Here is a 1123051-nt window from a genome sequence, read left to right as displayed (position 1 = left end):
CTCTGTTTGACCCATACCAGTCTACCCAAGTGGCCAGTGTCTGCATTTGGGAAGTAGCCTCATTCATGGCAGCAGGTCTCATTTGCAAGCTTCCCATGAACTAAAAGATTAGTGAGTGTGAGAACAGACATAAGGTGTCTGGAAAGACATAATGTCAGTTGAGCACTGTTAAGATTTAAAGCTAGATGCTGGTGTGAGGTTGGAGCCAGATGCATGGGCAGTGGGGGGGAGTTAATCCTTGTCAAGAATTTACCCGAGAGATCCTGATGGGGAGTAACTTTAAACACCAACAAGACAAGAGGAAAACAGTCTGAAAATGAATGGTAGCAAGGAAAGCCCTTTCTTGACTCTTCTCCTCCCCTCTACTTGCATGGTGAGTGAGCTCTGGGCTTCAGGAGAGATAGAAGATGTAACAGAGTAAAGAAAAACCAAGACCAAACTCCCAGTACACAACACAGACCCACACACACTCACACACACACATACACATATTAATTGCACACTTCCCACTGGCAGCAGGGCAAATTGAGGAAGGGGTGGTACCGGAGAGGGAAAAACTCTAATGAAGTTTGCTTTTCAAATATGGACACTGGCATGCTAATTTCTGAATGGAGAATATTTTTTATGACTGACGTGATGAAAGGATTTTTATGAAAGGACGTGTGAAATACAGATGCTGCCCAAGATGTCATCCAAGGACAAAAAGTAGCTCTACAGAGAGGCTGGAGAGGCAATGGAGGAAATGCAAATCATTATTTTCCTTTTTTATCTATGAGTCCTGTTTTTTCAGCATACTGGTGTCCCATATGCAATGTGCAAACAGGGAAGAATATCTCTTAATGAAAATTATTTGAAAATTACAGGATGCAGTATTTAAGCTTTATGTAGAATAAACCATAGATACTCTAATTTTCCAAGTAACTGATGCATTGATAGCAACTCTTATTTTAAAAGCAAGAAACATAGACACAATTCTATAAAATTTTCTAACATCAGATAGCTATCTTGAGACGTCTGAAAGACTGAATGACAAGGTTCACTTATTTGTTTATTTACATTTTTAAATTAAAAAGAAAATTATAAACCATTTACATGGCTAGCAGCGTGGGAAAGGTGAATAGGTCTAAATTAAATTTCTTCTCTATTTCAGCACTTTTGAAAGGCACGAAAGGAAATAACACCAATCCAGAAACGTATTCTTTCTCTCCAATTTTTCTTTTTCCCATATGAGCCAAGCCTGGAAGTCTACAGACACATTAGGGAATGTTTCCTTTGTGTGGGAGAAACATCTGCAAAGTGCGCCGGGACCACCAGAAGTGGAATGAGAAGGAAGCATGTGGGGGCGGTGGCAGCAGACAATGAAAGAAAACTGGGATCTGGTTAGGCCCAAACATCCAACTGAATTGCCTAACCTTTAGTTTACCTTTTGGGTTATATAAGAATTCTAAGAGCTATAAAATTTATATTAAAAACAATTTTTAAATGTCATGAAATAGAATTCATAGCACGCTCTTAGAATTCTTTCCTTCTGCAACTATAACAAACATTCTACTTTGCACATCACCCTCTATAGAGCCTAAGTTGGGTGGTTTTCATGGGTTTCTTCCTACTCATTCTTTGCAGCCATTTGTTCATGTGGCCTTGCGAAAGACTAGGAGCTACAGGCCTCCTCTTAACCCAGAGGGAAGCACAGTGAAGACAGAGATGGATTCTGAGGAAATTCACTGTAAAACATCAGGAGCCAAAGGGCTCTGGAAATGCAAATGATTATCATTAGAAAGTAATATGCAACTACTGAAGAAACATTTGAAAGAGTACTGTGGTCTAGCAAAACAGTCCTGCAATCTGCATTCAATCAAAACTGACCAAAAATGCTTGCAGTGGTCCTTTGTATTGTTGGAAGCCAAATGCTCTCTGGAACTCATGAACAAAGCTTTACAAAGTGGCTTATTACCAACAGAATATTACTGAAGCAATAACCAGCCTTAGAGTTGACTTTTCCAATAAGGGGGAGAGTCTCCGACTGCAATGGCCAAGGTATTGAGAGTGACAAGAATATTTATGTACCTATCAAATGCTCACAGATGAGCTTTGTGGGTCGATTTGTTTTAGTCTACAGCACTTGTAACTAGACATCTTGCCCACAAAATAGCTTTTGTAAGAAGATAATTAAAATTCTGTATACAGAGTTTTGAAAATCATTATGAGGCAGAGCTATACTTAGAAGACTGGATGAGAAGAAAGCATACCTCGAACTTTTGGAAACTGCTTAATTAATTTTGATTCTAGGCCAATTTAATAAGTCTCAAGTACAGTGGTACTGAAAATCCATTAACCTTATTCTGTTAGAAAACAAGGCACATATTCTTTATAGATTGTGATTTTCACTGCTCACCTGTGGTTCAGTGCCTCAGCCAGGGTTTTGGACTCCAATCTTCAAATGAAAAGTTGTAAGGCTGGCTATGATTAAGTTTCAGACAAGTCATCTGCCTTCTCTCCTTCTGGTTGACACCTGGCCTCCGTGAGCAGGACTGCCTCCTTGGGATGCCGACTGGCAGTCATGAGACAGAAGCCCCGTAGTTTTTCATGAAAGAACCACTTATCCTAGGGCCATAGATCACCTAGTACCAAAGTGCGTGGTTTAGGAGATGTCAAGCACGTTCAGGGATTTTAGACCTCATTCATTTACCTACCAGAAACAGAAATATGTTCATAGGTAGTTTTTTCAACAAGTATTTGTTCTAAAGTTAGAACAAAATTGAAACCTAATGTACTTTACTGTCAAAACCAGGCAGGCAAGTGGAAAGGCCAGTAAAACAAGTACCTTAGATTTTCTAATTCAAATATATTATATCTTTTAGTTTATATTCATTTTCTGAAAGACAGTATGATCAAATTAGTTAAAATCAATATTTAACTGAAATGGAACATTGAAGAATAAGATGATGGTATTTTTGGAGGCATTTAAGAAAAATTAAGTAGGCCGTATTAGAATGTGAATATTAAAAAACTTCCATAAATTTTAACCTTATATGAATATTTTTTCTTTATATTCTGAAAAACATTGAAAGAATAGATTTTTATTTTATCGGTGCCACCATTATATAGTAGAAAATGTACTTGCACAACAAAACAATTCAATTGTAGCTTTCACGACTCCCTTATACTTCCTTCTCTCCTTCTTTCATTTCTCCTTCCTTCCTTCCCTCCCTCCCTTCCTTCCTTCTTTCCCTTCTTTCCTTCCTTCCTTCCTTCCTTCCCTTCCTCCCTCCCTCTCTTCCTCCCTTCCTTTCATCCTTCCCTCCATTCTTTTCCTTCCTTAATACTTTCCTTCCTTCCCTCCCTCCCTCCTTTTCCTTCCTTCCCTCCCTTCCTTCTTTCCCTTCCTTCCTTCCCTCCCTCCCTCTCTTCCTTCCTTCCTTCCCTCCTTCTCCTTCCTTACTACCTTCCTTCCTTCCTTCCCTCCCTCCTTTTCCTTCCTTCCTTCCCTCCCTCCCTTCCTTCCTTCTTTTCCTTCCTTCCCTTTCTTCCTCCCTCTCTTTTTTCCTTCCTTCCCTCCCTCCCTTCTTTCCTTCCTTCCTTCCTCCTTCCCTCCTTCCCTCCCTCCCCGCCTCCCTCCCTTCCTTCCTTTTCTTTCCTCCCTTTCTCCCTCCCTCCCTTCTTTCCTTCCTTCCTTCCTTACATTTTTTACTTTTCTTTTTTCCAAAGAAATATGACATTTTAATTTCTTTTAAAGCTTTAAAAATTCAAGTTCAAATGGGCACTCCGGTTTTTGAGAATTTACATTGAGACTTTTGATATATATTGAGTATATGGTATCTGTTAAAATATTCAGATTGATGGAGATGAAGAGATTAAATTAAATAAAAGGGTGCTTTCCCAGGAGATATTGTTTTTAACAATTTATTAAAACATGCTGAGTATTTCTGCCTAATTAAAATGTGCTTAACAATAACAATCACTTTATAGAAAACTGTGCTTGGGAAGGGACAATTATCAAATTTTATGTGTTTAACAAACCACAATTATTAAAACTCTTATGTTGTCTTTGTTTAGCCCCTCGTGACATTACAAATAATTTGTTTATATATTTTTTATTTGAATACAACTATTTGATGCTTAAAGGTTTAATTTTCTCTAATTGCAGTTTGACCTTAAAAGGTGATAGATGCTACAGATTACCAATTCATCATGTGTCTTAACTCATTGAATCCTCACATTGACTCTCTTAAGTAGCAATGACTTCCATCTTACAGTTGAGGAAACTGAGACTTACAGAGTGTAAGCAACTTTCTACAAGTCAAGTGGTCATTAAATGTAAGAATCTGAAGAAGAACCAAAAGTGTTGACTCTAGAATCTTAGATTACTGAACTGAAAGCCAAGGACAACAGGCAAACAACTCTGTTTAAGTGAGGATGCAGTTGATAATATTGCCTGCATTTTTCAAGAACAGTGGTTCATATTAAGCATAAAATTAACATTTTGTCTTATTGTAAATTGTATCAGAATATTATGATAGGTAATAAGAACATGAATACTTGCAAACTTCACACACCTTGTCTATTGTTCTTTCACCCTGCAGAAAGGATGGGGCATGGTGAATGTTAGTTAAGATCCATTTACTTGAATCTTCTTCCAGTTTTGTGGGCTTTGGAAATGAGAAAATTTTATTTTCTTTAAAGTCAAAATGGTGCAAGAAAAATATATCAAGAGGATAGAATAGACATATAAAGGCAGACCCCTCTTCAGTTGCTCATATATGCCATCATTATAAAAAAAAAAAGTATACTTGAACAAAAGAAGTGCAATATGGTTTGGAATTGTGTCCCCTCCCAAATCTCATGTCAAATTGTAATCCCCAATGTTGAAGGTGAGACCTGGTGGGAGGTGATTGAATCATGGGGGTGGTTATCCCCTGTTGGTGTTGTTCTCCTGATAGACTTCTCATGAGATACGGTTGTTTAAAAATATGTAGCACCTCCCTCCACTCTCTCTTTTCCTCCTGTCTGGCCTTATAAGATGTGCCCCTTCATCTTCCACCACGACTGAAAGTTTCCTGAGGCCTCCCCAGAAGCCACTATGCTCCCTACAGCCTGCAGAACCATGAACCAATTAAACCTGTTTTCCTTATAAATTACCCAGTTTCAGGTATTTATTTATAGCAATGTCAGAACCCATTAAGACAAAGTGTATTGTTGAGGCTAGGCACAGTGGCTCATTCCTGTAATCGCAGCACTTTGGGAGGCAAAGACAGGTGGGTCACTTGAGCTCAGGCGTTCAAGACCAGCCTGGGAAACATGGTGAAACCCTGTCTCTACCAGAAATACAAAAAATTAGCCAGGTATGGTGGTGCACACGTGCAGTCCCAGCTACTCGGGAGGCAGAGGTGGGAGGATCGCTTGAGCCCAGGAGGCAGAGGTTGCAATGAGCTGAGAACGTGCCACTGCACTCCAGCCTGGGCAACAGAGTGACATCTGTCTCAAATAAAATAATAAATAAATAAAAACAGTGTATTATTGATTTTTTTCCTAATTTTTTATCGTGGTACAATATATAACATAAAATTTATCATTCGAACCATTTGTAAGTACACAGTTCTGTGGCATTAAATGTATTTACGTTGTTGTGTAACCATTAGCACTGTCTATCTGCAGAACTTTCCCATTTTCCTAAACTGAAATCCTGTACCCATTAAACACTAACTCCCCACTTCTCTCTTCCCCCACACCTAAGAAACCACCATTCTACTTTCTGTCTAATAAATTTGATGACTCTATGCACCTCATACAAGTGGAATTATGTAATATTTTTCCTTTTTTTGACTGGCTTATTTCACTTAGCATAATTTTTTAAGATTTACTGATGTATCAGAATTCCCTTCGTTTTCAAGTCTGAATGATATTCCTGATGTATATACCAAATTCTGTTTGTCCTTTCATCTGTGGATGGACACTTGGGTTGCTTCCACATTTTGGCTATTGTGAATAATGCTGCTATCAGTATGAGTGCACAATATATGTTTCATATATAATAATAGATTACAGATTTTATCTGCACCACCCTTAAAAACCTTTGGAAATCCCTGAGTTCTATGTCATCCACTATCAATCAATGCAGTAAAAAGTATTTCTTGTTTGCTTTCTCAGGAGCTGTACATACTAAAACTATATAAAGCAAATCAGAACAAAACACTACCATCAAAAATAATATTTCCAAAATGTCTAGAATTTTTCCGTTATAGTGAATATTAAAGTTAAAGAAGGAATAATGGAGGGCTTCAGTTTTAGATAATATATATAATATATTGAACCTACAAGCTTATCTCCTTTCTGAAAACCTATTGCATTAAGAGCAATGGAATAAAAGGTATGTATCTACAACAAAAATAGAATAGGAGTAGAATAAGAGGGAAATGATTAGAAAGATAGAAGCTTTTTGGAAGTTAGAAAGCCAATTCATATATGGGTAGTGACTGGTAAAATAGTTTCGTTTGGGTCCAGTGAAGAATGAGAGTAGAAGGGGCTCTAGCTCAGGAGGAAGTAGTTTTGTCCCTAAAGAGTCTCAGTTGATAGAAATAGGAAGTAGGAATAAAATGTGGGCATTAAAATAACAATCAATTGAAATTTTATGTGAAAGACCTCTCTACACTTAGCATGAAATGATAATAGCCAGATGATACCTCCTCAGAAAGGAAAAGTGAGAATTCTTCTCTAATGAACTGTGAATAATTTAGGAATTGGTACCTACTATGGTTTGAATGTCTTCTCCAAAACTCATGTTGAAATTTAATTGTCTTTGTAACAATATTAAGAGGTGGAACCTTTAAGAGGTGATTAGGTCATGAGGGATCTGCCCTCATGAATAGATTAATGCTATTATTGAGGGAGTGGGTTCATTATCACAAGAGTGGGGCTTTACATAAAATGAGCTGAATTCATAAATTCAGCCCAGTTTTATCTATGTATCCCTTGCTTGTGAGCCTTTTCACCCTTTCATTTGCTGCCTTCCATCATGGGATGACCTTTGCCAGATGCTGGTGCCCTGCTCTTGGGCTTCCTAGCCTCCAGAACTGTGAGCCAAACAAACTTTTCTTTATAAATTACCCAGTCTGTGATATTCTGCGATAGCAACAGAAAATGAACTAAAACAGAAAATAAATACTGAGAAGTAGGGCTGCTGCTGTTACAAACACCTGCAAATGTGGAAACAGCTTTGGAAATGGGTAATGAATAGAGACTGGAAGAATTTGGAAGAACAGACTAGACAAGGCCTAGATTGCTGTGAATGAAGCATTAAGTGAAATTATAGTGAAGGCTCAGAAGAGCAGAGTAGGGAAAGTCTAAATCTTCTTAGAGATCACTTAAGTGGTCATGGCCAAAATGGTGGTAGAAATGGATAGTAAAAGACGTTCTGGTGAGGTCTCACACCTCACCAGAAATGAACAAAGTATTAAAAATTAGAGTAAAGACTATTATTATTACAAAATAGGAAAGACCTTGGCAGAATTGTGTTCATGTTCTAGGACTTTATGAAATTCAGAACTCTAGAGTGATGAACTGGAATATGAAAAAAATATCTAAATAGCAAAGTATTCAGGCTTCTATACGGTGACTTTTAACTGCATGCAGTGAGATGCTAGAGCAAAGCAATAACTTAAAGAGTGTACTTCTAATTAAAAGGGAAGCAAAGTAGAAAGATTTGAAAAATTTGTAGCCTGATGACATCAAAATGCACCTTCAAGAAAGAACGCCAAAGGTGTAGCAAAGCAGCCTTTTGCTAAAGACATTACTGTGGATAGAAGGGGGCCAGGTGTTAGTCATCAACATAATAAAGACCCCAAAGGCATTTCAAAGATCTTGGAGGCTTTCCTCCCATCACAAACCCAGGGCTCTAGGAGGGCAAAGTGGTTTTGGGAGATGCCCCCAGAGAATGCCCCATAGGTTTGCCACTCAGAGCCATCTTGGGACTCTCATCCCCTCGTTCTAGCACAGTACCCCTGTGGCAGTCCAGCCATGGTTGAAGTGAACCTGAGTGTGGCTTTATCTCCTGCTGTGGAAGGTAAAAGCCATGGCAGTGTCTACCTGTTGATAATTCTGCAAGCTTAAAGAATGGAAAAGCTCTGTGGTCTAGCTGCCTCCACCTGGATTTCAAATGATGTCACATATGAAATGTGACATCACCTATGCACCTATACACCTGTGCATCACCTGTGCACCTATGCACCTATGCAGCCTGGGGATTCAGGCAGAAACCTGCTGCAGGAGCAGAGACACACAGAATCTCCACTAGGGCAGTGCCTAGAGGAGTCATGAGAGTAGGGTTTTCTCTGAGACCCCAGAAATGTAGAGTTACAAGTGTGCAACTTCAACCCAAGAGACAGAAATTGTGAGCTGAGCCCAGTGAAACTAAAGGGGTAGGGCTGCCTGAGACCTCAGGACCTCTACCCCTGCCCTAGTGTGTTCCCAGAATTTAGGAAATGGAGCTCTAAGACTTAACATTGCTTTCCCGTTTAGGTTTTTTACTTACTTGAGACAAGTCATCCCTTTCTTCTTGCATAGCTCTCGCTTTCAGAATGGGAATGTCTATTCTATGACTGTCCCACTATATTCTGAAAGTAGATAATTTGTTTGATTTCACAGGCTCACAGCTGGAGGAAATTTGCCTCAGGATAAAGGGTGCCTTTAGTGTCACTCATATTTGATTCAGATGAGACTCTGGACTATGGACTTTGGGGTTGATGCTATAGTAAGTTGAGATTTTTGGGCTATTGTGATGGCTCCCGACTGATGTTATGGCCCCTATTGTGATGGATGAATGTGTTTTATAGGTGAGAAGGACATGAGTTTCGAAAGGAATGCTGTGGTTCAAATGTCCCCACCAAAAGTGATGTTGAAATTTGTCATTGTAACAGCATTAAGAAATGAGACTATTAAAAGGTGATTAGGTCATGATGGCTCTGCCCTTATGAATAAATTAATGCCATTATTACAGGAATGGGCTCCTTATAAAAGGACAAATTCTGTCTGATTTCCTCTGCCTCACATTCTTGAGTGCCCTTCTGTCCCTCTGCCTGCCATTTCCTGCCATATGATGACCTTTGCCAGATGTTCATGCCATGGTCTTGAACTCCCCAGCCTCCAGAACCATAAGCCAAATAAACTTAAAAAGTAAATAAATAAATTACCAGACTGTAGTATTCTGTGATAGCCGCAGAAAATGGACTAAAACAGTACCCTAGAAGAAAGCCTCCTTCCTTCTGGTATTTACTACTTGCAAAATGTTACATAACAGTCCTTCTTGTCCACCTAAAATCTAAATGTCGGAGTCAAGAAGCTGCACTTACGTACCAAGTACATACAGCCATTTTTAATAAAGCCTCTTTCTCAGATGGATAGAGGCATGAAGAAACACCAGATAGAGGAGAAAAAGCAGCAAAACAAAAGATAAACACTGATTTATACAAACAGGACAACAAAACAACAAAAAAAGGTCTACAACCAGACACATCACCACTAGATTCCCATGAACTAAGGAACCAAGTGTTTCCAGAGAGACAGACAGATTATGCAGTAAATGAGTTTCAGACTTCTCAAAAGGATTACTCTGCAGGAAAGCAGTGCAATAATGCCTTCAAAGGCCTGAGAGACAAGAAAGTTTAACCTAGAATTCTGTATCAGCCAATCTATCAATGAAGTCAGTAGTTAGAATCAAGATGTTTTAGTCATGCAATGACTCAGAATATTTCTCTGGAAAATTCCCTTCTTAGAGAGTTATTTGAGAACATATTCTGGCCAAATATTGAATAAAAAGAGGAGATGGTAAGGCAGGAACACTATATTCCACTCCCCCAAAAGGGCAGTACCAGGATGTCCCAGGATAATGCTAACTACTACTAATAAGGATTGGACCAGGAAGGAGTTCTGCAGGCTGAGGAGGGGTAAGAAGAGTGGAGTACATAAAACAAACAATATAATTAAGACATTGGGAATAATTGACTATTTATTGGGATATATAATGAAAATCGATTTTAATTTGTGTCCCAAACATTTTTTATTGAGAGACATATGGTGGACATCGGAGTCATAAAAGAAAGCAATATCATTATGTAGTAAACACTCTTTATTGATTTTTACTTTTAACAATCCCCCAATAGAAATAGTAGACAATGTAATTGTGTCTATTGAAGGGAGAGTATATATATTTACCTTAGAATTATAAAACTGGAGGTTTAGAAGATAAGCAGGGGAGTGGAAGGGGATTAAAAAAGTGAAGAGAATTATGGAGGATCAAATATCTTCTATTCTACCGAGTAAGAGTTAAGACATGCTATTCATGGCAAATGGCTAAAAAACAGAGGTTGAAGAAAGTCTTCTGAAGTAGAGGAAAAAGAGAGGTGTACTGGGTAACAAATGTGATCCTGTTACTTTCCTACCAGAAGAAGAAATCAGCAGACAATATCTACATTTTGTGAATCAAGAAAAAGTGTTTTTAAAAAATTAGAGATTGAGGTACAAAGCACTGGAACTAAAACCAGAAAACAGCAAGAGCATTTGCTTCAGGAAGAACAGAAGTGTTGATGGGCAGAAAGACTGTTTTTAAATGAAACAATGTATCTTTGATAAAAATAAAAGCAACTAATTTAAAGAGAAATAAAGACCAGAGAGAAGTTTGTTTGTGCAAACAAACAAAGAAATATCTTTTTCATTCTTGTCATTACCTAATATACTTTTTCATTTTTAAAAATTTTTGGTATGTTTCAGATGCAAAGACTTCATCTCATTAAAAGCAATGTAGCTATGCCCTTTAATTTCTAACAATTTGGATGGAGCAGATGTATTCTCAGATCCAACAAAAATGTTTTTAAATCATGTTTTTTCCTCCCCTTATTTTAAAAGCATCAGATTTGCATTACCTTTTTATGTTTATGAAATTCTTTAAAAAATATCTTCACAAGACATTTATTTGCTAGGCAAGAATGAGACATCTAGTTGTGAAAGATAAAATGACATGTCTTGGTCATGTGATTAAGCGTGGTAAGTCATAATAACCCATGTCTTTTTGACTCTTGGTCCCAGAAACTATTGTTTATACTTCTGTTTAGTTGTGTATAGCATCCTGCAAATTCTGTCAGAAGCCTATGATTTCAGTAACACCAAAACTTCTCTCTCAAATGGTACAAATATTCAGTTTTAAGACAAATAAGCTCTGGGGATCTAATGTACAACCTGTTGACTATAGCTAATAAGTCTGTATTGTTTACTTGAAATTTGCTAACACAAATTTGCTTAAGTGCCCCTGACCCAACTAGTACATAAATTAAGTCTAGTGAAGGATGTGTTAATTAATTTGATTTTGGTAATCATTATACAATGCATAAGTATATCCAGTCATCACATTGTACATTTGAATATATATAATTTTTATTTGTCAAATAACCTCAATAAAGCAGGGGGAAAAACTATTCTCATGTTGTGGTTTCTGTTGATACAAGAGAAAGTGAATAATAAAACTTCCTGTCTGCACCCATACATTATATAAAATATCCTTTCTGATTGCAAAGAAGAAACATTTCTTTAAATATTCAGTTTGAATCCTAAAAATTTGGCATATTTACGTGCTCAAGGGAAAAACTGAGTCAGTTGTAAATCGGAAACTTGAACATGGCTTCTGTCTTAGTCCATCTATATTCCACTCTTCATCATGCAGAGGAGGAAAGAGGAACAAAGCCCGAAGAAACAGGATAAAAAACTTTTTTGATGCTGCAATCACATAAAAGGAAATGTAAATAATGACTGTATGTGTTTGCTTTTCATTTTGCTTTTGATAAATTAAGTATAAATCTTGAAGCATAAAAATAGGAAAAGGTAAATTTAGACTAGTGTAATGATAGCAATTTTAAAAAGTGGCAGACATGACATAAATGTCGTTACCTATTGCTCCCAACACCATTACATCGCTACTCTTTGTATACGAAGATATCATTCCTTCCTTGTGATCTTGGTTCCATGTATCAGTAATAAATCTGCTCGGTGATGTATATAACATATTAAAGTTTAGTAAAACTCAATGGATACTGATGTTGTATAATACAAATTTCATAGTAAATACCTTTCCCATTTTTAACAGAATTCTCAATTTTCAGTTTTCTTCAGCCTTGAATTCCATATTTGTTGTTGAATTAATTTGAAAATAATATTTAATCTATATACTATGCTTTACTTAAAGTATATTAAAGTTATATAACAGTGAAAATAGAATGGATGACAAGGACTACTAATGTTATTATCATTTAAAAATTGTGTTTTAAAGATTAAAATGCCATGTGAAATATGTAACCTCCTTTTTTTGGACATAAAATCATCTGTTGAATTATCATTGAGAGATGTAAACAAAAGAAGAGGGATTAGACCTTATACAGATAGGAGAGAGAGAATAAAAGAGCCAAAAATAAATAAGTATATAGAAATAGGGATTACATGGAAAACATTCAGATGTTTATTGTTTTCTTCCACTGTAAACACCATAATCCCTATCTAAATTAATTACATGAATTTTCCCCCCAAAATCATAACTAGTGTGTGTTAAAACTACTCTTCTTTGTCAGACTGCTGCTTACACTAACTATGGCGATTCTGAGTAAGTGAAACTGGAAAGAAGAGAAAATAATACTCCCTTTTGTACTGGAAGATAGTTAAAGTAGCTCTTTTCTTTTTTGATACTGACATCTATTGGAAAAATGGAAGAATATATTGATATGTCTGCTTTCTGAAGGCAAATAGAAGCTAATTAAATTTAAAACCCAAATTTAAATTAAAAATTATGAATGTATAGTACATTAACCATTTTAATAGCACCATTGTCTAACTGCTTGAAAACACAGTTAGGTAAGTTTTTAATCCTGTAAACCTTTTTAAATCCAGTAGTTGTTATTGCAAATACAGTGATATATCCTTTAAAATTCATTCATTCTAGATAGGATTCATGATTCAAACTATTGAACATTAAACAATAAAAGAAAAGAATTAAGTTTGGCTTATATTCAAGTTTTGCCTATCAGGCTCTCTGAATTTTTTTTATCATTTGGATTGATGATACATAAAGAAAATATGCTTTCCAAAATAATTTAATTCAATCTTTGAATGTCCTTTTCATAGAAAAAATATTTTTGGAATGTATTAGCTAGTCTTTTTCCACATTTATTTAAAATAGGTGTGCCCAGTAAGGCATGTATGCTTACTTTGTAATTACTACTCCATTCTATCTTTAACTAGATCTGGGAGTGCTTGGTCTACACAGGGTATTTTGTGTCTAAATGACCTCTCATGCATTTCTATGGGAGTATAGAGCACACAATTCTGAGGAAACGCTCCTATCTGGTAAAACAGACTGTAAAGTACACATTTTGTCTACACTGAGCTGGGTTGGAGAGCTTACCAAGGAGTCCATCTTTTTCTTTGAGCTTTTACCAATATGATAAAATCAAGCATGTGATGGAGAAAAGTATCTTTCTTAAAATTTATTTTTATTCTCTGTTAGAAATTATATATTAAAAATTACAAAAGCAATATATGATTACATTACAATGCAAATAGTACATGCAGATCAAAAAGTGATCGTTCCTCCCCTAATACCACCACTCCTCACTTCTCAGGTAAAAGGGTTAACTTTAGTTTTCCAGATTTTATGTATTTACATATCTGTGGATGTATATACACAAAAGGTACAGTGCATGTTTCTATCTATTATTTCTATTTATATCTAATTTGCATATTTATATATTTGGGGGATATATTAATATCAGACATTCAAGAAATACATAGAAGTACCAAAAAATGTAAAAAATAAATTACCAAGTCCCCAATTGCTACCATCAAGAAACGTGTTCCCAATATTTTACAAACATCATCTCAGGCTTTTCACATCTCTAAACAGAAATAAAAGAGAAACATAAAATGGGGTCATATTCTTCATGTCATCTTAAAGTTTAAAATGTATTAAAGATAACATGAAATTTGTAAAATTTTTAAAATAAAATCAAAAGGATCATGAGTTTTAAATGTTTCTTTACCTGAAAGATATTTCCTAAAAATTAGATCCCACTAAACATAAGAGAAACAATAGAAAAAAAAAAGAAAGAAATATCAAAAAAAAACCTTTCTTTAAACTAAATTTTCAAATTTATATCTATTGGCTCTTTGCTATGTAAAATGAGGAAATTTGTAAACTTAAACTCCTAACTTCCGTTTTATTCCTTAACCCATTTTCTATTAACCATATTAATGGTATATGGTTATGATTCTATAATGTATAACATTACAATATAGTAGTTTTTATCCTTACCTATTTTATATTTCATTTGTAGATTTTTATTTTATTGTCTTCACATTTCTTTGCCCTGTTAATTTGTAGTTTCATTCTGAATCTCATGGTGATGATCGAGGGACCAGATAGACAATTTAATTTTGACTTCTGTTACAGGGGCTAGATCTTGCTCATACTATTTAAGAAATCAATGTGGCTTTAAAAGGAATCAATACTATATAAAATGCCAAGCAATAACAATTTAGTCCATAAAAGTAAATGACATTTTATCCCTTCCTATCAAATCAGATATACCATGCCATTTCTTTGGGCTTTGTTTTTGTTTTCAAGAAATAGGAATGTCCTTTGAATTAGTTTATGTGCATGCCTTTGGGCCTTCTGCAGTGATACAAGTGAATAAATTTACTTCAGTAAATTTATTCAATAGATTTACTTCAATAAATATATTCAGTAGATTTACTTCAATAAATTCAATAGATTTACTTCAACAAATATATTCAATAGATTTACTTCAATAAATGTATTCAATAGATTTATGTAACATATTTACTTTTCAATAAAGAAAACAGATTTAGTAAAAAGTATAGAGGAAAAGAAGCTATAAAGAAATATTTTATGTCATAAGGATATGTAATGAGACGTAGTTATTTGAGAAGCCCTTATCTTTGAGATTTGATTCCCAACTAAGTTATTTGTGCCTGTCACTTGTGATTGTAAGGTTTTTCAGATATAAAATATTTGCTGGGTAGTGTTTGTGTATGAATGAAAATGAGGCTAAGGAAACACAGCGCCATCCTCTTCCATGAGCTCTCCCCACACAAGTCTCCGCGACGCTCGACTTCTTTACTTCACACTTCACCTGTAGCTTCTTCTTTACCAATTCTGGATTCTAGATAAGCATAAGCATAATTCTTCCTCACACCTCTGGAGCATCAGAGAAGCTTAATTGCTGAGCCCTCAAAATCCACTGGGACTGGAGTTTGAGGAACTCTTCTGGGTCTCTCTCACTGGAACTTTAATTAAAAAAAAAGTGTACTCAACCACCAAAGTCTTAGGGAAGCCTATTATAAACATCGCAATAAATATCAAGAAACTTGATAACTAAGTCACATGGCAGGTTTTCTTTTAAGTGTTGATGCTTTAGTCAATCTAGGCATGATTACTGAATCTGCCTCACTCTTCGGAGGTCTACAGAATGATTGCTGCAATCCCAGTTGTGGCCCTCTCTGTGGGACTGGAGGTAACTAAGTACCATCTTCAACCTGAACCCAGTGATGGCTCTGGAAGAAAGCTGAATTGGAAAGGTATGCTATACACTCAACTTATTTAAATGTACTTATTGAGATTCACTTGGTGTCTGGGGACGTATCCTCTATGGACAGCTCTGTACCTCTGCCTGGAATGTTGGCAATCTTGTACACAAAGGGTGACCACGAACACTTATTTTATTTTTATATCTGAGGATGGGACACCCTCAGGGTTACAATGAAGACTAACTACAAACAATTAACTTCCAAATGTAATCTGGAGCTTCTGCTCTAAGTCTTGCTGTGGTGAACAAAACATTCTAGCATGTCTTTGTGTGGGACTCTAAAAAAAAAGAGCACATCACTGTCTCATTGAGTTGTGGTTATGAATTTTAGATCTGAGGTTATCCCAGGCCCTCAATACTTGTTTTGTAAGTGGCCTATAGTGCTGAGCCACAGAGATAGGTACTTAGATATGTGGGTTTCTCCACCTTTGAGATAGTCCATTTCTTCATAATTTCTATCATTCTTTAAAGTCAGCTTACATTTGTGGCATGAATCTTTCCCCCAAATTTCTCAAGTTTCTTGATATTTATTGCAGTGTTTATAATAGAAAGATAAAAGGCATGGAGTTAATGTTAATTAAATGTTAATAAGAGACTGGTTAGAAATAAATTATAAAACACACATGGTATAATACTAGACAGCCAATTTAATGATACAAATTATACTTTATGACATGGAAAGATACAGTAAATTGTTTAGTGAAAGAAAGTGCTGATTAAATATATTACACATCACTAAATGAGGAAAGTAGAAAATTCCCCCATGCAGAATAATTCCAAATAATTTGTGTTGATATTCTGCCCTCCAGGAGATAAAGCTTAACTCCTCACAACCCAAATCTAGACCAAACACAGTGACTTCCTTTCAAAAAGTATAGTATGGAAAGGGGAAAGAAGTGTATACTTTATACTGACAGATACTACTGTGTTGGGTGATCAAGGTCAACATCAACAGTGATAAGTCATCTTGACAATATGTACCCTTGATAGAATATGTGGACAATGACTCTTTACCTCTGTGGTCTTCCTCCCATAAACCGTAACCCAAGGTAGGGCGTGGTGGCTCAAGCCTGTAATCCCATCACTTTGGGAGGCCGAGGCAGGTGGATCACGAGGTCAGGAGATCCAGACCATCCTGGCTAACACGGTGAAACCCCGTCTGTACTAAAAATACAAAAAATTAGCCAGGCGTGGTGGCAGGCGCCTGCAGTCCCAGCTACTCGGGAGGCTAAGGCAGGAGAGTGGTGTGAGCTCCGTCCTGGGAGACGGAGCTTGCAGTGAGCTGAGATCACGCCACTGCACTCCAGCCTGTGCGACAGAGCGAGACTCCATCTAAAAAAACATACAAAAAACAACAACAAAAACCATAACCCAAGTCTAAATATGCGGAAAAAAATAAGTCAAATCCAAATATAGTAACATTCTACAAAATACCTAACCAGTACTCTTTAAAACCATCAAGATCTTCAAAACAAGGAAAGTCTCAGACACTATCACAGCCAAGAGGGGCCTAAAGAGACATGCCAGCTACATAGAATGTATCTGTCTGAAATGAGATCCTGGAACAGAAAAAGGACCTGAGGAAAAAACTAAGGTGATATGAATACAGTATGGACTTTAGTTAATAAAAATGTATCAGTATTGGTTCATTAATTATGACAACTGTACTCTGCTAATGTAATTAAATTGGAATGGAGTACATGGAAATACTCTATACTAGCTTTACAAATTTTCTGTAAATTTAATTAAAATTTTAAAAATTAAAAAAATAAAAATAAATATAAGCCTTTGTTAGTGGAAAGTGCATATAGATGTATCCATGTATATACACAGCAACACAACTAGAATGACATTGTAATACGCTAACCTTGGTTATTCCTTGATTGTGGGTACACCTTCTTTTTGTTTATCTGTATTTTTCTATGTTAATTATTTCTTGCTTGTGTAATAAAAATAAACAACTATAAAATTACTTTTCTGTCTCCTTTTATACATCTCATTTCAACTATTAAATACAAGCTACAGAAATAGCACGCAATAAACAAATGTATTTTCTCACAAATCAAGAGATCCAGAGGTAAGGTCGATACTCTCATGCAAAAGTCAGAGCTCTGGGAACGTCTCACTCTCCCTTTCAGCTCCTGGCCATCAGCATGACAGCTTTGTCCTCAGGTTTGCTCACCCCTGGTCAGAAGACAGATGTCAGCATTAATTACATGACAACCTGCTTTCTTGTTTATATCCATGGAAGAGGGGAAAACATCTACTCCAATCTTCCTAAAAGATTTGAGTCAACTCAGGTAACTGTACCCATCCCTAACTAGTCACAGTTGCCATCACATGTTACAAATGTTCACTGGCTTAAGCCAAATTCTCTGAACCAGTCACTGTTAATGGAGTACAGAATTACAGGAAAGGCCTAATCAAATCCACCCAGAACCAGCAATAGAGTCATGTTCCCCAGATACATGGGTTACCTGAAGAAGACTGAAACAAACTCCTTCATTGACTTCTTATTTGTCTGCAGATGGGACTTGGTGATCACATTACTGACTCCAACTGTTCCAAGTAAAGTGTAAGAAAAGACACCAATTGGCCAGTGTGGTGTCTCACGCCTGTAACCCCAGCACTTTGGGAGGCTGAGGCAGGTGGATCACTTGAGGTCAAGAGTTCGACACTGGCCTGGCCAACATGGTGAAACCCCATCTCTACTAAAATTACAAAAATTAGCCAGGTGTGGTGGTGGATGCCTGTAATCCCAATTATGTAGGAGGCTGAGGCAGGAGAATTGCTTGAACCCAGGAGGTGGAGGTTGCGGTGAGCCGAGATTGCAGCACTGCAATATACTCTGGGGGTGACAGAGCAAGACTCTGTCTCAAAAAAAAAAAAAAAAAAAAAAGAAAGAAAGAAAAGAAAAAAAAGAAAAAGACACCAATTGCCCACAAACTACCTATGATTCAATATCTTAATTCAGTCGAATTGAGAATATGAACTAATGGTGTAATCAGCAATCGGTAAATCAGTGGCAGATCCACACTCATTTGTTTGCATATTGTCTGTGGCTGCTTTCATATTGCACGATGGCAGAGTTCAGTAGTTATGACAAGGACCACCTGGCTTGCAAAGCCAAAAGTATGTTCTGCTCAGCCCTTTATAGGAACAGTTTGCCAACCCCTGACCCAAAGTCAATCAGGGACTTCAGTCTCCCTCCCTTAGTGAAGAAGGTCAGCAGTCCTCCTGCTCATTTGTCACTTTATTGAGGTCTCTCCACCCCATCAACCAATGCTCATCTGGTTATCCACCTGGGACCAATAATAGACAAATGGGATTAGCCCCTAGGACAACTCTCCCAGAAGCCTCTGAACAAGGTCAAAACATTAATCCAACTTCAAGGCTGAAGTTCCATTGTTCATTCTAAATGACTTCCAACTATGTTTATCCATAGAGCCTGTCAGAATTTCTCCAATGAGAGTGGCGCTAGGAATTTGCAATGAAGGCATCACCAATTGCCAGCTTTATTCTAAGTGCCTTTGTTTCACTGAAAGCATCTTCATTCTGTTGTTTTTTGAGTCATATGTTTTGACACCCCAAAAACTGCATTGAGTGTGGGCTCCATCTAGTGACAGAGCGTGCATACTTCCTTTTCAGTTCTGAGTCTGAGGAACTATTTTTATTGTCTCATGAAAATGCCTTGGCTTAAAAATAGCCTGCCTCCTAAGGAAAGAATCTTTCTTTCTCGTATGTTATTAGCCAATGCAAAGCCAAAAGAAGACCAAGTGGTAGGGATGATACACAGGTCTGTGGACAAGCTCTTGAATTCAAGGCCAGCCTCTCCACAATTCCCTTCTTACCTCTGGATGCATGATAATAATTTGGGCAGCATATGCTGGCTAACCAGGTGGTGCCCTAAAATTTGTGAGCTTAGGGCCTCATGAATGCTTTTGAAACAGGAAACATTGATCTAAGTATTAATGTATTACAGGGCTATAAAGCCTCGCCCTTTTTATTTATTTATTTATTTTTTCATTGCTTTTTCTGATTCCTTACTTCTGTTGCACTAGCTTATTAGGGCCTGAGACCTACCACCAGCATATGCTGGCGATCTCCTCTCCCTTCAGTAGGTATACTAGGCATAGTTAAAAATTAAAATCAAACTAAGCGTATGTACCCTGAAGCTGCCTGTGCTGGCTAATGACCTGTACCTTTACTGAGCCCAGTGCAGCTGGTATTAACTGGCCACACCCTGTGCAATCAGAATCTGCAATAAATGTCTGTGTGGCTAACAGGTCATTTAAGGCCCGTGAGCTTGCATGTTTGCTGAGATATATTTAGCCTCTGCACCATTGCTAGGACCAGCTTTGATTCTTGTGTGTTCACCGAGGTCTAGCATTTCTATTCTATAGAGACAGCTCATTGCCTGTAGATAAGATCACTGTGTCCTGCCATGAATGATGATGTCTATATCCCATATTTATTAAGGTTTAGAAGTGTTCCTTGAGGACACAGCATTTAAAATTAAATCACGCTTTCATTTCCAGAACATCTTCCAAAAGTGCAGGATTTGGAATTTTAAATGTTTATTGCCATACAGCTAAAAGACAGGTTGATGATGCCAAAGCACTGATAGGTGTAAATGTCTTGCTTGAGTTGACCTTAGAGAGGCTTCTAAAGTGGTTGAAAAGCTTTCAGAATAGTAATCTTAGCCCTGCAATCTTAGATAGATGTGAACTTTTGGTTTTCAGTCTGATATAAGAACCTAGTGAATGGCTAAAATGTGTTAAAATTGTCTTTAAAAATGTTCCGTGATATTTTTTTCTTTCCTTTTAGTGTTTGGAGGTTGTAATTGCCAAAGCAGTATAATGTAGTCACCTGGTTTTTTGTTGCAGTCTACTCTTTAGCGTCTCTTGCAGAATGTTACTTGTGATGTGCCTACTTCTTATTATTGAATATAAGTCTCTTCATAATCCTTTTGAACAAATAAAGTCCGAAAGAAGCTATTTCTTAATTTTAGAGATATTAAATAACTAGCTTAATTTATAAAGCAATGTTTGAAATAATATGAGTTGTTTACCTTCAACACCATATATAACCAAAATTTATCAATCATTATTTCTAAGTAGTGTTTTTCAAACTCTCCACAGAATATTTTTTAGTATATTTCAGTGAAATAACTTTTCAATATTCATGGACATTGTTTTAATTTCTATAAAACACTGATTGCTATAAATTTTCATGATTTATGGTGTTATTTAGAATCTAAGATTTTTTTTAGAACTTATTGATGAAATTTAGAATGTCAGTTTAGATTATTAGAAATTTCCCAATGTGGGAAAAAATAAAAATAGAATCACTCTCTATTATCTTTTCTCCAACTATCTACTGGACATTCTACTGAATGGCTAAGAGCCCTTTTGAATTCAGCATTTCTCAAACTGAGCAACCTGACCTCCCACTTACACCCCTAATCTTGCTCCATCCAAAGACTTCTCTATGTCAGTTGTCAGAAATGCCAAAATTCTACTTTCTCAAGCTAAAAGCTTGGATCATCCTGGACTCCTCTACTTCATGTACTCCCCACACTGAATTCATTAGGAAATCCTATTGATGTTACAGTAAAAATATATGAAGAATGTGACCACTCATCACCTTCACTGCTTTTACTCCCATCCCGCTTCTCACTGGATGACTGCAGTGGCCTTCTAACTGGTTTCTCTACTTTTCCCCCTTTTCCTTAAACAATCTTCTTAATATAGCACCTGGAATGATAACTTTTCTTAAAACGTAAGATGGATCCTGTTCCTACTCTGTTTAAAACCTACAAACAGCTCAGCATTTTGCTGAGAATAAAAGCCAAAGTTCTTACAGTGTCCAAAGGGACATTGTATGATGGATGCCTTCTTCCTCTCTGACTCCTCCTTTACTACTCTCTTCCTCCCCACTCTGGTCGCCCGACACCAGCATATTTGCTGTCCTTTGAATATACCATACACCCAGCTGCCCTGGGGCTTTGCGCTCATTGCTCCCTCCACCGGTGTGGTCTTCCCTAACATGTCAGGATGGCTCACTCTTCATTCATCTCAAGTCTTTGCTCAAGCATCCTTCTGGTAATTCCCCTTAATAGAGCAGCCTGCTCTCCTCTTCTCACTCAGCACCACCGATCCTTCTTATCTGGCTCTACTTCGTCTCTTTTTCTTCTCACGTCTCTAGTATCCATATAATAGGCTTATTTATTATGTTTATTACTTAGTATCTGTCACTTCCTATAAGAATGTATACAAGGCCTGGGGTCGTTGTCTGTTTTGTTAGCAACGTATCATGCTCAACACATGGTAGGTACACAATTATTGAACAAATGAATGATATAAGTTAGATTTCATATGAATATTTACATATTTATATACATACCTATAAATCACTTAAGGTATACTTAAAATTATCTTGTATGAGTACACAATAAATTCTTCAATTAATTCCTTACTATGGAGCAATAATATGCTTTAGGTTCCCATTATTTTAATCTTTAATGAACAAGCATGTATGTTAATATTTTTATAGATTCTCATTTATAGAAAAAGTACCTTGGGTAGTTTTACAATGTCCCAATTAACCACATGTTATATCCCATTTTAAGAAATTAAATTATATGTCATATTCATTTAAGTAACATAATGGAAAAAATTGTACTAGACTAGGAACAGTAAAACTTTTCAGATATGCTACTCTTTACGTCTGGGTAAGTTATTTAAAATTCTTGAGCTTGTTTTTCTCGACTTTTAAAATAATATACACTTTATCATCTATGTCATTTGTTTATAGGGTTAAATACAAAAACATAAGGCTGATTGTTTTAGGAACTGTAAGACTCTATTGAAGTGTAGTTTTACCATATTAAGTTACCCTCAAACTCTGAGTTGTAGTTACCCTTCAGACTCTTGTCTTTTATGCTAACTTTCAGAATTTTTTAATGTTTATAGATTCAGGGAGTACATGTACAGGTATGTTACATGGATATACTGCAGGATGATCAGGTCTGGGCTTCTAGTGTACCCATCACCTGAATAGTGAACACTGTACCCAATAGGAAATTTTTCAACCCTTATTCTCTCCCTCCCTCCCCACTTTTAGCATCCCTAGTGTCTATTATTTTCTTTGGTATGTCCATGTGTACCCACTGTTTAGCTCCCCCCATAAGTGAGAACATGTGATATTTGTCTATATCTTGAATTATTTCACTTGGAATAATGGCCTCCCGCTCCATCCATGTAGCTGAGAAAGACATGATTTATTCTTTTCATGACTGTGTAGTATTCCATAGTGTATGCATACCACATTTTCTCTATCCAATAATCTGTTGATGAACTCTTAGGTTAATTACATGACTTTGCTATTGTGAATAGTGCTGTGATACACATATTAGTGCAGGTGACTTTTTGATATAACAATTTTTTTTCTATGGATAGATACTCAGGATTGCTGAGTTGAATGGTAGTTACATTTTTAGCTCTTTAAGAAATTTACATACTGCTTTCCATAGAGGTTGTACTTTACATTTCCACAAACAGTGAATAAGCATTCCCTTTTCTCTGCATCCTTGCTAATATTTGTTGTTTTTTTGACTTTTTAGTAATAACCATTCTGACTGGTGTGGGATAGTATCTCATTGTGGTTTAAACTTGCATTTCTCTGAAAAAAAATTTGCATTTCTCTGAAAATTAGTGAGGATGAGCATTTTTTCATATGTTTGTTGGCTGCTTGCCTGTCTTTTAAGAATTGTCTGTTCATGTCCTTTCCTACCTTTTAATGGGGTGTTTTTGTCTTGTGGAGTTTTTTGAGTTATTTATAGAATCTGAATATGAAGGCATAGTTTGCAAATATTTTCTCCCGTTCTGTGGATTGTCTATATACTCTGTTGATTATTTCTTTTGCTATGTCGAAGCTCTTTAGTTTAATTAAGTCCCATTTGTCTATTTTTGTTTTTTGTTGCATATGATTTGGGGATTTTAGTCATGATTATTTACCTAGGCCAATGTCCAGATAATTTTTCCTAGGTTTTCTTCTAGGATTTTTATAGTTTCAGGTCTTACATTTAAGTCTCCACCCCATCTGAGTTAATTTTTGTATATGGTGAGAGATAGGGGTCAAGCTCATTCTGCATATGACTATCCCATTTTCCCAGCACCATTCATTGAATAGAATGTTCTTTCCCCATTCTATATTTTCGTTGACTTTGTTAAAGATCAGTTGGTTGTAAGTATGTGGTTTTATTTCTGGGTTCTCTATTCTGTTTTATTCATCTATGTGTCTATTTTTATAAAAGTACCATGCTGTTTTGCTTATCATAGCCTTATAGAGCCAGTAATAAGAAATCTCCCAACAACAATAACAAAAAATGCCTACAACCAGACAGATTCATAGTCAAATTTTACCAAACACACAAAAAAGAGCTGGCACCAATCTTACTAAAACTATTTCAGAAAATCAAAGAGGAGGGATTTCTCCCTAACTCATTCTGTGAAAGCAATATCATCCTGATATCAAAATCAGGCAAGGACACAACAATAAAAAAAAGAAAACTGTAGGCTAATATCCCAGATGAACATAGATGCAAAAATTTTTAACAAAATACTAGCAAACTGAATCCAACATATAAGAAAAAGATAATACATCATGATCAAGGGATTGTTATCCCAAGGATATGAGGGTAGTTCAACATATGCAAATCAATAAATGTGAGTCACCATATAAACAAAATTAAAAATAAAAAACCATAGGTCATTTCAATAAACGCAGAAAAAGCATTCTATAAAATCTAACATCCCTTTAGGATAAAAATGCTCAACAAACTAGGTATAAAAGAATACACCTCAAAATAATAAAAGCCATATATGACAAACCAACAGTCAACATCATATTGGATGGAGAAGAGTTGGAAGTATTCCCCCTAATAACTGGAATAAGACAAAGATGTCCACTCTCACCACTCTTACTGAACATAGTACTGGAACTCAGCCAGAGCAATAAGGCAAGAGAAGGAAATAAAAAGCATGCAAATTGGAAAAGTGGAAGTCAAATTATCTCTGTTTGCTGACAAAATGATCTTAAATCTAGAGAACCCTAAAGATTCCTTCAAAAGACTCCTAGACTTGTTAAATGACTTCAGTAAATTTTCAGGATACAAAATCAATGTACAAAAATCACTAGCATTTCTGTACACCAATAACCTTCAAGCTGAGAGCCAAATTAAGAACTCAATTTCAATTACAATAAGCCCCCGCAAAATCAAATACCTAGAAATGCATTTATCCAAGGGGGTAAATGAGCTCTACAAGGAGAACTATAAAACACTGATGAAAGAAATCACAGATAGATGATACAAATAAATGGGAAAACATCCCATGGTAATGCATTAAAAGAGTCAACATAGTTAAAATGACCATAGAGCCCAAAGTGATCTACAGATTCAATAAAATTCTATCTTTTACAATTTATATGGGACCAAAAACAGCCCAAATAGTCAAAGCAATCTTAAGCTAAAGAACAAAGCTGGAGGTATCACTGTATCTGACTTCAGGCTCTTCTATGTTGACATTTGTAGTAACAGAGAAAGAGATAGTGATTACCTTTTATTATTTCTTATTTTATTTTATTATTACTATTTTTGAGATGGCATTTTAGTCTGTTGTCTAGGCTGGAGTGCAGTGGTGCTATTACAGCTCAATGTAGCCTCAACCTCCTGGGCTCTGAAGATCCTCCCACTTCAGCCTCCTGGGTTACTGGGACTATAGGTGCATGCCACCGTACCCAGCTAATTATTTGTCTTTGTTGTAGAGATGGGTTTCCACCATGTTGTCCAGGCTGTTCTCGAACTCCTGAGCTCAAGCAAACCACCTGTCCCATCCTTCCAAAATGCTGGGATTACAGGCATGAACTACCATGCCTGGTCACCTTTGATTATTTCTAATCACCCCATCCTAAAATGGCATAGCAAACCTATGATAAGATTAGATCATACAGAAACCTACCTTGAGTTGTAAACTGTTTGCAAATTATTAAAGGTGTGTTAGTCCATTTTCACACTGCTATAAATATACTACCTGAGACTGGGTAACTTAGAAAGGAAAGTGGTTTAGTTGACTCACAGTTCTGCATGGCTAGGGAGGCATCAGGAAACTTAGAATCATGGCAGAAGGTGAAGGAGAAGCAAGGCAGGTCTTACATGGCAGCAGGAGAGAGCGAAAGCACAGAGGAAACTTCCATTTTTAAAACCATCAGATCTCAAGATAACTCACTCACTATCATGAGAGCAGCATGGGGAAACCGTCCCCATGATCCAGTCACCTACCACCAGGTCCCTTTCTCAACATGTGGGGATTACAATTTGAGATGAGATTTGGGTGGAGACACTGAGACGAATCATATCCAAAGCTGTATATTGAATAGAACCTATCTGAAGTTAACCTTCTGAGGCAAACAATTATCTTCATGAAGACAAGAACAATGTCTTGTTCATCTGTGCAGGCCACATACTAACAGGATGCCAGACAAATGGTATATGTATTACTCAGGGTTCTCCAGAGAAACAGAACCAATAGGGTGTGTGTGTGTGGAGGGGTATACATATATGTGATTACATATGTGTGTGTATATATACACACACACATATATACATATACATATAGCATTAATCCATATATGGGTTATATATGATATATATATGTATGAATATAGGGATATATATGGATTATAGATGGATACATATATGTATATATACACATATATGTAAAATCCACATGTGTATATATGCATTAATGCATATATAATCCATATATGCGTTAATACATATATGACATATGTGTATATTTATACAAGCATATACCTATATGTGTATATGTATGTGTGTGTGTGTCTGTGTGTCTGTGTATATACATATTTATATATATATAGAGAGAGAGAGATAGAGAGATTTAAGGAAGATCCATGGATGAGTTGATAATTGCAGCTTGAGTCTAAAGGCCATCTGCAGGCAGAATTTGCTCTTTCTTGGGGAACATTTGTCTTTTTTCTTGCAAAGCTTTCAACTGCTTAGATGTGGCCCATCTGCATTATGGAAGGTAATTGGCTTCATTCAAAGTGTACTGATTTAAATATGAATCTCTTGTGATTTGGATGTGTCCCTCAAAAGCATTTGTTGGAATCTTAATCTCCAGTGCAACAGTGTTAGGATGTGTGGCCTAATGAGAGGTGATTAGGCTATGAGGGCTCTGCCCTCATTAATGGATTAGTGCCATTATGACAGGAGTGGGTTCATTATTGTGCAAGTGGGTTCCCTATAAAAGGATGAGTTTCATTCTGTTTTCCGTCTCTCTTTCACTCTTTTGCCCTTCTGCCTTCATCCATGAGATGATGTAGCATGAAGCCCCTTGTCAGTTGCTTGCTTTTTGATCTTGTACTTCCCTCCTCCAGAACTGTGGGAAATAAATTTTTGTTCATTGTAAATTACTCAGCCTCATGCATTCTTTTATAGCAGCACAGAGTGCATTAAGATAAATCTCATCTAAAAATACTTTCACAGCAATAGTTATACTAGTATTTGACCAAATACCTGGGTTCCATGGCCTAACCTATTTGACACATGAAATTAACCATCAAAGTAGGTGACTAATAAATATTTTTGAATGACCATACTGGATAATTATAAATAGATTTGCATTATTGTTCCTTTCCATATGGAATTTATGGTAGTTTATTAATTTTCAGATATATTAAATTATATCCTTTCAAGTTTTGTTACTTCATATGTGTACATTTAGGTAGATCAGATTTATAGACAAATAGATGAATGGAAGAAAAAGATGGACAAATGGTATATAGACAGATAGACCCAGATAATACAAATATACAGTTCTCATTAATAATATTTTGGGAATATTAAGTCATTACGGATTTACATTTTATAGTTTTTAATACTTCTTTGTATCAGACACAGGCCTGACAAAATTTACTATCAAAGTTACTATAAAATGAGATGAACACAATTAAGAATTTGTCATAAATGAAATCTCTGCCAATGAGAAAGGGAGAAATCCTTCTGCCCCTTGTGTGGTATATGAAAAAGAAGGAAATAGTAGTGACGGAAGGTCAGGTGTTAATGTTAAAATTCCTACTTCTCACTGTTCCCTGATCAATACCCTTGAAGTTTAAGGGTGCTATGAAAATATCAACATGTATGAGAAATCCTCTTCTTCTAGCATGAGATTACCTGTATGTTTCCAAGAGAACTCTGGGATTTGGCTCAGCTCCATTATCCAATATAGTGCAAAAGTGATATATTAGCATTCACCAAGGTGGTGGCTGGATAAGTAAAAGTGAAGCAGCACTTTTAGCTTCCAGTGCCCAGTAGGCAAAAAACAAGTTTAAGCATGTTCTGGCAGAGAAATACGTCGGATCTGAGAATTCTGGAGGAATAATATAGGTGTAGGGATCATAAGAAGAGACCACACAATATGCAGGACCTTTGTCACTAGAAGCAAATGAATGGACATGTTGGACCTTGAGAATCACATGTAGAAAATCTTATTTATAGTATGCTTTGAAATATTTTTTCTGAGAATTCACAAATTAGCAAAGTTGAAGTAACTGGAATATCTTTGAAAGTATTATCCTGTCCCATTTGCAGCCTGTTAGTATTCTCTCTATATATTGTGACAGTGGGACAGCCACATGCCTCAGATTGATGTTGGTACAGATACTTTCATGTTGTGCTTACTCCTTTAAAGCTTTCTTGCTTAGTTCCTGTTTTCCCTAGGAAAGGCAATGACAGAATTATTCTTTAAATGTACATTCTAAATGAGAATGAGCCTGGGGAGAAAGTAGTAACCCTGTGTTCTTTTCCAGTCCTGGACTCATGCCCTAGGAGCATGCAGTGAGAAGAAACAGAAGAACTGAAATCTCAGCAGAAGAATTAAAAACAAAGCAATCAATCTCTGCACTGTCTTTTACCACTTCTGTAGAGCTTAAAGATTTTTATCAGACTAAAACTTTCAGATATTTGAGAAGTTTATTTCAACCAAGGTCTGCAAAATTTGCCTCATCATAAATAGGTTTATTACATTTCCCTATCCTCTTGAATAACTAAAAATATATTTTAACAGTGTATCTCAAGTTTTTCTTCTTTCATTGTGCACAATCAGTCATTGTTGAGGGACCTGTACTTTTGTGGTAACATATGGGGTGTTATTTGGAATAAAATACAAAGAGAATATAATCAAGAAACAATCTTGTTTCTTGATTATCTTGTTTCTTGATATATTATGAGAAACTAATATGTGTATAAGAGATATACACATATTAGTTGCTTAAGAGAATGTAGTTTTATCTACCCCTCACCACAACCCCAAAAATAGCAACATGCAATCCAATTCTGGATACTTGCCTTTGCTCAACATTTCGTATTTATTTTTAAGGACAAAATAAAATTTACTTGCAGCCTTGATTTTTATCTTTATTTTTTTTGAGGAGTACACACTGATTAAAACACTGTCCTAAGTCCTGACATATATTATACAATTTATTTCCCTCTAGAAAGGAGATTAAAATTTAATTCAGAGACAGGAAACAAATAAGAGGCAATCAATTCTATGCTGGGGCTTTATAAGCACAACAGACTGAAGGATTCTACTTTATGAATGGACCTAGTTTATTGTAAGTTCTCTGTGCCTTTGGGCCTTAATTCCCAGGGGCTCACAAGACATATTCATTGGCATGAAACTATTTCCTTTGCATGAATGCTATTGTGATTCCACAGTAAGACTCATGCATGGGAAAAAACAAAACCTGAAAAACCAAATGAGTAATGAGCAAAGTTGAGGTGAAATATTTTTGGCTGCTAGGTTTTGTTTTTGTTGACATTATATGTTGTTGTTGTTACACCTTTTAAAAAGTGTTTCCCTGCAGTTGTGCTCCTCACAAATGTAAAGGTTGTTTTTCATTGTTTCTCTTTTAGAATGTGATCACAGAGACTTCCTGAGGTCCTGAAACACCCGTGTCCTATAGCAGTGCTGCTCACACTTGCCTAATGAGAACAATTGCCAAGGGAGGTTGCTAGATGCATATTCCTGAACTCCAATCCAAACCTAGTAACAGAGCCAAGTTCTTCATTAGCCACGGTAGGTATGGTGCCTAGGGTTCATGGAACTTTTAGGGATCTAAAAAAATGCACTAATTTCTTTTGAAATCTGAAGAACAAATATAATCCATCCTCAATTATATTTGTCTTTATATCAATACAGTTATAAAATATAATATTTAATATTTTTACGGATAAAAGAATCTATTGAATATAATAGTGCCTAGAGCCCCTGAAAATAAAAATGGGATCCTGCTTAGCAACCAGAATATTCAAGGCAAGAGCCCCAGAATCTGCATTTCAACTAGCACTGACAAGTAAGTTTTTGAAACACTCGAGCAGTATTTTTAAAAGCTACATCCTTTCTGTGTTCAGTCAGGTTTCAATAAGAGAAATGGAATTATTGCAAGTATTACAGAAGGAATTTATGAGAGGAGTTAGACCTTACACAATTGTGAGAAGTACAGAGAAATAAGGTCGAGAAATAAGATGTGCAGGATTTGAGAAGTCACCAGCAAGCTTGAACCTGGATGGGAGGTTAGAAGCTTGCAGATAATCTGGAAAGCCAGGCTTGTTCCCCTTTGGAGGTGAGACAAACAAAGGGAAGATGAGTTGGGATAAGTCTCTTCCAGGCTGTTGCCTCTGTGTCTACAGGGGTGGGAGTGTGGGATCGGGGTTCACTGTTTATCACCAGGACCTGCAGCCTGGCAAAAAGAGAGTGGGACGCTGAGTAAGAAATAGCAAGGCAAACTTGAATGTACCTGCAGATACCTCCACCTTAGCCAAGTTGACACGTATAAAATGCAGCCTCTTCTTCCCCTCAGATGTTAGATAATTTTTATTTACATAACACATACTCTGCCCTCATGGGCTGATCACGGTTGTGTTAACTCCCTGTCACTCCACTCTTTACTCTCCTACCCTCTTTCTTACTAGTTGTGTGATCTGGGAAGGTATCTTACCCTCCTAAGCCTCCTGGTCCTTCCTCATTTGATAATAGAGAGAGTAAGAGTGCCTGCTTCAAAGGATTGCTGTGAGAACTGAACCTGATAAATAAGGTAGGGTGTTTTTTTGCCAGACTGTCAGGCACATAGTAAATGTTTGTTACTAGTGTTATTATTAATAATAATAAAGTAGACCACAATTCAAGTGAATGATTGTGATATAATTGTAGAAATAATTCTAAATCTGCAATAAACTACGGTGCTATTTGTTGTCTTAATGATTTAATAGCCAGAAAAAATAATCAGCCTACTTAAAAGGAACAATAATTAGATGGCTGACTTTGTAGAAGAAACTTTGAAAGCCAATAGAAAACAAAGAAATAATATGTTCAATGTGCTGAAAGAAAATATTTGTAAGGTGGAGAGCCAAGATGGCTGACTAGATGGAGCTAAGAAGAGCTTTTTCCACTGAGAGAGACTGGGCCATGAAATAGATTGGTGCACTCCAAACAGATCTTTGGAAAGAAGGCATTGAGAGTGGACAGAGGGAGGATACAGACCCCAAGCTGAAAGGGGAGGAAGCTACCAACACTGCATGTGGTTGCCGAGCATGAAGACTTGTTCCTGGCCCTGAGTGGCTCCTAGAGAAGTAATAAATGAAACAAAAGTGGAGTGGCTTACTCTCATCATTGACCTCCAGGATCCTAGCTGCAGGAGATTCCACAGCCCCCAAGAACATCTGATCTGGCAAGAACTGGCTGGGGAGTTGGCAGAGACAGATCTCCAGCCTGCATTGAGCCCAGAGGGTTTGAGCACAGCCATGGGTGCCCATGCCCCAAGGCTCTAGCTTGTATTGGCTGCCGGAACTGGATAGAACAGGGGTGTCTTGCCCGTGGGAGGGGGCCAGTCTGATCTGAGCACCCCCTATCTGCCAGCCTCTCCCAGGGTTAATGCCTAATTACACTTGCTTGCAGCACAGCCTCAGCTTGCCAGCAGCCACTGCCATAGCTTTTTCACTGGCAGATCTTGCCTAAGCACTACAATATTTTTGCAGATGAACCCCTGCCAGTGCATACTCACCAACAGCCTTTCCCTGCCAGTGTGCACTTGCCCATAGCCTCCCGCCATCACCTTGCTGGTGCACATGCACACATGGACTCCCTGCCACCCTAGTGGTGTGCATATGCACAAGGGCCCCCCACCACCTCACTGGGGCACTATTACCAGCAGCCCCCATTAGAGCGTAGTTGCCAATAGCCTGGGAATACCTCAACCCCTCTAGCGCAGCAGGTGCTTCACCTTGAGGGGCTAGAGGACAAAGACAGAGTCCTGGTTACAACTCCTCAGGGTTAGAGCATGTAGCTCAGGAGTGCTGGGCTGAGCCTTGGCTGCCTGAAAGTATCCAGAAACAAAGAAAATAAACTAAAGCCAACTTATTCCACAGTCAAACCCTCAAGGGCATCAAAGAATATAAAAGCAAAATGCCCCATACAAAAGACAGGCACTTCAAAAATTAAAGGAACATCGGCCCACACAGATGAGAAACAACCAGTGCAAGAACTCTGGCAACTCTCAAAGCCAGAGTGTCTTTTTACCTCCAAATGACTGCACTATCTCCCCGGCAATGGTTTTTAACCAGATTGAAATAGATTAAATGACAAACACAGAATTCAGAATCTGGATGCCAAAGAAGCTCATCAAGATATAAAAGAAGGTTGAAACCCAATCCAAGGAAAATAGTAAAACAGTATAATAGTTGAAAGATAATGTAGCCATTTTAATAAAGAGCCAAACTGAATGTCTGGAAGTGAAAAATTCACAACAGGAATTTCAGAATGCAAAAAAAAAAAAAGAAGCATTAATAATAGAATAGAATAATAGAATAGACCAACCTGAGGAAGGATCTCAGAGCTAGAAGACTGCTTCTTCGAATCAACGTAGGCAGATAAAGAAAAATTTTTTTAATGCAACAAAACCTCCAGGAAATATAGGATTATGTAAAGAGACCAAAGCTGAGACTCATTGGTATTCCTGAAAGACATGGAGAGAGAGCGAGCAACTTGGAAACCATATTTGAGGATACTGTCCATGAAAATTTTCCCAGTCTCTCTAGAGAGGCTGAATACAAATTCAGGAAATTCAGGGAACCTTTTAAATATGCAATACAATATAACCATCCCCAAGACACATAGTCATCAGATTCTGCAAAGTCAATGTGAAAGAAAAAATCTGAAAGGCAGCTAGAGAAAAGGGGCAGATCACATACAAAGAGAACCCCATCAGGGTAACAGTGGAGTTTTGATCAAAACCCCTAAAAGGCAGAAGATATTAGAAGCCTATATTCAGCATCATTAAAGAAAAGAAATTCCAACCAAGAATTTCATATCTGGCCAACCTAAGCTTTATAGGTGAAGGACAAATAAAATCCTTTCCTACCAGAAAATGCTAAGGAAATTTGTTACCACCAGACCTGCCTTACAAGAGATCCTTAAGGAATTGCTAAACATATAAACAAAAGATTAATACCTGCCAGCTCCAGTGGCCTAGTACATAGCTCACCGACACTATAAAGCAACTATATAATCAAGTCCCAGCTAACAGCACCATCACATGATCAAATCTTCACATATCAAGATTAACCTTGAATGTATATTGGCTAAATGTACCACTTAAAAGACACAGAGTGGAAGTTAGATAAAGAAGCAAGACCCAACTGAATGCTGTCTTGAAGAGACCTATCTCAGATGCAAGGACACCCAAAGGCTCAAAGTAAATGGATGGAGAAAGATCTATCAAGCAAATGAAAACCAAAAGAGAGTGTTGCTATCCATGAGCATGGGATGTGTTTTGATTTGTTTGTGTCATCTATGATTCCTTTCAGCAGTATTTTGGAGTTTTCCTTGTAGAATTCTTTCACCTCTTTGCTTAGGTATATTCCTAAGTATTTTATTATTATTTTTTGCAGCTATTGTAAAAGGGGTTGAGTTCTTGATTTGATTCTCAGCTTGGTCACTGTTGATATATAGCAGAGCTACTAATTTGTGTACATTAATTTTCTATTTTGAAACTTTGCTGAATTCATTTACCAGTTCTAGGAGCTTTTTGGATGAATCTTTAGGGTTTTCTAGGTATATGATCATATCATCAGCAAACAGTAACAGTTTGATTTCCTCTTTACCAATTTGGATGCCTTTATTTCTCTTGTTTGATTGATCTGGCTAGGACTTCTGGTACTATGTTGAATAGAAGTAGTGAAAGTGGGCCTCCTCATGGATGGATAGAATCAATATTGTGAAAATGACTGTATTGCCAAAAGTAATCTACAAATTCAGTGTCCATCAAATACCACCATCAAAATACCACCATTAAAATTTATATCAAAATACCACCATCATTCTTCACATAACTAGAAAAAAAATGTAGCATTCATATGGAAACAAAAAAGAGCTTGCATAGCCAAAAGCAAGACTAAGCAAAAAGAGTAAATCTGGAGGCATTACATTACCCGATTTGAAACTATACTATAAGGCCACAGTCACCAAAACAGCATGGTTCTGGTATAAAAATCGGCACATATGCCAATAAAACAGAATAGAGAACCCAGAAATAAACACAAATGCTTACAGTCAACTGAACTTCAACAAAGCAAACAAAAACATAAAGTGGGGAAAGGACACCCTATTCAACAAATGGTGCTGGGATAATTGACAAGCCACATGCAGAAGAATGAAACTGGATCCTTATCTCTTACCTTATACAAAAATCAACTCAAAATGGATCAAAGACTTCAATCTAAGACCCCAAATCATAAACATTCTGGAAGATAACATTGGAAAAACCCTTCTAGCCTTTGGCTTAAGCAAAGGCTTCATGATCAAAAACACAAAAGTAAATGCAACAAAAATAAAGATAAATATATGGAACTTAATTAAACTAAAATGCTCCTGCAAAGGAAAAGAAATCATCATCAGAGTTAATAGATAACTACAGTTTGGGAGAAAATCTTCACAATCTATATATCTGACAAAGGAGTAATATGCAGAATCTACAAAGAGTTTAAACAAATCAGCAAGAAAAGAAAAAAAAAACAATCCTATCAAAAACCAAGCTAAGGATATGAATAGACAATTCTCAAAAGAAGATATACAAGGGGCCAACAAACATTTGGGAAAATGCTCAACATCACTAATTATCAGAGAAATCCAAATCAAAACCACAACATGATACTACCTCACTCCTGAAAGAATGGCCATAATCAAAAAATAGTAGATGTTGGTGTGGATGTGGTGAAAAGGGAACACTTTTACACTGTTGGTGAGAATGCAAACTAGTACAACAACTATGGAAAGCAGTGTGGAGACTCCTTAAAGTACTAAAAGTAGATCTGCCATTTGATCCAGCAATCCCACTACTAGGTGTCTACCTAGAGAAAAAGAAGTCATTATACAAAAAAGATACTTGCATACACACCTTTATAGCAGCATAGTTTGCAATTGCAAAAATATGGAACCAGCCCAAATGCCCATTAATCAATGAGTGGATAAAGAAAATGTTGTATATTTATATCATGGAATACCACTCAGCCATAAGTAGGAATGAAATAATGGCATTCACAGCAACCTGGATGAAATTGGAGACTATTATTTTAAGTTAAGTAACTCAGGAATGAAAAGTCAAACATCATATATTCTCACTCATAATTGGGAGTTAATCTATGAGGATGAAAAGACATACTATTAAACAATGGACTTTGGAAAGTCAGGTGAAAGGGTGGGAGGGGGTTGAGAGATAAAAGACTAGACTACGCACTGGGTACAATGTACACTGCTTGGGTGATGGGTGCACCAAAATCTTACATGAACTTATTCATGTAATCAAACATCACTTGTTCCCCAAAAACTTATTGAAATAAAAAATAAATTCAAAAAACCTTTTACCATTGCACACCTTCAGTGCAGCCCTGAGCTGCTTACAGTTTGATGCTGCCCAATTCATGAATTTCTGTCTGTTCAAATAAACATGAAAATTTTAAAAGAAAACAAAAACAAAACAAAAAAAGAGTGTTGCTATTTTTATTTCACACAAAACAGACTTTAAACCAACCATGACCTAAAGGACAAAGAAGGGTATTGCATTAAATAATAATAAAAGGTTCAATTCAAAAGAAGATTTAACTATCTTAACTATATATGCACCCAACACTGGAGCACCCAAATTCATTAGAGAAGGTCTTATAGACCTACGAAGAGACTTAAATAACTAGACAATATTTGGGATATTTCAGCTCCCTGCTACAGAAATATCAGAGTGCAATTGGAAGCACTGAAAACAGAATAGACTAACCTGAAGAAAGAATCACAGACCTAAAAGACCACTAACAGTGTTAGATAGATCATTGAAACAGAAAACTAACAGAGATGTTAGGGACCTAAAGTCAACCCTGACCAAATGGACCTAACAAATATCTGCAGAATACATAACTCAACAACAGAATACACATTCTTCCCATGTGCAGACACCACATATTCTAAAGTGGACCATATGTTCTGCCATAAAGCAATTCTCAAAAGATTTTTAAAAAGACCCAAATCCTGCAAATCACACTCTCACATCACAACACAATAAAAATAGAAATCAACACCAGGAATATTTCTCAAAACCATACAATTACATGGAAATTAAACAACCTGCTTCTGAATTACTTTTGCATAAACAATTAAAACAGAAAAAATAATTCTTTAAAACTAATGAAAACAAAGTACAATATACCAGGATCTCTTAGATACTGCAAAAGCAGTGTTAAAAGGAAAGTTTATTGTGCTGAACACCTACAGAAAGAAGTTAGAAAGATCTCAAATCTAACATCACACCTAGGGAAACTTAGAAAACAAGAGCAAACCAACCCCAAAGCTAGCAGAAGAAAAGAAAACCAAAACGAGCGATGAACTGAACACAAATGAGATCCAAAAATCCATACAAAAGATCACTGAAACCAAAAGTTTGTTCTTTGAGTGAATAAATAAGATGGATTGCCCATTAGCTTGATTAATAAAGAAAAAATAGAGAAAATTCAAATAAACACAATTATAAATGACAAGAAATTATCACTGTCCCAACAGGACAAAACAAACAAACAAAACTTAGAGACTATTGTGAACACTTCTATGCACACGAACTAGAGAACCTATAAGAAATAAATACATTCCCAGAGATATACAACCTCCCAAGACTGAACCAGGAAGAAATTACAATCCTGAACATACCAATAACTAATTCTGAAATCGAAGCACTAATAAAAATGTACCAACCAGAGAAAGCGCTGGGCCAGAAAATTCACAGCCAAATTCTACCAGACATGTAAAGAAGAACTGGTACCAATACTACTGACATGTTTCCAAAAAAATCAAGGAGGAGGGACTATCTCCTAATTCATTCTATGAATCATTCTGATGAGGCCAGCATCATTCTGATACTAACAAAACCTGGCAGAGACACAAAAAGAAAAGAAAACTTCAAGCTGTTTTCCCTGATGAACATAGGCACAAAAATCCTCAATAAAATAGTAGCAAATCAAATCCAGCTGTACATTAAAAAGCTAATTCACCATGATCAGGTAGGCTTTATTCCTGAGATGCAAGGTTGTTTCAATGTATGCAAATCAATAAATGTGTTTCATCACATAAGCAGAGCTAAAAACAAAAACCACTTGATGATCTCGATAGATGCACAAAAAGGCTTTCAATAAAATTCAACATCCTTTTATGTTAAAAACCCTCAACAAACTAGCCATTGAAGGAACATACCTCAAAATAATAAGAGGCATCTATGACAAAACCACAGCCAACATAATACTAAATGGGCAAAAGCTGGAAGCATTCCCCCAGAAAACAGGAATAAGACAAGAATGTCCCTTCTCAGCATTCATTCCTATTTATCATACTACTGGAAGTCCTAGCCAGAGCAATCAGGCAAGATAAATAAAAGACATCCAAATGGGAAGAGAGGAAGTAAAACTATCTCTCTTCACAGATGATGTGACTCTGTACCTAGGAAACCTCATAGTCTACCCAAAGGCTCCTACAACTGAAAAACAACTTCAGTAAAGCTTCAGGGTACAAAATAAATATAGAAAAATCAGTAGCATTTCTATGCTACTTGGACCAATAATGTCCAAGCTGAGGGCCAAATCAAGAATGCAATCCCATTTATAATAACCACAAAAAGAATAAAATACCTAAAAATGCAGCTAACCAGGGAGGTGAAAGATCTAAACCCTAATGAAACAAATCAGAGATGACACAAACAAATGGAAAAACATTCCATGCTCTAAGATAGGAATAATCAATTTTGTTAAAATGTCCATATTGCCTGAAGCAATTTACAGATTCAATGTTATTCCTATCAAATTACCAACATCATTTTTTTCACAGAATTAAGGAAGACTATTCTAAAATACATATAAAACCAAAGAAGAGCCCAAATAGCCAAAGCAATCCTAAGCAAAAAGAACAAAGCTGGAGGCATGACACTACCTGTCTCCAAACTATACTACAAGGCTGTAATAACCAAAACAGCACGGTACTGGTACAAAAACAGACACATAGACCAATAGAACAGGTTAGAGAACCCAGAAATAAAGCCACACATTTACAACTGTCTGATCTTTGACAAAATGGACAATAGTAAGCAATAGGGGAAAAGACTCCCTAGTCAATAAACGGTACGTGATAACTAGCTAAACATACGCAGATTAAAACTGGATCCCTTCCTTTCACCATATAATAAAATCAACTCATGATAGATTAAAAGCTTAAATGTAAGACCTACAACTATATAAACCCTAGAAGAAAAACTAGAAAATATTTTTGTGGATGTAGGCCTTGGCAAGGATTTCATGGTGAAGTCTCCAAAAGTAATTGCAACAAAAACAAAATAGATAAGTGGGGCCTAATTACACTAAAGAACTTCTGCATGCTAAAAGAAGTGATCAACAGAGTAAACATACAACCTACAGAATGGGAGAAAATATTTACAAACCATGCATTCAACAAAGGTCCACTATCCAGAATACATGAAGAAGTTAAATCAACAAGCCAAAACAAATGACTTCATTTTAAAAAGTGCAAAGGACATGAATAGACATTTCTCAAAAAAACATTTACATGGAAAATGCATATGAAATAATTCTCAACATCACTAATCATTAGGGAAATGCAAATCAAAATCACAATAAGATACTATCTCACACTGGTTAGAATGGCTGTGATTAAAAAGTCAGAAAATAACAGGTGTTAGCAAGCTGAGATTGTGGAGAAAAGGGAATGTTTATATATGCTGTTGAGAATGTTAATAATTTTACCCACCGTGGACAGCAGTTTGGAGTTTTCTCAAAGAAATAGAACCACCATTTGACCCACTAATCCAATTCCTGGGTATATACTCCCCAAAATATACATTGTTTTACCAAAAAGACACATGCACTTCTATGTTAATCCTAGCACTATTCATAATAGCAAAGACATAGAATCAGCCTAGCTGCTCATCAACAGTGGACTGGATAAAGAAAATATGGTACATATACACCATGGAATACTATGCAGCCATAAGAAATGGAATCATGTCCTTTGCAACATGGATGCAGTCAGTATCCTAGGCAAATTAACAAAAGAACAGAAAACCAAATAGTGCATGAATTCCCACTTATAAGTGGGAACTAAACCTTGAGTACACATGAACATAAAGAGAGGAACAATGGATTCCAGGGCCCACTTGAGGTTGGTCCATGGGAGGAGGGTGAGGGTCAAAAAACTATGTACAGGGTACCATGCTCACTACCTGGGTAATGAAATCACTTGTACACCAAACCCCAGCGACATGCAATTTACCCATGTAGCAAACCTGAACATGAACTCATTGAACCTAAAATAAAAGTTGAAAAAAATAGAAAATAACTGTAAACCTAGAACTCTATGTCCACAAACGTATGTTTGAAGAATAAGAGCAAAATACATTTTACTCATAAGAGATTTACCACTAACAAATCTACCCTAACAGAAAATCTAAAATATGTACTTTAGGCAGAAGGAGAATAATTCCACCAAGAAGGTCCAAAATATAAAAAGGAGTAGTAAAACAAATATGGAAAATGTCAACTAAGTCTAAATAAATAGTAAGTATTTTAAAAATAAAATTAATACTATTAATAATTGATTCCTTCTAATACACTTTACCACTGAGCAAGACTGTTTTGCTTTAGTTTGAGCCTCTCCTCTTAAGTGATTGGAAAATATTCCAAAATTGACACCTGAATTTGAAGTTATGACAAGCATATTTTATATTGAATAATAGTCAAAATAATAATGCTTAGGCTAGTGCAGGTATAATCTCCAAATCAAGACATGATTTTATGTTTCAGTATTTTTTTACCATTACAATTTTTCAGGGACTTGCCTTTTACAGTCTGTGTACATCTGACTATGGCAGGGGCTACTAGGTTTCTCTTGGTATATATTTTTCCCTCTTTGATAGAGACAGAGTTCCTTATTTTTAACTAGTCACACAGCCACCCAAAATGGAGCCTACATTTTTCAGTCTCCTTGGTAGTTGGTTGTAGCTCTGAAATTTAAGTTCTGGCCAAGGAAATCCATTAAAAGATAATGGGTATGGTATGGTTTGGCTGTGTCCCCACCCAAATCTCATCTTGAATTGTAGCTCCCATAATTCCCACGTGTCATGGGGTGGGAGGTAACTGAATCGTGGAGGCGGGTCTTATGCTCTTCTTGGGATAGTGAATAAGTCTCACAAGATCTAATGGTTTTATGAAGAGGAGTTCCCCTACACGTCCTCTCTCTCGCCTGCCACCATGTAAGATGTCCCTTTGCTTATCCTTCATCTTCCGCCATGATTGTGAGGCCTCTCCAGCTATCTAGAACTGTGGACTTAACTGAGTCCATTAAACCTCTTTCCTTTATAACTTACCCAGTCTCGGATATGTCTTTATTAGCAGCATGAGAACAGACTAATACAGGGTACAATTTCCAGGATGTGTCTATAAAAGACAGGAGGGTGCCATTGACTGCCCCTCCCACTTCTTCTAAGGTTGGCATGTGGTCCTGAACCATGAGCCACCTTAGACCCTGAGGAGGAGGGACCCCAGAGAAGGCCAAGCAACAAGAAGGGAGAAGCTGGGACCTCAGACATGGCAGAGCACTTTACTATTCTTTAAGCCATTGTGGGTTTTTTTGTTTTTTGTTTTTTGTTTTGTGTATATATTTTACATTTCATGAAATGTATATCCTAAATAATAAAGTGGTTATAAAAAAATACATATGTTAATTTATTGGCACACTGAAACTCATTACTGTAAACACTGTTTAAATCTTTACATTTCACTGAATATAGTGTTAGCTACTTTTTATGCTGTCAATATTTCACTGATTTTCAGATGCTACTATTTCAGAAGATGATGCCATGATCATGAATGCACTAGAGCAATCTGCAGGGAATGTTTTATGGTGATACTTGCATCTGTGAAGCATTTGTCCTCTAAAAAGAAAGCATGTACTTTAAAGGTTAAATTCTCGTGCCCTGTCCAATGTACAGGTAACTTTAAGTAATAACAAGAAAAATAGAGAATGCTTGTTGGTTTTAGTTTTAATAAAACTGGAATGGAGACTCAGCTAAGACAACTAACATACATAATTACTTCATTTTAACAAAGAGTACTTTGGTACTTTGACAAAAAAAAAAATAGCTGATTGCTTCCTTTGTCTAGACAAAATCACTTCGTATTCTGTAGAGCTAGGCCTAGGAAATGATTAAGTTACACAATATTTAAGCCTAGTTTTCATGCAACCCTAATAATTCTATCACATTTTTCTTTCTTTCGGTAATTCATTTGGGATTACAATATTTGAGCCATACATTAAGCCCAGTGTTTCATATATAAATTATGTACATTCTTATTTTAAGAAACCCGTTTCTGAATAAGCTAAATTTACAATAAGAAAATATTAACCTTTCAGAATTGATTTCCAAGAATCTGAAAATACATATTTTATAACATAAACTTGATAAGATTAAATGGTTATATTTCAAATATTATAAAGGTGTATAGAATTAACCATGTGGTTATTATTAACTGTGCTATAGCAGATTTTTATTTGTTAGCTATATTTTGAGTGAAGGATTAGATCTGTTTTGTTTTTAATATTAAAATGCACTGAATAAATCAACTCATTCCATGAATAAAAATTGTTTAATTTTCTTAAGTAAAACGTAATTGCATAAACATTTTAACAATCAAATACCTGCTGCTTCATTGCTAACATAAACTTGCCTTTGAGATAAATGATAAACAGTACTTTAGAACATATTATACCAAACATTTGAAGATGAAATTAGAGTTTTCTAATTTGCTCTGCTTTGGAAGAAAGTAGATATAGGTTATATTATTCAATTTGTATGGCGTAATTGTGTAATGATGATTAAATTTCTGTTACAGAATATCCTCAAAAACCTACGGGTAATAACCTTTATATCTTCTACTGTGAGCATGATGGAGGTTGACATTGTGAAGTTTATGGAAATACGTGGAAGGTGAAAAGTAATTTACTCTAAAATAAGGTAAAAATACAATTTATTTTTCCTTTAAAACACTAGGGTTTAATGGGTTAAAAATACCAAAAATACAGTAAAAACAACTACCGATAATACTGCTATCTTGAGATAGTCATCATTAATATCTTGATATATTTCTATTCTGTTATTTACTTTGAACATATAAGCTTATGTATCTACATATCTACATATTTATGAAAATAGTCAATTTTTATTGTATTCATACTATAAGACAGTATTTTCATTTATTTTAAATATCTTTTTAAATAACTGTGCTATTTTATTTTATAGGATTTTTATAATCATTCTTCATTTTGCAGGCATTCAGGAAGCAATTACCTTTTCAAATACTATTAATAGGAAGCAAGTTGAAAATGGTAAGTAAGACATAATACATTTATTTACTATTTTACCTTATCTTTTTTCAAAAGTATAGGGCAATAGGCAGGTGATATTTTGACGCTATTGAGGAAAATAAACTTACGCCGGCCGGGCGCAGCGGCTCACGCCTGTAATCCCAGCACTTTAGGGGGCCGAGGTGGGAGGATCACGAGGTCAGGAAATCGAGCCCATCCTGGCTAACACGGTGAAACCCCGTCCCTACTAAAAATAAAAAAATTAGCAAAGCGTGGCGGCGGGCGCCTGTAGTCCCAGCTACTCGGGAGGCTGAGGCAGGAGAATGGCGTGAACCCGGGAGGCGGAGCTTGCAGTGAGCCGAGATCATGTCACTGCACTCCAGCCTCGGTGACAGAGCGAGACTCTGTTTCAACAACAACAACAACAACAACAACAACAACAAAAGAAAAGTTACGCCACTTGTTCTGCCTCCATTGGAAATCAGACACAGACATAATTCCTAACACCAGTATGTATACAGAACGTCTTAACATTTAAATGGTGATGTAATTTAAACTTTGTAGCCTGCTGTAAAGCGGCAAGGGCAGACAGTCATGTAACATATCATTACAACTGAAGAAGTGCAACTAGAGGTAAATACAATGTACCTTGGAAGCATTTATTGCTCCTGACTAAAAACGTGCATGCGCATACTTAAGTACCATTCTCTATACACGTACATGTATTAAGATGTTAGGGATTTCTGAAAAATCCTCTTCACACACCTTTTTTGATTTATTTTTCTCATTTGCATTTCTTATACTTTTCTGGGTAACAGGTAAACAAACACTTGAGGTATTTAATTACTATTTTTTAATTTTTCAGTTTCTACTCTGTCAAAAAGATTGGGAAAAATATTCTAATATTTAAGTAATTAAAACATCATTATTCTGTATAAATCAAAGATTGTATGATGCTATTGAAAAAGTCACACCTGTGCATTTTTTTTTTGGATTACCTTATAAAATATTTGACTGAATATATTAGGCATACTCATCTGCCTAATAACACCAATGTTAGCTAAGTTTCTAGACTTAAGAAAAAAACCCCACAGAATCTAATTGCCTTTCTGGTCTGACAGGTTTCTGCATTTGAAAGACAAATATTTGTAAATATGATATTCAAATTTAACACTGATACATATCTTTTTATAGTGGCCAACTAGTAAAAATTTAAAATAGTTCAATAGGTCAATGATTGTCAACACCACCAAATACATGTGTTGTGATAATTTGTTTATACCTTAAAGATTCCTATTGAAATGTATAATTTACAATGCATGCTACTTATAAGTTTTTGAAATGTAAAGTTCGCTGGCTTTCTAATTCCTGAGCAATCTATCCTATTTGAGCATTCACAAAATGATTAGTACTGGAATAGAATTGTTCACGATGACTAAAGCTATTCTCAAAACCTTACCATCATTGCTTCCATTCTAAGAAAACATGAAGTTTTAATGAGCAAGCTGTTCTATTGTGTCAGAAACTATTGCTGTATATGTTTTACATGTGTTTCAAGTAAAAAAAAAAAAAAGACAAAACAAAAAAAAAAACTTCAATGCCAACTCCGTCTGCTCATCTTGTTTCACTGAATGGAAATATGTTTTTAAATATTTCTGAATATACCCATAGTACCAAACACCAAATATTTAAAGTGTAAATATTTACTTATTATTGTCTGAAATGCCTTTTACTGTTAAAGTACCTCTGAGTTTACTACAGTCTGCATGTTCAGTTACTAAGACGTTGGCATCCAGTGGGTCATGCCATGTTTACGGTAAAGGGAAGGAATTTGAGAAGGGATAGGTAAGAAATCTAGCCATATCTATTGGGTAGATAAATTGAGCACCACCTCAGCATGTCACATATGTTAGGGCAATAACAGCATGTTGGTCCATCAGGTTTACAATGCATGACGTCCGGGGATTCTGTGGAGTGGCCTGTTACTAAATGTTGGACTTAGAAAAGTCTGTCAACTAAAGAGACAGTGATTTCCACTCATCAATTTCACGTTCAATAGCAGAAGGACTCCAAATCCTTGGAGAAAACTGTCAGAAGAAATAAAGATATTTAATGCTAATTGAGATTGGCAATTTAGGCAGGCTACTAGAAGAGAAACCAGGGAAAAATAATAAATCAAAAACCTAATCAATAAACAAAGGCAATGTAATTTATCATCAGATTGTTGGGGTTTATATCCTGGCTCCTCAGTTTAGTAACTGTGAGATCAAGAGCTATGATTTAAACTCTTTGCTTCAGTATCTCATTTGTAATATGGAGATAATAGTACCTAGATTCCATAACGTAGTTGTGAGGATTAAATGCGATAACAACTGCAAGTTTCTTAGTTTCTTTTCTAATACATGTCGGACATTCAATAAATATTAAATATATATTAGCAGAAATGATTGTGGCAAGGTGATCTCTTCTGTCTTTTCTGTCGGCAATCTCGTATTCTCCCTTACTTCACTAAGGTAGCCTAGCTCTTTTGTATTCCACAGCTTCAGGGAAGGTTGCATTGCTGGACCAAAACTAAAAGCCACTTACAGGACACATATCCTTTTGTGCTATTTGAGGTCTTAAAGCTTCAGGATAAAGGAATTAGGTAAAATGCTTATGAGGATAACTAGAGGAGCAAAGATAAAATTGAAAGATTAAGAGAAAAGACTAATGAGACAACACCAAAGGTAAAGTTTAGAAGAAGAAATTATGGAGGCTGAATAATAAACATCAGAATTCACTGCCTCAAGACAGTACTCCTTTATCACTAGAAAACCATGAAAAAAAAACCTTTCTAGATCTGAAGAACCTCTTCCGAGTTGTACAGTAATGTTTATAGCTATGACTATTATGGTTCATAAGTTGGTGGATCTTGCTTCTTTCTCCAGGCCATATTTCACTTGGACCTTGAAAGATAATGGGGCCCTAATAATGACTAACTTTGGATTTCCCACCAAGCCTGTGGGATAGAGGCTTAGAATCAGTTTTAATTTGATGATTTAAGATTAAAAAGTGGCTATTTCTTATATATAGTTTATATATTATGTGGATTGGGAACAATGTCATTATTAGCAAAATGGGGTGTGAATAAAGGCTTAGAGGTTAAGAATAATATGACAGATCTCGACCTTGATACTGAAACCCACTGTATAGTATTAGAGCTCAATGAATACCTCATGGATCAGGCAGTTTGACTCTGAGAATTAGCAAAAGGTTAAGCCTACAGGCAAAGACACAGTGTCCCATCTTTTGGGAGGAAGAGAAATGCTGGCTGAAGTGACCTTTCTTAATAGATTTTTTAAACATATTCTTTAAATTGCTGTGTTACCTGGCATAGTGAGAATCCTAGCTCAGTTCTAGGCATTTACCAAAAAAGAATAATATTTGACAAAAACATAAGTTTAATATTAAAAAATAATTTTGTGTTTTAGTGACAATATCAACAAAGTTAGCCCAAATAATAGATTCGCCAGTTTTACTTGGAAGTACCTATCAGGTGTTTTAACCTCTATAAGGTAAAATCTGCAGCATTTCCATTTCAGGCAGTTGCTTTAATGGTCTTAGAGAAATAAAACTAAACTAGGTCTTGCATAACACATAGTTTTTTTGTGTTTTGTTTTGTTTGTTTGTTTTGAGGCGGAGTCTAGCTCTGTCACCCAGGCTGGAGGACAGTGGCACGATCACTGCTCACTGCAACCTCTGCCTCCCGGGTTCAAGGAATTCTCCTGCCTCAGCCTCCCAAGTAGCTGGGGGGACTACAGACGCCCGCCACCACACTCGGCTAATTTTTTATATTTTAGTAGAGATGTGGTTTCACCGTTTGCCAAGGTTGGTTGCAAACTCCTGAGCTCAGGCAATCTGCCGGCTGCGGCCTCCCAAAGTGTTGGGATTACAGGCGTGAGCCACTGTGCCCGGCCAACACATAGTTTTATACTATTAATATTAGTTAATTAATCAGAAGTCTCCAAGAAGACAAAACCATAAACAACAAAAAGACAGGAAAGGAGGTTGAAACTGAAACTGCAGCCTGTCCTACAAGCACTCCCAAGGCGTTGGGCTCTCCTCAGGTCAAATCCATCAGGACTAGGATCAGGTGACTGGACCATGAGCCATTTACAAGATGAAAGTTCTTAGATGATTTAATTAATGCCAGAATCCTAGAAGGTAGATAAATTGGTCTCATTAGTTAGCTCCCTGATTCCTCGGAGGAGAAAATGCACATTTACTCTGAAAGGTCGTTGACTAAGGTCAACTAAATATAAGCCTATTGTCAAAGAGCACCAAACACACAAGAAAACAAATACCCATGAATAAGAACCAGCAGGAAACAGGTGTTTGTTTAAGGGCCCTGAGGATTACAGATATCAGAATTATCATATATAAAATATGAAATAAACATATGCAAAATGTTTAGGTAAAAATGTAAAATTGTAGAAAGGAACAATTAGCAAAAAAGTATGTAAAAAATCCAAAAATTTGAAAGAACCAAAATAAACTTTAAGAATGAAAAACATAATTTTTGAAATAATAATCAAAACCTTAATATATGGGTTGAAGTTTAGATTAGACTGAAGAGAGAACCGATGAACTAGAAAATATTATCTGAAGAAATTACTAACAATATGGCACAAGGAAGCAAGGAGATTAAAAAAAGTAAAGGCAAGATTAAGATATTTTGAGAATGGAAGTCCTGAAATATGTCTAATTAGAGTCCTATGAAGACAGAATAAATAAAATGATAGAGAAAAAACATTTCAAGAGATTACCACTGAATATTTTCTATTACCATTGAAAGATAAGGTAAAAATAACTTATGCTAATAGCATTGTAGTGAAACACAGAGAAGAAAAAGTAAAGATCTTAAAAGATGCCAGAGGGAAAAGACAAATCTCCTCAAAGAAGTATCAATTTGACTGACAGTTGTTTGCCAACAACAGTAATGGATGAAGGTATTATAACAATACCTTCAGACTCCTAAGAGAAAATATGTATAAACCTAGTTTGGTGTACTTAACCAAATTAATTTTTATTCATTATTGCTTTAATTTCTTGGAGCTCAGTCTCAAAAGCCTGAATGAAACTTTTTCTACATTTTATGGCATATTTTTTACTTTTGATATTATATTTTTATAATTTATATTTTATTTCCTATAGTTAATATATAATTTATAACTTTATTTTTGCCAAGTTCAAATCTCCTCTTTTTGTTCAGTTTTACTTCTTAGCCTGAATCCCTACTTGTATTCTATTTCCTACCATTATAAGGTTCTAACATATAATATATTTAATTTATTCTATACATTGTATTTATATATAGTTGGATTAAATGCTGACTAATGGCAAGAAAGTGAATCACCACTAACTTACACACTGTATTATTCTTTTTTTTTTTTTTTTTGTCTTTTGAGATAGGGTCTAGCAGCTCTGTAGCCCAGGCTGGAGTGCAGTGGTGCAAAGGAATATATTGGAAAGAAATTTGGCACAATCTCATAAGATTAATCATGCATGTACCAAATGACCCAGCAATTCTATTTCAATATGTACCAACTCCTTGCCCCTAAACAACTCTAATACCTGGCCATCAGGAGAAAAAAAATCTATAAATGTCACTACCAAGAATAAAAAATTGAGAGCTAAATGATGAGAACTCATGAACACAAAAAAGGGAACAACAGACACTGGGGCCTACTTAAGGGTGGAGAGTGGGAGGAGGGAGAGAAGTAGAACAAATAACTAATGAATACTAGGCTTAGTACCTGGGAGACAAAATAATCTGTACAACAAACCTCCATGACATGAGTTTACCTATATAACAAACCTGCACATGTCCCCTGGAACCTAAGATAAAAGTTAAAGAAAGAATAAAATATCAGAATCAATTAAAAGCCCCATTTTCAGGAGAATACTATAAGCAGTGAAAAATGAATGAACAACTACATATACCAAATGCGGATGAAATGTAGAAATAATTGGGAGTGGATAAAGCAAGTCAAAGATAACAGTGTACACCATAATACCGTTTTAGAGAACTCAGAAACAAAGTTAGAAGTATATGTTACCTGGAGTTACTTATTTTATGTGATAAGAATAATAACATAGCAAGTGGGTGATAAATTAAAATTCCAGAAAGTGGTTAATTGGTTGAGAGTAGGAAGAAGAGCAGATAGGAAGACACAGATAGAAATTTAGGTGTCAGGAATGCTCTAGATCTTAATTTGGGTGGTTAGTTCAGGGAGGATATTTATTTTATTATTAAGCTTTATAAGTTACTAATGTGATATATGTAATGTATATAAATACACGTAATGTTTATGATGTGTCAAATATTACCCAATAACATTGTTAAGAACTAAATGAAAAAGTCAATTTACAATTTTTGAGAATTTTATTTATAGACTCAGGCCTTACATTACATTTATTTTATTATGTAAAGGCTCCATGGGCATTTTGTCTTCATTCAAAAAGATTTAATTTTCTATTGATCGACCTCATTATGTTACCGTCTCAGGCTGTACATTATTTGTGAACGGGTAAGTCTTGAAACATTGGTATTTAGATAACGGTTTATTCTGCTTCTCTCAGCTTAATTGACTCTTGATTGTATGTGCTGCAATGTATTGCCTAGAAATGCAGATAGTTGTAAACGCTTTCAGGTTATTTTATGTATTTTTGGACAGGATATTTTTCTCACATAGATAATTGAAATCTTATTTTATATCATTAAACTTGATGAATACTGATTCAGCAGATCATTGTCTGAGAATACAAACAATATTTGGGATGTCGGGATTATGATTTAGCCTGTCGAAGTGGCACAGTGGAATCTAATTACATTACACGCTTTGTGCTTAACTCTACTTAAATCATCCAGGAGAGAGTAAAGTCATGAAACGTATACAAAATGTACCTCGCCATTACTTTCTAACTTCAATTGCACAAAGTTTTTCTGAACATAAGAGAATAAAACAAAGTGCTCTGTCTCCAGGACTTTGGAAAGGAACGGGTTCAGAATAAGTAACAGTTATGCAAGCTAAAGGTACCAATAATAGATGTACTAAAAAAAGGAAATGTCATCCAAGAGGGGAGGGCAATTCTAACTTTTTGGGGGGCTGGTGAGACAGTGAATGGAGGAACATGAGAGCTGAGGTAGATTTGAAGTTAGTGTACAGTATCATTTAGGGGGAAAGCGAGGATAATAGCCTTTGAGGGCCAGGATATGGCTTAAGCAAAGGGCCAGAGAGTGTTGTAGACTCAGAAGTGATGAGGAGACTGCCGTTCTCAGCAAACAATAAAGCAAGGAGAGCACTTGTTTCAGTTAAAGCCTTCTACATTGTTTCATTGCCTCTTTCCTCATCTCCACCCTCTCTCTCCTCCTTAACCTATGATTCTGCTCTTTTAAATGTACTTTTAGTCATTTCACTCCCTAGCTTAGAAACATTCACTGACATTCCCTTACATATGGTGACATTTATTCTGGGGCTTGAACTCAAGGACCTCCTCAACATGATCATAATAGTTCTTGTGAATCATCATTCCTACTAATCTTCTGCTATAAAACTCTTTCATGAAAAAAATGAACCCATCCATTATCTTCCATCTTTGGTTTGTATGCTGGTCTGCAGCTGGTCTGCACTTGATTTTACATGTCCACCTCGACCACCACTGCATCACAACCTTTGCCATGTGTTTCAGGATTCCTATCAAGCCCTCCTTCCTCTAAAACTTTCCCCAAATCCCTGAGGAACAATTTATTCTTCAAAATTCTCTACAGTACTGAAAGTACAACACTAAACTGTTAACAATTTGAATAACAGAAATCAAAGAATTATGGACAGGGAAAAATAACAAATAAAAATAAAAGAGAAATCTTCATGACTGAAGAAAATACATTATCAGATAAAAAGTATCCAGGAGTTTCTGAGGAAAATGTATAAAAAAGTAACCGTTCCAGTAGACATCATTCAGAAGTTTCTGAACTGCATTGATGAAAAGAATATGCAAAGCTTTCTAGAGATACAAGTTACCGACAAATGTGTAAGAAATATCAGAAACCATGAATACTTGAAGGCTGTAGAAGAAGGCTTTCAAATTCTAAGATAAAATAATTTTGAACCTAGGCTTCTATAACCAGAAAATTCACAACCAACTGCGGAATGTAGACAAATAAATCATTCTCAGACATGCAAAACCAGAGAATCTTACATCTGTGGAATATCTTATTGGCATCTTATGAAAATAGGATTTGGCAAGCCAAAGAATTAAACTAAGGGAGAAGAAGTCATGGAACCTAGAGAACAGTCTTTAGGCTAGAATTTCAGTGTAGGGAAACCTCTGTGGAACACCGGTATGGCACATCTAGAAGGTAAACCATCCCACAGGAGGATTCTGGAGGGGGAAAACTTGACAAGAGATAGGTAGTGGAAGAAAATAAAACCAAGAGACTCTTAAATACGCACGCGTGCACACACACACACATACACATCACACAACAATAAAGGCAGTCCTATTAGGAATTAATTGCTGCTGTATACAGCAAAAAAAAATGTGGCATAAAACAATTTATGAACTGTAAGAAAACACGTTATTTTTCCTTCATGCAGAAAACTTCAATTTTCAAGTGCTCCAGAGACTGAGATTTTGGACCCAATGGAGAAGGAACATAATACCAACACACTATTAGTGACAGAATGGAATCTTAGTAATAACGTAAATGCTCCTTTTAAAAAAAAATTACAGATGTTAGAGTCAACCAATGCTAAAGCAATGATGACTCAACTGCAGAAGGGAATGTGGGTGTAAATACCTTGATTATATAAATGGAATAGTGCAGCTGACAGTAATTACGAGATAAAAAGCAGGGAGGAAAGGTGCAAGAAAGGGTAGGGGAGCTTGTAGCCCTTTTTTACAATGTGACACATCAAGATATGATACTAGGCCAGGGCCGCGGTGGCTCATGCCTGTAATCCCAGCACTTTGGGAGGCCGAGGCAGGCAGATCACCTGAGGTCAGGAGCTCAAAACCAGCCTGACCAACATGGAGAAACCCTGTCTCTACTAAAAATACTAATTTAGCCTGGCGTGGTGGCACATGCCTGTAATCCAAGCTACTAGGGAGGCTGAGGCAGGAGAATCGCTTGAACCCAGGAGGCAGAGGTTGCAGTAAACTGAGATCACACCGTTACACTCCAGCCTGGGCAACAAGAGCAAAACTCCGTCTCAAAAAACAAAACCCCCCCCAAAAAGAAAAAAAAAAAAAAGAAAAAAGAAAAGAAAAAATATAATATTAAATGTTGAGAAAAACATAGTTGTTTCATTACATGACTAAAAAATACAAAATTTAAAAATGAACATTTAAAATAATAAGTAGTAAGTATTTGAAGAAAGACAGCTGGAAGAAGGGAAAGTAAAAGGAAAAAAACGTCCTCATCTTTCCTATGGGAATATTCATGCATTTGTTTAAAGTTGGCATATTGTCTAAAGTTGACATATTAAGAAATAGAGGAATAAGCAGATTATCTTGAAATATAAGGATGAATACCAGAAGAAATTAAAACAGAAATATTTAAGAGTCCTCTGAGGAATAGGACTTTGGTATCAGATATAATTCCTTCTTATCCTAAGTTTTTATTATTTGATATACTACTATATTAATGAATATTTGTAAAACTACAGATTTTACAGCAGTATTATGTGATTTAAATGTGCAGTTTTTGATTTAAAAAAACCCTTTTCATTCATTTTCTAAGCTAGCCTGTTTCCAAACATTGAAGACAAACTCATAAAGTCAAAATATATGGCTGTTTCATTTATTATGGCAGATGTTGCAGTCATGAAGAGAAGTCACTGGATGCTAATTTGAGAGGTGATGTTCTCCACATTTAGAGGGTGGTGGATGCCTTGAACAGAGAGGCAGTTCAAAGATTCTGATCAGCTTCGATAGCTTCCCGGGTTCCATTTTCAGAATGAGTCTTTGTTATCATGCTAAAAATTCTCTTAGCTATCAGATTGGTAGAAACAACTATAGGCACATGTATATGCAACACATACACACACACACACACACAAACACACTAACTCATATAAATAAATTTTGATTAGCTATGTTATTGTTCTCCACTTATATGCATATACTTGAAATTATATATTATATGTGTTATATATATTATATATATAATTTAAAATTTACTTATCTACAAATAATTTATTCCTGGAATCAGATGGATAGTAATTTAGTTTTTTTAATATCTGTAATCTTGAAATAAGGAGAGTTACCATGGAGTGATATATTCACTGAAAATATGTGAATGTCATTCGTGTGTAAACTAAAAGTTTCCACTGTTGACTTTATTAGATTTAATTCCCTAGTTAAATTGCCATTAGCTCTCAGTTACATGTATGTGAAGTGTTTTACAGAAAATCTTTTATGTTCCCCAATTTCACTATCAAACTGCTTTCTTCCCCTTCCTTCCTCAAAAACCCCAACTCCACTATTCACAACAGCAAAGGCATGGAATCAACTTAAATGCCCATCAAAGGTAGACTAGATAAAGAAAATGTGGTACATACAACCATGGGATACTACATAGCCATAAAAAAGAAAGAGATCATGTACTTTGGAGCAACATGGATGGAGCTGGCAGTCAATATCCTAAGCCAACTAAGGAAGAGAAAACCAAATTCCACATGTTCTGCCTTTTAAGTGGGAGCTAAACTTTGGGTGCACATGGGCAAAAGGAAGGGAACAACTGACACCAGGGCCTACTTGAGGGTGGGGGGTGGGAGGAGAGTGAGGATTGAAAAAATCTATTGTGACGTATTGCATACGCTCAGGAGTTTGAGACCAGCCTGGACAACATGGTGAAAACCCATTTCTACAAAAAAATTACAAAAATTAGCCAGGCATGGTGGTGCATGGTGCACACCTGTGGTCCCAGCTACTCAGGAGGCTAAAGTGGGAGGATCACTTGAGCTCAGTAGGTGGAGGTTGCAGTGAGCCAAAATCATGCCACTATACTCCAGCCTGGGTGAGAGAGCCAGACCTGTCTCAGAAAAGAAAAAAGAAAATAAAACACCTATTAGGTACTACGCTTATTATCTGGGTGAAAAAATAATCTGTACATCAAACCCCTGTGACATGCAGTCTACCCATGTAACAAACCTGCACATGTACCTCCGAACCTAAAATGAAAGTTAAGAAATTGTGTTCTCAAACTCTCGATGGTATTTATGATATAGGGACTATAACAGAAAGGTGTGCAAAAGTTTATGTGCTTAAGAACTGGAACAATTGTCAGAAACAGTATATTTGGGAAAAGAAGCCAGTTTGGAGGCAAAGATGAGGTGTTCAGTTTCAGATCCACGGCATTTGAAGTGTTGGTGAGCTGTGTGAGTGAACACTTGGCTGGCAGAACAACTGATTCGTGTCACTGCTGGAAGTTCTCACCTCCAACTCTCACCTGGGTTGTGGTAATGTTGGATTCTGGTGTAACAAAGGCAAAACAGTTACTAATTTAGTTTTTGGGATTATAGGCTTGATGATGTCACCTTTCCTATATGTCACCATCCTCTGCCTAGCTTCAATTGTTTAAGTCCACTTTTATACTTCAAAAAAAAATCCTAGCTCCTTTGACTTATATATCTTTGAATTTATTACTTACCTGTTTTTATTGATGCCACTGACTTGCCTCTTGGTCCTTATCCCTTTTTCACTGATGATTTTAGCCTCCAGCTAATGGTATTCTCTCTCCATTCTATCTCTTCCCTGTTGTCTTCCCTCCCTACTTCCTTAGAGTCCATGATCCGTACAATAACTACTCAACTGAAACCATTTCAGCACTTTTGCCATCTTCCTTTATTGTCTCCACCTGTTCAGTTGTTGAAAACAATTATCCACTTTCATTTTGTCTTTACCTGAGTAGCTGGATTTTGCTACAGACACTTACAAAAAAGGAACAGTTACTGTCCTGAAGTTATGCCTGCAATTCCTAAATAGGTTATTGCACTGCTTGTCAATCATTTCCTAGCATACTCTTTCCCACTCTCATACAGGATTATGTCACATTTATTCTTCCCTCCTCAAACCTTCTCAAAAAGCTAAATAGCTAATTTGACACAGCTTTATAGATAAAATGGAGTAAGTTACAAGAAATGCTCAATTTCCCAGTAAACGTAATCGCTTACCATATCTAGACTCATATTCTTGCCCTTCTCAGTTGTTTTCATAGTGAAATGGTTCTGTCAAAGATTGACCATTGTAACCGTGCTCCCCTCTTGCATCCCTCTTGCCTTTCTAAAGACTTAGCACTTGTAATTGTCAGCTTTTTCTCCTGAATTCTTCACATGTCCCTGAATCAGATCATTCTTAACAGACAAATAAGCTGTAATAACTCTCTGTTGTAAAATGAAAACAAATAAGGGAAAAACCTTCCTTGACTTCACATTGTCTTTGTTATTTATCTGTGGTTTAATTTTCCCTCCTTAAAATCTGAGTACAGTCTTCACTGCCTTGATTCACATTCTATTTTCAGCTCACCCCAGCTGATCTCCAGCCACGATCACTTTCCCAAGATTTTTAAATTAATGTCACAAGTTGCCTCCATGTTGTTAAATCCACTTTGCTTGTATCACCTTCCAGGACTTAGTGTCATCCCCTCAGGGACACCTTCACTGACAATTGTACCTAAAAGGAAACTTGCAACCCTAAGTCACATTAGATTTTTCTGTTGTCCTTACAGCACTATTAGCTGATATCATTTGATTAGTATTTGTCTTCCCACACCATCAGCTTCATAAAAACTGAATCCCAACTCTGAGAGTAGTGCCTGAAATATTGAAGTATTTCATTTAAATGCTAACAATAAGTTGTTGAATGAATTCATGCATGCCTAAATAAAGTCAACACTTTTTATACTCCTCTAATATCAGCGAACACCAGAGATGTCTTCTTGTAATTTTCATTTGATGTCCTCCAGGTAATAATTCCAGTGCTACATGATATCTTCTGTGTGGCTCTTGAAATCCCTTATGCACCCATCTCCACTCCTCTCTGCCTCAGAAGGCTGGCCTGTATGCATGCAGCTACAAGTGTTCTAATTCCCCGCTTTCTGATAAGATTTGGACACTTGTGAGTCCAGCAGGAGCTTGGAGGCAGACAGGAGAGTGGATTCAGAATTTTTATTACTCTAGATCCTTCTCTGTGGGGTTGCCTTGGGCTGGTTGCATTTCCTCAACTCAGGATTGCAGTTGTTCTCATGGCAGCTTGCTCTACCCAACTGTCTCCTTTTGGCTTCCATGCGTGCCAGGAATTACTCCTACCTTGTTTGTGTGTGTGTGTGTGTGTGTGTGTGTGTGTGTGTGTTAATTTGTTTGGCTTTTTAAGCCTAAGTGTGATAACAGCTTTTCTGTTACTAGGTCTTTCTCTACATCTTATCCCTACATTTATAAATTGTCCCTTTAATGAACTAGCCTCCAACTGCCCTGTTTTGAATATACCATGCACTATTTGTGGAACACTGAAAAATGCAGGATAAAAACAAATTCTGCTAAGTAGTCAAACAATTTATGTAATCTTCATCCACACCTTGTGCCATAGTCTAGGCAGAAATGATTTCAACTTATCTTTGGGGTGTCCACGCCATTATTTCCCTATGACTAACAAGAGTCAACTCATTTGTTTATGGCTTATTGGAATGGAGATAAGGAGAGGGAGAAAAAGCCCTGAGGTTTGTAAGTTGTAGCTGTGCTGCCCAGGAGTTAATATAATTTAAACCAGTTCTGGAGTCCAAGGGATGACTAGCATTACATCCTGTTATATTTTAAGTTATGGAGCTCTAACTCCACTTTGCAAATAATTCAGCAGTTTTATGCCCTTCCTAAAATACTGCTTTATTCGTCAATGATGAAAACTGTTCTACAGATCAACAAGATTCTGTATGTTGATGAAATCATTGTTTAAACCGAGACTCCTGTGAGGCTATGAAAAGATCGCCTCCTTCTGATATATGTTTCCAAAGTTGCCTCCTGTTTTACATAAGTGGTTTCATGCACACACACACACACACACACACAGAAATACAAGCAAAAATTTGAAACAGAATGATATAGCTATTGGCAATTAGAAGCTCAAAAGTTTTTGAAGCTTAATAAATTATTCTGATCTTTTAAAATTCTTTTTCATAAGCCAAGGTTCTATGTTAAAGGAAGTTAATTATTTCAAACAATAGAGCAGATGGAATGCTCAAGAAAAAAATGAAAAGCATTGCTCATGTATTACTCACTCCTGATAAATATCTTTGTATATATACATAGCACACACATAAATGCCAGACATATCACTGAGATTAAAGTGATGTCATCATTTCAACACTGTATTTTCTCACTTCTGTATTCCTTTAAGCAATATTTTAACAAACACAAAATATTCTTCACTATAAAACCAATAGCAAAGTGTATTAATTCTAACAATTATATAGCTAACATAATTTAAATATTAATATCCTAATCTGTTCCCCTATTTTCAATTATTCCTTTCCTTGTCCACTTCTTGTGCTGTAGTATTCTTTGCCACATTTTACAGCAATTAGAGAACCTTTTTGTGAAATATCGTAATAGAACAATGTTTTAAACAATTTCCAGGGCTTATCATTTTTAGGGGGCCTGAGTGGAGAGTGAGGAGTGGAGAAAGATGTTGAAAATATGCTATTAACATTCAAGAAAATGTCTTGTTCTGGAAAATTATTTTTAGTTCTAGGAGAGAAAAAAGCAAAACAATAACAAAAATAATAAAAATAGAATTTGACTATTGTCAGGAAAAAAAAAGGTGGGGTATGTGTGAGATTAAAAGACATGACGCTTTGAAACATGAGAGAAAAAAAGGAAAATAAATATTAAGAGTTCTGAAATATAATTATCATAATAATTTGAAAATCATTGCTCTAAACAAAGCTGGTTGGACAGAGAGCAATTTTAAATATATTTTATGCTAACTATAATAAAATAAAACTATATTTCTAGTTTGATTCATATGCCCAATAAACTAAGATATTAAAATTGCAAAGGGGGAGGAATCGCATGTAGCACTTTGCAATTTCCTATTTCTGGAACATATGTCCTAGACCCCCAACTCTTATACAATACAGGCTTTCTAATTCTCTCTTTAAATTAAACCTTTGGGATTACTCGAGCATGGCTGATACACTTAGATAATATCAGGCATTTAATACACACTATGTGCCTTTGATTTACCTGACAAGTGACAACAAGGCTGTATTGAGTTAAGCAGGCCCTATCACTAAATGAATATTTGCAGGATCTGCCTGTGGTTATTGTCATACCAGAACAGAACTCTTGTTCAATATCCTGTTTGGGAAGCAGTCTCCACCAGATGCTTCCAAAGCAGGGCAAAACCACCCATAATGCCATTGGATGGATATGAAATTCTGTACCCCTAAGGGAAAACACTTCATCCTGGCCCCAGGTCGTGGGCCATTAATACTTTGTTTGTATTCCTAGGAGAGCTGGTGTCTTTAAAGAATATATTTTTAAGTGACTCTTTAGTAATATGGACTTTACCTTTCTAACACTGATTATTTTTCTGTGATTATAAGTCACCACAATGGGAAATATTAAATTGGTCAGAATGAGTTGCCTTTCCTTATTTTTCACACAAAAAAGATTCTATTTAAATGTGATGTGAAACACATAGAATTATCTTCCTATATTTTATTCATTTCTGATTTCCTATACATGTTCTCTGAAATAATTTGGTAAACTACATGGTAGAAATAAAATGGATTTATGTGTTAACTGAGAAGCTGGATATACAACTGAACAATGGCCAGGCAATATAAGTAAAAGAGAACACTAACTTACAACCCTGTAGCAACCAGCCGTGGAAACCGAGCAACAACTTCTGCAGCAACTAATTTCAGAAGTCAAACCACACTTATGTAGCAATCATACTTTGATGATTGACTTGGTCCAAGACTTCAGCTCACCTGTCCTGTCCCCCTCTCTTACCTGCCCACAACTCAGGATCAACCAGTGAAAGCCAAACATGCTTCCCAACTAATCACATAGGATGCCCCACTTCTAGTAAGCCCACCACCACCCCCATTCAAACAGCCTCCAATTTGGAGAAACCTGAAGTCTTTCCTTTTTTCACTATAAAGCTCTTGACAACCCTGACTGCCTTTGAGTATCTGCCAAATGTGAGCGACTTTGGCTGACTCCCTAGCTATAGCAAAGTGACATTGGCTCACTCCCTAGCTACAGCAAGCTCTTAATAAACAGGCTTTACTCATGCTAATTTAAGTGCTGTTTGTCTATTTCTACTACATGCTAATGTTCTTAAAGCATATTCATAAAATTTTAAGATTTTAGTTTACAATTGGTTTTAAGGTACATTTTAAACTGTTTCAAATGATTATTTCTGGGGCATGGATTAGATGTAATGGGTAACTTTCTTTTTTCTACATATACACATACACATACAGATATATATATACTTATATACTTTTACTTTATATATATTTTAGTTGAGTATCACTGATTCCAAAATTATTTATAAACAATAAGAAATAATCTTGTCTTCAATTAGAGAGCTAAGCTTTATTTTATGTAAAGAACTAAGACAAATTACACATTCAAATGAATTATCACAAAGTCCATAGCAAGCATATAAACAACAGTTTTATAGGCGCTGATAAGTGACTACTAATAAAAAAATAAATTAAAATTTGTTTTAGAAAAGTAGTTCACCTAGCATATCTTCTATTGTACTGGTGACTTTGGGAAATTGAAGAGTTTGTTCAATTTCATTAAATTCATCTCTTCCTTTTCTTTCTTTGTTCTCTCCAGCTATATGGAGATATAACCACAGCTGTTTCTTCTTTGCCTACCTGGGAAACCAGGCACGTCTATTATCACACTTGTCTGGATTGGTGCCACCTGTTTTCTCCTCTGAAGGTGTCTGCCAGAGTAGGAAGCACTACTAACAAGAGGCAAACTTGGGTGGCACTGGCAGGGTTCAGGGCAAGAAAGGCAGGACTGATGCTCTAAACAGAGAGGAGGAAATAAACACAAAATTCAATATGAACCTTGTGGTTGTATATCCAAACTACAAGCAGTGGCTTAGAACTAGGGAAATTATATGAATATGGATGGCAGGAATTGAAGGAGGGAGGGAACAAGCATGTCACTAATGGAGAAAGGGGTGAAGAAAACACCGTAAATTCCTGAAGATATGGGAAATAAACATGAAATCAGATGGATTCTAAAAAAAAGCTATTTTTACTACATTTCCAAAACTCAAAAAATAATTAGAAGTTAAATTTACAACCACAGAATAAAATATTTAAAAGACTTTATAGAACAATGAACATGTGATTTCATTAAAATATTGACTTAAGAATATTGCTTAAATAGAAATATAAAATCCAGTTGCAGATAATTTTAGAAAAGCTATTCTTAGCAATAATTCTACAGTAATCCCTCAGTTTTAATCTATGAATTTTGTTATGGGACGATTTAGACTTTTTTATCTAGACTAACTAAGTGAAGTATTATCACCTGATCTTTGAAAGGAGACAGTCATTAATTTGGAACATATTTCCCTTGGTATCTTCTATTAGAGTGAATTTAATAAGCTTGCTCTCAATGTCAAAAGATCTTGGAGAACTGTCAACATATACTAGATAATTTTTTTCTGAAGATTTATTTACATATTACTCATTAAGTTCTAAGGTTGAGAAAATTTTTGTTATTTCAACACAAAAGGCAACAATGGGGCCATATTGTAAAAAGAATACCTTGGCAACAATGAGTCTTAAAATCATTTATTTATATGTGTTTGTTGATGAAAAGAGTCAAACTCTGTAAAATATTTTAGAGATTAATTCTGAGCCAAATATGAGTGACCATGGCCTGTGACACAGCCCTCAGGAGGTCCTGAGAACATGTGCCTGAGGTGGTCAGGGTACGGCTTGGTTTAATATATTTTAGGGAGGCATGAGACATCAATCAAATACATCTAAGAAATACATTGGTTTGGTTCAGAAAGATGGGACAACTCAAAGCTGGTGAGGGGACTTCCAGGCTGTAAGTAAATTTACACATTTTCTGGTTGACAATTAGCTGAGTTTATCTGAAGACCTGGGATCAATAGAAAGGAAATGTTCGGGTTAAGATAAAGGATTGTGGAGGCCAAGTGTTATTGTGCAGAGGAAGCTCTCAGATAGCAGACTTCAGAGACAGCAGGTTGTAAAATGTTTCTTATCAGACCTAAAAGTGTGCCTGGCTCTTAGTTGATTATTCCTTGGATCTGAAAAGGAAGGAAGGAAAACAAGGGGAAAGAGGATTCTCTATAGAATGTGGATTTTTCCCACAAAGGACAGCTTTGCAGGGTTATTTCAAGATATGTCAGAGAAACATGCTTTGGAGTAAAATATTTTGATTTTCTTCCTTGGTATGCCAGAGTCAGATTGGAAAGTAAGTCACAATATCCACGGTTAAATAAAACCTTTCTGATGAGAATTTATGGTTTGTAGGGCATGACTCCCCAGACCTTTAGACAGGAATTGGGGCAAGATTATAAAAAAATCAGAGCTTAGTCCGCAAGTTTATTTTTCACTTTCGGATTTGATCACTTGAACTTTATTTTATAGGTAACTATCAGGAGTACACATTCTTTATTTCCCATGATTACAGGCAGTAATAGAGCACAATAAGGGGCAACTACAATAATTTAATAGTTTTTAGCCAATAATCATGCTCTATGATTCATATAAATTTGGATGTGATTACATTTCTTGCATATTTTTTAACTTCACAGTGTAGGCTCCATTATACAAACACCTCATTTATATTTAAAATGTTACTAAGATAATGTTAGCATTGGCTTTATATAAAAAACAGACTTAAAGAGTTTAAGTATTTTTTATGAAAATATACAGCTAGTAGGTGGTAATGTCTAAATCAGAACCCAAGTCTTCTCATTTCAAACTGAGTGTAGTTTCTATTATGCTATGTGTGTCTCATCTGAAGGAGGCTTCTGAGTGCCTAGCTCCTAGCTCATTTTGGAGTAGACTATGGTACTTCACCAAATGCCTGAAGCTAGTTACAAGCAATCCTAGCATTTGAATAGCATTCATTACTAATTAATATACTATTAAGTACCTGTTAAGTCAGGTGCTGTATTTGGTGACTTACAGATATTTTCTTTAATGCTTACATTGATTTTTAAATGTAGGAGATATTTCTCTATTACATAAGAAAATTGATATTCACAGAGACTAAATAATTTGTCTAAACTCATATAGATGACAGAGCTAGGATTCATACCCATGTCTATTTAATTTTTGCTTGTTCTAGGATCTGTTCCTTTTGAGATAGAACACCTTCTAATTTTTATGTAACTATTGTTGAATCTTCTTTCTTGATTCTTTAAGGACCAATCGATTGGCTAGTTTACTTAAGGCCTCTTTTTTCTAAGCTGATGGTCATATATACGTATTGTCTGGAAGAGAAACAGAAGACACCTGGTAAGCATGAACACTATTGCAAGAGTATTTAAAAAAATAGAGAGGATTGCCACAGGAAGAGAGTAATAATAGCTAAAGCATTCTGTAGATGAGGCAGAGGCATACTTCAAAAAGTTGGAAGTTATTTAAAAAGTTATTACTCTATGATTTTTATATCAAAATCAGTCACATCTTAGCATTAAGCTATGGGGCTCTTGGTAGTAGTCTGAGTAGAAACCTACCTCCACTCCACTTCTAGCCACAAACTGCAGCCTGACTGCAAACCTCACTGGTCATTCTGTGAGTAGGGCACAGAAGAGGGAAGAAGGAAGTCACAATTCCAGCCTCTGTGCTCTGAGGACAAACTCGTGCCTTCTGATTAAATGTTCAACATTTCAACTGGAGAAGCAGCTATCAAATATCTTCTCAAAGTGAACAAACTGCATAATACTGTTTGCATGGGTTATAAAACAGTCAAGAACTTGCACATACAGGTATCTTGGTTTTGGATGCGATGAAAAATACTCCCAGTAGGTGGTTCCCAGCTCAACTGTCATTTCTTTTCTGAAGCCATCCCATTCCAAAAATACTGTTTTAACCTTCCCTTTTTTCATATGTTCGCATTATTTCATAAATTTGTTATAAAATTTACCAAACTCTTTTTTGTGACTGATTTCTGTGTCCCCCCTCTATCTTCAGCCGTTAGACTACGTTCTAGTTAGCAGCAGCTCCACTGTATCTTGTTCAGTTTTATAACTTAAGTGCTTCCATGACTTCAGCCTTTGTGGGAGGCACTATTTTCAGGAACACTTGCTGAATTTCTGAATCCAGTTACAAGTAATCCTAGCATTTGCATAACATCCTGAGAAGTGGTTAATTGATATTATCCCTGAATCAAATGTAAAATCTGGTAAACACTCCAATGTTGAAAAATGTCCATCTTTATTTATAAAGAAAAGAAATCTTTTGAATTCTAAAGAGTTGGAGAGGAGGACAACACCATCTCTAGCTTCCTTCTAAAGATCAGAAGACTGGGAGAGTATGTCAGCAAATTTAATATTTTCAACAGGAGAATATGTCAGCAAATTTAAGCAGGAGAAGCTTTATCTGATTCAAGTTCAGTGACCTGATTGAAAACTGTGAATTGCCCCAATTTCTTTATGGGCTCTTCTTGTATCCTGGCTCATATTAGGCCAAAACAACACAACATAGACTGTTGGAAAATTCTATTGCCATGATAACTGGCAATCCAAACTGACTGTGGAAAAAATCTGGCCACACATATTGGATCATACGAAAAGAACATTACCAAGGAGGCACCATGGCTACCACAGAGATAAGTGGCTCAGGTGAAAGGCAAGGTAGGGAAAAAACCAGTCAGCCATCATGAAACAAAGAGTAATTCTGTTAACAGGTTTGCTGGTTGGGTGGTTGGTTGGTTTGGAGTTTTTTTTTTGTTTTGTTTTGTTTTGCCTGCCTTTTAGTGCAGGCACACAGTGAAACTCTATGTGGGAAACAATGGCTGTGCAGGACTGCCTTTTAATCAGTTATGCCATCTCTACTGCAGGTCTTGATTCTAAATATCATAAAAACCACAAGCTTTTTAAAACACTCTGGCTGTACTACAAGGTACTAATGCGAGACACGTCATAAGAATATTTGAGATGGTACTGATACAGATTTAATAGAAATGCTACAAAAAGTTATCTGAGTAAGAAACCTGTCCTAGCAAAGCGTACACTCACTTTACTGGAATAAATTACTTCATTTTACTGCTGCTCATGTCAGTTTTTATGTGATCTAAATAAACTCATCAATGATTTTATTTAAAACCTGAGTCAATTAAATTACTTCAGCAGAAATTGATAATAGCTAATTTCTCTTTTTTTTAATACCACTTTTTTCAGTGAAGCATAATGACCAGGCTCAAACTTAGTTTATGATTTCTAATTTATCTTATGTTCATGTTTCTAACTAGGAGAGAGAAGAGATTAGCAGGTCTTGAAGACTCATTTTAAAGTAGGAGTAGCAATTTATACATTATCAAAAGTCTGTGATGAGAGTCAAGTATAGTAACATGTTAGAGAGCATTGTAAATTTTGAAGTCCTGTGTGAATATAAGTATTCATTCATGATTCATTCATCCCTTTGTTTTTTGTTCATTTTTTTTTTTCGTTCACAAATATTATTGAGGGCCTTCTCTATGCCAAGTACAACACTAGGCACTTAGGATACATTGAAAAAATAAGTTCTCAGATCTCATATGGCTTACAGTCTAGTATACAAAACAAAGATGCAACATACTTAATAGCTAAACTGTATAATAGCTTAGGATGTTGGAAGTTCTGTAGATAAACAAAAATAAAGGACAGTAAATAAGAATAGACTTTTCAGGGGTGAGCTGTTGAATTTAAGTTGTAAATCAAAATAGAGATCATTGAGCAGATGAGTTTCTAGCTAAGACTTGCTGGAGGTGAAGGAGTTGATTATGCAGATATTTGGGAAAAGAAAACAACAGAAAGAGAAAAAAATAGTCTAGGTCCCTAGAGCAAGAGCACAACTAGCATGCTCTAAAAACGGTAAGGAGGCTGGTGTTGTTCAAGAAAAGAAAGCATGACAGGGATTAGGAAAACATGTCAGAAAGCATCAGGAGGGCCAGATTATATACTATCCTGTGGGCAACGATGAGGACTTTGTTTTTTACTCTGAGTGGAATGTTTTGAGGAGAGTAGTGACATGATTATATTTAAGTTTTAAATGGTTCACTCTGGCCACTCTGTTAAAGCAGAATATAGAAATCAGGAGAGAAGTGAGGAAAACAAATAAGTGTATCATAATAGACATGGTAGTGGCTTATACCAGGGTGGAAGCTGTGAAGGTAGAAGTGGTTGCATTGTGGACAGATTTTTGAAATTTTATAAAAACAGTATTTCTTAGAGAATGGATGTGACCGTTAGAGAAATAGAAGACTCAAAGTGGAATGCAATGGTTTTGGCTTGAGCAAGCGAAAGGGTAGAAATGTGAGTGACGTGGAGTAAGACAGATTTCTGGAGGAGCAGGTTAGGGAGAGGGTGAGCAGATTAGGAGCTCATTTTGGAAATGTTGATTTGAAATCCCTATTAGAATAACAGGTAGAGATGTTTATAAGCAATTGAACATATGAATCTGTAGTTTGGGAGAGAAGTCTGAGCTGGAAACGTTAATTTAGCAATTGGTGCATTGATTATATTTAAAGCCATGAAATCTGTTGTGAACAAAGATGGTGATTGCAGATACAGAAGTACACAGGAACAATGAATGAGCATATGGATAGTCTGACATTAAGGGGTTGGGAAGAAATTGAGGCATGAACAAAGTAGATTAAGAAAGAGAGAAGTGTCTGTTCATATCGTTTGCCCACTTTTTGATGGGGTTGTTTTTTTCTAGTAAATTTGTTTAAGTTCCTTGGAGATTTTGGATATTAGACCTTTGACAAATGGATAGATTGCAAAACTTTTCTCCCATTCTGTAGGTTGCCTGTTCACTTTGATGATAGTTTCTTTTGCTGAGCAGAAGCTCTTTAGTTTAATTATATCCCGTTTGTCAATTTTAGCTTCTGTCGCAATTGATTTTGGTGTTTTAGTCGTGAAGTCTTTGTCCATGCATATGTCCTGAATGGTATTGCCTAGGTTTTCTTCCAGGGTTTTTAATGGTTTTAGGTTTTACATTTAAGCCTTTAACCCATCTTGAGTTAATTTTTGTTTAATGTGTTAGGAAGTTTCAGTTTTCTGCATGTGGCTAGCCAGTTTTTCCAGCACCATTTATTAAGTAGGGAATCCTTTCCCCGTTGCTTGTTTTTGTCAGGTTTGTTGAAGAGCAGATCATTGTAGATGTGTGGCCTCTGTTCTGTTCCATTGGTCTATATATCAGTTTTGGTACCAGTGTAATGCTGTTTTGGTTACTGTAGCCTTCCATAGTTTGAAGTCAGGTAGCATGATGCCTCCAGCTTTGTTCTTTTAGCTTAGGATTGTCTTGGCTACATTTATGCAGCTGACAAATATATGAAAAAAAGTTCATCATCACTGGTTATTAGAGAAATGCAAATCAAAACCATAGTGAGATACCATCTCATACCAGTTAGAAGGGTGTTCATTAAAAAGTCTGGAAACAACAGATGCTAGAGAGGATGTGGAGAAATAGGAACGCTTTTACACTGTTGGTGGGAGTGTAAATTAGTTCAACCATTGTGGAAGACAGTGTGGTGATTCTTCAAGGATCTAGAACAAGAAATATCATTTGACCCAGCAATCCCATCACTGGGTATATACCCAAAGGATTATGAATCATTTTACTATAAAGACACATGCACATGTATGTTTATTGCATCACTATTTACAATAGCAAAGACTTGGAACCAACCCAAATGCCCATCAATGATAGACTGGATAAAGAAAATGTGGCACATATATAGCATGGAATACTATGCAGCCATAAAAAAGAATGAATTTGTGTCCTTTGCAGGGACATGGATGAAGCTGGAAGCCATCATCCTCAGCAAACTAACACAGGAACAGAAAACAAAACACTGCATGTTCTCACTTATACGTGGGAACTGAACAATGAGAACACATGGACTCAGGGAGGGGAACATCACACACGGTGGCCTGTCTGGGGGTGGGCAGAAAGGGAAGGGAGAGCATTAGGACAAATACCTAATGCATGCGGGGCTTAAAACCTGGAAGACGGGTTGATAGGTGCAGCAAATCACTGTGGCACATGTATACTTGTGTAACAAACCTGCACGCTCAGCACATGTATCCCAAAACCTAAATAAAAATTTAAAAAAGAACCTCATTAGAAATACTGTGAAAACTTCAAAAAAAGAAAAAAAAGAAAGAAATATATTATCTTAGCTCAGGTTGCTTTACTAAAATACTGTAGACTATGTGGCTTCGACAACAGCCATGTATTTTTTACAGTTCTGGAGGGTGGGGAGTCCAAGTTTAAGATGCACACTGATTTATTTCTAGGTGAGGTACCACATCCTGGTTTGCTGAAGACCTTCTTCTGGATGTGTCCTCACAGGGTGGAGAGAAGGAGTTGTAGTCTTCCTTCTTCTAAGGACACTAATCCTATCATGGAGTCCCATCCTTGTGACATTATCTATAACTAATTACCTCCCGAAGGCTCCTTTTCCAAATACCATTACATTGGGGTTAGCGATTTAACATAGGAATTCGGGGAGGACACAAACATTTAGTCCATAACATATTAATATATATTAAGAAGGAAGAACTAATCATCAGGGTCAAACGCTTCTGATATGTCAATTAAAATGAGATCTTAGGATCGACCATTGGATTTATCACTTTGAACATCACTGGTGACCTTGGGAAAGCACTTTTAATGGAGTGGTGAGGGTAAAATCTAGTGGGAGTGACTTCAAAGAGAATGGGAGAAAAGGAAGTGGAGACAGTAAATGATAGATCTAAAAAAAAAATGAGCTTTTTTGTTCTTTTTTGGTTTTTGTTTTTGATTTTGGTAGGGAGAGGGTAAATTGCAGCATACTGTCTGTGTCAATGGAAAAGATCCAGTAATGAGTAAACACTCAAAAATGGGATTTCAAGGTGTGAATTGTTGGAAAGATGTTCTTAAGTAGGGTGTCCAGGAGAGGAACCAGTGCAGAAGAGGAGAAACTGGATTTAGAAAAAAAAAAAAAGCATGCGTGATTTATCTCTGGTGCTACATTTATAAGGCAGAGGGTGTGAAAACTAATGCTGGGAGGTTGGAAGATGCGTGATGGAAATATCCAAAAGTTCTTTTCTAATTGTTTCAATTTTCTCTGTAAGATATAAAATAATTAGCTCAGATTGAGGCTAGGGGAAAAAGTGTCTAGTTAAGAAAAAGAATGTCTATAATTGCATATAGTATAATTGTATGGAAGCATAAAGGGCCTATATGAGGTTTCTGGTCATGTATTAAAAGCAAAATCAATCAACAGGTTGTGTGTTTTTCTCCAGCCACACTCAGCTGCAAGAGTGAAGGGATTAATACATTGGATATACTTGGCCAAACAAGTTTTATAAAGTCAGAGATGTTGCAAGGAAGCTGAGGATGTATGCAAGCAAATGTTTATGATGACTGACCTTAGAATTTAAGCTGGGTAAGGAAGTAAGAGAGACATCAAGACAGTAGAGGATAGTTAAAAGTTGTTAGGTTAAAAATTTAAGATTGTAGAAATTATAAGTATTAAACTGGTATAAAGAAACACCCAAGACTGGGTAATTTATAAAGAAAAGAGGTTTAATTGGCTCACAGTTCTGCAGGCTGTACAGGAAGCATGGCAGCATCAACTTCTGGGGAGGCCTCAGGAAGCTTTCAATCATGGCAGATGGCAAATGGGAAGTGAGGCACTTCACATGGCCAGAGCAGGAGATCGAATCACCTCTCACCAGGGCCCACGACCAGCATTGGGGATTACATTTCAACATGAGATTTGGGTGGGGACACAGATCTAAACAATATCAGATGCCCAGAACTCCTTCACTGTTTATGTCTTGCTCTCAGAGCAGGTGGGAGGAATCACTATTAGTGAAATTAATATCAATCAATTTTCCACTCATATCTAGTTCTTATAAAGGTCAAAAGAAGGGAAAAAAAACCCAATAGCTTAATTCTGTGTTTTCTATCGTGCCACTGCACTCCAGCCTGGCAACAGAGCGAGACTCTGTCTCAAAAAAAAAAAAAAAATACCGACGTCTGGGAATTATCCAAGACACTGAAATATCTGGGGTGAGAGAAGTGGAAATGTGACACTAAGTTTCTGTATTTTTTAAAGCTCCTTAGGTGGTACTAATGGAAAGCCAGGGTTGAAGACCAATAGCTTTTAAAAGAGGTTTACTTATCTAGTCATATTGAGCTGAGCTTCCTTTAGCAGAGATAATCAGTGGTTGACAAAGGCAAATTATACTCATCACTTCTCTCGTTTCATAACTATGAAAAGTGTCATTAGTAACATACCTACACGGAAGATATTAGAAATGTTAACATATAAGGCAAATCAACAAGGAAATCAAATGATTTTTGTTAGATAGGAAAGCTGTTTTTTGTTAGATAGGGAAACTGTGATAGACCAAGTGAGCTTATGCTGAGAAAACATGATCAGTTTTATATAATCAATAGTGACAACTCTCTGTCTAAGTAAAAATTGCTTTCTGGAGAATATAGCTTCTCTGTTAGCGTAAATGGAATAGCAGATAATTGCATGTAACTATAATCTCCCCTAAAAGATCCTTCTGCATGTTTCATTATGGTTAATATCTGATTTTTGAGCCAATAATGAGTTCAGACTATAGAATTGTATTCCATTGAATGAATTTTGGATGTTCTATCTGAAATATTTATCTGTTTATATATATGTATGTGTGTGTGTGTGTGTGTGTGTGTGTGTGTGTGTGTGTGTTTCTCTTTAGTGGTTTTTAAATTCCGGCCAATTTAACCTTGACTCTCATGCATGTTTGACTGTTTTATAATATTGATATTTAGTTGGTCAACTTTTCAAGCAACATTACAAAGGGAAATTATGTTTGCAATAAGAAAATTTCTTTTGTATTTTGGCTGAAGGTATTTAAAAAGCATTCATTTCATGTCTGTAATCAATGCCATTGTTGGGTGAAATACGGTTTCATCAAACTTCACAGTTTCAATTAAAAAAAAAAACCCTCATCTAAAAGAGATTTAGAACTGAGAGCAGGAGATAGGAGAATAATAAATACATCAATAAACCATAATATACTAGATTCTCCTCTCCTGTACCCTTAAATGTGACTGAGCACTTTACCTATCTTTTGCTTAATCCAACACCCATCTGAAGTTTTCTCATTGGTCATAACAGTAGATAAGAAAGCATGCAGCCACGTGGACATTTCTATCTATAATTTTCTTCAATTACTTCTCTTTAAAAATTTCACGTTCAAGGAGTACATGTACTTGTTACATGGGTATTTTAGGTGTCATGGTGAGGACTGGGTTTCTTGTGTACCCATCACCCAAATACTGAACAGCGTACCCAGTAGGTAATTTTTTTCAACCCTCACTCCCCTCCTTCCCTCAAAAGTTGGGTATATTGGAGCACTAATTTACAAACAGTGAAATTTATTCTTTTTAGAATTAAAATTCTTTGCATTTTGATAAATATACAAAGTCATATAACCATCACTACAATCAAGGTGTAGAATATTACCCTAAAAAGTTAGAAATGTTCCTACAAGTCAGTTATGGACATTTACATAATATCCATTACATCGGTTACATGATCCTAATAAAGTCCTCTCTTGTTCCTTTGCAGTTATTTCCCTCCTATCATCCCCAAGCCTTGGAAACCACTAATCTGATTTCTGTGGCTATATGTTTGCCTTTATTAGAATGTGATATCAAGGTAATTATAAGTAACAGTATTTTGTATGTAACCTCTTTCATTTAGCCTAATGCCTTTTAGGGCCATCTATGTCATTACATGTATCAGCAGTTTGCTTCTTTTTATTGCTCAGTGATACCATTGTCACAATTTAGTTGCCCACTCACCAGCTGACTGATATTAGGGCTGTTTATAATTTTTGGTGTAAAGTATAAGGCTGCTGTGAATGTTTGCGTACAGGTCTTGGTGTAGACATGTATTTTTATTTATTGTGGGAAACTGCTTAGAAACAGTATTACTGGCATGTAGGTAAGTATACATTTTAATATTAAGAAACAGCCAAAGTGTTTTCCAAGGTTTCTGTACCATTTTGCTTTTCTAGGAGCAATGTAAGAGAGTTGCAATTGCTGTACTCCTTATCAGCACTTGGTGTCATCTATTTGCATTTTGATTTTCACATTCTAATAGGCGCAATATCTCTTGGTGGTTATATTTACATTGCCCTTATTACTAATGGTGTGTTTCTTTGCCATCCATGTTTCCTCTTTGATGTAGTATGTGCTCAAATATTTTCTTGATTTTTAAAAATTGGGCCATTTTTTTCTTTAACTGAGCTGTCAGAATTCTGTGGATATAAGTACTTTATATAAATAGGTTATTTGCATCAGATATGTCATTTTTCTCCCAGTCATTGACTTACCTTCTCAGCTTCTTAATAGTTACTTTAGAAAAAAAAAGATGTTTGGTATTTGATGAAATCAATTTATTCACTTTGTTTCATGGGTTATATTTTTATGGACTTATCCAGCACCACAATGATTTTCCACTATGATTCCTACTAGGAGTTTTATAATTTTAGGTTTTACATTAAAATCCATGATGAATTTTGAGTTAATTTTTATAAGTCATATGAAGCATATGTTGAAGCTCATTTTTATTGCATATGGGCATCCAATTTTCCAGCATAATTTCTTGAAAAGATTCCCTTTTCTCCATTGAATTACATGGTCGTCTTTGACAAAAATCAATTGGCCATATATTTGTTGGCCTATTTCTACACCCTTCTTATTTTCCAGTGATTTGTATGTTTGTCCTTTAGGCAAGGATAGAATGTCTCTATGTTATAAACTTACAGTAAGTCTTGAAATCAGGTTGTGTGACTTCTGGACCTTTCTTCTTTTATGAAATACCTTGGCTCTTCTTAGTCCTCTACTTTTTAATGTAAATTTAGAAATCAACTTGTTGATTTCTACCCAGAACACCCGGCTGAGATTTGGTAGAGATTGCATTGACTCTATTGTTTAATTTGGAGAGCATTGATATCTTAAAATATTTCCTTGTAGTCAATTAACATGGTATATATCTCTGTTTGTTTATATCTTCTCTGATTTTTCTCATTAAGTTTTGTAGTTCATAGCATATACATTTTACATATGATTTTTTCAGGTTTTACTAAATTTATCTTTACATGTTCTGATGTTCTGTTTTTGATGACATTGTAAATTACCCTATTTTCTATTTTAATTTCCAGTTTTTCTACTGTTAATATGTAGAAATAAAGTTGACTATTTATATTGGCTTTGTACCATGGAAAGTTCCTAAATTCACTTTCTTCACAGAGTAATTCTAGTAATTTTTTCTTCTACTTTTTTTTGGTGATTTGCTACATAGACATCATGGGATCTGTGAACAAAGGCATTTCTATTTCTTGTTTTCCAAGTTGTTTGAGTTTTTTCTTTTCTTTATTATTGATTATAATCTTCAATATGATGTTTAGTATTAGTGGTGAGAAAAGACATCCTTGACTTATTTCCACTGTCAGAGGGAAAAATTAGTCTTTTACCATTAAGTATTATATTAGCTGCAGGTTTTTCATAGATGTCTTATGAGGTCTTATATTAATATTTCTAGAGTTTTTCTCATAAATATATCTTGGATTTTGTCTAATGCCTTTATCTGTTAAAGTAAGTTTATGGGTTTTTTTCTTTAGTAAATAACATTAATTGATTTTCAAAAATTGAATCAACCTTGCATTCTTGGAATAAAATGATTTGCTTATGAGGTATGATATTTGAAATGTTGCTATCTTTGATTTTCTATTAATTTGTTTAGTATTCATCTATCTATGTATATGAGGTATATTGTTGCATAGATTTCTTCTTCTTTTTTTTTTTTTTTTTGTAACATCTTAGCCTAGCTTTGGTCTCAGGGTAACGCTGACTTTATAAAATGAGATGGAGAATGTTCAGTCCTCCTCTATTTTCTCCAAGAGTTTGGGTAGAATTAGTATTATTTATACCTTAAAATTTTGTTAGAATTTTTCCATTAAAGCTTTCTGAATGTAAATATTCCATTCTGGAAACTTTTAAATCACAAATAAATACATTTAGTAGTTTAAAACTTTTAAAGTTATCTATTTGTCCTTGAGTGAGTTTCAGTAGTTTATGTCTGTTAAGGAATTTATTTAATCTACATATTCAAATTATTACAAAAAAAGTTATTCATAATATTTCCTTTTTATCTTTTAGTGCCTGTCTAATCTGTTGTGGCATCCTCTCTTTTGCTCTTGTTATTAGTAATTTTTGTGTTTTCTTTCTTTTTCTTTACTTTGATCAATGTGGTCAATATTTATCAACTTTATCTTTTGAAAGAATCAGCTCTTTGTTACATTGATTTTATTTTTAAATTTAATAACTCTTGCTCTTTTCTTAGTTATTTTCTTCCATTTGTTTTAAACAAATTTTTAGATACTGGCAAATGGGAGAGCAGCACCATATATTGAATAATGATTTACGGTATACACCGCACCCTGGAAAACATTGCTGCAGTTCTGCCAGGGGGTGCCATCTAACTGATAGTGTAACTGACTCTTCCAAAGGCCATTCAACCATTTTAACAGGCCAGTGGTTTCAAGTTCATAAGGAATATGGTAAGACAAATGAATTCTACGAACATGAAGCAATTGCTCTACTTCATTTGTTCTGAAAGGTGTCCTTCACCAGAAGTGGTGTTAGGTGGAATAACGTGATGGTATCCACCATGATGGTGGGTAAGGTTTTCTGTAAGTCCAAAGGTGGTGATTTTGGCAGATGCATTGAGGATAGGAAAGGAAAATCTATATCCAGAGCAAGTGTCTCTTTCAGTGAGAATAAAGTAAGGCCTCTTCTAAGATGGAAATGACTCAATGTAATCAACCTGCCAATATGTAGCTGACTAATTCTCCCCTGGTAAATTATGTTATATTGGAGGTTAAATGTTCACATCTGATTTGGCAATTGGGCAGTGAGAAGTTGCTCAACGTTAGTGAGTAGCTTAACCTTAGTGAGTAGAAGTAGGTGTTGCATGGCCTCATTTCTGACACAATGGCCAATTTTTTCATAAGCTTAATATAATGACAAGAATTATAGAATGATCCATCTTATCCACCTGAGTATTAAAATTCTCCTCTCTTGTGGTCACATATTTGTGAGCATTTACATGCAACATAAATATCTTTAACTTGCTGTCCACTTAGAAATATCTATCCAGGGCTGGGTGCAGTGGCTCACGCCTGTAATCCCAGCACTTTGGGAGGCTGAGACGGGCAGATCATGGGGTCAGGAGATCGAGACCATCCTAGCTAACATGATGAAACCCCGTCTCTACTAAAAATACAAAAAAATTAGCCGGGAGTGGTGGCAGGCACCTGTAGTCCCAGCTACTCGGGAGGCTGAGGCAGGAGAATGGCGTGAACCCAGGAGGTGGAGCTTGCAGTGAGTCGAGATTGCACCACTGCACTCCAGCCTGGGTGAAAGAGTGAGACACCATCTCAAAAAAAATATATATATAGATATATAGATATATAGATATATATCTATATATCTATATATATCTATATATCTATATATATATAGATATATATAGATATACATCTCCAGATATCTCTCCCTGAGACCGGTTTTCTAACTGTGTATTTTCCAGCATTCAGTGAAACTATTAGCCCACAGTTCATACATTGGTATAAACCATACCTCCATTTCTCTCTCCAACAAAGGGACGTTGGGTATATTGCTCAAAGTTCTGCTGATCGGGCAGCTTTGCCTTAATTGATGTCAACAGGGCCCCACAGAGTAGAACTATAGCATTTCGACTGGTCACATTTGGATGGTACCTACTTATCAAACAGAACTTATATACTTCAAACTCTACTTATTCATTTTCAGCCAACTAGTCATAGACACTCCTAATGAAGCCATAGGTGAAGGTTGAGTAAAAGAATGTAAGTTTTGCAGGAGTAGGAACCATGGGCTTTCAGGAAACTTTCTCATATAAATTATAGTGCCTGCACAACCTGCTGAAGCCCAATCTCAAACATATCATTTTCACTTGATGACAGCATGCTGCTTGCTGTCCACACACAAACGTATGGTTAGGTAGGTCAGACAATATCCAATTTATGATGAGCAGCTCAAGTTACATGATAATTTGGGAGTCATGGTCAAGCATTCAGTCTCTCCTAAAGCCTAATAGCAAACCAGAATCTAAACAAACATCTCAAAAACACAGTAGTTAGCCACCAGAAAAATGGTATTGCTTTTCATTACATTGATGTTATTATACTCAGTGGATCTGGTGAGCAGGAAGTAGCAACTAGTCTAAACACAGTGGTAAGACTCTTGTGTGACAGAGGTTTAAAAATAAAATACACAAAAATGAAGGATCCTGCTGCCTTGGAAAATTTTTTAAGAATTTGGTGGTCTGCGACATGTTAAGATATTTCTTCCAAGATTAAAAATAAATTGCTACATCTGGCCCCTCCTACCACTTAAAAAGAGGTAAAATATCAACTGGATCTTTCTGCATGTAGGTGGAAGCCTGTACTTCATTTGAGTATTACTTTAATACATTTTCTGAGTTATATAAAAAGCTGCAAGACTTCTGCAACAGGTCCACTGAGATCACTGAGAGGTGAATCTCAGTCAGATCATCTGACCTCAATAAGCTTCTACTTGGACTTGTGAAACAACCTTTTGGTTCTGCAAAAATTAGTGTCGGCTCAGATTCAGTAATTAGTAATATCCTAGAAGTCTATTTCCTCTTCTCCAATGTGTGGTCACTCTTGTAAATGGCTAGAGGTCTCTTTGAGGAAGGATAAGAAGGTTATCTCTATAAATTTTTCGCAGAGTGGAAGGGTCCTTCCTTAAGGGAACCCACCTCTCTTCATTTAAGGAATTTAAATGAAGGAATTTAAACTTAAATTCCTTAAATTCCTTGAATTTAAACTTAAATTCCTTGAATTTAAACTTAAATTCCTTGAATTTAAACTTAAATTCCTTGAATTTAAACTTAAATTCCTTGAATTTAAACTTAAATTCCTTGAATTTAAACTTAAATTCCTTGAATTTAAACTTAAATTCCTTGAATTTAAACTTAAATTCCTTGAATTTAAACTTAAATTCCTTGAATTTAAACTTAAATTCCTTGAATTTAAACTTAAATTCCTTGAATTTAAGGAATTTAAACTACAAGCTTGTTCAAGTTTAAAAATTGATTGAGGGTCCTGCCTCTTTGTTTTGGTGATTCAAGTCAACCTTTATTTACTAGATCTAGAGTTTTTGACTTATGCAAATCAAATAAGCTTCAATATGTTATGTACCTATTTCAGTTCTAGGGACACTATAATCAAGTTGCCAATAACACAAATTTTTGTGGATCAGACTACTCTGATTAATGTTCTGGCTCTGTGTCTAACACGATAACCATGCTCACTTGGTCCTTGAACATTAAATGACACTACTTGGTCCCTGCAATCCCAGGATTCTAATTGCAGTTAGAGATTCCTGTTTAACTATAGCAGTTTCCTCTTTAATAACTGGCCTACAGAGAAGACACACTATGGAGCTCTTTAAGAATATGGGGAAGAGGAGGGAGAGACTTTCTTCAAAAATTTTTCCTACTTTCATAAGAAAGAGAGTGTACTTTAGACCCCGGAGGGTATATTTAAGGGATGAGAGGGTTGAGCAGGTCTTACATGGTAAATCCAGCATATAATTCCATTTGCACTAAGACTTTGGATAACTTCCTCTACAGTTTACTCAGAAAAAGAAAGCATTTCAGCCTCATTTGGTGTGGGATTACTTTTGGTCCTATTTCCATCAATGATGGAACTGTACCTTCTCGTGGGTCAAACTTTGCATTTCATCTTTTAGGACCTCCTGGGACTGGAATTTTGTGATAAAGTCTAGAAGCAAGGAGATGGGGTTAGTGGTAGTTCCTAGGAAGGATAGGTAGCCCCTTGAAGGCAAGTACCTAAAGGGTAGCCAATACAACCTCTTCAGGTAAGGGGGAACTGACTTCCTCTGCAGATTTAAGAGGGCTACTTCTAGTGGCAGAGTGATCTTGGCAGAATTTCAGGCTTCAAAGTTCTCAGCTTCAGTGGAATGTCTCCATGGGTCTCTATCCTAATTTTCACAGTCTCATTCCTTCCCAAACCTTGATGGCAACCTTAACAAAAGAAATCCTGAGAGGTTTAAGAATTAAATTTGTGTTGTAATTCAGTTATCTATATATTAATATTTAGAGTTTGCTTTTCAGAAATCTTGATAGGTACAGAATATAAGAGAAGTAACAGAAGCTTTGAGGTCTCTTATGTGGTCCTTGTGCTGGAAATTTAAATCCCTGAGTACATACTTTCTCCCTAGCTTTCTCCAGTGCCATTAGAAGTAGCGAAAGAATCTCATTATTCTCCTTATTTTCACTAACATGTTATACAGCAGCAAATAGTTGTTCACCCAAAGCTTTGTCTTCTATAGACATTTAATTGAAGTATGTAGGATTATTACTGCCTTTACATTTAATCACATGAGAAAACCAGTGCTAGATAACCCAGAACCAATTCAGATCAACTGTGGGGGATATAAAAATATTTTTTCTTGGCTTGGTGCAGTGGCTCACGCCTGTAATCCCAACACTTTGGGAGGCTGAGGCGGGTGGATCACGAGGTCAGGAGATCAAGACCATCCTGGCTAACACAGTGAAACCCTGTCTCTATTAAAAATACAAAAAATGAGCCGGGTGTGGTGGCAGGCGCCTGTAGTCCCAGCTACTTGGGAGGCTGAGGCAGGAGAATGGCATGAACCTAGGAGGCGGAGCTTGCAGTGAGCTGACATCATGCCACTGCACTCCAGCCAGGGCGACAGAGCGAGACTCCGTCTCAAAAAAAGAAAAAAAAAAAAAAATATATATATATATATGTGGTTTTTTTTTCTTTTTACCCTTTTAAGTTTTTGGCTGGGGTCCCTGTCACAAATAAAGAAACAACAACAATGAAACCAGATTAACACAAGATAAAAGCATGCAGATTTATGTAATATAAGTTTTATGTGACATGGAAGCCTTAGTAAAGAAATGAAGATTCACAAAAGCAGTGAAACATGGCCGTTTTCATGCTAGGTTTGATGAAGAGTAAAAAGTTGTAGAAAAACGTGACGGGGCAAAGGGTATGAGCTAAGTGTGGTAAACTGGGGAAAACTTAGCAAGGGTTATTTGTTCAGATTCTTTTTGGCATTCTTCCATTTTCAGAGATAAGGATGTTCCTTTCTCCAGGTATAGGGAAGGCACTTCTGACGTGAGGGTCTCATGACCTGTATAAGGGGAAGGTCAGAAAGTTTTTCCTGCACGTGACATTTCTCAAATTCCTTCATTTTAAAATATTCAGTATACTAAAGTGCCATATTCTCAAGTAGCCTATCCTGAAATCCATCAAAACCATTTTTTGAAACCATACTTGATAATTGAATCAAAGAAGTAGAATGAATATACATACAAATATACATATTTTTAAGGACATTTTTACAGAGATTTGCCTTTATGCTGAGGCAGGCAGTCAGGAAGTAAAGATGGATGTAAAGTTTGGAGAGCATGTGCAAGGAAAGCCATGAGCACAAACTAGAGTCCGTAAGGCCAGAACAGAGTCTGTGTCACTTCTCACTTACGCCAACCTCAATTATGTCAGTGTCCCATGGAAAAGTTAGTGCCATTTGTTACAGAGTTAGATCTACACTTGGCCCAGGAGTTGGGTCAAGCTGAAGGAGGATCAGCTGCAAGACTTTCTGCTGTCTGACACTGCTAAGGTGAGCAAAAAGAAAAGCAACAGCATACATTAGCCCCAGCCCTGGCATTGTGAGCATGAAAAACATGGCTGCTGCTTCACTTCCACCATCTACATCTCATGCAAAATATCTTTTGAAGCTCACTATAATTAGGAGACACACACACACATACACACACACACGCCTATGCAGGTGTGTGGAAATTCTGAGAAACAAAGTTGAGCCTAGCCAAGTGGACACACACTCAAAGTTGCCTATCCATGGCGTTCAGTCAAATGCATCATTTAAAGCTATACAGAGCTTTACTACTTTGTATGATCTTAAAATACAATAACAATTTTGGCCTTCATTTTAAAATGAAGGTAGATTAAGTAGCAGTTCATTTAAGCTGATAAGTTAATGTAAAAAGAAGACCATATTAGATGTCTTAAAAGAATAACAAAAGTTCTATGAAGTTCCTAAAGAAAGATACATTGCATAATTGGCATGAGAACAAGAATTATAAAGTGTTTGTTTGTTTGGGAGGGGCCATACAATTTGGGCACCTGACTATATTTTGATCAGTCAAGTTGATAGATGAGATTTTTGTAAGCTAAAGAAACTGAGTAAAATGGTATAGATTTAAAAGAGGTATGTTAACAAAAGTGAAGGATAAGTTTGTTCCGAAGATAACGTGTGTGTGTGTGTGTGTGTGTGTGTATTTGCATGCACATGAGCAATGGAAATTCAAATAGAAATGTATATTTAAGCAAATTCTAGGAAAACAAGGGAGAAATAGCCATAGGTGAGTCTGAATTTGAAAGAGTAGATGAGTTTCCCTCTGTACTTGGAAGATCAATTCAAATTTCAAAGTAATATATAGGTGCACTAGGTGAAAGAGAAAAAGAGGAATGAATACATTGAAAGTTAATGCATATTAGTTGGTGCCAGTTAGAAGAAATTGAGATGGGATGTTTGAGTCACTGAGAAAGTTAAATCTGTATGATTTTATAATAATTTCAGGTAGGTTGTTGGAGATAGTAAGATCACGGACGAAAAGGCTTTACAAAAGAAATATTGAAAAAATAATAAATAGCATTCACTTTTCATATACATATGTTTTCATTTGTGAAAGACACTGTGCAGGCATTGGAGATACAGAAATATGTATAATGTGTAATCTCTGCTCTTATGAAGCATAACATCTATTTAGGAAGATAGACAAATAAGTACAAGGCAACAAGGCCTATGAGGAAGGTATGAAGAGAAGACTTTGGAAGAACAGAGGCACATATCTAGTTAGACTAGGGGACCAGGGAGGGTTTCCCAGAGGAAATGACAGTAATTATTCTCCAGGTAAAGATGAGGTTGTGACCAGACGAAATTTTGTGTCAAGCTTTCATGCAATTGTATCAAGCAATTTTGTGCATTCTGTGCCTAGTAACATCAAGCAATTACATCAAGCAGTTGTACATCTGGAAGAGCTGAAGCATTGTTTCTTAACAGATGGATTCTGTGAGATGAATAAGGTAAGGCAAATGATAATCAAATCATCAAAACTTGTATATTTAACTAAATATATGGGCTTTGCTATATGTGTTTTTTTTTCTTTTTTTTTTTTTTTTGAGACGGAATCTCGCTCTGTTGCCCAGGCTGGAGTGCAGTGGCATGATCTCGGCTCACTGCAAGCTCCGCCTCCCGGGTTCACGCCATTCTCCTGCCTCAGCCTCTCAAGTAGCTGGGACTACAGGTGCCCGCCACCACGCCCGACTAATTTTTTTTTGTATTTTTAGTAGAGACGGGGTTTCACCGTGTTAGCCAGGATGGTCTCGATCGCCTGACCTCGTGATCTGCCCGCCTCGGCCTCCCAAAGTGCTGGGATTACAGGCATCAGCCACCATGCCCAGCCTGCCATATGTGTTTTAAGCAGGAGAGGCACATGATGAGTTCTTTATTTTCAAAGACTACTCTATGGAGGTTCCTCAAAAAATTAAAAATAGAACTACCATATGATGCAACAATTTCACTACTACATGTATATCTAAAGAAAATAAAATCAGTGTGTCTAAGAGATATCTGCACTCCCATGTTTATTTCAGCACTACTCACAATAGCCAAGATATGGAATCAATGTAAGTTTCTATCAGCAGATGAATGAATGAAAAATGTGGCATATACACAATGGAATATTATTCAGCCATAAAAAAGAATGCAATTTTGTCATTTGTGGCAACATGGATGAATCTGGAAGGCTTCATATTAAGTGAGATAAGCCAGATATAGAAAGAGAAATACCATATGACCTTACTCATGTGGAATCTAAAAAGTTGATCTCATAGAAGCAGGGAATAGAACAGTGATTACCGGAAACTAGGGAGAATAGAGGGGAGGGATAAAAGGAGGGAGAGTGGTCAATGGGTACAAAGTTAAAATTAGGAGAAATTAGTTATAGTGTCCTATTGCACATTAGGGTGACTATGTTTAATAATGTATTGAATATTTCAAAATGTCTAGAAGAGAGAATTTTGAATGTTGTTACTACAAAGATATTATAAATATTTGAGATAATATGCTAATTGTTCTGAATTGATCATTACATGATGTATATATATGTGTTGAAACATCACATTGTACCCCACAAATACATACATCAATGTGTCAATTGAAATAAAAATAAGGAGTACTTTCAAAGAGTGGTAAGCTTGGAAAGATGAAGACCAATTGGAAATGTATCATATAAGTCAAGGGTCATGCTCTGAAGATCTGAATTGAGGCCGAAGTGTGAATAGAGATATAGGAATAGATTTGAAATGATGATTATGATAATGGTGATGGTGCTAACGGGAGTGATGCTGATGCTGATGTTGATGAGGATGTTGATGCTGTTGCAGTTGCTGCTGCTGCTGATTACAGGAAATATCTTTGAGCAGTTACTATTTTACATGTACTGTGGAAAGTTTATTACATAGATTATATCAAATAATCCTTATGGAAGCCTTCTAAGGTTAAATTTATTTTTATCTTCATTTAAGAGAAGAGGAAATACATCCTTTAAAATTTGAGTATTTTGTTCAAGATCATAGGGACACTAAAAATTGTATGTGGATTTTAAGCCAGGCTATCTAAAGTCCCTCCTTTAGGGCCACTTTATGATTTTCCTTCTCAGCAAATATTTAGGAATGAAAATGGTCAAGTGGAAGGTAGGGAATGAGTTTGAATTAGAGAATAATCTAGAATTTCTCTCAACATTCTAACTTAGGTAATTAGAATAATAATATTCCCATTTATTGAGACTGAGAGTGCTAGTGGAGGTACTAGCACTAACATTATCAGTTGTTGCAATAGGAACAGTATAGTGAGAGCTCGCCTGAAAATATATTTGAATTTATCTGCCTAGAGAGATAACCACACCAGGAAATTTTCTGAAGAAATACTGTAGGGTAAAGGAAAATATTCTGCAGATGCGCACAGCTGGACCGGGAATTGACCATTACTGTATTAACAGTGTATTTTGGCGTTCTTCCTGTTCTTCCTTTTTGTCAATGCCTCATATTTTTTTCCTTATTCTGTTGGTCATTTCATACATTTTTAAAAACCTGAATAAATTTAACTCAACATTGATTTATGAGTAGCTGCAAAGTTAAAAACAAAATATTATCAGAATCACAGAAATATGTATCTTCAAAGAACACGTATTCTGAAGAAAATTATTTACAGTATGACAAAAATGTCTAGTCACACTACAATTCCACCTGAAGAAAATAGATCCCTGTCCCTCTAATCTAATTTGGGTAGTAACCTCTGCTCTTGTACTGACACACTATGATAATTGTGCTGTCTCTAATTTTACATCTTTATTAGCTTTTGTGTGAAGCCAGCTTGTCTGGTAATTACAAAAATTCTATTGCTTTTTTCATGGATATCACTTTTCACATTAAAACAACAATAAAAAATACTGAGAATGCCCCTTGAAAAGCTGCATTCCTTGTAATAAATCTTACCTATAAATAGTTACATTCCTTGTAATAAAACTAATTTATAAATTTTCAATATTTGTATTGTTAATATTTATAGTGATTAGGCTATAAAAGAAAAATATCAATGCTTTCTCAGGTAATTTTTCCATCATCATGTTTAAAACTTAGGGAGACTGATAATTATAAAGATTAAAAACTTAAGGAGACTGACAATATAAGATTAGAAACTAAGGGAGACTGCTAATTATAAGATTGAAAACTTCCACAGTAAAAAATATAAAACTTAGGGAGACTGCTAATTATAAAGATTTAAAACTTCCACTGGAAAAAATATAACTGTAATGCTTTACTTTAATGGTTTCTTTCATTGCACTGAGTTGTTCCTTTCTGAAAGTGTGGGTAAAAGTCTGTGCATCCCTGCAAGCTTGTTAATGGTATTCTGTCACCATGGAGTACATGAGGTGAACCCCCTGGGGGGAAAAACAGAATGTCTTATCCTAAATGGACAGCTAATGAGATACTTAAAAGCACAGCCAGTGAAATGTGTTACTGGAATAGGTCTGTACGAATTTGTTTGAGGCTTCCAGCTCATTGATTTGTTTATAGAGATCTCTTAGATTCATATCTCTTTCACTGCTATGGTCTCGTATAGACTGAGGTCATAATGAACATTTATTTGGTGAGAGTCCCCAGAGGGAGTACTAAAATTAGCAGCCTCCATTAATAATATTTGAGGGTCTTCTGCTTGATTAAAAAACACTAATTTAATTAGTGATTTATTTTCTTCTCTAATGCTGTTTGCATTGCATCCAATTCTGATTGTCAGTAATTTCCTGTGAAGAAACAAACAAAAGCCACATGTTCTTAATATTGTCATTACTGTCCATTTCATTTGTAAGTAATTTAGCTGTGTGTAAACAAAGAAAGAAAATGAAGAATTAGGCAATTGAGGAGGGAATTTATTTTCAACTTAGCCAGACTAGATCACAGTATTTTTCTCAACTTTTCTCAATAATAGCATTGATTCTCTACTTTCATATCCTATAAGTAAAAAGGCAAACTAAAACTGAAGCATGTGTTTATACAACTTATGCGTTTAAGAAGATATCTGAATAAGATAGTATAGAGCAGGAAGTGATATCAACACTCCTAGAGGGGAATGAACCCAGTTCAGTATATCTTTTGAGTGGGAATCTGAGAAAAACTGAAGTGGGTAAATATGAAAATGTCACTCCCTGGTTTCCAAAGAGAAAAATTGACACTTAAAGAGATAGTATCAATATAAATTTTAACATAAGTACTACTAGAATGGAGATTTACCAGAATCATATTATAGAAAAACAAAGATGAGAGATGTTTAGCCAAACATAAGGAGTTCAAGAAAAGTATCCTTCACACGCACACACACACACACACAGAGAGAGAGAGAGAGAGATAATCTGTATGTATCTATCTCCCTAGATATATATGTATATAAATGTAATTTATGTATATAATATATATTATATATACATTACACATTATATCCTTATAACAGTATATACATATATACAATATGTAATGTCAAACATTTATCATTTATTTGTCTTGGAAACATGCCAAATCTATTCTTCCACTTAATTTGAAATATACAATAAATTGTTGTTGACTATATTTGCGCTATTTGCTACTGAACACTAGAGCTTATTCCATCTATCTAATTGTATTTTTGTACCCACTAACCAACTGCACTTTATTCTCCCTCCCCACCACCATTTCTAGCCTCTGATAACCAGGATTCTATTAAAGATCTTCCATGCAATCAATTTTTTTTGGCTTCCACATAAGTGAGAATGTGCGACATTTGCCTTTCGTTGCCTGGCTTATTTTGCTTAACTTGATGTTGAGTTACCTTAATCAGTATTTTTCCTCATGTTTAGTATTCACAGTAATTATTGTAAGTATTGTCCCGATGACATTAATTATTTCAACCATTTTTATTATCTTGTTTCAAACTCATTACTTTTGTTAATAGCATTGCTTGCTTCATTTGGTTAAATTCTTCATAATTCTTTCACTACCTAATTTAAGTCTTGTTTATCTCCAGAACCAAGATTTTGTTTCAGAGGTGTGAATTGTATGTTATTACTGGTTTTCTAAGAGGCTGAGGAGGTGCATTGTGTGTATGCGTAGGTGTAGGGGAAAGGTCAGAGTGGGATAGAGTCAAAAGTGCTAAGTTAGAACGACTTATTCAGTAAGAAAACTAGCTATTTTTCTAATAGTTTGGGTATAGTACCTACACCGTCTGGTTGGAATATATATGATCACTTTTTTGGAATAATCTTCAGCTGTGAATTTTTTCCCTGGTTGTATGGGATGCTTTCATTTCGTGAAAACATGACAATTCAGGTGTCCTCATGCCCTACTTTATCCGTATCTACAAAGCTGTCTATTTATACTCTTCTTATAACCATTTAAAGACTAGAAAAAATAATTAATGAATTTTAGCCATGATTTTTATTTATCTGTCAGAGCATAGGGTAGCATTTTCCCTAGGCTTTCCTTCATGTGTCTTTTCTAGAACAGTCAAATGATCTTGTCTTTTGTCTTCCAGTTTGCAAAATGTCATGAATTTATTTCTTAACTGTAAGTAGCTCTAGGAAAACAGGATCACTGTGCCTTTCCCATATAGTTTTCCTCCCACAAGAAAAACTGTAATGCTAACCTGTATTGGTGCTTCCTTTCACATTGAGGCATAAAGAGTATTTCTGTGTGGATTCTTAAGACAACATGCACCTTTTAATTCAAATTAAAAGAAATTTCAAAATTTTGTGTGCATACTGGAATAAGAACTATGCCAATCTTTTTCTAGTAGTGCAGGTTATGAGAATCTTCTGTCTCTCCCTAACTATATTCAATATTTTAAATTGTAGCACAATATTTTATTCCTTTTATGTCTATATGTGTGTGTGAAGGGGCAGGTGGGATGCTTTCTGGCTTTACCTATCTTTTGTTAATTTTTTTAATTTTAGAGACAAAACATTCTATGGTTACCCAGTCGTTATTCTGCTGTTTTATTCAGAATGTTAGAAACTATTATAAATGTTTTAGCTTTTTCAATTCTACAAATACTTCAAATCAGTTTGGAAGGAAGTAACATATAAATAATAAATGACAAAAGTATTAGTTCTAAATAGTTGGTGACCCCTGTAAATCTGTATCAATAGCAGGAGAATGTGGCTTCAGTTTTGTCAAAGAAAATATTTTGAATGAAATTTAAGTAGATTTCTAGCTTCATTTTTTCCTTTTATAATCAGTTTCACTGCCTAATCTGAAAGAGAAGAGAATTTTAGCTTGCAAGGTATTATATAGTTATTGTCGAAAGTTCCAAATTGAGTCAAATAGATGGGTTTGAACCCAGCCCTGGTTTTGTTACTAATTGAGTGATTCTGTGCATATCACTTTACCTCTCTCCCTTTGAGTTTCCTCTTATATTATCTATATCTTTGGGTTGTTGCGAATTTAACTGTAGGTGAAGTGCCTAGTATAGTCTGGCATACAGAGTGCTCAATAAATAGGCGTTATTATCATTAATTGATGTTTTAGTGTTTTTTTCCAATTTTAATAGAAACAAAGTGACAATTACACTGTGGCTTTGTCATAAACATAAAAACAGATAAATCTATGTAAATGTTGTAGTTACATCTTAACACAATAAGATATGAAAAATTATTTTCTAAATTCCTAAGGAATTTTAGAATAAAATTCCTCAAAAACAAAACATATTTGTTGAAATTTTTTTGTATGCTTGCTTAGTAGATCTGAGATATAATAGCTATGAGATCAAGCACATCTGATTTTACATCAGAGTCAAAAATTCTTTAATTTTCAGTTATTTTTAAAGTTTTTTCCCTACTGATTGTAATTTGTCATCTTTCTATTTCATTTGGCATAATAACTTCAGTTTAAATTCTCATAACAAATTTATATCCATTTTAATTTAGAAAGCTAAAACACTAACAAAATATGTCTTCTGGAGACCTATGTTTTCCATCTTTTCTGCTTTGGTAATCAACTTTCTCATAACTCTTTTGGGGAGAGAAATCTAAGATTGCTATTTAATAAATGAAGAGGTGGTACATGGATTGGTTAATGCAAATTAAATTAATGAATCCTATTGACTATTGTGCTCTTTAAAACTCATTGACATCTATCAAAGAAAATTTTGAGAAGAACCATGTTTTAATAGGCCAGTTTTGTGTCTAAAAAAGTTATGTTTAATGACATTACATTTTTTAGTGCATTTGTTAGTTTCCTACCAGCAGGATACTCAGAGAAAAAGCATATGTTGATTATGTGTGCGTCATGTTTTCTTCCTTATATTTATTTTTAACTTCTACATTTTAAAAATTAAGAGAAAATCTTTTTAAATCAAGAGCAAAATTAATTTAAAACTGGTTCTATAGGGAAAGCACTTAAAAATCAGAGAAATATCTATACAAAATTTTGGGGGCCTCAGGAAAAAAAGTTCCATGAATGAATCTCAGCTATTTTATTATTTCAGTGTTCACAGCAATTATGTTTTGTACAATTTGTTCATTTGAACCACTTTTTTTGTTTTGTTTTGTTTTGTTTTGTTTTGTTTTGTTTTGTTTGAGACGGAGTCTCGCTCTGTCTCCCAGGCTGCAGTCCAGTGGCACGATCTCGGCTCACTGCAAGCTCCGCCTCCCGGGTTCATGCCATTCTCCTGCCTCAGCCTCCCCAGTAGCTGGGACTACAGGCACCTGCCACCAAGCCCGGCTAATTTTTTTGTATTTTTTAGTAGAGATGGGGTTTCTCCGTGTTAGCCAGGATGGTCTTGATTTTCTGACCTTGTGATCTGCCTGCCTCGGCCTCCCAAAGTGCTGGGATTACAGGCATGAGTCACCACGCCCGGCCTGAACTATGTCTTTTAAGATGGCCATTATACACCAACAAATCTATTTTATATTCTTTTAGTATCATCCTGGTGATCAGCTAAATCAAATTCAGAAAGACAACTGCTGTGAAATCTTCATAAGTTTTTTGAACCTGAATAGCTTTTTCAGTCTGGCTGTGGACATGTAGACCCTTAATCCATCATTTGAACATTAAAATCACTCTACAAGTATATTTACATTTTTCTCAATTTTTCTGAAAATAATTTATTTTTATATAATTATGCAATAATAAAGGCTTTCTTCACTATCAAGTATTATTTTATTTCAGAATTTTTCTGAGGAAATTATTTCCAGGATTCTGATAAATGATTTGCTTATAAATAGAAAACTTTTATGGGTAGTTTTTCCATAAGTACTAATTTCACAAAACAAGACAATCTGTACTTGAACCTCTGAGAAATGATTCTACTGATCACATTTCAATATGCAAATATTTCACTCATGCTTATCATTCCAGAAACGTGCAAATATTTCACTCATGGTTATCATTGCCTTCAAACACTAAGTTCTATTAAGGACGTCACTGTCTTTTGCCTGTTTAGCTTCTATAGCACAGTTAAGCTTCTTAAAAATCCAATTCCTATACATTAAGTGGTGTGTATGAAAAGAGAATGCAGGTCTACTTATTTACAGGGTCTTCAGACTTTTTTCATTACCTCCATCTTTGTCTTTTCTCCTACTTCCTATAACTGGAACATATTAAATGCATTCTGTGATGGAGAGACTGTGAGTAGCATTCTCACAACCATTATTCATTTACTTTACATCTTGACACCAGAGATGAAGCTCAATTCATTATCTGTGGAAATAGATAAAATCTCTCGTATTATTTATGTTCAACTAACTAAACCCAAAATGTCACCATGAGAAAATCCATTTTCAGATTGAAGAGCCATTCTCTTTGAAGGATCAGCTAATGACTACTTTTCCTATTCCTTGTCTCCTTCACAGGATAATTATGATGGGGCATGGGGAAAAACCAGTCCTCTCTAAAATGACATGTGGCATTTAAAAACAAAAATCTCTATTTTCAGTGCTTGCATAAATCTGATGATTTTCTCCTCTTGAGCAAAGAAACGATAATGCCTTCCTGGTGTGTTTTGCAGAGCATGGGATCAACATCACACATGGAATATATTTGTGAAGAGACAGACAGAATTATGTCATACCCAGAGGGGAAAATAATCAGATATCAACCCTGCATTTGCTGCATTAATCATATTTTTGTGACTAAGAGAAATAAGAATAGAGCTGGTTATTAGACTCATGATGACCTTGTTCCCAGTCTCCAATTTTGGTGTGGCAAATATGTTCATCTGTCTGCACATTGGGTTATTGGTAAAGTAAGGATAATCATGCATAATACTTCCTTATTGGCTCAGAGCTTTAGAAGGTGATTTCACATTTTCTTGTGTTACTTGAAAAATTGCGTACTATTCAGGTGCTAATGGCTCTCCTTGGCAAAGAAAACTAAGACATACTCTCTTATAATTTCAAGAGAATTTTTAGTGTATAATTACATTAATATCTAAAGTAAATTGCATCTCATTTTTACATCATAGGAATTAGGATTATTAGCATTAAGTAAAATTCAAAATGTAGGAATTAAGGATATTATTACTGGGGAAAAATAACAGCATGAAATTTTAAAGGAAGGATTTGGTTTTAGTTAAGATAATGTTACTTCATACCTGGTGAAAGATAATTCAGTAAATATTTTTGAATATAAATTAGCTTCTAATTGAAAATGGTAGTGATTTTAAGTGTTGAAGTTTACTAGAAGCCTTTGGGAGAAATTTGATGTATTGAAGAAGTTAAAATGTATACAGTTTTACAACCTATAAGATGTATTGCTAATATGATAAAGAAAAATCTATGTGACTATTTTGAACCTTAAAATATTTATATAAAAATGGTAATAAGTGAAAAGAAAAGAATTATTTCTGGAGATTAAACTGAACACTTTAAGGTATAGAACTGTGTTTTGTGTTTTCTATGTATCAGTCTTCAGTATTGTGCAGGCAACTCAATTTTAATGTATAAAATAGTCTGGGTGATGATACTCATGCACAACAACCTATCAGTTGGATTAGAGTTAAAAGCACTGCACTAATGTTATTAATTTATATTTGTTCATTTAGAATCATGTAAATATGCTCACAGCTTTTCTGATAAAACTCTAGTTAAAAAGCCATAGATAGTGAGGAAGACAAGGCTTCCAATTGGAGAATGTCAATATTCTAAATATCTCATTGCCAACGATTTTACGTGTCTGTCTATATCAACTTAGAGAGAATAGAATAGAACCTACATTTCAAGTAAGGTAAGGTAGCACTGACAGCCATTTCTCCTTTTTTTGTTGCCAGAACATTAGTCCTGCTTAGGATACCCATATACTAAAGATTATATTTCAAAATTTATATACCAGAGACATAATTTTGCTCAGCTAAACCTATGATGGCAATTTCAGTCATTATGCCAATGACTGAAAGATGAGGAAAAATCTACAGGGGGATTTTGGAAAAGACTATATTATTCTCACTGATAACAAGTAAAAGATGAGGAAAAACAGAAAGTCTTCTCTTTGTTGGATTTTTTTTTTACACTTGAAATTTTGGCAGTCATTTTGGGAACATAAGTAGAGTGAGCGTAAGATAATTAGCCAACACACATGTAGGCAGAGAAAATCATAGAAAGAACGTGAGTCATTGTGATGTAATTTGTACACTAAATTAATGCCTCTGATCATTTTATAAGCAATGTTAAATTTATATATTGTCTAGTTATTTTGTTTGGCTGTTCTCTTGTGTAACAGATGATACTTGTTATTTAAGGCATGGAAGTGCCTATTTTATAAAATATTATTTCTATCTGAGATGAATTTGAGAGCATTGAGCATGTGTCAGTGGCCCAGGTACTGGTATGACTGGGTTCATCTAAATTTGTGGGACGACCTTTAGCCAACATTGTCGAAATTTAAAGCAAAAGAGGACCTCTGATAACTTTACCCACATTTTATTTTCCCCTCAACATTTTACAAAGAATACGTTGAACTCCAGAAATATTAATTAGCTTACTAAAGGTAGCCTAGATCTCTGTATTTACAAAAGCTTTATTTAGAGTTGTATTTAAAACATGTGTCTTTATTCCTAGTCCAATTTTCTTTCCATTATACTATGCTTTTCCTAAAGCCTAGAAACTGAGTCAATATCTGATTTTAATTATCACCTGAAAAGTGTTGTTACGTAGTTGACCCATCTTTATAAAACCTGTGGTGTTTATGAGCTTTCCAGATTAACTGATGAACTGGGCTTAACTATTGGAGGGGGAGGGGGTGTTGGTGAGTCACTGTCCATGGTGCTATAATAGTGGAGGCGGGGGGCGCTTTCCAGTTACTGTTTGACCCTTACTTTTTGATAGTAGTCATAGGTGCATGATATCATCCAAATGTAAAATTTATCCTCTGATTATTGCCCATTTAAAAAGTAAGAAACATACTGTTGTCTTGGAAATTAAGAATCTGAAATTTCCCTTATATCCTCATTAATCTGGCTTTAGATGAATATGTTCTTTTTCTTCTTCTTCTTCTTCTTTTCTTTTCTTTTCTTTTTTTTGGTGGGGGGACATGGTCTCAGTCTCTCACCCAGGTTGGAGTGCAGTGGTGCAATCTTGGCTCACTGCAACCTCTGCCTTCCAGGTTCAAGTGATTCTCCCTTCTCCCATCTCAGCCTCCTGAGTAAGTATGTTCTTAATATATTAGATACTGCACGGTCTGCAGTAAAGGAGTTTTAAAATATAACAGGATAGTATAGCAATGAAACAGTTGACTTTTCTTAGAAGACCACAGCACTGAGTTAGAACTGGTAAAGTCATCGTTTTTCTTTTTTTTCCGATAAATATTGCCATCTCATAGTGCCATATCATAGCATTATCCAGAATAAGTTATAATGCAGGCAGTTTTCTCTGAGGACGGAGAATCTCAGCACAGTTGGCTGATTAGTGGGTCATCAAAGAGAACAAGAAATTCCATACAAGTGCTTTCTCTAAATGGTCTGCAATCAGGCAACAGAGATTTCACCTATAAAAATACTGACTGGTTTATATTTCCACTCGCATCTATGAAACTTGCTCATGTGGGACTGTCACTCACTTGTGTGAATAAAGCCTTTTATAGGCCTCAGTATTTCCAGAAGAATAGGTCAAGACATGGTTTGAGCATTCACAATAAAACCATCCATCAGGCCGGGCGCGGTGGCTCACGCCTGTTAATCCCAGCACTTTGGGAGGCCGAGGCGGGTGGATCATGAGGTCAGGAGTTTGAGACCAGCACAGCCAAGATGGTGAAGCCCTGTCTCTACTAAAAATACAAAAATCAGCCGGGTGTGGTGGCAGGCGCCTGTAATCCCAGCTGCTCGGGAGGCTGAGGCAGAGACTCGCTTGAACCCGGGAGGCAGAGGTTGCAGTGAGCCGAGATCGCACCACTGCACACCAGCCTGGGCGAAAGAACGAGGCTCCTTCTCAAAAAAAAAAAAAAAAAAAAAAAAAAAAACAACCACCCGTCTCGTGTCTTTCCCATCTCAATCAGCTGGAATCCAAAGAGCACTGTGTATTTGGAGTACGATCACCTCTCTTTTGACTTTCTCACCTTAGAGTCAAGTGGTCGCCTCGTAACTTGTTCAAGTTCATGACAAATGTTTCTTCTCTTTTTCTTTCCTTCCCTCAATGCTTCCCACTTATCACCTTAATCTGCCTTCAAGCCATTATTTCTTATTTCATCATATTATTATTTCTTGTTTTTGTTAATCAGTTTCAAAAGCTCAATCTTCCAGTCCATACATCATTTCCTTGCTCCAAATCAGGAATCTGTTCATTCCTTTATCTCCCATCCATCACTAACGTCTGATAAGCTTCAACAGTTTCCTTGTGTTGGATATTACCAAAATCCTCCCTATCGGACACTTCTTATTGAGTTTTTATTTTAACTTCCTGTTTTAACTGGTATATGGCTGTCTTCCACAGCTTCCCCTGCAGCCATCCCAGTGGTATTTATCCTGTCTCATACACTCATCATAGGCCAGAGCATTCAAGTGAGGTAGTTGTTTTCCTTAATCCTCATTACCACATCCAAAATATTCTCCCTCCTTCCAACTTAGAAACCCAAACTGTGGATCTCATATATGCATACTGTAATACTCCTCATATGTACATACTGTAATACTCCTCATATGTACATACTGTAATACTCCTCATATGTACATACTGTAATACTCCTTACTGCTGTCATTTACTTACCACACATTTACTTACATCATTTCTCTTCATTTCCTGAACATTTTGACTCCTGGATAACTTTTGTTCTTTTGCCCGCTAATCCTTTAAAATGTGGCCTCTCCTGTCTCTGATATCTTATTCTCCAGTGATCCTGTCCTCCACCTTGCCACATCGTGGTGGCATTTTCTATATTTTGCCCTTAACACTAACTCCACCTCTCCACGATATCAATCGCATGCAACCAGGAATCCAATTGCCTTGTCTTATCTTTGTAGCCCACTCACAGTTTCTTACCACTCATGATCTCACAAATATACTGAAATCTACAATTCACTGATTCTATCACTTTTTAACCATTTGTCACATCCCTTCATGTTCACATTTTTCTCTATTCAAATTACTTAGCCAATCATCATATACTCCCCCTTGCATATACACTTAACTCATTTTGCCTACTCAAACTTTGTCCTCTTTACTTGGGACAATCACAACCTTGGTTGCCCTTACTTACATGTGCACTAATGAAGCTAAAATTAGATGTAGAAGCTGCAAAGTGATCATACTGTATTTTATTTGCCCGTTTACTTTCTCATCTTTAGAACAAGGGTTAACAAGGTATGTCCCATAGGCCAAATTCAGCCTGCTGCCTGCTTTTCAAAATAAAGTTTTGTTAGAACACAATTATGTTCATTCATTTACATATTGTCTATTGCTACTTTCATGTTATAATGACAGAGTTGAGTAGTTGCACAGAGATCACATGGCTCCCAAAGTTTAACATATTTACTCTCTGGTCCTTTATAAAATAAGTTTTCTGATTGTTGTTCTAGATGACTATGCCATTACCTTTCACCCATCCTCTTACATCTAACATATTCTCCCCAGTCCTCACTTTTGGTTGGTGAGATTGCTTCCCACTGCAAGAAAACTGGAACAGTATATAGATATGCCTTAATGCTCACATCATATATGTAGGTAGGTAGTATGTGTGCTACCTACCTACATAAGTAAACCTAAGCTGAAAAATGTTGCCTTCTCCCTTGATACTATAGACATTATTATATACATGCATTAGATTTTTCACATGAGCATCAGCTCTTATAACTTCTCATCTACTAAAGGACATCAATTTAACAATTCACTTCTCTCTCTTGAATCATCAATTTCCTGATTTCTCTTTTTGTTATGTTGTTATCATGAAGATACAAACATGCTTTTATATCTTCTCTTTTTAAGTAAAATCTTCTTCTGATAACATCTCCCTCTCTAGCTTCTTCAGTAAAACCCAAAAGTATTTTCTACACTTACTGTTCTCAATTTATTTCCTGTCATTCTCCTTCTAATGCATTCTAATCAGTCTACAAACGACATACACATCGCAAAATCCAGTGACTGATTCTCAGTTTTCATTTTCTTTTACCTATTAATAACATTTTCATTAAACAATTACTTACTAAATACTTATGTATGTGGGCACTGTTTAAAACATTAGCCAAAAATGAAAAAAGTCAGGTAAAAATCTTTGCCTTTAAAAGGTATGTATTTCACTAATTAATCATATTTAATCATGCATTCTTCCTTTCTTCCCTCCAACCTAACCCTCCACTTTTTCTCAATCTGCTTTATAGTTCTTTCTATTCTCCATGACCATTTAATGTTGCAGTATTCCAAGGATATGCAATTGGATACTTTTATTTTCTACCTGCAGATACTAACTCTATGACCTCATTCATTCCTGTGGCTTTGAATTTATACTTTTTGAAACTTTAAATGTGTATCTGTAGCCTGTATTTCTGTCCTGGACTACAGATTTATATATAATATATGCATATATGATTTATATGTATATTATATTGTCTATTTAACTTGGATGACTAATAATCATCACATACGTAACATGTTTTCAGATGAACTAATGATCTTCTCCTCCAACCCTTCTGTATCTCAGTTGATGACAACCCCATCCCCAGTGACCACCGTCCTGCAAGCAATCATCTCTTACTTGACTTGTCACTATGAACCCTTAACAGGCCTTCCTGATGTATTTTTGTCCTCCACCATCTATTTTCAACACAACAGCCAACGTGATACCTGTAAAATATACACCAGACCATGTCACTCTTCTCCTCCAACCCCACTAGGGGATATCATCTCATTCTTAAACAGTAATGTCCTTACAAAAGCCTATGAGGCACTATATGATCGGGTCCTCCCTAGCCTCTTTCACCTTCTGCTTATCTCCTCCTCTTCCACTTGTTACAGTAGTTGCTTCCTTGATGTTCCTGAAAGAGACCCAACATGCTCTCATTTGCAGTTTTAGCTCTAATTGTTTCCCCTCCCTAAAAAGCTCTTTTTCCCCATATATCCACTGGACTTACCTCCCTCCAGTGTAGGTATAAGTGGCACTTTCTCAGAATAGATGGCAAAAAAAAAAGAGGAAATAAAATTGGTTAAAATACTGACAGCATGATATTACTTGCTCATATGATAAAAGGCTCAAGGAACCATATTCATAACTTCCTTAACTATTTTCATGTTTTTATAATATATGCACAAGAAGCTTTTATGACCCCAATAGCACAAAATAGCTCACTTTGTAATTATATATGTAACGGAGGCATTAAATTTTGGTATAGTTTTTCATTTAAACAGCTTAATACAAGGACTAATAATATATTTCTCACATTCAAGATAAAAAAAGACCAGATAAATTTTCTGAGACCAACTAACTTGAGAGTAATAAAGCTAGAAAAATACAGGTTTTTAATTAATACATTGTTCAAACATCTAGAAAGCATAATATTTAAGAACATTTATAAAAGTAATAGTTGAGCATTCCTTTACTTTTTGCTTTTTGTTTAAGAGCTTTCTATAGCTTTTCAAAGATAATGTACCTTATTTTTCTTTCCCTTAAATTATTTTCAAGATAAAAGAATCTTTATCCAGCCATATGAAAAATGCAGTACATCATTATTTTCCACTAAAAAGTAGGATTTTTATCATCCAGATCATAAAAATCTGTAGAATTTAAGCCAGCATTCTCGAGTCCCGAAGACTTTATGATTTCACCCTGATCCTGGACCCTAAATTAGTTTCTGCTATGGCTCTATTCCTTTAGGATTTGAACAAAGCAATTACATAAAAGAGAGTAGACTAAAAGAATCTCTAATAATCTTAGAAGAGAAATTAAGTAAACCATGAAAATCATGTCTGTCTATGACCCCAGTGGATCTAAGAAAATATTCATGGTCACATGGGAACTTTTGAGTATTTCTGTATATCGTGAACAAAGTGACAGCAGCCCAGCCAGTTTAGAAACTTCAAATGCCTTGAATCAATGGATTTTATTAAAAAATGACAAGTTTGCACTGTGATAATTCAACCTGCCTATTAAAATTACTTGCATTAGCCCATGATTGCATACTCTGTTTGCCCACAAATATAAAGTTATTTGAAACACTGTAATTTACTAACCCTGAAATGAACATTTAAAAGAATAAAGAAAAAGAAATCAAAATTAAAAAGGGAGAGTGAAAGAGAATTTTAAAATTTAGAGAAGATCTGTTATCAGGACACTAGGGCAGGTACCGCAATACATATTTTCTAAATAAGAGAGGTGGTGGGGGGGATTTTTGTAGGAATTAATTACTGAGAAGCATATGCATAGATGAAAACAATACTTGCTTGCCTAAATTCCATCATCATTGACTGTGAGAGTTAGCAGTAGTTTTTTTCCCATATCTGCCTACTCTTATACATCGTTTTTTGAGTAAGCAGTTATGTGCAAAACAAATGGTCTTCTGACCATGAGCCTGCTAACTTGGGTATAATTGTTCTGCCACAATTTGTTTTTACACTTCATTCTACATTATCCTTTTGCTGCTCCCTTTTAACCTTCCTGCCTCTGTTTGCTAAGGTGGTTGATGACTAAAATGTCTAGCCCTGAGGAGACAATCCTGAAATAAAATAAAACATGATATACTCAATGCCTGCAAGTAAATCCAATTCCTAATATTTGAGCTGTTTCAGTCTAAGTGTAATAAAAATAGCAGTTGGTCTTAAAAAAGCAAAATAAACAAACAAACAAAACCTTCATTAACTTTGCCAAAAAAGAAAAATGACTTCATTATTCTGATAGAATTCTGAGATACTCCCCAAAAAAATCTCCTAAGACACTGTCTATTTGTACCATAGCAAAGTGACCTCTTTGATCTAAGATAATTAACTCCTCAGTTGAAGTTTCAATTATTTTTTCCGACATCTGCTAACATTGATGGTATTCCCGGAATCTCTCAGCATTACAACAGTGTGCATTAGTATAGGAAAACTTTTAAATGAAAAATCTACATTACATTTTAGTAAACACTTTACTAGCACTTAGGCCTCGTTATAAAATATCCTATTGCTTTCTTTTCCTTTTCTTCTCCTTTTTTTCTTTATTTTATTTTTATTTCTTGCATTACTATGAGAAAAAGCTGAAATCACTTAGGCCCTTAAATACAAGAGTGTTTAAGTATTACTATTGTCAAGAAAAGTTATACAACTGAAGGGTGCATTGGAAAGGTATGAAATACAAAACTCAGGAAACCAAGTTTCCATCAAGGGGTTCGTAATTTCTGTAGTCAAGTGCATTCTAGGTAGCTGTACTTGAATTTTCCATTCTTTGTAAAGCATGTTTTCGCCATTTCCATCATCTGTCTTCCCTTGCTGCCACATATATTCTCCATGAAATATTCTACTTCCTCCATACTCTGGGTTACTAGACTCAGAACTCTACCTTTTGTAGTAGCATGGTTAGCTCCCTAAATTCAAATTTTATATTCGCTTTTGCTATACGAGGAAAAAAATCTATGGAGGCAAATTTTATTTCAAAATTTTATGCAGAAAAACAAAACTTCTGTGCAAGTTTTCAAGATCTTAATCACACCTAAATCTCTCCCCTATTTCCCACAACTATAACATGGCACATTATGTAATGAACACATAAAATCTTCAAATTGGAAAACAGAGTGGGGTTTTTGATATTTATTAGCGTCTTTTCTTCCCTTACTTCGTCATTGTCTATGCATCCTGCTATCTCCAGTCTTTCTAGCTTTTTGGACTATCAAAACATTTGAAATCCACATGTGAGTGATTATCATTCAGTTTACCCATGACAAGTTTGTGTCTGTTCCACTGAGCTCACTAAGCTTAGTGTTTTGCTCTCCTCGGGAACCTCAGCCCCTCACATGACTTCCATGTTCTATGTTTCCCAAGGTAGAGACATGGGTACCGCCTCTTTCTGGACATGGCTCACATGAACGTTAATGGCTTCCAGCAGCAACTGACATACTAATAGTTGATCACTGTCTCTTTTTTGAAACACTGACTTCTCTAATTTACAAGACACAGCATTTTCCTGGTTTTCTTATTTCTCTGACTTCCTTTTCAGTTTCCTTTTTGCTGATTCCTGTTTCTGATTTTACCTTCTTATCTAAACATGGAATGTGTCTGGCCGTACTTTAGATTTTTCTCTTTTTATACATGTCATAATGTGTCTATGTACATGATATATCTTCGTTCTATATATGTTCTATATATATCATCTCTCTGTATAATGCATCTCTCTATATAGATCTCCTTTATATATAGTAATATATCAGTTATTAAAATACTGTTGAGAAAAGAAATATTTAATTATATTCAAACAGATTCATGGCATATTAATTATAAAAACATGGAATATAATTTGTCATCAATTAGCATGATATTAAATGGAGATATGCTCTGTAATTTTTTTTACAATCGAGAGATGTGATAACTATTTTTCCTATATAAACTGTTAATTTGATTACTATGTATGTAGTAAATATAATATAGGTGGCATAAACATATATTATAATTCATACAGGTGTGAACCATCTTGCTGCCTAAACAGTGTTTGTTTGTTTATGTGATAGTGTCAATGCATAAAACAATTCTTAAGATGTGTACACATCTGGCTGGGCGCGGTGGCTCACGCCTGTAATCCCAGCACTTTGGGAGGCCGAGGCGGGCGGATCACGAGGTCAGCAGATCGAGACCATCCTGGCCAACGTGGTGAAACCGTCTCTACTAAAAAAAATACAAAAATTAGCCGGGCGTGGTGGCGGGCGCCTGCAGTCCCAGCTACTCGGGAGTCTGAGGCAGGAGAATGGCGTAAACCTGGGAGGCGGAGCTTGCAGTGAGCCGAGATCGTGCCACTGCACTCCAGCCTGGGCGAGAGCGAGACTGGGTCTCTAAAAAAAAAAAAAAAAAAAGATATGTACACATCGGCCGGGCGCGGTGGCTCACGCCTCTAATCCCAGAAGTCTGGGAGGCCGAGGCGGGCGGATCACGAGGTCAGGAGAAAGAGACCATCTTGGCTAACACGGTGAACCCCCGTCTCTACTAAAAATACAAAAAATTAGCCGGGCGCGGTGGCGGGCGCCTGTAATCCCAGCTACTCAGGAGACTGAGGCAGGAGAATGGCGTGAACCTGGGAGGCAGAGCTTGCAGTGAGCCGAGATGTCGCCACTGCAGTCCGGCCTGGGCGAAAGAGCGAGACACCGTCTCAAAAAAAAAAAAAGAAATATGTACACATCATTTGCTCCATTATTATTTAGTTTGTTTTTAGATACAGAATTTGCTAGGTTCAATGGATATTACTGTGACATTTATGATGAAATAACAATGAATTAAAGTTTTTTACTATATGTATGATGTGCTAATTACATTTGGTGGTTCAAATGACCAAAATTACCAACTTGGAATTACTGTGTTGCATTAGATTTTCTAAAGAATTGTAATTGGAACCATAAATCGAAATCAGCCTACGTAACTTATTGCTGGAAGTGGTGGATTTTCTAAAGAATTGTATTTGGGTTTTCTAAGGAATTTTCTAAAGAATTGTAATTGGAACCATAAATCGGAATCAGCCTAAATAACTTATTGCTGAAAGTAGTGTATCAATTTTCTTTTGACACTGTAATGCTGCAGAACAAAACAGCTGATAGCTCAATGGCTTTAAACAATGGCTATTTATTAACAAACGAGCCCTCAGTTCAGTGACTTAAACTGGGCTAGATCGTTTTGGCTGGACTCACTCACAGGGCTGAGAATCTATCAGCCAGCTGTAGGCTGATGAGGACTGGCTGTGGAAAGACTGAGGCAACTAGTTCTGCCCACATGTCTTTAGTTGTCTCTGCTCCACTTGTCTTTAATTGGCTAGCCTTAGTCTAGTCTCATGTCAATGACAGATACAAGGGCACAAATGAAAGCTTGAAAATATTTTTTAAGCCTCTGCTTTTGAACAGACATTCCATTGACCAAAGCAAGTCACCGAGCCAGATCCATAGTTAGAGTGGGAGGATACCACAAGGTTTTAGGTCAAAGAGCACGAATACAGGGAGAGGAATAGATAAAGGACAATAAAGAAATCAATGTACCACATATGCTATAAACACATTGAATGTTACCATAAGGGGTCATTATCTTCTGTGGAACATTTTAACCTACACATACATTGTCTCTGCCCCTCAAACCTTCTCATTCAAGGTGCCTATATATTCAAAAATCCAGAGACTTGTAACCTGCATACTCTGGGTTACTAGACTCAGAACTCCACATTTTGTAGAAGCTCTGGATTAAAAAGAAGTGATTGAAGTGTATAACCTGATTGAGAATGATTAGGCTAAACTAATGCCAGAAGCTATGGCATGGCAATTTGATTGGCTTAAGCAGAGTATTATTCTATTTTAGGAATTGTAAATATACCAGCTTCAGGCCATCACAAAGACTGTAGGAGAAGAAAGCTATAAATACAAAGGAAACTTCCTTAGGTCTTATGATTTGCCCCATTGTTCTTGCTTTTCAGAATATAAAAATCGAGCACAGAAATATGTCTAGCTTCAATAAAAAACTCTTCTTAGATTCCCTGTCTTATGTTTTCACTTGGTCTTTCTACCTACTTCATTTTCTAATCAAGTTTTTCCACTTTATCTAGATTTCCCAAAGGATCTATCTTCAGCCTGTGACTCGCTCTGATTCAATGGACTATTCTAATAATAACTTAGCAATAAGCTGCGACTAAAGCATGTGTCAAAAATCATTTTAGCCTTCACTCTTTTCATAACAATTAATAATATGAGAGCATTATTTCCCACTTCCTTTGTAGAACATGTTATTTTATGATAAATATCTTGATATACCATAAATCAGGTTAAAATAGAGAAATAAGAAGAATGTAAGTGAAAATTGACTCATGACTAGACACAATACATACCAGGACTCTAAGTTTCAGTCAGACAAAAATATACACAACCTTGTTCTTTTGTCTATTTTTTAATGTCTTTCATTGGTTGACTTTTAAAATAATTCCTCATCAAAAAATCTTCACTCTTGTGAAAAAATAGTTATGTTTGATGATCAAGAATATTATGGGGTTAAAAATTAGCATTTAATACCTTATTGAAGGAAGCAATTTAAATGCATGGTCTACTTCTTCATGATTTCAACCTGGGTTTCAGAAAGTTGGGCCAGAGAAACCCTCTGAAATGCTTGAGGCATGTTTCCTGGCTGTGTCTTGCATCACCTTTTCTGACTTTGTAGCCAAGTCTCATAGCTTCAAGAGTTGGATGTTGATTGTCAATGTGTTACTAATAAAAAGTTAAGCCCACAGATTTTTAAACCAGACGTATTTGCAAAAACTATTGCAATTTCTTAGTTTTCTTTCTGTATCAGCTATTCATCTCACACTCCTAAGAAGCAATACATGACTTCATTCATTATGATCTATGCTTCAGTCTGAACAATTCAGGAATATTCATCAGGATTTGCCATTAATCAGTTAAAGATGTTCATAAACAAAGCCAATGAATAATTCATATAAAACCCAGTACATGTGCTCTAATGATGAATAATCATGAACTGATCTGGAATTTGTTAATGACTTATGAACATTTATCTCTAGATTGTACTCCTGTGCAATTCACAATTCCACAAAATCTTTCCTTTTACATTTCATCCTGTACTTTTGCTGAAGATGCCTTTGGAACCATTAAATATTCTTCCTAGAGGGCTTTAATATGACAAAAATTGTGAATATGATGTCATCCGAAGACCTTACTAAACACACCAAAAACTGCTCCTTATTTCCATAATCTTGATCTAGCAGATTTTTCTTAGGTAATATTGCCTTTCACCATATGACGTTTGTGTATATGACAGAAAGATGGCCATGTGGAGCCCACTTAACTAGTCAGATGGGAAAATGTAAAAAAATTAAATGAACTGAAAGCTGAATGCCGGAAATAACGTTTTCTTTAAGCCGCTACTAATCTTATGCCAGGTGCAGGCTGTGACACCCTTCAATGAATGTCTTCTTCGTGTGCCCTCTGGCCACTCAAAAATTGGAAATTTCACAGCAACTTTGGGCTGAGTATTTATATGAGATGAGACACTTCAGGCTAGGATTGTCATCAGCTGGCCCTTCACAGGATGAGAATTAACAAGCAACATTTTTGGAACTCTTCAAGTGTTCTGAGTGCTTGGCAATCATTTACCAGTTAATCCTCCTTTGAGGGAGGTCAGTCCTCCGCGTGAATTTTCACATGAAGTATTTCACACAGATGTGAAGTGATCTCTAAAGGCCACAGTGCAGCAAATCTGGGGTAATAAAAATAATCAGTGACAGACTTGGACAAAATTGGAGAGTAGGAAATTGATAGTTTGGGTTGCCCAGTTGGAGCTCTTTCTGAATGCTTCTCATAATGAAAGAAAGTTATCATTTGCTATGTATCAGGAACTATTCTAAACACTTACAAGCAGGAGTTAATTTAATCTTCGCCACAGTCATACAAGGTGGGTAGTATCATTATCTCTATCATGCAGATAAGGAACTGAGGCACAACGTGGTCAAAACAATCGTCCAGCACACAGATAGTAAGTGACTGAGCTGGAATTCAAATCTATGCATTGGGGCTCCAGGCTGGGCTTGCAACTTCTTCCCTGAGATGCCTCTGCTGCCCCATTTTTATCTTGCCAATCACAAGCATCCTACCTTAGCTTGTCCACCCCAGCAATTACCTGGATTATACATTTCTGTCAAGTCTTTGCAAAAAATAATTGTTTTATGTCCAGTCACCCACTGTCTTTTCTCTGGTAGTGAACTACTAAATTATCTCTACAGTGGGCCTGTATTTGATCGCTGAAGTGTTTTGAAAGAAACATTCAAAACTTCTTTTAAAATATCATTGAAGTAAATACATACTGTGTTCCTTTTACAGGACCACCTCTGCAGGAAAATGTGGTGAAATTTTATATCTTTTTTTTTCTTTTTTCAGAAGATCTTAAAAGTTACCGGGTCACTCAGTGGGATGCTCGTGCAGTTAAGCCAGGGAGGGGTTCAAAACTAACTGGTGTGCACACAGCAATGATTAGTGAGAGATTGAACCAGTAAAGTAGAATGCATCTTTGCCCAGACGTTTTATCTACTCTGCCAGAATATATTCATAAGCATAAATGGTTTTTCGGGTGTGTTCAGACAAATTACTTTGAGACTGTAAATTCCATTGATGTCACACAGTGGGTGGTTAAATTCCTCAATTTATAAGGAAAGTTAATAGTTTCTATGAGATCAGCCTCTATTTATAAGTATTTCATTTAGGGGGAGAAAGGGGAGTCCGTGAACTACTTTGCTTTCTTTAAAGTTCAGAACTGTTTTCACACACTTTTTAGTGTTTATCTTTAGACTAAGCTTTTAGGTGTATATGTATATTTTTAAGTCACTTCTTCATGAACCCCTCCCCATTGCATCCAAGGATATTTATATTTGAATTACCAATCACTAATTACAAACATTAATGGTAAAATTAGATTCATATCTGATTGCTTAAATAAAAGGGGCTGCAAAAAGGCAATGGTAAAGACAGTGATTCAACAAAGAAAGAAATTTCGAAGTCTGTGTAAGAGGCTGAATTGAAAAAGGCATGCCTTAGGGTCAGTTTGAAAATTTCAAAAAATCCTGACGTTTGCAGCACCTCTTCCATTTATAGAACAGGTTTAACACTTTCTCCATAAGAGATGGCCAGTTGCTTTTCTCAATGTCTATAAAGTGTTATGACATTTATTTTGTTCCTCATGATATGTATTTATATCTAAATACAATTAAGCAGCATGAAAATATATCTTTATTAGAATTAATACCAATTTTCAATGGAATAATTTTATATTCAGAATTTTTCAAAACTTTTATCTCTCTCAATTTGCTAATACTTTGTACAGGTTTTATACATGATTAATATAAATTATTCCTTTGTAAATGTATTATTGTCATCAAGAGATTTTCTCATTTAATATTTCATATTACTTATAAAAATCATAATTGCCACTTTTTATAAAAGTGATATGTGTATTTAAAATAAATGCCATGCATGTATTAGTTCATTTATACTTTTATGCCTGCCTTAGGTAGTTACCTTCATTATCGCTATTTTCATAAGGAAGAAAAGATTGAAACATAGAGGTTTCTTTAGTTATGCAGTCCCGACAGTTAGTAAGTGGCCAAATTGGGGGCTAAACATAAGCCTTTCAAATACAAAGTATTGCTTAAGAGCAATACTCCATTTTGTTTTAAAATATCTAATAATATTCCATTTTGTTTCAAAATATCTAATAATACCTGAAAGCTGATAATAAAATGCCCTTTCTATGCCGTCATTAATTACTACTTCCTTTATACCTTCCATCGTCCTCTTTTAAAAAATACATATTTCCAAATTTCTAACTAATATAGTTTATAGAGCTATTTGTTTATTTTTCAGTGTTAGACATTACTTATTGACTTACATTACAGAAGAAAAGTATTGCTCACAGAGTTCTCCCCTTTGGCACTTCTCCTACTGTCATCCTCCTGAAATACTAACATCCCACTTTCTAGTTAGGTCAAATTTCAGGATTCACATTTTATGGTTTTGCAAATACTACTGTTAGTTGTGCCATTGACCGAACTTTCTCACGGTTTTTTATTGAAGACACTTACAGTTTATTGGATACATTATTTTGTTTGTTTATCCTGGGGTTACCCATTCTCTTCAGTTGCTTTTCTTCCTATGTACCTGTCATTAACTCAGCACACAAACTCACTGACAGAATTGTAAAATTATCCTCAATACCTCTCTGTTTCTCTGTTCTCATGGGAACTTTTTATTCACAAAGTCTATTACACATCTGGCTTTGGAAAATTACCATTTTCTTCATTATCTTGGGAATTTTCTTTCCCTCTCCTCTCTGTTGAATCCCATTTATCTTCATCTAGTATCTTCCTTTCTGGTATTTACTCTCCAGTTTTGGTGGAGTATATTCTCTAAGAGATCAAGAGTTAAGAGTTTAAAGACCTGTACTTATAAGCATGACTTTATTTCACATTGAGTATATTGAATTGTAGTAGGCTGGGTTTATTTTACCAGCTTTTAACTTTGGACTTTTTAGGCAAAGTAATTCAGATAGATTATTTGCATAAATTAAAAAAATTTAAATTCTTCCTTTTCATCTGTATAACACTCTTTTTTGGAGGAGGCAGTAGATGTTCAAAATGAAAAACTAAATAATAATATTGACAGTAGCTTTCTAATATTAATGTGAATGAATTCAGTATCCTGTTAGCCCTTAGTTTAATTTTTTTTTATTTTCCAAGTACTTTTAACTTAAGAAGAGTTTAATTGAATTCTCTAGAGACATCTGTTAATGTAATTGTGAACATTTTGTTTCCTAGTGGCCCAGGATGTGTGGAGTGATTTTATAATATAAAGTATTCTTTAATTTAAGAGAAAAATCTAAGTTCATCTTGGTGTTTGATTTCAGTTCCCTGGGCATTTATTTAGGATTTTAACATCTGTCTTTATCTTTTTGTTCCTATACAATGTTTTTGAGTCTTTTATAAATATATGTATATGGCTAAACTTTTACTACTGGTTTAATTTATGCTTTGTGCATATGAGCCTATATGAGAAAACATTAATGCTATTCAATCTAAGTGAGCAATAATAGATGCTGACTTAGCAAATTAGTTATGTTCTCCTTTTTTTTTTTTTTGCCTTCTCCCTCCATGAGGCATTGACTTTATAGCTTCCAAAAAGTGAAGAATAAGATAAAAGTAGATTTTTTAAAAAACCTAAAGTAGTTGAGTCCCTTTAGATAAGAAGTTCTAGATTAGGTATCAATATATGTCTACCAGTGATGGGATAAAATTAATTGGCCAATTGAGCTAATACTAATAGTTTTATGCTGTGTATTCTTCCAGCTCTTATTCTTTCGTGAGGTTTGATTGTTCAGCTGTTTCAATTTCTCTTAGCCTCCTCAGATATCCATGTGCTAAATCCCTAAGTCCGGAATTAAGCTTTAGATATCTTGGCAACCTAAGGGAAACATTGAAAGATTATATAGCATTGAGTTATCCATTCTTTGAAAGCTTGAGGGAACTCACTGGTAAGTTATATTATCCGAGAGCTTTACTTTTAAGTGTAATTGTTGAATTTTTATTACATTTTCTGGTAAGTTATATTATCCGAGAGCTTTACTTTTAAATGTAATTCTTGAATTTTTATTACATTTTCTGCAATTATCTATGTATTCGTATTTTCCCTTTCTTGAGTCAACTTCATCTGTATATATATATTTAGAAAAATATTAACTTATTATAATTTCTAGTTAATTAACTTATAAATTGACATAGTTTTGCTTTAAAATGTTTTTAATCTCCTTTACATATATTGGAAGTATTCAACCATGTAAACTCCTCAAAGCTGAAGAATTGCTATAGGAGACAGGAATAAAGAATGACAATAGTTTTTATTTGCTGTGAAAGATAAAATATTCAGTCACCTGCAAATGTTGCAAAACTTTTTGGAAGGTTACCTCATCAGATTACTTCAAACTGGAGGGTAGTTTCTCAATTGTTATTTTGCAGATAACGATAGCATTTTTGACAGAAACCTAAATCAATGTTATCTAATTGGCATAAATACAAAAGCAACTCCAGCATAAATTCACCTGGAAAATTGTCAGTGAATTATGGTGTTCCTTGAGAAACATAGTTTAGACATATTTGTTGAAGTGAGCTAAGAAAACCTTGATTTTTATTTTATTCCCTCATTTATCTATGAGTTTGAATTTTCTGCACGTATAGCTATAAAAAAGTGGTTATATAGTAACAAGTACATGTGCCTTGTCATTTCTCAAACACTTCCACATTTCCAAATGCTTAAACTTCATTTTACCATCGAGTATTTTGAAAATCACTTCTGAATAATTAGAGAATACTTTTGCTTTATTATACAACTTGTATTAATTTCCCCTTTTTCCTGAAATGGTAATCAACCGATAATAAAGAAGGTATATAAGGAATATATCTTTGAAGTACTGTTTCTATATGACAATAATAACAAATAACTACATAAATAAATAACTAAATGAATAAATTTCAAAAGGATAAACTATATTTCATGCTAAATTTTGTGACTTTGAAAATCTATGTGACATTTTTCCTCAGAGATGAATAATAATTATCAAATTCTCAAAGGATATTGACTCATGAAAAGCCTCAGAATTAATGATTTACTTTGTGAGACTAATAATTTTTACGTTGCTTAAAATATGTTAGCAGTTATTTTGTTCTCTAATCTATACTAGCTAACACTTTCAGGTAAACAAAAGTATTCCTAACAGAAGTTACTGTATTGTGTTCAAATTAATAGAAATGTCTCTATTCTCATCAGCCAGAACTATTTTGTCATTTGATGCTAAATTATATTACATTAAGGAATATTGTTCTACTGATATTTTGCTAAGAATTTTGTTTGTTTGTAATCAGGAATGAATGGTAGTTATTTCTAGTTTACATATTTGATATTTATTTCTTTTTTTCTGTTTTGATCTATGTAAGTAACAAATCTTCTTCATAGATTTCTAATAGATGTTCTTGAGTTTCTAGAATAAAGAACATAAAGATCATTAGAAGGTAATCATGAAAAGAAATGGAAGTGATGAGTCATCTTCATAGATTTCCAATAGATGTTCTTGAGTTTCTAGAACAAATAACACAGAAGTCATTTGAAGGTAATCACAAAAAAAGTAATTAACGAGTCATCTTCATAGATTCCTAATAGATGTTTTTGAGTTTCTAGAATAAAGAACACAGAAACCACTAGAAGGAAACCATGAAAAGAAATGTATTTACAATAGACATATGGTCTATTCCCTTAAGCAAAGGATTAGTGTTCCTGTATTTTTATATCTTTTACAGTACAAAACAAGCCAACCACTAGCTAAACTAATCAAAAGAAAACAGAAGGCATAAATATTCAAAATAAGAAATAAGGACGAATAAATATTTAAACATGAGAAGTTTAGCAGGACTACTTTGCAGACTTGTATGAAAATTAATTTGAAAACTTAGATGAACCGGTTAATTTCTTAAGGAAATACAGATTACCAAATTAACCCCACAGAGTTAGGAGGCTTCAACGGACCAATTTTCTAATAACAAAAATTATTGAGGAACTGCCCCAGAAGCATCAGACTCAAATGGTTTCACAGAGGAATTCTACCACATTTTCAAAAACCAGATTAATGCTCTAAAAATCATTGCAAAGCAATGAAAATGGGGGAAAGTGATCAAGTTCCTTTAAGACTGGGAGTATAAAATCAATAACTTAGGCCACTTCTTTTGGGTTCCCTGCAGTTTTTCATCATCTGCTTTTTTTCCCTATTGATGGGGAGGCAGTAGTGTGGTAGTGTGAGAGGTCACATGCTGCCATTTGATGAATTATTTTCTTTTTTTTTCCTTAAGTTATTTTAACATCTCAGCATTCTCTGTCATCAGATTATACTGAGGGCATAGATTTATGTAGAATATAATTTTCCATTCTTGTTTGGTTGTTAGTCGATTATTACTGAATGGAATTTCCTACATTGAATCTGCACTCTTGTTCACTAGGTATACCATGCTATTGCTCCATTGTTGGTACATGCTTTTAGCCCTTATGTCTTTGTAATATACACACCTGTTTGAATTATTGTGTGACTTATTTTCCCATTTACTCATTTTTGCCTTGCATGCTACATTGTCCAATATTTATAGTTCATTGTCTTTCATTTTTCATAATTTTCTTATATATAGTTTTCTCTCCTTTTATTTTTAAACTTTCTAGGTCATAGTACCTACCTCATAGAGTTTCAAGGGGATTAAATGATCTAATATATATAAATCACTTAAAATACCCAAAACATACTAAGTATATAGTGTTTTTGTTTGTTTGTTTCAAGTAAATATACTCAGATTTTTAAATTTTTGTGTGAGACTAATTTTCTTAAGGATGAGAACTGGCTGTCTCATGCACATCCTTAGATTGCTTCAGTCTTATCTGACTCTTGGGCTTTTAGCTGCTTGCTATCCTGGCTTCTACCAAGACCACCAATTCCATTTGCAATGATGTTCTTCCTACCTGAGACTGATGCTCAGAGTCTTGTGATCCTCCCACCACTTCCAGATGAAATACTGCACCACATGGCATGGAACCGACTTCCCAATGGCTGTCAAAGGGTCAGATAATGCAGCCTAAAATTCAGGGATAGTAACAATCCATGGAATGAATTTTGACCATTGAGGGAACGGAAATGCAGAGAAGATAAACTTCCCTCTCCGTGCTTCTCAATTCACTTTTCTGAAAGAAAGTATTTGAATATCTTCTTTAGAACAGTCATTTTCTGGAAGAGTTAATACCCATGTCTCTTGGCGGAACAGTGGCAGTTCATGAACTTTACTCATGCTGCTCGAGCTTTCGTGAGTCCTGTCCTAATTGTACAATTTCCATTTCATGATGAATTTCTGAAACATCCATGAACTCATGACTTAGTAACTCAATAATATGCAGCTCATGAATGGCCATTTAAACTCATAGTTACTTATCGTCCCATGGTCATTACCTTTCTCTAGAAAAGACCGGTAGCAGATGGAGAGATGTTTCTCAAACTAGAATTTTTTCTCTGTCATGGTGAACATGTTTTTGCTCCAGATTCCAAGGGATCTGTATTGCAACTCATTTGTTAGGTCTTATCAGAGACCCCATTCAGCATCTCCATTCACAAGGAAAACTCCAGCCCTGTCAAAAGTTTTGGATAATATAGCTCAATTGGCATGGAAACTTAAACCATAGTTTGAACTTGCTTCAGAGCCCTCTCTTCCCCTGGGACCTACTTATAACTAACAGCCTTTCACAGCTTGTGATAAATGAAGCAGAATAGTATTCCCGAGTGTACTATATGCTGCTTTTAAAAGTCCCCAAAGACCCGAAACTATTGTGCTTATTTCTGAGAAAGAATGAGGTTCAAAACTTGCTCATTATCTTAAAAGGGATGTCCCAGAACACTCCGGACTATTGGCACTTTCTACCCCTAATTTGCATCAATGCAGTAAGTTCCCCAATGTTTGTAGAATTTCTCCAGTGCTGTTCTGGTAAATTAATGTTTAACAGCCAGCTCTCCAGGTAAAAAGAAAAGGTCCTGATTTTTAGCTTTGTTATTTTTTAAAATATAAATATTCCCACCATGGCTGATTTCAAAGTATTAATTGGGCACCCCTGAATGTATCCTTGGGAAGAGATATGTACCCCCAAGACTCAGAAAATACAGTAAACCAGCCCCTAACAATGTCTTTTACACTCTGGCACATGTGAATTACTAGAGCACCTAGGATACTTGCAGCATTCTGCTCACTGGGAGCAATATGGTGTTATTGATAGTCGAGCATGGATGATCATCTATAGGCCATGTATGGATCACGTTTGTTGTTTTGTAGCATATCAAGAAAAATCAAAGTCTCTATGGTTACATTAGATACATGGATACATTATGGATACAAAATCTCTATGGACAGAAAAGAGTAGAATTAATCAGAGTTCTATGTTTAAGTTGTACTGCTGGTCTTAACATATAAAGGCAGACAGTTTGACCTCCCATCTTGGGTACCAAGAAGACATACTTTCCAAATGAATTTCTGCATACTAAAAACCAGAGGCTGTGTTGATTCGATTCAACCCATTCCATGTCAGACACAGCAGTTTCAATTGATATTACTCCTTTAATAACTTTACAGTAGGTCACCATTATACACCATGACCTGTATGGGTTTTATCAGAGGCCATGCAGGTGAACTGAAGGGTAAATAATGGAGCCTAGATCTCTGAATCCTTCAAATCTTTTTATGTGTGTATAGTGCTAATATCTATATTATATATTGATATATTTTATAAGTAAAACCAAATATAGGTACAATACAACTCTGATACTTACTTTAATTATGAATGACAATTATTAGGAAAGAACCCTATAGTTCAAAAAGTTTATTATACAGATACCTTTGAAATAGTAAGAGTTATACATAAATTATTTTAAATAATTTTTGAAAGATATAGTTCTTTCCAAAATATATTATCTTTATTAATTCAAATGGAAGCATTCAGAAGATAAGCTTTCATGTTTCGACCCTTTGTTAAGTATAATATTTATCAGCAAAGAACATAACTGAAGTGTCAAACTCAATAACTATTCAAACAATTGGACACAACCACATGACTGGCACTCAATCAAGAGGCAGAGCATTATCAGAACACCAGAAAACTACCCTGTGTACCCCATTTCACTTAGCACCCCCATAAGGATGCTAAGTGACTTGAAAAATATAGATTAGTTCTGTCTTTTTTGTCCTTAATATAAATGGAATTATACATTTTGTACAAGATTGTGTTTGCCTTCTTTTTCTCAATATTTTATTTGGGAAATTTATCTATGCTATTGCATGTAGTTGCATATGATTATTTGTATTGCTGAGTAATGTACTGTTGTTAAGAATATTACATTTTAGTCATTCTAGTGATTTAATAAGTAACATTAAAGAAGGTCAGTACTTTTTCAAATATTTATTGGCTTATTAAATAGTATCCTGTGTGAATTGTCTGTTCAAATTATTTTTTCTTTTTTTTTTTTTTTTTTGAGACAGAGTCTCACTCTGTCGCCCAAGTTGGAGTGCAGTGGCCCAATCTCCGCTCACTGCAAGCTCTGCCTCCCAGGTTCACGCCATTCTCCTGCCTCAGCCTCCCCAGTAGCTGGGATTACAGGTGCCCGCCACCACGCCTGGCTAATTTTTTGTATTTTTAGTAGAGACAGGGTTTCACCATGTTAGCCAGGATGGTCTTGATCTCCTGACCTCGTGATCCACCCGCCTCAGCCTCCCAAAGTGCTGGGATTACAGGCATGAGCCACCGCGCCCAGCCTGTTCAAATCTTTTGTACATTCTTCTTTAGGGTTTCTTTCTCTAATAAATAAATTTAGTTGTAAAAGTCCATTTTTGTTAGATGTATATACTGCAAATATTTTCTCCACTCTGTGGGCTGCTTTTGCACTCTTTTACTTGTGTCTTTTGACAAATATTAAGAATGTAATAAAAGCTTGGTCAAAAGAGGATCCCTTAAAAATTTTATTTATGTGTATTCCATTCTACCCTATCCATTTCTGTTTCTTTTTTTTGTTTTTATTTTTTGAGACGGAGTCTTGCTCTGTCGCCCAAGTGGGAGTGCAGTGGTGCAATCTTGGCTCACTGCAACCTCTGCCTCCCAGGTTCAAATGATTCTCCTGGCTTAGCCTCTTGAGCAGCTGGGATTACAGGCGCATGCCGCCATGCCTGGCTAATTTTTGTATTTTTAGTAGAGATGGGGTTTCACCATGTTGGTCAGGCTGGTCTCGAACTCCTGATCTCGTGATCCGCCCGCCTCAGCCTCCCAAAGTGCTGGGATTACAGGCATGAGCCACTGTGCCCAGCCCTATCCATTTCTTTAAAAAACTCACCCTTTGATGAATTAAAGAATAAACATTTTTTTTCAGTTTTTAAATTGAAAGGTGTTTTTTGTTACTGCCGGCTTTCCACTACCTGAATTATCAGGTTGATTTGCACAAGAAAGGCCGCTGGCATACCAAACTGTTTTGCACCAAATAGATGAAAAGTTAAGATGCATCCATATTTAGTGAACCACCGTATGGTTGATATTGTAATCAGTAATTATATCAACTTGTTTCTAAATGTCAACATTTTAAACAAATTATTTAAATATTAAATTCATTTTTTCCAGGAGATATTTTAACGGTTTCCTGACACCTTTTTATCAGTAGATGAATTGACAATTCTCTTATGTATGAATACATGCATGGAGATGTGTATATCATGTAAAGATATACACGTATTGTAACACTTTATATGTAATTTAAAACAGTCGTTTATTAAAGGCAAAGAGGCAAATTATGTTTTAGGCCTGAAGAATATTTAGGTTGCAGGTAAGAGTTTGACTACACTTATTACTGTGATTTGCATCAAGTGTGCAGGATTAACTTAAAGTATAAGGATGCTGGATTTCTTCTAGGAAAAGTCAGTAAAATTAAAACTTTTGACTTCTTATATACATATACATGTAACTATTTTCTCCTTGAAAAAATAGGTTGGGAAAATGTTGGAAGGGCCAACTGGGGTTATTTCTTATTAAATACTTTAAAGCACTAATTTCTTTTAAAGTATGCTTTAAGAACAATCATTATTAAACAAAATCATTTGCCCATAAGCAGGAGTGAGAACACAATATAACAGAGAAATAATAACACTATTATTATGGAATTATGATTTTCCAGTTTTAAAATTCCTACCATCGTTCAAACTAGCCTAAGGTTTTCTGCAGATTGCACTGAAGTAATTTGCATGGTGTATTTTCTTCTTTGACTTGTTTTCTATGACTGGTGATTAAAGAACAGAAAGAGAAATGTTTCTTTGTATTAATTCTCAGGTTCAATTGATTCCTTAGAAGACATCTTTTTTCTCTTTCTCTTTTGCTTGAATTGAAAAAAAAATTAATCTAACTCGAAATATGTTCTCTGGTGCATTAGAAACTTTTCCCTTTTGTTTTTGAATTTGCCTCAAGGGATAAGATAAAGTCATGAAAATTGAGACATAAGCTGTTTTTTAGCATTGTCTAACATAACGCTTATTGTTAATATAAAACAGCATTGCATTTAAGCTACAGCTACTTCTTCACATTGAAGGCATCCTTCCAAATAAAATTATCTACACATACTCAGGAATATAAATCAGTTAAATAAGCCACACGAGGCAGATTTTTTACTTGAAATTTTATTTCACAAAATTAAAAAATCTGGCTAGAAATAAGTAGATTTCGGAAAATACATAGCTTATTTTTTGTCAAACTCATTCAAGCCAAATGGCTAAATGAAGCCAGCACTCATCAAGGGGAAGACAGGGAAGTAAAGAAACAGAAATATTTACGGCTCATTTGCAAACGACAGAGAAATATGATGAAAGACAAGCGAACGCGTTCTGCTGAAGGACTCCTTTTGGAGTTGAGGAGGGGCACTTGCCCCTCTATTTTATAGAAGAATATGACTGAGCTTCCAATCAGCTCCTTTGTGCTTGTTGCTCTTACGGGTGGGAGATTTCCTAATCTTGGCTATATAAAAATGTCTGCGATAGTGTCCTGCCGGGAGCAAAAGTATAAATGTCCAATGACATACTAGGCTTTAGATTTTTCACACAAAAAATATTTTTGAATATTTCATTCTGATGAGTCTGTCAGAATGAATACAGGTGTTTTTATCCGAACACCTAATGGATTATCATATTTAAGTTAATCTTCTCATAGTTTAATAGCTTTCTTCTCTAAAGTTCCAAACAAAGACTCCTAAGTATGATGATGTATTTCAGAAATGTATAGCCCTATAGAAACAGTTTGTTTGTAGATGACATTAATGTCTTTGAAATATCATATCAAATGTATACTTCCAAAGCATTAACAACATATTATAATCTCATTGTTCAACGCAGCCCACTTTCCCTTCCTAAGTCAATACTTTGGAGGTAGGACACACAATTATCTTGTGTTTTTCTTCAAACTTGTAAATGCTATATGAAGACAATTTCATAGAAGTTCACTGGGGCTGAAAGTACTTTTTGGGTAATTTTTTTTTTTTTTTTTTTTTTTCTGAGACGGGGAGTCTTGCTCTGTCACCCAGGCTGGAGTGCAGTGGCACGATCTCGGCTCACTGCAAGCTACGCCTCCCGGGTTCACGCCATTCTCCTGCCTCAGCCTCCCGAGTAGCTGGGACTACAGGCGCCCACCACCATGCCCAGCTAATTTTGTTTTTGTATTCTTAGTAGAGACGGGGTTTCACCACATTGGGCAGGATGGTCTGGATCTCCTGACCTCGTGATCCACCATCCTTGGCCTCCCAAAGTGCTGGGATTACAGGTATGAGCCACCGCGCCCGGCCCTTTTTGGGTAAATTTTTAACATTTCTCTAATGTTTGCTACAAGTTGCACTGATAGCAAGTATCAGCAAGGGAAAAGATTACTAGCAAAAATCGTCAAAGCCCAAAAGCAACCTGGGATACGCTCTGTAAAAGTTAATTATACAAAATGGGTAATTCTTGTTATACCTAGCCAAACAGAGTTGAGGGGAACGAGCCCTCAGGGCACACACACACATTGCTCCAAGAATATAACTCTTTGCAAGACTAACTGTTGAAACTGCCTGCTGTAACCCAAAACAAGTTTTATCTAATGTCTCATGAAACAACCTGCAGCAATTCTAAGACGAGTTTTACCTGCCACTGTTACTCACCAATCAGAACTTACCGGTACCTCAGAACTTTACTAGTGCCGATGAATTTTCTCAAATAGCGATACTAACATTCTCCTTTTTATAAAACCTCTAACCTCCTCTGTGCCTCACACATAGAGAAGACCACGCAACATGTGTGGTCTGTGTGTATGCCCTGAATTACAATTCTTTCTTCCCAAATAAAATGTTAAATTTACAGATTTGTCTGTACATATTTTATTTGAATTTGATAAGTCTCTTAGTCTAAAAACCAAATTTTCTTTATTTTAACGAGTCCGATTTTAACTGACAAATTTATCGCCACAGGGAATTTAGATTAAAAAGTTTTCTGCAGTCTTCCATTCACAAATTCAATAGAAACATAGCAAAAAAATGAGATTTTTTTCCGTTTAGTGAATCATTCCTTGATGTAAAATCCTAATACATCCTTTTTTTCTTAGAGTTTTACTTTCTTTTATAATTCACTCAAAATAACATCAAAATAAACACAGTTTTATTTTCTGGGCAAATTGTGATTGCCTTTATGTAACTCGGCTTTCACTGTGATATAATATTATGATATTATGTAGGACAAGGGTGGGTATCTAGCTCTTTCCTCCAAGGGAGTTTTCAGTGTGTGACTAGAAAAGGGTGGGAGAGTGGTGCCGGGTTTCTATTTTCAGAAAGTTTAGCACATAGCATTGGCCTGTCTGTAGTTTTTCATCAGTGGCTTGCAGAGCATCATTATCTGATAGACTCAGTTCATATAACTTAGTAAAAGGGCATGGCCAATAGTGTTGGGGAGGGTAAAGGTAAAAATCCTTCTTATCAGTGCAAGTGAACAGTGGTGCCCTTGAGCATATATTGGAGGGACTGCATGCCACTGCTGAATCTTAGCTCTGTACATTATATATTTCATAGATATTTCAGGTGGACTTTGTGTTCACTGCCCTGTGGCTATTGATATTTTGGAATATGAAAGAATAAAAAATCGATTTGTCTTAAAATATTATTACATGAGATAGTTTAATAAACCCCCACAAAGTAGCTTTGCTTGATCAGACACAAAATAATCTATTTTAGTTCTTTGTCACACATTTTTTCTGATGATAAGGTAATATAAAATCAATGTAAACATGTTAAGCAATATGGAAATTAGACAGCCAAATTTGCCAGGCGCGGAGGCTCACACCTGTAATCCCAGCACTTTGGAAGCCCAAGGCAGGTGGATCACCTGAGGTTGGGAGTTCAAGACAAGCCTTACCAACATGGAGAAGCCCCATCTCTACTGAAACTACAAAATTAGCCTGGCATGGTGGCGCATGCCTGTAATCCCAGCTACTCAGGAGGCTGAGGCAGGAGAATAGCTTGAACCAGGGAGGTGGAGGTTGTGGTGAGCCAAGATTGCGCCATTGCACTCCAGCCTGGGCAACAAGAGTGAAACTCCATCTCAAAAAAAAAAAAAAAGAGAGAGAGAGAGAAGACCAAATTCCCCTTCTTAAAGTAGATTTTTCAAAAATATGAAAATTTGACTCTTATACACATATATATACATGTATAGAATGAATCTGTATCAAAGATTTAATTCATTAGTAAAGGTACTTGGAAGATGTTTAAAGTAGTTGTCAGCACACTGAGTATTAAAAGGTATTTTTTAAAAGGAAATGTTGGAATAAGTTTTCTAGTTTAGATATAAAAAATCATTAATGTCTTACAGAGCAATAAAATCAAACCCTTTGGGTTTATTTTTTCTGTCAGAAATCTAAAAGTTACTATATCACTTCTTTGTTTTTTGAGCTTTAATCAAGTAGTAAAGAACAACATCAAGCACAGGTACATTATCCTAGAGGATTTAATAACCCTTAACTGGACCTGTGAAAACAGCTCCAATATAATATTGAAAGAGCGTCATGTACTTTCTTATGTCTTTCATCCTACTTTTTAATAGTTTTTCTCACCAGTTCCCCCATTTTAATATAAAATTTCCAAAGGTTATTCTTGAACACAAAGTTTGTACCGCCTATTTGTATTGTTTCAGCAAAAGGTATTGATTAACCAAATATGTTTTCTTGAGTGCTGTGCTCTGAATGTGGTATGGTTTTGCTCTGTGTCCGTACCCAAAACTCATCTGGAACTGCAATACCCACATGTCAAGGGAGGGACCTGGTGGGAGGTGACTGGATCATGGGGGCAGATTCTCTTATGCTATTCTCATGATCGTGAGTGAGTTTTCATGACATCTGATAGTTTAAAAGTGTGGCACTTCCTCCTTCTCTTCCTCTCCTGAAGGCTTGTAAGACATGTCTTACTTTCCCTTCTCCTTCTGCCATGATTGTAAGTTTTCTGACGCATCCCCAGCCATGTGGAGCTGTGAATCAATTAAACATCTTTTCTTTATAAACTACCCAGTCTCAGGTAGTTCTTTATAGCAGAATGTTTATGTCCCCCTTGAAATTCATTTGTTGAAATCCTCACTCCTAAAGTGATGCTATTAGGAAGTGGGGCCTTTGGGAGGTGATTAGGTTATGAGGGCAGAGCCCTCAAGAACAGGATAAGTGCCCGGATAAAGGAAGCCTAAGAAAGCCCCCTCGCCCTTTCTGCCATGTAAGGTTAGAGTGAGAAGCAAGCTGTCTAAGAGGAAGCAGGTCCTCACCAGACAACAAATTTGCCAGCACCCTAATTTTGGACATCCCAGCCTCCAGACTGTGAGAAATGAGTTTTTGTTGTTTATAAGCCACCCAGTCTATGATATTTTGTTATACTAGCCCAAAGGGACTAAGATATTAAGCAAACAGTTTTGATGAAGTACTAAACATCTACTAGAAAATTAGCTTTGTCTACAAATTCTCATAAAGAATCTCAGTTTGAATTTGTATAAGTATGTATTATTTAATTTTTTATACCAAGACCAGGAAACCAAGCCCAAGAAAGTTTTTCCCATAACATTGGGCAATTCTACTTTGCTTGCGATGTGTAAAATCTGCTAAGATCTTTGGTCTGTCAGGAAGGGTATTCCTTACTGATGAAGCTAGAAATATGTAACAGGTAACTTGGCCGGTTTTGCTGAGCGTTTTCTCCGAGCATTGGCTCTCTATGCAAACTTATTTCCTAAGTGTGAGCTTGGTGTACCTTGACCAAATGAGAAGCATTCTCAATATGTCACTGTAGGTATGATCTTGGATTTATGATTAATATTTCCAATTATATCTTAGTAAAAGGAAAACAGATTTTTACTTAACCTATGCAAACAACTATATTAACTTAAAAAGTACAGAAACTCAGTAGAGGTGTTTGCTTCTGAATTATGAGGAGTAAATGAGACTTGGCAAATTGAGGGTTAGCCTTAAATTAAGAAAGAAACAAGCTTCTTTTTAATATACCAGCCAGAAAATAGAACTGTAAAATTAAATCAACAATACTGTAAACAAATAACCACAATTAAATTTCCCTCATTAATTCATTCAGTCCAATGGAATTAATTCCTTTACTGAGTCATAGGTCATCTGTCTGTTATTAATGAAGTTTTCTGCTTCTAGTTTTAAAAAAGACCTAGCTGTCCTGACTCAGTCTGCTGGTATGATCTGACACTTGTCTAAATATTGTCAGCTTTAAGCTCCAAAGCCTATAACCATGAGTGTATGCTGTGAAGCATCAATAGGTAAAAGTCCCAGTATATTGCTTTCCATGAGTCTGTGAGTGCAGCTTTCTTTATTGAAGACAAAAATTTACTCCGTAATTTACAACAGAGCCTTCAGGCAAGCATAAGATGACAGCAGCAAACATCTGTAGATGAGAGTCAATAGTTGTGGTTATTTTGTTATAGAAATGAATGATATTAGTTTGGAGAGGAATGAAGTTGTTGAATGGAGTACAATAGATAACACTTTCATAAGAATTGTATCAGTGTTGCCTCTGATAATATATTACAGGCAGAGAGAGAATTGACAACTCTTGAGGGCCTTCAAATCCATTTTATAAATTGTAGAATCCTGGAAATACTTATATTACTCACAATTCACTTGCATAAAATCATAATTTGGCTTGGAATCTCTTTCCATGCAGCACCTTTTTTTTAAATAGTGTGAAATGGTATGAAGCAAATCAAGAAATTTGCAGCATTCCCAATGAATCTGGGTTTTTTTTTTCATTTTTTGGGGGGTAAGGTGAAAGACCTTTGTGACTCCCCAGAAACCCTCTGAGAAACTCAAACTTTAGTTGTAAAAGACATGCGCTCTTCCTCTCTAAATTTAGGATCTGATTTGGTAGAAGACAAAATTTAAAAGATTAGCTGAGGAGATTTGGTCGCTTGATTAAAATAGGAATATCGATGCCTAAGAACAATTACTCAATGTGACAATATAATATCTTAAGTAAACATAGGAGAAGGAAACTCAATAGTTAGGAACCTCAGCTCCTTCAGATATGAACAATATTTCATCATTGTTTAAATCTCAAGAACATGATAAAGGCAAAACAAAGCACTGAGGATGATTCAGTTAGTCTGATGAGGACGATGTCTGGTCATACCATTTAAATACTCCTTGTTAGGAAAAGACTAGATACATCAATTATTACTTATGCATTAATATGATATGCATTAGTAAAAAATTCTACTTTCATTTAAAAATACATTATTGATAAAGCCATCAAAAATAAAATTTTGCCAAAATTTTAATGTATTTTGTTGCTTCTTTTCAGGCTCATTATTTGCAAGAAACCTATTTCCAAGCAAATGAAATTAACATCTGCCAAATTTTCTAAAACTTGATACACACATTTAAGCATTTCCTTTTATTTCACTTTTGTGTATTCTGAAATGACCTGACAAGTTTACATTAAGACAAAACCTCTTTTTTCTCTTAAAATGAAGACCTTTTCTGTTATAGAAAAGAATTGCTTTTCTACAACATTAGCATTCCTAGTATAATCTCAAACATCATTGTTAGTTATAACTTTTAATGAATGTAACTTCTGTTACACAGAGAAAACTGCAAAGTAGTAACTGATACCTGACCGTCAATAGCAAGAATGTGGGCAGACAGCAAAGGCTCATGAGAACATCACTGATCACCTACTGAGACCTACCTCCCTTTCACTCATTCTTAGAGTGGCTAAATATATATGTTCATTAACTTGACCCAAATTACAGCCATTATGTAACATACTAATTGTTAAAGAGAATATACATATAATTACCTATATATGTAGTTAAAAGTAATTAAAGTTACAATATCCTGTCCTATTTTTCACTAGAAATCTATATATTATTTACTAATCCGTGATTAAATAATAGAAAAGTCTTTGAGTAAGGACATAGGAAATGATTTTAAGATCACATACCCAAAACCATATAGAGTTTGGTTGTTATTAATTATTAAAATATTAGTATATTTAAAATGTTGTTATTGCAGATGTTTTGTTTTCCCTGGAAATTCTTGATTTCCCTAAAATTCAACTTATGTTACCCTTGTTGGACTCTATTAACTAATTAAACAAAGTTCCCTCAATTTAAGAGACTTTATAATCCAAGTGATTGATATACTCTGAAGGGAAGAAAGTGTTTTAAACTCACCAGAAGATGTGTAGGTATTTCCCAGTTATAAACACACAGATATAGAAAGAGCTTGCAGTTTAGTTGCCACAACCTCAGTCACAAGTTAAACACAGAGGAAAAACTTTACTGTTGAAGATCTCAAAGGGCTGCTCTGCTTTCTAGTGTGCAAGAAATGTTTTCTTCATTGAGTTAAGCTCCACAAGAGAAAAGCACACAAACACAATAAGGAACCAAATAACCAGATTTCTTCCATCTCTCAACTGCCAAAAACAAAGTTTTTATCATCTCAATAGAGATCATCAAATATTCAGATCATGAAACCAGTACCCTTCTCACTGTTATCTCCAAATGGGGAATAACTTATTGGACACATACGAAACAGAAACGGAACCAAACTTGATCAAGAAATTGAAACGAAACCAAAACAGAATTGAGAGACAGAGAGAAAGAGAGGCAGAGAAACAGAGAGATGGGGGAAATTTCTATTATCACTTGGGAATAACTCTAGGGTTTCAGAAATATATATAAGTCATCAATGAGGAAATCACTAAAATGATAAAGCTGATTTCCTGTAGCACTTGAGAAGCTGGGCATTTCTGGGTATACAAAGAGAAGAAGAAGGAAGAAGAGTAAGAATAGAAGAATGATGTAAGGATAAGATTGTTCATTAGTTACAATCCTGGTTAATGTCCTACATGGTAATAAAACCATAATCTTTGGGGCTAATCTATCAGATAGAAACCTACAGATTAATATATAACATTACAGTGGGCAAAATTACATAACAAGTACGAAAGTCGAAAACAGACACACTGCCCTAGGATCTAGAAATAATTAAGCAATCTTTTTTAAAAAGAATCGTTTAATAATATCCTTATTGATTTGCATATGTTGAACCAGCCTTGCATCCCAAGGATGAAGCCCACTTGATCATGGTGGATAAGCTTTTTGATGTGCTGCTGGATTCGGTTTGCCAGTATTTTATTGAGGATTTTTGCACTGATGTTCATCAGGGATATTGGTCTAGAATTCTCTTTTTTTATTGTGTCTCTGCCAGACTTTGGTATCAGGATGATGTTGGCCTCATAAAATGAGTTAGGGAGGATTCCTTCTTTTTCTTTTGATTGGAATACCTTCAGAAGGAATGGTACCAGCTCCTCCTTGTAACTCTGGTAGAATTCGGCTGTGAATCCATCTGGTCCTGGACTTTTTTTGAATGGTAGGCTATTAATTATTGCCTCAATTTCAGAGCCTGTTATTGGTCTATTCAGGATTCAACTTCTTCCTGGTTTAGTCTTGGGAGGGTGTATGTGTCCAGGAATTTATCCATTTCTTCTAGATTTTCTAGTTTATTTGAGTAGAGGTGTTTATAGTATTCTCTGATGGTAGTTTGTATTTCTGTGGGATTGGTGGTGATATCCCCATTATCATTTTTTACTGCGTCTAATTGATTCTTCTCTCTTTTCTTCTTTATCAGTCTTGCTAGCGGTCTATCAATATTGTTGATCTTTTCAAAAAACCAGCTCCTCGATTTATCCATTTTTTGAAGGTTTTTTGTGTCTCTATCTCCTTCAGTTCTGTTCTGATCTTAGTTATTTCTTGCCTTCTGCTAGCTTTTGAATGTGTTTGCTCTTGTTTCTCTAGTTCTTTTAATTGTGATGTTAGGGTGTCAATTTTAGATCTTTCCTACTTTCTCTTGTGGGCATTTACTGCTATAAATTTTTCTCTACACACTGCTTTAAATGTGTCCCCCATGCTCATGGATAGGAAGAATCAATATCATGAAAATGGCCATACTGCCCAAGGTAATTTATAGATTCAATGCCATCCCTATCAAGCTACCAATGACTTTCTTCACAGAATTGGAAAAGACTACTTTAAAGTTAATATGGAACCAAAAAAGAGCCTGCATTGCCAAGACAATCCTAAGCAAAAAGAACAAAGCTGGAGGCATCACGCCACCTGACTTCAAACTATACTACAAGGCTACAGTAACCAAAACAGCATGGTACTGGTACCAAAACAGAGATACAGACGAATGGAACAGAACAGAGCCCTCAGAAATAATACCACACATCTACAACCATCTGATCTTTGGCAAACGTGACAAAAATAAGAAATGGGGAAAGGATTCCCTATTTAATAAATGGTGCTGGGAAAACTCGCTAGCCTTATGTAGAAAGCTGAAACTGGATCTCTTCCTTATACCTTATACAAAAATTAATTCAAGATGGATTAAAGACTTAAATGTTAGACCTAAAATCATAAAAACCCTAGAAGAAAACCTGGGCAATACCATTCAGGACATAGGCGTGGGCAAGGACTTCATGTCTGAAACACCAAAAGCAATGGCAACAAAAGCCAAAATTGACAAATGGGATCTAATTAAACTAAAGAGCTTCTGCACAGCAAAAGAAACTACCAGCAGAGTGAACAGGCAACCTACAGAGTGGGAGCAAATTTTTGCAATCTACTCATCTGACAAAGGGCTAATATCCAGAATCTACAAAGAACTCAAACAAATTTACAAGAAAAAACAAACAACCCCATCAAAAAGTGGGCAAAGGATATGAACAGACACTTCTCAAAAGAAGACATATATGCAGCCAACAGACACATGAAAAAACGCATCATCATCACTGGCCATCAGAGAAATGCAAATCAAAACCACCATGAGATACCATCTCACACCAGTTAGAATGGTGATCATTAAAAAGTCAGGAAACAACAGGTGCTGGAGAGGATGTGGAGAAATAGGAACACTTTTACACTGTTGGTGGGACTGTAAACTAGTTCAACCATTGTGGAAGACAGTGTGGCAATTCCTCAAGGATCCAGAACTAGAAATACCATTTGACCCAGCCATCCCATTACTGGGTATATACCCAAAGGATTATAAATCATGCTGCTATAAAGACACATGCACATGTATTTTTATTGTGGCACTACTCACAATAGCAAAGACTTGGAACCAACCCAAATGTCCATCAATGATAGACTGGATTAAGAAAATGTGGCACATATACACCATGGAATACTATGCAGCCATGAAAAATGATGAGTTCATGTCCTTTGTGGGGACCTGGATGAAGCTGGAAACCATCATTCTCAGCAAACTATTGCAAGGACAAAAAACCAAACACTGCATGTTCTCACTCACAGGCGGAAATTGAACAGTGAGAACACTTGGACACAGGAAGGGGAACATCACACACCAGGGCCTGTCATGAGGTGGGGGGAGGGGGGAGGGATAGAATTAGGAGATATACCTAATGTAAATGACACGTTAATGGGTGCAGCACACCAACATGGCACAGGTATACATATGTAACAAACCTGCATGTTGTGCACATGTACCCTAGAACTTAAAGTATAATAAAAAAATAAAATATCCTTAAAAGGGCATGCTTTTTATTCTGTTGGAATTTTTTTCTACTTGCAAGTTTGTATTCTATTTCCTAATACTCTGTAATTTCAGTGTTCAGAGATAACTTTCTTTCTGCACAGATTTTCTATATATATACTTATATTTGGGAACTTAACATGGGCTCTTACAGTATGAAATTTACTAGCTTCACATTTTTTCATGGTGGAGTATAAGCTGCATAATTCATTTTAGATCTCCTAAGTAATTAAAATGGCCCAATGATATATTCTTCACCTTTTATCCTAATATATGCCTTCATTGATTATATTAAATGATTATATCAAATTACATGGTAAATTTTAAACTCTTGGTATTTTAATCTTACATTAAAGAAAAAAACCTTTAGAACACATTTCTAAATTTATTAGTAGTAAAGTGTTTGGGAGATTTTGTGCTGTTTTTAGTTCCCAGTGGTCAATGAGGAAATAATTTCTTAATATATTAGCTTTGAACCAAGTTCATTTTATTTATATTTTGTATAAAATTAACGAATATTTGTGTCCCACTGGTTTCTCAATAATGTTTATCCACTTACTTTTTCTTTAGATTTCTTCCTCTACCAAGCAAGAGAGGTCATGTCTAGTGATATTTTATTATTCTCTACAAAGACTCTGTATATTCTATCTAGTTTTCCTCACGTAAACCCTGAAGGTTACCAGTAATGCTTTGATAACTTACATTTCTTGAGATGAATGAGGATGTTTTGAATGGCAGAAAAGGATGTGGTGTACAGTAGTGGAAGAAGAATGGAAAGAGTAAACGAAGAAAAGAAATACAAAAGATACTTCAAAATGTAACACCTCATGAAGAAGTAAAACCCCATATATAATATCATACATATTTTATAAATATATTATAGGTACATTGTAGAATTATCTTGCTTTTCAATTTCTGTAAATAATTTCAATACTGAAAAAATTCATATTGAAAATAATTATCCTTTATTGTACCCCTTTAATTTACAAATGAAAACATTTTTTACAAATAAAACCATATTTATATTTTCAAATATTGTCCAAATTTGAATTGCCACAATTCTTTAAAATTTATAAACGTTTATTTCCCAGTATTCCCCATATTTGAAGGATACTAAATCGCTGAATTTTTGTAGTCTCTTCCCCTAAATTATGCACATTTTTTTTCATGTTGCAGAGCTTACCAGAACAGTCTTTTCCATTCAAATGCATCATACTCTTTTTCTCCAGACATCTGTATACCCACTGAGTTACTGGGTTTGGCTGATTCTAGTTCTCAAAATCACCAATTCCATCTAAAATGTATGTTCTAATGCTAAGTTGGACTTCTGTGCCAGATGTTTTTCTTTATGATGAATTCTATCAAACACCTAATTAGTTTCCTACAACTTGATTTCCATTTGGGCCTCCAAATCTGTCAAAAATATATGTATATGTCCTCATGTCAATTACAGATTTGGTTAAAAATAATTTTCCCCAAGGAGTTCCCCAGAGGTTGCCATGTAAATGAGCGCACACTACTATTCAATACTTTTAAGTTCACCTGTCAGGTTTATTCTCTTTTAACCCGCACCTAGAGTGGGCACTTTGCTACTTGTACATATAACACAATATAATTCAAGTTTTTGCGAATTTTAATATTATTAACTTTACATGATATATTCTGAGATATTATTGTTTAATATTTTATAAGTAAAACAGAAGTGTATAAAAGTTTTCATATTATTTCTTGGGAAAAATTCAACCTCCACACAATGTATTGTAAATTTATAGCTTGACACATTTCACAAAAACTCACCGAAATCATGGATGTCAGGGAGCACAGAGCTGATTACTAAATATTTAATGAATATCAATAGGCTTATTGAATCCAGAAGCAAATTAACTAAACAATTTTCCATGGAAAATACATTAAATAAAATTATTTATTTTTATTTGAGCAGTGTATTTTTAAATGAAATTTCATATTATTTTTCTAAACTTTAGTGACACTACTTTCCATGTACTTTTATAATTTCAAAGTTTTATTATTATTACTGTATTTGTATATGTTTAAGTTTCAATGATAAGTAGTTTTCCAAAGACAAAAAGTATAACTGTTAGAATATAGGCACATTGGGTTTTAGATGGTATACATTGTATAGAGATAAATAAATACCAATACACAATTTTTCACATCTATCTAGTACCTACTGTTAATCCCTTTGGGAGTCTAAAATGAGCTTTCCAGACTTTTTTACTTCTTTCTTCATGCTGTAGAGTTTGTTTTACTTTTCTGCCCCAAATTGATACTATAAATGTAAAAGTGTTTAATTTTATTTAAATATATGAATATACTATTAATATGTTATCCAATTTAAGAAAAATGTTTCATAAGCCTGCTATGTGCAGTCAGTGTTAGAGTTTTAATGGGACTGAAAAAGAAAATAAAACTTTAGAAACACATAAAATATATTAAATACAATTTCATCAATATAATTTTTAATATATAAATATTTTGAGTTCACATTTGCCAAATCAGATATACATGACTTCAGGAATGCTGAATACCATTTACAATGTCTTACATTTTTCAGCACTCAACAGATTTCAAGGAGCTTCAAAAAACATGATCTTATTTAATTATTGTAACTTTATAAAGGAAGGTAGGCAGAAAAAGAAACAGATTCAGGTTCATAAAGCGACTTGTTTGAAGTAAAAAATGGAGTAACAGCTGCATATGAATATGCCTTTTAGACTTTTGATTGTAAGCTCAGGTCTTTCCTCATTATAACTTTAGCTCATTTTTCAGGTATACATTATTTATCCTAAAAATGAAACTGTTGCCTTGATGCGTGGGACTAATTTGCTTTTTCACTCTCACTGGCATCTTTTTGCTTCAGTAGAAATATCACTGACCTGCTTGAATATGTGTGGTGTACAGCACATAGATTTGTGGGTGTCCAAAATATAGATTTCACTTTTTCTCACACACTAATATTAAAAATTTGAATGAGTGTCAATTTCTCTGGTTATAGTATTCTGTGAAATGAAGAATCATATTAAATATTTGCTCAAGTCCATTCCAGCCCAACTGTTCTTTTCTACAAGCTGGTTATTACTCTACTAGAAGACCGAGCTTGGTAGCAAAATGATGTTTATTTGTCAAGAAGTAGTTTCTAATTATGGCCCATTACAGCTAACTCTTTACTTCCATATGATTCACTATGCAGACACATGTCTAGTGTGTATTTAATAAAATGACAAACCTTCAGTTTGGATGGAAGACCCTATTAGGAGAAAAAAAAAGTCATTATAATCACAACACTTAAGTATACTGGATATCATCTCAAAATACATGTGCAATTAGTTAAAAAGCAATGTTAGCCTTCTCTAAGGACACTCTTTCTCACACAATAAAGAGGCAATGATTTATTAGTAATACCTAATATACCACAAACATTGAGTTGTATTATTTTGTTATAAATTTGAGAACACAAATCTTATATTTTCAACTTCTAGAATTGTTGGCCTTTTGAACAAGAGTGGTTCTTTTCAAAATACTCTCAGCCTGACATTCTGTTACTGTTACATGTCAAATTGAGTTACATCATGTAATAAAACATACTCAGAAAGGTGTACAATTTTAAAGAACCCTTCCAAGGCTCAGAACAAAACATCTTGTATACATTTTTCCTATGTGCGTTTTTTTCAGCAAATAGAAAAATCAAAATGCCATAATTATAAAAGCAAATCATAAACCAATTGAGGCATCATGTTAGTATAGCTTTATCAGACTTTTGAAAACATTACTGTAAAGTTGTCTGCATAAATATTTTTCTTTGAACATACAAGATTTTGGTAAGGAACATTTGGAAAATTCATTGCATCAAAAAAGTGTCATCAGCTTCATTCACAACGGATACTTGGTATCAACAAGAATGAGTTTTCATCCCTCTTTGACAGCAGGTTAGTCCTGTCTTCTCTACACGGTAGAACAGTTCTACATGAAGCCAATGAGGAAAGGTACAAACTTGTATTCAGTGAGGATTTAGACACGATTTCTTGGCCCAAATTTCTAATTTATCTGACTAAGAAACTTTATCTCTGACCAGATATTTTTCACATGAGGCCAGTATGTAAAAAGATTATACACCCACTCAGTCAAATTTAAATTTCTATTACTTGGAGGTATATTTGCAATGTGTTTGCCACAGTCAGATTTTAGCTTTGTAAATACTTCTGTCAACACTTACATTTAAGGACACAAGTATAAAAATTTTGAGAACTATTGGCTGGGCATGGTGGCTCATGCCTGTAATCCTAGCACTTTGGGGGGACGAGGCAAGTGGATCACGAGGTCAGGAGATCGAGACCATCCTGGCTAACACGGTGAAACCCCATCTCCACTAAATATAAAAAAAATTAGCCAGGCATGGTGGCAGGCACCTATAGTCCCAGCTACTTGGGAGGCTGAAGCAGGAGAATGGTGTGAACCCGGGAGGTGGAGCTTGCAGTAAGCCAAGATGGTGCCACTGCACTCCAGCCTTGGCGACAGTGTGATTCCGTCTCAAAAAACAAACAAACAAACAAACAAAAAACTGAGAACTATTTCTAGAAATATAAAGTATATAATATTGAAATCGTTTGGAATTATTAAATATAGAAAACACTAATAAGTAATTTTGTTAATGCTGTTAAAAATTCAAAAATTATAGTGTAAGACGGAGAAGGAGAGGGTCCTTTTTATCAGTTGACTCTTTCGTCTACCAGAATGTTGGCTTCTCTAGTGCTCTAGTCCTGGTCACTCTCTTATGCCTTCAAACATATAGTTTTGTTTCTCTTTTTTCCGCTTTGCTACTTGTTCTTGACAAGAAAATTGGTCTTACGTATTAGCTAATCCCTCATAGAGGAAAGCATATGGGGTTTTCTGAAATGTAAAGATAAAATATTAATTATAAAATGGCTTGAAAACTTCAAATATATAAATAAACATGCACAATAAAAACTTCTAGTGTAATAATGAATGAAATTGAGTAATTCATTTAACGTGAATCAGATACATTTCTAATGCACACAGGGAAAAAAATCATATTCTCATTATTTTAAGCTACATCATATTTTCCCCTCAAGGCATTTGTGGATCATAAAAAGAATACTACATAATAATAAAATAGAATTTGTAGCCATTTTAGATATGTATGCCCAGAGCAAAATAGTCTCAAAATACATAAATATTTTCAAATGTTGAAACAAACTTGAACACCTGGAATAAATCCCACTTGACCATGCTGTATAATTATTCTTATGTATTGTTGAATGTGATTTGTTAATTTTTTTTGAGGATTTTCATGTCTATGTTAAGACAGACATTACTATGTAGTTTGTTGTTCTTCACTTAGTTTGAGTATTAGAGAAATACTTACCTCATACAGTGGATTACAAAATGTTTCCTCTGCTTCTATTTTCTGTAAAAATTGTAGAAAATTTACACCATTTCTTCCCTAAATGCTTGCTAGAATTCACCAGCAACCCCATCTGGGCCTGGTGATCTCTGTTTTAAAAGGCTGTTAATCATTGATTCAATGTTTTGAGCAAGTAATACATTCTGCTTGTGTGGTGACCAGAGTAAAGTTAAAAGTTTATACAGTTGCCAGCATTCCTCCCCACACAGCTCTACTGATGGTCTGTTCTGGTTACCAGATACTTGTTTTGTTTCAAGGTTGGACGCTCCTAGAGTCTGGGCAGGAAGTTGTAGTCCGCAGGTTTCCACCAGAGGAAGAGCTTCAGTGGCCACTGGATCTATGGGAGGTCTACCAATGACCACAAAAGCTCTTTCCAGCTACTCGTATGGCCACTGCATGGTGTGCTGATGGTGTCATTTGAATTATGGACACAAGGCTAAGTCTGTTTGGGATTCCCTTGACAATTTTGATGTGTGCTGCTTTGTTTTTATTGTGAAAAGCCAACATGACTATGAAGGGAAAGGAGGTAGCACAGAGACTTGCTGACCGAGTTAAAGAGAGAAATGTAAAGACAGCGGGAATATTAGACTCATTAATAAAGCTTTTGAGTTGGCCGGGTGCCGTGGCTCACGCCTGTAATCCCAGCACTTTGGGAGGCTGAGGTGGGCGGATCACGAGGTCAGGAGATCGAGACCATCCTGGCTAACACGGTGAAACCCCGTCTCTACTAAAAATACAAAAATAAAATAAAAATTGGCATGGCTGCGTGCGCCTGTAGTCCCAGCTACGCGGGAGGCTGAGGCAGGAGAATCGCCTGGACCGCGGAGATGGAGCTTGTAGTGAGCTGAGATCGTGCCACTGCATTCCAGCCTGGACAACAGAGGGAGACTCCTCAAAAAAAATAAAAATTAAAATTAAAAAATAAAGCCTTTGAGTTATCTAGTCACTTGCAGTGGTGGTCAGTCCTCTGATGTTACAAACTCTGTGTTTGGCAATACCTACTAATGGTACAAACAGGTCCATCTTTTCACTGGGGGATACAGAAGAGACTCATGACCAACAACAGAAGAGCCAATTCCACAAAATTTTATTTCCCGGAGTGATAATGGCTCATCAGAGTGAAAGATAGACACAGTCATTCGAAAGAGGCATCACAATCCCAACAGTTCCAAGGAACTGAGGCCAAAATATATTAATGTCATTTCAGAAGACTATAGGACAATATCGGAGAAAAGTTATTAATGGTTTTGATTAAAATGTTCAGCTTCAAGAAGCTCTTTGTCCAAGAAGCTGCTGGAAGAAAAGAATGTGGGACCTAAAGGAACAGAAAATGTGTTAGAAAACATCAAAACACAAAGGGAAAAAGAGGTCAATTGTAAAGAGAATCAGTAAAAATCTCTAATGGACTCTGTGCTGAAGATGATAAACTTATCTTCTCCTTTTAGAGAAGATTACACAGATGATGACAAATTGACATCTCCTTTTAGAGAAGATTACACAGATGATGACAAATTGACATTAGACAAAAAGGGTTTCAGAAAATGGAAACCAAGATTATCAGTCAAATATCAATTTGAAGAAACTCGTTAATGCTGTTAATTTAAATATTTTCTTTAAAAAAAAACTTAAAAGAGAAAAACAAGCAGTATTTTAAGAATTCCCAATTAGAGCAGTGCAGTGAGAAATGCACTATTTAAAATTGAGATTCAAAAGCTTCCTTTGAAACTCCAGACACTGCCTGAACTAAATCAAGAATGTGAAATCAAACGTTGCAGAAAATCAATGGAGGAGGAAATGTATCACACAGAAATAGAGGAGAAACTTCCCAAATTATATGAAAGCATCATCCTTTTACATCAAAACCCTGACTCCTATGGGAAGATGTCTGAAGGCTTGGAGAAACAATTGGACAGTTTCATTTAATCAAAGGTGGATCATCTCTCATGAGAAAATAGCTCAAGAAAGCTTGTTAGCTGTTGTTATGACCAAGAGAGTGCAATGATCTAAGAAAACAAGATGGTCACAACATGCAAAAATTGTCTGAATTAGAGTTTGAAATCCAACTTTTCCCAAGTGACCCCTTTGCACCTACTATTCCACGTGTAGCCCAGTGTGGTGGCCAGAGAGTATCAGGTCGGCTCCTGAATCTTCAGGTTCCCTGAGGAGTAGGAGGGGTGAGATGTGATAGCTCAAGGATGCAGAGTGATGTGCAGATATGACTGAGGTTTCCAACAGCTAAATCCTGAATATCCACATACTTAGCCAGATATCTGATATATTTTATCCATTTAAATTAATTCTGATTGAGTGACACCTTTTAACTTCTTACTTAATTGATGCTGCATTTTCTCTATTGAACTTTTATATATTAATAATGATGAAATATTGTTTTCAGAATATAGATGGTTTCAATATAGTTCTTAAGAGCATATTATTTCATTTTATCATACTTTCTAGAATTGGATCATGTAAGTATTGCACTTTAACTTACTTAAACTATAACTGAAGTTGAACCCAATCAGGAAACAATGGAAAAATTAAAGATCTTTTCCATATGCTGTGAGATGTGATAACAAAAAGTAATATTTACCTCAATAACTGTTGATTGTTGTTAAACACGTCAAGAAAACAAAAAAGCCAAATTAAACACAACCAAATCCCCAGCCTAATTTGTAAATACTTGTGTTTATTTATTCCTAATTTTATAAATTAAGTTTAGGAAGTTGATAGTGTTGTAACTGAGCGAGTTAGAAAAATGCCACACTTCGAGACGAATTAAGAGTCCTTTATGAGCCGGTGACCGAGAGACGGCTAACGCTCAAAATTCTCTTGGCCCCAAGGAAGGGGCTTGATTAACTTTTATACCTTGGTTTAGGAAGGGGAGCGGGTGGGGATGGGGGGTGGCGGTCTAGTTAAAACAATTTTACAGAAGTTAAGTAGTCAAAAAGTTAAAAGGATAAATGGTTACAGGAAAGTAAACAGTTCCAGGTGCAGGGGCTTTAAGACTATTACAAGGTGATAGACGCGGGGCTTTGGGTGTTATCAATCAGACGAATTCTTGGGGACTGTGGATATAGCTTGCCACAGTATCTTATCAGTTAATTGCATTCTTGGGTGTGCTGGGAGTCAGCTTGCACAAGTTAAGTCCTTGAGGAAGGGGCTGCCAGTGAAAGAGCCAAGATGGAGTCTGTCTCGCTCTCTTAGTTAAGGGAGAGTCAATGCAGGTGGAAACAAGCCTAGGTGATTAAAGGAAAAGGGACAGTCTAAAAACAGGGTTAGTAAAAACAAGGTTGGGCATTACAATAGTTGTTGATATGGTTTGGCTCTGTGTCCCTACCCAAATTTTGTCTTGAATTGTAATCCCTGTGTGTCTTGGGAGAGACTTGGTGGGAGGTAATTGGATCAAGGGTCCTGAGGCAACCCCTGCCATGAGAAACTGTGAGTCAATTAAACCTGTTTTCTTTATAAATTATGCATCTGAGGTAGTTCTCTGCAGCAGTGTAAAAACAGACTAAAACAGAAAATTGGCACCAGGAGTGAGGTGCTGCTATAAACATAACCAGAAAATGTGGAAGGGCCTTTGAAGCTGGGTAATGGGCAGAGGTTTGAACAGTTTGGAGGGCTAAGAAGAGGACAAAAAGGTGAGGGAAAGTTTGGAACTTCCTAGAGAGTTGTTAAATTGTTTTGATCAAAATGCTGATAGTGATGTAGACAATGAAGTCCTGGCTGAGGTGGTCTCAGATGGAGATGAGAAACTTATTGGGAAATGGAGCAGAGGTTACTCTTGCTATGCTTTAGCAAAGAGACTGGTGGCATTTCCCCCCTGCCCTAGACATCTGTGGAACTTTAAGCTTGAGAGAGATGATTTAGGGTATCTTGCAGAAGGAATTTCTAAGCAGCAAAGCATTCAAGGGGTGACCTGGCTTTTTCTGAAAGTGTACAGTCATATGCACTCAGAAAAAGATTATCTGAAATTGGAACCTATGTTTAAAAGGGAAGCAGAGGATAAAAGTTTGGAAAATTTGTAGCCTGACTTTGCAGTGAAAAGAAAAACCCATTTTCTGGGGAGAAGTTCAAGCCATTAGCTGTATAAATTTACATAACTAAAGAGAATCTAAATGTCAATAGCCAAGATAATGGGGAAAATGTCTCCAGGGCATTTCAGAGATCTTCATGGCACCCCATCCCATCACAGGCCCAGAGGCCTAAAAGGGTCAAATGGTTTTGTGGGCTAGGTCCAGGGCCTCACTGCTCTGTGCAGCCTCAGGACATGGCACCCTGTTTCCCAGACTCTCTAGCTCCAGCTGTGACTAAAAGGGGCCAAGGTACAGCTCAGGCCATTGCTTCAGAGGATGTAAGCTCCAAGCCTTGGCAGTTTCTGTGGGGTGTTGGGCCTGTGGATGCACAGAAGACATGAGTTGAGCTTTGGAAGGCTTCACCTAGATTTCAGAGAATGTATGGAAATGCCTGGGTGTCCAGGCAGAAGTCTGCTGCAGGAGAGAAGCCTTCATGGAGAAGTTCTACTAGGGCAATGCAGAGGGGAAAATGTAGGGTTGAAGCCCTCACACAGAGTCCCAACTGGGTCACTTAACTAGTGGAGTGATTAGATGAGGGCCACCATCCTCCAGACCCCAGAATGGTAGATCCACTGACAGCTTGCACCATGCACCTGTATAAGCCACAGAAATGGCCGGGCATGGTGGCTTGTGCCTATAATCCCAGCAGTTTGGGAGGCCAAGGCAGGTGGATCATCTGAGGTCAGGAATTTGAGACCAGCCTGGCCAACATGGCGAAACCCTGTCTCTACTAAAAATACAAAAAAATTAGCCAGGCGTGGTGGTGAGCACTTGTAATCCCAGCTACTTGGGATGTTGAGGCAGGAGAATCACTTGAACCCAGGAGGCAGAGTTTGCAGTGAGCCGAGAGTGCACCATCGCACTTCAGCCTGAGTGATACAGTAAGACTATGTCTAAAAAAAAAAAAAGAAAAGAAAGAAAAAGAAAAAAGCTACAGAAACTCAACTCCAGCCCAAGAAAGCAGCTGTGGAGGCTGTACCCTGCAGAGCCACATGGGTGAAGCCCACCTCTTGTATTGAGCATGCCCTGGATATGAGACATGGAGTCAAAGGAGATTATTTTAGAGCCTTAAGATTCAATGACTATTCTGTTGGGATTTAGACTTGCAACAGGGCTATTGCCCATTGGTTTGGGCCAATTTCTCCCATTTGGCATGGGAGAATTTACCCAATGCCTGTACCCTGTGGACACTAATGTCCCCCAGAAGCCCTCTTTATTTTCAACCCACATGCATGCAATCAAAAGTAACTAAGTTGCTTTTGATTTTACAGGTTCATAAGCAGAAGGGACTTCCCTTGTCTCAGATGGGAATTTGGACTTGGACTTCAGGGGACTGTTGAGAAGGAATAATTGTATTTTGCAATGTGAGAAGGACATGAGTTTTGGGAGGGGCAAGGGATGGAATGATATGGCATGGCTCTGTGTTCCTACCCGAATCATCTTGAATTGTAATCCCCGTGTGTCAAGGGAGGAACCTGGTGGGAGGTAATTTCACGTGGGGGTGGTTCCCCCATGCAGTTCTGGTGATAGTGAATGGGTTCTCAGGAGAACTGATGGTTTGAAAGTGTGCCACTTCCCTTTGCTCTTTCTCTCTCCTGCCACCATATAAGGCATAACTTGCTTCCCCTTCCCCTTTGGCCATAATGGCAAGTTTGCTGAGGCCTCCACAGCCATGCAGAATAGTGAGTCAATTAAACCTCTTTTCTTTATAAATTACCCAGTCTCAAGTAGTTCATTATAGCAGTGTGAGAATAAACTAATACAGTTGGCAACCATTTGTTTCTTATTTTTTTTTGTTCTTTATAAGCTTTGTTTTGCTGTTTATAATATTGTTTACTGTTTAAATATTTCTAATTTGTATGCATCCAGAATAAAAGATAATTTGATTGCATGACTCCTGCGCTTCATTTTTGACTTAGAAACAATCTTCTTAATCTTTTTCTCAAAACTTCTGTTTCTCTCTGGTATATTTATGGTACAATTTTTTACATCAAACGTTTGATCTTGTTCTGCTTTGCATAAGAAAGAAATGACAAATCCAACATCATTTTTCCTGAAATCTTTATGAAGTTTTTCTGAGAAGGATAACGAGACAGTTTATGCTCTCTAATTAGTTAACATGTCACTTTGGCCAGGTATTAAATTCCCATATGTTTTTAGATCTATTACTACTGCTTTTTAACAATGATCATAGAGATTTTAAAACCTCAAAAGGATAGTGAGTTCCTTATTTAATTTTTTTCTTTTTACATTTCTCTTGGTTGCTTAATATTTCCTATGACTATAATAAAATTCAGTCAAGTTCTCACCTCAGTCCTCAAAACACAAAAGATGTAGATTAATTTAGGAGAGTTGACATTTGTCTAATGTCTTCCTATCTAAGGACAAGCACATTTAACACTTACTCATGCTGTAATTTATATACTAGAGTTTTCCTCATCTATGAACTTCACATTTATTTTTAGGGTTGTTGGTGGGCCTTTAAACTTATTATTAATCATAAGTATTTAATATTTTGAGATGTTAATACATATTTCCTTCATTCTATATTTTCCCTTTTTCTTCTCTTTTTCATTATGCAGTGAGTATAAAGCCTGAGGAAGTGGATATGATGGGAAGATAAATCCAAAATGTCCAGAGTATTCTTGCCCTTTATATGGCAAATCTTAAACCCTAGGATGGAGAGAGGATTTGGAGAGTAAAGAATGTGCCTCGATAAGAAAGATGGCAATAGTAGAATGCTCCTCTTCAACTACTACTTCACAAAAACACAGAAACACATGTACATGCCCCATTCAGACTCCTCTAGAATCTGAGAAGACAGATGAAAGAGAGGCGGGGCTGGATTTTCTAATGTTCATTCTATTTCCAACCTTATTTGGGACACTTAGAGACTTTCTTCAGCAGCAGGCTGAGGGACCTAACAATCCTGATTGATTAAGACAATGTCACAGGAGATCATAGAAGCAGATTTTGCTTTCCTGACAAAACTTTGGCAATACATGGTCACTCCCTTAATAACCACACATACTAATGTCCCCCAGAAGCCCTCTTTACTTTCAACCCACATCCATGCAAAAAATTCAATTTCTTATAATCATGGTATGTTTTTCCATTAACCCCCACCCCCTGTGATTTTGTGGAGTCCTTTGAAATCAGAAATGCTTCCACATCCCTTGATTTTGTCATTTCAGGAGAGAGGTAATGAGCCCATGCTTCAGTTGCTGCAATTTTTACAGAATTCCATAGGGTTCTCAAAATGTAGAGAAATATGTTTCTCTTGAACTCTTCCCTTAATTTAGTCTATATCGTACTAAGTTTGGGATGTAGTTTCATAGTATAAGACTTAGGATTGCAGTTGTTTCCAGGTTTGATTTTTTTTTTTTACTTTTATAAACATTTAAGGTCAAATATATCACGCAACATAAAAGTTAAGAGTGAGTGTACAGTCAGTAATTACAAAGTGATCTCCTCTATCACAGCATGATGGCCAAAAAAAAGTATCTGTAGTATTCCCAAGAGCCACCTTCCATGGCTTGCAGGACCAGGTAGCTTAACGACATGACATTTTGTTTTCTTAATATGAGTCATTAATAAGGCTGGTGTTTTTTTTAATATATATTTTATATTAACATGGAATTCACACACAAAACCTTTCACAGTTTCTGTGTATAGTTCCGTTGGTGCTGAGAAACATGTACAGTTGCATATCCACTACCACAATTAAGATATGGAACAGTTCGTTTATATTCTAAAAATAAGCCCATCTCCTTCAAAATTGTCTCTCCAGCTCGTGGTCCCTGGCATCCATACATGAGTTCCGTGTTCCCACAGTATTGCTACTGCAAGAACATCATGTAAATGGAATCAAACGGCATGTAGCATTTGAGTCTGACTTCTTTTACATGAGTTTATCCATTTGTTGCATGTGTTAGCGCTTTGTTCTTATTATGAGCAGTACTCCATTTTACAGGTGTACCACAGTTAATTTAACGCTTCATCACTTAAAAAATATTTGGCAAGTTTCCAGTTTGAGGGGATTAGAAATATAGGTACTATAAATATATGTTTATGAAGGTAATGCCAAGTAGGCTGGATCATAACATAAATAAATGTTAGACATTACCAAATTGTTTTCCAAACTGGGTATTTTGCATTTCTTCTACCAATGTATGAATTTTCCAGTTTTGCATTCTTGCCAGCACTTGAGGTTTTTTCCTTTTTAAAGAAGCTATTCTAATAGGTATATGTTATATACACGTGGTTTTCACTTGCCAAGTGACTAAGAGATTGAGCATTTTTATATTCTTGTCATATATATGATGTCTTCCTTGGTGAGGTGTGTTTAACTCTTTTGCCTACTTTTTCATTGCTTTCTTAGGAGTGTTTGAGAGTTGTTTGTATATTCTGCACACAAGTCCTTTATCAGGCATATGATTTGAAAATATTTACTCTAATTCTTTGCATTGAGTTTTCAATATCTTAGCAGTAATTTTCACAGAGAAAAAGTTTATTTGATAAAGTACAAATTATTCTCTCTTTCTACATATCTATATAAATATATATATATGTAATGTATAATGATGAAAATCAATTGAGCATATATTCGTGTGAACGTGTTTCTGGACTCACTCCTCTGTTCCATGCCTCTCTCTCTCTATGTATACGTACATCCTTTTCAAAGACCACCTGATGTTGAGTACTATTATTGGTTCATGTTAAATCTGAAAATATGGCAGCAAGAATTCTCCAGCTTAGTTTTCATTTTAAAAATTATTTCAACTATTAGAGTTCCTTTGTCTTTCCATATAATTTTAATAATAAATTATTAATTTGCCCACAAAATCCTGTTGGAAAATTTGTTTATAATTTTATTGACTCTACAGAAGAGTATGAACAACTGTAGGCTGTGAGAGGTAGGCTCTATCGAATCATGACAACAGAGTGACCTCTCCTCCCAGGCAGAAGATGTGATTAATTTCTTTGAATTGAGTGGGTAGCAGGTAACTAAAACCTGCTAGTCAGAGATGAATTCATACAATAAGATATTATTTAGCCTTAAAAGAGAAGCAAATCCTGTCATTGGTGACAACATGGATGAAGCTGGAGAACATTATGCTAAATGAAATAAGACAGACACATGACAACACGATTCCATTTATACGAGGTATCTACAATAGTCAAACTCAGAAGCATCAAATGGTGAATGCCAAGGACAGTGGGTAGGAGGAAATGGGGAGTTAGCCAATGAATAAAAGTTTCTGTTATGCTAGATAAGTAAGTTCTAGAGATCTGTTGTACAACATCGTGTCTATGTCTAACAATACTTAATTGCACACTTAATTTATTAAGAGAGTAGATTTCATGTCAAGTGTTCTTGTTTTAAAAAAAGGCAAAAAGAAACATTTGGAGGTGATGTATATGTCTATTTCCTTAATTTTGGTGACAGTTTCACAGGTGTGTGCATATGTCCAAGTCATGGAATTGTATACATAATTTATGTGCAGTCTCTGAGAGAGAAAGAGAGAACCCAAGCCTAAACAGGAACTGTGCCTAGTTCCTCTGAAAAGAAGGGTGGCTTGACTGTGGACCTTATCTTTGGGAGGAGGGGTCAGAGGAGAATTTGCAGTTAGGACATCGTGGCATACCTATTTATTCTCTATTTTATATTCAGCGTTTTTTCTTAAAATTATAGGAGTTGTCATGTTTAACTTTAGTGGAATCTCCAATTATAACTATAATTTGAATCCTAGTATTAATTAAAGCTGTGAAGGTTTGTGCAAAATGCAATTAGTGCATTTTAGTTGATGGTAAAGTTAATTTGGAACCTATGTTGTAGAGGTGCAAAAGCTAATCAACTCCCCTTTATATTTTTGTTGTTCAAATTATTTTAGTAAAGTTTGGATTTCCAGTTGGGTCAATGTGTGCACCTATTTTTTCTAGTTTTTTTGTTTTCTCCTTCTTTATTGAGGTTTCTTCCTCCTTTCCCCTCGTCTTTCATTCCTTCCTTTCTCTTTTTGTTTTCCATGTTTGTCACCGTATTTACACGAGTGTGTGGGGGGTGCAGGGTTCCTCTCTACTCTACTCATACTGATAAATGTATTCCTCCAGAGAGCCTCAAATCAGTATCATTGCGGTTAGAGACTTCTCTGATGGCAATGGTTGCTTTATAGGGATGAAGGACCTCGAGCTTAAGTCAAACTAAAATGAACTCTTATTGTGCCTCAGTGGTGTCTGGGATGTTTTCCCTAATACCCAGAGAATCAGGATGTTTGTTGCAAGAGAGACAAAGGCAGCAGAGTGGCACAGTTAGAGTGCTGGGCTCATAAACCAGATATTGATGCACTGTAACCATCCTCTGCTATGGCCTCACCTTTTCTGCAGTGCAGGCTTCCTTTTCTTCCTCTCTTTTCTCTCTGTACACATTCCTTCAGAGTATTTTGAATTTCTAATCACATAAATCATGACTTTTAGTTTCTATTTCTGTCTGATTATTCAGGGTGCAAAGTGCATTGTGGGTGGTTACAGGGAAAAACCCAGGAGCCCAACAGTTGCCCTCATGAGTGCCTCCCTCCTCCAGGGAGTGCCAGTCAATCTTCCCAAGTAAGAGCTTCACAGTCATAATTTCATTTTGTCTTGCTGGGGGTGGCAGCCATCGAGCTTGTGACTGCAAGATTATTCCTTTGGTCTGCTGGTAAGCAGCACTACTAAGCAAAGCCTAGACACACTGGCTAGGGGTTGTGCATTCTCCTTCCCCTTTTCTCATCAGTGTCTGCGCCACAGGTTTCCATGGTTGGGCACCTCATTACCCTGGGAGGTCAGGGAACAACACAGGACAGCAAAAGAAGCAGAAGCACAGAACATGAGCAAAGCCACTACCCTTCCCTGAACATCAATGGCTCACATTAGGCAATGAAGTGCCACACTTAATTCTCTCTGGAGTGGTGGTCACCTTCATTCACACAAGCCTCACAAAGGTCCATTACTGGTCCTATCCCCACCTATCCACCATCCCATTCTGTTGGGCCATTCTGTTTGTAATGCCAATTGATATGGCTGCCCCAAACTGCCAATGACCATCACCAGGACAGATGCAGTGAGCAAAGAGCTCCAGCCTGTCCCCTGTTTAGTGGGACTCAAGCACAGGTTAGTTAAGGCACTGTGTTATCACTGCCTTTCTGACTTGCCAAACATGTGCTCAGTCTGACATTAGGCTATGTTAAGGTATAGTCAATTAATAACAATTCTGGTCTTCGGGAGAAGAGTGTTTTAGGGTGGGAATTGATGGAAAAACTCAAAAAAGGTAACAAACTACACAGACAAAAGCATAAACCAACCAGTAATTGGCGGTTCTGTCTCTAAAGGCTTCACCGTATCACAGAACAAGTTAGTTAGCAAAGAACAGTTAATTAAAGCTGACCAGGTGTCCTAGGTTATGGTTGGGCCATCCTGTTCATTATGCCAATTGTTTTAATTGCCTCAAATTCTTCCCATTGGTGCGGGATGGATTTCACCCTAGGGTTAAGCAGATGGCCAAACACATGCCACCTGACACTGGACAGATGCGATTTACAGCACTTTGTTAGTCACGTATACTCACAGCCTGTGGGAGGAGGACCTGCTTGCCACACAGGGTTTACACTTGGGAATGGAGTGAACAGGCAGGGTCTGTGGGAGGCAGGCTTTGTAGTATCAAGAAGGTGAGATGACCCCTTGTTTCCACTAAAGGATGTGATTGACCTGTTTGAATAATTCCATGGGCTGGCAGGGAAATGAAATCCCCTATTCAGAGATAAGCAGGAATTCTGCCTGGTCCCCTAGACTAGGAAACTTATACAAAGGGGAACTTGCAGTTAAGCCATGCAAGTCTTTATTTTACCAAAATGTCATGACGGCACATATGAATAGTTTTTTGGGTCTTATATTTGGGTCCTGCACCACATATATGTTCTGTCCATTTTTGCTGAATATATTTTGAAACTCTGTTCTTAGGTACATTAACATGCATGTCTACTTCCTCTTCTTGAATCATGGATCCATTTATCATAAATATTTGAAAATCATATATTTGATAGGGGATTTGTATCCAGAATGAATAAAGAAACAAGAAAAAGACAAATAACCAAGTTTAAAAATGAACAAAGGGTTTGAATAGACATTACTCCAAAAAGAGCCAATAAGGACATGTTCAACATTTTATTAATCACACCAATGCCAATCAGAATCACAAGGAGATATCAATTAACACACTCTCGGGTGACTATAATCAAGAAGAAAAAGTACTAAGTTTTGGAGAGGATGTGGAGAAGTCAGAACACTCATAAATTGCTGTGAGGATGTCAAACAGTGCAGCCACTTTGGAAAACACTTTGACAGTTACTTAAAAGGGTATGCTTAGTTAGCATAAAACCAAGCAGTTTTACTCCTAGGTATATACCCAAAAGCAAGGGGAAAATATATGCAAACAAGAACTTATACATGATTGTTAATAGCAGCATTATTCATATTAACCAAAAAATTGAAACAATCCAGCTATCTACCAGCTGATATATATATAAATAGTTAAATAAAATTTGGTATATCCATACAATGTGATATTATTGGGTAATAAAGAGAAAATAATTAGTGATACATGCCGTGACATGGATAAACCTTGAAAACATTAAAATAAGATTCCAGTCACAAAAGATCATAATTTGTATGATTTAAATTAGACGAAATGTCTAGAATAGGGAAGTCCACACATTTGGAAAGTAGATTCATGGTTGTTTAAGTTTGGAGGAGTTGAGGATAAATGGGGAGTGACCGCTAATGGATATGGGGTTTCTTTGTAGAATGATGAATATGTTCTGAAATTGACTGTAGTGATAATTATATCACTCTAGAAGGATACTGAAAACATTGAATTGAATACTTTAAATGTGTGAATTGTATGGTGTGTGAGTTATGCCTCAATAAAGTTGTTATATTAAACAAACAAACAGATGCCTGCCTCTCTACAAAGAAAACAGCAGACTAGAGGACTTCATTGGTAAGTCAAGAAGTACCAGATTTACACAAGAATATCTTGTGTAATATCCATGTGATAGAAAAAAAAAGAGTACTCAAACATATTTTATGAGGCCAGCATAATATTGATGTCAAAACTGACAAAGGCAGTGAAAGAAAGAAAAGTTGCAGGTGGATCTTCTCATGAACATAGATACTAAGATCCTTTCCAACAAAATCCAAAACATAAAAAAGGCATAATACATCAAAACCAAGTTGGGTTTATTTCAGGGATACAGGCAGATGCTAACAGTCAAAAATTAGTGTACTTAAAGCCCCTCCCAAGTGCTGGCAGACCACTGCGCATGCGAACAGCTCACCCAAGGAAACATCCAGGGAGGAGAGACACAAATCTCCGGAACCATGCCGGGAGGAGAGACACAAATCTCTGGAACCACGCCACTGTATAAAACCCCAACTAAAGGGCTGAACAGCACACTTGGATCTCTCAAGTTGCCCTCTTGGCTCTCTTCCAATTGTGCTTTACTTCATTTCATTCTTGCTCTACAACTTTTTCATAAACGTTCAGTTCTGCTCAAAAACTTGCTTCGGTCTCTCACTCTGCCTTATGCCCCTCAGACAACTTATTTCCTTTGAGGAGGCAAGAATTAAGTTGCTGCAAACCTGTGTGGGTTCACTGCTGCTAACACTAACACAGATATTTTATTCGGATTTATTTTTGACATTTCAATAGGTTTTCTCAAAAAGATCATAGAAAATTCCAAGTATTCCATCATCCATCTTGACCTGTGTATTTCATTATTATACAGTTGTTATCTAAAAATATGACTGCTGCACAAATTACTTTTAGAATCATAATAAAATTCCTGATTCCCAACTGTTGACTAATGGTCAATAGAATAACAAAAGATAGAGTGAAACTGTCTATATTCTTTAAAAACATTAATGACTTTCCCTGGTTATTGGGAGCTTTTATTAACATAAGCTTCACACGAAACATTTTTTCATGGCTAATAGAATTAAGCATCTCATATTTTATAAAACAAAACTTTCAGTGTAGTATGTCTAATTTGTGTGCCCATTGATTTAAGCTTTGCAATTTACTATGAATACAGCCAAATATAAGTGAGCATATCCTGAACATTATGAAGTGCATTTATGCATTTTTATGAATTGGCTTCTTTCTTAGCTGGTTGCATAACCTCCATAAAATTGAATACCTGAAGAATTTAAATAGCAAATAATTGACTTTCCACTCATTTATTGCTACTACTACTCATTTCTGTTTTCTTGGCACTGAATAACCTAAGCTTAGAAGCATGTATCGAGTAGTTTTCACGTAAATGGAAAATTGACATTGTTTGCTAAAAGAGAGCACTAGCCAGTTATAATAAAAATATTGGACTGCCCTACTTGTTAAATATAAATGTTATATGTTCTCATTCAAACATCCTTTAATATTCTTGGTTCTCTATCTCCATTGTCACTATCCTACTTTAACTCCAGTTATTTTCTTGCTGGATCCATATACAGCCTCCTATCTGTTCTACTTACATCCACCCAACACAATTCCAATCATTTTCCATACAGTAGTCAGAGAGATCCTAATAATGGGACAAATAAATTATGTCATTTTTCTGCTTAAAACTCTTCAAAGTTTGCCCAGTGTTTCCACCCTTTTCATTATCTCTCTTCCACTCATTGTGGTTTTCTTTTAAACAGCTTCTTCATTGAGATAAGACTCTAATCTGTTTGGAGTCTTTACATGTACGCTATTTCCTCTGCTTAGAAAATACTTGGTCTTTTACTTCACAACCAGATTAGTTTCACATTTATATTTTATTCTTTATTCATTCAGGAAACTTTTATTTATCATGTACAATGTGCCAGATAACTATGATAATACTGGGGAGTAACTTCAGACATGCGCCCTGGCCCTCAACAATACCATAGTCCAAGGACCAAAAAAACAAACAAACAAAAGCAGCAAATTATTGCACAAATTAACTTGCAATTCTGAGAAAGTGTTCCAAAAGAAAAGCATGTGGTGGTATGAAAACATATCCTAACAGTGTAATAAAGAGATTTCATCTAACTATAGAGGACAAAGAAACTTTCCGGGGAGAAAGGATGATTAGCTGACCTGTGAATGAGTAGCAGTTGACTAGGCAAAGTGAAGGAAACTGCAGCAGGAAGGGTGAGATCAAGAGTGAAGACCTGAATTTCCCTTCCTAGTGGAAGGCCTCCCAGACACCCCAGATGACAACAAAGTGCCCCTGCAAAGTAGATCCCTTGCAATCTGCCCTCCTCTTGATCTTCTCTGTCACTCAGTTCCGTTTCATTTTCTGTATTGCTTCCCACCATTGACATTCATCTACTTTGTGGCTTGTAATAATGGCTGTTCCAAGTTCCTTGTTTACACAGATTAACATCTAGAACAGAAATATACTCCTCTTTCCTTCCCCGACCCCCAGAGGCAAATTCCAGGGAAGAGCATTGATTGGCCCTGCTGGGTCACAGGCTTGGGCATTATTGTTGGCTGTCCCTGGATTCTGTGATCACTACTGTATCCAGGGTCAGGGCTTTTTGTCAGAAGGTGCACAGGGGAGAATCATGCTGAACAACCAGAAACAATCACTGTGACGATTCTCAACCACACTCAAATTTTAGCCCCCTCTACTAATTTTTTTTACTCTCATTTACTTATTTGAGAGTACTTCACTTTGAAAGGTGGTTCAGTCTTCTTTAAATATTTAGAAAAATGACAAGCTTAAAGAAGTCTAAGAAACCATTTACAATGTGACTAATGTAAACTTTTTTTTATATTAGTAAAGTTGTTATAGTGGAATACTTGAAATTATATCACATGCTAGAATTCAGAAGCATTTTATAACCACAAGAGAATTAGAAAATTTTAAGCCAGTTGTTTCAGCTTTCATAAGAGCTAAACCTTTTTCTGTACTCACTCATAAGACAAGAATTGATTTTATTAACTTTTCCATTATACTGAAAATTACGATCTCACCCATGAAAGCCCTCAACACCTGGAAAATCCCTCCAAAGAGGAAATAATGCATCTAACATGGAAATATTTCACCATCCTCGATAAAATGTAATATGGATGAAAATATAAGTGAATAAAATAAACAGTTTATAGTAAACTCACCAAGTTGGAATGTTAACTGTTATTTTAAGAGCTGCCAATCTACGTTGCATATCATACTAAATTCCAGAGTAGAGAGTGGTGTTTTGCTTTATCGTTTGGGATCCCTGGGACTCATTCAAGGGTACAAAGAAAATAAACCCATAGTCCTAAATTATCTATAGTAATATGTTTGTCTCTATGTATGCTAAAATTATATATAGCAACAATTTCATTTAATGAGGGTGAGCATTTACAAATTTATTGAATGCTTACTCCATGCGTGGCACTGTTCTCAGTATTTGGGATATGTCAGTGAATAAAGTCACGTCCTCTGAACTTAAAGAATTTATGTCCTAGAAAGTTCTAGTAATTATTTATATTAATAGTTATGTGAAAATTTCAAAGATATCTCACAATGTAAGGAGTAAGGAATCCAGGATGGCATGCTCCTCAGACCCTACAAATAGGTATTTATCTTGGAGAAATCAGTGTGTTTCATACACTGGCTTTGATCCAGATAGATTAAGAAATCTGACATTGAGCACATCAAATGGCAGGATGTCTCTCACAGGTACAATCAATTAGCTAAGTTTACAGACATCAGTGACTATAACAAAAACACTAATTTATTGGCTTACATTGATAACTATGAAGGCTGCTATTCAGGGACTAAACAACTTTATGCCTTCTTTATGTCTGTAAATAGTTTCTGAGAAAAGCCAAACTGTAATAAGAAAATTGCTTGTAGAGCACGATACTAACAACATTGGAGCTGAAAATAGGTTTCAAATGTTTGCAATATCAGGCTGAACATATATGCTAATGTGAGCATTCTATGAAATATCTAGCTCCAAATTTCTGTTCAAATTATTTTGCCTTCTCTGATATTACCCTAAAATCTGCCCATAGAGAAACAGAGATGCTCATACTTCTCTGTGGCTGATTAAAAAGAGCACTCTGATTGTCTGATTAGAAACACCATATCCCAGTCTTCCCGTTGATTTTGCCTCAAATCCACCAACTTGGGAAAATAAACAGAAAAACGTGCAGAAAACACACTTGTCTCTGCTTTTGTTAATTGCATGATCTTCCTCCTTCCCAGGTGACCTGTCTTAGCAAACATAACACTGGATTTCAATTTATAACTCCCTTTTTCTAAATAGACAATGATATTCTCAAATGATTTTTTTTTTCTGCATGGTAAGCTCTCAATCTGTGACACTCTCTGTTTCTGGAGTTACTCTCTAAAGGTGGGTTTTATGCAGTCTTAATGATATTCCTCACTTCTTCCCCACCAACCACAAGTATATTATTTTAAACTGTCCCTTGTCTGCTCGCTGTAAACATCTGTTTTTTATTTGTTTGTTTTGAGACGTATTCCTGCTCTGTCGCCCAGGCTGGAGCGCAGTGGTGTGATCTCAGCTCACTGCAACCTCCGCCTCCCAGGTTCAAGTGATTCTCCTGTGTTCAAGTGATTCAGCCTCCTGAGTAGCTGGGACTACACGTGTGCCACTGCACCTGGCTAATTTTTGTATTTTTATTAGAGAAGGGGTTTCACCATGTTGGCCAGGTTGGTCTTGAACTCCTGACCTCAAGTGATCTGCCTGCCTCAGCCTCCCAAAGTGCTGGGATTACAGGCATGAGCCGCCGCACCTGGCCTGTAAATAGCTCTTTAAAATTGTTTGGCCTTACATGCTCCTGGTGCGTCCTCTGTAGATGAGTTTATTAACTTTCTTACTCATTTCCCCAATTGCTGTGTCCTGTGTCTCCATGAGGAATTGTAAGTCTGGTTTATATATATATATAAAACACAAAAAGTGCTCCCCACAAAAACAATGGCAATGGTGCAAAATGTGGTACTTTCAATGAACTGTAACATTGAAAAACAGCACTTATGATATTGAATTACATATAAATAATGTATATACAACAAGATCAATGGTGTGCCTGTTCTTAAGGATCACTCTGAAAATGGCTTCTAATTTGCCATATAACCCATGCTTCTCTAATTAACATCAGGAGATCTGCTTCTCTTCGTTGCACGAAGTCGTAATGTCATGCATGACCTATAGGATAAATCTAATTTTATCTTTGGTTATTGGTATGTCATGGACTTACCCAGGACATGTTCCTTTGCTAGTAAAATCATTGCTGCTGAAATATTCATTCGTTAATTCATTCATTCTTTAGTTGGTTAGTTAGCTATTTATGGCAGATATAGAGATTCACCACTAAGATCTTTCTTCCTTCAAGCATTAGACTCATTACCCAGCTGCAAGCACTATAGGTAGCCTTACAGCTTTAACTCGTTCATGGTTTGATGGCTGTCCTTGCCCACTCCTGCTTCTTCTTATTCCCTTTCCCAGGTGTGTTTGCCCAATATAACTTTTGTAGTCCTAATTTCAGTCAGTATCTGTTTCCAGGAGGATGCAATGATACTAGAACTGAGGTTTTTGAATTGGATCACTTACTGCACAACTGGGAATGAGAACCACATATCGAGTGAACTGTGAGTTATGGATAGTCCCCAGCTCAAGCTTGAGGTCCAACTGCTAACATTTCGCCATGTCACTGGTGCAATGACTCAGGTTATTAAAAATGCAGAGAAAACAATGCATACAAGGTAAAAAATGGAATTTGTTATTAAATTTCATTGCTAACCTGCTGAAAGATACTGAAAAGCTAAAAACTGTGAATACTTGAAAACTAAGTGTAAAAGCCAGGACCCCTAATATTCTGCAGGGACAGAAAATAAAAAGCTAAAGACAAACTCAGAATTTAATAGAATGGCCAAGCTTGAATGACATTTGAATATTCAGCTAAAGCAGGTCTATTATGCCAAGGCTGTGGCTGTGATTGAGAAAACCTAGGTCTCTCACACATGGGATCTGGGTAAATGAACCCAAAGCTTTCAACTTCCCAGATGTCTCGGAATCATCAGAGACTGTATAGGTGGCCCATCCTTCCCCACTAAGAGTTGTGATTTCCCTGTGTGGGAAGACACTGCAGAAGCCTCTCTCAAGCAAAGTAACAGGGCTAACCTTGTTAGATGGTGAGGGATCTGCCCTCACCATCTGTCCTGTCTTCAAAGCCAGTGGCTAGAAATAAGTAGCAGCATATCTTAGCCGAGAGCCTGCTACATACCCCTACAGAGGTAGGGGACTCTGTCAGAAGAGCTATAATTAGCTGGCAAGTAGTGGCAGGAGCTGGAGGAGTATCAGTGAAACTAGATTTTGAGAAAGTTTGATAAAGAGGATCATACAATAAGATTAGATAAAGGAGGATTTATTGAATTTGGACCTCCTTGGGATAGGCAATTTAATATCATAGCAAGCACCCCAGCAAATTTCCTGCTAGAGTGGTACTAAAAGCCTGAAGAAAATGATGGTTTTGTTGAACCAAGCTGAAATGTCAGATGCCTTGGCAGAAATGGAGAAATGGATTAAAAGGCTCAGGAAGGTGAGCGAGAAGAGTGGATATATTCTATGTAAAGCCAGATGCTCCACCAAAAGATGACATTTCTGAAAAAGACAGACACACAATTCACCAAGACCACCAACAATGCAACGGTAAAAAGGACACTAATATTACTAAGAAATTCAGTGATGCCTCTCCTTTGCACTTCCAGGGCTACGAAAAAGGCTGTCACAGAGTGTGACTCATTTAATAATGATGAGGATGATGAGTTTGTGAAACGATAGAGATCCTGTTGTGGTGCTTAATAACTAAAGCTGGGTGTGGGGGGAAGCAGAGGTGTCACAATTTTATAATTATTTACAAGGCTGGAGTGCAGCCTAGGGTATCTGACATTCAGAAAGTTATGGAGACGATTAAGTTAATATGGTGCCCCTGGGGGCAAGACAGAGGGGCTATTAACAAGGTATTGCTTAATATATAGAATCTAAGTAAAGCAAGAATAAATCACAAAAGCACTGTACTGCTAAAATGTAACCATCCCTTGTCAATTTTCCTGGACTCAAACCACTTTTCAGACTTATAACCTGTTGACTGAGGAGATGAATGGTTCCCCAGGAAGAAGGACCCTCTAAAACTGTGAGTAGTATGTACTGTAATGATTCCCTTTAGTGTTGTGTGTGTGTGTGTGTGTGTGTGTGAGTGTATGTGTGTGTTTGCTTTGTTGTTCTGGGTTTTTGTTTTCATTTTTTAAAAAAAGCTTTCTTGACCCACTTTTGAAGCTGTGGTCAATATCCCTTCTTGAGAAGCTGATTTAAGTTCATATGCCAACCACTGTCCTTACTAGGCTCTTAAACTCTGGGCCACTATTCAGTCCCTAATTGTCCCAGAGCCAGATGACAGACAATTAGGGACAACACCTCTGATCCAGAGCCTGCAAAATCATTCAAATTAGCCAATCTAGAGAGAGCCCAGAAAACCTAACTAACCCTACCACACTTGCTGTAGGTAAGCTGCCCTGTAGAGCCCGAGCTTGCTGTTACAATGTCACTGGTGCAACCCCCTGTGTGGCTCTTCCTGCAGCCTTGCTTTGTATGAAGCTGTAAGCAACAAAGAGTTCTGCCTTCACCTGCAGTTTTATTTATAGTTTCATCTACAGTTTCATCAATGGCATCTGTGGTGTCATCGTGTTGTGTTCCACCATCAAAATTGTCATTAAATCTTATAAAACACCCAGATTTTTTCCAGTGAGACCTATGGAATTTACTAGGGTAACTCCACATGGGGGAACAATGAGTTAACATACATATTTAGCAATCTGAAATGTTATTCTAGTGGGGGGATGAAGGGCTTAGGTAATATGTAGAGTCTGGTTGAGGTTGAGTTTATGGTAGATCCACTGTGTCTATAGACCCAACTAGGGGCCATTTCCAAAATTCTGGAATGTAGAATTGCTACAGACACATACCACAGCTGGAGTAACCACTATAGTGGTTTCTTAGCCTGTAGATTAAGGGCTATCATAGTAGCAAAAAACAAGTCGAATTATCTGAATTATACTCCAGCCATTATCTCTATGAGGATATTAGCAGAAATATTTTTAAAAATACCGTGGCAGTTGTCTCTATTATATATTTCCATTACATTAGTAAGTATGGTTTCTGCAGAAGCTAGATAGATCTTCAAGTATAACTAGACTACCAAACCCCTCCAAGAAGTAGACCTGCACCCATGCTCATGTGGTTTATTGCTAGAGCAGGTTAATGTGTCTTAGGTATGTGGTACATAGCCACAGATTTAGTGAATGAGTTATTTTCTATCCCAATCGGGAAAGGGGATCAGTTTACATTATTACGGAGTAAACAGGGCAGCAACTGAGAAGGTATATTATCAATGGCTCAGACCACTCTACTTAACTCTTTTTTACAGGAAGATTAACTTGTGATTTATTCTGATAATTTGATAAAGGCTTTGCTCTCTAAGCTCTCCTGTGAACTGTTCTCCTGTGAACTGTTCTCCTGTGAACTGTTCTCCTGTGAACTGTTCTGTGGTTGGTTTGTTTTGTTTTTCTAATCAATTTTAGATGACATCTAGTGCTGTGTTTCTAAAACTGCTTACAGTGATACCGGAAGTAAGTTACATCTTTTGAACAATGACTGGTCAGTAAAGGCTGGTATAGTTAAAAGAAAAATATCTTTTAAATTAATTTGAATCAATTATATTTTTAAGAGGCAATCAGAATAATTTTACTGATTTACTAACTACAGATTTAAATTGTGAATACATTTTTTAAATTTTATTTACTTTCTGTGTTTGTAATGTACTATATTTTTGCACAAATTTTTAATTGATTTTTTCTTAGGTTGTTGAATTTAGTGTGCTCATATTGCAGACATTTTAGAATTTTATACTTATATTTAAAATTCAATGATACAGAGAAAAAATAATAATTAAGCAGTTTTTGAGGAAAAAATGATAGTTTTATAGTTTATGGTTTCCTAGTTTTAAAGAAAGAAAAACCTCAGAACCTTAACTGGTGGAGTTTCAGAAACTGATGAGAAGTTATGAAAGACAGAAAATGTGTAAGATATACAGATGAAAGGGCTGATAAAAAAGAAAGAAGAAAAACAACTTTCTTAGAATGGAATGATGATGATATCCAGAGATTTAGGGGAGGTAAGATTAAAAGAATTTAAATTACTTGGTCTTCATCCTCTTAAATAAAGTAAAAATTGAGAAGGAAAAGTGAAGTCTATAGTGATTTCTACATATATTAATCCATCAATTTAACCTAGTAATTCTAAAATACTTCAATGTAATTTTATTTTATATTATGAAACTACCACTGTATCCTTGTATTAAATTCTATCTTTTCTAATTTTTTTTTTGTTCTCCATTCTTCCTAATAATTTTCACCTCATGTTTTGTATTTGGGCTGCATAGTTATACTCCTGTTTCCATTTATTCTAATCCTCATAGATGTCTCACTAACTCTTAATTTAGTTCTATCAGCTACACATGCAAAACACTCTAGTATAATAGCAAAGACTTGCTGACGTATGTGGATATGTAAATCTGTCTTAACCCTCAACTGTTGTTATCCTGTTTGTTTCTTAGCTTGTATTGTTGAACTCCATATAATATTCTGTAAGATCTTAATTATTTTCCCATTATTCATTTGTTTATTGTGTTTATTGTTATGTTTCCTTGGCTATGTCAGTCATGGGTAAAAATATCCAAATGATACACTTGTCTCTTTTATGTAGAAAATAACCCCCTGGATAGTCATTAGAATTTATTATTAGAGTGTTTTTCTAGATGGCATATACATCTTTTAGTTTAGGGTTCTCAATGTTACTTATATGCCAACATTATTTAAGAACCTGCAGTAACTGAAATAAGAATAAACAGTAAGCATGTAATTTCTGAGTACACTACTGAATAATTCATTTCAAAATTCATTGCTTTGGAAATATGCCATCTATTTAAAAAGCTTCAGATAGAAACTAAAAAAGTGGAATATACTTTTTAAAAATGGGCTTCGAGAGATATTTGCAAGTATCTTAAAATTGTATCTTTATTTTCTTAGAGCTGTTTGATAATGAGAGATTTAATCTAGATTCAAAACTCTTTATAAAAATTCTAAGGCAATTTATGAAAGAAACATAAAGGGAAAAATAATGATCTAGTGAGCAATCAAAATAAAAGTGAGGAAATATTCAGGAAATTGTGATTACTCACACATCACTTATGACTATTTTCTTATTCCAAGTAAATGGTTATTTGGTCATTTCATTTAAAAGTTTTAAAAAATCTTGACTAGTTGTCCAAAGAGACTAAATCAATTTCCCTAGTATATTATTTTTAGAATTATTGCAATTATCTTTTAACAAGCTTTTATATATTTTAATGCAGAGTGTGAACATCAGCCTACTTCTTTATTATAGCATTATCCAGTTCTTCCAAATGTATTGATACTAAAGCAAACTTAATTATGTGATGAATATGACATTTTTTTCTCTTCTATGTTTTTCTATTTCATTTCACCCAATGAAACACTTTTGTGAACAATTTCCAAATTATCTCATCCATGTTCTTCCACCCTAGTCCCTCTTTACCTTCTTCCTTATTTCTTACCATTTTTTCTTCACATGCACTACTAGTTTCTACTGGCATCCAGATACCATGTTCATTTTAAAATGATCCAGATTTTTAGATTTGTGATTGCATTTTGTTGGCTAATTTATCACAGTGCTTTTTCCAGTCCATGTCATCTATATCAGAGAAAGTTCTCCTGGAAGTTCAATTGCAGAATTCTCCAACATGGAATTTCAAGCAAATTAAAAGTTTTCAAAAACAAACAGACTCTCATGATCCTAGGTATGCAAATAGAGCTACACCCCTGTAGTAGGTTTCTCTAGAGGGACAGAATTGATAGGATGATGTATATACAAAGGGAGTTTATTAAGGACTGGTAATTCGCATTATCACAAGGTGAGGTCCCACAATAGGCTGTCTGCAAGCTGCTCAGCAAGGAAGCCAGTCTGATTCCCAAATCTGAAGAACCTGGAGTCTGATGTTCCAGGGCAGGAAGCATCCAGCACGGGAGAAAGATGTAGGCTAAGCCGGTCTAATCTTTCCATGTTCTTCTGCCTGCTTTTATTCTGGCCTCATTGGCAGCTGATTAGATTGTGCCTACCCACCTTGAGGGTGGGTCTGCCTTTCCCAGTACAGAAAGGCAAATGTTAATCTCCTTTGGCAACACTCTTGCAGACACACCCATAAACAATACTTTGCATCTTTCAATCCAATCAAGTTGACATTCAGTATTAACCATCACAAACCCCCAGGGCCAGCTGTTAACACTTGTTATCACACTGTTGAGTCGGTTAACATTACCTTCCATTTGTAACTGAACATCCCCCAAATGGTGCCTTGTGTGTGCTCTCAATCCACTCATCGGTGCAAATCTCATTAAGTCTTTCATGAAGAGATAGTTCTATCAGTTTCTGGTCTTCTATCTTAAGGAAACACAGGCTGAGGATGTATACCATATCATCACTTCCGCATGCATTTATTCTCCATACCCAAAACCTGTACAAAGTAGGATAGCAGAGGAGCAGGAACAAATAAAGCATTGCCCCACTGCTCCCAGAAACTGAGCTACAGCTAAACTAGATACAGATTTTTGTTGGGTCTCTGTTTCCCATGAGACTAAAAGCTTCTGCAAGAGAGCAAATGAGGAAATGTGATGCCCCACCATGAACAGCAGGGATCTGGGCCCATGTTGACCTTTCAGAAGAGCAGTTGATATTCCAAAAAAAAATTAAATGAGGAAGTATATATAAAGATATTTTTTGAAAAGTAAGCCCAAGTTTCCCATTATTATAAACACAAAGAATAATGTTAAAATGTGTAGTTAATTGTTAGGAAGTTCTTTTACTTGTATGTAACATATAACAACTGATACATTGTTTTCAAGCAACAACGGAAAAAAATAGCAGAATTTATATGAAATATAAGAGAGAGAAGAAAAAAACACAACAGATGGCTTTTTAAAAAATATTTATTTTTCCTTTCATATTAGCTGGCAGCCGGCAAAGAGGCCAGTCAGGGTGTTCTGCCTCTTGGTAGTTTAATGGGTCATCAAAGAAAACTATTTTAACTGTTTATGGATTCTCTTGACAAGCTTTGGTGCACCCATAACGGGTTGTCCCTGTATAGTATCTATCAGGGTCCTTTGTTAACACTTCCTTCTTAGAATAGTTATGCACATGGTCTTTATATCAGAATTCCTCAAACTAGAGGTGGGAATCAGGCGATATGGCTAAAATTCCTCAATGAAAAGCTGTACCACCTCTGGAAACAACATAACCTTTCATTTATTTATTTATTCTTTGACTGTATTTTTAAAAATCAGCATGTGTTTCCACTTTTATCAGCTTACTGTTATGGTATTACTATGAAGTAATAAATATTTCACACTCCCAATTGCAAAACAAAAGTTCTGAATGAAATACCCACCACCATCAACAACCTGCACATCTCTCAGTCTCCTCCATTGCAAACCTTGTTTGTTCAGTTGCCTCAGAAGAAAAATTTAAATGTGAAATTCCTGGTCCTAAAGGGCTCATTAGAAGCGCAGCAAGTAAGCCTGGGCCTGATGGTAGTAGAAAAGCAGCAGGTGTGGCTTGTAGAGCTCTTGATCACGTGGAGTTTTGAGGCAATTGTAAGGACTCCTGCTTTTACTTGGGAGGATTTGATACAGTTTACATTTTAACAGGAGCCCTCTGTGTGGGTATTGAGAAAAGAACGCTCGGTAGAAATGGTGAGTACATGAACTCTTTTAGGTGGATTTATTGCAATAATCCAGGCAAGAATTGATAATGACTTGGACTAAAGTGTAGCTATAGAGATGTTGAGAAGAGTTGGGATGCTGGGTAAAAGATATGTTTGTAGAAAGCATGTGGGATACGAGAGAAAGAGGGAAATCAAGATCGACTCTAATTGTGTTGAGCTTGAACATTGTACTGAGGAAGTTTTATGCCTTGAACGTTCTACTGAAGTCGTTTTAATAGGGTTGTGTGTTTGTACTTGTGGAAATAACTGAAGAATTAGAACAGCTGCATTTCATAGGATTATTTTGGACATCTAGATACGGGGTAGAGTTGTGAGATATTGAAAGGATGCTCGACCCCATTCATGGCTAAATAAATGCAGTAAAAACACCAAGGAGATATTTTTCCCTTATCAGTTTGGCAAAAGCACAAAGTTTAATAGTACACAGAATAAATATGTGGGAAGGAAGGGATTTTCATACACAAAATGAAAGTGGGAAAGTAATTTGATAGGACCATGGATGGGGGTGATAAGATATCTAGATTTTAACCAGAAATTGTACTGCTCGGTATTTAGCCTACGGATAGATTTGTAGATATGTTTCATATGTGAAGACATGCATGGTAGCTCTTTGTTTTTTATTTTTATTTTTTTTTGCAATAAAAATCTAAAAGCAACCTAACTGCCCATAGGTCACTGATCAAATAAATCATTTCTCTCTTCTGTGTACATTCGTTTGAAAGATTACTATGCAATAACTTTTAGAAGGTATGTAATTCACCTCTATATTCTCAAGTAAAAAGTGGTAGGTAGATAAAGGTTTGTAATATATTCTTTTAATATAAAAAGGATATGTGTATGTATTGGTATATAATATCTATGTATATATGCTTTTCTATACATAGAAAATGTCTTGAGAATATAAATCGTTTAAAAAAGTAGTCTTTGTGAAGAAACTGTGTTACTTACAAACAGAGCTTTATGCCGGGCCGCTTTTGTAGTGCTGGATTTTTTTTTTCATTTGCGTGTAATACATACTTAATTAATTTTTAATTGTTAAAAATATAAAATTTGACTACTGTTCTCCTCTATGTTTCCAGATGCTATCAACATTTAGCTTAAAGACACTAATGCCATAGGAATATTTAGGACACTGCTTAGCATGTTGCAAATTTGACATTATTACCTGTTTATTAATTAACTATCATTTAATAATTCTGTCTTTAGTTCATGAAAAACACCAGGACTGTGTTCTGTGTTTCACCTTCTGATTTGTTGCATGCCAAATTTGCCTATAATTTTACTTTCAGAAGTTCTGAAATAAGTTAATTTCTTATTGTCATCAAAATCCTATCAAAATCTTATTAATCTAAAAAAATAAAATTTGACTGTCACAGTGAAGTGATATGATCTAGTATAGACCACAGTAATGTAAAATATCCATTTTTTTACCTTTTGAATTGTTCTAATTTTAATTTATTACAAAATATCTATTAAGTCTCATGTATATGGTCAAAATTCCCTGAGTAATTGCTTTATTAAATATCTCTTAAATTCTCTTTTGGACTCAAAGTGAGCATTGAGTTCTTCTTGTGTACTTGTGTAGAGACTGGATCAATGAAACACCAATGACTTCCTGATTGATTAACTTAATATTTGCTTTTCAACCTTTATTCTATTTGGTCTCCTTCAAGCATTGCATTGCATTGCATTGTCAAACACCTACTGATAGATAACTGTATTCTAACTTTACTTCAAGATATTATGTTCTCTTGAATATTTTTCTTTTCTACTATTTCTCCCCAAGTACTTTCACTGGTAGCTCCTCCTCTTGTATATCACTCTGAAGAATTCATTCTCCCCAGGGTCTGTTACTCCAAGTCAAACATTCTTAACTTGAAGGTTCATAGCTCAAAGTTGTTCCTCAAATTCAAGGTATCTAGAAACTTGGCTAAGAAAAAAAATATATATATATGTTATATTTTTATTAACTTATAACTTAAATTTTGAATATAGACAAGAAGCCACAATAGTATTACAGTATGTATATCTTGTCACTGATAGAAATTGAGTATGTTGATATCATGTGATCGTTATTATAGATACTCAGTATACCTTTTACACCCATCACTAGTTTAAAGTTATAGTAGTTTGATTTTCCACAGAGCTTGTTATTCAGGTTGTTAGTAAAGATGCAGATGTATGATCATAACTCAAATATGTTTATAAATATTTTGGTAATTATATTTTAATAAATGGTTTTCTTTCAGACCCTATATATTTAATATGACACATTTAGAAGATTTATCTAAGAAGTTTTCAGAGACTTTTTCCATTTTATCAAAGATGCCAATAACATAGAAAAGTGAATTCTTTACTTGGGTTAGTTCACCACTTCCAAGACTTCATTAATCACTAAAATGCAAATATTCCTTTAATTTGTACCTTCGATAAAGACATTTCTCCTGAATTAGACCATACGCAAGTCTCATAAATTCAACTCGTACAGGTTGAGACTCTATTTGTCTATCACTCCTTACTTTCTCCATCTCCACCTTCAAACGTGAACCCTCCTATAATCCCTGTATTTGGTCATATTACCCACATCAATCTAGTTTTGTAAACCAAAAATCATACAATCATTCTCTCTTCCTCTGGCTTTATAAAAAAAATAGAAAGATTCTATTTGACAATTTCTGTGCCAGGAGTTATTCAGGATTTGCATCTCAATTTCATTTTATCTTCCCAACAATCCTACACACAAAGACAGTTATTGATCCCTTTGTAGGCAGGAAGACTAATTAGCATAATAAACTGGATATTACTAACTGACAAAATTAGGATTCAAGCCCAGATTTGTCCAGTTTAAAAGCCTATGCTCTCTCTGTCACACAGGAGGTGAATAGAGTTCATTATTTTTCTTAGCCCACCGGGAACTCAAGGAAGCAGGACCCATACCTCTTCCATTTATTCATTCTTCAAACATTTATTGATCTTATTCTATGCTTTAAAGAGCCTAAGCTCTTTGTTCGGAGGAAACATAAAGTTATATGAGACAGACTCTCAATACCTTACAGTTTACTTTTTCTGCAATTTAAACATCACCTTCAGGCAAAGCGATTTCCATGAATTGGAAGACATTAAACATTGCCTTAACATTTGGATAGTTTAATAATGAGGATACCGAATATGATTGTTAATGCCAACTGAAATAATGAAAAAAAATAAATATGGCTAAGGATAGCTTCCAAGCAGCAGTTACAGGATTTGTTCTGCTTTCTTGCATTTGTTACCCAATCACATTCTTTTTGGTGAACATATTCCATGCAAGGTTTCCAGCACTGTCACAGATAACAAATTTGCTTACAAATGTGTAGACTGCTATGACAGAGACCATATATTATTGTCAGTGATAAAATCTGAGTTTCCACATTTTTAAATTTTCTCACTGTGACTAAAATAAATAGGTTTTGTAGGTTCTTGAGAATTTTCACCATAAGAAATATGGCTACATTTAAATATTTGAATAGTGATTTTGGAATGACTGATTTAATTTTTTGAAAAATAATAAATGGTTAATTAAAATATATATATATAAACTCAAAAGAAAAAGGTAGTAGATCATCTAATATCTTATATGCAGATAAATATGATTGATAGATTACCATCTCAGGCAACTCGATCACTTGCACAAATGGAAGAATACATGGATAGAGACGATGGAAATTTTTAAATAAAAATTTGATTATACATGCCATTTTGACGCAAAGCTTAAATAAATAGTCTTCTTCTTTTTTTTTTTTTTTTTTTTTTTTGAGACAGGGTCCTGCTCTGCTACCCAGGCTGGAGTGCAGTGGCATGATCACGGCTCACTGCAGCCTCAACCTCCTGGGCTCAAGTTATCCTCCCACCTCAACCTCCTGAGTGGGTAGGACAACAGACACATACCACCATGCTCAGGCTAATTTTAAAAAATTGTTTGTAGAATCAGGGTCTCACTGTGTTTTCCAGGCTGGCCTCAAACTCCTGGGCTCAAGCTATTCTCCCACCAGGGCCTCCTAAAATGCTGGGATTAGAGGCATGAGCCACTGTGCCTGGCCAATAAAGTCTTTTAAAAAGGAATATATGGCCAGACGCAGTGGTTCACGCTTGTAATTCCAACACTTTGGGAGGTTGAGGCGGGTGGATCACGAGGTCAGGAGTTCAAGACCAGACTGGCCAATATGGTGAAACCCCATCTTTACTAAAAATACAAAAATTAGCCAGGCTTGGTGGTGCACGCCTGTAGTCCCAGATACTCGGGAGGCTGAGGCAGAAGAGCCGCCTGAACCCGGGAGGCAGAGGTTGCAGTGAGCCGAGACTGTACCACTGCACTCCAGCCTGGGTGACAGAGAGAGACTCTGTCTCAAAAAAAAAAAAAAAAAAAAAAAAAAAAAGGGAATATATTTTGCCTCTCTTGGCAAATTTTAATTTCCTAAGTGTTTTCAAACAAAGGAGAAAAATCTGGTTCAGAGTCTAAAAATGTGTTTAACTTCTCAATTGAGTGAAGCAAGTCTGTTGTAATTGCTTATTTGACAGCATTAGACATTGTTTATGAGGCAACCAGTACAATTAATTAAAGAAGAAAACATTAGCATAGAGGTGGTCCTCAATAGTTGGGAGGAAGAGAAACCTTGCCGTCAGAAACAACCTGGAGAGCTGTTCCACTGTAGTAGCCGCCTTCATGTTCTTTCCAGAATCACTTTGGCTTTTGAGCCTTACTTAACCTTGCTGGTTGGTCTTTCTCATTTTGTCTCCTACAATGGTTACTTTTGGACACAAGGTCATTATTCCTGGATTTATCTATTTTTATCTCTGTGCTGCCTCGCCTAATGATCTCCTCCATTCCCAGCCATAACAATTACCTTTTTGTTAAGATTGTGTGTTTATCCAGGGACTAATAGTTCCCACATGAAGGAATTGTGAATTTTCATACCTGTATGACTTACTTTCATAAACTGTATGTCCACACCACAGCAGTGAGAGGGAGTTGCTTGAACATATGTAGTTTTATACATTTGTAAGGTGCTTTGTGTTTTTTAGTTTATTTATTTACTAGTGTCACAAATCTTCAGAAGGAGTTAAGTTGTATCACTCTGTTTTAAAGGAAGAAAGAATTGAAAGAGTAGCAGTTTTATGATTTACCAGAAGGTATAAAATGGATTATAGCAGTTATAACTAGAGCCTGGAACCCAGTGTCCTGGTTTTAAAACAGGACATTCTCTACTACATGGAGACATACACCTTCATTGATATTACCAGTGAAAAAGAAAATACAGTCATCACTTGGTATCCATCATTCCAGGACCCCCGACAGATACAAAATCCAGGGATATTCCAATCCCTTATAAGAAATGGTATAGTATTTGCATGTAACCTATGCATGTATACTTTAAATCATCTCTAGATTATTCACAACATCTAATACAATATAAATGTTTTGTAAATAGTTATCATATTTTATTCTTTAGGAAATATTAACAAGAAAGTCTGTGCATGTTCAGTAGACACAATTATCCTTTTTATTTTCCCTGAGGTTAGTAGAATCCATGAACATGGAACTCACAGATAGCAAGATTTAACTGTAGTAAGAAATTCACAGAAAAGTACAGTGGGAATATTGCCTATTGGATTTTAGTATATATGAGCTATTAATGTTATCACAAACTTATTCTAACTCCAACATATTATGGTTAATTTGATTCTGGAATCACATTTTACTTGATTTCTTTTAACTCATTGTAGTCATTTCCTTTGAGAAAGCTCATTAGCTGAACCAAAAATAGAAGAATAAGTTGTTCCATGCAATTTAGAACATCTGTAACTAGGTGCAATTTGTGTGTGTGTGTTTTAGTCTTAACAAAACCAAATATAATTATGCCTGCCAGAAAAAGAATTTGGGGTAGGCAAATTGGGTATCTTAAGTTTGATTGACTATATTTTTATGTAAGTTTATATTTTTCTTCCTGAGCTAAGATGTGAATTTTAGAGACTTAAAAGCTGAGCAGTTTAAGTATCAAATCATAGGTCGGTGAACCCCGAATATCTGAGACAGGTCTTAGTTAATTTAGAAAGTTTATTTTGCCAAGGTTGAGGACGCACACCCGTGGCACAGCTTCAGGAGGTCCTGATGACATGTGTCCAAGGTGGTCAGAGCAGTTCGGTTTTATACATTTTAGAGAGACATGAAACATCAATCAACATATGTAAGATGAACACTGGTTCAGTTTGAAAAGGTGGGACAACTCAAAACAAAAGTGGGAAGACTCATGCAGGGAGGGGGCTGCCATGTCATAGGTAGATAAGAGACAAATGGTTGCATTATTTTGAGTTTCTGATTAGCCCCTCCAAAGGAAGCAATCAGATATGCATTTATCTCAGTGAGCAGAGGGGTGACTTTGAATAGAATGGGAGGCAGGTTTGCCCTAAGCGCTTCCCAGCTTGCCTTTTCCCTTTAGCTTAATGATTTGGGAACCTCAAGATTTATTTTTCTTTCACAGGTCCTTAGTGCTAACTTCCAATGATTACAAGGTATTTGTCATTCCTGCATATAATAATAAGCTCAGAAAAAAATTAATGTAGGAAAGTCATTCTAATGGAACCCCAAACTCCTCTTTCTTGGTTCCCTTCTTCAGCTCTTTGTGTCCTCCAGGGCCTCTATATTCATGGTCTGGCTTCCCTTCAAAATCCATTAAGGCCAAGCTATTGTCCTCAAATGTGATGATGATTTATCTGACAACAGGACTGGTTGATTGACAGAATTCATTTTACTCTTGAGTTCTATTCATTGTGATGACTGTGTTGAACCAATATATGAAGGGAAAGTTGTTCCTTGTGGCTGCTAACCCTTTGGCACCTCCATACCTGGCTTGAAACACATTCAGCCAGCTGAAAGCTAGAGTTGGGTTTCACAAGCTCAAAAGGATTGTCTTGCATCATTATTTTGTTTCAGGTTTATAATCCTTGCACAGCTACATACCATTCACTATAGCAGCTGAGGGACAAATCACTAACTTTTATATATTGAATCCAGGGGACTAGAATGTCAAAGTGTGTGGCCTTGGCAACACCTGGCCCTTCCATAATGGAATGAGAATGGCTTCCGCAGATCTGGCCCTGACTCAGCTGGGAAGCTTTTTCATTTTACTGAAGCTCAGACCCCACCACTAGACGTTTGATTTAACTGGTCTTAAATGATCCTTAAATGACTCTAATTTCCAGCCAAAGTTAAGGCCTACTGGTTTTGCATTGGTAATCAGAAATGTTTACCAGCTGGGTAGGAGACAGGCTGCCAAGTGATACCTTAAGGTAGAACCCAGTTGCTTTACCTTTGCTATGATCTTGATTTCACAGCAAAGCAAACCCATGACAAGGTAGATCTCATAATCATTATATCTAAAAATATTAGAAAAATAATTGATGCCAGTTATTTGACTGAGGATTACTCCTTTGGTTTATGGTTAGCCTTAGCATAGAATATATATTCAGTCCATTTATATACCCACAATTTGGCTCGTTTTTCTATAAATAAATTTAAATTGGCTTTAGTGGCTTTGGTCTCTAGAAGTTTACTACATCAAATATTCAGTAATAGAAATACACATATAATAATTTCAACTACTCCTGTCTTTGTTTTAAGGAGAGCTCTACTACCAACTAATGTGAGCTAGGGCACTTGAGGCATAATAATTATGATTTCTCAATGGTATCTGGCTTCTGTAGCTGACAGACAATTGGGGAGCTATGATTCCAATATCCACTGAGAGGTATTAGACTCATTGGCTGATGTCAGTAGTTTTGGGAGCATTTGCAATTTTCAACCTTCCTGGAGAATAAGAATCTTAGTGTGGAAATTATATATGGACTGCATAGTAACAAAAACATACCTTCAACAAAGGCAATTAACAGAAAAAAGCAACTATACTTATGTTGGAGTTCTATAAAATGAACTCGCAAACTAAGCAAACAAATCTGAGGTTTTGAGGTTGTAAGAATATTGGAAAATTAAGGAATGGAAAAGACACCAAAGAAAGGATAGGAAAGTAGTTGGAAAGTCAAAGTGTAATAAAATATCTCAGTTCCATTAGAGATGTCTGTAAATGTGTGTGTGTTTATGTGTGTACGTTAAGCACGCTTTCCCCAAGAAGGAAAATATTTTGTTAAAAAGGTAATATTTTTAAGTATTGAGTGAAATATAATAATATAAGTAGAGCACAGCATATAAGTTGTATCAGCCCTATTTAACACAAGGGGGTTGTAAAATATATAATTTGATAGTTAAATACAATTAATCATGAAGTCACTGTAACCTCATGTGTCCTTAGAACAAAGCACTGTAATTTTTTCAAACTGAGATTATTTTTAGAGGGTATATTACTGCTAAATCTCTCCTCTTTCCATCTCCCTTCCCTAATTGTCCAGTATCTCGTGCTAAGCAGATGTGGAGTTTCCTTTTGGTGCCATAAAGGAATAATACCTACTGTTTTCAGTCATACAAAAATGCCTTTAAAACAAAAATATAAACAGTTTTCTGATGATTGTAATAGCTGTCTCTCCTTGAAATATATTTTAGGAAAGTTCAGCTAGTAGGTATAAAGTTTTCATGGAGGAATTATAAAGTTTTTATATTTAATAAATATATATGTATATTTCTGCATGATTCTTTCTTGGTGCCTTTCCTGTCTAGAAAGAAGCACAAGTTCATTGATGAATAGTATGGGTTATGCCAGGCTTTAATGCTGATGTCACTCAGCTTGTCGGGGGAAATGGTGTGAAACTGGAGGAAAGCTGTGAAATAGTTACTATTATTATTCAGTAATGACAGTATCACACAAGTCACCACTATACAAAATATTAGCAGCTGTCACTGATGACTGGGCATTTGACTATCCTCAGGGGATGGACCTAGCTGGGGACTGCCTTTGCCTGCCCCACTAGTATTTGAATCTCAAATAACAGGTAAACCAGTTTTCCAAGGCAGTTTTGGAATCAGATGAACTCTGCAATTTAGTACATGCTCAGCGAGAAAAAGTGTAATTTGCTCTCGAAAACTGACGTAGGTACAGATACCCATGTCAATATATACATGTTTATAAATCCATTTACCCTTATTATAATTTATAACTGGTCTTATTTATAAACTTAACCCAGTTTAAATCATATTTCTTATGCCCCAAAGTCTTCTACTCCAAAGAAGAAATTGTCCTTAGTTTGCCTTCTATTTATTGTGGAAATGGATGTCACTTTAGGATTGTCCCATATTGATCACAGAAATGTTTCCTAGAAATGCTTTCTCTACAATGTAAAGTCAGATACTGTGAAAAAGGAAAGAGATACCATTAGCTGTTTTTCTCCTAGTGTGGATAGTTCCACGGTCTAATCAATGCTGAAATGAGAAAATTACTTTTTCTAGATCACAGCTGTGCATAGGCATCTGGCTTAGAATTAGAAGACCAGGTGTTAATTCTGGCACACCCATGTAGTATTCTGGGCCCGTCATTTAGCTTCTCTGATTCTCACTACTCATTTTTAAAGTGAAGATAATACTTTTGCCTCAGAGAGGAATTTTGAGGATTCATTTTTAAAAATTCCTTTGTAAACTTGTAGTGAGTGGATTATGCAAATAACTGTTTGCTAATTGTTTAGCGTAATTTATGAAGGATATATGAGGTAGCAAACATGTAGTGTTTCATACACTTTATTTTGGTTTGTTTTCAAAACAACCCCGTTGCATAGTGTTTTGGTTATCAATTGCCACATAACAAACTACCCCCAAATTAGCGGCTTAAATCTTTTTTTGCACAATTTTGTGCATCAAGAATTTGGAAAGTCTCTGCTGGAGGGTGTGACTCAGATTACACTTGTGGTGTCAGCTAAGACAGCTGGGACCAAAGGCTCCAGCTTTAATATGCTTCTGGACTCAATGTGTGGTGTCCCAGGGCCCCTTAGGTTCTCTTTCTCTCTCTACCTGGCTTCACATCCTTTTTGCCTTCTCTATGTGGCTTCTCACAGCATGGTGATCTCAGAGTAGTCACTCTTCTTATGTGGTTTCAAAAGAGAGGAGCAGTCGAGCTCAGTTAAGGGTTGTTGTTTCCAGAATTCGTAGCATCATCTCCACTGGAGTCTTTCTATTGGTCAAAAACAGTCATAAGGACTATGTGGGTTCAAGGGTCTGGAAATATCTATTCACTTGAAAATTGCACTCTTGTTAACATTGAAGATTGATAGTTGTATAATTACTCTCAGATGCTGAAATTTTGTTTGTCTGATACTGCAAGATAGAATATTTACACTTTATTTTGGCCAAGTCATGAAGGCAACTACCGTCTCTGCATGAAAGCAGTCATGCTGTCCATAAGTTTGAAGTGTGGAAATACATTTGCGGTTTATGTGGTATATCAATGGGACTTATATCACCACTATTCCTTAGAATAGTTGATTAACTAGACCACCACATTCCTTCATGAAGTCAGAAAACAGAAGACTTGTTTTTCTAAAATTGCCATGAGTTTAGAGCCATAATAGCATGAACTCTATAGGGAGCTTAGTTACCATGGAAAAATCCTACTGTGGTCATTCTTCAATATTGTGAACTCGATGTTGAGGGACAGTTTGCTTTCTGTGTTTGTTTGTTTTTAACCTCATTATTTTCCATCTATTCTGGAGTAATCTCAATATCACTTTTCATCCCCTATGCTTTGTATCATCTTCTTGGCATCTGTTCCTCTGACTTTCTCCTCTCATTCTCTGCTTGCTCCCTTTCTAAAAGGATTTGGCCAGGCACGGCGACTCACACCTGTATTCCAAGTACTTTGAGAGGCTGAGGTGGGAGGATTCCTTGAGGCCAGGAGTTCAAGAACAGTCTGGACAAGATAGTGAGATACCATCTCTACAAAAAATAGCAAATAAAAAAAATTAGCGGGGCATGATGGTGTGCACCTATACTCTCAGCTACTTGGGAGGTTAAGGTAGGAGGATGGCTCCAGCCCAGGAGTTCAAGGCTGCAGTGGAATATGATGCCACCACTGCACTCTAGCAAGGATAACAGAGAGAGACTCTGTAAAATAAATACATAATACTTAAAAAAAAAAAAAAGGATTTGGTTATTCATCACAGTGAAGTACACCCCAGGAAGAGTCACACCATTTATAAGCATCAGGATCTTAAACTGTATTATTAACCCTCTTCTCACTTCTGTCTATGATACAGGTTGGACACAAGAGAAATTGGGCCTTCAGGCTTCATCTATTTTTCCCTATTTTTCTCCTATTTGTTTACCCTCTTGAGACATGAGTAAACAAATATTTCTCTACTATAAAAAAATTTCATCTATAGTAGCTGATACTCAGCCTCATTGTGGAGGAGACAATGAAGTGTGGTGAATACAACAAGTGCAAGGATATAAGCCCTGTGGAAGAGGCACAGGCCTCACTGAGCTCCAGGTGACTGAGGTCATGTGAAGATGCAGAGCTGCTATATTAGTATCAGATCTCATTTTAATATGAATTCTCCTGATTTATAAAAGTTGATGACTATTTAAAAATTAAAAACACAGCAAAATATTATATAGCCCAGTGGGACATATCTATGAGCCAGATTTTCCCCATGGACAACTAGTTTATAAATCTGTTCTTGACTCTAGACTCTTATCCTCCTCTTGAGCTCCAGATTCACATCCAACTGCTCCTAAATTTTCACCAAATATCTAAAACTGATCATGCTTAATATATCTAAATCAGAGATTTTACTATTTTCCTTAATTTTTCCTATCTCAGGAAATGGTTCCATTATCAACTTAATAATCACTTAATTGTAACTTTTTTCTATTCTTACCCATAACTCAATCCACCAACAACTTATGTCACTTCTAATACTCAAAAGATAGCTAGAATGCATCTATGTTTCCCTGTCTTCACTACCACTAATCTTTGCTATAATTTTACACTCCTAGATTAATACAATAACCTTTAGATTGGTCTCTCTGTTTTGATTCTTTCTCCTTTTTGATCTACACTCTGTCAGCAGTGGAGAAATATTTGACAATAGTAAGAAAAACAACAGCAACAACATTTTTCCTCCATATATCAGTGACTTCCATTGCTGTTGAAATAAATGCCATAATTTTCTCTATGGCCCACTTCTTAGTAACTCACTATTCCCAGCATTCACTATTCTTGAGCTACATAAGCCTTCCTTCTGCTATTGAAGAAGTCAAGCTGTTGTACCTCTCAGGATCATGGTGTTCGCTTCTCTCCTGGTGACTGGCTCCTTCTCTATTTCATGTCTCAGCTCAAACGTTTCCGCAGAGAGGCATTTCCTGACCATCCTATCTAAAGTAACCCCCTCCACTCCGTTTCTCTCTGTAACATCGCCCTATTTATTTCATCATTCTATTAATGAATATTAATAAAATTAATATTTGTATTGTATTTATATTACAGCTTTATTTATTTCTTTACCAGCATTAACTCTTCCCAGCCCAGCCCTCTGCAATGTAAACTCTATGAAGGCAGAGATCTCATCTTTCTGTCTTGTTTGCTATAGTAGCCATAGTATCTAGCCTGGCACATGGTACTTTCAGAATAAATATTTGCAAGAATAAATGGTTTGAATATCTATGGAAACACACTTAGCATGAGCACCTCACTATTTTGCAATGAGTTTTAAATGAATAGCATGTTCTATGTTATCTGGACCTGCCTACATTCATCATGTCAGTCAGCACCAGCCTTCTGCTCTCTTTTGAATGAGTCATCTAACTCCCTCACTCAGTGTCTTCATAGATGTTGTTTCTTCTGCCTATAATGATCTCTTAACTCACGCTCCTTTTAGCTAACTCTTCCTCATGCTGTTATCCCATCAAATCTCAACTGAAAGTTATTTTGTCAGTGAAGCTTTCCCTGCCTGACTTCCATCCCACCTCCTGAGTCTTGCGTAGGTTTCCTCCAAAATGTGTTTTTATGTACCTTAAATTTGTATCTCTATCCAATTTATAATTAACCTATCTTATTGATAGCAGCATTTGTTTACCATCCTTAAGGACCAAGTCTGTCAAATTTACTGCAAACTTATCAGCTTCTTACAAACTTTGTAGAGCAGAATTGAGACTAAATAAGTGTATTAGTCAGGTTTCTCTAAAGGGACAGAACTAATAGGATAGATCAATATATGAAGGGGAGTTTATTAGGAGAATTGACTCATACAATCACAAGGTGAAGTATCACGATAGGCTGTCTGGACACCGAGGAGCCGGGAAGCCAGTCCGACTCCCAAAACCTCAAAAGTAGGGAAGCTGACAGTGCAGTCTTAAGTCTGTGGCCTAAAGCCCGAGAGCCCCTGGCAAATCACTGGTGTAAGTCCAAGAGTCCAAAAGTTGAAGAACTTGCAGTCTGATATTTGATGGCAGGAAGCATCTAACCTGGTAGAAGATGGAGGCCAGAAGACTCAGCCAGTCTACTACTTCTATATTCTTATGCCTACTTTTATTACAGCTGTACTAGCAGCTGATCAGATTGTGCCCGCCCAGATTGAGGGGGAGTCTGCCTTTCCCAGTCCACTGACTCAAATGTTATGTCCTTTGGCAATACCCTCAGACACACCCAGGAACAATACTTTGCATCCTTTAGTCCAATCAAGTTGACACTCAATATTAACAATCACAATAAGTATCCATTATGTGTTTGTAGACAAGAGGCAAATGAAAATTTAGAACTCATGAATCTGTCATTCCTCTTCTCCCACGGTACAAATTAATTAACATTAACACAAATCAATTTGTATGACACCAGCTGTTATCCTCACTTACTAATACAGGATATTCATTCTCTGAAAAGTTATCTTTCATTATTTTTTGGAGGTCTTGAGGGATTTGCATGTGTGCTCATGAGCCATTTTCATCAGCCATCATGAAGTCAGCTGTTTTGTCTCCTCCTCTTTGACCCATTGCTTTCTTAATATTTGTCACCAGCAGAGTCATGTGTAGGTACTGTGCCACTGTCTTCCAAACTCTCAACAAGACAGACTTCCATTTGTTACCCTTTAATAACATCACCAATCTCTGCCAACCTCCATGCCACTGCTGCTCTGGAAGTGTTGGGTGAAACATTTTGTGTAGACTCACTCTGTTGAGTAACATACAGAAAAAGAGGAAGGGCTCCTTCCTTTCTCCTGAATTATACCTCATGAAATAATAACGCCTTGTATTCCAGTGTTCTGAAGATTTTTTAGAGAAGAGTTTGATAATTTATTCATGTTATTTAAATTCATGGCTACCTTTTTTAGAATTGAGGCATAAATCCATGAGGCCCTGAATGAGATACAAGTCTAGAGACTGTTCCATGCTTTTCTCATAATTACTCTACCCTTCTGATAATTGAGGCTTAGACGTGGTTCAAGAACAGATCTCTCTCCAAGGAGAGTCTTTTTACATCCCTTAGACACATACATATCTAGAGAACAATTCTCAACTGTTTCCTGGACTTGGAACACAACTGAGGATTCCCACACCTCCAAATTTTGTTTCAGTAAGGAAACAGACATGGCAGCCAGGCAGTTTCAGATCTGTGTTCAGGTCTAATGGGAAATGTTTTGCAATTCAAGCATGATGATCCACCTGGCATTGCTATGTGTTGTGACACTGTACAAAGGCAAAACAATTAGTGTGGTTTTTGCATCACAGATGTGGCAAGGGGCCTAGGGTACAGATATAGCAAATCCATCAAAATCATCAGGGATCCCAGCCAAAACCTCTTTCTTTCTCCTTTTTCCCATACCACCACTGATGATTCCAAGGAATTTCATATGCATATAAATGGAGAAAACACTAATGTGAGTCTAAGGACTAGGAATGATGAGGAGTCTGTATTTCTGCAGGGAACGTTCTTTCAATGTGCACAGTGACTAAACTTTTCCATTGAAAAAATTTTCCACCCGGATAAATCTGCCACACTTTATGAGCAAATGCAAAACAGGATGATAGACACTGAACAGCCTAGAGACAGCCTGACCTGCCTTTTATTGCCTTCAAGGAGCCAATTTGAGCTCTGAGCAATGAAATGAGTCAGTGCTTGAGAAATGTACAAACACCAGGTGAAACTTCAGAAGAGGTTTTTTGTTAAAATGCAAAAGGTTTTTTTTGTTGTTGTTGTTAAAATCAAAGTCTTATTCTTAGGAAAATTAATAGATACAGAACCACCCTGAGAGCAATTGTTTAATTCAAGGAGAATAAAAATCGTTAAGGAAAGCATAGACTGAAGAAAGACTTTACCATTTCTTAGACTTTGTTTGTAAAGAGGAACCAAAGGGAAGAATGAATATAACTGGAAACAAAAAGCATTGCTGTGAACAACTTACTTTAGCACAGAATTTCTGTGTATTACTTTTAAATACTTAAAATTATAGTAAGATTTAAGAAAGTATCCACATAGCAATTACAACTACATGCATCGCAATGTCTTTGCTGATTTTCATCACATGCAACAGTGCTGTAAGCTAATACTTCATGTCAGTGATGAGAGATTATAAGACAGCATTATTTACAGTAGGTATCAATGTATTTATTCGGATGTGCACAGAAGCTGGGACTCTTGTTGTAATTAAATAGAACTCCCACTAGGGGGGGCAAGAAAATAAAGCTCAAGGCCCTGTGTACAGGCACCTTTCCAACCAAAGGTACGCTGGATACCAGACGAAACTGCTCAGTATTTATTTATTTATTTTTCTTCCTGGTGAATCATTTGCAGCCTGCTTTTCACTGTGGGAAGTTTCTTTCAGATTTATTTTCTCTGGTTTTTCAGCAGCTTTCTTTGGTTGTAAATCCATGCTGTGGTTGAGCAGCAAAGCAATATTCCAGCAAGCTCCAACAGGGATATATTTTTCTTCAGGATTTTTAAAACCTTGCACACTCAGTTTCAGCACAGCCTTCCCCGGTTCCTTGCCAAAGGTAGCACTGTGGTAACTGAGCCTGAAGCTGATGGAGGGATAAAATTAGATGAGGAGGGACACACTGCTAAGGGAAGCTTTTGGAACTGCTTATTGACTCAGAAAGATAAACCGGGGAAGCAGGCAGGTCAGCACAATAGAATGTAATTAACAAATGCAATTAGCATCAGCGCATAAATCCCTCCCCCTTGACATTCTCCTTTGTATTGCCAAGGCAACCCAGGCAGCCTCCTCCTTTCCCACCACCTCCATTCCAGCAACTCCAGGCTCCCCGCCCTTCTCACTCACTGACTTTGCCCTTGGAGTTAATTTTAAGTAGGTCGCACCTGGATTAACATGTGTGTGGGTGGAGAATGGGGAAGATGGAGGAGTGAAGGAAAGGTGAGGAGAGGGTTGACCTAGGTTTTGCAGTTGCAATTTTTATTTTTTGCTGGTTTACACTGTTTTTGGAATATAACCCATGCCAGTTTGGGAATATTTTGTTACTATTTGTGACCATCATCTGGTTTGAAAAATGCCTATCTTGTCATCTATCCAGTTTGCAAATGTATAGATGTACACTCAGGCACTTTACTCTGTGCTCTAAGTGTACATATTCTACACTTTGGTGTGTCATTTCAGCTAGTTTTTTGTCAGATAAACAATGTTTCAAGTTAATTTTCAGGGCCACTAGTAGCCAGAAAAGAAATGCAAAGCACTAATATATATATAATTTATTATATTAATATTTAATGTTGAATATATAATATCTATATAATATGTATATTTGTATATGGGCAGTAGTAATATCTGAGTGAGAGGTGCTGTTGAAGGCAAAAGTGGGTACTTTAGTTTTTATTTAAATAGTTTTGTTTTTTATCATTTTAAACAAACACATGATGCTTTTTAAAAACACAAAACTAATACAAAAATTAAAATAAAATGCCTTTAAAAATAAAGATATTATGATCAGTTGGGAAAAAAAAGTTATAGAATATGAATGAAGCAAATAACTACAATAACTACAAAAACCTTTACTGAATGTTTTCTGAATGCCAGGAAGTATTTAAGCACTTATTTGAGTCGCAAAAAAAAAAAAAAAAAAAGGAAATAAGTATTTTTATCCCATTTGTTTTTCCAGAGAAGGGAGCTGAAGAACAGATAATTTGTCCAATATTTCTTAGCAGTATAAACCACCATGTCATAATGCCTCTCATATTAAAAATTATGTTATAATTTGCTCATGACATTATATTAGTTGTATATTCCTTTAAGAGAGAAATTACAGAGGAAAGGTAGGCAGCTTGATAACATTAAACATAATAAACCCTGATGTCAATGTGACTTTGGTGTCCTGAATAATCTTATGGATTTTGGAGTCAGCTAGAAGTGAGCTCACATCCAGGCTTCACCCCTTAGGCTTGGTAGGCTGCAATCTGAGCCTCAGTTTCCACATGTGAAAAGTGATCTAGTAATAGGCATCTCTCTTCCCATCTGCCCACTTCCCTTTAGGACCTCATTTCACCCACGCCCACCGCCACCCTGATTTTAGATACTGTCTTCTTTTTGATGAGGAAGGAAAGACCTGATAAACTCATTCAGATAATACTTTAGTTTCATAATGCCTTCTCTAGAGTATTGGCACTAGTTAAAAAGATCCAACCAGGAGTAAAAATACTTATACCAAAGGCATGGTTTATTTATGAAATATTGTGCCTTCCCTAGAGTATTGACACCATTTAAAAAGATCCAACCAGAAGTTAAAATACTTATACCAAAGGCATGGTTTATTTATGAAATATTGTGCCTTCCCTAGAGTATTGACACTATTTAAAAAGATCCAACCAGAAGTAAAAATACTTACACCGAAGGCATGGTTTATTTATGAAATATTGTGGGGATGAGATCCTTAATGCAGCTACACCCTGATTTGTACTCTCTTAATTATTTGCATTTTCTATTTGTTCTGTGGTAAGCAGGTCCCAAAGTTAAAGGAAGCTGAGAGGCTGGAAAAAGAGACTGACAAGTCTAGTTTATCAGAAATAAACATTTAATAGAGACTTATGAATAGCAGCCATAGACTTGGGCAGCGGTGAGATACGACGATCTGCCTCACTATCCCCCAGACTCAGGGCTTATATACTATAGGGAAAGGGATATGTACAGCAGTTGCTTAAGGGCTAAATTTATGGTACATACACTAACATCAAAGTTGTGTTGACCTAAGGGCAGGAATTACAATAAGTGGTACATGCTGTTGCACAAGGAACAAGGGATAGAATAGAAATCTTACAGGCATTCCTGGAACTGAGGTTAATCAGAAATCAACATGGTGAGGCAGGGCAAGGTGGCTGACGCCTGTAATCCCAGCATCTTGGGAGGCCGAGGTGGGAGGATCCCTTAAGCCCAGGAGTTTGAGACTAGCCTGGACAACACAGGGAGACCCAATCTCTATTTAAAATATTAAAAAATAATAAGAAGAAGTCAGCATGGCAGATTAACATCCAAGATGGAGTTGCTTTAGCCTTCACACTACCTAGGACTTAAATGTAGTTTTCCAAATTAGTCATATATGTATAGCACATACAGAGATTTAGAAATGCTGGGAGACTTTGCAGCACACTTCAGATAAACGCAAAGCCTTTCCATAAGGACAAATTCACGTGGATGACGCAGCCACAAATCAGGCCCCTCAAATTTTTCAGCTGCTTTTTCCTCTAGAGGCTATTCTATGAGGAAAAATTATATATCGAAGACTCCTGTTTCGTTTTATATGGTGCCCTTGAATGTGAGGTTTAAATGGCTTATATAACTCACAGAAAAACCTGCTGTCCTCAATGCAGACTCTGGACTTGAGAAGTAAACAGCTATTAGTCCAAAAGGGACCCATATCGCTTTCCTGGGTAGGATACCTGCTTCCAGACTCCAGGAATCGGAAACTTTCCTTCAGCTATGTTCAGGCTACCACTTGTTAAACACCAAAAACAACGTGTTAAACACCCAGGAAAAAAAAAAAAAAAAAGTAAGTGGGAGCTTCTGTGCAGACAGGGAATTTTGTTGTATGCCCCAGCTGCTTGGTTGGTGCCACAGGGTTTGGCAACTTTCTGAGAACAGATTGTAGGAGAGGAAAGTTTGAATCTGGAAGGGACCCTCCCACACACACGCTTGGGAATCCATCTTTTTAGCTGGCATTTTCAGCGAATATTAACATGACTAAGGGAATAATATCTCGACTTATTAGAAAATGGTAGCCAAATGGGGTAGAGCTAGAGGGTTTTCTGTCCATGAGAATGATTTTGGCTTCACCTAAAAGAAAACTTCAACTCAAAATGTCTCAAATGATTAAGAAAATGTATTATTTCACATTGTAAGGAGCTTGGCAATAAGCCGATTCAAGGGTGGAATGAATGAGTGAACAACAATGTAATCAAGGACAGAGTTTCTCGCTGGCGTTCCCTTCTGCCATCCTCACAATGTTGGCTTAGTTCCTTGGCTTTGTCCCTTTATGAACACAATATGACCTTGCACTTCCAAGAGTCGCATCCTCAAACAAAACATCCAATGTTCCAAAGCAGGAGCAGGGGGCGGTGTGTGGGGAGGAGAGTGCGACCTCCTTGTACACTTTTGAAAAGCCTGGGAACCCTCCTGGCAGCTGCTTCAGTGGACTTGCCTCTCACCTCTCATGGGCCCGCATCATGTTCCTATTTCTGAATCAGTCATTGGCAAGGAGAATGCCAGTACTGTGACTGGAATAGAATAAATAAGGTCCATCCCTGCCTTATCCTGAGATAATAGCCACATTTCTGGAACCAAAGGAGTTCCATTAGCAAGGAAGTAGATGAATGTCAGCCAATGTTGTCTGGGCAAGGGCCAGTGAGCATGTTTCAGAGACAACCTAGGAAGTTAATTACAAATTATCTCCTCTGCTGTAACTCTGGTCTGTTAACCTCAAACCTTGAATGATATCTGGACAACCTTTTTTCATTTAGCTGTGAGCCTTACAGGAAAGGCCTGTGGCACACCTGAGCCAGAAAGGTAAGCGGAAAGTGGCATAACCTGGAACCTTCAATGTCATGGCAGCTGTGCCTTAGTAGATCCACAAGAGAAAAAAGAATCTGGGGCTAGGAGTTGGGGCTTCGAGATCCGTCTGCTCTTTCTCAAGTGGATATTTCTGTCCCAATTTTCTCCTTGGAGGATCCATTTGCTCATTCAACAGATTTTATATGAACATCTAGCATATAATCAGGCTTAGTTCCAGGCACTAGGGATACATCAGCAAACAAAACAGAAGTCCATGTCCATGGTGCTTATGTTTTAGTTAGGTTAGTGGGGAAAGAAACACTGAAAAACAAAATAAACAAGGAACTCGCTTAGCACATTGAAAGGTCATAAGCCCTATGGGGGGAAAAAAAAAGGCTGAGAAAGGAGCAGAGGGGACTGGGAAGTGAGCAATTTTAAACATGGTAGTCAGAAACAATGACACTGCGAAATAGCATTTGAGAAAAGTCTTGAAAGAGGTGGGGGAGTGACCCATGCAAATGTAGTTGTGAGGAGAGCATTCCAGGGAGTAGAAACAATGCATACAGGCCCCACAGTGTGAGGATGCTGGTGCCTCCCAGTAACAGGAAAGAGACCAGTGAGGCTTGGGGGACAGACTTTGCCTATAAGAGCCACAGCAAAATGAAACAAGGTTGTCAAGAGGCCTGGCTTTTGTCAGTCTAAATTTTTAGGGCACCAGCCACTGAATCTAAGATGGGTAGAAGAAAAAGAGAAAAAAATACCCTTTTTATGGGTCATATTTCTATAGTGATTGGGTCCTCCAGGGCAAAATGGGTTGAGCGCTTACCTCCAATCCTGACTCTGTTAGTAACTCACTTTCTCACCTTGGGCCAAGCCACGTCATCTTTCTGGATCTCATTCTGTTTCTTTTATAAAAGTAAAGTGCCTTCACCAGATTATCTGAGGTTCGTTTCAGATTCAACATTCTATGATTCTTTGTGTCTATTATCTGATAGAGCCAACAGCTCACTCTTCAAATGTAATTGAGAATAATTGTAAAAATGTCACACAAAAGATGGTCAAAACGACTTTCTAAATGTGTTTGGGAACGATTTTAATTCAGAAATGAAGGCAGAATTATTTTAAGGTATTATTAGTATATAAATTATAGATATTTCTAAAGGTCCAAATATTTGAGCATTGGAAATAATTGTTTACAAGTAAGATAATATCAAGTGAGATAGTATATTTTTGTAAGTTTGAATGAATTGCAACGTTTTCTTCCCTCAAGAGAAGAGTCTTCTATTGGTCTTTGTAGCTTGGTTATAAACCATTTAAGAAACGTCAATTAAAACCAAAGGTATGCCTCAGTAAAAGTTACAGAAAATATCATACCAAATAAGTTGATCGTTGACAGATTCCCAAGTCTGCATTATCCATCCATTTATTTCATAACATTTATTTTTAAATTAATCCAAGATTTAAGTTTGTTGAGCATGAAGCCTTTATTCTATGGCCCAAATCACCCTTCAATGAGTCATTTCAAATAGTCATTCAAAATAAAGCCATTCAAATAGTCATTTCAAAAAAGTCCTCTCAAAGGGTCTTATTACAAATTTTGTGGGAAACTGAGATTCTTGTATAAATTATTCTCATAGGTTGACTGTTCAAAAGCTGTTAATTATTTCATTCACTCAGTAGACATGTAAAGAGCCTATTATGTGCTAGGCACTACTTTGCTTCTTGGAGACAGAGCTATAAAAATAGTTCCTCGGCCTATAGAACTTTACTTTTAGTTTATTCATGTTTATCTTTTACGTGTGAAATGGAATAACTTAGAAGAAACTAGGGTGCAATATTGAGTATTTAGAGATATAATTCTTAAACAAATGTTGCTGCCTCATATGTTTAAATTCAATTATTAAATATTGCTTGCAATTTTTTTAGTTTTTAACTCTTAGTAGTACTGCCTGGCACTGATAAGTAAGCTGGAATTTTTAATAGCTTTTCATAGATGAAGGATTTTTCAACTAGAACAAAAAAGCGTACTTGTTTGTTTCAATAAATACAGGTACAATGATTCGGAGTGAAGAAATTGTTTTTAGAATCAGAAGTTTAAGCTCTAGCTCTGTCACGTACTGTGGACTCAAGCAAGTTGCTTAACTTGTCTGAGCTGAGGCCTCATACATGAAATGGAGCCTAGGAATGGGTGCCTCTCAAGGTTAAATCTGCAGTAATATGAAATAGCCTATTACTCTAAACTCTAAAAGCATATCATATTATGCAAAAGTGAAACACTAATTTTTATTTAAAACCATAACAACTAAATTTATTGTAGACCTATAATACACACCCATTAAAAAAAATAAAAATACAAATAGCATTTAAATAACTTAAATTTTATCACATCACTTCATTTATTGAATATACCAGATAAGTCCTAAAAATGTATCAATGCATTTCTATTTTTTTAACTTAGATCAGAATAGCACACTCAAAACAGTGTGACAGAAAAGAAAATATGTTTACCTCTGCTGATCTAAAAAAAGACGAGCAAGTATAATTCATTTTAAATAGCACAGACACATGACCTAAGAGAACATTTTTCTCATCTCCAGTATCATATCACCCTTCAGAGATTTACTAAAGGTGTAAAAAATATCCCACAGGTACTATTGATTAACTCTCCAGGATTTGTTAGACTCAATGAGATAATAAGATAAGGTACCCACTGAGAGAATTTAGAATCTCAGTAGAGAATGGAAAATGAACAGCACCAACCAAAAGTATATCCCTACAGATAAGTTAAAATGGTCTTTTAACCTTTCACAATCAATTTAAAGACTCCAATGAGCAAAATATAAATAATGGCAATGTCCTGTCTGGAATGAAGCATAGGTTATATACTAAGTGCCTATCACTCATCTCAAGCAGAACAAGCCATCATTTTCAGCGAAATGTCAGCCTCATATTTTACTCTCTATGTCTCCAAGAATGTCCTAGTTCTAGAGCCTTGCTAAGAAGATGTTATATTTTAAAATATATACCTAAATATTTGCAGGGTAACATTTTATCCTTATTCACTTAGCATTTGTCATAAATGTTTTAAGACTCCAAGATGATATCACAGAAACTAATGCTTGGAAAAAGAAAAAAAAATGTAAGTGTGGTGATGTACATTATTAACTAGCATTTCTTACTATAAAATAATCTGGGTAGCTCAGGAAGCTGAGGCAGGAGGATTGTGTGAGCCCAGAAGTTCAAAGCTACAGTGAGCTATGATCCTGCAACTGCACTGAAGCCTGGGCAACAGAGCAAGACCCTCTCATTTTGTGCCTAATCCTGTGATCCACATTTTACAAATCACTTATTTAATTTTCATGTTTGCTTGATGAAGTACTAGACATAGTCTTTGTGGACCCAAGGACTGGAGCAGGAAATAGACTTAAAAAAATCAACATTTATATGATATTCAGAAATTGAATAAAGAAAATTTCTTTTAAATCATACAAACATAAATGATTGTTTTATATTATATCACCACTTAAATAAATGATTCAAGTTGTAACAGTTTCTTTTGTAAACTAAATGCACTTGCAATCATATATTAGCATGTGATTTGTGTCTCACATAAATTCCCCTAAAGCTGTTCCCTTCTTCTATGCAATAGCAATTGAATGGTCTATGGAGAAAATTTAATAGCTATGCTGCACTTGGTACACCACTTGTCTCATGCAGCTTCCCACCAATTTTGAGTAAGGAAAAGAACAAAATTAGAACTAAACTGTTATGCCATTGACAAAATAATAAGTAGGAACCCAATAAAATATAGTGAAAGAATAAAGGCATGAGGAACCCATTACTGACGACATTGATTTCACCCCCACATAAACCTAGTTTAATATTCCAAAAAGTAAATACAGATCAGAAAAGTGAGGTAAAAACTACATGCATGAAAGGGATGAGTAATTAAAGAAAGTCTTAATATTAAGTTTAATAATACAGACTCATTCAAACTCCTTTTCTAAATAAATCTTAAATTAATATTTAACTTTGCTTACATTTTCAAAGGTCAAATAGAAGCTCAACAGATATCATGTCCTAAAACACAATGGTAAATAAATGTGTCAATTCGCTGTAGTGAATTCGCTCCTTTAGAACCAAAGCCCTAGTTTCCCCAGGTGCTGGGAGTGATGCCTGGCTCACAGCAGCGTCCTTCCCCAATAACTGCTTTCCGCAGAAAGGAGTGATCTCTCTCCACTGGTCCAGGAGTGGAAGACTATAAAGGCTAAGCCCTCTTGACTCAATCTAGGAAAATTCTGAAGGGCCATACCAACTCCAGAGCTCCCCCTGCGGATCAGCTAAGTCCTGTTTCAACTCTGTCGCTCTTCACCTTCTCTCTCTGCCCAATTCTGTATTCTTCACTCTCTTCCTGGTGTTGCTCTGAAGAGCTCCACCTGATAAAACAGATGCATGCAAATATAAAATCTCAGAGTTGGTCTCCTTTCTAATTAATAATATTTTGAAACTGCACACACTGTAACAGGAAATTGAAAAATCTATGCCTGTTCTCATTATTTTGCCATCATTTTATTAAAATATTTTTTCTATTTGTCTCAAAAATCCTTATAATGCTTTCCTCTTTTTCCTCTATTACATCCTTGATCAAATTCTGATCATATCAAGAATGCAGGACACTGGCTTTTTCTTTTCTAGATGATAAAAATCATAATTTAATAAGGACAAAGAAATTTGAAAGGTCTTTGAATTCAGTTTTAGTTATAGTTTTTAAAAACCAGTAGACTATGAACATTTTATTTAGTCCTCCAAATTAGCATTAGTCATTGCTATTCAAAAACGCCCTTGTCTGATAGTTCAGATTTGTATTTGCAGAAATTGGGCTACTATGAAAATTAAGTTTAAAAGAAATAAACCAGAAGTTATATCCAGAACACTGCTATGTTTCTATTAGGGGCAATGTATATTTTTTAAAAAACATAAATAAACCCAATGTAGTGATTCCTGAAAGACCTAAACACAGAGCTACCATTTGACCCAGAAATCTCATTACTGGGTATACACCCAAAAGAATAGAAGTCATTCTGTTATAAAGACATGGGCATGAATATGTTCACTGCAACACTATTTACAATAGCAAAGGCATGGAATCGACCTAAGTGACCATGAGTGATAGACCGGATAAAGAAAATGTGATACATGTATACCATGAAATACTATGCAGCCATTAAAAAGTACAAGGTAATGTCTTTTGTGAAGACATGGATGGAGCTGGAGGCCATTAACCTTAGCAAACGATCACAGGAACAGAAAACCAAATACCACATGTTCTCACTTGCAAGTGGGAGCTAAATGATGAGAACACATGGATGCATGGAAGGGAACAACACACACTGGGGACTATCGGAGGTTAGAGGCTGGGACGGGGGAGGATCAGGAAAAATAGCTAATGGGGACTAGGCTTAATATCTGGGTGATGAAATAATCTGTACAACACCCCTGTGACACAAGTTTACCTGTGTAACAACCCTGCACATGTATCTCCGAACATAGAAGTTAAAAAAAAAAAAAGTTTGACAGGAAAAAATAAAAAAGTTAATGGCTAAATATATATAATACTTAAAAGCAGAGTAAATAAAGGTCTAGAAAATCCCTCCAAAACCCGTAAATCTATTAATTTTAAAATGATTTATTATTTACTGACACTTTATATCTACTATATATCATACTGGGTACTTTTTATATACCTTTGCTAGACCTCTCAACAAACTGATATATATTTATATGGTATGTATTTATCAGTATTATACAAGGAAAAATAAGTGAGGTTCATGACTATTAAGTAACAAGGCAAGACTACATGTTTAATTAGTGGTAGTCTTGAAGCTCATTGGCCAAAGGCTGCCAGGGATTCATCTGTAGTCATACAATGTCAAATTTACTGAGCTTGCTGCAGCAAGGAAGAACACTCCACAGGCAAGTTTTAGGAGCTTCTGAATCTGAGGAAGTCAGGACAGGCTTTTTAAATAGGGTCTTGGGGCTTGGCTTAAGTGGCTTTAAGAAGGGTTGTGCAAAACAGAGTGGATTAAAAATGATAAACTGAGATAAGCAAGAGATATTTGCTGATCTCAGCTTATAAGCAGAATCTATTCACCGCCTTCTGCACACTTTACCTGTAAGGGAACTGAGGATGTTTGAAAGGCTGCACTCACTAAGCATCACCCATCCTGAACCCTTCCGGTACCTTTTGCTGAAAATATATTGTTTGACCTCATCATAGAAAAATGTAGCTTGGAAACAATTTAGAGTGCTCACGTTCACCAGTTCTCAAAATAATAAACTTTAGTTATGATGTAGATAGCTGGAACTAGCAGAAAATTCTGACAAAGATGTATGTTTAGACAGGACACGAGCTCTGCATTTAATTTTTCTAGGTCATATAATCAGTATATATACACCTTTTTTTAATTTAAGAAAAATTATTTGAATTTTATGTACATAACTTACACCAAACTCAAGTTTGAAAATAAGTTGGATTCTTAAATGGGACTTTGTTTTTAAAGAAGATTTTTTTTCCTTGGAATATTATTTACTTAAATAGATTTCCGAAGCAAGAATTTCATTATTATCAATTTGCACATTTAAACAAAATAATATATCTAAGATTACTAATTAAACTAATAGTGAAATACATGTGTTCTTTTTTCAATCAACAATTCATTAACAAGGGCATAAATTTCAATGTCTGACATCCTGAAAATCATAAATTAAGACCTGCTAGTTTGTAAACATGTCACCAAGTAAAATCATCATTGTAAACTGTATAATTGGCAGTGAATTACAACTAGAATAATTTTTGTAAAGTTTAAATATCACCACTGGCTTTACTTTTAATAAAACTGTTTTATAAATTATCTTTATTATTTGGACAGATTAAAATATTTAATCTAACTATACTTGAAATTATTTCCTATTTTCATAACTATTATTTTATGAGATTTATAACTTTATTCACTTGATAAGCATTAATTGCACTTCGACTCTTGTCAGACCGTTATAGGGTTATAATAATGCACGAGACCAACTCCATCCCCGTTGTTCTGAAACTTACATTTTTTCTGAATGATGCAAACAAAAAAAAAAAGCAAAATAGCTAAATATAATATAGGAATTAGTGTCATAAAAAGTTAAGTCAGAGAAAAAGACACAGAATAAAGGGTAGAGTGGGCAGGGATACTCTTTCAGGTCACTTGGTCTTTTTCTATGTAGGTGCCATTTGCAGATGGTAATAAACTGAGGGTGAAGCATGCATGACTCTGCATCAAACGATCTCTCCTTCCCTGACTAGATTGCTGAACTGTTTTATGGTACTAATTAATATCTCATTATATATGTACCTATTTTATTATTTGCTCCCTTGGAATATGAGCTTAAGGATGACAGAAGTTAAATCAGTCTTATTCATCATTATATCTTCAAAGAGAATACTATAAATATATCTAGTTTTACAGATGAGGCAGCAAAGGCCCTTTGGCAATCAAGTGCCTTAACCAAAATATCACACAACCTAATAAATAGGATGAGAAGTTAGGAAGAAGAACAGAAAGTATGTTAAGTGCTCATATGTGCCAGATATCATGGCAAGTACTTAATATTATTAATCCTCAAAGCAAGTGTAGCAAGCTGAGTAATGACCCCCTAAATATCAACATCTCAATCCTTAGAAACTGTGACTGCCACCATATAAGTAAAATGTGTACCATATAGGTAAAATGTGCAGATGTGATTTAGCTAAGCATCTGGAGATAAGGAGACTGTTCAGGATTGCCCACGTAGGCCTGGTGTAGTCACGGCAATTTTATAAGAGGGAGGCAGGAGAGCAGAAAGGAAGTGACTTTGGAAGCAAGAAATGGGCATGATGGGAGGAAGAAGCAGGAGCCAATGAAGACAGGTGGCCTCTAGAAGCTAGAAAAGGCAAGGAGATGGATAACCGACTAGAGTCTGTAGAAGGAAAAAGCCCTGTCAACACCTTGACTGTAGCCCAGTGGAAATGATTTTTGACTTCTGGCCTGTAGAAATATAAGATGATTCATTTTAATTTTGTGTTGTCATAAGCCACCAAGTTTGTGGTAATTTGTTATAGCAGCCAAAAGAAATTAATACAGCAGCCCAGATAGGGAACTCGGGTAAAGGTTAAATAATTTGTCCAACATTACAATACCTCTGTTGCAAAAAGTTAATGTTATTTTCCTGTATTCTCAGCCAAAGACCCAAGGCTGATAATACTAGGCAGAAATTGCCCCCATATTTTAGAGTGTCAAGTAGTTACAAGTAACCCTTATAGTATTTAATCAAAGATTGCAGGGTAAGTCTTTTGACCCTCATACCCACAACCCATCCAGACTAAGTAAGGCCAGGTCTAGAGGGGTTTATGTATAGAGGGAATTCATTTGGATTGTTGGCTTGTCAGACCAGAGGAGAGTAATGGGGAATGGAAGCTTTTTCTCTCCCAAGGCAATGTAACCTTAGAAAAGCATGCAGAGAGACTGGCAGTGGTTTTAAAAGATGTAGACTGTTTCTCACACCATGGTTGAATGTTTATGAGCCACAGATTCTCAGTCTCATCTTGGGGCATTTCTTGGAGGAGAACACTAGACAGTGCTTAACCGAGTCCTCTAAAGGGTGGATGCATTTATGCATATGAAAGCTTAGGCCTCTTCACTGCATGGAATCTTCTATGAGTGAGAATGTGGCTTGAGCAGCCCACTACTGCACAGGAACGTGTAGGGAAAAGAATAAAGGGACTTGCACTTCCACCATTGGAGCTGGCAAAGGTGCATGGGCCAATAGAGGCAGAATAACATAGCCCAGCTTAAGTCTTTTTGAATGTACCCTAAGAAAGAGGGAAGCCTACCAAAAGGAGAGTCTCCAGGGCCTGACACCCATGTGACAATAGTGTGCATTGTAGAGGTCCCTACAAGAACTCTTTAAATATTCACATACATACCTTACATAAGCAATCATATATGAATGCTGCCAGGCAACAAAAACAAAGGCCTAACTATAAAAATAGGGGGAAGGAAGACATTTGTATCTCTTCCACCAACTCTCCTTTCTCACCTCATTCTAGAAGGAGGTAGAAAAAGAAAGAAAAGGGTGATGGAAAATGAAAAAAAATGTCAACATGCCTTTTGTCACTAGAAGCCTTTGAGCCACGGATCAATCTTGAGTTGTGCAGAAGAGAGAAACTTTGAATGGAATTAGAGTTTGGAGCTCTGATTTAGATTGGAAAGAACATCTGAATAACAGAGAGTGAGTCATAATGATTGAAAAGAAAATAGAAGTGACTTGAAAGTTATGGGATGTTCATAATGTGCTATCAGGGGGTGGAAAGATTTTGAAGAGTTCATGAAAAATAAAGGGGCTTCTTGAACACATTTTTAAGTTTAGCTCACTCAATAACCAGTTAACCTTGTAAGGTATGGAATGGAGAAGCTGGGGCTTGAGAACAGACCTCTAATATTTTTGTCAAGTTTTCTACACCATAATTGGTTTCTACTCCTCCTAGAAATCATCTTAATATTAAAATATAATCTCTTATGGATTTTACTTCCAGTGAATGTGGCTTTCTAATACATTGTACAATGTGCTGATTTTAGTAGTCATCCATCACTTCTCTTCCTGCCTTAAAGAAACCATATGAACTTTACACTTCCTCAGTAGGATGTTTCTCTTTTTCTCACTAATTTATCCTTTCATTTTCAGGTTTGCCTAACTTACCACACTTTGTTCTTCCTTGGAAATTTGCCCATTTTTTATATGGTAGCCAAGAAGGAGACAGAGAAAATTATAAGGAATTAAAAGATTTGTTTCCAGGAAAAAAAAGATTAGGTTACCTTTATTAACCTGGGGACAATTTCAGTGTAACCTTTAGGATTTATGATTAAAATGAAAGGAATGAAGAAAATAAAACAAAAATAAGCAAGAAAACAAAAAACTGGGGAACATTATTTTGTCTAAGTGGTTTCTTGAATAATTCAAGGTGTCTTGAATATCAACCAATCAAGAGACTGTCAATTTGAATAACTCAATTCTGCTAGCAGAAAACAAATAAACAAAAATGAGAGATAGAGAAAAAAAATCTGTGTTCAGTTATTAAACAGCCTAATTACGTTTATAAGATAATTAATTAAGCACCTCTTGAGACAAATTAAAGCACAAAACATTAGTAAAGCTGCCAGGCTTGTCCAACCCAGGGCCCGTGGGCCGCATGCAGCCCAGGACAGCTTTGCATGCAGCCCAACACTAATTTGTAAACTTTCTCAAAACATTATGAGATTTATGCATGGACCTTTTTCTTTTTTTAAGCTCATCAGATATTGTTAGTGTTAGTGTATTTCATATGATGTGGCCCAAGACAATTCTTGGGCCCAAGGAATTGTAGCCCAAGGAAGCAAAAGATTGTACACCCCTGTCAATTATACAAATTGTCTTTGGAAGAGTGAAAGCTCTCTTCTTTGTCCCTACTACTTGAAAATTGCTAAGACTCAACGTTTCTCAATTTTCTGTTTCATACCATGAAGCTTAACACTATGGTATTTAAACTGACATATATTAAGTATAAGCCTGGATGGCTTCTTCTATTCTACTTAAACATTGTAAAATATATGTGTCTATCAAAAATGTTTCAGCCTACCATGTATGTGTTATTACAGTATTTAATGGTCGTATTCTTTCCCTTCTTACAAAACAAGCAGTTAGTTATAGAGTTACAAATTGTCAAATCTAGTTGGCATATTAGCGCTTGTCTAGATTATACTCACCTCATGGTGGAAGTCAGTTGTCCAAGATTTCTCACCTAATCACTTGTAGAACTTGAATCAGTGAGCAATTCCACTGAGTGTTAACTCCTATCTAGTGCATCCACCCTCTCTGAATAGCATTTTTTCTTTCTAAGCTCCAAACAGCACATATATTTGCCATCCCCATCCAAATAATACAAGATAAATTGTGGGACAAAATATTATTTGCTATTTCCTATTTTCAAAATGCAAAACCATGTTGTTTTGTGAAGTGCCTTTTCTGCTCTTTTTTTGCCTCCTCATTTCTGTGGCTCTAATCCTTAATACTTTTAATTATTCATGCATTTGAACAACTTTGAAGTGGAAACTGCTACCTGGGACCTGGGGAATCAGTTTTAAGAGAACAGCACAAAAAGTAGGAAGATGACAAACCGGAGAACTTGGATACAGTAGTTTGACCCATTTTCCAGTCACTCAATGTTACCTTATAAGGGTTCGCTCTATTTTATGCCAAATTAAGTGCGCATGACAGCATAAAAATAAAATAATTCTCATCAAGTTTCCATAATCATTTCCGAATGAGATAGGGAAGACTAAAGCTCTTTAACAATAGACTCAAAATGTAATGGCTCAGAAAAATAGACATTTGTTTCATTCTATGCCATAGTCTAAGGCAGTGCTCCCCAAAGTAGGATCCCTGTAGCCATAACCTGGGAGCTGTTAGAAATAAAAATTCTTCAGCTCCATCCTCTGTCTGTTGAGTCAGAAACTGATACTGAAGGCCAATAATCTGTGTTTAAACAAACTTTCCTGGGTGATTCTGATGCAAATCAAAGTTTGTAGTTTACAGAGCAATCAATCCAGAAAAATGTGTGTGCACAAGGATGAGAAGGAGGTTGTCTCTACTCCATAGAGTCATTCAAAGACCCAAGCTGACTGAATCTCTGTCATCTTCAACATGCCCCCATGAAAAAGGAAAGTATAAGTATATGTGGGACGTTTTCTAGGACAGTTACAGTGCTTCTTTATAAGAAATTCAGCACATGGTCACAGATCACTGCAAGGGAGGGTGAAAAATGTAATAGAGTTTAAAGATAACATGCCCATCTACTGTAAAAGAAAGCAGAAAGGATTTTGGTAGTCAGCTGATAGTCTCTGCAATGATGACATAATTATCTGTGGATGATCAAGTCTGCGTGTCATTTGTTGTATTTCTTTTTTTTCTTACATTCCCATTGTTTTTGCTTTAATTTGGGTACTTGCTTTAATTCTGGCATTGGTCAAGTATACTGCATAAAGAGAGCTGATGAGTAAGCTGATGAGGTAACAAGGTCTATTAGTCTGTTGGTGTTGCTAAAAAGGAATACCTGAGACTGGGTCATTTTTTTTTAAAGAAGTTTATTTGGCTCATGTTTCTACAGGCTGTACAAGAAGCATGGTGCCCATATCTGCTTCTGGTGAGGGCTTCAGGCTTCTTCCATGCCTGGTGAAAGGTGAAAGGGAGCCAGTAGCATGTTCAGAGATCACATGGTGAGAGAGGAAGCAAGGGAGAGGGAAGCGAGGTTGCAGACATTTTTTCACAGCCAGCACAGGGGCAGTGGGGCCTGGAGGACTAAGAGAGGACTCACTCATTACCACAAGGAAGTCACCAAGCCATTCATGAGGGATCCACCCCTATGACCCAACACTTCCCTTTAGGCCCCACCTCCAACATTGGATATCAAATTTCAACATGAGGTTTAGAGGCTCAAATATCCAAAGTATAGCAGAGGGTAATTCAAAAACAAGGAAACACTGTCAGATGTTGCTGAGAAATCAATTAAATGGAGACTAAAAATGTGCCTTGGATTTGGCAAAATGGAGGTCATTGATGACTGTAGGAAGGAATGTTCCATAAAATAATGCTATAGAGCCATGTTGGCATGGAGTGTCTTAGTAATTAGAGAACAGAGACAAAAAAGTGTAATTTTTTGTTTTTTTTGAGATGGAGTCTCGCTGTGTCACCCAGGGTGGAGTGCAGTGGCGCAATCTTGGCACACTGCAACTTCCACCTCTCCAGTTCAAGCAATTCTTCCTGCCTCAACCTCCCGAGTAGTTGGGATTACAGGCACCCACCACCACACCCAGCTAATTTTTGTTTTTTTTTTTTGTTTTTTTTAGTAGAGACAGGGTTTCACCATGTTGGCTAGGCTGGTCTTGAACTCCTGACCTAAGAGGTGTTCAAGGTCTTGAACACCTGCCTTGGCCTCCCAAAGTCCTGGGATTACAGGTGTCAGCCACCATGCCTAGCCATAAATAATTTTTAAAAGATTATCTACAGAGTGGAGGACAGATAGGGCTGTAAGTACAGGAAGATATGGGATAGAGGCCTGAAGATTAATATATTTGATGGAAAATATTAGTTGAGAAATTGTAGTTGAATACTCCGGAAAAAGAAGTTGGCTACTATTCCTGAGAAAGTATAATGGAGCACAAACATACCAATGGGAAGGATGATGGAATGTAACAGGAAGTCAGGAGACATTCACAGATGTGGAGAAAATTGAAGCAATCATTGGGAAAATTGAGACAAAGTTTATAGAGTAACACAGATGGATTGCTGAGCAGTAATAAAGAACTATTTGAAGTTACCTTACACAAATCTACACAAAACCATTACAATTGCACATTCAAGTTCAGTGGATTGCTATATTAACTTGGATGTCAAAAAGCCCTAAAATTACATCTATTGTAGTTTCTGTTAATTTTTTTGTTTTATAAAACATTTTACTGGCCAAGATTAGAAAAACTATAATTTTATTCTGCCTAATCCTGCTTAATTAATCATTGTTAGGAATGCTTTAGTCAGTAGGTTTATGATAAATACCAAACTATATAAATTAGTAACTCTTCCAAGGCTTCAAAATTAACACTCTTGTAAGAGGTTTTAATAACATGACATCATTTCTCTTTTATTGGAATTACAAAAAATTCTAAAAAGAAACTCGTCAAATAAGCCAATGCTTCCTGTTTATTAAAAAGAATTAAGAAAATTGAGTACACATATTAACATTCAGGTTTTTTCCCCAGGATGAAAAACAACATGCATTTCTCAATCATTACACATATTATTTCAAAAATCAAGTCTCTAGGTGCTTACAGATTGTGAGCTGGGCACTTATCTAATGCTGTGCTTTCACCCTAGCAGTGGGACTTCTTTAGACTTCTGAATGTGTCATGCACTTTGCTAAACCTCACCATGTTGCTCTGAAAAGTTGAGTCAAGCCTAGGTGTTCTCTGAGAGCAGATTCAGAGATTCTGACTACTGCTTGTGACTTAAGATTCACCACTTACCTACAGGTTGAGTAATCCAGGATGCCCTACCTCTCAAAGCACAATACACTAAAATCATATAGAGATTATCTTGATAATTCATTGTCAATACATTCACATACAGTTTCCAACATTTATTAGGAATTGAAATACTTAATTTGATCCATTAAACTGTATTTGCGTGGACCATGTTGCTTATCTTTCTAAGTAGGCATATAACCTATTTTTGAAAATAATTTTATCATGGTTGGTGGTTAACAGAGGTTTTCAAATAACATGGGGCTCCTTTGAGTCATTTTTGATAGACGCATATGTAATTATCTTTGCTACCTGAGATCTCTGTGATTTGTATCTAGTTCTTTTTCTACCTGGTTTCTACCTTTAAAGGTGGGTATCATGAGAGGACATATTTATGGTTGGCCTTTATAGGAACATTTTCCCACCTCTTCAGCAGACGTGAGAACACAAATGGGCTTTATCAAATTAGATTGTCATAATTTTTACAAATTTATATTGGATGATTTCTTTTTTGATTTATGCAAAGCAAAGCCTGGTTTCATCTGACTGTGAATGTTGAAGAACTTTGTAGAATTATCAGTGCTTTCTAGAAGTGGTATAATTTTTAAAATGTTTTTTACTGTCTCAACTACAATAAAGGAATCCAAGAAAGAGCACAGAATCAGAAGAACTATCAGTTCTTTATCCATTTAGATAAGTAGTTTAATTTCTATAAGTGAATAATTCTTTTAAATAATTTCAACATATATAATGCTGTGGTCAACAAGTTAAATATCCCACCCTCAAAAAAACATTAAACAAAACAAAATGAAAGAAATACAGGCGGATGGTAATTTGGCATAATTGCATTCCATTTTTGTGGAATTGCATTCCACATTAATTTCATTTTTATATTCCTCGCCATTAGTGAAAATGGATTATGTATTTATCCACGTAACCAATTATTATTTTGCAATTATATTTAAAAGTTTAGTAACAGAAAGGTTTCTCTATTGATTATATACTAAATTTTAGTTGTTGCTGCATAACAAGAGAGCAAAAATGTCTATTTTAAGGTTCACATCCTTACTGTCTTATTTGACAATGCTAGGTTCATGAATAATTGGTATTTTTATTACTTCTCTGATCACTTACTCATTCAGCAAGTAGTTATTAAGCTTCCTATCATTTGAGAAGCATTTTATAAGGATTGTGGATACATACAGGAAAAAAATAGACAAGAGCTCTGCCTTCATGAAACTGATATTCCGGAGAAAGCCTGAAAGTAAACAAATTAATATATATTTGGTGATGAAAACTGGAAAAGAAAATAAAGCAGAACAAGAAAGCTAGAAAACACTGGGTTTATTTTATACAGGACACTCAGGGAAGATCTCTGATATGGTAACATCCGAGCAAAGACCTGAGCAGGTGACTTAATTGAGGACATTTTGAGGAAAAAGAATTACACTGGAGTGCATTCAAGGAAGTTCAGAAAGGCCAATGAGACAGAAGCAGAGTAAGTAAGAGGGTGATACAGGTATGGCCAGATGGTTAGCAGCATCAGATAGGGCAATTAGGGATTATAGGCCATGGTAAGGACTTTGACTCCTACTCTAATTAAGGTGAAGGCCCACTGTAAGAGTTGAGTAGGGAAAAGACATGCTCTGATTAAGTTATAAAAGGATCATTATTGTGGCTTATCTGTGGAGTATATCCGTCAGAGGGATGAGTGAAAGCAGGGAAGCCAGTTAGGAGGATATTTTAATAATCCAAGTAAAATATATTTGTGACTTGGACAAAAAAGAGGTGGGATACTTAGAAACATAGTAGGTATATTTTGAACATGAGTCAGCAGAATTTGCTGATGGGTGGTTGTGGGTATGAGAAAAATGTATGAGAAAAGAGTCAGTGATGACTATTCCCTATCTTCCAGCTAGTGGAAATTGGAAGAAGAGCATTTCGACTTATTTGTATAAGCAAGAGTGCAAAATGTGAAAGTGAGGTGGGTGGCGGCTGGAGTTTGGTTTTAGATACGGTTAGTATGACTAATGTAGATTGACATTATTTAGAATTACAAATGTAAAATAGATAATTGAATATATGAACTCGGACTTAATTGGAGAGTACCACAGTAGAGATAAATTTCAGAGTTATCAGTGAATGGCTTTTTAAAGACAGGTTTTATTAGCTGAGATCATCAAGGGAATGAGTGTACATTGAAAAAAAAGAAAAAGATGTTAGGGCCAAGGACTGAGCCCTTAGACATTTAAGGATTAAAGTTGGAGAAATGAGGGAAAGCCACTTAGAGAGACTAAAAGGAAACCAGTAAGTTGATAAAGCACCCCGAAGAGAGTGATAACCTTAAAGAAAAAGGGGGGCATTATCAACCAGGTCTAATATTGATATATTAAGAAGGAGAGGGACTAAGAATGGTTCATCAAAAGTAGGACTGGTAAGTCACTGCGTCCCTTAAAAAAAATCACAAATAAATCCACATTATTTTATTTTTGTTGTTAGTGTACTTGCAGTCTTGATGTATTTCACCTTAGTTTTCCCTCTAATTTAACATTCCTTATATTTTGATGCTAAATTATTTTCTAATAAAAATGCAAACAAAATATTTAATATCTTATATTTTGATGCTAAATTATTTTCTAATAAAAATGCAAACAAAATATTTAATATCTCTTTTCTTATTCCCAGATCTATTATTTGGTATTACATTTTGCTTTGGAATATAAAATCGGCAGCAGCATTTTAAACATTTCATACTTGTGGTCTGTATTAAATGGAAAAGAAAGTTTTATTAGCAAGTGAAGTATCACTTATTGGAGTTTTACTCTAAAGTTAGTTTTTCATGTCAAGGAGTCATAGTCCCTGATAGATTGAGTCAGTTATCTTTATTAATTTATGGCTGAATAATGCTTGGAAGTAAATTTTGTATTAGACCATCCTCACCTTAAGTGAATGATAAATTATACACTAAAACACAATATAATAACATTTACAGTATTAGCAAGATATCTTTGAGGTAAAAACACCTAAACCGTACATCTCATTACATAATACAAAACACTTTACCCAATACTGTCACATGAATTCATAAAATAATTAACATCAAGTTTTTTATTCCTTCATAAAAATGCCATATACTTGTTGAATTTTTACTAGAGTACAATGTGTTTTTACAGCTATACTATACATAGTATACCCACACTGTATTATATATATATCATAATACTGTATTTTTATTTGCAGCACTTATCAAAATTATGACTACACAAAGTTTTGTATAATTATGCAAATTCTTCATAGATCATATACTCACACAATTCAAAACATATTCATGCAGTTTAAAGTTTCCAACCTACCCTGGGTCCCTTCCAATAAAATTCACCCACCTCTATCCGTGACTTGCATTTACCATCATAGTTAATTATTAATGTCAAATTTTTAGCATATATACACACATACATGCACACACACACACAAGCATACTTTGCTTATCAAGCAAATACAAATAGGATTCTTATTTTCTACCATTTTTTTACATACAGGTTGTTTTTAGATGCATTGTCCTATACTTTTTACATAACAGTGTACTCATAAAATAATATAAAGCTTTTTGTATTACTTCATAAAATAATAGTACTATATATTTGTTGAGTTTTTACTAGAGCACAATGTACTTTTATAGGTATGCCACGTACTGTATATGGTATATTCATATACCTATGGCGTTTCAGGTGTATTAACTATTATTGAGTACCTATTGTGTTTTGGGTGCTGTTCTAATAATTGGATATACAACAGAACACTGTAGTTTAAAAACTCCTGCCTTTGTGGCATTTACCTTCTAACATGAGATAGCTTGAAGATATTCTTGTTGTTAGGGTTTTTGTTTGCAGTTTGTTTTTTCTGTACTTACCATTTCATTGAAAAGATGGTTCATAATTTAAGTAACACTTACTGCTATTACCAATAATTAAACTGTCACATTTATAGTTTTAGCATGGCTTTAGAGATAACTGTAGAGTAAATGTTCCACAGTGGGATGCCTAGATTAGAGGTATTTGAATTATAACTTTTGTACATTTTATCAAATTGTCATCCATAGGATATATAAGATGTTTCTATGTATTCTTCATTTATGGAATATTTTTATCAAGAATGATTGCATAAATTTCCTGATGTGGAGTTCATTCTCACATTGTTATGCAGAAAATCCTATAGAATCCACAAAAAAGCTATTAGACAAATAAGTGAGGTTAGTAAGTTTTCAGGATCATATTGTCTGTAGATAAAGACAGTTTTATTTATTCTTTATCCTTCTGGATGCCTATTATGTATTGATTGCCTTATAGCACTGGAAAGAACCTGCAGTACAATTTTGATACAAACCAAACCCAGACAAAATCATCACAAGAAAACAATCTAACAATATCACTTCATGAATGTAGATATACATATTATATACAAATCAAATCTTACAATATAAAGAAGATCATACATCATGATCAAATAGGTTTATCCCAGGAATGCAAGGTTAGTATTTGAAACCAATTAATGTAATACACCAATATTAACTAAACACAAACTCGTATGGGAACAAAAAAATTTTTTGAAAACAATTTAAATTCCATTACTAATAAAAATCTTCTTAAAACTAGGGATACTTGTATAAGGGAAGCTCCTTAACCTAATTAACAGCATCATTGAAAAACCTAAAGCTAACATTATGCTTAATAGCAAAAGACTAAATGCCTTTCCTTTAAGTATAGGAAAAAGACAATGCTGATTGAGACATGAAAGACTTGGAAAGAACTTGAAAATAATTTTTTTTTGTTTGTTTCCACTTCCCAAAATTTCTCGTCTTCATTGTTTGTGTCTAGAATTTCATATTTTTGATGCTACTGAAAATTTTAATTTCTAATTGTTTATTGTTAGTATATAGAAATGAAATAAAATATTTGTATGCTAATGTATCCTGCAACCTAACTTATTGAATATATAGGCATATAGATATTCATAATATTCTCTTATTATTTTTTAATTTTTCAAGAATTTTACTGATAACAGCATTTCTCATTCTTGATATTGGGAATTTGTGTCTTCTGTATATTTTTTTCTTTTCAGTCTTGCTAGAGATTTACCAGTGATACTGACAATCTCACAGAACATGATCTTAGGTTTATTAATTTCATGTATTCCTTTCTGCTTTGTACTTCATCAATTTGTGCTCTGATCTTTATTTTTTTTCATTTACTTCGACTTTGCATCTTTTATTTTTCTAGTTTTAAAAAGTGGAATTTGAAGTCATTTATTAAAAACTTTTTTTTTAATTTTAAGTTCAGAGGTACATGTGCAGGTTTGTTGCATAGGTTAACTTTGTCATAGGGGTTTGTTTCATCACCCAGGTTTTAAGCCTAGTACCCATTAGTTGTTTTTCTTGATTGTCTCCCTCCTCCTAGCCCACAGTGTGTGTTGTTCCCCTCTATGTGTCTATTTGTTCTCATTATTTAGCTCCCACTTATAAGTGAGCATGTGGTATTTGGTTTTCTGTTCTTGTATTAGTTTGCTAGGGATATGGCCTCCAGCTCCATCCATGCCCCTGCAAAGGACATGATCTTGTTCTTTCTTGTGGCTGCAGAGTATTCCATGGAGTATATGTACCACATTTTCTTTATCCAGTCTACCACTGATGGACATTTAGGTTAAGTCCATGTCTTTGCTATTGTAAATAGAGCTTCAATGAACATATGAATGCCTGTGTCTTTATAATATAATGATTTATATTCCTTTGGGTATATATCTAGTAATGGGATTGCTGGGTTGAATGGTATTTCTGTCTTAGGAATCACCATACTGTCTTCCACAAAGGCTGAACTAATTCATACTTCCACTAACAGGTTATAAGTGTTCCTTTTCCTCCACAACCTTGCCAGCATCTTTTATTTTTTGACTTTTCTGTAGTTGCCATTCTGACTGGTGTTAGATGGTATTTCATTGTGGTTTGGATTTGCATTTCTCTAATGATCAGTGATGTTGAGCTTTTTTTATATGATTGTTGGCCACATGTATGTCTTCTTTTGGAAAGCGTCTGTTCATGTCATCTGCCCACATTTTTATGGCGTTGGGATTTTTCCTTATAAATTTGTTTAAGTTCCTTTTAGATCCTGTATATTAGACCTTTGTCAGATGTACAGTTTGCAAAAATGTTCCTCCATTCTGTAGGTCATCTATTTACTCCATTTATAGTTTCATTTGCTGTGCAGAAACTCTTTAGTTTAATTAGAACCCATTTGTCAATGTTTACTTTTGTTGCAATTGCTTTTGGCTTCTTTGTCATGAAATCTTTGCCCAAGCCTATGTCCTCAATGGTATTGCCTGTGTTGTCTTCTTCCAGGGTTTTTATAGTCATGGGTTACATTTAAGTATTTAATCCCTCTTGTGTTAATTTTTGTATGTGGAGTAAGGAAGGGGTCCAGTTTCAATCTTCTGCATATGGCTAGCCAGTTGTCCCAGCACCATTTATTGAATAGGGAATCCTTTCCCCGTTGCTTGTTTTCGTTAGGTTTGTTGAACATCAGATAGGTGTACGGTCATATTTCTAGGTTCTCTATTCTGTTCCATTGGTCTATGTGTCTGTTCTTGTATGAGTACCATGCTGTTTTGGTTACTGTAGACCTGTAGTATAGTTTGAAGTCAGGTAACGTGAAGCCTCCAGCTTTGCTCTTTTTGCTTAGGATTGCCTTGGCTATTTGGGCTCTTTTTTGTTCCATATGAATTTTAAAATAGTTTTTTCTAGTTCTGTGAAAAATGTCAATATAATGGAAATAACATTGAATCTATAAGTTACTTTGGGCAGTATGGTCATTTTAACGATATGGATTCTTTTTATCCTTGAGCATGTAATATGTTTTCATTTGTTTGTGTCCTCTCTCATTTATTTGAGCAGTGGTTTGTAGTTCTCCTCGTAGAGATCTTTCACCTCCCTAGTTAGCTGTATTCCTAGGTATTTTATTCTTTTTGTGGTAATTGTGAATGTGAGTTTGTTGGTGATTTGGCCCTCAGCTTGACTGTTGGTGTATAGGAATGCTAGCAATTTTTTTACACATTGATTTTGTATCCTGAGACTTTGCTGAAGTTGCTTATCAGCTTAAGAAGATTTGGGCTAAGATGACAGGGTCTCCTGGATGAAAGATCATGTCATCCGCAAACAGGGTCAATCGTGTGTGTGTGTGTGTGTGTGTGCTGAATTGCATCCCTCCAAAATTCATATGTTGAAGTCTTAACCCCTAGCACCACCTCAGAATGGGATGGTAATTGGAGATGGGGTCTTTAGAAATGTGATTAAATGAGTAGGCCCTAATCCCATATAACTGGTGTCCTTATAAGAAGAAGAGATTATGACTCAGTAAATACAGAGGGAAGAGCACGGGGAGAACAAGGTGGCTATTTACAACCTAAAGAGAATGTCTCAGGAGAAACTAACCCTGCTAATGCCTTAAACTTTTAACCTCTAGAATGATGAGAAAATAAATTTCTGTTGTTTAACTCAGGTTGTGGAACTTTGTTATGGCAACCCTAGCAAACTTATCTATCTATTTATCTATCTATCATCTATTTACCTACTCTGTCTATTTTTTATGTGTAACTATGTAGAGATGTATACTGATATATTTGATTAAAAAGTATAAAATTTGTTACTTTAAATATAGACAGCTTATTTTATATCAATTGTACTTCAGTAAAGCCACTTATTTTCCTTAAATTTGTGCAATATACCTGTGAAAAGGCATAGAATTTATTGTAACTGTCACTATCATTTATTCAATATAAGAGATAGAAATTATAGATAAGTATATTAATTTATCATATTTGCTATATATGCCACTTTTGAGAGTCATCAACAGAACAAAGAAAGCATAAATACCTGTTCTTTTTTCTGAGATGCTTTTTGTTTGGGCTTATGCTGTTGTTTTAGCTAGTAATTTATGTCTGTAGTTTCTTGGGAATTCAGAAATGGAAAAGACAAACACTTTTTTTCTTCCTGTCTCAGGAATGGAAATTTAAAATATGTAGGTAACTTTCCTAATTCAATCATTTTAGAATAAGACTTTTCAAAATGAATTTAAAAAATTAAAAATTATTACCACTATTAAGTCATAATCCTGTTTTACCTGTGGTATAATGTAGACATATAGTTTTTGGTTTGGGATTTTTAATTTTTTAATATCTTTAGTCAATTTTGAGGTTCTGGTTAGAGACTGGTCAATTGCCCTTTCTCAGAGCCTGATTTCTTCCACACTCCAACCACTTCCTTAATCAGGTTCTCACACTGTGGGTCATTATGCACAAGCCCTAATTGCCCCAGGCCAAATACCAGACAATTAGGCACAGCATTATAACCAACCAGAAGGCAGTCTGAGAAACCTAGCTAACCCCACCTTGCTTGCCATGGATACCCTAAATAGCTGCCTCCTACAGCTCTCTTTTGCTGCTACCCTGTCCCTGAGTGCAATTCCCTATATGGCCCTGCCTGGCAGCCTTCTCTTATTAATAGCTGAAAGTAATAAGAAATTCTGCCTTTCATGTATTTGAGTGACAGTGTGTTGTATCCTTCCATCAAAATAATCCTTAAATCTTATAAAACAATTTGCACTGTGAGCAGATAGCATGGCCGTGACTGCTGACTCTTGGATAGCTTTTCAAGAGGCTGCTCTTGGCTTACTAATTGGTTCCAGACCTCTATGAGAGTGACTTGGACAGAACTGGAGCTTGTGCTTTAGCCTTGTTGCCTGCTGCTGTGTCTGTCTGTGCTTGCCATGTATCCCCACATCTCTCAGAATATTCTAATGAACAGTGCTAACAGATTAAACTCTGGAGGCTCAATAAAAGCCTTGGTGGAGGCCCACCCCATGGATATGGGAGTGATGGGCCACTAAAACTGCACTTTCTGGCGTTGGGCATTCTATCCTCTTTCTAGTCACTGTGTTCAACAGAGGCTGACCCCAGATGCCCTTACCTCTTTGTTTCCTTTTTTATTACGTATACCAGCAATAAAATTCTAAGCCCACTAAATGACTGATAGACCATCTCCATGGCCAACAGCATTCCAAAGTTAACCTGAAACACTAGTTCAGGGCCACGATGGGAAGTAAGGGCTGGACATGCCTCATTATACTCTCCTCCCTTTGAAATTCAGGCACAACTGACCAGCATTGACATTAAAACAGAGACCCTATGACTGATAGAACAGACTCTTTCAGTCTGATTGGAAACATTTACAATCTATTCTCTCTGAAGCCTGCTACCTGATGACTTTACCTGCACGATAGGAACCTTGATCTCAACAAACCCTTATCTTAATGCAGTCACTTTCTTCTACTCCAGATCTTTAGATAAACTCTTTCAACCAATTGCCAATCAGAAAATCTTTGAATCTACCTATGACCTGGAAGCCCCCACCACTTCAAGTTGTCCCACCTTTCCAGACCAAACTAATGTACATCTTACATGTATTGATTGAAGTCTTCTGTCTCCCTAAAATGTTTAAAACCAAGCTGTAGCACAACTGCCCTGCATATGTTGTCAGGACTTCCTGAGGCTGTGTCACAGGCATGCCCTTAACCTTGGCAAAATAAACTTCTAAATTGATTGAGACTTGTTTCAGATACTTTTTATTTTATAATCATTAATTAGGGCAGAATGATGATTTGTCCATGTGTTTCAGGCAACCTTTGTGAAAAAAGATGTTGGCTGGGTTCCCCCATGGTAAAGAAATGGCACCCCTGTCTCATAGTCAGTGTTGCTCTGGTCGGGTAGCCGTCGACCTGCCTTCTTTGCTGCATATTTTGTTGCTGTTTTTAGGGAACTTCAAGTTCCCCAAATCCTCAGGAATATCATGGGCTGCCCCGATGGATACCAGCCATTCAATGTTTAACCCAGAGAGGCTGTCTGTGGCAAGGAAACAAATATCTCACCCCAGCAACCCCCTTCTGAACACCTGCAAAAGTTACCCAGTTGCTTAAATGATGCAAGGCCCCTAGCCAGTGTGATTGGGCTTTAGTAAGTGCCCCTGCAGGTCAACATGCAAAGGGACAAAAACTTAAAGGAACTTATTGCATGTCCCAAGGACAGGTGACTGCAGCTCTCAAGTGAAATCCCATTCTTTCACAGGTACACTGGGAAGCCTTAGGATGAAGAATGGCTGCCTACGAGGCAGACCACTGGGCCACTTCCCCAACTCCTTTCCTGTAACCACCCAGGTTTGAATTATGAACTATTAGATACAGATGGAAACTAAAAACCATGACTTCAGGAGGCTAGAAGCCCAAAACAGAGGAGAAATAATGGAATAAAGAGAAAACTTTGATATAGGAGAAGAAATTTAAAAATAAATAGTGCGTGTATATATATACATATTTATTTACTTACTTATATAACTCTGTATATATACGTATACACACAAAAAAATTTGTACATAAATTAACCCAATTAGAAATCCAAAAATCTGCTAAAATATTTTTTATAACACTAATATGAAATGTGTACTGATTGGGCTTTTCTGTCTGTAAAAGATAGGTTCTAACTTAACTTTAAGATCTGCTAAAATACACCGATTGACAAAGCTTTACAGACTTAATCATACTGGGTCTCAACTTAGAGTTTTACTGAGGGATCTTGCTAAATTTAAACATAATACTTCGGATATTCTTGGGATAGTAACTAAATATAAAATAGAGCCTGGTCCAGTAGTACATGCCTGTAGTCCCAATTACTCAGGAGGCTGAGGAGGATCACGGTTGTAGTGAGCTATGATTGCACCTGTGGATAGCCACTGCACGCCAGCCTTGGCAACATAATGAGACCCCCATCTCTTAAACAAACAAACAAAGAAACAAAAACTTAAAAAAATTTTAAATAGAGAAAAAATAGGTATTTTTTACTTTAATTATAGGGTTTTCTAAATTCCATTTTGAGCATATGTGTTCTGAAACAATGAGCAATGCATTAAAATTAAATAAAGTTTTTGGCACCGAAAAATAAGCCTGAGAAACAAGACCCTGTGGGCCCCCTTATTAAAACAGTTAAGATGTTCCAATGTAAATTTTAAAAGGACCTTCAAGAATTCAAACTTATTTATATAAAATTTAACTAATATTTGCAAACCTCAAAAAAAATAAATAAAGGCAGATGCCTCAGGGTGGTTTATTACAATGCTGTGTTTTCATCTATTGTGATTCTCATGTGTAATACCTAAATTATTAAAATTACATCATTTAACTAATAACCAGTAAATACTTTGCTATTATAGATTTTGCTAATATTTAACTTTGATGGCTATTTCAATGGCCTCTTGACTGTATTTTGCCTTTATCTCCAAGGAAAAAAGTATGCTTTTCCTAGTTCGCCTTATAGGGCACCTCAACAGTGTTGCCATTGCATGCAATCTTTGCAGACAAGAGCTTAACTGCACCCACCTTTCTCCAGCAGCACAGGTTTGATATTAAGTTGATAACATCTTCCCCTAAGGAGTTTTATTTGACATAGTCATTATAAACATAAACTTTCAACATCTTTTAGTTCTTTTTTTCATTCTGGAGGCAATATATTCCCATTTACAAATTCTACTTAATGTCTCTGATACTGCTGTTTCCAAATAAGCTAACCTTAATTGGGGATCACTCAAATAAAAGGCTCTAAATTCTTTCCAACTTAAATTTAGCTGATCCTGCAGAGGCCTGTGACTATAAAGGGTGTGGCAAAGCCTTCATCAGGAGCTACCTTCTGAATCGCCACATTCCTGATTCACATTGGAGAAAAGCCTTTTATTTGTGCAGCTAGTGGCTGTGATAAAAAAAAAAAAAAGAATCCCACACAAAATCCAACTGGAAGAAACATTTTGCATGTAAACATGAAAATCTGCAAAAGCAATATGTATGCAATTTTGAAGGATGTAAGAAGACCTTTAAGAAGCATCAGCAGCTGAAAATCCATCAGTGCCAGCATGAAAATAAACCCCTATTCAAGTTTAACCTTGAAGGATGTGGAAAACACTTTGTTTCACCCTGCAGGCTGGGAGGACAGATGCAGGTTCATCAGAAAATTATATGTCAATAGGGATGTTCTTTTGTGGCAGAAACATGGACAGAGCTTCCAAAGCACATGAGAGAAATCCATAGAAAGGAAATAACATGATGTATGCCAGAAAACATTCAAATGTGAAGATTATCTCAGATAACCTGTGAAAACTCATGCCTCAGAAAGAGATGTATGTCAACATCCAAGAGAAGACTGCAGAAGAACTGTATTTAATCTCCAGAGCTGTCTTCTTTCTTTTCATAAGGAGAAGCACCCATTTATGTGTGAACATGCTGGCTGTGGCAAAAGGTTGGCTATGAAACAAACTCTCACAAGACATGCTATTGTGTATGAGCTTGACAGGAAGAAAATGAAGATCAAAGTAAAGCTATCTTCTGAAAAATGAAATTTGGCCTCTCATCTCAGTAAAATATCCCTCGTAAGAGGAAATAAGAACGAGGTTTATCTTTGCATTAAAATGGAGAGTCATTGAATTGTATTGATCTCGACAGCTTTAATAGTTACTCTCAGCTAAAAATCAGATTTCTTTGTTTGAAGGACTACAGACCAATGAGCTCAGTTATTTTCCCTCAGAAGTATATTTTTTGTTATGAAAATCATTGATTTAGGAAAAAAAGAATGACAGACACTTGAAAGATTCACTATAGAAGATTTAGCAAGCTCCTTTCATGCCTCCTTAAGTCTCTGGACAACCTATGATGGCCATAGGTAGCCCATGGACTTTTGAAACAAGAAACTGACCTTCCTGACCCTGTGCTATATATAGCATTAGAGCAAAAAATGTTGGCCACATACTGGGACCTCCTGGAAATAGAGGCCCTTGCAGACCCTGAGCCTGTGATTCTCCATAACCAGTTGCCCATTATGCCTTGGATCATAAAAGCAGCATCCCAAAAACTCAGCACTGCTACTGAGGCCTCCTTAATATAATATGGAGCCGAACCTAGTCCCTCTGGATAATTAACGTGGAAGGGGTGGTCTCCACTGTCAATTCCTTGACAGATGCAATGGTGTTAAATGAAGTCACCTTTCCCTCAAACCCGTTGGCTACATGAAGAGCCCCTTGGGATTAACTGAGTGTTCAGCAATGCGAGTTTGTAGGCTGTATGGATGGCACTGTCACCATTGTAAGTGATAGAACTCACTGAAATTTTGTTGTTTTACTTCCTGATAAAAGGACAGAACCCCGGGGTCAGCATGATTGGCCGGACTTCAGGTAGTCATCTTAGCACTGGATGCCCTGGTCAGCAAATTGCCTCACAAGCAAATGTTCGCAAATTATTTGGTCATTGCCTAAGAGTTGTCCCTTCAGAATAAAGAACTCTGTGAATCCCTTGCTTAACAGATATCCAAAATATAAATCAAAATCGCACATGTCTCTCTGTATACTAAGGCTGTAATATGAAGCTTCTCTAGGACACTCCTTTTTCCCCTTGGAGTTCCGGATATTAGTGGTAGTAATCAAAGCACACATTTCATTTCTCAGAATCACACCAGGCTCTCAAAGAAGGCATTCAATATAACTTTCATATCCCAAATATGTCCAAGAAAACTGGTTTAACTGTGAGGCCTAATGGGCTCCTCAAAGAACTTGTATCTAAGTTGCAAAATAACCAATTAACCCCTGAATGGATATCTCAGTCCTGCGCCAGGCATTAATATCTCTCAACTCAAAGCCCTTCAGCCAACTCACACCCACTTTAAACAAACCTTCTTTTGGTGTTTTAGCCATGTAGCCTTTGCCCATGCCTATGTCCTGAATGGTATTGCCTAGGTTTTCTTCTAGGGTTTTTATGGTTTTAGGTCTTAGGTCTAAGTCTTTAATTCATCTTGAGTTAATTTTTATATAAGGTGTAAGGGAGGGGTCCAGTTTAAGTTTTCTACATTTGGCTAGCCAGTTTTCCCAACACCATTTATTACATAGGGAATCCTTTCCCCATTGCTTGTTTTTGTCAGGTTTTCAAAGATCAGATGGTTGTCAATGTGTGGTGTTATTTCTGAGGTCTCTTTTCTGTTTCACTGGTCTATATATCTGTTTTGGTACCAGTACCATGCTGTTTGGGTTACGGTAGCATTGTAGTATAGTTTGAAGTCAGGTTGCACGATGCCTCCAGCTTTGTTCTTTTTGCTTAGGATTGTCTTGGCTATACAGGCTCTGTTTTGGTACCATATGAGATTTAAAGTAGTTTTTTCTAATTCTGTGAAGAAAGTCAATGATAGCTTGATGGAGATAGCATTGAATCTATATATTACTTTGGGCAGTATGGCCATTTTCATGATATTGAGTCTTCCCATCCATGAGCATGGAATATTTTTCCATTTGTTTGTGTCCTCTTTTATTTCCTTGAGCAGTGTTTTGTAGCTCTCCTTGAAGAGGTCCTTCACATCCCTTGTAAGTTGTCTTCCTAGGCATTTTATTCTCTTTGCAGCAATTGTGAATGGGAGTTCACTCATGATTTGGCTCTCTGTTTGTCTATTATTGGTGTATAGGAACCGGGATCTAATTAAACTAAAAAACTTCTGCATAGCAAAAGAAGCTATCATCAGAGTGAATAGGCAACCTATAGAATGGGAGAAAATATTTGTAATCTCTCCATCTGACAAAGGGCCAATATCCACAATCTGTAAGGAACTTAAACAAATTTATAAGAAAAAGACAAACAACCCCATCAAAAAGTGGGCAAAGGATATGAACAGACACTCCTCAAAAGGACATTTATGCGGCCAAAAACATATGAGAAAAAGTTCATCATCACTGGTCATTAGAGAAATGCGAATCAAAACCACAATGAGATACCATCTTACACCAGCTACAATGCCAGTCATTAAAAAGTCAGGAAACAACAGATGTTGGAGAGGATGCAGAGAAATAGGAACGCTTTTACACTGTTGGTGGGAGTGTAAATTGGTTCAACAATTGTGGAAGACAGTGGCAATTTCTCAAGGATCTAGAACCAGAAAAACCATTTGACCTAGCAATCCCATTACTGGGTATAAACCCAAAGGATTATAAATCATTCTACTATAAAGACACATGCACACATATGTTTATTGCAGCACTGTTCACAATAGCAAAGACTTGGAACCAACCCAAATGCCCATCAATGATAGACTGGATAAAGAAAATGTGGCACATATACACCATGGAATACTATGCAACCATAAAAAGGATGAGTTCATATCCTTTGCAGGGACATGGATGAAGCTGGAAACCATCATTCTCAGCAAACTAACACAGGAACAGAAAACCAAACACTGCATGTTCTCACTTATAAGTGGGAGCTGAACAATGAGAACACATGGACATAGGGAGGGGAACTACAGACGGGGGCCTGTTGGGGGATGGGGGCTAGGGGATGGATAACATTAGGAGAAATACCTAATGTAGATGACGGGTTGATGGGTGCAGCAAAGCACCATGGCACGTGTATACATATGTAACAAACCTGCATGTTCAGCACATGTATCCCAGAACTTAAAGTGTAATTAAAAAAATTAAAAAATAAAAAAAGCTTTCTTATCACCCTCTGCTATATTTAAAGAGAGGGAAATGTCTCATTTCCATTATTATGCAGACTCATTATATATGTGGCCCCTTATTAATGTCTCCTCCTATCTTTTTAGATTTTCTATTTTGCTTCTACCCCGTAAAGGCAATACACCATATCTAATCAAAAACTCCTTTGAAACCCATTAACCATTGATTGTCCCATAGGCCAGAACACTGCCCATGTGCTATGGGAAGCATGTGAGTCAAAATTTCCACCATCCAATTGACTTTCTTTAATATTTACATTGTACGAAGTGGATGATTACTTCAGGCTCTCCCTCTGATTCTCTCTAGAAAAATTAAAATTGGTTTTCCAGGGCCATTCCCATAGACAGTGTGGACTACCAAGAAAAGAGACAGAAAACCACACTTACTGAATAAAATAAAAGTAACTTTCAAAGGTAATAGTGAAATCAATGTCATATCTCACAATGACAAAAGCAGACAACACCTCACTGGCAATAATATGTCCTGGTGGAAAATCAGCATCAGACAACAAAGTCTTGTCAAGTGCAGCTACACACCATTCTGTTAACCACTGGTTTCACTACTATAGGTCTGGATACTTCCATTGGTTTGCAGCCCAGAGGCTCAAACTCTCCAAGTTAGCCATTGTTTGACCACAGCAAATGCTTAGGTCCACATTCCATTGAGTTTGGCAAGGCGAGTAGAAGCCCTACAAACAAAATACTCACCTGGTTTGCTCATCTGCAACCAAACCAGCAACTGAGGCAAAAGGCCCATTGGCTAAATTGGAGGGCTTGTCTACAGGCTGATGCTGATCCTCCAAGCTCAACCGCAGGTATTTTAATAGGCAAAATTGTGACACCCTATTAACCACATGCATGCAAATCTGGCCATATCATTTAAAACCTATTTGCAGCAAAACCCTCCCCATCACCCATCCAGACAAAACCTTGGACTATTGGGGGATTTTTGGTTCAGCCACTCTTAAGGCCTTAATTGTGCCAGCCAGGTTACAGGGCTTTGGTTCAATTACAACAACATCACAAATGCCAATATCACCATTCTTAGCTATGTACTCATAAAGCCTTGTCTTAAAAGATATGTATAAGTCAAATTCCCAGGTGCAACGTTGCCTTAAAATTTCTCAAGAGGCTCAGTCTTACCATAATATGGTGAACAAGACCCACAACAACTCAAGTGGGTAACTACTTATGAAAGTACCTACTATGAAACCCTGGTTTCATAGACCAGATCACGTTGACCTGTCCTAGGAGTTCACTGTTGGGGATGACATCACCTCAGGCAATGTCAACCCAACCTGAGACCACAGAATTGGCGGTGGCTTCATCCCCTGTGCCAAAGACAACTTCATCTCAACACCAAGACCACCACGTCAACAACACTCCCAGGATACCTCCCCTGACGTTCTTTCAAATGGAACCCTGGACATTTATTACTAATTTTTTCTTTTGATATTAGGTTTTATACTGCATTTCCTGAGCTTACTGTTTGCTTAGCCCAGAATCCTGGCATGTTCCTTGCTCTTTATCTATACTCCCATTCCTAAAAGGAAACCTTGTGAAGTTGCTACTCTCTGTGCCATTCTAAAATTAATGTATGTTATTGCCTCATACTGGTCCATACTTGGACTGGACTTCTCACTCCTCAGAAAACTTCTCCTACCCTCCTGCATCCTCCAGGTTGCCACTGCAACTTCCTGCCTTGCTTACCTGACCATGACCACCACAACTACTCCTCCCCTCGGTTACAAATACTGCTAACCTTTACATATACCTTATTAAACTTTAAGTTCATATTCTCCAGCAACGAAACTGCTGTACCTGCCACCTTGATTCAAGAAATATACTGTTATTATTACCACAAAAACATAATAAAACTCATAATTTAAACATACTTTATTGGAAGTCTCTGAGCCTACTCTGGCTTAAGAGGCTTTCAATATACAATAATAGTGAAAAGAAAACACAATAACTCCAACAAGATACTGTTAGAGATCCCAAAATTTCAGACTGTTTTTGCTATATACATGGGAAACTTGGTAACAGGATGGCCTGCAAGGACTCCTTATATTTCTACTTGTTTCCTTCCTTTCTACTCTTATACTTAATGTTTTTGTATACTGCTTAGGGGAGCTTATACCCTACTGTTTAAAAGTCTCCATTACTCTTTGGGCCACTGTAATACCCCTAATAATTGAGTTTGTCACTAATGTCAAGACAACAAGGGGTCCAACTAGGTATCTTAACCTAGTTTTGAGTCTCTGGCTAGAGGGCAGTCAGTTCCCCCTTCTGAGAAGTTAATGACATCCACACTCCAACCCCAAATTATCAGGCTCTTATACTCTGGGACCAATATACACCCCCTTATGCCCAGAGCCTGCAAACTTATTAGCCAGCAAATTTGCAGGCGGCCCATGTAACTAGCTAAACCCATCCTACTTGCCCCTACAGCTATAGATTGTCATTACCCTGTTCTTATATACAATTTCCTATCTGGCCCTACCTGGCATTCACATCTTGTTTCGAGCAGTAAATAGCAGAGTTCTGCCTTTATCTATCCTAGTATCAATGTGCTGTGTCCCACCATCAAAAAAGTCTTTATATCTCATAAAACATGTAACTTATCTTCTTTTACTATAAAGCAATTAGAGAAATGCCCTGCCCAAATCTGAAATTTTCTAAATGCTTAGAATTGTCCTCAAATAAAAAAGTCATGTCATTTAAACAGAAATTGATAATATGACATTTCCACCTTAATAAGGGCATGTAACCCAAATGTCAAAGGAAGATTAAACTGATATTGACTTTTCATAAATATTCTTTTTTTTGTCTCAGTGTTTATTTTTTTCCTTCTGTTCAAATCTATTGTATCTGTTTCTTCTGGCCTCATTTTTTTTTATCATTGGTATTCTAACTTGCATTCTTCAATACAGTAGCTACTAGTCAAAATTAAATACAATTAAAGCATTTAAAATTTTAAATTAACTGAAAATTAATTTGTAAATAAAATTAAAAATTAATATCCTAGTGACTAGCTGTATTTCAGAGCCTCAATAGGCACATATGACTAGTTACTATGATATTAGCCGGTGCTGGAGAGCCTTTTTTTCATAGCAGAAAGTACGATTGGAGATGTTTTCTCTAGAATATGTGTGCCTATTAATTCCTTCATTTACTACTGGCATTATTTGTTAGGAAGAGTTTTATGGAGTATTCCAGAGATATTTTATTTGAATATATGTTAACCTAAGTGTAAGATCAGATAGTCTGGGAGAAAAAGTTATGGGAAGTAAGACACAAAACACAACAGAAACATTTTTTTCATTTTTTTAAGCTAAAGAAAACAGAGATAAAGTGTCTGTTATGATAGACCAGAAATAACACATTATCTTAGATTTGACCTCTGCTCTTCTGGGTGGTGAAGGTTTTCCTTAACATGTTTGGAAAAAAGAAAAATCAAGCATATGCTGTTTCACAAAGCCAAGAAGCCTTCCTTGGATGGCTCTGAAAACGTGTTCATCACAAGACGGTTAGGCCTCCAGACACGGCTTGTTCATAATGTAAATAGTCCATCCTTTGGGATTAGACTTTCTGGCAAGGCCTGCTGCATTGAAGGATGGTTACTTTCCCAATTATATATGCATTGCAGCCAGACATATTCACTTTGATTCAATAAATTACATGCCCATATATGTCTTATATAACCTATAAGAAACAGTGTTCAACACTGGTACTGGTTTTGAGGTAGCCTAGTTTTCATTGTCTGAAAACTAGGATGGTGCGTCGCATGCCATGTTTAAGATTAAGCTTTGTTACATTAACATCCTTATAAGATGCAAATGATCCAATCTGCTCTTTAGAGTTCATGAATGTGGCCCTGATTATCATTCAGTTTTATGTATCCTGTATGTGCGTGTGTATGTGTGTATGTCTATAGCAGTGTTTCCCAGCTTTGGCACTGTTGATATTTGAGGCATTTGAGACAGTATAATTCCTTGTTGTCAGGGTCATAATGTCCTATGTATTGCAAGATGTTTGGCGGCAACATGGCCTCTACCCACTAGACGCCAGCAGCACCCCTCCACCTCACCCAGTCGTGACAATGAAAAATGTCTCTGGACATTGCAAATGTCTCCAGGAGGGCAAAATAGTCTGTATTTGGGAAGCACTGATCTATGGTAACCTTTTAAAAGTGAGACTGTAAAAGAACTGATAATGACTAAACACAAATGATGCAAAAAAATTACATTTTATTAGACAGTATAAGTATGTTTATAAATACATTTCTATAAATGAAAATATAATGTGCTATTAATAACACGTATTTAGTGCTGCTTTTCGCCTTCAATACATCCTTACTAACAATGTAGTAAAGCTACTAGGGCTGGGAGGTATTTATTTAAGGTCTGGACCTCAACTTTCCATTCTTTCATGATAATTTTTTAAATTTGTTAAAAATATTATATAAGTTACATAATATTCTTTACTACATGGTCAAATCTCTGTATTAGATCTTTTAATAACAAGGAATAACCGTTTCAATCTCACTTTAAGCGTAGTTGCATGAATTTGTAGTCAGGCTTCTACCTCTGTTTTTAGTTATCTGGTATGAACTTGGAAATAGTAGGAAAAAACAAAAAACACAAAACAAAAAACCTTTAATCCTTTGCTAGGCTCATAGAGGGATGTCTAGTAGGTCTTTTGGTTTGAGTAGAAGGAAAGCACGCTCTGAGTTGAGAATCCTAGGTCAAGGTCTCTATTGCTATGCAAAAATCATTAACTCCTTGATGCCTCCTGTATCGCAATAGCAAATGTCTCTCTTGAGTATAGCCACACGAAGTTATACTGTTTAAAGCAGACATGGCTACACATTATATGACACAGTATTACAGGAGAGTAAAAAGTGATTTTTCTTTATGACTTCAGAGCTTTACTCATCTACTTTTTTTTAGTTACAATAATGTACTGACTTAGACATGATTTAATCAGCCTTCTCTAATTCTATATGACATTGGGCTGGGCACATTGCAATTAGAACTTTGTTTTCTTGCATGTAAAATAAAAATCAGATACCTGTTTCTGAGGTTGTTAGGATTTGAAAAGCTAGCGCTGGCCTAGTGGCATTCAGGGAAGGTCGGGTCCTTTTTCCTAATAAAGGACAGATAGAGAAAGTAGTTCTTATATGTTATGCTCTAGAAGTCCCTTCTTGGACTCTGATAATATAAGGAAGCAACCCTCCTGTCTTGCTGAAATAGACCTGGACTCAGATTTCATAGCAGTTGTAGGTAATAGCAGAGTAGCAATGGTTGCCAATGAACCTCATCTCTGGCTCAACTCTGTTGGAAACAGTTGCAACTTTCTGCTTCATTGGCAGCCCCAACAAACATTAAGGTAGGAGGATCAGTTCTTAGGAAATGTGAGAGACTGGCAGGGATTCAGGCTGTACTGGAGTGTCAGATCAACTAAGAAAGAGATGGTGCTTAGAAGCCAAAATAGCCACACCATCTTCTGCCTCTTTTGTCTCAAATGGCTCACACTAAAACAGTCTGAGACTGTGTGGCATAAAATACATATTCAAAACATCATATGTCAAATCTGTGGCTTGTGAAAATTTCCTGTACAAAAAGAAAATTCTTTATTAACAGTATGGAATCAAAATCAGCTCTATGAAAACCTTTCTTAATAGAGCCCTGAATAAACACATCGATTTTTTAATCATCTCAAAGATGGCCTTTTCAACACAGATTATTATATATGATCATATCTAAGTCATTATTTTTGAAGTAAAATTACAGGGGTGACAAAGGAGCAATGCTACTTTTCAGAGTCCAACCAGTGAGAATGATAAATGAGGCAAATAGTTCATTGAAAGTAGTCACATTGCAATTCTCGTGGTTTATCTTCTACAAACTGAGAGTTTTAACACAAATCAAAAAATATTTATGAAAATAATGTTACTTTGCCTAGACAGCCTCTGGTACCCCTTTATTTAATTATAACTAGTTAAAATTATCTTAGCCGATAAGGAATTGATGTCTGGCCAGATTCACACATTCATGAATGACATAATGGTCTTCTCAAAATGAGGCTGCACAAGCCATCAGAGATATGCCTCCAAGACTAGAACAGGGAGTAACTTTCTTCCAGATGTCATCATGGGACCAATATGACCAAAATCCATGATTGATGCAGTTTGAATATTTGTTCCCACCCGAATTTCATGTTGAATTGTAATACCCGCTGTTGGAGGTGGGGCCTGGTAGGAGGTGTTGGATCATGAGGACGAATGCCTCATGAATGGCTTGTGCCATCCCCTTGGTGATAAGGGAGCTTTTACTCTGAGTTTACATGAGATCTGGTCATTTAAAAGTGTGTGGCCCCTTCCTTCCCATACTCTCTCTCACTTGTTCCTGCTTTTGCCATGTGACGTGTCTGTACCCCCTTTACCTTCCACCATGATTTTAAGCTTCCTGAGGCCTCCCCCAAAGCCAGGCAGATGTTGGCACCATACTTCCTGTAAAGCCTGCAGAACCATGAGCCAATTAAGCCTCTTTTATTTATAGATTACCCAGTCAGGTATTTCTTTATAGCAATGCAATAATGGCCTAGCACAATGGTTCATTATTAATTATTATTTCAAAAATCTTAAAACATTTGTCTGAAAAGTTCAATTATTTTGTATTATAGTTTAGTGTTAGAATAGTTTATAGAAAAATATTTAAATATTAAAAAAATTATAACACTTTTTTTTTAATTTTTGATATGATGGTGACCTAAAAATTGGAGCTTTCTATCTCTGAGAGGCTCTGCTAATGTCATTTTTACTGTTTATTGTAATGGCAACCTGCATAGCACCAGAGCGAGAGGTAATTGGACCACTGAATAACATCTGAAGTCTGAGTAACAGCCCTTTGTCATGAAAGATGATGACTGAAAGCATTTTGTCAATGTTCTGTAGGACAGAATCCAGAATTCTGGACTATCACCACTCTATCACTCCTGGAGTCCAAAAAACATTAAAAAGGATTTAACAAAATAATTAAATTGAGCTCATAACTTGAGGAGATTTTGTATTTGGCAAAGGCACTTGAGAGCAAAATCTTCCTTAGCAACCAGTTAATTATGATCTCTTGGCTATGTTCACCAATACCCCCATCATCCATTCAGACACTGTTTTTGTCTGCATTTCACAGATACATATAGCCATCAATTCATCTAAAGTCCTGGATGCTCTACTTAAGAAACCAATTTACCTGTAGTAGATTAAATAGTATACTTGATGGCATTTTGAAATGTAAAATACACTAGAAATCGGTGCTGTTATTTTTCTCAGATAAATCGCCGCACTGATTACCATGAAGTACATTGATGTCACTATCACTATGACAACATTGTGACAAGAACTAGTCACTCTAAGCTACCTAGTAAAAGGAAATGTCATCTATATTTCTGAATAAAATATAACACACAGAACCTCTGCTTTTGTACATAAATTAGTACCTTACTGGCTAGGGAATGTTGAATCACAGTTGGATGAAGAAACAATTCATGTTAATGTTTCTCTAAAGGTAAGATTTGAATATTTGAAAAATGTATACTTTAACTTTTTGATCAATTAAAAGGGAAGCATGGTTTTATCATGATAACATAAGGACCTATTTGATGGAATAAATGCCCTTCTCTTTATTTGGTTATATTTTGCACTTAAAGTACAATTCAGTTATAGGAACAAATAGTCTAGATAGGTGAGTTTTGAGATATATTTGAAGATTATTATGTGAAGTAACATTTGAATCAGTCTTTATACTTTTAGGATATTGCATAATTTTTAATTTTCAGCTTTTAAAGATAGAAGTGAGTCATCTACTTGTACTATTCCTTTTTTAATTAAGCAAAGATTTAAAATCTTTGTTGTTGTTGTTAACTTTAAAAATAACTTGTCTCTCATGTGTTTTCTGCCCCCTTTCCCCAGGGGTGTCCTATAGAAAATAAACGCAGCGTGTTATAACCATAGAAAGAAAATATTAGTCATCACAAACACCACTCATTTACAAATGCACAGCTGCCAGTATTTTTGGGTTATTTATGCTCAGTTTTGTACTTGTTTTAGTTTGTACAGTATAGTGTCAGTATTCTGACATTTGGTGTTTAAAGAACTGTATTACCACATGATATGACATGCAACAGTTGACAAATGGCAATTTTCCCAGTAATGTTTGCCTTTTTATTTGATCTGAGCCAAATCTGAAACTCTTAAGAGGAATTCCTTCCTGATAACACTTGTTTAATTTAAATAATATATTTTAAATAGTATGTTTTAATTTGATTTTAAATAATTTTAAATTTATGTTTTAAATTTATTTTAAATATTTATAAATTTAAATATCTTAAATTTACTATTATAAAATAATATATTTTAGATTTATTTTTATATGTAATTTATATATACACAACCTGTCTGAAATTTAAAATTTTACTATTTATTTTGGTCAATTAAGACAATGTGACTGTTATGCATCATATATAATATGGGCTGTAATCTCAGAGATGGTCACTTTGATGTCTTATAATTTCTTAGTTGCATAAACATGATTAAAAGGCTATTTTTTTTCTAATGCATAATTTGGTGCTAGAGGCACCCAAAGAAAAACAGAAATATCTTTGGTGAAGGGTGTGTTGTTCTGAGTGTATTAACTAACACAAAAACTCAAGTATGTTTTTAGTATTATACAAATATCTATTTAGAACAATTGAGAAAAAGAAAAATTGAGCATGGAAAATAAGTAGCTCCAGGTCTCTCTGAGAAATAGTATGATTAACTTAATTTTCAATCCATATGTTATTGTATCAATTTCTGTTTTAGAGTCCAGATATACATATTTTGATTATATTAATTTTAACTAAACAGTATTTTCTAACTTATACTGACTGTGGCTATAATATACACAATATAGATGAGGAAGAAAATACATTTAATTTCAATTAAAAATGTTTTGAATATTCCTTAATAGTATTTTAAATAAAAATTAAATAGAGGTAAGCATAGAGATAAGTAGAGAAGAAATATATTCCGAAGTCTATTGGATATGTAGAAACTTCAAGACGGGAGGATTTCAGACTTGTATTTTTAGTGAAAAAACTTCAAAATTGATTGCCTTGTAAGAGATTTATTTTCAAGAGGCACACTTCCCCTACAAATTATAGTTTCTATTTTAAAATAAGCCTTTAGCAGAGCATATTGTATATCATTAAAAAAATCTGTTCCAAACCATCCATCTAACCTATTTTTATCATATAATACAAGCATTAGTTGGATTTCCTAGACCATATATAACGTTAACCCACTTTCTGCAAGCTCCCACCCATATGTATGTATACACACATACGCAAACACACATTCACATGCTTTGTGTTTAGAGTGGAAAGATAAGTATGTGCATATTCTTCTCTGTAATCCAAATGATATATTTCGCTATAACTACATTTTAATCTCTCTGTTAAAAATTTTTAAAGAGGCAAACAAACTTAGAATCCAATTTCCTAAGAATGATTTTTTATTTGAAGATTTAAGCAACAGCAGATTTTGTCTGTTTTTTTTTTTTTTTTTTAACAATCTTTGAGAGGACATCAGCAATCATCTTCTCATAAGAGGCATTCAAATATTAAGAAATTGAATTCAGATCTAATGGAATACCAGTCATATCTTTAATTCATCACTTCAATGTGATGATTACTCCTTCATCTAATGTTTTAAATTTATTTAAGTTCAGTGATTTTATAGCAAGACAGAAAGAGAAGATAGCAAGTTATTTTTTTCTTTTCCTTTCCTGTGGATTTGAAAACAAACATTTTAGTTAACTGATCTGGAAATGAATAAAAATTGTTGCTTATAAATTTAGGATAAAAGGAGAAGCACAATCTCTGTTAGTCACAAAATGATTTAGTCCAATTTGCCAGCAAAAGTTACATCAAATAGCTTTTAGAGTACATGAGGAATTCTAAAATTTAGAAATATATTAAATCTAAAATGGAGATTTTTACTGGTATTTATGTTATAGTATGATGATATATTAAGCTTTAGTTTATTTGCAATACATGGTGAAAATGGCACTTGTGAATAAAATAGACATTCCAGACTCTAATTTTTTTCACACCTAGAACCTAATGTAAACTGGCTTGCCATTATTTTTTGTAGCAATATAATCTTGAGTTTCTTTAAAAATGCCTTCAATAGGCCAGGCATGGCAGCTCACACCTGTAATCCCTGCACTTTGGGAGGCCTAAGTGGGCAGATCACCTGAGGTCAGGAGTTCAAGGCCAGTCTGGCCAACATGGTGAAACCCCATCTCTACTAAAAGTACAAGAAATTAGCCGGGTAATCACAGCTACACAGGACGCTGAGTCAGGAGAATCACTTGAACCCCGGAGGCTGAGGCTGCAGTGAGCCGAGATTGTGCCACTGCAATTCAGCCTGGGCAACAAGAGTGAAACTCCACCTCAAAAAAAAAAAAAAAATGCTTTCAATATCCTTTTGTAGGCAAGTTTAGGTATTGCTGTGACTTTTTGAAAAAAATAAAAATAAAAGATTTTCATCTATCCAGGAATTTTTCCACAGTGTTGCATTTGATACGTTTAATTTTAATGTACTTATTATTTCTTTTTTCATTCTTTTTCCTAAATAAGCCTAGTTGGTTTCAGAAATGTTGCTTTAAATTCAATTGACTGTCTTGCCGTTAGAATATGAAAAATTGGCTAGGTATTTTTACTCAGCTACAAATCTTGAACCAAATAATTCTTGTAAAAGTACTGTATTTAATGTTCACACAGTCAGCTATCTTGTGGCTAGAGTTTTCCGCCAAGAGTACACCACAAGCTTTTTGTTAATATTATTCAGAAGTGGGAACGGAGGTAGGAAACTTGATTTCCTGCAATATGAATGAGATTTTTTCCTCTAATATCTCAGAGCTCAGTCAACACAGGGGCACTTTGAAATATATTTATTTATGACTATTGTTCCTTTCATGAGCCCAAGAATTCTCCAGCTTCTGAAATACACATCTTATTTACTTGCTATCACCATCTGTCAGAAAATATTTTGAGTTGAACAGAAGCAGCAGCAGAATAATCCCACCTGCAGATGCTGTTCAACTGAGAAATTAATCCCAACAATTGAAGTCATCAGGAAGAGAGCTCTGACTTAGTTCTGTTTTCATTGTGACACAAAAGTTTACCTTATTTGACTCCTTGGGAAAATGAAAGTAAATGCTAATTATATTTCATTCAGATTTGCGTTTGAAACTTTAGGGCTTTACAAAAAAATGGTTCAAGAATTCTGTGACACCTTCCCTGCCACTTCCTGGCCTTGTTTCCCTGGTATCTGTGCCATCCTAGTGTACACTGTCCATCTGCACTCCAGCCTGCCGTTCAGAAATGGTGTCCATGGCTGGGTAAGAGTGTGGGGTTAACATTTGAAAGAGAGATTCAAAGAATACTACGCAGTGTATTCCCAGCTTCAAGATTTGCATCCCTGTTAAAGCAAGATAAAAGTATAGCCTTTGGGAGTCAGGGGGAGAGTTACAGAAAGGCAGTCATTCACTTTTGGGGAAGGGGTATGAAAACAAGAGGGCAATTTTACCTGCTTTCACTTTGTGATTGATGACACGGGAGCATTTTGAGGATATGCTATGTGTTTTTTTCTCCTCTGGTTTATTTATTTATTTATTCCTTCATTTTTCCTATGAGCAACTCATTTTTTTCATGTATTCAGTCGACTAACGTTTATTGAACATTATAGCTTTATAAATCTTTTTTTTTTATTTTTACTTTATTTGCCAAACCTGTTTCTGCCTCGAGGTTTTACAGTTTCACATTACCCTGTTTTATTTCTTTATAGCACTTGTCACTTCTGGAAACCATACTATTTGTTTGCTATATTGTCTGGTTCCCTCTTAGGAAGTGTTAAGTTTCATGAGTAAAGAAACTCTATGTTGTTCAATGCTGAATTCTCCAGATGTAGCAGGATGCCTGGCATGTGATGCTGATAGTTCATCATCGTCGTCGTCATTATCATCATTGGTAGCAGCCAATCTCTACAAAACTTTTAATATTTTTTCAGCAAATGAAATAATGAATGATTGAAGTCATGTCATATAATGTATTGGGATTAATTAAGCCCAACCCATGTTACTGCACTTAATGATCTATTGATCCCATAAATTTTCACTTTCAAATACAGTCACATGCCACATAATGATGTTTCAGTCAAGGATGGACTGCATGTACAACGAGGTCCCATAAAATTCTAGTGAACATGAAAATTTTCTATAGTCTAGCAATGTCTTAGACTTCATAATGTCATAATGTGTCAGTAGAACACATTGCCTTTTCTATGTTTAGATATGTTTCAATACACAAATACTTACCATTGTGTTATAATTGCCTACAGCATTCAGTTTAGTAACGTGTTATACAGTTTTGCAGCCTAGGAGCAATAGGCTATAGCATTTAGCTTAGTCGTGTAGTAGACCAATGGTCCAAACCGTTTTGGCATGAAGGACCTGTTTCATGAAAGACAGTTTTTCCATGGGGGTTGGGGGATGCATGGTTTTGGGATCATCAGGCATTAGACTCTCATAAGGAGCACACAACCTAGATCCCTCGCATGCTTAATTTACAATAGGATTCATGCTCCTGTGAGAATCTAATGCTGCTGCTGATCTGACAGAAGGTGGAACTCAGGCAGTAATGCTCATTGGCCCACCACTCACCTTCTGCTGTGCAAACTGGTTCCTAACAAGCCACAGACTGATACTGGTCCCTGGCCTGGGGTTGGGGACCCCTGTAGTAGTCTGTGCCATCTAGGTTTGTATGAGTACAGTTACGACATTTACACAAAGAGGAAATCACCTAACAACAGGCTTCTCAGAAAGTATCCCCATTGTTCATTGAAGCCTGACTGTAACTCAGTTTCCTAAGCTGGAGGGTATCTGCAATCACCCTTCTTTAGTATCACCCAGGCATATTTGTGTTAGACAGGGATTAGCATCAGTATTTTGCAAGATCTGAAAGTATGAAGTTGATATTCATTTAAATTTTTTGTGATACTAGAAATCTTAAGAAAAACTGATAGACGGTAATATCAAGATTCTACCTACCTTTGGTTGTTCTCTGATATCACCATAATCTGTTGCTGCAATTGTTATGATTGTTTTTGTTAACTCTTTTACAAATAGCATAATGCTGGTCAAGACAATAAATCATCAAAATAAATGACAGACTGGAAAACCAGTAAAATGAATTCTGCAAAAGTGAATGGACTCTCTTATATTTAGTTTTAAATGTGTAGCTGATAATACATAGTAAGAAAAAGCCCAAAATAACAGTATTAACTTTTAAACAAATACATCGCATTATTTGCATGTTGCAAATGTATGGTCAATATGCTAAAAACATTAAATTACCTGTGATTTAATAAATGTATATGCTCAAATAAAGAATGCCATGTACTACATTTCAAGAGAAATATCACATTTTACTTCCATTTTGACAGGGTCTGCTTTTCCAGAGCAAAGGGCCTGAATTTAGTCACTGGGAATTTTTGGGTAAAGAATGAGTAACTCTCTCCCTGTGGCCTTGTAAGGAGAATCCAAACAATGGCTAATAGAAACAGCTGGATGACACTCAGGTTCCTTCAAAGTCTGAGATTTGGTTATTAGGTAAATTACTCAAGGCAAAAAAGGAACCCCAGGAAAGTGAATGGGAAAAGACAGTTAGGATTTTTATATTTCCAATCATCAGAGAACTTATTAAATTGTTTTTCACAAAGAGCCCTCTTGAAATCTTACAATTTTGATTCCGTCTATATTTAAAGGAGCCACAAATACGTAATTTATTACCATAGATTTTTTACTGTGAATACAATATTACATTTAGCTTGATTCAAGTAGTCATGTACACAAACACAATAGATCAGAGATTATTCAAATCAAATGTTCTAAAGCCTCAAGTTAGAAACTAATTTAAAAAATTGTTCATGTTCTAATTGTTACTTATCACCTAAAAGCTAGCTTACTGTTCCTTCACTAATGTGAAAGTACGTCAATGGCAGTTTGTTTTTATAATCTCCATACTTTAATGTTTTGTTGAGAAAAAAAAGAGACGAGAACAAAGATCAAACTTGTCTTGAGATAAAAAGATGTAAAGAGGATCATATAAATATTTGTTACCTATTTGCAACCGGTAGCATTAAGGAGAAATGGACAAAGGTATTTCAGTTTTGAATTTCTCTACTATATGGAGTGTGGCTGAATGAGCTGTCACTCTTTTTACCTCACTATATGTTTGTCAGAAATAGAAATACTCATTGATCCTCAGTAATTATTAGAGTAGGTTATTGCTTTGCACTAACTTTAGGTTGCTTTCCCTCTCTCTCTCGATCTCTCTAATACATTTTGCTCTAATTATTTTATCTGGCTAAAATTTTCTACTGCAATTCATTAGTCTTACATAAGTTACTTACTTTTAGCATTTTAAACAATTCACCAGTAAAAATATTTCAAGTTTTTAAAGCTCTATAATTATATTTTTGCAGAAAACTATGTATAAAATTAGGCCAAAAAAAAATAAAGTTATGTTTTTAATTATGAAAGACTTTTTTTTTTTTTTTAAATAAATCACATGCTTCTAAAGTCAGAAAACGGGCTGGGCGCGGTGGCTCGCACCTGTAATCCCAGCACTGTGGGAGGCCGAGGTGAATGAATCACTTGAGGCCGGGAGCTCAAGACCAGCCTGGCCAACATGGTGAAACCTCGTCTCTACTAAAAATACACAAATTAGTCAGGCGTGGTGGTGCATGCCTACAATCCCAGCTACTTGGAAGGCTGAGGCAGGAGAATGCTTGAACTCAGGAGGCAGAAGTTCCAGTGAGCTGAGATAGTGCCATTGTGCTCCAGCCTGGGCAACAGAGACTGCATCTCAAAAAAATAAAAATAAAAATAAAAATAAATCAAGTCAGGAAACACTTGTTCTTTAGGATGTGCTGTGAATGAAATAGTTTGTTTGCATTCTTATGTAGGAGTTTTGAAATCCTCCTAGATTTTCTCCAGCACATATGGATTAAGGTTTTCATTTAAAATTTTCCATCTTTCAAGTAAAAAATTCTGCAGCTAACCAGCTAAAGTTTCAGTCTAAAAATAAAAGTTAAAATCAATTCAGTAGTTTAAGTGAACCAATAACTACCATAAACCATTTCACTAAATTGGTTCATTTCAAATAACTGGTTTATTGCAAAGGTTTGCATTATATATAAAATGAATAAAATACATCAAAATATATGGTACAATGTACAATTCATGCATAATATTTCCTTAAGATGAAATTTGAAAGAGCTTTAGATATTAAGCATCTTGCATTATTTTATTTTTATTTAACATTCTGCAATGTAGATTTTATATGGTATGTAATGAAATATTCTCAGTAATTATATATAGCCCCTTCTCTGATTGTCAGTTATTTATCTTTATAGTGTCTCTATATTTGAGCTGACAAAAAAAGGAAAGAAAATTAAAAATTAATTAGATTGCCTGAGGTTATTCCATGGAATGGGGCCAAAAATAAAAATCCAAACAAATCTCTCATCTGGTCAGTCTGTTCTAATGGAAGCAGCACAAGCTCAGGCAGTAAACAACTTTGATTGAATGTTCCCTTAAAGGCCAGGCATGGTGGCTCAAGCCTGTAATCTCAGCACGTTAGGACGCTAAAATGGGAGGATTGCTTGAGGCCAGGAGTTCGAGACCAGCAGCCTGGGCGACATGGTGAGACCCTGTCTCTATTAAAAAATAATAATGTACATATATATATATATATATATATATATACACACAAATATGTGTGTATTCCCTTGAAACTTCCACCATTTCTATCTAATTAGAATTTTTCCTTGAATAAGGAAAAGGATGGGAATCCATTCCGATAGTATACCAGCTTGAATCATTAAAAATTATTTAGTAAGTTTTTATTATGTCTTTCATGTTGTGCTATGTGAGGTATAAAAAAGCCTCTTAAGACTGGGTTCATCAGTGTACTATATGTCTAACTAGGGGGACAAATTTAAGAGTCAAATTGTATTTTTCTTTTTAGCCAGTAGAAAACAGGAGAAGGAAATTGTTAGCAGGGACTGTTGTAATAAAATTTTTATGGATGAAAAAACTTCAACCAATATTAAGATTTTATTTCAACCATTAAACAGAAGATTTTAGACATTTTAAGTTTAAGAAATTTTGAAATTGTTTTAGAATATTTATAAAATTATTGTCAATAAACCTATTCTTAAAGAAAAAAATCTCCAACCAGGGTATCAGATCTGGGAGGATATAGTTTTTTTTGACAGAAGTATAGAGTCATATCATGATGTACAAAAATGTAATCAAAAGAGCAAAATGGAAATGGCTATTTTAGAGTATGCCTATGTGTGAATTGAAAAATGGTTTTCATTATGTAGGACCAGCGCCAAATGAAAGAGAGTATTGAGGGGCCAAACATGTCATTTTTGAACTAATGAGACTTCTTTTTTAATAGTTTTATATTATTTTGATGTCAGGCCAGTGTAAGTTTAACAAGGCATGAAGGGTGGTTTTGCTATATTATTATCACTCAGTTCTATTTCATTTCTCTGTGTTAAACCAAATTATAATTTTACTTATAAATGTATATGAGATTAGTAATCATTAATTGATAACCACGAATATACACTGCTACCAATCCATAAGAAAAAAGTGTTTTGTTTTATTTATTTGTTTTATTTAATATTCTAAAACTTGGTGTACATTTTTCTTAGAAACCGTGCTATAAATGATGCTCAAGTTTCTGTTAGCAATTTTCACAAGAACTTCTTAATAAATTCCATCTACTTGAGATGAGTTATTCATATAAAAATATGCTCTGAGTTCTACTTGGGGTATTAAAAACTATTCTCCTCCTCATGCTTGCATATTAGTTCCATACTAATTTTTATAACTCCTCTCATTCTTAACTATATACTTATGGCAATATATTTATTTTCAAAGTACAGTATACACAACCATCTCCCAAATCTATGTCTTTAAAATGACTTAACCCCATTCAAGTATAAACCAATATAACCTACTGCTTCTAGGATTTTTCTGGTGGCATATCTAGGGTATATTCAATTCTACATATCAAAATAAAATGTATTCTCTTCCAACTAGCCCTGTACCTTAGATTCTTCTGATCCTCCCAAATGAAATTTGTGTTAACATCATAAAACCAATCATGAAGAAGGAAATATTGTGAATCCATTCCCTCTACCTCTGCTTTTTTCACTACTCAGATCTAGTCAATCCATATCCCTTATTTTTTTATCTTCTTTATGCTATTCAAATTGTAATCATAGTTGGGTTGTGATCCAGTACTATCTGTTACATAAGCCATTCTTAGTTGGGTTTCAGTCACTTGCAACTAATATAACCCTGAATACCATAAAAGCCTATAATGTAAATCTTGAGTGTCATTGATTTGGTTCAAGAAATTATCCCTTTTGCATCTTATCTCATTTAATGACCAACAGTCAATTCCTCCTCAATATTTCCTCCTCAGTCTTGCCAGCAAGATCTCTTAAAAATGAGAGCTTGATCTTCTCACTTCCCCCTAACTAGCCCAACTCCTGTTTACAAACTTCCAATTATGATAGATTAAATTCTAGTGCCCTCTGCATAACCTGCAAGATCATTGATTTACTGGCCTTTACTAACCATCTAAATTCTGTGTGTAATACTCATGTGTTTTATTTTCCATTTATCTTATTTATTTATTTATTTATTTTTGAGACAACGTCTAGCTCTGTCACCTAGGCTGGAGTGCAATGGTGCGATCTTGGCTCACTGCAGACTCTGCCTTCTGGGCTCATGTGATTCTCCCACCTCAGCCTCCCAAGTAGCTGGGACCACAGGTGCAATCTACCCAGCTAATTTTTATATTTTTTGTAGAGATGAGGTTTTGCCATGTGGCCCAGGCTGATCTCAAACTCCTGAGCTCAAGCCATCTGCCTGTCTGGCCTCCTAAAGTGCTGGGATTACAGGTGTGAGCCACTGGGCTGGGCAATCTTAAATATTTATAACTCTTCAAAATATGATGTCATTTTGTGACTCTATGCCTTAGCACATATTATGTGACTCTATTCCTTATTCTTATTCATAACTCAACTGATAAGGAGATTGATTCTTCCAAATGTTCACTGGGCATCACCTCCAAAGTAAAACCTCTCCCTATTCCCAAATTTCCACACTTTTTCTTATAAATAATTTTCCTACTGCAAATTTTTCTGAATATCTTTATTATAACAAATATCATACATCTGTGTATATATATGTATAGATAATTTTATTTTTACCTTTGTGTCTTCCTAATTGTGCTATGTGCAGCTACAGAGCAAGATCTGTGCTATATTTATTCACGTTTGCCAGTGCTTGACTGTAACGTGGTAAATTTTATTAATATTGATCAAATTAGAGCGAATCTCCCACCTACTACAAGGAAGACCAAAAAATCTCAAGAAATGTTAGCTAAGAAATGGGAATTTAGCACATACTTAAAACCAGGAGCGCTACAACAAACCTATCTGGCAATCAAATCTTTCTCCATCACTCCCTAGCATATCAAACAATTGTCCAACCATTGTCTCTGAATTTTAGTAAGTGAATTGATTCTCAACAGGCAGACCACCATTCCTCCACTCCAATGTGAATTTACTTTTAAGGAAACACCTGATTAATTATTCATAAAAGGGTTAAACACTTTTTTGAATTCTCAAATATTTGTTCATCTTACCATTTACAAACTAAATAAATTGAATTCTAACTGTTCCACTGAACCTTTATTTTGGCGAATTTGATTACTTCAATCAAATACTTAGTAGGAACTTCCACTGAAATAGATCAAAGGAACAAATGTGCACATCAACTGATTTTCCCTGGCTACCATACTTCCCATCTTTTGTTAGACAATGAAAAGTACATTTTGTGTATTGTGTATTTATTTTGTCCTTCCAAAGCTCAGGGTTTCCAGAGCAACTATTTAGCTTTATATAAGGTTCTCCTTTTAGTAACCCCCCTCTTGGACACAGAAGAGAGCATCCACCAAGCAAAATAACAAAACGTTTCTGCTCATGTATTTTTAAAGCTGGGGTTATGGGATAAGCATCCTTTATTTTGGAATGGAAACCTAAGAGGGGAGAGCCTGAAAACCGTCTGGTCAATGTTTCTAGCTTTATAAAGACAGTTTGAGAGAATAAGACAAGCAGGGCAAGAGAAACAAATATGAGAAAGGAAGAGAGAAAATGAAAGTGCTCAACTGAGCAAGTGGCTTATACATTTTTGGCTCTGGTTGCTTTGAGATCTGTAGTTGAATTAATGAGTCAATATAGTTTATATCTTGCCTAAGCTCATTTTTGTTGAGTTTCTGTCACTTGCAACTGGTAGAATCCTGAATCATATAATAGCTTATGCATTAGTAGCTGTGACATTGTATGTTTAATGAAAATATTAAAATGGAAAAGGAAAAATTGTATCTCACTTGAAATCATTGTAAGAAACTTTATTAGCCTTGCCAATTTTACTAACATGCTTTCTGGTCATTTGCCCATATACGTGCATACACACACACACACACACACACACACACACACACACACACACACACACAGCTATAGCTATTTACAAAGCACTCCATAAATATTCATCTGTTATGTGAAAGCACAGGTAGATATTTCATTACATTTTGAATGAGTAAAAAGTAAGAGGCAAAATTTGACCTATCAGGATCATGATGAAAAGCGTCTATTTATAAATATGAACACATACTCTCTACCTCAGAATAAATTATTTCATTCCAAATCTGAAAATATTAATGCAATTTTGATCTTTAAAAAAAGCAACACAATGCTTATGTTCTTGCTGCTATTACTTTAATCACTATGGTAGGAAAGGTCGGATATCTTTTAAAATTCTGTTGCTGAAGTAAAAAATGCAAATAGATACAGCCATTCTCACACTGAAAATTACCTTATTCACTTCTGAAATTGAAGAAATGGTACTCAGAATATGGATATACAAGATTTTTCTCTATTTTGAATATCTGGAAATACCTCAAAATATGCAAACCATTTCATACATAATGAATTAAAGTGATGATTGAGAATTATACACTTGTGTCACATACTATTCAAAGTTACAATTTTTTTAAAGTTTTAGACAAACGGTTTTATGGCTGGTGATATTGTAATTTTAAAGAATTCGTAAATATATCACCCCACTTAATATCAAGGCTGAGAGGACATGTTTTTACCCATTGGATAGATAACATAGTTAATTAGTCTGCAATACTTTGGGCTGTGTTACTAGTAGATCATTTCTGCATTGTGTGAAACTTAAATCCTCTGAGCAGCAGAGGCTGAGACTGAAGTTTAGAGGGGCTAGCAAAGTTTATTGGAGAGTAACACCTATTAAAAAAAGGGCTGTGGGTGGGGTGAGAAAGAAGCAGGATTGTGTAGGAGGAACTTTCAGACCACAGTTTGGATTTTATAAAATCTACCAGCCCAACAGGGAGGTCTGAAAGAAACATTGCTGGTTAGGAGAGTTCCGTGTGAAGCAAAAATGGCCCAACATTTGTGTCATAGTTTACTCAATTATCTCCTGTGGCCACTTCAAGAAGAGTGACCCCAGCTCAAAAGCTGTGATGAAACAGAAGGAGCTGATAGGTGGAAGCTGTTGCTCCCAACCACACTTTTCAGATCTGGGCAGGTGGTTCTCCCTTGCATCTCCATAGGCATGGCCCTGACTGCCACTTGTCAGCCACATGAGGCTAATAAAATGGAGTGCACTTTAATCAACTTACTAAACACAATTAATTGAGACAGAACCATTTAATAAAATCCTAAATTATATGTGCTTAAATTAGAAAGGTTTGGTTACTAAAGAGTCTTGGCATTATCAGCAGGGTGTGTCTGAAGATAAAATGGAGGAATATGGAAATCAATGTTATGTTCAAAAAACTTTATTGTGTGGAAAAAAATAAAAGCTAAGCTGCATGCACACAAGTCTTCAAAACAAATACAATAAAATGCAAATATTTTCAAAATATGTTAAAAATTCAGGAAAAAGCAGAAATAGAAAGCATTATGACTGAACATATGTCAAAGATGGATGGAATGGAAGGCTCTCCTGTATACACATTAAATAGATTTGTATGCTTTTTCTCCTTAGTCAGTCCACCTCATGTCAGTGATTTTTAGTGAGCCTTTAGGGAAAAGAGCCTATAGCCCTCACAATAACCTGTAATAAATCTTTAAATTGGGATGTCATGTTCTCTGATGTTTGTCCTAAGCCCTCCGTCCACGCCCGAGATCATGGGTAATAAAACATTTACCAATGGCTTATCTTTGGCTTAATTTGACAAGAGAAATATTTGTTAGTATAAATTATAACATCTGGGAGGAAGATAAGATAAATGTATTCACAGTACAAAGTATACAGTATTCACATTGATGTCAGAATGGGCAAAAAGATGATCTGTGATGTGACATTGGTAATAATAACACAGATTGACCTTAGTTGGTAGCAAATAAAGTTTAGGGAAACTCGTCACTTTCATTGTCAGTTTCACTGTTTGACTGGATTTTCTCTAACTTCATTATACAAAATTATATTTGTATAATAAATTTTTCTCAAATTACAATATACAGGAGCTTTTATTTATATTCTTCCTACTCTTATTTGCCTTTACCACAGTACTATTTCTTTATTGATGATACTTTCAAAATATATTTTATTTAAAAAAATACAGTTCTTAGGTCCATCTTGTAAAACAGTAAAAAATAAAGTCAGAGGATTACCTGTAGTTTTAGTATATAAATGTAAGTCCTGGTAATATTTTTGGTTCATTAAAAAAACTTTTTAGGTGAAAACTTCATTTCTGTAATCAAGTAGTATAAAAAATTCAGATTTTGCTTTTTTAAATAGATCACAATTTTCCAAGCTGTTGTATATTCTTTAAGTACTGTTTTGAATGGCAGCAAAATATTCAAAGTAAACTAAACGCATTCGTCACACCTCACACTTGATTCTTATGTTTCACAAATTGATCTTCAAAATGTATAAATAAATCAAAGTTAAGAGGCTGATCTTAGTTATCATATATCTGTAACTTCGCAGTTAAGTTAGTCTTCCAAAAGTCACACTGAGGTACATTTCTAATTTGTATCTCATGCCTGTGTTCTTAAATGACTGACGATGAAGTTGTCTTCCCTGTAAAAATACAGCCAATGTGACCGCTTTGTGCAAAAGTGATGAAAGAAAATGTTATGTTTTCCCTCATGATTGAATATCAGAATCATTTTGCTTAAGGGAAAGCATGAATAATTCTTATAAATAAGTATATGTGTACATATTTAGATATTTTTAGGTATATAGACATTTTCATATGAAGTGGGATAAAATCTTTTAGGTAAATGGATTTAAAGTGAAGGATAAATGCTATAGAAAACTGCCTTTTTTTTTAATGTCAGTGATAAAATCTAATGTTATAGAGCTTTTCACTCATTTCTCCCCACAGATATGATTGTGGAGGAAATACAATCACCTCTCCAGAAATGAAATTCTTAAGTTTACTGAGCTTTCCAGTTACTTCTTTCAGGCACACCGAAAGAGCACACTGGAGCAGTTACTTAGTAAGCATGGCAATATGTAATTTGGTGACAAACATGGTTACTAGGCTACAAATGAGTTATGTTGTCCTTAGTGAATCCTAGGGCTGTAAATACCCAAATTAGTTTCCTCCCCCAAATTTAAAAATATTAAATTCAAGAAACTGGATTATGATGTCAGATTGAAGGAACGAAGGCATATAACTCCCCTCTCATCTAAAATGCCCTGAGGATAAAACACACATTAAAAAAAAAAAACTCTATTTCACTGAAAAATGCAGGTATAAAATTAGTCAGCTAGGTATAAAATCAGTCTGTCAAAATCAATAGCTTTCACATAAACCAGCTATAACCCATTAGCAAATGTAACAGAAAAAAAACTATAAAGTACCTAGAAATAAACTTACCAATAAATGTACTAATTATATGATGAAATGTATAATATTTTTTTCTGAAGAATATAAAATAACTGAACAAATGGTAAAATATTCAATATTCCTAAATGAGAAAACACATTTTTAAGGATGTCACGCTTTATCCAACTGTCCTCCTGTTGATCTATACAACAATAAAATCCCAAACAAAATATCATATAAAACACCAAATCAATATCAGTCGTGATTCTTCAACCAAATGACAGAGATGAATTCCGGAATAAAACTTTGGAATCATGTGGTTAGCTTTTTATTTGGATTCTGATATTCTGAATCTGGATTATTGATTCAGAAATAAACACAGTCATTTTCTCATATGTAGGATTTTAATCCCCCTAAAGGCTTGTTCTTAAGGGAGGCTCCCACGGAGGAGAGAGAGATTCCAGCATGCTATGTGGGGACAACATCCTCACAACATCCAGCTCTGTGCCCAGCAGGTGTCAGGAAACTTGCTTTATGAAAACAGTTACATTTACATCTGAGGAGGTGATAAAAACATGGCCAAGGATGTGCATAATACTCCCGCAGTCATATGCCACAAACAGGCCAGAGTTGAAAAGGCTTGAAGCAATGAAAATACTGGTTACTTTAAGAAAAGGAAATGGCATTTTTGGGACATTTGGTCATGAAGCCAATAATTAAAGGAAGAATATTGAAAGAGAAATTTCCCGAAGCTTAGGCTTCTTCTTTGTTTTTCTGACTTTATTAACATCTCCTGGACGGGGTGTGTGTGTGTGTGTGTGTGTGTGTGTTTGTGTTGGGAGAGGTATTAGTGTGGGGTTTGGGCTTAACAGGAAAACTAGTAACTGTGTAACACATTCACTGTCTGACATCTACTCCCTTTATTTGTCGAAAATAAAACCATTGCGTTGTATGTAGATTTCCCTGAAGGGATGAGCCCTTCCTCATGAGACCATTCAGGCCTCTCAGAAGCTTTCCTCATTCTATCCTGGAAAACTTTGCAGCTCTAAGAAAAACTAACCTGCTAGATGTGTGAGTTTCCTCTATACAGTAATATGGACACTAGGATTGACTGGATGTTGACTTAATTTTTATAAACCGATGCTGCCAAAATTGTTTGAATAAGAACAATCTAGAATTTGTATAAGGGTTACAAATTAATGCATTTAAATTGTACATATATGATATAACAGATTCTACCCTAAACTGATTTTACGTAAACACAATATTTATCAAGTAGTTATTTGTTAACAAGGTTGTATTTCTATTAAAAAACATTTTAAAGAAATACTTTTAAAATTTATTATTTTATAGTGCTACGAGAGTCAACTAAATTTTGAACTTTCACTATCTTTTTATTTGTATCATTCATTTAAGACTCTGTAAATGAATCCATTTACTTTATTGCCAAATTAAATAATTTCAGGTACACTATATGAAATACTTTGGGGCAAGTAAGAAAAAACTGTGAAAAAAGTAATAAATACAAATGGTAATACAGAAAAGTAATTACAGAAAAAGTAATAAATAGAAATAGGCATGGTTACACATTGTGGCAGTCTTATATGAAATAGAAACAGTTAACAAAGCAAGATACAGTATATAAATGGCAATATGTAACTTATAAAGAAGGAGTTTCAAGATCATTGTTAGGTGCACAAAAGCTAGCCTCAGGAAATATATTCATATATTCCTCCTGATTGTGGCACACTTCTATAGTCTTTCTTCAACTTCTTAGTTGAAATTATTCTCTCAACTTCTTATATTATCATGCTCTTTTGTACCTCAATTATCACATTCTGCTTTGTATTAGTTGGCTACATAAGAAACTGTCTCCAATGCTAGATCACATTATTTATTGTATCACTCCCATTGGTACCACACAATAAATAACTCTTCAAATAGACCAAAGCAGCATTCTAAGTCTTCTCGGTATATCACTGGAAAACTCCATAAGTAATGTAGTCTTTTTAAGCAAATGATTGTTAGGGATGTTCAAATTCTGTCTGGGGAACCCTCTTTTTAGTCATTGAATCAAGCTAAGCATTTTAAAGATTTTTTTATGCCCTTTTTTTAAAAAAACTGGGATATTCGATTTAATTAGACGCTAAACTTTGAAACAGAAAATTTTCAACCATGAAACTAGAAAGCTCAAAAGGTTCGCAAATTCCTATTTGGGCATTTGATAGCCTCTGAAAAATGTTTGTGTATGACTGACAGGCCCTAAGTGAAAATTTCAATTCCTCTGCAATGGATATGTGAAGGTTGGGTTGGAGGGAGGAAGCCAGGAGGTAGCAGACAGGAAGAAAGGCTACAAGAATGTTTAACTTCGTGTTAACTGCTCATTTGCCTTAAAAAAAAAAAAATGAAACGACTTTTCCCTCTAGTAGAAGTATCACACTTCAGATACAAACAAAAATTCACCTTAATGCTGACACCTACGGATCTTTACGTCTGCTCCGTTGCACTCATGGTTATATTATCTTCTTCTCCTCAAGTGCCTGTATATTTATATGCAACCACATTGGTCTTTGATGTTACAATAATATTTCTTGTATAGACAATGAAATTTTGCTGAAAGCTAAGAGCTTCTAGAGGTTAAGAAGCTGTCTTATTCATGTAGCCTCTTTGATACTAATAGAATGTGTATGAATTCTTGGTTAAAGGAAATTAATTAGCAGTTCATTTTCACATCCCCTAAAGATATAAGCCCATTAGTAAATTACTTACTACTTTGCAAAACCTTTTGATTTTTAACAAAGGCTTCCTAAAATCCTTACCAAATATTGACCAAAACTTTAATTTATTAAATTGCAGCACATAGTTATGTGCTGGTAGTGAACTTTGCTGAGTAATAGAACTCAGACTTTTAACAAATTTATTGAGTCCTTTACTATGTGGACATAGGAGTCATTGTAGGGGCAAGATTCATTCTGGTTTGGGGAGGATTCTACTATTCAAGTGCACTGCATTTGCAATTATCAAAATGTGTGAAATCTCCTTTATGCATAAATGGAAAAGGCAGTTAGTTACTTTGATTTCCTAATCTCTATTTGAAAAATTTTTACATCTATCGGTTATCATTTTTCTTAAAGTTACCCTGAGATGAGTCTTAGCATATTTTGAATTGCTGTTGATTTGTTTTATATTTTGATACACCTTGTTATCACGAGTTTTGCCAATGGTATTTGTATATGTGTCTTAGAATGATCATATTTACTCCATGACAGGTGCTACTCTCATTCAGGCTACACATACCTCATGCCTACCTCTTCAATGTCATTCTAGTAGTTCTTACAAGGTAGTTAATCTCCAATGGCCTAAAATCAAATTAGGTTATGAGGATCCTTCAAATACGCTGTCTGTTTATATTATTTGTAACAAGAATTACTTACATGGTGATTACCTGTATACTTATGATTACACATATCATCTGTGAAGTTTTCTCTAAAGAGAGCAGCTTCGTTTATCAGCAGCAGCATTGTTTCAGCCAGATATTTTAACTAGGTTTATCATTGCTTTCCTGTTTCTTTTGTGTGTTCAAGTTTTCAAGCATTTCTTTCTATTCTTTCAGCTACTTCCTTCTTTCCTTCCAGCATCTTGTTGGGCAGGGAGCTTTAGGCTTTGCTTAAACTGAACGTTTACATCAATGCTGTTAGTTATTTCCCTCTGAGATGACTACATTCTTCTGAGATGCCTCTGAGATATGTTTATCCTCAGTCACTTGAGGCTTCCAGAAGGAAGTTAGTTGAATATAAATAGCTCTGAGGACAAAGTTTTGCTTAAAGGAAAGCGTATAGTTCAGATAGCTTAGGAAAAGCGTATACGATATGAGAAAAAAGAGAGGAATCCTAACATTTTGGAAACTGAAAGAGAATGAGATTCTTATGAAGGAAATTAAGAAGCACCAATTTTGGCAAGAATTGTTCACACATATTTTATTTCTTCTCTTATTCACTGTGAAACTGGAACAATGGTAACACAAAATCTTGGTTCTGCCCTAAATTTTTCATTAGATTTGTTCTTGCAAATGATTTTTGTTAAATTAAATGTCCACATTTATCTCCTAATTTTATTCGATTTCTCAGCAATTTTTTATAGTGTTGGTCTCACCATTATTCCAGAAACTTTATTTGCTTGCCTTTCACAACCCTACAGTCAGCTGGGAGCTCTTCCAGACTCCTTAGCTGATTCTCTTGTCTCCTCTATTGTACTCTTCCTTTTCCAAATCTCTTAATGTTGAAGTTTGTTCAGGCTCAGTTGTAGATCAGTGTATCTTTGTATGCTCTATCTATAGTTTGTCATTGATTTGGAAAAAATATATACATAAAAAGTATATGATATGTAGACTCTCAAATTTGAACTTGAACCTAAACTTCTCTTGAGCATTTCAGTTCTATGTAACCAACTATTTACTGGTTATCTCCACTTGGCTATATAGTAGGTATCTACAATTTTATATATTTTATCACACATGTGTCTTATTTTCCATATCTCCTTTTCTTTCACCTTATATCCAACACATAAGTAATTATTTGTTCTTCCTGCAGAATGCATCTTAAATATGTCCACATTTGTATATCTTGCCACCATATTTGTAACCCCCCCAAAAAAAAATCACACTTGCCTGGATGTCTATAATAGCCTCCTAATCTTCTAACCTTCAAATTTGGTTTCTTTTGAGTTAATTTTCAATTCAGTGGCTGGAGTAATTTTTTAAAATGCAAATCAAGTCAAATCACTATACTGCTGAAATCATTAGTGATTTGCTTTAACTTAGGATAAATTAGAGGCCTTGCAAGGCTTTGCATGATTTTGCTTTTTTTCTTTTTAAAGTCTTATCCCATACCTCTCTGACACTTAATGTATTTCTCCAAGCATGTTCATCTTCAGTGCTCACCTGCCTGAAATGCTCTACATCCCCTTTACCAATAGACTGTTCTTAACGGTCAGCACCATGGACATCAGTTGCCAGCTTGTTAGAAATGCAGAATCTCAGCACGGAATGAACAATTCAGTTTGAAGGTAGAGAAGACAGAGAGGATGTCACGGTTATTGACTTAGGCAAACAGGCCCACACCTCCTTCCCTTTCTACACCTACTGTAGGCCTCAGAATAGGTAAAACATCTTCAAGAAAGCCTTCTTTGATCCCCTAATAAAGTGATTAGACCGGTACCAAAATCACCTGGAGGGCTTAGTAAAACACAAATTGCTGGGCCCCAGTCCCAGAATTTCTTCTTCAGTTGGGCTGGTGGGGAAGGCTCAGAATTTGCATTTCTAACAAGTTTCCAGGTGATGCTGATGCTGCAGGTCTGGGGGCCCATACATTAAGAACCAGTGGTGCTCTCATAAACACTTCTTAGCCTTTGCCGTGCAGTAGAGTCAACTGGGGGAGGATTTTTATTTTAACCCTAACATTTGGATTCTTTACAGTTCTTGTCTAGTATGAATAATGTTACTATGAACATTTGTGCACAAGTTTATGCATGAGCATATGTTCTCATTTTTCTTGGGTCTACACCTAAGAGCAGATTTGCTAGGTGAACTGGTAACTCAAGGTTTAACTCTGAGGATCTGCCAAAATGTTTTCCAGTGTGGCTGCACTGTTACATGTTTCCATCAGCAGTGTATGAGTTTTCTAATGTCTCCATTTATGTCAACACCTGTTATTACCTGTCTTTATTATAGTCATCCTCGTGTGTGGGAAGTGATATCTCATTGTGGATTTGATTTGCATTTTCCTGATGACCAGATATTTTGAGCATTGTTTTATGTGCTTATCAGCCATTTGTATATATTATTTGGAGAAATGTCTGTTAAGAGCTTTCTCCCATTTAAAAATGATCAGTCTTTTATTATTGAGTTGTAAGGATTCTTTACATGATCTTTATAGAATTCCTTTATCAGGTAAATAATTTACAAATACTTTATCCATTCAGTAGTTTGTGCTTCAGTTTTTTTGATGATGTTCTTTGAAGCACAGAACTTTAAATTTTTGAAGTCCTGTTCACTTACATGTTTTCTTTTTTTGCTTATGTTTTAGTAAACTATCTAAGAAGCTATTGGCAAATCCAATGTCAGAAATTTTACCCTGATATTTTCTCTAATAATTTTATAGTTTTTATACTTACATGTAGGCCTATGGTGTATTTTTAGAAAAATTTTATGTTGGGTGTGAGGTAGGTAGGGGTCTAATTCCATACTTTTGCATGTTCAATTGCTAAAACACCATTTGTTGAACTGACCGTATTTCCCCCACTGAATTGTTTTTTCACTGTTGTTGAAACAAGTTGTAAATGTGATGGTTTATTTCTAGATTTCCAGTTATATTCCATTGATTTATATAATATCCTCATGCCAGAACCACTTTCTTAATTACTGTTACTTTGTGGTAAGTTTTGAAATCAGGAACTATAGGTCCTCAAACTTTATTTTATTTTATTTTTGTTGTTTTTGAGACAGAGTCTCGCTTTGTCACCCAGGCTGGAGTGCAGTGGCATGATCTCTGCTCACTGCTGCAACCTCTTCCTCCCAGGTTCAAGCAATTTTTGTGTCTCAGCCTCCTGAGTAGCTGGCATTAGAGACGTGCGCCACCATGCCTGGCTAATTTTTGTATTTTTAGAAGAGATGGGATTTCACCATGTTGCTCAGGCTGTATTTTTTTTTTAATTTTGAGGATTATTTCAACTCTTCCAGCTTCCTTGAATATTTATATGAATTTTAGAATCACTATATTAATTTCTTCAGAGAATCCAGCCAAACTTCTGAGTTCTTAGATGTCAGTGATTCTGTAGATCAATTTGGGAAGCATTGCTATATTAGCAATATTAAGTCATTCGATCCATGTACATGCGATGTTATATCAGTTTGCTACGACTGTCATATCAAAGTACCATAAATTGGGTGGCTTGGGCAACAGAGATTTATAGTCTTATAATTTTGGATGCTAGAAGTCTAAGATTAAGGTATCATCAGGGTCCTGCTCCTCTGAAGGTGCTGAGGAAGAATCTGTTCCAGGTCTCTCTCCTGGTAGTTCCTTAAATTGTACCAGTATAACTCCATTCTTCACATAGCATTCCTCTTTGTATATGTATGTGTCCAAATTTTCCTTTTTTGTAAGGGTAAAGTCATATTGGATGAACTGCAAGCAATTGTCTGACCTCATCTACACCTATAATATCCTTAAAAGCCCTATTTCCAAATAGGTTCACCTATTAAAAGTACTGAGAGTTAAGACTTCAGCATATCAATGGGGTGGGGGGGCACTCTAACTTATAGCATATCTTTCCTTTTATTTAGATCCTCTTTAATTTGTTTCAACAATGTTTTATGGTTTTCAGAGAATGGATTTTTTTAACTTGTTTTGTTTTTATTTTTAATAGACTTTATTATTTGAGCACTTTAATGTTTATAGGAAAAATTAATAGAAAATAGAGTTCTATATACCCCCCTCAATGCCTCTTCTCCCCAGTTTTCTCTATTATTAACATCTTGCATTAGTGTGGTAATTTTTTTATAATTGATGAGCTAATATTGATAAATTATTATTAACTAAAGCACATAGTTTACATTGGGATTTGCTCTATATTGTACATTCTTTTGGTTTTGAAAAATATATAATTATATGTATTCACTATTATTGTATTATACAGAATAATTTTACTGCCCTAACAACTTCCTGTGCCTCGATTGTTCATCTCTTTTTCCTCCATCTTATCCCCAAACCTCTGCAACCCACTGATGTTTTTACTGTCTTCATAGCCTTTTCCGGGATCTTATATAATTTGAATAATATAGTATGTAGTCTTCACAGATTGGCATCTTTCACTTAACTTACATTTAATGTTCTTCCATGCCTTTATGTGGCTTTGTCCATTCCTATTGCCAGTGTGTTTATCCGTTCACCCATTAAAGGATATCTTGGTTGCTGCTAAGTTTTGGCAATTATGAACAAAGCTGCCAGAAACATTTCTGTGAAGGATTTTGTGTGGAGTAGAAGTGGCAACAGCAGACACCCTTGTCTTGTTCCCATCTCAGGAAGGAAAAATTTAGTCTTATCACTATTAAGCAGGATGTTAGCTGTGGAATTTTTATAGATGCCCTTTATCAGACTGAGGAAGTTACCTTCTATTCCTAGTTTTAGTGATTTTTCCACTAATCATGAAAGCATGATTAGTAGAATTTTGTCTAATGTTTTTACTGTGTCTATTGACATGATCATATGCTTTCTGTTTTTTATTCGATTAATATGATATATTATATTAAATGATGTTTGGATGTAAACCAAGCTTACATACATGGAACAGATCCCACTTGAGCATGGTGTATAATCAACTTTCTGTTTTACTGGATTTGATTTGCTAGTATCTAGTTGAGGATATTTGTATTGATATTCATAAAATATATTGGGCTATAATACTTTTTCTTGTGATATCTTTGTCTAGTTTTGTTATCAATGCAATCCTGTCTTAATTGAATGAGTTAGAGAGTGTTTATTTCTCTTCTATTTTTTGGAAAGGATTAATATATATTCTTTAATATTTGGTAGAACCCACCAGTGAAGAAATGTATGCCTGGACTTTTCTTTTTAAGTAATTTTTGTACTTGATTTAACCTTTTGCCTTATTATAGGTCTATTTGGATTTTCTACTTAATTCTTGATTTTAGTAATTTGTGTCTTTTTCCTTTTTTCTTGATCAATCCAACTAAAATTTTGTTAATACCTGATCATTATAAATAAAAAAGTTTATGGATTCATTAATTTTCTCTACAGCTTTTTTGTTCTCCATTTCATCAATTTCTGCTCTAATCTTTATAATTTCCTTTCTTCTGGCTGGTGAAGCTTTAATTTTTCTCTTATTTTTTACTGGTGACTAAGCTGAAAATTTAGGTTATTAATTTGAGCTATTACTTCTTTTTAATGTAGGAGTTTACAGCTATAAATGTGACTTTAGACATTGTATTAGCTGCATTTCATTGGGGTTTCCATGTAAGAGATGAGTCATGTTTTTCTAACTGCTTTCAAGATTCTCCTGTAATCCCAGCATGTTGAATTTTCTCTTTGTCTTGGTCTTTCCAGCATTTTTTTCTTTTTTTTTATTATTATACTTTTAAGTTCTAGGGTACATGGGCACAATGTGCAGGTTTGTTACATATGTATACATGTGCCATGTTGGTGTGCTGCATGCATTAACTCGTCATTTACATTAGGTATATCTCCTAATGCTATCCCTCCCCACTCCCCCCACCCCACAACAAGCCCCGGTGTGTGATGTTTCCCTTCCTGTGTCCAAATGTTCTCATTGTTCAATTCCAGCCTATGAGTGAGAACATGCAGTGTTTGGTTTTCTGTCCTTGCAATAGTGTGCTGAGAATGATGGTTTCCAGCTTCATCCATGTCCCTACGAAGGACATGAAATAATCCTTTTTTATGGCTGCATAGTATTCCATGGTGTATATGTGCCACATTTTCTTAATCCAGTCTATCATTTTTACTATGGTATGCCTGTGTTGATCTCTTTGCATTTATACTATTTGGAGTTTGTTGTACCTCTTAAATTTGTAGATCAATGTTTTTCATCAAATTTAGTAAGTGTTCAGGTATTATTACTTTGAATATTTTATTGCTTCTAAATCTCCTCCACTCTTATTACTTCTGTTATACATATATTGATTTCCTTAGTGAGATACCACATTTCTCTGAGCGTGTGTTAATATTTCTTCTTTTTCCTCTTTATTTTTTGACTATAATGTTTCTGCATTATGTTTACAATTTTCTGTATGATGTGTGTAATTTTTCTGTTAAAGCATCTCTAAGATAAAACTTATTAAAAATACAGTTAGAAGTGGTTTTCCAAAATACTCGTACCAATTTAATACAATCATATGCTACAATACAACCCTTTGCTGTAAGTCATCTCCAACATGTGATACTGACACTTGCTTAAGCAATGAGTGTAAACTAGCATCTTATTGCTTACGTAATTTGCATTTCCTTATTATACATGAGATTGAATATTTCTATGTAGATTTTTTTATTAATGTTTCTTTTGTAAAATATCTGTTTTTTCATATTTTTAAAAAATGTTGTTCGGCTTACAAAATTTCACTTTGTATACTGAATATAAATTCTGTTTTGCTCATATGAGTTGCAGATGTCTTTTCTCAATTTGTGTTTTGTTTCTTCATTATTCCTTTTTGTATCTTAAATCTCTCATCTGGGTTCACTTTATTATATCTTGCAATATATCATTTAGTTGTTTCTTGTTTTCTGATTTTTTAAATGCAAATCTTTTGGCATATTTCTATTTCTTTATTTTTCTCTCTCTTTTTAAGCAGTTCGTTCTCTCTTTATTGAAGATATTACTCCCGTATCTTCTAGATTCCATTTTTGCTGTTGAGAAGTCTGATATTAACTTATTATGTTGTTCATGTTTTTGTTGATTCTCCTTCTTAGTAGTAATTTTTATTATAGCTCATATTTTACTAAATGTAGTAGAGAACACCACAATCTTAAATTGGTAGTAGATTGGAAATATCTACTTCCTGACAGAATTTTAGTCTGTTTCTGATGATGACCAGAGATGCTACTGACAAGTTTTATCTTTTTCATGGTCTTTAGATTAATGTGAAAGATTTAGCTTCAACTTCTTCACATTCCTGGAAGATCTATTTTTTAGTATACAGATCTCTGATTGCTTATATCTTAAGGTGGACCATTTTATGTTTTATATTTTTCTTGCCTTGTATCACTGCTAAATTCTTTGCTGTTGTTTTAAGCTTCAGAAATTTCCTTAAAATTCTAATGAAACCAGTAGTGCATGACACTTACTGTATGTTGTAGTTCATGCAGAGGCTTAGTTGTGTCTGACAAAACATGACTTAAATGTCATACTTCTAAATCTGAAATTTTACAAGGAAAATTCAGTGCAAAGACAAGGGCTAAGAGTTGTTAAACATTTTTATAATAAATAAAGTTAAAATAAATTATCCCTTAGTATAGATTAGGAAAAGAAATCTGTTAAGATTTGCTATTCTATTTCAGATGCTTTGTTACATTCTTGCTCCTGAATTTCATTCTCAGTGTGCCATAAAAATTATTTGCTTTTGTTGGTACGGTCCCCTTCAGATAAGGAAAATAAAATCGCCAATATATTAACTTTAAATTTGTGAAAATGTAACCATTCCCTCTGGGCAACCACGTAAAGTGTTGCTTCAGGTGTGTTGGTTTAGTGAATGTCTGAAATCTATTCCCTGAAGGGAGGGATTGTTTATTTTTTTCCTTTCAATCATCACAATATTTTGGTTTGGTATGGAAGTCAATTAATTGGAAAGAATAAGAATAAGTAAGGGGAGAAGTTCTGCAATGAAAGTAGTAGATGAATGATAACGGATATGTTGGAATTATGGAACGTGTTGCTCTGGGAAAGAACAACATGCTTGGACCAAAAAGGTTCTGGGGAACTGTGTATATACCACTCATCTAATGCAACTCTTTCCCCAACTTCTATTTGAACATACATGTTAACACATATATGATACAAATTAAGATACCTACACACAGAGACACACATCAAAACTTTCAGGTTTGTTTTTAAAGCTCTTCATATATCTATATGAGGAAGAACATTTTTCTCCTGTGAGTATCATTTAATATATCCTATTGTACAACCATATAATTACATTAAATTGACTCTTTTATGACTTTGTTTTAACATAAATGCTTCAGTTAAAGATATGTATAATTTCTATGTATGTTTCAAAAAAATTAAGGATTGAAGAATAAATCTTTTAAAGTAAAAGTTTACATGTCGACGATAATTCAACCAGAAACAAATGGAATGCCAGAAACATAAATTAAAAGATCCTTAACAGAACAGTTTTGTTTTTCCATTTCTATATAAAGAAGTTTGTTTTACAAGCAAAGTAACAAATGGCTTAAAACAATCTTCTTGTTGCTAGGCTCTCAGATACCTAAACAGACCTTATACTTTTTAGGTTTAAACATAACAAACTGAAACATTATAAAGATACTTAGTAAAATAAGAAGGTGAATCATCTCAAAAATTAGAATTTTGCTTTCCTAGTAAATGTCCTTGATATTGTGTACAATAAATATTGATTTCTTTTTTTGGTTTTCTCCCTTTTTAATTCTTCTCTTAAGTAAAACAAACTCTCTATGCTAATTAATCTTTTAAAAAATACAACACTTCTTAAAATATGTTCTTAGAGTATGACTTATTTCCTAGTTGTTGTAAATAAACTATTTCATTTTGAAGTGTTTTAAAATTATTTATATCGGGTAATAAATGTGAGTTTGATGATTTGTTGGATTATACAATGTCAAGTATAATATAAAAATAGATTGAAGAACTTGATTCAAATGTTAGAGGAATCTTACTAAGTAGTACAGATACAGTGGTAAATAATATTGAGAAATGAGCTTAAAACTATACTTTCAGAAAACCCAAGAGGCTTTCCTGTTTCTATTCTTCAATGGCTAGGATATTTGGTACAAGTCACATTCCGTTTGAAAACTTCTTTGTTTCCCACTCATATAATGACAGATTCCTTTGTGGTGCAAGACATTTGGAAACATGAGGGCCTGATATTTGTGTGTGTGTGTGTAGTTTGTAAGTGGGGACAAGGATGCTGTTATTGAACTATGTTATCTTAAAAGATAGGATTAAATATCTTATTGTAGATTTTATTTTATTCTATATGCTGTGTGTATATATGTTGGATGAGGGGGTTCAGTTTGAATAAAATTGTGCCATGATTACGATGCAAAGAAATATATTAAGAAGACAGTGTAAAAACAAATGGGAGTTTGGCTTGGATAGATGTACTTAAGGAAATGGAGGGTCCATTCATTTTCTCTGCAAGCCTTGGTCTATGATTTCTTTTTTTCCTTAAAACTCTGTCAAAAGTCAAGATTAAATTCTACTGGAAATGTTAAGCAGATTGTGAAAAACCAAAAGCACAAATGCTGTAGAACCTATATGGAATAAAACTACAAAATCAACTGGGAAAATTATGGAAAACTTAGCAAGAAACCCTTAATACTAAGCAGTATATATATTCTCAACAAATCAAAATGAAAGAGATCTCAAGAATACCCATATATTAATAATATTTTATCTATTAATGTCAAAATAATACATTAGATGTTTAATATATATTCATTTTGATACATCTGAAAGGAAAATATTTAATTACGCAGCATCTCAGTAATATTAGTAATGAAATATTCTCCCCTTGAAATTCAAGATTTTTCTTTTAGATTATAGATGTAGAAAAACTTCAGGAAAAAGTTGTGACTTGTCTACTATAAATAAAATTTTTTAATTTACCTAATCATATGATGTTGATAAGTAATCAAAGAATAGGAATTTTACTAATTCTAAATAATAACAAAAGTACAATAAATAAACATAAATAGCTGGAATATTGATGTTTGATTCTACCTTGTTTTTTCATTTATCTTCATTTTAAAAAGTTGTATTTCTATTAATAGAATATTTGTAATAAAATCTGTTAGTTGCCTCTGTTTAGTGGCATGTGTTCTGATTTAGTTGCTTCTGATATGTGCAGTCTTGTACTTGTGCGTGTGCCTGTGTGTGAATGTACAGGAGAACAATTACTACAGTTGCTAACATTAATGGGTATTTATAAAAGATCTGATTGTGTATGTTTATTTGTAACCAGATCAGTTTTTAATATTGTAAGTACATGTTTAATTGATAAAATAAAGAAAGTGGGCAAATTGTAAGTGTACAGAGCAATACTTTTTTTTTTTTTTTTTTTTATACTTTAAGTTTTAGGGTACATGTGCACATTGTGCAGGTTAGTTACATATGTATACATGTGCCATGCTGGTGCGCTGCACCCACTAACTAGTCATCTAGCATTAGGTATATCTCCCAATGCTATCCCTCCCCCCTCCCCCCTCCCCACCACAGTCCCCAGAGTATGATATTCCCCTTCCTGTGTCCATGTGATCTCATTGTTCAATTCCCACCTATGAGTGAGAATATGCGGTGTTTGGTTTTTTGTTCTTGCGATAGTTTACTGAGAATGATGGTTTCCAATTTCATCCATGTCCCTACAAAGGATATGAACTCATCATTTTTTATGGCTGCATAGTATTCCATGGTGTATATGTGCCACATTTTCTTAATCCAGTCTATCATTGTTGGACATTTGGGTTGGTTCCAAGTCTTTGCTATTGTGAATAATGCCGCAATAAACATACGTGTGCATGTGTCTTTATAGCAGCATGATTTATAGTCATTTGGGTATATACCCAGTAATGGGATGGCTGGGTCAAATGGTATTTCTAGTTCTAGATCCCTGAGGAATCGCCACACTGACTTCCACAATGGTTGAACTAGTTTACAGTCCCACCAACAGTGTAAAAGTGTTCCTATTTCTCCACATCCTCTCCAGCACCTGTTGTTTCCTGACTTTTGAATGATTGCCATTCTAACTGGTGTGAGATGATATCTCATAGTGGTTTTGATTTGCATTTCTCTGATGGCCAGTGATGATGAGCATTTTTTCATGTGTTTTTTGGCTGCATAAATGTCTTCTTTTGAGAAGTGCCTGTTCATGTCCTTCGCCCACTTTTTGATGGGGTTGTTTGTTTTTTTCTTGTAAATTTGTTTGAGTTCACTGTAGATTCTGGATATTAGCCCTTTGTCAGATGAGTAGGTTGCGAAAATTTTCTCCCATGTTGTAGGAACCAAAAGAGAGCCCGCATTGCCAAGTCAATCCTAAGCCAAAAGAACAAAGCTGGAGGCATCACACTACCTGACTTCAAACTATACTACAAGGCTACAGTAACCAAAACAGCATGGTACTGGTACCAAAACAGAGATATAGATCAATGGAACAGAACAGAGCCCTCAGAAATAACGCCGCTTACCTACAACTATCTGATCTTTGACAAACCTGAGAAAAACAAGCAATGGGGAAAGGATTCCCTATTTAATAAATGGTGCTGGGAAAACTGGCTAGCCATATGTAGAAAGCTGAAACTGGATCCCTTCCTTACACCTTATACAAAAATCAATTCAAGATGGATTAAAGATTTAAATGTTAGACCTAAAACCATAAAAACCCTAGAAGAAAACCTAGGCATTACCATTCAGGACATAGGCGTGGGCAAGGACTTCATGTCCAAAACACCAAAAGCAATGGCAACAAAAGCCAACATTGACAAATGGGATCTAATTAAACTAAAGAGCTTCTGCACAGCAAAAGAAACTACCATCAGAGTGAATAGGCAACCTACAACATGGGAGCAATACATTTTTACAAATGAAACACACCCATGTAACCAGAACCACATTCACGAACTAGAACAGGACAAATGTGCCTACTTCCTTCTGGTTACTGCTGCCTCTCCAAAGACAAGCACAACCCCACCTTCTAACTCTATTGATGAATTTTGCCTGCTTTTATGTTTCATGTAAACACAATTATATAATATATACATTATTATATCTTTCTCAGCATTATGCCTGTGAAGACTTATCCCTATCATTGCTTGTAGTTGTAGCTGATTACATTTTTGTTGTGTAGTATCCTTTATGTGAATTATACCGCAATTTATTTTTCCATTCTTCTGATGTGAATATTTAGGTTATTCCCACTTTCATGTTATTATGAATATGCTGTTATAAACACATGTATATGTCCTTTAGAGAACATATGTAAGTCATTCTGTTACATATATACTTCAATGCTTGTTATTTTTCTACTAGATTATTTTCAGGTGATAATCATATGATTATGGTATGATTATCACCAGACAAAATTATTCTGATTCTAAGATTTATGCTTCTAATATTACCTTATGATATACTTATGGTATATACAAACCAAATAAAATGCAGATTTTAATTCAGTTTTTTTCCATCAATCTTAGCATTATTGACATTTTTGATAGCATATCTATTGATTGTGGGGGTCTGTCCTGTACATTGTAGGCTAGTTAGCATGGCCTCTACCTATGAGATGTCCCTATGAGTAGCAACTTCCTCACACACACAGTCATGATCAAAATTGTCTCCAGAAATGCCAAATAACCTGGTCAAGGAGGGGAGAAATCACCATCCATTAGGAGTCACTGGGATGAAATTTCCAGAAAAATTAATAAGTAATAGTGGTTTACGTATTACAGAAGAGAAATTATGTGATTTACTTCTCAAGAAAGTTCATAGAAAAGTTTTTTACAAATTTTTTATTCTAAAGGCAAATGTGATTATGAACTTCTAATTTTCAAAAATAATTCCAAAAGAACAATGTTTAGTTACTCTAGATTTCAAAATCTTTTGTCATCAGCTGTTACTGCCTTCTATTCTCTTCACGAATATCACACATTCCTATTTCATTAGGTAATTTCAATACTGACAATTCTATTACTTGCTATTGGTGTTAAATGATACAAAATAAATTCGTATTCCTGGATCTATCGTTTACTAATTTTATGATCAAAAGTGAGCTGGTTAGTCTCTGCAGTTCTCAGTTATTCCACCTGCAGAGCATTTTTGCCACTGGCAGGTAGAATTATGACAGCTAAGTGTAATTCTGTATGTAAGGTATTGGGATAAGCAAAACAACACTAATTAATTTATTAGGTAATAGAATGAAATATTATTATAACAATGGGATCGATGATGAGTTTTAATTCATTTATCAGCTTGCAGAAAACTCCGCTGTGTTAGTAAATTGGCCTGTAATGAACACACTTTTCAAGAGGGTGAGAAATAGCCTCGTAGGGTAGTGAGTTAAGAGTGATCCATTGCTAGAGAAAACAGATGAAACCTTAAAAGAAAATAAGGAGTTGTGGGGACCAGGTAAAGAGTTAATTGACTTAATAATAGTGAAATGTAGTAAAGAATTCAGAAGTAATAGATTTTTAATATTCATTCCATTTTATTTTTAATATAACAAATATGTTAATTTTAATGATAGCTGTGTTTGACAACTGCATCACAAAATTCTTGAAAATTTAATGATCAGCTCTTGTCTCTTCTGAGTAGTTACTGTGGAAACACAGGAGATATATATATGTGTGTGTGTGTGTGTGTTTGTGTGTGTGTTTCACTTCAAAACTGGTTATTACAAATCAAATTTCTTTATAACAAATGTCTGGCCAAAAAATGTCTCTGAATTATCAAAACATCTAAAAACCCAAGTTTAGGACTTATATTCATTATTCTAGAACAATAAAAATAATGAGGACAATTTCTTCTCAGAATTGTCTGTTTAAGCTTATCTACTGGAGTGGTCCATGAACACAAAATGTGTCTATTCAATAAGTGTCTAGAAGTAATCATTTTATCTATTGTACACTTCGTTTGATTTATTATGTCAATATGACTTTTAATTATAGAGGTTTTTTTCTTATGGTATATTATGCATACTACTAGAATTCAGGAAAGAAATTAATTGATGTATATGAACATGATTTTTTTCATTATAAAACTGGGACTTCATTAACTTTAGTAATGTGTAATATTTGTATCTAAGAACAATGTTATAACACAACAGATAGACAAGTTTAAATATATCTCAAGTGAAGGAATGCAAGCATGACATTTTCAAAACATTTTTCCATATAGAATATAAAAAGAAAGAAAATAAAGCACACCATTATCAGTAAGTCAATCAGTCATACAACGAATATTTAATGAGCAATTACAACATGGTCATTTAATTATTCTACGTATGTATGAAATAGACTACATCCCTGTACTCAAAGAGATTTTATTCTAGGGATAAAAGCAGACAATGAGCAAATGAAAAAAAAAAATCACATATAATGCTAGATCAGGCTTTGAGACAAATTAAGTAAGTGCTATGAAAATAAAATAATTCATGATATGAAGATTGCAAGTGAAATGCAAAAGGTATTTTAGGTAAGGGGATAAGGAGAAGACTTTTGAAAAAAATATTGAATTTTTATTGAGGACTAAATTAAATAAGGAATTGAGTCATGCAAATATCTGGGGAAAGAAAATTCCAGAAGACAAAGTGGAAAAGTCAAAGAACCTGAAAGGGAACCATGTTTGGAGAGTTCAGGGAACAGAAAGAAGTGAGTAAAGCCGGAGCATTTTAAACTGGAGGAAGAGTGGTAGATGGAAGAGATACCAGGTGCAAAATCACAGCCTGAAGCTGTAATTACTTCAGCACTGTTAGAATATATCCCACTATTAAGCCACAAATGAGGAGACTATGACCGTAATCATCCACTTGTAAAAACATAGAAACATAAAAGAACTTTAAAATAAGGTTAAGTGATTAATATTAATAACATAAATATAATGTAATAATGTAAATGAACAGGAATGGAAATAATGTTATTACTATTAAATTAAGTTGTATCCTGTTGCTGAATATATCGTGTTTTAAACCAGCCTAAAAGAGAAGTAAATTATAATGCATGCCTTTCTCGCCCCTCTTTTTCTTTTGAAAAGGGATGAAGACTTCTCTTCATTTCCAGTGGTAAATTAGTCATTAGCAATAGTCAGATTAGCATTTCGCACAAATCTGATTCAGGATCCAGAATGAGGAAAAGAGGCCACCTTAATTAAACAAATTGTTTTGCCTAATCTAAAAAAAAAGTTTTTTAAATCTGGGGTCTGCTAACAAGCAGGGATTGAATAAAATAGTGGTTGAGTGGACAAACAATAAATCTGCCATTTTATATTACTTAATTTACTTAAATTGACAAGACTTTCATTCAGTTACAAAGATAGGTTTATGAACCAATAAGCAAAAATGAATGAGGCTCCAAATATATGATTACTTACTGAATTCTAAAATTAACTGTTACTAAAGGTTGAGTTGAAAAGTAATGATTTAATATTTTTTGAAATTATACCTTATTATGCCTATTTTGCTTCTAATCATCCGTTTTATTCATCTGTATCTAAATCATTTAGCATAATCTTTCAGTTTCTTTCCATTATATTCAAACCTGAAATCTAGTACCATTAAAAAATTTTGTGTAATCTTATTGTATGATTGGGAATTGACTCCTTTTGCTACCCGGTTTCTCAAAATGAGTAGATAAATTGGTTTTTACATTTAGTACCATTCACCAATATTTAAATCACCCTCATTAATTGTTTGAGTGCCATTTCAAGAATTTTAGGTAAACTGTAAACCATCTTCACAAATAATTATATATGTTTACAAATTATGCATACAATTTTTGGAATGAACACTGACTTTGTATGAAACCCATTTAATTATGCTAAAAGTCCATGGACCTCAGGATAAGAATCTTAGTGTAAATTAATATTTGAAAAACATATCTTCTTCCTATTCAATTCATTCAGCTAATTTTAATTAGCTGGATCCCAAAATGATACAGTTCTATCCAAAAATCACATATCAAATACTTTTGTGGATAAGGCTGTCAGTTCGTAAGACCAGACTCCACACGACCTCAGATTAAGATCCTGTTTCATCACATAGGCTGTTTTAATAATTTATTTTTTTGCAAGTACTTGAAAAGTGGTCATTTTTAATGACAAAATCAGTTCTATTTATATTCATTCCTGCTATCCATGCCCTACTGAAGTTAGCTGGCTTTGTTTTCAGCAAGAATAAGTAATTCATCTCATATATTTTTATGAAAAAATATAACTCCGTCTTCCTCACATCTAGTATTTAAATGATGGTCCTTACCATAACAAGAAGTATGATCTGTACACTTTGATAATTCAATAATACATTTATGTTCTCTCCTATCAAAGTCGTATTTCAGACCTAAGCTATTTGAGAGAGACAGTCTAATAAATTATTAAAAATCAGTAAATATCATGCTGTGTCTTCATAAAATAAAATACTTGGAATCTCATCTCACTGTCCAAAGCTACGTATCTAAACTGAAATAAAGTTTGTCAATGTTAATAGTTTTTATAGAATAATAACACGAAAATAAAAAATAAATAAAGGAAGAATAAAGAGGAAACAAAACAAATTATAGTTGGTTTTGATATAAAAATACACATGTGCTAATATACACATTCTTATGCATGTAAATTATTATATTATCTGAGTATATAGTCTTTCCAATTTGGCCTTATTGATCTATTTAACTAATAGAACAAAGGTTGGCAAACTACATATGGCCTGTGGGCCAAAACTGGATCACCAGTTGTTTTAGTGTGACCTCAAGCTGGATATGGTTATTAAAGGAAAATTTTTGCAGTCAATTTTGATGATGGGGCACATTAACTTTCAGCCCAATTAAGTGAAATGTTATCCCAGAAAAAAAGAATTCTGTTCTTCTCAGCAGAATTGTATACAAAAAAATTGTACTCAATTATTACATTTTGAATTTTGTCAATAAAAACTTGTAGAAATTAAAAAAAAAAAAGGCTTGAAGACCCTGGAGGTATCTGTCATCTTAAAAAGGTCTTACCTGAAAGTACATTCCCTCTTTGAGATTAAAAAACTGTCACATGCCCTATTTGTATTCTTGTGAGAACACAGCGACTTTGGCAACTCGTAATTACATATAAAGCCATTCATTAAATATTTGCTGAGTGTGTGTAAGGCACACAGTACTGAAATGAGCACATTTGAATTTTTTATTCAAATAAGACCATCATTTTTTAGCAGGTTGAGGCTTAGTGTGGAGACTGTGTATAAGAGAAAATTCAATCTAAAGGGAAATTTTACTCTGGCCTGGTGCAGAAGCCAAGTCACCACACAGTGTTTTTACATCCCTGTTCAGTAGTAAAACCATAAGAAAAAAGAAGTCAACATTCAAATTAAATAAATTTTTCAATTTTATAAATATGAATTGGCTGGGTGTGGTGGCTCACGCCTATAATCCCAGCACTTTGGGAGGCCGAGGTGGGTGGATCACGAGGTCAGGAGATCGAGACCATGCTGGCTAACACGGTGAAATCCTGTCTCTACTAAAAATACAAAAAATTAGCTGGGCGTCGTGGTGGGTACCTGTAATCCCAGTTACTCAGGAGTCTGAGGCAGGAGAATGGCATGAAGCCGGGAGGCGCAACTTGTGCCATTGCACTCCAGCCTGGGCAGAACGAGACTGCGTCTCAAAAAAAAAAAAAAAAAAAAAGTATTATATTTTCATGATAGCAGTTTCATTTACTTTGTGCTTTATTTCCTCAAGTATGTTTTAAACTTCTAAAAATGGCGGGGAACATGCTTTCAACTTCTCTGAACCTCTATTCTACCTGTCAGAGTGCTCAATTTCCAAGAGTTAGAATGCCAGGTCAAGATGCCACCTAAGTGATGGAGTTGGAGCCATCACAACAGGAGAAGGGATTTTGTCTACTCTCTAGTTAAACTTCACTGAGAAAGGGTATTTCTATTTGATAATGCGATAAGCACTACTTTTTTCAGCACTCAACAAACATTTACTGAACATCTATTGTAGGCTTGGCATGCGCTGGACTCTGGGCACGAGATAAATTCTGTAAATCAAAATTTGAACTTATAAAACATATACAATAAGAAATTCATTTTTATGTATGTCAATAGATATTTATTGGGTACATACTATGTACAAAGTACTAATGCAAAGCCTAATTTAGGGTAATATAGGCAGAGGCACCACAGGTAACATGATATTAAAGATAAAGAGAAATAGAAAAAACAGTTTAAGAACAGAAAAAAAATAAATCAGAGAAAGCCTTATGGTCTTTATAGGACAGCAATGTGTGTGAATCTGGTACTTAAATGCCTTGCCTCCTTTTATTCTCATAGTAATGTGTTAGGTGGTCACTGTGATTAACCTCATTTCATAGAGAATTAAAGAGGTTAGATCACATGACCAAGGTCATACAGGTATTAATTACATGGTAGGGCCAGGATTTGTTTAATGCTGACACCTATGCTTTTAATTTTTATGATACTATACTGGAAATGAAGAATAATTTTTTGAAAGGAAGAAATATAAGCAAATAGTTACACATTACATTTCTCAGCAAGTACAGCACTAGTAACCTAATACATTGACTTTTAACTCACAATATGTTTTCAATTCTGTCTTTTGCGAACTATTTTTCCTTTGGAATACACCTTTACTTTTAAAATGAGAAGCAATGAGAAAACTCAAAAAAAAAAAGAAAGAAAATAAAAGAATAATAATACAAGAAATGTTAGATTTTGAATAGTGATTTTGGGTTCTTGATAAAATGTGGTCCCAGACAAATGTGTCTTACAGAGAATTCCAGAAATATGTTTGTCTTTCTCTCTACAGATTTGTTTATACATTTTATCAGATAAGAAAAATAATGCAACTGAAAGTTTTCTTTATTTATTTTAGTTAAGAAGGAAACTCAGTGCCTAATTGTGTGCTTATCTGTTATCAGTCCATCTTAAACGCCTAAACATGTTTACTCTCCAGCTCTTCTTACTTGCTCTGTATTCTGTTTAATCTCTTAGATACCACCTTTAAAATTATATTCAGAACCATTTCAGCATCAGTAGGCAACATATGCACATTTTTAAAGCACCCTGATATTTTGTGTGTTCTGAGACTAGGAGACCAGATGCAGAATATCCATAGTTTTCTAGATTCCTCTTTGCATATGGGCACACACACAGATGTGTACCTGCTTAAATACTTGTGTATTTGTATGCACATATTCATATACAATTGACATTTAAACAATGTATGGGTTAGGGGGACCCATCCGCAGCACAACAAAATATTTAAATATAACTTGTGACTCCCCAAAACCTTAACTGTTGGCCAAAGCCTTAATAAACAGTCAACTAACGCATGTTTTGTTGTATTATATACTGCATTTATGACAAAGTAAGCTAGAGAAGAGAAAATGTTATTAAGAAAATCATTAAAGAAGAGGAAGTGTATTTGCTATTCATTAAGTGAAAGTGGATCATCATAAAGGTCATCATCCTGTTGTCTTCACAATGAGTAGGCTGAAGAGGAGGAGGAAGTATATGGTTGTTTTTGCTGTCTCAGGGGTAGCAGAGACAGAAGAAAATTGCATATGAGTGGACCTGCAAAGTTTAAACCTGTGTTGTTGAAGGGCCAGCTGTATATTAGAGCAGGGAAGAGGGAGAAACCACAAAAACAGTAGGGAAAAGAAAAGTCAAGAAACACATACATATTTCTCATTGTGTTTCAGATGCTAAGATTACTTCCTTTAATATTAGCAATGATGCTTTAAAGCTGGTATTAATCATCTTCCTATTTTGCAAATTATACATATACACACAGACTATATATAGTAATGTTATTTAAAAAAATAAACTTGGAGTCTCCATTAATATGTACCTGTGAATGTGATTGTTCAGTGGTTGGAGCTGATTTGCCCATATTATGCTGAAAATATGCAATGTACCTGGATTCTTGTAAATATAGATATACATGATTGTCTCCTTTCTTTGAAACGAGAGCATCTTTTTATAGGAGAGTCTTCATATAAACTTTATATAAATCAGAATTTGAATACACTTAAAAAAACCAACCTATATTTAGAAACATGAAAACTTGTTTTTATTTAAATTCTATTAGTAATAGATTAATTGATTAATACGTTGATAGTATATACATTGTAAAAGCCATGAAGACATGTATTACATGGACAATAAAAATGAAAAAAATGTAGCAAAATTATAAATTTAACAAAAGATGTGTGTGTGTGTGTGTGTGTGTGTGTAGTGAATGGACATAATCACATCAATAGCTGGTTTTATAACCCTGAAGCAGAAAGTCATTACGAGGAGTTATTTAATCATTTACACCATGGGAGAAACAAAGACGGGGCGGGGACCACCCTGATATAAATTAAAGCCTAGTCCCCTCCAAGTGTCACCACTGCGATGATTTAAGTATTCTCTGCCCTTTTGTAACACTGCTCAAGGTTCACATTCCTAGAAAGGCAAGTTTTATTGGCCTGGAAACTTGGAAGCCTGAGAAACAACGCAGCAGGATGACATGGGAATGGGAGAGTAATCATTTACCAAAGGAAAGTCTAAGTCTGCTGCCAAAAGAAGGCGGGGGTGGAGGATGCCGAGCCCGCAAACGGGCCTGCCCTGTGTTTCCCTGCAATCCTGAGCTATGACCACCTCCATTCCTAAGTTTTTTTCCTTCCTTTCCTGCTTCTTTTTGAAGACATATGAAAAATCATTATAGACAAATCAAAGCAAGGCATTTGAGACATTTAAGGATTGGTAAAGAAATAGAAAGAGTACTTTAGAGGTATTTTGTCTGCCACTATATGAGTTCCGCCTACTGTACCCTTCAGAAGTTTCCAAGCCCTGTCTTTAATTACTCTCTAAAACTGGGGACAGTGTACAAGGAAATTATGTACCTCCCATGTTAGTTTCCAAAAAGTAATGACCTCATGCTCAATTTTAGCCTCCTTTTCATTTTGCTCCTGAAATAGGAGTTTCTCTTCATTCAAATGCAATACTTCTATGTGTGATTTTGATCCAATTTAGTCTATTTTTACAAAGACAAGTTCTTCATCACTTTTCTACGTTCTTGTTTGTACAGTCCAATCTCTATCCAGTGACCTCACTTTCCTCTGAAAATACATTAGAGTTTACCTATATAAACCATGTTAAAAACCTACAGAGGCTCCTTATTGCTCAAACTCAAGGCTCTGAAAAATCACGCATCTTAGTTTCTTCTTTCTGAGACTCATAGGCAACATCCTCTGATTAGCCACCCATTCATTACTTGCTGCCTGGATTAGCATTTCCCAAACTGAGTTCTATAGTCTTGCTACTCAAAATGTAGTTGATGGACAACCAATGTGGGCATCACCAGAGAAGTTTTTGGAAATGAAAATCCCTAAACATTTAGAATTAGAATCTACATTTCAACAAGGATCTAGGATGACTTGTTTTGAGAAGCACTTTTCTACAAAATATTAGTTCCATGAGGTTTTTGGGAGGAAATGGGGAGAAAGACAGAGTGAGAAATGAGATAAAGGGAGAGAAAAGAGAGGAGAGGAAAGGAGAGAAGAGCAGAAAGTGTTACTTGCTTCTTGGGTATCCACAATGTAATTCGTCTGTAAAGTCTTACCCTACAGAAGTAGTATTCTGCATGTATATACATTGAAGATCTTGTAAAGACCATCATGTACATAGTAACTATTTTACATTCACTCGTTTCCTCATTTTCTATAAAATTACTGCTGCTATTTATGGTTACTATGACCTGACTGAAAATAACTAATGAAAAGGTTTATTTGCATGCATTCAGTAGAAAATGCATGTAATAGTTTCATTTATTTTATATAAACTTCTTTTTTTGTCAAAAATTGTCTGATGGGATATTTTAATTAAAAACAAAAACCATTTTGGTTGGCATTCTAATCATTGACGCCTGTTATTAAGCCTTGGTGAAACTCTTGTAATTCAATCAAAACTCAAAGAGTTCATCTTGCTGTTGCTATAAAAGAAATGTTTTTCTCCTTGATAAATAGCTCAATGTGACACACCTACCTCTTTTACAATAAATGCTCTCTTTTTTGTTAGTTATTCCCTTTAAAAACAGCCGCAATTCACAGATCGATAAGCCTGCCAAAGCCACTTTAAATTGGAAAACCATTTGCAGTCTCATTAGAACACATAAAGAGACAGGCCCCAGCACCACGATTTGTCAGCTGATATTCTCAGAAAGAAGCAGGCACTTGAATGCTTTCCTGTACAGTAATACTCAAATTAGCTCTCAAGGCTTCTCTCAATGTTAGTACATAATGTGCTTTCAGAACCAGGAGCCTCTAAATGTAACATTAGGCTGTAGGTAGAATTATGGCTGCAAAGAAATTCAGTTATGTGGGTTTACTTTCATTAGTTTCAGTCACTGATAAAAATGCATTAAATTTAAAAACTTGGACAGATGTCAAAGTACAGATCAATAACCACATGGAGTTTTAAATCAAGTTAGGGGATTGATTGAAATAGACATTCTTTATTATAATCATTTGACTTTGTTTCTCACCTGCTTCAGCATTAATTCTTAAATATACCCTTCTTTGCATTTTAATTTTACATGATAAATTTTATTGTGTCAGGTAGAATATTATTTTAGAGTTTATAAACCAAACAAAGATTGGTAGAATGTATGTATAAAGATCACTTTTACTTGTTGAAATTAGTATCTGATGATTTCTTATTGCTTGTCTCTTCTCTAGTTTGAAGTCTACTTTGTACATTCAGAAAGTAATAGCTTAACCCTAAAATGATTAAAAATAAATAAATGAAAACCAATTTTTAATTCAATGAGATTATAGTATGTCAAGTACTCCAGCACTCACAGAATTGATAATCTAGCATATTTTCACATAATTGCTTGCTTTTCTCTATATCACACTTGTAATTCATATTACAAAGACTTATTTAGACTATCAACACAAAAATACATAATGTTTCTGTTGAAAAATTTTAAAAAGAGATATTTCTCTCCTGTGAGCAATTTATTACATAAGTAATTTTGGATATTAGTGAAGTCAAGAGGGAAACATAATTCAAATTATTTCTCTGCTGATCAAATAAATGGAAGGTGAAATTATTCACGAGGTTTAAGCACTGAAATCTTGTTTATTGAACCCAGAGCAGACAAGTCATTCAAATGCTCAGTTTTTCCTGAGGAAATTGATATTCTGCAGAAATAAAACAACAAAAGGGTATTCAGGCCCATAGTATTTTGCTATGCTATGGAAAAAATTTTTCACTGACAGATTGTCATTTTTCTACAGACTCAATGGGTGGATTTCAGAGAGGAACATATTGGGATATATAGTCAGGAACACAAGCTTTCATAGTTCTTGGCTTTTGTGCTATAACTGATTTTAAAAAAAGCAATTTTTTGTAATTTTCAGATATCAACCAAACAGAGGAACTTCTAGGGCTGTTGAAAATTAGATATTTTTAATATCTTAAATATTAATCATAATCGAAGAGCAGCAAAACATAAAAGAGACAAACGAGGAAATTTGTATTCTGTAGAAGCTTGTTAAACTTTTCAGGTTCCTAAAATTTAAATTCATGTATTAATAAGACTTTAGTTGCTTTTTTATCTTTGTATACATTAGTTTTGGAAATTGAATAGGTTAAAAAACATTTAAATTCTGAGGACTGCAGAGAGGAGTAAGACATAATTTCTATCCTGAAGGAAATTTTTGAGTGATGCAATTAGCGCAACAATAATTGTTTGAAGAAAGAGGCAGAAGAGAGATACAAATGTCAATGAAAAATGCATTCTATTCATTCAGTACATAGAGTACACATATATGATATGCAAAGCACTATGCTAAGAGTAAGAATTTAATTGAGGGCAAAGGGAGAATTTTTATAGGCCCATCAGATTTAAGAGAGGAACTGAAGGATTGATAGATCCAATTTGCAGTTACAGAGAAGGAATAGCACATGTCCACCAGCGATACGAAATGGTTGTGATGTAATGAGCATTATGGAAAAGTTTAAATATGTTCTGTTGATAGAAAATAATCGAATAGAAAATAATTAGTGATGCTTTAGTAGTAGATTAACAGGGAAACAAAGATTTATTGTAAGGGAGGGAAATTCTAGTAGTTAGTGCCTCTCAATGCCAGGTTCATCATTTTTATAATATGCTCTGTAACAACAAAGGTGGGAGTTTGCAAACCCATCTCTAAGATTCCCTTACCATCCAAGAGGTAATAGTGTGAGATTGAAAGGACAAAGGAGCAGATAGGAAACTATTCTTGCCCCCAAGTTATTTCAGCTTCAGCAGATAGTAGCAGCTCCAGCGCCATTTGGGATTACTGGACCGACCAAATAGCAATTTCCAAGATGGACCAAGACCATCCGTAAAGTTCCTATCACTCACTGCCTCTTTTTTCCCCCAGCCTCCCACTAGGTACCAACGCCAGTTGCCTGGAAGCCCTTTGGTGGTCAACAGATTAGCTTTGATAAACTCCTAGTTTCTGGCGACCCTTATGATACTTTGGTTCTCAAGCCTTAGGTGCTATAGCTGCTTCTTTTAGATCCTATATTGTTTTGCGTTATTAATACCTGAGGAACCAATTATTTACATTAAGTGACTTATGTTTGAAATTCCTAGCATGATGTCTATGTTTTGAATGTGCCTTACCTGATATGGAAAGCATTGAGATATTTTGCCCATAGGAGTGGCATAAAGTAATGTACTTTTAAAAGTATAATTTTATGGTTTGCAGTATTAACAGAATATACAATAATCTGACTAATGATGTTCATTACGAAGAACTATTAGTAGTTTAGGTAAAGATAAACAGTCTTTATTTTTTCCAAAATGGCTGAGTGGAAGCATTTCCATCATGCTTCATCTACTTAAAAGAACCAAAACAGTGTGTGGTCAATCACACTTTCAATACATTATCAAAGAGCAAACATGAGAGTTCAACAGAAAAGCAAAGGGAAGATTTGAAATCTGGGATGAAGAAGGAAAATAGGTAGCCTGAGTGTCTGGGACTGGCTGGGAATCAGGAGTAAATCCCCACCACAGGAGAGAGAGAGTGAGTGCCTTTCTGCAGCCCATCTTCCCACATGGGATTTGTACAGTCCAGAACATGGGAGAGCACCTTGACCCTCCCAAGCTATAAGCCTAACTTGGGTAGCAGCTGGGAGACTGTGAAAAGAAACTTCTCCAATCTAGGCAGCTGTTCTGGAGTGTCATTTTCAATCCTAACTCTTAGCAGTCTGTCCATGGTCCTGGGAACCAGCAGCGTTGATTGCAGCTGTTGGAGAAACTCAGGTGGTACTTGCAAAACCAGGGCTTGAGCAGGGGATGGACTCCTGCAGCCAGTTCTGAGAAGTGAGTGTGGAGTGGGCTCCAGAAACTGGCAATGAAACCAGGTATCCCCACCCCCCGACCCACCCCGCTCCCTGGGACCTGAACAGTTGAAGAGTTGCTCCTGAGGCTTAGTCTTGAGCCAGGTGGTGTATCTTATAATCCAGGACTTAGCGACAGAAGAGGCACAAACTGATGGAAGTGACTGGTTGGCAGACTGTCTGCCACAGCCGTGGCCTGAGAGGAATCCATGTTGGGACTAGGTCATAAGAGGAATGCAAGTTCCACTCCCTCCAGCCAAAGCTGTGGCTATGGGGACTGTTCCACCCTCCGCATTCCAAGACCTCAGCACAGCAATGGTCACTTCACACCCAAGCATTTTCACCAAAGGTCTGAGGACTGCCCCACTCCCCCTATCTAGATACCAAAACCAGACAAGGACACAACAAAAAATAAAACCCTACAAACCAATATTTCAGATCAACATAGATACAAATATGCTTTAAAAATACTAGCAAACTGCTGGGCACGGTGGCTCACGCCTGTAATCCCAGGACTTTGGGAGGCAGAGGCGGGTGGATCACGAGGTCAGGAGTTTGAGAGCAGCCTGTCCAACATGGTGAAACTCTTTCTCTACTAAAAATACAAAAATTAGCTGGGCGTGGAGGCGCACGCCTGTAATCCCAGATACTCAGGAGGCTGAGGCAGGAGAATCGCTTGAACTCAGGAGGCGGAGGTTGCAATGAGCTGAGATAGCACCATTGCACTCTAGCCTGGGTGACAGGATGAGACTCCATCTCAAAAAAAAAAAAAATACTAGCAAACTGAATCTAACAGCACATCAAAACGTTAATACACTATAACCAAGTAGGTTTAATACCAGTGATGCAAGATGGTTTAACATATATACAAATTAATAAATGTGATACAACACATAAACAGAATTAAGGACAGAATCATATGATAATCTCAATAGACAAAGAAAAAGCATTCTATAAAATTCAACATACCTTCATGATAAAAATACTCAACAAACCAGACATAGAAGAAACATCCCTCAAAATACCGAACATCATGTACAACAAACCCACAACCAACATCATACTGAATAGGGAAAAGTTGAAATCATTCCCTCTAAGAACTGGAACAAGTCAAGGATGCCCATTCTCACCACTCCTATTTAACATACTACTGGAAGTCCTAGGCAGAACAATTAGGCAAGAGAAAGAAATACAAGGCATACAAACTGGAAAAGAGGAAGAGAACCTATCCCTGTTTACTGATGACATAACATTGTATCTACAAAAACCTAAACACTCCACCAAATAACTTTTATATTGATAAATGAATTCAGCAAAGTTTCAAAATAAAAATCAACTTACAAAAATCAGTAGCACTTTTATATAATAATGACCTAGGTGAAAACAAATTCAAAAAGGCAATCCCATTTACAATAGCTATAAAAAACTAAATACTTAGGAATATATTCAAACAAGGAATAAAAGGTCTGTACAAGAAAAACTACAAAACACTGATTAAAAGAATTATGGATTACACAACCAAATAGAAAAACATCCCATGCTTATGAATTGGAAGAAATACTGTCATTCAAATGACCACTCTGTCTAAAGCAGATTTAATGCAATCCCTATCAAAATGCAAATTTCATTTTTCATAGAATTAGAAAAAAATCCTAAAATTCATATGGAACCAAAAAGGCCCAAAAGACCAAATCAATCCTGAGCAAAAAGAACAAAGCTGGAGGAATCACATGACCTGACCTCAAATTATGCTATAAGGCTATAGTAACAAAAACAGCATGGTACTGGTGTAAAAAATAGACACACAGATCAATGGGACAGAATAGAGAACCCAGAAATAAAGCCACATATTCTCAGCCAAGAGATCTTTGATGAAGCTGACAAGAACACATATTGGGGAAAGGACACAGTTTTCAATAAACGATGCTGGAAAAATTGGATTGCTGTAAGCAAAAGCATGAAACTGAACCACTATCTCTCAACATATACAAAAATCAACTCAAAATGGATTAAAGACTTAAATGTAAGACCATAAACTGCAATAATACTAGAAGAAAACTTAGGGAAAGTTTTTCTGGACATTAGTCTAGGCAAAGAATTCATAACTAAGACCTCAAAATTATAGGCAACAACAACAAAAATAGATAAATGGGACTTAAGTAAATTAAACAGCTTCTACACAGCAAAGGAAATAATCAACAGAGTGAACAGACAGCCTGCAGAATGGAGGAAAATATGTGCTAACTGCATTCTATAAGGGTCTAATATCCAGAATATACAAAGAACTCAAATAACTCACCAACAACGAAACAAATAATCTTATTAAAAAGTAGGCAAATAAGATGAATAGACATTTTCCAAAAGAAGGCATACAAATGGCCAACAGGTATATGAAAAAATGCTCAACATCACTAACCATCAGAGAAATACAAATTAAAACCACAACCTTACTCCGATCAGAATGGCTGCTATTAACACATCAAAAAATAACAGATGTTGGTGAGGATGCGGAGATAATGGAACATTTATACACTGTTGATGGGAATGTACTTTAGTACAACCTCTATGAAAACAGTGTGGAGATTTCTCAATTAACTAAAAATTGAACTCCCAATTTATTCAACAATCCCACTATTGGTTATCTACCCAAAGGAAATAATATCGTTATACCAAAAAGATATCTGCACTCATATGTTGATGACAGCATTATTCACAAGAGCAAAGCTGTGGAATCAACCTAAGTGTTTATCAATGGATGACTGTATAAAGAAATGTGATGTATATACACAATGTAGTACTAGACTGTATAAAGAAAATGTGATGTGTGTGTGTGTGTGTGTGTGTGTGTGTGTATACACAATGCAGTACTTTTCAGCCATAAAAAAGAATGGAATTATGTCTTTTGCAGGAACAAGCCATTATCTTAAGTCAGTCTCAGAAAGATAAATATTGCATGTTCTCATTTGTAAGTTAGAGCTAGATAATATGTACAGATGGATGTCGAGTGTGGAATAATAGGCAATGGAGACTCGGATGAGGGAGTAGGAGGGGGATGGATGATGAGAAATTACTTAATCGGTACAATATACATTATTCTGATGATTATATCCTAAAAGCCCTAACTTCACCCCCATGCAATCTACACATGTAAAAAAGTATTGCACTTGTCCCCCATAAATTTATGCAAATAGAAATATTAAAATAAAATAAATAAAAAATGAACATACACATAAAAAGAAACTGTGTGATTCTGTTTTGACAGGAGGTCACTGATGACATTCTTAAAAGCAATTTCTCTGACAAATTGCACACAGATTGCAGATAACAGTAGGATGAGGCACTGGAGAAGTTAATATAGCATGTGTATATCACTAATTAGGGGAAAAGTATTTATTTGTGAAAGAACAGAGAAATTCTGTAACATAAAAATATGTGTGATCAGAGATTATTTTTGAGTGAACAGAGGAAACAAGATATATATTTGTTCATTATTTTGAGAAACTAAAGTGAAATTCTGAGAAAATTTTAGTAAAATCAATGTATCAATAGGATAACTAGGTATTTAGATGGTTAAAGTTTTTTGAATATTTGAAAATTCCTTGTGTCTCCATGATTACAACTAAATAGATTTCTATAAACTCATGCACTAGGATGCAAGCTCTACAAGTTCAGGGCTGTATGTTCACATCTGCTCAGTAAATATCTGTTGAAAGAATCTATATTTTAGCATATTTATCTTAAATCATAAATAGAATTTTAAATGTATTTTGTTTTCAAGTTGAAAAGACTTATATTTAATTAGATTTTTCAAATTCACAGACTATTTCATTAGTTACACTTCTCATGTCATCTAGATGTAGCACTATGAAGGGTACATTTGTAGTAACTATCTTGCCTTTTTATAGACTTGCTCAGAATTTACTATAAATTGCCTCCAAGATACTAGCCAATAATGTAATTCTTGTAAATTGAATCTTAACTGAGATCTCAAAATCAGAAATTTTAGAGCAGATTTTGCATATAAATATTTAGGAAAAAAGAAGATGCAAAATGTAAGTCAGCTGCTACTTTATGTACAACTTGTTATCATGTTTTGAAATATTCTTTTGATGATCCTGAGTTTGTTTTTCATTCTCTGATATTTTTCTATGAACATAGATATTGTAGCTTAAGGAGAAAATGAGGAAATGGTAATTGAAAAAGGTGTATTTTTCTTCATAAAAAGCAGAAAACAATACACCTTTTTAAAAGTATATATAATTCAACCTTTATTTTAATATTTTTTGACCATGACTTCTGTGTTTAATACTGCCAGATTTGTGTAGGAGTTTGCTTTTTTTTTATAGTTTTAAAATGTTTCAATTAGAGAGCTGATATAAAGCAAAGCAAAACAAAACCTACCTAGCATCCTCATAGATCAGGATGGATATTTTTTAAAAGATAAGGATAATGTGTGGTAGAACAGATGTTTTGCCATACCCACTTTCAGAAAGCAAACAAACAAAAAAGTTAAATAAAGTGTTTCAAACTTAAATCAATGAACTGGAAATAAAATTAATTCTTAGTGGTTCAAACTAAGGAAAGGGAGGAAGCTTAAACTAAGGAAAAGAAGGAAGTCATAGTTAAGGAGACCATTCTAATGAACTACTGTCTCCTTATCCCTTAATAAAATCAGACCCCACAAATTCTAAATCATCATTTATATAGATAAGTAAAAATATCTACCAGCCAACCACTCCAACAAGAAACTCCGAGAAACATGGCCTGTCTTGAAAGTTGATGCTTGGTGTAGACAAATAATCATCATGATCATCATTCCAGTGAATCTGTAATAATAAACATGCTCCTTCAAGAGTCTGCAGCCCAAATTTTCACTAACCTGGTATTTCAAAACCGAAAGCTCAGAATTATATTCAAATGAAAGGGTCACCAGAACCCTTCCAGCCGGATGGAAGCAAATACAAATCTTCTGTAGGGAACCACATTCAGCAAAGCATCAAAGGATTTCCATGGTAAATTTTAAAGGAAAATGAGCAGATTGCTGAAACTTACAAAACACAAAAAAAGAAAGCAGGCACTACCAACAAGAGCTAGAAGAAATAATTAATACCAGATTCACTTTCAGAGATATTACATGTTGGGTATATCAGAAATAAAACATAAAATAGTTATGTTAAATATATTTAAAGAAATAAAAATAATTGTTGAGAATGTGAGATAGCAGCACAAGACATAAAAATTGACCAATTAAATTTGTAAAAACAAACCAAAAACATAAAAAAAATCTTGAAATATGGGACTTCTGGTTCCATGACGATAGAGAAGCTTATTCTTCACAGATCCTCCCACTTACCACTAAAAAAAAAACAAAAAACACTAAACATAATGCAAAACAATGAGAAAAAAATAGGAAGATTCCAAAAGGTGGAAAAAAAGTAGGCTAGCTGTCTAGGAACAGCAGGACTTGAAAAATGAAACATTCGAATATTCAATCAAAAATGACTCATCATATATCAAAAGCAAGGGAAATCACAAATTAAATGAGAAAAGAAAGTCAACAGATGCCAATATGAAAATGAATCAAATGGTGTGGTTGTCTGACAAGAATTTTAAAGCAGCCATAATAATTTCCTTCAAAAAGCAGTGATAAGATCTCTTAAAACAAGTGAAAAAAATGTATGAAATGTAATCCATCACAGAAACAGTTTAAAGAAAAATCATGATTATATTAATAGATGCAAAAAAAGTGTTTGAAAAAAATCTATTCATGATAAAAACTCCCTGAAAACTAGGATTATAGGATTTTTCTTTCAATTTGGTAAAGAAAATCTACAGAAACCTACAGTTAACTTCATACTCAATGGTGAAAAACTGAATGTTCAAGATCAGGCAAGGATTTCTGTTCTCTCTACTCTTATTCAACACAATATCAGCACTTTTCTACCCACTGTGATAAACTGAAGAAAAGAAATAAAGACATACATATTGGAAGTGGGGGGGGGGGGACCCAATTATTCCTATTTGCAAATGACATGAAGGTCCACATAGAAAATCACATAGAAACTGAAAAACTAAACCAAACAATACCTTGGAACAATAAGTGAATTTTGCAAGGTTATAGGATGTAAGATCAAAATATAAAATAACTTGCATTTGTATATACTAATTATGAACATATGACAACTGAAATTAAAAACACAATACGATTTACAATTGCTCTAAAGAAGATGAAATATTCAGGTACAAATCTCACCAAAGATGTATAGAATATATATGCTGAAACTTAAAAATTTTTGATGCAATAAATCAAAGAAGACCTAAATAAGACATATCATATTCATGAATTACACAACTCAACATAATAAAATCTATCAATACTCCATAAATTGACCTATAAGTTTAATCCCTTTCCTATAAAAATTCAAGCAAAGCCTTGCATCTGGAATACATTTTAAAAATCTCCAAACTCATCAGTAAAAATCAGGCAATCTGCCTAAAAATATGCGCAAAATACATGAACAGATTTTCATCAAAGGAGATATACTGATGACAATTGCCATGTGACTCAATGGTTTTACTCTTCAGCATTAATCCCAGAGAAGTAAAGCAGCATATGTTCACACAAAAACTTTTTCACTGATGGTCACAGTAGCTTTCTTTGTAATAGGCAAAAACTGGAAAAAACTTAGGTATCCTTCAGTGGACGAATAGTTGAACAGACTTTGGGGCAACCATATCATCAGATACTACTGGGCAATCAAAATGAAAACATTATTAATACATAAAAAACTTGAGTGAATCTATAGAGAATTGTAGTGAGTGAAAAAAGCCAATCATTATAAGTTACCTATTGTATGATTCTATTTATATAACAAATTTAAAAAGACAACATTTGAGAAATAGAGAAAACATTTGTGGTTGCCAGGTTGGGGACAGGGGAAGGAGAGAAGCTGTGCAGCAGGGAGGTTGATGTGATTATCAAAAGGCAACATGAGGAATCCCCGTAAGTATATATAAATGTAATAAAATTGTAAAGTTTCCCATGAGAGGAGCTGGGTAAAGGGTACTTCAGTGTTTCTGTATTATATCTTATTACTGTTTGGGACTCTACAATAATCATAATAGAAAGTTTAATTTTAAAAATATCATGCTGTGCCAAATTACACAAAATTCAATGATTACTATTGAAACAAAACAATCTAGAAATAAAAAAATATTGGAAACCTTTGATGGATGAATTTTTATTAGATTAAACCTAGCTGAAGAGGGCACTAGTGAACTATAAGATAGATCTGACCAAGTCATCAAGAATGCAGCTCGGAGAGGAAAAATATGAGTTTCAGGATTGTAGAGTGAGAAAGAGTCTAATGGATATATCTGATTAAAACTGCAAAAGGAGAGAAGAACAAAAGTACCACAGAGGAAATCTCTGAAGATATAACACCTGAGAACTTTTTATAACTTTGGAAAGATTCAGGAACTCCGTAAACTAAAAAGAGAAACAAATTTCCTAGTGAAATTAGAAAATACCAAAGAAAATAGAATTTGCCTTCTAGGAAATCACAATTTGACTGACAGCTGAATCAATAGCAATATTAGAACCCATAGGACAGTGGAATAAAAGCTTCATACTGCCCAGAGAAAATACCTGTTTAGAACTGCATATCCAGCAAAAATATTTTCAAGAACTATGGAAAAATAAATACAATTCTATAACAAAAATAGAAATCCACAAAACCAAGAAACTAAACAGTTAGAATGAGGAGAGTGTCATTAGAGCTCAGTTACAGGTAGTTAGTAACCAAGACAGACCTGCCTTCTGCCTTCAGGTCATATTCAGAAACTTTATTGTGAGAATAGGACAAAGCTTTTTTTTTTTTTTTTTTTTTTTTTGAGATGGAGCCTCACTGTGTTGCCCAGGTTGGAGTGCAGTGGCTCACTGCAACCTCCGCCTCCCGGGTTCAAGAGATTCTCCTGCCTCAGCCTCCCAAGTAGCTGGGATTACAGGCATGCACCACCACACCCGGCTAATTTTTGTATTTTTAGTAGAAACAGGGTTTCCTCATGTTGGCCAGGCTTGTCTCAAACTCCTGACCTCAGGTGATTCGCCCGCCTTGGCCGCCAAAAGTGCTGGGATCACAGGCATGTGCCACCGTGCCCGGCCAGGACAAAGCTTTTATATAGAGGAGTTTAAAAAGATTTTGATGGTTGCTCCATGGAGAATGGATTGGAGAAATGCAAGAATGAATGCCAGATATCAAAAGGGATGAATACAATGTTTCAAGGAGGAAATAATGATGGTTTGAACTACAATACAGAAAAGGAAGAGAATATATTTGAGATTATGAATTTCAAATAATTTTAGATAATTTGTCTTCTAACTTGCATATTCTACAAATAAGGAAACAGAGCTTTGAGTGGAAAAGTGACTTGTTTAAAAATCACAAAAGCATATAATCTCATTTATATGTGGAATCAACAAAAGACAATCTCATAAAAGTAAATAGAAAGAGTCTCATAGATATCTGATTGGAGCTCCAAAAGGAGAAAAAGAACAAAAGTACAATAGGGGAATAAATGAAGATATAGCACCCGAGAACTTTTTATAACCTTGGAAAGATTCAGGAAATCCATAATCTAAAAGCAGAAATAAATATTATAGTGAAATTAGAAAATACCAAAGAAAATAGAAATTGCCTTCTAAAAAATCACAATTTGACAGACAGCTGACTCAATAGCAATATCAGAACCCATAGGAGAGTGGAATAAAACTTCAAACTGTGTACCAAAAATACCTGTTTATAATTGGATACCCAGCAATTCTAGAAGAATGGTTACCAGAAGCTGTGGTGGAAAAGGAGGGATGGAGAAAGGGGAGATGTTAATCAAAGAATACAAAGTTTCAGTTAGACTGAAGGAATATATTTTAGTGCTCTATTGACTGGATAGTGATCACAGTAATAATATGTTGTCTATTTCAAAATTGCTGAAAGAATAGATTTTTCAATGTTCTCATCAGAAAAAATGATGAGTTGGTGAAGTGATGGGTATGGTGTTTAGCCTGACTCAATGTATCTCCAATTTACACAGAGCTCAAAACATAACATTGTATCTCATAAATATACTTAATTATTATTGGTCAATTTCATAAGAGTTTTAAAATCACACAACTATTTAGTAGCAGACAGAGGATAAAAATTCAGGTAACAATACTATCCTAGCTAACAACTTAGGATGTTCTTGGCTACACCATGCTGAAATGAAGCAAATATATATGCTTCTGCCTCCTGTCTTCTAAACCCTGCTGTTATTCTATATCATTTTTGTAAAGAATTCCCCAACTTCTCTGTCTTTCTCAATCTCCATACCCACCATCTTTGAGTGACGGCACTAGCTAAAGCAATGTAGTATGACAATATTTATTTTTATGAAGAGCCATACTACTCCCCTAAGAAGTCTGATACACACACACACACACACACACACACACACACACGATGGATACACATATATATGTAGACATATATACATACATAGTCTTCATATTATACTAGAGACAGTGGGAGTATAGAGGTACATGGCACCCCATCCCTGGAATCTATTAAATTAATCACCTACTCTCCCTTCCCTTTGTAAATGTCGTTGCTCTGGTTTAGCCTTTTTAATTATCTGCTTTGGTCATGGAAACAGTTTGTAATTGCTCTTCCATCTTGCTTTTCTTTCCATTTTTTTTCTACATCAATATTTATGAACATAATTCTACCTCTACTAAACAGCATGTTGCATAACATTAAGGAAAGATGCTCTTTGTCGAAGTCATCATTTTAGCATCTCTTCTGAAAAATGCACTTATTGTAGGGTTTTAGTAAAGATTTTTACAGTTCTGATTGAATGATAAGTAACAAATAGTTTGCAACATACCTCCTAATCAGAACACAGTGGATTGGGAAGGTACTGAGGTTAAGAAAAGCTTTTCTATACTGCTACTGAAATGACTGTTATAAAATGTAAATTTAATCACATTGTATCTTGCTAAAATTCCTTTGAAAGACATCCACAGTTTTTAGGGTAAGTTTCAAATTCCTTAGTATAGTTGTCAAAATAATCTCTGGTTTAAGTCTTGCCTTCCACTCTTGGGCCCACAAAACACATTAGCCCAAGTTTTCTCCATTTCTGCCATGTTGATATTTTGGGTCAATTATTTTGAGGAGCTTTCCTGTGTATTATAGGATGGTTAACAGAATCCTTGGCCTTTACACATTTTATGTCACTAGCACTGCCTGTGCCCTAGTCATAACAATCAAAAACATTTGCAGACATTGCAAATTTTTCCTGGGGAGCAAAATAACCCTTGGTGGAGACACAAACAACTTACATTTTTCACATAGGTTATGTTAGTTTTCTAATGATGTTCGGTTTGGTATAGACATCACCTTTTAGGAATTAATACCCTTCAGTTTTTAGGACAATATTGCCTTTGCAGAGAAATTAAGCAAATAGTTCAGAATTCGTATATACCCTTCTCCTTCTCCATTTTGCCAGCACACATCTTGCATTCGTGTCCTACATCTCTTATAATTGATGAACCAATATTGGCACAATGTTATTTCATGCATCCACAATTACAGTTTCATGTAGAATAGTTTTGACACCCTAAAAATCTCACCTACTCACCACTTCCCCTCTCCCTCCAAAACCTCTGGAAACCGCTGATTATTTTACTATCTCTCTAGTTTTGCCTTTTCGAAAATGTCAGATGGGAGGAGGTGAGGATTGAAAAACTACTTATTGGGTACTATGCTCATTACCCAGGTGACAAAATAATCTGTACACCAACTCTTCACAACACACAATTTACCTATGTAACAAATCTGCACATGTGTCCCTGAACCTAAAGTGGGAATGGAAAATTTAAAGTGGGAATGAAAAAAAATTAATTTAAAAAGAAAATGTAATTTAGTATGGGAGTCTTTTCAGGCTTACTCAGAAAAATACATGTAAGTTTATTTATGTCTTTCCTTGGCTTCATAGCTCATTTCCCTTTATCACCAAATAATATTTCATTTTAGAGACGTACCATAGTTTACTTATCTTTTCCTCTGTTGAAAAACATCTTGGTTGCTTTCAGTTTTTTGCAATTATGTATAAAGCTGCTATAAACATTCCTGTGAAGGGTTTTGTGTGGACATAAGTTTTCAACTCAGTTGGGTATATACTTAGGAGTGTGATTGCTGGATCATATGATAAGACTATGTTTAGCTTTGTAAGAAACTGCCAAACTGTCTTCCAAAGTCACATTTACATTTTGTATTCCCACTAGCAATGAATGAAGTTCTGGTTGTTCTACTTCCTCACCAGCATTGCGTATTGGAGAATTTTTGGATTATAGACATTCTAATAAGCATATCATGGCACCTTATTGTTCTTATAATTTGCAATTACCTAAAAACATATGATGTTTTATATATTTTCATGTGTTTATTTGCCATCTGTATACCTTCTTTCATGAGGTGTCTTTGATATATTTTTCCCATTTTTAAATTGTTTCCTTATGATTGAGTTTCAAGAATTCCTTGTATATTTTTACTAAAAGTGCTTTATCAGATATGTAATTTGCAAATACTGTCTTCGAGACTGTAGCATATCTTTTTATTCTCTTAACAGTATCTTTTGCACATAAGTTTTAAATTTAATGTCCAAATTATCATTTTTCTTTTCTTGTATGGATTTCACTTTTGGCAGTGTATCTAAAATCTCATCAGGAAACACAAAGTTACCTAGATTTTCTATGTTATCCTCTACATGTTTGTATTCATTAGTTTGTTTTGTATTGCTATAAATGAATACCTGAGACAGGGTAATTTATATAGGAACGAGGCTTATTTTGGCTCATGGTTTGCAGACTGTACAAGAAGCATAGTGCTGGCATCTACTTCTGGCGAGGGCCTCAGGAAACTTACAATCATGGTGCAGGAGGAGCAAACATGTCACATGGAGAGGAAAGGAGCAAGAGAGAGGGGAGGAGGTGCCAGGCTCTTTTAAACAACAAGCTCACATGTGAACTAATGGAGTGAGAACTCACTCATCATGAAGGGGATGGCACCAAGCCATTCATGAGAGATACACCCCATGACCCTAATACTTTCCACTATGCCCCACCTCCAACATTGGGGATCACCTTTCATAGCTCATTTCCCTTTATCACCAAATAATATTTCATTTTAGAGATGTACCATAGTTTACTTATCTTTTTGGCTGTTGAAAAACACCTTGGTTGCTTTCAGTTTTTTGCAATTAAAACCTTGCGATTGGAGGGGACAAATATCCAAGGGATATCAATGATTTATAGTTTTGTGTCCTACATTTATTCCTAGAATCTGTTTTGAATTATTTTTTGTTAAACATGTAAGGTCTCTGTATAGGTTTCTACATGTATGTATGTATACATTTGCATATGGATATCTAATTTTTCCAGCAGCACTTGTTGAAAAGACTATTTTTTCTCCATTGAATTTCCTTCACTCTTTTCTCAAATATCAGTTGACTATATTTCTGTGGGTGTATTTCTTGGCTCTCTGTTGTATTCCATATCTAATTTGGCTATTCTTTGTCAATAACGTGCTGCCCTGATTACAGTAGTTGTATAGTAAATATTGAAGTCGGGTGGTGTCAGTCCTCCGACTTTGTTTTTCTTCAGTATTGAGTCACCTATTTCTGGGTCTTTTTTGTCTTTCCATATAAACTTTGTGTATGTGTGTGTGTCTGTGTGTGTGTTTGTGTGTGTGTGTGTGTGTGTGTGCGTGTGGTGGAGTCTCACTCTGTCACCCAGGCTGGAGTGCAGTGGCATGACAGCTCACTGGAACCTCCGCCTCCTGGGTTCAAACGATTCTCCTGCCTCAGCCTCCTGAGTAGCTGGGATTACAGGCACCTGCCACCACGCCCGGCTAATTTTTTGTATTTTTAGTAGAGGCGGGGTTTCACCGTGTTGGCCAGTTGGTTTCAAACTCCCGACCTCGTGATCTGCCCCCCTCGGCCTCCCTTAGTGCTGGGATTACAGACGTGAGCCACCATGCCCAGCCCCACATAAACTTAAGAATCATTTTGTTAATATCTGAAAATAACTTGCTGAAATTTTGATTGGGATTGCATTGATTCCATAGATCAAGTTGACATATAGGTCAATATTGACACAAAACAATATTGAATATTCCCACTCTGGATATGAAACATCTTTCTATTTATTTAGCTCTCCTTTGATTTTTTTAGGACTTTGTAAATTTCATCATATACATCCTGTATATATTTTGTTAAATTTATACTTAAGAATTTCACTTTACTATTTCACTGATTTTAGAGTAAATGGTATTGTGTTTTAAAATTCAAATTCCAATTGTTCATTGTCAGTGTATAGAAAGGCAATTTAATTTTATATATTACCTTTGTATCCTGCAACCTTGCTACATTTGTTTATTAGTTTCAGGAAGCTTTTCCTTTGTTTGTTTCATTTTTGTTGTTCTTTTTTGTACTTTTACACAAACATGTCTCCTGTAAGAGTTTTGTTTTTTACTTCCCAGTATGAATGCCTTTTATTTTCTTTTCTTATCTACGAAGTTACCTAGAACTTTTAGTACAATGTTGAGTGAGAATGGTAAGAGGAGACATGTTTTTATTGCTTTGGATTTTAGAAATAAGCACTTATTTTCTCATCACTAAGTATGATGTTACCTGTAGATTTATTGTAGATATTCTTTATCAAATAGGGGAATTTCTCTCCTGTTAGCAATTGAGATTTTTCATGAAGAATGGGTGTTGAATTTTGGCAAATGCTTTTTCGGTATCAATTAATATGATCGTATAATTTTTTCTCCTTTAGCTTGTTGATGGGATTGATTATATTATTGATTTTCAAATGTTCAACTAGCCTTGCATTCCTGGAATAAATCTCACTTGGTGGTGGTGTATAGTTCTTTCTGTACATTGTTGGATTCAATTTGCTAATATTTGGTTGAGGATCATTTATGATATATAATTGTCTATAGTTTTTCATTCTTGTAAGGGTCAGATTTGGATATGAGCGTAATGCTAGCTTCATAGAATGAGTTGGGAAGTGGTCTTTCTGCTTGTATTTTTTTGCAACAGATTTTAGAGAATTGGTATTATTTCTTCCTTAAATGTTACAATTCAGCAATGAAACTATCTGGGAATGGTGTTTCTGCTTTAAAAGGTTAATCCTTGTTCATTTAATTTCTTTACTAAATATAAGCCTATTTGGATTGTGTGTTCCTGCTTATGTGAGTTTTTATAGATCATGTCTTTCAAGGAATCAGTCCTTTTTAACTAAATTATAAAATTTGTGAGAATAGAGTTGTGTATAGCATTTCTTTATTATCTTTTTATTATAAATGGGATCAGTGATGACCTCTATTTTGCTACAGATGTTAGTAATTTGCATCTTCTCTTTCTCTCTCTTGTTAGTGGCCTGGCTAGAAGTTCACTAATTTTATTGCTCTAAGATCTAACTTTTGCTTTCATTGATTTTTTTTGCTATTGATTTCATGTTTTCCATTCTGTTTATCTCTGCTCTAACTTCTATTTTTTTATCTGATTGTTTTACATTTATATAGCTTTACTTTCTCTAGTCCTAAGATGGAAGACTTGATTGTTGATTTTTAGATCTCTCTTCTTTTCTAATATATCAATCAGTGCTACAAACTTCCCCTCTGAGCCTGCTTTTGTTGTGTTCCACATATTTTGACATAAGTATTGTTTTCTTAGTCATTTAGTTTAAAATATTTTAAAATTTCTTCGGAGACATTTTATTTGACTTATGTTATTTAAAAATGCTCTTTAATTTCTAAATATTTTATTATTTTCTAGTTATCTTTCTGTTATTGATTTCTGTGTAGTTCCATTTGAGAGCATACTTTGCTTGACTTATAATCTCTTAAATTTGTTAAGGTGTGTTTTAGGGCCCAGAATGTGGTCTATCTTGGTGAGTGCCCCATGGGAATGTGAAAAGAATGTGTATTCTGCTGTTATTGGACAAAACCTTTTATAAATGTCAATTAGATATAGTTGATTGATGGTGATATTCAGTTCAATTGTATCCTTACAGATTTTCTGCCTGTTGGAGCTGTCAATAGCTGTTATAGAGGTGTTGAACTTTCCAACTATAATAATGAATTTTCTATTTCTCTTTCTATCATTTTTTGCCTCATGTTCTTTAATGCTCTGTTTTTAGGTGCACACACATAAAGAACAGTTATGCCTTCTTAGGGAATTGTCAACTTCATCCTTATATAATGCCTATTTTATCCCTTATAATTTTTATTGCTCTAAAATAGACTGTCTGAAATTAATACAGTTAATCCAGCTTTACTTTGATTAGCATTAGCATGGTTTATCTTTCTCCATCCCTTTAATATATTTGTTGAATCTTTTTTTACATGTCCTCTGACAAGTTTTTATTGTATGTATTTAGATCAATCATATTAAAAATGACTATTTATATAATGGGATTGGTGTCTAGCTTGATTGTAACTTCTTCTTACACATTGCACTTGCTCTTTTTTTAAAAAAAGTCGTTCCCTCTTTCACTGCTTTCACTTCTTTTAATTAACTATTTCATATGATTATATTATTTTCTTCTATTTTATTATATTATTATACTTCTTCAAAAATGTTAGGGGTTATCTCAGAGTTTGCAATATGTATTGGCAACTAATCTGTGTTCACTTTGCAGTATAGTATACTGTTTCAAAGATGGTACATGCATGTACCGAATAACAGCATATATCTTCTTTTTCGCTTTTATTCCATATAACATTGTTGTCATCCATCTTACTTATCCATAAACTATAATCACTCCATACATTATTCTTATTATGTTGAATAGTTATCTATTAGATTAATTCAGAATAAGAAAAGCAAAACATTTTATTTTACCCTCATTCATGCCTTCTCTGATACTCTTTCTTTGATAAATTCAAATTTCTGAACTATATATTTTTATTCTCTCTGAGGAACTTGTTTTAACATTTCCTGCAAGACAGTATTACAGGTAACAAATTCCCTGTTTCTCTTTTGTTTGTTTGTTTGTTTTCTGAGACAGTCTTTATTTCTTCTTCCCCTTTGAAGGATAATTTTACTGGATATAGAATCCTAGGTTGGTGGGGTTTTTTCTTTCCACACTTTAAATACTTGACTCCACTTTCTTCTTGCTTGCATTGTTTCTGATTAGAGGCACAGTGTAATTCTTATTCTTGTTCTTCTATAGGCAAAGCATTTATTTTCTCACATTTGTCAATATTTTCTCTTTGTCTTTGCTTTTCTGCAGCTTGAATATAATATGCCTGGAAATATATCCTGCTTAGTGTTCTCTGAGTTTCTTGGATCTGTGGTTTAGCGTCTGCCATTAATTTTGGAAGACAGCTGTTATAACATCAACAAATTTTTCTTGTTCTTTCTTCCTTTTCTTATGGCGTTAGGGTCACATTCGGTGATTCAGGCCAGGCTGGAGTGTGGAGGCTTGATCATAGCTCACTGAAGCCTCGAATTCCTGGGCTCAAGTGATTCTCCCATTCCAGCCTCCCAAGTAGCTGGGTGGGACTAGAGACATGTGTCACCAAGCCTAGCTAATTTTTATTTATTTTATTTTTTGTCAAGACAGGGTCTTGCTGTATTTCCCAGGCTGGTCTCAAACTCCTCAGCTCAAACAATTCTCTCAACGTGGCCTCCCCAAATTCTGGAATCACAGGTGTGAGCCACCATGCCTGGCCTCTTGTTCTTTCTTATTTCTTCTCTTTCAGATGATGCTTATGTTTGTAATTGTCCCATAATTCTTGGTTAGTCTGTTATACTTTTTAAATTATTTTTGCTCTTTATATTTTATTTCAGAAGACCTTATTTTCCTCCTGTGTTCAAGCTCATTGATTCTCTCCTCAGTTCTGTCCAGTCTACAGATGAGACCATCTTAAATCTTCTCCATTTCTATTACAGTGTTGGTGTTGTTTTTTTTTTAATTTCTAGCATTTCCTTTTGATTCTTTGTTAGAGCAGTCTTCTCTCTGTTTACATTCATTGTCTGTTCTTGAATGTTGTCTACTTTTTCCGTTAGATCCTTTAACATATTAATCCTAGTTATTTTAAATTCCCTATTTAATAATTTTAAAAATCTGTGTCATATCTGAGTCTAGTTCTGATGCTTGCTTTGTCTCTTCAGACTTTGTTTTTTTCTTGCTTCTAGTATGCTTTACAATTTTTTGTTGAAACCCAGACATGCTGTATTTGGTAACTGAGGTAACTTAGCCTTTGGTGTGATCATTTATGTTAATTTGGCTAGGAGTGAGGGTTGTGCTTAATATTTGCTATATTGTATGTGCTAAAGGATTTAGTTTCTCCTAGATTCATTTTCTTTCCTTTTGTTATTGGGTTTCCCAAAGAACTTCTTCTTAGTTAGAGTCTGTATCTTGTAGCTCTTTCAGTGGTAAGCCCTGTTGATGAAGTTCTAAGTATTTGGGCGTGTAGTTTTCTATAATCTTATGATTAAATCTCAGTTTTCTTAGTGGATGTGAGTCCTTTGGCAGAGACCTCAGATGGGTATATCAGCCTTTCTTTTCCTTCCCCTTATGTGAAACAAGAAGGAATGATGGAGCTGAGCTTTTTAATTGATGCTTTTCCAGGTCAGAGAAGGCTCTGGCAAGGTCTTTCTCTTGAGAGCAATTCTTCATTATAAATACTATGAACTTATTTCAAAATCATTAATTTCTCCTGTGATATTTTAAAACAATTACTTTTTCCCTTCCTCTCCCTAAAGCATGAGGGAAAGTAATTTTTCTCCAGTCTTCACCATGAGAACCTAGTAGGGCTACATTTAACTATTAATACCAGTTACTTGCTCAAGTGTTTTTTTCTAGGTAAGCTGATCTCGGCTGTGATTCTCTATGTTTGCTTGTCTGTTCGATTTTGTGGGTAGTAGTTTACTCTGTGAACTCCATTTGCTGATTAACCTAAGAAAAGTTATTGATTAGCTTGCTTAGCTTTGTCTTGATGTGTGGATGAGAGTGATGACTTCCATGCCCTTTATATGTTGGAGTGAGTTGAAACTATAAGTCAAAAGATTTTACCATTATTTTTTATCTAGCAAGTCATCCTTGAAAATTCTTCCAAAATGTCAACTACCCCAGGAAAAACTTCCATGTCATTTTCTTCCCATTTCAATTTAGTTTGCCTCCTTCTTTGCTCTTCCAGACCTACTTTTCCTATTATCACTCTCCTCTGAAATATTAGAATTGTTTCTTGGGTTCCACCTAGTTAAAGGTCCTTAATGTCAGAGAAATATATGGCATTTGTGTTTGTATTTACAGTGATTAGCACAATATCTAGTACGCAGGACACAATTTTCTTACTCAAAGGTAATAAATATTATGATGATTAGGATACATAACCTCAAGAAGTTACATGTTTTAGTGAGAGCAACAGGAGCATTCATAGAAATTTTCTAGAAAATGTAAAAAGTGCCATAATGGTGGAAACAGAATAACTGCTCAGTATGCATGTGCAAAGGTAGTCAACAGAGGGTGAAATCGTATATTTTCCAGAGGAGAAGAGAACAGAGCGGAGTGTGAAATAAGGGTTTACTGTGTGCCAAACAAAGCAAGGAAAAGGTCACATCGCCATCAATCTTTTAGGGCAGAGAAGACATCTTGAGTACTGACAGGACAGTAGTATGAAGACTCACTGATCCACAATGCTGGAACATTGTGAGTGAGGCTGGTGAAGCTAAGAAGAGTGCTAACCAGCACCACCTTTCTTGATGAAACTGAAGGAAATGACATCTTCTATGAGAAAGAAAGTTGAACAAAGTGGGGCACTTGACGAGAACCACAAAATCGGAAAGAAATGGTGGAGAATAATTACCTTTGACAAGTGAAATAAGGAATATTCATTTAAAATAATGAGGGACAACTTAAAAGGAACAGAGAAGTGCTTTCTGTACAAGCCAATATGAAAGATGGTCTATCTGTAGGTAAGAGGTAGATGTATGGGACACTCATATGTGTGGGAAACTCTGCACCCTACAAGAGAAATGGAGCCTGGAGCCACAGTTAACATCATAAAATGACATAAGCGATAAAACCTATGATGATAGATTTTCACGACAATATTTAGCCTTGACACTGGCATCCACTTAGTCCTACTTTGTTGCAGCTAAGGAAATAAATAATGATGAATTTTGTGGCTGAATCTACATAACACTAAATACTTTTTATTTTAACTCCATTAAAACAGTTCTGACTTCTCATGTAAGCTATTCAGCAGCCTCCTGCGTGGTCCTCCAGGTGCTTGTCTCCTTTTGTTCCAGCACATTCTACCTATTACTATCAGATAAATTACCCCAACCAGTCCCCCAGTGAACTCATTCCTCTGAGGCACACTCTAAATGTTTCATTGTTGCTTGATGTAACTGCTAATGTTCTTATTGCAGGAAAATTAAATGAGTTCTGCTTACTTGATGCAAAATTATAATATTCAACAAATATGAAGTAGTTGACTAACTAAAAGAAACCACTATAGGACTGGGCTTAGAAACATTAGGAAATAGGCCTATTTGGAGATCTAGATATGAAACACATGAGGATGTTTCTTGTGGAATTTATCACCTCCAACAGCTTTGCATACTTTGGAAAGCTTAAATTTCTAGAGAGAGATTCCGGTTCATCTAATATATGTCCACTTGGCCTTGGAAACAAAGTTGCCTCTATTTATATTCCAATAAAATTGTATTCAAAGAAAAATCAGAATTTGTTACCAGAAGAAGGGCGCAGGACACTGAGTAGAAGCAAATAAACTAAAACAAGTACAAAACAACCAGAACTCTGATGTGTTTTGAACATAGTCCAAACATTTTAGATATTAGGCAGACTTTCCTTTTTTCTGGCATCTGCATACTGTTTTATTGACATATAATATTCTAACATGTTATTATGTAAACAAAGTTAGAAACTCTATAACAGAGAATGGTCCATTAATTTTACTAATTGCCTTCATTTTTATTTTCACATCTTTGGTCTCCCATCTGAAGTCAAATGAAACAGCGTTGTTGCAGTTTTGCAGTTTTGGATCATAGTACCCAGATGCTTTTCCTATAGCTAAGGTACTTGTGAAAACCCCAGGTGGACACATACATCTTTCTCAGGTGATATAGATTTGAGAAAGCCAGTCTGTTTTTTAAAGGGAAACACAGAAAAAGAAGAGATTTATCAACAGTTCCTGAATTTGTTAATTCAATTTACACTTGGGTAGTTAATAAATCATTAAACTTCAGTGACAAAGCACCAGACATTGAGCTGAGTGCTGGAGCCATAGTGGGAGGAAAAAAACTCTGAGAATCCTGGAACTTATAGAGCTTATAAGTTAATAACATTGAAAAATATTTAAAATAATAAATATACTGTATAATTAATTATCCTAAGCCCAATAAAAAAATGAAAATAGAAATACTTATACTCCAACACCAGAATATGAAATAACTTAAGATCAATTATTTAAAATATTTTCAGCATTTGGACAGATCCTTACACAACTACACTTATTGATACAGTGATAATTTTGGTAGTGCTTCTGATTCCATTATTTTTTTCAAAGAACTAAAGATAAGCAAATAAAATATGGCCCTTCTGTCAATGAGTTCATACTGTAATTGGAAATCACTACAAAAAATTGATAACTATAATAACATGTTTTACTACATGTATACATTTTAAGGTCTATATATATATTAAGATTAATGAGTTAATGGCTGTATACAGTTATTTCTTACTTTGGCATAAAGTATATGATACATACTTTACATTTCAGTAAATATGCATATGTTTGAGATAGATTACAACATGAAAAAATGAAAGAAAGCTTGAATTTGGAGTTTAATTAGGTTATTAAATTATCACCCCCAGCTGATTTAAAGCTAATATAAAATATCAATATTTCAGGCATTAGTGATATTCTATACTGATTAAACATAGATTAATCAACTAACTGTTGTATTGCCCTCAGCATTCAAATTTCAAATCTTAAATAATATTTGTCTCTTTAAAGTGGAGAAGCAATGTAGCAGAGGTGTTAAGAATAGGAACTTTGGAGCCAGATTAGAGAGATTCAGTGCTTTTGTCATTCCCACAGGTTGTATATCTTTGGATAAATTAGTTAAGTTCTTTGTACTTCTGATTGTTCATGTGAAAATTGAAAGTAACAAGCGTATCGTATCTTCTTCGTAAGATAGTTATAATAGTTAAATAAGGTGTTATTTGTTGATCATATATCTTAGATTAAATCCTAACATAAAAGTATTTTTTCTCACTAAAATGAACAATTTTGGTAGACAAAAAAAGAAAACCAAAAGTTTCCATAAAGGTTTATGTCTTCCAGTCTTTTTCTTTTAATATGTTTTGGAAGAAATCTTTTCAATGCATAATAAATTACTTATCATAGGTGTGTTTTTTGTTTTGTTTTGTTTTGTTTTTTGCCTTCTCCTAGTATATAAGGTTCTTTCTTTCTTTCTTTCTTTTTTTTTTTTTGATGGAGTCTCGCTCTGTCACCTAGGCTGGAGTGCAATGATGCAATCTCGGATCACTGCAACCTCCGCCTCCCAGGTTCAAGCAATTCTCCTGCTTCAGCCTCCCAAGTAGCTAGGGACTACATTAGTCACTAGTCCCAATTAGTTGAGACTACAGGCATGAACCACCATGCCTGGCTAATTTTTTGTATTTTTAGTGGAGACAAGGTTTCACCATGTTAGCCAGGCTGGTCTTGAACTCCTGACCTCAAGTGATCCACCCACCTCGGCCTCTCAAGGTGCTGGGATTACAGGTGTGAACCACTGTGCCCAGCTAATACATGATTTTGATTATTTAAAACATCATTAAATCACAGTATCCCAAGATTATCCCAATGGAACATAATTTTCCCCTCTTAATTTTGATGTCAGTTTCTATTGATGTAAAAGTACACATTATGTGCTAATGTTTTATAAAAAAACTATTCCACCTCAAAAGCCATTTTTAGATAAATCACCCAAGAGAAATATGGTTTCTGAATTCAGGTCATCCCAATTGAGGAATAAAGTGACTGATTTTTAAATATATATTTAATCATTGTTTTAATTATGCAATGTATTCTTATTTTGCAATCTGACATGTGATAAAGGCCATTTGCAGATTTAAATTTTTATACTAGCCAAGAAACCTCAGTTTTAAACATTGGGCTGGGTATAACTATTTTAAACATGTTAAATGAAAAACATTTTTTTCAATTTCTACAAATTATTAAAGTGCTTCTTAACAACAGTCTACATAGACCTATGAAGCGAAATCCCAGTAATATAGTGCGTGCATAATATTGATATTCATAAGAATAAAGAGGCTATTAAAAGCATATAAGAAAGATTAGTACAAGGCAACATTGCACAAAACAACCCCTCTTTCAGCATCTTTCTTTATGCTGAGTTTCTTTGAGAATCTGACATTTTAAAATATGCTTACAATATAAAGATAAGACATTATTCACCGTAGGATGAAACGAATTGGCTTTAACAGACATAGCTGTGTGAGCTGCACAGTACATACATGATGAAGTTTTTCTTCTTCAATTCTTCAAGTTGGATGCAGGAAATGTACAATAGAAAGCCATCGCTAAAAGCGTAAGAGTTAAATTTCAAGGACATTTAATTGAGGCTTAGAATGAGCCTTTCTATTTTACAAACACATTTTATTATTTTAATATCCATATTTATCTTCCAGCCAGTCATAGACTGAGAAAGTTAATTGAAGAAATGCATCCTTACTTTTTCAAACTAACTTCAAGGACAAATACCACACAGATGGCTGATTTACAACAGTGAAGATAATGATAATGAATTTTGTTATTAAATTTCCACAATTATATAACATCTGTTTTTTCAACAAAGTGCTTTGTTAAAGTCACCCCAAAACCAGTCTATGTGTATATGCATTTTGATGCATGAGGCTATCATTACTGTTACAAATTTTTCCACGCTTCCTTTCAAGTTATCTGTCTTTATAGAAGTTACAGAAAGGTAAGATTTCATTTAATAAAAAATAGCTCTAAGGTTAAGTCACGTATAAGATATGATAGAAAGCTATTCAGGCCCTCCCCAACTCAGCCAAAAAAAATAAAATGCTTTTATCTTAAGGCATTCTTCTCTAAATTGTAAACAATATAAACAGATTTAATCATTTAGATGGCTTAAAGCTAGTGTATTTATTTGCAGTTTATAGCATGGTGTTTTAGAGATTTAGCTATTAGATGGAGGTTTTCTGTTCTCTTTCAAAACTGACATTTAAAATGATTATTTGATACAAGTCCATATCAATGCAACTGAAAATCTTTTCAGTGCCTTCTGTGTGCAGGGCTCTGTGTAAATATGAATATAATTTGGCCTCTAAGTCTAATGTAGAGACACCTAAATGGCCTCCAGCGTGTTAGAAAGAGTGATGGGATATTGCTCAAGGGTTAGAGTGGGTATAGAAGAACTAGTTAAATTGGCCTATGTAGTTTCTCAAAAAAAAAATAATAATAAAGTCACAATATGTATGCCTTCTCTTTTTTTAAACAATTGGTCTAAATAATAAAGTGAGGTCATGCAGTATAAAACATGGACATTTTCAGGAACACTGTGTGGATGACCATTGCTAAATCAATTATAGTTCACTCCACATCCATCACGGAGACAGCCAAATAAATGGCTGAGCTATATTACAGTCTGCTAATTTTCCACATAAAACTTCAGTTGGACAACTACAATTTCTCTGTCACAGAATTTCTATGCTGTGCTTTAAATCATGTTTTGCTGCATTTTCTGTGGTTCCTTAATTATGTGTCCAGCTTAGGACCTCACACATTGTGGGTGGCTCAGGAAGTTTGACTGAATATCTTCTTCCCTAATTCATATTATTTATCATTGCTCAGACCACTTTGTAATACCAGGTACCTTCATCGAAGCAGAGGAACAATTGTCTTTCTGATTTAAAATTGCCTACTAGGTCAACAATGAGCTTGCTGCCCCTAAGAATCATTCAGATTCTGCCATCACCATTCAGTTACATATTTATATATAAAGAAATAAGAATAATTTGAAAGTCATATACTTAAATATTAACCTCAGAAATTATGGTTTCAATGAAGACAGGGCACACAGTTATGGAAACCATTACCCCTGTGTACATGTGTGTGTGTGTTCATGCACGTATACATGTAAGTGCACACGCAGAATGCTGCCAGGCACTGTGCTATGTGCTTCACACATGACACATTATTTGATTCTCTCAACCACTCTGTGGGGTAGGTGCTATGGCATCCTCATTTCATAGGTGAGAAAACTAAGGTGTAGAAAAAAATTATTTTCCCAAAGTGATGGAGCCAGTAATTAACCTAGCTGGGACTTGAAGCACGTCTGTTTTGTGACAAAGCCAGGAAGTCCAGTGGAAAGGCCTGTAAATGGCCTGCCCAGAAATAAGTGATGGTGATCTATTTTGTTAGTTTCCTCTCCTGTAAAAGAGGAGACTTGGACCCAAAGAGATCTGAGGGCCTATCAAATCCCATATTTTATGATCATTATTCTTTTCAAGGGGAGTGCAATAATATCATGTCTTTTCTGAATCTCTCCTAGCCTTCCAGCTTATGTCCCACTGATTCATTGATTTAAAACCAGTGGAAAAGCTCCCGTATGACACTTTGTTAAATTTAGGAACTAGCTATCCTCTCATGATTAAAGCCAGAGTTGGTAAGGATTTAAATTATTGAGCAATTTATTTTTTTTGAAAGATAAAATACTTATATAAAAAATTTAAAGTGAGAATACCTTTATTTATGGGATTGTATATTCTTTAAAAGATAAAGCTATATCCTATTGAACCGTTTCTTTTCCCAATGCTTTGCAGGTAATAGATGTTTAATAAATGTTTGTTGAAAAACATTAACATGACAAAGTAATTTTTAAGCACCAGGTTACATACAGTGCTGTGATTAAAGATGGATTTCTGGAGGCCGGGTACTGTGGCTCACGCCTGTAATCCCAGCACTTTGGGAGGCCAACGTGGGTGGATCACGAGGTCAGGAGTTCGAGACCAGCCTGACCAACACGGTGAAACCCTGTCTCCACTAAAACACAAAAATTAGCTGGGCATGGTGGCATGCGCCTGTAATCCCAGTTATTTGGGAGGCTGAGGCAGGAGAATCACTAGAACCCGGGAGGCAGAGGTTGCAGTGAGCCGAGATCGCATCATTGCACTCCAGCCTGGGCAATAGAGCGAGACTCCATCTCAAAAAAAAAAAAAAAAAAAAAGACAGAAAAAAGATAGATTTCTATCTAATGTCAATAACTTCTGATACTTCACAGTTTAAGCGCTGTCTCTCATCATTTATTTTGTTTGTTTAAGAATTAATTTATTAAGAGTGATGAAAGGTAAATGAAAGTTGTCTTGCTTGTAATCCTTGATATAAGGCCAACATTTTAGGAACAAGCACACATAAATGTGTAGCAATCTGTTTTTGTTTTTGTTTTTTTTTAAGGCTCTAGTCCAGTAATCACAAGACTAGGTAGGGATTTAGAAGTCAAAAGGGGAGTAGAGAGAGAGCTGTGAATTTCTTAGGGATTAAATAGGACCCTGAAAGCCCCCTCAGGAAATTAGATTCTAGATAACTTTATTGATTGAATGTGTATAGTAGAAAATTCATTTTGGAGGATTCTTAAGGACAGGCATTATTGTGCAGTTTTGTGGAGCCTGTGAGTGATAGATATGAAAGGACACTTAGAGACCCTGAGAAGTGAGTCATATCCTTAAAGTGCCAGTTATTTAGCAGCAGAAAAAAGACGAAAAGAATTCAAACACCCTTATTTCCAGCTCACTTATCTTCCCAATGCCCTGCACTCACAGATTAATTCATTCACTCACGTATTCAATAGTTATTTTACTGTGCACATACCACTTTCTAAGCACTTTGGTAGATGCTAGAGACGCATGAATGAACTAAGCAAACATGGCTTGCTTTTGCTGTTGTACAGTTTGCAAACTTTTGGGTTCTCTTCAGTAAATGACTATCATTAAATTACAAAATTTAGTTTGGGAATACTTGTTTTGATGATGAAGGAGATGTAGATGAAAATTAATATGACTCATTTCTATATATTTTCACAAATTGATGATTATGTTGAGGAATGAGTATAGAGCAAGTTCATTTTTCTCTTATTTTTTAGATTGATGAATGATAAACAGATTCCCATGAAGTTTCTGAAAATCTAGTGATGGGAGCAGAGAAGCATCTTGGAGAAATGGGCACAGTGTTGTAAGGGAGTGATTTGTAAGTTTTACCACAAAATGGAAAATCTTGAGTTATGAGTCAGGAATAAGATTCAATCACCAATCCTTAACTGAAAATTTTCTTCCTCCATTACCAAACCTTGTAGTTTTAAGAGAGTGGTTTTTTCTTAAAGTGAATCTTAGTAATGCTATAAGCTGTTAAAAAAAAAAAAAAAACTAACAAGATGGACGTTAAATACTCATTACCAATTATTTTAACATCTTGTAGTTCTTCCAGCTCTACCCAGACCAGATGTTTAGACTCCTTCTTATTTATAATGAAGATAGCTAATAAATTATGTCTCTCAATAATGTTTAAAGTGTTAGTGCTCTTCCTAAATATGATTTAATTTCAAAATGGGAGTAAAGGTAAAACAAAAAACAATAACCAAAAAAATCAAAAAGAAAACCCTGCTAAACTACAAATGGCAAGATCCTGCTAGTTATAGTAAGGGATGAATTTGTTGAGCAGGGTAAGTTTAAAATCATACCATTTGTGGATAAAGTTGGCCTTTTGTATCAAAATGTATTTCTATGTGCTAGAGACTTCTTTTGCCTACTTCCTTACACTGCAGTGTACACAAGTATAAAAAAGGTACTCTTCAGACTGTTAATAATATTAATTGTGTGATACAATAATTATTTAATGGACAGACAACAAATGAAGAGAAAAATAGCTATTTGGCATCATGTTTAATTAGAATTTTGACGTTAAAAAATTCTGGATACTATTCGCATTTAAGGTATTATATGATTTTTAAAACAAAATATTAGCCTCTGATAAAATCTGTTAAAATTGAAGTTAGGCTGGCTTTGGCAAATTGATATTTGTTGGATAATTGATAAATGCTTTGCTCATTAACTGGTCTTTGTTTAGCTAAAGGCAGTATAAACACATCAGGAAAAGATGTATTATTTAATCCTTTTGGGTTATTTTCTTCCTTCTGGGTCTTTTCTTATATTTTCTTTCTTCCGTGTTCCCCTCTGTTTAATTTAACCCTGATTAACCCTGATTACACAAGCCCTAACAACTGGGAAAAAATATGGCCAATATGAAAAGTACTCAGAGGCAGAAATAATTAAAGGCGTGCATTACAAATAAAATCAAAAGGAATTAAGTTTATTTTTAGCTCAGACAACTGGAGACTGAAAGTGGATTAAAAGTACTATTCAATTAAGTGGTGTGTGTGTGTGTGTGTGTGTGTGTATTTAGGAGGGGTTGTTCATGGTTACTCAATCTACAGAACAAGAAAGTGAAGACAGACTATTACTAGAGCAAATGTTACTAGTAATTAAGAAGTATTCTATTCTTTGGGGGATTTGAGAACATCTTCCATTTCTAAGTTCTGCTGAATGTCATATTTTTTATGAGAATATGTTGGAGATTAATGAGAGCAGCCAATAAGGAGAGCAAATGAAAGTTAATAGAAGACAGAATCAAGTTGGTTTTACCAGAGTCTGTAGCTGACAGAGAGATGTTAATGCCTTGAAATCATTGAGAATATTATATAGATAAGAGCAACCACGGGACTTCTATGTCAAGATACCCCGTGTATAAGCTGGTAAGCACACTGCTTAATAACTGTCTGGTTTTGTACACAGTCCACAAAAATCTTGATTATTGACTTACTTACATTTTTCTTACCCTAATACACTATTTTACACACGTGCCTCAAAATTGTTATTTTTATCTGTGCCCTGATTGGTTACACATACATAGAGTTTCTCTCAATATTTAACTGCCTTTCTACTTCATCCATCCTCCAGTCACCTGCTCCGAGGTTACCAAGCCGGAATGCAGCAAGAGCGTCTGCAGCTGCTACAATTGGTAGAAGTGGGTTCGGCAGATGCTTGCTGAACAATGACCCACCAAGGACTACAGTTGTAGAAGGGAGAGGGGAGACGGGTATCATATTTCCTCCCTGAGATGTATAGTGAGTGGTAGTAATTGCAGTGAATCCAGCTCACTGTCTCAACAGCCTCTCACCTGCACCGTCTCCTCCCCTGTCTTATAACTGGACCAGCAGTTAAACAGCTGTATAGCCTTGTCTCCCTGTCTCATTTTCCCCTGAGCTCCATCAGCAAGAGTAGCAATAGCAGCTGGAGAAGCGGCAGCCAGAGATAGGCAGGGCTGGTGCTTGCAGCCGCGCAAATCGCCTCCTCCTCAACACACACACACACACACACACACACACACACTGCACAGACTTCCAATATCAACGCGTCTTGACATAAATCAAGGACTAAGAGAGACTAAAGAAGAGCGTTAGTCATGGACAACAGGTATTTCATCTCTGACAAATTGTTTCCTTCAGCTGCTTGCTGGTTTGGATGATAAAATAATCATTTGTGATAGCTAGCTTGAGTGGGAGTCTGGAGGACTGGGGGTGGACGCGATAGAGGAGCGGGGATGAAGTGGGAGGAGTGAGAGGTGGGGAAGGGGGACGCCAAAGATGACTTTCAGGCTCCGGAAACCTACGTCTTTCAGCCTCCGCTGTTTTTTAGTTGCAAATGATCAGAGACGGGTGAACTGCAGGCAGCCTGTGTTGCTGCCTGGAAGTAGATTTCCATCTTTCAGACACTAGTTCCAATGGGCCGGGTGTTCTGGAAGGGGGTGGCAGTGGGGAGGAGGATGCTGTGAGCAGAGTTCTTGAAGCTCCACTCCTCTGGGGAAGCCGAGCTGTGTGGGAGCCTTCTTACTGTGCCGGGAGCGTGTGAATTGGAAAGGATCCTGAGAACTGGCTAGTCCCAGTTCCTCTCCGGAAAAGCAGTGGCTCTCGCTTCAGAGATGCGCCCAGCTTTCGCCTGCATCACACTGCAGTAAGTTAAACTGGACATGGTTGGCAAATTGAGTGGCTTCTGGGTATGTGGTGCGGGGGAAGGGAAGCTGAGAAGACATGGGGAGGAAAGTTAGAGAAGCATAGCTTTGAATTCTCCGTGAAATGTGAAATCGGTTCGTCTCCCTGACTCCTGTCCTAGTTATGCTATAGTAGGGGTGCTCTGTGATTTGCAGGCGGATGCCGCTTGTGTATTAGCTATGCAGAAAGTGCCCTGTCCATTGTGATTTTGGGCAACACAACTGGTAAATGTTTTCTAAATTTAATTCCAAGAGTGGTCTCCTGAAAGTTACTAATGAGATAGCAGCTTGTCTTTTCAAAATGTAATTCATAAAGAGGCTGGCTTGGACTTTCAAATGCCCTAGTTAATTGTTACAAGTTCCAGTCCAGATTTATTCCTAATCTGTGAACTAAACAAGCAAGCAAGCAAACAAAAGTCTTTGATTTACCTTATTAAATTAAAATAAAACGTGAAGTAGGTCTCTAGATAACTGCTAGGCAACAGCCTAGGCCACACTGATGATATGATAAACATTCAAATACTCTTCAGTGGGTGCCACATGGAGGGTTCCCTCAGTTTCTTCCTGCTGCAATAATCTCCTCCACTTGCTGAACAGTCTCTTTCTTGTGATTTTAAAGTGGCGATTTTTACATAGATGGCTCTATACTTAGAAACCAAGCAGCATTGTGTTCACTGGCAGAAAATGAAGGCTTAAAACTTTTATAAAACAACTTCAACTGGTTGCTCAAATTGCAGATAACCAACTCTTTTAAAAACAGGTCAGCAAGGACCAGTCCATTGTAAAGCAAATGACTAAATAAACATGAATGCAAGCAGAATACTGAAGGTCTTTTCTAGAAAAGAAATCAGAAATAATTAATGTTAAAAATGTTGGGGTACCTAACCAGGTCCTCTTGCATTGACCAGATTTTTACAGTGGTGGTGGGGCAGTAGGGGGTGGGGGTGGGGGTGGAAATCCCTCAAACAGAAAGGATATATTACACAAAAATGTTAGACTTAGTTGGAGGATCATTGGAGAAAACACTGTATTAGTACATTTTTCTCCAAGAAAAATTATTGGCAAAACAGAAATTACCTAAAAGAGAATGTAAGATTTTAATCTGGATACGTCCATAGGCTAGCATATATTCCATAGGAGAAGAAGCTTCAAAATTTGTGAAATAACAATTGTGAAAAACAAAGTAATTCTGAAATCCTCTGTCTTTAGAAAATGGGTAACCAAGGACTACTCTTATCCTATAATTTCAGTTTTAAATTGTGCTACTCTTTCTCTAATCCACCAAATCTTCATGCTTTTACCAAAAATAAAACACGTCAAGAATGTCATTGGAATAGTGTTGGCTAATTTTCTACTCATCACGGGGATCTCCAGGTATAAAGGCTTACTTAATATTTTTTGGCATTGTTGGAGTGCCCAATTTGTTATATGCGATCCATGCCACACACATACATAGTATCCCTGTGCATAAAGTCTACATGTGACTTTGTGAATCACTGAGTAAAATATAATGCAGGGAGTATATTTGCTACAATAGTGCATACATGAGGGTGGTTAAAAATTTTTGACAGCAATGAGAAAGAAAACGAAAAGTCTATATGAAGAATAGAAGGATATGGTTGGAGCAAATTTGCAAGCAGTTCCCTAATACTCTAGAGTCAACTATTATTACCTGAAATCTTTATGTAGCTAAAGAGAAAGAAAATTAGGTTAAGAGCACTGATAAAAATTTGACAAAATTTTTTTAAATCTAGAAACTTATGTAGTTGGAGTTGAGCGGTGGCAATGCCTTTGCTTCATACTTTCTTGTCCTACTGGTAAGCAAAGCTCAAGTTATGACTGGGAAGATTATAAAAATCATTTGTGTAATAAAACAATTATTTAAATTGTTTTAACAATTTAAAACCATTGGTAAGTTTTGCTGGGATAGTGTCTGAACTAGTATCCTATGACTGATGCTTTTTCTTGCACACTATTGAAAGAACGGAGAGTTGTAGTCAGACAAGCCAGATGAAGATAGCTGCTGATCGCGAAATCTAATTCTGCCTACTGATAACGACTATGATGTGATGTATAGGCTTGAAATGACATTTCAAGATGATCCTCTCCTGGATGTTTCTTCTGGCTGCCTTCAGGAACAGAGCTGTATTTATATATGCACAATACTGTTGCAGTATTCTCTAAAGAGTAATGCCTCTAGCCAAGGAGCACTTGCCCAGAGAAAACTCCAGGAAAAATAGTGAAGAAGCCTATTCCTATTGCCTCTCTTCCAGCAATAGCATTCTCTTTCTCTTGTAAAACACCAACGCAAATTCTGATCAAGTGAGTCACATATGTTATGTCCCAATACCATAGTCAATATCTTGGGTATTTACTATGAAGTAGGTTCAACTACTTGATAGCCCTGGATTATTTTCTCATGTGCTTTGTTCGTCACACAACGAATGAGTAGTAGTGGGTAGTTATTTTGAGTGCAGCAGTTGCACATACTGTGTCAAGAGCTTTACATATGCTCTCTCATTTACATATGCCCCTCACAGGAGGGAGATGGCATTTTCTCCCCTTTAGAAAAAACTCAAACTCAGGGGGAATAAACAAATTTCTGAAAGCAAAGTATTTAGTGAATGCTGGGTTAGAATTTACCACTCAGCGTGACTAACTCTAATTCTTAACTGCTTTGCTACTTAAAAAAAATTAAAATGGTACTCTACTATGGATCAGCGTGGGATTGAGCATATTATTTTGTGGATGCCGTGGGTGGATAGTGCTTGAGAGATCTTCCTTCTCTGATGATACCCAAAATTGGATCCACCTAAACTGGAATCCACCTGCATTGACCCCAGATCCAAAGTTGGCACACTCACGATTCCAATTTCAGGCTTTGCTTTGGCTCCCCAAACTCTGAAAATGAACATGGGGACATTTCCAGGAAGGAAATGGAAGATAATGCAGTTAATATGAGAGGAGAAAAGTTGGAAGATCTAAACACAGAGAGGTATAAAAAGAAAATAAGGGAATCATATAGTGGAAGGCTGGTCCAAAAATATGTCCACATTCTTTGTCCTGAGGGACACTAAATAACAAACTCTTTGGGGTGTGTGTGTAGGGTAGAGATCTTTAGTCACAGATAAAGTGCAGACTCAAAACATCTCTTTAAATAGCTGTAAAGTCTTATTATAAAAATTAGATTATGCTAGTCATCAGATAATCTCCTTTACATACTCTTTTTAAAAGTGGAAAAACAATGATTCAAAGAAAAGTGGGGGAGAAAGGCCAGATGCTGACTGAAGAGGTAAAAGAGTAATTGGAAATATCGCTGTTTCTTGCACAATCACTTTCTGAAAATTTGCCAGGAAGCAAAAGCCATCTTTAACTGGTGAGGATAAAAACAAAATGGTTCATTTAGGTAAAATGTGAAGTGTTACAGAGACTAACATGATTACTGTCACTTGTCTTATCACAGAAGACAAACACTAACAAAGAATAAAGTGAAAATGTTATGGGCGTAGAGCCAAACAATATTTTAAGATTGGTCTTTCTCAGCATGCTAAATTTAAACAGCCGAAATTCTTTTTTAAGGATATTCTGAGTCAACAATTTGAAATGAAGGATTTGCCTTTTAACAGGGAATTTGTATTGCATTGTAAACTTGAAACACAATGTCCCCAACTCAGTTATTTTTGATTGGCAATATGCCGATCACTATAGATGCAAGGAGCACAAAAGCTGTTACCTTCAAAATCAGAGAATAAATGGACACGCTCCATAAGCGAACTGGATGCTCCTGAGCTATTGTCAGATGTGTATGTGGTGACAGAGCTTTGCAAATACATTCACATTGTTGGCCCTGATTCATTCTCTTGTCATTTGTGACACTTCAGGTTGGGGTTGGGAATAGAGTTAGTTTTCAGGATTGATTTTTGAATGTGGTGCTAAAATCAGCTCTCTTGCTCATTGGCTCCCTTCCTCTTCTAGTTTAAAAATAATGATAGTAACTTTCATTGAGTGCTTACTACATGGCATTTGCCTTTATAAATATCTTGCATATTTAATGTTGATCATACCCTTATGGGATGATTTTATTATTATCCTCATTCCTATTTTATAAAAGAGCAAACTGAAGGACAACAGGGTTAAGTGACTTGTCACAGTTACAAACTGGTAGGAATAGAGCCGGGGTTTGAACCCAGGCAGTCTAGCTCTGGAGACCACTCTTCTAACCAAAAGGATCTAAATCCACTATTAACTACCACTGGCTTATTATAACCCTCCACAGTTCGCACAATGTTGCACCTTCTTTGTCTCTGCCTACATTTGGCTCTCTGTAATTTACTTTTGGACACCCAAACTCCTCTGCCTGCTCTCCATGCTAATGTGTTTCATTTGATAATGTGTTTTTGTCCTTTAATCTCCTACTCTAGTATCATGACACTTTGAGGTATCTAGTTGGATTCTACCACGGGCCCAACAGTCTTTCTATATGGTTCCACTGAAACTTGTGCTTGCCTTTATTATTGAATATGCCACAGAGAATTGAAATAATCTGTTGTCTACATTGAGGAAGGGGTTCAACCCTATTTATCTTTGGAAGTTTAGTGCTTAACACAGTGTCTAATATAATATTGGAACTTAATAAACACTTCTTTTAATAAACTGTATTACAGGCTCTAATTCTATCCGCTGAAGGAATAGGTAGTCCCACTTCCACAATATTTTGCCTTTGCCCCCTGCCCACCAAAGACTAGAGAACTGGCTTTCAAATAAAAACTATGATGTCTGAGAGCAAGTGTGTATTTTAATAAGTAGAAGTCATGATTAGTATAAAATTACTCAGAACACATTTATTACCTTCTGTGGTGTTACATATTTAGAATACATGGGGCAATATTTTGGAATATGATGGATAAAATATTTATTTCCATATCACGAAATTAAAATTTTTACTGATACCTATTTTCTGGTTTCAGATTATTAACATAGATTTAGGGAGGGAAAAAAACCCAAATAGTAGAATAAGTGGTTCATCAAAGATGTTTTGCTCTTGTGGGACAATAGTGTGAAGTTGTGAAAATGTGATTTTTAATTGTTTCTTAAACTCTTATTTCCCTTTAGAAAAAACACACTGATTTTAATTCAATCATAGCTCATAAATAGTGAATCATATCTGCAAGCAGACATTCAAGACTTCACTACCACTAGAGAAGAGTAAAGTGATGGTTGATGGTGGGAAATTCAATCCAGAAACCCTGTCCTACAAATTATCAGGTTATGTGATAATTCAAATTCTAATTTTAAATTCTAATTTCAAATTCTATTTTTATACATTTATTTCATTTAGTATTCAAATATTGTATCTATGTGAACTGTATAACACATAGGGCTTTCCAAATACAATTTTTTTTTAAAGTACCATCTTAGGCCAAACTATCCTATTTTAGTCTTCTTTCTAATCCACATGAATCAGTTATCAAATAATCAGGGGAAGGACAGATGGGATGAGAAATGCGTAGCTATTTAAAATGTCTTTAGAGTTCCATCAATAGAGTAATCTCGGAATGAGTTTCCCCCAGTGAGGCAGCTGGGCCATGCTTTATAATACACTTTCTTTTAGAATCCCAAGTTGTGTATTTTGTTTCGATTGTTCATAATGAGATGGAATTGTGAATAAGGTTATGGAGAAGTCAACTCTCTATATAATTTCTCAATATGAAAAGAAGCTTTATTGAGTTTCATCATTTTCTTAGGTTTGATGATATAGGACTTGAAACTTACTTTCTGCGTTCAAACTGTCTGGATGTAAAATCCTTACTATTTGGATGAATTTAAGCAAGTAACTTAAATTCTGTGCTTTAGACTTCTCCTTGTAAAACAGGAATAATGAAAATACAAGCCATTTCATAAAATTAAATGACGTAATCATGAATGTAAGGGGCTTAAACAGAATACACATAATAAACATTAAAAAATATTAGCTATTATTTCCAACTTACTTGGAATATTGTCTCAGAGAAAAAGTATCAGTAGTAAAGAAAATGTTCTAAATGAAATCTAAATCTAAAAATATTTCTTAGTTTTATATTAATAAAATATGTATTGAGGCTACAAAATTTATTAAATATTATTATAAACACTTTGTAAGATTTCATTACTTACCGTTGTGCCCCAAATATTCTTATTAAAATATAAAAAGAGGTAACTATTAACATAGATAAGTTAAACAACACACATAAACTACCCAGAAGAACGTCTGGCATGCAATTAATCCTCAGAAATTTTAACTCCCTTTCCCTTACCTAAAATGATGAGGAAAGGTCTTTCATTCTTTCTCCTCTGATCTTCTGAAAACATAGTCATAGCTATCATCCTTTAATATACAAAAGGATATTCTGTTTTGCTTTATATTGGCTACTCTGCTATTTGTACCTAAGCATGTTGGGGAAATATGATCTCTGATGTGAGGAAACCTATTAGTTTCTAGATCAAACTCCCTTTGGATTATATGAACTGGAAAGGAAGAAGAAACAGAGGTGCTATAGAAAAGCATGACAAGATCCTTGACCTGAAAACAAAACTTCACGCAGAAAAGATGAGTTTGTAGTTTATTCAGTAACTTGTTTTGCTGAGACGGAAAATATAAGGAAGTGTTTCTTGTTTGGCTCTTGACCAAGGAATCTGTTTGTTGGTTCCTTAATGAAAAGAAATAAGGGCTGGAGAATTCTCACTTGTCTTGCCTTCCCTAGTGTGTATGGAGATTGTCAGTCATACTCAGCTAGTTCTGGGAAGTCTAAGATTCATATAGAGATATGAAAACTATCCCTTAGGAGACAGAAGTACTTACTTATACCACGGTCCTGTATCCTATTCATCCTTTAGTCATTGACGGGCTACTCTGTGTCAAGCATTCTGCCAGGATCGGTGAAAGAAGAGGAATGGATGGAAAAGTTCCTACAGTACTAAAGGTTGCACTTTGGTGAAAGACGGATGTGAACAGACCTAAACAAGGAAACAAGTCCATGATTTGATGTAGTAATAGTGCTGTGAAAGGAACAAAGAGCTGATGTTTAGATGAGCAGAAGATCCTATTTGCATAATAGGAATAATATAATTAATAGGAGAACAAGCTGGTTTCAGGAGGCATAAAGACCACTCCTGCCCCACCTGCAAACCTCCATTATGTTTTTTTTCATTGTAGACCTGGTCTGTCTTGTTGACAGTGAGTATAAGAGGTGGCAGTGAGTAGAAGAGGCTTATGCACCTGAAGCAATTTTTAAGACTAAAACAGATGAACTCACGGTGAATCAGAATTTTAGAATTATTAAACAAAACATTTTCATTCAGTCAAAAACATAACTCCCACATTGCTTTTCCTGTTACCTGTATATTATAGGATTATTCTGCTTTGGACAGCTTTTAAAGATTAGAAAAATGCGAGTACTTAATGTTGCTTAGTAACTTCTCTTGCCTGTCATTTTGGGCTGCACATAAACAACCTGTAACTTCCTCACACTTGTCCCACATAGAAAAACAGCACAAAAAGCTGATGAGTCATTTTGCTATCATGTTGTTCTTCATGAGAATTCTGATTACTAGGAGGGGTGCTCTATTGTTATATAATGTTGTTTGTCATGATATATATTAGAAGTTTCTATTTGGCAAATAGAGATTTCTTCTTTGTTACACATTAAAGATAACATAGCATAAAAGCCATTTATGGGAGGACTGTTGTTTTGGGTGTCTGGCTTTGAATGTACTCTATCCAAACTACTAGACCACATATTCTGAAAGTGAAGTGATAAGGCTTTTGAGCTTCAAGTGGAAATTTTGTTTTAGAGCTATTAATGCTTTTTTTGTCCAAGGTACCTGCATAACTGCATGGTGGTACATTTGGTGCTTAGGCAACTATATTATCAAAAAGATAATATCAAAAGTGAAAGAGCACTTTCAGTAAACAAAACAAAACAATGGCTTGAATGTGGCTGTAATTATACTGCTATTCTTTATGGCTAGGCAATGTCCTGAATTAGTGACTTTGTAGAAAACAAAACACAAGAAGAATATGTTAGATTTGATGTATTTGTCAATATATAGCAATGCCATATTGATAAAAAATTTTTCTCCACTAAGAAGTTTCAAAGCTACATTAAAGAAATTAGCGCCTGTGTCTTATCACCATGGAGCATCCTGATCAAAGAGAAGGTGCCATCCTCTCTGGTTCTCTAATATGTGTTTTGCTGATCCTCATGAGTTAAAATTCAAACTATGTTAAGAGATAAAGAAAGACTGTTTGAGGAATGCTAATACGTATGTTAAAAGAGGAAAAGAGAAAGACATCTTCCTTATTTAAATATTAAATAAAGTTGAACAGTTTTTTATTTTAGGAACTTCTTATAGTCCTTCACATAAGAATCGGCATCTCTAAAACAGGATTTAGTATAAACTTCCCTGGCCTTATTTAACCACAGAATCCCTCCTTCTGGGAGCATCTATTAATATATATTTGGAAACCCTGGAGCACATTTTAGGAACTACTGGTCTATTGGCATTTAAATGTTCACTTAAAATTTTTGAGCACCTACCATACATCAGAGTAGTAGGTTCTGGAAAAAAAAACTTACGAACAGAACCCGATTTTGACATTATGGAGATCCTATACTGGGATTTGGAGGAAGACACATGTATAAATTATAATACCATGGGCTATGTGCAGTTGTAGAAGTAGGCACATGTTACTATAGGAGATGGGGAGAACAAGAGACTCAGGAATTAATCACAGATAATTTAGAATTTGAGTTAGATCTTGAGGGAAGAATAGAAATTTACTCAAGAGGGGAAAATAAAAGCAATTCTCCAGATATACCTAGAAATCATTATTCTTTTATCCTCCTATAAAAACGAGTATTTCTTTCATTTATTCAAGCATAATTCTAGAGTAAACAGTTGGCTATATGATTAAAGAGATAACAGCAACGAACTAGGAAAGAGATATAAAAATTTGGTGGCATAGATGGGGAATGAAGTCTTGGCATTGCTACAAATCCCTGGGAAGAGAACGTAGGGTGAAAAGGAGGTAATTTTAGGAACAAATCTTGACATATCCTAATACTTTTAAAGTGCATTGGAATAGATGAGTTTGCAAAGAATGAAAACAATTTGTTATAGAGGAAGAAAACAGCAACAGAAACCTGGAACGTTCTAAAGACCAGGAAAAAACGTCTTTTAAGGATGACAAAGTAATCATCACTGTTGGATGTTGCTGAGAGGTTAATTGAGATGAGAACTAAAACATACTCATTGGATTTGAACACTGGAAGATCACTGGTGATTATAGCTAAACATGTATTGCTGGAGTGATGAGGGGTGAAACCCAGACAAAAACTTGTTGAGTGAGTAGGAGTTCAGGAAATGGAGACAGAGTGACTCATTCAAAGAGTTAATCTATGAAGGTTTAAAGAAAGGTAGAGCTGTTTCTGGAGAATAATAGAAGTTTGAAACAGCTTTTATGTTTCTGAATTGGGAATTTTTGATTATGTTTAAATATCTATGAAAAGTGTATATACACATATATATACATACATACATCTATATATGTATGTATATATACACACACACGTATGTATATATACACACATGTCTATACATATATGTGTGTGTATATATACACATAGATATGTATATGCGTACATATATACATATACATATGTGTATAACACACACACACGCACACACATATATATATATGGTATTAGTTGACTTTGACCAGAAGGTACACTACCTATAAAGAAAAAGCAGAGAAAAGAAAGAATATAACAATTTGAACAGGTATTTAGGTTTTATAGTCATAAGTTAGGGATATTTCTGGATTTTAAATTTTCTCTGTAGAGTTTGAACAAGGTGGAGAAAATGTGAAGTTTATGGATAAAATTAGACAGGTTTTGGAACAGAGTCATGTACTATGATCTAGGTTGTATTGTGGGGGCAGGTGGGGGTGGATATTTGACAAGATAATCATGAATTTATAATGACAACAATTTACCTTAATGTGTAAATTTATTCATATGTATTTTTATATAAACATTTATTTATATGTAAATATATATGTATATGTTTTTCATTTTGCCTTGATTACATTACCACCATCTACCCCTCAGTGTCATCTATTATCTTCCTTATTACTCTTTCTGATTTAGAGGTCTGTATGGCAATTTTCCTTTATTTCTATCTCTTGTCATCGTTAGGAAGGTTAAAGTACATAGGTAAGGTAAGTCAATTATCCTTGGCAGAAATCCCTTAATCGCCTTACCTTCGTTGACATTCTACTTCTTTCCACGTTATCCACTGGGCATTGCCTCCATTCTGGATCTTGGTATTACCTGGAACTTCTCCACTTTGAAATCATGAGATACACTAAGTGATAACATTGCTCTCTCTTCCTCCCACCAATATCCAGTAGCTTGACCCACCTCATTTTCTTCCATGACTTTTTTCTCATTCTCCCTTCTCTTACTGTCCAAAGAAGACCTAGTATACAATATAAATAGCTCTATTGCACAAATCTTTATTTTCCTGTATTACTCTTTTCCTTCCTTTTTCTGTCTGGCAAAATCCTTACCCTTTCTCAATGGCTTTGCATTTTCAATTGGGGTATTGAATGCTATTGAAAATCACAAAACTATGAAAACTGGTGTCATAATAAGTCTATGACCTCTCATCTCATTCTGACCCTGGTAATTCTTCTAAATGTCCATGTTTTATTTTTCTTTTCACTGTCCACAGCAGTTTTCTTACAGAGCCCTGCCACCCAGGTACTTCATATTTTCTTATGAAAAGAGAGATAAGTATTTTGACTTCTTCTTTGTGTCATTTATTTTTATTTTGGGTACTAGCATTGAGACATTTGAATTAAATTTGGATTTTAATTTAAAAATCATTAATATCCACAATGACTTTAACCCTACTTCTCTCTACTCACCACCTTCTCTGTATCCCTTGCTTTTAGGCAAAGCTTCATAACATGGTCCCTCTTTATCTCTTCAACAATACCTATTGTCACTTTGTTCTCTTCCAATCTAATGTTCCTTTGACATTAAGCTGCTTAAAGTATTCATTCTTTCAGTGCTGCTTTTCCGCTTTACTTGCACTCCTATTGTGTCTCTGGTTCTTTGTTTTTTTTCCAGTGGTTTGAACATTGCCTGGCATAAAACAGGTACCTAAAAAGCACTGAATAAGTAGGTGAACTCTGATAATGCCCCTTTCTTGATTAGGGATGATGAGTTATCTCATAAAGCATCTCTCTGGGTCAACAGTGTTTTTATCGTTTTGTCTACTTTATTAAAGAGGTAAGTGACTATCTTCTTCATTCTCTGAAATGCAGTATATTGTAGTATATATAGAGTTTGGTACTATTAGCGGTTTCGGGCATCTACTTGGTGCTTTGGAACGTATTCCCTGTGGATAAGGTGGGAGTACTGGTACCTCCTCTTGGTCCATTTATCAGTATGGTTTGTACTGATGCTGAACAAGTACCTGTACGTTACCATATTTTCCTCTCTTTTATATTTAACAGTAATACTTATATTTTCTTGTTCTGGAGATAATACTCAATAATGTTATTCTATTTTGAGAGAATGAAATTATTTTTAATTCGACTAAGTGTAGTCATTGGAGCTTTCTTTAATCAATTTCAGAAGCGTAAGTTAGATTTAGGGATTTTTTTTTTTTCATTTGTGGCATTCTGTGAATTGGTCACGGGTATTCAGATTGTGAACCTGGATATAAAGAGGAGGGATGAACGTTATTTTCGGTGTCTGGCAAGAACAAGCATGGAGTCTTTGAGGTCTTATAGGAAGTAAACAGAAGGCTAAGAGGTCACACACGTGAGGAAAATAGATGATTAGCCGGTGTATTTTCCCCAGTGCTATGTCACTTTCTCGGAGTCTCATTTAAAGGATAATATGCCCACAGTAACAGAAAGAAAATGTTTTTCTCAGACACATCCCATATTTACTATATGAAGTGTGGAGAAATGCTTATTACAGATTTTTGTCGTGATTTCCAGGTTCAGTTCAGGAGTGGGTGTCACTTTTGCTAGGACTTCGTTTCTTACAGCCCTATCCCCACATCATTCTTTCCATGGAAGTAAATATTATCTAATGAGATAAGCAAAGGCATGTTAGAGGAAAAGCATGATTTATGGCAAACTGTAGCTTCAAATGGATTTATCCATAGTAGTATACTAGTCTATTTTGCAAGTGTACATTTCTCATCTATCAAAAATCATGTTATTTAGCTTCAGAAATCATAAAATGAGATTGTCCCTGGAATAACTTTTAAATATCTGGCATTTCTTTCCTATGTAATTTTACGTAAGCTATATAAATAGGGTTAGCTGTGACCTAAAAAAAGTATACTCAGTCATTTTGTCTGGAACACAATATAGCACGTGCCCTCATTAATTTTATCTGTGGGATTTTTAATGGTATAACTTCGCAAGATAATGAAAACTGTATGGAATGAAAAGACTCTCAGACTGAGGAATATCATTAGATTTTATGATTAGGTAAATTCTGACAAGTTGATGCATTTTTTAATGCATGCATGTTTTACTTTTCCTCTTTTTCATTGTTTTTAGACATCACCCAAAGGGGTTAATGTATTTCTGTATTATATTTATCCCAGGCCAATCAGAAAAATAATTGAAAAACTTATTTTGACTTTGCAGAAATACTTCCTTGACAGGTCTGGGTTAAAAATTATGTCTACTTCTATCAAGTCAAAGTTGTCCCTATCTTATGCTGTTCAGATTCCAATTTCATACTTTTTGTTTTTGTCAGTTTGGAGTGGAATTTTATGTCTTTATTTTAGGACTCTTTTCCTTTCCATTTCTACTTTAGATTGCTTAGAGATTGAATATAAACTATTAATTGATCCCTATGAAACATGTTTTTTATTCTACAATGAGAAAAACTTTGGTGGTCTGTTACTACTCAAGGATTATTTATTCTTTGCTAGCTGGATACACAACTTCAGTTTCCCAAACCAAGCACTGATTTGTGAGATGAGCTTCCTCTCCCATCTCCCATCTCCTTTTCAAGTGGGTTTTCGGTGGGCCATAACCAGGCCTACTACACTGGAAGTTTAGATGGTCTAAGAAAGCACTAAGAAATAAAATGCAGAGGTGTTTATCTGAAATGCCACAAGAAGCTCCCCTAAAGGGGCTAGCCCTTTAGTCCTGACACAACCTCCCATTCAGATGGTTATAAGAGATCAAATTCCCATATTCCGCACTTTGCTGACTGAGAGGATTGCTCTCTCTACATGGAATGCTGGTAGAGCTGAACTTTGGATATGCCCTTGTGTGGAATAAAATAAAGCCTCAGGGAGCATCTATTCACTTGCATTCTTAATCTTGTGTTTATTCTTCACAAGGATAATTTGCTGATATGATAGTAAATCAAAGTGAATGCTAAACATAGCTGAGTCATGGTCCTCATTCTTGCCAATGCTGGAACCTGAACAGCCTTTTTATTCTGACCAGCTTAGAGTCTTTTGTGGACTGGCTCCTGCACTTCTAGCTGCTTTTTTAATAATGTAATTAACATTTCCTGGCTGCTACAATCCATGGTGTTACTCTTTTACCCAGAGTCAAATACCCAGATGCAAGCTACAAAGTCCAGCTAAGAGTTTTCAAAATCATTAAACTTAGAAAATTATGACAGGCCAGGAAATATTACACTTACCAAATCCTTACGTACTTATACTTCCCAATTTCAATATTTAAATAAGAAGCTTCAAACACTACCTAAATGTAGCCAACTTTGAAACTTAATTTCACATCAATGTTCTACCCTGACAATTTTCAGATATACAAAACCTTCTTTACACAAAGATGAAAGTGAAGGAATAGAACCAAGGGAAATTTTGAAGAATTAACAAATATTCTCTTTTAGATTGCTCAGTCTTTTATTGGTATTCCAGTTTCACTTTGCTTTTAAATCTACCAGTGACATTTTATTTTCCTTACACTAACAAATAAGTAAGGGGGATATCATTTATATTTTTGCTGTAAAGTCTGAAATGCAACATGAAATGTAATGTATTCTAAGCAATGATCAATCCTCACAACTTTCAGATGTACGGCTCCTTATTCACACAAAGAGGAAAATGAAGAGGGACAATCCTTTAGGATTTAAGATGGCCAGTAAGGAAGAGGACTTTTTAAGTATGGGCGAGAGGGGTATGGCTATGTTCGTGCAGGAAATTTCAACACTGGTGTATGGAATGAAAAGAACCCGTGTGTTTAGAATAGTATCTACTGTATCATGCCTACCTTTGGAGCCTCTGTCTCTGTGCCTCCCACTGCTTCCTTAGCCATTACCATCTGCTATCAGTATGCATCATACTTAAATTGGCTTTAAAATGATTTGATAACTTCCTAATTATTAAGTATATTTTCCTTTTACCAGTTCGTGTCTTTCTTGCATTTCCTGTTTTTACTAGATTTACATCTTGTTGCAACTCTGTCCTCCTTTGTCATTGGTAAGATTGCACTACCCTGATATTATTTCTACTTATCCAAGCAGCCAAAAAGCATTTAGTAACTCCCATTCAACAGGTATTGGGAAAACAATGGTAATTAAACACATAAGAAGTTTCTGTCTCCATTGAGTTTTCAGTGTAGTGACAGTGATTGATATTATCTGTGACGTAATTTCACAAATACATTTTGAGCAGCTACTTGATGCCAGCTGCTGTTCTAGACATCGGAAATGCAGTTTTAAAGTAGCATATTTTAAAATTCTCATTTTCTTGGAGAAGATAGAGAGTAAAAATTAAATATATGATACAATTTTATATTTATGTCATGAAGAAAATAAGTCAGGGCAAGAGGAACAAGAGTGATGGAGAGTGGGTGCTGTTTTAATTAATGTGCTATTTTAGATTTATTTTTAAAATGTGTTCCGTTCTTCTATCGACATTATATATTTGAAATGTCTCTAAGATCTCCAAGTGATGATGTTAAGTAGACAGTGGTTATATGAGGCTGAAATTAAGGGGAGTTGTTGGAGACAAAAATCTGGGAGTTGTTTGTAGACCTGTAACCAGAAGAGACCCCTTAGGGACTGAGTGTACACAGAGAAGAAGGTCCAGTGCTAAGCCTTGGAGTAAACCAATTTTTTTGCAATAGAGAAGAGGTAGAGAAATCTGCAGAGTAATTAAGAAGGAACAGGAAGAGAAAGCCAAGAGAACGCGCTGCCTCTGCTGCCAAGAAAGGAAATGTTTCAAGAAGAAAGAGCTGTGTCAATTGTTGCTGAGAAGTTCAGCAAGATGATTGCGGATCAACTACAGGATTGGGAAAGATGGATCTTTGCTGGCCTTTTAAAGGGGAATTTCAGTGGTGTAGTGGAGCAAAAGCCTGATTGAGGCAGGTAAAGTGTGAATTGTTGGTGTTAAAGTGGAGAGAAAACATATATAATAACCACACAAATAAACAGGAAATCACACCAGAAAATCTTTTAAATATGACACTATTATCTGACCTAGTCAAGAGAATTTGAAAGGCTTTTTGAAGAAATAATTATAAATTGCGATTTGAAGGATGAGTCGGTATTAACTAGATAATAAAGAGAATGCAGAAAAGCATGTAAAAAGACTTTATTGCAAGGCTGACTTAAGAGCTAGAAGTCCATTTTGGCTGGAGTGGGTATGATAGGAGATTAAGCAGGAGTCAGATGGCGCAAGGCTGTTTTAGCTTTAACCTTAGAGCATTGGAAATAATTGAGGATTTAAGGGAGGTGAGGATATGTGGACAGCATAATTTATGTTTCGATGGGATTACTCTAGCTGCAATGTGCTGGATGAACTGCAGGTGGGCCAGATGGAAGGTGGTAGCCAGCCAGCTATTGTGGTAATAAAAGTGAGTGATTATTTTAGCCCAGATTACTGCAGTAATGGTGTCAACGGTGAGAAAGAGAAATTGTAGTGATATTTATGAAGTGAAATTGACAGGGCTTGTGATAGTCTGAAATTAGTATATGAAGAAATGATGTAGAAAAGTCAAGAATGACCTTTAGCCTTCTGGTATTTGCAACAGGGGAGCCAATGCCTTGTACCATTTGAGAGAGAGAGTTCGAGCACGAGTCTTTGGTTTGCTGTTATTTTTGTGTCTCATGAAATCAGTTTAAACGTGTTGAATATGAAGGACTTTTGAACCGTCCTCATCTGCCTACTAGATTTTTCTGTGTATATATCTTGCTGTTACCTCAAGAATAGTATCAAAACTGAGTTTATCTGCATCCTTCCAGACACTTCTTCCCATGTTCAGATCTCCGTCAGCTTGAAATGGTCCCTCTTTCTAGTAACCTCCCAGCTTCCATATTGGCTAATTGAAATTCTATCTTTTAATCTTTTCTGTCTCTGTTGCCTCTCACATTTGTCCTTTTCTTTCAATTTCTGCCCGTACTAGACAATTACAAACTCTCACATTTCACTCGACTGTATTGTTAACTTGCTATATGGTCTTTTCATTTTTAATCCATTCTTGCTTAATACTTGTATTCTATCCTCCTCACTATCAATTTTCTTGTATAGGGTTTTGATTTTCACATGTTCTTGCTCAAAATAATTCAGTAGATCTTTCCTTTATTTTTTCTAAATTAGCCATAGATTCACCTTGGCCTGGCATTCAAGCAAAAAGAAAAAAAATTCTGTAGATTTAGCTTGCTACAATTGTTTAGCACAGTGATTAAGAACTACTTGGTTTAAATCCTGACTTTAGCACTTACTAGTTGTCTGATTTTCATTAAATCATTTAATCACAATGTTCAGTTTTTCAAATGGGATTAATAATAGCAACTCATTTAAATGATTGTTTTAAGGCCTAAATCCATGGAATTATCTTAGCACAGTCCATGGTACAAAATTAACATCAATTGATGCAACTCCTATTATTATTCTATTAATAATAGAATAATTTTTAACTGTGCCCCATCCATGTATGTAGGCACGTTTAATTGCTTAATGAAGCACACCTTTTATTTTGTGTCTATGTGCCGCTGTATACTCCTTGCATTCTCCTTCTTCTCTCATAGCAGTTGACCCTCCTCACAAGTTGCTTCCTGTCTAATTTCTTCCATCTTTCCAGGAGCAGCTCTATTCTCACTCTCCCCCAGAAACATTGCTTTCTCTCCCAACCCTTTCTTCATCCACAACTCCAGGTTCTGTTATTCCACCTTTGTATGTATTTTGATGTTAATCTTGTTTGCCTCCTGTATGTCTGTAGCTTTCTTAGATCTTCTGCTACATGGTTGTCCTTGAGTGCAGGAAATTTATTTGTGTAGTGCCCATAGTTATAACAATATTTGAGAATAAGTGATTGCAGTGTTAGCAATCCCTTCAGTTACATGTAGATATTCTCTCCTTTCCTTCCTACACAGACTGATTTTGGCTCTACTCATCATTCAAGGAACATCAAGTTACCTCGCTCAGATGTTTCTTAAAAATAGGAGCTTTCAAGTCAGCAATCGTCTAAACCAATCAAGGCTAATGCATTTTTCTCTGCTCCCAGGAAGTCTAAGAGCATTTCAACTAAGCCCTTCTGTCAGTGATGGGCCTGCTTTTGCGTTCTAAGTCCTTAGTTTTTTGTTGTTTTTCATTTTCTCTGAGTTTTACATAATTTAAGGAAAGCAGGCTTAGGAGAAATCATGAGGTTAATATTGTTTCACTCAGAGATATCTAATCATTGGGTTCTTAACAAAAAGTGGCATGAAAGAGAATATTTAGTATCTTTTCTGTTTCCTACCTAATTTCCTCTGGTCTAAATTCTGACAATGGCCTTTGGAGCATGAGTTACCGTTTTGTAGGATGTTCTAAAACATGAATCAGGATTGATTCTTATTTTATTCATGGCTATACTTGGTGGTAATTTACAGAGCCTGAGATGAGGGTTTATTTTTCCCCTCTGAAGGTTTCAGGGATGTTTTTGTCAGGATTTGGAAAATGTGCTCAAGGAGCAGAGTGATAAATTGAGTGCTGCCTCAGAAAAAGTCAGGCTGTCAGGGAACATATTTATCTCCATGTTTGGGAAGCAGAGCAGGAGAAGTACAGATATTTTAAAAAGCTGTGTGAAAACCTTCCAAGGTAAGGGACAAGGTCAATCTGCCATGGCTTCCTATCCATTTTATTTATAACTAAAGGCTGCCTGGAAATAAAGAATGAACTGAAATTCATAATCATTCAAGGATGGACCTTTTCTTTTTTTCCTGTAATACTGAGGGAAAATGGATAGTTAAATGGTTCCGTTTCAATAATGGATGTAGTATAAGAGAAATAAATAATTATATTAAAAATTCTCTCAGTGTTGCCTAGAACAAGGGTCTGATTGTATTTGTAAATAAAGATTTATTGGAACATGGCTGAATTCTTTCGTTTGCATATTTTTAGGGCTGCTTTTGCACTGCAACAACAGAGATCACTAGTTGCAACAGAGACCTATTGGCCCACAAACTCTAAAATATTTTCTATCTGGTACTGTAAGAAAAAGTTAATTGACCACAGGCCTAGAAGGACACCTTAAGATTCAGAGATGTTTATTCCTTTTGGCTCACTTTGTTTTCTGTAATGACATTAATACAAAGTTGGCTGTCATTGTGATAATTGACAGAATGGTGATGGAAGCAGCTATTTATTAATTGGTGGTCTTATTCTACGAATCCACTTGTTTGTTGGGTATCATTGGGTTTAGAACAGGGATAAAAGTGAAAAGAAAAAAATTTATATGTGCTTCTTTCACTACAGCATTTGTTATGACCTTAGTTAAATGTGGCACATAATTAGGTATTATTTGCAGAGCTCCTGAATCCACTTATGTGTGCAAAATGCCAATTAAGCCTTTCGGTTCGGGTTTCTTCTTTTCATAAAGGTTCCGAAAAAGGGACTCTCAAATTTGTTCAAAAGTATGAATAGTCACAGTGGTTAATACAAAACCACGTGGCTCTGAGTGTACACTCCAGCTTGCAGCTATCTCAATCTCCATACAACTAACTCTATTATCTCTATATCTCTATCTCTATGTATATATGTGTGTATTCTCCCACTTTAATATTTATTTTTAAAAGCTAGAAAATTTGATCTCATTCAATATATTCTAGATCTACATATTTTGTGTTATAATATGCATTTGTTTGTGGTTCACTGGCATTCAGTGATAGTCATTTAATCAAACATTACCACTGTGCTCCATCCCAAAGGGGAGCAAAATGGCTTGCTTCCTAATTTTATTGAGGCTTCATACTTTAGGGGAAGATAGACCCTTAAAACTTTGCAAACAAATATATAGGTATATATTGTATATGTGTATACATATATGTATATATGTAAAATTTATAAGTAAACTACAAATCTAAGTTAGGCAAAGACAACAAAGGAGGAGGAGAAAATATATTCCAGAAAATATCTCTATACATTCATGATTACAACCAAGTACTCCACTGTAATAATGCTACATTTTTTCTGGAAAGCATGCTTTCATGTCATCAGAAATGACACAACTTTTCTATTCTTCTTAAATCTTCAGCCATTACCTTTTACCCTACTCTCAGATAGCCGTATTCCATATTTCATATAGAAATATAAATGAATAATATGTCAAAAGATACCTGCACTCCTGTGTTTATTGCAGCACTATTTAAAATAGCAAAGATATCAACCTAAGTGTCCATCAGCAGATGAGATAAATAAGCAGATAAGATAGGGTAAGATAAGATAAGATAAGGTAAAGAAAATGTGGCATATATACACAATGTAGTACCATTCAGCCATAAAAAAGAATGAAATCAGGTATTCTGCAGCAACATAGATGGAACTGAAGGTTATTATCTTGAGCAAAACAAGCCAGACATGGAAAGCAAAATATTGCATACTTTTACTCATAAGTGGGTGCTAAAAACTGTGCACATGGGTATAAACAGTGGAATGATAGACAATAGAGACTCAGAAGGGAGAAGGGATGGGAAGAGGATGAAGGATGATAAATTATGAATGGGTCAATATATGTTGTTCTGGTGACTGATACACCAAAAGCTCTGACTTGACCACTACACAATCTATGCATGTAACAAAATTGCACTTGTATTGCAAAAATTTACTTAAATAAGAAAAAGAAAGTAGAAATTCAAACATTAAAACAAACAGACAAAAAACAATACTACCTACTAATCTATAATCCTACCTCATCCCTACTCTCTCTCCTTTTACTATTGTGAGCAAAGAAGATATGGTCCTTGTGTGAAATCCAAGACTCTGGTATAAACTCTGACTGTCAAAGACTGCCCTTTTGTGGACCACAGCCTTCAGGTATTCATTCTCTCCCTCTTTCTTTTTCTCTTATCCTCAATTTCTCTTTCAGACTCCCAAATATATCCATATTTACTTTCTCATTTTTTTAACTCCAAATTTTCCTACTTTCTATTAATCTTCTTGAGACCATGAAAATCTCTTGCCTGGGAATGTTCTGTTGAAGTAGAATATTTTTTTAAGTTAAAAATATAACTTACATAAAAAATACAAAATGAGCTTATTTCAAATATGTTATTTGGCTCATTCCTTAATAAAGGAACTAGTAAAATAGCAGGACTGATTCAAAAAAATTAAGAGATGTGAGATTTATAGAGTTGAACAGTTACAGGAATGCAGAAATAAATTTGCCAAAAGTTACTAGAGTGGTTAATGGTGTACAAGGCAATATATACTAACCTTTAGGTTATGGTATAAAAGTCATTTGTATTTCTTTTGGACAAAAATTATTTAAATTTTTCTGAAAGAAGAATCATTAGCATTTCACTCAGTCTTCTACAGGTTAACTACGGCTCTTAAAGAGTTCAACATATTCAGGTCAATAGTAAATAGGAAGTTGAAGAAAGGTACACAACCCTACAAAATCAGAAATCTGCACCACAGTGTTCCTGGTACAAAACAACTAGCATTCTACACACATAATATCTAGCAATCATTTTGCCTATTTCCTAATGTTAATAAATGTTTATGACTTAATTGTTCTGCATACACTCTTAATTCCCCATTTACTCTTGAGAAAATGGCAAGAATGTTCTTTTGGCAATTTTGTTATATAGAAATTTAAAATATCTTGGAAAAGTTATCTTAATAAAAATCAAAAGCAAGTGACTTGTTGAGAGAAAATACTTGTTGTCATAATAGGCAAAGGGTTAATTTCCCTAGTGTTCAAGGATGTACTAAAAATGCTACAAAAATGGTGACAGGACTATGGAAATAAGTCAACAGAGTAAGAGCAATGAATTTATAGAGGTGACTCTAATGGCCAAATATGTGAAAAGATGCTCAACTTCAATAATAGTCATTGAACTGAAGTAATGATCACAATACCAACAACAACATTATAAGCCAAAGTTCTCTCATCAGATTGGCAAAATTTTAAAACATTTGGTAGCATCTAGTCTGGCAATGGTGTAAGGAAATGGTTTCTTATAAATTGTCATAACTCTGTAAATTACTGTAAAATATTAGAAATATATTTTATCATAACTTATTAAAATTCAAATTTCCTATAATCTTTGGCCTAAGCCTCATTGTTATTTATTTATTCAATAAAATAGACACTTGAATAGAAAGACATATGACAAGGAATTTTTATTGCAGCATTGTTTACTGTAACACAAAGCTGGAAACGAGCAAATAAACATAAATGGGAATATGGTTGAATTAGCAGCAAAACATTATTCCCTATATATTATGTAGTTGTATAAGCAAATATAAATCTATACACTAAGTTTTAATGGTGATTAAATTAAAGTTACGAGCTTGGTATGAGGCTCCTAGAGACATCGTTACTTTTGATACTTAAGCATTTTGTTAAAAAGAGCATAAACTTCACAATTATAGCTATGAATTATTATAAGTTATTATACATTATTGTATCTCAGCTTCCCTGCTCAAAGTCTTGAGGGGCTTCTTATGGCATGAGGATGCAATCCAAACCTCTTCCATTTGTAAGTTCCTTGCAATTCAACTAGCTATTGTTCCAACTTGATCTTGAGTAACTAGCAATCCATTGCTTCATCTAGAAACAATATACAACTTTTATTTGCTTTATTTATTTATTTATTTGAGATGGAGTCTCACTCTGTTGCCAAGGCTGGAGTGCAATGGCACGGTCTTGGCTCAGAGCAACCTACGCCTCCCAGGTTCAAGCAATTCTTCTACCTCAGCCTCCCGAGTAGCTGGGACTACAGGTGTATGCCACCATACCTGGCTAATTTTTGTATTTTTAGTAGAGACAGGGTTTCACCATGTTGTCCAGGCTGGTCCTGAACTCCTGGCCTTGTGATCCGCCCGCCTCGGCCTCCCAAAATACTGACGAACTTTTATTTTATTTTGAAAGAATGCAACTCTTTCTTACCTTAGAACCTGCCCTTTCCTGACTCACTACCTCTGGCTGGATCCACTTTTTCCATATTCTGCTACTTCCCTTTAAATGTCACTTTCCTGAAATTACCACTTTGATCCTTCAACTGAAATTATTTCCCCCAGTTATGAATTCTCATAAGGATTCTTAGGGACACAGTTTTTTAAATAGAAACCAAATTGACATCTTGTGAGGCTGAGAAATGCTAAGTAATAGGAAGATTTTGAGTATGCTGGGCATGATGAACTAGAAATTAAATATAATTTTTTAAAACTAGATTCCTATTATGAGAGAAAACAAGAATCAGACATACAATTGTCATTTATTAGTCATTTTGCACAGTTTCTGGATTATTTCACTTTAAGAGAATTTTAACTTGTCATACAAAAGTCTTATGAGGAAAGATTCTTTCAGCATTGAGGTATTTTACCATGGAGAAGAATGAATGGCTTGTTGATTATTCTTCCCAACTAAAGGGACTGTTACTACAAATGTTTTTGTTGGGTCAAAGAAAAGGGTTTTACAAGTTTGTGTACTAACAGAAATATTAAAGATCACAGGGAGATACTTGGGGCTTCATAGCCTTAGGTCATTTCAGATATTTTTAAAAAGTTTCTGCCACTCAGGTTAGTACCTTTTAAAGACATAAATATTTACATAGAAAGCAAGTTTTACTTTAAGAGAGCCTGACAAGATAACGTATGAAATAGCCAAATAACCTGAAAGAAAAGCAAAGTGTTTTTTTATATTTAAAGAGCAAACTCACATCGGAAGTGATAGAAACAGTCGTTCAAATGATACAACTGATCCTGACCGCATTCATTTACTGAATGCAAAGCATGGAAGTTTACCATATTAAATATTTTTTTAGATAGACTGGGCTCCCTAACATAGACAAATCAGGAATCTAAACAGAATATTCTATACCTCAGGTCATGAATATTTTGAAATACACTAAAGTAGATTATTTTTATTTGTCATTATTTGAGAAGAGCTACTTTACCTTAATCTGTGAATCATTGTCTTGATATACATTAGTTCTTTGCTAAAACAAATATATCAAGGATCTGTGTGACATTTTGCTCTGTCTAGTAACAAGACCATGAGTATTTAATTTACTATAACATAAAAGCATGTCTTTGAGCACCAAAATATAACAATTTATAGAGCTATAAAATTTATTTTGGTAGTGATGTTTAAATAGATATTGATGACTTTTGATATGAAGTAGAATGGCCGGCAGATCTTATAACCTATAGCCTATATGCTAAAACATATGCAAGATTTGCAATGGATTCAATAGAAGGAAAGAAAAATTAGTTTGTGAAATGTTTTAATAAATCACATGATATAAATAATAAATATTTAAGTCTTTGTTTTTTTTTGTTTTTTTTTTGTTTTTTTTTGAGACGGAGTCTCACTCTGTTGCCCAGGCTGGAGGGCAGTGGCCCAATCTCGGCTCACTGCAAGCTCCGCCTCCCGGGTTCACGCCATTCTCCTGCCTCAGCCTCCCGAGTAGCTGGGACTACAGGCACCCGCCACTACGCCCAGCTAATTTTGTTTTTGTATTCTTAGTAGAGACGGGGTTTCACCATGTTAGCCAGGATGGTCTCCATTTCCTGACCTTGTGATCCACCTGCCTCAGCCTCCCAAAATGCTGGGATTACAGGTGTGAGCCACGGTGCCTGGCCAACTCTTTGATATTTTTAATACCCAAATAAAATTATAGTTTATAAGTGACTCTTCACCTACTTTCAACTTATGGAGTGAAATGTATAGTCACATAAGTGCTCTGGCTGCTGACAGTCTTCTAAAGCTATGATGCAGAGACATTAGAACAATTGCAAAAGAGAAAGATAAAGCAGTCAGTAAAAATTTTACTCTACATTTCCATTTGTGAATGCAGATAAAATCAAAAGGTGGATGTAAAAACTATTGTTAACTTGTGAATTATTATTGCCATGGATATTTTCTTGTCAACTTGGTTTATAGATTTATATGTGCAAGGGTAATACACAAATAATTTTTGTGGACAGGCTCTATTTGTTTATGTACATATTTCACTGATAAAATGCTGTTGGCTTTTTTTTTTTCTGTTTTGGGGCAATCCTAAAGTCACCATAAGTTCGATTAATTAAAAGTGTCTATATTTGTCCTTCTATAAGAATTATTGTCACAAATAGAGATTCTTTATTTGAACAAATACATAAAAATTGTCACTAAAGATATAAAAATTTATAACATGATAATCACTCCCTCAAAGCTGGGAGTTTGATTTAATTTTTCTATATACGATTTTTCCTGATAGCGAGTCAGTATATTTTCAAAAGCTTCAAGGAACGATTGTTTGTGGAACTTAGCATTGTGAAGAATTATTTATTTCTTGGTAAAAGGTTAGAATTTGAAGTCAACTTGGTAAATAAACATTCCTCAAGCATTTGTCACAAGTTCAGTTTTCTGCAGAACATTTGAAAACAAAGGTTATAAGTTATAAACCATTTACTTACGCAAACCTCACAGGGTGATGGAAATGCAATGCCAGAGGGGTCACCCAAAATAAAATTTTTCTTTACTTTTCTTTCTGTTTTTTTGTTTTTTTAAGACAGAGTTTCGCTATTTTTCCCCGGGCTGGAGTGCAATGGCGCTATCTCAGCTCACTGCAACCTCCACCTCCTGGGTTCAAGGGATTCTCCTGCATCAGCCTCCTGGGTAGCTGGGATTACAGGCATGTGCCACAACACCTGGATAATTTTTTATTTTCAGTAGAGACGGGGTTTCTCCATGTTGGTCAGGCTAGTCTCAAACTCATGACCTCAGGTGATCCGCCAGCCTCAGCCTCCCAAAGTGCTGGGATTACAGGCATGAGCCACCACACCCGGCCATAAAATTTTTCAAAAGGATATTTAAGTAAGAATGAGACCAAAAATTTGGCCAGCTCTCAGCAATCATATAATAGGGGGTAAACCACATGTGAATTCTGAATTCTCTGAGATTAAAAAGAGAGACAACATGTGGTATATAGTTATAAAACTTCCCTAGCATCTCAGCATTGTTATATGAGAAAAAAGTTCTCAATTAACTGTGGTTATATGAGTTCTTTTATGTATTCTCCACATATTTAGTGCTTCTTCGTAGCACTAAACACAGTTTTAGCACATAAAATGTGCAAGATATTGAAATCACAGGCATGGTCTAATTCTTCTATTCTGTAAACAGAATTTTGAGGATATTGCTAATCTTGTTTAGTAAACAACATATAAGAAAAGTAATTTGAAATATAGGTTTTTATTTATAATTTGATTCAACTGAATACAAATATTTACACTGTATGATAATTTTGCTAGGCACAATGTACTTTTAACATACGTTGCCTAGTTAGTTGAGGAGGTATATAGAATTTTGAGTCTATGTCATTGATTGACAATATGTAGCATCACATGATTGAGTCTCAACATCAGTTGTACAGCTACCAAGTCCAGGAAAGCAACCAAGTTGTATGAGCTGAATTTGATGCTACTTGTAAAAACAACAATATAAAACTTACACCATAGAACTCATAGTAAATAAGCAACAAAATCTAAGAAACCTAAGAAGTTTAGGAAAGTTGATTGAGTGCTAGCTTGATCAGTAACCAAGTTGATGCTGCAAAGGCGAGCTCCAAAGTGAGGCTTAGCCCGCGAGTGTTCTTGGCCTTCCCCAGGAAAGAATTCAAAGGCAAGCCAGAGGCAGAAGAAAACAGCTTTACTGAACAGGCAGTGTTATGTTTGTGGCCTTGTTACAGCTCTGTCCCTGCTCCTGCAGAGCAGGGCTACCCCTTAGGCAGAGAGTAGCAGCTCACTGCAGTTTTGCAGTCATATTTATATCTCCTTTAATTACATGTAGATTAGAGGCCGTTTATGCAGAAATTTTTTTTAAAGGGGTAGTAACTTTTGGGTCGTTGTATCATTGCCATAGAAAAAGGCAGTAACTCCCTGGTGTTGCTATGGCAATGGTAAACAGACATGGCACACTGGTGGGCATGTCTTATGGAAAGCTGCTTCCACTCCGCCCTGTTTTAGCTAGTCCTCAATTTGATATGGTGTCCAAACCCTGCCTCTGGAGTGGAGTCCTGCCTCCTACCTCAAAGGCAGAAATGTACACAGGATAGTTATAAAGATCTTATTTTTTACCTGAATAATGCTCAACCGTGTAAGGAGATGATTTCCTTTTATCCCAAGGGTGTCCAATCTTTTGGCTCCCCTGGGCCACATTGGGAGAAGAATTGTCTTGGGCCACACATAAAATACAACTAACACTAACGACAGCTGATGAACAACACCAACAACAAAAATCACAAAAAAAAAAAAACTCATAATGTTTTAAGAAAGTTTACAAATTTGTGTTGGGCCACAATCAAAACTGTCCTGGGCAACATGTGGCCCAAGGTGGGTTAGAAAAGCTTGTTTTATCCTTATCTGTTCACTGGGATTAAAATGTCACAGGCACACAGATATGCAATGTATTCAACTTGTACACACTTATTAATTTTCATGAATTTCATAATCTTCACTGATAATTACTGAGCAAGAAGATCAACAGTAGTCCTAACAGTTTTGCCTTATCTACTTTTACCAATAAATAAACAAAGGTGAAAGCAAAAGACATTATATTATGCTTGACACAGGCATTCTTATTTCACAATGTTGCAAATTGGTATATTTCAGATTATAGTGTTTAATTACCTATGTGGCTTAATTTTTTAAAAAAGCATGGTGACTCCTAAAAAGTAAATGATTAAAGTACTCCCAGATTTTAAGTTATAAGCAGGTAGAAACAGCAGAATTTTGTTTTTGAATTACACAAAATAGCATTCGGCAGTCAACGAGGATGTTAGAAACAGCCAGGTGGCCAATAAATACAGAGGTATGAAACTTATTTTGTTTGTAGTTTATAGAGACAGCTTCATTTCTTCATAATCATTTATCTTACTGTGATATTGATCAAACTGTTTGATCAGTTATAGTTATTGTTATTATTATTATTATTTTGGTATGCTCCCTATGGCTTTCAGGGGAATTCATCTTAGCTCCATCACATCTATTTAATGGAACACCAAACTTCTCCCTAAACAATGGGTATTTTTTTCTCACAGAAGAAAAACCCCTTACCATGTAAAGGCCCTTGTGGAATTATGTAAAATATCTAGCTGTTTAATTCTTTTTTACTTCCCCGTTACTCTAGCAAAATAAAAAAGTTTGGGAAGGGAAGATACTGTAAAGCTGTTTTTTCCTACTTCTTTTGGAAAACCAACTTGAATATTTACATGCAGGGGACTATGTGATCTAAAACTTTATATTGTATCTACTAATAAATCTGTGTGGGGGAATTGATTTGGAATAATGCCTGGAAGATCGGCATATAATTTTGTTGCAGTTCTTGCTTTTTTCAGTTGTTACTGTAAAAAGCAATATTTCAGATGGCTTTAATCTTTTATAGCAATATTCCCCCACATCTTTTATTATTGTTTTTCCATACAGAGGAAACATATTAACTACCCCATTTATAGATATGTGTGTGTGTGTATATCCTTCTATATATAGAAAAAGAGAGAGAGAGAAAATTATATGATATGTGCTTTGTAAAATATTATAGTGGACTTTCCTCACTATAATCTCGTAAGATTTTGTAGATACAAAAATTTGGATTCTCATAGATTATGTTCATCTGATAATATTAATATAAATGAATGAAAACTATACATTAATGTTAGTGGATTAATCTGAAATGTGGAAAATGCATGCTGTTTCCAATGCTAAGCTATCAACTAACTTGTCTCTCTAAAAATTGTATTTTTGTAAATGTATGTCTGCTTAAATTATCAATCAGTTCAAGTGTGGTTTAGTAACTCCTAATTAAAGAAAAGTGAGTAAGGCAGCCAAAGAGCCTGAGACTTACCAGAGAATATCAGGCTCTGAATTTGTACGTATTTTAAAACAAGTTTCTCAAGGAAGTGTTTGTCCTTGTGTATGTGTAAGTGGTGCTGCTGGATAACTGAGTACATCTCTTCTTCATCTTCAACTGGAGAAACTCAACCTTTGTTTGATACATAGGCCTACTGGTAGAATTTTATTTAAAGACAGATTACTGTTACTAAAAATGTTTTAAAATTAGTACTGCATATTATTTGTTTCATTGTTAGTAATACAGCATTCTATTTTTATGTTTTGATTAATAAGATTGTTATTCCATATTTTATACCAACTACTTATGTAATATTTTACAAAGAGGTTACCAATGTAATACATACAGCCATTACTAAATTCTAACTATTATATTTATTTTTAGAAACTGAATACTTTTAAAATAATTTTCACTTAATTCAGACTTTTGGCAATCGTGAATCTATAATTTTGGAATATAAGGGCAACTTTGCTAGAAACAGTGGACTCAAAGTTAAATATAAATTGTTTTGTATGTACATATTATTGAAAAATGTGCATACATATGTATGTGTATATATATATAGTATATATAAACTTCTATAATAAGAAGTTAATGGAGATTAGGTTGGTAATATTTATCTTTATTCTTTTGATTTGAATCTTTTCCCACCAAAATTATAGATACATTGTTCAAAATAAAAATCTAATGTTCTTGAATTTCTATAGTTTGTTATGCTTGAGTAAATTTCTAAACTTATAGCAGCCTTATTATCTTCCTGCCTTATATCTTTACTCTGTGATCAGAATATAGAAAAATTAAATTCCATGTTTTAAGACGTTTTCAGTTATGGTACTATTAAACAGGCTATTATCATGATTAAGAACAAAATATGAAAATGCCTATTTATCTTTTATACTTGAACAAGTAAAAATGGGCTAAACTAAGTGAGTATTTGAATGCAAGACCACAGAAAGTGTAATAGAAAGGGGTGCTAGCCCCATTGACCTTATGTCAAGAAAGTTATTACCAGACAAGAACTTCCCAAAGATAAAAAGTTATTCCTGAGAAGTTTAACGAACATTCATGAAAGTTCTGTTTCTCAGCCAGGATGCTTTTTGATAACAAAATCTTTTAGGGTAGTTTGAATTTCCCATTACCTAAGTCAATTATTGTAGATTATTTTCGTTTCTGGTTACTTTTTAGAACTTACACTTTGGCATCGGAGGCAAGGGATTACATTTTAATGTGTTATGATTATCATTAAATATTTGTGTTCTTACTCTCTTGATTATCAAATAAAATGTTGAATTCTTAGCTCCTTTTGTATTGGCTCTGATTTTTAAATTGGAAAATCTTTTTAAATTGGAAAATATTAGAGCTTTATGAAATATATTATATAATATACATTATAAATATAAATTATATTATATAAATATATGTTACATAAACAAGCAAATTTAGAATTTTAGGAAGCAGTTCCCCTTTCCCAGGATCCAAGAGTGAAGCTACAAGAGTGTCCTTGAGTAAAGAAACCTTGAGGCCGCACAGTATCTAATGTCTGTGAAACAAGCTTCGATTTCAGAATTTTTGCAGCAACTTAGTTTCTTTAAACAGTGAGTATAATGGTGTCACTGTGCTTTATAAACATTCACCAAAATACTACATTATTCGTTTAACCCAAATTTATCCAGTATCTACCTTAAATAGGACCTATGTTAAGCATAGAGAGTGCATATAACATAAGGCAGAAGCTTAGCTGTGAAGTTACTTTCTGTAAATTCTGCAATTCTAGAGCAGGTGTTGACAAATAGTTTTCATCACATATGCCAACATCAGTCAACCGGTAGTATTTGCCTATAGTGTGCTCTGTGGAGATCCTGAGTCTGCTGCCTCTGGAATCATCAGCAAAATGTTTTAATCATTTATTTGTGATTGTTGCTAGTGGTAGCAGGTATAGCGTATGTTTGTTATTCCTGTTCTGCCGCTCTTATTTAGAAATAACATTTCATTGGAGAAATTGGTGTCATTTATAAGTTGCATATTTATGCAATGAGAAATATGAACAGATTAATATCTGACAGATTCTTATTATATTAAACCCTAGAGATGACTTATGATGCTTGATCCTTCATCTTTGAAAAATTCATATTTATTTTTAGATCTAGTGAATCACCACTTTGCCCTTTGCTTCACAAAGAACTTGTAGAGGTTAATGTTCCTGAGAATCCCGGTTCTGTCTTGAAGATCGCTTTATTTAGGGCAAAGTGCCGTATAAATCATAGAAGCTTTAGCAAAAAACTTCAGAGAATACTTGTATTTCGAACTTCTAAAGGATATTTAAAATAAAAGTATGAAAACTAAATGGGTAAAATTGAAAATTCATTTTAATTATAATCCACTAATGGATTATAATTAATGGTGATGGATTATGGCATGATGCCATCCATCACCACACCTCCCCATACATAGCAATCTGCATAATAAATATGTTAATATTTTTGTAAAATATAAACAGTGCTAGGCACTTAGAAAAAGCTCACAAAATGCTTATTAATGATTTGATAGATGAGTGAGCTGCGTGTTCCTAATATATTTTTTCAGCATTGTGTTACGCATGTTTTATAAGAAACAGAAGGCCTAATTCTTCTCAGTCAGTCTAAATTCCAGGTGATCATAGCATACCAAGTATCTAGGCGTATTAGCATCCCCATACCAGAGAGCAGCAACAGCTTCATAAGTAAGTGATAAACTGTACAAGATTGACTCTGAGGATAGTAAATTGGAGTAGGGTGGATCATGGTAACTAAAGACAATCTTTTTCAAAGTGATTAGACTATTTACTCTTTGACCAGCATCTCCCCTTTCCCATCACATTTTGTCAACCCCCACCAGCCTCTGATAATAGGAGGAATGAATTCTGGTGACCTATTGCACAGCATGGTGACTATAGTTAATAAAAATGTATTATGTATTTTGAAATTGCTAAAAGAATGGATTTTAAGTGTTCTCAATACAAAGAAATGATACATATATGTGGTGATGGATATGCTAATTAGCCTGATGTGATCATTCCACAGTGTATATATGTACCAAAACATCACATTTTACCCCATAAATATATAGTTATTATTTGTTAATTTTCTTTTTTTTAAGACAAAGTCTCGGTCTGTCACCCAGGCTGGAGTGTAGCGGTACTATCTCGGCTCACTGCAACCTCCCCCTCCTGGGTTCAAGCGATTCTTCTGCCTCAGCCTCCTGAGTAGCTGGGATTACAGGTACACGCCACCATGCCCAGGTGTTTTTGTATTTTTAGTAGAGACGGACTTTCACCATGTTGGTCAGGCTGATCTCAGACGCCTGATGTCACGATCTGCCCTCCTCGGCCTCCTAACGTGCTGGGATTACAGGCATGAGCCATCACACCTGGCCAATTATTTGTTAATTTAAAGTAAAATATAATGTTAACAAAAGTTCGTACTTAAGTCTTTGTCAGGATTTCCATAATTAGAGAAAACAGGAAAATAATTTTTCAGAGATGGTTGGGAAATTTTTCTGAGCAGAAGGCAAAGGTATTTTCTAAAGAATTAACTCATTATGTGTTTACTCTTTTCATTTTACTCATTTATTCAATATCTATTGTTTGAGCACATAAAATGCAGATTACAGGAAGCTACAAGGTAGAAGAAACAGGAGAGTGGAGAGGGCACTTTATCTGAGGTATCTGTAGGCTACCTAGTTAAAGATCTCCAGTGAGTATATGGCTCTGTGGGCCTGGATGTTAGGTGAGAATGGTGGGCTGCAGTTAAGTTTAGAAAGGTTTTTCATACAGGTGGCAATGGAATCCATAGATCTGAATAAGACCACTCAGAGAATAGCATCTAGAGCCAAGACACCCAAGATGCAACTCTGGGTCCCGATATTTAACATGTTGATAGAAAAAACTGCTAAATAAAAATTCTAAAATAGAGAGGTTGGAGAAGTCAGGAGAGAGTGTAATAAAAAAATCATGGGTTATAAAACATTATTTAAATTGTCTTCCAGATCATAAACTAGATCTGGTATAGCATGAGCATTAGTGAGTCATCTCTTGTTTGTTTATTACTGTGTCATAACCCATCAATACTGACTGGATATGTGTAAATATATGTAAATATATAGCAAAATTAATTTAAATATATGAATATATATTGTGTATATAACTGTTGAAAAACATTAGTAACTTAAGTATAGAATAGAGAAGTGCCCATGCATAGTAATTATGTATAATATATTCTTCCCTATTAATGGTCTATTTTCACATAGTTCAGTGAGAATAAACTCACAGAAAAGCTTTTGTTGAAGTATGATTGATTATATTTCATTTTAAAAGTAAAGCATGTAATTGCTTGATATGAATTATTTTATTTTTTCAAGAATGAGCATTAATAAAAAATACCATGATAGCACATGACAGTTTAAACACTTTTCTAAAAATACAAAGAATGTTTCTTAATTGGAGGAGTGTATATCGATTGTAAAGTTGTAATACAATGTGTCAGGAAAAAATAAAAGAAAACCATTAAGCTTTAAAATATACAAGAAATTACAGACCCAGTTAAACCTTAAGTGTATAATCCTGTCAAAATCTGACAGGATTTCAAAGTCTCCAAGGTAAACCCCAATGTGAAGTAAAAGGCAAGGCTAAAATCTAAATTGAATTTGTTTTCTAAGAACTGCAATAGATTATTTTTAGTTTTCATTACTCATTTTGATGAAGAACAATTTTTTTTAATGTAATATTCCCTTTGGCAAGATGCCATTCCTTATCTCTATGGGCTTGGTTATTTTAGAGATTGACATGCCAGGTCAGAAATGATAACATTTAGTCATGAAGAATTCTGACAATGTTTGGATTAAAACACCTAGAAGGACTGTCGTTACAATTTGATAAAAATGTTCTATCTTTACCTCTAAGACAAACAGTGGTGAGGATTTCTTTCTCCAAGTGTCTTCATGGAGCTGTTTTATGTCTTGATCTTCCCTGAGGAATTTAAAATTTGCATCCATGCAAGGAAGCAAAGAACTAACAGTTTACTAACACTGATTTAGTGCTTAAATATGCAACAGAATCTGCTAGATTCTGAAGTATTGCCTTTAATTTCACCTCAGCTTTGAGGTAGTCACCATTTTCCCACATTATAGTTAAGAAGGAAAATTTACCTTCTCTTCCATTTCTAAAGAGGAAGAATGGAAAGTGGAAAATTGGAGAAATTGAGGAGAAGGGCAATTTCTCATTAAGGGTAAAATGATGGGGAGAGTTAAAGGGAAGAAGTGAGAAGAAATTGGGATGAGGGACAGAGCTAGAGCTACTATTCCACATAGAAGGTCTGTGAAGTCCGAGGTTAGGAGTTCGAGACCAGCCTAGCCAACATGGTGAAACCCCATCTCTACTGAAGATACACAAAATTAGCTGGGCATTGTGGCACACGCCTGTAATCCCAGCTACTCAGGAGGCTGGGGCAGGAGAATCGCTTGAACCCAGGAGACGGACATTGCAGTGAGCCGAGATCCTCCACTGCATTCCAGCCTGGGTGACAGAGAGAGATGCCATCTTAAAAAAAAAAATGAAAAGGAAAGAAAAAAGAAAGTCTGTGAAGTCTGACTATAGAAGAAAGTGGCAAGAGGCAAGCATAGGGGGCAGTGACAGAAGGGGCATTTTGCTTTGAAAAATGTGTACCATAGCTGCTGCCTCTGTATTTTTCCACAAAAGCATCCACAAAATTCACATTATTGTCAGTGAAAGACTGACCCTCGGAGGGTTCTTGGTTACATCAGAGCCAGAAGAAGAAGGTCTAGTTACATGGACATATGTTGATGATGAAATGGAGACGCAGAGGTGTTAATTAGGATTAAAAATTGGGATTCAATCCACGCCGGTCTGACTTCAAATCTCAATTGTCTTGTTCCCGTATCTCTTTTCGTGCAATATGAAATCAGCTGTAAATCCAATGGGGAGCACCTCAAGAATGCGGCAGGATTCTTCGCTGAAGCTACCTTAATTAGTGCTAATGATGTTTGACTGGGACAGCTGATTTGATTGTTTTGGCAGATACCTCAGTTAAAATTAGACATAGGTTAAGGAATCCATGCTAATTGTTTTTACATGCATATGCTAAGGAACCGTATTTTCTCTGCTCGGCTATTTATTTATAAAGAGCGTTCTCAAAGGAGTAAACAGAAGCTTAAATTAGTTTTACGATCTATTAAAAGAAAATGAAAATATGATTAATTATGGATATTTATATGAGTTAATTACATTTATATTTTAATAATTTATACATATTTAGAGGTTTATAATTAGTTTTCACAAACAGTATGCAGCAAATGAGGTTGAAAAAAGTTGTGCTCCACTATCAGGAAACACAAAATCAGTTTTTAAATGTAAGAAGTATACATTGGAGCAAAGATAGTCTTTCAACAAATGAACATCCACATTAAAAAAATGTGGAACAAGTGAACATCCACATTAAAAAAAAAAAAACAGAATCTAGACATAGACCTTACATTCTTCACAAAAATTAACTTGAAATTAATTGTAGACCTAAATATCCAATGCAGTAGTAGTGAAATCTTAGAAGATAAGAGAATACTTAGATGACCTTGAATATGGTAATGACTTTTCAGATACAACACCAAAGGCAGAGTCCATGAAAAAAATTGACAAACTGAATTTCATTAAAATTATAAGAAAAACTTCTGTGAAAGACAATTATCAGTGATTAAGAAGACAAGGCACAGACTGAGAGAAAATATTTGCAAAACACACATCTCATAAAGGACTTTTATCCAAATTACAAAGAATTCTTAAAACTCAACAATATGGAAACGAATAACTCAATTAAAAATGGGCCAAAGACTTTAGCAGACACTTAACCAAAGAAAATATACAGATGTTAAATAAGCATGTGAAAAGAAGATGTTCTACCTCATATGTAATCAGTGAAATGCAAATTAAATATCAGTGAGATATTACTACACACTTATTAAAATGGCCAAAGTCTGGAACACTGACAACATCAAACGCTATTAAGGATGTGGAGAAACTGGAACTCTCACTCATTGCTGGTGGGAAGCAAAATGGTGTAGTCACTTTGAAAAACAGTTTGGTGGTTTCTACGAAATGAAACATTCTTTCTGTGTGATCCAATCATCAAGTGCCTTAGTATTTACCCAAAGGATTTGAATAATTATTTCCACAAAAATCTGCATATGAATGTTTATAGCAGTTTCATTAATAATTGCCAAAACTCGAAAGCCACCAAAATGTCCTTCTAGGGTGACTAGATAAATAAATGATTATATATCCAGACAATGGAATATTATTCAGTGCTAAAAAGAAATTAGCTATCAAGCCATGAAAAACATAGAGGAAGCTTAAATGCAAATTACTAAGTGAACAGCTATATACTATATGATTCTAAGTGTATATAACATTCTGAAAAAGGCAGAATTACAGAACAGTACAAAAGATTAGTGTTTGCAAGGGGTTGTGGGGAGGGAGGGATAAATAAGTAGAACAATAAGCATTTTTAAGGCAATAAAACTACTCTATAAAATGAAGAACACGTCATTATACATTTGTCCAAACCCATAGAATGCGCAAGAGAGATCCTAATGTAAACTATGGACTTTGGGTGATTATGGTGTCTCATTGTAAGCTCATCAGTTGCAACAAATGTACCACTCTGGTGGGGAATTTTAAAAAGAGTGGAAGCTAGGGATGTATATGGGCAGGGATATGAGAAAAATCGCCGTACCTTCCTCTTAGTTTTGCTATGAATCTAAAATTGCTCTTTAAAAAAAATTAAGTCTTTAAAAAACAAGTCTATGCTCCTCTTAGCCAGGACTCTTGTGTTGGAAGTAACCTTCCTCTATTACCACTTCTCATCTCCCTTCTATTATGATCTGTGTTTTTGTATTCATCTCTGTGTCTTTGGTTATACAGTGAAATGCCTTATTTTCTACCTTAACTGATGAAAGTTATATTTTCAGTGGTCTCTTTAGGTTTTACTTTTTCTCAAGTACATTTCAAGTTATTCTGAGCCATACAAAGTCCTCTATCCCTCAACCTTACCTCTCTCATTTTAGCTTAACTCTATTCATGGTCTTCTTTTTACTCAGCACGTGCTTTTGGAGTAATTATCTCTCGTATGCACATGATGACTCCCAAATCTTTAAATTCCACCTCAATTCCACCCTGGATTACCACTCTGGCATTTACTCATTCTCACTGTATATGATGGCTTGAATATTCTACAGAGAATCCACCAAAGTTCAGCCAAGATACAGGAACCATTTTAGGCATTTGGTAACAAAGACAATGGAAAAAAGAAGCCAAACGGAGAATAGCAACAGCAGGAAGCCACTACTACTTTAGAATTGAAGACAGTAAAGAGAAGTTTTAACAATAATCCAAATGTTAAAGCTGTCCTGGGGGAGCTTAGTCCACAGTGGGATGGCCAATAAGGTGAGGAGCTAGAATTATAAATGAGATGCAGCCAACTGCCAGAAATAGAACTATCCACATGCAGGCAGGGCAAGAGAGAAGAAATACCTGGAGTACTCCTACTTCCTTCATTCCTATGAGATAGTTTGGTAAACCCAGATGGCAAGGGCGCCCAGGAAATGTAGTAGGAGAAAAGGCAATGGAACTGAGGATAAATAAGCAAGAACTGGGATTCACAGATAGAGAAATGCAACATAATTTTTATTCAACTCATTTTTTCTTAACCCTAACACAAGTCTGTTGCTCCTCCAGAGTTCCATTAATGGAATTAACATTTACATGGGTCATCTTGATCACATTTTAGTTCACCAATAGGTCATCAATTCTTTACAATTTTAACTCTGGAATTGCCTTTTCCTCTTCGTCCCTCATCTCTGCTGCTGTGACTTTTGCGTCTACTCTTAATATGTCTCTTCTAGTACCCATGCAAGGCATTCTCATTAGCAGCTCCACCTCCAGTCTTTCCTTAAATGTTAGCAGAATTCTGTCTGGAAAATGAATGAAACCATGAAATTCTCCCACTTGTATTTTAAAAATAGTTACCCATCCCTAAAGGATTAAGTCTTAAGACCTGATCTGGCTTCTAGCCCCGTATTTTTTTTTTTTTTGTCATCATCTCTTATCCCTTTGTCCATAGCCTCTGCTCAGTCCTATTACATGGCTTGTAACACCCCGACTGTTGTACATTTCTCTGTCTTTAAGTATATTGTTCTTTCTGCCTGGCTAATCGCTGCTGCTTCTAGAGGATTCTGCTCTGATATCCTATTTTCTGCAAAACCTCTTCTCTAAAGCCCGGAATCAATTGTTTCCTATCACCCAATATACCTGGGCATAACTCTATTTGTATTTTTCTTTCTATATTCAAAATACATACATAACATTTATTTCCAATCAGACTGTATAATTTTCAAGGGCAAATATTGTGTTTCATTTACCTTTGTATCACTAGAATGTGGTAACATGCTAGGCCTATTGTGGACGCTACATAAAGACATATTGATTGAAGGATGGTGCCTTTCAAGTGCTCATATGATCCATTAAGATAGCTCTACTCTGATTACATGGTTGTGTTTGTATGTGCATGTGTATGTTTGTTTTTATTGTTTTTTGGTGAATATTTGACATAGATTCTGCTATTTAAGTGATTTAAACACAACTAGGAAAACACAGAAAGTTATCTGTAACAAACTATTATGTAAAATAAAATCATATAATTATAAAATAACAAATACAATTGGTTATAAATTTTCAAATAATTTCAATTTTCCAGTGTCAATGTTCCCTTTTTTTTTTTTTTTTTTTTTTTGAAACAGAGTTTTGCTCCCATTGCCCAGACTGGAGAGTGCAATGGCATGATCTTGGCTGATCGCAACCTCTGCTTCCTGGGTTCAAGTGATTCTCCTGCCTCAGCCTCCCTAGTAGCTGAGATTACAGGCATGTGCCACCACGCCTGGCTAATTTTGTATTTTTAGTAGAGATGGGGTTTCTCCATGTTGGTCAGGCTGGTCTCGAAGTCCTGACCTCACATGATCCACCCTCCTAGGCCTCCCAAAGTGCCAGGATTAGAGACGTGAGCCACCACACCCGGCCTCCATTTTTAAGTTAATTTTTTTTAATTTAACATATACCGCCCCAGAATCATTCTTACCACAAAAAACATGAAAAGTTGATGTGGTGTTGGATGTGTTAATTAGCTTAACTGAATCTTTCTATAATGTACATGTAGATCAAAGCATTTCATCATATCCCATAAATATACACAATTATTATTTGTCAATTACAAATAAATTTAAAACTTTAAACTATATTTTAATTCATATTACAACATTCTTATTTAGGTAGCACTGTAAGTATGTAGTATATGCCCATCTCTATTATGTTTACAGTGATTTTCTACTTTCTCCTATATTAAAGTGATGTGGTTTAGAATTAATATAAAGATGAAATTTTCCAAATAGTGTATTGGGAAATTTTAGTTTTATAGTTAATTTAAATTATTTAATTTTTAATATAAATATTATTACCTTCTTGACCATAGTTTAAAAATATGACTAATAATTTTTAAATCTAAATGAGAAAAATATTTATAAAACATAAAAGACACAGATGGTCAGTACCTAATATAAAATATTATATTAAGAAAATTGGTAGAAAATACTCAAAAATTTGAAGAGACAATTCACACACAAACTCACACACACACAATTACGAATGCTTAATAAATATGGAAAGTTTCACAACGTCTCTAAAATTTAAGGGGATACGATTTAAATGGTTTGGCACTTTAAACTACCACATAAAAACAAATTAAAAATAATATTATTAAAAATGATATCAAGCATTTAATTTCAGCCCTCCACCATGACCAAATCTACATTTCCTGACTTTTTATAGAAATGTTCCTATTGTGACCTCTTACAGTATCTAATGTAAAATGAGTTCTGTCGAAAGGCATTTAAAATAATCATTTCAGAGGGAAAGCAGAGAAAAAAAAATCAAAGGTTAGTATACTAAATTTTGTGGCTATATAATATGTTTAACACAGTAGAATTAAAGTGGCTGAAATAAAACACAAATATCCAAAATAGTGAACGTTGAATGAAGATGTAAAGTTGCATTATATGTTAAGAAACAGTGAACAATTTGTACAGAGAAGTTATAAGCGTTCTTAATTCTTTTCTTTTGGCTTTTTTCGCTTTGAATTCTGTACTTTTAAATACAAGCAAAAAACATTTAGTCCATATATAAGGGAGGCAACAGAGTATAGTGTAATTACAATTGGCTAAGAGTTGAGGCTCCTTTATTGAACTCCAAGAGTTTGAATTCTGGCTTCTTTGCTTATTAACTGTGTGACTTTTGGCAAATAATGTAAACTCTTCATGTCAGTTTTCTTATCTGTAAGATGAAAATAACATTATTATAATACCTCACCCAGAAAGTTGTTATAACCACTAAATAAACATAAATTCTAAAAAATGTACTTAGGTTATAGAGAACACTTAAAAATCATTAGCAGCTATTGTAATGTACAGCATGGTAATTGAACACTGGATTATTTACTTGAAATTTGATAAGAGGGTAACATTTAGTGTCCCTATCATGTACATACACATACATACACACAGTGGTAACTATGTCTGGTGATGAATGTGTTAATTAATTTGACTGTGGTCATCATTTCACTATGTGTACACATATCAAATCATCTCCTTGTATGCCTTGAGTATACACAATTTTTATTTGTCAATTTTACCTCGGTGAAGCTGGGGGGGAAAGAAAATAAGATTCTCAAGTTCATTGATAGTTAAGGAAGCAAAAATTTAAAATCACAGTATCATTTCATATGGATCATGTTGACTAAATATAAGAAGTCAGATATTATCAAGTATTGATGATAATGTGGATCAGTGGTAAGTGCTGGTGGTCATATAAATGAGAAACACTCTTTGGAAAACGGTGACGCATCACCTTACAGGTATAAGAATATTCCTAACAGCATTTCCATAAGAACAAATCTTGCAAGCAGCTCAAATGCCCTTCAACAGTAGAAGAGAATAATTAAGATGTATTCAGACAATGGAATCGTCACAGCAGTGAAAATGAAGGAATTCAGTTCTATGCCTCAATGTAGATGAATCTCAAAAAACATAATACTGAGGAAATGAAGCAAGCACAGACAAATAAATAGAGTATGATTTCATCACAGTAAAGTTCAAAACAGGCCAGGCCATAATAGGTGGTAAAACTATATAGATAATCATAAAAACATAATGAGAAACAGTGTGAAAGGGAGTGCTCTAAGAGACAGGCAAACAGGCATCTAATATGCTGGTAATGTTCTATTTCATAAACTGCGTAGCAGGTACAAGGGAGGGTACTTTATTATTTTTCTTTCAACTTTTTATATAATCCTATACATTTCCTATATGTACAATGTATTTCACAAGTGAAATGTTTAAATAATGAAAAAAAGATCAGCTATGTTTACTATATTTGAAAGCTTATTGCTAACAATTTTTTTTGGTTTTTATTTTTAGCTATATCAGAAACTTCTTAAATATGGATTATATTGAAAGTCAAATATTTGAATACGTTTTTATACTCAAAAAATCTATGTAGTAACGGTATTTTCTTTTTGAACATATAACTGAGCAGAAATAGTTTTGTACATTTTATTGGATGCCTCAAGTTTAGAGAATATGAAATATAAAATATAAAATACACAAACAGTATGACTTATATACCAAGCATGGTGGTCAGAGAATTTCAGTGGTCTAGGATTTATTACGCACATATGCCAGATACCTGGAAATACAAAGAGATTGTGTGAAAATCACTTAGGTTTTGCATTCTGAGTCTGAATTCTCCCTATATTGATCTCTTACATCACTGCTAAGAAAGTGATTATTAATAGCAACTAATTGCCAGAGATATAGTGTGGCATGCAGTGTTTATGAAGAACATACATTGTGTCTTCTTTAATTCTCAGAAAACTCTATTATCTTAATATTTATAATTGTATTTTCCTAAGAAAATGTCACAAAATCTATAAATTTTCTAGGTATGCATCCATATTTATACAGTTTTGCACATAAAATCAGGTTGTTCAAAGACCCCCTGAAAATATACATGAACAACTTAATGCCCTAGGGAAAGACTCAAGCCAAGGAGCTTGTTATTACAATCCTCTAAACATAGTATAACTGTGTGCTTTGAAACTCCAAAATCAATAAATAACTAACAGTAAAAATCATCTAATTAAAATTTTTCTCTAGATAAATGTTCGGCCACTGAAATACTCGTCTCTTAGGATTTACAGATTATTCATTTATAAGAGGTGACAAAAACAGAATGGAGCATATATCTTTGGGAAATTACAGTAAAATACCATTTTTAAAATCCTCTTTTCCTTACCTACTTATCTTGGGTTTTGTCTGCCCTTCATGAAATAATTTCCTGAATATTAATTTGTTAGGCATCGAGCACACATACAAAAGAAATAAACAATGGAAGACATATGTGAATGTATGCAATTGTCATCAAAATTCAAATTTGATCTAAGAAACACTTATGTTACAAGGCAGGTGATGAATTAGAAAGAATGAAATAAATTTTTGTAAGAAAATGCTTACTTCTTTATAGATTTGAAATCTAAAATATTTTTAAGTAAGTGATTTATGCTCTGAAATTTCACAATTTCTAAAATGGTAGATATTTTAAGTTTATATTATGCTGTCCTTTTTAGTCAAAGACAGTATTTAACAAGGAAAATACTTGGCATATTGTTGTTAGAGTGTATCATGTAAGTATGAAAATACAGAGCTGCTTTTTCCATTATTTCAGTGCTTAAAGAAACTGTTTTCTTTTTGTCGTTTTGTTTTCAACAGTGAAAAATAAGTAAGTAGGTATCATCAAATTGCTTCTTATTTCTTAAGAAGAAAACTTTCTGGGTCATATTGCCTAACTTTTTATTTCTGGGCTTTGGGTACAACTTCGGTGAAAGTTGGTGCTGTGTCCAATCAACTGCCCATGTTGTGTATTATAAAGTGACATTATAACATAGATGGGATCATTGGCTTTAACACAAGCTATTGTGAGACGCACAGTTATGCATTTCAGATATTTGCATTTAGTCAGGGAAGGAGGTACGGGGAGATAGGAAAATATTTATTAAACAACATGTAAATTTCATAATTAAAGTTCCAAAGTAAATGTTGCATCAAGATAATGTAGTTACTTTCAGAGGGTTGGATAGAGAATGGAAAAGAAAATTTGTGAATTCCAACAACAAGGAAAACGAAAACCCTGAAAATGTGTATTTTCTCCCATTCTCAGCTTTTTCTTTTATGCCATTGTTTCTATATCTATTGTAACCCACTAGTTACCTCTGTCACCCTTGCACATTATAAAGATAGAGTGCAGTGTTCCCCTGTACTTGAGCTCTCTGCTTCACCTTTTGACATCATTTTCTTATCTTCTTTCTGACTCACCTATATAGTCCGTTTCTGACTCTGAACAAATATATCTAATGAAGTAATAACATTTTGTGGCTTTCACATATAACTGGGAAATCAAATCTCATTACTGAGACTGACAAAGGAGCCTCAGACTTTGACTCTGCCTCCCTTTTTACCTTCCTCTTTTCTTGATATTCAGGTCTTTTGTCCAGGTACAAACTGCTTTTTTCCCAGACTTCAGTTTCTATTTCCAACATCCACCCACACCCCATACTCTCTGCCTCGATCATTTCTTGATTACTGATCATGACATTTCTGCTGCCTGGAATTTGCCTTCTCTCCTGTTCTCTCTTTTGCTCCTGGTGAACAACACATAATCCCAGGTCAGACTTTGATTCCACTTCCTCTTTCTTGGTTTCTCTACTGACTCCAGTTAGAATCACACTTTCACCTCTATGCTTCCCAAGCATTCTGTTATTTATCAAGCTGTCTCCTATGAAGATGAATATGTTTGTCTGTTTTCCCTAATAGACTGAGATTATTGAAATCTGAGGCACTGCTTAATCATGTTTACTTTTCCCAGAACCTATAACAGTGACATGCACTTGTCACTCAATAAATGTTTGGTTAGAATATCTGTAATCTGTTTTGCTGGCTAGTCTTTATCAACTGCCTTGATGATTTACTTTGTCTCTATATTTTGGTCAATTACCTAAAGCTCCTACTCATATCTCGGCTTTCTGCTGATCTGGTTGATCTTTCTCTTTTCCTTTACTCCTTGATCTCTCGCCATTTGACACTGTGACAACTTAATATCCCTCACGGTGCTCTGCCACCTAATGATAATCCACCTTCTGCAGACCCAGTAATTACTGCATAACCCTTTGAAGCTGCCACCCCACTTAACAAATCTTGTTTGTTCCTGCTCCACAGGGCAATATCTTAATCAAATATGGAGGTTATTGTACCCTTTCACAAAAGTCTTTCATTGCTTTTTCATATATTCATATTTTTCTGTACATATTTTCTATTTTATTTTCTCAGAAGAAATACATTCATATCCTAAAATAAGAGAAAAGTATGTTCATAATTTTTCTTTGATGTGTATTACTATTTATTTTCAAAGTCCTACAGTTAAATTGTAGTCATTCTTGAACATAGATATCTGCTGTAGACAATTTGGTTGTGGCAAGAACATAAACACTTTGAAATACTGGCTGTTTCCAGTGAAGCAGCATTGTATTGTGGCAATTTAAAGCAAAAGAGAAGCCCTAAAATTGGTTCCAGGGTATGTTTTTAAACTGCTGAATGTTCATATTGGAAAACAATTTTACCATCAAACACCCGTTCCTCACTCCTGTCATGAATATCCATTTGCATTACAATGAAAAATGCTGTTATATGTGAGTGGAATATAAGCCTTAATTATGGCTGAGAACTACTATCCTTTGAGCATTAATTATAAAGGTTCACCAGTCAAATAAATAATTATCCATATGGCCAAAGATACATTCACATTGGACACATATTTTCTAGACTTCATGTTTCTTAACTGAGATAGTTAAAACTGAATGTGGTATGAAAAAAGTGTATAATAAATTATAAAATATGTATTGATACATTTAAATAAAGTAAAATTTAAAATCCTAACAAAAAAGGCACCAACTAGTACCACCAACTGAAAAATGCTTTAAACAAAGAAGCTATATATGAAAAACCCCTATATATAAAAAAGAAAAAGGAAAGCATCCCAATAGAAACATGGAAAAATGATATAAATAGGCAGTTTATTGAACAGAATATTTGATGTTTCAAAAAGCACATAAAAATATGTTTAGTGTTTTAGAATTTTAAATATGGAAAATAAAACAAAAATAAGATGCCATCTCATAAACATTCTATTACTTTATGTTTTAACAAATTACCACAAATTTTGCAGCTTGGAACATCCACTATTTATTATTTCAGTTTCTGTAGATCAGGAATCTGAGCCTGGTGTAGGTGAATTCTCTGCTTAACGTCTCACAAGGTTGAAATCAAAGTGTCTGTGGGTTGTATTCTCATCTGAAAGTTTGACTAGAGAAAGATCCACTTTGGAGGTCCTTCAGGTTGTTGACAGAATGTATTCCCTTGAACCTGTGGAATTCATAGAAGCTTGCTCCTTCAGTGCCAGCAACATACACACACACACACACACACACACACACACACACACACACAGCAGGGGGTTAGGTGGAAGAGAGAGAGAGAGAGAGAGATCTTCCTTGCTGCTTCAATTCTCTTACCTCTAGACCTTATTTTTAAAAATTCATCTACTAGATGGAGTTCACCCAGAATAAGCTTCTTTCGATGAACTTAAAGTCAACTGACTAGGAATTTTGATTGCACCTGAGGTTGGACATATAATGTCATCTAATGTAGGGAATGATATCCCATTCATGTTGCCATGTTCTATTGGTCAGGAACATGTTTCAGGTTTTACCCACATGCAAGGGGAGGGGAGCTGAGGTTAGGGGTGACTCATGGGTGCTTACCCTAAGGTGTGTTCCCCATACTCATTTATGGGCAAATACTTAAGAAGCTGACTAAAGGAAGTCCAGTTTGGGAGGAATTTGGCAGCCTATAATAAAGCACACCCTAAAACCCAGTAATACAATGCATAATAATGTGTCCAAGAGAAGTGTGTGTATGTTTATTGCATTATTGGTTTTAATAATGAAAAATTAAAAATAAAGCCTAAATCTTCATTAATAGAATACTAGATGAATAAATTATATATATATATACACACACACACACAATGAATACTTTTACTCTACAGCAGTGACATCAATGAGACAGAGCCACGTGCACTAATATGAATACCTCTGAAAAACTTGAGTAAAAAATGCAAGTTGCATTAAAAGGCCATCTGATACAAGTTTTATAAAAGTTCAAACATGTAAAATGGTACTATAATGTGTGGATACTATATATATTTCACATTCAGTAAAAGAATAAAGGAAGCATAGAAACAATAAACAGTGGTATTAACATCTGGAATTTAAAAGGTGAGTTTTCTGTGAATGTGGAATAAAATATAGGCTTACCAATTGAAAAAACATCAATCATAGTTGTATACTTTTATTTTTGTATTTCAATGAGAATCTTATTTCAAAGGATAGTTCAGGATCTTTGTGTTTTCTTTTCTACTGAGGTAGTTTTCAAATTTTAATCTGGAATTTTACAACTCTTAGAAATAAGCCTCAGGAGACTAATAAGGAAACATTCATAAGTTGAAAGTGATTCACTTATGGGTTCCTTATAAAAAGTATTCTTAATGCCATTAGACTTATATCTGACTTTTAGATCTGATTTTATCTGTCATTAAACTTGATAGGCATATGTGCTTCAAAATTCAAGTGCACTGTAGAGGTTTAGGAGTATGTTAATTATTGGTGTGTGTGTATATATATATATATATATATACACATTATCTAAATTAGTATATTGTCACTAAATACTACTAGTATTACTAGAAAAGTAACAATATTTTAATATAGTGTGTCCTACATACTTCATGTTAAAGTTTTATGTTTCTATTATTTATGATAAGTTAATCAGGATAAATATTTTTCAAAGATATATATGAGTTGCTCTTTACAGAAATAGAATTGAAATTATATCAAAAGTCCTATCTAATCCACATCAAATAAGGTGTTAATATTTAGAAATGAAAATGAGGACAAGAAATTAAATACGAAAAGAATCTGGGCTTTCCAAAAACATTATGATCAAAAGAATTTTTGGTAAGTAAAGCAATAACTGAGACTTTCCTTAAAGAACTTACTCACCTATAACCTAGGAAGGCAAAATGCTGAATCAGCATCTGACAAAATGTGTGCATATGCATGGGGGTATGTCTGTATTGTGTGTGGGTGTGTGTTTGTGTGTGAATGCACGTGTGCTTATTTGGGTTGGAGGTCAGCTATGTCTGTTGGTCAATGCAAATACAGATTTATGTAATCAAATTTTCAGTTCTAGATCTTTTTTCTAGTATGTCCTACTATGTTATACATAGCACATATTTATAATAAATACCTCAAGATTAAAACTATATACCTAAGTAGAAGGGATATATATTTTGTCTCTGAAGGAACCTTGAAGAAGGAATCTGTTAGTTGAAAGTCAATGTCACGGTGTGATTTAGGCTCTCCCTGGATTTCCAAGTGTTGCTAAATTTAGTTCATTCTAACCAGGAGAGGCTGAGGCATGCTATTTCTCTGCTGATCTCCAAACAGCTGCTGCTGTTCACCAATCTTTTTTTGAGATAGACCTAATTTAAAATATTACAACCTCATTTCACACCTTGAATTTGTCTTAAAAAGGAGTAATTTATTTTCTAGTAGCTTTTTTTAGAAACCTACATTAGAGCCTTTATAATATGGTTCAGTTTTTTTAGAGTTTCTGTTCATTTGAAGGATGTCTCTTGGGTTCTCTTGAATGCATTACATCTCATCATGCAATTATTCCAGTTCAGAATTTGTTCATTTTTTTAAATCATTCTTTGGTTTTAAGAGCTATTACGTGTCTATTTCCCTTCATATAGGCCACGTAACACAGAGTAGACCAATTTTATTAATCAATCAGTTATTTTGTAATTCTGTGGATAAACTTCTATAGATTAAAAAGAAAATCATAGCTTGTACTAACAACCCCTCTTTCAGTTCAGTCATCTACTACAGGGGTCCCCAACCCACAGGCCTCATACCAGTACTGGTCTGTGGCATGTTAGGAACTGGGCTGCACAGCAGGAGGTGAGCAGTGGGCCAGGAAGTGTTACCACCTGAGCTCCGCCTCCTGTTAGATCAGCAGCCGCATTAGATTCTCATAGGAGCGGAAACCCTACTGTGAACTGTGTATGTGAAGAATCTAGGTTATGTACTCCTTATGAGAATCTAATGCCTGATGATCTGAGGTAGAACAGTTTCATCCCAAAACCATCTCCCCCACTCCATAACCACCTGCCTCCACCCCTCGTCCATGGAAAAATTGTCCTTCACGAAACCGGTCCCTGGTGCCAAAAAGGTTGGGGACTGCTGATCTACTATAATAAACATTGTGGCAGGTATTAAGTGTCTTACACAACAGATTTAGTCCTCCTGAGATTATTTATATTATCCTTTTGCTCACCATGAGAATCAGGTATAAAGAATTTAAATATCAAAGTGACAGTTTTAGGCAGATTAAGCTCCAGAGTTACCTTACTGAAATGTCACATGCTAATCAGTTCAGAGTGTATGGCTAAATTATATATGTTTAACTTTGCAAATCGCATATAATCCTATGGGTAATATAAAATTATTAAAAGATGCCAGATGACGAAATCATATGCAGATAGACTTTTGGAAACAGTATGTTGATCTTACCGCAGATAATGAAATAAAAGGAGCTTACTGCTAATGAGTCAGGCAAGATGTGATAAAGGTGTGAAGTAATTCAATGACCAGAGGGATAAAAGCAAAATATATTTTACTAATAGAATGTCATGTGAAGTTTCTACCAATTACCATTTTATGATAATTTTTTTTTTTTTTTGAGACGGAGTCTCTGTCTGTCGCCCAGGCTGAAGTGCAGTGGCCCAATCTCGGCTCACTGCAAGCTCCGCCTCCCGGGTTCACGCCATTCTCCTGCCTCAGCCTCCCGAGTAGCTGGGACTACAGGCGCCCGCCACCACTCCCGGCTAATTTTTTGTTGTTGTTGTTGTATTTTCAGTAGAGACGTGGTTTCACCGTGTTAGCCAGGATGGTCTCGATGTCCTGACCACGTCATCCGCCCACCTCGGCCTCCCAATTACAGGCGTGAGCCACTGTGACTGGCCTGATAAATTTTAAAGAATAATTATGTTTCAAAAATGTTTTAAACTCACTTCTAAAAGTGTTTGCAATTTATGGCTTAAACATTCCTAGTCATGTATAATTTTTAAAAAAACAAAGCACACTTAATATTCTATCAAGCAGAAAAAGGCAATATTATAGATTTTAGTAGTAGCAACAATACAGAAAACAAGTGAGAAAATGATATTGTAAATGTTTCTTAGTGGTATATTTGGTGAGCCAGTATGTACATGAAAGGTATAAGGCAATGCTTTCAGAAGAAAATAAAAGCATATACAGTCAAAATATGTATTTTTTCTATTGGTGACATCTATGCTGTGTAAATTGAGTCCATTTCTCTGTTTTTATACTGTGAATTTACTACAAGCATTATTTGTTTCTCAGTGCAGACATCCAATATCGTTTGGTAAAAAAGTCCCTCGCGTGCTTCAATAGTGATTTTCCTTAGGCAATTTTGTACTCTGTTTTGAGGTTGAATAACAGCATTAGAGTAGATTATTTTCCAGGGATTAAAGGTTTGAAAGATATTAGTTCTTTGCCAGCAATCATCAGTTTCCAGAAAGTGCTCGTTACTGAATTTATAATTTTTTAATTAATAGAAAAAAATTGTATAATTGGTTAGCACATGAATTCCTAATTCAATACAAAGTCAGAATATGTATTATATCATAGTTTCCTTGGGAAAGGAGTTTTTCACTGGAAAATTATTTTTAGTAAGTTTCTGTTTTCTTAAGCTGGGGATGGAAAATAAAGATAAATTTATCAACTTGCAATAATCAACATTCTAGGAAATATCTGTTTCTGTTGAAAAAGCCCCAGGTCAGATAGATTGAGAAAGCCATTCAACTGCATTCTTCTTTAATCGGTATTCTATCCTGGCGGGGAAGGAAAGAGTTATCCTTTATTCGTAGTCATTTTTCTCCTCTTCGTTTGGGCTCATATTTGTATTAGGAAAATTTTTATGAAAGACACAAACAAATATAACAAAAATAACAAAACATGTCCTACAAAATGGATCTTTTCTTTTTCTGGGTTTAGAACCTTTTTCTTTTTCCAGTGTACTATGCTTGATTTCTGTTTTTTTTTGTTTTTTTTTTTTGACTTTCACTATTTTAGCTATTCCTCTCTGCAAAGTCCAAAGCAAGAAGAAAACTTGGAGTAAATATTTATATTCAACTACCAAAGCCCTTCCTTATTATTCACTTCAGAGGGAGATGAGAATTGATAAACAATATGCACCTGGCTATATAATGTAAGAATGGTAAATTAAATTAAACACACACACAAACACACACACACACACACACTTCTTTCAGCATATGCTAAAATGTAAAAATGGTAACAATAATAACTTAATAAATTAAGAGTTAAACATACACACACATATACTTCTTTCAGCATATGTTAAAATATAATAATAATAACTGGAATAGTAACAGTATTTTAATTTCATTTTATATGTGTCAAATGTTACCTGAAGTAACTTGTTGTAGTTATTATTGCATAACCAACTTCCAATAATTAGTGCTGTAAAATAATCGTTTTACTGTCTTTATAGATTTGGTAGGGCAGGAATTCAGAATGGGCATAGTAGAATTGGCTTGTTTCTGTTCTATGGTATCCTGGTAGCTCAGCTGAGAAAACTTCAAGGTTGGAGAATGGGGCTACTAGGCAGACAGCTTGGGCTGCAATCATCTGAAGGCGTCTTTACTCATGTTTGGGGGTGGAAGCTGGCTTGCTGACTGTGACTTCAGCTGGGCTGTTTCCTGTTACACTTATACATGGCTTCTTCAAGTGATCTCTTCACATGAGCTACTTTGAGCATTCTTAGGATATGTTGGCAAGCTTCCAAGAACAAGTACCCCAAGAAAGAAAGGCTGAAGTGTGTGACAATTTATGATGTACATGCAGAGCATCACTTCTGCTATAAGGTATAGCTTCAGAAAGTCACAAAGGTATTAAGCGCAAGGGGAGAAGCCATAGACACCACCTGCTGAAGAAGTATAACAGTGTTCCTGAAGACCATGTGAGATGAAAGATATTGTATCATCATTCTTGGAAAATAGGATCTATCATAGCATTTTACATTATTTTATATTGAGAAGATTCTATCCCTATGGATAGAATCTATCTTTATTTTCACCTAACCTGCCAGTCTCAATACTAAAAGATATTTTAAAATCCTAAGTGAAAAGAAAGAGAATAGAAAATTCACTTGAAGGAACTTTCTTAACAAGAATAAGATAATAAACCAAATTCAAAATCTTAACTTTAAAAACATACACAGTACAAAGCTTGCTATATTTTCCTCTTTTGCGTCACCAAAGATTTCCCTTGAATTTTTTCTTTTAGATTTTTTGTGTCAGCAGAGTCCAAAAATAACACAATTATGAATTTTATATTAAGCCACCCACATACTCCTCTAAAAGAGTTTAGATTTCCAATCTTTTCCCCCGTATCTGTACTGTATATATGACCAATTTCAATTCTACTAATAAAAGCAATTCTATTTGTAAAAGCAAAGAGAAAATAACCATTATTGAGAGTCTCTTATTTGTTATGTACTGTGCACATGCTATTTCTTTAAATGCTAATGCTCTGTGAAGTGGGAGATATTATCTACTTTTCATGAGAAAGGAAATTGAGGCTCAGATAGATTTAATGATTCACTACACAGTGAAGACACATAGCTCAGAAACTGAATGAGGATGCAGGTCTATCTAACTCAAATGTGTAAGAATATGATTATTTGTCCTTTAGATTCCTTAGTCTATAAATTAATAATTAAGAGCAAGCTGATTGTTATAGCTCTAAGTTAATGAATAGTAATATGCAATTGGCTTTTAACTCTGCTCTTTTTACTATGTCTTTAGTGAGATCACTTCACCACATTTTTATGTAATTTTTTCACATATTCACACTGTTATTTCCCTCTTCCCCCATCATTTCCTCCTAACTCAACTCTCAGTTCATCACTAAGACTTATACATCATTGAGAAAACAGAAGTAATCAACCAGGCATCCTCCATTTCCTAAACACTAAATCCACAAAACTACTTGCATCTGTATCCATCCTTAAGATTAATTTTGGCCCTCACAGACTTTCTGGGACTTATCTCCCCCTCTTTTCTAAGGAGTTTAAAACACTACTCAACTTCTCTCCCCTGAAGTTTGAACCAGTCTCACTAATAAACTCTTCTCATTAACTTTAAAATCGATTCCAGTAATTTCTACAAGAAAAAAAAAAGTTTCTCGATTTCACATTTTTTCTCTGGATAACTACTTCTGTCTCTCTGCTTCTCACAATCATACTCTCCAAGGATTGATGAGTCAGTCTTCACTTCCTGTACTCAGTTTCACCATGCCACCTTTACTATCTAACTTGCCCAGCTTCAAAGAAATTGCTATTGCTAAAGTCACCAGTGGCCACCATTTTGCCAATGGATGCTTCAATTGTCATTTAATTGCTCAGAAACTTTTGAAAAGTGTCTTCTAGTCTCTCCTTGAGGGATTCTTTTCTTTCTCTTCTGTTGTCTTTTTTGACACCATTTTCTTTCACTTGTTTTTAGGGGATGGGGTGAGGTAGGATAAAGTGGGGGAGGCTTTTTCCACCTCTAATCTCTAAATATAAGAACTCGTCTCCTCAGAGTTTGTTCTCTGTCTCTTTCTTCCACTACACTCTTGCCCCATATGTGATGGATAGTGTCTATTTTTCCCCTTTAGATCCTCCCGTTATCCTTGTCTTGAGGCTCTGTGCCTCTTGAGATTGTTTGAAATTGGTGAGACTGATCAGTGGTGGTCTGTGTCCTCTGGCTTATGGTGGGGTTTGGTCAGTGTGAGGCACTGGAGGAGAATGGAGATTTGGAGGATAACATTAGGGAATTTATTACTCCACCTCATGCCCAGCTAGGTCATCCAAAAAGAAATGTGTCCTGTTATCAAAGGAAATGACTCCTGTCTCAGTCCATTTTGTGCTGCTCTTAATAGAATTACTGATACTGGGTAATTTATACTAAAGAGAAATTTATTTTATAACAGTATTAGAGGCTGGGAAATGCAAGATCTAGGTGCCAGCATCTGGTGAGGGCCTTCTTGCTGCATCGTCACATGGTGGAAGATGGAAGGGCGAAGGGCCAAAGGGGCAAAGGAGCCTGAACTTGCCCTTTTATAAAGGCATTAATCCCATCTAGAAGGGTGGAACCGTCCTGGCCTAAATACACCTCAAAGGTCCCACTTGATAATATTGTTACAATGGCAATTAAATTTCAGCATCAGTGAGGGGGACAAATATTCAAATTATAGCTACTCCTATCAGATGACCCTCTATATACAGCTACTCTGGGGTTTGTTAGCTAAAACATCCATAGTCCCTTCAGGATGTTCAATAAGTTTCCTACTATTGCTAGTTCAGGATCCTGCATTAGTCTCCAATAGCTTTCCTTACCTGTCCACATTTCCTAAATAATCTTTTCATTAAACTCTTAATTATCAATTTTAAGTGTGCCATCTGTTTCCTACTGGGATCCTGACATGTGGGATTCTTCACTAGGAAACAAACACCAAGATGGAGATAGGGATGCAAACACATATCAGATAATTATTCCTATGAAACACAAAAAGGGGAAAAAAGCAAGCAGAGTTGGGCAAGGAAAGCTTTCAGATTGTAATACAAAACTGATGCTTTTGAAAAGAGAAGGGGATATGCAGGGTTGGTCAGAAATAGCCTCAGACCACAGTGCAGACCCGATAAATTCTCAACCAGCCCATTGGGGAGCTCTGGAACAAATATGGACCATTTAAGGGGTCTCCATTGGACAGAAATATCATGGTCCTAATACATCCATCATCTTTTTGTTATTGATTCTTGTCTGGGAAAAGTGTGAGCTCAGTTCAAAACCTAAGTTGACTTCTGAAGACAAGAAGAAGTACAGGCTGTAAGAAGTACAGACTGCTAATTGCAGTCTTTGCCCTGAATGGCAAGTTCTATTTTGAAGCAGAGCTTAGGGGAATAGCTTCTTTGTCAGCACGTCAGGCAAACAGCCATTCCCAATTCTTCAAATATCATCTATACAGAAAACTGATAATATTATACCTCTTATCTCTTATCTTAGCTCTAAGCTTAACTCAAAATCTACTAGTACATTCAATTCAGATATATGATAATCATCTCAACTTAATACATCCCAAAACAACATAGTGATTTTTCTGTTCTCATCAATCCTGGTTCTATTCTAGTATTTGGAAATTGTTTAAATTCTACCTTTCCATTTCCCGCACTCAAGCCAAAATACAGGAGTCATTCTTGATCCCCTCTTTCTGCACAGAACTTATCCTATTCATTTTCAAGTCCTACTTCAAAAATATGTCTTAAGTTCAGTTTTCAACCTTGATCTTTATTGCCATTCTGTAAAGCCACCAGCTCTGACACAATATTGGAACAGCCTCTTAATTGGTCTTCCCCCTTCCATTCTTGTCCTATTCATATCCACTGATTAAAGTGGACTTCTTAAAATATAAATCATTCATGTTAATCTCCTGCACAAAAATATTTCAATGGTTTCATAATTTACTTATGACAAATTGTACTGTCCTTAACATGGCCTCTAATAATCTCAATTATGTAGCTCTTTTTAATTTTTCCAGTCTAATCATGTGCTCCTTTACTTCTTGCTTACCAGGATCCAGTCGTAACCGACTTCTTTTGAGATTTTATAATATTTGTAGTTTTTTTCTTTACTTCTAAGTTTCTGCTCAGAATGTTTTTAATCTTCATTCAAGTTTAAAATTATTTAACTTTTGTCAGTTAGTTTAAATAAACCTGGCTTTCTGAATTGCTCTCTGAATCTCTTAAATGAAATCAGGACTTCCTGTTGTAGTTTTATAGACTTTGATGCCTTTTTTCATATAACTTATCACAGTTTGCATTTATTTGTGGGTGTAGTTGGTTTAGTTATTGTAGCTCTTTCCCCCTAAACACAATTTAATAGCTCACGTATCATATCTGTTTAGCATAACGCTACATCCCCAGTGTCTGGCATGATGCCTTGCATCTCATTCATTGGGTCTCAAATTTAGACTTCTTTTTATGGTTAAATGAACAAGCAATTATAAACCAACCTATAGAATTTATATTCCATGTAATTTCATCCTACTTCTTCAGCAATTCTGTAGTTTTTATTTTGGCTCTGCATCCTTTCCCATCCCTAGGATTTTTTTCTGTTGGAAATCTTACAGTTTGGAGTTTATGACCTTTGAGACCCAGTATACGTATATTCTTCAGTATGTCTTTTTTTTTTTTTTTGAGACGGAGTCTCGCTCTGTCGCCCAGGCTGGAGTGCAGTGGTGCCATCTCGGCTCACTGCAAGCTCCGCCTCCTGGGTTCACGCCATTCTGCTGCCTCAGCCTCCCGAGTAGCTGGGACTACAGGTGCCCACCACCACGCTCTGTTAATTTTTTTGTATTTTTAGTAGAGACGGGGTTTCACCGTGTTAGCCAGGATGGTCTCGATCTCCTGACCTCGTGATCCGCCCGCCTTGGCCTCCCAAAGTCCTGGGATTACAGGCATGAGCCACCGCTCCCGGCCCAGTATGTCTTAATGTTTATTAACTTCTCTTCAATTATTGAAGTCATGAAATACTGACTTCTAATAATTACTTATAAATCTACACTTAATGTGACTCACAGATGATGCGTCCAACCCAATAGATTGACTCATCTATATATTGCCGAATGGCTTCTTCACGAGGAGGTTGATTTCTTGCCTAATTATAGGGATTGTGCTTTAGCCCAGGTACAATGGCCCAAAGAGCTTTCTTCAACTCTTCCAACGTAGTTATTTCCTGCTACAAACTAAGCAAAGTGGCACATCCACTGACTAGAAGAGAAAGCCAGAATTAGACTGCTTGCTAAAAGCCAGCAAAGTGGATCCCTCCTGACACTCATTTTATGTGCCTAAAGAAAGACTTCTGCAGGGGAACAGGAAACTTGTGAATGCACCGCAGGGAATCTCCGCTGAATATTGTCACATTCTTTCTACCCATTTATGAAGAGGCGGGGACTATAAGAATGTGCTGCCATCATTTTCATTATCTTCTGAGGCATGAGATATAGCTGTGCCTCTGTATTTGAAATTACACGTGAAATATTTCTTTTTTCATAGGCTTGTGTATGCCAGTTCAGCTAGTAAAAAGATTTGACTAAGAAAAAATTCCTCACTTGTAACCAACCCTTATTTTTACTATTTAGCTACATGTCATATCACATGATGAGGGTTAGAACTATGAGAATTATGAGAAACCAATGGCTTACACTAGAAGAAAGGTGAGAAAGAGAGGATTTATTCAAAGCATTTTGGTATTGGAATAAACCAAATCCAACAGCCAAAGTAAATTTACTTTGAGCCTCTCAGAGATACCATTATTTTGTAAATATCACTTGTCAAAATGCAAATAGGGGTAGATCAATCCAGAGAAGCTGTCCTTGTTATAAAAAGTGAAGACCTAAGTTGACCAGGTCATGCTAAATCAAAGAAAGTTAAGTGGTGTTTTTGTTAGATATTGATAAATAATTTAAAAATATACTTGGTGGTCATGTGTACGTGTTGTTATGGTAAATGGGTTAGCTGACATCACAAGGCATCCCTTGGGAATGATGCTTATTTATATGGAGTTAGTTTTACTTAAAAAATTCACAAAATGTGTGAAATAATGCCACCCATTTTCAACTGTAAAAGCTTTGTACCTGAAAGTGCACTTCTTTTTTTTTTTTTTAATGCCCATTCAGTTGAAGAAAATGGATGTAGTCCCTAGGAAAACTGAAACCCAGAGTGACTTCTGTTCTTGTCTCCTTTATGCACTATTTTCTCTTTCTCAACCTCAGGGCCTCCTTCTAATTAATTCTTCCACTCAACCTTTTCTTTAGGAACAAAAAGGAAATAAGTGAATTCATTCAAGAAATATTCATTGACCTGAGACTATATACCAAGCACTCTTCTAAGCACTGGGAAAACAGCAGTGAACAAATGAACAAAAATTCCTGCCCTCCATGGGGCTTACATCGTGGAGTGTAGCGCAGGATGGTGATGCAGAATCTAATATATAGGTTGGATGAAAATCAAGGGCAAACCTAGTACTTTTAGGTGTTTTGTCCTTTTTGTGAAATTCCATCAGGGCTCAAAACAACTTATATTTCCCCTAATTGTAGTGTGTGGAGACAAATGTTAAATAATATAAATAAATGAAGTATTTGATGTTAAAATGTTATATTCAAAACAAATTTAAAAAATGAATGAAGGGATGGTCTGTATGAGTGTGCAATTTTAAATTCGATAACCAGGTGAGCCTTGATACATGGTTAGCATTCCTGTACAGATCTAAGGATGGCAGTTCACCAGTCATTTTAAATTTGAATTTCTCATAATGAACTGGGGGATATTTTTCTTCCTTTTTTTCTTTCTTTCTTTTTTTTTTTTTTTTGACACAGGGCCTTGCTCTGTCACCGAGGATGGAGTACAATGGTGCAATCAAAGCCCACTGCAACCTCTACCTCCTGGGCCCATGCAATCCTCCCACCTCAGCCTCCTGAGTAGCTGAGACTACAGGCACATGCTACCATGCCCAGCTAATTTTTGTATTTTTGGTAGAGACAGGGTTTCTCCATGTTGCCCAGGCTGGTCTAGAACTCCTGAGCTCAAGTGATCCACCCACCTTGGCCTCCCAAAGTGCTGGGATTACAGGCTTGAGCCACTGTGCCCAGCTGGGGGATTTTAATTAATTTCAGAGCAGGTAGGCAGGTGGAAAGATATAATTAAGATAATTATTACAATTATAACTTATTAATTAACTTGTTGTTGGTAATTTGTCAGACAGGCCTCAGGAATCATCCTAGTTCATGACCATCCAAGGACACCAAGGGGGTTTGGGAAATGGCCATGTTAAGAAAGGGAGAGAGCTCAGGGAGCAAGTTAAGAAGCTATCACAACAATGCAAGTGAGAGAGAAAGGAACTCAATGAAGATACTGACATTTCAGAAATGTAAGAGTGATCAGGTTTCTGGGTTTTTTTGTAGTCCTTTTGTTGTATCTTATTTCCCTGAGGATAATGCCCAAGCCTCTTTATTTAGTATTGAAATCCCTTCAAAAACAACCTATTGCTGTGTGCTCCAATCACCTATATTTACAAAAACAGGTGGTGGACCAAATTTGTTCCCTGATTAGTTATTTGCTTACCCCTGTCTAGTTTATGTGGGCCTCCTATCCCTAACACATAGCCGCCATATTAAAGTTGTCTATTTAGTACAAGAAACTTCTGGGTTTGCAGCCAACATGTCACCATTTCAGGTAGTAAGGTGGAGGAAAAGAATAAAAGGTTGAAAGGGCACTTGCCAGCAACTATTTCCTCTAATAGAACTTTTCTATATGCTTCACCAACATCTACTTACATCTCATTGGCCACTTCTTCATGTAAGAAACCTAGGGAATGCAGTCATTTAAACAGATTTATTTTCACTATCTTTCTTGTTACCAAGTAAGCAAAAGAGAATGGATACTGGGTGGGCTTGGAGCAGTCTGTGCTACACCTACCAGATTCAGTCACCAGTGTCACTTTCTCTATGTGTCAAAAGGGGAGACTATTAGCACCTACCTCACAGAGTTGCTTTCTGAAAATTGAATGACCTAATACAGTCATGTGATTAGGAGACTGCCTTTCGCTAACTGTAAGCTCTCAATAAAGCTGACACATTGTTGGAATAGCATTATTTTCATCTTTTTATGTTTTGATCTTTGCTCTATCTTCATTGCCTAGAAAGCTTTCTGGCAGACAGCAAGGCTCAACAAATATTTGAATAAACAAATAAACCGTTGTTATTACCAGTTAAGATTTTTGCATTGTTGGCAATTAAAAACTTATTCTGGCTCACTTAATCCTTGACTTTAAAAAAAGTTATTAAAATTTAATTAACAAATAATAATTGTATGTATTTATAGGGTGCAGTGTGATGTCTTGGTATATGTATACATTTAATCCTTTTTTTTTTTTTTTAAGACAGAGTCTTGCTGTGTTGCCCAGGCTGGAGTACAGCAGCATAATCACAGCTCACTGCAGCCTCAGCCTCCTGGGCTCCAGTGATTCTCCCACCTCAGCTCCCCCACTATTCCCCCTGAGTAGCTGAGACCACAGATGTGCACCACTACATCCAACTAATTTTTTTTCTGTAGAGATGGGGTCTCATTATGTTGTCCAGGCTGGTCTCAAACACCTGGGCTCATTCCATCCTCCTGCCTCAGCCTCCCAGTGTGCTGGGATTATAGGCATTAGCCACCTGCCTGGCCTTAATCCTTTATTAAAAGAATATCACAAGCTTCTGGAAGTGACAAGATAGCTGGAGAGTCAGGTTTAGACAGGAATGAGTATCCAATTATTTCTGTTATGATTTAGGTACAGCTGTTTTCACCCTGTCATTGAATCACTCCACTCAACATTTAAAGCCCTGGGAGACAGGGTGTAATGTGCCAATGTGACAGAATCATCTGTCTCCCTTTGGTTAGAGGAGGACAGAACACATCATTTCACAGTCCCACCAAAACTGCCTGTAACCAGAGAGAGACAGACAGTTAGGATGAAATTAGTGTGAAAGATGAAATCAGCAGAAGGAAACTGGGTGGAAGATGTCCACAATTGTCATTGCATATTCCCATTCTCTTTCACTTGTGTTGCTTCCCCAAACCCATGGTTGCCCCTGGGAGAGAAAAGAGAAAAGATATCCAGCAGTTTGGTCTCTGTGAGCACATCAATATCATCATTTCCCCATTGTATATTAAACTACCATATTGTAAAACAGAGTACAGGGACGTGACCCCACGAGACCAAAAAGAACAGTTTTTAAAGACAAGGATGACAGGATTTGACAGTGAGGTCCTGGGGTTGATATTGGAAGACAGTAAAGAGATGTTGAAGAAAGGCAAGGCACTAAGACCAAATGAGTCTTGTCTGTAGAAGTAAGGTGACTTTAAGTAATGACATCTGTATAAATAAACCTTGCAATGATTACAGTTTTACAAAAAAGTAGCTCTTACTAAATACTTCATTTTCTGTAAAGAATACAGTGCCAATCTGGCTGATTATTGAGCAATTGATTATAGTCTCTGATAAAAATGTTGAAACCAGATGGTTTTTCATTTTGTTTGCCTTTACAGATATAGCCAGTGAATGTAGGTCCATGACAACCTAGAGATTTATTTTAAAGCATGATTCACAATAGAATCATCTACTGTCATTACACAAGTCTTTCAGACATTTGGAATTGCTTTAATTTGGCCAATCTTTTGAATTTTTTTAAATGATAAAACTAAAACTTAATCTTTATTTGATTGCTAGAACAAATTATATGACTTCTCCAAAATTAATTCATATGATTGGAAATATATATGCTAGTGCTGATGAACATTCCAAGCAATTATTGGCAGTCTATACTGTAAACTAGCAAATCATATGTATAGGGAGCTAGAGAGCTTATTTTAGCCTCCTTGGATAATTTAGGTCTAGATTTTATATGTAATGTTTACATTTTAAAAAATTGGTACAGACTGATAAAAATGATACCACTGTCTACTCGTGGAATGTGGAGTTTGTAAAACTCGACATAAAAATGTACATTTATGAAAATGTGCTTTATAAGATTCTTCTCACAATTTGTACTCTTAATTTATATGATTTAAAAAGTATTTAACATTCAACACCTTGACATTTTTTTCCTTTGTGCAATCATGTTAATCTTTTGATCTTGATGTTTTTTTTTTTTGCAGTTCTTTAACACATTATTGAAATTACAAGCATCCAAAGCAGTTTCATGTGGACAGATTGCATATTTTGAAAGCCTGAGGTATTTTATCATGAAACATGCCATGTGGAATCTTTGAAGCATAGACCTCTGCGCAACACCTGAATAAAGAATCTTTTACCTGGTATGTGACAGAGCTTCTCACCACCACCATGACAAACCAGGAAAAATGGGCCCACCTCAGCCCTTCGGAATTTTCCCAACTTCAGAAATATGCTGAGTGTAAGTATTCATATTGATATTATGAGATTATTTGACATTTGTGCTAGACAAAGTATCATTTATTTATAAGAATGGATCGTAGATCCTGTTCTTCATGGGGATAGATCCAGCTCTGCCTTTTGTGTTTACAAGTCAGGTTGACTTGAGACTACCTTTTTGACACAAGAGAAAGGAAAAGGTAAATTAAATCAAGTATTACATCTTGAAGGAAAGGAACTAAAATGTTAGATGCAAAATTAGGCTGGGAAAACACTCTAGCTGTAATAGAAATAAAGCAGAGGATGAGACAGCCTGGCAAAATGGAGAGTGGTAATACTGTAACAGACAAGGAGAAGGACAAACGGGCACAGAGAGTGAGAAGGAAGGAAAAAGAGGAGAAAAAAGCAATGCTGTGCTTGAGACAGTATGGTCTGACTCATAGATATCAAGAGGGAGGGAAAAGGGAGAGGTGTGTGTGTGTGTGTGTGTGTTAAAAGAGAGTAGGAAGCAGGGAGTCATAGATACATTATGGAATTAGAATCAGAGGTTGTAAAAGAAAGAGCTGTCAGGACCTCAAGTTAGGACCGCACAACTTTTTTAGTGTGTGCATTGATACAAGTGATAGGCTATGATCATTCACTTCACTGTAAGTTTTTTTTTTTAATATTGTTTCTTTGCATATGTAGAGTAAGACTTTATTTATAAGAAATTTGTTTTTATTCTAGATTTTCAGGAATATGTCTTTTTCATAAAGTGACTTTCAACCATAAATATGAACAGCAGTTGGGTCAGGTGTTGAAGAGAGAAAAAGAAACAACTAATTAATAGCAGGCATCAAAAGGCTTGGAAAATGATGAGTACAGAAAAAGCAATATAGAGAGAATGCAATAAGAATGATAAGAATAGAAAGAATAACATGGTGACAGGGAGAATAAAATGCAAGAAGTGGAAAGGAGAAAAAGAACCAAACAGCACATGATAGTGAATGAGGTAAAAATTAAGGCATCTGGGCAACTTATGCAGAAAGATGTTGTGGGATATAAGAGATGTGTATCAGGAATGAGTTGGATGATATTATAAAGTAGAAGCAGAGAAAAGGGTTAAACACATATAGGGACTTAGAACATGAAGATAGATGTGATGGTAATAGCGAATACTATCACTCACATTAATTATAGAGTACATATTATGAGCCAGGAACACTAATAAATGCTTCATGTATATTATCTGAAAAGACCAGTTTCAAAGGTATTCTAGAAGCTTCCTAATCTGTGGATTGAATGAGGGTATGAGAATGCTGCTGGGTATTTGTAAGGAAGTTCCACATCTATAATTTCATAGGCATTTTAAAAAACTTTAAAAAAATGCCTATGACTATTGACTGAGTCAATAATAATAAAAATATGATTACAAAATATATATTTGGAAATTTTGACATAACTTATGGTTCTCACACTCAAAACTGTTTAGAGCCTCTGAATGTACAATATATGCATTTATCATATTAAGAATATTTACATTTAGGTTTTGGAGGCGTAGGCAGAAGGACTGCTTGAGCCCAGCAGTTCATGACTAGACTGGGCAAAACAGTGAGACCCTGTCTCTGTGGAAAAAAAAAAAATTAGCCCAGCATGGTGGCACGCACATGGAGTCCCAGCTACTTGGCAGGCTGAGGTGAGAGTATTGCTGGAGCCCAGGAGGCTGAGGCTGCAGTGAGCCATTGTGCCACTGCACTCTACCATGGCTGACAGCCAGACCCTGTCCAAAAAAAAAAAAAAAAGAAGAAGAAGAGTAAAGAAAATTTCGTTCAGAATGGCCTAATTCTTCTTTTTCACTTGCAGTCTTATACTCAATACTTTCTAAATTGGTTAAAAATTGATTTGCCTATGATTTCAAATTTCCATATGCTCTGCTCTTTGCTGCTGTGGTAATCCAATCATTAAGTAAATATTTCTGAGCATCTTCTTTAGAATGAGTTTTCTGCTTGGTGCTGCAGGAGATGCAAATATGAAGAGATATGTGTCCTCCCTTCAAGGAATTTATAGTTTAAAGAAGGCTAGAAACTAATAGATAAATAATTCTATGTCTAGCCAGAATATTGTATGTGATACAAGCAGACTTTAAGGTTATATGGGGTTTTACAATTCCGTGGAGATAGGAACGGAAAGGGAAGTCTTCATACAAGAGGGAGGATTTGAAACAAATCTTTAAAAATTAGGTTTAAGGTAAATGACAAAGGAAATGATATGGATAAAAAGGAAAATTTAGCATAAATTTGAGGAAGGGAGGTGAGGCACATTTAGCCCATCACAATTGAAGGGAGTGAGTGAAGTCTGTAAGAATGAAAGGGTATCAAAATATGCCGTACTTGAGTCAAACAATGAAGTCATTGTACAGTTTTAAGTGGTAGAGTGACAGAAGCAATGTTATGCTTCGAGAAGTTTACTTTGACGACTGAGAAGATGGTATATGGTGATGGAAAGATTCTAGAGACTAGAGACTAGTTAGTAGGGTATTGGTGTAGACTGTATAACGTAGATCATGAAAGACGACTGGAAAAGTGGGGATTCAGATTTTATAATATTGAAATTAACAGAGGATATCTTGGAAAGTAATAAAATACAACAACTGACAGAGAGAGAGAGAGAGGAAGAGAGAGAGTGATCTGAAATTTTCCTCCAGCTTTAAAAGAAGGGATTATGATATCTGTCAAGTAAAGAAAGCATTGAGTTTGGCTTAGGTTATGTTGAATTTGGCTTGTTTATTAAAATATATTTTCCAGTGTTTAAGTACTTATAAGAAAAGTTCCTGTATTATATGAAACATTACTATAAAATATATAAATTATTGCTATGATAGCTAACATATTATTCATAATTGCTATTGCTCAGATACAGAAATTCTATTTGAATTGATTAGCAGAAAGACATTTCTACTAAATTATTCAATGTATTATAGGCTGCTACTTGTATTTCATTGGCTAACGAATATGGAGGTACATTTAATTATATCATAAGAATGCACAAATCAGTAATAAATTTGTGAAAATTCCTAAAACAAGTGGTAATAAAAATTATAAATATAAAATTCATAATATACTGAGACAAAGATCAATGGATGTTCAGTAAATTGGTAGTATGAAATGTCACACTGAGTGTAAGAGCATTATTAAAATGGATTCTATGAGAAGACGAATGAACAGATTAGCTGTGACTTTTAAAGAAATAGTGCCAATTCCATGATTATTACGCTATTTTTAAATAACGAAGACAACATGAAAAGTGCTAGATTTACTGCTCCAAGGACTTTCCTGAATAATTAGGAAGCAAAGAATATCATGATTAGAAAGTATTCTTGTGTAATAAATTGCCAGTGCCAAAATATAACAGGAAACAAACATCATCCTGAAGATTATAGAAGTCATTCATTTTTCATGCTGTTCAATATGCATGATCAGTTTATCGGGGGCTTTAAAGATTAGATTTTTCATGTTGCAATGCAGTATTGGTAAGTGACATTCCTCCATACTCTTATTAGAAAAATGATACAATGCATTCACTTTCTTGAGTTTGATTTGTATCTTTTAATAAGAATTTCTTTATGTACATTAAAGAAGTATAAAAAATCAAGTTATTGATTTAAAGTTAAATTTGCAACATGCTAAGATTATATTTGGTATATATCAAATAAGTGTTTTGTTTGCTTTCTTGGAATAAGGTAGGGCTGTGGAACTATTGGGCAAGATGAGTGAGCTCATGGGACACCAATTCCAGCAAAACCAAATCATTCAATGTTGGACCTAGAGAATCCCATAAAGATAATTGTCTCAAGTTATCTGATTTTACATTTCCTCCACAATTGCCAGAATGCACCCTGTAACTATGATTGTTCTCCTAAATGCTAGGCTTTTCTTAAAAATAATTAAGGATAAGTAGGGTGATACTGGCACAGCATTCCTGGATAGGTATCTAGCATACCAGACAGCTTGTGTTTAAATACTGATCCTACCATACTTCAGATATCTGACTTTGGGTAACTTAATATATCTGTGTTTTATATGGAAAAAAATATGTCCAGTGCTGTAAGTATTAAGTTGAATGAATCAGTATATATGAAGTATGAATTAGTATATATGAAGAAATGAGAGCCGTGCCTGGCAAATTGCTAGTGATATGACTGTTTACAATTATTATCTTACTAGAGAGGGAGTGTGTTCTTCTGGCTGTTTGAACATATTGTTGATGATCAAGTAGAAAAGAGCCACAGTTTGGAGCATGAAGAGTCAGTGTCTGTTTTTCTGCCACTAGATTAGACTCTTCTCACAAGGTAGAAGCTTCTGGTGTAATTGGCAGCCTCCGCTCTGTGTTGTCCCTACAAATGCCGAAGGCAGCTGATATGGAGCCTGCTGTAACTGCCTACAGCATGCTGTGACCGTGCTCCGGTTTAGGGTTTCAGGCTGAGTCACTCCATGGGAAGCATTTCCCTTGATATGTGGGAGAGGAGTATAATTTTCTTCCTCACTCTTGATATAAAGTCATCCAAACTGTTGTTATAGGATAGAAAGCTCTCACTCCTGCCCTTTAGAGAATTAAGCTTATCACATTATTGGTCTGTCGGTGCTTTCTGCTGTGGTTCCACGTCACAGCAAAGGGTTAAGAAACTCCTGGGCTTTTCATGGATAACAATATTTTCTATGTGAAATCTACGTGATATTTCCAAATGATTCATTATCTGCCCACGTATTGTCACTTAGGGTTAGCTTTTTATTTGCTATATATAATGTGTGTTATATAGCATGCAAATTATTTTTGAAAAATACTGTGTTATTATGGTGGGAACCTTTCCAAACTTTCATAAATTTCATACAGTTTATAGCAGCTGGCATTGTGAGGAGTTGCAAAATTACGGTGAATTTGTTCTTTTCAATAAGGACGAATGTGCATAATGTTTGGACCTGGTGTGCAGTTTCTTCCATTGCAGTGAGGCATGTGGTGTGACTTAGTGGAAAGAGCTTTGGTTTTGCAGGCAAATATTTGATGGTGTGGAATCCCAGCCCTGTTTTCTACTTATTAGTGGTATGGCCTTCGTAATGTAACATAAACTACCTGAGCCTCAGCTTTCTCACTTGAAAAAGTAGAATCCCACCTCAAAATCTTGTTGTAGGATTTAATGAGACTATAATCAGCGTCATACTAAATAATGGATTTTTAGTGCCTTACTGTAAATAGTATACAAGTGTTAACTCATTTAATCCTCGCAGTAAGCCTCAGAGGGAGACAAATTATTGCTGTTTATGGCATAGTAGCTGGACCAGAACTGTGGCACAATAAGTGATAACAAAGGTCAAAACAGTAATAATTTCTTTATGTTTTTCATGAAGATTGATATGTTAATAAACAGGTTCTTAGTCATGTTTCCAAAATAGGAAAAGCTAGAATCCAGGATTCAGATAGTATGATATCTCGGTCATGAAAGGGGAGAGAGAGAGACTTGACCTCCTTACAGGTGTGTAGTCAATTTATTTTTAGGCAAATTTAGATCACACGCTAGCCCTCTTGCCCGTTTGTCATGCTGAGATTAGCTTTTACTTCTGTCCTGAGCCCTGTGTTAGATTGGCTCTATTTTGGGAGGCCCAGCCACTTATTGATAATTACCCTCTTTGTATGAGACAGAAGGATAAATGGCACAGGGCCATTTCCCGGTGTCTGAGAACACATAATTTGATGTCAGACAAAACTGGGTTTGAAGGCTAGTGCTGTGATGTATTCTTCAGTTTCCTCATGGAGTTGCCTTGCTGATTAAATATGGAAATGTATGTGAAGTGCTTGGAATTTAATATATTACTGTTATAATTAGGATTGTGATAGTGGTGGCTGAGGCAGTTGAATATGAAATGTGGACTTTTAAAATATTTAAGCCTTTTCAGTTAAAACACTTATCTGAAATGTTTTGACTTACCAGAAATGTCTTGACTTTACCCTGACACTTGGTCTGAAACTTGAATCTGCAACTGTTTTAGGTAGTGCATATCTCTCATTTCTGACTCTTTCTTCTGATTCACACTGATTAACTCAGCAGTTCCTGGCTCTGACCCAGATTATATTTCTAGAATATATGTTGGCTTCATATATTCTTTTGCCTCATCTCTGGCTCTGGTTCCTATTTGTTGTACTGCTTCAGACACAATTTCCTGTTGGTGGCTTCTCTGTGTCCATATGTCTTAAATCTTTCAATACCTAAATTTTGCAATAGTAAAAGAAAAAAGTAACTATGAATGTCTAAACTCCCATAATTTTTGTACCCTAAAGATGCAAAACTTTGGGTAAGCTCTTTTCAGACTTGACCTCCCCCCAAAAAATCCATTTGAGTCCAATTTATGGTCAAGCAAACATTGATACTGAAGTAATGGCATCTGTGGAATATTGGTCAAAGTGAGCCAAATCATGCCATGTCTGAAAAATTTACAAAGTCTTAGTGGGCTAACACAACAGAAGTTTATTTTTTGCTCATATTACATTTCCAATCTGAGTCAGCAAGTGGTTTCATCTCACATTGTCTACAATGAAGTCCCAGTCAGATGGAGCAGCCATGAGCTTTAAAAATTGGCAGTTGCTGTGACAGAGAGAGAAAGAGAGAGAGAGAGAGCACTCGTGACTATGTGCTGGCTCTGATACCTTCTCCCTGCAAGTGATATGCTAATATTTCTTTGGCCTAAGCAATTCACGTGACCATATTTAACTTTAAGGGAGTAGCATTTCTTCCATCTGCCCAGTGCCAGGGGAGAACTGAGATATTTGGTGAAAACTACTAATTTGGCCATTATCAAGGAGTAAAATAGAACCTACCATTTACCTTGGGACATTAGCCAAGTCATCACAATTTCTTTATACTTTCATTTCATCCCCTCAGTTTATACTGAAGATAATAATCCCTACCTATAAAATGATAGCTCTTATTTTTATTAGTAATATTATTATAACAATTTATAACAAAAATTATCACTAAGGCTTATGTATCTTAAGTTGATACTTTATCCTTAACTCAGTGATGGTTTACAGGTTGTGATTCACTAGAATTTTCCAAGTTTCCTTAGTTACCACTTTCCACATTATTATAGGAAGTGCCACAGTAAATAATAAATAAATAGAGTACACAAGCTAGAGGAACTTAACCGTATTCATTATTCAGCAGCCTGTTCGGAGAGACAGATCCGGTGGCAAATGATGACAAAGCAATGAAATGCATTCTCTGAATGTTACGTATGCAAGATTCTTGGAGAGCTTTTAACTCTGCGCATATGGATAGAAGTTGAGAGTGGAATGGGGTTTTAATTTGAATAGAAAGTATTGAGTAGAGGTGGGGGAAGAAAAGAAACTCCAAGCAGTTAACAGAGCATGTGGAGAAGCAGGAATGAGTGTTACGTATCAGGGAAGAACTTGATGTGTGTGTTGGTTTATAGACATATTTGTGTATGAGCATGCATGTGATGCATGTGTGTACATGGGCATGAGTCTAAGCCTGAAGGTAAGGCTGAAGAATTTAGCAATAGTCACAAAAAGTGGGTCTTTAGATGCCATTGATAAAATATTTTCCATCAACATTGCCTAACAATGAAATAAATACACTCCTGAGAAGAAGTCAAGTCAAGCCCCTCTCCCCTTTCCTTATGGAGATGTTAAAATCCAAATCCTGGAGTCTAGCTTTTCCTATTCCTGAAACATGATTAAGAACCTATTTATTAACAAATCAATCTTCATAAAAACACAAACATAAACATAAATCTTCATAAAGACATAAACATAAATCAATATCTTCAATATTAATTCTGGAGGTAGTAAAATATCTGAAGATATTGAAGATTTTAATTCTGGAGATAGCAAAATTGTAAGATTTAAATTTCAGAAAGAAGTAAATAAATTGTATCTTTGATGAAAAGGAGACTAAAAACCTATTAGGAGATTATTTTACTAGGGCAGCCTATTGAATATGCGGGGTTCCATGAAGGTTAAGGCATTGTTAACAGAGAGAGAGATAAGCACATGTTACAGGGAGTATCTAGAGGCAGAATGAACCAAATTCAATCACCAACTGAATATGGAGACTAAGGAAGAAGGATGGGGCATTTCAGCTTTTAGAAGTAAGTCAGTGTGGCTCACCCAATCCAGGAAAGGAAAACAGAAAGAAATAATTTAGAGGGAAAGTAGAGTGGTTTGATTTTGGACATATTGAACCTTAAGTTCACAGGTTATCAGATTGAGATATAAATTAGATACTTGGAAATGCATATCTGAAGCTCAAGAAAGAAATCAGAGCCAGACATGTAGAATGGGTGTGCCTTTGCATTGTGAGTAGTTATCAAATCATGGGCATAGATGAGATGGTTTAGTGGAAGCAGATTGAGCAAGGAGAGAAGGATGGAGATGAAACTCTAGAAAGATTTATTTATAAGACAGTTGGAAGATGAGATCTCCATGAAAACAACTGAGAAATTGTAACCAGAAAGAAAGAAGAGAATAAGTGATTGAAAGTATTCCACAATCCAAAGAAGAAACGTGTTTTCAAAAAATGAGATTGAACTTGAGATAATAACCAAAACGCAACCAGAGTCTTTATCATTTAGAATGTCATTGGTGATTTTAATATGGATTTTTTTTAAAAAACAATAATAGATGAAATGGATGGAAAACAGGAAAGACAGAGAGAACACATGTAAGCTACTCTTTATATAATTTCACCATGAAAACAAAGTGGAAGGATTATAACTAAAGTAAACAGTGTAAATAGAGGGATTTTGTTCTTCTGCATAGGAGAGAAAGACATGTTCACAGGGGACAAGTGGAAGATTTAAAACAGAAAGGAAATAATTTGTGACAAAAGAGTGTGATCCTAAGGCCAAATCTTGATTTTTGTTTTTGGTTTTATTCAGTTTGCTTGAGTCTATATCAATTGTTTATTTCCTTAACTTATTAGTTTTGGCCATCAGCAACTTATGTAACCTTTTCTAAACTAATTTTCTCAACTGTGTAATTAAGAAAATAAAAAAGACTATTTCAAAGTTCGTTATAAGACCCAAATAAAATAATGTGTGGAAATGCATTGTAAACTGCAAACCACCATATGTAAGTTAATTATTGCTTTCGTTGTTATTATTAGGATGTACTGAGTTATTGTTCTAGTCTCTTTTCTTTTTCTATAGTTCTATATCTTGGCTTCTCTGAGATATATTATTTATTGAATTTTGCAATTTGCTTTGGTGAGACTATGTGAGAAATGTCCTTCTGCTTATAGTGGTCTGATTTTCTTCTTTTACCTCTTGGAACGTAAATAAACGTAGTTTATCTTCAAATCCATTAGGAGCAACGATTATTTTCTGATACTCAAAAAGGTATTTTACAAGAAAGACCATTGCCCAGACTGTGGAAGGTCTGAGATTATTTCTGTAATAACTGTGTAGTAGCCTGCTGCGGATCCTCGGATGCTAGGAGAAGACATGAGACTCCTGGCTCTGAGACAAAGAACTGTATTAATTATGTCATAGCAAACAGCATGTACCTCATGTTTTTTTTCTGTCCCCCTACTTTAGTTTTATTGGGAAACATGAAAAGGGCCAGGTCACATCTGCACAAGCAGAGAGTTGTGTCGGGAGGAAATCCCCAAATTTAGGGAATCTGAGTCTTTTATAAAGCACAACAAACACATCTTCTTTTTGCTCAAAGGAGAGTTATAATCTCTGTCTCCCAAGGTTGTCCACTACAAAAACATCCTTGGAATGACAGTCTGGAACATAGGCTGTAGATGCTTCTGCTTGTGAAATGTACAGAAACATGAAGGAAACATTGAGAATTATCTTTCAATAAATATTAGCATATAGTAGCCATTAGCATCATTATCAGTGTCCAGAAGGTAATCAAAATACATATTTCCCCATCAGGTTGCCTTTTGGTCCATGTAAATATATCCTCAGATTTGTGCACAGAAGTCTCCTTGTCTTGGTCTCTCACCGTTTATTTTTCTCCCTTTGCCCTATGACTAGGTTCTCAGATACATCTTATTTGTGCCCTACTTTTTCAAAGTAGGAGATTTACTCACTTTTCTGTATTTATCCAGGAAGAATGAAGGGGAATTCATGTAATTGCTGTGTTTAATAGAACCTAGCCATGAAAAATAGTCTTAATTCTTCCATTTCATTTTAAAAAACTAAGTCTCTTAACACACAGATATTCACACACATACATGCACACATGCACACACACGTGCATGTGTGTGCACACAGTTTTTCTTACAAATATTAGTTATCATTAAGTTATTTTCAGTACTTTATTATAAAATGAACATAGAAAAATAAATAATTTGGGGCAAGAGGTCAAATGACCCTAATCCAGCTGCAGTAACTTCTTTTGTAAAATGCCTTCAAAACTCTTGCAAGTGAATGAAACTCCAGCATGCCATTGATATCCCACATGGTGTCATAGTGTCTTTAGAGGAGGCTGTGTTGCTTTTTGAGTGACTGCAGCTGCCAAATGATGAAAAACTTCTAGAATATTTTTCAGGTTAGTTTCTTACTGAATCAAGACAATCCATTGTCTCTTGAAACATACCCCAAAACTGAGGTCAGTGGAAAATGAAAGCTTTGGGGTAGGATATCAGGAAAGGAATAAAATACTAGTAACTACAGCTTTGACTTTGAAAGGAGAGTTCCCCAGATATTTACAAAGTTCTGCTAAATATTTCTGGTTTACAGCCTCACTATGGATATTAGAGAATAGTCATGGTATTTTTTTGTGTGAAATTTCTGCCTAATAAAATTATTTCTCTAGAAATGGGCTCTTAAAAGCTCTGCCTTGGTTAGAAGGAATTCAAAGAGGAAGTCTGTAATGAACAAACCTCCACAGCATCCATGGAACAGAGAGAATAGATTCTGATTATTCATAGGATATGATTTGGTATGACTGCTGTAAAACTCTGTTACTAATATCAGATTAGCTGTTTCTAGTGGGAAAAAAATCAACACATACAATTTTTTAAAAAAGTACTGGTCAGATGCATTTTATATAAACCTTCCTGGAGGGCACATTTTACTTTCCACTCTCCTCCCCATACTCATCTTGCAGATGCCAGAATTAAAGATAATGGTCCTTAAACATTTTTTATTTCCGGGGCCAGAAATACTGCCCAGCGATCTCTAGAGCCTTCTCTCTTCCTAGGTATCAGATGATATCCAGTGCCTTCTCCCTCCCTTGGTTTCAAAGACATGAGGCATTGCTCTCAGCATTTCTGGGAAGTATTTCTGAAGTAGCAATAACTGCAGCCACAAGCCACTTATGAGGCACTACTATGTGATACCCCTCAATTAATAATATGTTTTGTCTTTTCCAAAGCTGCTTTCTAGTGAAGGCATCTTGAAGGATTTTTTCTTCTCCTATTGGCTGCCATAATCATAGAGTTCCGTGTTAATTTTCCTCTTGTTACCTTATCTACAGTATGATCAAACAAGCATGGAGTTCAGAATTTAAAAATAACACCATTAACATAAGGATTGCTTCACGCAATCCCTCAAAGAATCCATCTTGGAGAAACAGACATTCCTAAAGTGTTCACCGATAAAATTCCAGGTGTTCTAGAATTGCATATTGCTCCACTGTTCCTGGGTCTACATTTCACAAAACATGAGAGAGCTTTTCCTCCTCCCTTCTAGTTTCCCTGTCACAGATTCTTTCAAGTGCTTGGGTATCTAAAACCTTCCAGTGTCAAAAAAGCTTATACTTTGTGTGTGACTTCTTTTCCCGACAGCCTGTAGGCTGAGATATCTGAAAATTTTCTCATGGTACTTTCTGACTTTTATCTGATTATACAAGTAGGCACAAAGGCATTTAAGGGGAGCATGATAAGATGTCAGACACTTTCTTCCGTAAGTGGTAATGAATAATGGGTCAATACCAAAAAGAAGTTAGAATTTGCAGACAGCATGGGTAGCAGAAGGTGGGGTGCCTTTTTGAGGAGAATGCCATGAGCTTGCCCATGATGCACCCCTACCCATGAAGGTAAAGATTGGAAATTCTCATTCCAACCATCTAACACCTGCACCCACCTGTCAGCTTTCAATAAGACACATCATCTGAGTTGATTTATGATCTTTGCCTCATGAACCATTTCTATTTTTTTTCTAGGTTGTTGATAAACTTCTAACTTACATTCTTGCTTAGCAACATTAGTTAGCAACATTAGTCTGGTTGCAAATTCTGGCTCCACATGTGTCACTTCTCTGATCTCCTCTGGCAACTTCAGGGGCTCTTCAGCACAGTTTGCCCAGATGCAGATAATGTCCTACATTCAGACTACTGAGTGTTATGTCAATAATCACTGTGGGAAAATGTGGACGCTGATGCCCAGAAATGGACTACATAATAATGGTGACTTGAGAGTCTTTGTCCAGAATTTGTCTTCATCTGTTAATGCAGAAACTTTAGACTGCTTACACTTTTCTCAGAGTATTGCAAGATAGGAGCTCTAGTAGTATGCTACTGCCAGAACCCAAGCAAATCCAATACCGTGACATGTTGTCCAACTCTAGGAAGTAATTCCTTAGAAGTATAATTTACTAGTATGTACTAAATACTCTCTCAGATAGTACTGGTAGCAGGAGGTGGGGTGTCGTTTTGAGGGGAATTCATGAGCTTGCCCATGTTGTTACTCGCTTTCCCATGAAGGTGAGGATTGGAAATTCTTATTCCAACTGTCTAAGGCATCTACCAATATGTCAGCTTTCAATAAGACACATCGTATGAGTTGATTTATGATCTTTGCCTCTTCAACTATTTCATTTTTTTTCTTGGTTGTCAGTAACCTCTGACTTCCCATCTTGCTTCTGTTTGAATTAATGGAAATCACAGGGATGCTCAGACATCTTGGAGAGATTTATGTTGTCGGGCAGAGCTTGGCACTAGGCTATATATTACTCCCACCAGCTCTTAACTGAGTCTCAATTGGTTCTATTTTCCTAAGCCTTCCTCTCTAATGTCCTTTTTAAAAACTTTCTAGTATATTACAAAATTGCATTTATTTTATCTGCTCTTGTCTAGGTTGTTAAGAACTTGCATATGTATCTTGGCATTTTCTAAACTACTGAAGATTTACTTTATAAACTACTGATGACACAGACCTCAGCAAAACAGTGGTGCTGCCACCTTCTCCAAGTTTCTCCAGATTTTCCTCCATAAGCCACCTCGAAGCTGACATTCCAGCCTCCCACATTTCACATTCATTTCGGAGTTCATATTTCTGTTGTGTATATACTGCTTGTTCAAATTTTCTTTCCCTATAACTTTCTCAATAGCCTGACAAATATTTTGAGTTTTCAGTGCCTAGTGACATGTAGCAGAAGCTATGCTACTTATGCATCATTGTCTACAACACAGGATCTGTGTGGAGATTACCCAGATATTATGTAGACCACTAAACTAAACCATACCCCCCGTAAGTCTTTCTTCTCCATAAGGCATCTCCACATTTTAAAAATAAACAATGCACAATAAATAAGGGATAAGTTATTCTGTAACAGGCTCCTTGACCCAATATTTCCTGGAAGAAATTTCTTTGAGGGATAAATCTGATAAACATACATAATATGGGTTAGTTATGACTTTGGAGTAGAAACAGCATTTTCAAAGAGTAGGTTCTTTCATCAAGTCCACTGCTAGAGGCTGAGATTTCTCTGTGTAGTCTGCCTCTCTCTCTCTCTCTCTCTCTCTCTCTCTCTCTCTCTCTCTCTCTCTCTCTCTCTCTCTCTCTCTCTCTCTCTCTCTCCCCCTCTCCCTCTCCCTCTCCCTCTCCCTCTCCCTCTCCCTGTCTTTCTGCCCCGCAAATGCTCTAGGCCTCTCTATTATTCAGTTTAAATGCCACAGAAGAGGCTTCTGAAACTTTTAGTGGCATACTTGGATTCAGGTGTGACCATTCCACAGGTCAAAAATTCTGGGTAATGCCTTATCTAGTTGTTCTCATGCTATTTATTAGTTCACACAATGTTTTAAAGGTAGTCCCTGTACACTCCACATTCCACAAATAATGTGATACTATGAGAAGGTAATCAAAAATACACCTAGAATACACAGGATGGGTGAAAACACTTGTTTATTGGTTGGGTGGTCTTTCTTCTGTTTCCCTTCCTTCTTTCTTCTTGTAGACCATTCTTAGTCTTTTGACTCCATCCTGCCTGAGTCCCACAATGTTAAAACTGGCAATGCCATTGTTTTGGCATCACGTACCTTCAGGGCTAGCCATTATTCATGGATGTACCCATAAGAGCAAAAGATGGCTCACTAGGCTATTTTAGAGTATTCACAGTAGTGCATTTTTAAGACAAACTGAGTGTTTACATGCTGATATTTATCATCACTCAGAGCATATCTTAGATGGCAAATATAATATCTAACACTTATAAAGAGCTTATTATTATAGGTCACATTATGCCTCAATTTTAACTATGTTAACACATTTAGTCTCCATAGCAACTCTACCAAGCCAGTAATTATTATTATTATTGCCATTTTTCAGATGAGGAAATTAAAGCCCAGAGAAGTTCAATAATTTCTTTGCCTAAGGTCAAAGGGATCTTAAACTACAGGGTCATGGTTCAAATCAGGTGGATTGTTTCCACAATCCATGCTCTTAGTCACTCTGCCATACTGGCTCTTGATATATTATCTTTTAGGTGATCATTATAATAAAAACAAACTACAAACTAGGAAAACTGCTTTCCAACAGGAATGCAAATAGAAAGAAAGAAAACGAATATAGCGACCAGGAAGCCCTATTCTGCTTTAAGTTCAAATTATTCATAAAAGGTGAAAATGTTTGATATGACTAAGACAAAATATAAAGTATGGTAATTCCTGGAATCAGCTGGGCCAAGAAAGGATAATTTTGAAAGTGTTTCCTTTAAGAGAGGTTTAAGATAGTTCTGATTGACAGGTAATATGGACTCATTTTGAAAGCATCGAGAGTCCCACGAAATAATTAGAAGTTATAGACAGAAGCTTCCACGAAGAAAAGGATCTATTTCTCCCAGGCCGAATCCATTTCCAGGTGTTAGTAAGAAGTAGGATGATGAGGTCAGCCAAGTTGTTTGAGTAGGCACTTAAAGGCTTGGCTCACTTTCACTGCGAGTTTAACACTGCTACTTTGTGCAAGCCCCAGAGCGATGTAGGCAAAATCAAATAGGCTGCCTCAGGCAGCAGCAGTAAGGAGAAATGCTGAAGTTATAATCCGATAAGTGGGCAAAGGGAACTTTGGAGAGTTAATGCAATTGACAAAAATGACAAGAATTAGTCAGAAAGCCCAAGGGACCTCCGTGTTTGTGTTCCTTCAATCCTCCTCCTAATAGTATATCATTTGTTGATATAATACAGAGGTAAGAGCTCACTTACAGTTTTGTTTTGCATAGAGAGTTAATTTTAAGGAAGGGAAAAATTGCCTGGATCATTTGCTTAAATTGTGAACTTTTTCTAACGTATTTATGGAGAGCTTAGTTGATCTAAAACAGGGGTCCTCAATACCCCTGCCACTGACCTGTACTGATATCATGGCCTGTTAGGAACCAGGCTGCACAGCAAAAGCTGAGAGGCAGGTGAGCCAGTGAAATTTCCTCTGTATTTACAGCCACTCGCCATCGCTTGCATTACCACCTGAGCCTCGCCTCCTGTCAGAGCAGGGTGGCATTAGATGTCACAGGAGCACAAACCCTATTGTAAACTGCACATGCAAGGGACTAGGTTGTGTGCTCCTTATGAAAATACAATATCCAATATCTGTCACTGTCTCCCATCATCCCCAATGGGACCATCCAGTTGCAGGAAAACAAGCGTAGGGCTCCCACTGATTCTATATTATGGTGAGTTGTATAGTTATTTCATTACATATTACAATGAAATAATAATAGAATAAAGTGCACAATAAACGTAATGCACTTGAATTATCCCGAAACCATTTCCCCACTCCCTGGTCCATGGAAAAATTATCTTCCATGACACTGGTCCCTGGTGCCAAAAAGTCTGGGGACCAGTGATCTAGAAGACAGCCCTGCTCTGAAGGGCAGCTCCTCAATTCAAGCCAATTGCATGCCAGACATTTCACACCACTCAGGAACACATATAGAACAACAGTATTGATAAATTAATGCTCTATATATCTCTGCTTACCTAGTACATGTGATATATATATATATAAAATATATATACATACATATATATACACATATATGAGATAAATATGTGTATATGGATTTAGGTACATATTAGTTTGTTAGTTTGGCTTCAGTTTATGTGTCCAGCAAATCAGCTATTTTTCTTGGGACTGGTCAATATGGGATGGATTATATTATTACAATAATCAAAAAAATCTAAAATTATGTAACATTGTAATCAATAAAAATAGACCTCTAAATGACATTTTATATAACTTCATATACTATGATCTTGAAAGACAAAGGCTAGATCAATTTAATAATTTTTAAAAGGGTAAATGTACATAAACAACACATTTTCTAGTTTCTCATGTAACTCACCTTGGATCAGAGCTGAGAAAATATGTTGTGACGTGCTGTGACAAAGCAAATCTTTACCAATATTTCTTTAAGTCTAGGCTAATGAAAACATTTTTGAGGATCTTGATTATTTTTTCAACTATATTATATAATGTAGCTTTCTGAATTCTGATTAGGAATAAAAATAACTTGGTAATTTCATTTCACAAAATATCTAAATTTGATCTATCTCCCACTCTTTCTTTTGCTTAGTCTGTCTTCTCACTTATTTCTATTTCTCTCCTATTTTTTCTCCCTTACACATTCTATGCCCTTACCCAATTCTAAAGCCAGACAGAACAAGACAAGTATTCTAAAAGGCAAAAACAAAATTATTACATTTTTAACATGAAAACTTAATTTATCAATTACTGTTTAGAGAGAAAAAAATGAGGAGAACAAGGTTATGCAGTGATATGGTTTGTCTGTGTCTCCACCCAAATCTCATCTTGAATTGTAGCTGCCGTAGTTACCATGTGTCCTGGGAGGGACCTGGTGTGAGGTAATTGAATCATGGGGGTGGGTCTTTCCTGTGCTCTTTCCCATGATAGTGAATAAGTCTCATGAGATCTGATGGTTTTAGAAAGGGGAGTTCCCCTACACAAGCTCTCTTGCCTGCTGCCATGTAAGACTTGACTTTGACCCTCATTCACCTTCTGCCATGACTGTGAGGCTTCCCCAGCCATGTGGAACTATGAGTCAATTAAATCTCTTTCTTTTATAAATGACCCAGTCTCAGGTATGTATTAGCACCGTGAGAACAGATGAATACATAGAGCTAAAAGAAAAGTCAATGGTGATACAGGTTATGTTAATATAGATTAGTAGGCAAGGGCAACTGATGAAATTACATTTTATTTTTAAAAGCTATATGAATTCATTTTTGGTAACCTGCAGTATATGGAGAAGCAGGGAAAAATGTAATACCTTTAGCCTCACTTTCTTCTAAGATGTTTTCAATCACAGTTTCATTGCTGTGTTTTTTAATTGCTGTTATTTTGTTTGGGGTAACAAATTCTAAACATTGTTTTTTTCTTTTTCCCAGTGTCAAAAATAATGATGTCTTTAGTACAGAGATAAATTTCAAAATCTGACATTTTAAAGCATGGATAGTCAACTCTTTCAATTAGTTCTCTCAGTTTTCCCAAACAGTTCTCTCAGTAGAAATTAGCAAAAAAAAATCTGAAATTCTCTATGTCTTAGTGATTTTTACCTTGAATAATATGTTGCAATAACTGTGTTTTCTCTCCAAAGGCTAATTTCTAACACAGCAAAAACATTCTATGTTTAGTTTTACCACAGAGATCAAATTTTTAAATTGAGAAAATATTTTTAATCTGCTGGTTTTAGAAATAAAAAGTAGTAATTAAGCAGAAATAGGTCTTAAAAATCAATTAATAATTATATATTGTAGCTTATCTACATATTTCAATACTGTATCCATTAATTTGCCTAATTGTATACCCTACCTATTTTATTTTATATAGAAATCTCACTGTTTCTTTACAAATTTTGAATAGTTTTTTTAACTTAATTTTCTTTTAACATACAAAGATATCTGAGACTCTTTGTAATTGTATGAGATGAGATAATTAGACATATATGTAATTCTTAAATTTTTTTAAAAAGTACTATTTACAATAGAATAGGTAAATTGGGTTAAATGCTTGGTAAATTCAGCTGAAAATGGATTGAATTATCCAATTATAATTAAGATATTATGTAGAAAAATATATTTGAAGACATCTCTGATTTCTGAGATGAAAGAACAAGGTAGGTAGAAATAGATTGTCATAATCAGAAGTTCAAGTCTTTAATTTGCAATTTTGTGTTTGTTAGAACAATTGTGGAAGAAACTAACACTTTGATCTGTTATTTGGTAGTTAATATTTAACCTTCTATCAACTCACTAGCTCTAAAGTTGATTGATTTCAAGGATTTCCTCTATTCTGTAGACCCACACCTACAATTCTTATTTTCTCTATGATTCTATCAACCTCTAAGTACACTGTAGAATAGCCTGTCATATAACAACAGCTTGACCAAACATATCTACTCCCTGTTCTACTTAGCTGTCTGGCTTCTGCTCTTAACAATCTCTAAAACAATTAAGGCTAAGGTTCTAATGGTCAATAGTTTTAACTTCATTACCTGAGCTCTTCAAATTATTTGACTTAGTAACCAATCATTTCTCCCCCAAATCCTCAACTGTCTCGCTTCTAGATCCATAATTTCTTCTTTCCTACCCTATATCTGATTATCCTTTTCATTCTCCTTTTTAGAGTCTTCCTTCTAAACCTGACCTCTAAATCTTGGCTGGTTCCTGGATTATGTTCCCTTTTAAAACTTAACTTTCATTTCCTCTGTGATCATCTGTTCCAAAGCTTTAAATATCACATGTGTGACAATGACTTCCAAATGTATATTTCTAACCCAAACCTCTCCTCTCAATTTCAGGTTTGAATAAGCAGCTGTCTAATTGACATCTTCAATTGGATGGCTCACTGGAGTTATACATTTAACAGTTAAAAAATGCATTATTTAATCCCTTTCTGCCCCATTAAAGTAAACTGAAAATTAAATACATCTCTGTCTCTCCCTTAGGCTATTGCATTTTTAATTTGTGCTACCATCATTCCATAACTTTGGGGGAAAATAAAGTTATGACTCCACCTTAATGCATCCAATATGACTTGTCCTCACTCTCAACATACCAACTACCAGCAGGTCAACTCTCTAAAATAATTTCACCATTTCTCTTAATTTATGCTGTTCCCATTGTAAGCTCAGTCACCAGTCTTTCCTGAACTACCACAGGATCCTCCTTCTTGGTCTTCTTGCCTCTTCTCCATGTCCCTCTCCAACATGTCCTCCACACAGAGAGGCCAATAAAATCCTTGAAAAATATAAATCCAACTATGTCATTCCCCTGCCGAAAATCTTGATGTCCTGATGTACATAAAGCACTATTCAGAATCCCTATCATGTCCTGTAAGACGTATGTGGATGTTCTCTGGCCCACCTTTCAAACCCATCTGAAAACCACTCTCTTTTGCCTTCTACGATCAACCACACTAGTCTTGTCGTATTCTGCTCCCTTTTTCTGAATATATTTTTATTTGTATTTTTCCCAAGCTTCCTTTTCACCTTTCAGTTTTCGGCTGAAATGCCAGCCCCTCTATGAGACCTCTCTTGGCCACTTGAAGTTCCTCCTCTCTGATATTATCTACATCAATACCCTGTTCATTTTCTTCAACACAGTTAATGTGATTGGATTTGTGTATTTCCTATTTAAATTATTTGTGTTCATCATCTTTAGTTTCTGAAGATAGTTTACTTACTCACAAATATGTATCCACTGTATAAACATGGCATTTAATATATAATAGGCACTCAATAAGTATGGGTCAAATGAGTCAATGTCACCTAGGGTAAATAGAAAAAATAGCTATAGTCTTCATATATAGAAAGAAACTTGTTAGGGGATAGAAGATGCTTCGATACAAAAATAAACTCTTCTAACTTTAAGATTTTACCCTTTTTAGTCAAAGGTATGTTATTGACTTAAATGTGAATAGACCTTTTCTTATCTCTAAGTAATTAAGTGATTATGGGGTAGGAGCATAGACCTTTCTGGAATCTGGTGAAACATGTTCCTAGAGAGGACAGACAATTCAGTATATTTACTATATATACCTAAGTTGTTTCTAAAAAGCCTGGTCTAAGATAATAAGTATGAAATTTGGCCCAAAAAGTCTTCTGTGGACCCAGTGCAGTTCTCTGGGTCCAGCTTGATTTAATTACCGAGCCACATTGTGCTGCAGAATTTTTCAAAGTTCTGTCTCTGAGAAAACACACTATGTTAATTTTGGGTTAACATAGTCAGAGTTTCTTGCCTTAAACCCAACAGAATGGTCATGTCAAGGAAGGAGCATTATCCTCCATAGCATTTCATATATAACACGTTTACATGAAACATTCCCCAACTATCCATCCAATGACATTTAGAGCATTTGCTGTTTTCTTGTACTTTTATTGATTTAATTTGAAATAGTTTGAAGTTTGCAATAAGCCTAGCTAATGTAAAACTTCAATTAATTGGAAACTATAAATGGTAAAACACAATTTCCTGATTATATGTGCAGTTTAAAATGATTTGAAATGTTCTAAAATGCCCAACCCAAGAAAATTGTTGCATGCACTGTAATAAGAGGCACTGCAGAATAGCATTGCCAGGGTTTGCATAGGATTTTAGCATTTGGCACACTATACTATAGCATTTAAACAATACACTATGGCACAAGCAATTTGGAAAATAATGAAAAAAACATTACTAAATTCCAAGTTTATTTAACACGAGATTGCCTAGATATTATTATAATAATAAAGGAGTAGTATTTTCTAAAAGGTGTTTTTAAAAAACATGAATTTAAATTTGGTTTAGAAGGTTTTTTTTATTGATCTAGGATCTATATTATTTATATAAAAGGTGACCAAGCATGGCTTAAAGCCATAAAGCATCATTAGATGATTGAATGTTACTAGGTAATTCCTACTACAATGAGCTAGCCTCAGGCCAGTACTAAAAAAGAGAGATTAAAAAATTGTAATTTCTACCTCTCTTTTCTTTACCTTCTCTTTTATTCAAAAAAATCTCTCTCCCTAAAAGAACCCAAAACACAATATGGATTGTGTGTTTGCTGGGGTGGAGGGTGGCTGTTAAAAAACCTCTCTGAATATTTATACCTATTCCAATCTTGGTCTCTGGAATTCATTGCATTTCTTGGCTATGCCATTTATTTGACCCTTCCATTAGTTTTAATATTTTACCTAGTGTGTTTACTTCATATACTTTTTTTTGACTCTTAAAGATATATGGTATAGATATTAAGAACATGGGCTTGGAATTTAACTGCCTAGATTTAAATTTTAACTCTACAAACCATACAACTTTGTTCAAGTTTCTTCATCTCTGTGTCTCAGATTTTTCATTCGTAAAATGTGGGTAATTATAGTACCATATGTGTGTCATAGGGATGTAGTACTAGCAATTATTATTATTATTTTATTTTTACATTTTTTAGACTGTGTCTCACTCTGTAACCCATGCTGGAGTGCAGTGGTGTGATCTCAGCTCACTGCAACCTCCGCCTCCCAGGCTCAAGTAATCCTTCCACCTCAGCCTCCCGAATAGCTGGGACCACAGGCATAGGCCACCATGACTGGCCAATGTTTTTTTGTATTTTTTGTAAAGACGGGGTTTCCCTTTGTTGCCCAGGCTGGTCTTGAACTTCTGGGCTCAAGCATTCACCCGCCCCTGCCTCCCAAAGTGCTGGGATTACAGTTGTGAGCCACCACACCCAGCCAGCAATTATTATTATCATTACTCACTATTGTTATATACTTGGAAAATTATTTATTTATCCAGAAAGAACACATATATCTTAAATGCAGGGACCCTATGTCCCAATTCTCCAGCAGGGTTATACACACTAGGTACTCTGTATGTATTAGATGAATGGAAGAGAGTGGAAAAAATAAATAGAATATGAAAAGAGAATGAATCATTGGCATCTGGAAAGGACAGGGCATAGACTAGGAGAAAACCAGCAGGAAGTGGAAGGTGGACACAGGAGTTGTGTAGAGGAGAGAGCAAATAGCCTAAAGATTTGATACGCTCAGTTCCATAATCAATAATTAAATATTTGCTATCATATTCATTCTTAGATTGCAGAGCTATGCCTATTTGTGTAGTAGACACTTAAATCAGACTTCAAGTCTTGGTGCTTCCACATAACACCATCCTCTCTATCGTTTTTTCTCTCTTCCTCAAATCCTACCACCCCTAATATGTAGAATTTTGAGCATACAGCAGTCCAAATATAGATTCAGCTACAATTAACATATTATTGCCTTTATCCTCATTCCCTTCTCCTCACTAGAAAACTTGCATTTCACAACTAAAAGTTGAATTTAGAATCCTGACTGATAAACTAATCTGACTGGAGGTGATTGTATTCTTCAGTTCTTTTTCTTTTCCAAACAGCCATTGCTTCATTTCTGTTTCCATTATGTCGTAGCTGTTCTATAGTTCCTTTCTTCATGTCCTCTACTCAGAGTTTTACCCAGTTTTTGGATACTGTGGCAATAGGGCAGGAAGCAGAAGGGAAAGAGTACCTGCAGAAGTATAGTGGGCTGTTTCTCCTTTCCGCTGGGGAACACAGTGGGCCACACAGCCTGGCTATTTATCACTCACCCTTTATGTTTGCAGGCTGCCATTCCCATCAGAGCCTGCTGGTTCAAGATTCTAGAACTGTGTGCATTAGAGGAGGCAGAGTTAAGTATCTGAATTAATAAAGAATAGAAATTCGACCTCCCTTGACTTAGCCATTTTATTTATATTTCTGGAAGATACCTTTAAACTACTTTCAATGGTCACTTGTAGGAGGATTATTCAATGGCCCTTGATGTTTTTGAAATAAATGTGTCTTAGTTGTTAAGGGGCCCCCTTCAGTGAGCATATACAGATATAAGGCTCTTAAGAATTCACATTATAATCTTCTGGGATTTTGTTATTATCATGGTTTCCTAGCAGAAGTCATAATTTGTGTACCCAAGAGAAAATCTGGAGTTTTTCCCAGTTGGTATCTGGGTTGCTTTCTCTTATATTAGCACCTAGTAGAGAAAGTCAGAATTAGGCTTGGCAGATACATGAAACGCCTACTGATTTTTTTTTTGTCACCAGAATTGATTCTTGCTGTCAGCATCATGCCATAATTTGTGTGCTTCTATATGCACATGTACATTTGCTTTAATATGTTTCAATAGGAAGCATTTAAAAATAGACTTCACTTTGCGCTATATCATTATTGTCAATATCTGTGGCAGGGATATGGAAATAGACACTAAGTAGACAATTGGTTTTGACAATATAATCTAAACATTGTGTCATTTGTGCTTATTTTAGATGAAAACATGCATTTCCCTGGCAAGAAGGAAAAATGTATGTTAATTAAAAGACCTAAGTCTTATTCAAATTCTAAAAATGAGTAAATTACTGTAGAAGCATATATATGAAATGCCTCAATAAAGAGAAAAATTTTTACAACCTTACAAATCAAAACCCAATGTTTACTTCATTTTTAAATTACTTTGTTACCATTCTGATTGTTTTTATCGTCATTAATACCTTAGAAGCTTTTATGTTTTTATTTCTATTTGGTTTTGTTTGATTTTTTAAAAAATATCATAGCATCTGGCTAGATTTCATCTTTTTTGTTTGTTGTTTTCAAACTGAAACCAAATTTTGAGCCTAGACACTTGCCAATCAATTCTTATTCTGGTGTAACTATACATGTATTATGATTGACAAAACTTTACAACATTCCTCAGACAATGAGATGCACTCTCAGTGGAAGAAGTAACTAAAATATCTCAATAACATCTAGTCAGATATATGCATGTGTTAGGGGCAACCATAACGCAATATTATCAGAAGTGAAAGTCAAGATCCCCGAGGAAGATGATCTTCTAATCAAAATAACCTGGAGATGGACTTCAGGAAACTATTAGCCCTTATATAATATAGTGTAAACTATTTCCTGAAATCTCAAAAACTGGAACTGGATCTGAGCTTTACAAGGGATTAGAAAGTAGGAAAATAAAAAGATAAAATATTAATGCATATTATGAAAAGAAACATCTTACATACAGAAAACTGTGTTAATAATCTGCAAGTTTTTATATTAGTGTGTCCCACTAGCAGCAGAGAACACAAACTCACCAGCTTATCCCTGAATAACATTACATAAATATGTTGGGTACCTGGAGAAAGTCAATGTTATTTTCAGCCTATGTTGGTTCACAGGTGGTTTTATTTTTGCTATTACAAAGTGTTGACAGAATGTAGATATCATCCTATTGGAATAATTAAATTCATGCATATGTAAAAAATCATGTTAAATCCTTTGCTCTCGTCATCTCATTTAATCATTACATCAAATGTATGAGATAGTATTGTTTTTGCTATTTTTTTCAACCAAGAAAATTAAGATTTAGAGAGGTGGCACAGTTATAACGTGCAGTCAGAAGTGTAAATCTGGTCTGATTCCATAATCCATGCTCTTTATTCACTTGCTATTCTGATGAGGAGCCACAAATCCTTTTGCCTAACAACAACTAGAGACTAAAAGCAATGATCAAGGATTGTTTCAATAACTTCCAGGATTCAACATGGAGAAGAGTTGAGAAAAACAAACAGCAAATTGGCAGTCTGGGTGGAGAATGAAAAGGAACATGAGGTTTATTTCTTTTTTATTTTCTTTTTAGACTGAGTTTCAGTCTTGTCACCCAGGCTGGAGTGCAGTGGCATGATCTCTGCTCACTGCAACCTCTGCCTCCCAGGTTCAAAGATTCAAGCGATTCTCCTGCCTCGGCCTCCAGAGTAGCTGGGACTACAGGACCATGCCACTATGTCCAGCTAATTTTTGTATTTTTATTAGTAGAGACGGGGTTTCACCATGTTAGCCAGGCTGGTCTCGCCCTCCTGACCTCAAGTGATCTGCCCGCCTCGTCCTCCCAAAGTGCTGGGATTACAGACGTGAGCCACTGTGCCCACCCGAGATAATTTTTAATAAAAGAATAGGACTTTGTGGTTACTCTCTACAGAGATAAAATATAGCAATGCCTAATATTATAACAGCTTGCAGCATGAGCCATTTACATTTAAAAGCTGCATATTCTTCCTTCAGTTTCACCTGAGCAGTTATATTTTATCCATCCCCTGGTGCCCAACAAATCTGGTCCAGGGAATGCTTTCCCCCAGTGTGTTCCCAGCAATGTGTTCTTATCACGATTGTACACAGTCTGTGACCTCCTCATGACCTCTTTTTGTGCTGCTGTTGAACAAGGAAATAATCAAAGGGAGGAAGAGGGAGTTCTGAACCCGCTTGGTGGGTGGTTCTGTGGTTTGAAGTTCTCTATCCCCAACACTAAACCCAGGGGATGGGGTCTCCAAGAGAGCCACTCCTAGAGATCAGGATGGCTAGAAGAGAACAAGGCACATAACTCTTTGTCAGATCTCTGGTTAGACTTAGGTAATGTGCCATAGCACCTATGTAAGCAAGAGAAAAAAATAATCATGTGGAATGAATAGCTGCAAAAAGAGAGGGCAGAAATGGGGCAACCTGTATCTCATCTTTTGGCATGGCAAGGATGTGTGAGTTCCCCATAGGTTAAATGGATTTGCCAAAAGATATCCAGACTTGAGCTATTTTGTGTGTGCCATAATCAACAGGGAGACCTGCTGTAAGGGAACCTGGGAGCAAGGACTCTACTAATTTAGGATGAGCAAGAGAGGATGAGCTGGAGACGCATTTTCTGTATCAGGGTCTGTGAATGGGATGCGCTGAATGCAGACTTTACTTACAGAAGAGATTGCTGACATTTGATACCTGTCCCACAGTGAATAATGACAGCCATCACTCACAGTTAGATAAGCAGCCACTATAAAGATGGAAACAAGGAGACTTCAATAAACATAAAAACAAAGTGGAACATGTTTTCTTACTTTCTATATCAATCCATTTCCTGTTTATACCCCTCTGTATTCATTCACAATTCGTAATATTTCATGTGTAATAATGTAGAATGACAGGAAAAGGATTAACTATTAGAAAACAGAAGAAATATGGAGGTTAGAGAAACTATAAAATGCTGTAATTAAAATGCCAGAATAAAAGAGCAAAAGGAATAGATCGCAAATATTGATTAGTTATGTATTAGAATAAAACTTTTCTGAGCTGAAGAAGAGCATAACTCTGTTGATCAAAAGGGCTAAATGAATAAAGTTACCTACAGTATGTTCATAACATTTTAGAATTTGAAGGATAAAGAAAACATTTACAAGCACCTTAAGCAAGTAATCTAAAGGAGGAATATTTGGTCAGATTTCATAATTTACCTCTTCAGAACCAATTTTCAGAGAAAAATAACGTTTGTCAGTTGAATGTTGAGTGGGAAATGACTCCAGAATTCTTAGCTCAATCACATTTTCATTCATAAATGAATGTAACAGACACCAATACCCAAACATTTATATAAGTCTTTCGATCTTGAAGATTACTCATTTTTAATAAAAAATTAATTTAAAAATTTCTTATTGTAGAGAATGTTTTCAGCCACAATAACAGAAATCCTGACTCAAAGTGACTACAATACATATCTCTGTGTTTTTTCATACAGCAAGAAGGGACAGGTAATGTAGGCTTCAGGCTTGATAAAAATAGCTCAGTGTTATCATTTTAAAAATCCCATTTTTTTCCATCACTTTATTTTGCTGTTCTTGGTACTGGTTTGACCTCACTCTGGTAATAAAGTGGTTGTGACGGTCATAGCCAATGTCCAGAGAAAGAAAAGAGCCAACTTTTCTTGTGGTTATATCTTAAGAGAGAAGACACTTTTTCTGGAAGCTCTCTGAAGGATATCCTTTTATATCCCATTAAATAGAATTGGGTCACTCACCATGCCTGAACCAGTCTCTAGTTGGCTTGGATTACCCATCTTGGGTGGAATAAATATTGAGGAATCACTTGTAATGTTCACTATGGTCTTCCAACAACTAGAAAATAAACTAAAATACAGAATTGAGAAAATGTATGGAATATAAAGATTAATAGCAATTACTAAAATTGAATATAAATAGAATGCATTGTAAATATTTGTTTAAAATATGGCGATAGAATAGAAATTTTCAAAATTGTTCATCAAAAGCAAACACATAATATAAAAACACAAGCAAATAATTTCATTTCTTAGTTTTCAGATAACACCAATGAAAATGTGTAAATAATATAACAAATGGATCATAACTACTGAAGTTAATGAAGGATTTTTAAAAATCACTAGAGTAAAAGATTCAATGAAAGAAAACATTATATATCACAAAAGATATAAAACAAAACAGCTTAAAAGCATAAAGCAAGATGACAGGAGTAAGTTATTACAATAAATATAAATAGATGTAATTTTTCTATTAAATGGCATACAGTTTAATTTTGAGTTAAAAATAACATACAGCTATATACAGTCTACAAGAGACAAAGGTAATACAAGGTGAAGCAAAAAGGTTAGATAAGAAAGAGGAGAGAAATGTTCTTTGGGAAGAAAATATCTGGTGGCTGCTAAAGGGCTCCACAGCCATCAATTCTGGTGGCTCTCAGGCACACTCCGCCAGCCTGAGGTTGTGCTGCAGATTACTTTGTTTCCATGTTATCTCTCTCATTGCTACTCATTTATGTGGTTGCTTGACATTCCCAAGAGCAATCCTCATAGGTATACTAAATAGGAGAGTAGTTTGTTTATTGAACTTGAAGTAAAAATTAAATGTTGCATTATTTACTACTGCTTATCTATATATCTCTTCCTTTTTTTCTAAGACTTGCAAATAAAAATAGCTTAAAGCAAGGAATGCCAAGTGTAGAAATTCAGGTGGTGAAGGTCCTTTGAATAGTTCTGGTTATTAATAAAATTACTGAATGCTTCTCACACATCTTTGAACATTCCAAATATGGCATTGAAAAAGTTAGAGAAAAGTCTACTTTTTCTCAGGATTTTAAGAGCTTTGCTCTCCTATTTTTAGATCGTATTTGTTGCTTCGCTGTGTTTATTTGTTTTTCCTTGGTTTGGATCATGTGTTCTCAAAGTCATATTTACTAGAGGGGAAGGAATCACAATGGAAAGTGAGTTGTGGATTGGGAATAAAAGGGAATTGGAGATAGAGGAAGCACTTAACTGATGCTGCAAAATTGCTAAGGTGCAGTTTCATAGGGCTAAATTTACCCTAATCAAGCACACATGGTATTTTAGTTGTTGAAATTTTATTGCTTTAAAAATGAGTTTTTAATACCAAGAATAGTTCACGTGTGGGAGCTAAGAGAAGAATTAATAGAGTGAAGAGGGTTGAAAGATTGAAGCCTGGGATATTTGACAAGATAAATTCCGACAGAAAATGTGACACTGGGATAATTTATCTGGGACCCTGGGAGCTGTAGCTTAGAATATTCTAGAGACATTTTTAATTTTTGGAATTCAGTATGCTGATATTTCTACAGGTGAAGTGGTTTAATATTAAAGAAGAATGACTTTAGAAAATATGGTGGAATCAGAACTGGAAAATAAGAGGCAGAAAAAATTTAAATGTCCACGTGAGTGAATGTATCTGTTCTATTAGGAAGAAGGACTATAAATACTATCAACACACACACACACAAAATGGCTTTATTTTATTTCATTCTAAAGTGAAAGAAAACTTCAATACCATTTTAATGAGACAAAAGCATGAAAAATAACTGGGCCCCAAACTAAAGACAGGTAATAAAAGTGAAAGCCCATGACTCAAACAGATATTTGGAAATCATGTTCAAAGCAGCATTATTCATAATAACTAAAAGCTCCAAAAGCAACCCACGTGTCCATAGAAGCATGATTTGATAAACAAAATGTAGCTTATACATGTAAAGAAATATTAGCCTTAAAAAAGAAGGAAATTTTGACACATACTACAACATGAATGAAGCTTGATGACCTTATGCTAAGTGAAACAAGCCAGTTCTCAAAAATACAAATGTATGATTCCACATACACGAGATACCTAGAGTAGTCAAATTCACAGAAACACAAGTAGAATGGTGGTTGCTAGGGCTGAGAAGGAGTGGAAGAGTGGGAGTTAGTCTGATGAGTAAAGAGGTTTCAGTTGGGGAAAATAAAAAAGTTCTAAAGATACATAGTGCTGATGGTTAGACAATAATGTGAATATACTTAATATCACATAACTGTACCCTTAAAAATGGTTAAAATAATACAATTTGTGTGTGTGTGTATATATACATATATATTTATGTTACATATATATATTTATGTTACATATATATATTTACTTACCTCAAAATAAGGGATAGCCCAATTTTTACAACTCTAGTGACAGGATAAAAATGATCAACTCAGGGAATTCTGACATTAGAATATTGTTTTAATCAATTACATAAGTAATTTGAATTATCACCTTCACCTGAAGTTGATATGATATACTCATTTTCCCATTTCCGTGATTATGTATTTGGAATAATTAAAAATCATATGAAAAGAATTTCACGTTGAATAATTTGAATAATTTCACATTTGAATAATAAGAATTTCATGAGAAGCATGGGTTTTCATCTAGAAAAGCCAATGTTTAAAAGCATGTAATCTTTCTTATTTTGTAATTCTGAGTAAATAATTTAAAACTGAGAGCAACTTCAGTATTATTAAAACTTTCTGTTACTAGGCCAGGTGTGGTGGAGTTCTCCTGTAGTCCCGGCTACTCAGGAAACTGAAGTGGGAGGATCAGTTGATCCTGGAAGTTTGAAGCTGCACTGAGCTATAATCACACCACTGCACTCCAGCCTAGGTGACGTAGCAAGACTACATCTCTAAAATAAATAAATAGATAATTTTTTACAGGGATTATGCTCATAAATACTGAGAAATCTGGCATATTTCAGCGACATCTATTCTGAGCTTCCAGAATGCCACTTTTTAGTTATACCATCACAATCAAAGAGCATTTTAATAATCTTCAAGCTCATGGTGCTCTGCTTGGACTGTTTAAAACATCTGAAACTGTAACTTCATTGTCTCAAATGGTAGCCACTAGCCACACATGGCTATAGAGGTGAAAGGTGGCTACTCCAAATTGAAATGTCCCATAAATATAAAATGAACATCACATGTCAAAGACTTTGTAAGTAGGCCGGGCGCCGTGACTCACACTTGTAATCCCAGCACTTTGGGAGGCCAAGGCAGGCAGATCACTTGAGTCCAGGAGTTCGAAATCAGCCTGGCCAACATGGCGAAACAGCATCTCTACCAAAAATACAAATGATAGCCTGGCATGGTGGGGCATGCCTGTAGTCCCAGCTACTTGAGAGGCTGGGACACACGAATCGCTTGAGCCTGGGAGATGGAGGCTGTAGTGAGCCAAGATCGTGTCAAAATTGTGCCACTGCACTTCAGCAGGCTGCATGACAGTGTGAGACTCTGTCTCAAGAAAAAAAAAGAAAGGCTTAGTAAGAAAAATTTATTCCTTAGTATTTTAAAAATATAAATGACATTTTGAACTGTTAATATATGGGGTATATTGAATAAAATAAATTAATAAAATTAATATTTTCTGTTTTTATGTTTCTAATATGGCTACTACAAAGCTTTAACTTGACATTTGCAAAACACAATTGTGGCTTGCATTATATTTAAATGTCAGAGAGCTATCCCATAATGTTGTAGCCTAAACATGGCTGAGAATAACAATGAGAGTCAAGTTTAAACCAAGATCCAATCAGTCTGGATATAGATTAATTGCCATTAGTGACTAGGTTTCACTAGATTGGTAGAAACTAGACAGTAGGTCACTTGTTTCCAAATCATTGTAGCATCTTGAGAATGGCACCATGGGTGCTTGTGTCATTGACCTCTGAGCCTAGTCTTTAAGGATCATATTTCCTAGTTTCAGGCCAATTCCCAAATATAAAAAGTAATTCGTGTTTGCAATGTGCACGAATTCTTTCAAGTCTCCAGGAAAAACTTAGATAAATTAAAGGACTTGATGAAGAAGAATCTGATCTGAAGGAGTTAACACAGAATCCCAACATGTTTAACAATGATTTGCTTGTGCATCAGATTTAGTGGAAAACAGGGAAGTAAATGCAATCCTAAAAGTTTCAGATTGGAAATCAACAGAAATACATTTTTCTTGTTTGTGCAAACACCCTGATATTCCTAAAATTTGCTAGGGGATGCTGAATAAAGGATTTATTGCTCACTTTTATACATGTAGTTTAGAGCAACAAGACTACAATTTTCTTGAGGTAACAACTACACTCACCATTTTTAATGTTCCCCATTCCTTGCACTTTTATGGTCTAAGACACTGCTACACCATTAGCACTGAATTATTATACACATTTGATTGAGATGTTTGTCAGGCAGAGATTCAAGTTAATTATGCAAAAGATATTAAAACTTAAGAAAAATACTTTGGCAAAAAAAAAAATATTGTCCCAGTGTTATGCATTCTTTACTCATAAAAACTTAGTAGGGGACTCCAAATTTCTTACATGTCTCTTGGAAAAGCCCTGCATTTCTTACATGGATGCTATTAAAATATGACCTCCATGTTCTTGGGGATGGTGACATCTCCTACATAATCTGTACACTCCTTGGTCCTAGCTTCACTTGAACTTGAAGTCTTTAACTTCATGACTTCCTCCCTCCTTCATGTTTCACTCCCATGTTTCACAACCTTGAAAACATGGCCTCTATTCATATTTGACCTGAAATGCTAGAGATTAAGGAGCACTAGGACTATAGCAGGAATCCAAGTGCTACCAGGTGAGTAGTTAAAACTATCGTAAATTAAATCACAGTCTGTACATATAAAATACTATTAAGTGCCTGATATAAATAATATAGTTAGAATTCTTAAATTTTGGGATAGAATTTCTTTTGAGATATTCTGATCACATGTTGCTTTTTTAAACTTGTTTTATAATGCAGTAGCTGTAAAGATAATACTAAGAGAAAACTCAACCTACATTAAAGTTATCACTTTCTCATGATTTGTTTCTAGAGTTCTCTTTAACCTCTGTTAAAAAATAAATGCTTTTATTTCTACAATATTTGCAAAATTCAAGCAGCTCCAAGTATAATGGAGGATGGCTGATGTGGCAAGGTTATTCTGGAATTAGTAGGAATTTAGAGCTGTACCTTAGTTGTCATCTATTTCATTCTTCTATTTTCAGTTGAGGAATAGACCTACTTCTTGAGTTACACAAGGTCACACAGCTGATTACAGATCTAAGATAAGGACTTGGAGTACCTATACCCTAGTGTGTTAATTCCACTGTTTCATGAAGAGCCTCTTGGCATTTGCTGGCCAAATGACACCTATGAATTAAAAGCAAACATTCTATTCTCATCAGTTTTCACCTGGGTTACTGTAACAGCCTGTGTTTTAATTCTTTTTTTGCAATCTTTTCTGCTGCATTCATTTTTTACCCAATTATTATTTCCATCAAGTCTTTATCTTGTGCAAAACTTCTCCACTAAAGACAGATTCAAGTTCAGTGTCCTTATTCTATCCTTGAAACTCTTTACAGTGAAATCTCTCTTTTTTTCTAGTTAATCTTATCTTATTACATTTCATTTGGACTCTTCGTAGTTATAGTGAAGGATGATGAACATTTAGGAAGCATTAATGTGTGATTTTTGAATAGTTTGGGATATTTTCTACAACTACCTCAACGTGCAAATTTGTTTACCCTTTTCATATTTCTAAGTATTTATTAGTTTTGTATAGGATTTTCTACTGTAAAAACTTATTTGCTTCATAATGCTATTTTCTGTGGAGCAAATACTGTCACCTTTGGGATTAGTATTTTGGGGAACATTCAGGAAATGATCATCTAATCTATTTGTTCATATAAACATCACTTACAAAAGACTTGTTAGTCTATAATAAAACAATTTGCAGTACTTCTGTCTATCTAAAAGAGGAACCTCTAAAGAGCATTCTTATGACAATTGAAGATATTAGAATATGGCTTGGATATTACATTGTAAATGGTTGACAATTATTTTAGTTATTATAATGACATCGTAGCTTTGTAAGAGAACATCTCTATTCCTAGGAGTTACATATTAAAGAATTTATGATGAAACATCGTGATATCTATTCCTGGCTTTAAAATAACACCAAAATATAAATGACCACAAATGAAATATAAACAAATATGACAAAATATTAAAATTGTTAAAGCTATTTTGAGGACATGCTTTTCATAATACACAATTTTTTAGAACAAAAACAAATTTAAAAAGCCCCAAAAGGAGATGCTTTAAAGAGCAATAATACTCAAAATTATTCTACCATAAAATGTCTGGTTGATGACATCATCATCGAAAGTAAGAGCTTCTGTGGCAGAGAAGAGAGGATGCATGTTGAGCTATTTCCAGGACTATATTTGCAAATCCATCCCTTTCTATGTCATTTTATATCACTTGTGAAACACAACAATACTGATCTTATTTAATCAATATGAACACCATAGTTAATAACTATTTTTCTAATTTGAATTCTAATTCTTCATAATGATTTCCCATGGGACAGAGTAGGAGAAAAATCATGTTTATTTTCTGCCAACTTAATATATTGAGCTGAGAATTATACAAAAAATTATCTAATGATAATTTTACTTAATAACTACAGTAATATATCTATGGAAATTTGTGTATTTATTCATTCTTTATTAAAAATTTAAGTTGGTCATTGGGATAAGAACTGTGCATAAAACAGATAATAAGAAATCATCTCTGTTCTCAAGAAACATAAAATATAGTAGGTGAAACAGAGGAAAGACCAGACAATTATATGTGTGAGGTAAAACTCCTGCAGTTAGAGAGAAACAAAACTCTAATTGACTACTATAGAGAGAGACACGGAGGGAATTTATAGACTTAACTGAAAAATACCAGAACTGTTACAGCTTCAGGCATAGTTTCATGCCCTCAGGAATTTGTCTTCATCTCTCAGCTTTTTATTTTTTTTTTCTCCAAGAGCTTCGTTGTCTCTCCTTCTGACAACATGATTACTCCAGCAGTGATAGATGAATACCCGACTAGTTTGCAAACTTGGCAGAATAGGCTATCATGTTTTTAATTTTTCAGGGAAAGTCCTGAAATTGGCATCTCAGCACACTTGCTTATCCCTACAACAAATGCCCTGGCTCTAATTTTCTGGGCCTAGGTTATATTTATCCCTGTTGCCCTGTAATAAAGGAGACTTCTGGAGCAAAATGATCTGAGAATAGCGGCATCAGGGATTCTTAAAGGAAATTTATATGTTATCAGGAAAAGGAGGGCAGCTTATGAATACCAAATAGGCAAATATAACAGATATTCATTGTCTAGAAAAAGATGTGACTGTTACAAGGTACTAGAGAAAAATATAAAAGACACACTATATATCCATAAAGGAGGTGCCACATGAGTTAAGAACATGAGTACAATGCCTTATTTTAAATATTTTCACGTTAAAATCTAAAACAATATCGATGCTATTCACATTTTTACAAAATAGAGAATAATAATTGCCCATTTATGTTTACTGTTTTCTCAATTTGAAATTACATATTTACACCACTAGTAGTAAAGAGCTAGGTATTAAATGTTATGAGCTTAATTAAATTTTAATTTATACATATATAAGACCCAGATTATTTTTACGAATTTTAGTGTAGACTCTATAGCCATATAATGTATATATAGTACAATGTGAGGTAATAATCCTAACAAATATATGAAAGTATTAACTAAAACCATTCAAATATCAATTGGATGAAGAATATATTTTGATCTTTATAAACATCACAACATAGCACTTTGAGTGAAAGTTAGGTCTTCATGAAGACTGCAAATTAAGCTAGAGTCATAACAAGAATAGAAACTAAGCTTCTCTGCAAACCTACGATGCGGGAAGCAAAGAATTTTATGCCATTTTGTAATGTAAATGTATAAAAAAAAGATCTCAACTACTTTCTGAGTAAAATATGAGGAACTGTAATCTTAATATCCTAGAATATATATAAATATTAGTGAAATTATTACTTGAAAATTTTTAGAAAAAGAATCAAAGTTAGAATAATCTGAAACCATTTGAACTGGTATAGGATATTTTCTAAAATATTATTATAAATATAAAATATATTTTAATTAAAGGAAATATACTTTAGACTCAAATTCTCTAAATTTTTGGTAAAATTACTCTATATGGAAGTTTTGGCTTGGAAAATTTGAGAACCAGAAAGAAGCATAAGCATAATTTCCTTGGGATTCTTGCCAAGATAGAATTGCAAGTTCATATCATTTTATTATAAACATTTACTATGTTGATAAACTAGATATTTTAAAAAGGAAAAAAAATTCTCTAAAGATTAAGATAGACTTCTCCATGGACTAAAAATTGGGAGGAATAAAAAGTAATATATGTAGCCAAATACGCACACATGTTGGACTTTGCTTTTTGTTCAAATAAAAGAGGCTGAAGCTTCAGTTGCTTTAAATCCATGGCAACTGAAAAAAACCATGAAAAGTGAGACACCAGAAGCAGGTTCAAAGGTCAGATCCAGGTACTATGATGAATTTAACCAGTTAATGAAAAGAACTTTAAAAATGAAGTGCCTGCTGCTTGGGACAGTATATACAGAGAAAAAGAAAGAAGCAGCTAGAATCTTACACTAATCCACTCACAGGTTTATTCCCACTTTCACTATTGAATGGTGTCCCTTAAGGCAGCAGCCTACAATGTGTAGATGGCATATTGCACAATTCTCAGGGCTATCACTCACTTTGGAGTCCAATGAAATGGGTCCATTGGAGTTGTGTAGTGATAGCGCTATGCTGCAGTCCTGGAAATAGCAATTCACTAACATAAATTTTGTTTTTTGACAGTTGGATTTAGGATTGAATGGAGACAACTAAAAAATTTATATAAAGGAAGAAGTGAGAATAATACAAGGAGAAGAATATCTTCTACTCAAAATGTGCCTAAAACATCAAAGCACAATAACTAATAAAACCAATAGAATGAAAATCAGACAATAAAAATCGGCTCTAAGACCAGAATTAATAATTATATAATGACTAAACATTTTGAGAGGTAGGAAAGAAAACATATAAATAGATAACAGCAATAAGAAATAATGAATTAAACAGAAATGAAAAAAATAACAGGTGTACTTGAAAAGAGACAAATCTAAGAAAATATAGTCATTGAGGTGCTGTAACCTCATTAGATGGGAAAAATGCCTATATTGGAAACAATCAAAGAGATTAGTGGATTGAAAGAGAGTAGAGGATTATTCCCCAAAAGTAGCATAGATGAAGTTAAAGTAAAAAAGGAACAGTTAACAGATACCAACAATAGTTTGAAAATAGGCAAAATAAGACTGTTAGGAGTGCCAAGTAAAGAGAATGGAGGTTGAGAGTTGATATTTGAAAGATTATTTCCATGAATTGTCTAGAATTGAAAGAGGACACACATTTTCTACCTAAAAGTGAACACCTAGTGCTGACCTGGAAAGACAGACATGAATGGACAAATGATGGATGGATGAATTGACAGAAATAGGTCAAAATAATAATACATACGTACATAGGTATTTATGTCTGTGGAGAAATAGAAAGATAAAAATATAAGCATAGAAAATATATACTTAGACTATCATGCTGAAACTGCAAAGTATATAGGATAAGGAGAAAAATCTTAAAACCGACTGGAGAAAAAAAACATGTTACCTATGTTTTTTAAAGATAGAAGATATCCCCTGCAATAAGAGACATCAGAAGACAATGGAAAAATAGTCCAAAGTTGTCAAGCAAATTAACTGTAAAATAGAATTCTATAAATTGATAATAACCAGTCCAGGAATGGAGGGAAATAAAGCATGCAGTCGCAAAGTTCAGTACAAATAGGCTCTCAATGAAAAAAATTACCAAACACACACACACACACACACACACACACCCAAAAAGTGAAGTCAATGTGAAGAAATAACTCACAAATGAAATGAGTTATTTAGTGGTATAAATAATAATAATAAGTAATTTATTTATGTTTCAAAAGAAAGTACTAAAATTCTGGATAGTGATTCCACAGAAACTAAGGGAGACGTTCATTTTTGAAGAAAGCATGCTAAGTATCTTTTAGAACAGTAATAAAGATATTGAGCTACATTAGACTTCGTTGAAAATTATATTGATTATTTGCATTAAGCATATAAGGGTAATTAACTTGAAAAATGGTATACACAGTTTTCAAAGCCCATAGTAAATACTAAAAAAATACAGAAAGCTTTATCTATCCTCAGAAGCCAGAGAGGAAAATCAAATGAGCGAGGAAAGATCTTAGTAGAGCAAAACACATGCATACACAACAGGTGGCAGAAATAAATTACATTAAAAAGCAATCATAATAAATTCAAACATACCTAACTCAGCCCGAAAGGGACAGTGTCTAACAGTGTTGAAGAAACAGAAAGCCATTTGATTCTTTAAAATCGACCAAAAATTAACAAATGAGAAACATACAATTAAAAATAAACAGGTAAAAGTAAAATAATGGTGAGAGATGTTTAGTTACATTGTAATCACTTTTTACACTTCTTACATCTTACACACAAACACACTCACATAGAATTAACTGGTATAATAATATTAGTATTAGATGCAAGGATTAAAACATAAAAGCATCACTAAGGAAAAAGAGGGTTTTATCCTTGTATTTGGAGACCCAGACCAATGTAATAACAGATGAGGAAAATAAATCACTTTCTCTCTTCTCCTTTAATGGTTTGCTCAAGACTGGTGTTGTGACTCACACTTATAAGCTCAACTACTCCAGAGGATGAGGCAGGAGGATCGCTTGAGGCCAGGAGTTCAAGACCAGCCTAGACAACATAATAAGATCCTGTCTGTAAAATAAGTAAATGAGTAAATGGAAAAAAAAAAAAGTTTGTGCAAATGACACCAAAAGGCCTACATTCACATCTCTATTTAAACTGCAGCCTACTCCCAGTTCACCTACTCCAAATTTTCCTTATGTGCTTTGTTTATTACAGCACTATCATTTTCTAATATTTTTAAATTATTTTTTAATTGTATGAGTGAGATAAGTTTTTGAAAACTTTTATAACAATTTATGTAAATATTAGAAAAATAAGCATTCTCTATGTGAACATATAAATATGCAGTAAACATATAAAAAATTAGCAAGGCAAAGAGACACTTTATTTTCAGGAATGTAGCTGTTTTCAGGGAAGGTAAGAGGAATGTAGGTGCAGATTTTAGTAAATCTGTGATTTTTATGTTGATTTTTATAAATGAACTGAAGAAAATGAAACATTTAACATTTGTTAAATCTTTGTGGTAGTTTCACAACTATTCATGGTTTTATTCTCTAAACTTTTCTGTATATTTGAAATATTTCTAATAGGATGATAATTTCATCTACCATAATTTGGTAAGACTTCAATTCAGCATTGGTTTATAAATTGAATTATATCAAGAATGTTAACAAAATTTTTAAAATCTTCAGAGACATTGCAGAAATTAAAAATAATACTTGCAAAATCTTCAAAAAATAGTCTGAGAGAAGCCAGAAAACATACTACTGACCTTATTAAGCTGAGTAGTTTTTAGTGGGCCTACTAATTTAAATGCTATAACACTCACTGTTGCCTACTGTTTGCAGTGGACATTTCCAGAAAAATGATTGCTTTTGTAAAATTCATAAGAAAAGAAAACATGAGAAAGCCAAAAGTGAATTATAGACATAACTACTACTTAAAAAATTTGATTTCAGTATTAGTGGTGGCAGTAATTGGAATCATTGGAAATTAAATCAAGATTAGCAATGATTAAAATTATCTTTATAGTTTGTAATAAAAGTTAAAGTAAGCCCACTCTTAATTTAAAAGGACTATAAATAAGTGGGACAATTCCCAGACTTGGACAGCAGTCGTAATATTACATATTAGTCAGGGATCTCTGGAAAAACTGAACCAGTAGCATATATTTGTGTGTTTGTCTCCAGGAAAACAAAACCAGAAACATATATACATATGTGTGTGTATGTGTGGGGTGTATGTGTGTGCGTGTGTGTGTGTATATATATATATATACACACACACACATATATACATATGTATATATATACATGTATACGTAGATACACACACGCACATATACATATATCGGGGGGAGAGAGAGAAACTAATTTATTATGAGCAATAGGCTAATAAGATTATGGAGGTTGTAAAGTCCCTCAATGTGCCTTCTACAAGCTGGCGATCCAGGAAAGATGGTGGTGTAATTAATTCAGATCCAGTTCAAAAGCCTGAGACGGGGGGAACTGATAGTGTAACTGTTAGTCCCAGGACTAGAGAAAATGAGAGAAGGTGTCCCAGCTCAATCAGGCAGGCAGAAAAAAAAGGGACAAATTCTTCCATCCTACACCTTTTGTTCTATTAAAGCTCTGAGTAGACTGGATGATGCCCACTCACATTGGGGAGGGCAATCTATTTTACTAAGTTCACCAGTTCATATGCTAGTCTCATATGGAAACATCTTCACAGACACACTCAGAAACGATGTTTAATTTGGGAACCCCATGCCCAGTCAAATTGACACACAAAGCTAACCATCAGATGTCCACTCCTTGTCAGCTGAGCACCCATGCACACCCCTTAAACCATTCTTAATCTCCAAACAAAGACAGTAACAAGATCATAATTCTGCCTAACATGATGCAACTATCCTGCATACAACCGAAAATGCGCTTGTCTTTTCCCAGAAAAGGAAGTAAAGTTCGTGGAGTGATGTCTACTCTTCTCCTTGGTATCCTGCAACTTAAGTCCTATGATGTAGAATTAATACGTGTTATGCCACATGATAAAGGAATAAAAGAGGGAAGGAATCAAATATACATATGCACATGCACATACACTTATTCATAACATAGTAAGGAGGAAACACTTATGACCATTGCAGTCCTTGTTTCCTTGTTTCTATAGCTGATCACATGGTTTTAGGTGGTGTTTATAGCTACCTTCTTCTGCTACTCATGCTGTATTCTCTTGGTTTCAACATGTACCTCAACTGGTCATGGCTCTTTTCCTGGCGGGGTGATTCACACCTCCATTCCTGAAGGATTGGGGCCATTACTATTTCTGCCTGGATGGGATTGTTGTAGTTTTCCATTGACGGGCCATGGTAATACTAAGCCAACATTGTAACTCAATTCTTTGCCTGTTGATTCAAAGGCATGAAAAGTCCAAGTGGCCTGGCAGTCTTAACCTCCAGTTCAGTAGAAGCATTGGGTCTCCTGATAGAAGCATTTCTCTCTCTAGAACCAAACCTCTAGACCAGCATAGCATATATAAAAAGGTGAGTTTACTAAGTATTAACTTATACGATCACAAGGTCCCACAATAGGCTGTCTGCAAGCTGAGGAGCAAGGACAGCCAGCCTGAGTCCCAAATCTGAAGAACCTGGAGCCTGATGTCTGAGGGCAGGAAGCATCCAGCACGGGAGAAAGATCAAGGCTGGGAAGCTAGGCCAGTCTCTCCTTTTCTGCCTGCTTTATATTTGCTGACAGCTGATTATATTTTACCCAGCAGATTAAGGGTGGATCCACCTTCCCCAGCACACTGACTCGATTGTTAATTTCTTTTGTCAACGCCCTCACAGACACACCCAGGATTAATACTTTGTATCCTTCAATCCAATCAAGTTGACACTCAGTAGTAACCATCACACTCGGGCCTAGTAGCAGGACCAGAGCTGTTTTTGAAAAGGAGACTAGACCGTGCCCGGCGGCTCACGCCTGTAATTCCAGCACTTTGGGAGGCCGAGGTGGGCGGATCATGAGGTCAAGAGATTGAGACCATCCTGGCTAAAATGGTGAAACCCCTTCTCTACTAAAAACACAAAAAGTTAGCCGGGCGTGGTGGTGTACACCTGTAGTCCCAGCTACTCGGAAGGCTGAGGCAGGAGAATCACTTGAACCCAGGAGGCGGAGGTCATAGTAAGCCAAGATGGCACCACTGCACTCTGGCCTGGGCAACAGAGTGAGACTCTGTCAAAAAAAAAAAAAAGAAAAGAAAAGGAGAATAATTATCTGCAGCCCCTTGCATCAAAATACTGAAAGTCCACACTGTGCTTCACCAATAGAATTCTACCAAATGCTCCTCACACCATCCCAATCTGCTGGTTCATATGGCCCAATTGTCATGGCAGCTCACACAGCAGCCTGTACTTGCTGCAAAGCCTTCTGTTATTCTGGGCCCCATTTAAAACTAGCAGCTTTTCAGGTCATTCATTAAATGAGCTGAGGTAACACATCCAAATGAAGAATATGTTCCTTCTAAAATCCAAATAGGCCCATTAGAAGTACCGCTTTCTTAGTTGTAGGGAGAGCCAAATGCAACAACTTTTTCTTTGCCTTAGAAGGGATATCTTGAACTTCCCCACACCACTGGAGCTCAAAAAATCCCATTGAGACAGAATGATCTTGAATTTTAGTCAGATTTACTTTTTACCCTCTGAAATACAAGTGTTTTACTAATAAATCTAGAGTAGTTGCTAATTCTTGCCTCCTACATCCAGTTAGCATGATGTCATCAATGTAATGGAATGCTGTGGTATCTTGTAGAAGGGAAAGGTGATCAAGATCCCTGTGAACTAAATTATGAGGCAGAGTGGGGAATTTATCTATCCCTGAGGTAGGACAGTGAGAATGTATTTCTGGCCTAGCCAGCTAAATGCAAACAGCTTCTGGTGGGCTTTATGGACAGGGATGGAGAAAAAGGCCTTTGTCAGATTAATAGCTCTATACCGGGTACCAGGAGATGTTTTAATTTGCTCAAGCATTAAAACCACATCTGGTACCAATGTTTCAATTGGAGTAACCACCTGGTTAAGTTTATAATAATGCACTATCATTCTCCAAAGTTCATCTGTCTTCTGCATGAGCCAAATACACAAATTGAATGAGGATATGGTGGGAATTGCCACCCTTATACCTTGCAAGTTCTTGATGATGGCACTAATTTCTGCAATCCCTCAGGGACGCAGTATTACTTCTGATTTACTATTTTCCTAGATATTGACGGTAGTATTGTCTTCCACTTGGCCTTTGCCACAATAGTAGCCCTCATTCCATAGGTCAGGGAATAAATGTGGGGAGCTGCTGACTATATCTGTTACAATTATGCATTCTGGAACTGGGGAAATAACCACAGGATGGGTGTGTGGACCCACTGGACCTGCTGTGAGATGAACCTGAGCTAAAATTCCACTGAGAACCATAAGTCCTGTTATAACTGGTGGGCCAAAGTGATGTTTTGGGTGTCCTGGGATTAGTGTCAATTTAGAGTCAGTGTCCAGCAGTCCCCAAAAGTATGATTATTTTCTTTTCCTCAGTGTACTGTAGGGACCAAGGGAAAACTCCCCCTTTGCTCTCTAATGATTCACTGAAAAATCAACTGAAAAAAGTCAGCTTAACAGGATGGAAAGTATACAAATTTATCAACATGTAAAGGAGGTTTACAAAATATAAGAACTCAAATAAAAGGCCAGATGGTGGACACTTTTATACTCATCTTGTGGTTACAGCAATAATGTGGAGCTTGAAGCATGGCAACACAGGTTATACGGGCAAAATAGCTTATGGGAGAGGGAGAAGATGCCTGACTAACAAAGGTAGTCTTATTGATAGCGATAGGAAACAGACAAATTCCTAGGCAGACAGGGAGAGGTCCCTGGTAAAAACCCAGTCTTCAAGCCAAGGACAGTTTAAATCCTGAAAACACAACTGACAGTTCCGGATAGAGTCCAAGACCGGAGTGAGAACTTCCATCCCCATCGTACCCACTCTCTCTTGATTGCTCCCTTCTGAATTATGGCTTTTAACTAATCGAATGATGCTCTTTCCAAGACCACCCATGGACCAATCAGCACACATTCCCCCATTCTAAGCCCATTTAACTGTGGACTCGGCCTCACAGACAGCAACCTGATTTCGGGTCCCCTCTCCCTGCTGAGAGCTTTCTTTCTGCTGCTCAATAAAATTCCACTCTGCCTTATTCACTCTCCGGTGTCCATGTACCTTATTCCACTTGGTCATGGGACAAGAACCCAGAACTTGCCAAGCTGCAGCTGCGGGCAGTGGGAGTAAAAGAGCTGTAACCCTCCCTCCTGCTCTGTGAAAAACAGGAGAAGGAGCCACTGAGTACCACTCCCTCCCACTCACCAAACAATGGGAGAGAAGAAGGAAAGCCACTGGATGCTACTCCCGTCCTCTCACTGAACTACAGGATAGAACAAGCTCCAACATTATTATGTAGATGAAACCTCACAGATGGCAGCCCTCAGGAAAAAAAAAAAAAATAGATGGTAAATATTCCTTTCAGAATTTTAAAGGTTTCAGACTCTAAGTTATAACTTTCTGAGATCCAGACAAGGAGAGCCTCTGAAAAAGCCTGATTTTATCCATGCAGATTTGGATATATATTTTGTGGAATATATTTCGTGGAAATATATTCCACGAAAGACAGCTTTTCAGTTATTCTTATATTTGTAGCCCTTCTGGATAAGCATCTTGAAATATGTCAAAGAAGTATATTTGTGAGTGAATTATTTTGGTTTCCTTGAGTATAATTATCCTGATAAAATGCCATAGGTCCTTTGGGAAAAGGCTAGAAGAAATACTAACATTATAATATTTTGGAAGTGCATTGGGGTCCTTCCTCAAGAGGACCTGGACTACCTTTCATTCAAGGAGTTCTAGGTTTGTAAACTGGCTCAAATATGGGAAATGATTGAGGGGCCATGACTCAGGTGAGACTTTTTTTCACTTGACCTAGAACTTTGCTGCTTGCACAAGAAGACTTCAAAAAGATCATGAAAAACATGAAAGTAAAAAGTAAAAATTAAAAACATTGACTTTATTTTTCAACATAAACTCCACCAGTCAAGTTGCATTTGTAAGCAATGATACCAACCATTTAGTCCATCCTTAAAAGACTGAGGGTTTTCAGAATTTAGCCATGTCAGTATAGTCTCTTTGCATTATTAATTAAAGAAAAGTGAGTAATTTTGCCTTTAAAGATTTTTTTAAGGTTTGGAAACAAAAAGATGTCAAAGGAGCCAAATCAAGACTATAAGGTGGATGATTAATGATTTCCTATCAAAATTCTTGCAAAATTGCCTTTATTTAATAAGAGGAATGACCAGGAAGGTTGTCATGGTGGAGAAGGAATCTCTGGTTAAGCTTTTCTGGGAGATTTTTTGCAAAAGCTTTGGCTAACTTTCTCAAAAATTTCTCATAATAAGCAAATACTTTTTTTTTTTTTTTACTTTCTAGAAAGTTTACAAGTAAAATATCTTCAGCATTCCAAAGACTGTTACAATGATCTTTGCTTTTGAGCAGTTCACTTTTGCTTTGACTGGACCACTTCCACCTCTTGGTATTCATTGCTTTGATTATGCTTTTGTCTTCAGAATTGTACGGGTAAAGCCATGTTTCATCTCTGATTACAATTTTTCAAAGAGATGCTTTAGTATCTCTATCCCACTTGTTTAAAATTTCCATTGAAAGCTTTGGTCTGGTCTGCAGTTGATCTGGGCACAACAGTTTTGGCACCAATCAAGTGGAAAGTGTGTTCAACTTTAATTTTTTAGGCAAAATTGTGTAAGCTGAAACAATTGAGGTGTCTATGGTGTTGGCTACTGTCTTTGCTGTTAATTATTGATCTTCTTCAACTAGCGAATGCAAAAGATAAATTTTTCCATCAAAAATTGATGTGTATGGTCCTCTACTGTGGGCCTTGTTGTCAAAATTGTCTTGCTCCTTCTTAAAGCAAGTTATCTGTTTGTAAACTGCTGTTTTATTCTGGGAATTGCACCCATCAACTTTTTGTAAAGCATCAGTGATTTCACCATTCTTCCACCCAAGCTTTACCATAAATTTGGAGTTTGTTCTTACTTCCATTTTAGCAGAATTAATTTTGAGAGCAAAACTAATTCCTATTAGAGATAAGGGTTATTTTCAAACTGATGTCTTATCCTCCTTAGTGCCTCAAATTAGATCCTGTTAAGACATGTCATAACATTAGTACAAGTTTATTTTGGTGCAAACATTTTTGAAATTCATGCATAGTTTTTCATAATATGCTTTTAAATAAACTTTTAAAAGACCCCTTGTACAGATTAAGTAACAATTTGACAGATTTTCTATTTCACGTCTAGAAATGCCATAATCAGTAAGCCTAGTCCATAGGTCCATAGGTCAACATATCAGACTCTTCTGATTGCTGCTTTAACTCTACTGTCCATTACAGTAGCCAGGTAACCAGCTCTACCTTGTATGTGGTGACTGAGTGGCCCCTCCCACTCCAGGATCCAATTACTCCAATTGCTTTTAGGCTTCTCAATGCAGTGACTACAGTTCCCACTCTGAGGTCTGGCCTATAGACAGTGATCACAGAGATCTTTAAGGATGACAGGGCTCCACTGACAAATTTATTATTCACAGTATTGGTGAAAGGTATGCCTTCTGGACTCTCCCACTATGGGTAAGTAGGCCTTAAATGACAAATCTACCCTAACATTACAATATATCCCTAAGCCTTTGTATTTCTTCTACATTGCAATAAGGCATGCCAAGTATTTTCAACTTTCTCATGCCGGGCTACCTTTTGGTCCATATCTCAGCAGTTAACCAACCAACCTGTTAGAATCAAACTCCATAAGCTGCAGCATTTAATGCAGAACCTTTGCTTAATGAGTCCATGCCAAATTCAGCCTGATCAAACATTAAGTTCCTTCCACCATTATCCCACATCCTTAGTTATCAATTTCGTACATGTTCTCCAGATTTCTGTCTGTATAAATTAAAAACTCAAGTAGTTTGTTTGAGTTTAACATACCTCCTCATGGGTCACACATTGTACCTCACCTTTAGGAGACTGATGAGACTTGAGTCTGATTATAGGTCTAGAAGCAAAGAGTCGGTTCTGCAGAGAATCAGCATTGTCTTGTATGGCATCTGCCTTGGGGGAGGTCATTACAGTTTCCTTAGGCAATGTAAGGCCAATCTTTTATAACTATAGAGGCAGAGAGGCCAGTACCACTATGGGTGGGAATACTGCTGTCACTGTGGGTAGAGGAGGCCGATTCTGCTGGAGGTTGGGGAGATCTGTTTTACTGGTAATGAAGACTCGTCAAAATTTAGGGGCTCAATGTCCACATTGAGGATCTATCCCACATGTTCCCTTTCCAACTTAGAGGATCCCATTCTTTTTCAATTAAATGCCTTCATTTTAACTGTAGACCTCCTGCCAGACTGAAAGCTCAACTTGCTTTGTAATTCAGCCAGTTGCAAGATAATGCTCTGCTTTGGATTTTTGACAATTTCAGTCCTGCAGCTCTAGGAGATAAGGCTATACTTCAGGGCATACATGGAAGCTCTTAAGTCATTTATGCAGCACTTGAGCTGGGAATTCAAATCCTTAGCTTATGTTTTTCTTTTACCACTTGATCAGCAACATCAGGAACAACCAACGAGTGTCATTTTATTAGTTAGTTTTCTGAAAATCTTCAAAAGTATTTTATACAGAGGTATCTAGCTCTTTACTTCTTGTAAGTAGTTGATTAGGAGTATCCAATGCAGATATTTTCTATATCTCTATAAAAATTTTAGGCTATAGTCTATCAGTGCTCCCTTTACTCCTGAGAATAGAGTTATTAGTGTCTTGAAATATTATCAAATACAGAATCGATTCTAGAAACTCCAGAACCAATTTTGAAAAGTCATCTTTAAAATTACGTTCCTCTAGAACCACTCTTGGTTCCAAAATCTGTGTTAGTCAGGGTTCTTCAGAGAAACAGAACAGATTTATTATGAAGAATGATTTACAAGATTGTAGAGGCTGAGAAGTCTCACAATGTGCTTTCTGCAAGCTGTTGACCCAGGAAAGCTGATGGAGTAATTCAGTCCAAGTCTGAATGTCTAAGAACTAGTGGAGTAGTTGGTGAATTCCTATCTGAGGGCTGGAGAAAATAAGATGAGCTCAGTCAGGCAGGCAGAAAGCAAAAAGAAGCAAGTTCTTTCTTCCTGCACCTTCTGTCTTACTCAGGCCCTCAGTGGATTGGGTAATGCTCACTTACAGTGGGGTGGCAATCTACTTTATTGAGTCCACAGATTTAGATGCTAATCTCATACCAAAACTCCCCCACAGAGACACCCAAAAATAATGCTTAATCTGGGTATTCCATGGCCAGCCAAGTTGACATACAAAACCAACCATCACAGATGTAATAGGATAATTTCTCATAGAGATAGTTAATTTCATCACAATTTTTCTGTCAGCTTATGCATATACTCTTCATAAACACAGAGAGGTTTATGTACATCCTTCTCCTCCTGGCAAGCATTATTGATTATCATCATAAAAACTGTTGAGTATTAATTACAGAAAATATTTGAGTGATACTTTAAAAAGTATGTAGTCATCCCTGATTTCTAACAGCTGAAGATCCTGAGGCTCAGGAGCCTAGGCATAGAATACAAAGCAGACAGAAGGCAAAGCATCTTCAATCCTTTCAGGAAATAGAAAGGAGCAATATGGCATTTAAAGTGTCCTAACTGAGATGCGTAGGGGAAAAGACAGGAATGTTTTCTTGGGGTAGCTGTGGTAGGAATACATGACCCAATCAGGCAGGATTGGTGGGGGAGCAATTCAACCATTGTCTTTTCTGAATCTAAACAATTTTACATGACATTTCTATCTTACAGAATGCATTTCTATTAGTCTTCTACAAGAATAATGTCAGTATTTTTCTTAAGTGTCATTATAATATTTATGTAGAATTGTTATTAAACCCATTAAGCATTCTAAGAAGTCTGTGGCTCCTGTGTTTACCTTCTTTCCTCTAAAATGTGTATTACATACACATGTGTTTGGTAGGGGCAGTCTTTTTGCAAAAATCTCATTTGGTGATTTTGCCTCAGATGACTTTTTTTGTCCGTGTATATCTTCACATACCTGTGTTTTTCTTCTCTATTTAACTCAAATATTAGTCTTTCTGCCAAAAGAGCATTTTTATAGAGTTAATCTGTATGTTCATTAATTGATGAATTCAATGAATTAAAAGTAGCAGTAATTTCCTATAGAATTTCCTTTTATGGGACTAGTATTATGAGATACATTTCTTCAAGTGGATTGAAATGGAAGTATTTGAATAGAAAAAAATGTCAGGGAATAATAATCATACTGTAGATATGGTGTCTTTTCCTAAAAGGTTATGCAAAAAGATGAAGTGTAAGTATATTAAGCAAGCAAAACATATTTTAACTTACGTTTGCAAAATAATCTTCAAACTTTGCTCAATAGATATTTTTTGTTTGGTTTAGTGTTCCTCTTTTCACTTGACTCTCTGCCAGCTTATTTTTACTGTAGGTATGAAGATATTTCAGGGAACCAGGGTTGTCATTTACAGAAAGATTAGAAAAAAAAGATTCATTTTGCCCAAAACAGATGAGTACCTTTTCTTACTTCTGCCTATCACTGTCCACCTACTTGAGTTGAGACTTTCCTAGTCCCAGGCCTTCCCTGAGTGGCTTCCAAGAGATATTATCTATTCCCTTTCTACTTCTATTACCTGAATTTATGAATAAAGGATAAGAGTGCTGGTGATAATAATGGCTATTTTAAAACACCAATAAAGCACTTAATATATACCAAATACCTTACATTCATTATTATATTTAACTTTCATTACATTCTCTTGAATTCAATAGCATAATTACTGCAAATAATACAGTTGAAGCTCACAGAGATGCTGAGTAACCTGTGGATGTCATGTAGGTAGAAAACACAAAAGGTAGATTTTGAATTCAGGGTTGTTTGATCTAGTGTCCAATCTTGTTCCAACTGTGATCTCAGTGATGCCTCCTAACCATTCATTTGAATGAAACAAAAATTAGTTATGGCAAGTCTCATTTCCATAGCAACAAGGGAGTTTCCCTATTCATCCCTTTCCTCACCTCTGGTTCTCTATTGGTAACTCTTTTTATTAGTTTCTTATTCACCATTCCAATATTTTGTCTTGAAAATACAAGCAAAATCTAAATATATATTATTATATTTCCCCCTTCTTAAACACAACTCTTCTAAGCTAGATATTCTCTTTTGCTTTGCTTTTTTACTTAAACCCTGGAACTATTTTTATAGCAGTCTACAAAATCCATTCTCATTTTTTTTCTTTATAGCTCTATTGTATTCATTATTACTTAATGGAATTTTCTCTCTAACAGTCCTTTGCTTCATATCCACAAAGCTATGCATATTTGTTTTATTAATTGGGCAGTATCCTTCTTTGACTTATGGCAGTTATCAAATTAATTTTACAGAGGAGGTAAATGAAAATCAAAGAGGCTATCTTTGTAAAATGGGGGAAATAACATATATCTTAGAAGAACAAATTAATTCATTTGTTCATTATAAAGTCATTTAAAATAGATATCTCAAAGACTCAGCAAGGTTATTGAAAGAAAGTATAATTATTGAGAAGCAAATAATTTAATTGATAAATTAGAAGATAGAATTTATCAATAGTATGGAATACCAGCTGGTATTCCAGATGGTATAGAATACCAACCATACCTACCTTAATCACATCTTAGTCTTTATCACACCTTGGTCTTAAAGAAACCTATATTTGAAGTCTTCTCTGCTACTTACTGGATCCACAAACATAGATAAGTTGTTTAGCCTCCTTCATTTTTCATTTATCTCCTCTATAAAATGGGGAGAATAACATGTATCTTAGAGGACCATTATAAAGATGAATGAGATGATTAATATAATTCTAAACAATATGTGATATACAGTAGGTACAATAATTATGTTTTTTTCTCTCTAGGTCATATTGTTCAAGTTGATATTTTAATAATATGAGTATTATATGATTTTACATCTTCCTCGTATAATTTTATCAATGAATTGTTTAAGGCAAAAAATGTCTTTCTTGGAATACATCAATGTGGTTTCCTTTTCAGCTATTATGTAGTCTCTGTCCTTCTGTTGGATCTTTTTCTCTGCTAGGCTCCCAGAGATTTTATAAGAGACATCATAAGTGATCAAGGCCACCCACTGTTTTTAATCAGAGCTCCAGAACCGCACATAGCTGAAAAGGCATTAGAAGGGTACCTACGTGGCAAGGCTGAATGCTAATTGGATTTGGGGATTAGGGTGGCATGAATAAACAGCAGGGCTTCCTCATTCTTATATTTGGTGACTATTAGAACATTTTGCTCCGGGAAGGGAAAACAAATGATAGGTCTGAAACAAGGTGAGTGACTGTAAAACTATCAATCAGAATTCTGTCAAGGCTCCCTGACTTTTGTAAGCAAATCTATTTCTGGAATAGTAATAACAACCCCACCCACCTAGCTGGCTATTTTAAGGAACACACTACTGAAAACTTCGTCAGAATATTCTTTAGACAATTCCAACTGGCTAGCTGCACTTTGATCTGTGTTCCATCTTACTATCTGTTTTTGCCACAAAAAAGAGATCACTTTGAAACATTTGACAAAAGAAGAGCCAATAAGAAGAATGACAAGCCCATATTTAATTTCCAAGAGAAAGTATTAGATGCTTTATATTAAAGCTGATAATAACCTCTGTGGACTATTCAGAAAACTAGATTGAAGACCTAATTTATAAGATGTGCCAAATAGATTTGTTTTAAAATTTATTTAAACTATACTTATACATATCAGCAAAATAAAGCTGATTATTCTGCCTTTATTGTGCGTCTGTTATTTCTCTTCAAGGACTGGTTTGTGCCTTCATAGGCCTCTCCTTGTTAATATCTCACCCCATTGCTCCAGTAGCCTTCCCTGTAAAAGCCTTCTTTTAAAAAACATGGTTGGATTTGTTGACTTACATGGAACACCCACTCTACTTCAGGTGTAAAGTTTTATAAACCATATACTATCATAGAATAGCATACTAGTATAAATATTATAAGTGATTGACACATAGAAAACTTACGGATAAGCCTGTTCAATTGCAGCCTTACTGCTTTTATTTCCTTTCCCACAATTATGAATAACGCTGCTTTGAACATTTGAATACAAGTCTTTGTATCCATAAATATTTTCATTTCCCTTGGCAAGTACGTAAAGGTATGTAGAGTAAATATTTAAAACAATTATATTATTAACAAAGGCTGGTAAAGAGATGTAAAGGAAGGTATAGAACTGAATAGATAGCCAAGAAGTAAATGCACACATTTACAGCCAACTGATTTTTGACAAAAGCCCAAGAACACACAATAAGAAAATGAGTCTTTTCAATACATGGTGCTGAGAAAATTAGGTATCTATATGCGAAAGAATGAAATTAGATATTTTTCTCACAACACATACAAAAGTCAATTCAAAGTGGGTTAAAGGCTTAAATGTAGTACTTGAAACTGTAAAACTACTAGAGGAAAACAGGGGAAAAGCTCCATGACATTAATCTAGGCAACGACTTTATGGATATGACCCTGAAAGCACAAGCAACAAAAGCAAAACTAGGGAAAGGGGATTACATGAAACCAAAAGGACTCTCCCCAGTGAAGATAGGAATCAACAATATAAAGACACAATCTATAGAATGGGAGAAAATATTTATAAACTATGCATCCAATAAGGGGTTAATATCTACAATGTAGAGAATGACAACTAAATAGGAAGAAAACAACCTGACTGAAAAATGGGCAAAGGAGCTGAATAGACACTTCTTAAAAAGAGACATGCAAATGGTCAAGAGGTATATGAAAAGAAAATGCTCAACATCACTAGTTACTAGGGAAATGTATGTTAAAACCATAATGAAATATATTTTCACACCTATTAGACAAAAGGTAACAAGTTTTTGAGAATGTGGAGAAAAGGGAATATTTGTAAACTGCTGGTGGGGATATAAATTATAATAGTATAGCCATTACAGAAAACTGTATGGAGGTTTTTCAAAAAATTAAAAATAGAAATACCATATGATCCAGCAAACCCACTATTAGGTATATATAGAAAGGAAATGAAATCAATATGTCTAAAAGCTATTTGTATTTCCATGTTTATTGCAGCTTTATTCACAATAACCAAGATATGGAATCAACCTAAGTGTCCAACAAACGATAAATGTCAAAGAAAATATAGTATATATACAGAATGGGGTACTGTTCAGCCATAAAAAGAAGGAAATTTTGTCATTTGCAACAACATGGATAAACCTGGAGGACATTAGGTTAAGTGATGTAAGCCAGGCACAGAAAATCAAGTACCACATGATCCGACTCGTAGGTGGACTCTAAGATCATGAATGTCACAGAAGCAGAGAGTAGAACAATGGTTTCCAGGGCTGGGGTGGTTGGAGTTAGTGATTGTAGAGATATTGGTCAAATGATACAAAATTTCAGTTGGATAGGAGCAGTAAATTCAAGAAGTCTTTAATACAACACGGTGAGTATAGTTAATAATGTATTTTATTCTTAAGAAATGCAGAGAGAGTGAATGTGAAGTGTTCTCACCACAGAAATGGTAATAATATGAGGTAATGCATATGGTGATTAGTTAGATTTAGTCGTTCCACAGTGTATGTGTACCCCAAAAAATCATATTGTACATGGCAAATATATACAATTTTATCTGTCAATTTAAAAACATTTTTAAAATGTAAAGAAAAAACTGAGAGAACTGAAATTACAAACACATACATCTTCCATTACAGTTGAAGAATTCAATACTCTTATCTCAACAATTGATAGAACCTTATATAACAAAGAAACAAGGATATAAAAGAACTATCAACCAACAGGATCCAATCACTATTTATTGAATTGTCCATGCAACGATAGCAGAATACACATTTGTTTCAAGTGGCCCTCGACCTTATCAATAGACATATCCTGGGCCATAAAACAAACCTTAACAAAAGAATTGAATAAACATTGTGTTTTCCTAACCACAATGGAATCAAACTAGAAATCAATAATAGCAATATAATAAGAAATCTTAAACAGATTGAAAACTAAACAAACACAAATACACAACTAGTCAAAGGGGAACTCTCAAGGGAAATGACACATATTGAACTGAATTAAAATGCAAATATATCAATATTTGTGGAAGACAGCTCATGAAGTATTGAGGGGCAAATTTATAGCACTAAATGTATATATTAAAAAAAAAAGAAAAAGAAAAATTCCAAATCAATACTCTGAGCTCTCACTGCAAGAACCTAGAAAAACAAGAGCTAAGTAACCTAAAAGTAAGAAGCAGGGGTGAAATAATAAAGGTAAGAAAAGAAATCAATGAAATTAAAAACAGAAAGGCAGTAGGGAAATTAAATTTTTTAAAAAGATGATTCTTTGAATACATCAATAAAATTCACAAACCTCTGGGAAGAGTGACAAAGTAAAAAGAGAAACAGAAATTATGTCAGAGATGATACAGGGTATACTACTATGGATTCATTATACAGAAAAAGGATAAGGGAATATTATGAACAACTCTTCACACAGAAATTTGATGATATATAAAATAGACCAATTCTTGGAAAAAAAGAAACTACCATAACTTACCCAATATGACATGGAGAATTTGAATATTCCTACAACTATTAAGCAAACTAAATTGATAATTTAATATCTTCCAAAAAAGAAATCCCTAGGCACACATGGTTTCACTGAGGAATTTTATCAAAAATTTAAAGAAGAATTAATACCAATTCTACACAGTCTCTACCAATTAATAGAAGGGAAGGGAATACTCAGCAATTCATATTATAAAGCTTGTATTACCCTGATACCAGAACCAAAGAGTAAAAATGTGGAAAACCACAGACCAACATCCCTCATGAACACAATGAAAAAATTCGTAATAAAATCCCTAGTGTAGAATTCAGGAATACATAAAATGATACGTCATGTCCAATTATGTTTTAGTGCAGGGATATGAGGTTAGTTCAATATTAGAAAATCAATCAGTGTGATCTTTCATATTAATGGGATGAAAATAAAAATTTCATAATTATATTAACAAGTACAGAAAATGTATCTGACAAAATCCAACACCCATTTGTAAAATAACAAGAAACAAAACTTCTCTGATAAAACAGAAAAAGAAGGGAATTTCCTCAACTTGACAAAGAGCATCTATACAATACCCACAGCTAACATCTACATAATGGTAAAAGAAGGCTTTTCTCCAAACATTGGGAAGAAGAGAAAGATGTCCATTATCCCTTTTTTAATTCAACATAGTGCTTGAATTTCTAGCCAGTGCAATAAGACAAGTAAAGAAAATAAAAAAATTATATCAGAAATAAAGAAATAAAACTACCACTGTTTACAGATGACATGATTATTTTGAAAATCTCCAGCAATCTCCAAAAACAGCTTCTTAGAATTACTGAGTTTAGAAAGTTTGCAGGATAGAAGATAAACATCCCAAAGCCAATTGTATTTCTATATATTGACAGTGAAATTCAAAATACAATATCATTTACAACTCCCCAAAATACTTAGATGTAAGTCTAACAAAATATGTACAAGACTTGTGTGGTGAAAACTAAAAAATTCTGCCAGGCACAGTGACTCACGCCTGTAATCCCAACATTTAAGGCGGCAGAGGTAGGAGGATCGCTTTAGCATAGGAGTTCAAGACCAGCTTGGGCAACATAGTGAGACCCCGTTCTTTACAAAAAGAAAAAAATTTTTAAAAATCTGATGAAGGAAATATAATAAAATCTATATAAATTGATCAATATACAATTCATGGTTGGGAGTCTAAACATAGCAAAGATGGCAATTCTCCCTAAAATAATATAAAGATTTTAATGTAACTGTAATCAAAATGCCAGGAATTTTTTTTGGCAGATGTAGACAAGTTTATTTAAAGCGTATGCTAAAAAGGCAAAGGAACTAGAATGGCCAAAATTATTTAGAAAAATAAGAATAAAGTGGGAGGAATTTGTCTACCAAATTTTAAGACCTTACTATATACAAGCTACATTAATGAAGCCTGTGATATTTGCAGGATTAAAGCATAGATCAACAATGACAGAGAGAACCCTAAAATAAACCCATAAAAATATGCCTAACTAATTTCTGACAAAAGAACAAGAGCTCAATATTAGAAAGATACCCTTTTAAACAAATGTGCTTGAGTAATTGAACATCCATTAAATAAATAAACCAGCCAACAAAAAAAAAATGAGCCTAAATTGTGCACCTCAGAAAAATTAAACAAAGTGGATGTGGTCTCATATTTAAAACATAAAACTGAACAGTTTTTGGGTGAAAAAATGTAACATAAAAGAAAATCTTTGGGAACTAACGCTAGGCAAACATTTCTTAGACTTGATATTGAAAGTGCAATCCATAAAAGGAAAAATAAATTGGACTTCATCAAAATAAAAAACTCGTGGTCTTCTATAGATTCTGTTAAGAGAAACGAAGAAAAAGGTAGACAATGGGAGAACATACTTGCAAAACACGTATAAATCACAGGACTAGCATGTAAAATATATAATGAACTCGCAAAATTCGAAGTAAAAACCAAACAAACAATCTAATTAGAAAATGAGCCAAAGGCATGAACAGATATTGTCCTGAAGAGAATATTCAGATGGTAAATAAGCACATGGAAAGCTATTAAACATCATTACCCATTAGGGAAATGCAATCAAAACCAAAAAGAGATATCATTATTCAGCTATTAGAATAGCTAAACAAAAATTGGTAACGACATCAACTACTGGAAAGGGTGTGGAGACACTGTATCAGTCATCCTCTGCTGGTGGGAATTCAAAATGGTTTTCCAGCACTCTGGAAAACATTTTGGCCATTTCTTAAAAAACTAAACATGGCACTAGTATATAACTCAGCAAATGCATTCCTAGGCAAATGCACTCTGGGAGGAATGAAAATATGTTCATATAAAAGCCTGTATGAGACCCTAACTCTTCAAAATTTTTTTTAAATTAGCCAGATGTGGAAACATGCACCTGTAAGTCCCAGCTACTGGGGAGGCTGAGGTAGGAGCATCACTTGAGCCAGGAGGTCCAGGCTTCAGTGAGCAAAGATTGTGTCTTTTTTTATGAGACAGGATGAGAGTGTCTCATAAAAAGAGAAAAAGACCTATACACAAATCTTTAAAAGCACTTCATTCATAATAGCCCAAAACTGAAAACAACCCAGATAGTCTTCAACTGGTGAATGCTTAAGGACACTGTGGTAGCCCTATACCAAAGAATAGTATTCAGTGATAAAAAATGGATGGATCAATAATAAATGCAACAACATGGATGCACATAGCATTTTTGAAAAGACACAATTATAGAAATGAAGAACAGATGAATGTTTGCCAGAGGTTGAGGAGGAAGTGCGAGACAGACGGAATTGTGTATGATTACTAAAGGGCAGCATGAAGGACCTTTGTGGTGACAGTGTTGGTCTGTATATTGACCATATCAATGTCAATATTCTGCTTGTAATATTGTACTGTAATTTTGCAAGACATTACCATTTAGAGAAAATGAGGAAAGGACACACGAGATCTCTATGCCTTATATCTACAAGTGAATCTGCAGTTATCTCAAATTTCAACATTTAATTAAAAAAAAAAATTCCTCCAGTGGTAAGCTGCAGCTTTTTTGTGCTTAAGGTTGGGTCTGGAGTACTGAGTTTTTCTGTGTTCCTGCTCCACTGTTTTCCTTCGGCAAGCCTGGAGTGCCTGTGACACAGGGGGGGCTTTATCTGTGCTGCCTCCCACCTTTGGGGAGAAGACTGCTATTGTATTTTCCTGGGCATACGGTTTTTTTAAAAGCAGGTTTTATTATTTAGGCATCACAAGGCCAACAGATTAGGAACTGACTGCCATTGGGAAGGTAGTTTGTTGCACTCACGAATCCCGAGAGAAAGGAACCCACTGTACCATGGGACAGGCAGTACACAGGGAAGCATCAGGGGAGACCAGGAGGAGAGAGGGTGAGAAGAAAAGGTGGGCAAGAAACTTGATTGTGTTTTCCAGGGGAAGTAAGAGGCTCATCAGGCTTGGGATGGGCTAGTTTAAATAATTTCTGCAGGTTCTGAGTGATATGGGCTACCCATAGTTGTCTGGTACCTGGCCCTGAGGTGATTAGGGTAAGTGGATAGTGGCACAGAGGATGAAAGCTCAGTTAAAAAAGGTGTTGGAGTGTAGACTGGATTCATTGGTTTGTTTGATAGGAATGCTCACAGACAACTATTTTGCTGTCCCTAGGAATTAGCTAACCTGGCAGGAACACTTTCTCCAGCATTAGCAAGACCCCAAGATGTCAAAGCATGAAAACACAGAAAATAAAAGGCATAGTTAATAGACAAGGCTTTGGTGGATTTTGAGGTGGTGGTGGAAGCTTTCAGATCTTCTGCTGCATCCTCAGACTTAGAAAGATTCTGTACACCTGAGCTTCAGGGATGGGGCTCTTTCTGTGTTCCTGATCCTTCTCCAGACGCAAACAGATCTGTTTTGTATCAGGGCAATGCCATGGGCATTAGAGGTATTTGTGCCCATCCTCCAATAACAACAAGGTTTTGTCTGGGATAAAGGTACCAGAGGATACCCTTTCCCAACAGCCACCTTGCTGTGGCTTGTTACTCAATGGGATGCTGCAAGGGGCCCGGGCCTTGTCTTTACTCTCCCGTCATAACCTCAGTCTTAGCCAGGCCCTTGGCCAGGCCCTATGTGCCTCTGCCTCAAAGGCAGTGAAATGCTGACCTGTAATGGTGGTGGATCTTGGGTGACAGGGAGTTTCCTCCTCTTTGCTAGCAGCAGAAAACTGCTTTGTTTCATTGCAGGATGCAGGCAGGAGAGGTTTTCCTGTCCCTTCTCCAGCAACAGACAGTTTTGCTCTGTGTGAAGAATCTATGCAAAATTTGTATTTGATTCCCAGCAAAAACCAATCACTGGGGGTATGCTCATGTCACCTGGAGGAGGGAGACCTCTCAATCACTTGCCTGCCCACATTATTTCTTGTCAGTACCTGCAGAGAGGGGTGGAGAAGAGCTGGTGACTCTTAGTTCTCCAGACTAAACTGTTACCCCGACCACACTTCACCTTTAAGAATTTTAAAAATGTATCTGTTGTTTTCTTTTTATGCATCTCTACGTCTATCACCCTTTCTTCTTGGCCTCTGTCAGTGGTGAAACAATGCATGTGTCCTTCAAGGATCTTGTCACTCTCTGGAATTAATTTCACCATATTGCTTTGAAGTCTCAGCTAACTTATGGAATTAACATAAAAGATACATAGTGTTTTAGATTAAAAGGCTTTTTATTCTGTTTGATAGGGGTGACATTCTCTTGCAGATTTCTGTGTAATAAGTAGGACTCTGAACTTAGCTTTATTTCTAAATAATTGCATTGCTTGTGAAATGCTAATTAATTTTTAATAAATTGCTAATATATAAAAAATTAAAATGGTGCATCTTCTGCCCCAACACTCCACTATAAAATTTTGTCCTACTGTTGTTGCTTAAGCTGGTCCTGAGTTCTTGGCCCGTATCTGGGAAGAATGAGGTGTGCAGATAACTGGAGGGTGAGTAAGGTGAAGAGGTGCTTTATTGAGTGACAGTACAGCTCTCAGGACACCCAAACGGGGTAGCTCCTATCTACTGGCAGGTTGTCCCAAAATCTGCTCAACTCTCAGCTAAGAAGAGACTTACAGTGGATAGCTCCTCTCCACAGTCAGATCATCCTGATATTTGCAGCTCTCAGTGGAGAGGAGATCCACAGTGGGTAGTTCTTCTCCACAGGCAGTCACCCCGTCGTCTGCCCGAGTCTGACTGAGTCTCGGGTTTTTAGCTGTTCATGCAAAGGGGCACCTGCGGGCCTACGCCGAGCCACCCTCAGTGGCCCCTTGGCTTCCCTGCCATGCTCATTGGCACCCAAAGTCTGGAGGGGGCTGAGGTGACAGGGGGCTGATGTGTCAGTGCCACCCCAAGTGCATGCACATCTGGCCAGGTTGTGACACAGGCTCAGCCACAACTTTGCTCGGAAATCAGAGTGGGTGCCAGGAGCGAGGAGAAGCCAGGCAGTGAGAGCAGGTACTTCTGAGCACAGTGTCTGCAGCTGTGCCTGGGAGTGCAGGGCTCCTGGCCCACCAGCTCTTAAGGGGACAGGCCTTCCGCCTGTTCGTGGTTCCCCCCGGCTCCAGGGAATACACAGCCCTGGCCATGCCTCCCCACTGCAGCCAGCTCTTTTGCAGCAGCCACTCCAGATGGGCCACAGCTGCCATCAATTTTACAGGAGATGATCAGTCTGTTTTGGGAAGTAATTGACATGGTCTTTAGGTATTTTCAGTTTAAATATGGAGGAATGGCAAAAATGTTGCAAAGACATTACAACCTGATTGGTAAAATATAAACACACACACAAACATGCACACATTCAACCGATTATAACCAATTAGGATTAGTTAGAAATTAGTTATTTGTAGATATCCAAGTTCGTAGGAAACTAGCCACTACATACTAGAATATAATATCTTAAGGCTGTGTGCGTGTGTGTGTGTGTGTGTGTGTGTGTACATGTTCCTGGAAATTTTTCTAATCTTTGATTCCTATGAAGTTTGTGACACAGGAAATCTCTGTACAATTGCTTGCAAATGTCATGAAGACCAAAAAAAGGAAAGATGGATGACTTTTAAAAAGGATTTTCTGCCAAGGAATATAAAAACTATTTTGTAAATAATTCTTTAAGCTTATGGAATAAAAACTTGAAAGATGACTTTCTTTATCCATAGATCTTACAGCTCTTGCAAAAAAAAAGAAAAAAGAAAAACTTCTTCCTTTAATGTCTGAAAATTGTACTTTCTAATAGTATTCAGATAAATTTGATGTAGTCTACATTTTGGAGTGCCAAATAAATGGTTAATTTCATGTGGTGTTTCAGAAATAATAGCTCTCATGGCTTTTGAATGTACAATGGCTGTGTATTTCAAGGTTATGTTTCAATATTTAACTTTCTATTTTAGAATTTCAGCTTGGCAGAGCAGGCTTCCATTTCTCTGTGACATGCTTTTCCAGTTATGTGCTTTCTCCCACATGTTTTTGATGCAGGTGGCCTTGAATTTTTAATTCGGTTCTAAGGAATCCTCTGTCTCTTTCAGTTCTGCAGACAAAAGTACAGTAGTGAATGGATTTAATTTAATTTAATTGTGACATTTGAGGTTTATGCCATGTGTGCACATAATTATATACATATACATGTATATACATACATGTATACATATGATTTTGATGAACTAATCTATAAGTGAATAGATATTAAGAGCCAAAGTAAATCAAATGACAAGGCAAGAAGATTAGAAAATGACACTGAAGCTATTTTAATGAGCTAGTGAGTTTGCCTGCCGTTTTCTGTACTTTTTACAAAATACTTATAATAAGATACTTGAAAAGAATTTTAAAATGCCTATTTGTTATTTATAAACCTTTAAAGTGCCATATTTTATATAACATTACTTTTTCTTTATTTTTTTCCGAGACTTTGTAAGTCATGTGATAAAATAAGTGTAAAATGTCAAGGGGAAATGAAAAATATAGATAAAATTGTTAATGATATTTAGTTGACTCTTTATTGCCCTTTCTTTATAGAAAGCACGTTGTGACCTCCATCTCACAGTTGACAGAGATAATGGACAAGTTACTGTGATACATACATAACCTTAGTTTATAATAGCTGTGCTATCATAAAAGAATGAGAGACCAGTAGTGTGGCAGACTAGACATATTGAAAAGTATTTCAGCAACAAATACACATAGAAATATATTGTTGGGATCACAAGAAGTATAAAAAATTCCCAAAGGCCAAAAAAACATTAAAAAAAAACAAAACAGCAGTTGACACAGGAGGTAAAATAATGAAGCCAGGTTGCCCTGGGGCAAACAAAATTAAACAGATCTTAGGTGCATAAGTAATTGTAATAATTTCTAACAATGACTAAAAAATAGATAACAAAAATCCTAATCAAAAATAGCATATAAACTGGGTGCGGCAGCTCACACCTGTAATCTCAGCACTTTGGGAGGCTGAGGTGGGCAGATTGCTTGAGGCCAGGAGGTCGAGACTAATCTGGCCAACATAACAAACAAAACCACATCTCTACTAAAAATACAGAATTAACTGGGCACGGTGGTGTGCACCTGTACCCAGCTACTGGGGAGGCTGAGGTGGGAGAATCGCTTGAACCTGGGAAACTGGGAGGCAGAGGCTGCACTGAGCCAAGATCGAACCACTGCCTTCCAGCCTGGGCTACAGAGTGAGACTCCAGCTCAAAAAAAAAAAGCATATAATTTGGACGGAGGGTGAACATGGTCAAAAAGGTGTTTATATTGTTCTGATATGATTAAAAATAGACTTTAATAACATAAGAATGTATGTTGTTCTCTCCAGTATAACCAAAGAAAAGCTTAGACGATAGAACACACAGAGCAGTAAAGTAAAAGAACAAAAAAAGAGCTTCAGCTGAAAAGGATACATCAGTAAATTGTAGTAAAAAAAAAAAATGCAATATATATCATAATCTAATTATATTTACTTCAAGAATGCAAGGGTGTTTTAACACTTAAAATATGATAATCACAATTTACATTAAAAGATTCATGTTTAAAAAATTAAAAGCATTCAGTAAAACTCAACATTATATTTATGATTCAAAATTCAATATTGAATATTTATGATTCTTGTAATTCTTTGTAAACCAGGAAAACAAGAAAATTTCCTCAAATCAATTTTAAGTATTTAACAGAAATTTAACAAGGGATCATTTTTGTGCTTATTCTTTTATGTGTGTGAAATACTTTATAATAAAAGTAATTACTTACTATGAAAAAGATCCAATCTCTTTCATTCTCTACTTTAGAAGCCATCAGGAAAGCATTGAATCTATCAAGGCCTGTTTTCTCATCTGAAAATAAATTGCACTAAACTTCCTTGGTATTTACTTTTTCCCTTTCTTTATAAATGTACAGTCTGTGGAGAAAGGTAATTGCCAAATTTAATGATGACAAAAGGAAGGCCAAAATATTTGCACTTGTCAACGTCAATAATAATTCTTGTATTGGAGTTTTATAATGAGCAGAATTTATTGAGATAGAAATGACCATACATAACCACTCCATTAATTGCCTAATGTCAAACAGCAAAATCAGGCAGCAAAAGCAGGATGAAATGGCTTCAATAAGTGAGAGGAAATTCAGGGCAAGTTGCAGTGGGAAGGCAAATTAACTTTATTCCACATTCATACTTGCAAGTGTTTCAAAACCTTCAAAAATCTTTGAAATATCTTGTGATCAGTAATTCAGGAGTACATATTTCTTCCTCTTTCATTTATGCGGTGTGACAAGTGAATCCGAGTTTTGAAATTCTTGCTTAATGTATTCTCTTTGGTATAAGAATGAGCCATATTTTGAATAACCATATCCTGTAGATGTGCCTAAAATTCACGTAATTTGATCAGGTTGACAATCAGCTCTTTTATTCATTATTTCAAGTAATATTTAATCTTGTTACTATATGTTTATTACTTACCAGGGATGGTGAAAAGGATTGAAATGATCGAGCCTTCAAAAAACTTATGGAAGACTTAGATAATAGCCAAATGGAAAGTTAAGAAAGGCAAAGTTCATAAACTCTTATGGAGAATAGTATAAAATAATATGTTCACATAGCCAGATATGTGAGCCAGACAGGCTCACATCTGTAATCCCAGTGACTTGGGAGGCTGAGGCTGGGGGATTTCTTGAGCCCAGAATTTCGAGGCAGAAGGGAGCTATGATCATCACTGCACTCCAGCCTGGGCCACAGAACAAGACCGCATCTGTCTTAAAAAATATATATATATATATAATCATGTGAGCAAACTGAGGTACAATCACACCAGCCTCCTTACTCTTCCACTTTGCCTTTACACTAACCTCGAATAGACTTTCCCATCTTCTATGGGGATTTCTCATCTAGATCTTTGCTGAATTGTCACTTCTTCAGAAGGACATTCTCCAACCCCCCTGTTTAATTCACTCTCTCCTTCATCACCTGTAATTCTCTATTACAATTTTATCATTAATGGGGTAATATTTGTCTTCTTTTTCCTCTGATCCCTTCGCCATGAATTTTTCCAAGAAGTTAATATTTCTTTTGGTTTCTTATGCTTTTATTCCACATGCCTAGAGCAAAGGACAGAGTAGGCACTGAATAAATATTCTTGAAAAAAATAAAATTATCACAAATGAGATATACCCAGTTAGAGGGTGAAAGTTTTTTTTCCAAGGTTGAAGAAACAAAATATTAAAGTCTAAGTATGGTGCAATCATGGTATTCATTACTTAACTCATTCATTTAAAAATTCAGGCCGGGGGCACAGTGGCTCACACCTGTAATCCCAGCACTTTGAGAGGCTGAGGAGAGCAGATCACTTGAGGCCAGGAGTTCAAGACCAGCCTGGACAACAAGGCAAAACCCATTCTGTACTGAAAATACAAAAAATTGCCTGGGTTTGGTGGCACAGGCCTATAGTCCCAGTTAGTCAGGAGACTGAGGCATGAGAATTGCTTGAGCCTGAGAGGGAGAGGTTGCAGTGAGCCGAGATCTCACCACTGCACTTCAGCCTGGGAGAGACAGTAAGATTCTGTCTCAAATGAAATAAAATAATTCCATCAATTATTTTTTTTTAAAAAATGCTTTCTACTTTTGGCCAGATATTGTGCTAAATACTAGGGATTAAAGATGGCAAAACTCTGTGTCTTCCTGGAAGGAAGGAAAGAAGAAAAAGAAGGATGGAGAGAGGAAAGAAAATACCATTTTCTGATTTAGTTGGTTATGGCCTTACACAAAAACTGCATTATTCAAAAGGATTGTAAGGATATAAACTTGTGAAATATAATATCTTAGGGTACAGTAATGAGGATAAGCCCAGAGTTATATGTTATAATACAAATATTACATATAAGAATGGTGCATAAAAATAACTACATAGTTTTCAAGTAGAATAGTTTGTTTGAATAAAGACAGACAAGCTCAAATTTCCTGATTAAGAACAAGTCTCTGAGTAATTTTTATTACAACTGCAAAGTAAATGTGACTTAATTGACAGCCCAGAGCAAAGAAAGGAAAACCAAGGAAAAGTTGTGATTAAGAGAAAATGAATATAGAAACCACTGGCTTTAGACAGAATATTAGCAGGTGAGGAGAGCTGTGGGGAGGCAACCAGAATAGTTAGTAGAAGAGATAATGGTGAGTGAGTTGCAGCAGTTTCCTCTCTTCTAATATACTCAAAGATGTTGGATGTGGAGTATTTGCATTCAGCTGGTGTAAAGAATACTAATTTCTAATTGAAAATCAAAGTGTACTTATGGAGGACCCAGAATGTGAATACTGAATTGAAAGATAAGCAGAATAAAGCAAATCCCATGTAGGAGTGAAATATACAAAAGCACTTTATACCAGTATATTGCCCTCCACCCTTGTTATTTTTGAAGGCTGTGAGCTAGTCGACCCCTTGCTCAACCACACATCTTAAGGGAAATGTTACCTTTTGATAGAACCAGGCTTTTATGGTTAAATAGACTTACAAAACTGTGAAAGAAATCAACCATAGGTACTTATTGCCATCAAGTTGGAATGTTTAATCAAGAATCACAAGATATTTGAAGAAAATGAACAGCCAGGAAGAGAAACATCAAAATAATAAGTGACACAAATGAATCTGAACAAACACATGACAACAAGGAAAAGAAACCATTGGGAAGCAGAATGCATTTCTATGTATTATTGTTAGAGCTACATCATAAAAAAAGGCAAGTAAGTGTATGCTGAGGTGGGAACAAAGAATAGCAAGCCTTCTCAGAAACTACGTTATGATGCCAGCATAAAGAATGTTAAAAAGGCAACTTATATGGGTGAATAAGATCTTAATTATCTAAATATAAAACCCTGGATCTATTTTGCACATAGAGCAGAATATGAGAAGTATGGAAGGCCTAGTGTTCATATAGTAAGCACCTCAGTAAGAATAAAGAAAGGCACATAAGCAGTGTGAAAAAAAAATCTGTAGAACATCATGCTCAAAATGCTGTGCAAACTAAAATACAGCATGGGTTGAGCTACTGATTGAATATAAGAGTAAGAAAATGGAATTTACCTGATGCTTGGAACATTCTCCAAGTGGCATAGAATTAACCTAGCATCACAACTGCTCTCTCAGGGGCCAGCCACACTATTTGGTTAAGAAATAAATAACACTATTATATCCCTATTGTTGTAAATGGTGCTAAGTGGTTTTGAAACTGTAGAATAAAAAAGTAGGCAAAATACGGAAATGTGTTTTTTAGGGTGGGCGAAGATGCTAAAGTACAGAGACCAAAAATTCCGAGATTTAAAGAACAAAGACATTTATATCCTTCCTGCACAAAAGAGTCAGCTGGAGAATTTTCCAGATCTGTGGGTGGCTCTCCATCACAGGGTCATTTATAGACTCATGATACTTTCGTCATGTGCTTTAGGCTGGGTCTAGGTCCCGCTCATTTCCCAGCTGGCAAAAGCAGGGCAGAGAAAGCATGCAGAAGGCACATCACTGTTTAAGTGTCCCAACATAGAATCAGCATAGATCACTTCCATACTTTCCATGCCCCATTTCTACATCTTAACTGGCCATGCACCCAGCAACAAAATTAAATATAGAAGAAGAGGAATCGCCATGGAGGAATACAAATGTAAAAATAAAGGTATAGTTAAGAAAAGGTGGAAAAAGAGTGGTGAGAGAAAGAAAAAGCTATGTCAAACCATTTTTTGCAGAGTTGGTAGAGAACAGACAATAGATACTCTGGAGTTGAAGAATTAACAAATAAAGTTCTTAGTAAAATATTTACAGTTATAAAGTGCCAATCAGAAGACTAAAACCAGAAATATAACCAGTAAAATTTTGAATCTCTCTGTGTATGTTGGATGTATATTTCTCACCTTTTATAGCAGGAAATAAATAGATACTGTGACAAGAAACAGATGGTTAAACAGAACAGAAGTGGATAAAATATTCAGTTCTGGAATTTGTGGGAGCCTTTACTTTTTATTTTATACCTTTTGTTATTTTTTAATATTTTGATTATTTTGCTTAAACTAGCTGAATCTTAATTGATGGTTATAATCATATTCTTTTTTTTCTGTTGCCCAGGCTAGAATACAGTAGCATGATCTTGCCTCACTGCAGCCTCAAACTCCTGGTCTCAAGCCATCCTCAGCCTCAACCTCCTGCGTAGTAGGGACTATAGGCATGTGCCACCAGACCCAGCTAATTTTTGTATTTTTTTATAGAGACTGGGTTTCACCATGTTTCCCAGACTGGTCTTGAACTCCTCGGCTCAAGCAATTTGCCAGCCTTGGCCTCCCAAAGTACTGGGATTACAGGCATGAACCCCACCCCTCTCCACCTGCTTTTACAATTAAAAATAGAATAATGTTAAAACAGGGCAACTATGTGTCTTAAATAAAGATGACAAACTTTTCATATTTTATTTATTTATTTTTGAGATGGAGTCTCACTCTGTCTCCCAGGCTGGAGAGCAGTGGCACGATCTTGGCTCACTGCAACCTCTCCCTCCCATGTTCATGCAATTCTCCTGACTCAACCTCCTGAGTAGCTTGGACTACAGGCATGTGCCACCACGCCTAGCTAATTTGTGTATTTTTAGTAGAGGTGGGGTTTCACCATGTTGGCCAGGTTGATCTTGAACTCCTGACCTCAGGCATTCTGCCCACCTCAGCCTCCCAAAATGCTGGGATTACAGGTGTGAGCCACTGTGCCTGGCACATAATTTATTTTGATTAATTTAAGCAATTGGCATAAAAATAAAAAGAAATATTTTCTCTTTCTACTATGTAACTTAAAAGTCACAAAAATGTGCTAAAAGCTACATTTAAAATGCTTGGTTATCTATAAGGGTCAAGGTTACAAGTCAACTCCCTCTTCACCGCTCCCTTCTAACTGAATAAAACCAATCCTTTCTTAGTTTAGGCATGTTTTTCTGTTAGTAAACTTTGGATGAGACCTCAATTAACTAGTTTACCTTTACCTTCTAGTTTCTCTTTACCTTCTAAAAAATCAAGCAACTGGAAGAATGAGTCCATCTGCCAAGGGCTACAGAGTAATTAATACTGGAAAATCAATTATCATTTTATTTTTACAATCCTATGAAATGAAATCTGATTAATAAGCAGCCTAGCATGCTCATTTAAAAATAGATTGTAATGTGGAGCGTGTAGCACATAAAAATGACTGTTTTGCAAGTTAGTTTATCACTAGGTTCTATGAAAAAAAAACAAGAAAACAGGTCGTGGGTATTAGCTTAATGGAGACTGCAATATAGCATACAGGGAATGTTTTAGAACTGGAAAAGCCTTGAGATTGCTCAATCTGTCATCTTTATTTACAGATAAAATAACAATAAGTTCCAAGGAATGTATTTGCCCCACTTGCACAGGTCTTTTAACTCTGAATCCTGTTCTCTTTCTGCTTCAAAGCAATTTTCTTCATCAGTCTTTTATCTTTAAGAACATGGGGTTCAGTAATCACTCTACTACAATGCAAGTAAGTCAGAAAATTTACTAATACTGATGTCTCTTTCATTAATTCATGGTGATATGAAATCTGAATTAATGTGACATTTTTACTTAAGCATGTGATTATTGTAGCTAGATTTAAATAGATCTGCTTCACATTAGAATTATTTCCAGATTCTATACACAACAGCCAACACTTCCCTCTAATACACTGCTATGACAAATTAAATTAGTTCAAACTTGCTGAAGGGCAAATTAAGCAGGATATTAAAAAAGAAAAAAAACACCTTAAATTCTGTGAGCCCGTTGACCCGTTCACACTACCTTTAGGAATTTATGGTAAGGTTCAGATGAAATATGTTCTAAATGTGTATGTATTAGTCCATTGTCACACTACTAATAAAGACATACCTGAGACTGTGTAATTTATAAAGGAAAGAGATTTAATGGACTCACAGTTCAGCCTGGCTAGGGAACCCTCAGGAAACTTACAATCATGGCAGAAGGAGAAGCAAACATGCCCTTCTTCACATGGCAGCATTAAGGAGAAGTGCAGAGCAAAGAGGAGGAAAAGCCCCTTATTAAACCATCAGATCTTTTGAGAACTCACTATCATGAGAACAGCATGGAGGTACCTGCCACCATGATTCAGTTACCTCCCACCAGGTCCCTCCCATGACATGTGGGGATTATGGAAACTACAATTCAAGATGAGATTTGGGTGGTGACATAGCCAAACCATGTCATTCTGCCCCCAGCTCTCCGAAATCTCATATCCTCACATTTCAAAACACAACCGTGCCTTCCCAACGGTCCCCCAAAGTCTTAACTCATTCCAGCATTAACTCAAAAGTCCAAGTCCAAAGTCTCATCTGAGACAAGGCAAGTCCCTTTTGCTTATGAGCCTATAAAATCAAAAGCAACTGAGTCACTTCCTAGATACAATGGGGGTACAGGCATTGGGTAAAAACACGTCTTCCAAATAGAAGAAATTGGCCAAAACAAAGGAGCTACAGGGCCCGTGCAAGTTTGTATCCAATAGGGCAGTCATTAAACCTCAAAATTCAAAAATGATCTCCTTTGACTCCATGTCTCACATCCAGGTCATACTGATGCAAGAGGTGGACTCACAGAGCCTTGGGAATCTCCACCCCTGTAGCTTGCAGAATACAGCTTCCCTCCTGCCTGATTTCATAGCTGGCATTGAGTGTCTGTGGCTCTTCCAGGCACATGATGCAAGCTGTTGATGGACCTACCATTCTGGGGTCTGGAGGATGGTGGCACACTTCTCGCAGCTCCACTAGGTTGTGCCACAGTAGGGACTCTGTGCTGTATAAGGGCTCTAACCCCACTTTTCCCTTCTCCACTGCCCTAGCAGAGGTTCTCCATGAGGGCTCTGGCTCTGCAGCAGACTTCTGCCTGGACATCCAGGCATTTCCATACATTCTCTGAAATTCAGGCAGAGGTTTCCAAATCTCAATTCTTGACTTCTGTGTACCCACAGGACCAACACCACATGGAAGCTGCCAAGGCTTGGGGCTTGCACCCTCTGAAGCCAAGGCCCGAGTCATACCTTGGCCCCTTTTAGCCATAGCTGGAGCAGCTGGAATGCAAGGCCCCAAGTCCCTAGGCTGCACACAGCAGGTGGGCCCTGGGCCCAGTCCAGGAAACCATTTTTTCCTCCAAGGCCTCCTGGCCTGTGATGGTAGGGGCTGCTGTGAAGGTCTATGACATACCCTGGAGTCATTTTCCCCATTGTCTTGGTGATTAACATTCAGCTCCTTGTTACTTATACAAATTTCTGCTGCTGGCTTGTATTTCTCCCCAAAAAATGGATTTTTATTTTTTTATCGCATCATCAGGCTGCAAATTTTTCAAACTTTCATTCTCTGCTTCCTCTTGAATGTTTTGCTGCTTAGAAATTTTTTCCATCAGATACATTAAATCATTTCTCTCAAGTTCAAATTTCCACAGATATCTACAGCAGGGGCAAAATGCTGCCAGTCTCTTTGGCTAGCAAGAGTAATCTTTACTCCAGTTGCCAACAGTTCCTCATCTCCATCTGAGACCACCTCAGCTTGGACTTCATTGTCCATATCACTATTAGCAATTTGGTCAAAGTCATTCCACAAGTCTCTGGAAAGTTCCAAACTTTCTCACATTCTTCTGACTTCTCTGAGCCCTCCAAATTCTTCCAGCCTCTTCCTGTTACCCAGTTCCAAAGTCACTTCCACATTTTTGGATATCTTTACAGCAGCACCCCACTCCTCCCATGACCAATTTACTGTTTTAGTCCATTCTCACACTACTAATAAAAACATACCTGAAAATGGTCAAATTATAAAGGAAAGAGGTTTAACTGACTCAAAATTCAGCAGGGCTGGGGAGGCCTCAGGAAACTTACAGTCATGGCAGAAAAAGAATCAAACACATCCTTCTTCACATGGTGGCAGCAAGAAATGCAGAACGAAATTGGGAAGAAGCTCCTTATAAAACCACCAGGTCTCATGAGAACTCACTCACTATCACAAAAACAGCATGGAAGTAACCATCCCGATGATTCAATTATCTCCCACTAGGTCCCTCCCACAACATGTGGAGATTATGGGAATTATTAGGTTGGTGCAAAAGTAATTGCAGTTTTGGCCTTCACTTTCAATGGCAAAAACCACAATTACTTTTGCACCAACCTAATATAATTCAAGATGAGATTTCGGTGGGGACACAGCCAAACCATATCAACGTATGTATATCACATTTATTTTACTGTTAACATGAATACAAATTTAACAGTTATTTAAATGCTCAAAATAAGAGGCTGCTTGAAAAATGAAATTGTGTTACAGCTATAAAAGAATTACCATTCAAGCAATACTGTTGATAGTATGAATATATATATATTAACATGAAAATAAATTTAAATATATTAAATTAAAAAGGAGCTTCAAAATGCCATGTAATCCCTAATTCCATTTTAGTAATTTCGGATCCCAATTTTCTAAATATGTATTTATGCTCACGAATTCAAAATATTCTAGAAGGATATCACTGCAGTGATAATAGTAGTCATTTCCAGGTAGAAAAATCATGGAAGGTTATATATTCTTATATTTAAGTGCTTTTAGTTTTTATGAAATGGGCATTTTTAATTATACAATCATAAAAAATGCAATGATCTTGCCTGTAAACATAAAAGCCACTTCAGCTTAATAGCAAAGAAACACATGCCACTTAATATGATGTCAATCTGGACAATACAGCCAAGGCATGCAAAGAAATCTGTGATGGAAAGAAGATTTAAGACAGGGAGGAAAGAAATTAGAGAATTCTAAAACAATAACACATTGTTTTTTAAAAATCTCACAAATTGAGATAAATTTGCTGCCAATTTCACTTAATTCACCATCTGTCTTTATTAACTTGGATTTCCTGAGAAAATCTAATAATTTGGAGAAGACTGTTGCATATGACTATATATATTCTAAGGTTGAAAAAAGAATAATTGATATTCAATTATGATCTAAGTTTTAAATAACATTTTCAAAGCACCAGTGGTTTAAGTCATCAATAAGATAACCTCATTCATAGCAACATTCAAGTAAAATCATCAGTATGCTATAGCAAACTAATAGTGATAATAATATGTGAATAAGAGGAGACCTAAGATTTTTGACATTTTCCATTTCATACAGCCTCTATTTGGCTTTTCCGTAACTTCAGATTTCAAGTGGAACAAATATCCAATCAAGTTAGAATCTTCTTTATACTTCTGTAGTGCTTGGACAATGTGCCTTAGGCAAAGTTCTTGCAAGGTAACAATCAAAGTTTATGTAATTTCTTGAAATACTCTTTATTTAGATGGCTTTTCTCCAAATCGACTGTAACTTTGGAGGAGATACTTTCCAAGTGTTTTCTCAGGCTCTTCCTATTAGAGAAACAACAATGCCTAAGACATTTCTCTATGGCTTGAAAATCTTTTCTGCCCAGTCATTCAGACAGATTTTTAACTTGTCCTTGCACTCCTCCCAAGCCTATGAGTGAGAATAAATAACACTAATGGAGTGTCAGGGCAAAAACAAACAAACAATCAAACAAAAACCCAAGGCAGCTGGCTGTCACAAATTCTAGTAATTTAAGTCCATTTGCAAAAGCCACACCCTCAGGAAAATGAGCTTATTGTGTAGGAGCTTTTTTTCCCCCTTTGCAGAGAGACTACAAAACACTTAAAAGGCAATGTGGGTTCATGAAAATGTAACTGTTTAGCACTAACAACACAGGATGTAATGTAAAAGAATTTCCCACAAAATGTAGGCCAAGTATATATATATTTTTATTTATGACCCATCTACATGTCCTGGTGATCTCAGCTTTTGCCCACAGCAAAAGCCATCCCATTCTTCTTTCTGAAACTTTTTCTAAGGTAGAGGGTTTTGATCATGTGTTTTTGTGCCCCTCATTGTTGATTATATTACTATATATGTGAAGATAGAACCCCTTATTTAGAGCAGCTAACAAAGGGGACTACACTGTTCCAGTTTAGTTGGACTGTCCCATCTGCTTTAACTTCCAATGCTATTTTTTGCTTTTCTCACTCTTGTGGTCTCTTCATTACCTTCTCTGTCATTCTTTACTTTAAATTCACTGACTCTGTACCTTCTAGTTCTACATAATAAGTGTAATGCATATATCCTTCATTATCTGAATCGAATACATTATTGTAAACATGTTAAACATTGATTTTTTTAATAGTAGGGGCCTGTATGCTGTTATTTTTAGTAGGGAAAATAAGAATGCATTCTCAACCTGTGAAAACACCCAACCAAATTTTCCCAAGTAATAATAAATACTGAAACATGTATATAAAACTCAACAAAGACTTTTTCATAATATAAAGCACTAAAGTATCAATTATTTAATCATTTAACACCTAATTATTTAGCACTTTATGTGCTTATTAGTACATATCCATGCAATATACAATGATGCTGTCTTGTAAAGTATTAGATACAAATTACATTTTTCTTCTAAGTAGAAGCTTGAAGAATAAATAATATGTTAAAAACACAAGGAATAGAATTAACTCTTAACAAAGCAACATAGGAGACAAGGCATGTTTTGTTTCTTTTGAAGATTAAAACATTGAAGATAACCCAGTTGAGGTACAGCGGTGAAAAGAGAAAGCTGGAAGATGTAGTCAGTGCTGCTGCTTGCTGAAGGGGAAGGATGAGCAGGAGGGAACTGGTGAGGGGTGAGAAAGGCAGAAAGTAAATGCCTGAGGTCTGGCTATGTCCAAGTACAAGAAAACAACAGATGATTTCCTCCTGGTTGTTTTGACTCTGGAAATGGATGGCTGTCCATCCTCAACTATCAGCTGATGCCATAGACAGCAACAATGGGAGGATTAAAATTCACATTCGATATCTCTTTCCATTCACTTTCCTGGTGTCAGTGTAACAGATGATAGGAGGAGTGTGTGATGCATTCATGTCATAATCATATCCAATAGCTACATTATTTTATCTATATGATCTAAACTTTAAAGATTTTCATCAAATATGCATTCTTTCTCTTCTAATTCATAAGAATTAAGTTTAGTAATTCTTTTCTGTAATTGTATTTCATAAAAATTCTTCAACATTTTTACTATCCAATGTGGTAAGACAGTCCTCCACACCAGATTAACATATCTGTTTTGTGTAGTTCTCTTCAAAAAAATTTTGGAAGTTTAGCGACAAACTGTAGAACCATTTCTTTTTTCATACTTTATTTATTGTTAGGCATGAGATTCTTTTCATAGCCCAGTTGACCAATTTGAGTACCTAGTTGCTGTCGATGAAAAGAGTCAAACTCTGTAAAATGTTTTAAGAGATTTATTCTAAGCTAAATATGAATGACCATGGCCCTTGACACAGCCCTCAGGAGGTTCTGAGAACATATGCCTAAGGTGGTTGGGGTACAGCTTGGTTTTATATATTTTTAGGGAGGCATGAGACATCAATCAAATACATTTAAGAAATACATTGGTTTGGTTCAGAAAGGCGGGACAGCTCAAAGCCGGGGGCTTCTAGGCTCTAGGTAAATTTAAACATTTTCTGGTTGACAATTGGTTGAGTTTACCTGGAGACCTGGGATCAATGGAAAGGAATGTTCAGGTTAAGATAAAGAATTGTGGAGATCAAGTATTACTGTGCAGAGAAATCTCTCAGATATCAGACTTCAGGGAGACAGCAGGTTGTAAAATGTTTCTTATCAGACCGAAAAGGGTGCCTGGCGCTTAGTTGATCATCTCCTGGATCTGGAAAGAAAGGAAGGAAAACAAAGGGGGAAGGGGATTCTCTATTGAATGTGGATTTTTCCCAAAAGAGACTTTGCAGGGCAATTTCAAGGTATGGCAGGGAAATATATTTTGGGGAAAATATATTTTGATTTTTTCCCTTGTTATGCCAGAATCAGACTGGAAAGTAAGTCACAATATACAGGGTTAAATAAAACCCATCTGATGATGAGAATTTATGATTTGTAAGGCCCGATTCCCTAGACCCCATAGAAAAGAATTTGGGCAAGACAAAAAAATCAGAGCTTTGTCCTCATTGCTATCAAGACCATTTAATTAATCCTTCATCAAAGCAAAGTCATCTATATAAGCACCCCCTTTAGATACTACATCACCAACATTGGGTAATATTGTTCCCAGACTAAAGTGAGGGTCAGGCTGCTTATTCTTGCCGCCCAGTAACGAGATGCAGACAAACTGGGAAAGAAGAGAGTTTATTTCTGTTACCGGGTACAGGGAGAATGCTGGGAAAATATCACCAGACCAACTGAAAATTACAGTTTCCCAGAGCTTGTATACCTTCTTAGCTATATGTCTACATGTAAGTTTGTATTTACCTAAAGACATATGTGATTAACCTCTAATCTATAACTAAGGTCTGAGAGTCCTGAAGACCTTCCTCTGGAGCCTCAGTAAATTTACTTTAACCAGATGGGTCCAGGTGCCAGGGGTGGCTACCCTTATTTTGCTCATGCTAAATCAAAGAGATTTGGGGAGTTCATTTAGACCCCAATAAAACTTGTTAGTGGAGGTGTGAGGAGTTCCTTCAGATACCCCCAATAAAACTTGTGTAATTCTAAACATATCCTGTGAAGAATTCCTTCATTATCTTCTTACGCTTCAAGGCCCAGGAATGGTCTAGGCAAAACTCTTGGTGGGCTTTTGTTACATTCCACCCTTTGTATAAAAGCACTGGCTCTATCCGCTTTTAATATTTAAATTAACAACTCAGTCAGTGCTAAAACAGTTGTCATGGAGGCCTGTCTGTTCAGCTGTTAGTGAAAACTGGCCTGCCACAATATGCCTTCAAGGTTGCCAATACTTCTTGGCTCTAATCATAACAGTGGTGCTAGGAGGCATAAAGATCTCTTGGATATTGTCTCACAATCACCAATCCTAGAATGAAGTCCTGGGATGTTCTAGAATTCCCTAGAGATATCAAAGGAACTATATTTGCAAAATTTTCCTTCTTCAATTTTTCTTGGAATTTTGATGAATGATTACAGAAAACTTCTCTCATGAGCTTTGACTATCTATTCTTCATTTAGGCATGACACTTTAGAGTTGCTACAGTTCTGACATGGAGGCATGCTCTCCCTGGACTGCTCCCAGGCAATAACCAAATGCAGTTGTGATGGTGAATGCAGGACATTTCTTTATAACAGAGAATCCCAACAATGGATGATATTGCTGGAGAACTCCTCCCTGGCCTAGTGGAGACATTCTCAGAGCTATACTGCAGTATGAAGCCTTGCAACCCGATTCTTGACCTTCTTGTCCCCTCTCACTGCTGTTAGACCAGTGTCGCAGTCTGAAGGTGCTCCTTGCCTACTCCTGCTCCTCTTTATCCTTCACAGGTGTTCCTACCAGCTTCTTGCAACTTAAGGCTTCTCAGAGACCCTAAATGAACATACCACATAACAATTTTACAAAATTCCATTAGGATTTTAGGGCTATGCATCAGAGAAGGTTTGGTTGAACATCACCTTTAAAGTTTTGCCTACTGAGTTCAATTAGTTTCCACTTTAAAATAGATATGTCCAAATCCTAAGCCCTGGATACTGTTAAGGTGGCTTTATATTTGGGAAAAGTAACGTAAATTATTTTGTAATTACATTTGATGTGATTTGTAAGTATAATCAAATTAAATATATCACGATGAGATTATCCTGGATTTCTGATAGGCTCTAAGCCTAATGTAAAAGACAGAAAGGGAGAAGATCATGTGACGACAGGGCAGAGACTGGAGGGATGAGTTTGCAAGCCAAAGGTTGCCAGGGATTTCCAGCAGCCACCAGAAACTAGAGGAGAGGTGTGAAACTAATTCCCATGAGAGCCTTCAGAAAAAAACAACCCTGCTGACACCTTGATTTCAGACCTCTGGCCTCCAGAATTATGAAAAAGTAAATTTCTGTAGTTTTAAATCACCAGGTTTGTGGTAACTTTTTATAGCAGCCCTAGGAAACAAATAAATAGTGTTCGCTTTCCTTTGGCAGATTTTATGTTTGATGTTCTTGGCAGTTTTTTTTTCATTACTAAATAAATTTATGAGATGGTGCTTTTTAAAAAAAACTCCCAATATCAACATGACTGAGAATGTTCTTTGTAATATAAGCACATCGGTCAAAGGAATTCTACAATTCACTTTGAAGACTGCTTTAGCCTTATACATTGCAACTGCTCTTTGATTTTCAGATAGTGCAATGTTGCATGGACTATAAATCTCTAAAACCATATCAAACTGGCTTTGTAACTAAACTCCTTTACAAAATCTTTCTTTCTTTCTTTCTTTTTCTTTCTTTCTTTCTTTCCTTCTTTCTTTCTTTCTTTCTCTCTTTTTCTTTCCTTTCTTCCTTTCTTTCTTTTCTTTCTCTTTCCTTCCCTTCCCTCCCTCCCTCTTTCTTTCTTTCTTTCTCTTTCTTTCTTTCTTTCTTTCTTTCTTTCTTCTTTCTTATCTTTAAAAATGTTTAAACAGTGTAGGGGTAGCTTTGTTTTTACCAGATGAATGTCTGAAATACGGCTAAGATACATCATAAATCATCTCGTTTAAAATACCCTACACATTTAGCTAGTATTTGAACAGGTATTTTTTAATTTGATAGCAAATTATGACAAAGTTTGTTATAACAAATGTTCCAATGTAAGAACATAGATTGTGAAAGGTGCCATTTTGTACAAATCAAGATTATAGATTTCCCTTCTAAATACTATTTCACAGGGATTTTCAGAACTAAGAAACAATGTGCATACTTGCAGTGTTTTGATTCCAGTCAGTTCTCCTCCCCTAAATTTTTAAAAAAATGTAAAGATTGATTGTCACATTGTAGGCAATGTTCACAGCTTAATACAGTCAACATAAACTTTTAGAGAGCTTGATCAAATGATTATTTTTAGAGTAATAACTGTAATTCTGAAGATATTCCTGAATTATAACACCAGTGCAAATATCACTGGAGGTACTGATACCATTGGGGAATTTGACGTGCTAGAAAATTATCTCTTTCTGAACTGAAATATTTTCTTCGCCTTCCTCGTATTTTTCAGTTTACCTGGTGGTGAGATTAGAAATTGGCAAGTTCCTCAATGTAAACTTGCTGTTTAAAAGTGTGGTAGGGATTGAGAGGAGTGAAAATTAGAGAGGAATATCGGGAAGGGAATGTTTAGGAGATGTGGGGCTGCAAGTTCTAGTAAGTATGTGGAGATATGCACTATCATAGAATCAGAGAATGCTGTACCTGGAAGAGTCCTTAAGTATTGTTTCTTTGAAGTATTAGAAAGAGAAAATGAAGGTCTACTTTGTGAGAAGAATATCCTATAGATCATCTAAGAGCCAAGATCTGGAAGCAAATTCTTCAACTACATTTAATTATGTGTCCAGTTAGTTATAGCCTCCTTCTCACATTAAAGCTTCATGCCTCCGGACATACCATAAAGATGAGTAGATGCATAAAGCCACAAGGTAAATATGACACATTCCTGAGTTTTGTTCTCAATGTAAGATTTGGGAACAATATTTTGGAGTTTTATGTTCTTTAAAATATGTATGTGAGCAAATAATATTCCTTAAAATGTATATGCTCACAGGATAAATAGACTTTGGTTTCTCCACATTGCCTAATATTGTGTTTGTTGGTAAGTGTACAGAGAGCTGAATCTTTTTATGTTCAGAAACTAATTGTCAACTTTAATGATTTTGTATTGTCTTAAAACAGGATGTTATTAGTGTTGTGACTAGAGAATACAGAATTGTTGCTAGAATGTTTGGTTTGCCAGTAAGTGTTTTGCAACCCACATAATAACTTAAAAAAATAAAATAAAATGAAGTTGTCATCTTCTGAACTAGCGTGGGTTTAAATATTTTTAATGTACACATTCAAAAATGTAACTCATACTTGCATTTCCTTAAACATTTTGATTTACACACATAAAATGTCTGCATTTAATTCTATTGCCCACAAAAGTGAATTTTCCAACACAAAAAAATATACAATTTCTATTTTACATATAACTTTAAGACATCTTATATTGTATTCAAGTTGTTGGTTAAAGAGAGGAAGTTAAAAGCATCTAGTGAAAATGTAAAAGAAAATTAAGAAAATTGTGAATAATCTGAAATTAAGGTTATAGAAAAATGAAATCCCCAGAGCTTAGCTTAAGCCTGATGGCACAGATGATGATGATAAGGGCTCACTGTCAATGAATATATACTATGCACCAGCTACTAATCCCAGCCTAAGGACAAAGAAAACATTATTATTATATCCACTTACCAATAGTAATGATGTCACCACAAATAGTGAATGGTAATTAAGCAGCTCTTGTCAATCTGCCTTCCTACTTAGGTAAACTGTCCATGCCTCCACTCTAAGCCAGACCTTCTGCTATGAAGAAGATTGCATTCTCTCTTACCCACTAAAGGACAACATTCTAGTGGGTGTTAAAAAAATTTTTTTTTAATTTTTTATTTTTTTCGCTCTCGACTGAATAATTTCTATTAGCATGCTGTTTTTTTTCTCTTTTTTTAAAAAAATTTATCTTGCCTTCACTTCTTGCAGTCTAGCTACTGCCCAAATTCTTTCCTTCTATGGCAAAAAAATGTTTTTGAATGAGTTGCCTATATTTGCTGCCTCCCATTCCTCTCATCATATTTTCTCTTAAACTCACTCTGGGTTTATTTTTTTTTCCCCAGCTACTGAATTGAAACAGCCCTTGAAAGGGACACAAATGATTTCCTTCTGGCTAAACTTAAAAGTCTTGCTAAATCTGCTCCTCATTTAACTTGATATTACATGACACTTTGCTTTTGGGATACATTATTTTTCCTGGTATTCTTGCTGTTTCACTAGGCATTCATTCTTAGTTTCCTAGCAGATTGCATCTCTTTTCCTGGTACTTGAACTGCAGAGTGAACTGAGACTCAAAACTCAGTCCTTGCTATCTTATCTATCTACAATCACTATACATGTGATGTCATCCAGTTAAATACTGTTTATATAGAAATTATACTCAAATTTCGTTCTTCAGCCCAGGCTTCTCTATTGGGTTCCACACTCATAAATAATTGCTTTCCTAATGGCTACACTTGGATATCTAATATATTTATGAAATATAAAATGCCTAAAACTAAAATTGAAGACTCCTCATTCCAAACATGCTTCATCTGCAGTGTTCCTCATTTTACTTATTGGCAAGTTTATCCCTCCAATTGCTCAAATCTACAACTCTGGGACTCTTGACACATTACTTTCACAACCCATATCCAATCAATAAGGAAATTCTTTTGGCTCTACTTTCAAAATAATTCATCTTTCCTACTCCACCACTAACACCTCCATGCCATCACGTCTCTATACTGCATTGATATAAGAATGTCTTAATAATGTATTGTGTTTGTAATCTATCTTCTTGCACTAGAATACAAACTATAGGATTAGGCATATTTTCTGTTTTGTTCAATGATATATTCCAATAGTTAGAACAGTACTTGTTCTAAACTCAATAGGTGGCTTGAGAATATTTGAAAGAATGATTAAGAAGTCATAGCTGCAGGCTTTTTATTTCTGTTCTTTATCTCCAGATTTGTCTTTAAAGACCTATTTATTGTTTCTAAAGTACAAATAATCATATATAGATTGATTCATTAATTATTGCTTATCAGAGCTGGATGTTAGCATTCTTTCCCAACTCCACATTAATGATGTCATGTGGGAGGCTTGAAATTGTCATGGTGGAAATATTTACAAGACAACAATTGGCAAACACTACAGTAGGCACCCTTCACATCCCGAAGAGTTGTTAAGCATTTACCAGCACACTATTGGTCCACACCAGTCAATTCTGTCCCTAATAATATCTCTTAATTAGCAATTATGTTTTCAATAGAAGTTTTTAGTTATAGTGTAGATGAGTGGCTCGAAGGCAAGTATACTCTTTTTCTTAATGTATTTTCTACACAATAAAATACGTATAAAGGTGGAAATTATTTCACAGGTTCCTAGTGTCTGGATAGGGTTGCTGGCTAAATTAGCAGATATTTGTCTATCAAAACAAATGACTCTTACAAATATTTTGTGCAAGGCATTGGATTAGATTCATACATCAAAACATTAGATGTAGATAGATGAAGGAGTAAAAATTACCAGCAAATACAAGAAAGAGTTAATAAAAACTGATGTTTAAGAGGATTAACAACGATAATAAATATGAAAAGGAGAAAGGAAATTTTCTTCATATTCTCAAATCTGTAGTCATTTTGGAATTAACTAATTTTTATTTTTGCTAAGTAGAAATACTTATTGCTATATGTGTAACAGCTTGCTCAAAGATATTATGCTCATTATCTTTTTAAGCTAACAATGATCCCAAATGCTTAGCAGGAACAAGTAGAGAGTGACTTGCACTCAGAGCAGCTTAAAGGATTTTCCCAGAATCCTGTGGTGAGCCTGGAGCAAAGACCTGAACAGAGGGTTTGGTTTTTATACAGCTTTTCCCAGTGTAGCAGTATCATTAGAATATTATTTTTAGGATTTTAAAAAATCCAAGTGTATAGATTTCAAATAGCATATAAACTGCTACAATATGGCTGTTATTATTTTTAACAATAGTTCCATATTTCTTTTTCAGTCACTTTGTACTTTTATGAAAATTCTCACACAAGTAGATAAAAACTTCTGTTTCTTATTGACTAGTTCTCTAAATCTCTTATTCTATAGTCCTGTAGGTATTTATTTTCTGCTGCTGGCTCTAAGTAGAACTTCTTTTATATCATCTGGGGAATTTCATTTAATGACAATATTATTTTCTGGATCTCTCTGCTGGATTCCAAAATGCTATTTTTGCTATTGTGACCTAAGGTGAGAGTAAATAAATCTTTAAATAAAGTGTTCTCATGAGGTTTTTTTTTTCTTCCCTAAAAGAAGTTCCCCGTGTAGCAATCAGACAAAATATATATTCATACATAGGAAAACTTAGCAGGATAAAAATTGCTGATTAACTCTCTCTTTATGAATGTATTTAAGGATCAGAGCAGTGATTAATTCCATCTCAGCTGCATATAAGACTCAACTGAGAGGCTTTTTTAAAGGTCCTCATGACTAGCCAGTCATGGAGATGTAGGCTAATTAAATCTGCCTCACTGTGTTTTGAGTGCAAACATCAGTGTATATTAAAAGCTCCCCGGATGATCCTGATATGGATCCAGGTTTGAGTATTACTGGGTTAAATGAAGATAAAGCACTATTTCACTACTTTTAAGTACCATGTAGCTAAGGGAAACTTTACGAAATGTAACATTGGACTGAATGCTACTATGTTGTCTGCACAACAATTAATACAATTTAACTATACAATTGTACAATTAAATTATATAAATTAATTATAACTTTAACATTGACATAATTGATAAAGATTTTTCTAATTTAAATACTTAGCATTAATGTGTCTGCACATTAATGCTAGCTAAGTATTTAAATTAGAAAAATCTTCTCTTTAAACAGTTGAAGTTGCAGAGCCCTCTCTGCTACAGGGTTAATATAGTTCCTGAAAAAATGCTTTTTTGCTGAGCACAGGAAAAGTCTTCTAGACCACGAATATCTTTTGTGATAAGAGGAAAAAGCTATGTGGGGAGGCTTAGATTTTAAAGGAAACTTTTGAAAGCACTGAATTGAGAGACCCGAAAGATGACTTTTCCATGGTCCCATTGAGCCTCTCTCACTTTGTAAAAACTATCATATTAGCCTGGAAAACCAATATCTTTACTGAACGTGGGAAACATGGCACTATTTTGGTTAAAAACAAAAACACCAGATAATGAACTTACAGTCAGTCCACTAAAAACACATTATTTGCAAAAATGACAAATGCATTTTGTAAGTTGGGTCTTGGCTTTAACAGTAGAATATATGATAGTCTTCTCACAGCAGCTATGACTACTATTTAGGTGGCAAAGTTATTGGCCTTGACCTTTAAAATATATTTACTGTATAGGAGTTTGAATCACTACTGTACATTCTTTCAGCTGTGTGATTTTAGCTGTTGTAATAATGAGGTTCCTAAGCCAAATTATAAACTTGTATTTGTTCTTTTTCCAAAGTGACGAGAATGGGTTTGGGTCATATACAATAGCTTGAATCATTATGTGAAACTTTTTAGCTGTGTGATCCTAAGTAGGTAATAATTTCCTTAACTTTGATTTCTTCATGTGTTAAGTGGAGTGAATATTTGTTAACATTATTGTGAATTTTAAATGAGATAATAGAACACTTTGCAAACTCTAAAATGCTCATGCATTCAAGCTATAATTAATAGTGTTACTAGTGCCCAATGCACAAATGAGATGTAGATTCTAAGAGAGTTATTATGGGGTGTCCCATGGAGGATGAGTTAGGACCTACTGTGTTTGTGGAGGTCCTGAGAGATTTTGTGGATAAGTTGACAGATAAACCATGCCATACATTATGTTGAACTTCACTCAACATTGGCAGGATTCCTGAGGAAAAAAAAAATCATCAGCAAAAGAAGAGCTCTAAAATCATGGGATGATGGGATGCCTTCAGAATTGGATGAATGGATATTGAATAGTAAATATGGAAGATACAGAAAATAACTGTTGGAAGATAGATTTGGATCATATTTTGACACACCTATGGTGCCAAGAGGAGGAGTTTGTGCTTCAATCCAAAAGCAACAGGAAACAGTTGAAGGGTGATGATTTGTTTAAAGTCACGTTTAGGATGAAATAAAGGAACAAGGATTTGTTGGGCACCAGACACTTTGCTAGACACGGTATTGCCAGATCCCTATCATTATTCTAATTTTAAATATTAGAAAACTGAACCATGGAGAGGTTAAAAATATGCCCAGGGACATTCAGCCAAGAATTCCAGAGCCAAGATTCAAATCTAAATCTAGCTGGCTTTAAATCTCTCCATTACTTCATGGAGCCTTTGAGATTAATCTGACAGGTATGTGTTGAGTTTTTTGGAATAAAGAGACAAAGAGGCAGGAAAATCACAAAGGAGGCTCACTCAAGATGTAACAGATGCCTAAAGAGATGTGAGAGGAACTAAAAGTGTTTCATTTTTCATGTAGTACTTTTTATGATCTATTTGCATTTTCTGAACGTTACCAAATGCTATTAGTCATTTATTTATTTTCAATTCAAACTAATGTAAAGGGTCTTTAATTTTTCTTGAAAATCGTTAAAAATTCTGAACGTTGTAAAAGTAAATAAAAATTTAACGTTGATCCCTAAAATGTAGTTCATTTAACTCTCATGGCATTGTTTATTACATGACTCAGCCAAAATGAGAAGATTGACAGGGTGTGTGCATTTTGGGGGGCCCCTGGAATTACTCAAGTACCAGAGCAGGTGATAGAAAGGTAAAGTATAGGAGAAAGTCAACTCATCTCCCCATAAACATTTTCTTTGTTCTTTCCCAGATCATTCCAAGAATGTTTGCTTAATAAAACACCTCCCGCTTTCATGCTCAGTACCATTTTCAGCTCTAAGTTGATTCCGACAGTGATGAAAAAGACAGCCCATTGTCTCAGCTGTAGTTATTGGTATAGTATTAAATTACTTGCTGGGAAAATGGATATGTTAGTCAAAGGGCAGTAATTTGTATTCACTGTTGTTTTCCAAGTATCCTGCCCTGCTAGTCAAGCCAAGCATAGGAACCTCTGAAATTAGCCCCATGTTTCAGAATTTCCCCAAGTCATACCCCTCCTTTGCTTTCCAGGAGACCCAATCTTTTGTGCTGCGCATCTGTCCAGCTCCCTTATCCCAAGAACTAAACCTGCTGTTTTCAACCTGGCTGCTCAGCACTGGGCTGCCTAGCACTTCACTGGCCAATCTTCCAGGTTCTTTCTCCCATTACAGACATGTATTTACTAAACTGATCTCCAAGCTCACAGCTGCCTGCCTGGCTGGCTGCTTGCCTGGATTTCTCAGCATTGCTCAGCCTAGTATCTGTCACTGTGCTCTTTCCTGAAGCTCTATTATTAGCTGAATTATGACTGAGGCCACGTCTTACTATCTGTTCATCCAGGTATAACTTCCTCTGTTTATTTTGTCCTAGAAGGCAGGTCAGGCCTAGTTATAGATCCTTTCCCCTCTCCACTGCCCCAGTGTAGTTTTGGACAGAATGTAACTCAGAGTTGGCACAATAAAAAAGATAGGAATGTTTATGGTGATAGGCCATAGGAAGAAATTTGGACAAGCAGTTAACTTACAAATAAGATAAATGTGTGTTCCCCCCAAAAGAAGGTAAAACATAGCAGTAGGATTTTCACAACCTAGTGCAATTTGGGTGTCCAAGAAGACATGTAGATAATTCATGTAAAAACAATGCTGTTGAAAGGTTATGGATATCTTGAACTCTCTGGTGTTCCATGCGCAAATCCTTATCTTTAGAAGATTGACCGGTCAAATCAGGGCCTCAGCCTTAGAGAAACTGGGCCCAAGAAATGTTATTGAGACAGGAATACAAAAACAACATAATGCTCCAGTTTCCAAACTAGATTGTGAAGTGGAGATCAGGTCATAGTTAAACTTCAAATATTAAGATATTAGAACTGGAACTTGAGAATTGGAGAGGCAGTGAGTTGAATTGATAGTGATTCATCTGAATATCAACTAGAGCACTTTAAATTGTCTCAGACCAAGTCGTTATTGAGCCCTAGTTCATGGAAAGGTCAGTCATATATCTAGAGGTTTTTGGCTGTTAATTTAGCTCATGATTTCTCTGCTAAGAGTATTCAGTATAAACTATGACCAGTACACTAGTAAAATATTGTAGGAATAATTTTATGAGCTTTCCCCTTCTCTGAGTCATTTATAAATAATTACTGAATGTGTTTTTCACTCTCATAGAAACCTGAAACGAAAAGGCCATCTAAGCAGTGTCTCTAAAGTTGTGTGGCAGGCCTATGTGGGAGAAACCAAAATTGTTTTCTCCGCTTTCCATGTTATCATTGGCCTAAGATATGGTTAAAATAAACTTAGTCTCTTGAGATATGATATTCCAGAATGTATGCATCTGTGTATGTATGTGTCTCTGTGGGTCTGTACAGTATGGGTTGCATCTACGATTATGGATAAAAAGAAGTAAAAGCAGTTCTGCTAACTTAGAATAGTGCCTTATTATCCACAAAGAAGAATTTGAGAATAAGGGGTCAGCTTCACGTCTCTTTTTGATATGCAGTTTGGTCTCTCTCTGCAATGTAAGTGTCTAACAAAGTACATATAGAAGCAATTATTGTAATTTTTTGCCATTTAAGAATAGCTCTGATTAATTTAATCTCAATATTTATTGCAATTCTATTGTTTCAACTTTGTGATGAAGTTGAAAGTTGTGCTAAAATGAAAACACACATTTTCTGCCCTAGAACAACCTCCAATCTAGCAAGGGACACGACATAAAAAATTAACTCTGATCACAATATGGAAAATGCCAGCAAATTATACACCAAAAAAGAAATACATAGGAAGCTGTATAGGCATCAAGCAAATGCGCGTGAGCACGCACGTGTGCACACGTGCACGTGCGTACACACACACACCCCAGAGGATGTCCACAACAAAAAGACAAACCGTCCAATTAAAAAATGGTCAAAGAACTTGAATAGACATTTTGCCAAAGAATATACAAATGACCAATAGGCATGTAAAAAGATGCTCAGCATTATTAGTCATTAGCGAATGACTAATCAGATGTGAGTCGAATCATTTCACATCCACTAGGATGGCTATAACAAAAAAAGGGTTAGAAAATAACAAGTGTTGGCAAGGATATGGAGAGACTGGAACCCTTACACCTTACTGGTGGGAATGTAAAATGGTATAGCTGTTGTGAAAATCAATTTGGCAATTCCTCAAAACACTAAACATAGAGTTACTGTATGATCTGGCAATTTTACTATCAGGTATATAGCCAAGAGAATTGAATTATATGTTTATACAAAAACTTGTACACTTGAATGTTCATAGCAGAATTCCTAACAGCCAAAACCTGGAAACAAGTTGAATGTACATCAGCTGATAAATAGATTTTTTAAATGGAGTATATTCATTATAATGGAATATTATTCAGCTATAAAAAGGAGTGAAGTACTGATACATGTTATAACATGGAAAAACCTTGAAAACACTAAGCTAAGTGAAAGAAGCCAGACACAAAGGAAACATATTATATGATTCAATTTATATGAAATATCCAGAATAGGCAAATCCGTAGACACAGAAAATAGACTAATGATAGCCAGAGGTTAGAGGGGAGAAAATACAGGGAGTGACTGTTTAATGGGCATAAGGTTTCTTTACAGGGTGATGAAAATGTTATGGGATTAATGAGTGGTAATGATTGCATGACATCATGAATACGCTAAAAATTACTGAATTGTACACTTTGAAATTGTTAATGTAGTCAATTTTATGTGACACGAATTTTATCTCACTTAAAAGTACTGTTTCACAGGCTGAGCACGGTGGCTCATGCCTGTAATCCCAGTTCTTTGGGTGGCTGAGGCGAGTGGATCACCTGAGGTCAGGGGTTCGACACCAGCCTGGCCAATGTGGTGAAACCCTGTCTCTACTAAAATTATAAAAATTAGCCAGGCATGGTGGTAAGCCCCTGTAATCCCAGCTACTTGGGAGGCTGAGGCAGGAGAACCGGTTGAACCCAGGAGATGGAGGTTGCAGTGAGCCGAGACTGTGCCATTGCACTCCAGCCTGGGCAACAAGAGCAAAACTCTATCTATCTATCTATCTATCTATCTATCTATCTATCTATCTATGTATCTATCTACCTATCTATCTATTGTTTCACACACATACACAAACCCACAGAATTTACAATATAAAGAAAGGAAATGGTACATTCCAAGTAAAAGTACAATTCACAAAATATAGGCATTATATATTCAATGGACATCTATGAGAGAGTTTTCTAGCAGGATGTTTCAAAAGCTAATTTGTGAATTAGTTTTCTGGAACTGGGAAATATTTTGTGGTAGTCCAAGTATCACTGACTCTTAGGGAAGGTCAACAAGAATTATATTCAAATGGTAGCCAATAATTTTCCATGCTTTGTTCCATAAAAGAAAACTGGGAAATCCATGTATTTCCTACATTTTAATTTTGAGGTTTTTTCATTATTATTCAAACTTGATTAAATATTTAGATGACTTACCCATATTTGTTAGCTATTATTTCCTTCTAACTTAAAAATGCATTGTAATTCTGAGATTTCTAAATCAAAAATTATATTTCAATAAGTATAATGAGCATATTTTAGCAGACTGAATGTATATATCTATATCATATTAATATATTTAACTTTAATTGTAATACTGATAATTCTTTTATGACATTATTTTATTAACTTAAAATTGCTTGTCACCAACTAATAAGATGAAAGGTTTAAAAATAATAGTACTTTTGAAGAAAATAATTTATAATTATTTTGGTAATATGTCTAAGCTTTGTTTCTTCATTGAATAGGGTAAGCTTTAATTTATACATAACAAAACTAAAATGTTATTCATAATGCATATATAAGGTAAAATATGTGACACAACTAAATTAAAGCTTACTTACTAAAACTTTAATTACTAAAGTAGGCTTTAGTTTAGTTGTGTTATGTATACAGAGAAAATTCTCCTTAAAAATATCTACAAGATACTAAAATCTATAGCTTCCCTCTAAATGGATTCACCATTGAGGCTTATCTACCCATATTATTTTTCTTATCCAGCTGTATTGTTTTTATTTAATGCAGTGATCTTTTTGTTTCTTTGCAATTTCTTTTCCAATTAAATAGTCTTTCAAAAATGGCAAGAGATATTTTATATGTTGGTTTTTAAATTTAGTTTCTGCTGATGCTTATTTACATTTTAAGTGGTCTCTGTTTCTGGACTGGGCTATGCAACCACAGTATGTGCATATAAACAATTTTTGTGTTTTCTGTTTTTTATAGATTCTACAAAGAAATTAAAGGATGTTCTTGAAGAATTCCATGGTAATGGTGTGCTTGCAAAGTATAATCCTGAAGGGGTAAAACTTCTTTTTCTTTATATCAGTTTCACATATATGCTTGGAAGAGGGTATTTCTTAATAAGAAATTCTTGGAAAAATGTATGTGTGTGTGTGTGTATGTATATGTACACATATACATTATATATGTATGATACAGATGTATGTATATGTGTATGTGTGTGTATATATATATATGCACACCATAAACCATTTACCATGTATCATAACATAAACAAAATGAAGTTCATAATGCAGTGCTATTCTAGAAGATATATTAAATGTTGTGCATTTTTTGTTCAAATAACTCTTCTATATTGTATGCTTGAAAGAATATGAATCATTTAAGTGTAGCATTGGTTCTTTTCCTAGAAGTCAGGAAACAGCATTGGATAAAATAGAGAAGGAGTATGCTTGGCTCTCAGTCTATGACCCACGAATTTCAATCCAAAATGGATATTGGTGTAGGGGTAGGGAGTTACCCCTTTCAGGCAATTATTTCCTTGACCAAAGAAGGATTTTGTGTTGCTTATACCTGGTCCGTCACCTTAAGGAACCAACTTGTACAAAAAGGGAGGAATTTTTTTAATCTTCTATTTTACCTTTTACCAGTAAGCTTAAGATTTCTTTAAGATTTTCTTATGAAAACTTTGCAGGTCTTGTCAATTGCTTTTGAATACCATGCTGGAATGAATGCCTTTTCCTTCCTAATTGTTTGTTAAATAACCTATTTAATATTAGTTGAGAGATGTTACATTTTAAATGTTCGATCATCATTACTGTTAGTTCATTTGCAGCTTCAGAAGGCAGCATTTACGTTGCTTCATACTTCTCTTTGCAAAAGACCCTTTTGTCAGGATGTATTAACTAGATAGATTTGTTTGCTGACTTAAATGTGACTTATTTTTTGCTATTATTGTTTTTTTTTTTTTGTATGTTTGCAAGAGCACACTTCTTAGTTATCTTTCAATATTGTACTTCCCTGGGATTTCTAGAACTTAATTTTAGTTATCATAACCCTCAAGATATTCAAATTGTTTTGAAATTTCCTATCAGTATTTCTCGTAGTTAGCTATTTTTCATGTCATATTTTCTTATTCTCTCTACATTCTGGTACATTACTGTAACTTTTAAAACTCTTTAGCCTGGAATTTATTTTCTTCTTAAAAAATAAAATTAATATTTGATGCCTATAAATGATGGAGAAAATAAAGGCTATTTAAAGCCGTTCCCTTTTTCTGTATTAGAAAAAAAATAGATGTTTGACCTACATTTCCCTTGTATTTTTCTAGATGCCATAGAGGAGGAGGAAAAAAAAGTTAGCAGCTAAACTTACAAAACTGAGACTCTCAAAGCCTAAGAAAGCAGGGTGGGAAAAGTAAAGATGAGTTATAGCACTGAATTGCTATAAGACACAAAAATTGTCATTAATATTTATATTCACAACAATATTTGAAAACTTACATGCTTATCTAATCTATATACAGAGATAAAACCTGTTTTTCTCCATAATGATAGCTGCTGGCTACAAACTCAGTTAAGTGATCTTGTTTGCAAAGCAGCCTTTTTGCTTCAATTATTTTTTATTTATAGGACTCTCAAGACTTAGTCTTACTGTAATTATATATTTCATGAGAATTATCAGTCGCCATATGCTGCATTTTTTGAGGTAGTTATTAGATCATTATTAGACACACATATCACCCTTTTCAACAATGTAATACATTTCATAAATGTACAGATCTATTGTTGAAACATGTTATTAAAATAATGAACAGTTGAAAAACAAAAAGTTAGATCTCATTACAACCCAAGAACAATTCTAAATTAAGAGCAAAACCACTCTCTGATCTTAGTTAATTTTCATAAAATTTTTCCTTCAGAAGAAAATTTTAAGGCTTATATAACCATTTAAAAAACTAGTATGTATCTTCTAAAAGCCAATTGAAAATAATTAAGAATATCTAATGATGAGAAATAAATCTTTATGCCCTTAAAGTTCTCTTCAATACATGACCTCATCCAATTTATAAAAAATTACTCTTACAATATGGCAGAATTCCTAATGTCAATTCACATGTGAAGTTATCACTCTCCATTGGCTGGTCAAGTTGACCCCAAAGTTGTTTGCACTGATGACTAGTTAATGATGCTGAATTATACAAGAAAAAATGGACAATTGAGTAATGCAACCTGAATTTGGAATGAATAATTAATTCATTGTTTTCTAAAAGGAACATAGCTTGTATCATTTACATAAAATGTATTTGCAAAAATTAAATTGCTTATCCTCCTACAACATAAAGCTGTTTAAATCGTAGATGTACTATTTTGCTTATAATTCACTTGAATTACTGAAGTTTTAAAGTGCTGGGGACAAAAATTTAACCCAAAAAGATATGACCTGTTGAAGTCTATTTTAATAGAGAAAAACTATTAAGTATAATATGTGAATGAATCATTTACTTTTAATTCCCATCTTTTAAAGATGATTTGATAATCATTCCTTGAAGAAATGAATAAGAGAAATCTAAACAATAGCCTTAAGGATTCTGTAGGAATAAAAACCATTCAAAGGTCTTGAGATTCCCAAATTAATAAAATTACAAAGTTTTTAAATAAAGAAACTATTTTAAGAAAAGTGAAACGATTTGTTCAAGATTCACCAGCTAGCTTGTGACAGTAACCACAACAAAAACCTAATTGACTAGAATCCCAGTTTAAGGCTAATGCCCTGTGCTCTTCACTTCATTGACCAAGCCATAGGGGAGAGGAACATCCTCTTAGATAGGAAGGAGAAAGGTTAGGGGAAGGCATGGGAAGACATTGCTTTTGTAGTGAGTGTGGCACTTCCCAGTACACATACATATTAATGACTCATGCCTGACAAAGGGAGAGAGTCTTACCTCCACCTACTCTTGTGTAAATAATATGATGTTAAGAACATTATTACAGCTAGTTTGTAGCAGAGATCCAGTTTCAGTGAGGTTATTCTCAGTAAAACATAGTCAGGCCATGTAAATAGTCTCCTGAGAGCAGTAGAATTTGGTAGTATGAGGGGAAACCAGTTTAGCATTCCACGCATTTTTTTTTCTTTTGATCTTGGACTTCAAGTTCAATTCCAAATTGTTCCACTCACAGCTGAGATATGGGAAGAAAGTGGCAGATGTATATAGAAATATATTTTAATCTTTAAGAGTATGGAGAGATGCTAGGTGTGATGCTAATAGAAGGAAATCTTAGGAATGGGAAATACATATTCAAAATCTAATATACCTTTATATAGATGGTTATATTTCTCTTAATCCTCTAAAATATTTTAATCACACTGTATGTGTTACATATTATATTTATCTAATGTCAGAACAGTTTGCTTATTATATACAAAGATTGATCTAGTCATTGATTCTGAAATTTTAGTGTACCTCAGAATCAACCGGGGGGCTTGTTAAAACATGGATTGCTGCCTGCCTCCCCCCGACCCCACGCAGTTTTAGATTCAGTGTTTCTGAGGTGGGGGTCAAGAATTTGCATTTCTATCAGTTTTCTAACTTATGCTGATGCCACTGTTTCGGAACCACCTTTTGAGACCTATGGATCTAGGGTATGTTTTAAAATCAACCTGTAAACTTGAATTTTTAGCTAAATAATCAGATATAAGAGATAATGAGTATAAAGTATCTTACATTAACACATGTATTCTTTCTTTCCTTGCATGCACAGAAACAAGACATTCTTAACCAAGTAAGACATTTTCTTTTCTATTAAAGTCTGTCTTTTCTTTCTTTATTCTGATATGATCTATGAATTTCTCATCCATATCACTGAACTATACTTCTGTACCAATATGATTTCTATAGTATACAAGGTTGCCTATAATACTCATAGGTTATAACTGAGTTGGATGTGACAAAATTTTTAATCCGTCAAAGGATTTCCTGCCTTAATAGGAGCTGGTACCTTAATAGGCAAAAAGGGTCTCAAGTGTGGCCTTCAGTTTTGTAGACTCTGGAATTTATTTTTCTAATTTCATGAAGATATATAAGGCTGTGCTATTATATTTTATTTAATAAAAGTCTTAATTTATTAATTTACCATGGGAAATTTTAAAATTGCATTTAAAATGCAATGATAAGGCTTTGTTTTGTTTTGTTTTGGTTTGTTTTGTTTTGTCTACAGTGCTGTGATAGAATCTGTGGGGGAAACATAAGCAAAGAGTTGTTGATTTTGCCCTCCTGGGAAGATTATTCAATCTGTTGCTTCAACCACTCTCCCTGAAAATCTGTTTTGTAAATTAAGTTTTAGAACAGTAGTTCAGTTGGGTGCACAGAATTACAACACATTTTCAGGTGCTCTAAATGGACATTTTTAATCACACTAGAGTAGCTATATCAATTGTCTTCGCCACTGTAGAAATATTTCTTGCTAAAATGTATGAGTTGTCTAAAACCGTAATATTGTCTCCTTTGGGCAATCTTGGATATGTACTAGCTTCTTCTTATTCTTAAATTGTTTGATGCTTTTAATGACAACAGCCACTGTAATTTCATGTCCAACATGTAAAGTACAATTATAACATCAGAATGATACTGGTGGACTTAGATACAGATCCTACATCTTACAATATTCTATAAAGAGGCATTGGTAACATGGCAACTCATTGACTGTGGCGAGATTTACTAGCCTCCATTTCAGAGCATGGCCTTTTCCTGATTTCGTCTCTGACTTTTCTGGAAACTTGTTTCCCCAAATATGGACTAAATAGGCTTTATGACATTTAAGAGGCAATCCCTTGGAGTAAATGATTGTTTTCATTTACTCCAATGTAGTCATTCAAGAATGTCTGCATTTTCAGGACTTGGCTATTAAATGACTTTTGTTGAGCACCCAACAAACACACCTTTCTCCACAACCTACATCCTTACTAGAGGCTGTCTGAAAATTCATGTCAAAATAAGCTCTAGCTTTTTGGAGAGTCAGCAGAATGAGTTTCTTCCTTCCTTTTCCTTGCCCAGTCTTTGTTTCATGTGCAGTGGCTTAGTAGGCAAGCAATTGCAGTTACAGAATAGAAAGAATTGACAAAACTGAGGGTATTCAAGGGGAGAAGAATGAGAGCCTGCACATATTACTGCTCTGTGTGTGCTCTTTGTCTATCAGTGTTCTCTGAGTGTAGGATTTTCTCCGTACATGTTTCATGTCAGTAGATGTTCCTTGGCCTGAGGCTGAGTTACGCTTTCATAACTCCACAGGGCCTTGCTTTATTTTTGCACTTTGTACCCTGTATTGTAGTTTCTCTTAATGTGTATACCCTTTGCATTCAGACAATATGCTTTTACCCCTTAATAAGGAACCTGGGGATTCAAAACCTACCTTTTGTAGTGCTGCTGCCTAAAGTAATATTTTAAATGTCTTTAACAAGGATAATGACACTGATATAATTATTAACAATGATATAAAAACCTTTTTACTGTAATCTATAATTATCCTTCTAGAACCAAATTCAACCCTTTCCATTATGGAAAGCATAAGGAAAGTATAACAGAGAAAATAGGGTCTGAGGAGTCTGACTGAACCGAATTCATCTTAACGGACCTTGGACAAGTTTTCTATCTTTAGTTAGTTCACTTATAAAAGGAAGAGAGCATCAGCCTTATTGGACTGTTAAAAGGGTTAGGTTCTAAAGTGTATGTATAATAAATAGCTCTGTGTCTTGCACATAACGGGTGTTCCACTAATGTTTAGAGACAGTGGCTGTGGTCATACTTTAATGACCAATGTGATTTCATAGAAAAGTTCTAGAGAACATGCCAAAGATGAAAGTGAGAATATTGGAGATATACCACCAACAAATTCTGTTTCCTTTATTTTCTCAGGACCTCATTTTCTCATTTTAAATTGAGGAACTATAACTCTGATGTCTTCTGCATTCAAAAATAATTTCCTTCCACCATGTGGTAGGAGTGGGGAACGTGACGTGTAATTTGCTTCCCCTCCCAAACCTGGCCACAATCCTGAGTGCTGTCCTGATAGCAGAGCTATTGTCTGTTGTATTGCTTCACTTCCTACAACTGCATGGTGCTAGCACAGTTAGTTAGCAAGGAACAGAAATAGTATGTTAACCGGTATTTCTGCTTCTCTTCACTATTACCATCAATATAGTTTCAGTGATGTTCCTCTTCTTATCAAATCTACCTACAATTATAAAATACAATTATACCAATTGTGATCAATTGCTTTCTTTACAAACAAGTTTTGAAATCAAGCATAAATACATTTGGGAAATAAATAAACAAGTAACTCTCCTTAGTTTAATGATAAATTCCAACTTTGAAAAGTGGAATTTAAATTCACACTGTAGAATGTTTGTTCTTTCATTTCTTTAATAACATTTATTAAACAATTGATACAGAAGTTAAAAACTAATGCTGGGGTTTTTAGGTGATCTTTTTGTACTTTTCCAAGTATAAGTTAAAACCAACATTACTCTGTCACATCTAAATTTTATTTTTAGGGTTTATCTGTTGTTTTTACTTGTGCTTTTTCATCATTAGAAATGGCTTTTTTGGCCAGGTATGGTGGCTCACACCTGTAATCCCAGCACTTTGAGAGGCCAACGTGGGCCAATCATTTGGGGGTCAGAAGTTTGAAACCAGCCTGCCAGCCTGGCCAACATGGTAAAATACTGACTCCACTAAAAATACAAAAATTAGCGGGGTAAGGGAGTGAGCGCCTGTAGTCTCAGATACTTGGGAGGCTGAGGCAGGAGAATCACTTGAACCCAGGAGGTGGAGGTTGCAGTGAACCGAGATCGCACCATTGCACTCCAGCCTGGGCAACAACAGAGTGAGACTCTGTCTCAAAAAAAAAAAAAAGAAAGAAAGAAATAGAAATAGCTTTTTCAAGCGAAAGAGCACTGCAGGGTACTAAAGGAATATAAATCTAGACATTTTGGTAGAAAGGCTTAGAATGTCTACGAATTTTAAGTTTTATAGGTGAAAGCAATTATAAATCATATTTTTAGGTGAACAAGTTAAATTCTCTATTTAGAAAAATGCCTCCAGTAGCAATGTGGGGCATGGACTTGGGTAGAAGAGAAGACTAGATATGAGTTATGGAAGCAGTCCAATCAAGTAAGAACACTAGATGACAATGGGCATCAGAATGGAGATGGAGGCGGGCAGATGTGAACACATTTCAGGTATACGACCCAAAGTAATAGGTTGTACTTTGAACATCGAAGGGTACAAAAACAGTTACAGTCAACACAACGTTTTCAAGAGTGGGAAACTGAATAATCGTACCATTACTTTTAATTGTTATACCTTATTTGTGTATATCTTTTTTTTCTCAAATGGCAGACCAATTTGACACAGCAGTAAATGCATCTAATACTGATAAACCAGTGGGAAATTACCTTATACCATGTGTTAATATTGCAAAATCTGTTTAGAAAATTATGCTTTAACTATAACATAATGCGCATTGAAGCTAGAAATATTTATGTCTTCAGTGTCAATTAGAAGCTTTTGGTGTTGGGCAATTTAAGGAACTTTTCTGAGCCTTAGTTTCTTTGTCCATAGGTATTGTAATGACTAAATGATAGCACACATATAACATATTTAGTGCAGTTCCTAAAACATAGTAACATTTGGATAGTGTTACATAATGAGGACCTGTAAGGTAAAAGACTGTGTCATACACTTAGTGATGCAAAGTCGTGTTGGATCATATAGCCCTTCAGGAAAGACAAGTTTTGCATGGAATCTGTCTGCTCATATGTGCATTATATAAACCCCCTGTGGAGATTTTCTTTAAAAGTGAACATACAAGTAAGGAATAATTAAAAACTGATCTTATTAATTGAAATTATATATACAAAGGTTTCCAAGACATTTTTATTGGGTTTTATTTTTCAAGGAGAAGATGTTAGAGGATTTATGTGTGTGTTTCAGTAACACTCACTCCTGTCCTAGTGACAACACCAAAAAATGTTTGGTGTGACAAGACAGTGTCACACCAGATTAACATAGATTTCAGCTGAAGTATAAAACAGTTAGCTATAGATCCTTGATTAAAAGACATACTGAAATCATAGTAAAAATATTCTGCTTAAACTTTTTCAAATCCATTATTTGCTTTTTGTAATTAGTAGAATGTAGTAGCATTATCTTTCTGCCATTTCCTATTTTTTACTAAAATTATATATTTCTAATTGTCTTTCTACTGAGTCTTCATAATTCTAGTCTTAGGTAAAGGTAGAGTTAATGGAGTATGTGACTCTGAAGTGCTAAAATAGTTTTCATTTGCCAAAACTAATTTAAAAATTAAAATTCAAGGTTTTCACACTTTGTACTCTTTCTCTTCAAAGGAACTATCTATATGACAGCTTTAGGGGACTATCAAGGAACTCTCTGAAATTTGAAATAATGAATAGTCAATTGCAGTGCAAGATAAGCATAAGAAATGCAATATTTAAAATATAAATTTTTCTAAGTGAATTTTAACATAAAAAATTGTATTTTGAAATCTCAGTAAGATAGCCATGCTGCATATTTAATCAATATACTTTTGCTCAGTGACCTTCATATCAATTCTTCAGTTTGATATAATTAGTTAATGATATAAATTAGAATGCAAAATAGAAATGGAACTGTAAAAAAAACTCTGATTAATTTAAATCATTATCTAGTTAATTTCATCAGAGTTCTTTGCCCAGTAAGCGCATAGTATTTTACACATATAGGTACTCAGTCAACATTGGTTGATAGATAAAGTGATTTCTTTGTGGTTTCAAACGGTTACTTTATCTAGAATAGTTGAATGATTCATTTTTGTGTTTTAGGGTTCACTTATTAATTAGCAGTGAGCTAGTTAGAAAAACATAAAAACTGACGATAGGCTATCTTTTGTCTGATACAAATAAGTGTTATAATGGTCACATGGTTCTGTTAAAATATGAGTCAGATCATGGAATTTCCTACTAAAAACCTTCTCCACATTAAAGCTATAACTTTCTTTTGATGATCTAATATCCTGTATGCTCTGCCCAGTCCACACATCGCCACAGCTTGAGTCTTTGACCTTGTATTCTACTACTCTGGTCCTCCCTCACTCCTGCTCCAGTTTCCTGCTCCTCCTCACTGGCTCCAATGGAAATTTCTCTAGCACAGGGGCATCCTTATACCTCAGGGCCATTGTACTAGCTGTCTTCTCTGCCTGAAATGTGCTTTCTCCAAATATGTGCAAATATGTGCCTCATCACCTTTAAATCTTTACTCAAAGAATAGCTTCTCATTTCCTGATAATTGGATTTAAAAAACTGCAAGCACATTCCCCCAAGAAATCTTTTTCTTCTTTATTTTTTTTCTATAGCACTTAATACCATTAGACATTGTAGACTGAGCACATTAATGTTGTTCTTATTCCTTTCATTAGAAGATAAGCTCCCTCATGGAAGGCATTTTGTGTGTTCTAGTAACATCTTTACCCAAACACCTAGAACAGAGCCTGGTGCAGAGTGGGTGCTCAAAGAACACTTTATGAATAAGAGAAAATCTACAACCCAAAACTACCAAAAGAAGTTAAGGATAGAGTGATGACATTTATTTTCATTCACTTTGAATGTGCATGGATGAATACTAGTGTCTTCTCTTTAGTATTAACAGGGATTTAAAAACAAAGGATCCAGATGGCCAGAAATAATAATGAAAGGCATATAGAAATGTGCCTTGAATCTGTGCCAATTTGGCAGTGACATCTGAGCAGCTCCCTCAGTCAGTCTTCTTTACAAATTCTCTGTTATCTCCCTAAATAGTCTGTGGCTGCTCCTTAAAGAAAAAAATGAAAAAGCAGTTTTTAAAATTTTGAAACATTTGTGTGTGTGTGTGTGTGTGTGTGTGCATGAGCATGGATGTGTTTGAGCCTACAGCAATTCAATTTTTGAATAGTCATTCAGTTAAGTCTGACCCAATTTTTATCATTAATGGCTTCATTGATATGCATATAAATGATCTCATTCTATTTAAAGGTCACAGTCTTCAAAAAGCAATTCTAATGCTGTTACATGACAGCAGTAGAAACTCTGATGCCTAAATCTGGAAATTTTCTTGTAAGTCATGATCTAAGGAAAATGTACAGATGAGGATATCATCCATTTATCAGAAATGTCTAATAATATGGACAACATAGAATTTTAGGAGATATTTCAAAAGATTTTACTAACAAGAGAAGAAAAGGGACGGGTTAACCAGGAAACACATTGAAGAAACATTTCTCAATGAATTGAAAACTCTGAGTTAGAAAATTAAAAAAAAAAACTATTAGCCAGGCATGGTGGCACAATCCTGTGGTCCCAGATACTGGGGAGGATGAGGTGGAAGGATTGCTTGAGTCTGGGAGATTGAGGCTGCAGTGAGCTATGATTGGGCCACAGGACTCCAATCTGAGCAACAGAGAGAGACCTTCTCTCAGGAAAAAAAAAAAAAAAGAGGTTTGTGTTTTCCCACATTGCAAGCCCTATCTAATGCCAGAAAATGTGAGATAAATTAATTTTGCTCCAAAGAACACAGTGAAGAAGTTTGAGAAAGAAGCTTACATTGTCAGTAACACTTCAGCAATAAATAATGTGATGTCATCTTGTAGAAATAATTTAAGAATTGAGGAAATTTTTACTCCATTCTTATATCTGTAATAGGTTTTTATTTTTCAAAGGAAGATTTGTTTTTAGAATTATTGCCTTATAAAAGTTGTTATTTGGCTCTGTTATCTGACACAGAAATGTTATAGCAAAGTATTTGAGACACACAAAACCTGAAGTTTTTATTCAGAAAGATGCAATGAATTTTACAGTTTTCCGTACCAATAAAAAGGCAAATTGGCTGGGCATGGTGGCTCACACCTGTAATCCCAGTATTTTGGGAGGCCGAGGCAGATGGATCACCTGAGGTTAGGAGTTCATGACCAGCCTGGCCCACATGGTGAAACCCTGTCTCTACTAAAAATACAAAAATTAGCTGGGCGTGGTTGTGAGCACCTATGATCCCGACTATTCAGGAGGCTGAGGCAGAAGAATTGCTTGAACCCAGGAGGCAGAAGTTGCAGTGAGCCAAGATCACGCCATTGCACTCCAGCATGGGGGGGGGAAGAGCAAGACTTTGTCTCAAAAAAATTAAAAAAAGGCAAATTAAAGTAACTTAAAAATGTATCTAAGCTGAGGACAGTTCTTCCTTTAACCTAATCCTTTTATTTATTTTATATATTATGTGCCCAAGTGTATGCTAAGTGCTTTACATCATTTTTTATCATATTGGGACAACTCTGAATGATTGATTCCTTTTTTTTGTATATGGAGTCTCACTCTGACACCCAGGCTAGAGTGCAGTGGTATGATCTCAGCTCACTGCAACCTCTGCCTCCAAGGTTCAAGTGATTCTCCTGTCTCAACCACCTGAGTAGCTGTGACAATAGGCACATGCCACCATGCCTGGCTAATTTTTTTATTTTTAGTAGAGATGGGGTTTTGCCACGTTGGCCAGGCTGGTCTTGAACTCCTGACCTCAGGTGATCTGCCTGCCTCAGCCTCCCAAAGTGCCAGGCATGAGCTAGCATGCCCAGCCTGAATGATTGATTTCATATACCACTTTATATAGAGGGAATTAAGGCTTAGAGCTGTCAGAAAATAAAACAGTATTTTGCTTGCTGAGCCAGAGAGAACTATACTTTAGAAATTTCAGAAAGTTTTCTTACATGCTGAAAAAAGAAGAGTCAAGAAGAAATGTATTGCTTATTAAGAGAAATGCCAGTGATGCAGGAATTTTTGCTCCTTAGTTCAGCTAAATCCAGGTTCTTGTCTCATGACCAGGAAAAATTACGCATGCGGACACATTGAAGGCTGAGGAGGGCAGAATTTATTAAGTGAAAGGAAAGTGCTCAGAAAAGAGAGGGGTCCTGCACACAGGTTTTCACCTCACAAATTGAATACCAGGCCACCACACATGAGCTGAAGAGGTCAGGCTCCTCCCCTCCATAAAGCACAAATTTTTGGTGGCTCTGCCCCATCATTCCAGTGCACATGTGGGCCCTTAGTCTGAGCCACTACACATTGATTTATTTCCCCACTGAGCATGTGTTAAGGGAAAGAATTTTTCTCTGTGACCATGCTTAGGCAAGCCCCCCTGTGCTCAATAACCTGAGTGGGTCAGAGGTTCTCTGTGGACCCTCCTTTATCTGCCTAGGCATTTGCCTCCTACCTCTATTATTCTCCCCTCTAAAGTGGTACACAAGACGTACTGCAGTTAGAATAGGGATGAAGACTGATCTTAACTGCTTCCTGCTCTTAGGGGGCGCTGTTTTGGAAATATGACAGTCATAACTCTCTCAAAAGCCTATTTAAGGGTCTCTGTTAAAAGGGGCCATTGTTTGAGACTCTGGTTGCATGATCGCTTGGAGTTTGATGGCCTGAAGGTGAGAAGAGACAAACGGGGTTATTAGAAGACATATATTAAAACCAAACAAAGAGGGATGGGTAAGGGCAGCTGAAAAATCCCAAGGCTGCCAGCATGCCCAGATAACTGGTGGCTATAATTATGCCTGCTAAGATTGGTTGCATGGGGCTTGGCTTTGGTTTGCTCCTTTGGTCTTATTTTCCCAGAGGAACCTCTGGGTTATGGGCACCCTATTTACTCCTATCATATGTCAGGATTTGCAGGATAACTGCTCAGAATTAAAATATTGATCCAGATTATTACATTACCCATGCCTTTTGTTTCTTCTGAGTTGTAGCCAGAAATTGCTGGTTGGTTCACAGGAATAAGAGAGTTAATGTAAAATGTAGGCAAAAAAAATTAAAAACAACTAATGAGACTAGAATTTAATGACAAATGTGTGATAAGTTTTGAAACATAATTTTTATCTCCCCGGTCCTCATTTTTGTTAAAAACAATTCATGATAGGACTGAGTTGTTTGCAAAATAGACTTCAGTCTTATACTTGGCCTGACAGTTTGCATAAAGTGCAGCAAGAATAATTATTTTTACATACACTTTTAAAATTGCTTTTGATGGAATTCTGTTCCATAAGGAATCTCAGATAGGACTTTGGAAAGCCCAGCCCAGCCATGGGTTAGCATCCTCAAATACCTATGAATTGGGTGAATTCCTCTCTTCTTGAGGTTCCTAGAATATAGAGTTCCTGGGCCCATTAGAAAGTGACATTCTTTACTCATCACAGATTAGGAACCCTGTATGAGGACTGTGTAGACAAGGTATGAGGCCAGTTTTCCCAAGGGGCTTTTATTGACTCTGCAAGTCAAGCTTGATTCCTTAAAAGGAAGCACACATCTCCAGTCGAAGCCTTGGTAAAACAACCAATTTCTCCAATTGTGTACTGTTGCCAGAGAAAATGAATTCCTATTGCACTGATGCAAATAACCATATTGCCATAAGTTAAGAATACTCACAGATAGTTTCCAAATTCTAGAGGAACCAGGCAAAGAGAAAGAAGTATGCTCCAAATTTTGTTCACATGAGTATAGCTTACTCAATTATTAAAGACTGTAAATAGCTCAAAATAAAAGTTTTCTTGACTCTGAATAACAAAACAAGGATCAGCAATGTTTCAAGCAAAAGGTTTTAAAAAAAAAGATTACTTCAGTTTTCTATTAGTTCCGTCCATTCAGTTAACTCATGCTCTGCTTGATATTCGTGAATGTTTCAGCTCTTTCATGAGTCCTGTACGTTTTCCCTTTAGTCCAATGTTACAATCTCCAAAGTTATCAGAAACTTGTATTGGAGAACACCCATCAAAGTTTTATAGCTGATTATTAACCATCTTTTGAAGGGGATCAAAAGAAGACAATTGTTTATGAATAACAAAATGACCAGGGTAGTTACAGTCAGAAATGTGATTGACAAAATGTGGTTATCTCTGTGGCTTACAATAACTTAATATAACCACCTTAATTGTGATTGATAGCATACACTCAAACATTAGAATTTTAGAAATCCCATAAAATTCTGGAACATATGTTAGCATTATTCACTAAAATATAACCTGAAGAAAATTAAACATCATTTTGGAGATCCCATGTACCTAACCATGTTAAATTATTCTGTTTACCTCTCTTCTTCTAGATGCTCTAGGGACCCTCTGTAGCATCCAAAAGCTAGGGGTCAGGAAAGACAACCTTGAAGCTGAAATTTGATTTGGGGAAGGCTGTTAAATGTTAGAGGTTTAAAACACTTGATAATTTGAAATATAATCCCAGTTGGTTATTTTGTTAAAATGATGACTCAAAAATTTTAAAATAGGGAAAACCTTTACTCATCAAGAGGAAGGACTTAGCTTTCCAAACAGTTTGTCTCCTGTCTTCTCTTTCTTTTCCTTGGCAGTCTATTTACAAGGCACATGAAAATCTTTCATTATTCATTAATATTACATAGAAATCTTGAACAAGGGAGAGAGAGAGCCAAATTTTACCCTTACATTAGTTTACTATTAATCCCAATTTTCTAATGAAACCTTATAGACAATTCTATCCAATCTAAGCCAGTTTGACCATGAGGTAAGATTCTTAAAAACCTTTTATAACCCTTTACACATTTTGCTAAAGAACAGATTAGTACCTTAAGAAAACCTTGTTGTGCTTTTATTTCATTGCTCAGTTTACAGAAAAAAAATATAATATCCTTTGAGTTTAGTCAATGTTCATACACAGGATTTCTTTTGCAATATTAAATTTAGAAACCTTCCACAACTATTTAAACCTTTAGCTTGACCTTATCTAATTTAAAACAATCCTTTAACCCTAGGCAAAAAGTTACTTGGATTTCCATGCCTTCTTACAATCTTTTCCTGAAAACACATTTTACTGTTCTCACACACCTTGCATGTAAATCTATTTTCAGTGGTGGTCTCAATTACATGTTATGATGGTAACTCTTAGCAATTTTAAACTTTAATGTAAAATCTGATAAGTTGTTTTAATTATGTACTAGGCACCAGTAAAGTTTGATTCCTTCTAGCCTGTTCAAGGGCTTGGTTAATTCAGTATGTCCTCAGGCCTTACCAAGTTGTAAAGCAGGCAAGTTGAACAGTTCTCTAAGGCCAAAGAAGCAGTTTACAACCTTAAAACATTTAGCGAACCTAGTATCTGACTTCCATAATGTAGACCACCTATTTAAATTTTAATGACATTTGAATTTTACCAATAATCTTTAAGACTTTTTATTTCTCAAAGATTAAAGCTACATGAACTAAGAGTTACTACAGCTTGTATTTTCCTTGAAAAAATATTTGATCTAATACTTATTTTTCTTTAGGCCAATTAATTAAAGTGCTTTTATATAAAAATCACATATATAACTACATAGACAGACAGAAGAAGATCCAGTAGTTGTAAGATTTTTCATTTGCCAATCTCCTAATTGGATAATTGGCCTGAGGGTGGAGCCCTTCAAGAAACAGAGGTAACAGTACCTAATAAGCAGATACAGGTGGAAGACAAAAACAGATTTTGAAAGGGATCTATCTGCCTCTAGTTACTGGAGTTCCATGAGGAAAACAGAGGTTTCTCCAAAAATGGAATACATTATATCTTTTCCATTTTTCCCAAGTAGTCTCTGTTCATCAGAAATTATCTTAGGGTCTCTCATGAGTTCATTAAGAGTGGCAAGATAAAATGGAGGAAAACAATTCAGTTGACTGGGGAAAAAATCTTTCTCAGAAAAACAAGATCCATGAAGAAAAAAACATAAAGGTCTTTTAAATATACCTATAGCTTGGATATCCACTTTTAATTAACTTGAGGGTTCTTTAAGAAAATCCTTTTAAATCCCTAGCTACCCAACTTTAGCCATGCCAGATGACTCATATTTCTGGCTTTTGAACTTTACCAACAGTAACCTTACAGGTGAAACCAACAAGCCCCAAAAAGTTATGATTTAACTGCGAGTATACAAGGTATTTTCAAAGAGGTGGTAAGCAGTTTTTACAAAAACTAGAACCTTTAAGTGTAGCTCAGAGAAAGGAAGATTCACAAAAGAAAGCTAGAAGCTGTTCATGGAGCAGGAGAGAATCAGCAAATGGTAGAAGTCACACAGGTATTTGCCAGAAACTACTCATTCCCTAAGCCAGGATTGATCCCAGGCTGCCACCGTAAAATAGCGGAGACAAAAACAACATACTAGGCAGTTTGCCAGGCTGAGTTGAACAGTGGGCTGTGGGGTCCTAGGTCCTTATCCCATCCTAAGGTACTCCTCTTTCTGACAGAACCATATAGAAAGACATGCAAAGCACAACAGATTGGCTACAGCTTGAGACCAACCTCATAAATACTTTTTGATTAATCAAAACTTTACAGAGAATCTAACAGTGATTCTTACAATTCCTTTTACTGGTTTGCACAGGGAGATGGAGGCCAAAAGTCTGACTGTTAAAAAATATTTTATCTCTTTGCCAGCATGTCAGCCTTCTGGGTTCCCCTCCCCTGAGCTCAATTCTAAGCCAACCAGTTTAAGGGTTGAGAAATAAACTTTTCACAGTTTGAAGGATGCATCCGAGAGGAGTGTCCTATAGTATGGAGACACAATTAACCTTCTGTGAAGAGAGGACCAAGGGGGACAAAGAAGGCATTTTTTTCAAAGGAGCCCCCCAGCTCAGAATGCATCTGTAAGGTGCACAGACTGAAGACGAATGGCTACTCATCTAGAAAGAGGAGCAAGCCATCCTTGGTTCCTTTCTCTTCCTATCGAATGCCCAGGGTACATGAGAGAGAGAAGGAAAAAGCTTCCTCTTTCCTTCTTTTATCCTTATATCCCTGAGGGCTGGTGACCACAACAGGGTGCCACCCATGGGTGTCAATGCAGCTTTCACTCATGTTAACAGGTGGGCCTAGGGTGTGGGATTATCCGCACTTCCCCATGCACTCACTGCCTTTCCCCCTGCTATAAGTAGCCTTTGAGTTCCCTACACCTAATTTATGCCATGGATACTAGTATGACCTCTATCCATGATATGGGAGGCTTGGCTTAATCAGCAGGAATTAGTCATGCTCATCTGTGGTGTTTGCCTTTTAACTTCCATTGTTGTCTGCCTCTGGATCCCTAAGATCCAGTTTTCTTTCCTAGGGCTTCAACCCAAAGCTTGGAATTGAGTTTGGGACAAAAGAATTGCCTCCTTGTCATAAGCCAAATGCTAAGGCAAAGCTCTAAAATTGGGTCCTCTCAAACAAGGGAGAGAAAAGGGTGTCCTGTGAATTGGAGTCCTGGCCTAATAAAACACTTTTCAAGAAAAATCCTCTGGCATTGAGAAGCCCCCTGTACTCACAGGGCTGTGTTACTAGGTTGGTGCAAAATCAACTGTGGTCCCTGCCAATCTAGATAATAGCAAAAACTGTAACTACCTTCACACCAATCCATCAACTCCTGACCTGGTGGAGAAAAAAAAAAAAAAAAAAAGGCTTAAGCGTAGGGCAGGGAAATGCCTGGGGAAGAAACCTCTTGTTATTATGCAAACAGAGAGAAACTTAATTGTTGTCCCACTGAGCTGGACTCCTTGGCCAAGGGAGGGGAAGACTGTATGGATGCATGGCGGGGAACGCTGGCCAGCTGTCTGCACAGGGCCTCTAGCCCCCAAGATTGCCCTGGGGCCTGGGCAGCAGCTGCGGCTCAGTCCAGCCCTGCATGGCTGTTGGATGCCGAAAGTACATACAGCAGACACAGGGCCATGTGCCCCAGCAGGGCGGGAACGTGGGGGAGGGCAGGGAGCCACCACTTCCACATCTATCCTATGTGGCAGCAGTTGGGGTTGGGATGGAACACTCCTGATATTGTAAAAGAAAAGATAGGTGCCATTACAGTCCTGGAAAAAAAAAGAAGAAAAATGCCATAGCAAAGACTGGGTTGGACTGAGGCTGACATTCCCAAATCCAAGAGTGACGCAAGGGGTGCAGTTTCCTCTGCCTTCAGAAAAAGTCTGAGGACTGGAAGGCCCAGAAACGAAAGTGAAAGAGATTCTTGGGTTCACATTTTACTCACTCTTCCTCATATCCCCATATAGGCCATCAAATGATGCAGGAATTTTTCTCCTTAATTCAGCTAAATCTGGGTGCTTGTCTCATGATCAGGAAAAATTAAGCATGCAGACACATTGAAGGGTAAAGAGGGTGGAATTTATTAAGAGAAAGGAAAGCTCTCAACAAAGAGAGGGTCCTGCATTCGGGTTTCCACCTCACAAATTGAATACCAGGCCACCACACATGAGCTGAAGAGGCCAAGATTCTCCCCTGCATAGAGCATGAATTTCTGGTAGCTCCACCCCATTTTTCCAGTGCACATGTGAGCCCTTAGTCTGAGCCACCCCACACTGATTTATTTCCCTTACTGAGCATGTGTTATGGGACAGAATTTTTCACCATGGGCGTGTTTAGACAGGCCTCCTGTGCACAGTGACCTGGGCAGGTTGGAGGTTCTCCGGGGACCTTCCCTTACCTGCCTAGACATTTGTCTGTGTCCTGCCTCTATCGTTAGATATTAAAGTTCATTTTTCCTTTTGGTTGGTTATTTTTCTGGCTTTCATCGTTAAATTACAGGCAGCGATTTTAATGAGCATCGACATGGGTTCTGAAAGGCTCTGTAAAGAGTATACACTTGGGACTTGGCATATTTTTCCTTCAAAAGAGCAGATAAATTCCTTGCCCCTTATCAGTTAGGTGGTGAGTGGAAGTATTAGAATTTGAAACACAATTGCTTTATTCTGAACTCTTTGTTTTTGTTTGTTTTGTTTGTTTGTTATGTTACCAAGTTAAAGTCTTGGCTTGAAAGAGCTGTTTTAAGGTATAATTATGGTCCAAAAGCAGATCCAGAGAAAAACTTTCATCAATTTCTAGTCCTTTACTACTTCTGGAAGTTCACATTTTACTACCAGATTTTAAAGCAGCAACAAGGACAACAATGAACCATGCATGGTTTGTTAAATGCATATGAGAACATGTGAAGTAATGTGGTTTTGAGGCTTCTTCTTCAAATATTGTTTCAAATTATGAATTTTTAAAATGGATATTCTTTACACAAAAATTTATTTAATTACATACAATGTTTACTATGTGCCAGATGTCATTCAGATGCTTTAAAAATAGTAAATAATATGTTCCTCCTAACAAATCAAGAAGTAGGTGCTATTATTCTCATTTTATAGACGAAGAAATTGAGGCGCAGAGAGCTTAAATTGTCCACAGTCACACAGCTTGTGTTGGATTCAAGAGTTGATCCAGGTAGTCTGACTTCAAAGACCATGCTCCTTATCATCTGTTATGTTGCTCAACAAAATACTGACTATGGAAGACCTAGGAACAGAAGGAAGTGCTACCATAAGTAACTTTGCTTCTAACCACAATGCTTGTGAATATTTTCATCCCACGGACTTCCTGCAACTTTGCAATAAAATCAACTCCTGGTTCCTCATGGGCCTTCATACATGTTGAAGATTAGCTATCAATTTTGGTCACTCACCCAAATGAATGTGGAATACTTCTCTTTAATAGGTCATCTCTAAGGAGCTCTCTTAGTAAGAGTAGGTGTTCCTTTTCAAGGAAACTATTTGGATCCCGTGTCTGACTGTTGGCCTAATCGCCATGTTTTTAAGTGTTGGCTGAATTCATTGTAGCAAATTGCTTTTTCGGAAGTACTTCTCCTACCTGAGGCTATTCTTCACATTTTTTATATTATTCAGAGTTTTTAGTTATATAGTTCACTCTACTACTAGAATTGACAATATTCTTTTTTTTTTTTTTTTTTTGAGACGGAGTCTCACTCTATCGCCAGGCCGGAGTGTAGTGGCACAATCTCAGCTGACTGCAACCTCCACCTCCCGGGCTAGAATTGACAATATTCTATGGTGGTGGTGGTAATTTATGAAATATAGAAGAAAATGAAGTCTTTTTACTGCCACCAAAATAAATATGTGAAGTGTCCTTGTGAGAATCAATAAGCAAAGTGAAACTAAATAAAAAAGTTAGATTAAGGTATAGGCAGAATCTTGGGACTATTGATAAATAAAGTGTTTGGTTTTATTGCCTGAGATTCTATTAGGTAAAAAGCAAACATTGTATGTAAACTTAATTGGCACATGATCAAATCTATAAAAATTTACTATGTCTAATGATATTCCTGAATGTCACATTTAATATTAGGTTTGTCCCAAATAATACAATAATAAATTCGGTCAATCTCCATGTCCTTCCCCCAGTATTATTACATAGGAAAAACAAACTTTCTATTCCAAAGTTAATTTTATTCTTACCTGCCAGCAATGTGAACAAAACTAAGAGCATCAGCCAGCCAAATTTCCTCTTGCATCTCAGCACATTAAACTGGGTTAAAAAAAAAAAATTGGCCTTCAAGGGCTCCCTATAAAGCCCATCCCTTGCACTCTCTTGATCTGGACATATGTGGCTTTATTCCAGCCTCTTCTCTGTAGGTCTTCTAGTCCTTTCAAATGCCCTACTGGAGAGAACACAAGACCACTCCACTGGCCTTCTCCTCCATGTGGTCTACATCTGTTTCCCAGAAAATACTCATGCACCATTGTTCCTGCAGTCCAAAGCGAGGAGTTTTGGCCAACTTAAAACAGTACCATTTTCTTGCCTTTGTCCCCAAAGCACCCATGTGCTTGTCCTCAATTTCCTAGGCGCAGTCAGATCCTGGTTCACTGCCTTCATCTGCAAGGAGAAACCAAGCTCTTCACTATGGCTCCTGTGAAACGCTCTCATTAAGCTTGAGGTTGGAAGTTGTCTTCCATCACCATTTCCCCTAATGGGCATGGAGATCCTTACCACCACCACAATTCTCTCCAAATAAATGTCTAATCATTTATATAGTTCTGCAATGAGTATCAGAGAGTAAAATCTTAAAATATGTTTCTTTGGAAAGTCTGCATATGAAGTTTTAGGTTTATCAATAGATCTTGGCATTTAGTTGAAACATTAAGGTTAACCTCTTTTTACATTGTCAAAAGCGATAATCACCATTAGTGACAAGCAAAAAATATGGAAAATTCCTTTCTCTCTGAGTGCCTGCTGTGTATTTATGACTCTGTATTGGCTTGTTCACAGTGATCGCCTGATTTAATCACTGCAACAATTATATGGGGTGGGATTATTATTCCCAATTTAGAGAGGAGGAAACTAAGTTTCAAACAGTACATTTTTCAAGGCATTAGAGATACTGTGGAAATAGAAATATCTAACTAGAAACTTCTTCCTCTTCCTGCTATGCCATCACAGGTAAGACAAACATATCCCATTGCCAATGTCAGCCCAGGACGGCCCACCCTATTTCTCAAATAGGCACTTTCCATTTGTTAAACTTGGATATAAAAATGGTTTGAGGTCATTTCTACTTCTAATGATTTTGAACACAGCACAGAATTTTAACATTTGGTTGGATCTTAAAATACATGTTTACATTTTTTTTTCCAGACAATAGATTTTGAAGGTTTCAAACTATTCATGAAGACATTCCTGGAAGCCGAGCTTCCTGATGATTTCACTGCACACCTTTTCATGTCATTTAGCAACAAGTTTCCTCATTCTAGTCCAATGGTAAAAATTAAGCCTGCTCTCCTATCAGGCGGTAAGTTTACTTACTTTAAACATTTATATAGTACAAATTTCAAAGGCTAAATAAATATCTAGTTATCATAAAAGATGAATGATGATTTGCATAAAAATTGTTTTGTTACAGGGTTTAGACTTTCACAATAAGATTGTGTGAATCATTTAAAATGTTTCCAGTAAAATTATAGCTAATTAGAGAAAATATAATTTATCCTTATCTATCACTTGCTTTAGAATTCTATGTATAGGTAATAATTTGAAGACGTATTTCCATCAAATTTGGAAAACTGCTCTTGTTAAATAACTAGATACGTATAGATTGCTGAGTATTTGAAAATGTGGTCACAAAGCAACTATATCTAAAAAGGTATAATATTTAATATCTATTTTGCTAATTGCCAATATACTTTCACATGTTTAGATTTGTAAGCTCAGAACAGAGATTTGATTTTTCTTTTAGATACTGTAAATTTGTGTCACCGTAGAGATGGTGTTTCTCTCATTATGGGTAGCTTTTTAGAGATGCATACTTACATTAATACCTGTTGTATCAATCTCCCTCCAGTCAAGAAAAGAGAAATTTCACTGTATTACCCAATGTAAAACAGTGTAATTGGTTAAGCTGTTTCAAAGGATTGAAAAAGCAAAAAGAGAAGACAGGTGATGTAGATAGACTCAAGGAAACATGTGCTGCCCTTAGATGGCAGTAATCACCACCTAGAAGCCCTGAGGAAAGGATTCCTTGGAGCTAGGATGAAATTCTGAGGTGAGGGGTTGCCTAGCAAACCTAGCCCTTGGACTTTTGTGGAAGTGATACTTCCTGGCTGCCTCTGGTAACTGGGGAATTCAAGACTAGTCTATAGCCCAGGAACTCAGACCTCTGAGGAGGGTGCATCACCGTGGCCTGTCCCAGATTGCTTAGCAGGGAGCTCATTGTGCTTTTGTTGGTGTGGACATGAGCTAGAGACTACAGCCTACACTGCTTTAGAGTCTGCAGGTAGAGACAACCTGCTACCGGGCTGAAACGCTGCAGAGATTCAACAGGAGCAGCAGGTTCTCTTGCTGGGTCCAGCCCCTTCTCCCGCGACTCCCCACCCCACCACCCCAACCCCTGTGCCTTCTCGTCTGTCTCTAGTGCCCTCTATGGATAGAACAGGAATCCACTGGCAATGAAGAAATGTCTGCAGCAGTGTTTCTCACTCTTTGATCACAGGACTCTTTGAACTCTTAAAAATTGAAGACCTGAAGGAACTTATGTTTATGTGGATGATATCTATTGATATTTACCATATTAAAGATGAGACATTCCAAAAATAACAAGAATCAAACCACTACCTGTTAACAAAAAATAACCCATTCTTATGAAAAATAACTATTTTCAAAAACAAACAAAAAATAGTGAGAAGGGTAGCATTGTTTTGCATAATTGCAAATCTCTTTAATGCCTGGCTTCATGGAAGACAGCTGGGTAAATTATATCTGGTGCTATGTTTCTGTTGCTGGATCATATGTCATATAGCCTCTTGAAAACTTCACTGTACATTCAAAAGAGAATAAGAGTAAGAAAAGCAAATAATATCTTAATACCATTATGAAAATTATTTTGACCTTAAAAATCTCCTGCAAGGAGCTCAGGGATCCCAGGAGAGCCACAAGTCTAGAGAGTCCCAGCTCTAGTATCACAAAGTAGAATATAGAATTGTTGGTATAGAGGCCGGACACGGTGGATCATGCCTGTAATCCCAGCACTTTCGGAGGCTGAGGTGGGCAGATCACAAGGTCAGGAGTTTGAGACCAGCCTGGCCAACATGGTGAAACCCCGTCTCTACTAAAAATACAAAAAAAAATTAGCCGGGCATGGTGGCAGGCGCCAGTATTCCCAGCTACTTGGGAGGCTGAGACAGGAGAATCACTTGAACCCAGGAAGCAGAGGTTGCAGTGAGCCAAGATCGCATCACTGCACTCCAGGCTGGCAACAGAGCGAGACTCCATTTCACACACCACACACACACACACACACACACACACACACACACACACACACACGTGTTGGTATAGAGATAAGTTCAATAATGGACATTATGATAAATAAAAATGCAAGAACATGTAATTAAGAAATAGATGGTTGAGCCATAAATGAAACTTAGACAATATGACGAAGAGTCCATAATATTAAGCCTTATGTTGTACTGCTTCCCTTTCTTTCTTCCTTCCTTCTTTCCTTCCTTTCTTCCCTCCCACCTTCCTTCCTTCCCTCCTTCCCTCCCTCCCTCCCTTCTTTCTTTCTTTCTTTTTGTCTTTTTCTTTCTTTCTTTCTTTCTTTCTTCTTTATTTCTTTCTCTTTCTCTCTTTCGTTCTTTCGTTCTTTTGTTCTTTCGTTCTTTTGTTCTTTCTTTCTTTCTGAGACAGGGTCTCAGGCTTGAGTGCAGTGGCATGATCTTGGCTCACTGCAACCTCTGCCTTCTGGATTCAAGAGATCCTCCTGCCCCAACCTCCCAAGTAGTTGGGAACTACAGGAGCATGCCAAAATGCCCAGCCAATTTTTGTATTTTTAGTAGAGATAGGGTTTTACCATGTTGACCAGGCTGGTCTCGAATGCCTGGCCTCAAGCAATCTGCCCGCCTCAGCCTCCCGAAGTGCTGAGATTACAGGCATGAGCCATGGCGTCTGGCCTTCCCATCTATTAATGATGTAACATATTTTTCATAAAGTAATCACATGTTGATAGAAGCTTTTTTAAAACAAGTGTACATATTCCACATGATAGCCCTTTAAGATGTATGGTGACTAATACGTTTATCATCATTTTTCTCTTCTTAGAAAATATTTTTAGATTCTTAAATAATTCTCTTTCAATCATGAATTGAGAGGCCTCACCGCACTTGCTGTTTTTCTCGGAATGAGTTTCAGTGGATCTATTCTTAATGTGTAGTATTACAGTTTAATAGTGTTTTGGGTTGAACATTTTAAAATGATTCTAGAAATTAAAACTTCCTTGTTCTCTGCTGCATGCTATAAATGTATCACACACATACCTTAAATTGAATTAAATAAGAAAGTTGTCCTGTATTTAATTCTACATGATACAATATTGCCCTTGAGTTTTGAGAAAGAAGAGAAAATATTTCTGGATAATGTTGTCTGGCTAAATAACTGTATCACATATGGAAGAAAGAGAACAATTCTGATAATTTACGTGATTTTGTAAGAAATTCAAACCTAAAACTTCCTTTTCTTCTAATAGCCTATATTATCTACTGAATAGAAGATGGCAGATTTATTAGGGGTAAAAATCAAATCAAGTTTCAAAATGGAAAAAAAAAGGAAAAACAGATTGTACTTGAATTTGGGAAAATTACGCATTCTACACAGACTACATGAAAGGAATATGGGCTTTGTAATCCTCATGCAGCAATGATTAATTAAACTCTAATTCCTTTTCAAAGCTTGGCCTCCACATTTTACAACTAAGTACATAGTGTCTTGCCCAGGACTATATCTAACCCTATTTTTTTTTCAGACCCACCTTTGATAGTTATTTTTTTTTCCTGAGGAAGAAGGAACAATAGACAACAATAAAATTTTCAAGGCTGAAGTAGCCTTGACTCAGAAACTGACAAAAGAAATGCCTTTCCATTCATAGAATCTTGCTTTGCAATAATCTGTTATCTAATGTATAACGAGGTGTTTTTGTGGCTGAAAAATAACAGACTTTTGAACAGAGAGGGGCTACAATCTGGTTTGGTTTATGCTGTTATAGTTCACCATATTTCATTACCACAGTTCCAGCAGGAATAGAGTAGGTAGTCTTTTACTCTATATAGCAACTAAAAAATAAGGGCTTCTCAAGAAAAAACAAAACTGAAAAGGAAAAAAAAATTATGCTCACTACTGAATGATAATCAATTACAGGATACATAGTAAAAGCGAAACATTTAGTTTTTATAGAATAAAAATTTAAAAATAATTATAAATAGGCATAAAGGTTGTATGTATTTATACATATGCGTATGTATAGCTGGGTTTTGTTTGACTGTAATATGTAATGATCCATTTGGCATTTCATGAAGAAGATGACTTATTTTTGTAATATAATTTGTTGTAATATAAGTGCCTCTTATCACCTATTTAAAAATGATGTCACTACTACTGTTTCCGTATTTGACTTTTGATTTTTGAAGATATCGCTAATGCATTATCTCTCCAGCTTTTTCATACCACTTCTGCGTTATTGCAAATGTCAGGTCTCTAATCTCTCGTCTCTGCCAGTTCAATGACCAATTTCTGATATTGCTTCCATCCTTGGGGCCCACCATTTGTTAATTTCCTTCTTTATACACTTTTAAAATCAGTTGGAATCTTTCTTTTTCTACAACATGGTTGCAGAAAGATGGTTGAGGCTCACAACCTCAACCGTCAATCAAAATTGTCATCTCCCATATCAGTCCCTACAACTTGAACACTCAACATAACCTAAGAGAAATTTAATAAATATGCAGATATCTGTCACTATAAATTCCTACTACCCGATGTTTATATGACCTTAACACTTGTTCAGTTTTTTTAAAACAATGTAAAAATTATTTATTATTGGCACTGTATCCTAGATCAATTATGTTGATTTTTTAACCGTTTTAAAGTTTATTTAAATGTCTTCTCATTTCAACACATGACTCTTTTTGCATCATATAACAAATTGGCACTGTCAGACATAACGTACCTCAGTTACTCCCCACACAACCTACACAGCTCACAAATAATATTTACTTACTGTATTTTAGATGGAACACTTTGTCTGGATGTCCACATCTTTCAAACAGTTAGATACCAAACTGTGTTTGAAAGTTCATTAGATTCTGCACAAACCTGCTACTATTCCTACCTTCTATTTTGGTGAATAGCTTCCAAGAATCTATCCACTTCCCAGTCCTAAAATACTAGAATCCTCCTACCTTCCACTGCGTCACTTCCCATATTTAGTTAATCACAAAATAATCTCTAGTACTCATTATAACTGCTTCTTCCCAAACGTTCTGCCAGTGTCATAGTTTAATTCATCATAAACTATCAATTAGCAGGCTCTCAGAGCAGGCCCTGACTTCCCATCTCCAAAACATTCTTTCAAACAGAAGCCTGATTATATTACTCCTGGGTTTCTAAATTTCAGGCCTTCACTGTCAACTGTCAGAGCATTTTTTAATTAAACTTATTTTTCAAGCAAACTTAAATTCTCAATATGTAAAGCTAGCTAAAGCAGAGTTGCTTTAGTGAAGGGCATGGGTGCAGGAGATACATGAGTACATGGAGTTGCAGTCATCCCCACCTTTTGAGACATTCATTCCCACCTGAAGTTACCTTTATGAGACTCCAGGATCCAGAGTCACAGTGAAGAAGGTGATAAAATTAGAGTTCCATGGCCATGAAGCACCATGTCACGTAGGCTATAGCATCTGCCTACAACCCTATTCGCTCCATCTCCCTGCCCTGTGCACCCCATATCCAACTATTTGCTGTGACTTAAACCTGCTTTTCTCACTCAGGACTGAGTTTTCTTACATAATGTTTCTTTGCCCTTATCGCATGAAAACCCAATGCTTCCTTAAAGCCTCAGCTAAAGTGTCACTGTTAATTAAATAGCACGTGGTGCGTTCCATACTAGGAATTCAATGATTAATAAGATGGCACACCTGGAGTGTGCAACTGGGAAGAAACCCTGGCACTCTGGTACTTTTACAAGACACCATTTGTCCCTTGTAGCATCCCTGTCCCTTCTCCATCCCCACCCATGCCAACTCCAACCATTTAGTATTCATTAACTGAATTAACTGCCTTCAGAGAAATTACCTTTCTTTACATATAAGATAGCAATCAACAGCAATTATTAGTAACTGTTAGTTTCTTTAATAATATAGTAATTAAAATAGGACGTAATATAGTATATTAACTCATTTAAACACTCATACTGTTTGTTTCTGTTGGACTACACAATGTCCAAAATGTTGCATCTGTAATAGAAAATGTCTGGTACTTGTTGCAGGTCAGCGTAACAATTTTTGTTGTTGTTTCTTCCTAATTGTTTTATAAGAAAGAAAGAGAAGATTTTCCTAGCCCCCTTTAAATAATAATAGGCACTCAATTGATAGATGTGCCATTTAGTAATTTATTTTATTCATTCATTAATTCATGCATCTATCTATTTATTTAAATTCATTATATGCTAGAACTTCCACAGGAAAGCTGAGGATCCTTTAAAGTCAAGCAAAAAGATGAACAATTATGTGTTCAATTATATTATAATAAAATAAATATTGTAAACCACTTTTGAACTGACTATGTGGAGAAAAGAGTGAGGTGCCTACAGGAGCCCAAATAAAACTAGAGGAAAAGAGGAGGTGAACCGTTGCAGGAGTCATCCAGTGTAAATTGGAGTTATCCAGGTAAAGTTGGAGAGGGGAGTAAGTAAGGGTGGGAAAGGATGTGAAAGGAGTTCCAAGGAGAGAAATCAACATATACATTTCTATTCAAAAATTTTTTAATGTCCCATCAAAGGGCAATGTATGAACTGTAAGACATTCAGTATTCATTGATTCAAAATTCATCACTTATAAATTGATATTTACTGTTCGAGTTGTTAGGGATACATCAGTGAGCAAAATGATGGCTCATGCCTGTAATCCCAGCACTTTGGGAGGCCAAGGTGGGCGAATCACGAGGTCAGGAGATCGAGACCATCCTGGCTAACATGGTGAAACCTGGTCTCTACTAAAAATACAAAAAAATTAGCCGGATGTGGTGGCAGGCGCCTGTAGTCCCAGCTACTCGGGAGGCTGAGGCAGGATAATGGCGTGAACCCAGGAGGCGGAGCTTGCAGTGAGCCAAGATGGCGCCACTGCACTCCAGCCTGGGTAACAGAGTGAGACTCCATCAAAAAAAAAAAAAGAAAAGAAAAGAAAAGAAAATGAAACCCGTTTCCATTCTAGTGGGGAGAGGCAGACATACAGAAAAGTAAATACGTGTACCATATCAGATGGTAGTAAGTAGTATTGGCAAAAATGTATACAAAAAGAGGCTGGAGCCTTGGCACAGTGGTTCATGCTTGTAATCCCAGCACTTTGGGAGGCTGAGGTGGGGGGATCACAAGGTCAGGAGTTTGAGACCAGCCTGGCCAACATAGTGAAACCCGTCTCTACTAAAAATACAAAAATCAACTGGGCGTGGTGGTGCACACCTGTAATCCTAGTTACTCGGGAGGCTGAGGCAGGAGAATTGCTTGAGCCTGGGAGGCAGAGTTGCAGTGAGCTGAGATGGCGCCACTGCACTCCAGCCTGCGCAACAGAGCGAGACTCCATCTCAGAGAAAAAAAAAAAAAAAAAAAAAGGAGGCTGGAAAGTGCAGCTTGAGGCTGAAGATGACTGGGAATGTGGGATCCTCATGATTCACTTAAACTAAGATAGGAGTTCAAAAAGGTCATTTCTGTTCATCCCAGAGCAGATGATGCTCATGACCTTGTAAGTATCGGGCATGGCCTGGAGTGGAATGAGGAAAGAGGGCCTGGCAAGGTCAAAGCCCCAAGGACCGTAGGAGACTGGAGGAAGATAGACTTGTTAGGAGCACTGAGAGGTCTGGATCTGGCCTGGACTCCAGTTGTGCTTCTGCAGAAGAGGCGAGAGAGGTAGCCAAGGCCAGGTGGGGAAGAGTTTTGCCTGTCATGCTAAGTTGTGAATTTTATCCAGAAGAAATTGGAAAGCCATTATGAGATTTTAAGCCAGAAAATAATTACACTGCTAGTGAGGTGGAAGCTATCATGAAGGAGAAGGAGGCTGACGGTATAAAAGGGTCCAGAAGATATTTCAGATTGAGAGTAGTAACAGCTATCTCTGAAAAAAATTAGGTGCCTTATCATTGGTCCCCAACTCTCCCATTGCTTGTTTGATGAGGCAATGGTTAATTTGCACTGTGATGCTACACATATGAATAAGCTATAATATCAATAGGAGGATTATGTCATTTTATGTTTTCTGTGCATTTGAGTCACACCCCAAGTACTTATTTTAGATAGAAAAGGAAAATGTCTGTCAGGAAGTTAATCAATTAAGAACAGAAAATTGTACAATGAGAATGAGATACTTGAAACTTGGGAGAAATGTTCTTTCACCAAATAGACTTACTGAATGTTCTTGCTGAAAGGTATACTTCATTAATTGTGCTGAGAAGATATTTCTCTTATTAGGACTGTCTTGAGGATATTAAATATATATGTGTGTATGTGTATTTTTTATTACTGTGCTGTACCTTAACAGGTCTTTTATAACTGATAAGTTATTTCAGTTTCCACAATGCAAACAAGGAAAGACAGGGTCCCCAAAACACTGAACGCTTGTGTGACTATGAGATAGGGGAATTCCTGACACACAGTAGATATTTAAAATACATTGGTGTATTTCTTAATGTCGACATACTTATTACTGTTGAGGTAATAAACTTACTGACACAGAAATGCTCCAGGAATACAGATGAAATAAATTCTGTCTACTGGCCAATTCATATTTATTTATATCAACCTTTACATTTGATGTACCTCTGTAGTATTGAATTCATACTTCTAATTATTATCATTAGAAGTAATGATCCACAGATTATTTTACTTCAAAAAATATTTTATCCTGCCAACCTCTTCCTTGCAATAATTTTGTGGTCCTGTTTTTAACATAATTACTGCCAGTAAGGGATGATTTCTCTTCAAGTCTCTCCTTTAATCATCAAATGGTTTTTAATATGTTAGACTTGAATAATCAGGTTTCTTTTTTCTTCCATCTGAATATTCCAAGTAAAATTTGGTCCTCAAATTTTCCACCTTTACTTTATTATTAGATTTATTCACCCAACACACAGGAGTTTCTGTATTTTCATCTTAATGATTGCATACTAAATAATAGTGTTGTCTTAACATTTTTGTACTTTCATGTTCAAAAATATTTATTTACAGTTTGTAATATTCTAGCAAAAGGAAATAAGAGATTTAATACCCTGCAGAGGCCCAAATCCATCATAACATTATTTCACTCATAAAAACACCTAGTCATAGCTAGAAAATATGCAATGGTGTTGGACACTTGCTTTGATCCCCTGGAATGAAAGCTCTGTAGGAATGGGATTTTCCTGCTTTGTTCCATGCTTTATCCTCAGTACCTGGGATCTGGTTTTACATGACTAATCTTAAGGGTCCTGAATATTTATTGTGTTTATGATTATAAAGGGCTAGTTGTATATCTATCAAAAACACAGATGAGCAATAAGAAAAATCATACATAAAGATTTGGCAAATATATGTGCATGTTTACACATGCAAGCACACATATAAATACATGTTCACAAACATGTTATGATGGATGGCCCAAGACATGGGCCAAATGGAAGATGAAAATTTAGAGTTCTTAGCTCTGGCTATGGTTTCTAATTTTCTTTCAAATGTTTATGATTTAATCAATGTATCCACCCTTAAGAGTCTTGAAAACCAGACTCTTAAAACAAAGGTCTTTTATTGAGAGGCAGAAGACAGTTTCCTCTGATTTATTTTTCTCTGTCCAGCCTCACAGAATCATGCTTAGAGTATAAAACTCCAATTCTGGCCGGGCACGGTGGCTCACGTCTGTAATCCCAGCACTTTGGGAGGCCATGGATCACCTGAGGTCAGGAGTTAGAAACCAGCCTGGCAAACATAAAAAAACCCCGTCTCTACTAAAAATACAAAAATTAGCTGGGTGTGGTGGCAGGTGCCTATAATCCCAGCTACCTGGGAGGCTGAGGCAGGAGAATCGCTTGAACCTGGGAGGCAGAGGTTGCCGTGAGCCCAGATTGCGCCACTGCACTCCAGTCTGGGCGACAGAGTGAGACTCCATCTCAAAAATAAATAAATAAATAAATAAAAATAAATAAATAATAAAACTCCAATTCAGACTGCATTTTGAGTCGTACCTGTGCAACTTGTTCTCACCTCTGTTTTCTTAGCTGTAAAATGGGGATAATATGTGTATGTATTTTATTAACTATTGTGAGACTGAAGAAAAACATGATGCAAGTACATCATTTGAAATAGTATTGTGTACATTATACATGCTTAATAAATGCCAGTCATTACCATTATTCATTAAATAAATTATGTTTCAATGTTTTGGTGTGCATACATAGCATAAAGTTCAATTTCAACATATTGGTTGTGCATGGTTGCTCACGCCTGTAATCCCAGCACTTTGGGAGGCCGAGGTGCATAGATCACTTGAGGTCAGGAGTTTGAGACCAGCCTGGCCAACATGGTGAAACTCCGTCTCTACCAAAAAATACAAAAATTAGCTGGATGTCGTGGCTCACACCTGTAATTCCAGCTTCTTGGAGGCTGAGGTGGGAGAATCTCTTGAACCCTGGAGGTGGAGGTTGTAGTGAACATGCCACTGAACTCCAGCCTGGGCATCAGAGAGTGAGACCCTATCTCAAAAAAAAAAAAACAAACCAACATATCCTTTTTGTTTTAAAGATATTATACATTCTGAACAATATCTGTACAGTGAAATTTAAGGAGATTATTGGAATTTCTTTTCATGTGATAAATACAGAAAATTTGGCATCATGGGCTCTTTTAATATGTGGTGGTTTAATTATTTTTGTCCCATACTTACATATATTCAAATTACTGAGAATAATTTGAATAACTTTCAATTATCCATCTGCATACAGCATATAGCCTACGCAACCTGATACGGTAGCCACTAGCTATCCATTGCTATTTAAATTTAAATTCATTAATAATTTTGGTCAAATAGATATATGTAGTTAATTTTATTGTATTGAAGAGTGCAGAAAGTTTTTTTGTTTTTTGTTTTTTGTTTTCAAGAGACAGAATCTTGCTCTGTTTGTTGCCCAGACTGCAGTGGTGTGATCGTAGCTTACTGTAACTTTGAATTGCTGGGCTCAAATGATCCTCTTGCTCAGCCCCCCAGGTAGCTGGGACTACAAATGCATGCCACCCCAATGGGTAATTTAAAATTTTTTTTATAGAGATGAAGTTTCCCTATTTTGCCCAGGTTGGGCTCGAGCTCCTGGACTCAAATGATCTTTTTGCCTTGGCCTCCCAAAACACTAGGATTACAGGTGTGAACCACTGAACTCAGCCTTCAGAAAATTTTATTGGATAACACTGGTGTAGACAGATCTCATTTTTACTGCTTTTAAAAAGAGCCCAAAGTTTGGAATGAGATGATTTGTCTTCACCTTTTTGCTCTGTTGACTGACTGGTATATGATCACGAACAGTTTACTTACTGACTTTCCACTTTCTCATCTTTAAAACAGAATTGTAGGGTCAAATAAGACCACTGTACAAAAGTATTGTTTGCACACAACCAGAGCTGTTATTAATGTTGTTCCTTCACAGAGGTTACTCTGCTCTTAAAACATTATCCCCAAAGACCTATACTTTAAGTCCTTCTCCCTGTAATTGCTTGTTTGGGGTTTTTGCCAATGTCCAAACAGATGAAAACCAGAGTATGTTCTCAGAGAGGTTTGTCTGATCCCAGTTTCATATCAGGGACTGTATCTCACAGTCTGTCTTCTCTTTATAAGGAATCACCATCTCTATTACATTTCTTATTCACTGAAAATGCCATCTACCTAATTTTGCTGCCGGTTTGGGTAAACATAAAGAATGAAAGATAATTATAATATACTACAACAAGCATAGTTGAAAGATTAAGTGTAAAAATCATGAAATATATGACAATACTAATATCAACTATTTTTATTCTGATTTTCTGTGCTACTCATTATGACCAATAGTATGGATGTTGGAAATATAATTACACTATGTGATAAATAAATCTGATACGTTTCTGTAAATTGAACCAATATTTTAAAAGAAAAAGCTAAATTGCCAGTGTTGTATTGCCTTATAAATTTAGAAATGTGATCCATGTTATTGTTTTTGACTATTACATTAAGAAATAGAGAAAATGTCACTGTTTACATTATATGAAATGCAAGTGTTTGAAAATAAAACAAACTGGACCAGAGGCACTAATTTAACAGGTACCCAAAACTTATCTGCTAATAATTGAACCTGAAGCTGGAATTAAAATTATCTATTAAATACAACTTTTGAGGTTATTGTTTCAAGAAATGAAGTGTCTAGATTGGAGTATAATGAAAATCATGTGCTTAGAAATATGATAATAGTAGGCAACATTTGATATGACTAATGCTAACTACTTTTTATAACTAAAGCTTTGAAGAAAAGAATGTGTATGTGTGTATGTATGTATGTGTTTATATAATGAACTTATTTTAACAGAAATAAATGCTAAGTACAAGATAATTATTCCTAAAAGACTAATACGCTCTAATTACAATGCTTATTTTTCACTTTATTTTGTACTATTGTAGTATATAGATACACATATATATGTGTATGTGTATATGTGTATGTACACACACACACATATATATACACACACACATTTGCTTCACTTTTGTGATGAAATATTTAAAGTAGTATAGCCTAGGGCAAGTAGAAGAATCTGCAGATTATACTACTGAAAGTGTCAATTGCAATATTTACTCTGAAGCAATATTTAGCTCTGATCACTTGAGGCCAAAAAACAAACAAACCAACCCTTTTGTTTTGCCCAGCTTTATGTTTCATTTTAGTTGTAAAGAGAGAATTTCACTGATGACTGGGTGTGTAAAATTGGCCTTTGTTAATTAAAAATAGAATTTTGAGCTTCCTCACCAGAGGCTATTGCTGCTAGAAAGGATCTCACTTACTATTTCATGTTATCATTTTACCATCTCAGCTGTAGTCAAGAAGTCAGGCTTGCAACTTTTTGGTTGCCGTACATGTTGTCTCCTAAGCTTCTGAATAACCATTAGATTAGTGGAAACTTCTTAAAAGGAAAAAGGACTTTTCTTCAGGATAGTGAACTGCAATCAAGGAAGATAAGTAGTGAGCTTCAGCCAGATTTAGGGAAAGGGCAAAAGAAAAAAAAAAAAAATAAATAAATAAATAAATAAATAAAGGGTAGAGTAGGCTGTAAAAATAACTCCTATGGAGATAGATTGAGGACCAGGGTCTGCTTTCAGAAAACTAAATGAAAACATAATATAAAGAAACATTTTTAAAAAGTGGGCTGATCTTGGGGAGGTGGTGGGAGCAGGAATAAATCTGTGAGTTTTTTTATTTTTATTTTATTTTTATTTATTTATTTATTTATTTTTGAGACAGTTTCACTCTGCCGCCCAGGCTGGAGTGCAGTGGCATGATCTTGGCTCACTGCAACCTCCGCCTCCTGGGTTCAAGCAATTCTCCTGCCTCAACCTCCCAAGTATCTGGGACTACAAGCCTGTACCACCACGTCCAGCTAATTTTTGTATTTTTAGTAGAGACGAGGTTTCACCATGTTGGCCAGGATGTTCTTGATCTCTTCACCTTGTGATCCACCCACCTCGGCTTCCCAAAGTGCTGGGATTGCAGGCATGAGTTCCGGTGCCTGGCCAAGCTTTTTTATTAATTATACACCTCAAAATTTAATCAAGTTGATGAATGCGTAAACTGTAGTACATCCAGACAATGCAACGTTATTCAGTGATAAAAAGAAATGAGCTATCAGGCCATAAGAAGACATGGAGGAAATGTAAATGCATATTAATAACAGAAAAAAGCCAGTCTAAATAGCCAGTCTGTATGATTTCAGCTCTATGACACTATGGGAAAGGCAAAATCAGGGAGAAAATAAAAGGTTCAGAGGTTATTGGGAGGGCAGAGATAAATAGAGTAGAAATATTTTAGGGCAGTGAAACTTCTCTGAAAGACACTATAATGGTAGACACTTCATTATACACCTGTCCAAACTCATAGAATATACAACAAAAAGAGAACCCTAATGTATATTATAGAGATTGGATAGTAATGAGGTGTCAATGTAGTTTAACCAGTTGTAACTAACGTACTACTTTGGTGGAGAATGTTGGTAGTGGGGAGGAATATGCATGTGTAGTGGGTAATAACTTTATAAACAGAAGGAGAATTAATGTGAAACACAGAGAGATATTTGAAGTAAGCAAGACTTGAGTGAAGAAAATGAAGGAAAGATATAAAGCAGTGTTCAATCTCTGTACAGTCTCAATTTTGTTGTGAGCCTCAAACTTTTTAAAAAAGAATAGTCTTAAAGAATTAAGTCCTGTTCTACAATTTTCTTTTTATCAAGTAATAATAATAAAAGGTCTTTGACATTTTATCTTCTTCTTCAGTGCACTCTATAAATCATTCCAAAAATATATATTTTACCTCTCAAATTTGGCTGCTATTGGACTTAAGGAAGAGTTGATTAGTTCTTCAATGTATAGATTGAATATATTCCCATATTTCTTTTATATAAGCTTTAAGCTATTTAAATGTAAAACTGTGACACAATTAAATATGTGATACAGCTTTAATATTCAGTTAATAATATTTCATGGAAATAAATACATGATACAGCTTTAAATATTCATTTAACTGTATCTCATGTAATAAATACATGATACAGCTTTAAATGTTCAGTTAACAATATTTCATGAAAAGAAAATGGAAAATATTACTCATTTTTCCAAACAAAAATAATTTTAGTACAGTAGCATATTCCTTCAAAAACGTGATGCTAAATACAAATTATATGTGTACATTCATACTCGATTTATACATTACATACAGAAAAGACAAAATTATGTGATCCTTACATTCTCAATTGTTTGTGTACAGTATGATGAAAGCTGATAATTAAACACCATCTACCTTAGTTGTGTAAGTACAAATGATCATGCCATGTTCTAAATAAGTGAAGATCTATAATATATTTGGCTTTCTTTCAAATAAATGTCAGAGCATATTCTTTTCTTTCTTTTTTGTTTTGTTCTGAATTTTTCTATAAAGGAGTTAAATCAAGCTGATTAAATCATTTCAGTACCACAGGGGGAAACATTGGAAAAGAGGATTAGCTCATCAGCAGGATGAGTTAGGTCATAGCTTATCCGACCATAATTCAAGTGCTGTGTTCTCCAAGTCTGAAAATTATGGTCATGTCAAGGGTCAGCGCCAAAATGTTTTTTATCATAAGTTGGAACTGCTTATTCCTGCAGCTGGCTAAGCTTTAGTTGGCTAGTTTCAATTATTCCGGTAATTTTTTTTTTTTTTTAAAGCTCAGGATTGTCTTCAATTCCCTGCCTTCTTTGGTTCATAAATAACTATTAGTTTGTATTAGACATACACTGATACTTCTATTAAAAAGGAAATTCCATTTACAATATATGTCTCTGTTGATAACTTTATAAACAGAAGTAGAATTAATGTAAAACATAAAGCCACATTTGAAATAAATAAGACTTCATTTTAAAAAGAAAGGGGCCGGGCATGGTGGCTCACGCCTGTAATCCCAGCACTTTGGGAGGCCGAGGTGGATGGATCATGAGGTCAGGAATTCGAGACCAGCCTGACCAACATGGTGAAACACCATCTCTACTAAACATACACACACACACACACACACACACACACACACAAATCAGCTGGGCGTGGTGTCCCGCACCAGTAATCCCAGCTACTCAGGAGGCTGAGGCAGGAGAATCACTTGAACCCAGGAGGCAGAGGTTGCAGTGAGCCAAGATCGCACCATCGCACTCCAGCCCCTGGGTTACAGAGCGAGACTCCATCTCAAAAAAATAAAAATAAATAAAAATATAAAAGGATGGAAAGACCCAAAGCCGTGTTTTTTCAAACTGTGATTTTTGATCCATTGGTGCCTAGTAAATTCAATTTAGATGGTGTTTGAGAAAAATTTTCAGAATAGGATAGAATATGAGTAGGTTAATATAGAAAAGAAAATATTTGGGCAATTATGAATCCCACTAATGTGTGTGTGCGTGTGTGTGCGTGCGTGCGTGTGTGTGTGCTGTGTTAAGATGTAAATTATTTTTCTTACACTTTTATGATTGGCCTTGAACAAAAATAGTTTGTAAGCTACCACTGTAGAAACAGGAAGATGGATTTGTCTTGCTGGTTATGAAACTCTGGGAAGTTAAAATCTGTAAGGCGGTCCCTAATCTGTAAAGTGGGGAAAATGCACTCTACCTCACAGCGTTCACGTAAGAATAATGTGAGATAATATGTGTTAAAGCTACTACCATGATTTCAGCCACATATTAGGCACTCAGTAAATAGTTCCCTTTATTAGTGACAACATCACCAATGATAAAACTAACTTGGGCCATTTCACAACACATTGAATTATATGCCTGGGAATCTTGAGATGGCTTGACGAGGTGATGGGTATTCATGGAAAGTTACAAATTGAAAAACTAAAGTAGAGTGAGACATACGCAGTCAGGTAGATCCGTGCTAAGAACAGGGTTGTAGAACTGTGTTTGGTTCAAATTATTCCTTACAGTAGCTCCTGGTTGATTAGGAATCTAGTAGCCACTCAACCCATTAGTTATTTCTCCCAAATACCTCTAAAAATGCCATATATCCCTCAAGGGATAATTGCGGTTTATCTTCAGGCCTTGTCAGATACACACAATCTGACTTCAGTGGCTTCTGGGTAAGACAGAACTAACAAGTTACTGTGAACATATTTCGGTTAGATTATCACCAGACAGGTAATAAGCAACCTATATCCTTGTCATAGAACAGACACAGATAATGGGTTTCAGAAATAAAGTCAGAACCATTTAAAAACCAAACCACTCATATGTTTTTACCTCTCTAATATCCATCATGTTTATTCAGAGTTTTGCTTATGTTCTCTTTATTCTTACTCCTGGGCAAGTCCCTTGATGGTAAAAAAGGATGTCTTCTTCATGGTATTGGCAAATATTTGAAACAAATACATGACTTTATGAATGGATGATTACTTATTATGAATAGAGAAATTATATTGTGAAAGACTGACATTTTTTTCTTTAGTATTTTGTGAAAAAGTCCATTTTAAATATCTTCCCAAATGATTTATAGCTGTCACTACCTAAAGCACAGAAAAGTGGAATAGGGAAGTGGGTCTTCAAGCATTCAAATGTCTACCAACTCACCTAGGGTAATATTATTCTGACCCAAATACCATCCGTGGCTGACAGGGCAGTGCCATGTCTGTGGATCCCAAAGAACTCTCCTTCATCTACAACAGTCGTAGGCTATGTCTAGCTGCTGTACTGATATTACAGAGAATTTGGTTATTCTATGCCTAAAAAATATACATTTCTATGTAGCCTGTATGTTCTCTATTTTCTTAATTTGTTTTCTGTTTGAGATCACTGTAAATAATTAACAAAATATAAAGACAATTTTTTTTCCAGGTCTGAGAATGAATAAAGGTGCCATCACCCCTCCCCGGACTACTTCTCCTGCAAATACGTGTTCCCCAGAAGTAATCCACCTGAAGGACATTGTCTGTTACCTGTCTCTGCTTGAAAGAGGAAGACCTGAGGATAAGCTTGAGTGTATGTGTTTCTTCATTTTGTTTACTTATCATGATTGGGGGCAGGAGAAAGGACTGGATATTGATTAACTTAAAATTGCATTAGTATAGTTGTATAATTTTTGTTGAATAAAGTGATCCTGCTTAATAGTAAAAATTTCCTCCCGCTGAGAATCAGACAAAAGATATTAAGATCTATTAATTTCAGGTTCTTATTTATCAAGTTCCATTTACTACTGATTATTTCTTATGTTTGTCATATGACTTTAAAAAGCTGTTCCTCAGTTCTCTGGAGTTAACAAGATGCTATTAGAAAATAGCCTTTGTGTTGTTTTCATAAAGCATTTATTTCTATTGTGTGAAGAAACCTTCCCATTAGTGAGTAAGAAAATTGCCTGTAAATATGCAACCTGCACCTTTTCCCCAGTGGAAATCTCCCTTGCAATCTTCAGCACTAACACTCTTGTTGGCAGAGACACATTATTTCTCAAATGCTAAACCTGAAAGTGTCATTTATAGTATTTGATTCTGGATATTATACATCATTAAACAATAGCTTTGTTTCTTAAATTTAGGACATGGCGGATAGAGAATTTCTATTCAGTTGAAAGTAAATAATTACTGTCTTTAATAAAACATAGTGACTGAGCTCTCTCTGGTGGCTAACTATACTCATTGCAATATAAGAAAATATTTTTCAAGCATTTACTCTAAACCTGATCATTTGATCATCTATTCTATCTCTGAGGCTCTTTCTAAATATAGTCCTGGCAGCTTACTCAATAACCTGATAAATTTGATTATATAGGATATGGTAAATTTAATGAAAAATGCTTGCTACTAGAATGATAGTGAAGATAATAAATCTAAACTTTAACACTTCTGAAGCAAATATAAATAATCATGATGTCTCAGAATTATTATTGGGGGGCATTTTTAGTTAAATTTAGTAGTAACTTTTTGATAATATTTCTTCTTCCCATAAAGGATTTACTGTAATGTGATTATTTAAGAGTCACACCTGCTTAGTTTATGAATAAACCATATGAATATCATCTTTACATATATATTTATTATTCATAAATGTTTAATATTTGCATTTCAAGATTTATTTTGTATTCCTAAGAACTTACAGAAATCTGTCTCATTCCAAAGTAAATATTAATGTTCAGTGAATTTCTATTGAAGTGACAGCCAGAGAGAAAGTTTGCTCAGGTGTTATCAGGGGCACATTTGGGATGATTATAAACATATAAAGACAAACATTTTTTCCACATCTGAAAATGAATAAAGGCCCCATCCATCCTCCCCAAGATGGTATTTAGTCTTGCTGTTTAACTATTTCTAGGTCAGCTGGATGTATATTGCTTTTTAGGTGGAATTCCTAACAAGAATGCTTTTGAGTTTTCCGTGTGCATCCTTGAAGCCACATAGATTTTGTCTACAGTTGCAGATAGAATGTTGACTCATCACACTATTCAAAAAGACATGATGAATCTCATCCAACTGACCTGCCATTTACTTTTCTTTAGTGTTCTCAACCCCCTTCTCTCTGTTTTTTTCTTTGAGTTTCCCAGCTTTTTTTCAAGCTTACACTAGATGCATTGCCTTTTCCTTTTGTTTTAAACTATTTCTTCAGACTCTTCTTATAGGCAGTCTTGTTATGGCCCAGAATTATCACTATCATTTTCACCAAACTCTTCAAAATACATGATGCCGCAGGTCTCTTTTCTCCTATCTTCTAATTTGGTGATTCTTACCCTGGCTATACATCAGAATCATCCGAAGTTTGGTTTTCTTTCTTTTTCTTTTTTAATGCCAATGCCTGGCTCTTTCCTGTGTCAATTAAATAACAATCAATCTTCCTCATCCACTTTCTTAACAATTTACCACATATGTTTACCCTTCTAAAATTGCATATGTAAAAGTTACTAACATGTATTCTTTTACAGTTACAGATTTTTAAAAACAAATTCTCAGTGAGACTTCAAAAATTTGTATTGATTGTTAGTTTAATAAATACTCCAAAAGGATTACAATTTACTAAATACAATATAGACCAGAAGAATGAAAATAAGAGAAAGCAATTATAATTAACACAGAAACAGATGTGAACAAGCACCTAAAATTAACTTTTGCAGGTCAATGTTGAATTTGGCTCTTACTTCCAGGTAGCTAAGCCGAAAGAAATTTGATTTAGGTTAGAGGTTCTCAAACTTTATCACACATCAGAGTCACCTGCAGGACTGGTATATCTGATTCGGCTGGCCTGGGGTGGGATCTGAAAATGTGCATTTCTAACAAGTTTCCAGGTGATGTGGATGCTATTGTTCCAGGGATCACATTTTGAGAAGCACTGGCTTATGCAATTCCTTCTGTCCAGTGAAAACACATATACACAAGGAATTCACCTGAAACAACAGTTGTTTTTCTTGGAGTTGATGAATAGTGGCAGTATTTGTTAGGTATTTTACCTGGGTCATTAGATAAACGAATTACACTGTTGTCAATGTTTATATAAGTAACACTTTGTTTCCCCAAATATTTTTAAAATCTATTCAGTGCCTCCCACCACTTTCCATTGCCTGTCTTTTCTGCCAGGTATTTACACAATGTTTATTATAAAGCTTATTCCATTAAATAATAACAAACAAAAGTTCCCAAATGTTTTACTGATTACAGGAAGTCCTCACTTAACATCCTCAATAGGGTTTTGGAAGCTGTGACTTGAAGTTGAAAAATGTATATAACAAAACCACTTTTTGCTTATCAATGTTATAACAAAATGTCATGGAAGGAAAGGGTGTTATTGGAGAACCCTCTGTACATTGTTTTGCTTGAAGTCACAGTTTCCCAGTATCTAGCAATCATATTGAGGACTTACCATATAAGCCATGTCTTCAGCTTTATTTCCTTTATGCAATCCTAATTCTTCTCTCTGAGGACCTTCCCGTCCCAAGGCTCTATCAGGTAGAAGGTGTTTGTTACCCTTGGATGTGTGCTTTTGCATGCATGCATACGTGCATGTGTGCCTGTGTGTGTTGGGGTTGTGGGGAATTCCATTTTTATCTCTCCCTGTTGGTACCAATTACCAACAGCCCCTGTGAATGAACAAGGACATGGTCTGAGGGCTGATTTGCCCTTCTAACTTCAAGTGCTCCATAGTACTTTAGGGAAAGTCATCAACCTCTGTTTTACCCTCAAATCCTGTGGCTTTGCCTCCATTTTCTTTCAGCCATTCACTTCTGTTACAATACTCCAAGCCTTGTAACTGTCGAGAACTGCTATTATTCTAAAACTAAACTGTCAGTTTTACTTTGATCCCAGCCTATGTTCACTTAACTTCTCACTCTCCTACTTTTAATTTAATTATTGCATAGTACAATAATTAAGAACCTTAACTCTTGATTTATAATGATTGAATGCAAACCCTAGGTTGAGAATTAACTGTCTCAGTGATCTGAGTACATTTTTAAAACTTCCTCAGGACTCAGTTTTCTCAACTGTAAAATTGAGATCATTAAATAGTCTCTATCCCATGGGATAACTATGAGGATTAGATTAAACTAGTATTTGTTCACATACATTCCTTCACACTTATTACTTCCCATAAATGCATGTTAGGTGAAATAAAAGTAAATTAAAACTGTTTTACTCTTGCCCACTTTACTCCCTCTTGAATTTGCTTGCTGACTTTTGGTTGCCCATCCTTTCAAATTTAAACTGGTCGCATAATCCATGATGTCAATTAGTTTTTCACACTTAATTTCAGACATTCAACTTATTTGCTCCTATACTATACTGAGTGGCAGAGACTTAGTGAAATAAAAATATAATTCTTTGGGTTATAGCTCTACTCAAAACCTCAGCTGGCCTTCAGTGCTCAGTGTTTCTCTTGTCTAGTTTTCTAGTTAAAAATTAATCCAGATAATGTTTTTTTTTCCAAACACCTACCTATTTAATCATCATCTTACTCATTAAGTGTATGTTCTTGCAACTTCCTTTCATTTTACTTAAAACCTTATCAACTAATATACTTATTTTTTTTCTGTTTCTCTTCTGATTCAGAGTGAAAAATCCCCTTTGATAGTTCCTGATTTCATAATGCGTAAAATGGAAACCCTTAATTTGGCGTGCATACACCGATCTGACTCCACAGTTTGACCCCAACCTACTCCGCCAGGCTTGCTTTGGCTGTGACCTGCACACATACGCACAAACCATGTCCTAGTCACAAGGGTTAACTTTTCTATCATCAGACAAACCCTGAACTTTTCCACTTTGATCCCTTTGATTACAATGTGCAATTGCTGGGTTTCAACCCCCTTCCTCCCCACAGTGTATATTTGATTGAGTCTAGTCCACATTTGAGGCTTACCCTGCATCGTGAATCTTCTTGCCATCTCCTAATTGGATTTATTTTGCTCTCTTTTGTACCCTTGCACCTACATCAGTGTGTGTGTGTGTGTGTGTGTGTGTTTCAACAGGTAGATGCTCAATAAATGATAGTTAAATGGAAGTGTATTAAAGTCAATGGATAAAAATAAAGTCAATGAGTGCTTGAAAATATAAAAATAACATCAACTATTTAAGATATTGAATAATACTAACTTTATATTTTTGACTTTAAAAGACATGATATTCACATTTGAATTTGTGCTTATCAAGTTATCAATTATTTAACAAGAATTTTTTATATTATTTTATATTTCCTTAAAATGTATCACTAAAGAGAAAATCAATAGGGAATCAATATTCAGAAAGTAGATAACTGACATACGGAGACTGAATAGTAAGCTACATGTTAAAAGTTACTTCCCTGTGCAGTATTAACCTTAGAAACTATGAGATTTAATAATGAAGAGACCTTAAAGATCATCTAGTCAACTTTCCTATAGTTTGTCAATGAAAAAAAAAAAAAAGACCAAGAGAGGGTGGTTATTAATTACACCACCAGTTTATCTAGCTATTACTAAAATCCATAATTTCTGAGCTACTTTATAGGGCTCTTTTTATTTTGAAAAGCTGTCTTTTGTTGTTCTTATTGTTGTTTCTCTTATGAATAAAAGGCGAAAATATCTCTCCATTATACTGGATGTCAAACACGCCTAAGCAGCTGATTTTTTTCACCTCTGCTTTTATAGTTCATTAAATCAGTATCAAAATATACAAGAGTGGAAAAAAGTGAATTAAAGAAATTCCAGCTTAAATGCCTTTTATAAATATATTTTACATTGTTTATATTAATAACATATATCATATAATGCTCATATCAACAACATATAATGGCAAGTGCAAAACACCAGAGTGTGTATAGTAGGATATATTCATTATGAAAACAGATAGAAACTTGCAAATCTTTTGGAAGGAAAAAAAATTTGGATATAAAAAATTATCTTGCATAATATGCCTTTGCTCTGATCTTTTAACTAAATACATGTGTGGGCATAATTGTTTCTATATAAAGTGAAATTACATGAGCATAAAAATAGGAAAAAATGTGGGTTAAACTAGTTTATAACATTGAAGCAGGTACCCATATTTGGAAGCTGTCGTGTTGTCAGAATAATTTTAACATTGGGCTTTTGAAATTTTTGCAGCCAAACAGCTATATATTTATTTTGTTTTTAAAAATATGATCCTTTTGTTCAGTGATTCCCTTGACCTTTGGGCCTGACTTTACTTTTAAATACTAAGAAATAGTCTTACTATATAATTTGAAAATTCAATATTAATAATGTCAATATTATTTTTAAATATAGTTTTAAAAGGGAAAGGTTTTATAGGCTCACCAGGCCAAACAACTTTTATTTTCCATGGAGTTAATAATTGCCTTTTTTCTTACTTAATTATTTTTCTTTCTATTTATTTATTTATTTATTTTGAGACACAGTCTCACTCTGTTTCCCAGGCTGGAGTGCAGTGGCACAATCTTGGCTCCCTGCAACCTCTGCCTCCTGGGTTCAAGTGATTCTCCTGCCTCAGCCTCTCTAGTAGCTGGGATTACAGGCATGTGTCACTATGCCTGGCTAATTTTTGTATTTTAGTAGAGATGGGGTTTCACCATGTTGGTCAGGCTGCTCTTGAACTCCTGACCTCAAATATCCGCCTGCCTCATTTTCTCTATTTCTATAACTAATCAATTCCCAAACTCTCCACCATAAATTTATGTTCATAAACTTGCGTTCTTCATTTGTTCTTGAATATTTTCATTGATAATCACTTTCACCCTTTATTTTAGTTGTTCTCTTTCTAGAACCAATATTATTTGGATGCTGAACATCCAAGACAGAACTCTGAATTACTATTTTTTCTTGCTTTTTCTATTTTCCATCTTCTTTTCTTTCTTCTTATGTTTTTCACTCCATATCTGGGACATCTTTTATACCTGGTGATGAGATTTTTCCCACTTTTTCCTTACATTTAACTTCACAGAGAATCCATTTTATTCTCAGCTTGATCCTTATGTGTTCCTATTTGTATTTCATGGATTGAAACTTTCCTTTTAGTTATAAGGTTTCCCCTCCTCCCTGCTTTGTTGTTTTCTTCCAAACTACTTGTGTTGAAAGAACTTTTCTGATGGTAGTGGTTGTATAGGTGAGTATCCATACGGATGGTATTGACTTACTGGTGATAAGGAAAAGGACTTATTCTCTCAATATTCGGTATATTCGCTTTCACATAATTACCTTGTTTTGGTATTGTATCCTTATACTCAGAATTCCTGAGTACCTTTAGCCCAGAATTCCTTTCATTTCACTTTTGCAGAACTCAAAGATCTAGTCTTCTGTTGGGGAAGAGAGCTTACATACTCCCCAGAGTTCATCCTGTGAAGATAATCTGTTAATTTTCCAACTCACCACCCTTTCTAAGCAAATCTATGCTTCTTCTCCTCTGCCAGCTTACATTTATATTTCTAAGATCTCTAAGTCAATATACATGTGTACATATTTTCTCCAGCTCCTGAAAATTGTGTTAGTGTTTTCTCCTCTCATATTTTATTTCTGCTTATAGATTTATACCTATTTCATCTCTTACTGTTACTATAGTGGTACTTCAATAGAAAACCAAGGTAAATATGTGTGTTCAATACTTCATGTTTTGCATTACCTAGCTACAATTTTAAATTAGAAAAGTAGACTTCTCACTGAAAATTAAAGTCCTAGAATTTCTCTTTCTTCTTCTGGATGAAAGAAAAGTTCTATCCTTGACCTTGACTTGGTAATATTTAGAGTATATGGTACTTGGTACTCAATATATGTATGATATTTTTATTATTGTTATTATATTAACTAGAGCTTAAAACTCTCCAAACTTTCTTCCTTGATGAATTAGACAGGATTTATAGAGCATTAACTCTTGTTAATGTGTTTAGGAATAAATTATTTAAAATATTAGTTTCTTCAGGCACTAGTGAAGTAGGGATTTTCAGACCAACCTTCCTACTGGAATCAACTGGAAAATTTGGAACGAATGTATATTTTAAAAACCTGTTCAAAATTTTCAGGGAAGTATCAAAGCAACTTGGATTTTTAGGGCAAATATTTGGGAGAAGGAAGCATGGCTTTTTCCATTTAATTAAAGAAATTAAAGTACAAGTCATTCATATATTTTTCCAGATAACAAGCAGAAAGGAAATAAGATATTAGCAATCAAGTACAGTTATATATGTAAAGTAGCTAAAATAACATGTCCAGGTTCAATTTGGGATTATTACAGGCATTTAAATTTGACTTAACTTTAGAAAATGAAACAATGTATTTTGCCACATTAAGAGAATAAAGAAGAAAATCATAAAAGTATTTTATCACATTCCATATGCATTCTATTCATGATTAAAAACAAAACAACTGTAATAGCAAAAATTCTTAGCTAAATAAAAGTAGTATAGAACTCCATTAATCTAATAATGTGTATATATAAGAAACGCCCATCAAACTTTATATTTAAGAGTGAAATGTTGAAGTTTCTCTCATTGATATTGGGAAGAAGACAAGAATGGCCACTACTCTAAGTATAGTTCAACTTTCTGTTGGAGATCATTGCTCATGGCAATAAGGCAAGAAAAATCCATGAAGTTTATGAGAATGGGAAAGAAGAAATTGAAATTCATTGTTTATTATAGACTACCCAGTAATCTATAGATAGATCAAGTACTTGAATTAATAAGCGTGTTTAGCAAGATCTATGCCTACAAGGTAGAAATAAAAATCACTTGTATTTCTGTATGACATCAACTAATAATAAGTAAATAAAATTTAAGAAATTTTACCATTTATCAAATCAAAATTATTAAATACCTGGGAATAAATCTTTAAAAACTATTTGAAAGGTCTCTATACAGAACAATATGAAACATTATTGAGAGAAATTAAAGCTCTAAATAAAGAAGAATATAATATGGTTGTAGATTTCAAGACTCAGCATTTTAAAGATTCTCCCCCAAACAGATCTATAGGTTCAGTACAATCTCATTAGAAATCCAGCAGTGTTATTTTGGTTTGTTTTTCATTTTGTTTTGTAATAGGAGAAGAAAAGATTGGCAAACATTTTCTTTTTTTTTTTTCTTTTTTTTTTTTTTGAGACGGAGTCTCGCTCTGTTGCCCAGGCTGGAGTGCAGTGGCGTGATCTCGGCTCACTGCAAGCTCCGCCTCCCCGGTTCACACCATTCTCCTGCCTCAGCCTCCCGAGTAGCTGGGACTACAGGCACCCGCCACCACACCCGGCTAATTTTTTTTTTTTTTTTTTGTATTTTTAGTAGAGACGGGGTTTCACCGTGTTAGACAGGATGGTCTTGATCTCCTGACCTCGTGATCCACCTGCCTTGGCTTCCCAAAGTGGTGGGATTACAGGCGTAAGCCACCGCGCCCGGCCGGCAAACATTTTCTAAATGTTATATTCAATTCAATTCAAAAGAAGAGATGTAGAAGTCAAGATAATGGGTGTCTTTGGAGAGAGAAGAAAAAATAATGATGGGGGAGGATGAAAGGGGTTCTGATTTGTTAGTAAGAATTCTATTTTTCGATTTAGAGGTAATAGTTACATTGGTGTGTACACTTTAATAAGGTATTAAATAATACATTTATCTGTAAGTGTAATATTACAATAGTAAGTTCATTTTTAAAACCAACGTTAAGTACACACTATCCTTGGGAAAGACATAGAAACGGGTTTATTTCAACTGGTTGTTTTTAATAAAGCATGTTATTATTTTTAAGCGATATTTAGGAGCACACAGAATCACTGGGAGAGGTAGAGAACAAATTCTAGAGGCTGCCTTTTCAGGAACGATGACCAATTGGGCTGGGATGGTTGCCTCGAAACACCCCTGACTCATCCAGAACCCTGGATATTCTCTCTGAAATCACTGCCGCCTCCCATCACCAGAAGGGATTCTGTGCAAGCTTCTTTTGCTTAGGTCACTAACATCTGATTGATAACCTGGGACTGTGCTTCTGTGTGGTGGAGCCTGGGCCATGCGCACAGTCTAGCTTCAAGTCAGGCTAGTAAAGAAAAGGTATCTAGAGTTTTCATTTTCTAATGCTCTTCATAAAGTGTGATTTTCAGAAAATAGGAAGAAGTTTCAGACACTGTCAGTAATGAATGCCCAATATCTATATATCCTACCCATGTGTGTTTCTTTGAGTTCATGTTCCCAGTAAGGTCAACAAATCAGAACAGGGTTTCCACAAATTTGAGCGACGTGAAATGGTCATTTTGCAGTCATTTACTCCAGTAAGGGTTAACAGAGTTATAAATGTCCCTCAATCTGAAATATATTAGGCTTTTCTAGATATTTGCCTTATTCCTGGTAGTTAATCATTTCTCTGAGTAGTCCGTCAATTCTTGCCACTTACAAAGATATTTTTCACTATTTGCTGCTGCACTACAATCTCTTGAAATGCTTAGTATCCACAATGTTGTAAGTTGCTGTTTCCTTCTGCATTTTATTTCATTTATTGACTGTATGAGAAGGAATCATTACCATGATTTACAATACAGATATTTAAGTCTTTTAGCCAGTTTAGTATTATTGCCCTTAAGTCAATAGACAGACATTTGTTTTCTTACACTTTAACATCTTTAACATTTGTTTGCCTCTTACAATAAATATAATATTATAGTGACATGGCTAACTTTTTTTCTTTTTAGCAATATATAGACTAATTATGCATCTTATTAATAATAATATGTTAGAATTGGTGAAATGCAGTAACCATTAAATACAAAAATAATCACCTACAAATAGACCATCAGGGTCATTATATAATTATGCTGCTTAGTAATCAACATCTTTATTAATATTATAGACTTCAGACATCAAGATCATTCAGGAAATTATACAAACCCAAGACAAGCCCGTACTTCCATTCTTCTATTTTTACAGCTGTGTCTGTCTTCTCTATTTATCTCAAAATGGCACCTGTGGCCTCTTCCACAGCCTCCTGGGGATGTGTGAATTATACAAGGGAATCCTCAGGCCCATCAGGGACCTCTGTCATCCGCTTTCCTGAACCCCCTAACAGAGACCCAATGTTCTCCTTTCCCTTACTTGATTAGTTCAAACATCAGTTACCCTCTGAAGCTCCACCTCAGATTTAAACAAATAAACCATGAGAGCCATGATCATAATGCAGTTTTTCTGTGCTGGCTTCCTCCATCAGAAAGAACCTGTTATTTTGCACTCCGCCTTCCTCGCCCATACTGCTTGGGGATCAATCCTAACAATGGCATCTATTTGTATCATGATCTATGGCTTACATTCACTTTTGTGTCTATCACCTCCCTTAACTTTCACAGTTAATATGTGTTATGGTAGAATGATTATTCTCACTTTACAGATAAAGAAAAGTTTTTGACCGAGCTCTTATAATTGTGAATGGTGGATTTCAAATTATAGTTGATTTCTAAATTTCACATTTGTTGTTTTTCCTTATGCACTCTGCTCTTTAATACCCAGGCTTTGAATATTTCAACTTCTTCTCTTTTAGTTTTGAGTTGACATTTAATGATCTTGTAATAAAGAGTTTAAACAAATAATAGTACTTTTTAGTGTCTTCTAGAAACAAACAAAATTTGATAGACTTTGTGCTATCCAGTATTTCTATTAACTAATTAATTCATTTTCAATTTAGTTTGAGAAATAATCCCACAAATTAATTGTTTGGAGCAGGAGAGGAATTTAGTATTTGTTTTCAACACAAACTAAATTTTAATGAATATACTTTAAAGTAACATTGATCTTATTTGCCTATAATCTTGTTTTCAACACCTCTTTCATTCTAGTTATGTTTCGCCTTTATGACACGGATGGGAATGGCTTCCTGGACAGCTCGGTAATTTTTTTCTTCAAAGTTTCTGTGAAAACTTCAAAGATTTTCTTCTGAAAAATGCAATGAATAAATTTGTAGTTATTACCACAGAAGGCACACTTAATGTAATTTACATACACTCATATGGCATTTTTATCTTTTTGACTTTTTGCAAGAGAGTGATCTGAGGAAACTGTTGGGATTACAATTGTTCTACTGAATAGTTTTGCATACCACAGCATGAGTTTTTTAATTTTATTTTTCCTGCACTGAAGTTAGGTAAAAAAAAGAAAGGCACCAGCCTTGTCTGAATAAAACATAAGATTAAGTTGAAACCATTGATTTAGAATGAGGGAAAAACTATCTGTAACATTTGGCATTAAGGAAACTTGAGACTATAAGTAGAATTTTAAGGATGTATAAAGTCAATTTAATTATCTCATTATTTTCCCAGTTTTACATGGTATCTTTTGTCCTATATGCGGCTGAAATAGGTAAATATATTTACAGATTGCTTTCACAAACTTTGCTTTTAAAATATCTCATCCAATTTAATATTCATTTTACATTCTATAGTTATAGTCATAAAAAATAAGAAAATACCATCTTTATATGATTAACTGAAGGGAATAATTAAACGTTTATTTGTAATATATGGAAATCATTGCTAGCTTTCAGAGAAATAGAAAGTAGTTCTTAGTCTTAGTGCACAGATCAGTACCATGCATGAAATTCCATCTCAGGTTCCATCCAATAATCTACCTTATGTTTGGTAACATATTTTGCATATTATATTATTTCTTGTTCTATCAAGGAAATATAAGAATATTAATAGAATAAGTGTCATTATGGAAATTTTGAAGTGTACCATTTTTAATGTATTTAATATTATTAAAAACAAATGTTTTGATATATTTAATAATGACTGAAATAGACATGATCTCTGAAAATGAGTGAGTTTTTCTCATCATCTGATAGACCACCCTATGGCAGCTAAAATAGACTTTTAAAAGCAAAGCAATGAGGTTGGAAGCCTATTTATGTAACTTTGAGTAGGATAATGGTATATTAGCTTCTCCAGAGAGAGATTAAAATATGTAACTCCTACTCTAGGAAATGACCATCACTCTGAATTGATGCTGTGATTGTGGGATTTATTATCTGTAAGTCTCAGTAATTTTTCAAATGCTGGCTGGGTGTGGTGGCTTATGCCTGTAATCCCAGCATTTTGGGATGCCAAGACGGGCAGGCGATCACCCGAGGTCAGGAGTTTGAGACCAGCCTGGCCAACATGGTGAAACCCCGTCTCTATTAAAAATACAAAAATTATCCAGGCGTGGTAGTGGGCACCTGTAATCCCAGCTACTGGGGAGGCTGAGGCAGGAGAACCGCTTGAACCCAGGAGGCGGAGGTTGCAGTGAGCTGAGATCGTGCCACTGCACTCCAGCCTGGGCGAGAGAGCAAGACTCCATCTCAAAAAAAAAAAAAATTTTTTTTTTTCAAATGCTATTATTTTTAAGTGCCTAGTGGTCTTCAGTTTCCCCTTAGAAATACCAAGCTACATAATAAATTTGCTCATTTTATGGTGCCATTTCACGACTAGAAATTTTAATTTCTTCTAGATACTTTAATATGCTTAGTATAGCACTTGTGACTACACTAATGCAAATTCTATTTTCATAGAGAGTTGTTTTATTTAATGTTTCTTTTTTAATTAAATTAAAATGATGATTCTTTACTAGGCTTTAGCCATGGGTTGGCAGTTGATTTGAAAATTCAAATAGTCCTTTTTTTTTTTTGTCTCTGCCCATTTTTTGTTAGCATATACAGTAGACTAGTAGCAATATTTAGAACTATAGTCCCAATATTAAACAATGAGTTGGGGATAAATATATTTAGTTTTGATTAAACTAGTCTCTATTTTTTTGTAATTAAAGGCCTGGATTTCATTTCTAGGGTTTTCTCCACAATAGCTACTACTCCAATATTTTTCCTTCGCTGTCAGGTTTAAATTGTACCTTCTGACATCATGTGTCTTGGTACCTTTAAGGTGTAGCAGTTCACCTACTGGAGGCAAAACAGAAAGAAAATGATAATTAGAAAATTGTCCACTATTTCTAATAATAATAGTTAAGATTTGTTGATCATTTGCAATACGGCAAACAACAAAATAAATGCATTTTGTATAATAACATGTTTAACCTTTGAAGGAATTCTATGAAGGAGGTAAAGTTAGAGTAGCTATTTTACCAACGAGAAAACTGAGTCTTAGGTGGGGTGGCTTACCTAATATCACATGCCTACGTAACAGTCCACCAAAAATAGTTTCTGTTCTTAAAAGATATCCGGGAACTTTAACACTTCCAAACCATTAAGGCATATGTAAGCAAAGATGGAGTAGGTGAGAGATTAGTAATGCATGTGTGCATACACATGCACACTTTTAACCTATAATTCAAAGGGATTTATGTTTTAAAATTTGTTAATCTGTAATAAATACATTTATCTTTGTATTACTTCTGGGGCAGCCTGTCTTACTTAAGTAACATATTCATAATTATATATTTTTTTTCTGGAGAGAGAGAGTATAGCTTTCATTAGTTCCTCGGAGGGAAACGCGGCTTCCCAAAAGAGAATCTGTTTTATCGTATTTCTTCTCTATTCCATGAACATCGACTACATATATTAGATTAGAGATTTGAGTAGAATAATCTTTGACTGTTGTACTTTCAAGCTTTATTCTTTTATACTTTTTACATTTTAAATCATACGGTAAAACACCACTTTTCAAATTATGTAATGTTTTCATGTGAAATTACAAGGATTTCACAAAGCCGTGTTTAATCTTTTCTGTAGGTAGAGAAAAATTAAAACATTAGATAAATAGGCAGGAAAATGTTTTAATTAATTTAGCCAGGTCATATGTATTAACTGGCAATTCTTCAAAGAGTTGATAATTGAGCAGAATAATATGGAAATTCAAACTAAAATTTCATCCTCTCACAAAATAAATGCTGCATATACTTGTCCTGCAAACCTTGGCCCTGAACACTCTTCTTTCAAGAGCAAATTATTCAATACATGACTAAAACAGTCAATATACATTCTCAGTGTATCAAGACAAAAATAGACTTCTCAGTTGTCCTCAAATGATTTTTCCACCCTTTCACATCTATTTTCAAGCCAAAGGTTCAGGGAATTCAGTGTCTTAAAAATCACATGTGACAATATGTATTTGGTCCTGCTTTCTTCAGACACTCTCTTTTAGTAGAAGAAAATGTATTTTTTGTAAAGTTGTGCCCTCTCCTGGTGAAAATTTCTAGACAATGTACAAGATAAATTTATATTCAGGATTCTTTTTTCTTTATATAGTTAATTAGACCTTTAAAAAGGATTATGTACATATATATATTCCCATAGAACTCATTTAACTTTTTTAGCTACACATTGAACAAAACAATTTCTGCAAGTGAAAGATTTAAAACTCACTAAGATCTTGTATTCATATTTTTTATCTCTCTTTCTCTTCTAGGAGCTAGAAAATATCATCAGTCAGATGATGCATGTTGCAGAATACCTTGAGTGGGATGTCACTGAACTTAATCCAGTAGGTATATGAATGATTTCACTATTGGCTAAATTCTGGAAGGCCTCTTTCTTTCTTTCTTTCTTTCTTTCTTTCTTTCTTTCTTTCTTTCTTTCTCTTTCTTTCTTTCTCTTTCTTTCTTTCCTTCCTTCCTTCTATCTCCCTTTCTCTTTCTCTCCCTCTTTCTTTCTCTCTCTTCCTTCCTTCCTTCTCTCTTTCTCTTTCTTTCTCCCCTCCCTCCCTCCTACCTTCCTTCCTTCCTTCTCTCTCTCTCCTTTCCTTTCTTTCTCTTTCTTTCTTTCTTTCATTTATTTATTTCTTTCTTTCCTCCTTCTTTCTTTCCTTCCTTCCTCTTTCTTTCTTTCCTTCCTTCCTTCCTTCCTTCCTTTTCTTTTCTTTCTTTTTCTTTTTTTTCTCTTGTCTGGGACCCTGATATATTCCTGTCATTTCATTTTGTCTTTTGATAACTAAGTTACTATTTCTAATCAGAAGTCAAAGTGGATTCTGAATAAGATAACAAGGTATATGTGGAGTTCTGAAGCTGTTAACAGTAACTTTTGCTTTCTTCCTCGTGGAAGTTATTTTGAATGGTGGTCTTACATACATGTGGATAAGCAGAAGGTCCTGATAGACACTGCCAAGGCCATGCCATGCCATAAAAGAAGATGGTAGTTTTCCATACACAGTGCATTATGTTACCTTGTGTATATGTTATATATTGCTTTCAACTCTCTGAGGTAGATACACTATTTTTTTTTTCCTTTTGCAGAGGAGTAAATTGAGACCCAAATATGTTAAAATTACTTGCCCAAAGCTCTTCAGCTAGTCAGGAATTTTTAATTAAATTGTTTAGAGAAAGAGTATCTAAAAATGCTTTTAAGAACATAGAATTCTTATTTTGAATAAACATCAAAATTTCAACATTATTCAAATACATATTAAAATATACTTGACTTGAAACCATAACTTTGGCCACAAAAAATATTTTGGGGAAAGTTGATAAGAGATATTGAGTTTATATTGTTTTTAAAACCTTTAGCAAAATGTATATGAATAAAGCAAATGCAAATAAATTTTATTTGAATGATTTTACATTTTATGCAAATTCAAGAAGTGTATATTTAACCTCTGTTCACATCTATGCAGTAAACAACAGGATAATGGCATGAGTATATGCTGCAAGAACTCTGATAGCATTTTCCTGTCTTACTGGGATTAGGATTTTTCCAGTTTTAAATCAGCTATTGGGAAATGCATATGCTGTGCTTATAGTGAGTGGCAGATGTCATTAACAGGTTGCCATTTGTATGTGGAATAATAAAGTAGATGGTAACATGTATTTAATTTATTGTTTGACTCACCTTAATATTTTCACTGAAAGCCAGGAAGTTCTGATTATTTCTGTTGCCCTTTTAATCGACAACAGCTTTCTCCTCTCCTACTCACCTTTCTACCTGTGCAGACTAGTCATCTGTCAATCAAGCCAGCTTGTTATTAGATGGAGAGTGAGAGGGGGATTTGTTTTTCCGTTCAGGTTTCTAAACAGCGGGCGCTGCCACTTCTCAACAAAAGCATTTTTGGTGTTGTGTGTTGGGGGCGGTGTTTGTAGATTTGAGGAAAAGGACATCAGGATGCTAGGAGGAAGGGGAAAGCTGGTGGCTGAGTAGTCTTTCTACAACAAATACCTAGTGTATTTGTCAGATTATTGACTGGAGAATACAAGTAATAAACTATAGCATTATTTGACATGTGTGTTACTGATAAGTCTGCTACTATTCCAGGGAGCTGAAATGGTACAAAGTTGTACATTATGTCTGCTATCATGGGAACTGCCTAGTCATCTTGCCTAAGGCTTCAGTAGTTCTCATTGTAAACAAATGTACACATCCCCAGGCTTCTCATAGGTTTGCATATATAAATAAAGAGAAATGGGCCGGCTCGGTGGCTCAAGCCTGTAATGCGAGCACTTTGGGAGGCCGAGGCAGGTGGATCATGAGGTCAGGAGATTGAGGCCAACCTGGCTAACATGGTGAAACCCTGTGTCTGCTAAAAATACACACACACACACAAAAATTAGCCGGGCATAGTGGCGGACGCCTGTAGTCCCAGCTACTCGGGAGGCTGAGGCAGGAGAATGGCGTGAACCCGGGAGGCGGAGCTTGCAGTGAGCCCAGATTGCGCCACTGCACTCCAGCCTGGGCGACAGAGTGAGACTCCGTCTCAAAAAAAAAAAAAAAAAAAAAAAAAAAGAGAGAGAGAGAGAGAGAAATGAACATTTGAGGTTGATTATAATAATAGTAGGGAAGACTGGAGCGTCCCTAGAAGTTTTTATCAAATTAACTCAGGCTCTACACTCAGTTCAATCCTATTTTTTTATGAGGCCCATGGGATTTGAGACACGGTCAGAGGATGGCTTTAACATGAGATTTATTAGGTACAAAAAGGAAAGCATCACCCATCTGAAACAAATGTCATTGTTTTATTTCTCTTATGATTGATACATTTCTACTAATTCATCAGCAAGCTCTTGAGAGGCAGGAGGAGAAAAATAATCTAATTTTCAAATACAATACTTCCTGAGTGAAGACACCAAGCACAAGAGTGTCTAGGCAGACAATACTTCTACCAACAAATCAAATATTTCATGCATTGCATCTTTTCCAATCTCTGTTCCAATGCTCTCTGCATTTCTCTTTTTACCAAATTGATTAACATTTTTGTATTACATAAAGACAGTGAGTTCCTTTCTTCATTAGAATTCTTACCATGTTTGCCATCTTGATGCCATTAGATGGGAAGTACTTTGCTTTCCCAGCAACCAAGGGTAATATGTTTGGAACTTATATATAATTTCCATTAATAATAACACAAAAAACACTATATGACTCTGACTCTATATGCCAGGGGCTCGTCTGCTTATAATACGTTAGCTTATTTAATCCTCACAACAGCCCTTCTAGGTAAGTACTGATATTGCTACCATACCACAGAGAGGTAAATGTATTGCAAACAAACACTGCAGAGAACATTTTAAGACATTATGTGCAAGTCATCTTTAGAAACGAAGTTTAATTAAACTTGATTTGATCCCTTAACTTCTTGACTCTATTAAATTCTGATAGGCAATTAAAAGCAACTAAATTCCTTCGCCCCTTACTACTTAGCAAAGAATTATATGAGCTCTTTGCCATGAAGTTAATTTGTTCAGACATTTTCTGGCATATATATGAATCTAAAAAATAATATGGAGAATGTAATTAAAGACCACTTTCACACTTGTTAAAGATTCTTCTTGTTTTAGCTGTGCTGTTCATTGGAAACATATTGAAAAGTTAAGCACTTATTTCTAAAAAGTGATCAGTGTAAGTGGCCAGGTTTAGAAATGCTAACAAAGTCACTGCTTCATCAGTAATAGAATTAATGTTGTACTGAGTTAGCAAGACAGTTATCCCAACTCTCCACTTAGCTCATAGTCACAATTTCATATGTTGTAGCCTATGAAATTTATTTTATTGATTGACCACCAATTTTCCCTTATCTCCTCTACTCCAGATCCTCCATGAAATGATGGAAGAAATTGACTATGATCATGATGGAACCGTGTCTCTGGAGGAATGGATTCAAGGAGGAATGACAACGATTCCACTTCTTGTGCTCCTGGGCTTAGAAAATGTAAGCATTTCCACAGAGGAGGGTGGCCTGGTGGTGAGTCAGTGGGGCTGTCTATTACACATTTTGATTACAGATTGATCTGACTATTTTCTACTATTAAGCATGCAGTGAGTGCCTGGAACTTTTAATAAGTATGCCACGGTGCAATTTGATAGTAACTCCTTGTGTAGTAATACTTGCCACACACATATTGATTCACTCCAGGTATTACTTCAGGATTAAAAATATATTCTCTCTCTTTTGTTTTCCTCTGTTGAAGGTGCAATCTAGTGTTTTTAAGTTACTGACCTCCTCATATTATCTAAAGCAAGAGGCTCTCCAATATTATTGTATTTTGCAGTTCTTGTGGTGCTTCATTATTTCAATGTTCCTCCTACCTATAAAGGTAATCTATTTTATTGAAAACTGATACTTGGAGGAGGCAGTTAAATATCTCCAGTGGTTTAAAGATTAGTGGTGCCAAAAGTCATTGCGTTTTCTGCCATTACCTTTAATGGCAGAAACCGCAATGACTTTTGCACCAACTTATATAAACATAAGTTTTTCTTGTATCAGCAGGAGCCAGGTTCTCATTCTATCGCCTGTCAAAAGTTTTCTTGGAGTAGTTCCTCTAGTTGCAATTAAATACCATTGTGAAGGAATAAAATAAATCAACCTAAGATGAGAATGTAATATAATAATGACTTTGAAAGCAAATCTTGCTGACCCAGACTTGAAGCAGATTTCAGTTATTTTTATTCTAAAAATCTGATGAAATCTATAGTGTATGCCAGATTTTTTAATTCAGCATTAATAGTTATGCAATAATTAGATATACTATGTATAGAATAACATGTCTACTTAATTTCAAAGAACATTAGGGGTGGAAAGAACAATGAAATTGTAATATTTAGAGTTTTAAGGTGTAAGACCATAGTATTCACCACTTTGCTGCCAAACCCAAAACTTTTCATACTTCTTATTACCAGCTGAAATATTTTTACAGATTCAAGACTATATCATAGTTATTCAAGACACCAACTTTTTAAAAGTCATTTCTCAAGATAACTTACTGTCTGTGTTTGTGAAACATACGAGTATATATAAAAATATGTTGGCACATATGGGTTTAGGAATATATAAATGGGCTTTAGGAATATACAGATGAGCTGAGGGTTAAGGAATATGTATACGTTTAGGAATAAATAATGGGCTTCAAGAGATTACTATTTGTTTTCTTTTTTACCTGGGTCTTCAAATTTCTTCTAAACTCAGTTGAAGCTTACCTTTCATGAGGCCCGTGGGATCTGAGACATGGTCAGAGGATGGAAAACAATAAAATACTAATAAGTGATATATGGAAAATTACCCTTAAACTAATTTATTTAAACAAAATATAATATATATTATTGTTAATAAGTATATAGTTCTACACTTAAAAATTTTGTGAAATAGTATTTTCTTGTACCTGAAGTTCTTATACTACACATAACTGAGTATTTTTTTATAATACCATATTTAGCTCTATATTATCAATATTTATTTAATTGTTCATGTACCTTACGACAAAAACCATTATGTAAATCAGACTACTGGGAGAAAACAAAAGAAAAATTGACAAAATGTTGACATTTTAAGGTTTAATGTATACTTTATCCTGAAAAATTGTCAGATAACTTTAGTCAGGAAATTCCAATAATAATGATTCCCTAGAAGGACATTTTATGTTTGTAAAGCTAAACTTTGCATATTCTAAGCATTTATGTAAATTCTAGGAGGAGAGAAGGAGGGAAGATGCAGGAATGAGCAAGTAAATCATCTGGTAGTCGAGGGTGGGATAGAAAAGTGCAGAAAGGGACAGTCAGTTGCCCGTATTTTAAATGTCACAAGAGATTTTTTGAAATGATGATTTTTTTTTGGAAACTACTGCTGATATATTATTTATTATTTAATTTATAAATGTAGATATTTGTGAAATTATAAAAATTATCACAGGTAATAGAGTCCACAAATCTATATGATTTAACTCAAAGTATTTTAAACCCATATAATACCTCATTAGTTTCTAGTGTAGTATTATTTCAATTGTAAGGCAATTCTATGCATTTAATGTGCACTCTATTAATTATACATAATTTACTTTTTAATAGTATTTGTAAACTTATTTTTTATGTTTTTAGTAAAAAGGGAGTGTCTGGAGCTAAATAAGAGAAATCTAAGGTTTTATTATAGCTATCAGAGCTGTGTTCCAGAGTTGTGTTACCAGTGATGGCCGCTAGATGGCAGAGGCACCTTATTTAATCTTAAGAGACCGCCTTAAATCTGAGACTAAATTCCGCCCCCCACCCCATCTCTGTAAAGAACAACTTTAAAAGAAGAAATTTCCCTTTTCTTTCATTTTTGTGAAAAAAGTAAGCCACCTACATTTTAAGCTGTCTTTTAATAAAACGTATAAGCCATATAATCATGTGTAATGATCACAAAATACAGCATCTATTTGTTAGAAAGAGCTGTTGAATTCTAAGGCATGGTAATTGTTTTAAAAAGCGGGAATGACACCAAGACAACTGAGTGATGAGAACCTTTTTTAGCAATTGAGATTTATTTCCTTTCTGTAGGCAGTTAATGTGTTACATTATTACCTGTAGAGAATTTGATCCTTGAATCTATCCCCTCACCTTTGCTTATTTAATTGAAAATCTAGATACTGCAGTTTGAAGTTGGCCATTTATTGTGAAGCTTGTCTTGTTAGGTTGTCCTATATGTTATTGTCTATTGTCAATTATGAGCTCGGGGAGTAGGTTCTAATTGATGGTGCATGTAAAATACCACAGTGTATTTGAAAGTGACTGTGGTGTCCTAGCCAAATTACACAGAAAAGGAAGTAGTCCTGGGAGAGTAATCTTCACTTCTAATGTAAGCAATTTATTTTTCTCCAGCAACAGCAGTTTAAAAACTAGTCTATTTTAAAGAATATCTGTTTTGGTACCAAAATCAGAAATGGAGTTGATGGGGACCAGATTCTATACCAAATAGCAGAGAGTAAGAGCCATTTCTTTTCTCTTAGAAGAGGCTCTACAAACTTTACAAAATACAAGACGAATGGGTCAGAAATGGTATAGAGTGTTAGTGTCTCTTAGATTTGAAGGAAAATTGAGAATTTGGATGGCTTTGTGATTCTGATTACCACAATGAAAATTTATACCTGAGACTTATTCATTCTTCCTTCAGAATTCATCTCATTGGAGAATTGTTTTTTAAAAACATCCAATGTAATTAAAACACTTTTTTTGTTGAATAACTTTATATAGAGGTAAACTCTATTCCAGTGATTGGAAACTGTCTGCAGAGGGAGAGATATTAAGTAATTTTGGCTATGGGGCCATAAGGTCTCCGCCTTAACTGCTAAACTCTGCTGTTCCAGCACAAATGCAATCACAGAAAATATGTAAATGAACCACAAAAGCTATGTTTTAATAAAACTGCATGTGCAAAAACAGGTTGCTGGCCAGGTTTGACTCAGTGCCATAGTTTGCCAACCGCTGATCTGTTCTATCACTCATTTCTCAGATTGAAAAACAGAAAAAGTTTTAATTTATTTTAATTCATTTGGAAGAAAGGAATCTAATACCTTTTACTTGGCACAATCAGACAGCCACAGCAAGACATGAGGACTAATAGACAGAAAGCATAGGAGCAGTGAACATCATCAAATTGATCAAATAACAGACCCTAGCTCTGTTATTAACTAACTAGGTCATTTTTATGCCAGGCAGTTGCTCTCTCCGGAAAAATGAGAAGTTAGTCAAGAAGAGAAGTTAGTGTTTCCTAATACTCTTTCAGTTTGAACATTTCCTTTTCCTGCATGAACAAGATAATTAATAATGCTTCAATTTCTGAAATCTCTAACTTTGGATCGTCATTTAATTTTTTCAAGGAAAATTCCTGAATTTATATTATAGGGAAAAGAGAAATGTACATTTAAGCGGTAGACTAGCTTGAAATAGCGATACCTTAACTTGTTATTGTGGATTGTTGCACCCACATCTAGCCTGCGTGGTTTCTGGATGGTTTATACTTCGGTCTCACTATATGTGTGCCAAAAATCCTGGTCTTCAATTCTTATAGGTCATTTAAACTTTGCCTTTGACTGAGATTGTTTAAGACACATTTTTTTCTTGACTGTCAGTAAAGTAATATGCAATGTGTTCTCTGATGAAATTCCTGAGTGATGGAGAATAGAAGACAATGTATTATATTTTGGGAGCTGATGTTCAGCACATCGATTTTTAAAAGTGTTTAATTTGGTTAAGAGTTTTTGTTCTGCTGTCTATACTTTGCTCAATGTAGAAAGCAGTTACAAAACTAGATGAATGCAAAAATTCTTGAGATTCCAGATTGTGTCATTTAAGAAAAATGACTACGTGGTGTAACCTGCTGTTGATTTTGCATTTGAGCCTCAGGAATGGCAGGTGACCTTACAATATGTGGTCTGGAGATGAACAGTTGATGACAGCTCCACTCAGAATTTTAAAACTTTTCTCTGCATTCTCTTTGCCCAGGCCTAATAGAGCTCATCTTTTTGTCTAAAAGAGAAGTTTCGGCCGGGCGCGGTGGCTCACGCCTGTAATCCCAGCACTTTGGGAGGCCGAGGCGGGCGGATCACGAGGTCAGGTGATACCATCCTGGCTAACACGGTGAAACCCCGTCTCTACTAAAAATACAAAAAATTAGCCGGGCGCGGTGGCTGAAGGCAGGAGAATGGCGCGAACCCGGGAGGCGGAGCTTGCAGTGAGCCGAGATCGCGCCACTGCACTCCAGCCTGGGCGACAGAGCGAGACTCCTCTCAAAAAAAAAAAAAAAAAAAAGAGGAGTTTCTGTCACATTGTCATAATTTTTTTTTTGGAGACCTTGGACAAAAAGTAAGGTAATTTAATGTTCTTTGTTATTTAATGAGTTGGAAGTAATTATTTGTAACATTAGCTCCTCTCTCTCTATATATAAGTTAAGTCAGTTGAAACATAACTAGATGTGGGGAGAGAAGCATGTGGGTTAGGACATCAATGAAATTTCTCCTTGAGCTCTTCTGAAAAAAAATTATTTATAGTAGCCCTAGTTCACTTGAACATTTTATGTGATCTTGGAAGTATTTATGGAAAAACTAAAACTTTAGAATCACTAGGATAATGATTTTTATTTATGGAAAAACTAAAACTTTAGAATCACTAGGATAATAGGTTTTAAAAGTTCTGAAGAGCATTATTTCCTTTGAAACATCCCTTTGCCTTGTAGGCAACTAAGAGTTGGGGAAAATGTAAAGTTCCTTCTCAGCATGGAGTAGCCTAGGATTCATTGAGCATTTCTCCGTCATAAACACAGACCTGAACAGCTTCATTGCAATACACAGTGTTATGTCTGGTGATGAAAAAAGAGCACATTTTAATGAAATAAAGTGAAATTTTAGGTATCTTTCTCAATTATTTTGGCTGAAAAATTGGGATGTTACACAACACAACCCAATGAGGGTGATAATATTTGCTGTTTATATAACACCCGTCTTCTGAGAAACCAAATTAACTTCACAGGTGTTGTATAATGAAACCTCACACCACGGCCTGGAAAAGGGAAGTGGGTATTTTCCTTTCATTAGAGAGGAAAATAGGAAGAAAGGTGAAATGGCTTATTCACATTTTCATAGTAGGCTAGGAATCAAGCCTTTCTGGATGCCCTGCTTATTTTTGTTTTATAAAAAATAAATTCCCTTTTTTGACAATAAATATATATTTGCAGTGGAAGTACTAATAGGAATGTGCTCTACTGGCTGATAGAATATAAGGGACAGATTCTTTCCCTCCCCCATTAAGTTTACGATCTAAGTAAGATAAACAAGACAAGACATGAAAATAGAGAGTTGGAGTATAATTTGCTCCAACTGCTGAGAAGTAATTGGCTCCTGGTTTCAATTTCTTCTCTTAAAGAAGTCACATACATATTTCATCCCTTGCATATTTTGGCAGTGTATCCATCTAAGAGCTATAAAGCCATTTAATTTGTTTTTTGGTAAAGCATTTTATGCCTGGGCAATGGATTTGTACATCAGTTGCAGCCTGTAACACGGCTAAGTGTTCTGATTGACAGAACACCCACGTTCAGACTTGTTTATTTTTTGATAAGGAAAATGCCAGCTAACTTACTCCATATGTGCTCTTCAAAGGATGAAGCTTATTCACATGTAATGGACAATCATTTAAAAATAAAACGACAAGAATTACAAGAACAGTAATACATATGAAAATTAGATTTTTGTCCTTTTTATTTAAAAATGTTTTTAAGCACTTAGCTACTACTTTTAATTTTTAAAATATTAATTTAGTTTTTTAAAAATTAACAACCCCATATTTAACCTTTCCACTTAAGGATGTTTAAATATTATTTGAGGGGATATAAATTTTAAAATATAGACAGTTTTGAAAATATAGCAAAGTTAAATATATAAAGTATTCTATTCATGTGATAAAGCTACTAGAAATCTATGACTCACCGAAACCAAAATAGGAAATTCAGAAATTAATACAAAGCCTATTTCCTAGGTTTTGAAAGAAAATTAAAACACCTGTGTTTTCTGAAGTTTTCTGTATGACACCTGCGTAGCTGTATTTGTTGAGACTTTGTTAGCCCCTTGTCAGAAAGGTAAATCTGAGCAATGTCAAGAATTGTAAAGGGTCCAAAATTTACCCTATTGGAAGTTAATGTATTAGCTTGCCACAGTTTTATGGATGCTGCCAGAGGACATGAGACTCCTGAGTCAGAGACAATAGACTTTGTTATTCACAACAAAGAGAGCAACAGGAACTTCACGTTTGAGTTCACCTTGCCTCCAAAATCTCATGGGAACGACAGAGTGGGACCCAACTAATGATTGTGCACAGCATCAAGTTTTGGAAACCCTGACTTAAGAAAACTAAATGAATTATAATGTGTAGGAAACAAACCCATTTAACCTTTGCCTACAAGGGAGTGATTATTTTTATTATACTGTAAGTATAGTAAGCAAACTGGCCCTCTCCTCTGGAGGGAGACATGTCTCTATTGTCCAAGGCTAGGCTGTTTGTTACTCAAACATCTTTGAAAAGATAGTCTTAAGAAGAAAAAAAAGAAAGAAAGAAAAAGAAAGGACAGTGCTTCTGTTTGCAAAACATGAAGAAATTCAAGAGACCCACCAAGAATTATCGCCCAGGAAGCATTTCATTAATGTTTCATGTTGTGATGCAAATTTGACATTTCTGGTTCTAATGTAAGAATTAGTTACTATAGATTTTCTCTAGTATTACAAATCTGGTGGTTTATCCCTTGACTGGGAATAGGAAAGGTAGTTAGGAGCATTATTATTAATATTTTATTATCAAGAGAAACAAGATGATCTGAATATATTTATATTGCCTCACTAGCACAGGAGTAATGTTAATGCCCAAGCACTTGAAAGATGCTCAGAAATTATTAGGTGAATGTGTTCCAAGAAATATGACAACTTGGGCAACCTGAAAAGTTATGGCAAATAATGTTTTCAATAGAATACCAATAAATGTTAATCTGTTTGATATAATTTGGTGATTAGACTACAAAAAGTACATGTTAATGGAGAAAATGATGGTAGCAAAAGTAATAATATATAATAATTTCATTTAATATCTTGACCTTCTTGTAAAGAGTTCAAGAAATTCCTAAGCATCATATTATTTCTTTTTATTTTAATCTTGAACAATGCAGCTGTGATTAAATACCTACAGGAGTAGCTATTATGATATAGAGAGTTTTACTGAGAAGAGAAAAAAATAAAGTGTTTTGCTAAAGTGGGAATTAATTTAAACCCAAGGTTGTATTGTGGCAAATAACCATAGGGATTGTTATAAATAAAAATATTAATACAGTTTTAATATTTTTACCATCTTTCTGTGAGATTAAAACTACTTATATTTTATAAGGGGGTAAACAAAATGGTAACATAATGAAATCCTTTAAAAAGTTTGCCTTTTAAAATATACTATTTGTGGCATACTCAATGTATTAATATAAATTGGAATATAGTATAAGGACTCCTCGAATGAAGCCCTAGTATGTCACCAATAACTTACCTTTTAGTATTAGTTTTCCATCCCATCCCATTCCTCTGCCACCTTACATGACCTGATCACCATCATGAATTTTGTATATTACTACTAGTAAGCAAGGGTTAGTGACGTCTTTGCAAGTTTTTCTTTATCAGGCTGTTCCACTGAAGGGTATTTTCTCTTTCTCTTTATTTATTTATTTGTTTATGGAATTGTGCTAAGGATAAAGTATTTAAAGAAGAGACAATCACGTCCCTGATCCATTTGGCAGGTCATGACGATGGCTTGGGGTACGCTGTTGAGCTGTTAATATTAGACAAGGATTTGTGGGTTGCTATAGCATCGGTGATTTGTTAGCACTATCTCATTTCACTGGAGCACATGTGTTTTTCTAAAGGCTCTGCGGTGATCTTGGAGAAAGTCAGGGATGAAATAACAGATTGTCTTCACATGCTTCAGTCCAGCTCTGAATTTCATTGGCAGTTACATCTTTCACTGTTTATTTCATTAAGTGAAATCTGTTTCTCTTACGTCCCATGCAGAACGTGAAGGATGATGGACAGCACGTGTGGCGACTGAAGCACTTTAACAAACCTGCCTATTGCAACCTTTGCCTGAACATGCTGATTGGCGTGGGGAAGCAGGGCCTCTGCTGTTCCTGTGAGTACATTTGCTCTGCCTGGACATCATCTCCTCAAGTGAGGAAAGGTTGATTTCATGGAATAGTCTTATTTGTAAATGGAGACCTAAGATCTGATCTGGACTGTCTCTGTACATGTGATTTATATTTTCCTGTAGTGTGTTTTTGAATATTTAGGTTACTCTAATTTCTTCAGTTTTGGAAAAACCTACCGTTGGAAAAAAATGAAGGACGTTTTCCAAGTCTTCAGCAATTTTCTTTCCACTGTAGTTTAATTTATTCATGTTTCCCATTTCTTCAGGGATTATTTTGAATATTTCCACTAGTTTTTCATACTTACATCTTATTCATATTCATCCCCCCCTCCCCACATGTTAGTGACTTTATTCACATGAGCATCTTATAATGAGTTGATTCCTTTGGGTATTTTGTTTAAGTTACATTAATTGATTAAAAATAGATTTGCATTAAAATTAGGAAATCGCAAGATATACGAACTAATTTTACACCTCAAGCCTATTATTTTCAATGCTAACAGAAAGAAAATCTTCATATATGGTTAATAGACATTGGAATGCAAAGCATTGATGATTAATTAGTTGTGGCCATTTTAAAAATTTCAGTTCACCCATCTTTGCAATTTTCATTTTATTCTGTTAACTCAGGTCTGCCAATTAGAATGTTCTTATAGTGTATATAACAGTTAGTTTATAAAATCACCCAAGTAATTTTAAATCTACAGCATATCTACCTGAGAAAATTTTACAATCCATGATAGTCCTGATAAAAAAGAGTAGATATTATACCCCCTTCATTTAAGTTCTCCATTAATCCATCAATTTATCTCTCCCCAACCTTTTCAGCTTGTACAGAATTACTGAAACTGTCAAGTTCATTAGACACATTCCATTGTTGTGCATTTCATTAAATCTAATTTCTTACCTGGCTTCCAATACCATCCATGGTTTATAGGTTTTTTGTTTGTTTGTTTGTTTGTCATTAGCTAGCAGCTTCTTTGGTAATATGTTTGAGAATTTCCTTTCTCTCAGCTGTGTTACTTGAAACTTAATACCATGTTTTAGTGCCACATATGCATATGATTTCTGAACTATTTACGAATTTTAATAAAGTTACCTGAAATTTGCCATGTGTAACATAGTCTCTGACAGCTACGTTTGAAAGTTTAGTTACATGTTAGTTACACTAGGACATTCTCCCTATACAAAGGAAGTACTTTGTTTTTAAAGTTCTATTAAAGAAAAGGAATTTTTATGGTAGAGTCTGTTAACAAGAACACATAAAACAAAATGATAAGTCTCAAGTAAGATGAGTGATATTATATGAGGAATGAGAATTTTGCTCATAAGTTTTTACTGATTAGTGTGGTGAATGCAATATTCAATATTATTTTTAATACGGAGGAGAAGAGAAAACATGTTTTCTCCCTCAATGGTGCCAAAGAAAATCACAGATATGAATATTTTGGGAGAGTTTTACTATATAAATATTATTTGGATTTAGTGTTTTTCATTTTAATTTGAGGCAGTGGTTAGTTTTTTGTTTTTGTTTTTATTGAGGAGGCTATATGTTTATTTTTAAGTACTGTTTTATATATTTATGCATTTAGAACCCTTAATCTGGAACCAACATTTTATTAAAAGAACACATGTAGTTGACCCTAAATCATATTCAGACTCAAACCATAAAGAATTTGAAGATGCCAAAAATGTATGTCTTGGTTTTCTGTCACATATTATATACATACGTAGATACATATATTTGCTTATGTGTATGTATACATTTGCATAGTGACATAAATTTTTCCATATGTATACAATATGCCGCCCAGCAAAGGCTGTTGCTTTTGGACAAACGATGCCATGATGGCAAGTGAAGGATGAATTTTCACCAAAGGCCTGGCGTGTATGGTGAAATCTCTTCTCTGGAAATAGACTAATCAGCCATTTAAGATTTAGATAAGAGACAAAATAGCATAAACTCATGGGCTTTTATTCCCATACCCGCCAGCTGCTCTCATGCCTATACTTTGTAAAATATAGATCTCTTCCTTCTAGCAAATGACACCAAGCCATTTGGCAGTCATCAATTTGTCTTTAATATTTTTGTCATCTGGGAATTATTGTGAAAAATTTGAGTGAGGACTGATTTAATTAAGCATTTCCTGCTATGCCATGATAGAGGAGCCTTGGTTTTTCACATGCATAATATTTCCTGTACTAATTGGCCTTTTATATTCCATGGTAAAAACAGTCGACTTGGACTTCTCCTTGATGTGGCTGATTGGATTGATTAGGGAGCAGTGGATATGAAATGAGGTTCTGTTAATGTCATTCTTTCTCTATAAAATTACAACCAGGACCAGGATTAGCTCTGAATTTGTGTACCTGTTTCCTTTCAGTCTGCAAGTACACAGTCCATGAGCGCTGTGTGGCTCGAGCACCTCCCTCTTGCATCAAGACCTATGTGAAGTCCAAAAGGAACACTGATGTAAGTTTGTGTGCATGCTTGCTTTCTGAAGGTGGCCATTATGTGGTGTGTCCTCTTATCACAATGATGTCATTCTGTTCTAGGTCATGCACCATTACTGGGTTGAAGGTAACTGCCCAACCAAGTGTGATAAGTGCCACAAAACTGTTAAATGTTACCAGGGCCTGACAGGACTGCATTGTGTTTGGTGTCAGATCACAGTGAGTAACAATTGGAAAACAAATCCCAGCATTCACCCACACTGAAGACGTGTATATCATACTCTCTGAAAGTCCTACCCTAGAAGGGCTTCCTGAAACTGAGTGTAAGCCTAAAACCATGGAAACTTCTCATTTCAGCTTGTTTGCAAGGAGATAGGCTCAGGGTCAGATTTGTCCCCATAGAGTCCTGAATTTTAGAGCTGGTGACAATCTAAGAGATGATACCATGGTATGGTTTTTAAACTGTGTTCCATGGAGTGTTAGAGGTTCCCAGGAAGGTAATCAGAGGCCATGGCTAGGAGTAAGCAATAAGAATAGGATACTGTTTGGGTAGAACTCAGCTCTCCCTTTACTCCACAACCCTGTTTAATAAGGGTTTTCTGGTTTGCTTATTGTAAATTTATTTTAGTCATAAAATCTATGGGCTTAAAAGGGTTAGAAAAATGAACAATGAGCTTCAATGATTTAAGTATATAGTGAAGACTAAGACCAAAAAAAGTTAAGCAGATTGTCCTTGACCACGTGACTAGATAGAAGGGCAAGTAGACCGTGTTTTATTTAGGTCTTGATGCATCTAAAAATTCATCTTACGCTTCTTCCAACATATTGTTGCCTTCCTGTTTCAGTTAAATCGTAAACTGGGGTATAAGAGAGACTGATGTAAATGCTCGTGTTGATGGTGTTCACAATTAAGTAAGAAGAGATAAATTGGTCTTTTCTGGGACACTTTGGAATTTCACCTGGTTTAATTGACTGTCAAATCTAGCTTGAAAAAATTTTTGGAATGAATGCCGTTGTTAGATGGTACTTCTGCAGTTATATGTGTAATTTCTGTAAGTTAATTAGAATCACACATTTTCAATAATAGCTATTTTTGATAATGTAGTACAAAATATTTATGGGGCTGAGGTTTTGTTTCCCAGCTTAGAGTGAGTATTCGTGTTACAGGACTAATGTTTTTACTTTTGTCAGAATAAAACAGTAGGAGGCACTGAATCAGTTAAGTAAATAACTGTCTCCACTGTGTCCCCAAGTGCCCCACCCTCAACCCAGGGCTTAAACAACTCTCTTAAATGTTCTCTCTTTCTCTCTCTCTCTCTCACACACACACATACACACACACTCACACACACATGCACACTCATACAGAATGATGAGAAAAACAACTGACTTTTCAAAAATACAATTAAGTACTTTCCTTTAAATGAACACATTTTCTGCAATCATTTTCAGCTATTAGTTAAATTATGTTTACATTTGAAATTTTCTCAATTATGAAAGATAGTTTTTTAAAAGTGTTTGGTTAGTATAATAAAATGTCTAACGATGATTCAAATTTTACACATGAATTACTCAAACATTGAATTCCCAGTTTTAAGAGGATCATAACTACTTCATTTTTAAAAACATTCATGTAGATTTTTAAAAACCAGTTTTTTTTTTGCTAAGCATTTACAAACATATGTCATTTTTGTTTCAGATCTTGTAGGGAGCTTCCTCTTGTTTTTTTCATATAGTGAATATTTCACTGGTTATATCTTAACTTTAACATAAGCTGAGATTAGATAATTTTAGAAATAATTTCTTCTTTGTATCTCCAATTGTTTTCCTATTCTTCGTAAATTACAAACTTATTGTCTTAGGTTTATTATTCATATTTTCTTTTTTAGTTCTTAAAAAATCAATGTTTTTAAGTGTGTACTCAGTTTGAACCCTCTAAAAACATGCATTGCTGCCTTTTCTAATGGAAAAGCTTTCAAAGCTGTTAGAATTTTCTGTATTTGAATCCTCTCATTCTTTCTCTATTTAATCTCCATGAAGTCTGTCTTCTACCCTTTCCAGTCATGGGAACCACTGTCCTCAAAGTTACCATTGCTAGTGGTCTCTTCCGGGTACACAAAGCATCTTAAAATTCTTCATTTCCTTGTATTATATTCCATTTTGTTTTCCTCATGGTTTTGCTTTTTGTTTTTCTCATTGTTTTCCTTTTTGTTTTAATGGTTCTTCTTATCTGGTACTTCAGAATCCACACCTAGCCCTACCATTCACAAGTTATTCATTTTTCTTTGGTCTTGATCCTGACCCTAGCCTTACAAGAAAAGAGGCACTTTCTTTTACAGGAAAAAGGATATCACTTTTCAATAGACTGTACTTTTAAAAATCTAAATATCGTATGTCCCAAATCAGATAAGACAATATACCCTTAACATTTTATTCTTACACTAAATACCGTTGAATAGTTGAGTGTGATTTTGTTTGTCATTATGGCAAAGCACAACATAAACAGCAAATGTCTTAAATCCCCAAGTTCAAAATTATTAATAAATAAATCAATTAATCAATCTCAAAGTTCTATTTAGGAAACAAGGCTAACCAGGGATCTCTGGTGGAGTTAAGGCAGAGTCAGAAAGAAAAAAAAAGGCTGCCCTGTTACTAAACTCTCTAAAGTCCTGAGACTTTTATCCATCCTCAGCCTTATTTTCTATAAACAATGAGCTCTAGGGGTCTTATGGGTATTAAGTTCATAAAACACAACTTGTGCAAATTTTTAAAAAGTTATCATATATCCAGGAGACTCTATCAGTTTCTCAAAAGTCACTTCAGCCTCCATCCAGTTCCGGATTTTTAATTTTAAGCAATTTTAGGGACACATTTACTTAATTATTGATTTTGTGCCTTGGTTAAACAGGATATATTTACCTCAGAACATTTATGTATTTAGTAGTATTTATAGTTTTCTATTGAGTCATTGCATGAAAATTTCAGCATAAAATTGATCTGCTCTTGACTGATGAGTATCTACTACTACTGCTTGCCTTTAAACAACTGAATGTACTTTCTTTTGCTCTTACACTTTCCAGAAAGTACTATGGACATAACAAAGAGCTAGCAGAAGTTATGGGAGTAATGGGATATGGCGCTGCCAGTGCTGGCTTCAGAAAGGCCTATCTGAATTTCGGGTTCCGTGAAGAATATATTGTAGAGAGAAACAGAAAGAATGATGATTGGCTTTCTTTCAGGGTTTGTCCAAAAGCCATTACTTCCTTTTATATATGACTTTTGGAAATGATTTGACTGTTGCAGCTCAGACCAACCAGATTCTTAAGATCGTCTTCTCACTTACTAGTTATGCCATCTTGGGCCATTTATGTAACCAGTTTAGACAAATTTCCTAATGTGTCAAATGGAGTTAATGATACCTAAGTTATTAGATTATTATGAGGATTAAAGGGGCAAAAAATTTCTGTAGATATGTTTAGGACAAGACCTCATACATATTAAGTGCTTAGTAAGTAACAATTATATTTGTGGGTATTATGAAATACATTTGGGTGCGCATAAAGCAATCCCTGGTTTCCAGAGGGCACTCCATGAAGAACACTTACGTCATTTCTCTCTCACCTGTAGAAGGATGGATAGTTGTCCAGTCTGAGTCAGAACAGCACCTGCATGCACTCAAAAAGACATCCAGAATCCCGTGGTCCTGAATCTCACTAAATCCTAAGCCCAGCTGACTGATTTTTATTCCCAAAGACTGTTACTACAACTCTCTCATTCTATCAGATCTGGTATTGTCATGCTTCCAGTCATTGGAAAAAAAGTTTGAAGTCAATTTTTTTTACTCTTGTCTTTTACCTTTATCTCTTGTACACAACCTGTCACTGAGTCTTGTCATTTCCTACTTAAAATATCTCTCTCGGATTTGAGGTTTTGTCTCCACATTCGCAGCCCTAGTGCAAGCTCTTAGCACCTCTTGACTAGATTAGAGTCAAAATCTCTTGGCTCATCTCCCTAACAGAAGGTACTTTTCCTATAATGCAGGCTGCATACCACCTCCAGAAAGATCTTCTGAAAATACTAGTTTGTTATATGCCTTCTTTAGCAATCTATAATAGTTCTGTGATAATAAATGCAGCCCTCAACACCCCTTGCATCAAGTTGGTTTTTAGTTCTTTAGAAATCAGAATCAAACCTAAACATAACTGTGTATAATATTCCTCTTCTACACACACCCTCTGCCATAGCTGTGTATTTCTGTTGGCAGTCCCTTGGGGAGGCCATGTTTCCCTCATGCCTACTATTTTGTTCATCCCTGTCCCTTGAATGCACCTATCTTAAATTCTAATCATACCTTAGGCAACAAGTTAGGTTACCTGTCTTCCTTGAAATTTTTCTTGACACTAATATATCTTGATTCTGAATAGTTTCTGTACTTACATTCCACATCCAAAGGAAAAACTCAAATGCTCTCCATTGGTTTCACACCACAGTCTAACATTGTTTGCACTGTTAACTGTAGCCCGCTCCTGTTGCTTGTCCATGTCACACATTTTTTCCTAATCACCTGAAGTTCTTGACAAAGTACTGAGTGTAGAAAACTCTTCAGTAAGATCACTTTAATCTCTGATATGCTATTCTTACAGTAGAATATTAAATTTCAAACATATGTCCTATTTAAGTTTTGTTTTATAATATCATCCTGTAATACTCACATCTCCATCAGATATGCAAGTAAGGTTAAATGAATACTTAAGAATCAATTTTCACACCCATTTTTCAGTTCATACTTGCAGTTTCTTGATTTACTAGTTGGCTATCTTGTAGATATAAAGTTAGGCTCTTAGAATGAAATTTTCTGTTCATTTGTAAATCTAGCCACTTCAAAATTAAAAATACGAAAAGTTTAGGAAAGATCAGTGGAAAACTGCCTTCTGATGATTAGGCAACCAGTCTCTGTGTTTTATATTTCAATCCTCTGTGACAGGCAAAATATTCACCTCAGTTCTCTTTTCTGTCTTGATTACTAACATCCTTAATATCCCACTGCTTATACCTGTTCATTTCTTTTGAAAGTGTGTTTTCTTGACCTTCGTTGTATAACATGTTGTGAATCATTGCTTGTCAAGGTAAGCTCTCACTGGTCAGGCAGGACTCACCAGGATGGGAAGTTGAGGGATTTTATTTAGGCTTGAAAAAAGAACACCTATTTCATAAAAATGAATTACTAACTTTTGCTATGATATAGAGATAATATTGTTTATTAAGATACTAAATTCCTAACAGTAATGTTTAAAGGTTTCCAATGCCATGGAAACATTTCTGCTTCAGTAAATGCTAGTCTTAGGAAGTACCCCAAACTGCAAAATATTAGGGGCCAGTGTAACGGGTGAACCAGTAAATATGTGCCTCCAAATCAGGTCTTCAAATTTTTCTTTAGAAAAATAGCTTATTTCTCTTCTTATTTTCCTCTAAATTCCTATGAACACTTATTTTCCATTTTTCCTCCTTTTGACTTCTCAGATTCCATTTTCTTCTCTGACCAGCACAGCCACTCTTCCTAACTCCATCCATAGAACTATATGCCGGCACACATGCACACAGACATCCACACACTTTCTTTTTCTTTCTATCTTGAGACAGCTTTTTCTAATAAACATAGATCTGGCTCTAAATTAGGTGCTACTGGAAGTTGTCATAAACTCTGAAATTATTTCCAAGTGTTTAATTCACTTCCAGGAAAAGCTGGTTTCTATTATATGATTTTCCTACATATGGCACTGAATCCCTTAACATGAATGGGAATTTCTGGATGTATATTTAAAAATGAGCTAAGGATTTCTATGCCTTAGCTTGAAAAAAATACAAAGATAACTGAACAAAAATGTTTTTTTAATTTTAAATAGTAAACAATTGATTTTTTCTGCTGCGCTATTGGTTATTTTACTAAAGAGGCAGCATCTTCAATGCTCTAGTTCATTTCTATTCTTGATGAGGACCCTGGTGTTTAGGATTTTGCTGATTTGGGATATAGGTTATCTTTAAAACAATAGTGAGCCTTCAGCATCTTATTTACACTGAGAAGGACTCAGCTGTGTCTTTTTCTTATATTCTTGTCCACGAAATATGATGACAAGTTTAAGCAACTTTCTATTGTTGATGATATTCACTTATTTAATTTTTTTATTTTTAATTTTGTGGGTACTTAGTAGGTATATACATTTATGAGGCACATGAGATGTTTTGATACAGGCATGCAATGTGAAATAAGCACATCATGGAGAACGGGGTATCCATCCTTTCAAGCATTTATCCTTTGAGTTGCAAACAATCCAACTACCTTCTTTACGTTGTTTTAAAATGTACAATTAAATTATTACTGACTGTAGTCCCCCTGTTGTGCTATCACATAGTAGGTCTTATTCATTCTTTCAAACTATAAAAAGCTTTTCATTGAAGGAAAGTGTACATACAGAAAGGCATTTATATCCAAAGGGCAGAGCCCAATGAATTTTTCCCACATGAATATTCTGTAAGCAGTACCTGATCAGGAAACAAAATATTACCAGTATCTTAAAGAAAAAAATTTGTAGCTTTTGAATTCTATTGTATAATTTTGTTGATTTTTGCTTTTTAAAATAGACTTTATGATTTAGAGCAATTTTAAGTTCACAGCAAAAATGATATTCACTTTTACACTTTATAGGTGGTCCTGAAAATGATACGCATTTTTCACATTGGCTTTCACATTGTATATTTTTTCCTCAAGTATATCTCCAAGAAATATGATGCATAAACTAAACCTGTCATATAAATTTGATTCACGACTTGTAAAATGATCCGTACTCCTAACATGATGCCCTCAGTTTTAACACTCTTGGCTACAAACAACGTCATAATGTTGATGGTTATGCAAATGTATTTATTAGCTGCCAGATTCTAGTCTTAATACAAGCATAAGGTATTCCTGCATATTATCAAATATAGACTTCTTGGTTAGGAGAATTTTCTTGCATTGTGTGACTCTGTTTAACAGATGATAGTATGGTTACTAAACTTATAGATCCTCCTATGTCTTGGGGAGTGCCTTATGACCATCTAGACAAAACTCAGGACCACAGCGGCAATCAAACTGGGAAATCCCAAACTAGCTTTATTTGGCTCTGCAAAGACCAGAATTTCATGGAATCAATTGTCAGTACCTATGCTCTGAAACTCCCAAATCCCAATATACAGAGTTGCCCCTTCACACACACTCTGGTAAGCTCATCTGTTGCATGATTCTATCTGAGTCTTCGATTCTTTCCTTCCTTCTGGGAAACTAGCCTAAATGCCCCCAAACTATCATTAAATTAATTTTATTTTTGCCATCCTTTCTTACATCAGTAACCCTCAAATAACTATACAGAGAGCTTAGTCGTCCTTTACCATATCAGTTGCAAATTGTTGGAAACACATGGATGGAGGCGTGGAGGAGGCTGAGGCCTCCGACTGCATCTGTAGTCAGCGTTGGCATAAGACTCAGTATGTCCTGCCCCTGTGGCCTTCAGAGTCAAGTGTTTAGCTTTACACTGTAATCAAGAATAATATTTCAACACTTTCTTGCTGTAAACACAAATAGGTTTTTATCTCGGATCTGTTTTTTGTAGAGGGTTCTTAGAGTCTGTTTTCTCAGTTTTAAGGAAGTTGCCCAAGATTAAAGAGCCAAAGCTCTTTCTCTGTGACATCCATAGTGCAGCAGAGTCTTAAGACCCATAATCTCTCTTTGGTTTTAGTGCCGTTTTCATAGTACTGGGTTTATTAGTTTCCTAGGGCTGCTGTAACAAAATGTCATATAATAGGTGCCTAAAACAACAAGAATGTATTCACTCATAGGTCTGGAGGCTAGAATTCCAAATGTCAGCAGGTCATCCTCCCTCTGAAGGCTTTCTGGAAGAATCCTTTTCTGCTTCTTCCTAGCTTCTGGTGGTTGCCAGCAATCCCTGGAATTCTTTGTCTTGTAGTGCATCACTCAGATATCGACTTTGTTATCAGATGGACTTCTCTCTGTGCCGTTGTCTCTCTGTCCAGATTCCCCTCTTCTTATAAGGACACCAGTCATTGGATTAGGGTCCAGCTAAACCAACATCTTAACTTAAATACATCTAGAAAGACCCTATTTCCAATTAAGTTCACATTCAAAGGTCCCAGAAGTTAGGACTTCAGCATATCTTTTGGGAGAAATTGATCCATCCCAACACTTGCTAATCTGTTAACTCTAAATCCAAACATCCATGGCCATGGCAGATTCTGAGAAAGTTAATTACTAGGTCCAATAAATTAATAATACATTTTAAACAAGTCACTAATTTTATTTTGAGGAAACTATACCTTTTAATTTGCTCTGAGTATCAGTTTATTTAGTTCTGTTGTGCATTCAGCTGCTTCTCTATCTTCAACACTTCTTGCCTCTTGACAAAGACCAGTAGTGCCTAATACAATTAAATCACTTTTTTATAGAGAAGTTTATATGCCCCTGAGAAGCAGAGCTGCTAATTATGGATGAACATGTAAAGATACTTTTATTTCATGTAATGTAACCTAATGGGCATTAATTACAGTACAAGTCACCTTAACTCCAATGCAGGGAGTTAGCATGACAGCAGTGTTAGATTCTAGGACCGCAGAAATACCTCTTTGATACTGTTCTATTACTAAAAATAAATCAACACTAATTAGACTCCTATGCTTAGTTGATAATTAACTGCTCACAAAGGTATGTATGTTGTGAAAATTAATGCAGCCAAGGCTTAAATGAGGTAGCTTTTGATTCAAAATGGAAAAATAATGTGGCTCTTTTTTGTTTTGAACATAACATATTATCTTATTGAAATGTATATTTTTTTCTAAAGTATGAAGAGTTCATATCAAATTAATGCATAGTGCAGGAGGGAGAAATCTCTAGATGCCCTCAAGCAAGTATTGTTTTACCAAATCTGTGTAATTCTTTAAAAAACTACCATCTCAGTTTTAAAACATCACTATTTAAAACACCACGTTATAACACCTTAATGTAAACTTATGACCAGGTTAATAAAAATATTAGTTTGGGCTCATACATATTAAAAATAAATAGGACATTGTATGATTATATACTAACTTAATGTTGAGCTGATAAATACAATATACAGATAAATTTTTATAATCATAATCATCTTCTTTTATTTATATCCTGCTCCTACTGAGATGAATCTCTGGTTACATTTACATATTGAATTACAAAGTTAAAACTAATGATGGGATCAATTATGCCCCATACTGAGCTGTGCACTTTGGAATGACTTTGAGAAAACAGGAGGGTCAAAAAAAAAAAAAAAGCATACACAGGCACAGAGGTTTCAAGATTATGCTAACAGATAAGCAAAGGAAGAACTGTAATGGACAATAATTTGTGTTTGTCAAAGAAATCAGGGTTCTTTGGTGCAAAACCTAAAGTACATTTTTAATATAAACGTTTCTGAGAATTATAAAATGTATAGAATGGGTCACAGAAGCTGCTAGATGGTTTATTTAGGGTACATATATAAGGACAAATGTATTATGAATTCCTTTATGACTCTGTTTATTTGTTCTTATAATTTCTTTATTGTACTTTTAATGTGTTTGCTGTATCTCGATTGAAATATAATCTCCCCCATGTTAGGCATTGTCATGTAGAATTTGATACTATCCCCCTTTCTGTTTTTCTAGCTGCATAATAAATGTGCTTCTCATCTAAAACCTGAATGTGACTGTGGACCTTTGAAGGACCATATTTTACCACCCACAACAATCTGTCCAGTGGTACTGGTGAGTTTTTCCTTATCATTCTGTTATAACTTAGGATTGCTGTGACTTATCAGTATCGTATACCATTAAAAGCTTCTAGAGATAATTTTTCATCAGTCAAGGTAGAAGTATATAGATCTAAAATACGTCATTACTCTGAAACAGAACACCTTTGTCCACTATATTTCCTTTTTCCTTCTGTCAAAATACGCTTTCTACAACGATATGCTTGAAATGACGCTGACTCAGGTTTTATCACTTAGTCATGCTGTACTTACCAGGAATTGTAAAGGCAGAACACTTCAACATTTTATATATTTTATAGATCTAGCTTCCCAGAATAATGAAGTTATTCTTATGGGCAATTTTGCTGGAGATGCACATTATATATCTGCAACGCTGAGGGCTCTCATCTAGGTTAGAGGCTACCTAAAATGATGACACATCCATGAAGAAAGTTATGCACTGCTATTAGCTGTTTTTTTAAAAAAATTTTTATTGAACAATAAATTTAACTACCTGCAAAATAATTACTTAATTCAATAAATATAGAAGTGAAAATGCATGAGTAAAGTAACTATGAAAAGAACGAACCTTGGTAGGAAGAGAAGCAGATATTCAAACAATATTCATATTCAAAACCCAAATTACTTTGAAAATTAAAGTTATTTTAAAAAACAAACTATTTTATATCCATGATGCACTTCTCATTTTGAAAAACAACATGGAAATTAAATGGCTGGAACTTCCATTTGATATAATAAAATTATAACAACTAAGAAATGATAGAAAAATACTTTTCTAAAGGTCAACCTAGAAATTAATCATATTACTCATTTTGTACCACTTATGATTCATTTTGTAATTATCTGTAAAATACTGGTTGTATTTTAAATGCCTTTATTTCACAAAATTATTAAAAATGCTTCATTTTCTCAAACTACAAAAATAGAGGAAAAGAAAATACCTCCATATTGCTGAGTATAGCAATAACTAATTCTAAATTTCCTTTCTTCATGTAAGGTTTATTAGACATCCTATGGTAAATAAGATTAAATAAAATGAGAGCCATATAAAAATACTTTACATTTTAGGTTAATTTAATTGTTGTTTTTATTCATTTAAGTGTTGTCTTGAAGACTTCTAGAATTTTTGTATTATTTATATTCTTATTTTAAAATATGGCAATTTTACTGGTTTAGATGCATTTTCGATCTCAGATTTTAACTCTAAGATGAGATCTATGATTTCTTCCTACTACCCATCTGTCTGTGCAAGACCCCACTCAATTCAGTGAGCCTGGAGTCTGCCTCCTTGGCCCACTTATGTCAACCTCTAGTTATATAAATTCAAACATAAGGTGTATTCTTTTTATTATGCTATCACTTCTTTTTTTGAGAGAATCAAATGTAAAGAGCATGTGTTACATGAATTTTGTCTTTGAACAATCTTGAAAAATCTTTCATTGCTGTTTTTGACAGTTTTTATTCTGAAGATTGATCTCCAATCATTAAATATTCCCACAGTTTTAATAATTTTTATCTCAGCATTTGTTGTTTACCATTTTTGTGGTACTATCTACTCTGAAGTGTGTGATGACTACTGAGCATTTCGTCCTTCCAAAATGTCTACCTTTCATTGACTTCCATTATACCTCACTCCTGGTCCTTTCTCTGTTTCTCTGGATACTTGCTTTCAGTATCTTTCCTGGGTTCACAATGTCGACATGCCCATGTCGGTGCATCCCTGGATTCTACCCTCCTATGTCATGGCATTCCTCTCTTAGTATTCTTCTCGATGAGATCTTGTTTATTCAGTTGATTGCATTACCATGTTAATTTATATTCAGCTCATTATCCTAAATTCCAAACCTAGAACTGCCACCTGCAGGACCCATATTATTTTAAGTGCATATACCCAATATATTATTATTTACTACTACAATAATTATAGCTCTTTTGATTGAGCATATATACTATCTCAGAGACTATGCTAAAATATTATTTAATTTATTCAGTAAATATTCATTGCATGCCTAGTATGTGCCAAACAGTATTATAGGTAGGAAAGAAAACATTAAAACAAAGACAAATCTTTGCTTTTATGGAGTTTACATTCCAGCAGGGGTAATGTAGACAATGAACAATAAAACTAAATAAATTATTTAGTACCTGGTTGTACTAAAATACATAAACAGAGTAGAATGTTGATTCCTGAAGATATGAAGAGGGGAGGAGTGGGGAGATGTTGGTCAAAGAGTACAAAGTTGCAGTTACATAAGATGAATAAGTGTAGAAATCCAATGTACAGTATGATGACTATAGCTAATATTGTACAACATGGCTGGGCATGGTGGCTCACGCCTGTAATCCCTGCATTTTGGGAGGTCGAGGTGGGTGGATCACTTGAGGTCAGGAGTTCAAGACCCCCCTGGCCAACATGGTGAAACCCCATCTCAACTAAAAATACAAAAAATTAGCCATACATGGTGGCAGGCACCTGTAATCCCAGCTACTGAGGAGGCTGAGGCAGGGGAATCACTTGAACCCAGGAGGCGGAGGTTGCAGTGAGCCAAGATTGCATCACTGCATTCCAGTCTGAGTGACAGAGTGAGACTCTGTCTCAAAAAAAAATGTGTGTGTGTATATATATATATATATAGTATAACATACTGAAAATCTGCCAAGAGACTAGGTGCTCTTAACACACATACACACACACACATGCACACACACAAGGGTAACTATATGAGGAGATGTGAGGAGATGGATATGTTAATTTGCTTAACTATAATAATTATTTCACTATGAATATTTACACTATTGAAAACAAAATAACAACAAATTTATTTATAGATCAAATAGGCATTTATTCATGAATTAGGATAGCATCTATTCTACAGAGTAGAATGAGAGCTCCCACTAGACATAGAACAGTGGATTTTGTAAGGTGGGAACAAGAAAACACAATAATACAAAACAAAAGCTGATTGTTTAACATCATGTTACTTCAGGTTACTCTTTGGGTAAAGAGTTAAAGGAGAGGTTACATCCGTATTATCCCAAGTCAGGTAGACTTGAATTTCACATTTTTAGAAACAACTGTTGTGTTCTGGGATTCAGTTTGCTTCCTTAAAATTTCAGCTTGATTATGTGACACTTTAGTACAAGTTGTTTGTACTAAAGTTTGGTTTCCATTTTGGTTTGGTCTGGTCTGGTCTGTTGGGGCCTCCTGTAGGAGCTCAGTCCAAAACAATGGACTTTGGTAATTTTTGTTTAACAATATCAAAACATTAGTTGTACAGTAATCATATGCCTTAAATATATACAATAAATAAGTGCTGGTTTTGTTTTCAATGTCAAGGGAAAAATTAAAGCAGAGAAAGAAGAAATGTTGGGGCTGCAGTGATAAAAGAGGCTGTCAAGATATTCACTGAAGAGACAGTTGAGTAGAGTTGAGTGATTTGAGGGAGTCACCCCTGTGGCTATCTGGGGACAGAACTTTACCAACAGATTCTGAGGCAGTAGACACTTGACAGATCTCAAAGGCATTGGGGGGGATTAGTGGCTAGCCCTGAGTGTATAGGAGGAAAAATAGAAGTTCAAAGATATCATACGATTTTTATATTGGGTGGGACAATTTAGGCCGTTGTAAAATCTTTAGCCTTTACTCTGAATAAAATAGGAAGCCATTAGAGGATTCTGACCAGAACCAGAAATTATCTGACTTATATTTTAAAAGGAACAATCTGTGTAGTGTTGAGGGGGCAACAATGGCAAAAAGACATAATACTTCTGTTTTCTCAAAGAAATAGAAACCTGGGTCATTAGCTAGAGTGAGGATGGTGCAAGATGTGTAAGAAGCCTGTGTCACCTAGGAAAGTGGGAACAAAATTGTTCAAAGAAACTGTGACTTTCAAGGAGAAAAGAGCAGCTACCTCTAGTTAATAATCATCCATTTAGTATATAATTCCAGTCGGCTTGGATGAATATATTTCTTTACTCACATTCAGTCATATTTATCTAGTTACAGTCCAGCTTTATGAATGGAATAGGCACAGCCCAGTCTTCATGTGACCGTGTCTTTTGGCAAATGTGATGTACAGAGAGGGCAGCCAGAGAGTTGAGAATATATGCAAAGGAGTAATTGTAAGGCTTAATCATGGAATTTGAGCTGGAAATGAGGGAAGTAAGAACATTAAATATGAGGTACAGTAATAGATTTTAGAAATAGTACATTGTAAATTACAGTGAAGTCAAAGGTTGTTGGAATCAAGGTTAATGGTGTCAGGTTGAGAGTGAGTGAGGTAGGAATTGAGATTATGAAGGGGTATGGTTATAAGTAACACAATATATAAATTCATTTTGTTTTCAAAGTGACAACATAAGATAAATATTATAATTGTTCCCATTTTACATACAAGGAAACTGAGAAACAAAGAGGTTAAGTAAATTTCCCAGTGTCCCATGAGTAGTACATGGCAATTTAGAAGTGGAGCCCGAGTGGTTATCACTCCAGAGCTGTGCTCTGAGATTTTCTCCAAATCCCAATAGAGAGAGTTTATCTGTTGTATCTCAGCTACTGAAACCTTCACACCCCAACTTTCCCAAACTAGAAACCTAAGTAGCATTTTTTATTTCTCATCTGGAATATAATATTACTCAATTCTATTCTAATGTTCTTAATCCTGTCTCTTTACTTCAGCCCAACTGTGACTGTCTTGTATACCAGCCTCACAAATTTTATTCTACGATTGTCCCAGTATCATCCTTGTGAACTACCTCCTTTCTGTACACCCCAACCTGCTTCCTGGGTCAACTTTCAAAAAATGCAAATATTATAAGTCTCTCTCACTCTTAAAATATTTTTGGTGATTCCCTATTTGAATCCCAAACACTCTATTACAGTAAACAAGGGTCTTTAACTGGATCAACCTACTCATTCTCTCATATAGTACCTTATCCACTAGAAATCAAGGATAATTGAACTGCTTGTAATTCTTTAAGTACACTTGTTGTGTCAAGCCCTTCGGGTCTCGTATGTGTTAATAAATCAATCTAAATCACTTTGCTTTAAAAATTTGCCCACCTAGCTAAGTCCGAATTAAAAGGTTACTTTCTTGTCATGGAATAAAAATATTGACTGTTGTACACATTAACTATTTAAGTGATCATACTTCAAACAAATTAATGAAACTGTTCTGCCCACAAAATTGCTTAATCAGCTCCAGCTGATAGGCTCTGAGCCTTTTCAGTCTGCGAACTTTCAGTAACTTTCCAGGAATAATTTCACACTGCATGACCTGTAGCCCTTCATTTAAAGCAAATCATTAGTCCTCACATATATCATATTGTTTTGGTTTTTATTATTTAATACCAGTTTCCTCTTTAAGAAATTGTATGCCCCAGTTTCTTTTGCTAATCTTCTCTAAGAGGAGCAGATGAGGTTCAGACTCAGTTAATACAAAGTGGATATTGATATTATCTCTATCACATTATAAAAAATATTAGAGAACTTAAGATGCCTAGTTTTATTTTTTCCTTAGTCTTTGACTCTGTAGTTAGGAATTGGTTATTGAATGACCTCTATAAATACAGCGTGGATCCTTAATTTCTGGTTGAAACTCACATAGCCTTGTATCTTAATGACATACCACAAGGTCAAGATCCATAGCCATTGTCTTCTTTTATTTTAGAACACCTTCTCCAGGGTCATTAAAAAAAATTTGTACCACCCTTCTCAGCCTTCCCATTCCTCCCCAATCGTTGTTATAAGCTGTAGGTTAATGATTCAGTAGATATATGCTCACCATTTCCAGAGATTAGCAAGGTAAGCATCTCCTCTGCACTGATGAAATGCTTTTTATAAGCATGCATTACAAACGGTTTTCACAGATAATTGGCCTTGATAATGGCTATTGCCATAAAAATGGGTTAAAATCAACTACTCTGAAATTAAAATTATTATCATATGGTGTTTTCATTCAAATAAAAATTAAACAATGATTCCCTACATCAGACATAATTAGTTTTCTGAGGTTGCAATTGGCATCCAGTATCTTTTGAAAGTACTATCAAAAATCTATATTGCTTAAAATTTATTTAATGTGTGATTTAGTCAAGATTTTTCCATGACTGTGTTTATGTACTTAGAATGCTTTTTTTAAAGAAAAAAAATGTTCTGGTAACAATTATAGCTATAGTTCATTTACTGCCATATTGAAGAGAGGTCAGAAACTGTTTACAAAGGTAGATTTCCTTAAATCCTCCCCTTATTTTACTTCCAAAAAAATGTAGGATGAATACCAACTCATCGAGACTCATGATAAGCTGCTTAATTTGTAAAAGGCCATTAACCCTTCCCAACTGATTGTCAAAACAGATGTTCTGCCTTTAACAGAATCTATTAAAAAATGCATTCTTGGTTCTTGCTGCAGATAACACACTGAAATCTCAGCTGGCCAATCCAAAACAAAGTGACATTGCAAATAAATTTTAATAATCTCATATGGAATATGGCCTAATGAGGCCATATGCAAGCCACTCACTCTTCTATGTTCTAATTTACCCCTAACTCAAGACAGATGTAGTCTATGTTGTTTTAGCCCTTCGCAGTTTCGCTTAAATTAAATTGGGCTTCAGCAATTATGTCATCAGCCTGCATTGAAAGGGAGTTTTAAAAATTAATCATATAAAACTCCCTATTTTAACAAAAAAAGATATGTTGGAAATGTCCTTCATTACCTGACAAAAGTTCTTCTCAGTTCTGTTTATCATGATGTTATCTCTTAGACTTCATGTGTCATTGCCATCATGCTTTTATTTTTTGTACTTAAGAAGCTTATAATTAAATTTATACTAAATTGAACTATGATGTTGGAATATATGTTGTTTATTTGTATGTGTTTATATATAACTTTATTAGTATTCTATTCATAAATTTCTCTTCTGTTTCTCTGTAATGGCTTAAGTCCATACTTTTGAAATTATTTTGGGTAGTACATAAATTTGTGAGGTCACAGAAATCAATAAAATAGGCCTATAGAATCCCTTTGATTTTAGAGTAATCTCATATAGGAGGCTACAAATCTGATCAATTTTTCTAGAATTATATTTTAGTTTTACATTCATTCTAAGTTTTATATAATTTTTATGATGAGGTAAAGTGGCTCTTTAAGAGTGCACATATTTATGTAATTATTTTTCAGTTTTGGAGGGGCTTTTATTCAATTAATTCTGCCACCGTCAACAAAAGAAGACTTGAGATATCTCATGAGAAAATCACATTTTAAACTTTGAAGAGTAAAATCAAGCAGATTATCACAAAAATCATTTCTGTTGTATTCACCTCCATGATTTAGTTTTGTTTTCTGTATGTACACATTTTGTGTTATAATTTAAAAACAATATTCCTTATTTTAATTTAACTTTTAGGTTCAAGGGTCCATGTACAGGTTTATTATATAGGTAAGCTTGTGTCACGGGGGCTTGTTGTACAGATTATTTCATCACCCAGGTACTAAGCCTACTATGCATTACTTATTTTTCCTCATCCTCTTCCTCCTCCCAGCCTCCACCCTCTGTCGTTGTTGCCCTCTATCTGTCCATGTGTTCTCATCATCGAGCTCTCACTTATAAGTGAGAACATGTGGTATTTGGTTTTCTGTTCCTACATTAGTTTCCTAAGGAAAATGGCCTTTAGCTCCATCCATGCTCTTGCCAAGAACATGATCGATCTTGAAGAGCAAGGTTCTTAATTCTCTAACAAAGGGGTTAATTACCTAGCCTTTTTTTCATATCAATATCAATATTTTATATTGATAAATTGGAATTATGAATGACATAGTGTTAATATGCTGATTATTTAAAGTTGAAGTTGTATGATACATAAGTAACCATTGTTTTAGATGAATTGTTATTTTTATTTCTTAAAGGTACCTTTAGGATCATTGCATTATTTTTATATACAATATCTGCAGTGCTCGCTTTCTACTGTTTATTTTTCCTCTCTTTCCTCTTTTCTTCCTGCCTTCTTTCCTTCCTTCTTTCTTTTCTTCCTTTTTCTTCCCCTTAATTTTTACTAAAGACACTGGAGCTAAAAATCCAGATAAGAGCAGTTGTCTTCTCTCCTGCAATTCAGAGTAAATTAGATGAAGCATCCAAAGAGGTTAAATATTAGGGTGTGATAAATACTCACTTACAGGGGCTCTAGAGGTGGGAATCTTAATCCATCCCAAGGGAAAACAGTAAATTAAACTTTTTCTTAAAGAAATGATGTCTGAGAATAAATAGGTATTTTGAAGGAAAATGTAAAGTGATGTTTATATAAAGAGACAAGAGAGTACATAGTGTGATCATGAAACTCCAAAATATTTTTTAAAGGGCATGTGTAAGGGTGAGGCTGGAGAGGGAGAAAATACAAGGTCCAAGATAATGGCTTCCTGGCCTGTCTTGTCAAGGAGATCAGCTTTATCGAATATAAATATGAGCTTAAATGATTAACTTTGTGTTGTAGAAAGACAGCTTTGCTAGCAGTGTGGTGTAAAAGAAATGTAAAGCAGGGAGCAGAAGAGATATGAGAGTATCACTAGGAGATTGCAATGTGAATAGTCAAGAGACACCAACAGAGAAAGAAAATTAGGCAACCAGGAGAGAAAACTGTAGCAGAGAGTAGAACATTAGGATTTGATGTGATTTCAAAATAGATTATTTTCAGATGATGGTAAGATCCAATATGCAGCCATGAATCTGGGTGGCTCAACTGATGTGCAGGGGAAGTTCATTAGATGTTAGAAAGTAAGGGAACTCTGAGAATGACTTATTGGATATTATCCTTAAAACCACCCAGGATAGTTGCAGAGTCTTAAAAATAGTTATTACTTGACAGTAATGAATAAGGGTAGAGGAGAACTATTAGATTTCATGAACCTCAAGTGTAAAGATTTCATGAACCTCAAGTCCAGCTTTGTAGCTGGACAAATGGTAATTTTGATGGAAGGCCAGGAGATTGCCCTTAAAACTATAGCAGTTGTAAGGATTGAGAGAGTGAGCTGCCTCTTTTCAGAAGTGTTATTAGCAAAAGTGGCAATCATTTAGAAAGGAAAAGGATAATTTGTTTTTTTTGCACACTGGTTCCAGGGAGCCCAGTGAAAAGTTTTAGAAAAGAGGAGAAGTGTGGAAGATTTATGAGAGAGAGAGAGAAAGGAAGGGAGGAAAGAAGGAAGGAAGGGAGGAAAGAAGGAAGGAAGGAAGTGAGGGGAGGGAGGGGAGTGGAGGGGAGGGGAGCAGGAAGGAGGGAAGGAAGGAAGGGAGGAAGGGAGGAAGGGAAAAGAAAAGAAAGAAGAGAAGGAAAGAAAAGGGAGAAGAGAAAGAAGGAAGAGAGAATAATGATAGCCAGAAAGTGTGGAAGACTAGAGTCCAGAGTTCTTACATGAACTCCTGATCTGTGGGCAAGTCGTTTCCATCCAGTAGTTTCAAAATGGTGACAAATGACTTGTATGTGAAATGTAAAAAGAATTGATATAAATCAATAATAAACAAACAATTCAGTTGAAAAGGGCAAGAGACCTAAACAGGCATTTGAAGTAAGTCTATTTATAAACCACCTATAAACATATGAATATGCACTCACCATCATTACTTATCAAGAAAATTGATGTTAAGTATCAGGAGATAACATTAGACACTGAAGAGAATGATACAAGCACATTAAAAAGCCTAAGCTTTGTTAAGATGCAGCCAAATTGTTCATCCATTGCAGGTGAGAGAGTAAATTGGTTCAGTTACCTTAGAACTCTGGCAGTATACCATTTGTATTTTAATCTTGGGTTTTTCACTAGTTTTGTGATATGAAGCAAGCTATTAACATTTTGTCCCTCTGTATTCCATTTGTAAATAAAATCAAATGAGTTAATTCATGAAAATTGCTTACAACTATGCATAGCTGATGGTGAGTGCTAAGATGATATCATCTAATATTACTATTATAAGTGTTATGCTGTAATTTGAAAAGTGAATTTTAACATTTTACCATACCATAACTATGTAATCATACAAAATTTTAAAATAATAAAGAAAAAGAATTTAAACATTTAAAAACCTGTGTTACAGTTATATAAGAAGAATTACAATTAATATATAAATAGAAACACTATTAAAATTACCTTCCTGATTTTTAGGGTTTTTTTTCACCTTTTTAAAGTTAACCTGAATATACTATGTGTCATTATATTTTAACACTTAATTTGATATCGTTAAATTTCTATGTATTTCCATATACTATGGGACATCACTGTTAATGCCTGTGTAATCTCATTAAGTAAAGAAGTCATATTTTAGTTGAAACTGTTTTTGTCTAGCAACTTTTCAATTCCTCATTTTGTTATTATAAGTAACATGATAGTGAACATCTTTATGAAGAATGGTTTCTTCTGGCTGTTCTCTACTCAGAAGTGCAAAGGATCATTTTCCCCATACTGTGTTATTTTGTCCTACAAATGAGTCCGCTTTTATGGTTGTTTAATTCTTTCTGTACTATAAACCCATTCCTAATGAAGAAAATAATGATTAAATATTTCCTAAAACAGAACATTTGTCTTAGAATAGAAAATTATTTAAAATTTTAAAATCATTTTTAGATGATTATTTATCTCACTTTTTTTTTAACTGGATTTCTAGCCCCTGACAACTCTCATATCTCTTTTTTTATTTTTATTTTTATTTTTTTTTAATTATTATACTTTAAGTTTTAGGGTACATGTGCACAACGTGCAGGTTAGTTACATATGTATACATGTGCCATGCTGGTGCGCTGCACCCACTAACTCATCATCTAGCGTTAGGTATATCTCCCATTGATATCCCTCCCCCCTACCCCCACCCCACAACACGCCCCAGAGTGTGATGTTCCCCTTCCTGTGTCCATGTGTTCTCATTGTTCAATTCCCACCTATGAGTGAGAATATGCGGTGTTTGGTTTTTTGTTCTTGCGATAGTTTACTGAGAATGATGCTTTCCAATTTCATCCATGTCCCTACAAAGGACATGAACTCATCATTTTTTCTGGCTGCATAGTATTCCATGGTGTATATGTGCCACATTTTCTTAATCCAGTCTATCATTGTTGGATATTTGGGTTGGTTCCAAGTCTTTGCTATTGTGAATAATGCCGCAATAAACATACGTTTGCATGTGTCTTTATAGCAGCATGATTTATAGTCCTTTGGGTATATACCCCGTAATGGGATGGCTGGGTCAAATGGTATTTCTAGTTCTAGATCCCTGAGGAATCGCCACACTGACTTCCACAGTGGCTGAACTAGTTTACAGTCCCACCAGCAGTGTAAAAGTGTTCCTATTTCTCCACATCCTCTCCAGCACCTGTTGTTTCCTGACTTTTTAATGATTGCCATTCTAACTGGTGTGAGATGGTATCTCATTGTGGTTTTGATTAGCATTTCTCTGATGGCCAGTGATGGTGAGCATTTTTTCGTGTGTTTTTTGGCTGCATAAATGTCTTCTTTTGAGAAGTGTCTGTTCATGTCCTTCGCCCACTTTTTGATGGGGTTGTTTGTTTTTTTCTTGTAAATTTGTTTGAGTTCATTGTAGATTCTGGATATTAGCGCTTTGTCAGATGAGTAGGTTGTGAAAATTTTCTCCCATTCTGTAGGTTGCCTGTTCACTCAGATGGTAGTTTCTTTTGCTGTGCAGAAGCTCTTTAGTTTAATTAGATCCCATTTGTCAATTTTGTCTTTTGTTGCCATTGTTTTTGGTGTTTTAGACACGAAGTCCTTGCCCATGCCTATGTCCCGAATGGTAAAGCCTAGGTTTTCTTCTAGGGTTTTTATGGTTTTAGGTCTAACGTTTAAATCTTTAATCCATCTTGAATTGATTTTTGTATAAGGTGTAAGGAAGGGATCCAGTTTCAGCTTTCTACATATGGCTAGCCAGTTTTCCCAGCACCATTTATTAAATAGGGAATCCTTTCCCCATTGCTTGTTTTTCTCAGGTTTGTCAAAGATCAGATAGTTGTAGGTATGCGGCATTATTTCTGAGGGCTCTGTTCTGTTCCATTGATCTATATCTCTGTTTTGGTACCAGTACCATGCTGTTTGGGTTACTGTAGCCTTGTAGTATAGTTTGAAGTCAGGTAGTGTGATGCCTCCAGCTTTGTTCTTTTGGCTCAGGATTGACTTGGCGATGGGGGCTCTTTTTTGGTTCCATATGAACTTTAAAGTAGTTTTTTCCAATTCTGTGAAGAAAGTCGTTGGTAGCTTGATGGGGATGGCATCAAAATTGATAAACCGCTAGCAAGACTAATAAAGAAAAAAAGAGAGAAGAATCAAATAGATGCAATAAAAAATGATAAAGGGGATATCACCACCGATCCCACAGAAATACAAACTACCATCAGAGAATACTGCAAACACCTCTACGCAAATAAACTAGAAAATCTAGAAGAAATGGATAAATTCCTCGACACATACACTCTCCCAAGACTAAACCAGGAAGAATAGACCAATAACAGGATCTGAAATTGTGGCAATAATCAATAGCTTACCAACCAAAAAGAGTCCAGGACCAGATGGATTCACAGCCGAATTCTACCAGAGCTACAAGGAGGAGCTGGTACCATTCCTTCTGAAACTATTCCAATCAATAGAAAAAGAGGGAATCCTCCCTAACTCATTTGATGAGGCCAGCATCATCCTGATACCAAAGCCGGGCAGAGACACAACCAAAAAAGAGAATTTTAGACCAATATCCTTGAGGAACATTGATGCAAATATCCTCAATAAAATACTGGCAAAACAAATCCAGCAGCACATCAAAAAGCTTATCCACCATGATCAAGTGGGCTTCATCCCTGGGATGCAAGGCTGGTTCAATACACGCAAATCAATAAATGTAATCCAGCATATAAACAGAGCCAAAGACAAAAACCACATGATTATCTCAATAGGTGCAGAAAAGGCCTTTGACAAAATTCAACAACCCTTCATGCTAAAAACTCTCAATAAATTAGGTATTGATGGGACGTATTTCAAAATAATAAGAGCTATCTATGACAAACCCACAGCCAATATCATACTGAATGGGCAAAAACTGGAAGCATTCCCTTTGAAAACTGGCACAAGACAGGGATGCCCTCTCTCACCACTCCTATTCAACATAGTGTTGGAAGTTCTGGCCAGGGCAATTAGGCAGGAGAAGGAAATAAAGGGTATTCAATTAGAAAAAGAGGAAGTCAAATTGTCCCTGTTTGCAGACGACATGATTGTATATCTAGAAAACCCCATTGTCTCAGCCCAAAATCTCCTTAAGCTGATAAGCAACTTCAGCAAAGTCTCAGGATACAAAATCAATGTACAAAAATCACAAGCATTCTTATACACCAACAACAGACAAACAGAGAGCCAAATCATGAGTGAACTCCCATTCACAACTGCTTCAAAGAGAATAAAATACCTAGGAATCCACCTTACAAGGGATGTGAAGGACCTCTTCAAGGAGAACTACAAACTACTGCTCAAGGAAATAAAAGAGGATACAAACAAATGGAAGAACATTCCATGCTCATGGGTAGGAAGAATCAATATTGTGAAAATTGCCATACTGCCCAAGGTAATTTATCTCACTTTTGAACTTAACCATATTATTACTGTCCATTAGCAGGAAATGATAGGATGTGAAACAATGAATATGTTCAGCACCATAGCCCTTTAGACCAGTTATGGTGTGTTCTTCCTGGAATACACTCTCTTGTTATAATATCTGATGAGCCTTTAAGAATAGAGTTAATACAATGAGAACACATGGGCACAGGGAAGGGAACATCACACACCAGGGCCTGTCGAGTGGTAGGGGGTTAGGGGAGGGAGAATATTAGGACAAATACCTAATGCATGTGGGGCTTGAAACCTAGATGATGGGTTGATAGGTGCAGCAAACCACCATGGCACATGTATACCTGTGGAACAAACCTGCACATTCTGTGCATGTATCCCAGAACTTTAAAGTAAAGTTTAAAAAAGAAGAATAGAGTTAATAAAAATACCATCAAGATAAATTATGAAGCTTGTTAGTTCACAGAAAGGACAACAAAACTATTTGAAAAATGTATATTTAAAAAATATTCTTTAGTTTTAAAATTAATTAATCCTGTTTTATAAACAATTTTTAAATCATATTTATTAAAATTATAAATATAAAATATGAATTTTATTCTGTATTGATATATAATATTTGTACATGTTTATGGGGTACATGTAATATTTTGTTACATGCATAAAATGTGTAATGATCAGGTCAGGGTATTTAGGGTATACATCACCTTGAATATTTCATTATTTCTTTATGTTGGGAAGTCCTCTCTTCCAGCTATTTTGAAACATACAATGTGTGAAACTATCGTCATTCTACTCTACTACTGAACATTAAAATTTATTTCTTCTATCTAACCTCGTGTTTGTATCCATTAACCAACCTCTCTTTATCCCCCTACTCCACAAACATGCAAACTCTTCCCATCCTCTGATAACTATCATTCTACTCTCTACCCGCATGGAATTAACTTTTTAACTCCCACATATGAATGAGAACATGTAACATTAATCTTTCTGTGCTTGGCTTATTTCACCTATCATATTGACCTCCAGTTCCATCTATGTTGCTGAAACTTAAAATGGTCCCAGTTCTGCATCTCTTTTTTCTTCACTGTAACTCTGAAAACTTGGCTAAGTTGTGATGTTGCTGAAGCAGCAATCTACGTATCTCTACCTATAACACCCTCAGAAAACCATATGTCATATTAACTTCTCCTCTTCTTCCGATCTTGCTTGCTCTTCCACAATTTTAAGAATTCTACTAAATTATGCATTGTAAATATGGTGATTAAGTCTTAAATAGCATAGAGTATGTTAAATCTTTCCTTAGAGCATGTGTTTAACTAAGTCATTATTTCTCAGCAATGTCAGAAAGTTTGTTAGGAAGTAGAAGTATGGTGTGTGTCTCTTTCTCACAGCTCCAGTAGTATGGAAACTTTCTGTAGATTTTTTCATCTGACTTTTATCGGCAAGAGTTAATAATGACAATCCCAATGCTACACATCAGCTAATTCAAGGAGGGTGGGAGATATTCAAATCTTCTGTGATTCTGAAATTTGAATTTTGAATTCTCTGTAATATTATTCCTAGGCTAGTTATAAAACTTCCAGAAATGCAGAGTCTGGTGGGGAGGTGTGAACATATAACTAACTAAGGATGTATCTTGCTGCACTGAGCTTCAGCTTTTCTTTCACATCATTATGGCTGTTTCACCCTTCTTTTAAATTTACCTCTTTAACCTTTAAGCAAAGTTACTGAAGTCATCTATTTCCTTGAAATCCTATGTCATCTACCAAAGGTTTGTGCCTATGCAACGTTCTTTTTTGTTGAAAGAGCAGGGATAAAGCATATTGTCAGCTCTCAATAAATGTTTCATCAGTGTCATTACTTAATATTCATTTAATTAATATTCATTATAGATCAATTCATAATTGTCATCATAGTAATGATAGGCAAAAAGAAACCTCATTTTTCCATATTTTGGAAATCTAACTCAGACTCAATTTCATGGTATTATTCATAAAGGATAGCTGCCTTTTATTTATTTAATTTTTTAAACGTATGGGATTACATTCTCACTATTCAAATTCTGATGAGGAACACATTAAGAACTAGGGTGCTATAATATTTATAAAACATGTCTACATCCATTTTGGTTTAAAATATTCTTCATGTACATGTATTTTAAAGAGTCATAGCATGTACGTGTATTTCTTCATGTACATATATTTTAAAGAATACATGTATTCTTCATGTACATATATTTTAAAGAGACATAGCATAAGAAAACTGGGAGGGGACCCAGCCTCACTAAGTGATTTCATAATCTTACCCTTGGGAGGTTAACCAACCAGTTATCTGTTACATTGTCTCAGATTGGCTGTGTTGCTTTCTGACAAACTGTCTTTACATTGAACTAGTTTATATTATGTAGAACGTGTATAATTATAAACAGGGTCTAGTCTAAAAGAAAAAGTTCAAGTGTTATAGACAATTGTTTTTGTTTCTACCTAAATGCATAAGGTAGAGTTGTATACTTAAAGGGATTTTTTAAACAGGGATGTGTATATATATACCATATATATATGATGTGTGTGTGTGTGTGTGTATATCCTATATATATACTGTATATATATCCTATATGTATAACTGTACCCAGTGTAAGCAATAATAATTTTTTTCAAAAATCAAACTTGTGCCACATTTGGTTTGCCATGATTTATGGAAACGCCAAACAAAAGCCCCATAAGACATGAATTGGAAGTTCAGCTAAGAAGAAATCTGATGAAAATCTTTTATTTTAATATATGAACAATTGGGAAGTTAATATATTCAGGATGCAGTGTCCTATGGATTGACTCTTGACACACAGGAGTTCACAGTCAAGAAGATTAATTAGGCCATCATTCCTATATTAATTTAAAATGTCAATTTTCTTCGCTGACCTCAAACCTAGAAAAAAACCCCAAAATTTAAATATCCAAAAACCTATTATAGGTAGAAATCTTCGAAAACTTTAAGTTCAGATCATAGGTGTCTATATAATATCTAGAAGGTACATTGAAATTGCTGTGAAATATATAGTCCCACAAATCAAAAATAATAATGAAGTCATAAAAATTCTTTAAAAATTGTATTTACATGATTTTGGTTGGTTTTTTGCATTTTTTGTTTTCTTCACTTTATCTATAGTTACCATAATAATTTTACATATTTATAGGATGCAGAATGATATTTTGATGCCTGTATGAAATATGTAGTGATTAAATCAGAGTAATTAGTATAACCATCACCTAAAACATTTATCATTTCTTCGTATTGGAAATATTCATAATTCTCCAGTCTAGCTTTTTGAACATACACAATAAATTATTGTTAGCTCTATTCACATTATAGTGCTATAGAACATAACTTATTTATTATGTCTAGCTGTAATTTTGTATCAGTTAACCAACTTCTCTCTTTGCCTTTCTCATCCCTAACTTCTCAGCCTCTGAAAACCACAATTCTATCCTTTTATTCCATGAGCTCAATTTTTTAGATCCCATATATAAGTAAGAATGTGGTATTGATCTTTCTGTGCTTGACTAATTTAACATAATGCCCTTCAGGTTCATCCATGTTGCAAAAAATGACAACGTCCCATTTCTTTTTATGGTTGAATAGTATTCCATTGTGCATATATACCATAATTATTTTATCCACTCATCTACTGATGGACATTTAGGTTGATATCACATCTTGGCTATAGTGAATAGTGCTGTTATAAACATGGGGGTGAAGATGTCACTTTGATACACAAGTTTCCTTTCCTTTGGCTAAATACCCAGCAATAGGATTGCTGGATTATATGATATTTCTATTTTTAGTTTTTTAAGGAACCTCCATACTGTTTTTCATAATAGTTGTACTAACTAAAATTCCTTCCAACAATGTATGAATTCCCTTTTCTCTGCATCCTAGCCAGTATTTCTTATTTTTTGTCTTTTTGTTAATAGCCATTCTAACTGGGGCAAGGTGATATCTTATGGTGGTTTTGATTTGCATTTCCCTGATGATTAGTGATGCTGAACATTTTTTATATACTTTTTGGCCATTTGTATTTCTTCTTTTGAGAAAAGTCTTTCAGATTCTTTTCCACCTCTTAATGGGATTATTACTATTATTATTATTGCTGTTAAGTTGTTTGAGTTCCTTGTATATTCTAGGTAAAAGGCCCTTGTCAGATAAATAGTTTGTAGATATTTTCTCCCAATCTACAGATTGTCTGTTCACTCTGTGATTGTTTTCTTCGCTGAGCAAAAGCTTTTTAAAAGTTTCATATAGTCTTGTTTGTCCATTTTTCTTTTTGTTACCTGTGCCTTTGTAACCTTATCCATAAAAATCTTTGCTCAGACCAGAGTCCCAAAGAAATCCCCCTCTGTTTTTTTCTAGTAGTTTTATAGTTTTGGGTCTTACATTTAAATTGTTAATACATTTTGTGTCAATTTTTGGATCTGGTGAAAGATGGGGATCTGGTTTTATTCCTCTGCATATGAATATCCAGTTTTCTCAACACCATTTATTATAGAGGGTGTCTTTTCCCCAGTGTATGTTCTTAGAGCCTATGTCAAAAGTGAGTTGACTGTAAAATACATAGATTTGTTTCAGTGTTCTCTATACTGTTCTATTTGTCTGTGTGTTAGTTTTTATAGCAATGCTATGCTGTTTTGGTTACCATTGCTTTGTGATATATTTGGAAGTCACATAGTGTTATTCCTCCCTTTGCTCAGTATTACTTTGACTACTTCTATTTGTTTGTGGTTCAATACAAATTTTAGGATTTTTCCCTATTTATTTGAAGAAAACTGTAATTGCAATTTTTAATAGGGATTACATTGAATCTATAAATTGCTTTGGGTTGTATGGTCATTTTGACAATATTAACTCTTCTAATCCATGAGCATGGCATGTCTTTTGATTTTTATGTCCTCTTCAATTTTTTTCATCAGTGTTTTGCAGTTTTAATTGTAGAGATTATTTACCTCCTTGGTTAAATTTATTCCTAAGTATTTTATTATTTTATTTAAGCTATTATAAATGAGGTTTCCTTCTCCAGCTCCTTTTCAGCTAGCTTGTTTTTGGTAAATAGGAATGCTACTGATTTTTTTGTATGTTAATTTTTGTATCCTGCAACTTTATTAAACTCATTTATTAGTCATAAGAGTTTTTTGTGAAGTCTTCAGGTTTTTCTATACGTAAGATTATCTCATTTACAAGGAGGGATAAGTTGACATTCCAATTTGGATGCCCTTTATTTCATCCTGTTGCCAAACTGCTCTGCCTAGGTCTTCTAGTAGTATGTTGAATAAGAGTGGTAAAGGTGGGCATACTTGTCCTATTCCAGTTCTTGTAGAAAATGCTTTAAGCTTTTCTCTGTTCAGTATACTGTTAGCTGTGGGTTTGTCATAAATGTCCTTTATTGTGTAGGGGTATATCTAATTCTATGTCTAATTTTTGAGAGACTTTATGATGAAGAAATTTTAGGATGAAGTTTTATGAATTGCTTTGTTTTGGTTTCTATTGTGATGATCGTTAACACTTTTTCCTTTATTCTATTGATGTATTATATCACATTTATTGATTTGCATATATGAACCATCTTTGCAACCCTGGGATAACTCCTACTTGATCATGGTGAATTATGTTTTTTTTTCTTTATTATACTTTAAGTTTTAGGGTACATGTGCACATTGTGCAGGTTAGTTACATATGTATACACGTGCCATGCTGGTGCGCTGCACCCACTAACTCGTCATCTAGCATTAGGTATATCTCCTGATGCTATCCCTCCCCCCTACCCCCACCCCACAACAGTCCCCAGAGTGTGATATTCCCCTTCCTGTGTCCATGTGATCTCATTGTTCAATTCCCACCTATGAGTGAGAATCTGCGGTGTTTGGTTTTTGTTCTTGCGATAGTTTACTGAGAATGATGATTTCCAATTTCATCCATGTCCCTACAAAGGACATGAACTCATCATTTTCTATGGCTGCATAATATTCCATGGTGTATATGTGCCACATTTTCTTAATCCAGTCTATGATTGTTGGACATTTGGGTTGGTTCCAAGTCTTTGCTATTGTGAATAATGCCGCAATAAACATACGTGTGCATGTGTCTTTATAGCAGCATGATTTATAGACCTTTGGGTATATACCCAGTAATGGGATGGCTGGGTCAAATGGTATTTCCACTTCTAGATCCCTGAGGAATCGCCACACTGACTTCCACAATGGTTGAACTAGTTTACAGTCCCACCAACAGTGTAAAAGTGTTCCTATTTCTCCACATCCTCTCCAGCACCTGTTGTTTCCTGACTTTTTAATGATTGCCATTCTAACTGGTGTGAGATGGTATCTCATTGTGGTTTTGATTTGCATTTCTCTGATGGCCAGTGATGGTGAGCATTTTTTCATGTGTTTTTTGGCTGCATAAATGTCTTCTTTTGAGAAGTGTCTGTTCATGTCCTTCGCCCACTTTTTGATGGGGTTGTTTGTTTTTTTCTTGTGAATTTGTTTGAGTTCATTGTAGATTCTGGATATTAGCCCTTTGTCAGATGAGTAGGTTGCGAAAATTTTCTCCCATGTTGTAGGTTGCCTGTTCACTCTGATGGTAGTTTCTTTTGCTGTGCAGAAGCTCTTTAGTTTAATTAGATCCATTTGTCAATTTTGTCTTTTGTTGCCATTGCTTTTGGTGTTTTAGACATGAAGTCCTTGCCCATGCCTATGTCCTGAATGGTAATGCCTAGGTTTTCTTCTAGGGTTTTTATGGTTTTAGGTCTAACGTTTAAGTCTTTAATCCATCTTGAATTGATTTTTGTATAAGGTGTAAGGAAGGGATCCAGTTTCAGCTTTCTACATATGGCTAGCCAGTTTTCCCAGCACCATTTATTAAACAGGGAATCCTTTCCCCATTGCTTGTTTTTCTCAGGTTTGTCAAAGATCAGATAGTTGTAGGTATGTGGCGTTATTTCTGAGGGCTCTGTTCTGTTCCATTGATCTATATCTCTGTTTTGGTACCAGTACCATGCTGTTTGGGTTACTGTAGCCTTGTAGTATAGTTTGAAGTCAGGTAGTGTGATGCCTCCATCTTTGTTCTTTTGGCTCAGGATTGACTTGGCGATGCGGGCTCTTTTTTGGTTCCATATGAACTTTAAAGTGGTTGTTTCCAATTCTGTGAAGACAGTCATTGGTAGCTTGATGGGGATGGCATTGAATCTGTAAATTACCTTGGGCAGTATGGCCATTTTCACGATATTGATTCTTCACAATACCATTCAAAGTTAACAGAGGTAATTTTTCAGAATTTCCCTGAGTTTCTTGGTAGCCTTAGCAAAAATAAATATTATAGGCTTGATTATATTCAATTAGAGAAAATATTTTTATTATTTTGTGGTTACTGAGACCTTAGATTAATTTTTCTGTGTGAAGTTGTTTCTGTATTGGACAGTACCTAAACAACATTGCAATAATCGGTGTAGTTGTATTTGTTTCCTTTGACTTTTCTATCAACTGCCAATGCAGACTGATGGTTTATGACCCAAGTGCATTTTGGTATTAAAGAGTCTACCTGTTGCCAAATAAAATACTAATAGTTATGCAACTCAAAATAAAGAAAAAGGATGGCAGATAAAAGTTAGATGAATGCCATACATAAAGTTTTATTGCATCAAACAGAAGAAGACATCAATAGCAATAGTTTTAGATGGTCAAGAATACTAAAGAAAACATTTACTTTATAATGCACTGACTTGAAAGAAACAAAAGAATTAAGAAAGAGCATAGAAAAAAATAATGTTTTAGCAGAAACTAACTATATCTGTATTAGAATAAGGCAAAAATCAACACTGAGGACAACAAAATAAGTAATCTGGAGAAGAGGATTACGAAAATCTCCTCTTACTACTGTAGAGAATGGCAACAAATTGAAAAGAGATCATGCTATCCCTAAGCAAAACAGACAGACAAACAAACAAAAAACTAAATTGTTCTCTTAAGTGTAAAGAAAATTAAACTGAATGAAAAAGAACCTACGTCACTTCAAATTAATTTATCTACTTGGTGCAATTTGCATGCAATTTTTTGGCTGGACAAAATGATTTCTAATTTTGTCTGGAAGAATAAATGTACATAAACATTATAAAATCTTAAAAACAAAGAGTAGTAAAAAAATGCTTATTCTAACAAAAAGTCTTAAAAATATGTTTGTTAAATTTGCAGTGATCAAAATAATATGGCTCTAAAAGTTGTAAAGATGTGTTAGAAAGTCTAAAGACATATTGAACTATATGTAATTATATAGTCTATAATAAAAGTCACAAATGAAATCTGGTGGAGCATCAAAGGTGTCAGGATTATTGTATAACCACGTGAAAATAAAGTAAGGTAAATTCTACATTACATCTATTACAAAAAAATCAAACATGAATTCAGGGTTTAATTTTTGCCTAGGCACAGCCTTTTCTTTTTTTTTTCCAAAATGAGAAAGATAAAATGTTAACTGCCTTGAGCAATGAAAATTTATTTTAAAGAAAATGCTAAATCCCAAAACTTACAAATCAAGTTAAAGATAAGGATCATAACAACAGTAACAACAGCAACAACAGATCTTTGTATTGTAAAATGCAATCCCTATATCGTAAACCAAATCCCTATATTGTAAAAAGTAATGAAGAAATATAAATTAAAACAATGAGATTTAATTTTTCTATCCATTTTGGAAAATATTTTTAAAATGATAATACCCAGTGTTGGCAAGAATGTGCAAAATTTGCTATTCTCATTAAACACTGGTGAAACTAAATTGCCACAAACTATGGCATAAAAGGTCCCAAATATGTGAACTTCTATGTTGATATTTCTGCTTTCACCTTTCAAAGAAATTTGGGGTTGGGGCAAGGCATATATCTAGAGCTAATAGCATTAGAGTAGAGACAAATGCTTTATATCATTTTTATCTTTTAATTTTTAAATTTTGAATGCAGTCAAAACCAGACATTCTTAACCACCACTAGACATTAAGGGATAAATTCCACCTTGCAAAGGTAATCTGTAGTTTTAATGATTCCTGCTGAAACAGTGGTGATCAGAAAGTATTTATGTACATGACTTTCTCTGTTTTACTATTAAATATGGCTTGTTTATTCTCAACTTTTACTTGAAACCTGGTGAAGAATTAAGTCACATATAACTTTTGGTCCACACATCAATTTTGTAAATACTACCATGATCTCTGTCTCATTGCCTGTCTTTGTTCCCTAGTTCAACCCATGTTCCCCTTTATGTGGAATAAGGATAGTTCTCTTGAGCTTTCCATGACCACTCCTTGCTGTCCAGTCCAGTTGATAAAAATCTATCAGTTGAAATTCTGTTGCTAATACTCTAAAGAGCTTTGACTTATTCAGCCTCATTTGCCCAAGGAAACCCAAACCCTGGAAGATTACGGCTCTGTACCTAGTGATCTATTCTTCATTACATTACTCTCATTTTATCTTGACCACAAATATTTTTAAATTATTTCCTTTGATTATCATTTCTTCAACATCTTTGAGCCACCCAATGCGTATATTCTTTCAGATTTCTTTCATTCTAGTATTCTCTGCCTTAATTCTCCTGGAATTCCACATTTTTCTCCTTTCATGGCATTTGTCACAAATCTTTAATAAAATATCAGTTTCCTAATTTACAATAGGAAAAACCCAGACAAGGTATAATCCAGCACACTTATGTAATTTAGTACTAAACAGCATCATGATTTGAGTCCAGTAGGTGGATATTGTTTTTACTATTAGTGTGTTGTAGAACTCATTCCGGTGAAAGGGCTGTTTGTCCTTCTCCTGTGCAATTCTATTTCCTGTATTTGCATGCTGACCCTTGTCTGGCTCTTCACATAACCATAAGTATGTTTGTGCAGGTGTGTAGATAACACCCACTGTGTCACATTCCTCTCTTCCTTCTCAACCCACATTAGTGTAACTTCTGACTGTAACATGGATATGAAATTGTTCTTGCTATCCTTACTAAATCGAATTGCACTCTTTTAGGTGGGTTCCTAAGGAGTAGAGCATTAAGCCAAGATTTGGCTTTGTGTGATTTATGGAGGGAGAAAAAGTTCTTTAGAAAAAAACAAACAAAAACAAAAACAAAAACAAAACAACCTATAATGAAGGGAGGGAGGCAGAAAAAGGAAGAGGTAAGCTCTCAGCAAGAATGTTGATCATAGTGATAGTTCAGCCTTGGCCCGTACCTTTAGGGCTTTGCAGCAAAAATCCAATCATAGGATTGTTCCTAACTTAAGGCAAGAAGGCTGGCCTTTCCTCACCTATGTGTCAGTCATTATCTAGGGCCTCCTGGCACAGCCTATTTCTGTGGATAAAGGTTAATTCTTAGGGACGGCTGCAAGCTTTCAGAAGTTAACACTCATAGCAGCTGGTGATAGTTGCTCTGGCAAGGTAGCAAAGGATCTGCTTTGAGCTACCAACAGCATCTACTGGAAACCCTTTCCAAGTATAATCTGTTTTGAATGCTCTGCAGTGTTTGACACTGAGATGCTTACCTTTGATAGCCTCTAACACTCATCCAGTGCATTTCCACTAGGTTTTCTTTTACCTTTTAAGCCACACTTTGTCAATAGTACTAAATCCCTAGTCTTCCTTTCATTCTTTAATATGTGTAAAACTTCAGTTTTTTGTTCAATTCTCATCTTATTACACCCACACTTTATAAATTATGTTATCCAGTTCCAGAGCTACAGCTACCATGTTTGCATGTGTCTGTATGAGCCCATTCTCCCCACATACATCTAGATCGAAATGCTCACTTCGTGTTTTTTTTTAATTTAATAAATAAACTTATTTATTTATTTTTGAGATGGAGTTTCACTCTTGTTGCCCAGGCTGCAGTGCAGTGGCGTGATCTCAGCTCACTGCAACCTCCACCTCCCGGGTTCAAGTGATTCTCCTGGGTCAGGCTCCTGAGTAGCCATGATTACAAGAGCAAGCCACCATGCCGGGATAATTTTTGTATTTTTTTAGTAGAGATGGGTTTCACCATATTGGCCAGGCTGGTCTCAAACTCCTCAGATGATCCACTCACCTCAGCCTCCCAAAGTGCCAGGATTACAGGCATGAGCCACTGCACCCGGCCCTCACTTCATGTTTTAAGTTTCCTCTCAGATATATCCCACAGAAGCTTAAAGTCAACATAGCAGGAATTGAACTTGAAACATTTCTTGTGAAACTGTCCCATATGCTCATTGACTAGCACCCCCATTATTCTCATCACTCCCAGCAAAAGGGTGTATCTCTTTATGTCTAGTGCCTATTTTGATTTGGTCATAGACTAGATGCTTAACAAATATTTGCTGAGTGAATGAATAGCATTCAGTCAGCTTTTGAAAATTCCCATCATTTATCACTCTTTTCCCTGAGTCAAGAAAAAATATATCAGACAGTAACATATATATCAAGTAAAAATTAAAACAAATATATAACAAGGAGGCTTGGTTTTAAAAAATCATTGGTAACTCATAATTAAATCATTTTGTTAGAAGCTAATAAAATTGAGTTTAAAGTGTGTGATGATGAGGAAATGTTAGTGGATACCAAAGTAGCATTGTATTTAGTTTCCGGAATGGCTGTTGCAGCTTCTTATAGTTACTACTAAATTTCGAAAAGCTCATGAGTTTTATGTGTTGTAGTTATATAAAATATCCAATAGATGGTACTGTAAAATGCCTCACATGTAAAATGAGGAGTTACAGCAGGTAGAGAATATAAAGGGAACATTTTCAGAATTCTGAGGAGAATTGAGATGTTTTTCTCTGGATATTAAATTGTATTTAAAAATCTGATTTTTAAATGTAATTTAAGCAATATAGTTTTCCATGTAAAATATAATAAATAATCATTCTTCTTTGTGTTCAGAAAATGAAAATTGATGTTTATTATAGAATGGAACTTCAAAAATATTCACATTCTCTTGTTTAGAAATTGTGGCTTTTTGGTAGTAATTACTCTTAGTTAATGTGGCATTTTAGTGAATGTTACTCCAATAGAATATTTTCAGCAGGCAACTATAGCTACATGTATTTATTACTGAAATTCTAAAAGAATTTTAGGTTAACAATAAAGCAAACCTTTGTGAGACAATCTTCATTTGCTTAGCAGAGTGGAACCATTATTTCTGTCACTTTTGGTCTCCACCAAGATGAGTTTAGTGTCTGAATAGAATATTATACCAGAATGTGATTACAACATGCATACATATATATGTATATATGTGTATATACACATATATAGGTATATAAAACATATTTTTGAATGTTGTAATCACAAGTATATACATGTATACACACGTATATATATATACACACATATATATATAATCTTATAGAGTTAAACATTCTTGTAAAAACTAATAATTTAAAACTGCTTGAAGTTTGCTCCTAAAGAGCATATAAAAAGTATACATTTGTAGATAGCCTAGTTTATCTTAATACTCATGCAGAATTTCCATTACAAAGTGGTGCATGTCTACTTATAAAAGTGAATGCCACTTTTATAAAACTATGTTTTATAAAACCTTTTTCTGTATCTAAAATTTTCTGAGGAATATATAATAACACTGAAAGCTTGAAAATATGTATATATCTTAGTTTATTACATGCAGCTCTGAAATTTTTATGTTAACATTTCATGGCATTGTTTCTGACTAATGCTGAGTATTCCTTTGTACACGGGTTATTTATTTAGCAAAGTTTTATTGAATATAACTATACACCTGGAGAAATAAAGATGAATAGCTCTTAGGTAGAATGTTACTGTTTGAATCCGCAGCTTCTTGTGCGCTATGTATCATGTGTCCCTCAGCTTCTTTGTGCATTTACTATTTTTAAATATGTTTTATATAATCAGAATGTGTGGTATGATGTATTATTTATTCTCTTAAAAAGAAGATATTCTTAGCTGTATTTGAATGTGCTGCTTAAAGAAAATATGCTACTGCAATAACTTGAGCTAGCTTAAGGAATTCAGGTTATTTTATAAAGACAAAAATAATTAGTGTTTTCACAAATCTGGGCTTTTCCAATTGTTGTCTCCTAAGCAATTTTGGGACAAATATTTTCAGATTTGTAATATAAGGTTGTGGGTTAAACCAATAATTGCTTAGGTAGTTTGAGTTAAAATGATTTTTGCCCGCCAGGTAGATTCTATCTGATGATGACATATTTATGGAATAATGGGGCTCTTAGATTCCTACCCAATTCTTAAAGATTCTATAGTTATCATATCTTGTACTCTTTTCAAAAATGATGACACACACCGATGTATGTACTCAGATTTCCTAGTACACTGGATGTATATAACATTACATAGCAAAGTTTCTATTTCAGCTAAAAGGATTTAAATATAAACTGTGCATGCAGATCTCTAGTGATAGTCTCTTAATAGATGTCAGATACTCTTTATCGCTACCCTCTTTTATTTCAGTAACATTTTAATTAATTCACACTGATTGAATAAGTGTACATTGAGACTTGTTTCCTAATGAGGGTGCATTTAGAGGAAAGGTTCTGCATCATTCTGATATCCTGTGGGTAATTATATTCTAATTATATGGTCGGGGGAAAAGAGTCTATAACTCAGAACTGATATTGTTCGTTGGACCCAATTAATTACATGCACATAATGAAAGTTCATGATAAGGTTGACTGGCAGTCAGTGTAAAATTTTAACTCAATCGAATCTTAGCCTAACGTGAGTACAGAATTGGACTTTAACCTGGTTAGAAAATACTTTGGCATGAGATCAATGGATATTTAAAGGAGGAAAAGACAAGAACAAATTCCATTATAACCTCTTTGTTTTTTAATTCAAGATCTTTTTCAAGGATGGTGAAAAGGAGACCTAGGCTTTAATTCTAAATATTATTATCAATATACTTTCATTACCTATAGTGCTATATTTGTATTCTGGAAAGCAGCAATACGCTAACTATACAATGATATATTTCCAGAACTGGCTCACGTTTTTATAGGGAGATAAAATAGGCATAACAGGAAATATTATAGATTAATTTTATGAACATAAAATTTGTATGTATCAGTCTATTATACTGAGTTCTTTGAAGGGGGTGATTTTTTCAAGTTACCAACTTCCCTCAGATCCCTGTCCCAAACATACACAAACATAATCACATATACATATACACATTCATAAATAGGTATCTATTAATGAATTATATGTAAATTAAGAGTTCTGAAGAATAATCTGAAAAAATAGTCAATAGGATGTGCATGTTTCATTTTGAAATGTGTTTTGAAGATGGGTGCTCGAAATATCAGCTCCCCTCTTTCTCCTCCTCGATTTCATAGTTTTCTTTGCTCAGTCTTTGGAAAGAACAGTTTCTATAATTGAGGAAAACAACAGAGAGAGAATTTTGTTCTTTCTTTCTTCTAAGAGCTTCCTCTGTCTCCATTTTTCTCCATTGCTTTCTATCTTTGATCTGTTTTCTACCCTCCTCCATAATTTCTTCTGTGTCTCTAATAGCCCCCAAATACATGTTTTTATTTTTTAAAATTCTGTTGGTTCCCATCCACTTATTAGCAACAAAAAAAAATGTTCAGATGAAGAAAGTATAACCCATCATTTCTTGCTGAGTTCTTAAGCAGGCAGTGAAAACTAAGGGAATCATTTTGGTTCTAATGTTAATAAAACAGTTAACCATTTATTGAGAACTTAAATGTGTCAGACATTATCCTTTTAATCCTACAGGTAGGTATAATTATGATGCCCGGTGAACATTTGAGGAATGTGAAGTTTAGGGAGATTAAGAAAATTACCTAAAACCACTCAACTTGCAAGTGGCAGAAGCAATAGTTGCTTTACTCAATACCCTGTATTTTAAAGCTGTTTTTATGTTCATGCTGCAGTCCCCAACAATTAATAATGCTTGAAATAAATTTAAGGAACCTAGACCAGACTTTCAGAAAAGGAATGGAAAGAAAAACAATAGATTAGAGAGACTAGAGAAAAATAGACGTGAAGAGTAAAAAGAGTAGAATATACCAGAGAGTGGGGTCAAAAGAATGAGTAGTCATTGTAAAATTATTTTACAAGTGTGTAAATATTCAAATATTCTTATGGCAGGTCACGACTTAAATTGAAGAACACCTCTTTAACGATATTTACTTCTAATGATTTTATGAGACCTAGCTAAGTAGAGGGTGTTACTCATTTCTAATGGCATCTTTTGCTAGCTAATCAAGTAGGCAAGCCAAAAATGCTAAAATTTTTTTAGTTGTTCTTGCTGATTGCTTTTATATTTAGAAATCCATGTTTGAGATGATTTGGATATCTGTATAAAGATAAATTCTTTACATTTTATTGAAAACATTTGATATCTTTTAAGTTTTTAAACATCCATTGCACTAGGTACCCTTTCCTGAAATTTCAGTTGCATTTCCTTTCCAGACACACACATAGACACATATTGAGGGAGAGAGGATGGATAGAGCCTAAGCTGCCTTCTTGTCAATAGCCTCCAGACAAAACTCTACAAATAGACATAAACAATCATATTTACTAAGTAAGAATGGAATATTTTGTGAGCAATTACAGTTGAAGGGTAGTGAAGTAACCACAGTTAAAAATATATTTTACCATTAAATTTCTGTTAATGCAAACTTTAAAATTTGAGTCAGGTGAGAAGTAGTCAAGGGACCCTGGATAAGATTACAATATGTGTAGCTTTTAAAATGTTTTATTTTTATAGTTACATCTTAATTAGACATATCAGAATTTTTGTGGAAAAGAAAAATCATTTATGTTTCTTTTCAGTGTCTTGCTTGTATTATGACTGAAATAATCTCTTACTAAAGGTTTTAATAAAGACAACAATAGTATTAAAATCATTTTTATCTCACGTCCTTTTTAAAACTTGCATTGTATTCATATGTGTGAGTGTACACAATTAAGGACCTCAAGAATTATAAAGTTTAAACAAATTATATGAAACTGAAATATAAAAAAACATGGAAGCCAAAAATATATGTAATTTTTATATCCTAGAGATAATACACTTTATTATCTTGTTTGAGAGAACAACTTTACCTGTCCAGCTAAGACAAAGTGTCATTTTATGAAGACAATTTTTCTTTACCTTACCCTAGTTTTTTTTCTCTGTCTCTTACTACTTTTTTGATGCCAGAGATATCCAATTGTATATGAAGGAAAAAAAGTTATTTAAAATAGTTTTGTTTGGAACACTTTAACTACTACACTGGAAGTTATTGTGTTAAATTAATTCACATTATTCAAGCCAGTTTTTCAGGCAAAACAAGTGTATGTGTGTGTGTGTGTGTGTGTGTGTGTATCACTTTGTAGATATAGTGATTTCTAAATATTTTTCATTCTTCATCAATATTTTAAAAGAATTTTATTTCCAAACCACTTAAAAAATGAAGGCAAGGCTAAAAATAGTAATTTTTAAAAATCTCCTCTTGCAACTACTGTTATTTGAATAAATAGAGCCTGGGTTAGGGAAGCAATATTCTGTCACTAACTTTGTTTTCCTGGGTTAGGCATCTAAGCTCTCTGATTTTCAGCTTCCCAACCTGAAAGATAAAGTATCTTGTTTCAGTGGGAGTATTAAATGAGGCAAGATAGCAAACATGAAAAATATATAAATGTAAAATATATATATAAAAATATAAATGTTCTTATGTAGGTATAAGGTATCATTTTTAAAGTTTTCCTTTAGCCTGAAATAACTAATGACCCTTTTAATGTGAGTACTGTGCTCTCATTATATCTTAACTAAGTCAAACCTCCAATAATCTCCACCAAAGATTTTTCTTTGTCCTATGACAATTTGGATTAAATTGTCAATTTAAAATGATTACACATTAGAAAATATGAAGACAAGAGATATCCTAATACTTAAGAATAATAGAATTTTAAAAAATTCTTTGATATTAAATTGAACTTAATAAGTGCCCTGAAGGCAAATGCATCTTTTAAACTAATTATCTGTACTGTGTATTCTATTTAATATTAAAAAGATACTGATCAAATAAAATTAGTCACATTCCTCTGTAGTCACACCTCACATTGGATTAAATAAAAATATACAATTTCTGTATTAATTCTGATTAAAAATATATTACATTTAGAATCATGCACTCATGATGATTTTCAAAAAAACCAAAACATTTACTCTGCTCATCTTTGATATTTAAAAATTAAGTACAGGAGAGTAAAAAAAGAAGTGATACGATAGCTAAATTTATTTTCTAATAAGTTTCTACTTTTCTTTTAGATCTAAGTACCATGGTTTGCTCATTGTAACAGGAATAAACTACTGATGGGCATGTACATTTAATATATAACTCTTCACACATTTTGATTGTAAATGAGGTTAGATATATGTTGGTTTTGTCACTCTTATTCTTGGAGTAAATTTCTAGTGTTGCTCTCAGAAGGCTGAGTGTTGCATAAGAAAATTCTTAGGGCTGGTGGCTTTCTCTCTTACATATTTAAAACTTCTAGCTCCAGCTGGGTCATCAGTGTTGGTTGATCCTGCTACTCATCCTTAGCAAACTGCTTTTTTATTTTCAGAAAAGAAGTGACAAACCTCTGTTTCATTACCTTTTTCATTGTACCACCTCTCTGCCAACCTCACTTGCTCTCTATCAGTAGATATCTCATATCCCTGCTGCTCTGAGAAAGAGGAAGACTTCAAGTATGTTATCCACGAGTTGCCAATTAATTGCCAAGTGGTAGCTAGGTTTCAATTTCATACCACAGTGTCTTTTCTTTTTCTTTTTTGGATAACTTCAAATGGGAGGATTATTATCCAGCATGGCACAGTCTTTACCTTTGCAACATCGGACCTGTTTTACCTATTTGTATTATCTTTTGGCCGCTGTGGGTTTCTGCATTTGAGACCCAAAAGGAACACATTTGGAAAAGTGCGATGCCTGTCAATAAGGGCTTCTGCTCTAATTGAAATATTGCTTTTTCAAAAAAGCCTTGTTTTTCATTTATCTTTAACATTTCCCCCTCTTTCTCTGTTCCTCTTTCCCAGCAGCCTAGAAACTTACCTCTATTTACTCATCTTAAATGAGAACTCTGTTTCCATGAAAATAGTGCTCCTTATTTCTCTCCTACCCACTCCTATGACTTCTCTCCCAACCTTCTAGCAACTTCATAGTTTTCACTGAGATAATGTACATATTTTTATTTCATTGTAGAAACATTTTTACACACTTTTAGGTATTAAAGGATATAATGAAGAGGTAGAAAGAACTTTCTTCTCTCAAATTTTATTAGAAAATATTCACTAACAATAAAAAAATCCAATATATTTTCCACATATATTCAATAATTGCTATTATATTGCCATAATTTCTTTATATATACTTCTTTATATATAAATATATATGTATGTGTATATATATATAAAGCTGAAGCTTTTGAAAGTAAGCTGCACATAGCATAACACCACATCACTAAATATTTCAGCAAGCACCTTCTAAGACTAAGGACAATTTTCTACCTAATGACATTATTATACTCTCACCTAAGAAAATCAACAATGATTCCATAATATCAGTCATTATCTTGTCCATATTCAAGTGTCTACAGTTATCCCCAAAATGCCTTCTGTTGCTTATATTTATTTACTTTTTGGGCATGGTAAATGTGAAAGTGGACCAGGATCTATCTGAAGCTCTTGAATTGCATTTGGTTGTTATTCTGAACCATTTAGACAGCCATAATCTTTTCACTTGGCTTTCCAGTGCCTGCTCTCTGCAAATGTATGCATAGTAAGCATACACTCTTCTAAGGTAAAAGGCATCTCTGACTCAGGCTCTGGAGGCTGATTGAAGTCTCTTATTTTGGTTGCTTGAGAGTCTCTGAGAGTTTCCTGGGTCCATGGCACAGAATGGGATAAGGATCCATAGGATTACATTCCTGACCTGAATTTGAAGAACAAACTTGTATATATTATGATAAAGATGGAAGGACTATATCCATGTCTTGCAATTTTATTCAGACCTTAAGCTTCAACCCGAAGCTAAGAAAGAATGATAATAAGGTTGGCAAATATCTTTGAACTGACCCAGAGAGAAACTAGCACAAATATTCATTGTCCCTGGTGTTATGTAGACTGATTTGGACTCAGAAGTCAAGAATGTTACTGAAATCAGGAAGTTTTCAGTAAAGGCTCTACCAAACCTACTGTCAATTCATCTTCAAAACAACAATAATTACTTCCATTAGATTCACCTGTGGAATGGATAGTTGGCCAGAGCTCATACTCTTCCACTTCATGGCTTCTTTTGACTAGAAATCTGCAGCTACAGTACTTTCTATTTACATTATGGAAATATCTTCCAAATAGAGCTGTATTCCTGAACACCTTAATTTTCTGTGGGGCTGTGCTAGACCTCTTCTTCTCCTTCTGTGTCACTTTTGAGTGCACTGAATGCTTTTAGTCCATCTCTATTCTGCACAGCTGTGAGGGTGTCAGGTTTTACCCATCTCAGATTCAGCTATTTTTTTTTTCTTTTGGTTCTTGCTGCCTTTCTAAAGTTCTCCTGGGTAAGGGACTATAATAATATCTGGACTCTCAGATTTTTCATACCCATCTTGGTGATCTAGCACTGCCCAGACCCTCCCTCAGATAGCTCGTATCTAGGGAAGAAAAGGGAATTCTGACTACCTCCTTCTTTTCAGGGACACACAAATATCTAAGAACTCCTGGCATCCCATCCAACTTTTCTTCTCCCGTTCCAGCATGGGGAAACTTTATCTAGTATTGTGTGTGTGATTTGTCAACTAATTATCCAAATTTGTATTTTATGTTCTCATTTCCATAGAATGCAGGCTTTTGGAATTCAGTGACCTTTTATCATTTCTTGTCAAAAAAAAAAGGCTTTCCAATATGAACTACAAAGTGGGTAGTAGTGGTAGATAATGGAAAATACAGTTGTGAAGACTAATGTCAATGTATTTAACCCCATCTTAAAAAAATTACTCTCAAGTAAAATTTTTGCTACTTATTTAATTATAGTTTTTATTCTTTTACTGGTATTAATGGAATATGTTTTCTTATTTCCAGAGTATCACAAAACAAAATGAACATCATAAGCTATGTCTATGTTCAAAAGACACAGTATTTTTAGGAAAGAATGAGAGTTGGACTTCAAAATGAAAATTGGGATGGGTAAAGGGGCAAGTTAAAAAAACTTAGTGGAAATTATTTATTAAAGAGAATGGAACTTGGAGCTAAAGCTGACCAAAGATGTTGATCAGCATGCTTTGGGTAGATGAAGTTGTGTTTTGGATAAATAATTTCACAACCTAACCCACTCTGTGTTAGATCATTTCTTATTCAATGAAAAGATATTTAATTATTTAATTCAAGGAAGCAGTAAAATTATACCAAGGAAATGTATTTTTAATTTACTCATTTATTTCACAGGCATGTAATGATATGAGAAACTTCACTGATTTGTTGTGAGTTTGACTCTTTTTCAGCTTTCATATGAACTTCTCTTTTTCAGCAGACTCTGCCCACTTCAGGAGTTTCAGTTCCTGAGGTGCGTAAGCAAAAACAGGTTTTCACACTTAAAATTATAGGTCATTATACATCTTGTATTGCTGTAAAGAACATTTTGCGCTGGCTCAGTGACATTTGAATACCAGCATGTTATATTTTATTTTTTCATATTCTGCTAATTGGAAGTGGTGGTTTTCATATTTTCAGTGATGGGATAGACTTGAAGAATTTTCTATCTATATTTGTGATAAGCATTAAGAAAACAAGAAGTTATGTGACCTAGACTTCACAGAGAAAAATAAAGGTTACTTTACAAAGAGTTTTTACTACATAGAAAAATAGTGCCACTCCCATTTTTTCACGTTAAAATGTAGATACATTGCTGGAAATCCAAAAGAATTTATTCTTTGAGCCATCAAAATATAAGTTTCAATGGCAGTATGTTGAGGGACTCTTGCTTACTTTGAAGTGCCCATCACTTTCAAATGAATGCAGCATTAATCACCTAGCCCATGCCATTGTATAGAGAAACATCAGAATAAAATATAGTCAGAATAAATGGCTTTTGTTTTGAAAACAAATGTAAGCATTGCCACAACATTATTTTCAGTAACATTTTTGCTTTACCTTTGCATTGATGATGCAAAGCCTCCACATTGTTCTGTGACAATATCCAATTCAATTGTTATTATCTCTATAGGAAATGCCCAAATGGTATTGTTTCCCTAAAATTGTAATTAAAATCTGCTTATTTTAGAAAGTATTGCTTATATGAATGCTACATAAGATTATGAATTTATTTAGAGGATAACATGTTTGTAAAAAAGTGTAATAACTGCTCTTTTCTCCCCACCAAAAATGGCTTTTTAATCAGTGTAGACCTCTTCGTTAAATTAAAAAAAAAGTTCTCATTTTTAACCAGAGACATACTCAAAAATACTTGGACATACACTTAAATATAATGTTTCTAATCTAAGAAAATGTTAAACTGATTTTATATTCTTTAAGTGAGTTGGTGACATTATTATCACAATTATTATTTTAAAATAGAGATGCTAAATTACACACTCAAGTGACAAAAGTATTAGGACAGTTTATTATTTCATTGGGTTATTTAAGTGTGAGAGAATTAATTTTGCATCCTCAGGTTCTTGAGTTTGTTTCTGCCCCGATTACCAGCCCAATCAAGCAAATATAGGCATTGCATTTGAGATCTAAACTTTTCTCTTTAGATCTGTTAATCTCCAAAGCATCCCCATGTATTCAGTTATATAATTTGTGTCATATAGATTGAGTAAATAGATCCAAATTTTTGGTTTTATATATTTTTTTAATTTGCAGGAAAAAAGTCTTTATTTTGATATGAAGTTTTTAAAAGTCTTCCTATAGTTATTTTTTTCTGGCACTATATATTGGTTTACATTAACTTAAACTTTCCAGTATCCCTCAAAGTCATTATATAAGATTTTTCAACTTTGTTGTTCCAAAAATTTCCTTGAGCCCATGCAAGGATATATGCATGGCTGAGTGTGTGAATACACATATATACACACAGAAAGACAAGAAACCTTATGTTCTGCCATCAGGAACAGTTGCTCCTTGGTTAACGGAAAATGTGGTTAAAGTATATGTGGGAGAACATATAGAAAGATATATACATACATTACATGTTTAACTTAAAATATGTACATTTATATTCATTGGCTATATTTTTGAAGATTAAGGGCTTTTCTATGAGGACAGATCTTCTAATCGGAAATGGTATCTTGCCTTTCTTGTATATATCACAAGCTTATCACCTATAATAGTTTCAATTCTTTTAAAGTATAACAAAAACTCAAGAACATCTGTGAAGAAATCTGAGTGTAAAAATACTCACTATTTTTATTATTAATACCCAAAGCTTGCACAGTTGTTCTCTCTAAACTTAATTTGACCACTCCTCATACACACCACACACACACACACACACACACACACACACACATAACTTGTGTTATTTTGTCTTTCTAAAGCTTGCAGGTTATTTTTTATAAAGATGACTCTTTCATTTTGTATTCAAAATTCAATGATTTGAGTAATAATTAAATTACACAGTTACAATTACAAGGTAAGTTTTACTTAGAACTGGCATAAACAGATTGAGGGCTAATAAGTCACTGTGTTGAGCATTTAGCTTAGGTGGTAGAAAGAGACAATGAGTGTGAGCATAAGAGAGCTGCCTCCTGGTATTTACTTTCAGTTTACAGTGGATGACAGTCAGTATGGTTTACAAAGGGATTGGAGAAAGAGGAATGTTGAGGTTGGTTACAAAGTCTGGTTTTTTTTGTTTTTTTTGTTTTTGTTTTTTTGAGACAAGGTCTCACTCTGTCTCCCAGGCTGGAGTACAGTGGCACGATCTCGGCTCACTGCAGTCTCTGTCTCACGGGTTCAAGCGATTCTCCTGCTTCAGCTGCCGAAGTAGCTGGGATCGTAGGTGCACGCGACCACGCCCGGCTGATTTTTTGTATTTTTAGTAGAGATGAGGTTTCACCATGTTGGCCAGGCTGGTCTCGAACTCCTGACCTCGTGATCTGCCGTCCTCAGCCCCCCAAAGTGCTGAGATTACAGGTGTGAGCCACCGCGCCTAGCCCAAAGTCTTCTTTTGTATATAAAGTATACACATACATATATGTGTGTGTATACTACACACACACACACACACACACACAGACACAGACATACACACATTATTTTATAATGGTGCTGCCATGTACTAGCACATAGCCAAAATTGAATTATTTTGGCATAGACCCTCTTATTCCTAAATTTCATTCCCTCCAATAAGAATTTCCTTAACAGAAATCTTGTAAGTGTTTTATACCCAGGATAAAATGATCCTAGGAGAAAATATGAACTTCATGTGTAATGTGTGAAAACCGGGACTTATGGATCAAGTCACCAAGTGTACCTTCAAGTGTAGGAAGTGACTAACACCCCCAGGTACTTTAAGACCAGTTGTCATTTTGTCTGTTTTGTTGCCCCCTGTCTCCCAAAAAGACACCACCCAAATCACCACAGCAATTATTCTCAGCTATGGTGACTTAGTGGGCAAATAAAGTACAGGATGTTAAATAAATCATACTTCTTACAACACTTACCTTTTACTGCTATGACCAAGAAGTATACCTGTGATTAACTTAATAATAAAATAAATAAAATTTTTATCTATACTTTAAAATCATTGCCTTTTACTGAGTGCCTGTTTTATGTCAGTACTTTTATCTAAATTTTCTTACTTTTTTCTAACATAAGCTTTCCAATTTATAGTTAAAATAAATGGTAACATAGCAATGGTAAATAACTTGCCCAAGCTTACACAGAAATAAAAGACAAAGCTGCAATTTGGCTTCTAAACTCATACTTTTGCCTTTACAAAAAGTTGTTTTTGCCTTTTTTAAAAGTACTTACTTAACTAACTTTAAAAGAAATAAAAATCTTTAGACCTTATATCGTTTATTATATTTATGTTTAAAACTTTATAATTAAAAACAATCAAAACTGTTTTTTCTAGTCAACAAATAGTTTTGCTGCAATTTCCAAAGATTACTAATAGATTTAGAGCCTTCATCATTTTTGAAATGAATTTGTTTCCTTCAACCACTAAAATGTTCAAATCCCACATTCAGTCCATATTGACTAAAGGTGCAGCTTTGCAGTTTGTTAGTAAGTTGATGTCTCAGACCGAACCTTCGTAAGCCCCGCTGAATGTGGTAACATTTCTGCATCAGAGAGATCTTAACTGCTGTGAATCTATATGATACCTTGGGTTAAAAACTCTAGGGTTTCTGGAAAATTCATGTGGCCTAGCTCCAGTGGCAGAAAGGACTAAATCTCCATTCAGGCAAGTTGTGCAGTAGTAGCAGGGAAAGTAAGTTCTACTATACAAGTGATGGATGCTGTTGGCAGGAAAGCACTCGCCTTTGTAGCTTTGTACCAGTGGAGGTGCTTTGCTGCTGCCAGTTTCTCATGCTGAGATTGGACAAAAAGAAGAAAACCCTGTTCTTGAGGTAATCATCACTTGCTGCTTGCAGTTTGCCAGCGATCGATAACAGCAGGCTTAAGTATTGTGGTAAACAACCCTTTTGTGAAAGCAGTTTTCACCAGTGTACAAATATTCTACCTCTGAGAATCAGCATGATGTAGACAAAGATTTTTTTTTAGAGCACATATATAAAGTGAGGTCTTTTTATTTTATTTATTTCATCTTTCTATTTTCTGTGAATGGTCTTTTTGGCTTTTCTTCTCTGTTTATGATGATGGTTATTCTTTTGGAATTCTAATACAATATATTCCCCAGTTAAGATCTGTTGTGCTACTTGTGGAGTCTACGGATCACAAAACACTGAATTCTATATTTAAAATGTCTACATAGCAAACACAAATGGTTGATATTTGAAAATGCTCAAATATCAATAACTGTATTTTATATTTTGTAGTTATATGTTCTATTTTCTTTCATGACTTTTTTTAGTTAGAGTAGCTCTTTTCAGTGTTTGAATAATTTCTATTGATTAAAGCAACAATTTTCCAACTCTTTGTATATCTAGGATGATTTATCTGGCAGAAGGAAATTTGCCTTAATTACAACAATGTAATTTATTTTGTGGTTTAGAGCCCCAAAACTTAAAGAAAGAAACTGAAGGTTAAATGGCAAACACTGTCCCCTATTATCAGAGAGCAATTTTATCCTGAATGATTGTGCAACCTAAGATTGGTGAGCTCTTTCTGAAACTTTTCAATAACTTCAACATTGGTAATTAACTCTCATAAATATCATAATAGAGGTCTGCCAGTCAGGGTCAATTTACCTTCCCAAAAAAGCTAGTGAAACCTGGTGGACAGGAAATTTTTTGAGGATACAGTTGCCTCCCCCTTCCTGTCCCTCATATAAAAAGGAGAGACAATTTTCTCAATGGAAATAGAAGAAAAATTAAATAGTGATGAGGCTTTCCTGTTTTTAAGATTTTAGACTGGATTAATTGCACAAATTCCACACATTTGCATTTTTCCCCAAAGAAATCACTTGGTTTTCTTGATGCGTGTGTCTGTGTGTTTGTGTTTAAATGAATGCTTACCATTTTAGTATTAGATACTATAATAAAATACACAGACAGATGGATACACTGAGGATTTAAAAATTAACTTCTTATATACCTCTTTCTCATAATTCTGGATTTCATAAATGAAATCTCATAAGTTGAAAACTCAACTTAGGGTTTTAAAATTTGTTTTTATTTATATATTTGTTTATTTATTGAGACAGAGTCTCACTCTGTCTCTCAGGATGGAGTTCAGTGGTACAATCTTGGCTCACTGCAACCTCCATCCCCAGACTCAAGTGATCCTCCCACTTCAGCTTCCAGAATAACTGGGACCACAGGTGTCCACCACCATGCCCGACTATATTTTTGCGTTTTTAGTAGCGACAGGGTCTCACCATGTTGCCCAAGCTGGTCTTGAACTCCTGGGCTCCAGCGATCTGCCTGCTTCAGCCTCCCAAAATGCTGGGATTACAGGTGTGAGCCACCACATGCAGCCTGTTTGTATTATTTCTGATTGTTTACACTAAAGCAATTGTTTAGTCTCCTGCCCAACTTACTTAGGGGGGTGACTACTTGGAGGGACATGATGCCATTTAATCAACTGCTATCTCTGCCATTTGGAGGTTCTTAGAACACAAGAACTTCCCTAGCTATACGTGTGGCCAAGAGTAAAGTCATATTAATAGATGGTTTCATAGCTCTTTAAAAACATATACTTGCATGTCTTAAATTTCCATTAAAACATAAATATATAATCTGGTGCAAATTCCCAGTTCCATTGTAACTAATCAAATTGAATTTTATTTAATTCTTCAAGTGTAAGCATTTTATAAATTGAATGCCAAACAACAATTGTTGGATAATTAGGAAGAATAACTGTATTAAGGTATATCTTTCACATTGCAGATTTTTACAAAATATTGATGCCATGTTTTATATATGTGCATGCAAGAATGCTGGAGTAAATTATTTCCACACTCACCAACAGCATTAAGTTTTTGAACAGCTAACACAAGCTATGCATTTTCAAATATAAGCGTTGAACTTTTAAATTTTAAATATGTTCCTGATGTAACCACTGAATGTTTTTTCATATACACACACATTTGGAAATATAAAAACAGTGTTGATGAGTACCCAAAAAGGCAACCACAACTATTTTACATCATTCATAGTAACTGTTATATTGAATACATACTTTAATGTAGTGACAATATTACAGACTATACATTTTCTATTAAACCTTACACAACTCTGAGAAATAGGTATCACTATCTCCATTTTGCCAACGCATAAACCCTCTAGGTTACATAATACTTAGGTAGTAGAGATGAGATTCAACTCAGGCATTCTGATTCCAAACCTCATCTAATAATTCACTCCTATATACATTATGCCATTTAACTATCGATGAATAAAATTATAATTTGCAAACTTAAAAAGAAGGAACTTTCTTTTAAAAATCAATATTTTTGCCAGAAATTATGCTTATATGAAAGCACATCACTTTCCAAACGACTTGAATTTCAGGAATCCTATTATGGCATCCATTTTCAGCCACACACAAAATATATTCAGTGTTTTTGCACCATGGAATTGCAAGGTAAATGGACTATATGGATTAGCATTTATTTTAGTCAGAGACGATTTCTGATCCATCTAGCCCTAATATATTTAAAAACAGCTTTACTTTCAAAGCTATTTAAAAATGTCTTTCTAGGAATAAATTCAATGCTTGATAGCAGAGAAGGGTGATTATACTTAATAAATGTATTGTACTTGGGCAATGATCACTCTAAATACCCTTTACATGTAAAACATTTCTCAGTTACCCCATACATTTGCACAAATAAAAACCTATCTTTCTAAATTACAGAAATTGAAATGGTACTCTAACAAGCAAATATAGGAACTAGGAAATATATATAGCTGAGTAAGTGATAGGAAATGTGTGGCACTAAAGCACTTAAGCACCCATGGCATGCATTGCCAATCAATTAGGACAATTTTTCACATTAAGCCTAAAATCCCTAAGAATCCTTCTCAACAGTTGCTTCAAGAACTTAGAAAACTTTTCAAAAAAGTTTTCATTTATTTCTTCATTTATCCTGACTTTTGTTAGTCACTGATTTAGGATCTGATATAGACCAGTGACACAAAGAAAGTTGTTTTGCTTATGGAACTTTGATTAAGATGAAAGAATGCAGACAATTAAACAAATCAAATAAATAATACTTTAGGTTGTAATAATTGATGTTTTAAAAGGAGGCTCAAGGGACTAGAGAAACTTCTCTGACATTTGACCACATCCTGAAGTCAGGACCAAGGCCCACAAATGTGCAGTGGCAAGTTTTCCAGCAGACTGCAGAATGATTGCAAGAGCTCTGAATTTAAAGCATGATTGTTATGATCAAGGAACAATGAGGAAGCCAGTGCAGCTGGAGTAGGGTAAAAAAAAGGGATGAGTTTGGCTTTTGTGTAGAGAACTGAGTGTAGGGAGACAAAAATGGAAGTAGGATGATTCATTAGGTGATAGTTACAATAATCCAAGCAAAAAAAGATAATGGCTGTTTAAGCCATATAATGAGGCAGGTGGTGAGTTGTCATCCAGTTTGAGATTTATTTTCTAGGGACAGAGTAGGCAGGAAATTTTAAAACTAATCTTGGACATTTTACAATGTTGTGCTTTAGGCCTTCATGTGGACATACAGAAACAGCATCTGCATGTGGAAATTAAGGCTCAGGTAGAAATCAGAACAAGAATTATACATTTAGAAATCTTCATAAAAATGAAATTGAAAGTTGTGGGAATGAATGAAGTTACCTAGGGAGTGAGGGTAGATAGAGAAGATGAGAGGTGCAAGGAAGAGGCTGAGTCTTACAGGTGGCAAAGCTGGAGAAGCAATGGGCAAAAGAGACTATGAGGGCAAAGTTGTGAAGGAAGAAGAGAGCTCAGAGAAAGAAGTGTCCTGGAAGCCACATGAGGCAAGTTTTCAAAGAGTAAGAAGAGATCAATTCTGTCAGATGCTGCTGAAAGATTTGAGAAGATGAAGACTGATCATTAGATGTGAAACTGAGACGGTCATTGGTGATTTTAATAAAAGATAGTTTGGTGGAGTAATGGTGATACAAGTTGATTGGGTTGTGTTAAGAGAGAGTGAAAAGAGAGGAAATAGAAACAGGGAGCAGGCAACTCCTAAAAGAAATTTTTTTACTATGAGGAACAAAGTAATTAGCTGGGATGGAATGTCAGTTTTAAGATATATGCTATTTTTGATATAAATAGTAGCTTAAAAGTCCATCATGCAATTAAAAATAATTTTCAATATTGCAGGTATTTATAAGCTTTTCTTAGTACTCAATACCACATTCTTTAAATTATAATCCTATACCCTTTATCTGTATCATTACTTATGAAAATAATCAACTTTAGTAATCATTAGTAACTTTTGATAAAGAGTCATAATTGGGCACATAGGGATAATACAATTTGGTATTCTTTCTCATTATTTCTTTAAATGGTGGTTCGATCATGAAGCTATCATATATATTGAGCCAGTTGAATACAACAGCTTTCATATTATTCACTAGGAACTTCAAATTAGAAAGTTGAGGCTGTGTTTGTAACCATGAAACTCTTCTATTAGTAAAAACAACTTAACATTTTATTATGTTATTTTCCTAATTTTTATTTTTATCAAAATTTTCTTTTTTACAGGAAAGACAATCAACAGTGAAAAAGGAAAAGAGTGGTTCCCAGCAGCCAAACAAAGTGATTGACAAGAATAAAATGCAAAGAGCCAACTCTGTTACTGTAGATGGACAAGGCCTGCAGGTATGATTTTTTAAATCAAAATTTTAGTAGGTTTCATATTTGATACTTCTAGGCTCTAAAGGGGCATATGTTCAGCTATCAACACATTTGTTTAATCTGCATATTAGCTTAGTAGACTCTTTCAGAAAGATCTTTATTAATTTATCAAGATGTCAGTCTTACGGTTGATTGACAGAGTAACATTCTGGTTAAATTAATCATTTATGATTTTATCTCCATTTAAACTCAAATTGGCAAGAGATCTTTTGAAAGATTTGCAAATTATTGCTAAATATACACACTTATTAAATACATATGTGTTATTTATTTACAGGTATACTTTATATCTCTCTATATATTTATATTTAGTATGGGTATGATATGAAGAGTCACTTTGATAGCAAAAAAGACTTTAGGAAAGAAGAAAATGAACTCTGAATGCATTTTTTTAAATAAATATTTTTTAATAATAAAGCATTTTTTGTAATATATTTCTACCTTTCAAATTTTTAAGTCAAAAATTTAAGTCAAAATTTAAACCTCAAATATATATCTAGGTTAAATAAACACAGGTAGTCATTTTTTAATACTATTATATAAAAACGTGTAAGTTATCTTTACGGCCTGTGGCATCAAGAATAACATTTTAAGACATTGTATGGGGTGAATGTATAACATTTACTTACCTCTATTTTTTACCTGTATTTCTTACTTCAACAGAAAAATGGTCAATAACGTTGGCTTAATTTATGAAATTGTGGATTTAAGTATGTTTTTCTACTTATGTTTTTGTGTTCCAACTGCCTATACTTCAAGTTTCACATTCTCTGGGAATATTTACCAACAATTTAACATACAAACAGTATGTCACACACTTGCATTCATTATATTTGATTTTCTATCATCTTTTTTTATTTCTTATTTTATTTCTGATACTATAGATTATGTCTTTTGTATTTTTCAATATGAGAGCACAGTTCAGGGCACAGAGTAGATGCCTAAATGCTTGCTTCTTTATCATCTTTAATGTCATTAAAATTTAATAATAATTTATTAAATATTGATAACTAAGTTACTGTTTGTTTTTTATCTAAAAATCCATTGTGAATAGAAAATTTTTCATAAATTATTAAACTCAAATATAAAAGGAGGGAATTCTGAATAATAAAATTGTTATATATTAGAGAACAAAAAATTTAATTATAAAAAAGTAAATCAAGATGTACATTTTGGAACTCATATCCATATGTTTAGAAATTTCATAGGAGCTATGAAATATAAAATCTATCCACAATTTTATTAGCAAAAAAATTTATTAAATTATCCTATAAAATTTTTATTGAAAAAAATCAACATTTTAATTCAATACGTGGATGCCTAATGTTGATAAGTTTAAATATTCAGCTACTCTGGGTTCCTGGAATGAAATTAATGAAAGGGAAGCCTAATTCTGAAATCTAATTGTATTTCACATGACTAGGCACACACTTCTCATCACAGATGGGAAGCATATATCATTTGTTAAATAGGATAGCTTAAGCATTATGATGGTATTTTATACATATTAGCTTGTTTAATTCTCTCAATAAACATATGAGATCAATACCATTATTATCATCATTTTCAAAATCATGTTGATGTTCAGAAGTAAGATAACTTCCCCAAGGACACAGTCAGTGGTAAAACCAAGGTTTGAATGAAGACCATCTGACTAGAGTTTATGTGTTTCACTCCCAAGACACCCTGTCTCTTTGCTTAAAATTTTTTAACATGTATGTAACTGCTAAAGTTCTGAACATCTTGTTCTTCTGTGTACTTTTATATTGCTGCAGGCTTTGAGATACAATTTATGTATGCAACAGAATTTTAACTCCTCTAATCTCAGTTTTCCAAGATTTTCATAATCATACCTCAATTTGCCCAGACATCAAAACCAAAATTAAATAGTACATGCAGTGTTTTAAAGGTTTTAAACCTACATAGTAATATGTTTGATTTTATTTTCTATTTTAAAATAATCTGAAATATTCGACCTTATTACAGCTAAATTAGTCACATTAAAAATCTTAGATGATTAACATTCTTTGTGGATGTGTTTCATCTCTCTAACCAGATAATAACTTTTTATAACTTTCTTTGGCATATAAAAGTGTCAGCTAAAATTGTGAGTGGGACAAGTATAGAAATCAGACCTAACAAAACACCAGTTAAAAAAATACCATATGTGTAGTAATAATTTTTTGAATTAAAAAAAGTTGGTATATAATCATGTGCAAAAGTCTGTTGTACCTCAGCAGAAAGGACCAAAATAGAATACACATATATAGCCACATAGTTTTGGAGAAAAAAAATAAAAGAATAAAGTTCTGGATAGCTATTATATGCAAAATGAAAAAATAGTAATTTTGTGTTTTATTTATCAATTTTAAAATACCAAAATGTTTGTTTATTATCAAGAAAGGCAAAAAGATCTACCATAAAGTTAATTTTTTCCATGAGCTTTAAAAAATATGTATCATTAAAAAGCATTGAGTTGCAGCCCAGTTTGCATATAACTTCAGTGACAGAAGAGATCTACACTGCTTAAAGAAGACTATTAATCATAGTTAAGCACATTCATCTTATTTCTTTCCAGCTAACCAGCATAATGATCAGGATTATTATTTCTAATTAGAGGAAGTAATAGATCATGTATAACCTTAGGATGAGTCTCATTAATTAACCCAAGTCCTAGGGGACTTCAAATAGAGGTGGTTAGGCACTCTGTCTTTGTCATCGCTCACACCATAGGTTTACACTTAATACATATGATCAAATGTAATTGAAACTGCGACTTCTTACCATGCAAGAGATATAAAATTACAGATGGCTCTCCCACATGTGAAGAAATAAGGAGAAAAACAGAACAATTGTTTTAAACTGTGTTTATGTTGAAGTTATCTTGTTCCTAAATATTCTTTGAGAAACATTTCCAAATAAAAGGGTCATTTAAGAAGTAACGAATCTAGTTTGTAACACTTTTAGCACAAGAAAGAAAGGAGGACCTTTATGATTAAATATCTAAAACTGAACCAGTGTCTTTCCTCACAAAACTGCCTCTTTATTTTATCTTCCTTATTTGTAATATCTTATTCTTGTAATCACCAAGACTATAAACCATGCACCCATGCACTAAATGTAACTGTATAGTATATATGTATATTAAATTAATTATCTCTATATAATCAATTCACTTTCTTTGATGTATGTGTGTGTACGTGTGTGTGTGTGTATGTCCTTTGCTCATTTTAGAATTCTTAACCCTGTTGACTGTTTCATACTTAGCACTTCATTGACATTCTAACTCTCAATGTAAACCCAGAATTATTACTCTATAGTTTTGAGCATTATAGCAACCTTTAAACTGAGTATCTCCATATACATAAAATGGTAGATAATAAATGATGTAAAAATAGAGCTGAGTAAGATAAGAAAGATCAGGGTTAAGAGTCGGAATTGTCTATAATTTTAAGAACAATGGCTAGTTTAGGCCCCATTAATAAAGTGATATTTGGGTAAAGACTTAAAAGAGATGAAGCAGTTGGTCATTTGGATATATGGGGAATGGACAACCCTAAGGTAAGTATATGCCTAGGGTCAGTAAGAACTGTAGTTGGAGTAGGGTGGGCAAGATGGAAAGTGGTAGCAAGTAATTCAGAGAAGTAACAGGGGCTAGAATTTTTAAAGGCTTGAAGGCTTCAATAAAGACTGGCTTTTGATCTGAGTGTGATGAGAAGATATTGGTGGGAAAGATAAGCAGAGGAGTGACATGATTGAATGGTATTTTAAAAGGCTTACTCTTATAAAGATTAGATTGTTGGGGAGCCAAGAGTCCAGTAGATTACTGTTGAAGTTATTCAGGGGTTATAGGACGTAGGCTTATTAGGATGGAGCAGTGGAAGTAGAGAGATGTGATGGGATTCTACATATATTTTGAGGAATGAGCAAAAGATATGCTGATGAATTGACTACAGGGTTTATGAGAAAAGTGAGGAATCAGGAACTTCTCCAAGATATTAATAGTTTGGACCATGCAACTGAAATGATGAAATTGCCATTGACTGAGATAGGGGAGCACCTTTATGAATGTTTAGAGGGAAATTTCTGCTGCTGTTAGATATCCAAATAAAAATATCAATTAGGTAGACCAATATGTGAACCTAGAAATTAGAAGAAAAGGCAGACATGAATTTGGGAGTGAAAGGCATTGATGGCAGCCATCAGATAAGATGAGATCATTAAAGGACAGAGTGTGTATATAGAGAGAAGTGATTGAACTGGGATCCAAAACCAGTGTAACTCTAAAATCATGCTCTTTAAATGTACTGTTTTTAACTGCCCCTTTATGTGATTAAGTAAGATTTTACATGATGAATTCTATTCAGTATGGTGGAGAATCCAGTGTGAACAGTCTCCTGGAATGCCCTGCACATCAAATTTATAACCATTCTTCAAGATTTCAGCTACCACAGATGCTATAAAATCTTTCCTAGACACTTTCTGTCTTCATCAGTATTTTTGTGTGTGTGAAACCATATTACTGTATCTCAATTATTGTTTAACTGTTTTGAAAAGACACAGGGCTCTGTAGAGAGGGCCTCAAGCACAATGGAAGAGTCATGGGAGATTGAGAGCAGGTTGAGGGTTCTTTCATCCTTTAAACAAATCAGCTAGGATGTTATCTGTTCTATGTGCTGTTCTACTTCAGATGATCTCAAATGCTGTATAAATATGTACTTCAAAGAATGAATAGTTTTCAGCTGACAGAATTTTTGACATAGTTGTGTTTTTGTCTTTCACCTCCTACTCCACCAAAATCTATAACAAAAAGGACACAATATTTTAGGATTGCAGCAAATGTATTTTCAGAATAATTGAGTTTTACATATTATTTCACAATTGTTTTGTGAAAGTAAAAATTCTAAATTCATAGACAGATTGGATACAATCCAAAAGAGAATTAGTAAGCTTGAATATAACGTTGGTACCTAACTACATTGGTACCTCATATCCAATTTAGGTTTCATCAGTTGTCCCAATAATAGTTTTTTTCCACAAAACTAGTCCAAAATCATATTAGTTTTCTGTTATTGATGGTTGTATTGTGTGTGTATATATATATATATGTATATATGTATATTATATATATGTATATATATGTGTATATATACATATATATGAGAGAATGTTTTTATATGTAGGAAATACTAATGTAAATGGGAGTGGTAGTGATGGAGTAGAATTTTGGCAACTTACTCTCAAGTGGTTGAGGGAAAAAGTTAATTGAGAGTCATTGCAACTTTTCTGTAAATTTGAGAGTTTTTCAAAAAAATTAAAATATTACTGTAAAATTTAAAAAATATTAATGTAAGATATTTCCATAAAAGTTTATTCACCAAAATCAGATATACTGAGTTTCAGAAACTAAGAAAACGATTTATATTCATTTTGTCAGTAGACATGTTTTGCATTGCAATACAATGCAAAGATAGTTCTTATTTGATGGACCTCTCTGAAAACCAGAATCTGGAATCAAACAGATCAAATTAACTAATTGAAAGACTACATGTGATAATATCCACAATTTTACTTATCTCATACTTTATATGTTAGGACTGTCTGAAAATGAACTCATACTCAATAATGAGAGAAGTATTATGTAAAATAATGGTTGCTAATTGATTGATATTATTCCTGTATATCCATATTGGATATTCAACTTTTGCCACTTGTGGAATATCATCATTGCTCTAAATTCTTTAAATTCTCTGATTTTTCTAATACATTTAATCTGTTTCTCCATTTAACTACCCCTAAAAATTACATCAAGATTTTGTATTTTATTTTGAAATTCCTTACAGACTATAATCTATTCCAGTGGGATATTTATTTGTTCATAACAGTATATAACTTAAAATACAATTTTAATTCCCCTTTACTTGACAATTTATAGTGATAGTCTATAAATATTCTCACAATTAAATATCTCTGAGAGACATTTCAAAACATAGTTTGAAAATAATTCCATATATTGGACTCAGCATGAATTTTTGTATAATCTCATATAGTTATAAAATGAATGTTGACTTTAGGGAGAAAAGGAAAACTCATCCTAATGAGTATTTGGGTTCAGAGTTAATACTTTGCTCATGCTTAAAAATCTGTTTACTTTGAGATTCCCATTTCTACTTAAAAACCAGTAGAAACAGTTCAAATTGACTAAAAAGTCAACTAAAATCTACATCTATTTATTATTGCATATTTGCTTATGAAAACGTTAGGAGTTTCAATTTGTAATAGGATGAGAAATAAAGAAAACCGAACACAGGTTTTTAGGTATAGTTGTTTGTTTGATTTTAGTTTTTAATGGGAGGAAGGGGTACCGATTGCAATCCGCAGCCACCATGGCTTAAAGATAATAGGCACTTTATGTACATTAATTGATTGCACACATTTGGTTCAGGGGAGACCTGGGAAGTTAGTGCATAAGTTTTTCCTGCTCATCCTTCTCCCAGCTGAATTGGAGACAAATTAGGAAGAAAGAAACTTTGTCCTCTTTGCAATGGAAAGTAAAATAGAAACAGACACAGTAAATTATAATGAGAGCTCGTTGGATATGAATAGAAAAATTACGAGTATCTCAGTCAATCTTCCCACTTCGGTAATGTGGAGATTTTAACATTTCCCCATTGCCTATTCTCATTAGAAAAATGCCATTTTACTAAAGAAGTGGTGGAAAATATGTTAGTAGAATATTTTAACTTATATTGTTAAACAGACAGGAAGGAAGGGCATGATAATGAGTGTTTTTAATTGTCTCATTAAACATTTAAGAATACTTTCTAGGGGAGAAATAACACTGCAGTAAAGATAATTTGAATGTACTTTCAAAAAAGCAGATTGATCCAAAACTGTTCAATTTAGTATTTAGAGGACACAATTAGCTGAATACTTTTGTTATTAAATTTTTTTCATCAAACTGTATTTAGATGGGAGTTACATAGGGTTACATTGAATAGGAATACTTTTATTTTAAAAAGTCTGTTATTTAACATTGGAATCAGGTAAGAGACAACACTTGTCCTTTCCCACACTACGTAAAACAACTCTACCCACAAAAATACGTGCTCTCACCTTACCTGCTTTATTTCGCATCGTGGCATGTTTCATTGCTAAATATGTATTTGTTTATTGTATATTTCTCCACTATAATATAAGCTCCATTAGGACAGAAACTTTGTCTTTCTTGTTCAACTGAGAGCTGAGTTGTGATGAAAGCAGTAGCTCATGACGTATAGTCGAGTCAATTCGTGTTACCTGAAAGAGAGGTCAATAGTTAATGGACTCTACTTAGCAAATAGACTTGATTAAGTAGCAACCTATTCAGCAAGGAGGAAAAGAAAGCACTGAACAAATTGTGTAGATAAGGACTCTTAGGCCAAAAGGGACCTCAAAGGATCTTACTGAGTTTCTTTCCAGTTCACAGGTGGTTGGGAAGATGGATTCCACACATGCCTCAGAACTCTCAATTAGGACTCCTGCATAAAAGGAGGCCTCTCTATAAGTTGATCTCTTTCTTTGCTTCTCATCCCTTTTTCCTCAAATTCTGCTGTATTCTGGCTCGTTCACTTACTGTCTGAAAATCGTAACTTTTTTATCTTACAGGAATTACAAATGTTATTCCCTCTTCCTGACTGCCTTCCCCTCGGCCCTCTATCTAGATAGGCATGCCTTTCTTTGTGGAGGAGGTTTTCCTGTTGAACACACCACACACACACACACGCACACACTCACACATGCACACACACATTGTGGAAAGTAATATTATTGAAATTGCGTATTGGTATTTTATAATTTAGAAATAACAAGGAGTCTTCTTCATGTATAATGGGCCTAATAATTTTTCCATGTATATAACTTTTCTTATAGGTCACTCCTGTGCCTGGTACTCACCCACTTTTAGTTTTTGTGAACCCCAAAAGTGGTGGAAAACAAGGAGAACGGTATGTTTTTTGATTGATTTTAGTGTCTATGTCATGTATATGTAAAAAAATAGACAAAACTATGATGTAAAAATGCTTAAAAACAATTATTCCTCTCTGCTAATTTTAATGCAAAATAAATGATGCTAGCATTTAATATATTTATATGATCTTGTTTTTAGGATTGAAATTTTAATACAATGGCCTTTTGTAACTATTTTTACTATTATAGCTCAGATGTTTGAATTTTCTCTACCCCACCTATCACCCCTATCCCCTAACAAAGAGTCCGGCTTCATAAATACTGTTGAATGAAAATTGGTTCTCTAAATGGTTAACAAGATGAATCCACATAAATCATAATGCAGTACTGAGGAACCGAATTTATATCCAACATCTAGGCAAAATATATTATAATGATTTTCTGCGTGTGCATTTTGGAGAACATGATGCCATATTTCCTGGAGAAGTATAATATATTTAATCTGAATAATAGTGAGCTGCATTATCAGGTATTTCAGCATTCTGGCTGATAACATTTTATTTTGTAATGAATGAATGATTAAATCATATTATTTAATACAACTATGAAAATCACTACATTGAAGAGTAAATCTTATGTCTTACTAAAGATGACAGTCATAAACAAAAATGCATTTATACCTGCCTTAATGCTTTTTAGATAACTCTCCTAATCTCAACCAAAAATAAGCAAGCAGATGAAAGCACTCATAACAAACATGACAACAGTATAACAAATTTCCTTTGTGGCTCACCAAATAGCAAAGTTGAAATGTTTCCATGAATAAAGTAATTTTTTCTACCATTTAACTTTCCAGCTTTCTTTCCATGAAATGAAGAATGTTTTTCATTATTGAATCAACAAAACGTTTTTGCTTTAAAGAGTGTAAGATTATTATCCTAGCACTTTGGGAGGCTGAGCTGGGCAGACCATGAGGTCAGGAATTTGAGACCAGCCTGGCCAATATAGTGAAACCCCGTCTCTACTAAAATACGAAAAAATTAGCCAGGCATGGTCGTGGGCGCCTGTAATCCCAGCTACTTGGGAGGCTGAGGCAAGGAGAATCACTTGAACCTGGGAGGTTGCAGTAAGCCAAGATCGTGCCACTGCACTCCAGCCCAGGCGACCGTGGGAGACTCTGTCTCAAATAAAATAAAATAAAATGAAATAAAATAAAATAAAATAAAATAAAATAAAATGATTTTTTCTTTTCATCAGTATATAGTTATATTTTACTCCTCTAAACATGATAGAAATTATTTTAAATAGTTTTAATAATTAAAAATATTCCCAATGCTTTATTAAAGGGAATAGTTTTACTCATAAAATAATAATTAAATAATAATGTTGAAATTACTTTCTTCTTTACTATTTACAGTCAGTTAGCTGTATATGTTATTGATAGTTTAACAAAAAAAGAAAACTTTCCACAAAGGATTAGATGAGACTTAAATCCACATTGGAAGTTACAGAATATTGAAGTTTGAAGAGAAAAAAAATAGTATTTTCAAAGGAAAATAATTTTTCTCCAATTGAGATAATATGAATCATGTAGAATCACCCTTAGTTGAATATTTGCCTTCCCTTTCTACCAGTACATATAAATAATTTTCCCTAAATTAAAAATATACATATATATAGTTACACTAAAATGTTAAGTAAATTAAATTTACTGGGGGCTTCAACTTCGAGCTCTTCTATATACACATCCACTTGTGTTTTGTTCTTTATTCATTGGCTGGGACCACGCGAAGTCAAATGAAATGTAAATATGTTTTAAAGGTGATCTGTTTTGAATGCAAACATAATTTTTCTGCCTGCATAAGAGGCACCTTTCACAAGGTGATCCTGTTCAGTGTTTTCCTTTCCAAATTTTTTGGCTTTTTTGACTTTGATATGTTAGATAAGTTGCAAAAGGTCACAGAATCATAAATCCACATAAAGTTTTCCATATCAATCAATAAGTCTGAAAATGTTCACAGATGTGTTCAGGCAGCAATGCCTCGTTGAATCCAAACTCTACTAGTGACTGGGAATAAGAGGCATAATACACAGTCGTGCAGAGAGGCAGGGACATAAATAGATCTATTGCAATACCATGTATTACAGGTTGAAGTAGAAATGTTTAAAATAAAAGTGCTATCAAAGTTCAGAGAAGGAGATAACTATCTCCGAAGACCAAGAAGTCTTTAGAGAAGAAGGAGCTTCTTTATAGGTTCTTATATGGTAGATGATTGCCCAATGAAAGAAGGAGAAAGGCAGACTTGTGAAATGGCAGGGTGTCAACCAAGAGGAATTTACCGGGATGACAATGTAAGGAAAAAGAGGGGAAAGATGAGAGAGAAACTGTGGCTGAATTGTGAAGATGTCTTAATTTTATATTGTGAATAACTGGACACTGGCATAAACTTTGCATCATGGATAAGGCATGGCTGTACTTAGACAACAGTATAGAGGAGGGCTGGATTGCCAAGAATTTTATAAAGCTGGTGAAAGAACTTGAAGACCTTAAGTAAGGCAGTGGGATAGAATAGCCAGGTTTGATAGGCATTTTTTTTTAAGTTTGTTGCCAAGGACAACGTCAGATAGAGTATTTCCTAGGTTTTCTTTTAGGAAGGCACAGAGTTGTCCACTAGTAGGTTCAGGTGCCAGGGAAAGAGGGTATTGAGAACAACTCTAGGTGATATGAGCAGATATTACATACTGAATTTGGAGAGTTTTATCAGTAAATATCATAAGAATTTGTTTATAAAATAATCATATTTTCACATGTATATAAAACCAATTTAGGTTTAAATATATCCCTTAACTTTAAAAAAATCTTTTTAATTTCAGCTTTTACTTTAGATACAGGAGGTACATGTGCAGGTTTGTTCCATGAGTATATTATGCTCAGGTAGCAAGCGTAGTACCCAACAGGTCGTTTTTTTCATATCTTCCTCCACTTCTTCCTTCCCCACTCTGGTAGTCCCCCATGTCTATTGTTCCCATGTTTATGTGTGTGTGTTCTCAATGTTTAGCTGCTGCTTAACATTTCGTGCAGTACATGCAGTATTTGGTTTTCTGTTTCTGTGTTAATTCTCTTAGGGAAATGGCCTCCATCTCCATCCATATTGTTGCAAAGAACATGATTTCATTCTTCTGTAATGGCTGTGTAGTATTCCATGCTATATATGTACTGCATTTTCTTTATCCAGCCCAGCATTGATGGATACCTAGGTTGATTCCATGTCTTTGCTCTTGTGAATAGAGCAGGGATGCAAATAAAAGTGCGTGTATCTTTTTGGTATATGGTATGTTTTCCTTCGAGTTTACACCCAATAATGGGATTGCTGGGTTGAATGGTAGATCTGTTTGAAGTTCTTAAAAAAATATTCCAGCCATTTTCTACAATGGCTGAACTAATTTACATTCACAACAACAGCATAGAGGCATTTCCTTTTCTTTGCAGCCTTGCCAGCATCCACTGGTTTTTGACTTTTTAATAATAGCCATTCTGATTGGTGTGAGATGGTGTTTTATTGTGGTTTTAATTTGCATTTCCATGATGATTAGTGACGATAAGCATGTTTTCATATGTTTGTTTCCTGCTTGTATGACTTTCAAGAAGTGTCTGTTCATGTATTTTGCCCATTTTTAATGGGGTTATTTGTTGTTTTTTTTTCCCATTGATTTAAGTTCTTATAGATTCTGGATATTACACCTTTGTTGGATGAATAGTTTGCAAATATTTTCTCCCATTCTGCAGATTGTCACTTTACTCTGTTGATGGTTTCTTTTGCTGTGCAGAAGCTCTGTAGCTTAATTGTCAATTTCTGTTTTTGTTGCAATTTGAGGACTTAATAAAAAATGTGTTGCCAAAGCCATTGTCGCGTGGGGTATTTCCTAGGTTTTCTTTTAGAAATATAGCTTGGGATCTTACATTTAAATTTTTAATCCATTTTGAGTTAATTTTTGTATGTGGTGAAAGATAAGAGTCCAGTTTCATTTTTCTGCATATGGCTAGACAGCTATTCCAGTAACATGTATTTAATAGGAAGTCCTATCCCTATTGTTGTGTATTTGTTGGCCTTGTTGAAGATCAGATGAAGGTTTGCAGCTTTATTTCTGAGTTTTCTACTCTGTTCCATTGGCCTGAGTGTCTGGTTTTGTACCAGTACCATGCTGTTTTTGTTACTGTAGCCTTATAGTGTGATTCTTCCATCTTTGTTCTTTTTAGCTTAGGCTTGCTTTGGCTATCCAGGCTGTTTTTTGGTTAAACCTGAATTTTAGAAGAGTTTTCTTCTAAGTCTTTGAAGAACGACATTGGTAGTTTCATAGAAATAGTGTTAAATCTATAAATTGCTTTGGGCAAAATAGCCATTTTAACGATAGTGATTCTTCCATGAGCATGGATTTTTTTTTCATTTGTTTGTGTCATCTCTGATTTCTTTCAGCAGTGCTTTGTAGTTCTCCTTGTAGAGCACTTTCACCTCCTTCCTTAGTTGTATTCCTAGGTATTTCATTTTTTGTGTGTGACTCTTGTAAATGATATTGTATTCTTGACTTGACTCTGGCTGGATATTATTGAAATGCTATTGATTTTTATACATTTATTTTGTGTCCTGAAACCTTGCTAAAATTCTTCAGTTCTAACAGCCTTTTGGTGGAATTTTGACAGTTTTCTGAGTATAGAATCATTATCAATGAAGAGAGAGAGCTTGACTTATTTTCTTATTTGGATACCTTTTATTTCTTTCTCTTGTCTAATTGCTCTGATTAGAACTTCCAGAACTATGTTGAATAGGAGTGGTGAGAGTGGGCATGTTTTGTTCCAGTTTTGAAGGGGAATTCTTCCAGCTTTTGCTCATTCAGTATGCTGTTGGCTGTGGGTTTGTCATCGATGGCTTTTATTACTTTGAGGTATGTTCCTTTGATGTCTAGTCTGTTGAAGATTTTTTTTCATGACAGGATTTTGTATTTTATTAAATGCTTTTTCTGCATCTATTGAGATTATTATATGGATTTGGCTTTTAATTCTATTTGTGTGGTGTATCACATTTATTGATTTGTGTATGTTGAACCAACTTTTTATCCCAGGAATAATGCCTGATTGTGGTAAATTAACTTTTTGATGTACTATTTATCTCTTTACTTTTAGTATTTGTCTAAGAATTAAAACCGTGTGAGATATGTGCATGCATAGAAACATTTCTATTGCATTTATTTATAAAGATTGTTTTCTTTCAGAAAAAAAGAATTATTTGACATATGCTGCTAAGACAGTTTAGCAATTTTGTGAGATGACTGGTCAAGATCTTGTTTATATGAAATGATTAGGCCAGATGAGGCTACATTCTTTGCTTACATGTACACATATACAATGTACAGTCCCATTTCATATAGGGGATAGATAATTTTCAGATCTATCAGAGATCTATAGAGGACAAATTATTCACAAGGATTTACTAAGAGAAGATATTTAAGCAATTTTATACTGAAATATTAAAAAAATATATTTATTTGAAATCTAGTTAGCTAAATAATGTTCAACAGCGGGTTAGAGAATATTCTAAATGTATGTGCATATTAAGGATCCAAGCAATATTTCTAACTTATGAACTATATTGCCTTAATAGTGGCTACTAAGCCTTTTAAAAAACCATTAATTCCTATTGAGCTGTTAGACTTCTCATATTGATTCAAAATTTATTAAATTGATAGAAATTTTTTATTAAATTATATAATTAATTGCAACTGTATATATATTATAACACTGAGAGACATTACTTATTTTAAAAGCATTGAATATTATTAAATTTTTTCCCCACATTTTCACCTTTATAGAATTTACAGAAAATTCCAGTATCTACTAAATCCTCGTCAGGTTTACAGTCTTTCTGGAAATGGACCAATGCCAGGGTAAGTCCAAGGATAATATTATTACCATTAACTCAGTTAATGTTAATTAATTAAATAAGGTGCCTGACATATCTAGAAATAATGTTATATGAACACAGCAGCATATTAGTACATAAAAATGAAATATCAACTATGTAAGAGAAACGAGTGCAAATACTGGTTTTCCAAAATAGTCCATTTCTAGCAGATTTTTCTTCTTTCTAAATATTGTGAAGTAATGCTCCTTATTGTACTAATAATGATATTAATCACACACACACACACACACACACACACACACACACACACACGACAAACCAGCTGAATGCCAGTTTGAACACTGCCAAACCATGTATTTGAAGAACGATTCTCTTTTATTGTACTTCTTATATTTAAAATATCTGCTAAAAGTAAAGAGAAAGCTAGTTAGCCCATTTATGCCTAGTGTTCCATTATTGGAACACTAAGCATGTAGGAGTTATTTATATTCTACAGCTTAAGGTCATCGCCAAGGTCTTATTTTTAAATTCAATTTAAATTTTAAAAATTGCAACCTCCAGCATAAATGGGTTAATGAAAAAAATCATACGATTTCATTTATTACTTACCAAATCTAATCAATATCACTCTCTTATACTTCATTGTTAACAGGTAAGATCTAGTAAAATAAAATATATTTTTAACATAAACTGTATACTTTTGAAGTTACTAATGTGCACCTAAACAAATCATCATTAACTTGGCTTAGTTAAATAATTAATGTCATTTTATTTCATTGACCTCTTTTCTTTCTGTCAACATGAGGGTAAACATTAGACCACATGAAGTGGACAGAAGCTCTATAAGCTTTATGCATGCTTCATTTAAAAAAAAAAAAAGCAGTTGGTTTAAAATTAGTCTTACTTCTCATTCTCAGGAACCAGAAACCAAATATTTAAATAGTACTCTTTTAAAAACTCAGAATAAAATTTGTACCATAGTGTCTTACACAAAAAATACATTCATAAAGTATAATTAATTAGCATAGTCTTTCAGCATTATATTCAGCTCTTTCTTCTACTGCCTTGCTGCCTGCTGTCTGGGATCAGTTTCCCAATGCTGAGCAGTGATCTGCAGAACCTCCTTCCTGTGGAAGAGAGGCTCACCCCAGGAGTTTAGTTCAGAACAATGTCTTTGTCAAGCTTCACAATCCAGAATCTAGAGGATCATGATCAGACTGTTGGCTAAGTGAGCTAGCTACATGCAGGAAGTGCCCAAGTAGATAAAGCCAAGCAAAAGTAAAGTATTGTAAACTCAGAAGCTCAGTCAGGATGGCTCTTTTTCTTGTCCTTTAATATTCTCTGGACTTCAAAAAAGTAGCTCTTCTTTGAATTAGGATATTGTGCATTCAAAACTGTTGCCATTCTAAGACCCCTGTAAGCTGAATCAAACCAAGTTAATCCAGGATTTTCCTGTATTTCATAGTTAAACAAGAGGTCAGTTGGCTCTGCTAATTACAAGCCTTACAGTTTCACCTCTGTGTGGCTTCATTATCTTGTCTGTAAAATGAGGATTTCTGCCTGCCTTATAGGATAGTTGTGAAGTTAAATGGGATAATGCCTATGAAGCAAATAACAATGTACTTACTGCATAGCATGTCCTCAGTGAATGTGGTTTATTATCCGTATTATTTGTACAAATATGAATTAATAATTAAGAAAAACATGACTGTTTTGTAGCACTATGTAAATATATTGGAATAAATTTGATTTTAGCCCTGTTCTGTCATTTCACTTTTTTCCTACTACACTTTAAATATGTACTACATGTTTCCTTCTACTCTTTCAGTTCTAGGCATCCTGTTATCCTCTGCTCTATCTTAACATGTTTAAAAAATGAAAGTAATGTATGTAACTGTAAAAAGTCTACACTACAATGAATATTATTTAGAAAAAAATTTAAAGGTCCCACTTTGAGCACTACTACTCCTCAGAAATTATTATTGTGGTTGTTTGGTGTAGCTTCCCAATCTAATACACACATATAAATGAGCATATTCCCCTCTATCTATAACGTATTCATACACACACACACAAACACACACATAGGTATATATATATATAATATATATATGAAATATATATATGAAATATAGGTAGATAGTTTTTTATGTAACAGAACATAGATTTTATATTATCTTGCAACTTGCTTTCTGCACTCTAAAGCAGGTGATACACATTGTTCCGTTTCAGTAGACATTGATCAGTTTCATTTTTCTAACTGCTGCATGATATTCCATAATCATGTGAGCCATCCCATTACTGATGAATATTTATATTGCCTGTGTTTTACAATTATTACCAAATATGCTACATCAATATCTATCAATTTATCTGCATATTCTTGAAAGTGTGTTCAAATATTTTTATGGAATCAGTGGCTATGGGTAGAATTGCCTGGCTGAAAATATTCAATGTCAAAAGTTTGTTTTAAAAAATGATTAAATATAATTGTGTTGAACTTCTAGCTTCATCTTGATCAACATGAGAATGTCCTGTTTGCCTCTGATACTGATGCCCACACTGCATCCCTAGTGTCAGACTCAGACTTCTGTTAGAGAGCTAGTCTTTGTTTATCCTAAAGGCAAATGCCACAGGTAGTTGCTCAGAACGGGGACTCTGGCCAGGCTATGATGTTGCCCTTTCTCTGAACCCAATGACTGATCTGCTCACTTGTGAATCCTCCCAGCCCTGTTTTCTAGCTGTATTGCCCCGATCATGCTAAGAGTGTCCTATTGCAGTGATTCCCTTTTAATGTATGGCGTTAGAAGTTGCTCTGTTTCATAAGGTCTCCCTATTACTCTGATACCCTTGGTGATTTATACATTTTAGTTTTATCACCATTTCTAGTTTATTACCTTTCCAATGCTAACAATAGATTTTTGAATGCATACTCTTGAAAGTATAGTATGCATTTTTTCTGCTACTTTAAACCTGCGGTTATGCATTCTTCCAAATTCTTTTTTAAAAATATTTTCCTCTTTACCACACCAGATTGATGTATTCTTTTGGTATACAACTCTTCTTTTATCCCAACTTTATTTTTTTTCAAAAACTATGTTTATAAGAGGAAATAACTTTCTTGAACTAAAACTATTCCTAATCTAAATTATCTGGCAAATACTAAAACTCACTGGGCATTTCATTTTTTATCTTTAATTGTTTTTAAAACAGAAATGGGTGTGTATTATGTGTTTCCATTCTATCTCTTTATATAAATCATCTCTACCTGATCCTGATTATTCTGTTTCAAGGTGTCTGAAACAATAGTCTCTTTCAAATAAGTTGTTTCTTTCCTAATGGAACATGTTGTGATATAATTGAATAAATTATTTGGAGGTATAGGTTAGTTAGAAGAGATGAAATATAAAATATAAATTACTCTTGGGTTTTACATAACAATATGTTTTCCTTCACTACATTAAAATAAGTATGTATAGCTCTAGCTTTACACCAACTTCACATGTTAATGTGACTTATGAAAAGTTCATATCAAGTTTTTTGTATACTTGTGACATTACTTTTCCCCTTCTGAATCTAATCTTCATGAAAATACAGATGGTTTATTCTCACATTATTTCTAAAATTTTAAGTGAGAAATAGGAAGCACTTAATGAATTGAAATAAAATACAAGATAACTTTAAAATATGTAAATTATTTTTCAGATTGATCAGGATAATTAAGAATAATTAATTGTTTGTGAGAAAGCTGCTCTTAGAAATCTTTGCTTCCATCTACCTGAACTAAATGCAAAAGACACATAATTTTAAAAATATAATGCAACAGTCAACCTACAGATTTACATATTTCAAATATCATGCATATTTCATAGTGAAACTTTGGAATATATTCTCCTATTAAAATAAATGTATAATTTAGAAAATGCATAACAGATTTCACAGATTTCATTACCTTCTTAATTTAAAATATCATTTTATATAACCAAATTTCTACCATATTTTATTTAAGGAAAATCAGAGCTTATGACCTTTTACATATGCCTCTTGTTATGAAATTATGACACAGAAATGAACAGAATCCTCAAAAGGCTAAGGAAATGTTCATCAAAATTTAATTGAGCTCTGTTGCAAATTTCAAAAATAAAAAATTTTCTTTACTAATATAAAAGTGAAGCACTCAACTCTCTCCTTCTCATGATTAATCATAAAATAAAATGCAGATGATTTGGCAAGCTCTCCCCCAGTTAAATGTGTAAGCATAATTCTGATTCTGCCTTGGTCACTGGAGTGATGGAGTTTGAAAATTGATTCATGCTTCTAAATTAAAGATCTACGGATTAATAAAAGTAACAAAAATATGTTGCCACAATGAATAAGGTCACATAATTGCTTGTCTTTCACACAAATTTCCCCCTTTGAGTCATTGTAGGCCTTTAGTCACCTTTTACATGCATCCACAAATGCACTATGATTTTAAAGATGTTGAAAAGTCTAGCTTTTATTATCTATCTCACCAACAAAGGCCAAATAGCAATTAGACTAGAGATCTGTGTGTCACTGTTTAAAGATTGTTGCCTATCAAAATTGCTGAAACACTCTAAAGAAACAAACATGTTCTGAATTGGCCATTTGAAATGACCGGTTCATATTTGTGTATGTGCTTTAACTTGTGTTTTATTCTGTTCTGGCTGCTATAACAAAATCCCTTAGACTGGCTAATTACAAACAACATAAATTTATTTCTCACAGTTCTAGAAGCTGAGAAGTCCAAGGTCCAGAGGCCAGGAGATTTGGTATCTGCTGATGGCTCACTTTTTGTTTCCAAGGTGGTGTCTTCTTGCTGTATCCTCTGGAGGGAATGAATGCTGAGTCTCCACATGGCAGAAGAGCAGAAAAACAGCTGGCTGGTTTCCTCAAGCCCCTTTATGAATTCACTAATCCCATTCGTAAGCGTAGAGTCCTCATGACCTAATCACATCCTCAGTACCCCACCTCCTATTACTATTGCTTTGGGCACTAATTTTAAGCATTAATTTTGGAGACACATGAAAGTTCAAACCATAGCATTCTGGATTGGGTCCCCCAAAATTCATGTTCTTCTTACATACAGATACATTACATTCATTCCATCCCAATAGTCTCAAAGTCTTAATTTGTTTTAATACCAACTCAAAAATCTAAAATCCAGAGTCTCATCTAAATATCTTCTAAATCAGATATGGATGAGACTCAAGGTATGATCCACCCTGTGCTAAATTGCTCTTCTGCTGTACCCCTGTGATATCTAACCATTTCTGTTGTTTATAAATTACCCTTTATAGACTTTTAGACTTTACAGTCTAAAGTAGTTTGTTATAGCTGCCAGTATGGACTAAGACAGAATTGGTACTAAGGAGTGAGGTGCTAATGTAACAAATTCCTAAAAACGTAGAAGGTGCTATGGACTGGGTAGAGGCTGCAATATGGAGGATGAGGAGGAGGAGAAAGAGGAGGAGGGAGAGGAGGAGGAAGAGGAGGTAGAGGAGGAGGAGGAGAGGTGGGGGATAGAAGAAGAAAGAAAGAAGACCACAGAGAGAGGTTCAGTCTTAGAGATTATCTACATGGTTGCGAACAAAATGTTGCTAGAAATATGGATAAGAAAGGCCATTGTAATGAGGTTTCATACGAAAATGGGGAACAAGTTATTTGCAACCAGAGGAAAGGCAATCCTTGTTATGAAGTGGCAAAGAACTTTGTTGAATTGTATCCATGTCCTACTATTTTGTGGGAGGTTGAATTTTAGAGTGATGAAATACCATGGAGTGATTCTTGGTAAAAGAAATCTCTAAGCAAAGTGTTGAGGGTGTGGCATGGCTTCCCTTGACTGCTTATAGTAAGATGTAATAAGAGAGAAATGAATTAATGACAGAATTTGTCATCAAAAGGGAAGCAAAAATTAAGGATTTGACAAATTCTCAGACTGGCCAATTGGTAAAGAAAGAGAAATGTGTTTATGATAAAACACCAAGGGTGTTACCAATGAAAGTTTGAGTAGATTAGTATGTCTAGAAGGACTCTAGAATGCTATTCATCAAGACAATGGAAGAGTGGCCCTGAAAACGTTTCAGAGATCTTCAAGGCTGCCCCTCCCATCACAGGCCCACAGTGTCAGGGCCTTGAGGACAGAAAGACTTCAAAGGAGGGATTCAGAGCACCTGTGGGATCTCAGGGCTCACTTCCCAGAGCTGCCTCAAGTTTCTGCTCAATGCATTCTAGTGCAGCACTCCTGGGCCACTCCATCTGTGGCTCCAGTGAGCCTCAGTGCAACCAGGGCCACCCTTCAGGAGACAGAGGTGGCAAAGGTTTGCAGCATCCAGCTGGTGCTAACTCTGCAGGCACAGAGTGCAAAAGCTGTGAAGGCATGCCTACCTCTGCCTAGATTTCAAAGGATGGAGAGGTCCTGGAGATCCCCAGACCCCAGACAGAGAACTGCTACATGGTTCAGGCCCCTGCAGAGAGCCTCCACTAGGACAATGCCTAGTGGAGCTATGGGGGCTGGGCCACCTCTGAGACTCCAGGCTAGTAAAGCCAGCCTGAGAGAGCTGTTGGCATTCAACTCTAACACGTGAGAAATGCAGTGTGGGCTGCACACAGCACAGCCACGGAAGGAATGGGGGTTTCGGGAGCCTTAGGGGCTTAAACTATGCACAGTGTGTTCAGAAGGCAGGACACAGCGTCAAAGAGGGTTTTTTGGTTTTTGTTATTCCCAGCTTTAAGAGTTAATGTTGTTTGCCTTGTTGGGTGTTGGACTTACTTGGGACTTGTTACTCCTTTCTTCTTTCCTATTTATCCCTTTTCAATGGTATTGTCCATTCTATCGTACACCATTGTATTTTGGAAGGACCTAACTTGCTTGATTTCACAGGCCCACAGCTGGTAGGGAATTTTCCTCAAAATAAATTGTACCTGGAGTGGTAACTCTGTATTATTTAGATGATGGTTAGAGGAGACTGTGGACTTTAGACTTTTTAGTTGATGCTGGAAATTGTTAAAACTTTTGGGCCTCCTGGGATAGAATGGATGTATTTTACTTATCAGAAGAACATAAATTTTGGGAGAACAGAGGCAGAATGCTATGGTTTGAATACTTGTGTCTCTCCAAAATTTATATTGAACCTTAACCACCAATGCAATCATATTAAGAGGTGGAGCAATGAGCAAATGATTAGGTTATGAGGGCTCTACCCTCATGAGTTGGATCAATGCCCTTATAAAATGGCTCAAGGGAACTAGCTCTCTCCTTTCCCCTTCTACTGCCATGTGAAGATACAGCATTCATCCCTCTGCCATGAGTGGGTGCATCAAGAACGTGCCATCTTTAAAGCAGATAATAAGCCTTACCAGACAACAAATCTGTTGATGTCTTGATCTTGGACTTCCCAGCCTCCAGAAATGTGAGAAATAAATACCTGTCATTTATAAATTATCCAGTTTCAGTTATTTTCATATAGCAGCACAAATGAACTAATCTGTTTCTGATTTTTTTTCTATAGGAGTTAAGTTTTTAATAAATAACATATTTTACTTAAATATCCTCCCATTTACTGTTATCTAAGTGTACATAGTAAAATTACTGGCTCAAATTTACCTCCAGCCCCAGGCAGTTAACTGATCATAGCTTACCAATAAGTAAAAATAAGAAAACCCGTAGCAGATGAATTGGTTCAAAACATTTATTCAATGGCTACCAGATGCCAGGAACAATCTCATCACTGCCAATCCACTCTCAACAAAACAGATAATAACTCTTGCCCTCACGGCCTTATATTTTATTGATGGAAAACATATATTAAGCTAATAAACAAGTGAAATATACATATATTAGCAGGGAATGTAAACAAGGAGTGTGCATTGTTGGTGAGGGTTTCGTGGTTGTTCTTTTAAATGAGGTGGAGAAGAACTAGCTGAGTATAGATGTGAAGATGAGGAGGTAGCTCATTGTCATCTTGTACAAGAGCTTTTAAGGCAGAGAGAGCAGCAAGCATAAAAGCATAATGATTGGAAAATATTGTGTAAGTTTGGGAAACATTAGCAAGAAGGCCAGGGAGACTAGAACAGAGTGAAGGGCAGTCGGATGTCAGAAAGCTACTAAGGGCTAGTTCACACAGGGTTTTAGGATTATTGTGACCATAATAATTAGGTTTACCTAAGACTCTTCAGGTTATTTCTGGTGTCCTAACATCTGGCCCAATTTAGCATTTGCCCAGGACTTTTGTATTTTAAGTATTGCTATTAATAAGTGCATTGCAATGAAGAATGATGATGATGTGTTTGGCAGCCCTCCAATTTCTAAATCCAGCTTTTGCTATGTTATCCTCTTGTAATGTGTAAGACACACATCCAAGGAACAGAGATCTGACTTTAATAGTAATCATTATACCTAAAACATGACCAAAAATAAACTATTTTCCCATGTTTTTTAAACACAAAAACAAGTGACAACTTTTGAAGAATTGGTATCCCTTTTATGCCAGCCCATTATGCTGTGGCCTGGACCTCACAGCTCCCTGAGAGTTGCAAAGGGTCACAAATATACCAATCAGAAATGCCTGTGGAGATATTGACAAATCATAGGTTAGATGTTCATGAAATGTATGTGAGAAAAAGAGCATGAGCAGTTTTACCAAGAATGTGTAGTGAATGGCTTGAATATACTTCCTCAATGTTTTATTTTTCATTAAATATAGAGTTTATAAATATTTACTTTATAATAGATTTTTATTTTGCAATAACACTTTTCAGCAAAAGATAGCTTAAAAATAAAATGTCTTTTAAATAAAAATAATCTGAATTTCAAAACAAAAAATTGTTCTGAATTTCTGTTTCTTAAAGTTGATGAATACATAATCTGTGTGAAATATTTATGAACATTTACCATCTGCAATGAGAGCTCCAGTGATATCATTGACTATGCAGAAATCAGTAAACACAACTATGCTGAAGAAACATGAGCATCTGCTTTAAAATTAATAGTTAATTCTCTGCCCCAAAGCAATCATTTAATATGCAGAAAGTCCCTTTGCATATCACTCTTTGAAGCATGACTTTTCGTTTAGATCAAATGACTTTTCAAAATTAGTGTTCATTTTCAATTCCGAGTTTCTTTATGTGTATTATTAATGAAGTTATAGCTGTTAATATCTTGACTCCATTAGCAGAATAACTTTTCCAAAAGATCAAGTAATGCCATTTTTATATCAGAGTGATCAGAATGTTTTAAATGAAACATCTGTTTGTTGCAAAGATGATTTGAATTCATTCAATTCATGCACTATAAATAAAGTTTTTTGGAAGTTCATTTGGATGAAGGTGAGACATTAGATATTAGTGATAATGCTATCATAAAATCAGTATAAAAGTTTAGCACTACTGATACAATAATTTCCTTCTGTGGGAATAATTTGAATGTAGATTCTGGTGAAGCATACCATCATGGCAAAAACGTGATTTCTAATACAGTAATGAATTGATTGATAAAAAAGATTGTGCTTTAAATTGATTGCTCACATAAATTATAATCACATCCCAAGAAATTTTAATATTCTAATAATTAAAATAAAAGCCATAATTATATTGCTTGTACACATGCATGCACACACACACACATGTAAATTATTCAGTTATTCTCCTACTGATTCAGTAGTCACTCAGGAACCTTCTGGACCAAAATAATAATAATAATAAGACTCAAGTCTTAGGTGACTCAAGTAATAAAACCGTGTAAAAATCTCTCTGGACAACACTCGTTCAGCCAGTCTTTTCCTGATTATGCATACCCTCCTCTTCTATTTAAAATCTGCAACTCAAGGAGCATGAAAATTTAAGGTAATTTAATAGAGGTTATCAGCATATAGAAATCTACAACTTGAATTATATTATTGGGTAACAGTGTTGTTCGTAATCAAGACAAGTTTAGCCTAATAAACACACTCCGAAAAGCAGATAATTGGATTTGGAATATAATACATTTGATAAAATTGATACAAATTATATTTACAACTATTAAAATCATAAATATCTTGGTGTCTAAGATACTAATCTTCAATTATGTACATATCATTTCCTGAAAATGGCAGATGTTTGTTGAATACATAATGTTTTATTCTCCAAATACATTATTTACTTTTATTTATCTCTTCTTGATGAGTCATGTATTTTTCATTTAGTTACCTTTATGCCTATAGTTAGAATTCTGTGTAATTAAGTTATTCATGATTTTTTTTGAGACGGAGTCTTGCTCTGTCGCCCAGGCTGGAATGCAGTGGCAGGATGTCGGCTCACTGCAAGCTCCGCCTCCCGGGTTCACGCCATTCTCCTGCCTCAGCCTCCCGAGTAGCTGTCATATTTTAAATTATGGTCTCTGACCAGTATTATGCTATAGTAAGATGTGTGCACAGAAGCAGATGCTCTTGAAGGCAATGAATCTTCAACTTCAGTGTCTCTCACTTGCAAGGACTCGTTTCAAGACTATAGGAAGGATCTTAGCAATGTGGTTGTATTGCCTTTCTCATTTGAGTTTTTGATATTTTAAAAAGAGGGTATTTTAACTACAAGAGTTTTTATGAACAATGTTAGTTAAGCCAGCTCAGTAGTAATGCATAGAGAGGCAAATATATCAATGGAAGATAATTAAGAGCCCTCCCCCATGCCCTGTATATGTATTGGTATTAACCAGAAAAATTGGGCATCTATATGGAAAAATAAAACAGTAAAAAAAAAAAAAAGACTTTTGTCTCCATTCCAACTCCTTTTTCATCACACTTTACCTAGTGACTAGTAGCATTGGAATGAGCATGAGCATTTTAGGATCTGACTAAAAGAGGATGAGGTCCAATTACATGATTGAACCCTGAGACTTATAATATGTGGTTCACGGATATTTTTGTGTATGGTTGTTATTGCTAGTTCTCCTGGTGTAAAAATGACTTCCAGGCATATACCCATTGCCCAGTGTGACTTTACACTGATTTTCTGACGTAAATTTAAAGAGCCAGAGGACATGTCTTGACAAAAATGGTCCAGAGCCTGCCTGGTAACAGAATATGTGTATAGTAGGGGAGAAATGAGGTTTGAAATGTACAAAGTTCAAAGCTTATCCTTGGAAAATTCTTCTAATCATCCCATTCGCTTCTCTTTAATGTGTCATCAAAACAGAAGTGTTATTCTTCCAGGAATACAGTTAACAATGCAGTATAAACAATTTTAAATTTTTATTATTGATGAAAGTTACATGATATTAAATGTATCATTATTCCTGTGCTTGTAGAGCACAGCCTATATCAGCTCTACAACAAGCAGGCATGTTTATGTGTAAAGTACATGTTTTATAAATCTCTATGAAATATCGGCATCAATGAAGATACATAAAACTCACAATATGTCATGTTATTAACGTAACAATGGTTAATGTATATCATGAATTCAAACAGTACTTAAGGTTAGTCATTGAACAAAAAATTGAAATGCCTGCAAGTCTTACAGCTTGGCTATGACCAAAAACCAAATATTGATTTTCACGTATTTAACAATAATACTAAAAATTTACTTTATCAATGATGACTTGTGAAGCTAAGTGGAACATTCCTAATAAATCATCAATTTAAACATATCTTAATAAATCATTCTAGAGGAAAAGAAAATTATCTTTTAACCTCAGTACAAATATTATTTTAAATTATCATATAAAAATGTAAAAACGAAGCATTAAGCAGTTTATTAATTTATAAAACTATGTTATTTGAAATCCTATGATGTAATGTTTGTAAGCTGTCTTAAATTTACAATCTAATGTGATTTTTTATTATAGATAAGTATTTATTTATATATATTTATATATATACATCACTTTTATAAAAGTTTGTGCACATTTATTTTGCATATTTTTTCTTAAAGGGGGCCTCAATTTTTATAAACATCAGGCCCTACATAATCAGGATTCACTCTCCTGCTCCTTATTTATCAAAGAGAGATCATAAGGAGGAAATTAACTTATTATGTTCAATACTCCATGAACACAACAAGTTCCATGAGTATCTCAAATTCTACATGTCTATTACTAAACTAGTTTTCTCCGTTTTTCCCAAATTTACACACTGTTTTTATTCTCTAACTTGATGAATAAAAAGACCATTCACTAAAGAACCGCTTTCTCATTCCCACTGACAGTATGTCACTTCAGGGTTTCAAGATTTGTCATCTAACCACTCTCCTAGGATCTATATTTACCCTCCTTCTTACATAACAACACTTCACTCAATTTCTCCTCACTTCTGTCCCCCAATTCATCAGCTAATTAACTTTACCCAAGCTTCGAGATTCAACTCATGTGTCTCCAAGTTTATTAAGCCACCCCTCATCCCTACCTAGTCCACATTAACTGCCCTCAAAGAGCATCTTATAGTGACCTGAACTGTGTGTTTTCTTGTCTGCCTTCTCAGTTAAGCCAGTGAGATACTCAAAGGCAAGAATTCTACCTTGTTTTGAATCTCTGGAATCTAACTCAGTTCCTAGTACATAGTTGCAGTTACTACATTTAAATTAAATAAGTGGATAGATAGAGGTGCCATTTCATTTATAAAGTATTTAGAGCTATTCTTTTGTATTTGACCCTAAGCAAAGTCTTTTTTCCCTGTAGAAGTCTAGATTTATTTCCTTTCAAAATACGTTCTTACTTCACACTCTAAGCTAACTCCGTGGAATGATCTGATATGTACAGAATAAAACCTCATTCTAATTATTAATATAAAAATCATTCACACGACAGAATGGATTTCAGTAAATTTGTCAAACAGTCTTCAGCAACCTAATCACTTGTGCTGTTACATTTTAGGGGTTAATTTTATAGACTATGAATTTGGACCATAAATGATATATATGTGCTTTCCAATTAGAAGCAATAAGAATGAATTATTCCATTTTAACTTCTTTCAAATATCAGGAAGACTGTGTAACTTCTGTTTTAATTGACACTCTTTATCGTATTTTTCCCTTCATTTTCAACTCACTACATCAGAATTGTCTGTCAATTCTCTATGTTTAGTCATGTAACTTACAAGAAATATTTTAAACTGCATTTCCAAACATATATATATACATATCAGTACACACATAACTTATGCATATTCATTAATACCTTAAGAGATGGACTTTCATGTAACATGACCATAAATTTTACTGCATATTTGTAACAGTAAATACAGTATGAAAACACTAAGTTCAATTAAATCCCTCCCTTTCTAATGTAAAAAACACACTTACAGATGAGAGAAAATGGCGTTTTAAAAGGTGTTTTGTGTTCTTCAGTGTCAAAAAACAAAATTACAACAAAGTTAGTTTAAAGATCTCATTGGCTTATATTTGCAATTCTAGAATTGGGTAACACCTAATTCTATAGAATAGAATGAGTGTTCCAATGAACTGAGCACAGGAGTTTGGCTTTATAAGCAGAAGAGGGCTGAAGGAAGCAGAAATAAGGAATGAAAGGCAGACTGGTCATTTCAAAGTTGCTTTTCTTACAGGGTCAAAACCGAAAGGACTTCCTTATCATACTAGCGCTGGTGAACTGGGCCCCTTCTGATTGGTTGCTGCAAATCTCCTGTTTTTGTTTGTTTGTTTGTTTGTTTGTTTGTTTGTTTGTTTTTAACTGGACCATTTTAAAGTTCAATTTGATTACATGGCACTTAGCACAAGTGACTCCATTCTGGTTTGTTCTGGTCTGTTGGGGCCTAGTGCAGAAGCTCAATCTAAAATAATGACCACTCATAATTTTTGTTTAAGATTGGTTACTTGGTTTTTAAATATTAATTTATGTATTTAAAAAATATCCTTCAAGGGTTATAATTTTCCATGCAATAGAAAAAATTTATATTTTAACAAATATATTTACAAAAGTGTTTTACTTATACTAATAAAATTATAAATATTTTCTATATGAGGGCAAGAATATTTCAACTAAATATTAGTGTTTCTATTCACTCAGAAATGACATTAAAAAATTTGATATTTCTGCCAATATTAATTTTTAAAGAAATATGTACATTAGTGAAGAAAGGAAAAATATTTAGGCTACATCATAGAACCTGTCATTTACTGACCTTTCATTTCTAACTCACTTTATATTAGAAGGAATATTAAAGTTATTTAATGAGATAACATTATAGGTTCCCCAGGAATAAATATTCTCTCATTTTCTGTGTCTCATGCTCTCTTTTGTCATTTCAGTCTGTGTTTTTCCCTTTCTCTGTCCCTCTCTCCTTCACTTTTAACACGCATAAGCATAAAAGATTTGTTTGAGATTTCCAGAAATAATGAAATGAATGTTTCAATTATTAATGGCCCACTGGAATATGTATATTTTTCAAATACTCTAAAACTTATTTCTGGTTATTATGGTAACATGATTATTTACACTGCGTTTATAAAGATTAATTCAAATTAATTTTTTATAACTATCCCACTTATCCACATGGAATGTCTTCCCAAAACAGTGTAAATTCAGCTTCCACGCAATATCTCAAAACTCTAACCGAATTTGTTGAAACAGGTGCATTTCCTAGTTTAACTAAATTTTATAATGTATTGTTGAAATAAAGTACATAAGATATTAGATTGGAGGATATTATTATAATTAATTTTACTTTAAATTAAAATGTTGAGAGAGTCACATTAAATTCATGAAACATCGAAACCCACAGAGAAAAACATGAAATAACCTTTCCCCCATTTTGTAATATATATAATAGAATGAAACTTTGGGGAGCATAAATAATTCATGCATGGATTTTTAAAAGATATTACACCAGCAATAATAATAATATCAATGATACCAAGGTATGTAGAGATACAGTTTGGGTATTAATAAATAAGCTGAAAGTTATTAAAAATTGGTTTTCTAGACCATAAATATTGTTTCAAAAACAACGGTAACATCACAAATCAGAAAATTCAGCCAGATTTTACTAAGGCAATTTTGAATCCATCTAATCTTGTAACTTTAAGAATAATATAGTATGTAACTGTGTACATGCAAGTATAAATATGAATTGAATAGAATAATCAGAGATAAGTATGCTTCTTTCTGTCTCTAAAAGCTTATATCAAAATGCAGACCTTTCGTAAGGCAAGCTCTTGAAATTATTTTTTCTAAACAAGAAAGGGGAAAAAGAGAATTGATGACATATGGTAAAGTCATTTTGGATCCTTCAGCCTTGTGTTTCTTTAATACAAAGAGATGTAAATACGTATAATTAAAGCGAGCATTCACCATGTATGGATATGCTGAAAATATTTATGACTCTCACACTGATTTCCTGTAAGTATCAAAAATATTATTTTATGATTTATAATATATATACTACTTAGAGCCATATATTTATTTATTTTATATACTTAATCTATTTCTAACCCATACAGCCACATTGTATGTGATAGTATTTTTTAATAATAAAATATAAGATTGGAATAAAAAGTAATATTTACATATTGATGTTAAGAATTCTGATTTATGACACTTTCCAAGATTCTGGAATCAGTACTACAATTTTCTTTTCTTTCATAAAAGGTTTTCCTGGTGTGCTTTGTACCTAATAACAATTAGGTACAAGTGAAAATTTACTGCCTTTTCTGTATCAATTTTATCTTAACACAAAGTAAGCCTCTGAATCTTAGATGAAATTTTCTGGATTTGTTTTTAGTAATATTAAGCATCACAATTTCACCACCTGCTCTTTTGTTGTGGTTGTGGTAAGAACAATTAACATTAGATCTACATTCTTAAAAACTTTTTAAATGTACAAAAAAGTGTCATTAACTATAGGAACAGTGTTGTGCAGTGGATCTTAGAATTTATCATCTTGCATAACTGAAACTTTATGGAATGTTATAGTGGTGATTATAGAGCAAATATGATAAAAAAAAGAAGCGTCTGACACAGGGCTGCTAAACCCAAATAATAGGCTTGCTTTCAAATATAGCTATTGGAGAGACATAGGAAACTCTCTAGGTGAATCAGTGCTATAAAGGCCAACATTGGAAACTCATCATCATTCATTTTCTTCATAAATCATTTGAATTTTTAATTTCAAAAAAATTAATAAAATGGTGCAAATAAATTCAGGACTCAAGCATGATTTCATTGCAAAATGTTCATGCTTATTCATTCTTCACATGGAACACTGTGGAATTGATAGATAAAAAGTACAATACACAGTACAAAAGTTTCCCCAGAGTGAAGTCCTTCCTGACACTCCCCATTTTCTCACTTCTCCCCATTGGAAGGATGACCTGTAATGTGGAAGCCTCACAGCTGCTCCTCATCACAGCCTTCCTGGGTGAAAAGTCAGTGCCATGCAGGACCCTGCATTTTGGCTCTTGCTGAGACTCTTCAGTTTACTTGTCTTCTATCCCAGCTGTTTTCCTCTGTACCTTGTGTCTCCAGTGCTGTAGGCAGGTCTCCCAATTGTCCGCTACCTACAGTTTCAGATTGGATGCAGAAAAACTCTCCTTACTGCTTGTTAGAAAATTGTGACTATTCTGCCAGAACAGTGCAGGCGGAGGAGGTGGGGAAATAGAGGAGTGGCACTCTGACCTAAAACACACCTATACTACTTTTAATAAAGAAAAAAATATAATTAAATCAGTAATAACATGTGAATAGTAAGGTGTATTTACATACACATTTTCTTTATGTGTATATAAAGAGCCCAACAAACCACGTGGTGTTAATTCTATTCTAAAGTTATGGAAACTGAGGGTCAGAATCACTAAATAAATCCCAAGGATATTAATGAATGAATGTAGTAAGGAATGAATGAGTTTCTAGGGAAAACTGCATGGATTGAATGGATCAAGAAATTGAGATAAAGAGAGGTCAAATTTTCCAATTAGCAATCAATTTACAGAGAGTAAGCTGGTCTGACAGTCACATGGGGTTTATGTTTGGGGGTAGGATGCTGCTGAAGAACCAATGATGACAATTTTTAAAGAAAACAAGAATGAATAACAGATGAAACATCATCATGGAATAGAAGAACAATGGTGAGTCAACTGGATGGTTAGGCTTTCACCAAAAACAATTAGCTCGGTGGGAAATGTTGCAGCTACTGCCGTGTTTTACAAAGTTTTCTTAAGCTTCAGTACCAATGTTTGAAAATCTAGGAGGGAGAATCAAATTGCTACAGAAGTATAGCTGGAAAAAAGCTGACTTAAGAAGAATTTAAAATCATAAATTTTAAGAATAATTACTAAAGTAATTTAAACAATGATTTAAGACTTTTCTCTTAAAAAAAAAAAAACACCAGATATTTAGGTTTTATATGCAAGTGCTACCAGTTTTCAAAGAACTTCAATAATTATACAAATTCTTCCACAAAAAATCATAAAAGGGGGAATACTCTGCAACATATTTTATGAGGTGGTATAATTTTAATTTTAAAAAGTAGACAAAAGTGGTATGAGGAAGAAAAATAGGTCAATTTGTTCATAAAGATTGATGCAAAATTTCTAAACAAAACATTAGCAAAGAAACTCAATTATCTTAAAAATATTAATACACGAGAATCAATTTGGGTGCATGAAAGGATTGCAAGAATGATTAATAACGCAGAAATATATAAATGTTTATTCTCACACTAACCGATTAAAGGACAGAGACCTTGTCAAATCTCAAAAATGCAGAAAAACTTAATATTTTTATATAGTAAAAATTCTTATGATAGGAGTAGAAGAGAAACTTGTTAACCTCATAAAAAATCTCCATCAAAAAGAAGGAAAGTAAAAAGAAAGAAAAATAAAATCTCAATAACAGATATCCTAAATGGGCAGATTCCAAAAGTAATTCTTATCTTCAGGAACAAGATATGGATATTCACTATGAATACTCCTATTCAACAATATGTTGGAATTCTGTCAAGGAAAAAGACACAGGGAAAGAAATAACAATTATAAGGACTAGAGATTACTAATAATACCATTGCTAGTAGCAAATGCCGCAATTACATACATAGAAATCCAAATGTATCCACAAACAAAATGTAAGCAATAGAAAAATAGTGATAATATGATTATTTATAAAATCAATGTATAACAGTCAAATACGTTTATATATGCCAGCAACAAAAATATTAATGTTATTAATAAACATAATTTTTAAATGTTTAAAATACCAACAAAAACCACAAAACAACCAAGAATAAATCTAACAAAATATATGCAAGACCTGTTAGCAGAAAATTTATATCTTTGTGAAGGTTATTAAAGAATATGTAAATAAATCGAGCAATACTACATTCATGAATAAGGAGACAATTCATATTATACATGTGTTATTTCTCCCAAAATTAATATATAGTTTTAATGCAACTTCAGTCAAAATCATGATTGGTTTTTCTTACTATTATTTTAGTTTTGGTGAAATATGATGAGTTTAAATGTACATGAAAAAAAGAAGAAATAATTGGTAAGATTCTTCATGCCCTGAGATATGGACTTACTGGAAAGCTATAGTAATTGCGAGAGTATGGTACTAGTGCAGAGATGGACAAAGTCGTGAGTAAAACACAATAGAGAATACAAATAGAAATGTACCCATATGTGGAAATAATACTTATCATGGACTTTGCATAGTAGAAAGTTGAATTGTTCAATAAATGAAAAGATGGATAAAAAATAAATAGAAAAAAAGTCCTCCACAACAGCCAAAAGGAAGGATGAAAGGGAGTAAGAGAGGAAGAGAGGGAGGGCCGGAGGCCAGGATAAAGGGGAGATGGGAGAAAGTGGGGAGAGAAGAAAAGAAAGTACTTCACACCACAACAAACTAAGAATTTCTATGTCAAAAGTAAAACTGACATTTTAAGAGAGTGTATGTGAATTCTGAGCTCTGAGTAAGGAAGCTTGTCTTACAGAAGACTAGTTAAGGTACTAACTACTTATCAAAGGGATGATGAAATTGCATATTAAAACTAGGTTCTTATTCATTAAAATACACATTAATGAAAGTAAAAGAAAAAACTTTAAATTCGTAGAAGATATTTGAAAAAAAAATTATTCAAAAAGGACTAAAATCAAAGACGTGTAAAATTTTTTTGCAAACCAACAAGGTGAAAAGGAATAGATAATGGAAACCAAAAGGATAAATAGGCATTTCACAAAAATAAGAAATAAAATGAAAAAGTGTGACAAGTGTTAAAGAGAATGGATTCAATAGAGCACATCCATTGTACATTGGTGCAACTTCTTTGCGAAAAACATTGATGTTATCTGGTAAAGTTGCATATTAATATGCATTACTCTAAAGTGGCCACTACCCTTAAGCACTAGGAAGTACGTACAGGCATACCTTGGAGATATTGTGGATTTGGTTCCACACCACCACAATAAAGTGAATATCACAATAAAGTGAATCACACAAATTTTTTCGTTTCCCAGTACATATAAAAGTTATGTTTATACTGTTGTCTATTAAATGTGCAATAGCATTGTGGTTTAAAAAATGTATATATCTTAATTTAAAAATAATTCATTGTGAAAAATTAGTAACAATCATCTGAGCCTCCAGGGAGTCATAATGTTTTTTCTGGTAGAGAGTTTAGCCTTGATTTTAATGGGAACCAAATGATCAGAGTGGTGGTTGCTGAAGGTGGAGGTGGCTCTAGTAGTTTCTTAAAATAAGACAACAATGAAGTTTGACCCATTGATGGACACTTACTTTTATGACAGATTTCTCTCTAGCATGTGATGCTGTTTGCTAGCATCTTATACACAGTAGAACTTCCCTCAGAATTTGAGTCAGTCTTCTCAAATCCTGCTGCTGCCTTGTCAATTAAATTTATGTAATAATCTAAATCCTTTGTTACCATTTCAACAGTGTTCACAGCATCTTTACTAGGAGTAGATTCCATTTCAAGAAACCCTCTTTTTTTGCTTATCTCTAAAAATCAATTCCTCATCCTTTCAAATTCAATTCTCATCAAATATGATGAGATTGCAGCAATTCAGTCACATGCAGCCTCCACTTATAATTCTACTTTTTGCTGTTTTTATGACGTCTGCAGCGACTTCCTCCACTGAAGTCTTGAACCCTTTAAAGTCATCCATGAGACTTGGCATCAACTTCTTCCAAACTCTTGTTAATGCTGATATTTTGACCTCTGTCCATGAATTATGAATGTTCTTAATGACACCTAGATTATGAAATCCTTTACAGAGGTTGTCAATTAACTTTGCCCAGATCCCCAAAATTAATCACTGTCTGTGGCACCTATAGCCATATGAAATGTATTTTTTAAATAAGACTTGAAAGTTGAATTACTCCTTGATCGACGAGCTGCAGAATGTATGCTGTGTTTGCAGGCATGAAAACAACATTCATCTTTCTGCACATCTCCATCAGAATCTTGGGTGACCAGGTACATTGTCAATGAAAATAATATTTTTAAAGGAATCTTTTTTTTTTTTTGAGAAGTATGTCTCAGTCGTGGACTTAAAATACTCAGTAAACCATGCTGTAAAGAAATGTGATATCCCTCACGCTTTGTTCCACCATTTATAGTGCACAGGTAGAGTAAGTTTGGCATAATTCTTAGGGGCCCTAGGATTTTCATAATGGCAAATGAGCATTGGCTTCAACTTAAAGTCATCAGCCTCGTTAGCCCCTAACAGGAGAGTCAGCCTGTTCTTTGAAGCTTTGAGGCCAGGCATTGACTTCTCCTTTGTAGCTATCAAAGTCCTAGATGGCATCTTCTTCCATTAGAAGGCTATGTTGTCTACATTGAAAAATTGTTGTTTAGCCTACCACCTTTATCAATAATTGTAGCTAGATCTTCTGGATAATTTGCTGCCACTTCTTCCTCAGCACTTGCTGTTGATACAGCTTCTTTCCTTAAGCTTCATGAACCAACATCTGCTTGCATCAAACTATTTTTCAGCTTCCTCACATCTCTCAGCCTTCATACAATTGAATAGAGTTAGGGGCTTGCTCTGGATTTGGCTTTAGCTTAAGGGAATGTTGTGGCTCCTTTGATCTTCTGTCTAGACCACTAAAACATTCTCCCTATCAGCAATAAGGCTGTTTCACCTTCTTGTTGTTTGTGTGTTCACTGGAGTAACACTTTTAATTTCCTTCAATAACTTTGCCTTTGCTTTTACAGCTTGGCTTACTGGCACAAAAGGGCTAGCTTTTGGCCTGCCTGTGCTTTTGACATGCTTTACTCACTCAGCTTAATAATTTCTAGCTTTTGATTGAAAGAGAAATGCAACTCTTCCTTTCACTTGAACACTTAGAGGACATTGTAGGGTTGTTAATTTCCCTAATTTCAATACTGTTGTGTCTAAGGGAATTGAGAGGCCTGAGGACACAAAGAGAGACAGGAGAACGGCTGGTGGGTGGAGCAGTCAGAACACACACAACATTCACAATTATGTTCTCTGTCTTACATGGGCGTGGTTCATGGCACCTCAAAGCAATTACTATAATAACTGATCAGAGATCACCATAAGAGATATAATAATAATGAAAAAGCTTGAAATATTGCGATAATTACAAAAATGTGACACAGACACCAAGTGAGCACGTGCTGTTGGAAAACATGGCACTGATAGACTTGCTAGAAGCAGAGTTGCCACAGACATTCAAGTTGTAAAAAATGCGGTATCTGCTAAACTCAATAAAGAGTAATACAATGAGGTATGCCTGTACGAGAATGCACTTTTTGCAAGAATGTAAAGCAAACCAGTTGAAATGCCCATTGACATGGATTTTAAAAGACATGTAAGTGGTATTTAACCCAGCAGTAGAAGTAAAAAGAACTTCAGCTACACGTGGGAAAAGCTTCAGCTACAACATGAATGAATCTGAGTACCAATGTAAGTGGGAAAAGTAGAAAGACACATGTTGATTATGTCAGACACGTGGTAACTCAGTATTCAGAGTAGTGCTCACCTTTGTAAATTAGAAAGGGCAGTGCTATAGGGAAAGAAAACAGAGAAATATGTAAGTTATTAGAAATGTTCTACTTCCTGGAATGGGCAACTGGTACATATGTGTTTATTCTATTGTATATATATTAGTATAAGCAAAACAATGAGTATTAGAACCGAATAAAATATTTGCAACATGTCTCACAAAGGTTAAATATCCACAATATAATAAATGAGAAAATGCATGAAAGTTTCCTGTTCTAAATATCCATGGATATTATAATCAGATGATGGGTTTTAGTAATTTTTATACATATTTTATTATATTTATGCAGTGTTGGTATTACCTTGACAAAATTTTTTTAAATGATGCAAATTTAAATGCAAAGATTGCTGTAATATGCAGAGTTTGTAAAGTATTATTAAAAGACATCTTGCCTGGTGCAGTGGCTCACACCTGTAATCCCAGCACTTTGGGAGGCCAAGGAGAATGGATCACCTGAGGTCAACAATATGAGACCAGCGTGGCCAACATGGTGAAACCCTGTCTCTACTAAAAATACAAAAATTAGCCAGGCGTGGTGGCGGGCACCTGTAATCCCAGCTTACTTGGGAGGCTGAGGCAGGAGAATCGCTTGAACCCAGGAGGAGGAGGTTGCAGTGAGTCGAGATTGCACCATTGCACTCCATATTGGGCGACAAAAGCGAAACTCCATCTCAAAAAAAAAATAAAATTAAAAAGACAATTCAATAGAAAGAAAGGCACATCTTTGAATGTTCTTTTCATAGGACAGGTTACACATCTCCAGGAAATGTATAAAAATATGCTGAACTCACTAGTAAACAGGGAAGTGTGATTTTACAACAAATAAAAAGACATTGGCTTTCACTTATTATTAAAGAAATATCATAAAGTTGTTCATATGTAGTGTTTTGTGGTTGCAAGGAAATGAATCCTTGCATATTTGACAGTGGGAGCCATTCAGAGGGATATAATGATGTAATGGAATATTTTTCTCTAGAGTAGCCTTCAAAACACATGCGCACATTTACACAAATGTTCTTCAAATAATGTTAAATACAATACTTTTTTGTAATAATGAGACCCTGGAAATAGTTTAAAAATTCATAAAAAGAGATCATTCATTTTATCTTGTAGTACATGAACTTATAAAACATGATGCAGTACTTAAAAATAATAATCTGACAGAATGCAACGCATGACATATGCATATGTTATATACTGATACACAAAGTTCTCTTAGACATATTTGAAGTTAAAATAAAACCACACAAGTTAATGAACAGTATGTATAGCACAGTTTTATTCATGTTGAAAATATGTGTGTAATAAAGATTTATGTATGAAAATTTGTATATGTAAGTATGTAGAAAAATTCCTTGGATAGTTGCATATTATATCACTATCAGTTGTTATGTTTGGGACAAGGGAGGTGAAGAGACACATAACATACCAAAATTTCTGTCCTGTTTCAATTTTTTTATTGCAATAAAATAGGCTATGACTGTATAGCTGGCTGCATTACCTGCCTTTGTGACTTTTCCCAAGGTAGGTTGCATTATTAAGCACCCTGCATGCAGTAACAGCAGAAGCAGTGGGTATTTATGGCAGCTGACCCAGCAATTAGGCTAGAGTGTTCCTGGGTGGAAAACACTGTCAACCAGGTCAAAATACAAGGTGAAGCCTGCCTCCTATTTGCAGATTCTCAGTCAAAAGGAAAGTTGGCTAGAACCCCAGTTGCAGTCTGATCAATTTCTCCCAGTAATGGAGAAAGTAGAAAATTGTTAAAGACATATTTACTGACATAACTGTCACATTTATATATTCACTCAAAAGATAATTTTGGATTGATTAAATTTATTAAATTAAATAATGTAGTATATGTCATTCTGGGTTATGCGAACTGCAAATCACATCTGGGAGAATATCAATGAAAATTATTATAATTTACTCATTTTATTCTTAAAATTTTAGAGTTTATTAAAGAAAAATAGAGTATATTCATTATGGAATCTAGAATGTGTAATTACAAAATGTTTTTAAGTTATAGAATCTTGAATATATAATTATAAAATAGGATTAAAGGATATGTAAGTTATCACAGATATTTTACAGTTTTTATAAAATAAAAACGTATTTCATCGGGTAAAATGCTAATGATACAAAACTGAAAACATCTTATTTTTAAACTATTAATCATGTGCCATAACATGCTTATTTTTCAGGTTAAACTTTTTCCGTGATGTTCCTGACTTCAGAGTGTTAGCCTGTGGTGGAGATGGAACCGTGGGCTGGGTTTTGGATTGCATAGGTAATGCAGACACATACTTAATATGGCTGGGGAGAGAGCAATAGCTTTAAATCCTGTTTCATCTATGTGTCTATTGCTTGTATCATTATCTTTGGAAGCAGTGATATAATTGGACATCTGGAAGGTTGCACACTGGTTTAACTTATTATTCTGTAGTTCAAAAATTTAACTGGCAAAATAGTTTACAAGTACATAGAAGTCCTTCCTTTCTAATCCACTTCTTACAGTGTTTACCAAATTTTCAGAGTTGTTTTCAGGGGCTCTAGGAAATCAGATTGTTTGCGTGCCCCAGACAAGGAACTGAAGGAGCAGTCTTAGTATTTGTGATAAAGTCTGTGCAAAATTGATGTGCTTACGTTTTTAAAACATGGACCCTCAAAACCTTACCCTCTGTATACATTCATATCGTTATCATCCATCATCATCATCATCATCATAGCTAATTTTTATTCATCATGTTATCTTGTTTATTCCTCACAACTCTATGACACAGATAGTATTAATAATCCCATGTAGAGATAGGGAACCTAAAACTTGGAAAAAAGTAAATAACTACAACAAAGTCTTATAGCTGTGAACTGAGAGAGCTGAGATTAGAACGCACAGTTAAGCCTTATTCTATATTGCCTCTCTATTTAAACTGAAAACGCTCGATTTTTATGAGCAAATAATACAGGAACATCATTGAGGATATAAGGTAAGTATGCAGCACAAGAAAAAGTATAAATTCAGGAAAATTATTTGCTTTTTCAGATCTAGTCAGTTGTTGGAACTGGTTACTAGTTAGAAAAAGAGACCATGAATTGGCCTTTATGAGGAAATAAATCCAAAACAAATATTGACTCTTTTTGTTCTCATTTCAGTTACTGCATTGATCAATTCTTTGTTTAAAACAGGCCCTTTCATAAAATGAATTGATTCAAAAGAAGTTTTACCTTCTGTATAAATTGAAACAGACACCTATTTAGTCAATGCAGAAAACATTCTGTCTATGCATACGCTAAAAATATTCAAAATAAGAAAAATACATGTTGGCAACACTTTTGATAAGGATCTAACAGCTTTAATCTACTAATATTTGATTTAAAAAGAAACAGTGAAAATTCTGATCTGGCCTTCCATTAAACAATGTAAATCATATTTATATGTTTTATCTGAGAAGACAACCAGAATTCAAGAATTACAAAAGTTAATGAGTTAGTTGGAAAAGTATCTGAGGACTTGTAAGGATTTTAGAGGAAAAACAGCAGGAATTCTTAGCTTGTTTTAGCCCTCAAAATCTTATTGTCGGCTATTTCATTGTGACATATCCCTACATTTTCTATCCCCTCTATCCCTACACACATATGTATACTGATTTTGAGGGGCTGAGGAAGAAAAAAATAAAAGAAAGTGATATACATTTGTGAGATTAATTCAAGGCATGCGATGATTCAAACCAAAGAATATGGGATGTCAGCGGCAGAGATCTTTACTGCTCTGAACCCAAAGCATTATGTGATGTAAAGATTAATCTCATGGAAAACCTGCTGATCTCGTTGTATTCCAGCTGTTAACGTTGTGTTCCATTTGCTCTGACACAAAGCAGCACCATGGGTGGGAAAAAGTCAAGGACATTGTTAGCAATTTACTCACTTTTATAATTCAATAGTTTTCAAATATTTTATTCCTTTAAGTAAAATGTACCTAGAATTGATGTTGCAAAAGGACTTTATGTAGGAACCTACCCATCCATCCTAGTTGTGTCTCTGTATTGTAATCTTATGCTGTATATAATAATATCCCTGAGGATTGTAGTGGAAATAAGACACACCACAATTTTTAGCTGAGTTAAGATATTTAAAAAGCTTTCCTCTTGCCTGAGTTTTGAAAATTCCATCATTCTGTGAATAATAGTATTTGTGTTTTATCAATTGCTACAAATGTATACAAATTATCCATAATTCATTATTGTATATATCTAAAAATACAATTATGTTTTGTTTATGAGTACCTATTGGAATTCCTTCATTTAATGTCAGCAGGCTATCTTTTTATTTCCGTCGTTTTATCTGAACTTAAAATTTTCTTTATTTGTATTTTTTTTTATTCTGCAGAAAAGGCCAATGTAGGCAAGCATCCTCCAGTTGCAATTCTGCCTCTTGGGACTGGCAATGATCTAGCAAGATGCCTGCGATGGGGAGGAGGTAAAGCAGCTGCAACAACAAAAGCAGAAACAGTACACAACACCCCTTTCCCTTGCAAAACAAAAAGAAAAGAAAAGAAACAAAAACGATATGATTTCAGTGAAGATAACTGATGTGGTATATATAATATATGATTTTGAACAATAGTCTTGGATAGAAGAACAAATAGTGGAAAAAGAGACCATGGGTATTGGGTTTTAATGTGATATTAAATAGAGACTTAAACTAAAGGAGGTCAAGTTTCCAAACATCTCTGGTTTTGGTTTTTGATTTTTTTGTTTAGAAAATAAGGTACACATGGATGCACTTCAAGGTAATTTTTATACTTTTAATTTATAAGTTGGGAGGTAAAATCACAAACAAAGGAAAAATGAAAGGCTAATGAATTAGTTTCCCAGGAGTGAATACGTTAAATAATACTCAGTTTTGAGACTCACTCTATGCTAGCCAGCTGTGCTCTGCACTTTGGATACAGAGTTGACAAAAGAAAAACAAAAGTACCTTAATTTCTAGTGGCACATAAAATCATATGTGAGACTTTACACTAACAAGTAAACAGATGATCATTATAAGGAAAGACCTCACTGAGGATATGACATAGAAGAAAAAACGACTAGCTAGATAATGACACAGCCATGTAAAGCTGGGTGTGAACTTCATAGGCGGAGGGAACATTGAGTTCAAAGGCCCAGAGGTGGCAAGGCACTTGACATATTTAAGGAACTGAAACTGAAATAGTGTCGATGGAGTAGGGTAAGCAAAGAGAGAATATTTTGAGATGAGGTCTTAAAACATTTTGCAGAGTCACTAATAGGCTATATTTATCTGAAGATCACTGAACACCACTAGATAAGATCACTAAACACCATCAGACTTTGGTAAAGAAGCAGGACTTGAATGCTAAATATTTTTAGCATCAAAGCTCACTTAGAGAAGTTTGAAAAGTGTCTACTAAGACAAGGTGAACAGAGTCCCTGGGGAACTTGTTAAAAATACAGTGGCCTGACCCCACCCCAGACATGCTGAATGGAAATATCTGGAATTGGGACCTGAGCAGATGATTTTTTTTTTAAACAAACTCCCTAAGTAACTCTGATTTACAGCAAAGTTGGAGAATAATTCCATGAATATCTGACCAACTAGCTCTAAGCTGTATACGTGCTTGACTAAGTCAAGAACTTAGTATGTAGTCTATTTGGGATGTTCAGTAAGAATATACTTTAGGAGTATTTTCATGAGTTGCATTAGAGTTCATGAAATCTAAAGAAATGAATAAAGACATCACCATTTCTGATAAGATACTTGTATTTGCCAGTGTTCATACAAGTGCATAGATTAAAAAGAAGGAAAATATGTGAGTCTTCTTGCCATGTTCTCCTGGAACATATATTTGATGTATATGAAAATTAGTAATTTTATTTTTGCTTCCAAATTAACAAATGGCCTAAATCTCAAATTTGTTAAAGAAGTCCATATTTGGCATACTCTAATAATTCTTGTGAAACCACATACAAAGCACTAACAATGGACAAAGGCAAGGACTGTAGCATGTGTCAAAGAATCTATTAGTGATGAATTCCCTTTGAGTGTCTGATATGTCTTGGCACTGTTCTAGGTGCTAAATATACAGTGAGGAAATAAACAAATGGCTTCTATCCTTCTGGAGATTACATTTTCATTGAGTATAATTGAAAATAAATTGAACAATAATGAAATATATAATTATAAAATATCAAAGAATCAGAAGAATGAATAATAGAGATGAAGTATCTAGCTAGATGGCCAAGAAGGTCTCTCTGAGGAGGTAACATTAAAGCTGGACCTAAAATATAAGAAGGAGGAGAAATAGCTCCCTGTGTTTCAAGGACTGAAGGAAGGAATGCAAGTGGGGTTGCTGAAGCAGCAGTGCATGGTGGGCAATTAGGGATAGTGAGTACTATGACTTTGGAAAGACAGTTGGGAGCCAGATAATGCAGGAACCTATTTGTCATTGTGAGAGTTTTACTTGATTGAATTTGTCATGCAAAGTGAAGCTTTGAAAGTCTCAGAAGCAGAGTAACACACTGACACATTTTCAAAAACAGATTAATTTGGGGGTAGAAAATAAACTGGTCAGAAAATGTGAAAACATGCAGAACTATAGTTCTCCAAATGAGAACTTCTATTACAGTTGTCCTAATTGCATAATAAAGTGAGCAGACTAGAGCTTACATGACTTAAATCAGGCAAGTAGCCAAACTGGAGGTACGTTTTCAGGCTTAGATTAATTGTACTTACCAGTGGATTGGTTAGGAATTTTAGGGAAAGCAAGGTATCAAGATGCCCAAGTTGAGCAATTAGGGAAATGGAGAAGCCATTTGCTAGAGATTATTAACAAAGAAATATGCTTTACAGTGGGATTATTTCTTGACAGGTGTGTAACTTTGAGCAAGTACTTAAAAATTGTGTGCTGTAGATTCCTTATCAGAATTTGAAGAAAATAACAGTGCCTTGTAGGTTCTTGTGCTAAACTGATAACTTGTTTGCACAGTGTTTGTATTAGTTTGTTCTCACACTGCTATAAAGACATACCCAAGACTGGGTAATTTATAAAGAAAGGTTTAATTGACTCCCACTTCCAAATGGCTGGGGAGGCCTCAGGAAACTTACAATCATGAAGGTGAAGGAGAAGCAAAGGCATTTTTTACATGGCAGCAGGTGAGAGAAGCGAATGAGCAAAGGGGAAATAGTCCCTGATAAAACCATCAGATCTCATGAGAACTCACTCACCACCACCAGAATTGCATGGAGGAAACCACCCTCGTGATCTAATCACCTCCCACCAGGTCCCTCCCTTGACACGTGGGGATTATGGGGATTACAACTAAAAATGAGATTTGAGTGGGGACACAGAGCCAAACCATATCAATGTTTGTGTTAAGTACTTTATGCAGTTGCAGTAATTATTATTATGCTTAATATTTGTAGAAGAAAGTACTTCATTCAACCAATAATCATTTGGTTCACTTAAGATTCAGGGAATCTATTGACTTGAAGCCTCTTTTTTATAGGAATATATTTTCATATTTTGGAAAAGTTGACACTGTAAGAATGTAGGATATTCTAGCTTAATTAGCATTCTTTTTGTAAATTTCTGGCACTCATTAGTCTCTCTTAACAAAAATTTAATTGCAAGGAAAATCTTGTTTGTGTAGAATAAGGAGGCAAGTAATAGTTGTAAATTGGACACACTTTTTTTTTTTGAGACGGAGTCTCACTCTTTGGCCCAGGCTGGAGTGCAGTGGCGCAATCTCAGCTCACTGCAGGCTCCGCCCCCCGGGTTCACGCCATTCTCCTGCCTCAGCCTCCCGAGTAGCGGGTACTACAGGCGCCCGCCACCTTGCCAGGCTAATTTTTTGTACTTTTAGTAGAGACAGGGTTTCACCGTGTTAGCCAGAATGGTCTTGATCTCCTGACCTCATGATCCACCCGCCTTGACCTCCCAAAGTGCTGGGATTATAGACATGAGCCACCGCACCTGGCCTGAACACACTTTTATACAGATTTGTTGTTGCATTTCTTTATGTGATTTTCATTTGCAAAAATTTCTATGACTTTTTAGATTCAGTCATTATAACATAATATCATTAAATATAAAATAAATATTAATCATGTTTTCATTTTGTTTCTTAGCCTGGATTGATTACAGGCTTTAAATCAAAATAATGAAAGTAAAATAGCATTATTCTTTTCTGTAAAAATCTTTTGCTGGCATATTTAGTGGATTTGATTTGTCTTTTTTAAAATCATGATCTTCTTGGGTACAGGAACCCTATTAATAGTTACTTATCATTATTTAACAATCTTGGGCATAGATACATACAAGAAGTGGGGAAAAGATATTTGTTAAATGGGGGACTACAGTTTAGAGTTTATCTATGTGAATCACTTCTGAATTGCAGATGTTGTAATTCTCAAGATTTATTTATTGCCTCTTTCTACTTTTGCTTGGCTAGAAGACAGATTTAAACCAGCCTTTTTCATGTTTAGTCATAAAAATCCCTACACACATATCCAGTGGTAAAGATTTTAAGCTGAGTGACCCTGCTACAATCTAGATGTGGTAATTGATTTTCACTACATTCTTTCCTATCATGTTCTCTCCCGGTTAGGTTGCTGTTCCTACATTGTTCCAGTGTTATGTTGGACGGTGCTGCTATTAACCTGAGACATGACTGAGAAAAAATTCAACCTTTTTGAAAGCATTATTATTTACTAGTATTTCTGCTAATTGTATATATGTATACACATACACACACACCATACTCCTATATTATAATATATATTATTATATGCAAATTAATTTATGCCTAGAGACTATCAAGCTTATTCTGACATGAAAGCAGAGTTTGGAAAATAGATGAATATATTTAAGTGTTTTTTACTTAATTCAGTAGGTAAAATAATATATATATGTATATAATTTATTTGGGGAGCTATTACTTATACTTCTTAAAAGAAATTAACAATTAGAAATTAATTAAACATTTAAAATAAGGTAGCACTATTAAGAAACGTGAAATGTTAGTAAATATAATTATTGTAATCTTGCAGTTTAAGCCATTCAGTGTTTTGCCACTGAGTGCAGTTATATGCATATTATTAATACTTACAGCTTCAAATTATACTGTAAAATATATGATAGCTTTTTAAATAGTATTTAGTCTATGGCCATACCACCCTGAATGCACCCAATCTCGTCTGAAATAATATTTAATATTTTCAATGTTTATGTAATCATTACTTATTGTACCCTTTACTGTATGTATTAAGTAGCGAGTAATTACTTTTTAAACCTGTGTAAGGTAAGAAGTGATGATGAGCTCCAGAAGAGGTATTTCTAGTTTCTGGTGGCTTTCACCTTCTAATAGTTAATTGAACAGATACACCTTAAGTGTAAGGTATTCCTCTTTAGGGAATTTTGGTATATCAGAGTGCCTGTTTTCTTTTAACCCAATGAGTTTATTCAATGATACGTATGCTAATAGCTCTAATGAGGACTCATAGCCTCTGGCATTTCCTTGTTCAACAATTAAATAATGAACAGAAAAAAAAAAAACTGAAAATGTTGTTCCAACTCAAAATAATCATTTTAGGACTATGTGTGTGCTTTTGTATGGGTGAAAAGAGAGATGATTTAACTTAGTACAATATTTCAAATTCTGATGGTATCATCATCAGTAGTAAAATATTATTGAGAAATTTTTATTCTCTGTTTTAGGACTCATGTACTGAGAACTTTTTAGGCATTATCTTGCTTAATCTTCGCAAGAACCCTAAGGTTTTTACAGGGAAGGAAACTAATGTTGAGGAAGATTCAGAAACAAAAACAGTAACTCTGTCAGGGTTAGGCTGCAGTGATAACTATAATGTTATCTACCTACAAATAAATTGAATATTGAGAATGTAATATTGACAAGACTTTTATTTTCAGGTCATGTTGACCATCTATCATATATTCATTAAAAAATTGATTTGTTGAGCATTTACTCTATTGCAGGCTGGGTTAAGAGGAACCTGTAATGAGAAAAACACAAGTAATGACAATGTGGTGTACTAGTTCTAAGACAGGGCTAGTTTTGAGAACTGCGTATAGGGGACTGTGAGAGGGGCATCTGAGCCATTATTTTGAAAGGGTGCTTTCCAGAAAGAAGTGTTAGCAAATTTATTAGTTTTATTTAATTTTATTGTTTTAAACAGGGAATATTGCTCTGTCACCCAGGCTGGGATACAGTGGTGCAATCATAGCTCACTGCAGCCTGGAACTCCTGGCCTCAAGTAGTCCTCCCGCCTCAGCCTCCTGAGTAGCTGAGACTACAGGCATAAGCAGCAGCACTGGGAAGTAGTATTAGCAAATATAAAACGATGCCAAGGAAATAGATGCAAACCAGCCAAAAAGAAAAGGGGCACCCTGAGTAGACAGAATAAGAAACGAAATTTTAAAGCTTACAAAGAGTAGGACCTTTTACTTAAATTGAAAGTTTTATATCACTAGACGGGAAAAGGTGAGGGTAAGAGAGTGATGGAAAGGGAAAAGTCTAAAATGTCATCCACGTTTCTGACTTTAGCAGCTGGGTAGAGGATGGTGTCTTTGTGAAGTCAGCTGCACAGGAGGAAGGTATGGAAGCAGAGAATTCATTCAATTTTGAATCTATTGGTATAAAGTTTTGTGGGGAATACAGTAGAAATGTTCACTTGGCAGTTGTATATGCTGAGAATTTGCACCACAAAAAGAGAAATACAGTACATGTTACAAATTAAAGTTAAGAATTGAATGTGGGTATGAGTATAATGTTATAATTAATTCTTCATTTGGTGGCAGAATGTGCTTCAAAATCATTATTTACCTTTAGAATATTACATATGCATAAGCACACTGAAACATAAAAATACAGCTTTTTTATTTGGTTCGAGTTCTTTTCTCAAGGTATTTTTTTTCCCACTAGGTTATGAAGGTGAGAATCTGATGAAAATTCTAAAAGACATTGAAAACAGCACAGAAATCATGTTGGACAGGTGGAAGTTTGAAGTCATACCTAATGACAAAGATGAGAAAGGAGACCCAGTGCCTTACAGTATCATCAATAATTACTTTTCCATTGGCGTGGTAAGATTTTCCACTAAATTTTACCTTTGTACCTGTACTATATAATCATAGTGAGAAAACTTTTAAACTATGAAAATTTACTGATTATAAATAACTTATTTTACCTTTGTGCCATCAAAACATCTCTTCTAATAGGCAATTATTATTGCTCTAATGACTGTCATTATTATCATCGCTTACCAATTTAAAGTCAGAGTATCAGCAATTGACATATTTTTCATGTCTTAAGCAAAGGAAAAAAAACTATATTCTTTGTAATTGGTTTATTTGTGTTACTAAAATGAAGCTTAGAATGATTTAATATACTTACAAGTTTTAGAGTATAAGCTAAAACTCCATATTATTGAAAATGTGAAAATATTGCATTAAATTTTATCTTACTTTGAGATGCATTTTATAAAATCATTATAACTTACTAAAAATCTATGAAAAGTCTACAAAAAATCCTGCTACTATTCTCAAGTGATTAATAAGTCAGAAGGCTGACTTTTCACTTCATTTCTTTTAGAATCTTACACAGAGTAAAATATTATATGGCAGTTGAAATGGTTATTAAAATTGTAATCCTAAAGGAATAATTTTAACAGTGATTTTATATATATTTTTAGCCAATGATTATGAAATCTAAAAATATAGAAAATAAAGCATTACATTCAATTTAATGTATGTCATCCCATGCTAATTTTATGTCATGTCACATCTCATACACACACACACACACACACACAGAGATAGATTATGAAAAGGCTAGTAGAATATAGAAAGCATTGGTTGAGTCCATGAACTTAAGAGGTAAGCTACCTGGGTAAAAGTCTTTAAGCAAATTATTTAATCTCAGTATCTATTTATTTATCTGTGCCATGCTGGTTACTATTTCCTCTCTCATAGAGTTACAAATATGATTGTACATTTAAAGAATCTCGTAGAGTGGTACATAATGAAGGCTAAATATACAATGGTTACTAATACTGTAATGACTATTATTATTTGAAAGAAAAATGCAATGTGTCTTGATCCAGAGAAGCCCTCCTATTCATGTTGGTATAAAAACAGTATTTTTAACAGCTTTCTTAGTGTATCACTTACACACAACCTAATTCATTCATTGTAAGTGTACTTTTTAATGATTTTAGTAAATTAATCCAATTTTAGAACATTTTTATTATGCAAATCAGAACCTTCATGCCCATTTTTATTCAATCTTGGCTCTTTTTCCCAGTTTCAGGAAGGAATTGATTGGCTTTCTGCCTCTAGGATTTGTCTTTTATGGACATTCTATATTTAAAAATATCTAAAATCTCACAAAGGACTTACTCATGTAACCAAATACCACTGTACCCCAAAAACTTATGGGAAAATAATTTTTAAAATCACACAATATAGGAGTTTTGCATCTGGAGTCCTTCACCTAGCATGAAGTTTTTGAGTTCACTCATATGAACTGTATAAATATTGTTTCCCTTTTTGCTGTTGAATAGGATTCTGTGGCATGGAGGTATCAAATATTGGTTATCCCTTCACCAATTGGTGGACATATTGATTGTTTCCAATCTTTAGATATTAATGATGCCTGTCTCTTAAGTCTCTTAGGATTTTTTGTTTGTTTTGGTTACCAGACTTTTTAACTCCAGAATTTCTACTTGGTTCTTTTGTTTATAATTTTGTATCTTTAACATTTTCTATTTGGAGAGTCATTGTTACTATACTTTATACTTTATTCTTTTTTTTTGAGATGGGGTCTCGCTCTGTCACCCAGGCTGGAGTACAGTGGCACGATCTCGGCTCACTGCAAACTCCACCTCCTGGGTTCACGACATTCTCCTGCCTCAGCCTCCCGAGTAGCTGGGACTACAGGCACCCGCCACCATGCCCGGCTAATTGTATTTTTTTTTTGTATTTTTAGTAGATACGGGGTTTCACCATGTTAGCCAGGATGGTCTGGATCTCCTGACCTCATGATCCGCCCACCTCGGCCTCCCAAAGTGCTGGGATTACAGGCATGAGCTACCGCGCCCGGCCTATACTTTATTCTTTAAATGGTATTTCTTTTCATTCTTTTGACATATTTTTAATATCTGTTTGGAAGTATTTGTCTGTGAAGTCAAATATCTGTGCCCCATCAGAGACCTTGTTTGTTTGCTTGTTATTTTCCTAAATGTGTGACACACTTTCCTATTCCTTTGCATATCTCCTCGTTTTTTGTTGAATACTGAAAATTGTTTATATCTTTAATTCCCTGGATTTTTATCTGCCCACAGTGGTTATCATTGTTCCTATGTTTGTCTATTTAGTGACTTACCTGTGGAGCCTTTCTTTCTTATGGTGTATACTGCTTTCCTAGAGATCACCCCTGTGTCAAAATGGTTGTCTAGAGATTGTGCTCAAACACTTTGAGCCAGTAAGTCTTCTTTTCTTTGTCATCGCATCCATATGGTCACTGAAGAATACATTCAAAGTTCAGGCAATTATAAATCACTTCGGCTTTTAATATAATCTGGCCTTTCTTTCGTCTCTTCTGCTCATGTACAAAACCTCTCATTTAACCAAGTATGTGTAGATAACTAGGATCCTCTTTTGTCTCTTCTGAGCATTTGTGTAGCCTTGCAAATCCATACAGATTTTCAGACAGCCAGGAATATATAGAAGTTTATCGCAGCCCATATGAAAGTTTGATTCCGAGATCTCTTGTTAAATCTCTGGCCAATCTGCTGGTTAGCTGCTGGCCCTAAAGTCAGTTTCACAAACTCAGGCTAGCTATGACACTGGCTCTCCCTGTTCATTTGCCACAGATATCACTACTGTAAGTGTAAGTTGTAAAACAATGTTCTAGGCCATAGAGATTTTCTGGCTTCCATTTCAAATCAAGTCAGTTCCACTGACAATGAATCTACTTGTTTTCTTAGCTTATTCCACTCTGATAGAACTACAGCACCCAGGGAGCTGAAGGCTAATGAAGCAACCCAAATCTGAAATATCACTAATTAGAGAGTTCTTATCTGAGGCTCAATAGTTTTTCCTAAATAAACATTTCTCATTTTTTTATATGCTTTGGTCAATTTCCAGTGGTTCTCAACAGAGGAGAATTTTGCCTCTTCCTGGAAGACATTTGGCAATGTCTGCTTGATTGTCATGACTAAAGCAGGGTTTTTTTGCTAACTAGTAGGTAAAGTTAGGAATGCTGCTAAATACGCTTACTGCATAGGACAACACCTCAAATACAAAGTAAAGAATTATACAGCTATACAGCTCAAAATGTCAATAGTGTCGAGGTTGTAAAACCCTTATATTAGGAAACAGAAATACAGTTGACCTTTGAACAACACAGGTTTGAACGGCACTGGTCAACTTATAGATTTTTTTTTCACTAAAAGTTATACCCAGTGTAATTTGCCTCCCCTTTCACCTTCTCCACCTATTTTGCCTCTGCCACCTCTGGGAGAGCAAGATCAACCCCTTCTCTTCTTCCTCCCCTTTAGCTTACTCAATCTGAAGATGATGAAGATAAAGACCTTTATGATGATCAACTTCCACTTAATGAATAGTATATATATTTTCTCTTTCTTATAATTTTCTTAACATTTTCTTTTCTTTAGCTGACTTTCTGGTAAGAATACAGTATATAATATGCACAACATACAAAATATATATTAATTGGCTTTATGTTATTGGTAAGGCTTCCAGTCAACAGTAGAGTATTAGTTGTTAAGTGTCTGGGGAGTCAAATGTTATGCTCCAATTTTTTTTTCTGCAAGAGTGGTCAGCTCCCCTAACTCCCATGTTGTTCAGGGGTCAATTGTATTTAAATACAAAAAGTCAAGGTGTTTGAAAAAGAGAAATGATACAAAACCAAAAAACTTGAAAAGGAAAGCTATAATAGAAATGAGACAGAAAATGGCAGAGAGTAACAACAACAACAAAAATTCGTAATGTTAGCAAAACTGAAAGCTGCATTATTGAGAAAAGTTAATCAGACCTATTGAAAAATTGACTTTGCAAAAATACTCTAAAGAGAATTATAAGTAAACAACATATGGTGAAAAACAAAAAATTTAAAAAGTAATAAAAATAATGATAAATATATATTTATATATATTCCAATTGAAAAATATATATCTAATTGAAAATATATTATGACTAGTATGAGATTATAGCAAATTTGCCAAATATAAAATCAACTTAAATATTCACTAGTATATGCTTATATTAGCAATAATCAATGACTTTCCAGAAATGATAGCAAAAAAAATTGAAAGTATCTAAGAATTAATAAAAAATACACATGACCTATATAAAGAAAATGTTAAAACTCTCTGCAAAGACACACAAGATCAGAATAAATGGAGACATTTTCTATTCTTACATGAGATTTCTTGATATAATATTCAATTAATTTATACATTTAATATATAACTTTGCAAGATTGGAGCTGGATTTTATAACAAACTTATTTAAAATATGTATGACAAAATAGCTAAGTCAATTTTAACAATAAGGACAGAAATAAATTTGTTTTACTAACTTATACATGCTACAATTGAATTGGATAATTATAACAGAATGGTCCTATGAAATAATAGATGAATGAACCAATGAGGAAGTACAGAGACACATATTGGAACTTAGTATAGGGATGGCACAAAAATTCACTGAGGAAATGGCAGATTACTTAGTTGATAATGTTCAAACCTAGCTTCCTAGAAAGAAAAAACTTTTGTTAGAACTCTACCTCATGTTATATAACTACATGCCAGACTTATTAAAGATCTAAATTTAAAAGATAACATTTAGAAACTAATAAAAACTATGTGATAGAATGTTTATGATTTTAAGGCAGATCAGAACTAATTAAACAAATAAGGTGGCTTTGACTGGGTTCTCTTTTAAAGGGTCTTGTTTCCTTTGACTTGGACCTCCTTTACCTGAGCCTAATATGGGGATTAGGGGGATAAAGAGAGGAGGCATTCCTCCCTGAAAGATTTATTCCTGCCCCAGGGACACAAAATCTCAATGCTCAGGGACATAATCAGAGCAATAGATCTTCTACCTTGAATGTCATTCAACAAAGTCATCTACTCAGCAGCTTACATTCCTCTTCCTCAATCAATGAATCTAGAATATAATGAAATAAAATAAATTGTCTCAAATCATTCCTGAATATATAACAAATAGTGGAGTTGAAGGATTTAAAGCATATGGGATGCATCTCAACTTTATGCTATAACAGCATGAAAAAGCTTCAGATGAGCACATAGATTGTACTTGAAATTGTCTCTAGGAACCCTTCTGCTGTCTAGTTACAAAGTGATTTCCAAGTTTGATTCTAATCTCAGTATTGTTTTCATTATTTCAACTATTGTCCTTTATTTACTGACTGCTAGCGCTGTACAATATACAAAGAACCTTGCCTCCAATTTTTAGAAAGCCTGAGGTCAGAAATATGTAGCTATATCACCTTCATATTCATTGTTATAGACCCTTTGTATTATTCAGAATGGGTTGACTGCTGGTACAAATTATCCGTGGTCTGACAATGAATAAAAATCAGTTTTTCCTCACGTGACAGGTCAGGATAGGCTAAAAATTGGGGAGAGGCTCTGCTCTATGTTGTCAATCGGTGACCCAGGCTCCTTCCATCTTGACAGATAACCTTCTCTATTCAACAACTGAATGGCTAAAGAAAGTGGATTTTTTTTAGTGGGCCCATACCTGGAAGATGTAGCATCATTTCCAGTCATAACTCACTGGCCAGATCTCAATCACTTGCCTGCACATAATTGTAAGAAAGCTGAGGAAATAAATTTTGTCTGCCTAGGTAGAAAGGGAAATTGATCAATAACTAGACACTATGGCAATTCCTTCTTTTTAATGCTTTTCCAATTTAGCCAGAACTATCGGAAATGATCCTGAAATCATAATTAACTCTAAAAATAGATATTCTTCCACAGTGATGGTCCATCAATAAAAGCATATTTATTTAGTACCTTCTATGTACCAGGTACTGTTTGAGGATTAGCAATGAAAATGATAGAAGTCTGTGTAGTCACTAAGCTTACATGGCAGTGAGGTGAAAGAAGATTGTCATGAGATGCTAGACAGCTGGACATTAGAAGCAAAAGCCAACTACAGATATCTTTAAATATCCCAGGAATAAAACCTTCTACCCCATTAGTTTAATTTCCATAGTTGATTCTTCATTCACTTGTTTAATTAAACAAAAAAACTAAACACTTATTTTTTTCAGGCTCTAGGGTTATGGGAGTAAATTAAAGACACAGGTCATCTGGCTGGGTGCTGTGGCTCACGCCTTTAATCCCAGCACTTTGGGAGGCCAAGGAAGGCAGATCACCTGAAGTCAGGAGTTCAAGGCCAGCCTGGTCAACATGGTAAAACCGCACCTCTACTAAAAATACAAAAATTAGCTGGGCATGGAGGCACATGCCTGTAGTCCCAGCTACTTGGGAGGCTGAGGCAGGACAAGTGCTTGAACCTGAGAGGCAGAGGTTGCAGTGAGCCGAGATCGCACCACTGCACTGCAGCCTGTACAACGGAGTGAGACTCCATCTCAATAAAAAGGATATATATATATCTTTATTTATAATTGGGTAATTATATATAATTATCCAATATATAATTATATATAATTATCCAATATATAATTATATATATAATTATATATAATATATAAATACATAATTATATATAATATATATTATATATAATATATATAATATATAAATGTATAATTATATATAATATATAATATATATAATATATATAAATGTATAATTATATATAATATATAAATATATATAATATATAAATGTATAATTATATATTATATATATAATAATTTTATATATAATATATAAATATAATTATATATAATATATAAATATATAATTATATATATAATATATAAATATATAATTATATATTTATATAACATATATAAATATATAATTATATATAAATGGATAATTTTTAATATATATATATATACAGGTCATCTCATTATTAGAACTTAGAGTTTAATGATGCAAGGAGATATTTTTAAAAAGCAAAAAACCAATGCACAAATACAACATTTTTGAAAATTATGATAAATGCTTTGAAAGAAAACAAAAGCTACCATGAAGGACATCAACCGTAGATCTGAGAGTCAGGAAAGGCTTATATAAAGAGGATGCATTTAAGAAGAGATCTGAAGAATATACATAAGTGAGCTGGACACCAAAGAGATGTCATGAGCATACCAGGCAAGTATAACTGTATGTGAAAGACTTGAGGTAAGAAAGAGCTTAGTGCCTTCAAAGCTCTGCTAGGTCAATGTGCCTGGAGCATGGAGAGGGATAGTGGGAGTGAGTAACATGAAAGGCTGCTGTTAACACAGCTGCCACCATGTCTCGAAGTCTCCTGTAAGACTATGGTGTGATATTTGCCTTTTAAGTGGTAGGTCACTGAATAATTAAATAATTATCATTAGGGAATGAGGTAACCCGATCCATTTGCAGCAGAAATTCTTCTACTAAAGGTGATAGTTGGATATTAATTGAAAAATAAAACAATTGTCATAAAAATGACACAAACAACTTTAAATGTTTTCTTTCTACCTAAAATCTATAAAAATAATTGAATTGGCCATCTTCCCTCATAAACCCAGCCAATGTCTTATTTTTGAATGTGAGTCACTGAGATTCTATAAACTCTGCCTTGTGTAAACCACAGTCCATAATAAACCATCTATTATTTTCAGTTTCAGTTTATTTAGAGTAAAAACTCAGAAGACACTTGTGAAGCCATATGAGTAAAATCCTTCTAGATACTTAAAATTGTTTTTAAAAATCTTTTATAATTATTACCCTTACATATAATTATACAGCAAAGTTTCAGCATTACATTTATATTACATCTTCCTAAAGCATTTGATTTAGTTTCTATAAAATGATTCTTTTTAAAATTATACTTTCCAATTATATGTGATTAAATTATATAAGTATAATGGAAAGTAAAACAGGCATAAACAGGTTTGGAAACAACACAAGCGACACTTGGTCATCATAAACCTCAAAAACTAAAAAGAAAAATGTGCAGATTTGCTAGACAATAGTCTGTTAACAATATTCAGATTCAATATAATTTATGAAGAAAAAATATTAATCTGACTGCTCACTTAAAGGAAGCTCAGTTTTAAAAAAAATTACTATATTAAAAATCATTCTGGTGGTCACATGGCGAATGACATGGAAGTTTTCAAGAATGGAAGCAAAGAGACCATCCTAGAATATCTTCTAGTAAAATAAGAGACAGATGAGTACACTAAGAGCCATGGATACTGAAAAAAACTGGAAAGACTTAAGAAATATTTTGAAAATAAAATCGACAGTGTCCAGGGGATGGAAGGAAATAAAATATCCTGAGGTTTTAAGTTTAACAACTAGATGGTCTCATTTACTGAGATGGGCTTAATTATTTATGATTCAGGTTTAGTGGAGGATATAAAGACATGCTCAGTTTGAGGTGCATGTCATAGTGGAAATTGCAGGGCTATGGTTGGATATTTAAGTTGGAAGCTTAGAAGACTATCTCACTTAGGGAGAATTTGGAGTCATTGACATATTTATTTCTATATGGCTTTATGAATCACCTTCCTGAAATTCAGTGGCTTAATATGCTAACCATGTTATTATTCACAAGTCTGCGTGTCAACTGGGTGGTTGTGCCATTAGTGGAAGATTACCTGGAGCTATTCTATGCTGGTCTCCCTCATATATCTGGCAGTTGGTTCTAGCTGTTAGTAGGCTGATGATGATAATGGGCCATATGACTCCCAGTATCCAACAGGTTAAGCCAGACTTTGTTACATAATGGTGGAAAAATTTTCAGTAGAAAAAGAGGGTAAAGCCCAATGCAAACCTCTTGATGCAAACCTCTGTTTGCATCCAGCTTGCTAATGTGTCATTAGCCAAAGAATATCACATAACTAAGCTTATATTCAAGGAGAGAAGATACAGAATCTACCTCTTGATGGAAGGCAGTTACATTGCAAGGGGACATTCAGGAATGGGAGAAAGTTTATCCATTATTTTCCATCTACCTACACATATACTTAAATCAGTGTGGACTGACGAGATTAATAGGGAGAGCTCAAAAAGAGAAGAAATGGAACTTTAGGATAAAGCCTTGAGGTTTACTAATACCTAGAGTCTACTAGAAGAAGATGTCATGGGAAATGCCCTGGAAAACAATGGCCAATGAAGCAGGAGGAAAACAAAAAGTATATAATGTTCAGGTAAGCAAAAAAGAAAAAAAAAGATTAAGAAAAGAATGGCCGACTAAATAGAAAGCTGCTAAGAAGTCTGGTAAAAACAGGACAAAACTGAAGAAATTGGGCCAGTGAAGATGCATCTATAAAGACTATATAGTAACAGAGATAAGAAATTTTCAACAGGAATTTTTAAATTCCATTTAATATTAAAATACAAATAACCAGAGTGATATCAGCAACATGGCAGACTAGGAAGACCTACATCTTCTTCCTCTGACAAACATATAGCTTCAGAAATCTTTTACAGACTAATTCCCTTTGTGAGAAATCTGAAAATCTTTGAAATGCTACTGTACCCTGGGATAATGCAAAACCAGACTCATTTAAGTTGGTAGGGAGAATTGGGTTACCCTCTCACTGAAGACCAGGCCCAGGCACAGCATCACATGATCAGTAAGAAAACCCTCAACCCCCAGCTTTACTTAGAGGAAGGAAGGGGTTAGTTTGAATGTCCAGCACTTCCACTTTTCCAAGGTATCTCCCTGGAAGACTAGTTTCTGTCTTTCCAGGTGGAACACTCATGGCTCCAGCAAAACCAGCCACCTAGGGGAGAATACAGGCAGTGGCTTAACTAATGGATACCATTGATCCTTCCCCTTGCTCAGCACAGAGCAAGCAGACAAAAATGTTCAGCTCTCAGCTTCTGCCTGCTTAAAGAAAAAGTAGCTCCATGAGTTCATCACCCAAATTTCTCCAGGGCTGCCCAAAGAGCTAGCATTTGTCTTACCAGTCTTGAAACTCTGATGGGTCTAACACAGAGCTGCCTTTAGGAGAACAGAAATGGTGGCTTGTGCTAGCAGAAACCATAGCTTTTTCATTCCCCTGGCTGAGCACAGAGTGAGCAGGAAAACTACAGCAGCTTGCTTTTCTCTGAGGAAGGAAAACTTGGTGAAGACCCCAGAATATTTCACCTGGCTAGTTGTTGGGGTTCTTTTCCATACAAGGCTAGTCTGTGAAGACAGGGATAGGTGAATGTTTTGTCTAATGTGCGGATACCATAAACATAGAGAATCAAGAAAAATGAAAAAGTAGACAAGGATATTCCCAACAGTGGACCAATTAAACCACCAAGAACCAACTTAAAAAAAAAAAACAGAGTTGTATGATTTATCTGACAGATAATTTAAAATAACTCTTATAAAGATACTCATTGAGGTCAAGAAAATAATGCATAAACAAAGTGAGAATTTCAACAAAAAGATAGAAAATATTAAAAGGTACCAAATAGAAATCATGGAATGGAAGAAAACAATAATTGAACTAAAAAATTCACTCAATTCTGTCAACTCATTAACAGACAAAATGGCACTTACCACTTTGAAGATTTCAAGAATTTTAGAAGTTTTTTGTCAAGAAACAGAGGGAAAACCAAATATATATTTCATTACAAGAGTTAATCTCCAAAGTATAGGTAATTTCCACAAGTAAATAGTAAAAAAATGAATTACCTAGTGAATTACTCTGTTCTCATGCCGCTAATAAAGACAGACCCAAGACTACGTAATTTATAAAGAAAAATAGGTTTAGTGGACTCACAGTTTCACATGGCTGGGGAGGCCTCCCAATCATGGCAGAAGGCAGAAGAGGAACAAAGGCATGCCTTACATGGTGGCAGGCAAGAGAGCGTGTACAGAAGAATTCCCCTTCATAAAACCATCAGCTCTCCTGACACTTATTCACTATCACAAGAGCAGCATGGGAAAGACCTGCCCCCGTGATTCAGTTACCTCTCACTGGGTCCCTCCCACAACACATGGCCATTATTACAATTTAAGGTGAAATTTGGGTGGGGACACAGCCAAACCATATCTTCCCACTATTGGTCCCTCCCAAATCTCATATCCTCACATTTCAAAACACAATCATGCCTTTTCAACAGTCCCCCAAAGTATTAACCCATTTCAGCATTAACTCAAAAGTCCATAGTCCAAAGTCTAATCTAAAACAAGGCAAGTCCCTTCTGCCTATGAGCCTGTAAAATCAAAGGCAAGTTAATTGCTTCCTAGATACAATGGGGGTACAGACATTGGGTAAATACACTCATTCCAAATGGGAGAAATCGTCCAAAACAAAAGGGAAGTCCAACATCAAATAGGGCAGTCATTAAACCTTCAAGTTCCAAAATGATCTCCTTTTACTCCATGTCTCACATCCAGGTCACACTGATGCAAAAGATAGGCTTCCATGGCCTTGGACAGCTCCACCTCTGTGTCTTTGCAGGGTACATCTTCCCTCCTGGCTGCTTTCACAGGCTGGCATTGAGTGTCTGCAACTTTTCCAGTGCAAGGTGCAAGCTGCCAGTGGATCTGCCATTCTGGGGTGTGGAGGATGGTGGCCCACTTCTCACAGCTCCACTAGGCAGTGTCCCAGTGGGGAGTCTGTGTAGGGGCTCCAACCCCACATTTCCCTTATGCACTTCTGCATGCTAGCAGAGGTTCTACATGAGGTCCCCACCCCTGTAGCAAACTTCTTCCTGGATATCCAGATGTTTGCATACATCCTCTGAAATCTAGGTGGAGGTTTCCAAACCTCAATTCTTGACTTCTATGTACCTGCAGGCTCAACACTATGTGGAAGCTGCCAAGGCTTAGAGCTTGCTGCCAAGGCTTGGGGCTTGCACCCTCTGGAACCACATTCTGAGCTGTACCTTGGTCCCTTTTAACCACAGCTGGAGTAGCTGAGACATGGGGTACCAAGTCTATAGGCTGCACACATGAGGGGGGCCCTGGGCCCAGCCCATAAAACCATTTTTTCCTCCAAGGCCCCCAGGCCTGTGATGAGGGGGGCTGCCACAATGTCTCTCACATGCTCTGGAGACAGTTTCCCTATTTCTTGGTGAATAACATTGGGCTCCTTGTTACTTATGCAGATTTCTGCAGCAGGCTTGAATTTCTCCCCCGAAAATGGATTTTTATTTTCTATTGCATTGTCAGGCTGCAAATTTTCCAAACTTTTATGCTCTGCTTCCTCTTGAATGCTTTGCCACTTAGAAATTTCTTTCCTCAGATATCCTAAATCATCTCTCTCAAGTTCAAAGCCCCACGGATCTCTAGGGCAGGGGCAAAATGCCACCAATCTCTTTGTATAGCAAGAGTTACCATTGCTCCAGTTCCCAAGTTTCTCATCTCCATCTGAGACTACCTCAGCCTGGACCTTATTGTCCATATCACTATCTTCTGAGCCCTCCAAGTCTCTAGGAAGTTCCAAACTTTGCAACATTTTTCTGTCTTTTTCTCAGCCCTCCAAACTGTTCCATCTTCTGCCTGTTACTCTATTCCAAAGTCACGTCTCCATTTTGGGGTATCTTTAAAACAGCACGCCACTCTTGGTACCAATTTACTGTATTCATCTGTTTCCATGATGCTAATAAAGACATACCTGAGACTGTGTAATTTATAAAGAAAAATAGGGTTAATAAACTCACAGATTCCTATGGCTGGAGATGCCTCACTATCATGGCAGAAAGAAAAGGAGGAACAAAGGCACATCTTACATGGTGTCAGGCAAGAGAGTGTGTGCAGGGGAACTCTCCATTATACAACCATCAGCTTTCCTGAGACTTATTCACTATCATGAGAAGAGCACAGCAAAGACCTGCTCCCATAATTCAGTTACCTTCCACTGGGTCCCTCCAATGACATGTGGGCATTATTAAAATTCAAGGTGAGATTTGGATGAGGACACAGCCATACTGTATCACCTAGCTACAAAATGGGTAGAAAATTGAACAAACTTTTCTCCAAAGAAGACATTCAAATAATGAACTAGTATATATTTCTAAATGCTCAATATTATTAATCATCAGGGAAATTCACATCAAAAGCACAACGAGATATCATCTCATACCTGCTAAAATGGCTATTGTCAAAAACAACAGGTGATTGTGAAGATTTGGAGAAATTGGGACTCCTGCATAATGTTGGGATGCAAAATGGTATAGCCACTATGCAATACAATGTGGAGGTTTCTCAAAAAATGAAAAATAGAACTGTTGTATAATTCAGCAATTCCACTCCTCACTATCTAAAAGGATTGAAATCAGGATCTTGAAGAGAAATGTTCACACTCTCATGTATATTGCAGCACACTTTGCTATAGCCAAGATATAGAAGCAGGTTGCCTATTCACTCTGATGGTAGTTTCTTTTGCTGTGCAGAAGCTCTTTAGTTTAATTAGATCCCATTTGTCAATTTTGGCTTTTGTTGCCATTGCTTTTGGTGTTTTGGACATGAAGTCCTTGCCCACGCCTATGTCCTGAATGGTAATGCCTAGGTTTTCTTCTAGGGTTTTTATGGTTTTAGGTCTAACGTTTAAATCTTTAATCCATCTTGAATTGATTTTTGTATAAGGTGTAAGGAAGGGATCCAGTTTCAGCTTTCTACGTATGGCTACCCAGTTTTCCCAGCACCATTTATTAAATACGGAATCCTTTCCCCATTGCTTGTTTTTCTCAGGTTTGTCAAAGATCAGATAGTTGTAGGTAAGCGGCGTTATTTCTGAGGGCTCTGTTAAAAATTTTCGCAACCTACTCATCTGACAAAGGGCTAATATCCAGAATCTACAGTGAACTCAAACAAATTTACAAGAAAAAAACAAACAACCCCATCAAAAAGTGGGCGAAGGACATGAACAGGCACTTCTCAAAAGAAGACATTTATGCAGCCAAAAAACACATGAAAAAATGCTCATCATCACTGGCCATCAGAGAAATGCAAATCAAAACCACTATGAGATATCATCTCACACCAGTTAGAATGGCAATCATTCAAAAGTCAGGAAACAACAGGTGCTGGAGAGGATGTGGAGAAATAGGAACACTTTTACACTGTTGGTGGGACTGTAAACTAGTTCAACCATTGTGGAAGTCAGTGTGGCGATTCCTCAGGGATCTAGAACTAGAAATACCATTTGACCCAGCCATCCCATTACTGGGTATACACCCAAATGACTATAAATCATGCTGCTATAAAGACACATGCACACGTATGTTTATTGCGGCATTATTCACAATAGCAAAGACTTGGAACCAACCCAAATGTCCAACAATGATAGACTGGATTAAGAAAATGTGGCACATATACACCATGGAATACTATGCAGCCATAAAAAATGATGAGTTCATATCCTTTGTAGGGACATGGATGAAATTGGAAACCATCATTCTCAGTAAACTATCGCAAGAACAAAAAACCAAACACCGCATATTCTCACTCATAGGTGGGAATTGAACAATGAGATCATATGGACACAGGAAGGGGAATATCATACTCTGGGGACTGTGGTGGGGAGGGGGGAGGGGGGAGGGATAGCATTGGGAGATATACCTAATGCTAGATGACGAGTTAGTGGGTGCAGCGCACCAGCATGGCAAATGTATACATATGTAACTAACCTGCACAATGTGCACATGTACCCTAAAACTTAAAGTATAATTAAAAAAAAGAAAAGAAAAGAAAGAAAGAAAGAAAGAAAAAAGATATAGAAGCAATGTAACTGCCCAACCACAGAAGAATGGATAAAGAAAATGTGGTCTATACATACAACTGAATGTTATTCAGTTTTTTAAAAAAGAAAGTTTTGCAATATGCAACTAAAAGGATGAACCTTGAGGACATTACGCTAGATGAAATAAACCCACCACAGAAAGACAACTACTTCATAATTGCATTTATATGAGGTATATAAAATGGTAAAATTCATAAAACTGAAGAGTGGAATTGTGACTACCAGGGCTAGGAAGAGGGGGAAATGGAAAATTATTAATCAACGGACATAAATAAAGTTTCAGTAAAGCTAGAGGGATAAACTCTAGTGATATGTTGTAAAACATTGTACCTATGCTCAACAATAATGTATTTTGTACTTTGTTAAGAAGGTAGATCTCATGTTAAGTCCTAAGTTCTGATGTTGTGTTCTTACAACAATAAAAAAAGAGAGGAGAAAGTAAAAAAGAAACAGAGGAGAAAGACTAAATATAAATATTTCACTACATCACAAGGGTTAATCGCCAAAATATGTAAGTAATTAGCACAATTAAACAGTAAAAAAAAATCTAATAACCTAGTTACAAAATGGGCAGAAGATTGAATAAATGTTTCTCCACACTTAAATGAAAGAAAAAGAGAGGAAGGCAAAAAGGAAGGGAGGGAGAAAGGGAGGGAAGAAGAGAGGAAGAGAGGAAGGGAGGAAGGAAGGAAGGAAGGAGAAACAAAAGAAAAGAGAAGAGAAAAGAAAAGTAAAATAAAGAAAAGAAAAAAGAAATAATTTGAAGATGCTTAAGTTAGAAATAGCCCAGTGCCCAGAGGGGCCAAGTGACATCCTGGACTTTTACTAAATAGCTGCTATCACAACTCTGTTCACAAATGTTTCAGATCCAAGGCTTTGACATCTCAGTGACTTTAGTATTGTGATTAGGCAACTGCTAAATATTTTGTTTTCAATGCATCAAGTTTTTGAAATAATTTAATAAATTCATGATGTAACAAAAAATTCCATTGACAACAGTAGTTGAGTTTTCTAAAAATAAATTGTATAGTATAAACCCCATTACCTCTAAGGGGCATATGCTGTAGGTAATAGAAGGTTGCATAAGATTATTGCTTTTACCCCAGAACTAAGGCCCAACCTGAATGCATACTAAAGAGACTGCCTGTATTTTAGGTCAGCTACCTTTACAGAGGGTTTTTTGAGGGATTTCAGTTCAGAATGAGCAGACCATTACCCTCTACGCTGTGCCCCCTTCCTCCAAAATGATGTAGGAGGACTGCAGAGCAAAAAGTAACTGAGACTTTAGAGACATAACATGATATAGTGCATAGGGAGAGATTCTTCAATAAACTTGGTATATGTAATTGATAAAGAAAACTGCAAGGAAAAATAATTGATTTTATAGGTTATTCTAGCCTAAAGTACTACAGAAATTTAGAGATGGAAAAAGTCTATGTGCTAAGAAAATTGATGTAATTACAGAGTATTTCTACATTTTTGAAAAAAGTCACCATTATGTTGGACATGGTGTTAGGTCATGTTGGTCACAGGGAACACATACTAGCACATTTCACACACACCTGTGGGCTTTCCCAGGGGAATATTTGGAGGCTTCTAAGAAAATAGGGACATGCAGGTGATCTGCTTTGTTCAATTGCTTCAACTCTCCTGATTCAAATGGATGCTGGAGACCAGGGGCAGCTGGGAGCTAGTATGCTTTGGCTTTGTTAGAGCCTTAGCTGAGGTACTTTAGGCAGCGATTTCTCCCTGAGTGGGTTGAGTAAGCAAATGGAGTCCTAGGTCTAAGGACTGGAAAGCAGCAGATCTGAGGAACACAAGAGCCAAACATGCTGAACCTACAGGAGTGTTCTGGTCTCCAACAGCCATAAAATTGCTGAGCAGGTGAGTAGAGTTTCTTACTTAGACATCTGGATACAGCCTCTTGGTTTTTCTTAGCGGCTTGGTGGATTTTCAAAAGATACCAAGAAATTTACATCTTTAGGGAATATGTGTGTTTTCTGGAATATCCATGAACAATTTATTAAAATCAATTACACATGTGGCCACAAAGAAAATCAGTTTTTTTTTAAAAAAGCAGAAATCTTAAAGGCAAATTGATCTCATATAATTCAGTCATATTACAAGTATGCAAAAAGTTGGTCTAAAAATCTTAACATTTGAAAATTATAAAACATTTCTGGTTAATTATTGGATCAAAGTTGAAATAAAAAGGAAAAATGGCAAACTATACAGGAAATATACAATTCTAATGTAAAATTGTGAAAGGCATCCTCAGAAGAAGATTTATAAACTTTCATTTCTAGAACAAAAAAAGAATTTAGTATTTATAGCAGAAATTTAGATACAAAGATAACATAAACTAAGAGAAAATTCATTACTAACAATGCTGTAATTATGATATAGTCATCCTCTATACAGAAGGTATACATATGTATATATATCTAAATTATTTATATATTATATAGATATCATAAATATATAAATGGCAATTATATATAATAACCATATAGATATATATAAAGAGACAGATAAAAATGTGGAGATGTGTTTCCAGATAAGACCAATAATGGATGCATCTAGAAAGAATTTCTTGAAAAAGAGCTATGAAAAAGAAAATCTTAGAAATTTGATTACAGCAAACAAGTAAAAGAACAAAATAGTAAACATTAAGAATGATAAATGAGATAAAATAAAATAATCAACCAATGTTGCAGGAAAATAATTTTAAGAATTTTTGTATACCATAATAATAAATATGTAAGGAGTCTAAATGATAATTTCCTTGATGACAATGAAATAAATTTGGAAATAAAAATAAACCAAGTGACACCAAAAAATTAAGAAATTTAAGAATTTCCATAAGCATCATTTAAATTTTTTTTTAGGTAAAATGGAAATAAAAATGGAAAAAGTATTATTTACAAGTTAACAAATATATGAAGATTTTCTATCAAAAGCCAATATGCATATGGGCAAAACTGTATATGGAGGAAAAAATTATAGCCATGAAGATGTTATTTTTTTAAAAAGATAAAAATAAGCAATAGTCAAATTAAGAAAGAACTAGGAAAAAGCTACAAGACAAATAGAAAGTTAAGATGTAATTGACAAAAAGAAAACAACTTGGAAAAAAAGAGCGGAAGTATAATGACAGACAAAGCCCAAAGCTTTTTTCTCCCCTAAAAAAATGGCAAATAGAATACAAATAGACCGGCACAAATATGTTTTTAACAGAAAGAAATAAATACACAGCATAATAAATTTAAAGACATAGCCACAGCTATGGAAAATATTTAAATAAGTATATCATCTGTGTTCATATGGCAATAATTTTTTATATAGAAGAAATGGAACATTTTGCATCCAAATATAAACAGCTAAAATTTGCTGAAGAGCAAGCGGTAGCAAATCTAAGATAGTGGTTCTTAAATTTAAGCATGAATTAGAATCACCTAAAGGGCTTGTTAAAATGCAGATTACTGGTCTCTACACCTGGGTTTTCTGTTTGGTAGATCTGAGATTGGGGACGGGGGCTGAGAATTTGCATTTCTAACAAGCTTCCAGGTGATCCTAATGTTGCTTGTCCAGTATCCTATTTTGAGAACCACTGCTTTCAGTTAGCCAAAGGGGGAAAATGTAGAAAGGTAGTAAGAGAACTACTAAACTTGGTGGCAATTCCATTTACTCTTAAGAGCACAAGTAGTTTTTATATTTTAACAAAATTTCAGAATGCAGATTAAAAGGGAAGGTTTCTCCAATTCATTTTACATAGATTGAAAACCTCAATATCAATACCTCATAACCATAGCTTCCAAAATAAAATTTACATGTGAATATAAATGCAACAATAGCAGACAAAAATAATAGGAAATAAATTCAAGTAGTATATCTAAGGACAAAAATCTATTGACCCAATAGGGTTTATTTCAAAAAAGCCAAAACGGGTCAATATTACTACAATTATTTGTTTTAAATAAAAACAAGAGTTGCTGTTTTTTGTGAATAAAAACTAATTGAAAAAAATTTAAGCTTTTTTAATAAATCAAAATACACGTATAGGGGCATAGTGGATGCATTCCAAATAAAATGAGGAGGAAGACCATAATTCTTCTATCACTATGTCAGTCAACAAATTTTTAAAAGTGAACTAATTTAATAATGAAAAATTAAATGTTTATATAGAGAAATCAGCTATTAATATTTGAAGGTGATTATATATGTAATAAATATTCATCAACTAGAAATGAAACTAGTAAAGCAATGTAATAAATACTAAATATATATTTTTTAAACCTCTAACTTTCCTTTTTAATATTACCAGTTATTATGTTAATATGAATAAAATTTTAACAACAATACCAGCAAAACTAAAAATATGCCAAGGTTTACATTTAGTTAAAAAACCACTCAGCATATATGAGGAAATCTAAATAATTTTATGCAAAGTTATAAAATAAGGCTTGAATATTAAGAATTTGTCTTGTATTCCTGTTACCGGAAAGGAGTCCCAATCCAGACCCCAAGAGATCATTCTTGAATCTCCTGCAAGAAATAATTAATTAGAAAAATTACTAATTTCACTACAAAGTGAAAGCAAGTTTATTAAGAAAGCAAAGGAATGAAAGAATGGCTACTACATAGACAGAGCAGCCCCAAGGGCTGCTGGTTGCCCATTTTTATGGTTATTTGTTATTGTATGCTAAACAAGGGGTGGATAATTCATGCCTCCCCTTTTTAGACCCTTCAAAGTAACTTCCTGATGTTGCCATGGCATTTGTCAACTGTAATGGTGCTGGCGGGTGTGTAGCAGTGAGGACGACCAGAGATGACTCTTGTGACCATCTTGGTTTTGGTGGGTTTTGGCCGGCTTCTTTACTACAACCTGTTTATCAGCAAGGTCTTTATGACCTGTATCTTGTACCAACCTTGTATCTCATTCTGTGACTTAGAATTTCTTAACTGTCTGAGAATGCAGCCCAGTAGGTTTCAGCCTTATTTTACCTTACTCCTATTCTAGATGGAGTTGCTCTGGTTCAAATGCCTCTGACATTCCTTCATGGACAGATTCAGTATTATTAAGAGATCACGTCTGCCCAAATTAATTTATATATTAATTCCTTGATTCTGAGAATTCTGATAGGGTCACTGGGGATTGTTTTTGATTAATTGTAATTTGCAGTTGAACAAAAATGCCATTAAAATATTCTGAAATAATGTCCTACAATGGTCAATTTCCTTGCCATGTACTAAATGCTACTAAATTTCTGTAACTAAAATACGGTGGCACAAAAATAGATTAATAGAATTGAATATAAAGTTAGACAAAAACAAAGTGCAGAGATACAGAATATTTAATATTTGTTAGATGTTGAAGTATCAGATCATTGGAGAGGGATAAAATGCACAATATATAATAAATGAAGTGACAGAATTGGTTATTCATTTAAATAAAAACAAATTCATATTTCTACTTCAAAGCCATGTGAAATATACATCAAATAGATTAAAAATACAAATGGAAGCAATACACTTATATTAGAAGAAAATATAGAAGTAAATTGCTATCATCCGGAACAGGAAAACTTGTCGGAGACCAGCAAGAAATCTAGAATCTAAAAGGTAATTATGGTTGTGTTTTCTTGATCTTTCATTTTAAAAATATATATTAAAACTCATTAACTTTGAAATTTCAAAAAATGTTTTCAACAAAAATAATAAAGATAGGGTGAATAAACTTAAATATTGAATTCCAGTTTAAAAAATAAGCATGTAATAGAAAAATACTGAATAGCCAGATGAAAAAAATCCCTAATATTTTTAGTTAACAATGAAAGATAAAATTATGCAATAGGTTACCATATTTTGCCTTTCAAATTGTTCAAAATTACAAAGACTGATGATCTCTATCAGTCAATAAATCAGTAAGTATGATGCTGCCATACTTATTGACATGATGATGTTAATAGAAAAATCACCACATCCATATTGTGTAATGGACTTATAAATTAAAATATTTTTATTATGTGATAGTATCTATTAAAATTTTAAAATGTGCATACCCTTTGAGCCATCCATCTCATTTCTAAAAATCTATTCCACAGGGAAAAGAGTACAAAAGTGTAAGCTGCACAAAACATATTTAAAGACATAATAGTTGGGGGAACCTAAAAATTTATCAATTTGAAAATAATGTACAACTAGAAAAGAGGTCCCCAAAATTTAACATTAAATTACAAAAACAAATTGTCCATAAATAACATTATTTCTCATATCCTACTTTTGTGAAGGAAGACAATACAGAAACTATCTTAAGGAGTTGTTCGGGACTTCTAAAGCTCTTACAACACTTAACAGTAGTGCTCAAGAAATGTTAGGGAACACAGTGGTGATCAAACATAAATGTCTTTACATAGCTGTCTCCTAAAACACGTAAAGGAAGGCCGGGTGTGGTGGCTCACACCTGTAATCCCAGCACTTTGGGAGGCCGAGGTGGGCAGATCACGAGGTCAGGAGATCGAGATCATCCTGGCTAACACAGTGAAACCCCGTCTCTACTAAAAATACAAAAATTAGCCGGGCGTGGTGACGGTTGCCTGTAGTCCCAGCTACTCAGGGGGCTGAGGCAGGAGAATGGCGTGAACACGGGAGGCGGAGCTTGCGGTGAGCCAAGATGGCGCCACTGCACTCCAGCCTGGGCTACAGAGTGAGATTCCGTCTCAAAAAAAAAAAAAAAAAAAAAAAGCATGTAAAGGAGCACACAAATATATATATCAAAATATGTATATGAAAACATATAAATTAATCTGCAGATATATATACCTCCAGCATGTGAGGAGACAGAGAGAAATAAAACTTCTTAATGTAAATTTAAAATGTGGTGGGACTGTGGGTAATCCTTGAAGTTTCATAGCATTATTCAATGTATTTAAACGTTTGTAAACCCATACATACCATGATGCTAACATTCCCATTCAAATATTCACTTTCAACCTGTTCTACAGTGCTGCCTTTTATTGAATTGTTTTAATAATGATTTGCGATTGGATGTGGTTTTATTTGCTTAGATCACATTTTAACTGGATAGATATAACTATAGCTGCTGTTCTGATTCTTTTTCATTTCACACACTCTTGTGTCTTTTCCTTTCCTTCACTTACTTATATAGCAATTTTGTTTATTTATGTGACTAATCACTATGTGCTGGATACTCTTCAGAGCACTAGAAGATAAACGGAATTAGTATTGGAGAACACAAGAGGGAAAACCAGTTCTCATTTAGTCTACATTTTCTTAGGAATGGGACACAATAAACAAGTGAATTTCAAACAGCCCTCAGTATTTTGAAGGAAAAGATACAGGGTACTATAAAGGAAAGTGACAAAGCATGTGCATATGTTATGGGGTCTTTATTTCACCGTTAGATGGAAAATAATTTTTGCCTTGCAATACATTATTAGATTCATTTTGTAGAATGAATTCATCTGTGCTGAGCTGCTTGAGCTGACCGTGGCAAATTCTTCTGGTTCATGTATTGTTCTTCCCATTTGCTTCTTAACATTTGACTTTCTCTTTGATTTCCCCTTTGGGGATTAGGCCTTAAGCATCCCAAAGATCTCAAAGCCCTCACTATCAGCCTTAAGACCACTGGCTCTTTAATTTTATTTTCTAGGTTTCTGGTTTATTGATAGCTGTGGCTTTCCCAGTCCATAACAACGCTGACCCTGCCTTATCATGTTCTTGTCCTTGTGGCTTTGAGCTACAGGATCAATTTCTGGTTAACATGTTGGTAGAAAGTCCACAAATCTGAGAACTATAGAATCCATATTTTGTGATAGCTCCCTATTGGAAAACATTTAATTTTTCCTAGTGCAGAGAAAGGAAAACAGATTCCTTACTTAATGTGCTAAAAGTGTAGTCAAATTCATGGTAGCTGCCCCAGAAAACAATTATTTTAAGTCTTTTTAAACCTGATAGCTTTTCGTGTTTAAAAACATAAAAAACATAGTGACATATTCCTTATCCAAGCAACATGTGCAACAATGAAATAGGGAGAGTATCATGAGACAGGGAGGGAGGAGGGTTAGCACACAATATTATTCCCAGTGGATAATCCAGTTAAACAGATTTGCAAAATATACTCTTTATGGGTCACTTACTGGGCTTTACAAATGGCATTGTTGAATAAACATTTATTAACTACTTCTGACAGTGTACTTACATTAGTATAAAAATCTAAAATATTGAGTTATCATGGGCATTTAGCATTTAGCTCCTTGGTATTTTAATCACAGAGGAGTTCATTTATTAGTTCATTCCACAAATGCGTATTGTCTAATTGCTGACATAAACATTATAGTGGATACAAAGATGAACATGTTGCCAGAAAGAAGTGTGAATTCTAGTATATTGGAGGTAAAACATTACACACAAGCATATTCCCTTGCATGTGGCTAGAGGTGATACAAATAAGTAAGGGCTCAGGGAATTGTTTATTACCTTTTAAACTGTTAGCATATTTATCCTGTTGTTTAATATTAAATATAATATTATAAAGCATATTTAGCCCTCCAAAAAGAGATACAAAAGATTTTTAGGTCACATGTTAGTGACTACCTTATGGTTCTATAATTAGAACATTAGAGCTTAATAAACCAAATCCACAAACATCTGTATTATCTTTCAATTTAATTTGTGAAGAAAAAAATTTAAGACTCACTGTGAGACAGATTGCAGTAACAATAATAGTATGACTTAGTGTTTCAACCATAATAAATGTTAAAATAATGAAAGATTTAAGCAAACCCATTTCTTACTGAGTATAACAGTGATCATCTTTGCAACTGAGAATATGCATAATTATGCACAGTTAAGACCTATGAATTATCTTCCCCACCTCTTATGTCTCTGAGGGCAAGTCTGAAAAGCTCTTGTATTATATCCATGGAAATGCTTCCACCAAGATAAATTGTATTTGGCTTGCTGACATCAATAGATATTCAGCCACAAAATAGTGCTCATGTAAGACCATCTTAGCCCAATTCTGTTTTCCCTACATAGAGTATTGATTTTGTAGCAGCTGTTAATCATCCCAGTAAGTTCCAATTTGGACACTCTTCAACACAGAAGTCAGCACTGCGAGAAGAAACAAGCAAGGCAATAAGAATTGTAAAGGCTTCTGGAAAGGTCCTCCGGTTTTTGTAGAACATATCCAGAAACAAATTAGTATCACATGCTGTGTAAAAAGTGAAAGCCAACATGAAAATGAAAACCTTATCCACATTAGTTCTTCTGAAATCAGAATTGGGTCTATGTTAACTGTAGAAATATTCTAAGTCTGGAAGAAATCTGACAAAGACAAGTGGACTTTTACTACACATATATATTACCACCCAAATGTCCTATCAAATAGATATTTGCATGGTTATGATTTAATATCCTTCAGCCTTAGTCAGTCACTAAGAGCCTCTTATTCTGCCAGTGTAGGAAAAATATGACTACTTAATTCTCATAACCATAAATTTCAAGTTAGTGGAATAGTTAACAGAATTTCTCCAATTTTCAGCCCTTTGTAACACATTCTCCTATATCTTTACTGAAAACACAAAGGAAATATTTTAACCAAAGAAATTTAGCAATGCTCACAGACTGATTAAAAAGGAAGAATTTTTTGTCTAGTCGTGAGATGAATATAATTGGACTTTGAAAACGATCAGTCTTTTTTTAAATTTCATTTTCTTTTATTTCTACCATATCTACCTCTTTAGTGAAACTGTGATATAATTTTTAGAAGCTGTCATTTTTTATTACTTTGATTTATATTTGGTTTGATAAAATTCTGTTGGTCTGCAGATAATTCAGTCATCATGTTCATGACAATCATTGTTATTTGGTTCTTAAGTGAGATTGGAGTTTACATTTGAGAAATTGACAAGTTATGGATGATCATAGCAACCAAATGAAGACTATAAAGCACATGAAAGAAAGAAAATGTCCTCAGTTGTATTTTTTATTGTTTTGTGACATAAAGAAATTTTTAATGATGTTAATGCTATACTGCTGTAATGTTTTTCTTGGAAAATCAACTTCATATCCCTTTGGAAGATGCTTTCTAATAGGACATTGGCTTCTGAAACAGGTTATTTATCTCCAGAATGACTTAGATTAGTTGAGTAAATTACCAATCACAAAAAGATTCTTAATCTCAAATATTTGATAATTTTACCTCAGAGCAATTTATTTTACTCATAAAATTTCATTGCAAATGTAATTTCAGCTATTTTCTTTCAATTACATTTTGTTTCTGTTTTATTAAGCAAGTCACACTAAACTCCTTAGTATTTTAGAAAAAAATGAACCTAATCTCTAATGAATGATAAATAAGTTGTATGTTAAGCAGCAAATTGAATATAATAGGATTTTTTTCAAAACAGATCCATAATATAATAACCAATAATGAATAATTTGTTTTTATCTGTAAAACTTAAAACCCCAAACTAGAATTTTAAATGACAGAATAAAACAAAATTGCTGTTTTAGTTTTATTAATAAATTTTCAAAAATTGCTTGTTCATTAAGCAACTAATGGCTAAAGTTTTTTTTTTTTTTTTTTTTTTTAGACAGAGTCTAGCTCTGTCAGCAGGCTAGAGTGCAGTGGCGTGATCTTGGCTCACTGCAACCTCCACCTCCCAGGGTTCAAGTGATTCTCCTCCCTCCGCCTCTCAACCAGCTGGGACTACAGGCGCACGCCACCACGCCCAGCTAATTTTTATATTTTTTAGTAGAGACGGGGTTTCACTATGTTGGCCGGGATGGTCTCGATCTCTTGACCTTGTGATCCACCCACCTCGGCCTCCCAAAGTGCTGGGATTACAGGCGTGAGCCACCATGTCCAGCCAGCTAGAGATTTTAATCGTCTTTCCTTTCACCAGATAACTTTTCTGTGTTTTTAAATGTTCAGACTTAAATATAATTTTCAGTGTTATTGTTCCCTGCATTCTCTTTATCGCTCAACAAAGTTTAAAATGGGTTTTGAATACTGAACCAGAATTTCTGATTTCTGAAGAATAGTAAATGTTGTATTTAATATAAAGTATTCTAAAAATACAAAGTATTAAATAGAATATTTAAAAATAACTATGTAGGTTATTTAGTGAAAGAAGAAAACAGAAAATATATATCAATTTTTTTAAAAAAATATTTATTCCTAGGTAATTTCTTGGGGTAAAACAACTTCTTTTATGTTACCACTTCACCATTTGCAGAACCAGTGCAAACTGGTTTCTCAGACTTACTTGTACCCCTATCACATGCCTGAAACTTCTTTGTCTATGGTCACCCTTGATGTCACATTAACCAGTTCAGTAGTACCATCTTTCTGAGTGTTTTGCAGCACTTGACTCACTTTCTGTTTTTTTGAAATGTTTTTCTTACTTCCTTGGGCATCCATGACCTTACACTCTCTCAAGTCTTATAATTCTCTGACCACCTTGCTGTTTTTATGTCACTTTCAAGAGATTTTCTAACTTTACTTGTCCTTTAATTGCTGATGATCACCAGGATTGTTTTTCTGTTCTACTCTTTCCTCTCTGCGTTGCCCTGGGTTATTTCACTCCTCCTCATTGATTTCAACCACCATCTGTGCAGAAGACAGCATGCCCTAGATCGCTCATCTAGAACTGATCTTAGCATTTCACAAATCCCCACTACTGACCAAGAAATCCTGTCATTTTATCATTCAATCTTCTCTAAATCTTTTCTGTTTTTATTTATATAGTCCCCTGGGTATCTGGAACTCTCATTACCACTTACTGTTGCAATCACCGTGCCTCCTAATTGCTGTCTCTGCTTCCAGTCTTGATTTCTCAAACCCATGCTCCCCATAGCTAGTCATGGCTCCAGTGGCCTTGCTGTTGCATACAGATGAATTCCAAGCTTCCTATCATGTTCTGGGCCTGCCTCAATCTCCGATCTCATCTCCAGAAACTGCCTGTAGTTTCCAAGATGCTTTTACTTTACTCTCTTCCTTTGCTCCTATCATCAATTCTGTTTGGATGAAACTGACCATTCCCATCTCCTTCCTCCAATTTCCTCTTTACATCCACCTTTTCCTCATTCAGGAGTTACAAGGCTAGCTCCTGTCCATTTTTGAATAATTAGTGGAAGCCTCTCTTCCCTCCAAAAGCCTTTTCTGACCTACCAAACTGGGCTTGCCACTCATTTGGGGCACTCCTTATTAACTGTTGCATATCTTTATGTAACCTTAATCACATTTTACACGTTGTTTCTCAGTTGCACCTGTTGGTCTATTTTCCCCTATAATCTGAGCTCCTCCAGGTGAAGGAATGTAAGTTATTCAAGTGTGCCTAATCTGCACATACATTGACACATAGTTCTCAAACAGATGTTAAATGATCACTCACATGTAAATAAATATTCTACAGTATTCAAAGCTAGACAGACTTCTTTAGCTCTTTCTCATGTTCACAATTAAGGACATGGCCATCATTAGGTAAAAGCAAATGGTATAAATTTCCCATCATAATTTAAATAATACTTTCTAGGTATAGATAAAGGTAACCATGTTATTCTTTTAAATACTTCTAACAATTATAGAAAATGGGAATAGTAAAAAGCTGTGTAATGTGTGCTGAAGAATTTAGAATGTGGCAAACATTTTTCATACACATATTTCAAAGCAAGGGATCTTCTAAAAAATGCTCCAGGATGTAGATGAAGCCTCTGTCTGACATGAATGATTTTAACAGAATTTTTATTTTCTTTCAGTCATTTAATTTCTAGGACATGAACTTTCTTAATGTTCCATAGCTAATTTAATCTTACCTGCTTTTAGCTGTCATGTGTTTTTAATGACTAAACTTGCAAAATGTATCACAGCTAAGGAATTTTTTTAACATTAAAAAAAGTTCTACAGTCTTGCTAAGAGCTATAATGCTCCAAGTGACAATGATAAATGAGAGTGTATTCCTGAAGATGTAATTAATCTGCAACAGGGTCAGAACAGCTCCTTAGGTAAATGAAACTAAATCAGCTGTGTAGTCTATAATTAACTTACAAAACCATATTAGCCCAAGTGTAATATTATTCATTATATATGTAAGGTATTATTTTCTCCATATGAAAGTTGTAATTTGCTAAGTAATGATTAACAATTCATCTTAATACTTTAGTCATATTATCATAATATAATTGTCATACATTTTCATTTTATTCCATTTACTTACTATTGGAAAGACAGAAGTAACTATATCCTTTATGTGGTATGTACAGAAATTAAAAATTTGAAAATAAAGCTGATTTCTTATGATTAGATTAGTTATCCCTGGCACAGGATGTAGCAGGTTTATTTTGGCTTCTTTGAGGATGTGGAGGTGTATGTAATCAATATTGAGCCAAAAGCAGAGGCATAGCTCTGAGTAACATTAAGTATTAAAAAACTCAAAAGAAATGGAGAAAAGGATTTTGACCTTTAAAACACATATCAACAATTTTAATTTCATATTGCTCATTCTGTATTGAGCAGTGAATTTATGGCAAGCTTAATGATTCCTTTTAATATGAGTTAACTAAGAAAGAGCCTATTTTGTGCAAAGTATGGTGGTTTGGGGCATACTCAAGAATAGTTTTGGAAAGTTGGGAAAAATATTAGACTAAGTACGGAAAGAAAATGTGTTTTGATCAGGATTGCTTGGGATTCAAATGGCCGGAATCCCACTTAGGTAACTTTAAACTGAAATGAGACTATATTCACTCATTTCACTGGACCAGGAGTGTTTCTGGCATCAGGCTGGATTTAGAAACTTAACAACATCATTAATGCCATATCACTTGTTGCATCTTTCAGGTCAGTTGAGTCCATTCTTTTCTAGCTGGGTCCCAACAGTATGGTCTGGATTCAATTTCTCTTTCCACTTTTGGATCTGCTTGCCTCGGATGCTCCCAACCTAGTGGAAATTTGCTGCCTGAAATTCCAGATCCGTAGTGGAAAGACACAATCTTACCTTCCAGTTCCACCAGAAAACCCTAGGGGGATGTTTAAAATGCAGTAGTTGAGCATTAAATTGTGAGGAGGCCCTGCTGAAGGCTAAGACCTGCACTGCACCAGTTCCATGCCCATGAAGCCAGCCCTGCAAGTCTCAGTTGTTTCAGAAATGGCCTGAGTTACAGTCATGCGAAAGAAGAGGAGAGATAATGTTGATGAGGATATTTCTACTTGAGCCACAGGGAATATGTTCTGCATAGTAAAGAGAGTTCTGTGTTGCTTGACAGGCAAAGTCAAGAAGTTCTTCACTAGAACTTACTCAAAAACTTGGGCAGTCATTTGAGAAAAAAAAAATTAAAAAAGAAATTCAAATGAAATTAAATTGGGATTGGTTGGGTTCCATATTTATGCAAGGAATTTTCCTTGGTGATGTGAATCACATAAGTATCATAATAAATAATATTTCCTCCAAAGATGTTTGCAATGTAACTGAAAAGATTTGACAAATCATTAGAAGAAAAACCAGATTATTGGAGACTGGAGAACATGTCTAATGATTATCAGTCAGCTCCTTTGCTTAGAAAACATTCAGTTTAATCTCTACACGACAGCCAATACTCTCGTTCCCTTAACAAGATTGTTAACTTTAAAGTCCCTGTGAATTCCGTGCAGACTGGTCAAAGTCCAGATGCTCTGGCCTCATCATAATTGTCTCTTCTTCAAGAGGTGATAAAAGTGGTCTACTTTAGTTCTTCATATGGCCTTTCTAGAGGTAGGGACCTAGAATCAAAAATAACAAGTTTCCTGCCCTCTTTCTCACCCAGTATACGATGTCAGATCAGGAACAAGTTAACAAAAATAAACGTTCCCAGAAAGGGAAGAATGGGCATTGCCCAGCAGATCCCAGTGTAGCAATTCTTAAATCCTGCTGAGCAGCTATTGTGAGGATTCCAAGTGTGAGATTTGTGGCAGAAGCTGATTAAGCCTTTAGTCTGGGCTCCGTGGTCACTTGTTCTTCATAGTTCCTTTGCTCTAGTCTGTTTTATTATCCTCTTTGGCCACATCTGATGTAGACATCTCGTAATACATGTCATTTTTGAGAGATGTTTTCTTAGTATGCTTTCTGCTCACAGACTGTTGAGGCTTCATGGCTTATTGCAAGTCTGAAAGAGTCCCAATCTCTTTTCGTCCATGCTTTTGGCAATATATTTCACAAACTTCATTGGATTCTTACCTGTTGGATTTCAGTCAGGAACATGGTCGAACGCTCATAGTTAATTGTATTTGAGGTTACTTTCATCATATAGACTTCAGTGGGAGTCTCTCACCCTTAATCATTTTTCCCCCGAGTTGTCTTTTGCAACTGAAAAAATGTACTGTGTATCATGTTATTAGCCTAACATTTTTTTAGGGTGCCTTAATTGTTATCACAGCATAGATGCATAGAAATGAGTAGAAAAATAAAACAAAATTTTAGAAAAAAATTGACAAAGGATAAAACATAAAAAGGGAGGCTGAAGACAGTGATAGAAAAGAGGATATGGTAGCAAGTATAAAGAAAATGGGCATGTTTAAAATCTGTTTTTTTTAAAAAAAAACATTTTGGCATCAACATGAAGAAGCATCTGACAGTAAAAATACAAGTGGGAGTGAATAAAGGGGAAAATTGACATTTGGGAGAAAGCCTAGAAAGCAGAGATAGAGGAAGAACTGACTTACAGGGGAAAAACACAGTGTGATGGGCCTGGAAAGCAAAGATGGAGATCTATAAAAGAGAAAAAAACACTCGTAAGGAATTTAACACCCTGTCCTAGAAGACTTTTCCTGTCAAAAAACAACATGTCAAGTTTTTATCATTACTATTATCCAGACTCCAATGTTTTTGACTATCCATGTAATTATAAATGTGACTAATATAATTGAGAATTTTTTCTTTGAAAAATAATAACCTAAATTTTTTTCCATTAGACACCGAAGTTTGACTTGTGTATCAGCAATGTTAGAAACCCTGTGAGAATAAAAGGAGATGTCCTTGACATTTTTATATACAAAAATGAGTGAATTTATAAATATGTAACTTAATATGTAATTTAAGTTAAATGAGATTTAAATTTCTATAGCACAGCTTTTTCATTATTTGAATGAAACTGTATTTTACATTTATTCACTTTGTTCTACAAGCAGTGTGTCCTTTGATTAAAACATCTTCAAGGCTAATACAAACCACTACTTTTCTACTAAGGATCTGCAAACAAAATGTCAGAGAAATTTACACTGTGTAATTCCTATTAGATGGCTTAGTCAGTTCATATTTCCAATAACTGCATCTACTTCATTTTTAAAGGCCTACAAAAGTGAGAACATTTTTCTTCCTTTATCTTATAAACAGAACAATGACAACAGCTTTATTGTGATGTTCTGCTGAGGTTTTCTAAATATATGCAATTTTTACATATCAAATGATTGTCTTATATCTGTAACTCAAGGAATATTTTCAGTTATCTCCTGATTTGGATTCTCAGAAATAATCCCTTAATTCTACGGAAATAAAAATCATATACTAATAGCAATACAATTTATTTAATAAGACATGAAAATGAAATTTTAGTGCACCTATTCATGTGTTATCACAAATTTATTCTTAAATGCACATTATATACTTCATTTTAAAAATACTCTACCTGTCCCTTGTTATATTATATTATCATTCTGCTCCTTTTGAAATCCCTGTGGTGTATGCAGGTGTCTGGAAAAGATTTTTGGAGCTTTCTCTGTAAGAATTATAACCAATCAGTACCTTCTGAGCTAGCAGTGTCTTGATTTTTAAATTTGTGGCCATAACAAAATTTCTGGCTAGTGTTTATTGAGTTTCTATGTGTGAGAGTAACATTGTGCTAAATTCTTTACAAATAGTTTTTAATTTAATTATCTGCACACTACTGTGAGCAAGTTACTATTATTGTCTCATTCCACTGAAGAGAAGTGAAGTTCAGGGAGATTAATTTTCTCAAGTTCGTGCAGCTGGTATTGAGAGGGCAATATCAAAATGCAAACAGTGTTTTATTTTCATTCTTTCAGATAGAACTTCTAACTCTATTATATTTAGGTCTTTCTTTTTTTTTTTTTTTTTTTTTTTGAGATGGGGTGCCACTCTGTCGTCCAGGCTGGAGTGCAGTGGTGCAATTATGGCTTACCACAGCCTCAACCTCCCTAAGTTCAGGTGATCCTCCCACCTTAGCCTCCTGAGTAGCTGGGACCATAGGCGCATGCCACCATGCCTGGCTAATTTTTCTATTTTTTGTAGAGATGGGGTCTTGCCATGTTGCCCAGGCTGGTCTCAAACTCCTGGCCTCAAGCCATCCTCCCACCTCTGAAAGTGTGGGGATTACAGGTGTGAGCCACTATGCCTGGCCATGGTCTTTCTTGACAAACATATCCTTTTCATATACTGTAGTATTAATAAAATGGACACTTGCTCATCATTGTGTATACATTATTTCAATTTCTAACAGTTTTCAGATAGAATGAAAAATGACATGGACAAGTAATATGTTACAACCCAGAGTGTAACACTAGCTCACACACTGACATATCCATATCTTTCCCTTTATCTCAAAATCCTTAATTGGCCCAAATGAACCCATCTCCGTTTTTCAAAATCATCACAGCAAAGTCAGCTGAAGCAACACTCCCTGGGATCTCTGTAAACACAGATTTGAGAGCAGTGTGGCTTTAGATAGAGATAGGGCATTTTATTTGAGTAACAACAGATAAAATCTCCAAAAGTCCTCTGGATGCAATTGGTAAGTGAGTGGCAATCTGCCGGGACAGGAGACACATGGTTAAAAATCTCAGGCAGATATTCCTACTTGAAACCCTTAGCATCAGAGACCCTTGAATTCTGTGCTTGGACCCCTGGAAAGCAGAAATATTGTACTTATGTTTGAATGTCTGAATCTTTTGCCTCTGCTGGGGAGTGGCAGCTACAGGATGGTTCAGGTGGCCAGGCAAAGCAGTGAAATGCAAAACTAGTGAAATTATATAGAAAATCTTCTTCTCTAGGATCATGTAAGGGAGTGTAGGGATTAAATAGGAAAATATAATGTGTGAGAGTTTTCTGGACAAGAAGAATGTTGTGAGTAAAGCTTTAAAGTAGAGAATACGGGTAGTACAAGTCATGTTTAGGGAAGGTGACTGTTGTGGCTTAACAGAAGATAAGTAGATGCAGAGGAGAAGGAGATGATCCTAAAAGTTAGGAAAAAGCAGCAGGGAGCACCTGGCTTGCACCAGCACTTTGGAAAGACGAGACAGGATGATGTGATCACTTGAGGCCAAGAGTTTGAGACCAGCCTGGGCAACTAGCAAGACTCTGTTTCTACAAATAATAATAATAATGATAATAAATAGATATATTAATTTATTTAAAAAGAGTGTGGAGGTTAAGAATGGCCCATGAGGAACCATTGTAGAATTTTGTAAAGGCAATTGATCACTTAAAAGGAATGGTGTTTTAAGAAGAGTACTCTGACTGCAGACAAAAAAATCTATTTACATTTGACAAAAATGAAGGCAGGGAGGCCAATAACAAGTATGGAGTCTAGCACAATCACAATGCTATGAGATGATATGTAAGGAAATTGGGTAGGATAATTGGGATGGAAATACTAGAAATCTAAATGTGCTAAGAACAGAAGAGACTATTGATAGCATCTGATAATGAATTTGGCATTGAAATTGAAATCTCTATTAAAATATTATTACATTACAACATTGTCTGACTTACTGATGTCAAATTGGGAATGCAGGTCTGGAACATGGAAGAAAGGGTTTCAGCAATAAAAATTAAGGAGTAGATTGATGTGGATGTGATTGCTCAGAAAAGCCTATAGAAGGTACAACGGCATAGTCTAGGACATAGTGAATTAGTCACAATATGCTTTGGGAAGGTTTTGGATTAGGTTGCTTCTATGTGGTTCTCTAAAAATAACTATCAATCTATTGTTTCTAAATATGACCTATGTATGTGATCCAATATAAACAGAGAAACTAACTTTTAGATGTGCTGTTCTATACAGGTGTTTGTGGTGGCATTTCAGTAATATTTTGTCTGTTTATGACTTGCTTATTCTCAATAGGCTCAGTTCACTCCTGTTCCATTTGCTGTGCTACGTGAGAGCAGGCTGTATCAACTACAAAACCACTTTTTCTTTTTGGTTCTTTCGCATTGCCAAATATTTTCATGCAGTTTAGAAGCACTTCAGTGTGCTCACAAATGAAGTGATATTGATAGCTGACCTAAGGTTTGTAAATGATGTTTATTTTCATTTTTATTAGCGTAGCATCATTTGTGTAACCATAATACTACAGCTGCCACTTGCTTGGGCTATTCTCTGCTCCCACTAGTGAAGGAATCCCACAGATCTTTGGACATGGCATCACTTGTCATATGAATGTGTCTAGAAAAAAAAAAAGGAGACCAACAATATTCTTAATGCAGTGTTTCTCAAGGTGTCAACTACCTGCTACTAGTGGATCATTGTGGTCTATCAAGAAGGAGTCTGGTGGCTTCAGATGTAGCCACAATGAAATAGTTGCATTCATATACATTGCATACATTTGAAAAGGAAGAGTACCATTTTCATAGATATTCTACCATACTATAAATCATTGAATTTGAAAGGTTCTATCAAGGCTAAAAAGAAGACAGTGTTGATTAGTTTGTCTCAGCTAACAGGCTACATTTCCCCTCAGCCAATATGTTCATATCATTTGCCTGTTACTGCTTATGTGTTTTAAATATGTAGTTGGCATTGTTACTATTATGTTGAGTTCTTTCCACAATTTGTAGAAAATGAAACAAAACTTGAAATAAATCACTGCAATAGGAAAGTAATGATAAAATAAAACCACTCATAAATTTGTAACTCAAATAGTAAACTAAACTATATTACCAATGTAGAAGTTAAATCTGTATATTCTCAGATAAACGAATTAGCAACTGTGATGACTTTGCACAAGCAGTCAAAACAGAAAAGTATGATAGGAATTATGAAGATAAAAGTCTTTTAAAATGAGATTTAATTGGATTGATGATTTTTTTAACTTACCCCAGAGCTTTTTAGGTTAGACATCCCTGCCAATTTGGGCCATGAACTTTTGTTTAATTTTCAAACAAAACACAATCACCTCTCTGGTAAACCAATTGAGTTATGTCAGAACATACATAATACAATGTTTACAATATAAATTATTATTATTTTTGCCAAAGGCAAGGAAAAGACCAGCGCTTCCAAGGCATCATTAAAATTGCATCTTTATAGTAAATATGTCACATGTTTGCTGATAGTATTATAGCAACAATTGCAAAGTTAATAACAAATATTATACCTCCCAAAATGATGTATGGGAATGTTCCTTTATTAAATGATACTATTGATTCTGGCATAATATCATTAGCTTCTTCCTTGGAAGACTAAGTACAGGGTCTGTGCATGTTAATAAATATTTTACTTAAGTGAAATATTAAGTAAATGATGTGATAAGTCCACAAATGAGTAGTATATAAATGAGAAAAACATGCTCAATGATGTTTTTCTGCATATCACATGAAAATTCATGCTACACGAGATTAATTAAAATTATTTTTCCAATTATTATAGAGAATAAAAAAGGTATATTGTGATCAGTAATAAAAACCTGAGTATTATACCCTGAAGTGGTTACCCCTGGAAGTCAGTCCACATACTATGAATATTTAGTTTGTGATAAAATACACACCTCTGGATTTTGATTAAGAATTAAAGCAAATCAACAATGTGAAGGTGAGCAAAGGTCATATACTAAGTGTAAACCTTTATAGTGTGCTGTCTGAGGAACTGAATAGCAATTCTAGGACTGTGCTTTTCATTACTGAGTTAACATGGCTATCAAGAAGACTATATGTTATGTAAGATTTGAAATTACAAATGAGATTTTTAAAAACCCTTGCTTAACTTTCATGTTTCAGCATTAAAACAGGGTTAGGAAATATAATTTGCATACCACATGATTAACCCATTCTAGGGGTGAAGTTTATTGATGTTTTTAGTAAATTTATGAAGTTATACAATCACTTTTATGAATGCTATTTTATTTTTGCCATATTGATTAAGCTTTATTCATCTTTACAATACTTCATGTATCTTATTTCATGTATTAGTGCAAGGAAAACATGACAGTGTGGGATTTGGTTCATTATCTTTCCCCAGCTTTGAGGAATAATTGGTATACAAAAATATGAAACCACACATAATTAATGAAATTTGGTGAGTTTAGACATATGTATACATTCTCACTACTATCACCATAATCAAGGTAACAAACATATACATTACATCCAAAAGTTCCCTTGTGTCCCTTTGTTTTGTTTTTGTTTTGGAGTAAGAACAATTAACAGGATATCTACTCTGATCAATTTTTAAGTGTGAGTAATTTATTACTAACTATGAGCACCATAGTGCTCAATTTTGTAATTGGTCCAATTACAAAATGGATTACTAGTTTTGTATAACTAACTTTACACTCACTAAGCAACAATTCCCCATATCCCACCTCCACCGTTGCTTGGTAACTACCATTTTCCTATCTATTTCTATACATGAGACTGTTTCAGATGTATCATGTAAGAGGAATCATGCAGTGTTAGTCCTTCTGTGACTGGCTTATTTCACTTAGTATAATGTCCAGGTCCATCCGTGTTGTCACAAATGCTAGGATTTCCATCTTTTTAAAGGTTGAATAACCTTCCAATGCATAAAATGCCAAATTTTCTTTATCCATTCATCTGCTGATGAAGATTTGGGTTGTTTTCATGTCTTGGCTATTGTGAATAATGCTGCAATAAACGTGGTGTTAAGATATGTCTTTGACATTCTGATTTCCATTATTTCGGATACATATTCAAAAGTGGGATCACTAGAACATATGGTAGTTCAATTTTTTTTGAGGAATCTCTATACTATTTTATCATAGTGGCTGCAACATTTTCATTCTTACCAAAAGTATACAAGCATTCCAATTTCTCCATAATGTTCCCAACAGTTATTATCTTATGTTTTTGGATGATAGCCATCCTGACAGGAATAAGGCGATATCTCATTGTGGCTTTGATTTGCATTTCCTTGAGGGTTAGCAATATTGAGCATCTTTTTATACAACTGTTGAGCATCATTGTATCTTTTTTGGAAAAATGTCTGTTCAAGTCCTTTCCCCATTTTGTAACTGGGTTATTTTGTTGTTTTTTGTTTGTTTATTTTGTTTTGTTTTGCTATTGAGGTGTAGGAGTTGCTTATATATTTTGGAAATTAACCACTTTTCAAATACATGGTTTGCAAATGTTTTCTCCCACTGCATAGAGTACCATTTCATTTTGTTGCTTGTTTCTTTGTTGTGCAGAAGCTTTTTGGTTTGATGTAGTCCCTTTTTTTTTTTTTTTTTTTTTTGAGACAGAGATTTCCTCTTGTTGCCCAGACTGGAGTGCAAACGCATGATCTCAGCTCACCACAAACTCCGCCTTCTAGGTTCGAGGGATTCTCCTGCCTCAGCCTCCTGAGTAGCTGGTATTACAGGCATGCGTGGCCACGCCTGGCTAATTTTGTATTATTAGTAGAGACGGGGTTTCTCCATGTTGGTCAGCCTGGTCTCAAACTTCCAACCTCAGGTGATCCACCTGCCTTGGCCTCCCAAAGTGCTGGGATTACAGGCGTGAGCCACCGCGCCCAGCCCAGTCCCACGTATTTATTTTTGTTTTTGTTGCCTGTGCTTTTGGTGCCACATCAAAGTAATCATTGTCAAGATCAATGTTAACAAGGTTTTTACCTATGTTTTCTTCTGAAAGTTTTGTTTTGTTGTTGTTGTTTCAAATTGTGCATTTAAGTCTTTAATCCGTTTTGAGTTAATTTTTGTCTATGGGATAAGTGTCTGATTTCATTCTTTTGGAGGGGGATATCTAATTTTACAAACACCATGTATTGAAGATACTCTCTTTACTCTGTTGTGTATTCTTGGCATCTTCATCAAATATCAGTTGACTGTATATTTGTGGATTCACTTCTGGGCTCTCTATTGTGTTCCATTGCTCTATAGATCTGTCTTTATGTCAGTACTAGACTATCATGATTACTGTAGGAAGTGTGATTCCTTCAGCTTTGTTCAAAATTGCTTTGGCTATTTGTGGTCTTTTGTGGTTCTGTATGAATTTTAGAATTATTTTTCTATTTCTGTATAAAAATATCTTTGATATTTTGATAGGGATTGCACTGAATATATAGATGAATTTTAGCTAGAATGAATATTTTAACAATATTAAATTTTCCAATCCATACTCAAGGATCACTATCCATTTGTTTGTGTCTTGTTTTATTTCTTTTATAAGGGTTTTACATTTTTCAACTTACTAGTCTTTCACCTTCTTGGTTATATTTATTCTTGGGTGTATTTTTCTTTTTGGTGATATTGTAAATGGGACTGTATTTCTAATTTCATTTTGGGATAGTTCATAGTTTGTGGATAGAAATGCAACTGCTTTTTCTGTGTTTACTACCTATCTTGTAACTTGATTCATTTTGATTTTTAATTCCCTCAGTTTTGAGGTTTTTACAGTTTTCTTATATAATGCCACCAGCAAACAGAGATTATTTTATTTCTTCTTATCTAATTTGGATGCCTTGTTGTTGTTTTTTTTTCCTTTCTTAATTGCTCTTGCTGGCACTTCCAGGACTATGCTGAATAGAAGTGGTGAGAATGAGCATCCTTGCCTTCTTTCACATCTTAGAGGAAAAGCTTTCAGCATTTCTCTGTTGAGTATGATTTTAGTTGTAGGATATTCATATGTGACCATTATTGTGTTGAGACAGCTTCCTTCTATACCTAATTTATTGAGTGGTTTAGCATGAGAGAGTGTTGAATTTTATCAAATGCTTTTCCAACATCTTTTGAGATTATTTTGTGGTTATTCTCCTTCTTTTGTTTGCTAATGTCATGTATCCCATTAATTGATTTGCATGTGTTAAATTGTCCTTGCATCCCAGAGATAAATATCACTTGGTCGTGGTGCAAAATTGTTTTAATATGCTGTTGAACTTGATTTGCTAAATATTTTATTGATGATTTTTGCATCCAGGTTAATTAGGGATATTGCATTCATGTTCATCAGGGATATGATTTTCTTTTCTTGTAGTGTCATTACTTTGTTATCAAGGTGATGCTGACCTCATATGAGTTTGGAAGTATTCCTTATCCCTTCTATGTTTTTGGAAGGCTTTTAAAAGGATTGGTATTAATTATTTTTTAAATGTTTAGTAAAATTCACCTGTGAAGCCATCTGGTCCTGAGATTTTCTTTATTGATAGGTTTTTATTGCTAATTGGAACTCTTTATTCATTACCGATCTTTAAAGTGTTTCTATTTCTTCTTTCTGTCTTAGTAGATTGTATATTCCTATGGATTTATTCATTTCTTGGTTGTCCAATTTGTTAGCATATAATTGTTCATAACAGTCCTTTCTGTTATTTTTATTTCTGTGGCGTTGGTTGTATTCACTCCTGTTTCATTATTTGGGTCTTCTCTGTTTTTTTCTTAGTACGTCTATCGATAAGAATTCATCGATTTTGTTTATCTTTAAAAAAACAGGCCAGGTGCAGTGGCTCATGCCTATAATCCCAGTACGATGGGAGGCTGAGGTGGGTGGATCACGAGGGCATGAGTTTGAGACCATCTTGCCAACATGGTGAAACCCCATCTCTACTAAAAGTATTAAAATTAGCTGGGCGTGGTGGCGGGTGCCTGTAATCCCAGTTACTCAGCAGGCTGAGGCAGGAGAATTGCTTGAACATGGGAGGCGGAGGTTTCAGTAAGCTGAGATCACACCATTGCACGCCAGCCTGGGTGACAGAGCAAGACTCCGTCTCCAAATGAATTTAAAAAAATAAATAAAAAGCAACTCTTAGTTTTGTTGATCATTTTCTATTCGTTATTTCATTTTTTTCTGTTCTAATCTTCAGTATTTTCTTTCTTCTGCTAACTATGGCTTTAGCGTGTTCTTTTTGTAGTTACTTGAGGTATAAAGTTACGTTGTTGATTTGAGATACTTCTTCTTTTTAATTTTTCTTTTTTTCTTTCTTTTTTTTTTTTTTTCTTTTTTTAAGAGACAGGGCCTTACTCTGTCACCCAGGCCAGAGTTTTATGGCACATTCATAGCTTGCTACCGCCTTGAACTCCTAGGCTCAAGCAATCCTGCTGCCTCAGCTTCCTGAGTAGCTGGAACTACAGACTCACACGACCATGCCTGGCTAATTATTTTGTTTTTTTGTTGAGACAGTTCTCACTGTGTTGACAAGGCTAATCTTGAACTCCTTGTCTTAACAGTCCTTCTACTTTGGCCTTCCAAAATTTTGGGATTACAAGTGTGAGCCACTGTGCCTTGCCATTTATTCTTTTTAAAAGAGATATTTATTGCCATAAACTTCCCTCTTCATACTGCTTTTGCTGTATCCCGTAAGCTTTGATATGTTGTTTTCATTTTTGTCTGATGATATTCTCTAATTTCCTTTTTGATTTCTTTTCTCACCCAATGACTTTTCAAGAGTTTATTTTATTCACATGTATTTGTAATTTTTCAGTTTTCTTTCTGCAATTGATTTCTATATTTGTTCCTTTATGGTCAGGAAACATACTTGAAATAATCAATCTTCTTAAATTTTAAGATTTGTTTCGTGACTAATATGTGCTTTATCCCAGAGAATATTCTGTGTGTGCTTTAAAAGAAAATGTATTCTACTTTTTGTCTCTTGTATTTTTTCTTTTTTTTACTTTGTCTATTTGTGTCTAAGTATAGTCATCCCAACTCTTTTGGTTTCCATTTCCAAGATTATCTTTCTTCTTTTGATTCACTTTCAGCCTATGTGTGTCTTCAAATCTAAGGTGACTCTCTTATAGAGAGAATCTAGTTGGGTCATGTTTTGGGAGAAAGCATCTAGTTGGTTTTTTGTTTGTTTTTGTCCATTCATCTACTCTATGTCTTTTGATTAAACCGTTTAATTCATTTACATTTAAAGTGAATATTGTTGGCTAAGATTTTACTATTCCCACTTTGTCCGTTGTTATTTATCTGTTCTGTAGTTATATTGTTCCCCTCCTCTTCTCCTGGCTTTCTTTGTGGTTTGGTAATTTTACTGTAGTGATATGCTTTGATTTTTTCCTCTTTGTCTTTTGCATATCTACTACCTTTTTTTATTTTATAGTTACCATAAGCCTGGACTAACCTCTTGTAATTATAACAGTCTACTTTTAGCTGATAACAACTTTTCTTTAACTGTATATGAGCCTTCTATACTTTTATTCTCCTCCACGTGTAGTTTGTTATTGTTATCAGAGTTTACTTATTATTTTTCTATTGTTTATTTATTAAACAAAATTTGTGGTGATAGTTATAAGTAATAATTTTGTGTCTTAATTTTTTACTAGTATTTAAAATGATTTATATAACATTTCAGTATTAGAACATTGTATATTTGCCTACATATTTACCTTTACAAGTGAGATTTGTGCTATCATAGGCTTTCATGTTGCTGAATAGCATGTATTCATTTGAACTTGAAGAACTTCCTTAGTACTTCTTGCAGGATATATCTAGTGATAAGGATTTCCCTTAGTTATTGTTTATCTGGGAAATTATCTATCTTTGATTTTTGAAGGACAGTTTTGCTGAGTACTTTTGGTTGACAATTTTTTGCTTTCAGTACTTTGAATGTATCACTCCACCCTCTCCTGGACTGAAACATTTCTGCTGAGAAATCTGCTGATAGTTTATAGGTGTTGCCTTTTTTTTGTGATGAGTTATTGCTTTCAAAATTCTCTCTTTGTCTTTGCCTTTTCACAATTTAATTATAATGTTTATCATTGTAGACTTCTTTAGGTTTAAAACTATTTCGGTTACTTGTGGCTTCATGAATCTGGATGTCCATTTCCATTCCCAGAATTAGAAAGTTTTTAGCTATTATTTTTTTAAATAATAACTTTTAAAAATAATAACTTTTAAATAAGTTTTCTTCCCTTTTCTTATCTCTTCTCATTTTGAAACTTATATAATGCATATATTGTTTCACACGGTGGTATCTCAAAAGTCTTGTAAGCTTTATTCAGTCTATTTATTCTTGTTCTTTTTGCTTTTATGATTGGAGAATTTCAAATGACCTGTTTTCAAGTTCATTCATTCACCTGATTAATTGAATCTACTATTCTTTGTTCTGATTGAATCTACTATTGACTGAGTCTGCTATAGAGGCTGTCTGTTGAAAGTTTTAGTTGACTTATTGTCTTCTTCAGCTGTAGGATTTCTATATTTTATCGTTTATGTTTATTTGCTGAACTTTCTGTTTATAGTCAGTTGTTTAGTTGTCTATCTGTGTTCTCTTTTAGTTCACTGAGTTTATTAAAGATAATTAGTTTGAATTCTTTGACAGGTACTTTGTAGACCTTCATTTCTTTAGAGTTGGTTATGGGAATTTTATTAGTTTCCTTTAGTAGTGTCATGTAACCCTTAGTCTTTGTGATCCTTTTATTCTTGCAATGGTGTCTGCCCATTTGCAGAATAGTTTACAGACTGACTTTGTCAAGGAAAGACTTTCACTTATAATTTTAATTGCCTGATATATTTTATTTCCTTGGTAATATTCTATGGACACTCTAAAACAGCATGTAGCTCCTGTTGGGAGGTGGGGTGTTCTATGTCAGTCTAGTGTATTTGCTTGATAATGTTTAGGACTCCATGTCTTTACTGATTGTCTAACTGTCTTATCAAATATTAAGAGAATGGCATTTATACATCTGCATATGTGTTAAATTGTCTATTTTTCATTTCAATTTTGTCACTTTTCACTTCATGCATTTTGGTGATTTATTGCTATATGTATATACATTTATTATTATTATGTATTTCTTATATATTCACTGTTTTATCAATATGAAACATAACTGTGCATCTCTAACACTATTTTTGCTTAAAGTTTATTTTCTCATATATTAATAAATCCACTCCAGCTCTCTTAGTTTTACTATTTATGTGGAATAGCTGTTTTCCAGTCTTTCACACTTAATCCATATATATATTTGGTTCTAAAGCATGATTCTTGTAGACAGTATGTATAGTTAGATCTTGTTTTGTATCCTAGCTGATAATCTCTGACATTTGATTCATGTGTTAGTCCATTCATATTTATGAAATTATTGATATGGTTGGTTTTCCATCTACCATTTTGTCTTTTTTTTTTGTAGGTCTCATGACATTTTAGGTTTCTTGTTGTTCCTTGTGAAGTTTAATTTATTTTTCTGAGCTATTCTTTTGGTGTTATATCTGGGAACATTTTCCCTAACCCAAAGGTCGTGAAGAATTTCTCCTATATTTTATTCTAAAAGTACTACAGTGTTCTGAGTTATGAGAACTATGTGGATATAGTTCTGAGAACATGATCCATTTATTTGGATGTAGGATTCATTGCAATTTTTGTATATGGTTTAAAGGGAAGGCCTAACTTCATTTTTTTTGCATATTGATATCTAATTATCTCACTAGCATGATAAAAGTTCCATTATTTCCTCTATTGAATTGTTTGATGCCCTTCTCAAAAATCTATCAACCATAAATATTGAGTATTTTTTCTTTCATTTTTCATTTATTTATATGCCTATTCTTATACCAATACCACAATCCTGATTTCTATAGCTTCTGTAGGAAGTTTCTAAATCAGATAGTGTAACTTTTCCAATTTTCTTCTTCCTTTTCAAAATCTTTTGGCTTTTCTGGGTTCTTTCTCTCCACGTAGAATCATCTTGTTGATTTCTCAAAAAAAAAATCTGCTGTGATTTTGATAAGGATTTTATTACATTTATTTTTCACAATTACTATCTTGGCATTTTTATTTTCCAATCTATGAACATAAACTGTCTCTTACTTCATTTAGTCCTTCTTCAATACTCGCAGCAATGTTTCTTAGTTTTTATAATACAAGTTTCCATTCTTTTTATAGACCTTCTTCAATACTCGCAGCAATGTTTCTTAGTTTTTATAATACAAGTTTCCATTCTTTGGTTAAATGCATTTCTAAATATTTTAGTCTTAGAAACTACCATACATGGAATAATTTTTTGACTTTACTGTATGATTATTAATTGCCAGTATATAGAAATAGTTAATTTTTCTGTATTGATTTTGAATCTTATGCCCTTGCCAAACTTATTTATAAATTCCAGTGATTTTTTTGTTGGGCTCTAAAATTGGAATATTCTACACACAAGATCATTTTGTCTTCAAAGAAAACATTGTTTTTTTTCTTCTCTTTCAATTTAGATACTTTCAGTTTATTTCTCTTTTTCTTTATTGCTTTAGTTATAGCGTCCAATGAAATAGCCTCTACTGAAAGATTGATTGTATGTGGTAAAAGTCAGCATTCCCTTTGGTGTAGCAGATTTTTAAGGAATAGATAAGTGTATTTGGAGAAACAAGCTGCACTTTATGTGTATTTTCTAATATAGAAATGTAGAAGTAATTATAACATGTCTGTGACAATATTTGGTGATGATATTAAATGGTCTAAAGTTATCATTGTATTTCATATTTTATAGATTTTTTTGGTTTAAATTTAGGTTATTTGATTACATTGTATATATTCTGAAGTTATTTTGTAAAGAAAATAGCCTAGATAAAATGAACCGGGAAATAAAGTTTGTATTCATTCATGACATTTTCTGCTAGCATCTTTGTCTTACAGAAAATGACATTCTATACAAGAACAACGAATTAGTGGGAGAAATGAGAGACAAAGGAAAGATTTAGTCTAATTGTAAGTTATATGAATTATTCTTTGTGAGATTGTCAAGAAGTCAGTTTGAACGACCTTGCTATATCTTGTATATGGCACATATCTCCTCAGGAATTCGATATAATGGGTAGCTTTATCTCATCTATATTTTCATGAAAATCCCAATATCATATGGTAAACTCATTTAAAACATTGTTTCATGTTTAATATATGTGATCCAATTTTGAAGCCTCACCTCTTTATAAAGGAGGTATAAATTTTAAATTGAAGGTTATATAAGTTAAGAAGAAATCAAGGGAGGCATGTAAAACTATTTATAGGTCAATCATACTTCCATGCAGGGGTTTTTCTGAAAAGGGATCAAGGGAGAAGGCAATTTGAGATGAGTTATTGTATATACAGAATGACAAGCCTTGTTAATTACTTATTAACTCCTCTTCTCAGGATGACCAAAGGCATAACTCAGAACATGATAGTTTTTCATTATTTTCTCTTTTTGTATGCTTCGTAAAACAGTGTATATAATTTTTTTTAAAAAATTAGGACTGTAAATTTTATTTTTTGAAAAGCAATTGTAAATAATTTTAAGTTATTACTTTAAAAACATAGCCTTAATAAAATGGCATTTCCATTTTAGAAGCATTATTGACATTTTGATGTAAAGCAGAGACCTTTAATGAGCTCTCAATCAAAGGAAATACTTCAGTAACGATATATGAATTAATCGATCCTGATCAAATAAATCTACTCCAGTCCATTTTCATTTCACTTTATGAGTAGCTGCTCAGGTCAAAAGAGTAACAACTTTATAAGTTACTACTTATAGCATTTCACTTGACTAAGTATTTGTATCTAACTAATTGGACAAGAGAATATTTGAGAAGATTTCATACTTTATTATAGTGTAGAATTCCAAAGAGAAGGAACATACCAGGCAAACAATGTAAATTGACAATCCAAAATAAGCCATGGAACAATACTCAAAAGTGTATCTTGTTTCATGAACCTGTTGGAGAAAATAGAAAATCACTAAAAAATTATGATATTAAAACTATGTCAAATAATCAGAATTTGAAAGTAATCAAGTTTAGTTTTGAGAGCATTATCATTTCTTTAGATGTGGTCAAATTATTCATATTCCTTAGGTAAGGGATTTATAACTATTGCTCCAATACATTTTTCATGTAGAATCCATTTTTCATTTTAGAGTTCCATACCTTTATTATGTACAAAATATTATTATAATTACTTCATGATGGAATCAACATGATCTTTATTTCAGGGCTCATATTAATGTTTTTAATCATATTACCAAGAAAAAAGTAGTTATTTATTTAAATAGACTTTAAAGATTAAAGATGACTCATTTTTAGCATCACTGCTCAACAAAATAGTTGATTTTCAACTTTTATAACAAACACATGTTAAGCCACAGTTTCTCCAAACACTTCTCTTCTTGCCCATCTTCAAAACTCCACCATTTCTGTATTTCTTCAGGAAATTTCTACATTCAGCCTACATCAAATGAATTTTTAGGGGAAGCTTCTTTATTATTTCCTTTTCTAATTTAAAGTAGAAGCTTTTAAAATATTTTAGGTAAATATTTTTAGTGTGTTTCAGAATCATTGTAAATACTTATCCATATACTTCTCATGTTACTTCATTATTTTAGGAAGAAAATGTTGAGGGTTTGTAAACGACTCCAACTTGGGTCCCAGTAATTGCTAATGAAGTTAAACTACCCCCTTGATTGGGTTTAGCCACTGAATCCCAGTGCAATAGACCAAATTCTGAACTCCATCTTTTTTGACCTTCCTTTTATCTGTCCCTGCCCAAGTTATTTGTCATATCACAGCAATTTTTTAAAGAAATATGCAACGGAATTTTATAAGAACTATTAAAAGGCACAGTGGCACTTCTGTATTTTATAGAGAAACCATAGAAATTCTAATTTAAGGTACCAATTACCTGTCTTGCGAAAGATATATCCCATTCATATATTGCTCTAATGAATCATGTAATATTTTGGTTAACATATTTATGCTCTATTAGCATAATGTCTTGATAGTTTTTTTTCTGTTTTCACTTCATAGAATGTGTATTACCATATAACTACTCTTCAATTACTGTTCAGGAGTACGACAGTACAAATACATTTTCTACAGATTACTTCATAATTATGCTGCAAGTTACTATGTAGTTCAATGACTAATCACCATGTTACTTGCAATTTTTATATCTTATAAGCCTACAGTTTAAAAGACAGAAATAATCAGATAATTAGTCTTTGATTACATAGTCACCCTGTTCTTAAATGTACTTAAATGGTCAATAATTACCATGTAATTACAGAGCAATTATTGTAGACATTCACACCACCATATGTAAGGCATCGTGGGTGATTTCATCTCTGTGTTTAGGGATTTATGACTCAGTTATAGAAAGGTCACTGCAGTCTGCATCAGGGCAAAAACTCCATGAGAGAACGGGCTATTTTATAAAGGTGAGAGCAGCTGTCAGTGCAGTGGAAAGGCCTGTTAAATGGAGGTTGTGGTGACTGGCTTTTAAGATTTTTGACTTGGCAAATGAATACAAAATATGTATAAAAAGAGAAAATCCAGAGCTTACATTGACTGTTGAAATTTTATGAAATTCATCAACTTGTACTTTTCAGCAAGTTATTTTTCTCTAAGGTATTTATTTCACTTTACCCAAAGATGCTTTTTTGGATACTAACAAACCATTTAAAATTACATGGTATAGGGTTCACACACTAAAAATTTCCATCTTACTTCCATATAGCAGAAGTTTTTAGTGCCAGTACTCGGCACCTCCACAAAAGATCATAGTTAGCACGTTTTCTTTTTATTGAGTTGTTGCATGGCAAGAATTGATAGTTTTTTACTCTGGCAGTTAAATAAAAGTTGCTGCTTTAGAAATCATTTTTCTATGATTCTATTTTCCTACTAAAATATGTAATTTCATTTTACAATGTTGTATTTTATAAATATTATAATTCTATTTCATTAAAAAATTGGAAGTATTCATGTTAACAGGGAAAAATAGATCTTAAACCCAACAAAAATTATAGCTCTTCAGGATAATCTTATCCTACACTTCTTTTGAACCTTCCAAAAATGATTTATATAGAGTCAAGTATGCATAAGGATCTAGAGAATATTTTCAGTTGAAATCCATTCTAACTCTAATGTTCTTGGTGTGTTCTTCAGTATAATAATTGCAGAATTGCTATTATGCCAGAAATTTGGATGTTTATTCTATTTTTCTCCTTTTTTCACCAGTGAATGAGAAAAATAATACCCACAGCTTTTGATAGAGCTACCAAAATGACCACAAAACAGAGGAAAGCTCAATATAAGTTTTCAAATATTTATCTAGGTTTACTAAACAAATTACTAAATAAATTCCCAATTCTGTTCTGTATACAGTGGATAATGCTAACCAATGAACTGTGTCCAATAAAACATTATCTGTCATTGGACTAATGATTGGATACATGTCCTTGGCAAATCATTTAAGTAACTTGCTTTAATGACTTTTCAATTATAGGCATAACACTTAATAGTAGGCAAGACCTGGTGACCCAACTGGACTAACTATGCAGTTGCAGAGATGAAAGAAAGCAACCAGAAATCGATGCTGAGATATGACAGTAAATTCAAAGTAGTGTTACACCACCATTGAATATAAATGCTGAGGATATTTAGCATAAAATAGAGGTTCCTGAAAGCTAAATAAATGAATTAAACATATTACTAGTAGGATTTGTAAGCATATAGGTGTAAACCCAATTAGGTCTTCACACAACCAGATTTAACATGAAGATTTGATGGAAAATGGTGGCCGAAATAGGTGAACTGCTAAGTTCACACACTCACATCCATGTGTGTGTGTCTGTGTGTGGCATGTGTGTAATTTTGGTTTGTATGTATGGAGGTTTAGAATTCATTCTTTCTCTATTACGAACTGCATTAGATGCACAGATCAAAATCAGTTTGATGAAAATGCACTGTTTGATATCCTATCATGTCCACGACTTTGTAAGCAACTTGAGTTTTTAAATATCAGTTCACTATGGCACTCTCTTACATATCTTTACATTAACCACATATTATTTCTTAAAATATTTACTCTTAAAAGTGTTTTTAATTGGAAAAGCTATCTCTTATCACAATGCCTTTCTCAAAATCTTTTATTTCTTTTTATTTGTTGACTCTCCCCATTATTTGAGCTGTAATCTTTTGGAAAGTAATTAAAATTTAGGCAGATATAATACAGAACTCATTGCTTTGAAACACAGGTTCTCAGTGGAGTTGATTTCGCCCCCAGGGAGATCTCTGGCAATGTTCAGAGACATTTTTTATTGTCACAGCTTGAGGGTGGGAGTGCTACTGGTATCTTATGAGTACAGACCAGGGATATTGCCAAACATCTTGTAAAGTGCAATACTGTATAGCCCCCCACAACAACGAAGAATCCAGCTCAGACTGTCCATTGCAGTGAGGTTTTAAAAAACCTGATTTAAATGAATGAGTGCACATTGAATTGACCTTGATAGTATATAATTAATCACATGGAATTCCAGTAGAATGTTCATTTTTTTCCTTGAAATTATTTAAACCACAGACAAGTGAAGAAAATACTCTTTTGGGAAAATATTTACATGTGATTGAATTTGAAAAACTAATGTTACATAAAATATAATATAGAAATTAGTTTGCTTAGCTTTTTGAGAATGTGCACATATTTTTCAGCATATGTAAAATGTCATACTAAATCATTACTGACTTAAAAATTTTAAACCTTCCATTTCCAATGCCATATTTCTTCAAATATTGTTCCTTTATTTCACAGTTTAACTTTGTGGGTCCCATGTAATGATGACAATGCATTAATAAGTACTGGAAAATATTTTGAATTTCTAGTTACCCGAACAAATAATAAAAAAGACCAAAACAAAATTTTTCTATTACACAAATAAAACTTTCACTTTTTCTACTTTTTTTTTTATTGTCAATGTAATTGGCATCATATCTTGACTACCTGTCAAGTATTTAATTGTCAGTAACTGGATCATCATATCTTGACTACTGTCAACAGTGTTATGTCTCTAATTTAAAGGTCATTAGAGCAAGTTACTTAAGTGACCTGCTAAGGACATGTACCCAATCATTAGTCTAACAAGAGAGAATCCCTTATTGGGCAGAATGATTCTTTCCTTGCTGCTTAATGGAGACAACTTGATAACACTCTTTTCAAGATGGTATAAATATGACAAAAGAGTATAATTTCCAGAACAGTCATTCTTGTTTCCAGAAAAGTCTAACTCAAACTAAGAATATTTCATTTTTAATCTGCAACTAAGGTCACATATGCATCTTTCAGCTTCCCTTGGACAAATGAAGATGAAGTTTGGGATCATGCACAAAGAAGTTTTCAACTGGAATAGGGAGAGCATCATTCAGATCAGGGCTACAGAATGGATAAAAGAGAAAATAGTGACTTACTTATCTTAGAAATGGTTGTTCCATTTGTGTTCATGACAGGGTTACCAAACCAGAGATCATAATTAAAAATAATTTATCAAAGGGGTTCAAAGTACCAATAGTTCAAAAAAAAATCCCAAACTTTTTATTATGGAAGCCTTCAATTATGCCACAAAATGGAGAGAAATATAGGATGACTACATGTACTCATCACACAGCTTCAGTCATGATCAACAGTGTGTCAATTTTATTCTTCCCACCCCACGTTTTTATATATATTGCAGAAATTAGGCCATTTTTCCTACAAATATTTTAGTGTGTATGTATTTCAGTGATGGGGCTTTTTATTCATTATACATGATATATGACCATCTTTCATCATATCTCACAAAATTAACAGTAATTTTTTAGTATTTTTCTGGTCTTATCGGGAAAGAGATGGCACATTTAAATTAGAATCTTTTTTTTTTTTTTTTTTTTTGAGACAGAGTCTTCACTCTGTCATCCATGCTGGAGTGCAGTGGTGCGATCTCCACTCACTGCAACTTCTGCCTCCCAGGCTCAAGAGATTCTACCGCCTCAGCCTCCCGAATGGCTGGGACTACAGGCACATACCACCATGCCCAGCTGACTTTTCTATTTTTAGTAGGGACAGGGTTTTGTCATATTGCTCAGGCTGGTCTCAAACTCCTGACCTCAGGTGCTCCACCCGCCTTGGCCTCCCAAAGTCCTGGGATTACAGGCATGAGCCACTGCGCCTGGCCTGAATTAGGATTATTTAAAGAATAGTTTAATGAACAGACTATTTCTCAAGGTGTAAGCAGGGTTTGAAGATAGCCCAAGAGACAGGGGATAGTTCAGTAGCCTGGCAAGTATCTAGGAAAAGGTATTCTTCTACCACTCTATTGATCTGAAGCAAGGAATGGTAGCAGTTACCTAATCCCGGAGAGAGAAAGAAGCTGAAGCCAATTCCTTATGAATACTCTTTTCCAGGAGCAGTAGATTTTTTTTTTTCAAATTTAAACTCTTGGTGTATCATCTAAGAAATTTTTAGAATATGAAATATGTCTTATATTCTGAATATAACACAATAAATATAAAATACAAACATTAGACAATGAGTTTCTCAGTATTCGTTAAATATATGTTAAACAAACATTTCTAAAACATCAGTTGGAGAAGATCCAAAATTATCAGCTGATTTGATATGCCCGTGTGTCTCGATCCAGAGCTGGGAAATGCACAGCAATGAGCAGTATTAGCACTGGTCTATAGGTCAGATTGGTGTTCTCTATATAGTATAACCATTTAGTCATTGCAGAAACATAACACTGTAACCCCTCAATAAGATGACTAGGGTTTAGCAAAGAGAGACTAAATAACATTAAATCACATAGCTATTAAGTAATAGAGTTAGGATTCAAACACTGATATGTCTGACTCTAAAACTTAAGCTCTTTCTACTACAACACACAATGTTCCCCATGAAACATACTCAGCAGCAATTTGATTCCATATACCTCATTATTGTTTACAGATAATATTATATTTATAATAGAATACATTGTATTATATACGTTTGTATTATATAACAATTTCCAAACAAGATAATATATGACTATTTTATTGATATTATTCAGATTATGTTACAATATAAAAGCATTTATGTTTTATGTGTGGCCTTGATTGGAGTATAATTTTAGCACAAATATCCTGAGATCCTGAGCTTACTGTATGGAAGATTATACTGTAGGCTGTTGACTGAACTATAAGAAGGAAACAGTTCTTCAATATAGAGCACTGACCTATTTTTCAGCCAATTAAGAAGGCTGCACCTGAGGGAGCATGCATGGCTATGGCTCATACCAGCTATTGGAAATAATGTAGTCATTTCATTTTGAAACAACTTTCATGAACAAGGAAATGGTAGTCTCCTTTCAGAGGTCGTCTCCATGATGCCTTCTTCAAAGGAGATGGTGTCAAAATAAAGTGGTTTTTAGATAAATTACGACTGCCGAGAAAAGTTTTCACTTTTAAATATGCTTTCAAAGAGAAGTCATTATTTAGGAAGGAAATCTACTTAAAACCATAGTTTAAAAATAGATGTAACATCCATTTAATCTTGGTTCACAGCTTCCTGTTATTAATATTTACCTTTTATTTTATAACCAACAGCTATGAACTGTAAAGTATACTTTTGAATCCTCTGGCCTCAGAAAATATCAGGCCATAGATAATATGGGACTGTTAATCAAAAAGTTGGGTTTACACTCAACTTGGTCATTAACTTTTAGTGAAAAACCGGGCCAATTCCATATACTTTCTTGTCTCAGTTCTTTTATCTGTATAAGAATACCACATATTTCTCTATCTAAACTTTTGTTATTTTTAAATAATTTTGTATAAATCAAGCAGTCAAAAGTCAATGGAAGGCATGACAAAGTGAGAAGCTGACAAATTCTTTCCCCAAAAAACTGTAAAGCTGGACAAACTTGTCAAAAACAAGTAATTCTTTGCTCCAGAATTCAACCAAAGGCATAAAACCAACTAAGTGTTTATGAATAAAATGCATGAACTTCAGCTGTAAGACCATGGCATTTTTTCCTGGGCATGCTCCCATCCACCCCCTTTCCAGTTGTGTCAATATGGTAGTTCAACCAGGACAGGGCAGGGCTTGCTGCCACTGCCGAAAGGGCTCGTTTGATTTGGAGTATCACCAGTTTAAGTGGCCATCTCAGTTGCCAGAGAACAGGAAGGGTGGCAATTTCGTTAGTATGAGTGTGCACATTTATATGGTGCATTCAGTGCATCAGTGGACTAGCCAAGGATTTGACAGACATTTTTGGAAGGTTGGACAGTCAAAGATGGCTTGATAAACGCCGCATATATCTCAGGTTGACTGGAGTTTATGTGCGTGAACAACAGAGAACACAACAGGCCCAAGCTACCCACACTTCCTGGGCCTTTAAAGCCTATCTATGCATGTGCAACAAAGATGTCAGAAAGCCTTATGTAAAGTAAAAGCCTGGAAAAACTTCAAATGTAATCTAAAATGTAAATGTTCTGTTTAGGCCACATATATATCTATCAGCAAAAAATGAAACACTTAATAACCAAGGTGGTAAGCACAACTCTGTCCAATCTTTGGGTGAACACTAAGCTATGTGTAACAGCAACACACTACCACACCCTTAGGATGCAAAGCTTAAAAATAAAGAATAAGAAAAAGCAAAAGTAGAAGAGGTCTGCATTGCAGGTCATACACAGTGAAAACGCAGACTTCACAGATTTAGTCCAGGCAAAATTACAAAATAAATAACAAGCCAAAAAAAATATACATCTTAAGAAGAGAAAGTAAAAATCAAGAGTTGTTATGTTACATAAAAAGTTCAATATTCAACAGAAAATTATGAGATATGCGAAGAAATAAGAACGTGTGACTCATACTGAGGAACAAAAGCAGTCAGTATAAATAGTTTCTGAATTTTCCCAGATGTTAAAACATAGACGTTGTTATCAAAACAGTCATTATAAATGTGTTTTAAAAATAAAAATTTTTCAAAGAATTAAAGGGATCCATGAAAATAACTCACTGAAGAGATAATTCCAAAAAAGATATAACAATTACTTTAAATTAAACAACTGGGAATTATGGAAATGAAAAGTACAATAACGGAAAAATATAAAAATTCACTAGAGTGGCTCAACGGCAGGTCTGTGGTGTCAGAAAAAAGAATATAACGTTTGAAGGTTCTCAAACTTGATGTAATATATTAATCCACAGCACTCTAAAATCAACCAACCACAAATAAGATAAATATCAAGTGATCTGCACCAGGATACGCTTAGTCAAACTGTGGAAAGACAAAGAGAAAGTGAAAATGGCTAGCCAGTTATTCCAGCACCATTTTTTGAATAGTGAGTTGTTTCTCTATTGCTTGTTTTTGTCAATTTTTGTAAAGGTCAAATGGTTGTAGGTGTGCAGCCTTACTTCTGGGCTCTCTATTCTGTTCCATTGGTCTATGTTTCTATTTTTGTACCAGTACATTGTTTTAATGTGCATTTGGCAAATGTTGTTAAACGAAAATATTACATACAACACACAGAGTTTGAAGGCAGCAACATAAAAATAACTCTTTACATACAGGTAAAGGACAATACAAAAAAATTCTTGACATCTAATCAGAAACAACAAAGGCCAAAAGATAGTGGAATAACATATTCAAAGGGCTGAAAGAAAAAACCCCTCTCATATAGGAATAGTATGTTCAGCAATATTATGGTCTAATGATGATGAAATTGGATGAACATAATAGTGTGGTCATCAATAGAATCATTTAATAATGAAGATCTCTGAAGACAGACCTTCCCAGATTAAAAAATGACAAATATTCCATTGCTGGCATTTATCTACTTCTATTAAACACCCTACCAAATGAATGCAGAACGCACATTCTGTTCAAGCACTTGTGGAACATTTTCTATTAGAAACCATTTACTGTTTCACAAAACAAGTCTCAATGAATATAAAAAGATTGACATCATACTAGGTGTTGCTCTGACCATGACAAAATTTTATTAAAAATTCACAACAGAAAAAAATCTGGGAAAACAACAAAGAGTAAAAATTAAATAAATATACTTTGAATCTCTCATGGATCCAAAAAAACCACAAAGAAGAATAAAACATATTTTTACCTGAATGAAAATTTAACTCTAACATACAAAACTTTATGCAAGGTAGCTAAAGCAGGGTTTAGAGGAACATTTATAGATGTAAATGCCTGTAGTAGAAGAGAAAAAAAGGGCTTAGTGACCTAAGTTTATACCTTAAAAATCATAAAAAGAAAAGCAAACTAAATCTAAAGCAGAAGGAAGAAAATAATAAACATTAGAACACAAATCAATGAAATATAAAGTTGAAAAATAGTAGAGAAAATGAATGAAACCAAAGACTAGTTTTTTTATAAGATAAGAAAACCGACAAAATCCAGTTAGGCTGCCTCCTGCAAAAAAAAAAAAAAAAAAAAAAAAAAAAAAAAAAAAAAGGAAAAAAGATAAAAGTCAATAATACTAATAAGTTCTAAAACTATAACACTTCTGGAAAAAATATGTGGAAATCTTTTGTGTCTTTGGGTTAGGCGGGGTGTCTTTAGACATTATATTGAAAGACCCATAAATAAAAAATAAGATAAATTGGAATCTGATAAAATTAAAACTATTTGTTCTTTAAAAGATACCATTAAGAAAATGGAAAGATAAGCCAGAGTGGAAAAATATTTGTAAATCATATATCTGATAAAGGACTTGAATCCAGATTATATAAATATCTCTCTCCAATAATAATAATGAGAAACAATCCAATTTAAAAAGTAGACTAATTACTTAAACAGACATTTCACAAAAGATTTTTTATAAATGCTAATAAGAAAATGAAGATGTGATCAACATTATTAATAATTAAAGAAATGCAAATTAAAATTACAAAGATATATCACTACATGCCCACTGAGAAGGCTGTAATCAAAAAACCATACAGTACCCAGTGTTGGTGAGTATGTCCAATACCTGGAACCTCCACTAGTTTCCAGTAGATAAAATGAAACAACTACTTTAGCAGTTTGGAAGTTTCTTAAGAAGTTAATTCTACACCTAGAAATATACCTCCCAAAAATGAAAATTTATGCTCATGGAAATAGTTGTATCTAATATTCATATCAACATTATTCTTTATAGCCAAAAACTGGGAAAATTCATAAGCCCATAAACTGGTGAATGGACAAACAAAATGCGGTTTACCTGTAAAATTTAATTTGCAGTTAAAAGAAACAAAATATTGCTATGTGCTATAACATGGTAGAACCTCACAAGCATCATAGTAAGTGAAGGAAGCTGGATGGAAAGAATGCATGTATGTTCCATTTATGTAAAACAATGCAGAACAAACCCATTTATACAGAAAAAAATTTATATCAGAGGTTGCCTGAGGCTGGTGGTCAGAGGAGAGATTGATTGCAAACAGATTTGGAAAAAAAATTGTAGCTCTGAATTTTAGCTCTAAAATGGAATTTTGGTACAGTTACACAATTCTATAAAATATTTACCAAAAAATATTGAATTGTGTATTTTCAATGAGTGAATTTTATGATACATACATTAACATCAATAAAATTGTTTAAAAAGTTAATAGTGGCTCATAATTTATTCCTTTTATTTAAATGAAAAAACTCCATGTGTAGGGTTTTTCAAATTATGACCAAAGTGGGTCAGTGTTTCTCAAAGTATGGCCCCTGGAACAGCAGCATCACAATCACCTGGCAACTTGGAAATGCAAATTCTCTGACCCTATCCCATACCTACCGAATCCAAATGTCAAGGAAAGGACCCAAAGAATCTGTATTTTAACAAGCTCTGGGTGATTGTGCTATGTGCTAAAATTGAAGAGCCACATTCCTATAAATTCCTATAGTAATAGAATTCTCTCTGTTGTTGGGAACAATTCTTATCTCCTGAGTCCCCAGGAGCCAAATGCCCTGGGTGATTGTGGTATGTGCTAAAATTGAAGAGCCACATTCCTATAAATTCCTATAGTAATAGAATTCTCTTTCTTCTTGGGAACAATTCTTATCTCCTGAGTCCCCAGGAGCCAAATGCCCTGGGTGATGGTGGTATGTGCTAAAATTTAAGAGCCACATTCCTATAAATTCCTATAGTAGTAGAATTCTCTCTTTTCTGGGGAACAACTCTTATCTCCTGAGTCCTCACAAGACAAAAACTTATTTTTTAATGTGAGATTGGCAAATATTTTTAAATAGAAGTATTATATATTACACGCAAAGTTTTAAAGTTCACGTATCTCTTAAAGAATCACAAGATGTGGCAGTACTCCTCTCATCTTTTTTTTAACTTTTAGGTTCAGGGGTACATGGGCAGGTTTGCTATATAGGTAAATTATGTGTTGTGTGTCATGGAGGTTTGATATACAGATTATTTTGCTACCCAGGTAATAAGCACAGTACCCAATAGGTAGTTTTGTGATCCTTACCCTCCTCTTAATCTTAACCCTCAAAGAGATCCTAGTGTCTGTTATTCTTTTCTCTGTGTTCATATGTACTTGATGTTTAGTCCCACTTATAAGTGAAAACAAGCATTATTTTGTTTTCTGGTCATGTGTTAGTTTGCTGAGGATAATGGCCTCTAGTTCCATCCATGCTGCTGCAAAGGACATAATCTCATTCTTTTTTATGGCTGCATAGTATTCCATAGTGTATATGTACCACATTTTGTTTACCCAGACTACCATTGATAGGCATTTAGGTTGATTCCATGTCTTTGCTATTGTGAATAGTGCTGTAATGAACATATGCATGCATGTGTCTTTATGGCAGAATTATTAATATTCCTTTGGGCGTATACCCCAGAATGGGATTGCTGGGTCAAGTGATAATTCTGCTTTAAGTTCTTTTAGAAATTGCCAAACTGCTTTCCACAATGGCTGAACTCATTTACATTCCCACCTGCAGTGTATAAGTGTTCCCTTTTCTCCACAACCTCGCCAGCATCTGTTACTTTTTTTTACTTTTTAATGATAGCCATTCTGACTGGTATGGGATGGTATCTCATTGTGATTTTGATTTTCATTTCTTTAATGATTATTGATTTTGGGCTTTTTTTATATGCTTGTTGGCTGTGTGTATGTCTTCTTTTGCAGTGTCCATTCATGTTTTTTGCCCACTTTTTAATGTGGTGTTTTGTTTTTTCCTTGTAAATTTGTTTAAATTTCTGGTAGATTCTGGAAATTAGACTTTTTTCAGATGCATAGTTTACAAAAGCTTTTTCCAATCTGTAGGTTGTCTACTCTATCGATAGTTTCTTTTGCTGTGCAGAAGCTCTTTAGTTTGATTAGGTCCCATTTGTTAATTTTTGGGTTTTTTTTTTCTTTTTGCAATTGCTTTTGGTGTCTTCGTTGTGAAATCTTTGCCAAATCCTATGTCCAGAATGGTATTCCCTAGGCTGTCTTCCATGGTTTTTATAGTTTTAGGTTTTGCATTTAAGTCTTTAATCTATCTTGAGTTGACTTTTGTATGTGGTATAAGGAAAGGGTCCAGTTTCGAACTTCTGCCTATGGCTACTCAGTTATTCCAGCACCATTTATTGAATAGGGAATTCTTTCCCTATTGCTTGTTTTTGTCAGCTTTGTTGAAGATCAGATGGTTGTAGGTGCATGGCCTTATTTCTGAGATCTCTATTTTCATTCCATTTCTATATGTGTTCGTTTTTGTAGCAGTACCATACTGATTGGGTTACTGTGGCTTTGTAGAATAGTTTAAAGTTGGGTAATGTGACACCTCCAGCTTTGTTCCTTTTGCTTAGGATCAACTTGACTATTAAGGTTCTTTTTTGGTTCTGTATGAATTAAAAAATTTTTTTTTTCTAATTCCATGAAGAATTCATAGTTAGTTTGATAGGAATAGTATTGAATCTGTAAGTTGCTTTGGGCAGTATGGCCATCTGAACAATATTGACTCTTCCTGTACATGAGCATGGATGTGTTATCTCTGATTTCTTTGAGCAGTATTGTGTAATTTCCATTGCATAGTCTCTGCCTAAAAGCTCCTTGATCTGATATACTACTTCGGCAAAGTTTCAGGATACAAAATCAATGTATAAAAATTAGTAGCATTCCCATACACCAACAACATTCAAGCTGAAGCCAAGTCAAGAATGCAATCCCATTCATAATGGCCACAACAAGAATAAAATGCCTAGAAATATAACTTCCCTCACATCTTTCTTGCATGGCAGTGTTGAACTGAAGCAGGGCACCAGATTTCCCTTGAGAGAGGATGGGCTCTTCTTCAGTGTGCCTCTGAACCACACAGCTTTCTTCACTCATCTTTACTATGTGAATGGCTTATTCCAGATCAGATCTTCAACTTAATTCCAAATTATGAATGCAAATTACAGATTTTGGAAAGTACATTGAACCCTTCAACTAGGCAAGAAAGTATTAACAGTATTGTTACAAATGGCACTGGGAGAGAGTGGATATTTGATTTTTATAGACATATTTTTTGTCTTTGTTCAATGACTTTGTTTAAATATGTACTTCTTTAAAAGTTTACTTTTTTGTTTCATTTGCTGAGAATTCCAACAACATATTACTCATAACTAGAGTAATACATTGTTTAGTTTACTTGAGATATGAAAAATTGTTTTTCTTTAAAAATATGGCTGAGCACAGTGGCTCATGCCTGTAATCCTAGCACTTTGGGAGGCCAAGGTGGGCAGATTGCTTGAGCTCAGGAGTATGAGACCAGCCTGGGCAACATGGCAAAACCCCATCCCCCCCAAAATAAAAAAATTAGCCAGGTGGTGGTGGTGGTACATACCTGTAGTTCCAGCTACTGAAGAGGCTGAGGCAGGAGGATCGCTTGAGCTTAGGAGGTCAAGGCTGCAGAGAGTCATGAGCTTGCCACTGCACTCCAGCCTAGGCAACAGAGCAAGACCTTTCTCTCAAAAAATAAATAAAATCTAACTCTTCTAAAGTAGCAATTTGGAATGAGAAGTCCTCTTATAGTTCTGTAATAACTACATTATTTACGTATAATCCAAGTAGTTTTAAGAAAAATAGTCAAGGTGATTATTCAAATAGTTTAGTGATGAAGGTTCTATTTCTAGATGACAAAGACAGAAGGTTAAGTTTGTCAGATTACAACAGTGCTGAATAAATACTTTGGTATTGAACACTTAAAATGTGAAATTTATTGATTTTTTCTTTTCCTTGATTTATACATTTTTGGATGAGGTGCCTAAATCTCTTTTTGAAATCTGTTGATGTCCAACTTTAGTAGGCAAATGAAAACATAGTTTAATATATTTTAATTATTAAACATGTTAGATTGTTTGATTCAGTTTCGAACTTATTTGTAACAGCAGGGAAAAAGTGTTTGGTCTGCCAGTCAAGGACATCAGAGATACAATCCATCTCAATGCAAACAACTTTTTTCCTTATTATGAGATCTCAAATACAGTTATCACTGATTTCATGTTTTCCTGGCAAATAATCACAGAATCTGCCATAATCCATTTCCTCAGAGATATTGTGTAATTTTTCTACAATTGCTAATTTAGGAAAAACAATGAAATAATATATTGATGTCATAATGTGTTTCTACTTTTTATTTTTATTTGATTTTGATATTTGTTAATCAACTCTTTCTAACCCTCTAAACCTAACAATTGTTAGTTAAGAAATATGCATTATTCAGAGAATGTCTCAGCTCTGAGTTGGAGATCTTGAGGCCACTAACCGTTAGTTTCCTTTTCTTTTATTTGTTATTTGTTTTTGTTTTTGTTTTGAGACAGGTTCTCACTCTGTCATGCAGGCTCACTATAGCCTTGACCTCCTGGGTTCAAGTGATCCTCCCACCTCAGGCTCCTGAGTAACTAGGACTGCGGACTACCACTGGCCAATTTCTTTTTTTTCCTAGAGTTGTGGTCTCCCTATGTTGCTCAGGCTGATCTTAAACTCCTGGGCTCAAGCAGTCCTCCTGTCTCAGCCTCCCAATGTGTTGAGATTACAGGTGTGAGCCACTGTACCTGGCCTCCTTTTTTAAAAATGGGACACTAATGGCATCTTTCTCATAAGGTTGTTGAAACAATTAATTGAGAACATTCATTTTATTACTATATTTGATACAAGATAAAAATAAAAATATCTGTATTTGATACAAATAAGATCTCAATATATGTGATTCTGATGAGCATCTGTCTTAATAACAGAAATATTTCATTCCATGCTGGTTTTATAATTAAGTTACCCATCCATATTAAATTATATATTCAAATCTGTCAATAAACAATTATTTGCAGTTACAATAAAATTCTATTGGGTGCAAGTAAAAGCTGAAAATATCTACATGTTGTCCAAATAATGCAACTGATTATTCTAGAGTTCTACTTGTAAGTAGCTTTGAGGAAAGTCAAGTTAATATCCTATTTTTCAAAAGATTATTTCAAGGTGGAAAAATGATCCTCATATATATGCTTTCATTGTCAATTCTGAACTAAATGTTTAATTTTGAAGACAGCAGTCTATTCAATTTTTTATGTATTTTGGGGTGAAATGTATCATCATGGTTCAACAAGAAAATCAAATATTTTAAAAAATTTATATCACAATTTAGAAAGAGATTATAAAAATAATTTCATTGGATAGAACTATAAAAGCCTTGTGATTTAAGTGATACCCAAAATCAAATCAGTTCTCAAGTTAATTAGTAGGGTTTCCATTGGCATTTTATAGATGTTTAACATTTATCATTTATCTTATGGATTTTAAGATTTTAATTTACATTGATAAAAAAAGTAACATGTTAAAAAAGAATCAGATTGCTTTTGTGGTAATTAAATGCTAGAAATGTCAGTAGACCAAAAGCAGTACCAGCAAATTTTGGTATAAAATAAAAGGTAGAACATTTTAACTAGTTAGTAACTAGTAGAACATTACAACTAGATAAAACATTTTTATATTTAGAAAACAATCCATATGCTCATTATTTTAATTTCATTCTACACTTTTTAACTTTCTGCTTTAACTAAACATTATTCTACGTCCTAGGGAGTATACAAAGATGAACAACATATAGTTCCTACATATGAAGACATTCACAATCTAGTAATAAAATATTGTTTTATTTATATTTTAGTGTAAAATTTGACACTGCTCTTGTTTAAAAATGACCTTCAACTATAGTGCCCAAAATGCAATAGATGTATTAAAAATTTTTGTTTTAATAAAATCGTTCTGTTGACATAGTATGAAAATATAGGTAATAATTATCTGAGTGCTAATTGCTCCCAGAATGAGACTGTTTGACTGTCTTAAAGTTGAATTAATAAACTCTCAAAGGTATTATGTGATTGAGCTCACATAACTAAGTCATTTTAATTTGATGAGAAAGTACAAAATACACAACAAATCTACACTCAGAAAAGGCAAGTTAAGCTGTTTACATAAATATGATAGCTTAAAATAGGCACAACCATCTACTGTGTCCCATATGGATTAAAAAAAGAGAACTTTTAGCTTTATTCTTAATTATATGTAATACACCTGAATATGGTCAAACCTACTTAATACATGTAGAAGATAGAATAATAAAGTATGGATTCTGTCTTAATCACTCTTCTCTTTTAAATATTAAAAGGCTGTTATTAATAGCACTTTTATAATGGATGTCATTTTCTACCTTGAATGAAAACCTCATCTCCTTTCACGTATTCATTACAGAAATTATATAATCTTTTCAATTCTGAACCTTGTACCAAGGAGGAATTTTCTTTTGGCTACATGCCATATCTTCTTTGTATCTGCCCCAGTTCTTGACACGTAGTAAATTTTCAACAATTACTTGGTTAATGAATAAATGACCACATGATTGAAGGAAGGAAGGAATATAGAAGAGAGTAAAATGAATGATCATAAAGCAAAACCTCCTTGTTTAGTTCAAATAAGCTCTTTCAAGTTTTGGTGTGTAAACTTTGTCTGAGGGAGATTTTATAATTTCTGGTGTTTCAAAACCTGTATAATAATAAGCTGTGTTATAATTGAGTTCTATAATATATAAGGGACAGGGAGCCTTCTAATCACATTTAGTAGAGAAAAAAAGGTGTTAAAATTTTTATATGTACACCTTAATTATAATTTGAGAAAACCATACACTACCATACTAGTTTCTTTGTTTTCTCAATGGCTGGAAGTCAGATTCTAAAACCTGAGACGTCTATAGGAATGAGTTAAGAAAAATTAAAAAAGAAAATAAAAGATTGAGTTGTCAGGAAGAGATTATAGAAAGAGCATTCCAGCAAGCTAATGACATTTTAATCTATCTGATGTACAAGTTGAACTTTAAGAGTAAGGCTATCTCTTAACATGTTAATATATTACAAGAAAAACATAGTTCTGATAGAGAAAATTCTACTCTTTGGATAGTCATTGATTATGTATAACTTATTAAAATCCTTCTTGGTAATCAAATGAAACCCAATAATTCCATCTTGTAAAGAAGGTAAAAATAACGTGGATTTCTCAAACATCAGCTTCTATGATTGTGTTTCATGTTTTGCAAACATAAGTATGCTGGTGTTGTTCTGAAGTACAAGCATACCTCATTTTATTGTGCTTTGCTTTATTGCACTTTACAGACACTGTGCTTTTTATAAATTGAAGGTCTATGGCAACCCTATTTTGAGCAAATCTATCAGCACCATTTTTTTAAATGCATGTGATCACTTTATGTTTCTGTCACTTTTTGGTGATTCTTGCAATATTTCAAATATTTTCATTATTATATCTGCTTTGGTGATTTGTGATAAGTAATCTTTGATGTTACTATTGTCATTGTTTGGGAATACCACAAATGCACCCATAAAAGAGAGTGAACTTCATCAATTCTGCATTCTGACTTCTTCGCTGACTGCTGATGGAGAAGCTGCAGCCATTCCTCTGTTTCGCCTTCTTCTCGGGCCTCCCTATTCCCTGAGACACAATATTGAAATTAGGCTATTAATAACCCTACGGTGGCCTCTAAGTATTCAAGTGAAAGGAAGAGTTGCATATCTGTCACTTTCTATCAAAAGCTAAAAATGATTAAGCTGAGTGAGGAAGGCATTTTGAAAGCCAAGAGATACTGAAAGCTAAGCCACTTGAGCCAAACAGTTATTCAAGTTGTGAATGAAAAGGAAATGTTCTTGAAAGGAATTAAAGGGGTTACTCCCATGAACTATGAAGTGAAAGTGAAACAGCCTTATTACTGATATGGAGCAAGTTTTAGTGGTCTGGACAGAAGATCAAACTAGCTACATTTCCTTAAGTCAAATCCTAATTCAGAGCAAGACCCTAACTCTCTTCAGTTCTATGAAGGCTAAGAGAGGTGAGGAAGCTGCAGAAGAAAAGTTGGAAGCTAGCATAGGTTGGTTCTTGAGTTTTAAGGAAAGAAGCCATCTCCAGAGCTTAAAAGTACAAGGTGACACAGCAAGCAAGTGCTGACAGAGAAGCTGCAGCAAGTTATCCAGAAGATTTAGCGATTTAGCTAAATTGATGAAGGTGTACACTAAACAACAGATTTTCAATGTAGACAAAACAGACTTTTACTGAAGAAGATGCTATCTAGGACTTTCATGGCTAAAGAAAAGAGGCCAGTACATGGCTTCAAAGCTTCAAAGGACTGGCTGACTTTTGTTAGGAACTAATGCAGTTGGTGACTTTAAGATGAAGCCAGTGCTCATTGACCATTCTGAAGATCCTAGGACCCTTAATAATCATCTCAAAATCTACTCTAACTGTGCAATATAAATGGAATAACAAAGCCAGAATAGAAGCACGTTTGTTTACAGCATTGTTTACTGAATATTTTCATCCTACTGTTGGGACCTACTGCTCAGAAAATAAGATTCCTTTCAAAATGTTATGATTCATTTGCAACGTACCTAGTTACCCAAGAGCTCTGATGGAGGTATACAAGGAGATTAATGTTTTTATGCCTGCTAACACAACATTCATTCTGCAAGCCATGGATCAAGGAGTAATTTTACTTTCACATCTTATTATTTAAGAAATACATTTCGTAAGGCTATAGCTGTCATAGATAGTGATTTATCAAATGGACCTGGGAAAAGTACACCTTTCTGGAAATGATTTGCCATTCTAGATGCTATTAAGGACATTTATGATTCTTGGGAGGAGGTCAAAATACTGACAGTAACAGGAGTTTGTAAGAAGTTGATGCCAACCCTCATGTATGACTCTGAGGGGCTCAAGACTTCAGTGGAGGAAGTAACTGCATACGTGGTAGAAATAGCAAGAATAAGAAATGAAGCCTGAAGATGTGACTGAATAACTGCAATGTCATGAAAAAATGAATGAATGGGGAGTTGGTTCTTATGGATGAGCCAAAAAAAGTGGTTTCTTGAGATGGAATGCACTCCTAGTAAAGATACTGTGAACATTGTTGAAATGACAACAAAGGATGTAGACTATTACGAAAACTTAGTTGGTAAAGCAGCAGCAAGATTTAAGAAGACTGACCCCAGTTTTGAAAGATCTCCTGTGGATAAAATGCTATCAAACAGCATCAAATGCTGCAGAGAAATCATTTTTGAAAGGAGGTGGCAATGGATGTGGCAAACTTGATTGTTGTCTTACTTTAAGAAATTGCCACAGCCACCCCAGCCTTCAGCAACCACCACCCTGATTGGTCAACAGCCTCAGCATTGAGACAAGATCCCCTACCAGTAAAAAGATTACAAGTAACCAAAGGCTTAGATGATGGTTAGCACTTATCATCAATAAAGTATTTTAAATTAAGGTATGTCTACTTTTTAGACGTAATGCTGTTGCATATTTAATAGGCTACAATATAAAGTGATTATAACTTTTTTTTTTTTTTTTTTGAGACGGAGTCTCGCTCTGTTACCCAGGCTGGAGCGCAGTGGTGTGATCACGGCTCACTGCAAGCTCCGCCTCCCAGGTTCACGCCATTCTCCTGCCTCAGCCTCCCAAGTAGCTGGGACTACAGGCACCCGCCGCCACGCCGGGCTAATTTTTTCTATTTTTTAGTAGAGACGGGGTTTCACCGTGTCAGCCAGGATGGTCTCCATCTCCTGACCTCATGACCCGCCCGCCTCAGCCTCCCAATGTGCGGGGATTATAGGCGAGCCACCATGCCCAGCCAAGTGATTATAACTTTTATTTGCAGTGGGAAATAGAAAATTTTGTGTGACTCACTTTCTTACTGGATTTGTTGGGGAAACCAGCCCCACACCACCCAGCAGGTACCCCGAGTCTGGCGGAGACAAAGGAGTTAGAAAGAGACAGAATAAGCTTTTAAAGGGCGGGTCCAGGGGACGAGAGCGTTGGAGGCTTGCTCACGGCCCAGAGCTCTCGGGCTCTGCCCGATTTATTGGTTTATAAGCCCTTTGTTCTTAGGGCAGATGAGAGGGGGAGGAACCGATGAAGAAAAGGATTAATATGTGAAGGAGAACTCGTGAGTCATTCAGTAAGATGTATAGCAGTGGCGGTTTCTGTGAATTTCCTTGAGCAAAGGCATGTGTCTAAACTACTTAAGATCTTTAACTTATCAGGACTGAAATGGGTGGGAGTGGGTTTCAGGAGGAGCCAAGATATTTGATTATACTCCACTGCTTCAAGGGAGTGTTATCTCCCTGAGCAACCTGTGGCATGCCGCTGAGCGGTTATGCTCTCCGGGCATAAAGACATGAAGGCAATAGGGAGACTTCTCTTCAGAGGCCACCCATGGCTCCCTGTGGGTGTCTCACACAGGGGAGACCAACTCAACTGGCACCCCAGAAACTCTCTTTCCCACAGTATTAGCTTTATTGTGGTGTTCTAGAACTGAACCCTCAATATCTCTGAGGTATTCCTATATGCCTTCAGTGTTTGGTATACAAGCTATACCTGTAGGCAATAGACATAAATTGACCAGGAATCAAAACATAAATGGCAGTATGGTGTCCAATCAAAAGAGAGACCAAATGTCATGTGTACTAAATGCTGGAATTTAAGTAATTTCTGGAAATGTGGCAGGATGTAAAGATTCACTTTTGAAAGGGCAAATTATTTTCTTCATGCTAGATTAAAATTCTAAATTTATATGACATTGTTCATAAAATACTCACTTGAAGAATGAATGTGATGTTCCTACATATACCTTAAACTGAAAATGCTTATATAAATGAACCAATTCAATTCTGTAAAATGTCAGAATGATAGTATAGTAACAAAAACACTAGATTTGGGGTCAAGAGACATGACTAAATTATATGACTCATTGAGAAACATATTAAATAGGTCTTCTATACCACAAATTAATTTTCAAAGTATTTTCAACCTTACCTCTAGAAGTTCAGTATCAACTTATCTAACAGATGCTCTCCCTAAAACTGATTTAATAGGAATTGTCCTTATTAAAGCTCATAAGTAAGGTGTAGAGATTCTGGGAGCCTTTTACAGTAGTTGCTAAGGAGCATTTACTGCAATGATTAAACTTCATCCTACCTATATATTCAAAACCTAATTTTATTCTTTTCTCAATAAAATGTTTTCCTTCTAAAATCAACACCTTCAGGAGATACAATAGCTTAACCTAAGTGGCAATAATTTAAGACATTTCAGGCAAACTGCCAAAACAGCAGAAAATGGATTATTTAAATGAATGAGCCTTTTAAAGATCTTCAAATCAGGTACTATTCATTTTATGCATTCACAGATCCAATCCTGATAATGAAGTTTACTAGTTTATAAAACACAATAAATTTTTTTGATCAAGCAGGCAGGAGAGGTCAAGGAAGAATATTTAATAGAGCCACAATTTGAGCCCTACTGTGCTAACAGTATTTAGTCTCAGTGTATCATGTCTTAATATTTTTCTTGTGTTTTAATTATATAGTTTATATAAATAAAGACAAGACACATGTTTCTCCTTTATGCATAACTAATATAGGTAGAAATAATTGTTTAAATATGCCACCTGATTGTCTATTGAGAAGTCATCTGGGTAAAGACGAAAGACTAAACACCAACCTTTGTTGAATCATTGCCTTGTTGTTACCCACAGTAGCCAAAAGTAGATTTAAAATATTTTAAATAATTGATCTAACTCAGTGCTAGATTATTGTTGACAAATCTGTGTCTCTGTAAGTATGTACTATAAGCTTAGGATGGACAAGTGTTTGGACCTGCATTTCTGGGAATTTTGCCATCAGTACCCACAGTTGACTCACATTTTTTTTGGCTCTTTCCCCTCCTGCCATCTGCATGTTTGGCATTGTGCCTACTTGCAAGTTGGTCAGACCTGTGCCAACATAATGGAATTTCGATAGATAGTACATAGAATGCTGCAAGATGTAGCGTACTAAAGAGGAAAGCCTGCTTCAGGGGGTATCACATTGGTTCAACATATGGCCCTCCCTGGATACCTGAAAAGAAAAGGTGAAAGAACAAATGGAAATGACAGATACCTCCTAACAGTAGTAAAAAATGAGAACACTGTGAAATTTTCTGTGCGAAGTGTAATACAAAATGAAAATATCTTCATATACTTTATGGTTTGACATATTTAATTATTAACTAGTATGTGTATTTTCCATTATAATGTTGATTAGTAAGAGACCATTGAGACTTTCACATGGCACATTAAAGAATTTTTGGAGCATTTCTGACAGTATGCTCAGGGGAGTTAAGTATTTCATTAAAACTGGCAATATGCCCTATAGAAAATATCAGAATCTAAATACTAATTTTAATTTATGATGCCCAGTGAGTAAGATACTAGATTCTGAATTGCCATAAAAAGCATCAAAAAATACATTGCTCTTAATTTTAGATGTCATTGAGTGAGGTTTATAATAATATATAGTTGTTTGAGTTAAGCACACTAGGCTAGGTTATGCTGCAACAACAAGCAGGCCTTCAAATCTCTATGGCTTAACACAATAGAAGTTATTGTGTTATATCTTGTCTATCAGTCAGGCTGCTCTCTTTTAAATAACCCAGACATCAGGCACTTGCAGCTAGTGCCTCTGCCATATTTGTCCTCACAATGTGAATACAAATTTGTATGTCACCTTGGCATCATCCAGCCTGCAGATGGAATAGAAAAGAGGGCAAAAAATGGAACTCTTGATACATAACTACTCTGGGCCAGAATTGATATATATGACTTGTACTTACAATCCACTGGCCAGAGCTAGTCAATGGTCAACTTGCTGGAAAAGACAGCAAATTACAGGGTATCAAGGAGTACCAGCAGCCTTAGCCATAGCAGAGAATATCAGCAGTCATTGTTCTTTTTTGTGTGGAAAATTCCAAGGAATGATATCTCTATTCACCCACTTATAGTATCCTGGACTGGCAGGGACTCTAGGGATTCCAGGTATGCTGCCCTCAGAGGTTAGTGCATGGCTTTCCAATTTTCCAGTGCCTTGCTGAATCTATGGCACATCTTTGTTTTGTGAACGAATGAATGAATTCATGAAATCAAAACTCTTATTTTGCTTATCAAATCAAGAGAGAGTAAATGACTTGCTTGAGTTCCCAGAGTTAGCTAGGCCTTCTAAATCCTGGTACAGCTCTCTGCCAATGTACAGAAACTTTATTTGCATATTGTCTACCTTTTTTTATAAATGTTTTATAGCTACATAGTCTATTTTTTTCTCTTTAAGAAGTTTAAAACATGATTAAGCAAAAGTTTTTAACTGTAGGAATTTTCCATTTTGCCTTACAAAAACTTTTACATTATATGAAGGTCTGGACTTGCACTAAGCTTGCTCTGTTGAGTCAAGACAACATCCTTTATGTGGGTGAGTTTACATCTATTGATTTGTGGGAGGCATGAAATTCTATACTCTAATCAGAAAATTTTGCCAAAATCTTTATTCTGAGTTACCAGCAAGAGTGGTTAGTCATCGTGTCTAGTGAAGTGTTTTGTTGTATAGTCTTTGGCCATTTGCACTAGAAACAGCTGGAATCCACAACTGGAATATTTTTTGTGGTTCACATTGTGAGCTAGAGAGTATACATTTAACAATGAATGCCATAGGCCTGCTTTGTATTACTTACACTTGACGATATTAGGCAGAATTATTAAAAAAAATCTGGTCATGAATAAAAATGAGAACATTTTTAATTACACTACTGACAATGGAAGAATGTTGCTCTGCCTTTGGAATCCGCAGGAAAGAGACCTGGAAAGTAAGCAAGTGTCCTGTAGATCAAGGAAAGGGAAAGAGAATTTACACATGAGGACATGGTAAAGAAGCAAATTACTGGCGTTTGAGCGTCATTCACATTTTGTATTGCTCTAGCATTTTCTACTTCCATATCTTCTTGAGGAAGGTCTGCTAACTTTTTTTTTCTAGTTCACAAAGAGCCTAAAGGTGTTATCATAGTCTAAGGCAGACAATTATACACACACACAGTCAGGAGGCAATTTTACATTGGTCTTTGGAGGCAAAAGATGGGTAGCATGGATCCAGTGTTTTCAAAACCTTCACAAGGCAGCAAAGTTGTGAAAGGTAGAAGTTAGTCTGTAATGACAATGAGTGGGGAAGTAAGTTTGAATTTATTTTTTCTTTTTCTTTTTTTTTTTCGAGACGGAGTCTCACTCTGTCTCCCAGACTGGACTGCAGTGGCACAATCTCTGCTCACTGCAACCTCTGCCTCCTGGGCTCAACCAATTCTCTGGCCTCAGCCTCCTGAGTAGCTGGGATTAGCATGCGTGCCAACACGCCCAGCTAATTTTTGTATTTTTAGTAGAGATGGGGTTTCACTGTGTTGGCCAGGCTAGTCTCAAACTCCTGATTTCAGTTGATCTGCCAGCCCTGGCCTACCAAAGTGGTAGGATTACAGGTGTAAGCCACTGCACCTGGCCAAGTTTAGTCTATTCTTGAAACAAGACAAAACATGTTCTTAAGAACACAAACTGCATAGGATATGAGGAGAAGGAATGGAACATTATATCTAAGCTCTATGCCTTCAGTGAGGCCAGGGATTAAGAGATAGCACTGTAGAGCTTTATCAACATGAAGGCTTATTCTTCACTTCTGACGCAACAGGTGTTGATTTCTGGCTCTTGTTCCTTTGAGGATTTGGAAAAGTGTTAGCATGTTCAAGAGATGACTATCGAATTAACAAAATTACCAGTGACTATTCTTATCTATCCAATTTGCTTGGTTAAAAGAAATCATCTAGTATTTAGTGGCATGTTGACTAGTGTAGATGCAGTCAACTCTTAGAAATTATCCAGTAAAATACCTATAAGAATATTTAAAATAAAAATCAACCTCAAGTTATAAACTTTTTGTGCAAATCATACCTTCTTTTTGTTTTAAAGAAAAATAGTACTTTCTGATTGTTCTTTGTGTTTTCATATACTGACAACTTCTTATTGATGCCTGTGACTACTTGCTTCAGAACATTCATTCACTTTGAAAATTATAAGCAGAAGAGTGCTTAAAATTTTACAGTGCATTAGTCATCACGCATCTCAAGCAGATGAATGACATTCTGTGAGTCGCAAAGCAAAAGCTATAGGGAAAAAATAGTCAACAAGTTCATTTCTACATGCCTCTTAGTTGTAAACCTCCAGCCACTATTTGTCAATACTAAACTTTAATGAGTCCGGATAAGAAGCTAGTCAATGGATATCCATTTAGCTAGTGACAATCTGAACTCCAGCTGATTGTCCTAGCAGCTGTGTGACTTCATTACCATTAGAAAGGCGCACAGCCAAGCCAGCTGGTATCCAAACCAGCTACTCCATACACAGAGCCTCTCTGTTTGTTGGTTTACACATCAGAATTACACAAGGCTCCGTGAAAAGTTTGGAGTATAAAATAGAATCTGCATAAAGATTTAATTTAAAGGGCTTATCATTACTATGCCAAGTACAGCTAGTCTGTTTTGTTTCTACTATGATATAGTGTATTGTGGTTGTTTTCAGTTCTTCCATAAATGCAGCCTACATGCAAAATTTGCATTTAGATACCAAACATAACTGCACATCATAATTTCCCAGTTAAGAAAACATCTTTTTGGTTGTGTTTGTTTTAGTGCTTACAACAGTACATTTTCATTTTCTAAGGCAGCTTTAATAGAAAACAGTTTCAGGAACTTGTTAATAGCTAGTTTAGCTTCCATCTGTCCCCTCCTTTCTATTGCTAATGCTTCTGTGTAGATCAGCCCTCTCCTGATATCTTCTCTGGACTTTTGCAAAGGTTTTCTAACTGGACTCTGCCCTTTAGTCACTCACTGCCTTACATTACTATAGGAAATTGTCTTAAATCACATCCCTATTGTCTAAAGCAGCATTTTGTTATATAGTCTTTGGCCATCTGCACCAGAAACAACTGGAATCCTAAAGTAAGTGAAATGCAGATTCTTAGCCTCATCTCAGACCCATAGAATAAATCTCGGAGTTAATCTTATTTATACTATTTGTTGAAAACCACCTTTTTATTTCTACAATTTTTTAAAACCACTTCCATAAAAAGATAAGAATCTATTATTGCCTCAAGGGTACTCCCAATATAATTAAATGATTAACATTTTATATTAAGTAAAAATGAGTCAAAATATAGATCATGATATAAATTTAAAATAGGTAAAAAATAAGGTAATAGAAGTAATTCATGCAGTGTTATAGAAGAGAGAAAGCAGTCTGTTCAAATGACCATCTCCTCTTTGGGAAAACGTGATAGGCAGGGATTGACTAGTCTTGGAGATGACAGACACACAAATGTGGAGTTAGTTTTTCAAAAGAGTTTTAAGAATCACGTCTTACCAAACTGTCTCTAAAAACTTACAAACTTAAAGCTTTATTGTCCCTGTAAGAACAATTAATATCAGGTAGATTCAGCAGTAGATCTTACACACGTTGAAATAGGTAAGAAACATATTTTTTGAGCAGTTGAGCAACAAAAAATGGTAGAAGCACAAGCACGCAGATATTTTACAGAAATTAGATTCTGGAGAGGCATAAATCACAAGGGAGAAAAACAGTTACTGGAGTGAAGGCGGAAAGTCAAAGAAAGAGCTAGTCCTCTCAAATGTTAAGCTGTCTAGTGGTTCTTTTGTTGATTCCAGTTTTCTGTAAGTAAACTGATCCTTTAGGGGAAGATTGGAAAGTGTTGAAGATGAGAGGAGTAGGTGAATGGGAAAGGAATGTTGAAAGCCAGAATCCTAGCTATGTTTATTTCAAAAGAGATAGAAATTGTGATGGGATTTGAATGATCAGTGCATACAGCAAGAGTGCTTTTGCAGTTGGGGTGCTCTGTGAAGAGAATAGTGTTATATAGATTACGTCATATTTTTAAGGATTATGCATATAGATACTTTATGTATAATCTAAATCAGGCCTCAATTTAAGTTCCCAATCTAATGTCAAAATTTGCGATCTCTATATTTCTATCAACTACATTTAAGACTCCAACTTGTAAACATAATATTTTCCCACCAGAAAACTAATTATTGCCAAAAGTACTTCAGAATCATAAATGAATCCTGAAATGATAGTATAGTTGTGTTTGGTTTACTTAAGAGTTGTATATTGTGTAACATGTGACTTCAAAGTGTAATGGCTTTAAACAGCCATTTTATTTTACTCACAATTTTGTAGGGGGAGAATTTGGAAAGTGCATAGCTGGATGTTTTTTTCTTTGATTCATGGGCATTAGCTCTGGCAGCTGGGGTTGGGGATAAAATTCTAAAATATTTTCTTAACTCACATGCCTAGTACCTTGGTTCTACCTGACTTCTCTCTCTCCAGGAGAAGGCTTCTTTCTCATCTCAAAACATGAAGGTAACAGATTAGTTGGACTTCTTATGTGAAAGCTGGTTTTTTCCAAAACAAGCTTTCCAAGAGAAACAGGTGAAAGCTGCTATGCCTAGAATGTCACTTTCATCACATTCTGTTAGTCAAGCCCACATCCAAGACATTAAGATAAATAGACTTCCTCTTTCACTGGGGTATGACATGTGTGAACAAGTAGGGAAAAAAATAATGGCAGCTACTATTGAGACAAGCTACAATGTCCACCCTCTTAACCCAAAAATATATTGCAATCCCACATGCAAAATATACTCACCATCTTCCAAGACCCTCAAAAACCTCATCCCATTATGGTATTTTTTTCGAAGTCCAGACCCCATTATTTAAATCGGGTCAGGGTATAGATGGGGTTCCTGAGTGTACTTCCTCAGGTACAGCTCCTTGAGTATAGTTCATCTTGAAGTAAAAACCTATTAACTAAAGAAACAAATTATCTGCACCTCATATATACATCCAACATAAAATGACATAGGATAACGGCAATAGACACTCCCATTCGAAAAGTAAGGAAACACAAAATACACAGCAGTCGTTTGTTCATAGCAATTATGAAATCCAGCAGAACACGTATTGCCAGTTTCTTGTTTTTAACTCAGTTCAGCTTCCTGGAGATGATTCTCTGAGCTCTTGATTCTTCTGTTTGAGTCATTACCTCTTTTCCAGAGACACATATTTGTGTTTTTCATTAAGCAAGTTTCTCCACCTGCTGCCTTCTCACAGTGGGTTGGAGGTTCAACAACCTCTTTTCATTTTGTACTGTTTCTATCACTTTTAGCCAAACTATAAGCATTCCTTTAAAAACTTTGTATGTTTCTTATGTATTAAATTATAAGTCTGCTCAATCAGACAAAAGCCATAACCATATACCTCCTCCTGATGATATTTCTTTAACTTGAGATGCTACTTTGGGACACTGTCCTTAAGAAGATCCCTATTAATTGAATCCATCTATAAAGCATTCTCTTAAGAGTTCTAGAAGACCTCCTGGGCAGGCCCTTAAATATTTTTAAGGTTTTAACAAAAATCATACAGTCACAACCTTGTGATTCCTATAACCCTACATCCCACCATGTTATTGGTAGTACACTGGATTTGATTTTTTCCCTGAAGCCAATTCTTATCTTGAGAATATTTTTTCTGGGAGTGTCTCAGGATGAGAAATAGTTTTATCCTCAAACTCATCAAGCTTATTAATATTTTCTGTAAATTTTGCCTTAAAACTTTAAATTCCTTTATTCTTGTCCCATTTATTATTATATGCAGCTAGAATATGTCTGAACACTTTTCTACATTTTGCCTAGAAATGTTTACAGCCGTTGTCATATTTATAGATATCTTTTATATTTTTCATGTAAAAAGAAGCAAGAATGTTGCTAAACATTTCACCGCTATACAACAGGTGTCCTGTTTCTTCTAGCCCTCAATAACACTTTTCTCACTGTCCTTCAAATCTTCACTAGTAGACTCCATAAGGTCCTTTGAGCTTCTATCAATCACCTAGTACCGAAACCAATTTCACACCCAACTACCAGGCACCATGCTTAAAACACCACTAGACTGCTTACCTGTAGGAGTAATACCTGTAGGTATTATTTACTTTTTATTTTTTATAGTTAATAATAATAGTGAAATTAAAAACATGGAGGTAAAAAGATTTTTACCAAATATATGGAAATGCTACTTGAAATAAACTTGTACTCTTGATTGTACTATGTTAAGAAAGATGATAGCAAAAAAAAAAAAAGAAACTTTTTAGTTTTGCTCATTTTCTTATCTTAAACCCTTACTCCAGTACTAAACATAGAATAAGGGTTCAATGAATAAACAAATTCATAATAAAAAATACCTATTTTTAAATGCTGATAAAGGTAAAATAATTTTATTTAAAAGGCTGATCAATAAAAATAATTTGAAAACACTTTGTTCTTTTATCAAAAAGGTGAAGTTTAAGAAAACTTATAGTCTGGATCAATACAATTAAAGGGCAAAGATGTTAATAAAATTTAGACTATAAGAAAAGGAGGATATTGTTTTATTTTTTAAAGTTAGCATGGATTTACAGCAAATAAAATATTTAAAAGTTTTAAAATGTTATGGAGCATATAAAATTAGGGAACATAAAAATATGTGAAGTATTGAAAAAGGCCAGAACGAATTTGTGAATATCAACTCCACAAGGGAAAATAACCTGTTTAGGTTATAGTAGTCCTGGTTCAACTTATTTGAATTTCTAACATTTGAAGTTGACCTGTGGGAAAAGAAATGTATTCTCTTCTCAAAGCCAATGCCTAAAAGAAAACGCTGGGATGAGCCACGGGTCTGATTCACTATGACAGTTCTTATGTTTTTTGTTTCCACATTTGGAAAATATTTAATCATTCTTTCCTTTATCTTACTACACTAGGCTATGCGTTGAGCAATTTCTGTCATTTACGTTTCAGAAGAATATTTGATTTCTCCACTACTTGATATTAACGTTAGTTTATGTAGTATAAAGGTTATGTACTAGGAATCATGAGCCATAGCTCTGCCACCAGCTCATTATTTGTAAATCATTCCATTTAAGGTGTTGCCTCAGTTTCCTTGCTTGTAAAAAGAATTTTCAAACAAGATGATCTGTGAGGCTCCACCTTTGTGATTTTATGATTATGATAATCTATCACTGATCTGCCATGTCTTCATTCTAACTTTTGGTATTTAAGAAGACTTAAGCCAGAAGAGAGAGAAATCAAACCAAAACTAATCTTTCGGGGGTGATAGCCAATAATGTTTTTGTGGATCATGCTAGCAAATACTCACCCATATTTCTTTTGAAGAATTATTCTGAATGAGCAAAACATACTGCAAAATTAACCATATTTTTCAAATCAAATGAAGACTTGCTTCCTGCCAAAGTTGTTAAGTCTCAGCCTCAAGCAATAATAATAAATGATATTAACTCCTAGATACCAGCCCAGAACAAACTTAGTTATCTTTCTGGGCAAAAAGCAGTAAAAGGGTCAGAAAATAATTTTAAACACATAGAAGTTTGGGACTATTTGCTACATTTTACTACTCAAGCAACCAGTGCAAAATTTATCATTTATAAAATAATAATAATAACTCAAAAACCGAACCACAGAGTTATCTTTTTAGAATGATGCCCATCTCTAAGAAACACCTTTTCTCTACCTCTGTTCAAGAATTTTTAATTCAGAGGACTAAACTTCCCAATCAAATGAAATTAAAACTCTTTACCTTCATACTTTCAAAATCCTTTATGTTTACACACAATGTCTTTTCTTCATCCTCAAAACCCAGTTTCCAGCCCATCTCCAAGTGATTCCTCTCTCTTGACCTTCCTTACCAAATATAATCTATTTCCCTTATGTGAGCAATTGGTAAACTTACTGCAAGTAAATAAACTATATTGCTGTATAAGGTAATTGGTAATTTTGACATTGTTATTCTGTTGGAATTAATATTTACTCATTGCAAAATACAAATTAGTTGGATTCTCTTTTCCTTCCTAACAAAAAGTGTACTAGTACTACTGGATAAATTATAGCATGCTTTGACAGAATGCTGTAAACTTCAAGGCAAAAAAATCAACTACATTAGCAATTCCCCAAAATTACCTTCAATTGACTTTAATTCTGATGATTAATCATAAAATCGAAAAGGATGCCTGCATTTTAATTCAGAACACTTTAGTTCTACTCCTGTTCAGCATTAACATTTAGACAGGTTATTTTATTCTCTGAATCTCTGGTCTTGACTTTCTACAGACCACTCAAGTTTTTAAAATTTGATGACTTTTTACCTATTCCATTTTCCTTTTAAGTTTGTATCATTATGATTGTATAATACTTTGTGTTAATTAAGTTGACTGTATTAATGTATCCTTAGCAGAGCAATTTTAAAAATGGAGCACTTGTTTGTGAATATATTTTAATGAGATTTAAACAGATTTGAGCAAGGTAAGCATCTTCAACAAATCAACAAATGCTGTTAAGGGGAATGTGTAAGGTGGCAAATCTGCTTCACTAAGACAATTATTGTTTGCTTTAAAAGATTGTTTTCACAAATTAAGCAGAAATAGATATAAATTACATACCTTTTTAAGTGAAAAATATTTCTATACTTAAAACTCTCAGATACAATAAAGCATGGATATTCCCCATGTATTATAACAGTTAAGAATCTAACTCAAAAATGGAACATAATCCATAAATAAGAATATATTAAATGCATCTTTGTGTCAATAAAGTTAAATGTACAACAAAACGTATGCTTTGAGTGCTAGAAAATCAGCTGTCCTTCCATGAGTGTCACTTGGTTATATAAAGCAATTTTTTTCAATATTCAGTGGGTATTGTGGAAATAAGATAACAAGCCATCTCCTAGAACAGAAGGAAGCAATTGAACTGTGTTCAAATACCAGCTGAACCCACCTATCGGTTTTGCAGTATTGCACAAATTATCTAGCATTGTTGAATGTCAGTTTGTTCACTCTCTGCATAATAACATACAACATTCAATAACTTAGTGAATTATTGTTATTTGGGGTGATGCAACAAAGTTCCAATTCTTGTCTGCTAGCTCCAGGCCATTTGGTGCTCTGGATTATGCAGCAGAGGCTATTTATGGTCATTTATGCCTGGCTGAAAGTACACTGAGGAATATAGTGACATGATTGTTAAATACCATTAGGAGAGCCTAGGAACGTAGAGCTAAGGAAGGCATTTTATGATATGGGGGGATGGACTTCATAGTTCTTTGTAAAGTCATCCCAAAAGTATAACACAGTCTCAATATAGAGGGCTACTGTAGAAACTAAAGATGTTCACTTTTCTTTTTTTAAAACATTTCTTATGTTTTATTTCAAAATTTTTATTTTAATCTCTTTAGAAGTACAAGTAGTTTTTCGTTATGTGGGTGAATTGTATAGTGGTGAAGTCTAGGATTTTAGTGCACCCATCACCCTAATAGTTTACATCATATGCAATAGGTATTTTTTCATTCCTTTCCCCCCTCTCTTTCTCCCCTCTTCTGAGTCTCCAATGTCCAATATACTACTCTGTATGCCTTTGTGTACCCATAGCTTACCTCCCACTTATAAATAAGAACAATCGTATTTGGTTTTTGATTTCTGAGTTACTTCACTTAGAATAGTGGCCTGCAGTTCCATCCACGTTGCTGCAAAAGACATTATTTCATTTGTTTATGGCTGAGTAGTATTCCATTGTATATATTATACCACATTTTAAAGATGTGCACTTTTCTTACCACTCCCCCACCTCCTACGATATAGACCTTGAAGCACCCTCACATAATTTTTAGAAATATATCCTTATTAGCTGTAGTGACTTTGGATACCTTACCTAGAAATAGGACTACATAATCACTGACATAATTTTTTAGTCATCAAATTATTATAAATATCTGAAGCAGCTTTATTTATCCTCTGTTTTCATCTTTGTAGCAAAAATTATTGCTTCTGTTTTCAAAAACGTTAGAATAATGTTTCTGCCTCTTTGTCACTGATGCATTCCCAATAAGTTTCAAAGAAAAATGAGTAGTTAAGGGAAGAAGAGATTTACAAATATTATTTGCCTAACAGAAGTTCTATGTTTTATTTAATTTTTGTCTTTTCAGAACCTAGCACAGTGTTTGGCATACAATAAATGCTCAATAAATATTCTGAAAATGACTTTGCAGGTTATTTTGATGAAAATGTTCCTTTTGTGCAAAATATTATATTGTACCCTTATACCACTCATTTTTGCTTGATCATTCTGATATGAATAAAAGAACCCCAAAGGCACCATTTTTGTAAAGCACAGCCATTTGTAACTGAGAAACAAATACCCATCCATCTATCTTATCACCTTTTAAACTTTTATATTTTTAATATGCCACTGAGGTTTATCTTCATAAAAACCCAAGAACAAATTGCTTCAGGCAATTATTATAAGTTTGACCATATGGGCATTACTTCTGCAATCTACATTTGAAATTCAAAAACAAATCTTATGCACATGTTTGATGAAACATGAACTATTTATTTGTTAAAGGTAAGGCAAAAGAAAAAGCTACTTCAGTAAATTTTTTAAAAATGCAAGTCAGTAGGTTAATTATTAATTTGAATGTCTACAATAATGGGTACCTCTGATATTTAAGGAAGTCATTATTCCACTGTGTAGTCAAAAAGTGTATTGATTAGAATTAATTCACTACAAGAAGCCTCCAATAATTTTTAACATAAGTTTTTCCTCTTTAACAGTAGCCTGAAGCTTGTCTCTTTTGTGTGGTCAATTTAGCAACAAATTTGCAATTAATCATTTACTGATTGCAATGAATGGTCTGTCAATAATGCGCAACTCACATTGCTAAAAGGGTTATACTAAGCTTTATTGTTTTCTTTTTGTCTTGGGAATCTTTGTCTAGCTAGGCTTCCTAGAATGGATTTTGAATAGTTGTTTTGAAGTAAACCATGCCAGTTTTAAAGAGACACTACAGGCTGCTCTGAGGGTATTAATCAAGATATGCCCTAACTTTCTTTTGGCATTACAATATTTGGACATCTGTTCTGACTCCTTATATGTGAAATAAAACTCATACCAGATAGTAGAATAAATGAAGGGTTTCATTATCTTAAATGTCATAACATTTGTTTGAATTATCATGTGTAGATTTTAAATGCTGAAATTGTCATCTTGGTTTTGTTTCGTCTATTTTGCTGTCCTTTCAAAAGACTATGAGCCTGAAAAATTCTTTTTTCAATTGCATTAATAATTTAAAAAGAAATAATTTACAATTTTGTGTAATAACAGTGAAATTGTTGTGCAGGGGCTGTATAGTCTGGTAATTTCTAAAAGCATAAATATTTTACTGAGAAACATACCCTTTTAAAGCACAAAAGGTTTCTTGTTATAATGGCAGTGTATTTAGTGACAAATAATGCATTTTAAAAGAGCCATTTGTTGACCATTATTCTCTTTGTGCAATAGTATTATAGATTCTTATGTGTTCACTTATTAAAGTATTTTCCATTGTGTGTATCAGGAAGGATTTGTCTCTGAATTCAGTGGTGCCACTGATTAGTGGGGACTACATCTAGAGAATCATGGGTCAACTTGAAATACAATAGGAATATATTTGTGCTTTTCATTTAAGCAACAGAAAATAAATAATTTGATTCTGCTACATATCAACAATACTATCAAATTTAGCCTATTAAACCTTTGTCTTTCTTGAAGACATTTAAAAAATAGTATTACTAATCTTGTGAAGATAGTTTACTGTTTTATCATGAAGCCGTATAACATGCAGATCCACGTGAATTGTATATATTAGTAGGACTAGATACTAGTCAAGTGTATGTATTTTTTTAAATTTCACGTTAGAGTGAAACAAAGACATACAATTTGAAATACATAAAATGATTTAACTAAATCATGGAAGCAAAGCAGTGTTTTACAAATGTGTAATTTTGAATACCTTTAAAAAGTCATAGGCGCTTTCAACCTTCTACTCACTTTGCATATTTGATGTCAGAGAATGAGTGATGTTTTGCCTGGCAAAACATTGCAATACAAGGTGTCCCATAATATTTTGTTTGTGAGACTAATTTAAGGTGGTTATCATTCTTAATAAGTGAATGCCATATTAAGCCATAAGTGTGGTTAACCCATAAATACTGCTTATTTGAAAAGATGAAAAATGGTAGGCTAAATTTGTATTCTTATATTTGCAAAGACTGATTTTTATTTCTTTTGGTGGGTAGGGTCACAAATGAAGATTAGCACAATACAGAAAAGAGTGTCCCGTTTGAATCACTAAGTGTAGATTGTCTCAAGATGCTTATACATTTTGTTAGGCATCTAAAATCTCATTTTATAAAATTCTAAAATTAAAATATTATATGAATATAAAAGATAAAATGCTAGATAAGAAATGAACTAATACTAATACTTGACTACTAAGTTAATATCATAGAAAATATACTCTTTTAAGGAATACTTCCATAAGACAGTATATTTTGATTATGTACTGTTCTGAACAAGGGGGCCTTTAAAATAATTTAATACGCAGAGCATTTTCATATATTTTAAACCTTCAAAGAGCTTGAAACATTGAAGCTAATACATCGGTGCCAAAATAACGTGGAGCATTTTGGCCATACATGTAATTATAGATTTTATATTGGATATGGCATATGATTAACATCACATTTCAGTTTAATTGCTATGATGTATACATAGCCGTGTGTGTGTGTGTGTGTGTGTGTGTGTGATACCATGATAGCCACGGTATTTTATGATGACTTTTTTGTATGTGAGAAGTTTACATGCTGGATAAGTCCAGAAATGTAGAATGCTTAATATTACAGTCGTCCCCTTTATCTGTGGTTGTGCTTTCCACGGTTTCGGTTACTGCAGTCAACCATAGTCTGAAATATTAATCAAATATTCCAGAAATAAACAATTTATATGTTTTAAATTGCACACTGTTCTAGTAGCATGATGAAATCTTGGACCGTCCCTGGACCTCCCACCCAGGTCTTGAATCATCCCTTTGTCCAGGGAATCCACGTTGAATATGCTACCTGCCACTTAGGTCACTCGTAGCCTAATGCTACATTCACAGTGCCTATTCACTTCACTTTGTCTCATCCTGTAAGCTTCATATCATCTTGTTTCATCCCAAGAAGTAGGGTGACTACAGTACAAGAAAATATTTTGGGAGAGATAAACACCACATTCACGTAACTTTTATTACAGTATATTGTGATAATTGTTCTATTTTATTATTAGTTATTGTTATTATTTACTGTACCTAATTTCTAATTTAAACTTTATCATAGGTATGTACATATGTATGGGAAAACCATATATATACTTATATACACGGTTGTATACTATCTGCAGTTTCAGGCATCTACTGAGAGTCTTAGAATGTATACCCTGTAGATAAGGGGAAAACATGGTATTAGCATCCATTGTTTCATCAAGCATCACCATCTCTTCCTTTTAGTCTTCAAATAGCAGAGTAAAACATAAAACTCCATTTTCAATCCATAATTTATTCAAATAAACATAATTGACCACATATACTTGCCTAATTAGAGAACAATTTTGCTGGAAACTAACATAAAACTATTTTATCAGAAATACTAACACTAGGCAAATATACCTCTGAAAGTTTGCATAGATTAAGCATTCAAAGTAGATGTTTTGGAAATGGTTATGTCTATGTAAGCATACAGGGATAGTTCCATGTTTGCAAAATTTGACTATGGCTATTACTATTTATTACAACCTACAAACAGTATAATTAAAATATTTCTTTCAATCCATTGAAGTTTAACCCTTTTTTGTCATGTACTTTAAATGTGTAATTGTATTGAGTTGTTATTGCTATTGAATGTAAGCTATCAAAAGGATTTAAATTTCTTGGCCCTTATTATTTTTGAGGTGAACCATGTATTTATTTTTAGAGGTGTTTGTTAAATTACTTTATGGTGGCATAAAGGTCAGACCTAGAAATACATCAGGTCTAGAACTGTAGAAACCCATCATGGCGGGGGTTCATGATTTGCAGAAAACAGAGATTAAAGTATTACATCTAATACCCATTAATTCTGTGAATCCCTATAAGCTGTACCTCACTAACAAATTTGTCAATTGTATTTTCTTTTCTTCAAACAATCCAAAATATGGATAATTTTCCTTGCATGAAGACTAGACCTTTGTTTTTAGTTTGGAAAAACATGAGCAAATATTTTAAATGCCACCAATGCAATATCTTATATATGTTCTTTTATTGGTATTTTTAAATTTTCCCTCAGGGCTTTCAACTCCAGCCATCACCCCCTACCCTAGACAATAGCTACCTCCTCACTCCCTCAACAAGATTTAATCCTTCTGCAGTACATAAAACCTGTTCACATTATTGTTCCTTTCTCTACTGCCCATAGGAAAGTCTTCAATAGACTAGTTATAGCCCTGTTTTGGGGTAATAAAAGCAAAGATTAACAGGAGCAATTTCCACTTATAGGTTTTATGTCTAGAATTTTTTTCTAGATACACAATAGATTTTAATTTTTATATTACATTATAAACAAAACATTTTTATCTCTGTAAACTTTTATGAATTAAATATTAATCATTTATGAGGATAATGTAATAGGCCTATATTCTCTTTCAAATACTAGTTTAGTGTTGTGGGAGTTCTGCAGTCACTTTTTGCAATGTTCTTTGTAGCACTGAGGTATGAGATATTTTTGCTGAGGGGTGTTGAACTCAATTTTTCTAGCTTAAGTTAGATAAATTAGGAGTCTCTCATTATGGTTTTAAGCTATTAATTTACTGATTTGATTCTCTTTAATTACTCTGATTACAAAAAAGGACAGTTAAAATAATATTATTCTTGAGAACAAAGAATGAGGACAAATGTTATTTATCATTTAAAAAGAATCAATCAACGATATTTTGTTTTTTAACATCCTCCAGGAACTAAATCGTTAATTAAATAAAACCTACCATTAGGTTAAGAATAGAATTATGGACACAAGCAGCCTCTAAATTTCTGAATAATATGTGTTCTTTTAGGAAATATTGGATGCTAATGGCATTAGCAACAATAAATGATGAAATACCTTAGAGAAAAGCAGAAGTGGTTCTTCATGAAAATTAACATCAAGTGAATTATCCAGTAATCCATTTGGCTTGACAAGATGGGTATTAGTCCATTTCCATGCTGCAAATAAAGACATACCTGAGACTGGGTAATTTATAAAGAAAAAGAGATTTAATGGATTCACAGTTCCATGTGCCTGGGAAGATCTCACAATCATGACAGAAGGTAAAAGGCACATCTTACATGGCAGCAGACAAGAGAGAGAATATGAGAGCCAAGTGAAAGGAGTTTCCCCTTAAAAAACCATCAGATCTCATGAGATTTATTCACTACATGAGGACAATATAGGGGAAAAAGCCCCCATGATTAAATTATCTCCCATCTGCTCCCTCTCATAACACATGGGAATTATGGGAACTAAAATTCAGGATGAGATTTGGGTGGGGACACAGCCAAACCATATCAATATGGAAGTAGCACCATGAGTCATGGATTGAGAGTTTAAAGACTAAACTCATTCTCACTTCTAGGGAGCTGCATAATCTCTTGAAAGCCCCTTAAACTCAGATCTATTCTTTCTAAAGGGCAAACATTAGCATCTCTCCTGTTTCTGCATTTAAAAAAAAAATTACCACAATTAATCAGGTCAAAATGAATAATTTACCCGAAAATCCTTTGGAAATCACACAGCTCTATATAAATACAAAGTTTTGTAATTTTGTCTCTAAAGAAAAATAATTGAGTGAAATATTTTGTAGAAATCGCCATTACAGAATTCACTGACTCCCTAATTTTATGTTCTCACAGGAATGAAGTGCTGAATAAATGATTACCTTTGTTTCAATTAGGATCGTAATTGGCTTTATGGAACAATAACAAAGTTCTAAGTCATAGGCTTCTTTTCCCAGGACAACTGGAAGAAGTTAGTTCAAAGCCAGTAGGACAGCTTCAAGTTGTTTTAAAGGACTGGACTCCTTTTTGTCCCCCTTTTCAACTTTCAGGAATTAAATCCACATTTCTGTGAGTAAGGTGGTAGTGATGAAGGGTGGAATGGACCTCTGTCTAGATAACCATTTCTAGTTACAAAGGTACCCAGGAAAATCAGAATTTATTTGTTTATTAGCTGGGCACGTGGCTGCCTAGATGAAATGAGATGCAAATAAATAAACTATGCTGTCACTTTGAGATATCTAATTGAAATTAACCAAATTATTAAGATAATTGTCTTTCAGGTATAAAGAAAATAATTATATTTTGGAAATTATTCTTATAATAAAGCTTGATTCTCTTTGGAATTCATAAGCTAAAGCCTTTTGAGACAGTAGACTATGTAACTATGTGCTATTTACATATAGTTACATATATTCTGGTTTAAGTTTAGGCTACCTTAACTTGATTTTTGCTGAGTTATGTAAACCAATTAAGTTTCAGCTTTTTCTCTAAAACAATATTTACCTCATTGACTCACTAAGGAAATTAAATGGGATTAAAAACTATATAATTGCACTTTGCACTCTGTTCTTGGTGCAGCATCGATACTGTTGGCGTTCTTGAGTTAATGAATGTTATAGAGAACCTTACTTTCAGACTTTTGCCGTGAAAGTTATATTATTTCTAGTTCTGGTTCCACCACACTATCCAGCTCCCTTCTCTCTGTCCCAATATAATTCTCAAGGGACCCCTTAGCCTCAATTGCAGGCTTATTTCCTCCCGCACCTTTGAGATCTGTTCTCATTCCTACTTGTAGATAGTAAACATGATTTTTCTTCTATCTCATTTCCCCTCCTCCTTTGTGTCCACCTCAGGCTCCACTGCTGCCTGTATCCCTACCTCTTACTCTCCCATCTCATCCCAAGTTACTGGTGACCACTCATACCGCTTTAGTCATTCCCCACTTCAGTTTAATGATTGCAAACGCACATGAGGTTTTGACTTGGATTTATTTTGCAAAATTAAGTATTATGCTGTCACATTTCAAACCCTTGGGTATTCAAAGATGATAAGTCTTTCTTTGCAGATTTTTGGAAATTACATCAAATCACTGAACACATTTGCAGCTTTTATCAGATTGAATGAATACTGTAATGACCAATCAACCTGAGACATATAAATGTAATTGATGGATACAACCTTTGTGCCTTAACTGAAAAAGATATCCTGATTATTGAAAATAATATATATCAGCAAAAACACTTAGGGTTTCCAGAAACTAAAACAGAGTTAAATATCTAATTTACTGTGAAATGAACAGTTTTAAATATATTATATTGACTTGATTTCTCAATTCAAAATCTCAAATGATTATAGTAAATATTTTAGCTATAAAAGTTTATATACCTGTCATTGTTTTCTAATTGGGAAAGAGGAATGGAAACTATGAAATAAGGATTCTATTAGAGGGAGACCAAAACACATTGGAACCCTACATTATTCAATAGATACAGGCAGAGTTTGTGAAATATTCTAGGCCTATGATCATCTTAGTAAAGATTTTTGTTAAGTATTTTCTTGTCAGGTGACACTTAGGGAAGTAGATTAATTCTATGTTAAGACACAGATGATTTGTTTCTTCTGTGACATGTTGGATTACACTTTTAATTCAGTTGCTGATTGTATGCTCTGTACAATTTTCTTCATTTTAGATTTCTAGACCTAATTTTTGTTGTTTAGATTTCTAGACAATAATTTTTGTTGTTGTTGGGTTTTTTTTCTTTTTTGGGGGGGACAGAGTCTTGCTCTGTCACCCCGTTTGGATGGAGTGCAGTGGCGCAATCTCGGCTCACTGCAATCTCCTCCTCCTGAGTTCAAGCGATTCTCCTGCCTCAGCCTCCCGAGTAGCTGGGACTACAGGTGCATGCCACCACACCGAGCTAATTTTATATATATACTTTTTTTTTTTTTTAGTGGAAATGGGGCTTCACCATGTTGGTCTCAAACTCCTGACCTCAGGTGATCTGCCCGCCTCAGCCTCCCAAAGTGCTGGGATAACAGGCGTGAGCCACTGCACCTGGCCTAAATCTAGAGATTTAAAATAAACGCCTTGAGAGAAATTCCATCTCTTTAATCCATTAAAAATGAGTCTGGAATTTGCTTGGTAGAAGAAACTTTGTATTTAAGGGAGCATTTTAATCACAGAAATGATATATTTGTGGTTATAGTAAGTGTATAGTAAGTTTATTCTTTCTACAAGTTTGTTTCTGAAGCTTACAGTTAATTATGTGAAAAGACCATTACAGACGTTTTCTGGCATTGCTAATGCTACATATTGTATGCAGGAAAGAGCAAGAGTGGGATTTATAATTTATATTCTCTTCTTGGAAGTTGTCTCTAGATTCTCTGAGGTCAATTTTTTTCATATTTTGAATTAGTCTGCCCAATTTCATGAACTCTTCTGTATGAAATATTTGTAACCTAGAGAAATTCTCAGTAAGATTATTAAAACTTAATTAAAATCTCTTCATCTGATTCCCTAGCTGTAGTCATGGGTTTCTGTTTTGGAATTGAGACTCATAGTAATCATTTGTACATTTGCTTTCAATCCTGTCATATTCCGTTACAATTTTCATAAGTTTTTATTTACAGCAGATGAGAAATATATTTTATTTCCAATAATAATTGATTTGTCAAAGGTCATTTTTGCCAGGCACATTGCCTCACACCTGTTAATTCCAACACTTTTGGAGGCTGAAGTAGGAGAATCACTTGAGGCCAGGAGTTTGAGAGTAGCCTGGACAACCTAGCTTGACCTCATCTCTCATCTCTAAAGAAAAAAAAAAAAAAGTTAGTCAGGCATGATAGCTAATGCCTGTAATCCCAGCTTACTCGAGGGGTCAAGGCAAGAGGATCACTTGAACCCAGGAGTTCAAGGCTGCAGTGAGCTATTGCACTGCACTGCAACCAGTGTCACCACTGCACTCCAGCCTTGGTGACAGGGAGAGATTCTGTCTCCAAAAAAAAAAAAGAATTTTCTTAAGAACTTTGACTTTTTGGAGTAAAATGGAAATCTAGGCAGTAGGCATAATTAAATATTTAGAAATAGTTACAATGATTAACTTAAAGTTCACATAGAAAATTACTAACATTCACTTATGGAAGAAGTCCACAGAGTTTTAATCCAGCTCCTTTTATGCTTATTGATCCTATTCTAGATTCATCTTGGCTTTTTTAAAACCACTTTACTAGTCTAACCTATGAGCATTATTTATGGTCAATTCTAAATTTAAAATTCTAAGGTTTCATTTCTTTTCAACACATGAAAATTAAAATCAAGCAAACAGGAGGAAACTGCTAGGGACAGGCATGTTGTTTGCAGCATGTTAGAATTTAACATATTAGAATGTTAAACAGTCTAATATGGTGGAAGAGGAAATAAGTTAAAAATCCTGAAACGATTAGAAGGCACAACTACCACTCGGCAGTCTGGAGTCATTTCATGGAAAGTGAATAGCCCTACACACTCTGCCCACCACGGTACATGGCATGTGTTACTTAACAGGATGACTCTTGCCATTATGAAAAGGTTAAAGGTAATGCTACGTATCAATTTTAATAAGACAAAAGATTAATCTTTTACTTCAGTTAAATTAAATCTATAGATTTAATGAAATATTTTTAATCTAAATTGTTGAAGTTTAAATGTAAATGTTTAATGCATAATGTATAGTGGAAAATATAAAACAATTTATACTGATACTCCGGTGGTCACCTTAATTAATAATTGTCAATACTTTACCATAGATTTGGTACTGGTGCTTTTTAGACTTCTGTGCACACACAGCTCTCCATTCTACCATAAGTATTGAATCTCAAGGACTGTGGTCCCTGTGTTCTGGGTGCTTCTGTTTGCCTCTCTAGATATTCTCTCTGCCCTTGTTCATTCTGCTGTGTCCCTGAGAAATGTCCTGTATAGAAGACAGCAAATTTCCCTTGCCCTCTTTCTTCTGGTGGAGTTGGCCAGTTGAGATCCCCACAGTAGATGAGAGGATATAAAGCAGGGTTCAGGTTCTTACGTTCCTGGATACCTCGGTGAAAATGTCACCTGGGGCTGGATGTCTTTTCCTCCCAAGGCCGTTTTCTCCATATAATTCTTTCCCTCTGGGTCTGGTAACTAGCTCCTCACATTGTCCCTTTGGACATATGAGTGTTTTACCTACCCCAGTATTCTGCATGATCCTATATGGTTTCCCACAGACTTTTTGGTAGTCATTTAAAAAGAGTAAACTTTCCTCCAATTACAATAGGGCACTTCTTCAGATTAGAGGCCACCATCTGTTTTTGATGGAACAATGATGCTGCCCCTTCTCCCAGTGTATAGCTGCTACTTTCCCAAGGGGCCCTTCCTGAATGGGAAGGACAATGGGAAAATGCTGAAGTAAGGCAGGCCTTATCTCACAGATAACCCAGGTATCACTGCCCTCTGCAACATAATCACAAGAGTGATATGACCGTGTCCAACTTTATGGGATAATTATTTTTTTAAAAAAAGAATGAAGTGGATTGTAAAGCTTGAGATTAATAACTTGAACTGAATTCTAATTATAAATTTTGCCATCACCTAATATCAAATGCCCAAGAAATTAAATAATTCACTTGAAACCTGCTCACGGGTGCAGCCACCTTCATACAAAGGTGTCCCAATTTTTTTTTTTTTTTAGATGGAGTTTTATTCTTGTTACCCAGGCCAGAGTGCAATGGCACAGTCTTAGCCCACTGCAACCTCCGCCTCCTGGGTTCAAATAATTCTCCTGCCTCAGCCTCCCAGTAGCTGGGATTACAGGTGCCCACTACCGTGCCTGGGTATTTTTTTTTCTGTATTTTTAGTAGAGATGAGGTTTCACCATGTTGGCCAGGCTGGTCTCAAGTGATCTGCCTGTCTCAGTCTCCCAAAATGCTGGGATTACAGGCGTGAGCCACCGCACCCGGCCAGGTGTCCCTATTTAAAATCTGCTTTTGAATTGTCATATACCATTAAGCAAATCCTATATCCTACTCTAGGGATTTGCTTTATTCTAAATCCCATTAACTTGCTCTCAATCATGTATTTCTCCAAGTCTCTAAGTTATTTCATTCTAGAAAAATGCCCTGGTTGTTCCAGCAGTGGAATCCAAAACCAAGTAACAGAAATCTACAATGGGTTCCATCTGAAGTATTCACAGCAGGCAAAATTGCAGATGTGCAACATAATGCATCTGAGTTCCTGTCGAATAACACACACACACACACACACACACACACACACACACCTCATGAGCATTAGTTCTAAAAGACAAAAAATGCAATCTAGCAGAGAAAAGTCCAGGTGCTCCTACCTATGCTCACATTTAGAAGAGCTTCTATCATTCCTCAGATACTGTAACATCAACTCCCTAAATCTTTGTAACTCAGGATAGTGTGTATCTCCACTGATTGTGTGTGTGTGTGTGTGTGTGTGTGTGGTGTGTGTCTTTCAGTAATTATCATTTTTCCCCATAGGACTCAGATTAGCAGACTTTTTACCTATATATTTATAATTACTTTTGCCATTGTAAATGGTATTATTTTCTGTTACTTTGTTTTAATGTTGTCAGTTCCACTAATTGTTATATACTACTCCTATATCTGGGAAACTTTAAACTCTTCTCCCAATTTATGTGGATTTCGGTTTATTTCTTTGAATTTGCTGTATGTAACATTATATCATGTATAAATAATGATAGCCTTTCTTTTTCTTTATGATACATGTAACTTTTATTGTCTAATTCTTGATGTGTTATATTTCGAAAGACCGCACATACAATCTTAAATAGATACTCAGCAGTGCTATCTGGGGTGTGTTAGGCCATTCTTGCTTGCTATAAAGAAACACCCGAGGCTGGGTAATTTCTAAGAAAAGAGATTTAATTGGCTCAAGGTTCTGCAGACTGTACAGCAAGCATAGCGCCAGCTTAAGCTTCTGTTGAAGCCTGAGGAAGCTTACAATCATGGCGGAAAGCAAAGGGACAACAGGTGCCTCACATGGCAATAGCAGGAGCAAGAGGTGGGGGGAGATGCCACACACTTTAGGAAGCCAGATCTCATGAGAACTCACCCATTGTGGCAACACCAAGGAGATGGTGCTGAAGCACTCATAAGAAATCTGCCCCCACGATCTAATTTCCTCCCACGAGGCCCCACCTCCAACACTGGGTACCACAATTCAACATGATATTCAGAGGGGAAAACATCTACACTATATTGTCGCATTAAAATAAATCCTTCTTTTCAAAACAACAATTTTTACCTCTAGAATTTTACTGTTTGGTTGTTGTATGTCAACTTTGTGGAGTTGACATATATATAGGCTTTGCTATGCCTATTCTAATGTGCTCTTATGCCTTTTTGCTAAGTTATAGATTCTAAACTGCGTGTTAAATACAAAAATAATGCAAATTCAAATTAAGAGGATCAAAATAACCATGGATTCAAGAAAGAATTAAAATATTATAGAATAATGTTTTTCTCAAAAAAAAAAAAAGCCCTACATGAACAGATGAAGTATAAGTTTCCCATGCCTGCTGTAACAAATTACCACAAACCTGTTGGCTTATAACAACAGAGATGTATTGTCTCACAGTTCAAGAGATGATAAATCCAAATTTAATATCCTTGGACTAAAATCGAGGTGCTCCTAGGTTTATGCTCCCTCCAGAGGCGATGGAGAAGAAAACATTTCTTGTGGCTCTTGGCTTCTGGTGGCTTTCAGCATTCTTTAAGTTGTGGCTGCACCACTCCAATGTCTGCCTTTGTAGTCGCATCGTCTCCTCCTGTCTAATCTGTCTCTCTCTCATAAGGAAATTGTGAAGGGAATTACGTCCCACCTGGATAATCTCATCACCAAATTATTAATCATATTTTCAAAAACCTTTACCATCAAAGGTAACATTTCAAGGTTCTAGAGATTAGGACGTGATATGTTTAGGGATCACAGTCATCCCACTGCTAACTGTCCTCTGGCCCCCAAAGATTCATGTCTGTGTGCAAAATACATTTACCTCTTCTTGATATCCCCAAATGGCTCAGTCCTTTACGTCATCAACTTAAGTAGAAAATCTGATCTAAATATCTTCAGCTCCAAGTCGCAAAGCTCATCATGTAAATAACCTAAATCACATACAGATGACACTTGGTATCATCCATCTTCAGGTAAAATATCTCTCCATTTGTGGACATGTTAAAGTAGAAAACAAGTTATGTGCTTTCAAAATACAGTGGCAAAAAAGCATAGTATCACAGTTGTACACATTCCTATTCCCGCAAAAAGAAAGTGCAATGTAGAGAGGGGTCACTGGTTCCAATCGATATCAATCATCAACTTGGTCACTTCTGTAAAAAAAAGTTACCAGGTTCCAGCTATTAGGATCTGATATCTTTTTGGGGGGCACCATTGAGCCCACTACAGATGATGTAATAAAAAACGTAATTTATGAAGAGATAGAAAAACTAATATAGCAGAGAAATTAAGAAAACCAAAACGTTAACTTCTCCAAAAAAAAATGCCAGGCCAACATTTCACAGATGATTAAAGAACAAATAATTCCCATGCATTATTAACTATTCTGCAGCGTAAAGAAGAAAACCTTCTGGCTCTATTTATCAACCCAGCACTACAGATATCAATATCTGATACAATCTGCCTGGGAAATAATCCCACTTGTGACTATTATTGTAATTTTCTTTAAAAATATTAACAGGTGAAAATAGTGCCTTATATACATAGTATATTCAGGTAATGATTGTCAGGAGAGCATAGTGCATTCAGGTAAAGACTGTCAGGAGAGCAAACATTGTTTTATTCCAGATGGGAAATACAGAACCACAATCTCTTACCTAAAATCTCGATCTAACAAAGCTTTAAAAACCCAGATTTTTATAGTTTCTTAGTGAGAACTATAACCTGAACTAAGCTGCTCTTTGTGGTATTACAAAGTGTAGTGTTTCTAGTATAACTGTAATTACAGTTAGCTCTATCTCACATTGTTAATTTATCTTTCCTTGAGTTAATATTCATATGTACTAGTGCAGAAATATTTATGTGAAGTTTAAGTATAGTATGATATTCCTCACCCTTTTGAGTTTGTTAGATAATTTATCATATATGAATGCATAACCCAAAAAATTCTGAATACCAAAGCAAAAATTTCCTCATATACTTCATCTTAAAGATTATGCAATTTATTTAATTAACCATCTCAATAAACCAAAGGAGAAGGTATTATGAATCTCAAAATCATGAATATATTTCAATAATAGTAATAGCTAACATTTATTTTCTTGCTTTCTCTACACCAGGCACAATTCTAGTTATCTTCCAGGTATTAGAACACCAGATCTTCAAAGCAAGGCAGGTTATTATTAAAATTATTCTTATTTTAATATAGGAAAATGACAATAATGAAAATCTAAGCAAACTTTTCAAGGTAAAATATTCAGTAAAATTTAGAGCTGGGTCTTGAACCCAGTCAATTTAATATACAGAGATAAATGGACACAGACTTCAATATGTAGTCCACATAAGAAGAAATATGAATGAACAAAAGCATAGGAAAAGACTGTTGTTATTGTATACCTTTGACAAAACTCATTGAAGTATACACTTAAAATTGGCAATTTTCTTGTTTGCAATAACACTTCAAAAATATTACTGGAAATCTTTAACAAAATATTCAACAAATACAGCACCGAAAACCAGCTTTTGAAACTTTTTAGTAAATTACAATTTTTGAGAAAAAGAAAAGTTTGCACACAGGGAGAGATTGGAATTCATTCCTCCAAAAACAAGGAAGAACTAAATTGTTTCAACAATAAAAACCCATATAGTATGCAAGATTATTTTTAATTCTAAAATTAGATTTTGGAATAACTCTTGATGACACTCATTTCTAATTGGCTAAATTTATATTCTATTCTAAAATGGAAAAAAATTGAAAAGATATTTAATGTGGTGCAATGGTCAAATCATCAAAAACGAACAATTTACTCGACAAATTTTAGAAACTATTTGTGAGAGAAAGATTATTTAAACAGAATAAAAGATAATATTGATGACAATATTTGGGTACATATATTTTACATTTTATAAAGACAATATTCTCCTCAGCAGAATTTGCTATAGGCTCTGGGATCTCAATACATATAGAATATTCTCTCAATTGAAAATGTTATGATCCATAGAAAATAATCAGCTTTTCAAATTAATATCATAAAATGCAAATTTGGAGATTTAGGGCAATTTTACTTAAAACATAAATAAGCCTATACAGAAAAATGAAAAATACATTTCAGAAAAATACAAGTGACCAAGTATTTGAGACAGATATGGCTAATAAGCTGATTATTCGATATACATATATTTGCATATACTTATATATGTACATATAGCAAGAAAAGTTGCTAATTACTTTTTTACTGTTTGAATAACACAATGAGGTTTAAATTTGTTTTGCTTTAATAAGATTGATTTATTTTCATTTCTTAGATTTTTTTAATTAATTAAAAATAAAGCTATATAGGTTAAGGAAATAATAAAAAGCAATTTAACTCTTTAAAAATATATTTCAAAAATATGTCATTTAACCATATTTAGCATTCTCATTTAACTTTAAGAAAATACTGGTTTGTATATAAGATGTATGAAAATATGAGCTATATAGAATACTGTTCCAATTGCTATAGAGAATGATATTAAATCTCCACCAAGGTACTTTGAAGGGATGTCAGTATCCTCTTTTAAAGATAAGGAAGCCGTGATTCTCAATGAATAAATAATTTGTTTGAAGTCACAAGGCTTGGAAGTAGAAAGTCTGAATTCAGAGTTTGTGCCTTCTAGGAAGCGGAAGTAATGCTGATTTATTTCTGTTGTCTAAAAACTGTAATGCATTCAGAGAGAAATGGTAAAATTTATTTTAAAATGGCATTTTAGCTTTTTCTTATTTGGCCTGTCTTTAGAGAACCTTTAGTGTCTCTTGAAAAATGCCTGCTGGATAGTGTTGCAGATTTTGGCAGTACTCTATCAAGCCCTTTGGGGTTATGCCAAAGGGACAGGGTCCCATGTGAATTGGATCTGAATTCTCATCCAAATGAACACCTGCTGTCATTGTTCCTTATCAATCCTGTATTTGGCAATGCCAGCTCTCTTTTTATGGTGGAACCTATTCAACACAAGGAAAAGACCTGCTAGTGTTTGACACTAAGTTTTATTTTTTCCCCTCTTAACTAAATGATCCATTGCCCAAGTATCTTGAAGATAAATAAGCTAATATTAGTTTTATCTTTGGCTATGTAGTCCTGTGTTTCTAGGAGTTTACCCAATTATAGTCTAGTCTACTTAAATGGTCTTTTGCTGTCTCTCCCCTCTCTTCTCCCTCTTCTCTTCTTGCCTCTCTCCCTTTCTCTATTCTGTTTGTGTTGCTTTGTAAAGGAAGAAATTTGTTATTACAAAAATATACACCTGTAAAAAAAATTGTACTACACAATCTATTTTTAAAAGTCTCAGTCTCCCCAACTTAGCAGAAACAATTCAAGCAGAAGTAAATTCAATGATACTCTCCCTATGGGAAGCAATAGTGATCATTCATTCTTAGTGTTTGATTCATATTCCTTTGCTTTTGTTTAACTAGTCTGCTGAAAGTATGCCTTTAATTGGAAGGTATTCCAAGTTGATTTTGTACGAGATTAGGGATAAAGTAAAAGTAAGTGCATTTCAAAATTAATTAATTGATCATGCTACATATACCATAAATAGCCCAGTTCAGGTGTTTTTCCTGTAATCTCATACCACAGTAAGATAACTTCATATTATAAAGTATAATATGTTTATGACTTAATAGAATTAAATTTATAAAAAGGAACTCTGTGACTAGATTAAAGAGTTATCGTTGGACGAATAAAAGTGAACCATCTTGATATTTGTACTTCCTAGCAAACCAGAAGTTGGCCATGTATATGTAACAAAATAACATCTTAAATATTAAACGGTAGAGGGGGATTTTTGTAACCTTTATTATAAGCATTGTTTCTATATACCTCTGTCTATATGTCTGGGTGATTTTCATTCATGGATTAATTCAATTACTTGACAAATTTTAGGGTATCAAATGTTTATACAGAAAAAAATTACAGTTAGCTCTATCCTGCAACTCTCTGCCATCTGCAGTGGGCATTGGTCCCTCTCTTTTTGTGCTTCATGCTTTGTTATGCATGAGTAAGCACATTAGCCTTTCATTTCATTCATTAGACTTTTAATCCTTGATTAGTGTTTTCAAGATTCTCTCAAATACACAACTTCTTTATTTCCTTGAGTTTGGTTTTCTTTTTCTTTTATCTCCACTTTGAAACAAAATTAACAGTGAATGTCAACAATAGCCCTTTTCTGTTGAGATGACTGGTAAATATATTAGTTCCTCATTTGAGTGATTAATCATGTGTGGATGAAGAATGGGGAAATATCTCCACACTTGGAATAACAGAGATAATTGTTTAGAGTCAGTTGGAGCAGTCCGTGCTTGAAAAGCTTGGATAGCAGTATTTCACCAGTCTCACACATTGAGTATGATTTCTATCTCATGGAAAAACTCTGTAGTTGCTAAAAGTAAGAAACATCCATTAGGGTCAGAACCGATGCAGTTGGGGTCTCAGAAACAAATTGTATTTGTCACCAATTCCCCAAAAATAAATGTTTCTCTTTGTTGTTGTTGTTTTTTTTTCTATTCAACGAGATATGCCAGAAAGTTGCTTGTGGTCCAAACTGTTATTAATTACACATCAAGACAACCTGAGCAAATTCTGAAGTCAAGTATTGCACTTATCTTTACTAGACATGCACCCTCACACTATCCTTTTACTCATAATTAATCTCAAATAATTAGGAGCCTCTGTACTCCTAATTTCTCCACTTAGGCCATCCTTCTAACTCTTGTTTAACAATATTTTCCATTACTATTTGACATTTACACTCATATGTGCTATCTTCAACATACGTTGAACGTGAGGCCAAAGCCAGTCATTAAAGGAGATATAGAAATTAAATAGCAATAAAGTCTTAGATGTAAATGTAACAAATAATCAATCGTGAAATTATTACATAAATCACTTCTGCATAGAATTTATATGGATCACACATTTTTGCCTAATTTCACATAATCTTCTTGGCAATAATATTGTAAATAAAAGTTCATTTTAAAATGTTTTTTTTAATTTAGTCTACATTTTCATAAGATAATAGGATCATAAACCATCCTGTTTTTGTTTTCTATTTTCTCCCCTTAGGATGCCTCCATTGCACACAGATTCCACATCATGAGAGAAAAACACCCAGAGAAATTCAACAGTAGGTAAGGTGACAAAAGAGATGAACTTATAGATATAGTTGCTGAATTCTGCCATAAAAAGATCACTAGATGGTACAGAATATTTTATAATCTACTGGCTTTATGAGGCTTTGTGTGCGTGTGTGTTTGTGTGTAAATATTAAGATGGTAGGATAAATGAATTAAATTTTTCTTAGGTTGTGATGAAACTATAATGAGGAATGCAATGGGTCATCTCTATTTCATTCTCATGTACTATAAAGAAAGATTTCAAGTAAAATATGAAATTAATAGTTTTAAGACACACTGGAAGTTTGCATGACGTATATGAACAGCAATCAACCTTAATCCCAAGGAAAAACACAGGGTTCTGATTTGATAATGCTAAGTGTATATTACATAGGGATTATATATCTTTGGACTATCAGCTTCAAATTGACCTAAACTAAATGCAAAAGAAATTATAGTATATCAATGCCAATATAAATTATTTTTAGGGAAATTTCTTCAAGGAGAAAAGCCTTGACGAACAAAATTTCTTTCCTCATAAGAGCAATAGGCAAACATTTTTTCTTCAAAAATGTAGACATTGACCTTCACAGTTACTCAGGGAAATAGGAAAGCCTTGGTTCCATATCTTCCCCATTTCTAGAAGGAAACGTGGCTCTCTCCACCTCACTCCCCTAGAAAAGTGGGGCAGAAGAAGTGAATTATCTTTTGCTTCAGTTATACTCATTTCCACTCTATTCAGCTCACAAAGCTACAAAACCATAACTAGCATTTCTGTATAGATATTTAAGTGACTTTATCTATTAATATTCAAAGCCAAGGGCTTTATTGTCACTGCATTTGGCTGACATCTTGCCATAAATGTTATAGACCATTTATTAGATACCTGCCCCTGGACATTCTTATATTTATTTCAATTTTGTCACTCATGAGTACATTGATGTAATCTTCTCCCATGTAGGTTCACAATAAATAAAATGCTGTTAAAAACTATTTCAAAATTGTTTTATAGTTTTCTAAATATTAAAATTGAGTGCACTACTTTATGCATAAATCATCACAGCAAATGTTTCATGAGTTTGTATCTAATTTTTCCTTAAATTTACCTATTGAGATCTTTTTAGTAGGCCGGGCACGGTGGCTCACGCCTGTAATCCCAGCACTTTGGGAGGCCAAGGCGGGCAGATCATGAGGTCAGGAGTTTGAGACCAGCCTGACCAACATGAGGAAACTGTGTCTGTACTAAAAATACAAAAATGAGGGCATGGTGGTGGGTGCCTGTAACCCAAGCTACTCAAGAGGCTGAGGCAGGAGAATCGTTTGAACCCGGGAGGCAGAGGTTGCAGTGAGCCGAGATTGCACCATTGCACTCCAGCCTGGGCAACAGAGTGAGATTCCGTCTCAAAAAAAAAAAAAATGTTTTTAATAACTAAAAACATAATCTAATACCTATGTTGGGTATTTCCTTGATTTGTTTTTTACCCTACAAATAAATCATGAATAAAACAAATAAAACAAATAAGTATAGTTTTCTTACAGTTCAGAAAACTATACTTTTTATCGTAAAGAAAATGAAATAAATGCATATATGGATATATATGTGTACATATATTTTCAGAATAATTCACACAAATTTTATAACTCTGGTTGCTTCTGGAGACGGGAACAAAGTGGTTGTGGTGACAACTGTATTTTTCTTTATTGTACTGTTTGAATTTTGCTCCAGGTGCGTTTCAAAATTAAATCAAAGTAATCTAATTAAAATTTTGCACCTATAAGTTGTCTTTGTACCTAGAATACACATTTTTATTTTACAAGATTTAGTTTCAGTCCATGAAACACATGTAAAAATAAATTGACATAACAGTGAAAGTATATGTACTGTATAGATTTCAGCACTTGATTATACACCTCAAATATCCTGGAAATGAATATAGCTATTAATGTATACAAAACATATTATAAGATAGAGTAGTCTATGCTTTCCCACATGTCATTCTATGAAGCATTCATATTTATATTCATATATATTATTTATGTTATATTCATAAAGAAGTTTATATTCATATATTAAAATAGGTTTCAAGCAAAAAACCAAAGTGTGTTTGGATAATACCTTTTGGAGTGTACCTCTTAGAGAGTTTAACACAAAAAGTTCATTAAAGGCTTTAAGAAATATACCAAGAAAACAAATGTTTACAATTTATAAGGCATTACTGTCCTAAACTTATTGAGGAGAGAGGGAAAGAGACAGAAAAGGAGAGCCATAGCAACAGAAAAAGGAGAGAATTGTGGCAGCGGGGTGAGAGGGCAGGGGAGAATTGAATGTATAGAGAGGTATATCAATATATTTATGTGCTAATCATATTTGACAACCTATGTGTAAGAATGCCAATATTCATTACCCTCTGTCAAGCATCAGAGGCTAATGAATTTCTTTCTGCAGAATAATTTTTAAGTCTTCTTACTCATAAAGACTCCTATTATTCACATATCTATTTAATTTTTTATTACTAATAGCTCTACTAATTTTTGACATTCCTCACTGCTCAATATGTGATTAGATGCCATTTACAACGTGTTTGTAAAGTGCAATGTTTTTTATAAGATGTAAAACTAACTTTATTAAAACTTTTTTGCAAATTTGAGTCATGAATGAATCTCGCTTATAAATAGCTTATAGGGAGTCTTTGCTAGAGATAATAACATAGAAAATGCTCTCTAAAATGACACAAAGTCACAGGTTTCTATTGCGAGTTGACGAACCAGGTATAGAGTAGATGTTCGATGTATTATTGGCCAAATATTTTTTAAGATAATGATCAGCCACAGAATTCCATATATTACCACATCAATTAGGCATGTATGTTTCAATCTATACATTTGCAGATTAAGTCTACAGTTATCATTTCAAGCATTTAGGCAATTCCCTAAACCATAATGTGATATATTCAGGATATGAACATTTTCTGATGAATTTCTGTGAGGAAGACATATTGTACCCAAGCAATTTCGTACTTACGATGGCAGATAGTTCAGATTTCAACATTGCGACAGGCTCAGCCATAGCACACTTTCATATTTTCAGGAATTTGCAAATGGATTTTTTTAAGTACTCCTAATAATGGTATTTCAGATCAGATCTCTTGTCACAATAAATCACATGCCATTAATATTATCCTCCAGCATGCTCACCTTGAAATTCATTTATATTTTAAAGAACATGATGTTTCTAACATTATCTTAAGGAAATTAATTACCAAAATATATAGTTCTGTTCTCTATGCTTCTTATGACAGAAATTGAAAGAACAGGGAAAGGTAATGATTTTTCCGGTGCTTAAGAGAGTGCTAGTTGAAAGGTTTATATCATATTCTTTCCAAATTTCTATATAAATCTAAGTTAACTGTTAAAAGAAAGCATGCTATTTAACTTCCTAAACTTTAAGATATTCTTCCAACAAACTGAATTTGAATAAAACCTTCCAGTCCTTTAGACTCAAGAAAAAAAAGCTAAATATTTATGCTACTAGAATTTTAAACTATTTATTACATAATATTGGTATTTAAAATATTTATATGAATTGTCAATTAGTATTCATAAACCTATTTACATTCATAATTCACATACATAATACTTCTCATGGTGCTATTTAGAGAGATGACTTTAAATACTTCCTTTTTTGAAAAAAAGGATATTAATAATTATTTATTACTACACTAAAATAAGCAACATTAAAAAGGGCAATTATAAAGGCGTATAATGATTTTAGAAAAACATGCAAAGCAGTGTGGAATTCCTTGTGTAAAACTATGTAACATTGAAAAGGACTTCCAAGTAACATGCAAAATGGAACCAGTTATAGGAAAAGTATTAGCAGTGTATTACTCTGTTTTCACGCTGCTGATAAAGACATATCTGAGACTGGACAATTTACAAAAGAAAGGTTTATTGGACTTACAGTTCCACATGGCTGAGAAGGCCTCACAATCATGGCAGAAGGCAAGGAGGAGCAAGTCACGTCTTATGTGGCTGGCAGCAGGCAAAGAGAGAGAGAGCTTGTGCAGGGAAACTCCCCCATATAGAACCATCAGATCTCATGAGACATTCACTATCATAAGAACAGCATGGAAAAAACTTACCCCCATGATTCAATTACCACCCACCAGGTCCTTCCCACAACACATGGAATTTCAAGATGATATTTGAGTGGGAATATGGCCAAATCATATCATTCTGCCCATGGCCCCTCCCAAATCTCATGTCCTCATATTTCAAAACCAATCATGCCTTCCCAATAGTCCCCCAAAGTCTTAATTCATTTCAGCATTAACTCAAAAGTCCACAGTCCAAAGTCTTATTTGAGACAAGGCAAGTCCCTTTTGCCTATGAGCCTACAAAATCAAAAGCAAGTTAGTTACTTCCTAGATACAATGGGAGTACAGACATTGAGTAAATACAGCCATTCCAAATGGGAGACATTGGCCAAAACAAAGGGGCTACATGCCCCCACACAACTGCAAAATCCAGTGGGGCAGTCAAATCTTAAAGCCCCAAAATGATCTCCTTTTGACTCTATGTCTCACATCCAGGTCAAGCTGATGCAAGAGGTAGGCTTCCATGACCTTGAGCAGCTCTGCCCCTGTGGCTTTCCAGGGTATAGTCCCCCATCCTGGCTGCTTTCACGGGCTGGCATTGAGTGTCTGGGGCTTCTCCAGGTACATGGTGCAAGCTGTCAGTGGATCTATCATTCTGGGGTCTGGAGGATGGTGGCCCTCTTCTCACAGCTCCACTAGGTGGTGCCCCAGTAGGGATGCTTTGTGGGGGTTCTGACCCCACATTTCCCTTCCTCATTGCCCTAGCAGAGGTTCTCTGTGAGAGTCCTGCCCCTGCAGCAAACTGCTTCCTGGGCATCCAGGCATTTCCATACATACTTTGAAATCTAGGCAGAGGTTCTCAAACCCCAGTTCTTTACTTCTGTGCACTCTCAGGCTCAACACCATGTGGGAGCTGCTGAGGCTTGAGCCTTGCACCCTCTGAAGCTATGGTTTGAGCTCTATGTTGGCCCCTTTCAGCCATGGGTGGTGCAGCTGGGACACAGGACACCAAGTCCCTTGGCTTCACGCAGCATGGGGACCCTCGGCTTGGCCCACAAAACCATTTTTTCCTCTTATGCCTCTGGGCCTATCATGGGAGAGCCTACTGCAAAGGTCTCTGACATGCCCTGGAGACATTTTCCCCCATTGTCTTGGGGATTAACGTTTGACTCCTCATTACTTATGCAAACTTCTGCAGCCTGCTTGAATTTCTCCTCAGAAAATGGGATTTTCTTTTCTATAGCATTGTCAGGCTGCAAATTTTCCAAACTTTGATGTTCTACTTCCCTTATAAAACTGAGTGCCTTTAACAGCACCCAAGTCACCTCTTGAATGGTTTGCTGCTTAGAAATTTCTTCCTCCAGATACCCTAAATCATCTCTCTTGAGTTCCACAAATCTCTAGGGCAGGGACAAAGTGCGACCAGTCTCTTTGCTAAAACATAACAAGTCATCTTTGCTCCAGTTCCCAACCAGTTCCTCATCTCCATCTGAGACCACCTCAGCCTGGATATCATTGTCCGTATCATTATCAGCATTTTGGTCAAAGCCATTCAACAAGTCTCTAGATAGCTCCAAACTTTCCCTCATTTTCCTGCCTTCTTTTGAGTCCTCCAAAGTGTTCCAACCTCTGCCTGTTACCCAGTTGCAAAGTTGCTCTCACATTTTTGGGTATCTTTTCAGCAGTGCCCCATTCTACTGGTACCAATTTATTGCATTAGTCCGTTTTCATGCTGCTGATAGACATTAATTAGAGATTGGACAATTTACAAAAGAAAGGTTTATTGGACTTACAGTTCCACATGGCTGGGAAAGCCTCACAATCATGGTGGAAGGCAAGGAGGAACAAGTCACATTGTACGTGGATGGTGGCAGGCAATGAGAGGGCTAGCTTGTGCAGGGAAACTCCTCCTTACAGAATTATCCGATCTTGTGAGGCTTATTCATTATCATGAGAACAGCATGGGAAAGACCTGCCTCCATGATTCAATTACTTCCCACTGGGTCCCTCACACAACATGTGGAAATTCAAGATGAGATTTGGTGGGGAAACAGCCAAACCGTATCAGGTGGTCTTACAAAGATTTCTTAAAAATCTAGTCATAGCATGATTTCAGTGATTCAATTCAAATTCTTATTGTGTGACACCTAAAACCATTTTACTAGAATAAACTAAAAGAAATTAGCTAGTAAGCACTTATGGCCAGCGATCACAATAATACTGTTTAAATCCACTCAGCTTATTTCAAAGTATCTGGTCTCTAATTTTTGGAATGAAACAAAGATAGTTTCTCAGCCCCCTGGTCAGAAGTATGTGATTTATTTCTGTACTACTTTCTGCTTTTTCTTTCTTGGGCTTTAGTAACTACACAGTTTGTGGAACATACTGTGTACTCAATAGATATTTATTCTTTAAGTTATTTACTATTTCATGGTATATTTATCTTCTCTATATTTTTCTATATATCTTACTACCTTTATAGTTTATGCTTTTATAGTGCAAAAAATGCAATAAAGATTGAACTGTGATACGTAGAGTGAGTCTTGATTCTACATAACTATTATTTGAGGTATTAATACCTTTTAGTTTTCTCAGCCTTTATGTACGTAACCTTCAAGAACCAGCAATGCAAAACAAACAAAAATTCTTCAACATAAATCCCTGAGCACTGTGTCCTACAAATAAATAATATGAGATTACTTATAGATTAGTTTGTGCTTATTATCAATTTATATGTCAGTAGTATACAATTTTCAACTTATTATTCTTTATGTGTTGATGGTATTGAACTGAAGACTATAAAATATCACTCTCCTTATACATATATGTATGCTTATACATATATGTGTGTGTGTATATATGTATGTATACACATATATACATACCTATATATGTATATATACATATATTCCATACCTATATATGTATATATACATATATTCCATACCTAGATATGTATATATACATATATTCCATACCTAGATATGTATATATACATATATTCCATACCTAGATATGTATATATACATATATTCCATACCTAGATATGTATATATACATATATTCCATACCTAGATATGTATATATACATATATTCCATACCTAGATATGTATATATACATATATTCCATACCTAGATATGTATATATACATATATTCCATACCTAGATATGTATATATACATATATTCCATACCTAGATATGTATATATACATATATTCCATACCTATATATGTATATATACATATATTCCATACCTATATATGTATATATACATATATTCCATACCTATATATGTATATATACATATATTCCATACCTATATATGTATATATACATATATTCCATACCTATATATGTATATATACATATATTCCATATATATGGAAAATTATCATTTCTAAGAATAGAAAAATCAAACCTGTGTATTTTTTTTCTATTTTGCTATAGAGACAAAGAAAAGCCCACAGACTAGAGTAATAGAACACAAAATTGCCATTTGTTATCTAGAGATAAAAAATTCCATTAAAGTTCTAGAATATAATGAGAAGTTAAAAATAAAATATTTCAGTAGTGACAGAAAAATGCTATATCAAAGCCAAATATTTTTACTTACCATATAAAGTACCATTGAGAAATTGTTTCTGTGAATTCAACAAAATACTTTTGAAGTTCCAGAGCAATTCAAATTGTCTTACATCATGATGATATATTCTGTTGATATATTCATATTTATAATTTTCTTGATCTTCTGTAAGAATCTTTAACGTACAAATGATAAAAGCCAATTGAAAATTGGCATCCAATGAATTTCATGACATATTCTCTTAAATGTATATCTTACATATATTTTTGAGTCAGGTATGACATAGCAAATAGAATATAGAAGATATTTGTATTTATTTTCCTCTGAAGGCTTTTAACACGTATCTTTGTAGAATCACATTTGTAGGAATTCATGTTTTATTTCACTTTAAACTTTTAGGAATTAAACTGTTATTTCAGGAGTACAATTGATTTTTAAATTACTGACATTCACAATCTATTAAAAACAGTGAAAGTAAAGAAAGGATGAAGTATATCACAATGTTATCATTCAGGTATTTGACCTCACTTTTGCCTCAGTCAAGACAACTTCATTAGTGTAGACTGAATTGTTTTCATTTAAAAATGTAAATTATTATCATGTTTTAAGGCACACTTCTACCTTGTGTATATGTCACTATCTTATTAGCCGACTAGGTAAACAGTACTACTGAAATTAAAAGTTAAATGTTTTTGATTTTTAGTGTTTTGAATAAAATCAGTTTTATTAGAAATAGTGGTGTTGTGCAGGGACCTTTTGAAGAGAATCATATCTTCATGAGAGTTTCATGTCCTAAAGCACTTTTATGTCTTTAGTTTCTGTGTACTAGAATGAATTGATGTGTTTTTAAAGAAGAAACATACTCATTTTTCATTCTAACTTAGAATACTTTGCTATATCATTTAAATGAAATTTTTGAAATTTGTGTGTGTAAGCATTATCATGAGGCCAGTTTTTCCATATGACTAAATTACGGTTTGCCTATAAACCATATAGTGTACAGATAAATAAATAGGTAAATATATAGATGTATATATGTGTATACAGATATGTATTTGTGATGCATCGATTTATATATTTGTATACATATATATTTGCTAAGAGTTTTCATTTTATCATATTTATATAAATCTCTTACAATTATGTGTGCTCTTCTATGTGTGTATTCCTAATGTAAAGCTTTTAAAATAATTTACTATGCTCCTGGATTCATATATTTTTATTTGTATGTTGAGACTTGCTTAAATACTTTGTTGGATCTGAGCAGGTAGAAATGAGAATGGTTAAATGAGTCAGGACTGTGTGTGTTCTCATGCAGGGGGTTTCAATTCACCTGAAGCTTCCTGCATCATTTCTTGGCACCATTAATAAAACCAGAACACTTACTTCTGTATCCAGGCTGTTTAAAATCATGTTTGTAAGATGGCTCTTTGGAATAGAGTGAGTGAGGACTGGAGGATGAATAGAGAAGGGAATAACTTTTCTCCCTTCCTTTTTTGCCCCTCACTCTCTTTCTTCTTTCACACCAAATTTTTTATTCTCCTGTTCATTTTTTATTTTTGCCCCTGCAGTGAAGTAACAAAAAATATTAATAAAGTTTCTGAAGTTTGGATAAAATACTGCTTATCTGCTATTGATTTGGTTGTTTACTTTTTCTGCAAACATTTACTAAGGAGCCCTGTTTATTTGATGGGCATTCAGCTAAGGCCTAGATTTTTAGAATCTAAGGTAAATGAAGAAATGGAACTTGGGATTACAGAGAGCTTAGATAATCGTAAGTTCCACAGAAGAATATAAACCAGAGAAAAATTCTACTTTGTAACTGTACAGAGGGAAGATATTTCCTGGGGCTCCCAAATTAAGGTGACCATTGAGCTCTAACAGATACATGCTGAAGTAAGGGTTGATTGTATATGCTCTCATTTAAATAAAACAGAAATATTTACTTCTAGTTTCTGTTTGCAAGATACTTACATTTTATTATTATCATTTCCATGCAAATATTTTAAATATTTTCCCCTTGATTTTGCCTTTCGATTCCTAGGGTTTGTATTATTACTTTACATGAATTTGCGTGTGGTCTATGCAAAAATTTTATATACACACACATACAAATACTTCCAGGATAACAAATAAAGAAACAAGATTTGTAAAGTAACAGTAATTAATTCAGAGATGTCCACAAGATTACAAGAATAATTCAAGTTTAAGTATTTTCTTATAGGGAAGAGTATTAAACAGTAAAAAACCACTTTTAGAAAAAATTTCTACTCATTGTTGTAGCTTGTATGCCTACACGCAAACTTTCAGGAAGTATTTGTTAAATTAAAACACAAAGAAAATTATTTATTGTTCCTTATAAGCTGACAACAATATATATATGTAACAGATATATTACATAGATAATATTATATATAATAATTTTAATTAGTCCATAATAAGTAAACTATCAATTTAGTTTAAAGGGAAGAAACTGCACATAAGCTTGGACAACAGTTAAATCTATTATTTCTAAAATCCCTATCCTGAATTTATCTCGTGTTTTATGGTGAAAACACTGAAGCTTCTGTTCCCTTGTGTTCAGCCCTGCCACCTAGGTTAGCATCAGCCTCTCCAACGGCAACAAAATTCAATTGTGTTCTGGAGACAGAAGCGATCCTCTAAACTAATTAGACAATGGACAGTCTCCTTTTGGAAATAAGCCTGTGACCTTAACCGGTATCAATGATAGAATTTTCTTCCCCTTTGATGTTCATAGATAGCCGATAGATCTGTATTTGGAATTGACTAGAGTTCAATTGCTGTTTTGTTAGTATAAATAAAATCCGTGCCATATAATGTAGTTAATTTGATATGAAATTTAAATACTTAATTTCTAATATATAGATGTGTTAGAATTCATTCTATCAATAATATAATAAAAATGCTTTTTGATTCTTCTGGAATAGAATCAATTGATTCTTGGTGGCAATTATCCCAGGGAACAATGTTGAGGACCCTCGTTGTAACACTTCTTTACAGGACATATTAAGTAGAAGGTAAGCCTGGCTTGAACTTTTTCCAAAGAGGTTAATCACCTCATTATAAGGTAATCTTACCTAGAAAGTAATCCCCTGGCATGGCTAATTGGAACTAATTATATCCTCTGCGTTGCTTCTCCCTCCACATAAGCATTAGTTACTCATGCATTTCTTTTGGAATACATGTAGTTATGTGAAAATGTTCAACGTTATTTTCTGACTGAACAAAGTTAATTCTAAAATATTAACCTTGAATGATTTATTTCTTAAAAAATGGTTCAGTCATAAACATTGCTCTTTGAAGAGAAAAATAATATTCTCACATATGCAGCATTTTGAAATTTGTATTTTCTGCATTAACAGTGTTTTCATATTGGGATATGTAATGCCATGGTTCCCAAACTTCAGTCAGCATAATAATTACATCATACAGAATTAAAAATGTATGTTATGTTTTATATAAGTATATATATAATATGCGTACATATATTTGTCTGTTACTTATATTTTATATTTTATTTTTATTAAAAACATAAGTTGTATTTAGTTATGATGTTCAATAGGATTCTTTGATGTTTGTATACATTGTGGAATGCCTAAATCAAGATATTTCACACATGCATTAACTCATATACTTTTGTGGAATTAACATTTAAAATCTCTTTTAGAAAATTTCTAGCAATTTTATATAAATAATATGGTTAATAGTTATATAAATAAGTATGTAATAAAATATTTAAAAACAGTAAGTAATAAAATAATTATATAAATATATTTATGACAATTAGCTTATATAAACATATAATAATTATATACGTAACATACAAAAACTCATTAAGCGTAAATATGGTACATGTATATACAACTTTCTGTCCTTTTATGCTTTGATTTAATTGGTTCAAGGCATAGTCCAGAAATTTTCATTTTTGACCATGTCCTCCAGAAACTCTGATGGACATAGTCCAAGAACTGTGCTTTGACAAGCACAGCTCCACATCACTCCCTAGATAGGAACTTCAGTAGCTTGACTGGTCAAAATAAGAGACTGACAAAGTCATCAGGCTGAATCCATCTAGCCTCTCTATATAAACGCCATCGTTATTAATGTTGCTATTTATTTATTTTGAGACAAGTCTTGCTCTGTCGCCAGGCTGCAGTGCAGTGGCACGATCTCAGCTCACTGCAACCTCCGCCTCCCAGGTTCAAGCGATTCTACTGCCTCAGCCTCCTAAGTAGCTGGGACTACAGATGTGCACCACCATGCCCAGCTAATTTTTGTGTTTTTTTTTTTTTTTTTTGGTTTATTCATTCAACAAAGATTTATTGAATGTATTTATGGAACACTGAGGATACAGTAGTAAACAAGAAACCCTCCTTGTGATTAGTAAATTACACTCTAGTGAATCTTGGTCCAAGGTTCTTGCCCCTATTTTGCAGTGTTGACTGGCTGCAACTGTTTAGGCCTGTCACTGTATTTAAAAAACATTTCTAAGGTGTTAACTGGTCTTGCTGGTACTAAAATCGACTTTAACTTTCTTTGGTACATTTTTAACAGGACAGGGTTTCACCATGTTAGCCAGGATTGTCTCGATCTCTTGACCTCGTGATCCACCTGCCTTGGCCTCCCAAAGTGCTGGGATTATGGGCATGAGCCACCACACCTGGCCTTAATGTTGCTATTTTAAGTATGGTCCAAAGCTCTGTTGATCAAAGCTTGCTGAGTGCTTCTAGGCACTCAATGAGCGCTTGTTCGTATTTTTCAATGAAAGATAAGACCAGTTTGATTACCTCATTCCTGTTTCATAGTCACCAAACCACTGACAACTCCTGCTTTATTTAACCTTTTTATGTTTATGATCCCTGGAAGTAGATGTGCACTTGAAATGTTTAGGATTTATATGATAATTCCCCCTCCCTGTTGATGGCTCATTTCTGTTCTTAGGCCAGCTTGTGTGCACATGCAAACATCTACTTCCAACTCATGCAAATCCGATGGATAATGCATCACAGAAAGTCTCAATAATTGTGTACACCAGCAGCTAGGAGTAAGGCTCACACTACATATATCACATGTGAGCAAGTGTGACCTATGGGCCATACTTCACTATGAAGTATTAAGACAACGCTAATAAGCAGGGGATGTTATTAGGGAGTCATGCTTGGGTCTCCTCAATTTACCTCTTCTTTCCCCCAGATATTTATAATGTGCTAGTTAGGGCTCCCTGGCTTCAAATAGTGGCTCTTCCACCTCCTAACTGTGTGACTTTAGGAAAATTTCTCCTCTCTCCATGCCCCAATTTTCTAATCAGTGTAATGAGGATTGATACTAATGGCATCAACCTGGGGGGTGTGTTGCAAAAATAAATTAACACTGGATGAAGAACATTTTAACAGTGTCTAGCAAATACTGTGTTCCCCCAAATAATAGCAATTATGATTGATCATCTTATCACTTATTGCCTCCAAGTCTCACCATCTGGGATTTCCTTGGATTCATTCTATACCTATTCCCAGGACATTCTGACTCTCTTCCAAGCTTTCCTCATTTTGCCTTGATTGTTCTTTCAAAGTCAGAATTCATCATCAGGATCATACCTGCAGACTCTTATGTTTTCTTTTCATTATTTTGTATAGCTTGAGAAATATTTATTATAGTTCTATACTGTGAAAGTACTTGGAGAATGAGTAATGTTAATATGAAATATCCTCTCTGCTCTTGAAAAGCCTTTGGGCCTACAGGGAAGACAAAAGCCAAACATGTAATCACAATAAAATGTGGTAAAGACTATCAGTGAGGTAAATGCAAAATGGAGTACAATATGCTACCAGGAGGAGGTGCCTCTTTCTGTCTGAGGACTGGAGAAGACATCCCCAAAAAGTATTCTTCTCATACCCATGTCCAATGCCCACAGCATCTTCACCAAGTTTTTCCACTGGGAGTCGCCCCTGTCGCTGCTACTCATATCACAACTTAGTGACCTAGCCACCCTTAAAGGCAAGAGCTCAGGAAAATGTGATCTCTGGCAGGGGCGTGGTGGTGTCATGTGCTCACATAAAGTCTGAGAGGTTCTTGTGTACACAGAAAGAAAGAAAAATGAATAACAGGGGTCAAAAAGCATTCTCTGCCAAAACCTTCATATATTTTAAAAATGAGTTGGGCTTTGCAAAGACTTTGGGTTTGGCAGTTCATTTCTCAGCTTTAAGGAGGTCACTTAAATCTGAATTTCTATGATCCTCATCTTCTACTGAAACTTTTTAATGATGTGATAAAAATACTAACAAGTACACGGAGAAATCCTGATGAAACAAAACCATTTGCCGTGCAAGCAAGCATCTCTACGTTTATATGCTTTTAAAGAATAAATCTTTACATGTACATTTATGTCTATGCAGAGCACATGCCACTATGCACTCTTCTTACTTACTGATGTTTAGTAGTCACTGTGATGTCATAATTTGTTTGGTTTTTAATATGTAGACACAGTTTGTTCTTTATACATATTCTTTTAATATTTTGTTTACTTACTTTTCATCTTACTCTTACTTTGCCTTATTTAATTCATTTTGCTTTAATCTTTAAGGCATATTTAAATTTAAAAAGTCATTTGGAATTTTGGCAATAACTTCTAAAATACCAGAAAGTTTCATGTACTGTGATTCATGTAGTTTGCAAATTTATGAATATAAAATTCATTTATGTTCAAATTCAATTACTTTAATTATTTTGGCTGTTTTACATTTCAACCTGGATGCTTTAGCCTATTTTCTACTCACCTAATGATAAAAATTATTTTCAAATATAACTAAAGTAATTTAAAGCATCATATGACATACAGAAAAGAACACAAAGTTAAAAAAAATTCTATTGCTTTTTCTAGATCTATACATCTTACTAGGGGAAAAAAAAAAGCTTGGTTACCATGAAAACTTAAGCTAATATCACTAATTGTTAGTCCCAATCTTATTTTTATTCTCAATTATTATAGCCTAATAAACAGTTGTAAACCTAATGTGTAAGTTGTGTGTCCTTGTGGCAATAGACTACAATAAAACTCATCATCTATATTTTTTAAAGGCTGGGCTATGTTCCAGATACTCTACTAAATGATTTTTCTGGATTATTTTATTTAATCCACACACAATCTTAGGAGATAGTTACAATTATTATTTTTACTTCACATATTAGAAAACAAATTCAGAAGTATAACTTGCTCTAGTTTACATATTTAGCAATTTACTAAACATTCTGTCTAGATAAATACTCATTTGATGCAAGGCTAATATGTTCCAGAAAAGACTTCTTTTGCTCAGGGTAGAAGATGAGTTTAACACCATTCCAACCACTTAGAGTTTATAGCTTAGTGGGGAAAAGATACATGCAAACACATATATAATACTGTAAGATGAGTGCAGTAGTTGGAGTATCATACACAGAGGATACAAAGGAGAAAATACTTCTTATGCAGTGATGGGATAGTGTTGATTAGGAAGGTTTTGCATAAAACCTGATACATTATTTTAAAAGATAAAGAGAAGTTTTACAAATGACTTTGGAGCCAATCTGGGGTACATGTGCAGAACATGTAGTTTTGTTACATAGGTATACATGTGCCATGGTAGTTTGCTGCACTGATCGATCCGTCACCTACATTAGGTATTATGCCCAGTGCTATCCCTTCCCTAGGCCCCCCACCCCCTGACAGGCCCCAATATGTGATGTTCCCCTCCCTGTTTCCATGTCTTCTCATTGTTCAACTCCCACTTATGAGTGAGAACATGCGGTGTTTGGTTTTCTGTTCTTGTATTAGTTTGCTGAGAATGATGGTTTCCAGCTTTAATCCATCCTGAGTTAATTTTTGTATAAAGTGTAAGGTAGGGGTCCAGTTTCAGTTTTCTGCATATGGCTGGCCAGTTTTCCCAACACCTTTTTTTAAACAGGGAATCCTTTCCCCATTGCTTGTTTTTGTCAAGTTTGTCAAAGATCAGATGGTTGTAAATGTGTGGCATTATTCCTGAGGCCTATGTTCTGTTCCATTGGTTTATATATCTGTTTTGGTACCAGTACCATGCTGTTTTGGTTACTGTAGCCTTGTAATATAGTTTGAAGTCAGGTAGCATGATGCCTCCAGCTTTGTTCTTTTTGCTTAGGATTGTCTTGGCTATACAGCCTCCTTTTTGGCTCCGTATGAAATTTAAAGTAGTTTTTTCTAATTCTGTGAGAAAAGTCAATGGTTGCTTGATGGGGATAGCATTGAATCTCTAAATTACTTTGGGCAGTATGGCCATTTTCATGATATTGATTCTTCCTATCCAAGAGCATGGAATGTTTTTCCATTTGTTGGTGTCCTCTCCTATTTCCCTGAGCAGTTCTCCTTGAAGAGGTCCTTCACATCCCTTGTAAGTTGTATTCCTAGGTATTTTATTCTTTTTGTAGCAGTTGTGAATGGGAGTTCATTCATGACTTGGCTCTTGGTCTATTATTGGTGTATAGGAATGCTTGTGATTTTTGCACATTGATTTTTTTCTCCTGAGACTGCTGAAGTTGCTTATCAGCTTAAGGAGATTTGGGGCTGAGATGATGGGGTTTTCTAAATATACAATCATGTCATCTGCAAACAGAGACAATTTGACTTCCTCTCTTCCTATTTGAATACCCTTTATTTCTTTCTCTTGCCTGATTGCCCTGGCCAGAACTTCCAATACTATATTGAATAGGAGTGGTGAGAGAGGGCATCCTTGTCTTGTGCCAGTTTTCAAAGGGAATAGTTCCAGCTTTTGCCCATTCAGTAGGATATTGGCTGTGGGTTTGTCATAAATAGCTCTTATTATTTTGAGATACATTCCATCAATACCCAGTTTATTGAGAGTTTTTAGCATGAAGGGCTGTTGAATTTGATCAAAGGCCTTTTCTGCATCTATTGAGATAATCATGTGGTTTTTGTCCTTGGTTCTGTTTATGTGATGGATTACAGTTACTGATTTGCATATGTTGAACCAGCCTTGCATCCCAGGGATGAGGTCAAGGTGATCGTTGCAGATAAGCTTTTTGACGTCCTGCTGGATTTGCTTTGCCAGTATTTTACTGAGGATTTTTTCATCAGTGTTCATCAGGGATATTGGCCTGAAATTTTCTTTTTTTGTTGTGTCTCTGCCAGGTTTTGGTATCAGGATGATGCTGGCCTCATAAAATGAGTTAGGGAGGAGTCCCTCTTTTTTATCACCTGGAATAGTTTCAGAAGGCATGATACCAACTCCTCTTCATACCTCTGGTAGAATTCGGCTGTGAATCTGTCTGGTCCTAGGCTTTTTTTTTGGTTTGTAGGCTATTAATTACAGCCTCAGTTACAGAACTTGTTATTGGTCTATTCAGGGATTCGACTTCTTCCTGGTTTAGTCTTGGGAGGGTGTATGTGTCCAGGAATTTATCCGTTTCTTCTAGATTTTCTAGTTTATTTACATAGTGGTATTTATAGTATTCTCTGATGGTAGTTTGTATTTCTGTGAGATCAGTGCTGATATCCCCTTTACCATTTTTTACTCTGTCTATTTGATTCTTCTCTCTTTTCTTTATTAATCTGGCTAGTGGTCTATTTTGTTTATCTTTAAAAAAAAAACAGCTCCTGGATTCATTGATTTTTTGAAGGGTTTTTGTGTATGTGTGTCTCTATCTCCTTCAGTTCTGCTCTCATCTTAGCTATTTCTTGTCTTCTGCTAGCTTTTGAATGTGTTTGCTCTTGCTGCTCCAGTGCTTTTAATTGTGATGTTAGGGTGTTGATTTTAGACCTTTCCTGCTCTTTCCTGTGGGCATTTAGTGCTATAAGTTTCCCTGTAAACAATGCTTTAGCTGTGTCCCAGAAATTCTGGTACATTGTGTCTTTGTTCTAATTGATTTCAAAGAAATTATTTATTTCTGCCTTAATTTGCTTTTTTTACACCGTAGTCATTCAGGATCAGGTTGTTCAATTTCCCTGTAGTTGTGTAGTTTTGAGTGAGTTTCTTAGTCCTGAGTTTTAATTTGATTGCACTGTGGTCTGAGAGACTGTTATGATTTCCGTTCTTTTGCATTTGCTGAGGAATGTTTTACTTCCAATTATGTGGTCAGTTTTAGAATAAGTGTGATGTGGTGCTGAGAAGAATGTATTTCTGTTGATTTGGGGTGGAGAATTCTGTAGATGTCTGTTAGGTCCACTTGGTCTGGAGCTGAGTTCAAGTCCCGAATACTCTTATTAATTTCCTGTCTTGTTGATCTGTCTAATATTGACAGTGGGGTGTTCAAGTCTCCCATTATTATTGTGTGGGAGTCTAAGTCTCTTTGTAGGTCTCTAAGAGCTTGCTTTATGAAGCTGCGTGCTCCTGTATTGGGTGCATATATATTTAGGAGAGTTAGCTCATCTTGGTGGATTGATTCCTTTACCATTACGTCATGCCCTTCTTTGTCTTTTTTTATCTTTGTTGATTTAAAGTCTGTTTTATCAGAGACTAGGATTGCAATCCCTGGTTTTTTTTTTCTTTGCTTTCCATTTGCTTGGTAAATCTTCCTCCATCCCTTTATTTTGAGCCTATGTGTGTCTTTGCATGTGAGGTGGGTCTCCTGAATACAGCACACCAATGGGTCTTGATTCTTTATCCAATTTGCCAGCCTGTGTCTTTTGATTAGGGCATTTCACCCATTTACATTTAAGGTTAATATTGTTATGTGTGAATTTGATCCTGTCATGATAATGCTAGCTTGATATTTTGCCTGTTAGTTGATGCAGTTTCTTCATAGCACTGATGGTCTTTACAATTTGGTATGCTTTTGCATTGGCTGGTACCAGTTTTTCCTTTCCATATTTAGTGTTTTCTTCAGGAGCTCTTGTAAGGCAGGCCTGGTGGTGACAAAATCTCTCAGTATTTGCTTGTCTGTAAAGTATTTTATTTCTCCTTCCCTTACGAAGCTTAGTTTGCCTGGATATGAAATTCTGGGTTGAAAATTCATTTCTTTAAGAATGTTGATTATTGGCCCCCCTCTCTCTTCTGGCTTGTAGGGTTTCTGCAGAAAGATCTGCTGTTAGTCTGATAGGGTTCCCTTTGTGGGTAACCCGACCTGTCTCTCTGGCTGCCCTTAACATTTTTTCCTTCATTTCAACCTTGGTGAATCTGACAATTATGTGTCTTGGGGTTGCTCTTCTCAACGAGTATCTTTGTGGTTTTCTCCGTATTTCCTGAATTTGAATGTTGGCCTGTCTTGCTAGGTTGGTGAAGTTCTTCTGGATAATATCCTGAAGAGTGTTTTTCAGCTTGGTCTCCCTGTCACTTTCATGTACACCATTCAAACGTAGGTTTGGTCTTTTTACATAGTCCCACATTTCTTGGAGGCTTTGTTCATTCCTTTTCATTCTTTTTTCTCTAATCTTGTCTTCATGCTTTCTTTTGTTAAGTTGATCTTCAGTCTCTGATATCCTTTCTTCCACTTGATCAGTTCAACTACTGATACTTGTGTATGCTTCACGAAGTTCTTGTGCTGTGTTTTTCAGCTCCATCAGGTCATTTATGTTCTTCTCTAAACTGGTTATTTTAGTTAGCAATTCATCTAACCTTTTTTCAAGGTTCTTTGCTTCCTTTCATTGGGTTAGAACATGCTCTTCAGAGCCAGCAAGCAGGAAGGTTTAAGTTGCTGAAGCTGCACCCACAGCTACCCCTTCCCCCAGGTGCTCTGCTCCAGGGAGATTGGAGTTTTATCTACAAGCCTCTGACTAGGGCTGCTGCCTTTCTTTCAGAGATGCCTTGCCCAGAGAGGAGGAATTGAGAGAGGCAGTCTGGCTACAGCGGCTTTGCCGAGCTGCGGTGGGCTCTGTCCAGTTTGAACTTCCCAGTGGCTTTGTTTACACTGTGAGGGTAAAACCGCCTACTCAAGCTTCAGTAATGGCGGACACCCCTCCCCCCACCAAGCTGGAGCATCCCAGGTTGACTTCAGACTGCTGTGCTGACAGCGAGAATTTCAAGCCAGTGGATCTTAGCTTGCTGGGCTCTGTGGGGATGGGATGCCCTGAGCTAAACCACTTGGCTCCCTGGCTTCAGCTCCCTTTCCAGGAGAGTGAACGGTTCTGTCTCGCTGGTATTCCAGGCGCCACCAGGGTATGAAAAAAAATCCTGCAGCTAGCTCGTTGTCTGCCCAAACAAATGGCAGCCCAATTTTGTACTTGAAACCCATGGCCCTGGTGGTGTAGGCACTGGAGTGAATCTCCTGGTGTGCAGGTTGCAAAGACTGTGGGAAAAGCTTAGTATCTGGGCCGGAATGCACCATCCCTCATGGCACAGTCCCTCAGGGCTTCCCTTGGCTATGGGAGGGAGTTCTCTGACCCCTTGTGCTTCCTGGGTGAGGCAACGCCCTACCCTGCTTCGGCTCACCCTCCGTGGGCTGCACCCACTGTCTAACCAGTCCAAATGAGATGAGCTGGGTGCCTCAGTTGGAAATGCAGAAATCACCCACCTTCTGCACTGATTTCGCTGGGAGCTGCAGACAGGAGCTGTTCCTACTCAGCCATCTTGCCAGCCACCCCTGGGCACACTATATTATTAACGATTAGTTTTATCAGAGGTATTTATTCCGAATTTATTTAAATTTAAATTATTTAACTTATTTTATTTATTGTTACACTATTTTATCAGATGGTTCACTTATTTATTATGTAGTCATAAGAATTTATTAAATTTTTAATTTAAATTTCATAAGAAATTTGGGAATCTAATTTTATTGTGATCCTCACATAAATATTCAGGTGGTTAGAATACCTGAAATCGAATTAAAATTTAAATTTTTAAAAGGCTTCCCATAGATTCCTAATTCCAGAAAGAGAAAGAATCTTTAGAGCATCGTTTTTTTTAATCAAGGCTTGAAGATTCTTGATTTAAAGACGTTGAAGAATCTAACCAGCAGAGGGCGCTAGCCCACATGCACTCAGCCTCGCCGCACTTCCCGCAATCCAGAGAACACTGGATGAGTCCTTCCCTATTAAGCATACTGGCAAAGTCATTGTTTTGATTTGTGTTGCGTTGCCGGGACTTAGATTTTTTACACCAGTAGTCCTTCTCATGTAGATGTATACAATTCTTTTAGCCAAGTGTAATTTGAGTTATATTTGAATGTCAGCCGGCATACTTGAGAGTCTGTTGTAAATGCTAAAATGTTAGCAATCTGTCATAGGAGGTCAAAGGGCATCTGTGTACCTTAGTCCAGCCTACTAATTAAGGAGCTTTTGATCCCATTTGATGAACAAGACCAGTTTTAATCTCACGTGGAAGGGACTTTGCTTCAGACCAACTGAAAGTCAAAGTGTTGATGCTCTTTCTTAATTGCAGCATTGCAAATTAAATAAATGCAAAATGTCTGAAATAATTTGCTAGTTGGAACTGAGATCAGTCTTTTAAAAATTCTTTTTTATTTATAAGTAATTCAGTTTAGAAATAATAGCTTTAATATAGGAATTAATAGCAAGAATATTATTTTTTAAAGTTTCCAAAATGCAAGCAATACTATATTTACTTTAAAAGCATTTTAACAAATCTTGTGTATTTTAGGTGCATTTATTACTGTAATTTTAATAACTTTACCCAGTTAGATAAGCAAATAAGGAAACCAGTTTTAACATGTGCCAGCTCTTTATTGTACAGAAATTAATGGCAGGTGTCCATTTTAGGTAATTACTTAATAATATCAACTAATTGTTAATAATGCAGTCCTTTTTACATACCCTCTTTACTAGTGCACTATGATATCATATTATTATAACATGCGGCGTACTTTTTAACTTGTGTACAATTAAATATATGATGTATCTGTGTGGTGACTAAAGACTGTTTATTTTACAAAGCTGATATGAAATATATTTGCTTCTTATCTCTTGAAAAGCAGTTAATGCTGTCATTTCTACTTTATGATTCAGCACAGTGAAAGTGTAGGAAACTATTGAAAAACCTGTGGGAAGTTAATTTTAATGTGTAATAGTATGAGAGGGGTCCCTCTTTTCTTCATTCTGTAAAGATTATAACAAAGATGATGATTATTTAAGCAAGTGACAAACTGTCCCACTGATAGGATACATTAATTTGCCTGCAAAGCTGTTCCTTGTCCTCTATAAGAAGGTGATAATTAGGTTTTCAGGTTAGAAAAAAATCATGTCAATTATGTAGATGCTTGTTAAAATATATTTAATTCTTTATATAAACTTGAAACAATTACAAATGATAAAATATTTTTTGTGTAAACTTTTAAGTGAATACAGCTAATATATCAAATTAATATTAAGTAGCACAACTCTTGGGAAGACTAACAATTGGAAAAATAATGTAAGAAGTGATTAACTTCTCAGGTAAAGCATTAGGTTTTGCTAGAACATCTACCTAATAAAACATAACTTATTCATAGCATGATTTAATTTCTTCATTTGACCATACTGAGTGCAATTTAATCTTTGAAAAGTCACATAGGATTGTTTTGTGCAGGTATATTAACATCCTCAAATTCTAATGATGTTGAAAGCTTGAATTACCACTAGGTACTGCCAATGATTATGGTTTTTAGCTTATATTTTACAGAATTAACTTCACTCTACATCTGAGTGCCTAAAAGAGTACTACAGGTTCAGTAGCTCTTATGTGAAATGCTTGGGATCATAAGTATTTCAGATTTCAGACTTTTTTATATTTTGGGATATTTCCATATACATAATGAGGTATTTTGGTGATATGACCCAAGTCTATCACAAAACACAAAACTCATTTATATTTCATATATACCTTATACACATAACCTGAAAATAATTTCATGCAATATTCTTAATAATATTGTGCATGGAACAAAGTTTGAGTTAAGTACTTACGTGTTGAATTTTCCACATGTGACATCACGTTGGCCCTCAAAAAGTTTTTGTAACATTTCGGATTTTGGATTTTTGGATTAGAAATGCTAAACCTGTATACGGTGTATACATTTTAAATAGTGAAGGCACAAATTTATAAACACAAAACACCAGTGACTTTTTAAAGGAAGACCCTTTCATTGCCTTGGAGTTGATTTTAGCCCGTTGTCTTAAAGTTCTTAAACCCAATCTTTTCTAGCTTTAAATAACCAAAGGTAATTTCCTCTTCTTAAAAATTTCAGGGTATTAAAAACTTTCTTATATCTATTTCCTGAACCAAGTTGAAGAATGTTCAGTGCACATTCATTTAAAATACCTTTAAATGTTCCGACTCAATTACTTTTAATAGAGTGGAGAATGTTTGCTGTTTCTCAGAGTGCACAGCCAGAAAGGTTGGGTTTTAGTTAGAAAACATAGAAAATTACTTCCTGTGCAAAGGTACTCTCTAGAGAAATATAAGTAACCAGAAAACCCTACTGAAGACCAGTATATGTACTGGAAATGTCATGTAATTTCTTTGCACTTGTTGTGAACAGAATAATGGCATAAATAATGTTATGGTAAGACATTGACAAGATAAAATAAAAAGAGATTTTTGTTGATAATATGCAAAAATGCCACATCTGTTTTTATTCATTCTGCACTTATTTCTTTGAGGGAGCATTTCTACAGCTGTGAAAACCTAGGGAGTTTTTTACAAAACAATTTTAACAAATGTTCATGATTCCACACCAATGAAATGCATTTTAATTCCATTCAGTATGTTCCAAGCTCTCTAGCAGATAACCAGTAATAAAACTCATATTGAAGTTAAGTCTGTGATTTTTAACTTCACTGCTCAAATGGTATAAGCAAGTTTTCCTGGTTGTCATAAAGAAATACAGAGAATTCTAAACAGAGTTTATAGAAAATTAAAAAGTATATTGATGGTTGGGAAGTTCAAACGTGATATTGGGTTCCATAGATAACCAGGAGACACTTCTGATGTCATATGAAAAAGACAAACCTTCGGTTCTATCTGTGTCTGAATTCTACTTCTGCCTCTTACCAGTTCTGAAGCCTAGGGTCAATTATTTAGAATTTAGTAGCATCCATTTCATCACCTATGAGAGTAGAATAGTGATTCTTAGTTCTCAGGATTGTTATACTATTAAATTAAATTGAATAATACATGTCATGTAGCTAGAGTAATACCATTTCTTTTGTTTTTATTCCCATCAGAATTTACTATCAAAACTATCAAGTGACTCAAGTGTATGCAGGATATTGATGCTATAATGCAGGGGTCCAGTAACTCTCTGGGATTTACGAAGATGTGTCAGAAATATTAGGTGATTCTTAGAAAGTGAAAAATGGAGTTGAAAGTTCATTGAAAGCTTTATTATTTAAAAGTTAACGTGCATCTGATAGTAATCATATATGATTTCTATATAATGCAAAGATCATGTCACATAATCACAAGAGCATAAAATTTAGATTAAAAAGCCATATTATAATTCCTGAATGTGGAAGCTACCTTTGTAAATTGGAATGGTTTTCTTAAGACAATCTCACAGAGTTACTGCAACTATTGAACATGAATGTTTGTAAAAACATAGGCTACTAAATAATTGCCTTAAAATGTGTTTGCAGTCAAAATTATAGTCAATAAAAGAACATAGGTTTGCTAGAGACATGCAGGAAATACCATAGAATTAAGTGATTTTTTAAAGTAGGGAAGTATTTTCAAATTAGAAGTGGATTAATGGGTACAAAAATATACTTAGATAGATGGAATAAGTTGTAGTATTCAATACTACAGTAGGAAAAGTATAGTTAAGAATAATGTGTGGTATATTTCAAAACAGGTAGAAGAGAAGAAGTGTAATGTTCTAACACTAGAAAAGTTGAATGTTTGAGGTGATGGATATTCCAATTAGACTGACTTGATCATTACACATTATATACATGTTTCAAAATAGCACATGTATCTGCAATGTGTGTAACTATGATATATCAATAAGATATAATACAAAAATAATATTAATGAAACACTTCCAAGAAAACCCCTAATTGTACTCCCTTCAAAAAAGACAAAGCAAGATATACATACGTCCCACTGTTGAGTAATAAGACAGATCAGGGGTCAGCAAACTATGGCCCATATGCCAGTTCTGGCCGTCTGCTTACTTTATAAAAGAAATGTTTTGTGGAACACAACCAAGCTCACTTGTTTTTCTGCTATCTATGGCTGCATTTGAACTACAAGGGCAGAGCTGAGTTGTGACAGAGACCATATGATCCATATAGCCTAAATTATTTACTATCTGGGCCTTTACAAAGAAAGTTTACTACTCCTGTGATAGATGAAAAACTGTAGCTCTGAGAGAAAGTGTTCGAAAAATTACAGATAAATTTCAGAACAGATAAAAGGAGTAAAAACTTCATGTTCTGTCATATAGAGAACGATACAATGGAGATGGTTAGAAATGCAGTGAATGGGGAACTTAAGGAGACTTATTTTAAGTAGCATGGGAATTTTGAGCCTTGGTGGAGAAACTGAGATTCTCTGCAAAGTGTAATGCTTTCTAGTCCAGAACCATATGTGCTACACAAAATGCATGGAATAGAGACTCTGGAGCAAACTAGTCCTTTATCTGTGTCGATTTTGCTTATTTGTTTATTAGAAAAGGCAATATCTACCAGAACCACATAACCGGATGCTTGAAATGGCTGTGGTGGTGACAAGAAATGACTGTGGTGGCTCTGGCACCTGACAACTCATGTCCAAATCCAGGCTCCTCCACTTAGTAACTGGGTGACCCTGAACAAGCAGCTTAACCCTTTCTGTGCCTCACTTTCCTCCTCTGTAAAATGACACAATAATGGTTCTTACTCCATAGAGTACAAAAGAGTAAATGAGTTAATGCATCTAAAGCACTAAGAACAGTGCCTGGAGCGTAGTAATCACTATATGTGTAAGCCATTGCTATTTCCATTTCCATGCACACGCATGCAGTCATGGACCACGTTACAATGTTTAAGCCAGTGATGGAACACATACGTTCTGTAAGATTTAATGGAGCCTTTATAGAAACTTAATATAGGGCATGTGATATTGGTTTTGCAAATCAAGTAGAGGGAATGATTGATATTCAGTAATGGTGCTGGGACATTTGGTTTTCCATATACTATATATAAATAAAAATATCTAGGTTTGTGTAAGTACACTCTATGATATTTGCACAGTAACAAAATTTCCAAACAATGCATTTCTCAGAAGGTATTTCTGTAAAGTGACACTTGATTGTAAATTAGCTTATATTAGTTGTTTCCTTTTTGCATTCTACCTATGATTTTTATTATATAATATAAATTCAGTCAGTTTCACTTGACCCATTTTTGTCTTTATAGTCTTCTGAGTTAAATTCACATTCAGGTGACTCTTATTAAAAATTTCAGTAAGAAATGCCCTTATCAAGTTGCACTATGAAATGATTTGCCAAGAGTAGTTATCCAAATGTTAGCTGCTATCCACATATTTTTTCAGAGACTTAATAGATGAAATGAAGCATAAATATTTCATTCTAAATGATACAATTTGCAATTCTAGGATCTCAGATATTTTTCTCAATTGCAAAGTAAATATTATTTTAAAATATATTGTCAAATAATTTGGAATTTATATGAGAATAAGGTTGTTAATAGATTCTAGGTAATTACCCTGGTTGTTTTACATTCTGAGAAACCTATTGATCCTTATTATTATTGCTTCAGTAATAAAATAACATATGCTTACTGATTTATAGTTTTAAATAATTGCTTTTGTATAAATTATTTTATTTGCTCTTGAGATATTTAAGCCCACATATGTATGTCATGCATGCTCTTTTCTATTTGGCAGGAAATATTGCAAGCATATTGATGGTGATAATTAATATTTTCTAAACAGTCAAAAACAGGTGTACCTTTCCAAACAAATCTAAATAAAATTCAAAACATACTTGTTGAATGACTTCAGAAAAGAGTCAAAAATTCTCTTGATGGGCTTCAGATTAGGAATATGTTAGCAATAACAACTTTAATACAAGCAGTAAAATATTAAACAATCATAAGTCTGACTGTGCAAAAGAGTGAGTTTCATTAATTTCTATAATTGATCCCATTTTGTTTTTGAGTGGCCACTCTTACTGGTGAAGTAAGAGTTTGGGGCATCTCACTGATTAAGTAAATAGCTGATCTTATTCATTAAAAGCAGTTCAGTCTTCTCTGGTTTAACACATTTTCTCATTGATGTAACTACCCAGTAGTTCTGGGTATCTTTCTCAACTCACTGGCTTTGACTTTACTTTCCTCTTTCTCAGAACAATGTTTAAGTACAAAGGGCATAGCACAGTTTCTTATAACATAGGAGTATTTTAGCATATTCCAGAGAAACAGAACTAATTGGAGATTAGATGGAGAGAGAGAGAGACAGAGAGAGAGATTTATTATAAGGAATTGGCTCACGTGATTGTGGAGGCTAAGAAGCTCCAAGATCCACAGTCAGTAAGCTGGAGATCAAGGAGAGCTGATGCTATAGTTCCAGTCTGAGTCCAATAGCCTGAGAAGTAGGAGAGGGTAACGGTTTTAGTGGAGTCCAAACCTGAAGGCAGAAAACCAATCTCCCAGCTTAAATATATCAGTCAGAGAGAAAAAATTCTCCTTTACCCAGCCTTTTTGCTCTATTTAGACATTCAACACATTAGATGAGGCCTACCCATATTGTGAAGGGCAATCTGCTTTACTCTGTCTACCAATTCAAATGGTGATCTCATTCATAGACACCTTCACAGGCACACACAGAGTAATGTTTAACCAAATATCTGGGCACCTCATGGCTCAGCCAAGTTGACATATAATATTAATAGTCACAATAGGGGAAGATTCTGTCTCCCAGATGGCAGATGGTCTCTACTTCTGCTGAAATGTAGCAGAAGCCACCTGGTCTCTGGGCATCTTACACTGGTATCCGCTGTGGAGACCCATCTGATATTTTGGGCATCTGACTGATAGCTATTCCTGATGGTTGTAGACTGTGTAATTACCTTCATTCTCAACATCCCACCAACTACTTGTCCTGACCTCTGTTTCCTCCTATTTCATTCTCTCAGCATTTTTGAGTCCGCATTGTTCAAGAGTCTTGTCATTCTAAGGTGCTTTTTTCCTCCAACATAATAAGGTCTATGTGACTTGGCGAGGACTTTCCTCAGATCCACTTGATAGGACACCTCCTTCTGCTCTTTGCTACTTTCTACTTCCATGCAGTCCATGGCACAGAATGATGAAAATGGGCATCATTCTTCTCAGTCACAGAAGGATCTCCCAAGATTACCCCTAGGATTCTTTGATTGCCATATTTTACTTAGGAATTTTTTTTCTACTCTTAGGTGTTGACCTGAAGAATAAGGGGACCAATCCTGATATCCAATCTCTTGTCTCTCTAATCCCATGATTTGGGCTTTGCCACCCACCACCTCCACTCAGCCACTGTAGGGCTTTGCCCTCTTAGTTTGGCAGAAATCTCCCCCTGTGCCTTCTTATTATATAACTTTGGCATATTAATTATTTTGTCCTCAGTCCTCTGGGACTTGTCTGTTGATCTGAAATCTCTGCTGTGGAAATACAAAGAAAAACGCTTTATCATTTAGCAAGGCCTAACACTTGCAAGAGTAAAAGATACATGTCTTTAGATTATTACCTGGACAGTGGCATCCCTATGAAGATATTCATGTTGTTGACATAATTGGTAGGAGATTCACAGGCATTCAGGAATTTGGTGTTAACCAGCATGGCAACATATGGACTTACAATTTCAAAAATTAAAAAGAAATTGTCTTGGTTTCATCTATTTTGCATATTGATAAAATGTGTTCTTGTCATAGCTTATTTTTTTTAATCCCAGGGAACAATTTATCCAAAATATCATAAAATCAAAATTAGTTCCTGTCGCCTAGCAAGTAATACATAATGAACTTCGAGAAGCAAAGTACACTAATTTAAAAACTATTCACTACTTTGTTTACTTTCCACACTATCATATGTTCATAAAGAACTAATTAGATAGTGTCACTCAACATTCTCCGTGAGAGTTTGGCATTAAATCCTAATCAGAATACCTAACTGGGTTGGCTGAACATTTTGATACAAGAGACAATGTTAATGCTCTTATTCTTTTAAAGCTGATATTTCTTTAATCTGTCATGGCAGAAATCTTTGCAAGAGTATACTACTACTCTAAAGGAATGTAGATGTTGGAGAGGAGGTTACATATCTCCGCAAGATATTTAGAAATTATCTTGTCTTATGGATTTTATAATGGTAAAAGATGTAAGCAGTGTTCAGGAAAGTGAATGCAGATATTATAGGCAATTGAAAGTAGTAGGTGGTTATTGTAGCTGGAATGCCTCCCAGAGCAGATGGTTTTTTAGGAGTTTTTGAAGGAGAAGAGCAAGGTGGCCTGCATGGCGTATATTAATTGGGTGCCTGTTCCAAGTGTAGGGGGTGTTTGGAAGAATGTGTGATGTCTTGAGTGGGCGAATGATACAAACAGGCATAACTTCAAAATAACCTGGAATTTATATCCCAGAAGGCTTACAGACAATTCTCAAAGACACAGTTTCGTCTGTAAGGAATCAGTAAATGCAAAGGTACACAAACAGAAAGTTAACACCACGTAAAACAGAACATGACAAACCATAGTCAATGTTTTCCACATTTAACACTTGGCTATTGCTCATCAACAAAAAATAATAATTCCCTAATTAGGAAAAATTACTTACTAAAATTACTTGCTGAGTTTGTATGTAAAAAGAACAGATCTTATCAAGCATTTAAAATATGTGATTATTAAGTTCTAATATTTTCTATGTATATTTGGTAGACATAGATTCTTTGAGAAATGACATGGTTTAACTTACTCTGTAGTTTTTATATGTAGTTGTGAGTTCCTAAGGACACTTGTATCTATGGCATCCATCCGTTTCCTACAGCCACCACTCTGGTTTAAATAACATTATCTCATGTTCATACTGCTGAAAATTCTTCTTATTGAATTCTGTTCTTAGTCTTTCCAGTTCTTTGAACACACCCATATTTGCACTCAAATTAATCTTAAAATCTGACTTTGTTCCCTCACTTTGATAGTGTAATAGTTAATAACACAGAATTTGAAACAGACTTGTCTGGATTTGAATCCCAGCTCTACCACTTCCTAATTGTGACCTTAAGCAACTTACTTCACGTATCTGTTTTTTAGTTCTCCAAGTATGAAATACCTGGATAATAAAACTAACCATATTAGAAAGTTGTTATGAAAAGTAAATTACTTGTTTTTTGCAAAAGTATTTTAAACAATGTACATCACAAGTGCATTTGTAAGTGTTTAACTTACAGTGTGATGGTCATACTCAGGAATATTTAGGATTCCCTGTTGCATAACACAGCATTCAGAATTCTTAGCCAGACATTCAAGGTCTTTACTACCATCTGCCTTCCACTTTCCAGTCTTATCAAAACTACAGGCAGACATTCTAATCAGTGTTCAGTGCATGTTGTGTTTTCTTGCTTGTATCTTTTAACCTGTAGTTTTCCTCAAACTAGGATGCTGATTATCATCCCAACACCACACCCATCTCTACCCCCAAATTACACATGAGATCAACCACAACTTTCAGCATCCTCCTTTAACTCCACTTTCTGCATAATGCTTTCTTTCTCCACCCCATTTTCCTAAGTATCTTTCTCTTCCATATGTTCCCAGTACTCATAGAAGAGGCCATGACAGCATTATGTGGCTCTTCAATTATTTTTGTAATTCATAATCTCTCTCCCACTATATTGTTAAATTCCTGGAAAACATCACACCAGCACTCAGCATACTGTCTTGCACACAAAAGTGCTCAATAAATTTATGGAGAATGAGAAAACTAATGAGCAGATTAGTGAATGCATGCATAAACTGGAGTATTCAACGAAGAGATTTATTGTGTTTTAAAAAGATTGAAATGTCTAAGTTTCTTGGCATTTAAATGTCACTCTGTGAGTTTTTAGATAGTTTTATTTTGACCAAGCACCATCTAAAAATCAGATTAAATCATCTAAAATTCCCAGTGAACTGTGGAAATTAGGATTTCCCGACACCATCAAAGTCAAGAAAAAGCTTTTGATACACAAAAGGAGCTTAGAAAAAGTCAGTGGTTATAACCAGTAAGTGTACTGTGACAACTTGGCTGTGATACATTGTATGATTATTAACACAGGTATTTTGGTATCTAGAAGTGTTTTGAACATTTTCATCTGTGAGATCCGGACATGTTCCTAGCTCTACTTTTAGGACGCAATGATGGAGAAAATTTAAAAAATGATAAAACGATGCAAACTAAACATGAATATACCATGCTTTAAATTAAATTTATCTTATAATCTAACTTAAAAATAAATATCTTCACAAATTATCAGTGTATATCAACACAAAGCTGTTTCTATACATAAGTAACTCTGCATATGTGAATTTTCAGACCCATATCAATAAATTAATGTACCCTATTCCTGATCCACATGTGGAAGCTATTGTTGCTGTCTCCTTATTCTTTAATTTAGTGAGGTCCAAGTTATTGTCCTATGACCAAGAAGAATAAGGCACACGGACACCAGAAAATGATTAAGACAGAGTAGGATTTATTAAGCAACAGAAAAGCTCTCAGCAGTAGAGGGGCCCCAAAAGAGGGTTGCCAGTAAGGGGCTGAGTTCTATTTCTTTCATGTGGCAAAAACAAGGAAGTCTTCTGTGGGTTCCACCCTGATGGAGGAGCTAAAGTTCCCCCTAGGGGTGATGCATCTGTGCATACCTGGGGTTGGCCATAGTGACTCCATCTTGGTTACTACCCTAAGTGAAACCCACAGGGTTTGCCAAAACTACAATGATAATGATATTACAATTAGCAGTGGGTCAAGTTAAGGACACATAGTTAATTTATTGTGCCTGTGCCTAAGTTGGGACAGTCCCTTCTGAGCAGACATCCTGGTATAAGAGGAAGTTCTTAACCACATTTCCACCTGCTAGTTACACCACAGGGGTGATACAGGTGCATTCCCATAGGCACTGTCTCTCTCTCGAAACTCTCCCTCTCTATCTGCCTAGCCAGCCTCTAACTGCCTCGTCTCTCACTATTGGATTAGAGCATGGCATTAATGAGGCCAAATTTATGAATTTGTTTTTATATGATCCTCTATGTGTCCCTGGACAAAAGTCTTTTTGACAGAACCCTGTACCAGGTACTTTAAACACTTCTTTACATACAAATTGAGCAAATATTGAGCTAAGTAAGAGGAAGACTTAGAGAAAGCTCAGAAAACATGGCTTATAAAGTTGTGTTTTATCATATTTTGTTGAGTACATTAGCATTCAAAAATTTGATCATAAGTCAAGGTTTAGTTGAATTGTTTTTTAAGTTGCCATTAATGATCCCACACAGTGTCTGTATGTCATGTGCTAAAGTAATATATGAAAGGTGGTAAAAATTAACAAGGTGAATTTCTGTTTAACTGTTCTTTACCCTATTGTATCACTCCTAAAGAGTAAACAGAGCAGTTGATGAAAGACTAAGTAAATCAATTTACCTAAATTCTCAGGAAGTTTTGATAAGGATCTCAGAAGAGATTTTAAGGATGTGCAAATAACTATCCAAGAAAAGAACCCTTTCGATTGAATGAAACATTGGTTAAGTAGCTGCTTTTTAAAACACAATAAGTTTGTCTGGCTCTTGGGTCTACTATTGCCCGGATTTTCTCTAAGTCTTTTAGAGGACAAATTGACTTCAAAGGGAATTCCCTTCATGAAGTACCTAATACATTGACTAAACAAGAGATTGCAAGAAGTATTTGGAGAAAGTTTTAGTTGGGATATGTGTGAAAGGGGAACTAGATATTCAATTAAGTCAAGAAAGCACGGGTTTTCCTTATGTTATAAATTATAGTGAGTGAAATTTAATTTAAAAGTAAAAAATATCTGTGAGCCCTTCAGTGTAGATATTCACTTTTGGTAGAACTTCTAGTTATTTCCTACAGCATAAACAAGTAGACTTTCATGGAAGGCAACTTTAAGTCTATGTTTCAGAATATTAAAATTATTAAAAAAGGATATAGCATTTTCATAAGATGCTGATGGCTTATAAAAAACATGAAACTTATACCCGTGTTTAATGGATATAAGTTATTAGGGACACTATTTTTTGATATACACATTTTACTTTATGATCCTTGGGAAAAATTTCTACCTGTTAAGATCAGAAACTGTAATCATTATTGAGCAGTTCCTTCAATTTATCTTATAATCACTGTTAATTAAATGCAAATTGTGACCATGTACACAGAACTTCAGATTATGCATTTTACCTTCATGTTATTACCTCTTCATTATCTCCTTTCTGCTGTTTCTTCTTCTTTAAATACATTTCTGAATTTTATATCCTAGTAAAACATTTTGAAATAATTTAGGAAAATAAAAAGAAACATGGCTGACAAATAAAGAAAGGGGCTATTGCAAAGTTTGGGGGATAGTTCTATTTGGATTTTTTCCTCAATATCAATTGACTTTTGCTTGGTAATAATTACAAGTTTCCTCTTCCACATAATAAATCAAAGCAATGTAGCAGCTCTTGGATTATATATTTAAAATATATAGTGGGAAAAGGGAAATCAAGAAATTAGAAACTTCACTCTTCCATTTCCTTCAGTGTTTGTCATCCTAGAAGACTTGAAAGTTTTTACTCTATACATTATGGTGAGGAGCTACAAAGAAAAGAAAGAGCAAGAATAAAGGAACAAGAGAGAGAAAAGATTAAAGTCTTTACAACTATTTTCTCAAAGAAAGAATGAGAATATATAAGTGACAGAGGTGGGGACAATGGTGGTACAGGTAGAGAATCTGAAATACTTTAAGAATTAATGCCATATTTCTATTACTTAGCAACTGAAAAAATGGCACTTTGAACTAGTAACTAAATAGTTATAATATTTCTCAAATATACTTACTGCAAGGAATTAACAGAAATATTTATTAGTGGCCCAGTGAATCTTGGTTTTGACAGTATATTATTTGTATTTTATGCTTTTTTATACCACTCTTAATAATACAATATTCATGAGTTCAGAAATTGAAGGGTTGTAAATATAATAATAACCATTATTTGTCGGAGAATTTATAATGTAATAGGCAATATGCTAAAAGCTTTACATGCATTACATATATTTGTAAAGTGGGGATAGTAATAGGACTACCATCATATTCTCCTTTGAGGATAAAAATGTCTGACTGATATCAAAGGCTTAGTGTAATTTTCAATAAACATCAGATGTTATTTATATTGTTACTATTTTATATTTTAGTATTTAATGCTACCAATTTACTATCCAAATTTTCTAGATTAGGAAACTGAAGTTTAGAGAAATCAAATAAGTTACAAAACTTGTAATTGTTGGAGACCGCATATGAATTCTTATTCATCCACCTGAAAAGTCTGTACACTTGTCAACTATTATATAATGTTTCTAATGAACACATAGTTTATCATTTTGTCATACAGGATATTGCTATAATATTAAGTGAAAATTTACTAAGAAAAAAACTCATATATACAATTATCAATAAGATAAAATAATGCATGTACATACCAACTGAATAAAACTAAGATAATAACTATCATATACAATGTCAAAATTGTACACAAAAATGTTAGAATTTTTAGGGAAGGAAAATAAAAATGTTGCAGTTGTAGATATAAAGAGGATTTATAAAACTCAGGTGATATTATACCAATATTTTTGACAAGGTCTCACTATCGTTTACAAAACCAATTTATTTGAAAAACAAGCCAAATTCAATGTCTATAAATGTAAAATATGAATATTTAAATTAGAAAAAATCCACAGTAGAGGACTGATAAATATTAAACACAGCTAAAAGGAGTATTAATGAAACAGAAGATAGAGTAAAACATGAGGGAAAGAGCTTTAAAAAATGAAAAGAAATTAAATATTAAGTAGAGAAGCATGCAATTAGAATCCAGAAGTAAATGATAAATAGAAGGTGAGAGAGCTAATATTTAAAGTAACAGTGCATAAAAAATGTTGCTGAATTTACAAAGAACACAAATTTTGAATCCAGGGATCATAATAAATCCTATGCAGAATCACACCACCTCAAAAACTACAACAACAACAAACACTCAAACAAGCCAACAAAATTTTCAAATTTGTCTTAGTAAAGCTACAAAGTGGAGAGAAAAAGAGAGAATGAGAGAACCTTTAAAGTTCCAGAGAGAAAGGACAAATTATCTTCCAAGGAACACAACTAAAGTGACAACTGATTATTCAACATCAACAATAGAAGTCAGAGTACAGGAGAATAATATTTTTAAAGTTCTGAAACAAATAATTGTCAACCCATGATTTGAAAATAAGCTAACCTATCATTTGGAGGCCAAATAGGAAATGAAAATATGTTTCTACACAAAGCAAGAGAGCTTATTTCTAATTAATTTTCACTTAAGGAAGTGCTAAAATTTATTTTTTCCCAGAATAAAAGGTTTTGCTTACGAGAAGAAAAGCAGCTTGTATAAAAGTAGGTAAATCAAAATAAATTGGCTGAATAAATTAATGGTGTCTGATTGAGAGGTCAACAACAAAGTAAAATTCGAACGTGTAACTTTGGAGAGAAATGATGGGATCAAATGGTTCTAAGGTTACTCTATTCTTCCAAACCAGTAAAAGGAAAACATGAGGAAGCAAATCTCAAGTAATGCAAAAGAAATAAGAAAATATTTGTAAAAATGCTTAGAAAAGGCAATAAAAATAGAGAAGACAAAATAAGTACACATCCAACATATTATTATGCAGTAAACTAGACAGTTATAAAACAGTTATAAAACAAGATTGGCAGTTTGGATTTATAAAATTTATGTAAGTGATGCTATGTTTCAAGAATTATTATCAGGTAAACCACATTTTTGCATGAAAGGTAACGTCAAGGTGAATTTTTATCAACTACAGAAAGAAAATATGTAAAAAGATTTTTACTTAGACATTCAAAATCATATGTACATTATAGATTTAAAAAATCATATGGCATAGAGTGGGGCACAGTGGCACATACCTGAAATCCCAGACACATGGGAGGCAGAGGCAGGAGGATGGCTTCAGCCAGGGAGTTTGAGTCCAGCCTGGGCACCATAGCATGATCCTGTCCCAAAAAAGAAAGAATCATATTGGACATTAGAAAAAAGTTAGAAATAATATGTGGTAAAATATTACATATTAAAACTCTTACAACAGAATTATTATAGAAATTTACAGGAAATTTATATCTGCAAACAATTCATTTTGTGGGAGGAAGACCAAAAAATTAATGACCAAATTATCAACTTTAAAGCCAGGATGAACTCCGAAAATTTGAGGAGAGTTAAACACATTTGTAAGAGATGATATTAAAGTTATAGAATAAAAACCTAGAGAGAGTAAACAAAATTAGATATTTGTTTACTGAAAGACAAATATTCTACCAATACAGGTTGAAACAACAAAAGTGATCATGAAGAATTTTAAGAATCAATATTAAGAATATCAAGAATTAAAATATAGAAACCCAAGTAACAAGAAAAGAATATTATAAAGAAATTTATTTCAGTGTACTTGAAAACTAGAACAAATAGAGAAATGCTGTTTACAAAACTGATAACAAAAGAAATGAAAACCTTGAAAGAAAAAACCCATGAAGGAAATTCAGTCAGTAATTAAGAATCAATTCACCCCTTCATTCATTGATATTTTCAAAGGCAATTTTAACAAATATTCTGAAGCATACTTACAAATTTAAATTTGTTACAAAGTAAAGAAGTTACAAAGAAAGGAACCGTTTCCCACTCATTTTATGACATTTGAATCTAAGACAGAATGAGGAAGGAAATTAAAAGCTAATGTCAAGTACTAGCATAGATGTAAAATTATAAGCAAATACTAGGAAATCATATCCTGATATGTATGTATATCTACTGCATTATGACAAAGTTGTATGATATCTCAAATATACAAGGATGACTCAATATCAGGATATTTATAATAGAATAAACCTATCAAAGGAGAACATATATAAAAATAATTTGTTAAATGTGTCATTAAAAGCAAAAAATAAAGGCAGTTGATAAGAGAGCAAAAAACATATAACTGTACAAAAAAACTTTAGCAAGCCAGACACATAATGATGAAAATTAGAACCATTCCTTTGATTCAGGAATGATCCAAAATGCTCACAATGATTATTTCTGTAAATTACACAAAATAATTTGTACTGCATTCAAGATCTAAATGTAATAAACAAAATTTTAACACTTTTACAAAAATATATAGGAGAACAATTTATGAGTCCAGAGTAAAAAATAATGTCTTAAGCAAGACAAAATCATAAATGTTTTCATAGTTAAAAAATTTTTGGACTTTATCAAAATTGATAATTGTGCATCAAACAAACACAAAATGAAAGACTAAAGATAAACTTTATTGAGAAAGTTCAAGGTCTATAATTGACAAACGATTATTATTTGGAATATGAAAAGAACTTCTGTGAATATGAAGAGGAAGACAAGCCAATCTGCAGTCTGATAGGCAAAAGATATGGGTCGGGCGTGGTGGCTCATGCCTGTAATCCCAGCACTTCGGGAGGCTGAGATGGGCAGATCAGTTGAGTTCAGTTCAAGACCAGCCTAGCCAACTTGGTGAAACCCCGCCTCTACTAAAAATACAAAAAATTAGCTGGGTGTGTTTGTGCACACCTGTAATCCCAGCTGCTAGAGAGTCTGAGGTAGGAGAATCACTTGAACTCTGGAGGTGGAGGTTGCAGGATCATGCCGCTGTACTCCAGCCTGGGCGACAGAGCAAGACTCTGTCAAAAGAAAAAAAGAATTCTAAAAGAAGAAAAATGAATGCTCAATAAACAGAAGGAAAACTATTCAACTGGTTTCAATTAGGAAAAATCAAATAAAAATAAGAGCTGATACTTCACAGCTATCAGAATACTAAAAATGGTATCTTACCATACCAAGTGTTGGCATGAATCAGGTAGCAAAAGCAAATGTTAAACAATGCCCATTTGTATATACATTGATGTAAACACTTTGAAGAGCAGCTTGTCAGTAGATATAAATTTAAAGACATGCTCATGCTAACACTCAGCAATTTCCTTCGTAGCTATGTATAAGGATACTTGTTTAAGTGTGTTAAACATTATTTGCATTACTTATATAAAATTTATTGGAGCCAACCTACTGTACTATCAACAGTGGATGAGTAAGTAGACTGTGTTAGCAAATTCAAGCAATAGAATATCAGTCAGCAGTGACAATGAAGGAATTTGAGTTACCTTTATCAATCTGAATGTATCTCACAGACCCACATTTTGGCTTTTGAAAGAACAGACTACAAAATAAATACATACCTTTATTTGTTGAAGGCCGAAAGAATGAGGGTCATGATCAACTCAGTATATCACTGGAGGCTACATGAGTGAGTCGTGATCAACTCAGTAAATCACTGCAGGCTACATTAGTAAACAGCAAACTGTTCTCATGAAAGCAGGATGTTGGCAAATTGACAAACTGCATCTGCTGCCAAGAAGGAATGCTGAGGGCAGTCAGAACCCAGGCACAAGTGTTTCTTGTGATTACGCAAATCTGAAGCCTGTTAGTGATAATGTGAACCTGTGATCAATCAAGCAGCTGACCAATCGTTACCTCCTCCTCCCTGCTCTTTCTACCCAATAAATATGAAGGGCTGTAGAAGCTCAGGGCTGCTGCCTTTGCTCACTAGAAGCAGGGAGCTATCTTCTTCTTCCCTGGACCCTTTCTTGAAAATAGTTTCTTTTGTTTTTTGTTAGCATCTCTGCATTCCTCCTCCTTCGTTCAGTCTTGTAATGATGGTCTCAAGTAGTAACAGTAGTAACTGTTGTAGTGACAATCTCAAGTAGTAACTGTGGCAGTCTGCCACATTTATTCATTACTTTTTTTTTTTTTTTTTTGGAAACAGAGTCTCACTCTGTCGCCCAGGCTGGAGTGCAGTGGCATGATCTCAGGCTCACTGAAACTTCTGCCTCCCAGGCTCAAGCAATTCTCCTGCCTCAGCCTCCCAAGTAGCTGGGATTACAGGCACCTGCCACCATGCCTGGCTACTTTTTGCACTTTTAGTAGAGATGGGGTTTCATCATGTTGGCAAGGCTGATCTCAAACTCCTGACCTCAAATGATCCATCCACTTCGGCCTCCCAAAGTGCTGGAATTACAGGCATGAGCCACTGTGCCTCTAATGTTTATGTTTTAAAGACCCATACATGCATAAAGAAAGCATAAATTCATGGACATGATGAATGCCAGACTGAAGAAAGTGGTTATCTATGAGGACAGAGGATGGGAGAGGAAGTAGGGAGGCCAATACAGGGAGCTTCACTTGTTATTTGTGGCATTTCATTTCATCAAGGGGTGAAGAGAACACAGGTCTTTTTGTGTATTATTTCTATTCATCATTATTCAAGCAAAGACTTTAGATACTTTAGAAATATTTCTATTTGTATTTCCTTTACTGTATATTGAGAATTTGCCTAAACAAAGATTTAAAAGTATCGTGAGAAGACACATTTTCTTCTCTACTGAAATAGAAGTTAACACTGATGACATTAGCTAATACCAGGAATGAGGCCACTGTCAAATGTAAAGGGGAGAGTTTGGGGTTTAGTACATGTAATGAAAGTAACTCCTCCTTTAAAAATCCAACCCCCCTTAATGTACTTTTGTTTGTCTGTTTTGTAAAGACACTTTAGTTGGAGACATTTCATCTGGCTATGTTGTTTCCAGTGAAATACAAGAAACTTGGAAAAAACTTGAACTAAAAGAAAAAAAAAGGGAGGCTTCCCCCACTGTAATATAATTTTCCCACATACAGGATTTGAAATGTTAAAAAAAAAGTCTTAGAAATTTAAAGGTTAGGGAGTATATTCAGGTCACTACATTTTTTTCCCTTATTACTTAGATTTTAAAACATGAAAGTGTTAACCTTTCAAAAGATAGAGGGAAGATAATTAGGTGATACTTAATTATCTGCTTCTTTTAGAAATGTATTGTTGGATTGAAACCTATTCTTGCTGCCAACACTTACTAAGATTGCTAGAAGGACATCTTGCTTCACAATGTCTGGGTCTAATTTGAGATAAAATAATGCGTCTAACTATGCTGTTATCTATAATTCCTGGCCACTCATAAATGTAGTTCATTGAAATCTCACCCACGCTCCAACCTCTGTCACTCCAGGAAGCAAGATTCATAGCACTTTTCTTTCTGTTTGTATCTAAATTATTGTGTTAACTGTATTGGGGCTTTGGGCAGTAAATTGTTCTCAGTTAACACATAATCAAAGTCAGGCTTGACAATATCTCTTTAATGAGAGAGTCTGCGTTTGATCCTTTTTAAATAATGTTTAGAACATGAGCACAAAATTAACAAAATGTTTTCGGTGGATTCTGTGCTGAGTCCTCCAAATGTGATGTGCTTGGTAGCACTGTTAAAAAACTGGCTAGCTTTGCTCTCTTGACCTACTAATTCGACTCCATCAGCCTCATTAAGAAGCAGTGACAATATAGAACCTGATAACGAGGCAGAGAGCTTGAGCCCCATTTTCTTAATCCTAACTATTCTAGTGTTACACTAACAACTGGGGTCAGAAATCTGTCAAGTTTGAATTAATTTCTCCTAGTATGCCTGAGTTTTTATTTGATTTAGATAGATACTTGTTCTGGGGGTTGTGGTGTGGGGAGACTTGCTTGGAAACTTCAGAATTTCTCAAACTTCAGTATAGCAGTGTAGATAATAAGGCTTTGTCATTTATGTACATAACATTATTCTTGTCATTCTGTAACGCAACAATGAAGGAATTTTTGTAATTTTATGTATCCTATGCTAAAGAAAAAATATTGAACTCTGAGCTTCTATTTCTTTGACGTGTTTTTCAGTTATGTAAAGACCAATAAGTCCTGTCTTTAAAAAGCTTTCTCTAGAATTCTCTAAGGCACAATCTTATAGTCATTTCCTAAGAAGGGCTTACGAGATAACCCTAGGGAAAACTTCGGGGGTCATAGAGTAAGTGGGGAATTAATGTTTAAAAATTATATCATAAATTGTTGAAAAAATATATTTTTAATTCACCAGAGATTACCTTGAAGACAATTCTCTGTCTTGAAAGATTCCCTTTCAAGATGCAAATTAACACAATTATCTTAGTTGAAAACATATTTAGGAGGTATGCAATCAAAATATTAAATCAGTTAAATAAAGCTGACATGTGCAATCACATTTGGTAAGTAAATAATTTTTAATTAGAAACTTTAAAAAATATATTTAGCATACTTTTAAGAGTGGAGCATATTTTCCGCACAGTCAGTACTGCTCCTCAATTTGTGTTTAACTTTATTTTTCTAATCCAGAAACCAATGAGCTGGTAAGTGTGTAGAAAACTAAAATACAAAAGCACGGATAGTTTTAGAATTATCAAAGAGATTTAATGTTAATTCTGCAATACTGAATAAAGAAAAAGTTGTTCTCTATTCTTATGGACTTGGTTACTAAATTAATAAACTCTACCTTAATTTTTAATTAGAACCACTTTTTCTGGGACTGATATAAAGTTTTTTCTTATTGTTGTTGTTCTTGCAGATCCTCTATATATTTAAAAATAAAATACCTCTCCATAAATCATTAAGTCGTGGCTCCCAGGAAAATATTTTGTGTTCCAAAAATAAAATTTATAGTTTGCTGAGGTTGCAGTTCTTTACTGCTAAAACACATAAATAAGCAGAAAGAAACCCAAGAAAGAGGAAAAAATGCCAAATGCCAATGGAGTTATGTTCATTAAGAAAGGTGAAATTAATTGTGTTAATTAATGGATACTAGGAAAGCATTTTAACTATAATATAGTTTTTAATAATTCACCTAGCTAATTTTACTCTGGGGTTCATTAAAATATTTTTGAGGATGATTCTCACTTTTTTTGGTTCCAGTACTTTTAATAATTTAATATTGCCACTTCATTAATTAAAACAAAGGTCAAACTCTTAAAATTTGAGCTAAGGCTAGACTATCTTTAATGAGTTTTGTGGTAGAAACATGTGTACCTCTTGCAAATGAACCACTGGAAAATCACTAAGAGTGAAATAAAAAATCAAAGTAATATACTTACATCTAATAGCATTTAAATATCTAATTACTGAATTTAGGTTAAAAACAAAATGCTGCATTTTGGAAAGAAGGGTGCTGATCTGCTTTTTCTAGGGAAAGAGGCCAGAGAGTGGTCACAACTATAGCAACTTGTCCCCAAGTGGACAGCATACCAAAATAAACGTCCAGGGGGTCAGAAATGCTTATGAAGAGAGAGGGCAGGAATTCTCAGTCTCAGCCACGGCCCAGAGGAAAAACAACACCCATAGTGTTGGCAAGTCAATCAAAGTCTTGTTAAATATGACTTTGATGAAGTTAGTATTTGCCTGTATTTATTTAATAATGCTATTTGGTCAAAGAGCTAAACATTCAATACTATTAAAAATAAATAGACAATCTTTGGTATGGGAAATTAATTTTTAAAGTTCTCTGATTTATTTTCTTTTACTGTAGTATAACACTTAACATGAGATCCAGTGTATTAACAACATTTTAAATGTACACTACAGTATTTTTAATTACAGAGACAATGTTATGCAGCAGATCTCTCAAATTTTTTTATCTGGCATAATCAAGACTTTATGCCAATTGTAAAGGTCTATAGTATCTAAGTTAATATGCCAACACATACAATGGGAAAAATTAGGCATTGGATTCCATTTGAAATATTTTGTGCCAAAAAGACTGATAATTTCTATTGAATTTCCCTTTGATATTATTCTAAGTCATAGTCTATTAGAATATCTACGTGCCATAGACATCCAGGAAAGAATATTACAATAATAGGTGCCAAAATTCAACTTATACACAGTTGTTGGAAGCTCAGAACATATTTCCAAAAATAGTTTTGTAAATTATAAACTTGCTTTCTAACATAATTTATAATAGAAATTTAAATATAATTTTCAAATACCAAGTTTCAAGTTGATAAAACCAACTATTCAATTTCACTTTTTTCTTGATAATTGTTGCATGAAGAATAGACTATAAATTAGAGAGTATGTGGACATGGGCACAAAAGCCATCAAAGATAACATGGCATTGAATATAATGTTGGGAGCTTTTTCAGGACAATATTTATTAATGTCAATGGTTCTTGTAGTAAAAATAATAACATTTATTTAAAGTTTATTATCTGTTATCTTGCTAGAGTACTTTATGATCATTTACTATACTCACATAACTCTGTTGGGTCAGTATAGCCCATCTTTCATAGGGGATAAAGTGTGATTTAGACATTTAAAAAATTTCCTTGACATGAGATACTGACCAATTGGAGGAGCAGGAACTGAACTGGAGCCTGTGTGATTTTAATTAGTCCTCTACATACTGCGTTCTTCTCCTGAACTCTGTATTTTGTTCAAATCACACAAAAACTCAGGGATTCCCTTTCTTCTATTTTGATGAATCAATGGATGTTTAGTTGTGATTATAGTCTTTTCTTGTGATACAAATAAACTATGACAACAAAACAAGAGAGAGCAATGCTTATTTCTGGAGAAATAGTAGGAAAAAAGTTAATTTAGGTAGAGGTTGAGAGATAAAAATCCAGATCAAGAGCTAGTTTGAATTAACAGAGTGTTAATATTAAGCAAAATAAGGTGAGCAGTAGGCAAAAATAAGGAAAGAAAGTTTTCAGGTATTTCTCAATGTGATGGGAAATATAACTTTTCTGGTTATGGATGCAATTGAAAGGAAATGGGGAAGAGAAGGTGCATCTTAGAAGGTCAAGAGATGGTACTGGCAAAACAAGCTTAGTGTGAAAGAAACATATTGTAAACATACAATCAACCATTAGTATATGCCAAATATATTTTATTCCAATGATTAACGTCATACTCTTACTGGTTTCCCATCTTGTTCCCTTTCTTTCCACGTGGTTGAGGCTCTTTGGTCCCTAGACACGGCCTACTGGTTGGTAACTTTTCCATGAGTTATGAAAAGTGTATTCATTTTATATTTCTGCTGTAATAAATCAATTAAAATTTAGTAGCTCAAAACAACATACACATTTGTTAAATGTATTATCTTATGGTTCTATAGGTCAGATATTCAACACAGGTCTCACTGAACAAGAATCAAAGTGTCCAGTGAGCTGCTTTCCTTTCTGGGGCTCTATGGGAGGAGCTACTTTTGTATCTTCTCCAGCATGGCTCCTTTTCTTCTATCTGCAAAGCCAGCAATGCCAGGCTGAACTCATCTCACATTGCATAACTCTAACCTCTTTTGTAGTCATATCTCTCTCTAATTCTCTTCTGCCTCTCATTTTTGAGGACCCTTGTGATTACATTTGGCTCACCTAGAAAATTCAGAATAATCCCTCCCCAAATCCTAAAATTTAATCACATCTTCAAAGCCCACTTTACTATATAGGGAAACGTATTTATAGGTTGTAGAGATTAAGACGCGGACATATTTGGGACAGAGAAGGACTTTCTGCCTAACACAAAGAGTTTAATAGGTTCAAGTCAAAATAAAGATAACTCAGCAGTGGCAAACTGTTTGCTTGTCCATCTTAATTTGTCTTCATCTAATTAAAGTAACTGAAAAATCTCTTTGATTCTAAGATAACTATCTTATACTCCAAAAATGAAAGAGATTGACCATCACTAATCTTAAACTCTGAAATGCTAAATGTTCCAAAATCCAAAATTTTCTGAGCACTGATGTAACTCCACAAGTGGAAATTTTCACACCTAACCTCATGTGACAAGTCATAGTAAAAATACAGTCAAGACTTTGTTGCATGCACAAAATCATTAAAATATTTTATAAAATTATCTTCGGGCTATGAGTGTAAGGTGTATATAAGACATAAATTAATTTCATGTTTAGACTTGGGTCCCATCCCCAAGATATCTCATTGTATATATGCAAATATTCCAAAGGCAGAAAAAAATGTGAAATCCAAAACACTTCCAGTCCCAAACGTTTTAGATAAGGAATACTCTACCCTTAATTAGATTCTTAATTAACTATTTTGCTTGGTTACCTTCTTATTTTCCTCAATCTGTCCAAAGTTAAAAGGGGGGAACGTATTAAGTGTCTACTCTGCAAAACAGTAACTGCTTTAAATATATGATTTAATCTTTCACTTATGTAGTGGTTTTTTCAGGGAATTATGTTGTACAACTTCAAGGATGTCACCACCGTAGAATACTTCTGCGTTCTTATTACCCGTTTTTGCCTATAGAGAAAATAAACCCCAAAGTAACACAGCTAGCAAGTAAAAGTGCAGTTGAATTCAAACCCAGATCTCTCTGACCCCCAAAGCCTATTATTTCTGGTCAAGTTTATTAGATAAAAGATTCTGATATGGAAATTTGCATGCAATAATTTTATTGAGATCAATACCTGCAAAGCAGTGGAGGAAATTGGATTGAGAAGAGTTGAACTGCAATGAAGTCTCAAAAAAAGGCATCAGCTAATCTCATGGGGAGCTCTAGAATTGGAATGACTCTTGACAGTAATCCTTGAAGCAAAGGAACCAAGTCTTTTATCTTCCTGCTAGCCAGTCAATAGATACGACGTGCTCCCAGGAAGAGTCTGTGACCTCAGACAAGGAGGCTCCCCTTGCCCAGCTGTTGTCTGTTGTCAGCATTTACAGCAGCTGGGAAGAATGAATACTTTAGTCTTTAAGGGAGGGGATCTGGGAATATCACCAAAGCATCCACTCCACCATGCTCTTACCATGTTTGTTTATTACAATTCCTTCCATTCATTGCATTTGATTTTCTTCCCTAGGTTTCTAGGCCTTCATATTTCCTCATTCCTCCCAGGTAATACTTTTGGAGCGTGTTACTTGACATTAAAATAAAAAGGTTCTGGAGCACTTAAATAGCAGAAAGAAAGACAAGGGAAAGAGAGAGAAGCATGAAATGAGGGAAATAGAGGAGATAAAATAAAAACTGAAATAAAGCTAAAGAAATCTAAACTAAGGCACAGGATGAAGGCCAACGTGGAAACCACATCTCAAATTGTTCTCCTTTTGGGATTATGGTTGATGGATCCACTCTTAGAGATCAATTCCTGTCTATACATTTTAGAAAGTAGTTGCAAGCCAGAAAACCTTGTGGATACAATTCAAGCCAGAGGCCATGAAGACTAACTGGCAGTCACTATTTAGAGAGGGGAGAACTAAATCTGAGGAAGTAGAAGTAGGATAATAAATGAGAAACAGAGTGAAGAGCTAAAAGTAGTTTGAGCTGGAATTAATTTAGGAGTATATCCTGAAAGAATAAAGACATGTGGAAAAGTGCTACAGACATGGATGGTGTTTACAGCCTATTGTTTTGCATGGAGGGAGTGATGATGGGGCTTGAGTACATAGCTCTTAGAAGGATTATGTCTACTCCTCATTATTGCCTGTTTTGCAAATTGCTCAATTCTTACTCAAGGTAAAAAATCCCTTTATAGCGATGATAGCGCAACAGCAAGTACAGACAGTTACAAAGGGAAATATTTCTGATTTGACAGTAGCAACTTCTATACTTTGCAGTGAGAAACCAATAATTGTTTGCAGAAGATTTTGTAAATCAGGAATTTTTTCTGTATAGATACTGTTATACTGAAGTCTATTTTATCAACAGAAATAAAAATGTAAATATTAGGAGATGAGACAACATTGTTTTTATATTTCTGGGCAAGCACTTTCATTTTCCCCTGAAACATACCTGGCATAGTCTTTCACGGCTAACAAATGTCAAGACATGCAAAATGTACATTTATAAATAACATATGTAAACATAGATGTGAAGATTATAATAAGGACATGATCTCTTATACCATAGCTACAATATAAATCCATGTGGCTTTCCCATTATTGCATATGGGGGGCTATTTTTCTTTAATATAATTTTTATGAAAAATCTCATATGAATCAATATATACATCTTTCTCAAGAATGTATCAGTTCTATAGTAACATAGATAAAACTTAATTTGATTATTGGATTGAGTGCAAAGCTAGTTAAAATATTGTCAGAAAATTTGCTCCTTAATGACTTACCACAATAAAATATAATTTTAAAAGTACTTTTTATAGATAAAATTTATTCATTAAGGCACCTAGAGTATTGCCTTTAGAAAGTAAACAGTGTTGTTTGATGATACTTCGTCTATTATGTATGAGCTACTAAATTGTTTCTTTGGTTCGTGACATGGTGTCAGAGCTTTGAAGTAGAGGAGTTTGAATTTCTGAACATTTTCAGCAGCACAGTTTATGTTTACACTGAATATTAGGTTGATCCAATTAAATTGCTAATATTTCAACTTTTCACTTAAAAAAGCAGAAAAAATTTCTGTTGTAAATGAATATTACAAGCTTTAATATTACAGTTTAAAGTTATATCACAGTCTCAGTAGATAAAAATGTGAGGTTTAAGGAACCCTAAAAGGTGTTAAAAGTTACACTGCAAAACCGGTGATGGTTCAGCGGTCAGGTAAGTGGTCATGATGATCCAGCTTCCAAAACAGGAGATCAGGGAAGAAAGTCAATCAATCATGCAGAAGGAAGGCTTACACACATAACAATGAAAGAGAAAACCAGGAGGCAACACAAGGGAGAAGAGGCCTTTTTATGTTGGGAGCTGGTCAGAGACTCAGGAGAGCAACTATAGCCAGGAAAGTCACATCGCCTGAAAGATCAAAACAAGAAGGCAAGAAAACAGGCCACAGGAAAATGATACTTCAGAGAGAAATTCCTCTCTGAGGTAGGCTCTTCTAGGTAGATATGTCTATGCAGAACAGAACAAATCTACAGGTAGAATTGTTGGCAGGATGGTTATAATTAGATAATAAAGGTAGATTCTTAGATAGCTATGGTACGATATAAATATCAAAGTAAATATTATTTTCACCAAATCATAAAGTGCTTCTGTGACACATAAAAATATGCCAATGAAATTACTCAGAAATGTGAAAGTAGTAATATATATAAAATGTGGATATCTGAATAAAGTCACTTGGACAGTTGGCCCAAATATACAACAAATATTCAACTAATAAATCAATTTATATTGTATTCATCTAAAATGAAACTTTATTGGCATCTTAGCACTGAACATAATTTAATAAATATTTACTGAATCAATGTGTTAGAGATGTGGCATGAGGGATTCTGTAGTTTATTAGTCATAGAAATTTGAAATTTTAAATCTTAAAACTATGTATGTAGCTTCCAATAACTTTGTCCTGGATAAAATTAATGGACCAACTTCACATGTGAACCAATCATGATTTTGGATCCAGATGTCATTGAAAAGAATGACAAATTGGCAGATTGTGACTTATATCTCAACAGCCAGTGAAATATTTTAATGGTATGAAAATATAGATATAAGTCACATGGATCTCAAAAATTAACAATCTAACAAGCATTGTTAGTCTTTCAAGACAAAGAACTTTGATGAAATATTTTTAAAAGACCATTTCATAGCATCATCTAAAGGCGTATATCTTGGTCCAAGTCTGACTTCATTTTCTTTTGAATGTTGCCACGAGTGTGTGAAAGTGCAAGGAAGCCATCAGCCACTTGCTAGGACCCAAAACGGGCCACAGAGAAACACTATATACTTTAATAACAACAAGTCAAACATATTTCCTGTGAAAGAATGTAACTAAAAAGTCTAGAAAGAGCAAACAATCAGTAAAAAGCAATCATTTCCCAAGTGAAGCCACACCAATACTTGCTAAGACTAGTATGCTTGCAGGAATTTCCCCAAAATACATTTTGCCTTTTTTTTGTGGGGGGGACAGAGTCTCACTCTGTAGCCCAGGCTGGAGTGCAGTGGCCTGATCTCAGCTCACTACAACCTCCGCCTTCCGGGTCCTGGTTCAAGCAATTCTCCTGCCTCAGGCTTCCGAGTAGCTGGGATTACAGGCACACACCACCATGACCAGCTAATTTTTGTATTTTTAGTAGAGACAGGGTTTTGCCATGTTGGCCAGGCTGGTCTTGAACTCCTGACCTCGTGATCTGCCCACCTTGGCCTCTCAAAGTGCTGGGATTACAGGCATGAACCACCGTGCCTGGCCCCCAAAATACATTTTCATGTGCATCCACTATAAAGTGGAAAGGGCGCAGAGTGAAGAGGAGATCAGACTCTTCAGATATATCTTCCATGTGACTACCAGAACTAAAGTCACCTAAAAGTGATCATGAATGTCTTAGCTCAGAGTGCTGTATTAAATTTCCATAGGTTGAGTGGCTTAAACAACAAACATTTATTACTCACAGTTCTGGAGGCTTGGAAGTCCAACATCATGATGTCTGCACATTTGGTTCTGGTGAGGACCCTTTTTCTAATTCACAGATGTACATCTTCTCCTTGTATCCTCACAAGGTAGAAAAAAAGAGAAAGAGAGAGCAAGTTATCTCCTCTCTTCTTATGGCACCACTAATCCCATCATGAGGGCTCCATCCTCAAGACCTAATTATCTCCTAAAGGCCACATTTCTTAACACCATCACACGGGAGATGAGGATTTTAACATTTTGGGGGGACTCAAACATTCAGTCTATGAAAATAAATAGTATTTTCTCAGTAACAAAAATATGTCTAATCCTTCTGTCAAAATCGAATTTTCTGTTTTCAATATGCCTTCTGTGTTTAGTAATCTCTGAGGGCCTTTGGCTACAGAGTTTAATTTCTATGAAAATTAAATATCTACATTATTCTAGTCCTGTATTATTAAACCACCAACTTTTATATAGAAATATAAAATGGTCATTTGTTCAGATAAAAAATTTATATTTTTTATATTACAAAGAGTCCTTAGTAAAATAGGGGCTTGGGGAATATTCTCTGCTCTTTTCAGCCTGTTTTCCTAGCATCTGAATGAGCATGGGTTTTTTTGTTCTCAGATCTTGCCATTAGCTGAATCAGTGAGTGGCAAAATTAAAGGGAGAGGGGTATACAATGTAATGCAAAAACATACACACTTACAAAATCACATGTGCACCTATTTTTAATCCTAAGAAACTTCCCATTAATTAGAGGAAACCTCTGATAGTCTGCACTTAACAGTCTCAATTTTTGTTGTACTCACTTCATTTAAGAGCAATAATGAAGAAAATGAACAAGTATAGGCTCTATACAATAATGTGGGAAAACAAAAAGAGAAAAAGAAAGGGAGGAAGCAGCAGGCTGAGAAAAGCAACAAGAAAAATATTGGTATGAGCAGAAGGAAATCACACTGTTTTATTTTATGAACCTCTCACTTCCTCATACCCCCAAACAACCTCGATGCAAAACAACAAATCAATATTTCAATACCTCGGAATGTATAGTGACACAAAGATAAAACCCAAACCAGGAGAGACTAAGGAAGATGTTAAAGGTAAATATAAAGCAGTTACAGAAGTGAAAGTCAAAATAGAAGCAGTAAAAATCACTGATGAGAGTAATAAGGGGCTCAGAGAACAGAAATGATAAAGTAAGCAAAATGAGTCAAAATGAAAGAGTATTGGAAGATGATTGTAAAGAAAATTATATATATATATATCATGGAAAAAGTTATGAAACAAAGTATAGAACACTGTCTAGCATACAACAGGCATTAAATAATTGCCTATTATTTCTGATTGCCAGAATCAGAATATTTTTTATTGAATATTCAATAAAATTTTCAATATTGAAAATATTGAAAAATAAATGAACCATCAATACAAAATTGATGTGCTGGTAGAAACAAACCGTATAAACAGGAAAATTTAAAACATAGAGAAAGATATAATTTAAGAAAACTTTTGAGAAATTATTGTAGACTTGAATCTACAGTTTTATAGGGCCAAATGTATTCTAAAACACTGTGGTATGGCTGTGTCCCCACCCAAATCTCACCTTGAATTCCCACATGTTGTGGGAGAGACCTGGTGGGAGGTAACTGAATCATGGGGGCAGTTCCTTCCTGTGCTGTTCTCATGACAGTGAATAAGTCTCACAAGATCTGATGGTTTTAAAAAGGGGAATCTCCCTGCACAAGCTCTCTTCTCTTGTCTGCCACCATGTGAGATGTGCCTTTCACCTTCCGCCATGATTGTGAGGCCTCCCCAGCCATGTGGAACTGTAAAGAAACCTCTTTCTTTTGTAAATCACCCTGTCTCAGATACGTCTCTATCAGCAGTGTGAAAATGGACTAATACAGTAAATTAGTACCAGTAGAGTGGGTCACTGCTGAAAAGATACCCAAAAATGTGGAAGCAACTTTGGAACTGGGTAACAGGCAGAGGTTGGAACGGTTTGGAGGGCTCAGAAGACAGGAAAATGTGAGACAATTTGAAACTCCCTAGAGACTTGTTGAATGGCTTTGACCAAATTGCTGATAGTGATATGGGCAATGAAATTGAGGCTGAGGTGGTCTCAGATGGAGATGAAGAACTTGTTGGGAAGTGAAGCATAGGCGACTCTTGTTAAATTTTAGCAAAAAGACTGGTGGCATTTTGCCCCTGTTCAGGACGTACAGGTTTGTTACATAGGTAAACATGTGCCATGGTGGTTTGCTGCTCCTATCAACCTATTACCTAGGTATTAAGCCCCATATGCATTAGCTATTTATCCTGATGCTCTCCCACCCCCCACTCCCTGACAGGCCCCAGTGTGTGTTCCCCCTTGTGTTTTTTGAGAGTGTTTCACTCTGTCACCCAGGCTGGAGTGTAGTGACACTATGTTGGCTCACTGTAACCTCTGTCTCCTGGGTTCAGGTGATTTTCATGCCTCAGCCTCTTATGTAGCTGGGATTACAGGCATATTCCACCGTGCCTGGCTAATGTTTGTATTTTTTTTAGTAGAGATGGGGTTTCCTCATGTTGGCCAGGCTGGTCTCAAACTCCTGACCTCAAGTGATCCACCTGCCTTGGCCTCCCAAAGTGCTTGGATTACAGGCATGAGCCGCCACGCTTGGCCCATAGTGGAATTTCTTAATAATACAGAGTTAGTGGAACTAAGTACACAAATTCAACAGATTTTAAATTGAAGGCCCCACAATAGCTTTCATCAGTATGTCTAGCCTGTTAAAATAGTTCGCCTTTTCTGAACTCATAATTTTAGCATGGTTGCCTAGGACACTTCATTCTCAACAAATCACTCAGATCCCAGTAGGCAAATAGGTAGTAGTGGGATAGCATTAAAGCTGTTTTAGTCTGGTCAGTTTATAAAGACTTGTTATTTCCAGCTGTACCCCCTAACTATTGTGGTACATGACTTTATTGTGCTATGAAGCCACTCCATCCATTCATGCATCCATTCAGCAAACATTTGCTGATCCCTCTTGGTAGGCTAAGCACACATGAATGCTACTTCCTCACAAATAAAGCTTAAGGGTTTGATTCTTGTGTCTCACATGTACGCTGCATGGCTTTAAATCACTTAGCTTAATTTACAGATTTCTAAGTCCAATCTTATCCTTTATACATAAATAGCAAATTTTCAGTGCAATGAGCCAGCATCTCCAATAGTAGACAGAGCCACTGTCTTCCAGGCCTGTAGGTAATCTGAGTCCAATAATTCATAAAACTTTGAATTGACTATACATGAAACTAGCTTGTGTTATGTTTCTCTTAGAAGTAAATCTTTCATTTTCTGTTAATTCATATATAGCTATTAGCGGTAGCCACAATAGTGGTTTAAATCTGGATTCAAAAAATACAGGAGTTTCAGGTTAATTAGATAAAATTTGAATTTCAACACTCTAAGTACTTGTGGCATTTTCTTTCAAACTGTTACTAACAAAAATTGAATGAAAATATTGTTATTTTGTTTCAGATGGCTTTGAGGGAAAAGGAACATAACGATTTTACTGCTGTAATACTGACTTAAAGTGATCTAAAATACTCATTTTTGTATATGCTATGAGACTGCACTGATTAGGCACCAAAGAAGATACTATTAATCATCTTTAATGCAAGTCTAATTATAAGATAATGTCAATGACATACTGCAGGATGTTGTCACAAGATAACTTGTCTTCTCTCTCCTGCTGTTACATAAATGCTGAGACAAAACTGAAATGTTTATTCTCAAAGCAGGAGACATTGCTCTTGTAATCAAGCTCTATTTCAGTCACTTTATGTCTAATACTGACTATCAGATTAATGCTTGTATTGATTCTTTCTGTATGTTGGATATAGTTGTTCCAGTAGTAGCTTGAGGTATCTTTGCATAAATTTTTAAATTTATGACCTTTATGTCAGGATTATATTTGATTTCAGTATGAAAATGGCATTTTTTTTCACCTGTGACAATTAGTAAATTCAATTAGATATGTACAGGCTGATTTCTATATAAAGCAACTATATGGTTCAATTGATCTTATTCTTTCACCAAGTATAAAGACAAGTGAGAATTTTTATTATGGCCTTAGTATAATGGTACATTGCAAAGATTCTAAATGAATATGTTTTATATTATGGATACATATATTTGAGGTATGTCCTACTTATTATTTTAGAAGGATTTTAATTCAATGATCAAGCATGGACATTGAACAAAGCAAAGTTTAGCAGTATGTTGTTGAGAGGATAGAATATTAGCAAATAAAAGAAGAAAAAATCAATGAAAATCATATAAATTTCAATTCTTAATTATATAATTTCTGGGATAATGTCAATATTGTTAATGTTCTATATCATATGTGCACTTTTCTTATATTTCTACATCAACCAAGTTATAGATCTAAGATGAGTATGTATTTGTGTGAGACTTGAGTAAGTAAGCAAAAATAAAGCCCAGAAGAATGGAGAGTGAACTCATCTTATCTATCTTTGGCTGGCAATTGGCAATAAGGATATCACCTTGTCCACAGGAAGGCAGTGTGGTGCAGGGGAGTAAACATCAGATTTGATCAACCTACATTTGAATTCCTGTTCTACTACTTACTTGCTGTGTGATCTGGGCAATTATTTCAAACCCTTGAGCCTCACATTCCCTATTTGTTAAATTGGGAGAGTTTTGAAGCATAAATGGGATTATGCAGTTCATGGAGAACAAGGACTGAGGAATCCGGAGACCCGGTTTGAACCTTAACCATACCTTTAGTGTTTTATTTAAATTTTATTCAGTTATTTAAGAGAAATAATAAAACCTACCTCTCAGTAGTGTCTTGAAGATTATGAAATAGCAGATATAATACATTTAGCAGAATGCCTAGAATATAAGGGATGGTTATTATTAATATAAAAAAGCTTCCAGAGAGTGATAGACCTAACTCTTTTATATAGGGTGGTCAGAGAAGGCTTTTTGCTAAATGGTATTTTAGCACAGACTTAAAAAAAAAAGATGAAGAAAATGGGACACGTGGAAATCTGGAGGAAGAATATTTTGAACAGGGAGGAAAATAGTCATGAAGCATCAAGGACAGATCCAGATTAGGTGTACTCAAGGAAAGACCAATGTAGCAAGAGCTGAATGATTGAAACAAATAAATAAACAAACAAAACTGGGCAGGGAGAATGAGGACAGAAAAAGAGCAGAGGTTCAGGCCACACATGACCCCAGAGATAGTGATGATGATTTGGTTTTACTGAATGGTAGGATTTGGCTAGATGAACAGTGACCAATCCTGGTTTTTGCATGGAAGACATAGAGAGTAAGGATTTAAATGGTGAAACCAGTTAGGAACCTATTGCCCAAGACCAGGCAGGGAGTAATACTGGTTGAACTAAGGTGATGGTGTTGAAAGTGATGAAATATGGCTGCATTCTGGATATATTTTGAAGTTGACATTAATGAGTTTTACTGGTTGATTTAAATGACATGTAGAAGACAACTAAATGATAAAGATTTGGGCCTGAGCAACTACAAGAATAGAGTTACCATTTACAAAGAGGAAAAGACCAGGGGAGAAATAGATTGATGAGAAAGCAATTAAGAGTTTTAGATTCAATATATTGCCATATACCAAATTCAAGGGTTAGAGCAGTTATGAATGTTAAATGTGTGTCAATGATTTTAATGCAGTCATCATTGAGTGAAATATCAATTATCTCTGTTAACTTTGTAAAAGAAGTTCTGTTCTGAATTTTAGTCCAACTTTATACTGAATCACTTTTGCATGAGTTAAAAGTTGCAAAGTTATTGTAAAGGCTCTCAAAATATATCAAAACCAATTTTATGAACTACTAATCAGTAATTACACAGTTAAATAAAAATGTACGTGCACTTAGATTCACTGGCTTTTATGTATTAATTATAAACCAGATGATATTTGAACACTCATTTTGTAAAATCTAAAAGTATAATAGTTAGGAGACTGTTTAAAACCTCTTAAACGTCAGACAATTTTACTAATTTTCAAGTAATTAATATTGCTAACTTCAAAGATAAATAACACCATTCTTTTTGACATTTATTTTAAAGAAGAGCCATTTTTTAAATCTTACATTTTGCAATTGAATAGCAAGGTATGTAGTACGTTTAAAGACTAGTTCCTAGGATGGCAAAAATATTTATGAATTTTTAATAATAGTGATATTATGCTGACTATTGTCTAGCAATCCAGCTATCTTACCATATAGTTTTCCATCTATAATTTGGGTCAGCTATTTCCTTCTTGTTAGAGCATCTAATTTAACCAAATCATACTGATTTTCTTCTAAAGTAGAAAGAGTGGTAGAACTTGATTATTAAACACAGGCTTCATCTTCAGAATGTAATTTGAGTCCCAGCACTGCCAATAGTTAGCTATATAATATTGCGTTAGTGATTTCATTCCTTACAGCCTAGTTTCCCTAGCAAAACAGGGAATCTAGCTGATCTCATAGATTTAATTGGGGAATAATGTATGTAAAGAACTTAACCACATACCAGTGAGGTGGAAAGTACTCAAAAAGAATGTTTGCTGTTAGTATTCTTTGTATTGTTGTTATTTCTTATTACTACTACTATTATTATTATCATGCTCATTATATTGTGAAAAATCTATTCACTATTCTACCTTCCACCTTGTTAATGAACCAGTCTCATGCATGACAACCATAGGATTAAGTACTAAAATTTTTTAATCGGGAAACTTTTTAGCTAACTGCTAAAACAAACAAAAAACCTATGAGAGAAATAGAACTTTAAGACTTCACTATGAAATAAAATAATATAAAGGTATTTTCTTCTCAAGACAGTTTTGGGTATTTGAAATTAATAAAGCCTGGAATGATTTTGTGTCCTCTGCTGCGGTATGTGAGTAATTGTGGAAAAATTACATGATCTTCTGCCAGAATAAAATGTACATGGGTTTAAGTCTTTCTGATTCTAAAGAAATAATCAAAAAGTACACATGTAATTTATAAGTGTCTCTGTTTCTTTATTCGCAGAGTTTTTGACTGTACACAATGTTTGCAACAGAAAAATCTCAACAATAACAACAAAAAAGTTAGCTTCAGAAAAATAAACATGTATTTACTCCATTAAAAGTTATTACCCCTTCCTTGGCTTTTTAGAGGCCAGCAAGCAAATTCTGAAGTACAGTGATACTTTGTTGACACCAGATTAATCATATTTAGAAACAATTGAAAGGAGACTAAATTTAATTGTATTTTTCCTTTTAGGTTAATGGAACTGAAGAAGGTAATATGATTCAGCAAATTGATAAAGGAGATTAGTTGTCACAAGTGCATTTTTAAAAATAGGTAAACATAGTATATCAATATTTATATATATATACCTTCTATAAATATGCTTATTATTTTCCCAGAAGGCTGTAATAGCTTTTTTGGATACTAAGGAATGCCTGAAGTGAATTTTTATGGCCCAGTTATAAACTCCTAAAAGAAGGGTTTATAATGGAAACATGGTGAGATATTTAATATTGGCACTTAAATAGATACTTCTGAGCCCCATATTTGTTTGAAAATAGTAACAGCAGTTACATTTTCTCCCAGAGGTATATTTTCTTTAGCTACATGTCTAAGTATCTCTAATTACATCAGTGCTCTTTGTGCCTATTCAATGTTGATACTAAATATTGCTTTCCATTATCATCACTTTCTTATTTTAGAGCTTTTTAAAAGTACTCTACCCAATAAAATATCTGTGGAAATTGCATTTTGAGACTGAGTGAAATGTTTTCCATTGATAAAGATTGAAAGGCAAAATATTTCCTTTTCTTAAAATCAAAACTTCTAGAGGCAATTGACATTTGAATAAGACAAAGGGCAAAAGACATTTGAATAACTTGTTTTAGAATAGATATTATCTACTTTGATTAGAAAAAGATAAGGATGACGACAATAACTCATTTATTACATACTAGTTTACAGTTTACTGTGCACTTTATAAACATACATTATTTTATTCAAAAAGTTATTTTAAAAATTAAAATGAGCATGTATGTTTGTAAAGTGTTACTAGATAAAGGGTTCTGATCGTGAGTCATCTAGGCTCTTGATGTATTGAACAAAGATTTGAACAGCATGCATGAACAAGCAACAAAAGCATAGATTTATTGACACAAAAGGCAACAGAAACATAGATTTATTAAGGTGAAAATACCCTCTACAGAATTAGAGCGGGCTCAAGCAAGCAGCTCAGGAGCCCTGGTTACAAAATGTTCTGGGGTTTAAGTACCCTTTAAAGATTTCCCATTGCTTATACGCTATGTAATAAAGGATGGAAGTGGAGGTTTGACTCTGGCCAATCAGAGGCTGAAATGGATTGGCACCTTATGCAAATGAAGGATTGGCCCATGCTTGGCCCACGTCCAATCAGAGGTACTTTCCATTTTCCATGTGTGACGCAGTGGAAGGGGTGGGGGTTGTGGAAGGAGTAGCATTTGATCCTTTGTCACTTGGGCATGGAGAGGTGGGGTTTTCCTTTTGATCCAGTTCTAGGACGTCAGCATGAATTGACCTTAGCTTCCCTGCCTCCAGACCCTATTCTCCTGCTTCATGTGGGCTACTCTTTCTTTCTCATCAGCCAGATAAGGATTTAGTTAGTTAATATTTGAATTGAACTGAATCAACATCTCAGCCACATATAGGTGAAACTTAAATTAGAAGTTTAACGTAAATGAAACTTCATGCAGTAGTCCGTGTCTATAATAATTTCCAAAGAAACTGAAGCTTCTGAGTTCATATCACAAATGGGATAGATTTAGGACAATAGCAGCCACTTTCACTTTTAAGTCTACTCTGATGATTTATTTTTCACTTCAGAAGTACAGAGAAAAAATAGATTCTGAAATATATTTATTAATATAAATAGGATAGATACTGCTCCCCACCCAAATCTGCTCAGTTTGTAATAAGGTAGATATTTTACCAAAACTTACTCTAAATGTGATTTTCTAGCAGTTATACTGGCAAATGAATTAAAACTGAAATCTGAAAACCCTCTTGCAGATTAGCTTTAGGAGCCTAAGGATCAATGAGACAAGAGAACTTCACAAAATGTAAACATATTTTTGAGCCATATCACAATGAAAATATTACCACTTGAATTCATCTTTAATACAGAGTAAATGTATTATAATACAAAATATAAACAGAATACATATATAAACAAAAAATTTTGTTTATATAAAATATAAACAATGTATATATATTGTTTAGAATAAGACTATTTCTTTTAAACACCAGTTTTCTATGCCCAGGGCTGCATTTTAGTTAGAACTTCTAAAAAAAGTTAAAATAATCAATAATATTGATGTTTGTTCTTGAAGTTTCAGTTTGGATGTATTCAAAGCCTCACACATATCTGTCCAATAAAAGCACAGCAGTATAAGTTGACATTATTTAAGAAATTAGATGTCGCTCTTCCATGTCCCAAATACCAGCCAGACACAATGTCTATTTTGCTTTTTGATCTGGTCAAGCATATTTCTCTTTGGAAATCCATGGACCATATGGAACACAAGGACTTTGAGACTGTTCTTATCTTCATGAAACAAGCCAGTGCTTTGGTATTTTACACTCATTTGTCACATAGTTTATATCTTGATTGTAAAGGCCATTCAGAGCTAACTGAGAGCCTGTATGTCTCTATGTCTTGTAAGATTGTTCACTGTTCCCTGCTCATGATTTCTTTCAACTTTCCTGGAACACTATCAGTTCCAGTCCAACATTTTTTTTTTTCAAATTAAGTGCATTTATCTTCAATCATTTCAACACAACTTTAAGGATAATGTGGAAGCTGGTAATGATCGCCAAACCCTCACTAAGTAACATTTTTCATATCGTCTTTTGCCACATAGCAAATATAAACAAATAGATAATCATAATTTCCTTAATTGTAACTAAAAGCCCAAAAGGAGTAATGATCTCAGTTTTGCAAAGTTTATATCTCCAAAACTCAGCAGTTTTACAGTTGACTGAGAATTGGACAAAGAAATATTCAGAAGTATCTTTACATGTGTATTTCCTAGTACAATTTTGATTACAGCATAGCTTTATTTATAGTTTCTACTCTAAATTTAAAAATGTGTTATATATCATATTAACAGTTGAATTCACTCAATTACTTTCTCACTCCTTTTCTTTTTCCCATAGTATAGATAATTTTGCAGAGGTTTATTTTCTTCATACATTATTACAGTGAATTTATTTTTTGAATAAAATAAATTATAATTGTGTAAAGAATTTTTTTAATAGGACAAACATTCCGCTGTCCCAGAGTAAGGATTCTATTATTCTCCTTTCTCTGCTCTCTCAATCACAATAATCATATTCAATGACAGGTTTCTTAATAGTGAGTCTTGTCTCCCTAATGTGCTATGCAGAACATATGGCCTGGAATATTGTGAATGTTTATAAATGTTTATATTTTAGAAGTAACCTTATTTCCTGATTTCAGATTCAGTTAACCCTTACTGAATGCCTTCTGTGTGACAGTTTTGTGATAATGAATTTCTCACCTTTTTGTCACATTTATTTTTAAACTGCTACTCATAACGAATCTGCAAGATAACCATTATTGTCCTGCTTTTAAAATCTAAGACAACAAGCTTAAGGGTAACAATGCTAATGAAATTAACCTAGCTATGAAGCAACATATCCAGGATTAAACCTAGATGTTTTGACGGCAAGCCCTAACCCATTTTTCAACATAGTCCAAGATTGTTTGTTATTTATGTTTGCATCAGAATGATAGCCTGTTAAAAAGAAATAAATGGATTGATACAAACCATCAGGGTCTCAATAGCTATTTAATAGTACTAATGACAGCTAACATTTGTAGGATAGTTACTTTGTAGGAGACACTATTGTTCACTTTGTATTGTATGCTGTATTATTATAATTAGAAGGAATTGCTATTTTACACTCTGCCATAAAGGAAATATGTATACTTACATGAATTTATGTGTGTGTGTATATATATATACACATATATATGTGAATATACATGTGTGTATATATATATACACATATATATGTGAATATACATGTGTGTATATATACATACATATATACACATACATATGTATATATACATACATATATACACACATATATACATATATGTATATATATACACACATATATACATATATGTATATATATACACACATATATAAAATATATATAATATATATACACTCATATATAAAATATATACATATTATATAATATATACATTTATAAATATAAAATTTTTTATATTTATATTTATAAAATATAAAATATAAATATATAAATTTATATATAAAATATATATTTTTTAAAAACTCTAACTCTAGAAGCATTATAATCAGAGGCTGTGTAATGCAGCATTAGAGAGACGTACAGAGTCCTACAAACACCAGTGAGATACAGAAAGCTGCATTTATTAATAAGCAAATGATGACCAGGCATCAGCAAACTCAAGTTTACTTATGTTTATAACTGACATTTTTTGAAAGAAGCAAATTAGTGTATAATGAATTCTAGAACGTTTCCATCCAAACTAGGTAAAAGTTTTTTGTTTTATTTTCTCTCCTTTTTTACTGCAAGGCATAAACCCTCAAATATCCTGAAGACCTTGCTGTTTAAACTATCCTTCTCATCCAAAATATTACAGCAGAAAGCTTTACAGAGATTTATATTTAATTATTTACTAGCAGTCATAGTTAAATAAATGTATACTGTACAAGTTAAAAAAAAGTAAAAAATCACCAGAAGCAATTTATTTTACTTTCCAATTTTCACATGTCCATGCAAAAACTTAACCAAAATTGAGCTGCAGATTATTATTTAGGGAGTTTCTTAAATTGGGTGAATGATTTTTAATCATTTTAAATGTCATTTATCGAACTTCTCTGTTGAGGTTCAAGAATAATTTTTCCCAGTTGAGATAAAAAAGAAAATTATTCATAAAGTATATCTCAAATTTAATATTCTGAATTAGTGGATACCTCATAATTCTAACAGCTCTTACCATTCAAAAATTTTATAGCTTAGTTCACTGAGCCAGGATAACTCCACTTTTTGTTATATTTCTTGAAGTCTTTTATGTGAACATTAAAGTTGCTAGTTATTTCACAGTTTTTATTTTGTTCTAATACAGCATCTGCATATAACAATCTCAAAACAAGTTTACACTAAATCTTTGAAATTGTGAAATTAATCATAATTATAATATATTTTAAAATGTAGAAGCCTAAAACTTTAGAGGAAATGTAATCTTGGAAAACACCTAATCATTATGGAAACCAGCAGGTTGCAGAGATCTTAAGTGTCGTTCTGAAGGTCACAAGTTCATTTATTAGAAACAATAAAATACCAAATCTGTTCCTATGGTCCTAGTTCTTTCCATTAAATATGTGTATCTTTATAATCAAGAACATGTACAGTAACTGTGAGAATATTTCATTGTTGGATTGCTTACACTAAGGAAGAAATTGCCCAGTCAGTGATGCCTGGGGAGCAGATGACAATCTTGTTCATTGAAGGCAGTGGTTACAATTTGAAAAAGTTTTTGAGTGGATTGCCAGACAAAGGGAGCGTTGAGTAAAATTACCTGTACATGTAGGAACTAACTAATTTAAACCCAGTAAAAAGGGACTTGTATTAGTCCGTTTTCACACTGCTGATAAAGACATACCCGAGACTTGGTAATTTATAAAGAAAAAGAGGTTTAATGGACTCACAGTTCCACGGGGCTGGGAAGGCCTTACAATCATGGTGGAAGGCAAAAGGCTCGTCTTACGTGGCAGCACACAAGAAAGAATGAGAGCCACGTGAAAGGTGTTTCCCCTTAAAAAACAATCAGATCTCGTGAGACTTATTTACTACCATGAGAACAGTATGGGGGAAACCCCCCCCCCCCCATGATTCAATTACCTCCCACTGGGTCCCTCCCACACCACGTGGGAATTATGGGAGCTACAATTCAAGATGAGATTTGGGTGGGGATGCAGCCAAACCGTACCAGGACTTGAGGCCAAAGGTAAGATTTTGGTCATAATCCATAATGTAAATCAATTTCAAGGGTATATATGTTTTTAAACAGCATACATTTTACAAAGTTCTTAGCAAAGAGTAAGAGTGGGAGGGACATCCTCTTACCTTCCAAAATTTCAGAAGTTATCCTGATTCTATGAAACATAATTGAAAAAAACATAGAAATTTTTCTTAAATGTATTGACATCAAAAGCTAAACCCTATATAAAAATATATGCAACCTACAGAATGGGAGAAAATTTTTGCAACCTACTCATCTGACAAAGGGCTAATATCCAGAATCTACAATGAACTCAAACAAATTTACAAGAAAAAAACAAACAACCCCATCAAAAAGTGGGCAAAGTATATGAACAGACACTTCTCAAAAGAAGACATTTATGCAGCCAAAAAACACATGAAAAAATGCTCATCATCACTGGCCATCAGAGAAATGAAAATCAAAACCACAATGAGATACCATCTCACGCCAGTTAGAATGACAATCATTAAAAAGTCAGGAAACAACAGGTGCTGGAGAGGATGTGGAGAAATAGGAACACTTTTACACTGTTGGTGGGACTGTAAACTAGTTCAACCATTGTGGAAGTCAGTGTGGCGATTCCTCAGGGTTCTAGAACTAGAAATACCATTTGACCCAGCAATCCCATTACTGGGTATATACCCAAAGGACTATATATCATGCTGCTATAAAGACACATGCACACATAGGTTTATTGCAGCACCATTCACAATAGCAAAGACTTGGAACCAACCCAAATGTCCAATAATGATAGACTGGATTAAGAAAATGTGGCACATATACACCATGGAATACTAGGCAGCCATAAAAAAGGATGAGTTCATGTCCTTTGTAGGGACATGGATGAAGCTGGAAACCATCATTCTCAGCAATCTATCACAAGGACAAAAAACCAAACACCGCATGTTCTCACTCATTGGTGGGAATTGAACAATGAGAACACATGGACACAGGAAGGGGAACATCACACACCGGGGCCTGTTGTGGGTTGGGGGGAGTGGGGAGGGATAGCATTAGGAGATATACCTAATGCTAAATGACGAGTTAATGGGTGCAGCACACCAACATGGCACATGTATACATATGTAACAAACCTGCACGTTGTGCACATGTACCCTAAAGCTTAAAGTATAATAATACTAAAATTTAAAAATATGTATATATATGAATGTCATTTGACTCAATGTTAATCATTAATTTGATACATAAAACCAAGCTAATCTTAATATTCACCTGAAAATAGTCAAATTCCAAAAAGGAATAGAAATATATTTATATGTAATCACTTTATATAATATGTATTATATATTCATTATTTCATATGCTTATATAATGTATTTACTTTTAGAAATACATATTTTAACTTTTAAACCTGCACTCTGGTGAGACTCTATAGGAGAGTTTTTTTTATTTTTTGTTTGTTTGTTTCGACATAGCTCACATCAGAAAGTCTTGAAATGACTAGGTGCTTTCTTCAGAGTATTTAAATTTTATGTAGTTGTTAAAAATTATGTGCACAACAGATAAAATTTTAATGGATAAGTTACACAGGGAATAATGTCAAATGACTCAGCTTGTCAAAAATGTTAAGTGCCCTTCACACATCCCTAAGACTGGAGAATGTCATTTCACACCCCTGTCAACCTATTTAGAATGAAGTCAAGGACTGTGTGGAGCTTTTATTCTCACTTACACAGGACCTACAAAAAAAGTTTGATAATGTTATGCTCTAGAGACACTTAAGTTTACCTCAATGTATATATTTTTTTCTTACAGCATACCTATTCTGTTAGTTACAGAGACAAAGAATTTTAATGCTGTAAGAAACTTACAGAAAATGTAGGGAAACTCTTTAAATACACAGGTTAAGAAACTAAAGCTCTGATTAATTAAATGACTTCTCCAAGCTACTGCCTTTTACTATTGACACAGACAAAACCAAATCCGGTGCCTGGCTTCTAGGGAAGGGCTGTTTTGCAGCTGTACCACACTATGCCATCTCTAAAACAATTTGTATGTCATATAATATTGAAATAACCTTCTTACTATCACAGGAGTCTTTTCAACTCTCATTTTTAGTTGCTCGAGTAAGTTTTAAAATCTTCCCAGAGGCTGCTCTGTTTTACTTTTGGAGGGTAAATTTTCCTGACCCCCTCTAGATTCTTTATACTCACTTATCTCGAACTTGTTCTATCCCAGTCTCTTACACTGACTGTTCACCTTCTAAGCTCCAGACATTTGTAAAGGGTATATAGATCCCTCTAATTCATCTACTTTATATTTTTATTGATATATTTTGAAACTTTACATCTTTTGCTGTAATCTAATATTTCTTTTCTTGAATTATCTGTGAAATATCACAACTTGTAAACTTAAAAAATGTACAACAATTTGTTAAAACCGTATAAATATTGAATAAAAGGACTTAGTGTGGATTTAGCCTTTAACTTCCAAGAGCAAATCTCTACTCTTAATGTGCTCAAATCTCTCCCATTAAGAAGCAAATTCTATACTAATTTGCCTTGCACATGTCTTTCTGGTGAATATCCTTTGTTGTTCCTCCTCTTTATAGCCAAAATACTGAAGATGTTTTTCATTTTTTCTATTTTCACAGCTCAAGTCTGATCCAATACTGTCTACACATTCATCACTCTTGCCCTGGGTGCCAATGACTTCCATCTCTGTTTCTTCAGGGAGATTTCTGTTATCAGCATCTTAAATGAGTTCTTAGCAAGATGTATTACAGTTAGATACCTGAAACCCCTTTTTTCCCTTGGTTTCTGTGACGTTATATCTCCTACTCTATCCCGCTTCAGGCTTCTTCTCCTTTACCTGGAATACCTCAAGACTTGTTACTAGGCCCTTTCACCTTTAGCTTTATTGACCACATATGTAACCTCGTAACTTTTATATACAACCCAGGCCTCTCCTCTGAGATCCAGGCTCATTTTCCCAACTACCACATTGGCATCTCCTCTTGAATATTTTGAAAATAATTTAAATTTTTACATGTAAAACTGAATTTATGACTGTCCCCCTCAAAATTAATAGTGTTCCCTATCTCCCATCTCCATGAATGGCAATGCTATCCATTTTGTTATGCAAGCAAAAGTTCTATGTCATCTTCATCAACTGCTTCTCACTCAACATCAGTCCCTTTCTGTGCCTGGCCCCATCTGGGATGCTGAAATGGCGTATTGTTTTTTTCATTCTCATGTCCTTGTGTGGTAGATATTATTATTTTCTCCATGTTGCACTCTCCATATCCAATCCATTGCTATATCACTTTAGTTTTGCCCTGTAAGTAGCTCCTAAATCCATCACTTCATTCCATTTCACTCCATCCTAGTCCAGGCTGCTGTCATCTCTCACTTGAATTACTCAAATGACTTCACGGTACTCCTCATCTCACTGACTTTTTTTTTTTTTTTGAGCTGGAGTCTTGCTCTGTCACCTGGGCTGCAGTGCAATGGCATGATCTCAGTTCACTGCAACCTCTGCCTCCTGGGTTCAAGCGATTCTCCTGTCTCAGCCTCCTGAGTAGCTGGGATTACAGGCACGCACCACCACGCCTTCTAATTTTTGTACTTTTAGTAGAGATGGGGTTTTGCTGTGTTGGCCAGGCTGGTCTCGAACTCCTGACCTCAGGTGATCCACTTCCCTCAGCTTCCCAAAGTTGTGGGATTACAGGCGTGAGCCACCGTGCCTGGCCTTCCTCGCTGACTTTTGCTCTCCCTCAGTCTATAGTTAAAGTGATGTTTTCCTAACAGATCTCCGCTCATTTTTCTTATATGATCACCTCCTCAACTCTCCTTAACAGTGTATTTTAAACCTGGTTTGATCTGTCACCTGCCTTTCCAGACTCCCTGAGCCTCAGGCTCATCTATTAAAGCCACACCAAATTCCTTTGCTCCTTTCCCCAGGCTCTCTTTCCTCCCCTTTTTGCTATGTATGTCTTGCACTTTTTGCAGATTTCAGTTCAACTGGGTCTTGAGCAGGGAATTCTGACCTGCTTTCAAAAGTCAATGTGCCTGTTACATTCTTCCACATCACATTGTCCCTTTGTAGCATTATCCCAATCAGAATTTGAAATCTATTTTAGAGATTATTCTAACAACATCTAGCTTCCCAATATATTGTTTGCTGTACAAATTTGTGTTTGTCTTTTCTTAGTTTTTATCACCAGAAGTTAGTATGGTATCTGCTTTATAGCAGCAATTCAGCAAATTTTTTCTGAATAGGTGAATGTTTATAGACTTCTGGTCTTTCTCTGTGCCTATGCATACACATACACAATCACACATGCATATACATCATATCATGCTCATGCATGACCCATACACAGAAATACCTGCCCTTTATAAGGGCATAACCATACACGTAAACAAAATTGTGATAATAAAACACTTATTACTTATACAACTTGATTTTCTGGTATATCAATATCACTTAAGCATTTTACTAAACAATCTCATTAATTTTTCTATAACATGGTTTAAATGGTCACATATTATTCTACTATATTAATATGACATAATGTATTAAACCAATGCGCCTATATTTTACTGTTAGAGATGATACTTTGGTTAACATCTTTGTATACAGAGCTTTCTTTGTATCTATAATTATTTCCAGAAAAAAAGAAAGAGGTAGGGGAGAAAGATGAGAAACTATTAGGATAGAAGTTTCTGTCTGAAGAACAGTTATCATTGTCAGAAAATGTGTTAAGATGTGTGTATTATACTGTTTATCTTATAGCCACCTTGAAAGATGGTTGTTATGATCCTATTATGCAGAAATTTAAGCTAAAACTCATGGGGTAAAATAAATTACTGAGATTACGTAGCAACCAAGTGGTAGACCAACAATTTGAACCCAGAACTCTGATTACCGTAAGACTTGTTAAATAATACACTTTAAATATTTTGACGTTTGTTGTCAGACATTCTCCAGAGATTTTATATTAATTTATAGTTCTTTACTCCCGTATCTGGGCCATTACCAACTTATTAAAGAAAAATATTTTGACCATTAGAAGATACAAATGCTCCTTGACTTACAATGGGTTTACGTCCTGACAAATCCATTGTAACTTGAAAACTACAACAAAATGTCAAATAAATAAACAATGCACTTAATACATCGAACTGACCAAACATTATAGGTTAGTCTAGCCTAACTTAGATGCACTCAGAACATTTACATTAACAGTTGGGAATATCATCGAACACAAAGCTTATTTTATAACGGTGTTGAATATCTCATGCAATATATTGAATACCGTACACTGTAGACTACAGTGCTGGTTGTTTACCCTCCCGATGGTGTGGCTGACTGGGAGCTGCAGAAACCTGCCACTGCGCAGCATCTCAGGGGTATTGCATATCACTAACCCGGGAGAAGAGCAAAATTCAAGACTTCAAGTAAGGTTTCTATTGAATGTGTATCACCTTCACACCATCGTAAAGTCAAAACAATCATTTTAAGTCAAACGAGCATAGGTTGGGACCATCTGTAGAGGCATTCACTTTAATAAAATTGTATATATTTATATTTCAATAGAAATTCAACACATTTTCATTTTTCTGTGGGTTATCTAGTCTTATCTTTTATCATTTTGATTTGATACAATTTTTAAAATATCATTGATTCCTCAGAGCTCTTTTTATATTAAAGATATTTATGTAGCTCAGATGTGGTGACTATTTACTCATTTTGTCAAATTTCTTTTAATTTTATTTGTGGGATACGTATGTGCACATATATGTGTACTTTTAGTGTTACAGTCATTTTAACATTTTTATGTAGCCAGATTTATTCAGTCATACCTTTTGTCATATACAAGATTTGACATTTGAAAACATATTAACAATGGATAAATGTTAAATAATTCTTGAAAGAAATGTGCTTGGAAATATAAATACGTTTGGTTATATAAGTGAATGCAGATAAAATCTATTTTAGATGTGTCTTGCTGAATAAAAATGTCTTAGAGATAGGAATAGCAAAAGGTTTAGAAATAGAATGAATATACACATGAGATGAATTTGGAGAAAAATGAATAGAAAGTTACACAGAACCAGACTTTATAAAAATATACAACTATATTAAAATTTTAAAATGTGTTAAGCTTATCTGAAGGAAGATTATAAAAAGAGTATATATATACATGTGTGCATGTATATGTATATATATGTGTATATATATATATATATTTAGTGTAATTAAAAGGTCAGAAAAATTGACGGAAGAATACCTGAGACATTTGAGTGTGAATACAGATTTTGTTAGTTGTGGTATCAGAGTGTTTTGGCTTATAGTTGACCCTTCAACATTGCAAGAGTTAGGGACACCAACTTCCTACACAGTCAAAAATCTATCTTTAACTTTTGAATCCCTCCCAAATTTAACTATTAATAGCCTGTTGTTAAGTAGAAGCCTTACTGATAACATAAACAGTTGATTTACACATATTTTGTATGTTGTGTGTACTACTACACTGTTTTCTTACAACAAGGTAAGCTAGAGAAAAGATAGTGTTATTAAGAAAATCATAAGAAGGAGAAAATACATTTACAGTACTTGTCTGTTTATAAGATGAATCGTTTTTGTCTGAAACGGGGAAAAACACAACTGCAGACTTCGATCTACAGTACATATCAAACAATTCAACTTTTTCTTTAATGTCATGACATTTTTCTGCTTCTCAGGAGCACATCAAGCATCTTTAGTAGCACTTCATGTGGGTCTCATGATATTATTCAGGTTTATGGTATTGCCCTAAACACGGTGAAAAGTACACAAGGACTGAGAATGATGGCTTTTTACTGTGCTACGGAATTTACTAGAGAAAGGAACTGCTCCCTCGGGATGATTAGCATCACGTGGAGTTTTAAGCAGATACTCATAACACTTGAGCCCACCACAATGGCAATAAGAGATAGTGACAAAATTATTTCAGTAGTACCTTATGTACTACAGTTAATTTTATGCAAGTCTGATTTGCTACTGGATCTTTATGTTTGTTTACATTTCTCTCAGCTGCAAATGGTGCCATGTATTGTTTGCAAGTGTTCGTGTGCGTACGTTTCAATACATTTTCACTTTTAATAATAAATGTATGTATACTTTATGGTAGTAAATGATAAACTAAACTAGCATCTACATATCTTTTATGCGCTCATGACATATCTAACTTTTTCTTCATGTTTTTCCATATTTCTAGGTTATAGGGCTCATCTGTGAGTTTTTTCAAATTGTCCCAAATCTTCAATAAGTTTTACAATATATTTGTTGAAAAAAAATCCACGTACAAGTAGACCCATGCAGTTCAACCTCATGTTGTTCAAGGGCCAACTGTATTTACTCATTTTTTAGCTTGTTTTTAAAGCTTGGATTCATTATCAAGTAAAGAACCAAAAATATGAAATTTAAAATACTATATTTGAAATTTAGAAGAATCAGTGAGCTAGAAGAATAGGATTATAACATAACTTAGAAATGGCAATTGTTCTATGTATTTGGAAGGTTGTTAAATGTATCCTCCAATGGCATTTTGCCTGCACCTCAATATATAAATTATTCAGACTTTTCCAGTTCAGCCTACAATCAGGTAGCATTAATATTGTGGTTAATTTTACCCTGTGAAAATGATTGCTTTGTCTTACAAGCCTTCTATATTCCCCATATTGCTAGAACCATACCAGTCACATAAACAATTGCTTATTGATTTCAGAAATGTCCTTATTCTGTTCTTACTCCCTCCAAGACAAAAATCCTAAGTACTTCCATGATAATTAACCAGGCTATGGGTGTTTTTCCTGCCTCCAACACCTAGGGTTTATTAATGACAAGTTCTACAAAATCCCAATCAATCACACTTACTCTGATATCCTCAGAGACCAAAACTTCAACTGAGTAATTGATCATTAAACCGTGAAAGAGGGATGTGCCTACTTTGTCAGGAGCCACCATGTTTTTTCTTCATAACTGTGTTTGATAAAATATGTTTTGCCTTCTTACAGTGTGTGTTCCACAGTTAGCTTCTAATGACTAATAATTATCAGTATGCCCCCACAACCTGCTATTTATGGTTTGTGAGGATTGGGGGAGGGTAGTTTCTGTTTTTCACTGCCTTATGCCCTATCCAGACTGTTATTCTTCTAAGGTCTTCTGTGTAGGGGCATGGAGAGGATCATGGTTTTTTTTGAACATTAGTCCCTAGTTCTGTCCATTCTGTCTCTCTTGTTGCTGATCTATGTTGACTTCCATTCACTTGCCAAGAGTCTCAAAGTCCACTGAAGCACATGATTTACAGCATTTGTCTTCATTCTTATTGCATCTTCATTTGAAATATTTACTCTGTCTTAACCAAAGATTTTGCCATATGATTTTATAATACAACTCATTAGAAAAGAAAAACCTCTTATTAATTTCAGTTTTCAGTTTATTTTAATAAAACATGAATTGTTTTGGCCAACGAAATTTTAGCAGCTATGAAGTGAGTTGACGTTTTAATTTGCTTGTGTGGTTAGGCTTTTGCCTCCTGTACTGTCACTCTCAGTAAGAAGAGCATACCCAGGTAGCTTCTTCTCCATCAGCCTGCCCTCTAAAATAAACACACATAGAAAAGACTGAAATCCTGGAGCAAAGTTCTCCAGACTCACACCGTGGAGCAACACGGTCCAGCCTAGATCAACTGAAAATAGTCAAACCACAGTCTGATAAGCACGAGACACAATGTTATTGGAAGCCGATAGGATTTTTGAGGTTGTTTGTTACTCAGCAACGTTGAACAATAGACATAATAGCACTAACTACATTTGATGAATAAATTAAGGACAAATTTCAAATCCATGTGGGCAACTTTCTAACTCCCTAACATGGCAGTTCCTGGAACCGTTGAACTAGAACTATCACTTCCATTCTCTTCAGCTGCTCCCTGTCACATTCATGCACTAGAATGCCTCATTGCCCTCACTTTCTGACTTCTACTTTACATCCTTTAGCTCTCACACTTCTTCACTCCTTCTTAACTACTGTTTGACCTTCTATAGACCTCATGTACTTGATCCTGAATTTTCTTTCATAACTATAAGCATCTTCTTGGACTAAATTATCTGCTCAATACAGAACCCATAATCACTTGATTATATTCTCAACCAATCTGTTCTTCTTTCATTTCTATGTCTTCTCTGAAAACCCCAAACATAGATCAAGCCCTCAATTTATTCTCTTCACTCCTACATCCAGACTAGCAATAGCACTTGAGAAAATTGTATATAACTTGAGTAATTCCATAAGATGAGATGCAATATGGTCATATCTCATATTGTACAAATAAATTGTTCAACATGCTAGTTAGCTTAAAAGCAGAGAGTTTAGCATCTTCTAAAGGTTTTTCTCATTCTCTGCATTTTACAAGATTCCTAGGGATAGATAGTCCTAAAGTGGGTCAGTCTACTTGAACCTAAGAGCATGTTTTCTTAAATAGAAACAAGGATCACCAATGATTGTTTTATGGTTTTCCATATAACAGCCACTTTTCAGGAAGTTAACCATTTAGAGCCTGTAAGTGCTGTCGTGATCAGTAGTACCTGGACATGTAGAGCCAACACTTTTTTCTGATATCCTCGTTTCTTTATATCAGGGTCAGGCAGGATTTTTCTTTATATACCTAAAATATGACATTTTAAAATTCATCCTCTTTCCCTGCATAGTGGGATTATTTTCCCAAAGTATTAAAGTAGTTGACCCTTAATGACTTTAAGGGTCTACTGTTCTGAGCCAACTTGCTCTCAGGTCAATTTCTTACCCTTTGCTCTTTCTACTGGGTGTGTTGGAGATTGAATTCTTGGACTGCATTTGCTAGGCTATTGTGTCATCTGGCATCTGATTTGGTTCAGTCACTGGAAGTCATTGGTGATATAATGAATGGAGGGATTAAGGGAAATTTTCAAGGTATCTCTCCTTCTCCCTCTGGGGCAGCATCTCTAATAATGGCTGTATCTCTTCTTTGGATCCAACTTCTCTCGAATATACCAACTAAGATTCTGTGTTATGCTGGGTCACTCCACCCCTGGGCTCTGGTAATACAACCTCCTCCTTTTTCTCCTGCAAGCTAAAGATAGTAGCAACTCCCTGCTGTTGCTAATCTTGTGCTGCTTCATTAGCCCAAGATTGGATTCTCATCTATTCCTAAAAGACACCAAGCTCTTTCCTGCCTCGGTTCCTTTGTCCTTCCTGATGTCTCTCGCTTAGAATGGGCTTTTCTTATATTTTTTCATGGAGAGCTCCTTCTTCTTTAGGTCCCATTCTAGACATCATCTCTTAAAAGCTGTGCCTGGTTTCCATTACGCTCTCACATACAAAGTCCTTCTGTTTCATGAGGCACAACCTATATAGCTTGAATGATTATTGTTTACTTGCATGCTGACTTTTTTCTCCAACTTGTTATAGCTCAAGGGTGGCTAGAACCTTGTCTGTCTTGATTGTTTCTGTATCCTCAACACCTAGAATGAAACATGTTAGATTCATTATACAGATTTCTTAAATGAGTAAAAGGAAAAATGAATGCATAAAATCTGATTATATCCTTTAAGAAGGCTATCTCATTTAATTCTTACTACAAGCTGATTTCATAATGGCTATTATTATCCAAATTTAACAGTTGAGGGAACTGACATTTATAGAGATTAAGTAGCTTGTCATGAATTATTTCAGAAGTCATAAGATTAAGTAACTTATTAAAAAGCTAATAACATGGTAGATTCTGTATTTAAAAAGCAGGTTTTTGTGATTCCCCAGCTGATACTCTTTACTGTAATTTATTTTTTTTAAAAATCATGAGAATGATACTGACAAGGTTATGTAGAAGAATATTACCCATTCTTCTGTTGACTAGATTATGTCTCAGTTATCCACATATGCAACACTGTACACAATTTCTAGTCTTGAGAAACTTGAGGCAGAATAGATTTGAAATGTGGAAATCAAGAATTTCAATTTAGATATATTAAATATGAGCTCTAAATGGTGGAATCTAGTATCCTATTGGAGTTTGAAATTTTAGATATAAATCTGGAAATGATCAAGTTCTATGTGATGCTTTCAGCAGTAGCACTATATGAGATTACCCAGAGATTAACCAGGGAGAGGATGGGGACACAGCACTGGTCTGAAGCTTGGGTTTCATTAGCGTTTAATGGCTGAGGTGAGAAGTGGGAGTGACTAAGGAAGTAGAAGAAGAGCAGCCAACGAAAGACAAGGAAAAGCAGAGAGTGTAGGTTCCCAGACATGAGCAGGAGGAGCAATTCAAGAAGACGCAGTGGTGAAGGCCCAGTAAGACAAGCAGAGCAGAAAAGAACACTTCTGGTATAGAGGAGGGGACTGAAGGGAGAGATTGAGTGAGAAGCAAGATGAGGTGATGCAGAAAGTGACTAGAGACCATGGCCTTGGGAAGTTTTGTTTCAAAACGAGGCTGCAGCTCTATTTCCATAATTAGGCTTAGATTCTGGCACAGAGTGGCTACTCGGTAAATGTTAATTTCATGCAACTGGATTAAATGGGATGCTGAGTTATAATTTGTTTTAAGGAACAGTGTATAGCAGGATAGGCAGTTGAGTGTGCATCTAATTTGCTGTTGGGTAGAATGGACAATGAGAGAAAGTCCACTTGTAGATTTGTTCTTCTAAGCATTTGACTCCCATAAGAGTTGGAAAGGTGTGTATGTAACAGCATAATATTCAATAAAAAGAAGGTCATGATAACATTTCTTGTTTCAGAGGTTGAAAGAAATAAAAGGGCATTGCATCTAAATTGAATAGTAGGTTAAATGGGGATATCCGAGACATATGTATGATTCATCTCAAAATATCAGCATCCAACAGTTTCTCACATTCTGTTACTTTTCATCTAGTATCCATCTATGTTTGATTATTTGAAGAAAGTAGATATCCAACCTCACTAAATAAGTGAGCTTAATTTTTTGCACCTTACACTAAGCATGCCTTTGGCCTGAAAGTGACCCACTTCTCTTTGATGTGATAAAATGCCTTGACTTTTTGAAGACTACTTTCCTCAAAGAACTTTTTACTTCTGTTTTGCTAAGAGGTTTTATTCTGGTGCCTAAGGAATTATAATAATTATTTAAGTGGGGTATCATTATAATCTTACTTTTACATAAGAGAAAAGTGAGGGACATCATCCTTAGGTGAATTAACAAAGCTTAGATGAGTATCACAGGTTCTGATTTTAGGTGTCTTTGTCTAGCCAGATTCCATGACTCATGTAGGGTTTAGTGGTTCCAATAACAGTCCTCATCAAAGGATTTTTGAAAAAAGCAAGCTAGTGTGGTGGTTGATAAATGGCAAAGCAGTCATATGTAAATAGTTTCCGAGGTTTTTACATAAGAAGTTTACTTCCTTATTGAAAACTAATGGATACAATGGGACACTAATTAGGGTTCCCTAAGAGTTCTCCAACAGGAGTTGCATTGGAGTTGATGCGAATTGGCAGAAAGCAGCATGAATTGATTTGATCACTAAAAGGCCTTGCATTTGGGGGTTTTTTTCAAATGGAAAATGGTTCCCCAAAGAAAACATACATCATAGGAGAATGAGAGGAAGAGAAGATAAAGAAAATTGAATGTTCGTTGCTGATCAATTATTCAGAATCAATTATGGTTTGCTAGGGAAAGCATACTGTGCCAAAGCCAAACTAAACTCCAATAAGCATGAGGATTAATTACTCTCATGCCTGTATAAGCTAGAGGAAGGAGGGGCTGGTATCTGCTGGCAGAACTTGACTGCTGTCTAGGAGCAGAAACTGATTCTGATACAGAGAGAACATCCTGTTCCAGAATATCAGGCTTTTTTTTTTAATTAAAAGAGAGAGTCTGTGTTCAATTTATGGGAGGGGTATGTATATATATGTAATTTCTTCTAACAAACACTGTATTAGTATTCTCCAGAGAAGCAGAACCAATAGAATGTGTATCTATGTATGTATATACATATACAGATAGATGGGGTTGAGAATGATACACAGAGAGAGAAAGAAGGCAAGGTTTATTTTAAGGAATTGGATCATGCTATTGTGGAGCTGAAATGTCCGAAAACTGCAGGGCAAGACCGCTGGCTAGAAATTCCTCTAAGAATTGATGTTGTAGTGCATAGTCCAAAGGCTAGGAACTCAGACAGAATTTTCAGGTTACAATCTGGAGCCTTTGATCTCTTTTCTTAAGGCTTTCACCTGATTAGATGAAGGCCCACCTATGTTAGGGAGGATTATCTGCTTTATTCAAAATCTACTGATTTATATGTTAATCATATCTATAAAACATCTTCACAGCAACATCTAGACTGGTATGTGGCCAAACTGGGTATCATACCCTAACCAAATTGACACATAAAATTAATGATCACTCTTATAGTACCTTCTTATGGTTCAGGTCAGTGCTATAGATAATAACTTTTCACATTTTGATAGCTATTTTTACATACTGTCATACTCATAAATTTCATATTGTCATAACAGTATTGCAGGTTAAACAGAGTAGCACATTTGACTCTAATGACATAAGTGAGGAAACTGAGTCAATTGAAATATGCAATTCCTAAATTGTAGACTAGAGCCCACACCCAGTGTCATAAAGAATTTTATTAGCAGTCAATAAGGAAAAAAAAGCAAAAGGAATGTTAGTAAGAAACTATGTTCCTGGAATTAAAATTAGGCATTGATATGGGTAGGAGTATCATCTTTATCATTAAATTAGAATTATTCTGTGAATTTGAAATTGCAAGGAACTTTCATTTAGCTTGAAATATTTTCACTTACAGAAATAGCTAAGCTGTGATAAGACAATTTAATGGTAAGAATGATGCAATCTTCCTTCTTTCTTTTAAAAAATAAGGATTGAGTGTCATATATGAAATGAAATAGATCTATCTCATATAATCTATTTCTATATGTAGAAATAAATAATTAAAAAGAGAATGGTAATTATTAGTCCCTGCCCAAGAATCTGTAGTACCCCACAGCCCTCTCATTGAGAAAGATTTAAAAGGGAGAGGGCAATGATTCATCATGGCTGAATAGGGTGTGTGTGTGTGTGTGTGTGTGTGTGTGTACAAATTATTGTGTTTTATTTTTTTCTTGAGATAGATTTCCTCCTCTGTGGAGGCTTTCTTTATTCACAGGTATCATACATAAAGGAATAAAACATCCTATCCGTGTTAAAAAGTCTTCCCCAGTGAGACAGTATTTTCCTTTCATATTTGACTGCCATTGAGTGGTCTTTTGAGTTGAGAGAGATTGAGGGATGTCTCTCATTTTTAGAGGGTGAATTGGTTAACTATAATGCTGGAAAGGGACTATTATATCAATTATTTGAAACATTTAAAAACTGGGCCTATTGCAAGCGATTATGTTTAGAGTTAATGAAGCACTGATACCCCTAACATAGTAAAGGGAAGAAAGATCTTTTGCCAATAAAATCTCATCAGGTGATGGCCTTGACAGAACATCCCACTATTCCTGTCAGCCAGAGCTGTCATAAACAAAACATTGATGAGACAATGACAATAATTAACACAGTGTTAATGGGATATGGAGCCTCACAGTTATTTTTTCAGCTACAGTGAACTTAATGCATGCCAAGCAGTGCACTGGCTTAACATCATAACATGTTTCTCTTTTATTTACTGTGGTTATGTTGGCTCTCTTGTGTTACAAATCACAGATATGCTTTCTCAGGCTTATGAGATGGTAGATAAGGGAACAAGATGCTAGAAATCCAACAGCTATGTTCACATGACTATTAAAGGTTGAGAGTTAAGAAAGTGGCTTGATCTGAACTGTTTAGATAAGACTATGGCAATTTGGCCATGCACAATGGAAGACATTTTGGATTATGATTGAAAATCTAGTAGGTAATATTCTTTTAAAAGTGGAAACCTTGAGCCAAAAGTTAAAATAATCAGAGACATTGGATTTTATTAGAGATGTTGTCACTGGCAGAATCAGGTTAATAAAGTCATGCAAGGTGTTGGCTGCTGCTACTATAAGCAGACATATTTGGTGGTGATTTTGTAGTCAACGAGACAGCATATCTAGTACAGGACAGCAAATTGAGTGGGGAAGCAGTCAAGGATAGCTTGGTAGATTCCCTAAATAGAAATCTCTGGACCCCCCACTGAATGTGACCTGCTTAAACTTGACTATCTTTTCAAGGGTATATCTAAGAGGTCTCTCCCTCTTGGCATTTCTGTTTTTCAATAAGATACTTATAAAACATATAAATATGTCCTTAAGCCACATTTCAGGATTAATAAATTTCATCTCACACAAGGAACAAACATGATACGTCTAGACAGAATTTTTTTTTTCATTTTAGCCTTTCTGCTTGAACTCAAATCAAAGGAAATAGCTGCATTACATAAAACGCATTCACTTGTGGAAATGGTAATGTTTTGATCTCCATTAAATACTGGAAATAAAAAAAAAGTTTGAATGTACGCTGAAAAGCAGGATTATTTTTACCATCCTGAATGACAAATCTTTCTGAACAGGCTTTCCAGCAATTAGTCTTGCTCTAATGCTATTTCTACACTGGCAAGATGAAGTCTGTTACTTGCCAGATCTCTGGAGAATATGGTGCTTTCTGTAGAGGCACAAGTATATGTCCAAATGCCAGAGTATATACTTGTACTTGGCTAGTGTAGAAACAGCAGAAGAGACCTGAAATACTCGAATTTTTATTGGATTAGCTCAGTGATGTCTCTGAGGAATCACTGCTTAACTTCTCTAGGAGTCACAAATTATTAAACATAATGTAAGGAAGTCTGTGGGTTATTCTGACTATTTACTGAACATGCATTATGTTTGGCATTACTGAGAGCCACAAGGAAATGAAATCATGGTCCTTACTCTAAAGGAGACCATAAAGGGTGTTTTCCTCTTTGATTTGCAATTTAATTGAAGAGATTTATATGATGCTTCAAAATGGATTTTTAGTAACTATTTTTACACACACTTCAGCATACAAATTCCTTTTTATGGATAGTCTGTTAAATCCTTTAGAACTTCTTTTAAAATAATTTGAAAATATTCTTATCGTCAAAATTTATGGTGTTTTTTGTAATATTCTAAATTTCTTGTTAATATTGTCCTTCGTGTATCTCTTCTATCAAAAGAGAAAAATCTGGCAGTCTATGAAGACTGTTTAAAAAAAAACTTTCATTTTGTCATTTTGTTAGATTCAAAGGCTTCAGAATAGTCTGTTCCCTATTCTGTCTCTTTTTGAGAACTTCAAGAGGAATGACTTTTTCAAAGAACACCCTGTTGAAGTAGATTTTCATTGCCATTCTAGAAACACATAATTTGGATGTCATCCCATAGTCTTTCTCAATTAAAGTACTATCAACTCTAAGTTTTCTTTTATCTCAGGCTAAAATCAAAGCTTGCTTTTTTAAACAAGTAAATATATAGGACAGTCACTATACATAGTAATCAATTCACATTTGTTTCCTTTAATCTTAGCACTTAGTTATAAAATTAGTTAAGGGTTATTTGTATTATAGGTACTATTGTTTCAGGATGAATGGCTTTATAAGTATTGTTATTAATAAAAGATAATTTTTCTAAATTTAACTAATATCAAACAAGTTATGTACTTCTGTCTCACTAATATTTAGGTTTTAGGGCATTAACTGGAGCTATTGATTATAAAATAACTGAATACTCAAATATGGTAAGTTATTTTTCTCACATAAATAGCTCCATATACAAAAAGTTGTGGCTATTTAACCATTATTATATATTTATAATAATGAATACTAACATTTTGCTTTCTGTACCAAATGCTTTCAAATATATTTTTGATATATTCTCAATAGCTTTAGACCACTTTTATTCTAGGAGTAGTAATGATGGTAATAGTGGTATTGCCATTTTGCCAATCAGAAAATGAGCCTTGGAGAAGTTAAAAATTCAACTCGGATACATATGTTTTATAAGTTGCCGAGGAAACTCCTGAACTCATATCTCTTGAGTCCAAATCTCTTACTAATTTCACTATACTTTCTCTTCACGTCTGTGGGTTGTAAATGTGAGATATTCAGATCTGCAAATTTTACAGGCATATAACTTGTTGGGGTTGCATTCGAGCAGCCCCTAGATCTTTCCTAAGCATTAGTCTGGGCCCACAACCAACCTGAAAACCTTAATGAATTTCAAAATCATAACCTTCTGCAAGTCAATATCTTGCCTCCCTCTTGTTTCTGCAACTTTTTTTTTAGTCATAGACCATGTGTTAGCATCCTGAGCTCATATTACTTCATAGATGACTCCAGATAACAAATGCCAACAACTGTTCACTCTGATTCCATCCCCTTGATGAGTTTCTAATCTCTATTCTGGCTCTACTCTCATTCTAGCTCATCAGAATAAAGTTACTACTAAATCTTTTACTTCTGTAGATGATTTGCTCATTTTGGAAGAGCAAAATGATAATAAAAGCAGAGTCCAAGATTTTGCCTTCACACATCCCAGTAAGTTTTCTTTTTTATAAAAGAATTTTATAGCTTTGCCTCGCTATTTCTTTTGAAAATGATAGTGTGAATTTGTCAAAATCATAATGTGAATTTGTGCTCAAAGCATTGATTGTCAGTTGCTCAGCCTTTTGAATGAATTATGCCTTTAGTACCATATACAGATCCTACTGATGTTCATTATAAAGTGTCTGTTTTTCTAATTTTCATTTTGTATTCACAAGGACAGTCTCAAGGCCTCAGCTCAAGGAAACATAGAAGACCATTTATTTATTGGTAAATGTGGTTTAACATAATGTTTCACAATGGCTACTGTAAAACTTGGCATTTCTTCACTTTTCCTATCTTTAATCTCTTCACCCAGTCATTACCATTGATCGAAATCATTCAAGAGAATGAGATCAAAGTAGATATTTAGATAGTTGCAGTAGGTGAGCATTTATCTATCTTGCATTTCTCCAATGCGTAAAACATCCTTTGAAGTGATTCCAATGTTTATATTGATGCTGAGTGTTCAGATATTTCAGTAAAATTGTGGCCATCTGAAATCAGATTTTTTGCACCACTATTTTTTGCACCACTGTTTTGTACCACTATTCATTTTGAAATAACAAACAAAAGAGAAGACTCCCAGTTCCTTGAAAATAAAGCCGAATTGTTGAGCACCCGGGAACAATTAATTTATCTAAAAGGAGAAAACCCAAATACTATACTTGACATAAGAAAGCATTCATAATGAAAAATGCTTAAATTACCTAACAAGCACAATCCACTTTTTTTTGCATGAAAGCTAAGAAGTACAAGAGAAGCAACATGAAACAAAACGTAACCAAACAAAAGTGAAAAATAAGTAATCAAAAGGAGAAATATATGACAAAGAAGTGTCCACTGGACCCTGGTGGTGAACATGCAGGTCACACATAGTGATAGAAGTGGTAAAGAGACTCTGTAAGGCTAAAGAAAATGAGCAATGAAGAAATGCAATGAACAAAGCAACTTTTTGACTAGAAGGACACAGCAGTTCTAGACTCTCAGAGAGGTGATCTTTACTATCTTAAAAGGAGTAAAGAAGAAAAGAACCCACTTTCCACAGTAGAACCTGAGAATATACTTACAGAATATTTCTAACAACTGGACTATGGAAAAAGGGAAAGGTGCAAATATGCACTAGTAGTTCTATTCTCCTAAAATAGTCCACATGTTAACAGTAGGCCAACCACTACGCTTAAACAGAGAATGGCAAACTCCCACAGGTCAGCGCACTCACAGTTCTTATCCCCTGCCCGGTCTTGTACTAGTGAAACTGGTATTTGTAACTTTAGCTCTTCATATAGTACAACACAATTATTCATACTAATAATCTAATTTTCTATCTTCAAGAACATTTAGATCATGTCCTGTCTACCTATGTAAAATTGCGAGAAAACATGTAACCCTTAACAGATTTTCATGCCCCGCAATTTCTTCTGTATGTAAATTTCTCTCTCTCTCTCTCTCTCCCAGAAAGCTTGAAAAACTTATTGACCAGAATAATTTAATCTCTTCAATATTTCCATATAACATAATTTTTGTAATAAAAACCATGGAAATGAAATCGTAGCCATCTTCTCAACCTTATTCAAAGTTAGAAATTCTTCTTCCTCTGAATTAGTAAGATACAGAGACTACAGCAACTATTCTGCCTCTTTTATTCAGAGATCTGGCTTCAGTCTTCAGAGTTTTATTACTCTATAAACTCAGTAGATAGTCACATAGCATGGCAGCTTTAGCTAAAAGAGAGCTTGGTGTGGATTGAAGCATATTGTCACCCTGGTGTGAAATGTGTCCAGAGCACTTTAAAACATACTGCTTATAGCAATTTTAAAAATAAATACTGGTTCTGTTTAAATATGCCATCTGCTTTAACCTACATGTCATTAAGGTTGTTGAATATCATGCTTTTTGAAGAAGCCCATCAACAAATCCAAGCTCAAAACAGCCTTTTGGTCCATGGCCACACAGATGTGGAGCTTTCAGCTTTGAGGTGAACTTGAGTATCATCTTTGCATTAAATCTCAGTATGTAAGGTCTAACAAAGACTGATATGAATCTAAAATTAATGGAGTCCCTGATGGTAAGCCAACATAGCTTTCTTTTTGTAGAAAATATAATCTGTTAGTAATTAAATGAATGGCCCAAACTACTTGTTCCATGTAAGTTTTGATAATTTAGTCACTATGCAAGGCTAGGCTACTGTGCCTCTTGTTTCTTACAAGATATGCTACTTTATTTCACCTTGAAATTAATTGTTTTATCAAATAAACAAATCTTCAGTAAAATTTAGAAAAAAATGTGAAATTTTTCAGGTAACAGACTTTGCATCTATTCACAGTTAATATATTTAAAATATATTAATTCCTAACCTATAAATATACCCTTTCATAACAGAAGAAAATCTCATCCTAACCAACATGTAAGGTTGCCCTACCATTCTCCAGTGATATAGTCATGTAATTACAGTCTAGAAGACTAAACAATTCACATATTGATGACTCATAATGAGAAAAGTTATATTGAAAGCAGTCCTTCAAATGTATAATTTATAACCAATAAATTGTACCTTATTGAAGTGAGACATAAAATAACTTGCAATGCATATAATTAGATCATTTAAGGGAAATAAAGCATTAACCCTTTTTCTTAGAGAAACTAGTAATCCAATAGGTTATATAGAGATGTTCAAGAATTTTTTCTTAAATTCACTGTTTATTATTGTGAAATAATGTATATCTTAATTTCTTTCAGATAAAACAATGTGAATAATAAATTAATAGAACCTAAAAATGGCTTTAACAGATTTAATATGTCAGAATACAGAATATTACATGTTTGGTATTTGCACGTATTTTTACATATAGTAATATATCATTTAAACATGGTAGTTCTCTGAAATGTTTTACTTATCTGGATTTTAGGATGCTAAAATTCTTGTTTAAATCTCATCACTATATGGTGTTTAAACATCAACTTATAATAAGCAACTATAAATGTTTACCCATATCTTTAAACATAAAATGAAATTTTTCCTTTTTGTTACATTTCTTCTGGAAATAATATCAAAATATTATGTAACAGGTTTATCTATTTAAAAAGTATATTTACTAAATTATAAAAATTATTTTGTTCCAAAAATGGCTTTGAAGAGATTAAGTATTTCTAATGTGTGAGCAAGAAAAACAGCAAAAGGTAGGGTGAGAGTAAGAGATACTAGTCAAAATATTTCATCATTGTATTCATTACCATAAATCAAAGGCACTATAAGATTTGCCTTTATGTTTGGAAGAACAAGCTTTTTACTGACTGTCTTTCATAATTAATAGCATTTACTCTTTAAATCAAATTAGTCTACTTTTCCTATTAAAGCCCTGCTGTAGGATCATTTTTTAAAGCACAAAATAACCTTGACAAAAATGAAGGATCGATAATATGTTGATTAGGAGTCTATTTGCTCTAATAGCAAATGTTTCCTTGTTGTTAGTTCCTGTTGCCACACTCTCAGAGGTCGTAGTTCATTACTATCTCCTGGCAGTGGTATTTTCTACATACAGAAAAGTTGACCCTACTGAGCAAAACACTGATGAATTGACTTAGTCATATATATGGATTTTCTTAATACTTCTTTAATCAGCTCATTTTTGGATTCAAGATTGTGTTACAGGATATCCATCAATTGGGCAGGAAGAAGAGAACAAAATGCTGTTGAACCTAGCATCCGTAGAATATCTTGAGTTAGACTTAATCAGTGAGGGGTATGGGAGCCATGTTTTATGGCAGAAAAAAGAAAAGCTTAATGTGATTGAAGTTTCAGAAAATAAAAAAAAAATGGTCATTGATGGGGAAATGAATAGCAGGAAGAAAGGTGAAGATATAACAACAACTTACATGGCATTCATGTTCGATGGGTTGAAGCTAGAAAAGGTTATGCACAGCCACTGGAGCCCTTGATGAATTTAAGAGAATTTCCTATGAAATATTGTGATTTTTAATACAAAGTGGCCTCCTTTCCACTGTGGTTTCTGAGCAAAAGAACAAAAATATTTAAGCAACAATTCATGTAATGAACAGAAACAATTAATGATATATTCTTTGTCAATAATATATGAGGATGAGCTGGTCTAACACAAATCTATTCAAAGAAAAACAAAGTTTGCTTTGAGTAGCCAAGAGGAATAAAGGAAAAATGAGATGCAATTAAGCAGAGAACAATTTAGTATAACTCTAATAGCAAAGTCTTTAACGATGCTTTGGTACAGATAAATTTGATTTAGAAGTATCTCCCAAGTAAGTTGTGGAAACCCATCTCTTTAGTCACTTAAATTTGGACAGGCAAAAGTTAATATGCTGAAAGAGAAAATTGGAACCTTGGAAAGGAGCTAAATGACCTAATTGATCTTTTCCATCACTGATTTCTAGATACCACTGTGAATTAAATGACAAAAGGATAATTTTGTGCTATTTAAGATAAAAAGAAATGAACTGAACTAAGTGCTTACTTTTTTTTTTCTTTTTAAAAATTCACCATACAGCCATGTCCAGCTAGCTCCCCTCAGATTGGATCTGTGTCATCAGACTCATGTTGTTCTTAGTTGCATGGCTCTAAGGTGATATACACAATCTTCATGTTATATGTAACATCAGTTCAGAGAGGTTGCTTATGGTTTTTCTAGACCAAATAGTAGACACAGAGTTTCTCGTTCAGATTTAGAACAAAGAAATCATTAGACACTATAAAAACATTATCCTTGAGGGTTCTCTAACCAAGGTGGATTAATAAGATAGTTAAATAGATGGTGAGATGAAGGAAGAGAAGATAAAGGCCTAAAGATGTTGTATCAGCTAAATTAGCAGTGTAAATATTTCATGATCCTTCGAGAGCAGTGTGATACACTGGCACTGGGATTGGCAAACTTTTCCTGTAAAGGCCAGATAATGAATTCTCATACTTTGCAGTCCAAGATGCAAAATTAAAGATATTTATGTAGATTATTACATAAAAAGAAAGAATAAATTTCTACATGGTATGCATTAATAACATTAAAAATATCATATTGAGTGGTTTTTTAAATCATATGGTATACTGAGAAAGATGGTTATTTGTTCTGGGGAAGTAACATTTTGCTTAATAGTGGTTCAAAATTGGTGTTCGTTGTCATCAAATCAGTTACACATACACAAGCTGTATAAAAACAGGTCTGTTGACCGGGTGCGGTGGCTCACGCGTGTAATCCCAGCACTTTGGGCGGCCGAGGCGGGCGGATCACGAGGTCAGGAGATCGAGACCATCCTGGCTAACACGGTGAAACCCCGTCTCTACTAAAAATACAAAAAATTAGCCTGGCAAGGTGGCGGGCGCCTGTAGTCCCAGCTCCTCGGGAGGCTGAGGCAGAAGAATGGCGTGAACCCCAGGGGGCAGAGCTTGCAGTGAGCCGAGATCGCGCCACTGCACTCCAGCCTGGGTGATAGCGAGACTCCGTCTCAAAAAAAAAAAAAAAAAAAAAAAAAACAGGTCTGTTTTGGCCCTCAGGTTATAATTGGCTGAGCCCTTCCCTGAAATGCTTTTGATGTAGCACAGAGCTATTTCTGTAGAAGTTTTATCTCCTATGTGAAAGGATGTTAGAGAAATTCTTATTCCAAAGCTATCTTGGTATATAGAATAAATGTCTTCTAGTCAGTTGAATGTGACTGATCAAATTCTTATTTTATTCATTGTAATTGTTTGTTATAGCCACTTTTTGCGAATGGGATTTGGAATTTCCAATAGGATTTGACCAAACTCTTTTATTGTCAACTACTCTCCACTTTCTGAGTTTAGGCAACAGCACCAAAACAGCTTCACTCAGTTAATTCATTTTGTCAATGCCACTGCATGCCCTGGTAAGACCCCAGGGACACACATTAATAAATTGTCTAAGCTTCTGCTGCAGAAACAAAATAGTAGTCTTAATTTATAGTCATATATATTCATTTACATATTCATTTATTTATATGTTCTTTTAACAATCATGTGTTGAATAAATAGTACGTTCCATTCACTGATAATTATGAGGATGCAGAAATAACTTATGAGTGTTTCTTAGAAAAGTGATTGTATCATATTAACGCAATACAAAACAAAATAAACAACTAGATTCTCACTACCTTTTTGTGCTGGCAACCTCATCCAGTACTGACAACTCCCAGATAAAGGCTATAACCTTATAATCTTGAAAGGTTTTGACTGGCAAATTAAACCTTATTGATATCATAATATTTCTCTATATATGTTAGTGTTTCTCAAACATCAGAATAAAAATGAAGCTAATACAGAGAAAATTTACATGCATTCATACCTCCAAGTCAGTTGGTAAGAAATGTTTCCTGACAAGTAAGAGATAGATACATGTTGGTATTGTCAGGTTATGCAGACATAACCTGATTTCCAAATTGTTTTGGAAAACACATGCAATGTATATTATAAAGGTACTAAGAGTTATAGTTCTTATGTAAATTTTCACACCATTTAAGTAAAACTTTAATAGGGATGTTCAAGTATAATCAAAGATGAAAAATCAACTCAATTTTGCAAATAAATTCCATCATTTCTATCTGATTCTCATTTCATATGATTAGTAAAGTCTCTCAATATTATATCATTCCAACCCAATTTTAGAATGAGAATACAGTGAGCATTTTGCATTTATTTTAACTTTAAGCATGTGAACACTACTGAAGAATTAAAAGTATGAAAATCAAGTGTCAATATATCTAAAAGACAGAGAAGAGCCCTTTGTCTTTACCATTCTTTCTTTTATTTTTCCTGACACAGGGTCTCATTCTGTTGCCCAGGCCAGAGTTCAGTGGTGTGATTACTGCAGCCTCAACCTGCCAGGCTCAAGTGATCCTCTCAACTCAGCTTCCTGAGTAGCTGGGACTATGGGACTATAGGCATCTGCCACCACACCGGGCTAATTTTTCCTTTTTTTTTTTTTTTTTTTTCTTTTGTAGACCGGCCATGTTGCTTAGGCTGGTCTCGCCTGGGCTCAAGCGATCCACCTGCCTCAGCCTCTCAAAATCTGGGATTACAGGCATAAGCCACCATGTCTGGCCTCCCTTATCATTCAAGTCACCTTTTTATCTCCTCCTGGGAAGAACATCAGCCATCAAATAAGTTGGAGAATATGAAAGGTGATAGTGAGAAAGTTGACTTGGCTTATGAGGAGCAAAATCTGTCACAGTCAGATTCTCAGCATAGACTTCTTCAAAATACAGCAAAAACCAAAATAGATAAAATTCTACATTTCCATGCAAAAATAGTTGTTAACTGAATTCTTAAAAGTGAATTTAATGTGGCATTAATACTCGGTAAAGTTATTATTTAATCACAAAATACCTCTAGCAAGTGTAGTTAACAAATGTATCAAATTGAATACAAACTTTTAGGTTGATTTTTACTGAATTTAATTTTTCCCCATAAAAGATTTCCAAATAATTAAGTATTCTCTCTAAAACAAACTTTCTGGAAATTGAAGAGGTGAGTCCTTGAAGAAGGCAGCGGCAAAAATCTCTACAGAACAAGTCAGCTTCATAGGCTAGCTCAATATTAGTCATTAATATAATAACTTCCATTCCTAAATGAGTATATGTTGCATACATATTCTACCTTCTAAATTCTATTGTGACTATTTTATCTAAATAATTATATTTCCCTTTATTAATTCTGTTGTGATAATTTTACTTTAAAAAATTATGAAAACAATCTAAATGAAATACATGCCAAGACTTAATAAGAGACACCTGGGACCTTTGGAAACACTATTGTTTTTGTTTTGTTAAAGAAATGTCTTGGATACCATAAATACCTACATTTGAAAGTTTCAAGTAATCATAATTTATTTTTGTCTTTGTGGCTCTTATTAAGAAATCAACAAAATAACATAAAAATTAAGTGTATAAAATAGCTCAAAATAAATTATTCCTACATTATCACTTCTTCATATGAAGCCAGAATACATGGATGGAATTTAAAGAAGAATTTTAGTTTATCAAGTTGAAAGGCAAGGGGAAATTAATTTCTTTAAGGAATGGTCTTTTATCCAGGATTCTTATCTTCTAAAACCCTCAAAAACTGTATTGCCAAGCTGTTAGTACAGTCATTTTTAAATTATTAAAGTAAAATTAGTAGAAGTATGAGATTCTCCATTTGCTGACAAGGAGAGGTGGAAGCATGTTGGTTTGCTACATCAGGAAAGTTCTGATAGCTTTTACTGTTCAGAATCACAGGAGTATTTAAATAAAAACATTCAAGAAGGACTAGTAGGAATAATGAGAGACTCTCTAGCAAATACCCTTATGTATGTATCATAGTATACTCAGAAATGGGCAAGTAGCATTTCCTAGCTTGAAACAGCAGTATGATATGCCTCCTTATACTCAAATTACTGCCTCACCCCCACTTAGGGTTTTTAGGTCATTTGCCAACCAGTAGAACTTTGAATTATAATTTCCCCCTCACTGTGTTGGAAGTGTTTCACTCTAAAGGGGGTTGAATGGGATGCCCTCACCCTTTAACAAGGGCTGCTGATGGATGTAGTCCATTTAAATGTACAACAGAGAGCTGAACTAGATAACGAACTTATTATTCCTCTCAGAGGATTATAGGCTAGTCCCAAAGGAGTTCAGTAAGCCAGAGAAATCCATATCTACTGGCTAAACAATAGCCAGAAGGCTGACTAGAAATATTGATTTACTTTCTAGGCCATTTAGGCCTTAATGGCAGAGAAAAGCTGAAGTGCTGTTTACTTTTCTGCCAGAATCGACCAAACAACCAGTCCATTTTTTACAGGTTTTTGATTGATTTCGCTTAGAGGAATTAGAGGTGATTTATTTTTAAGCTGAAAGCAACTTGTAAATATCTTCAACGGCACAGGTTCCCTGAGAGGAAATGTTAAGTGGAAATACTTATTGAGAAAGACTTTGTTGCAAATCAATGGGAACAGGTACCATGGCTCGCTGTGAGCCGTCAGGTGTCAGACACCCTTTCCAGAGCCCTGTCAGGACTATAATCTCATCCCTTCAGCTACTCTCCTTTTGAAAGCTCTCAAGTTCACCAAGCTTGAATAAATGTAATCGCCTGACTGAATTTCAGCCAGATGCACCCTGCTGACTTTCAAAGGGTCCTAGATGGGACAACATAATGGTGTGCAAGGCTCACATGGAGCATTTTCTATGTTTGATGGGTGAAAACAGTAATTTATCACACAAGTGGCAATTTTCCGTGATTCCTCGGTCCCACACAAAGAAAATGTGGAACTCCAACAAAGGAATAAAGCAGACACACAAAAGAGGCCTCATCCGAAATGCTGCCATATTAGTCTGACTTTTCAAAATACATCAACTCTTAAATCAGTGATAATATTGAAAGCTATACCTCAGCAATAGCAGCAAAAAAATGATTTGTAATTTATTGTTCAAGCTGGCAAGGTCTGAGGAGGCTATCATGAAAGGGCAGTGACTGTTTTAAATGATCATTCCAAGAGTGCTTGTCTTCATGCTTAGAATAAGTTAACAAAGGGGTAAAGGACAGCACTTGAAATTCTATATAAAAGCCCTCGGTTCCAGGTTGGTAGGAGAGAGAGAAGGAGTTCAACAAGCTTCTGATTTTGTCTCTGTGCTCTTTCCTCAGTTGTCACCACCACATCCACTATCTTGTAAATGTTTTTTGAAATGGTGCTGCTTGGGAGAGTTGTCAGTGTTCTTTTTTCTCCATCTTCCTGAAAGAATTTTTAAAACTCTATTATCAATAGAAGATAATGTTTGAACTTTGGAATTTACTAATTTACTTATTCTTACAATTTTAAAAGATATAATATCAATCATTTTTCATAAGAATTTCTCTTCCTGCCAATAAAAGTATAGTTACCCACTGCAGAAAATTTAGACAATACATAAAATTTTAAGTGTTGAAATGATGACTTATTATCTCCTCAGACTAGAATCAGCACTGTTGTCTTTTTAGTATTTTTAATTTGTCTTTTTTACTTAGATATATATATTTTATATCTAATATATATACACATATACAAACACACATCTACATACATATATATTTAAGTATGTATATACACTTAAATAAATATATGTATATATTAAAATATGTATATATATTTAAATGAATATATGTATATATTTGCTTAATAGTTTTAAACATGGAACAACTGCATATGCACTTTTTTTTTTTTGGCTTCACATTATTTCAGGACCATTTTACCAAATCTGCAGAAGATTTTTTTTTTTTTTCCAAATTATGGCACCACCATTTTCTAGCAGTGAGAGTGAAAAGGACATCTCACGTCTGTAATCCTAGCACTTTGGGAGGCCAAGGCGAGTGGATCACAAGGTCAGGAGTTCAAGACCAGCCTGGCCAAGAAGGTGAAACCCCGTCTCTACTAAAAATACAAAAATTAGCCGGGCGCAGTGGCAGGCGCCTGTAATCCCAGCTACTTGGGAGGCTGAGGCAGGAGAATCACTTTAACCCGGGGGGTGGAGGTTGCAGTGAGCCAAGATGGCACCACTGTACTCTAGCCTGGGTGACAGAGTGAAACTGTGTCAAAAAAAAAAAAAAAGAACACTTCAACTGAGGATACCTGTACTAACCTATAAAATGGGAATAATAGTAGAGTCCACACCTTATAAGATTATTGAGATAATAAAAATGTTGAAAAGTAATATGAATGATGACCCATCATTTAAGTTTATAGCTCTAAACTTACATGAGGCTAGGCATGGTGGCTCACAACTGTAATCTCAGCACTTTAGGAGGCTGAGTCAGGAAGATGACTTAAGCCCAGTAGTTCAAGACCAGGATGGGCAACATAGTGAGACCCCGTCTCTACAGAAAACAAACAAAACAATTAGCTGAGCATGTTGGCACAGACCTATAGTCCCAGCTACTCTGAAGGCTTAGGTGAGAGGATTGCTTTAGCCCAGGAAATTGAGGCTCCAGTGAACCGAGATTATGCCACTGCACTCCAGCCTGGGCAACAGAATGAGACCCTGTCTTTTTTTTTTTTTTTTTTTGAGATGGAGTCTCACTCTGTCACAAGGCTGGACTGCAATGGTGCCGTCTCAGCTCACTGCAGCCTCCGACTCCCTGATTCAAGCGATTCTCCTGCCTCAGCCTCCTGAGTAGGTGGGATTACAGGCACAGGCTACCTCGCCCAGCTAATTTTAGTAGAGACGGAGTTTCACCATGTTGGCCAGGCTTGTCTCGATCTCCTGACCTCGTGATCCACGCAACTTGGCCTCCCAAAGTGCTGGGATTACAGGCGTGAGCCACCGCGCCCAGCCAAGACACTGTCTTTAAATAAATAAATAAATAAATAATCAAAACAAACAAACAAACAAAACTGTTTTACATGAGTCTCATATATATTTTTACTTTCACAATATAATAATTAGCTCCCTGACTGCTTTCGGCATCCATTAATAAAAATAGCAAGTACCATTTAGTACTTAATATTTTAATGACTATTTTAATAGTCATTAAAATAGCAAATATCATTTAAAGGAATCATAACTGAGAAAGAAGGCTTCTACTAGATAATTTTAAAAGAATAAACTTAAAAATTACTTTAATTGATGTAAATAATGTTTCTCTTTCCTTTTTCCTCATCTTTTGTCCTTCTGCAACCCACCCTCAGAATATTTGATCATTTAGAAGAGGCCAAGCCTCCTGAGAGAGTTGTACCTGAATATGCTGATAAACTTAAAAGGCCATTTTGCTAGAGTTCATCAGAGGGACAGTTATCTACAGCTTTGCTGTAATTACTGTAGACTGAGGGCAGCAGTAATTTATGGGCTGACAATTTTCACTTTCTTACTCACTTATCTCTTGCATTTCACTAAAATCTGTGCAACTATTTCAGCAACTGGCACATGGTAGTGTCATATTCCTGTGGCAAAAATTACCTTATCGCTGCAGGGCTTTCTTGATGAATGAGGTTGCTTAATTAGAAGGGAGTTATACATACATGATACAGGAGTCACATGTTAGGGCAAAGGGCCACAGGCAGCCTAGATTTTCTAAGTGTGGAGGTGTGAGACAACTCATTTTTATTTTCATTCTGAGAATTTAAATGGAGATACTTGCTAAGAAAAAGTATGAAGTTCAAAGAAATTTTTAAAAAATCATATCTGAAAGTGAAATACATCAGTAAAGAAAACAACAGCTGTTATCATGGAGCTGAACTGGATTTGAAAACGCTAGCTTAAAACAATGATTATAAATGCAATACTGCATCATTACATTAGAAGCTTCCAGGCGTACAGCACTAGCTCAAGGCAACATTTCCCACATGGCATGTGAAATTATCTTTTCAAAATATATTAAAGTTTCTATATTCAAATAAGTTCAAACAAGTCCCACAACCATTACTTTTGGAAACTCACAAGTAACATAACATTTTAAAGGCTCTACGATGGTTTAAACCTTAGTTTTCACTTCACTGAAAATTTAGCATTTTCTTCCATTTGAATGAAGACAACAAGCTATAGTAATATTAGCAGTACTTGTGACTTTGTCCCCAACAAAAATAACAGATGTTTTCATATCACATCACCATTATTGCAGCTGTCTTGAAATATTATTTATACTCACTACTACTTTAAAAGTATGGTAGTTAGTAGACCTACTGCTAGATCTTATTATTTAATGTGATAATAAAGAGATGCTTACATTCATATATCACCAATTTATTTTTGTTTTGTTAATTACACTTCAATGCAATTTATTTGATACGCTATACATTTTGCTTTATGTATTTGATCACATTAATTTGAGAAGAGATCTGCGACTGCCAATGGGGTTTATCACACACAGAAAAAGAGGGTTAAAAGCCTTTGCTATAATTGAGCTTGTTAAACTCTGTAAAAGGTAGTAATCTCCAAATTCATTTACTTAGGAATTCTTTTATTTTTCACTCTGAGGACCATGTTTGAGGACCATGTATGAATAAGTCATCCATGAAAAACTGTTTAGAAGATTCTGCCATGATATCTTCTCCTCTGACCTAGTACATCTTCCCTGGACCTAGTCTACAAATAGCAGCCTCATCAGGTTTTACATTTCTACAGTTCTTAGGTTTCTTCACCACCAGTCTTCTGAGTGCCATTAATATCCTGGAGGTAAACAGTGAACCTCCCAGATGATGATAAGATGAGTGTTCTTCCTCTAGTACTTTTGGCCATGGAATTCATTTTTCTCTCTCAGAACAAAACTCAGGAGTTAGCATACAGCATGCATGACATTGTGTGTGAAACACTGTGTCAGTCCGTTTGAAGTGATTAATTGGAAACTTTGAGCTACTAATTCAGATAAAAATGGTGTTTTCACGTGGAGAATAAAAACAAGGAAGGAATACAGCAAAACCTCCACCACCAAGAAAGAATGCCACAATTATTTTTACCTTTAAGGAAAGTAATTTCTCCTTTTTGTTATTGACAACTACCTATTCAGTCCTAGGGAGTTCTCACTTACCATGGAGTTTCTCAGTCTTAGCACTAGTGACTTTTGTGCCAGATCGTTCCTTGTGTTGAGTGGCAGTCCTGTGCATTGTAGGACGTTTAGCAGCATCCCTGGGCTCTGCCTATCAAATGCCAGTGGCAGCCACCTCCCAACCCCAACTTGTGACAACTAAAAAGGTCTCTACATATTACCAGATGTTTCTGGCAGACACAATTGACCCCAGTTGAGAACCACTGAGGTAAAGGTTTAGTTTGTGTTAGGAAGGAATTTGCCATTCTTTAGGAACGTCAGAATCAAGTTAAAAACTGATTAATCTGCTATATAATTAAATAACTATTAAGCAACTTTTCAGGTGAGTTCTGTGGGCCCTAACTTCTAAGTATGAGGGAAATTCATCGTGTCATGTATTTTGTTTTGCCTATGCCAGGGATCAGCAAACATTGTCTGTATGAATCCAGATAGTAAACATATTGGGTTTAGTGGTGGGGGTGTCTAATACAATTACTCGGTTCTGCCGATATAGAGTGAAAGCAGCCACTGACAATATGTAAACATATGAGAGTAACTGTGTTTCAAAAAAACTTTATTTACAAAAAAGGCAGTCAAGACAAACTTGGCCTGTAAGCTGTATTTTGCTAATCCTTGCCCTAAATATAATGTAATAATTTTAGGTCCAGAATTTTAAACATGCTAAGGTAGAAAAAGTTATTTATTTGATATATTTTTAACTAACCAATCATTAAACCAAACTGATTTTCAAATTTATCATTGTCTTATCTAAAAGTGTACTTACATAAATTAAATTAGCTTGGACTGTTTCTCAAATATGTTAACATTTTGGTATCATGCACCTAAAATTAAGGTGGGAATGACTAAGTGGGTTGTTACTGAATGCTAGGCGGTACATACCTCATCTTTAAAAGCCTTTCAGTCCATGATTGATGATGACCAAAGTATGGTCAATCTTGGTCCTCATAAGCACACTACATGCTTTATTAAAACATCAGTATGAACGCCAATTAACATGTCCTCTGTTGACAGGCTGTGCCAAATGACACCACTTAATAACCACGCTCTCTTTCTCCCTTACTATTAGAACCCAGATTTGAATTCCAGGATGATAATGCATTCAGCTAAAAGACAACACCTTCCAGCCTCTTCTGAAATTTTGTGTGGACACATAACTAAGTTTTGACCTATGAGACATATGCAAAAATATTGTGTGGGACCTTCAGGTCAAATGCTTAAAGAAAGTTGACTCAGTTAGGAAGGAGCCTCCTTTTGCTCTCCTTAGTTTCTTCATTCTACTGGCCTGGTACATTGATACGCGGGCTGGAGCAAAAGAACCCACTTTGGATCATGAGGTTAGAAACCACACATTGGAGATGGCAGAGCAGAAAGACAGGAATCTGGGCCCCTGATGACACTGGAAAGCCAACACATAAGACTACACACTTCCTGACTTATTCTAAGTGAAAAAATAATAGACGTCTGTTTTCTTTAAGCTAAAATGATTTGGACTTCATGATATATGCTGCAAAATATGATCATAATGGATGGAAATACTCTACAAGTTTAAAACTGATTCTAAATATCATTTGATGAAAGTCAAGTTTATCTAGGAAACATTGACTTTCTTAGGTATTGCTTTAGGAACTGGTGTACCGCAGATATAACCAGGCATCAGTCCCCCCCAAAAAAGGTGTGCAGAGACAAGAACTGGTATTTAGAGACTCTGTGATCTCCTCAGATGTTCTTCCCTGAGATTAAAACAATCCATTATCAACAGGAGATATTATTGAAAATAGAAAAACAAAAAGCAGTATTCCAGTTGTACCTTGTTTTTTACCATAGGTCTTTCTCTATGGTGCACTCCAAAAGAAAAGGAGAAGGAAGTTCTTGTTCAAAACTGTCAAAATATTACCAAATTATTAGTCAGAACAGGGATGAGGTTATTCCGTTTCTCACCTGGACACCACATTTTTATCATATTTTTATCCTTTTCTTAATTTCCTAAAGGATTCCTTCTGGCCCCTTCCTCACCTTCTGTTCCACTGTTGCTGCCCACTGGGCACCATTGCTGCTGCACAGTTCACTCTGGCTGGGGGTCACCACCATGGGCCATTCAGAGATTCAGAGATATTGTCCTAGCCACATCTATTCTTCAAGCACTCTCTGTTATTTCTTCCCAATCTAGAATTACAAAAGAAAACCAAAGGGAGTAAAAACAAAACTTTTATGTTCCTTCATATCATAAATACTCCTCTCTTAAAAGTTACCTATTGGGTTCTCCAAGTGTTCAATTTCCTCTGAGTTGCTATTCTGACCCTTAATAAAGCAGTAAATTTTCTAAGCTGGTTATACCTATGAATAGAGATGTCTAAAAATTACCCCTGTGAATAGGATCAAGTGTTTTCCTTCCATAAGGCAAACTATAGTTTTACACACTTTAGGATATATGTGTGTATGTGTCTGTGTGTGTGTGTGTGTGTGTACAGGCATGCACATATGTAAGCACTGAAATGATTATTAGCAATAGATAATTGGAAATGCAAAAAAAAAAACTATGTATTTGAGTGAATAGAGAGGCATCTTCCTCTCTATAGGTTGTATGTGCCTTGTTGAATAATCCTTTGGTGGACAAAAAAAAAAAAAATGCCACTGTTTGTATATCTGTGCACAAGGGCTCGGCTCTACTGATTACGGATAAGAAATTCATGGTAGGCATATCCCCAGTCTCCTCTTCTAATTGTGCTCTTTCTTACTGCATCTACATGCAGCTCCTCGATCCTTCTTGGCAGGACTATCCAGACAGCTGCTACCAGCCTATCAGAGGTGAAACCTGAGACAAAAACTATTTGCAGTTTAGACTTAATTGTTTTGTGTAAATACAAAGGAGATGAATGATAACTGAACTTGAATTCATGTCAAATGCATAACTCAGACTCCAAAAAGAAGTCATACTGACAAAACAAAAAGATTTTATTATAACAAAAACTTTGCAGAATCAAGAACTAGAGCTCTGGGTTGCTTGCTGAGTTTGGGTGCTATTCCTCCTTAAGTACACATGGAAACTGAAACTGTAGCAAATATCATCACTATTCCTCTGGGACCAATATAATTTAAGAAAACTTTTGTGATTTGTGATTACAGTGTGGCTAGAGACAGGAGGAAGCTGGGCACAGTGGCCTGCACCTGTAGTTCCAGCTACTGGAGAAGCTGAGGCAGGTAGATGCACTTGAGCCCAGGAGTGCAAGGCTGTAGTTCAATATGATCACGCCTGTGGATAGCCACTGCACTCCAGTCTGGGCATCTCTAAAGAAAATAAACAAAACAAGAGGAAACTGGAGAAGACAACTGTTTCTACCCTCCCTTTAGTCACACAGATTTCACAGGGATGCTTTTCTTTGGTAAGATTCATTAGTAAGATCACTCTACTCCTGTAATGTCATTTACTCATCTCTAAAATATGTATACACATTATTCCTACCTCAAAGAATTGTTATCTGAACTTAAAAAAATAGTACCTGCCAAGCAGTCTGCATGATATCCAACACACAGAGGACATTCAGTAAGCCTTCAATAAGTTCGTTATTCAAATTATTATCTCAGGCCTATGACTGAAATTGTCAGGACCTGGAGCAAAAGTACAAATGGAGACCCACATAGCACATTCCTATGTATTTTAAAAAGTTTTAAATCACCCTGACCTACTGGCTTATTGGCATTAAATAAAAGAGGCTCTACCTTATTGATTACCTTGGCATGACAACATTGAAGGCCAGGTTCCAACACTGGAGTTTCTCACCTAGAGATGGCAGCACAGAGAGAACGAGCCCCTGAGCTCTCAGCCAATGGCCTTCTCTCTTGTTTTCCCGCCCACAGCTCCATCATGCACTGTGAGGAGCCTTCCTTCCAACTAGGAGTGCCCCAGTCAGCACATACCTTCTGCATGTAGTAGTTCTTTACTTTGAAGAACTCGTTGGATTTAATCTTCCTATTTTAAAGTTCTTAACCTTAATTACATCTGCATAGTTCCTTTTGCCATGTATCAAAACATAATCACAAATTTCAGGGATTGGGTGTTGGTAGCTGTTCTGCCTAACGCAATGTCTGTAGAATTAAAATATAGTCCATATGCTTTGATTGCTAAGGAAATAAGAAATCAACAGTTAGAAAGAAAAATTGGAAAAAATATATACTATTACAGCATAATTCTTTGCACTCAACAGACCCTCAGAAAAACATATTTGATCAATGTGTGATGAAAGCAATGAATACTCCTTATTTTTAAATTTGTTTTCTAATAATCACAAAATAAAATATTTAAAGTTAATAAGAATAACACTATGTTGTGATAATTAACCACATAATTATATATTTGGATGATGTGTAGAGCTGGTATATATCCTATTTGAACACATAAAGCAAAATGAAAACAATATGAGTGATATTTATTTTCTATGCTAAATGGAACTTTTGCCAAAACAGTAAAACAGTGTGATTATTTAACTGTATTTTTAAAGCACTCTGGTATGTTTATATGATTTACATTGAGAAGAATTTTATTTTCTTTAGAATAACCACTGATTATCAGACTTTTCATCCTCTTTTCTTCACCTAACTCCCAAATGATTTTATTCCTTTTTCATTTAGGCATAATTAAAAACATGCTGCCATTGTTTATTTTCATTTTTATTTTTTATTTATTTATATATTTATTTTTAGATTGACAAGGGGTTTCTAAATGTATACAGTGTTTATAAATCTTTTAGGGCTGGGCAGTGATAACTGTTTTAATCACTGAAGACAAATTTCTGCCAGTTTTGGATATAGCGAAGTATGCAACATGCATTGGATCACTTCAATGAGGACATAACTATAATTGCCAAGCACTTATTAGCATAGAGTTTCCACCAGCACTTCAGCTGGACTTTACAATTACCAAAACCAATTCCTGACTGCAGCCTCACAGTGAATTTAGAAGGGGAATTATTGTATTAAAAGCAATTGCTTAAGGCCGGGCCCGCTCGCTCACGCCTGTAATCCCAACACTTTGGGAGGCCGAGGCGGGCAGATCACGAGGTCAGGAGATCGAGACCATCCTGGCTAACACGGTGAAACCCCGTCACTACTAAAAATACAAAAAATTAGCTGGCATGGTGGCACGTGCCTGTAATCCCAGCTACTCAGGAGGCTGAGAGAGGAGAATTGCTTGAACCTGGGAGGCGGAGGTTGCAGTGAGCCGAGATCGCGCCACTGCACTCCAGCCTGGGCCGCAGAGTAAGACTCCATCTCAACAAAAAAATAAAAAATTAAATTAAAAAAGCAATTGCTTAAAGCCAGCTGAAGTCATCCACTAGGGGGTTACTAGACACTAGTCAGAGGGCTCCCCACTCTCTTTCCTTATGCTCTGAATCACCAAATTTCTCAATAACTGGCAAGAAACAGAAAGTGGGAAAAAAAAAAACAAAACTCCATAATTTCTTTGAGTCGCCTAATGATGGATTTCATCCTAGAATTTCTAGTAGCAGTGGTGCGTGAACTGGGAAGTTGGTTCAACAAAAATGATTTTGTACATGGTTAAGAACTTACAGATGATGGAAAGAAATGGGAGTTCTTATTTAAAGAGGGTTTCAAAACAAACACTCGCTGAATTCAGCATAATGAGACAAGAAAATGAAGCCAGAGAAATGAATTCCATTTACAAATAACAAATTTAGAAAATGAAGAAGTCTAGTGTAATGGGGAAAAGTCTTTAAAATGTGTATGTGACATAATTGTCTGCAGTACTCTCAAAAAAGGATGTTGGTAAAAACTGGAAAAAAAAAAAGAGATTTTTTTCCTCAGATGACATTTTCCCCAATCTCATTATGCTTTACTTTATTTTTAATCAAAATTTCCTCCTATCCATCCAAATCAGTTTTGCTAACAACCACTTTCCTGCTTCACCAAAATGCGTAAATATTTATAATGGACAAGAGCAAAAACATAGATTGTTTTTTCCCTTTTAAATTCTATTTGCATAATCATCTAGTATAAAGGAAGCCTGAAGAAAATGAGTAGGTAAATATTTTTAAGTACACTGTTGATTTAAAATAAGGGACTTTCTGCACATTTTGAATTTTAAGTTTTCAGTATATGTCCTGCTGCAGACCGCCTTCTAATTCTGAGTGTTTTACACAGAAACATATATAGGCTGAGGCATTTGATGTCAGTCTCTAATGCACATTAATTATCAATGTGTCTAGGAGAGGTGTTGGATCATTTTCTATCCTCTACAAATATTGATTGCATCATTCTCTGGGATTTAAGTGACTTTTTGAATCACTGGGGTCCCCTTCTATCATCCACAAATTTTTTAAATAAATTTTTTATTTTGGAATAACTTTAGATTTACAGAAAGTGTACGAAGATGTTACATAGATAAACTGAATCCATTTTATCTACTTTTCCCTAAAGTTAGCATCTTACATAATCATGATACACTTTTCAAACTAAAAATGAATATTCAAAACCAAGAAATTAATATTGTCGTGCTTTTTGACTCTGTTTATGTGGGCAAATGGATTAGAATATCATCTTCTCTTCCCCTTGAAATGACTGGATCTCAAAAGAGAATCAGTGTTCATAAAGAGGTCAACTTCAAAATTAGTAGCAGAAAAAAGGGACCCCATGAGCCTAGAATCAAATGCATTTGTCTTCCAATATGTCCTGCTTTCAGTGGAAGTCTTTCATTTTCATGGTTACGAAATGTAACAATTTTGGCTCAGTCACCCCTGGTAAAGTCTAATCTATTTCAAGAATGTCTGACTAAGTAACTCTGATGTTTCTACTATACTCCAGAATCACAGGGGGATTTTAGTAGGCTAGCAGATCCAGAAAATTCTGAACCTAGGAAAAATCCTTTGTGGATTAGAAAGACAGAAGTTTTAGGACATTATCAAAGGAGCTCTCTGAGAAAGGGAGAGTATTATATTGTCCACAAAGAGTCTTTGATGGGACAATCCCAAACCACGGCTGTGAAGAACTGTGCAAAAGGAGTGTTATTAACCTACCCTGGGAACTGGAAACTGGATTTGGCAAGAATCCCAGGAAGATCCCAGCGACCCAGGAAAGTGATCTAGCCAAAGTAAGCTACATGATGAGCAATGGGGATCAGTCAGGGTATTTCATTGTTCCCACAGGCATCTTGGGGGCCAAGCTAGGTATACGGTTTGGATATACACTGTTTCAATATGCAACCTTTTTGGCTGCATTTGTTACCAAGTTACAAGTACACAGTATATGTTTTTATTAAAATCACTTATCAAGTGTTTTCATACCTGCCCTAGAAGATAAGAATGATTATTGAGAAGTTTTAAAATAGAAGACGGAAGCATGGCCCTCAAGAAAAGAAAGTCCATACTTTAAATCATAAAGCAAATCAAAAAAGTTTAACAAGACTACCATCAATGCAATTTTTCATTTTAAATTAAATCACGGGAATAAAACAATTTTCTTTTTTCTTTCTCTCTTAAGAGCTTAGTACATTATAATAGATATGACATTGAGTGATTGTTAAATTAATGAAACCATTGTTAGAGTTCTCTACAAGTTTAGAGATAGATTTATAAAAGGTACATTTGGCTGGCTGGCTGCTCAGCCCTATTTTTGTCCCTTTTAGCTTTGAAACAGCCTAATCAGGAAACAATTCTGCACTATGGGTCAGAGGAAAAAATCCCTTGAGACAGAGCTCAGAATATCCTGACACAAAACGGTCTCAAATTTAGGGGTTCTCATGGTTCAGAACCCCCCATCCTATAACCCAGATGCTGTCACATCATATCACTTAAACATGTAAAATGCAGAGACAATTATACTCACATTTGCAAGAAATTAGCTGAAGTTACATAGTCCACAATGTGGCCTTGCACTATGGGTCTCTTGAAAAACTTGCCCCTGGCTTTAGGGACTGAAACTCAAACTCTCACTGTCAGCAAAATTTCCCTTTCAAGTTCGGTCCTTTATAGAAAGCTTACTTCTGCTTCGAGGAACAAGATTACAATTTGAATGTCACTAATCTGCCTCTGTGGAAATATCTAGGCACCCTTATTCATCCTAGAAAAGTTATTTAGCGCAAAGTGTTCATAAAATGGCTTCTCACACGTTTAGTATTCAAACAGGCAACACATGTGCTACTGAAGGGGCTGGGGGGAGTCATGGTTTTATAAGGTTTTTATAATTCTAGTTCCTAAAATTTAAAGCACTGTAACAATGGTTTCATTAATTTGTGAATCATTCAATGTCATCTCTGCTATAAAGTACTGGACTTTTAATGGGTTTAGGGAGATAGGAAAAGTATTCCTATGATTTAATATAAAATGAAAAATTGCATAGTTAGTAACTTTGTTAATTTTGGGGGCATGACCTAGTAAAATTTTCATCTGATGTAAGGCTATTTTTGTGATGAGAGTATACATCTGTTTCTATAATTTTTGAGACAAGAAGGATAGAAAATGTATTTTAAAAACAGCATGATGGATTTAAGTTACTTATATAAATTAAGGCAAATTTTGAGAAATATAAAATGTTACCAGGGTAGATTATCACAGCAGGTGATCTTGGTGAACCATGAAAAATTCTCTTGGCCCAGTCTGATTTTGGCCACAGCTGCTGTGGGTGCTCCGGGCCAGGTCAAACTCAATCCTGGCTGACAGGCCACCAACACAAGTGCAAGCTGGTTGTCTACCTGCTTTCTGCCTCAGGGCCCTCCTCTCTAGAAATTAACTATGGAGGCAGGAGAGAGTCACTTCTAGTCTCTTACCCTGGATTATCTGTATGTACCCTGGATTACCGGTATACAATTTGCATGGTCAGTATTCTTGTTTCTAGAATACTAAAATGAAAGCATTCTTGAAACAAGTTTGAACCAACATTTCACCCCAAGACTGTACGCCTAGTTCAAATACTAAGACCTTCATGTAGAGGATTGAAATTTACTCATCCTTTATTCAACAAATGTTTATGGTGAACTCACCAAGTGTGAAACATCTTTCAGGTACTGAGGATTTAGCCTTGCAAGAAAATCATTGCCCTCAAAGAACTTCCAGTCTTTCAGAGGAGAGAGGCAATCAAAGTAAAACAGCAGCATTTCAGATGGCAGGAAGTGCTATCGAAGAAAGCAAAGCAGGAAATGCCAGCGTGAGGCATCTATTTATAATTTTAAATAGAGCACTCAAGAAATCCTACCTGAGAAGGTGACATTTGAAGAGAGACCTGGAAGGTGAGGAGGAAAGGCATGTGGTTAATTGGGGGAAGAAACTTCCCAGCAGAGGGAACAGCAGTTATGAAGAATGAAGGCAGATCTATGAAGCCAATACCTGATCTGAAATGAATACTTTATTCTCTCTGAATTGTGATTTTGTCTTTTGTCAGATGAAGCTAGCTAGTGCTAATTCATTGTGAGGACTGAATGTGTTATTTTATGTAAAGCACGTAGTACATGTTCAATACATGTTAGCTCTTATTATTATCTCTCACTCAGTTTCATCCATTCTACTCATAAAAGAAACATCAGCAAAGGCTTTTGATTCAGCCAATGACATATCTAAAAGAGAAAAGAGAAAATTAAAACTGTTACACTGCCTGGAAGGTTCTCCAATGAGGTCTGGGTGTTTCCTCAGCCTTCAGTTGCATTATAAAGGCCTCATCCTGTTGTAGTGGCCTGGGTATGTGGCACATGCCATAAGCCAATGCTCCAAAAGTATCTCTGTGGGAGGCGGAGAGAGGGAGGTTGTAAACCACCTATGTAGCTACAAAGGAAAAGTAATGTTGAGATGCTTTATCACCAGAAGAACTGACTTAGTTTTGGAAACTCATTCAGGGATAAAGACGAGTAGGAAATTTTTAGGTAGAGAATGAGCAAGATAGACTTTGAGACAGAGGGAATATCACATATGAAGTTTCTAAGGCAACAGACGGACAATCTGTGCCCTCCTCAGGAGACATTCGGCAATATCTGGAGGCATTTTTGATTGTCACGAGAAGGTTGGGGGTAGTAATCACATATAGTTGATAGAGGCCAGGGATACTGCTAAACATCCTACAATGCACAGGACAGTGCCTTATAACAAAGAGGTATCTGCCCAATCAATGTAAATAGTATTGAGATTGAGAAACCCTGCTGTACGGCAAGAGAGTTCTTTCATAAGAGAAACAGGAGACTCATGCGACTAGCTCTTATTATCATACCAAAGGGTTGTTAAGACAGGCAGAATTTAGATCATGTAGGATTTAATTAGATTTTAATCCTAAATTCAAATGAAGTCTCTGAAGGCTTTTTATCAGAATGTGTGCGGGGGCTGGTGGTGAGGGTATAGGAGACAGGTGGAGTTGGCAAGACTTGATTTCTGTTTGCAAATGATTCTAATGGAAGTTTCAGCTGAGGCACATTGCAAAGAGAGATGCTAATGCAGAACCAGTTTGAGGACTGTTAAAGCACTCTATCAAACCAAAAGTATGGAAGAGCGCCCATGGGGAGAGAGGAAAGGTTTTTAAGAGGTGTCTCTGGAGGGAGATATGCTGTCAGGTCCACTTCATCGCTCCCAGTGGGGTAACCCCTACTAAACCAAAGTCAAAAGAGGAGGTTTAATGTCTCACTTGGAGGTCTTAGTATCCACTGCTTTGTAGGTCATCAAGATGAGTCACATATGAGCAAGTAAAGGTTGGGGAGCTATTGATAGTAGAGTAGGGGATTGCAGTTCGGGAAGTGTTGTGGACCCTGAGTTTGCCAGGGTGAAATTCAGCATGTGGGCTAGAGAGAGAGATTGGAAGAGGAGAAGAGAAGAGGAGAGCATGAGCTGCTTTGTGACTGTCTTAGATCTTTCAGGAAGGGCAAGGGGACCTCAGCAGAGGAAATGAGAATTAAATTGGCAGATGCCTAGGGGATAAGGATAAACTCAAAACATGCACTTGACTATGTCAGGGGACTGGTTGGGTGTAAAGGATAGGGAGAAATCTCAGAAAAATGAAAAAATGAAAAATGAAAAAATGAAAGCACGGGCCCATCAGAAAATGAATTTTAAAATATGGAAAAAGTAAAAATACTAGTGGGAGTCATCTACCATGGTACCACTCAAGGAAGAACTATCCCTTCTCTCCTTACCTCTTCTACTGCTTGTTCTGAATTGGAGGAGTCAGAGAATATGGATAGCCAAGATAGAGCAGGAGAAAAGAAGTCCTAGGTGAGAAATGAGTGAAGAAGTTGTCCCTTCCCTTTCTTTTTCATGGGCTTTATTCTTGCATCAGCCAATAGCTAAGGCAGGGAAGTAACCTCAACTTTAAATTAGATTCAGAGCTTTGATGAGACTAGCATTTTAATTACTGAACTCAGATTTTATTTTTGGCAAAGAACTCACTGTACGGAATAAATGTAAGACAAATTTTAAAATTTTATTTACTTTATGATGGCATCTTTCTGTCATTTTTATGCAATACAACAGTTACTGTTTCACAAATAGAAACAAACAAAAATGTGGTTCCTTTCTGAAGAATAATTTGGAAGTGGAACCACTGTATTTGAAAAGACACATTAGTGAATGTTTTAAACATGTTAGGAAGCGTTATACCAAGGTAACAAACAGCCCCAAAATAACAATGACTTAAATCCACAAAGAATTATTCTCTATCATGTTCCAAATTATTTGCAGGGCTTGCAGAGCTCTGTTTCTGTATTTATTCAAGGGTCCAAGATGACACAGTGGCCGTTAACTCGAATTTTGTCATTCAATGTGCAAGAAGGAAAGAGAATTCCAGTGAATCTCATGTGGGCAATTAACTATTCCAGACTTGAAATTACCCACATCATATTTCCTAACACCTTATTGATCAAATGTAGACTTGTGGCCTTATCCCCTCCATAAAATGGCCAGGAGGTATACTCCCACCTTGCTCCCAGAAGGGAAAAGTGGAAATATTTGTCAGATTGCATTGATTCAATAATCAAGGTGATAATAAACTGGATAATTAGTAGGACTAAAGAAGTAAAACAGATATGGATGGGCAGATTCAATGGATAAACTTGAATAAATCCTTCTAGAGCTAAAATGTTTGCAAAAATAGCCATTTATACTATTTATATATAGTTTTCCAAGAAAGTATATGAGCCCCTAAAACAAGGTGAGTAGATAAGAGTATAGATTAATAAATATAAATATAATTTATGTTTAGTAACTACTAATCACTTTAAGAAATCATCATCTGTAATTCTTTCTGTTATGCACATCTCTCATAATGATAAAGATATCAAAAAGCAAGTAGCAGCCAAGTCAAAGGATGTAAAGATATTTATCAAGGTGGTACTTTGCCATGTGTTTCTTTCACTTGTCAGCTACTTGCTGTCACAAGTGATGTACATGTGCTCCTCAACTTATGATGAGGTTAAGTTCACCATAAACCCACTATAAATTAAAAATATAGTTCCCCCAACTACCCACTCCCAAGATGGCAGATTAGAGGTAGCGTGCCTCAGCCACTTGGAGGTAGCAGGATAGTACATAAAGATCAACTATGTGAGCTTTAATTCAAGAAGGAAAAAAGGAATCAACCAGAACCATGAAGGACACCCCAGTTCCCGGGGTTGTTGGCAAACAGCTCCCGTGGTAGCATCTGGCTGATAAACGTGATTGAAGCCCAGGTAGGTGAGAGGGACAGAGAGTCTCCCTCTGTGACTCACATTTCCACTGAAGATCTGAGCAAGCTAGACCAAGGAAGAGCATTTTGTTTCTCCTGAGCACTGGAACTGCCTTGGAGAGAGGCTTGGAGGCGCCGAAAGAGAAAGGCACTCGGAAAAGCTGCAGACATTTTCCCAGACTTGGGACCAAGAGCAGGATGCCATTTTTAATCCAGGTGCATACAAAGTCAGTCATTCTTTGGAGACCTGGCAGCATGGCCACGGAGGCATTTTAGTCTCATGCCAGAGATTGGCATGCCTGCTCTGGAGTGAAGTAGGAGCCTCCACAGCCAGAACTGTGGAAAATACCTCAGCAGTAGGTGCTGGAATTGTGCTCTCCCTCATTGCTAAGTAATGTCAATGTAAAATTTCAAACTATAAGAATCCTAGAAGGAAATCTAGGAAACATCGGCCTTGGGAAAGAATTTATGACTCAGTACTCAAAGGTGATGGCAACAAAAGCAAACATTATCAAGTGGGACCTAATTAAACTAAAGAGCTTCTGCCTAGCAAAAGAAACTATCAACCTACAGGATGGGAGTAAATAGACAACATAAAGGATGGGAGAAAATATTTACAAACTATGCATCTGACAAAGGTCTAATATTTTGAATATATGAGGAAACAAAACAATTTAACAAGTAAAAAACAAAACTAACAAGCAAAAGACATGAACAAACACTTCTCAAAAGAAAACATATAAGCTGCCAACAAACATGAAAAAATACTCAACATCACTAATCATCAGAGAAATGCAAATCAAAACCACAGTGAGACACTATTTCACACCAATCAGAATGGCTATAATTAAAAAGTGAAAAACCAACAGATGCTGGTGAGGCTGCAGAGAAAAGGGAATGCTTGCTTATACACTGCTGGTGGGAATGTAAATTAGTTCATCCACTGTGGAAAGCAGCTTGGAGATTTCTCAAAGAACTTAAAACAGAATACCATTCAACCCAGCAATCTCATTACTGGGTATATATCCAAAAGAAAATACATGATTCTACCAAAAAGACACCTGCACTCATATGTTCGTTGTAGCACTATTCACACTAGCCAAGACATGGAATCAACCTAGGTGCCCATCTGTGGTGGATTGGATCAAGAAAATGTGTTATATATATATATATATATATGCCAAGGAATACTATGCAGTGATAAAAAGAATGAAATCATGTCATTTGCAGCAATATATATGTAGCTGGAGGTCATTGTCCTAACTAAATTAACTCAGGAACAGAAAACCAAATACCACATGTTCTCACTTATAAGTAAGAGCTAAACATTGGGTACCCATGGACAAACATGGCAACAATAGACATTGGAGACTACTAGAACATGGAGAGAAGATCAGGGACAAGAGCTGAAAAACTATTGAGTACTATGCTCACTACCTGGGTGACAGGATCATTTTTATCTCAAACTTCAGCTTCATGCAATATACCCATGTAACAAACATCCACGTGCCCTCCCTGAATCTAAAATAAAAGTTGAAATTATCTTTTAAAAATCACTTACAAGGGAAGTGAAGGACCTCTTCAAGGAGAATTACAAACTACTGCTCAAGAAAATAAGAGAAGACACAAACAAATGGAAAAACATTCCATGCTCATGGATAGGAAGAATCAATATCATGAAAATGGCCATACTGCCCAAAGTAATTTATAGATTCAATGTTATCTCCATCAAGCTACCACTGACTTTCTTCGCGGAATTAGAAAAAAACCACTTTAAATTTCATATGGAACCAAAAAGAGCCCCTATAGCCAAGACAATTCTAAGCAAAAAGAACAAAGCTAGAGGCATCACACTACCTGACTTCAAACTATACTACAAAGCTACAGTAACCAAAACAGCATATATAGACCAATGGAACACAACAGAGGCCTCAGAAATAATGCCACACATCTACAACCATCTGATCTTTGACAAACCTGACAAAAACAAGGAATGGGGAAAGGATTCCCTATTTAATATATGGTGTTGGGAAAGCTGGCTAGTCATATGCAGAAAACTGAAACTGGACCCCTTCCTTACACCTTATACAAAAATTAACTCAAGATGGATTAAAGACTTAAACATAAGACCTAAAGCCGTAAAAGCCCTAGAAGAAAACCTAGGCAATACCATTCAGAACATAGGCATGGACAAAGCCTTCATGACTAAAACACCAAAAGCAATGGCAACAGAAGCCAAAATTGACAAATGGGATCTAATGAAATGAAACAGCTTCTGCACAGCAAAAGAAACTTTAATCAGATAGTTCTTTTCAGATAGATATGTGTGCATTTACATAATTTTACAGAATGGGATAAAATTTCTGCAGTCTATCCATCTGACAAATGGCTGATATCCAGAATCTACAAGGAACTTAAACGAATTTACTAGAAAAAAACAAACAACCACATCAAACAGTGGATGAAGGATATGAACAGACACTTCTCAAAAGAAGACATTTATGTGGCCAACAAACATATAAAAAAAGATAATCATCACTGGTCATTACAGAAATGCAAATCAAAACCACAATGAGATACCATCTCATGCCAGTTAGAATGGCGATCATTAAATAGTCAGGAAGCAACAGATGCTGGAGAGGATGTGGAGAAATAGGAACACTTTTACAATATTGGTGGGAGTGTAAATTAGTTCAACCACTGTGGAAGACAATGTGGCAATTCCGCAACAATCTAGAACCAGAAATACCATTTGACCCAGTAATCCCACTACTAGGTATATACTCAAAGGATTATAAACCATTCTACTATAAACACACATGCACACATATGATTATTGCAGCACTGTTCACAATAGCAAAGACTTGAAACCAACCCAAATGCCCATCAATGATAGACTGGTTAAAGAAAATATGGCCCATATACACCATGTAATACTATGCAGCCACGAAAAAGGATGAGTTTATGTCCTTTGCAGGGACATGGATGAAGCTGGAAATCATCATTCTCAGCAAACTAACACAGGAACAGAAAATCAAACACCGCATGTTCTCACTCATAATTGGGAGTTGAACAATGAGAATACATGGACACAGGGAGGGAAACATCACACACTGGGGTCTGTCAGGGGGTGGGGTGCTAGGGGAGGGATAGCATTCGGAGAAATACCAAATGTAGATGGGGGGTTGATGAGTGCAGCAAACCACCATGGCACATGTATACCTATGTAACAAACCTGCACCTTCTGCACATGTATCCCAGAAATTGAAAAACAACAACAACAACAAAACACAGCACCACTGTCCAGGACTTCTTTCTCTTTCTCTTTCTCTTTCACAGAAATCGGATCTGCATGATGGTCTGAGGGCTCTCCCGGGCTCTTCCTGTGCCTACCTACTTTTCCCTCACAAGCGTTTTCCCTAATAAATTATCTTGCGTATCTAATCGCATTTGGGTTGCATCTCATTGAGTAAAAACTAACATACAAGGCTTGATTCTTTGCACTTAGCTTTTTTTCTCTCTCTCCCACATATATTCAGTAACTTTGTCCTAGTGTTTTCTGTGTTACCTCTTTTTCTTTATATCTGTTTGTGTATTTACATACACTACCTTTTTCATACACACACACACACACAGAGAAAATACCGTTTGCATCTGTTTCTTCATTTCTGTTGCAACCATTTACTTTTAGCCCTTACCAGTCAACTCAAGCTGATGATTAATGCTAATGTTGGCTATTGTTAGTGGGCACTTTCTATGTGCCATGCCTTGTGCTAAATACTTTACCTATATCTCATTTGATTCATAAAATAACCCTAAAAAAATCTGGATGAGTTGGTGGAACACAGAGGATTTTTAAAGCAGTGAAATTATTCTGTGTGATACTATAAAGGTGAATACCTGTCATTATACAGTTATCAAAACCCACAGAATGTATAACACCAAGAGTGAACTCTAATGAAAACTCTGGATTTGGGGTGATAATTATGTGTCAGTGTAGGTCCATCAATTATAATAAACGTACCACTCTGGTATAAGGTTTTGATGGTGGGGAGACTGTGCATATGTGGGGGTAGGGAGTATATGGGAACTCTATATATGTTCTGCACAATTTTGCTGTGAACCTAGGACTGCTCCAAATAAAATGAATTCTATTTAAAAATTAAAAAAAGAAAATATCATGTCAAAAATGCATTTAATATATGATATGGTTTTGCTCTGTGTCCCCACCCAAATCTCATCTCAAATTGTAATCCCCATAATCCTCACGTATCAAGTAGGAACCTGGTGGGCGGTGAATGGATCATGCTGGTGGTTGCTCCCATGCTGTTCTGGTGATAGTGAGTCCTCACGAGAGCTGAAGTTTTAACAGTGTTTGTCAGTTTCCCCTGTTCTGTCTCTCCTGCCACTCTGTGACAAAGGTACTTGCTTCCCTTTCACCTTTCCACCATGATTATAAGTTTCTTCCAAGCCATGTGGAACTGTGAGTCCATTAAACTTCTTTCCTTTATAAATTACCCAGTCTTGGGTATTTCTTAAGAGCAGTGTGAAAACAGACTAATATAATATACCTAACATCATATGAGCATCGTAGCTTAGCCTAGTATATTAGTCCATTCTCTTACTGCTAATAAAGACATACCTGAGACTGGGTAATTTACAAAGGAAAGAGGTTTAATGGACTCACAGTTCCATGTGGCTGGGGAGGCCTCACGACCGTGGCGGAAAGTGAAGGAAGAGCAAAGGAACATCTTACATGGCATCAGACAAGAGTGTATGCAGGGAACTCCCCTTTATGAAACCATCAGATCTCGTGAGACTTATTCATTAACAGGAGAACAGCATGGGAAAAAACCAGCCCTCATGATTCAATTGCCTGTCACTGGATCCCTCTCACGACACATGGGAATTACGGGAGCTACAATTCAAGATGAGATTTGGGTGAGGACACAGCCAAACCATATCACCTAGCCTACCTTAAACATGCTCAGAACACTTACATTAGCCTACAGTTGGGCAAAATTATCTGGAAACACAGTACACTATAGACTATCATTTGTTTACCCTCAAGATAGCGTGGCTGGGAGCTGAGGTTCAGTGCTACTGCCTGGCATCACAAGAGAGTATTGCACCACATGTCTCTAGCCTGGGAAAGGATCAAAATTCAAAACCTGAAGTGTGGTGTTTGTTGAATGTGCACTGCTTTCACACCATTGTAAACTATGAAAATCACAAGTTGAGCCATGTAAATTGGAGACCATTGTCCTTACACTACAGGCTATAACACAAGTTATAGGTTTCTTCGTATTTTGTTATTAATTAATTTTCTACAATTTTGACACAATAAAGTATATAATTAGAAACATATGTTCCTTTGCAGAGAAAATCTTTGAAGAAAATTGAAGTGCAAATCTGATACTTAGCTTTTACTAGCATCTATATTTAATATTAATTTTTCTTTAAAAATATGCCTAATTTTAATATTAGATGCCATAAAATCCCTTCTCAGTTCATCTTATGTGTTGAATTGAGAATAGATTGGATTTGGCTTCAGGTGCAATAATTTGCATTACGAAACAAAGATTTGTCAATTTTTTTGTCATGTATTAAGATAAATGAAAGAGAAGAAAGCAGTAAATGTGAAAGTAATGTGTTGTAGGATGCGCATACACATGTTCCTCTCACTAACAGCATGTTAGCTTCCCATAGGTCAAATGCCAACACATTCAGGATACAGCAATGTCAGTTTGCCTGGGGCAGGAGTATGCATTAACTAGCTTCTGAGGGTTAAAACCCACTCATCAGATGTAAGCAACTCTAATTTTGTGAATTCTGATTAGTACTGCATAACATTACCTGAATACAACTCTATATATCATGTCCAGAAATATACACTGAATGGTAAAATTTGTCTGTCTTCTCAGTTTTAAATGAAAAGATTCATTATTTTGTTTTATGTGGATTTCATGTGGATATATGAAAACAGTTTAAAATTGTAATCTAGCATGATAAATTCTGGTATTGATTAACTTTTTGGATAAGAAATATAAAAAACAGTCTACATCTAAAGTCTGTTATGTATGATGAATTCCACCTAAGATCTTTGTTAATTTCTCAGTTTGCAAATACAACTATAGTCAGAAATTCTGACCTGGATTTACACAGTCCTGGGCACTATTAATAGGTTTCAAGACTGTAAAACTCCTGAAATTTTAGCCATAATTCTGCACATATATATCATGTGTTTATATCAGGGCAGACGGTTCACACCTGTCATCAAATTCTTCAAGTATGTGTGTTCCACAGAAAATTAAAAACTGCTGCTCTAAGTATTAATATTTACCTAATACAATTTATAAAGCTATTTACAGACTAATTGGCTCTAGCAACCAGATTTCTTTTTTGTGCTAATTATATTTTTTTACAGAAAACAAATGAAAATAAAAGGCTTATTAACACTTGACTAAGATTTCTGCATTCATGGAAACAAGTAGAGAATAATGAGGCTAAGTGAAGTGTGGGATGGTATAGAACTTAGGTTGGTTCAAGAGTTAATAGAGATATCATACCTCTTCTTTACCAGGTCTTTGCTTTGATATTATTTGCCAGTGGCTAAAAATATAATGATTAATAATTACAAGGTAGATATGATCTATGTATTATACTAGCATATAGAAAAAGGAAATTATTTTGTCAAGTCCTTAGACTTGCATCATTTTGTGACAGGATTTGAATTTATACTGTCGGTTCTGGGCTGTCCCTTCTCCTTCTAACTCTGTTCTGATTCTTTTACACATATCACTCCAACGAGTGAGCAAGATGTGAAGTTAAGGATTATAATTACTGAGAGACAAAAACTCTTAGAAGATATAGGTACATTTATTGACTCTCAGAAGACAAATTCTGGTACAAATCCTACTGCATTAAGACTTGGCTTCCTCCTCCACTGGAGAAAAAAATTCTGCAAAACTTTTCTGCCCTAAAAGTAGGATTCCACAATTAAAAAATTTATTCTCATTATTCATTCTCCAAATATCAAGTACTTATAAGGACAAACCACTATGGAGGCGATAAAAATTAAACTGGAATGAAGAGCCCCTACCCCCAAGATGTTGACTATCTAGGAGTACGTAAAAAACCATAAGTGATCATAATATTTGAAAGTGGTAAGTTTCAAAAGAAAAGTAGAGATTTGATGTTTACAGCCAGTGTCATAATGTGGTATTAGGCCTACCAAATATATTCACTTATGTGACACGTTTGCAGATGGTGACCTTCTATATGATAATTTTGGTGCATTTCCTTAGAAAATTCTGTTTTTCTGAGGTCTGTTGCTCCACGACTTTTGGTTCTTGAGATTTATGCTCCTGTGCAGTCTGGGCCTGAGCTTCATTAGCACCTGATTTACCATGAGTGCAGATGGTTATTGGAAATAAAAAGTCAGCCATTTCCTATGATTAAATCTCTCATGGGCGGCATCTCCCTCTTAGCTATTTCCTTACTATTGCATATGATTCATTTGCAAGCAGAACAGTGATTATTATATGATTGTTAAATCTAAAGTGGAAAGGAAAGTAGAATATTAGAAAAAGTCTAGTAGCTTATTAATATATATTATGTGCTACAATGAAAATGATTTTACCTAAGTATTAGCAAGATGATAGATTTATGGATGATGAGAGAAAATTACTCTATTGTGACGATTGAATGTAGCAAAAAGAATACAGATTTTCTCTTCTTTTCCCTCCCTTCCTTCGTTCCTTCCTTCCTTCCTTCCTTTCTTCCTTCTTTCTTTCTTTTTTTTTTTCTTTGCTTTCCCTGTTTGAAGGAGTTATTGTTTAAGCCAGTAATCCCCAAAAATGCCTCCTCATTTTGGTCACTTGCCAGCACTTCTGGGCAATAATTTTATTGTGAGTCTTGCAGGCAAAGGAAGGGAATTTCAGGATTGTTCATTGCTATGTCTATATTTTTGGAGCTTAGAGGAAAGCAAATCTTGTTTTTAACAGAACTATGCATTAGTTGTTTTTTTTATTGGAAATAATTGTTATTTTTTCACTTGGCACATTTATGAGAATAATAGTAGTGTCAGAAAAATTTCATCACTTTCAAAATTTTGCATATTCTTTGTATTATACTGAGTCAATAAAGTCGGTGGCCACACAGTACAGAGCTGACCTGTACTATAGAAACTTGTTGATTTGCCTGGTTATATACAGTGTTTAATTGACCTATCATATTTCTTTTCTTCTATGTTAAAGTCTAATTGTTCAATTGAAAGACAGTCACAATTACCAAAGCTCATTTCTCTCTAATTCATTTTCATTATTAGATTTATTTAGGTTACTTAGTTTCCACTTTAAGAGTGTAGATATGAAAGAAGCCTTAGTAATGAAATTTAAGCACTGCCTCTGCTGATATTTTGGAGCATGTTTTGCTTCTATTTCCTGAATGCTCTTGTAGCAAATAATTGCTCAAAAAGATAAAATGCACATACACAAAGAAACCCAAATTTTCTTTTTCTTTTTTTAATATAAGAGCTGCTACTAACTGTATCCTCCATATATCAAATATGCTACACAGCTAAATACCTAACCGTAACCCACTAGCACAATCTTATCTCTTCATAAGCTAACCCTCTATCGCAGGCTCAAATGCCTTCTTTCTATTGGTTTCTGGTATCTGCTGCTTTCTCTGACAGGGACTTTGCACTTAAAGTCACCTGTACCAGAAATGTGCTTCCCTCTAGGAATCACAACCTCTCATAAAATATTTTTACTTTTCTTTCTTTTATTTGCTACCATAGCAATTTCACAATATTTGTGTGAATACTTGAAGAGTACGTGTCTTTTCTGCTATACAATATGATAGAGACTATAGGCAAAGATTATGAAAGCTTTTGCTGAATTTTGCATATGTTGTATTTAGCACAGTGTCTGGTATATACCTTTATGTGTCTTTTATCTATTTGTTCTTAGCACACCAGACTAACACTTAGTGGCTTTAATCAGCAATAAGTTACTGTTTCTCATATTTCTGTCAATTAACCTGGCAGTTTTTTAGCAATAGTAATCTGGTGGATGAGCTGGAGGCGAAGCCCAGCCAGGATACTGTGTCTCCCTCTCCTAGTGGTTTTCCATCCTGGGCTTATTAACATGGTGGTCTCATGACAATTCTCCAAGAGGGGGAAGGTGGCATTTGTGAACCCCACGAAGCCTAGGATCCAGAGCTTATGCATCACTTCTGTAATGTTCCATGAGTCAAAATAAGTCACAAGGTTGGTCCTGATTCAAGAGGGCCTAGAAAGAGATTCATGTCTAGAAGGGAGAAGCAGCAGCACAGTCTCACTGCATAGAAGGAAGCTTACAGGAATGGGAAGAACTCGTGCCCATTAAACAGTCTACCACTGTATTAAACAGTACATTGTAATAGATTAATATGCATGTAATACAATACAAAATAATATATCAATGTAATTGTCATTTAATTATAAAACTTAGTCCAGAAATTGACTAGATTAACTGTTCTATGTTTTGTTGCATTTTGTTTTGGGTTTTTATTGTATATACACTCTAAGAATGAGAAGAGGTGGAGAGAGTGGTATATTAATTCTAAGTTATATAGGCAATCTAATCTCACATTTAGATAAATGAAAATTATAAGCAATATGAGGGCAGAAACTTTATATATTTCAATTATTGATGAATTTCTGGCAACTAGAATAGTGCTTCATGCATAACAGGTATTCATTAAATACTTGTTGAATGAATGAATTAATGAGCAAAAATAATAGGCATTATTTTCTGTGGTCTTCCCTTTTATGTTCATTGGGAAGTTGTCATTCGTTCTCATCTGTCTCAAATGATTAAATTCCAAATTTTTAGAGAAATGGCTAAATAAGAAATAGAGGTCCTACTCACATATGTTGTTCAATGAATTCTTGATAATCAACTGCCATAATGTAGGGACACTAAAACTTATAGGTAAGAACAGTCTTTATGATCTATTTTATGAACATTTGATCACCCACTAAAAGGAGCCTCCAGGAGATTTTGCTTTCTTATTGATTGGTACAAAACGACAGTAATATATTTTCCCTAATCTCTGTAATCTGTTCAGTGTAGAAAGCATATCTAAATGAGTCACTAACCTAAATGAGTGACCGTAAATATCCAATAATATTCAGAATTTGATTTCAATACTGTATCTAGATTCAGACTGCAGTACTATTTCTCTGGACAAGAGTCTCACTTTGTTCTGACTCATGTAAAAATACAGGTCTTTTTAAAATTTAAATCTGGTAAATGAATGCTACATGTTGCTAGTATTTTAATATAGGAAAAAAGGGTGATTTGGCTATTTGTTGATGGTAATGCAAATTGAAACAAGTTTTATCTTATAAAAATATTCCCAATTGGAATTCATCTCCATTTATTATCTGTTTATATGGACATAATTTTAAATAGGAGAAAATGGTATAAGGGTAGGCACATTTTAAAAATAAAACAGTAGATAATATTGGAGAGAAAAAGAGAGGGGATGTTTCCTTTACATACATCTTAGAATTATCTAACATGTACTTGAATGTACTGGCAAAATGATTAATCCCCAAATGACAATTCCTACATCTGTCAATTAGTTTATGTACAAGTCAGCTTGAATATTTTATATAAATTATAGCATCATGACTGGCAACAAAAACAGATCATGATATTTCAGGGAGTCATCTGAGTCCCTCAAGATGTAAATCAATGACAAAAATGCAATCTAAATAATAATGGATGTACTGATTTATGTGTTAGACTATAGAATTATTCAATTTGATTAAAAATATCAGTATTTTCAATATAATTCAAGTAGCCTGATTCTTATTTCTTATCATTTTTGTACAAGATAATTAATGTGTATGTAAAACCACTCTTCCATAGCATTAGAAAAAGGAGAACTGTTCTGTTTTTTCTGTTTCTAGCATGAGAGAAGTTTTAAGGTGATTGGCATTTTCAAAATGCAAAGTTATGCTTCTTGTTACAGAATTGGAAAAAGACTGCTGATGTGTGAAGAAAAACAAAAGGTAAAAAACACTTAACTAATTTTCAGAGAATAGAAACAAGTTTTATTAGAAGTATTTTTTTAAGTTGTGAAGCTGTGGTAGTCTTCACAGAATATAGGTAAGGGAAATAATGTGTGAAGGAGCTAGAGAGGTGTAATTTTTTTCTCGATTTTTGCAAGTTTTACAAAATATAGCATCTAAAAATTGGTTAGGAAAAACATATGTAATATGTTCTAATGTTACATAATTACTGATTTAAAATTCTTCTATACCACTGAAAATAATTGAAAAGTATTAACTGGCCTTTCAGTGATGAAAGTAAATGTGTTTTTCCAAAATATATGTATACTCCTTTTTTCTCACATGTTGAACTCCCTATGTTGCATTTTGAGATTGCTTTGCCTAGTGATTTGGGGTGTCATTCATATTTGAATATGCCAAGCAAATATTATTAAACAAGGTTATCTAGTTTAATAATCTGAGTCCCCTTCAGATATTTGTTAGATGCCCAAAGTTACCAATTAATGTCTATTCTAGTTGTAAAAAGTTGCCCATGATTCAGGATGGGAAATCTGAGCTGTCTTTGAAGTACACTGCAACACCTACATTAAATTAACTTCCCCGAAACTTAGTAGGTGCTCCTTAAATATCTGTTGAACTCTATTAAAACTAGTGAACTTTATATTCTTTATATATACATATATATTTATATATATATACTTTAAGTTCTAGGGTACATGTGCACAACATATTACATAGGTATACATGTGCCCTGTTAGCTTGCTGCACCCATTAACTCGTCACTTACATTCGGTATTTCTCCTAAAGCTATCTCTCCCCCAGCCCCCAACCCCACGACAGGCTCCAGTGTGTGATATTCCCCTCCCTGTGTCCAAGTGTTCTCATTGTTCAATTCCCACCTGTGAGTGAGAACATGTGGTGTTTGGTTTTCTGTCCTTGTGATAGTTTATTGAGAATGATGGTTTCCAGCTTCATCCATGACCCTGCAAAGGACATGAACTCATCCTTTTTATGGCTGTATACTATTCCATGGTGTATATGTGCCACATTTTCTTAATCCAGTCTATCATTGAAGGACATTTGGGTTGGTTCCAAGTCTTTGCTATTGTGAATAGTGCCGCAGTAAACATACCTATGCATGTGTCTTTATAGTAGCATGATTTATAATCCTTTGGGTATACATCTAGTAATGGGATCACTGCATCAAATGGTATTTCTAGTGCTAGATCCTTGAGGAATTGCCACACTGTCTTCCACAAGGGTTGAACTAATTTACACTCCCACCAACAGTGTAAAAGCATTCCTATTTCTCCACATCCTCTCCAGCATCTGTTGTTTCCTGACTTTTTAATGACCACTATTCTAACGGTGTGAGATGGTATCTCATTGTGGTTTTGATTTGCATTTCTCTGATGACCAGTGATGATGAGCATTTTTTCATGTGTCTGTTGGCTGTATAAATGTCTTCTTTTTAGAAGTGTCTGTTCATATCCTTTGCCCACTTTTTGATGGGGTTGTTTGCTTTTTTTCTTGAAAATTTGTTTAAGTTCTTTGTAGATTCTGAATATTAGCCCTTTGTCAGATGGGTAGATTGCAAAACTTTTCTCCCATTCTGTAGGTTGCCTGTTCACTCTGATGGTAGTTTCGTTTGCTGTGCAGAAGCTCTTTAGTTTAATTAGATCCCATTTTCAATTTTGGCTTTTGTTGCCATTGCTTTGGTGGTTTAGTCATGAAGTCCTTGCCCATGCCTATGTCCAGAATGGTATTGCCTAGGTTTTCTTCTAGGGTTTTTATGGTTTCAGGTCTAACATTTAAGTCTTTAATCCATCTTGAATTAATTTTTGTATAAGGTGTAAGGAAGGGATCCCGTTTCTGCTTTCTTCATATGGCTAGCCAGTTTTCCCAGCACCATTTATTAAATAGGGAATCCTTTCACCATTGCTTGTTTTTGTCAGGTTTGTCAAAGATCAGTTGGTTGTAGATGTGTGGCATTATTTCTCAGGCCTCTGTTCTGTTCCATTGTTCTATATACATACGTATATATATATATATGTGTGTGTGTGTGTGTGTGTGTGTGTGTGTGTGTGTGTGTGTGTGTGTATATGTATATGTATATATCTGTTTTGGTACCAGTACCATGCTGTTTTGGTTACTGTAGCCTTGTAGTATAGCTTGAAGTCAGGTAGCCTGATGCTTCCAGCTTTGTTCTTTTTGCTTAGGATTGTCTTTGCAAGGCAGGCTCTTTTTTGGTCCCATATGAACTTTAAGGTAGATTTTTCCAATTCTGTGAAGAAAGTCATTGGTAGCTTGATGCGGATGGCATTGAAACTATAAATTACCTTGGGCAGAGTGGTCATTTTCACGATTCTTCTTATCCATGAGCATGGAATGTTCTTCCATTTGTTTGTGACCTCTTTTATTTCATTGAACAGCGGTTTGTAGTTCTCCTTGAAGAGGTCCTTCCCATCCCTTGTAAGTTGGATTCCTAGGCATTTTATTCTCTTTGTAGCAATTGTTAATGGGAGTTCACTCATGATTTGGCTCTGTTTGTCTGTTATTGGTGTATAGGAATGCTTGTGATTTTTGTGCATTGATTTTGTATCATGAGACTTTGCTGAAGTTGCTTATCAGCTTAAGAAGATTTTGGGCTGAGACGATGGGGTTTTCTAAATATACAATCATGTCATCGGCAAACAGGGACAATTTGACTTCTTATTTTCCTTATTGAATATGGCTAACTAGAATAAGCAATGTAGAGAAGACTTTAAATGACCTGATGGAGCTGAAAACCATGGCACAAGAACTACGTGAGGCATGCACAAGCTTCAGTAGTCGATTCGATCAAGTGGAAGAAAGGGTATCGGTGATTGAAGATCAAATTAATGAAACAAAGCAGGAAGTTTAGACAAAAAAAGAGTAAAAAGAAATGAACAAGGCCTCCAAGAAATATGGGACTATGTGAAAAGACCAAATTTACATTTGACTGGTGTACCTGAAAGTGACGGGGAGAATGAAACCAAGTTGGAAAACATTCTTCAAGATATTATCCAGGAGAAGTTCCCCAAACTAGCAAGGCAGGCCAACATTCAAATTCAGGAAATACAGAGACCACCACAAAGATACTCCTTGAGAAGAGCAACCCCAAGACACATAATTGTCAGATTCACCAAGGTTGAAATGAAGGAAAAAATGTTAAGGGCAGCCAGAGAGAAAGGTCGGGTTACCTACAAAGGGAAGCCCATCAGACTAACAGCAGATCTCTCTGCAGAAACTCTACAAGCCAGAGTGGGGGCCAATATTCAATATTCTTAAAGAAAAGAATTTTCAACCCAGAATTTCATATGCAGCCAAACTAAGCTTCATAAGTGAAGGAGAAATAAAATCCTTTACACACAAGCAAATGCTGAGAGATTTTGTCACCACCAAGCCTGCCTTACAAGAGTTCCTGAAGGAAGCACTAAACACGGAAAGGAACAACCGGTACCAGCCACTGCAAAAACATGTCAAATTATAAAGACCATCAATGCTATGAAGAAACTGCATCAACTAACGGGCAAAATAACCAGCTAACATCATAATGACAGGATCAAATTCACACATAACAATATTAACCTTAAATGTAAATGGTTTAAATGCCCCAATTAAAAGACACGGACTGGAAAATCGGATAAAGAGTCAAGACCCATTGGTATGCTGTATTCAGGAGACCCATCTCACCTGCAAAGATATACATAGGCTCAAAATAAAGGGATGGAGGAAGATCTACCAAGCAAATGGAAAGCAAAATAAAGCAGGGGTTGCAATCCTAGTCTCTGATAAAACAGACTTTAAACCAACAAAGATCAAAAGAGACAAAGAAGGCCATTACATAATGGTAAAGGGATCAATTCAACAAGAAGAGCTAACTATCCTAAATATATATGCACCCAATACAGGAGCACCCAGATTCATAAAGCAAGTCCTTAGAGACCCACAAAGGGACTTAGACTCCCACACAATAATAATGGGAGACTTTAACACCCCACTGTCAATATTAGACAGATCAATGAGACAGAAGGTTAACAAGGATATCCAGGACATGAACTCAGTTCTGCACCAAGCAGACCTAATAGACATCCACAGAACTCTGCACCCCAAATCAACAGAATATACATTCTTCTCAGCACCATATTGCACTTATTCCAAAATTGACCACATAGTTGGAAATAAAGCACTCCTCAGCAAATGTAAAATAACAGAAATAACAACAAACTGTCTTTCAGACCACAGTGCAATCAAATTAGAACTCAGGATTAAGAAACTCACTCAAAACTGCACAAGTACATGGAAACTGAACAACCTGCTCCTGAATGGCTACTGGGTAAATAATAAAATGAAGGCAGAAATAAAGATATTCTTTGAAACCAATGAGAACAAAGACATAACATACCAGAATCTCTGGGACACATTTAAAGCAGTGTGTAGACGGAAATTTATAGCACTAAATTCCCACAAGAGAAAGCAGGAAAGATCTAAAATCCACACCCTAACATCATAATTAAAAGAACTAGAGAAGCAAGCCCGGGCGTGGTGGCTCACGCCTGTAATCCCAGCACTTTGGGAGGCTGAGGCGGGCTGATCACGAGGTCAGGAGATTGAGACCATCCTGGCTAACACAATGAAACCCATCTCTACTAAAAATACAAAAAATTAGCTGGGCGTGGTTGCAGGCACCTGTAGTCCCAGCTACTCGGGAGGCTAAGGCAAGAGAATGGAGTAAACCTGGAAGGCGGAGCTTGCAGTGAGCCGAGATCGTGCCACTGCACTCCAGCCTGGGCAATAGAGCGAGACTCCATCTCGAAAAAAAAAAAAAAAAAAGAACTAGAGAAGCAAGAGCAAACAAATTGGAAAGCTAACAGAAGGCAAGAAATAACTAAGATCAGGGAAGAACTGAAGGAGATACAGACTCAAAAAACCCCTCAAAAAACAAATGAATCCAGGAACTGGATTTTGAAAAGATCAACAAAATTGATAGACTGCTAGAAAGACTAATAAAGAAGAAAAGAGGAAAGAATCAAATAGATGCGATAAAAAATGATAAAGAGGATATCACCACTGATCCCACAGAAATACAAACTACCATCAGATAATACTATAAATACCTCTATGCAAATAAACTAGAAAATCTAGAAGAAATGGATAAATTCCTGGACACATACACCCTCCCAAGACTAAACCAGGAAGAAGTTGAATCTTTGAATAGACCAATAACAGGCTCTGAAATTGAGGCAATAATTAATAGCCTACCAACCAAAAAAAGTCCAGGACCTGATGGATTCACAGCCGAATTCTACCAGAGGTACAAGGAGGAGCTGGTACCATTCCTTCTGAAACTATTCCAATCAACAGAGAAAGAGGGAATCTTACCTAACTCATTTTATGAGGCCAGCATCATCCTGATACCGAAGCCTGGCAGAGACACAACAAAAAAAAGAATTTTAGACCAATATCCCTGATGAAGATCAATGCAAAAGTCCTCAATAAAATACTGGCAAACCAAATCCAGCAGCACATCAAAAAGCTTATCCACCATGATCAAGTCGGCTTCATCCCTGGGATGCAAGGCTGGTTCAACATACACAAATCAATAAATTTGATCCATCACATAAACAGAACCAACGACAAAAACCACATGATTATCTCAGTAGATGCAGAAAAGGCCTTTAACAAAATTCAACAGCCCTTCATGCTAAAAACTCTCAATAAACTAGGTATTGATGGAACATATCTCAAAATAGTAGGAGCAATTTATGACAAATCCACAACCAATATCATACTGAATGAGCAAAAACTGGAAGCATTCCCTTTGAAAACCAGCACAAGACAGGGATGCCCTCTCTCACCACTCCTATTCAACATGGTGTTGGAAATTCTGGCCAGGGCAATCAGGCAAGAGAAAGAAATGAACTTTATATTCTTATATTCTCACACCTGTGCTTAAACAATTGATTGACTTAATGGATTCAATAAAGACCATTAAATAGGATGGGGGGTGGTGGAGAAAGAGAGAGAGGGAGGGAGAGGGGAGAGAGGGAGAGAGCCAAGAAAGTCAACTGGTGAATGGTAGAAAGAGGATGGGGGAACAAGCAATTCTTCTGCTATTTGCTGTCTAGCTCAACATAGTCAACTAGTATAATCCAGCTAGTTGTTTCTGCTGCCTAGGAAGGTTATTCGGGTTTTCCAGTGGACACTATCTTGATTATGTGATCATCCATAGTCCAGAGTCTCACTCTCATCTTGGTAAGTGGGGAAACATAATTGAATCATGACACCCAGAAATGGTCAGGCTCTTATTCACTTGCTCAACTTTATCTACTATAAAATTTATATACCACTTAATATATAGGGGAGGTGATGATAATTCCTTTCCAGGGATTCAGATACACAATTCCATAATTTAAGACATCCTATTAATTATATCAAAATCCATGGAAAGCCAAATTAACTTCCAGATTGCTTGGTAACTATGGAATTTCAGCAAAAGAACCTTTGGAAGGCCTGGTCAATTTCTTTTTAAAGAAGGCTCTCAATTTGCTTTTATTGTATACACACATACCATCTTGTGTATCTTCTTTATAGCACTTGATCTCAATTTATATTAAATAATTTAATGTATTTTTTCTAATACAAAGTAAGTGTTATGTAGAGATCTCTTCTTCTCTTGTATAAACATAATTCCAATTCTTATAACAGTACTGGACCTATAGTAAATGCTCAGATTGTTGAATAAATGAATTTCTATTCTACCAGAAAGAGGGTTATGCTAACCTCCCCTGATATCCAAAGTCAGGATTGGAAACATGCTAATATCTGCATTTGTAGTGCCCTCTTATTTTTTAAAACTTATTGAAAACAATTTTTGTTTGTTGGACACTTTTTATTTATGAATATAATTCAATTAAATAAACTACAGCTTTTTGTGCATACAAGAACACATACCTTATTACATTTTGCTATCAATTTTCACTAGGCTGTACATGTTCCTATTTATATTATAGAGAAATACCATATCTTAAATATTTTTGCAGATAATCTCAGACATCAGGGTATATTTTATTAATTCAAACACCACAAGGTGACTGTATTTTTAAGTTATTGGATGTGGGATGGGGGAAGAAGAAAAGTGTCAACTTACCACTCACTGGTCTATACAGACTTCATTGACAATGATAAAATATCAGATGCAAATTGGGAGCACTCCAAAAAAGCAGTGTTTCATGTTTTTTAAAAAAATTATTTCATGCATGTAAGTGTGAAAATGACTCTTAGAAAATTTAGGGGGACAGCAAGTCAGATGAGGAAAGCATATTCAGTGATATTTGCATATCTTGGCACAAGATAAAAACAAGCAATTATGCTGAACAGAAATTCTCTACTTTACCTCCTTTATTTCAGCCACTACCAAGTTTCACAATTAGAAAAATAGTATTGTATGAAAAATATTCATTTAGGTTGTCTAATATCTCAATAATATATGTGAAAATTCTTTTATAAAACATAGTGAGTTATGTTTTGAGTGTGCTTTGGCTGCAAGTGACAGAATATGCAAAATAAATAATGATTCTATTTATGTATCTCTCACGAGTAAAAATTCAGAGACTATTTCAAGGTTGCTGATGAGCCAGTTCAGCTCTGTCCAGAATCTGGGTCATCTCTGGGTTTCCCTTGTCTTTTCCTTCATAGGGGCAAGATGGCTGCTTCATCTCCAGTTATTTTTCCTTGAGAACATGCAAAAATAGGAAAAGAGGGGCAAAGCTTTTACTTTGTTTATGTCTTGATCAGAGAAAAAAATCTTTCCTAGATGCCCACGGTATACTTCCCTCAGGTTCCGTTAGTCAGCTCTAGGTTACATTGTCTTCTTTAGTTGGCTTATTTCAGAAGAGGGAAATAAAAGCACTTAAACAGAAATATGAACAAAGGTGTCATCTAATGATGACCTTTCTGGCCTATAACATTTTCCTTATGGCTCAGGAAAAAAAGGTTCAAGTGATGCTGCATTCATTATTGTATATAATGAGAGACATTTGGGAAAAAAGCTAGGGTTTCTTGAGTTAGATTTTGCTACTTCCCATGAAATGTTGGAAGCATCACTTCTAAGCTCATTTGAGACAGTGCTATGATCCGTAACAACAACAATTATTACTATCATACATTTCATTAAATCTTTCTAATAAATTTCTTAGGGACACTTTTATTATTATGAAACTTTTTTTTTATTTGTTTGGTTTTTTTTGTTTGTTTTTGAGACAGAGTTTCGCTCTTGTTGTCCAGGCTGAAGTGCAATGGCACGATCTCAGCTCACTGCAGCCTCCGCCTCCTGGGTTCAGACGATTCTCCTGCCTCAGCCTCCCGAGTAGCTGGGATTATAGGCACGTGCCACCACGCTGGGCTAATTTTTGTATTTTTAGTAGAGACAGGGTTTCACCATGTTGGTCAGGCTGCTCTCAAACTCCTGACCTCGTGATCCACCTACCTCTGCCTCCCAAAGTGCTGGGATTACAGGTTGTGAGCCAATAATAGTAAAGATTTAATTATTATTGAAATGTATTCAATTCTCAACATGATTGGTTATTGTTTAAACATTTTACAGGTTTCATTTTACATTTCAAATAATTATGAATTTATCACTGCTCTTAGGGACTTACTTTGTGTACGTTTTTGGTATGACTCTGCAATGTGGGATCACTACTGCTTATATACTTTTTCCATTTTTGCTCTGTAATTAGTTCTAATGTACAATACAAATAGAGAACTAGAGAACATTTAGGTAAGAAATAATTAGTATTATGATAGAAAATTCTTATACATCAAAATACTTAAATAACCACTTTTTTTTCCATAGGGAATTGTTGAAATAATTAAAAACTAAAATATTTGATCTTTGGGTGCATCCTTTTCTTACACTTACATATAAAAAAAGTTTCTTTAGTCCTGTAAAAGTAATTCAGGTTAAAAATTATGGTTTTAGAATATCCATCTTTTCTTTTACAAACTAAGATGGAGTAGCATATGATTCTGTCTGAAGTTTCTATAGCTTATTTCATTGTCTCCCTGGGACTTAACAAGCACGTCTTATGAATGAGCATTAGATACAAGCATTTTTATCTGTCATTTGAATAAATTTATATCTCTACCTGTTGTCTAGAAATATGAAAAATGTTTGCCTTCTTCGGTGTGAATATTAAATATCTCCACTGCGTGATTATAGCTGTGTTTCTTCCTTATAAAATAATGTTGTCAACATTATTCTCTTACTCCAAAAAAAAGTACACATTTCTGTGAACAAAAAAGCCTGAGTTTAGGGGTTTAAATAAAATGGAGTTCTTTCTATAACATGTGTAGAATTTCGGGTCACTTCCACCACTAATGTGTTCATCTGAATAGTAATTGCCATAAAATTGTAGTTTCAAGTTTCTACAAGCAAATACCTAACTTTTTATACACTTAAATTTGATACTATAATTTTTACAAATTTGAGTAAAAGTTCCCATTCATGCCACTATTACATACTTTGAGCAACCTTTTTCATAACTCTTTATTGGTGAATTTATAGTTGCCAATCAAAAAAAAATAAATTGCTGATTTTATTCAACTGGGCCAGGACTTAGTTCCTAACAAATACCTATGGCCATAGTTCATACAGATGACATTTAATTTCCCAGGGGACTTCAAGAAGTGATGAAAAACAAACTACAAATGTATCCTCCCTTTCCCTCTGCACTGACCTAGGGCTCGTTTGCTAACCAGGCTCCCTGTGCCCTGCCAACATTCTGTCTGCTGCAGCTACTCTGGGAGTGCTTTTCCCTCCCTGAACTGCAGCTTTCAGACATTCCTCATTCACTGGTGAATCAGGTCCCACCAGGGCCCTTCCATTTGACTTGTGGTGTATTTTTTAAAGTAATACCTCACTACGTTTAGGAATAAATGAGTAACCCTATAACCCATGTTTAGTGTAATGTTTCTTGGCAATGAAAAAGTGAATAAAACTGAATTGATTCTATGACATAAATGTACCCACTTTAAACACTTACTCTGCAGTATTACTATAAGTCAACCTTTCCCATTAACCAACACAGTTAAACAAGTCCAAATTCCTGCCATGCTTCAAGGCTATGCCATAGAATTATGAGACTGTTTTAGTATTAAAATAAAGTTACTGAATAACATAGTTAAAAACTATGTTCTCCACGAGAAAATTATTTTAAAACCAGATTTGAAATGACACATGAAATATTTTAATAACAGGACAAAAGTGAAAACAACTAATAAAAAAGATAGGATTTCTGAAACATCCTTAGTAATTAAATATTTAATTTCATTTTAACTAAGCTACTTAGAATATTATGATTTTGTTTTTATTTGAAAAGCAAAGATCAAAAGAGATTTATTTTCTCCTCTGTTGAGCATGTTATCCATATAATATAGGTCAAATCGCTTAGTTAACGATGCTTGAAAATGGGTTCAGTATCTAGTAGAAGTCTTTCTGTTTCTACATAATAAATTATCTTCCTGTGCCACCTAAATCCCCACTAAATACATGAAAAATAATAAAACAAATGCACCTGTAAAATAAAAATATGACCTCTCAGAGTAATTTCACTAAGTCAAAACTTTTTTGTTGCTTATGACTTTTGAGTCTTCCACAGTAAGACAAATGAGATAATTTCATCGCCCTCTGTATGTTGCATCTTTGTTAGAAATGAGTTTCATGTCTAATTAGGTTACTTTTTATTCTTTTCGGAAAATGCACTGGTACTTTACTGTTTCGTTTGTTTGTTTTGTTTTATGTTTACTTCGTTAATGTTACTAAGCCGATGAAAGCCAAAATAAAAGACAGGTAAGGCAGGAAGAAAAATTCCAAGGAAAATATATTGCTGGAAATTAAATTACCCATTTGAAAGTTAAAAACTTGAAGAACTGAATATTAACTAAATTTCACAGCAACAAGAAGGATTTTGCTTGAACAAAGTCTCTGATAGTTCACATTACTCAGGATACGTAAAAGAAGCAAAATTACAGTTCGTATGAAAATTCCAGGTAAATGGGAGCCAATTTCTTCGTCTTTACCTGGCTATCTGGTAGCCAAGCACTTTGAGCATTAAATAGAAACTTGTAGATTTACAATTATATTCACTGGCATAGGGTTTACTACGTTAATTCAAATAATAATTATATGAATAACTTTTGTGAGGTTTATAGAACCTTTGTTACTTTCCTTGGAGTCACAAAATCTGTCCAGGGATACGATAAATTTGACTTTGCTGTGACCATTTCACAATAGGTTAAATGTCGAGTTACCATATTCTTAAAGTCCAAAGCTATGTTTTCACTGACAAATTTGAGTTTGAATTATTTGGATCATTTTCTAATGTGAATCATAAAAGTAGATAGCATAAATGCTTAAATGTGATTTTTTGCATGTCTACAACCTTAAACCAGTTTGGTTGAAAAAAATAAAATTTAACAGCCTTTAATTTGTCATGTGGAATCTGATACCATGTGCATTTTATTACCTCCATATATTTATGTAAGTGAAACATAAAATGGTTGTAATAATGGAGAATTTAAAGTAGCTTTTGCACATGAGCAGTAATGCTAACTAATATGGTGAATAAGGGCTGAATGTAAATTCTCAGAATTTCTGTTTCTTGTGATATGTTTGCTAAAGTGAGTATATCTTGGATAACTGATAGAAACACACATAATCCTAATTACGCTGTGAGGAACTTTGATGGACATAATGGAAATACAGGGAATAATCATTTCTATACAAGCCAAAACCTCGTATATATATTTTTAAAATTTTCAAACTACAATACAGTGTACATTAGATCACAGAACCTGCCAAAATATAAACCCATATCTCTTTTTATGCTGGATTTAGACTCTGGTATTCTCGTCTATGCATTCAGAGATAATCTAGGTATGGCATAAATCAGTAAAATCAAATATCACCAGTTCCTATTGATTCTACCTCATTTATAGCTCTTGAATTGAGCCCCTCTTTTCCATTTCTGTTGCCATTTGGTTAGGCCTTCAATTATATTTTATATGAATTATTGCAATAACTACAGTTCTCTTAATGACACCAGCATTTCAACACTCCAGCCCATTTTTATGTTTCTGCCAGATTTGTTTGCCCATAAAACAAAGTTCACCATGTCACCCCTCTGCTAATAAACTTCTGTCAGCTTCTTCTTAATCATAAGATCAAGTCTAAAACCATTAACTTTGTTTACATGTTCTGAAACAGACCCTACCACACTTGTTAGTCGGTATTTAGCCTACTCTTAAATCATACAGCACTCCCAAAGGTGCACAGAACTTGTCTCTTCTTCCTTCTCTGCTTGCCTTCTACTACTTATCCATTCACATGCTACCTTTTATTCTAAAGCTTGCAGGACTCTTGAGATAAAATTAGTTGAATCATTGAAGTATGTTCCTACAATACTTGGCTCATATTTCATTTAGAAACTCTATTATTTTTCATAATAGACCAATGTTTTTATGTTCAGCTTTATTGAGGTACAAATCACATGAAAATTATATATATTCAAGATTTTTTTACTTTTTTTGATTTTAGTCATTCTGTTAAGTGTGGGATGATATCTCATTGTGGTTTTAACTTGTATTTCTCTAAACGCTAATGTCGTTGAGCATCTTTACATTTTTTTTTCCATCTGTATATCTATTTTGGTGAAATGTCTGTTTATGTCTTTTCTTGCTTTCTAATTAAATTGTTTGGGTTGCTTTTACTGCTGAATCATCAGAGTTCTTTATATATTCTAAATACTAGTCCTTTGCTATGATGCATTCATACCATGTACTACTACTCAGTGATAAAAGGAAGAAACTGTTGATATGTGAAACAACCTGGATGAATCTAAGTGAGAAATTCAAATGCCAAAATTTGCTTATTATATGAGTCCATTTGTATCCATTCTTGAAATAACAAAATTATAGAACTAGAGAACAGATTAGTGGTTGTCGAAGGAAAGGATGGAGTGGGGGCAGGTGGAAGTGGGTGTGGTTATAAAAGAGCAACATGAGGGAACCTTGTGGTGACGGGACTGTTCTGCATCTTAACTGTATCAATGTCAGCATTGTGGTTGTCCTGTTGTACTACAGTTTGCAAGATATTTTCATTGGGGGAAACTGTAATGGGCACATTGGACTCCTCTGTGTTACTTCGCAAAATAATGTCTAGAACAGCTTTATTAAGGTATAATTTACAAATTTTAAAAAATTATATATATATTCAAGATGTGCAACGTTATGTTTTCATATATTGTGAAATAATTATCACAATGAAGCTAATTACATATCCATGACTTCACATAGAAACTTACGATCTACTACTCTAGTTAATTTCGAATATATAATACATTATTTTCCCCCTTGCTACCATACATTATTATTAACTATAGCCACCATACTGTACATTAGGTCTCCAAAACTTACTTATCTTATAACTGTAAGTTTGCATCCTTTGACCAACATTGCCTTATTTCCCCCAATTCTTGATCCCTGATAACCACAGTTGTACTCTTTGCTTCTATGTATTTGACTTTTTTTGATTCTGCATATAAGTGAGATCATGCAAGATTTGTCTTTCTGTTCTGGCTTCCTTCACTTAGCATAAGGTCCAACAATACCTCTTTGAGGTATTGATTTCATTTCTTTGGGGTATATGTACAGAAGAGAGATTGCTGGATCACATGGTTGTTCTATTTTTTAATTTTTTGAGGAAACTTAGTACTGTTTTCCGTAACGGCTGTACAAATTTATTTTCTCACTAACAGTATACAAATGTTCCCTTTTGTCCACACCCTTGCCAGTGCTTGTTATCTGAGGTATTTTGAAAATAGCCATCCTAACAAAAAAGAGGTGATATCTAATTGTGGTTTTGAGACAGTGTAGGGAAGAGTCTCAGTCCTGGCAGATAAGGGCCATAATAACCAAGATCCCAGTGGGCCTCACATGTCCAGGCATACTCCCTCCATTACCTTCCTGCCTCCCTTAACAAACTGATATGCCCATAAGTTTATAACATTCTGAGCTCCTTGGGGACAAAGGTAATTGCATTTATATTTGTATCTATAGTACTTAACAGAGAGAGTGTTCTCATTAAACTTTTGTTGAATGAATGAATGAATCCTGGAAGGTCTGGAGAAAAGAATAACACAAAAATGTTATTAGAAAGTTGCTGAATATAGAAAGACTATTCCAATAGTCATAAAATATTCATTAAGAATGTCTTCAGACCTCTTTGTATAAACGAATATTTTTCTCTCCATCTATAGAATGATATGTTTTTCATCAGAATGACAAATCTCAATAGCAAAATATTTTAATTTTCCATGACTTCAGTGTGTAAATTTATAAAAGCCTATCCATTCTATAAAATAGACATTTACATTAATTTAATATAGACGCATCTGTAGATCCAGGCCCACAAATCTTGTCATTAAATGTTTACCTCTAACCTATCTCACTAGCTATCATCTGTTTATATCTGCTCACATATATGAAATCAGCCCATAAACTAAGTCAAATATTCTCTGGAAAAGAATAAAGATTCATGGTGCTAGAATCCTATGAAACTTATACTGACCTTCAGATTACTGGCCTGAATATGACTGATTCATGAAGGGATTGTGAATTTTTTAAGCAAATAAAACCTTGTGAGAGCCTAAACATTATTGACTATGTTTAGATAGATAATATAACTTTGCTTTGTATTTTATAATTTTATATCAGAGAACTCTGCATAATAATAAGCACTCTATTGGATTTAACATAGCATAATAATAAGCACTCTATTAGGTTTAATGTCATTTTCCAAACCAATAATAGGCTTGAATTAAGTAGTAAGGCCCTTGCCAAATGTCTTTTTAATTGTCAAAATGTTTTACATTCTAATGTAAGAAGCAGATATCAATATTTATAAGTCAAACAGAATACTTTAATTTGATATGAGAGACACACTCGAATACCATAACAAAAACTTCTTTGTTTCATTTCTGTGTGTGAAAATGTCTCTCACTTACATGTATTGTCTTCTAATTGAGGGCATGATCACTATTAGAATTATGCATAATCAAATACTGCATTTTTTTCACAAGAATAAAATTTCAAATCCAATACTAGATAATATAAAAATCTATTTGACCTTTGTAAAGTTACATTAAGTGATAATAAATGTAATTAACTGGTACAAAAAGCCAAAAATATCAAGTCATAGAAGAAAATAAATTTTGAGTCTTTACTTTAAGATTAAATACTGAAATTATTTTAATTATATTTCTTTGCAACTTTTATTGATATAATATTGTTATTACTTTCTTAGTTATTTTATTATATATTATTAGTTAATTCTTGAAAGAACTAAAAAACTTTATGCTGTATCATAATTTCCCACTATTGCACATTCTTCAGTTGTTGCCTAAGAACAAGCTAAGAATCATGAGCATTAAAACCATTTTTTAAAATGTGATGAACCCACAAAAAACTAAAGGTGTACTTGAGTCTGCTAGATCAACACATTCTTATAATTCCCTCAAGGCCATCATACAGTTTGGCACCAACATTTAAGCTTTGAAAATTATATGACCATCTATTACATTTTAGATGTCACATGTCCTCAGACCTTTTCTATTATAACACAAGACAGAGTTAAACGCTTTTTTAAAAGATCCCTCTGTTATTGATAATTGCCTAAGGTGCTTCTTCCTTTTCTTTTTCAGAATGAAGAACAAATTTTGGTATTTTGAGTTTGGCACATCTGAAACTTTCTCAGCCACCTGCAAGAAGCTACATGAATCTGTAGAAATAGAAGTAAGAAAGAAATGAATTCTCTTTTGTAATACGATGAAATGGCTTGAGCTTTGTTGTTAGTATATTTGCATTGGAGCCCATGGAATGAAATATATATTAGCAATCCACAGAGACTTACTCAAGATTTTAAATTGTCATTCCTTTCACTCATTTGGAATACAGCACTATCTGACATACTAAAGTTAAGTGTAGATATGGGTTATTTTATTATAGTATAAAAGAATGAGAAGTGGAACACAACTTTGGAAATCGATGCAGTTGTTACTGGGCATAGTGCAGATAGAAAGGTAAGATAAAAGTAGTTGGGAAGAAAAAAGTTGCAGAATACATAAAAAATATTATTTTCGGGTCTCAATATCTTGTAACCTTTAAAACACACTTTGCTAAAATTGTACTTACTTTTATGAATAAAGGTTAAAAAGTATACTTTTCCATTCCATTCCCATTCATTAACTAGGTTTTCTCAGTTCCCAAGGTTGCCATTTCCCCATTACATTTATAGAAAGTGGAAATGCCAAGAAAGAGAGCAAAGATAGCAAGAAAAGACACATTTTAAAAAGACTTGGAGCAAATAGGTCTATAAAAAAAAGACACTGTAGGACTCAAAATTTTGGAGAAATATTATAAAAGAAAATGACTTCGTTATATTGAGAGATTTTTAGGGGTTAAAGAAAAAAGAAAAGTTATATTTTGACAAATGATAAAGACAAAACCAGAGGAACAGAATTATGAAACATGGACACTTAATGACTAGTTGATATGAATTAAGAAACATTGGCTTCAACACTTTTCATTTTAAAAATAAATGCAAAAATTTGCTACTGATACCTAAATCATTAGTTCCTTATATTCAGGTAATAAGTTTGGTAAACAGAAGTAGTTATGGACCACACAATGGCCTGGCTAAGTTCTTCATTATCCTAAATTTCTAATTTGCTGTTATTAATAATACCAAAAAATGATACTACTCTCAGTGTAACCTTTTAGCACTTTTATCTCATCATGATTGGTAAATATAATTAAGTATTAGAATTGATGGTCATGGAATGGGAAAAAACCCTTCATAACGGGATCAGATCATAACCTTTGAAAGGAACATAATTACAGAGGTGAAGGATTTGGGTTCAACATGGACTTTCTGTTATTACTATTTAGGATGATATATCTGTGTATATGTATGATATATGCACACAAATAACTGTATATAAAAATGATATATATAACACATATATAACTATATGCATGTATATCTATATAATAATTATATATGTACTACAGTTATATATTTAGTTATATATTATTGTATATAATAATATATGACATCTATAACTACATTTAGTTATATATTTAGTTATATATATTATATATAATAATATATGACATATGTAACTACATATATAGTTAAATATATAGTATATATAGTTATATATGTGTCATATGTATTGTTATATACATATACATATTTATGTGCATATATATTCAATAAAACATATACACACCCCTTTACTCTTAGAATCATTATTTTTTTAAAAAACTGCTTTATATACTAGATTTTGAATATTTCTTATCCTCAAAAATTATGCTCAAATACAATTTGCAGCAGAAGCTGAAAAGTTTTAGAAAAATTAGAAGTATGGCTTTGTTTGAATGTAGGTGGAGATCCTGAATCCTCCTGCACCTCCCTTTACTTTATCCTACCCTTGAGCACAGATTTAAAAGCTGTTGATCTATAAAATAAGATTCTATGTGTCACGAAGTACAAAAAAAAAATCTTTAAGAAAAGTGTTGTGTTTACAGCAAAAGATTTTGAATGAAAATACATTTGAAAACGGTGATTTGTAATGTGCTAAATAATGATAAAATTAAGTGGTTTTGATCCACAGAGCTTGAGATCTTACAGAAAAGCTACTTAGAATGTTCTCCAAGAAATCTGGGCTACTAGAACTAAGTTATGTTTCTTGGAGTGCTGTTTCTACTTACTCTCTCAGCCTGGCCTTCTAGCTCTACATCCCTGGCTTATTTTGGGTGCTATTACAATAATATTTATAAATCACAGCCAGCACTGTGTGCATGCCCCCTTGTATTTTTGCATATCTTGTTTGTGTGTGTGTGTGTGTGGATAGCTAGGCAAAATCTGCTTCTCTGCTCACTTTTTAATGAATCCTGTCTATCATATTAGCAGAATATGCCTTTCTACCCTCAAGGTTATTTTATAATTAAATATAACAAAAACAGAAATTCGAAAATTTGATTCTGTTTGTTGTTGCTTCCTATTTGTCCTAAAATTATACCTACTATGGTTTGAAAAATATATAACAGAATAAACTACTTCAGTAAAAACAGAACCTCCAGCAATAGATACATGTTTTATTGGCAGCTTTTTCAAAATCAAACTATCTTTTGTGTGTCTTTTTATTTAATATTTCTCTTTCACATAGTGAGCTCCTTCCAAAGAGGGCAAATATTTGGGTTGATATGAATATCATGGAATAATAGTTAAGATTTACCTATTATTAACTGTCTCACAGGTGATGCTAAACAATGCACATATATTATTTGATTTAGTCTTCATCAAAACCTTATGATACTGTTATATCTCCATTGCAGAGATAAACATTTTCTTCAGTAATTTAAGAGAAATAAGAATTATGTTGCTGCCACAATGTTTAAATCTAATGAGTAAATTGATTGAAAAATATATGTATTTACACATACATGTAAAGATTTAATGATACACGAAGTAGAATTTTTTAAAGATATTCATTTATCTTCTAACTTTATTACAAAAGATAAAAATAAATTCTTTAAAATTACAAGAAAATATTTTAAAACCAATGTTTATATTAAAGTATTTGGAGGGGTGAAATGTGTGCCTAAGAAACTCAGGTCAGCATTTGGAATTGAAGATACAGTGTTCATGAATGTTCAGTTTGCTCAGAGTACCAGGCAAAGTTAATGAGAGAATAAGAAAGCCCATTCTATAGATATTTCAGTCTTTTGGTTGACAGGGATACTGGGAAAGATGGTAAATTTTAAAGCCAAGAATTTCCATCCCAAAGTACTGATTTATTGTAATGATTAAATACCCCTGGAAACCTACATGATCTCAAGAATTAATAAATGGCATGACTAGCATCAAAAACACAAAATAAATTAGCAGGATTCAAAAGACAATATTCTTATTGCTCAGTAACCTGGAAAACAGAGTTCTTAGAGGCAATAGCCAGAATTCCCAAGCATAGTCTCTGCCCCATGTGTCCTAATGCTGAAATTACCTATAAAGTAACGTTTTAGGTTTCATTGAGTAAAAATAGAAATAATTTTTATCTGATATAGACATAGAATCAGACCTAGTATGGAAAAAATTACAGTTTATCATTAATTGTATCTCATCACATTTACCATCCACACTTAGAGCTCTCCAAAGTTCTTCACATGTTTTGAATAGTCCTATCAACTGACATGTTAAGTGGATCTGAAACACTAAAGTCACATATAAAGCTTGTTTTTAACACCTCTGTACAGTGTGACCCAGGACTCATTTATTTATGAAGATTAAACCACATTGGCAGAAAAATTGAAACCGTCTTCTTTTCTTTTAATTATATTTGTCTCTGGAATAAGATCCTCTATTTTAAAACTGAAAAGAGCGGACAATGGCATCACAGCCTTGCACTCTATAAATAGCTCCCATAGTACTATATGTTAACGACCTTTTTTCTACCTAATAAAAATATTCAGGATTTATTGACTAACTGAGGCTGTTAGCTTTTAAGCTTTTATATTCTTTTCCTCTGTAGCTACCTTTTTAAAAGTCATAAATCTCAAAGGGAATGAAAATATCATTTGACACAGTACTATAACTTGTTTATATTTCATAGCCTTCACCTCAGCTTTTACTTTCATGCACTCAACTGGTGTGCTACAATTACTGGTCTCCATCAGAACCAGCACTGAAATTTTCCAGACTAATGAACATAACGTTAAAGCAAACAGAGGAAGGTAGCCTGGGGTCAAGAACAAGTGGAAACAAATCATTAATAAATAGCAATTTATTTAAGTACATTGTCCTGCTCTCAAAGGAACATCAATGTTCTTCATCAGTCCTTGTTCTTTGCGACTCTTTGAGAATTTTTTTTCACTTCTCAGAGAGCTACTTACTCTGTTTCCCTAAAACCACACATGACAAAACTCTGAAGAGTGAAAACATGAATAATAGCATACACTCATGTTTTTCAATTGTCACATGTAACTCAGCTGGTTCAATTCTTTTTTTTTAAAAAAAAAAAAAAAAGAAGCCTCTTTGCAACATGCTCTCCTTTTCTGCAGATGAACAAAGGAATCCTCCTTCACTAATTCTGAAAGTAACTTGTCACAGTGGGGTTCTAAGGCCTAGTCAAATAATTGTCTTAGTGTACTACCTGCTGTGTTCAATATTGAGTGAAAATGGAAGCCAGGCCCTGACTCCAGCTTATTTCATGATTCTTCTGTTATTTAAATGATTTTAGTCAGTTTGGGGGAAGCCAGACCTTTATAAATTAACAGCAGGGAAATACCAAAGGTGTCAGATTGCATATTTATCATCTTTTTCGTGTAATACTTAAATATGTATTAAGAAGTGACTGACATAAATTAGGCAGATTTCAGAAGCCACAGGCCGTGGCTTGTAGAGGACCCCCTTCTGCTTGACATTTCATCCTTGTCAAAGATCAAATTATTTTAATTTAGGCTGCAAATTATAAGGAATGAAGACTTCTTTGTGGGAATTCCCTGTGGTAATCTGACTTTTGTTGTTACTGCTGCTTGTCAGTGTGCAAAAGATATAATATGCATGCAAATAAGGTTAAAAAATATGTACTATCTAATTATCCAGCCAGTACATTCCACTTGAAGACAGTGGGAGGCCTGACACACAGTATGTGTTTGATTCATTGAGGCCTGCAGGGTATTTACACAAGATTACTTTTAATTATGAAATTAATATCTGTTTATCTAGAATATATAGCGGTAAGTGAGTATACACATGACCAGAATTCTTTAGTAAAAAGAAATCATCTTAATTTAGTACAAGAAAAGGAGGAAAAAAGCACTGCTTTCTGGAAAAAAAAAAAAAAAAAGCATCATCCAGATCTTGGTTTCGCCCTCATTGAAACAAATTAAATGAAAACTTGGCACTTTCTCTAGAATTTGTTTCTACCCCTGCCAAGTAGTCTCAAGATGTGTTTCTTTATTTCACAGTTTTTATTTTTCAGTGAACAAGATGCAATCCTAGCTTCAGTATGATGAGGCGAATGTGGAAAAAGAGAGGGCTTTTTTTTGTTTTGTTTTGTTTGTTTTTCATCATTTTCATGGAACACTGTGTCTTCTGAGTTCAAAAATCATGACTGCCATGAGAAATGATGAAGTTAGTGTCAATAATTTTTTCTGTACTAAGACATGGCGAATGAAACAACGCCACTGTAAATATATTTCAATTTAGGAAATGCATATCCCTCACAAAATTCTTTTAAAAACAAAGCGCTTATATCTCTTTTCATATTCACTTATAATTGAAAATGGGATAATAATTTCTAGAATGTATAATAATAACTAGCATTTTAAAGAAGTCAAGGCAAATGAATAAATAAATAGTAATTTTAAAAATACAGAATAGTCTTGTCACTGTCCACATATGTCCAGTAGTGGAAATGAATGGAAAATTCAAAAAACTAAGAAGTGACCACTCTGACTATAACAAAACATTGTTTGTTAGTGAATTTTATATTTTTCATAATCACCAGGGTGTTTTGTCACCAGGAAAATAAGAAAAATTGGGCTGATTAACCTTGGTTTTTTTTTAACCATTTTTGCAGCTGCTATAAAAGCATGCTGGATTGAAGGTCTTTTAACTGCTACTCCTATTTCCCTCAATCAATCTGCCCGGCCCTCCATATTCATTTGGACAACTGTGCCTCTCATGGCCTTTGACATCTCCTTAGGACTTCATCTAGTCCAAGAAACCACCCTTGGTAAATTCAGTGTGATTGAAATCTCTTAGAATCTCTGCTTTGAATTTTACTTTTTTTTTTTTTTTAACCAAAGTCTTTTAAGCTACTTCTTTCTCTGCCCCAAAGGTGTGAGACCATGAGGCATCAATCTGGTTTCTGTACTTTCCCCCAATAGTACCTTGCAGTGTGTTCTAAACAGGGGCAATCATCACAATTTCTTCCTAAAATTTGACCATAGTTTCCAGAATTAACCTTTTTGTAACACACTGGAAATTTGCAGCTGGTTAAATATATATGCAGATGCTAACGAGTCTCTCCCAAAGGTTTTCTACAAACAAAGATATACTGGTGATTTAATGTGATCATTTTTAAGGACTACTAGAGGTAACTGGTTAATGTTAGGGGCTGCTTTATCTTTTATATTGACTCAGGGTAAGTGTTTAAGTGTTCTTGAAAGGCTTGTTTGGAAATGACAACATTATGGATTTCAACACACTTATTAAAAGATGAGGAAATGAAAAAGAAGAAACCAGGGAAATAAAGATAAAATATTCTGTTTCTGTTTCTTTCTTTTTACCGATCAGTGTGATGGAGTACAGATAGATTTAATAAACATCTCTCTGGAAGGAATTGCTATTTTGAATATACCAAGCATGCATGGAGGATCCAATCTTTGGGGAGAGTCTAAGAAAAGACGAAGCCATCGACGAATAGAGAAAAAAGGGTCTGACAAAAGGACCACCGTCACAGATGCCAAAGAGTTGAAGTTTGCAAGTCAAGGTCAGTTTTCTAACAATTAGTTGTTAAATTGCTTGTTAACCTGCTTTCAAAGGCTTCTTTAAAAGTAAAGAGTTTTCCGCCGCACTATAATAATTTATATATTTTTACAGTTGCATTTTTCATATTATGAGATACCCATGTGTGATTAACTTATATCACAATAGATTCTAACTCAAGTATAAATTGGCTACATTTTTCATTATTCTTCTTCGTATATAGCTCTTCCCACAGAAAATAAAATACATTTGGGTTATTTCATGGATAATAAAATAGAAGATATTGTATATTAAGCTCTTCTGAAACGTGATTGTCTTAAATAGGACATTTGAGTTGCTGGAATAAGGACGTAGTTAAGGCTTTTCTAAGGTTGTGTTATAAGAGATTTTGTTCTTTTTCTGCTTTGGTCAGGCTATGAGATTGAAGCTATTTTACAGAGCTGTTGTTCTAAGTACCATATATAACAGAATGTTTAAATATCCCATGATAAATTTTGGTTGTCTGCTGAATTTTTCCAGAAAGTTAGTAACAACAAGTAGGAGACCTGGGAAACAGAAAGCAAAGACCTAAAAAAAGTAGACTAGACTAACTATGGGTCAGAATTTTCAACTCTATTGTAATATAGTTCTCATTGGGACATGATACCTAATTCTTAGAGATTTTATAAACTAGAGATATCAATGTGATATTCTGATAACTAATCATGTCCCAATAGTTTATGTATGTAATTCTATAATATCATTTTTACCTTCTAGAATTTACCTAATACTATTGATGACATTGAGAAATCAAAATATGTTGTCTCAGCTCAGTGTAGCAAGGACAAAATATGAAGAGATTTCAGTGTTAATGGACTAATATAAATAAATTACTAAAAAATGAAATAGAATAAAGTGAGAAGATGGTTGGTGGGCTTTATGGTGGTGGGCAATAGCTTTATGTTTTGGTGTCTTTGAGTACCTGGTTCAAGTTTCAGTAACAAGCAGTGACTTCTTTTATATAAAATTTGGTACCATGAAAGTGGAAAAGATTGATGGAGAAAGTGTTAGGTATTCTCTTGAAAGAAATGCTTATCACAACCTGCCAATGACAGGTGGTTTTGATGCCCTTAAAATGTGTAAGTAATCTTGGAGAATTGTATTAGTACAAGCATGTTTATAACAAATCAATTAAAAAATTATATACTCAAAATATAACTGTATGAAAATATGGAGGAAAATAATATTTTGAAGGAGAAATATATAGAAAAAATGAGGTTCATGCTATATGAATTAGAGGAGGAAAATAAATATAATTATTAGTTTCTAGAAGTTATTGAAATTAATTTATATTTGTATTTAAATATACATTTAAATGTAAAATTAGTAGATTTCTAAAAAGGGTAGTGAAAAATTCTAAGTATTGCAATTAGCTTAAGGACCATACTAAAACCAAGCTTAAAAAACCCTTTTGTAATTGTATAGCCTGCATTATTAGGTACTATGTATGTACTCCTTGCTTCCTTCCTTAAAAATATATTCACTAAATAATATATACAAAATAATTTCCAGGTTAAGTTTTCTGTTTGGTCACTACATCTCAATACTTATTGTCTTTTGCATCTACACATTCCCGATACTTATACAAATTGATTCTCAATGGCTCAGCTGCCAACTACATTCACCCACTGGGTTGTTGAACGTTTCTTAGATACAGCACTGTGCTCCACCCAAACACACATCTGTACACTCGCTCTGGAGTTGCTGCATACATGTCATTTACCTGGGCTCACTCACCCTCCTTCGTATGATTTTTTTTCAGGAACACACATTTGGAATAAACTACAAACAAACCAGACTCAGATATTGTCATAGGCTGTCAGTGCCTGTAACTATTGGAAAAGCGCTCTCTTCCCTTTCTGTCTTCTTGCTTTCTACTGTGGAACTATTAGAACCAATTTCCCATAACTTCTGGGAAATGAGGAAGTGGGAATATATAGGCCTTGTGACTCAGTAATATATTTTTCTCTGTACACAGATGGGAAATAGTTAAAAAACAGTAGAGCTCAGAGAGGTTTCAAAGGTCATTCTATGAGCAAAAACAGAAGTATGTTAGGCTCAATTTTGTTCCCTGACTTAACTGACTAGCTTATAGTTTTGATTTAGTATTATTTCAGGATAAATATAATCTCAGAACCAAGAATGACCTTTTGAGCTGAATATTTTTTAAAAACCTGTTATATATTAGTCTTTTCTTTTTAGTGATGATTTCAGTATTGTTTTCACTTTGAGATATTTTGCAACAGAATACCAAAAGTATCTCAAAATGCTTCTAAGTTTTGATTTCATATTTATTCTGCTAATTCTTCAATGTTATACTTAATAGCCAAAAACAAAATTTACTACTGAGATAGTTACATTTATCCCTTTCCTAAATAGTAATATTTCTATTACTTGATTTTGTTTTCAATTTCTTGACATAAAAACAGCAATAGGGCAGGCATGGTGGCTCACACATGCAATCCTCACACTTTGGGAGGCCAAGGCAGGAGGATCACTTGAAGCAGGGAATTCAAGCCCAGCCTAGGCAACATACTGGGAAAGGAGGAAGTGGGAATAGCACCTGGTGGGTGGCAGAGGCCTACAGTCCCAACTACTCAGAAGGCTGAGGAGGGACAATCCCTTGACCTCAGGAGTTCAAGACCACAGTGAGCTATGATTGCACCACTGCACCTCAGCCTGGACAATGGAGCAAGGACTCTGTCTCTTAAAAAAACAAAACAAAACAAAACAAAAACACAACAAAGCAGCAATAGTATTAAATGTGAGGATCATCAAAAACACACAACAAAGCAGCAATAGTATTAAATGTGAGGATCAATCAGTATTTCAAATTTATATATATTTCAAATTCACACAAAATTATTATAAGCACTGACTTTAGAATGAATATGGCCAGTATGGCTCTAGTCCAACACATTTTTAACCTACAGTCAAATTAATAACTTTCACTGTTAGAAAATACATGAAATGAAATGAAAGACTTAATGTAATTTTCTTCTTGTTCTTTCTTAAAATATTAACTAACACTGTTTCTCATATGCCTCTGTAAAAAATTATCAGAAGTTTCAACTAAATGTTTACACTGTTGAAATAGATACTTGCTTTCATAAACTTTAGATAGTTTCTTTTGGAGGGGGAGAAAATGGGGGACGCATGTAACTAAATTCATGTAATAAAGGTAATTATTTTATTTAATAAAAGGATTTAATTTATTTTAAGCTTACCCTTTTATTTTAATTTAAAGTTTACTCTTTTATTTTAATTTAAAGAAATATCATAGTCCAAAGGTATGAGATCAGGTTTGGAGCATTAAGTCCTTATTTATATTAAGCTGTACATAATCTGGGACTTCTGCATAATTTATTTGCTTGCAATCTTTGAAGACACTCACATAATAAAATCAGAATATCTTCAATAAGTTCATTGGTTGGCAATTTTACTGTTGACTTACTTTAGAGTTGACAAAATTGTAAGCAATTCATGTAATTACATTATTCCAGCAAAATATTCTAAAATAGTTGGATGCAATTCTGAAACATAGTCACACTCACACTCAACTAATGCAGTAGACATTTTCTTTGTGTGCATATGTGTTTATAAATACAATTAAATGTATTATATATAGATGGCATAGTCTTGAAGCAAAACTGTAAACTAGGCCAAATTAGTCTTCTGTTCTCCTAGCGTTAATATTCGATCTTTCCCATGTCTTTCAGTAGCTGAGTTCATCTTTTCCTCCCCCTCTTCTGAATTAAACTCAGAAAGATGTCTAATGAATTCATTCACATTAATGTACAAATGACTGATTGCAGATGAAAGTAGAGGTATTTGCATTTTAAAAGATACAAAGACCTTCAGCTAAGATGTTATTTTTCAAACTGTGTTCCATTGAGTTATAACTGCAATTCCTCAGCAGTTCTGTAATAAATGTAAAAAAAAATTGATTGCCAGATTTGGGGACAATAAAAAAACTATAATAAAAATATATTTGTCATATTAACAGTTCTCAAATCATTAACTTGTGTTACCAGACAAAAACAACTTCTCCTCCTTCTCTTCCTCCTCTTTTTTCTTTCTATATGGGTAGATGCATATATAGATAGTTATACATACCCACATACACACACAGACACACATATGTATATACATATAAAGAAATAAATAACTGTGGCATTGACTGGAAAGTCTATAGATCTGCAATGGACATTTAAAAATATGTCTTTGCATATTTCATGAGAAATATTGTGCAAATGAGCCACAATATTGTGCAAATACCACCACAGTGCATGGGAACCACATGCAATTAAAAGGCCAGCAAATTCAGGTACTTTTGCATGGCACAAGCACCAAACAACATATGGCAATCAGTGGACATGAAAACAAAGTGACGATACCTAAATGAAAATGCAGACCACCATAAGATGTATTTTTCCTCATAAAGAAATTGTATCAGTTAATTAACTCCCCCAAATATTAATAATAATTTTGTACTGGCTTATATATCAAGCACACTTTTATCAGAGAAGATTTTAAACATGCTCACAACTGCGTGTAAGCAGCCAGCAATGAAATTGGAGCATTTCAGGTATGTACACAGAATAAAATATATTTGACTAATTGAAGCTTTGCAATTCAATTCAATTCAATGATACGGCAAGTATCATTATGTCATGAATTTGTTTTGTTGAAAGTGAAAAATTCTGTTAAAAAGACACTTTTGAAAGGTACTTTTTAACCAAGAGTGAGGAACTCTCAAGGAATATGAACCATTTTAGTTACTCTAATTGATTTAGCTTTGAAGATCCAAGTCTATTCCAGTTTTTGGTAGTGGAGACAGAATGGTTCAACATGGCTGAGAAGCAACACATTCATACTATTTGATTATATATATGTCTGTATCAGGATATTGCCAATACCACAAAACCAAAACAAAATGCAGAAATCTATGAAAAATAAGATACTATCGCATTGCAATTGTCTTCATCAAAATAGATCCATTATTCTCACAGATTGATTTTTTTTTTTTTTTTTTTTTTTTTTAAAGACGGAGTCTCACTCTGTTGCCCAGGCTGGATTGCAGTGGTGGGATCTCGGCTCACTGCAAGCTCCACCTCCCGGGTTCACGCCATTCTCCTGCCTCAGCCTCCAGAGTAGCTGGGACTGCAGGCACCCGCCACCATGTCCGGCTAATTTTGTTTTTGTATTTTTAGTAGAGGGGTATTTCACCGTGTTAGCCAGGATGGTCTCTATCTCCTGACCTCATCATTCACCATCCTCGGCCTCCCAAAGTGCTGAGATTACAGGTGTGAGCCACTGCCCCCGGCCTCTCACTGATTGATCGTGTTGAGAGTGTTAGCAATTAGAACTTCTAAAATGGATTTGCACAAATAAAATTTCAATTTTCTCTTTTACTTACTGGTTTATAAAATGTTGCTTTGTTTAAAATGAAGTTGTTGACTGCTTTAAAAAGTTTGATAACCGCTGAGCGAAAGTAATTATATTCAAATTATAGAGTTTCAAACATTTGCCAGAAGCTAAGGGAGCAGCTGGACTTTCTGCTTGAAACCTCATTAATAGGTGACTGTCTACCCTGCATATGGATACAACTGTCCAGGTACCCATCATGCAAAAGTTTATTTAAAAACTAATTAACATATTGTATTGTCCAGACAGTTTTCAGTGATTTCATTCACATTTAACAATGATACTCTTTTCTTCGGGCAGAATTTCCCAAAACCCAGCAAGGACTCCACTGATGGAAAATGAGATGGGTTAGTGGGTACATGGATGAATGTTTTAAAAGTTTAATGGTTTTATATTTACTATTACAGTTGTCTTCTCTTTGTGGTAAGAAATGCTGAATTTTTTACTATCATTTATAATGTTAATCAAAATTTTCTTTTAAAAATTAATTCAAGTAAAAATAGAGTAAAACATCCTACCTAAGTGATAATTTAGAAGATACTTAGATGTTGCCAAAATTGTGAAGGTGAGGCCAGAAAGACTAAAGTTTAGAAAACTACACTCAGCTGCTGCAGTTTTCACCACCTTGATAGTGTTTGCATAGCCCCATGTGGAAATACTTAAGCTTAATCATTCCTACACATTCCACGAAGGCGGCATAGCGTTCGTGGTTCGTGGTGCAGGCACCAGATTCCAGCTGGCTCAAACCCCAACTCTGCTCCTTATCTGGACAACTTTGGGCAAGTAACTTCATCTCCTTGTACTTTAATCTCCTTATCTCTAAAATGGGCACAAAGAATTGCGCCTTCCTCATATGGTGACTGTGAGAATGAGAAAAGCCCAGATTAGAAGCTTAGAATAGGGGCCAGTACGTAGCAAATGCCTAGTTAATGCTAGCTACTATCTTTCATGGAAAAATTCAGGCCAAAAAAACAAAAAACAAACAAACAAACTCAGATAAGTAGCCCCATGTGGAAATACTTCACTGTAAACATTGTTTTTATTCTTCATCATCTTGGATAAAATTTACTATGTATTATTTCCCCCAGAATAAGCTTTTCCATATACTTTGCACCAAACATATCCTCATCCCACCCTATTTGATCTCTCTATGCACTGTTGGGAGAGATGTGTATCTGATTGGCTGTCAAGGAGTCTCTCTACTCAAGTGACTTTATTACTATTAATTTTTTAACTCCCAGAAATTATGAAGAAAAGCAAAACAAAGCAATACAAACCAAATTGATCAAAGAGAATAAATGAGCTGATGTCTGTGAAAGCTTGGCAAAACTTAAATTTCTTTTGCCTCTGAAGATAAATATGATTTCTAGCTCCGATGTCTTCATCTTTAAAGATGAGTTTTGGAAGAGCTCACTGGTGGTGCGTGCTGGAAGAAGTAAGATTAATCTATGTGTGCTTTACATTATATTTCCCAGATAATTGTACACTTTGTATACCTTGTAAAAGTTATTCTTATTTGAAAGTTGATGGCAATGGACATTTGTCATCCACTATTATCAATTTTTCTAGACATTTCTATGGGTTATTTAGGGTAATTTAGAAAGCAGTGTTTTAAGTTGTCTAAATATAAATGCAATATTCATTTTAGAACTGTAGATGATGTATTTGGCGTTCAAACACCGGCAAGCAGAAGAATTTCCAAGCATTTAATTTCAGTGATTAAATCAATTAAATTTAGAAACAAGAAAAGGATTTCATGCAGCATTATTATACCTGGTTGTTAAAATTGTTGAAAAATAGTATGGCATTTGAGATGTTGCATTTCACAAAAATATATGCATACACTAATACCATGATATTTTCATTGGTTGAAAATAGATAGATCCAAACATTTGCTATCTAGTAACCTTTAAGTAGATGTCTCGAAATGAGTTCCCACTATGTTTTTAAACTGCCTCCTTTGAAATTTTTTAGCAATGGTAATGCAAATAATAGCATATGCTTAATAAGACTAAATATCAAAATTGCTGTTAAATTTAAGATTACATCATATACCTGGGTATCTTAATGTGATGGCACTAAGATTTTTTTAAAGTTATAATTTTAAAGTTTGTAAAAAGTAATAAAAAGTTAGAGAATATAAGGCATATTTCTAAAATGTAAAAATTTAAAAATGTTCAATATATAAGACCAGGTACTCTTATCCTTTGTTTGGCTATCCTATAAAAGCACATGCATTATCGAGAAGCATTAATGAAATTTCTATTTGTCATAGTACTGTAGAAACTGCAGACACTGGTAGCTCCTAGAAATTTAAAAAGCACAAACTAGAAATATGAATAATATTTTAGAGGAACTGAGCCACTAGATGACAATATTTAGAATATTCTCATATCTCTTCTGAAGGTATACAAATTACCTTTTCATGACCATCATTATTGCCCCCTTTCCCCTTGTTCAACAGTAAAATTTTAAAAATCTGATGTGCAGTATAATTTTAAAAACAAAATCTGACAAGAAGTGTAATGCTATAACTTTTTATGGTAGAATTGGTAAGACTGCAAAGCCATTTTAAATTGAATATAACAGGTAAGTAATCATTTAAACAGAAAAGTGGTATTTTCTAGTACATAAATGAAATCATCACCATTGATCATCAATTTGTTCATTCCTGAAAAGAAGTTGAAATTAGGAAAATGGGCAAAATCCAAAAAGGTACACAGGGATGGCAGAATAATGAGCAACTCTCTATCACCTAATGAATGTAGGGAAACAAGAAAAATGAGTTTTTAGTACCAGTCGCATTTTGAAAAATATATGGTTTATTAATCAATTTAATAGTTGCAAGGGAAAAAGGAAATGAATGTGTTTACTCAGGATTTTTAATTAAGGCTCAGATTGTTAATCTTATATGACTTCTGAGGAAGAATACATTGTTTATTTTCAAAATTCTACATGCTATTCTAAAACCCTTCTATATTTCTAGCTATTGATTTTTGCAATTGCAGAAAGATTAGAAAATCCAAATGCTTTAATGGGTATGTTCTGTAGACCTTGATATCTGATATCAGTGGTAAAATTATCATCTTATTTGTTTCTGTGGCACAGTTGTCCAGTCCTCTGTCTATTGAAAATAGTGGCAGATCACCTACCTAGAGTAAAGCTGCATCTTAACTTTAAGTCAATTTAACGTACCCAGTGGTAGACATATAAAACAGATTTCCAAACTAAATAAATATTGCCTGATAATATAACGCTCAAGTGATTAAATAACACATGTAGACTATACCTTCTAATAGTAGACACATAAAGTTTCCAGACATGAGGCTATCCATACAAATTTCCTAAATATAAAGCCTGATAGCAATCTTGCCCTTTGAGGGTAATGATTTGAAGCTAAGGTGGTAGATAGCTCCCCAGGAAATTACAATAATTTCTTTCTATCATCAGGATATCTGACAATAAGTTGGGGAGGATTTTTAAAAATTATAAGCATGAAAGAACTATTAAAAAGACATGAAATCAGCTACAGAAAGTATGAAACATAAGTCACAGTTACTTATTTATTGATATTAAAAACCATTTTCCTTGTTCCTCCAGATAGAGAATAATAACTGAGAAAAACTATAACCTAATTGAGAATAAAACTTCAACTGTACCATTTCGTGAAATGATATCTCACTAGCAATTTAAAGTTATACCAGAAGAGATATCAGACTTTTATTTTACCTTCTTTATTTATATTTTGTTTTCTAATAACTTTAATGGGTGTGATATAATGGCCACACTCTAGCACTTGATTCTGCTTGCACAGTTTTTCTAAGAAGGGTGCTAGGAGGGTCCAGTGAACTGCAAAGAAACTTGTTTCTTGAAAAATCAGATCTCATCATCTACTTGTATTTGAGCTGTATGAATTTGAATTAAACAAAGCAACTAGCCATTGGAGTTCCATTGCCATGAGTTTAGTTTCCATGAATATAGTCTTTTATTATATAGAGCTAATTATCATGTGAATAGTAGCTCCTTGGAAGTGTGCAGCCACTCTGTTTTGTGGAAATACATAGAATCTCATATAGTTCATGAGTCCCACCACACTGAGAGTAATCATTCTCCTGGCTTAATGAAAATAGTTCCATTGTTCTTCTTTTAATAAATTTGAGTTTATCAACTCAGGTTATTATTTTAATGTCTGCTTTAGGCAAGGTTTGTTAGCTGTTGTACGGTATCAGATATTAATCAGATTAAGTTAAGTATTGAGGTCTGAATATTATAAGGTGACAGACATTTGCAGTAAGATTACAAATCTACATGGATAAACATGACTAATTTAAAAGAGCCCTGGGGAGCATTTTTTAGAAAGTTCAAATACCTGCTGAACGCTGCACTGTTATTTTAATTATCCCATAATATGGCACAAAATAACAATCTCATTTCATCCTTTTATTTACAAAGCTGTTCCCATTATCATTATATTTTACCTGCTCAAGCTCTGAAAGATTGCTCCTCATTGAGAGATTCATTAAAAGAGAATAATTATATTATATTTCACAGATTGGCAGAAAGAAAATGTATCTTTGAACAATTCCATTTCCCTGAGCAGTTGTTCATTTCAGAGTTGAAGACAGGTCTATTAAGTACTTTCTACCCTTTTTAAACATGTCAAAGCTAACTATTAATACTGAAATTAGTAATTTGGCTCTGGCTTAATAAAAAATCAGCTGCTATTTGTAAAACTGAATTTCTGTGAATAAAACACAAACATAACAATATTTTCAAAAATATTGAATAACGGAGAACATTAAATAATTTTATTTTACCGAATATATAAATGTATGTCTCTTCGGATAATTAAAGCCCTTAGCACACTGACTTGTTTTCCTACTAATGCTTCTTAACCCAAAAAGCTACATAAAACATATTTTCTTACTAAGTCTATGATATTCAAATTTTCAGAGTATCCTGTTAGAAGAATAGTAAGAGATGGAAAGTCAACTAGTATCAGAGAACATTCCATTTTTAGATTTACTGAAAGAAAGTTTCATGGAATTTGTGATAAAACGTCTTTTCAAAATTAAAAAGTCATGTGCACAAAAATGTGACTTCCATATAAAATAAGTTTGAGAAGTCATTTCATATTTTAACATGTTTTTGCCATGAAATAAGCTAACCATGGTCTCTTGCAAGGAACTGAAGATGCTACTTTACACATTTCTCTAGTAAGTAATTGAGCAAAAATGAAATAATGTATTAATCAGTGATGGCTTTACAAAAATTTTTATACTTGGTGATAAATACTTTTTTGCCCAAATGTCCTCGGTATTGTCTTTTTTTCACAACGTCACTCTGGCCAGCTCACCACGAGTGCAGTATCAGAATGTCTAGTGAGTCTAGTGGGAAGCAAGGAGTCAATGCATCTTTTGCCCAGTCTAAAAGTATGATAATGCTCTTTTGATTTTAAAAAGACAGTAATTGTAACAAATTTAACAATTTAAAATGTGTGTAGGATTTGAGGAGCTCTCAGAGATATGCAATGAAGTAATCTGTGTGTCTCATTTTAAAAGTATGTTAACTAAAATATACTGACATATTAACAGTGCTATTTTGAGTTGGATATTTTATACATTTGTGCAGTTAGATATTATTTTCAATTATTTGTTAATATATTTTCTGTTTCTTTTTAAATTACTGGAAACAGTTTCTTCCAAAGGTTTTTAATAAATTCTTTATTGTAATTGTTTTGTTAAGACAAACTATTTTAAATTTCTGTTTGCTTTTTTTTTGTTTCTCATTTCTGCTGTTTGTCTTCTGAATATTTTATATATAAGTTATCTTTGTAAACATTACTTTTCATCCAAATGTTCATATAAAAGTCAGCAATCAAAAAGGAACTATAACAGGTGTTTTCATTCTTGAGGAATGAAATGAATGTGCTGTTTATGGTAGATACTGAAATTTAACTTCCTTTGCAATTCAAGAGCCATTCTGTTATCCAAAACATTTAAAATAATCAAAAATGAAATAAATGAATTACTATAGGTATAAAAGTTGAATTAAACTAAAAAACACAACTCACATTTGAAACCCCTGTGGTAGACTTTAGTACACATGAGTATTTACTAGTGAGTACTCAGATATGTCTTGTGTATATGTGTTGTAATAGAGAGTGTATGTGTGTGTGCATGTGTGTGTTTGCATGTGTACTTATTTGGTTAATGGGGACAGGCTAATAATGGACATGTAGATATCAAAATGAAGCCTGGAATAAAAACGTACTTGAACACAAATTATTTTGGAAGCCCTAATCAGAAAATCAGGGAACCAAAGTATTACTTCAAGAGGAAGGCGGGTTCAGGGGTGTTTTTGTTTTGCAGAGGAAGCTGATAGGAAACAACAAAACAAGGTTCTTTAAGAAACACATCATTATGCCATTACCGCAAAGGAAAGGAGGTTGAAAATGTATAGACAGGAGAAGGGAATTCCTTCTTCTCTGTCTTAATTTTCTTTCCTTCCACTACATATTATCTCTTGAGAATAATGTTTTCTTCAGATTTCATTACAAGTCCTCCTCCAGGTGAGAATGTCCATTCTATGGTGATTCCTGCCACAGTAGTTGAACAACCCACTCTCTTGGTTGACCTTGTAGCCCCGCTCCACCTGACTCATGCACCAGAACACAGTAGCTTGGGTGGGAAGACATTAGTTCTAATACTGTATTGACTTTTCTTTCATTTTTTTGGTTTTCAGTCTTCCCAAAGGTGCATGATAAAAATAAGTTATCATATTCCATGGGCAAGGAAAAAAAAAAGAGCAAATTAGTATCATAACAATTGGTTTATTAGAATTCTCAACTTACCCAGGCTGCTTTCCTTCAACTTTCTTTTCCACTTAGCAGCTGCTAATAGGGGAGACTTTTGACATAGACATTGAAGGCTACTGAGTTTCTTACACACAGGTTTTAGTTTTTAGTTTCCTAGACTATAAGCACATGAATACAATAAGTTGTATGGTTAAAAAAAAAAAAAGAAATCTGTGACCTAATTATCTTTGCCAGGTCTGTCTCCTAACCTATATAAGTAGACATAAACATTTCTGACTTTTCTACCTCCTTGTGTGATTTTTGCAGCTCAATACATTTTAAACAATGATTAAATAGAAATGTAAGATTATATTATTTTTCTATAAAATTTAAAATATGCACAAAGCTACCCATCTAGAATATTTGAAGCACATCCAAACATATAGCCCACATTTACCACAGAGGTGAAGGGGCCATTTTCTAACCATGGACCAGTAGCCCTTCTAGAAATGAGTCCTGGCCCCACAGAAGAATAAAAATAAATGTGATCCATATTTTAGTTTATGGAAATTCTTAATTTTTATAAAAAACCATATTATGATTAAAGTAGTAGAGTCCTCGTGACTGGACATCTTTAAACCTGTTCTAATGAGGAATGAGGTTCTGATTGCTTTTCTGGTCCAGCTTTGATTGATGATGTTTTTTAGTCATCCTTTCTGAAGAAAGGGGCAATTCCTATTAGAATATTTGTCCCAACGAAAGTTGACTAGAGTACAGTTCACTCTTTTCAGGTATTGGGATGATTAGAATGCCTTCTTTATGCAGGTAATTTCTTGCTGTCTTGTCTACTCATTTGTTGCTTTCTTCTTCATGGTGAATCGTGGAATATCGTATTTTCTTGCTGCTTTCCCTTCAGTTGCACATCTACCATCGCTCACTTTCTTAAGATTGTGTTGGCCAACAGCACTGATTCCCTTGGAACCATATAACCGAATCACCATGATGACCCCCCACTGATCTAGCAGCAGAGACCACATCACCTCAGCAACCAGTTCAGGTTGTACCTGCTGCTCTTAAATTTCTGATTTCCTTCTAGAGGTGCAATGCATTTCTGGTGATGCACAGAGCTGTTTATAAGAGCACTCTCTAAGTGGCTGTAAGGGAAAGTACAGGCTGACTAAGAAATTAATGACATTGTGAGGTGCTGCCTTCTGGGGTGAAAATAAATTGTAAGAGAAGACAGAACAGGTAATGGGCCCTACTTATGCTGCAAAACTCTTTTCAAACAGATGCTGACTGTGTGCCAATAGATGTGGCAGGAACTGTCAACAAGATTTATGGCACTTTAACATAGACTCAATACGAGAAGAAAGGTTGAAAGAGTTCTATGATTTTGTTTAAAGTTTAGTGTCTCCTGCTTCTGCAGCAACTCTTTCTAGGCAGAAGCGTCATTGTCTCATTGCAGGACACTCGCAACTCTCAGGGAAACTGTGAGGTCTCAGGACTTTGAATATGTATCTTGTTCTCGCGTGTGTTATTGTTTTATTCTTGGTGGTGATTGCTGATGCTGCTATTTTTAAATTAAAAAGGAAAACATCACAGGGTTAAAGTGTAGTATGTCTAGGTTCTTATAAAATGTAGAAAGTATAATTATTGTTTTTTTGCCACCTGGTAATGAGCTTCCATCACCTCAAATGACATTGCTCATTCTTCATGGACAATCCTAGGTAATTATGTCTTTAAGAGAAATAAGTCCTTGAAAGAATGGTTTTCTATTGTTCGGTTTCCATTGCTGCTGGTGTCGTGTCTTAAATCTGACATTCTTTCTTTTTTTTTTTTTTTGAGACAGAGTCTCACTCTGTCACCCAGGCTGGAGTGCAGTGGTGCAGTCTTGGCTCAGTACAGACTCTGCCTCCTTCCTGGGGTCAAGCAATTCTCCTACCTCAGCCTCCCAAGTAGCCAGGATTATAGGCGCATGCCACCATGCCTGGCTAATTTTTATATTTTTAGTAGAGACAATTTCACCATGTTGGCCAGACTGGTCTTAAACTCCTGACCTCAAGTGATCTGTCAACCTTGACCTCCCAAAGTGCTGGGATTACAGGCATGAGCCACTGTGCCCACCAAAACTTTCATATGCGTATATAAAATTTGCGTATAGCTCTTTTCCCATAAGTGATCAGTAAATGAAGAGATTATGCTTTTATCAACATATTTTTCCCTCAGCTTAACTAATGTCTTGATTAACTGCTGGTTTCTGTCTTTTTCCTTCATTAGGAATTGTGTAGGATGGACAAAACATTTTGTCTAGACTTTGAAAATTTAGTGAAATGGAATTCAGTTCTTGAACTGAGTAAAGTGATTACCCTGGTATTAAATCTGTTGTTTTCTAAGGCTAATAGACAGGTTTTTTGAAAACCATTTTACAATGTTTCATGTATATTTAATGGACAGATAACAAGAAATAATGCCAAGACCAGAAATGTCAATCTTCATATAAGTCATTCACTCAATAGTTAAATATGTGTCAGCCAATCTAATTTATGACAACTCTTCTCACTCTACTCAAGCCCAAGTAGCCTTTCGGATACTCATCAAACACATCAAGCATGATATCATCTCAAAGCCTTTGCATTGATATTCTCTCTGCCTGGAATATTCTTATCTCAGATCTTAATATGACTTTCCATGGCTTCACATGGCTTCTCACTTGCTTCTTTCAGGTCACTGAAAACAGGTCATTGTTAAAATATGCTCTCTTAGGAGAAGCTTTCTCTGATTCCCTGTCTAAAATATCACCCCATCTCCTCCGATTCCCTACTCCCTCTCTATGTGTTATCCTTTTAATGAACCTGAACGCTGTCATAAACTATAACATATGTGCAGAAAAGTGTACATGTCTTATATGTACAGTCAATGAATTTTGATAGTCAATACACCTATGTAACCACTCTGTCTGATCAATAAATAGAACACGGCCAACACCACAGAAACCCCTAGTTCACTTGCCCTACTCAATATGCTGACCTTTTTCACTATGAATAAATGTTTCTGGTTTTTATATTTTATAGTAGAATTATATAGCATATATTCATTTGCATCTGGCCTTTTAAATTCCATATTTTCATTATTTTATAGTATTAATTTTATGAGTATGCAGCTTTTTCCAGTGGGAAGCTATTACTAATTGTACTTCTATGAACATTATCATTGAAGATTATATATTTTTCTGGGTATAAATTGAGTAATAAAAATTGCTGGGTCATAAGGTATGTGCATGTTCAGCTATAGTAGACGCTACTAAAAGTGATTGTACTGATTTGCGCTATGATCAGCAGTGCACAAGGGCTATCACTGCTCTACATCTTCTCCAACACTTTGAATGATGAGTCTTTTTAATTTAGGCATCCTAATTTATTGTTCTGTAAATATGCATTTTACTAATGACTAATGATGTGAAACATCATTTTATGTGACCAGATCATTTGGACATTTTCTTTTGTGAAATATCTGCCCAAGTCTTTTGCCTGTTTTTTAACTGGTATTATATATAATTTATATTTGAAGGAACTAGAATCTTTTGTTCTCTATGGGTTGCAAATATATTCTTTCACTGTGTGCCTTGCCTATAGTTTACAAAGTCTTAAACATCAGAATGTCTTAATTTTATTGAAGTCCAATGTATCCATTTATTACTTTTTCTTATTGCTTTTTATCTGTAGTTTTTAAAAATAATTTTGAACATCTGCTATATTATTTTTGAGAAGCTTTATCGGCTTAACTTTAACATTAAGATGGAATTGATTTTTGTGCATGGTTTAAATTTAGATCAAGAATAATTTCTTTTTTCATATCATTATCCAACTGACCCAGCAGTATTTATTGAAAAGACTCCTACACCCACTACTCAGTGGTAACATAATCTTAATCCCAAGTTTCTGTTTATGAGTTTATTTATTTCTGAACACTGTATTCCACAGTAGGGGTCAGAAGGCTTTTTCTGTAGTGTCAGATAGTAGATATTTTAAGCTTTGGGTCATATACTTTCTGTCATACCTACTCATCCCTGCCACTGTACCACAGAAACAGCCAAAAACAATACCTAAATAAATGGGCATGGCACTGCTCCAACAAAAACAGGCAGCAGGCCAGATCTGGCACAAAGCCACAGTTTGCTGACACCTGTTCTACCCTATGGGTCTATTCATCAGTCCTTCTGCCAGTACTACAGTTTCCTGATTAATGTTTTGTTAATCAGTTGTTAATGTCTCCCCTCTAAAATAAATAAATAAATAAATACCACAGGGATTTTGAATAAAATTACATTGATCAGTTTAGGGACAATTGGCATTTTTACAGTCTCAGTCTTCTAAGTGGTGAACATGGTATAGCTTTCCATTTTTTTCATTTTAGTTTCTTATAATGGTTTATAACTTTCTATGTCGCTGTCTTATGCCTAGGTATTTGGTGTTTAACAATGCTATTCTGAAAAATATGTTCTCTAACTTTTACTCTCTAATTGTTTTTGTTGTACCAAAATACACAGCTTTCTAAAATCACTTATCAATTCTAATACTATATCTATAGACTGTTGGACTTTAAATAAATATCAAGCCATCAATAAATGATGATGGTTCATTCCTTCTTTTTTTACCCTTAATCCTTTTCTTTTTTTTTTCTTATTTCTCTGGTTAAAGTCTCCAGTGCAAGCCTGAATACATGGGGTGATAATGGACGTTGGTGTCTTGTTCTTGATATTGGAGGCTGTGGGGGAGATTTCAATAGTTCACCATTTCTCTAATGTTCCTTGTATACTTTTATGGATACACCTTTTCAGGTTAAAGATTTCTTCCTTATTTCAAATTTACTATGTTTTGTTATAAATACATGTTGATTTTTATAAAATTATTGTTTTTCATCTATTGAGAGAATCATACTTTTTATTCTTTATCCTGTGAATGTGGAGAATTACATTGCTTAATTTTTTTTTGAGACACGGTATCGCTCTGTCGCCCAGGCTGAAGTGCAGTGATGTGATACTGGCTTACTGCAGCCTCTGCCTCCTGGGCTCAAGAGATTCTCCCACCTCAGCTTCCCGAGCGGCTGGGACCACTGGCGTGTGCCACCGTGTCTGGCTAAGTTTTGTATTTTTTGTAGGGACAGAGATTTGCCATGTTTTCCAGGATGGTCTCAAACTCCTGGGCTCAAGTCATCTGCCCGCCTCATCCTCCCAAAGTGCTGTGATTAGTGGCATGAGCCACCTTTCCTGGCTGCTTAATTTTTAAATTTTAAAGCAACCATGTATTCCTTAAATAAATCTAACTTGGAATGATGTATTATCTTGTTATACAACACTGGATTTTATTTATTAATATTACATTTAAAATTTTGCATCTATGTTCATGAGAATGGTCATGAATAATTTTTCCTATCATGTCATCATTAGGTTTATTTAATAAGGTTATGCAAACAGAAAGGGCAAAGTTGGTAGGCAGTATGACCTGCACTTGTGAGTATGGCTGTAACTACTTTATCTAATAACAGAGGCTTATAGCTTTGCGTCAGATGCAGACCATAAAATGATTCTATTATAGGTCAAACTGAAATGCAAGCAGCCCTGTAACTTAAGTTATAGGACAGACCCTACAGTACTATATATATATATGTGGAAAAGATGCTTTGTGGAGTTGATGACACACTTCAATAAGAGAATCACAATGTAGTCTAAGGCTGTGGAGCAAGGCTATGGCATTGGCAGCAGAAAACTATACGTCAACTGAGAACAAGCTCTGGACGTGCTACTTGGACTCTATAAATATGGAACATCTGACCATAGCAAGTGACCATAATGAAATCACAGGGCCCACCATATGCTGAGTTTTGTTAGACCAACCAAGTCATAAGCTCAGAATTCATTGTAAGATAGAAGTAGAACACCTGGATCAGACATGTGTAGGGCCAGAGAGTGAGGAAAGCTGCATGAGTGTCTGTTGTTCCCACCACTGCTGGACCCCCACCTCCCACCTATGGCTCCCACCTATGACTCTTAGGACCAAATGTCAGAGAAGGAAAAGCTTTATTGAGAGTTCATGAATAGTTTATCTTGCTTTGTTAGTGTGCTTCTAAAAAAGGGCTGCTATTCCAGCAGTGCTGCTTTTGGGGTAGTGGAAAGGAGAAATTCCCAATGAGCAGAGCACTGGGAGCCTGCCCAGTTACCCTTTGTATAGAGAGTAGCCCAAGGTGAGAATACAAATGGACCTGTAGATCTTAACAAAGTGTTCCAAAGAAGATGCTTGTGGATGAACTTATAGGAATGGGGACAAGGTACCAACATTGCACTTTTTCTTAGTGCTGATAAGTATAAAATACAATACTTTATCTTTTATTTTGGAGAACATGTCCTGACATACTATAGACCACTGGATGCATAATACAAAGATGAATCCCTGACTCTTTAGAGAATTTATCTTTCACACCCTGGCAAGTCATTATCTTACAAGATCTACAGCCTACATATCATTTATTGCTCATCTAGCCTAATTAGCAAAAGAGTACACTGGTTCTCAAACTTTTAGTCTCAGGATCCCTTCATACTCTTAAAAATTATTGAAAATCCTAAAGAACTTTCGCTTATGTGAGGTACATCTATTGTTACCATATAAAACATTAAGGCTGAGAAATTATTAAAATATGTATTCATTTAAAAGTCTTAATAAACCTATTACATGTTACTATAAATATATTTTTAAATAACTATATTTAAGAAACAAAAATTTAGTAAGAAGAGTGGCAGTGTATTGCTTTTTATAAATCTCTGTAATGTCTGGTCTAATAGAAGACAGCTGGATTCTCATATCTGCTTCTACATTCCATTTATTGCAATATGTTGTTTTAATTGAAGTCTATGAAGAAAATCAAGCCTCAAACAGATATGTAGTTGGAAAAAGAGTGATATGTTAATAGTCTGTTCAGATACTTTTGGATATTATTCTTTGGCATTATATCAAAATTCAACAAGTAGTAGTTTCTTAAAGGTTACTTGCAATGTGAAATATAGAAACAGATCAATCAATTTTTTGTACTCTTTTGCATTAAAATCTACAGGTATGTCTTGAACTTTGAATGGATTTCTTAACTATGAGTGATTTTTGACACCATGAATTAATCATTTGAAAATAATATCAGTTCTGTTATGCAGGCTTTCAAATATTGACACAGTTTATTATACAATATCAAAAATCATACTTGTTGATTTCAAGCTAAGACTAGTAAATACAAAAAGTTTCTAAATTCCTAATTTTCACTTGGAACATTGAATTTTATTATTGGGAACAAATACTGTCAGTTGTTTTCCATCAAACTGAAAAACTCCTTCCATTTTTAAGAAAATATCTGCCAACTACCCCAAGATACCCAAGTCTGAATAACCATAATTTTACCATCAGTACCTTTGAAGGTGTTCCATGAACAAAGTGGCTGATTTTGTTCTCAATCACACAAGTGTTTTTCTTTAAACAAGTATCACAGTTTGTTATGCAGCACAATTGCTTTATGCGTATTCCCCATTTCACCACAAACAATACTAAAAAATTGTACTCAAGAGTAAATATTTAATAAAATTTTTACTGCTTCATCAAGGACATTTTAAAGCTTTGTTTAAAAACTGTAATTCATAGCAACGAACAAGGCATTAATAACAAGTATAGTTAGGTGCTACTTGTTTCATGCTAGAGATCCAGCAATTTTATACAACATTGTTTTGCCTCATCAGTGCAAATGTTAACACAATGCGTATAAAAATAATTTTGACCTCATTAATCTCTTGAAAGTGTTTCAGGGACCTTCAAGATTCAAAGACCACATTTGCAGAACTGCTGATATGATGGACCAATGTGGCGTTCCACACACTGTGTCAATGTTTCAGGTCTCTATACTGCATTATAATAGGGGTCAAGAGAGTTAACAGAACTCAAGTTAAAACTCTATAAGTGTATTCTTTTTGTTCCATGTGGATCTAAACTGATTCTGATTTTTCTTTTTGAAATGGCTGGAAATAAATGCATTTTCATTTTGATGGCTTTATATCTCACGCTGAAGGCTGTGTTAATCTGCTTCAGGAAAAAATAACATAGCTGGTGCAGCAACAGCAATTGGTGTTACTGTCTGGATAAGTTTACAGTTATCCACTGTCATATACCATTATCTATCCATATTTTTATAGTTGCTAGACTGGTGTCATAAATAGGAATATTCCAGAGACCACCTCCCCTGCCTTCTTTAAGAAGAAAATGGCTTAACCCAAATGATTTACTATAGAAGTATTTTGATATTACACCAAAAATATGGAAACATTGTAAAAAATTGTTTCTGACAATATAAATGTTAGGAAAATCAATAAAGATTAAAAAAATGAGGCATGGAGGCTCATGACTTTAATTCTACCACTTTAGAAGGCCAAGGTGGGCACATCACTTGAGCCCAGGAGTTTGAGACCAGCCTGGGCAATGTGGCAAAACTCTGTCTCTACAAAAAACACAAAAAAAGTTAGCCAGGCATGGTGGCATGCACCGGTCATCCCAGCTATTCAGGAGACTGAGGTGGGAGGATCACCTGAGCCCAGGGAGGTGGAGGCTGCAGTGGGCCATGAACATGTCATTGTACTCCAACCTGGGAGACAGAGTGAAACCTTGTCTAAAAAAAAAAAATGATGAAAAATAAATAAAGTTGTGGGTGAAGCGATAGTTGATTGCTGTTACATATAGAACAAAAAACCAGTGTGGGGGATCTGCCAACTACCAAGGATGTATAATCCAGTAATACCTTGGAAGATCTTGAAAAACACCATCTGGTTGGTCTGTGGACCCAGTGATTACACCGTGAGCCAAATGCCAGCCAAAACTCTACTTACTATTTGGCTCCCATATGCCTTCATTCTATTAGGAGGACTATGCAATCAGTTTGGATATCAAAGTATGAATTTCAGTATTTTTGTTTTGTTTCATTCTGTTTGGAGATAGGGTCTTGCTCTGTTCCCCAGGCTGGAGTGCAGTGGCGTGACCTTGGCTCATTGCAGCCTCAACATCCTGGGCTTAAGTGATCCTCCCACCTTAACCTCCTAAGTAGCTGGAACTGCAGGCACACACCACCACATCTGGCTAATTTTTGTATTTTTGTGGAGACGAGGTCTCACTATGTTCCCCAGGCTAGTCTCAAACTCTTGGTCTCAAAGCATCCTCCCACCTTCCCCAAAGTGCTGGGATTACAGGCTTCAGCCACCATACCTGGCCTAATTTGAGTTTGGATTCTGAATCAAGGAAACCTCAGAAGTTCTGGATGTTCCTCGTTACCTAGTACATAGTCACTTGAGTAAAGAGTCTCAGGTCCCATTGGAAAAGGACTGGGAAAATTACAACTTCATATGTTCATGGTATTATTAGGTTCTTTCCCTGAAAGATCTGTCCTCTACTTTATCAGTCATCTTCAATTAAAAGTCTGAGAATCAATGCAGGTCTAGAAACTGGGCAAAAGATAGAGAGTTGTGGAGGAAGAAGAAGGGTGCCTGCCTTTAACCTCCTGATTATCCATTCTTGATTGGTTTTGGTTGTATAAATTAACCAAAATCCTTGGTAGCTGTCCATCTGTCTTGCCTATAGGAACTCCATACTCTATTTATTATTCTACTGTTTTCTAAATTTTAGACTCCATGTTTGCCACTCCTGTCTTCCTTCTCATTGCAAAATCTACATCTATGTTTCTTCTGTCAATGAAATATCACCTCTTGGTATCTATTATTTAGAGATTCTATCATTCCCATTTTTATTCAAGAATCCCTGTTCTGTAATGTGATCTCCTACCAGCTGGCTTTCAGAAGACAGTTACCACTGAGCTTCTCAACAATACTGATGTCCTTCTCCACAACACACTCTTTATATTTTGGTAAATGGAGTGTCCAGTGGTCCATCCTTTGGATTATATTTATCTTGCGGGATTTCTAGCTTTCCATATGTATTTTCTCAGGCATGCTCAATACACTGAGTCCTTTGATCCCTTCTTCCTTCATCTTCCATGGCACTTCTGGAATTTCTACCTCACTCAATGTGAGCCATAAATTTTCCAAGTACCATCCTAGCAGCTGTTAACATCATCTAGGGTATGTGCCAGGATTTTAAATCTTAATATCATAGTAGAGTGCTTCCATATCCATTAGCTACTGTATCCAAATGTATATTCTTTCACCCTTTGTCAGAGCCCCTTAGGCTACATGCTCTGTGTTCTCTTCCTGCACCTGCAGATCCTTCAGTAACTTCAATGATAGCCCTTCTTCTCTCTTAGAAATCCCATAGCATCTTTGTCCCAGTTGTGCTGGTATTTGACATTCAGTATTTGTCTGGTTGTCAGAGGGAGTGATGAGAGTAATCCCTGAAGAACAGGAATTATCCTATAAGAAATCTACCCTTTGTCAGCCTCTGTATGACTTCAAGTGGGTAGAAGATACTATCTTGTGAAAAGAGGAAGTGAACAACTTCTGCAGGCCCAGAGAAAATCTAGAAATCTAGAAGTTCAAACTTTTAAATTGCATTGCTCCAGATATTCATGTATCCTTATAACAACTATCAGGGTTCTGATCATGGAATAAACCAGAATTCTTTGAAATCTGCTGCTTTTATGATTAGATTCTGAGCCTGGTCCTCTGCTGTCCTTGCTCTTTGGCTGCAGAATCTTGTATAAGAGGACTTTTGGCTTTTGCTTTTTGCTTTTAATTAGTGATTAATCAGTGAGGTGTTTGCTTTTACATAGAACCATTCACATAAATGTATTGGAGATCTACTATGTGCTAACCACTGCTGATACATGGTGACAAAGACAGATAGGGCTCTGCTTGCAAAGAAAACAGTATTTTACTTCTTTTTTTTTTCTTTTGAGACGGGGTCTCACTCTGTCACCCAGACTGGAGTGCAGTGGCACAATAATGGCTCACTGCAACCTGGATCTCCTGGGATCAAGCAATTCTCCCACCTCAGCCTCTCAAGTAGCTGGGACTACAGGCAAGCACCATGACACTGGCTAAATTTTTTGTATTTTTTGTAAGATGAGGCCTTACCATGTTGCCGAGGCTGGTCTGGAACTCCTGGGCTCAAGCGATCCTCCTTCCTCAGCCTTCCAAAGTGCTGGGATTACAGGCATGAGCCACCGTGCACAGCCTATTTTAACATTTTCAAAGCTGAAGAAACTCAGACTATTTAACTCAAATGCTATAACAAAAGAACATCAAGATTGTTAGAAACCTACTTGTGGAACTGAAAAAAATGTGTCCCATTGTTTCACTTATTTTACAAAGGAGACCTCATTCTATCCTGGCATAATCTCTAAGGGCTTTCTTCACTTAAGCTTCCCATCAGGTTTAATAGTGCCTAGTCCCTCTTTCAGGTCCTCAATATAGCCCACACATTTCCCTTTTATCTACCTTCATATTGACAAATTCACACTTGTTTTTAGGTTTAGCTGATAACTTTCTGTTGTTTAATGTTTGTGGTCTTATAACTAATTGCATATCCCCATTCACTCATATAATATTAAAGAAGATAATTATGCCTCAATATTACTTTCTCTATTATAAGATTTGGCAAAGATATTTCTGATAAAAGAAAAATTTCATTTGTAATTTGAATATTCTTTTAAACATGTTTTTATACCATTTAATAGTATCTAAATAGTAGAAATATCCTATTAGAGGTATATGTGTTTTAATTTCATAATCATTATAGAAAACACCTATTACAAATTGCTAAGTACAGAAAACAAATTATATACAAATATCTTCATCGCATAAGGATAAATAATGAAAATGTCCAAATTTAGGGGTATTATTAAATTACTCATGGCATAGCCATTAAAAATCTGAGGTTAAATAATTTTAATATCATTTGAAAATGTTTATGACATGAAATTACATGAGTAATTTTACATGTAAAAATTATATTATCCTGTTTTAGAGATAATTGCTTTTCTTTTTATGTACTTTAAGCCTAGCCTTGAAGTACATAAAAAGAAAAGCAATTATCTCTAAAACAGGATAATATAATTTTTACATTATTTTAATTTTCTCAGATTTTCTGAAATTAGTTTGCATTACTTTTAAAATCAGGAAAGCGTGTTATTTCAAAACTTGTTATTTAAAAAGATTCTTACTGATATTTGTTCTTGAAGTCCTAAGCCAGTAAGATCTTTAGATAAATTCATTGACACATGTGAGCTGGGGAGAAGGAAACTTCCACATAATTTAATGAAGTCAATGTGGGAATATTTGAATGACAGAAAAAGCTAGAGCTTATATGAGATTTTGACTAAGACATTATGATTCTAAAAGAAAAAGAAAAACTCTATGTGATATAATTCTGTGTTCAGGGAAAATCACACTATATACTTAGCAATGTATAAGTGAAACACATTACCTGCTTTAAATTGTCTAACATTACTTTTATTCATTTTAACTACAAATGTTATATTTCTCCACAGATTAGTCCATTTGTAAATTGACATTCAATACAATATGTGGTAAAGATCTGCATTTTATTTGTACAGTTTTGAGCATATTTCTTTATCCTAAGAGAACTCCCAGCTGTTCTTTGCCTATATGCATATACAGCAGCGAACTGCTCATCTTTCATTTAGAACATCCTCTAATCTTTAACCTTTACTGTTATTTAACTCTATTCAATTAATATGCCTAGTCATACATTAGAAATATGTTAAAACTTGAATTAAATGTCTTGGATGAAAGCTTATAACACCACATCATTTTCTATGAAAGACTTTAATTAATTGAAGTCGGAAAATATTAAATGACTATCAGCATTTTCTATGCTATTAAAATTCTTTTGTTTTAGAAATTAGAAAGAGGTATAGTTTGAGATAGTGATCACAGTTATTAGGCATTGGATTCTTACTATAGTCCAGACACAATTAAATGTAACCCTCAATTATTTATCCATTTTCTACTAATATTATTGTGCTAATATTATATGCCAAGAAATGTGGTAGATTCAAATAGAAATAAGGTGGAAAAGAAAATTAAGTTGGTAATTATAATAAAGTATGATAAGTGCTATAATGAGAAAGTACTGATGATAAAGGCACACTAAGGGCATCACATCTGTTGAAAAGATTAGGGAAGTAAGAGAATACATGATATTAAACTGAGACCTGAAGAACAGGAACAAATTAGGTAAGCTAAGGGGAAGAGGAACGCTCATGTTATTCCAGGTTCCTGGTAGGGCAAGAGGACACATTTGAAGAGCCAAAAGCATCGTAGCATGAAATCACAATGAAATTAGCTAATTATTGGCCCCTGCAGCTTTTGTTTCTTTCTTTCCTAATAAACTTGAAGCACCATGAGGGCTCATAAAGTTGGTGTATAGTGAAGTGAAAATAAGAACTCAATTGTCAAAGCTGATGTGGTTTCCAGCACAGCATTACGCCTCTTAAAAGGAAACCCATGGCCCGGTTCTGAAGCACAGAGCCAAAGGATGCAGGGAACACTTTATTTCAATTATCTACTGTACCGACTGGACTATCCACAGATTCTCAGAAAAAAAGAAAAAAAACTTCAGTGACTTTGTGAAAGTCCAAATATGAACGTGGAATAACCATTTAATGGCTAATATCATATTAGGCATTGATTTTATTGTTATTAATATTGACCAGAAAAAAAGAGTGAGCATTTAAAACCCCAGCTGGCTCTTGTGAAATCAATTAGCTCCTCCTTAACAAGGAAATGTAGAATCATGTATCCCTCTCCTAACTTACCTGCTTTTCCCCTAATGTTTTTTTATTTTGTTCCTTTCTTACTTTCTTTCGGTGTTATGCATTATTAAGCTGATTGATTCCAGTCTATTTAACTTCTAAAATCTTGGTTTATTGAAAATATTAATTCATATATTTAAGTATATGTGTATATATGTATATATTTAATATCACTGGGATAAAATTAAATTAGTCCAAATAAGTAGATAGCTACTCAAGAATTTTAGCTGCTTTAGAATGAACTTAAAAATCTTATTTGGGAATATTATCTCTGAGGAAAAAAAGAAAAAAAAATCACTTAGATTTCAGACCAACTAGATGAATAAATCTAATCTTCAAAGTTCTAGAATTAACCTAGGTCTCATGAATTCTTTTTATTCCTTGAAAGTTCATCTGCTTTCACTGTCTTCTATTCTCATGCTAACCAACATTAATCTTTTGGAAAAAAGCTTAGATATAGACCTCTGAAAAAACAAATTCAAGTAGACTGGTAGTTTAGTCATCCTGTCTGTTAAGACCTGGTCAAGCTATGATGTTAATATGAACCTGCTTTCTAATGTCAGTCTTATAAAATGAGAAAGCTAAAGAGAATATAGGGATCACTACAATGATAAGATCATTGGCAAATCAAGGGCTTGAAATTACACTGGTGCAATCTGTGGGACCACTGCCAGGAAGACCGTCTACCCTGAGGCCAGTAGCAATTGTGCCATTTGATGGATCGCAAGCCACTAGAACTATAAATAAATGCTGTTGTTAACATGTTTAGAATGCTTTGAATTCCAGCCCTGAATAGGAATCCCAAATGTATATCCATGTACATTAGAGAGTTCATTGTCTTTAAAATCATTTCAGCCTAAATACGACTGTCTTATTCTCCTCCATGTCAACCTCAAACTTGACCACTAGGTATTAGACCTTTATTTAATATTATCAAAAATGAAGCAAGAAGGCACGGAAAGACATATATCACATGTTCCCACTCATATGTAGAAGCAAAAAAATTGATCTCATGGAGGTAGTAAGTAGCATGGTGGTTACCAAAGGCTGAGAAGTATATCAGAGAGAAGGGGTCAAAAAGAGGTTGGTTAATGGGTACAAAAATACAGTTAGAAGGAATACGTTCTAGTGTTCAATAGCACAGTAGGGTGACTAGATTAGTTAACAATGATTTATCATATATTTCAAAATCACTAGGAGAGAAGATTTTTAATGTTCCCCACACAAAGGAACAATAAATGTTTGAGGTGACAGATATCCCAATTACCCTGATTGGATCATTACACATTGTATGCATATGTGAAAATATCATATGTACCTCATAAATGTGAACAACTATTATTTATTAATTTTTTAAATGGTGGCAATCTCAAATGGTGTCTTTATGAGATATGTATGTACTTTGAGTGAATGAAAGTCATAGATAATACAGTAATAATCTGTGTAAACTCCAAAGCTAAAACTGCTTCTGTCGAAATGGTTTTGTAATACTATATTGTCAAAAATAGTCAATATCAAGAATATAAACTCCTTAATAGTTTTCATTAGGATTAAAACAGGCCTGCTGAACAAATTTTTGCTTCATTGAACAACTGAGAAATTCCACAAAATTTCCATTAAAATTTACAGAATATTGAAAGAAACATTTTATTTCTCAGGTTAAAAATTGAAAATCAGATGACATTTATGAACTGTAAACATGCTACTGGACACTAAATTGGCAATGCTTACCTCCAGGGGAAATATCTATGAACTGAGCATTGGCTGGTTATCGAAAAGAAAACAATCTGTTTGGGCTGTAATGCAAAAAAACTAAACCAGCAATTTCTTTTTCTGAAGCTCAGCTCATTACCTAGCCTTCTGAGGCAGAAAAGTAGATGTAAGTGAATGCTATGAGATTTGGCACAAAGTGGGACTGTGGGATGTTGTGTATTATGACAAGAAAATCTGGGAATATTGCAGAAATCAAAATGCTCTTAATGGTGCAATAAAAAAATCTATAAAACACCGCAATATAAAAATAAGCTGTCTTACATTAACTGGGTGTAATTATGCCAAATGTGGAACTCTGACAGCCTAGGTGGATCTCAAAAAAAATAAAAAATAAAAATAAAAAGATAATCCATCTGAAAGGTAGTAATTTTAACTTGAAGCAAACACATAAACCTTACCGTTAGTGTGAAGAATTACAGGTTGATTTGTTATTTTTGAGAAAAAGAGTTGCAACCTCCTTTGCTTGAGGTAGGGGTGAGTGTGTGTGTGTGTGTGTGTGTGTGTGTGTGTGTGTTCTATAAGAACAAACGGTGTATAACAACAGACAGGTAACATTAAAAAAATTAAATAAAAGAGAGAAGTGCATTATCTAGTCCAGGGTTTCATTAAAACACTAAATTATCTGCATCTGTGAACCTGTTAGCTTTCTCTCCTCTATACTTGATAGACTTTTCAGTCCTTGGGTAATTTTCATGGTGGCGATAAATGCAAGCAAAGTGCATGAAAACTCAGCAGCAAGTGCTGGGCCACCTTCAGTGAAAGGCTCCTGGGCCACATCACTGTTCACAACTAAAGAGATGACTAAGTGTTTACTTGGAGTCAATGTTGCAGCACAGGTGGCAGGGACCTTTGGAATTTCTATCCCTGTTCTGGCTGATTTACTTTGATGCCTGTAAGGTGATAGAGAGTACTGCCATGATTCATTAGGTGCAGTTGAACTTCAATGCAAGCACAGTGCAACTAGATCAAGACTAGGTTTGGTCTGAGCAAAGAAACACCAAAGAGTAAAGAAAAAAATTAAATGGGAAAATAAATTAGTATTCAAATAATAAATATGGCAGGTAAGTTATTTAATTTTAATGAAATGGAAAGAGATACAGTATCAAAAGGACCAATAATAACAAAAACATAGTTTATTAATTTAAGGCTAAATATTGATTTTTTACTCTGGAAAGGTGAATATGGCTTTAGGTGAAACATTCTTTCTTAAAAACTAACTACGGCGGGAAATACAGTCATACACATCAAAGTAAAGTTTCTAAAATGGCATATGTAATTCCTCAAGTAAAAATGAAATGCAATAACTTTAGCATTACAAATAACTTTTATCATTACGAAAACTTTGTCATTACCACCTGAAGTAAAACATTTACTTTCCTTTGTGTATAATGTCCCTGAAAGAAATACTTCACTTAGGTGTTGCCATAAAAAGACATCATTTTGAACACTGGCACTGGACACGTATGAAAATTTGTCTAAGATAATTCTACATATCTGGGCTAAATAAATATTTGTTTTGCTTAGCAGCATAGCTAGGATAACCAAATTATATGATGAGATCCTAAGCTTCTCCTACCACCCATGGTATAATAGACTAATTTTTAGGAATTGCACAAAGTCTTTTCTCAAAATAATTTTCGTTGGCCTATGATTCATTTAGTGCTGAGAATAAAAAGCAAAAGTATACCTCCCATCATAGATCTTACATTACAGCAAATATTTTACCTTGGATAAAAGATATATTAATTACAAATTAAATGTCATCATCTGCTTTCCAATATGAAGGAAATAAGGCGATATGGAGAATTTGCTGGGTTTTCAGTTGTCAATTTAGAATGAGTGGTCAAGAAATACATCTCTAAGAAGGCTACAATTAATAGGGGGCTGAAGGATTGGGAAACAATTATGGATCAAGTCAATAAAAGTGTATTGCAGGAAGAGAAGAAAGTTCAAGTCCAAAGACTAAAATGGGCAAGATTTTTGTCCTTTTGAACAAGAGCAAGGAATTCCATGTACCTAGAGTAAAACGAGCAATGGGGCCGGGGGCAGGCTGTTTCCAGATGAGAACAGGGAGGTAGACAATCACAGGTAACTGGAATATTTTCAATACAGAGTAATATGATCTAACTTACAATTTAACATTCTTAGTATAAATACAGCACACAGGTACACAAATTTCAAAATAAAATATACACTTGCTGATTTATCACAAAGTGATCATATGTGTACACATCACTCCAAAATAGAGGAAGATTGGCAGTAACACAGAAGATTTTCTTATGTTCTCTCTCCTCTGTACACCAGAGGAACCATTATCTTGACTTTTATTATAAATACTTTCTTGATTTTTCTTTTTTTTTTTTTTTTTTTTTTTTTTTTTGAGACGGAGTCTCGCTCTGTCGCCCAGGCTGGAGTACAGTGGCACGATCTCGGCTCACTGCAAGCTCCGCCTCCCGGGTTCACGCCATTCTCCTGCCTCAGCCTCCCGAGTAGCTGGGACTACAGGCGCCCGCCACCACGCCCGGCTAATTTTTTGTATTTTTAGTAGAGACGGGGTTTCACCGTGTTAGCCAGGATGGTCTCGATCTCCTGACCTCGTGATCCGCCTGCCTCGGCCTCCCAAAGTGCTGGGATTACAGGTTGATTTTTCATATGACTTTAACACCTAAGAATACATTCCTAAACATTACATATTGTGTGTTGAAATAAATAAAATAACTTAGTATCTATTCTTTTGTGTCTAGATACATTTATTCCATGCTATCTTTGTGGAATTTGCTTTTTGTTGGCTTTGGCTTTGGTTTGTTCATCGTCCTTGCTCTGTAGGATTACAGAGATGGAGAGAATCAAAGCAAAGCTGTGGTCCTTGTGAGAGTGCCTGATTCTGATTTTCTTTTATTGCTAAAGCACTGCCATTTGGGGTCCCAACCCAAGACCAGGGACATTTGCCAAGCCCCATACTTTGGTGGACCCTGGACTCAGTCCCATGAGTCTGACAAAAGCACTGTACACTTTATCACCCAACCCTCCTGAAATGAGTGAAAGCCCATAAGGCAAGAGTAGCCCATCTCTCCAGATCTCCATCTTTAGCCAGATGGTAACAGCATTTTTTTACTCTCTTATTAGTCTTCTAAGCCTTCAAATGTGTGTGTATGTGTGTGTGTGTACACACCTATTCATGTATATATACACAAAGATGCATCTGGAGATGTATATGTATACAGCAGCACAAGATGTCCACATTGGTAGGATTGGCCCAAATTACCAAGTTCTTATTACAATAAGTAACATTCCCTAATCTATCTTTTTAAAAGATTACTGACTGCTCTTATGAGGATTAATTTAAACAGTAAGATTTGAAGATGGGATGCAAATTAGATCAGTATTGTTGTTGTCTCTGCAGTACATGAAGATGTCTTGACTGGGTATGGTATTTGTGAAAATAGAATGGTTTTTCTTCTAAGTAGAAATCTCATGACTTGCCAATTGTTAGGGTGTGTAGGATACAGAAAATAGAAAAGATAGAGAGACCAATGCCCGAGAAAAGCTGCACTGTGGATCAACTATTCTATCCCACTGTTACTATGTAGCCTAGTCAAATGAGATTTTCTTCTTTGGTGTTATTGTTTAACATTTTAATTTAAAAATATATCCCAAGATTTTAGGCTTTGGAAATATATTTATAAGATGATGCATGTTTTAAAACCCATAAAATATCAAAGACTGCAAACAGATAAACTACAGAAAAACTGTAATCTTTTATTTTTAAAACCATGGCTATTAAAATCCTGTCAAATATATACAAATATATTACAGGCTGTGTGTGCCATATGAAACAGTGATGTCTAATAGTGTAGGAAAGCTAAAATCCAATCGAATCTGCATCCAGTTAGAGGATTTCCTCAAGAAAACCCATCTGGCTCAAAACAAATGTCATCTTTGACTGATAAACCAATGTCTAATGAATTTCTGTGCCGAGTGAGTCATTGAATTCAACAGCCATTTGCTCTAGTTGAAATGAGGTACCTTAAGGTTCATTGTTGATGACAGAAATAAGACTATTCAAAACCAGGAAATGGAAAAAGAGTACAGCCATATAGGGGACATTTTTGTGAATGATACACTTGTTAAAACTGGATTCTTCATGTCCTTAAGTAAATCAATATGCTTAATATTAAGATCAAAAGTGGCATGTCTTTAAAAAACCAACAAAAAGATCTAATGTAGAGAGGAAATATAAAACTAAGAGAATATTTAAATTTGACTGCAGGTATTCAGAGATTTATAAGAATACATAACTCCATTAAATGGCTTTATAATGATTAATTACTAATAAAAATAAGCAGTCATTTTCACACAGGGCTTTTAAAGGTAGAGTAAGTGATACACTGGGTGATTTTAACAATATCATTGTATGTGTCAATGTATGAGTCATATCATTAACCATTTAAGAAAAGTCTGGTTGTGCCAGTTGCACAGTTGATTAGTACACGGTATTTATGATGCCAAGGCTGTAAGTTCATGCCTCACCTAGAGCACTCCCTACAAAAACAAAGTCAGATTGATGAGGGAAAAAAATGAAATAGGAAAAATGAGGTGCACTTTGCTATTGTATGTTAACATTTAAAATCATAGTGACATCTAAAATAGGAAACATTCATCGAGTCAATTTTTAAAGAAACTCTTTATGTAACATAGGATTTGAAAATATTGGTGGACTTCGGAAACTACACGGGAGCTCTTTTATAGTATTTTATACTATTTTTTGGTAGATATCTTTCAGAAATCATTAAAGTATGATAACATATTCTTCCGTGTATGTCTGGAAGTAGTTGCTATACAAATATAGTGGCCATATATCCTGTGTTATAGAGGATCATGCCATTTTAAAATATTTTTATATGGTGCTACATACAAGGTTTTTGCCTTTTTGTATTTTTTTGTGTTTTGCTTTACTTTGAAGGTGTTTTTGGCTGAATAACTTTTAGAGAAATAATACCTTGATTAATATAGCTCACTGGCTAGTGCTTCTCAGAAATGAGGAGTGAAGGGCATGCCTTACAGGGATGTGTAACAAAGTGGGAGGGAAGTGGCAGGTGTGAAAGCATTCCTCATGAGTTGATGCACTGTGGCTTCTTTCCCTTTCTTCCAAAACCTCTTCCCCTCATACCCTTTCCTTTTCATTCAGTCAAATGATGTGATTCAATTTTTTATTAAGAAAATGTTATCACTATGGGTATACATTGTGGGTGAGGGGCGGCTAAAACACAAACAGGTTTTCAACTGTTAACTATTGTTCTTGTTGGTCTGCATGAAGCATCTTTGTAGTGTTAATTTAGCTTTCTGTATTGCAACAAAACTGCCTTTTCTTCAAGACCTCTCACTAATATATTCTGTAATTTATCTATCCATTCATTTGATATTGAGTCTTTAAAATTTATCAAAAGCTGTTCTAGAAGATTGTGATACATTGGGGAAGGGATTCTTGTTACAGAAATGTAATTCTACATATTAAACAGGCTTTTCTATCTAGGCATTTTTATGTTTACTCTTCCTCTGAAAACTATACATTATAGACAACCTGAAATGATTATGAAATGCCTCTTTACTTTTTCTATCTGCTACTACTTACCTTTCCTCCAATACTCTCCTTCTACTGCCGTGCCTCACTATAATTTGATAGATTTGGAATAGAGTTATGAGGATTGGTTACTATTATATAAAATAACATTAAAGTATTGGAACAAATTTACACTCCCACCAACAGTGTAAAAGCGTTCCTATTTCTCGACATCCTCTTCAGCATCTGTTGTTTTCTGACTTTTTAATGACACCATTCTAACTGGTATGAGATGGTATCTCATTGTGGTTTTTGATTTGCATTTCTCTAATGACCAGTGATGATGAGCTTTTTTTCATATGTTTGCTGGTTGCATAAATGTCTTCTTTTGAGAATTGTCTGTTCATATCCTTCACCCACTTTTTGATGGAGCTGTCTGTTTTTTTCTTGTAAATTTGTTTAAGTTCTTTGTAGATTCTGGATATTAGCCCTTTGTCAGATGGATAGACTGCAAAAGTTTTCTGCCATTCTGTAGGTTGCCTGTTTACTCTGATGGTAGTTTCTTTTGCTGTGCAGAAGCTCTTTAGTTTAATTAGATCCCATTTGTTAATTTTGGCTTTTGTTGCCATTGCTTTTGGTGTTTTAGTCATGAAGTCTTTGCCCATGCCTATGCCCTGAGTGGTATTGCCTGGGTTTTATGGCTTTAGGTCTTACATTTAATGCTTTAATCCATCTTGAGTTAGTTTTTGTATAATGTGTAAAGAAGGGGTCCAGTTTCAGTTTTCTGTGTATGGTTAGCCAGTTTTCCCAACATCATATATTAAATAGGAAATCCTTTCCCCATTGCTTGTTTTTGTCAGGTTTGTCAAAGATCAGATGGTTATAGATATGTGGTGTTATTTCTGAGGCCTCTGTTCTGTTCCATTGCTCTATATATCTGTTTTGGTACCAGTACCATGCTGTTTTGGTTAATGTAGCCTTGTAGTATAGTTTGAAGTCAGGTAGTGTGATGCCTCCAGCTTTGTTCTTTTTGCTAAGGACTGTCTTGGCTGTACAGGCTCTTTTTTGGTTCTATATGAAATTTAAAGTAGTTTTTTCTAATTCTGTGAAGAAAGTCAATGGTAGCTTGATGGGAATCACATTGAATCCATAAATTACTTTGGGCAGTATGGCCATTTTCACAATATTGATTCTTCCTATCCATGAGCATGGAATGTTTTTCCATTTGTTTGTATTCTTTCTTCTTTCCTTGAGTAGTTGTTTGCAGTTCTCCTTGAAGAGTTCCTTCAAATCCCTTGTAAGTTGTATTCCTAGGTATTTTATTCCCTTTGTAGCAATTGTGAATGGGAGTTAACTCATGATTTGGCTCTCTGTTTGTCTATTATTGGTGTATAGGAAAGCTTGTGATTTTTGCATATTGATTTTGTATCCTGAGACTTTGCTGAAGTTGTTCTTCAGCTTAAGGAGATTTGGGGCTGAGATGATGGGGTTTTCTAAATAAACAATCATGTCGTCTGCAGCCAGAGACAATTTGATTTCCTCTCTTCCTATCTGAATACCCTTTATTTCTTCCTCTTGCCTGATTGCCCTGGCCAGAACTTCCAATACTATGTTGACTAGGAGTGGTGAGAGAGGGCATCCTTGTCTTGCACCAGTTTTCAAAGAGAATGCTTCCAGCTTTTGCCCATTCAGTATGATATTGGCTGTGGGTTATCATAAACAGCTCTTATTATTTTGAGATACGTTTCATCAATATCTACTTTATTGAGTGTTTTTAGCATGAAGTGGAGTTGAATTTTATTGAAGGCCTTTTCTGCATCTATTGAGATAATCATGTGGTTTTTGTCATTGGTTCTGTTTATGTGATGGTTTACGTTTATTGATTTGTGTATGTTGAACCAGCCTTGCATCCCAGGGATGCAACTGACTTGACTGTGGTGAATACGCTTTTTGAAGTACTGCTGGATTTGGTTTGCCAATATTTTACTAAGAATTTTGGCATCCATATTCATCAGAGATACTGGCCTGAAATTTTCCTTTTTGTTGTGTCTCTGCCAGGTTTTGGTATCAGGATGATGATGGCCTCATAAAATGAGCTAGGGAGGAGTCCCTCTTTTGCTATTGTTAGGAATAGCTTCAGAAGGAATGGTACCAGATCTCTTTGTACCTCTGGTAGAATTCAGCTGTGAATCTGTCTGGTCCTGGGCTTTTTTTGGTTTGTAGGTTATTAATTACTGCCTCAATTTCAGAACTTGTTATTGATCTATTCAGGGATTCGACTTCTTCCTGGTTTAGTCTTGGAAGGGTGTATGTGTCAAGGAATTTATCCATTTCTTCTAGTTTTTCTAGTTTATTTGCGTAGATGTGTTTATAGTATTTTCCGATGGTAGTTTGTATTTCTGTGGGATCAGTAATGATATCCCCTTTATCATTTTCTATTGTGTCTATTTGATTCTTCTCTCTTTTCTTCTTTATTAGCCTGGCTAGTGGTCTATCTATCTTGTTAATCTTTAAAAAAAAAAAACAAAAACAAAAAAACAGTCCCTGGATTCACTGATTTTTTTAAAGGTTTTTTGTGTCTCTATCTCCTGAAGGAGATCTGCTCTGATCTTAGTTATTTCTTGTCTTCTGCTAACTTTTGAATTTGTTTGCTCTTGCTTCTGTAGTTCTTTTAATTGTGAAGTTAGGGTGTCCATTTTAGATTTTTCCTGCTTTCTCATGTTTGGCAATTCCTCAGGGATCTAGAGCCAGAAATACAATTTAACCCAGCAATCCCATTAGTGGCTATATACCCAAAGGATTATAAATCGTTCTACTATAAAGACAGATGCACACATATGTTTATTGCAGCACTATTCACAATAGCAAAGATTTGGAACCAACCCAAATGCCCATCAATGATAGATTGGATAAAGATAATGTGGCACAAATATACCATGGAATACTATGCAGCCATAAAAAAGAATGACTTTGGCTGGGCATGGTGGCTCACGCCTGTAATACCAGCACTTTGGGAGGCTGAGGTGGGTGGGCCACAAGGTCAGGAGATTGAGACCATCCTGGCCAACATGGTGAAACCCCATCTGTATTAAAAATACAAAAATTAGCTGGGCATGGTGGCACACACCTGTAGTCCCAGCTACTCAGGAGTCTGAGGCAGGAGAATTGCTTGAACCTGGGAGGTGGAGGTTGCAGTGTGCCGAGATTGTGCCGCTGCACTCAAGCCTGGTGACAGAGATTCTTGTCTGAAAAAAAAAAAAAAATGAGTTCATGACCTTTGCAGGGACATGAATGAAACTGGAAACCATCATTCTCAGTAAACTAACACAGGAATAGAAAACCAAACACTGCATGTTCTCACTCATAAGTAGGAGTTGAACAATAAGAACATATGGTCACAGGGAGGGGAATATCACACACTGGGGCCTGTCTGGGTTGGAGGGCTAGGGGAGGGATAGCATCAGAAGAAATACTTAATGTAGATGATGGGTTAATGGGTTCAGCAAACCACCATGGCACATGTATACCTATGTAGCAAGCCTGCATGTTCTGCACATGTATCCGAGAACTTAGAACATAATAATAATAATTGTTTTTAAAGTCTTGGAACCAGGTAGATGGAGGATTGAAGGTTAGCATATTTATTTACTGGAAAGCAAGAGTATGCTCAAAATTTTGAGATAGTTGTATTGAAAATAAACTATCACAGAAAACCTGTCTATTAAAAAAAAAAAAATAGGTGAGCCTCCAGGATCCATAGCTCCAAGCTCAGGCAGGAAACAGATATAAGGAAAGATTTAAAGTACAAAGGACTTTGAATAGACTCTTGTTAAACAAATGCAGATTTTAGGCTTTGGAGAATTATAATTCAAACACACTTTTGGCCCCCGAAGCTCCTTTAAGAACTAAAGGACTCACGCCTGTAATCCCAGCACTTTGGGAGGCCGAGGCGGGCGGATCACGAGGTCAGGAGATCGCCACCATCCTGGCTAACACGGTGAAACCCCGTCTCTACTGAAAATACAAAAAATTAGCCGGGCGTGGTGGCGGGCGCCTGTAGTCCCAGCTACTCGGGAGGCTGAGGCAGGAGAATGGCGTGAACCCGGGAGGCGGAGCTTGCAGTGAGCCGAGATCGCGCCACTGCACTCCAGCCTGGGCGACAGAGTGAGACTCCGTCTCAAAAAAAAAAAAAAAAAAAAAAAAAAAAAAAAAGAACTAAAGGAAACAATGTTTATTCTTCCATAATTATAAATAAAGAAATCTAACATAGAAAGCTCTGATTGAATAAACATTTATTTCAGATTGAATTTCTGTCAAAATGGTTATCAGACAATGATGGTTACATATTGCTAACTAAAAGCAAACGTGTTACCAAATAGGCCATTTTGAATGATTTCCTTTCTATAAAGTAAAACTGCATATTTTGTATACATGTATTATTCTCATATTCAGTAGATATCGATAGAGAACTTACTATGTGCCAGAAACCAGTCTACATGCTGGGGAAACAGTGATGAGATGAGAGAAGTAAGAGCCTTTCATAAAGCTGCTTCTAGGGGAAGGAAAAATATAACAAAGGAAGAAGTTTGATACCTGTTGATGGATGCCCTTCCTCAATTGTTGGTTCATCTCCATTTGGAAAAATTTCGGGAACCTTTCTAATTTAGACTGCATTAGGTCACTCTTTCTGCTTAGCCTCTTTTGAACTCCAACAAGACTCTCCAAAACCCAGGCTAAATCCTATGTAGTCTGTATTTTAAATGGTCACTTATCTGATTATCTCATTAAACTAGTGAGTCACTTGAAAGGCAGTTCTAGTCTCATTCAAAACTATATCCCCAGGGCCATCCCATATAATATATTCAATAATCTGTGAGTGGTCAAATAATAGGTTGCAACAAAATGTATTACCTGTTTTTGAGGAAGTTCTATAAAAAGAAAAGAAAGCTAAAGTCTATATTTGGTTAATTACAATAAACTGATGTCAGGACAATGAAACAAGTATTTTTATTAGCCCTATAAACTTTAGCTGAATAAACTTGCACTTCCTCCGAATGTTTCTCTCACCTTATACTGTTTGCAATATTCCAACAGTTCTGACTTCTCAATTTATTCATTTGGCCAAGTATGGTAATCTCTATATCACAGTGGCTATCACTGGGCCAATGCAGGGTCTCCATGCTGGGTGAAGTTAGGGGTAGTGGATAGTCATCTTTGACTCTCTAAGGAATGCTTCAGAGTGTGATAGAATATGGCCCCTTTCCAAAGATGACTGCATCCTAATCTTCAGAATCTATGAATACATTATGTTACATAGTAAGGGAGAATTGAGGTTGCAGATGGATAAGGTGGTTAACCAAAAGATTATCCTGGAATATCTGGGTGGGCCCAATATAATCCTAAGGGTCTTTATAAGTGGAAGACACTCAGAAGGAGGACCAGACAGATGACAAGGTGACACTGAGCCAAAGATTGCTGCCTTTGAAGGGGGCCATGAGCCATGCAATACAGATGGTTACTAGAAGCTGGAAAAGGCAAAGGAATGGATTCTTCCATTGAGCCTCCAAAAAGAAATGGAGCTTGCCAACACTTTGATTTTAGCCCAGAGAGACCTCTTGTTGACTTTTGAACTCCAGAACAAAAAGATAAGAAATCTGTGTTGCTTTAAGCCACTAAGTTAGTAGCAATTTATTTCAGCAATAGAAAGCAAACAAAAATGAGGAGGGCAAGAAAATCAGACTGTACAAAGTCAGAGAGGAAGGTTGCAAAAGACTCAGCAAGAAGAACATAAGGACTTTGAAATGTATTCCAAGTGCAGCAGGAAGCCATTGGAGGGTTTCAAACTGGAGAGTTTTTAAAAGTAAACTCCATCTAGTCTGTGAAGGATGGATTATAGGCATGCCTAGAGGATATCACCTAGACAAAGAATGCGGATAGAAAAGAGAAGGCAGCCAAGGAAGAGATGAGGCACAGACACAGAAAAATTACCGGAAGGGCAAACCATATGTTACCATTAGTTATTTTTGGTGATGACATGACAGATGATTTATGTGTTTTTTATTTATTTCTTTCTGTCTTACAAGTTTCTTTATTGAGTACATTTTACATTGTGTTTTTTTTAAATAACAATAAATGGCATAACATATGGAGAATAAATCAGACACAGGTATGTTAGTTCCTATTTTGTAAAGAAAGAAGACAAAGAATAACCCAGCAATGCAATAGAAAACAGAAATCATTGGAAGATCTTAGTTGCATTTGTTTACCTTCATCTAGGCAGGGACAAATGGAAGCTGGGCACTGGGATATTTTTATCATGCACCTGCAAATTCAGGTAAACTGTTCTTCTTGACATGATTTCTGCAGAGCTTTCCTGCTTTTATGTGAGTGAATTTATAAAAGAAACTTTATTCCCAAATTATTCAATAATTGAAATTTTGTTAACATAATGCATGTATTAAACTGACCATGTTCATATTTAACAAATAGCAATATCTGTAAGTAAAATATAAAGAATATAATTGTTATACATGTACTCAAAGGACATGTCAATATGTATCCAGTGAATCTTTCTTTTCCCTCTTTCTCGCTCTCATCCTAAGAATGATTTACAGGCAGTAATTTTAGTTTCCTCAGTCTCTGAATTGGCCATCCAGAGAAGCCCAGAATACTGAATGACTCATTTATGACCTGGCATTTTGCATCATGTAGAAATGGCCAATATGAAACAGGTAGTGGTCAAACCTCTGTTTATTTGTCTTGTTCTTTCTTTAGTAAAGAGTAGCCACTGTCAAAGCCAGCACCTCTGAAAAACTGATTTCAGAAACAGAAGCCTCTCATTTCATGGCTTGAAATCAGACAGCAGCAGGTACACAGAGGCACTCTGTAAGTGCAGATAGGTTAAATGGTTTTCTTGGGGTAGCAGCACAATTCATCCATAAGTAAGACCACCCCAGGATCTGAATTAGAATGAGCCATTTAATAAAATGTAGTCTCACCTGCTGGTTTAAGGATTGATACTCCCAAAGACGGAATGGTATAGATTTCTATAAAAATTAGTTTCCTATTTGGGGGCCCAAAAACACTGCTAAAATATGCCTTTTATTTCGTGACAATTGATAAAGAAACAAATAACCAGGTTTGAATTGTAGTCAATCCGAGATATGAATATGAGCAGATACAGTTCAGCTGACACAGAATGGGAGTATTGCTGTGACACTTTTCACAGCTTGAATACACATAAAATACTGTGAGAAAGGCAGCCTCACCTTGTTCCGCATTCTGAGTCAGTGCTGACCATGCAGCGCCATTTTGCAAGAGAAGACCCCGTAGGAAGGAGAAAAGATGACATAAATAATCATATCATATCCACCATAGATGAAAACGCGTAAATGAGAAAAGTTCTTACAGAAAGGGACACTTGAATTTAAACCTTAAAATTCGTATTTTCCCAAAAGACATTCACAATTATTTCTTTAAACCCAAGAATAAAATCACTTTTCATGAACAGAGCAAATAAATTGTTGTATTTTCTGCTGCTTTCCATACCAGTGCTAAAAATAACATTCACACTTTAAAAGGAAGCATGTGTCCTTCAGATATTGTGCCTTTTTTGTGAAAAAAAAAATTGAAAAGGAGGTAAACAGTAGAAGCTACTAACAACTTCCAGAAGTTACCCCATCTGAAACTCCTGATATTACCTCCTGCTTCTCTATGCCAATGTTTGCCTTGTTGTCTAAAATGACAACCAGAGCTGCTGATTAAAGAAACAAAATGTTCAGGGCAACAAGATCTTTGCCCTATAGGGTTCATGATGTCTCACTCATAATGGTGGTATTTTCTGCTTTCATTGAATAATTCTGTTGGATGCATTCCTGGTATTCACTGTAAAAATCTATAAAAATTTTCTGAGAATAAAATTTTAAATTTGGGACTTTTGTCTGGGTCCTGTAAAAGTGATTACATTGAAAAATTTTCCCATCAAAACAAAAATGTCAGAGAGAAAGAGTTCAAGCTTCTATTAGAGATCAGGTCCTCAGAACCTCAAAAACTGTAGATTCCCTATAATAAAGATAGGAGAATTCACTGATTTCTGAACGAAACCAATTTTGGGATTACCAAGGAAAGAGCCAAAATCTGAGAAGATATTTTAGACCTCATTTTACTTCAAGCAGTGCAGTCTCATGGCTACCTAAAGCATAAATAAAATTCTTTCCTATATCTGGGTCAAAAATGAAGAAATCCCTTGAATTTGCAAGAAAGGAAGTTGCTTAATATTTCATCTCCCTATACTTAACTTTGAATAGCATCTGCCTGTTTTTAGATAGCATGATACTTTGCCAATTCCTCCCTAATACTTTAATGGTAGCACCATGGATCTGCTGTTCATGGCCATTGTACTTGGCCTGACTTAAGTCATAGCTCATCCAAGTATCTATCAGTCTAACATTCTCTTTTTTTTTTTTTTTTTTTTTGAGACGGAGTATTGCTTTTGTTGCGTAGACTGGAGTGCAGTGGCATGACCTCGGCTCACTGCAACCTCTGCCTCTTGGGATCAAGTGATTCTCCCGCCTCAGCCTCCCAAGTAGCTGGGATTACAGGCGTGTGCCACCACACCTGGCTAATTTTTGTATTTTTAGTAGAGATGGGGTTTCACCAGTTTGGCCAGGCTTGTCTTGAACTCCTGAGCTCAGGTGATACACCCACCTCAACCTCCCAAGTGCTGGGACTACAGGCGTGTGCCACCATGCCTGGCCAACATTCTCTACTTAAGTCCATAATAGCAGGCCATTCCTCTATCTAACACTCAGAATATATGGTGCCTGTTGCTACCTGTGGTAAACTATATTATTGTCCACAGAGATGTTTTCTTGATAGGAGACAGTTATCTTTGCTTGTATGACCTGTTGACATTCATCATGGCATGAGACTCTTCACCCAATAGCATGTGAAGAGTAGTTAGTGTCTCCTCTGGGAAGAAGCTTTAAGAGCTAACATGTGGTTGGTATGTCATTTCCCTCCACATCACAACCACCAACAATAATCAGGTAGAGGGTACCGAGGCAGCCTGAGTCTGAGGGAAGGAAAGATGAAGCCAATTGACAACTCAGCTTTGATGGACGTGAGCATCAGTGAAAAATAAAACTCCATGCTTGTAAACCACAAACACATTGAGGTTCTTTGTGTGCAGGGTAACCTAGCTTTTTGTGAGTGGTATTGTATCTTTCTCTCTCATAATTTATAGGCTTTCAGGCTATAAATGAAGTCTACACTAGATAAGCAAATTGGAAAAAAACAAATAATTAAATTTCAATCAGTCATTCTCTGGAATTCAATTATATGTCTTTCATCAAGAGGGATAAGAAATGTTATTTTTACTCTTTTATTTTCCAGAACTTTTTCTAGGTCTTAAATCCATTGAAACTCTGAGGTTGCTTGGAATGAGGCACACAGCTTTTCCTCCAGAGCCTGGCTGGGCTTTGAGGTCAGATTCCTGCAGTTTGTCTGTGAACGCAGACAAGAAGTTGGTTGCAACCCTTTAAACTGGTGGTTGCATGTTGCCCATGTTGTATGACAAATCTGTAGACTTGCTACAAACATTTTGGGTTGGAATATAGCATTTGATTTTGCCTATATCTTGAGTGTCAAGTAATGAGTTTGTAGTTCAGGTTAACCACCTGAAGTAACAAGCATGAAAGGCAGAAATATGCCACTGTTTTTTCCTCTTACTAATGATGATATTTGATCTGCAAAGTCCCGTTTGCCTTTATCAAGGTGTTTGTTTAGAATAGGCTAAGGACATGTTTCTCAAACCACATTTACCCCCATAGAATTGCTTTCATTAGGGTTTTTTTTTTTCATCCATGTCTGATTTATGTTTGCCTTATTTATTTTAAAACAATAGTGATAAGAAAGGGACTTAAAAAAAATGAAACCAAGATGGTTATTTTTTAATAGTATTATTCTTCTTTATTATGGCATAATGCTATGAATTAGATAGAAATTTATAACACATTATTCTTTCAAATCACTGATGACAAAAATAGGTACTGATTTAATGTGTGTTATTAGACAATATACATCATCTTCTAAATAGAATGTGTAAATGTTATGCTTATTTTTTAAACAAGATTTTAGTGTAGTGTATAACATGAGTGTATACTCAGCAAATATGTTATTATTGTTCAGAAACTGCCAATATTATATTTGTGAAATGTGTTAAATATATTTGCTTTAGGTTTTAAGCATTTTACTTTTACTGATAAATTTTCACTGTATTTCTCTAATTAGAGTCAAGGATCACTCTATTTGTCTCATTACTAATGTTGCCCTTTTCACACCCTGGAGAAATATTTAAAATTAGGTGGTTTTTTTCAAGCATGAGTCACCAATGCAACATTTCAAAATAAATTTCCAAGATATGTACACTAAATATTGAGTTTAATATTAAGTTGATCAATTGCCTTCAAATCTATAGTCATTTTTAAAGCCTCATTCTATAATAAACAATATGTCTTGGGAAAATTAGGAGAAATCTGTTCTTACATTCTGAAAAAGTATGCCAAAGAACAGCATGCTACAAACAGTATTCCAAAACTCTGTCGTTGTCACATCATTCCGTATTGCTGTATGTGCTAAAGGCTAAGTTTTGGCTGAGGCCCAGTCCATGTGGATGCTATCACAAGCCTTCCACTCAAGAGCAACAGTGCATATGGGTGTGGGCTGTTCTTTCTGATAGCAGAACCAGACTGACCCACCACAACACGTCAAGGAACCTCCTGTTTGGATGCGTCTGTCTGTGGGGAGGTTTCCAGCTGGTCTATTTGCTATACATTTGGATGCTTTCATGTAAACAATGAAAACATTGAGGGAATTGCCCATGGAGTCTGACTAACAATCAAAGGCTGACTTGAGCTACTCTACAAGGACAAAATGATGAAGGCATAGAGTAGGAATGAGGGGTGTAAGGTGGATGGCCAAGAGGAAAACAAAGAAAATCAGGAAAAAGTTTGCAAGGGAGGAAAAGGAGAGAGTAATGAATGATTAAAAGTGAAAGAAGCACTTTATTCCTGGGACTATTAAATTGGCCAGAAGTAAATGACAGCAATTGTCTATTAGGCATAACTACTAGAAATATATCTTTGCAATCAATACCTGAGTGAGTTCTTTTTAAATTGACGAATTTGAATTCAGTATATGAAATATAACACAGAAATGACACTAAAATTTATTTAAAAATAAACACTGTGATCCTTCTCTCCCAGGTTGCAGCAGTATAGAGCTATATGAGTAAACAAAAGAAAACTCGGGGTAGTTTGTTTCTTTTTTCTTTTTTTTTTTTTTACAAAAAAATAAAAAATAAAAAAAAAAAACAGATTATCAAGAATTCTAGAAACCCTGAAATTCTGCCTGATCAGTTCAGGTAGTTCAAAGTATAATTTCTTATATACAAGAAAACATGGTCTTTCTGGCTCCAATATGATACTACTTGCCATTGCTTCTAGTTCTAATGTTAACAATATAAGAACCATAAGCATCTTAAGAAGCTATTTGCAGAGAAACCTTGCACTATTCCTGAAGCATCGTAGCCTTGACTGGTTCTGTCATTCCTCTCCATTATATGGTCCAGTGTATTCCAACAGGACTAATGTGGAAATGAGGCAGTATCAAGGGAATAATTATGTTTAAAAATCTCACCTTTTAGATGTACTTCACGATGACTTCTATGAGGGCAGGCTGTCCTTCTATTAATTAAAATTGTTAAAATGTCTTAGATCTAAACATGTTCATGAAATATTAAATGGTAATTGGACACCAACTTCTGGAAAGCTCCATTTCAGGACCCATGTGTTCAAAGATACTTTTCTATTTTCCATCTTCATGACTCCTCACCTAGTTTAAGAACATGCTTAACTTTAAAGCTTTGATTGAAGTCTATCAGTTGTCTGTGTATTCCCGTTGAGGGTCTAATATCACATTAACCACAGATACTACTCTTGTATTTATAGTGACACAGTTTCATTATCAGTCATGTAGACCATGCGGTAGAAATAAGTAAAAGACAACTATAGGAAAATAAGTTGATATTAATTCAACAAATCTTCATTGTGCATTTACCAAATGCCAACCATGATGAAAATCATTTAGAACAACTTAGAAATTTCTAGAAATTTTCTATTAAAAATTCTAGATATAAGAAAAAGTAGCATCACAAACCCAATTTCATTGAGATAAAGCTAATCTTAACAGAAGAGATACACTGAAATGTAGAACCCGAGAACCCATTAAAATGTTTTAAAAGGACAGATGGTAGAGGGATCAATAAAATCTTAAACCCTCTAGTTTCAATTTTTAAAATCAGATATATTCAACATGCTCAAAACCTAAATTTTATTCTGTTATGTTGGAATTCTAGAGTCTTTAGGGTCTGATTAATAATTCTGTAATAATAAGTTCACAAATCTGCTTTTCTAATGGACAAAAATACTATAGTTTACATCACAGTCACAGAATTTTAATGCTGAAAGAAATGGTAGAGATCACATGGGCCTGCTTTTCCCCCACCCCCACATACACCAAAAATAACACGTTTTGTTGTAAAAGTTAATATGTGTATATATATCACCTTATATAGGAAGATGTGACCAATACAAAAGGTAATGTAAGTGGCGAATGTGTTGGTTGCAGGTGAAAAAATGTCATATTGTTCATGCCTTTTTGTCCATTGAAACATTTTTCTAAAACCATCTTATGTTGTTGGCACATATTTTATAATTCTAATAATAACCAAAATATGTTAAGTTATAATATGCTTATGTATTTATAACTACAGTTATTGAAACACAGTCTGGAATCTCAGAAATTATCCAGACATTTAATGTTCCATAAACTTAGGAAAGTTTCCTATCCAGAAAGACTTGAAAAACATGTATTTTATAGCATATTTAAAGGACTGCAAAAATGAGAATTTAGGGCAAAGAAAAGTATTGAGTATAAGTAACAAAGTCAGATGTAAGTTCACAAGCAAACTTTTCCATTATGTGACTATTTACCCAATTCCTAATTCAGACATATTTCCCATTTTAAAATAGCGATAGTTAACCACAAGAGATTCTAACATCCAATTCCAAATCTTGGTTTATCTTATATCCTTTAGAGCAGACTTTAGTACCCAAGTAATACATTCTCTGTATTCTTTCACTATTCAAAGTTTAGATGCCAAAAAGTTGATATCGTCACCATGCTAACATGTGAAGCTATATTGCGTGTCTTCAGTTATAAATACTCTGCCCTTCCAAAGTATTATGCCCTCTCAGTGAGGCACATTTTTCAGATGGATAGGAAGTGAAATGACATAGCACTGGGCAAGGCTGACTCACAGGTGTTGTGTGAAATCTATAAGATAGATTTCATGTAGGGCTTCCCTAAAATTTCTTTATGGTAACAGACAGCCTCTGGTTGAGGAGAATGCTTGGTTGTACACTGGCATTAATTGTAAATAATGATTTCTGACATTGCAAACTTTGTGAGTCAATAGGCAAGGAGATCTCCAGCCTTTAATTTCTGTCACCTTCTAAAGGGAGTTAGAAAACCACTACAACAAAAACCTATACTGATCTATTGATGCATACAATTTCTAGTAATAGAGAAAAGGTAGATCCAAACACAGGGTTTTCTTTGTATTTTTTTAAGCACAAAGAAGATGTGATATTTAAGTATTTGAACGTACTCCAAAAATGCTGACTGCCATTAGGGATTTTAAGGTCAAGGATTTCTCAAATATGCTAAATATGGATTTGTCTCATAAATGTGTTCTTTGTTTCTCTAAATCATTTATATAACATCTTCCTACATACATAGATGTACCTTCCAAAAATATATCTCATAATTGTTTTCAAATATAAAAAGCATTTCATATCTATCCTTTGGCACATATTAGTGTCCAATTAATATACAATGTGAATTATCAGGTGCAGTTTAGTACAACCTATAGTGAGCCCAGCCCAACTGATACTTCATCCATGAAGTGGTCTGTGAGACTTTCAGCTGAAAATAATATTTTATTGGCTTTTGCTAAATCAGTGTATATTTAATTTTAGGCTTTCTTGTCTTCACTGAGACTTCTGCACTTGTAATGCCTTGAGAAAGATGAACAGGATGAGCAGCTGAAACACCAGTGAAAAGGGCATTTCTGTATGAGACATTTACTTACTACATCCTCCCACCTCTTTGCTCCAATAGTAATTTGTAGCCCCTCTATTAGAGCAGTAATTGTGGCAGACTCAATCAGTGACTTGCCTCTGCACAAGCTAGTAAGTTGCACGTCTTTTTCAACTTTGTAGCACCCACCTAATGGTAGTATATTTTAGGAGCCCTGCTAGGGCAGAGTATACCTATATGGTCAAGTCAATAAGATGCATATATTAGGAAATAGGAGTAAATCAAGTTATTTTTGATTCAATGTAAAGAAATAATGGTCTCTAAGGATGCAGAGTGAGAAAGTATCACTCACTAAGTAAGGTTTAGAAGTAGAATTTTCCAATTCATTTCTTTTTTTTTTTTTAATTTTTTTTTATTATTATACTTTAAGTTTTAGGGTACATGTGCACATTGTGCAGGTTAGTTACATACCTATACATGTGCCATGCTGGTGTGCTGCACCCACTAACTCGTCATCTAGCATTAGGTATATCTCCCAATGCTATCCCTCCCCTCTCCCCCCACCCCACAGCAGTCCCCAGAGTGTCATGTTCCCCTTCCTGTGTCCATGCGATCTCACTGTTCAATTCCCACCTGTGAGTGAGAATATGCAGTGTTTGGTTTTTTGTTCTTGCAATAGTTTACTGAGAATGATGGTTTCCAATTTCATCCATGTCCCTACAAAGGACATGAACTCATCATTTTTTATGGCTGCATAGTATTCCATGGTGTATATGTGCCACATTTTCTTAATCCAGTCTATCATTGTTGGACATTTGGGTTGGTTCCAAGTCTTTGCTATTGTGAATAGTGCCGCAATAAACATACATGTGCATGTGTCTTTATAGCAGCATGATTTATAGTCCTTTGGGTATATACCCAGTAATGGGATGGCTGGGTCAAATGGTATTTCTAGTTCTAGATCCCTGAGGAATCGCCACACTGACTTCCACAATGGTTGAACTAGTTTACAGTCCCACCAACAGTGTAAAAGTGTTCCTATTTCTCCACATCCTCTCCAGCACCTGTTGTTTCCTGACTTTTTAATGACTGCCATTCTAACTGGTGTGAGATGGTATCTCATTGTGGTTTTGATTTGCATTTCTCTGATGGCCAGTGATGGTGAGCATTTTTTCATGTGTTTTTTGGCTGCATAAATGTCTTCTTTTAAGAAGAGTCTGTTCATTTCCTTCGCCCACTTTTTGATGGGGTTGTTTGTTTTTTTCTTGTAAATTTGTTTGAGTTCATTGTAGATTCTGGGTATTAGCCCTTTGTCAGATGAGTAGGTTGCAAAAATTTTCTCCCATTTTGTAGGTTGCCTGTTCACTCTGATGGTAGTTTCTTTTGCTGTGCAGAAGCTCTTTAGTTTAATTAGATCCCATCTGTCAATTTTGGCTTTTGTTGCCATTGCTTTTGGTGTTTTGGACATGAAGTCCTTGCCCATGCCTATGTCCTGAATGGTAATGCCTAGGTTTTCTTCTAGGGTTTTTATGGTTTTAGGTCTAACGTTTAAGTCTTTAATCCATCTTGAATTGGTTTTTGTATAAGGTGTAAGGAAGGGATCCAGTTTCAGCTTTGTACATATGGCTAGCCAGTTTTCCCAGCACCATTTATTAAATAGGGAATCCTTTCCCCATTGCTTGTTTTTCTCAGGTTTGTCAGAGATCAGATAGTTGTAGATATGCAGCGTTATTTCTGAGGGCTCTGTTCTGTTCCATTGATCTATATCTCTGTTTTGGTACCAGTCCCATGCTGTTTTGGTTACTGTAGCCTTGTAGTATAGTTTGAAGTCAGGTAGTGTGATGCCTCCAGCTTTGTTCTTTTGGCTTAGGATTGACTTGGTGATGCCGGCTCTTTTTTGGTTCCATATGAACTTTAAAGTAGTTTTTTCCAATTCTGTGAAGAAAGGCATTGGTAGCTTGATGGGGATGGCATTGAATCTGTAAATTACCTTGGGCAGTATGGCCATTTTCATGATATTGATTCTTTCTACCCATGAGCATGGAACGTTCTTCCATTTGTTTGTATCCTCTTTTATTTCCTTGAGCAGTGGTTTGTAGTTCTCCTTGAAGAGGTCCTTCACATCCCTTGTAAGTTGGATTCCTAGGTATTTTATTCTCTTTGAAGCAATCGTGAATGGGAGTTCACTCATGATTTGGCTCTGTTTGTCTGTTGTTGGTGTATAGGAATGCTTGTGATTTTTGCACATTGATTTTGTATGCTGAGACTTTGCTGAAGTTCCTTATCAGTTTAAGGAGATCTTGGGCTGAGACAATGGGGTTTTCTAGATATACAATCATGTCATCTGCAAACAGGGACAATTTGACTTCCTCTTTTCCTAATTGAATACCCTTTATTTCCTTCTCCTGCCTAATTGCCCTGGCCAGAACTTCCAACACTATGTTGAATAGGAGTGGTGAGAGAGGGCATCCCTGTCTTGTGCCGGTTTTCAAAGGGAATGCTTCCAGTTTTTGCCCATTCAGTATGATATTGGCTGTGGGTCTGTCATAGATAGCTCTTATTATTTTGAAAAATGTCCCATCAATACCTAATTTATTGAGAGTTTTTAGCATGAAAGGTTGTTGAATTTTGTCAAAGGCCTTTTCTGCATCTCTTGAGATAATCATGTGGTTTTTGTCTTTGGCTCTGTTTATATGCTGGATTACATTTATTGATTTGCGTATACTGAACCAGCCTTGCATCCCAGCGATGAAGCCCACTTGATCATGGTGGATAAGCTTTTTGATGTGCTGCTGGATTCGGTTTGCCAGTATTTTATTGAGGATTTTTGCATCAATGTTCATCAAGGATATTGGTCTAAAATTCGCTTTTTTGGTTGTGTCTCTGCCTGGCTTTGGTAACAGAATGATGCTGGCCTCATAAAATGAGTTAGGGAGGATTCCCTCTTTTTCTATTGATTGGAATAGTTTCAGAAGGAATGGTAACAGTTCCTACTTGTACCTCTGGTAGAATTCGGCTGTGAATCCATCTGGTCCTGGACTCTTTTTGGTTGGTAAGCTATTGATTATTGACACAATTTCAGATCCTGTTATTGGTCTATTCAGAGATTCAACTTCTTCCTGGTTTAGTCTTGGGAGAGTGTATGTGTCAAGGAATTTATCCATTTCTTCTAGATTTTCTAGTTTATTTGCGTAGAGGTGTTTGTAGTATTCTCTGATGGTAGTTGGTATTTCTGTGGGATTGGTCGTGATATCCCCTTTATCATTTTTTATTGCATCTATTTGATTCTTCTCTCTTTTTTTCTTTATTAGTCTTGCTAGCGGTCTATCAATTTTATTGATCCTTTCAAAAAACCAGCTCCTGGATTCATTAATTTTTTGAAGGGTTTTTTGTGTCTCTATTTCCTTCAGTTCTGCTCTGATTTTAGTTATTTCTTGCCTTCTGCTAGCTTTTGAATGTGTTTGCTCTTGCTTTTCTAGTTCTTTTAATTATGATGTTAGGATGTCAATTTTGGATCTTTCCTGCTTTCTCTTGTGGGCATTTAGTGCTATAAATTTCCCTCTACACACTGCTTTCAGTGCGTCCCAGAGATTCTGGTATGTTGTGTCTTCGTTCTCATTGGTTTCAAAGAACATCTTTATTTCTGCCTTCATTTCGTTATGTACCCAACAGTCATTCAGGAGCAGGTTGTTCGGTTTCCATGTAGTTGAGCGGTTTTGAGTGAGATTCTTAATCCTGAGTTCTAGTTTGATTGCACTGTGGTCTGAGAGATAGTTTGTTATAATTTCTGTTCTTTTACATTTGCCGAGGAGAGCTTTACTTCCAAGTATGTGGTCAATTTTGGAATAGGTGTGGTGTGGTGCTGAAAAAAATGTATATTCTGTTGATTTGGGGTGGAGAGTTCTGTAGATGTCTATTAGGTCCGCTTGGTGCAGAGCTGAGTTCAATTCCTGGGTATCCTTGTTGACTTTCTGTCTCGTTGATCTGTCTAATGTTGACAGTGGGGTGTTAAAGTCTCCCATTATTAATGTGTGGGAGTCTAAGTCTCTTTGTAGGTCACTCAGGACTTGCTTTATGAATCTGGGTGCTCCTGTATTGGGTGCATATATATTTAGGATAGTTAGCTCTTCTTGTTGAATTGATCCCTTTACCATTATGTAATGGTCTTCTTTGTCTCTTTTGATCTTTGTTGGTTTAAAGTCTGTTTTATCAGAGACTAGGATTGCAACCCCTGCCTTTTTTTGTTTTCCATTGGCTTGGTAGATCTTCCTCCATCCTTTTATTTTGAGCCTATGTGTGTCTCTGCACGTGAGATGGGTTTCCTGAATACAGCACACTGATGGGTCTTGACTCTTTATCCAATTTGCCAGTCTGTGTCTTTTAATTGGAGCATTTAGTCCATTTACATTTAAAGTTAATAGTGTTATGTGTGAATTTGATCCTGTCATTATGATGTTAGCTGGTGATTTTGCTCGTTAGTTGATGCAGTTTCTTCCTAGTCTGGATGGTCTTTACATTTGGGCATGATTTTGCAGCGGCTGGTACCGGTTGTTCCTTTCCGTGTTTAGCACTTCCTTCAGGAGCTCTTTTAGGGCAGGCCTGGTGGTGACAAAATCTCTCAGCATTTGCTTGTCTGTAAAGTATTTTATTTCTCCTTCACTTATGAAGCTTAGTTTGGCTGGATATGAAATTCTGGGTTGAAAATTCTTTAAGAATGTTGAATATTGGCCCCCACTCTCTTCTGGCTTGTAGGGTTTCTGCCGAGAGATCCGCTGTTAGTCTGATGGGCTTCCCTTTGAGGGGAACCCGACCTTTCTCTCTGGCTGCCCTTAACATTTTTTCCTTCATTTCAACTTTGGTGAATCTGACAATTATGTGTCTTGGAGTTGCTCTTCTCGAGGAGTATCTTTGTGGCGTTCTCTGTATTTCCTGAATCTGAACGTTGGCCTGCCTTGCTAGATTGGGGAAGTTCTCCTGGATAATATCCTGCAGAGTGTTTTCCAACTTGGTTCCATTCTCCCCATCACTTTCAGGTACACCAATCAGACGTAGATTTGGTCTTTTCACATAGTCCCATATTTCTTGGAGGCTTTGCTCATTTCTTTTTATTCTTTTTTCTCTAAACTTTCCTTCTTGCTTCATTTCATTCATTTCATCTTCCATCGCTGATACCCTTTCTTCCAGTTGATCGCATTAGCTCCTGAGGCTTCTGCATTCTTCACATAGTTCTCGAGCCTTGGTTTTCAGCTCCATCAGCTCCTTTAAGCACTTCTCTGTATTGGTTATTCTAGTTATACATTCTTCTAAATTTTTTTCAAAGTTTTCAGCTTCTTTGCCTTTGGTTTGAATGTCCTCCCGTAGCTCAGAGTAATTTGATCGTCTGAAGCCTTCTTCTCTCAGCTCTTCAAAGTCATTCTCCATCCAGCTTTGTTCCGTTGCTGGTGAGGAGCTGCGTTCCTTTGGAGGAGGAGAGGCGCTCTGATTTTTAGAGTTTCCAGTTTTTCTGTTCTGTTTTTTTCCCCATCTTTGTGGTTTTATCTACTTTTGGTCTTTGATGATGGTGATGTAGATGAGTTTTTGGTGTGGATGTCCTTTCTGTTTGTTAGTTTTCCTTCTAACAGACAGGACCCTCAGCTGCAGGTCTGTTGGAGTACCCTGCAGTGTGAGGTGTCAGTGTGCCCCTGCTGGAGGGTGCCTCCCAGTTAGGCTGCTCGGGGGTCAGGGGTCAGGGACCTACTTGAGGAGGCAGTCTGCCCGTTCTCAGATCTCCAGCTGGGTGCTGGGAGAACCACTGATCTCTTCAAAGCTGTCAGACAGGGACATTTAAGTCTGCAGAGGTTACTGCTGTCTTTTTGTTTGTCTGTGCCCTGCCCCCAGAGGTGGAGCCTACAGAGGCAGGCAGGCCTCCTGGAGCTGTGGTGGGCTCCACCCAGTTGGAGCTTCCCGGCTGCTTTGTTTACCTAATCAAGCCTGGGCAATGGCGGGTGCCCCTCCCCCAGCCTGGCTGCGGCCTTGCAGTTTGATTTCAGACTGCTGTGCTAGCAATCAGCGAGACTCCGTGGGCGTAGGACCCTCCGAGCCAGGTGCGGGATATAATCTCGTGGTGCGCCGTTTTTTAAGCCCGTCGGAAAAGCGCAGTATTCAGGTGGGAGTGACCCGATTTTCCAGGTGCATCCATCACCCCTTTCTTTGATTAGGAAAGGGAGCTCCCTGACCCCTTGCGCTTCCCGAGTGAGGCAATGCCTCGCCCTGCTTCGGCTCGCCCACGGTGCGTGCACCCACTGACCTGCGCCCACTGTCTGGCGCTCCCTAGTGAGATGAACCCGGTACCTCAGATGGAAATGCAGAAATCACCCGTCTTCTGCGTCGCTCAGGCTGGGAGCTGTAGACCAGAGCTGTTCCTATTCGGCCATCTTGGCTCCTCCTTTCCAATTCATTTCTTAAAATAATAAACATTTTACCCACTGTTAATTGGGTTATTTATTTTCTTCCTATTGAGTTTTTTGTGTTCCTTATATTATTATTCTCATTATTATTTTGCTTATTAACTCCCTATCAGATGTATAATTTGCAGGTATTTTCTTCCATTGTGTAGGCTGTCCTTTCCCTCTGTTATTTCATTTCCCATGCAGAACATTTTTAGTTTGATGCAGTCCCATTTGTCTACTTTTTGTTGACTGTGCTTTGGGGCTCATATACCCAAAAATCATTTGCCAGACCAATGTCATGAACATTTTCCCCATGTTTTATTCTAGTAGTCGTATAGTTTTAGGTCTTGTGTTTAAGTGTTTAGTCCATTTGAGTTGATTTTTGAACATGGTATGAGATAGGGATCAAGTTTCATTCCTCTGCACGTGGATATCCAGGTTTCCCAATACCATGTATTAAAGATACTGTCCTTTCCCCATTGTGTGTTTTTGGCATCTTTGCCTAAAATCAATTGACCATAAATATATGGGTTTATTTCTAGTTTTTCTATCCCATTCCATTGGTCTGTGTGCCTGTTTTTATGCCAGTGCTATGCTGTTTTTGATAGCAATTGCTTCATAATATTTTTTAACTCAGGGCATGTGATGCCCCAGTTTTGCTCTTTTTACTCAAGATTGATGTGGTTACTCAGGGTCTTTTGTGGGTCCATGAGAATTTAAAGAGTGTTTTTTCTGTTTCCAAAATGGCATTGGGATTTTTGTAGGAATTGCATTGAATCTGTAGACACTTCTGAAAAGAAGACAGACAAATGACCAACAAATTCACAAAGAACATTCTCAGCATTACCCATCATTAGGGAAATGCAAATTACAACCACTGTGAGATACCTCATGTCTGTTAAAATGGTGTTTATAAAAAAGATGAAAGATAACAAAGGTTAGTGTGGATGTGGAGAAAACAGAACCCATGTATACTGTTGGTGGGAAATGAAAATTAGTGCAGCCTTTATGGAAAAATGGTATATAGAGAGATTCCTCAAAAAAATAAAAATAGAACTACTGTATGATCCAGCAATCCTATCTCGGGTATATATCCAAAGAAATTAAAAACTGAAATCAGTATGTCAAAAGGATATCTGCATCCTCACGTTCATTGTAGCACTATACACAGTGGTTAAGATATGGAATCAGCCTAAATGTTCAACAGATGAATGGATAAAGAAAATGTGGTAAATGTATACAACAAAATACTATTCAGCCTTAAAGAGGGAAACGCTGACATTAGTAACAACATGAATGAAGCTGGAAGACATTATGATAAGTGAAATAAGCCAGACAAAGAAAGACAAATACTGCATTATTTCACATATATGTGGAATCTAAAAAAGTTGAACTCTTGCCAGGCACAGTGATTCATGCCTGTAATCCCAGCACTTTGGGAGGCCAAGGTGGGTGGATGGCTTGTGGCCAGGCGTTCGAGACCAGCCTGGCCAATATGGCAAAGACTGTCTCTACAAAACAAGAAAAAAAAATTACCTGGGCATGGTGGCATGCACCTGTAATTCCAGCTACTTGGGAGGCTGAGGCGCAAGAATTGCTTGAACCTGGGAGGTGGAGGTTGCAGTGAGCCGAGATCACATCACTGCACTCTAGCCCAGGCAACAGAGTGAGACTCTGTCTCAAAAAAAAATAAATAAATAAAGTAAGAAAATTTAAAAGTTGAACTCATGGAAGTATAGGAAAGGAATAACGAGTTGTTGGTCAAAGGGTATAAAATTTCAATTAGATATTTTTTAGAAATGAATTTTGAGATCTATTGCGCCGTAGAGTGACTATAGTCAATAATAATATATCTTATATTTTAAAATAACTAAGCAAGTTTCAAACATCTCACCACAAAAAAGATATGTTAACTAGCTTGATTTAATCATTCCACATTGTAGACGTATGTCAAATCATCACATTGTACCCATATATACATATACAATTATAATTTTTCTTTAAAAAGAATATTAAAAGATGTAAAATTATAAAGCAATAATAATAATTTTAAAAATATAAATGTTTTCTTCATTTATCTGTAAATTAAAGGTCATGATAGTATCTACATCATGTGGTTATTGTGTTAAGTGAGATAATCCATATAAAATATCTTAGCAAAGTGGCTCACATATTTGCTAAATATCAATAACTACTATTTTTATAATACTTAAAAGCACCAAAAAATTAGAAACCATTCATAGTAATGCAATTTAGGCATGATTGCTCTAATAATTTACTATATATATTCCAGTAATTTTTCTAACATGTATATGATGTATAGTCTACAAAAATGTAGAATAGTGATGTATATATAATATTGCAGAACAAAAATTTTCTCTTATGTACTCTGGGTATTTCCTTTATGTCAGAAATGTTTTTAAAAATATGATGGCAATGGCATTACAGTATTCTATCATGTAGACATACTGTAATCGATTTAATTCATATTTTATCATGTCTTTATTGGTTGAGAAAATACTTTTTGAAAGAAGTACAATAGCAAGAAATACTAAACTATTAAAAGATGTTGGCTTGCGTGGTGTTGATACAATGTAAGAAAATATATAGTTCTGCAATGGGAATGATGCATAGATTTACTTGCCTTTATTTTAGGGAATGGAGAGCTGTGTGGTATCATTGGAAATTTTTCTGTTACTAAATACTGAGGCTGAATTCTTAGCAGAGCAGATTACATGGAACTGTGCTAAGTTGAGAATAAAGCATCAGTGATTTACCTCATAGTGATACGAACTTTGTACCATCTAGTTTTTGAATATAAAAAGCCCCCAAATATTCCCTGTATACGAATAGGTCTATCACTATAGTATGTGAGGCTAGCAACTAAAAGCAAGAAGAGGATTTCAGAAATCTGTGTTTATGTTAGTAAAGAGTAATTTCTTTACTCTGTGAATTAGATAAGAATTAATTAAACGCTCACCTACTGTACAAAGTCAGGACTAAACGACAGCTTATTCTGTTATTTAAAATTTGCATTGTGCCAAAATTTGGCCTCATCATCATATCATGGCAATTATGAATTAGTTTTAGAGATGTTTCCAAACTTGGAATTCTTCTAATCTGTTACTGGTGGGACATCACTGACATTATGTAATTGTTAAACCTACCACTATTAAGAATTGCTAGTTGATTTGTTTAAAGACAGTATTTGTTTCAGCTGTTGCTTGTCTTCTGTCAAATATCTGAGGCAGAGGAAGCATGGCCTTTCTAGCGAGCAGAGACCCTATGTGAATTGGCGCTATTAAAAGTTCCACACATGGACACTATTTGACTCATTCCCACATGTTGCAATTAAGTGCTTGTTAAATGTTGCTTTCCTCTGTCTGTATGAAAAGCTATTAGAAGGAAAAAAAATGTGGAAAGATTTAAATGTAAGCCTGGATTAGTTGAAGAAGTAGGCTCGTGTCAAATTGTGACCAAGGACTTTGTGTTTCATTCTTGGTGAAAAGAATGTTCATAATCCAATATTATTTCAAGAAATATTCATACAAAAACTTTTTATTGTGTGTCAACCCTGTACCAGGGCCTGTATTAGGAGTTGGGACTATAAAGATGTATGAAATATGGTAACTGCCTTAAGATGAGAAGATATGCACATTTAAAAACAAAACAATACAAAGCAAAACAAATCTATAATGTCATGAGAATAAACATAGAACTTAAGGATATTCAAGGCAATGGTAACATAAAAACTGTGAATTATTTCTGCCCAGAGGGGACAGAGAGATGCTGCAGAGAAAGTGATGTTTAATCTGAATTTTAAAGAAGGAAAATACTTTCATCTAGGCCAACAGAGAAGGCCATTTCAACCAGAAGAAATCACATTTATAACACACACACACACACACACACACACACACACTGCTATGGACTGAAGTGCACCCCCCAAAAAATGCATATTTGACCTTCTAATCCTCAGTGTGATAGGATTTAGAGGTGGGGCCTTTTCGAGGTAATGAAGCGTAGATGAGGTAATGAAGGTGGAGCGTCTATGATGGGATTAGTGCCTTTATAAGAAAAAAAAAGCAGACCAGAGCCCTCTCCCTCTTTCTGCCATTTGAGAACACAACAAGAAGAAAGTGTACACAAACCAACAAGAGAGCCCTCACCAGATAGCAAATACCAGATACCAAATTCACTGTCACCTTGATCTTGGACTTCCCAGCCTTCTAAACTGTAAGAGATGAATATTTTATTGTTATGTCATTCAGTCTATGACATTTTTTAATAGCAGCACAAACTAAGACACACATAAAGTTAGAAACAATACAGAGTGAGAAACTATAAGTCTGATGTTAATGCGGAAAGGTATCAAGTGATAAAGATAATATAAAAGCAAGCAGGGAGGGCCTTTTATGCCATGCCAACAATTTTGAGTTTGGGGTAACTAGGATTCATTGAAGAGTTTAGTAGAAAGTGACTTGAGGAGGTCTGCATTTTAGTAAGAAAACTCCAGCCAGGTGGATTAATGTAGGATTAGTCGTTGCCGAGAGAAAAAATAAAATAAAATTTGGAGGCTGTTGCCAAACACTGAAACTATCACTGTGTATCACCTTCAAGGTATCTCCTGAGTACAGTGCCAAGAGCAGAGGAACATGTGGATCATGGGGCTGTCACGTTCTTTTGAGGAGTTATTCAGGAGCTAACAGCCATTCATTGACCAAACTGGCAATCACCTGCTACTGTAAATCCTGGAACCATCTTGCAATTGAGCAAAGCAACTTATGAACTCCTATTAGCCAAAGCCCCTCAAGTGTATCAAAAAGGGACATTTGTCATGAGGTCTAGGATAATCTCCCACAAAACAATGAAATACAAATATGTTTCTAATAATTTAAAATCCTCTAAAGAGTAATTCCTGAAGTAAAGTTTGTAAATAATCTTAGGTATTGTCATCTTGATTATCTGTTAGTACCATGAGAAATTACTGATATTCAGACACCTTTTTTGCACACATATATACATACTCACCTCCATATGAACTAAATTTTAAAAAAGTAAATTACACAAAGAATGAACTTAAAGCTACTTACTAGTAACAACTGAGTGGTATCATGTCTGTATAGTTTTAGAAGACACCTTTTCAAAAGAAAAATGAGCTTAGCCAGTGGAGATACAGCCAGTATTTGTATGTAGAGTTGTCATTCAGTTAAAATCTATTTTCTGAACCTTATCATGTGAAAATTGACCATTCAACTAATATCCCAAATTATTCTCAAAACTAGCACTTCTGCCTTGTGTCAATACAACAATGTAATAAATCAGAAAGCCCACAGTACTTGATATAAATATCTTGGCTATGGCTATAGAACAATGACCCTGAATCCATAAACTACATATGTACATCATTTCATATCTTTACTATTACATCTGAAATGAGATTGCCAAACATATTATCATGTATCCTGTTACAGACCTTTCTTTTCTTTCTTTCTTTTTATGTATTTTTTATTTTTTATAAGATAGGGTCTAGCTCTGTCACCCAAGCTGCAGTGCAGTGGCACGATCATGGCTCACTACAACCTCCACCTCCTGGGCGTAAGCAATCCTCCCACCTCAGCCTCCTGAGTAGCTGGGACTACGGGATTGCCCCACCATGCCTAGCTAATTTTTTGTATTTTTTGTAGAGTTGGGGTTTCACCATATTGCCCAGGCTGGTTTCAAACTCCTGAACTCAAGCCATCCACCTGCCTCCACCTCCCAAAGTGCTGGAATTACAGGCATGAGCCACCATGCTAGACCCCACTGTGATCTTTCTAATGAATTCAGAACTAATAGTGTAACAAACACATTTGGTCACATTGTCTCCATTTCCTGGTCGTGGTATATCAGATATTATTAGGTGCATCCTTTCACTCAACTATCCCATGTATTCCCCCAAATAGATTCTCTAGTCTCAATATGCAAATCTACACATTTTATATCTTTTTTTTTCCTTTCAAACTCATTATTCAGAAAGAATTTGCAATTGAAACTTATCTTTCACTTAAGGATAGTAGGGCAACAGCCATTTCTGCAAGATAAGTGAAATTGCTAAATAGTTAAAAACCAACAATATGCATTAAGATCATCTCCTAGTTCTTACGGGATTCACTTTTTTATGTATGTCTCATAGACACTAATGGGTCTATGAGAAACTGTTTTCAGTCATGTAGGACATCTGCTTTAAGCAAAAAAAGTAGAGTGACCATAGATATAGTTAAGGAGGTGCTAACAGTATGGCAGATAAAGATAACTACTGTGCAATGAATCTTGAAGTCATTATGTGCATAGTTTCTTCAAAGATATAAATCTCAATAGAAAAATGGTTGGAAAATGGGATTTTCTGAACTAAATCTTCAATTTTTTATAGTTTATGCCACCTATAAAGATTTATAAAATGCATTTCTTTTTTATCATATGAGATTTTTCTTCAAACCTATAATTTTACATATATGTATTGCTAATAATGATGCCTGGAATTTGTGTAGAATTTTTCAAAAAGAGTGTTAGTACTAAGAATCTGTGAACAAACACCTTGCCTACCTGACTGGGGATGCGAAAAGATTTTACATGTTTTATATTGTCTTAAATTGACACGCCATTAACTTACCTAGTTCTTCAAATAAATACACTGTCATCTTGCATTGTTTATGAAAAATAGTATATAAATAACAATTGGTTAGCATGGAGTGTTCAGTTTTTAATCTCATTTTGCCTCGCACATCAGATTATTAAGTTGTATATGCATATATGGTACTGTATGGTTATCTACTGGTTTTAAATCAAAATATCAAGGAAAGGAGACAATAGAAGATATGCATATATAGTGCTAACATGGTACAATTATGGTGTGAATGATCTTTCAATACCCAAGTTAGTAATAGCACAGGAATATCAGTTTTACTGTCTTTATCCTCATTAGCAAAATGTTGGGTTTTGTTCTAAAGAAGAAACATAATTCAGCTAGGTTTTGGAAAATCACGCTTTGCCTGTACCCTCGCCCCCTTGGCACCAGCACACACAAAAGGATACTGGTAAAACCAATTTATTGGGAGCTATTTTCTTTTTCCCTTCTAAGTCCCAACTGAAAGCTTTTGTGTTTGGGGCATTTAAGCTGAGAATACCTTTTTTGTAGTGCTCTCTTTCAGAGCACTCAGTTCATGTGCTTTGCCATTATTTTAGAATGGTAATGCTTTCCTTTTAAATGATGCTTCCCTTGCCCCTCAAAGGCTCCATTGTCTGCCTGGGATCCTAAGTTTGGTTGCTTTTAGCCCCTGATAAATTAGTAATGGAACAGAATCAGGAGGCTTTGCGGCCTCTGTGCCCTGTTATTAAATTGTGGTTTGGTGCTAAAATGTATGTGTACACCACAGCCTCTGTAATGACAGGTAACTGTTTGACTAATTGGCTCAGGCTCAATAGAATCACAGGGCCACAAGGACCTTTAAGATGCTTTGGTCTAATCATCTCATATTTTTAAGGAAGACTGAGGCCTTGGATGTTCAAAGACACACACATGATCATAAAAATAGTGAGCAACACAGTTTGGACCACTATATATTCTGCTTCTCATGTTATCTCTCTTTGAATGGAAGTTCACGTTTCTGTTAAAATACAAGGGAAAGTGAACTTAAATTTGGCCACATTTTATCGAAAAAGATATGAGTCTTATGAAAATATATAATTCAAGTCAGTTTAAAAAAATTGCCCTGTAAACAATTTCTGTTATTATTTACTCATAAGACAGCTTGTATTTCTGTAGAGCTCTGTTCTCCCCAAAATCATCCTTCTAGGCTTGTACCTGTATTGTAAGAGTTAACATGTTAGTAGTTCTGTAAGATGGGAAAGAAGATATTATTATCTGTGATTTACTTAGTTTTAATCTGGACTCCAGTAACCATATGTTTAAGTTTTCTCTCTTCTTGAAAAATCACTTTCTACATCATATTTTACTTGTTTGCTTGAATACCTAACCCTTCTTCCCCACTTCCTCTACACAAAGCTTTCGAAGGCAGGAAACCTTCTTAAGCAACTTCAAGACCCGCAAATTCCAGCACAGGGCTTCACAGGCAATAGGCCTTCAGGACATCTATTTAGTAAATGAGCAAAGGAATTTCTGTTTGACAGATGAGAAAATATTTCTTATGTATATGCTTTCTTAAGATAATCAATTAGAAAAGAGAACCAAAATATAGTTTTTAACTTATACACCTATTTATTTATCATTGCACCGCATGGACCAAGACTCAGATTGCCTGTACTACCAATAACTGACATTTGAAAGGAATGAAAGTGACCACAGCCCTTCCTGAAAAGGAAGTGCTTTGTAAACCCTGTGCCCCTTTCTGCCCCATCTAGAGCTGATTGGTTGATAGGATAAGAGGGACCCTGACCCACATTACACACTACAGACCATAGGCTGACCAGTGACTTAGAAGCTAACAACAAGGTATAAAGAGAGGCAAGAGAGGCTAGGAAGGTTCATATGCCAGCTAACATTGTGACGGAGCAGAAACTATGAGTAAGCAGAGGAAATTGGTTAGGAGAAAGAAGAGAACGCAGCATATGTGCACTAAAAATGGAGATGCCTCGAGAAACGGAGAGCATAGCCTATGAGAGAGAAACTGAGTAACCTAAGGCTAGAACTGCATCACTTTTGACAATTTTACTTTTCTGTTTCTACTACCGTCTTACATGCACATTATATACAAAACTCCCTTATTGTGAAGTGCATTCAGGAATCTCTCTCTTTTTTTTTTTTTTGCAAAAAAGCCTTATAATAAACTTAGTGAATGGCATAGGAATCAATGACCCTCAAGTGAGAAAGGTCAGTACATTTTAATCTTGCCAGGGTACCTACTTATTAATTCCTTGTCTTAATTTTATGAAGTGTTACAGGCTTTTAATACAGATAATTGAATATTTGCCACATATTTAAAGTAACTGTGTTATAAAGTCTTCTCTGTGTAGTTGATTTTAAGATTTATTTTGGACTAAAATCATATTACAATATTCCTCAGGAGTGAAAATAAAATTTCCCTAACAAATAAAATAAAGCAGATATACAGATTGAATTGAAATAGGAAGTTTCTAAATCCATGAACTGCAATTCCATTCTGGTTGTTTTCAGGCTTGCACTATTTCTCCTGATCTAGCTATCGTCTTGACCTATAATGGTCCCGCTCTGCCAGAATATAAGGTTGCATTCTGAGAAGATATATTTGATTCTTGTAAGACTCAGAGGTGGAGTCAGGGAAATAGTGAATTCAGATAAATATAAGAATATAGCCTTCAAAATATATACTAACCGTGGCTCATAGCAGCAAAATGTTCACTAGTTACACTGTCACCTCTAATTCAGAACCAAACAGACCATTTAAGATGATTCTTGGCAAGTCTTTAAACCTACTTGTGGTGGTTCTAAAATTTGTCCAGAGATTCTTTGATGCTGCTTCCATTAAGTGGTGGAGCTTAATTTCCCTCTCCTGGAGTGTGGGGTGGACGCAGTGGCTCACTGCTAATGAACAGAATAAAGCACAAGTGTTAGTGTGTGATTGCAGAAACTAGGTCGTAAAAATCACTGCAGCTTCCTCCTTTCTTCCTAACTGTGCACTCTGGGTAAAGCCAGCTGCCATGTCATAAGGAGATCAAGCAGCTCCACAGAAAAGTCAGCATGGCAAGGAGCTAAGGCTTTCTGCCGATAGCCTCTGAGGGACTGAGGCCTCCAGCCAACAGCCACGCAAATGAGCCATCATGGAATCAGATCAGCCCAAGTTAAACCTTCAGCTTCTTGGTGATGGCTTACCTGAATCATCATGACAGACTCAGTCAGAGTCACCTGGCCCTGAATCCTTGACCCACAGAAACTCTGAGCTAATAAATGTGTGTTGTTTTGAGCTGCTAAACAAAAAGGTAACTTATGATTCACAATAGGTAACCAATACACTCCTCTTACATATTACAGAGACACTATCAAAGCCAAAATTAATGTTTTGATATTCAAATTATTTTTAATAACTCTTAATCAGAAGTGATACATAAAATGTCCAGTATATGTTCTAAATAAGTTATGCTTTGTAGGAGTTAAATAGATTAAATTGCTAAGCCAACATAAGATATACCTGCTTCCTTAAAGGAAAGGCAAAATTTCCCCGAAACTGAATGCTAGGAATCCCCAAAGAATCTACATCTTCTAACATATTTCTTTTATTCATTTCTTAAATTGCACTAATCTCATTTTTAAATCTTAGAAAAAAACAAATGAAAGACGAATTTCTCATGTGCTTTTACATTGTTATTCTGAGAACTCTTTGGGTACCTCTTCCTGCTGAATTCTAAATCAATAACCTTGCATATGCTTGAAGTATCTCCATGTATTTATATAGGTATATCTGAATACTAAAATACGTATGTTGTTTTTCATTCCATGTTTTATTTATTTATTTATTGCTGTTGTAGATTAATTCCTCTTCAGAGCAGCTGCCTGTGGGTGGTGGGTGAATCTCACAGCATCCTTATAAAATGTCTTATAATCTGGTGATGTGAGAGAAATATTTGAAGAGAGGCAGTGTGTGTGTGTGGTGTGTGTGTCTGTGTGGTACAGTTACTATGGATGTGTGTGATTTTAATGTTTAAGATAAAGGTTTTTAAATGTAGAGGTCATGTAGTTCTATATAGTGGTTAGATCAGTGAGCTAGATAGTAAGCTAGCAGACTTGACTCATCTCCAGAACGAATATAGAAACTGGATAATACTTGGCTGGCAAAATCCTGATTTTTTCATTAACCATGGAATTATAGACTTAATAGTTTCAATATTTCTTTGTACCCTTGTGAGTAATTTTATGGTATTTAGATATTTATCTTCTTGTAACCTAGTTAGTAGAATTGTTCTAAAATAGTTTGATGAAAAAGAATCATAAAATGGGGTGTCAGCTCAGATAATCATGCCATTTACCCTATGTTCTAGTTATCTATATTTATATAACAAATCCCTTGAAATTTAGTGACTTAAAACAATAGGCCGGGAATGGTGGCTCACGCCTGTAATCCCAGCACTTTGGGAGGCCGAGGTGGGTGGATCGCGAGGTCAGGAGATCGAGACCATCCTGGCTAACACGGTAAAACCCCGTCTCTGCTAAAAAATACAAAAAAATTAGCTGGGCATGGTGGCACATGCCTGTAGTCCCAGCTACTCGGGAGGCTGAGGCAGGATAATGTCATGAACCCAGGAAGTGGAGCTTGCAGTGAGCCGAGATGGCACCACTGCACTCCAGCCTGGGCAACAGAGCCAGACTCCATCTCAAAAAAATAAATAATAAAAAAAAATAAAAAAAATAAGCACTTACTACAACTCATGGTTTTCTGGGCCACCAATTGGGCTAGTCATCTTTCTGCTCCACGTGGCATGACAAGATCACTTGGCACAGGTCTGAAAGGCTGAGTTCACCTAGGTCCACCTTCTTCTTCATGTAGATTCAGGGCCTCTTCACATGATTTTTGTAGCTGAATAGCTAGTTGAATTTCTTACACAGTTTCTCAGGGCTCCAAGACCAAGTGTTGAGATAGGAGGTGGAGGCCGCCACTCTCCTAAGATCTGGCCCAGAAATTGGCATTTGTCTTCTGTTTTTTTCTTTTGGTCAAAGCAGTCATAGAATCTTCTAAGACTTGATAGAAAAACCATCAAAAAACTTGTGGCATTTTTAATCTGTCACACCATAGAATACACACAAAGACATGTACTCATTCACAAACATCTTTCACATATCATAGACATCTCTAGGGGGAAACCAACTTGTTCATTATCTATATTACAAAATAAATTGGCTTTAAAATATAAGGTAATGTTTAGATGACAAAGAAATTAAAACAAAAAACCTGTTACAGTTATGTACATCAGTCTGCTTAAGTATTAATGTATTTTAACATAGTGATGATCATTAATATCAAAGAAATTGGTTACAGAATGATCACCTTATAAGGTTATATTAAAATAAACAGTATTGTCCATTTAGTTAAACAATTGTATATTCCTTTGTGTATTAAAAGCAACTGAACCATTAAAGCAATCAAAGGGTTAAAGAGACATAAATTGATAGAGTGGAATGACAAAATGTTGTCATTTTATTTTGAGTGTTGTTGGATAAATAATGGTAGATGTATTTTGGTACATTGGTATTTAGAATCTCAATAGAAATACTTAAAAGGTCAAAAACACAGATGCCTCTTTACCTGTAACAGCAAAAATGACATCATCTCTAGCCTTTATAACTATAAACATTTTTCAAAGACAGCAATTTATGGATGCTCTTCGAAGAATTAGTCAATATATTAGCTTTCTTTAAAACATACAGCTGCAGCAGTAAGCCACATATATTTTATTTGGCCTTGCAAATTTTCTGTTGAGTTCTAGGAGCTGTGGATTTTTGAGATATTTGGCTGAAACTCAAAATGAAAAAATCATTTTAAAAAATAGAAATGCATTTCATTCTTTAAAAATGCTAAAAATATATGATGCAAAATGTCATAGTTTGGCTGTAATAGCAAAATTCTTAGAATCAATCAGTCAAAAATAACTGTGTTATTTAGGCGCAATTTGAAGGCATACAAACTAAAAACAGTATTTTAAAACCAGCTATAAGAGCTTGATGGCTTCTCTACACACTGATAGCTATTTGCCTTATAAAAATAACAATTGAATGAGCACAGAGAGCAGGCCGCCACGGAAAAGGTTGCCTTTTATGTAGCACTAACATGCACTCAGTAGCATTTACCGACTTAGTCTGGGGCAGGGGCAAGAGGATGCTTCAAAAACAAAATAGGCTACCCTCTTTTGCCACCGTTCTTACTATATAACCCCCTTGCAGTAAAGATAAGAAACAAACTAAAATTCACATGAACACCCCAATTTGGAAATTGTTTTATATATGTTTACTTTGCCAGAATAAGCATGGTATTTGGAAAAAAGTACACAAGTACTTGGCCCAATCATCTATTCATTTTTTATTCATTCATTTAAAATATATTGATAAAGAACCTCCTTTGTGCCAGATACTGTTGTCAACCATGAGGGTATATTGAAAAACAGACACAGTTCTTGCCTTCAATATTCTGAGAATCTAAGGGAAAGGCAGATATGAACAGGTAGTTACACCATAGCTTAAAAAAATGTAATTATTAGAGCAAGGATGAGATATTATGGAATATATGAAGAAGTCATCTAACTCAGTCTTAGAGAAGTGGGTAAAGGTTTTCCAAAAGAAGTACCAGAAGGGCATGTGGGAATTAGCCTGGCCAAGGAAGGGATGTAGAAGACACAATAGAAAGAAGATAATATGAAACTGTCACAGGATTAGGGGGAAATGTGCTAGCTGGAGCAATTAGCACAGTACGGGAGAGTAGCAGAAAAGCATGGCTAGTTAATGTTAAGATGGGTAATATCTGAATGAGACTACTAAGCAAAAAAAAAAAAAAAAGAATGCAAGAGAAAAGACAGCAGTCCAAATTGAGAAAGTGTATGCTAACCAGTAGGATCAGAGAAGTAAGCCCGAGCCAAACCCTGAAGCCCTCTGTATGAAACTGAAAAATATTGTTTAGTGTTTAGTGAGTGTCTCTGAATGTTTTAGACTTGTTTTTAGGTGAAAAAAAAAAAAAAATGATCTCCGGATTGGAGACAGGAAGATTAAGATGCTGTTGCATAAATTTGGGTGGGGCGGGGATAGAAACCTGAAAAAAGAAGTCCCTCCAGCTTTTACTGACAGTCTACTTAAAGTCCTTACAGATTCTGCCAGTGTCCATCACAAAGCAAATGCCATATATTTTTTATTTATGTTACAGCAAAGCCCTACTTCTGGTAAAGTCTTTGTTTCAGTTATTTATTACTGTATGACAACCCTTCACACATTTTAGTAGTTTAAAACAACAACCCCCATTTTTCTCATGATTTTGTGCATTTATTGGGCCAAATTTGGCAGCTTTTCGGCTTCTAGTGATGTTGGCTGTGGCTGTGGTTATCTGGGTGCACAAATGGGCTGAAATATCCAAGATGTCTCATCTACATAGCTGCCACCTATACTGGGATGCTTGCACACCTTGACCTCTCTTTCTTTCTGTGTTGTCTCAGGGACTATCATTCTCCACATGACTTCTCTAAAAGGCACTGTGTAGAACAGCCAGACTTCTTATATGGCAACTCATAGTTCTAAAAACTGCAAAAATAGAAGTTGCTTGACTTTCTTAAGGTTTAGGCCCTGTTCATTAATAATCTCTAGTACTCATGAGTGGAGCCTCTACTGTGGGTGAGATATTTAATTATGGCCAGGACTTAACAATATTCTCTTAGGACCTCTGCCTAAAAAAACAAAGCAACAGAGGCATGCCTATGTGTGTCACAATCAGGCTACTGAGGTCCCCAGAAGCGGTTGTTTTCATTTGTCTTTAGGGCCTATTTAATATAGAAATCAGGGCCAACCTGAAAGCATGTGGTTTGGCTATTTCAGATAAATTTCTGATAAAAATGCATTAATCCTAAGAAGAGCTGTGAATTATCTTTTCCTGTTTCTCTGCTTCACCTGGATATGTCATCATACAATGAAGAACAGAACATATAACAGTCAATCCACTGTCATCTACCAATGTCTATTTCATACCATTAAGTCCCTCATCTTACTACTGGCAATTCATGATGAATCTGATTTGATCACATGGAGCTCTGTGACTCTACCTGTTGGGAGTCCTGGATACATTTCAAAAATAGAACTGCACTCCCTCTACAAACTTCAAACCACAGAGGCTCTCCCTATTACAAAAATCTTGATATTTCCGCAAAAGATTTTTTTCTAGATGCCAGGACTCTGCTCATACAGAAGCCTTGCTATACATTAAGAATAAATAATCAGCATTACTTGGAGACTTAACTCTCATGTTTCAGTGTAAACCTCCAGTGTGTGAAGTGGCATATAACATAAAGGATTCCTTTAGCCAAAGAGACAAATACAATAAAAAATGATTGCCTAAGGGATAAAGAAACCTCAAGTAGCAATTCTTAGGACAGTGGAGTTCTCAGATTAGGAAGATCTTGCCTTTAACTTTATGAATCTACAATGTTCTCAAAAATGATCATTTCTCAACCTTGGTTCTGAGGAGTCCTCAAGAGCAAGAAAGAATGTTGCTCTTCTGAAGGTGGCCACCAGAAATTAGGGAGATTTTTGGAAAAGGTAATATCTGAACTGATTCCTAATAGATATGCAGGATTTAGCCATGCATAGCATGTAAGGAGAGCATGTCATGTACAGAAACCCAGAGGCAAAAGAGAAAATGGCATGCTTCAGGAATAGCAATCTAAAAGTTGGCTGGAAAATGAGTTGTGGGTTGGAGCAAAATTGCAATAGATGAGTTTAGGGAGATAAATAGGTTTTAAAAAGCAAAGGTTCATCTCATCATTATGTATCCACCAAAATATTTTAAAGAGAGCTATAGCTATAGTGTATTAGAAATACTAGCCTGAAAGGAAACTGTAAGACAATACAATGAAAAAGGTGATGACAGTCGTAGTAATACTTGTTGTAGGGTTGCAAACTCACAGTTTACTCAGGCACATAGAAAACGGTTTATGTTATCAATAATTAATCTAGTTGAATTTACCTCCATTTGCTGAGTAGTGGGGAAGAAAAACAAGATATAGTCCTACCTACTTTAAAACATGCTTATTCCAATTCTTAATGAATCCCTTTACATAATGCATAGTATTTCTAAGATAGAATGTGCAGCCCTTCAGGATGTTAGCTACCCATCTTAGTCCTCAGATTCCTTCCAAGGAAGGAAGGAAGGAATCTTCCTTGATGTGTAATGGGAAAATTGTGGCCCAAGCTACCTCCTGGTGGAAATGATTTGTTTAATAAAACGTCTTCTGATTTTCTTGGTTCCCTGGGCAATGACCCTTGTTCAGTTTACTGCTGCTGGCCCAGTTAGTGTTCTAAGCTGCAGTCTGATTCTACTTTAAAGTGGTCTGATTAGTTGGAGCTGGTTTGGCCCTAATTCTGAGTTTATCATTCCACATGCACTCCCTATCTTGCCCCTTCATCCTCTTGGACTGGCCTTTGCAATAGCCCTGAGAAAGATGCCTGGCTCTGAGCCCAGAAATCTTCCAAGCTATTCTTCTAGGAACAGTAACTACATTTGGGTCCCATCTGTGTCAGTTTGTTTAGGCTGCTGTAACAAAATATCACACACTGGGTGGCTTTTAAACAACATAATTTATTTCTCACAGTTCTGGAGGCTGGAAAGTCTGAGAACAAGGCCCAGGCAGATTCAGTGTCTGAAGAGGACCTGTGCTCTCACTCTCACTCAGACACAGCTTCTTTTCATTGTGTCCTCACAAAGTAGAAGGGGCAAGCAAGGTCCCCTGGGTGTCTCTTATAAAAAAATTAATCTCTTTTATGAAAGTCCTACCCTCATGACCTAATTACCTCCTAAAGGCACCACCTCTTAATGCTATCACATTTAACATATGAATTTTGAGGGGACATAAACATTCAAACCACAGTACCATCCATTCTACAACGTAAATTCTACATGGGCTCAATTATGCTGAACTCTTTCTACCCAAGACCATTGGACTACTGGGTTTCCTTTTTTAGGCTGCAAATTCAACTGATATGTCATTATCTTGGAAGCGCCTATATTCCAGAGGACCCCTCTGCCCTCACTTACACTTTCTCCTAACCTAAGACAAGATAGGATAAATACATCTTCTTGATTATTCGCCACACAACCCAGGATTCATTCAAAGTTTTCTGTAGTGCGTATAGCACATTTCACTATGCATAATCGTATTATCATGGCTTGCTGTTAAGGTATTTAATTGAGGAGTTTTACACGGAAGAATTTATTTCTGCTTGGTGTTCTTAATGACATTTAATGCCAATTGCTTTCCAAGAAAAATATGGAATGTATGCTTTTGGAATATTGTGTCTAGTTGTAAAAGAATCAGGCTGACAGATTAAAATATTGAATTCTACAATATAAAATTCAAAAATATCACCAGATTATTTTACCTCTGTTAAAACGTCACAAATTATATCTATATAAACTATGTTTTTGTTTCTTTCCTATATCGATTTTAAGTAAGAAAGTGCTGCTCAATCTTATTTTATATTTAGTCATGTATAGACTATATTGAATGGATTATGGATTAATTGAATCCAAATATAATATCTAGTTTTTCCCCTAATTGAGGATATCAAGTCAATCACTGGAAAGGCAAAAATATCAACTTTAGGTGTTTTTGTTGAATAAATGTGTCTAAAAGTTCTGTTCCTCACTCATCCTTCACTGTATAGTATATGATATCTAAAGTTTACAGACGGAGAATATTGTATTTGCTTGGAATGATCTATGCCAACACGTAGGTATTTCTGCATAAAAATATGAAGAGGCCACCTATACATTATTAAAATCATTGATTTAAAAGTAACAAATTCAGCCTAAAACACTAGTTATTTTATTTCTATGATACAAAACATTTATAGTTTGGCTTTTTTTTTTTTTCACTGAAATGACAGATTTTTCCCACTGTAATATTTGTCTAAATTATTTTGGTAGTGGGCAACCCAACATGTTGAAAAAGAGACTGAAAACAATTGCCTGCATAATTTAGACCAGTTAAAATATCATTAAGAAAATCTAGCAATTGCCCAATTAATTTTTTTATATTTTCTTATATTCTCCATATTGTAAATACTAGCATTCTGGATAGGGTTTGTCATTTATTTAGCTAATTTCATCAAGTGAACTACTAGACACACTTAGTGAATAAAATCTCAGGCTTGTTTTGGTTTTAAGTGATTTTCATGACTCTTTGATTTCGTTAAATGTATAACCAATCATAATCCACTTTACTTTGTACTGTGTAGACAAAATCTTCATGAGCAATGAATTAACTTTTTGTAGATGTAAAACAAGTTTTAATTATAACCTTACCTGATATAAATGTTAACGTTTTGGTGAGTAGCAACATTTACTAAAAATAAAATGTTACTATTATCCCATGGTATTAAGTAGCTCTACTTAAGGCAAAAGGGTTGCTAAAATTAACTAAAAGTGCCTTGTTGCCTGAACTTTAATAAGCTGAGGTCTCACCCCTAATTATACCGATAGAAAGTTCCTAACCTAACTGATGTAATAGGAAGTGAAAGCTGAAGAAACTGCCTTATTTTATTAGTTGCAATAATGCCTATTATTTAAAGGATTAAAAAATGCCCAAGACTTCTTATAAAATGATGATCATCATGAGAACGACAGCCTTATTGAGGTCTGAGTTTATTGGCATGTGCTGCTGGATGATCAGCAGCAGAGTTTGATTTTAAACTTGCTAACACAAAATAGTAACTGGAAAGTAATTTGTTTCACTTTTTCTTAGTAAAATTATGATGGAAAACTCTTCACCTGGGAAAATCCAAATTCATACCATAAACATAATGCTGCTTATAAGGAGTCCTAATGATATACTTTATGAATTTTCATTTCTGTTTGGAAGTCAGCAAGTGTGCATTCTATAAATGTAAACCATCTGTTGGCACCTCCTAAAAGACTAGATTTCAGTCCATCCCAACATGAATTATTTATTTTGATGGATTTCTTTCCTAAGCAAATTCAACTGTGTGTGTGTGTGTGTTCATGTGTGTGTGTGTGTGTGTACACATATGTAGGGATGTATATGTGTTTTAATCTGTTTTTAATCTGCAATAAAGTTTCAAAGTCAGGACATGAATAATTTCAAACCCAGAAGATAAAAGTGCTCAACAATTTGAAATGTATTTATTTTACATAACATGCTTGTGAAATTGAGGAACACCATTTAATATTGGATCAAAGGTAAAAAGAGAAATGGTAGCAAACAATAAAACATTCCTATAATTTTAATGTTTCAATGACAATGTCAGACATTCCTATTACGAACCAGAAAAGAGAACCCCATAGCTACCCACTGGGCACCATCCGTGATCTATAGTTACAAGGCAAATGCAATGACAATGAACATTTGAAATATATTGACTTTGGCTGGGCACGGTGGCTCACGCCTGTAATCTCAGCACCTTGGGAGGCTGAGGTGGGTGGATCACCTGAGGTCAGGAGTTTAAGACCATCCTGGCCAACATGGCAAAACCCATCTCTACTAAAAATACAAAAATTAGCCGGATGTAGTGGCTCATGCCTATAATCCCAGCTACATGGGAGGCAGAGGCAGGAGAATCACTTGAAGCCAGGAGGCAGAAGTTGCAGTGAGCCGAGATCACGCCACCGCACTCCAGCCTGCGTGACAGAGCAAGACTCCGTCTTAAAACAAAACAAAACAAAACCATATATATATATAGAGAGAGAGAGAGAGAGAGAGAAACTTTACTAGATGAGAATTTACTATATTTTGAATGAACACGAAAGATTTAATTGAGGTTAACTTAATAGACCTTGTTAATTTGCCAGTATTGCATTTTTACATAATTTTTGCTCATAAATATATAAAATAGGCTTTTTTATGTCAACAATTTCTACACATAATTGCACTATCGTCTTTGTGTTGTATTCACCTTTTGCCTTTCTATGAAGAAACTCATTAAGTAGGACAGAGACAGTCAATGCCCATTTGTGAATCTGTTCTCTATACTAGGAGAGACAGAGATGAGTGTTCAAGGGTTTTTTTTAAACCATGTTCAACAAGGAAAGTTACACTGTATAGAATGGTTGCTTTGAATCTATTGAACAAATTTCATAGACAAAGCCATCTAAAATCTACATTACAAATTAGAGCAGGACTTAAATCAGGCTTTAAGAGTCAAAATTTTCTTGGTTTGAAAAAAAGTGCCCCCCAATAATAATTCAAAAGCTGCAGATTTTCCTAGGAAGAATCGCATGTTTTTGAGGGATAGGCACAGTTGAAGCAACACACGTACCCTAGGGCTATGGATTCTTTTTTATTCCTTTATATGATTACTATTCCATTTATAACATAGACAAATTAAATCAACTGTGAAAAGTCTGTTCCTTTTTGCACCAAAGACCAAGTTCCTGCTGTACATAGACTTGATTGTGCTTATGCGTGTTTCCATAACACTTGTTGCCATTGGAGAGCTGCAGCTGCATTTGCTGTCTCTGGGGTTGTTCCCTCCCATTCCTTTCACCCTCTAGCAATTCTTGTTCTCTTCCATTCAGGCAAATTTGAACTGATTAAATGTTCTTGGATTATGCAAGGAAGCTAGGACAAAGTGGCAGAGAATATCCTGTTGCATTTCCCCCTAATTTCAGCTGTTTATAAATTTCATCTGTAGTCTTTGAAAACATATCTTTAATTATTCTCCTAGTCAACAAATCTAAAAGTGTTTAATCCAGACTATTTACTGACTCTTAACTTTTAAAAGTTATAATGTACAAACAAAACTAATCTATATTCTTCTTCTCATCCAAAATACCTTCTCCAAGCATGATTACCTCTATTCTTAACACACAGTCTTCTTATTCTGGTATTCCTTTAAAAATTAAATTCAACCATACTTGAATACATGGTATCACAAAGTCCTACTGTTCTACAAAAATGTGAATGTTGAATAAAACTTATATTAATCCCTTTCACAGTTAGAAATTTTTCTGTTAAATATGTCAACTTTTACTCATTTTATCAGTCCATTCTCACACTGCTATGAAGAAATACCTGAGACTGGGTAACTTATAAAGAAAAAGGGTTTAGGCCAGACACGTTGGCTCACGCCTGCAATCCCAGCACTTTGGGAGGCCGAGGCAAGTGGATTACCTGAGGTCAGGAGTTCAGGACCAGCCTAGCCAACATGGTGAAACCCCATCTCTATTTAAAAATACAAAAATTAGCCGAGCGTGGTGGTGGGCACCTGTAATCCCAGCTACTTGGGAGGCTGAGACGGGAGAATTGCTTGAACCTGGGAGGCGGAGGTTGCAGTCAGCTGAAATTGTGCCATTGCACTCCAGCCTGGGCAACAAGAGCCAAACTCCATCTCAAAAAATAAATAAATAAAAGGTTTAATAGACTCACAGTTCCACATGGCTGTGGAGGCCTCAGGAAAATTATAATCATGATGGAAGACACCTCTTCACAGGGGTACAGGAAAGAGAACTGCCAAGCAAAGGGGAAAAAGCCCCGTATGGAGCCATCAGATCTGATGAGAACTCACTATCACAAGAACAGCATGAGGGTAACAGCCTCTATGATTCAATTACCTCCTACCGTGTGCCTCCCAGGATACATGGGGATTATGGGAGCTACAATTCAAGATGAGATTTGAGTGGGGACACAGCCAAACCATATGACACATCATAGTCCATTGGTTTATTTGGTTATGCTACTCAGAGACTCTTCCAAATAAAGAATGGCATTCTTTTGTATTGACACCACTTATAGTCTGTTTTCCAAGCTAATAAAAATGCCTATGTTTTGTTGAGGGTAGAAATCGTAAATGCATTTAGTGTTCAGGTGACCGAAAGCCTAGAACTAATATGAGTTATTCTAATTTTTTTAAAAAATTACAATAAAATTTTATTCTAGTAACAGAATAAATTTTTTATTTTATTCTAATAAATGACAGAATAAAAAATCTGTCACCCAGGCTAGAGTCCATTGGCAAGATCATAGCTCACTGTAACCATGAATTCCTGTGTTCAATTAATCCTCCCACCTCAGCCACCCCAATAGCTAGAACTTCAAGAGTATGCCACCATTCCTGGTGATTTTGTTTTTAGAGATAGGATCTCACTATGTTGCCCATGCTGGTCTCAAACTTCTGGGCTCCAGCGATTCTCCCACCTGAACCTCCCAAAGTACCAGGATTACAGATGTAAACCACCGTGCCCAGCTGAGTTATTCTCATAATTTAATTAGAAGAGATACATATAGAAAAACCAAGGAGAAGCTTCTTGGCCCTGGCCCTTGCTCACCCTTTCCTCACTTTTCTTTTTAATGTTATTCTTGATGCTACTATTTATTTTGTCCATTATACCTTCAATGCATATTTGAATCTGTCTACCTCTCTTCTGCCTTTACTGAGTATCCTAATAAAACTACCATCTTCTCTCAAACTATGCAATAACCTCCAATTTATTTTCAAAATATCCACTCTGGCTATATTCCATTAACTATCATAACAACCTGAGTAATCTTTTACAACATGTAAAACAGATCATTTCATTTTCCCACTTAAAATATTTTTTATAAAATACAAAAAATAGCACTTTTCAAGTATTCATACATTTGGAAATTCTAAACTATCAAAATGAAATAAATAAATAAAATATTTATTTTAGAATGGAAATAAAAATAAAATACTGTAGATTAACTTTAAGAGAGGCTTTCAAGTGGTATTTAAAGGGAAAATTATATAAGTACTACAAAAAAAGATTAAAAATTAATGAGCTGAGAAATCAATGTAACTATAATACAAGTACTAGAAAAGAAGAAAGTACTAAGAAAGAAGTCCCAGGAAAGAAGAAAGCATAAAAATAAATGAGCTAAGAGATCAACTCAGAAATTTAGGAAAATGGCAGTAATGCAGAATATGTGGAAGAGGAAGATAATATGAGAGATAAAAGTAAAAACTGATTCAGTAAAAAGCAAAGATTCAATAGATAAGCAAATAAAACAAACAAGCTAGTTCTTTCAAAGTCTAATGAAATAGACAAAACTCGGCCAGTATTTAGACAGAATGATTAATAAAGAATGAGGAGAATCATAAGAGAACACTACCTTAAAAAGCTAGAAATAAGGGTTTCTGGCACATAGAATTATTTCATGAGCTTCAGAAAGGTCAAGAATATAGGGACAGAAATATGTGCACTGTGTCTCACACTTAATAGGACCTCAGTGATCTTTGCTGCGACAGGTTCGTTGGGGTTGAAGCACATGCTCAAAGCCTGATTGCAGTTTACAGAACAGTGAAATGGAAGGTAAGAAAATGAAGAAAAAAGTACAAATAACCATACTAAAAGCTTAGCTGCACGGAGAAGAGGAGAAAAAAAAAAAAGAGATGAGAAGACAGTGTAATAAAGATGAAGGGCTTTTTTACAAACTCTGGTGAATGAATCAATAGAGAGAATTAACATAAAGTTCAGGAGCTAGGAGTAGGTATACATTATATTATTTTTTACACGTGAAAGTCTTTAGCAAGGGCATTATTTTAACCTTGTTATTTATTCTTACTTCTGCAACAACATACAGGTCACCAAGCAATCTCTGGATGTGCTTAGTGTTTCACAGTGCTCTGAAAAGATTTCAAGAATTCTTATTCTTTTCTTCTTTCTTCCCACTTAATTAGGGGCCAAGGGAGATGCTGCAAGTAGAGTGAAATGTCTTTAATTGAATTCTATGTCTTGATCTTTATCATCATAAGAGTATACACATATTGACTCTGCTGATTGCATTATGTGTAGTAGCAATAGGAGGGTGATTAATATTAAAATATTTAATCACTAAAACACCTCTAATTAAATTATTTTATTTTTTCCAAGGCTGAAATGGGAGTGTTTTCATTTTTGTTTCAAGTTTACATCTTCTTTCAAAAGGAGTTTTCAAGCTGGTTGATTACAAATACTTCTTACCCAGGCAATGGAGAACAGTTTTAAGAAAGTTACTTTGTTCTGACACCAGATTCAGACTTCTTCACATTGTCGTGCCCATTTGTCTTTTTTTCAGAACTTATTATTTACTTTAAAATTTTGTGAATTTTTTATATCGTTACTATAATGAATTGAATGTGGGACTTCCACCAACTTCTACTGGTGCCTTGCCATGTTTAAAAGAAAAACCCAGTTGTTTACACTACCCAGTGCTAGGGACATTGTTAACTCTAGGGAATGAATCCGAATTTGTGAATACTCACGGTAAGAAAATTCCTTACAAGGTATTATGGAAGGGCTGAAGATGGGGTAAAGAAGGAAAAAATCTCAGATGGGTTCTATTTTTTATTTCTTATTTTACTTTTAGAATATACTTGATCACACACTGCTGCATTTGCTATGGAGGAAAACAAACAGAGACACAATTTTGCACAGAAAGAAAGATTTTTAGGTATCTAGAAGTGGCTAAAAATAATAATTGAAATATATAAAGTACTCTATGTATGTATGTATATGTAGGGTTGATAAAATATATAGCGAAGTACTTTCCAATATATATTACAACACTTTAAAATAGATCAATGCTAATTAACATGCATATGGTTAAACTGAGTAAGATTCAGGGTTGCTGGGTGATGTAACTAACATTTTATCTAGTGTATATCTGAGTTGAAACTCAAATGCAATCATCTGATTCTATATTCTGTGGTCCATTTTAAATAGCACCCTTCCTCATTAATGAGGATAAATTCTATGTTCTATCATGTGATATCAAGATCAGAGAAATAGATTCATTTTGTCCAATAATTCACTAGCTGTGTATATCTTCCTGCACCCTCAACAAATGACTGAATACTTTCATTGAGGTTGGATTGAAGATGTCAAGAAAGCATGATAAAAATAATCTGAAATCTCTTCCGGATGTAGCAAGAGAGTATAAGGCAGGTACAATGCTTTCAACTCAAATCTTGGTCCTTTCTCTTGGTTCTATAGCCTCAGAAAAGCTACTTGTTCCTCTAGATCACAAATTTTCATCTATAGAATATAGTCCCCTCCTACTTCTTCTTTTGTACCTCTCACTCCTTCTTTCTCTTTGTCTTCACAAGTTTGTATCAGCAAAAGTGAGACCCACCTAATATTGAGTCTAAACAGCTTAATGTCAGGGAAATGTTTATCAGTTGCATTGGACAGTTATAAATAACACATAACCTTTATAGCCTAGGCATACTTTGTTTTCTGAGCATAAACTATCATTCATTTTAATATGATCTTATTAACCTAGTCATAACTGATACTGGCAAGTAGTACCTAAACCAAAGGCACATACTGTATATTTGGGAGACAAATGGACACATACAAGAGAAGCCCCATAGATGCAGTCTGACAGAAGTCTAACACAGAGGAGATGCATATTTCTGAGAGGATAATAAAAAGTAAAGAGGTCATTTTAGTTTTCAACTTCAAGTATAAAAATATTTTAATCCAATGTATTTTAACATTTCATTTATATCGCAGTATTCAAAAATCTAATCCCACTGAGGGTAAGATAAACTTAATGCCAGAGAGATTTCAGACATAATAGCAATAAGGATAGAGGGATAGGAAGCTGTAGTTATTTCAGATGTTAATATTCAATTATTAAGATTAGTCAATAGGGCCCTTAATGAATTGTTAGACAATATAGTGCTAATAGCCTGGGCCACAGCTGGAGATGTAGAGGAGATCACATATAGGGAAATCAGGGGACTCCTCAAGTGACAGCAAGACGGCAGAATAGGAGTTGGCAGCACTCTTGCCCTCACATACAAATCAATTTAAGTGGCCGAGTGTGGTGGCTCACGCCTGTAATCCCAGCATTTAGGGAGGCTGAGGCGGGCGGATCACGAGGTCAGGAGTTCGAGACCAGCCTGGCCAATATGGTGAAACCCCGTCTCTACTAAAAATACAAAAATCAGTGCAGCATGGTGGCACACACTTGTAGTCCCAGCTACTCGGGAGGCTGAGACAGGAGAATCGCTTGAACCCGGGAGGCGGAGGTTGCAGTGAGCCGAGATTGCACCACTGCACTCCAGCCTGGGTGACACAGCGAGACTACCCCTCTAAAAAAAAAAAAATGAATTTAAACAATCATTTACATGCAAAGATATCTTCACAAGAGCTAAGGAATCTGGATGACAGATTATAGCACCTGAGTAGAACACAGAAATAAGAAAACAAACATACATTAAAGAGGGCAGAAAGAACGTTTTCACCTTACACACAACACCAGTTTGTCCAAGCCCATATAGCACAACATGGAGAGAGATATCCTCCACATGGGAAAGAAGAGTGAAACGAGTACTCCACTTTCTGTCAACCGCAGAACCATGCCGATCCCAGTGGACTCTGGCCCCAGACTTGCTCCTGTGTACCCAAGCTCCAGTTAAACCCCATGGACCTAAGTTCTAAGCCCATTCCAGAGGCATACCTGCCCCCACGGTCCAAGGCTTCAGGCCTTGGGACAAGGCCTAGGGACAAGGCCTGTTTCTGTGGAGCCTGGCGCCTGGTTGAGCCCTGTGGGCCCAGGTGCCAGCAATGTTTACCCACTGACCCAGGCACCAAGCCAGCCTGTTGGAGTATTCTAACATCCAGCCTGCCCCTGAACCTCATCCAGAATCTCTCTCTGGATAGGCTGACTTGTGAAGAGTTTTCCCTTCCTGAGTAGTCTATGAGGACTGAAAGAGCTGCCATTTCTTTAAATAAGCAGACATCAAGCAAAGCCATAAAATCACGAATAATCAGGAAAACATGATAGTATCAAAGTATCAAAGTAAAGCACCAGTAACCAACCCTAAGGAAATTGGTAACTACAAGCTGCCTGACAAAAGAATTTTAAATATTCATCTTAAAGAAACTCAATGAGCCACAAGGGTTCAACAGCAGACTTGATCTGGGTAAAATTTCAACAGCAGACTTGATCTGGGTAAGAAGAATAAAAAACCTGAAAGACGCCTACAGGACTTATGGGACACCATCAAGAAAGCCAAATATGCATTATACAAGATTCAGAATGAGTAGAGCAAGAGAAAGGGCAAAAAGCTTATTTAAAGAAATAATGACAGAAAACTTCCCAACCTGGAGAGGAAAATGAACATCCCAATCCATGAAGCCCAAATAATCCAAATAGATTAAACATAAAGATCTTCATGGAGATACATTATAATCAAGTTTTCAAAAGTCAAAGACAATTAATTGTGAAAGTGACAAGAGAAGAGTGAATTGTTACACAAAGGAAATCTCTGTAAGACATTCAGTGCATTTTTCAACAGAAATCTTGCAGGCCAGGAAAGGAGATGTGACATATCAAATGAGATAAAAACAAAAGATAAAAGAAAGCAGACTAACTAGAAGTATAATACCTAACAAGGCTGTTCTTCAGTAATAAAGGAAAAATACTTCCCCAGACAAACGAAAGCTAGGAAATTGATCACTATCAGACCTAACTTAAAAGAAAAGCTAGAGTTCTTAAGTTGAAACAAAAGACGGCTAATTAACATAAAAGCATACGAAAGTAAAAAATAAAACTCCCTATAAAGGTAAAAATATCATCAAATTCAGCAGACTCTAATACTGTAGTGATAGTATATAAATTATTTTTAATCTGGTCTAAAAGTTAATAGACAAACAAAACTTTAAAAACCCATAGCTACAGTAATTTGTGAATGGATACATAATATAAAAAATGTAAATAGTGACATCAATAACATAAAATGTGGGAGAAGTAAAAGTGTAGAATTATTATCTATAGTCAAAGTTATCAGCTTTAAAAAAGACTGTTCTAATTATAAGATATTTTAAATCATCCCCAGATAACCAAAAAGAAAATCTGTAGTAGATACACAAAAGAGAAATGAATCACAGTATAGCACCACAAAAAGCCATCAATTCAGAAGTAATACAGTCAGAGGAAAAAAAGAAAGAAAGAAATGCAAAGCAGTCAGAAAACAACAAAATAACAGTGGGAAGTCCTGTCGTAGTAACAATTACATTAAATTTGAGTAGATGAAAGTTTCCAGTCAAAAGACCTAGAGGGGCTGAATGGATAAAAATACAGTATCCAGCTACACACCTCCTAAAAGAGACTCACCTTAGCTTCAAGAACACACATAGATTGAAAGTTTATAGAAATCAAGAGATATTTCCTGCAAATAATAATAAAAAAGAGCAGGGTGGCTCTGCTTACATAAGATGAAATAGATTTTAAGTCCAAACCTGTCACAATAGACAAAGAAGGTTATTACATTATGAAAATGGAGTCAATTCATCAAGAGGATATAAAAACTGTATGCATATACGCACCAAATATTGGCACACCTAAATATATAAAGCAAATATTTACTGAACTGAAAGGAGAAATAAACCACAATGCAATAACAGTAGGGGACTTCAATACCCCATTATCTTCACACAGACAGAAAATCAATAGGGAAACATGGGCTTCTACAACACTACTGACCAAATGAACACAAGAGGCATATAAAGAACATTCCATCCAACACAGCAGAATGCACATTCTGTTCAAGGGCACACAGAATATTCTCCAGAATATATATGTTAGTTCACACATTTTAACACATTTAAGTAGACTGACATAATATTAAATATATTTTCTGACCAAAATGGCATGAAACTGGAAATCAATAACAGGAAGAATATTGGAAAATTAAAAATATGAGGAAACTAAACAACATTAGGAAAACATGAGGAAACTGAACAACCATTGGATAAAAGCCAAAATTAAAATGTAAATTAAAGAATACATTGAGACAAATAAAAATGGAAACAAAACCTACTGAAACCCATGTGATACGGCAAAAGCATTTCTAAGATGGAAATTTAATAAATCCTTACATTAAGAAAAGAAACCAGGCATGGTGGCTCATGTCTGTAATCCCAGCACTTTGGGAGGCTAAGGCAGGCAGATTGCTTGAGCCCAGGAATTCAAGACCAGCCTAGGCAACATGGTGAAACCCCATTTCTACCAAAAAAAAAAAAAAAAAAAAAAATAGCCAAGTGTGGTAGCCCACACCTGTAGTCCCAGCTACTTGGGAGGCTGAGGCAGGAGGATCCACTGAATGCAGGAGGTTGAGGCTGTAGTGACCCATGATTGCACCACTGCACTCCAGCCTGGGTAACGTAACAAGACTCTCTCAACAAAATAAAATAGAAAAAGAAAAGAGAGGAAAAAGATTTTGAATAAACAACCTGATGTTCTACTTCAAGAAGCTAACAAATGAGGAGCAAATCAAACCCAAAATTAGCAGAAGGAGGGAAATAATAAATGTCAGAGCAAAAATAAATGAAATAAACATGAGAAAATGATTTTAAAAAGTGATGAAATTATGAGTTGGTGTTTTGGAAAGATAAAAAAAATTACAAACCTTTAATTAGACTAGGATAAAAAAGAGAAGATCCAATTAAAACCAGAAATGAAAGCAAAGACAGTACAACTGTTACCACAGAAATTCAAAGGATCATAAGAGGCTATAATGAACAATTATATGTTGACAAATTAGATAACCTTGAAAAAATGGTTAAATTTCTAGGAACACACACTCTACCAAAACTAAATTATAAAGTAATAGAAAATTCGAACAGACCAATAATGAGTAAGGAGATTGAATCAGTAATCAAAACCTCCCAACAAAGAAAAGTCTAGGAACTGATGGCTTCACTGGTGAATTCTACTAAACATTTAAAAGGAATGCCAGTGCTTCCTAAACTCTTCAAAAAATGGAAGAAGAAGAAGGAATACCTCCAGACTAATTTTGCAAGGCCAGGATTACACTGACAACAAAGCCAGATAAAAACACTACAAGAAAAGAAAATTAGAGGCCCATATTCCTGATGAACATAGATGCAAAAACTCCACAATATACTAGCAAACCAAATTCAACAGCACATTAAAAGGGTCATACACTATGATTAAGTGGGATTTATTCCAAGGATGTAAGGATGCTTCATCATACACGAATCAATAAATGTGATATACCACATTTCCCGAATGATGTACAAAAACCATGTGATCCCCTAAATAGATGCTGAAAAAACATGTGAAAAAGAATTAACATATTTCTGTAATAAAGACACTCACCAAATTAGGTATAGAAGGAACGTACATTCATTAACATAATAAACGCCATACAAGAGAGACCCAAAGCCAACACACTCAACAGTGAAAAGTTGAAAGCTTTTCTCCTAAAATCAGGAATGAGTCAAGACTGCTCTCTCTCAACACTTGTTTTCAATATGGTACATATAGGAACTCCTAATCAGAACAATTAGCTAAGAACAAAATAAAAGTCATTCACATTGAAAAGAAAGAAGTAAAATGGTATCTTTGCAGACGACATAATCTTATATACAGAAAACTCCAGACTATACCAAAAACTGTTAGAATTAAAAATGAATTGAATAGTATTGCAGTATACATAATGAACACACAAAAATTAGTTGCACTTCTATAAACTGAAAAGGAACTACAGAAAAAGAATTTAAAAAAACAATTCCATTTAAAATAGCATCAAAAAATAAAATATTTAGGAACAAAGTCAAAAGTGGTAAAATATTTATACACTGAAAACTACAAAGCAGTGATAAAAGAAATTCAAGAAGACATGAATAAATGGAAAAATATCCATGTTCTTGAATCGTAAGAATTGATATTGTTAAAATGTCCATACTACATACAAAGCTATCTACAGATTCAATGTAATTCCTACCAAAATTCCAATGGCATTTTTCACAGAAATAGAAAACACAATCCTAAAACTTATATGGAACAACAAAAGACCCCAAATAGCCAAAGCAATCTTGTACAAGTAGAAGATTGAGGCATTGATGTATCGCACTACTTGATTTCAAAATATACTACAAAGGTATAGTAATCAAAACAGTATAGTACTGGCATAAAAACAGACATGTCAACCAATGAATCAAAATAGCCCAGAAATAAATCCACTCATTTATGGTCAATTGATCTTTCACAAAGGTGCCAAGAACACATAATCAGGAAATCATAGTCTCCTCAACAAATGGTGTTGGGAAACCTGGATATCCACATCCTGAAGAATAGAATCGAACTCCTATTTCACAACATATAAAAAAAATCAACCTAAAATGGATTAAAATTTTAAACATAAAACCTTTAACTAGAAACTGCTAGAAGAAAACATCAGGAAAAGCTACTCGTCATTAGTCTATGCAATGATTTGTTTTTTGGCTATAATCCCAAAAGTACGGGCGACAAAAACAAAAATAGACAAGTGATATTGCATCAAACTAAAAATCTCTGCACAGCAAAAGAAATAATCAAAGGCATAAAGAGACAACCTACAAAATGGAAGAAAATATTTGTAAATTATACGTCTGATAAAGAGTTCATAGTAAAAATATATAAGGAACCTAACAACTAAGTAGCAAGAAAAAAAATAACCAGATTAAAAAATTTGCAAAGACCTGAATAGACATTTTGCAAAAGGAGACATACAAATGGCCAAAAGATATGTGAAGAAATGCTCAACATCACTTATTATCAGGAAAATGCAAATCAAAATCACAATGAGATATCACCTCACACCTTTTAGAATGACTATGATCAAAAAGACTAAAGATAAATGTTGGAGAAGATACGGAGAAAGGGGAACAATTGTACCCTGCTCCTGGGAATGTAAATTGGCACAGCCATTATGGAAAAATGTATGGAAGTTTCTCACAAAATTAAAAACAGAACTACCTATGATCCAGCAATCTAAATGCTGGGTATATATAAAAAAATGAGCTCAATGTGTTGAAGAAATATCTGTACTCTCATGTTCGTTGCCGCATTATTCAGAATAGCCAAAATATGAAACCAACCTTAGTATTTGTGTTCATGGATAGATAAAGAAATGTGCTACATGCACACATTAACACACATATACACACACAGTGGAATATTCTTCAGCCTTAAAAAGAAGGAAATTTTGTCATTTGTGACAATACGCATGTACCTAGAGGACATTATGCTAAGTTAATAAGCTAGACACAGAAAGACAAATACTGCATGATCTCACTTATATGTGTAATCTTAAAAAACAACAACAGCAGACTTCTAGAAATAGGAAATAGAAAGATCATTGCCAGTGACTAGCAGTTGGGGAAATGAGGAGATTATGTTTTAAAAAGGGTACAAAGCTTTAGTTTTGCAGGATGAATATATTCTGAAGATCTAATATAAAGTATGTATTGCAGTGTCATTAATAATATACAGCAGTATAGTTAATAATAGTGTTTTGTAAACTTCAAATTTGCTGAGAATAGATCTTGCAACACACACACACACACAAAAGGTAACAATGTGAGATGATATGTTAATTAGATTGTGGTAATCATTTCACAATTTGCGTGTACATCAAAACATCATGTTGTACACCTCCAATATATACAATATTTATACCTCAGTAAAGCTGGAGGGGTGATAAATAAATCAGGGGACTAATCTCTGAGCCACATTTGCTAAAGTTACCCAAAGTTTCTTAGCCAACAACAACAACAAAATTGAGTATGATTTCAAAACTTACAGAGTATATTCTTTATAATTTGTTACTTAGTTTATAGCAAATCATATATGGTATTCTCAGCACGGAAGATGGATTTAAGCATTGTCAGCCCAATCTGACAAGCCGTTTGCCACAGGGGTTAAGAATGTGGGTTCAGAAGCTGGATTATCTTCTTTTGAATTTGGGCTCCTTCACTTACCAGCTGTGTGGTATTAGGCAAAGTACTTAACATTTCTGTTCCTCAGTCCCTTTGGCTATAAAATTACATTAATTTTAAAACAGATAACATAAAGTCCTGTTACAGATTAGATGTGAAGCATGTCAAGCAACATCTGTCAATCACCACTCAAAAGTTATTAGCCAATATATGTAGGTTTTATTTTATATAATATACTGATAAAGAAAACCCATTCAAGCAGTAATATATACCTAGGCTAATTGAAGCTTTCATGAACATTGCAGACAAACCAGTACAGAAATGTCCCCTAATAAGGTTCCTTTCTATATAGAAAGCTAATTTGTAACCAGAATGCCAATTCCTATGTGCAACTTGAAATAACTGTCAAATAATTCTATTTTCAGTCCAATCTAGCCAGCACATTCTCGTCACGAAAGCATGTTTTCTGTTGTTTTGTTTTTGTTTTTGTTTTTTGAGACAGGATCTCACTTTTTGCCCAGGCTGGGGTGTAGTGGCATGACCTTGGCTCACTGCAACCTCCACCTCACGGGTTCAAGCAATTCTCCTGCCTCAACCTCTCGAGTAGCTGGGACTACAGGCGCACACCACCGTGCCCAGCTAATTTTTGTATTTTTAGTAGAGACGGGGTTTCACCATGTTGGCCAGGCTGGTCTCGCACTCCTGACCTCAGGTGATCCACTCACCTCGGCCTCCCAAAGTGCTAGGATTACAGGCGTCAGCCGTCTCGCCTGGCAGAAATCATGTTAAATGGAGGAAAAAAATTATTATAATTCTTCTTGGTAAACTTGTCCTTTAATTAAAATAGCCTGAAGCACTCTTACTCATTATACCATTAGTCTTGGCAAGGAACCCACAATATTTGAATGTTGGAGGCTGCTTGGAGACAGGCTCCATACCTCTTGGCCAGAATCTACCTCTGTGTTTTCCCTTTTCCAATACTTACCTGGCTTATTCAGCTCCATTCTTTTAGTTTTTGAGTACTTTTCCCAATAGGGTATATTTAATTAAAAATGCTTTCTGTATTTTTGTTTAATCAATTACATTCAAATGTACGTCATCCTTACCTGATATCACTGTTAAATAATCATAATTAAATATGGGATTTTAGTAAACTTTTCAGTAGGACATTTATTTTAGCCAGTAGTCTTTTCTCTTATTATTCTTAAAGTTTAGCACAGTGTGTGTTTTGTGCGTGTGTGTGTGTGTGTATGTGTACATATGCACATTTCCCTAATATAAATACAGTAAATCTGGAGGCTAAATTAGTTTCAGATTTGGGGACATTTACTCATGACATCTTCATGAATCTCAATTTTCCTTCCATTCAAAAAGCACTGCATACATGACTCTCCCGCATATGTGATATGAAGAACAGAAGTAATGAGAGTCATGGGGTAAAAAGAGTTGCCTGAACTTCATTACTGTCTTTGTCTACTTGGGCTGTTATAACAAAAATAGTATAGACTGGGTGGCTTACAGATAACAGAAATTTACTTCTCACAGTTCTGGAGGCTAGAAAGTCCAATATCAAGGTACTGGCGAATATTTGGTGTCTAGTGAGGGACCACTTTTCATAGAGAAGAGAGCTGTCTTTTCTCTGCGCCCTCGCATGTGAGAGGGCCAAGGAAACTCTCTGGAAAGGGACCAGTCACCCTCATGAGGGCTCTACCCTCATGACCTAATCAACTCCCAAAGGCACCCCTTTTTTTTTTTTTTTTTTTTTTTTTTGAGACAGAGTCTCACTCTATCACCCAGGCTGGATTGCAGTGGCGCGATCTCAGCTCACTGCAACCTGCGCCTCCCAGATTCAAGCGATTCCCCTGCCTCAGCCTCCCCAGTAGCTGAGATTACAGGCACATGCCACCACGCCCTGCTGTTTTTCTTTTTTTTCTTTTTGTACTTTTAGTAGAGACGGGGTTTCACCGTGTTAGCCAGGATGATCTTGATCTCCTGACCTTGTGATCCACCCACCTCAGCCTCCCAAAGTGCTGGGATTACAGGCGTGAGCCACCGCGCCCGGCCAGCACCCTCTTCTAATATCACGTTGAGGATCAGGTTTAACAGATGAATTTGGGAAGAACACAAGCATTCAGCCTATAACAGTGTCATTGTGCTAAAGGCTCTTATGAAAGAATAAATTTTGAGAAAACATTTGACAAGAGCAACAGTGGTTTAATCTTACTGCCCTTCCCTCTGACTTGTTAATATTCTGCACCTTATTCAAGGCCTAGTCCACATTCGATCTCCTTTTTGTGTCTTCCCTAATCACTCTGTCAGAAGCCACCTTATTCCCCTTATGTGATAATAAGCACCTGGAAGGTAAATTGATCTCTCTCTCTCTCCCTCTCTCTCTCTCTCTCTCTCTGTCTCTCTCTCTCAGAATCTCTCATAACACTGTATTTTATAGAAGGAAAATATCAATAAGAGAAATTTAGATTTAGATTTAGAGGTCTTCCACTCCTTCATTTTACTCAAGTTAGGTGATTTGACCAACATCAAATAGCAAAGATGGTACAATAAATCAGTTATCACGGATCCCAATTTAGTTTCAAGTTATGACAATGGCTGTAGAAATAGAAAAAACAAAGCTGGGGTCATTTTGAAGCAAGATCTGACAATATTGTAGATGAATTGGAAAGAGAGATTACAGTCAAAGAAGATTGAATTATCATCAGTCTTACTGAGAGAATAGAGGTAATATTAAGAGGAGAGATTTTTATTTATTGGATGCAGTGGGTTAAGGAGATAATCCAAACATCGTATTTTATCCCTGAATGAAACATTTAAAAAGAGACAGTCCCAAATATTTGCTTTGGAAAGTGAAATGCCATGCCAAGGTATAAAAGTATAGCTCCTATATTTCTAATAGTGTCTTAGGTGGATGCAACACATGACTTTGATTTTTAAAAAGAATCAGGATATTTGAATTAGTTATTCATTATTAAAATCTAATATGTTAGCATCTATATGGTTCTAGGAATTTTTTAATGTCTGCATTGCTTGATTCTCACCACAAGTTTTTATCACTTACTCACTGTCTTTGATTGGCCTTTCCCTTAAAGGAAATGAGTTCAGTTCCATTCACACTAGCGACAGGCTTCTAGACTCCAGAGTCACCACTGCACAATTCTTTAAGTGTCAACTCTGTTTCCCACACTTAAGTAGGCATTGGGCATAGTTTTGGCAACATTTATACAACCTCAAAGCAATAAGCAAGTGTTCACTTCAGTCTCCCCTTTTCTATTTTTTTTTCTTTTTCCTACCTCTCTTTTTGTATAGGAAAGGTAAATTACCTAAAAATAGGCTTACAGCATTTCCTCATAGACTTTTCCATTTATTTACATTTAATGTCTGAACTTGCTTTCTTAAAAGATTATTCTCTCCCTCTATCTTACCCTTTTCCAATCTCCAATCTTCATACTGTCACCTCTGTTAACAAATGTGCATATGCTTCCTATTTATATAAAGTCCAAATTCCAAACATTTACAGTATTTCAGAGACACTCAGAAAGCTTCACATACTTTAAAAAAAAAAAAAAAACAGCCTTCATATATTTGGATGGGTTTCTTGTACATTAACTGCTGCCGACACTTTCATCAAATTTAGTGGCACTAACATCATCTTCAGTTATTATTATTGACTTGGAGGTTATGAAGGGTATAGGTGAATTTAAGAACTATGACCTTGCTCTGAGGACACCAATTAAATTTTATGACTTATCTTATAAGAAGCTGGAGTCAAAAAAGGGACAGAATAACTTTTTCTCCCTTCAGGTTGTAATATAATTTATGAACAACCGTCAGGATTTGCTCAAAGTATTTCTACAATGTAAGATATTGCTTTGAAGGGCCTGGGTGGCATTACTGAATGAATTCTGACCTAGATTCCTAAGAGAAGCAGGTCTCACAGCTCTCCGCTCCTTCTCAGACACGCAGTAATCTGAGTCTCAAGCACCGAAAGCTGTCAGGATTTGTGACCTTTACTGTGAGTGACATAAGCTAAGCCAAAGTAGAGGCAGAATGACCTCTTACCTCACAGAAAGTGACACAGGAGGTCACTTTCAGGACAATGTAAGGACAGGTGCCCTACCGCTTCTTTGCCCTGCAGGGCCTTTTGGTTTGGCTGATTTATCCAACCTCGCATACACCCTGCTCCAGTAATTCAAAGACAACTCAGTCTACACTGGAAGATCAAGATTGGTAACCACTGGAGACTGGTCTCTGTGAAGGAAAATTATGTCAGCCTGTAGGCAGGTCAGGGACTGAAAGAATCAAATCAAAATGGCTAAGGTTTCTGCATTCTTCAGGCATCATCTGCCTAATAAATATAGATTAAATAAAGTTGATTTGCTCCATATTGACCTTTCAGTATAAATGCGTTGAAATGTATAAATTAGGTCACTTTTGTGTATATATATATATATATATATGTGTGTGTGTGTGTATATCTATATGTGTGTGTGTGTATATATCTATATGTGTGTGTGTGTGTATATCGTGATGCAGTTTGTCTTGTTATCCCAACTAATTGTCTCTGCTTCTAAAAATAATTTATTGTGAGATATTTTCTTAATTATTTAATCATTAATTTTCAGTCATGTTATAATGTTAGTAAAACTGTTTTTCTTAATATTTTCTCCCATAATTTGCATATTGTATCTCTAATGTTCTCCTTTTCTGTTATTGTGTCTACATAAATGTTCTCATGATGTATTTATAAACTCCCTGGGGTTTAGGGAAATAAATTTTACTTGTTCATTTTACTTTGCTTTCCTACTTTCAGGTAAAATCAAACCAGTTATAAAAAAAATTTCCAATTCAACTTAAAAAAGCTTTTCATTTGCAATATATTTTTATTTAGTATTTATAAGCTACTTAAAGTCAGCTGATTTCTTAAGGACAATTTCCTGACATATGTATGCTATAGGTTATTACTTATATGTCATTTTTTATATCAAGCTGTATAACTTGGGTTTAGGAACATAACATTTATATATTTAATTACAGTATATTAGGATTTATGTTTAACCCTTCTTTGCCTGGTCAAAACAGCTCAGTATTTTGCTGACCTTTATAGAATTACAGATAGCCATGAAAGAAAATTCCAAGGTAAAAATTTTAGGTGGGAGAAATTGTATGTTTGGACTACTCAATGTAAATTAGGCTGCTGGTTGTTTTTTCTATTGTGATTTTGTCTTATATACAGTATATATTATAATTCATAACAATAAGAATAATGAGCACTTACTTTCATTAAATGCCCATGGGGTTAGGTTAGATGAAAGCGCCGTACATTTATAGTTGCTCTGAAAGGCTTAATCTAGGCCAGAACACAATTTAAGTCACTTTCAGACCATTTCTTAATGATGCTTGAGTTTCCAACCTCTAGCTGGCATTTATGACTGAGAGTCAACAAAAGGACAGAGCTGACTTGATATTAAAGCCATATCTATTGAAGGAAACCTGGAGAGACCCTGTCTAAAGGGTTAGTGATTACCTAAACAGATTCTACAAATTCAATAAGGAGAATATATAAACATTTTCAGATACCTCTGTGCTTATTAAATATATATATTTTAATAGCAACTTTTATGAATCCTCCTAAACTGTAACCGTTTACTGTCACTCAGCTTATTAAGAGTTGATTACTCAACAACTGAAAGACAGCAACAGAGAGCAAGATGTCAGAGTAGAAAGGTAGCTTCTCACCACTATAAGTAAATAAAGAGACCCACATGGCAGAAACTAAGTTTTTTCACCAAAGATCTTTCTCTTGGGGAGGGAAGAAAAGGTAAGGGAGCACTTTCTGATGTTTTTGGTTGAGGAGATAGAGAGACATAGTTCATTTTTCCTTAGGAGTCATCTTACACTATGGTCACAGGGACAGCTCTGATAATGATCTGGAAGTACGAACTAAGGTTTCTTAGGTGAGTCCAGGATGGCACAGGCCAAAATAAAATTATGTTGTTATTTATCACTTAATGATAGCTTTAGCACTCCAAAGATGATAACTTTAAAAATAATTATGCAATTATTGAAACATTGACACTTCTTGGTTGTTTCGGGTGCAAATCAAATGCTTTTTAAAATTCTATGACTTTTCGCAAGTACTACATAATGATCGTACAAAATTTATTTTACATGGAACCTAGGCTTTGAGGGATTACTGGGTTGTTCTTTTACAACAGTGGGACGTAGAATGTAGAAATTATTTAACAGAGACATAAAAGTGAAATCTCCTTGGCAGAAAAGTTTTCTGCTTATTGGGCATATATATATTGGTAATATGTAATTGATAAGGGAAGATACAGAACATATATGTGCCTCTGTGGTGTTATCTTCTCCACTTTGTCACATCTTTCTTTCCATTATTTTCTAAACAAAACGTATATGCAGTGGCTGGTAAGGTAGCAGGATCAAATTATTTTTAATTTTATCTTCATGTCAAAAATAAGACCTAAAGTATATTCCTTTAAGGATTTATAAAGGTAATATGGTAAAATAGATACGTATTAGTCCCCTTTCCCAACTAAACTTCAATCCCTTGATAATAGATAGATAGAGTCTTAATAAGTTTGGAGACACAATAATGATTTAAAATCACACATAAAACTATGCTAACATAATCTAAAATCCCCAAACCTTATTTTACCACTTAGGCTTGCAGGAAGTCTGGAGCAACTTTATATTGTGAGGATTCTCCTGACCCACACCAGGTATCAAGTTAGTGTAGATTCCAGGCTCAGAGATCCATTGACCTTTCGATCTTAGCATGTCATTTAACAAAGTTATTACTGTCTTTTTTCCTATCCTAAAATGAAGATGCTAATTATCTACCTAGAAAGATTACAGGACATAATGAATGAGTAATCACACAATAAAATTATGAAGTGCTATACAAATGTAAGGAATTACTATGACTTCATTGCTTGAAACTTAGGTATTAAAATGTACAGGAAACAGAAAATTGCACAAGGCAGACTGCCATGTGAAGATCAAACAGTAGCGAGCTGTTTTGGAAACACTTTTTAAATTTCATTTTCTCAAATTTTCAAATTTATCATACCTATGAGCTTTAAACTTTGCTGAATACATTATAACATTTAAAAAAACTTTTTGAAATCAGCAATAATGTTCTTAGAGCTGTAAAAACATGATGTTCCAACTGCACTTTTTTATAAGCTTTGTACCCTTTTCTTGGTTTTATTGCCAAAACAACCCATGGAAACAAAAGATGCAGAAAAGATACGAAAGGAAGTAACGACTGCTGAGCAGTTATCCTGTAGATGAATAATAGACAAGTAACATAAACAGATGCAAGCCTAACAGGAATGCAAAATGAATGAGAGGAAACAAACAGCAAAAGCAGTTACAAAGTTAGGCAGTGGGAGTGGGCATTCATCTATCTCCCTTGGAAAATGCTCCATTGCTGACAAAACAAAGTCCTTCTTCACTGTAACATAATCATTGTTTTAGATGTCTCTATCCTTTTTTGACCTAGTAAAAACAACAAATAAAAAAATTATTTTTTAAAAATGTAAGACCCAATATAAAGCATGCTAACATCCTTAGTTTGTATTCATGATATTTCAATAAGCATCTAAAAATTAATTACTAGGTACACATAGATATAATATGAAATTCAACCATTTGTAACCATTCAGCAATTCAACCACCCAGACATCCCACATAGAGAGGATTGCCTGTAACTACCCTGCCTAGATTCAACTTCACGTCCACCTCTCTTCTCTCTACAGAAGACAACTTTAACCCTCTGTCCTGTACCATTTTCAGAATGATTTGCTACGATCATTGCTAAGTTTTATTTTTATTAAATCAGAAAATGTACTCTAAGAAAAGTTATTCTTGTTAAGCCCAAAATGTAGCCTGGAAATTCCTGGAAACTAAGTAAAAAATCAAAAGTATTAGTCTGTTTTTGCACGGCTATAAAGAGCTACCCAAGACTGGATAATTTATAAAGAAAAGAAAGTTAATTAACTCACCATTCCACATGGCTGGGGAGGCCTCAGGAAACTTATAGTTAGGGCAGAAGAAGAAGCAAGGCACAGTCTTCACATGTCAGAGCAAGAAAGAGAGAGAATGAAGGGGGAAACTGCCAAGCACTATTAAACCGTCAGATCTTATGAAAACTCACTATCATGAGAAAGCATGGGGGAGATCCTCCCCGTGATCCAATCACCTTCCACCAGGTCCCTCCCTCAATACATGGGAATTACAATTCAACATGAAATTTGGGTGGGGACACAGAGCCAAACCATATCAAACAGGTTTCATTAATTCTTATTTCTGATAAAAGGGTTATGAGTTTCAGAGAAATTTTTCTTTCACCAACCCCTGAGAGATATTTGTTATATGGGTGTATATATAGGAAACACCAATCTAATAGACATATTCAAAATATGTTAATACAAAAATAATATTGTGAAGTTTTAGTGATATATGTAGTAATATAAATGGCCTTTAATAATTATCACCTCTACTAGGGACAAGATTATTAATTACTTTTTGTGTTTACATTAATATTGAATGAATGAATGATTAACATCCCTTAAACACTACAAAGATTATCAAGAAAAATAAAAAACAAATATCTTGTTTTTTATGTTATCTTAAAAAGGCAAATTTAAAAAGATGATCTATTTTTCGGTGCCAAGATAACAATGCATTTTAGCATCTTGTTGCATATCTTAGGTAATCATATTATTGATTCTACTATATAAACTATTTTGTTGCTCTCAGGCCTGTTTCTGATTCATATTCAAAATAAAAGCATGAATTATATATGAATGAAAATTCAAATGGCATTTTTAAAATCACCTTGAGTAACTGTAAAATATTATAATAAAATATATATTATCTATACTTACTCAAGACTGTGCTCTCACATTAATGCCTATTTGGTGGCTAGGCAAGCACGTTAGTGGATTGAACACACTACATTAAAGAATAAATTCCTCATATATTAGCACTTTCACAGCCTGTCTCTTGAAGGAATAAAGGACAATACACAAACCAGAAGGAAGTCAAAAGTAATAGAAGGAAGGAAAGAGGGAGAAAGGGAGGAATGGAGGAAGGGAAGAATGAAACATGAATACATTGAGCATACCATTCATAGCCCATGTTGCTTGTTTCAGTGGAGTCAATTTCACCTTCACATTTGTACATAAATAATATATATGCATATAAATACTTACATTTGTGGGTGTATGTATTTTAAACAAAGTAGTAGCATATCACAAATGATTCATGTAGAAATGTGTTAGGCAAGTGTAACGGTGGACTATGGAACGTTACCTGTGGTTTATAAAATGAACCTCATTTACAAGAAGAGCACAAATTTAAGCAATAACAGAAAGAAGTTTATCCACATTCCAAAATGATTGCTAGGGTTAATATGCCAGATTGATTTATTGATCCACTACCACATTGCCAAGAAATTAAGTGGAGGATAAACATCACATTACAACTTAGGAAAGGGAAAAAGAAAAGTGACCATGAGAAAAAAAAAAGTGCTTAATGTTAAATTCTGAAAATGTTTAGGGGTCTACACGACTGTTTTCACTACATATTTTTCTATTTATTTTCAATTTTTGTGAGATGGTGTGCTGGTGTGAGAATTAAAATGGCTTTCATGTGTTAAGTTGTTGGTTTAGAAGTTTTTTAACTATCACAGGAAAGAGAAAGTTGGAATTGAATTACTTGTTTCTAATATATAATTCATAGGGGGAAAAAATTTCACGACTTTGATTTTTAGAAAATTTTATGAACTTTATTTTGTTTCCTTTAGCTGAGATTTCCCAGCATTTCTAAAATTATTTCACGAAAATTACAGAACTATATTACATCTATCAGCTGTAAAAAATTTGATTCTCGTTGAACAGAAAAATTGTTCTTTTATCAATGTATATGTTGTTTCAAGCTTTTTTTCTTCTTTAGTGTTATTATAATAACTTTATGTTCTAGAAGACAATATTGAAAGGGTCTCTGGTTCATCCTACTTTGCTATTAATTTTCCTTTTTTTGACAGAAATAATAGCTTGTTTTTTATTAATTGGAATGAATACTCTCCATTTTTCTATGAAAATTGTTCTGCCTTCCATGCTTATTTCAAAAGTGATAAGCTGTCTTTCATGTTGGGAGTTTACCTCTTCTGAAGCTTGGTTAATTTGTAATAATTATAACTTTTTAAAATAATGATTTTGAGGTATTATTGGTTCTTTCAAATACTATCTGTAATTTGAAAAGCCTATAACTGCAAGACAGGTACATCACTCAATTTTTTTCTTAATTTGCAATAAAATACATATTTTACAGTAATTTTTGACAGAAAGGAAAATAAGTGAACCAGCTTATTTCTTATTTATTTCAAAACTCTGAATTATTAGTAGCATAAATTGTTTTTGTGTATCTGCGTGTATGTCTTGTGCATCCATGTGTGTGTTTTTTGCAGTGTGTGTGTCCATATATGTGCACACGTGCGCTAGGTAAGCATACCAGAAAGGTGGTCCATTATTTATGCCTATCACATATGTTGCCACTAAGTTTTATAGCTTCACATAACAGCTAAATTAGATTCAAGGAGCTAAACATTAATACATTGTCTTTTAAGTATGCAAGGATAGATTAGCTTTTTAGGAGAGAAGTTGAAGCAGAATTCAAGAAAGAAAAACAATTAAGGGTATTGGGAAGAGTTGCCATTTTCCAATGCCCTTAACTGTTTAGTGGCGCTTTACTTCAGGTTTCCACATTACACTCTTAGCAAATATTATAAACAATATGCTGCAATAACTTTGAGTTGCACATTTTTATTTACAAAACTACATGAGCCACTGATTTTCAAAACAGTAATGGTCAAATACTGGCATTCTACTTCACCGATGAAACCTCTGATAAAATTGATATCCACTCTTGTATTCTGAAACAAAGTCTCATTTCTGAAGCCCTTCTCTGTTGTATAGAATGAGTTTTGTTTCTTAATATCAAATTCTTTTGCCTGTTCCAAGCAAAACAGATGGTTAAGATAATTATAATAGAAATGGCATGCTGAGAAAACTGTAGAGAGACCATTCCATTCTTGTATTTTTCCTTTTCCTCTTTCTAAATGCAGTGTAGAACAGTGCGGGACAATGAACAAAACATGCAAGTTAAATAAAAGTGATTTCTAGGCTTGGCTCCGCAGATGTGACCTGTGGTACTCAGATCAAGTCAGCTAACCTCTGTGGTCTCAGCTTCTTCTGTAAGATCAAGAGGAGGGGTTTGTTTACCAGGTGACCCTGTTAGTACTCAGGTCTAATACCTGAGAAAGGCTTCCTGAAAGAAGAGAAGTCAGTCTGAGAGGGAGAAGAAGAGAAGGTTCCTGCAAAATTAAATCCAAGTTACTTTTTTGTTGACCAAAAGAATTTTTATGCAAAAGGCATTTAAAATGAGTTTCAAACAGAGAGCAGAAATGAATCTGAAATGCCTACCGTATGCTTTTTCAGCACTTTCTAGCAATTATGACAATTTAGGTGGTTATGTAAATTACACAATTCTTGTAAAACGATATAATTATGAAATGTTGGGGTAGAAACAGAAAAGGACTACATTGCTTTAAAGTGAATACTGCAATGATATAAGATGGAGAATACTCCCCCTACATCACCTTTTCTAAGTCCCTTGAGATTTTACTGCTGCCAATAGAAAAGCATCAAAATAAAGTAACTTTCTGAGGGCATAAAGTTTAGTAAAAACTGGATAGGGTGATAAAATATTTTGGAATGATTTTTTGTTATTTGGATTCAGATTATTAAATCTATGTTTGCATAAACAATTCATTCACATAAAACTATTTTCAAAAATATTATTCATTCCTTGCAATTTATTTGGCATTTGGAGCGTTTAAACCACTGGAAAAATATTTGTAACAAATATTTCACTTAGCATTGCGTGGTTCATGTTTTCAAGAAGGAGAGGAATATTTTATTGGGGGATATTTTACTGCTAAGATACATTCAAGTAGTTTAAGAACCATAAATATACACGTAGTGTATGTGTTTGTAATTTTCAGAAACCTTACACTTACTTTTGGAGAATAGTGTATGAATTTTTTTTTCTTTTAAATCTGTAGTTACTATCTTATACTTCATTCCTTGGTCAATTAGCAAGGACAAGGGTTCATGCAACTGTGTTTGTGAGACGGAGGAGAGGATTCTTTTATCTTTACTACTTAGGTATTATGTTGAATTTCAAAGTCCATCACAAGGTTCCTTACTTTTTCTCCATAGCTGACAGTTTCGTCCCAAGGAGGCAAAGAAGAAAGAACTCACAGCCAGAGGTTTGTAGCTCAAAAGGGCTTGTACTTGCCAGGCAAGGGGGACCACAAAGATACCATGCCTTCCAGGCATTTGGGACTATTTTGTTGAATCTAAAACAGGTGCACTTCTCACTCTGAGCTTTGGGGTTAAAACTGCCTTTGCCAGGCCTTTGTTTAGTTAAGTGGAATTGTGATGTGAGGAGTGACAAACAGAAACTTTATTTCTGGCTTTCTCTCACTCTCTGGGGAGTAGGTGTGGAGTGGGAGGGGGGTTGAGAAGTGTGTGGCTCTTCTCTTCATCGACCTGTGGTTGCACCCCCCACACACTCCCTGGACTCTAGTTTCTCTGCTTTGACAGTTGGTTCTTAATGATGCAGATAATTTCCCTCTTGGACTACCTGTCCGCTCTTTCTCCCCTCCTCCACGCAGCATATACTTCATATTCTCAGATGATAATGATCATCTTTAGGCAATTTATAGAAGTGTGTAGAAAAATCATTTGAAAACATTCCTGCTTTATCAACCTTCCTTCAATGGTTCACTTCACAGCACGTCTGACTAAGGGAAGAGTCATTAGTGTGGAGCGTGGACTGCCAATGGGGGACATTATCCCCAATCACACCCACTTTACGCTTGCAAGATAGCAAAGAAGAAATTCTGGGACTCAATTTATAGGCAAGAACAAAGGACACTGGCATGAAATATTGCTTTACAAAATAGCAAATACGAACATCCTCCCCTGGCAAAGAAAAAGAGAGACAGAGAGACTTTGACATTGCTCTTCAGTCAGAGTTGCTTCAGACAGTCCCATTTGTCATTGGATCACCAGACTAGGGTGGGGAATTGTCTGAAAATTGTTTCCCCACCACTTCCTTTCTATGTCCCTTTTTTCTTTCTTTGCCTGTGCATAGCTTAAGGCAAGTCCCTTCTTATACATAAGCTTGCATTGTCTTGAGGGATCTTCAGTGTGTTCCCCTCTGTCTTCCAACTCAAGCCAAGACACCTCAAGAAATTACTCTCTTTTTGCAACCATTAAGGCAAAATAACAAGCATGAATAATAAGCTTGAATAGTCTTTGTGTAGCAAAAACAAAATGCTATTTCAGAGTGACCAGCAGATTCTTCCTGTTGCTCTGGATGTAGTCAAGAACTTAAAATTGTTGGAGATTGGAAATTGACACATTAGAGCTTGTAAAGAAGTTTTGCTTGTAGAATAGAGCCTAGAATTTGTCACTAAAACAGACAGATTCATCATTCTGGGAGTTGCTACTTTAGTGAGCACTTTTTTGTCTTACAAGTACCTCTTCATTATTTTGAGAGCAATGAAACCCTAAGCTAGTAAAATGATAAAACACTTTACACTAAATATTGTTTTCTAATTAGTAACACATTTGGGGTGTTTCTAATCAGACTGTGCCCTTTAAAAAGTTAGTTTTTTGCTTTCTGAATTAGGGATTTGAATTAGTCCTGAGTGCATGCTGTACGCTAGGTAGTTTAAGATGGAATCACACAAATTTTGAGATGCATTTGGTTCACTCTTATGATTCTCTTGCTTTTGTCTCCAGGGTCTGGATATAGTGCCATGAGATTCTTCCCTAAAGCAAATGCATGGTCATATGGCCAATCATCCTAAGTTCAAAACAAATAATAATAATAATAATAGTAATAATAATAATAATAAGCCAACCTTTAACCCCTGAAGAGATTAAATTCTTTTTTTTTTTTTCACTAACTTACTCTAGATTTTGAGGGCAAGGAATTTCGAGCAGGGCAGCCTTTTGCCTAAAAAGACATATGGATTCTAAAACACCAAAATATTGAAGGATTGAGTACAAAATGGGCCAGTATGTAGGGGTCTCTGAGAAGATAAGACACATGGATTCTAGGGAGCTCGAATGTCTAATCTCCTTTAGCCTTTTACAGTTCTTCATTTAATCCTCTTATATTACTCTTAGATCTTCACTTCATTTTATCACATATAGGAGAGGAAAAGAGGGAGGCAAAAGGATATGAGAGGATAAAAGCAACCGGAAGTGGTCCTTAGCAAACCGGGATGGGCCAATAGAAAAATTTGGCTAGTGGTCTGCAGAACACAACCACCTGGCATATCTTTGGGTCTTGAAAGCATTCCTAAGAATTCTCAGAAAGACTAAGAGGAAAATCCAATAAACACATCAACTTCTCTCAAACCCACCGAATGAGGCTTAAGCTAAGTTAAACATTACATAGAAGACTTGATTACTTTGGGATATTTGAATAATGTTACTGACATACTTCAATCACAAGGTATTTTTTCCTTAGAAATGTCAAAACTTCACATCAATTCAACTTATTTTTCCTCGAAAATCAATAAAGATGACCATCTTTAATCAGAATCACATTAAAGTGAACCTTCAGACACTATTAGGGAATAGAACACAGTATGAGTTTTATTTTTTTTTCTGTATAGCAGAAAATTACCATCCATTTCGTACCAAAAGACTATATATAAATATATGTACACACACACATTCACACACACATATGTGCAATTACACTCATACATATGCATAATAATAAACATATACACACATAAAATATGCATAATTTTATAATATGGAAATTATTTTCCTGCAGAAATCTTTTCATGATTTTCTGATATATCTCTTTCAAATGCTAATAAATCATTTTTATTAAATAGTTTTTTGTAGAATGTTATCAGAAAATATAACGTGAACTGGACAGTCATTAAAAAGCATATTTTGGGGGAGGCCAAGGCAGGTGGATGGCTTGAGGCCACAAGTTCCAGACCAGCCTGGGCAACATAGTAAGACCTGGTCTCTACAAAAGATTTTAAAAATTGGCTGAGCATGGTGGTGATGCAGGCCTATAGTCCCAGCTACTCTAGGGGCACAGGTGAGAAGATTGCTTAAGCCCAGAAGTTCAAGGCTGTAGTGAGCTATGATTGTACTCCAGTCTGAGCAACACAGTGAGACCTTACCAAAAGAAAGAAAGCAAGAAAGAAAAAGAAAGAAGAAAGAATTTTTAACCTTGCTTAATACAATTCGTCAGCCAACAATGAACAACAGAGACTTAGGGACTTAGCCCTTGTCCTCCTGGAAGATCACAGCATAATAGTAGTCAAGACACAAATTATAACATAGTAATTATTTAATTGTTGTGAAAATATTTATAATAGTCTTACATGTTAAGAACACATCTCATCCGGTAGGAGAGGAAGAAAGACTTCCCTGAGGTACTTTGACTTAGTAGTAAATATGGAGAGGGTAGCTTTCCAGACAGAGGTAGTAATAGAGAATAGAGGTAGAATAGAGAATGGTTCTTTATAGAAAGTGAAATGAGCAAAGTAAACAAGGAGAATGAAAAGAGATAAGACTAGTAAGAAAGATCGGTTGATCTCAGAAGCTTATTCTAAAGTTTAAACTAAGGTTTTAAAGTATGTTTGAATCTATAGAGTCATAATAAAATGTGGCAGTGTTACAATAATTCTCTTATTATATGCGTTTTTCACTTGAAAGAGTTTAGTTATTGCTCTATCTTATTTGATGGCATTGATTTCTACTCCTGTTTTTTAATTTGTGGAGTATTTTTGACTTTACAGTTTACCTCACATAATAACTCTTTAATTAATGAAATTTTACCATAACAGCTTTTGAAAACATACACCATTTTTCAGGTAAGAGAAATTTTTCCTTCAGTATAATGGCATTTACCCCAAAAACACACTAAGTGACTAGGCCATGATAAGTATGATTTTGACATCATGGTTTCAGGCAAAAAAAGCATTCATCAATTTATGTGAAGTCACATTTTCTAGAAAGAGAAATCATATGGAATAAATTTGAATTGTGTGTATTTGCCAAGTAAAAGAATGAAGACAAAGTACTTCAGTTTATTGCACATGAACTCTACTTTTGTTGTTTTGAGGCACTCTTTTGTTAAATATTTGTTTTGCCCTAAAAATGTTAAGTTCAGGTTTAGTACAAGATAAGTATGAGCCCATAGGAGGTAACAATAGTAGAAAAAAATGATGCAACAAGACTTTTCCAAAGACCAACTCTTTTTCACACCTCCTCCACCACAAATCTTTCACTATAAAGCAGTTTTACCCTTTGGCAAAGATAGGAAAATTTCATTACATTGCATTTATGTACAAACTACATTGACTTTTGCATTATTGTTATTAATACATATAAAATTTGTCTAATATTTATTTTTACATGTTTTTCTATCAGTTAAAACTATTTGGTTATCTTGGCATGGATGAAATATATCATAATTTATCCTGTTACACTTAACAAAATATTTTATTTAACAACTTTATGCTTAGAGACAGATTTCTTGGGAATGAAGGATGGTCATTGATCATAAGTGTATTTTGTAATTGTTGAAAAAACAATATCCCTAAAGATTAACCCAAGTAATTTTCTCCTCAGCTTAATTTTCTGGCATTTCTATAGTGGTATAAATTTCATAGAAACAAATAAATAATGCTACAGACATAAATATAGATACACGTGTTCACATATATCCATATCTATTCAAGTATGCAGTGCATAATGACATTTCAGTCAATGACAACTGCATATACAACTCTAGACCCATATGATTATAATACCGTATTCTTACTGTGCTTTTTCTATGTTTAGATATGTTTAGATACACAAATAATTACCATTAAGTTACCATTGCCTACAGTATTCAGTAAAGTAACATGCTATACAGGTTTGTAGTAAACTGTACCATCTATATTTGTGTAAGTACACTCTTTGATGCTCTCACAATGACAAAATCATCTCACAACACACTTATCAGAATGTATCCCTGTTGTTGAGCAGTGCATTACTGTATATGAGTGTATATATGTATGAGTAATACTGACCACATATTATAAACGCAATATAGAATGTTTAAAATTGGAAAACTTCTCTAACAAAGAAATAATCCGATCTGCTGGATTTTATATATAAGTAAATTAATTCGGGCTAATGCAAAATTTGTTCTGCCCTTCTTTTGTAGAATAGATTTTCTCATACATATACATTGGTTTTGTGTATAATTTCAGCACAGCCTGCTCATTTTCTTAATGAAATTTATATGTTCAAATTTACTGTGAGTACTTCTAAATGCTATTCTTAATTCATTATCACCATTCACAGCAAATTATTTTTGAACACACACCCACACACACACACACACACACACACACAGAAAAAAAACTGATGCTAGGTAGTTGAAGCTTTACTCTTCTTTGGTGATGACAGAACTAATGAGTTTTGAGACAGAAAAGAATACATTTTTTGAAAGTGTTTTAATATGTCCAGAGCAATGGTAGAGGTTGAGTATTTATTTGGCCCTGAAAATCTTAGTGTTAATTTCTCTCATGATTGATTTTACTGATCGCTACAAAATTCAAAATCATCTACCAGCTTCACATTTGCTCACATCCATTAGTTTTGGGCAAAGCCAGTGTGCTTTGTGGGTAGTCCTGTCTGAGTGGCATTATGAAGCAGCCAGTGTAGCACTGTACTGTGTGTGTGAGTGTGTGCGGGTGCGAGTGTGTGTGTACTATAAAAAGCTCTAAAATTGTTTTCAGATTACTCATATTAAATTTAGTGTCTCTTCAAGTTAGAGTCTTAGGTTTTACAAAACAATAATGAGTTGAAACTCCCATTCACAATAGACAGGACACTTCAGAAAGTTACAGCAACTAAAATAACAATAAATAATTAATTTAGAACTGGTTGCAGTGGGAGGTGGCCTATGTGCCAGAGCATGTCCAGCAACAACTTTGTCTTTGTCCTTCACTGTCGTCAGCCTCTTATTTCCTTCAAAGTGAAAAATAATAACACTAACTCCAGCTGTTTCTACCCTGTGTTCTACAAACCTAACACGCACCAGTTGTAAAAATAAAATAAAAATAAATGATGAAAAATCTTGTCATCACTGGAATTAGTGAGACACAGAAGCTGATGATATAATGACCCTCATCGTCAAAGCCAGAAATTCTCCATGATTCTGAAATTGAGTTCTCTGAGCCTATAGGATAAGATGGGTTAAACTACTCTATACTGTAGCTAGTTCAGCATAGACAAGGGCTTAACAAATGCCATCTTAATTGATATTCTTGTCAGACACAGCTGACAACAATAACAAAAAACTTGCTAAACTGTTTTATTTTATATTTTCTTGCGGCATACATAGTCATTCAGAATTCTGAACATAGATGTGATCTTATATGCAAGAGATAGAATAGATAAAATTTTAATAGAATTCCACATCTTAAGTGCCCTCTCATTTTGCCTGCTGCTTTTTGTTTTAATGAAAGTATAGGTAAATGTTATCACATAGGTATGTGTGAAATATATATGCCATTATATGCCCTTGTTCCATGCTTTTAGTATTTGCATTTTTAATATACTCCAGCACAAAGGACTAGGCCAATAAACAAGATTGCTGCCTCCTTCTCCTTTCTGCCTCCCTCCTTCCTTCTTCTATTTTCTGTGTAATTTTGTCAAGATAAAGCCATATAAGTTTTAGTTATACCATATATAAAATAGAAATTTAGATCACTTGTATGCCTGGCAGATTGACTTTAGCAGATCCTTTTTGGATACTTTCATTATGATCTATTCTTTTCATTTGCGTTGGCTAGTTTGTTTGGCTGTTTCTCATAGATTTCTCTGGTAGTTTGCATATTTAGGAAATGTTTTGAAATTCAAACATTAGCCACTATAGTCATTTGAGTAAGAATGTAGGAAAAGATTACTTTCCAAAGTGTGAATCTAGTTCAATTTACAGTGTGGTATGCATGAAGTTTGGGCAACTATATATATTCTCAGACCCTCCAAAGTGAAATTTTTTGAACAAAAGTTCATCAGGATTGTGAAGGAAACACAGTAGTGTCCAAGGTAGAATGAACCAAGGCTTGGACCACCTGTAGTCTAACCCTGGACTTCTCATCAAATAGCTGTGGGCCTTGAGATAAGTCTCATATCCTTTCTGGATGGCAGCTTTCTCTTAAAACAAACAAACAAAAAAATCAGATTCTTGCCTGGTGCGGTGCGGGCACCTTTAGTCCCAGTTACTTAGAAGGTTGAGGTGAGAAGATCGCTTGAGCCCAGAAGTTTGAATGCAGCCTGGGCAACACAGCGAGACCCCCATTAAATAGATAAATGAGATTCTTTTTTAACCACATGACTTATAAACTACTAGCTTTAAAATTTTGTAGTTTAAAGTAAATGTTAAAAACAGCAAAAATTCTTCATTTTCAAAAGTAACCACAAACATGAATTGCAATCTTATATGTGTTATATAATTGATTCATGTATTATAAGTTAAATGAAACTGGATATTGATAAATATTTGATAATTATCTGAAAAATTTGGCCAACATAGATTTAGTGAGCTATGAGATTCAGTTTGATATGTGTATAAATCATAAGATAATTATGAAAATCTTTATCATTTCCTCTAGGGAATCTTAATTTATAATCTTCAAGGAAAATAGTCATGATGTTAAAATTTAAAAGAGATATTGCAGAATGCCAATTAAAATACTTCATTGTTAAAGCAATGTATAATTGCTTTAATTTTAAAAAATATATTACTAGAAACTGTCTTTTCTCTTTACCAGTTTAATTTTCACATTTCAAACCTAAATAATCTACATGCCTTTAAAAAGTCTTAGAGTCAGAAGGAGAAAAAACATATCTATTTTGCTTACATATAATCTTCTTAGCACGCACATGCCAGATGGTGTTTCATATCAGGTCAGAAATAATGAAGGAATCTGGCTTTAAATCTAAGAATCAAGAAAAAAATGAGTAACTAGGGATTATATGTTTGTAATAGCATTTTTCCCTGAAATTCAACCATTTATAATAATTTCTGATAGGCTTCTGTCTCTGTGTGTGGATTTATTTTTACTTATTTCATTTCTATTATACCTTCTTGGGATTCTGAAAGGTTATTTATTATGTGATTGGACATTTTCTCAATCCTTGGATATCTATAGCTAAATAATAATTTGACCTTCAGATATTTCAAATGGAAACTTACTAACTAGTTTAGAAACTAGGAGATTGGTGACTTATGGGAAGGCAAAAATAAATAGAAATTCTACCAAGTATAGAGGACAGTAATATTTTTAAATTCATTTTAGAGAAATTAATTATAATATTAAATGGTCTAAATTTTTAAATAGTAAATAAATAATTCCCTTTATATAATAATAGCACATTTTATTATCATAAATTTGACTGACTATATTTAAAGACTAAATTTAGGCCTTTGTGTGGTAGACAAAGTAGAAAATGATACTCTTAATTAATCCACTAATTGTTATTATTTTTTAAATCTCTAACTATCACTTTTTAAAAACATATCCTGTGATTGTCTATATCATTAACCTGATCAAAATAACCCATCACAATATTCTGATCACTCTTGTTAATATCTATATAGAAGAATTATTTGCTTATGTGGCCTTAGCCACATTCAAGCTATAAAAAAAGGACGAACATTTCATTAATACAAGTAGCTAGATTTTTTAAAAAGTAAAAGTTTCTCTTTCAACATAAGGAGCTCTGTGGACCCGCTCCTTGGTGAAACTGATAAACCGCTTTAAGAAAGTGTTTAAGTCTCTCTACATGGTCTTAGGGGCAACAAATCTCTGGAAATGTTCCTTAAAAAGGCACACATGGATCATGTAATGAATAAATAAATAAATATGTAGTCAAGAAAATCTATTAAAACTCTTGAGTCTCCCATACTCAGCAACTAAAGTTAGAGTGTCAGGCAGAAAGACTGTACTATTGTCCCCATGCCAGTTTGAAGGCTGTCAGAGGTTTTGCGAAGGGAAGAAACAGACTGCAAAACAGAAAGCTCCATATCTCTTCCCACAGGAACTGACTTAATTTGTCATAGAGTGTGAATAAGTTCAACCCTAAGGGTGCTTTCAAAAACAGTGAAGGTAATGATGAAAGGCAACTGGGGGGAGATTGGTGGATTCTTTGGAAATACAGGCTGCACTGTAGGCTGGCTACTTTCCTGGAGTGAACCATGAATAGAGGCAACTAGGAAGTGTCCTCCTAACTTCAAAACATGTCTCAAACACCGACCTCAGGAACTATCTCTTCAAATAATCCTGAATTTGATTGGATCTGTTGGTCAAGCAATCTATGCACCAGGGCATTGTTAAAAACAAGAGCATAAGAGGCTGGCAATTAGTGAAATTGAATATGGTCAAAGAAAGAGATAGTCAAAGAGTGTCCTGAAAAAGTCACTATCATTGCAGGGCATATAGCCAAGGTTGTATTCCCTTAGGAGCATTATTAGAAACTTCACACCACAAGAGGGAAAAATAGGGCATTTGGTGGTGGTGGTGGTGGACTAGAATTCACAAAGATAAGCCAGACAGTCACAAAACAAACAAGCAAACAAGTCCCAGTGTGAGTACCCAGAATAGCTAAAATGCATTACCTAAAGTGTCAAGTTTCTAATACAAAAGTATGATACCTGAAGAGAAAGGAAAATCTGACCCATACACAAGGGAGAAAAAACAGGCAACAGAAACTACCTGTGATTGCAAGCAGATGTTGAGTTAAATAGACAAAGCCTTCAAATTAGCCATTATAAGTACAAAGAAGTAAGAAATCATGATTAAAGTAAAGAAGAGAATGATAACAACAACACAGCAAATAAATGCTATCAATACATTATAAATAAAAATAGAAACTATTTCAAAGGAAACATATTTAAATTCAAGGGTTGAAAAATAACTGAAGTGAAAATTTCCCTGGATTGAAGTGGCAAAGAAATAATTAATGACTTGAAAATTGATCAGTAAAGATTATATAATCCAAACAATTTTTAACAATGAAGAAAAATGCTACTCAGAGAAATATTAACATATGCAAGATGGAGTACTAGAAGGGAAATAAAGATAGGAGGAAGCAGGAGAAATATTTTTTAAAAAGGCTAAAAACTACCCAGCTTTATTGAAAAATATTAATATACATATCTAGTAAGGCTAACAAACTCCAAATAGGATAAACATGAAGAAATCTACACATACACACATTGTAAAAAAGTTGGAGACATTGGGAAAAAAATGTCCTGGAAAAAAGGACCTGGAAAAAAACTTAGAAACAGCAAGAAGTAACCCCCACTCCATAAATTACAAGTGAATTTAAAGAAAACAATACGCAATGAGATGCTGTATTTAAAGGGCTGAAAGAAAAAAAATCAACCATGAATTCTATATTGATCAAAAGTCTCTCATAAATGAAAGCAAAATAAACATATTCCCAAATAAACCAAAACTGAGAAAATTTGTTGCTAACAAACTCACTCACGTTGAGTAATAAAGGCAAGTGTGCAGGTTGAAAGCAACTGACCCCAGATATTATAATAACTTGAATCCACATTATAATACAAAAGGCACTGATATAGTTATTGAATTATAAAAGTATAAATACATATTCATTGCCCTTTTTAACTTATTTAATACAGGATAGTATAAGAAATTATGCATATAGTATATTATTGACCCCACAGCTCAGAAATGTAATATATTTGACAGTAATAGTGGAAAGGAAATGGGTGAAAGTAAAGCTCTATTGGCTAAGAAATTGGCTCCAGATTGTAACTTGATCCACAGGAACAAATGAAGAGATCCAGAAATGATAATAAGAAAGTTAATTAGCAAAAGCTATAAATATTTCCTTGCTATTCTTTCTTCTTTCAGCTTCAGCAAAAGATACAAAATTATATAATGTAATAATGTAGGAAAGTAACATGTTTGTAACATTTATAGATGTAATAGGTATAAAAATATAAAAATTCGGAAAGGAAGTTGTATTATGTAGGAGTAGCAGTTCTATATTTCACTGGAATTATGTTAGTATAAATATGAAGCTGATTCTGATAAGATGTAGATGGTAAGCCCTAGAGCCACCACTAAGGTTGCTTAAGAAGAGATAGTAAAAAGATCATTAAAGTAAGATAAATTCTGCATTTGAAAATACTAAATGCAAAAGAAGGCAATAGATGTACAACAAAGACATCAGACTTATAGAAAACAAAAATTAAGATGGCAGACATGAATCCAGCCATATCAACAATGGTAGTAAGTGTGAATGGATTAAATAACCTAATCAAAGGCAGAGATTGTCAGAATGGGGAGGAAAAACAAGATCTATTTATATGCTCTCTTCAGGGGACACACTTTAGATTACAAGATAAAAAATAGATTGAAAGTAAATGACTGGGAAAGACAGATCATGCAAACAGCAATCACAAGAAAGTTGGAGTGGTTATACTAATAGAGTTTAAAACAAAGAATGATACCAGAGATCAAGAAGGACATTTAATAATGATCGTCAATCCTTCAGTAGGACATAAGAATTGTAAACATATATACCCTAACAACAGAAAGGAAAAAATAAAGCAAAAAATGACGGAAGTGGAAGGAGAAATAGACAATTCAGTAATAACTGGAGACTTCTACATCCCACTTTCAAAGTGGTAGAATAATTAGGTAGAAATAACAAGGAAATAGAACATTGGAACTCTGTGAACCACTGTATATGTATCAGCATCTGTACAAACACCAATATAATAAATATCTATATAACATTTATATAAAACTCCAGCCAACAATTGTAGACTATGCTTTTCTTTTCAAGTGTACATCAAACATTCTCCAGGATAGACCGAATGCTAGCCCATAAAGTAAAGCTCAAAGATGAAAAATAATACAAAACATGTTTGGCAACAATGGAATAAAATTAGAAATCAATAACAAAAGAAATTTGGGAAATTTACTAACATTGAAAATTCAAAAACATACTCTAAAATAACCAATGAATCAATGAAGAAATCAAAAAGGAAATTAGAAAGCACCTTAAGATGAATGAAGACCTAACATACCAAATTTTGGGGATGCAGTGTTTAGAGAGAAATTTGAAGCACTAAATGTAAGCATTAAAAAAAAAAAACCAGCTTAAATAAATAGCCTATACTTCAATCTTCAGACACTGCAAAACAAAAAAGAAGAGCACACTAAGCCTGAAGCAAGCAGAAGGAAGGAAAAAACAAAGATTAAGGCAGAAATTAGTGAAGTAGAAAAGTGAAAAAAATATAAAAAGTCAGTGAAGCCAAAAACAGGTTTTTTTAAAAGATCAACGAAATTAACAAACCTTTAGCTAGATTGACCAAGAAAAAGAGAAGATTCAAACTAGTAGAATCAGAAATGAAAGAGAAAGTATTACTATCAGCCTTAAAAAAGAAAAGACTATAACAATACTATAAAAAATTTAATGCCAATACATCAGATACCTTACATAAAATGAACATACTCTTAGAAAGACACAAACTACTGAAACTGACTCAAGAAGAAATGGACTCAATCTGAATTGATAAGTGTAGAATTCAGAGTAGTAATCAAAATCTACCCACAAAGAAAAGCAAAGACCCAGATGGCTTCACTGGCAAATTCTACTAAATGTGTAAAACAAAAAATTAATATCCACTATTCACAAACCCTTCCAAAAAATAAGAGGGGAAATACTCCCTAATTCTATGAGGCCAGTATTATCATGACACTGAAATCACATAAAGATATAACAAGAAAAGAATATAACAGACCAATATTTTTATGAATATAGATGCAAAAATTCTTAGCAAAATACTAACAAACTGAATTCACAACATATAAAATGAATTATACAACATGAACAAATGATGTTTATCCCAGGAATGAGAGTTGGTTTAACACCTGGAAATCAGTCAATGTAATGCACTATAGCAATAGAATAAAAACCAAAAATCACATGATCAACTCAGTACACACAGAGAAAGTACTCAACAAAACTTAATAATTTTTATAATAAAAAACCTTCAACAAACTAGAAATAGAGAGTACTCAACCTGATAAAGGGCTTCTATGTAAAACCCACAGCTAATATCATACTTAATGGTGAAATACTAGATGCTTTATTCAGAAATAAGACATGGATATCCATTTACATCACTTTTATTCAACATTGTGCTGGAAGTTCCAGCTAGGGCAATTAGGCAAGAAAAATATATAAAAGGCAAAAAAATAAATAAAAGGCATCAGATTGAAAAGGAAAAATTAAAACTATTTCTATTTGCACATAACATGTTCTTATATATAGGAGATCTTAAGGAATTCACCAAAATAATATTAGAACTGATCAATGAGTTTGGCATGCTTATAAGTCACAAGATCAATAGGTAGGAATCAATTGTATTTCTAGACCCTTGCAACACAACAAAAAATGAAATTAAAAAAAATTTTTATTATGGCCTCAGAAAAGAATAAAATGCTAAAAATAAATTTAGCAAATGAAATTCAAAACTGCAAAACATCATTGAAAGAAATTTTTTAAAAATTTAAAAAAATTAAAAGTAAAAGAAAGAAAACATTTGAAAACTGCAAAACATTCTCAAAAGAGATTAAAGAAGATGTAAATAAACAGATAAACATCTTGTGTTCATGGATTGGAAGACTTAATATTGTTAACATGGCAATGCTCCCCACCTTGATCTACAGATTCAATGCAATCACTATCAGAATCCTAGCTGGCTTCTTTACAGAAATCAACAAGCTGATTCTAAAATTCATTTGGAATTGCAAGAGATTCAGGCCAAAATAATATTTCAAAAAGATTAACAAAGTTGGAGTATCCACATTTTCTGATTTCGAAAAAGGAGTACAAACCATGAGTAATCAAGACAGTGTGGTAGTAACATAAGGATAGACATATACATATATATAGCATAGAATTGGGAGTCCATAAATAAATGCATGTATCTGTGGTCAACTAATTTTAGATAAGAGCGCCAAGACCATTTAATGGAGACAATAGTCTTCAACAAAAAATGCTGAGACAACTGGATATCTACATACAAAGAATGCAGTTGGACTCTTATTTCGTGCTATACAGTCGTTCCCCACATTAACAATGCTTTAGTCAGTGATGGACTGCATATATAATGGTGGTCCCATAAGATAATAATAACTTAATTTTACTGTACCTCTTCTATGTTTTGACATGTTTACATACAGAGATACCTACAATTGTGTTACAGTTAGCTGTCTGCAGTATTCAGTACAGTAAACATGCTGTATAGTTTTATAGCCGGGGAGCAATAGACTATCCCATTTAGCCTAGAGGTGTAGTAGACTATATCATCTATATTTGTGTAAGTGCACTCTATAATGTTCTCATAATGACAAAATCACCTAATGATGCATTTCTCAGAAAGTTGTCCACTCATTAAGTGACACATGACTGTATAGAAAAATTAACTAAAAAATAATCAAGGATGTAAATGTAAGATCTAAAACTATAAAACTTTTAGACAAAAACAAGGGTAAATCTTCATAACCTTGATTCAGCAATGGATTCTTATATATGATGCCAACAGCATGAACAACAAAAAATACGTAAATTGGACTTCATCAAAATTTAAAACTTGCATTTCAAAGGACTCTATCAAGAAAGTGAAAAGACAACACAAGTGAGAGAAAATAATTGGAATCGTATATCTCATAGAGACTTATTTCTATAATATGTAATGATACAACTCAATAACAAAAAATAAATAGCCCAATTAAAGCATGGCAGATGTCCTTAATAGACATTTATCCAAAGAACACATAGAAATGGTATATAGACGTACAGAAGAGATACTAATCAGCACATGCAAAGGTGCCCAACATCCTTAGTCATTAGGAAAATGCAGATCAAAACCCTAAAGAAATACCACTGCCCACCCATTAGAATAAAAAAGTCAGATAACACTAAGTGTTGACAAGAATGTGGAGAAATCATAACCCTTATACCCTGCTGGTCACATTGTAAAATAGTGCTGCCAATTTAATTCTTTTAAGTTTATCAAATGGCTAAACATAGATTTAGAACATTGACTCAGCAATTCCAATCTTAGGTCAGAGTCCATGAAAACTGAAAGCTTATGTCTACAGAAAGCCTGTACATTAATGTTTAAAGCAACATTATTCATAATAGCCAAAGGTCAATCAAAATGCTAATCAAGGGATGAATGGATAAAGAAAATATGGTATATTCATACAAATAAATGTTATTCACTTATAAAAATGAATTGAGTACTGATGCAAACTAGAACATGGAGTTACCTTAAAAACATGCTAAGTGAAAGAAGGAAATCACAAAATACTACATATTCTATGATTCCATTTGTATGAAATTTTCAGAATAGGAAAATCTACAGAGGCAGAAAGTAGATCATTAGTTGCTGGGAGAATAGTGGACTGAGGGTGAGAGGTGGGGGATTGGAGAATACAGCAGCAATATCTGAAAGATACAGGGTTTCTTCGTGAAGTGATGAAAATGTTCTAAAATTTACTGTGATGATGGTTGCACATAACTTTGAATATACTAAAAAAAACTGAATTTCACACTTTAAATGGGTGAATGATATGTGGATTACATTTCAATAAAGCTATAAAAAAAACTCTGTCCCGGGAATGGTGGTTCAGCTTCTTTCTCAAAGGATATAATGTAATATTTTAGTTTAGAAAGTCCATAAATGGACAAAAGTATGATCAGCTTCCCCTTATCTTCCTTCAAGCCATCTCTTATTCATTGTAGGCAGGATTCACTTTCAAAGCAGATCAGGTATTCATTTCCATTAGCATTTGGCCTTTGGTCAATTCAAAGCACAAGAAGAGCTTTTGTTGGCAGACATCTTAGACCACCAACAAATTCACCTATGAGGTTAAGCAAATATCATTGTGGTTTTCACTAGTTTTTCATTAGAATGATATTTTTATTTAACTATTGAATGCTTTTGCAAGGTGGTTTCAGTGTAGAGACAAATAGAGTAATCTTGATCAAGATGTATCTCCTTTTAAAACTATGACCTTGTAAATATGACTTCAAGTATCATAGCTAAGTTAAGCTAGAGGTCAAGTGTATGATCTGTTTGGAAAATATTTCAAATTCCTTCTCCATTTCTTTTCCTCTTCTCTATTTTGAACACATTGATACTGGAATACCTCATTATTGAAACTGATTATTCTTTTCTCTCAAATTTTACATAATCTGAACACTTTGAAGGCTTAAGTGTTACGAACACGAAGTTTCATCTGGGACATGTGTCTTGTTTTCATATGAATCTACCCTTCCAAATAAAGCTTATTTTATTTTAAAGCCAAATGAAAGCTAATATTTGCATATTAGTAATGATCCTACTAGGAAACAAACAAGTTAGGATGTCCTCAGAAGGGTTTATTTACAAAGGTATTTATTATTACAAAAGTATGGACAGGACCATGGATTCAGACACAATAGAGGGACACCATCTAGACTTCAATGGACAAAGAAAGAAAAGATAAAAAGTGAGAAAGATGGAGCGTCACCTGTCTTGAGGAGAGCCTAACTTTCTATCAAGCACCGGTACATTCGTTAAGCCCATGGTGACCTCACAGGGAAAGCGTAAGGGACTAGATAGTTTGAGCTCCATGTGGAAAATATTCATACAGGTCTATATGTGGAAGAATGATTTTTTTTTTCACTTGCATCTCACTTTTAGCTTGTTTTGAGGCCTGTTCTTCTCCTTCTCATGTACGTTCTAGTTTTTTTTTTAATTTCCCGTGTAACTGGTCAGCATATGACTTTTATATAAGCCTGGTATAATTACTCATTTCAAAAGTTTACAGTGGTCTTAGAGCTTTGGAATAGTTGAGAACACTTGTCCAGATAAACAACCAAGAATGATTTGTGATGATTTTTTTTCTTTAATGTTACTAAAAATGGAAAAAGTGAAATTATACAGATTGCAACTGGAATAAGGTACTGGCTTCAGAGATTTGAAGTCTAGGAAAAAAAACCCACGTCCCAAGGAAGCAAACAAAAATCCAAACATTAAATTCAAATAAAGGTAGAGGAAAGTAGTGAACAATTGTTCACAATTATAAAAAGTATTACTGAAAAAATATTACTTATAGATAAAACTGAATTATTCTCACTTTAAAATTTTAATAAATAAATAGGACTTTAGAATACTTAGGCATCTGCTTTAGATACACTCTGGATCTCTAGGAGTTCCTTAGAGACTAGACTGTCTGACCCTTTCTCTTGTCATTTGATGTGAAGGCCAGGGAATGAAGTGGCTTTCTCAATTCATAAAATTTCATTCGGTGTGTGAGATGAAACAAGATCCTAGCTTAGAGGTTCAGAAAAACTTTTAAAACTATATATTTGTCCATTTTTCTTGTTCAGTGTACTACATAAAAACTGATAAACTGTATAGAAAATAAATTGTTGGAAAGAAACAAAAAATCATTCATAATTCCATCTACCAAAGACAGTGATTACCAACACAGTGGTATAAGTCCTTTAAAAGACCTTTAAGTTATTTTAAGAACACACACACCTCCCTCCCCACCCACACATACACATACACGTTGACAAAAGAGGGAACTTGCTATATGGTTCTTTTTTTTTTTTTTTTTTGAGACGGAGTCTTGCTCTGTCACCCAGGTTGGAGTGTAATGTTTCAATCTCGGTTCACTGCAACCTCCACCTCCCGGGTTCAAGTGATTCTCCTGCCTCAGCCTCCCGGGTAGCTGGGATTACAGGCACCCACCACTATGCCTGGCTAATTTTTGTATTTTTGTTGGAGATGGGGTTTCACCATGTTGGCCAGGCTGGTTTCGAACTCCTGACCTCAGGTGATCCACCCACCTCGGCCTCCCAAAGTACTGGGATTACAGGCGTGAGCCACTGTGCCCGGCATGCTATATGCATTTTCATAGTCACCTTTTTATTCTATAATTTGGGTTCATAATAATATTTAAACCAAATTTATTACTCATGACATATAACAGTACACTAGTGTGACCTTGAAAGTCCAAAAAAACTTAGACATGGCTGAGAGCTGAGTAATAGTTACTGATATTTACCAGTGTCATTTTATTTCTTCTCTAACCACATTCCTTATCTCCACTTCTGTCCAGATTAAAAAGTTAAAGTAGAAAAAATTTAAATTATTTCTTCTTCTTCTTCTATTTCATAACGTGTTCATGTTATTTCCTTAATGGCATTTGTTATATTTTACAATTGTATATCTTCATTTTTGTTTTAAATTTGTTATACTCATTAGGCCATAAACTCCAGGAAGGCAAGAATGTTATCTGCTTGTTTTCAAATCTTTAAAGTTCTAACATAAAACTTGGTATATAGTAAGAGGTTTGTAACTGTTTGTGAATGAATCTGAAAATTAATCTGCTTAAAGAAATAATATCCAGGCCATATATACAAAGTGGCAAACATACAGAGAGAAACATGCTTAACATTGTATAAATAAATTTTTTTAATGTTTGACTTTTGTGAATAAAATGCATACCTTTCAAATCTTGTTTTTTTCCATTTGCATATAATTTCATTGCACAGAGAAATAACACTGGTTACTAATTACACTTCTAGTTACTGTTATTATCTTGGAGCTCCAATCCTAAATCAGAATGGCTGATTGCAAATCCTACCTCAACCATGAATTAATTTAATTAGGCCAGTTACTTAACTCTGTGTCTCGGTTTCCTCATCGGCAAAATGAAGGTAATACCAGTAGCCACCTTATGAGCGTAATTGAAGATTGAATGAGATAAAACGTGTAAAACATTTGTATGCTAATTGTACTTATTATAGATTAGTGGTTATTTTTACTATTATTACCATCTTTATTATTATTTGGAATACATCTACATGACATAGACTTTTATGAAATTTGAAAGGGAGTGTACGTGCAAGAGATGGGAGAGGAAGAATGAATAATATTTATGCTTACTATGGGGCCCTGCATTTTGTGGGGCACTTTATAAATACATTACCTCTATTTTACCCTTGAGAATAATGTGGCTCGGAAACCTTAATTTTCTCCCAGGTTCATCATTAATCACCTTGACTCACATGCATGCCTATACTACAGGTTCCTTTCTTATGGGATTGTTTATATTTGCCCTAGATTGCCATATTCTTCCTGTTTATTCTGTATGAGAAATCTCACTACATCTCTCAGCCACCAGGCAAGAGTCCATGCTTTTCTCAAGACCACTCAACTGCTGCCTCCGATCATAATCATTGCGTTCATGCTTTTGTCTGTTCATTTGCCATCAGGATGAGTGTAGGTACTTACAGATCAGCTCCTCTATTTCAGCATGAACTTCTTGGACTTTCACTTCACTGCACATAGACAGTGCTTACTAAATGTTGAGTGGGAGGAGAAGCAATGGAGTGGAAGAAGGAGGGAGGAGCGAATGGAAGTCAGGACAGTACTGTGTGACTCTGACTCTAAAACTGGTGAGGCAGGCATTGGACTTCTCAATTCAGTACTGTATTCCCTTAGTCTTATTCATTTGAAATTAGCTTAGGTGATGACAAAGAAGCTGTTTGGGCATTTAGTTTTCATTTGGTATTTTTGAAATTGTGCTACATTTTGTGGGTAAAATTATATATTTTCTTCCTAAACTTTTTCTTTTGAAACTTCATTACTTGCTTTGTTGTAATTATGTAATAGGAGAGAGCAGGATAGAGGCCAAAAAAGCAGTTTTTTAAGATTATTTTTTCTAATTAATAGAGCAAAATATGTTTGTTGGAGAAAGAAAGAATAGAGAAAATTAAAATAACTAAAATAAGAAAATGCATTTATCCCCTTATCCAGAAATAAGTACCATATAATATTTATATATATTTTCTTCCTAAACTTTTTCTTTTCTTTTCATTGCAGTTTACAACCAAAGCAGATTTTTTCTCCTTATTTCCTAAACATTAAATTTTTCTTTGTGAAAAAACATTAATTTGAAATAGTACATGGAATTTTTTTTCTAAATGAATGAAATCCCCAAAAGAAGAAAGAGTGTGCCATATCCAAGAAAGTTAAAAGCTAAACGTAAGTTGAAAATGAAGACAAGAGTGTCAACAAATAGAGCTAGAGACAAGATTATCCCGAGCATGTAGGCCCTGTCAAGGGTTTCAAGTTTTATCCTAAAGACAATTGGAAAGACCAAGTGTTTTTAAGGAAGGAAGCCATGTGATCAGATCTGTGTTTGAGGGAGGCTGAGTAGTCTTGGGGAGGCCAGTTAGGAAATAATTGCAGCTACTTTGAACTAGGATGGTGGCATCAGAGATGAACAAAAGTGAAAGTATAAGGAGTACTTGGGAAGAGATAAATGGCAAGAGAGAAAAAGAGGAAGAAGGAAAGAGAGAGAATGCAACATGTAAAACCTCATTATACTAATAACTAGGGAAATGCAAACTAAAATAAGACACCTTTTTTCTTTTATTTTTTTTGGAAAAAAAGGAACATTTATTACTATCAATCATTGGCTGTAATGTGAAGCAGCTGATATTGTTCAGACTTGTATGATGAGAGGGTAAACTGTATCACCGTCACCACAGTTCTGTGAAAGCTGGTGGAAGGCACGAGAATCCTGGGCCAGAGATAAATTTAGTTTATTACTCAGAGCAATAACAGCAACCAGAATAATCAGCATTTTTGCACTAGTTCCTGAAGTCCCAGTTCCCACAGGATGACACTAAGGGGGCCAGGTAACACCTGCTTCTGCAATGGTTTGCATCATAGGAGAAGAACTCCAAGCTTAGGGGAAATGCTATTATACTGAAGAGTTAGCATGCCTTCCCCTTGCTCCAGAGGGAGACATGTTATTTTCCAAGGCTGTTCACTCTACATCTTTTTAAAAGATATTATGGAATAAATGACAGACAATGCTTTGCTTCCCAGACATACAGAAAAGTAACAAATCCATGGAGAGTTTTCTCCCAGTACCACTTGGGAATGTAATCTGTCAATATCTTTTCAATCTCTATTTCTCTATCTTGAGAATCATTCATATAAGGAGCCATGCTTGAATATATTCATTGCAGCATTGTTAACAGAAAAAATGAGAAAGCGCAACTTTAAATAGAAGAAACTCTAACAGAGGGATATATATACTGTGGTATTTTGGGCATTAATTAAAATGAATCAAATTGATATATATACAAAAATAGCTTTCCAGGACATGTTTTTGTCTGAATAAATCAAATTTTAGAATGTGTTACCATTTTTTTATAAAAATTGATATACAAAACTGATATATTTCAAATTGAACTGGTACATATATGAGTATAAGAATAGACAAAAATTTGAATGAATATATTTCATAATTAGTATTACCTCTGTGTAAAGAAAGATGCCCAAGGATTAGGAGTAATGATGAAAGGACAATTATTGCCATTTTTTATAAAGTACATAGTCATGTATAATGTTTAATTTTTTTAAAGTTAATTGGCAATACTTACTGATTGATCGATTTGGAAAAGGAACAAGACAGAGATGTCAAAAATGGTGAATTATCTAGCTTAATCAGTTAGATGGATGGTGGTGAAATTTGGAAGGACTAGGTGCTTTAGAAAAAAAAGTATTTTGGTGGCAAAGAGAACGATGAGTTAGATTCAGAAGTATTAGATTCAGATGTTGAATGAATGATTTGATGCTAGGGCTTGAAGTTTAAGGAACAGATTTACTCTAAGCTCGGGATTAAAATGTGTAGCTCATCTGCAAGATGATGGCAATTGAAGCCGTATTGGTGAATGAGAATTTCTAAGGAAAAAGTATAGTGAAGAGATGACTCAGGACAAATCCCTGCATAATTCCATCCTTGAATTGTTGAATATGGTGAAAAGGGAGGCCAAAGAAGGCTAGGAATAAGTGTCCAGAGATGTAGAGGAACACAAAACATGAGAGTAAAATCACAAAACATGAGAGTAAATATCACATAGTAGAGGCTAAGGAAAGAGACTTCATGAGGAAGTAATGGTCACACGTTTCAAATACTGCAGGAATAGCTATTAGGATGATGAAGCCCTTTGATTTTAGCAGCGTGAAGATATGGGACTTATACAATTTATATGATACAGTTTCATGAAATGTTGAGGAAAGGAGCCAGATTTGAACAGTTTGAGAGGTGAGTAGGAGAACACAGTGAAGAAACCTATAAAGATGTTTGTGAAAGAACACCTTCACCCTGGGGAAGGCGATAGTTGTAGGGGAACATAACATCTACAGAGGTTTTCTTTGAAGAGGATTGCAAGTGGATCAATATATTCAGATGGCAAGGATACAGTGGAGAGGGGGAGTGCATGCAAAAATCAGGGAAATGTGGGTATATAAAGCAGGAAGAGATGGGTTTGCTTTATAAAGTCAAAGACAGAGGTGTCACACATCTATGGTAACAGGAAGCAGAGAGGAAAGGTAGGTGCTGGTTTATGTAGATTCTTAGATGGCAGACTGCTAAAGCAATCCCACTGATTTTCTCTGCATTAGGTGACACAGTCATCTCTTGAGGTGAGAAAGATTTGAAGACTTGAAGAGAGGGACATAATCTTTGTGTTGTTGGACATGTGAGATTTGATGTTGTGGAGACTAATGGACTGATGATCTCCACCATTCTCACCCGACCACATTGATTCATTCTGAAAATCAGATGTATGTTGAGACTTTGGATTGAGCCAAGTCACATTAAAGCTCTGTTGTGATTCTGGCAACATATTAAAACCCTGTTATTTTCCTGGAAATGATATTTAGAAATAGGATTTTAAAATGAAAAGTTAAATGTCTCCAGATTATGCACATGGATATGTAAGTAACTAAACTGAAAGGACAAAGCAGCCATCACACTGGAGTGCTATCTGCTAATTAGTCTTGAAGAGTTGGCTGGCTGCCTGTGGGCCTGAAATGAATTCCTGTTTGCCTTTGTATTGAGTTAAAGAGTCAGGCATTTGCCCCCAGTAGCGGAGGCATTGCCGCTTCTTGCTTGGCCATTGCACCACCAGATGTATCAGATAAATACTCTAATGGATAGTGGTGGACTAGGAACATAGGAGATAATCTGATGCAGGCAGATGCTAGCAGTCAAGATTACTCAAGCTGTATTGAAATTTCCTTTGCACCTGGCACTGGAGGTGTTAGCCATGCCAGTTCAATCCCCCCAACACAGATGTTCTTGTTGTACCACTTTGTATGTATAACATTTAGGTTTCTGTTCAGCTTTGCCACAGGACACATAAATACTGTAATCCAAAGACCACCCATTTATTAGTGCACCTGCATATTCAACCAGATTTGTTTCATTCTTTTCAATGAATGCTCAACATTAAAAAAAAAAAGACAGCCATAGGGTGAATAACCTTTTCCATTTGCCAGATAGCTTAACAAAATGATAATATAATGATAAAATAACAATACCAGAGCCCCCCCCCATGCAAATCCACTAAAACAGTGTTGCCAAAACCTGAAAATAAAGTGAACTCTGTTTAATCAAAAGCATATTTTATTAACTTATGTCTTAAGTTTTTCTTTATTTCTTGTTAGGGAAGATAGATTATTTAAGTAGGTTATTTTTTCCAAAGATAAATGCTTCTTTTTTTCTTCAAATGGGAGATTGGTAAAGCTTACCTCTTAAGGGGCAGATTTTGCTGAATGTGAACCTCTGGAGCCCCCATTTTAAATTAATAGGAGTGGAGCTCTGTGCAGCTGAAGACTGCATATGACCTCCTGAATATAGGATAAAAAAACCTTTGGAAGGAGACAAGATCATTACTCCAGAGAATAGCCTTGTGTAGTTGCTGTCCTACTGAAGTGGAGAAAGGGCATCCAAATGTTTTGATCTTGTTTTTATAGTTGCAAGCAGTGTCTGTATCTTTCCAAATACCCAATTTTGTCGTATATATCTATCTATGAAAAGGAATTTCAATGCTACTTAATTTTGGTTTAGGGGGAGATGGGACTGACTTTAATTATTCATTTGAAGCAAATAAATGTTTAAACATGAGATACAATTTAAAAATTGATGAATGGTGATGGTTTTTTAAATTTGGCGTTTTTTTTTCTATCAGTAGTAATAGTTACTCAGGCTTATACTCATGTCCTCAATATATAAGGACTGCTTGTTTCCCACTCAGCATCTAGCTATAATTGTATTCTGTTTGAGACATGTGCCCCACAGGAAAAAAGAGAAACGATGTATGCAAGTATGTCGATATTACTCCAGTAATTTAGTAAGTCATTGTGTAGAATATATAGGCTACCAAGAAGCAAGCCAATTAAGAGATGGAGTGGAAAGAAGAGGAGAATCCAAAAGGAAGAAAGCAAAAAGGATAAATGAAAAAAAAAAACTAGCTATTTCCAGGAGGCTATGAATATTCTTTTGTTTATTTCTAACAACTCTTGGAGCACTCATATAGGACTGAAAAAACACTAGCTGTGTTTTCAGTGAATAAAGAATCAAGCTAGATACAGAGGCTACCTAGTACTTCTATATTTCAAAACCAAAGAGAGAAGGCTAGAATGCAGAAAAATGAAGAATGGAACCAATAAAGCCGGTTCCTTTAACTATCGTAAAATTAATGCAACTATTCTCGTTTTGAATTATTTTATTCAATACAGAAATACTAGTATATGTGTACACACAAACATAAAGAAATATCAATGCATAACACAGAAGAAAGAGGGAAGAAGATGTATAAAGAGGGAGAAATTGAGGCTGTTTACAATCCCTTGCAACCAGCAAAAGGGAGGGAAACTGTTTGAATTAGAAGTTGAACCCCCATTAATCCTTCCTGCCTCCTACTTCAAACATGAAGATTAAGTAGAATATACTTCTTTATCCTAGACTGGTCTTTGTTTTCTTCAAGTTTTTAAGGCCTTCTAATACTGCACTTCCACCAGCAGTTTAAAAACCCAAATACTAGTCCCCACTATTCCTGTTCCATCCTTGAAATATTTTTTCAAGCTCAAGTAAATGTTTTATTTTAATTGTTAGCAGTACTAGCAACTATTAAAGGTCTGTCTTGGGCCAAGCATAGCACTAAATGTGTTGAAAATACTCTCTCACTGGATATTTTGTTTTATTTTACTGGAGAGACAGGTGTTTATACAGATTAAATACTTTTTTCAAAGTCACACAATTAATAACTTAAAGAGCAACAATCTGGACCCAGAACTCATATAAAAGCTTGCATGTTTAATCACTGTAAAACTTTACTGAGAATATCACAGAGCAGAGCTTTACAAACAAACTTCTATAGAAGTTCATCTACAAAGTTCTGTAGATGCTGGTTCAAGGTTCAAATGAGAAATTGTGCTGACAAGTCATATATAATTTTGGGGGTTATTCATTTTAAATTTTTTTAGTTCACTTTGAAGATAGAGTATTTGAATCCATTTCTTTCCCCTCTTTTGTTCCACATTTATATACTCATCCTCATGGTTTGTGTGCCCTGGTTCCCAAGTACAATAAAGGAGTAAAAAAAGGTTGCCACCTTAAGATGAAAAAACAGTTTTATTTTGACACATTTATCAGTCAGGATTTTTACTTGTAAACCACAGAATCCACTCTCTTTTGTGGGAGGAGAAAAGGAACATATTTACTGATATTAGTTACCCCCAAAATCTCTCCAAAGGACAGATAATTAGGCTTAAAAGCCATACAGCCAGGAACCACTCACCAAGTATGTTGCCTGGCATTCCCACAGGTAACCTTAATGTCTCTGCTTCTGTGCATGAGTCCAACACCTCACCATAGAGAAGCTGGGCACAGGATGCTACCCCTAGGACTTCAGACTCCATGCCCTCAGAGAACAGAATGTCTCCATGCCATCCTGGCCAGAACTGTTTCTGCCTGTTATCTCCCTCTTCAAGCCACTGCATTCCAAACATCTCACACCAATGCACCCGACTGGCAAAGCTTAGGTCATATGTTGGCAGATTACACTTTGAAAGATCCCACACACGATGACTCACACTCTGATAGATTACAGTCTGAGGGATCAGGTGCTATCGGATCATATGTTGATGGATCACATACTGATGGATCACATGTTGACCTCAAAGGAGGCAGAGGGAGAGAGCTTCTGTAGCCCTCTAAAGGCAGGGTTCCTATTCCTGAAACATAGAAGTTGCTTAAAAAGTGTTGGGCAGCAAGAAAGCATGATCAATCTCTTCAACTCCCAGTAAGAGAAACAGTATAATAAAAGATTAATTAAAAGTTATTGCCAACATTTGTAAATTCCATCTCATACATTTTTACCCTAATACTTAGGTTCTCTTCACATGTTTCTTAATAGAATGTTTGCTAATAACTGATATGAGTTGTGCTTTACTACTCATTGTCATGTAGTACAATCTATTTGCCTATCAGAGATTGGCTCACACGCTTTCTACAAAAAATAGTTGCAACAATAAATAAACTTTATGCAATATAATATTACTTGCATATTAGAATTTGCTGAATTTTAGCATATATTATTTGATTTGATCTTTGCAGCAATCCAATGAGGCAACCAGGATATACGACACTATTCCTATTTTATGGGTATAGAAACTACATTTCAGCAGGTTCATGTGATTTCTCAACATCAAAAATCTGATTATGTTGTTTACTGTAAAAAATATTTCAGTGGGGACCCACAGTCCCTTATATAAGTTCAAACTCTTTAACATGATTTATAAGGTCACATGCCCAGGTATTGCTTGCCTTATTAGGCCTAATATGCCTTTTCTCCCACATGCCCTGAAATTCTGTGCTGCAACCATACTGAACGGTTTCTAGGTAGATTTAAGCACTAGATTTCATCTCATCTTTTGCTGTACTTTTGCACTTGCTGTTTCTCCTCCTGAAACCACCATCACCTCCTTGTTCACCTGGATATGAGTCTCACATGCTTCCAGTTGTTGCTTACACATGAATTCCTCAGGCAAATCTTCCCTTAAGGTTGGTTAATTTTTCTTCCTACAAACTATCTATCACCTTGGACTTAGCCCTGTCATAACCCCTATCATGTTTTTCAACTGGTGTTTTAATTACACATTTTCCTATGTGGATTCCACATCTCTTTACAGTCTTTTTTAGTATAGACTGTAATCTCTATAAGGACACATATTATGTCTGTGTAGCTCATTTCAGTAAAGCCAAGTTTTAAGAGAATTTACATTTTGTAGTTAATATGCAAGTTTTTATTTTGAATATGTGCATTATTAAATTAATTATCAACTAGTTGGTATTGTATACCAGAAATGATCTTACCCAAAGTCTATAGTTTTTCTTGCTTCTATCTACCTGTCAATCAATTGATCTATCTTCTATAACGTACATATATATATCATATTATTTGGCCTATCTGCCTGTATTTTGCCACCCTATTTTAGTAAGCTATAGTAAGATTCTACTTCCCATATGTAGTAAGGTTCATTCCCTCATTCTGGCCATGTGATTTTTTGCAGAGTACAAGATAGAAGCAGTTGAGAATGAAAGATCAGAAGACAAATCACAAATGCCTTGTGGGGCCAGAAATGAAGCACACTGGGCAGGGACTTAGGTGATTGGAAAGAGCATGTCCTGTCTAAAGGTGAAAAGGTTTATAAGGAGGATAAGTTGGCCCAATGTTGTCTGATCCTCCAGTGTTTGAAGATAGTCTCAGAATCACATGTTTATGTAGAATCCACTTATTTTTCAAAACCTTTAGCAAATGTTGAAAAATTTAGAACATAATATGGTATGAGCCAAACAATTCTGTGAACCAGATTCAACCCTCTGGCCAACAATGTATAACTTCTGCTCCCAGAAGAGATGATATGAGGTGTCCCCAAGAAAGAGAAGCTTTAAAACATAAGAAAAGAGATAGGAGAGATTCTGATGGTCCAAGGAGAGAAGATGGTTACTGTGGGTGGGTCTCAAGAACAATGTAGAACCATAGCTGCTCCCTGGAAGAGTTTTGAGGAGGTGGAAAGACATTATCAGTTGAAAGAGATGTGAATGCATCTGGGGAGGCAGATATCAGGATGAATCTCCACAAGTTTCCTCAGCCCCACATGGACATGGCATCAGAATGCAAGCTTGTGTCACATGAATACACAGTGACAGTATGACACACTAAGATGAGAGGCTATTTTCACATTTTCCTAGCTATTATACAATCTTTAGAGAGGAAATAAGCCTGTAAGATATCTGAGAGTAGATTTACTGATAGGTTGGAGCAATGGGAACATGAAGGAAGAATGAAGTTGATTAAGAGGATAAAAACATAGGATATTTCTTGAATAGCTAAAGTTGTGGACACATACACACACAATGAAAGCTTATACAAGTGCTTAAAGTGTTTCCAAATAAAAATACATTCCCTGATATCAAAGAATTGCTAGAAAATAACTACCAACAATTCATAGTAATACATTTCTTTTTCCCCTAGAATTGATCTACATGAACGTACGTTCTCTTCCCATACTCGTGGCCCTGTTTTTAACATCCCTTTTTCAATGTGGAGAATATTTGCTGCCCTGTTGTGACAACACAGGTCTTGGCTATTTTGTAATTTCCAGAAACATGCTAAACTTCCTTTTAGCCAGTTGACTAGGCACTTGAACCTTTTAGTTCTCATGGGCAAAGGGCCAATGAAGAGTTTACCAAGACAATTTAGGCTATATTAGCTCATCAAAAAGCATAAGCCCTATGTTTTCTCAGCAGTTGTATGTTTCCCAATTTAAAATGTAAGTAAGTAGAGAGGTGGTCTCATCTAATGGATTAAAGTATGGTTAGTGATTGAGCCAGAGACTTCAGGCTAATCATTTTCTTTCTCAGATTAACCCACATAGACACAGAAATGTGTCAGCTCACCAAGCTACTTGTACAACTGTGTAGAAGAGCTGCAATAAATTAGAACAGTTGAAGCCTTGGGCCACATCAGGATTAAACATGGGTACATATATAAGGCCCCTCAAGTTTTCATGTATTCAGATTTCATCTAGGATAGCAAAGCATGTTGAAATTTGTAAACAAAAGCACAGTCCTCATTTTAAAGTACAGTATGTAATTTACTATAACATAGATCAATGTTTTCATAAATGTTAATCATGTTGAAAAACATTAATGGAGAATATTTTTAAGTAAAATTATACCAATTCATTTTCTCCCTATCTAAGAATGTGCTTGTCAGTGAGTGCCATTTCCACTTCTTATTTTCTCAAATAGATGTCACTGGGAAGCTCAGTTAAAATAATAAAGGAAGAAATATCCTGCAATTAATTCACTGGGGGAGGAGAGAATAGGGATGAGATTTGAGTAGTTTTTATCCATGTTATCAGACCAGAAGCTTTAGATTGTCTAAATATTACAGACTGTCAGTTGGCATCAAGGTTTTCTTTGCCCCACATCTGCTACTGAACTAGGGGAAAACTGGACATCCTTCCAATGGTCACCAAAATATATCTCATGGAACAGAGATGAGGTTTTAAGAAGCACTTTGATCTCAGTTATCCTATCTGAACAAACTCTTTACATTTCCATCATACTCATGATGTTTTCCATGGCCCCAGTACATTATAATTGTGCAGGATGTGCTCTATAAAATTCAAGAAGATGCCATTCATTTAGACCACAATGTGAATGGCGACCCCTTCAGTTATGCATTATACAACCTGCAAAACTGCATGCATGCACTGGCTTGCAGATTTATTCACCTCTGGGATCAGAAGCTCTTTCTGCTTTTGTCATTATATCCTAGCTGGCTATCTTTTAAATACATTAGTGCTAAGTATTCTGGTTTTACATGTGTACTCTTCTCTGAACAGAGGTGAATCATTGCTGCTTTGGAATATATTCATCATCAGAATAGAAGAGTATAAGAATCAGAAGAAAACAAAATATATATCCATCTTTAAGTTCTACTGTGAATATTGTAGTTTATTATTTGTTCCTCAACCCAATTTATTATTGACTAATCCAATTATCATCATAAGGAAATGTCTTATGACTGTTTTATGTGTGTGTCCTTTAACTTAGGTATAGAAAACCTTAGAGGATAGACGAAAAATAAATGCTGAAACTTTTAACTTTTTTTTTTTTTTTTTTTTTTGTTTACTGCTCTTTTTGATACTGGCCCCGAAGTAGAGATTATTCGCACATCTGTTGATTTTTTTTCACGTTGCACACATTTGCACCTTTTTTTAAAATGTTGACTGAATCGCTTAATTGTAGACGAGCATTCATTTTAATGTAAATCTTACAGTATTACATGAGTGAATGTATGAAAATAGCTTGGAACAGTTTAAATTGGGCAGAATTCTGCTTTGATCATAATGTGCCTCTTCAGCATTAAAATAAACTTGCAACATATGCTGAAAAACATGTGTAATAAGTGCCTCTTGCATGGTGACTTATCTGGAAAAAAATAAATCACCATTTAATAGAATTCAAAATTCATAAAATACTTCAGCAACTAGAAATGTGATAATATGATTGGCATCTTACAGTAACAGATAAGTACCTGACTACTTCTGTTTCAAAGACGGAATTTTAAATTTTAATAATACTATCAAATTGTAATCATTTTTAGAAATATTTGAAAACACAAAGAATTTTTAAATTTTAATAATACTATCAAATTGTAATCATTTTTAGAAATATTTGAAAACACAAAATATTTAATAGGCAGTTCTAGATAATATTTTATTATATTGTTACAGATTTGGTTCTAATTTATTTATACTATTTAAAAGATACCAAAAATGTAGCAAATTGATTTCAATCTTTAGCAAAGTCAGTATAAAAATAATGAAATTAACAGTTTTCTTGAATCACTGTCAGGATTGACAAGAGTTAGTCACGACAAAGGAGTTTTCAACAGTGTGCCTAAGTAACAACAGCTTTTGCCCCTGAAAAATACCTTGATATTAGTAATTAGTGACAGATACCTAAAGGCGCTTTCCATCAGTAGCCTCATGATGTTGAGAGGAGTTATGATATCATGCGAAGAACCCTAGACACTGCTGAATTACTGTGAGCAAACCATTCATCTTCTCTGACTTCCTTCCTCCATCTGTAAAATTGTATCAGTAAGAAATGCTATTGGTTACCAGAAAAAAAATCCAGTTAACAATGGTTTAAGCATATAAATACTATGAGTACATTAAATCATAAAAAAGATTGGGAAACTAAACACAGCTAGATAAATATAAGAAGCAATTATCACATTAAAGATAATCCATTAATGGTTACCTTTATCAAAAGAAATACATTTGTCACTTCAAGAAGTGTTCTCTGAAATCATGAGCAATTATTTTGTTCCTAGCTAGTACTCATTGTAAGCCAAATTTAAAGGTGAGTCTATCCTTTATTGGAGCCTCTTATAGAAGACTATCAGGAAAGCTTCAAGTGTACTTAATATAATACATTATTACTAATTCAGCGTATGCTTATTGATTGTCTGCTCTGTGCCAGGTTATGCATTTGGACATCTAAAAACAAAACAACAAACTCCAAAGCAACATGATATATGATTCTTATTTTATTTTTTTAATTTGTAATTAATTTGGAAATAATGTTCACATCTACAGATATATATTCACCAGGCCGTCCTCTCTATAGAGAGCTCCATGTGGACGTCCCACAGAGTCCACAATACCAGCACATGCAAAATCAAACTTACCATGTTTCCTACTTTCCCACTTGCTTTTCCCCCAGGATTTTGCATCTTAGTTGGTGACATCATCATCAGCTTGTCTACCAACCCTGAACCCCGGTGGCCACTGCGATGCCTTCCCACACTCCCCAGGTGGCTATTCATAATGCTGTCAGTTCTACCTCCTAAGCAACTTTCACTCTCATGCACCTGGTCACAGCTTACTTTAACTCCCTATCGTCTCTCATCAGCATTATTTCAATGCTTCTCTAATTGATCACCCTGCTGTTTCTTACCTCATTGCCTTTGAATCCATCTGCAATGGTCTGAATGTTTGTGTCTGCCCAAAATTCATATATTGAAATTCTAACCCCTAGGCGATGTTACTAGGAGTGAGACCTTTGGGAGTTGATTAAGTTATGAGGGTGGTGCCATCATAATTGGGATTAATGCCTGTATAAAAAGGGACCACACAAGGATCCCTCAAGCCTTCCATCCTGTGAGGTTACAGTGAAAAGACAGCTATCTAGGAAACAGGCCCTCACCAGACGCTGCTAGTGCCTTGATGTTGGATTTCCAGCCTCCAGAACTGTGAGAAATACATTGTTGTTTATATGCGATCCAGTTTATGGTATTTTTGTGTAGCAGCCTAAATGAATAAAGAAACCATCTTCCACAACTCCCTAAATGTCCTTTATAAAATGTGATCTAACTGCCTCTCTACTTAGCTTAGATTTTTTAACTACACCCTAGTCAAATGTAAGGAAAACCCAAGCTCTCAGGCCCTTCATGACTGAATCTTCATTACCTAATTTCTCACAACTTTTTAGGCTTTTCCTAAGCTTCTACAATCCCAACTCTCTCCCCACCACCAACCATCCTCCATAGAGTTAAACACTCTCCCTTTTTGACAATGCTACATTATGTTTTTTTTTACATGTTAGTGCTCTTAAGGAGACTAATAGCTTTTTACATCTATCTCAGTCACATTCCAGAGTACCTGGCATACATTGATCTACTAAGCATCTATTGGTGCTCAATGTAACTTTGTTGGATGAGGTAAATGGATAAATGGGCAAAGAAATCATATGTAGTATTATGAAACAATATGTATAAGAAAATAAACATCGAGATAAAATGTAAGCCAGGAAAAGAAAAATTCTTGCCAAATTCCTAATGAAGAAGAAACAAAAAGAGACAATTAGAAATTCATAACACCTGTGTAAAAATGAGGACGGCTTTTGTGGGTAATGTGGGGAATACATGAGTTGCACTAAAATATTCCTAGTGATTATGCTCAACAATGAGGAGTTGTCTCACTAGGTAATGAGGTAGCCAAAGTGCACAGTGATAGGTATCATTTTTTAACTGCTAGGTCTTGCACTCTGGGGGCCACACCATGTAATTTTTTGATTCTCTCATTGCTGCCTCATAGTATAGGTTGAGTACAAAAGAGTCATAAACATATTGTGTTTTTATAACATTTAGCAGAGGACTGGCAACATAAGAGAAAGTATTAAAGGAGAATTGTTACTAAACAACTTTAAAGAGCTAGATTCAGGAATGGGTGAATCCTCGTGCTCAATTTATGAACCAGAATGACCTCTATGCAGTGGCATGTTGGCCTCCAGAAGTTCTAGACTTAAAGGCCAGCTCTGAACCTGGAGTGAAATCTGAACATCTCCTTGTCAATTATTGTAGTAAAGTCTCTTTTTGTGCCCTGTACACCGCTATATACTCAGGAGCTAGATTTTGTTTTTGTTTGTTTGTTTGTTTGTTTTGAACCTTGTTTTCGTAATTTCTGACATTGTAGTAAGTATTTGCTAAATAACAAATATCTTGCTTTGCAATATTGTTATCCAGAAAGCTAAGAAATTGTATACTTCGTTATCACTACTCCTTTTATTTCAGAAATCTTAAAGCAATAACATAGTAACATACTTATATTAAATTATTAGCCTAATTAAGAGCTTCATTATAGTGCACTGCCACTTGCCCAGTTATAGTGAAGCTTTGTTCTACTTACTAATTGAATCCCACTGAACTTTTTGCTCTATAATGCCTTATGCCTAGAACACCTGGGCATCATCTATTTGTTCCATTCCTTGTGGAAATGTGACCATGTGGATTTTATTTCTGCTTCTAGGTTCACAGTGAGCCCAGTCCTGTCCCAGGCAGCCTGCAGAGTGCTGACCTAGTTACTCTATCTTACTTTGATTTCATGGTGGAAATGCTCATATTTTTGCCCTTTCCTGAGGTGTCCAGCCTAATTACATTTCCCATTCATCTGATCCAAATGCTTTCTTAGATCAGGCATTTTTATTTGCTGTTCTTTTGTTTTTCTATTCCTTTTTCCTATTCATTCTGTATTCCCCCCACCACTTTAATATTTGTAGCCAAATGTCTTTCATCTGAGACCCATCACGCTCAATTACTTCACTTCCAATATTTTTCAAGCTATTCTCGTGGAAATTTGTGTCTATCAAAAGTGGAATAGCCACAGAATTTATAATTTTATTACTTATACATAAAGTTTATTTAGTATAGGGGAGAAAGAGAATGAGCAAAAAAATTACTATGTAACTGATTGGAACAATATATTTAATCACAATGTAAGGTCAGTACCATTTCTCTTTTAGAGATAGGGTAACTGGGTCCCAGAAACATTAAATGACTTACCTGAAGTTGCCCTTTAGCTAAATCACAATTTAGGACTAGGAATCAGAACTTCTGAGACATATTTCAGTTTAGTACCTTCCACTGGGACCTTCAGCATAGCTGTACCAAATGTTAAATTATTTAAATATTTCTGCACAGTTCGCCCTGTCCTTCCAGGTTCCCCCTATCCCTCCTCATGACCTCCCAGACTTTTCCAAATCCAACATTTAAAGTATCAATGCCAGGTACCTTAGAGACCTCTGGGACCCTATTTTCTTACAATATCTAGGATACACTGTGGCCAGTACTCTTGCTGATTGTGAAATATTTTGATATCTCTTCTATTTTAATACCATCATGGTAGCAATTCACATATGACCATAAAAATGTCAATAAGAGCTTCATTTTTTAGCCAGTTTGGCAGCTGGGAAGAGATCAGGCAGGCTTATTTTCTTTTATGAAAGATCAAGGTATTGTAAGCCATGGGTTTCTCTTCTATAATGCAGCCCATTATGTGTGCAGGTATCTCCCAGACCTCTTTGGTTCACCGTATGGAAGTTGGGGTTTGGGGGACTGATTTAGATGTTAAGACTGGTTACTGCTGTTGCTGTGGATAGTAAGGTCTTGGGTCTCTGATGCAGGGAACTCATGTCTTCTGCCAGCCTCAACAAAGTTGTGGCAGGCTAACATGTTAGCTTTCAAGAAAGGTGAAATCTTAGATGTTCCCATACCTTGACAACTGGTGTATATTTCCCTAATGAAATTTTTTCTTCTCACCTTAGTTTTCCCTAGACCTCTGCTTTCTAATTTTTTCTTACTATTTTCAATACCTGGAATCAAAATTCCTTTTTATTGATGATTTATGCGAAGCAGATCCTTTTTACTTACAACTCAAATTAGGACTCCTACAGGAATCTGTTTAGTCCCAAATGCTAATTTCAATCCTTTGCTGAGGCAAAGGAAAGAACTGAAGAGATGTGAAGGTCAACTCTGAAACATCACTGAATAACTCAATTCTTTCACCCTTTCCCCACACACTTTAAGTCCAAAATGAGTCCCCAGACTCATTTCCCTTGGGCAGATCAATCTATTTCACACCTCGTGACCTTACTTAGGAGGCCTGTGTCAGAAAGAAGTTATGATTCCATTTGTAGCATTTGCTCAATATTACCTACCTTTTCACTCGATGAATGCCTGTGAGCTTGTCAAACAGAAACCACTAGTAGGTATTCTTTGAAATGTGTATCTCAGCTGTACAATTGTTATTTGAGAAACAGACCTTTCTAATAATATTTGTCCAATGAAGTTCATACGCATTTTGCATTTTTACCTAAAAGAAAAAATAATAGGATGGTTCTATATGGAAGCTTTAAACTATCTGGTAAAAGTGGCAATCAGTCCAAACACATTAAAATTCTATTTTCCTTTACAAGTGTTTGCTGCAGATGACCCCCACTGATCTTAAATATATTTCTGTATCTGTAACTGAATAGAGGTTTTCCGTACAGCATGTTCTAATGGCACTCTGGCCTTTAGCCAACAAGGCACTGAATAAGGCTATTTTTAAAATACAGAAACTGGGAACAGCTGCAGCAATCAAATTTGATAAAAACAGAGAGGAACTTTGCTTTTTTTTTTTTACGGTTTGTTCAAGTTTAGTCTTCTTTCATAGAACTGCTTTTGTTCTGTTGTATGAAGGGCTGCAAGACCGATACAGTGAAGCCCTTTTAAACAAATAACTTTTAAAAGAATACGACTAAATAGAATAATTTTCCTTTGTACCAAGAGTTTCACTGCAATAGTATTTTTAAACTATTAAAAAGGGGGTATATCTCTTCTAAGAGGAGGTAGAAAAAGAATCAGATATATTGGCAAAGTTTGTATTACAAAAGAGGTTTTGGTTTCCCCCGCCCCACAAAGCAACTCCTTGAAAGGGAAGATAAAGTCCTTGGTTTTTCAGTGTTGAAAATCTGAAAGTTTGCATTTGAACCTCTCTTAGGGTTTCAAGTGTTGCTAGAGGTGATGATACTTTTCATGTCCATTTCTACCTTTCACACTACGATTAGTCATGAATGTTGCTGTATTTTCCAAAAGCTAGATTAGTGTTAGTGCAGTTCCTTTGTAAAGATAAAATAACACGCTTTTTAAAACATCAATGAAAACTTTTTCACAGAGATTTTTGTACTTATCTAAGTCCTTCAACATGTCTATATACAAGGGCTTATTTTTTTTTAATTCAAGCTCTTTGGAAACTTGTCAGTACATGATTAATATGAGTCATAAGGTGACTAGATACTGAAAATCTCTTATACTGTAGTAAGTTGCAAGTTCTCTCTTCTAAGTGATTTTATGTGTGGAAGAGATTTCTCTGCTACTTTGTGATCGAAATGACAAAGGAGATTGTATTTCTTATGGTTATTTACAAATGGAATTAATTTTAAAATTCCATCCAAAAAAACTATTTATGTCAACATTAATTCAATTTAGTAATCCCAGACAGTAATATAATTCTTTTTCTGTAGACATAAGGTCATGAAATAAAATTACTTCAAAAGAAAGGGAGTGTGGGGGGAGGAGAAAAATATAGAAAATAGAAGTATTGAGGTGTATACTAAACTGTACTAACTTGTTAACAGTTAGCTTATTAGATATGAAGGTCAATCTGCCCGCAGTCTGTTTATAAGCTTTAAAAAAGAAAACTTTAGCAGGCTTTTATGACTAGAATAATTCTTTCTTTGAGGCATGAGTCAAAAACTGCTCATCTTTAAATGGTGAGGCAATGAGGAAAGTGTGTTTAGTGCTTTTGACAATAACAGTCCCTGTCTCAGTTCATGAGTGAGGGGTCCTTGGTCCTGCATTAACAGCAAAACTCCTTAAATACACACACTGTTCTAAGCAGAAACTATGACATTCCTGTTGTGCAGAGCCTTGAACTCAGCAGGTTTTCAAGGGTTCTCTGGCAAGTCACCAGACGTCATGATATAATCCTATATTTTTCGGCAACAAACAGTTCTACATGAAGGTTGCTGAGATTTAATTCTATTTAGTCATGTAGCCTATTCTCTGAAGACAAACTGCCAAGACAGTAAGATTTACTTCTGACCAGCAATGGTTTTATGCACAATAACCTCAAATATTATAAAGTCTTTCAATCTCTTGCTAAGCACGTAAGACTTACATGCAACCAGGGTAAATTGGATACCAGAAACAGTTCTGTTTTACAAGGAAATGTTTACTGTAAATCACTTTTCCTCATCATCATGTTCTGTCCTTATTTTAATTTTCAGCATTATTAAGTTTATAAGTGAGTTCAAATGTACTACCATGTTTCTAAAATGTTATTTGTATGTGTTTTTCATGTTTCACTGAAACTAAAATAAAGGGACCATAGAAACATCTCATTATAGTTTATAATATATTTCAAGAAAATAACTGATTTTCACAGTACTTCTGGATATTTAGTGTAAAGACCGTGTAGTCATATGTAAAGTAATGTTGGCACTGCCCTGTATTACATCGCATTTTAATCTGAATATTTGTTTGTTTGCTTTGTATTGCTTTTCATTGCTGGAACTGCTCAGTTCTTAGGAGAATAAGAGTGGGTGATCTCCCTGGTGACTTCATCCCCTTAGCTGGCATCAGTGTTAGGGTGCAGGATGCCCCTCCAGAAGCTATTCAGAATTTGCTGACATCAGCCTTCATTCATGAGCGCTTGCTTTGTTTAGCGATGGCACTAATATGAGGAGACACGTGAAGTAGCTCAGTTGATAGAAAAGGGCAGAAGAGGCATGCTGCTGTGAAAACATTCCCACACACACTAACGGCTCATTCACACAGAAAACAAGGGAAAGCCTTCAGTCCCTTCACAAAGCTTAACGAGAACAAACTGCTTCAAGAACCCAGAAGCAGCAGTGTTCATATTCACCACTAGTTGATCCTCATAAACTCCATTTACATTTACTGATAATACACATGGCCAGTGGCAGCAATGGATTGCCGTGGGAAGTCTTTAAACTCTTTCTCTATGGGTTTTGTCGGTGAAATACTTATTTATTTGGTTGCGTTCCTGTGGTGTAGATGACTTTTCAAGTACACTATCACACAGTGACTTGCAGGCCCTGAACTCCTTTGGTCGCTATAGAGAGGTTGTTGACAATATGCTGTACTGTGATTTCTGGTCTTTCCTTATTTTAGACTCGTTTAAAGGAGTTCAGAATTTTAGCATAAAAACAAAGTGATAGTCAGCTCCGGCTGGTTGTTTTCAAAAACTAGATGACTTTAAAAGAGATGATCAAATCCATTCTTGAAAAGTTCTTTTTAAAGTCAGGCTTCCACTATGAATATATATGTATTTCTGTATACATATATAACAGAATATATGTATTTCTGTATACATATATAACAGAATATATGTATTTCTGTATACATATATAACAGAATATATGTATTTCTGTATACATATATAACAGAATATATGTATTTCTGTATACATATATAACAGAATATATGTATTTCTGTATACATATATAACAGAATATATGTATTTCTGTATACATATATAACAGAATATATGTATTTCTGTATACATATATAACAGAATATATGTATTTCTGTATACATATATAACATAATATAACATATATTAACCCCTCATTTTTAGATTTCAACAGGGAATGCAACATTTCACACTGCTAGATTTTTTAAATGACTCTTGTTAATCCATTTATGTACCAAATTCTTATCTTCTTAATTGTTATATTTAAAAATTATTTTTACTATTCCATATCTAAAAATGAGTGAGATAATGTGGTATTTATCATTCTGTGTCTGGCTTATTTCGGTTAACACGGTGTCCTCCAGGTTCATCCATGTTGTCACAAATGACAGGATTTTATTCTTTTTATGGCTGAATAATATTCTACGGTGTATATTTGCCACATTTTTTATCCATTCATCCACTGTTGGACACTTAGGTCGATTCAATATATTGGCTATTATAAATAGTGCTACAGAAGTTGAGAGTACAGATATCTCTTTTGACGTGCTGATTCCATTTCCTTTGGCTATACATCCAGTAGTGGAATTGCTAGATCACATGTTAATTCTATTTTGGCTATTTTTGGGGAACCTCCATACTGTTTCCCATAATGGTTGTACTAGTATATATTGCTACCAACAGCATATAAGTGTTCCCATTTCTCCACAACCTTACCAGCACTTGATTTCTTTTGTCTTTCTGATAACCACCAGTCTAATTGGAATGAAGTAACATCTCGTTGTGGTTTTCATTTACATTTCCTTTATGATTAGTGGTATTGAGCATTTTTTTCATATAACTAATGGCCATTTGTATGTCTTCTTTTGAGAATGTCTATTAAAGTCTTTTGCCCATTTTTAAAATGAGGTATTTGGGGGTTTTTTTCCCATTGAGTTGTTTATGTTCCTTTATATATTCTATATATTAACTCCTTGTTAGAAGTATAGTCTACATATATTTTCTCCCATTTTCTAGGTTATCTCTTTACTCTGTGAATAGTTTCCTCTTCAAAAGCTTTTTAGTTCAATGAAACTCCATTTGTCTCTTTTTGCTTTCGTTGTCTGTGCTTTTGAGATCTTATTTAAAAAGTCCTTGCCCACCCTAACATCATAAAGCATTTTCTCTGTGATTTCTTCTAGTTGTTTCATAGTTTCAAACTTTACATTTAAATCTTTAATTCATTTTGAGTTGATTTTTGTACATAACATGAGTCAGGGTCTAGTCTCATTCTTTTGCATGTGATTATTGAATTTTCCTAGCACCATTTATTGAAGAGACTACTTTTTCCCCAATGTGTGTTTTTGGCATCTTTGTCAAAAATCAGTTGGCTGTAGGTGTTGAATGTATTTCTGGTCTCTCCATTCTATTCTATTAGTCTATGTGTCTGTTTCTGTGCCAGCGCCATGTTGTTTTGGTTACTATATCTTTGTATAATACTGTATTTTGAAGTCAGGTAGTGTGATCCCTTCCACTTTGTTCTTTTTGCTCAGTATGTCTTTGGCTATTTAGGGTATTTTGTAGTTCTACGGAATTTTATAGTTGTTGTTTTTTTTCTATTTCTCTGAAGCAGGGGTCCCTAACCCCCAGGCCACAAACAGGCATATGGGTCTGTGGCCTATCAGGAACTGGGTCGCGTAGCAGGAGGTGAGCAGCAGGTGAGAGTGAAGCTTCATCTGTATTTTATAGCTGCTCCCCATCACTCGCATTACCGCCTGAGCTCAGACTCCTGTCAAATCAGCATCTGCATTAGATTCTCATAGGAGTGCAAACCCTATTGTGAACTGCGCATGCAGGGGATCTAGGTTGAGCACTCTGTATGTGAATCTAACACCTGATGATCTGTCAGTGTTTCCCATCACCCCTAGATGGTATCATCTGGTTGCAGGAAAACAAGCTTAGGGGTCCCACTGACTCAACATTATAGTGAGTTGTATTCTTACATTGTAATACATAATGAAATAATATATAACTATATATTACAATGTAATAATATGAATAAAGTGCTAATAATATAAAGTGCACAATAAATGCAATGCACTTGGATCATCTCAAAACCACCTCCCAACCCTGTGGCTGGTCTGTGGAAAAACTGTCATCCATGAACCAGTCCCTGGTGCCAAAAACATTGAGGACTGCTGCTCTGAAGAATATTATAGTTATTTTGACAGGAATTGCATTAAATCTGTAGATCACTTTGGGTAGTATGACCATTTAAAAAAAAATTCTTCCAATTCATGAATATAATATGTCTTTCCATTTATTTGTGTCCTCTTCCATTTATTTCATCAAAGTTTTACAGTTTTATTGTAGAGATCTTTCACCTCCTTGGTTAAATATATTCCTAGGTATCTAGTTTTTTTTGTAACTATGGTAAAAGAAAGTTTTAAAAATTCTTTTTCAGCGAGTTCACTATTATCCTGTGGACATGCTACTGATTTGTGTATGTTGATTTTGTATCCTGCAATTTTAGTGAATTTGTTTTTCAGTTTGACTAGTTTTTGGTGGAGTCTTTACAGTTTTCTTTATGTAAAATATTACACCATCTACAAATAGGGACAATTTGACTACCTTCTTCCCAGTTTGGATGCCTTTTATTTCTTCCTCACCAACTCTGGTGACCTTTCCACCATCAGCAGCCTTCCTGTCCACTGCTTTGATGACACCCACAGTGACTATCTGTCTCATAGAACAAATAGGAAAATGACTCAGAGGATAGTCAGAAAAGCTCTCAACACAGGAGCTTTCCAGGAACCATATCGACAATGGTAGCATCACCAGTATTTAGGGCCATCTTCCAGCTTTTTACCAGACTGGCAATCAATCTTTTCCTTCAGCTCAGCAAACTGGCAAGCAATGTGAACTGTGTGACAATCCAGTACAGGGACATAGCCATCACTGATTTAGCCTGTTTGGTGCAGAATAGTCACCTGAGTAAGAAAGTCATTTGTTTCCATTGGTGGGTCATTTTTGCTGTCATCAGCAACGGTGGCACAGTGAACATCTTTGACTTGCACATCCTTGACATTGAAGCCCCCTCTGTCCCCCAGAAGAGTTTCACTCAAAGCCTCATGGTGCATTTCAACAGACTTTTCTTCAGTTGTAACATTGACTGGAGCAAAGGTAACCCAGTCACCACTCAGAACACAGTGACAGTATCAAAATCACCAATTCTGTAGAAATCCTGGAGAGGCAGACCGCAAATAAGGGCTTGTCAGTTGGATGAGTTGGTGATAGGATGCATTGCAGAGTTTCAAGCAACATAGTTCCACTGGCATTGCCATCTTTACAGGTGATTTTCCATCCCTTGAACCAATGCATGTTAGCACATGGCTCTAGCATATTGCCACAATTCCAACCAGAAATTGGCACAGATGTTGCTGTGTTGGCATTGTAGCCAATTTTCTTAAGTTTCAGCTTTCTCAATGATTCTTTGTACCTTTTCTGGCTGTAGAGTGGCTCAGTGGAATCCATTTTGTTAACAATAACTGTTTCACACCCAGTGTGTAAACCAGAAATGCATGCTCATACATCTGTTCATTCCTGGAGACACCAGTTCAAATTCACCAGCATCAGCAGCAACAATCAGGACATCACAGTCAGCCTGAAATGTGGCTGTATTCACGTTTTTCGCAAAGCACCTGTGTCCCAGACTATCAATAATTATCAAGTAGTAATTGCTGGTCTCAAATTTCCACAGGGTATCAATGGTGATACCATGTTCAGGTTCGGCTTTCAGTTTATCTAAGACCCAGGCATACTTGAAGTAACTCTTTCTTATCTCAACAGCCTCTTCCTCAAAATTTTCGATGGTTCTTTGGTCAGTCCCACCACATCTGTAGATCAAAAGTAGTGGTGGACTTGCCTGAATCAATGTGTCCAATTTTGACAATGTTGATGGGAGTCTTTTTCTTTTCTTTCCCATTTGACTTTAGGGATGGTTTTCATGACACTGGTGTTCTAGCTGCAAACGTATTGCAAAAAAAAAGTTGGTATCAGCGTTAATATCTCCTACTTCATCCTTGATTTTATTTATTTGAGTCTTCTTTCTTTTTTTTAGTTAGCCTAGCTTGTGGTTTATTGATTTTCCTTTATCATTTCAAAAAAACAAATTCTTCATTTTGTTGATCTTTTGAATTTTTGTTCTTAGTATCAATTTTGTTTATTTCTGCTCTGAGTTTTATTTCCTTCCTTCTGCTAATTTTGGCTTTAGTTTATTATTAAATTAATAACAAATCCTAGGCCTTTGAGATGCATTGTTGGATTGTTTCTTAGAAATCTTCTTTTGTGATGTAGACAATTATTACTATAAATTTCCCTTTTGGTACTGGTTTTATTGTGTCCCATGGGTTTTGGTAAGATGTGTCCCATTCTCATTTGTCTCAAGAAAATTTTAATTTTTTTTAACTTACTCACTGACCCATTGGTTATCTAAAAGGATGTTGTTTAACTTCCATGTATTTGTAACATTTCCAAAATTTTATTTTGTTAATTTCTAGTTTAGACCATAATGGCCCGAAAAGATAGCTGATATGATCTCTCTTCTTACATTTGTTGAGATTTGTTTTGTGGCCTAATATGTGATTCATCCTGGAGAACGTTCCACATGCAACCGAAAAGAATATGTATTCTAAAGCTGTTGGATGAAATGTTCTGTAAATGTCCATTAGGTCCATTTGGTCTATGGTGCAGTTTAAGTCCAGTGTTTCTTTGTTGATTTTTTGTCATTAGCTTCCCATTGTTGAAAGTGGGTGTAATCCCCTACTATTTTGTATTGTGGTCTATCTCTCCCTTTAGATCTAATAACAGTTGCTCTATATATTTGAGTGCTTTTGTGTTGGTTGCATATATATTTACAATCGTTATATCCTCTTGTTGAATTGATCCCTTTCTCATTATATATAATAACCTTCTCTGCCTCTTTTAACAGTTTTTGACTTAAAATATCTTTTATCTGATATCAATATGGCTTATTCTGTTCAATTTTTGTTTTTGTTTGCACGGAGTATCTTTTTCTATCCCTTTGCTTTCAGCCTGCCTTTTTTGAGGTGAATCTTTTTTAGGTAGTATATAGTTGGGTCTTATTTTATTTTATTTTGCCTATTCAGCCATTCTATCTCTTAATGGGAAAATTTAATCCATTTACATTCAAGGTTATTATTGTTAGATAAGAACTTACTTCTGCCATTTTGTTCATTATTTTTTCCTTATCTTGTAGATTCCTTATTTCTTTCTTCTTCTCTTGCTATTTACCTCTGTGGTTTGGTGGTTTTCTGTGGTGCTAAGCTTTATTTTCTCATTCTCATTTGATTGTCTGCTGTACATTATTTGTTTGTGATTACCACAGGCTAACATAAAGAGTCTTGTAGTTAGAATTGACTATTTTAAGATGATGGCAACTTAACTTTGGTTGCATAAAATTACTCTAGACAGTTTTCCTTCCCCCTAAAATTTATACTTTTGTTCACTTAATTTGCTTCTTTATCTGTGGTGTGTTCCTTTGCCATTAATTGTAATTCTTGGTTTTGACCATTTGACATTAAACGTTCATACTAGAGGATTGAAAGACGTATCATATCACTGGAAATATTACGAATTTGATTAATTAACTTACTCTACGTTGAGTTTTATACTTTCACTTGTTTTCCTGTTAGTAATTATGGTCCTTTTGTTTCCATTTGTAGCACTCTCAAGTGTTTCTTGTAACACCAACTTTATGGTAATGAATTCCCTTAGCTTTTTCTTATCTGCAAAAATTTTTATTTCTTCTTCATTTCTGGAAAAAATATCTTTGCTTTATATAATATTCTCAACTAACAGCTTTTTTTTCTTTCAGCACTTTGAATATATCATCCCATTCTCTACCAGCTTTAAGGTTTCTGCTGAGAAATCTGCTAATAGTGTGATGCAGATTCCCTTATAAGAGACTTGATACTTTTCTTTTGTAGATTTTAGAATTATTTCATTGTCTTTGACTTTTGACGGTTTGATTATAATATGCCTCAGAGAGAATTTTTTGGATTGAATATAATTGGGGATCTTTTAAATTCCTCAATCTGGATGTTCATAACTCTACCAATACTTGGGAATTTTTCAGCTATTATTTGGTTAAATAAATTTTCTGTGCTTTTCTCCGTCTCTTTCCCTCTGACACTCCTATTATGAGAAAATTTATTCACTTGATGGTGTCCCATAAGTCCTGTAGGCTTTCTTCATTCTCTATTTTTCTTATTTCTACTTTTTCTTCCCTTCCTCTGGCTGGGCTATTTCAAAAGACCTGTCTTCAAGTTCATAAATTCTTTCTTCTCCTTCATCTTGTCTGTTGTTGAAGCTGTCAGTTACGTATTTTTTTCATTTCGTTCATTGAATATTTCTGCTCCAATTCTGCTTGGTTCTTTTTTTATTTTCTATATATCTTTGTTGAATTTCTCATTCAGAACATGAATTGTTTTCCTGATTTATTGAATTGTTTCTCTGTGTTCTCTTATATCTTGCTCAGTTTCCTTAAAATCATAATTTTGAATTTATTTCTCAGATATTATATGAATGTCCTTTTTGGGAGTCTGTTACTGGAGACATTTTGTGGGTGCCATGTTAATTTGCTTTTTTATGTTTCTTGTGGCCCTACATTTATATCTGTGAATCTAATTGTATAGTCAATTTTTCCAACATTGTGGAGTAGCTTTTGTAGGGATAAATGTTTTCCTGTAAACAAGTCCTAGTGTTAAATGTGGTGCATTGGCTTTAGCTCTAGGTCGACTCAGTACTGTAGTCTTCATGCAGTTTCTTCAGCTGTAATCCTCATCAGTGATATATATTGCCTCAGTGCTCTAGGCTGCAGGCATTTGTGATGGCAGCAGTGTAGTTTTGCTGAGGACAGGAGCGCTAGGCTGGTTGTTGGACCCTGTGGCAATCTGTCTAGGAAAGCAGAATTATCACTGGACCAGCTGTTGGACCAAGCATGAGAGCAATGGTGCCAGGCATTCCTGCAATGGTATTTGCAGGGAAATGGGACCACCCAGACTGGCTGTCAGGCTGGGCTCAGGTGTGTGCAGGTGTGGTGATGCCAAGCAGGCCTGTGGCTATCTGTCCAGGGAGGTATGGCTGCTGCTGAACCAGATGTTGGGCCAGGCAGAGGTGCATGTGAGTACAGCAGGGCCAGGCTCTTAGCCTTCTTACTGAGATTCTCCAGAGTATTCTTCATACATTACCCCACGTGGTATTATAAATGGGAGCTTTGTACTTCATTTTAATTTTGTGATTACATTCGAAATAATTTAGTGGTAGGATTGTTTGCTGGACCATTTTAAGGTGTTATGTATGTATTCCTTTGTAGCACTTTTTTCTCTTCCATCACTGATAACATTTATTTATTTATTTATTTATTTATTTATTTATTTATTTTTCCATAAGTTATTGGGATACAGGTGATATTTGGTTACATAAGTAAGTTTTTTAGTGGTTATTTGTGACATTGTGGTGCACCCATCACCTGAGCAGTATACACTCACTATATTTGCAGTCTTTTATCCCTCGCCCCTCTCCGACTCTTCCCCCCAAGTCCCCAAAGTCTACTGTATCATTCTTATGCCTTTGCTTCCTCATAGCTTATCTCCCACATATCCATGAGAACATACGATGTTTGGTTTTCCATTCCTGAGTTATTTCTCTTAGAATAATAGTCTCCAATCTCATCCAGGGCACTGCAAATGCTGTTAATTCATTCTTTTTTATGTCTGTGTAGTATTACATTGAATATATATACCACAGTTTCTTTAACCACTCGTTGATTGATGGGCATTTGGGTTGGTTCCACAATTTTGCAATTGTGAATTGTGCTGCTATAAACATGCATGTGCAAGTATCTTTTCTGAATAATGACTTCTTTTCCTTTGTGTAGACACCCATTAGAGGGACTGCTGGATCAAATGGTAGTTCTACTTTTAGTTCTTTAAGGAATCTCCACACTGTTTTTTTATAGTGGCTGTGCTAGTTTACATTCCCACCCACAGTGTAGAAGTGTTCTCTATTCACCACATACACACCAACATCTACTTTTTTTTGATTTTTTTGATTATGGTCATTCTTGCAGGAATAAGGTGGTATAGCATTGTAGTTTTGATTTGCATTTCCTGATCATTAGTAATGAAGAGCATTTTTCATATGTTTGTTGGCCATTTGTATATCTTCTTTTGAGGATTGTCTATTCATGTCCTTAGCCCACTTTTTGATGGGATTGGTTTTTTCTTACCAATTTGTTTGAGTTTGTTGTAGATTCTGGTTATTAGTCCTTTGTCAGATGTATGGATTGTGAAGATTATCTCCCACTTTGTGGGTTGTCTGTTTACTCTGCTGACTGTTCCTTTTGCCATGCAAAAGCTCTTTAGTTTAATTAGGTCCCAGCTACTTGTCTTTGCTTTTATTGCATTTGCTTTTGGGTTCTTGGTCATGAAATCCTTGCCTAAGCCAATGTCTAGGGGAGTTTTTCCAATGTTATCTTCTAGAATTTTTATAGTTTCAGGTCTTAGGTTTAAGTCCTTAATCCATCTTGAATTGATTTTTGTATAAGGTGAGAGATAAGGATCCAGTTTTATTCTTCTAGATGTGGCTAGCCAATTATCCCAGCACCATTTGTTAAAAAGGGTGTCCTTTTCCCACTTTATGTTTTTGTTTGTTTTGTCAAAGATCAGTTGGCTGTAGTATTTGGGTTTATTTCTGGGTTCTCTATTCTGTTCCATTGGTCTATGTGCCTGTTTTTGTACCAGTACCATTCTGTTTTGGTGACTATGGCCTTACAGTATAGTTTAAAATCAGGTAATGTGATGCTTCCAGATTTGTTCTTTTTGCTTATTCTTGCTTTGTCTATGTGGGCTCTTTTTTGGTTCTATATGATTTTTAGAATTTTTTTTTCTAATTCTGTGAAGAATGATGGTGTGGTATTTTGATGGGAATTGCATTGAATTGTAGATTGCTTTTGGCAGTATGGTCATTTTCACAATATTGATTCTACCCATCCATGAGCATGGAATGTGTTTCCATTTGTTCATGTCATCTATGATTTTTTTCAATAGCGTTTTGCAGTTTTCCTTGTAGAGGTCTTTTGACTCCTTGGTTAGCTATATTCCTAAGATGTTTGTTTTGCAGCTATTGTAAAAGTGGTTGAGTTCTTTATTTGATTCTCCACTTGGTCGCCATTATTGTGTACAAGAGCTACTGATTTGTGTACATTAATCCTGCATCTGGAAACTGAATTCTTTTATCAATTCTAGGAGCTTTCTGGAGGAGTCCTTAGGGTTTTCAAGGTAAAAGATCATATCATCAGCAAACAGTGACAGTTTTACTTCCTCTTTACCAGTTTGGATGCCCTTTACTTCTTTCTCTAGTCTGATTGTTCTAACTAGGACTTCCAGTACTATGTTGAAGAGTAGTGGTGAGAGTGGGCATCCTTGTCTTGTTCCAGTTCTCAGAGGGAATGCTTTCAACTTTTCCCCATTCAGTATTATGTTGGCTGTGAGTTTGTAATAGATGGCTTTTCTTACATTAAGGTATGTCCCCTGTATACCGATTTTGCTGAGAGTTTTAATCATAAAGAGACGCTGGATTTAATCCAATGCTTTTTTTGCACCTCCTGCCAGGAGGTGGTGCTTTCCAGAGAGGAACTGGCAGTGGGCAAGGCCCTAGAACTCCCAAGATTATATGCCCTTTGTCTTCCACTACCAGGGTGAGTAGGGAAAGACAATTAGGAGGAGGGCAGGGTTAGGCATTTCTGAGCTCAGACTCTCCTTGGGTGGGTCTTGCTGCAGCTGCAGCATGGGGGATGGGGATGAGATTCCCAGGTCCCTGGACTTGTGTACCTAGGAGGATTATGGCTGCCTCTGCTGAGTCATGCAGGTTGTCAGGGAAGTGGGGGAAAGCCCACAGTCACAGGCCTCACACAGCTCCCATGCAAACTGAAGGTCCGTTCTAACTCTCACCGTGCCCCCACGAACAGCCCCGAGTTAGTTTCCAGGCAGAAGGTGAGACCGGCTTGAAAACTCACCTCCCAACTGCAAAAGAAAAGGTCTTGGTTCTTCCCCTGCCTGTGGAGTTTGCACACCAGATTTGCGCCCTCTCCTGAGTGCTAGCCAGGTGGCTTCTCACCCCGTTCAAATTGTTACAAAGTTTAGCTAGAGATTTCCTTCTCCCTGTGGAGTTTTACCCCCTGCTCCTCTGGTCACCCTCCCGTTGGATCCCTGTGGTGTGGTGCCAGGCAGGAATGGCCAGTTAGGGGACTCCAGGAGCTCTCAGGGCCTTTCTGCTGCTTCCTCTACCCCTGTACTTGGCTTGGCTTTCCAAATTGACTCAGCTCCAGGTAAAGCCGGAAACTTCTCCTGCAAATGGACTGTCAGCTTCTCTAGTGGGGGCATGTGTTGGGGAGAGGAGGGTCTCCCTTTCCCACTTCCTCAGTTGGGCACTCAGTATCTGGGGGGTCTCCCAGGCTCCGCAGGAGCAGTCCACTTCCGTCAGAGGGTCTGTATGTCCTCTCGAGATTGCTGGTTTGTTCTTGCCATCTATTGAGCTAAAATTTACCATGCGAGCTGCTCTGTCTGGAGCTGCAATCTAGTCCTGCCTCCTGTCCGCCATGATGATCCAAGAGAACTGTTAACATTTAATTGGTTAGTTCTTACTGTTGTCACAGTAACATGGAATTTAGAGTCAAGCATACCTATTTAGAAAACCAGATTTTCAATTCTATGTAAAGACTTGAACAAGTGACATAGTTTCCCTGTCAATAAAATGAGGAGAATAATACCTATCTCAAAGGACTGTTGAGAGTCTTAAATGGAAAAATGCCTATAAATCCCTTAGCAGGGAGCCTGCTCATAGCAGGCATATAGTAGATATATTAGCCTTCCCCATACAGTTTCTCCTTTATTAATAGACCTACAGTTGGATTGTATGTTCCTTCGGGTGCAAAAAGCCTGCCTTTATGTTTTACATACTTGTACTCTGAAACACAGTTTATATTAATAAATTTTTGCTAAAACTCTTCCTACCCACCCCCTTTTAAAATTTATGTCTTCTGAGTTATGTAGGTCAGGAAAAACAGGCATTTATGCTTGTGAGAAGTATATCTAAATTAAGAATCAATTAGAAGTAGATGGACATTTTGAAGACGAATCATTGAATTATTCACTTTAGTGAATGGATTTCATATGTTCCTTGGCCTTTTAAAAGTTTATTCTTGGTCCTCAGACATGTTTCATAATGTTGCTAGATAAATGAAACATCACTGGAAGGCATACAATCTACAAACACTCAAAAGGTACAACTCCATAGCTAGCCTGGTCTTACTATGGCCAAATAATGACTCAGTAAGTGTCAATATAATTAGCAATTTATGTTGATTTCAAAATGCTCCTGCTGAGTCAATGAGTACCTCCACATGGCCTCTGACAGTGGTGCAGAATGTTGCTGGACACTCTGCACAAAGGGGTTTATCCTACTCTGCTCCAGCCTTTCTCCCCCTTTCTTCAGCACCCACTATATTCTGCGAAATGCTACAACCCACATTCATTCTGTGTTTGTAATGCATTCTCTTCTGTTTCTTCACATATGGCAGTCTGAAACAATTACATAATGAGACATATTATCAGGGCATAACTGTCAAAAATGAAGACTAAGCTATGAATAAATATTACCCACTTATTAGCTGAGCTGCTCGTGTGTCCTCTAATCTATATGTGCCCCTGACTTTCAAATTTACATTCATATCCCTGATTACCTGTGTAACAGATGAATGCAGCACTAATTATTTTCACAGATTTATAAAGTTTATAAAGATTTATAAACTTTAAAATGAGAAATTCCATTCTAAAGTAGGGTTCCTTACCATTTTTGTGCTGTAGTCTTTTTGCCTGTCTGGTGAAATCTACTGACTCTTCTCAGACATAATGTTTTAAAATTTATAAAATAAAATATGTAGGCTAAAAAAGGGAGTCAGTTATATTAAAATACTGTTAAAATTTTGATTTAGAGATATATATGCTTTTCTATGAAAAATTAGATTAAAATGCTGTTAGAAATTTTGATTTAGAGATATATATGCTTTCTTATTAACAAATTAAAATCTAGAAGTTCAATAATTACTAAAATTTGACATAATGAATATAAATAACATTTTGAAAAATTACATAAGATAAAAATAAAAAAATAAAATTTAATGTGTTATTTTATTTTATAGAGACTATTGTAGATATTTTGGTATCGTAGATAATTAAAACGTATTATGTTTTCTTAAAGTAGGAAATATTGTAACAACTATAACGTGATATTTCTCAGTGACAAAGTCACAGGTGTTCCTGACTACATTTATATTTGAAAGAAATGCTTAATTTCAATTACATGTTAGTGAAAATAAAGTTGCATTTTTCCTATTCAGATTCACAGACCATGTGTTAAGAATCTTGATCCAGTATGACCCAATTTTGATGATTTTATTAAGTTTCTTCCCTCTGAAATACCTTTTATAGATGTTCTGTTTTAAATGTGAAAATACCTAATATGAAAGCTTGTCTCTGTTTACTCCCATGGAGGTATTTAAAAAGACATATAAATGCTTTCAGAAACGTATTTTGTTTTCCTTCAAAAGTATACTTTATAACATTAAATTGGACAAAAGCAACGTCTTCCTCTAGATAGACACAAATGGATTTCAGTATCATGGTGTCAGGATTTCACAGTTCTTCACAGATAACTTTTGAAGGTAGAGCTGTTTCCCACCTGAATCTCCAGGTCTGGTTGCAACTTCTGCCTTCCTATCTATGATTCTTCTTTTTCTCACACTCAAGGAAGCCAACCAGAGGCAATGACTGAGCACACTAATGAATGTTAAACTGTTCTACTTTCTTTTGTAATAAAATTATTTGGACACTTTTGGTGTTCCATGATAAATAACCAATGGATTGTGGCAATGCTCATAGTACACAAGTGTGGTGAGACTCCCTGGTGGAGAACAGCTGTTCTTTGCATGGTTACATACACTGTGGAATTAATGCTGGAACATTATGTCTTTCAGGCACTAAAAAATAAATTGCCATTTAGCATTTATAGCAGCAGTACTAAAGTGACAGCCTTAGTGACCTGAAAGTGTTCATGTTTCTCTAAAGCATAGGTGGGCAAACTTATCTAAAGGTCCACATAGTAAATATTGTCAGCTTTGTCGACCATATGGTCTCTACTGTGCCTCTGTAGTACAAAAAGAGACGTAGACAAGACCTAAACCAGTGAATGTGGCTGTGTTCCAATGAAGACTAATTGATGGGCACTGAAATTTGAATTTTATATAATTTTCAGATGTTATAGTACTTTATTTTTTTATATTTTTAAATATATAAAACCATTCTTAATTGTCGTGAGCCATACAAAAAGGGCTAGGGGCCAGATTCGGTCCATAGGTCATCTTTTGCTGCTCACACTCTTAAATATGAAGCCAGTAGCCAGGTAGCAAACCAATTAAATAGGTTGATCTAGCTGGTTAGGCCATCCCAAGGAGAACTGTTCTTAAAATAACTCTTAGCTAGAATGTGAGGTGAGGAAGTCTGATGTTCCAAAGGATACCACATATAGAAACAGAATTCAAAATTGCATAGATAGAAACTCTCTCTGTCTGAAATCAATCAGGACCCTGATCTCAAAGATTAACAGGTAGGGGGCATCAATTGTATACAGACAGATTGCAGATTGTGCTGTATCAAAAAATGTGGAAGTGTTATGGGGGCAAATTCGTGCAACACAAATTTAGTTTCATTTTGTTTTTGTTTTCTCTCCCTGAATGCCTAATTAAAAGGAGTATGGTATTTATTTGCCTTTGCTAGAGTTAGTAAACATGGCACTATTCCTATAAAATTATTTGTGTTAGCAAGAACATGAAAGTTTAAAAGCCTGGGTGTTCTAAATCTATGAGAAATATCTTCATTACTGATTATTAACAGCAGAATTGATTTTCAAGGCGTTTTTGCATGCAGAAAAACAAAGACAAATTAAAAGAAAGAAAAAAATCAGAAGGAGGGTGGTAGACAGTAGCAATATGGTGTGGGTGTAGACAGATCCCTGTGATTCATGAAAAAGTTAGGGCTCACAGATTAACTCTGTCTTGAGAAAGTGTTTCATTTCTTATAGAATGGTTCCCATCAACCAGTTTCAGATCATTGCAGAAATTAACACAGAATTCTACCTATTTAGGAATCAGGCGGTGCAAAATCTACAATACTAAATGCAAACTCCAGTCCTGTGGTGGTGGTGATCATCGTGGTGGTAGTTGTTGTTTTATAAATATCAGCAGGCACACATCTGGGACTTCAGTGCTTGCCACAATGTCGTTTTCTGGTTGACATATATCTAAGAAATGCGTATATTAACACCCAGGCTATAGAGCCAAGCACATTTTAGTGCCGGCTACAGCTGAAAGAATATGTTTCCATTCCTTGTCCATCTGTTCTTGGCAACATGAATTTAAACTAGAAACACAGAATAAGTTTCATGAGAAATAAGTCTAAATGGGGTTTAGAACAGCAAGGTGGAAGCTCTAAGTTAACATTTGATTTTGTAGCTAAAATATTGTTTTTACTTGGAGTAATCCCGTGCTACAGCTACAGCTTAAAGTTAAAAATAATAGATTTTTATTATTCACTTAAAAGTTTGGTGGCTTGGTTGCATATTCTTTTTAAAGTGCTTTTATTAAATTTACCTACGATCCTGGGCTTAACGAACTTTGAGATTGCAAAGCACTATTTGCTGCCACACAGTTGAACTACACTGAAAATAAATCATTAGCCTCTCTATACTCTATGCTAAAATGGAGTCATTAGTGAGGAGTGAGCACTTTCTGTACAAAGTGGATTCCATACAAAACACATTTGCTTGTTTTTCTAGGAGTCCGACCTCAAATATGACCAACTATTACATGGCTTTCTTGTATAATAATCATGCCTCCCACTGTATTCCACTCCTCTAGTTTTTCTGCTACTAAACAATGTACAATTATGTATTTATATTTGAAAATACACAAAAACACATAAGAATATTAAAATGGAAAAGAACCATATATATGCACCTAGACTTTGGCCTCCAAATCAAGGGTCTCAGCACTCTGAGTTAAATAGGTGAGCAGATGGGCTGTCACTGAGTCTTGGGACAGGACTGTGTGGGATTCTATTGATGTGAGTTCAACTTCTGCTTTCTGGCTGAATGCAAATATTCAGATTGGAAAGGAACCTTGAAGCTCACGCAGTCCAACCTCTACCTTTATGTTAAGATGATTTCTAAAATGTTGTAAATTCTGTCCTTTTCATATGATTGATGTATCAAATGTAGCATAGTGCATCAAAGCAATTAGGTTCACCTTTTGGCTCTGTCACTTTCTAGGTATGTGAATATGAATAATTATTAACATCTCCAATGTTTAGCTTCTCTATCTGTAAATGAGGAGAATCACATTTATCTTAAATTGGTCTGGAGCAGAAGCAAATGAGATAATATAAAGTAATTAGTCCTAGTAAATACCTAACAAGCAACAACTCTTAACTATTAGCCCCTTTTTAATGTCTTCTGCTAAAAAAAATTTAATAATAATGATTGCATGGGACTAATTATCTAGTATACTACCAAACAGTATTTTGTAGAATATTCCTTAACATCGGAAAAACATTTCACAAAATTACTATTGTTTCTTGAACTTCTGTACAGTTACCTATTACTGTAGACAAGTTATTCAAAGATTTAGGGACTCCCATCTTCTAATGTATAAAATGAGAAGCTCCAACTCCATAATCTCCAAGGTCTCTTGTTCAAGTAATTTAACAAAATCATGTTTGACAGCATATCCTCATATTTTATTTATAGTGTTGAAATGTGTATTTGCTGCCAAATGTCTGATGTGGGATGTATAAATGGTCCTTATATACATGTGGAATAACATTAAGTTTGTTGATGTTAAAAACTACTGGGTTTTTTTTTCTGTATTATTTGGCTCAGAATCTGTGCTTCCCATTTTGTTTTAGAATAAGCTGACAGCAAATCATTTTCCACAGAACCTCAAGGTTTAGTTAAACTGAGAGTTATAAAAGTAGGCCATCTTTTTATTACTTTAAGTTTCTAAGACAAGCTTTCTTTGTGAAGTGGCTGTTATTTTTTTTAATCTCCATAGTATCAAATGGCATTAAATTGTGGACATATGTATACACATTGCAACTTAAAAGGCATCTACTTTCTTTCAGATCTCAGTGACCAGCTGCTGGAGGTGGTCGGCTTGGAAGGAGCCATGGAGATGGGGCAAATATACACAGGCCTGAAAAGTGCTGGCCGGCGCCTGGCTCAATGCTCCTGCGTGGTCATCAGGTAGTTCCCTTTCTGTAACTGACAAAGGCGTTTGATATGGCATAGCCTCAAACTAATTAAAAGTATGCAGAACTCTGATAGTAACATTGTCTTCTTTGGGCTCCAAATAATCAGTTATTAATACTAATATATTTCAAAATAATGGACATTGGCAGATTGTCTAAAATATTGGTTAGCTATTACTAATATGGTTTGTTGGAATCTAATTCTCTCTTGTTGACTACCATGGACATATTGATGCACGAATTCAAACCTACAAATTTTATGATTTATACTCATATTAGTCTACTGAAGCACCAAAGTATTTACTGGGCAAATTATCTATGAAAACAATGATGAGACACCATTGACTTAAATCATTTCGTGGACTAAAGTGCCACAGTAAGATTTTATATATGTTTTAAATTTTAACTTTTTCAAGCATTTTTTTTGCCCAAAATTTCCCCCCAATTTTTTTTTTTTTTTTTTTTTTTTTTTGAGACGGAGTTTCACTCTTGTTGCCCAGGCTGGAGTGCAGTGGCACGATCTTGGCTCACTGCAACCCCACCTTCCAGTTTCAAGGATTCTTCTGCCTCATCCTCCCGAGTATCTGGGATTACAGGCACCCACCAACACATCCTGGCTAATTTTTGTGTTTTTAGTAGAGATGGGGTTTCACCATGTTGGTCAGGCTGGTTTCAAACTACTGACCTCGTGATCTGCCCAGGGGAAGCCATGGATTGTAGCACAGGAATAATTGATGTTATTTACCTGAAAGTGTTGGTGCTAGAAGAACTGGGAGAAGCACCTTTCTCCCAGTTTGCAATGTAGGGTTATAAAAACAAGGAATCTCTTTTGGCTGTAGAAATTCTGATCGTGTCATTAAATATAAACCCTGAAATTTTTCTTTTGGCATCCAGAATTTTTTTAAATATCACTACACTTACCAGGAAGCTCATAATATTCCTCTGACTAAGGTACTTTTCAGGGTATTTATTAATAGTGGAGAGTTGAAGCTCCTTTCATTGGAGATAAATTTAGAGCCCAACTATTACCATATTGCCTTCCCTGGTCTCATCATCTTATATCTCACATATAGTCTGTAATATAAAGTATTTCCTTGCAATACTTACAATGAAATATTTTCCCCCAGGACGAGCAAGTCTCTGCCAATGCAAATTGATGGGGAGCCATGGATGCAGACCCCATGCACAGTGAGTACAGAGTAGTTGATATGCTATGTCAATCTCAGTTTTGCTTTCCTCTTTGACTAAATAACCACAATAACTGAATTTTTTCTTTATGTCTTTTCAACCCATCAGCAAATAGTCTTTTTGTTGTTGTTATTTGTGTGTCAGAGCCACTACATTTAGGTTTTAGACATTATATACCCTTGGCAATGATTTAGCTCTTGAATGTTTGTGTTAGCCTAAGTATAAATAGATCTTTTAAATAGATCAATTATAAACCATAGATCAATTATAAACTATGGAGCTAAACAAAATATTAATAAAAGTTTATCTTAAACTTTTTTATTTCAGAGCACATTATGAGAATATTATTTATGAGAAATGCAGACCTAAGCTTACATGTGAATTTATTTCTCAGCTTTTCTATTGCCTCCATTTGGGGATTTGAGGGCTTGCTTCTCCCTAAGAAAAAAATTTCTCTCCAGTTTCTACCATAATTGTGTTTTCCAGAATGAGATATTATTTAAGTCAGACACTTTGCCCCTCTCAAAAAAAAATCAGTTTTCATTTGCATAGTGAATATTTTATTGCATTTCAAAAACATGCTAGGAACTGCTTTTGGCACTGGGAGTAGAAACATGAACAAGACCAACAATGTAATTTCCTTCAAGTTACTTACATTCCTATAATAGAGGACCGAATAAATAAACAACTATATGATAAATATAACTTCAGACTGCAAGAGTTATTAAAAAATAAGGTGAAATGATGATTAGGTGTGGAGAATACTACTTGAGATAAGGGAGACCTCTTTGAAAGGACACAGCCAAAAGCTTAGTATAAAATACAAAAAAAAAAAAAAACTTAGCTGGGCTTGGTGACACACACCTGTAGTCCCAGCTACTCAGGAGGCTGAGGCAGGAGAATCACTTGAACCCGGGAGGCGGAGGTTGCAGTGAGCTGAGATTGTGCCACCGCACTTCAGCCTGGGTGACAGAGTGAAATTCCATCCCCCCCCCAAAAAAAAAGACACTAAGGAGGGTGGTGTAACCAAAGCTTCTAGAATTAGGGGAGAATGGTAAGAGGTTAAGTAGAAAAGGTAGACAGAGAACAAATCATGTAGAAAAAATTGATGGTAAAGAGCTAAATTTTGATTCTAAGTACAATAGGAAACTACTGAAAACTTTAAGCATCATCTGATTTACATTTTTTTAAGTTCACATTGGCTGCTCTGTGGAGGATTGATTGTATTGTGCAGCAACTGAGATTGGTCTATCCTAGTACTCTGGGCTTGGGCAAAGATGGCAGCAGGGAAGTAAAATGAAAGTGGATGAATGTAAGCTATATTCCAGAGGTAGAACAGGAAAAATTTATTAATGAGTTCCTGGGGGTGCAGGAGGTGGAGGAGAGAAAGGGCTGAATTGAAGTTAACTCTTACCTAAGAATGATAGTGTGATTTACTGAGTAGTTAAAATTTGGAGAGAAAGTGATTAGAGGGCAACAGGGGAAGGTCTTAATCTTGCACAAGCATTGTGCTGAATGCTTATGTTATATGTGAGTATGTATTAAATATTCACACAAATTCTAAATAATGGAACCACCATTTTTTAGATGGAGAAAATACAAGTTCTGGGAGGTTAAATAGCATACTCAAGGGCAGGTATGAAGTAGATATGGAACTAAAATCCAAGACTCTTTAATTAAAGCCCATTCTCTCAACCACTACTGTAAACAACCTTAGTTACAGATTTCAAACAGCACAGATTAGCATGTAAGAAGGAATTTTTCATTTTACCTTTGTAATGGTTTTACTCTGAAACTACTGGCTCAAACTTTGTGTATAACACATAAACATGACTTCATGTTTGTTTCTGGTGTATTCCTTTAGCTGCCTGAACACTAAATCTTTTTCCTCCCTTCACCAGTATGTGTACACATACATCTTTTCTGTAATCCTTCACTCTCCAAATGACACTTCTAAATTCACATTATTCTATTCACATGGATGTTAAAAATGTTGTTTTTAATGATGGTGATGGTGATAGTGATGATAATGGTGATAGTGATGGTGGTGATGGTATTGCAGAGGTGGTGATGGTTATGATGGTGGTGGGGGTAATAGCTGCTACCGTGATGGTGGAAATAGTGGTAAAACTCGTGGTAATGGTGGTGATGGTAGTTGCAATGGTGGTGGTTGTGATGCAAGACAGTAGTGGTTGGTAGCGGTGTTTCTAATGAAAAGTCACTTTTCATCAGCCTTGGTAACAAAAGAATAAGTAAATCAAAGAAATAAAACCAACTAGCGTCCATGAATACTCTTTGTATTATTTTGGACTCTTCTCAGGAGAAGAGGCATTTAGCCCTTATTCCATGTTTTGAGTCGAGAAGCGGTCACAGCTATGATAATATCTTTAAAAAAGTTCTTAGAATGTCCTGTACATACAGTTGGAGACACTTGACCCATGTTGATGCATTTAATTCTCACAAAAATTATATGGTTAGCCTTATTTTATGAAGGCAATAACTGAGGAAGACAAAGGTTAAATAGTTCATCTAATTCTACACAGCTAATAAATAGCAAAGTAGAAATGGAAACCCAGGTAGTCTGACTCCAGCATCTGCACGCTTCATCTCTGCTCCTTACTGTGAAGCTCAACACAAAATGGCCCCGGGTGCATGCTGGAAATCTCCCTCCAGAGTGTGTGACCTTTGGTAAATGACGGACTACCTTTCTCCCTGACTACCTTTCAAGCTTCTCCAGCTTGAAAATGTCTGCCTATTGAAATTTAATTAATGTGTTAGAATAATTTAAGCTTGTTTAACACAAGCACTTTTAACTACTTTTGTTAATTTTTATTTCAATAAGTAATAAGACATTCATTTCACCTGTTAACTATCATGACTTACAATTGTTAAATTAATAAAAATTTTATGTAACTTATATTAATTTTCTTCCCTTGTAAACTCACTTATTCATTTAAAACATTTATTGCAGCTTACAGTAGGCCAAGAATCATAGTAGACTATGGCTCATTATTGTGATTTTACATTCTGGCATACTCTACTTTTCCTACAGCCGCATGGGGTTCTGAACTTTAAATTTCACTGTAATTGAAGAGAATATTTAGTATTCATAGCATTGGTATGGTTAACTATGGAGCGTTTTTTGCTTCAGTTGAATAACCCAATATTTTTCTTACAGAAAATAAGAATGCTACAATGTTTAAATTCTCTGCTGAATTTAAATATCTGTAAGCTGATATTCAATTTATGAAAGAATTGCTCTAGACATAATTTTAGAGGAGAGAAGAAGTTCTGTTTTTTCTATTAGTAGAATATATAAAACAGAAATATCAATTAATGCTTAAATATCAAGATAATACAAGTTTTGGAGTTGGTGGGTAGTGATGGTGACACAACAATGTGATTGCACTTGGTGCCATTGAACTGCACACTTAAAAATGTAAGTTAAAATGGTGAATTTTATGTTATGTATATTTTACCACAATAAAAAAGTCACTAATAGAAAAATTAATGTAAGATATATTTATAAATTTCACCAATATTGAGTTCAAAGATCAGGAAAAGAAAAAACCAAAGAGCTTAGTACTAATTCTTCAAATATGCACTTGGTAATTATTTTTAGGACCATCTAGATTCTGTCACTGTAAAGCCATCAACATAAATTTTTTAAGTGCTCCTGTATTCATTGTTTTGTAATAGTCACTGAGTTAACACAATTATTTTAGCCATATAACTATTGCTTGTGATAATAAGCATATCAAACTAAAGACAATATTAATTCTAGAAGAGTGTATATTGAAAATCGTCTTAGAAGAGCTGTCTTTAGGCCAGACTCCAGAGTCTATTTTATTCTTTCTTCTTCCTCCCCCATCCTTCCTCCTGAGCATGTAGAACATATGATTCTGTAGTCAATATGTTCTTATAATGGGAAGAAGAAAGAGCAGCTTGGGGTGGAGGGTAGAGGGAATAGAGTGGTAGGATAGGAGAGGACATAGACTAGGTAAGATTTTATTTTGTATCTGTACAACCAGCACCCCTTTACTACCCATTTATTTTAAGTGATACATGACCAGTAAAGTTTAAGTGAGAAGTGACTATTCAAAGCCTCAGGAACCTCAAATTTATTACAACTAAAATGGACTCATCATTTGCCTCCCCATATCTCTCCTTCCCCAGATGAGGTCTTCTCACATCCTAGATCTGCGATTCTTCCCTCTATCATACTGAGATAGTGAAACCATTGAAACACCTGGTGTTTCCTAAGCTAGAAATCTGAAAGTCATCCTGTACTTCTCTATATACCCTCAAATCCAATTTACATGTCCATATAATGATATGACCTATTTCTGGAATCTTTTCCTTTCTTTCTCTCCCTATTAACCACTGTTTTAGATTCGGCCCAATTCATTTCTCTCTCATTCCTGGCAAAACCACATCAATATTTCCCCATCTCAATTTTTGTTCCAATTAAGTCCATGCTTCACATTTCTATCAGAATAGTCACTATAAAATATGAATCTCACCATGGCACTCTTCTACTTAAAATATCGTTTAGTTACTCTCTGTCTGATAAAATGTGGTTTGAGTGAGGCTTCCTGTTTTACCAACATAATCTCTTACTTTTGAAAAAGTCTTTTCATGCACTTCCCTCTTGTCCAAACAAATTTTTCCTCTTCTTTAGTTTGGTAACACAACACATCTTTTGAGGCTCATTCCTTGCTGTCCCTCCTCCATAAATCCTTCCCTGAGCACAACCCCTCCTTCCACTTCTCCACTCCTTTTTCTCCAAATAGCCTAAAAGCTCAGCCTCAGTGTTTCACAGTTTTATCAAAACAATAACAACATTACGTTGGAATTCTCAGTTATATGTCCAGCTCCTTTTAGACACAGGCTTACTGAGGTCATGGACCATGATTTGGATCATCTTGGTAGCCCCAGAGCGTAGCACTGTACCTCACACATAATTAGATTGCCAATACCAAATGCACTTTGAATTTGCAAATTTCTGAAATACTTCTTAGGGTAGTATAACATTTTTAAAAAGTGTTTTTCTACTAAATCTTCTTTCACTGAACATAATGTAGGTTGGCTAGCAATTCATTCACATATTTTTATATATAAATACATGTAAAAGTTATTTTGAGTTATCTTTATTCATTATATTCTCAAAGCAAAGAATTTGAATGTATCAGAGAAGAAATTCTTTCTCAATCTCAAAAGATTTAATCCTTCTATTTCCTGTATGGTATGATTCAACTTCTTTGGGCCACTTCCCTCTGGATTATCAATTATACATTGCTTTTGCACATTCAAAAAGCTGCATTCTGTTAATTATTTGAAATATTAATAGGCATGTATTATTACTCATGACACATTTATGAAAAGTAGTGCCAACAAGATTTTAATGCAAAATTACTCTGGGTATTTTGTTTATGATGAAGACAGAAAAAACTCCTGAAACTTCCTTCCATGTGGTAGAGAACGGAAAGGAAATCATGGACAGATTATACATTAAATAGTGAAATGATCACAGGTAGACTAAGAAGACTCTACAAAGTGATAGCTGAGGCCACGGCAACTTCTAGAAAACATTTATGTATGTTTTAACCCCTCTTTGCCTTTTTTCTGTACCTTCCCTGGCATAATACCTCTTAAGATCTTAAACCTGTTTGCCCAGTCTTAGCTTACAACTACCTTCAATGTGCAATTGAGCCTTGACCTGGTGCAGAACCAATCCCCACCAAGCCTGCTAGTCTTGCTGTCTTAGGTATGATCCTTTCAAATCCTGGGTACCCTATGAGCACCTGTCTCCTACTGCCCAGACTTCTACTGTGTGACCCATTCCATGAGATGCTATTTTCTGACTTGACTGCCAGTTCCCCTCCCTGACACTAGCACCTCCTTGACTTGGACACTGACTGCTTGCTTTGCCTTTGTTTGTGTCCTCTACTAGGAAGGCTTGGTCTTTTCTCTGTTGCTCTAGCCACTGCAGTTATCTAGAGTTCATTTTGATACTTCTTTTCACACATCCCACCATAACTTTAAAATACAAACTATTTAAAAAGAAAAACAGTATTCTGGAGCTTATTACATTTTTTGTTTATGTGTTTGTTTTTTCAAATCATTAAAATCATAACATTAAAATGTTAGTTACTCTTTAATCGCTTGCTAAATACACAATAATCTCAGGCCATTAAGATATAAAGGAAAAGGTTGTAGAAATTTAAGTTTTTCAAGACCCAGCAAGTTAATATCAACTAGACAAAGGTTGCTGGATTTTTCAAGACGTAAGAACAGCCTGGAGATATTTGGAGGAAACCCTGGTGACAATACCTAGATATAAAGTTTACCTTGCTTACCATGTACCAGTTTCTGTTGTATGTGTACATGTTTATTACTTATTTAATTTCCACAGCAACCCTAAGATGTCAGTAAAGTTATTATAATCCCCATATTATAAATTTAAGAAAAAACCTGAAGCCAGAGAAGTCAAGTAACTTGCCCAAGGCCACACAGCAAAAGGCAGAAATAGGCCATTGGGTTTTAATCTCTTAATTATGATGCTTTGCTGCCTCACTCAGTCACTCTTCAGAAGCTTAATGTATTTCTTTCTTTCTTTCTTTCTTTCTTTTTTTTTTTTTTTGAGATGGAGTTTCTCTCTTGTTGCCCAGGCTGGAGTGCAATGGCGTGATCTCGGCTCACCGCAACATCCACCTCCTGGGTTCAAGCGATTCTCCTGCCTCAGCCTCCCAAGTAGCTGGGATTACAGGCATGTGCCAGCACACCTGGCTAATTTTGTATTTTTAGTAGAGATGGCGTTTCTCCATGTTGGTCAGGCTGGTCTTGAACTCCCAACCTCAGGTGATCCACCCACCTTGGCTGCCCAAAGTGCTGGGATTACAGGTGTGAGCCATGGCACCCGGCTGCCTTAATGTATTTCTAATACTAATAATTAATGACAACTCTATCATTTAAAACAGAAAATCCCTTTTCATCTTATTTATATTATTTATTTTTATGCAATACATATTTTGCTTCCCATTGCAGCCAAAGCTATCCATCATATTGTTGCCAGAATTACTGCTGACCAACGCAGCTATGATGATCTTACTCCCTTGATCTCAAAGTTCAATGCCTCCTCATTTTACACAGAAAAAAGTTCAGAATCTTTGTCATGACATTAAATTATTCTCCCAAGGCCGGGACCAGACTGCTATGCCTCATAGGAACCACTTCCCAGAGGATTACCATGCATAGTACTTCATTTTTTGCCTCAAATCCTTACCCTCTATTTTGTGCTTTAGAAATAGATTCATTCTTCTGGTCTCCAGGCAGGCTACCTCCAAATCTGTGGCTTCTTCCAGTAGTTATCTAGGACCCATGGTTTGCATTTCTTTTTTTCTTTTTTTTTTTTTTTTTTTTTGAGACGGAGTCTCGCTCTGTTGCCCAGGCTGGAGTGCAATGGTGCCATCTCGGCTCACTGCAATCTCCACCTCCCGGGTTCACGCCATTCTCCTGCCTCAGCCTCCTGAGTAGCTGGGACTACAGGCGCCCGCCACCACACCTGGCTAATTTTTTTTTTTTTAATTTTTAGTAGAGACTGGGTTTCACCATGTTAGCCAGGGTGGTCTTGATCTCCTGACCTTGTGATCCACAAGCCTCGGCCTCCCAAAGTGCTGGGATTACAGGCGTGAGCCACTGTGCCTGGCCCATGGTTTGCATTTCTTTCATCTAGTCTTACCTATGGTTTATTAATTTCATACACTTAATTTTCCCCTTTTAGTCAGATTGCCTGAATTAATTATTCTGTCCTATTGGGATATATGTATTTTTATAAGTTACTTCAAAATCTTTCTGGAAGGCAATGAGATATAAATACATACATACTAAAAATAAAATAAAATCTCTTCCTTCAATGCCAAGCTTAGAAGCAATTTCCTCATGAAGCCTTTTTAACTTCCCATCTGTCAGAAATATTTGCCTGATCCTTTGTACTCCTGTGACTCTGTTGATATCTTCTTAACAGCATTCCAATTCACAGACTTGTATTTCGGCTACGCATGCCTGCGTCCAGCTCTTCTGACTTAATTGTAAGCATTTTTAAATTTCATCTTTAATTCCCCTTCATACTTTGCAAATGTCTTCTTACATAGTGCAATTTCTGATAAGAAATTCATAGTCGTTTGAATCATTGCTTTGCAATATGTAATACGTCATTTTTCTTAGGCTGCTTTCAAGATTTTTTTCTTTGTCTTTAGTTTTCAGCAGTTTGACTTTGATGAGTCTGGGCATGGGTTTCTTTGAGCCTATCTTGTTTTAGTTTCACTGAGCTTCCTGAATCTGTAGCTGTATGTTTTGCCAAATCGGCACATCTCCAGCTATTATTTCTTCAAATATTGACTTCTACACCACACACTCTCTCCTCTCCTTCTAAAACTCTGATGACATGTGTTAAGCACTTTATGTATTGTCTCATAGATCTTTGAGTCTGTTCACTTTTTATTTCCTTCTATATTTTCTATTGTTTACATTGGATATCTATTCACCTGTGTTTGAATTCACTGACATTTTTCTCTTTTATCTCCATTCTGTTGTTGAGTCCTTTCAGTTATTTTTTATGTTGTTCATTGTATTTTTCAGTTTTAAAATTTCCAATGATTCATTTTTTAACTATCTTCTATTTCTCAGTTCACGCTCTCTGTCTTTCATTTCATTTCAAGAGTATCTGCCATTACTTCTTAGAGCATGGTTATAATACCTCTTAAGTCTTTGTTAATTCCAACAATTGTATCATCTCAGGGTTTGCATCATTGGCTATATTTCCCCTTGTGTGTTTTTGAGATTTTTCTGTGATTCATATCTTGAGAAACTTTTTATTATATTCTGAACATTTTTAATATTGTGTTATAAGACTCTAGGTATTTTCAATTCTCACAGGAAATTTTAACTTATTGTTGTTGCTGTTACTATTTTAGCAGGTAGTTGACTCTGTTAGGTTCAGGTTACAAAAGCTGCTCTATCTTCTGTGAGTTGTGGCTCCAGTATGTTTGGTTTTCAAAGTGTTTGCAATGTTATTCAGATGTATCTTACTTGTAAAAGATCCATAAGCCTATCTGAAAACTTGGTGATGATATACCCCCAAATGCAGTTCTCAAAGTCATCAGTATGTTTGTTAAGGTCAAATCTATGCATACACAGCTAAGGGATAAACTCAGGTGATCAAATGCAACTTCATAGGATAGCTTTCTCAAGCCACCTCCTCTCCATGATCTCTCTGATATTTTTTTTTACTCCCAGGGCTCTCATATTGTTTCTCTAAGAACCCAAGGCTTTTGTTTCCTCACTTTGTCATATATTTCTCAAAGTAGCATCTGCCTCCAGGGTTCTGTGATAAAGGAATAGAGAGAGAAAAAAGGAGTAGGACTCCCCCCATGCTTTGGGAACATACTTTCTCTAGTCAGAGAAAAGATGTCTCCTCCATTGGAGTTTTAATTACCTTCCACTGCCATGGAATTGCCAGAGGACTGGGATGGAAAATAATTAACAGAATTTTTTTTTTTTTTTGAGATAGAGTCTCATTCTGTTACCCAGGCTGGAGTGCAGTGGCATGAAGTTGGCTTACTGCAACCTCCACCTCCTGGGTTCAAGCAATTCTCGTGCCTCAGCCTCCCTAGTAGCTGGGACTACAGGCACACACTACTACGCTCAGGTAATTTTTTGTATTTTTAGTACAGATGGGTTTTCACCGTATTAGCCAGGATGGTCTTAGACTTCTGAGCTCAGGCAATCCGCCTGCCTTGGCCTCCCAAAGTGGTAGGATTACCTGCATGAGCCACCCACTGTGTCTGGCCTGATTAACGAATATTTTTCCCATTCACTCTGATCTGTAGGGCCCTTCTTTCCTATTTTTGTACCAGTAGGACAGGGTTTTTCTTGGCACTTTCTATCTGTACCTGGTATACAATTCCAGTTTTTGTTCTGCTTTTAAGTCCAGGCCAGGAGGTGCAAGAGTAGAGAAAAAAACTAAAAACTCATCACTGGTTTGATGGCACTTCATGTTCTGGTCTTCTTCCCCAATTTGCCTTTTATTATTTTCTTTTCAGCAACTTCAGATATCTGCTTCATGTGTTCTGCCCAGGGTTTATAGTGCATTCAGTGGGAGAGACAGAGTGAAGAGTGCTTATTCCTTCTTAACTGAAATTGGAACCCACACCCCCACACCATTAGATTTTCTTGTTTATGCCTATTTTGAGATCTGGCTAAATTCTCTCCATCAGATTGGCATATTATTAGCTAGAACTACCTACGTGCTGACTTGGAGATTTCATAGATTATTCCCCATTTTCATATTCCTTCCAAAAATACTAAATAAGTCTAATAAATGCCCTAAACCTTGAATCTTAAAACATACCCAATTTGAGAAAACATCACTGATATTTTTTCTACTCTTGTGCCCCAGATTTAAGCAGTTTGAGACAGCATTTACCACATTGAGAGAAAATAATTGACCTAAAAAGTTTAGTTGTTTTTACCCACTTATAAGATTAAGGTTTTAGGTATTTCTATAGGCGAGTAATGATGTGGATGACCATATGAGATTTTCTTTTTTAAATTACATTGTAGGCAAACACATTTTAGGACTATTCCAAGTAAGTTATCTGTTAGTATAAGAGACTTTTAGACTATATGGATAAGGTTAGGTGAATGTCCAAGGTCATGAAACAAAGAGTTATAGAACCGGGACTGTTCCTACCTTTTCTTATTGCTGAAATTGTCATCAGTTCGTTAAGCTTGTTTGCTAAGGATAAAAGGTTCAGAAAGGAAGAAATACCATGCTTCTGAGGCTTTCTGAAATGTGCAGTGATGAATAAAGGAGCACAGGTGTAAAACAGACAGTAGTCCAATGAGACTCCTTTATATTTTGGCTTTCTTTAGCAGTTCCACACTTAGCAAACACAGCCTAGGGCATCTACGTGAAGAAGCAACATAAACCATTGTAGAAGAGATTGTTTTAATGGTCCTTTCAAAGGCCCATTCGAAGTTGAATATCATGAAAATCCTTTCTATTTCAAATACCATTTAAATGAGCACTCCACATAATATATATTGGAAAATATAATGGAATCCGTTGATCACTTTTTTCCCATAGTCTATGTGCTTGTATCTTAATTTTTAGTTCAAGAAACAATAGGTATTTTTTAATTTAACTTGGGCATAGAACTATGTTTCTTGACTAGAAGCTACTAAAGCCTAAATATAAACAGTACATGAGAAAAGATTTATAGCAGGAATAGGGCAAATTTGAGAAATTTAAAAATAGCTAGAATTCGCATTTTTTTGTGATAGGTGGATCTCCTTTTACCTCCTATGTAAATTAACTAATCACAGAACAGAGGACTGGAAACAAATTAGTAAGTTGTACAACCTTAACACTCTTTTATTACAGAATCTCAGCCATTTTATTAAAACTTCTGTTTACCAGATTTTTATTTAAAACCTATTCTAGGTTCTACTATTTTAAAAGTTATTTTGAGAAAGTTGGCATCTGCAACTGAAATAGTCAACTTTCCTAGCACTTTAACAGAAATTCAATGTAGTCTGAGGTTAAAAATATTTTTCACTCCTTGAAAATAATGTTTTCTGGGATATCTGTAAGAAAGGAGGGGAAAAACTGCTTTGGAAGATTACTATCCAAAGGGGTAGAAAATAGAAATGAGGGCTGGAATCCACGGTCTTGTCTTTGCTTTTTTAGTGACTTCTGGACTTTGGAGAGTTATTTAATATTTTTCTTGGAATTATTTTCCTAGTCCTAAAACCTGCTACCTACGAGTCACAAAGAAATATTGAATGGTTGTTGAAAATTACCATATATCACATTTAGTGATATTAAGAAAGCATTAATTAATTTCTGGTATATATTAAGTATTGTTATATTTAATAATACATCTGAATTTTCTTCTTTTTCATAATTTAGACTAAATTCCCTGTAATCCCCAATTATACCCCCCCAAAAAGTTAAACCCATGTTATTCTACAGTGGAACAGTATTTGACATCTTTGAAATTCGGCCAAAGTGTTACAGAAAATGTAGCAACATCATTATTGTTTCCTCATTATCATTTACAGTTAAACTGATATTAAAGAAGGACATTGTTTTATCATAATATTTAACTTTCATAATTACATAAAAAGAAAATTATGTTAAAACTCATCTAGAATAGATGCACTGAAAACAGTGCTCTGAAATAGTGCGATGAAGTTTATCCGCATAGTTACATAACTCTTGAATCTCCCAAGACCGATGCATTAAATTCTTTAACTTTAAATATCATTAAATAATTCTTAATGTACCAGTTTCATTATCTGGATAGTAGCCTTGTTTTGAAAATGTGAAAATAATATTATTTTCTAGTTAAAAGTTGCACAGCGATTGTAGCAACACTTGCTGACTTGGTAGACACACCGTTTTTAGAGAATCTTAAGTTGCTCTAATGGCTTATTTTACCAGAGTGGGAGAAAAAATCAACAGAAGAACGTGTATTTTTAGTGATGAAAGAAAAAGACTAACCCATATGTAAACAGTAAGAAAATGCTTTAACAGGTAGGTGTAGATAATTAGTATTTTCCTGATGTGCCTAGAAATTGCATTTTGCCTAATATTTAAATACTATAGATATCTGTTAAAGAAATAAATACTACAGTTTTTTTTGTTGTGGTGGTGGTGAGGTTTTTTATTTTGTTTTTTTTGTTTGTTTGTTTTTTGTTTTTGAGATGGAGTTTCTCTGTTGTTGCCCAGGCAGGTGTGCAATGGCATGATCTCGGCTCACTGCAACCTCTGCCTCCCAGGTTCAAGCGATTCTCCTGCCTCAGCCTCCCGGGTAGTTGAGATTACAGGCACCTGCCACTGCACCCAGCTAAGCTTTGTGTTTTTAGTAGAGACAGGGCTTCACCATATTGGTCAGGCTGGTCTCTAATTCCTGACCTCAGGTGATCTGCCTGCCTCGGCCTCCCACAAAGTGCTGGGATTACAGGCATGAGTCACTGTGCCTGGCCAGTTTGTTATTTCATAAGCCTAAATGTTGATAATTTGAAGAGAGAAAATTAATAGTCTTCTGCCCCCTTGAAACATACTGGCATGAGCAGACTGCTGTTCTTGTGAGTATATGTTTTAAGGTGTGAGTGGTAGTGAGACTCCAAAAGCAATTAAATAAAACATAAACTAAAAGCACCTTTTTATCTAAATCTTCATTAGTAAATGCTTTTGCATAAATTTACATTTTTAAACATTTATTTTTCCAAAGACTGGCACATTAGTGTTTAGTTGGACATTATTTTGTGTGTTCCCCTGTTACTTATGCATTAATTAGTTTGGTTTACCTGTGCATAATTTTTCCTAATTTCATAACAGTTATTGTTTTTTGTAACTGACAACACAATTTACTGCATGTATGCTTTCTGGCCCTCAAGCAACAATGTTAAGATGTAAAGCACCAAGCTTTTCATTTCAGATTGGTTAAAAAAAAAGGATTGATTGTGACTATTTTCCAATTAATTTGCAGTAGTTACAGGGGAACAAAACCATTGCACCTACTAATTAAAATTTAAAATATTCCAAAGTGTCATCTTTAGGTGTCTCTGGAATATATAATTTCCATTTTGGTTCATTGCTGGATCTGTAACACCCGTGAGCTTGACAGCTCTATTAATTTAAAGGCTCAGTAATACCTATTAGTACAAAACATGAAAAAAAATACCATTAATCATTTATTTTAATTTTGCAGCTCTGTCATTTTCTCAGTATGTTTTAAAATTATGATGACACCATAATGTTCACAAATCTACTTGGATAAAGGGGAAATGGATCATACTACTTTGGAAAGATACTGAAGTACATTATTAGAGCTTAATTAATGCCAAGCTGATTAGATATGATTGCTTTTTGTATAAAAATATTTTAAAGATTTTTTTCTTGTCATAGCATATTTTAAATGTTTTCCATCCCAAATGTTATGTTTACAATTAAACTTACTTACTTTTTGTCATTCTTCACTTTAATGCATTCAATTTAAATATTGTTCAATGAATGTAAGTTTTTCTTTTATTCTTTATTTTGAAACCTGAATTAATCTAGTCATTAGTTTCCAATTCAAAAAATTAATTTCATTTTGGCTAGCAGATAGTAATATCTCTCATAATCATATTCTCATGTAGGAACTCCAAACCTATGTTGGACACAATATCTAAAAACATGAAAGGTTAAAAATTAAATGAGAAATATGCCAGATATGTAATACCTTATGTATTTATATTGATGTGACCCAAGCCTGTAAATATGATAAAAATGATGAAACTGTATGTACTTATCAGAGTTTTGTCATTAGTTTGCAAGAGGACCAATATTCACATCCAGTTCAAAACTGAATATCTTCCTCTGGAATGTGCAAAATTGGAAATAATCTCCCAGTTGATGGTTATCATCAGAATAATAATGCACAGGTTAGTTAGTTAATGCAGTTAGTTAGAAATCTTTCTGCTGGTGGATACAGACTATAGACTCACAAGGTCTGGGCCTGACTATCCTCTCACATTTGCCTTCTGACCTTGCCTTTTCTAACTATTAATTTTCTCTGATCTCTGATTTTGTGTATTAAAATTAGAAAACAAGGCTACCATATTCTAAGCTCTTCATTAAAAGGCAATAATCTGTATTGTTGAAAATTTTAAAGAGTGAGCCTGCTTATCACTAATACAGAACTAGTCCACTGTTTCACAGGGATCTTCCTGGGATAGAATACTAATTAATTTTAAATAAAAATTTGAACTTAAAGTGCTTAATAAAAATGAACTGACTAGAATATCATAGTTTATTATTTTTATTTCCTCGAATATTCAGAAGACAGGTGCATATATTTCTTTGGAGGAGACTTAAAAAACTCAAAAGACTTTTTTTTCTTTTAATTATACTTTAAGTTCCAGGATACATGTGCAGAATGTGCAGGTTTGTTACATAGGTATACATGTGTCATGGTGGTTTGCTACACCCATCAACCCGTCATCTACTTTAGGTATTTCTCCTAATGCTATCCCTCCCCTTGCCCCCCGCCCCCCAACAGGCCCTGGTGTGTGATATTCCACTCCCTGTGTCTATATATTCTCATTGTTCAATTCTGAATTATGAGTGAGAACATGTGCTGTTTGATTTTCTGTTCCTGTGTTAGTTTGCTGATAATGATAGTTTCCAGCTTCATCCATGTCCCTGCAAAGACATGAACTCATCCTTTTTTATGGCTGCATAGTATTCCATGGTGTATATGTGCCACATTTTCTTTATCCAGTCTATCATTGACGGGCATGTGTGTTGGTTCCAAGTCTTTGCTATTATGAATAGTGCTGCAGTAAACATACAGGTGCATCTGTCTTTATAGTAGAATGATTTATAATCCTTTGGGTATATACCCAGTAATGGGACTGCTGGGCCAAATGGTATTTCTGGTTCTAGATCCTTGAGAAATCGCCACACTGTCTTCCACAATGGTTGAACTAATTTACACTCCCACCAGCAGTGTAAAAGTCTTCCTATTTCTCCATATCCTCTCCAGCATCTGTTGTTTCCTGACTTTTTAATGATCGCCATTCTAACTGGCGTGAGATGTTATCTCATTGTGGTTTTTGATTTGCATTTCTCTAATGACCAGTGATGATGAGCTTTTTTTCATATGTGTGTTGGCTGCATAAATGTCTTCTTTTGAGAAGTGTCTGTTCATATCCTTTGCCCACTTTTTGATGGGGTTGTTTGTTTGTTTCTTGTAGATTTGTTTAAGTTCCTTGTTCCATTGGTCTATATATCTGTTTTGGTACCAGTACCATGCTGTTTGTTTTCGTTACTGTAGCCTTGTAGTATTGTTTGAAGTCAGGCAGCGTGATGCCTCCAGATTTGTTCTTTTTGCTTAGGATTGTCTTGGGTATACGGGCTCTTTTTTGGTTCCATATGAAATTTAAAGTAGTTTTTTCTAATTCTGTGAAGAAAGTCCATGGTAGCTTGATGGGACTAGCATTGAATCTATAAATTACTTTAGGCAGTATGGCCATTTTCATATTAATTCTTCCTATCCATGAGCATGGAATGTTTTTCCATTTGTGTCCTCTCTTATTTCCTTGAGCAGTTGAGCAGTGGTTTGTAGTTCTCCTTGAAGAGGCCCTTCACATCCCTTGTAAGTTGTATTCTTAGGTATTTTATTCTCTTTGTAGCAATTGCCAATAAGACTTGGCTCTCTGTTTGTCTGTTATTGGTGTATAGGAATGCTTGTGATTCTTGCACATTGATTTTGTATGCTGAGACTTTGCTGAAGTTGTTTATCAGCTTAAGGAGTTTTGGGGCTGAGACAATGGGGTTTTCTAAATATACAATCATGTCATCTGCAAACAGAGACAATTTGACTTCCTCTCTTCCTATTTGAATACCTTTTATTTCTTTCTCTTGCCTGATTCTCCTGGCTAGAACTTCCAATACTATGTTGAATAGAAGTGGTGAGAGAGGATATCTTTGACTTGTGCCAGTTCTCAAAGGGAATGCTTCCAGCTTTTGCCCATTCAGTATGATATTGGCTGTGGGTTTGTCATAAATAGCTATTATTATTTTGAAAAACTCAAAGACTTTTGATAGATTATATCATATCATTCTCATGACAAATCTGTGAGGTGAACAAAATGGCTATTATTAAACATGATTTTTAAATCCATAAATATAATTTACAACTCTTTTATCCAAGCCAAGTCAAGAATATCAATGATTGGCCAGGCACAGTGGCTCCTGCGTGTAATTCCAGCACTCTAAGAGGCCCAGGCAGGCAGATCACCCAAGATCAGGAGTTTGAGAATGGCCTGGCCAACATGTGAAACCCCATCTCTACTAAAAATACAAAAATTAGCTGGGCGTGGTGGTGGATGCCTATAATTCCAGCTACTCAGGAAGCTAAGGCAGAAGAATCACTTGAACCCAGGAGACGGGGGTGGTTGCAATGAGCCAAGATGGCGCCACTGCACTCCATCCTGGGTGGCAAGAGCAAGACTCCATCTCAAAAAAAGAATATCAGTGATTCATTTATTCATTCTTTCAGCAAACATTTATTGAATTCCATCTCTATGAAGCTGCTGACATTTTGTCCTAGTGTTACAATGGAGAGAAAACAATACAAAGTGAACCAAAAAAAGATATGATCTCTGAACTCAGTGCAGGTACACATAACTCAAATAGTCCCACAAATATAAAATTTCAATAATGATATAAGGTCTGTGAAGGCAAGTTCATGATCCTTTGAACTGTGATACTACGGTACTGTGGTACTATTATACTGTGACAGGGTATAATAGAGGTGTTTGATCTCGTTGTAGAAGGTCCAGGAAGGCTTTCAAAGAAACTCAAAATTGACCTGAAAACTAAAAGAGGAGGAGGATATAACTAGGCCCCAAAGAGAGGGAAGAGTGTCTTATGCAGAGAAAACAGTACAGTGTGGGAAGGAACCTGGTGTGTACAGGGTTCAGAAGGAAGACATGAAAGAAGAGAGGCAGCATGGGGTGAGGCATACGGTCCAGTGGGAGCAGAACAGCAGGACCTGGGAGCCCTCATGAGAAACGTTTAGCTTTAATTTAAGGGTAACATGGAAGTAAAGAGAGGTTTCAACAAGAAAGTGATGTGAGTAGATGTGCACGGTGACAAGATCATTCTAGGTGGGGAATTAATTGGCGGGAGAGGTAATGAGCATTTAGAAGAATTCTATAATTGTTTGTTCAGGCCTTAGAACATGGTAGTAAAAAGGAAAAAAATTTCAAGATATACAAAAAATATTTGGGGGATGAAAATGATTAGAGTCAATAATAGATTATTGGTTATAAGAGGTAAGGAAAAGAAGGTGTCAAGGATGATCTGGATTTCTGGATCATTTTGAACAACTGAATAAATGATGAAACAATACCTTGAAACACGAGGACCTGAAAAAACAGTTTCCTCTCTAATCCAGTACTATTCAACTGAATTATTCTGCCTATTCAATGCCTTAAGCACATTGTTAGAAATATCAATTATCATAACACCAAGCAATGGCAATTTTTTTGTGGATAAGTTATCAAAATTGAACATCTGTATCCAATTGTATTACCATGATGTAGTTTAACGTTGAGGAGAAAGTCTTTCAGATCAGTGCTAAGATGCTCCAAATAGCCAAGGTTATGGCTGAGTCTAGAAATTGGGCCATTAAAGAAGTTTCTTCTTCTAATAAGACAGTGTGAGCTTATTGGACTCCCTTGGTTAAACAAACAAACAAACAAAAATAATTATGCTCTCTGATGGTTAGTAAATGCCCCACATTAATTTTTTTCTAACCTTTCTTTTGGGTAAAATTGGTGTCTGGCATGTGGCGGGAATGCTGCCAGGTGCCACAGGGAGAAGGCAGATGGCCATAATATGCCATTTCCCAATGCCACCCAAGGAACACAGAAAGCTGTGTTGTCTCAGATAGAAGAGGGGTTAGCAAAATGTGTTTCCACGGGACTAAATATAGTAACACTAAAAATAACAACATTTATTAAGCATGTATATGACATGCATAGCCTTATTTGGTATTTGTAGCGGTCTTTCAAAGTAGGTGCTATTGTTATATTACTTTAGCAAATAGAGACTGAAGGTCAAAACAGATTCTTTGGTCAGGGTTTTATAGCTGCCAGTGACTCATCTGGGAAACAAATCCTTGCCTCATGTCCTGGGTCTATGTCCTTAACACCATTACTACGTGAAAAAGGCCATATAGAAAATTTTAGTTGAACTATTACTCAGTAAGAAAAGTCAACTCACAAGTTATAAATATTCTCTAGTTAAGAAAAGAAGTGTTTTTGTATTGTTTTGTTATGTTTTTGACTTCTATTTTCCATGTGACCAAAGATTTGGAGATACTCTAAGAAAAGATAAACAGTTACTAGTTTAAAATTGTGAGGATCATTTCTCTGTAGAGACATGGAAATAATAAAAATGCTTTTAAAATGTCTTTGACCTTCCCTGGCAACTTAGAGCCACAAAAATATTTTGGAATGAAGAACACAATTTATATGTTAAAAGAGATTTCAAATCCAGGTATGAATATTTCCCATGCAATGTGGCCAAATAGTCCATCACTTTCTCAGGAATAAGTGTTCTCTTTTCCATACATATTTAAACTTCCTGTGAATTTCATTGGCAAGTAAACCTCCCAACTCCATTTTTTAAGGATTTTATTTTAAGTCTTCACAATGATCTCTCTGAATTTGATGTTAGATCGAAGACTTTAACATTAAACTTGGAAATTATCATTCCAGAAAATAATGGCTAGAATCATAAAAAAAAAACTGGCAAAAGGATTTTAGAAAATTGTTATGTTTCATTGCTTTGCTTTTTTGGCAGTTATGGACCTGAAAAATTTAGCATGTACTTTATTCCCGCTGTCATATGGCTCAGCTACACACATGAATTCAAAATGGTTTCCATTATTAGAAGGAGACAATCTTATTCCAGAATCAAGCTAAGTAACTTTTAATGTTCCAGATAATTGCTAAATTAAGCTCTACTCACAGATATTTTATGGCATTTATTTTGCTCTGAAAACCCCATTCATTTTTAAGGTAGCTGAATAAATTCAGTGATAATAAACTCTTAAAGAGATGAAGCAGGGAGAAAATTTTTGGCTAGATACAGGGTGAATATTTAATAGGAAAAATGCTACCTGCTGAGGTATGTTTGAAGAACCATAATATTATTAAGCCCACTCTGGTGCAAAGCAATGAGAATTAATTAAAAAGAGAATGCATTTAAGCCAAATTTGATCAGTTGGTACATTATCAAAATTGAGGAATGTTAGTATACATTCTAATTCAGAATTTTCACAGAATGATTTCTGAATGGTGGCACTTAGTATAATAAAGATACGCCAAAGAAAATTATTTCCACTTTTATCCATCTTTTAGCTATTGACCCAATAAACCATGATTTTAAATTAAAATTATTTCTACCACCTTATGCCTCATAATTCTAAATTTAATTTTCAGTGTTTGACTTAATTATATCAAGGGTCAGCAAATTATGGCCTGTGAGCCAAATCTGACCAGCTGCCTGTTTTTGTGTAGCCAAAGAGTTAAGAATAGTTTTCATATTTTTAAATGGCTGAAAAAATCCAGAGAGGAGTAATATTTCCTAACGTGAAAATTATATGGAATTAAAATTACAGTTTTTAGACATAGAGTTTATTGGAACATGGCAACATTAATTTATTTACATATAGCCCAAAACTGCCTTTGCTGTATAAGGGCAGTGTTGAGTAGTTCAGAGACCACAAAGCTGAAATCATTTATTATCTAATCCTTTACAGAACATGTTTGCCAACCCCTGAAGCAATATGAATGACTACTTAAATATCATTCAATAGATCACTCTCTAATATAATAATTCTATATTTACAATTAAGTTAAATAATTTAACAGTTTATATCACGGACATATAGACCATTGTACCAAACCGAGGCATGCCTCACCTTATTTCATGTAGTTTGAAGGTTTCACCCTAATTAATGGAAGACTGCCTAATTAATAGGCACTCTGAGGACTGATTGGAAATGTTTATATGATAGCACTTCTTTCAGTTTTTCTCCTACCTCTCTGACTGTATTCTCCTGCTGCACTCTTAAATGGCAGCATTCCCCAGTTACAAAGTCTAACATCTGCTATTCATATATGCCCCACTGGTCTTCAGTAATTTCGTCTCAATTGCTGACATTGTTATAAGATGATCAAACCCAAATCTATCTCAAGACCTGTTCTCCCTTCCGAACACCACATCCACAGACCCAAAAGATACTGAGCATCTCCTTCAGAACGTCATCCTCAACAGTGGGTTCACCAACTTCCTGGTTTTCACCGCTACCAAAAATGCTTCTCTTTCTATAAAAAGCATCACTACACACATTACAAACACCACAAGCATGGAAATTGCAGTAAAATCTTCCTCTTTTTCCAGTGCCCCAAACATCCACTCACCCATCATATCCTGTACTTCTGCCTCCTCAATCTCTCTTAAATCTGCCTCCACTCTGTTCCCATTGGCACTGCCCTGACTAAAGTCTATTTCACTTCTCTTCTGGATCACATTAACCTTCCATTTGATCTCCATGCTTCTGGTATGGCACCAGCCCCTAATCTCTGCTGTCAGAGAGATGGAACTAAAACTCAGTTTTAATTCTGCCACTGTCCCTCCACCATGATCTAAATGGCATATTTTTTCAATCTTATTGTACCCTGAAAATGTCCCTAGCTCAAAGCATATTACAATCTACCATCACATATCTTCTATCATCATTATACTACAAGCACCTCAGTTAGGTTTAAAAATATGTATATCTATTTAACTTGCAATCCTCCGCACTAAAATAAGGTAGGCTGGTACCTAGTACATTAACAATAAAGGTAATTAAAGTTGAGTAAGTTAGGATATTTGTTTTCATGTGTTTTGGGGGCCTAGAAAAAGGGACTTTCATTCATTCATTTCTTCAGTTGGTCAGTCAGTCAACAGATTCTTACTGGTCTTGCCACTTAGGAAGAGAAGTAAAATGACAAATAGGCTAGGGCTTCTCAAATTTAAAAGCACAGAGGAATCATCTGGCGTTCTTGTTAGAAAGCAGAATCTGAATCAGAAGATCTGGGGTGGGACCGGGGAGTCTGCATTTCTAACAATGATGTCAGTGTTCCTAGCCTGTGGATCACATTTGGAGAACTAAAACACTAGAGTGTAGGAGAATCACCTGCAGAGGGATTTTTAAAAAGTATTTAGAAGTTGGTACCAAAATAGTATATGCACATGTAACAAACAAACAAAAAAAAGCAGAATGTATAGACTTGCAAGAAAAATAGCCATCCTGTGTCCTTTTTTCTGTGTCAACAGATCTTCTCATTAGATGCTACCACTTTAATTCTTGGACTATTTCTTCCGATTATTTACTCCATATCTGGAAATACACTTTGTTGTTGTTTTTTTTTTTTTTTATGGATTAGTTTTAGGTATACTCTACTTACTTAGTGCTATAGAAAGGTGGTTTCTAACACTCTTACATTACTGTATTTACCTCTATTACTAATAGTTAACATTTACTGAGTGCTTTTTTTGTACCAGGTAACAGTCTAAGCATTTTGTGCACATTGATTCATTTAGTCCTTACAAGAAACCAGTGAGACACTATATGAAAAGCTCTACAGTATTGATGAGGGAAATGAATCGTAGTAACTTGCTCAAAGTCCCTAGATAGGAAATGGTGGGCCCAGGCAGCCGTTAAGCTGTTCTGCTTCTGAGAAGTATATAATAATTTTATTTAAATCAATAAAAAATATATAATCATTGAGACTATAAAAATATTGTCAACTGCAGAACCAAGTACTAATCCACGATCACATTTTCTTTCCTGAAAAGCTTCAGAATTTCTTTCTTCTCTCTGCAAAGTGATCCTTACAATAGTTCTCATTTTTCTTAAAAAAAAAAAAAAAAAGAAGACAAAACTCTACCATATCAATTTATCTATTATCCACACTCCTTTTGTTTATATGCCAGAAGCCCTTCCCTTTAGGTTTCTGTCTAGCTCTCTTGCAAATCTGTCATCCTGGATCTGAGTTGAATCCTTTGTTTTTTTGACTCGTCTTCTTAGCTCACTCATTTACTTTGCTAGAAAACACCCCAAATACGTTTTAAAGGGTACATAAGAGGCAAATTCTCTAGATACTTTTGTGACTGAAAATGTCTTCATTCTACCCTTGAAGTTAATCAATACATTGACTAAGTATAGAGTTCTCAGATAAAATTAACTTTTCCTCTGGGGTTTGAAGGTGTTTCTTCATTGTCTTCTAGCGCTAATGTTTTTGAAAAGCCTGATGCCATGCTGATTTTTATTTTTCTGTAAGTGACCTATTTTTTTTCTCTCTGAGGACATTTAGAATCTTCTTTTTATCCCTTCACTTTGAAATTTTACAGTAATGTGTGATTTAAGCTAGGCAGGACAGGGATAGAAATTTGATTGGCAAAAAAGAGAGGGAATGCTCTCTAGGGCAATAACTAGCACAAAGGTGCAGAGGTGGGAATTAGCAAGGAGGGCCCAGGAGATTTGAGAGTCAACTATCAAACCCAGCTCTTGCATTTACCCACTTGACTGATGTTATGCAGGTAGCAGAACCCTTTTAAGTCTCTTTGTCCTTCAGTGTAAAATAAGGATGTTGACAGCTACCTCCCAGAGTTGTTAGGAGGCCAAAATTAGATATTATAAAAGTAAAATTATTTTTAAAATAATTTCAATAGCAGGTACAAGAATTCCTGAAAGAAAATAGATCCACCTCTGTTCTAAACTTAACAGAATGCTTCAATAAATGCTTATGGAAAGGATGTTGAGCAGTTGTTCAGATAACAAAAGAAAGAGAAATGCTACTTTTCATAATAAAGGGTTTGGAAATATTTGATGCTGGAAGACAGGGAAGCAAGAAAGAAATCACCAACGAGCTGAACCAAATACTGTCTGGAAAACTAATCAGGGAAGACCCATCTCTCTTCCCTCTGATTTTAGTTGGGCTGAACAAAGTCTTTGAAGAGAACACAAATATCTGGGGAATAAACATTATTTGCTATGTGCTGTGAGATATAAATACCCTCTTCTATCCCTTTTATGAAATTCTACTTCAGTTTTGCACTCTTCTCTAATAATATTTTTTATGGGAGTGGACTTTGAGGGCAGCTCAAAGAGGTGGATGAAATAGGTGGCACCTGAATAACATGTGTAAAACACTTAGCAAAATGCTCAGCACACAGTAAGAGCCAGATCAATATTATTTTTTATTCTGGCTGTTATTCTTAACATTACAACTATGAGGTGGAACTATCACAACTATCAAACTATGCAACCTTAAAAATGTAATAGAAATAAGAAGATGAAGACTATGCTTTGTAATCTTTGATTCTGTTACTGGTTTCTATATGTGCATCCTTATTTTATATTGAATAATTATAAAAGTGAAACTGAACCCACATTTTTCGTATTTATAGTTTTTGAAGTGGCCAGTCTTAATTTGAAATAGGAAGACAGAAGTAGAAATAGTCATGGGCAGTGGAAGAACCTTTCTCTGCCACTGTTGCTTTTCTAGAAGGGTACATGATAAGGAGAAGGAAGAGTTTTATAGGAGGACACCATTCTGTATCTGATAGAATTTACCTTGCATGTTGTAAGCAATGCTCTTCTACTGTCATGGAACCATTCCAGTTTCTAGGAGCCCCGTCACCACTGTTTATGAGTGCCCAGTATCCTCTTTCAAATAATAATGTCAGAGTCTCTTAGAAACTAAACAACCAAAATCATGTTGCAAAATGCCTTGTTCACAGCCAGTGCCCCCCAAAATATTTGATGTATCAAGGAATAACTGAGAAGTAATTACCTGACGCTTAATAGAAGGAGGCACTCAAAGGCCATTTGGTTCATGTCCTCAGATTGCTGAAACTTAATATATTCTAAAGTCTTTGGGGATAAAATTTTTACTCATTGTTATTTCTCTACTGGATAGAAAATTAAGAGTAATAAAAAAAGCAAGAACGTTCAATGTATACAAAACAGGCATCAGAGTCATAATTACAGGCCCTGTTAACCCCCCGTAACCAGGATTTTCCCACATGAGCAACCTGAGTCTGAGGGTTCACTTGAGTCTCTGCAGCTTCCTAGAGCCTACACCTGGAATTTCTGTAACTGTGACACCGACAATCCATGTGGCTTGGAATTATTCTCGTAGGATTTTGCTTCTGCCCAAATACACCAAGACATGTAAATATCCAATGAAATCAGGCATGTGAAGAGACAGCATTCATAATAGGCATTTATTGAATGCTAGTTTCCTCCATGTGGTCTCCCCTAACAAAGAAGAAAATACAACCAATTGGTTCTCGTTTCCATAAACAACAGACAAAAAGGATGTGGATTTCATTTTTTGCAGAAATAAAGTTAGATTAAAGAAACAGTTGTGTACTTCGACTGTAGAAATGATTAAACAAGCAAGAAGACAGGTTACATATAATTTTTAAAATAGTACTGGCCATTATTCTGATTAGTGACTGAAAACTAGAACTTGTGTTTTACTTAGTCACATAGATTAAAGGTCCCATTGTGTCAAGAGCACTGAATGAGATACTGTGCTATTTTTTCAAAGGCATAAAATCATGTAATTTCTTTTTTTAAAAAAAAGTTTTTAATATAAGAATAGTCATAATCAAACAAAATTTATATGCCCCCCCCCCAAAAAAACACAGAGAAGAAGCTAAGTCTTATAGATAATAATTATGTGACATTTTGGTTATGCCTTGTCATAAATTGATACTAACATATATATATAAATGGCTAGGAAGATATATTTCTTTCATAGTCTTAACAACTATTTGGAAATAATGATCTACTTTCCCAAAATGCCCTAATACTATTATACCGTGTAAAGCATTTAGTCCAGAAATTATGAACCAGAAATCTCAACCTTCTTACTTTAGCTCTTAATGTTCTGTTTGAATCTAAGGTTATCATGTAAGTAATATGTGATAACTGCTTTCCCAGTACTCATTTAAAAATGACATTTCTGCGTAAAATGATTCATTTTCATTTTCAATGTTAAAAAATAGTGCCTTTCTGCTTAGCCTCCCATTTCAGCATCTGTAACACTATTCAGTGTGCTTGTTCAATTTATCTTTCCTGCTAGACTATAATTTCTTGGGGGCAGCGCTTGTATATTGTCTATTTATTCAAAGTTCCTGATACAGTATCTGAAGCATAGTAGGGGCTGAACAAATTTTGTGAAATGAATAAATGATGAATGATGCATTATTAGATCCTGTCTACAGCTAGAATCTCGGAGGAGTTTAAAACTCAATGACATAAGGTACAGTATAATCTAATGCTGACTTATTGAGAGAAAATCTGATATAGATCATTTTCAATCTACATAGTTAAGTGCATTCTGGTGTCTTAACTATCTAACTATCAATTCCCTACTTCATAAGATAACAAAAATAAGATGAAGTCAGATATCCATAGAGTTTGAGGCTGGGTTAGCCTTAGTGGCCTTTTACAGGTGCAATTTATTTTTGCAGGGAAGAGAACACTGAATCCTTCCAGAATAACCTGATTCCAGCAGACTTAAATAAAGTTGTTCATTCTTTCAAGGTTTTTCACATACTTCTGTCTTTCTAGACGGTGAAGTAAATTTCCATTTCCCAAAAGCCCCACTGCAGATTTTAATGATCCTGTCCACGTGATATACATTTTTTTGTTTCATTGCTATTAGTGAATGACAAGTGAAGGCTATTCATTTTAACTTGAAAATGTCAGGTATGCACTTTAAGAGATATATTTTTTGCAGCTTTTAATGAGGTGGTGTTTCTTTTTGAAAGAAATACTCATCTCTAATGCGAATGCTGTGCAGGTGACAACTGATATTTAATAAGCGATGGTTCTTGTATTAGTCGGAGTTCGCTAAAGAAAATGTCTCAGATTGCTTTTGAAAAACTCTTAGCGTCACTAGCCCAAAGGCAAGATGTGACCTTTTTATTACATAATGAGAATCATTTATTATCTTACAATGTATCTTAAAGTCACAGACAAAATGCCACTTTGATAATTGCTTTCAATTAGCTTTGAGCATAGCATATATTCATAAAATGTCTTCTCTAATTTAGAGTCGAATTAGAGAAAATTGCAGACGTAATCTACTTTAAGGTTGTCTCATTTAAGGTGATTCGTAGTTTTATATCAAAGAAATCAAAACGAGTAGCTTTAGAACAGTCTCTCAAAGTGTTTTAAGCAGGCTTTTCAATATTTGATTCTATTATATTACCAATTAATTAACAAATTAGAAAGCTAGTTCATCATTTCTGACCTTTTATGCATGTTAACTTTTAACTTTCATTTCTAATGACTGTTTTGAAATTAAGCCTTGCAGTTCATGTTGAAAGAGAGAAACAATCTGATTAGCAAGATAAATAAGGCTTGCCTTGATACCAAGTACATCTTGATATTGGGCTGCAACTAGGACTCTGGAAACTATAATGGTGCCTTCTTTCCTGACTTCAATAAATAATACGTAACTAATGGTCAAGAAATAATACTGGATAATCATGTAACCTAAGCAAGCAGTTCTGGAATATTGCTACAAGTGAGGTTAGAGGTAACATACTATTTAAAATGCAACTTCAGATAATTTTTAAAATTATTATCCTGAGCACTGGCATATTATTTAAGTACATATCCCTATCTCCCTTAAAAATATTTTTGAAATAATAGAAACTCTGAAATTACATTTTACACTTGCGGTGTTTCAGTCACTCATGAAATATTATTAACCTTAACAGAGAGTCTCACAAATTGGTATTGTATCTGGAGATTACTCTACTCTCTCTCTCTCTCTCTTTCTCTCTCTTTTTTTCTAGATAAAAATTACACACAAGAACCAAGCCCCAATGCTGATGGGCCCGCCTCCAAAAACCGGTTTATTCTGCTCCCTCGTCAAAAGGACAAGAAACCGAAGCAAGGAATAATCCTGTATTGTTTCATTCTTAGAAATTGAATTAACATAATTGGGCCATGGAACACATATGCTGGAAATCTTTGAACCATTTCAAGTCTCCTGCTCATGCAAAATCATGGAAGTGGTTTAACAGTTTTTGTTACTAAGCTAATGTAAAATTCAGCTATTAGAAAATTTATTGTCTCAGTTTTTATAGGCATCTTTGCATGAAGAAAGCAGAAGTTTACCTGAAGTGATACTGCATATTTTTGTTGCATGCATTCCCATAGATTTTTACATCTCCCACCCAACTCTTCCCCAATTTCCATTTACTAACCTGTGAGAAAAACCCGTGAAACATGAAAAAGGAAATACCACGGGAAACGTGATTCTCAGTGTGATTCCAATTATTACGAAGCACTAATCAGTAACGCTACAATGATCATAATTGCAGATTGCTATATGTTTCCCTTTTAGAATCAGTGTATCAGTGACCTATGACTTGAGGAGAAACTTTTAATTCGAAGATTTTATTAAATAGTTGACTACAATACCTTGCTATATATACATAGTTTTTCTTCAACATCTTAACTCTTCTGAGTGGAAATAAAAATATCAGGCAGAAGGTTTTCTCATGCTGAAAAATAGAACGTGGTTTTTATTTTGCTTAGTTTTCTTTTTAATTCCAGAAATAAGTGAAAACATGTTACTTGACAGTCAAGTGTGGTAATATGGCAAGCCTTGTTCCTTTCTGCATGAGAATCTAGGAGAGAATTCATAACCACACCAATAACGAAATAGATGTTTTAAACTATGTGCCTAATCAATGTGTTTCCCACCAAAGATTCAGAAAACGATGCTTGAGAGAAATGGGTTAATGCATAATTAATTAAGCATTGTGGAGCAAATTTATGGTTCCTGTGATTAATTTTGTGATGACTAAAATGCTGGAAAGAGAGTGAGTTGCCCATTAATTATGATTAAAATTCTCACCTTTCACAGACAGACAATAAGCCAGACAACACAATCAAAGCTCAATAGATGATTTCTTGCTTTTTTCAGTCATTTATAAATATAGGTGTAATTTTTCATGGATCAGTTAAGTACACTTGAAGGAAGTAAATGATTGTATCAGTTTATTTCTAGTATAAATGGGTACCTGTAATAATACTGAGCTCTTGGAAGCGAATCATGCATGCAATTAGCTCCCTCCTCCTCACCTACTCCACTCCCATCTTTATGACATTTCAAATGTTTATTTGGAAACAACAGCCTAGATCACTGTTGAAGGTGTTCATGGCATAGTTGGAGTCTCTGATTGTTTAAAGAAATCACGGAACAGTACTTTACTTTTCTTTTAGTGTTTCATTAAGCCTATGATGTAAAATGAAATGCTTCTGAGCAGTCTTGTAATATTGTTCATTCATATTGACCTGCATCTCATCATTGCATGTTTTATGTTTTCAAACATGCCATAAGGAAAACGAGTGCCTGAACTGCATGATTTATTAGTTTCTCTCCACTCTGCATTAAAGTGCTAATGATTTATCAGTTCTATTTTGTTATTGATTCATTCATCTTTGAATAACAAATAGCATTTAGTGATTCTGTTGAACACAATCCTGTGCATGGATTTATGGATTTCAAGTGAAATTGCTATAATTTTAGTTCTTTGGTTTGAAAACTCAACTGAATGCTGTTATATCAAATAGCTGCTCTCAAGCAATGTGCTATAATGGAAGATTACGTACAAAGTGTATTCTTTTAGTGTTCCTGGAACATTGGACGGTAAATATCCATCAACAATAAGCTTAATTACTTTAAAAATAAAAGCTTTTGAATAAAATTAAGACATAATTTAGCATTCCCAGGAAAATTATGATTACAATTGCAAATTTAGTACAGCAATCACTTGCCCTGGTATAATAAAAAATAAAAAAGTTGTTTGGCAGAAGAGTAATCCAGACCAAAAGAAATCTCAAAACAGTAACAAGTACATTACTGACATAATGTTACGTAACACACACATTGATTTTTTTGTATCTATGGTTGCAGGTAATAAATATTTTCACATGAATTGACAAAATTTTCTACAATGGGCAGGCAGGCTTTGTGTCAAAAACATATTTTGAAGCCACAAATTATTTTATGTTCGCTACAACATACAATTATGTCTTGGCTACCTTTTATAGTATATAGTTTGAAGGCAGCAACAGTTTGTGAATCATTCTTAACAATCTGTGCAGTAGAAAGCTGTTGGATAGACAGTGGGATGAGACAAATTAAACAACCTGCTTATAAGATTTCAATAATTGAAATAATGGGATGCAGCTTCACTTCAGTGTAGCTGTATAACTACAATTAGTGCTAATAGTGGTTACATTTTCAGTCAGATGGATTCTTTGGTACCCATAATAAATGTTCAAATATGAATCCAATTTGACTTTTCTCAACTCATTTTCTAAATACACTGATATACTTGCCCCTTCAAGTATACTGCCCCTGGGGTTTGGAAAGTAGTTTCTAAAAACGTAACTTGATGATGGGTTTGAAATCAGAGAAGATATTCTCATCAGTTTTATGACAGCTTCATATGAAAAATATATAGTTTAAGGAAAATTCTATAGTATATTAAAATATTGAATGATGAATGTTAGCTTTACAAGATGGAAACTTCTATGTGTGCAGATAAATTTTCAGCTATTGAGTCGCCCTCTTTTAATATAGGAGACATAAAGTTTTAAGTGGATGAAACTCTTAAATGTAAATTAATGCTGGACTTAACAGCAGTCAGAAACAAAGAGGGAAAAGAGACATGCACTCTGCTAAACATTGCTAGGCACTGAGTCGATGAGATTCCAGAGAGACATTTCAGAGTAAACCTTGATATCCACGCTTCTAAGAAATAGGAAGGGAGGTATCTACATAGAACCAGAAAGTTTAAAAGACGTAAATTTATTTTTTCCACTTCCTTGTGTACACCATGTATTTCATGTGAAAATGGTGGTCAATTTATTGTGGTGGAACGAGATATCTTGTAGGAAGTTTAAAAATTAACATTTTAAAAGTTTTTATTTTATTTAAAACAGGTTCATGTGATCATAGCCAGAATAAAACAAAAGGCTCAGATGTTTAGCCTAGTCTACTGCAGACAGAAATTTAAATCCAGTGAAGGCTAATGAATCACATACGTGTTTCCACATTTTATTTTGTTTTCGTTTTTTAGGCATATGGGAAGTAGTTGCAATTTTTCAGGGAAGAATATGTTTTGAATCTCACACTGTATTCTCCTTGAATCTCACACTGTATTCTTGAATGAGACAAGATTTTGAGATCATTCTTTTCCTTTTTGTGTCAACGTTAGTTTGTTGTTCATTGGTTATAAAAAGGAAAATGTGGCCAGGCACAATGGCTTACGCCTGTAATCCCAGCACTTTGGGAGACAGAGGCAGGCAGATCACAAGGTCAGGAGTTCAAGACCAGCCTGGCCAATATGGTGAAACCTCGTCTCTACTAAAAATACAAAAATTAGCCAGGCATGATGGCGCATGCCTGTAATCCCAGCTACTCGGGAGGCTGAGGCAGAAGAATTGCTTGAACTCGGGAGGCTGCGGTTGCAGTGAGCCGAGATCACACCACTGCACTCCAGCCTGGGTGACAGAGCCAGACTCTGTCTCAAAAAAAAAAAAAAAAAAAAAGGAAAATGTACTTTTCATGGCACATATAACCCCCAAAGGATTATTCAATACTGAACAATTAAATAATAATTGAATAATATTGAATCATGTGCTCCGTTATTTTTCAAATAACTGAATAATATCTCTATTAAAAGATTAAACCCTTGTAACATATATTAAAGCTGTAAACTTTAAGAAAATAAATAAATAAAACCCTGTAAAAGAGCTTTTATTTTGTGAGAGGCAGAAATCACCACTTAAAACTCCCAATTAAATTCTGCTATATTTAAATAAAGTTTGAGTAAACTCACATTTGGGAGATTCTGTATAACCTTATTGTGTTTAAAAACATGGAACTCAATTATAGTACCTTAATTATTTTCTCAGAAATGATATATACAATATCCTGTTTTTTGAAATAAAAATGGTAACCACTCAGTTCAGTGTCATTTCTTACTGCCATTTTGGACAGATTTTGTCTCTTAAATGAACTCCTCCAGCAGCTCAACAATCCATCTACCCCAGTGAATATATCCACTAGGGATATGAGGCCAGACACCCTACCTTTTGTCAGGGAGTAATTAGGGGCTGAATTATAGGCAATTAAGAACCAAATTATTCCTATTTGTGGTGCTTTGGGCCCCAAGTTGCTGCTGTGCATATTATTCCAGCAATTTTAGATTCCAAGTAAGCCAACAACCTGAATGATGTAACTGTGGGAACTCGAGTTGAATTTTCTGGATGAAACCAATTTCTTACTTTATTTTGTGTGACAGACTTCAACAAATATCTCTTGGGCATTGACTAGGTTAAACATATTATGCAAAGGGGCTGCAGCAATTAAAAGATGTTTAAGGAAACAATTTCTTCTCTAAACACCTTTGAATCTTTTAGAAGAATTAAGTAAACAGATGACCTTATTACACAATTGGATAAGGGAAGAATGAGGTAAGTAAAATATGATACGACATATTCAAAGGAGGAAAAGATGATTTGGTGAATAAATTTGAAAAGGCCTTTAGAGAAAGTAAATCTGCAAGTGACTTTTTGAAAAGCTAAAACTTTACATGAGGAAAGAAGTCAAATTAAGGAAATTCATAATAAGAGAAGGCGAATGGGAGCAGGGAAACAGAAAACAAGTCCTAAATTCTTCACTGACTCATCTCATAAAAAAGGGAATTTACAGATGAATGATTTGGATAATGCTTATACTTAAAATTATTAGCTAAACAAGGAACAAGAGAAGAAGAAAGTACAAGAAAGAGGCAAGGAAGCAAGTAAGAGAGGGAAGGAGAAAGAATAACGCAAACCCCCCAGATTAGAAAATTAATTTTACATTCTGAAAGAGAAAAAAAATGAAAAAAAAATTCCCAGGTATTTTGGCTTGAAAACTCTGAAAGCAATATCTGCCCATTCTACATTTCCAGGGAGTTTGATTAGATTATATTCTGTGAATGTAAGTGACTTCATAAACTCTCTGAAGCTCATGAAACTAACTAGAGAACACTAATTGTAAAATGTTGATGCTAAGTTTTTAAAAAAATTATTAAGTATGAAAAATACATATAAAATAATATGTTAAAAAATTATAATAGAATATTAACTCTTTCCAACAAATTACAACTGGTGGCAGAGTCACTAGCAGGTCCAAAAAGCTCTCTCTCTTTTACTCCATATTTGTATCCAAACATTCATTCCTTGAAGTCAGTTGATCTCAGAAAAACATTTCTGTTTAAAATAGTATTGGTAATAATAATCCTTAAATTACCAAGGACTTGATAATATATTGGTTGAAAAATTAGAAACCATGTTTGAGCTGAAAGACTGCCCACTGTTGGCCAAGCGCGGTGGCTCACGCCTGTAATCCCAGCACTTTGAGAGGCCGAGGCAGGCAGATCACAAGGTCACGAGTTTGAGACCAGCCTGGCCAACATGGTGAAACCCTGTCTCTACTAAAAATACGAAAAATCAGCCAGGTGTGGTGGCACGTGCCTATAGTCCCAGCTACTCAAGAGGCTGAGGCACAAGAATCGTCTGAACCTGGGAGGCAGAGGTTGCAGTGAGCCGAGATCATACCACTGCACTCCAGCCTGAGTGACAGAGTGAGACTCTGACTCAAAAAAAAAAAAAAAAAAAAAAAGAAGAAGATTGCCTAGTATGTATATTTTTTCTACTGTAGCTGCATTTTTAAGATCTTCCACCTTCAAGTAGCACGTAGTGCTTCTACATCTTTTTTGCCACTCAACTCAAAAAGAGATGGGACTTTACAGTCTCACAAAACTTTCTTTCAACACTGTGTGAAAAGGTCGAAGACCACCCCATGGTGCATCTCCCAGTGCCTTCTCAGCTTCGCAGTTGAGGGCAGCATACTGACATGTTTCAGCATGAGGGCTCTGGTGCCAGACCTGAGTACAACTCTTGGATCTGCTGCTCACTTGCTGTGTGACCTCAGTCAAGTCATTTAAGATCCCTGAGCCTCAGTTTTCTCAACTGTGAAGTTGAAATATGTATTGAAAATTAAATAAATTAATACGTCAAATAATTTAGAGCAGTTCTGGCATGTAGACGTTAATATGCCAGGCCTGAGCGTGTGGTATAGCAGGACAATAAAAATCCATAGTGCAGAAGATCTTATTCTGTTCTGTAAAAACAGTTGACAAATGGTTGGTGTTTATCTGTTAGAAAACTAGTAGTCAACTTCAGGTTCAAAATAACTTGTCATTGTATGTTCAGGTTATGTATGTAGCATTAGACTCTCCCTAAACTAATTCCCTCACAAAATGATCTGGACATAGGCATATATGTCACAATAACCTCCTACAATCTCTAAATCTGAGCAAATGTTATTAGACCACCAAGAGAATTCTACAGTTGTACAACTTCATAGCATTTTGAGAATTAAAATAATATATCATCATCATGAGACACATCACCAGAATCCATGGCCACTGTCCAAAGGCATGCCTTTCTTGAAGTCTCCATTAAATTTGTATTCATATTCTTCTCTGTGCTTCTCCCTCCACCCCACACGTCATCCTTCAAACCCAAATTAGTTTTATCCAAATTTCATTGTCAACACTCAAAATCTGCAGTGAGTGTGCATCTTACCTCTGACATTCCTTAGACTCACCTCTCTTTGGAAAACACCAGGACCTATAATAGTTGATTGGTGCTCAGGCCTGTCAGATCCCAAAAGCCCCACATCATTGGTATTGCTTTTGCCAGTCTTTCCTCCCACTAACCCACCCAGCAGGGATCCAGAAAGCTCCCCTTGTTCCTGCTATACCACACACCCAGGCCTGGAAGGCCCTGTCTATAGCCCATTACACCTCCATGGCTCCCACACACTGGTGTCTTTCTTATTTGCCCCTGGTCAGACACCAGCAAGGGCATCAGCAGGCTTCACCCTGCCAGCCAGCATTTCTCCATAGTTGCCCTCTCAAGTGCTCTGGTAGAAACTGCAGAATCCATGGACTTCGTGGACTTTAGGCTGTGCGAAACCAGAGGAGAGGCTGGAAAAGTAGGAGGGCAGGCAGTAAGGAGAGGCCACTGTGGCATAAGCAGGGCCATTGAGCTACAAAAAGGAGGCTGCAGTGGATAGAGAAGGCCAATGGAGCAGTATGGAATCAGGGGTGGCCCCTCATAGGTATCCTATATTGTACTATCCTGACGAATTACCCCTCCACTTCAGTGGACAAGTTTGTTGAAACCCACCAAAACCTCACTCATCACAGGCATTGACAATGTTAATTTTAGTAATAAAAGTAGAAGCCGATGTTTATATAGTGCTTGCTTTGTTCCAGGCATGATTCTACACATAAATGAACTCACTCGAGTTCTATAATTATCAACACCATTTGCATTTCACACATGAGAAAACTGAGGTCCACAGATATCATTTAGAACTTCTAGTTAATCTCATGGAAGTAAAAAGTAGAACAGAGGATACTAGATGCTGGGAAGGGAGAGATAGAAGGAGAGGTTTGTTAAAGGATACAAAATTACAGCTAGATAAAGGGAATAAGTTCCAGTGTTCTATACCACTGTAGGATGACTATAGCTAACAATGATATATTATGCACATTCAGATAGCTCAAAAGAGGATATTAAATATTTCCTACACAAATAAATAAATGTTTGAGATGATGGATATGCTAATTACACTGATCTGATCACTATACATTATATGTATCAAAACATCACTATGTACCCCATGAATATGTACAATTATTCTTGGTCAATTAAAAAATTAAAACTAAAAAAAGAAAAACCCTTCTCTGACAGAGTCAGTAATGGAGCCCAGAAAAGCAACAACAGATCGTCTTTTCATAATCACCACGATACACCCATCTTTCACCTGGCCTGAAAGATTAGGTTAAATGTAACATGATAATAAACTATATTTATTACTTAACTTGTAATAGAAATATTAAACAATAAAATTCTCATCTCATAGTATGAGTAGAAAAAATTGATTCAATTGTTACTAATACAGCAATTGCCACAAGAAGATTCAAGACCATGAACAATATCACTGATGTTAAAAGGACATTACTGAAACTCAGAATAACCTAATGACTATCAATTTAATAGAGAAGTTGTTGGTGATGTTTCTTAATGTCAAAACACAGCTCAGAGGCAAGTGGTACTCATCTGGCAATAACCACATCAAATAAAAGATCACGTCAGCAACTTTTGTATTGTAACAAGTAATTTTAAAATCATTACAATGATTTGATGGATTACTTGCACTCAAATGATAAAATGTATATCATTTGAGAAACAGATCAATGGATAGAAGGATAGATGAATAGATAATTTTCTTTTGAGAATAAAAAAATAAAAACACTTTTGATTCATAAATTCATTTATATTGTTATGTAGGCCAGGGGTCCCCAACCCTGGGGCCATGGATCGGCATCAGTCCACGGCCTATTAGGATCCAAGCTCAACAGCAGGAGGTGAGCAGCGGGCAAGCAAGCATTACTGCCTGAGCTCCACCTCCTGTCAGATCAGTGGTGGCATTAGATTCTCACAGGAGTGCAAACCCTGTTGTGAGCTGCACATGGGAGGGATGTAGGTTGCACATTCCTTATGAGAATCTAATGTCTGATGATCTGAGGCAGAATAGTTTCATTCGGAAACTACACACTGCTCCCACCCTACCATCCCCCACCCCCCGATTCATGGAAAAAATTGTCTTCCACAAAAGCTGTCCCTGGTGCTAAAAAGACTGGGGACTACTGACGTAGGCTATTGAATACTTCAGATTTTAGCCCTGGCTCATTGACCTATCACTTTAATAGTCCTTTTTTCAACCCTCTCTCTTTTTTCAAAATTATATATACATTTCCTTATCCATGGATTTGAATATACCTATATGCCTAGGACTTCCAAATTTATATCTCCAATCCAACATTTTCTGAACTCAGCTGATAATTTTACTGGCTATTCCTACAGCTTTACTTAAATATCTCACAGGCATATTAAATCAAAATCTTCCAAATGAAATTCATCTCACCTCCCAACATTAACCTGTCCTACCACCTGTGTAACTTTCCCAGTGAATTTCACCAGTCAGTACCTACCTAGTTTTTTAAGTTAGAATCCCAGGAAAATCCTCAACCACTCGTTCTTCTAGATTGCCATTCCTGTGAGTCTCATCCAGTCTACCTATCACCCTAATATTTGTCAAGTCCATTCCTTTTCGCCACCTCCATTGGTGGAGGCCTTTGTTCAGACCTTCATCATTTCCTGCAATAAATTATAGCTGTAGGCAGGGGTGGATCCAATTTTTGTGGGTCCGGAAGCTCCCACATTTAGTGAGATCTCACTAAGAAAAGGAATATAAAATTACAAGGCAAAATAGATATTTAGAAAAAAAACTAATGCCTGACTCATTTCCCTATTTTTTCCTGCATTTTTGGCTGCATCCCCTTTGATCCTCTCTTTGTAGACAACAATTTTATAATATTCTTCTACTGAGAAGATGTAAATATAACTCAATCTTTTCTCTAGAATGGCTAAAAAGATTTTAAATTGATAGTTTAGAAATTTATTTTGGCTTCCTAATTTCTGTTGCTAATGTCACAACAGTAATTCCTTTACAGTGTCTTGCCCAGGTGGTGCCTAAGAGAATTCTGGACCTTTAACCTTGCTGGTCATGGTCCAGCTCATTCAGGTTTTCACAGGGCCAGGAGAATAGGTGGCTGGGGTCAAAATGCCCAGTGAGCACAGGTTATAGTACTATCTCTTTGTGATCTTCCTTCTTGGAGTCAAGACTGGTGCAGATGCTCATCTAGGCTATTCAGAGTATTGTCTGGTGGATATAGTGGCTGGTGGATATGGTGGATATTGTCTGGTGGATATGATCCTGGTGGATATGATCCTGGTGGATATGGTGGCCCCCATAGTGGGGCAGCAGTCTGTGACTCTGCCATGTGACTGACTGGGTTCTTGCTCCCTACTTGAATTCATCAAGTTTGGGAAAGGACCTATGCAAATGAGGGAACTGGTAGCTTCAGCTTGAGGACTTCAAGGTAAGTCAGCGTGTGGGGGCTGTAAGAGGGTCCTGGGGACAGCCGTGTAAACCTGTACCCCAGCTGCTCATTTTTACAGAACGTGTGTCCAGGGAAAGTTACTAAATCTCTCTCAACTATAGTTTTCTCATCTGTTCAAATAAGGATAAGTACAGCACCTGTTTGAGAGTTGTTGTGAGGATTAAATGGATATAATTTTCAAAATTATTTTCTACTGGCAAGCATTCAAGTCATATCTTTAGTGACAGTCGTCATAGTCATAGTCATAATAGTTCTATCAGCAGCATAAAGTCTTCTTTATCCCTACTATCATTCTTCTTCTACAATGCCAATTGTATTTTTTTACAAATAGGTAATCTCCCTTATTAGATCACCATTTTTTATATGAGAAAAGTCCAGCGTCCTCAAGTAAGCAAGAATGTCATGAGCTGGACCTTGTCAACCTTTCCTGTGCCTGCTCCCCTTTTATCCCCATGTACTTAGCTACAGTGATGCTGTTTCACTTGCATTTCACCCATGTTCTTTCATGATTGTGCACTTTCACAAGTTTTATACTCACTGCCACATCCCCTTCCTCAAAGACTGGTTCACTTTCTTTGGAAGAATGTCTGGAACCACTGTGAGCCAGCAGAGATTATGTTGACTGTTTCTAGCGAGTCTCTTTTGCACTCCCTTAAGACCTCCAGATACCCATACTAAAGTTCTTCTTATTCTGTATTTTAAATGATCACTTGTTTTATTCTTTTATTGAACTGGTGAGTCACTTGAAAGCCAGCCCTGGGTCCTATTCACTATTATTCCCCTCAGGCAATCTCATATTACATATCCAATCATTTTTTAATGAATAACTGACAGCTGCCAAAAAAAACTTCTGGGTTGCAATAAAATATGTTACTTGTTTCAGATATAAAAAGAAAAAACATAAACCATCTATACTGGGGAAAGCATAATAAATTTATGTCAGCATTATAAAAGAAGTATTTTTATTATTCTTTATAAACTTTGTCCAAAGAAACCTACACTTCATCCTGATGTCCTTTTTACCTCGTGCCACTTTCCTGATGCAACAGCCAAACATTTCTAACTTTTCAGCTGATTCAATAACCAGTTACTCACTGTAACTCACAGTGGCAATCCCTGGGCCAGTTTAGGATCTGCATGCTAGTGGGGTGGAGAGTCATGGATAGCTGTCTTTGATTCTCCAAGCAATGCTGAAAGGTGGTAGGCAGAATAATGGACCCCAAAAGATGTCCACATCCCAACCTTCAGAATCTGTGAATATGCCATAGTACATGGCAATAGGTAATTTACGTTGCAAAGGATTAAGGATGCAAATCATGTGACTTCAAAATAAAGAGATTATCCTGGATTATCCAGGTGGGCCTACTGTAATGCCAAGGATCCTTTAAAGTGAAAGAGGGAAGCAGAAGGGGAGCTCAGTGTCGGAGAGAGATTTGAAGATGCTACACTGCTGGCTTTGAAGATGGTGAAAGAGACCACAAACCAAGGAATGCAGTAGGCCTTTAGAAGCTGCAAATGATAAAGAATCAGATTTTCTCCTAGAACCTAAAAAAGAAATGCTGCCTTGTCAACACTTTGATTTTAACTCAATGACACTCATTTTGGACTTCTGACCAGAAATGCCATAAAATAATAAATTTGTATTATTTAAGCTATAAAATTAGTGGTAATTTGTTACAGTAGCAATTGGAAACTATGATAGGGAGATATTAAAGTAGGAGCTCCTGTTCAGAACTGCTGCTATGGCAAGCAGACTACACACTGATGCTCTTTAAAATAAATATCATCTCACTTAATCCTTAAAATGTTTGGATAGTTTAATCCTCACTTACTGCATTTGGATTGCTAGAACCCAGTACATATATGTTCTTACCTTTGATTCTAATATAGATAAATTGGTGAGAGAGAGAGAAAGATTTTATTGTTTGGTTCATAGCTTTTTATTGATGTCATTCTAACAGGGAAAAAATGAAAAAGTAAAAGCATCTGTTGTAATGACACCTACTTCACTGAAGACAGCTATCTCCATTTATTTTTCCAGGTGATTTATTTAATTCTGGGTTTAAGTATTGGGAAATTTGCAATATAATGTGTATTCCCCCTTTCTCAGGACAATTAAGGCACTTTCTTTTGTCTGTAGGTATAAGAAAATAATACAGATGGCTGCAAATGAGAGCGTTAGAGTGCTCCTCTTAAGTTAAATTGTTTATGTTATGTCTGCTCCACATTTTCTGGTACATTCATTTCACAAGTTCAGCTTCAGCGGGAGCAATAACCGAACAGAGCTGCTAATGAAGGCGCCCTTGCAAGCTGGGTCAGAGTCCTACTTTTGCATTTGGATTGATATTCCAGTTTGAAGCTTCAGAAGAAAAGTGTACTGACAAACGCTAATGAATGTAAACTAGTTTATGTGTAAATTACTAGGTGTTTAGAGGGAAAAATTAAAGTTCTTTGCAAATATTTTACAGTATAAAAACGTTCTAGATTTCTTGTCTTGTTCATACATCAGAATAGGTTGCCAGAGAAATGAAAGCTTGGCGTGTTCTTGAGATTTTTCCTATTCCAGGACCTTCACTCTTGTAACTGAGTTAGTTCTAACTATTAGAGATTCTATTGCTATCCATATATATGGAAGAAATTAACTGATCTATTCAATGGTCTTTTGAGTACAGCTTGGTACAATGGAATATTGGCATAAAGTTTGTATATTATCAGACCCTAAGGAATGTTCCAGAATTGCAGTTATGTAAAATAATGTTCCCAGGCTGGGCACGGTGGCTCATACCTGTAATCCCAGCACTTTGGGAGGCCTAGGTGGGTGGATCACTTGAGGTCAGGAAGGCTGAGGAGCAAGAATCATTTGAACCCAGGAGGCAGAGATTGCCATGAGCCAAGATCGCACCACAGCACTCCAGCCTGGGCAACAGAGTGAGACTCTGCCTCAATAAATAAATTAATTAATTAGTTAACATTCCCTTAATGGCATTATTCACCCTACATTCCAATTCAAGTAGATTTACAATAATTGAAAAAATAAATTTTAAATTAGAAGGTAGAAATAATTGTTTTTGCCCATGCAAAGCTTTAAAAAATTGATGATTTGCAATTCCATGACATGAACAGTTGTCAGAGGGCCATAACTCTCAGACCCCAGCTGAGTTTACCTGCAGCTGTGGAAAGTTCCCTACTCACTGACCACTCCTGTGCCTGAGAACACTCTCCTACAAGGAAGCAAGCAGGCTAAGGCATACCTAGGCTCAACTCAGAAGTGCAGCAGAGTGATATCCCCTGGCTCAACCCCCAACCAACTGGAGATGGGAATCCACTGAGAAATGTCCCAGCCTCCCTATTCTTTTAGGTCTGACAATTCAAAGGTATGATCCACCCAGTGAGACTGAGCCCAAATTGTCCACATTAGTAACCCACTCATTAATGTACCCTTTATTGACTTGTTTTTCCTCTCTGTCTCACTTTTCTCTATTTCTTACATTAGCTTCCTAGTTTTATCTTCCAAATAAACTAGCAATTCCCAAGTCCTTGTCTCAGGCTCTACTTTTGAGGTAACACAGACAAAGACAGTATAAATGTCTGGCCTAGGCTTGTTGTTCTTTTAAGGAGATCTAAATATCAAAGTTTAAAGGAAAAGTTGCAAATCAAATGCCTCAAGAGGCCAAAAGAGTAACAGAAGGAGTGAATTCCACTGGGTAAAACTGCATAAGCGGGCACTGGATGATAGTGAGGACTGTATTGCAATTGGAGAATGCATACTTTGTTTATAGCTGGCCATAGGTGCTCAGGACAAGCAAATTGTTGCTATATGAAAAAGTTTGACTGCCATTGCCATTTATCCTATTATTCAAGGAAAGTGACAAATTAATATTTTTACACACCATCTCTTAATTTTAAAATGCTGTGACAAATAGACAAAAATACCTCTGTAAATTTCATTTAACCCATGAAATCTAAGTTCTCATCACCTTTTATTTGAAAACATTTTTCCTTGGAAAATATCAGATCTAAAGTCAGGAGTTGAACTATGTGTTTACCTGACAATGGTAAGACTCACTACTGTCCTACCAGCTCCAATTTATTTGCAAAATTGGATCATATTCAGAATCACAATTGCCATGACTTGTTTCAACTGAAATACTGAAATTAAATGTGCTGAAACACTGATGTACCAAAAGTGTGTATCTCTTGAATCCTTTAATAAATTTACGGCATGTTTATTGAATGCCTATGAGCTAAACAAGCATCCAAGAATAAAACAGCCAAAGTCCACTGGCCTCATGTGGATTATATTCTAACTGGCATGACTATTGGGCCATTTCTGTAAACCATTATCTAATCTAAGAATTATAATTTATAACTTTCATAACCTGTACTAATACTTGGGAAGCTTACATGCAAGTATTTTTATACCAGAAGTAATGGCTTTCATGTTACATTTTTTGTTTATTAGGTTTGCAGTGTTTGTTTCATCCTTTGCTCTTTCCTTATTTTACTCAGGTTTTCTAATTGATTTAATTGACTCTTATTTTACTCAGGGCTTTTACCACTACTCCCACATAATAAAATGAAAAGGATTAAAAAGTCAGTGTGGTAGGTGATTTATTTACATTATATAATGTTGCTATTTTTTATTATTGGAGCTAATGATAATCTTCTCATGATCACACAGCTCAAAGTAGGAAGTGAATACAGCCCTGACTCCCTCGAATACTTTTCACTACCCTGCTTCAGGGTAGGGTAGGTAACAATATGCCAGAAGGGAAAGTTAGTTTCTTCTGGAATCTAAGATTTACCTAACATTTGGGAAAAAAATAATTTTATGCAAAAACTAACACAAGTCCATACACGTGTAAGATGGAAAAAATAAAGTAAAACAAATGTCAGAACTTTGGAAGGCGCTTTGGGAAACCACTGACCCACACTCAAATCTTTATCAAGAGCTGGGATCTCATTTGTAAGGTACAGACCAGTAACCTACTTGTATTTCTACTTGGATGTTCCAGAGGCATCACAGACTCAACATCTTCAAAATGTGACTCAACCACATTCTCACATGACAATTTGCTTTCCTCTTTGTATTTGATTTTCTACCTCAGCAGAAGCATGACCCACTCCTTTATATCTAGTCATCAAGTCTTTCCATTCAATTTATTTCATACCTTTTCATTCATCTTCTACTTCTATTCCTACTGCTATTGTCTAATTTCTGGTTCTTATCTTTCATTGGAACTTTTTAAAAAATTACCTAGCCTCCTTGCAATAATCTCTGCTTTCAATTGATTCTACCACATGACACAATAAACTTTTCTGAAAAATATTTTCATGCCATTTACCTGTTCAAAACCTTTCACTGGTTCCCATAAGCTACTATAAAATCTAAACGTATTAACCCAGTGAACGAGGCCTTTAATGATCAACTCTATGGCTTCCTATACAGTTTGATCTCCTGCTACTCCAACCTTCTAATACTCAAACTATTCTCTAATATAATTCTCAAGAGACTTCATCTTACAAGACACTTCTATCTTTGTTAGTTAACCATACTGATCACCATGCAAATTTCCATTTCTCTTTTACAGATCAGCTCAATGATCATGCTGAAGCCCTTTCCCCATCTAGAATCTATTAATTTCACCATGTAAACTCTCTGCTTTATTGCAGTACTGCAATAATTTATGTAGCTATCTAATTCTTAAATAGATTTGAACTTTCTCAAGGGTAACAACAGATCCTTGTTCATCTTTACATTCCCAGCATTTATAATATTAGGTACACACACAAGCACACCAGCCTTCTCCTCAAAAGAATCTCCCTTGTTTCTAATGTCAACTCCCTATTTATTCATCTCAGATATTAATATTCCAATATCTTCTTATTGTCCCCTAAATCTGAGCAGTCTTTAAGCAGCTGCAACTTCCCCCTTGTTTCTTCCTCTGAATTAAATATGGATGGAAACTCACGTTGTTAAGTTAATAAGATAAAGGTCTGTACTTCCAGAGTTTGAAGCTATGATCACCAAAGTGTGATTTTAGATATGATTCAGGGCAAAATTATACCATGGGAAGCTAAAGATAGCATAGTAGAAATTAATATACTATTAACAATAAGTAGATCTCTCAGGCCACTGAAATAGCAGGAATTCTTCTGAAATAAAGGCGAAAACAGAAGAGATCTTGCAAGTGCAGTAGGTGCCAGGATCCAGTTTTACAGCCTCAACCACAGAGTGATTCTAGAACAGAGTACCAGCAGTTGTACTTAGAATGGACCTTCCCAAAGAAGGTGCGGAACACTCTAAATCAACCACAGCTGGCCTGTCTTCTAGTGGCCAAGGTAGTTAACATTAAGTCATACGTTTAAAAAAACAAATCTCAGTGGTAACACGAACAAAAAAGAAAAGTCTATTTCTCACTCACATTATAATTTCTCATGAATTGGATGATATGATGCTGTCAAATTAAGCATAAGCCCTCTGAGGTGACTACAGAAAAAAAGGAGAGTGGGGATAAACACAGAGATCCTTTACAAACAGGCATGTAAGTGGCTTGCATCGTATCTGCTCACCTTCTATTAGCAGAACAAGTCACACCAGACCCCATCCACATGGCCCTAACCTAACTGCAAGGAAGTGAAAAAGCTAGATTTTCTGTGTGCCAAAATTAAGGAAACTAAAAGAGAATTTGGCTAGTATGGCATTGTAGCCATCACAGTAACCTTATGTGTATCATACTTTTAGTTGTGCAAAGACAATGCCCCCTCTTTTTTAATCCACTTATCCCACATTTAACCATGTATACAGATGAAATTCAGGATGAAATATCTTGAAAACATTATATAACTGAGAGAGGAAAAAGAAAAATTTATTTTTAGTCAAAATATCAACGATGAGAAACATATTTGTTCCTCTTTTTTAAGAAGGTAGTTAGAAAGCAGAAAAGCACAAGGCTAAAATTATAGGGAATGGGACAGTATTATACCATATTAGCAATTTGACTTCTTGAGAGTTACTTGAAACACTATAGTTCAGTTTCTTCATTTATAAAGTGAAAACAAATTAGACTTTTCCACCAAGGTTAATTCTGTTAGAATTATCACGTACATGTTAAATGCTTCTAACAGTATCTGCTACAGAGAAAGTGCTCAAAAACAGGGGCTATTATGCACAGTATTATGACCATTGTTTCTGTTGCTATCATGGTTATTATTATGTAGATCAACTGGACAAACAAAATCCTGTTATGTCCCAAAGAATGAGAACTCCATTTCAAGTAATCTAGAACAAAACTTCCCATATATTATGTGGCAATCTTTTAATGGCAAAGTTCAAAGTTAACATTTTGAAATGAAAAACTGAAAATATGTAGGTATCAAATCCTTTTCTGGCTTATCTGTGCTATCAGAAGGTACTTAGAATTCTCTGCATATTCATTCACCTACCTTCTTCTCCAGCCTTTTCTCTTACCACTCCTTCCCCTTGCTTTCTGGTCTTCAGCCATATAGATGTTCATTTAGTCCCTAAAATACACCTCCACAGAGGGCTTCTTTGCATAGCCTATTTGCTTTGATAACAAGGGAAGAAAACAGTATCTTGCAGGCAGAGCAAGTAGCCTGTACTTTCTGATAGCTAAAACAGCCCTTTCTAATAAAAGCTTTCCCTGGGCTTGCTGTTGTTCAACTAACTGTGAGAGATGCCACCAGTACAACTGCAGCTGTTGGAATCACAATGTCACCAGTTAGCAGAAACTTAGGAGCCCAGATTTTCACTGGTGTTAAATCTCTCCTGATGCTGCTGGGACGAACCTGGAGTCTCATATAGTCACCATGTCTGCTGATATTACTACACCGGCAGCCACAAACTGGCAGCAGGAAAAACAAAGTCTTAATGCCTTCTTTTTTGCTTTGAGCCTCCTTAGAGTACCTCCTATTAGTAAAAAAGCCAAATGGCAAAGTTTTCTAAGAAATGTAGTTTGCAGGTTTCCAACCCTGGAGGTACAAAAGACAACATGTTTGGAGTTATAACCAACAGAAAACCTGCAAAAAATCCTACTACATATTCCCATAGTATTATATATCTCAACTTCAAAAAATCCTGCTATATATTCTCATAGTATTGTATATCCCAACTTCATGGCATTTAGCACTTTTCCAACTCACTTACGTATTTTTTAAATTAATCTCTCTCTCAGAGAAAAGTAATCTTCATAAACATAGTGAAAACTGTCTTATATTTACATTTTATTTTACTCAATAATTAGCATAAAACCTAGTTCACAGAGGGCATGCAACAAAATTAAGGAAATGAATAAATGATATGACAATTAATTTTAAGTTATCACAAATCATTTGATAAAAGAATTACTAATATTCTACTGAAATGTACCGAAGAATTACTATTTTTTATTCATTACTGAATAAAGTGAATTTTTTATTTTTCACATATTTGTGAATTAGCTTCAAAGTTCATATATGATAATGTGTCTTTAACCCTTTGTATTAGCATAATCTACTTTGAATGAGTTAGGAAAGGACAAGAGTATTAGAAACACATACCAGCAACATCTTATCAAAATCATAGTCCAGAGTTCAGTTAGGTGGGTGGTGGTGAAGAATGGACCACACATTGGTAGAAAACGTTGTTGGATAATAGCTGACCTGGAAGACCCTTCTAGCACAACTCAGAATTCTCCAAGGAATTCCAAGGCTTCTGCCCTCATATTTTCTTTACTACCCTCTTCTATCCTTACTATGTTAGAAAATGCATGTCTTTTAATGTGTACTTGTTCACTAGAGAACTTGTTAATGCATTCAAAGCTTGTTTCACTGTATCCAGTCATAAAACAAATTTGTGACTTATAATGGATTGGTGTAAGGAATAATGGATAAAATAGGAGTTTAAAGCACTTAGAATCTATAAAAAGCTGCAGATGGGCTAAATAATATTTTCAAAATGTTTATATATATTTGCAACTTTTTCTGTGCTCTCTAGAAACTACGTGCCATGAGCTCTATTTGCATATCCATGAAGAATTAGTTGGGTTTTGGCTTGTAATATTTTGGATCACCTTAACAGATGTAGTTCTAAATATCTGGCATTTCTTTTAACGTTGTTATATCATAGATATGGTTTTTTCTCTTGTTCTCAATCTGTGGTGTCTACCTTTTAGAGGCTTTTCTAGAGCAAGACAAGTTTTGTCTAACACTCATTTCTTCACACACATACACAGGCCACCCCACACAATTTGGCAAAGTAAACTTAATTGAGAAATGGAAGAGATTGCAGTCATGTGTAACATATTTTAATTATAAGGCATTAAAATTTATATTAATGAATGGAATTTAAAAGTATTATTGATAAATGTTCATTTGGTTGTTACTTTATATCTTTTGTCTTTTTTTTTTTTTTTTTTTTTTTTTTTTTTTTTTTTTTTTGAGACGGAGTCTCGCTCTGTCGCCCAGGCTGGAGTGCAGTGGCGCGATCTCGGCTCACTGCAAGCTCCGCCTCCCGGGTTCACGCCATTCTCCTGCCTCAGCCTCCCGAGTAGCTGGGACTACAGGCGCCCGCTACCACGCCCGGCTAATTTTTTGTATTTTTAGTAGAGACGGGGTTTCACCGTGTTAGCCGGGATGGTCTTGATCTCCTGACCTCGTGATCCGCCCGCCTCGGCCTCCCAAAGTGCTGGGACCACAGGCGTGAGCCACCGCGCCCGGCCTGTCTTTTTATAGAATAAGAAAATACATTGGCCAAAAGAGATGTTCCCTTTTGTTCATGCAACTAAAAGGTCAGTGGTGACCCTTTGATCAAAATGGTTTGTTGCTTAATAAATGCATAAATGAAGCTTTCTAAATAATCCATTGATTTGAAATTACTTATTTTTGCTGCCAAATACACACTATTAACATTTTAGAACAATAAAATGTATAAATTTAAGAACAGTTATTTTTATCTTATTCTGAGTGTTAGTTATTCTCCTAGTTTATCAATGCTCTTAAATTTAAAACTCCTGTCAACTTAAGAGCAATGAAAATAACATTTAAAAATAGAAAACAATAACATCAAATCTGTACTTCTTTCTAGACCTCAGTCTTCTACTGGCTTCTAGTTAACATATTTTTTGCAAAGCATAATAGCATCTAATTTTGTAGCTATAGTGAAATTCCTGGGAATTTGTTTTACTTTAGAATAATGTTGGAATTTTATTTTTCAAATTTGAAAATATTTTAAATATATTAACATTTTAAAGTATATAACCTCATTTTAATTTTTTAAATTATTATTTTTCTAAATCTTGAAGGATGTGTATTTCAAATACTGAATAGCATGCTCACTCTCTGGTATCTTAATCTGAACAAAAGTATTACTTATTTTTCTATTATTATATGTTTAATTTCTATCATAATTCTAATTTGCACATTTTAGAATCAAAAAATATTTAGAGCTGGAAGAACTCATTACTACATACTTTTTAAAATTATGCCTGTATCAACTTAAGTCTTTGGCCACATTCTTAGAGTTAACTAATGGTAAAGCTAGAAATACAGTACCCATTTACTGCAGAACTACTCCTATCTCCAAAAATAGCTCAAATTGGCAAAGAAAAAGAAAAAAACAAAAACCCTGAGACTTTTTAAACAAAAGAAGTATAGTCAAATCTGAGTGAGAGAATGGTTATTTCCAAAATATTTGGTTTTAGATAACAGTATGAATAATTTTAGAGGCAATTTACATAATTATGTTTTATTAGGCAAATATTAGAATTACTTTGCTTCCCCTGAATAAACAATGTCTGATGATAATGAGGATAATTGAGGAGTGGGGTTGACAGTAGTTGGCAATTTTTTAAGATAATTTTAATATATGTCTTAGGTAAAATGCAAAACCCCAAATCATTTTAGTTAATTGGAAGCTATAATTGAAATAACTGAAAAATAGCAGTAACACCAGAAGAAAACGTAATCTTGTGAGAACATGCAGACCCATGATGGGGAACAGCACACACTACGGTCTGTCAGGGGGTGAGCAGGGGAAGAGAGAGTATCAGGCAAAGAAGCTAATGGATGCTGGGTGATGATGGGTTGGAACCTAGGTGATGGGTTGATCTGTGCAGCAGCCCACCATGGCACAAGTTTACCTGTGTCACAAACCTCCCCATCCTGCACATGACCCCGGAGCTTAAAATAAAAGTTGGAGGAAAAACCAAAACAAAACATTAAAAGAAAAATAGACTACCTCTCTCTATACATACTTAGAAAACAGGAAATCTGAACAATATATTTTGTGCTGGATTAGCTAAGTCGCCTGGTGGGGTCTTTCACGAGCAATATTATACTTTAACCTAAAAAGTTAATATGATACTTGGATATTTTTAAGTTATTGGGTTATTTGCAAGAGCCGAGGAATGCTGCCTCCAATTAATTCACTATTAGGCCCTTATTAACATATGGTGACCAATTTTAACTTTTATATTTTCAGGGTAATTTCTTTTACCCAGAGAATTTAAGGGAAGAGCAGTAGAATTGATTAAAGTGATATTAATTGGAAGATTAAATATGATTGAGTTATTTATCCTGAGGAGAAACTAAGATGGTTACTTATTACTTCTTTAGGTGTATTAGCTATTATAGTGGCCAATAAGAGTAATTTCCATTAGTCACCTCAATTTTATTTAGAACAGAGGTTCTCAAAACATGGGCCCCATACTAGCAGCATTAGCATCACCTGGGAATTTGCAAGAAATGCATATTCTTAGGGCCCATGGCCAACCTACACATCAGATCATATTTGCAGATAGGGCCCAGCACTTGCTTTTAGCAAGCCATACTGATGATTGTGATTAATAATAATAATAATAATAAAGAACTAATGTTTTAGAAGTCGGCTGGGGAAAAGAACTTAGTAGTGATACTAGGCCAGGCGCCGTGCCTCATGCCTGTAATCCCAGCACATTGCGATGCAGAGGCAGGCGGATCACGAGGTCGGAAGATTGAGACTATCCTGGCCAAAACAATGAAACCCTGTCTCTACTAAAATACAAAAAATTAGCCGGGCGTGGTGGCACGCGCCTGTAGTCCCAGCTAATCAGGAGGCTGAGGCAGGGGAATCGCTTGAACCCAGGAGGCGGAGGTTGTAGCGAGCCGAGATCGCACTGCTGCACTCCAGCCTGGTGACAGAGCAAGACTGCGTCTCAAAAAAGCAAAAACAAACAAACAAACAAACAAACAAAAAACAAAGGACAAGTGATACTAAGATATATTTTGTTAAGAGGAAAGAAAAAAGAAAACTTAATCATGCACACACATATATTAACTATTAAGATATTATTTGTTAATTTAAAAGTTAGGCTCCTGATTCTTTCAAGATTTTTTGGTTTAGAAACACCATGGCCAGGTAACAAAAGTGTTGTCTAGCCACAATCATCTGAAAAAGTAAGATTAGTATCATAATATCACTTGATTTTAGATAGAGAAGGGCATACTTTTCTTACTTTATGGTAACAAAAAATGTATTTATTAAAAGCTGATTTGAAGCCATTTTACCAATAAAATAGAGATGCTTAGTTCAACACTTAAAAGAGTAAATACCTTATGTATATTTTGTAATATGCTAACTCACTTTTAGCTTTTCTTTACCAACTTAATATGGATTTTAAACTAGAGTCAAAAGCCACCTCCAAGGCTCATCTTCAGCCTTTGGTTTTGCCTGGAAATGGCCAGGAAGTGCGCTTCCCTCTTACACCACTGCCTGTGCTTGCTCAGCCACTCCCCATCTACTTCTGTTCTGCAGTGGTGTCTGGGCCACTTGTTAGTGTGTTTTCAGTGGATTTACAGGGTCTTTTTTCTGGTCACTTATGTAAGCTGGAGGCAGATAGAGAAGAAAATGGGTATATGTTTAAGTCTTTGACCTTCTCCACCAACCCAGAATTTAAATATAATGACATATTTTTTTGTTACCATTGATGGCTCACTTTATCACATTTGCTATCAGCACAGAAACCAATCAATATCTCCTTTTGGTGGGGGAATCACCAGGACCCTGTAATATGTGAGGGAAGGTAGGATGACACAGAGTGAGGCCAAGATGAGTTGTGAAATACAATTGTGTTGTTGCACCCACTAGGTGACAGGGTTGAAGACTGTCTTGCAAGCTTGACAATCTGCTTGTGCTAATGTCTGTGCCGGTGTAAGTGCTTGACAGTCCTGCAGGAGCCACAACACCCCAAGTGGAAGCTCTGAAGCTGCATTTCTCTCCCTTACTCATGCCTGACCATTATTACCCGCAAATATGACACCATGCAATGTTTGCTCTGTGGAATTTGGCTTTTTCCTTCACGTAAACATTGCACACATACCAGCTCTCCTTCATTACCACTAGACTTGTCACAAACAAAAACATCAGCTTAAATTCTACTTTTCCTCAATATTTTATTTTAGGAGATTGTTTCTTTTTCCTACTAGTAGGCCTTTTGGGAAATATCCTGTTTCACTCTTGCTTCCTTATCTTTAAATTTCAGGGAGGAGCAAAGGGGTGAGATTTCTGTCCAACGTCTCACAATCATCTCGTTATTTCCTTCTCATTTCCTGTAACCAGTGAAGAAAAGCAAGAACCTCAAGAACTCATAGTCGTGATGGATTCACAGGAAGTTTTATTATATCCTTTTATAGGTCTCTCAACTTCCTCAGCTCCTCTCCTTCACAATCCATAATTTAGATGTCTACTTACCTGCAGCTTCTCCTGGGGGACATAAGTAACTAAATTCTGCCTGCTCGAACGCCCTTTTTTATACCAGTGTGTGTACCCTCATCTAGCCTAGGTAAAAACTGTTAGTTTAGCAAAGCTTACCCTCCCTCCTTCAGTGTTTCTTCCCCTCTTTCAGAATCCCCTTGCCAGTGCCAACTGTAGATTATTGCATTCTATCAAAATTGATTAATATTTCCCACTGAAACTGATATTACTGATTCAGTGATCAAGCAATTGATCATGTTACCCACATTAGTGCGGAATATTTATTACCAGGTCTTTGATATGTAGGGGTTTAGTTTTTACATAATCTTTCCTTTAAGAAACAACCTGGAATAGCAGAAAGCTCACTGGATTTGCAGTCAGCCAGATATAATTCCAAAATCCTGAAAAAATGAAAATAAAAAGAGAAGGAAAAGAAGGCACAGAAGAAATATGCAGCGATAAATGAGAAAAGAAGTAAAAGCTGCTCTTGTACTAATCGTTATTATTGCATTTGAACTGTGCCACTAGGAAACAGAAATGAATGATGCAGTGTTTATATTTCAAGGGAGTTTGCCATGAACTTGAGAAGTATAAATAATGAATACTGAATTTTTTAAAAAGGTATGCAGAGTGAAACTTAAAAGGAAATTCCAGGGGGGAAAAAATAGTACTCTGATTTCAGCCATTATAAAAAGCAAATCTGTTCATAACAAAAAATTCAGATGTCATCAGAAGCAGATGGCAATGAAAGATTTTACTACTGAACTCAATAGAAAGAAGCATCGTCTATGACCATTTCCTTCTGTAAAAAAGGAGGCCAGCCAGATCCTTGGGATACAAGCCCATGGTATCTGAAGTGAAATTCACTAGTAAAACCAATTCAAATGAAGAATAAAGAAACTCTTGAGAAGTTCTAAAAGAAAACGCTTTAAAAGTACAGGATAGTTATTTGCATATCACAGAGGAGACTGAAATGCATTAAATGAAAGAGAATTCATGAGTTCAACATTTTTGTAACTCTAATTTGGTTTAGAATAGGTAGACTTTAATTCATGGTATTTTGCACAGTTTTTTTCTGATTTCGTTTTTTAAGAGTCAGTAGCTCTCTCAAACCTTTGATATATATGCATACATATACATATATATTTATTTACTTACACATATGTAACAATTTATACATACACCTAGCTTTCAACTTTCCTATCTTTGCTTATTTAATACCCTAGCAGTGACGTATTACATTTCATAGCTAGATGTTGTCATTAATTTATACCGAAATAAGACTAGCTATTTATAAAATACTCATCAGTTCTAAGAAAAAATATTTTCAGACTCATTGCAGCTTTATAAAAATTTGCTTTAACATCAAATAAAAATTATTATTTTCTTTTTCCAAATTATGTTTTCTTAGTCATTTGCTAACCGTCTAATTTATTTTTTCATTCAGAAGTAAAGCTATTCTTTGGTAAGTAATTCAGGGAGAATAAATTATCACCAGACTTGGATTTTGGTAACTTAAGTGTTAAAGTTAGCAAATACCACAATCTGCATTTGATTTCTGTGCTTTTCCTGTTATTTACCAAGTGTCTCCTTCTGTGCCATAAATAATTTAGAGTTCAAAGTGAACCATGCCTCTAAGTGCTAGAAAGCCCCAAATCACGTTTATTTTATTTGCTAATGTTTCCCTCATATAACCAGAATCTGAAACCACTCCACTTGCCCCTAATTTTAAATAAAAGTCTTTTATAATGCCAACTTTAAGAATTGTTCTGGAAAATGGTAGAAGAGTAAATTTAATATGCAATGTTAATTGATTATAGAAAACTTTTTATATGTTTTATTACTAGTGGCACTATAATTTTACATGCCAGTCACATAGGAAAATATACAGTTAATATAACCAAAAGATCAGAATATGAAAGCAATTAATATGGATAGATTTGGAAGGGTTTTATTGATATCTGTTATTCAACGATGGCATTCACAATTTAAGATAATTTAAATTTAGATGTAATTTGAGTCAACATATACATAACCAAACTGCAACCCTTGAAAGAATAAAATTACAAATCTAATTGAATATTTCTTATGAGAATGTCTCGTGAATAATTTCAAATATTCACTTCACCACGTTGTGAAAATGAGACAGCTGATTCTTCCCAGTACGAAGAAGGAAACATTTTGCTATTTTACTGTGGTGACGTCCTTACACTGAAAAGCAGTCACTCTAAATGTTTTTTGTTCGTTTTTTTATGTGACCTTGAAACAATCATTAGAATGAGAAAAGACATAACAGAAAATCTAGCCCATACTCTCATTTTCATGATTGAGAAAAGACGGGTCCAAAAAGTTTTACTTTCTCAAAGTTGCAAAGTTAGATTGCAGTAGGTTTGGAATTAAAATCCCAGGATCCTTGTGAAAGGTTAGTGAAATTCTAAAACTCTCAAAAATATATACCACAGGCAAGTTTAAGGTATCATTATTATAGTGTCATTATTAAAAACAAACTGTACTTCAAAACAGTATCTAACTTCCTGCCAGTAATTTAAATGTCTTACTTGAAACCAAAATATGGAACATTCTTACGTTCCTCTTCTGTCTTAGGCCAAATTAGAAAATAAGAGTTTTAAGAAAATGAGCCAGAACTTGCCTACCTATTTATGTACATGGGTTGCATGTGCTTTTTCTTTATCTTATATATGTAATGAGAGCAATATTTAGCATTAACCAAAAAGAAGAGCATAGCGCTAAATCTCTCCAGGCTTGTTTGCTCATATTTAAAATGTGAGTAATCACTGTCACAGGGCTTTTGTGGGGACTGGCTGTGATGATGTACGTAAAGAACTTAAAACAGTGTCAGGCACGTAATAAGAGTTCAATAAACTAGTTTTCAATTACTAAGTGTTTGGCTTTACTTAATTATTTTCTCCTAATACCATCTGATTCAATTACTATATTTTATATAAAACATCTTTTCTTATTTATATTCATTAACTTTTTAGCTACCTCGTCCCCCTGGTTTAACATAATAGCTCTTGTTATTAAATGGAAAGAGATTAACATAGGATGTCTCAAGCACCTACAATAAGGCACACGCCTAGGTATTTCATACATCACTCAATTTGATTTTCACGACAGTCATATAAGGTAAGTATTAAAATCCATCATTGTCTCAACATGGACATTCAGTTCCAAGAAATTGACTTGACTAAAAACTCCCTAGCCATATGAGATGCTGAATTCAAACCTAACTGTGACAGCTTTGAAAGTCCATCAATTATCTAGTCTATCAGGAGACCTCAGAATCTGACAGACGTGCAACTTTCAAAATTCAAAAATATGTATGTTCTGTTTTACCTACTCTTCTGGTACAAAAATAAATTTTGTTTAACTCATATACAGTTCCATCCTTCTATGTCATCCAACACCAATGAAAAATAAAGGGTGACAAATAAGGATACTTCCAAATTCTACCTTATAATGCTTACATTGGAGAAGCAAATAGCTGAGTTGGTCAGACTTCAGCTTAAGATCATTGCCTTGAAGAATCTCCACCAGAAACGAAGGAAATATTTCCTCCAAGCTTTTCAAACAAGAAAATAGGGAATCAGGTATTTAAAACTGCATGCATTGAAAATAATAGCCTGTGACAGGATACGATCATCTCCGTAAGAATATTAAGTTAAGACAGTCTTACTAGCCAACATCTCTCTAAGCAGTACAGATACTTTGGTTCATGAAAGTGACTCTGTTGTTTTCCTTCTCATTTATTAAATGTGCTCTCTTCTGAAACCATAGTGTTTACGTAAAACAAACAAAAAAAGATCTCCACAAAGTTGGCACTCTAAAATTTACTATGCATGCTGTCAGAAACTTTCCAACTTATGATATAAAAACCTTTTGAAAGTTTAGTTATGATGCATGTTGTTTAGGAAATTTTGGACTACTTCTCTTAGTGCTCAGATGGCTGTAATAAAGACAGCTGCTGGGGAGATTTGGCAGGTGTACAAATGAAGTTAGAAACGTACATGTTTATCACTTAGAAGCTGCATACACCTACTGTTCTTCGCCAAAAGATAACAATTCCACATTTTATAGGCAATTGTCTTTCTTTTTTTGTCCCAGAGGCTCACCAAAATTCAATAAGTTTATTTTAGTGAAAAGCACCTTGCTGCACTCAGCACCTTGCCTAAGCAGAATTCCTGAAAATAAAATGAGCAGGAGCCATTACTGCAAAGTGAACAAAGCCAAAATGATCACAAGCCCATTTCTTTCTAAATGAGCTCATTACTATTAATTTCTCCTGTCCTTAGAGAATATTTGAAAAGCAAGTTCATCAGGAGAGTAAAATAAATGTTAAAAATGGAGTTGGTAAAAAATATCTCTTCCTCTCTAAACTGCATCCTAAGTAAGGACATCCCTTAGGACACTAACTTTCAATGGCACAGGCTCTGAATAGATAATTTTAGGTGATTAGCTATGCACGATTCTGCGAGCACACATGGATGTTTTGACACTGCTATTAAACAGAAGCTAAATGTTTGTAGAACCACCTCTGTAAATGCATATAATTCAACAGATTCCATTCTCAAGAAACCTATGACTTTCCCTCCTTGGAAGTCTATGGAAGTCTGTAATAGGAAAGAATGTAATAATAGAGGCAAAAAAATTAAAAATAAATAGTAACATTTAAACACCTTCTCTGCCGACCAAATTCTCTGACTGTCCCTACAATACCCTAAAGAGGAGGACTTTGGTGTGCATGATGGAGCCATATGGCTAGAGAGGAAGGCTTTAGGTGGGAAGAGTGAGGTGAATAAAGCATTTCATTTTTGTGACACTGTCCCAAAATTCCCCATTGAACCGCAGCTCCTCCACTAGTTTTTTGACATTGGCCTTCTACTAAACTCTTAATTACCCCCAGTTTTTAATCTACACCATGGCATAAGTAATAGTTCTTACATTCTATGAAATAAAATAAGATGCTATATATAAAGAGCTTACATGTATTCTGGCACAGAAGAAAAGCCAAAAAAATTGCATATTATATTAATGAATTTGGACAGCATTTTCAGTCTTCTGTATGTTGCCTCCCAAATGGAGAACGTAGAGAGACAAGCATAGACCTGCTTCTCCTCCTTTGAAAAGACTAGCAGGTCCAGCTGAGGTTTGAGACCATGGAGAACACTTTTATGGAGATAGGCATTCTTTTTCTGTGAGTTACACTTCCTATGCTTCCTAAACATATGAGGGTAGTAAATCTTCAGGTCTAAGACCAGGAAAAAGAGCAAGGTATACTATTTGGCTGGACTTAGTCTCAGCCTTAAGTTAAAGAAGCAAAAGGAATCTTGACTCACACAAGGTCCAGCCTATTTTGGTATGATGAAAGAGTAAACAGAGATTTGGGGTTATTGGCACCATCCTATATTGTAACTTTTCTTGTAAGCCTGCAATACCAGAAGGCCATCAAAAATTGATAATTTGAGATTCTTGTAATTGCCATCAAGATAACACCTCAATTCTCTCTTTCCCTCTCTCTCAGTCTATCAGTCTAAGTATCCATCTATCTATATTCAAGTGATTTTTTTCTAGGGGAGATCATTTTCATCATTATCCAAACTTCTTCTGGTCCCTTTCCCAGGTGAGTTCATTTAATGATATCTGAGTTCAAAAAACCATACATAAAAGCTAAAATGCTACTGATTAGCCTGCAAATCTTTACCAGGATTCAAGCTTCTAAAGGTAATAAAAAATGGAAAGGAAGAAAGTATTATCTCACTTAAAAGCTAGAAATGCCCAAGTATTAAATAAGAAAGTGTCACAGTGATGACAAATGAGTGTCCAAATCTGAAGCTGAAAAATCAACAATTTATTATTTGACTTCTGTTGCTTACAATTATATTTCAAATGCCTATAAACCTATATATCACTAATAGAATATTTTCAAAGCAAAGCAAATGTTCTAAGCCAAACAAAGGTGGATTGATCCTTGAAATGTATATACATTTTTATTTTAACAATGTATAACATTGAAAAATGTTAAAATCACAATCTTTCCTTAGTCTATCTGAAAGTGTTTACATTACTAATACTACCAAATAAGTTAAACATGAAATAAAACCTTCCATGCTATGCTAGTCACACCTTCCAGGCCATGCTAACCTCTACAACATTTCTTTGAAGAAAGTCAGATGGAACATCTTGGAGAAGAAGGCTTTGCCCCTGATCAACCAAAATATATAGAGGGCTTTGAATAATTTATCTAAAGCTGTCAATTCATATGCCCTAATGTACTCTTTCAACATGAATGCCATAGAAGGTGAAAGATCCAACTCATTGTTTTTCCTTGAGGCTTTATCCCAACGGTAGCTAAAAAACACTTGTATAAAGAAGGAAATCAGAAAAGATCATCAAATAATCAAAACTCAGAAGTTGTGAAAAGGAGGTTGTACCTTATCGGCAGGCCTTTGAATATTATTTTGTATGTTTTTCTTCTTGGGCATCAAGCAAGTGATTAAAATGGGATTTAGTTTATAATAATGGCATTCAAACTCCAGCAGCTTCCTTCTTTTTTGATTCTATTCATTGCCCACATTTTTTCTTTGATTTTCTCGAAGGTGTATTCTGAGTTATGTGAACAAAGTATAATGTAGAGCTTTTGCCTAACTTTCTGGGTAAACCACACTCCAGCCCAAATGCTATTTGTACTTGGTTCAAAGTAGTCAAACTGCAGAGATATAAATTGTAAAAGAAAGGTGATCAATGTTGAGGAACTGCTTTTCATTATTCTGTTTATTTGAGAGGGTTCAAGATAAAATTATCACAGAGAACTAAAAAAAAAAAAGGCCAATCTGGATTATAGAGACAAAAATTAAGGTAGAGTCATTATGTGCAAGAGTTGAAGAGCATGGCACAAGTGCCTTTCAAACTTTTACACACAGAATGGAGCAAGAAATATGTCCAACTTCATCATCCAGTAACATATACACATAAGCCCACACACCATCACAAACACACATACACACACGAGAAGAGAAAGAGCTAAAATACAATTTTCATGAAATAGCACTTATCATTATGTGGGACATATTCTAGTATTTTCCAACCTATCCATCTCATTGTCTTAGTCCATTTTCATGATGCTATGAAGAAATACCTGCTACCGGGTAATTTGTAAAGGAAAGAGGTTTAATTGACTAATAGTTCCACATTGCTAGGGAGACCTCAAGAAACTTAAAGTCATGATGTAAGGGGAAGCAAACATGTCCTTCCTCACATGGCAACAGGAGAGTGAAGTACAGGGCAAAGTGGGGAACAGCCCCTTATAAAATCACCAGATCTCATGAGAACTCACTCACTATCAAGAGAACAGAATGTGGGAATTGCCGCCTGATCCAACCACCTCCCACGAGATCCCTCCCATGACACATGAAGATTATGAAAACTACAATTTCCATGTTATCTCATCTCATCCCATCCTATTCTCTTCTGTTTCACCTGTGTTGGGGCAACTTTTGTGCTCCAGATATTTGCTATTGCCGTTACACATCTAGATGGTACATGTGCCCCAGCTGCATTACGTATTTCTTGCTTTCTGCCCTGAGGCTTCTTAACCACTCCTGCTCAGGACTAGATAAGAATGCCATCAACCATTCTGATAGATGCATAAAACTAAAAGTGTGAGATAAATAATACATTTTGGAATAATCCTTGATTGTTAGGGGACTGGAGTCAGTGAAAAAAATATTCTTCTCTTCCCTTCTTCTGAAGCACATGAATGACAATTTTTCAGTTACGGCAGTGGGGTTTCATGCACATAATGATAGAATAACACACCTGTGGATTGTCTCTTCCTTCTTGCCAGCTTCACTACTCTCAGTCCCCAACTGCGATTCCTTAGGATCAAATTCCATATAAACGATTTGAACAGATACTCTAGTCTCAATAACTCCTTTTGGGAGAAACCCAGACTAAGATATCGCTTGATTTTTTTTAATGTTGATTGTGAATTGATTTCATGATCTATTAATTTTAACTTGCACTAGGCCTTGGGAAGAAAAAAAACTCAAAAAAAAAAAGACACCGGGTGATGGTACAGATTAAGAATATTCATACCAATTCTCATACCAATTGGCTTCTAAACTACCCATTGATGAGTGTTACTTAAGATGCCTAGTGTAGCATGGCTATAAGGAAAGTGTTCTTTATCAACCCCACTCACTCCTGGCTGCTTTGATGATTTCATGTAAAGACAAAAATGCAAATTCTGCATTTCAATTCAATCTAACAAATATTTATTGAGTTTCTACAATGCTGAAGGCTAGAATGTTTCTAGAAGAGAACTGAAACATATCTTACATCTTTTTGTGATAAGAAATTGGAAGTCATGTGGGTACCGTTGATGGTTTCAAACTCTTCGTTACAGCAAACTGGGAGTTTGGAAGGGAAATTAAAAATATGGAAATGACAAAGTTTCTGTATCTATCTATCTATTGGATTAAAGAAGAGATTTAAATGAAATTTGAAGGCTGGAGCTTAAAAATCTCAGAAAAAGAAATACATAGAAAAAAGAATTTTAAAAAATAACAATTAGAGTAACCAGTATAACTGAAAACAGTGTCAGGAACACAATTTTGGCATCACATTCTTATATGTGAATACCCAGAGAATGATAAGATAAACATGAAATTTTATCATAAGTAGCTACATATGTCCACATAATTATTACAGGGCTTCCCTGATTACTAAGGAGGTTTATTGGTTGTGCAAATTTCCTCTTCTGTGTATTTGTAGTCTTATCTTTGCCCATCAATCTGCTGGTTAGTTCTTTTCCATGGATCTCTAGAAACTTTTTTTTTTAACATATTCTGAATAGTAATCTTCTGTCAGTTATATGTGTTACAGATGAAGGAGTCTTACTTCATTAGTATTCCAAAAGAGTCCCAGTAGCATCTGACAAACTCTTCACTTGCCAGGCTGAATTTAGTCAAAAATAGATGAGGACTCTGAAAGAGGGCACTGACTGGTTTAAGAAGTTTTATCTGTAGTCCAGAAACATGATATCCCAGGATTCTAAAGAGTCCCTATCATTATATTTGAAGCTCTATGAAGATCAATGGAGAGGTCAAAAGGTGAGAATTGTGCAGAGACAGTCCTGGTAGATCAAAGGCTTAACAGCCATTCCTACCTAAGTTTCAGAATATTTAAAATGATCTGTAAACACCTTTAAGGGAAAAGAAAAGAAAAAGTGCCACCTGTACTTGTGCTGTTAAGCACAGGGCTGACTAGGCTCTTGCCCAGCGCAGTGACATGCAGTAAGTGCTAAATAAATATTTACTAAACAATATGGTGGTACTGTGGGCATTGCATCTTAAGAGGGATGTCACAACTGGGAGCACATCTAGTGATGGATGCTGAAGGTAACAAGCAGTCTGTTAACAGAAAAAAAAAAAAAAAAACAATCTCTGTAAAGAATTTTAAAGAGATTTATTCTAAATAGCTAGTATGAGTGACCATAGCCCCAGGAAACAGTCTCAAGAGGTCCCAAGTAAGTGTGCCTGAGGCAGTTGAATTAGTTTGGTTTCATACATTTTAGGAAGCCAAGAGTTACAGGCAAAGATATAAATCAACGTATGGAAGGTAGACATTGGTTTGGCCCAAAAAGGTGAGGTATCTTGAAGCAAGGGTTCATTGGTAATTGGTTAAAGGAGTAAGGCTCTGTCTAAAAGTTGGAGTCAGAGGAAAGGAATGTTTTAAGTTAAGATATGGATGCTATGAAGCAAGATTGATGGCGTGCTGGCATAACTTAACACTTGCCTGGCATAGCCTTATGTCTTGTTTATAATTTGATATCTTATTGCCACAAAGAGTCTGTTTTGTTAGTTTTCTAATGTCTTTTTTAACATCAGTGCTGATCAGTTGTGCCTAAACTCCAAAAGGAAAGGGGTGTAATGAGGCATACCTGAACTCCCTTCCCATCTAGGACAAGAACTCAGATTTTCAGGCTTTTCTGGGGGTCAGTCCCCTTGACCAAGAGGGGTTCTGTTCAGTTAGTTGGATGGATTAGGATTTTATTTTTAGTTTACAAATCTAAGGACCATGTCAGGTGAGAATCATTGAAAGAACTGAATTTATTAAGCCTGAGGGAAAAGATGAATTTAGTGGCATGACACCTTTCTGTAAAAATTCATGTGACTTTGATATGGAAGTGATATTACAATCAGTCTCCCCATGGCAGGACAGGCCCATGGAAGGAAGTTTAAGAGGGAAAGATAAGGGATCTTCTCATTTAATCCAGCAAAACAAAAAACATTTCTTAAGCATATGTTCTATGTTGCAACACTGCGCTAGATGCTAGGGTACAAAAATACATAGGACATGATAACAGTTCTCAAGGTGTTTTAAATGAGACAGAATAGAAGAGGCCAATAGCTACAAAATTAAAAGCAATAAAGTGTGATAAAGTAATGTAAATAGTGTGCTAAGGGAAGACAGAGATGTGGTGATTAATACATTTAAATGTGGTTAATCAGTTCATGGGTTACCTGAAAAGCTACTGCAATCCCCAACACAGGTATTGAAGTCAAATCTCAATTGCACCCAAGTGCATTTGGAAGTGTACAATAAACACACTTGGGTAAAAGCTGATTGCATTTTGAAAAAACAGGAAGTAAGATGACGTATTTCCAAGAATGTTTTTGCTTAATGTGCTTCATTCTAAAAGAACGTGGAATCAATAAACAATAAACAAAACTAATACCCTGACCATATATAAAGTATGGGTTGTCAGTGTATGATCCATGATGTAGATTGGAGGTCGACAAACAGTGGCCCATGGGTCAAATCCAGCTTCCTCCCTGTTTTTGTAAGTAAAGTTCTATGTGACACAGCCATGTTCATTAGCTTATGAATTACTTGACGATTTTCACACAACAAGTACAAATTTTAGTAGTTTGCAGAAGACCTTGTAGTCTGAAAATCTAAATTATTCACTATCTAGTCGTTCACAGAAAAAGTAAGCTGACTGCTGGTCAAGATGCTCACCTGTTAGGCACGTTGAAAAAGGGGTTATTGGGTTAACTATTGGATGAGATTATTTTAAATTTTATGTGACACTTTAAAATTATAATTACTGTGTATTTTTATTGTTTGATTTGGAGCAAATTGTTTTGCTAATGTAGATAACATGTTCTCATCTGTTAACAAATAAAGAACAATACTAACTCCCTAAGAGTGATTAAATTCTCAGTGCAATCAATCCCATTCAATTGGATCGTGTTTATTTTTACTTCCAATCTAAAAATTACATTGTAAATCTACAGATTACTTGGGTTTCACCACCATCTCCACTAAAAGGTACATTTAAATTGATTAGAAAATAGTTGAACTGATAGTGCTGTATCAACAGGACCTATATGATGAGATAATGCTTGCTGGATATTTAATGTTAAATTAATAAGGATTATGCAACCATTACTACTCTTAGAGTGCCAGTAATAGATGTTTTATTATTATGTGAGTAGAGAGATTCCGTCTTCTCACTATTTTGCTTGTACACTAATTGATGTGGCAAAGCTTCCTGAAGAAGTGAATGCTGAGGTGTATTTCGAATGCAGGCAAGGAAGTATGAATTGGAAACTACATTTCTGAGTTCAAGTAACTAATATTATAACGTTAGAAAAGTTCATTTATCTATGTCTCATCATTCATACCCATCCTCTCATAAATATAATGCTCTTGATAGAAATGTGGGAACAAGTTCTCTTGTGGGCAGCTGTGGCAGTCAGCCTTCAAAATGACCCTGATGATGCTCACCTCCTGGTATTCATACCCTTGTGTTGTGTCTTCTCATATCAAATAGAGCTGTCTTGTATGATCAACAGAATACTGCAAAAATGATGACATGTGATGTCTTCGGCTAGTTCATAAAAGACATTGAGACCTCCACTTTGCTATCTTGGATCACTTATCACAGGGAAGCCAGCTGTTATTACATAAGGATAGTCAAGAAGCCTTAGGGCAAAGTGTTATGTCAAGGAAATGAAGCCTTTTGCCAAGAGCCAACATCAACACTCCAGATACACAAGTGAGCAACCTTAAAAGTAGATTCTCTAGTCCCAGTCAAGCTTTCAGGTGATTGCAGATATCTTAACTATAACCTCATGACAGACCCTAAGCCAGAATCGAATAATTATTCTACTCACAAATCCATAATCCACAGAAGCTGAAAGATGATAAATGTTTATTATTGTTTTAAGCCACTAAGTTTTGGGATAAATTGTTATGCATATTAGGTGACTAATATAGCAGCAGCACCCCTTGTTGAATAATTATGGAGCCCTGCTTCACTGAAGGGATTTGTCCACATGAAATAGCCCATGGCATCTTGGAACAGAAGGCCCCAGCCCAAAGGCCATACAGCAACTTCATGCAAAATAGATGAAGGCCATCTCTCTGTGTACATGCCAGCCTATCAGGGTTCCCGGATTAATGTCTGAATGTTGCCAAGGGAAATGGTTGGACTAAGAGACTGGCAAACACACTAGCTCTACTCATTTGAAGACATGTGACATGGAGCATGGCACATAACTTCTAAACATCATTTCAGTAAAACTGAAATTAGTCTTCTCCTTGTTCCAAGTGTTATGATCAAATAAGTGAATTCACGCAAAAACATCTTTGAAATCAGTAAAGAGTAAGAGAGTAAGAGTCCATATTCATAATTGCTACTCCTCAGCACCTAGTTTAAAACGTGTAAGCTGGCTCCTGCTTGTGCATTTTTATCTGCCTATAAGACTCTGTCCATTTTTGTTGGTCTGAATTACTGGACATATGTGGAGCTCATAAAATTGTCTTCCATGCCTTGACGTTTGCATATGTACTATATTTATTAGCTCTGTTTTAGCTCTGAACCCACAGGAAAAAAACAGGCCTTCCTTACCTATACTAATTGTCCTCATGTTTCCCCCCTTAACCGTGTTCAAGCCGGCTTGCCATATCTATCCAACATAAGAAGAATCCTGATCTTCCACTCTTGTTCATCTCCGGACCTGTGCTAGGAACCACCTGATGTTAAATAAAATAAAGAACTAAAAGCAACACACTTTCTAGTACATGTTGTTCATATCGTCATGGATGTAAAAGAAATACGACATTTTATAAAGTTAATTCAGCCCATAATTATTACTCAATTTATTCCTTTGTGTAATATCACTAATAATATAAATCCCACTAATATTTGTACTCTGTATCAGGGACTATTCTAGGTGCTAGAAATAGAGTAGTGAAAAGAGCAAAAGCTCTATCTTCACAAGACTTTTAGTTTAGTGAGTGGGTACAGGCAATAGATAAACTGCATCAAACACACAGCATAATAGACAGTGTTATCAATAAAACAGAAGAAGGGAAGGATTGCAGGGAGTACATGGAAGTGCAATTTTAAATAGAGTTGACAAAAAGTCTTCATGGAGAAAGTGATATTCAAGCAAAGATCTGGTGGAAGTAAAAAATGCCACATGAATACCAACGGAAATGCAAGTGTCAAGAGAGGAAACATCCAGTGCAAAGGCTCTGATGTGGGAGCATGTCCGATTTGTCTTAAGAAGAGTAAGGAAGCCAATGTGGTTGAAACAAAGTGAGCAAGGTGGAATTGTAGCAGATGAGGCCAGAGGTTTTAACAGGAGTCTAGATCGTTTCCGATAACTTGGCTTTTTTTTTTTTTTTTTTTTTGAGACGGAGTCTCGCTCTGTCGCCCAGGCTGGAGCGCAGTGGCGCAGTCTCAGCTCACTGCAAGCTCCACCTCCCGGGTTCACGCCATTCTCCTGCCTCAGCCTCCCGAGTAGCTGGGACCACAGGCGCCTGCCACCACGCCCAGCTAACTTTTTGTACTTTTAGTAGAGACAGGGTTTCACCGTGTTAACCAGGATGGTCTTGATCTCCTGACCTCGTGATCCACCTGCCTCAGCCTCCCAAAGTGCTGGGATTACAGGCGTGAGCCACCGCGCCCGGCCATAACTTGGCTTTTACTTGAGATGAGATGGAAAGCCTTTGAAAAATGATGAGCAGAGAGTTGATCTGATCCAATTTATGTTTATAAAAAGCTATGGACAGTTGTGATAAGAACAAACTGAAGGGGTTCATGGCAGATGCTGGTGGACTGGTGGAGAGGCTTGAGAATGACAGTAGTGGATTGGACAGGGGTGGTAAAAGAAGATATGGTGAGAAATGATGATATTCTGGATATATTTTGAAGACAGAGCCAAAACAGTTCGCTGACAGACTGATTTATGTTATTAGAGAAAGAGGATGATTCAAGGAATTTTGGCATGAGCAACTGGAAGGATGGAATTGTCTCTAAGTGATGAGAAAGACTGAAGAAAAATCAGCTTTTAGAATGAAGAATATAAGGAATTTATTTCTGAATATGTTAACATTGAGATGTCCATTAGACCATTAGATGTCCAGGTGAAAATGACAAATAGGCAGTTAATTATGCAAGTTGGAAATTCAAGGATGAGTTCTCGGTTCATTTAGGATTAGTCAAGATTTGATTATCTTAAAGTTGATATTTTATTAAACCTAAAGCTCAAGTGTGAATTAAAAACAAAAGACGGAACCCTGGAACACTTTAATTTTAGATAGGCACACACAGAGGAGATATCAGCAAAAGAGCTTGAGAATGAGCAACCTGTAACTCAGGAGGAAAACCATGACAGTGGAGTATCTTGAAAGCCAAGTGAAGACAGCATTTTCAGGACAAGAGGCCCTTCAACTCTGTCCAATGCTGTTGATAGACCAAAGATGGGACTAAGAATAGGCACAATGCAGAGGTATTGGTAACTTTGACAAGAGTGATTTCAATGGAGTTGTAAGCATGAAAGCCTGACTATGGTGAATTCAAGGAAAATAAAGGCAAGGAAATTAGAGAGTGCTGGTGAAAACTGTTTTGAGAAGTTTTCTTTTAAGTAATGGAAAAATCTAGTGGGTAACCAGGGAGAGGTGAAAGATCTAAGGAGAATTATTTTAAGGTGGGAGACACATAGAAAATTTGATTTATGAGAACAATTTCAGTAGAGAGAAAAGAAACAATGACACAGCAAAGAGAGATTTTCTTAAGCAATATACTTGAGTGGGCACACAGAAACTGGCACATAGATGGAAGAATTGGCCAGTGCTTACAGTAAAGATAGGCTTCAGCAACAGACACAGTTCACAGGCTCTGGTAATGATGGGCAAATGTGTTTGCTGAGGCTTTCTGTAATTCTCTTTTGAGTGCTTCAATATTCTCAGAAAAATAGCATGTTGGGTCATGGACTGAGAATGAGCATAAAGGAGTAGGTGTTGAAGATTTGAAGAGAGGAAAGACAATTTGAAATAGTCATCAAGGAAAATGGGAGAGTGACTAGATTAGGAAACCACAATGTGAATTCTAGGCATCATTAAAAGCTCACTTTAAATTTGTGGTCACGTTTCAAGTGATGTGGTGTGCTTTTCTCCAGCCAGCTTTCTACTGGGCAGAAGTAGAAGGGAGACAAGTTAGATGTATATGTGACACACACTGGCTTTGCCAAGAGAGTACAACAAAGACAAAAGCTTATGTTCCATAGTCTAGTCAGATGGGAAGGAAAACAATGGTATACAATTTTGACAATAAGATAGTGACTCTGGTAACAAATGTAAATTTGTCAAGCTGATAAAAATATTTTCAAAATAAGAAGCAATATAATAAAGTGGAATGGACACTCTACTAGACTTGCATTCTAGTATTATTCCCCCGACTGTTTGCTCAACTTATTTGGGCTTTAATTTTTCATCGATATAAACTGAGAAGGTCATACCACATAAATTTGAAGGCCCTGACTCCAAAATTCCAATATACTAGCCTACTGACAAGGTAAATAATCAAATTATTTTGTATACATTAACTTTCTTTTCTACTTACTCTACTTCCGGGTATTTGAAAATTATATTTGTTTATGTAGTTACAAATTGGAGCTCTAAATAAATAATATAAATAAACATTGCTTTTATTTTAGAATGCATTTGAAAGAATTAAACAAAATAAATGCTTATACCTGTTGCAGGAAGTCAGGGACCCCGAACGGAGGGACCGGCTGAAGCCATGGCAGAAGAATGTGGATTGTGAAGATTTCATGGACATTTATTAGTTCCCCAAATTAATACTTTTATAATTTCTTATGCCTGTCTTTACTGCAATCTCTAAACATAAATTGGGAAGATTTCATGGATTTATCGCTTCCCCAATCGATACCCTTGTGATTTCCTATACCTCTCTTTACTTTAACCTCTTAATCCTGTCATCTCGTAAGCTGAGGAGGATGTATGTCGCCTCAGGACCCTGTGATAATTGCATTAACTGCACAAATTGTACAGCATGTGTGTTTGAACAATATGAAATCTGGGCACCTTGAAATAAGAACAGGATAACAGCAATGTTCAGGGAACAAGAGAGATAACCTTAAACTCTGACCACCGGTGAGCCGGGCAGAACAGAGCCATATTTCTCTTCTTTCAAAAGCAAATGGGAGAAATATCGCTGTATTCTTTTTCTCAGCAAGGAACATCCCTGAGAAAGAGAATGCGTCCCTGAGGGTGGGCCTCTAAAATGGCCCCCTTGGGTGTGGCCGTCTTTTATGGTCGAGCTGTAGGGATGAAATAAGCCCCAGTCTCCCATAGTGCTCCCAGGCTTATTAGGACGAGGAAATTCCCACATAATAAATTTTTGGTTAGACCGGTTGTCTGCTCTCAAACCCTGTCTCCTGATAAGATGTTATCAATGACAATGCATGCCCAAAACTTCATTAGCAATTTTAATTTCGGCCTGTCCTATGGTCCTGTGATCTCGCCCTGCCTCCATTTGCCTTGTGATATTCTATTACCTTGTGAAGCACGTGATCTCTGTGACCCACACCCTATCTGTACACTCCCTCCCCTTTGAAAATCACTAATAAAAACTTGCTGGTTTTGAGGCTTGTGGGGCATCACGGAACCTACCGTCATGTGATGTCTCCCCCAGACGCCCAGTTTTAAAATTTCTCTCTTTTGTACTCTGTCCCTTTATTTCTCAACCCGGCCAATGCTTAGGGAAAATAGAAAAGAACCTACGTGACCATCAGGGGCACGTTCCCTGATATATACCAAACAAAAAGGATAGAAAATATATATATTTCCCCATTCCAAAGGAACAGCATTTTCCTATCTTTCAACCATTACTGAGAAATTTACTTGTCAGCATTATAACTGATTTCTTATTAATATATAATATAGACCATAGAAAAGAATAATGAAAGGAAAAATGCATAGTATACAGAAAAGGTGGTATAACATTAAATAAAATGAAAAAACAACATAAACCATTTCTGGAAAAACTTCGGTTGTAAGATTTTATCCTCTATCCATCAAAAGTTCTGAAATAAGTGCTGTTCTTGAGAGTGCTTACAGCATCATAGCTAAAAACTCATCTTTAATACTAACCTTTATGTTTGTTTCCATTAAACATTTTTTAATTTTGCAATTGAAGTGGAGAAATATAAGAACCAAGTTGGTCATAGATGATGTATAAAATAATAGACATTTCTCTTCATCTGTAACTCAAAGAGTAGATAGTAAATATTAATATTGTGACTAAATATTAATTATCCATTACTATGTAGCTGTTGCTATTACCCCACAGCTTTAATATCTAAAAACAGCCGTACGCATTTGTTATTTCTCAGTTTCCATGGGTCGTAAATTCAGGAGTAGTTTGGATGAGCAGTTCTGGCTTTGGATTTCCTGTGATGTTGCAGCCAGATGTTGGTTAAGCCTGCAGTCAAGTGAATATCTGACTAAGGAAGAAGTATCCAGTTCCAAGTTGGCTCACTTATATGACTGGTAAATCGACACTGGCTGTTGTAAGGCCTTGCTTCTTCTCCATATAAACCCTTTTCAAGGAAGTTGAGTGTCCTCACAGTATGGCAACTGGTCTCCTTCAAAAGTGATACAATAGAACTACAGCCAAGCAAAAGCTATCCTTTTTATAACCTATTATGCCTTTTATCATCACATAGCAAGATTTCCAGCATATTCTAGCTGTTCAAAGTGGGTCACAAGTCCAGCCCACATTCAAGAGTAGAGAAATTACGCTTCCTTTTTTAAAGGAAGGAACAGTAGTGAGTTTGCAGAAATATTTTCAAATTATCAAGAGTACATGGTAGATTGATTTCCCCATTTTTTAAATTGAGTGATTATTCTTTTAGTCTTATGTCTAAGAAATTCTTTTAAAAATATTTGGTATTTTCAGAAAACTGATTTTCCTTCCATTTTTCTTTCTCATTTTTCTCTTTATGTTCCTCCTCCTCCTTCTTCTAAAATCGGTTACTCAATTGATCACCTCAGCTCTCTGTTTTGGAATCTAGTAGATATAGCCTAAGTGTTTCTTCCAAGGTCACCAAACCACATGTGGGATCCAGTTTAAGTTTTCCAAGTGACAGATTTGCTCATATTATTTTTAGTTATTTTGAAATAACCTATTGATGACAGCAGCTTGGCTTTCATTCCTAGGCTCTGTGATTGTAAATGTAAGATTCAGGGAAGTGAGTTTCTTGTGAATATGAGATAGATACTCGGGTGAGGGGGAGAATTTATGAAAACTTAAAGTGACAAGGTCATAGAGAGAATTTTGGCACCCACATAGTATAAACATGGTGCATGATGTGGTGAAAGAAACTGAATTGATGACTAGATAATGCACTACAGACCTTTCAAATAGCAACAGCAAAAGTCATTTTTTCTTTTATTTCTTATTTATTTTAATTAATAATGTATGATGGTGATCTCAGCAGTTCAGCACAGCAAGTTCCCATTCTCTCATTTTATATCTGCAGTAGAGATGTGACTCTGCTGTCAATATAGGTTGTGGCATTTGTTATATAAGAAAAACCAAAACCATATTTAGTGTGGCTAACTTTTTGAACCTCTCTACATCAAAAGGATAAATTGTTGTCTGTGCTAAGAGATGATGTCACCCCATGGCTTGTTTAAAATAAGAGGCAAAGTTGTATAGTGAGCACAGGCAAGGGGTAAAAGAGTCATTCTCTGCATATAACAAAACATAGAAAGCAAAGAAAAAATATTTCAGATTTTCGTGTATATCATATATGTAAAATAGCCTATTGAAGTATAAAATATATTCAGCCCTGCATAACTACAACGTGTACTATTACTATATTTCACATTTAACTTCCAGTAAATTATTTTTTGAAAGCTTAAATGTTTAGCCAAGACCAGCAAACTTTTTCAAATATTTAAATATCTTTGCTACTCTCAAGCTAGATTTATGCTATACTTTCCATCTGAATTACAATGCACATGGATCAAAGACTGGCATCAAAAGAACTTTCACTGGCAGTGAAGGTCAGAAACTTCAAAAATAGCACTAATAGAATAAGAAAGTAACAGAAAAGTGCTATCCAAGGATGGCTGTGTTTAGTGTACATCCAGGCAGCTGAGGAATTTTTCTATAGTTTAGTTATGAAGTACATATTCTTACTCCAACTTGTATTTAAAGAATTTTTAAGTGATTTTTTTCAGAAAAAAACTCCAATCCCAATTATTAAAAAGTAATGTGATTCCCAGTGTTTATTGTTATTTACAAAAATAGTAATGCCCTGTGAACATAAAAGCAATAACTTTGTATTTTAGAAAAGTACATTTTAATGTAAGAACTTAATGTAATTGACTTTGTGACTTATGGAAAATAAATTACCAACTGATTATTGATTTTTAGGTTCATCTTCCTGTATAAGGCTCTGGATATTAACAGAATTCTGGAAATCGAAAGGATTCATTTAAGTATTTCTAAATAAAACACTAGTAACCTTTTTTAGCAGAGGGCTAAACCAGACCAGTATTTCCCAGAAGGTGGGTTTTAGATACTGCAACATTTTGTGGAAGAAGAAAATACTTGAATTAAATGAAAATTTTATCACCCAGAAAATTGTTCTAGAACAAAAATGAAAATTTCAAAGTTTTAGATTGTTCCCAAAACCCCAGAGGGTAAATCTCACTGCCTTTTTTCCCCCCTCAATCTTTTCTAACACGAAACAATGAAAGAGCTAAGATGTTTAAGAGAAACAATAGAAGCGAAGCCCCATCTGAGTTTTGTCAGACTAGGTAAGAGCTGAGTCAGTTGCTACCAGAAGACACTGCCAAACAAAGCCAGCCGATAAAAGGAAAGCTTTCCTTTTTGAGTGTGAGTTTCTAAATAAAATCTTTTCACGATTTGGCTGAGTATGGAAGTTCGCTAGAATCTCTGTAGCCCACAGGGAACTGGACAGGAAACAGTTACCTTGGAAGTTTTGTATCATTGCAAGTGGATTGGAGAATGGAGGTGCTATTTTAAACTGCAATTCAAGAAGTATCATAGAAGGTATAGGGTCAAAATCAACCTAAAATTTTTCTTTCAGAGAAGGGGTTTTTGAGGAAATTAGTGTAGCTCTTCAGTAATGACATACCTAATGGTGACATATACAGCCACTCTTTGTCTTCAGCAGGCCTGAGGGGAAGTGGAAAAAGGACACCTGTCAAGCCTGGCTCTGAAACACAGCACGTGAGAGCAAGAGCAAGTTTCTTTGTGGCTAAGTCTGCTCTGAGTGACATTCAACAGAAGGAGGTTGTCATTGGTTGTGCAGCGGAAGTGCAGCAGGAGAACAGGATCTGGAGGCAGGGAACCTAAGGCCAGTTCAAGCTGACTTCCTAGAACTGGATCAAATGGAAAACCCCACCTCTCCATGCCTAAGTAACAAAAGGATCAGAGGCCACTTCTTTTGCAACCCCTCACCTTTCTGCATCACAGATGAAAAATGGAAAGTACCTCTGATTGGTACCCTCCTGCAACCAATCAGATTGGTCACGAGCCAACTCTATAGGGGCGGTACCTTGTAATTTCACTTCAGCCTCTGATTGGTTGCCTCCCACAACCAATCAGACTGGCCATATGCCAGGTCTTCATTTACATAGAATGTAACCAAGGAACCAATGGGAAACCTCTAGAGGGTATTTAAACCCCAGAAAATTCTATAACCAGGGCTGGTAAGCCACTTGCTGAAGCTGGCTCCCACTCTATAGAGTGTACTTTTGTTTTAATAAATCTATGCTTTTGTTGGTTCATTCTTTTATTGCTTTGTTAGTGCATTGTGTCCAATTCTTTGTTCAAAATGCCAATAACCTGGAGGACTCATCGTCAAGACCCTCCTTCACCAGTAACAGAAGGAGAAAAAACAACAATGGAATTTACCACAGCTTAAGGACCAAATCTTCACCTGAGTTTCAAGAACCTTGTAAGCCTCAAAGATTCTCATTATTGGAAATCAGAGTAAAACTCGTTTTTAAATAATAATAATATGGTACTTCTTGCTCCCAAGGTTTAGGGAGCAAAAACTTGCTCATTAAATACATAAATTATTCTTAGTACACTGTAAAAAGCTTTCTGTCTGAGTATGGCGTGGGTTTTATCTGTACATGAAAACAACCTTACAACTTCAGAGATTTGAAATGGACAAACTGAAGTGTTTTCTCTTTGATAAAAAAAAAAAGAGAGTAAAATGGCAACATTATGGTGTATATCAGAAATAAAAAAGATTTCTGTCAACTTGTATAGAATAAATTATATAATAAAATAAAGAAATGGCAGTCTGTGATTCTCTGCCCCTCAGATCTCTGAGAAGAAAGCAAAGACAATGAAGTTCTTAGTAGAAGACAGTATATCCAAGGAAGTTGGACAGCCCTCAGCAACCTTCGTGTGATGCACCTTCCTTGTCTCTAATGTTTTTTTCTTTTTTTTTCTTTTTTTCCTTCTCTTCTGTCAACCCTTAATTTCATTTCTTTAAAATGTTTGTTAAGTCTTTATCTTTTCGGTATTAGATTTATTGTAACGTTATCACTTTTTTAAAAATCTCCCTAACTTTTGCTTTTTTTCTTAAGTATTACTTCATTCTAAAATATTAAATCTTTAGCCTCATAATTTTCCATATTTTAGCCTCTTATTTTAATTTTAATTTTCTCTTTCTCACTTAAACCAATTGTTTGTTTTACAATGTTGCTTCTATTTTGATTTACAACTGTCCTTTTTTTGTAACCATATTTCTCTCCTCATAAATTTATCTGTTCTTTATTTTTATGATTTCTTTTGATGATGACTGAACAGTGAAGCGAGTGGCTACCATGTATAAGAGGACAGCAAGTCTTCCTGTTCTGATGTGTGCCACCTTTATTTTCAAAGCCTTGTTGTTTATTTGTTTTTGTTTAAAGGGTGTTTTCGTATGAATGGTGTGATATAGACATCCAATTTAATTTTGTTCCATACACAGAATTAATTATCCCAGTGCTATTTACGCAATAGTTTTGCCCCAGCGATGTCTAGTACCACCTCTGTTATATGTCATATTTTCATATCAATGTCAGTTTCAGGATTCACTATGATATTTTTATTGATTAATTTTTCTGAAATTAGAAATATATGTATTTCTATATATGTTCTATCTATATCTATATGTCTACATATATATGGGGAGAGTCATATAAAGTTATATTTAGCTACCTGCCTACAGATACACACACGCAGCCATATAGATATCTATATATATATGGAAAAACTATAAGGAAAATCAAGAGAAGTCAAGATTGTGATTCAAGGAGGCAGTTGGGAAAGGGACACATCTCAGGGGAGCACACAGGGGATCTCAAAGGCCACTAATATTGGGCCTATTTCTTAAGCTCAGTAGGAAGCACAGGTTGAGCATCCCTAATCTGGAAATCTAAAATCCAAAATGCTCCAAAATCTGACACTTTTTGAGCACCAACATGGCACCATAAGTGGAAAATTTCACACCTGAACTCATGTGATGGGTCTCAGCCAAAAGGCAGTCAAAATTTTATTTCATGCACAAAATCATTAAAAATGTTATATAAAATTACCTTCAGGCTATGTGTGTAAAGTGTATATAAAACATAAATACATTTGTGTTTAGACTTGGTTTCATCCTCAAGATATCTCATTATGTATATGAGAACATTCTAAAATCTGAAAAAGTTCAAAATCCAAAACACTTCTTGTTCCAAGCATTTCGAATAAGGGATACTCAACCTGTATTAATAACCATTACATTGTACATGTATATTATATATACATACCTTTCATACATATGCTTTGTCAACAGTAAATACATGAGCACAAATATAATGTATTATTCATATTTACTAAAGTGAAGAATTCATGTGGAATCCAAGGTAGAGTTTAAGAGGGGAAAGTAAAATCCTACTGTGTTCAGGTAAGTTTCAGCTGGTTGTGAAGTGTCTAAGTTGAGACAGGTATTCATTTCTGGAGCTCAAAGGAGCAGTCTGCTGTAAACATGAGTTTGGGAATCTTTAGCTTGCAATCGGTCTTTAGCCAATGAATGAGTGTGGAGAAAAAGAAGATGGCTTAAGGTTGAACTCTGAAGAAAACTTTTCTTCAGAATTAAGAAAGAAAACTCTAACCAAGAGACAGCAAAAATTTCTGCCAATGAAGTAGGAGAAGGCTGTTTCAGGGAAGCTCGAGGGGCGGGGGGGTCATCTTTCAAAAGAAAGCCAATGAACAATTGTGGTAAACTGTGTTGAGATATCTAGAAAGACAATTTCAAAGAAAGAGGTCACTGCACGTTTGAAAGGAGCACAGAAGGTGCTGGGCTTCTCTAAGAAATTCTTCACAAAATGTACGTCTTCTTTCCTCAAATACAATAAAACCTAGGATAAAATTTAAAAATAGTGGCCAAACAAGTGGTAATAACAACCTAAATCAGTAAAGGTGGAAAAGAAGTCTGAGATTTTATAGAGAGTGAGAAAAGAGAGCATGGAATAGATCCTATCCCCCAGGTCCCAAAATCACAAGACTTTGAGCAATATCTCAAAGTCTTAAATGAAACAACCAAAGGTAGTACATTCATTTTCTCTTCTTCTCACCATGAAGCAAAAGAAACAACATCTGGAAAGATTGCTGTAAAGTAGAAACAGAGGATGACCTCTTCAGAAGAAAAGACTTCTGGACTACACATTCCATAAGAAAAGTAATCTAAAGTCACATGGGTACAGAGTGGACCCAGTTACGGAAGATTTACCGAAGGGTGAGGAAGCTTAAGCTTCAGGGTTCCCTTACTGACATGAGTCTCTTCTAAGACTTTAAACCTAATTTTATATTCAGAATTTTGCATTATTTTCCTTAATGAAGGCACCTACATTTTTATAAACTCACTAAACCTCAATTCACCATTGTCTCTAACTAGCAAAAGTAAACTTTTGTATGGTACACGCGCACACACACACACACACACACAAGCAAAATTCATAAAGGGAAAAGCAGAGATCCTGCTGCAAATGACATTGCCACCACCTTCACTCCCATTTTGTTCTCTATCCCACAAAAATTGGATAAAGACAGTATCTCCAGACTTTACACCACGTATCTTAGAGAAAATAAAACAAAGCTGGCCTCAATACTGTGGGAAGAGAGCCTAATTACTAACCCAATTATCGAAACAAATAGAGTGTTTAGGCAGAGACAACAGGGTATAAATGAGACAGATACAAGGAACTGGCATGACAATTAAGCAAGCATACTAAGGCAAAACTATTTAAGAAAGAAAGTATGGAAACGAAAGAAAAAGAGCACATCCAATAAGGAAACATAGCTTGAGATACAGAAGGAAATTCTTTAGAATTGCTTCACATAGCAGAACAAATTAGGAAAAATATGATTTCTATAAAATAGAAGCTCCAAGGTAAAACAATAAAAGAAAAAACAATTTGACTATAATTGCAAATGTAAGGGAAAAATGAAGATTAAATTGTTGTGATAGAATTAATACATTAGAAAACACAAAAAACAAAAATTACTCAGCTAAAAATAAAATTGCTAACATGGTGGAAGGGTTTGAGATCATCACAGTATACACAAAAAAGATTAAAGAAATTAAAAACAGACAAATTGGACACAAAGGATAGAGCAAGATAAGCCAACATAAGTATCAATTTGTGTTCTTAAAGTAAAAAGCAAAGCAAAACAAAAGATCGAATAGAAGATTATTGTAAAATTTAATGCAAGAGAATTTCTCTGATAAAGAAATAACTGAATCTGCAGTTTGAAGGAAAACACTGCTCCAGGGTAATTTGATATAGAAATCTCAATATCAAGCTATAAGCTAAGTTAGATATTTAAGTATTATTTCTTAAAAGGCTTTTTTGGGCATCTTAAATTAAAAAACAAATCAAGTATAATAGGAGAAAATCAGTGACCTGCCAAAGTTGTCTTCAGCAACCTTCAAAGCCAGAATACAATGAAGTGATTTCTACAGAGTTCTTAGAATAGTGTGACCCAAAAGATTACACCCAGCCAAAGTATCAGTCATAGTATAATGGCCATAGACACATCAGATTTGAAAAATATCAAAGAATATACAACCTACAAACCCTTCTCGACAAAAATTTGGACAAAGCAATGTAGCAAATTAAGAGAAAGCTCAAATAGAAAACTCAACATAAGCACAAAGTGATTGATGGTAAACATTAACCAAATAAAATAGAAAAACAAATCAGAACAATGTTAAAAGTCATCATTTCTATAGAAGAAATAAGTAATAAATATACAGTGTATATAACAATATAGACACACAAATTAAAGGTAACAAAATTCAAGTAAAATAAAACTATTTTATATAAAAGAACTCAGACAGTATAATTTTATTTTAAAAAATAATTTATCAGTCATTTGTTCATGTACAGAATGACATATATGTTTGCTTTGTGTACATGAAGGTAATTTTTGAGGAGTGATATTCAGATTTTTTTAAACTTTCATTTTCATAATTTCTGTGCATAATCTGAAAACGTTATAATTAGCATTTATCACTTTTGCAGAAACAAAGTGATTTGTAAAAAATAAAAAATAATAATGAAACACAAAAGCAAAAACCTCACAATGTTAAATATCATTAATTACAAATGGTAGAAATGTAAATTATTATTTTCTTCTTTGTGTTTTTCTACAATGTTCTGGTTCCCTCACCCCATCCTACTGTCAAAACATTATACAACCAATGCATGGAAGTAAGGTGAGTAAATGTAAGAAAGAGGATAAGTGTAGAAAATTATTTGAAAAGGTTTGGTGATGAGTAAGACAGAAAAAAGGCCATAATGGAAAGGACATGTGGACTTAAAATAGGGTTTTTATTAAAATAGAGGAAACTAGAGAATGTTTCTATTCTGATGTGAAGGATCCTATGTATCTAGAACATTGATACTGAAGGTGATAATGGAGGTAACAAAGTGAAGGAAAACAGTTTTCTAAAGAGGTTATAAAGGATGGAACCCAGAGCACTAGCAGTGATTGTCCTTGAAAATAAGGAGCCCAGTTATTCTGTTGCAAAAGAAAGGAAGAAGAGAAAAACAGGCACAAATATAAGCAGGTTGCAAGTTTAGGGATGGAAAATATAGACAATCTAATTTTGGTGGTTTCAGTTTTCTTGATGAATTAAGTAACAACTTCATTGTCTGAGAATCCAGTAGGAAGAGAGGATATTAGATTACTTGGAATAAATAATAGCAGTTATTTTTAAAATTAAAAAATGCACAAAATGTTTAACGTGCCGCTTTTCCAGAAGGTTAAAGAAACAAAAATGTATTTATTGTGTACACAAAATTCAACGAGTATTCCTAATGGTCAAGTTATCTTCCTCATGGTCACTTATGACCCAGTTCTTTCCAGCCTGTGACTTTACCATCTTTCAGTTCTTCAGAATCTTCTTTATTCAGTCAGCAGATAAAGAAAGAGGATTGTGTGTAGAAGATATTTTTGTGGGTCATTTCTGAAAGTGATGGATATAACATTTGCCTATATTTCACTGGATGGAACTCAGGAAAATGGCTACATCTAACTGCAAAAGACGCTGGAAAATGTAGTCAGTTTGTGAGTCCAGGAGAAAGAGGAAATTGGAGAGAAGCTAACTAGTTTCTGCTTCTGATGAATAATTAAATGTTTGATAACCAAGAAAGTGGTGTGAAACAATTTCAGATAGTAAGGAAATCAGCCGACTTGACATATAATATGATCGCTGGGCCATGATGACTATAAGTCAAAAATGTATTAAGTTAATAAGCTTAAATATGTAATCAAAATGTATAGGAGAACCCTTTGGCTCAGTTGGGTAATTTCCTCCAAGCTTTGCAGTTCATACTAGACACAGAAAAGAGAGGTGGTAGGGTTCACCCAGAGCTAGTTTTTTTCCTAGGTGAGTAAAACAGAGGGAGAAACAGACAACTAACTAAAAATATTTGCAAAAAAAGGAAAACTGTTTATGGACCATAGAAGCAAGGCAGATCTAAGAAGCTGATGGATATTTTAAAAGTGATGAAGTCAATGCATTGGGAAGCTTAGTGACGCCAGATATTTGTGGCCATAGAAATATTTGACAGAAGAGCTATTGAAATAAAGTTCTTTGCCTCAAAGTGGATTACTTTGGGTCTCATTTTTTAGTCTGTTGATTACAGGGCTTGTGAATATTATCACAAAAGGAAAAGGCAGCAATAGAATAAATGTAAAGGTCACTGGAAGACAGGATGTCAGGGAGCTGAGAGGCCAGGGGATAAGATTTGTACATATTAAAGTTATCAAGAAAAGTGACTTGAGTTAAAATGAAAATCAAGTTTGAGTCTGTCATGAACAAACTTGGTGAAAAGTCAGTTGTTAGATGACAGCAGAAATGAAATGCATAAGGTATTTTATCCAGAGTAATGAATCTCAAAAAAATGAATTCAAGGAAGTAATGGATTATAAGTTAACAATGGCAAGTAAGAAATTCTAAGAAATATACCTAGATCCTGTGGTAGGTAAGAAGTGAAACAACCTCAATTTATTAAAAAGAAGAAGAATTGAACCTAGTAAATGTCTAGATTTCACTTAAAGCAAGAATGAAAGAAAACTATTCTAAGAGGAGGCTAAAGATACAAGGGAGCTTTCTGATTACAGAGAGGGTGACCTAGACGTTGTTGTTGGAAAGATTTGTGGGTGCTTAGGCCTGCTTAGTGGATATCAAAGGAGATACAGAGATAAGACTAGAATAATAATATAAACTGCAGAGCTCCAACATCTGGTGGTAACTGGCGACTGGAGTGAATAGAGATAAAAAGCATGCGCGGTTTGTAAGATGGTATGGAGGCAATATTCTTAGTATTATTCTAAATTATTATCTAAAGAAGCTTCTCCTAGCATGAGGGAAGAACAGAGAGGAAGTGAAATAAATGGAACAAATGATAGAATATTTAAATGGTAGAATATATAGTTATTGGTGATTGATTATGAGATAAGAGAGAGAAGAGCAAAGAATGATTCCTTATTTGTGGCTTAAGCCATGGAATGGCTTTTGGTGTCATTACCAAATACAGTCAAGCATCCCATGACAAACTCTCAGTCAATGACGAACTACATATGCGGTGGTGGTCCTGTTACATTATAATGGAGTTGAAAAATTACTATCACCTAGTGACACTGTAGCTGTCATAACATCATAACATAAGGCATTACCCATGTGTCTGTGGTGATACTGGTATAAACAAACGTAATGTGCCACCAGCCATGTAAAATATAGCATGTACAAGTACGAACGGACAATGATAATGATGATTAACGACTGTGTTCCTATTTTCGAGTTTATTTCTTCTACTTATATTTTTTAAAAGGTAACTGTAAAGCAGCCCTTCAAGAGGTATTCCTGAAGAAAGCATTACTATTATAGGAGATCATGTTATTATTAGAGGAGATGCATGCATGTTATTGCCTCTGAAGACCTTCCAGAGGGACAAGGTGGGAAGGTGGAAGTGAAATTGATGGTCCTGAACTTGTGTAGGCCTAAGGTAATGTGTGTGTTGTGTCTTAGCATTAATTTTTAAAAGAACTTAAAAAGTAGAAAAAGAAGTTTAAAAGTAGAAAAAAAGTTTATAGAATAAGGTTATAAAGAAAATATTTTTGTATAGTTTTATGTACCCTGTATTGGGTTTTAAGCTAAATGTTATTACAAAAGAGTCCAGAAGTTAAAAAAAATAAAGAAGTTGTAAAGTAAAAGAGTTACAGTAAGCTAAGGTTAACTTATTATTGAAGAAAATTTTTAAATAAAGTTAGTGTAGACTAAGTGTAGTGTTTTTAAAATCTGTAGTAGTGGACAGCAATGTCCTAGGCCTTCACATTCAGTCACCACTCATTTACCGACTCAGCACAACAACTAACAGTACTATGTAAGCTCCGTTCATGGTAGGTGTCCTACACAGATGTATCTTTTTTTATCTTTTTATTTTATTTATTTATTTATTTTTAAGGCAGGTTCTCACTCTATTACCCAGGCTGGAGTACAGAGGCACCATCATGATTCAATGCAGCCTCAACTCCTGGATTCAAACAATCATCCCACCTCAGACTCCTTAGTAGCTGAGACTACAGACTCACGCCACTACATCCGGCTAAATTTTTGTAGAGATAGGGTTTCATCATGTTGCCCTGGCTGGTCTCAAACTCCTGACCTCAAGCAATGTGCCCACATCAGCCTCCCAAAGTGCTGGGATTAAAGGCATAAGCCACCATGCCCAGTCCATTTTTAATCTTTCCTACCACATTCTTACCACACTTTCTTTTATGTTTAGATACATAAATGCTTACTATTACGATACAATTGCCTACAGTATTAAGACAGTAACATGCTGCACAGGTTTGTAACCTAGGAACAGTAGGCAATACCACATAGCTTAGGTGTGTGGTAGACTATACCATCTAGGTTTGTGTAAGTACACTTTATGCTGTTTACACAATGACAAAACCATCTAATGATGCATTTCTCAGAATGTATCCTTGTCATTAAGCTATGACTGTACAGGGAACATTGCCCAAGGACATACATATTGTAGCCTGTTTCATTGAAACATTTTTGAAGGAGAAAAAAGATAAATTAATAATTCAAATGGAGACATTGAATTGAATATCTGCCAGAGGAAAAAGCTGTCTGGGCTATGGAAATAGAGGCATATCAACATTTATGTATTGGGTAGAGGTTGAAGAACAGGCAAAACAGACTAAAAAGCAGCAGCCAGACAGGTCAGAGAAAAACCTTCGGAAGCCTGTGTTATTACAAGAGCCATACAACAGGAAGGAGAGATAAATCAATAGTCAGAAAGATGCCAGATGCCAACAGGTAAATAAGCAAGAAGATTTTTAAATGTCAGTTGATTTTTACGACATGGGACACCCATAAGTTTCTACTTGCGTAGTTGCCCAGAATTTTCTGGAATGAGACCCTACTAAGTATTCAGATTTCTTGAACACTGAAAATTATTCCATTATTTTCAATGCATGGGGAAGTTTAGATTATTGTAAGATATTATACTCGGTGGAGAATTGAGTATAATTATACTCAATGGAATATTGAGTATACTCAATGGACTTGAGTATAATATAATAATTTCACTGCTCTATTCATAGTCTGTAATTTAAAATATTTATTTCAGGCCTAGTGATTTAAATAGCATTATTGTTAGACAATGTATTTAGCAGTTTAAAAACTAATAAATCAGCCTCTGCAAATGCCATTTTCAGTACAGACATTAGTTCAGTTTTGTTAGAGTATATTCTAAATATGTATCAATAGTGGAGAAATAATTTGTAGAGAAAAGTAATTTATCACAGATGACCATCATGCCACAAATCTCCTATACTAAATACAGTATCTATTGAACTTGGGTAAACAACTTTTTATGTTAATAATATCAACTTCAATTTCCAAATTAAAAAATTATTATACGTAGAGTACCTTAAGTGACTATTTTTTCTTAAGCAAAACAAAATTTAGCACTCAATGTAATGAAAATGTAATTTATTCACTAAAAGGAATTTAACTTATAACTACTATAAATCCTGTCAAGTCCTGAAGTCGAGTACTGAGATACTAATTTACAGTAGTTAGGGCTTACAAAGAGGGAGCTGAAGTTGAAGAAATAAGAAACCCTTCCACAATTTAGGATATGCCCCTTAAGTCTGACAGCTTTATTAACACTTTTTTGAGTTAAAAAATATATATATATATACCACATAATATATATTCATAATTTGCTCAATATTGTAATAACTTCTGGACCTAGAAAATTCAAAATGTTTTACAGTAAAGGCCAAATGCATGTTTACTTTTGGCTTTTTTTTCTCCTTTTCTTTCATTCCTTTAGGCAACCTTAGATTAACAATACATTCCCCTCAATGCTGAAATACAATGTAGCGATCTGCTTGTTAGAGTTACAGGGAGTCCCAGTTATTAGCTCTTCTTCATTGTCCAAATTATTTTCAATATCTGGACCATCGAAATCCATATTGTCATACATTCACTGTTCTTGTGTTGACAACGATCACTAGGCAGCCAGCATAGTATAGGGAGGTCAGTGAGGCAATTTGGAAAACAAAAATCATGAGTGGCTAGCCATGCAACAATTTTCTTTTTTTTTTTTTTTTTAATTTTTATTTTTATTTTTATTTATTTATTTATTTTTTAATTATACTTTAAGTTTTAGGGTACATGTGCCATGCAACAATTTTCAAAGCTTCCTTGAATTGCTCATTGATTCTACAACTTAGTTACAATAACTATGTGGCAGGGCTGAGTAGTACACTTTCTCAGATTTGCAAACCAAAGTCAAAGGCAAAAGATTGTTTAAGAAACCAGTTCTCTTTCTAATTAGAACAATCCTTTGCATTTATTCTATAGAGCTAATTATTTTTAAATAATATAAACAACCTCAAATGAAATATATTAACTGGTATAACTGACTAAGGATTCCTCTGAATAATGTATTACAATCTTAATTATTTGTCAGATTTATTAATTCTAAAAGTATGGTTCCATCTGGCTGATGACAGCATAGTTCCAACGAACCAGAATATAATGGTTAAGAACATGAATGCCGAAACAAGATTGCATGCCTTGGAATCCTGAGTCTACCAATTTCTGTGTGGCATTGATGAAGTTATTTAGCCTGTTGGTGTGTGTTTCCTTATTTATAAAGTGGGAATCATAACGCTATCTTTCACGTATGTTTGAGTAAGGACTAAATTAGTTAATACATATGAAGAATTCAGGACATAGCCTGGCATAAATTAGGCTGTATATGAAGATTTGCTATAATAAACATTAGCTAGAATAGTTTTCTCTCATTTTCAGAAAAACAACCTCAATGTCTCTTAAATTCTGACAATTAGTTTGTTGGGCAAAGCGCCACCATCATCTATTGCAGATCCTTAAAAGAAATTCCGGAGGGTACAACCAGAATTTGGGAAGCATGCCCCATACGTTTATTCAACCTTCATTTATTAAGTACCTAATATGTGCTAGATTAGAAAAAAGTGAGCAAGTCTGTCCTCAAAAACTGCTCCATTGTATTTGTAAGCATGTAAGTCGATAGATTTCATTTAATAGTGATGGTGCTACAGTGAACGTATCCAAAATGGACTGTGGAACAGGGAACAGAGGGGGAAATGAGCAACTACATCTGCTCAGCAGCAACAGTCCAGATTCACAAATGTGGTCAGACCTGAATGGATCCTTGAAGCCTGACTGAAAAACCCATTCTATTTTAGTGATTAAACATCTTAGCCATCAAGAAGCATTATAAAAGTTTCTGCCCTTTAAAATTAAATGTATCATAAAACTTTATCTTGACATCTGTCTTGGGACTTTAGGCGAAGGCATGGGGTTGACACGAGCTCTAGATTTCTTGCTTTTCTTTAATTCTCTCTAACAAAAGTCACAGATGAATATAGAGCATAAGTGGTTTGTATTATGAAACCCATTACTTCCTCCTCTTTACATGTCTTCAGAGATCAAAGAAAATGCCACAAACATTATTCTTAAGGATAAAAGGATGAGGGGGGGAAGCTACAGAAATATTTGAATACCAAAATGTATTAAAATGACAGAACCCCATCAATGAATACTTAGTTGAAGGGTAGATGGAACTGTAGGCAGTTGTAATAGCGTTTAACTTTTTCTGTATTTTAGGCTAATGTTCAAATACACAGTTTCATCAAGTTTGGCTTGGCAGTCACATCCCACTCATTCTGAGGGCGTATGGCAGAGAGGAGAGAAGCCAGTCTGCTCACAGAGTAGATGGATCTCAATCTCTTACTCATCTCATGGCAGAAAAGCTTTTTTTAGTTGTAGTGCTGCCAACATGCAAAGTGAGGAGCAGCTGAAGTGACTTATAATCATCTGCACACACTTTGGGACATTGATAACTTCTTTTGTGTACAAAGAACATCAGAGGAAGCATAGCAACTTAGAATTAGAAGGGTTACATCTACTTTACTACTTCACTACCTACAGTTAAAAGAGAAAGGGTAGAAAGCAGGGAAAGATCAAATGGGCTGAACTAAATTACACATCTAGCCCATAGTAAAATCAAGCCTAGAATCCAGATTTCCTGGATTCTAATCATGTTTTATTTATACTACATTATGAATTCTTCCTGATAATGGTAAGTGAATATAGAACACCCTCCAAATTCTGGTAAAGTGCTTTCTGAAACCTTCTCATATTCAAGAAGCATGAATTTTATTTTTTCAAATGCAATGGAATATAACTGAAAGATGTCAGTGATACCTTCAGACTTTAAATGCATCTATAATATGGGACCACAGTGTATTTTCACAGCTATTAAAATAAATGTCTCCTAAAGCACATTTTCTTCTAAAGTTACATGTTTCATATTACGAGTTAATTGCTTTTTCAGATTTTTACCAAAGTTTTATCTTTCACAACAAGAACAAATTTTGTACTATTTGGAACATTTGCTGAATCAGGTTCACAATCAGTTTTTCTTGTTTTCATATAGTACTTATGGTAGGATTGATAACTTCAAATTTTCATGTTGCCATATAATTTGACATACTCATTTTTAATTTATTGAAACTGTTGATTTCTGGATACAGCCATTAATACTTTTAATAAAGCTCCACCACTGGCACCTGGATTTGATTCCAGAGTCATTTTTATAAAGAGAGTTTTTTTAGCTCTCTACTGGAATTTTGTATGCTGTACATTTTAGAAGAGAACGTAAAGCCACAATGAAATGTGGGTGTTCAGTGGTCACCCCATTCGCTACCTGGAGCTCATTTCTACACTGTAGCCTTTTGCTTTTAGTTGCTCAAGCTCATAATTAGCTAAATTACAAATTTCTATATAATATAGACGTCTATCATTTGAGTGCCCCCTTCAAAACTCATGTTGAAATTTAATTGACAGAATAACAGTATTGGGATGAGGAACATTTAAGAGATGATTAGAGGGTGTGGGCTCTACCCTCAAGAATAGATTGATGCTGCTGTCAAGGAATGGGTTAGTTATCTTGGGATTGGGCTCTTGATAAAAAGAACAGGTTTGACCCAATTTCTCCTCTCTCTACCTTGCATGTTCATTTACCCTTCTTCCATGAAATAAAGCAACAAGAAGGCCTCACAAGATGCCAGTACCAGGTTTTTGGACTTCTCAGCCTCGACAGCAATGAGCTGAATAAATCTTTCTCCTATGTAAATTACCAGTCTGTGGTAATCTATACACAGAAATGGATTAATACACAGACCTATGGAATCTCTCAACAATCATCTTAAGCAGTGTGTTAAATCTATCATGTCAAGAGTAACCTACATTCAATTATATCTATCTTCTAGCCTGCACCTCAGAATGCACTTTTTTCCTCACTTGAATTAGCATTGTTTGGTTACATAGAGTGTGTCCCTGTGTACCATTTTTTTGCATGTATATATATATATATACACACACACAATAGATATTCAATACCTGCAAAGTTTTCCAAAGCAAGCATAGCACATTACATAATAAAACCTTTTCTTCTCTCTCTTTCAACCAAAGAACTTTTGGCTGTTAGATAGAGTCTCTGAAGAAACCCTTCAATGATGTATTTAAAGCATTTTTGAATGGTACAACAAAATTTCAGCAAGTTCATTTCAAGAGGAGAAAGCTTATTTCTATGATCTCCTCCAGCAATTTGCTCTTTGCAGTTTTTCTCTCATCAGCACTTTGATCCTTTTCTGAAATAGGCTTTTTATCTCTAGGTTAGAGCTCTTCTCCTTATGCAATTGTCCCAGGTTCATGCTGATCTCCACAGTTCTTTCTTCAACTTCTCACTAGTTGGTAGCAATCTCTTTGTACTGAAAATATTTCCCTTTCCAATAAGCTAGTCCTCCTACCCTAAATCAATACAATTTAATCTATAACTCTGCTGATGTTTTAAACTTTGAATAATTTATAGATCTCATAGTAAATGGATTAGGTTATACCAAATAACCATTCTTTTAAGAAATAAGTTATATATGATCTTTTCAAGTTTACAGAACTCAAACTAAACCCTATAATAAATGTGAACTTATGAACCAATTATAGTAAAAAAAATAATGATTTCTTATAGTTTTCAGTCTGTATTTTGTTCTAGTAGTCCATGTGGGTTCAGGAATAAACGCTCAAAGATAGAAGATATAAATAAGTGGTAACATTTTACATTTTCACAGGGTTTCACCCTTTCATCTGTGTTCTATGAAGAGAACTGTCTAATATCTTGGCATTTATTCTAATGGAAAAAAAACTCATTTGTGATATCGTAATATATCAAAAGGCAGAATTTTAAAGCCTTGAGTGACAGCAATTTGAAAAAGAAACATTTACTTTTTAAATCTCATTGGAAAAAAATGATTGATTTCTATAACCCAAGACTTTGAAAAAATCTATCTCATAGTTTGAAAAGAGTGGGAGGACTATTTTTGAAAAGAATATTATGTTTGATTTAGGATTGAAATGTGTTATACTTAACATGTATTTTCGTGGTAATTCTTTTATAATGAACTTATGGTATGTGATCTAAATCAGGCTGAACAGATTATTTTCTGGAATATTTGCTGAAGTTGTCAAAAGAAAAGCTAGTGTTTTGGTGTTGTTAGATGGTATTATACCAGCCTGGAATTGGCAGAGGCTATCTCTACACTATGAGATTGCTGTCTGAAAATAAAAAGAACCTATAAGAAAACAGAGATTTGAAATGGAAGAGAGAGATCTTGTTTCAGCATGCTTCATCACTCCTAGGGATTCCATTTATAAAAGTCAAAAATACTCCTTATTGCTTAAGCAAAACCTAGCAGATGATTAAGTTTTATCTGTCACCATGGAAAAGAGAAGGACTGAGAAAAATAAACAGAACAAATAAGCATATAGAAAAGGAGTATAATTGAAGAAATAGACACAAATTTAAAAATTACAATTTTTTGAAGTTATTGGGGAAGTTACTGTTAACACCGTAAGACTAATAAGAGAAGACGAGATTATGCAAAAGAATCAGTATGAGAAAAAAATAAATAAATATTATTGCCAAAGTTAAAAATTTACTAAAAAGCCAAACAATACAATAAATGGATAAAGAATAAATCAGTACTAAATCAGTACCATGAAAATTTAAATCAAATACATGTCTAGAATACAGAGGCAAAACACAAAGAGATGAAAATGGTTAAGGTCAAGCTTGAAACGCATCAAGTATGTATTTAGGAACTCCAACATCAAGTCCCCAGAAAATTGTTAGAAGGGAAGAATGAAAGGAAGAAATGTAAAAGTGAGAAAGAAACACTAGAGAATATTTTATTTTCAAGCTGAAGAAAGACTCAAGTCTTCAGATGGAAAGAGAATATCAGAAACAACATTGGAACATATTATAGAACAAAAGGCTTACATAAAGATACCTTCCATTAAAGTTAACAATAAAACAATCAAGGTAATAAGCTAAGGACAAGAAGAAAATTTTAAAGTCTTCTAAAAGGAATAGTATATGATCCCTTAAAAAAACAATAAAATTGACATTAGACTTCTCATCACAAACAGCAAGTCAGACCAAAACATTTTACATTTTAGAGTAAAAATACTTTGAATGTATAAGTCTATACATAAAAATTATAATTTGAATGAACAAGCCAATAAAGTTATTTTTTAGACATATAAGAAATCTCTATTATAACCACCTTTTTAAAACATGATTTTAGGCCAGTCATGGTGGCTCACATCTGTAATCCCAGCACTTTGGGAGGCTGAGGTGGGCAGATCACCTGAGGTCAGGAGTTCAAGACCAGCCTGGCCAACATGGTGAAACCCTGTCTCTACTAAAAATACAAAAATTAGCCAGGCATGATGATGGGCGCCTATAATCCCAGCTACTTGGGAGGCTGAGGCAGCAGAATCACTTGAACCCAGGAGGCAGAGGTTGCAGGGAGCTGAGATCACACCACTGCCAGCCTGGATGACAGAGCAAGACTCCATCTCAAAAACAAACAAACAAACATGTTTCTAGAGCCCCCAGTCAATGTAATAACGACAGGCAAATACTGGTGAGTGGTGTCTTAGCTTAGATTTCCAAAGAAGCAGACCTTGAGGCAAAAATTTGTGTGCTACTATTTTTTCAGAAATACAGTAGGTTGGCTGTAAAAAACTTTAGCAACCTCAGATTTTGCTATCCTTGAAGGTCCTAGAACAAATCACCAGTGTATGTGAGAGACAGCAGGAGTGAGCCAGGAAACAAGAAAGACAAAACAAACAATACAAGGTTGCATTACTGAGTTGGCCACTATTTGGAGTCAAGCACAACTGGTTGCTCTGTCTCACAGTGCTGTCTTCAAAAAGTCTAGTCTTGGAGAAAAAAATGGAGTCAAGATTCATCCATTAATGCCTATGCTCTATTGGTTTCTCATCGAGAGTTAATACTACCAAACTTTTGGTTTTCAAATGCTTGAAAATGTACAGTATCTTATACCTTATTATCAAGAGGGAAGCCCTGAAGTTTGAGGCAAGGAGTGAACAGTGGGGGACATTATGCAAGACTGGGGACAGGTGAACCACAGAGGACCTCAAGTGGCACATAGGACAAGTCTAATACAATTGGTATAAACATTGGAAAAGAAGAGATACAACTACCTTGTTTGCAGAATGTGCGATTGCCTGGTTAGAAATGTAAGGCACTCCAGAATTTGATAAGTGGTTACCTCTGAGAAGATAGCAACTGGGGGGACTGAAGGAGGATTTTTATATTTTGTTCTAAATATATGAGTTTCTTTCCTATAATGAAAAATCTCACTGTACAATTATCATTAAATGTGAAAAATTTTAATATATATTTTAAAAGTAAGAAAAGGTACATCTTCACAACCTTCCCTGATCATTTCACTAGAAAATGGATTGTCTCTCAAAAGGACTTAGCTTAAACTGTATTACCATCTAGCTGTTACCTGATCTTCTATATGAGAAAGAAAACATACAGATGATCACTTAGCAATCAGAATAGCACTGGAATACTTCTTAAGCATTTGCTTTATTCCCTCACTGTGATTTATAAGTATTTTCACAAATATTGTTTGAATGAATGGAACATAATAAGAGAACACATTTCCTCAATTTGTTACCACAGCCACAGAAAATAATTTAGTACAAAGAACCTCACATAAAAATTTCTAGATTTACTAACTTAAAGGTCACAGAAAATTCAAGGTTTTGGCACTAAAACCAGTTAGTAAATGTTATAGATGACATTTTTTAAATAATCCAAAATTATTTATAGTTTATGTTTATTTTGGAAAGCAACAAAAACTAGCAATAATTTTGTAAATTTGTCTCACATGTAACCTGACTTTAGATATACTAATTGCAATTGCAACTGTTACCATAGAATTATTGTAGAAGTGTAAACCAGCCATCTACATTTGATATTTATTTGCTTAACATATATATTGTTAATATGAAGTTCTTTTTACAAAATAAATGTCAACCACTTCTTCAATAATTGTTGTTTAAACAAAGGGGATTCAAAATACCATAGAAGAGGAACAATCAAATGCATTCAAGATTTCACAGTCTAATACTGGGTTCTTTTAACCAATGGTCTCCAAACTGGAGTATGTGAACCAAAATGGATACACAAGATGATACAGCAGAATGCAAAATAAAATAGTAAAACTTGTATATGTGCTTATTTCAACCTCTCCCTTTTTAATAATCATTTTTTCTCATTTTTTAGCTTTATGATTTTACATTTTTATGCTATTATATTAGGCATTAGCCTAACATTCTCAATATACATCTTTAAATTATTACAATGTATTTTAAACTAGAAATTTTCTACTTCCTATAAAATGTCTTATACGCAAACACACACACAAACAAGCAGGAAGTTTTAAAAATATAATATTATTTTCCATTTGCCCACATCTGTAAACTTTATAATACCCTTTACTTTTTTTTCACCTATAGTTTCATACTTCAGACTTAGGATCTTTTTTCCTTTATCCTTTTTTTATTTCTTAATGTGAAATTGCTGGTAAGAGAATTTCTTGTTGTTGGAAAACATTTTAACTATGCCTTCATTGTTTTATAAATATATTTTTGCTGGTTATAGAATTTTGAGTTGATATTTACTTTTTCTTTCAGTATTTTACATGTTATTCCACTGTCTTCTGGCTTCCATAGTTTCTGTTGAAAATCATCCGTAAGTCTTCAGTATTAGCTATGATATTTAATTAGCTTAAAAGTCATCATTTCTATGCTCACAATGAGAAAAAAGCTGAACAAACTGAAAATCAACAGCTATTCTTAGAGCTTTCAGAGAACTGGGATGACAGGACAACCCCGAACCCTGAAAATTATAGAGACAAACAAACAAATAGAATATCAGAGCTGAGTTCAGCTTACTAGAAGAATAAGGTGCTGGAGCTAATAACTTAAAAGAATGCTGAAATGATAGTTAACAAATTGCCGGGGGCTGAGCATGACTAGTTTGAGAGTTAAAATTCCTGGCAGGACAATTTTTGGAAGGTTCCTCACATTTTTATGAGTTTTACCTCCAGAAGTCGCAACTGATTCTCCTGATAAAGAACAGAGAACAGACTCTCTGTGCTTCTGGAAGGGAGAAGGAAAAGTAACCACTTTGGAAAACACACAAGGAAAAAGTAAACACTTTGAAATATGCCTGGAACATTCAGTTCTCCATATCAAAGGCCTACCCTGAAGGCAAACTACTTTACCAGAGCCTTATCTGACCTAGAAGGTCAATGAAACAACTCCAGTCCATGCTATTCTTCCTGTTTCAAATAAAGAGAGGAAAAAACAAAGACTAAGAAACTCTTCGGAAAGTCACATCCCAGGGATTCAGGCCTACTAAAAAAAAATCTGAGATTTAAATAAAACACGCACTGTAGAAAAGCTTCGCCTCCCCTATGCCTACCACCACATCAACAGAGCCCAGTGTAATAGTGAATTATAACAGAGAGGTAAAAGATATACTTTCTACAGAAATCCAGTAATAATAGACTTATAACAGAGAGGTGAAAAATACAGTTTCTATGTAAACTCAAACACAACAAGGAAGACAAAGGAATTAAGTCTAGAGGAAACTTCTGACACCTACATCAAACGTTAAGCACAGCCTAACTCCTAGCTAGATAAACATAAACTTCACACCAAAGTCCTATTTAGTGTGGACTTAGTTCTTATTACCTGATACATTATGTATAGCTTTCAAGAAAAAAAAATGCAAGGCATGCTAAAACATAGTCTGGAGAGGCAAAGCAAGTTTCAGAACAAGACATAGGTATGGATTGCAGAGATTTTGGAATTCTCGGGCTTGGAATCAAAAATAACTATGATTAATATACTAAAAGCTCTAAAGAAAAAAAATACGCAATAGGCAAGAACAGATTGGTAACATAAGCAGAGAGATAGAAACACTAAGGCAGAATTAAAATGCTAGAAATAAACACTGTGAACAGAAATGAAGAATGCTTTTGATGCCCTGATCAGAAGACTGAACAAAGCCAACCAAACACAAAAAGGAACAATAGCAGCAAAAAAGTAATAGAAGATCCAAAAACTTCAGGATGATTACAAGCAATGTAACATTCACATACCAGAAGGAAAACCAGAAGGAGACATGAGAAAGAGGAACACAAAAATGTGAAGAAATAACGGCTCAAAATTTTCCAAACTTAATCACACACCAAATCACAGATTAGCATAGTTCAGAGAACACTAAACAAGATAAACACTGAAAGGTCTACATCTAGGCATATCATATTCAAGTTTCAAAAGGCCAACGACAAACAGAAAATATTGAAAGAAGCCAGAAGAGAAAATAATTGCTTACCTATCTAGGCACAGAATAAAAATTACATCAAATTTCTCTTCAGAAACCACCAGCAAGAAGAGAGTGGAATCAATTATTTAAAGTGATGAAAGAAAAAGAAACGGTAGTCTAGGTGAATTTGGGTTTTAATTAGGTCTTCATCTAAGTTTTGATTGAGTCCCTAGCTAATCTCTGCTTCCTTGGCTGTGAAACATTGTAGGATACTCATTTCCCCCATTAACAGGTTTTGAGATTAGCTTTTTAGCCTTTCAGGCCATGGAGGTTCAAAATCCAACATGTTTCTTGAGGCAGAGATAAGCAAGCAGTTCCTCCAGGAGGATGTTTCAAAATACAGAATATTTCACTGTCTTTTAAAGATGCCTCCAACTCAGTCTCCAGTCTCCCATACCACTCCACAAGCCTGCAAATATGTCAGAGTGAATGCCGGCCATATATTTGGGATTCCTCAAGCGTCAATCTAAATTTAAAACTATGCAACTGTCAAAAGCTCTGCTGGCTTCTCTTTCCTACAGCAAAAGTTCCCCTATCTAAACCAAACTATTCTCACCTCACACCAGTATTTTCTAAATGCCACCAGGAAAGAAAACAGCTGGAGGTCTAGAGATTGTAGCTCTCCTAGGAAAGTCTCTTTCATTTCTGGAATTCTATTTCACCTAGTCTTCACTCACATAGAGTACTCTGATATTCTCAAAATTCTGATTTTAGAAATTATCTATTATTTTCATCTGCTGTGGCAGATGCATTGGCCTACCGCAATGTATTACATCTGTCCCAGAAGCCACCTTTTTCATTTTAAGTGATATTTTAAAATATATTTTACAACATAGTTCGAACCCTAAAGTAGAAGTACAAGTTTATTCTTTATTGCCAAAATTAATACACTATACTGGGGGAACATACTTTAAAAATTGTTTTACAGATATGGGTATAATAGTGTTTGGTCATCACAATTCATGAAAATTATACTCTTACACCTCTCCAAAGGCCACCCATATTTGATTTCTTAGCATGTTCACAAATCGACTTCAGATGAATTCAAGTCCTTCAATGGTATTTGCTGAGAAATATTTATACATATGAGGAAACTGATTTTTATAGAAAATATATACACACAGACATTTGCAACTGTCCTTAAAGATAAAGCGATATTCGTCATTGGTGGAATTCTTTGGAAGAATGATGAACTAAAGGAGCATTTTTAAATAAATTTCAACTTTTATTTTAGATACAGGGGGTACATGTGCAAGTTTGTTACATGGGGATATTGCTTGATGTGGAGGTTTGGGGTATGAATCCCATCACCCAGGTAGTGAGCATAATACTGAATAGGTAGCTTTTCCACTCACACACACATTTCTACCTCCCCACTGTATGAGTCCACAGTGTCTATTGTTCCCATGTTTATGTCCATGTGGTTAGGAGCACTTTTTTAAACAGATAAGAACCATATACTTTTTTCAGAGAATCATTTTACTTATTTAAACATGTACCTATATATTAAATTAGTTTTCTTCTTGAATTATTGATATTCATATTAAAGGCCTAATAAAGGAAATATATTGTATATTTTACTATACAATTTAAACCAATTATGATGAGTTTTATCTTCCATACACGAACCTAAACTACTGGTGGTTCTATTTCCTGCTGCATCTTCTTCTACATATCTTCCAGATGTTCACATCAGTAAGATTTTTTTGGATATTCAGTCCTTTATGGTAGTTTTATATTTCTCAAACTTTAGTATTTTTTTATCTCTTGTCTTATTTTACTTTCTTGGAACTATTCTGCCAAGCTTTCTGTGCTGTCTGAAAAGCATTCAGCTATCTGAACATCTGGAAATAAAACCTTGCAATTAACAGTCACATTTTCATCACTGGAAGTCTGTTAGTTTGTGAACATCTTGCTCTTGCTTTTCTACTAGGTATGTTGAGAAACTGCACCATCTGGGTCTAATGAAACAAAAATTAAACTGAGCATCAGAATACTCATGACATGGTTGCCCAAAGCGTCTCTGTACCTTATTTCGTCTAGGCATTTGTTTTACCTTTTCTGGGCTGAGTGCTTTTTTTACTCCATGATGCTGAATTGCCATTGACACAAAATGAGAGTATACCAATGTCCTCTCAACAATGATTTAAAATTTAAATGTTCTGATGGAGCTAGAGTTCTTAAGACAAGTTCTGAATATTAATAACACAACACATTTATTTTGTGCATCCAGTCTTCTTTTGACTTGAATTAAATAAAATAACTTAGGAACCTTATACTTTCTCTTGGCTGTCACACACAGAAAAGAATCTACTTTAATTTATGAGGCTATAAGCTACTGTATCTCAAATTCTGGCTCCCTTAGAAAAGAAATATAAAACTACCTAGTGTTGTATTGTTATGTCACTTTGTCCTAAAGCCTTGCAGGAACAAAATATAGATAACATTTTATTTAATTATTGTAAATTATTAATTAGAAATGTGCTAAAATATTGGACTGGTTTTCAGGTGGATCATTAAAATGTAAACTAAGTTTTGTACTTAGAACTTTAGGTCAGTAAATGAAGCTGGAAATAGTTAAATCCACAGGTTTTCTAATTCAACTAAGCGGATTTCTAATAATTTTGAATAATCCTTTTGGGTGGGGATTTGATGGAAACAAGGGCATGAGAAATGTGGGTAATGTAAATAAGTAGGGTTCTTAGACGCTTTCACATCCTCATCAGAGAAGTTTGATTTTCATCTGGTTTACATGATAAGATTCTTCATACACTTGAATAAACTTTTCCATGACTTAAAAAAGAAAAAAACAATGTAATTGATGCTATCAGTGCTTTACTCTAGATTTTTTTTTTTTAAACAAAAGGAGATCTAGAGGTCTTTTTCAGAAGCTAATTCATGAGAGAATTAGGATGCTTCTCCCACCTTTAAGTTTTACGGTCTTTGAAATGGACCAATTAGAGAAATGAAAAAAATACAAGAAAAAAATATTAAGAAATTCAAGAAAGCACCAAATTTATAACATCATTCAAATTAATAAAGACTTTGTAGAGGCTTTTGTAAATGTATCATTTCTGAAGAAAAGATGGGTTGAGGACTATTGATAATTGTAGCTTCAGTTTTTGCACAGACACATACACATAAGGGATCTTCCCAAAAGTTCATAAACAATGCGTATTATTTTTAAAACAAGCATGAATTTCAAGGTTTTCGCATTTAAAAAATGGTACTAACTTGTTATAACATGTCTGAACAGGATCCGAGTTTGAGTCACTGAAAAGGAAAAGATATCAGTTTGAAAAGAGTCCAGAGCAACTTGAATTCTGCTAAAATTGAAGCAAGAACAAATATCAAATTTATGGTGAAGCTTAGGTGGAAGAACGGTAAAATCGTTGGTGCTATATGAAAAGTTTTTTGGGACAATGCCCCAAAGAAAGCAGCAGTTTACAAATGGGTAACTCATTTTACGAAGGGACAAGAGGATCTGGAGGATAAAGCCTGCAGCGGCGGATCATCCACATCAGTTCGTGAGGAAAAAAATTAATCTTGTTCATGATTTAACTTGAGAGGACAGATTAACAGCACAGATAAAACAGATAAAGTGATTAACACAGATAAACACAGCACAAATAAAATGATTAACAGCACAGATAAAAACCAGCACCATACTCATCTCAATTGGTTCAGCTTCACAATTCCTACTGAAGAATTAAAGTTGAGCAAACGTTCCACTGAATGCACGCCACAATCATTGCACCCAGATCAGCTGGAGACAAGAGCAGAGCTTTCAATGGAAATTTTAAACAAGTAGAATTGGCCAGGTGCAGTGGCTTACGCCTGTAATCCCAGCACTTTGAGAGGCCGAGGCAGGAGGATTGCCTGAGCTCAGGAGTTCGCGACCAGCCTGGGCAACACAGTGAAACTCTACTAAAATAGAAAAAAAAATCCAGGTGTACCTGGTGCACCTGTAGTCCCAGCTACTCAGGAGGCTGAGGCAGGAGAACTCCAGGAGCCAAGGGTTGCAGTGAGCCAAGATCGCACCACTGTACTCCAGCTTGGGCAACAGAGCGAGACTCCATCTAAAAAAAAAGTGAAATCATGATTCTGAAGCATTTCTCTGAAGAATTGTAACAGGAAATGAAACATGACCTTTCCAGTACAATTCTGAAGACAAAGCACAATCAACGACTAGCAAGGGCAAGAGGTAGAAGTGGTCCAGTCAAAGCAAAAGCAGACCAACCAAGAGCAACAATCACGGCAACAGTTGTTTGGGATGCTGAAGGCATTTTGCTTGTTGACTTTCTAGAGGGCCTAAGAACAGTAACATCTGCCTATCATTACAGTGTTTTGAGAAAATTAGCCAAAGCTTTAGCAGAAAACACCTGGGGAAGCTTCACCAGAGAGTCTTTCTCTACCACGATGATGCTCCTGCTCATTCCCCTCATCAAACATTAATAATTTTGCAACAGTTTTGATGGGAAATCATTAGGCATTCACCTTACAGTCCTGATTTGGTTTCTTCTGACTTCCTTTTGTTTCCCAGTCATAAAACATCTTTAAAAGGCATCCATTTTTTTCAATTAATAATGTAAAAAAGGCTGTATTGACATAGTTAAATTTCCAGGACCCTCAGTTTTTTTAGGAATGGACTACATGGCTGGTATCATTACTTACAAAAGCTTGACTTGTAATTACTTACAAGTCTTGACCTTGATGGAGTTTATGTTGAGAAATAAAGTTTATAATTTTTATTTTTATCTTAATTCCGTTTTTCTTTTTTTTTTTTTTTTTTTGAGACAGAGTCTCACTCTGCCACCTAGGCTGGAGTGCAGTGGCACGATCTTGGCTCACTGCAACCTCTACCTCCCGGGTTCAAGTGACCTGCCTCAGCCTCCCAAGTAGCTGGGACAACAGGCGTGTGACCCCACGCCTGGCTGATTTTTTTGTATTTTTAGAAGATACGGGGTTTCACCATGTTCGCCAGGATTGTCTTGACCTCCTGACCTCAGGTGATCTGCCCGCCTTGGCCTCCCAAAGTGCTGGAATTACAGGCATGAGCCACCATGCCCAGCCCAATTCCATTTTTCTGCAAACTTTTTGAAGTCCCCTCTTGTTTGTGTATATACATTTGTGTATTATGTGTGTGTATATATATATAAATGAGGCATTATATTTATAAATATCTATATATTCATAGATTATATAGTTTTAGGGAAGCATATTAGGAAATGCATATATATAATATGCATTAGGAAAGCTATATATATGAATATACATAGCTAATGTATATTATGTGTATATATATAATGCATATTATATATATGCATACATATATATAGATGGCTGGATAATTAGATATGCATTAGGAAAGCTGGTGGAAATATTTAGAGCACTTGACACTTCTGTTTTACTCAAAACTATTCTGAAAATCCTATCCCCAATCTGCTCAATAAGAATCTCACCAAAAAAAATTTCAAATACACGTTATAGTCAATATTAATAATCCAGCATGTTATTAACTATTCTAACTAGGGATAAAAGTCTCAAAACTATGAAGGCAGCTGAACTGTCAAGTTCTTCAGTGGAACTGTACAAAAGGCAATAATAATTACTGTAATTGTTCCATTGATTTAAAAAAACTTATAAGTGGGAAAAAGTTTTTAATAATTACCATAGCAGTTTTGGTCATTTAAAGAAATGGACTTTTCACCTGTATTTCTTGAAATCTAACCAATTTTTGGTAAATCTATTAGCATTCACTGTCTCAAATGAAACGACAGAGCTCTAAAGTAGAAATCTTTTTTGCATAGGGAGTTGGGCTAGCAAACGACATTTACCCCGATTATTTATCATTTCAAAAAGCTTACTATTTGAAATGACAGAGTGCTCGTGTTCCTCCAAAATTCATAAGTTGAAATCCTAATCTCAATGTGATGGCATTTGGAGGTGTGGCCTTTGGGAGTTCATTAAGTCATGAAAGTAGAGCCCTTATGAATGGGATTAGTGCAGACAGAGAGGCTGCCATCTGAGCTGCAATGGGAAGTTGGCAGTCTGCAAGTGAAGGAGGGCCCTCTTCAGAACCCAATCAGGCTGGTACCCTGATCTTGGAATTCCTGCCTTCAACACTATGAGACATTTCTGCTGTTTAAGCCTGGTGGCTTCATTCTTTATAGTCGCCCAAACTTATTAGTATATTAGTATTGGAAACAAAGAATGTAATCTGGACTCAAATGCGCATTTATTATGGTGAAATAACAGATTTGGGGGTGGTAGTGATTCTATTAGTCATTAACTACTCACTAGTCTGATAGCATTGCATAATCAAATAAATAGTAGGCCGGGCAGGGTGGGCTCACACCTGTAATCCCAGCACTTTCGGAAGCCAAGGTGGGTGGATCACCTGAGGTCGAGAGTTCAAAACCAGGCTGGCCAACATGGTGAAAGCCCGTCTCTACTAAAAATTCAAAAATTAGCCAGGCGTGTGGCGCGTGCCTGTAATCCCAACTACTCGGGAGGCTGAGGCACGAGAATCGTTTGAATCCAGGAGGCAGAGGTTGCAGTGAGCAGAGAGTGCGCCACTTCACTCCAGCCTGGGCAACAGAGTGAGACTCTATCTCAAAAAAAAGAAAAAAAGAAAAAAGATAGCAAAAATCCACCTGCAGATTACATTTGTACTTTTGTAATAGCCTGCTAAAGGTTGGTATGTGTTGAAATAGATAGCTAGACTAGCCATCAATATCAGCACAAACTTTCTTGTTACTTTTATACTAACTTTACAAGTCCTTTGCCTCTCTAATTTTCAGCTATCTGTATTTTATAGTATACACCTGCTAAATCAAGTCTGAGTCCTCTTCAGGTCAATTCTCCTCCATAGGCATAATTATCTGAGGAGTTTTTTATTTACTCTGCTAATGCATTTGACATAACATCAACATTAGGCTATTTTTTAAATGTTTTAACTGTGATGAAAAAGATGTAATAAAGAGAGTAAAAATAAAGTAAACAATTATTTGTATATAAGATGTTGTAACAGATGGGACATACAGCAGGAAATCTTCTATGATCATATGCCAGCTCCTTTTTTTTTTAATCTTCATCATCACAATTAATGGCCACACAATGTTCATTCAGATTACTATGAATCTGTGTTCTTCAGATTTCATTTGATAAATATTCTCAGTAAGTTGTTTCCTTCCATGGGTCTTTGTTAATAGACATATCTTGAGAAACAAGAATCAAAATACATGGCCATATTGTTTCATGTAGTCCTAGTCAGAGCTTTTATCAGTTTATCCATTTTGAGGACATAGCCCACTCCTTCATGTGTGTTTGTTAGTGTGCCTGTTAGCCAGCTCAGTTTAGTCCTTCTCTTCCTTTGGAAGAGAAAGAGATTCCAGCAGAGTGCTTGCTCCAGGGCATCTGAGTGGAAGCTAAATGAGCTAGTATTCTTTTGCTCCAAGCCTCTCACAAGGAGAGACAGAATTATATTAGCGTTTCCTTTTTTTAACCGCCATTAGTTAACTCTCTTTCCCTCATTTACAATCTCACTTTTCTTCCTTCTATCATTAATTTTTATCTAAAGCTTTTCCACTGAGATGGGTCTCTCTGGTCCAGCCAATGGTCTGGTCCATATTGCTGGTAACAAGATGACACATGCTAAGGCTTCCTCTTTTATTCTATTCCCAGTCATAGTGAGTTAGATGGGAAAAGTACAAAGAAATAGAATCATTACACAAAATATTTGCCACAAGGTTGTCAGGCCAAACTTGGCAGTCTGGAGAAGAAATAATTTATCCCATCAATCGCTTTGGGATTATTTCAGTTATATTCAGATTAATAGACATAATTTCTTTTTTGGGATATTACCAGCCTCTGGGACAGTAACTCTAACCTAGGAATAATTGGGTATAGCACTGAAAAGAAATTGTTTACATACAAGGGAAGATTTGAATGTAAGATCCTGCATCGTCTCTTCTCCCATCTTTTCCAATTTTATTTCAAATGCACAATAATTTATCTAACAGAGACCCATGATAATCCTCTTGGTAAAATAAAATTAATAACGATAAAGCTGGAAGTTGTACGGCAGCCCTTCAATCCTGTGTTACCTGCATCTTTTTAAATAGGTGTTTTAATTGCACATGTCAGTTTTTATTAACCCACCACTTCGGGAATATATTTTAAAAGTCTATTGAATGTGATATTTCTGTTTCTTTACCCATGATTTCTCTAGAAGTTAATAACTTAATCTGATGAAATGTAATTAAGAGGACCAAAATGATAGAGTATTTCTTTTTTTTTTTTTTTTTGGTCACGGTTCTTTGATAACATAAGCAGCTTTGGCTTCAGTTAGTGAGTATGGGAATCCAAACCCAGAATGTGTATCAAGTTCTGTCAATATCCTTTTAAGGACCCTCCCCTGGAGCAATAGGTTAAAAGCCAATGTAATCTACTTGCCAACTATATGCTGGCAAGGGTGAACTGCAGATTTTGCCTTTTCCATTGGCATACAGAAAAAATTATATTGGTAGAGGCCACCAGGGTGTGTTGTAATTTGGCACATCATTGCATGGTTTGAATTTCTCTGTGTTCACCCATGTCTTAGACCGAGGTTACCACTTCAAGAAATCCAAGTAGGACATCAACTTCTTGAGTTCAGTCATCTCAGATCCTGACACAGGGTTGCTGTGTTGAGCATCAGTGTGCCTTTGATTTTTTGTCTCAGAATTTCCACAGAGATTTACAAAGAGCAGTACACCATGTGGAGGCCCCTCTGTGGTCCATCTGATCCATTTTCCAGAACAAATTGAAAGCCAAAAAGTCAATATAGTCATTACAAAAAGCCAAAGACTAGAGCCTTTTTTTTTTTTTTAAGTTCTTCTATCATTGCGAAGAACACAGCCTGTAATACAGGCTCTGTACTTTTCCATGAGTATTTTACTGTTTGCTGAATGCAGAACAGCTGATTTATTTTGCTGTACAGACAGGGTCTTGCTATGTTGACAAGGCTAGTATCAAACTCCTGGCCTCAAGCAATCCTCTTACCTCAGCCTACCAAAGTGCTGGGATTACAGGTGTGAGCCATTGCACCCAGCCCTGATTTTCATGCCAGGTCTTGGCATTTGCTTTTGGAACTGTCTTTTGTGAACCAGGGCAATTGCCTTACATTCTAAGACAATTGCTCAAAAATATGCCCATTCAACAATAGTACCAAGCAAATCCTTAAGCAGCTTTACAGTAGGTCATAGGAAGAAAAAGGCTACTTGCTTACTAATGTAAGAAGTCTTTCCTGTAAATTATCTGGTAGGATGCTCTCACATATGCCCTTTTTATTCCATCTTATGTGGAAACTTCTTTCGGCACCTCCCTCTTTTTTTGCAATGCTTTACTGGGGCTTTAATATGGCCTTAAACAATTTACTTATTTGGGCTGTCTGTGTAGGTGCCCAATAATAAGCCAGTAACTATCTTTTAAAAGGAGTACACCAGAGAGGAGCATCTGGTCATTTTATAATTCAAAAGACAAGAGATAACTGTTGAGTAGCAGTGGTTATGGGGTTTTATGAAAGACTCTAGTTGGCTAAATATGAGTGGCCAACACTTCTAGTATCATTTCAACATTAGGACCACGTTATCCAAAAGAATAACTAGCATTACAGCCCTCAATTAAACATGGCCTTCTTTAAAAGATTTTAAGGATCAGATCCAACAGTATTCCAAATGAGGGATGTGATTTCCGTAAAAGTCAAGAAAGGCCAATAGACATTGTTCAGGTTAAGAAACAGACAGTAAAAATAATTCATTTTTAGTGGTCTGCAATAAGTCATAGGTTGCTCAAGTCCATGCAATGCTCAAAAGATTCACTGTCTATGTGGGGCTCTGAATTTTTGTGAGGTTAATCAACCATTCCTGATTATCATGCAATTTATGACTATAGTAAATTTGATTTTGGCTGGATTCTTAGGTTCTAAAATAATTATAATATCATCAATAGAAAACTGCCAGTTGTACTAGATCTACAACCCATGTTATCATATCACAACATTATAGGAGAGAATTCAAGGGTTTTTAATCATACATTACAAATGCTATCCAGACTAAGTTTTTACCCTACTACAATAGCATCCTCACATCCCTGTAAATTGATTTTGTTAGCCCTGAAAGACTCATGAGCAGGACTAGGCAGCACTATACACGGTGCTTCTTTATCTAATAGACCTCAAATAGTTTCCATTCCACCCCAGGCCATTTCAACCACACAATGTATTACTGGAGATTGGATCTAAAGGCACTGACCTTCATGTCAATTTTATTCTTATATTACAAAATAAATGTTAAAAGAGAGCATTTTGGCATCTAATACTGGAAGCTCATTAGAACTTTTCTTTGCTTGTATTTTATCTAGGTGCAAATAAGCTGAGCATATCTTCCTTGATATTTTTAACATCAGGGGGTATTTGAGGAGAGATGGTTATGAGTCCCACAATTTCCTATGAAATTCCACCAAGCTTCAGGTGATCACACTATCAATTTCCTCCTTTTGCATACCAATTTTAATCAGCCATCCCAGGACTTCCCTTCGATGTAATTAGACTCTGAATAGTTGCCTCTTTTATTATCTTGAAGTTTCATATGAGGAAGTGGAAGGAAAAAAAAGTTATTGCCTGCCTCCCATGAGGGAGCTTGTTTCCATGGAGGTGAAGGGTTACAATCAGGAAGTATCCCACTACATCACATGCCAGGAAAGGAAGGCCTCTTTGTCCCTCTGGACCTGAGACTTTCTTCTCACATTGAGCAACACCAGGCAGCCCAGTCTGGCTAAACCCCTCTCACTTCCATCCCTTCAAGCAGTATGAACAGGGAGCAGTGGGAGCCTCGGTAGTCCCAGATAAACCAAAGGCCAAAATAAAAACCATAAAGACCCAAAAAAAGTATAAAATTAAACTGTTATTAGAACAGCAGCCCACAAAAGTAGGCTAAGATGTGCATGCTAAAGCTTAACAGCGTGACTGACTGCTAAAATAAAAGATTTAGATAGGAGCCAGAATCTCGTAACACAATAGATAACAGTTCCAGAATACAATTAAAAAAATCACCCATCATACTAAGAATTAGGAAAATAAAAATTCGAATGAAAAAAGACTATCAACTAATGCCAACACTGAGATAAAGCAGCTGTTGGAATTATCTGACATAAAACTTTAACACAGTCATCAAAAAACACTTCAACATCAATTATAGATTTTTCTTGAAATAAATAAAAACAGAAAACTCAGAAAAGAAATAGAACTTATAAAAAGAACCAGTGGAAACAAATGGAAAATATAGAACTGCTGGCTTGGTTCAATGTAAGACTGGAGATGACAGAGGATAAAATCAGTGAACTTGAGGACAATCAATAGAATTTACCAAATCTGAATAAAAGGCAGAAAAATAGACAAAATATATGTGAACAGAGCCTCAGGAGCCTGTGATATATAGCAGTCATATCATTAGAGTCCCATAAGAAGAGAGAAAAAGAATGGGACTGAAATAGTATTTAAAGAAATCATTACTGAAAACTCTCCAAACTTGACAAAAGACACAAACCTTCGATCTAAGGAGTCCTGTGAACCCCAAACAGAATAAACCCAAGCAAATCTACGCTAAAGCACAAAATCATTAACTTCTGAAAATAGCCAGAGAGACAGCACATTATCTACAGGGGAATACCGATTCAGATGATTTCTTATCTGTAACCATGAAGGCCAGAGCACGTGGCACAATATTTTTCCAGTGCTGAAAGAAAGAAACTGTTCACTTTCTTCTTCAGGAATTAAGGGGTAATTTGCCAGGAACCTCAAATCTCTCCTTCTGGCAACTATTGGTACAACTACACAGAAAATAAGCAAGGCTACAGATGAATTGAACAAAAAAATTGAGATGAAAAACTTACATAGAACACTCTACCCAACAACAGCATAATGTACATTTTTTTAAATGTAACCATGGAAAATTTACCAAGATAAGTCATACCCTGACCAGAAAATAAATCCTAAGAAAATTTAAAGAATTTAAATCATAGAGTGTGTTCTCTGACTATAATGAGTCTAGTTAGAAATCAATAACAGAAATACAACAGGAAAATGTCTAAATACATGGAAAGCAAACAACAAACCACCAAAAAGCCCATAAAAAGATGGAAGGAAGAAAATCATAAAGGGCAGAAGTCAGTAAAATTTAACAATTGGAGAACAATAGGGACAATCAATTAAACAAAAGCTGTTTCTTCCAAAAAAATTAACAAAATTGACAAACCTCTGCAAGACTGACAAGAATAAAACAAACGCAAATCATCAATATCAGGAATTAAACAGGGGATATCATCACAGATTCTATAGCCATTGAAAGAATAATGAGGCCGGGCACGGTGGCTCACGCCTGTAATCCCAGCACTTTGGGAGGCTGAGACGGGCAGATCATGAGGACAAGAGATTGAGACCATCCTGGCTAACATGGTGAAACCCCATCTCTACTAAAATTACAAAAAAATTAGCCGGGCGTGGTGGCAGGCGCCTGTAGTCGCAGCTACTCGGGAGGCTGAGGCAGGAGAATGGCGTGAACCTGCCATTGCACTCCAGCCTGGGCGACGAGCGAGACTCTGTCTCAAAAAAATAATAATAACAAAATAATGAGAAAGTATAACAGACAATTTTACATACATAAATTTGATAACGTAATGTAACAAATTCCTCAAAAGCCACAAACTACCTAAACTGACCCAAGGTGAAATAAATGTTATAAATATTCCTATAGCTATTAAAGAAATTTGATTCATATTTTGAAAGGACGCAAAAAGGAAATCTCTAGTTCTAGCTGGTTTTATTGGTGAATTCAACCAAACATTTAAAGAATTAACATCACTTTTGCAAATTTTACACTACTTATTTCAGAATTAGAAGAAGAAGGGACACTTTCTAATTTATTTTACCAAAGCCAAAGGCAGTACAAAAAAAAATTACCGGCCAGTATCTCTCAAGAATTTACATGACTCTTTCCCATCTTGCAAGATGGCAGATGAAAAAGCTGATAAGCTGGATACTAAAGAGAAGAAACTCAAAGCCAAGAAGGCTGATGGTGACAGGGTGAAAAAGGGTGACGTGACCTCAAAGCTAAAAAGCCCACGAAAGGGAAGCTTCATTGCAGCTGAAATCTGTCCTGGTCTGAGGAACTGGCAGATGTTCCCAATCTGCTGCATATTGCAGAAGGGCCATGTACAAGAGGAAGTACTTAGCCGCCAAATGCAAAGTTGAAAAAAAAAAAAAAATGAAGGAAAGGTGTGTGGTGACAAGCAGGGTGGTGCCCAGGTAGTTAAACTTCGCAAAATCCCTAGATATTATTCTACTGGAGATGTGCCTCGAAAGCTGTTGAGCCACAGCCAAAAACCCTTCAGTCAGCACTTGAGAAAACTACGAGCCAGAGTCACCCCCGGGGCCATTCTGATCATTCTCACTGAGTGCTACAGAGGCAAGAGGGTGGTTTTCCTGAGGCAGGTGGCTAGTGGCTTGTTAGTTGTGACTGGATCTCTGGTCCTCAATTGAGTTCCTCTACAAAGAACACACCAGAAATTTGTCATTGCCATCTCAACCAAAATTAATATCAGTAATGTAAAAATCCCAAAACATCTTACTGACATTTCAAGAAGAAGCGGCTATGGAAGCCCACACACCAGGAAGGTGAGATCTTCAACACAGAAAAAACAAATATAAGATTACAGGGCAGCACAAGATTGATCAGAAAACTGTGGACTCACAAATTTTCCCCCAAATCAAAGCTATTCCTCAGCTCCAGGACCACCTGCATCTGTGTTTGCACTGACAAATGGAATTTATCCTCACAAATTGGTGTTCTAAATTTCTTAAGAACCAAATTACATAATTGATAACAACAAAGAATTTACATGAAAAACCATCAACAAAAATATTAGTAAACCCGATTTAACAATATGCATAAAAAGAACTTTCCTGCATTACCAAATAACATTAATTCCAAGTATGTTAAGACTGATTAAACATTTGAATATCATTCAGTGTAATCCACTGAATGAAGAAACACCTGAGGCTAGGTAATTTATAAAGGAAAAAGGTTTAACTGACTCACAGTTCCGCAGGGTTGGGGAGGCCTCAGGAAACTTACAGTCACGGCAGAAAGGGAAGCAAACACATCCTTCTTCAGAGGACAGTGGGAGAGAGAGGAGTGCCTCTTATAAAACGACCAGATCTCGTGAGAACTCACTCACTATCACAAGAACAGCCTGGGGGTAATTGTCCCCATGATTCAATTACCTCCCCCTGGTTCCCTCCCACAACACGTGGAGATAATGGAAACTACAATTTAAGATGATACTTGGGTGGAGACACAGTCAAACCATATCACAATCATGTCAATAAGCTAAAAAAAAATCATATAACCATTTTAAGTGGCCCACAAAAATAACAAAATCCAAAATTGATTCATGATTTATAAAAAAAGGAACTTTCAGCAAGTGAGAGATAGAGAAGTACCACAGTTTGCTGAAGAGCAACTGTAAAAACCCTAGAGTCAACATTTTACTTAATGGTTGAAGACTATAATACACTTTCTCTTTAAGATCAGGAAGAAGACAAGAATATCCACTCTCATTACTCTTATTGAACATATTACTGGAAACTTTAATTACTGCGATAGTGCAAGATAAAGAAATAAAAGGGATACAGCTTATAAAGTAAGAAACTGCTCCTAAAGTTGAACAATGTGGTACAATAAAAGATCAAGTCACAAAAATGAATCATGTATTTATACACTAATGATGAACATTCTGAAACGGAAATTAAAAACACAGTATCATTTATGATCACTCCAAAGAAAATGAAATACTTAGGTCTATACTTAACCAAAAATATACAGAATCCACATGCTATAATTTTTTTTTTACACGGAGTCTTGCTCTGTTGAGGTTGGAGTGCAGTGGCGCGATCTTGGCTCGCTACAACCTTCGACTCCCTAGTTCAAGAGGTTCTCCTGCCCTAGCCTCCCGAGGAGCTGGGATTACAGGCACGCATCACAACGCTCAGCTAATTTTTGTATTTAGTGTAGAGACGGGGTTTCACCATGTTGGCTAGGATGGTCTCGATCTCCTGACCTCGTGATCTGCCTGCCTCGGCCCCCCAAAGTGCTGGGATTACAGGCATGAGCCACCGTGCCCGGCCTACATGCTATAAATTTTAAGATATTGACAAAAGAAATGAATGAATATCTAAGTAAATGGAGAAGCATACCTTGCATGAATTGGGTTGGAATTTTCTTCAAATTGGTTTATAGACTTAATGTAATTCCAAAGGACCTACAATAGCTTATGCAATTTTGACAAAGAAGGAAAGAAAGAAAAACAGAAGAAAAGCGAATAATGCAAGAGGAGTCAGTCTACTCAACATTAAGGCTTACTCTATAAACGTAACTATAATTTTACTTATTTTTTCTATATATATAATTTCATATATATATAATTTTATATATACATATATATAAAGATTTTTACAGTCCAGGAGTAGGCAATCAATTATTATTAGACTTGCCACCAAAGGTCCAATCCATAAAGAAAAAAATGTATAAATTCAACCTCATTAAAATTAAAACTTTTGCTCTGCAAAATACTATTAAGAGGATGAAAAAACAAACCAAAGCCTGAAAGAGAATATTTTCAAAACACATATCTGTCAAAAGACTAGTATCTAGACTAGATAAATTACTCCCAAAACTTAACAGTTAAAGAAACAAATAATCCAATTAGAAAATGGGCAAAATACAAAGAGATACGTCACCCATGAAGATATAAAAATCCTTCAGTAATAAGCATACGAAAATATGTTCATATCATTAGACATTAGGAAAATATAAACTCAAACTACAATGTAATGTCACTAATCTTTTTTCTATTTTTAAAATGTTTCATCTTAAAAGGTTATATAGGCCGGGTTCGGTGGCTCATGCCTGTAATCCCAGCACTTTGGGAGGCTGGGGCAGGAGGATCATGAGGTCAAGAGATGGAGACTATCCTGGCTAACACAGTAAAACCCCATCTCTACTAAAATACAAAAAATTAGCTGGGCATGGTGGTGGGCGCCTGTGGTCCCAGCTACTTGGGAGGCTGAGGCAGGAGAATTGCTTGAACCCAGGAGAGGGAGCTTGCAGTGAGCCGAGATGGCACCACTGCGCTCCAGCCTGGGCAACAGAGCGAGACTCCATCTCAAAAAAAAAAAAAAAAAAAAAAAAAGTTATATACATGGTACAAAGAAAATAATACAAAAATAAATAAATAAAATGTTATATAAATGGAGTAATATAATATGTAATCTTTTAAGATGGAGTTCTTTTTAAATTCAATAATTCCCTGGAGATGTATCCAAGTTGGTATGTATCAATAGTTCCTTCCTTTTTGTTGCTAAGAAGTATTCAATCGTATGGATGTGCCATAGTTTGTTAAACATGGAAGAGAGATTAGTGGTCAGCAAGGGACAGAGATGGAAAACTTTTGTGGGGAGGGAGGTGGATGTGATTATAAAAGAGCAATAGAAAGAAACCTAGTGGTGATGGAAGTGTTCTTTCTCTTAGCTGTGGTGGATACATGAAACCACTATGTGGTAAAATTGTACAGACTGAATACACACACAAACACCTACAGATGAGTATAAGCAAAAACAGGTAAATCTGTGTAAGACAGGTAGATTATATCAGTGCCGATATCTGGAATGTGATATTGTAATAGTGGCTTTGTAAATGTTATTGTTAGGGGGCGGTAGGTGGGGTGGTGGGTCCTTGCTCTCAGAGCTCCCAAGATGGTGGCAGGCCACTTCCAAAATGGCAGCGGGCTGCTTCCAAGACGGTGGCAAGCCTTGTGTTCTCTGACCTGGGGTTCTTGGCCTCACGGATTCCAAGGAATGGAATCTTGGGCCATGTGGTGAGTGTTATAGCCCTATTAGAAGCCGTGGGTCACGGAAGAGAACCGTGGAACCCAGTGACTAGGGTTCAGCTTGATGAGGACGAACCTGAGCACTTAGCCGTGCAGGAACAATGGCAAGCCTTTGGCCCCATCGGGAGCGGCAATGGGCCCCTCGGTGGAATAGGAGCGCAGCAGACACCCTGCCAGATCTGGAGGGATGGAAGTCACAGGCGGGTCTACGACGGCGGCAAACAGCAGTGGTGGACGGAGTGAAAGCTCAGCTCCAGCCGTAACAAACACAGACCAAAAGAGAATGCAGTTGCAAGATTTAACAGAGCGAAGACAGAGCTCCCATACAAAGGGAGGAGACCCAAAGAGGGTAGCCGTTGCCAGCTCGAATGCCTGGGTTTATATCCCGATCACTGTCCCTCCCGCTGTGCTCTCAGGCAATAGATAATTGGCTATTCCTTTACCTGCTGTTTTTGCCTAATTAGCATTTTATTGAGCTCTCTTTACTATCTGATTGGTCGGGTGTGAGGTAAGTTGCAAGCCCAGTGTTTAAAGGTGGAAGCGGTCATCTTCCCAGCTAGGGTTAAGGATTCTTAATCAGCCTAGGAAATCCAGCTAGTCCTGTCTCTCATTATCATCTCTTTTATAAACACATATGAATCCATAATTGTCTTAATACAATTTTTCATTGAACAATGGACTAAAAATCAGGGAGTTTATTGTTTCTTATGACAGAACTTCCATAGGAATGTGGGCTTCAAAATAGGTTTGATCAAAGTTGGGATTGTTTTCTGGGAGTCCCCTGGCTCTATCCTCCTTAACATTTCAGCTTCTACCTCAAGCTAATTGCCCTTGGAGCAGCAAAATGGCTGTAGCAATTCCAGATTTCGTAAGCATATTCCATACTCTCCAGAGCAACTCTGATTTATACAATTGTGGTTAGGGGCATCTCTTGCATGGAAGGACTTAGCCCTGGGTTACTGCCTTTTACTGAACCATTTAATTTGCCAAGGATGGAGAAATTATTCTGATGAGTTTGTGCCAATCAGGTCCCACCTTATAGCTGGTATCAGTGCCAAGTAACAACATCACTATTGTCAAAGAATGCTGCAGGGTGGAGGACAATGCAACTCTTCACTTCACTAGTAAATCCATCTCTGGAAAGATACTTGCAGATAATAGTAAAATGCTATAAAGATTAATCAACAGGTATTATGATAGATACTGACCGTGGGTAGCTTTTAGAGAGGATGGCCAAAAAAAGCATCTTGTAGAAGGTGATGTTGGAGCTGAGATCCAAATGAGAAGGAATTGGCCTTGTGAAGAGTTTGGGGAAGAACAATCTAGGCAGATCGATTATGGCCTAGTTGCTTATTTCATTGTTCACCTCAAAGTCTGTAACGTTAACAAGGTCAGGGACCATGCCCACTGACTCTCTGCTACACCTACCTGAGTCTTGCAATGATTTGGTACTTAATAAATATTGCTGATTAAAAAATGAAGAGGGGCTGGGCGCCATGGCTCACGCCTGTAATCCCAGCACTTTGGGAGGCTGAGGCGGGTGGATCGCCAGGTCAGGAGTTTGAGACCAGCCTGACCAACATGATGAAACCCCGTCTCTACTAAAAATACAAAAATTAGCCTGGCATGGTGGCGCATGCCTGTAATCCCAGCTACACAGGAGGCTGAAGCAGGAGAATTGCTTGAACCCGGAGGTGGAGGTTGCAGTGAGTGGAGATTGTGCCACTGCACTCTAGCCTGGGGGATAGAGAGACTCTGTCTCAAAAAAAAAAAAAAAAAAAGAATGAGGAGGAAGGCAGCTCCAGCACAAAAATAGCTTGATGAAATATTTTGTAATTGTCTCTGAAAGACTGGAAAGGAGAAACCCTGTTTTAGGCCGGCAGGATAGATGAACAAAGGCAAAGGCATGGCATGTTAGGAAAGAGTGGGAAATCTAAAGTGAAACAAATGGGCTATCATGCCAGATAAACAGGAAAGGAACTTAAATAAGTAAGATTGGTTTCAATTATGGAGAGTTTTAAAATCCAGATGTAACTTACCTCTGATGGCTTAGGCACTGGGGAATCATTAGAAGTTCTTGAGCAATGAAGTAGAATTAAAAAAAAAAAGAATTTAAATGACACTATTCTGGAAGCAATGAGTAGGCTCATATATAAAATTAACAATTATGTTCTTCAATGATAACTGTCATGTATATATAAGAACAAATACTGTTGAAAAGACACTAAATAACCAGATTATGTTATAATATTATTGAGTGGTTATTATGGGTTCAATATTATTCTAAATACTTTATATGTACTTATGTAATTCTCATGCAACTCTATGAGGTTAAGTATTATTTTTTTCTATTACAGATGGAAATTGAGGCACAGAGAGCTAAGGAAATTGTCCAAGTTCACCTCAGGTAATAAGATATGGAGCTGAGTGGCACTGTATTCTTTATCAACACTTGATCTTATCATTCCATAATCCTATGGAGATAACAGGATTTTAAAGTTTTTTAAAAAGAGTAGGAATAGACAACATGTGGACTCACCTATAAAATATTTCAAATTTTGGCTCAGCATTTCTAAGGAATAGTTGAAATCTTTTTATCAAATGTCACCTATCAGCTCTTGAACTATATTCACCAGACATTCAATTATCTTTTTAAAAAGGCATGAGAACTTTACTTTTCTGTATATATTTTCATTGTGTTCTTTTCATGAATTCCTTTTATGTAGGGCCTGAGTTAGTTATTAAATATTTTCTCCTGGAATCTTTTCTTTTTTCACATTTAAGTATTTTCACTAGCAATCTATAATACTTACTTTTGAGGGTGTTTTCTTACAATCTTTTCACTTCAATTTTATTAAACTCTTTTAAAATATCTGAACACTTCTGACTTATACTCTAAGTAGATAATTCTACTTGTAAATAAAATGTTTAAGTTAAGGAGAATACCCACTAAATATTGCATAAAAACATGTTCTTTAGAACACAGATACTTGCTTTAGAAATTCATTACTCTCTATAAGGTAAATAGTTAAATACTATTTATTTACTTAATTCAGGAGAAAGCACTCCTGTGGTATCGAAATTGGTTCTTCACCTCTCCTCACCAAAAACACTCATGCCTTTATTATTTTTTTATTTTTATTTTTATTTTTTTGAGACGGAGTTTCACTCGTCTCCCATGCTGAAGTGCAATGGAGTGATCTCGGCTCACTACAACCTCCGCCTTCCAGGTTCAAGCGATTTTCCTGCTTCAGCCTCCCGAGTAGCTGGGATTACAGGGGCCACCACCATGCCCAGCTAATTTCTGTATGTTTAGTAGAGACAGAGTTTCACCATGTTGGCCAGGCTGGTCTCGAACTCCTGACTTCAGGTCATCCGCCCACCTTGGCCTCCCAAAGTGCTGGGATTACAGGCATGAGCCACCGCACCCGGCAGCCTTTATTATTTTCAACTCTAGGTATTAGAAACATAGATTTCAGTTGAGTGCTATTTCAAAAATGTATTTTAAAGCATTTTAAAAGTTTTTCCCAAACATTTGATTTGCTATTTTAATCTAATTTTATACTTTTCAACTATGAAAGAGTAAATTATTCAGACAGACATTTTTTAATGTCTCCTTTCAGTCACTCTCTAATATGGCATGATCTAGCCATAATTTTCTTTGAGGAAGTTAATATTTAGGCACTAATTTTTATGTTCTATGAATGCGATATTGATTACATACTATAATGTTTAACCAGCTTTTCTAAGCAGAGATGCTCTTCATTTTTTCAAATTCTATAAGATCTTTTAGCTGTAATTAAAGAGTCAGCTATACTGGAAGCCATTGTACTTTGCTTTTTCCAGTATTATCGCATAATTATTGATTGCCAGACTACTTTTAATTCTCTCTTGTTGGTATACATCATTTTAAAATACGTATTGTATTAAAAAATCCCATAAATTACCATGTTGTATCCTTTAAATCTTTTTCCAAATTCTATTCTATACTTTTGTATCAATGTTTACCAAAAAAAATTGTACAGCAAATTTTTAGCCTATTAGCTAAGTAATTAATGACTAAGCACATTAACATGGAGAAAAGCTTCACTTCTATTCTCCATTTTGTAGTTTTCCATGCCACAGTGGACTAATATCTATGAACCTAATTCTGCAGAAATTTTTTGGGCACTCATCCTAGAGAAACGAATCATTGAATAACCAGTGAAGATATTCTGAGTTTGTTTTTTTTTTTTAATGAAAGAATTTTTTTTTTTTTTTTTTTTGGCTGGGAAGGCCTCAGGAAACTTATCATGGCAGAAGGAGAAGCAAACATGTCTTTCTTCACATGGAGGCAGGAAGAAGTGCCAAGCAAAAGGGGGAAAAGCCCCTTATAAAACCATCAGATCCCTGAGATAGTTTGCTCAGAATGACGGTTTCCAGCTTCAGCCTGTGTGGGGTGAGGGGAGGGGGGAGGGATAGCCTTAGGAGATATACCTAATGTAAATGATGAGTTAATGGGTGCAGCACACCAACATGGCACATGTATACATATGTAACAAACCTGCATGTTGTGCACATGTACCCTGGAACTTAAAGTGTAATAAAAAAAAAATCAGATCTAGTGAGAGCTCACTCACTATCATTAGAACAGCATGAGGGTAAACACCCCCATGATTCAACTACCTCCCACTGGATCTTTCACGACATGCGGGGATTATGGAAACTACAATTCAAGATGAGATTTGGGTGGGGACACAGCCAAACCATATCATTCCTATTGTACTCCTTTCTGCCCTTAGGTGGAGCACAAGTTGTCATTTTTTAATTATTATTATACTTTAAGTTCTGGGATACATGTGCAGAGCGTGCAGGTTTGTTACCTAGGTATACACGCGCCATGGTGGTTTGCTGCACCCATCAACCCGTCGTCTACATTAGATATTTCTCAGAATGCTATCCCTCCCCTAGCCCCCCACCTCCCAACAGGCTCCAAAGTGTGATGTTCCCCTACCTGTGTCCATGTGTTGACTTACAGCCCCGGAGCATATGTGTATGTCAGCAAAATTACATGCTTTCTCAAAAGATAAATTAACCTGCATGGCTAACAATTCATTTAAGGAAACTCAAGCAAATCCTGTTTAGATATTTACTCTTTTTACATATCTTTGCTTTAGCTCATTGATTCATGAGACTGAACAAATTAAAATAGAAATAGGGACACATTAAGCCTCTCTTATTCAATTACTCCACATATATTTAACCTTAATTATATTGGTTTGCCCTTCTCCTGTGGCTGTTAAATATTATAGTATGCAAAACTATTCCTGGTACTATTGACAAATATGTCAAGCCTTGTGTTCATCAAATCTAAGTGTTCTGCATTTTGTCATGTGCAGTCAGTTGTAGGCACTGAGGTCAATTTCATAAAATTCTGTGAGAGTCAAAGGACAAGGGCAAGAATCTCAAACAGAGGAAACTCAGTTGTTGTGTCCTGCCTATTTGTAGCCAGCTCTTGTGATCAAAAGAAACAGACATTCATTCAAATTAGTCCAAGAGAAATGGAATTTATTATGAAGAGGATATATCCATCTAAATTCAATCAGGAAAAAGAAATCATAGTAATTTGAACAGGAACTTTTTAATGTAAAGAATTATTAAATATGGCAGGGAAGTAACTACAAGGATGTAAAGAGAACTCTGCTGGTTAGCCTAGGGCTCAGGGAAAGGATGCAATGAAGGACAAGGTTGAAGTGGGGATTCCAAGGTGGGGTTCAGGTCTTGTTGGAGAAGGTGTAGTTGCAACCTCCAGAGAAGTTTCCTAGGACACTCAGATCAGAGCTGGTCCATGGTCGCTGGGCAAGCAGGAAATGAGGTGGCAGAGAGCCACAGTTCATAAGTGAATGTATAAAGAGGGAGTGAGGATGGGGCTTTTGCATGAGAATTAGAGCATGTGGTCTTCAGGTAGAGAGGGTCATGGGAAGCAGCCTTTCTAGGCAGGCAGCTGAGGTGAGACTTAGGCAGGTGTACAGAATTAGAAGGATCCTTCATCGTCTCTCAATGTCTCTCCTGCATCCTCTACTGACAGTATTTAACATGTGTTCACTGTGACAGAGAAATGCTTGGAGATCAATCCATTATTGCAGTGCAGGTACTACAGGGTGAATTTAAAGCTGAGGGACAATAAAGTGACAATTATTGCACAGATGAGAATGGAATAACTGACACTAAAAAATCATAAGGAATGAAGTCTGTACTTAGAAACCAGTTTTTTTGTTTGTTTTCTTTCTCTCTCTGGACTGAAAATTTTTTCTCAATATAATTCTCAGTCTACCCTTCTGGCCCCATTGTTGGCTTCCTTCTATATTATTTTATTTTATTATTTTATTTTATTTTTTGAAATGGAGTTTCACTCTTGTCACCCAGGCTGGAGTGAAGTGGCGCTATCTTGGCTCACCGCAACCTTCACCTCCTGGGTTCAAGCGATTCTCCTGCTTCAGCCTCCCTAGTAGCTGGGATTACAGGCATGCACCACCACGCCCAGCTAATTTTGTATTTTTAGTAGAGACAGGGTTTCTCCATGTTGGTCAGGCTGGTCTCGAACTCCCAAACTTAAGTGATCCACCCACCTCAGCCTCCCAAAGTGCTGGGATTACAGATGTGAGCCACCGCACCTAGGCTCTATGTAATTTTACCTTGTACATGACCATCACGAGCTCTCTAACTCTTCTCTGTATGAGACATTTCAGTTCAACTTCCATTTCTAAATGACGCTTTCTATCAGTAGTTAATATCCTAAGTTCTTGAAAGAGAGTCTCTTTAACAAACTTTATTGTTTTGTGCCAGCCTCATTAAGCATATACATGAACTGTTCTGGGGCCCATTCCTAGTCTAATTGGTTCTGTACCTGGAACTGAGTCACATAATAAAAAACATGCTCCCAGGAAACCCTCTACAGCAGGAGTCATAGATGGATAGTTCCTTATTGCAAGAGGCCATGGCCTGAGAGAGTGACTGGAGTATATATATATATTTAATACATATTAAATATATATTATATTATATTATATTATATTATATTATATTATATTATATTTGGTTTCCCATTCCAAAAATCCTGAGACAGGATTCTGAACAACCAGACTTAAGTCCAAGGCCCACCTTCGGATTGAGAAACTATGAGAAGAGGCACAGACACTCTGCCAAACTTCTCCTGCCTCCCCTATTACCATATGCATGAGAGTAGGAGGTAATTTTCAAAAGAAGGAATCACAGGTCATCGATTTCTTAGGTGATCTGCATAATCATGTGGAGGGAAATCAAATGTCTAGAAAAATTACACATATGCTTCCCATTCTCATATGTTATCACTTGATTAAAAAAAAATTGGTTGTCTTAGGTAAAAATACTTCCCGAAAACCTCTGATAATTACCCTCCTCAGCGTATCACTTCTTTTCTGCCATCTCCTTCTGCCCACAAAAGAATTAAGTAGTCCAAAAAAATCCTGTGAATTGAAATTAATTGGAGAAAGCCTACTCAAACTACCATACAACCTGAATATTTGACTGTTTTTAAAAGATATTTTTTTACATTCAACAAGCATAACCAAAAAACAGATATTTTACCTTACCGGGTAGAAAATAATTTAAAATTAGTTTGGCAAAATACCAATATGAGCTGAACAGTACCTGTCAAAGACTAAAATTATGTGGTTTATAGTGAAGATATAATTTAGATTCATGGAAAATTCATCAAAAGTTGAAAGCTTCTGCTTTTCTTAAGAGAATATTTTCCTCTGTAACATAATGCAGAATGTTCACTTGTTTGGCAAGTCCTTTTGTTTCCCTTGGAGAATAAAAAGAAAATTCTACCCAACCGTACATGTCCAACATATCACAAATTCTGAAACAGAACTTCATTAGCAACTGTAGAATAACCTTAACCATGGCTTCTCAGTATAGACTGTATAGTGATATAAGCTTGGGTGCCACATGAAAAAATAATAAACAGCATGGCAAAAACTACCTCAGCTATGTCAATTTCACATATAAAGAAGAAGAAATGTCTCAGACAAGTATTGTGTTCTATATACATTAATTGGCATAGCCATCTGTTAAGCAAAATAACATTCATGGCCTGATGAAATTACTGAAGATTAAATATTTCAAGATTTATCATTATCTTGATGATGATTACCTTAATGATAAATTTTAATCATTATCATATCATTTCATTAAAAAGGAAAAAGGCCTCAAACCTAAATCTCATGACTGTTTAATATAATGATAAAGTTAAAAGTCAACTCAGTGGAGTTCACAAGGTGCAATGTAGGCTGAGTGAGTGAATAAGTTGGGCAGGGAGGAGAGACAATCATCTTTAAAAGCTATTGATAATTTCTCAAAAATCGACTTAGAAAGTAGAAATAAGATACTTATTGCCTAAAGGATCCTTACTTCTAGACTAGTCTGGAGGCTCAAATCCTTCCAAATTGATACAACTTTGTCCATCTGGATTTCTTGATATGACAATGCTGCCAGGGAAAGTCTTCATTTATATTTGAAGTTGTGTTTATTATACTTAATTTTTAAGTATGTGCAAATAAATAGCTATTGAGTCATAGTTTAAAATAGTTTAAAATACAAAATAAATGATAAACTTTATAACTTTATATATAACTGATATATTATTATTTTGGAGCAGATTTAATTTTTTAAACTAAGGAGCTTAATTTGAAAGAGGTATTATACTTAGTATATTATTTTGAATGGGCCTAACAATTTTTAAATTCTGCAAGGACATGATATTATTTATTTTCTTTTTGCAAGAAAGATTTGTTTCCTCTATTATACAAAATAAAAGTTTTAAAACTGAAAAAATACAGGTACATAAATATTTATACATATCTTTCTACCATAAGTTTAAGAAACCGTCCTACCCTCGTAAGACTCCTGTTCCGTCCATATGGTTGGAGTAAGGTGGACATAAAGGTATTCAATCTTTGTGGCTGGGGTGAAGTGGACACCATGTAATTTAGTTCATAGGGTCAAGATTCGGTGGAAGCAGTGCCATTCAGGCTATGCAGTTGCAGGGAAGTGGATACCTGCTCTCTGTGCTTCCTGGGGAAACTCGTGAGTCAGGCCTAGTCAGAGTATTCTGTTCAGCCAGTTACAGCAAATGACTGAAGGCTGCATATGGGACACAGCCAAGTCGCTTCAAGTCTTACTTAGACCTTCTTAAAAGTGATTAGGAGCAAAGCTCAATCTTTATGCCATTGCCATCATAGTAGGATCTGAGTTTGAGCTGCTGATTGCCATCTTTTTTTCTGTGTAGGGAGGGCCTGAATAAGAAAGAAGTCAATATAAAGAAAGAACTAATAAGTAAAGTAAGAGAGTCATTTTGAACTCATTTCAGTCCATAGAACCAACGATACCTGAAATGTCTATTAGACTTTTATTTTATTCTAAATAGAAATAAATTACCGTCTGTTTCTTAAGCTATTTCCATTTGAACTTCCATCACATGCAGCCAGAGTGTTATCATGTACAACAACAATTATCAACTAAGATGATCAAAACTTAGACTTCCCTAAAGCCTATTCAGTGTGCTGTATTGAATTGCTTAACGCATGGCTAAAAGTAACTTAGGGGGAATGGAAATATTTTTCCACTGTGTGAACTTCATGATACATTCACGCTCACAACAAATATTTATTGGATGGCTACTATGTTGCTGACTTGGTGTTGTTATTGGAGACATAACAATTAGCATAATTTTTTTTGAGATGGAGTCTCACTCTGTCGCCCAGGCTAGAGTGCAGTGGTGTGATCTCGGCTCACTGCAAACTCCGCCTCCTGGGTTCAACCGATTCACCTGCCTCAGCCTCCCAAGTAGCTGGGATTATAGGCGCCCACCACTGCGCCCAGCTAATTTTGCATTTTTAGTAGAGATGGGGTTTCACCATGTTGGCCGGGCTGGTCTCGAATTCCTGACCTCATGATCCACCCGCCTTGGCCTCCCAAAGTGCTGGGATTACAGGTGTGAGCCACTGCGCCCGGCCAGCATAATTTTCTAATCTTACTTTGCAAAGTCATCATAGCAACCTTGTGTGCTACCAGATGCTCTTCAGGAAGATTATTCCTCAACCGCCGAAGGTTTTAGTCACTGAAGTCCCAGACCTCAGTCCCTCACCAGGAACTACTTTGGTCTAAGGAGGTTGCCCGTTTAAAGTTATAGCCCATACAATTTTTATAAGAAAATATAATTTTTGCAAACGAAGTATTAATAAAAAGGATTTTTAACAAGACCCCAAAATCACAAACACTAAAGTAATTTAGTCTTTTGATTGCATTAAAATTAAGAATTTGTCTTTATCGAGTAAGACCATAAAAGAAAAACAGGAGCTACAAGTCAGATGAAAATATTTCAAACCATGTAAATAATAAAGGATTACTATTGACAACATTAACACCTGCATATTAAGGCTTTTTAAAAATCAAGCCATAAAGAAGCCAAACATAGAACGTCAGTCGTTTTACAGAAGTGAGAGAGTTAAATGACCATCATACGAAAAAGTGTTCAACCTCACTAGTGCTCAGAAAAAATACGTTTTAAAACCAAGACTTGATATTGTTTTACTAACTACATGGGCAACATTTAATAAGTCTGAAAATTCTTAATTTGATAAGGATGTGCTGTAATTAGAATTCTAATGAACTGCTAGTAAAAATGTTAACTGGTATAAGTACTTTGGGAAACAATTTGGCATTACGTTGCAAAGTTGAACATGGCAGTAATCTGTGACCTAGCAATTCCAATCCTTGGTTCACCCTGTAGAAACTTTTGTACAAATTATAGGAGACATATTGTTCATAAAATTTTTTCATAGTGGAAAAAGCTAGAAACAAACAAAATAACCTGTTTACAAACAGAACAGGTAAGTAGACAATGATAGTCACTCTTTGAAAGATTATACAGCCATAGAAATTAACTATAGCTACATAAAACAATTCAGATGAACTTTAGAAGCATTATGTTGAATGAAAAAAAGCAAATCACAGTAATATGATATTTTTCTAAAGCTTAAAACAAGCAAAACTAAACAACATATTGTTTAAGAACACATACATATGTGGTAAAACTTTTTTTTAAAAAAAGAAAAGAGAGCAAGGGTATAATAAATGTAAAAGTCAGGATAGAGCTGTGAAAAGAAAAATCTTAGACAAAACAAATTTAACACTCTTTAATTGAGCAATGAACAATTTGCGAATGGGGCAGCCCCTCAACCAGAATAGGTTCAGAGAGACTCCCACGTAGCCACATTATGGACAGAAAAAGGAAAGTGACGTACAAAAAGCAGAAGTGAGGTACGGAAGCAGTCAGATTGGTTACAGCGCCATGTTTGCTTTATTTGAACCCAGTTTGAACAGTTGGCTGTCTTTGATAGGTCAAAACTTGGTGATTGGCATAAGAATGAGCCACAGTCTGTTTCTTCATCCAGTTAGATTAGTTTACTATGTTCAGAGAAACATTTTGGCTATACTTAAAATATGTGAGGCAGCTCTAGGTGAAATTTACATTAACAGTGCTAGCTAATGTTTGATACAATGGTACAACGTTTGGATAGTGGAGGGAAAAACAGGTAGATTTATCAGCTTCGATAAATTCTAGTGTTTGAGTTGGGATTTGGGATTCAGAGTATTTGTTTTATTATTATACTTCATATCTTACATGTAAATTATATGTTTACTATTTTGTGAGTGTTAAAATTACATATTCTTTTAAAAGACAATTGTCCACATAACTTGAATACTAATTCAAACAAACCAACAAAAAAATTATAAAAATATCAGGGGAATTTGAAGTCTGGCCAAACATTAAGTGACATTAAGGAATAATGTCAATTTTTAAGATGTGTATGATATTATGTGTTTTTTTTTTTTTAGAGCTCTCTTTTAGAGGCACATATAAAATATTTACAGATTAAATGATATAATGACTGGAATTCACTTCAAGGTAATATGGAGATTGACATGAAGTAGGTGGGGCAATGGTGAAACAACACTCGGCATGTGTTGATCATTGTTGAAGTGGATATTAGAAACACAAAGATTGGCCGGGTGGAGTGGCTCACGCCTGTAATCCCAGCACTTTGGGAGGCCGAGGCGGGTGGATCACGAGGTCAGGAGATCGAGACCATCCTAGCTAACATGGTGAAACCCCGTCTCTACTAAAAAATACAAAAAAATTAGCTGGGCATGGTGGCACGCGCCTATAATCCCAGCTACTCGGGAGGCTGAGGCAGGAGAATGGCGTGAACCCAGGAGGCGGAGCTTGCAGTGAGCCAAGATCACACCACTGCACTCCAGCTTGGGTGACAGAGCGAGACTCCGTCTCAAAAAAAAAAAAAAAAAAAAGCCACACGCAAAGACTTATTTATTGTTCTCTCTACTTTGGTTTTTGTTTGAAATGTTGTTGAAGGAGAAGAGGGGAGGGGAGGGGAGGAGGAGGAGGAGAAGGAGGAGGAGGAGGAGGAGGAGGAGGAGGAGGACAAAGAAGTAGTGGGATTGCTGGGTTCTAGCACAAATCGGGGCCATGGTCTCATGGACAGTGTGGCCAGACTCCTTCCCTGGGGCTCCACCGCCTGGCCCCTCCACCAGCAATGCGTCCAAGGGCGCGCTCCCTGAGCCGTGCCTTTGGGGCACGAGATCTGATTTGGGGATTCGCCTGGACAAGAAGCAGAACGGAGGACTGTGTGATAGATAGAGCTCCCTCTCCCCTCTCCCCTCTCCCCTCTCCCCTCCCCCCTCCCCCCTCTCCCTTCTCCCCTCTCCCCTCTCCCCTCTTTCCACGGTCTCCCTCTGATGCCGAGCCGAAGCTGGACGGTACTGCTGCCATCTCAGCTCACTGCAACCTCCCTGCCCGATTCTCCTGCCTCAGCCTGCCGAGTGCCTGCGATTGCAGGCGTGCGCCGCCACGCCTGACTGGTTTTCGTATTTTTTTGGTGGAGACGGGGTTTCGATGTGTCGGCTGGGCTGGTCTCCAGCTCCTAACCGCGAGTGATCCGCCAGCCTCGGCCTCCCGAGGTGCCGGGATTGCAGACGGAGTCTCGTTAACTCAGTGCTCAATGGCGCCCAGGCTGGAGTGCAGTGGCGTGATCTCGGCTCGCTACAACCACCTCCCAGCCGCCTGCCTTGGCCTCCCTAAGTGCCGAGATTGCAGCCTCTGCCTGGCAGCCACCCCGTCTGGGAAGTGAGGAGCGTCTCCGCCTGACTGCCCATCGTCTGGGATGTGAGGAGCCCCTCTGCCTGGCTGCCCAGTCTGGAAAGTGAGGAGCGTCTCTGCCCGGCCGCCATCCCATCTAGGAAGTGAGGAGCGCCTCTTCCCGGCCGCCATCACATCTGGGAAGTGAGGAGCGTCTCTGCCCGGCCGCCCATCGTCTGAGATGTGGGGAGCACCTCTGCCCTGCCGCCCCGTCCGGGATGTGAGGAGTGTCTCTGCCCGGCCGCCCTGTCTGAGAAGTGAGGAGACCCTCTGCCTGGCAACCGCCCCATCTGAGAAGTGAGGAGCCCCTCCGCCCGGCAGCCACCCCGTCTGAGAAGTGAGGAGCGTCCTCCCTCCTCGTCTGGGAGGGAGGTGGGGGGGTCAGCCCCCCGCCCGGCCAGCCGCCCCGTCCGGGAGGGAGGTGGGGGGGTCAGCCCCCCGCCCGGCCAGCCGCCCCGTCCGGGAGGGAGGTGGGGGGGTCAGCCCCCCGCCGGGCCAGCCGCCCCGTCGGGGAAGTGAGGGGCGCCTCTGCCCAGCCGCCCCTACTGGGAAGTGAGGAGCCCCTCTGCCTGGCCAGCCGCCCTGTCCGGGAGGGAGGTGGGGGGTCAGTCCCCCGCCCGGCCAGCCGCCCCGTCCGGGAGGGAGGTGGGGGGGGTCAGCCCCCCGCCCGGCCAGCCGCCCCGTCCGGGAGGTGAGGGGCGCTTCTGCCCGGCCGCCCCTACTGGGAAGTGAGGAGCTCCTCTGCCCGGCCACCACCCCATCTGGGAGGTGTACTCAACAGCTCATTGAGAACGGGCCATGAAGACAATGGCGGTTTTGTGGAATAGAAAGGGGGGAAAGGTGGGGAAAAGATTGAGAAATCGGATGGTTGCTGTGTCTGTGTAGAAAGAGGTAGACACGGGAGACTTTTCATTTTGTTCTGTACTAAGAAAAATTCTTCTGCCTTGGGATCCTGTTGATCTGTGACCTTACCCCCAACCCTGTGCTCTCTGAAACATGTGCTGTATCCACTCAGGGTTGAATGGATTAAGGGCGGTGCAAGATGTGCTTTGTTAAACAGATGCTTGAAGGCAGCATGTTCGTTAAGAGTCATCACCACTCCTTAATCTCAAGTACCCAGGGACACAAACACTGCGGAAGGCCGCAGGGTCCTCTGCCTAGGAAAACCAGAGAACTTTGTTCACTTGTTTATCTGCTGACCTTCCCTCCACTATTGTCCTGTGACCCTGCCAAATCCCCCTCTGCGAGAAACACCCAAGAATGATCAATAAAAAAGAAAAAAAAAAAAAAAAAAAAAAAGAAATGTTGTTAATGATGAGAGCATCAAAGAAAACCAAATTCTTTCCAAATAAAATTTTTATTAAATGACTCTTAATTTTTGACCATTATACTATATTTAAAAATGTCACAGAGCACAGTGGCTTGCACCTGTAGCTCAAGCTACTCGGTTGGCTAAGGGAAGATTGTTTGAGGCCAGGAGTTCAAGACCAGGCTGAGCTAGATAGCCAAACCCTGTCTCTAAAAAATAACTTTAAAAAAAAAATTAGCTTGAACCCAAGAGTTCGGGGCTGCAGTGAATTATGATAATGCCACTGTACGCTGGCCTGGGAGACACAGTGAGACCCCATCTCTTTAAAAAAATTAAATCACCTCTAAGAAAAGGCAGTATCAGTTTCCTCTTCTCTTCCCTTTTTATCAATAATATTATCCTATTCTTAATCAGTTCAACTTAAAACTGTGAAAATCATCTATTTTATGTCAATACTTAAGGTCCTCAAAGCCTACTACACGTCTTCCATCAAAATGCCTTTTGCTTATCTCACCTTATTTTCTCAATGGCCTGCCCCACTCATAACCAACACAGTAACGTCTAGTGACTCTCATCACTTACTTAAAAAGTCCAGACTTCCTTGGCTGCCTCTCCTGGCCACCTGCAACTGATCATCTTTGCCTTTCTGTTTCTTTTACACTCTCTTTTTCACACTACTCTATCCACAAAGATCCCACATGCATTAGCCCTTCTACTTTCATGTTCACACTCATCTGGCTACCTTCAATAAGAAGCTAAATAATTGTTCCTTTCTAATCCAACATATATTCACCCGTCAAGGCCCCTTTTCTTTCTTTTTTTTTTTTTTTTCGGTGGGGGGAAGTTGATTATTTTTATTTCTCTCTTCCCACAACAAGTAAAAAAAAAAAAAAAAGAAATTACAATCAATGCAAGTACAAGGATTCAATTTTTAAAAATCATTGGTACAAAGATGGCCACAGCTCCTGCCCTGGTTTAACCCACATATTTAAAGAATGTGTCGGGGCAGGCATGGCCACAGAGATAGTACTACAAAATATATAAAGTGTTTTTTTTCCCCTCACATTTCATAGCACCCTGCCTCAGTTCCAAATGAGAGCACTAGAAACACAAATCACTCAGACCATTTACTGTATAACTTATGAAAAATGCTGTACAGGTGTGTGACTATAAATATAGAGTAAAAATGGCTCTGTTCGGGAATTGGTATCTACAAGGGGGAAGGTCAGGGGAGGGCTGTCTGATATTTTGACCTGCTGGGATGATGGGGAAGCTGGGATAAGGGAAGACCTGGTCTTGCAGCATGGCTGCACCCCACTCTCCCTTTCCTAGATAAGGCTGAAGCTCACTGGCCAGGGAGAACTGGGATGGCTGAGCATGATGGGGGCAGTGGT

At 35.2% G+C, this 1123051-nt stretch overlaps 1 protein-coding gene and 2 pseudogenes across 21 annotated transcripts; all 3 read left to right on the top strand.

Moving 5' to 3' along the window:
- The first annotated feature begins 199235 nt into the window (after positions 1–199235).
- Positions 199236–202793, top strand: LOC106634937 (transcription factor IIIA-like; annotated as a pseudogene).
- A 10338-nt stretch (positions 202794–213131) lies between these two features.
- DGKB (diacylglycerol kinase beta) lies at positions 213132–1048691 on the top strand. 21 transcript variants are annotated; one of them, XM_057302824.2, is made up of 26 exons: positions 213132–213295; positions 347440–347696; positions 436084–436160; positions 439863–439883; positions 457612–457765; positions 475119–475262; positions 486527–486576; positions 490085–490159; positions 493691–493810; positions 502440–502557; positions 504957–505045; positions 505129–505245; positions 514753–514851; positions 549050–549082; positions 557845–557961; positions 565909–565982; positions 571810–571884; positions 596061–596146; positions 598243–598332; positions 604818–604978; positions 702487–702551; positions 835402–835492; positions 842064–842259; positions 995981–996101; positions 997234–997294; positions 1024797–1026426. In XM_057302824.2, exons 2-26 carry the CDS (start codon positions 347627–347629, stop codon positions 1024902–1024904), a joined length of 2412 nt encoding a protein of 803 aa, XP_057158807.1. In that variant the 5' UTR covers positions 213132–213295; positions 347440–347626; the 3' UTR covers positions 1024905–1026426. The 21 variants fall into 21 exon arrangements, with proteins under 21 accessions (XP_057158807.1, XP_057158810.1, XP_057158812.1 ...); XM_034963730.3 differs by having other exon boundaries at positions 213179–213295; positions 549047–549082; XM_057302823.2 differs by lacking the exon at positions 213132–213295 and adding an exon at positions 285809–286327.
- A 54281-nt stretch (positions 1048692–1102972) lies between these two features.
- LOC100987497 (large ribosomal subunit protein eL6-like) lies at positions 1102973–1104013 on the top strand (annotated as a pseudogene).
- The last annotated feature ends 19038 nt before the right edge of the window (positions 1104014–1123051 follow it).

This window comes from Pan paniscus, chromosome 6 (assembly GCF_029289425.2).
Source record: "Pan paniscus chromosome 6, NHGRI_mPanPan1-v2.0_pri, whole genome shotgun sequence".
Lineage (NCBI taxonomy): Eukaryota > Metazoa > Chordata > Mammalia > Primates > Hominidae > Pan > Pan paniscus.
Note: the sequence above shows the minus strand (reverse complement) of the source record. Positions and strands in the feature narration are given on the sequence as shown.

Coding starts and splice junctions, on each gene's coding strand:
- DGKB (XM_034963730.3), top strand. CDS start 347,627: ATGACAAACCAGGAAAAATGGGCCCACCTCAGCCCTTCGGAATTTTCC. Junction 502,558..504,956: donor GCAGGGCCTCTGCTGTTCCT/GTGAGTACATTT, acceptor GTTTCCTTTCAG/TCTGCAAGTACACAGTCCAT. Junction 842,260..995,980: donor GTTGAAGTTTGCAAGTCAAG/GTCAGTTTTCTA, acceptor ACTTTCTTTCAG/ATCTCAGTGACCAGCTGCTG.